This window comes from Typopeltis vanoorti, chromosome 3 (assembly GCF_054136105.1).
Source record: "Typopeltis vanoorti isolate ZY-2024b chromosome 3, IOZ_Tvanoo_1.0, whole genome shotgun sequence".
Lineage (NCBI taxonomy): Eukaryota > Metazoa > Arthropoda > Arachnida > Uropygi > Thelyphonidae > Typopeltis > Typopeltis vanoorti.
The window spans coordinates 33,913,229-35,059,426 of NC_143551.1; the positions used below are offsets into that span (position 1 = coordinate 33,913,229).

The window sequence follows — 1,146,198 nt, forward strand, 5'->3', positions numbered from 1 at the left end:
TAATTCTTTTAAGTCTTCATTTGAAAGCGTTTTATCATGGCTCTCTAAGACTTCTGTCACATCTTCAGCTGTAATATTGTACAATCCCACCTCTCGCGCAAGCTTGGTAACATCTTCAATAACATTCTCCTCTTCTAATTCCTCGAAGTCGTGCATAAATGCTGGAAGAAGTTTTCGCCATGCTCCTTTTAAACACTTTGCTGACACGTGGTTCCAAGCTGCCTCGATTGTGTTAATGCCCTTCAAAATATCGAATGACTGCCAACAGTCTTTAGTAGTTTTTCCTGAAGTGTCCACGACTCTTATCATTTCCATAAATGTTATACGGAGGTAATAGGCTTTGAAGATTGATATAATCCCCTGATCCATCGGTTGCAAAAGCGATGTTGTGTTCGTGGGCATATAAACAACCTTGATATCCAATGGTGTTCTTACTTCAGCAAGGTTTTGAGGATGTCCAGGGGCATTATCCAAGAGAAGCAATGCCTTGGCTGGCAAATCATTTTCTTTACAGAAGGGAAGCACGGTAGGACAAAAATAATTTGTGTATCAATCTATAAAAACGTCTTATGTAACCCAAGCTTTCTTGTTCCATTTCCAATAGACTGGCAGCATGGCTTTTAGACCCTTGATGGCGCGTGGTGTCTGTGAATGGTATTCCAACATTGGTTTAAGTTTCAAAGTTCCAGAGACATTTGCATCCAATAAAAGCGTACGTCTATCATTTTGCAGCTTTAAAACCTGGAATGGAATTTTATTCACAGGAAATGAAGGTGCGTGATGGCAATTTTTTCCAGTAGAGCTCAGTCTCATCAATATTAAAAATGAGATCAGGAGGAATTAAGGGGGTGGAAAGAGGGGAAAATAGTTCCACTGCACAAAGGTGGTTCCAATGTTGCTGTTGAAAATTACCGGCCAATCAGCATAACAGGAATCATTATCAAGGTCTTAGAGAAAATAGTCAAGAGGAAAATACAAGATTGGATAGAAGAAAATAGGATACTGTATCGGGGACAGCATGGTTTTGTGAAGGGTAGGTCATCCCTCAGTAACTTGCTCACGTATTATAACACAGTGACGGCTGAACTGGATAGGGGTAATGGGTTTACATGATTCTACTGGACCTTGCTAAGGCCTTTGACAGGATACCACATGGAATTCTAATCAGTAAATTGCAGCATATGGGAATGGACATAGGGTTGGTGAGATGGATAGGAGGGTGGTTGGCGGAGAGATATCAGAGAGTGGTTTACTCAGGAGTAGAGTCCACAAGACGGCCTGTGACTAGTGGTGTGCCACAAGGATCTGTTCTTGGACCACTGCTGTTTAATTTGTTCATAAATGATATAGGAAAGGATCTGAGAGGAACAGTTCATTTGTTTGCGGATGATGCGAAGTTGGGTAGGACAATAGTGAATGCAGATGACGTCAAAATTTTGCAGGATGATTTGGATAGATTGGAGGTCTGGACTAAGGAGAATGGATGTCAATTTAATGTGGCAAAATGTAAGGTTATGCATTTTGGGGTCAAAAGAGTGGCGGCAGTTTACTGCATTGGTGGAACCGTGCTCCAGGAAATTGATGAGGCACGAGATTTAGGAGTGTTGGTGGATAAGGAATTGAAATTTAGGGGACACATTGCAAAAGTGGCCAAATCAGCTCATCAAATCACTTGGTTGCTGAAGAATACGTTGACAAGCAGAGACAAGCAGGTTATTGTTCCTCTGTATCGAGCCTTGATAAGACCCCATCTCGACTACTGTGCTCAGATTTGGTCACCTAGGTTTCTTCTTGATGGGGAGGAGGTGGAGAGGATCCAGAGGCGAGTGACCAAGATGATAGCAGGTCTGTGGAATGAACCGTATGAGAACAGGTTGAGGATTTGTGGGTTGCAAAAATTGGTTGATAGGCAGAGGAGGGGAGATATGATTGAGACATTCAAATTACTGAAGGGTTTCTATAAAATTAATTCAGAAGATATTTTTGAGAACAGGGCTGGTTGTGGGAGGACTAGGGGACATCCATGGAAACTGGGCAAAAGTGTGGTTAGTAAAGGTGTTAGAGCTGGGTTCTTTACTTTTAGAGTAGTGAATGAGTGGAATGCGCTCCCTGAGTCTGTGGTGGATGCTGTGACAGTGAATGAGTTTAAGGCGAGGTATGATAGATACTGTATGAATGTCGAATAGTTGTGATGAATATGATTTGGGGCCTCCCTCGATGAGTCTAATGACTCCCTGGAGTTGCCCGTAATAATAGTAATAGTAATAGTAATAGTAATAACTTCCTTGTTCTACACAGTCTTGAAATTCTTTAGGAAAAGCAGCCGCTGCCGCAACATCTGCACTTGCTCTCGCGATACTGTGGTCTCAGAGAGTATCGCGATACTCTCTCAGACCACAATGGCCCAATACCCATTATCCATAACAAAGAGGAGATAGATATAGCTGTAAACAACCTCACTTACCAAATTAAAAAAGCAGTGCCTTCAGCCACACAAACCACAGTTTTTCATTCCAGTGGTCGGATCCCTGGGGAAATTATGGACCTGATCAGGCTGAAAAACAGAGCCAGAAAGAGGTACCATAACACAAAAGCCCCACAAGATAAAACAACTCTGAATAATTTAAATAGACAAGTCCGGGAAGCTCTACAAAAACATCGAAATCAAGATTGTGAAACCAAACTGAACAATCTGAACCCAGAGGATAACTCCATCTGGAAATTCTTGAGAACCCTCCGCACTAAAAGGCAATTCATACCCCCATTTCAGACCAAGAAAGGAGCACCTCATACTGACCAAGAAAAAGCAAAAGCTTTGGTTGACAATTTGGAAACTCAGTTTAACCCCCTCTTATGAGAATTTAAACAACAGTCTAATCTACAAGATTCACTGCAGTGTCAGGCAGGTTATAACAGAACAAAAGGAGAAGGATGAACCCATCACACCCACCTCTCCAGCAGAAGTTAGAAATAGCATAACCCACTTGAATAACAACAAGGCTCCAGGTTCATACAGAATCACAAACAGAACAATCAAATTACTGACCAGAAAAGCCATTGTTGTGCACCTAGTCAATATTATCAATGCAATAATCAGATTCAAATATTTTCCCTTAGCATGGAAAACGACTGACATCACACCCATCAAAAAGATTGGAAAAAACCCTCAACTCCCCAAAAGCTACAGACCTATCAGCCTACTCTCCAGCCTAGGTAAGGTTGCAGAAAAAGTCATCATTAAAAGGCTTCAATCAGCAATAGATAAACTAGATATTATCCATAATGACCAGTTCGGATTCAGATAAAACCATAGCACCACATATCAGATACACTGACTGGTTGAATTTTCATCACAGGTTTCAACTGGAACCTCCACACTGCTGCGGCCTTTATAGACGCTGCGAAAAGCTTTTGACAAGGTGTGGCACCAGGGTCTTCTCTACAATATCGTCAAATTTAACATGCCAACTAATCTAATAAAAATCATAGATAGTTACCTTAAAGACAGATTCATGCAAGTAAAAATAAATGAAACCTTATCAACCAGACGCAAGATCCTGACAGGTGTGCTGTGGGTTCTTTTCTGGCTCCCCTGCTGTTTTCTATCTACATAGCTGATATTCCACAAAATCCAAGTTCAACAATCACAGCATTATATGTGGATAATACCTCTTTATTAGCAAGATCTCGCGGTACAAAACTAAATATCAAAAGACTCCAAATCAGTATTCACACATTGGAGAAATGGCTGATGGACTGGGGGATCCAAACAAACCCACTGAAGAGTTAAGCCGTCCTGTTCACCAAAAAGAAGTTTCAGATCAAGGAAGACATACACCTGCTATGTGTCAAGATCCCATGGCAGAATGAAGTCAAATACCTCGGTGTCATACTGGACAAAAAACTCCAATTCACCAATAATATAAAACACATAAGCTCAAAGACATCCAAAGCAATCGCCCAGCTCTTCTCCATGATCAACAGAAGAAGTAAACTGGATATCCGGAACAAACTACTCATATACAAGATGGTAATACGCCCAGTCATCACTTACGCATCTCCGACATGGAGCCACACCTCGAACACAAATATTCAAAAACTGCAGAGGATACAGAAGAAATGCCTGAGAATGATTCTGGATGCCCCGTGGTTTATCAGAAACTCCCAGATTCACCGAGAAGTCAACACTCCCTACATCACATCCCTCCTCCATGATCTACAGCAAAGTTCTTCACTAAGACAAACAATCATCCAAACCCACTGATCAAGCAAGCTTCACGCTACAATGAAACAGAATTCTACAAATACAGAAGACCCAAATCAATTTTATACTGAGCTGACCACAGCTAATCTCATTGCCCTTCCTGGGAGAGCTTAACGCTCAATAACTCTCCACTCAAAGAACTCCCCCTCAGACAAAGGGGAATATAAAAATCGTTTATGCTTCACCCATCAAGTCAGCAAAGTTCTGCGTTCTACCTTTCATTAAATGTTGTAAACCGTTAGACTTTTAATTTCGCATATTTCACTAACATCACAGTCAGTTCCTTAGTAAAGTACTTACGTGTTGATCGTGCAATCAAACCGACATTCTAAACCTTTCCAAACGGGCTGCATAGGGTTCTAATTGCCTGATAAATTTAACTTTTACATTCTTGTTTACCCAATTCATGTCTTTGTAGCAATGATCATGTTGGTAACACCCATACAAATGAAGTTCATCACTTCATAAAATCGATTTTTTCATCCTGCAAAAAAGTGAACCATTCAGGAGAACACAACACGTAAAGGCATAATACACTCGCCTCAAACCCTTAGCTGATTTGTTCCTAATTATAAAACAACAAGTCGGACTACTTCCTTTTCGCATCGCTTGGCTAACCTGTCATTTCCATAAAATGATACTCAACTTGTTGAGGATAACAATCTCTCATGTTCATTACTAGAAGTAGTAAGTAGCAGCCTATGAAGATACAACAACGATCAAGCCCATAATACAGGGAGGCTTGACACCATCTTATTAAACAATATACCGCTACCAAGGAATACTACGAGTACGTATTGTACACAAACGAATACTCGTATGTGTACAATTCCATAAGATAATAGATCATCCACAAACTTACTTTGAACACGATGAGGTAGTCAAATCGGATAGACATGTCAGTGCAGTAATAAAAACTGCTGACCTGATTATGCGTTTATATACAAAAATATCGAATATCTAGTCATCAGCAGTTGTATAATCAGAAACTGCTACTGATGTAAGAGTGATTAGAGTGTTTAAAGAATTATGTGGTCAAATAGAAGGGACAGAATCAAAGGGAAGCATACTCATGCTCTACATTTAAGATTCTTTGGTCGAATAAAGATGGTACCACTTTATTAGGTAGATATAACTAACAAACTTGCCCTTCCATGTGACTTTCTTCACAGAGACTTCCAGAGATGCCTGACTAAGCCTTCAAATCAGTATAACATAATAAAAATATAAGAAATATATATCAGAGCTTTCAACTAAATGTGAGTTAGGTGGCCTCATATAGGAAGCTTTCCATTATCATGCACAAAAACAGAAACATTGGTCGTATAAGACAAAAGTTAACAGGCATAATACACTAATCTGCTAGTTTAATTGCATTGTCTATAATTACAATTATTTTTAAACTCACCAATGTCCCCCCTTTCTACACCCATTGTGATAGACAATTCTAGAAATATAATGAACAGTCCTCTCCACTGTTGTTTTCCTGTCATTCTAGAAAATCGTATATGTCATACTCTAATAGTGAGAATGAATCATCAAGGTCTCACTTATTCCAACATTAGAACAAATGTCGCTTAGCAAATACTAGAAATTATCTCTTGTAATTAACAGTGGCGGCTCGTGGCTTGAAATCGTGGGGGTGCTGCAACTTTCGAAATATACATACACACTATACGTGTTTGGATAAAATATCAAAATTATGATAAAAGTTTAAAAAAAATTAAACATGAAAAAGTATATTGTTTATTATCGATAAAATTATACGGTTTGGTATAATTCAAAATTACTTAAACAAAATATATTCTTCTTGTTTTGTTTCATGAAAAAATATTGTTTGTTATCCATAAAATTATACAGTTTAGTATAATTCAAAATTACTTAAAAATAAAATCCATTATCATAACCCCAATAATGTTCTAAAATAAAAACTAACCAAATGCTATGTCTTCAATTGTAATGTCTAAATATTTAAAAGATGAGTAAACACGATAAGCAGATAAGCACTACGAACACTACTACTGACGCAAACTGCATATAAACAACAGTGGAACTGCGCGACGGACAGTGTCGCTTTACGTTAATAGCTCGCATTTCACTGTGCATATGCTTCGCGCGTAGCAAATGTAATTATTCTAGCAATATGACACTGTGGGAAACACATTGCTGCTAGCGTCCTTCGCCCTCGTAAGTTCTACAAGATGGATTTTTATTACTTTTTATACAAAATAAGAGAATTGTATAGGATTGTTGATGATAAAATTAAATATTACAAGCAAATATAAATAAATTAATAAATATATTTATATATCGAGAAAAATTGAAAAATTGGGGGTTCTGCAGTTTTGCAGTGCCTGTGCACGAGCCGCACCTGGTATTTAATATCTCTAGGATAGCTTGTCCCAGGGTAGGCTGGGTGGATAAGGGATCAGTACATTATTGTTGTTGTTGTTGTTGTTGTACGAACGTGCCTCCATACAGTCCGAAGAATCATCGCAGGAGACCCAATCCATCCACGCAATCTATGATACCTCTCCTTGAACCCATTAATAGAAAAATCACTCACAACTGACTCTGAAAACCCATTCCACTCATTCACAACTCTCCAAGCAAAATATCTAATCCTCACAACCCTACTAACCACACCTTTATTCAATTTCTAGAGATGACCACTTGTTCTGGCCCCTCTAGTCAAATGCTATAGCATTTCTCCTGCATCAATCCTATAAAATCTTTAAGTAATTTAAATCTTTCTATCATATCTTCTCGTTTTCGCTTATCAACGAACTTCTGCAATCCATACACCCTCAATCTATTCTCATAAAGAACATTCCACGGATCACTTCTGAATCTTCTGCACCACTTCCTCAACCTCAAGAAACCTAGGAGACCAGACCCGAGCACAATAATCCGGATATGGACGTATCACAGCCTTATAATGAAAAAATAGAGCATCCTTGTCTCTACTTATTAGCATGTTCTTCAATAGCCAAGTAATTTTATGAGCTACCTTAGCTTATTTAGAAATGTGTTCTCTAAACATCCACTCTCTGTCCATCACCACCCCTAAACGGCCAGATTCCCTGGAGTACATTTCCATCAATGTAGTACACAGCTTGTAATCTATTTATCCCAAAATGCGTAACTTTACATCTCCACATTAAACTGATATCCATTATCTTTTGTCCATACTGCCTATTTAAATCATCCTACAAGCTCTCCACATCGCCTTGATTAACTATTACTCTACTTAATTTCTACCATCATCAACAAAAAAAAACTGAATATTTGCTTTCGGGTTATTTCTTTTTATTTTTGTACAAATTACACAATAGTAATCATAGAAATAAACCATGCACCACACCACTACTCACCTGCTTTTGCCTGGATTCTGCTCTTCCATTCACCACTTTTTGATATATGTCCAGGCAGCCACCCTCTTATCCACATAACCATTGTCATATCCATCCACATTGATTCTAATTTAAGTAAAGCAGTTCTAGCAGAATCATTTCCTTTGTCCAACTTAGCTATCATTCTATTATAAAAATTAGTAAATAAGTAAGGCATGACCGACCCTTAACAAAGCCATGTTGCCCTTTATACAGTATAATATTCTTATCCATTCATTCTTCAATTGTTTTTGACTAATTTTACCATTGCTCCTGAGATACTGAGTGGTCTAGAATTTGCTACTGCAGTCTTAGAACGTCCCTTATGCAAAGGAATTATTTTGTCCTCTTCCCACTCCTTTGGAACTCTACCAGAGCTCAGACTTAAATAGCCTAGTCAGAGGCATTGGAAGTTCTCTTGCACATTCTCGCAAAACCGGAGCTGGTATCCCATCTAATCCCACAGCTATATTTTCAACTGTGGGATTAGATTAATCTATATTTACAGTTTGCAATATCCTAAGAATCTCCAATTCATCCGCCTCGGTTTCCAAAATAAGTCTCTGTCACATATGTCACAGCAGTAACCTCACTTGGATGATATACACTTGCAAATTGCTCACTCAGAAACTGAACTGTTTTATCTACTTCTGTTACCTCATTAAAATTAATCTTTCATAATCATTCGTCCTCTTAACACATAACGAAAGCTCTCTTTGGAATTTTCTTTGGCCTACTTGGCTAGATTCTTCTCGTAATCTGAATTTGCCTTCTTTTTCATTCTGGTCACCTTTCTTATGTCACCCTTGTACTCTTCATGAGTTTGCTGGTCACCTTTCTCATTACATATCCTCCATGGCCTTTTCTTCTTCCGGAGTTAATGCTTATTGAGACTACTCATCTATCTAAAGCCTACCTGATTAACCCTCCTTACCTTAGGTATACAATTTAATAGTGTTTCCTGTAAATGTTCCTTAACTATTTTCATACACCACTGACATCCTTCCCTTGCAGGGTTTTATGCCATGGCACAGATTCAAGCTTCCTCCTAGGCTCGTCATAATCACGTGCCTTGTAATTCCACATATACCCTTCTTGACAGAATATTCCTCATGTTTTACAATCTCCCAAGGCAAGAACACATGATCACTTTCACCAATCGGAGCCAATATAATCATCTGGATTATCGATAGATCATCCGATCCTAGAATGAGGTGCAATAATCTTGCACTCTGAGTTCCTTCCATACTACTACTCATTACTGCCTCTAGTAATTATTTCTTAGCAGGTGTATAAACTCGATTTCCTTCCTGCCATGTGATCTTTCTTCCTTCCAGTCTATATCTCCATAGTTGAAGTCCCCCATAATGATCACTTGATTGCACTCGTTGATCTAATTTGCTAATGCAAGTCTTCGAGATCATGCCTGAAACCCCCAGATCTTTTTCAACAACCAACTGCATATTTTCTCTTATTGGCTTTGATCTCACACCAGACTGCTTCAAATAAACAGCTACCCTCCAGCCTATCGCCTATTATTTTTTTGATACAATTCATCCGATGTCATCAGCAGTATCCTTCCCCATCCTATCGTCTGTGTTTTCCTGAAAATACTAAACCCTTCACATTCTATCCTAGCTACATTATCTGCTGTTAGCTAATTTTAACTAACTACTGCCTATAACTTTTGGTAAGGTTGCATTAACCAATACCAAAAACTCTTCCCTCATGTTCCTGATACTTCTGGCATTAATATATGAAAACTACAGCATTCCTTAAGGCCGCTAATCATCTTCCTGAAAAATGATTAGCGGTATAACTGCAAAACCTATTCGATATTTTTGCTTGAGAGACTAGATTCCGAAAATTGGTCATTCTCACACTCACTCATCTCATGGGTCACTTCACACCCACCCACCCACACACACACACACACAAAAAAAAAACTGCTTCCTCCCTAATTGCTTATGTTTTCCTGAATTTGCTTCAGCAAAGCTCTCACTAGACATCTAACACCAAAGCCATTTAGATACATCTCACTAACTAACAAGTCGATTTGAATCCCAATGTAAGCATGGATCTTTAGGTGATATATGAAGTTCACTGCAAGCCGTTACATCTACCAGTTAGGAGATGTTGCTTGAAAATCTTTAATATTCTATCTGTGGAACAGAGGCTTAAGAACGTATTTGCATTGGGTCACTTATCAAGGCATTCTGATGTCAGAACGGCGCCAGTGACAGAATATTTTATGAATTACAACACTAAAAAAAGGCGCTTAGATACAAATTTGCCAAGGGCGCTAAAAGCCTAGCTATACTATTACTCAAGAATAGGATTTCAAGATTTATTATTTGTACGGGCACTTCCATGAGGTCCTGAGACTCATCGTGGGACACCGAAACAATCAATACAATATCTGTTGTACCTCTCCTTGAAACCATTAACAGACAAAGTACTCACAACGGACTTAGACAACCTATTCCATTCATTCACCACTCTCCAAACGAAAAATCTATAAAGTCCTCACATCCTTGCTAACCACAGACTTTCTCAATTTCTTGGTATGACCTCTTGTTCTGGTCTTATAATCAAGTACTGAAATACTTTCTTGAAATAATTCCGATGTCCGCGTGGTTAGCCGAGGGGTTACGCGCTCTGCAACTATATGCCTGGGAAAGGAGTGTCCTGGGTTCGATTCCCGTCCTTGACGTGAGGAGCTTAAGGATCTTTCTCAGACGTAGCCAAGTTAGCTAGTCTTGGCTGTGGACTGCAGGGTTTTTCTCCACACTTTATTTTGGGTTTTTCCTCCCTCAAGCAGGCTAACCAGTCTTAAGAACACAATGCTTCACAGACAATTACCCATGGTTGAGCGTGGGGTTAACGACCCCACCTCGTCGTGAGCTATGAAACCCAATAACGGGAGGCCAAGGCCCTACATGGGGCTAGTACCAATAGCAGAGCAAAAAATAAATAAAATCCATTTATCCATTAACTTTTTAACCTACAGCCCACTCACATCTTAATCATTTCCTCCAGATCCTCTCCACCACTTCCTCATTTCCAAGAAACCCAGGTTACCAGATCCAAGCACAATAACCATATGTGGTCTTTTCGTACCAAGACTTCATAAAGTAATAAAATTATAACTTCCTTATCTTTTTGTTAGTGTGTTCTCTTACGAGCTACAGCTACCATTTGCAATACTCCCTCTGAAATTCAAATATCTCTCAGTACCCCAAATTTCTATCTTCACCAAAATGCATAACTTTACATTTTTCCACATTAAAATGATATCTGTTATCTTTTGCCCATACTATCATCCCATATAAATCACCTGAATGCTCTCTAATTATGATACTCTTCTCATACCTACAAAACAACCATTATAGTATAGTCTTTCGTGAACAGAAGCGCATAACAAATGAGTAAAAATTAGAATATTGCCATTTCTGATTTGGATGCAGCCTAATTTTAGTCTCTATTTATCTTTTCAGAGTAGTAGTAGTTCATGTTTGTTCAATGATCCAATTCTAGTGCATAGCTTCCTCAACCTGCTTGGCTGGTCTGTTTGATCGAGTGGAAAGCGTATCCGCTTTCCAGCCAATAGGCTGCAGGTTCGAATCCCGCCATAGGCATGTATGTTTGTGACTGTCCTACTAACTCTTTGTGGAAAGGACATCTGCGACCCTACCACTTCTAGAAGAAGGCTTCACTCCCCAAAACGCTATGGGGTATGGAAGTGACCATATGACGTCAGATGTGAATAACTTGAATAACTAACTTACTCAATGTCCTATTTGCACCCCCCCCCTCTTAAACGCTTGTACTGAGCCTTTAAGCTCTTGGGTGAATCTGCATAGTGTGTGATTTTGCAGTGTGATAGTTACACCACTGTGTCCTTTTATACACATCAATCATGCCTTTACCTCAGTGCCACATTTACGCATTAGCTAGAAAAGCTTCAGATTGCCTTACATTTACTCAGAGGCGTAGCTAGGGATGGGCGGAGAGAGCGGTCCTCCCCGGGCGGTACTTTGAACCTTTTTGAACTTTTGTAGTTAATTCTAAAATACAGTCTCGAGAACTCATTTCCAATTAGTATAATGCTACTGCGAATTTTCCTTACAATTGCTGTAAGTGTTGCTAGTTGTGAGAGGAGTTTTTCTAAATAAAATAGATTAAGAATTACCTATATTATTATGAAATAGACTTCGCCAATGTCATCGATGATTTTGCTAACAGAAAAGCAAGAAAAATAACATTTTAGAATGTTGAAATTAAAGTTTTACTTCAAAAATAAACATGGCGTTTTAATTTATTTCCCTATACGTCGCTTTGGCTTTTTGTAGTATTTTTGGTATGTATTGAGAGGGGGGGCAAACTCAGGGACCGCCCCGGGTGGCAAAAGCTCTAGCTACCCCACTGCATGATTTACTTCTACATTCTTTACACAGAATTGTTTCTGTTTCCAGTTCTTATGCATATCAGCGTTCACCTATCACCAATCTCTCTCTACATCTCTGAATAACCACTTCCCATATTATATATTATATAAATGAAAATCATTAGTTTTCCTCATTTTGTTTTCGTTTAAATCATTAAAAAACCTCACAAACTGAGTCTTCTCATTGAAGTATTCTCGGTGAATCTTTTCTTGTTCTTAATAGTAGCGCCTCCGTAGCGCAATTGGAAGAACGACGGTACGTTCCGGAAACTCGGGTTTTTTCATCCCGAATACAGACAAATCGGCCTTTAGGACACACGCAACTTACAGGGGAAAAAAATACTAGTGTGGTGTGCAGTAGATGGCGTTGGTGTAGATGATGGAGACGGGGAGTTGTAGAGTAGGTGCCTTCCTCCGATGATTCTTTGGACTCCTTGGAGGTGTCACGAAATATTATTAATAATAATTAACTCACTGCTATCTAATCTTGGTAGCACAATCAGAATCTTTCCTTTATCATCCCTTTTTCGTTTGTGTTTTCAACAACCTTTTCATATACTCACTCACATAATCCTTATAATCATTCAAATTATTTGTATTCAGTATTAAACTTTCTTTCACTCCCTTTTACGTTAGCATAGAGCCAGGGACACGCCAATAGTGTCCGATGCCTGTGTGCGAAACTTTAGTTGGCGCCCCTATACCCCCCCCCCCAATAAAAAAATCACTTTATAAAAACGTATCAGTGAGTTAAAATGAAATACGAAATACATTAATATAAGTTAATTGAACAGAAAGCAGAAATTAGAAAAAAAATGTATAAAAAAACGATAAACATACAAGAAGGGTACAAAAACAACAAAAATAATTTGAAGGGAAAAAAATAAAGTAAATAAATAATAAGATAAATAAATAATAGTAACAGGAATATATCAAACATTGTTGGGTAAAGAAATAGTTAAATAAATATTTAAACAGAAAGAAAAATCACTTAGTGAATTGAATTTTTCTAGTTTTCATTAATGAAAATTCTCGAATAATATCATGTATATCAAGTTGATCCAAAACATCTGACTCTACATATAATAGCAAGAGTTGAAAGTCTGTCTTGTACCATTGTGGAGCGCAAGTATTTTTTAATAATTTTAAGTTTAGAAAAGTACCGTTCCGCAGATGCTACAGATACCGGTAATGACAAAAGAATCCGAAGAGCAATTGTAAAGTTTGGATTAACTGTGATTAAGTCGTTTAAATAAATATACTGAATTATCTGATAGATATATATATATATATATAAAATTTTAAAAAAATCGTTTTTAAAATTAGAAATAAATTGTTGACAGTGTAAAATTTCTTCGCCTAAATCGTCTGTGTCAATGTCTCAATGATTCTCAGGTGTTAATTTTTGTCGTAACTTTTTACAAGATAATAAATATTCTTTATTTCGTGTGAAGTACTTAACAAATACAAAAACTGAAATGAATTCATATGTTCTTTTAATAAAGTAAATCTTTCCTTCAAAGATTGTAATATTTGATCTATTATGCAGAGAAAAAAATATTACTGTAAATGAAATTTCAGGATCTATACTATATTTTCATTTTCGTGTTCGTAATCAAATTATTATTATTATTATTATTATTTTAACGGTGTCTCCATGGAGTCAAAAGACTCATCGCGGGAGACCCGACATTGACACACTAACCATTATTTACACAATACCTGTCATACCTCTCCTTAAATTCATTCACAGTTGAAGCATTCACAACCAGTTCTGGCAAAGCATTCCACCCATTCACAACCCTCCAGGTAAAAAATCTAGTCCTAACACCCTTGTTAACCACACTCTTACACAATCTCCAGGGATGGCCCCTCGTTCTCTCACATCCTGCACTGGTCTTAAGAATATCATCGGTATCAATCCTGTAAAATCCCTTTAACAATTTAAATACCTCTATCATATCTCCTCTCCTACGTCTATCAGCTAGTTTTTGGAGCCCACAGATCATCAATCTATCCTCATAGGGAACATCCCACAGACCTGCAACAATCTTTGTAACCCGCCTCTGAATCCTCTCTATCACTTCCGCATCACCAAGTAATCCTGGCGACCAGATCTGTGCACAATAGTCCAAATGCGGCCTTATTAATGCCTTATAGAGTGGAACAATAACTTCCCTATCCCTGCTTGTTAGTGTGTTCCTCAACAACCATGTAATTTGATGTGATGTTTTGGCAATCTTTGCAATATGCCCTTTAAACTTAAGTTCTCTGTCCACAATAACTCCCAAGTCTCTTGTCTCATCAACTTCCTGCAGTTCAGTTCCGTTAATATAGTAAACAGCATGCGATGTCATCCTCCCGAAGTGCATCACCTTACACTTAGCCACGTTGAACTGACAGCCATTTACCTCAGTCCATACCGTCAGCCTATTTAAGTCATCCTGTAAAATATCCACATCATTTGAATTGATTATCGCTCTTCCCAATTTTGCATCATCAGCAAACAAATGGATATTTCCATTCAAGGTATTTCCAATATCATTGATGTACAAATTAAACAATAGAGGACCAAGAACTGAGCCCTGAGGTACACCACTAGTCACTTGCCTTTTCCTGGACTCAGCTCCTCCGTAAACCACTCTTTGATATCTGTCCACCAGCCATCCTTTAATTCAAATCACCATCTTCGGATCAAAACCCATTTGCTCTAATTTATGTAACAGAGTTCCATGTGGAATCCTGTCAAAAGCCTTTGCAAAGTCAAGCAGTATCACTGAGTAAGGATTTCCTTTATCCAACTCCACTGTCACTTTATTATAGAACGTAAGCAAATTACTTAGGCAAGACCTATCCTTCACAAAACCATGTTGCCCCTTATAAAGTATCATATTGCTGTCCACCCAGTTCTGAATTCTAATTTTAACTAATTTCTCCAAAATCTTAACCACCACTCCAGATATATTGATTGGTCTATAATTTCTATAATTTAGAGCCTCCCTTGTGCAATGGAACTATTTTCCCCTCTTTCCACTCTATTGGCACTTTACCAGAACTCAGGCTTAAATTAAACATCCTGGTTAGAGGAGTTGCTAATTCTCTTGCACATTCTCGTAACACATGGGCCGATATGCCATCTAACCCAATGGCAGTGTTAGCATTAAGGTTCTTTAATATATTAAGCACCTCAATTTCATCTATCTCTATACTCTCATCAGTCAATGGCACATCTGACACTGCACTATCACTACGAAGATGGTACACTTTTGCGAAATGATCACTAAGCAACTCAACTATTTGATTAGCTTCAGTAATTTCCTTACCATCAACCCTTTTTAAAGTAATCTTTCCATGGATATTCTTCCTTTTACTAGCCATATAGCGAAATAACTCTTTAGGGTTTCTTTTGGATTCATCAGCTAGCTTCCTCTCATAATTAGCTTTGGCTTTCCTTACCATACAGGTTACTCTCTTTGCCTGTACCTTATATTGCTCATTGGAACGCTCATCACCTTTTTCTTTATACGTCTTCCACAACCTTTTCTTTATCTGCAACTCCTGTTTAATAGTATTAGTCATCCATTTTACTCCTACTTGATTTCTCCTTCTGACTCTGGGAATACAGTCTGATACAGCTTTCTTCAAATACTCCTTGAGAATCTCCCACGCACCATCAACATCTCTCCCCTTGAATTTCTCATGCCATAATACAGCTGAAAGCTGACTTCTCAGCTTGCCATAATCACCAGCCTTGTAATTCCACATATACCCATTCTTAATAGAATATTCAGCACGTCTTTCAATCTCCCAGGTCAACACCACATGATCGCTTTCCTCAAGTGGAGACATTGTAACTAAATTACTTATTGATATGTTCTCCGATGTTATGACCAGATCTAACACTCTAGAATCTCTTGTCCCTTCCATCACATGCTGTCTCAGGTAATTATCTCTTAACAATTGTATAAACTCCATTTCCTTTGTTCCTTGTGACCATTCCTTCCCCCAATCTATGTCCCCAAAGTTAAAAGACCCCATAATAATTACTTGACCTTTACTCATCGTGCTAATTTGCCAATACATGCTATCTACATTCTCCCTTATTCCCCTTGGATTATAGCAACAACCAATTACATATTTCGCCTTGTTAATCTCTATCTCACACCAAACAGCCTTAGTCGTCTTAGTGGTCTACTACTACAAAATACAGATTCTGCATCAAATTTTGCTGCGATTAATTTTAGCTTTCTACAATTTCTTTGAAAGTTTCATCAGACCTATAATCATTTAAAACTTGATTTAGATCATTCAGTGCATCTAAAGTAAGTTGGAGATTCATAGATGAAGTATTTTGCTGTATTATTTTATGTCAGCAAAATTATTTTATGTCAACAAAATACTGCAGTATTTTGCTGACAAAATTCACTTTATTTAAAATATCATACCAAATCTTTGACGCCTTTACTATTCTGACGCCTGTGTGCGTCGCACACATTGCACAAATGTATGGCCAGCGCGTCCCTGCATAGAGCCTTAGTTCCATCTGGAATCGAACCGTAAAATATATTTTCTATACTCTTTCATAAACAGTGTTTTGACCGATTTAACACTCATCACTTTATCTTGCGGTGAGTCCGTTTACGTAGTTCCAGTATACGATTTAGGAATAATTAACTTTATAAAATATATACAACATAATTTTTGTGCATTAATAGTGCAGATGCAGATTGAATAAGTGTGTGGTTATATTTAACGTGCATATCAAAACGTCGCCACGCCATTTTATTTTCGTACTATGGAATTGTGGGATGTACATTCTGTGCTGTGCACTACGGTATTATAGAATGATGTGAAATAGTGCGTCTGCGCTGTCAAGACAAGCGTGTGTTGTCATGTACATTACTTGTCATTTTTTATGGTATTGAAAACTGTCTGAAATACTGTATGTTAATTAATGACGGAAAGTATCGATTATACTGAGCAATGTTTTTAGTGATGTTTTAGATGACTTCATAGGGTAAGTTAACTAAATATAAATAATGTTTCTTAAAAACACTGTTTATGACAACATAACAGTTGTCAAGCACGTTTCGATATACAGTGTTCAGATAAAAAAAAAAAAATTAAGAAAGTCAGAAACATTAATATTTATGTTCTTATATTTTTTCTGTTACAGAGTTAAATCACTTGAAATAGTTATATTTAGTTTCGGTTATTTGCCTGTTCTGAAAATTGTCCTCTGTGCTGCTCTTGCAATTATTTTTTATTTATTTTTATAAAGTAACTTGATTATTTTTATATCGGATTTATATAAATTGATGCAAATAGAGAAATCTTTAGTTTTATCATTGCGGCTTATTTTCAATAGAGATCGCAGTACTTGCTGTGCTTTTCATAAAGGTATTAATCTATTATTACTTTTACTAGCGATCTCAGTAAGTTAGCACTCGTTCATTTTTTTTTTAATTCTTTAACGCTACCGACACTAACCCTCCAATAAAATGAAAAGTTAAATTTTCATTTTATTGGAGTATTTATTAATTTAAATCATTAATTAGCAAGCGAAGTTGGTCGATTGGTAGAGCCTCTGCTATTAATCGCTCGCAAAAACTTAATCAAGTTTGAGTGCGGTTAGTAGTTGAAAGGAGATCAATCGTTCAGTGTTGGCACACTCTCCCTCGATGAGTCTTTGGACTCCCTGGAGGTGTCACATAATAATAATTTATTATATTTTATAAATTTATTGCAGGTTATCGTAGGAGGTACACACTATTGCACACACAATGTTCATCCAACTGTAATTTAAACTGATTCAATGTGTCTACATTCACAACACACTCAGGCAATGCATTCCACTCGCCACTCTCCATGCAAAGAACCTGTCCTTATTCCTCTGCTCAGACCCTCCTTATATAGTTTCCAACAGTCGCCTCTTGTTCTACCCCCCCTCCTATTCTATGAAAAATGTCTTCATTGTCAACCTGATAACAACCCCTGACTCATGTGTCTTAATCGTATCCCCCCCCCCATAGAATCGACTGGAAAGGCACCAAGTCCATACACTGCACCAAAACTTGGTTTGAGAGGAAATTTAAAGAAGCATTTGAAATGATTAAACAAAATCCAAACCTGAACAAAAATGACAGACTATTCATTCCAAGAATGTGGAGGATCCATCTGCATCCATTATAGCAACCAAAACAAGCCTAGAAGAAAATCTCAATACAAGAGGACTTTAGGAATGTTTATTGTAGTTCTGTTTGTAATTTTTATTTTATTTTATTTCACTTTTTTTTTCTCACTAGAGGTCAGGCTAGATAACAGATTGATAAGCAGCTTAGATTCATTTTACCTTTGTAGAGTACAAAAGTATGTAGCTTGTTTTCTTATGCATATGTATTTTTCTGATGATGACCTCGGTACAGGGATCGAAACATCAATTGCTACTTTCTTAGTATGAAGTGAACTATTTATTTTAACACGTGTGTTTTGTCTTCCTAAATTCTTAACCATGAATGCTTAACACCATATAACCTTAAAAGAAAGAATCATAACCCCTCTATTTCTGCATGTCAGGATCCTCTGCATCAGAGCCATTATCTGATGTTATGTCTTCACAACTTGTGCAATGTGGCCCCTGGATTTCAGGCCCTTGTCCGCCATCACTCCTAGATCTCTCATCTCCTCTACTTCCTTTAAAGTTTCCCCACCAAGTGTATACTTTGCATCCCACCATTGCTTACCAAATCTCAAAACCTTACACTTTGTTACATTGAACTCATAGTTCCACTTATCCTCCCATTCATGCAATCTATTCAGATCCTCTTGTAAGGCCATAACATCTTGACTCTGCATTATTCTCCCCAGTTTTGCATCATCTGCAAACAGCTGCATATCACTAGTTAAAAACCCATCCCAATATCAATAACATACAAATTGAATAGCAATGGTCCCAAAACTGAGCCCTCTAGTACACCACTAGTGACCTTTCTCTTTTGGGATACTTCATCCCCATATACAGCTTTCTGATACCTATCTGACAGCCAGTCACTGATCCAACTCAGAAGTCTGTTATCTAACCCCATCTGTTTCAATTTATTTACCAGCTTGTCATGTTGCAATTTATCAAAAGCTTTTGCAAAATCGAAGTACACCACTGTATATGCATCTCCCCTGTTCAAGGTAGTCACCTTGTTATAGTACATAAGTTAGTGAAACATGATCTCCCTTAATAAACCCATGCTGATTACCACAGAGTATACTGCTGTTATCAACCCATTTCTCTATCCTACCTCTCACCGCTTTATCACCACTTTTATTCAGTGGAACAATTTTACCCTCCTTCCACTCCCTTGGAACCTGTACTTTTGCAAGACTTTTATTAAACAGACATGCCAATTCCCTGGAACATTCCCTTAAGATTGAGATAGATCTTCTCAATCTTTCCTCATCCTATCACCTTATTGACATCAAGTTTATTTATTTCCTCAAATACCTCCTGCTCACTCACAATTAAGCCATTCTCTCCTATGTCCTCTACACTTAAGTTCTTCATGATTCCATCCTGATTGGGATGAAACAACCTTATAAATTGATCACTGAATACTTTGACACTATTATACTTTTATAATAGTCTTAATTATGGAAACACCCCACAGAAATTATTATTACCCAAGACCGCATTGGAGTCAAAGACTCATCTAGGAGGTCCTTTTATCATACACACAGCTCACTAAGAGTGTGCATTAAACACACTCTCAGGCAAGGCATTCCAATCATTTACATGAAAAAAAAACCTATTTCTCACACCCTCTTTATACAGTTTCCAGAGATGACCTCTGGTTCTCCCCTGATCTCCCACTATTTTCTGTAGAAACTCTCCAGCATTGATCCTATAACAATCCCTTACTAACTTGTAGGTCTCTATCATATCTCCCCCTCTTCCTCCTGTCCACCAGACTCTGCAAGTTGCATCTTCTCAATCTTTCCTCATACTCGACATTCTAGAGGTTGGAAACTACCTTAGTCAGTCACCTCTGGACCCTTTCCAACATCTCTTCGTCCTTCTGAAAGCCAGGTGACCAAATCTGGGCACAGTAGTCCATGTGTGGCCTAATCAAAGCCTTATACAACAGAAAAAGAATCTCCCTACTTCTACAAGTCAGTGTCCTCCACATCATTCCCAGAAGCCTTTGTGTTGTCTTCTTCACAATTTTGGCTATGTGTCGCCTAAATTTCAAATCCTTACCACTCTCACCTTTAGATCTCTTATTTCCTCCACCTCCGACAACATATCCTTACCAAGCATAAATGTTGCATCCCATTTTTGTTTTCCAAATTTTAAAACTTAGGGCACATTTTGCAACATTGAACTCGCATCCCCATTCCCGTGCCCAATCACTCAATTTATTCAAGTCTTCTTGTAAGGCCACGACATCTTCTCTACTCTTCGTGGTTCGTCCCAACCTTTGCATCATCCATAAACAACTGAATATCTCCTTTCACCAATATTATTAATATACAAGTTAAACAGCAATGGCCTTAAAACAGACCTCTGAGGGTGTGTTTTAAGGTCATTGCAGACCCACTAGTAACTTTCCTTTTCCTGGATATCGCTCCCCCATACACAACTTGTTGATACTACCTATCAGATAGCCAGTCTCCAATCCAATGCACCAATCTAATATCCAACCCCATCCGCTCTAGTTTAACTATCAATTTATCATGCGGTAATCTATCAAAAGCCTTTGCGAAATCTAAATATATTACTGTGTATCCTTCCCTCTGTCCATGGAAGCAGTCACCTTATTGTAATAAGTAAGTAAATTACTAAAACATGACCTCCCTTTAGCAAATTTATGCTGTCCAAAGATAATACCATTGTTGTCAACCCAATTCTAGATCCTAGTTCTCACAAGCTTCTCCAACAACTTAACTACAACACCTGACACATAGATAGGCTATAGTTTGATGCTTGAGTTCTATCACCTCCTTTATGAAGTGGCTCAATAGAAGTAGCGAGACTCATATTAAAAAAATATGTCAAGGCTGGTGTCAACTCCTTGGCACATTCCTTCAGAATATGTAGTGATATATTATCAAGTCCCACAGCCTTATTTACATCTGGTTTGCTCAACTCCTCATACACCTCTTGCTACTTACAGTCAGTCTCTCTTCCCCATCATCAACTGCTCTCAATCTCTCCATGAAGTTACATTCACTGAAAGGCCTTTATGAACTGCTCATTAACCCCTTAACATACAAAGACTTCTATGACACGTCTTTTGTTTATTGCACCAAAATTGATTTTGAATTTTGGTTTCACATATAAATACAACCAAATATAGACGCTAGACAATCTTGTGCCTATTTCCTTTCAGCCGAGAAAAGTGCCAATGGCGTGTATTGGCTATTTCGTTTGCATTTGCACAAATTCATCATTATTTGAAAAATAATGATGAATTTTAATTTGATCCAGCAAATCACCCTCATCCAAAACTTGCCCAAAAAATTGGCAGAAAAACGACCACTTTCTGATTTTTAATTATGATAGAAAAAATAAGGGTATGACAGTGAGTGTAAACAAAATGAAAGAGCGTGTGTTGTATGGAGATTCCCTAGTAAGAGGTGTGCTAGTTGAGAGTTTAACAAAATCGTACCAACCCGGTGCGACCGTAAAGAATGTAAGCGAGTCAATTAGAATGCAAAAGCAGCGGTTGAAGGAACTGATAGTGGTAGCGGGTACAGATGATTTGAAAAGAAACAAAAAGGCTGAGTGAGGATGTGAAGAAATTGCTTGCGGTAGCAAAAGAAAAGAGTGAGAGAGTTAGGATGGTGAGTCTGTTGCCACGGCATGAGAGTGAAGAGTATAGAAGGAGGGCCATAATTGCTAATGACTTTATGCGTGAATTATGTTTGAGTGGTGTGGAATGAGTTCGATGGGCAAAAGGATTTATATAAAATGGATGGATTACATTTGAATGGATTTAGTGTGTGGAGACTTGAAAAGGTGTTGTCGAATGTGGTGAAAGTAAATGTACAGAACCAGGGAAACTAGAGTTATTAAGGGGGTGGGAAGTAGATATGCAGATTTTAGGGAGACAGTTGAGTGTGTGAATGTGTGTAATATGCCCAAGCGAGTAGGAAAGACCACAAATCAGAATGGGATAGTTAGTATAAGGCATCAAAATAGGGATGGGACATATCGGCTTCTTCAGTTCATGTATACAAATGCCAGAAGTATTAGGAACGAGAAGGAAGAATTTTTGGCCATGGTTGGCACTTCCAGACCACAGGTTATTGGCATTAGTGAAACATGGCTGACAGAAGATGACACAGCTAGTGGAATTGAATGTGAGGGGTATGGTGTGTTCAGGAGAGACAGGGAGAATAAAATGGGGGGAGGTGTGTTATTGATGATAGCGGATGAGCTACAGCCAAGGAGAATAGAAGTGGAACCACAGGATAGAGATAAGAGCACATTTAAGGCTATTTGGTGTGAGATTGAAACTAGCAGAACAAAATATACAGTTGGGTGCTGCTATAGACCAGGTGATGGAATAGATGGTGGAGATGTATGCATAAGCAAATAGAAGAAATAAGTGGAAGGAGGGTAATTATTATGGAGATTTCAACTCTGGTAACATTGATTGGAAGGAGGAGAGGACACATGGGAGGAAGGAATTGGATTTTATGCGGTTATTAAGGGATAATTATCTGCGACAGCATGTAATGGAAAATGCTAGGGGTCAGAGAGTGCTTGATCTAGTAATTGCATCTGAGTATTTGACTGTAACGAATATGACCACGTTGCCACCAATTGGTGAGAGCAATCATAGGGTCTTGACTTGGGAGGTGGCTAAAGGTGTGGAATTTACAATTAAGACAGGGTACATGTGGAATTATCGGGCTGGTAAGTATGACGAGCTTAGAAGATTGATTGGTGCAGTGCCATGGCATGTAAAACTGCAATGGCTAGAAGTTGACAGTGCATGGTAGGCGGTTAAGAAGTGTTTGCATGAAGCAATGGCTGACTGTATACCTAGAGTCTGAATAATAAATCAAGTAGGAGTTAAATGGATGAATAACACCATTAAGGTTGAGCTGCAAAAAAGAAACAACTATGGAGGAAATTTAGAGAAAGGTGACCGGCAGACACATGAACAGTATAAAGCCCAAGCCAGAAGGGTAACGAGTGTGATAAGAAAAGCAAAAAAGGATTACGAAAAAAAATTGGCCATGCAAGCTAAAGACAATCCTAAACAGTTTTTTCGATATGTTGCAAGTAGAAGAAAAAATGTATATGGCAGAATGATTTTAAAGAATGCCGATGGTAAGGAGGTAACTGAATCAGTTGATATAGTTGAATTACTGAGCGAGCACTTTGCAAGAGTATATCATCCAGGTGGTGACATTGCAGAAATGAATGAACCAAAAGTTTATATGGGAATTGTGGTGAATGAGGTGGAGGTGAATAGTCTATTACAAAACTCTCAATGTCAATACATCTGTGGGATTGGATGGTATACAGCTCATGTTGTACGTGAAGGGGCTAAAGAATTGTCAGTACCTTTGACCATACTGTTTAATCTGAGTCTTGGGTCTGGGTTAGTCCCGAAGGGGTGGAAAGAGGGGAAAATAGTTCCACTGCATAAAGGAGGTTCCAAGACTTCTGTTGTAAATTACCTACCGATTAGCATATCAGGAATCGTTATCAAGGTCTTGGAGAAACTAGTCAAGAGAAGAATACAGGATTGGATAGATGAAAATGGGATACTGTATGGGGGGGGACAACATGGTTTTGTGAAGGGTAGATCATGCCTCAGTAATTTGCTCACATTTTATGACACAGTAATGACTGAACTGGATAAGGGTAATGGGTTTTCAGTGATTCTACTGGACCTTGCCAAGGCCTTTGATAGTATACCACATGGAAGTCTAATCAGTAAACTGGAGCAGATGGGGATGGATATAGGGTTGGTGAGATGGATAGGAGGGTGGTTGGTGGAGAGATACCAGAGAGTGGTTTATTCAGGAGTGGAGTCCAAAAGACGGCTTGTGACTAGTGGTGTGCCGCAGGGTTCTGTTCTTGGACCACTACTTTTCAATTTGTTCATTAACGATATAGGAAAGGATCTGAGAGGAAGTGTTCACTTGTTTGCTGATGATGCAAAGTTGGGTAGAGCAATTGTGAGTACACAGGATATCAAAATTTTGCAGAATGATTTGGATAGTTTGGAGGACTGGGCTAGGGAAAATGGATGTCAATTTAATGTGGCAAAGTGTAAGGTTATGCATTTTGGAGTGAAAAGATTAGCAGCAGTATATCACATTGGTGAATCGTACTCCAGGAGATTGATGAGGCCAGGGATTTGGGAGTGTTGGTGGATAGGGAGTTGAAGTTTAGGGGGCACATTGCAAAAGTGGCTAAAACAGCTCATTAAATCACTTGGTTACTGAAAATTACTTTAACAAGCAGAGCCAAACAAGTTATTGTTCCTCTATATCGAGCCCTGAGAAGACCCCATCTGGTCTACTGTGCCCAGTATGGGCCAGGGTTTCTTCTTGATGGGGAGGAGGTGGAGAGGATCCAGAGACGAGTGACCAAGATGGTGGCAGGTCTGTAGAATGAACCTTATGAGAACAGATTGGAGATTTGTGGGTTACAAAAATTGGTTGATAGGCAGAAAAGGGGTGATATGATTGAGTCATTCAAACTACTGAAGGGTTTCTATAAGATTAATCCAGAAGATATTTTTGAGAATAGGGCTGGTGGTGGGAGGACTAGGGGCCATACATGGAAGCTGGGCAAAAATGTGGTTAACAAGGGTGTTAGAACTAGGTTCTTTACTCGGAGAGTGGTAAATGAGTGGAATAAGCTGCCAGAGTCCGTTGTGGATGCTATGACCATGAATGAGTTTAAGGCAAGGTATGATAGATACTGTGTGAAAGACGAATAGTTGTTCTTGACATGATGTTAGGGCCTCCCTCGATGAGTCTGTTGACTCCTTGGAGTTGCCCATAATAATAATAATAATAATAATAATAATAATAGGTACGTTACGGGGTTAAGTGTTTCCACCACACCTTCTGCAATAGCTGTCTTTATACCATTTTCTCCAATCAGTGTCATCCTTCCATAATCCTTCTTTCTTTTGCTGGCTACATATCGAAAGAACTCCATAGGATTCTTTTTGGCCTCATTAGCTAACTGCTGTTCATACCTCTCTTTAGCTACCCTCAACAACCAAGTCACCCACCTTGCCTGGTCCTTGTAGTCCTCATTGAATTGGTTATTTCCACTTCTCTTATGCTGCCTCCATAATGCCCTTTTTCTCTGTATCACATGCTTAATCTCTTTATTCATCCATTTCACACCTACCTTATTTAACCTTCTCACCCTTGTAATACATTTAGACATTGCATTCTACTAGATAGTTTTCGAAAATCCCCCAAGCTGCATTGATCTCTTTTCCTGCTAACTCCTCATTTCATGCTACACCTGCAAGCTGTCTCCTGAACTCTTCATAATCATCCCCCTTGTAGTTCCATATATACCCTTTTATTACAGAGATCCTCACACTGCTGGCAACCACCCAGGTAATCACCTGATGGTCACTCTCACCAATTGGTGGGTTATTTGACACTTCATTTATAATTACATCCTCTGATGAGATGACCAAATCCAAGACCCTCAATCCTCATGTGTCCTCTGTTACATAATGTCTGAGATAGTTATCCCTCAAAAACTCAAACGCATTTTTTTTACTTCCAGGTTGCTATCTCATCATTCCAGTCTATATTGCCATAATTAAAATCGCCCATAATGATCACTCTTTTCTTATTTGCTTGGCTAATTTATTATTATTATTATTACGGGTATCTCCATGGAGTCGTTAGACTCATCACGGGAGACCCAAACTAGCAAAACAATATCTGTCATATCTCTTCTTGAATTCATTTACAGACGAAGAGCTCACAACTATGTCCGGCAATGAATCCCACTCATTCACCACCCTCCAGGCAAAAAACCTTGTTCTGACACCCTTGTTAACCACACTCTTCTTTAATTTCCAGGGATAACCTCTTGTTCTTCCATCATTATCACACAGCTGAAAGATTTCCCCTGCATCAATCCTATAAAAACCTTTCAGTAATATAAATGTTTCTATCATATCCCCTCTTCTCCGCCTATCAACCAACCTCTGCAATCCGCAAGCTCTCAATCTATCAATGTAGGGAGCATTTTTTACATCACTCACCAACTTAGTCACTCTTCTCTGAACCTTTTCCACAGCCTCCTCATCTCCAAGGAATCCAGGTGACCAGACCTGAGCACAGTAATCCACATGTGGAAGTATCAACGCTTTATAAAGGGGAATAATAACCTCTTTATCTCTGGATGTCAGTGTGTTCCTCAACAACCAAGTAATCCTATGTGCAATCTTGGCAATGTGTCCTCTGAACTTCATCTCCCTATCTACCAACACCCCTAAGTTCCTAGCCTCATCAATTTGATTATACATTTCATAGTCACTACTATCCACATTACCTGATCTATAACAACTGGTCTATATAAATGGAAAGAATGCATAATAATCCCATTGGAAAAAGATGGTACAAAGACTGATGTGTCTGACTATTCAATATCTCTGGAGGAATTGTAAAGATTTTAGAGAAGTTGATAAAATCTCACATACAGAAATGGGTTGAACAAACAAGATATACTTTACTATGGAACATACAACAATGACACATGCAAGCAGGCACTATTAAAGCAAATGAAGCAGAAGAGAGAAAACTATTGTTGTTCCTAGAGACCTAAAGGTGCCCCCTAGCTGGCTATATTGGGTTGTCTTAGCTGTTAGGCTGAAGTTCTCAACATGCAAGCTTCCAGTTGCTGACTGATTCCATGTTCATGGAATCAGCCTCAACTCTAAAAAACTTTCCAAACCTCAACAAATTTGGGTTTATGAGACTGCCCCAAATTTGGGAAGCTTGTATCTTGAGAACTTCAGCCCAACAGCGAAGACAACCCAATATAGCCCTTCTTCTGCTTCATTTGCATTTGTAGTGCCTGCATGCACGTGTCATTGTTGTATGTTCCCATGAAGATGGCAATGTGAAATTGCCGAAATATAGGAGGTATTTCTTAAAGTTTCTTTTAATTAATATTTCAGTATACGTTGTAAATTCCTTTTATAATTTAATAGTCATGTGTTACCAACATATAAGGCTATCTACAAGAAAAAAGATATACTTTGCAAGGAAGAGCATGGGTTTACTCAAGGGAGGTCATGTCTGAGCAATTTGCTCATATTTTATGAAAGGCTGTTGCATAAACTATTGAGTATGGGTTTGTAATATAAACTGTTAGCTTATATAAGGGAGTGGCTGATGGAAAGGTATCAGAAAATGGCATATGGGGGATGTGAATCTGTAATAAGATGACTAGCAGTGTGGCCCAGGGATCAGTGCTTGGACCATTGTTGTTTAATCTGTACATTAATGATATTGGAAAGGGGCTGACAGGAGATCTTCAGTTTGCTGATAAGGCAAATAGGCAGGAGAATCAGAGAGTACTAAAAGTTTTAAAAATAAATATATGATATCTCAATAAAGGTTGAAACCGGTCTCGGTAGTGACCCCTTCTCATAATGCATAGCATTATACATGTCCATAAGAATATGTGCATTGCATTATGGGATACTAAGGCAATTGACGTGAAGTCGTTAGCCTCTATATACAAGTAGCCCAGTCGTGAAGTGACTTCATGCTCAAACTTTATTTGCTTACACTTGGATAAAGGATGAAACCAAGAATATAATTTCTTGGCATCTTTAATTTATAGTATAACCAAATGAAAAAACTTTCAACAAAATTCCTCAAGTCTTGAGAGACTTGTGAGGAATTTTGCTGTTAATATTAGCTGTTAATTGAAAACATGGAACCAGTGGGAAAACACCAAGCTACTGCATAGATCCATATATAAACACAAATGTTTATACAAAGAAAGTACTGATGCCCTACAGCAGGGTTTCCCAAACTTTTCCTACGATGGAACACTTCACGAATCCTGAAATTTTAATGGAGCACCTTGGTTAGAGTGGAGTATCATCAGTCTTGTATTCGCTGTAAAGCTAAGCGCATACTATCACTGCAGCAGGCTGTATCTCATCGCAAAAATGCGACACTGCACACTACAGGCATGCTGGGCCACAGCACATCACTTTGACCTTGCTTGTGACTGCACGTTTCCCAGAATAGATACCTCCATACTTCACTCGCGGTTAGAGATGTCGACAACCGTGAGTGGCTGAGTCAAAGCCAGCGCTTGCTGGCCTTAATAGCACAATCTACACACAGAATAAGGAGCTCCTGATTTTCAAACATGTTTGAACTTGTCACAGCATTTAAAACCATTCCAGGTTCATTAATTTTGATAATTTTTCACGGAACACTTATTCACTTTCCACAGAACATAGTTTGGGAAACGCTGCCCTACAGCATCGTCCTGACCTCAATCATAATGATTGCTTTACTATTCCAAATGTGTGGCTGTTATCCTCAGCTGTATTAAATAAATTTGTAATCATTTATATTTTCTTTTTAACTGATCTAATTTAATATTTTCAGCTCAGTAGTTTTAATCTATGAACACGTGACTATATACATAGACGGATTCCAATGTAATGCATGTGCTCTACAGTTTCTTTATTCAAATTCCTTATTTTTGTTTGCTGTTTTTGTACTGATGATGTCTTATGATATATATAAGATGAAATATCTACATAATCTGTAGTTGAAGGGATAAAAAAGCTGTGGAAAGACTGCAAAGAAGAGTTACAAAGATGATATTAGGATTATGGAATGTAGATTACAAGGATTAATTGAGAGTATGTAAACTGCAGACACTGGTAGACAGAAGAAAGAGTGGGTGATATGATAGTGCTCTATAAACATTTGAGAGGACATTATAGGATATCAGATGATAAAATTTTTCATTATATGGAAGGTGGAGAGAGGACAAGAGGGCATCTGTGAAGAGCTACCTTTTTCTCTCACAGAACCATGAGTAAGTGAAACAGTTCATCTGTTGAAGTAGTGAGCGATAAAAGTGATTGAGTTTAAGAGAAGATATGATAGCTGGTATGGGTAATGTATGGCCTCCTTGACTCACTGGAGATCTGTAAGTAACTGGAGTCTTTAACGTAGATCTCACTAGCAACATTTTTTCACTTACAATAATGGAACTTGACATTCAGTTTCTATTAATGTACAACATGGCATTTCCTTTCATGTGTAAATATTAGCTGTTTAATATTTAACAGCTATAAAAATAATAATAAATTCAATACAGAAATAATATCTAATATCTTGGGAGAGAAGAAGAAGAAACATTTCTTTAAAAGAAACTAACACAAAAAATAGTTTAAAAAAAAAGTACACACCTCACTTCATATGAGCCAAAACATCTAATTTTGAAATGCACTGGTGTTTGGTTCTTAGAGGCCATGTTCTAGTATTGTTTTTTTCATGTTTTGGGGGGATATGTTTTTGTTTATGTTGGGGGTTGTGATTTGTTCATTCCACTGACACTTTAAGTGGTCAGCTTAGCTTTGTGAGGGTAGGCTGTCCATCCTCGAAATTTAAACCATTCAGAGAAATAGGGTAGAGTATATGGTTGATTATGTAAGCATAACAAAATGGTATAAGATATTATGCTTATACAGACTACAGACAATCATCCTGACAGGAGACATTAACAAATACATTGCATGAGATTAAGTATTGGCAGTTCAGTCGACATAGGAACAAAGGAAGGATGTTCTTCTGGCTCCACATAGGTCACTCATCCGATATATTCTTATCTATGAAGGACAGATAACCCACATGTCTAAATACTGTAACATACACAATGCAATTTATCTTCTTCTGATGGAGTGCAAGCACCTCACTGGAGAGAAGAATGCAATTGTTAATAATCTGATTGAAATATACACTCATGCAAATCTTGGCAGACTTGGGCAGATTGCATGAAGTTTTAACTTTTTTACAAAGATTAATTCATAAAGGTATATCTGATCATCATAAAATATATATTTTTAGTATATATAAACTGGCATTGCTTATCCTTGTGAAAATTCTTTCTCGTATATAAAATGTTGTTTACTTATTTAGCTATTTATTTATTTTATCCTTGTATACTGCTATAACCTTGGTAATAGTGCAGTATGATATTTGTCATCCTTGTGAAACCTTCTTTTCATGATTTCATTACTGTTTCTCTTCTCCTTATCCTAATAACTGCACCAACTGAATAACATAAATTATAACTGGAAAAAATATGAAGGACTTCATCCCCATTGAATCTAAAATCCTCACTTTTATTCAAAACTTAGTTCTCAAACAAGTGCTAAAGCATTCCAAAAAAAAAAAAAATCAGCATATCACTCACTGGCTTGAGATCAAAACTCCATCTCCACACTTAGTCAATGCTATAGCTCACAACATCTGCATAAAGAAACCATCAATAAATTTAAATCTGATTTTGGAAAGGCCAAATTCACAAAACATTCCTCCTGTTCCAGTGAGAGTCGAGCTTTGGAGTCCCTTGCCAAGGCCATTGGGTGCAATTTCTGTCCTTCATGCTTTCAGCTCTCATGCATCCCTGATTGCAACATCACTCAAAGGTGCTGTGATCTTTATCAACTCCTGCATGAGCAGCCGTTACATCAGGGGTGGGGCACCTTTTTAGTATCAAGGGCGAAAATTGCTAATTTAAAAACTTCTGCGGGCAAGTGGCAAAAAAAAAAAAACAAAGTCAAAAGTCAATATGTTTTGACACGCGGGAAAATGTCATGCCAATAATTGGGAAGCAACCAATCAGAGAAAGTCTGAACTTTGCCTGCGAGAAATGCTCCTGATTTCTTTTTATTTTATTGACTATTCTCGATTTGATGGTTGCCAGATATGACGATCATATTTTATAATATAGTTATTTTTGATTTTGTATATTGAAATTTAAATAAATTTAATTATAATAAATCTAAATTATTATAAAATTTTATTTACATGTACATACAAGTACATCAGCAAAGGGGCGAATTGAAATAGACTCGTGGGCGAGGGGTTCCCCACCCCTGCGTTACATCCATGCATGTTTATGCAATATGAAACCTATATTTAGCTCATTCCAAAAAAAAAATAAAATAACATGTTTACTACTCTGTGAAGAAAAAATTCCTGCATTTTATAAGAGTATTTATTATTATTATTAATATTATTTTTTGTTATGTTTTTGCTTCTATCATTTATATCATGTTGGAGGCTTAATGGATTTTTTACAACACTCAAAAAGAATTAAAATAGAATTTAATACTTCCTATATTTCATCCTAGTCACTAGGACATCTACGGGGATTACAAAAACAATTAATGTAACATGCACACACAAATCTTACAATACTAAGCCCAACCACGTGGGTGACACTAAAGTCCTATCTAGGTGGCCTGGAATGTAAGGTGGGACCTCTGGTGATGAGTGTTTCCCAAATCTTCGGAAGCTTAATGCAACCGTATTTATTAAGATTTGGTTGGTTTCTGAGAGCTGCTGCTGCTTCTAAGAAAAGTCTCTCTTTCTTGAATTTGCTGTGGTGGAGCATGGTGGTTTTTTTCCATGATACTCTGTGGGTGGTGTCCAAAACATGGTCAACCAAGCCTGAATGGCCATAGTTGTGTTTACAGATGTAAGACTTGTGTTCCTCCAGGCGGATGGATGCTGATCTGCCTGTCTGTCCAGAGTACGCCAGCTTACAGGAACAGGGTACTTTGTAAACTCCAGGCAGCGAGAGAGGAGGGAGCTGATCTTTCGTAGAACGGATAAGGGTAGCAAGTTTGCGGTAGGGCTTATATGCTGTGTGTAGGTTGTACTTTTTTGGTATCTTGGCTATTTTTTCAGATGTGCCACGGATGTAGGGTATGGTGATGGCATTTTAAAAATCTTGTTGACGAGAAGGACGGGGAATGGGGGAGGAACTGATTATTTTTTTGTTACTGTGTTCGCTGTAGCCATTGGAGAGGAAAGTGTTGTGTATGTGGTTATGCTCAGTAGTATCATGTTGGAGGCTTAATGGATTTTTTACAACACTCAAAAAGAATTAAAATAGAATTTAATACTTCCTATATTTCGTCCTAGTCACTAGGACATCTATGGGGATTACAAAAACAATTAATGTAACATGCACACACAATTTGTGTGTGCATGTTACATTAATTAATATGTTCTGAAAAGAAAAAAGACTTTGAGAATATTCGTTTGTCGAGATGTACTGTTGTCCGACAGATAGAAATTATGGCTGATGATATCAAAAAAAGTTTAAAAGAGAAGATTGCTAGATCGGAAGCATTTTCAATTGCTTTTGGATGACAGCACCGATGCCTCCGATACAGCACAATTAGCAATATTTATTTGAGGAGTTGATGCAGATTTCAGCATTACAGAAGAATTGTTGGCACTTCAACCATTAAAAGGAACAACTACCGGTGAAGATATATTTGAAACAGTCAACACAGTCTTCGAGAGATTTTGGCTTAAATGGAGTTTACTATCTGGCATATGCACTGATGGAGCCCCTGCAATGGTTGGTGCACAGAAGGGATTTATTGGAATAGTTCATGAAAGAGCAATAGAACTACAGATCCATCCAGAAAATTTAACAAATTTTCACTGCATTATCCACCAACAAAATCCGATTAAATTCACAAATGTTATGGAAGTTGTAGTAGCCAGTATTAACTTTATTAAGTCACGTGCACTTAATCACCACCAATTTAAGGAGTATTTGGCAGACCTATTTTCGGATTATGAAGATGTGTCTTATTATTGTGAAGTGAGGTGGTTGAGTAAAGGTAAAATGTTAAAACAATTTTATGATCTGAGAACAAGACATTGCAGATTTTATGGACATAAAAGGAAACACAATTAACCAAGTAAAAGATGATGAGTGGGTGTGTGATTTAGCATTCCTTGTAGATGTCACCGGATACCTAAACGAACTGAATCTTAAATTGCAAAAACAAGGACAAATGGTTCATTAACTGCATGGACATGTCAAAGCTTTTTGTAATAATCTGAGATTGTTGGAAAGTCAGATAAGAGCTAAAATTTGTTATCCTTTTCCTACTCTAGCAACAACTCATAAAAATATCCCTTATAATTGTTATGGAGATGAACTGAAGGCACTAATAGAGCAATTTGATACAAGGTTTGCCAACTTCAAAAACAAAGACTCCACATTCGCTATATTTGCTCATCCGATGGATGCTGATGTAAATAATGTGCCAGAAAACTTACAGATGGAACTTATTGAGCTTCAGGTGGATTTTGTGCTAAAATCAATTTAACAACATTGCTTTGACGGATTTTAATAAATCTTATTTGGTGAAAGAAAAATATACAAATTTACGCGCCTTTTCAAGAAAAATCATTTGTCTTTTCGGCAGCACATATATGTGTGAACAGTTTTTTTCAAGGATGAAATACGATGAATCAAAAATTCAGACAAGAATAACGGAAGAAAACCTCGAAAATTCTATGCGATTATCCTTAAGTAATATTAACATCAACATTGATAGTCTCATAGTTGAAGTACAAGGCCAATCTTCACGTTAAATTGTTATGTTGTTTTTTATGTTATAAAATTTATATAAAGCTTTATACCAAAGCATTATATTATAAATAAATGAAATATGAAGTTGCAACTTGTTTTAATTCATTTAATATTAATTTATTTTATTTAATAATTTGGTCTGGCCCTTGACTCGGAGACAGAATGATAATTTGGCCCCCGAACTAGGAAAGGTTGCCCATGCCTGCTTTAGATGATTGAAATATAAGATTTAGCAATATCAGAATCCTAATAAATAACAGATTAATTTCAAGCAAAATTGCCAATTGGAAGCTAGTAATATTAATTTAAGCATACAGCACTATCATAGTATATAGTATATACATCTCTTGAGGATATAAATATATCAGAAATTTGATGTGATAAACATCTCACATATGCTTATTTTAAAAAAAAAATTTATCCTTGTATTAAAGCTGTCTTCCTTTATATTTAAGTGTGCTTATGCCAATAAAGGAAGAACAGTTGTTACACTTGCATAATAAAAGATAATATCATAGAAAATTTTCTCAATGCTAATATATCTCAAAGAGACCTAACATGATCTTCTCTAATCATTCAATTAAATATGGATGGCATGCAATCAGGAATACATATTCATACTTGAAGTAGAAAACGCCATCAAAGGACTGAAATGCGGAATGAGGAAGATATTGACGTTAAGTATTGCTTGATATTAAAAAAAAAAAGTATTGCTTGATATAATGCTCCATTGACATATAACTGTAGCATTTTGGATAGCTTTTTCTCTTGGCACCTCTATATGGCATGAAACTTGCTTGTTCTTCACCAAGCTTCCCTTTCACAATCCTTTTCAACCATATCTCAAGTATACTAGCATCAATCTTACCAGGAACACTCAGTAGGGAAATACCTCTGTAATTCTCACATTCAGTTTTATTTCGCTTTTTATATATGGGTACTACGAGAGCTCTACTCCAATCATCTGGAAGTCATCCCCTCTGTCCAGGCCTTCTGAACTATGCAGTGCAGCCACTGCAAGTCTTTTATATCTCCATACTTGAGCATTTCTGGTCGAATATCATCTACTCCAGCTGCCTTTCCACATTTCAGGCCTTTGATGGCTTTTTCTACTTCAAGTAGAAAATTATGAATATATATTCCTGATTGTATGCCTGTTGAGTGTTTTTTTACCACTATACTCAACTTTCCAACTTAAACATATTTATCATATTACCTCTCCTCCAAGCTTTTCACACTAACTCTTGACTTACTCCAATATAGCTAGAATTCCATAGCCACTCTTTTCCAAACTTCTTACACTATGGAAAGCGAATAACAAAATATGTACATCATTGGCTTGGGTACAGCAGCCTCAAGTTCTAACACAGTGCAAGAGGCTGTACCCGAGCCATGATGAATCCAAAATGAATACCCCATGATGGATACCCAATCCAAAATGCTTTGGTTATGTCAATGGAGCATTATATCAAACAATACTTATTATTTTGTTGTTGTTAATCAGCAGTTGTTAATCATGAACACCTAAAAGAGATTAAAAACCTAACAAAGAAACATGATATAAACATAGTGATGGGTGACTTCAATGCAAAAGTAGGAAGAGGGGGGGGGATGGAGAAATTGTTGGCGAACATGGCTTAGGCACCAGAAACGACAGAGGAGATCGCCTAGTCCAGTTCTGTCAGGAAGAAGATCTAACAATAGCAAATACCTGGTTTAAACTTCCACCCAGAAGACTGTACACTTGGAAATCGCCTCAAGATAACCAACATAACATTGTCAGAAATCAAATTGATTATATACTGATAAATAAAAGATTTCACAGTAGTATAAAGAGTGCAAAGACTTATCCTGGAGCAGATATCTCATCAGACCACAATCCCATAGTTGCAGAAGTACGTCTTAGATTAAAATCAGCTAAAAAATCACAAGAAGAAAAAGAAAATTGATGTAGAAAAACTGAAAGACCCGAACATAAATAAAAGTGCCAAGACACAGCTTAACCTGCGATTACAACAGATAAACATAGAAGAAAATAAAAGTGTGGAATCTCTTTGGAATAGCTTAAAGAATGCCATCGTAACAACAAGTATTGAAGAAGTAGGTTATGTGAATAATATAAAACAACAGGAATGGATGACAGATGAGATTCTTTCTCTTATTGATACAAGAAGAATGTACAAAAACAAAGACCTTGCCAGGTATACAGAAACACATAACATCATCAAGAAAAAAATAAAAGAAGCCAAGGAAAATTGGATGAAAAATTTATGTACTGAAATTGAACTGCTTCAGAAGAAACATGATAATTTCAATCTGTATAAGAAAATCAACGAAATTTCTGGAAAACTGAGGAAAAAGCAAATAGTGTCTCTAAGAGACGAAAATGGAAAAATAGTTCTAGAAGAAGAGAATAAAGCACAGATTTGGATAAAATATGTAACAGAACTTTTCAATGATACTAGACAGAAGCCTATAAATATGAAAGATAACATTCAAGGACCAGCAATCATGAAATGCGAAATAGAGAATGCTATACGAACAAGTAAAACAGGAAAAGCCAGTGGACCAGATAACATTAAACTTCTGGAAAAGCTATTTAATAAAATATATGAAAGTGATGAATTTCCATCAGATTGGCTCAAATCTACATTTATCACTGTCCCAAAGAAACCCAAAGCGAATTCCTGTGGTGACTTCCGACTTACTAGTCTAATGAGCCAAACATTAAAAATATTTTTGAAAGTAATTCAGAATCGTATTTATAGAAAAAGTGAAGAAACTCTAAGTGAAACACAATTCGGCTTTCGGAATGGTTTTGGTACTAGAGAGGCCCTTTTCTGTACCCAAATATTGATACAAAAATGTATAGAAAAACAGAAATCTGTCTTTATGTGTTTCATAGATTTTGAAAAAGCATTCGGCAAAGTCAGACACACTAACTTAATAGAAGTCCTTCAACAAATAAGGCTAGACGAACAAGACATAAGACTAATAACAAATCTGTATTGGAATCAGTCAACTACCGTTCAATTAGACAACATTACCACCAGTGATATTAACATCAAAAGAGGAGTGAGACAAGGATGTGTGCTCTCACCACTCCTGTTCAACATATATGCAGAGGCAATCTTTAAAAAAGCATTGGAAGAATGTTCAGAGGGAATCACAATAAATGGAAAGATTGTTAACAACCTTCGATATGCAGATGACACCATGCTAATTGCAGATAATATTATGGATCTCCAAAAACTCATTGACAGAGTATACATAGAAAGCCAAAGAATGGGAATAAATATAAACATCAATAAGACAAAATACATGATCATCAGCAAACATCCAGCCTCATCAATGAAACTGACACTGAATGGGAAAAATATTGATCAAGTGTCAAGATATAAATATCTTGGTTGCTGGCTTAATGAACGGTGGGATCTAGAAATAGATATGTAGACAAGGATTGAAGTTGCACGGCAGTCCTTCATGAAAATGAGAACACTATTCTGCAATAAAGACCTAAACATGGAAGTCAGATGCCGAATGCTGAAATGCTACGTGTGGTCTATTCTGCTCTATGGAGTTGAAACATGGACATTGAAGGCGACAACCATCAAGAAAATCGAAGCCTTTGAGATGTGGCTATACAGAAGAATGCTAAAGATATCATGGACAGAAAAAATTACCAATGAAGATGTCTTAAAATCCATTGGCAAAGCTAAACATCTTGTACAAATAATCAAGAAACGAAAAACATCATATCTTGGCCACATCATGAGAAACAGCAAATACCAACTTCTACAAACTATTTGATAGGAAGAATTGGTGGCAAAGGAACTAGAGGAAGAAAAAGAATATCATGGTTTGACAACATCAAGACGTGGACAGGAAAGAGCAGTGCACAACAGCTCAGATTAGCACAAGAGCGCAGTTTGTTCACCAAGATGGTCGCTGACCTTCGATAGAAGATAGCACAATAAGAAGAAGAATCAGCAGTTAGAATTGAAGGAAGTACAGGAAGATGGTTTAATGTTAAATCTGGTGTCAGACAAGGATGTACACTATCACCCCTGTTATTCATTATCAGTAATATTGTATGTACGTGGTGTAATTTTAATTGCTGATTGCAATGTTTTAATTAGGTCATACAGGATGTTGATCGTTTTTTTCCACCATGTTTTCTAACGTAATTTTAATTCTCCCCTTATCAGAAAGTAATTAAATACCCACACACACCTCCCTGGCTAGGTTTTAAGTATTATCTTTTCTAACGTAATTTTAATTCCTTAATTGTCGGGTCACGCTTTGAGCCTTGCTGGTATGACATCATTCCCTCAAACGGTCTGAACTGGTTTGTGATTGGTCTTTTGAGATCAGCTGATGTGTCGTTTCTGCCACTACCAATGGCCAGATACACACCTCCCTGGCTAGGTTTTAAGTATTATCTTTTCTAACGTAATTTTAATTCCTTAATTGTCAGGTCATGCTTTGAGCCTTGCTGGTATGACGTCATTTCCTCAAACGGTCTGAACTGGTTTGTGATTGGTCTTTTGAGATCAGCTGATGTGTCGTTTCTGCCAATACTAATGGCCAGATCAATGGGGAGAATTATGTAACCGATTGGTTTATTTTGAGGGCTACAATCCCCCCCCGGGAAGTTTTAATTTTTCCATGAGGTCAACGTGTGACGTCATGTACACGTGATTACTGTTTTCGTATAGATTGTCTACAGTTAGGTTACATGTATTTTTCTCCAATGGTGAGAGAACCACGTGACTGCTTGTTTTTTTATAAATAAGAACTTCTGTCTAGTTTCTTGAAATCATCCAAGTATGTCTAAAGCTAGTGCTAAGTACTTTCTTACTAACAGAGTATGTTTGTATTTATCTATGTCAGGGTTAGATCCTGAAATATGTCTTGAATCCCGTTCAGCTACAATAGTTTTTGGTGGTTCTGATGTATGGGATGTACTGAGATTCCAGCTTCCACAAATCAAACGATGCTTGCAGGAAAATGGAGGAGGAAGAGAATTTTCTCTTCCCTCCTGCACTGTGAGAGTGGAAGGAGGTCTTGTTCGTTTTGTTAGTGGTGATAGAGTGATACAGTGTGATCCAGATGTAATATTAATGTTGATTGATCGTGCAAGTAGTATTTCCCAACATCTTGATGTTTTGAAAGCAAATGCTAATGTGTTTCGTATTATGTCAGAGGTTCTTGCATACAATTTCAAGGATGTTTCTATAAAGATGGGTTTGGAATCTTCTTCTCTGACTGATGGACAGTTTTTGGAAGTGCTTTCCTCATTTATGAAACATTGTTCTCCATTTTCAATGATAGAGGAATGTGAATTGTTGTGTAGTAAAGAAGGTGTGGAATGCACTTTACTGATGTATAGTATCTTTTATGTAATGATTTCTCAGCACAGTTATTTGCGTTCTTTGTCTTCCATGTAAATATTTGCTTAATAAAAATGTATTTAACCTGAACCAGTGTTTGTCTATGTTTATTTTGTTAAGATGTCTACATATTTAAGTAAAATATATTATGATTTGTCAAACCTGGAAGTGTTTGAAAGCATATCATCTTTGCAAAAAACTTCTGGACTCAATATCAGAGAAGTTAAACGATGGTTGCAAGGAACAACATACTTATACATTACATAAGCCAGTGAAACGTAGATTTAGACGATTGAAAACAAAAGTAGTTGGAATTGCTCACCAATATCAATGTGATTTGTTGGATTTAAGCGCTATTGCAAGATTTAATAATGGTTTTAAATATTTATTAACTATGATTGATGTATTTTCTCGTAAAGCTTGGGTTCACCCTCTCAAAACCAAAGGAGGTTTAGAAGTATCCAGAGCTATGCAGAAGATCTTATACAGATACAGGTTGACAGAGGAAAAGAATTCTGGAATAAACATGTACGTGCTTTACTTGAAAAATGAAGGATACATCTTTTCTTTGCTAAAGGTGACACTAAAGCATCGATAGTAGAAAGATTTCACCGTACTTTATGAGGTTGGATGTGGCGTTATTTCACTTATAAAAATACATACAGTTATGTTGATGTGTTACCTGAACTTTTAAGAGGGTATAATTTATCTAAACATAGATCTATTGGGATGGCTCCTGAAGAAGTGAATCACGGGAACGAGAGTAAAGTATATGAACGGTTATATGGCCAGAATGAAGAACCGAACCCTGTACTGTTTAAGAAAGGTGATGTTGTGCGTATCTCCAGACAAAAAAAAAATCTTTTTGACAAAGAATCCACACCTTCGTGGACCGAGGAAATCTTTATCATCAAGACCGTTCTTTTTACCAATCCTGTCACCTATCCACTCGAAGACACAAGCGGAAAAGAAATTTCTGGTCGTTTTTATGCCGATGAAGTGCAAAAAGTAGCCAGACCTGAATTTTACATTGTTGACAAAGTGTTGAAACGAAGAGTTAGAAGCTGTATTCCGGAGTTGCTAATAAAATGGCGATCTTATCCAGACCTGAGTTGGGTTCGTGCAAGTGAAGTATTCCCTTTATAACAGCTCTCTGTGGTATTATCGTGGTTCTTTATGCTTTGTATCCTGTAAACAAGGTCGTTCTCCCTGAGGGAGAACTGTATAATTCGAAATGGTACAGGTAAGAGCGTGCATTGTTCGGTAATTGATATGTGTGTTTAGAGGATATAGTAATGCTTCATTGTGATATAGTTGTAACCTGGATGAGTATAAATCAATCCTTACCTAAACAGAAGCAAGTATTCAAGAGTGCAAAATTCATGCTACCACCTGAAATTTTCACTATACCTTCCAAGGACAGATACGGCTGCTGGTTATCTGATGCTGCAAACTTTCGAAGATGAGTATCTGCTCTTGGGAAACAGTTGGGAATATCGTCTCGTGGCATTGACTTCAGATCCAAAATACTTGGAAAAGCAGAGACTCCGTGGACTCTGTCAATACCTACAGAGATACCCAACTTGGATTTGCCTGGAGGGTTAATGCAAGTGACAGTTTTAGAAACACGACCTCGAAATACAGGATTTCTAAATGAAGCCTTATCAGATGCAGTTCACCATGCTGCTTATCCTCATTTTAAGCGACACACGAGAGATGCATTCATTGTGGTGATGGTGATGTGATTGTTCATTTAGCACTTGCCCTATCATGTGTAAATCTTGTAGAAGTATTGGAAGCTTTGAGCAGACGTATCAAACCATTTTTAACAGAGAGCGAAAAGGCTTTATTCTTCACTCTACAGTTCGTCGAAGCGTGGTTAACAGATTGCAAGAATATTCATCTGTTGGAAAAGGTTTTGATATCAGAGTATTCTACTGTATGTAATGGAGTATCTAATCTTGCCTAGTACAGCTTCTATGGATATATTCCCAGAGAACAAAATAGGAAATTATTCTGTAAGACTACCACATGCTGTTGATCTCGGTCCAGGTCAATGGATGATGGGTTTAGCTGAAATTCAAATCTCTGCTGTTTTTAATAATGTAGATGAGTCTGTCAATAAACTTGAAATTGCATATGAAACTAAGGGTGAATACCAGATTATTGGTTGTTCAATTGATACGTATCCTACAGTAGGGATTGCAGATCAGCTGACAAGACAGCTGAACGTGTTCCTGATGATGATAAACCCTATGTGATGTTTACTGTGGATGGTAAAAAAAGAAAGGGAAGATGGAATGTTGTTATACATACCTTACATGGTTATCAGATCAAATTTTCCTCGGATCTAGCTCAGTTGTTGGGAGGTCCTCCAATCCCTTCTGGAGAGGCTTACACCGGTTGGAAAGGACCAGGAACAATCACGATGCCTAGTGCTATAACTGAACTTAAAAAGCACCTACAATATGCCTTTTCACATACGTAAAGTAACGAGAATTGGAAAAATTGAGACAAAAAAGGTTTCTGTTACGCCCGGATATTATCCTACCCCCCTCAATTTGTTGAATACTTACGTTTCAACAAGAAGCAGATGGTAAAGTTAAAATAATTATTCCCGATAATGCTAGTCTTCGATTTCCTAAAGCTGATTTGGGACTTGCTAGATTACTAGGGATGGACGAATCTCAAATCAGTCATCCACTGTCTAGAGAAGTCAAAGGAAAGTACATAATTGACATAAGGAAGGGAGTTTACGGAATATATTGTTATTGCAATCTGGTGTCTCCGCATGTCGTAGGTGATGTTTATGCACCTCTGCTCAGAATAATTCCTGCTACTTATGACAGAAGTGATATTATTTCTAAAATATACAACAAGATAGATTACTTTCCGATGTCTACAACAAATTTTCAAATCGTAGAAATTGATTTAAGATCAGACACTGGGGAACCTCTCTTATTTCATTCTGGGAAGTAGGTGATTAAACTCCACTTCAAAAAAATGAAGATGAGCTACTTAGAATAATATAGGAATCAAGCAGGATTAGGAATAAACTCGAACATGTTCAAGGGTCCTACTTTCCAACGTGGAGGGGGGGGGTAGAGGGTTTGTTTAAAAGTGTGTTCAGGTTTGTGACCCCTTTCGTTAAACCAGCGGCACGTGCTCTTTCAAAACAAGCAATGAAAACAGGACAACAAATAATAGATGTAGTGTCTGGTCAGCCGAGCGCAAGAGGCAGGTGTAGATTTATTTAATCAGTCGAAGGAATATTTGGAAAAACAACTGGGATCTGGTATAAAGCGACCTTGCAGAAAGAATAAACGTCTTTGTTGAGAGAACACGACCTGCGATATATTCTATTAAAAAAATGTCTTCAGAGTGTGTGGGTTCAGAGCTCGATATTTTTGTGTACCGCCAACTGACTATTCACACGAGAAGAGTTTGTATGCAGCATATCATCCCCTTTCGAGTCTCGAAACTGGGCCATTAGAATTTTTTGTAAGTGGCGGCCAGCATTACCTGGATTTGTCGAAATCAGTTTTGTGTTTACGTGTTAAGATTGTGAATGCTGATGGTTCGTCTCTATCGGAGAATGCTAAAGTCGCTCCTACGAACTTATTTCTACACTCTTTATTTTCACAAGTGGATTTATTTTTAGGAGACACGCTAATAAGTTCTAGTAATAACTGTTATGGATATCGTGCCTTTTTGGAAAGTTTATTGAACTATGGATCTGATGCAAAGAGAACTCATATGACTTATGAAACGTTTTACAAAGAAAACGATCCTTCTGGTGTAAACTTTCTAGAGAATAACACAACGACTTCGTCATCTGGATTACAACAAAGACAAAAACTTAACGGAAAAAAGCTCAACAATAGAAATGATTGGAGGTCTGCATCTCAATTTGTTTAGCCAAACACGATATTTAATTAATCAAGTTGGTCTAAGGTTACGACTTATAAGGGAAAAAACTGAATTTGCCTTGATTTCTACTGAAGCTAAACCAAACTACAAAATTGTTTTTGAAGAGGCAACGTTATTTGTGCGAAAAGCTAAGATTTCACCTTTGATTTTTCTAGCACATGCCAATGTTTTACAAAAAGCAACAGCCAAATATCCCTTGGTACATACAGAAGTCAAAACATTTTCAATAAACAAAGGACTTTGAGTGTTACTCGCGATCATTTATTTCTGGGAAAAAATCCGAGAAGAATTGTGTTAGGATTAGTTAGTTCTAATGCATTTAATGGGAGTTATAGCAAAAATCCATACTGTTTTCAAAATTTTGATTTGAACTTTTTATGCTTTCAACTCGACAACACCCCGTGTGGGGACATATGTAACCCCCATCGGGCGCTTCCCCTGGTGGCGGATCAGGGAATGCTCGTCATAGTTTACTATGAAGGGTAGGAGTGAAATAAAATACCTCCTGCTGACCAACAGGATAGCACTTCTCTCATAGGCCGGTCTGGGGGCCTCGAAGGTGGCAACCCCACCACCAGACTCGGGTACTGAAGGCTAATCGCCTGCACACCTTAAAATTTCACTCATTAAAAGAAATAACAAAGAGATAGCCGAACTGCCTAAATGGTTAATGACAAAGCGAGAAAAAGGTACATGAGATACGGAACATGGAACGTTAAAAGTCTACATGGAAAAGAAAACGAATTAATAGATGAATTTAAAAAATCAAGATTGGATTTGCTAGCAGTCACAGAAACAAAAAAGAAAGGTCAAGGCTGCCAGAAAATGAATGATGGGTATATACATTTCTATTCAGGGGTAAACCCAAGAGAATGGGGAAAACAAGGGGTAGCTTGCATAATTAAACCAGATCTCAAAGAATATATTACTAAATGGCAACTAATAAACGAAAGGTTGTTGACAATTACTATAGATTTTAAATGAGACAACCAAGTATTCACTGTAATTGTTGCATATGGCCCAAACAACAATGCCAATAAAGAAATTAAAGATGAATTCTTCGAACTCTTACAAAAAACAATTGAAGAAGTTCAAGTAGCATATCATACTACTAGGAGACCTTAATGGCCGGGTAGGGAATCAAGTAGATGAAGAAACGAAACAAGTGTAGGGATCACAAGGAGAAATAACCTGGAATAATAATGGAGAAAGAATAATAAATCTGTGCCTTACAAATAATTTAGTAATAATGAATACTATGTTCAAGCATAAAGAAATCCATAAGTTTACCAGGGAAGAGCCCAATAGAAACAAAAAATCTATAATCGACTACGCCATCATAAGCAGATCGTACTGGAAGTATACAAAAAATGCAAGAGTCTACAGACGTCCTGAAATAGGCAGTGACCACTACTTATTAGTATTGGAAACAATCCATAAAATAAAAGTTGAAAAATGTAGAAAAAAGTAGCAAGGAAATAAATGTTAAGATAAAGAACTACAAACTAAAGAAAGAAGAAACAGCCATTGAGTATAAAAGTAAAATAGAAGAGAAGATGAAAGAAGTAGAAAAAGAGATATATGAAGACCAAGATGTAGAAAACCTATGGTACAGGTTCAAAACCCTTCTAGAAACAAGCAAAGAAATTTGTGGTGTATCATTAAATAATAAACAGAAGAAACATAAAACACCCTGGTGGACTGAAGAACTAAAAGAAGAAATTAAAAAGAAAAAGCAATTATGGAAGAGGTATATAACATCAAAGCTGCAGGTTGATAGAGAACTATACAACAACCAAAGAAATAACGTTAAAACCTTAGTGAAAGCAGAGAAAAGAAAATGCTGGGAAGACTTCGGACATACTTTAGAACAAAATTTTAAAGGAAACCAAAAACTCTTCTATAATGTTTTAAGAAGAATGAAGGCAGAGAAAGAATGGCCCATAAAGTTTATCAAAAATAAGGATGGAAAGTTACTCACAAAAAATCCGAAGACATCATGGAAAGATGGAAACAGTACTTTCAAGAATTATTGGAAGATGCAGGACACGGAAAAAATAGAACCCTAAGAGCAAGACACACAAGCAAAATAAAAGATCAGAGAAGAAATTCATGCAAATGAACTGTTAGCAGCAATAAATAAAATAAAACTGGGCAAATCAGCAGGCCATGACCAAATAACACCAGAAATGGTAAAGAATTTAGGAACGAAAGCCATAAAATTTCTTTTACACCTATTCAATGTTGTATGGAAAAAGAAAATTATTCCCAAAGACTGGGAAGTAGCTATAATAATCTCTATATTTAAGAAAGGAGACAACCGTAAATGTGAAAACCATAGAGGAATTTCGCTTTTAAGCGTTCCAGGAAAATTATATACCCGCATTTTAGAAGCAGGCTTAGGAATCAAATAGAGGACACACTGGATGAAATGTAATATGGCTTTCGAAAAAATAGAAGCACACAGGATCTTATCTTCAGTCTTAGACAAATATCAGAGAAAACATTGGAATATGGAAAACAACTACATTCATGTTTTATAGATTTTGAAAAGGCCTTTGACCGAGTTCCCAGACACTTAATATGGCAAACATTAAAGAAAAACAAGATAACTTAATAGCAGCCATACAAAGCCTCTACAAAAGTAATAGAAATTATGTAAGAACCTGTAATAATAGGTCAAAAGAATTTGAAACAAATGTAGGAGTGAGGCAAGGCTGTATCCTCAGCTCTCTTCTCTTCATCGTAGTAATGGATGAAATTTTAAAGGCATGCCAAACAAAAACAAAAAAGTTCCACTTAGGATACAGGAAACTGAAAGAAACCAGGATTTCACATATGGCTTTTGCAGATGATGTAGTGATTCTAGCAAATACAGCTGAAGATCTGCAGTACAATATCAACATTTGGTATGAAGAAACAAAGAAAAGGAATATGACCATAAATATAAATAAAACTAAAACAATGATCATATCTAGAAACCAACAAAAACACATAATAAAAATAGAGAATCACCAACTGGAACAAATCCACTCCTTTAAATACTTGGGATCATATATACAAGAAGATGGTAGACTAGACACAGAAATTAACAACAAGATAAGAGGGGGGAACAAAGCTATTCGATGCAATGAAAGGCCCACTCCTAGACAAGAAAGAAGTCACCCAAAATACCAAAATGGCAGTGTACCGTTCAGTGTTTCTACCAACATTAACATACAGTTGTGAGTCTTGGTGTTTAACAACAAGAAACACAAATAAACTACAAACAATTAAAATGAAATATCTCAGGAAAGTGGCACAAAAAACAAGACTAGACCGAATAAGAAATCAAACCATAAGAGACAGCCTTCAAGTTGCACCTCTGAATCAATTCATAACACAAGCCCAAATGAGATGGTTTGGACATCTCAATCGAATGGAAGAAGGAAGAATAGCAAAAACTGTATATGAAAGCCAGAAAATAGGAAAAAGATACATAGGCAGACCCAGGAAAGGTTGGCAAAAGGAAATTAAAGAAAAATTGGAAAAGAAGGGAATTAACTGGAAAGAAGCAAAACAACAAACCTTGGACAGGATGGCATGGAAATCTTTTTGGCAAAATCTCGACGCTTAAAAGCATAAGAGATCATAGACGAAGAAGAAGAAGAATCGACAACACAAATTCCTAGTCGTCCATTCTCACCGTGTTTCAACATTAACGTTTATACGAGGGAATATTATTCATTAATCAACGCGATGAAGGTGACTTTTGAGGATCGCGGGCTGGATATTAAACTGAATGAGTATGCAAAGGGTTATTCACTTTATGCAATTGATCTGACCCCAAGCGAACAGTCTGATAGTGAAGCCTTTACCCTAGTCCACGACGGTAATCTTTCATTGAGTATAAAATTTGCCAAACCCTTAACACAAAACGTCACTGTTATTCTATTGTCAGAGTTCGAAAGTTTATTGGAGATCTCACACCAGCATGACATTATTTTTGATTACTCGATGTAAATAATGAATACGTTAGATTTGGAACAATTATTATCTTTAGATAATTTTACTAAAGGGATACACGTGTTACCGAAAGATTATCTTCCTAAAAATATAGAGGGGAATTTCACAGCCATTTATAATACGGATGAGTCTTATTTACCTGGGCATCACTGGGTAGTCGTAAGCATCAAAGAGAAAAAGTAAGGGATATTTTTCTGTTCTTTTGGAAGTAAGCCAGGCAAGACATTTCTTGAATTCTTCAACAGATTTTGTGAAAATGTGTCTCTCAGATTCAGCCAAATGGTAGCGATACTTGTGGTTTGTACTGTGTATTTTTTTGTAAGTTACTGACTAGAGGTTTTAATGTGGATAAAAGATTATATCAGGTGTATTCTACTTCTCAGCATTATAATGATTTATTAGTGTTATTCATGTTAATGTAATGTATACATTATTGTCAAAATAAAAGACTGTTAACTGATTATGTGTAACTAGTGATTAGTTTGTAATAAACAAAGAAAACATAATAAGACATCAAATATTTATTACAAACATACTAGACATACAATGTAGATAATACTTATATATATATATATATATATATATATATATATATATATATATATATATATATATATATATATATATAAATAAATAAATATAAATAAATAAATAAATATTTATAATAGGTACATAGTTTTTTTTAGTATGACATCCATTTCTTATTTTTAATAAAAGGGAAATCTTTAACCACAGATGTAGTTGTCCGTATTCAGGTGATAAATGTTTTCTTTCCTTTTTACCTGGTTTTTTCAAAACTCCTAATAAATATGTATAAAACCCCTAATAAATATGATTAAACTAAATTTATTACATTACCAGAATGTGTTGTTAATGCAAGGAATGTTAAGGATTTTAAGATTCTATATGATAAATATGTTGTCAGTTGAATGAACCTGTATGATGGAGGGTATTATAATAACAATAATAATAATAATATATCTTGGTCTTCCTTTGCGTCTCTTTCCTACCAACCTGGCAGAAAACACTTGTTTTGCTAATCTTTCCTCTCCCATTCTGTTTAAGTGACCATACCACCTGAGATTAGCTCTGCTAACACATTCCTGGATGGTAACAATGTTAAGTTCTTTCCTAATATCCTCAATTTTAATATGATAGCACCATTGATAACATCACTTCACACCCCTAACTTTCTCAGGACAATCATATTTGAAGTCTCTAGCCTTTGGTCAAGTGTTTTATTTCTAACCCAGCTCTCAGATCCATAAGTTAAAATTGGTTTGAATACTGTCTTGTATACAACTAATTTAGAGTTTTGACTAAATTTCTAATTTCTCTCTTATTCCATATACATTTATTATTTAAATATATATTATATTATTTAAATAATTGAAATATTTTACTTGTTCGATAGGTCCTCCATTCATGATGCAGTTCATATTTTCAATGTTTCTGCCTATTTGCATTGTCTTTGTCTTGTTATTGCTGATTTTCATATCAAATTTATTACAACAGTTATGCAATTTAGTCAGGGAATCTTGCAAACTTGTACTGGATTTATTTAAAAGTATGACATCATCTTCATAAAGCAAAGAACTGAGATTAACATCTCCAATTTTGATAACAGGTTTAAACCATTTTCCTTCATAATGTGATCCATATAGATAACAGTAGTATTGTATGTACATGGTGTAATTTTAATTGCCGATGGCAATGTTTTAATTAGGTCATATAGGGTCACGCTTTGAGCCTGTGTTGATATGACATCATCCCCTGAAACGGTCTGAACTGGTTTGTGATTGGTCTTTTGAGATCAGCTGATGTGACGTTGATCGTTTTTTTCACCATCTTTTCTATTGTAATTTTAATTCCTCCCCTTATCAAAAAGTAATTAAATCCTTGGCTTGTTTTTGACCAGAGTCGGGGTTATGTATGTGTTTTCCCCTCACTTTGTTTCAGGTTAATATTCTACCTAGACCATGTAACGATATCAACGGCATAGTTCTTTTGAAAGCTTTTAGAGTAAAATATCTGTAGTGAATGAATTATTTTGTATGGAGATAATGTTGTTTACGAACTTTTAGTCAAATTCATTACTGGAATCTTTTTGCTTGTACGGATTCTGGGTTCAGAGGTCCTGTGTATCAGTTTCCCACTCTACAACGACCTTTGAAAAGCTTTTAGGGTAAGATATCCACAGGTAACACATTTTGTGTATAACTCAAGAGGACTGATATCAGTCATGTATCAATAAACAACAACACAGTTCTTCTGAAAGCGTACTCAAGTGATAATTTTTTGCAATCAGTTATGGAACCCTCAGGTAATACATTTTGTATATAAGTCAGAGGACTATAAATAAAATAAATTTCGTGTGATGATACTGCGTTCTCCCTTTTTACGGGCATTCACAGTACCATCTAGTCCCCCCAAATTTTATCTGGGCTCCAGAACCAGCATAGGCTGACAAATCAGACCTATGGCTGGGTCAGTATTCCTGACTGTAATCCGTGTGTCCTCAGACCAGTTTGCCTGCTTGCGGGATGAAAAACACCAGATAAACTGGCGGAAAAAACCCTGCTGTCCACACCGAAGACCGGCTAACTTGGCTATGGCTGAGGAAGATCCTTAAGCTCCTCACGTCGTTGACGGGAATCGAACCTAGGACACTCCTTTCCCAGGCATATGGTTACGAAGCGCAAAGCCACTAGGCTGACCGCGCGGACAGTCAGAGGACTAATATCGTTAGTTACTTAGTCTAACCGTTCGTGACTGTTTCATTTGACAAGTATTTTTAAAAAATGGAAGCAAGCTCTTCTACAAGAATTGATGATTCCACCAAGAAAAATGGTAAGAATTCTATTAAAATATTTGATTTCTCTCCCTTTTTTAACAATGTTTCCTTCCCATGCGATTTCTAATGCAAGAAAAATTTATGAATTAATAATCTCCTTTTGCTTTTTTATGTTCAAATAGACTGTTAATTAATAGTTTTAATTTAAACTAGAGGGAGTGTATTTCTGATACCTTTTTATTTATTTTTTAGCTATCTGCTGTTGTGATGCATCTTCATTCGATGATGGTTTAACACAGCTCTGTATATAACATTCGTGCACCACAAATCAGAGATCAGGAAGTCATCTTTTATTTTAATTGCAAAGGGGGTAACGATCCTTATCCCCCAGAATTACCTTACAATTCACACGCACATACAATTAAAGAATTGATTATTACACATGCGTAACTGTGAAATTGGTGTACTACAAGCATTTAGTTTATTATCTATCAATAAAAACATACCAGCTTCATTTTTACAAACAGAGTTCGATATGTTTTCATTTTGGTTCATGAATTTCATCAAGAAGCAACCATTAATGTTTGACAAACCCATTACTCTAGGAAATCTTGCTGATTTTTCTGCAGCCAGTACATTAAGATGTCAGACATGTGAGGAGTGTATGTCCATATAGATTGTTCAGAAGGAGTAACTTGGTTTTGGTTTCTAGTGCATTTTTTTAGAAATCATTTTGACAGTAATGATCACTCGACATGGCTTTTACCTATATCTTTATTAAAACCTTATATTCTTAAGGCTGTCTGCTTAGCAGGGGAGTTAGATGTAAATTTTACCATGTGTATTAACAGGAAGATATCAGACATGTTTTGTTATTTATTTCTAACCTCTTTTTGCTCGGAAAAAATCCTGCTCCCCGATTTATCCATATGCAAGCTTCCTTTTAGAGAAATATTTGATTTTATGGATTTTCTTAAAACACTATCATTAATGGGTTTTTTTATCCCTAAAGCAAACTGAGATTCAGTCAAATTATCCTATGTACAATGCAATTTTAGATGAAGCTGAGAGAGCTAATACAGAACCTATAGGAAGCACGCAAAGGTTTCCCATAGATTGGAGAATAACAGTTAGTGACAAGAGAACAGAAAATCAACCTGAACCATATTTTACACTTAAAAAGCCAGACTGGAGAAGTTGGAATGTATGTGTAAATGATTTAAAGTTATTTAGAGGGATCATTAAATATCAAAATATTCTATTTCCATCGATGAGTGATCCTTGTTTTGAGGCACCAATCAAACCATTATGGTTCTAATTTTTACTCTTTTTTTTTTTATTACAGAAGAAGAATATTTCATCATCTCAAGGAAAATACAGCGGTTCTCTCAAAAGTATCAAATGCAATTTACTTCGATGACTGTGAAATTGTGTGAATTTAAAACTTGTGATCCTAAAGTAATAACACAACTGGAAGAAATATTTACCCATTTGTTTGACTATGTTAGACAAGAAGTTCCAGAATTTAACAAAATTCGTTTTGCCATGTTAAGTGATAGCTTAACGCACTCTGTTAATTTACCTCCAATGTCTGCAGATGATTTCTCTATAAAACATTTATTGCAGGCGATAGAGAAGATAGCCCAATCGAATAAGTCCTTTTTAAGTAACTTCACCCTAGAAATAATTATAATGTTTATTCCTGATGGTAAAGGACGAATGAAAGGACCCTATAAGAGAGCTAAAATAGACCTTGACATGTATTTTAGAAAGAAACACTCCATTAGAAGAATATGGAATACAGAAGGACTATGCCTATTGATTGCCATAGTAGTTGGTTCTAGTTATGCAGATAGGAGTTTTTGTCATAAACAAGGCATCCCTTTTGATGAGAAACTACAAAGACAGAAGGCAAGACAGTTATGTAAGAAAGCAAATGTTACTGCAGGTGATGGTTCTATAAATGCATTAATATTATTTCAAAGACTTTTAGACAGTGATTACCAAATTATTGTGTATTCTGTCGAAAGCAATTTCCAAATTATATACAGAGGTCCCCACGTGAGAGAAAAGAAAGTGAGTCTGTTATATACGAAACATCACTGACATTATTGTTTCCATTCCTGGATTTTTCTGTCGTAATCACTTTTATCCCAGATGCCTACGCACCTTCAATAAAGTAGTATCCTTTCACGCATGCTCAGATATTTGTCATAGATGTCGGACCAAAGGATGTAAGAGTTCTGTTAACATGGTAAAATACCTCGACTGTCGTTCATATTTTTATACAGGAAAGTGTTTTGAGAATCATAAAAGCTACAGTATGTGGTTTTCTAGAGAGATGTGAAGAATGTTCGACGGCTTTCGAGAGGAAGATCCATACATGCAAGGTTCGATGTGCAGACTGTGGACATTTACATACAGACAAATGTTATGTTTTGACACCTGCAGAAGAAAAACGTTCAAAAGAACGAAAACATTACAGACGTCTGTATTACGATTTTGAAAGCATAATATCAGATGAACATAAACCCATTCTATGTATAGTACAATTTCAAGAGAAGCATGATGGTGAATTTTTTGAAAAAGTATTTTTTGGAGAGACGTGCATCTGATTTTATTTCTTGGTTGCTATCATCGGACCCTGTGACAGATCTTTTATTTGAAAACACGTGTTGTATAGCTCACAATGCAGGTTCATACGATTCCTATCTAATTCTTCAAGAACTACATGCACAACAGTTACTACAGGCGTAATGATGAGGGGGGGTGTAAAATGCTCATTATGACAATTCCAGGACCTCAAATCAGATTCATAGACAGTATGAATTTTCTAGGAACCAGTTTACGAATCCTTCCCAGAACCTTTGGTTTGGAAAACAGTGTGAGGAAAGGATATTTTCCTTACTGGTTTGTTTGTCATGAAAATCTTGATTATATAGGATCGATTCCCGAAATTAAGGTCTATAGACCAGAGAATATGAAACTTACAGAATGTCAGGAATTTGAGGAATGGTACACAAATGCAAAGTGGAACATATTTGATCTCAAACACGAACTGGTATCATACTGTCAATCCGACGTGAGTATACTAAGAAAAAGTTATGAAAAATTTCGTCAACTATTGCTACAAACAGTTCAGTTGGACCCCTTCGAATACAGTTTCACGTTACCTCAATTCTTTTTCAGTCTTCAAGACTTATTTCTTAAAACCAGGAACGCTAGGTGTGATACCGATTCAGGGAAAACCAAAGTAGACTTGCTAGAATTTATTTCCAGTATTACCAAAAAAAATATGATGTGTCTTTACAGATGTGTGATTCACCGCAAGGAGAATACAAAGTAGGTCGTTTTTGCATCGATGCCATTTCTCATGCTCATCCAAAATGCTGTAATCCACGAGTTTTACATCCCCTTTATAAAGACAATACGAACATGCAAATTTATGAAAAGACACTTGATCGCACATCTACAATTAAACAAGCTCTTCCAGATTATACATATCATGAAATTTGGGAATGTGAGCTACAAGAACTTAAGAAATGTGATCCTGTTTTCCGTTCATTTTGTGAGGATGAAGACAGTTTTCCTCTCTTTATTTCATCTCGCGATGCTTTGTATGGAGGAAGAACAGATGCAACACGCTTATATTTCAAAACCACAGACGACGAAAAAATCATGTATGTCGATTTCAACTCTCTCTATCCTTTTGTCAATAAAAAAATGAGGTATCCGAAGAAACATCCTCAAATAATAACAGAGAACTTTTCTTTTGAAATCGATTGTTACTTTGGAATCATACGGGCAAAAGTGCTCGCCCCCTGGTAATCTATTCCACTCTGTACTCCCTTTAAGGACCCACGGCAAGCTTGTTTTTCCCCTGTGTCGAACTTGTGCTGAAAAGATGCAGAGTTCGAATATGTGAACATACTGACAATTTGAGAGCAGTCACTGGTGTTTGGGCTTCTGTAGAACTTTACACAGCCATGAAATATGGATATCAATTGTTAAAGATTTATGAAATTGAATAATGGATTAAACTAAATTTATTATAGTCTAACCAAGTGAAAAATAAACTTTCAACATTCTGGTAATGTGTTCCACTCACTGAAAATTCTCCATGTAAAAAATCTAATCCTCACACCCCTCTTCACCACACTTTTACATAACTTTCAGGAATGACCTCTGGTTCTCCCCTCTCACCTTCTACTTTTTTTATAATCCCCTCTGGATTAACCTGATAAACTTCCCTTGCTATCTTAAATGTCTCTATCATATCACCTCTCTTCCTCCTATCCACCAAACTCTGCAATCCACATTTCTTCAACCTCTTTTCATAGCCAGCATTCCAAACTCCTGATCCTGTCCTCATATAGATGGACTTGGTACAGTTAAAAATGCCTTAGAAGACAGAAATATAAGATCTGATAATGTTGGAGTCGTGACAGATAACAGATCGATTTGGAGGAAAATTATTGATAGTAATGATGTAAGTTTTTCATGTAGTACTACTATTATAATATCCTGTACACTCCTCGAGGATACATATCATGTCAGGAATATGAAGTTAGTAAGAAAATTTTATCAGTTAAGGTGTGCAGGGAATAATTCAGGGAGATGGAGATCATATTTTAAAAGTGTGGTGAGTAGAGAAGATTGCCAATGGATGTGTGAGTTGTGAATATGTTTGATGAAATATTTTAGACATCTTACAGGTTAAGTTAGACTATGCATGGGAAGTTTATCAGACTTCCATGGAAGCTTGTAATAATAATATAATACATTTCTTTAATTTTCTCTAGTGATCATTCTTATTTTCCAAGCTGATTTTCTTAAACAAATGATAATTATGTTAGGTCATGTGACTCACTTTTTGTACTTTTGGTTCAGAGCTTTAGTTCAAACTCCTGCTTTCAAATTGCATGTACTTGTTGTATAGTCATTGTTAGAAGCACTTTAATCATAAGCCTTAATTGCTTTAAAAAACAGTTTGAGGTTTAGTCTCTAGAGCAAAGTTTTCAGGCTATATAAAAAAATTATTAAAAAATATAAAATAATAATCATAAACCTTAAGTCCACTCACTTTACTAATGTACTGTAGGTTTACACCCTTTGTTTGTTGAAAATCACATTTAAAAAAATAAAAATTCAAGCAATTAGAAGAGTTTAGATCAGTGTTTTTCTTAGTAGAAATGAAAATTAGTTTTTGGTACAAAAAAATAAAAATAAAAAATATTAGGAATCACACCAGCCAGCAGTGTAACACTGCCAGACAAAAGATAATTTGTCATTACATGTAATTGCATAACAAATGAGGAAAATACACTTAATTGTTGAAATAGTGAATAAATAACAGAATATCCTTCTGAGCAGTTTACATAGGATATGATTCATAAGCAATATATTCATTGCTGTTTTTATCACCATTTTTCATATATGATGATTTTCTCATTCCTGTTGCATCCAATAGGAATGAGAATATCGCTAGCCTTGCATAGTCCTCCATTAATATAGTGATTTCATAATGGAAACAGTGAAAAAAAAAGCGCGGTAAACATTTATGAAAATAATATATTGGTGTAGGAATATATAGGAGGTGATTGGGAAAAAAATTGACTAACGAAAAGAAAGTCCTTTGGGGAGGGGGAGTATTACTAAAGAAAGATTGAGAAATGAGAAACACTGGTTTAGATTAACTAAATTGTATGCTGTACTGACATAAAAACAAAATGATGGTACAAAATAATAGAGCATCATTCCTGCTGTAGCCTTTAAACAAGGTCTCTCTCCTCTTTTTATCACTGAATGGCAAAAAGTGAGTCGGTAAAAAGGTCAACTATTAGAGCAAACATATCGTCAGAATTGAAAATAGGCACAATCATAGCATACTTGGTATTACTAAAACAAACAAAACACCTGAAGACACTACTCGAAGATTCTTATGAAACTTTCAGTGTGTGGACATGAAAGTAGTCATAAAAGTGTACACTTGACAAATATATAATTTTTATGAATTATTTCATAACTGTGATCTTAATATTAGTTTCATTGTCTTTCAGAAGCTTGGAGAATTCACTTCTTTTACTATTAATAGTCTTGTAATCTCATGGAACCTTCCTGTCATCATGCCAATCACTTTGCGATTAAGGAAGTTCATGAAACCTCTAAGTCAACCATTTCGCTTCATGGTAGGTTGCACCATATGTGGCCTTCTGAGTGGTTGTGTTGCTCTTCTCATTGGTGTTCCACTCCTAATATTTTTTGGAACTAATCTAAAGGAAGATGACATCTGGAAAAAGTAATTTCATTGTAATATATTAATTTACTTTAATAGATATTTATGATTTGATAGGTATAAAGTGCTTATTGGATAAGCTTGTATACCTGTTCACAAAATTCATGTATACCTGTTTTTTAGGTATGTTTAACAAATGTATATTTTTATTTTGTATGACAGTTTGAATTTTTATTTATTAAGTCATTACTAAATGTGTAAGAAATGGGTTGTTTGGTTTGTTTAACTTATCAAAGTCCACTGTAATCATAAGGCATAACTATTTTTTATTTTTATTTTTGGAAATAACAGTGTATATTAAAATATTAATTATAAAAACTTTAATTAATACTTTCTTTTGGCAACGTTACATTGTCATCATCAGAAATCACATAAAACAATGATCTGTGCATACAGGCACTAACACTGGGAAAATGAGACTGAAGAAAGGCAACCAAAGTCGGACCTGGAGCCATAAATGGCATCCCTTAGTAGGCTAAATTGGGTAGTCTTGGCCGTTGGGCTGAAGATCTGAGTATTAATGCTCTCCAAATTTGGGGCAGTCTCATTTGTTGAGGTTTGAAAAGTTTTTCAGGGTTGAGGCAGATTCGAGGAACAACCTTTCATATTTGTATTTGCTGCAGTGTAATAGAGTGGCCCTCTTCTAGCGTATCTTGTGGTGGGTCTTTAGTGGCTATATTACAGTAACTCGGGACTTGCTGACCATGCTTTGGACACCCTTTGAAAAACTTTTAAAACCTCAACAAATTTGGATGCATGAGACTGCCCCATGTTTTTTTTTTTTTTTTTTTTTTTTTTTTTTTTTTTTTATATATATATATATATATCCCTGATGATGGCAATGTAACATTGCTGAAATATAGAAAATTAATTAAAATTTTTATAATTAATATTTTAGTATGCATTGTTATTTCAAAAATAATATAATAATGATAGGGATGAGTAACCAACATATAAGCCTATCTACCAGAATCATAAGGCATGTTCATAATTGCATGTGTTGTCACTTCATTTGGTAATGGAGACTTTTGCAGAAGGCAAATTCTCATATTTCCAAGAGTAAAATTTCTGTTTTCTCTATGATTAGCTTTTAGCTTAACATGAAAAAAAGTCTAGATAAGCAGTTACATCATTGCCTGCCCTCTTCCCAGGTGATACCTCTGTAGTAAGTCCATAAAGATGGTGTAACACTTGCCCTTCAGCTGGAAACATGTGGATTCAAGTTTGGGTCCCCTATTTTCTGTGCACAGAGAATTTTGTGAATATGAAATCAAAAACCCTAAAATTTTAATTTAAAAAATTTCAAGTATATTTATGTAATTTAATTTATTTTCTATTATTCTGTAAAGATGTTATTTTTTGAATACTTATATTAAATGTTCTAATTATTTCTGAATTCTTTTCTTATTTTCTCATCTATGTTGAGTTTCTTTTATTTTCCTAAAAGATAGTTCCATTTATAATAATTATTAAAAAATTTTTTACAAGTTTCTAAGAATTTAGTAACTTGTAAAATGCAAGAATTTTTTAAACTTTAGTTCAAATAAATTTTAACTTTAATTAAGATTCGTTTTAATTTTATTACCGATTCGGGTCAGTGAGAAGGCTATAATCCCTGTATCATTATTTTCAATGATTAAAGCGAAGTGGCTTTATCAAAATTTGCTTTAACTTTTGAGAATTTTTTGAATAATCACGATTATTCAAAAAATTATTCAAACGATTATCCTGCGTAGTCAACACTACCGGTTCGTTACATTTAGTGAACCAACGTGTGGCTGTTCTTTCAAAATTTATTTAAGAAATTTCAAATAATTTAAATTTTTATTATCGTAAAAGAACCACACACGCCCGGATCGTTACATAGGTGCTTAGATAGAAATTGCATGCGGGCAGCAAAGACCCTAGTGCCAGTTCTGTGTGTAAGTATATTACATTTGTTTTTGTCCATTCTTACACAAATTATTCTAGGACTGTTGCCAGACAGTTTTTTATTATTATTTTTTTTTTTTTTTTTATGATTGAAATTTGGTATTTCACATTTGTACAAAACTCTGATATGCCATCTCAGTTTTATGTGTTTTCATTCAGACTGTTCTCCAAGAGCAAAAAATGTAAAATATATTGAAATTCTATATTACAGTAACTCTGCTCTGGCTGGAGGAATTTAATGCCAAAGGATGCACAAGATTATACCCATCCATTTTTATTGGAAGAATGATTGGCAAAAATACTTCTATACTGTCTGCATTAAATTTAGGCTTCACTTGAAGAATTCATGTATAACCCTTAGCTCATTTATGGTACAAGTGTGTCATTACATGACACACTTGTACCATAAATGAGCTAAGGGTTATACATGAATTCTTCAAGTGAAGCCCAAGCATAGTGCTTTTTTTTACGCCACTTCAGGCAGTCTTCTAGTAAGCAGAGTAGTAGTCTTGCCAGTTAGAATTGAAAGAGATACAGAAAGATGGTTGATGTTTAATCAGATGTCAGGCAAAGGTGTACACTGTTATTCATCATCTGTATGGATCATATTTATGAAGGAAAGTGGTGTTATGCCTGATATCAAAATTTGAGAGAAAAATTAGTCAAAATACTAAATTAGCTGAATACATGACAACATTCAATTTTAGATTAGAAATAAAACACTTGATTGAAAACTGGAAACCACAGGTAGGAGGGAGTGAACAGATATGATCAGCAGAATTGTATTAAAAATGAGGATATTAGGAAGGAACTTGTTATTGTGAGCATTTATAAATGTGTGGGTTGAGCTTATGTAAGGTAGTATGGCTATGTAACAGAATGAGAGAAGAAAGGTTAACAAATGAATTGTTTATTGCCAGTATGGTAAGAGAAAGACCCAGAGCTTAAGTGCCTTAGAGGACTGAAATATACAATCTAATGATAAAGTCCTGATAGATAACAGATTAATTTGGAGAAAATTGTTGTTAGGAAGTTAATAATAATGTAAACTTTTCATGCAGTACTGTCGTAATACCCTGTGAGGGTACAATATATCAAGAATTTGATGATGGTAATGATTTGGGAAAGCAATAATTAATAAAATTCATCTAGAGATTCTGCAGGATGATTTATATAGACTGAGAATTTGGACAAGATAATGATTGCTATTGCACTTTTTGCAAGAAGCTGTTACATAGATGGAACTTCAAGAAATTGATGAGGGTAAGTATTTGGGGGTGATGGTAGACAGAAATTGAAGTTAATAGCTCATACTTTGCTGACCTGGTTGGCTGAATAATTAGCATATCTGCTCCCAGTTAATAGGCTGTAGGTTTGTGATTGTCTTTATGTGTAAGAAGAATTTTTGACTACTAGAACAAGGTTTCCAGATTATGTTTAAAATTAATTTTAAAAAAATAGGAAAAAAAATCCTTAGCCCACCTATAGTACTAATGTATAATAGGTTTACAACCTTTTGTGGGTGGGAGTCACATAAAGAATACTAACAGCTAGGTCAAAGAAACACTTGGTTGTTTAAAAAATGCTAATAGGTAAGCATAAAGAAGTTATTATGTTTATGTTGGCTGCTTAATGGAATGAATGGAGATTTAAAACATTCCACATTACAACGAAAGCTTCCTATTACTTCTTGTACAGGATGCTTATTTCAGCTAATCATCCTGTACAAGTAGTAGATTATGACATCCCATTTGTCTTTCTGTTGTGTGTTATAATTTATATTCTAACTCTGAAGATGTCTCTTTGACATATGAAGTATTCTGTTAAATATCTAATATGGATTCTAATCAGCACCTAAGCCTACACATACACACACATGTTATTATCCCTCATCATATGGCTTTGCTTTGTTCACCTGGGATTCCTGCAAATATGGAGTGGTGATGATTTGTGGAATGCCTCCTATAAGGATAAATTTAAAGTTTGGGAGTTACAAAGTTTGCTTGATAGGCAGAAAGGAAGGGACCTATTAGAAACATAAGCTATTAAAGGGATTTTGTAGGATAGCTGTAGAAGAAATTTTTAAATGCATAATAGAAAGAGAGAGAGAACAATGTAGAAGTTGTGGAAAGGCATGAGGATAAGGTGCTTGGCTTAGAGAGTTTCCTAATTATTCCTAACACAGTTGTAGTCTCCATAATTTTACTAAAATGAATGCTGGCCACTGTATAACACTAAAAGAAAGGAGGTAGTTTTGTGATTACTTTAGCAGTGAATGTGTTCGAGGAGAGAGAGAGAGAGATAATAGCTATTATATGAATAATGTTTTTCTTTCCTGGTTACATGATCAGCAATTGTTATGAATAATTGTGGAGACAAACTTCCATGTTTAAGAACTTAATTAAATTAAAATAAAATTTAACCATTTCAAATTAATCGGTCATCTTCAGGAACACACACACACACATCATGGGCGAATATTCGAGGTGTGTGGTGCACACCCACAAAATAGCCATTTCACCGATATTATATTTTTGCATTTATTCCTTTAAGACTCCCTTAATTGTTTTCTGGCTTCAGGTGATGCCTAAGGTTAAAAATAAAATTAAACACTATATTAATGCTTCATGAAGAGGATGCTTTTCAACGCATAAACAATGCATCACATTCGCCTTAATAGCCTGAGTGTGCGGTCACTAATACTGACACATTTGAGCCCTTTAAACTGATGTGCAATTGGTGCATTGTGTCAAATTCTTAGCATTCCTCATGAGACAAAGAGATAATATTACTCATGTAATATTATCTCTTTGTTCATGAATACTCATCATCGATTTGAGATAGCAAATTTATTTCATGACCAGAAATACATCTTAACTGTATGAGACTATAAAGGAGGTGTATTTTATTTATTTATTTTTTTTCCTTTCAATTTTGATACTATTTAAGTATATTACTAAATTAGATTGAAAATAGTCATACTTGACTGCAACAATTAGAATACTGCATTCAAGTAGCAGCATTATTCTCTTACATATTAATTTTCATTGGATTTTAAAACATAAGTACCATTTCATATTATTATTATGGGTATCTCCATGGAGTCAGTAGACTCATTGTGGGAGACCCAAACTATCAAAACAATATCTATCATATCTGTTCTTGAATTCATTTACAGATGAAGAACTCACAACTGAGTCAGGCAATGCATTCCACTCATTCACCACCCTCCAGGCAAAAAACTTCGTTCTCGCATCCTTGTTAACCACACTTTTGCTTAATTTCCAGGGATGACCTCTTGTTCTTTCATCACTATCACACGGCTGAAACATTTCTCCTGCATCAATCTTATAAAAACCTTTTAGTAATTTAAATGTTTCTATCATATTCCCTCTTTTCCACCTATCAACCATCCTCTGCAACCCACAAGCTCTCAATCTATCAATGTAGGGAGAATTTTTTACATCACTCACCAACTTAGTCACTCTCCCCTCTGAACCCTTTCCACAACCTCCTCATCTCCAAGGAATCCAGGTGACCAGACCTGAGCACAGTAATCCAAATGTGGAAGTATCAACACTTTATAAAGGAGAATAATAACCTCTTTATCTCTGGATGTTAGTATGTTCCCCAATAACCAAGTAATCCTATGTGCAATCTTGGACACCTTAGCAATGTGTCCCCTGAACTTCATCTCCCTATCTACCAACACCCCTAAGTCCCTAGCCTCATCAATCTCTTAGAGTACCGTTCCATCAATGTAGTACACAGCTGGTAATCTTTTAATCCCAAAATGCATAACTTTACACTTTTCCACATTGAACTGACTTCCATTTCCTTTTGCCCATTTTACCAGCTTATTTAAATCATCCTTCAAACTTTCAACATCAGCTTGATTTTTTTATTGCGCTACCCCACTTTGCATCATCAGCAAACAACTGAATATCTTCCTTTAAGTCATTTCCTATATCATTTATGTACAAATTAAACAACAGTGGCCCAAGCACAGAGCCCTGAGGCATACCACTGGTTAACTGCCTCATTCTGGACTCTGCTCCTCCATACACCACCTTCTGGTATCTCTCCCTGAGCCATTCTCCTATCCATATCACCAATTTAGTATCCATCCCCATCTGCTCCAATTTGTGCAACAGTATTCCATGGGGTATCCTGTCAAAAGCCTTAGCAAAATCCTGAAGTACTACCGTGTAGCCATTTCCTTTGTCCAACTCAGATGTCATTCTATTATAAAAAGCTAATAAATTGCTAAGGCAGGATCGACCTTTAACAAAACCATGTTGGCCCCTATAGAGTATCATATCCTGATCCACCAATTTTTGAATTTTGTCTTTAGCCAACTTTTCCAATACTTTTACCACCACTCCCGAGATGATGATTGGTCTGTAATTAACTACCGCAGTTTTAGAGCCACCTTTATGCGAAGGAACTACTTTGCCTTCCTTCCATTCCCTAGGGACCATACCAGAGTTCAAACTTAAGTTAAATAACCAAGTAAGAGGCATCGACACATCCTTTGCACATTCACGCAATACTCAAGCTGATATTCCATCTAAACCTACAGCAGTGTTCGCATTTAAATTTTGCAATATACTAAGTACTTCTGATTTCTTAACTTCAATTCTCACATTTTTTATTGCTATGGGTACAGAGATATTCTCACTTGGGTGATAGACTTTTGAAAAATGATCACTCAGTAACTCTACTATTACATCTGAATTGTTGGTCACCTCGATACTATCAGCACCCACTAAGGTTATCCTTCCGAAGGCATTCTTCCTTTTACTTGCCACATAGCAGAAGAACTCTTTGGGATTACCCTTGATCTCCTTGGCTAATGTCTTCTCATAATCTGATTTAGCTTTTCTTACTATGCTGAAAACCTTCCTAGCTTGAGCCTTGTACTGCTCATGGGTGTACTGATCACCTTTCTCCTTGTAAATTCTCCATAACATTTTCTTTTTTTGCAGATCAAGCTTGATACTACTACTCATCCATCTAACACCTACCTTGTTTGTCTTCCTGACCATGGGGACACAGTCTGATATTACCTTCCTCAGATGCCTGCTGATTTTATCCCATGCACTGCTAACATCTTTCCCCTGCAATATATTCTGCCATGAGACTGCTGCAAGCTCACTCCGAAGCTTGTTATAATCGCCTAACCTGTAGTTCTCTATATACCCCTTCTTAAGAGAGAAATCCACAAATTTTGCAACTTCCCAAATCAATACCACATGATCGCGCTCACCAATTGGAGGTAACGAGAACACCTTACTTATGCATATATCCTCTGAACCAATGACCATGTCCAACACTCTCACACCTCATGTTCCCTCAGTTATGTGCTGTTTCAAGTAATTATCTCATAGAAGATGTATGAATTCCATTTCCTTTTTGCCACGTGATATTTCCTCCTTCCAATTGCTATCACTAACTTTGCACTAATCTACTGATGCATGAATTCAATATCACCCACATATCCCCTGGCCTATAGCAGCAACCAACTGTATATTTGGTTGCGTTAGTCACTATTTCACACCAGACTCCTCAAATGTACTATCATTCACATGTCTATCATCTTGATATACTACTTTCTTTGGCTGCAACTCATCAGCTATCATCAACAGTACTCCTTCCCGTGTTCTATCTTCTCTATCCTCCCTGAAAATACCCATCACATTCAATTCCAGTGACCACATCTTCTGCTGACAGCCAAGTTTCACTAATGCCTACAACTTTTGGTGAGATTGCACTGACTAATGCCAAAAATTCTTCCCTCTTATTTCGAATGCTTCTTGCATTTGTATACAAAAATTGCAGATTCCCTTTAGTTCTTGTACCAGTTTTAGAACTGATATACATGTCATTAAGGGGTATTAAGAATGTATGATATTCCATTGCACAGGGGTGGTGTGAAGATGATGGGTCTAAGATAGCCCCATCAGTATCTCTGAAGTGGCAGTAAAGATTTTCAAAAAAGTTGGTAAGAGCTTGCTTATAGAAATGAATTTCTATACTTTGCAGTAAACAGCACGGGTTTATCATGTTTGAGTAACCTGTTCACGTTCTATAATAATGTTATGATTGAGTTAGACAAATAGAATAATGGATACACCATGATACTTTGGACTTTCCTAAGACTTTTTGATAGGATATAAAATGGAAGGCTACTGTATAAGTTGCAAGATATGAGATTGATTATAAACTATTAGCTTGGATAAGAGGATGACCAAAGTACATAACTTTACATTTACTAACATTGCAATGACAGCCATTTTCACATGCTCACAGTTCACCTATTCAAATCATTCTGCAAGCAGTTGCATGCCTCTTAAATCTTGTAGGATCCCCCCCCCCCCCGATCAAAAAAGTAGTGTATGGTTGATCGGGGGGGGGGGGATCCTACAAGATTTAAGAGGCATGCAACTGCTTGCAGAATGATTTGAATAGGTGAACTGTGAGCATGTGAAAATGGCTGTCATTGCAATGTTAGTAAATGTAAAGTTATGTACTTTGGTGTGATACGATGATAAGATCCACTGCCATATATTACATTGGGTGGAGGATGGGATTACGCTGGAAGAAACTAATCAGGTTAGAGATCTTTAAGTTTTGATAGATAGAAATTTGAAAGTTAGGGCCCATATAGCAAAGATTGCAAACATAACTCAGAGGACAAATGCAGTACTAAAACATTGATATGTTAAGGATAACGGTCATTTTGCTCTTTTTACATGATGTGACCTCACTTGAACTATTGTGTGCATATCTGGTCTCCTGCTTTTTGAGGTGATGAAGATATAGTGGAGAGAATGAAAAGAGCGTGATAAAGATGATACTGGGGTTGTAGAATATAGTTTATTAAGAATTTGTGAGCTACAAATGCTGGAAAATTGGAGAAAGAGGAGTGATATGATAGACCTTCAAACTTGTGAAAGGGTCATATAATACCAGTAGATGCAATTTTTAATTTTATGGGAGGGCATCTGTGGAAATTGAGAAAGAATGTAGTCAAGAAAGTGGTGGGAGCTAGATTTTTAATCTCATGGAGCAGTACATGATCAGAATGGCTTGCCTTTGGAAGTGGTGAATGCAGATACTGTGAATGAATTCAAGAAAAGGTATGATAGCTGGTGTGAGTGATGTGTGGCCTTGATGAGACCCTTGCTCCCTGCCTGGGAGTATCAGGTAATAATATAATGCCTTTCACCTTATGTTTTTATCTATGTATACATTTTTTATATCTCAGAAATATATATTTTTTAATCAAATCTTTTAACACAAAATGTTTCTGTCAATTCACACATTTCATGTTTGATTCAGTTCCATGTTATTAAAGAGTTAACTATAATTTTGGCTTTAGAGTAGTAAGAAATCAAATGTGTTTTTTAAAGTTCTTTAAGTATATTACATCACTCTAATTTGGATACTTTTTTTTTTTAATCCACAGGCTTCCTGCATGGATTGGAATCATAACAGCTGTATTTGGTGTTATGGCAGTTGTTATGGGAATGACACTGTGTGTTTATTTATACCATTTGTTCAAGTACCATAAACAGAGGGTAAGTGGTGATAGTATTTTTATTAGTCCATCTCTCTCTCACTCTCTTCCACCCATATACAGGGTGTTCGGGATAAATTTGACATATTTATAATTAATTATATTTTTCCGTAAGTTACATGTATTAACACACACTTCTCTTCATTTAAAAGTTTGGACCCTTCTTCATTCATATACAAGATGTCAGAAAGGATGGATAGCTGGAACCCACCTGAATCATGGAAGAGAATAACTTGTATCATGATGATTCGTGCCCGCCATCAAAATAAGGATATTACGACTGCTGCCCAATGCTCCCTGAATACAGTAAAAACAATCAGGCATGAACTAGAGACTTGCAATGGTGACTACGAGGATGTAGCAAGAAGAAAGATCCCTAGCAGACGATCTGATTGCGTTCGTACAGCAGAATTCCTCACAAATCTGCAGGAACAGGTGTTGAAGAACCCTGGCATTGGAATTCGGGCTTTGTTCGTGGAGTTGCTAACTGTAGTCAAGCCGTGGATAACAAGGGTAGCCAATGGTAGGCCGTATGTATGGCAGCAGGATTCGGCCCCTTGCCACACCTCTGGGAAAAGTCAAAAATGGTTGTCTGAAAATTTCTACGACTTCACCAGTCCAAATGTTTGGCCTCCAAACTCCCCAGACCTTAACCCCATGGATTATTTTGTATGGGGCGCAGTTGAAAAAGACACCAATCGCACTTCCAGTAATACAAAAGCCCAGTTAATGGATAAAATTAAAACAGTTTTTGCGGCCCTTCCCAGGGAGACTGTAGCATCAGCTTGTTCGAGGTTCCGAAGCAGAATTGAAGCTGTGATCGATGCTAATGGTGGTTATTTTGAGTAAATCTTGTTGATAGTATTGTAATTAACTCTGCCTGTAATGTTTTTTTGTCAATTCATTAAATTTAATAGATACAAAGAAGATTTTCTTTTTCCTTACGAAACTGTCAAATTTATCCCGAACACCCTGTAATTCAGGATTCCAAATATTGGTAGCACTCTGAAATTTGGAATAATAAGTTTACAGTATTTCTGCTCTGGAAAAGAATAGACACAATTTTTATGTTCCTACCCAAAAGGTTATTTGCAAACTTGTAGTACATTTTTTACTGTATAAGCTAAGTTTTTTTTTCTCTGTGTTTTAGTTTTTTACATAGTCTGCTTTAGAGACCAAACATGGAACTTTTTCAGCCTCCAATAAGCAGAGCAGTAGTCTGACACCTTGCAATGCAATTCATCTCCAACCTAAAGACAATCACAAACGTCAATGCCTAAAGTGGTTTTTGAACTTGTTTGGAGAGCATGTATGTAAAATCACTCAGTCGACCAAGCTGGCAAATACAAATACAGTAGAATCTCTCTTAACTGGCAACAACGGGACTTCGGCGATTCCAGATACGAGATTTTACGGGATAATTGAATATATATTTGGGGAACTTACCTGTTCATGTTTTGTGATGTCATGTGTAGAAATTGCAGCATGTGAAGTTCATTGGTCATGTTTTTTGATCTGCCAGTCGTAATTAAATAAATAACATCAAAAATAGTGTGGATTTTTTAAAATTTAAAACACATACACATAATGTTATATTTCAGAAAATCAAATTTAAACAGCATTTAAAAATTACAGTATGTATTATCACGTGAAAGTTGTTGTGAATTTCTTAGTGTGATAACATAACTTTGAATGTCTGCTTGCTTACAAGATTGTCACCGGAGCTTTAAAAATTCACTGTATATACAATGCAGTTTCATAACATCATGTGCATAGATGAACATTACTTGGCAAATCTTGCTAGAATGTAAGCCCATTGCATATTTTTCTTATCTCATAGACTTAAATTTTGGATTAAAATTTAGACCTTTGAAAGTGCAGTTGTTTTGGTATTACTGTCAATACCAAAACAACGGCAATACCAAGTGCCATTGTTTGGGTATTGCCTGTTACGAGAGATTTTGCTGTAGTTTGTTACATATAAGTAAATAACTAGTTTACAGTTGTGATATTATTATCCTATAAATTCTAGTTATTCTAGCCTATCTTAATGAGTTAATGGTAATTAATTTAGAAGATAAGATGTGATATCTTGGGATGTGAATCTGCATGCAAGTTTGATTTGTAGTTTAATTTCTGGTGTCTTTATTTTGAAATTAATAGTTAAACCACTCAATCAAGTGAGTCATTTGCTGATGGGGTAAATGACAGAATTAGATGCACAGAAAAAAAAAAAATAATAAAAAATACCCCACCCAGCAAACAATATACTTTTATATTCTTATAATATACTGTGAAACTATATTAATAAAAAGTCATCATCATCATCATCAAATTCCTGCCATGTACTCTCAAGGGGTGTACAGGATATGATAGTACTACATGAAAAAAATTACATCATTATTAATTTCCTATCTACAATTTTCCTCCAAATCAGTCTGTTACTTGTCAAGACTCCAACGGAACCTTGACAAGTAACAATACGGAACACTTTGTACCGTATCAATCCACCTATATCATGGTCTTCCTCTGGGTCGTTTTGCTGCCAACCTGGCAGAGAACACTTGTTTTGCTAATCTTTCCTCACCCATTCTGTTTAAGTGACCATACCACCTGAAATTAGCTCTGCTAATGCATTCCTGGATGCTGACAATGTCAAGTTCTTTCCTAATATCCTCGTTTTTAATATGATATTGCCATTGATGCCATCTGTTCACGCCTATAATCTTTCTCAGGACTCTCATATCTGCGGTCTCTAGTCTTTGGTCAAGTGTTTTACTTCTGACCCAGCTCTCAGATCCATAAGTTAAAACTGGTTTGAACACTGTCTTGTATACAGCTAATTTAGTGTTCCGACTAATTTCTCTCTTATTCCATATGAATTTATTCAATTGACTTCCCACCATACCAGCTTTGCTGATTCTGTTGTCTATTTCTATATTTAATTTACCATCTTCAGTAAAAATTGTGCCTAAATAGCTGAAATGTTTTACTTGTTCCACAGGTTCTTTTCAATGATTCTGCCTATTTTCATTGTCTTTGTCTTTTTATTGCTGACCTTCATACCATATCTATTACAACAGCTATTCAATTTAGTCAGAGAATCTTGCAGACTTGTAGCACATTTATTTAGAAGTATAACATCATCCGCATAAAGCAAAGAGCTGACATTAACATCTCCAATTTTGATATCATGTTTAATACCACTTTCTTTCATAATGTGATCCATATAGATAATGAATAACAGAGGGGATAATGTACATCCTTGTCTCACACCAGATTTAACATTAAACCATCTTCCTGTACTTCCTTCAATTCTAACTGCTGACTTACAACTCAAATGAAGACTAAGTATTGCTTGATATAATGCCCCATTGACACCATATAACTGCAGCGTATTGAATAGCTTCTCTCTTGGCACCTTGTCATATGCCTTTTCCAGATCGACAAAACTTAAATACAAATCTTTGTTATATTCCCATGCTTTCTCGACTGTTTGTCGTAAAGTGAAGATCTGATCCTGACAGCCTCTATTTGGCCTGAATCCAGCTTGTTCTTCACCAAGCTTTTCTTCCACAATTCTTCTCAACCGTTTCTCAAGTATACTTGTATAGATCTTGCCAGGAACACTCAGTAGGGAAATACCTCTGTAATTCTCACATGCAGTTTTATTTCCCTTTTTATATATGGGTACTATGAGAGCTCTACTCCAATCATCAGGAATTCGTCCCTCTGTCCTGGCTTTCTGAACTATGCAGTGCAGCCACTGTAAGACTCTTATACCACCATACTTCAGCATTTCTGGTCGAATATCATCTACTCCTGCTGCCTTTCCACATTTCAAGCCTTTGATGGCTTTTTCTACTTCAAGTATGGATATGTATTCCTGACTGCATGCCTGGTCAGTGTTTTTTACCACTGTGCTGTCATCACTACTTGTTTCATTTAGCAGTTTTTCAAAGTAATTACTCCATACTTCAAGGATATCTTTTTCTCCCATTTTCATGTCACCTTTATCATCTCTAATTCCTTTTACAGCACTCTTTCCTCCATTCAAGATGGATGGCCTGCATTTGAATGGACTTGGTGTGCAGAGACTGGAAAGAGTGTTGCTGAATGAAGTGAAAATGGATGTGCAAAACCAGGGAAACTAGAACTACCAAGGAGGGGGGGGGGGGGGAATGGATATGCAGACATCAGTGAGACAGATGAGTGTAAGAATGTATATAATGTACCCGAGCCAGCACTAAGGACAAAAAATGGGAATGGGTCATTTAGAATAACGCATCAATATAGGGGTGGGACTAAGGGATCACTGCATTTCATGTATACTAATGCCAGGAGTATTAGGAACAAGAAGGAAGAATTTTTGGCCTTGATTGGCTCTTCCTGGCCACAGGTTATTGGCATTAGTGAAACATGGCTGACGGAAGATGATATAGTTAGTGGGATAGAATGTGTAGGTTATAGTGTGTTTAGGAGGGACAGAGAGAATAAAATGGGGGGGAGGGGTATTATTGATGATAGCTGATGAACTGCAGCCAAGGGGAATTGAAGTTGTATCGCAGGATAGTGAAAGGAGCTCATTTGAGGCTATTTGGTGTGAGATTGAGACTGGCAGAATAAAATATACAGTTGGGTGCTGCTATAGAACAGGTGATGGAATAGATGGTGGAGATAGTATGCATAGGGAAATTGATGAAATGAGTGGAAGGAGGGTAATTATTATGGGGGATTTCAACTATCGTAACACTGATTGGAAGGAGGAGAGGACACATGTGAGGAAGGAAAAGGATTTTATTCAATTATTAAGGGATAACTATCTGAGACAGCATGTAATTGAAAATACTAGGGGTGTGAGAGTGCTTGACCTGGTAATAGCATCTGAGAATTTAACTGTAATGAATATGACCATGTTGCCAACTATTGGTGAGAGTGATCATAAGTTCTTGACCTGGGAGGTGGCTAAAGGTGTGGAATTTTCGATTAAGACAGGGTATATGTGGAATTACCGTGCTGGTAAGTATGATAAGCTTAGGAGATTGCTTGGATCAGTGCCATGGCATGTGCAACTGCAAGGGCTGGACGTCGATAGAGAATGGGAAGTGGTCAACGACCATTTACATGAGGTTATGGCTGATTATATACCTAGGGTCCGAATAGTAAAACAAGTAGGGGTTAAATGGATGAATAACACCATTAAGCTTGAGCTACAAAAAAAGAAACAACTGTGGAGGGAATTTAAAGAAAGGGGTGACCTGCAGGCACACGAACAGTATAAAGTGCAGGCCAGAAAGGTAACAAGTGTGGTAAAAAAAGCAAAAGCGGATTATGAAAGGAAACTAGCTTTGCAAGCAAAAGAGAATCCCAAACAGTTCTTTCAATATGCTGCAAGTAAGAAAAAAACTATACATAGCAAAATGATTTTAAGGAATGACGATGGTAAGGAGGTCACTGAATCAGTCGATATAGTGGAGTTACTGAGTGCGCACTTTGCAAAAGCATATCATCCAGGTGGTGACATTGAAAAAATGAAGGAACCATTAGTTTATACGGGAATAGTGATGAATGAAGTGGAGGTGACTAGTTTATTACAGAACCTTAATGTGAACACATCTGTGGGATTGGATGGTATACTGGCACGGGTCTTGCGTGAAGCGGCTAAGGAATTATCAGTGCCCTTGACCATGTTGTTTAATCTGAGTCTCAGGTCGGGTTTAGTCCTGAAGGTGTGGAAAGAGGCGAAATAGTTTCACTCCATAAAGGAGGATTCAAGACTATGGTTGCAAATTACCGACCGATCAGCATATCAGGAGTCGTCGTCAAGGTCCTGGAGAAAGTAGTCAAGGGAAAAATACAGGAATGGATTGATGAAAATGAGATACTGTACAGGGGACAGCATGGCTTTGTGAAGGGTAGATCATGCTTCAGTAACTTGCTCAAGTTTTATAACAAGGTGACGGCTGAACTGAATAAGGGAAATGGGTTTACAGTGATACTGCTGGACCAGGCAAAGGCGTTTGACAGGATACCACATGGAATACTAATCCGTAAACTACAACATATGGGAATGGATATAGGGTTGGTGAGATGGATAGGTGGTTGGTTGATGGAGAGATATCAAAGAGTAGTTTATTCAGGAGTAGAGTTCAAAAGACAGTCTGTGACTAGTGGTGTGCCGCAGGGTTCTGTTCTTGGACCACTGCTGTTTAATCTGTTCATTAACGATATAGGGAAGGATCTGAGTGGAACAATTCATTTGTTCGCTGATGATGCAAAGTTGGGTAGGGCAATAGTGAATGCAGAAGATGTCAAAGTCTTGCAGGATGACTTAGATAGATTGGAGTTCTGGGCTAAGGAGAATGGATGTCAAATTAATGTGACAAAATGTAAGGTTATGCATTTTGGGGTGAAAAGATTAGCAGCAGTATACCACATTGGTGGAACTGTACTCCAAGAGATTGATGAGGCCAGGGACTTGGGAGTGTTGGTGGATAGGGAGATGAAGTTTAGGAGGCACATTGCAAAAGTAGCTAAATCAGCTTATCAACTCACTTGGTTGTTGAAAAATACCTTGACGAGCAGAGACAAGCAAGTTATTGTACCTCTGTACCGAGCCTTGATAAGACCTCATCTCGACTACCGTGCCCAGATTGGTCACCTCGGTTCCTTCTTGATGAGGAGGAGGTGGAGAGGATCCAGAGACGAGTGACTAAGATGATAACAGGTCTATGGAATGAACCACATGAGAACAGGTTGAAGATTTGTTGGTTGCAGAAACTAGTTGATAGGCGGAAAAGGGGAGATATGATTGAGACATTCAAATTGCTAAAGGGATTCTATAGGATTAATTCAGAGGATATTTTTGAGATCAGGACTGGTGGTGGGAGAACTAGGGGACACCTATGGAAGCTGGGCAAGAGTGTGGCTAGCAGGGGTGTTAGAGCTAGTTTCTTTACTATTAGAGTGGTAAATGAGTGGAATAAGCTGCCAGAGTCTGTTGTGGGTGCTATGACAGTGAACGAGTTCAAGGCAAGGTATGATAGATACTGTGAGAATGTAATCGCATAGTTGTGTGTACATGATGTTTAGGGCCTCCTTCGATGAGTCTAAGGACTCCTGGAGTCGCCCGAAATAATAATAATAATCATAATAATAATTCTTAAGCTTCTTCAACAACCTCCAGAATATTTTGCCACCTTCTTGATATTTATTTTCTATATTCTTGCCAAAGTCCTCCCATGACTTTTGTTTAGCTAGTTTTACACAGTGTTTAGCATTCTTGCATTTGTCTCTATATTCTCTAAGAGCACAAGCTGACTTATTTGACAGGAACTTTTGGTATGCTTTCTTCTTTTCCTTCACTGCCTCTTTAACTTCCTGTGTCCACCAGGGAGTTCTGATTTTTTTTATCCTTACAGACAACCTCACCACATGCCTCTGGCAGAATCAATCAATGTTTTCTTCAGAGTTTGCCACTGAATCTCCAAGGTTTGATTCCTGTTCTCAAACTCTTTCATTTTTTCTTCAATAATCTTTGTGTATTTTAGTCTACAGTTCACATCTGAGAGCTGCTCAACTTTTATTCGCTTTAAAACTTTCTTACATGTTATTCTTTTCAATGTGAAATTCAATTTTATCCTGCTCAAGACTAAATAGTGATCACTTCCAGTTTCAAATCCTCTGTACACTCTGGTGTCCTGCACCAGGGAGAAAACATCACTATCAACAATAACATAGTCAATGAGACTTTTCTTATTCATAGCCTCTTCTCTCCATGTGAATTTGTGCACATTTTTATGTTGGAACATGGTGTTAGTAATAACCAGTCCATGTCCTGAGCAGAAATCCAACAGATATTTGCCATTATTATTAGCTTTGCTCTTTTCTCCAAATTTTCCCAAAATATTTTTGTATGTCTCACAATCATTTCCTATTCTGCTATTTAAGGACCAACTTTTCATTTTTTTTTTTTTTGTGTCAGTTGCTTTTTCTAAAGCCTCAAAAAATTCCTCCACTTCTACCTTAGTAGAACCTTCTGTGGGACCATAGGCACAAATAAGTCTCATTGTCCAGTTCCCCATTCTCATATTTGCCCACATTACTCTACTTGAGACTGACTGCCATTCAAGAAGATTAGCCTCGTATTTTGTGTTGAATACTATGGCTACTCCTTCTTATATTAATAAAAAGTGTATTTACAAATCTTGGTAGGCAGTTGATAATATTGTTATTCCAGATAACATTTTGTAGATTACGCTGAATTTGTAAATATTGTGTTGTGTAATTCTAATTCATAGATTATACTGTTATAATATATTAAAAAAAAAAAAAGTGTCCTCTAACAGTGGTAGCAATGTTCAAAATTAAACTGACTGGAATTGCACAATCACTGTTAGAAGGCCAAGTATCCAGTCAACTGTCACTATAGGAAATACAGCTATAGTGAACTTGCCCAGCCAAAACCTTGTAGCATCATTGCTATTGAATGAAATCCAGCATAAAAAGCTATCTGCTATAACAAACTATTCCTTTTATCCTTACAAGTTCACTGTACTGAAAGTGAACTTGATTGTTAATCATCTTGAGTCCTGCAGGGGGAAGAGAAGAAAAAAAAAAAAACTCTAAATTCACATAGATTGTAAACCTGTAATTTGCAAAGGTGTTTTACCAGCACTTGGTGTATGGTAGAATGATGATAGAAGCACTATATTTGAAATGGAGTATTATCAACATAGCATTTTTTAAAAATCTTTATTGAAGTTTTATTATTTTAAGACTTTATTTTAACTACTTAAAACAAATTAGACTTATCAGCACATATGTTGTGAGCTATTAATTTATGAAAAAATTTAGTAACCAATCTTTTCTTCTTTTTTTTTCTTTTTTTTTTCCCTTTAGGGTGGCAAAAATACATGGAATTCCACTGGTCCTCCATTCCAGTCTCCACTTAATCCATACCTTCCTGAACGGACTTGTCCAGTTTCTCTGTCAGCATCTCTGTAAGTGGTTTCTCCTTTCTATTTTATTCATATGATTTAACAAGATACATTTATTCGTACTGGTTTGTTTATTGGGCAGGGGGACCACTCATATATGCTGTGTTCTCAAAACTGTTTGGACACTCCATTCCTCAATAACAGTACCAAATTATGTGAAGCTACATATAGGTAAAGAAGAATCATGACTGTCATTCTTTATCAAATTTCTGCTGTGTACCTTCAAGGAGTGTACATAATATATATAATAGTACTATGTGAAAACTTTACGTTATTAGTAACTTCCTGTCAACAGTTTTTCCTCCATATTAATTTTTTATCTGTGAGGACTTCAGTATGCTCAGATCTTATGTTGCTCACTCATTGTATCAGTCTATTGAGATCTTGGTCTTCCTTTTTTTTTTCTCTGCCATGCTCAAACACCTGTTTTACTCTCCTTTCCTCTCCTGTTATGTGACAATACCATTTACGGTTAGCTATGCTCACACATTCTAATGAAGGTGTTAGATTCCTTCATAATATCTTCATTTTTAATATGATTCTACTATTGATGAATTCTATGGTCTTGATGAGCTGTTTTTCTAACCCATCAGATCCATAAGTAAAAATTGGTTTGAATGTCCTCGTATATACAGCAAGTTTAACATTTTGACTAATTTCTCTCTCACTCCACATAAATTTATTCAGCTGACTCTCTACCATGCCAGCTTACCAATTCTCTTATTTATTTCCATGTTTAATTTGCCATCCTCACTAAAAATTGTACCTAAATAGCTGAAATGCTTTGCTTTGTTCCATAGGTTCACCATTCAGGATGCAGTTGATGTTTTCAGTGTCCCTATCTATTTTCATAGTCTTTGTATTTTTATTGATAATTTCATACTGAATTTGTTATAGCTGTTATTCAATTTATTGAATTTTTATTAGCAACATCATCTGCATAAAGAGCTGAGTTGAATATCTCAGATTTTGATATTCAGCCTAATGCTGTTTTCCTTCATAATGTGATCATATAGGTGATAAATAACAGTGACCTGATTGTACATTAAGCCATCTTGCTGTACCTCGTTCATTTTTGATTTCTGACCTGACTTACATCACAAATAGACTATGCATTGCTTGATATAATATCACATTACATTACTACTATATATATAATTGTAGTGGCATGAACAGCTTTTCTCTTGGTTCATTGTTGTATGATTTTCCAGATCTACACACCCTAAATACAGATCCTTGTTATATTCTCGTGATGTCTCAACTGTCTGTCTTAACCCTTTGAGCAGTAACTTGAAAATAAGTATCTCACATCACAGAGTGAGTATTTTGATTCCTGCCAAAAATATTTTTTAAGTGACTAAATGAACCTGCAGTTTCAAAAGTAGTTCAAATCGATCCAGATGCATAATTTTTTCCAGGCATTTTCATTTACAGCAATGGGTGGGTTGACCAGTAATCATTTTTTTGTGTGTGTCATCCATATTATCAGAGCAAAAAATACAACCCCTGAAATGTAGTCTTCACCCATTTCTTTATTTTGGATTTTTTTCTTTTTTTTACTTCAGTTGTTTTTCGTAACAAAATCATGATAATTATTAGTCTGTAGCAATGCTTTTTACGAGTTCATTGTCTAAAAAAAACTTGAAATTACCCTCAATTTACTCTTTGCTGATACCAAATTTACTTTCATAAAAATCAAATTATTGTTTGATTGCCCCCCCCCCACACACACACACTCAATTCACTCAGTTTCTCAGTGGTTGAGAAACTTCATTGCCACTTTCATTGTTAGAGAACAGTGAAGCACTATCGTATGAATTGCCAAGATTTATTTGATTTTTTGGCAATATTGTCAAAATTTTAGCACTTTCAAACACATCGTGACATTCAAAACCACTATCTAGACTGTGTTTAGTTTCCTCTGCATGGTCATAATCCAACTTGAGTCCATTTGAAATATATATAATCAGTTTTCCTCAGTAGTGATCAGCTGTATACTTTCACTGAGTGACCATCTTGATCTTCAGGAAGTAAAAAAAAAGGGGGGGGGTTGCTAAGAGATTGTAGCACCTCCCTGTTTTGAGGCTAGAAGCATATACAGCATTACTTCTCAAAAGGGTTAAAGTGAAAATCTGACCTACAACCTCTATTTTGACATAAACCCACTTGTTCTCAAAATTTCCCTTCCACAGTTTTTCTTAACTTCTCAGATCTGCTTATTGGACCTAAAACAGTAGGGGAAATGTCACTGTAATCTCACATTGTTTCATTTTATAGATGGATACTATGAGAGAGATCTAGTCCAATCATCTGGAATGGGACTGAGTAGGTCATCTTAAGTATGCAATGCAGCAGCCACTATAAAACTTATACCTCTGCATTTCAGCATGTCTGGTCGAATATCACCTACTCCAACATCCTTTAAAAATTTTAGGTTTTAGATTGCTCTTTCTATCTCAAGTATTAATTATGTACTTCTGATTATACGAGGACTGTTCAATAAGTAATAAGACTAATTTTACTGTCACGAAACCACTCATCACAATGTTAATTTCTGTGGAATAAAGAAATGTTGCTGTCTATTAATAAAAGAGGTTGATAGATGGCGTAATCAAGTATGCATATGAATTGCCAGAGTGTCACGTGACTAAATGCAAGCTTGATTCTGCGCGCCTACGAGCTGCGACCAGTCGTCGAAATGGAAGCGTCCTTGGAACAGTGTTATGCGATTAAATTTTATGTGCGTTTGCAAAAATCGGCATCAGACACTTTTAACATGATATGCGAAGCTTTCCACAATGTAGCAATGTTGAGGGCAAGTGTTTTTCGCTGGCATAAAACTTTTAAGGAAGGAAGACAAAATGTGGAAGATCTTGAACGTGAGGGAAAACCTTCAACGTCCGTCACAGAGACAATGATCAACACAGCAGCGATTATCATCAAGGAGGATCGCAGAATTACAGTACGCGAGCTGTATGTTGTCCTGAATATTTCTGTGGGAAGTGTTCACTCAATCATGGCTGAACATTTGAGACTGAAACATGTTTGCGCCCGATGGATTCCCAAACTCTTGACACCGGAGCAAATGCAGCATCGAGTGGATGTGTGCACAGAACGGAAAGAAAGACTGGAACAAGAAGGCGACAACTTCTTAAAACGCATCATTACAGCAGATGAAGCTTGGTTGTATCACTATGACCCTACAATGAAACAACAAAGCAGTGAATGGAAGCATCTGTCTTCGCCTACCCCCCCCCAAGAAAGCAAAAACTGTAAAATCGGCTGGTAAAGTTATGAACATAATGTTTTTTTGACTACGAATGCATTGTTTACCAACACACTGTAGAACCCGGGAATACTGTAAACGGCTCATACCATGCGGATGTTTTACGGACAATGGTACAGCACATCAAAAGGAAGCGTCCGTTGCTGAAGAATGGCTTCTTATTGCACCACGATAATGCAAGGCCATATATTGCTGGTGGTGTAGTGGACGTTTTGCAGAACAACAACATAGATATCCTACCACACCCTCCATACAGTCCTGATCTCGCACTGTGTGATTTCTGGCTGTTTCCTCAGCTCAAGAAACCACTAAGAGGCCGCCATTTCGAAAGCAACAAAGCATGTGTAAAAGCTGTGGAGGCAGTTTTGAAAGAACTCCCAAAAAACGGACTTTCACATGTGTTTAAGAAGTGGACGCAACGTTGGGACAAATGCATCGCGTCTCACGGTAGTGAGACGCGATGCATTTGTCCCAACATTGCGTCTTCGAAAAAGTAAAAAGTAAAAGACCATGTAAATGATGACGATTAAAGGTAATCTGTTTTCTGTATAAATATAGTCTTATAACTTATTGAACAGCCTCTGTATTTCTCTTAAAATATATAGGTGGATTGATGAAGTAAAAAGTGCTTCAGAAGAAAGAAATATATATTGGAGTCTTGACAGATAACAGACTAATCTGGAAGAAAACTGTCAATAAGAAGTTAGTAATGATGTAACTTTTTCTTGTGGCACTATCATGTACACCCCTAAGGTACATGTCAGGAATTTGATGATGATGATGTAACTGTGTTGACAAAAGTATTTGGATACCTTCTGTGCCATGCAAATATTCAGGGAGTGCCTGCGTAAGTTGGTAATAAAAGGTAGGATGTTTTGCATTGTACTCAATGTCAGGATGCCACTGCCACATTCAGCTGAACTGACAGACTTTCAATGTGGGATAGTAGTTGGGTGTTGCATCAGTGGTCTTTCTGTCCATGATGTTGCTGCCCGTCTCAGTATACCAAAATCTCCCATTGCTTGTGTCATTCATAGATAGAAAGTTGATGGTGTTACCACAGCAGGAAAATGCGCTGGAAGGTCACCGACTGAGATCAGCGAGCTCTGTTTCGGAATGTTTGATCATCTCGCAGTCAACCTGGAAAATGCTGCAGGGGCATCTGTCGACACTAGGACTGTCTGCAGAGAGTTGCATTCCTTAAGTTACCACAACAGAGCTGCTGCGAACAAGCCACACATAACCCCCTCAATGCAAAATGACATTTGGACTGGTGTCTTTCACACTGTTCCTGGACCTTAGATGATTGGAAGAGGGTTCTGTGGAGTGACAAATCATATCACACTTCCAAATGTTTCACTCTGATGATTGTGTTTAGATCTGAAGATTACCCAGGACTGCATCATTCCAGTTATCAAGTTTGGTCAAGACTTGGTAATGGTATAGGGGTGTTTCAGTTGGATGGGCTTGGTCAATTGGTGGACATGCCTAAAACCATGATGTCTGGACTACTTCATACTTACAATGCTGTGGAAGTACTTCAGCACTGAACCTTTCATGTTTCAGCACAACAGTACTCCCTGCCATACTGCCCTGTGTGTCCAAGAGTGGTTTCCACAAAACATTGAATTGTTGTACTGACCAGCTCAGATTCCAGACCTCAACGAACATCTTTGGGGCAAATTAGAATTCCGAATTTGCTCCAGACCACAGTAGCCAGCGTCCGCAATGGGGGGTAGCTTTGTGCGAGGAATGGAAGAATATTCCTGGTTCGACATATCAGAAATTGGTCGAAATATGCTCCAAAGGATAGTTGCTGTTATTTAGGCCAAAGGTGGTCCTATTCTGTACTAGAAATATAATTAAAATGCTTTTTTTTTACCACAACTAGGTGTCGAAATACTTTTGTCAGCATAGTATATAATAAATAATAATAATGTAAACAAAAATAAATTCTATAATAATAATGTAAACAAAAATAAATTCTATGTGAATTTATTCATCTAGCTTCCCACCATACTATATTTATTTTTCTATTTCCATATTTAATTTGCCATCTTCACTAAAAATTGTACCTAAATAGCTGAGATATTTTATTCTATAGGTTCTCCATTGAGAATCAGTGGTGGTGCTCTTCATATTCCTACCTATTTTTGTAGTTTTCTCAGTTTAATTAAGGAATCCTGAAGCCTTTTACTGAATTTATTTAGGAAGGAGTATAGGTTGTTTTGATTATGGCCAAATCTATTAAAGCTATTAAGGCCAGTATATGATTTCTGATAATTTGAGAGTTCTGCAGTTGATGTTTTAGCCTCTACAGCTCAGAAATGATCATACTTTTGCTATTTCAGACATAATATCTACTTCATGGGGTTTAGATCCACAATATAGTGGTTCTTGTCTGCCATGTTCCCTCCCCTGAAAGCATTGATTCATTGTGCTATTTCAGACATTATATCTACCTGATAGGGTTTAGATCCACAATATGATGGTTCTTATCTGCCATATTCCCTCCCCTGAAAGCATTTATTCATTGTGATAGTCGTCACCAATATCACTGAAGAGTGGAAACTAGCTGTCCACCAGTCTTCAAAAAGTTAGGGCTGAAAGAACTTTGCCCTGTAACTTTTTTTTTTTTTTTTTTTTTTTTTGAACAGTTGAATAGAAAGGACGTTTCTCAAATCTTCTGTCTTCCATAAAGTTCGTGACATGGGTCTAATCTGGCTATACATTCATCACTATAATTTCTTTAATGTAGTTCTTTCCTGTGATGTTAGTGTGAAATGGAGTTAACAACAAAACAAATTAATTATCTGGCAAGAGATTTAGAGTTTACAAAGGATTCTGAACAGATCTTGGGATTTAGAACAAAAGCTAAGAATGTCTGGTTTAGATTTTTTTGCCCGAAAAGTGGTGAATGAGGGAGTGGATTGCCAGAATTAGTTGAGTGTCTTGAAAGTGAATGAGTTTAAGAAGAGGTATGATTACGTATTGTGTGTGTAAAGGTTATTGTGAGTTTACTTTGATGAGTCTTCTGACTCCATGGATATACTTGTATAATAATAATTATAATAACCTACTTGCACCATTAACTTGATTTTCAGAAGCACAGAGAATGGGTTTATGCTATGCTATGCTCTTTACAGAAACATTCGCTTGTGTTGCAACAGTATTTCTGGACTTGCAATTAGTTTAAACTGAAGTATATGGCCCAAGCCAGTGGATGTTGTTCTTTAAGCTACATTTTTGTTGTTCTTTAATTTTAATTTAAAGAACAACAAAACAACATAGTATTAAAGAACAACAGTAATTAAAATTTTTAATTTTAATTACTGTTGTTCTTTAATACTACATTTTGTAGTATTCCACTACAAAATGTCAGTTTTCACTCATTCTGTTCACTTATGAAAATGTTGAACTTCATCTTTATAAAATGAAATTATAAAGAACTCATATGGGTAATTTGTGGAGATTTAAAAGTTCTCAGTGTGCTTTTATAGGACAATAGCAACCAAGGACAGAAATTTTCATTCCGGACTCAAAAAATGTTCTCTCCGAAAATTTAATGGATTGGAAGAATGATCTCTTATCTCTTTGTATAAAATTACAGTTAATGAAACAGTTCATTAGGAAGGCAGCAGACAAGAATGGGAAATGACTTAAAGTATATACATCTCTGTTTGAATAACTTTGCTTGTAAGTAATCTTGCTTTAAATTTCACAGTGTTTCAGATGCCAGGCTCATAGTGATACCACCAAGATACTGTTGTGGTACCAGACAAGAACATTAACTGTGGATAGTTTGAAGGGGGAAATTATCACAAACTTATTTTTTAAAAGTATGGATTGGTTTCAAAAATAATAGCAACGCTTTCTGGAAACAATAAAGAACCTGGTTCAAAAAATGTAGTTTAAAATATGCTCGAGAAATTTTCTAAAATTAGGTTGGAATAAGATTTTTTGAAGGTTAATTCCTTGCATTCTCATTTAAAGCAGTGTATTTTGCTACTCATTGCACCATTTCCTTTGAGAATATTGGTGTATTGAACATGTTGGAAGATGTATCACCTTTTAAAAGAGATGCAAAAGAGAAATCAGAGATGAGATGAAATGAATATGTTTAAAAAGAAAGGGAAACTTCTAGTACATCACAGAAGGAAAGACCACAAAACAGTCATAAAAAGATAAAATGTTCTTAAAAACCTTAGAGATACTGATGAAACTTAAATTTTATATAAGTTGGATTTACCCCACCCATTAATCACACCTTATTGCTAACATGTTTTACAGGTGATTTCAGTATGCAATTACTAATGCAAAGTGATAAAGTATAAATAGCATGAGAAATAGGAAAAAATGTTTAATGTGGCTGAATATCCTAAAGCCCTGATAACAATCTAAAAGCATTTATTTATTTCTCTTTGGACTTTTATCAAGACCATGAGGCATTAGGATCCATTCTCCAGTTGCTTTGTCCATCTTCATATTGACATTAAAAGCATCTTTACTGGCATCATCCAAAAATTTTCTTATGAGAAAGCATTGTGTTAGAGAAGTATCATGTTCAGGAGTATTGCGTGCACAAACAGCAAGGGAGCTGACTTATGGCAAAGACACTTTTAACACAGCAACACAAAACTCAACTTCAAAATTTTCTAAATATGCAGCAGGATATATTATATATAATTACATTATATTATGTAATTATAATTATCAGATTAGTACCAGATCAATTTTGGTGCATTTATGTATGGGTCTACTTTTTTCTACTTCTATTCCTTTTTCGAGTTAGTCATGCTTGAACTCTACACCAGAACACACAAACACTAAAAACCCAAAGTGTATGAACACAAATACACAGCATATCCATGTTCATTAATAAGATGGCATGCTAGTAACATATGCATGATAAGTAAAATTCTTGTAACCAGATTTTTTTTTTTTTTTAGGATAATATGTGTATCTGAATTTACAGAACTCTGGGACTGCCTATATTTATGTGAAAATCCTTTTATATTTGTCTGTTTCAATTTCATAATTAGGTTAAAATTAATAATTTTTAGAAAATAAAGAAAAAACTTTAGTTTTCTGCTTTTTTTTTTGAAAAATCTTTACATGATCCAAAAATATGGATATGATCTTTGAAATCTTAACAAAACTGAGGCATAATAAGTTATTGTAATATAAACCCCACTTGACAAATTTCAGTTTGAAAGCCTGTAAAATTATTGTTAGTAGTTACTATTATCATATGCAGAGAGATGTATAGTACATATATTTTTTTTATGAAATATCAATTTATCATTTTTTTTTATTATTCTTTCTTTATTTTAGGGTAAATAATCCAGAACCTTCTGACACTAAAGAGCAGCTGACTTAATAGTTCTACTACTGTTGTACTAATATATTAACTGGTTTCCATAAAAGTCTTCAAATTGAATCTGTACATATATAATATTATCTTGTTTTCTTGTTTGATTCTTCTAAATGAAAACATAGTCTTTTTTGGTGCATATTAACTGGTTTCCATAAAAGTCTTCAAATTGAATCTGTACATATATAATATTATCTTGTTTTCTTGTTTGATTCTTCTAAATGAAAACATAGTCTTTTTTGGTGCATAACTTTAAAAAAAAATGCTATTTTTTATTATTTTTTTTTACTGTACAAAAAATTTAATTAGTTCAGAAATAAGTTTTATACCAAAAAAATGTGATATATGTAATTCGATAATTAATGGAATTCTTTTATTAATTCCTGAAAAGCAATAATCATTTTGTCTAGACATTGAACTAGCTTTTCTATGCGTTACACAGTATAAGTCAAGAACTGTGAAAGTAATAATATGAATAATGTAGCTTGTGTGTGTTCCTAAGAATTTTGCACTCACTTTGTAGGCATGGTATATATTAACTATCAGTTTATTAAAACTAGTAATTTTTATAAGCAGAGTAGGGAAACAAAGTGAGAAATTTCTAACTTAAATTTACTTATCAGCTTGGCTGTCTGCACTCCAGTAAAAGTAGCAAGCTTTTGGAAGTTTTTAGATTGTTAAAAGTAATCATGTTTTAGGAAAAAGCTTCATTTTGTGAGCTCAATTTTGATGTCCACTAAAAATTAAATTAATGTAGTTTGAAGAAGTTGCCTTTTTTAAAAAGATAAGGAAAGAAATTTTTGTAGATGGATCCGTCCAGAATATACATATTTCTGTGACCATATTATAAGATTTGTAGTATTTAATGTCAGAGGACTTTCCTATGTTTCTTAACTGCAGTGCATCTTTTGAATAAAATTATCCATACACACTTTATTTTAAGATCATATTCCTTAATAAAAGTTGTTAACTAAAATTGAATATGTACTGTTTCCAGTATACTTGAAATTCTATGGAATTTTGATTCCTTGAATTGTAAATTTGTTGATTATTTAAATTGTGTAATGAGTCAGGTAGATGTGCACATAAGTAATTGTTATAAACAATCTTTGTAGTATGCATTTATTGCTGACTTCCATATTGAAAATTGTTGGGGAAACATTTAGAAGTTCAATTTATCTGGGTATTTTGTATAGTGTGTTATCTGTAATGTTAACAAGTGGTAACCAGTGAGACTTCATTATTTATTTTAAACTAGTAATGACCAGTTGAATATCCTCAGTCATTTCTGATGGCATGATTAACAAAAGATAATTGTTTCTTGGCTTTCTTTTAAAAAAAGAAATAAAGACAAAATGATACTTTTACCTGCTTTTCTTAATCTCAGTATGTTAATGGCATTTATATGTCAAAATTCCTATAGGGGAGAAATAGTAATGTTTATTTATACATTACTGCTAGGCATCAGTTGAGTTTTTTAACTGTAAAGTTCTTTGATTCCATTCTGTGATTTTTATCTTTTTTTTTCCATTTCTTGTTTTTTTGTATTATTTGTCAGATTCTTCTTATATTTTTTACCTTAGTAATAATCAAGATGTCAGAATTGTAAAATACTAGCTGTTAGGTCATTTATAACTAGATTAGCATAGGGATAAGATGTTTTTCCTACATTAGCTTTGTATATGTTGAATATTATATTTTAACCAAGACAGTTTTCTTCAAGAAATGAATAAATACTATTTTTTTTGTTTGTTTAAAAAGTTGTGTTTATCAATTTTTTTTGTTAAAAAAAAAAGTTATAGATATGACAAACATTATTCAGTTGCAAAGGGGGGGATGGGGGAGTAAATTATTTACTATAAAACAGTGCTTCCTAAAACATTTAATGTATCCACTGAAAATGTAGACAATTTTGGCATTGCTTTTTTTTTAATTTCGTTGTAACAACTTAAAAGTTGTTACAATAAGTTATATTGTAATCTGCATTCAAATGTATGTTATATTTTGAATTGTGTGACAAAGAACATTATTGCATACATTTTTCTGAAGGTAGTTTTTGAACTTCTGAGTGTAGATTGTTTTTGAAGTGTCAAAACTGTTTTAAATTATTGTGAAGTTAATGAGCAGTTAAAAATGAACTAAGAAGCAGTGTTCTTCCTTGTTGTTCAAGACTGATATTTGCTCAAGTATCTAAGTGTTAAGATTTGTGTCACTTGTGATTAAGATTTTCATGTAAAAAAAAAAAATGTAATTGCAAAGTGTGCCCCACCCAAGCAGCTAATTCTTAATCTTATTTTAGCAGGCATTGCTGAATAGTAAAACAAAGTACAATCCACCCTTAAGGTTACACTTATTAGTTGACTTAGAGAAAAAAAAATTGATTGCTTTGTAGGAATCCTTTCTAAAACAAAAAAAAAAGTTTCTTCTAATAAAAATTTAGTTTGAATATTTGAAGATATATATATGCATAATTAACCCACGAAGAGTCTGATATGTGTCTAACTATATTTTAGAATTTTCTCTTTACCAGAGAGCTCGCATTGATCTCTGTTACACAGAAACCGAACTGATAAACAGTTCAGTTTCTGAAGAAGTATACAGACCATCTGTTTTTGCCCATGCAATGTTGTTCTCGAGAATAACTTTGCAGTATTGTAAAAATACGATTTATCCTTGTATTGTTAGAAAAAGTCATGCTCTTGTGTTTCAAAGGCTAGGAAATAAAAGTGAAAGCTTTGTTATACTTATAAAATTTTGAAAAGAATCAACTTTATTTCGAAGTAAAAAACCCATTAATTGATTTAAAAATTAGGTATTTTCTTTTTTATATCAATTCAGATCTTAAAGGTTAAAATTGATACTTGTTTTAAATGTTGACTATAAATAATTTAGGCATTGATTAATTTTATTTTATTTTTAGTTTAATTTATAGAAAAGTTTCCAGTTATTATCTCTCTAGACAATAATGCAGTGTAACTTTGGTACAGAGTATCCAATGGATATTAGATATGGTATAAGCAAAAACTCAGTTATTGTCATTTGCAATACTGTTTATATTGTTCAATGATTATCTGAGTCCTTAATCATCTTAGGTATAATTAAAATTACAGAATTCAGTTTGCCTAATTATTTTTTCAGGCTGAATTCCTCAATTTCTTGGTTTTAGTTACTTATGTATGAAGTCATATAAAGAATTGTTTTGATTATGTGATAGTGTGTGGCAGGGACAAGGAGTAGTGCAGCATTTATTCATAAGTTATAATGGTAGACATATGGATTGGTATGGTTTTGCATGAACTTGATATTGCATTGAAAAGATGAGTAAATATAAAACTAGAAGTAGATCCAAAATATGAAAAGAGAGAGAGAAAGGTTGATATTAAAATCTATACTAAATAAATTATAATATATATATTATAATTTATTTAGTATAGTATTTATTTAGTAAACTGAATGTGAACCTATCCCAACAACCTTGACATACTCTCCATCAAAGATATAGAGCTGTGTACCAATAATAATAATAACAATAAAAGCATGTTCATGTTTTCTAATCATTTTCACTTTTACCTATATTGCTGTTCTCAGTATAAAAATTTTCTTTCTTCATGTTTCAGATCTACTCTAGTTTAGATTTTTAATTGCATATATTTTCTGCTTCATTATGATATTTAGTGGAAACAAAATTCTTCCATACCAATCATTCACATATCTTCTATTGTGATAAGACCCAACTGCTTTTTGGTCCCTGTTGGCGTACATATAGTCATATAGTACAGTATGTCAGAAATGTAACTGCATAATTTCAAAGTGACTGCATAGGTAATGTGAAAAACTAATAAGGTAACCTTATACTGAAAGTAAATTGCAGATATAATCCCTTTTGCTTTTTTCATATTTTAAGTAATTACCACTCTTTTAGTTGAATTAATGAAGTGGTGAAACGTATTCATTTAATTTTCAAATTTTAGGCAAACTTACTATTCCATGGGTTTTTTCAGAGCTAGTCACTTTTTGCAGAACTAAAAGAAAGTGTAGATGTTGTTACTAAAGAATCAGTTTGCATCATCTATATAAATGTTTTTTGTAATAGTAGAGAAAAAAACATGCAAGTTTTTTTTTTTAATTAAAATTTTTAAGACAAAATCATGGAAGGCAGAGGGGAGGGGAAACAACAAGCTAAAGCTTAAATTAGGAAATTTTATCTCAAAAAAAAAAAAAAAAAAAGATTTTGACATTTTATTTGTTCATAAGACTCGAAAGCAAAATCAGATTTCAAGAAATTTCTTAAATTACTGGGAACTTCTCTGAATGCTAATAGGTTAGTTACTTTTCAGTACAGAATATTTTGAAATTGCTCATATTCTCATTTGAAAATGATAATGATAATAAAATTTTTAAAAACAAAGTGAAAAAATATATATATATTTTTTTTTTTAATAAAATGTTTTAATTTTCAAATGGGTGAGAATATGATAGTATTAAATTTCTTTCTCCATAATTTGTTACATAAATGTATTCACACATTTATAATACAGGATGAATATTTATACAAATTTATTATTGCAAAACATTACATTACAGAAAGATATTTGTATGAAAGAATATCACATCATTTACTTAAAATACTGTAAAATGTCATTGACATCAGTACAGCATTTAACATTTATGAGATTCAAATGTTCATGTCTGGTGATATCCAATATATTTATGTCTTGCCTATACAGAAATAGAATGGTTTCAGTTACATGTGTAATTTATATATTTTATTATTATGCTGCATATAGTTTCATTTCCCACCCACCCCACGCCTCTATTGCTTTTGTTTTGTATTAGGCCAAGCTGTTCTCTATGTACAATAAAATTTAAATGGATTTATTTATATTTTAGGAAATTATTAAGAATTTTACTTGTTACAGATATCAACTGTTCCTACTCTTTCACAGTATATCCTCTGTGTGTGTGTGAGAGAGGGGGAGCTGCCCTGAAAGCAAGTCAAAATTTTGATACTGAAGACTTCCTATATGTTTGCATAATTTATTAACTAAACATTTCAAGAATTAATGTGATAAATCATTCTTAGCTTTACTCCTTATTTTTATATTAAAACAATAAATTAGTATAATGTTTCTTAAGTGTTAGAATTCTTTCAAGTTTAAAAGATGACAGTAATATATAATGACTAGAATGAAGAATATATGTATATTGTGTATGTCTGTGATAACAATTTTACATCATTTCACTCATTTTTCAACAGCTGTTTGTTGAAGTTATGTAGAAGGTTATATTTTTTATTTTCATAACAAATACATGTAAATAATTCTCACAGTTACATTCAGGTACAAGCTATAAAATAATACTAAAGTCAAGAATGTGCATTATTGCTTGAATCTCATCAGTTTTAGACTCTGCTAATTCATACTAGATGCTAAATTGTTCAGGGTCAGCAGCTGTATATTGTATCCTTCTTAAATGATATTACAGTACACTGACCACAAGCCATTATAATTAATCCAGCTTGATTAAGAAGAAAAACTGAATTGTATGTTCATCTGCAATCAGTTTATCTTTTTTGTAGAATTTTACCTAGTCAGATTTTGAAGTGGAATAATCTTAATAATTTCTTTATTGAATGTGTACTGTAATTGCTTCTGAAATTAAGCATATAGAATAAATATATGAACTGTGAAATATTTGCAATAAAACTTTGCGTAATCAAACCAAATAAGATATTACTAAACTTTTCTGTTTTGTTGGTAAAGCATATTTTTATTGTCATATTTTCATTACTCATGTATACAAAAAATTTTATTTTCAGATTATTTGGAAAGTTTTAGAATTTTTTATGAAATTGTTTTATTCCTTTGGACTTTCTCTCCGTCCATTAACAGCGGAATGCATTTTTTTTAATTTTTAATTTTTTTTTTTTAACTTACTAAGTACACATTAACTGCAATAAGACTGATGTATGTTGAGGTGTTATTCTTAATTGACCTAGCTGGTGCTTTGACACTTAATCCTCATACTGTAAAACTTACTAGTCTGTGGCGGTATATATGTTCCTTCACGTAATTTAATTCCTCCATTTACATGTTAGGCATGATGGCCTCTTAGCAGCCATAACTTCGCTTTCATAAACAGAAATGGATTGGGTGATTAATATTTCCATTTTAATCTTCTATATTATAATTGCTGTGTTCACGGGCTAGTTTGCCTGTTTTGTAGAAGAAAAAACCAAATTGCCAGAAGAGGGGGGGACTTTTATATCCATGTGCAGTAGGCTACTTTAGTACTGTATGAAGAGAGCCTGGTGAAGTTTTTCCTATTGTAGATTTGATTTCTACTCCAGGACTCATTCTTCGGTACATGGCAAAAGTAAGTGATAAAGATATCCTTCATTTTTAATGATATACATAAATTTTTAAAGTTCCTTACAACATAAGTACCTATATACCAATATTTTCTACATTAAATGGTTATCTCTACTTTGCTGTCTATTCACACCATAAGTAAAATTCACATGGTGCTTCTTTTAATGCAACAAGGGGGATATGATACAGTTTCTTCTACCAGACTTTCTTAAATAGTTTGCTGTAATGCAGTAAACAAATATATAAGTTATGCAGAAACATAACCTAAGTGTCCAGCTATATAGTTAGAAACTACAATATTCAGAAAGCAAATAATCAATTTTGTATTTACATAAAATCAAATCAATAGTATATAGATATAACAAAGAATGAGTAAACTATCAGAATATTTATCAGAGTGCTTTATTTATTTTAAAAATAAATTTAAGTAGAGATGCATATAACAAAAAAAGTGACTGCTGATTTTAAATGCATTAAAAAGTTTCTGAAAATTTAGGATCAAAATCTTCATTTTCAAATAAAAAAATATTTTATCAGCTGTTGATAGATGCTTGTGTTATTTTTATTTTGTATTCATTAATTTAAATAAAGGTTCAACTATTGTTGTTTAAATTTCAAGACTGTGAATAAGAATAAGAATGTGCATGTTATTATTAAAAGGATAGTTTTAAACTAAATGTCCCCATTTTATCTTGTTGCATTTATTTTATAATGATTATATTTCAAAGTATTTGCATAATATGAGAATTTTCATATGCTCATTAATTATTAGTCATATTCAGTAATGTAGATGATTGGGACCATACATAAGCCATTTTGATATGTTTGTTGAAGTGTCGCAAACCAATTGCTGATCCAGCCTGGGCCACAAATTTTGTATGTAACTGAATGTTAAATAAATAATATGTATGTATGTATGTGCTATGTATTTCATATTGTATATGGCAAAAAAAAGAAAGAAAAGAAAAACAAAGATAACATTAAGCTTCTATATCAGAAAACAGTTTTTTTTTTTTTTTTAATATATATATATATTTGGAATATCCTGAAAGATAAGTGTCATAGAGCTTTCAGTTTTTTAAAGATTGACATTGTGATTATAAATTTTACTCTAGCAAAATTTTAAAAATTTTGTGTTATTTTTGCAGACTTTTGGCTTTTTTTTTTTTTTTTTTAATATAACAAACTTTTTGCATTAAATCATTGTATTAACACACATTTGATATTTAGAGTAATTGATTCTTATCCAGTCTGTGGAATGTTGGATATGAAGAAAGATTGAGAAATGCAGTTTGCAAAGTTTGGAGCAGTCTTTCTCATACTACATATTGTTAAATTAATTTAGCAGGTAGCAACATCAGCATTTTTTTTTAATAGCATAGAAAATATCCGAGTGTATCCTATAGATTTCATAGCTTTAACCCTCTCATGCACATGTCCACTGTGGCGGACGGCTACTATTGGTTTACTTCACAATTCATGCATGAGAGGGTTAAGATGTTCACCCCAGGCAGTCACCTCCTAAATTTTGCTTCAAGCAGGAACTCCCTTGACACTATGTTTGTCCCTTCTATATTAAGAAGGTGAAGAAAGTGCATCTTTACAAAATCTCAAATGTAAATCTGATTTAGTTAAAGATATATATATATATATATATCTTTATTTGCTTTACATAAATCGGCTGGTTTCTATGCCCAAAGACTGCATGATGAACAGATGTGGCCCCACGTATTTTCTGCAACTGAATAAAACTTGGTTTTGCTTGCCTGGGTGTGGTATCATCTGTGGGAGAAACAACTGTGTTTTTCATTATGCAGGACTGTTTTCATACCAATTTCCACTAACTATTGCTGCATATGTAGTATAGACTCTATTTGTCTCTATATTGTATTCAGTAATACAATAAAGCTACTTGTTTTTCTTGCATTTGCAGTATGATGTCTGTTGGACAGGGGATGTTAATCACTATACAGGAACATTTTCATTCCAGTTCCAAAAGAATAGGCATAGTGAGCATGTTTATTCTTGTGAATAAAAATTAATCATTTTGTTGTATGCAACACATTAGTAGCATTAAATAAAATATTATCTAATTTCTGTTTTTGCATGTGATTTTTTTCCCCTATTGGTTGCATTTAAATGCTAATAAAATCATGTTTGATATTGACACTTTTTTTTTTATGTTTCTGTTTCTACTTTATTATATGTAGTAAGGGAGGGCATATGTTGTTTTGTGAAACTTTGTGTGTGTGTGGTTTCATTTATCCCAGAGGGAAGTGAACTGATCCTATAAGTAGTGTGTAATACTGGAGCAACTGAGGAAAGGCAGAGCAAGCTCCAAGCACTTCACTTCCTTCCAAAAAAAACAGTTAAATATCTTCAGCTCCCAGGATATTAAGCTGTTCTTTGAAATGCAGTGAAGTATTTGGAACTTGCTCCACCTTTGTCTCGGGTGGCCCTGGTATTGTACTATATCACTCCCCCTTGTAGTACCACTTTTTGGCTAGGATCAAAGTGTAGAGTGTGTGAGTGTGTGAGAGAGAGTTGGGTCATGATATAAAATGTATTTCTGTTGTGAGTTGCAGTCAGAAAAACTTGAAAAGCACTGGTTTAATGCAGTGTTACAAACTTTTCTAACTATATATATATATACATACAGCAGTAGTCCCCCCCCCCTTATCTGCAGAGAATACGCTCCAAGACACCCCATGGATAGTATTGTACCCTATATATACATGTTTTTTTCTGTACATACATACATACCTATGATAAAGTTTAATTTATAAATTAGGCACAGTAAGAGATTAACAATAATAACTAATAATAAAATAGAACAATTATAACAACATACTGTAATAAAAGTTATCTGAATGTGAATGGAATCTTAGCAATCCTCAGCATATTTTTTTTTATTATTACTATTACTTATTATTTTATGAAGTCAAGAACTTTCACCTTTTTTGCTTAAAAGGAAGCACTTTGGGGGCCATTTTTAAGTAAAATAAGGGTTACTTATTTTAATTATAAGCACTGCAATACCACAACAGTCAATCTAATAACTGAGAATTACTCAATTCCTGATTTCCAAAAGGCTGAAAGGTGCATGTAGCTTTCTCCACTTTGCAGCGAGCCTGGCATTGGACTACCTCTGGGATCAGCCAAATTGTCTATTACTAAAAGAGCCGTATGACTTCATTTTGGCAATGTAAAATTACTTAAGTGGATATTAGATCTACATTATTTTAAAGCCGAATGTTTGTTATTAGAAATTATGAAAGTTTTGTAAGTTGACCTGAGCGCTTACAAGTTGCCTTAGCTTGCAACTCGACATCTGAGCTGCAAGCTAAGGCAACTTGGGGATGCCGAGGATTGTATTCTTGTAAGCTCTCAGGTCAACTTTTGAATTTTCATAGTTTCTACAAACATTCGGCTTTGAAATAATGTTGGATCTAATACCCACGGGGTGCTTAAGGGTCAAAGCTGTATAACTGAGAGGAGACCTCCACATAGCCTTTAAAGGAATGCGGAGAACCGACCAGGGCTTCTGACCTAATGTCCAATCCTCACCTTCTCGTGGTGCACCCTGTTGGGTATCTACTTTGATACTGAACGAACGAGGATGGGCTGGCAATTTGGGATTTAGCCAACCAAATTGTATTCTTATTGGTTAAACCAAAATAAAAAATGATGGTACAACATGACAAAATTTCATGCCGGCTGGGGCGTCGCCCGGTTAAACAAGGCCCCCGTTGTTTTCGCCAGGGAACCAGGGCGAACAGCGAAAAGTCAGCTACTGGAACAAATCTGAAAACAAACCCCAACTCAACATCACCAGAGTTAAAGATCGGTACTATCAATGTAAGAAGCCTGAATGGCAAAGAAATGGAGCTAGCTGAGGAATTAGATAAGTACCAGATCGACATAATAGGGGTGACTGAAACAAAAAAGACCAAAACTGGTGAGATCTTTCTGAGCAATAAATACAAAATGTTATATTAAGGCAATAACAATCAAGGAAAAGAAGGAGTAGCCATAGTATTCAACACAAAATACGAGGCTAATCTTCTTGAATGGCAGTCAGTCTCAAGTAGAGTGATGTGGGCAAATATGAGAATGGGGAACTGGACAATGAGACTTATTTGTGCCTATGGTCCCACAGAAGGTTCTACTAAGGTAGAAGTGGAGGAATTTTTTGAGGCTTTAGAAAAAGCAACTGACACAATGAAAAAGGAAAAGTTGGTCCTTGTTGGGGATCTAAATAGTAGAGTAGGAAATGATTGTGAGACATACAAAAATATTTTGGGAAAATTTGGAGAAAAGAGCAAAGCTAATAATAATGGCAAATATCTGTTGGATTTCTGCTCAGGACATGGACTGGTTATTACTAACACCATGTTCCAACATAAAAATGTGCACAAATTCACATGGAGAGAAGAGGCTAGGAATAAGAAAAGTCTCATTGACTATGTTATTGTTGATAGTGATGTTTTCTCCCTGGTGCAGGACACCAGAGTGTACAGAGGATTTGAAATTGGAAGTGATCACTATTTAGTCTTGAGCAGGATAAAATTGAATTTCATATTGAAAAGAATAACATGTAAGAAAGTTTTAAAGCGAATAAAAGTTGAGCAGCTCTCAGATGTGAACTGTAGACTAAAATACAGAAATATTATTGAAGAAAAAATGAAAGAGTTTGAGAACAGGAATCAAACCTTGGAGATTCAGTGGCAAACTCTGAAGGAAACATTGATTGATTCTGCCAGAGAGGCATGTGGTGAGGTTGTGTGCAAGGATAAAAAAATCAGAACTCCCTGGTGGACACAGGAAGTTAAAGAGGCAGTGAAGGAAAAGAAGAAAGCATATCAAAAGTTCCTGGCAAATAAGTCAGCTTTTACTCTTACAGAATACAGAGACAAATGTAAGAAAGCTAAACAGTGTGTAAAACTAGCTAAACAAAAGTCATGGGAGGACTTTGGCAAGAATATAGAAAATAAATATCAAGAAGGTGGCAAAATATTCTGGAGGTTGTTGAAGAAGCTTAGGAATGGAGGAAAGAGTGCTGTAAAAGGAATTAGAGATGATAAAGGTGAAATGAAAACAGGAGAAAAAGATATCCTTGAAGTATGGAGTAATTACTTTGAAAAACTGCTAAATGAAACAAGCAGTGATGACAGCACAGTGATAAAAAACACCGACCAGGCATGCAGTCAGGAATATATATCCATACTTGAAGTAGAAAAAGCCATCAAAGGCTTGAAATGTGGAAAGGTAGCAGGAGTAGATGATATTCGACCAGAAATGCTAAAGTATGGTGGTATAAGAGTCTTACAGTGGCTGCACTGCATAGTTCAGAAAGCCTGGACAGAGGGACGAATTCCCGATGATTGGAGTAGAGCTCTCATAGTACCCATATATAAAAAGGGAAATAAAACTGCATGTGAGAATTACAGAGGTATTTCCCTACTGAGTGTTCCTGGCAAGATCTATGCAAGTATACTTGAGAAACGGTTGAGAAGAATTGTGGAAGAAAAGCTTGGTGAAGAACAAGCGGGATTCAGGCCAAATAGAGGCTGTCAGGATCAGATCTTCACTTTACGACAAATAGTCGAGAAAGCATGGGAATATAACAAAGATCTGTATTTAAGTTTTGTCGATTTTGAAAAGGCATATGACAAGGTGCCAAGAGAGAAGCTATTCAATATGCTGCAGTTATATGGTGTCAATGGGGCATTATATCAAGCAATACTTAGTCTTTATTTGAGTTGTGAGTCAGCAGTTAGAATTGAAGGAAGTACAGGAAGATGGTTTAATGTTAAATCTGGTGTGAGACAAGGATGTACATTATCCCCTCTGTTATTCATTATCTATATGGATCACATTATGAAGGAATGTGCTATTAAACCTGATATCAAAATTGGAGATGTTAATGTCAGCTCTTTGCTTTATGCGGATGATGTTATACTTCTAAATAAATCCGCTACAAGTCTGCAAGATTCTCTGACTAAATTGAATAGCTGTTGTAATAGATATGGTATGAAGGTCAGCAATAAAAAGACAAAGACAATGAAAATAGGCAGAATCATTGAAAATGTGAACTGTGTTGTGAATGGAGAACCTGTGGAACAAGTAAAACATTTCAACTACTTAGGCACAATTTTTACTGATGATGGTAAACTAAATATAGAAATTGACAACAGAATCAGCAAAGCTGGTATCGTGGGAAGTCAATTGAATAAATTCATATGGAATAAGAAAGAAATTAGTCGGAACACTAAATTAGCTGTATACAAGACTGTGTTCAAACCAATTTTAACTTATGGATCTGAGAGCTGGGTCAGAGGTAAAACCCTTGACCAAAGACTAGAGACCGCAGATATGAGAGTCCTGAGAAAGATTAGAGGGGTGAACAGATGGCATCAATGGCAATATCATATTAAAAATGAGGATATTAGGAAAGAACTTGACATTGTCAGCATCCAGGAATGCGTTAGCAGAGCTAATCTCAGATGGTATGGTCACTTAAATAGAATGGTAGATGAAAGATTAGCAAAACAAGTGTTCTCTGCCAGGTTGGCAGGAAAACGACCCAGAGGAAGACCAAGATATAGGTGGATTGATACGGTTCAAAGTGCCTTAGACAATAGAAATATAAGATCTGATAATGTTGGAGTCTTGACAAGTAACAGACTGATTTGGAGGAAAATTGTAGATAGGAAGTTAGTAATGATGTAATTTTTTCATGTAGTACTGTCATATCCTGTACACCCCTTGAGGGTACATGGCAGGAATTTGATGATGATGATGAATACCCACTTTGCCGATGTAATTATAAATTATTTATTTCTGGAATTTTCCATTTAATATTTTTGGACTGGGGTTGACCGCAGATAACTGAAACCACAGATAGCGAACTCGTGGATGACGGGGGGGGGGGGGGGGGGGGGCTACAGTGTATTTATACACACGCACGCACACACACACACACTATATATTTAAGATTGAGAAGATTACCCCAAAGGAACTGAGGTTATACAATATACTAGGCAACTCATGGCACAATGCAACACATGCCCTTGTGTCTAAAGGGCATGTGTTGCCTCTAAAGTCAGTTCCCAATATTATTATTATTTTACACCTCCAGGGAGTCCAAAGACTCATCGAGGGAGGGGCACCTACTCTACAACTCTGTCTCAACCAACAAAAAATCTGGGAAACAAGCATTTCCCAGATTTTTCCTACGACGGAACACTTCACAAATCCTGAAATTTTCACGGAACACCTTGGTTATTTTGTAATGTATTAATAATTAATTATGGCATAATCATAAAGAGTATTAGTACACTTATGTATATGGTGTGACATGTTGGCAAATATAAAATTACATTTAAATCAGTTATCAATCACTGGACTAATGAAATCTTGTAGCATATTGTAGTTTCCTCATGCCAACATCATTAAATTAATTTGTGCTGATTTTCATTGACATATCCCATTCTGATCACCAGAAATTCATAATATAAGTACTTACAAGTGAATGTAGACTTTTTCTCCTGTGTGCTGGTAGTTTTCCCCTCCTTTTGTACATTCTGGAGATCGCTTTGTAGGCTGCAGGTGGATGAATCACTATCTGTTGCATCACAAACACCTTCAATAAGAGATTTCTTAACATCAAAATTAAACAAAGTCCCTTGTCTCTTATTCATATTAAAATTATTAAAATTTAAATCTGTAGGCCTGTTACTTTTAAAAAATCATGTCACTACGGTTTCAAAACAAGCACTTTCACCCTACAATACAAACTTGCAAAGAAAGTATTCAGTATTACTAGATTTGAGAACCGGATACAGACTACCTTGATCTTCATTTTCAGTGGAAAATTTTTCTTTATACTTCCTTGCTGATTGGTCACTAACATTTGCAACAAAGATATTATTTCATTCAGTTTTGAGAACAGAGGATACTCTGCCCATTGTTGTAATTGGCTTGCAAGCAATTATTATGACCGGTCATAAACAGTGGTATTCCCTTTCCCGAATGTTGAAAGATTTCGATGTGTGAAAATTAACGATAATTCATGAATATTTCCATGTTTAAAAATATGCGACTTGGTCACTGACATTTGCAACACAGATGTTATTTTGTTCGGTTTTGAGAACAGAGGATACGCTGCCCATTGTTGTAATCAGCTTACAGCAATTTACTTCCATGTTTAAAAATACAAGGCTTGGTCACTGACATCACAGAACACTTATTCACTTTCTGCAGAACACAATTTGTGAAACCCTGATTTACACTAATGCCATCTGCTACCCACTACTAGTATTTTCAAAGATAACCACGAACATCCATGCCCATGGCGAGATTCGAACCCGCAGCCTTTTTGGTGGAGAGTGGATATGCTAACCAGGCTGGCGATCAGAGAGAAATGAAACAAAAGTTGCACAAAACAATGTGTCCTTAGTTATCATCAAACATGAATTTTGTTACCATATAAATACAACATAGGTAAAAAAAACTCGAAATAAACAAAAGAAATTAGGAGTATTTTATTTAATGTATAAAATAAAAATAAGATAAAATAAATAATCATGGATGTGTGTGTACCATAAAACATAGGATTGATTTTTATTTATAGGAATATTTTATTTCAGAAGATATGCAAGTATTGCAATAAATATCCCCTCCCCAACAGACATGCTATAAATGCAAGAAAAATAAGTAGCTTTATTGTACTATTAAATACAGTAGAATCATAATTTAGTGTAAATTGGAGACATGTGGAATGAAAATGACCCAACTCTGTATAATAATAAACACCTCCCCTCACAAAGACACTATATATCGTGAAAACAAAAACTAATTTTTCTTTTGATCTAGTAGAATCCTGAGCCAGATTAATGAGGCATATTCCATATTGAGTGGTTGTATGAGTGCAGTAAATGTAATTTTGCACCCCACTTTGTTCCACAAAGCCTTTTGGTGATGTTGAGCTTTATTATATAATATTTGTAATATGAGTTGTAAATCTCAGTTCAGTATCTAGGGTTTAAATGAAGTTAATAAATAGTCATTTTCTTATCAATCTGTGTTCGCATCAATACCGTTTAAATCCAATTCAACATGTGTGATGAACACATAAGCCTATCCACGCGTTTCGGGTTAGGCCTAAGTATTTTGGATACTGTTTTTTCTATTTTGGTATTATATATTTTGATTTGAGGGTTGTAATTGTGTCTATTTTTTCTATTAGTGGAAATGCTCAATTTTGTTTTTTCTGGGTTTATCTGTATTTAAGTTCCTTTGCCCATCCTTCTAAGCCTTTTATTGAATTATTTAGGACTTTTTCAGATTGTTGAGGATTACTGCTTGTATGCCAGATTGCTATATCATCTGCATAGCATGCTATTTTTGTCTCATTTATTATGTGAGAATGGATATTTCATATAGATGAGAAATAGGAGTTGGCTTAAAACAGAACCTTTGTGGGACTCCACTGCAAGTTCGATGCATGTTGGAATAAATTCCATTAACTTTTACTTTCAGATTTCATGAAAGGAAGAAAAATGAAAGTAAAAGTTAATGGAATAAATTCCATTAACTTTTACTTTCATTTTTCTTCCTTTCATGAAATCTGAAATCCAAATTAATGCATTCCCCCTTATTCGAGTATCGTATGCAATTTTTATTAACTTTTGTCTCCAGATGCGATCATAGGCAGCTGTGAGATCCAAGAATATTGCTGTTGTCTTCTTTGGTGGCTTTTCTTGAAAGCCATCTATGACTGATTGGCAAAGATAAAATAATTGATCTTCTGTACTGTGTTGAGAACTGTATGCAGTTTGGTAGAAGTTGATCTTGTTATTTTCTAGAGCCAATTCATAAGTCTGGTATGTATTATTCTTTTATTTAGTTTACAGAGAGTGCTAGTCAAAGCTATTGGTCTGTAGCTTTTACAGTCCCTAGGATTTTTGTTAGGTTTTAGTAAGGGTATAATGATTGATGTTTTCCAGATTTTTGGTAGTTTACCTGCATTCCAAGCGATGTTAAATATCTTCAGAAGGCAATTTTTCCCATGTTTTTAATCATATGTCCAAAGATAAGATCAATTCTGGGTGATTTGTCAGGCTCAATTTGACTAATTACTGTTTCTAATTCTGTCATTGTGAGGTCATGAGTAAAGATGTCTTCAGCTTATGAGAATACAATCCTCAGCATCCCCAGCAAGTTCCCTCTTGAAGGGAAATCCTGGCTATGAATCCATGGTGTACACTATGATATTTTCTATTACATTTCATTTTTAAAAAAATGTTGATCACGATCGGCAATTTGAAAAACTGGTCTAATGGGTAGGAAGAGGGGGGAGTATATGATTGAGACATAAGTTGGTAAGAGGTTATTACCAAGTTAATTAATGTGGAGGAGATTTCACAGAATGGAGAGAAAGGCCATTTCCTGGAAGCTATATTAAGGAGGGTATGTGTGAGGGGGAGATGAGTTTTTTGCATGTAGAGAAGTGGATGATTGGAATGCATTGTCTGAGAAGAGTGTGGCAAGTGCAGAGGTGGTGACTGGATCTAAGGCAGTATGAACCATGTGTGACTATAGGACTTCTAATTATGATAATTTAATATCATATAATTTTCTTGTCAAATTGATAAAGATTTCGTACATTAGTGGAGATGTCATCTTCTGTCTGAGACCTTTTTAAAAGAAATATGGGGTGAATTATGGGATAATGGAGAAGATCCAGAAGTGAGTGACCAAGATGGTGAGTAATCTGTGGAATGCTCTCTATGAGTATAGATTGAGGATTTGTGGGTTGCAAAAGTTGGTTGATATGATATGATGTGGTTAGGATATGATAGAAGCATTTAAGGTACTTAAAGGATTGATGTAGGGGGAAATGATTCAGCACTTGACTAGAAGGGACAGAACAAGGGATCATTCTTGGAAGTTGAGTAAGAGAGTGGTTAGTAGAGATGCGAGGACCAGATTTTTCACTTAGAGAGTGGTGAACGAATGGAATGAGTTGCCACAGTCAGTTGAGATGCTTTGTCTATTAATGGATTCAAGGAGAGTATGATAGATATTGTGTGGATAGTTTGGGCCTCCCACAATGAGGCTCCACGGAGATGCCCACTCAATAATAATAATAATAATAATAATGATTATTATTATTAAACCCATGCAACTCTCATCATTGCATGATCAGATTGCTGAATACAAATTACAGGTATGCTACATGTTACTGTTTTCTAAAATGCGTTTATCAAATATATGCAAAATACCTGCTCAAGAAATTATTATTGCACAGGTATCTCCATGGAATCAGAAAACTCATTGGGAGAGATACATTATTCGCACAATACTTATCATACCTTTCCTTAAACTTATTCACTGATGAAGCACTCACAACCATCTCTGGCAACCCATTCACCATCTTCCAAGCAAAAAATCTAGTCCTAATATCCTTGCTAATCACACTCTTACACAATTTCTGTGGGTGACCCCCTTGTTCTTTCCCTTCCTGCCATTTACTGAAAAAAAAAAGTCTTCAATGTCAATCCTATAAAATCTGTTCAATATATTTGTTGTGCTTTGATAATGTCTCCTCTTTTTCTTCTCTCAGCAAGTTTTTGAATCCTGCAGACCATTCATCTATTCTCATAGGGAGTATTCCATAGACCTGCCCAAAATCTGTCACTCACTTCTGGATTGGGAAAAATGTTCATATGAAATATAATATAATACAGTAAAATAAAAATAACTTAGCTACCAAGTACCAGTGCTTTGTTTATTATGCCTTGTACACAGTATAAAACTGCTGCACACTAGTTGTTTGGATCTTTTCTATGATATTGATAAGTAAAATAATGTGCTATCATCGGGGGAGAGTTATTTAGATGACTGTTCTTCTGTTAATACTGTCTAACAAGTAAAAATGTGAAATAAGTGCCTCGTAGAAATAGCCCAATACTCTAGTGAACTTTATAGTATACATTATTGCAATTATCAAGCAGTGTGAGCCATGTTTTTGATGAGCCTGATTTATAAAATCATCATCAAATTCCTGACATGTACCCTCAAGGGGTATACAGGATAGTATGATAGTACTACATGAAGAACTTATCATTACTAACTTCCTATCAACAATTTTCCTCCATATCAATCTGTCAAGACTCCAACATTATCAGATCTTATATTTCTATCTTCTAAGGTACTTTTTACCATATCAGTCCACCTATATCTTGGTCTTCCTCTGGGTCTTTTTCCTGCCAACCTGGCAGAGAACACTTGTTTTGCTAATCTTTCATCTACCATTCTATTTAAGTGACAATGCCACCTGAGATTAGCTCAACTAACACATTCCTGGATGTAAACAATGTCAGGTTCTTTCCTAATATCCTCATTTTTAATATGATATTGCCATTGATGCCCCTAATCTTTCTCATGACTCTCATATGTGTGGTCTCTAGTCGTTGGCCAAGTGTTTTATTTCTAACCCATTTCTCAGATCTATAAGTTAAAATTGGTTAGAACAGTGTCTTGTATGCAGCTAATTTAGTGTTTTGACTAATTTCTCTCTTATTCCATATAAATTTATTCAGTTGACTTCACATCATACCAGCTTTGTTGATTCTCTTGTCTATTTCTATATTTAATTTACCATCTTCACTAAAAATTGTGCCTAAGAACCTGAAGTTTTACTTGTTCTGTAGGTTCTCCATTTCAATGTTTCTGCCTATTTTCATTGTCTTTGTCTTATTATTACTGATTTTTCATATCAAATTTATTACAACAGTTATTTGGTTTAGTCAGGGAATCTTGTAGACTTGACTGGATTTATTTAAAAGTATAACATCATCTACATAAAGTAAAGAACTGAGATTAACATCTCCAATTTTGATATCAGGTTTAATACCACTTTCCTTCATAATGTGATCCATACAGATAATAACAGAGGGGATAATGATCATCCTTGTCTGATGCCAGATTTAATATCAAACCATCTTCCTGTACTTCCTTCAATTCTAACTGCTGACTTACAACTCAAATAAAGACTTAAGTACTGCTTGATATAATGCCCCATCGACACCATATAACTGTAGTGTTTTGAATAGCTTTTCTCTTGGCACCTTGTCGTATGCCTTTTGCAGGTCTACAAAACTTAAATAATACAAATCTTTGTTATATTCCCACGATTTCTCAACTATTTGTCATAAAGTGAAAATCTGATCTTGACAGCCTCTCTTTGGCCTGAATCCAGCTTGTTCTTCACCAAGCTTCCCTTCTACAATCTCAAGTATACTTGCATAAATCTTACCAGGAACACTCGGTGGGAAATACCTCTGTAATGCTCACATTCAGTTTTATTTCCCTTTTTGTATATGGGTACTATGAGCTCTTCTCCAATCATCTGGAATTCGTCCCTCTATCCAGGCCTTCTGAACTATGCAGAACTATACTTGACCATTTCTGGTCGAATATCATCTACTCCTGCTGCCTTTCCACATTTCAGACATTTTCTACTTCAAGTATGGATATGTATTCCTGATTGCATCCCTTTTCAGTATTTTTTACCACTGTGGTGTTACTTCTTGTTTCATTTAGCAATTTTTCGAAATAATTGCTCCATACATCAAGGATATATTTTTCTCCAGTTTTCATGTCACCTTTATCATCTCTAATTCCTTTTACAGCACTCTTTCCTCCATTTCTGAGCTTCAACAACAACCTCCAGAATATCTTGCCACTTGTTGCCAGGAACTTAGTTCTTTTCTTTTTTTTACTGCCTCTTTAACTTCCTATGTCCACCATGGAGTTCTGATTTTTCTATCGTTACAGACAACCTCACCACATGCCTCTCTGGCTGAATTAATTTTTTTAATTATTAAAATTTAATTATTTTCTTCCGGGCTTGCTACTGAATCTCCAAGGTTTGGTTCCTGTTCTCACACTGTTTCATTTTTTCTTCAATCATGTTTGTGTATTTTACTCTATAGTTCACATCTGAGAGCTGCTCAACTTTTATTTATTTTAAAACTTTCTTACGTTCTTCTTTTTCAATATGAAATTCAATTTTATCCTGCTCAAGACTAAATGGTGATCATTTCCAATTTCAAATCCTCTGTACACTCTGGTGTCCTGTTCCATGAGAAAATATCCCTATCAACAATAACATAGTCAACAAGACTTTTCTTATTCCTTGCCTCTTTCCATGTGAATTTATGCACACTTTCATGTTGGAACATTGTGTTAGTAATAACTGCTCATTCCATGTCCTGAGCAGAAATCCAACAGATATTTGCCATTATTATTAGCTTTGCTCTTTTCTCCAGATTTTCCCAAAATATTTTTGTATGTCTGATAATCATTTCCTACTCTGCTATTTAGATCCCCAACAAGGACCAACTTTTCCCTTTTTTTTTTCTTTTTTTTTTATTGTATCAGTTGCTTTCTCTAAAGCCTCAAAAAATTCCTCCACTCTACCTTAGTAGAACTTTCTGTGGGACGATAGGCACAAATAAGTCTCATTGTCCAGTTCCTCATTCTGATATTTGTCCACATCATTCTTCTTGATATTGCCTGCCATTCAAGAAGATTAGCCTCGTATTTTGTGTTGAATACTATAGCTAATCCTTCTTTTCCTAATTGTTATTGCCTGAATATAACATTTTGTATTTATTGCTTAGAAAGATCTCACCAGTTTTTTTTTTTGTTGTTGTTGTTGTTTGTTTGTTTGTTGTTGTTTTTGTTCTGTCACCCCTATTATATCGATTTGGTACTTATCCAATTCTTCAGCCAACTCTATTTCTTTGCCACATATAAAATCATTACATTGCATTAAATTATTTTTCATTATTGCTGAAAGGGAGTTTGAAAATTTAAGAAATATTGTCATGTTTACAATATTCTGGCAGTGATGCAGTGAACACTGACTTATAGAAGTAAGAATATTATGCTTCCATTGTATAAGGCTTTGATTCGGCCACATATGGACTACTATGCACAGATTTGGTCATCTGGTTTTCAAAAGGATGAAGAGATATTAGAAAGGGTTCAGAGGTGACTAAGGTGGAATGTCAAATATGAAGAGAGGTTGAGAAAATGCTATTTGCAGAGTAGTAGTAGGATTTTATTCTTGAAAGAAATAAATGATACACAAAGTGGTTTCAAGGAAAATATAGGTACAAGAGAAGATTTTTTCAATGTCAGAACCATCATAGAAAGATATCTAGAAAAACAAAAAGATGTGTACCTCTGCTTCATAGATTACAAAAAGGCATTCGACAATGTCCAACATGAACAATTAATTGAAATCCTTTCAAAAATAGGCATGGATGGAAAAGACATTAGGCTATTAACTAATCTTTACTTGGAACAGACTGCATCTTTGAGAATAAATAGAGAGACCTCAGAAGAATTCCCAGTTCAGAAAGCTATGAGACAAGGCTGTGTCTTTTCTCTGATTCTCTTTAACCTATACACAGAAGAAATATTTAATAAAATTAGTAACCTCAAAGGAATCACTGTAGGGGGCAGAAATATTATTAACCTAAGATATGCAGATGACATGGTTCTTCTAGCTGAAAACAAATGTGACCTCAAAACTCTTATAGATGAAACCTTCAAGTATAGCGAACAGTATGGCCTCAGTTTCAACTTTAAGAAGACAAAAATCATGATAATTTCAAGAGAAAAGAAAATACCAAAAATATGCATCGATATAAAAGGAAATAAATTAGAACAGGTGCAAAAATACATATACCTCGGACACTTGATCACAGAGAATGGCAGGACAGAAAATGAAATTAGAAAAAGGATTGAAATCGCAAGGTCAACTTTCAACAGTATGAAAAATCTACTAACATCTAAAGAATTAAATCTGAAAACAAGACTAAGAATCTCCAAATGCTACATATGGTCTACATTATTATATGGAGTAGAGACACGGACACTCTCCAATCTGAGTGTGAAAAAACTGGAGGTCTTTGAAATGTGGATGCTGCGAAGAATTATGAGAATATCATGGAAAGAAAAAAAGACAGATGAAGAGGTACTAGAGATGGCAGGCATCAACAGGAGCCTGATGAAAGAAATTAAAAAGAGAAAAGTCAGATATTTTGGACATATTCTGAGACATAACTGCCTACAAAGGACACTTCTCAAAGAAACTGTTGAGGGAAAGAGGAAGGCAAAGACTGGAGTGGATGAAAAATATAGAAGACTGGACCTATTTCTCATATGAGGAATGCAGCAGAGAGGCGCAGAATAGGACATGGTGGAGACACATGGTAGTCAATCTCCTGGAGGGAGAAGACACCTGACAGGACAGGAGATAGGATGGTATATATGGTAGGACATCTCAGTTAATAAAGGGTTTTATCAGATAAACATGGAAGAGGTTTTTCATAGAATGGTATAGAGAAGTCATTCCTGGAAGCTGTATAAGGAAGGAGGAGAAGCAGGTTCTTTGCTTGGAGAGTGGTGAATGATTGCAATGCATTGCCTAAGAGTATGGTGACTGTAGAGAATGTGAGTGTATTTAAGGCACAGTATGATGAGTTGGACGCTATGGAGGTCTGATGATGATAAATAATATTTTATTACTAGTTTCATATCAACAGTTTTCTTCTAAAGAACAAAACTTTTTAATACAATTTTTAGTGAAAAATTACAATTTAAATATGGTAATGGATAAAGTAATAGAATAAGCAGCATGTTTCCAGGAATGAGAGGTGGTAGGGGATTCCTCCCAGACACTCATGTTTTTTTTATCCCAGCTAACTAGTCAATTGGGCAACTTGCAATTAATAGACATAAAAGAAAGTCCTCTATTTTTAATTGCTTTGCCCAAAATTACAACCATTCACTTTGTCGCATCAATCCTTTCTTCTAGTCATGAAAAATTCATTAATAGTAAACACTGAGGTTTTGCCCCACATTCTTTTACTGTAGCAAGCACCATTATAACAAACCTGTCTACCATAAACTTGACAGTCTGGATCAAAGTCTATAGACTTATGTTATTGTGGTCTATGATGTTCTTCTGAACAAAATCCATGGCAAACTATTCCTGGGCCTAGAGTTTGAGTAGAGAACTGATGATGTGGAAACTTTTCAGCTAATAAAACCAGCATGGTTTCCTCCATTGTTGATCCACAGGTAACCATGTCACCTGCCTTTGGATAAATATGAAAAAGTATGTCCACTTTCATGGGCATTTATTCAGATATAGCATCAATCCCTCTTAAGTAATTTCTCATGAGGTTTTCTATGAGCTGCCATTTTTCTAGTTGCTTATTACAGGTGATGACGGACTGATCTATATTCTCAGACTTTGCAAGTAAGGTTAAGAGTACTAGATGATTTTGTTCTTTCACCTAACTTCATTTTATGCTCTTCTTCATTTGACTATATGATATAGAGAATATTACTGCTATACCATTAAATACATTTCTAAACCATTCTTCAAGTCGAGATCTGATAATCTTGTTAACTTTAATGCCAATAAAATTTAATCTTATCTTATTTCTCGCAAAAAATACAATAATATAATATAAATTGAAATTGTGAAATATTACTTCGGAAAAATCAATGTAAATTACACCGAAACATAAAGCAGGCTACATTCATTTACTATATTAATAATTAACTTATAAAGTTCAGGTGTATGACTTATACTGAAATATGTCATAAAATGTTTATCAATAGTCTTCTATAAGCTGGTAAAATGGGCAAAGGAAATGGATGTCAGTTCAATGTGGAAAAGTGTAAAGTTATGCATTAGGGGATTAAAAGATTACCAGCTGTGTACTACATTGATGGAACGGTACTCCAAAAGATTGATGAGGCTAGGGACTTAGGGGTGTTGGTAGATAGGGAAATGAAGTTCAGGGGACACATTGCTAAGGTGTCCAAGATTGCACATAGGATTACTTGGTTGTTGAGGAACACACTGACATCCAGAGATAAAGAGGTTACTATTTTCCTTTATAAAGTGTTGATACTTCCACATTTGGCTGTGCTCAGGTCTGGTCACCTGGATTCCTTGGAGATGAGAAGGTTGCAGAAAGGGTTCAGAGGAGAGTGACTAAGTTGGTGAGTGATGTAAAAAATTCTCCCTACATTGATAGATTGAGAGCTTGTGGATTGCAGAGGTTGGTTGATAGGCGGAGAAGAGGAAATATGATAGAAACATTTAAATTACTGAAAGGTTTTTATAGGATTGATGCAGGGGAAATGTTTCAGCTGTGTGATAGTGATGAAAGAACAAGAGGTCATCCCTGGAAATTAAAGAAGAGTGTGGTTAACAAGGGTGTGAGAACGAGGTTTTTTGCCTGGAGGGTGATGAATGAATGGACTGCATTGCCTGACTCAGTTGTGAGTTCTTCGTCCGTAAATGAATTCAAGAACAGATATGATTGTTTTGATAGTTCGGGTCTCCCGCAAAGAGTCTACTGACTCCATGGAGATACCCGTAATAATAATAATAAAGATCTGCCTCCCCTCCCCCCCCAAAAAAAAATGTTATTCCCAACATAGATAAAAAAACATGGGCAGGCACAATCAATGTAATAAAACCTGCATCACTAGTTGTGTTTACAGAGGAAATAAAGTAACTGCTGAAATCAAATGTGATTGAATTTCTGAAATTGCTTGCTAGTTTTTAAGAAAAACAGAATAAAATCCTTTTATGCAGATAATGTTTTCATAAAAACTAAAATAAAATTGTTACAACTTAAACTAGATTTAAAAGACAATTGAAGAAATTTTTTTGCAGTGATGTTTTTCCTGGGTATTGCATTTCTCTGGTGGCAATATGCCCTAATGTAACTCTTTCACCACATTCTTTGCTTACTTACCACATCCAACCAACTTGGTTATGGTCAGTAAGATGCGAGTAAAGTAAACCACCTTTAATGACATTACAACTTATGGTTTTGTAAAATACTGAACTTGATATCTAATTCAAAATAGTATAATACACTTGATATTACCAAGAAGTTGAAGCTAACTAATGAAGTAGAAAAACTTGCATGATATTTATTTGATTAAATTTTTGAGCCAATTATGCTGATTTTTCTACTTTATTTAGTTTGTTGTCAAAATTGCCATCTTTTTTTTTTTTTTTTTTTTTTTGTCTTTGGCTTCATTCATCCTTCAAAATTTAATCCTCTGATAAATATTTCAAAAATAAATAAATCCTGTAATGCTTTTTGTTCTCCAGGAATAGGCGGAGCTCCTTTAGTTCCAATTAATGAATGAATTAAAGCTTTTCAGGAGAGAGAGAGAATATGGTAGACAACTATCACCTTTCTTGTGGCCCTAACATCCATATTATTGTTGTCTGTAATAGTGAGTTTTATGGTTGATTTTTTAGAGAGGTGTCAAAAAAAAAAAAAAAAAAACCTTTTCTGGGAGGAAAACCCCTTCTTGCTCATGCCAGATATGTGTGGGAAATGGTTGAAGAAAAGCTTAGAAAAGATTTCTCTAGTTGGCATCTAGATTGGAACGTATAATACCCTTTCTTCAGGCGTCCTGAATGCAAATGCTGTTTCCACAAGGATACACAGGCACCTAATAATAAATGTTTCATTGTTCTTATTTAGAGAAGAAAATTTTGCATCAAGCCCAGTTTTAATGTGAAGCATTGGAAATAATTATTCACAGTATATGCATTGTACTAAAATTCATATACTATGAATAATTTTAGTACAATGTTCATGCAATTTATTGGCAAAATGGTAGGTAATTGGTAGTATGATATTTATAATCGAGACACAATATGTAATAGTTAGGTTTAATTTCAGTTCCATACAAAAGACAAAATTTGTGTAGTATTATCACCCATGGTTCAAAGTAACTGAGTTTTGTATGCCATTGTTTTACATAATCTTGTGTCTATGTCTATATTTGTATTCCATTATAGGAAAACCTCAGCAGAAGTATTCCATGTTAAACCCAAACTAGTTCAGAGATCACAGTCAATATTTTCCCTTTCTAGAGGATAGTTTTTTTTTCCTTCTTCTTACAAGTTGTTGACCTCAACTTATGTGGTAAAGATAAGCTGAGGCTCCAAATTTAATTCAAAAAATTTTTGACTTAAATATTACTAAAAATTTCCTATTTTTCTCTATCTGCTTGTATAAAAAGCCACCTCTGCCAAATTTCAGCTCTTTGATTCCCACTGGGAAATGAATATAAACATTTGATCTGTGACCTAAGTCAGTCACTTAACAGTGTGTGTGCATATATATACTTGATATAATACTTTACAAACTACTTTAAAAAATCATAAATATATGTACACTTTTAAAGATGGATAGAAATATAAACTAAGAGATGCCAAATGATGCAATTAGGAACTTGAGCCACCTTTGCCCCACATTGCCTCAAGCTCCCAATGTTTTATTTTTGTTTTTTTGTGTACCTATACTCAAGTTTCCTTTTTCAAAATTTTTCAGCTATTTGTGCACTGATTTGTGCACTCCTCTATGCAAAATTTCAGCTTTGTAGACTGCAGATCTGTGACTTAGATCACAGATCTGCAGGCTGTTTCATACATGTGTTTTTTCAAGTCACTCTTTTACAATGAAGAATCTGCATCATTAATATCTGTTCCATACTCTACACATGAATCAGAAAAAAAAAGTCTTCAGCAACATGTTTTTTATTGATATTATTATAATAGAGTGTAAACAAGTCTCTGTAGCTCACTCAGTATCGATGTTGCCCTTCAGTTTGAATCCCATTCAGGACATGAAGAATCTTTATCAGGGCTTGGAATTTATGAGGAAGATCTCTATAGAAGTGGAAGATATTAAGAAGAAATTATTTTCCTTATTAGTTGATGCTCCAGGAAGCATCATGCTGAGTAATAAAACCCACTGTCTTGCCTGGAATTCTAAAGTGATATTAAAAGACCTATGTATTGTCTAACCCAGTGATTTAATCATGGATCCACTTGCTATACTAATATTTTTCAACCTTTCATGGATGGAGTTCATTTAAAAATAAATTATTTAAAGTTAATCTTATGGATTTTTTTTCTGTTAATATGTAGTTCTTCAATTGTCATTTTAACATGTAAATGTTTGTTATTTCATATTAAACATCTGTCCTCAAATTTTAATTGCATTGTGATGTTTTTAGACATCCAGTCATCAGTATAAACGAGAAAAATGTTACTCATTTAAAATACAAGGCCTGAACATTGTGTGATCTTCATAAAGTACGGTTTAGCACATTCTAGTCATTTCAGAACTTTGCTAACATTGATATTCTTTACTGATATTTGTAACTCATTTCTATAACATATCTACTTCAGTAGAAGCAGCACATCAATGCTAGCATTATCAAGAACTTGACTACAGTGGAATTAAAATATATGGGAATATAACTGCATGGTTGCTATTGTTTGTGACCTGCTCATTAATAAAATCGGTCCCTTTAATTTATGATACATATATATAGGTTAACACCCACAAGTATAAACACACCAGTTTCTTCCAGTTCTGCGACTTGTTCATTAATAAGATTTGTCTTGTTACTTTGTCATTATACATTTATTGAATTACCTCCCAGTAATTGTGTAGCTTGAATGCTGTAAGCAGATCAATCTCTTTTATTTTTTCATGACCAAAATGATATGGCTTCCACAAGTAATGATGTAGTCATTTATTGGACCTAATCTAGAAGTATAAAGAAAGTATTCTTCTTTTGAATTAAGATCGTGGCTATTTACTTCTTCAGATCAGAATATTAAAATTTAAAAAAAAAATAAAGCAGATAAAAAAAAAATGAAATATCAAACATGATCTTATTCCCTGCATAAATCATTACAATAAATATACATACAGAATTATTCACTGACATAAGCTTCAAGAAACAAATACCACACATATTGCAAATGATATCAGATAGCACTGTCCACACTCATATGGGATGACAATAAAGATGGTGAGAGTGTCTCTGCACTTGCAAGAGGAGGATAGTTCTTACGAGACTGAAATGGATATCTGAATAAAGAAAAAAATTTTCATTGCCTTTGCATGTCAAAGAACCTATGGCATACAGTTTATGTATACAAACATATGCAAAAATCTCTACACACAAAAAATAAATATTAGCATAACAGATGTTCTAAAAGATAAATCATATAATATATTAATATATATAATGTGTAAATATAAATAAACTTTTATATATATAAATATAAATTACTACTACTAAAACAAGTTTTAGTAGTAGTAATAAAGCAAAATTACAACAGAAGGTGAGGAATGCAACTCAAATGCTAAAACAGAACTAATGAATTCGCATCACTTCACAAAGTTTGGGTGAACAGAATAAGCATGATATGATTTTAAACGTGCAATAACTTGAATAAAGTACATCCAACATTTCTTGTAAAGATACAGACAAATTTGCAGGCTCGGAAAAATTTAAACAGGCCCTAAGAAAATGTTTTAATGCCGATATCTCCACCCCAGAAGTATAGTTGGCAACCCCAGCCAGTGGCGTACTCAGGATTTAATCTTGGAGGGAGGGGGAGTTGAGTAGACTATTTGAGAATACACACTACACATTGAATACGACCTATGACTGATTATCTGCAGTGATCAGCAATACATGATACCTGGCTCGGGCAGCCAGAGCACTACTTCGTTCGCCTTGCGTTCACAGTGGCCGTGATTCCGAGAGCTATAGGGTATTCCCACTTTATGTGACCGCTAATTCATAAGTAGTATAGAAATAGAAAACACGACAACGTAAATATAAAAATGAATTTTAATTAGGAAAAGATTTTTGGAAATTTTTCGAGTATATTTCTTTTTCTTTTGGAGAGGGCCAGGGCCTCTTGGCCCTCCCCCTGGGTGTGCCACTGACCCCAGCTATGAGGTCACTAAACTTACTTCTAGTTATACACTACATTCAGTCAGAACATGCTACTAAATATCGTGTGGTTAATATAGCACATTATATGCAGTGTGTGGCTTTGAGTACTGCCCTCATATTTGAAGTATCCTGTTTTAAAGGTCAATGGATTTTGACGAGGATAATTTCATCTACTCTTAAAACACAAATTAAATACTAAACTATCAAAATATTTAAAATAAACCAAATCGGCAAATCAATTCAGATTACTTTAGTGAATATAAAAGATTTAAATCGATTAAACGCAAAAACATGTGGGGAAAAAAATACCTAGAACAAATTTTATAAATTTACTCAAAGGTCAATAAATTTATACCACTGACTTGAGAGCAAGGATAATCGTCATCTCAAAATTTCTTTGAATGGTTTTAACAATACGAAATTAATGAAATGCGATCAGTTATGGCATGCATGCGTAAAGTTTTAAGTCCATACCATGGGCGTCCAGAGAGGGGACAAACGGAGCACTCCCCACCCCAAGAATCTAGTTGTGAAAAAAAAAATAATTAAATAAAAATTTATTGATGTAATTATTTGTCTCCAAGCTTTCCCATCCTGGAAAATTTTCTGCAGAAGCCCATGATCACTACTACTACTTTCCGTAATTTGTATGATGGTAATATTCCGTGATATGGAAGGGTATCTACGCGTCCTATTGTATGGAAGTGAAATCTGCACAATAACAATTAAAAAATATAAACATAAAAAAGAATGAAAACAGAAAGATTACCAAAACAAGCTTTAAATGACAAACTATTAGGGCGGGTGGGGGGAACAGGACGTCATCTTAAGAGAATCGACGATCACTTCTAAGGCCGAAACAGGCCACTCTAGGCCTAAATCCTTGACAAGTATGGTAATATCAGTGCGCAGACAATATCCATTATTATTAAACAACTATATATTCATTTTATAAATAAATTTTGTTAATATTAGTGTTTGGATATGATGAAAATATTAAACACTAATATTAACAAAAAGTGTTAATTACATGCTAATAATGGAAACAACAAATAATTCTCGCTATTTTAAAAAAATAATATAATAATATAAATGTAGTTTATACAAAATGCAAAAGGTTACATACATTTGGAACGCGTTCCATTCGCAAATAACTAATTTTTTTTAATTAAAAAAAAACCACTCAGAACGAGTTTCCTCCCTCCACTTCCTCTAAAAAGAGGTAGCAGAACGGTCATCCACGGCTAAGATCGCCACCGAAAAAGTAGCAACCCAAGCCCTCGTCGCGCTCAGGAAGAAACCCCACAGCTCCTCATCGTGGTTGAGTTTGCTGCGAGTTTCAGAGTCCGAACTCGCTAACCACACTACAGAAATGATCCTGTGAAGTATGATCTTAAAGTCACTTCACTTACTTGATCTAATCTATTTAGCTTATGAAACCTATATTATGGTGTGTCAATGAAAATAATTATAATATAATGTATATTTTTCTTTACACAATTGTAGAAGAAAATACATATATATTCTTGAAAGAAACTATCCTTTAAAGAAATATATATGTATGAAATTTAAAATAATAACAAAATAGCATAACATAAACTAATGAAGTATAACAGTATCGTAATAATATCGTTAACTTAGTTGTACCATGTGGCGCCATCTATGAATATTTCAAGGAATCATTATATTATTATTAATAATCAGTTTTATTTTATTTTCTATTGCGTTTATTTTTTAATATTATTTCTATACATGAGATTTTGTAATAAGTTTGTTTGAAATATTAACATTTCACGGATTAAAACTGATTACACCCTTTTTTGTGAAATCAAGCGCTCCTCTGTTTCGCTGCAGTACGTTTTGAAGAAATTATAGCAATTCAATCCAGAAGACAATCAAGATACAGAATGGTATAATAGAGTGAATTTGCCGCTTTGTACTAATAATATAAATAATATAAAGATGAAATAATGTGCATTGTAATGGATATTTAAAAATCATATCTTCTAGATCGCTTCTCTGCCTTTTGGCTGAGATCAAAGAGCAAAGAACGTAAACAGAGCGCTCCAGTGAAAGAGTCAATCAGAGTAGCCGTTGAGCGACGCTTATTTTCTACACGTGGCCCGTAGGGTTACCGGAACTCTAAGCGTCGAGCGACGGTGAATGCAAACCCCAGACCGGGACAAAGTTAAAACACTTGGCGGTGGGATTAGGGTTAGGCCCTCCCTCCTCCAATGACGTCAGCAAGAATGACGAGGGACTTGACCGTACGGTTCACCCTAAAGAAGAGTGTTGACCCAGCAGCCCTTGCAGAGGCGCTGATTAGTGTAGTCGGAGTCGAGCACATCCGCAACACCAACTGCTGGGACTTCTATAAAGGACTATATGAGGTAACCCTCAAATATCATGTCACCAAAGACAAATTAATAGAAAAAGGCATTAACCTGGATGGAGAACTTTTTCATCCAACCTCCCTAAAGAATGACAATGTGAAGTACGTGTACTTAAAGAGGCTCCCTGCAGAGATCTCCGACGAGACCCTTAAAGCCGTTTTTCAGCAGTACGGGACCGTCGAAGCAGTGCACAGGTCACATTTAGAAAAATATCCAAACATCGAACTTGGAGACAAGATTTACGTAAAGATAAAAATGACGAAAACAATCCCCAACTTCATAATCATACAAGGATAGAGTGTCATGGCCAGCTACTCGGGCATGACTAGACTCTGCAGTCGTTGCCGCCTCAGCGGTCACACAGCGAAAGACTATCCTAAGAATAAATGTGGGAATTGTGGCACCATTGGCCATTCCCAACCATCATGCACAGCGCCTTGCAGCCAGTGCGGGGAGAAGGACCACATTAGGTATCAATGTGGGAAAGGCAGCCCGACATTATCGTCGGAGGAGTTCCCTCCTCTCCCCAACAAAGAACTACCTACAGAACATACAAACTCTATCCAGGAAACTTCACAACCATCAGAACAGAGAAAAGCAACTGATAATTCCCAAACAGTAACATCGGAAAATACCCCGAACCAATCATCGTTTAAGTGGTTGTCGGATAACGAAGATACCCAAAGTGGAGGCGAAATGATCTCCGAAGATACAACTGAAGAAACCCCAAAGAAAACAACCAAAAGACCAGGAAGCATAAAAGAAGGGTTAGGAAAGAAAACCAAACAGGATGAGTGCACGACCTCTGAGGATTCAGAAGAGGAAGACGCTCAGGAGGACATGGCTTTTCCTTTAACAGTAAACCGCTTCGGCGAGATTAAGAATGTTGTTGATATCAGAGGATCACCCTATATTTGCACTAAAGACACGGAGACCCTTGGCTTCAGATGGGGAGAAACAACTTTCCCAAACATTAAAAAAATAACAAAAAATAAATTAAAAATAATTCCTTAACTTACCAATGCAGGCGCAGCAGAGATCCTCAAGGCAATTAATGTACTAGCCAACCTAGACCATGAAGAGCTAGTGGGAAAACTTATGGCGTCACAAATGCAACAGGTGGAAGAACTTAGCTCCGCCCCCCCCCTTAGGAAGAAACACCCTGCTAATGTGGTTTGGCCATTTTCAGTCAAGCCCATACTTACTCGTAAAATTAAAGTTAACTTATGCCAATGAAGTAAATTACCGAGGCAATTACTAGATAACCATTGCTAGGAACAAATAGCTGGTTCACTGCAACCTAGAGGGAAGGTTTCTCCTTCCCTCTAAAGCAGAGTAAGGCAAATTAATAGTTTAGAAGTTTACCCTTCCAAAGTCGGGTTTTTTAACCCGCAACAGAAATGATGATGGGTAACACCGTGTACACTCTTAAAGTAATCGGTACTCGACCGATCTGTTCTTAACCGTTAATATCGGTACGAATCCCATCGGGGTTCACGATATTCAATCGGAAATTTACAGATCTTCCTAAACCTCGGACCGGGGCAATAATAAACACTTGGTGGTGGGAGTAGTTAGGCCCCCCTTGCCAGCTATGGCCAATATTTTGCCGCGCACGCGGACTCTCGGCATCAAGACTGACTCCGATCTGAGACCCCGACTTTTGGCCAAGGCCCTCATTGACAGCGTCGGTGCGGACCAGATTTTCAGATTCACTCCCTTTGGTGATGGCAGATACCAAGTTGTAGTTAGGAGTGCTGAGACTAGAGACAAATTACTTGAAGGCTTTCAATGTAATGGAAAGGAAATTGTTCCATTTATGGTGGGGAGCATTATCAAAATGCTTAAAATCCCCAGATTCTCCTTGGAGTATATACAAAGTGACGAAAAAGTCATCCGTGAAGTGTTCAGAAAATGGGGCGTTGTACGCAACATACAAGTCCTGAACGATGCAGACAACCCTCAATGGAAGTCGGGCGAGGTCATTATCTCCCTCGAGATGAAAACGCCTGTTCCCAACTTTGTTGCTATCGGATCCGCCAGAGTAATGATTAACTACCCTGGCCTAAAAAAACAGTCTTTCCGATGTGGTGCCTTCACTCACCTTGGGGCAGACTGTCCTAGAGTTAAGTGCAAAAACTGCCTCCAAGCAGGCCACAATCAAGAAAAATGTGAGGTAGCTTGCCTGAAATGCGGGGTCATTGACCACAAAGTGGACGCATGCCCATCAAGAACCCTGGCAGAGAGGATGGGAGGTGCAATCACACCTGCAACTGCACCAAGCAATGGAAATAGCACAGCACAGGAAGCTTCTCCACCTTTAAAGGCCACTCCTGATGCTACAGAAAGCCATCCCTCCACCTCTAAGACAACCAAGAAAAACCGTAAGGGAAAAAAATTTTCCACAACAGAAACGAGCAGTAAAAACCACACAGAAGAAACAGTCGATATAACTTCAGTAGAAGAAAGAGAAGCTACAAATACTGATATAGATATAGCCAAGGAAGAAGAAAAGATGGAGGCAGATACCAACACTTCCAAGCGGCCATTAAGCCCACAAGAAGAAGAGTTGATAACACCAAAAACAGCTAAAGTATCTGAGACCGCCCACCCAGAAGTTCCTCATGCAAAAGCAGGGGAGACTCTAAACCATCTTATTAGAGGTATCCCTGGGGTGGCGGATAAAATCAAAGAAGCGATGGCAAAATTAGGAGAACCTGAACTCCTCCTTACAGGGAAGCATGGACCTGATGTTGTCAGTGCAAAATGGGGTGACCTTTTCGTGGATGACATCAGCAAAATCAGCCCTGATCAAGTAGAGGTTGCTATGGATTTAGATGAGGAGGCAGTTTCGGCGTTTTTTATAGCTCTCTGCAAACTGGACATGGTCAAGGGAAGTGAAGTGGCCAAGGGAATATTAACAGCCCACAACAAAAGAAAGACACAGTAACCACTTTGTGGGTTTTCTGTACTCAGCTTCACTGGTTTTTAGCTCTCACAGGTGGGGGAAGGACCTGAGAACCCGAGCGGCGAAGGCTTACAGCAAGGCGGTGCAGTTCCTTGTGAGCTGCATCACTCGGGCCAGATCCTTCCTCCACCTCTAAATTTAGTTTTCCATTCCTTTGGCTAACTTATGTTACACTTTCTGTTTGTTACATGTTTTCCTTTTCAGGATTTTTCCTTTTTCTAAAGTGAAAAATCAACGACCGTTTTAGAAACGCCCCTGGGGGGCAAACAGCTAAAACAGGTCAACTGAGGCTTCTTTAACCTACTCTACCACTATGCACTCTATCTTTATTTCCTCTCCTACTATCTGCTGAATATCTTACTCTACAGGCCAATGATGAAGTTTGTTGAACTCACAAAATATATATAAAAATCATTATAGATAAATGACGTAATATACTAAAGATATTTAACCATTATAAATTATCACTATCTTATTACTATATATTAACATTGATGTATAATTAAACATATCATTTTACTTGACGTTTATGAATTAAAATAAAATTAAGAAGAAAAAAAACATTAAAATAAAACCTGCATATGTCCATAGATCACAGGATCACATTGGAATACATTCTTGTTATTCCAGCATAAGATTTATTGCTCGATTAGAAAAGTGATTCTCATTTGGTACCAAACACTGCATAAAATATATTCTTCTATAAGTATAGAAGAATATAATCGTTTTATATCTTTTGTTTATTTTTGGAATACATTTTTGGAAATTTTTGAGGAAAGCCAACAACACGAATGAGCATGAAAATTTTAATGAAGCTATAAATAAATTACTTCGTTTTAGTTTCTACTCATTCTAGTTGCATACCGCCTAAAAAGAATAAAAACAGCAATGAAAGGTTGCCATTATACTAGAATAGCAGCCAATTCAAGTTGATTCCGAATGCTGGTTACTAGTGAAAAGAAAAAGAAAAAAAAAAAAAAAAAAGGCAGGGGACAATCTGAAATGCTTTTTTTTTTTTTTTTCATCTAGATCAAGAAAATTATTATTATTCATGACCTTAGAAATGCCTTGACAATGCATTTCTAATGATAACTGTACTAAAGATAATATTATACTATAATAGATAACCCGTTAATTTGATCGACAAGTAAACCCCATCTAGGGTTTTTTTTTTTTTTCGTTCAGAATCAGTGTACAAAAATACCATATGGATGGAATGGAACTAAAAAAAAAAAATCTGATATATTTGTAATATACAAAGCGAATATTCATAAGCCTAACAGAAGAAGTCTGTAGTATCGCAAATGTATGAGAAAGGAAAAATCAAAGAATAAAAACGAAAGAACAGCGTAACAGTACACCTACTTCAGTTTAGTGAACATGAATGAAGAGAGGGAAATGAAGTGGATTCTCTGCAGTACGTTATTTCATGTCAATCAACAATCAATTCGCGCCAAACAAATAGTGATATGCATCCTGCACGTGACTCTACTATGCTGATAAGTACAGTGTATACTTTATTTTTTGCATTTTTTTTTATTTGAATTCGCTTTCCATCTACAGTGTTGTTCGGTCATATTGCAGAGCGAATGAGGTCGTATTGAGAGGCAATCGCTGTCCGTGCAAGATAACCAATGCTTTTTATTACCTATTGCGCTGTAACACTGAAAAACGTCTAATTCCTGCCTTGGTGACATCAAAAACCAAATAAAACGTAAACTGTCAGTAACACAAAACACGTATAGTAAAATAAAACACTCAGTGTTGTTGGTGATGATGGGCGATAGATGATGTTGATGATAGTTGTGTCGTAGTTGGAGAATTAAGTAGTAGCCGCGTTCTGCTGAGAGCAGGATTGCCTTGGGTCTTTTATGTTTGTGAGAGTCGTGTTCGCTGTAACTGGAAGCTTGTCTGATTAGTGGGTTGGGATGAGAGAGTGTGCCTTGCTGAAGAACGTTTCTATTTGATCGTGAAGGAGGGAGTGGATGTCTGGGGTTCCGGTTTCTCTATGGATCTGCATTTTTCTGACGAACCATGGGGCGTCTAGAATCACCCGTTTTGTATCCTCTGTGGTTTCAGGATGTTGGATTTGAATGTGTAATTCCATGCTGGGGATGCATATGTGATTGATTACTGGTAGTATTATCATCTGATATAGTAGCAGCTTGTTACGTGTGTCCAGTTTGCGGTTGATCGCGGGAGGGGATAGAGTTGGGCTATGGTTCTGGATGTCTTTGATGGCTGTTGAAATTGAGTTTTTGTCTAGCTATATTCCAAGGTATCTGGTTTCTATTTGCCAAGGTATCTTTTTTCCAAGGAGTTGAATGTCAACTTGGGTGAGGGCTTTGCTTCTGGTGAATAGTATAGCTGAGCATTTTTGAGGGTTTACTTCTGTCCTCCAGTCTGAGCACTATTTCTCTAGTGTTGTGATGGTGTCCTGGAGATGACTGATCGCCGGGTGTGGGTGGAGAGATCTTGTCATTATTGCAGCGTCGTCCGTGTATAGGGCTGCGATGGTTGTCCTTGGGTTCTGTGGGATGTTGACCAAGTAGATTGTGAAAAGTAAGGGAGCTAGCAGGGATCCCTGTGGTGGTACTGCCAGGATTTTGTGCCTAGTTGAGACTGTGCGTTTATTTTTATCTGCATGGATCTGCCGGTGAGGTATGATTTCATTAGCCAGATGAGGTTTGTTGGTATGTTAACCTGTATGAGTTTATAGATAATAAAGGCCTTGATGCCATACCTTTTCAAAGGCCTTGGCAACATCCAGGAATACCACAGCTGTGTGCAGGTTCCAGTTTTATCCCTGTGTGATGTGTTCCACTAGTTGGCGTATTTGTTGCGTCTTGCTGTGTTAACGTCGGAAGCCGAATTTTTCGTTCGGTACGATTCCTTGTTTGTCGAATTTTTCTTGCAGTCCTGAGAGGATGATTCTTTCGGCGATCTTTCCTAAGTTGAATAGCAGACTGATGGGACGGTAGCTTTGCAGGAATTGCAGATTGTTTCCTGGCTTTTTTTATTGGTATGATGTCGGCGGTTTTCTATGAGTTGGGAAGTGTTGTATCCTTAGTATTGCATTGGCTATGTTTACCAGGTGCACAATAGCCCTTCTAGGAAGCAATTTGATGATTCTGTTTGTAATGCCATCTGGGCCTGGAGCTTTTTTGTTGTTTAGATATTTTCTGATGTTGGTTATTTCCATTGGAGTAGTGGGGGTGATGCATTCTGGCTTGTCCGTGGTCAGCCTTAAGGTACGCTTGACCTGCTGGTGGATTTTATAAATGTGGGAATGATGTACTGCATAGTTTTTCTAGGTTGTCTGCTATTGCTTCCACTTTTCCTGTATCAGTGTGTGTGCAGTTCCATGTTCAGTTTACATGGGGGTGGAGTGGATTGCGTTTGGTGCAGGGGATCTTAAAAAATTTCCGAATTGTGTAATCATCTGGAGTGATGACAGTTTGTTTTCCCAGTCCTGATTCCAGTGGTTTTGAAGTACTTTTCTGACTTGATTGGTTAAGTTTTTCAGAGTTTTCTTGTCCTGTGGGGCTCGTGTGTTGTATCTTTCCCTGGCTTTGTTTTTTGTTCTGATTAGGTCCATGATGTTTTCTGGGAGCCGTCTAGTCAGGTGATTGGCTGTCGTTTTGGTGACTGCTTCTGATGCTTTTTTGATTTGTTTGTTAGATTGCTTACTGCTTCGTCTATTTCTTCTTTTTTGTGGATGATGAGTGCAGGGCCAATGTATTCTGGTAGGATTTTGGCTAGCTTGTCCCATGCTATGAAGGTGTGCAAACTGGTCTTGGCATGCAAGACCAGTTGGAGCAGGTCAAGTTTGAGCAGGATTGGGTTGTAGTCTGATGATAATTCATTGCTCATTTCTAGTTTGTACTGGTAACTGATGTTTCTGAAGATTGCTATATCGAGTACATCTGTTCTGCCATGGGGGCTGTAATGAGTGTATTCAGTGGGTCCTGCTACCACAACTGAGTTGAGTATTGTGTAGTATGTGGCCACTTCTGTTGTTGGTGGTACTGAACCAGGTTGTGTGCTTAGCGTTTTAAGTCTCCTGCTATGATGGTAGGGGGTCTGTGGTGCCAAGGACGGCATCCAGGTCTGCTGTCAGTAAAGGGTTGCTTGGTGAGTTATAGGCGGCATACATCTTGAGGCTTCCTGCGTTCTTTGTGTGGACTTCTATTCCTGTAATCACCAGGTTGGTGTTCTGTTGGTTGGGTGTGGCATTATGGTGGAGGTAGTATTTGATATAGATGGCAGTGCCTCTCCCTCTGGTGCCAGGTCTGTCCGTTTGGTACATGGTGTATCCTCTCACTTTTGGGTTGTCAGCATTATGTTGGGGTTGCATCTGAGTGCAAACTCTTGTAGTTCTAGTATCTTGCTAGTGAAGCCGTTGGCGTTCCAGGCAGCAATCAGGAGCGAATTGGATTTCACTTTAGTCTTGTTCATTGTTGAGTGCTGTCAGTATGGAATGGGTTCCCTGCAGGAATCTCGTTGTGGAGGATGGCGTTGGATTGGTTCTGCTGAATTCCTGCAGCAGAGTGGCTAGTGAGGCAGTCAGTATTGCTGTGATGTTGGAGCCTGTTTGGTTGCTGTGTATTATGTCCTTTGGGCAGGCTGCTTCTGCATAGGTTTTGGTGTTGGGTTGAGTCCTTTCCTGACTTTTTTTGGCTACGTTTTGTTGGTTTGATGGCTGGTCAGCCGGGATGCATCGAGTGGTCCTGAGGGGAGGAGGTTGGGTGGAACTTGTAGCCCGCGATTTTTGAGGTAGTGGTTGCATCCTTTGTAGGGTGGCATTACCCTGCTGATGCCGTCTTCCTGAGTGGTTCGGTTGTTATCTTAAGGCCGCAGAACGGCGGTTATCTCGTAGATTCGTCTTTGAGTGTTGTGGACCTCAACCAACACTAGTGGCATCGGTCGTTTGTCAGATCTGAGCATCCGGCTGATCTTGATTGGGGTTAAGCCCTGTTGTGAGAGGTCTGTTGTGATCTCCTCGTGAGTCATGCCTTCGGCTACCCCTCGGAGTACCACCTTGAGGTTTCTTTCACTGCTTAGGACAAAGGTGTGGTATTGAATCTTGGAGTTGTTCATTACTTTTATTCATAACTGGGGGACCTTTCGTCTTCGACTTCTTGTGCAGGTGTTTCTTCTTCTATTTGGTTGTCCACAGTTCTATGCCTTTTACTAGTGTGTTCTTCCAGGGGTCTGCCTGATTGGGAACTTTGGGTGGGGGAGGATCGCGTTGCTCCCCTCATTTGTCTTCCTCATCAATGCCTTCGGGATTCGTCTACTTTAGAGTGAAGGTTAAGGGAGCCCGGCCATTCATATTCCACCAGGGGGTGTGGGGGGGGATGGCTCGTAGAGTTTAATTTTTTCTGGCCAGTTATCGTTTAAATAGTTCCTAACCTTAGGAATTCCCTGTATATTTCTTCGAAATTACAGGGGGTTTTTCCATTGTCATGAAAGCTAATTTCTACTGCTACAAAATGGGTTGGGATTTACCTTAGATGTTTTCATTACAGTTCCTAGACACTTTTTCACAACACAGTAGTTAATCCAGATCGTTGAACACTAACTCAAAGTCTCTATACTATCTCAATAATCCTATTCTTCCTTTTCACTCGAACTAACTCCGTCAATCCCTCAATCATCCGATCACTAACTAATTTCCTCAATCACTCTCACTCATTCACTCATTAAGTAGTAGTGGAGAGGATGAGATGCATTTAGCGAAGAAGAGTAGTGTGCCCTCCCACGATGAGTCCTTGGACTCCCTGGAGGTGTCCCGTAATAATAATAATAATAATAATAATAATAAATTAATCAAATCTTATTAGTATATATTAGACATTAGACATTGTAATATAATGAAACATATCATTCATCATTTACTTGACGCTTAATAAAAAAACAACATTAAAATAAAGCCTGTATATCACAGGATCATATTGGAATATATAGTAGTTCCCTCTTATCCGTGGGTTTGCTATCCGGGGTCAATCCCGGTCCGAAGATATTAAATGGAAAATTCCGGAAATAAACAAGTTCTAATTCGGCAAATCGGTAATATCGGCAAAGTGAATATTAGATCCAACCTTATTTCAAAGCCGGATGTTTGTAGAAACTAAGAAAGTCTTGTAGGTTGAGCTGAGAGCTTACGAGAATACAATCCTCGGCATCCCAGAGTTGCCTTAGCTACTAAGTCAAGTAGGCGGTGCAACTCGGGGATGTCGATGGCTGTATTCTCGTAAGTTCTCAGGTCAACTTACGAGACTTTCTTAGTTTCTACAAACATTCGGCTCTGAAATAATGTTGGATCTTATCTGCTTTGTCGATGTAAATTTGCATCACCCAAATGAAGCTGTATGCTTTTTCTTTTACTAATAGACAATTCGGCTGATCCCAGTGGTAGTCGAACACCAGGGCAACTCGTTGCAAAGGTGAAGAAAGCTACACACCAACACATGCTGAGGTTGCTCAGATTCCATTCACACCTAGATAATTTTTAATGCAGTATGTTGTTATACTTGTTCTATTTTAGTATTAGTCATTGTCATTAATGTCTTACTGTGCATAATTTATGAATTAAACTTTATCGTATGTACGTATAGGAAAAAACATAGTATACATAGGGTTCGGTACTATACGCAGTTTCAGGTATCAGCGGGTTGTCTTGGAACGTATCCCGCGCGGATAAGGGAAACTATAAATCTTTTTATTCCAGCATGAGACTATTGCCCGATTAGATAAATAATCGAAATCTGTACGAAGTGATTCTCATTTGGTGCTAAACACTGCATAAGATATATTCTTCTATAAGTATAAAAGAATATCATGGTTTAATATTTTTTATAAATCAAGTGGATGTTAAATCCAACATTATTTCAGAATGCAGAAACTATGAAAGTTTCGTACGAAATTTGACCCATGAGTTACGAGAATACACTCGCCGGCATTGCATTAGCGCGGACCTTATAGAAGACATGATCGCTTGTCCAAGCGTCCATATGGTCGATTTTGATAAGATTTTAATGGCCTGACGCTTGGGCAAGCGATCATGTCTTCTATAAGGAACAAGCCTTTACCTGAATTGCATACTATAATAGATAACTTAATTTGATCGATAAGAAAGCCCTCTTCATTTTTTTTTTTTTTTTTTTTTTGCTCAGAATCAGAGTACAAAAATACCATGTAGAGGGAATGGAACTATAAAACAAATTTTTGATTTTTTTTTTTTTTTGTATTATAAAAGGCTATATTTGTATTATTCATAAGCCAAACAGTAGAAGTTTGTAGCATCGCAAACATAGTAGAAGGAAGAGAAACTCAGTCCACTCAATCGAACATTAATTCGATAGCGTGAAGGATGAACAGATGCAAAGAATAAAAACGAAAGAACAGCGTGCAGTACACATGTTTCAATGAAGTGAACATGAATGGCGTGAGGGAAATTACTGAAAATAGATTCTATCCAGTACGTTATTTCATGTCAATCAACAAACCGTTTGCGTTCGCGCCAAACAACTCACCTGATAAACAAATAGTAATGTGCATTCTCCACATGACTCTATTAAGCTGATCAGTACAATGAATAATTTTTTTTATTTGAATTCGCTTTCCTTCTACAGTGCTGTTCTATTATATAGTGCAGAGCAAATGAGGTAGGTCGTATTGAGAGGCAATCGCACTTCGTGAAAAATAACCAGCACTTTTTATTACACATTGTACTGAACACTAAAAAGTGTCTAACTCCTGCCATGATGAATCAAAAACCAAATAAAACGTAAATTGGCAGTGGAAACAGAGTGCTCGCTACTAAGTCGATATTACAATGTTCGTCAGTTCTAAACAGCTGTACGAACAATCCGTTTTAACTTGATGTGGCTGAAGAAAAAGAACAAAAGCGATAGTTGTAAAAATAATGAAATAGCATTCTCCTTCTTATAAAGAAGAATATTTATATATTTTATCATTACCCACGAAGTCAAGAAACTCGCAGAGATACTAGACAAGGAGACCCAATATCACCAAGCATTTTCATCGCACATTTAGAAAGAGCAATGAATAAAACGAAGGAAGATGCAAAAGGAATATCTGTACACGGAATGAGAATTAACAATCTGAGATTTGCAGATGACATTGTTATTACTGAAGAAGACGAAAGAGAACTACAAAAAAACACTGAAACTGTTAAATGAGGAAGGGAAGAGATTAGGACTTATTATGAACTTTGAAAAAACAAAGACAATGATATTTGGTGAGAAGAACATGAAACAAAAGATACAAGTGGATGGAACTGATACAGAAAATGTAGAACAATTCACATATTTGGGAAGTGTGACATATGACTTGGACTGTAAAAAAGAAATAAAGATCAGGATTGCAAAGGGAAGAATAAATCTGAAGGCCATGAATAAAACATTTGTTTTATTGTCCAGATTTCGCTTCCATACATTAAAACCGGTAAGGCTAATGTATTGTATACTTTTAGCCTGGTTTGTTTTTGAACTGGGTTTGGTTTAAACATAGAGTTAATTACACCCATTATTTTTAAATATTTTGCAATTTTTACGTTTATATCTTTTTCATTTTCATATGTGATCATACATCCTAGGTAATTAAATGAATTCACCTGTTCTAAGATCTTGTTACCTATTACTATTTTAGTTCTTGCTGGATCTTGTCCTTTAAAGGCCATAGTTTTTCATTTTTCCGTTGATATTATCATACCATAATCCTTGGATATCTCATTTAGATTTAAAATAGCTTTCTGTAAGTTATCTTCAGAATTTGTAATTATTATTTGGTCGTCGGAAAAGAGGAGAGTGTTTAAGTTTACTGTATGAGAAAGTTTAATTCCTTGATGTAATTTTTTATTCCATTTTATTATTATTTCATTTAAGTAGATATTAAAAAGAGTTGCTGAGAGGGGACATCCCTGTCGGACCCCTTGGTTTATCTCTCTCGTATATGATAGCTCGTGATTTAATCTTATTTGTATTTGATTATTTTCGTATATACTTGTGATATAGTTTGGAGAACATATAGATCAAAATTCCACTCAAATTTATTCCTCCTTTCAGTTGCCTGGAGGGAGGGAGGTGAGTTGGCGTAGGTCCAACATAAATTACTCCTTTTTATTATTAATTATAAATTACTAATTATATGAAGAATTAAAGGCTTCAATTCGGCGACGTGAAATTATTTAGGTTAAGGGATATTACATTACATCCCATATTGTGGGATGTAATATCCCTTAACCTAAATATAAAAAAAAAGTATCCTGTTTTAAAGGTCAATGGATTTTGACGAGGATAATTTCATCTACTCTTAAAATACAAATTAAATACGAAACTATCAAAATATCAAAAATAAACCAAATTGGCAAATCAATTCAGGTTACTTTAGTGAATATAAAATATTTAAATCGATTAAACGCAAAAAATGTGGGAAAAAAAATACCTAGAACAAATTTTATAAATTTACTCAAAGGTCAATAAATTTATACCACTGACTTGAGAGCAAGGATGATCGTCATCTCAAAATTTCTTTGAATGGTTTTAACAATACGAAATTAATGAAATGCGATTAATTATGGCACGCATAAAGTTTTTAGTCCCTATCATGGGCGTCCTAAGAGGGACAAACGGGGCACTCCCCCCCCCCCCGGAATCTACTTGTGAAAAAAAAGACAATTAAATAAAAATTTATTGATGTAATTATTTGTCTCCAAGCTTTCCCATCCTGGAAAATATTCCGCAGAAGCGCATGATCACTACTACTACTTTCCGTAATTTGTTTGATGGTAATATTCCGTGGTATGGAAGGATATCTACGAGTTCTATTGTATGGAAGTGAAATCTTCACAATAAAACAAAATTAAAAAATATAAACATAAATGAAAGAATGAAAACAGAGAGATTACCAAAACAAGCTTTAAATGACAAACTATTAAGGGGGGGGGGGGGGGGGGGAACAGAACGTCATCTTAAGAAAATCGACGTCACTTCTAAGGCCAAAACAGGCCACTCTAGGCCTAAATCCTTGACAAGTATGGTGATATCAGTGCATAGACAATATCCATTGTTATTAAACAACTATATTCATTTTATAAATAAATTTAGTTAATATTAGTATTTGGATATGATGAAAATATTAAACACTAATAAAAAGTGTTAATTACATGCTAATAATGGAAAAAGCAAATAATTCTCGCTATTTTAAAAAAAAATAATATATATATATATATATATATATAAATGTAGTTATACAAAATGCAAAAGGTTGGTTACCACTCAGAACGAGTTTCCTCCCTCCACTTTCTCTAAAAAGAGGAAGCAGAACGGTCATCCACGGCAAAGATCGCCACTGAAAAAGTAGCAACCCAAGCCCTCGTCGCGCTCAGGAGGAAACCCCACAGCTCCTCATCGTGGTTGAGTTTGCTGCGAGTTTCAGAGTCCGAACTCGCTGAACACACTACAGAAATGATCCTGTGAAGTATGATCTTAAAGACACTACACTTACTTGATCTAATCTATTTAGCTTATGAAATCTAGATTATGGTGTGTCAATGAAAAGTAACTAGAATATAATGTATATTTTTCTTTTCACTAATTCTAGAAGAAAAATATTTATGTATTCGTGAAGGAAATTTCCTCTTAAAGAAATTTATATGTAAAAAAATTTTAAATAATAAAAAGTAGCATAAAATAAACTAATAAAGCATAACAGTATTGTAATAATATCGTTTAAGTTGTACCATTTGGTGGCGCCATCTATGAATATTTCAACGAATCATTATATTATTATTATTAACAGTTTTATTTTATTTTCTGTTGCGTTTATTTTTTAATATTAATTCTATACATGAGATTTTGTAATAAGTTTGTTTGAAATATTAACATTTCACGGATTAAAACTGATTATACCCATTTTTGTGAAATCAAGCGCTCCTCTGTTTCGCTGCAGTACGTTTTGAAGAAATTATAGCAGTTCAGTCCAGAAAACAGTAAAGATACAGAATGGTATAATAGAGTGAATTTGCCGCTTTGCACTAATAATAATTTAATAATTGCAAAAATAATATAAAGATGAAATAATGTGCATTGTAATGGATATTTAAAAATCATTATAGATAAATGACGTAATATACTAAAGATATTTAACCATTATAAATTATCACTATCTTATTACTATATATATATTAACATTGATGTATAATTAAACATATCATTTTACTTGACGTTTATGAATTAAAATAAAATTAAGAAGAAAAAACCATTAAAATAAAACCTGCATATTTCCATAGATCACAGGATCATATTGGAATACATTCTTGTTATTCCAGCATGAGATTTATGGCTCGATTAGAAAAGTGATTCTCATTTAGTGCCAAACACTGCATAAAATATATTCTTCTATAAGTATAGAAGAATATAATCGTTTTATATTTTTTGTTTATTTTTAGAATACATTTTTGGAAATTTTTGAGGAAAGCCAACAACACGAATGAGCATGAAAATTTTAATGAAGCTATAAATAAATTACTTCGTTTTAGTTTCTACGGAAAGAATTGAAGTGAATTCTGTGGAAGGAATTGATTCACCTACATATAAACTTTCAAAATATTTAGCAAAGTACCTCAAGTGTTTCTTCAATAAATCTTCATCTTTCATCAAAAACACCACAGATTTTGTTTCTCATATTAAAGATATTCCCATCGATGATAATGATATTCTAGCTAGTTTGGACATTATATCTTTATTTACTAACGTTCCTACGGACGAGGTACTTACATTACTACAGGATAAATTATCCAAAAAAATGTTCACTTTATTAAAGCATTGCATTCATTCTGGTTACTTCAGATATAAGGACTCCATTTACCAACAAAAACAAGGCCTGGCAATGGGCAACCCTTTGTCCCCAGTGCTAGCTAACATCTTCCTTGAAGACTTTGAAAAGAAAGCCATATCTTCCTTCTCATTTAAACCAAAAGTTTGGAAAAGATATGTTGATGATATATTCATTATTTGGAATCACGGGCACACATCTCTCACAGATTTTCTTCGTCATCTAAACATCCAACATCCTAATATAAAATTTACTGCTGATATAGAAAATAATAACTCTTTACCTTTTTTGGATGTTATGCTTACACGATGCTCTGAAAGATTAAAAATCTCTATGTACAGAAAACCTACGCATACTAATAGATATCTGCATAATCTTTCTCATCATTTTCCACCACAAAAACTTGGAATTATATCTACCTTAGGACACAGAGCACGTTCTCTCTTAAATGAACAAGATGAACTACAAAAAGAAATGAATCACCTCACTCTTATTTTTAAACAAAATGGATACTCTGAAAAAACAATTAAGAAATTTCTTCTGAACCCTCCTAAGCAGTGCACAACAGAGACTATTAATTTTAAAGGTAGCATCTCCATTCCATACATTAGCACAGTCTCTAAGAAAATAGCTAAAGTCCTTAAAAAATATAATATCAGGACCTTCTTCACCACACTTCCAAAAATCCGCTCTCTAATCAGCCATCCAAAACCTACTCATCACAACCTTAAGTACCCTGGAGTATATAAATTGTGGTGTGATTGCAATATCCCATACTTTGGTCAAACTAACAAATGTATTGAACAACGCATAGAAGAGCATAAGAGAGACATCTCATACAAAAGATCTCATGCAACTGCGTTATCCAGTCATGTTCTTTTTTCAAATAATCCTAATGATGACCAACAAAGCCACTCTGTATGCTGGAATAGATCAGAAAATATTTTTCGCTGTGAAGATGAGTTTGAAAGGAAAATCGTAGAATCAAGGGAAATCCTACTGAACCCGGTCCACTTAAATAATAATTTAAGTTATAACATCCCAGATAGCCATGCTGCAGTTATTCAATATTGGCGTTCACGTGAACTTGCACGCACAATTGCAACAAACAATGGCACGCCAGTTGGAACAACTTGAAAAATACAACGTTTTTATGTATCGATTATGTGAGGCAATTTGTACCTGTAATTTCCAGTTTGTTTAAATAATTCAATGTTTATTAGTATTCCTTTCCTTTATAAATACCTGAAGAAGGCTGCTATATGCCGAAACTAGTAGTATTTATCATTAAAATCTTTATATGTTATCTCGGTCTTGGAGTCATTAAATCTATTTTTTGAAATATATATATATATATATATATATATATATATATATATATATATATATATATATAAATCCGATTTAAGTTTTATACTAAAACAGGTGTTAGAAGATGACCTCCAAAGACACCTGATCAGTTAAACTGTTAATTTAAAAGTATATTACGAGCGCATATAAGAAAAGTTTATTTCAAAGATTTTTTTTAGAACAGGTGTAAGGAGATGATGTTTTACAGACCTTTTAGCCACAACCTTTTAGCCACAACCTCTGGGTTATAGAGCTAAACGGTTTAACTGAGGCCTCTTTTTACCTACTACTATCCTACTCTACCTTTCTTTAATCTCCCCTATTACTACCTGCTGACCCTCAGCAATCTTTATACTCCAAAGACCGATGATGAAAGACATCAACTCCCATTCTACTTCTTTTAAAGGAAGGGATCGCTTCTCGGCCTTTTGGCTTAGATCAAGTGTGTAGTATATGTTCTCGGAAGACTTCGCGTTTTTTCGTGAAACAAACAAACTGAGCATCTGTTCATAACCGTTGATATCGGTACGAGTCCCATCGGGCCTCACGATATATTTAACGGAGATTTACAGATCTTCCTAAACCCCGGACCGGGGCAATAATAAACACTTGGGGGTGGGAATAGTTAGCCCCCCCTCGCCAGCTATGGCCAATGTTTTGCCGCTCACGCGGACTCTCGGCATCGAGACTGACGCTGATCTAAGACCCCGACTATTGGCTAAAGCCCTGATTGACTGCGTCGGTGCGGACCAGATATTTGGATTCACTCCTTTCGGTAATGGCAGATACCAAGTTGTAGTTAGGAGCGCCGAGACTAGGGACAAGTTGCTCAAAGGGTTTCAATGTAACGGAAAGAAAATTTTTCCGTTCATGGTGGGGAGCATTATCAAACTGCTCCAAATCTCCAGATTCCCCTTGGAATATATACAATGTGATGAAAAAATAATCCACGAAGTGTTTGGGAAACGGGGTGTTGTTCGAAACATACAAATCTTAAACGATGCAGACAACCCCCAATGGAAGTCGGGGGAAGTAAACATCTCGCTCGAGATGAAAACAGCGGTTCCAAACTTCGTCAACATCGGATCCGCTAGGGTAATGGTAAACTACCCTGTCGTTAAGAAGCAATGCTTCCGATGTGGATCCTTCGACCATCTAGGAGCGAACTGCCCAAAACTGACATGCAAAAACTGCCTAACGACAAGTCATTCACTGGACAAATGTCTCATGGCTTGCCTCAAATGCGGGTGCAAAGACCACAAAGTTAACACCTGCCCATCAAGAACGCATGCAGAAAGGATGGGAGGTGCTATTATACCAGTCACAGTCTCCTCAGTAGAGAAGCCTACAGCTACTACAGAACAAGAGTCGGAAAACACGGATTTTCCAACTATAAACGAGGCATACGGCAAAATAACGGCTATAGAAGAAAAGGCAGCCGCCACAGAAACCATAGCCTGCACACCCAAGAAAGAGAAGAAGCGAGAAACGGCCAATAAACAAGCTGTGTCACATGATGAAATCACTGCAGAAGGAAAAGTAAATAAAACAGAAAACATGGAGGCAAGCAGCGCCCCCTTCAAAAGACCTCTGAGTCCAGAGGAAAAAGAGATGAAAAAAATAAAACCAGCAGAAACAGAAGAATTGGAGACTCCTCATGCAAAAGCGGGGGAGACTCTAAAGCATCTAGTTAAAGGTATTCCTGGGGTGGGAGGAAAATTTCAAGACGCAATAGTGAGAATAGGGGAACCTGAGCTCCTCCTCACTGGGAAATATGGTCCAAACGTAGTTAGTGCAAAATAGGGTGACATATTTGTTGAAGACATCAGCCAAATCACCCCTGAGCAAGTACAGCTAGCCATGGACATAGACGAGGAGGCGGCATCGGCGTTCTTCACAGCTCTCTCCAAATTAGACATGGCCAAGGGAAGTGAGGTGGCTAAAAGAATAATGACTGCCCACAAAAAGCGACAGTCACAATAACCATCCCATGGTTTCCTGTCCACAGCAATAGCTCTCTAGTTCCAACAGTTGGGGGAGGGCCTGAGAACCTGAGCGGCGAAGGCCTACAGCGAGGCGGTGCAGCTTCTTGAGAGCTGCATCACTTAGACCAGACCCTTTTCCCCCATCTTTTTTGGTTTCCAGTTCTTTCTATATAGTTTTATTTTCTCTGTACTTCATGTTTTTGTTTTTGTTCCATGTTTCCTTTTTAGGATTTTTCCTTTTTCTTCTAAAGTGAAAAATCAACGACCGTTTTAGAATCTCCTGGGTGGCAAACAGCTAAAACAGGTCAACTGAGGCCTCTTTCACCTACCCTACTACTCTATCTTTATATTTCCTCTCCCACTATCTGCTGACTCTCAGTCTATCTTACTCTACAGGCCGATGATGAAGACTTGTTGACCTCACAAATTATTAAAGGAAGGGAGTGCAGATAATAAAAAAGGTTTTCTCAAAATGAGGAGACGTATGGGACATAAAAATCACCAATGATGCTGACTACCCCGACTGGAAGACTGGCGAGGTGACCTTCCTTATGGAGATGAAGGCCGAAGTCCCCAACTTTGTATTTCTAGGCTCTGCCAGGGTAGTAGTCAACTGCCCTGGTGTAAAAAAGCAATGTTTTCGGTGCGGATCACTCGAACACCTAGGTGCAGACTGCCCCAAGAAAAAATGCAGGAACTGCATGGCGGCAGGACATGCCCTAGCCCAGTGTGAGGCACCTTGCCTGAAATGTGGAAATACAACCCACAAGGTAGACGTTTGTCCCAACAGGACAAAAGCAGAACGAATAGGAGGTGCTATATCGCCAACCCCAGCAACCACTCCAGTAAATAAACCTGAACCCGAAAAAAAGGACGACATTCTAGTTATAGGCAAAACAGCAGAGGAACCTAAAACAACCGAGCAGGAAGACTCTCCAGTCATTCAACCCACAGCTATCGTGACAGTAACAACAGGAAATCAAGCCGCCACCACGAAAAACTCAGAATGGAAAATAAAGAAAAAAAAAGAAACGTAACGCAAGGAAAACTCGCATCAAGATGGAAGAGACCACAGAAGTAGAAGAAATGGAAGCCAGCAACAACACAGAAAAAAGACCAATCAACCCTGAAGAGGGAGAAACGAAGAGAACAAAACCAGATAACACATGCCCAGAAGTATCTGACTCTGAGGAAGAGGAAGAAAGGGAGATCAGAATAGAAAATCAAGAAGAGACTGAAAAATCAAGAAAAGGCAATATTTCCTCAGCCGAGGAATCGGAGGAAGAATCCATCCCCGCCGTGGACGCCCAAAGGGTTCAAATGCGTTTAATCCCAGAAAACTCCGAGGTAATCCTCCAAAGGGCAATAGACAAAATAGTCTATTGCCCTTTGGAGGATTATAGACAATATACTCCTCCTCACAGGTCCTGAGACCATAAGCTTCGAATGGGGAGACCTCTATATAGAAAGATTAAGTGAACTAAACCCAGCACAGCTAAAAGGAATCCCTGAATTAAACGAAGAAACGGAAAGGAGTCTGTATAAAGCTCTTCACCAAATAATAAATTGCCGGGAAAAAATAGTAGCTTCTCAAATCTTACAGAAAAATACAACAAAAAAAGAGTTAAGGGCAAACTAAAAACTTGTCCTCCTTTCAGGACCAACTAAATACTTAATTCTGTTGTACAACTTATTGGTTTCTCTAGCTCACTAAGGAGGGGGTAGACCTGAGAACCCGGGCTGCGAAGGCTTACGTCGAGGCGGTGCAGCTCCTTGTGGGCTGCATCACTCAGGCCGGGTTCTTCCCCCAACTCTCGGTTCTCTGGTTGAAAAAGTCCACCTCAATCTCAATACGGATCCTGCTATCGCAGTTTTTTTTTTCTTTTTTTTCTTTTTCAGTTGTAAGGCATAGTTTAAGAATAATCTAAGTTCCAAATTTTAACAAACTTTTTCTTTTTTTAGGGGTTACGAGAGAACGTCTCCAGACACCTGGATTAATGTAACCTAAAGTTATCTTTTTCGTATAAAGTGAAGTATAAATTTTAAGTTTTTTTTTAGAACAGGGGTAAGGAGATTATGTTTTACAGACCTTTTAGCCACAACCTCTGGGTTACACAGCTAAACATGTTGACTGAGGCCTCTTTTTACCTCCTACTATCCTACTCTACCTTTCTTTAACTTCCCCTATTACTACCTGCTGACCCTCAGCAATCTTTATACTCCAAAGGCCGATGATGAAAGACATGAACTCCCATTCTACTTCTTTTAATAATAGACAATTCGTAAGTTTTAAATCGCTCGTCGTTCTCGGTTATCAGATCGACTGTCGCTGTATCGCAGTGCTTGTGCTCAAGTAACTCGAGGGTTAAGATTAGTGGTGCTGGCAATTCGGATATGCCAAAGAGAAGCGGTAAAGTTCTTCCTTTTAATGACTACATTATTATTAATATTTATATCTCTGACTACAAACTTAACGGATTACAATGACGAATATAAAATAGAAAAAATGCTTTTCTGAGAACAAAGCGATGGCGCACTCATCACGGGGGGCAGATCATGAACTATTTAAAGTAAACGATATATGCCACTACATAGTTATATTAAGAGATTTCTTCAGTCCTATTTACAGAATAACTAGAACAGCATACCAGATAAAAAAAAATAAAATAAATAAATAAATAAATAAAATGCATTCAACAGACTGCCTCACATATAAATATAACAATCGCTACGGAAAAGCCACCTGGAGCTTTTATATACCTGACTCGACCAATAAACGGCCATCCGATAGTAGAAACTTTAGGACCTATAACGAGCTGAAAAGGGCATTTTGCCGATATTATAAAGACACGGAAAATTACGAAAAAAAAAATTCTGACATAATCTTATTGGTTATTTATCAATTACGACCACAGAACGTAAGGCTATAAGGCTAATTGTATATCAAATGCGTGGTTTTCTGACCTGTTTTGTGAGATGAAAAACTCGAATTTCTGAAGGGGGAACCTTTCACCTCCGTATGAGATTCGGCTAACTGACATGCAGTTGGGGGGGGGGGAACTCATAAAGGTTTTTAGACGAAGTTCTCTGTAATGTCAAAAGACTAAAACACACTATTCTCCTTATAATAAAAAATATTCCTATATTTTTCAACATGGCAGTAACCCAAATTCAAGCCCGCATTGCTGTAAGAAGTGGTAGAGACATTAAGTTGCCAACTGGCAGAGCCATTCTGTCACTTCAAACATTCCTTCGTGTGTTATTACACATCAATAAAGCACAATAAACTAAAGACAATAAAACAAAAAAAATCTTATAAATTATCAATATCTTATTGGTATATATTATTGCCATAAAATTATATTATTTCACTTGATGCTATGTATTGATAATTATTTTGAAATTCATATTAAACATTTCTGAAAGGGAAAAATGCTTAAGTAGGCATTATTGTTAAAGGGATTCGACGTTACTTCATGTTATCTTTAACTCTTAATCAACAATCGATGTTGTATTTCGCGCCAACCAATCCGACTGGTAGATAAACTTTCCTTCATATTTACTTCCCTTGTACAATTGTTCAGTCATATAGTATAGGCCCATTGTGATAGACAGAATGAGAGGAAACTGCTACTTGTCTAAAGTTCTCATCTTAAAAACCAGCGTGTTTTATTGACAATGGTCATTGTTCTGACTACCGCAATAGTACTATGCAGGTTCTGAATGGCTGTACCAAATAATCCATGCAGTCAGGCGTAATTTTATAATTTTATGTAATGACAGAAAACTACCAAAAAAAAAATAATAAACAGCATTCGCCTTATAATTAAAAATATTCTTATATTTTATTATTATTATCAGACCTCCACTGAATTAAACAAAATCATACATAATGTTATGTTAGGGCTTAACCGTGTGAATAAAAACACCGATAACAAAGGAAAAAATGGTCGGGGGGAGAGAGAGAGAGAATGAGTCATACCAAAAGGTGCGTTTCGTAATAACATTCTTCTATTATTCTTGACGCGTCCACCTCGAAGTCTTAGGAACTGTAAACATATACTTTTTGTTTTGCCTGACTATGCCGCTAAAAAACGATCTAATTTAAATCCGAATTGAAATGACTTGACATATTTTATTAGCGATCCGAAATACCAATTTTCATTAAATTCATCCAGCTGCCGATCTGGCTTGGCGAGCGGATAGCGCTTCGTTGTTCACCCTATAGGTAGCTGACTCAAATTCCACCGTAGGCGTGTATGTTTGTGAATGTCTTTCTGTGGGGCAGAAACGGCCTCATAAATTTCGTGTGGACATGAAAACGGTATGTATTTACCTCCATATCGCTGGATCTCCAGAAAAAAACACCACCAGAGGTGTTTGATTCTAGAAGCGAATAGAATTTTCCAGTTCCGCAGTTTGGAAGAAGCAAGTAAGTTTTTGACTCCTGGAAACTCGGGTTTTTACCCCTAAAAATTGACAAAAGAACTCGCACTAATTCAGATATAACATACTTGTTTGGGTTTAGAGTACCGAGATGGTACCCTCTCTTCCCTGAAAGCCTTGCTTCACTAATAATCTTGAGCTCGGTTATCTCGATGGAGACCAAATATCAACAAAAGGAGTTTGCCTTTTCTGTTTAGAAATAAAAGGCATTAGTTGAGGGGTGGAGAAAGAATTGTTCCATTAAAAGTATTTAGTAGCCAAATACCAATTTTTCATTAATATTCGTCCAGTGGCAAGGAGAAGTTGTGTGTGTGAAATGGGTATTTCCTTATTAAACAACAAATGTTACGTTACACTTTTACTCTGTATTAAATGTACCTCAGAGGTCAATACACTAGTCAACTCTTATCCGCTATCTGCGGTCAACTCCGGTCCGAAGATATTAACTTACGAAAGGTCGACTTACGAAACTTGCATAATCTCTACAAACATTCGGCTTCGAAATAATGTCGGATCTAATATCCACTTTGCCGATGTAATTTTACATCGCCGAAATGAAGCCGTATGGCTCTTTTTTTTAGTAATAGATAGTTCTGCTGATCCCAGAGGTAGTCCAACACCAGGACAACTCTAGCAAAGGGTGAAGAAAGCTACACACATCTGAGGTTGCTAAGATTCCATTCAGATCACTTTATTACAGTATGTTGTTATAATTATTCTATTTTATTATTAGTTATTCATCTCTTACTGCGTCAAATTTATAAATTAAACTTTATCATAGGTATGTATAAGAAAGAACAGTATATAAAGTATAGGATTCGGTACTATCCGCGGGGTGTCCTGGAACGTATCCTCCTTAGATAAGGGTGGAGGAAAGCAACACACACACACACATTTGAGGTTGCTAAGATTCCATTCACATTCATATCACTTTATTACAGTATGTTGTTATAAGTGTTCTATTTTATTATTAGTTATTGAAAAATTCTAGTTTTTTTAATCTCTTTTGATCTACGTTAGCATTTCCATTAGAAAACTTTTTCTCTTCCAATTCTGATTTAATTCCCTCCCCCCCCACACAAACTTGTTTCTGATTGTAGGCAGAAACGCGTATATAAAATAAAAAAGAGAATGCAGATGAACCCGACTGACAACTTTATTCCTCCTTCCATATCCAGTGAAGAGATGTGGAAATGTCGCAGCCTATGATCGACATTCACTACTCCTCTTTTGATTTTTAAAATATTATCGCTATTTTAAACAAAAATAATATATATATATATATATATATATAAATGTAGTTATATATATATATATATATATATATAATAAATGTAGTTATACAAAATGCAAAAGGTTGGTTACATACATTTGGAACGCGTTCCATTCGCAAATAACTAATTTTTTTTAATTTAAAAAAAAAACCACTCAGAACGAGTTTCCTCCCTCCACTTCCTCTAAAAAGAGGAAGCAGAACGGTCATCCACGGCAAAGATCGCCACTGAAAAAGTAGCAACCCAAGCCCTCATCGCGCTCAGGAGGAAACCCCACAGCTCCTCATCGTGGTTGAGTTTGCTGCGAGTTTCAGAGTCCGAACTCGCTGAGCACACTACAGAAATGATCCTGTGAAGTATGATCTTAAAGAAACTTCACTTACTTGATCTAATCTATTTAACTTATGAAATCTAGATTATGGTGTCTGAATAAAAAGTAAGTATAATATGATATAACAAGTCTATTAGGAGGAATATACTTTCAGGTGTTTGCAAAACATTTATTTTTACAGAAAATTATATGCAAAAATGTTAAAAATCTGAACAAAATAGATAAACTAAATAATAACTGTCTTGTTTTATTTAGTTATGCTATGTGGCGCCATCTACAAGCCTTCCGATGAATTATTATTATTATTATTGACTATATTATTCATATTTATATCTGTGACTACATACTAACAGATTACAATCACGAAATATAAAATAGCAAACGTGATATTGTAAGAACAAAGAGATGTCGCACTCGTCACAGGTTAATCGATACATTAATAAAATACACAAGAAAACAAAATGAAGAAGTTAACTCTGTGTATTTAAACTGTAGTATCATGCTGCCATCTATTGAGATTTACATTAATTCCAGTGTAAAATGTGTGTGGTGGGGTGTGTTGGAGGAAGAGAAAAAGGAAAGCCTCACTAGCGTTTTATCCTTTTATAAGTATTACTTTCCTAGGAAGGGAGAGAAAACGCTACACTTAAAAATGAAAGCGGTTCAGTTTAATGGAAATTACTTGTAAACGAGCAAGTAGAATCGAGCAACATAAGTCTGAATAATGCACAAACTAAAACAATTCAAAGAAAAATTGGGGTTCTGATTTACTCAAGCTAATCTCCAATATCGGTGCATCCCACTAAAGTAACAATAACAGGGCCGGCGGAAGCGGGCATGCAGAGCATGCGAGCGCCGCTATGAAGGGGGTACCGCCGCCAGGGCAGGGTTCATAAGTTAATTTTTAAGAAACAAAATTTTTATCATAAAAACAAACACTTCTTAAAATGATCATATTAAAATAAATAAGGCCGGATACACCGAATAAAAATTTTTAAAAAATTGAATATTGCCGCCTCTTTAATCAGCTGGCTGTTTATAATTTTGCAGCGATAGCAGGCTAAATGCTTGCCTGCAGTTGTTGTGTCTACTGCAGTCTTTTCGAATTTTCATACAAAACATTTGTTGCTAGTTAACCAGTCATATAGTACGCATCTCAATAGGCTACCGACAGTAGGGCAGTGCGGCTATTATGTCGTCTCTGTGTCGCGTTGTGTAATAATTTCTTGTGGGTATAAAATAGAAATGGAATCAAAATTAAAAAAAAAAAAAGTTATCCGGTGCACAAAATCGTAAGCGTCATGCTGCGAAAGAAGCAGATGTTAAGAAACAAACTGGGGCGCTTAATAAATTTGTAAAAATATTAAAATATTCTGATGCAGATTGTAACCAACTCGATACATCAGAAATCAGAGTTGAAGAACCGTGCACATCATCCAGTTTGCATGAAAGTACTATTGCAACTATTGAACAAGATAACAAGATGCATGATTTAAATGAAAAACAGTTAGGAGAAGATTTAGTTGTAGTTGACCACGAAACTAACATATTGTTAGTCTGTAAATTTAGAAGATCCAGGTGAATTGGGAAATATTGATGAAAAATTACGAGTTGTTTTCATTGAAATGGGGCCTGTTCAAAAGAAAAATATAATATATCCCAGAGATACATATGGTCGTAAATTTGGTGACACATATTATAATAGAAAATAGAAAACGGGGAGCTCGTGCCAAGAACATGCATGGCTCATTTATTCCGAAACTTTTAATTCTATTTTTTTGCTTTTGTTACAAACTTTTCGCACCTACTGAATCAAGTAGTCTTGTAGAAGGTTATATCGATTGGAGAAATGTAAGTAGAACTTTGCATATACATGAGAGCTCACATGAAAAATCAGCTCACATGAAAAATTTCTTAAAATGAAATAACTTGATAAAAATTTAAAAAACAAAACTACTATTGATTGCCAGACTCAAAGCATGTATGAAATGGAAAAGAAACATTGGACGAGTGTTTTAGAACGCTTGATTGAAATTATAAAATTCCTTGGTAGCCAAAATTTAGCTTTTCGCGGATCATCTGATAAATTATATGACAGGAATAACGGCAATTTTTTAAAATTAGTCGAACTGTTTGCGAAGTTTGATCCCGTTATGGAAAATCATGTTGAAAGGGCCCTACAACGAAATAATAGAGTACACTATTTGAGTAATGACGGTCAAAATGAAATATTGGGAACTTTAAGTAACGCAATCAGGGATACAATTTTATTATCAATTCGAAAATCTAAATATTATTCCATTTTAGACTGCACACTTGATGCAAGTAAAACAGAACAAATGACCATTATTATTCGCTTTGTTTCCTGTGACAATGGAATTGTCAAGATCAGTTAAAACTTTTTAGGTTTTGTAGATATATCAGATTCCACAGGACGTGGTTTATGCGCAACAATAATGGAACAACTGGAAAAATGGAACATTCCCATTGAAGACATGTGATGTCAAGAGTATGATAATGGGGCAAATAGGAAAGGGGAAAAATATGGGCTCCAAAATTTGCTTTTGAACAAAAATCCTCGAGATTTTTACGTACCATGTGCTGCTCATACTCTAAATTTAATCATTAACGATGCACTAATAATATTTTTTGCAATTATTCAAGAAATATACAATTTCTTTTCATTCTCTTACAAGCGTTGGGCAATCCTTTTAAAGTTCGTAAAAAATTTGAAATTGAAACAGCCATCAGAAAGGCGATGGGAAAGTAATATTAATGCAATCCGCCCTCTATGATATCATTTAGGAGAAATTTACGATGCACTTTTTGAAATTTTAAATAATGAAAATTTTAATAAAGAAACTCAGCACGAAGCACAAACATTGTGTGCTTAAATAAAGGACTACAAACTTATTTGCTCTCTTATAACTTGGTATGATTTATTTAACAGAATAAACCCTGTGAGTAAAATGCTTCAAGACAAAAATATGAACATTACACTTGCTTTAGAATCTATCGAGAACTTAAAAATATTCTTACAAGAGTATCGATCAGATACAAATTTTAAAGTTCTAAAAACAGCAAAAGAATTGAGTGAAGAGGTGGATGGAGAACAAGAATTTAAAACTGGTACGGAAGTTCGACGACGAAAGAAGACACGACAATTTGACTACGAGCATCATGACGAAACGCCACAATCGCCAGAAGATAAATTTAGAGTGAATGTGTTTTATACACTCTAGACCAGGGTTTCTCAAACTTTTTCTACGACGGAACACTTCCCAAATCCTGAAATGTTCACGGAACACTTGGTTATTTTGTAATGTATTAATTAATAATTAATACATTACATATATTATCAATTAATACAATACATTAATTATCAATTAATTAATAATTGATTTTCATTGACATATCCATTCTGATCACCAAAAATTTTTAATATTATTATAAGTACTTACGAATGAATGCAGACTTTTTCCTCCTGTGTGCTGGATTTGTAGGTTAGGTAAATATAAATAAAATAAATGAATATATCTAAGCGTTAAGAAAAAACAATCATTTATTGTCAAATATTAATTAGTAAAAACAAAACACATAAAAATAGTAAAACGTATATTGCAAATTAAGTTCTTAATGACTCCGATGTTTTTGGGTCTTTGAATTACAAATTCTTTTGATATCAGGCACAATATTAGAAAGTTGAATTCTCATATTTCGTGTAGCGTCGAGTCTGTTCCTGGGCTTTGATTTGGTTGCAGCATAATATGAAAATCCTGCCTCGCATCAATGTGTCGTTGTAAAAGGAAGTAAAACAAGAATAGCTAGTTTTGACATGCTGGGGTACTCTTCTGTTAAATTTGTCCAGAAATCATTTATTGGCAGTTCCTTGTATTTGTGTTTTAAATCAGAGTCACTAATTAAGTCAATTAGATTCTCATAGTCACTTGCGCTGAAGCCTACTGGCTTAGCTGTCACAGTAAATGGATTCAGAACCCAGGAATTGTCCTCACTAGATTTTGGAAAATATTGCAAAAGGGTTGATTGCAAGCCATGCAAGTGTTCTAAAATTACGTACTAAAATTAGATACTTCTTCATTTACTTTTGAATTTATTTCAGTCAAAAATTCATGCAAGGTGGGAAAACAAAATTATTTTGTTCAACTGTAGAAATCCAGAATTGCAACTTCCTATCAAAAAATGCAATTTTATCTCTTGTATTAAAAATTGTAATATTCTTTCCTTGTAATGATAAGTTAATTTCATTGCACTTTGTAAAAATATCTGCCAGATACAAGACTCATCAACCATGAAGAATTTCTTAATAATTCAATAAAATTTTGTCCTAAATTATGTGACATCAAGAAGACCATTAACTCACTACGAAGTTCAAAAAGCCTCAATAATGCTTTTCCTCTGGATAACCATCTCACTTCAGTATGTAATAAAAGTGCGTTATGTGCACTACCCATTTCATCGCACAAAATTTTAAATAATCTGGATTGAAGTGGTCGAGATTTTACATAGTTGATCATTTTTACGGCTTCATCCAAATTAGTTTTTAAATATGTAGGAATTCTTTTTGTTACCAGTGCTTGTCTATACAAAACACAATGACTTTTGGTGGCTCTTGTGGCTATTTGCAGTATACGTGTTACAACTCCCTTCATCTTTCCGACCATTGCTTGAGCACCATCTGTACAAATATCAATACACTTCTCCCAACCGATTTCCTGTTTTGTAACATAATTATTAATACAGTTGAATATATCTTCTCTGGTAGTTTTTTCTTGTAGATATTTGCACATGAGTAAATCTTCTTCAATACTTTTATCAAATATGTAACGAACAAACACTAGTAATACAGCGAGTCCTACAACATCTGTAGATTCATCCATTTGCAATGAATATTCACTGCAAAGTCTAAGTCGATGAATTAGCTCTTTTTCTATGTCAGCAGAAAGATCTTTGATGCGGCGTGAAACAGTATCATTTGATAATTGTACTGCATCTATTTTTTTAGCAACCTGCTCGTTTAACATGCATGATACAATGTCTTTTACACAAGACTTAATTAGCGTCTCACCAATTGTATGAGCTTCACCATGAAGTGCAATGCGGTAACTCACGCGAAAAGACGCCTCGGTTGCATTTTCAGTTGTAGCCATTTGAAGTTTAGATTTTTCAAGCGAGTCACGTCGTCTCTTAAAAAAATGTATATCTTTTCCTTTGTAATCAGTGTGTTTTGTTTCGAAGTGCCTACGAAGTTTAGCTGCAGTCAAAGAACTGTTTACTAGTATTTTATTTCATAAAACACACATTGCATCAGGAGCATGTGTATTGCCAATACACGGAAATCCATAATTTAAATAATTTTCATGGTACTTCCGTTTTGGTCTGTTCTTAGATGACTCTTGTTCTTTAATATTAGCTTTTGAAGAAACCGCAGTTTGCAATTCCATATCTTCTCCAATCATACGAGTAGATGTGTCAGCAGAAGTACTTGCTCCTCCTTGTGTTAAAGTTCCTGTCTTTAAACAAGGCTCCATGGGTATTTTTTCAATAATATTCAAATTCCAATATTTGTCAGAGCTATAATAAAAACAAATAGAATTGTGTTATAAAAGGTAACTTTAGTATGAAAAACAATAAGATTATAAATAAGAAATGTCGAATAATATAAAAGTAAACGAATAATGCAAAATAGTAAAAAGAGACTGCAACCCTCAAAAGTAAACTTGTAAGAAAAGTACTAAACCGTATCAAAGAATGTAAAAGCAATTGTAATAAGAATGATTTGATAAAATGTTCAGTAACAAAAAATAAACGGTTCGAAATAAATCAGATATTAATTATAAAATTAGTTTAAAGAGTAAGAAGAATTCTTTTTTTAAGAACCGCCTCGCCTACTCCCTATATACGGGAATAAAAAGGCGTTAGCTGATTTCTTTTTTTCCGAGGGTCCGGTCCAAACAAATGCACTCGTAAATACTTTCCAAAAGTTTTTAAAGTTCATACATTAACATAAGTATTAATAATTAATGATGGCATAATCATAAAGTGTATTAGTACACTTGTGTATACGGTGTGGCATGTTGACAAATATAAATTGCATTTAAATTAGTTATTAATCACTGGACTAATGAAATCTTGTGGCATGTCGTAGTTTCTTCGGGCAAACATCATTAAATTAGTTTGTGCTGATTTTCATTGACATATCCCATTCTGATCCCCAAATATATTTATAATATTATTATAAGTACTTACGAGTGAATGCAAACTTTTTCTCCTGTGTGCTGGTAGTTTTCCTCTCCTTTTGTACATCCTGGAGATCTTCGCAGGCTTGAGATGGATGACTCACTATCTGCTCCGTCATAAACACCTTCAATAAGAGATTTCTTAATACCAAAATTAAACAAAGTGCCTGGTCTCTTATTCATATTAGATTTTAACTCTGTATTCCTCTTACTTTTAAAAAAATCACGGCACTCCGGTTTCAGAACAAGCACTTACACACTGCAATACGAACTTGCGAAGAAAGTATTCAGTAGTAATAGATTTGAGAACCGGATTCAGACTACCTTGATCTTCAATTTCAGTGGAAAAATTTTCTTTATACTTCCTTGCTGATTGGTCACTAACATTTGCAATGCAGATGTTATTTCGTTCAGTTTTGAGAACATGCCGCACATTTCGTAATCGGCTTGCAGGCAATATTTATGATCGGTCATAAACGGCGGTATTCTCTTTCCCGATTGTTGAAAGATTTCAATGTGTGAAAATTAACGATAATTCATGAATATTTCCATGTTTAAAAATATGCTGCCTGGTCACTGACATTTGCTACACAGATGTCATTTCCTTCAGTTTTGAGAACGGAGGATATGACACCCATTGTTGTAATGAGCTTGCAGACAATTTTTATGACCCGTCATAAACAGCGGCATTCCCTTTCCCAAATGTTGGAAGGTTCGATGTGTGAAAATTAACGATACCCAGATGTTATTATTAGGTGTTGTGGGTCTGAGCTTTTCGACATATTCACGAATATTATTCTCCTGAGAATATTTTTACTATAAAATATTTCTTCATGAAAAATGCTTAGAAAACTAAAATGACAAATTCCAGAACTTCTCGCGGAACACCTATTCACCTTCCGCGGAACACAGTTTGAGAAACTCTGCTCTAGACGTTGCAATGAGTTCGTTAATAGAACGTTTTGAACAACTAAAAACATATTATGATAATTTCAATTTCTTGTATAGATTACTACAAATTAATAACGAAGATTTACGAAAAAATTGTGACGATTTAGAGATTCTCTTGAAGGACTGCGACAATAAAGACCTAAATTCAATAGAACTATATGACGAGTTATGTGCTTTCCGGGATATTTTTCGGAAGGATAATTTAAATATTCAAACCCTTAATTCTTAATTTTATTGTGTCCAATAATTTATCTTTCCCTAACTTTTCAATTGCTTTAAGAATACTATTAACCTTACTTGTTAGTGTAGCGAGCGGTGAACGTTCTTTTTCCAAGTTGAAATTGATTAAAACCTACTTAAGAACAAGTATGTCACAAGAAAGGCTTGTTCGTTTGGCGTTAATAGCTATTGAATATGATGAATGTGCGGAATTAGACGTTAAGACCATTATTTCTAATTTTGTGAATATGAAATCAAAAACCCTAAAATTTTAATTAAAAAAATTTCAAGTATATTTATGTAATTTAATTTATTTTCTGTTATTCTGTAAATATGTTATTTTTTGAATACTTATATTAAATGTTCTAATTATTTCTGAGTTATTTTCTTATTTTCTCATCTATCTTGAGTTTCTTTTATTTTCCTAAAAGACAGTTCCACTTATAAAAATTATTAAAAATATTTTACAAGTTACTAAGAATTTAGTAACTTGTAAAATGCAAGAATTTTTTAAACTTTAGTTCAAATAAATTTTAACTTTAATTAAAATTCATTTTAATTTTGTTAGCGATTCGGGTTGGTGAGAAGGCTATAATCCCTGTATCATTATATTCAACGATTAAAGTGAAGTGGCTTTATCAAAATTTGCTTTTAACCTTTTGAGAATTTTTTTGAATATTCCGGTTTTTAACGATTATCCTGCGTAGTCAACACCTCCGGTTCGTTACATTTAGCGAACCAACGTGTGGCTGTTCTGTCAAAATTTATTTAAGAAATTTCAAATAATTTAAATTTTTATTATCGTAAAAGAACCACACACGCCCGGATCGTTACAGGGGCGCTTAGATAGAAATTGCATGCGGGCAGCAAAGACCCTAGCACCACTTCTGAACAATAATAAAAGTAAAGAACTCAACGACAGCTAAAAAATGGGGCAACTGAACTATTCGCCCAGGGATAAAATAAATAAAGAAATAAGCACCGAATATTTTTTTACTTGAAAACTGTGGCCCTTGATAACGGAAGAAAGTATATGCAAATCTATAAAACCACAGAACGATTATTTGTACAAATGACAGCGCATTACGATTTAAAAAAAAAAATACTGTTCAAAAAGTAGAATACACAACTAAAACGATTGCAAAACTTTGTTTCGCATGCATTTATGAAGACATCGTAGTAGTTTATTACGATCAAATAGTTTTTTGAGGCAGAAAATTCCTTGAGTGCATTACGTTCCCAAATGTAGTAAGAAGCGGAAATCGTCTCTGATTGTACCGCATCGTGTGTTACCGACGCTCCTGAAAAGACTTAAGGCTATTGTATAGAAAATGAAAAACTAAGTCAGTATGAATAAAACGGAAATTGCAGACGAATCTGCAATTTCACTATATATACACACGAAGGAAATAAATGCTAGAAATAGCAACAAGAATTTTCAGGACTTTCAATGTTAACGTAACTATGTTATTCCATTCTATGATTTCTATCTGTAAGTATATTTTCTAGTCAAATATTGTTTCGTCTGCGCCGTATCACGGAAATAAGCGATATTTTAAAACATTCCAAATCTTTGATATTGTAACATTTAACAATCTAAAATTCACGTTTTGTTCTGAAATCACAACTGCGACATCTAACGGCGGTTCCTTGATGAGAAAATTCTCTTTATTATTATGAAAACATATATTTCAATGAGAAATATATAATACATACACACTATTAAGCGGTAACAAAAAGTGTTTTTTTTTTCTCGTTAATTAACAATTAACTTTTTCGTTTATTTCGTTTAAATCGTTTATTTCGTTAAATAAACGATTACAATTTTGTTATTTTTCGATTTCGTATAAAACTGTGAAAGTGATATTTAATATATATATATAATATAATTTAAGACAAAATAAAATACACAATAAACAAATCAACATTATTACGGAACGTCTTGATAATAATACCTATTAATGAAATTATTTCAACTACTCGATCAAAGAAAACCCAAGGTCTGCATCTTTCTCTCATACAGAGATTTTTATTAATAAGATCAAGCACCTTTTGTCTACTGGTATATGAGATATATATGACTTCTGCATTACTTCAACTTTGGTATTTCTCTCCCGGATCTAGCTCCCACTGAGGAGACCTCAATAAAGGTAGAAACCAGTCTGGACAGTGACCCTTATTATACATTGCATTATACATGCCCGAAAGGGGATGTGCTTTGCATTATGGGATACATACTAAGGCAAGTGATATGAAGTCATTAGCTTCTATATACAAGGAGCTCAGATGTGAATATGTATTTCACACGCAAAACTTTGTTTTGCTTACTTGGGAAAAGGATTAAAACCAAGTATAAAATTTCTTGGTATCTTTAACGTATAATACACCAAAGATAAAAAACATTCTACATATATGTGTGTGTTTATCATTGCTAGTTTTCAAAAGTACGAATATTTTTTCGAATAATGTCTTTCAACGATGAAGACTTTCTACAATAGGAACCTTTATAACGGCTTTTCGAGCGAGTCCGGTCTCAATACAGATGTGGAGTTTTTCTTCTCGGAAACTCAGCCTTTTCATGAGGCTAAATAGTCAACCTAGACACAGGATTAATTATGGTGTGATGGCGTTAAGTGCGTTTATGTTATTTACTCAACTATTTGGGTTAACACGTCAAGGAAGGGGTGAAGATATATGGTCTTCTATAACACTCAGAAGCGTCTCGCTTTGTAATCACTTAATATCTCCCAAAATCGAAAACCAAGGGCCACCTTTTCTAGCCGTTGATGACCACGTATTTTCATGTATAGATTAATTTCGTGTTTATGATGCCAGAGCTCAAAATAGCTTAAGCCTCAGGATAGTTGAACAGAAATACATCGGACAAGTATGAAAATCGTTAGCAACCAGCAACGGGGGATGCAAAATATTTTAAAATATTAAAGAAATATAAATTATTTAAAAATTAAGATGACAAATTTTAAAAATGTAATTTAATAACAGTGAAATTCCTTAAATTTCTTTTTACAGTTTATCTACGAAAAGTTGAATTCTCTGGTTCTCGTTTCATCGTGTCAAATTTCAGAAAATTATTCTTCTTTGAATTTGCAGACGCAATCCTCAGTGACTACAAATGTTTTATAAATTGTAAAAATTATAAAAATATATCAAGCAATAAATCTAATACTCGATAATACGTATTATAATAGATATAAATGCATTTTCAAGCTAAATTATTTATAGAAGCTGTTATAGTACGCCCACAAATTCGAGACCCTTCGACACTTCTGCGCATGTCACAAAAAGGAGAATCGATTCCGATAGTAGGGTAATCAATCCGTAATGTGAGATGAGTTGTTTATTATTACACCTCGGAAAATTAACTTCTCTTTTATGATCATTGTAGTTTTTAAAGTGGGAACTATTTTGCTTGTATAACACTTGGAAAATTTTACGTATAAAGCGCGTGATTTCGCGTGTTGGCGACCAATCGTACGTCTTTCATTTCTTTTTACCCTTCAGCATGAGTCGACTATTCTTGGCACCAAGCCAAGCGGAGATCTACAAAGTGTGGGCGAACCATATAAAGCCTAGTTTGTCGATTTTTCGGAGAACAAGGATATAAGTGTGGCACTCCACTAAATTTGGCAATCGAGTACAGCTGTGCATGCTTCAATTGTCAATTCTGATAATAAGTGAAGAGCGATTCTCTCGAAACCATGTGCTCACCATCATTGCTTTGTGGGTGTGTGACGTAGTGCATTATAGTGTTGAAAGGTTTGTAAAGCCCATACAAAAAGTAGGACATCACAAACTATCTAGAAGATGGATGTCCCCGGGCTAATCCGAACCATAACAGACAATTCCACATCATTATACAAGAAAGTGGAGATGCGAATTCCGATGTCCATCTTCAGAAGAACAAGTGAAACATATTGTGCAGAAATTTTGATACTCAAGCACGTCCATCAGACTGGAATGGGTGTGTAGCGTACCTCCTCTCTTCACAGGACGAATTTCCATTGCTCCATAGTCTAGAAGGTTCCATGTGTCTTGGAACTGCCAATCGATAATGCGGCATAATACAGGTCTCAGATTTCTAGGGAATGACATTGAAACAAGGTTATTACCTTTCTCAAGGAAAGTCAGTCCGCATTTTAAGCTTACGTGCTCGTATATCAGGCTCAGTGTCACCTTTGAGCCTTTTAAACAGAAGTGCAGATGGCGGAGCTTGTCAAATTCTTAGCGTTCCAGTGGTTTTAAAAGGCAGGATGGCCGCTGAGATGATAGCACCCAGAAGTCGTTAGTGGCTGTGATTGGCTATTGTGTGACGCAATCCAAGTGAACTCTGTCATTTATCACGAGTCGCTGTTTTTGTTTTCTGAGTTTTATCTGTTTTGCTTGCGTGAAGTGTGAACTGACGTGTTTGGGACACCGATATAGACAAGTTTTTAATATATAAATAATTTATAACTTTTTTGCCCATTTACAATGGGAAATAGTGTTGACGATCTACTGAATGTCCCGTTTTCTGCGTTAGCTTTCGCGGAATGTATGATTATAGTTGAATGAGATTGAAACTTGTGTACAGCATAAATAAGTAAAACGAGTTATTTCGGCCTTTCTTTGGTTCAGTCCGGAAAAACAATAATTTCCCAAATGATTACTTTTACCGATTTCCGTGCGTATTATATAGCTGTATTTAAAAATCGCATCAAAATTCAAATTATCCGTGTACCTCACTCTAGTATTTGCCAATGATAATCTAATATCACCACGAAGCGTAAACCCGTTATGCTTCTCACATAAACGGTGCGAGTAAAGCATAGCTATTAGTCAATTGACCTTTATGCTTTCATATTTAAAATTATATTAATTGATCAATTAAAGTATTCAAAGTTATCTTACAATTAATTGCATTCGACCAATTAAGATGAGCGCTGATGCACTCTTAAAACTTTCATACATCAATAAAAATGCAATCGCACCGTCAAATTGATGTGAATTTCGTAGCACAAGTTGCATAAGCCAAACGACCAGTATGACCACCACTAGTACTTTTTATAAATTTTTAGTGTTCTAGTACGTTAACCAACAGATCTAGAACTTTCTTCCTTCCGAATAATAATAATAATAACAACAACAACAACAACGTGAGAGTTAAACATATGGGTAATATAATATTTTTCTCTTCTCCCACCTCCCCATATGTCACATTCAGGAGGGCCGGCTGGAGGTTTTGAGGACCTCGGGAAAAAAGTTATTAGTGGGGGTCCGAAAATATTTGCAAAAAATAATTTTTTTATCGAAAAATCATATAATTTTATTAAACATAATTTACAAACATTAAATACATATAGTTATATACTAAATATTTCCCATATCAATACATCTCTGAAACATCAAACATTCTATTATCGGATTTTTTTAGAAATGTGAAAATGCGGGGCCCTTCTTAGTGCGGGACTTCGGTGTGAGGCCCGAAAAACGGGAAGTCTGAGCCGGTCCTGACATTCAGTGACACAAGCATAATTTCTCTCTTCCCACCCCCTTCTCCTGTCACTGTTCGCTAATCTTCTCTTCCCTCTCCCTGATTCACGCAATCTGACTGGCAGCCAATGAAAAAATATTTTTCGCTATTCAACCACTTCTCGCACGTTATATTTATTAATAAAATAAATAAATATAATAAATATTATATTATAATAAATATTATTAATAAAATTAATATTAATAAAATTAATAAAAACACTGGACTTCTTATAAGAAGTCCAGTGTTTTTATGAATTTTATTAACAAACAACTTGTTCACTACAATAAAGAGTCAAGAGGCTATTTTTCCGGCGGCGTAAATTAAGTTAAGGGGACCCCTCATTATTTTAAAGCCGGATACGAATTTCGATAGATTTCGATCTCCGAGTTTCGTATCCGGCTTTAAAATAATGAGGGATTTATTTTCCCCTTAACTTAAAAACTTGCTCAGTTCTTCATCAAAAATATTATTTAGATTTTCCTTTTAAAAATGGACAAGTGGCAAGAAGAACTTTCTAAATTTAAATTTGATTCTAAATCTCTGGAGAAAAACTGCACTGCATCAGCTAGGAAAATACATAAACGAGCCATCGAAAGTGAAGATCTCAGTTCCGGCCATTCCCACTCAAAAAACCACTTCTGACACAGGTAATTCAGATAAAAATGAAAGTGATGCTAGTTATGATTCAAATTTAGATTCAGATTTACAAGGTTCTTCTAAAAAGAAATAAAAATCATACAAGCAAAAATTCAAAGACTGGTTGAAGGATCCCATTCTTAAATCCTGGATCAGTTTCGATAAAAGGACAAACTGCTTGTTGTAAATTTGTGATAAAAGTATTAATGGTAGCAAAAGTCTAATGATTCGTCATGCAAACACTCCAAAACACAAGCAGAATGTAGAATCTAAAAGAAGGTATAATGTCATTGTTTAAATCCAGTTTCAAATACCAGTCGGAAAAACAAATTAAAGAGGCAGAATTAAGATTACGTGCATATGTTGCAGAACTCAATCTGCCTTTGAGGCTTATGGATACTCTTCCAACTCTATTGAAAGCAATTTCCCCCGATAGTGAAATAAATAAGAAAATACAGTGTAGACGCACTAAATGTAACTGTCTTATAAAAAATGTTTTGGCTGTAGATTCATTCAATGAAATCTCAAAACTCTCCTTGATGAATGGACTCCTTTTGACAAAAGAAAAATTGAAGCATTCATCAGCTACAGATTTTACTCTTTATGAAGAGTCAATTAATTTAACAAAATCTGCTAAAACTAATGAATAAATACTTCCAATGTTTTTCTTGTGAGTGGGAACCCTATATATGTGTAAATAGCATATTAAATAACTGAAAATTTATGATTATTTTAAACACTAAAATGAGACTAAACATTATATGGTAAATTTAAGTTAAGCGCTAGAGTTACAATTGGGACTCTGTTATGCGGGTTGACAACTGCAATTCTTGGACTACAGTGAGGCGAGCTTGACTTTTTTTCTTTTTCATATTTGTCGTACATGTGCTAATTTAGCCGTTTAACATTCAGTTCATCTATAATAATAAGGTAGTAATATCGTAAAATGCCATAAATAGAGTGAAACGAAAGCAAATAAACATTTAGTACTTTTTTTTCTTTTTTTTTTTTAAATTTAGTACATTTTTCCTGCTTAAGTTGGTACAAAATATTTTTGCTGGGTGGTCACCTTGCACATGACAGCACACTCAATCTAAACGGACATGCGATGCCACTGGTTATAACCTTTCTCGAATAGGAGATAAGCATTCTTTTTTTTTTCTTTTCTTTTTTTTAAGCTATGGACCATATTTGCATCTCTTTTTTATACTGGACAACTAAAGATTAACTGCGAAGAGGCTTAAAAAAAAGCACGTGACAAAGGTCAATTAATTCTGTAGAAGTATATTTATTATGTATTACTGAACTTGCTAAAATCTTGAAATCTGAAATAATTATCGTTTTAGAATTTTATCTTTATGTTTATCTAATCTAAACTAAATCAAAATAAAGAAATAAAAATAAGTACAAAAACTGATATTCGATGTTGTTACGAAAACAATTCCACGACCATATGTATAAAAAGAAATCCAGGGTCACATTCGGTCCTACTGCTAGTTACCAACCATACTTGATTTGTTACATGATCGAAATTGCTCGTTATTTATTTGATTTGACAGCAATCTGCTGTCTAGCATGATTTGAAGCGCTATTATATGAGATATGCTGGGGAAATCTCGATTATGTTTTGACTGTAGAATTCCACAGGAAACAACATGCGTGAGTTGAGTGAACAGAATTCGGTATGCGTGTTTTGTCCCCATTCTAATTCTACGATAAACATGCATTATGAACAGTTTGAAGGCAAATTGCATGCACTTTTTAAACTATTCACAATAAAAAAGTCAATGACGATAACATATCCATTTCGTGAATATTATTATTTAAATATTATATGAATATTATGTGAATATTAATATTTACATATGGTTTACATATAATATTTATATATGATATATTTGCCAAGAAAACATTTCATTACTGTTATTTGCTAGTGCAATCGAGGATATGACACGCATTTTATATAAAATTTAGTGTCGGAATGCTAATAATTATAATAAAACGCTTTACGTGTATTGCAAAGTAATATCCAAGAATGACCAATCCGAGTGTTCATATCTGTAGTAAAGGCTAAGCAGACGATAATCTCATACGAATACAAAAGCACGGTCGTTTTACTAACGTAACGCCGACGCATACAGAGAAGAGAAGGGCAATGACCGCCTTTGCAAAACTAACTCAAGTCAAACCTGCAGTTTTCAGTTAAAATTCATTCTTTTATCAATTTAAAATATTTTATGGCATCACGTACTGACGAATACTAAAAACGTTTGATTTTAAAAAGAAAGATTTTTTTCAGAATGGGTTATATAAAATCACACGAAAGGCATAAAAATTCTACAATGATATGCTATGAGTGCTAAGGAATATTCTTGTTTTTCTAAAAATGCAAATCCGTGAAAAATACTCGTAAAATTATAGATACGTTTCTAATTAATAAAAGAACATCAATAGGAACATCAATTCCAGTCATTAGTGGAACACCAATATATCCGTGAAAAATTATATATCCGTGAAAAATACTCGTAAAATTATAGATACGTTTCTAATTAATAAAAGAACATCAATAGGAACATCAATTCCAGTCATTAGTGGAACACCAATCGTTAGATGGAATCTCCGCAAGTCCAACTGGTCTACATTTCAGAAACAAATCGAGCAAACCATTAGAGCAATTCCATCCACTCCTAATTGCTATCCTAGATTTGTTAAACTGCTCAAATCTGCAGCAAAAGCCTCTATCCCTAGAGGCTACAGAAAACAATATATCCCATGTTGAAGTAGAGAAAATGAGGAACTCCTAGCCAAATATGAGGAAACTGAAGATCCAGCTATTGCTAAGGAGCTCATATCAACCCTGGATAAAAACAGAAAGAAAAGATGGATCTCAACCATCAATGAACTCGATTTCGTCACATCTAGTCGGAGAAGCTAGTCACTTTTGAGAAAATTAGGTGGAGCAGAACCGACGACACACAAAACAACAGAGATAACTCCTGATCAAATGGCTAACGATTTATTGAAAACCTCCAAGATTCATTCCAGCTCTACCAGGAAAATTGCTGTACAAGCTTCCATCAGACAAATTCTGAAGACAGAACCCGAGCTTCCTGAACTCATACACCCAATATCTCGGGAAGAGGTACAAATAGTCTTAAAACTTACCAAGAATGGCAAAGCTGCAGGAGTGGATGGTATACTCCCTGAATTTCTAAAACATCTTGGTCAACATGGCCAAACATGGATGGCTGCCCTTTTCTTAGAAGTCATCATGTCTGGTAAATTACCAAAGCTGTGGCAGAAAGCCAAAATAATTGCCGTGCCCAAACCAGGGAAAGATCCAAATGAAGTGAAAAACCTACGACCTGTCTCCTTGCTTTGCACCACCTTTAATCTCTTTGAAAGAATTATGTGCCACCTGCGTAGGAACTCACCTTGCCAACTACAAGGGATGCATTGCACACCCAAAGAACCGCAGGTCAGCAAAAGCTGCCCTTCCACCATCCTGCAGCAACACTCAAGGTAGCCGCGCAGGTCGCCTTCCGGTTCAAATAATCTCCAATTTGACAACTCAGTTTGCAAAACAAACTGCAGTTGTGACCAAAAGTTATGTCGAGGCCGCAGGAGCCAAGGCCATTCCATTTCATGAACAAATAAGCTCCAATCTAACGTCAGTATTAACTGCCTCACTAGCTACCATGTTACAGGAATTCAGCATGACAAAACCTTCACCATCCTTCACGAATAGATTTCTGTAAGGTACCCCTCAATTCTGACAGCCCTATCAAAAAGATTGCAAACAAAAAAAAAAAGACAACAAGTATTATAGCCCATCTGAACAATAAAAAGGCTACAGGTCCAGATGGCATCACCAACGGAGTAATCAAATTACTACCCAGAAAAGCTATAATTCATTTAGTCAACATAATCAACGCTACGCTCAGATTTCAGCACTTTCCCACAACCTGGAAGACTGCCGACATCATTCCTATCAAAAAGATTGGAAAGAACCGCTAACTCCCAGAAAGCTACAGGCCTATCAGCCTCCTACCCTGTCTTGGTAAGGTCGCTGAAAAAGTTATACTCACAAGGCTTCAATCTGAAACGGACAAGTTAGGAATCATTCCAAATGAACAATTTGCATTCCATAAAGACCATAATACTGTACAAGAGATACAAAAAAAAAAAAAAAAAAGGAGGACTGGTTGATAAAATCATAAAAGGCTACAATTAGAACCTCCATACAGCTGCAGTCTTCATAGATGTTGCAAAGGTTTTTGACGAGGTGTGGCATCAGGGCCTGCTTTATAAACTCATAGAATTCAACTTACCAATTAAGTTAATAAAAATAATAGATGCATACCTCAAAGACAGATTTATGGAAGTCAAAATAAATGAAATTGCATCATCTAGACACAAAAATCCTGGCTGGTGTGTCTAAGGGCTCTCTTGCCTCCCCCCTTTTTATTTTTAATTTACATAGCTACATTATCCCAAACCCTAGTACAACCATCACTGCATAATATGCAGATGACACCTCTCTACTAGCAAGACCATTCAACCCCGACGGGCAATCAATAGATTCTAAAGCAGCATTCATCCAGTCCATCAACCACTTTTCATATTGAAAAGTGGCTGATGGACTGGAGGATACAAGTAAACCCCCCAAAAAGTTGAGCTATAATGTTTTCCAAAAAGAAGATCCAGAGCAAGAAGGACATACACCTCTTAGGAGTCAAGACAAAAAACTTCAATTCAGCAATCACATAAAACACATTGGCTCGAAGACATCTAAAGCAATCGCTCAACTCTACCCCATGATCAACAGCAGAAGCAAGCTGGATGTACGTAACAAACTACTTATATATAAGATGGTAATACGCCCAGTCATCACTTACGCATCTCCTGTTTGGAGCCATAATCCGAATACAAATATTCAAAAACTGCAGAGGATACAGAACAAATGCCTGAGGATGATTCTGGATGCCCCATGGTTCATAAGAAACGCCCAGATTCACAGAGAAGTCAACATTCCTTATATTTCCTCCCTTCTCCACGATCTAGCAGAAAAGTTCTTCATCGAGGCAAGTAATCATCCAAACCCGCTGATCAAACAAGCTTCGGATCACAATGAAGCGGAATACTACAAATATAAAAGATCCAAATCAATCTTAGGCTCAGCTGAATGCAGCTAATCTCAATCCACTTTTGTTACATTTTCCCGCCTCACCAGCGCCGGGTTAAATTGGTACGACATGCTAGTTTGAATGTTTTCGATTATATTTTAATAGTGAAATTGGTATTTTGTCTCAATAATAACGTATAATGTCTGTGGGAGGGAAGTTGTTTATCGATACACAGTCGGCTCGTTTTCATTGCAAATGTCTCCAAATTGCACTGTTTGTCTCTGCAATATACATGCATTAAACTCTAATTGTGTTCCTGTTATATTTAGTGGAACAATAAAGCTACCTCTCCCCCCCCCAGTATGGTGTTTGTTGGGGAGGGGATATTTATCATTCTACAGGGAACATTTTCATTCTTCTTACGAACGAATAGGCTTGAATATTAAACTCTAATTGTGTTCCTGCTATATTTAGTGGAACAATAAAGCTATCCCCCCCCCCATCCAGTATGGTGTTTGTTGGGGAGGGGATATTTATCATTCTACAGGGAACATTTTCATTCTTCTTACGAACGAATAGGCTTGAATAAGTAAAACTCTCTTGATTGCTATGCATAAAAATGAACCCTTCTATGTTTTATGGTAAACACACCGTGGCATTAAATAAAATGTTTCCTGATTTCGGTTTTTGCTGTTTGAGTCTTTTTTTTTTCTATGTTCTATTTAAATGATAATAAAATTTGTTTGTTATTAATTTTGTTACGTTTTCATTTTTAGTTTATTATATGTAGTAAGGACACGTGTTGGTTTGCGAAACTTTTGTTTCAGATTAATATATATATATACAATATATATATATATATTAATTTTTTAAATTTTATAAATATTTATAAAGAGAGTGTTTCATTTAATTTAATAAGTTTAATTTATAAATTAGGCACATTCTAAAATACGATACTGTATTTTAGAATTAGCTACAAAAGTTCAAAAAGGTTGAAAGTGCCGCCTGGGGAGGATGCCCCCCCCCCCCACCACCATCTACGCCCCTGAATCTAATACTCTAATAAAGTTATCTGAATTTGAATGGAATCTTAGCGACCTCAGCAGGTACGTAGCTTTCTCCACCTTTGCGACGAGTTGCCCTGGTGTTGGACTACCTCTTGGACAACCGAATTGTCTGTTACTAAAAGAAAGAGCTATACGGCTTCATTTCGGCGAAGTAAAAGTACATGGGCGAAAGGGATATTAGATCCAACATTATTTCAGAGCGGAATGTTTGTAGAAACTATGAATGTTTCGTAAGTTGACCCGAGAGTGTACGAGAATACAATACTCGTCATCTCCAAGTTGCCTGAGCTACTTAAAAAAAAAAGTAAAAAAAAAAAAATAGTGCGCAGTGATTGCAGTTTAACACTCGGGAGGTCGAATCTGATCTGACAGATACATGCTAATTGTTAACATGAATATTCTTTAACTAATCTGTTGTATAGGTTGAAGGTCAGTATATTCTTTAACTAATCTGTTGTATAGGTAGCTGCGCGTGAGTATATTATGAGTGCCATTTCTCACTTTTGTTTGGTTTAACACGTGTTATGCAAAGATTTGTGATATTTGACTTGAGGAGGTCGCGGCAGATCTGACAGATACTTGCTTATTTTGAAACAAAAATTTTTATTCTTTATATTTCATTGTTTCAATAATTTCTAGATTGTAACTGAAAATAAATAAACCATCATGTATTACCGAAATAGAGAGCCAAAGGCTTATTTTTATCGTACATATCGTTGAGGGGGGGGGGGCGTGAAATAATGAAAACAAATTTAAAATGTTTTAAGACTAAGTATATATTTTTTATTTTAAAAGAAACGTATTTAACTTTTATTATTTCTTTTTTGTTATTTTTTATATTTTAATGGAAAAATTCACACATTGGTGTTGGTTCACAAACTTTGCTTCCTGCGTATTTGTGCTTAATGAATATTAGTAAATATTGCTTATTCATATGTTTCATTTCAAAGCAGTGGTTAATTGTATTTGCTTCGAATGCTCTCCAGGGAAGATCCAAATCTTCCTGTCCCTTTCATCACGCGTTAGTAATCAGGGACTGTTGATATTGACTTTATATACATATCAAAACTCGTTTTATATTATCACTGTCATCCGAGCTAGTTTTCTGTTACCAATAAAAGTTTCGCATATACTTCACACACATGAAAAAAAAGCTTAAACAAGTTCATCTGGGAAGATAGTAACTGCTTGCAGTGGTAAACAACACGCCCTCCCTAACAGCCACCACTATACTGCAGAGGCAATAAAAACAAGTACTTTTATTATGGCAGTGAATAAGGTATGAGGAGTCTGTGTAATATATTTCTCAACAAATAGTGCAATTAGAGACAACTGGATAAAAACGACACTAATTAATGAATCACATGTCCCCTCATACAGAAACTATGCAGTATATATAGACTCAAGCAAAACCATATGTTGCATCGACTAACTAAAAACTATTGTTATTAATTAGATGTGTGTGAGTTCGATTTCCCAAGGCAGTAATAAAATTCAACGGAACGTGTTAAAATTCGTAAAAGTGTTAAAACTAAGTAATATGGCAGTTTCACATATGGAATTCAGTTGAAGAGAGTTATTATTTCAACTCAATTGTCAGCTATGCTTTTATCTTTCGGTTGCGCGATCTTTTGTTAATACCGCACCAATCATATGCACGTTTTAATAACCTGCCTTTGCTGCCTGTTTCGCGTTAGGCTGAATTACCTTAAAGGGAAAAAAGTCACAAAAGAGAAAAATGTTCCTGGTCCGGGGATTCCCTTATTCAGGTAATATTCACTAATTTCATGTTATCAGTCTGTGGTGTGCCAGTATCGGTAAGTGGTGATATTATTTGATCTATTCTACGTTAAAAAATTTAACCCTGAGATGGATAAGTGGCTGATAAAAAAATAAAAACAATTCTCGCGAACAATCAGAAGAAGTAGAAACAGACTCAAAAAAAAAAAAGACAGTATTTCATATTTTACCAGAACAGCCCGCATCGTCTTCAGAACCAAACGGTAAGAGGCAAAAAACGTAATATACGCATTTGATTTTTGCAATATTCGCTGTGTATGTTTTGTATTAAATATAAATACAATAAATATTATAATAATATATCTCCTTATTACCATTTTTTTTTCGAGGCGGGGCCGTGAAATATTTTAATTTTTGCAAAGGGGGCCCTAACATCCAGAAGTTTGGAAAGCACTGCTCTAGGAGATGTGCTTTACATTTATAGAAAATACTAAGGAAAGACATCTGTAGCTTGTTCCACCTTTGCAACGAGTTGTCCAAAGTTGCACTACTTATGCTTGTGTCCGCCGAAACTTTTAGGTTCTATATTTTCCCCACGAAACTCTTGAAATAATATTGGATTCAATATTTATTATACATATTTCATCATGCATATCCCCTAGGAGATGTGCTTTACATTTATCGAAAATACTAAGGAAAGAGATCTGTAGCTTGTTCCACCTTTGCAACGAGTTGCCCAAAGTTGCACTACTTATGCTTGTTTTCGTAGAAACCTTTAGTTTCTATATATATTTTCGACACGAAACCCTTGTAGTTTCTATATTCGGCTATGAAATAATGTTGGATTCAATATTTACTTAATTTATACCATCAAGTATTATATTTGCAGGGTTTGTTCTTTATTATTATTATTTTTTTTTTTTTTTTGCATTTTAGCACATATTAGTAATGAAAAAAAAAAATCAGCTAACGCCTTTTTATTCCCGTATACGGGGAGTAGGCGAGGCCATTTAGCCTTATCTAACTATCAGTCAGTAATGAATGTATCTCTCAGATATATCTCCTCCTTATATTATAACCTCGACCTCCCGGGTGGTCCCGAGGATAGGTAAGACGCTGTAAATAGGAATAAGGAATATTCACAAGAATTTAAATGACGATTCGTACATGATGATAATGGCTTTTCAGAATTCTGACACCTGATCGAAGTGTGGAATGAAGATTCCACTTCTACACTGACATTCTGGAACGAAATGGATTTTCTAAACAATGAGGAATTCTAGCACGAAACTAAACGGCGAAGCGATTTTTGGACAGCATTATTGTCATTGCCAAAGAAGAAAAGAATATGGGGCTCAAAAGTGAGAAAAATGTTTATTGTGTTTTTCATCACTAAAGGCATCTAAAAAAAAAAGTCAAAACAAATGGGTTTCGGCTATGGTGGCTTCCAACTCCCCCCCCCCAAAAAAAGGGGACATGTAAAGGAGTTGGAGGATTTTTTTACTTTTTGAACGAAGCATTGGTTCAGTTTATTAATTGACTTAAATATGGTGTCCATTAACCTTTTAATAATCTACATTATTATTATTAATCGTGGAAGGGTATTCAACCCCACTACACACTACGTCAACACTGCTACTACCACCATCTGCACATAGCGCCATCTACCATCCACCACCAACAACAACAGTATTTTTGTCTGTAAACGTCTGCTCTCCTGGCTGATTTGCGTGTAATGTAATATAGGAAAATAATTATTAATAAACAGCAAAATAAATATTAGCAAGTAATTCCAGAGATGTAGGCATACAAAAAAGCCAAGTTACTTAGTAGTAACAGAACATAGACATTGCGTATGGGAAAGAAGAGACTCCTAAATTTCTAGCATTCAATGACGTCATAGTTCTTGGAAAATTTACGTAATTGATAGCGATTATATCTGTGGTAATCACTGCTCATTAATTAACATATAAGAAACTTTAGGAGGGTAGAATTCTGTAAGCCTTCGGAAGTCTAGATGTACATCATGATCTTGGAATTGTACGCTCCTTAATAACGGATAAAAGCAGTGTTATATATATTTTTTAAAACATATACGGTAATTGGAAAAACCAAGTTATTATTTTTTTCTAATTTCAACCTCTCGGTTCAGCCTATCTCAGTTTTTAAGACCCGTCGCTGCTAAAAAATAATGTCTTGAAATATCAGACCATACCTATGCTATGAACAGGAGTTGGGAAATGTCATTTTTAATAAAAGATGTGTGTGTATGGGGGAAGGGGTTGGAGAAATTTACTTCACCAAAGAATCAAAGCAATTTCTTAGCAAACTAATAATTTTTGGTGAAAATCACTTAAAATAAATTTTTAAAATTCCTGAATAAGAATAGTATTCCATTTTTTATTTGTCTTATCATTTCAAAATACAAACAGATACACTTATACTAATTAATTCCAAAACTCCAAAGCAAACGTGTGTGACATTATTTAGGGATAAACCAAAACAGCGTGATTTACGTAGCTTCTAATAAAATGGTCAGTCAGTGTATTTATTCGCTTAACAAAATAGATTATAACTTTTAATTTGTATGCATATATATTTTTATTTTTTAATGCAGGCAAGTTGTACAAGAAAACATAATGAATATAAAATATGGGTGTACTGGGAATCGCAAGTGGCCGTCATCCAACAGCGTAGTTAACTGGGAAATGTCAAAGTTTGGTCGGAAATCAATATCGACACCCTTGTGCAAAGTAAAGCACGTTCGTGGCGAATGACATCCGCGCACACACACATACACAAACGTTTATTCATCCACTATTTTAATCATGCACCTGGTACGTGAACAAATTAATGTCCCCGGAACTTCCAAGGACAATTAGACGAGTGGGGTGAGCTCGACAGGAGACACACAATGCTGGTGGTGGTTCGTTACGGCAGCTAAAACATGCCGGCTACAGGATAAAGCAACCGAAGTCGAGCTAGTGAAACGGCAGCTGCACAAACATGCTTTGAAGTGATTACACTCTCAACGCTGTTTATTCTGCGCAGGAAATGGATAGAAATGTGTGCACCGGAGGATTAACACAATGTTTTGCAGCAAAACCCTAGATTTCTACCTGATCTATTTGGATTCACAGTTCGATTTTTAATTCGATTATTAGTTTTTTTTTATTTTAATTTATTTTTTTATTAGGTTATCTATATCTGCGGTATTTACCGGTTTTGGGATCGTTCAGTGGCCTTCAGGAAAGGATAAAAATATTACAGATGTTGCAAACATTCCCACGATCACTCAGCCTTTATATACTCCCCCCCCCCTCCCGGCCTTTACATTTACACACGCGCGCGCATACACATATTCCACATTTCTGTCTGCATGTTCATAGTAGAGCAGGTGAGGGCGAAGCGACATATTTGCCTTTTAGTTGGAGAGAAACGGATTCGGACCACTTCTAGACCCAAGAAGTACTTTTATAAGGACTTTTCTTTTTAACTGAAGATACGTTTTCTGGTATTTTTAGTGAAATAAAAGAGTTTGCTTTCCAAAATATCATGCACAAAACAGGCAACGTAGTCTGTACACACACGAACTAGCACACTAACAGTACCACACCATGTAACTGCCGAACCTTAGTTGTTTGGTCTGAACTGTAACCAATCAATTTTTTTTAATAGCTTATTTATGACATCGTGTTCAGTAATTCCAACGATGTTGAACCATTAATTAATCAACGCCTCCTATATTAAAAAGCTACAAAACTCTTCAATGTTTAGGTGTTCTTGCATGGGTTCCAGTCTTGAATTTTTTTTTGTTTTTGCTTTAGTTTGGGAAACAAACAAAAAAAAAAAAAAACGTCGTTAACTGGAGAGATCTAAGCGAATAGGGTATACGCCATTGTTCTAATTTGCATTTAGTTCAAAAATTGATTGATTGACAACGCCGAATGAAAAGGAATTTTGTCCCGATGAAGGACTCAGTCGGTGACGACGGAGTCCTTTGGTTGGATTGACTTGAGTTGAAACCCCGTCTAGGACGCAAGAATCTTTATAAGGACTTTTTTTAGCTGAAGATAATTGGTTGATAGAGTTATTTATCTCACAAAGCACACAAACTAGTCAGAGGGATATGCAAATGAGCATACTGAGAAGAGTATTTGGGCATCCACTTGTGGGGGAAAAAAAAAAGAGAAAAAAAAAGCATTTTAATTACATTTCTAGTACTGAGTGGGACCGTCTTGGACCCGCAACGAATTCGGCGTTCTAATTTGTCTCAAAGATATTCGATGGGTGTTGAAGTCTGGACTCTGAGCCGTACAGTCCAACCAACACGTGGACGTTGCTTTGTGGAAACTAGTCTCGGACATTCAGTGCGGTATGGCACGGCGCATTGTTCTGCTGAAACATACAAGGGCCACTGCTGAAGTACGTCTGTAAAGTTGGACGGGTGGTGTGAAAAGTTCTCGACCATAGATGGCAACACTATCGGCAAGAGTTGTTTTTTGTTTTGTTTTCAAAGTTGGTGCATCTGTCATAAGCATCCATGTGAAATTGCAAGTCATTCTATCAAGTAGTTTGTTTTATATAGCTGTCTGAACCAAAAGCGTTGTCTGTTTCCCTTGAAATGGATAAAATTGAGTATCGTGCTGTTATAAAATTCTTTGTAAAAGAAGGTTTAACGCCAAAAGAAATTCATTCGAAGTTCAAAAAAGTTTATGGGCACTTTTCGCCTTCGAAAAGTGCCCATAAACTTTTTATAAACGTTTTCGACAATTAAGAAATGGGCTGCCGAGTTTAAACGAGGCCGTACCAGCCTTGAAGATGATCCACGTGAAGGACATCCAAAAAGTATAACAACACCAGAAATCATTGATCAAGTGGACGATATGGTATTGGATGACCGGCGAGTCAAAGTGCGTGAAATTACTGAAACTATAAGCATTTCAAAAGAACGTGTAGGATATATTTTGCAGTAAGAATTGCAAATGAAAAAGCTTTGCACAAGATGGGTGCCACGCTTGCTCACAGCAGATCAAAAATGCACTCGCATGAACAGTGCTTGGAGCGTTTTAACAAGAATAAACTGATTTTGTGGGTCGATTTATTACTATGGATGAGACTTGGATTCACCATTACACACCAGAATCCAAACAGCTGTCAAAACAGTGGACAGAAACTGGTTGTTCAGCGCCAAAGAAGACAAAGTCGGTTCCATCAGCAGCAAAGGTCATGGCATATGTGTTTTCGGAAGCTAAAGGCATTTCGTTTATTAATTATCGTGAAAACGGTAAAACAATATCCGGAGAATATTATTCCGATCTTTTAACAAGACTAGACGAAAAATTTTGTAGGAAAAGACTCGGTTTGCTGAAAAAAAAAATCTTTCATCAGGAAATGAACCTGCCCACAAAGGTGTTTTAGCAATGGGAAAATTAAGGGATCTGCACTATGAATTGTTGGAACATCTACCCTGTTACGAAGATTTGACTCCCTCTGAATTCTATCTCTTCCCAAAACTAAAACTTTTCCTCGCTGGTCAGCGTTTTTCTTCGAATCATGAGGTGATTGCAGCTGTAGAGGGGTATTTTGCAGATCTTACTGAGAACCACTACAGGGAAGGGATGATGGCGCTGGAGCATCGCTGGAATAAATGTATTAGTCTTATGGGAGATTATGTTGAAAAAAATTTTTTTTCGAAATTATAAATTCGTTGTTTCATTTTTATGCAGCGAACTTTTTAGACCACCCTGGTACTTCCACAGCGTCGGAAGCATGAAGTTGTCCAGGATGCCCAGGTAGTCATCAGACATCATGATTTTGAGCACATTCAACTGAAACATCCCCATACCATTAACTGGCATCTACCAAACTTGACAGTTTGGAATGATGCAGTAATACCAGATCCGTTCCCCGGTTATATCCAGATCCAAACACAATCATCAAAGTGAAAAAACATTTCGAAGCGTGATTCGTCGCACCACAGAACCCTTTTCCAATCATCTACGATCCAGAAAAATGTGAAATTTTTCAAACATCGTTTGGCGTTAAGGGATGGGGTGATGTGTGGCTTGTACGCAGCAGCTCTGTCGTGGTAACCTAAGGCATGCAACTCTTAGCGGACAGATCTCCTTGCAGCACTTTCCAGGTCTGCGCTAATGACGTGCGCTTTTCGCGAACATTCCGAGACAGAGATCATTAATCAGTGAGTGTCGGTGACCTCCGGGTGTTTTCCTGCTGTGGTAGCACCATCAACTTTCCATCTACGAATGACATAAGCATCAATAGATTTCAGTATACTGAGATGGGTAGCAATGTTACATACAGAAATACTGCTGATGTGACATCCAACTACCATCCCACGTTGGAAGTCTGTCAGTTCAGTTGGCAACTTGACATAGAGTGTACAGTACAAAACATGTAGCACATCCCACATTTTTTGCCAGACATTCTCTGAATATTTGCATGTGGTAGGATCCGAAATTTACATGGCGCGTAAGGTGTACAAATACTTTTGTCAACATAGTGTACAATACACCCTGTGTTAAAGCTTAAGTGCTGGGAGAAACTCATGTTATAGGTTTAATGTAGTGAAACAGCACTGAGAAAGGTTTAATAATAATATTTAATTCTTTCAATATTTAAGTTAATATTTAATTTTCCCTATTCTTGCAAATTGGCCTACTATGGATAGACAGGAAGATCAGCAAATATCCGCATGAAAAAGCATAAAAAATACATCTGCAATCATGACTATGGTCAAACCTGGCCTTGCGGACCATGCTTTGGATTCGGCTCATAGAATCAATTGGTAAAAGGTCACCATGTTCCACGCAATAAATTTAGAAGAAAAAGACTGTTTTTGGAATCTGCAGCTGCTGTCGGAAATCAACCTAATTTGAATAAATATGGTTGCATTAAACTGCCCAAAATATGGAAAACACTCTAATACTTCGAAATCCCAGTTAACATCATAGATCGCGAACAGGTGCCCAACATAGTTAGGACCGGTAGTCTTTCGTCCACTTGTTTCATTCAGTTTTGCGTTGCCTTTGTGTGTGTGTGTGTGTGTGTGTGTGTGTGTGTGTGTGTGTGTGTGTGTGTGTGTGTGTGTGTGTGTGTGTGTGTGTGTGTGTGTGTGTGTGTGTGTGATCAAATATTGGAAGAATTAAATATTCTTAATCCTTCCTCGGTGTTCTTTCACTCCATTAAGCCTCTAACATAACAATACACTCCCTTGTACTGTATTTACTTCGGCAGTAATTCCAAACAATCCAACTCAAATCTACTTTGGGAATTGAAAGGGGGCGCTCTGGGCCTTAATTTTTGCAAATCGGTTGGTTGGCTACCGGCTCAACTTTCCTTATCGCAGCAGCTGAGTATATTCCTTTGCTTAGACTATATTTTGTATGTGGTGTGTGTGTGCGTGGGGGGGGGGGGGGTAATACAAGTGTAAAGAATTTAGAGAACTGGATAGCATTTTTCCTTTTCCTTGTAGCCAGTAAGAGGATTAGTAATTAAAACTGCAATGTAATTCAACCTTGAAATCTTTTAACAGTCAGAATGACATTGTAACGAAACCATTTCTATTCAAACACATTCTTATTTCTAATGTTATTTAATTAAATTTACTAAGGAGAAAAATGTTAAGTTAAATAAATATTGTGTAAATAAAAGATTTTTTTACGATTGTCTGCAGTTATTTTCTTATTTATTTATTTTTAAATTTCAACTTTTAAAACTGTTATCAACTATAAAATCTGTCCAGACAGAATAACTTTCGTAATGACAGACAAAAACAAGTCTTACAGCTGCTCAAGCATTTTGCCAAACACATAAACACAAGCGATCATATTGTTCAAAGGATAAATTAAAATGAAGGATATTATGGATCCATCCATATTTTATAATCAAATATGAAGGAACTTAAAGGAAATTTACAGAGAGATTTTGAGAATATAACCTTTGGTATCGGAGTTGCATTATCACCTCTTAAAAGAAGCGAACTCGACTCAGGAGAACGTGTATTCGTCTATTAGGGTGTCAAACTGGCGGCCCGAGGGCCGCGTGCGACCCCCAAAGCAATTTCGTGCAGCCCCCGACGCCTCAAGGAAAGATTTTTAAAAAAAACGATAGTTGCTTTTTATAATAAAACAGAAATACCGTATTTACTCGAATATAACTCGCCCTCGCACATAACTCACACCCCTGTACCCTGATTTTACTTTATGAAAAAAAGAAATTAAAAAGTTTTGCATGTACTATACATCACACACGAAAATAAAGTTTAACCACTTTCACTTCGGGAGGATAACTCGCTCCACGCGGTAATAAACAACACCCTTCCCCAACTGCCATTATACTGCAGATGCAAGAAAAACGAGTAGTTTTATTGTACCACTGAATAAGGTACAGAGACATTTGCTGTCTGTGTAATATATTTCTTTAGTGCGATTAGAGACAACTGGTATATAAACGGCACTAACTAATGAGTCACATGCCCCCCCCCCCCCACACACACATTAACCATGCTGTTTAGACTTAAGCAAAACCATATGTTTCACCGGCAAACACAGTATCTAACTAAAATCTATTGTTTTTAGTTAGATGTGTGTGTGTGTGTGAGTGCCCCACTAACTCAAACACAAAGCTGCAATAAAATTTGTAAACGTGTTAAAACTAAGATATGTAGAGTGAATGTTGTTATGGCAGCTTCAGATAATATGGAATTTGGTTGAAGAGAATTAGCGTTTCAGCTCAAAAATGTTGGTTTGACTTTGTGTTTTGGTAACGCGATCTTTTGTTAATACTGCACCAATCATATTCACATCTTCATAGCTGTTCTATCTCTATTGGCCTACCATTGCTGTCTATTTTACGTTCTGCTTTCACTTCCCAGACATTCGTGAAGGGTGTTCATTACGTATCTGAAATCTTGTAAATTACTTGTAATTTTTACTTGGAATAATTGGAAAGAAGATCACAATGCACACAAGGAAACCGCACTCGAGGCCGGAAGTAGCTATAACAAAGAGGAGATTCTTGCTAAGTCATCCCCATTTTCAGTTTTTTTTCCCTGAAAACTTTAGTTTCTAAAAATCTCCGCATATATCTCTCACCATGATTTTTTAGGTTTAATTTTGGGGAAAAAGTGCGAGTTATATTCGAGTAAATACGGTATCGATTTATTTCTTTTCATACGACATTTATAATTACAATATGGATGCAACGACCTGCTATAATGTAATTGCAGTAATAAAAATTTATATCGCAATTTTAATGTTAGATCCGATCCTAATCAATCGTAAACTATATTTATACATATATTATGCAAGTGTATATATATATATATTTTTTTTTTTAACCCGAAAATATTATTTTCCCCAAAAATATTTTCTGTAACATTTAAAAAATTCCTCAAAATATAGAACCCCCTCCCCCTCCCCCCCCAAAAAAATATATATATATACCACAGAAGACTACAACAAAACTATCACCATCCGATACATCAAAGGCACATCTGAAAAGATATCTAGGGTGCTTAACAAACACCAACTACGCACTGTATTTAAACCTTATATGAATTTGACAGCTCTCATCCGTTCACCCAGGAACAGATTCACTCCTTTATCACATCCAGGAGTCTATGAAGCGCCCTGTTCTTGTCATCGAGCCTACTATGGACAGACAGGAAGAACTATGGACATCCGCCTCGGTGAACACAAAAAATATATCGGGCGCTTTCGCCATGGCAAGTCAGGTCTGGCAGACCATGCTTTGGATGGACCATGCTTTTGGAAAAAACAAAAGTACTGCACAGAAGCTTCTACAAGTCAGAGAGGTTGTTCCTGGAATCAACAGAAGCCTTAAAACATACTCCAAACTTTAACAAGTATGGCTGTATAAATCTACCAAAGATTTGGGAGACTGTCATCCTAAGACCAAATTAATATTTATTTATTTTAATTTTTTTCAAAACTTTGGACTACTATTTTTCAAAACTTAAAAAGGACTACTAAGTTAAGGGGACAATAAATCCCTCATTATTTTAAAGGGACTACTATTTTCCAAGGACTATTATTTGGAGTACTATATTTTTTTCAAAACTTTGGACTACTGTTTTTTTTTTTTTAAAACTTAGATGGCGCCGTATTAGGACTTTAGTCTTGTGTTGCACGCTGCAATTACTTATACTAGCCCCACTGTTACACCGAATTGTGGTTGTCTCGCATTTGTAATAAACTTTGTGTGCCCTGAAGATGCTGGATATAATACCAGCGAAATATTAGCTTTTAAGTTAATAAATAGTTATTTTCTTATCAATCTGTGTTCGCATCAATACCGTTTAAATCCAATTCAACATGTGTGACGAACACATAAGCCCATCCACGCATTTATATATTTGTGCCATTTTACTTTTAGTTTGCTTTGAAGCATAATTGTTTACTATCAAAAAATTGTCAGAACATCTTAATTTTACACGCAATAAAATGGGTGCTAAAAAAATTATCGGGTAATATGATTTTATGAAACGTGAAGGGTGCAAGAATTTATTTTTGGAAAAAGGAAGTACCTCCATAAAAATCTGAAAACCACTGGAGTAGGAAAAACCTTTTCTGTTTTTTTTTTAGTTGGTTCCCAAGCTAGTCGATTTTTTTCATATATTATTCTCCAGGAAACTCAGGTTATTAACCAAGCAACTCGAGAAAATAGACAGTAGAACTCGCAATACTTCACACAATAATATATAGTGTGAAGTTTAGGGATCCCGAGATGGCGGTAGTTGTCTACCTTACTCTTAAGAAGCCTATGAAATAATGATAGCACTCTATCAATGATGGCTAATGGAGGGAACCTGGCTACCACTTTCTTCAAAAAGTTACTTAGGACTAAAACGGCCTCACAGACCACTTTTGTGGGGTAAAAGGTGTTAGATTGTTTCTTTTATTTATTTATTTTATAGATACATGGCATTACATAGCATTAAGCATCGAATGAAGAAAAACGACATTAATAAATGTAAACTCACCTTCTTCCTAAGAAGTCTGGTGTCGAGGCTACACTGCTAGCATTACTTTCAGTATCACGAAATGTTCGGAAAGGATCTTTCTTTTTCCGTGATTTCGGAAGAGTCATCACTAGCAACGGACCCAATGGATAGTCAGATTTACGAGCTTGAGATTCATCGTGGCAATTTGAATTCGTAATGGTGGCCACCAACTGACCATTCTGCGGATATTTTGGTTCATCAATCATACTAGAACCACGACATCTAGTGTACCAAAAATACAAAGCCAAAAGAGGAAAGGCTAAAACCACTTCCATGGCACCTGCAAGCAAGAGCCATGGTTCAGCTGTGTGATAAATAGCTCCGCACACCAACAGTGCAACACCAGAAATTAAAAGCAATAACGCTGCTATTAGCCATACGTTAAGCAGGATATATCGCGTTCTTGGTGACATGCGAGGTCCACAGTCGACACATGTCCATCCTTCGTCGCACCTCTCTGTCGCGAAAGTACAATCTGGATTCCCTTTGTCATCCATCAGGTGTCACTAAAAGACAACCGAACCTTAGAAAACATTCTTGTCATAACTTGCATGGCCACTTCACACAGATGGAAACGGTTACCTGAAATTTTAAAGAAAATCTTGATGTAATATTAGAAATGTCATAACAATTCATCTAAAAGTAGATTAAAGGATTTATTGATTATAGAAATAAAACAGACCATTACTTTTATTTTATGTGCTTCACTACATTTTTTGTAGGATCCTGGAGCTTTCTTGGATCCTCTAACCCCCCCCCCCCTCCTCACTGCAAGTTATACACCAGTAGGTACAGTAGCCCCCCCCCCGCCTTATCCGCGGGTTCGCTATCCACAGTTTCAGTTATCCGTGGTCTACCCCGGTCCGAAGATATTAATTTACGAACGATCAGCTTACGAAACTTTCATAGCGTGTATAAACATTCTGCTTTGAAATAATGTTGGATCTAATACCCACTTTGCCGATGTAATTTAATATCGACGAAATGAAGTCGTATGGCTGTTTCTTTTAGTAGGCAGTTCGGCTGATCCCAGAGAGAGTCCAACACCAGGGCAACTCGTTGAAAAGGTGGAGAAAGCCAAAACGCTCCTTGCAGCCTTTCGGAAATCAGGAATACTGTATGTATATGGCTCGGTCTTGGAACGTATCCCCTGCGGATAAGGGGGGGGAGACTACTCTATAGTCAACGCTAAGTTTAATTATAGCTAATAATTGTATCCTTCAAATGGCTTTTTTGCTGTTTAATTTCATTGGTAGTTTCCTATCACAAGAAAAATTTCAATGGGCTTATTGAACTTGCTTTTACTCCTTTCCTGGATAGTTGCAATTGAGATAGCCACTATTTTTTTTTTTTTTTTAATATTATCTTTTCCTTATAGTATATAAAAATGTTAAGGGAATTTTTGACATAAGCTGGTTGAGGATTTCCTGTCAGTATATTATTTTAGCGCCCATCTGCTCAAATATGTCGCTAACACACGATTATTTCCGATAGCAGATAAAGAAGTCTAACTGTTGTTGCTGAACGCTATGTTTAAGGCTAAGCTACTAGTTAAGTGTAGTTGGCTACGACACATACTATCCTTGGATTTCATTACTGGTAGATGATAACAACTTATGGGGGGGGGGCGTCTACATTAGTATGCTGTTCAGTGAGTCAAAACATGAACTGTCATCAAAGAGAAGACCGAACAACACTTATTCTCTCGGTTGCTACAGCAGTTGGGAATTTTCTGGCATGACAAACCATGGAACATTCCAGCGTCACCCCAGGCAAGACCTGATTTAGAACTAGATGAGGCCCTAGCGAATACGAAGTCCTTCAAAAAGATTCGTATGTAACGTATGAACAAATATCAGATATGGCAAATTTGTAATATTTATTTAAAAAGTTAAAAAGAATATATCGCAAATGTTTACATTTAAAAAGAAAATTTTAAAAAATTATACAAATCCAAAATTTAAGTTAAAAAAGATAAGATATGAAAAAGCAAAACTGATACAACAATTTAGACTTTCAAATTTAAATTTAAAAACGGTTGGTGAACTTTAAAGCTATATACACTATTTAATAAATATTATACATTATCTATTAAATTATTTTAATTAATTTTGTGAATGCCAATCAGCTATATAGAACTTTTGCTATACAATGTGATATACATTAAGTAATTTACAAATTTGTTACTTTCAAAAAACTTTGGAATAATTATATTTAACATATATGGATGATAATACGTATGATTATATTAAAGATCCATCATTTTTTTATAGCGAAATAAAATTACTCTTGAAAAGTTTCGAAAAAAAATTACCAGAGAGTTTATGAGAATTTAACCTGCATATTTATTTTTATTAGCGCTTTGATGGGGTTTCACTGGACCAAGGCAACTCCTGTAAAGGTTACATTCCCATAAATACTCTCATAAAATTTCCAAAGTTTTCAAGTTTCATTTTATTTGGCTATAAAAAGATAGCGGATCTTGAATATCCTCATTATGGTATCTTGGTATTAGATACCATAATGAAGATAACATTAGATACGTGTTAAATATATGTGATATTTTATTCTAAAGCAGAGACAGACGATATATCATAGTATATACAAATTGCGATATGGACGTTTTACTGAAATTGTGAGCTGCTTGAACCACCTTTGCTTCGAGTTGCCTTCGTATAACAATACCTTCAGAGTGGTACATGTGAGACAACTCCTAGCAAAGGTGGCTCAAGCTCTTACCTGATTTTCTTTTGCTTTATTTCGAAATATGGATATTTAATGTGTTTTACAAAATACAGACATACTTGTCAAATTTTAAGATGTTTATAAAATTCCATATGAAAATAAATCGTTTGTGTTTTAATTCTTAAATGAAATATTACGTATTTTGGTATTTGGTTGATTATTTTTGGTAAAAATGTAGTTTTTTTTTAATGTAAAAACCTAATGTTAGGTGGCGTAACAGTTAATAGGCGTTTGAAAAATATTGCTGGCATTTTGGATGGGAGAAGGATTTGTAAATTTATAAACAATTTTTTAAATTCAAAATAGAATTTAAAATATTTCATTTGACCATTTCAGAACAGATCGGTTGTATTTTTAAATGAAATAAATAATAATTTATAAAACAAAGTATATATAAAATCGAACCATATGTATTTTGAAGTTGCTAACATTTAGCGACATTATATTTGATAAGAAACGTCAAGTTTATATATATATATATATATATATATATATATACTGTATATAAATTATTGAAACTTTATTTAAAACTAATATTAATTTGTATGTTTTCCTGGAGCAGGAAAGGTACCTACAGGGAGAAGAGCGGTTCCTGAGGAGATGGTGCGATCCACCAACCATCTGCCAGATCATACAGGGGGGAATCCGGTTGTGTCTGCACCTATAACACCTTCAAGTTGTAGGTGTTGACGCTATCTCGATCTTCCTTCCTGATTAGCGTTTAACCCACAGGTATGTCTAGTCCTTTCACAGTTAAAAGTTTTTCTGTCCCCAGGTTGGGGTTGACCTGAACAAACCCGGACTGCGAAGGCCAACATCGAGGTGGTCCCAAGCCCTTTTCAGGGCGGGGTCTTCCGGGCCAGGTCATCTCCCTTCTTTTCCTGGTTATACTGTTAAGTTTAATTTTATTGAAAATTTTCTTATTTATCTAAATTTAATTTTGTTTTACTTTGGAAGTCTCTTAGCTTGTTATAGCCTAATCTGCATCGTACTTAACGTCTAGGTAAATGCAATATTAATCTCAGAAATTATCAACAGTCCAATATCACTGTATTTTATTGCTGTTCTACGGTTTAAGGTAGATAAGGCGTCATTAAATGGATTCCTATTCATAATAGTACCCTTCTCAACATAAGGATGTTATTTGCCAGGATCATCTGCTCTCCAGCAATTTTCAAAGGCCTCATAAAGAGGATGAACTGAAAGACGACAGGTGAGTTCAACAACCTCCCCTCGTTTGATCTCTGACCTGTGAATAGTTATTTTATCTTCATATGTATCATTCTAAATAATATATACTGCATGACATACAATTCAACGCATAAATACCAGTCTAAGTAACTTCTAAACAGTGATAGATTAGCAGTCATAAGAAGCATATTAGGAGCCACACATGAAAAGGGGCGATGTAAACAACAAGAGAAACAACAAAATATTTTTTTATTTTCTCTAAGTTCTAGGACAAGAGAGACAAAAGTAATATTGCAGTTTTATAACGATAATATCTTATAAAAACGAACTCGTTTTTGTAGTTCTTGAGGCCTTCGTTCATACTTATAATGCAACATTAACAACATAAATCTAAACATCGAGATTTCCGGTAACAATGAGATCACTTCCGGTACTTCTTTAGACTCAGCTGTGTGAAATTCGAATCGAAAAATGTTGTTCTGCCATTTCTCTACGTGTGAACGTTTGGATATTAAGTTTAACCAGCAATTGAGTCTTACAGTTTTAAGAACTGATAAATTCGGCGGAGTCCCTTGAGTAAAGAAGCACAAAAGGGATTCCCAACTCACCTGTTCCTTGATGCTGTGGTCTAGACGTCCGTCTCGATGCTGTTAGTCGTTCTGTGCTGTTCGGTCACTTCTCGTAGTGCCCATTTATCCAGTCACGCGGAAGATGTTATCTGCTAAATAGTTCACCATCCCACCCCAAGTCTCCTTGTCCTTCCAAATTGGCGGAACAGATTGCATCTCCGTAGGTAACGCAGTCGTACTGTGTTCTCACCTTCGTTGCTGGCGGTAAACAACGTTTCTGTTTTTCTTTTCTTTTTTTTTTTTTTTTCTTTCACCAACATTCAGAACGTTTCGCAACGACGCGCGCGACTTTGTTGCCCATGACAACAAGTGATCGATGAAACGAGAGGCGATTTTACAGAGACAAAAGGTGGTTTAGTGGTGATTTCTTTTACATTTTTGGCCTACGCTTTACGGGTCACTGGAACCAGGATGACTTAATTCGGATACTCCGACCCACGTTCGTTTGCTCGCGGTCGAAAAGGGATTAAGGACTGCAAGAGTATCAGTTGTTTCGCTCGGCATAAATGCGCACTCAAAGAAATCATGCTAGAAATAATTAATTACGATTTCTCTAATTAGATTTGGCGATCCGTTATTTATTTCCGCCCGCCGACTCTTTCACGTAAACACGAAGAAAAGAAATTTTAATTTTACTTAGATTATGAATAAAATTCAAACTAATCGTGATTTGCTACAAGGTTTAAAGAGTCGAGGAGCAATTTCATCACATAAAAAGAAGAAAAAAAAAAGCATTTATGTAATAACTTCTTCATTAGCCAATAACCTGGATAAAAAAAAAAGTAACTGGATTATGGATTATGTCAGATTAGTATTTTTTTTTTTTTTTTAAGCTCGTTTCGGCAAATACTGTGCACAGTGGCGCACTCAGGATTTAATCTTGGAGGGGGCCCGAGTACTCAAGATTTAATCTTTGGGGGGGGGGGGAAAGTTGAGTAGACGATTTACGTACGCATCGCATCGCATACGACCTATGACTGAGCATCTGCAGTGATCGCCAATACATGACAAGTAGTATAGAAATAGAGACACAACATAAATAAAAAGAAATGAATTTTAATTAGGAAAATATTTTTGGAAAATTTTCTAGTGTTTATTTCCTTTTCCTTTTTTTTTTCGGGGGGGGGAGGAAGGGTCCCCCCTGGGTGCGCCACTGACTGTGCGCATTTTATATCGTATGTATCATAATATGAAATCTACGGTATTGATAGCAAAGCTTAATGAGAATGGAGCGACCTTTATATTATCAACTTGCAAATTTAAATCTAATTAAATAATATTAAATATTAAATATTAAATATTATTTAATATTTAATATTTTATAAATAAACAAATTAAAGTTTATTTTTGAAAGATATCAATGTAAATAAGAAATTTAGATACATATTTATAAATATATTTAAATTTACATATACATAAGTATATTTATGTAAATGCAAATATAAATTTGTAATGTACATAAATTTGTTTCTCCAGACATTTCTTGTTTATTTTCTGCATTACTGAAATAACTTCAATTAGTTTTTGGCCTTATTATAAATTCCAAACTCAAAAATCTTTTAAGTAACTAAAGATTGATGATTCTATAAATGACTCATATCTTATTTCAAGAATATTCAAGGTATGCTTTTCTTATCAAATTGTTTAAACTTTGATCGCTAATTTTTAAGTAAGCTACATTTATTAACCTTTGCGGGTTGTTAATAATAGGAACAGGCCATTCCAACTAAGTTATTAATAGTAGTAAATCTTAAAGCAGGAGGTACACGAAACTTATGTTACGGAAATTTATTTTATAATCCATAACAATTTCCATAAACCCTTTCAGAACTGAAGATATGTTCTCTGTGCAAAAATTTTAGTGCTGATGCCGTGAATCTTGGTTTAAAATTAATTCCTCATACTTTGTGCATATTCATAATAAAACAACGACATTGGTTTATAAACATGGCAATTTTAATTAACATACACAGTACCATATTAATTGAAATGAATGTTATTATATTTTCATGGTAACTCATGAAATATATTTTTTACCAAAGCTGTTGGTACCCGGGTGTACACGCTAGCGGAAAACGTTGATGATGAATAGAAAGAAGATACAGTTATCTTAAAGAAGATACAGTTATCATTTCTTCTACCTCTTAACTAACTCTGCAGTATTATCTTTAAGAAGATATGTAGCACAAATATTTAATAGAGCAACGACTGTTCCAGGTCCCACCTTTCGCTACCAATTACTGATAGCTTCCACTGAGAACCAACACCGTTAAATTAGTAAACACTTAAGCTAAACTTTAGTTCAACTCATGTTATCATATGCAAACCAATCCAATACAAAGCGTCAACTAAAACCAGTTGCTATCTCGATTAACATCATCATTTAATTGGCATCTTGTGCTGCTTCGCTTTTCATACGCTATTAGGCTTTAATTAATGAAATGCAAGTATAAAGGGACGTACCACCCCTTTGAATTAAACTTGAAGCTGTCAAACAGGTATGTCAGTTCGGCTTTTAAAAGCACGACGAAAATCAATCGATAAGATCCCCTACATTCCCCTAATAACGTACGTTGTGTCATTCATTTCTAGTCGTGTGGACGCACTCACACCGCTTTGTTGTGAACGGTGCATGTCTCCTCCCCCTTCCCCGATCTGAAGAGGTTACTTGTCGGTACTCATTGATGTCGTATTTTCCAGAAAACGAATACGTATAAGTGGTAGAAGAGAGCCAGAATATGCGAACTCCTACACAATGGACGGATTTATACAACAGACTCGAACAAACAGAAAAAGCTGCGGAGCGAAACACATTTGTACGTAACACGGTTGGCCACTGTTATCTCCCTCCTATTGTGCCGGTTTCAAAGAACGTCTATCAAACAGCAAAATTAGGTATCCGAAAAAAAAAAAAAAGTATTATAAAGAATTTAGTGTGTTTTGTGTTATTTTTTATATCAATCAATAAAACATCAAGGAATGCTTCTTTGTTTTTCTTTTTTTTTTTTTCATATCATGAAATTGACCTTTATTCGTTTTATTGCTAAAGATAAAAATAAAACATTTATTTTAAAATTTATTCAAACATTATTTATTTAGTTTTGTTTATGGAAATATCCGTTTCTGATTTAATGACCAATAGCAAGTATCGTCTGCTCGCATCTGTTATTAGGAAACAGTAACTTAACCCGTACTAATTGATATGTTTCGCTTGCTGCAATCAAAATTCGTGTCACGGTCAAAAATTCGCCAATTTATGAACTTCCTGTTTTGGAGTGTAGCAAATTATATTTAACGTAAAAGCAAATCTCATCTCTTCTGTCATATAATCCTTATGTGGTTGTAATTTATGCTTTATTTAGCTCATAAAAAATGTCACCGAAAATAAACATTATTGCTGTAAATAAAACCAGCATTTCACCAAACATTTTCCGTCATAAACATTTTAAGCGACTCGAAACCATTCCATTGTGATTAATGAAAACCGGTTTAATGTTTTTTTTTTAATTCTCACTTGATGTTAGTTTAAAAAACTTTCTCTCACGAGACACGATAGTCGCTATTCTTAAATACAATTTTTTTTGTTTTGTTTTGTTTCGATCCAATGAACATTCTCATGGCTATATTTGTACATCAAGAAGAGTTTTGCTGGAAGCGCAAATTTTTTTCCCACTTGATTGCATGGGTGCGTTTACTTTAAGCCCAGATCATCCGTATGCGCATATAAATTATCAGTTCACTGCAACAATAATGACCTTTGACCTTTAGTTACACTGATGCATATGAAAGGAGCCGCAAAGATGGTTAGGTTTATCCTTAATACCTCTGCTTATAAACTGCGATGTAAGCTTCGCCATCTATTAAACTTGGCGAGTGGTGAAAGTATTTTGCACATGAAAGGCTAAGATTTACTTGGCTTGGAGCTATTCTCAATGTATTTTCTGCTTCCCCCCACTACCCTACTCTATCCACAGCATTTCGTCAATCATGTTGGCTGAGGCCCCGCAGAAAGTTGAGATGACCTGAGGAACTCAAGAAACCTGTTTGGGTAAATGACCCCAGTCTTGACTGGAGCGTTGTAAGTTTTAGTTGGAGGTGTTGGATAGTTGAGGGACTCCCAAGTATTCATTAGTGATATATTTGGGAAGGAAACATTCCTTTGCATACATCTACCCTTCAGAGGGCGTACTTTTCTTGATTTATTTTTGCGTGGTGATTCCGAAACAGGAAATCGTCAAATCTTCAAAGAAAATGAAGTTTTTTTTTTTAATTTTGTTTTCAATTCACATCAGGGGGTTCCTCACTTTTATTATATGGGGGATTTAACCTCTGTATTTTACAGAACATTAACCAAGGAGTCGTTTAAAAGACCTGTTTATCTCACCATTAACCATACTTCACTGAGCATTATTAGACTTGCAAAATTAAACTCCTTTCTTTTATCCCTGATGCTTATTCCTAGTGGTATTTGCACATCCCGCATGGCAATTTTATTTATGTGCCTTTTTTTAAATATGCACATCCGTCCCGTGATTTGTTTTGAGCTGCAATTAGAATCAACTGGTGCAATAAGCCTTTTGGCGCTTGAGGCTAAAATTAATTCTATCCCTTCATTATAAGCTGGCGCTTTATTTATTTATTGTTGTTTATTTATTATACTGTGTGTGTGTGTGTGTGAAGATCCTATAGAACAAGTAAAATATTTCAGCTATTTAGGCACAATTTTTAGTGAAAATGGCAGGTTAAATCTGGAAAGAGACAACAGAATCAACAAAGCTGGTATGGTAAGAAGTCAGCTGAATAAATTTATATGGAATAAGAGAGAGATTAGCCCAAAAATCAAACTTGCTGTATATAAGACAGTGTTCAAACCACTTTTAAGTTATGGATATGAGAGTTGGGTTAGAAATAAAGCACTTCATCAAAGACTAGCGACCACAGATATGAGGATTCTGAGAAAAATTGGGGCGATGAACCGATGACATCAATGGCAAAATCATATTAAAATTGAAGATATTAGAAAGGAACTTGATATTATTATCGTTCAAGAATGTATCAGCAGAGCTAATCTAAGATGGTATGGCCGCTTAAACAGAATGGATGAAGAATAGTTAGCAAAACCGGTGTTTGATGCTAAGATAGCAGGAGAGATATCCAGAGACCTAGACTACCAATCCACCAAGGTCTAGGTGGATTGATTCGGTCAGAAGTGCCTTAGAAGCACGAAATGTTAGATATGACAATATTGGAATGCTCACAAGTAATAGATTGATTTGGAGAAAAATTGCGGATAGGAGATTAATAATAATGTAAACTTAATCATATAGTGCTGTCATAGTAACCTGAACATCCCTTGGGAGTATATCAGGAAATTGATGATGATGATGATGATGATGATATACATATATAGTTCATTAGAACTGCTTTTTCTATGGTGGTCATGTTGTTCTGATGGAACCGTTCACTCTACTCATGGTTTACTGCGTCATGAGCGGTCTGGACGAAATCAAGATGTCCATCAAGAATGAAGAAATCGCAACCCATGGATTTATAATACCTTAATAATGTTATCAAGCAAGTTAAAAAAAATTGACTTATAGATCAACCGTGTTTTATTTATTATTATTATTTTTTACTACTGTTTTCAATATGTTATTCAAACGGGTTTCCTTTATAATTGTCGTATCTGTGTTGATGTTGGTCTTTCTTTCTTTCTTTTTTTTTAAAAAAATCTTTAACTGTCCTTCAAAATTTACTCCTCAAATAAATAAATGCTGTTTTATTTAACACTTTCCTATTAATTCCCCCCCCCCCCTCAAAAAAAGAAAAATTCTTATTGGTCTACAGTTACGGACCAACTACTTCATTTAGTTTTGTTGTAATTCTTACAGCCAAATTAAATGAAGCAGGGGGGAAAAAATCAGCGCTGGCCTTTTAAATCGGTTCGTTCCTAAATAACGTTAAGGCCAAAATTTCGTTTCATGTCGTGAATGAGATATTAAAGTGGTATAAATATTCACGTTTTATATCGTTGAAGGTGAATGCTTGACTCATATGTGGATCTCTTCCCAATCAATTTAGGCGCAGCAAGTGAAAAAACTGGAGGTTTCTGTCACCTCCGTATGAGATATCTAATCCACCTTCAGTTGAAAAGTCCTTTCAAATATTCTATTAAGAATGTATGTCTGTCACTGTGACATATCATCCAGGGTGCTCCTATTGTAGATGTGGCGGAGCTAGAACAAGCAGACAGCAAGAAGTAGACAGTAATTTTATTTCCTATTCTGTCTTATCTTATTTGCTAACGAATTTTGGCTTATTATAATAATTATTTACCCAAGCTAGCTTCGTAAAGTTTGTGTTTTGATTTCTTGAAATTAAAAACTTGTTTCCAAGGTCGGGTTAGTTTTCGTACTAAAGGTCTTTAAAAAAACAAGACTTGTTTTGTGAATAACATAAATATTAATGTATCTCTTGTATGTACAGTACAATGAATGATGAATGTTGTACCCTGAGCCAAGGATCACTCCTCTCTCATCCTTTTATTATCTTGACGTTCATACATATGGCAGATGTATCTTGTTTAGAAGATGCAATGCGAAACATATATATAGCTCTGACAATAGCCTTTTATGAATTTTTTCCCCTCTTATTAGGAGACTCTTGAGTAGCAGATAAATTTCAGTTAAGGTTGCATGGTGTTAAGATTTTCTTCAGAAAAGGTGATGAAAATAAGTATTCATTATATTTTCTTATTTGAAAGTAACTCGCCACTCTGCTGCAGACTTTCAAGAGCCCGTATAAAACTCCAAGTAATGCGACTGACAGAAGTATATACGAGCAAAAATTATCGATGGTTTCCAATAAGCAAGGCTGTCCAGTGAAAGACATCTCTGGACAAGTTATTGCTTGTGCCGCGAGGTCAGCATTGAACGTTTCCATGTCGTTACCACACACATACACACAGCATTTTTTTTTTTTTTCTAGTTGAATTCCACAAGGCTGTTATCGTAATCGTGCATTAGTATCAGTAACTTGGTTGGGCTATGAGTATTAGATAATGCAGAAACTCTGCTTTAGAAACCAAATTTATAAAGCTTTTGCAAGTAACTTCAGGCCTCAACTAAGTAGGGTGGTTTCAGTGGACGATGAAATTCATCTCCAACTTCAAGACATTCAAAAAACATTCATGCCCATAGCAGGATTCGAACTCTAACAAGCTGATAAATTTCCTGAGGTCATTTTGAGTAATGTCATGGCCAATCACGGACAAAAGACGGCCCATGAAATTGTGTTGCTGTCAAATGCTTTTCCCCAAAACTTCTTTTGACAATCTTGCATCGCTGAGTCTTCTAATGTAGTCCTAAACGCACTAATGGACTTTTTAAACATTTTGTTGTTGCTCATATTCGTTTTGCTAATACTGTATTTCATTGCCTCTTTTGCTTATTTAACTACACTACCTCGGAGTAGATCTGTCTACATATTCTTAGATATAAACTACTAATAAAGCCAATTTCATTTTTATAACTTCATTTATAATGCATTTCTGTGGGGAATATGTCATTGGTGAGCTCATGTATTTTTCTTAAAATCCTTAAAGAAATTTAAGAAAAAAAATAGGCAAATTTTAAGAAAAATTAAGAAAATTTTAAAGAAAAAATTAAGAAAAAAGTTTAAGATAAAACTAAAATAAAATTAAGAAGTAATCTGGCAGCATATAAAATGGGATTGAAAATTAATATTTCAACACATATTTTGGATCTGAAGATTGAGTTAAAAATAACAGTTAATATTAGAACAAGAAATAAAAACTTGAAATGGAAGAACTTTTGCTGGTATTTAGGTGGGTTTATCAACATAAAGATTTATTTATTTATTTATTATTATTATTTTAGGTGGGTTTATGTTGATAAACCCACCTAAATACCAGCAAAAGTTCTTCCATTTCAAGTTTTTATTTCTTGTTCTAATATTAACTGTTATTTTTAACTCAATCTTCAGATCCAAAATATGTGTTGAAATATTAATTTTCAATCCCATTTTATATGCTGCCAGATTACTGCATCTCTATTTCTATCTTTCATATAAATATTTTACATTGTCTCCCCCCCCCCCAACCAATACCCACATTGCTATTTCTATTACTAAACATTTCGTTTGCATCTCCAAGAATTCTGTTCGAGTAATAATTGAAAACGTTGTTTTCAATTCTTTAAGGTGCGTTTCAGAGGTAAGCGTATATTCAGCAGTTTCCAAAAATAGAGATAAAAACACTATTAAAGTGTCGATTGTCATCATCTCAGTCCTCTCTCAAAAAAAAAAAAAAAAAATAATAATAATAAATAAATAAATAAATCTTCAATAGTTGACTTCACTATCTGAAAGACCACCAGTTAATCAGCGACAAACAGTATGGATTACTCCAGTATAAATCCATGGGAGGTCTCTTAGCTGATATGCTCCACCTCTGGAGATGTGGCATGGGAAGGTTTTGGGGAAATTTTTGTTGCTGTCCTTGACTTTTCAGAACATCTGATCGGATCTAGCATTGAGGCCGGTTCAGCAAATTGACAATCGTTAATTTGCCTTCTATCCTCCGTAAATGGGTAGTCAGTTTCCACTTTGGTCCCTGTCTACATGTCATCACAGGATGGCTTCTCTTTGGTATTCTTCAACAATGCATTAATGCTCCATGGTTCTGCTCTATCAACCACATTATTTTTTCCAATACGCAAATAACCTTCTTTCACTAATCAATAACCTTATCCATAATTTTGCTGATGATGGCATCTACTCCATTCTTCCTACTCATTTGACAAATCTTTCAGTGCACAAGCTTCAAGCCCTTCTAGTCATCCAATTCAGCTACCAAAACGCAGTCCGTCTTTGAGAGGATTTGAAAGTATGGAAGTTACGCCATTAACCTTGAGGAGGTATTTCTTAGCATAAAACGGAATAATAATAATAATTAAAACGCGCTGAAAAAAAAGAAAAAAAAACATTAGCAAGGCGCTACTTAGAAACATTTAATTTCAAAGGCTTCGATTTAGTAATTAATAAAACTTATTAACATGATTTATTCAGTAATTCAAAATTAAAAAAAAAACGCGACTATTTATTTATTTATGTATTTATTTAATTATTTGTTTATTGTGCTCGAAACCTTAATGTCGGTCCTTGATGAAATGTTGCATTCGTACATTTCCACCTGGTGGAAGGGTTACAAACTTCTGGAACAACTTTTTAAAATTCTCTTAACGCAATCATATTTATTTATTTACTCAAATACTCAAACTGCATCACGTGTAGCTGTAATATATTACGTTAGTTTGCGAGGGTGAGTATCTCTACCCCCCCATAATTGTTAGTACATACTGTTGCAATTTACATTGTGTATTATACAAATACAATTTGATTACATAATCCTGCATAATTATCATTGACTGCTTCGAAATTCATTTTGTTTCGTTTTCTACAGAACAGTGCTGGTTATGGTGACCTCGTTCACTAGGCAACGGAAGAGTGGATGCATTGTCTCAGTATCAAAAGCTCTCTTGCAGCGCAACCAACTGAAAAGAGTAGACATAGAACACCTAGCACGCACTCCACCCATGTGACAAGTAATCCATTCACGTACTGTTCCAATAAAAAGTCGATTCTGGTTTACTTCCTGTTGTTATACACAGAGAAGTGGGGGGGAGGAACGCGGAAGAGCGAAATGGCGTAATCTTTCCTTCTGTAAAGAAAGAAAGAAAAAACTGCGCTTGATGCAGTTTGTTGCATATTTTAGGTCAATTGTTGAGCAGAGGAGATAAAACTAAATACTCCTACTTCGAGTAAGTCCAGTATAGATATAAAGAGACATGCAGAACAATATCAGTGACTAATAGTGCTTTACGGACCTTGAAAATATTCACAGGTGACGTAGCAGCACAAAAAAGAAAGAAAAAAAAAAGAAATAGGAAGTAAAGGCTAAGATGCTTGACATCCCTCAACTCCTATTAAATAAGAAAATAACTCCCCCACATATTGCTTGCAGTTCGCAGTCTATTTAACTTTCATATTTAATATTAAAGTAGGTAAAAATAAAAACGAAACAGTGAACAAATAAATAGAAAGAAAACAATAATGATGTGACAGTTATTTAAACAAATTAAAAAAAAAAAGAAGAAGAAGAAGAAACGTGATAGTTATTTAATCCAACAAAAAATTATGACGTTGTTTAACTTAAAATTTAAATTTCCTTTAAATCTACAATTTTTCTGTTTTTCAATTTTAGTATTCCCAACCACCACACAAACGACAAGAGAACTCTAGCGATAATATTGAATTTTTGTAATTATTTTCTTTTTAAATGCCGACGATACCTGTGATTGAATAGATAACGTATATATTCCCTTAATAACGCACATAGCAGATTTACATAAAATTAAATATTTTATTTTAATAGAATAAAAATATTTTTTTTTCTTTATCGATTTCATGGAATTTTGCAGAATTTTCAATGGCGTCTGTGTTACTAATTTAATTCTAAATTCTAACTTACATGCTTAACCTTTGCAACTTTCCGTTAAAAACTACTGTAAAGTTGTAATTCCTGTGAAATGGCGTGCTGTCACGCATTCATTCGCAATGTGTTGTGGTAACCAATAGCAACGAATTACAATGTTGATAGTTAACGTATTTATCCGCCTCTCTAGGTTCATGTTTATAGTGTGATGAAACAGAAATAATTAGAATGCATATGCGTAAGTTCTGAAACCAGGTGAACAAATATAATATCCTTAATATATGCATTTGGTGTTCCTGTGTGTATATGAATAAAATAATTCTTTTGCGGAACTACTTAATCAGCGACGACAACAAAATACAGATGGCGGATGTGGCATTATTGCAATGCTTGAGTAAATCAGCGCTTCTGGCTGCCACAAGAAACTCATTTTTAATATAAATAAAATAAAAAAAAACTTGTGGGATGGATATATTTTATTAATTAAAACAAATAAACGATCATTATAATTATTATCCAATTTATTAGCTTTTATTATATTAGTATTAGTTAATTATTAAGAATTGAAACGTTGTAACATAAACAATCGTGACGCACTTGGTTAAGCAAAATGCAGTCGGTAACCATGGTAACCGGTTCCCCAGTTTAGTAAAGAGCTTTGTAACACGAAAAGGAACACATATCTTATATGAAGTTAATTATTCATCAAATTTTAGTGTTGATACAGCATTGTGCCTAGTGGAGAGTAAAGTAGTGGTTGTGCAGAATCAATAATTAAGTGAAGAAACCACAATTTTAGGTCTTGTCAAAATAGCTACAACGCAAAATTGTTTTTAAAGATATTAAAAGAGGGAAAAAATAACATCAAATGTTATATTCAAAAAATGAATTAAATATTAAAATTCATTATAATATTTAATGTTATAATGAATAACTGTCTTAGTTAAGATTTATTTAAAATTTTGAATGGGGTTTGAAATAGCGATTTTAAAGTGATTCTACAATTTTGAATAGGTGTATTATTATTATTATTATTATTATTAGACACCTCCAGGGAGTCTAGGTGTAGAGAACTATCCCAATTTTTGAGTCCAATTCGAATAAACGTTTTGCAATTTACAAAATCCTCAATGAATACAGGAACTTTTGTATTCATTGAGAATACAAAAGTATTTTAAATGAATACTTTTGTATTCATTGATCAATACAAATCAATACAAATACTATTAATTTGTATTTCAACCTTAAGTGAAATACGTTTGTTGATGTATTTCACTTAAGGTTGGGCTTTTATTAACTTATTTAAGAACAGGATCAAAATATATCAGAAAAGAAAAGAAAAGAAATCTATCTTCAAACCCCATTCAAAATTTTAAATAAATCTTAACTAAGACAGTTAAGATTTATTTAAAATTTTATTTAAACTAAGACACTTGCTCACCTATGAGACGTCAGTGACAGTGACATTTGTGAGCAAGTGGTTAGAGAGAGAGAGAGAGAGAAGGGGGGGGGAGAGAATTTGTTGATGTATTTCTTAAAGAGTTGCGGTTGCAATCACTGGGGAAAGTAGTGTGGGGAAGACTGTTCCAAGAAAACCGAAGTATACGGAATGAAGGAGGATGAGAAGTTGGTTCGATAAGTTTGGAGCTAAACTGTTTGTGGGTGTTGACCTGCATCTCGTGTTCGTACATAGAAGGTGGAGGAATGATAATAGCTAGTTCAGTGAAGCAGCATTCATGGAAATACGTATAGAAAAGACATAATACAGCAACAGAACGTCTATGAGAAAGCGAATGGAAGGAGTCGGTGAGAGAGGAGTCATTTAATGATTTTACCGGGATAATAATGTCAACGAAAGAGGGAACTGATCCTGTTTGGCAAGCAGAATAATATGCAAACTGAGAGAGCGAGAGAAGCATTGTCTTTCTTCTATGGCACTAACACTCACCAGGCTATCCTTGTCCCTCTGGAAAATAGCAAAGGGGGACTGGTGTTTACAACAACAACACACACACACACACACACACACACACTAATTTCTAAAATACTTGTCGTCGAATTTTAAATGACACTCTACAGATGCCTAAAGGAAGGATATCCTTTTATTCATATGGAAATTAATCCTAATTAATTTCCATATGAATAAAGCTCAAGTATGTGTTTATTTAGTTCCAATATTGGCTTTCTTTTTATAGCTATCTTCTATCATGCCCAAGATCTCCAGATATGACCAAAAGAAGCTTTAACTCGTAACCTTTCTTAAACTTCTTATTTTTTTATTTATTTTTATAAGGGAATCATTTTCTTTCGAATTGCCATTAACCTTTTTATAGCTCTTCAATCCGCCCAACGACAGACGACTGTTTTTCCCATACTTGGGTGGTGTCTTATAAAAGGTTCCTATAAATTCGTCCACGGAAGACAGCGGTAAGGTTAATAAATGATTTATTTTCCATTGCTCTATCAGTTATTTAAAGATTTATCATAATACTGCTACGAATATCTATAGTTCTACTGATTTTATTCAACATTTAGAAACCCTACTAGACATACGTCTGCTGCTTAAAAAAAAAAAAAAAAAAAAAAAAGAAGTTTTTTTTTTTTTAGAGAATGCCAAAACTATTACGAACATTCTTAATAAATTTTATCGACATCTGTAATATGAAAGGCGATTTTTCGGCTCCAAATGCACAGAATTATGAGTCGTGACTCCAGACACTACAATCAATATAAATAATAATAATACGGTATAAGGAAGCGAAATCTGTCAATCGGAACAGATGTGCACAGCGATTACGTCATTCAGTCTGAGTTTGAAAACTCAACGATAAAAGTTTAATAAAAATATTTCTAAATTATCAGAGACTGATTTTTTATTTTATGAAGTTAAAAAAAAAAGCTTGTAGCAAATCGCTGAATCAAACCCGTTTTGCGGTCGCTACGGTTCCCCAAATTACATTAAGAGTGTGCTATGTTTTTACGTTCAATAAAAATTTCTATTTGCATAAATTCATTTGATGAAAGAAAGCGGAGACTTCCCTTCATCAAATGATTAATGAAGCTACATTTGATGTTCGAAATGAAAATGACCTCATTTCGACACCGACAATCATACAAAACATTGATTTGCAGAGAATGGGATCCGCTTAAGAATGGAAGATACATCAATTCCAAACAACTGGGATTTTCTGTTCCAGATTAGGAAATTAATTTTCATCAAAGTTATCAAAATAACAAAAGTACTGCACGTGGAAATAAACAAGAATGGATGGCAATCGTTCGATAGCGAGATATTTGTATTTTTCAAGCGATGGATCTATGATATAAATATGCCTTAAACAAAATGCTGAAGCTGCTATAACCTCACTTTAATTGATGGATTTCAAGATATTTATCTTTCTAAGAGCAGTTGCAGTTTTGCAGCGGACAACTACATACGTAATTACAGGGAAAAAAATCGCTTTCAATTTAATGTGAATGTTTGCTTGAAGTGTGTCCATATTTTAAATTTCTTCGGTTCAATTTGCGCTTTTCTACTCTGAAATTGGATTTCGTGATTACTGTCAACTACAACAAGAATATGCCGGTTCTAATACGGATTTGGAAAACTTTAATGAAATAAACAATTTTCTTTTTTTTTTTTTTTTTTTTTTTTTTGTTTTTTTGTAGTGAGTTTGCGCAATCACACACACACCTCAATAGAGTATTATCATAGACTGTGTGCGTGTGATAATATGAAGAAGGTATTTTGAGCCACTTCCCTTTGACATGATACCAGTCGCGAAGCACAACTTTCCTTGAGTCATATCGTAACAGCGCTTGTAGCATGATTTGGTGCATTGCCGTTTTGAAAAATACGTAGGCCTGTTTCCATAAAACTTCCACAATGGAGGAAGGGCACTGCATTATCCAGAAGGGTCGCATATTCACCAGCGTTTATCCTTCCAGGCACTACAATCAAAATTGGAGTCCATAATAGGAGAAATAGCTACGGAGCATTACATCAAGAAACCAAATTTACAATTAGAATCCCAACTTATGCCGAAGTGTAAAATTTATACTTCGGCATAAGTTCTCCAAGCATCCTATCACAGGCTTACTTATCGGCAAATGCATAGCATAATTCGATTTCATATTATGGATTTCAGCGTTCTACAGACTATTCACGATGTTCTTTACAGTGTAATCGTATTTTTGATTTGCCATGGCTGACGTTTGGCTTACATACAGCTACTCATCCACAGAAACTGTTGAATTAATTTGAGGAGAGTAGAATCCTTACATTTCCATCGCCCGATTATGTTGCTTAAGTTCATCTTGGGTAACGTAGTACTCTATCAATGTCATAATTGGACAGGCCACTGCGTGTGTGTGTGTGATTATATGTACTTTTTCAGAAGACTTACCTTATGAATAATAGTGTCCGAAACTGTAGCAAAGATGTACATTGGATTGTGCAATGACATCGCTGGCTACAGAACATTTTAGCAACACACTATAACTAATGAATATATTCTTCTTGTTCGTGACCTCAGTGATCTTCAAAGCTCATCGATCAACGAACATAACGTCAATGCTGGCACGCACAAAGAATACAAGATGCTATTAATGTTGGAGCTAAGGATAAAGAACACTGACGTGACATGGCAAAGACATTCGGGAACTGATCGGTCTCTAATTCAACATCGGAGGACAAACAGTGGGAGTGATTTTTTTCATGCGATATCGAAGACATGATGCACGAAGTTTATGTCCTATTCCGAGATATCAACGAACCTCGCAGCAAGACGTGAGAGCAACAATCCTAACTTCACCGGACCACATGAAGAAATGGAAGAAAAGTAATCAAATACGTAAGAATAGGAGTTCAAAATATCATAAAAATATTAAAAAAAAAATCCAGAAAAAGTGACAATAGTTTGAATTGCTTGTACTGTAATGGGTTCTCCAGTCGTGATTCTCCACACTGAATGGGGTCACCATTCAGTGTGGTTACTAGCGCTTTATTGGCTGGGGATTCACCACATTTATTTGTTTAGCACATATTATACTTTCAAAATTTTGGTGGCCGTATTATATTATTTGATTTAAACCTCTAGGAGCCGATCTTATACGTCTTACTATAATGCAAGTAATTTGTAATTTTTATTTATTTATTTACTATTATTATCATCACCAGATCTTCATGGAGTCAAAAGATTCATCGCAAAAAAAAAAAAAAAAAAACACTTTAATCAATCGAATCTTTCTTCAGCTTTGATTTCGCCTGTATTCCAAATAATAACATCATCTACAATATATATAGCGCATCAATAGGCCTCACAAAATTTTGTGTTATATATTTTAAATTGTTGGAATTTTTTTGCTCACAGAAACAAGCGCGGAATATTAATACAAAATTAAACGACTCATAGTGGAGGAAGGTTGATTGAATTAAGCGTATGTTCTTTGAAATAATTTCTAAGTGTGGAAACATTATTATTCCCATGGAATTATGGGATACTTTCCTTTATCACTACAATATCAACCTCGTGCAATATGAATGCTGCCTGAATCGAAATATATGTATAATAGGAATGAAAAACGAATGTATGCTTAAAAGAAATGTATGCTTAAATATCGACTCTTGTAATTTATTAACTAAAATAAAATTTGAAACATGAAGTCAGCCATCAAGTGTAGTAGACACACATTCCCCCAGGAGATATTTTCTAATAAAGGTAGTGATTTTAATTACAGAATAAAATTTATTACTCCTTTCCAAGTGGAGCGAAGTCGAAGTCTTTGCACGTGATAACATTTTATGACAGAAAGCGAGAATTCTTCGAATGACACCCGAGAATTAACTGAAATGGGTGGAATAAATGCTCAACCTCACGAAATAAATGTCAGTCTGGCATATTTTCTACAAGAGCGATGCTGCTATATGAGGTTTGTTATTTAAACTCAGATGAACTCATCCGTCGAGAAGAAAGCCCTACAACCAAGGTTGCCCCATGCAACATTGACTGTCATGAGTGCAACGCTACCTTCTGGAAAGACTCTACCATTCGCCGGTGAGAAATATCGACTATAAAAGTCTTTTTTTTTTTTTTAGCCAATTATTTGGCTAAATTAAAATGCACATTCCGTTCATTTGCCATTCGTCATGAAAAAAAAAAAAAAAACATATATATATATAAATTCTTCATTCCCATGTCGACCACGCTCTTTTGCAGCTTAAAAAAATCGACTTCTTGGTTTACTCTTTCTCTGTGATCCTATACGTGTTTCCTTCTCATTTTAGCATCTTAATCAAAATTCCACAATCTGGGTAACATCATGGTTATATATCTCACCCGCTTTATATTCAGAACCGGGTGATCAAATTCTGCGCACAATAATCCAAGTCTTTCTTTTACGGAAGGATAATAACTTCCTTATCCCAACTTATCGGTATCCTCACTATCTCAGCATTCTTCGCAAAGAGATAAACTTGTCCTTAGAACCATAAACTTGGTTTCCTGCGTTGTAGGCCTAACATCAACACTCAGAACTTCTATTAAGTGTTATGCTGTCCAATCTTAACTGCGTAATTACATAGTACCGTATAATTGTTTGTTTCTATGTACACATTTGCAAAAGGAATCCATTCTCCGCTACTTCCACATATCGTTTATTCAAGTTCCACCCCCCCCCACTCCAAAAAGGATATCATATGAGCATCATTCTTACACATTCCCACCTTTACAATAAGCAAACATCCACCCCTTTCAAAACCTCTCACAGTATTGCACTTCATTACTTTATTATATGATTTAAAAACAGGGACGTGGGGATATTATTAAATGTGAAACAAACGTCCCAGTTGATATATTTACTGGATAGATAATCATCTTCGAATACGAGGAACTCATCTATCATTTTTAGATTAATAATATTTATTATAAATTCATTTCTTTTAAATCTGATTATCCAAAAAGAATAATAATAGTTACAAATACAGAAGCAAATTTATATGGAAATTTGATATCATCATCAAATTCCTGCCGTGTACCCTGAAGGGGTGTACAGGATATGATAGTACTACATGAGCAATTACACCATTACTAACTTCCTATCAACAATTTTCCTCCAAATCAGCCTGTTACTTGTCAAGACTCCAACATTATCAGATCTTATATTTCTATCGTCTAAGGCACTTTGTACCGTATCAATCCCCCTATATCTTGGTCTTCCTCTGAATCGTTTTCCTGCCAACCTGGCAGAGAACACTTCTTTTGCTAAGCTTCCCTCTTCCATTCTGTTTAAGTGACCATACCACCTGAGATTAGCTCTGCTAAAGCATTCCTGGATGCTGACAATGTCATTCTTTCCTAATATCCTCGTTTTTAATTTAATATGATATTGCCATTGATGCCATCTGTTCGCGCCTCTAATCTTTCTCAGGACTCTCATATCTGCGGTCTCTAGTCTTTGGTCAAGTGTTTTTACTTCTGACCAGCTCTCAGATCCATACGTTAGAATTAATTCGAACACTGTCGTGTATACAGCTAATTTAGTGTTCCGACTAATTTCTCTCTTATTCCATATGATTTTATTCAGTTGACTTCCTACCATACCAGCGTTCTTGATTCTGTTGTCTATTTCCATATTTAATTTCCCATCTTCACTAAAAATCGTATCTAAGTAGCTGAAATGTTTTACTTGTTCTATAGGTTCTCCACAATGCAGTTGATATTTTCAATGTTTCTGCCTATTTTCATTGTCTTTGTCTTTTTAATGCTGACCTTCATACCATATCTATTACAACAGTTATTCATTTTAGTCAGGGACTCTTGCAGACTTGTAGCGGAATTATTTAGAAGTAGGAAATTTCATATGTGTTCATATAAATTTTTATTTTTAACTGCCACAAAAGTATCAAGTAAAGGTCTGGAGTTCGATGTGACAAAAAGGGAGTGGAAACTAACTGTATTAAAATTGTGACATCATTTGTGAGAAATGGAGCGGGGATGATACTCTATTAGTTATTTTCTGAAACTTAAGGTTTACTGTATCAAAGCGCTCCATTGCTATTATCTAGTAAACCACTATAATGGTTTTCTCTAGGATGAGGCTCTTGTTAGGCTTAGACACTAGTAAATCAGTATTTTTATTTATTTATTATTTTTTTTTTTGACTCTACAATTCCACAGAAATAAAGCTACTTCATTAGAGGGTAGCGACCTTAAAGTGCCGAACATCCTCTGTTTTCAAGCTTCATTTCCTCTTTATGAAACGCAACCTTGTTTAATAAGCGCAACTGGTCAATGTCAAAAACCCCAATTACGTCCGTGAACTGATTACGTTACTCATGCGAATTTGAAGTTTAATTAATAGCACAGCCGCATTATTACATCAGCCGGGCAGCACCATAACAGCCAAATGCTGCAATTAAATAACAATTTAATAAAAATAAAATATTCAGTATTTTATTTAGCAATATTTCAATATTGTGAAATAAAAACAATTCATATTAAATTGTATATATACTAAAATTAAATTCATTTTAGTTTTTTATAGTTTTGCTATTAATTTTATTGTTTTTTAATCGTCAATTTTTATCTCTGTAAATACTACTAACAATCATTATTAGTACAAATATTTTTTACAGATGCCATTATAAATTATAATAATTTATTTTCTAGTGCCCGTTCTATCGTCTGCTTATTTCTTGCGCATTTTTGTCACCCTAGATGTCTCTGCTTTCATGGAAAACCTGAACTATTTTGGAATAAAATGCCATTATAAATTATAATAATTTATTTTCTAGTGCCCGTTCTATCGTCTGCTTATTTCTTGCGCATTTCTGTCACCCTAGATGTCTCTGCTTTCATGGAAAACCTGAACTATTTTGGAATAAAATATATATATCCTTTAAAAGCATAAATTCATTTAAATAAATAATTGCCACTATACTATGTATAAATACTTTGCGACAACTAACATTTTATTACATAAATATCAAGATTTAACAAATACTGAGAAAAATAACTTAATTTCTCCTAATATTTACTTACAAATGGATATAAAATCTCTCGAAAATAATCTTGAATTGCGTGTGCAAGATGTTACTTACATAAATTCACAGATATAAAGCCACGTGTTTTACAAGAAAACATACGGACGACTCTGGTCGGCAATGTTTGCATTAGAACCGGGAACACGCATCACATGACGAAAACATCTTACAGCCAGTAGAAAGGGAGAAATATACGTCACATCACCGAACCAATCACGAATGTTAATTTAGGGTACACACGCGTTGTCAGGATTATTCTAGTTTAGCAAGGTGATTTTAAGAGCTGCTCTCAAGAAGCTTTGCGCGCACAAAAGATGACAGATCCTGTTGGTTTATTGCTACGGTTTCTATAGTGATGGCAACAACCGAGTGCTCTTTATCTCTTGGGATTTTCTTTCTTTCTTTCTTTTTTTTTTCTTCCCTGCAAAAGTTTAAGGGGAGTCTTGCAAAGTGATTGTCAGAAAGCAGAAAAAATAAAGAATTTGACTGCAGCTGCACTTTAAAGGCGTCAATATAATTATTAGTTTGAAATTTGGTTAAATTTTCTCTTGAGTAGCGTTAGGTATTGGTACCGAACACTTATAAATAGTTCGCAAGAAAATTACTCTTTGAATTATGAAAGAATTCAAAAAATTATTGGTAAATTGTTTTTTTCGATCAATCGCATTTGCGACGAATTGTTCGATGAATTGTTTTCGATAAATTTTAATAGAACCCACTTAACATCAATACGGCGTATGAACTCCTGTTCAGCTATACTAGAGAGGATGCAATAGATCAGGCTGTTTCGCATCACGTGCTGATAACTGCAGTCGTTGTATTCATTTTCACGATACTCCTCTATCATTTGAGCTCTATGGACAGTGTTATTATCAAGCATGAAAAGAAAATATGGGCCAAACACAACCCTACAATTGACACAGAGTTCGAGGATTTGTGCTTGGTACCTCTGGGCAGTTATGGTATCCCTATTAAAAACAAGAAGAGGGATGCAGCTTTTGTTCATTATTCCCCACACAAGAACACTAATTCCATCGCAGGGAAGATACCGCATTCCTCGTTCTCTCTACACCAAACAACACTAAACAAAACAACACAGAACAAAATTCTACTCGATTTATCAGAGCTCCAAGTTACACATTCATGCCACCAATTTTGACGAGCTCTGCCTTGGTTTGTAGTTAACGAGATACAAACCACTGGCTTCCTTTGAGAAGAGTCTACTTGAACCGAGCTTCCTTAATACAGTATGCTCCGATTGGACATGTTTTCACTTGTGGATGCAGCAACCTCAAGAAACAGTCAGGACATCGTAGGAGTTCGTCTTGCTGTTAGAGACAGCGGTCTGTTCTGATTGGCATAGCTCTCGGGCGAGCTTGGCCAGCTCTTGCTGTAATGGCCCCTCTCTCTCTCTCTCTCTCTCTTCGTCTAATGGCTAAACATCTCATAGAATCATCTGAATAGCGACAACTTCCCATTCCGAAAGTCTCTGGAGATGCGGCTAACCCACTATGGTCGCAACTTGTGTTTTTCTTATAAGTGTAAGTAATTTGCATTGTGAACGCAGCTGTTGAGTAGTAGATAAATTTCTATTGGATACGCAATTTGCATGATAGTTTGCCTATTATATCAAATATTCGCGTTCGGAAACACTGTCAAAAATAAAATATTCATGAAAAAATTATTCTGTTAATTAATTAATTATTTTTTTGTGACTCCAGTCCAAGAAAGATTGAAAACCTAAAGTACATTAATATCATGGATGAGTTAAGATTTTTTTCCTGTCTACATTAATTTTATATCTTTTTTGTATTATTATTTTCATAATCTGGAAACCCTCTTCTTTAAAGAACAAATGTGAACTTTTCAAGCCACTTCCAGCCTCCGATATGAAGGACGGTGATTTCACACCGGGCAGTGAAGCTCATTTCTCACCTAAAGACAATAAAAACTATTCATCCCCATGGTGGGATTCGAACCTTCCGCTCGTCGTTTGGAGACTGGTAAATTTATTTTATATAATTGTAGATTTATCTTATGTATGCTCCTTGGTACCTTGTTGTATGCCTTTTTCAGATCTACAACACTTTAATACAGATTCTTCTTAAATTCCCATAATTTCTCAGCTATGTGTCTTAAAGTGAAAATCTGATCCTGACAACTTTTGACATCCAGCTTGTTCTTTCTCTTTCATAATTTTTCTACGTCTCTTCTCAGGAGAGACTAAGAAAAATTAGTAACAATCAGTAAGAAAATTCGTTTGTAATTCTCACATTAACTTTAATTTACCTTTTTGTGAAATTTTAATTAAAAAAAAAAAAAAGAAGTCATAGGAATACGAGGTACTGCCCTAAACTGATTCAACAATTATCTAAATGCCAGATCAAAAATTGCAAAAATAAACAGCTCTAAAACAGTAGACTGTGGTGTACCACAAGGATCTGTCTTGGGACCAATTTTATTTAATATTTATATTAATGACTTCTGCAATCTTAGACTAAACAGTAAAATAAATACTTTTGCAGATGATACAGTACTAATTTTCTCTACGGACACAGCCGAACAAATGCAAACCATCGTGAATGCTGATCTTTTAAAAATAACAAACTGATTCCAGTCAAATAAACTCATTCTGAATGTCTCAAAAACTAAATAAGTAAATTTTGACTTGCGAAATACATCAAGAAAAACGAACTTCACTGCAATTTAATTTTGCACGATTGGAATTGCATGACAAATTCAAATTGCAACTGCGCGGAAATAGAAAAAAAGTCGATGTAATAACTTACTTGAGAGTTATTATTAAAAATTGATAGTAATTTAAGCTGGAAACCGCATATTACCGATGTCGTAAATAAAGTAAGTATTATGTTAAACAGACTTTACTACCTAAATATTAAACTTAAATATGTTAAAAATATTATATTCTACCTGGATTCAAAGCACACTATAACATGGTATATGAAGTTGGGAAGGAATCTATCACGCTTAAACCTTTAGTTTCGACTCATAATAAAGTAATTAAAATCTTAACTAGAAACAAATATAAGGATACAGCAATGTGTAATAAATACATCATACTGAACATACTACCCCTCAGATATTTATACGTCTATAGGGTACTATTATTCATAAAAAACGACAACGAATACGTAAATATCAAACAAGATGCTTTCCTTAGTAGACAAGGGCATAAAATATATAGTTCATAAAGCAAATAAAGAAGCAATATAGAAATATTATACTTATTTAGCCCTAAAAATATTCAACACACTACCTTTAACAATAAGAAAGGAAACTAACCCAAACAAATACAAAATTCGAATGAAAAAATATTTATTTTCCCACACAAACGAAGAAGCCGTGTTCAAAATAATTAATATATGATTAGTGTTAGTATATTTGTATTCAAATATCCAGTTTTATGTGTAAAATGCTAAATTTAAATGCTATTTAACTACTTTTGTTTTATTTTGTTCCTAATTAATGTTATGCAACTTTCTCTGTACATATTAGCATGTTTCCTGTGATTTTATTATGTTATTATATTTTGTTATGTTATTATATTATATGGATATACAGATGTGCATAGTCCGCGCGGTGGCCTAGTGGCTATGGCGCTTCTCAACCATATGCCTGGGAAAAGAGTGTACTGGGTTCGATTCCCGTCGCCGACGTGAGGAGCTTAAGGATTTTTCTCAAACATAAAGCCAATTTAACCGGGCATGGACAGCAGGCTTTTTCTCCCCAGTTTATCTGTGGTTTTTCCTCCCGCAAACCGGCCACGTGAACACACGCAGATATAGCCATAGAATATACCGCGAGGCATAGGGCTAGTCACCTTATCCTCGGGAAGGGTACGACTTAGAATAGCTTAAGATAGCTCTGTAACAGGTCAGTAGGCCTAACACGTAGAAGAAGAAGACATATGTCTATATAATAATGCATTAGATAACTCTTTTTTTTTTTTTGCAACTTTATACACATCGTAACCTGGACGAGCTGTTGCTCTTATGTTACACAATTGTTTTGTTCAAAATTTTGTATATTTAGCAATCTTTCAAAGAAATTACTCTAAATAGCCAGAATACTTTTATTTTCACATTTTATATAACACATGTATTCATCTCTGATTCATTTTACAGTACTCTTTCTTGAGTACTCTTCGGAACATTTTGGGCCTCCAAAATGTTACAGAACATCTATATTCTTACCAAATGCTTCCCATGACTTTTATTTAGCCACTATTACACACACACACAGCTGTGCTTTCGTACATTTTTATTTGTATTCTCTCATGGCAGCTACCGACTTATTCGCTGAGTAATGTTTTCTCAAAGGTCTACCACTCAGTCTTGTTTGGCTCTGGTTTTCAAAGGCTATCATTTTTTTTTCCTTTAATAATATTTGTATATTTGAGTCTGTAAGCGAACTTTGAAAGCTGCTGGACTTCGATTCTTTTTGCGTACTTTCCTACATATCTTTATTCTCAATATGATGTTCATTTTTATTCTGCTTGAAACTAAATGATCACTTTTTATTTCATAAACCAAACATTTATTTAACAAAATACATTTATCACCCTTCATTATAATCTTCATTCCACGTGACCACTGATTCCCGGCTTCAGGATAAATCTTGTACTTCTGTCAACAAAGCTTCTTTTTTTTTTTTTTGACTATGTTTTTGTTAAGTCAGATCACTTCCCAAGGTTCTTTCAACTTAGAGAACAGATCGATGTCTCATCATCAGGACTGTACATGGGGTTAAGAAGCATTTGCCATGCTACTTTTCCATCAGATCAGATACTCCACATAAACTTGTGCTTAGCCATTGCGCAATGTGTGGTTTGGCTCAGATTTCTTCTTTATTTATAAGTATATTTTCGTGGCACAAGAACATCAATAGCAAAACGAGCACTCAGCGTTTTCCCTGAGTATCTGGCTTACAACGATGCAGAATTTTTGAAACGACCTTCTTATGTGATATAATTAGGTACCTGAGGTCTTGTTATGTAAGATGTTGTTCTTTCTATTCTGTACTGGTACATCAGAGCATAACTACTCGTATGTTTGGATGCGAATATCCCATATTCGGTGACTGCAATGCTAATCAAGTTGGAATGATCTCTTTGCTCCCTAAAGATCATCTTTATCATTGCATATTGTGGCAATATTAATGTATTTAGTGCATTCTTTGCTCAGAATACGTGCGTTGTTATAGCATAATGTCTTGTATATTAGAGCTTTTATGTAATGTAAGAGTCAAATCTTTTACTCTTGTACAGCTGTTAACCGGATTTGGCTTGTATGAATATAGGAATGTAGTTTTCTTTATACATATGTTTCCTATGAGGATGAATGTTATATACTTATTATCAATGGGCTGGAAGTGGATTTCTGAATTTAATTGAAATGGAGCTTACGGTGAGCCAGATGTCCAGCATGTCGCAGCATTGCATGTTCTTGGGAAGTGCTTAAGTTGTCATGAATGGTGGCTGTTATATCTGTCTATTGGAAGATCTGGCCTGTGGGAGGTAACTGGTTAATATCATTCATAAAATGTCAAAAATAATAAGAGAGAAAGAATAGCTCCAGTGCCACTCCTTAGATACTGGTGCCTCTCTGTACTCGGACTAGTCACATGTGATTTGTTTTCTTTTTGATGGTAATTTTCTAAATCATATGAGCAGAGCTATACTACTATAGTTTTAGTTGTTACAGGTCTATAGCTACTCATTGAATTACTTTTATTTTATTTATTAATTTCAGCATGAGCGGACCAGTTGCATGTTGTTTAATGTCTTCAGATCTCACCTCATCGATACATGGACTTTTGTTTGAATTAATTGATGAACCCCCAGAACACATTACTGCTTCTGTCATGGCTGGGAATCAGAATGCGTGATTTGCTCGTGGAGAGTTAAGCTTTGCGAATAGATGTATCATTTTCTATTTTCTGTGTACTTCTGAGATAGAGTCCAAAAATAGTGATTTAAATCATAAGTTGGAATAGTTTATCTTCTTTCACGAAGCTCTTTTTCCCACATTTCGTATCTGTTGGAAGCGATTCCTATTCTTTTGTATTCAGCTTTTAAAAGCTGAGTTATTTGGGCATCTCTTAGCCGCCCGTAGAGTGGTATCCTTTCTTTGTAGATCTAAAAGTGTGGGTTTTGGCGTGTTTTTGATCTTTATTTATTTATAATTATTTGTTATCAGGGGCGGCTCGTGCATAGGCATTGTGGAACTGCAGCACCCCAATTTTTCTCGATATATAAATATATTTGTTAATTTATTTATATTTGCTTGTAATATTTAATTTTATCATCAACAGTCCTATAAAATTCTCTTATTTTGTATAAAAAATAATAAATATTCGCCTTGTAGCACCGAGGAGGGTGAAGGATGCCAGCAGCACATATTGCTACACGCGCAAGCATATGCACGTCATAATGAGATGCGAGCTATTAGCGTAATGCGGCACTGTCCGTCGCGCAGTTCCACTGTTGTTTATATGCATCATATAAACCACAGTGGAACTGTGCGACGGACAGTGCCGCATTACGCTAATAGCTCGCATCTCATACTCTACTCTACTACTGGCGCATCAGTATGCGCCAACAGTGGAGTGTTCGTAGTGCTTATCGTGTTTACTCTGTCTCTTTAAATATTTGGACATTACAATTAAAGGATTTAATTGCAATGTCCAAAAATTGTAACTCAATTCCTTTAATTGCAATTAAAGGAATGGATTTTATTTTTAAGCAATTTTGAATTATATTCAAAATTACTTAAAATAATTAATTAATTAAAAAAATAATTTTATCGATAATAAACAATATTTTTTTTATGAAACAAAACAAGAAGAATATATTTTCTTTTTAAGTAATTTTGAATTATACCAAACTGTATAATTTTATCGATAATAAACAATATTTGTTCACGTTTATTTTTTTTTAATTTTTACCATAATTTTGATATTTTATCCAAACACGTATACACCACTGTAGTTACAATGTGTATGTATATTTCGAAAGTTGCAGAACCCCCAAGATTTCAAGCCACGAGCCGCCACTGTTTGTTATTATTTTTTTGTAGCTTTCCGAGTTAGTCGATCTCTGGCATGGGTAGTACGATTTTGTCTCTCCCGGAAACTCAGTTAACAGTGTGAATTCTACGGGAGAAGTCCCACTATTACAGTATGTAATACGAGTGTTAGGATTTAGGGCCACGAGGGGGTCCGATGTACTCCCCCCTCCCCCGAAAAGCTTTTATTTATTGATTGTTTGAGCTTACCATCAGTAAATGCTCGAAGGATAGACACTGGCTGCCAACTATGCTTCAAAAGTTAGTTAGGTTAAGAGTTCTGTCTACTCCATTTGGTGAATAAAAATAAATAAAATATTTACAGAATTCTGTGATGCCATTTGTTTTCAGTAGGTTTTTCTTATTTCTTGGTTAACCATTTCTGCATCTATTATTTTTTTCGCACTGTTTTTCAGATTGAGAGTATTGCAAGGATTCTGTTCTAGTATGCAGCTCTATATAAGAAACTGCGATTGTATTTACCACGCTTGTACGTCCCATTGGTGGTGTTAGGTTATACATCGATAAGAGCCTCAAATATTGTTCAGTGTTCATGTTTATTCTATTAATTATCACTAAGTATTCAGTTAAGCATGATGCAGTACCGAAAGTCAACTACTCAATTCAAAGAACTTGTAACCTGTTTAAGTTTGGTCGTCTGTAAATAGCACTTAATATTAAATTGTGCTGTTGATTAGCTGTATTTATTTCAATGCAAATGTTTTCAGCATGTTCACATTTACAATTAGATTCTTTTATTATTAATTTTTGTTTAGTGAATGTTAATTTTGAACCACACCATTTTCCTTGTCGACAGGTATGTAGTTTGAGGTCTGGAATTTGTAATAATAATAATTAAGTATCGTATTTTTATAGACCCATCATCCTTTCATCTAAAATCAGATTGATCTCGATTATTCACTAAGGATTGTATTCCTTAGTATATAATTGAGAAGCCATTGAATCGATAGTTCATTATCGTAGTCCGACTGTTAAAAAATAGTAATAAATAAATAAAAAAAAAATAAGGAAGGTAGAGTGGAACTATCATTTCCTTTCTTTAAAAGATAGCTGGAAAGGGGGCATCGTCAAGCGGAAAAGATATATCGTAAGTTGCTTGCTGAATGAACGTGTAATAAAAAAAACATTAAAAAAAACCTCAGCAAATTCAGTAACCTCAAATAGGATGTCTGAAAATAAACGTGTGTGCAGGAAGCTAAGAGAGTTTTTTTTTTGCAGTGTAGTGATTCAAAAGAAAGATTAAGGAAGAGACTCCGAGTACGTTAAACTTTTGAATGGTATTCTTAGCGATTATAAAGCCCAGACAAGCTAATTAATTTTCGAAAAATCTGTCTAATTTAAAAGCTGTTTTCATAAGGAATCTTAGTAAATATCGTCATGATGCATCTTCTTAAAATCATCGAGATATCGTCTGATGGAATAGGGATCACGTGATCTATAATCAGTCTTAAAATCGTAAATCTTAATTTTTGTCTGAATGGATTTTAATAAGTTACTGCATTACACATTCCAATCAAGTCAAATAGTAGAACAGGTATTACCGCCTGTTCACTTTAAACTGTGTCATCATGATGATTTTAGTAAGTATCCCTCTGTTCAAATTTTATTGAAATCTAGCTAAATGAATTTGAGGAGTACTGCTCATATACTAGTTAGATTAGGAGCACAATACGGACCTAATATTTACAAATTGTAGAAACTCGATTACCAATGATAACAATTAAAGAAGGTATGAGAGGATTTCTTTTTATTTATTTACCACTGATATAACCCCATCTTATTGGAATACGGTAAACTTTGCTCTGTACCAAGAGTAGGCAGAGAAACCATGAATCAATGAGCCCTAGCTTGCCTTGTAAATACACATACTGTCCAATGAATTAGAAATTTTTATGTAGATGTACGTAAACGTCACTTACTCAACGTATATGCAAAATACTTGGTCACGTACATCACCATGTGTTCTAGGACTATTTAAGAATGTTGCTGATCAGAAATCGTCAATAGTGTTAATCACAAATAAAAACAAAGGATCTTTTGGAGTTCGATGAAGGGCTTATTGTGGGTGTCCGTCTGGCTGGAACCACGATTTTGAAAACAGCAGAGCTGACTGGTTTCTTAAAAGGCGAGATTCTCAGATGTTTAATCAGTGGAAAAATAACCAGAATTGTTTGTCTAAGAGGGGCAATTGTGGTCTTAAGACAGGTCTGTCAAGAACGAGATCATCATCGTCTGAAAAGACTTGTGGGGACGAACTGAACTTCCTGTGTGCAGCAATTGACCGAAGCATTTAATGAAGGTTGTTCCTGACCCCTATCTCACTGAACTATGCGAAGGCAATTGAAGAAGATTGGTATTGGCAGTCGCGTGCTTATACAGAAACCCCTAATTTCTGCGAATAACCAGCGAGATCGTCCATCTGTTCATCGCAAAGCAATTGTTCAGGGAGCATGACAGCGACTTCCACCATCTTCCCTGGCTACCACAAAGCCCGGATTTGAATCCAATTGAGAATGTATGGGACACGTTAGAACAGATCCGGGGGTAAACTCCTCTTCTGTCAAATCTGAGCCAGTTAAAGAATTGTCTGGTGGATGCGTAGACGAAATGCAATCTAACACCTTGTGGAATCGATGCCTAACCGCATACGTGCTGTAATTCTTGCTGAAGGAGGTCTAACACGGTATTTAACAAACGTTTCTCATTCAGTGGCCGGTATGTGTAGAATAAAAGTCTGTTTATTAATTGGTGCTAGTGTAAACAGCATTTGTCTTTATAGTGCTAGACTGTCAGAAGAAAGACCATTATACAGGGCTTGGAAAGAGGTCAACGGACACCCCTATAGGCAAGGTGTATCGTGCCACTTAACGGGTCAGGCGTTTGTAGCTGGTATAAATTGTAGGAATATGATGCTCACAAATCACTGCAATGCTGTCTGGGTGAAATAACTGCGAGAAGCGAACTGACAGAGTATGAAAGAGGCGTTGTCATGGGATGCCCTATTCAGACCTGTCTGTTAATCAACTTGTTGACAAATTAGGACATCCTAGATCAGTGACACCACATTGAGATGGAAGCGCAGGAGTCAAATGCAAGTGCTACCTGCAGTGGACCACTCACCAAACGTGACCGTAGGGTGCTACGAAGGATAACATGTCAAACGGCCATTCCGGCGGTTTTCCACGTTGAATGTGGAGTTCCGAGCATTGACTAGAAAACGAATGTGCACAAAAATATTCAGAACCGTGGCTTACAACATCAGTTTTCATGGGTAATATGCAAGGCCCCACATAATCCGAACCAACATACAGCGTCGTCTTCAGTGGTGCAATGAACGTGTACAGTGGGACGCGGAAGCTTCGAAAGCTGTTATGGAGCGACGAATCACGCTACGTCCTCTTTCGAGGAGATGGATGGTGTCAATGTGATGGATGCCTGGTTAACGTCTCTTACCAGACTGTGTAACCTCCTATGAAATTCGGAAGTGGCAGTGTGATGGTATTATTATTATTATTATTATTATTATTATTATTATTATTATTATTATTATTCAACAACCTACATAACATATAAGTATATCAATCATTACGGAAAAGTCACCAGAAGCTTCTACATAACAGACATGACCTACGGACCTACAGAGAGCTGAAACAGGCGCTCTATAGATATTATATTATAGTGAGACTGAAAATTAGAGGGAAATTACACCCAGTACCGCCGACAGGGTGTAGCATACAGACAGTCTGCCTCACAGCGACGCTTAATTAAGGGCGCTCGTTCAGCCATATGGTGCAGTAGGCGCCGTATTAGGGCAACAAAATATTTTAAAACATCTGATGTAGATGCAATAGATTTATTTGAAGAATTAAAAATTTTCTCAATAATAATACAAGAGAAAAGTGATCCTTAACCAAATTTTATCATACATATATATATATATATATATATATAACCAAAATCTTGTAGAAATTTATCCCAACGTAACCACCGCCCTAAGGATATTGTTAACAATTCCTGTCAGCGTAGCAAGTGTGGAAAGAAGTTTTTCCAAGCTTGAACTGATTAAAAATTATTTGCGAACAGCAATGAACCAAGAAACATTGGTTGGTTTAGCAACTAATCGAAAATATAAGCTTTATTTTAAACAGTTTTATAGTGCGATATCCCTGTAGAGCAAACATTTAATTAATATTATTATGTAATCGTTTTACATTAACGTTTCTCTTGTAATAAAAACAAAATAGCAATTGCAGATTTTCTTATATTTTTGTCTTATAATCGATCTGGGACGAATTTTAATTCTTTGTCTCAAGGCGCGATCTAATCTGGCAACGACCCAGAACTTGCCTTTAGTCAAAATACAGGTTGGCCATAAAAAACTTTCCCTCTTTGGAGGCACTGCAGATAAAACCATAAACGGAATGAGACCAAATTTTATATTGAGACTTTTGAAGGTATGGGGGAGATGATTTCCGCGGGAAAAAAAAAAAAAAAAAAAGTACCAAAAGTCGCCGATAGGGGAAATTTTGGCGCTGATGGAGCCAAAATTTCCCCTATCGGCGACTATCAAAGGCAGATAAAATGGAATAGTAACATTTCGACGATATAAGCGACAGCCGCGTCAGTCATTCTAGCTGGATATGTGGCACGTTACAATGATAATAATAATAATAATAATTAAACTAAAACAACAACTTGCGAGAGACACAGAAATTAATGTAGTGATTGAACTCACAGGAAATAATGTTTTATTCATCAGAATCAGAGACCCCTGGACCACATACACGATTTTCAATGTGCTGACCTTTCTTGTGTACAACAAGCATGTTGAAGCAAGGTAGGACGCATACTGAGCACAATTCGTCAGTCATTCGAATAACTGCCTGAACGTTCCCAATCCCTTTTTAAGTGGAATTGGTGGCGCTGCTGTCACGTACGCACAGTAAAATTTGAATAATCCTTTTTACCTGCGTTTACTGCACATATCTGATTGCTTTCGGCTCCGCCAGGTCCAAAATTTCCCCTATCGGAGACTTTTGGAACTAAATATTTTTTTCGCAGAATTCATCTCCCCATGCCTTTGAAAGTCTCAATATAAAATGTGATCTCATTTCGTGTATTTTTAGCTGCGGATACCTCCAAAGAGAGAAAGTTAATTTATGGCCACCCCGTATATCCGTGTGTGTGTGTTCCTTGCGTTTAGAAAAATCCATTTTTTTTTTTTTTTTTAAATAGAAAGCAGATTTCTTTCCAACTGAGCTGCAATAACTTAGGTATTGTTCTTTGAACGCTCGGTACAAATCACAGTCCTTACTTTCTTTTTATAACAAGCTATAAGGAGAAACTGAAAACGGAAGCTTTGAGCAGAAGGTTGAAAAATATAAATTTCGACTAATCTAAAATTAGGGAAGAAAATTACGTTTCTACTTCCCCATAGCATCACGCGGAAGTAGAAACACAATCATGAGAAATAAAACACAGATTATTCTTGATCACACTTCGTTTTCACTCCCCCCCCCTTCACAGAAACGTTATGTACTATTCATCTTAAAATCAGTCCAAGCCTTATTTATTTCATATTTATTTATTTATTTATTTCATAGAGGCAAACTGTATGAAACAATGAAGAATCACAATCGTTGGTTCAACAACAAATGCCTCAGATAGGATGCTTTTCATTGTTGATAGGAACAGCTGAAATTCACTTTCACAACAAAAGAACACATACAATGGTGGGTTCTTTTGTTGATTACAAAGTGAACACCACATTTACCACGGTGATTGGTTCTTCAATAGAAAGATTGTTCTATCTTCGCAGAGTCTTCGATAAGTATATTTGCGATGTCACAAGTGAATTGACAGAAGTTGACAAAAAAGAGGAAAAGTTCAGATCAATGGTAGATTGGTAACTTGCATGCGAGTGAATAGTGTGGCGAGTGTGAAATGCAAGAGAAAGCTAATTTTATATATAATTCTTAATGACAGTGTTTATTTATTCATCTAGTTATTATTTTCCCTTTGATGGTAATTTTAAGTATTAATTAGGAAATTCCACATTGGTTTCAGAACAGGTTTTGTTTTCTTATTTTGATTTTCAGGTGTTTGGTTTTTGTTTGTTTTTTCTTTGAAGGTGATCATTCTCATTCGTTGAGAAGCCCCAAATGTGATGAACGATGGGCGTGTTGGCTTTTAACTGAACGGTACCTTGCTGTAGTCGAACTTTCATCGTTAGGAGTTGGAGGATACGGTGATTGTTCCTACACAACGTCTTGCGTAGTTGAAATGCGGCGCGTCCATCCAGAAGGGGTTCGTCACAGTGTTACAGGCCGTGTAGAGCCGCTCTTCTGAGCTGGCAGCCACGAGCCAATTAGTTACGTAAGTTAGGTTAAGTTGAGTATTGATGAGCACAACCGGATCCAGACGATGGGGTGGGGCCACCAGCGCAGCATATGTTTGCCCGTTAGGAGGGGGAGGAAACGGTGACACTCGTTGTTCGTGCTGGTGTCCTTCCGAAAGGGAAATCTCGTCTAAAGATCCGGTTGAATGATGAATTCTTTTCTTTTTTTTATTACAGGTAACAGAGAGAGATTTTTTGTAAAACACGGATGAGTTTGCATTACTGAATTCAGAAGATTCTCCTCAAGTACAAAAGGCGATATTTTTGTAGCTGCTTTCAGAAATGCGTGTCTTCATAAAGCAGTTGGATGACTGACCGTCCACTGCGTCCTTCTACCGGAAAAGATTAATCGTTTTTACTCATGACGGGATGATTGTTTGCAGAGTTTTCCTTCATTGTGAGTTAACCGATCTCATACGGAGATAGCAGGGTTTTTTCTCCCGGAAACTCGGGTTTTTAATCCCGCTATCGAAGTATGTCTTAATTGCTGTAACCGAAGATGTAGAAGCAATAAAAGTTATTTTTCTTGAAACATCTAGTATCTGTAATATTTTTTTGCGTATGTGTGTGTGTGGGTTTGACTCCTTTTACAGCTCAGAATGCCCTAGAAATCTTTTTAGAATTGATCCAGTGACAACTTTATTTTTAAAACATAACTTTAAATGAAATTTCACATCATTTATCCATCTAGGATACTAGAACAAATAATTTTGCCAACTCCCTCACTGCATTACAAGTAATTCGACGTTTTTCGAGCAAATAAAATTAATGATCGAATTTATAAGTTTATCCATCAGTGTAGCTGTTGTATATCATGTGGATTATTCTCAATTTTCGGAATGGTACAAATTTATCAACTTTATATAAGATTTTTTTTATTTTAAAGTATTTTTCCTTTGTCAATTTAATATATACATCGGCTGGGTTGATAAGAGGCTAAGTTATTGTGTGAAAAGTGAAATACCATTTCTACACTTTTAATTATGTGTAACACACGCATAATTAAAAGTGCAGAAATGGTACCCTCCGATTTACGGGAAAGGCAAAAAGAGATTTTCTGCATGATCAAGAACAGAAGCAGATTTCTGCTTGAGCTTGTAAAAGACCATTTCCTCCAATTAGCGAATGAATAATTATTCTGCTGACACTTGCTTGTGGCTATGAAGAAAGTCCTAATGTATGATGTAAAGGGATAATAATTATAAAGGCCTCAGTCCAGGAGATTTAGTTCTCTTTGTGTGGGAGACATATTTGTGAAACCTTGTTAACTCTTTAACTAACTTTTCCATCGCTAACCACGAAACGTATTAAATAATTGCAGTATTAGTGAAAATCAAAAAGCTTCACATTAAATTTATATGAAATTCGTTACCTAGTGCAGCCTATCATCCAGTGGTTAAATTCTAAACGTATAAGGTCCTGGGCCCTTAAAGGAAGGATCATAAATGTAAGACTATTGCAAGATTGTCGCAAAGTTTTTTAAAATTTTATTAATGTATTTATTCTGGTGGAGTTAAAGCCATCAGGCCTTCTCTTCCGCACCACCAGAAACATTAAATACAAATACAGACACAAATACAACTTACAAATTAGTAGAATACTTCTAACATATTAAAAGATAATTCAACTTAAGATAGACAAACCTATGGGTTTACTCATATCAGTAAATTAAATTTGAAATATAAAAATTTGAAGCGAAATGTACAGGAACGTGCACAAAAATATCGGGGCTCACCACCTCTCTCTTTGTGACTTTTAAATACTTCTCTTCTTCTGTGCACGAGTTGGTTTGCTCTAGGTAACGTTATAGTTTGTTCTGCTAAGCTTCTGAGAGGCTAGAAAGACAGATAAAGCATCCATCATTATTCCTAAATGGTTTATGAAGTATTTCTTCAAATTTACCGGCTAATCCTTGAAATGTTGCTCTTTCTTTACTATCTCGATTTTCATCATGAGCTGCATGTGTAAAGAAACTGTGCAAGATGCATAGTTATTCTATGCTGAGTGAATACCCTGATGTGAAGAACTTGCGCCTAGGATCTGTACCTCTGTACATGTTATACACCCCAAACCACCGTCCTTACAAAACAACTAATTCTATTCACCTTTGAATGCGATCCACTGGTCGCGTGTCCAGCAAGTCGGTAAATCTTTCCTTTCGTTGAACGCATTAATATTATCACATTGCAATTGATGGGAATTCTGTGTTTCTGTGGATTCTTTACACACCTCTTTCTCTTCAGATACTACGCACAAACTCTCATTACAAACTCGTTTTGTATTATCACTGTCATCCGAGCTATTTTTTCTGTTTAAAGAAGGTACCAATGTACTTATCCATAGTAGAAATACCGTATTTACTCGAATACAACTTGTGATTCATTGGTTAGTGCCATATAACTTCCACTCCTGATTTTACTTTACGAAACAAGAAATTAAAAAAGTGTGTATATACCTTGCACAGGAAAAAAAATTTAAGCAAGTTCACATCAGGGCGATAGCAACTCTCTACCTCGATAAACCACACGCCCTCCCCAGTAGTGACTGCACACGCAAGTAAAACAAGTAGTTTTATTGTATCACTGAACATTTGCAGTCTGTGTAATATATTTCTCAACAAATAGTGCGATTAGAGACAACTGGGATAAAAACGGCACTTACCAAGGAATCACAGATTCCCTTCCCACAGAAACTGCTGTATAGACTCAAGCAAAACCATCTGTTGCACCGGCAACCACAAAAAATATATCTAACAATATATATATATATATATATATATATAGATAGATAGATAGATAGATAGATAGATTTTTTTTTTATTGTAAACATAGCAATCTTATATACAGGATTAACCGGTTTTTGGTTCTCTGCAGTCAGACAGAGAGGTTACATGCTCATACTCTTGTTTAGGTATGTTACATCGAAGTCACTTATAAGGCTAATTACATTTTTTTTTTAAAAATAAATTAAAGCCATTAAGAGTTATTTTAACACGATAACATAAGATCTTATTTTAACATAAGAACATAAATGTGGAAGAACATAGAAGTTACTATTGTACAGTATTATCTATTGACATGAGAGTGCCAGCTGATTAACTTTCGCACTGTTAAGCACAACAATCCTTCTTTCTTCCCCCTTTTGGGGGGGGGGGGTAAAGGTGTCACTTCTATGCTGGGAAGTGGATTATAATGCAGTCGCCCTGCTCAGCCAGGAGTTGATTCCGTGGATTCCATTCTTGGTGGAAAAGATCTAAGGTGTTGTTTTGCCTATGGTGGTGATGTTCGTGTAGGATCCGACTTCTCACCTTTTGTTGGAAGGCTGCAGTGAGTTGGTCAGTTGCCTCTCTCTGTGAAGTTGCTGTGCTGTCTGGTCTTGTATGTCTGAGGTAGAAGTTGTATATTACCGCTTTTGCGGTGATGAAAAGGTAATTGCAGAATGAATGGTTATTTGACTCCGCATGGACGAGATTGAAATATTCCTCTTCTGTATGAAGATTACCACAGGAAAAGAGCTGCCGTTTCCCGAGTCAAAACTGATTAATTTAGTGTTGATTGGGCATTCCAAGTAGATATGCCGGACCATTCCTAATTGGTAGCAGAAGAGGCAGTTATCTGAGACGTTTGAGTTAAATTTTCGTAATATAGTAGGAGTGGGTAATATATTATGCTACATTCTCCACTGAATATCTGCGTCAGGTTTGATGGCTCTTGTGCGATATGGTAGATCTCATTGAAATAGTGTTTGATCAGATGATGCAGGATTTTCCAACAAAGTGCTTTGGTTCGACTGTTTGTGTTAGTGTGCTGTAGATCTTGTTGGTGTTGCTGGGTGTAAGTTTCTCCCATGAGTTATTGGTTTTTATCAGAAAGATAGGCGCAAAACTTCTGAGTTTGGAGGGCTAAGCCCCACTTCTGTTAAGCCCCACTGCTATCAGGCATAGCGGCTTGAAACGCGGCCTTTACGGTGTCTATCTGCTCAGACTCATTCCCATATTCTAGGTTTTCGAGCGAATTTGGAAAGCGCCAGGTGAGGCTTGGAGAAAGAATGTCACCCAAGATCCTCACGTTTCGCCAGCTCCATGGAGGAAAGAAAAATTCTTTCTGAGTGATCGGGCTTCTTACCATCGTGTTGTGAAAGATGGGTTCCATGAGGATTTCAGGTAGGGATGCTGTCTTCACTGTGTGCTGGAGGTTTAGCTTCTTCCATCGTCGAAGGGCATCTTTATAGTAGTTTGTTAAATTTACAGGCACTTGAGCTGTTGTCATTCTTAAGGTGGTGGAGAGAGAGAGACCTCTAGTGGCAGAAGTGAAAATATACTCAGTGGTGCATTTGTGTGATATTTCCTGTTGTAGGGCATTTATGAGAAATCGAGCGCGGAACGTTGTTATCCTGTTGTCAATGGAGACCAACTTTTGTCCTCCATCTTTGAGAGAAGTACATAGCTGGGAGTAGGAAAGCCAGTTTGTTTTATTCCATATGAATCGATATATGGTTGACTTTATTTGTTTGATGAATTGCTCTGGTGGCGTAAGAATCTTTAGTGTATGCCAAAAGACACTGGTGGCTATTTGGTTAACGATTATTGTTCTCCCTCTTGTGGAGGCAGAGGTTCGTATTGCAGCCCACTTTCCTAGAACTTGCTTGAAACGCTTGTTTAGTGTTTCCCAGTTCTTATCCACATAAGAGGGTGTGTTTCCTAGGTAAATCCCCAGGTATTTGTTTCCCTCTGTGGACCAGGTACCAGACATTGGGGAATCGGTTCGGTTTTTCCATTTGCCACACCACAGTCCTGTGGTTTTATGTGTGTTTAGTTTGGCTCCTGAGGCTGCCTGATATTGTTGGTATGCCATTTGTATGTTATGAAAGTCCTTTTCTTTGCGGGCTATGATTGTAACATCATCAGCATATGCTGTCAGGGTTATGGTTTGGTAGGGAAGTTTAGGGCGGCATGCTTTGAGCAGCATGCTGAGTCGACACAAAAAGGGTTCGATAGCAATTGTGTAAAGAGGACCGGAGAGTGGACAGCCTTGTTTAATACCTCTGCTGTATGGTGCAGTTATGGTAAGCCTGTTGTTTATTTTCATGCAAAACTGTGCCTTGGCATACAACATTTTAATAGAGTGAATGATGCCTGAGCCAAAGCCAAATGCTTTCAAGCAGTTGAAGAGGTAAAGGTGTTCAACGCGGTCGAAAGCTTTTTCTTGGTCTAGTGTTACAAGACCCATTGTTTCACTGTTGTTTTTCGCTATGCTTATGAGATCCCTTATGAGATGTAAGTTTTCGTGGATAGATCTTCCAGGGATGGAATAGCTCTGATGCCTATTTATTATTTCGCTCAGAGCGGGTTTAAGTTTGTTGGCAATGGCTTTGGATATAATTTTGCAGTCGGTGTTTGTGATAGAGATGGGTCTCCAGTTTTAGATAGAGAGAGAGAGAGAGAGAGAGAGAGTGAATGTTGTGAACATGGCAGTTTCACACATTATGGAATTCGGTTGAAGAGAATTAGCATTTCAACTCAATTGTCGGCTTGCTTTTATCTTTCAATCGCGCAATCTTTTGTTAAAACCGCACCAATCATATGTACGTCTTCATAGCTGCTCTATCTCTACTGGCCTGCCATTGCTGTCTCTTTCTCACGCCCTGCTTTCACTTCTCAGTCATTCGTGAAGGATTGTTCATTACGTATTATAAATTACTGCGAGTATACAGTCGACAGGGTGTAGCATAGAGGCACCTGCCTCAGTAGGCGCCGTATTGCGTCAACAAGATATTTTACAGCATCTGATGTAGATGCAATAGATTTATTTGAAGAATTCAAAATTCTTTCAAAAACCAAAGTGGTCCTCATCAATCTTGTAAAAATTTATCTGAACGTAACCACTGCCCTAAGGATATTGTTAACAATTCCTGTTAGGGTAGCAAGTGCAGAAAGAAATTTTTCCAAGCTTAAACTGATTAAAAATTATTTGCGAACAGCAATGACTCAAGAAAAATTGGTTGGTTTAGAAGCTATATCGATAGAGGGGGATATAGCTTATAATTTAAATTTAGAAGGGCTTAAAAACAGTTTTATTGTGCGAAATCCCTGGAGAGGAAAATTTAATTAATATTATTATGTAATCGTTTTGCATTAATGTTTCTCTTGTAATAAAAACAAAATAGCATTTGGAGATTTTCTTATATTTTTGTCTTATAATCGATCTGGGGGGATATTTAATTGTTTGTCTCAAGGCGCGATCTAATCTGGCAACGACCCAGAACTTGCCTTTAGTCAAAATACAGGGAGGCCATAAAATAACTTTCCCTCTTTTGAGGCACTGTAGATAAAACCAATAAACGGAATGAGACGAAATTTTATATTGAGACTTTTGAAGTAATAGGGAGATGATTTCCGCGGGAAAAAAAAAAAAAGATTTAGTACCAAAAGTTGCCGCTAGGGGAAATTTTTGCACTGGGGGAGCCGAAAACAAGCGGATAATTCCATTAAAGGCAGATAAAATGGAATAATAACATTTCGACGGTGTAAGCGACAACCGCGTCACTCATTCCAGCTGGATTTGTGGCGCGTTATTAATGATAATAAGAATAATAATAATACCTAATTAAACTAAACAACAACTTGCGAGAGACACAGAAATTAATGTAGGGATTGAACTCACAGGAAATAATGCTTTATTCATCAGAATCAGAGACCCCTGGACCACATACACGATTTTCAATGTGCTGACCTTTCTTGTGTACAACAAGCACGCTGAGGCAAGGTAGGACGCATATTGAGCACAATTCGTCAGTCATTCGAATAACTGCCTGAACGTTCCCAATCCCTTTTTAAGTGAATTGGTGGCGCTGCTGTCACGTACGCACAGTGAAATTTGAATAATCCTTTTTACCTGCGTTTACTGCACATATTTGATTGCTTTTGGCTCCGCCAGGTCCAAAATTTTCCCTATCGGTGACTTTTGGTACTAAATATTTTTTTCGCGGAATTCATCTCCACATGCCTTTGAAAGTCTCAATATAAAATGTGGTCTCATTTCGTGTATTCGTTTTAGCTGCGGATACCTCCAAAGAGAGAGTGTTAATTTATGGCCAACGCGTATATCTGTGTGTGTGTGTTCCTTGCGTTTAGAAACGAGGTTCGAACCAATTTTTTTTTTTTTTGTAAATAGAAAGCAGATTTCCTCCCAATTGAGCTGCAATAACTTAGGTATTGTTCTTTGAACGCTCGGTACAAATCACAGTCGTTACTTTCTTTTTTTAACAACTATAAGAACACACTGAAAATGGAGGCTTTGAGCAGAAGGTTGAAAAATATAAATTTCGACTAATCTAAAATTAGGGAAGAAAATTACATTTCTACTTCCGCATAGCATCACGCGGAAGTAGAAACACAATCATGAGAAATAAAACACAGATCATTCTTGATCACCCTTCGTTTTCACTCCCCTCCCCCTTCACAGAAACGTTATGTACTATTCATCTTAAAATCAGTCCTAGCCTTATTTATTTCATATTTATTTATTTATTTATTTCATAGAGGCAACTGTATGAAACAATGAAGAATCACAATCGTTGGTTCAACAACAATGCCTCAGATAGGATGCTTTTCATTGTTGATAGGAACAGCAGAAATTCACTTTCGCAACAAAAGAACCCATACAATGGTATGGGTTCTTTTGTTGATTACAAAGTGAACACCACATTTACCACGGTGATTGGTTCTTCAATAGAAAGATTGTTCTATCTTCGCAGAGTCTTCGATAAGTATATTTGCGATGTCACAAGTGAATTGACAGAAGTTGACAAAAAAGAGGAAAAGATCAGATCAATGGTAGATTGGTAACTTGCATGCAAGTGAATAGTGTGGCGAGTGTGAAATGCAAGAGAAAGCTAATTTTATATATAATTCTTAATGACAGTGTTTATTTATTCATCTAGTTATTATTTTCCCTTTGATGGTAATTTTAAGTATTAATTAGGAAATTCCACATTGGTTTCAGAACAGGTTTTGTTTTCTTATTTTGATTTTCAGGTGTTTGGTTTTTGTTTGTTTTTTCTTTGAAGGTTCTCATTCGTTGAGAAGCCCCAAATGTGATGAACGATGGGCGTGTTGGCTTTTAACTGAACGGTACCTTGCTGTAGTCGAACTTTCATCGTTAGGAGTTGGAGGATACGGTGATTGTTCCTACACAACGTCTTGCGTAGTTGAAATGCGGCGCGTCCATCCAGAAGGGGTTCGTCACAGTGTTACAGGCCGTGTAGAGCCGCTCTTCTGAGCTGGCAGCCACGAGCCAATTAGTTACGTAAGTTAGGTTAAGTTGAGTATTGATCAGCACAACCGGATCCAGACGATGGGGTGGGGCCACCAGCGCAGCATATGTTTGCCCGTTAGGAGGGGGAGGAAACGGTGACACTCATTGTTCGTGCTGGTGTCCTTCCGAAAGGGAAATCTCGTCTAAAGATCCGGTTGAATAATGAATTCTTTTCTTTTTTTTTATTACAGGTAACAGAGAGAGAGACAGAGAGAGATTTTTTGTAAAACACGGATGAGTTTGAATTGCTGAATTCAGAAAATTCTCCTCAAGTACAAAAGGCGATATTTTTGTAGCTGCTTTCAGAAATGCGTGTCTTCATAAAGCAGTTGGATGACTGACCGTCCACTGCGTCCTTCTACCGGAAAAGACTAATCGTTTTTACTCATGACGGGATGATTGTTTTTAGAGTTTTCCTTCATTGTGAGTTAACCGATCTCATACGGAGATAGCAGGGTTTTTTCTCCCGGAAACTCGGGTTTTTAATCCCGCTATCGAAGTATGTCTTAATTGCTGTAACCGAAGATGTAGAAGCAATAAATGTTATTTTTCTTGAAACATCTAGTATCTGTAATATTTTTTTGCGTGTGTGTGTGTGTGTGTGTGTTTGACTCCTTTTACAGCTCAAAATGCCCTAGAAATCCTTTTAGAATTGATCCAGTGACAACTTTATTTCTAAAACATAACTTTGAATGAAATTTCACATCATTTATCCATGTAGGGTACTAGAACAAATAATTTTGCCAACTCCCTCACTGCATTACAAATCATTCGACGTTATTCGAGCAAATAAAATTAATGATCGAATTTATAAGTTTATCCATTAGTGTAGCTGTTGTATATCATGTGGATTATTCTCAATTTTCGGAATGGTACAAATTTATCAACTTTATATAAGATTTTTTTTTATTTTAAAGTATTTTTCCTTTGTCAGTTTAATATATACATCGACTGGGTTGATAAAAGGCTAAGTTCCTGTGTGAAAAGTGTGAAATACCATTTCTACACTTTTAATTATGTGTAACACACACACACACACACACACACACACACACACACAAATTAAAAGTCTAGAAATGGTACCCTTCCGATTTACGGGAAAGGCAAAAACAGATTTTCTGCATGATCAAGAACAGAAGCAGATTTCTGCTTGAGCTTTTAAAAGACCATTTCCTCCAATTAGCAAATGAATAATTATTCTGCTGACACTTGCTTGTGCCTAGAAGAAAGTCCTAATGTATGATGTAAAGGGATAATAATTATAAAAGCCTCAGTCCAGGAGATTTAATTCTCTTTGTATGGGCGACATATTTGTGAAACCTTGTTAACTCTTTAACTCACTTTTCCATCGCTAACCACGAAACGTATTAAATAATTGCAGTATTAGTGAAGATCAAAAAGCTTCACATTAAGTTGAATTTTTTCTTCACAATTATTCATAAGACTATTACACTTTTTTATAAAATCTTTATCAAGTAGCTTTATTTTTATCCTCCTACATGTTTCGCCAATCTGTTTCTATTGGCATCCTCAGGGAATACAAATCAGTAAGCACAAAATGATGGTTACAGACTATGTTATAACAGATGGTTCTAAATCATACAAAAAATTGGTATTGTGCGTGACAATGTACGTGTCTCGTTAACGTGATTTATTCGTGATGACTCATGACGTAATTGTTATGAAAGTTCATTTCTTTGATGTTTAATGATCTGATAAAAGTTTTCCAAATTTCTGGTAAAATTAGACCTTGATTCTTGTTTAGGTTTTCAGTTTTACGGGCGACTGTAGCTGCTTTTTTAAAGGTTCTTGAATGGTAGTTATCTTCTATGTATGGTATAAGGCTCTTATCCCACTCAATGTGATGGTTAGTAGAGTCAAAGTGGCATGAAAGGCCTGAAATGTCTTGTCTGTTATTTCTGACATATCCTATGTGTTCTTTCTTTCTCGTTTCGAAGCTTCTAGATGTCTGACCTACGTAACTAATACCACATGAGCAAGGAATATTATATACTCCAGAGTATTTGTAGAATGGGTGAGGATCTTTCGGTGATCTTAAAAATTTCCGAATAGTATTGATTGGTTTGAATGCCACTCTGATCTTGTATGGTTTTAAAAGGTTAGCTAATTTTTTGGAAAGGTTGTTGACAAAAGGAATTGTAATTGTACTGATGTCTTGGACGTCATCACGTTGCCGATGTGGTATATCAGTAAAGAGAATCTTGTTATAGAGTCTTTTAGGGTAACCATTTAAAGAAAGTTCTCTGGATATTGTGGTTAATTCCGTTAGTAGGTCATCCTTGTCTGTCGTATACTGTATAGCTCTTTTCTTGAGACTATGGATAATGCTAAGTTTCTGAGCTATGTGATGAGCTGAGTTGAAATGGAGGTAACGTCCAGTATTTGTAGGTTTTCTGTATACAGATAGGTTGATACTATTATTGGATTGTTTCTTTATTAAAATGTCAAGGAATGGCAGTTTTTTATCTTTTTCCATTTCTAATGTGAATTTGATGGTATTGTGGAAACTATTGATTTGTTTGAGGTAATTCATTAGTTCTTCTTTTGTATGATCCCAAATGATAAAGATGTCATCTACATATCTGTACCAAATTTTCGGTTTTGGAAAGATCTGGGTTAAGATTTTTTTCTCTAGATCTTCCATGAATAAGTCAGCACAAGGAGGTGAGAGGGGACTACCCATAGCTAATCTAGTGAGTTGTTTGTAGATCATTTCTTGCCAAATGAAATAGTTAGAAGTTAAACAGTGATTGAACAAAGTAGTGATGTTTCTTGGGAACAATTTGTCTAAGATGTTGATGACTTCAACCACTGGAATGTTAGTAAACAGAGATGTGATGTCCAGGCTTGCTAGTATTTAAAGAATTTAAATACTTCTTTAAAGAACCTTTAAAGAAGCAGCTACAGTCGCCCGTAAAACTGAAAACCTAAACAAGAATCAAGGTCTAATTTTACCAGAAATTTGGAAAACTTTTATCAGATCATTAAACATCAAAGAAATGAACTTTCATAACAATTACGTCATGAGTCATCACGAATAAATCACGTTAACGAGACACGTACATTGTCACGCACAATACCAATTTTTTGTATGATTTAGAACCATCTGTTATAACCTAGTCTGTAACCTTCATTTTGTGCTTACTGATTTGTATTCCCTGAGGATGCCAATAGAAACAGATTGGCGAAACATGTAGGAGGATAAAAATAAAGCTACTTGATAAAGATTTTATAAAAAAGTGTAATAGTCTTATAAGCTTCACATTAAATTTATATGAAATTCGTTATTTAATGCAGTCTGTCATCCAGTGGTTAAATTCTAAACGAATAAGGTCCTGGGCCCTTAAAGTAAGGATCATAAATGTAAGGCTATTGCTAGACTGTCGCAACATTTTCTTAAATTTTATTAATTTATTTATTCTGGTGGAGTTAAAGCCATTAGGCTTTCTTTTCCACACCACCAGAAACGTTAAATACAAATACAAATACAGATACAAATACAAACTTACAAATTAGTATAATACTTATAACATATTAAAAGATAATTCAACTTAAGATAGACAAACCTATGGGTTTACTCATATCAGTAAATTAAATTTGAAATATAAAAATTTGAAGCGAAATGTACAGGAACGTGCACAAAAATATCGGGGCTCACCACCTCTCTCTTTGTGACTTTTAAATACTTCTCTTCTTCTGTGCACGAGTTGGTTTGCTCTAGGTAACGTTATAGTTTGTTCTGCTAAGCTTCTGAGAGGCTAGAAAGCACAGATAAAGCATCCATCATTATTCCTAAATGGTTTATGAAGTATTTCTTCAAATTTACCGGCTAATCCTTGAAATGTTGCTCTTTCTTTACTATCTCGATTTTCATCATGAGCTGCATGTGTAAAGAAACTGTGCAAGATGCGTAGTTATTCTATGCTAAGTGAATTGATGTGAAGAACTTGCGCCTAGGGTCTGTACCTCTGTACATGTTATACACCCCAAACCACCGTCCTTACAAAACAACTAATTCTATTCACCTTTGAATGCGATCCACTGGTCGCGTGTCCAGCAAGTCGGTAAATCTTTCCTTTCGTTGAACGCATTAATATTATCGCATTGCAATTGATGGGAATTCTGTGTTTCTGTGGATTCTTTACACACCTCTTTCTCTTCAGAAACTACGCATAAACTCTCATTACAAACTCGTCTTGTATTATCACTGTCATCCGAGCTATTTTTTCTGTTTAAAGAAGGTACCAATGTTCTTATCCATAGTTGAAATACCGTATTTACTCGAATACAACTCGTGATTCATTGATTAGTGCCGTATAACTCGCACCCCTGATTTTACTTTACGAAAAAAGAAATTAAAAAGTGTGTGTATGTATACCTTGCATAGGAAAAAAAATTTAAGCACGTTCACATCAGGGCGATAGTAACTCACTACCCTGGTAAACCACACGCCCTCCCCAGTAGCCAATAGTGACTGCACACGCAAGGAAAAGAGGTAGTTTTATTGTATCACTGAACATTTGCAGTCTGTGTAATATATTTCTCAACAAATAGTGCGATTAGAGACAACTGGGATAAAAACGGCACTAACCAAGGAATCACAGATCCCCATCCCACAGAAACTGCTGTATAGACTCAAGCAAAACCATCTGTTGCACCGGCAACCGCAAAAAATATCTAACTAAAAATTAGATGTTTGCCAGTAGTTCTCCCTCCAGTTCAAATAGCAGCAATAAAATTCAACCAACAGTGTTAAAATTCGTAAACGTGTTAAAACTAAGAACTAAGAAATATATATATATATATATATATATAGAGAGAGAATGTTGTGATGGCAGTTTCACATCTTATGGAATTCGGTTGAAGAGAATTAGCATTTGAACTCAATTGTCGGCTTGCTTTTATCTTTCAATCACGCGATCTTTTGTTAATACTGCACCAATCATATGTACATCTTCATAGCTGCTCTACCTCTACTGGCCTGCCATTGCTGTCTGTTTCGCGCCCTGCTTTCACTTCTCAGTCATTCGTGAAGGATTGTTCATTACGTATCTCAAGTCATAAATTACTGCCAGTATACAGTCGACAGGGTGTAGCATAGAGGCACCTGCCTCACTTCTTTTTTGTGTATGATGGGCAATTACCAATGTATTCTGGTAGAATTTTTGTGAGTTTGTCCCATGCTATAAAGGAGCGCTGGGGTGAGAGATGTTCTTCATTGCATAGCTTGAGCTGAATGGGGTTTCTGTCTGATGAAAGTTCTTCTATTGTTTCTAGTTGGTATTTGTATGGGATGTTTTTGAGTATTACGATGTCTAGAACATCTGCGTTTCCTGTTGGACTGTGATAAGTGGGGTCGGTAGGTCCAACCACGATGGCAGAGTTGTGCATTGCGTAGTTGTATAAGCACGAATTTCTGAAATGGTGATTAAAAAACCAATAGTAGCCGTCCGCCACAGTGGACACAGAGGGATAAAGTGTGACCTTTAGTATTCATGGACGACCTAAACCAGGCTGTATGTTTGGAGTTGAGATCCCCTGCTAAGATGCTAAGATAATAGAGTCATTGTATCCGAAGATGGAGTCCAGGTCATTTATCAGTAGTGGGATTTTGGGAGGGTTGTAGGCTGCGTAAATCTTTAGACTGCCTGCATTGCCGGTGTGCACCTCCACTCCGGTCACCTCTAGGTTCGTAGTCGGTGGGTCAGGTAATGTGTTGTGGTTTAGGTAGCTTTTTTATATAGAAGGCTGTGCCTCCACCTTTTGCACCAAGTCGATCCTTTCTGTACATGGAAAAGCCTCGGAATCTTGGGTTATTTTGTTGGTCTAAGGTGCGTTTCATTAACTAAAATGATGTCAGGTTTGTATCAGGATGCAAATTCTTGGAGTTCCAGAATTTTGTTTCTTATTCCATTTGCGTTCCAAGCTACAATCTTTAGAGAGTTTGGTTTCAGTTTTCTACTCATGGCAGAGGGCTGTTAATATGGACTGGATTCCTTGTAGGAATCTCTTTCGGGAGGATGGTGAGGGGCTTGTCCTGCTGAATTCTTGCAGCATGGTGGAGAGCGAGGCAGTTAAGATTGTCTCTAAGCTGGAGCCTAGCTGTTCGTAGGATGTGGGGGTCTTAGGTCGTGCAGCCTCGGCATACGTTTTTGTTATGTTTGTTGGTTGTATTCTCTCCTGTGTTGTTGAGGTGATGCGAGATGGTGGTAGAGTTGCCTGCCTGTTAGTGGGGTCTTTGCAGGGATGATGTTATTTCTTGTTATACCGCGATTTTTCGGATGGGAAGTGTACCCCTTGTAATTGGCGGGGTGAGGTCCTCCGTAGTTAGCACAGCGTGCCGGTGTTGTTTTCGGCTTGGTGCAGGTGCTTGTCTGATGTTCTTCACCACATTTCAGACATCTGTAGGCTGCTTTACAGAGCTTTTGGGCATGCCCAAACTTTTGGCATCTATGGCATTGTCCTGCCGATGCTTTCTTTCTTAATGGTTCTGTTTTGATTTTCAGCCCGCATATATTTGTTAGTTCGTATATCCGTTTTTGGGTGTTGGATATTACTACCAGTACAAGTGGCATAGGTTTTCTGTCTGATCTCAGCATTCTGCTCACTTTAACTAGGGTGAGGTCTTGGTTGACTAGATCGGCAGTGACCTCGTTGGTCGTGATTCCCTCGGCAACCCCCTCTGAGCCCAACTTTCAGGTTCTTTTCACTAGCCAGAGCAAATGTGTGAAAAGGCAGTATGGAGTTGTCCAACATTTTTGTCATCATTCGGTAGTCTGTGACTGTTTCAGGCTAGATCATTACTCACTCGTCTATATTTCTGGCCCCGGAGAAGTTGATGTTTTCTTCTCTCTAAGCGATTTTGAAACAGAGGTCCACTTTTGTTTGTCTCGGAGGATTACCGAGGGGACCCTTTTATTTCCCGAGACTGCTTGTGTGGGCGCCTCTACTTCTATGGAGTTGTCAGCAGTCCTGCGCCTTTTGTTTGTGTGTTCTTCTTTTGTTGGTTCTGTCTGTCTGTTGTCCTCGGGTGGGAGGAGGGTTTTAGGAAGTCTGGTCATTCCGTGTCGAACTTTTGTAGGAGTACTTTAAATAGTTCTAAAGCTTCTCTATGTGTTGCAGAAAGTCTTTAACGCTCTCCAATTTTAGCGTGTGTGTTATTCACTGTGCTGTTTTGGTTGGTGGGTTGGTGGGTCAGGACCTGCCTTGTCCCTTTTTTCCGCTTAGTGTAGGCCGACAGTTGAAATCTCCTTCGAGAGGCTGAAGACAACTGACGGGCAAAGGGTAGGGAACAGGAGAGGGCCTGGGGAACTTCCGTAAAAAACTTAAAGCTTACCTTTACCTGGGCGGGTGCTGGTAGGAACATAGGCAGTACAATCTTCAGGGTCATTGCATTATCTTGCTGGTAACAGCTCTTTTGGTAAAGAGAAGCAGAGTAATCCAGATTCGAAAAACCAGTTCTTCGTAATTCACGATCAGTTGGCGGCATCACATTCGATTTTCGGGCCACACGTTAACCGGAAAAATGCATGCATATATATATATATATATATATATATATATATATATATATATATATACAGTAATTCCCCCCACACACACTACCCGCGGTCAACATTGGTCCGAAGATATTAACTTACGAAAGGTCAGCTTACAAAACATTTATAGTCTCTACAAACATTCGGCTTCGAAATAATGTTGGATCTAATATCCACTTTGCCGATGCAATTTTACATCGCCGAAATGAAGCCGTCTGGCTCTTTCTTTTAGTAAGAGACAATTCAGCTGATCCTAAATGTAGTCCAACACCAAGGCAACTCGTTGCAAAGGTGGAGAAAGCTACGTATGCATGCTGAGGTCGCTAACATTCCATTCAGATCACTTTATTACAGTATGTTGTTATAATTGTTCTATTTTATCATTAGTTATTATGAACTTATGGACACCAGACTTGAAATATGCAGGTTGTTGATCTCTTACTGCGCCTAATTTATAAATTAAATTTTATCATAGGTATGTATGTTAGGAAAAAACAGTACATATAGGGTTCGGTACTATTTGCGGGATGTCTTGGAACGTATCCCCCGCGGATAAGGGGGAACTACTGTATAGATATATTATAGCGAGACTGAAAATTAGAAGGAAATTAGACACACACAAACCTATAACGAATTCCTCTCAAACATCATTACAAGGACAGACATGTCATATCCAAATCCAACTCCCCTCCTTTCCCCTTCAAAAAGGTTAAATTATGTTCATGTATTGATAGTCCATGGGTGGGCGTGCTCGCCACTACACGTTAACCGGAAAAATGCGCGCGCGCACACACACACACACACATATATATAGAAAGTTTTTTATCTTGGGTATATATTATGTGCCAAGCAATTTTATAAGCTAGGTTTTTTTAATCCTTTTTCCCAAGTAAGCAAACAGACAAGTATATCAAATTTCCGCCTGTACGTAGTGCAATACCGAGGCAACTCTTGCAAGTAGTACAAGACTGAGGCAACTCTTGCAAGTAGTACAAGACTGAGGCAACTCTTGCAAGTAGTACAAGACTGAGGCAACTCGTGGTAAAGGTGGCGTGCGCTCCAATCGCTTTCCTTAGTATTTTTCCCCTAATGCAAAGCACATCCCCTTGTGAAGATGTATGATGTTATGCATTAAAGGCAGGGGTCACTACCCAGACCAGTTTCGACCTTTATTGAGGTCTCGTCAGTGGAAGCCAGACTTGAAATATGCAGGTTGAAGTAATGCAGAGTTTATATGAATTTTACCTAAATAAATTGCCACAAGGTGCTTTGACCTCATTAAATAAAAATATCAGGATTAGAGTAAGATGTGGTATCTATATACCCACGGTAAAAAACTTTCTACACCTTACTCTCATCCTGAGATTTTTCTGGATGAGAGCATCTGCACCCATCCAGAAAACATGAGAGATTCTGGGTGCAGCTGTTTTTCCAACAGCGACTTATGGACATCAGACTTGGAACCTAAAGAAGTCTGATAGGAAAGGATAGTTGCTTTTGAGATGGGTCAGAAGACTCTTGAGGATATCATATACTGAAAGGTGGTCAAACAGATGGGTACTCGAAAAGATCGGCAGAACTTTAAGATTGCTTAAAGATATTGTTTTCCAGAAAGGTAAACTTCCTGGAAAACGAGGAAGGGGGCAGTCCTCCAATGAGATAATTGGATGATGTGGCTGATCTTCAGAGTTGAAGCCTACAGAAGAGCATACGAGAGGACCGGGATGGAATATCACCAAGGAAGGGAGTGACCATATGGCATCTGATGTCCAATGAGTAGATGGATGGATTATACAGCTAGAGTGTAGTATATATACACAGGGGCGGTTCATGCATAGGCACTACGGAACTGCAGCACCTCCAATTTTTCTCGATATATAAATATATTTATTAATATTTGTTTGTAATATTTAATTTTATCATCAACAATCCTATACAATTCTCTTATTTTGTATAAAAAATAATAAAAATCCATATTGTAGCACTTAGGAGGGCGAAGGACGCTAGCAGCACTGTGTTTACCACGGAGTCATATTGCTACGCGCGCAAGCATATGCACGTCATAGTGAGATGCGAGCTATTAGTACGCTGACCATACGTACAGTTTTGAACGGGGCAGTACCGTTTTTTTCGTATTTCACGGCCGTCCAGTCGTTTTAATAAAAAAAAAATGTCAATTTTGTTCCGTTTTTAATAAAAACTATACATATGCTTTAATATTGGTCAATCATAAATTATTCACAACCTATAATCATATATCGACATCATGGATACCAGTAATTTGTATAACCAGAGTCGCATTGTTCGATACTAAATATCGATATCTGCAGTGATTTATTCAGAGAAAATAATAAATGCATGTTGGCAACACGTGCGGGTCTCATATGCGGCGTCCGTTCTGCTGTAACGTTAGTTTTTGTCTGTATGCTAACCGGTGGCTTTGTTATTCAATACTCGCTCCTCCACGATTAAATCCTAAGTGCGACACTGAGCGTATCCCCACTTATCTGCGGTCAACCCCAGTCCGAAAATATCAAATGGAAAATTCTAGAAATAAACAACATATAATTACATATGCAAAGTGGATATTAGATCTAATATCATTTCAAAGCCGAATGTTTGTAGAAACTATGAACGTTTCATAAGTTAACCTGAGAGCTTATGAGAATACAATCATCGCCATCCCAGTTACACTACCTGCTTGACTTAAGTAGCTAATGCAACTCGGAGATGCCGTTGATTGAATTCTCGAAAGCTCTGTCGCAGTGCTTGTGTTCAAGTAACCCTTATTTTACTTAATAATGGCCCCAAAGCGAGGAAAAATGATGCTGGAAATTCGGGTATGCCAGAGAGAAGTCGTAAAGTGCTTCTTTAAGTGAAAACGGAGAAAGTTCTCGATTTCATAAAATAATAAATAAATCAATGTAATAAAAAAACGTATATGCCGGAGTTACTACGATTCCATTCACATTCAGATAACTTTTATTACAGTATGTTGATATAATTGTTCTATTTTCTTATTAGTTGTTAATCTCTTACTGTGCCTAATTTATAAATTAAACTTTATCATAGGTATAAGGAAAAAACCTAATATATATATTTATTTATTCAGGGTTCGGTACTATCCGCGCAGTATCTTGGAACGTATCCCCCACGGACAGGAGGGGAAATACTGTACTTACAGGAAACATTCCACAGACTGGAAACAATTTTTGTGACTCTCCCTGGATCCTTTTTATCACTTCATCACCAAGGAATCCAGATCTGTGCACAATAATCCAGGTGTGGCCATATTAATGCTTTATGAAGTGGACAGGAGCATCCGTAGCTTAGGCAGTATAGACGAAGTCCTTTAATCGGAAAGACGTAGGTTCGATTCTCATCCATGATGCGAAGAACTTTTATCAAGTTTTTTCGACTAAAGGTGAGTTAACTGATCTCATACGGGGGTGGAGGATTTTATCCATCAAAACAGGCAAACTGGTCCAGTGAACGCACACATGACTAGTCATAAATACTTACGGTATGGCAAAGGCAACAGGAAACCACTGTGCTTCATAATCATCTTAGTATAATAGCCTATTGCTACCCCACCAACCATAAGGCTGAAGGGAAAATGCACAAAGTGGATTAATAAATTCCCTATCTCTGCTTGTGTGTATTCAACAACCATGTAATTCGATGTGTGTTTTGGGCACCTTTGCAATTTACCTTCCCTCTAAACTTCAGTTCTCTGACTACGATAACCACCAAGTCCCTTGCCTCATCGACTTCTTGCAGTTCATTTCCATTAATATAGTACACGGTACGTGATCTCATCCTTCCAAAATGCATCACCTTACACTTAACCACGTTAAACTGACAGCCAATTACCTTTGCCCATACCTCTAGCATATTTAAGTCATCTTGCAAGATATTCACATCATTTGAAATGACTATCGTTCTTCCTCCATTTTACATCAGCAAACAGGTGGATATTTCCCATCAAATTATTTCCAGTATCATTAATGTACAAATTAAACAACGGAGGACCAAATACTGGTTAAGGTTTTGGAGAAATTGATAAATATTTGAATTCAGGACTGGGTGAACTAAAATATGATTCTTTATAAGGGGGAAACATGGTCTCATGAAGGATAGGTCTTGCCTTAGACCCTAAGTTACTATAATAAAGTAATAGTGGAGTTGGATAAAGGAAATCCTTACTCAATGATACTGTTATACTTTACAAAAGCATTTGACAGGATTCCACATGAAAGTCTGTTGCATAAATCGGAACAAATGAGAATGGATCTAAAGCTGGTGATTTGGATTAGAGGGTGGCTGATGGATAGATATGAAAGAGTGGTTTATGGAGGAGCTAAGTCAAGGAGAAGGCAGGTGACTACTCAAACAGCAGTGTATTTTTAGTATGCTTACGCGCCTTATTTCTGTGAGATATGAAACTTTATTATTGGTGCGTGTGCGTGGTGAACTATTTTTTGTAAACCTTTATTTTGTTAAAATAACATTTATTATAGATACAAGGCTGAATTATGACGAGTGGCACTGTTGAAAATATGAAAAGAATTTTATTTTTTCAATTATCGTTACACGAAACAAATGCACTGCGATCTAACGCCTATATTCGTTTGTACTTGTCATTGCTATTGATAGGAAACTTTTATTATTGGTGTTTGTTCGTAGATTGTAACTGAAAATAAATAAACCATGTATTACTGAAATAGAGAGCCAAAGGCTTATTTTTTTTATCATACATATCCTCTAGGAGATGTGCTTTATGTTTATAGAAAATACTAAAGAAAGTCATCTGTAGCTTGTTCCACCTTTGTAACGAGTTACCCAAAGTTGCACTACTTATGTTTGTGTCTGCCGAAACTTTTAGTTTCTATATTTTCTGCACGAAACTCTTGAAATAATATTGAATTCAATATTTATCATACATATCCTCTAGGAGATGTGCTTTACATTTATGGAAAATACTAAGGAAAGCCATCTGTAGCTTGTTCCACCTTTGCAACGAGTTGCCCAAAGTTGCACGGCTTATGCTTGTTTCCCTCGAAACCTTTAGTTTCTCTATATATTTTCGACACGAAACTCTTGTAGTTTCTATATTCGGCTATGAAATAATGTTGGATTCAATATTCATTTCATTTGTACCATCAAGTATTATATTTGTAGTGTTTGTTCTTTTTTTTTTTTTTGCATTTTAGCACATACTAGTAATGAATGTATCTCTCAGATATACCTCGTCCTAAGCTGCAAAATTACGACCTCGACCTCCCGAGTGTTAAAATTTTCACCGGCCACCACTGACACTGATAACTATCCTATACCAGTGGCGTGCACTACTATGCACTCTATCTTTATTTCCTCTACTACTATCTATTACTATATCTTTATTTCCTCTACTACTATCTGCTGAATCTCAGCCTATCTTACTCCACAGGCCAATGATGAGAAATGATGAGATACGTTGAACTCACAAATTATTATTACTACCCTATACCAGTGGCGTAGCTAACGGGGGGTGCGGAGAAGACGGGCGGCACTTTCAACCTTTTTGAACTTTTGCAGTTAATTCTAAAATACAGTCTCGAGAACAGTTCCAAATAAATATTGTAATACTATTGCGAATTTTCCTCAATTATTGTAAGTGTCGCTAGTTGTGAGAGGAGTTTTTCTAAATAAATTTGATTAAGAATTACCTACATTACTATGAAATAAACTTCGCCAATGTCATCGACGATTTTGCTAACAGAAAACCAAGAGAATAACATTTTAGAATGTTGAAATTAAAGTCTTACTTCAAAAATAAACAGTGTTTTAATTTATTTCCCTATACGTCGTTTTGACTTTTTGTAGTATTTTTGGTGTGAATCGAGAGGGGTGGCAAACTCAGGTACCACCCCGGACGGAAACTGCTCTAGCTACACCACTGCCCTATACACAAACTATGTGATATTAGCACCCTCAAAAACAGGGCCTTGACAATTTGCTCCAATAAGTTGGCTCTGAAAATAAATTTGAAATAAGCAAAGCATTTAAAAAAATGGCTCTAACAAGAAAACAATCCATAGAATCATTGACAAAATACAACAAAAATAATAAGGCCATAGCCATCCTTTATATTATCATCAGAAACCCCCAGGAAGTCAAGGGCTCATCGAAGGGGGCTGCAGATCACACACGCCAGATATCTTGCCTTCTCTTAAACTCATTCACACTAGTTGCACTCACTACTTGAACAGGCAAAATGATCCACTCACCCACTGCTGTGTAAGAGAAAAATCTAGCTAACCACACACAAACTTCCACAGATGCTCTTTTCTCTCATATATAATGAAATATTTTATCAATTTATAACCTGTAACATCCTTTCATTAGTTTACTAACCTCTATATTATCCTTTTCCTGTTTACCATGATTCACAGTCCAAATACTCTCAATCTATCCTCATAATCTACAATCCTGATATAATCTTTGTTCCTCTTCTTTCCACAACTTTTATCCCCTCTGATTCTAAGAGACCAAATTTGTGCACAGTAGTACACATGCAGTCATACCAGGGATTAGTAAAGAGGCAAAACTATTTCCTTATCTTCATAATCATCTTCTGTATTTGCAATGCGACTTGAAATTCAGTTTCCTATCCACCATAAGTCGAAGATTCCAAGCCGCATCAATTTCTTGTAACATAATACCGCCAATATACTGTTGGAAATATCACTCTAACGATCCCTTCCTTCCCCACCCAGATGTATACCAGATTAGCTGCATCTGTAACTTACCCTATGTATGTGAAACATATTGTAAAAAAAACGGAAAGAACAAAAAGCATATCAAGTATATTATGAAAAAGCAGGCCTTTTAGATCATGCACTTGAAACATGCCATCAGATTGAACTGGAAAGGTACCCAGTTTTTACATCCAACCAAAGCATAGTACAAACATAAATTCAAGGAAGTCTTGAATAATGGCACCTTTGAAATGCTTATCACCCAACCAAATCTGAACAAAAAGGGCAGCCTAAAAAGTCCTAAGAATTTGGATGGATCACCTATGTTCCACATATCAGAAAAAGAATAACAACCCCCATAACAAATACCAGAAGAAAAGAAATTTAATTGGGTAACAACACTAACTCTCAGATAACAAATAGAAATTTAAAGTAACAAGTGTGCATGAAACTAGTAACTACTGATGTAGTTTTACCAATGTAATTATGGTTTTGTATTATTTTTTCCTACCAGAGTTTGGTCTATGATTAAAGCAGTTATTCTCAGTCTAAGTACCATTTGTGTAAGACTTCAGGTCTCCAAATAAGCAGGGCAGTGGTCTCACACTGGGCAATGACATTCATCTCCCATCTAAAGACAATCACAAACATCCATGCCCACAACAGGATTCGAATTCACAGCTTGGTTGGAGAGCAGGTATGCTAACCACTTGGCCAACCAGGCTGGCAATGTGGTATACAGGTAACCCTTATATAATACGGTACTTATACAACACAGTTTCGACATAATGCAGTCTACACATTGTAGTAACCCTTTATCGTTTCGTATATTTTTCACTGCATGACTTAAAAATCAAATTTTATCTTCGTTAAATTGGCATCTGTTCGTATTTGTGCATGTAGTTATAAGTAGCGAATTTATATTAGGGGAAATATCAGGGATGTAGTAGGGCCAGGGCTTCGCCCTAGGACTTTTTTAAAACTATCAAAATTTTTAAATTCATTATAAAAATTATAAGAATAATAATAAAAACTTATAATGCATTTCCAGCTTTCGGTCAAAAAAATAGCAGCTTGCCGCTCGTCATTTTCCTTTCAGAAAACAAGGCAGTCTTTCCGCCATGTGGCCGTTCGCATATCGCAATAATAATAATGCCACACTTCATGCTCTGGATTTTTGTTTCCAAGGTAGAGACACTCCTGGGAAATACCCTTTAGCACTCATGTACATCAATTGTTTACAATATAAAATGTTTATTGCTGAAAATTGTCTTTGTTTTCTGCCAGGAAAGCACATTAAAACTCATTAGTGTGTTAATCAAGCTGAGCACTTAATTTTCGCGAGTTACATCTTTTATGTAAAAATTTATTTTTATAGTAATAGCCATTTAAAGGGCTTTTGCAATATTGTTGAAAATAAAATTAGTGATGGGGAAATAGATTTAAATGTGGAGGAACTGGTACAGCTAACAGATGAACTAAATGACAGGGAAAGGTCTGCCAAATATTCTGATTGTGATGAATCTGTTAAAGAATTCAGTTTAAAGAAATCTGCAGAAGGATTGGACTTGGCATCAAGTTATTTTTACGGATAATGATCCCTGAATGAAGAGCTCAGGAAAATTCACAAGACAATGGATATGTGTTTAGCTCCATATTATGAACTTAATAAAAAATTGAAGCATAGTGGTAAGTGAGGTCTTATTACTGACTTCTTCATAACTAAACCAGCCGAAGTATGCAATGAGAATTATACAAATGTCCAAGAGATTTCAAGTGATGACAACGTCTGGCCAATCGTAAATAAAGAACATCTAGAAAATGTTATTTTTAAAGACAGTGATGACAATTAAAATATGCACTTTATTTTATTTTGCCTAAAACATTTATGCATTATGTGCAATGAAGTTTACGTACAATTTATAACTTTTATAAGCTTATACTATGTATTTGTTTCATAGTTTTTTTTTTTTTTTTAAACTTACATGAATTACCTGAATTAAATAAAAAATATTTTTGTTGGATATATCATTGTTTATATAATTAAAAAAAAAAAACGATTTCGGAACATAACTACTTTTTCTATGTGATCAGAGTCTCGCATAACACGATTTATATAATGCAGCATTTCTATGGAACCTAACATCTACATTACACGAGGGTTACATGTACTTGGATTTTTTAAAGCTTTTCATAGACTGGCACATGACAAGCTAGTAGCTAAACTGAAACAGATGGGATTAGATAACAGACTAGTAAGTTGGATAGGTGATTCTGTTTTGGACAGGTATCAGCAGGCTGTATATGGAGAAGTGGTATCCCAAAAGAAGTTCACTAGTAGACTGCCACAGGGATCTGTTTTGAGAGCATTATTGTTTAACTTGTATGTTAATGATGCTGAGACTGGCTTAACTAGAGATGTGCAGCTGTTCACTGATCATGTAAAGTTGGGAAAGACTATGAGAAGTAGAGCAGATGTTGTGGCCTTGCAGGAGGATCTGAATAGACTATGCAAGTCCTACTTAGCCCTATCCACCCCTGCCATATACTGCAAAATCTCACTTGTACAGCTTCTGGTTCAAGTTAGTAAGGGAATCATATAGCACACAATGTGTGCTATATGATTCCCTTACTAACTTGAACCAGAAGAGATACAGTGGAAACATTCATCTACTCTTCAAACTTCGAAGACCATCTTCCCTCAATTGGCTTGATATGCATGACTCACAGGCTAGTTATCATTTTGGTAACCTGTTGATGGATAAAGATCTGTCAAAAGGCTACCAAGATGATAACTCCAACCCTTTTTTTTAACTCAGATGAGCATATCTACAAACAGTAGTCCAGATGTTATATTAAAGATGCTAAGAAATTATATTCTTGTTTAATCCTTTATTCAAGTGTATACAAACAAAGTTTGTGCACGAAGTATCTTCACAACTGGGCTACTCATAGAGGTTAATGACACATTGTGCATAGTATCCATAGTAAATAGTACAGATGTGATCTTATCAAAGCCTCATGAAACTTATACTATATTTACTCGAATATAACTTGCACACACAAAAAAAAAAAGTTTAAACGTTCACATTGGGGCGACAGTAACTCGCTCACCACGGTAAACAACACACCCTCCCCAAAAGCCACTACACTGCAGATGCGAGAAAAACAAATAGTTTTATTGTATCACTGAAAAAGGTACAGAGACATTTGCAGTCAGTGTAATATAGTTCTCAACAAATAGTGCAATTAGAGACAACTAGGATAAAAATGGCACTAACTCCCCCCCCCCCACACACACAGGAACTATGCTGTATAGACTTGAGCAAAACCATACGTTGCAATCGGCAAACACAGGATCTAACTAAAAGCTAATGTCCAATTTTTCAGTTACATGAAATAGATGTTTGTTTGATTGCATTTGAAATGTTCAATGTCATTAAGACAGATCACAAAGGCTAACTTCAAATAAAATTTTACAGCGAATTGAAGCGCCATTAATGTGTGTGTGAGTCTGCTAGCCAGCTCGATGCAGAAGCGGGCATGAAAACAAGAAGCAATAAAATTCAACCTAAGGGTTGAAAGTTTGTATGAGTTGAGCCCACTGCCACAACGTGGAAGTCTTACACAAATGGTAATGAGAAGTTCCATTGGAACGATAAACAGGTGAACCACCACCCCATCGTGAACATGTTAAAACTAAGAAATATATAGTGAATGTTGTTATGGCAGTTTCAGATATAATGGAATTCAGCTGAAGAGAATTAGCATTTCAACTCAACTGTTGGCTTCCGCCTTTGTCTTTGGGTCGAGCGATAATACCACGCCAATTATATGCACATCTTCATAGCTGCTCAATCTCTATTGGCTACCATTGCTGTCTGTTTTGCGCTCTGCTTTCACTTCTCATTAGTCATTCGTGAAGGATTGTGCATTATGTATCTCAAGTCTTGTAATTTACTAGTAATTTTCGCTTGAAATAATGGGAAAGATGACACTATTTGGGTAAATGATCTGACAATGCACACAAGGAAACCGCTCTCGAAGAAAGAAGTAGAAATAGCGAATATGAGATTCTTGGTAAGTGATGCCCATTTTCAGTTTTTCCTGAAAAACTTTAGTTTCCGAAAATCCCTGCATATATCTCGCACCATGATTTTTTAGCTTTAATTTTGGGGAAACAACTGAGTTATATGCAAGTAAATACAGTAATAATGGGGAAGTTACTGGTGCATGTAGTATGTGGCATTCCTTGATGAGTCCTCAACTCCCTGCTCTTAATAATTATGTAGTATTATTATAAAGTATTATTAAGCACACCCTCTGTCCAAAAAAGAAACTGAACTTTTGATAGAAAATAAACACAGGCCAATTATAATTATTCAAATCATTCATTTCAATCAATATGCTCTCCCTCAGCTTCGACACAGCGTTTGTGTAATTTGTTAAATGAGTTTTTTGTATCGGTTTTTGGGATACTGTTGAGGGTCGTGGTTACTGCTGCTCGAGTGTTTTCATTGGTGTCATATCGCTTTCCTTTCATCGGCAAATGAAGTCGGGGGAAGAGAAAGAAGTCACAGGGTGCTAAATCAGGTGAATACAGCGAGTGATCCAACACACAAACTTGGTTTTTGCTCAAAAACTGTCTCACAATGTTCAAACGATGAGATAGTGCATTATCGTACAAAAGTGACCAGCTGCCTGCATCACGATATTCATGCCATACGTGACAAATTCTTGCTATCAATTGCTTCAAAACTTCAAGATAAAACTCGCCATTGACTGTTTGGCCAGGTGGAATGAATTCTTTGTGGATAATGCCCTTGGAATCGTAGAAAAAAATAGCATTGTCTTTACTTTTGACTTCTCCAAGCGACTTTTTTCCGGATGCCACTCTTTTGGTGGTCTCCACTCAGCACTTTGTTTCGGGTTCATACTCAAAACACCATGTTTCATCACCAGTAATGAGGTCCTTGCAGTGTTCAATTCGATACATTTTTTAGTCATCGGTCAACTTGTGGGGACCAAATTGCGAATTTAATTTATAAAGGCCCAAACTCTCGGTCAAAATGTTGTGCACAGTTGATTTTGAAATCCCCAATTCATCTTCAATCAATCTCACAGACAATTTCGGGTTTTCTTTGATGAAATTGCGCACTTTTTGGATGTTAACTTCACTCAGTCCGGCTTTTCGTCGTCCTCAAGAGTCTCATGACCACTTTGAAATAGCTTAAACTACTCGTGAACTTGAGCACGGGATAAGCATTCATCACCATATGCTTTTTGAAGCATTTGATGCATTTCAGTAAAACTGTTTACCAAGTTTAACACAAAAGTCAATCGCAGCTCTGTTTGAAACTCATTTGACTGTTCGTCAAAACACATTGTCACTCTTGGCACTATAACTTGGCTTCTAATGAAACAAATGTTATAAACAGTTGACAAAAAACTAATGAAGGTTGCTACTTTCAACAACAAAAAGATACAAGTGGCACCACTAGTTCTTTTATTTTCTAAAAGTTCGGTTTCTTTTTGGACAGAGGGTGTATATTTACATCCCTTGAGGATTAGACAGATAATCAAGACAGCTCTTTGTTAAAATACTTAACAGTGTAATTAAGTAGCATAAAGATAATTATTTTAGTGTCATATGTAGATCATAAACCACTTTCTCTCTCGCACCAAATCAAAAATTTATAATTTACAAGAAAAAATTTTTAATTAAACACGAATTACATCAAATAAATCCATATACAAAATTTGTTTACAGCATAAACTACTTTCCAAACCATACAAGAGTAGATAAATGATCATCACCATGGATGTTATTTGGCATGTACATAATGTAATTTTTCAATGATAGAATATACAACAGAATTTGCTTACAATAGGAACAATCGTGACTTTTAATTTATTTGCAAGTCCTGCTCGCAACAATGACACATCTTCCACAGTTCCTTTCAGATGATACTCAATGCTTAAAAAATATGACTGGCAATGCCAATTTATGAAAGCTAAATGAAAACCAGTGCGACTCCTGTATAAAATGCACTATCATTAAATAATGATCTGCAAAATGTAATGATCCTAAACCACTGATGCACAGAATGTCTTGAACACCTCGAAAGATTAGGAATATTTACACCTCTTTATCTTATTACAATGTTTTGTTTATGAATAGCATTAAATAAAAATGAAAGCAGTCTTATTCTCATGTTCATCCAGATTTTCAGTGTTCTTCTGAAGTGTGATATTTACATTTTTGTACGAGGGACAAAAAAAGCTGAATGCAATGGTCCCCTAGGGAAAAAAACATGTGATCCCTCTCCCACTTGCAAAACAGATTACTGTTCTACCCTCCTTCTCAAACATTTCCAGCGGAATGAATAAGTTTTAAAAGTAATTAAGAAAACAAGCAATGTAGCATGTTTTCGACCCGCATTAATACTATCACTAAGTTGACTCGCTTCTGCAAACTCCAACCTTAAAATGAGAAATGGCTGCATATTAGAACCTAACAGATCCTGCAGGAAGGAAACTGTTGCACAGCTGGTAATATCGTAGGTCATTTACAAATCGATGAAGATTCTGAGTGAAGGAAGGCAGATCCTAACAAACAGAAAAATCAATGTATTATTCAAAAATAAATATTACAAATTATAATTTTTTTATGCAACTTATAATAAAATAATTAAAAATTAATGGGATATTTGCATAATGCTATTACAAAGGAATTAGTGTTGCACATTTTATTTTGAAATTTTTTTTGGATAATGATGTTTATGCTAATCTCAATTAACAAACAAAGTTTAGTTATAATTAATTTCATAGTTGAAAATTCTAAGGTAATTAAAGTCAATTACCTTTAATTAAACATACAATGCACAGTAGCATAATTGAACATGCATGGCAATCTCTATATATGAATATACAAACAAAAGGTTGTAAACTTGTAACACATCTAAAAATCCTGCTGTAGAGAATAAATAGAACTTTTTTAAGCCACTTCAGGTCTCCAATAAGTGGCATGGTGGTCTCACACTGGATGATACAATTCATCTCCCACCTAAGGATATTCATAAATATCCATGCTGTTAGCAGAAGTCAATCCTGTTGGTTAAACAGAAGTCACTATCCACTCAGTCAACAAGGCTGATATATTTTAAAAGAGAATAAACAATAGAAAACAAATTGTTTATTATTTTAACGGTATAATAGAACACAGAAACTAAGTAAATAATTAATTTATTAACTTGATGCTGATATTATAACCAGCATCTTCAGAGCACAAAAACACTGTTTGTCACAATACGCGAGACTAAAACAACATGGTGTACTTAAACAAAATTGTAGCAGCAACACAAAGACTAGAGTCCTGATTTTTGGTGCCCTCTGTCTGAAAAAAAAAAAAAAAATTATAAAAAATTTATATTTATAAAAGAAAAAGTAAATAATTATAAATTAATTATTTACTTAGTTTCTGTGTTCTATTATACCGTTAAAATAATAAACAACATGTTCGACGAACACACAAGTCTGTCCACACGTGATAGAAAACAAAGTCTGTAGACTTCTGCGGTTTTTTTATACGTCAAGAATAAATAGAAGTTAAAGAGGCAGTGAAGGAAAAGAAGCAAGAATATCAAAAGTTCCCAGCAAATAAGTCAGTTTATTTGCTTACAGCATACATAGACAAATGTAAGAAAGCTAAACCCTGAGTAAAATTAGCTAAACAAAAGTCATTGGAAGATTTTGATAAGAACATAGAAAATAAATATCAAGAAGGTGGCAAGATATTCTGGAGGTTGTTGAAGTTCAGAAATGGAGGAAAGAGTGCTGTGAAAGGAATTAGAAATGATAAAGGTGATATGAAAACTGGAGAAAAAGATATCCTTGATGTATGGAGTAATTACTTCGAAAAATTGCTAAAAATGAAACAATTAGTGACAGCACACTGGTAAAAAAAAAACACAATCACAACAGGCATGCAATCAGGAATACTAGCAGAAAAAGCCATCAAAAGCCTGAAATGTAGAAAGGCAGCTGGAGTAGACGATATTCAACCAGAAATGCTCACGTATGGAAGTATAAAAGTATTACAGTGGCTGCACTGCATAGTTCAGAAGGCCTGGACAGAGGGATGAATTCCAGCTGATTGGAGTAGAGCTCTCATAGTACCCATATATAAAAAAGGAAATAAAACTGAATGTGAGAATTACAGAGGTATTTCCCTACCGAGTGTTCCTGGCAAGATCTATGCAAGTATACTTGAGAAACGGTTGAGAAGAATTGTGGAGAACAAGCTGGATTCAGGCAAAATAGAGGCTGTCAGGATGAGATTTTCACTTTATGACAGATAGTTGAGAAATCATGGGAATATAAAGATCTGTATTTAAGTTTGTAGATCTTGAAAAGGCATATGACAAGGTGCCAAGAGAGAAGCTATTCAATATGCTACAGTTATATGGTATCAATGGGGCATTATATCAAGCAATACTTAGTCTTTATTTGAGTTGTAAGTCAGCAGTTAGAACTGAACAAAGTACAGGAAGGTGGTTTAATGTTAAATCTGGTGTCAGACAAGGATGTACATTATCCCCACTGTTTTCATTATCTATATGGATCACATTATAAAGGAAAGTGGTATTAAACCTGATATCAAAATTGGAGATGTTAATTTCAGCTCTCTACTTGATGTTATACTTCTAAATAAATCCACCTGAAGCCTGCAAGATTCCCTGACTAAATTGAATAACTGTTGTAATAGATATGGTATGAAGGTCAGCAATAAAAAGACAAATACAATGAAAAGTAAGCAGAATCATTGAAAATGTCAGCAGCGTTGTGAACGGAGAACCTGTGGAACAAGTAAAACATTTCAGCTACTTGGCACTATTTTTAGTGAAGATGGATATAAATCTGGAAATAGGCAACAAAATCAACAAAGCTGGTATGGTAGGAAGTGAACTGAATAAATTTATATGGAATAAGAGAGAAATTTTAACACTAAATTAGCTGTATACAAGACAGTGTTAAAATTAGTTTTAACACTGTCTTGTAAACAGCTAGAGATTGCAGATATGCGAGTCCTGAGAAAGATTAGGGATATGAACAGATGGCAATATCATATTAAAAATGAGGATATTAATAAAGAACTTGAACATTGTTAACATCTAGGAATGTGTTAGCAGAGCTAATCCTCAGGTAGTATGGACACTTAAACAGAATGGGAAAGGAAAGATTAGCAACAGAAGTGTTCTCTGCCAGGTTGGCAGGAAAAAGACCCAGAGGAAGACCAAAATATAGGTGGATTGATATAGTAAAAAGTGCCTTAGAAGACAGAAATATAAGATCTGATAATGTTAGAGTTTTGACAGGTAACAGATTGATTTGGAGGAAAAATTGTAGATAGGAAGTTAGTAATGATCTAAGTTTCATATAGTACTATCATATCACGTACCCCCCCCCCCCCCCCCCCAAAGTACATGTCAGGAATTTGATGAAGATGATGAGAATAAATGGAACGACCACAAACTTTTCTTAAAAAATTTCAATTATTATATCTCACGCTTTACCTTTTTTGGTTTGCTTCAAAAATAAGACAATAAAGATGCCAAATGTTGAGTCATACTTGATCTAGTTAATCATATTGCTTTTTTATTCCCTCTCCAATAAGTTGAAAGGTTCTATAACATGTGATTATTATATTTCTGCTGTGCAGGCATGCAAATCAGTTCACATGAACCTTGAACTAACTGATACAACTGTTATATCAGAAGTAACATCATACTTTACATATCTTACAAATGCCTGGTTTCATTAACAGTGAATGAGATGGCTTCAGTAGTCTTAATGCTGTGGATACTTTGTGCTTAGCAAAGTGAATGCAATTCTGTCAGTTATATTCCACTTGAAGTTAATGAAGCCTGTTGTTTTATGATATACCATACCTGCAAAATCTGATGCAGGACAGATGGAACATTTGTGAAATTTATTATTTTTTTTTTGACAGTATGCAACAGTATGGCATATTTGTCAATTTTTTTTTTTTACACATTTACTTAATATGCGATATGGTTAGTTATTTAATGAAATCTGCATTTTCACTATTAAGACATTTGCCATACCTAGATTCTACACATAGAATTTTAAATTATTTTCATGTCAACATGTTCAAGCCAGACTGTCTTGCACAAGTTTTTAGCACTACAATAAAGATTTTATTTTGTTTGTGACTATGCAGTAATGCGTTCATTCCAGTTCTCCAATTAACCTAAACATTAATTACTCTCATTTTTCACTAAATACAGTATATATTTACTGTGTGCCCTTTTCAGTACTACAATAAAACTTTGTTTTACTTGTATCTTATGCAGTATGATGTCTGTAGGGAAAGATATCTTTTTACTACTATACAGGGTATTTTCATTCTAGTACAAACTACCAATATAAACAGGATGTTTCAAAAGGGTGTATAAAACTTTGCAGGAGAACAGAGATGTACAAAATCTGAGTGAATGTAATAATGTAGTGAAACAAATAACACTAGATGGCAATACGTCACACCATTTGAAATGGACTTTTTATGTCCATTTTCAAATGGTGCAGAACAAGCACATTATGTGTTTTGGTTTGAGAAAACCAATCTGCAACACAAGTTCACAGGAATTTCTGCACACAATACAGCAAAGCACCTCCTAGTAGGTGAACGCTCTACATGTGACAAGAATTTTGTGGAAACAGGTTGTTTTGTGCATCATCCAAGGTCAATGGGAAGGCTACATTCTACCAATGCTGTCGTGGAAGAAGTTCAGGAAAATCAACCAGATGGGCGTCTGGTCAAATTGGAATTCCACACGTGACCATGTGGAGTGTTTTACGATGGTGTTTACATTTGAAGTCCTACAAATTTAGCCTCGTACAACATTTAAAGAAAGACAATAAGAAAATATGGCAGGATTTCTTTATGGAAATTATCAGAAGAATAGAACAAAATGAGGACTTTTTTTTTGGAAACGATTGCTGTGATGAGTGCACTTTTCATGTAAGTGGGCAAGTAAACAACTGCGAAATTTGGGGAAGCAAAAATCCCCACACACCATGGTAGAACATGTTTGCGGCACCCTAAAGGCTAACGTTTTTTGTGTCATAAGCAAGAAGAAAGTGTATGGATCCTTTTTTTTTCAGAGTCTAGTTGCTGGTGGTGATGTGTATCTAGACATGCTAAAAGGGTACCTAATAACAGAATTAGATGACTATGATCACAAACAGATGCTTATATTTCCAGCAAGACAGAGCACCTCTTCATTACCTGACAGACTGTCTTACTTTAACACCCATTTTCCAGGCAGATGAATTGGTAGAGGGGCACCTGTAGCATGGCCACTACGTTCTCCTGACTTCACATCATTATATTTTTTCTTATGGGCTTTGCAAAAGATCAAGTGTTTGTACCACCACTACCAGCCAATTTGGATTAGCTGCATTCCAGATTTACTGCTGCCATTGCTGAAGTCACATCAGATATGCGCTGCCAATGTGTAGCAGGAAATTGATTACAGACGGAACATCTGCAGAATTACTGGAGGCAGTCATATGGAACTTTAACTGTCTGTGTTGAAACTTCAAGTGTAGCAAATGTAGCATAAATAATTTTCTGCAAAATCAAAATGATTATATCTATTTCTGATAGCTAATAATTAACAAAATATTAAAACAATTATGCTGGTATTAAATGCTGAATACTTACAGTTTCTAACTTAAAGTTCTGTCCAAGAATTGTTTTTTGGTTGTCATCAAGGCCTTGACATGATGAAAGAAACTGAGGTAGAAAAGAAGAGTAAAAATTATCGAAGTCTACGGAGGCCATATTGTAAATTGTAATTCCAATTTCTTCTTGTAACAGATTGTGAGACTTGATCACTAAAGTCTGCAACAGCACATTGAGGAACTGATTCAACATCACCATCCGAAAGAGACCCTTCAATGATAAAAACAAAAAATTAAAAATAGAAAGAATATTCAATTAATAATGAAATAATAGAAATTCATTTCCTTAAGTGGTAATGCTAAAACTTTAATTTCATTGCATTTCTTATCCCTAGTTTCATACATAATGTACATTTAGAATCCAAAATTTCTAAGTACTATATATAAACAAGTAATTTATTTTTAACAAGGATGAAATTTATTACAGAAGAAACAAAATGACAACTGTATCTAAAATAAAGATTCCACTCCTTTTAAAAATGATTTATAATTTTTTTGAGAGCTTCTTTTGAAGCTAACTTTATGAAATATAGAATGGGTGATATGTAGGTATGTTAGGTAATTCATTATATCAAGCTCAGTGCAGTAACTACAGAACTCACTGGGAGTGAAAGAAAAGTTTTTTAAAATAAAAGTTTGCATCCTTTGGAACAGCATGTAGAGTTATTGGCTTTCGACTGAACTTTTTTGAGAACTTGTTATAATGAAAGTTGATTGCATAACTACTGCTTACTCATAAATTAAAGATACCAAGAAATTATACACTTGGTTTAATCCTTTATCCAAGTATAGGCAAACAAGTTTGCACCTTAACTGTTTTCAGGACTATGGCAACTCGTATATAGAAGCTTATAACTTCATATCATTTGCCTTAGTATCCCATAATGCAAAGCACATATCCTTATGTATAAGGCTAGCATTATGGGAAGGGTCACTACCCAGACCAGTTTTGACCTTTATTGAGGTCTCGTCAGTGGGAGCCAGATCCAGAGGTGATACCAAGGTTGAAGTAATGCAGAAGTCATTTTCATATATGAGTTGCCAAAAGGTGTCACACCTTATTAAAATACACTCGATTAGAGATAGTCGTTGGAAGTTTTTTGTGAAGTTATAAGCTTCTATATATGAGTTGCCCCAGTCCTGAAAATAGTTCAGGTGCAAACTTATTTGCCTACACTTGGATAAAGGATTAAACCAAGTGGGAAAACTTCCAACAACTACTGCTTACTCGATTTTCATAATTTTAATAACTATGAAAATTTTTTATAATTATAACCATTATTATTTTAACAAAATCAGCTATTCAGAATTAGTTGGTTTTCTTTCATAAATAATCACATTCACTTCTACATATGCTTCTGCATTATTAGAACAAAAGTACCAGGTGCAGCATTCTAGATGACATGAAAAACCATAAATTGGCCAGAAGATGTAGTGAATAAACTCAAGTGGATGATGAGTTAGATTTCATCATCAAATTTCTGACATGTACCCTCAAGGGGTGTACAGGATAAGATAGTACTACATGAAAAATTAATATCATTACTAACTTCCTATCTACAATTTTTCTCCAAATCTTGTCAAGACTGCAACATTATCAGATCTTATATTTCTATCATCTAAGGCACTTTGTACCGTATCAATCCACATATATCTTGGTCTTCCTCTGGGTCGTTTTCCTGCCGACCTGGCAGAGAACACTTGTTTTGCTAATCTTTCCTCTCCCATTCTGTTTAAGTGACCATACCACCTGGGATTAGCTCTACTAATGCATTCCTGGATGCTGACAATATCAAGTTCTTTCCTAATATCCTCGTTTTTAATATGATACTGCCATTGATGCGATCTGTTCATGCCTCTAACCTTTCTCAAGACTCTCATATCTGCAGTCTTTAGTCCTTGGTCAAGTGTTTTACTTCTGACCCAGCTCTCAGATCCATAAGTTAAAACTGGTTTGAACACCGTCTTGTATACAGCTAATTCAGTGTTCCGACTAATTTCTTATTCCATATGAATTTATTCAATTGACTTCCTACCATACCAGCTTTATTGATTCTGTTGTCTATTTCCATATTTAATTTACCATCTTGACTAAAAATTGTGCCTATGTAGCTGAAATGTTTTACTTGTTCCACAGGTTCTCCATTCACAATGCAGTTGATAATTATATACGTCCTTTATTTTCTGAATTGAAACAGTAAATTGAATATTGATGCTGACATATTTAATGTTGCAATTCATAATTTTACCAAACTTGCATTGATTATTTAAATAACTGGGACAGCTGTTTCGTGGAAATGAAAGTATTTGAATGGGTCCTACTACGAGAAATCCCCCTGTGGGTGAAAATTGAAGAAAGTGTTTTGTTCATTTCCAGTCACCGGAACTTAAATATAAATGACGGCGAACTATTTAATGAAGTTTCGTGTATTAAAAGTTATGTCAAATGAAAAGATCAAAGAATGGTGACAAAATGACAAGTCATGCCAATGTAGATGAGTTGAAAATTTTAAATATTTCGCAGATAAACATGTATCTTTTAAAAACATTTTAAAATTCGTTGAATTTTTCTCATGTCCCCCTGGATCTAATGCCCACACTGAACAAGTATTTTCATTAGTGAACAATACGTGGACCAGTGGAAAAAACCCAATAAAAATCGAAACATTGAATGCATGAATTTATACCAAATAGAACTTTGACATGAATTGTATACAGTTCTTTGAATTTTTAAAACACAAACCTGATTTTTTAAAAAAGTTCATTCTTGTGAAAAGTATCAAAATTAAAAATTTAAGTAATAATATGATTGTTTAAAATGCTATGTATACTTATATTTTACAATAAACACAACCTGTTTTTTTATTTTTTATTTTTATTTTTTATTATGAAACAATTTCTGATTTGTTCTTCATTTTCTCCAAAAAAAATATGGTCACTGTACTTATAATGAATGTGCGAGTTCGCTTGCCAGCTCAAATGCAAACAAGCAGGAATAAAATTCAACCAAGGATTGAAACTTTGTGCGAGTTGAGCCTGCCGGTAATATGAAGTTCCATCAGAACGACAAACGATACCCGTCATAAATGTGTTAAAACTAAGAAATATATAGTGAATGTTATGACAGTTTCAGATGTTATGTAATTCGGATGAAGAGAATTAGCATTTCAATTCAACACTTGTCAGTTGCCTTTGTCTTTGGGGCACATGATCTTTTGTTAATACCGCACCAATCACATGCATGTCTTCATAGCTGCTCTCTCGTGCAAAACAAAATTTAACTTGCACGTATTGTAATAACAAAAAAAAAGTTAAATAATTTATAATCATATAAAATTTATAATTTACAGGATATCACCTGTAAATCGTTGGTGTGCCAGCAAAATTCTCGGATGTGCCCCCTCTGGCATGCATGCCACAGGCTCGCCATCTATGACCTAGTGCTAAGCAGGATAAAAATGATATTACATTGAAAAGAACAGTATGTAAGAAAGTTTTAAAACAAATTAAAGTTGAGTAGCTTTTACAGGTAAACTGTAGACTTGATTATATAAACATAACTGAAGAAAATTTGAAGCAGTTTGAAAACAAGAACCAAACCTTGGAGTCTCAGTGGCAAACTCTGAAGAAGACATTGATTCAGATGGGAGGAAATGGTGAAGTTGTAAGGATAGAAAAATAAGAACTCTATGGTAGACACAAGAAGTTAAGGAAGCAGTTTCTGGAAAAGAAAGCATACCAAAAGTTCTAAATTTTTCATATAGTACTATCATATCCTATACACCCTTGAGGGAACATGTCAGGAATTTGATGATGATGATAAAAATGTAAGAGAGCTAAGCTATGTGTAAAAGTAGCTAAACAAGTCATGGGAAGACTGGTAAGAATATCAAAAATAAATATCAGAAAGGTGGCAAAATGTTCTGGAGACCACCAAAAAAATGCTTAGAAATGGAGCAAAGAGTACTATAAAAGATGATAAAGTGAAAAAAATGAAGATAAGGATATCCTAGATGTCTGGAGTAGTTACTTTGAAAGATTGTTAAATGAAACAAGCAGTGACAGAACCATACTAGAAGATTAAGAGGAATGCAAAGAGAAGTACATATCAATATTTGATACAGAAAAAGCCATCAAAAACTTGAAAGGCAGCTGAAGTAGATGATATCTGACCAGAAATGTTTAAGCATGTAGCTATAAGATTTGCAGAGGTTACATTGCACAATTCAGAGGGGCTGATGAGAAGGTCAAATTCCAGATAATTGGAGTAGAGCACTAATAGTTCTCATCTATGAAAAAGGGAACAAAGCTGAATGTGAGAATTACTGCAGAATTTCTTAAGTATTACAGGTAATATTTATACATGCAAGGCTGTATTTATGGGTGTGCAAACTGTGCGGTGGCACAGGGCCCCGCCAAGTGCATAAAATTGAAAAAACAAAATCAATTAATTTTTTTAATTATATAAATTAATATTGTAATTATTATATAAAAAATATTATTATATAGAAAAATATATGTATATAATTTTATAACCAACTATTGTTATAGTAATCGAAATAAGATCGTAGCGCTAGAGCGGTAGTATTTAAAACCACTCTAAGATATATAACAATATTGTACAACATAGTGTTAAATAGAGAAAAGTGCATTTTAAAACAGATGTTTTTAATAATTTTTATGAGTTTTTTTGATTTTAGTTTATGATTTTATGAACAAGTAAGTATATACATGTACTGTCATGGCAATTTTTTTGTGATGTTACTTGCAAAACATCTTAAAAAATATATTTTGTGAACTGGTTTTAGGTTATCCGACATCAGAATTTTTCTTCAACAACAGTTTTCAATCTATATTAGATTTATTTTCTAATATTATCTATTTTAGATATATTTTATTTATCAGGTCAGTAATTTTGTTTCAATTTATTAACTTATTTTATAATTAAATCTATCGTATTTAATTCTAGAGTATGACTAGTCGTGAGAGAGATTATTATGGAAGAAAATACCCAAGTGGGCATGAAAAATGAAAGTGAAAACAAGAAAAAGAAACGGCTGAGGAACGTCAAAGAAATTCACTGTTTAAATTTATGAAGTTGAACTCTTATATTTGTTCAGATATATGAGTTGATAAAGGGAGTTCTGAAATAACTACAAACAGTTCTTCGGCTTCAACATTAATTAATAATGAGTGTTCTGAAATACTCAAAGGAAGCAGAGAACACGACGCATTTGTTCAAACAATGAGTATCGAAGATCCTAAAACTGAGACACCAGAGGAAGGTGAACTATTTACTATTGATGATCCAGCAAAATGCCCAAAATTTTGAACAACGTAGCACTAACACAAATTGTACAACGTGGTCCACCGTCTCCTCCGACTGAAAATAATTTTCCAAAAGATGACAACAAGGTGTTTTTACACAGCTTGCTATGTTAGGACAATTGCAAATGGAGAGAAGCAAAACAGAAGATGGCTTATATATTCAAACACTTCCAACTCTATTTTTTTGTTTTTGTTGCAAATTATTTTCTTCTGATGATAATTTTTTTTATCTAATAATGGCTTTTCTGACTGGCGACATGTAAGTGAAAGATTAAAGTCGCACAAACGAAATCCAGTGCACATGAAATGCATGTATTCATGGACACAAATGGAATGCAATTTAAAAATTTACAATACAATTGATCAGGCAAATCAAAATATCATAAAATTTGAAGCAGAACGGTTAAGAAATGTTTCAAGACGAATAATAGCAGCAATTCTTTATTTATCCAAACATAATTTAGCTTTTAGAGGTAATTTTGATACTTTGTACACAGCCCATAATGGTAATTTTTTTGGAATCATAGAATTAATTGCAGAATTTGATCCACTTTTAAAAGATCATTTAATGCGATGTTCAGGAAAAAAAATTATAGGTAAGAAACAAAATTCGTATCTATCAATCATTGTGCAAAATGAATTATTGATATAGGAACCAAAATTCAACAAAATATTGGAAATATGATACGCCAGGCAAAGTACTATTCAATAATTTGATTGTACTCCTGATGTTAGTCATCAGAAGCAAATATTGAAATTCATGAACACTTTTTGACGTTTTTAACAACTAACGACACTACTAGTAAAGGTATATATGAAAATATAAAATCACTTTTGAATAAATTAAATCTTAAATTGTCAGATTGTAGAGGGCAAGGGTATGATAACGGAGCGAATATGAAAGGAGTATATAAGGGAGTCCGTGCTTACATTTTAAATGAAAACGAAAAGGCATTTTATACTCCTTGTGCCTGTCATAATTTAAATTTGATTTTAGGGGATGTCACAAAATCATCAATTATAGCAATAAATGTTTTTAATGTTATACAACAAATATATACATTATTTGCTGTCTCAACTTCACGTTGGGACATATTAAAGAAATTTGTTAAACAATTAACGCCAAAACCGTTATGTGATACAAGATGGGAATGTAGAATAAGATCAGTTAGAGCTGTACGTTTTCAAATTCCAGAATTTTTAAATGAACTGAAAGAATAATTTAAAACTGCATCAAATAATACTATCAAAGCAGAAGTGGTTTCAATATATGAACAAATAGATTCATTTGAGTTTATACTAAGCCTTGTAATTTGGTATGAGCTATTGTCAAAACTTAATTTAGTAAGTAAAGTATTACAAAATGCAAAAATTCCCATAGATATAGCAACTAAGCATATTAAAGAGTTAGTGCAGTACTTTGAAGAGCAGAGAATATCAGGATTTGATAGCTGTTTTGAGATTGCTAAAGAACTGTCAAATCTATTAGAAATAGAAATTAAATTTAAAGAAAGTCAAGTACGTCGAAGAAAAGTATTTTTTGATTATGAAACGCCTAATGAATCACAGATAGTTGATAAAGATAATTTTAGGATAAATTTCGTTTTTCTACTTTTCAATACTGCTCTACAATCTGTCAAAAAAAAAAAGATCTGAATTGTATGAAATTCACGAAAAATCATTTGGATTTCTTTATGATATGAAATTAATAAGGAAAATGACAGCAAATGAATTAAAATTTTGCTGCAAACAGCTGTCTCAAAAATTAAACACAGATATTGATGAATTTGAATTTTACAATGAATTAATTATTTTTTAGAAATATTGTTCCAGAAGATGCACCCATTAATATTTTAAAATTCATAATTGCAAATAATTTGTCAGATATTTATCCAAATATTATACGACATTTAAAATATTATTGATCAGTCCAGTTACGGTCGCATCAGCAGAAAGGTCATTTTTTAAATTAAAATTAATAAAAACCTATTTGCAATCTTCTATGTCTCAAGAACATTTGTCATCCCTGGCAATAATATCTATAGAGCATGAAATTGCAAAAAATTTGAATTTTGATAGCGTTATAAATAATTTTCTTGATAAGCACATTGCTGTAAAACTGAGAGGTGACCTCTACATAGCCTTTAAAGGAAGGTGGAAAACTGACCAGGGCTTCTGACCTAATGTCCAATCCTCACCTTCTCGTGGTGCACCCTGTTGGGTATCTACTTGGATACTGAACGAACGAGGATGGGCTGGCAATTTGGGATTTAGCTGACCAAATTGTATTTTTATTGGTTAAACTAATATAAAAAATGATGGTATGACATGACAAAATTTCATGCCGGCTTGGCATTGCCCGGTTAAACAAGGCCCCCGTTGTTTTTGCCAGGGAATAAGGGCGAACAATGAACAGTCAGCTACTGGAACAAATTTGAAAACACACCCCAACTCAACATCACCAGAGTTAAAGATCGGTACTATCAACATAAGAAGCCTGAATGGCAAAGAAATGGAGCTAGCTGAGGAATTAGATAAGTACCAGACCGACATAATAGGAGTGACTGAAACAAAAAAGACAAAAACTGGTGAGATCTTTCTGAGCAATAAATACAAAATGTTATATTCAGACAATGACAATGAAGGAAAAGAAAGAGTAGCCATAGTATTCAACACAAAATACGAAGCTAATCTTCTTGAATGGCAGTCAGTCTCAAGTAGAGTGATTTGGACAAATATGACAATGGGGAACTGGACAAAGAGACTTATTTGTGCCTATGGTCCCACAGAAGGTTCTACTAAGGTAGAAGTGGAAGAATTTTTTGAGGCTTTAGAAAAAGCAACTGACACAATGAAAAAAGAAAAGTTGGTCTTTGTTGGGGATCTAAATAGCAGAGTAGGAAATGATTGTGAGACATACAAAAATATTTTGGGAAAATTTGGAGAAAAGAGCAAAGCTAATAATAATGGCAAATATCTGTTGGATTTCTGCTCAGGACATTAACTGGTTATTACTACACCATGTTCCAACATAAAAATGTGCACAAATTCACATGGAGAGAAGAAGCATGGAATAAGAAAAGTCTCATTGACTATGTTATTATTGATAGTGATGTTTTCTCCCTGGTGCAGAACACCAGAGTGTACAAAGGATTTGAAATTGGAAGAGATCACTATTTAGTCTTGAGCAAGATAAAATTGAATTTCACATTGAAAAGAATAACATGTAAGAAAGTTTTAAAGCGAATAAAAGTTGAGCAGCTCTCAGATGTGAACTGTAGACTAAAATACACTAAGATTATTGAAGAAAAAATGAAAGAGTTTGAGAACAGGAATCAAATGTTGGAGATTCAATGGCAAGCCTTGAAGAAAGCCCTGATTGATTCAGCTAGAGATGAAGAGGCAGTGAAGGAAAACAAGAAAGCCTATCAAAAGTTCCTGGCAAATAAGTCAGCTTGTGCTCTTAGAGAATACAGAGACATTTACAAGCTAAACACTGTGTAAAACTAGCTAAACAAAAGTCATGGGAGGACTTTGGCAAGAATATAGAAAATAAGTATCAAGAAGGTAGCAAAATATTCTGGAGGTTGTTGAAGAAGCTTAGGAATGGAGGTAAAAGGAGTTAGAGATGATAAAGGTGACATGAAAACAGGAGAAAATGATATACTTGAAGTATGGAGTAATTACTTTGAAAAACTGCTAAATGAAACAAGCAGTGATGACAGTAAGAGGCAGTGAAGTAGAAAAAGCCATCAAAGGCTTGAAATGTGGAAAGGCAGCAGGAGTAGATGATATTCGACCAGAAGTTCTGAAGTATTGTCGTATAAGAGTCTTCAGTGGATGCACTGCATAGTTCAGAAAGCCTGGACAGAGGGACGAATTTCCGATGGTTGGAATAGAGTTCTCTCATAGTACCCATATATAAAAAGGGAAATAAAACTGAATGTGAGAATTACAGAGGTATTTCCTACTGAGTGTTCCTGATAAGATATATGCAAGTATACTTGAGAAACGGTTGAGAAGAATTGTGGAAGAAAATCTTGGTGAAGAACAAGCTGGATTCAGGCCAAATAGAGGCTGTCATGATCAGATCTTCACTTTACGACAAATAGTCGAGAAAGCATTGGAATATAACAAAGATCTGTATTTAAGTTTTGTCGATCTGGAAAAGGTATATAACAAGGTGCCAAGAGAGAAGCTATTCAATACGGTACAGTTATATGGTATCAATGGGGCATTATATCAAGCAATACTTAGTCTTTATTTGAGTTGTAAGTCAGAAGTTAGAATTGAAGGAAGTACAGGAAGATGGTTTAATGTTAAATCAGGTGTGAGTAAGGATGTACATTATCCCCTCTGTTATTCATTATCTATATGGATCACATTATGAAGACAAGTGGTATTAAACATGATATCAAAATTGGAGATGTTAATGTCAGCTCTTTGCTTTATGCAGATCATGTTATACTTCTAAATAAATCTGCTACAAGTCTGCAAGATTCTGACTAAATTGAATAACTGTTGTAATAGATATAGTATGAAGGTCAGCAATAAAAAGACAAAGATAATGAAAATAGGCAGAATCACTGAAAATGTCAACTGTGTTGTGAATGGAGAACCTGTATAACAAGTAAAACATTTCAGCTACTAGGCACAATTTTTAGTGAAGATGGTAAATTAAATATAGAAATAGACAACAGAATCAGCGAAGCTGGTATGGTGGGAAGTCAATGGAATGAATTCATATCGAATAAGAGAGAAATTAGTTGGAACACCAAATTAGCTGTATACAAGACAGACCTGTTTTAACTTCAAACCTGTTTTAACTTATGGATCTGAGAGCTAAGTCAGAAGTAAAACACTTGACCAAAGACTAGAGGCAAAAGATATGAGAGTCCTAAGAAAGATTATAGGCCTGAACAGATGACATCAATGGTAATATCATATTAAAATTGAGAATATCAGGAAAGAACTTGACATTGTCAGCATCCAGGATACCGTTAGCAGAGCTAATCTCAGGTGGTATAGTCACTTAAACAGAATGGGCAAAGAAAGATTAACAAAACAAGTGTTCTCTGCCAGGTTGGCAGCAAAACGACCCAGAGGAAGACCAAGATATAGGTGGATTGATATGGTACAAAGTGCCTTAGATGATAGAAATATAAGATCTGATAATGTTGGAGTCTTGACAAGTAAGAGACTGATTTGGAGGAAAATTGTAGACAGGAAGTTAGTAATGATGTAATTTTTTTCATATAGTACTATCATATCCTGTACACCCCTTGAAGGTATATGGCAGGAATTTGATGATGATGATAGTAAAAATGGATATTTTTTTCATATTTTTATATTATTATTTATATTATTAAATAAATCATTGTTCTGGCATATTTATATGATAATATGCACTTACATAATATAATAATATATCATGTACATACAAACACGTTTATTTTTTTTAACTAATTTTTTCCCTTTACTTAAATTGATGCTAAAGAGCATACTTGTTTATTTATGTGCATAAATATTTTTCATATTTCATTTAATTAATTGACAAGATATTCTTCCATTTAAAATTTCCATAAATTTTAAATGGAAGACTAACTTTCAGGTACCCCACTTTTCCATTTTGCACAGGAACCCGCAAAATTAGAAACGGGCCTGTATACTTGCATACTTGAAAAGAGGCTGTTAAAAGACTGCGGAAGAGAAACTTTAAGAACAAGCTTAGGTTCAAGCCAAACAGAGGTTGTCAAGATCAGATTTTCACTTAAAAAAAGACAAATAGTTGAGAAACAATGAGAATATGACAAGGATGGGTACTTTTATAGATCTGGAAAAGGCACATGACAAGATGTAGAGAGAAAAGCTTTTCAAAACACTACAATTATATGGGATAAATGGAACATTATACAGAGCAATACGAAATCTATATTAAAGTTGTTAGTCAGCAGCGAGAATTGAAGGAAATACAGGAGGATGGTTTCTTTCCGAGCAATAAATACAAAATGCTATATTCAGGCAATGATAATCAAGGAAAAGAAGGAATAGCTATAGTATTCAACACAAAATACAAGGCTAATCTTCTTGAATGGCAGTCAGTCTCAAGTAGAGTAATGTGGACAAATATGAGAATAGGTAACTGGACAATGAGACTTATTTGTGCCTATCGTCCCACAGAAGGTTCTACTAAGGTAGAAGTGGAGGAATTTTTTGAGGCTTTAGAAAAAGTAGCTGACACAATGAAAAAGGAAAAGTTGGTCCTTGTTAGGGATCTAAATAGCAAAGTAGGAAATGATTATGAGACATCCAAAAATATTTTGGGAAAATTTGGAAAAAAGAGCAAAGAAGCTAATAATAATGGCAAATATTTGTTGGATTTCTGCTCAGGACATGGACTGGCTATTACTAACACCATGTTCCAACATAAAAATGTGCACAAATTCACATGGAGAGAAGAGGCATGAAATAAGAAAAGTCTCATTGACTATGTTATTGTTGATAGTGATGTTTTCTCCCTGGTGCAGGACACCAGAGTGTACAGAGGATTTGAAATTGATCACTATTTTATCTTGAGTAGGTTAAAATTGAATTTCATATTGAAAAGAATGACATGTAAGAAAGTTTTAAAGCGAATAAAAGTTGAGCAGCTCTCAGATGTAAACTGTAGACTAGAATACACAAAGATTATTGAAGAAAAAATGAAAGAGTTTGAGAACAGGAATCAAACCTTGGCGAATCAGTGTCAAGCCTTGAAGAAAGCCCCGATTGATTCAGCTAGAGAGGCATGTGGTGAAGTTGTCTGCAAGGATAGAAAAATTAGAACTCCATGGTGGACACAGAAGTTAAAGAGGCAGTGAAGGAAAAGAAGAAAACATATCAAAATGTTCCTGGCAAATAAGTCAGCTTGTGCTCTTAGAGAATACAGAGACAAATGCAAGAATGCAAAACACTGTGTAAAACTAGCTAAACAAAAGTCATGAGAGGACTTTGGTAAGAATACAGAAAATAAATATCAAGAAGGTGGCAAAATATTCTGGAGGTTGTTGAAGAAGCTTAGGAATGGAGGAAAGAGTGCTGTAAAAGGAGTTAAAGATGATAAAGGTGACAAGAAAACAGGAGAAAAAGATATCCTTGAAGTATGAAGTAATTACTATGAAAAACTGCTAAATGAAACAAGCAGTGATGACAGCACTGTGGTAAAAAAACACTGACCACGCATACAGTCACGAATACATATCCATACTTGAAGTAGAAAAAGCCATCAAAGGCTTGAAATGTGGAAAGGCAGCAGGAGTAGATGATATTCGACCAGAAATGCTGAAGTATGGTGGTATAAAAGTCTTACAGTGGCTGCACTGCGTAGTTCAGAAAGCCTAGACAGTGGAACACATTTCCGATGATTGGAGTAGAGCTCTCATAGTACCCATATATATAAAAAAGGAAATAAAACTGAATGTGAGAATTACAGAGGTATTTCCCTACCGAGTGTTCCTGGCAAGATCTATGCAAGTATACTTGAGAAACGGTTGAGTAGAATTGTGGAGAACAAGCTGGATTCAGGCAAAATAGAGGCTGTCAGGATCAGATCTTCACTTTACGACAAATAGTCGAGAAAGCATGGGAATATAACAAAGATCTGTATTTACGTTTTGTTGATTTGGAAAAAGGCATATGACAAGGTGCCAAGAGAGAAGCTATACAATATGCTACAGCTATATGGTATCAATGGGGCATTATATCAAGCAATACTCAGTCTTTATTTGAGTTGTAAGTCAGCAGTTAGAATTGAAGTACAGGAAGATGGTGTAATGTTAAATCTGGTGTGAGACAAGGATGTACATTATCCTCTCTGTTATTCATTATCTATATGGATCACATTATGAAGGAAAGTGGTATTAAACATGATATCAAAATTGGAGATGTTAATGTCAGCTCTTTGCTTTATGCACACGATGTTATACTTCTAAATAAATCCACTGCAAGTCTGCAAGATTCCCTGACTAAATTGAATAATTGAATAACTGTTGTAGTAGATATGGTATGAAGGTCAGCAATAAAAAGACAAAGACAATGAAAATAGGCAGAATCATTGAAAATGTCAACTGTGTTGTGAATGGAGAACCTGCGGAACAAATAAAACATTTCAGCTACTTAGGCACGATTTTTAGTGAAGATGGTAAATTAAATATAGAAATAGACAACAGAATTAGCAAAGCTGGTATAGTGGGAAGTCAATGGAATGAATTCATATGGAATAAGAGAGAAATTATTCGGAATACTAAATTAGCTGTATACAAGACAGTGTTCAAACCTGTTTTAATTTATGGATCTGAGAGCTGGGTCAGAAGTAAAACACTTGACCAAAGACCAGAGACTGTAGATATGAGAGCCCTGAGAAAGATTATGGGCCTGAACAGATGGCATCATCATTAAAAACAAGGATATTAGGAAAGAACTTGACATTGTCAGCATCCAGGAATGCGTTAGCAGAGGTAATCTCAGGTGGTATGGTCACTTAAACAGAATGGGCGAAGAAAGATTAGCAAAACAAGTGTTCTCTGCCAGGTTGACAGCAAAACAACCCAGAGGAAGACCAAGATATAGGTGGATTGATACGGTACAAAGTGCCTTAGACAATAGAAATAGAAGATCTGATAATGTTGGAGTCTTGACAAGTAACAAACTGATTTGGAGGAAAATTGTAGATAGGAAGTTAGTAATGATGTAATTTTTTTTTTCATGTAGTACTATCATATCCTGTACACCCATCATCAAATTCCATGGCAGGAATTTGATGATGATGATGATGATGGTTTCAAATAAAATCAGGAGTAAGACAAGGATGCACATTATCTTCACTCTTATTCATCATCTATATTGTTCACGTTATGAAAGAAAGCAGTATTAGGATTAGAATTGGAGATGTCAAACTTTGTTTTTTTTTTTCTTCATGCAGATAGTGTACTCCTCCTAAACGCATCTAGTATAAGCCTCCAGAATTCTCTAACTAAATTGAATATCAGCTGTAACAAATTTGGCATGAAAATTAGGAACAAAAAGACCAAAACTATGAAAATAGGCAGAAACATTGACTATATCAACTGCATTCTGAATGGAGAGCCTATAGAATAATAAAATATTTCAGCTATTTAAGCACAGTTTTTAGTGAAGATGGCAAGTTAAATCTGTAAATAGACAATGGAATAAGCCAAGCTCGTATAGTGGATAGCTAGCTGAATAAATTTATATGGAATAAGAGAGAAATTAGCCAAAATACCAAACTAGCAATATACAAGACAGTGTTCAAACCAGTTTTTTTTAAGTTATCGATCTGAGAGTCAGAAATAGAGCACTTGGCCAAAGACTAGAGACAAGAAATATAGGGGTTCTGAGAAAAATTACGTGAGTGAACAGATTGCATGAATGGCTGAATCATATTAAAAATTAAGATATTAGAGAGGATCTTGACATTGATAGCATTCAAGAATGTATAAGCAGAGCTAATACAATGTGATCAGATTAGCTCTGACAAGTAATGCACTAATTTGAAGAAAAATAGTTGATAGATTAATAATAATATAAACTTAATCATGTAGTGCTGTCATAGTGGCCTGAATCAAGGGATCTTGAGGGTACATACATATCAGAAATTGATGATGATATATTAGTAAATCCTATTTAAATCCAACTTCAGATAATTTGATATCCTATTTAATCTCAACAGGACTCGGTCATCTTGGAGAAAAAGGATTGGAACATCTGCTGGACATATCGTGTAATTTATCCCTTAGCTCATCAAGGTTTGAAGGCAAGTCACTTTGTTTAGGTATGTTGAAGGAATTCCCATTCCTTCAACATACCTAAACAAAGGCATCATGTGATGCGAGATCAGGAGAACGTGAAGAGTATGGGAATTCTGTGAACCTTGAAATGAGCCTCCTGGGGAAGTGCTCTGATAAACAGGCTCTAGAACCACGTGATGTATGACAAGTTGTTCCATCCTGTTGGAATACCTGTTCATAAAATGGAATGTTTTTTGATGACACATCTTATGCAAATCCTGGGTGAATGGAACCACATATTCTCAATGTAGAGCTGCTATTCAAGGTCACGGTTACACCACCCTCTTTAGTGAAGTAGGGCCCAATTATGCCATGGCTGGAAACCTCATACCATGCAGTGACCGTCTTGTTGTGAAGAGTTTCTCTTGGACTCTGTATGAATGAAAATAATATTCAACAATGAATGTCTTTTTTCTTTCAACATCAACACCATTGCTACAACTAAATGTAATGGTGTAGACTCTATACATGCAATTCTATTAATATGCATGCAGTCTAACGGCATATCTCATAGCATGTATACTGAAGGAGTGAAGTTCAGTACTTTTTTTTTTTTTTGCTCCATACCATAATAACTCTTCAGGTTCAGATGGTCTCTCCTTAATCATGCTTAAAAAAAAAACCCTGTACTCCAGAATTAAAAACCATCCTGTATTGCTTATACAAGCTGTGATACTTCTCTGGCATCTACTCAACAACATGAAGCAAGCCTTTATCTAGCCTGTCCCTAAAAGTGAAATAAGAAAATCAGCCAAACTACAATACTAGTTTACCATTACCTCAATACTCTCAAAAAGCAATGGAGAAAGTTTTTAATGACCACATTCTTAACTACCTAATAACTCATCAGTTAAATAGCAATTACCCATCACCAATCACATCCTGCCCATCTCAATAAGGTGTAGGACCTCCTTTCTCTGTGATGACTGCAGCAATCCTACATATTTCCACATGCTTACAATAGGAATTGGAATTTTGAACCATTCTTCCTGTAGGCATGTAATGAGGTCCTGGACTGTTGTAGGGCAGATGTGCCTTGACCTCACCCAACACTCCAGTTCATCCCATAGCTGCTGGATAGGATTGAGATCAAGGATCTGTGGAGGCTAGTTAAGTGTGGTGATGTTCATATCCACAAACCACACGGTTACAGCAACAGCCTTATGACACAGTACATTGTCTTGCTGAAAGAGACAATGATCAGTTCCATAAAAACTTTACAAAGTAGGAAGCATTGCATTGCCCAAAATGTTCACAAGCCTCTCTGATTTCAACGTTCGTGACACCACAGAGATCCAAGGCCAAACCAGAACAAACAGGACCATACCATCACACTGCCACCTCCGTTCATAGTTGGTGTTATGCACACTGGTAACACACATTCACCGAGCATCTGCCACCTGTCCTTCTGCTTGGTAGAGGGTGTAGCATGATTCGTTGTTCCATAATATAGATGTCCAAGCTTCCACGTTCCACTATACATGCTCTTTGCACCACTTAAGACAATGCTGCATGGTGATTTGGATAATGTGAGCTTGCATATTGTGGTCCCACTATGGAAACTTATGTTGTGAGCCTTGGTTCTGCATGGTTTTGTGCAGATTTGAGTTCCAGTCGATGCCCAAATTCTGCATTTAACGTGTCAGCTGATGAATTGCATTTTTACATATTATCCTTCGTAGCACCCTACAGTCACGTTTGGTGAGTGTGGTGGTCACCTACTGCAGGTAGCACTTACAGTTAACTTCCTGTGCTTCCATCTCAGTTTGGTATCACTGATTGTTGACCTCAGATGGCCCAATTTGTCACCAATTCTGAACAGATAGGTCTGAACATGGCATCCTATCACAATGCCTCTTTCAAACTCCATCAGTTCTCTTCTTGCAGTCATTTCACCTACACTGAGTTGCTTGGGGGCATCATATTCCTCTAATTTATACTGGCTACAAATTTGTCATGTCACGTGACTCGTTACATGACAACGCATCCTTGCCCGTTGACTTCTTTTCAAGCATTGTATACGGTATCTGTTCCATACACCTGTACACTCTCTCTTCACACAGAAATTTATTCATACTACACGACCATTTCCCAGTCATTCTATCATCTTGCAAATTATACAATTCAAAATATAAAAATAAAATAAAACAAATAAAGAAGGAACCAGTGTGTGGTTCCTTATTTTTTTTTTAAATGCTCTCATATATAGTTACTCTCTGGCCTGCAACCATCATGTAAAAATTTCATTTAATCTCAAGTAGAATGGCTGGCTAACTATTTTCTGGAAGTGCATGAGGAAAATCTTTCTACATGAGGCAAAACAAGATTTCGGAATGATTTCATTATGTTAAAAAAAAAGAAGAAAAAAACATGTACCTTATGATACAGTTTCCATTTGTTATTAAGATTTTCCAGTGCTTCTAGATTCTTCTGAAAGAGACTTATGTCTGACTGCAAGAAGGACTGCCCGTATGCCTGTAATTATCAAATTCATTTAAATAAAATATTGCTGAGATATTAAATACACTACTTTCTCTAAGAGAGTAATTAATGCAAAATATCAGTACAAATGTTTATTGAAATTTTATATTGTAATATTCAAAGCTAACATAAAACAAGTTTCTGAGAGACCTGGAGAAACTGAACTTAACAATAAAAATTTATCTGATGCCAGTTATAGAAAGCCAGTTTCCATCAAAGAAACACTGAAAGTCAGCTATTGGAGCAATCGTAACACACTCAAATGAGATGAATATAGCCATCTTCATAGGCACACCTATCGAAGATTGAGTATCTCCTTTCTGGTACTATTCTGCTATTCATTCTATTTTAATTTCACCATTAATTCATCATCTGTAGAAAATTTAAAGAAGCATGTGAAATGCTAAAACACAATCCAAACCTGAACAAAAATGATGGAATAATCATTCCAAAAATGAGGAGGACCCATCTACAACCTTCATAGCAACTGGAACAAGCCCAGAAGGAAATCTCAATACGAGAGGACTTTAGAAATGTTTAATGTAGTTCTGTTTTTAATTTATTTTTATATTTACTTTTTTTTTTCCCCGTTTCCCACTGGAGGTCAGGTTTGATAAAAGATTAATAAGCAGCTTAGATTCATTTTACCTTGTAAAGTGCAGTAGCATGTTTCTTATATGTATTTTTCTGATGATGACCTCAATACAGAGGTCAACACGTCAAATGTTACTTTCCCAATATTAAGTAAAGTAATTATTTCAACACGTGTTGTGTCTCTCTAAATTCTTAACCATGAATGCTGACCACCATGTAACCTTAAAAGAAAGAATCTGTAGGATTCACGTCTCCATTCCTTTCTGCTTTCTCTGTATGTATATAAGTATGTATTACTTGAATACTAACACTCCCTAATTCCAGCTGTCAATCTCTCCATAGATCTCTTCCTTGTGCATGTTTCAACCAAACACTAAGAAAAAAGTTCTTAATGACTGCTACACTGTTGTTAGCAAAACAAGAATATGAAAAACATGTGTTAGTGCACATTGAACAAATTCTGTGAACTAAAGAAACAGAGAGAACTCTGTTATCTGAATAGCTTGAGGAACAGTGTCTTTGGATAGTGGATTTTTTTTTTTTTGTTTTTTTTTTTGCATAATAGACTCCTCTGAAATTATACTTTCCTGTGATGCACAAGCATGTGCTTAAGTGGCATTATCATGTGTCAGAAATGTAAATTTCATTAAGCACAAAGAAACTATTAATTTATAAGGTATGCAGAAAAACAAAATGACTGGCACAGAAAACATCAATTCCATCTTCTTGAATTTAATTTAGGCAAAGCCAAAAAAAAAAAAAAGGAAAAAAAAAGCAGTCTGCACTATGAAACAGGAAGTTTTCCCCATCATGCACAAAATGACAGTATCACTAGCAACTAATTGTATTTGTGCAATTTAATCTTTTTTTTTTTTTTTGCAAATTAAATGCAATTTCTGTAGTTGACATTTTATAAAAGATGAATAAATGTATTTCATAACCACCAAGTGAGCAAACCAAAGTTTGCATAACAGCAGGAGTTCTGATTGTAGAAATGAACACTCGTGATTCAGTGATTTATGTCGATTTTACAAAAACCGATTGATGACAATACCATATATCTCCTCACAGTCATATTTTGCACCTAATACCAAAGAAAAAGTGAGGTACAGGATGATGGTTTGAGGTAAAATCAGGTGTACAACAAGGGTGCACATTATTTTCACTATTATTCATTATCTACATGGATCACATCATGAAGGAAAGTGGTATTAAATCTGATATCAAAATTAGTGATGTTAATGTCAGCTCTTTGCTTTATGCAGATGATGTTATACTTCTAAATAAATTCGCTACAAGTCAGGATTCCCTGACTGAATTGAATAACTGTTATAATACATATGGTATGAAGATCAGCAATAAAAAGACAAAGACAATGAAAATAGGCAGAAACATTGAAAATATCAACTGTATTGCGAATGGAGAACCTAAAGAACAAGTAAAATTTTTCAGTACCCAGGCACAATTTTTAGTGAAGATGGTAAATTAAATATAGAAATAGACAACAGAATCAACAAAACCAGTATGTTAGGAAGTAAACTGAATAAATCTATATGGAATAAGAAAGAAATTAGTCAAAACACTAAATTAGTTGTATATGAGACAGTGTTCAAATCAATTTTAACTTATGGAGAGTTTGGTTAGAAATAAAACTTGATTAGACTGGAGACCTCTGATATGGATATTCTGAGAAAGATTAGTGCAGTGAACAGATGGGAGATGAATTTCATGGTCTGATGTGAGACCACCACCCTGTTTATTGGAGGCCTGAAGTGGCTTGAAAAAGTTCCATGTTTGGTCTCTAGAGCAGAGTTTCTGGACTATGTAAAAATAAATTACAAAATTGATAAACATGGAGAAAAAATCCTTCACTCATCCAGAGTACAAATGTACTATAGGTTTACTAATAACCTTTTGTAGGTGGGAACCACATTAAAAAAAAAAAAAAAAAGATGGCATCAATGGCAGTATCACATTAAAAATGAGGATGTTAGGAAAGAACTTGCCATTGTTAGCATTCAGGAATGTGTTAGCAGAGCTAATCTCAGGTGATAATGTTAAGCAGAATGGGAGAGGAAAGATTAGCAAAACAAGTGTTCTTTGCCAGGTCGACAGGGAAAAGACCCAGAGAAAGACCAAGATGTAGATGGACTGATACAGCAAAAAGTGCCTTAAAAGACAGAAATATAAGATCTGATAATATTGGAATTCTGACAGATAAATTAATTTGGAGGAAAATTGTAGATTGGAAGTTAGTAACGGTGTTACTTTTTCATGTACTATCATAATTATCCTGTTCATCCCCTTTTATTTATTTATTTATATGGAGTTTCCTCCCCCATCCCTATTGGGGCGAGTTGAGCCCCCTCATGGGGGTTAAGTATTTATGGCTGTAGATCCGTGTGTGTTCACGGAGCCAGTTTGCCTGCTTGCGGGATGAAAAACGCCAGATAAACTGCAGGAAAAAACCCTACTGCCTGCACCCAAGACTGGCTAACTTGGCTATGGCTGAGGAAGATCTCAAATTCCTCAAGTCTTCGACGGGAATCGAACCTGGGACACTCCTTCCCCAGTCATATGGTTGTGAAGTGCACAGCCACTAGGCTAACCACGTGGACTGTTCATCCCCTGAGGGTACATAAGGAATTTGATGATTATGATCACTTTTTATCTTTACAATATATATCATGGCAAGTGCCAAGCAATGGTGTATAGTTATAAAACACACTAATAACAGTTCCATGTGCAAAAACAGTTATAAATATTATATATTTATAATACATTTTGGTCTTCTTAGGCACACTGCATCAATTCACCTAGACCAGTGATGGCGAACCTTTTTACCCAGGAGTGTCAAACTTTTTTTTTTTTTTAAATATTGACGTTGTTGATGTGCCACTTGCATGCATGCATTATAAATGTACCTACATAATCATAGATGGTGACTTATACATATCATATTAGGCTATTTATTTAATAGGACATTGATATAAAATCTATGAATTCATATTATACAATTAATTTAATAAACTGAAATTACAAACTTACATTACATTTAATGACTTTTCTGTTGCTGACTGGTAGAAAGTTCTGGTAGAAAGTTCTTTCAATGAACAAACCCACCTTCGCCTTAACCGAGAGCGATTTATCGCAGTTTTTTCACCAGAATACCAATATTTTTCAACATCCAAGGTGTGTCACCTGAAACCCTCAAGTGTGTCGGTGCTGACACGCATGTCATAGGTTCGCCATCACTGACCTAGACCTTGGTCTTATTCCAAGTTTTTTTTATTTTTTTTTTATAGCAACAAAAGTTATTAGTTGATTCTCATGACAGCAAACACCAATAATACAAATTCACCATAATAAACCACTAAAAAGTTTCAACCAAAGAAACATAGTAACATAATATGCTAGAAGTCACTATAGTAAACTATCCATCATAAAAAATTCCTGGTCCTAACAAGTTTGCTACAGTGAAAATGGCTGCAGTTGATTGAGACTAGACACTTAAGAATATTGAGAATATCAACATTAAATTTAGTTTCTTTACAAGGGCTTGATACAACCTCACCTGCACTTCCACGGCCTCCTGTTTCTGAGTGATGGAGATATGATGAAGAGGGTGCAAAGAAGTAATACAATGATATCAAAATTGTGGAAAGTAGATTATGAGGAGAGATTGAAAATTTGTAGATTGTAGATGTATACTAGTAAGCAGGAGTAAGAGGGTGATAATGATAAAAACCTAATAAAGACCTATAAACTTCTGAAAGGGTTATAGAGGATACCAGACAATGGAATTTTTCATTTTATGGAGGGTAAGGAGAAGACAAGAGGGCATCCATAGATACCAAAAATTAATGCAGTCAAGGGAGAGAACTAAATTTTTCTCTCACACAGAAGTCCATGATTAGAATGGCTTGCCTTTGGAGGAAATGAGTGCAGGTAGCATGAATGAATTCAAGAAAAAATATGACAGCTGGTGGGGATGATATGCAACCTCCTTTGATGAATCCCTGACTTTGTGGAGGTCTCTGGTAATAATATGGAAAACAATTTTTGGCATATGAATAAATTCATATGGAATAAGAGAGAAATTAGTCGGAACACTAAATTAGCTGTATACAAGACAGTGTTCAAACCAGTTTTAACTTATGGATCTGAGAGCTGGGTCAGAAGTAAAACACTTGACCAAAGACTAGAGACCGCAGATATGAGAGTCCTGAGAAAGATTATAGGCGTGAACAGATGGCATCAATGGCAATATCATATTAAAAATGAGGATATTAGGAAAGAACTTGACATTGTCAGCATCCAGGAATGCATTAGCAGAGCTAATCTCAGGTGGTATGGTCACTTAAATAAAATGGGAGAGGAAATATTAGCAAAACAAGTGTTCTCTGCCAGGTTGGCAGGAAAACGACCCAGAGGAAGACCAAGATATAGGTGGATTGATACGGTACAAAGTGCGTTAGACGATAGAAATATAAGATCTGATAATGTTGGAGTCTTGACAAGTAACAGACTGATTTGGAGGAAAATTGTAGATAGGAAGTTAGTAATGATGTAAATTTTTCATGTAGTACTGTCATATCCTGTACACCCCTTGAGGGTACATGGCAGGAATTTGATGATGATGATGATTTTTGGCATAAGCTCCCCCAGTGTCATATTATCTAAAATATATGAACTCAGAAGAGTTTAGAAATGGCTTATTTTAAAATGTCTGGAACCCAAAATTGGAATGCCATTTTATACTGAGTTTATTCTGTTCACTCAACACACAAATTTTATTAACCAATTAGTTCATATTTAAGTATGTAAAATTTCCTTTAAATTATTTTTTAGTGAATTTTTTTCTGTGATAATTTGCTCTTTTGATGAAATGTGATCATTTTCTGTTAACTTCTTTTTGAACAAAATGCTTTTGAAAAACCATTTTCAAACATATGCAAACTGATAAACTCTCTCAATGAATTTAGACACATGGTCGTGTCACCTCCAGATAAATACAAATCATGTTTAAACACAAATATGAAACATGAACAAAACAAATAAGAGCACATGACTAGATCAGTATACAACTCCTTAAATCACAAAGCAAAGAATATAAAATTCAATTTATTTTTGTTTACCTCCATAATTTTTGTGAAATGATCTGCATGCTCTACCGTTTCATTTCCTGCTTGTCCTAAAGTTGCAATTACATTAGTTTTGAAGAAATATCTCCAGTTATGCAACAGAGTCTGGTATAAAAGTTCAAACAGCGTGTGCTTAACATCTGGGGAAGGTCTCTAAAAAAATAAATAAAAAATAATAAGACAAGTATATAATGTAATAAAAATACAAATCAGAAAAGATAAATACTATGTGTAGTAAGACTATAATTTAATGCTATTCACGAAACAAAGAGCTAAAGGTGATGTTACTGTTATTATAATGGTGATGATGTTACTGTAACATCATCACCTTTGTCAGCTCTTGTAATAATTATGTATTACAAGATCTCTCAGCTCTCATATCACTCTGATCACCATAAGTTCATGGGGAGGAAATCAAACGTCTAAAAAAAGTATACCTGCTGTTGTCTTAGCAAAGTTTACATAATGCTGCAACTGTTCCCCCTCCTGTATATACGGATTACCAAAGGTACACAAACCCAATTCCCTCCTAAGATTCCCCATGCTATAAATTAGCAAAACAGTTAGCAAGCTCTTACTCGCCCTCATTAGTTATATCATTTCCTATATATATAAAAATTAAAAAAACTATCCATTTTAAAACTCCCATTGAGAATTTAACATTAAATAATACAGACATTTTAGTTACCTTTGATATCATCTCATCAATATTCTCTTAAACGATACCTTATCACTTATAAAAAAAAGTTTTTCTTTCTGATATTACTGGTCTCTTTTCCTTTGCTATCTGTTCTGGATATTTCTCTTGGAACCACAAAATTTATAAACAGTACTTATATGGGATCTCCACCACTGATAATTAGAAAATAAATAAATTATATATCTCTCTCATGATCTGTCTAGAAGTCTGCTGATTCATTTCAACTAATTATTACAGTCAGCTCTCATATCACTCTGATCCCCATAAGTTCATGGGGAGGAAATCAAAGGTCTAAAACAAGTATATTTTGTCAAGATTTGTTAGGGATGCTATGAAAGCTTTGACTTAGCCTTTTCAATAACATGTTATAGCAAGTTCACTATAACAGCATTTTCTATAGTGATAGCCTGGTGTGGCAAAGCAGATACATATTCATTCTGTAAATAACAGGCTGCAGGTTTGAATCATGCAGTGGGCATGGATGTTTGTGATTGTTCTCAAGTGAGAGATGAATTACATTGTCCACTATGAGATCACTGTTCTGTTTATTGCAGGCCTGAAGTGGTTTGAAAAAGTTCCATGTATGATTTCTAGAGCAAGATTTCTGAACCAGATAAAAAATGAATAAAAATAAATAAATAAAAACAGAAAAAATCCTTAGTCTACCCATGGGGAGGGGATTCCCCTTCCACTTTGTACTATATCTTGGTCTCCCATTAGGTCGTTTTCCTGCCAACCTGGCAGAGAACACTTGTTTTGCTAATCTTTCCTCGCCCATTCTGTTTAAGTGACCATACCACCTGAGATTAGTTCTGCTAACGCATTCCTAAATGCTTACAATGTCAAGTTCTTTCCTAATATCCTCATTTTTAATATGATATTGCCATTGATGCCATCTGTTCACGCCTCTAATCTTTCTCAGGACTCTCATATCTGCGGTCTCTAGTCTTTGGTCAAGTGTTTTGCTTCTGATCCAGCGCTCAGATCCACGAGTTAAAACTGGTTTGAACAGTGTCTTGTATACAGATAATTTAGTGTTCCGACTAATTTCTCTCTTATTCCATATGAATTTATTCAATTGACTTCCTACCATACCAGTTTTGTTGATTCTGTTGTCTATTTCCATATTTAATTTACCATCTTCACTAAAAATCGTACCTAAGCAGCTGAAAGGTTTTACTTGTTCCACAGGTTCTCTGTTCAAAACGCAGTTGACATTTTCAAGGATTCTGCCTATTTTCATTGTCTTTGTCTTTTTATTACTGACCTTCATACCATATCTATTACAACAGTTATTCAATTTTGTCAGGGAATCTTGCAGACTTGAGGTGGGTTTATTTAGAAGTATAACATCGTGCGCATAAAGCAAAGAGCTGGCATTAACATATCCAATTTTGATATCATGTTTAATACCACTTTCCTTCATAATGTGATCCATATAGATAATGAATAACAGATAGGATAATGTACATCCTTGTCTCACACCAGATTTAACATTAAACCATCTTCCTGTATTCCTTCAATTCTAACTGCTGACTTACAACTCAAATAAAGACTAAGTATTGCTTGATATAACTGTAGTGTATTAAATAGCTTCTCTCTTGGCATCTTGTCATATGCCTTTTCCAGATCGACAAAACTTAAATACAGATCTTTGTTAATTCCCATGATTTCTCAACTATTTGTCGTAAAGTGAAGATCTGATCCTGACTGACTCTAATTGTCCTGAATCCAGCTTGTTCTTCAAGCTTTTCTTTGAAAATTCTTCTCAACTGTTTCTCAAGTATACTTGCATAAATCTTGCCAGGAACACTCAGTAGGGAAATACCTCTGTAATTCTCACATGCAGTTTTATTTCCCTTTTTATATATGGATACTTTGAGAGCTCTACTCCAATCATCAGGAATTCGTCACTCCATCCAGGACTTCTAAACTATGCAGTGCAGCCACTGTAAAACTTTTATACTACCATACTTCAGCATTTCTGGTTGAATATCATCTACTCCTGCTGCCTATCCACATTTTAAACCTTTGATGGCTTTTTCTACTTCAAGTATGGATATGAATTCCTGACTAAATGCTGTTAAGTGTTTTTTACCACTGTGCTAATGAAACTACTTGTTTCATTAGCAATTTTTCGAAGTAATTAATCCATACTTCAAGGATGTCTTTTTCTCCGTTTTCATGTCACCTTTATCAAACTCTTTCCTCCATTTCTAAACTTTTTCGACAACCTCCAGAATATTTTTCCACCTTCTTGATATTTATTTTGTATGTTCTTACCAAAGACCTCCCATGACTTTTGTTTAGCTAGTTTTACACAGTGTTTAACTTTCTTAAATTTGTCTGTATTCCCTAAGAGCAAAAGCTGACTTATTTGCCAGGAATTTTTGATATGCTTTCTACTTTTCCTTCACTGCCTCTTTAACTTCCAGTTCACCACAAAGTTCTGATTTTTCGATACTTGCAGACAACCTCACCACATGCCTTTCTGGCTGAATCAATCGGGATTTTCTTCAAGGCTTGCCACTGATTCTCCAAGGTTTGGTTCCTATTCTCCAACCCTTTCATTTTTTCTTCCATAATCTTTGTGTATTCTAATCTACAGTTCACATCTGAGAGCTGCTCAACTTTTATTCGCTTTAAAACTTTCTTTCATGTTCTTCTTTTCAATGTAAAATTCAGTTTTATCCTGCTTAAGAATAAATGGTGATCACTTCCAATTTCAAATCCTCTGTACACTCTCGTAACCTGCACAAGAGAGAAAACATCACTATCAACAATAATATAGTCAATGAGACTTTTCTTATTCCTTGACTCTTCTCTCCATGTGAATTTGTGCACATTTTTATGTTGGAACATGGTGTTAGTAATAACCAGTCCATGTCCTGAGCAGAAATCCAACAGGTATTTGCCATTATTATTAGCTTTGCTCTTTTCTCCAAATTTTCCCAAAACATTTTTGTATGTTTCACAATCACTTCCTACTCTATTTAGATCCCCAACAAGGACCAACTTTTCCTTTTTCATTGTGTCAGATGCTTTCTCTAAAGCCTCAAAAAATTCCCCCACTTCTACCTTAGTAGAAGCTTCTATGGGACCATAGGCCCAAATAAGTGTCATTGTCCAGTTCCCCATTCTCATATTTGCCCAAATCCCTCTACTTGACACTGCCTGCCATTCAAGAAGATGAGCCTTGTATTTTGTGTTGTATACTATGGCTACTCCCTCCTTTTCCTTGATTGTCATTGCCTAAATATAACATTTTATGTTTATTGCTCAGAAAGATCTCACTAGTTTTTGTCAGTCACCTCTATTATATCGATCTGGTACTTATCTAATTCCTCAGCTAGCTCCATTTCTTTGCCATTCAGGCTTCATATGTTGATAGTACCGATCTTTAACTCTGGTGATGTTGAGTTGGGGTGCGTTTTCAGATTTGTTCCAGTAGCTGACTGTTCATTGTTCGCCCTGGTTCCCTGGTGAAAACAACGGGAGCCTTGTTTAACTGGGTGACGCCCCAGCCGGCATGAAATTTTGTTATGCTGTATCTTCATTTGTATTTTGGTTTAAGTCGATAGGAATACAATTTGGTCGGCTAAATCATAAATTTCAAGCCCATCCTCGTTCGTTCAGTATCCAGGTAGATACCCAGCATTGCACACCACGAGAAGGTGAGGGTTGGACATTAGGTCAGAAGCCCTGGTCGGTTCTCCGCATTCCTTTAAAGGCTATGTGGAGGTCTCCTCTCAGTTATACAGCTTTGATGCTTAAGCGCCCCATTCATTAAAGTTTGGATTCTATTTTTTATACATTAAAGTCTGGATTCTATTTTGAATAATGTGCGTGAAGATTTTATAGCTATGACTTAGCAGTGTTATGGGTCTATAATTTTCACACCTTCATTTATCTTCGGGGTGCTTAAGGGTCAAAGCTGTATAACTGAGAGGAGACCTCCACATAGCCTTTAAAGGAATGCGGAGAACCGACCAGGGCTTCTGACCTAATGTCCAATCCTCACCTTCTCGTGGTGCACCCTGTTAGGTATCTACTTTGATACTGAACGAACGAGGATGGGCTGGCAATTTGGGATTTAGCCGACCAAATTGTATTCTTATTGGTTAAACCAAAATAAAAAATGATGGTACAACATGGCAAAATTTCATGCCGGCTGGGGCGTCGCCCGGTTAAACAAGGCCCCCGTTGTTTTCGCCAGGGAACCAGGGCGAACAGCGAAAAGTCAGCTACTGGAGCAAATCTGAAAACAAACCCCAACTCAACATCACCAGAGTTAAAGATCGGTACTATCAACGTAAGAAGCCTGAATGGCAAAGAAATGGAGCTAGCTGAGGAATTAGATAAGTACCAGATCGACATAATAGGGGTGACTGAAACAAAAAAGACCAAAACTGGTGAGATCTTTCTGAGCAATAAATACAAAATGTTATATTCAGGCAATAACAATCAAGGAAAAGAAGGAGTAGCCATAGTATTCAACACAAAATACGAGGCTAATCTTCTTGAATGGCAGTCAGTCTCAAGTAGAGTAATGTGGGCAAATATGAGAATGGGGAACTGGACAATGAGACTTATTTGTGCCTATGGTCCCACAGAAGGTTCTACTAAGGTAGAAGTGGAGGAATTTTTTGAGGCTTTAGAAAAAGCAACTGACACAATGAAAAAGGAAAAGTTGGTCCTTGTTGGCGATCTAAATAGTAGAGTAGGAAATGATTGTGAGACATACAAAAATATTTTGGGAAAATTTGGAGAAAAGAGCAAAGCTAATAATAATGGCAAATATCTGTTGGATTTCTGCTCAGGACATGGACTGGTTATTACTAACACCATGTTCCAACATAAAAATGTGCACAAATTCACATGGAGAGAAGAGGCTAGGAATAAGAAAAGTCTCATTGACTATGTTATTGTTGATAGTGATGTTTTCTCCATGGTGCAGGACACCAGAGTGTACAGAGGATTTGAAATTGGAAGTGATCACTATTTAAGTCTTGAGCAGGATAAAATTGAATTTCATATTGAAAAGAATAACATGTAAGAAAGTTTTAAAGCGAATAAAAGTTGAGCAGCTCTCAGATGTAAACTGTAGACTAAAATACAGAAATATTATTGAAAAGAAAATGAAAGAGTTTGAGAACAGGAATCAAACCTTGGAGATTCAGTGGCAAACTCTGAAGGAAACATTGATTGATTCTGCCAGAGAGGCATGTGGTGAGGTTGTGTGCAAAGATAAAAAAATCAGAACTCCCTGGTGGACACAGGAAGTTAAAGAGGCTGTGAAGGAAAAGAAGAAAGCATATCAAAAGTTCCTGGCAAATAAGTCAGCTTTTACTCTTACAGAATACAGAGACAAATGTAAGAAAGCTAAACAGTGTGTAAAACTAGCTAAACAAAAGTCATGGGAGGACTTTGGCAAGAATATAGAAAATAAATATCAAGAAGGTGGCAAAATATTCTGGAGGTTGTTGAAGAAGCTTAGGAATGGAGGAAAGAGTGCTGTAAAAGGAATTAAAGATGATAAAGGTGAAATGAAAACAGGAGAAAAAGATATCCTTGAAGTATGGAGTAATTACTTTGAAAAACTTCTAAATGAAACAAGCAGTGATGATAGCGTAGTGGTAAAAAGCACTGACCAGGCATGCAGTCAGGAATACATATCCATACTTGAAGTAGAAAAAGCCATCAAAGGCTTGAAATGTGGAAAGGCAGCAGGAGTAGATGATATTCGACCAGAAATGCTGAAGTATGGTGGTATAAGAGTCTTACAGTGGCTGCACTGCATAGTTCAGAAAGCCTGGACAGAGGGACGAATTCCCGATGATTGGAGTAGAGCTCTCATAGTACCCATATATAAAAAGGGAAATAAAACTGAATGTGAGAATTACAGAGGTATTTCCCTACTGAGTGTTCCTGGCAAGATCTATGCAAGTATACTTGAGAAACGGTTGAGAAGAATTGTGGAAGAAAAGCTTGGTGAAGAACAAGCTGGATTCAGACCAAATAGAGGCTGTCAGGATCAGATCTTCACTTTACGACAAATAGTCGAGAAAGCATGGGAATATAACAAAGATCTGTATTTAAGTTTTGTCGATTTGGAAAAGGCATATGACAAGGTGCCAAGAGAGAAGCTATTCAATACGCTGCAGTTATATGGTGTCAATGGAGCATTATATCAAGCAATACTTAGTCTTTATTTGAGTTGTGAGTCAGCAGTTAGAATTGAAGGAAGTACAGGAAGATGGTTTAATGTTAAATCTGGTGTGAGACAAGGATGTACATTATCCCCTCTGTTATTCATTATCTATATGGATCACATCATGAAGGAAAGTGGTATTAAACATGATATCAAAATTGGAGATGTTAATGTCAGCTCTTTGCTTTATGCGGATGATGTTATACTTCTAAATAAATCCGCTACAAGTCTGCAAGATTCTCTGACTAAATTGAATAGCTGTTGTAATAGATATGGTATGAAGGTCAGCAATAAAAAGACAAAGACAATGAAAATAGGCAGAATCATTGAAAATGTCAACTGTGTTGTGAATGAAGAACCTGTGGAACAAGTAAAACATTTCAGCTACTTAGGCACAATTTTTACTGAAGATGGTAAACTAAATATAGAAATAGACAACAGAATCAGCAAAGCTGGTATCGTGGGAAGTCAATTGAATAAATTCATATGGAATAAGAAAGAAATTAGTTGGAACACTAAATTAGCTGTATACAAGACTGTGTTCAAACCAATTTTAACTTATGGATCTGAGAGCTGGGTCAGAAGTAAAACACTTGACCAAAGACTAGAGACCGCAGATATGAGAGTCCTGAGAAAGATTAGAGGTGTGAACAGATGGCATCAATGGCAATATCATATTAAAAATGAGGATATTAGGAAAGAACTTGACATTGTCAGCATCCAGGAATGCGTTAGCAGAGCTAATCTCAGATGGTATGGTCACTTAAATAGAATGGGAGAGGAAAGATTAGCAAAACAAGTGTTCTCTGCCAGGTTGGCAGGAAAACGACCCACAGGAAGACCAAGATATAGGTGGATTGATACGGTACAAAGTGCCTTAGACGATAGAAATATAAGATCTGATAATGTTGGAGTCTTGACAAGTAACAGACTGATTTGGAGGAAAATTGTAGATAGGAAGTTAGTAATGATGTAATTTTTTCATGTAGTACTGTCATATCCTGTACACCCCTTGAGGGTACATTGCAGGAATTTGATGATGATGATCATTTATCTTCCTTACTGAGAATTGGTATTATGATGCTTGTCTGCAAGTCAACTGGAATTTCACCAGTATATAGTATTTGGTTAATAAGTTCAAGCAGGAAATTAATGGCTGCTATGCGACTACATTTTGAATTGAGGATTTTCCAGTTATTTTTGATCGGAATGTAATCAATACAATTTTTAATCATACCATATGGAGATGTCATTGTGTATTTCTGCAATGGTCTATGGAAAAACACGGTGTTTGAGATTAATAGATTGTTATGTTTATAGAATAAACAGCAGTCTTTCACCTCTTTTGTTTCTCCTGTCCACTCTAAATGGATTAAGATTGTATTATCAGATCATCCATACCAGCTTTGTTGATTCTGTTGTCTATTTCCATATTTAATTTACCATCTTCACTAGAAATCGTACCAAAGCAGAAATGTTATACTTGTTCTACAGGTTCTCCTTTCACAATGAAGTTGATAATGAAAATAGGCTGGAACATTTGAAAATGTCTTTTTAAAGCTTACCTTCATACCATATCTATTACAAGAGTTATTCACATTAGTCAGGGAATCTTGTAGACTTGTAGCAGATTTATTTAGAAGTATAACATCATTTGCATAAAGCAAAGCGCTGATATTCATATCTCCAATTTTGATATCAGGTTTAATACCACTTTCCTTCATAATGTCATCCATATAGATAATGAACAATGGAGGGGATAATGTACATCCCTGTCTGACACCAGATTTAACATTAAACCACCTTCCCGTACTTCCCTGAATTCTAACTGCTGATTTACAACTCAAATAATGATGAAGTATTACTTGATATAATGCCCCATTGACATCATATAACTGTAGTGTTTCAAATAGCTTCTCTCTTGGCACCTTTGTCATATACCTTTTCCAGATCTACTAAACTTAAAAAGAGATCTTTGTTATATTCCCAAGATTTCTCAACTCTGTTGTAAAGTGAAAATCTGATCCTCCCAGCCTCTATTTGGCCTGCATCCAGCTTGTTCTTCACCAAGCTTCTCTTCCACAATCCTTCTCAACTGTTTCTCAAGTATATTTGAATGCATCTTCCCAGGAGAACACTTAGTACCCATATATAAAAAGGGAAATAAACTGAATGTGAGAATTACAGAGGTATTTCTCTACCATGAGAGCTCTACTCCAATCATCGGGAATTCGTCCCTCCATCCAGGCCTTCTGAACTATGCAGGGCAACCACTAACACTTTTATACTTCCATACTTGAGCATTTCTGGTTGAATATCATCTACTCCAGCTGCCTTTTCCACATTACAGGCTTTTGATGGCTTTTTCTACTTCAAGTATGAATATGTATTCCTAATTGCATGCCTAGTCAGTGTTTTTTTTTTTTTTTTTTTTTAACACCGTGCTGTCACTGAATGTTTCATTAAGCAATTTTTTGAACTAATTACTCCACACTTCAAGTATATCTATTTCTCCTATTTCACCTTTACCACCATCTCTAATTCCTTTTACAGCACTCTCTCCTCCATTTCTGAGCTTCATCAACAACCTCCAGAATATCTTGCCACATTCTTGATATTTATTTTCCATGTTCTTATCAAATTACTCCCATGACTTTTATTTAGCTAGTTTTACAGTGTTTAACTTTCTAACATCTGTCTTTGTATTCTCTAAGAGCACAAGCTGACTTATTTGCCAGGAACTTTTGATATGTTTTCTTTCACTGCCTCTAACTTCCTGCGTCCACCATGGAGTTCTCATTTTTCTATCCTTACAGACAACCTCACCACATGCTTCTCTGGCTGAATCAATCAGTGTTTTCTTCATTGCTTGCCACTATCTCCAAGGTTTGGTTCCTGTTCTCCAACTCTTTCATCTTTTCTTCAATCATTTTTGTGTATTTCAGTTTACAGTTGACATCTGAGAGCTGCTTTTATTTGTTTTAAAACTTTCTTACTTTCTTCTTTTCAATATGAAATTCAATTTTATCCTGCTCAAGACTAAATGGTGATCATTTCCAATTTCAAATCCTCTGTACACCCTGGTGTCCTGTTCCATGAGAAAACATCCTCTATCAACAATAACAGTCAACAAGACTTTTCTTATTCCTTGCCTCTTCTCTCCATGTGAATTTGTGCACATTTTTATGTTGGAACACTGTGTTAGTAATAACCAGTCCATGTCATGCACAGAAATCCAACAGGTATTTGCATTATTGGCTTTGCTCTTTTCTCCAAATTTTCCTAATATATTTTTGTATGTCTGGCAATCATTTCCTACTCTGCTATTTAGATCCACAATAAGCACCAACTTTTCATTTTTCATTGTGTCAGCTGCTTTCTTGAAAGCCTCAAAAAATTCCTCCACTTCTACCTTAGTAGAACCTTCTGTGGGACCACAGGCACAAATAAGTCTCATTGTCTAGTTCCCCATTCTCATATTTGCCCACATCACTCTACTTGAGACTGCCTGCCATTCAAGAAGATTAGCCTCGTATTTAGTGTTGAATATTATGGCTACTCCTCCTTTTATTTGATTGTCATTGCCTGAATATAACATTTTGTATTTATTGCTCAGAAAGATCTCCCCAGTTTTTGCCTTTTTTGTTTCAGTCACCCCTATTATGTTGATCTGGTACTTATCCAATGCCTCAGCTGGCTCCATTTCTTTGCCATTTAGGTGTCTTATGTTGATAGTACCAATCTTGAACTCTGGTGATGTTGAGTTGGGGTGGGTTTTAGGATTTGTTCCAGTAGCTGACTTTTCACTGTTTGCTCTGGTTCCCTGGAAAAAACAACGGGGCCCTTGTTTAACCGGGCAACACCCCAGCCTGCATGGAATTCTGTCATGCTGTACCATCATTTTTTATTTTGGTTTAAACCAATAAAAATACAATTTGGTCGGCTAAATCCCAAATTGCGAGTCCATCCTTGTTCATTCAGTATCTAGGTAGATACCTAACGTGGTGCACCAGGAGGATTGGACATTAGGTCAGAAGAACTGATCAGTTCTCTGCATTCCTTTAAATGCTATGTGGAAAAATGTTTTCCACATAGCATTTCCTTTAAAAAAATTTTATGTTTTATATATCACAAAATATAATCAGATTTTATATCACATTGTGCTTATCTTATTTTATATATATAATATAGGAATACAATACTCCAAAATTAAAATAATTTTGGAGTATAATTATAAAATAATTAAAATTAAAATAATTAAAATTATAAAATAATTAAAATAAAGTAAATTAAAATAATGAAAATTATTACCTCTGCAACAATAGGATATATTTGGTCCATACATAAATTAATTGTATTAGGAATGAACGTCTTGAATGCAGATCCTGGCTCTTGGACTATTTGTTGCAGAAGTTCTAAAAACCTAATAAATAATATTTAAACATTTCTTTTTAAAAATCAGTCACACAGAATGACTGCATAAAAATTCTAATATTGAGATTATAATTTAAAAATTGGAATATGTTATTCATATAATAAAGTAAACCCATTACTGTTTTATAGCAGCATAGCAACACAGTGTTGTTAATGCTATATGACAGTTGCCTTAGTACTGAAATATTTAAACTCTTCCCAGAAAACATTCACCTTCTTTTAGTGTTTATGTGTTTTGTTAAGCTTTTAAGAATTTAAGCTTTCTATTCCACTTTGTCATATTGTACAGAAAATGGCTTTGATACTAGGTCAAAAATTTGATACAAATAAAAATTATTTTTGTTTAGTAACTTTGTTTCTTCATCATATTCCATTCTTAATCTCCACAGAGACAGAGAGACTACTCTTAAACATCTTCAACAGAAAAATTAAGAAGGATAAGTAATCTCTACATTTTATCAAATAAGGCATTTTCAGGTCTAAACAAAAGTATAACTATATTTAAATGCTAAGCAAGCCTTCCTTTATCAACCAACTGCATGAATCCAAAAATATTAACCATAAAATTCTTTAACTTCTATTCGTCTGTCCAACTGTCACCAGAACTATTTGATACTGAGAATCTGAGTCAGCTCAAATAATTTTTATCACAAAAACCATCATACTTGAAACCAACAGATTTCAAGTATAGACATCTTTTATAGCACTGACAGAGGATTGAGTAACATACTATGTAGCAATGCTAGCAAAGTACATAAAGCTGATAACATTTTACATAAAGAGAGCCACCTCTCTAACTTATTGCCAAATGAATTTAAATGGTTTCCATCTCTCAAAAGGAACAGCAACATGGTGATAACTCTTATAGTAATGGGTGAGCAGTGAGTATACAGGATAAGAGAATATCATGAAAAAAAAAAATATATATATATATATATATATATATTCAAAGAGTTAAGTGGTGTATATGGGCAAATGGTTATGAAAAATAAGAACCTGTTGGAACATTTTCTGAACAATGGAGGTCAGTCTATGGGGAAATAAGATGATGTTCCAAAAGAAAAAAAAAAACTGAAGTAGATGGAATGAACAGGGAGGACAAGATATAAGTTTCAAGCTGAACAGTGGATGGATGGTTAACTAGCAACTGCACAGGGCAGTGCCCGGAAGAGTTGGAGAAGAACAATACCAGGAAGTCAGGATAATATGATAGTGCCATATAGAGTAAGATAACTGACACATAAGACAAAAGTTGCACTCAGTGGCCTTGGTAAAAAGACTCAAAAACTTGACTACCATTTGAGAAATGATATGGGGAATTTTATTTTTTTATCTAAAGCCACTTGTGATAATTTGTTGTTTTAAGGATACTTGCGACATAAGACTGAATGATATAATCACGTAATCACAAGAAAGATATTTATTTAACCAAATATTTCGGTCTGGAAATAGCAGACCATCGTCGGTGGTATTACAAGAACAGTTTAAAAAATATACAAACTAGAATACTAACAATAGATCGTTGAAATTAGAACATGCCGCGTGATGTTATATCACTAAGTATGAAACGAAATATTTTGAAGTAGAAACATGATTGAATTTGCTATTAAAAAAAAAAAAAAAAAAAAAAAAAAATTAATGGGTAATCTTGATTAGGCTTTCCCAGATTTTTGATATAGATATGCAGTCATTACGATTCAGGTTGGGATGATGGAGCAAGGCCTCCACGCTTTCCTTGAACAAACGTTCGAACCTATAACGGGATCTATGTAAGAGGCGCGTTTTGGACCAAAGGATGCTGTGGTCAGTTTCAATCCCGTGTTGAGCCAAACCAGACTTTTCAGGTTTATTGTGAAGAATGGATGATTGATGTTCTTGGATTCTTTTTTCAAGAGAACGTCCAGTCTGTCCAAAGTAAGAGAGATCACAGTTGCAAGGAATTTGATAAACTCCAGGAAGAGATAAAGTTGAGCGTTTGTCTTTAGGAGAAGGAAATTGAGAAGACAATTTGTTAATAGGAGAATACGTAGCTGTTAAATCATATTTCTTCAAAATTCTTGCGATAGGTTCTGAAATACCGGAGATATAAGGAATAGGTACTCGACGTATTGAATCTTTGTTGTTTTGTGGAGGATTATAAGATGTAAGAAGACGTTGAATACTTTTTTCAGAAAAGCCATTGAGTTTCATGTGTTGCTGGATAGTAGAAAGTTCTTTCTGTAGATAATCAAAAGTAGAACAATTAGTTTTGGCTCTTTTGATGAGACATTTTATAATTCCTGTTTTATGACATGGATGATGGGCTGATTCTTTCAGAATATAACGACCTGTGAATGTTGGTTTCCTGTATACTGTAGTTGTAAGAATATTTGAAGATGATCGGATGAGGAGAACGTCTAAAAAAGATAACTGGTTGTTTTCTTCTAATTCCATAGTAAACTTTATGCGATGATGTAAGGAATTAATACTGTTTAAAAAGGAAGATAAAGTGTTTTTACTGTGAGGCCAAATAGCAAATATGTCATCTATATATCTTACCCAAAAAGATGGTAGAGGGAAACTAGATGTGAAGAGGACTTTTTCTAAATGTTCCAAATAAAAGTTGGCTAAAGCTGGAGAAAGAGGACTTCCCATGGCTGTTCCTTCTACTTGGCTATAAAATTTGTTTTGACATATGAAATAACCAGAATGTATAACGAAATCGAATAGTTTTATAATATCTTGAGGAAAGATGTCAGCAAGTAGTTTTAAAGTTTCCTTAAGAGGTACATTGGTGTATAAAGATTCTATATCAAAACTAACCATAAGATCTGTAGGTTGTAATGAGACATCTTTTAATTTTTCTAAGAAATCTGAGGAGTTTTTTAAAAAAGAACTCGAGTTGCCAATGTAAGATTTCAGTAATTTAGCTAGATATTTGGCTATACGGTAAGTAGGAGAATCAATGCAATCTACTATTGGACGAAGAGGATAGTCAATCTTATGGATTTTTGGAAGGCCATAAAATCTAGGAGGTCTTGCAAAATGAGTTTTAAGTCTTTCAATTGTGTCTTTATCCAAACTGATGACTTCATCAAGGAGAGAATTTAATTTCTTTAGTTGTCTGTTGGTTGGATTATAATCAATTTCTTGATATGTGGAGCGATCTCGAAGCAAAAGAGAAAGTTTTCTTCTGTAATTTACTGAGTCCATAACTTAAGGCTAAACTTCCTCCTTCTAACATATCTCCTTCTGAAATGAAATCTTTACAGTCCTTGAGAAAAAATAATCACCTCATTATCACTAAAGCTGACAAGGGAAAAGCAACAGTAGTTATGGACTCAGTAAATTACAGAAGAAAACTTTCTCTTTTGCTTCGAGATCGCTCCACATATCAAGAAATTGATTATAATCCAACCAACAGACAACTAAAGAAATTAAATTCTCTCCTTGATGAAGTCATCAGTTTGGATAAAGACACAATTGAAAGACTTAAAACTCATTTTGCAAGACCTCCTAGATTTTATGGCCTTCCAAAAATCCATAAGATTGACTATCCTCTTCGTCCAATAGTAGATTGCATTGATTCTCCTACTTACCGTATAGCCAAATATCTAGCTAAATTACTGAAATCTTACATTGGCAACTCGAGTTCTTTTTTAAAAAACTCCTCAGATTTCTTAGAAAAATTAAAAGATGTCTCATTACAACCTACAGATCTTATGGTTAGTTTTGATATAGAATCTTTATACACCAATGTACCTCTTAAGGAAACTTTAAAACTACTTGCTGACATCTTTCCTCAAGATATTATAAAACTATTCGATTTCGTTATACATTCTGGTTATTTCATATGTCAAAACAAATTTTATAGCCAAGTAGAAGGAACAGCCATGGGAAGTCCTCTTTCTCCAGCTTTAGCCAACTTTTATTTGGAACATTTAGAAAAAGTCCTCTTCACATCTAGTTTCCCTCTACCATCTTTTTGGGTAAGATATATAGATGACATATTTGCTATTTGGCCTCACAGTAAAAACACTTTATCTTCCTTTTTAAACAGTATTAATTCCTTACATCATCGCATAAAGTTTACTATGGAATTAGAAGAAAACAACCAGTTATCTTTTTTAGACGTTCTCCTCATCCGATCATCTTCAAATATTCTTACAACTACAGTATACAGGAAACCAACATTCACAGGTCGTTATATTCTGAAAGAATCAGCCCATCATCCATGTCATAAAACAGGAATTATAAAATGTCTCATCAAAAGAGCCAAAACTAATTGTTCTACTTTTGATTATCTACAGAAAGAACTTTCTACTATCCAGCAACACATGAAACTCAATGGCTTTTCTGAAAAAAGTATTCAACGTCTTCTTACATCTTATAATCCTCCACAAAACAACAAAGATTCAATACGTCGAGTACCTATTCCTTATATCTCCGGTATTTCAGAACCTATCGCAAGAATTTTGAAGAAATATGATTTAACAGCTACGTATTCTCCTATTAACAAATTGTCTTCTCAATTTCCTTCTCCTAAAGACAAACGCTCAACTTTATCTCTTCCTGGAGTTTATCAAATTCCTTGCAACTGTGATCTCTCTTACTTTGGACAGACTGGACGTTCTCTTGAAAAAAGAATCCAAGAACATCAATCATCCATTCTTCACAATAAACCTGAAAAGTCTGGTTTGGCTCAACACGGGATTGAAACTGACCACAGCATCCTTTGGTCCAAAACGCGCCTCTTACATAGATCCCGTTATAGGTTCGAACGTTTGTTCAAGGAAAGCGTGGAGGCCTTGCTCCATCATCCCAACCTGAATCGTAATGACTGCATATCTATATCAAAAATCTGGGAAAGCCTAATCAAGATTACCCATTATTTTTTTTTTTTTTTTTTTTTTTTTTTTTTTTTTTTTTTTTTTTTTTTTTTTTAATAGCAAATTCAATCATGTTTCTACTTCAAAATATTTCGTTTCATACTTAGTGATATAACATCACGCGGCATGTTCTAATTTCAACGATCTATTGTTAGTATTCTAGCTTGTATATTTTTTAAACTGTTCTTGTAATACCACCGACGATGGTCTGCTATTTCCAGACCGAAATATTTGGTTAAATAAATATCTTTCTTGTGATTACGTGATTATATCATTCACTTGTGATAATAGCAACCCCCCTTCCCACCCACTAGATTGCCATGCCACACTTGCTGGAAGCCAATGCTTAGTCTAGGATTTTGAGTGAAATGGAGGATAAAGATCATTCCAATTTTATTAGAACAAGAGTACCAGGTGCAGCATTCTAGATGACATGAAAAACCATTAATTGGCCAGAAGATGTAGTGAATAAACTCAAGTGGATAATGAGTTAGATTTCATCATCATCATCAAATTTCTGACAGGTACCCTCAAGGGGTGCACAGGATATGATAGTACTACATGAAAAATTTACATCATTACTAACTTCCTATCTACAATTTTCCTCCAAATCAGTCTGTTACTTGTCAAGACTCCAACATTATCAGATCTTATATTTCTATCATCTAAGGAACTTTGTACCGTATCAATCCTTTGGTCTTCTGGGACTTTTTCCTGCCAACCTGGCAGAGAACACTTGTTTTGCTAACCTTTCTTCATCCATTTTAAGTGACCATACCAACTGAGATTAGCTCTGCTAACGCATTCCTGGATGGGGACAATGTCAAGTTCTTTCCTAATATTCTCATTTTTAATATGATATTGCCATTGATGCCATCTGTTTACGCCTCTAATCTTTCTCAGGACTCTCATATCTGCGGTCTCTAGTCTTTGGTCAAGTGTTTTACTTCTGACCCAGCTCTCAGATCCATAAGTTAAAATTGGTTTGAACACAGTCTTGTATACAGCTAATTTAGTGTTCCAACTAATTTCTTTCTTATTCCATATGAATTTATTCAATTGACTTCCCACGATACCAGCTTTGCTGATTCTGTTGTCTATTTCTATATTTAGTTTACCATCTTCAGTAAAAATTGTGCCTAAGTAGCTGAAATGTTTTACTTGTTCCACAGGTTCTCCATTCACAACACAGTTGACATTTTCAATGATTCTGCCTATTTTCATTGTCTTTGTCTTTTTATTGCTGACCTTCATACCATATCTATTAACAACAGCTATTCAATTTAGTCAGAGAAACTTGCAGACTTGTAGCAGATTTATTGAGAAGTATAACATCGTCCACATAAAGCAAAGAGATATGATATGAAAATATTATATCTCTAATGAGCTATTTTATATTATATCTCTAAATAGCTCATTAACGTCTCTAATTGGAGACGTTAATGAGCTATTCATTAACGTCTCCAATTTTGATATCATGTTTAATACCACTTGTCTTCATAATATGTGATCCATATAGATAATGAATAACAGAGGGGATAATGTACATCCTTGTCTCACACCAGATTTAACATTAAACTATCTTCCTGTACTTCATTCAATTCTAACTGCTGACTTACAACTCAAATAAAGACTGAGTATTGCTTGATATAATGCCCCATTGACACCATATAACTGTAGCGTATTGAATAGCTTCTCCCTTGGCACCTTCTCATATGCCTTTTCCAAATCGACAAAACTTAAATACAGATCTTTGCTATATTCCCATGATTTCTCCACTATTTGTCGTAAAGTGAAGATCTGATCCTGACAGCCTCTATTTAAAAGATTCAACGATGACTTCTAAGGCCAAAACAGGCCATGTTAGGCCTAAATCCTTAAAATGATGAATATGATGATTGAATTCACTATCAGTATAAACAGATAAATCAATTGTGCCAACAGCTTGAATGGATATGAATTGACCTAGCATATCTACATTTGTACAACATCCAAGAGCATATCTAATTCCCTCACTGCCCAGTTTATAAAAATAACCACGTTTAGCTGACCAAAGCTAGACAACAATGGTACAGAAGAGAATGTACTGCCTTGAGTGTTAAGAATAAAGATGGCATTAATGGGACACCATTTGGGAGGAATGCACTCAGCTTAAAATGCACTGCAGCCTCATGATGTTCAGAGTTTAGTTAACAACCTGTAAGTGTATATGGTCATGTAATGCATAGATCTACACTATAGTGTCTTGGAAGCAACCGTGAACAGGCATTCCAGAAAAGGTTAGCTGTTACGAGTAACGTTGTTTAGCATGAAACTTTTTGAACAATCATGTGCAATATCTTTCTTCAGGTTTCAGCCTGTAGCCTGTTTTGGCAGTGGAATGTTCTAGTTTAAATGCTTGAAAGTTCTCAAATGATATAATTTTGGATACTCAATAAAAAAAAAAAAATCATTTAAGCATTAAACATACATTTAAATTATTTACATATAATTTTGCTTGGAAAGCTCCTTAATTCAATATATAGAAAATAAATCATTGTCTATTATGATGCACATCCATATCAATAAAATTCTGAATACTTTTGAGTCATCCCTGTAGCAGCAGTCAACAACAATAATGCTTTTTTTTTTTTGCAAAGTTTGTAACAGAATAAAGCTAGACTTTATTTTCAATCATTAATAAGTTAAACTATGCTAACACACTCCAACTAAGCTTAAATTTTCTCATTATTTTAATATAATGATTAACGAGTCTTACTTCTCCACAACACGACAACCAGCACTACCATCATTTAATATGCACTCTGTCAACTGGCCTCTGAAAGTACAAAAAAAAAGGAAAAAAAAATTAAAACGTTTAACAACTTTAAAAAAAACAGGGATTATAAATGGCAAATTGCAGTAATAACAAATTTAAAAAGTGTTGAAGTTTTCCATTTGGTTATACTATAAATTAAAGATGCCGAGAAATTATATTCTTGGTTTAATCCTTTATCCAAGTGTAAGCAAACAAAGTTTGCACCTGAAGTAATTTCAGGGCAGGGCAACTCGTATATAGAGGCTAATGAGTTCACATCACTTGCCTTAGTATCTTATAATGCAAAGCATATATATCCATATGGACATGTATAATGCTATGCATTATGGGAAGGATTACTACGACCTGTTTCGACCTTTATTGAAGTCTCATTAGTGGGAGCCAGACGTGATACCAAGGTTGAATGCAAAAGTCATATTTCCATATACGAGTATCCAAAAGGTGTCACACCTTATACATGTCTGTAAGGATATGTGCTTTGCATTATGGGATACTAAGGCAAGTAATGTGAAGTCATTAGCCTCTATACGAGTTACCCTGTCTTGAAATTACTTCAAGTACAAACTGTTTGCTTACACTTAGATAAAGGATTAAACCAAGAATATAATTTCTTGGCATCTTTAATGTATAGTATAACCAAGTAGTCAAAAGGTGAGACATCTTTTGGCCACTCGTATATGGAAATATGACTTCTGCATTACTCCTCAGGGTCTAGCACCCACTGATGGGACCTCAATAAAGGTTGAAACTGGTCTGGGTAGTGACCCTTCCCATAATGCACAGCATTATACATGTCTGTAAGTATATGTGCTTTGCATTATGGAATACTAAGGCAAGCAATATGAAGTCATTAGCCTTTATATATAAGTTGTCCTGTCCTGAAATTACTTCAGGTGCAAACTTTGCTTACACTTGGATAAAGGATTAAACCAAGAATATAATTTCTTGGCATCTTTAATTTAAAGTTTTAAAAAGGTTAACCTCACAATTATCAGAGGGTAAAGTGCAAAGAAAACATTCTTTAGATGTTTCTTTAAATTAATATAATAGTATATTAATGTACTGATAACGTTCCATTCATTTTTAATGAAGCACGTTAACTTTTTTTTAAAGCAATATATTTCACTGATTACAAGAAATCTCACTTAAATATGCAAATGAATATTCCATTGATATGACAATAACACAATTAAGATTTTGTGAATGGTTTTTTAGTAACCTTTTTTCCCAAACTGGTATATTCTTTGTCAGATTTTCAAATTTGATCAGCTTGCATAAAAAGGCACTGTCATAGGAATCAGGAGGGGAAAAAATAAGAACCCTTGCCAATTCGCGAGAATACACACAAAAGAGAACATTGGCATTTTGTGAGATAACTAAAGCTCTTGCTTTATCCAACATCAGGAAACCTATTAGGATCTACCCCCCCACCAAAATAAAAACACAGCAAGAAATTTAACTGGTCTATAACTCTCCCCAACACACACACACACACACACACACACACACACACACACACACACACACACACACACACACACACACACACACTGCAGAAGCTTTGAACAGGAAAAGTTTAAAGAGGACTGAACTGGATTCCTTTGTCATCATCCAATTCCTGACATTTATTCTCAAGAGGTGTACAGGATATGATAGTACTACATGAAAAATTTACATCATTACTAACTTCCTACCTACAATTTTCTGCCAAATCAATCTATTACCTGTCAAAGCTATAACATTGTCAGATCTTATATTTATATATCTATCTTCTAAGGCACTTTTTACCGTATCAATCCACCTATATCTTGGTCTTCTTCTGGGTCTTTTTCCTGCCAACCTGGCAGAGAACACGTGTTTGGCTAATCTTTCCTCGCCCATTCTATTTAAGTGACCATACCACCTGAGATCAGCTCTGCTAACGCATTCTGGATGATAACAATGTCAAGTTTTTTTCCTAATATCCTCGTTTTTAATATGATATTGCCATTGATGCCATCTGTTCACGCCCCTAATCATTCTCAGGACTCATATCTGTGGTCTCTAGTCTTTGGTCAAGTGTTTTACTTCTGGCCCAGCTCTCAGATCCATAAATTAAAATTGGTTTGAACAGTCTTGTATACAGCTAATTTAGTGTTTTGACTAATTTCTCTCTTATTTCATATAAATCTATTCAGTTGACTTCCTACCATAATAGTTTTGTTGATTCTGTTGTCTATTTCCATATTTCTTTCTTTTAGGGTTACACATTTTTTTAAATTTTTTTATTTATTTATTTATTTATTTTATTTTATTTTATATTTTTTATTCATTTGTTTTTCTTTTCTATCACTAGAGGTCAGGCTAGAAAAAAGATTTATTATCTGCGTAGATTTAGCTTACTGATATAGAAAGCATGAGCATGTAGCTTGGTTCTGCATACAGTTGTATTCTTCTGATGATGACCTCGATATAGAGGTCGAAACGTCAAGTTTATTTTATTTGTAATTAATAAAATAATCTGTTCAACACGTGTGTTTTTGAGTCCCTAAATCTACAAATATGAGTATTTCCATATTTAATTTACCATCTTCACTAAAAAGCGTGCCTAAATTCATTCACAATGCAGCTGATATTTTCAATGCTTCTGCCTATTTTCATTATCTTTGTCCTGTTATTGCTGACCTTCATACCATATCTATCACAACAGTTATTCAATTTAGTCAGGGAATCTTGCAGACTTGTAGCAGATTTATTTAGAAGTATAACAACATCTGCATAAAGCAAGGAGTTGACATTAACATCTCAATTTTGATATCAGGTTTAATACCACTTTTCTTCATAATGTAATCCATATAGATAATGAATAACAGAGGTCATAACGTACATCCTTGTCTCACACCAGATTTAACATTAAACCATCTTCCTGTATTCCTTCAATTCTAACTGCTGACTTACAACTCAAATAAAGACTGAGTATTGCTTCATGTAATGATCCACTGACACCATACAACTGTAGCGTTTTGAATAGCTTCTCTCTTTGCACCTTGTCATATGCTTTTTCCAGATCTACAAAACTTGAGTACAGATCTTTGTTATATTCCCATGACGTTTTAACTATGTGTCGGAAAGTGAATATCTGATCCTGACAGCCTCTACTCGGCCTGAATCCAGCTTGTTCTCCACAAAGCTTTTCTTCCACAATTCTTCTCAACCGTTTCTCAAGTATACTTGCATATATCTTACCAGGAACACTCAATAGGGATATACTTCTGTAATTCTCACATTCAGTTTTATTTCCCTTTATATATATATATATATATATATATATATATAGCTCTACTCCAATCATTGGGAATTGGTCCCTCTGTCCAGGCATTCTGAACTATGCAGTGTAGCCTGTAAAACTTTTATACCTCCATACTTGAGCATTTCTGGTCTAATATCATCTGCTCCAGCTGCCTTTCCACATTTCAGACTTTTGATGGCTTTTTCTACTTCAAGTATGGATATGTATTCCTGACTGCATGCCTGGTCAGTGCTTTTGATCACTGTCCTATCATGACTGCTAGTTTCATTTAACAATTTTTCGAAGTAATTACTCAATACTTCAAGGATATCTTTTTCCTCCAGTTTTCATTTCACCTTTATCATCTCTAATTCCTTTAACAGCACTCTTTCCTCCATTTCTGAGCTTCTTCAACAACCTCCAGAATATCTTGCCACCATCTTGATATTTATTTTTTATGTTCTTACCAAAGTCTTCCCATGACTTCTGTTTAGCTAGTTTTACAGTGTTTAGATGTCTTACATTTGTCTCTGTATTCTCTAAAAGCACAAGCTGACTTATTTGCCAGGAACTTTTGATGTTTTCTTCTTTTCCTTCACTGCCTCTTTAACTTCCTGTGTCCACCAGGGAGTTCTGATTTTTGTATCCTTGCAGACAGCCTCACCACATGCCTCTCTAGCAGAATCAATCAATGTTTTCTTCAGAGCTTGCCACTGAATCTCCTTTGATTCTTGTTCTCAAACTCTTTCATTTTTTCTTGAATAATGTTTGTATATTTTAGTCTACAGTTCACATCTGAGAGCTGCTGAACTTTTATTCGTTTTAAAACTTTCTTTCATGTTATTCTTTTCAATATAAAATTCAATTTTATCCTGCTTAAGACTAAATGGTGATCACTTCCAATTTCAAATCCTCTGTACACTCTCGTGTCCTGTACAAGAGAGAAAACATCACTATCAACAATAATATAGTCAATGAGTTTCTTATTCCTCGCTTCTTCTCTCCATGTGAATTTGCACACATTTTTATGTTGTGCAAATGGTGTTAGTAATAACCAGTCCATGTCCTGAGCAGAAATCTAACAAGTATTTGCCATTGTTATTAGCTTTGCTCTTTTCTCCAAATTTTCCCAGAATATTTTTGTATGTCTGACAATCATTTCCTACTCTGCTATTTAGATCCCCAACAAGGACCAACTTTTCATTTTTCATTGTGTCAGTTGCTTTTTCTAAATCCTCAAAAAAATTCCTCCACTTCTACCTTAGGAGAACTTTATGAGGGACCACAGACACAAATAAGTCTCACTGTCCAGTTCCCCATTCTGATATTTGCCCACATCACTCTACTTGAAATTGCCTGTCATTCTAGAAGATTAGCCTCATATTTAGTGTTGAATACTATGGCTATTCCTTCTTTTCCTTGATTGTCATTGCCTGAATATAACATTTTGTATTTATTGCTCAGGAAGATCTCACCAGTTTTTGTCTTTTTTGTTTCAGTAACCCCTATTATATCGATCTGGTACTTATCTAATTCCTCAGCTAGCTCCATTTCTTTGCCATTCAGGCTTCTTATGTTGACAGTACCGATCTTCAATTCTGGTGATAGTAAATTGGGGTGTGTTTTAAGATCTGTTCCAGTAGCTGACTTTTCGCTGTTCACCCTGTTTCCCTGGTGAAAACAACGGGCCTTGTTTAACTGGGCGATGCCCCAGCCGGTATGAAATTCTATCATGTTATACTATCATTTAATATTGTGGTTTAACCAATAAGTTGGTCGGCTAAATCCCAAATTGCCAGCCCATTCTCCGTTCAGTAGTTAAGTATCCTGTTAAGTATCCAGGTAGATACTTAATAGGGTGCACCACGAGAAGGTAAGGATTGGACATTAGGTCAGAAGCCCTGGTCGGTTCTCCACATTCCTTTAAAGGCTATATGGAGGTCCACTCTCAGTTATACAGTTTTGACCCTTAAGCACCCTGGATTCCTTTGTTTCCCCTATATAATTTTACAATTATTACAGGACCATCTCCATGGAGTCTGAAAATTTATTTCAGGAAACACACATTAACCATCAATTCAGGGTCATAAGTGACTTGTTTACCAACAACCTACTCATGACCATGCAACTCACTATTTATTTAAACTCTCCAAGCAATAGTCCTGAAGTACTGCTAACTACACTCATACTCAACTTTCAGCCTATTACTCCTAGCCTTTCCTGGCATATATACCAGTTCTATAGCAACTTCAACTTACCTGTCTAAAAATTCAAAATTCTTGATATTGTTCAGAAGAAGGTAGTACAACTAATTACCCCCCCCCCCAACAGCCACCGTCTCACATCAGTTCTGCAGACCTGCCATCCATCACATTCCTCATTTCTGCTGAGCCTATAATAATATCAGCAACAGCTGCTGAACATCCTTTCCCTATTGGACTGTTGACTCACGGAACACGCTATCCCCATTCATGTTTCATTTCATCTACCTCAGTTCTCTGGTACAGCCTTTCACCTGAAATATTCCCCAAAAACTTCCAGCAACAAATTACTTTACTCTTGCTCCCCCTGCCTGCTCATGACATTGATTTGTTAAGGCTATATGGTCTTTCTGTGCATTAGTGTTATAAAAATATTCTACTTTGTGTGTAGTTTAAGCCAATACAGAATGCAAGTTGGGTGGCTAAGTGCAAAATTCCCAGCCTATGCTTATTTGTTCGTTATCCAGGAAGATACATAGTAATGAACTGCATCACAGAAGGTGAGAACTGGATATTTGATAACACCTAGTGAGTTCTCTACATTCCTTACAAGCTACATGAAATTCTTTCAATTATTTAAGTTCGACTTTTAAGCAAGACTTTAATTTTGACAAGATGGACACAAACTCTGATTCTTATTAACTCTTATAACTAAGAATACTAAAATAGTCTTTGATGTAATACGTTATTCAATAAGGACTGTGATTATTACTTTAGAAATAAAAGGCATGTCCAGAAAATAAAGTCTGTTCAGAATTTACCATCAAATAAGATATGAGGGAGAGAGGTTGTGCATGCGTGGTAGCATACAGTCACTCATTAGCCAGCTGTTGAGCATTTTACTGTCATCACGTTATCATTTGTTGTCTTCTACAATAATTTATAACGGGTATTATGATAAAAATCCTGCCATTTGCAAGGTTCGTGGTGTGTGATATGGTTTGTATTGGCAGAAAATAACAGTGCTGCAGAAATTCACTGACAATTGTGTAAGGTTTACAGATCTAACAGCAAGGTTAGGCAATGGTGTCGTTTGTTTAAAGAAAGGTGCAACAATGTTCACAATGAGGAGTGCAGTGGCCGACTAAGTGTGTTGACAGATGATTTGGCAGAAAGAGTAAACATTCATTTTCTTGAGAATTATTCAATAATCACAGAACTTTCTTTTGAATTCCTGGAAGTTTCAGACTCAGTCATTCATGAAAATGTAACAGAAGAGCTGAGGTATAAGAAATTGTTTGGCAGATGGATCCAAAAATGCAGACCGTTGCACATAAACAGTAATGAGCAGAATCAGCTCAAAAATGTTTAGAGCATTATGAAAATTAAGCACATGAACTTTCTCATATTGTGACTGGTGATGAAATGTGGATTTTGTACACAAATATCGAGTCCAAACAACAATCAATGCAGTGGCACCATTCATCATCTCCAAAAGCAAAAAAATTCAAATAGGCACTGTTGGTCAAAAAAAATGATGGCCCATCTTCTTGGACCGAAAACAGATCTTGTTCATCAATTTTCTTCTGTGAGGAACCACAATTAATGCTGATGAGTATTACGAAACACAGAAGAAACTCAGATGGGCAATTCAAAACAAAAGACGAGGAATGTTGTCATCAGGGACCGTGCTTTTGCATGACAATGTACTAGTTCACACTGCAGCTCAAAACTGTCCAGCAAATTCAGAACTTTGACCCCCCCACACCCTACAGCCTTGACCCTGTACCCAGTGACTACCTCTTGTTCCTGCATATGAAATGGTGGCTCCCATCTCAGTGCTTTAACTCACTGGTGAAAGACTTTTTTGACATGGATATGAATAAGATGGTACCAAGATAGCATAAATGCCTGGAAGCCAATGGTGACTCTGTGGAAAAATCAAGTATATACGTAGGTATTTCAGCGCATAATAAAACTTCTCTTCTCTACCATTTTTTAAATTCCTGACTGGACCTTACTTTCTGGATGTGCCTCATACATGTACAATTAGTAGTAAATTATCCATCTTCCAATTAAATTTACATGATAATGTATTCATACATACACTTACATATCCTGGCAGCAACTTGCTTGATCCTGTAACAAGCCCTTCTGCCCTAGTCATTTTTGCACATTCTGCGATATATATGACATGTCAATTTAAAATTTTTTTCAGCAAATTTCAAAAAATTCAGTAGAATTTTCCCATAAAACTAATATTTGTGAACTGTCTTCATGGTATAGAAAATATTACAAAAGTATTGAGGAGTGTGTGGGAAGGGTGGGAGTGGAAAGATATTTTCACTCATTGCAAATAAAGATTTGTCTTAGTACATAAAAATGAATCCAACTGTTTTATAAACAAAAGTTTTTATAAACGTTTTTCAAAACAAAGCCTTTCATAGATTCACACATGTAACTAGAATTTATAAGATGACATGTAATTTGTTCCCTACAAAGAAATTTATTACACCATCAATAATATCACAACTATAAATTATTGGATATTTATTTGACTATAACAAATCCATTTACATGTGTGTATTCTTTCCCTCAGACATGCTGGCCATATGCAAAAGGTGCATATCTGATTAATGAAGATTAAAATATGGAAGCTTAAAAATTTTAAAATACAAGCAGTTCTCTAGAAACCACATGCAATGATTCATTACATCCTGATCCGTTGCAGAGTACTGAACAATACAATTTGGGTTGTGTCTGGTATAAACATGTTAAAAATTTTTAATTCATACAATAATTGCAACCAAATTTTCAGCTTAAGTAGAAGTAAATTCATAATTTCTACAGTTCTTACCTAGTAAACAATCCAAGAAAAGTCTGAATTGTTTGCTCAGCAAATGGGAGACCCATTTGTGCTCTCAGCACAACAAATAAGGTCAGAAAGAAATCCAGAATATCTTCACTAACATCTGAAAGATGTAAAGGATATAATAGGAATATTACTACAGAATAATTCTAATGAAGGTTATTTAAAATTTAAAATAAATAAATAAAATAATAGAAATGAATATAACTGCTTCATGAAAATTTTCCAAAAAAAGAGTAATCTTATAAAATGCTTATATCATTAAGTCTCTTATAAGTAAAGTTGATGTCTAGTAAAGCATTATCATGGGATGTAGGCAGATGAGTGGAAAACTAGGTGAGGACAATGATGTTATGATTGACATAGCAGTAAGCACCAAAAATTGGTGGGAATATTTTGTCTAAGAGTTAGAAAATTGGGTAGGGGTATACCAAAATTAAAAATAATTACATTTGTAACTAGTAACAGCAGTAAACATTGGAAGAGCACAGACTTCTGCCTCACTTAAGTCAAAATAAAACACACCCATTTAGCTATCTAATCAATCAATATAACTTTTTAAATACTTATTATGCATATTGTCCGCGCGGTTAGCCTAGTGGCTTTGCGCTTCGCAACCATATGCCTGGGGAAGGAGTGTCCTAGGTTCGATTCCCGTCTACGACGTGAGGAGCTTAAGGATCTTCCTCAGCCATAGCCAAGTTAGCCGGTCTTGGGCGTGGGCAGCAGGGTTTTTTCTGCCAGTTTATCTGGGGTTTTTCAATCCGCAAGCAAGCAAACCGGCCCCGTGAACCCACAGGTTACAGTCATAAATACTTACGGCAACGGGAAACCACCTTGCTCATAATCATCTCTCCCTAGAATGGTAGCATATAACTACTCTCCCGTGGCCGTATGGCAGATGGGAACCAGAAGAGATTATGCATATTTATTAAAGTAAACAGTACATTCACTTGATATAATGTATCTTCAAGGCATGTACAAGAGATTATGATTTAAACAAAATTTAATCACTAGTTTCCTGTCAGAATTTTCTTTCAAATTGCTTTTGTTTCCTTGTTCTATTTTCTAAAGGCAGTCCATTTATCTATATCTTGGTTTTCCTCTCGTCCTTTTATTATTATCATGTGACACTTCCAAGGAGTCCAAAGACTCATCGAGGGAGGGCACCTACTCTACAACTCTCAGTCTCCACCAACTGTAGTAAACCACATCATCCACACCAACCACCACCACTAGCATTTTCATAGACAATCATAAACATCCATGCCCATGGCAGGATTTGAACCTGTGGCCTTTTGGCTGAAGAGTGAATATGCTAACCACTCAGCCAACCAGGTCAGCAAAAAGGTCCTCTACTCAGCAACTAGAATCGAACTCATGACACTCTTAATTCAGGAAGTCTATCACTGAGGAATGCAAACACCACTTTGACTCAGTGTTTTTTGATTGATGTTTATTTCAAATGTGTTATTTCTTAGCATACCCATCTCAACTTCTCTATTTAAATGCCTACACCATAAGTTTAGTTCTGCTTAGCTCTTTTTTAAAAGACATTTTCTAATATCTGTTTTTAATATGGTTCTGCCATTGATAACCATTCATTTCCTTATTCTTCATCAAGTTTTCTTATCAGTCATCTCAATATTTGATCAAGCTACTGCTTTACACTTAATTCAACTCTCAGATCCATATGCTGAAACTGATTTGAATTCACCATCATGATGTATGTTACTGGTTTCCACAGGCATATAGCCATCTTAGCATACTCATCTTCTTCGATATACATTTAAATTGGCTTCCCCACATTAGCTTTGCTTATTCTAACTACTTGAAATGTGTTATTGCATACCATGAGGAATTACAATATTTTCTGAAGCTCAGCTTAAAAAAATATTGTTTTTTATAGGCATGAGAATAACAGAGCTCAATAATGCTATTAGAAGATTAATTCTCTGCATTCTTCTATTGTGAAGCCTGAAAGTTTTTTTTTTTTTGAAAATTGTATTTTATATGATAGAAACCATCACCATAATGTGGGAACAAAATACAATTTTTCAAGAGCAGATGATGCAAAACTGAAGGTACTTTTATTGGCTTGCAAATTCATATGCTTATGAAGGATACGTCTTTTAATAATATGAATACACCTAGCAAGCTGTAACTGCTATTGCTATTAAACATCTGCTTTTCACATTCAGATTTACATTCATTTCTTCATATTGCCAGTGATAGACAATTCCATTGGGCCATTTTTTGTAAGAAATAACAATATTCAGGCAAGCTAAACTCTACTATACTTAGTGATTTTTTTGTTTTGCTTAAATCAGTGATACTCTATAAGCAGATTTTTAAACTATAATTAAATTTGCATATATGTACACTGTAAATGCATATAAAATGGATTAAGTATGTTAATATGTAACTTTAATTCCTAAAAGCTGAAGGATAACATGGAATAATATTCAGAATATCAAAATTAATCACTCAACTACTTTCACTTCATGGTAAAATTTTCAGCTTGTGCAACTGAGTTGAGTATTTTCAGAAAGCTCTTAGAGGCAAAAAAACTAACTGCGAGAATGGCACTGAATCTGTGATTAGTATAATAAAGTTAATAGCTGTTGAGAGAGAGAGAGAGAGCTATGCCCTGAGCAAAAGAGGAAACCTAATTTCTTGGAATCTGAGGACACCTTTCCACCCAAATCTATTTCTTCAGAGTTTAAATAACTCTTCCCTATTTCCTTTAGGTTTCATATTCATGCCAAGAAAAATAAAAATTAATGTACAACTGGAACCTTCCACAGCAAGTCTTGACACCATAGAAGGCTGATGATAAATTTTATGCACTTAACAAATTTCAGCTAAACTAACTCATCTTTATGAATAATTTGGCAGATATGAACAACTCTACACAGAATCGTTTTTTTTTCCACACTCACCCAATCATCTAATTATAATTGTAACAAAATACAATTATAATTAGATAAAATATGTGGCTAAAATAAATATGTGGACTGGGTTATTAAGGGTGGAATCAGTAAATGAGTTTAAGAAGTACAACAGATGTGTAAATAATGATTAGTGCAGACCACCCACAATGAGTGTTAAAGATTCCATGGAGACATTTGGTTGTTAATACAGTAGTAATTATATATTTCAGTTTTATTTTAGACATTGGTATATATCCTCCCACAGTCACTTATTATTTATTTTATTTTCCCTAAACTATAATTCTTGATTCCAACTGAATGAAGACTTTCATTGATAAAGTAATTTAGAAATTCTAAGAAATTCTTAGACTAAGTCAGAGAAAATTTTATTTATTATTGCATTATAAAAGGGGCTGAAAGAAAATATCAAGAAGTTATGGCCTTGTGTTTTTAAAATGGACCTAATAAAGTTCCTACTGTCAATGATGGATTTGAGCCAACGTTGTTTTCTCAGATAAGTGGTACATGGCAGAACAACTCGGTAATAAAAGAATTAACCATGATATACAATGCAATACTGAAATTCACTGGTTAGTTGGAATAGTTACTTGCGGGGAAAAAAAAAAGTTAAACAAGAGTTACTCCATACCTTAGAGCAGTTCTTGCTTAAAAATTAGTGAAAAATTTAAAACAAATTGTTGATTAAAGTTCATGGAACTAAACTTACCAGGATGATGAATATAAAGAGGAAACAGAGATACAACAGTCTGAACCACTTCCTGTAAACCTTGGTAACACACCTGCTTTGTTCTTGTTGTTGAAGCTTTTACATTGTCTACCAAATCTCGCAAGACACGGACTGTCCATTTAAGAGCAGGCTTAACTAAATGAAGTAAATAAAAAGAAATGCAGAATTAACTCAATTTACTTCTAGAAAATCTTTCATATAAAATGTAATTTTCTTAAAAATATCTTTAATTGTTTGGCAATTATCAGGATTAAAAAATACTCTGTAATATAAATACTAAGCTATTTAAAAGTGTGAATTTGTATGATATGTTTGTCAATATACTGCAACTATGTCTCTTGTCATATCACCATAATCAAGATAAAAAATATAACAAACAGTTGAAAAACAGAAAAGAAAAGTAAAAATATGGTAATTCTGTAGGTATGAAAGATTTAACTAGTGACAAGTTCAGTATGAGAGGATATGAAAGGATTGTGGAAAGAAAAGAGAGTGAAGAGTGAGAAAGTAATGCAGTCTTATCATATCTGGGTAATGTACTGTTAGCACATTACCTCGATATGATAGGACTGCATTAAGGACTATGATGGCAAAAATTCAATGCATAGGCTGTGCAGAAGGAACAGATGAGTTTTTGGATGTGATGAGTGAGTCAGAGGGAAGCATGGCACCTAGTAGTGACTACGTTATGCAACTGTGTTAATGATAGGAATATGTTACTATGAAAATGATTGATGAAAGAATGTGCGTTCATCTGGTTCAGACTTATTAAGCAGGCAAGGATGTCTACACAAGTAAGGCTAGATAAAAAATCTGAAAGTTGTTCAACTGGGTCATGCACACTACAGAAGTGAGTACAGAAAAAAGCATGCAGGTAACATATCTGTACATAAATGCCAAGAGTATCACGAACAAAAAGGCACAGCTTGAGGCCTCAGATTGTAGGAATTGGTGTTACTTGGATATCATCGGCAAATATACTAACTGGTATCAACTGTAAATGGTACAGAACTTTTCGAAAGGATAAGAGAGAGGAGAAGGTCTGTTGATATTGGATTTGAGTCCGTATGATAGATGCTATGATTGTAATATTAATAACAGTTTTCCATGTGGCAATGAGTTTAAAGCCATCTGATATGAGATGAAGTCTACTAAGATCAAATACATAGTGGGATGTTGTTAGAGACCTAGAGGATCAGTTACTGGTGACAAAATGCATTATCAAATAAATAAGATAGGTGTTAAATGAGTAATATCATGGATGACTAATCATGTAAACATTGTTTGGATTTATTATTATTTTTTTTTTTATCTGATCCACAGATGAAAGGCCACAAGACATATAGCACATTAGTGCCATGTGTAGGCAAGAAGAAAGGAGGAATCTGTTCATATTTTGCTTGAACAGCTGAGGGTTTGTAATCTTTGGGAATGGCAGAGTGGGGGAAACTGTTCCAATGGACAGAAGTAGATGGGATGAATGAGGAGGCAGTGAAGTTAGTTCTGTGAATTTCAAGATGGACTGTAAAAGGGTGTTGTTAGCAGTGGCTCTTGTTTTAATGATTTTGGAGAAGAGTGAAGGAATAATGTGACCAATTCAGCAGACAACTGTCCATGAAAGTATCTGTAGAAGAGACACAAGACCAACTGAATGTCTGTGAGAGAGGATCATTAATTAGCTGGATTGTCCTTCTCTAGATTGAATCGAGCAATCTTAGAAAGGATTTTGGTGCTCCAACCTAAATATGGGAGCAACATTCCATGGCTGGGAGTTTTGTATAGAGTTAACAGCTGTGAAGGTTTGCTGAAGTAGTTTATTGTGCAAAAAAAGTATACCAAGTTGAAATGTGGTTGTGCCAGGAAAGATCAGAGGTGCAGGTCACTCTGAGTAGAGAAATCTGATCATGCTTGGATATCTCAGTATTATTGAAAGTAAGAGTACTATGCACTTCGCAACCACATGCAGGAAAGGAGTGTCCTGGGTTCAATTCCTGTCGCTGACTTGAGGAGCTTAGGGTCTTTCTCAGACATAGCCAAGTTAGCCAGTCTTTGGTATGGACTGCAGGTTTTTAGGTTTTTTTTTCCCCTAGTTCAGTTTATCTGGTGTTTTTCTTCCTGCAAGCGGGCAAACGGCCTTGAGAACATAACGCTTCTACAGACATAGGATACATCAGGAGGCAATAGGGGGCAACCACCTTATCCTCATATAACGGTTGCGGTTATAAGGAATAGAAACTCTCGATACTGTAAAGGGAAAGATTAAGAAAGAAAGAAGAAAGAAAAGTTGCAATCAGATATAAACAATTACAGCCCAATCAGCATCTTATTTCTCATAACTAAGCTGATCATCAGTTATTCTAATCATAATCTCTGGACAACTAGAAACAAACCAGCTATATGAGCATATATAGGAAACTACAATGGATCACTTGCATACAGTAAATCAAATTATTGAAAAACGTAACAAATTCCCACATATTCTTTTATTGATTATGAAAAAGAATTTGACTCCATAGTCCATGCTACTCTTTAGATGCTGTAGTAGAACTTATAAAACAAAGACATCAGTATATTAAGAAACTAAGAAAACTGCAGTTTGCTGATGATATTGCCATCGTTTCAGAAGATCTTCTGAATAAGGTTCAAAGAAAGACTTATTATTCTTAAATAAAACCTGTTCAACAAGTAACCCAAACAATAGAATGAAAAAAAAGCAATAGTGATCCCTATCTTTCAAAAAGGTAGTAGAGATAACCCTAAAAATTAAAAGGGCATAAGTATTCTAAATTCCTGTTATAAAATATATAGCAGAATTTTAAATAAGCTAATAAAATATTCTGAAAGCTTTCTTTTAGAAGTACAAAATGGATTTAGAAAAGGATGATTATATATAGACCCTGCCTTTTGCCTAAAATTAATAATAGAGAAAATAAGAGAATACAATTTAGAAACACATATTACACTTATTGACTTTGAAAAGCATTTGACAAAGTTAAAAGAAGCATTTTATTTAACATATTAAAAAGAAAGACAAATACCAAATAATATCCTGAAAGCTATCATAATTATATATGAAAATAATTCAAATACAAATAAGATTAAATCATGAGGTATCATATCCGAGACTTCCGCTTTCAGCAACTCTTTTTAATATTTATCTAAATGAAATAATAATAAAATGGAATAAAAATTCCCATCAAGGTATTAAACTTTCTCTGACTGTGAACTTAAACTTTTTTTTTTGCAGATGACCAAATAATAATTGCAAATTCTGAAGTTAACTTACAGAAAGATATTTTAAATTTAAATGAAACAGCCAAAGATTATGGAATGATAATATCAATAGAAAACTCAAGAAGATGGTCTTTAAAGGACAAGATCCAATAACTAAAACAGCAACAGATAAGATTTTAGAACAGGTGTTCTAAAATAGGATGTTCTATTTAACAGTTAGTTAAATAGAACATCCTATTTAACTAACTAGGATGCATGATTACATATCAAAATGAAAAAGATACAAACCTAAAAATTTAAAATAATAGCAGGTGTAATTAATTCTATATTTAAACCTAACCTACTTCAAAAACAAACCAGACTAAAAGTATGCAATACATTAGCCCTACCAGGCCTATTGTATGGAAGTGAAATGTGGACAATAAAACAAAAAGACAAATGAAGATTAATAACAGCTGAAATGAAGTTTATGAGAAAAACTGCAAAATATACTCTATTTGATCACAAAAGAAATTATGGAAGAATTAAACCAGAAATCAGTAATAGAAAAAATTAAAAAATATAAACATGAATGGATGGAGCATGGTGAAAGAATGAAAACAGAAAGATTACCAAAAATCCTTAAAATACAAACAATAGGGAAAAGAAAACCAGGACGTCCTCTAAAGAGATTTAGCAATGACTTCTAAGATCAGAACAGGCCACTCTAGGCTTAAATCCTTGAAAAGCATGATGATTTACAGCAAAAAGTCAAGAAGTTGGTTGTGCAGAAAGAAAGAAAGACAAAATGACCATCATCATCATCATCAAATTCCTGCCATGTACCCTCAAGGGGTGTACAGGATATGATAGTACTACATGAAAAAAATTACATCATTATTAATTTCCTATCTACAATTTTCCTCAAAATCAGTCTGTTACTTGTCAAGACTCCAACATTATCAGATCTTATATTTCTATCGTCTAAAGCACTTTGTACCGTATCAATCCACCTATATCTTGGTCTTCCTCTCGGTCGTTTTGCTGCCAACCTGGCAGAGAACACTTGTTTTGCTAATCTTTCCTCACCCATTCTGTTTAAGTGACCATACCACCTGAGATTAGCTCTGCTAACGCATTCCTGGATGCTGACAATGTCAAGTTCTTTCCTAATATCCTCGTTTTTAATATGATACTGCCATTGATGCCATCTGTTCACGCCTATAATCTTTCTCAGGACTCTCATATCTGCGGTCTCTAGTCTTTGGTCAAGTGTTTTACTTCTGACCCAGTTCTCAGACCCATAAGTTAAAACTAGTTTGAACACTGTCTTGTATACAGCTAATTTAGTGTTGCGACTAATTTCTCTCTTATTCCATATGAATTTATTCAATTGACTTCCCACCATACCAGCTTTGCTGATTCTGTTGTCTATTTCTATATTTAATTTACCATCTTCAGTAAAAATCGTGCCCAAATAGCTGAAATGTTTTACTTGTTCCACAGGTTCTCCATTCACAACACAGTTGACATTTTCAATGATTCTGCCTATTTTCATTGTCTTTGTCTTTTTATTGCTGACCTTCATACCATATCTATTACAAGAGCTATTCAATTTAGTCAGAGAATCTTGAAGACTTGTAGCGGATTTATTTAGAAGTATAACATCATCCGCATAAAGCAAAGAGCTGACATTAACATCTCCAATTTTGATATCAAGTTTAATACCACTTTCCTTCATAATGTGATCCATATAGATAATGAATAACAGAGGGATAATGTACATCCTTGTCTCACACCAGATTTAACATTAAACCATCTTCCTGTACTTCCTTCAATTCTAACTGCTGACTTACAACTCAAATAAAGACTAAGTATTGTTTGATATAATGTCCCATTGACACCATATAACTGCAGCGTATTGAATAGCTTCTCTCTTTGCACCTTGTCATATGCCTTTTTCCAAATCAACAAAACTTAAATACAGATCTTTGTTATATTCCCATGCTTTCTCGACTATTTGTCGTAAAGTGAAGATCTGATCCTGGCAGCCTCTATTTGGCCTGAATCCAACTTGTTCTTCACCAAGCTTTTCTTCCACAATTCTTCTCAACCGTTTCTCAAGTATACTTGCATAGATCTTGCCAGGAACAGTCAATAGGGAAATACCTCTGTAATTCTCACATGCAGTTTTATTTCCCTTTTTATATATGGGTACTATGAGAGCTCTACTCCAATCATCGGGAATTCGTCCCTCTGTCCAGGCTTTCTGAACTATGCAGTGCAGCCACTGTAAGACTCTTATACCACCATACTTCAGCATTTCTGGTCGAATATCATCTACTCCTGCTGCCTTTCCACATTTCAAGCCATTGATGGCTTTTTCTACTTCAAGTATGGATATGTATTCCTGACTGCATGCCTGGTCAGTGGTTTTTACCACTGTGCTGTCATCACTGCTTGTTTCATTTAGCAGTTTTCAAAGTAATTACTCCATACTTCAAGGATATCTTTTTCTCCCATTTTCATGTCACCTTTATCATCTCTAATTCCTTTTACAGCAATCTTTCCTCCATTCCTAAGCTTCTTCAAGAACCTCCAGAATATTTTGCCACCTTCTTGATATTTATTTTCTATATTCTTGCCAAACTCCTCCCATGACTTTTGTTTAGCTAGTTTTACACAGTGTTTAGCATTCTTGCATTTGTCTCTATATTCTCTAAGAGCACAAGCTGACTTATTTGACAGGAACTTTTGGTATGCTTTCTTCTTTTCCTTCACTGCCTCTTTAACCTCCTGTGTCCACCAGGGAGTTCTGATTTTTTTATCCTTACAAACAACCTCACCACATGCCTCTCTGGCAGAATCAATCAATGTTTTCTTCAGAGTTTGCCAATGAATCTCCAAGGTTTGATTCCTGTTCTCAAACTCTTTCATTTTTCCTTCAATAATCTTTGTGTATTTTAGTCTACAGCTCACATCTGAGAGCTGCTCAACTTTTATTCACTTTAAAACTTTCTTACATGTTATTCTTTTCAATATGAAATTCAATTTTATCCTGCTCAAGACTAAATAGTGATCACTTCCAATTTCAAATCCTCTGTACACTCTGGTGTCCTGCACCAGGGAGAAAACATCACTATCAACAATAACATAGTCAATGAGACTTTTCTTATTCCTAGCCTCTTCTCTCCATGTGAATTTGTGCACATTTTTATGTTGGAACATGGTGTTAGTAATAACCAGTCCATGTCCTGAGCAGAAGTCCAACAGATATTTGCCATTATTATTAGATTTGCTCTTTTCTCCAAATTTTCCCAAAATATTTTTGTATGTCTCACAATCATTTCCTACTCTGCTATTTAGATCCCCAACAAGGACCAACTTTTCATTTTTCATTGTGTCAGTTGCTTTTTCTAAAGCCTCAAAAAATTCCTCCACTTCTACCTTAGTAGAACCTTCTGTGGGACCATAGGCACAAATAAGTCTCATTGTCCAGTTCCCCATTCTCATATTTGCCCACATTACTCTACTTGAGACTGACTGCCATTCAAGAAGATTAGCCTCGTATTTTGTGTTGAATACTATGGCTACTCCTTTTCCTTGATTGTCATTGCCTGAATATAACATTTTGTATTTATTGCTCAGAAAGATCTCACCAGTTTTGGTCTTTTTTGTTTCAGTCACCCCTATTATGTTGATCTGGTACTTATCTAATTCCTCAGCTAGCTCCATTTCTTTGCCATTCAGGCTTCTTACGTTGATAGTACCGATCTTTAACTCTGGTGATGTTGAGTTGGGGTTTATTTTCAGATTTGTTCCAGTAGCTGACTCTTCGCTGTTCGCCTTGGTTCCCTGGCAAAAACAACGGGGTCTTGTTTAACTGGGCGATGCCCCAGCCGGCATGAAATTTTGGAATGTTGTACCATCATTCTATATTTTGGTTTAACCAATAAGAATACAATTTGGTCGGCTAAATTCCAAATTGCCTAATGACCAACAGCCCTAAAATTTTTACACTTACACTTGATTATCACGATCCTTTCGGGGACTTAGGCCCAGTGGCCTGTTCCAGCCTCTTTCATCTTTTCCTTGGTCATCCCTGACTTCTATATCCACCAACTGGGTGGTACCGAGTATTTTTTTGGGTAGTCTCGAACTGTCCATTCTTTTGATATGTTCAATCCGCTTTTTCTGGCATTCATATACTTTGTCTAATAGAGAGTCCATTTTTAGTTCTTTATGTATTTCTGTGCTTCTTTTGTCCCAGAGAGTATGGCCTGCTGTCCTTCGCAGGAATTTAATTTCTCCATTTTTTTATGGGCCATAATTCACTTCTGTAGTAGAGAAGGTCTCGCCAAAACTTTATAAATTCATATTCTTATATGCTTTTGAACTTGGTTAGGTTTGAAAATATTATTGATCATTCCTGTTATCTTTAGAAAATTTGAAATTTTGATGTCAATATCAACTTCTTTTGTAATATGATACAGCACATCAAAAGGTATTTGAAGCAGTTAATTTGTTCTAAAATTTTATTTTCAATCATTTTACTTCTGCCTGGAAATGGTCCTTTAAAAGCCATGATTTTTGTTTTGTCTGTTGATATTTGCATTCCAAACTTGAAGAAGTGTTCAGAAAACCTGACTGGACTAACAAAGGTATCAGTATCTTAAACTAAGAAAAGTGCAATTTGCTGATGATATTGCCATCTTCTTAGAGGACCTTCTGGACTAATAGATATAAACAAATAAAATTTTACAAAAGAAAAAATCACAACTAATAGCTTAAAAATTCCTATCTTGTTATGACATCAGCACAAATGTGTGGCAGAGTGTACTTATCTGGGACAAATAATACCCTTCAACAATAGACAAGGCCTAGAAATACAATACAGAGTAACCAAAGCATGAAATGATCACTGGAGATTGGGCAAGTGGATAAAGGACGGTTTGCCCCCCCCTCTCTCTCTCTCTTAAAAGGAAGCAACTGAATTCTATTATATTGTACACATTGGTATACAGTGCCAAAACTTGATTTCTGACAAAAATTTAGAGTATGCCAATGGGCAAGCGAGAGAGAAGTATTTTGGAAAATAAAAGGCACAAAGTGAAAAATTCACAGGCAAATTACAAAAATTGCTAAGGTTATTAAAAAGCCAAACAGATAAAGTGGAACTGGACTGGCCATGTAGAATGAAAGATGACAGATAGGCAGTTCTTACAATATTTTACATTCTTAAGAAGAGCAAAGAGATCCAGAGGAACAGGATGGAGAGAGATCAGACCATAAGAATAGCAGAAAACAACTTAGTGAGAATGGCCCATGAAAGAGAAGAGTGGAGAAATCTGGATAAGGCCTTTGTCAGGCAGTAAGACTATGCATCAGGCTGATATCAAGTAACTAAATGATTAATGAATAATTCAATGTATTGGAGAGAGAAAAAAAAAAAAAAACATTTCGATGGTACAGGAATTAGATTGTAATGAATTTTAACACTGACCTTGTTCTTGCACTTGTTTGTCCTCACCAAAAGAAGAAGTTGCCCTTAACTGTCGTAATGGTTTTGTAAGTGTCTGGATAAACTGTTGGTGGTGAGATGATCTAGTGGCCCACTCTTGTTCACTGTCTGCAATCCCAGGCCATGGTAATAATAGTATGTTAGATATTGCTCTATAGATTAACTGCTGAGCCTAAGAACAAAATTAAAGTTCTCTTCAGCATAATGTTTTTGTAATATGTTTCAAATAATAAACTTTAAATCAATTTAATTCAATTTAGTGATTTTAGCAACCAAATTTCTTAAATTATTTAAATAACTTGATTTTTCAGTTACAGTTTGGCTTCTATAGTAAACAGAAAACATTCTAGTTCAACAACTTTCATATATGATTACAGAAGAAGTATTCTCTACAATGTATTATTTTCATTTGGCAACTTATTGCTTGTGAACCACAGCGCTTTCAAAAACATGCACGTGATCTTAATTTTTTTTGTTTAAGTATGGCACCAATGTGTGGTAGAGCAATGGTGGCAAAGACCATGTTATTTGAATTGGCGAGATTTTGTAAAGTGCAGCATGTGCGAAATGTATTCATCGAGAAAATTATAGGATATGTGGAAGGAAATTGAAACTGGAGAGAGAGTGTGTATTAAACGTTTCAAAAGTGAGTACCTATTAGTTGACAAGAATGCAGCAAATGCATGTGTGCAAGTATGTATTCTTATGGCAGAGTTAAACTATAGTTCAAATCCTCCTCCTTTCATTCATACTTCAGTAATATTGCCATATGCCAGATGCCACTAATAAGAAGACCAATCAGGAACATCCTACAAAGGTATAAACAAATTTATTCCCTTCTTATACTCTTCATATATATCTATATCTTTAAAAGATCAGTAATGCCCTAAATGTCCCAATGGCATCATAAAAAGGTGCTCCTAAACAAAAATAGGCAAAATGGCCCTAAACATTAATATTTAATTTAGAGGAGTAAATTGGAAATTTTCCAGAAATAATACCTATAGTTTAATGTTGAAAGCCACTCCAGAGCCTCCTTTGACACTTCATGTATCTCCTGCAGATTGCTGTGGAAATGGCAAAGGGGGAAGTCACAGTAAGGACTATTTGCCATATTCCATTTATGTAAGAGATAGCCTCATCTGTCCTGATTCACCCTGATTCTGTTGGTTGAGAAGCAAATGTTAGTCAAGTGAACAGCACCAATGGTAGGATGGAAAATGTTATTAATGGCAAATATGCAGCCATGAAAAATAGAGGAGAACAAAATGGACATTAATAAAGAAATAGTGCACTTGAATGTTATCCTTCACAGGACAAAGAGCAAAATTGAAAAATTGCAGAAGCGGCAAGAGATTAGCAGGACTGAAAAGAGAAGGAAGCAGGTGGCCCGAAGTAATAATAAAGACTGAGCTAACAAACAAGAAAACAAGGAGAAAATATAGAGTCAGTGATCAGGGGAGTACTTAATGAAAGTGTAACAAAATCTTATTTCACTAGTGCAAAAATTCACGATATTAGTCATGTTACTTGAGGCAGCATGTGATGGAGAAGATTAGAAGTGTGAGAGTATTGGACCTGGTCATAGGATCTAAAGAGCTATCCATAACCAAGGTGACCACATTGCCTCCAACTGGAGAAAGTGACCATGTGGTCTTGACATGGGAGATTGTACATGAGGCATATTCTATCAAGAAGGAGTATACATGAAACTACACAGCAGGTAATTATGATAAGCTTAGGAAGAAGCTTAAATCTGTGCCATGGTATAAAACACTGCAAGGATGTTAGTAGTGCATGAGAAATAGTTAAGGGTCATCTAGAGGAAGCAACATTAAATTATATACCTAAGATAAGGAGGGTTTAACCAGGTAGGACTTAGATGAATGAGTAATATCATTAAGCACAAGCTGCAGAAGAAGAAACTGCTGTGGAAGGTATATAAAGAGAAAGGTGACCAGCAAACTCATAACAGTACAAGGCTCAGGCAAGAAAGGTGACAAGCATGGCAAGGAAGGCAAAATCAGATTATGAGAACAACATAGCCAAGCAGGCCAAAGGAAGTCCCTTGTTTCGTGGCAAGTAAGAGGAAGAATGACTATGGGAGATTAACTTCGATGAGTGATGATGGTCATGAAGTGACAAAGGCAGATAACATAGTAGAGTTACTGAGTGACCACTTTGCAAGGGTATATCATCCTAGTGAGGTTACTGCTTTAACATATGTGACACACTAATGTAGGAACAGAGGTGAATGAATTTGAGGTTTTTAGAATATACAGAATCTCAATGTAAATACAGCTTTGGGATATCAGTTCGGGTTTTGCGACAATGCCTCTGATTAAGCTCTTTAAGTCTCAGCTATGGTAGAGTTCCAAGGGGGGAAAGAAGGCAAAATAATTCCCTTGCATAGGGGAGGTTCTAAGACTGCAGTAGCAAATTATAGACCAATCAGTATCTCAGGTGTGGTTGTAAAAGTATTGGAAAAATTGGTCAAAAAAGAGAATTCAAGAATGAGAAGATAAAAATATGCTGTATGAGGGGCAACATAGCTTTTTGAAGGGTTGGTCATGCCTTAGTAATTTACTGTCTTTTTATAATAGAGTAGCAGCAGGTTTGGATAAATGAAATGGCTACACGATGATTCTGCTCGATTTTGCAAAAAGTACAGAATACCACATGGAACTGTTATGTAAATTAGAACAAATGGGGTGGATATGACACTGGTTAAGTGGATAAGAGCGTGACTACTGGACAGATATCAAAAAGTGGTATATGGGGGGGAGCAGAATCAAGGCGAAAACAGGTGACTAGTAGTGTGCTGCAAGGTTCGGTGCTGAGACCATAGCAGTTTAATTTACACATAAATGAAATAGGAAATAATCTGAAAGGAATTATTCATTTGTTTGCTGATGATGCAAAATTAGGTAGAGTAATAGTTAATCAAGATGATGTGAAGAGCTTGCAGGACAATTTAAACAGGCTGTCAGTATGGGCAAAGATAATGGATGTCAGTTTAATGTGGAGAAATGTAAAGTTATGCATTTTGGGATAAATGGATTACAAGCTGTGTATCACATTGATCGCACTGTACTTCAGGAAATAGATGAAGCTAGAGATTTAGGGGTTGTGGTAGACAGAGCATTAAAATTTATAGGACATACTGCTAAAGTTGCTATGGCAACCCACATGATTACTTGGCTATTGAACATATTAACAAGTAGAGAAAAGGAAGTTATTCCTCTTAATAATGCCTTGATACATCCACATTTGGATTACTGTGCTCAAGTCTGGTCTCCTGGGTTTCTTGGGGATGAGGAAGTGGCAGAGAAGATTCAGAGGTGAGTGGCCTGTGGAATGTTCCCTATAAGGATAGGTTGAAGGTGTGTGGATTGCAGAAGTTAGTTGATATGAGAAAAAGAGGGGATATGAAAGAAACGTTTAAGTTGCTTAAAGGTTTTATAGGATTGATGAATGGGAAATGTTTCAGCACTTGGCTGCAGGGGTGAGAAAAGGGGTCATCCCTGGAAGTTGAATAAAGGTGTGGTGAGCAGGGGTGTAACTAGATGTTTTGTTTGGAGAGCCGTGAATGAGTAGAAAGGGTTGCCAGAGTTAATTGCGAGTGCTTTATCTGTTAATGGGTTCAAAGAAGAGGTATGATAGATTGTGTGAATAGTGTGGGTTTTCTGTGATGAGTCTTCGGGCTCCATGGCGGTGCCCATACAATAACAACAATAGAACAATCTGATTATTATTTAAAAAGCCTTTACCTATTTATTATTATTATTACGTGACCACTCCAAGGAGTTCAAAGACTCATCGAGGGAGGGCACCTACTCTACAACCCTGTCTCCACCACTCAATCCACCAATTACAGAGAACTGCATCATCTACTGCCCACCACTACCACCACTACTAGTATTTTCAGAGACAATCACAAACTCCATGCCCACGGCAGGATTTGAACCTCCAGCCTTTTGGGTGGAGAGCAGATACGCTAACCACTAGGCCAACCAAGCCAGTAGACTTATTTAAGTCTTGTTATTTCAGTAACATTAACTGTAGACATGGTATTTCTGTCATTCATATCTTCAGTTATGTTGAATTTGAGGTTATTTGTAGACGACTTCTCACTTTGTCTCAGTTCTCTGATGATAATAAGCCAGTAGCTTGCATATCTGAATGACACCTTAGCCAGCATTATCTGTTATGGTCTCAAATTGGCAGCCTATTCTCATTTGTTCACATCTAAGAGGAGACATCCATTAATGATACATATACTATGAGAAGATGAGTCCAACATTGGGTCAGAATCTCCTGTCAGTTCTGGAAGTCTTTGAGTTATCTTGGACCAATAGAACACTATCTGATAGGGTATTTAAATAACTGTTTCTATTAGTTGCAGAAAAAAAAAAAGTATCACCTACACTCAGCTAAGTCACTTATCATGATGGCTCAATCACAATTCTGTGATAGAATCATTGTAGTAAATGACACAAGGAAAGAGTATAACATTAATCTCAAGCACAAGAAATTGCACTCTTCATTTAAACAGCATGAAATACAACCAAAAAGAGAATGAACACTGAGACTTAAATACTGTTATTAGATAGTGATGATTTAATGAAATGATTGACACTTAAATTTAATCAATTCTAATATTTTACTGCTGTAATAAAAACCGATACAAGAATTTCTACCGGGCATAGTCCTTAGGACAATGCAATTAAGGCTGCACTGGATACCGAAATGGTATCTCTCCATGTAATCTCTCAATCTTATTTATTTTATGGTGAGAGAAAATATGACAGCATGATTGACTTAAGAATGAAAAATCTGATGACTAAATTCTCTGAGATATTCTAAACCTAACATTATTCAACAAATCTACTAAAACTTTTCAAAGATCTACAACATCCTATCTGATTTCGAAACAATTCTTCAACAGGGTTCTGGCCTTGTTCTCTTTCCATTTTACTTGCGATCCAAATCTAGACAATATCTTCTTGGGATAACTCAACCTACAATCTTTCTTGCCATAACATGAGTCATCTTTTCAGCATACAAATTCTTTTACTCTTGGCACTGCTTTAATTAGGTTGATTAATGATCTCTTTAATTAACTGACTCCATTCTTTTATTGGTGTATTCAAGTATTTACTGTATGTTTCCCCCCTACTCCCTCTAAATCTGTTAGCATGTATGCATCACAGAACAAATTTTTCTTTCTCTTTCTTCATTCACCCTAGTGCAGCCTTTAAAACAAAATTCCTTCTTGTATATTCCAAAGAATATAATCTACTGGTCTTCACAAACCAATATTAATAAAGTTCCTTTTTCTCCACTACTTAATGCCTATCTAAGTGTTAATATACTATAGGCTGCACAATCTTTCTCATGTGTGTAGGATTACCATTAAAAAAAAAAAAAAAAAAAAAAAAATGTAAAATGATTCTTTTCGTTTAAATGGACTTGGTCTATACTCAGTAATCTTAAGCAAATCTAGATTTACTATCAGTTGAATATGTCATCAATATATTCTATTGTAGATACAGGCAGAGCTACTGTTTGATGAAAGCAGATTATTTTGCTGCAAACAAACTTATCAAATGGACACAGCAGTAACTAAAAAGTTAGTCAGGAGACAGGTCATTCTCTCAGCCAAATAGTAATAAACCATTAAGATTGGAGGAACTATCTAGGAGAGAACTGACATAAGAAAAGGAAGAGAAAGAAAAATTTGTTCTGTTATGCATATATACTAACAGATTTAGAGGGAGTGGGGGAAATGTGATCCATGTGGGTCACAACAGTCTTCTAAATATGTTATTAGGTTCTTTCCTGTATACTCTGGCTATCTAATGGGCTGTACATGGAATAATTGTGCTGCACTCACATGGGTCATAAACCTCATGGTATATGAGATGAGTGGTTAGGAAACAGATCCATCTCCTAATTATTGTAAAAGAGGTTACTCTAGTTAACTGCTACTCATACTGACCCTTTTGCTATCCTTACCAACCATGTCACCCTCCTTGCCTGTTCTTTGTAATCCTCATGGAATTTATTATTACCACTCATCTTATGTTCTCCATAATGCCTTTTTCCTCTATATTGCATGCTTAATCTCTTCATTCATCACATTTCTCTTCTTATTTAACCTTCTGACCCTTGGAATACATTTAGACATTGCTTCTACTAAATAGTTCTTGAATATCACTCAAACAGCATTGGTCTCCTTTCCAGTCAACTCCTCATTCGGTGCTACACCTGCAAGCTGGCTGAGCTTCTCATAATCAACAGCTTCGTAGTTCCACATATACCATTTCCTCACAGAGGTCCTCTCACCAAATGGAGTGAGATTTCACACCTCATTTATAATTACATCCTCTGATGAGATGATCCAATCCAAGACCATCAAATCCTTATGTGCCCTCTGTTACTCTGAGGTAGTTGTCCCTCAAAAACTCAAGAAATTCCTTTTCTTTACTTCCAATTGCTATTTCATCATCCCAGTCTATATTGCCATAGTTAAAATCGCCCATAATAATCTTTTTTTTTTTTTTTTTTTTTTTTATTCGCTTGGCTAATTTGATTATACATTTCAGTCACTACCATCCACATTACTAGGTCTATAACAACATCCAACTAAGTATTTCATTCTATTCACCTCTATCTCATACCATACTGCCTCAAAACCAATGGAATTATTTCCCTCTTGCATCAACATAACTCTTTCTCTATCATCAATGGCACCTTTAATCCTTTCCATCCTCACGAAACACATCATACCCTTCCATCTCTATTCCTGTCAAGGTGTCATCCTCATCCAACCATGTCTCACTTATTTGAACAATTTTTGGGTGATGAACCCAATCAATGCAACCATTTCATTTCCCTTGTTTCTCATACTTCTGGCATTCATAAACAAACATAACAGCTCATTCCTGGATCTATAATAAGTTTCACTGATACCATTCATTAGATGTGACTTCTCCATACTTTACTTGAGCCATTTCTTTTTCTTCTTACTCATCCCAGAACCTTCTTTAAATTCGACTGTTTTCCCTCTATCCTAGGTCATCCCTTTTTGTCTACACACACATACACATTCATATTTGCTTGAAGAGTCAACCTTTCTCATGCTGTGTTTCCCTGTCTATCCTGAGTCTCCCGGTTTCCCTGTATGTCTTGCACACTTGTTCTCTAATTCTCTACACTCATGCTGCCCACTTCAATCTCTCCTTCCTTACTCTCTCACACACATCACTTCTTACTTGCTCAGATTCATTCTCTGCACTCATTACTCTCCCTTCCTGCAGCAGTTTCTCAAAACTCACACCAAAACCATTCAAATGCAGTTCATCACTCATACAGTTCAATTCTTCCTTCCAGCTCATTATACACATTAACAAACTGCACTCCTTTATTTTCACACATTTCTGCTAACATATAATTTTTGCTCTCTGCCTCCATCTCATCACTGTCATACCTGGGCAACACATTGACTACTTTTCCTATCATGTTATTATATTTTATCCTTCTCAACAACCTTCTGATATCCAATCTTACATTCTCCTTGTTCCCAGTCGAGTCATTTGTCCCTACTACTGCTACCAACTCCTTTGCTCACTTACTCCTCATATCCAGTGCCTCAATCACTATTCATTTTACCTCCCAGAAAACAAACTTTGTTCATCTTCTCATTTACCACACCTCTAATAACTGAATCACCATACAATGCCATTTGCAGATCTTTCATGACCCTTTTCATACCAACATCATTTGTTTTCGTCGTCTCCACTCTTCATTTTATTCCATATCTGTCTCATCTTCACTAACTCACTTTTCAAATCTTGCATCTGTTTTCAATATCATTCAATCTCGCTAATATATAGCCAGTCACACAAACACATTTGTCGTCAACCCTACTCGCCACTTTACTGTTAATTGCATTCTGTTTTCCAACATCATTATTGCCTGCCAACCTCTAACTTTTTTTCCTCACTATCACTTCCACACACACTCTCTGTCCAAACATTTGCTCAATCTTCAACTTGCATGTCAGTTACAATGCCATGTTCTCTACTCATATTTAAGCAAGCTTCATGATCAGGATTATTAAAACACTTAAGGAATTGAACAACGTAGTTAAGGATATAAATTAAATTATACTTTACTAAATATTTTCCGATATTTCGGCAACGTCACGTTGCCATCTTCTAAAGGAACTTATAAAAAAAAGGCACGTGCACGTAGGCACTACAAACACAGTAACTGGGAATGAAGAGATGAAGCTATTGTTCTCCTAAAAGTCCTGATGGTGCCCTCTAGTGGGCTAAGTAGGTGTTCTTGGCCGTTGGGCTGAAGGTCTGCTGATGTAAGCCTCCCAAATTTGGGGCAGTCGCATACAACCAAGTTTGTTGAGGTTTTGAGAATTTCTTAGGGCTAAGGCTGATTCCATAAATAATCTTTCGAATTTGTATTTGCTACAGTGTATTACTGTAGCTTTCTTCCACCGTATTCTGTGGCGTGTATCCAGAGCATGGTCCGCAAGACCATAATGGCTGTACTTGTGAAACCGGATGTAGTCCTTGTGTTCAGAAATTCTGATATTCGCTGTCCTGCCTGTTTGGCCAAAGTAAGACAGTTTACAACTGCAAGGAACCTGGTATACACCAGGTAGGTCTAGGGGAAGTGGTTGGTCTTTAGTGGAGCAGATAAGAGATGCCAATTTTCTGTAAGGTTTGTAACAGGAGGTCAGGTCATGCTTTTTTAAGATTTTGGTAATCTTTTCCGAGGTGCCTCGGATGTAGGAAATGGTGATGGATTTAGAGTAATCCTTGTTGTGGAGGGGGGGAGGAGATCTATGGTTTGTAGGTTCTAATATTTTTTGGACTTTTTTGGGGGAGTTGCCAATGGCTGAGAAAGTGTTGAGGATGTGATTTAGTTCAGTGTTTAGGGCCAAGTCGTTTGAACAGATTAGTTTAGCCCTGTTGTATAGTGTTTTCACTACTCCATATTGTTGTGAGGGGGAGGGGTGGGATTGTTGGTGAATGTATCTGCCTGTATGGGTGGGTTTTCTGTAAACTGAGAAAAACCAAGGTTCCATTAGGCTGGCGGGTGACTAGTGTGTCTAGGAAAGGGAGGCTGTTTTTTTCCTCTTTTTCCAGAGTGAATTTGATTCTGGGGTGTTGGTTGTTTAAGTGTGTTAAGAAGGAGAGAAGTGTTTCAGAGCCCCCCCCCCCCTCACAATAATATGGAGTAGTGAAAACACTATACAACAGGGCTAAACTAATCTGTTCAAACGACTTGGCCCTAAACACTGAACTAAATCACATCCTCAACACTTTCTCAGCCAATGGCTACTCCCCCAAAAAAGTCCAAAAAATATTAGAACCTACAAACTACAGATCCCTCCCCCACCTCTACAACAAGGATAACTCTAAATCCATCACCATTCCCTACATCCGAGGCACCTCGGAAAAGATTACCAAAATCTTAAAAAAGCATGACCTGACCTCCTGTTACAAACCTTACAGAAAATTGGCATCCCTTATACGCTCCACTAAAGACCAACCACTTCCCCTAGACCTACCTGGTGTATACCAGGTTCCTTGCAGTTGTAAACTGTCTTACTTTGGCCAAACAGGCAGGACAGCGAATATCAGAATTTCTGAACACAAGGACTACATCCGTTTTCACAAGTACAGCCATTCTGGTCTTGCGGACCATGCTCTGGATACATGCTACAGAATACAGTGGAAGAAAGCTACAGTAATACACTGTAGCAAATACAAATTCGAAAGACTATTTATTGAATCAGCCTCAGCCCTAAGAAATTCTCCAAACCTCAACAAATTTGGTTGTATGCGACTGCCCCAAATTTGGGAGGCTTACATCAGCAGACCTTCAGCCCAACGGCCAAGAACACCTACTTAGCCCACTAGAGGGCACCATCAGGACTTTTAGAACAATAGCTTCATCTCTTCATTCCCAGTTACTGTGTTTGTAGTGCCTACGTGCACGTGCCTTTTTTGCAAGTTCCTTTAGAAGATGACAACGTGACGTTGCCGAAATATCGGAAAATATTTAAAGTATAATTTAATTTATATCCTTAACTACGTTGTTCAATTCCTTAAGTGTTTTAATAATGCATAACCAACGTATAAGCCTGTCTACGAGAATTCATGATCCAGAATAGTGCATTTCATACATAACATACTTTTTTTTTGTTATTCAGCATCTCTACATAAAGCCTGTAACATCTTCCCATGCATACATGCTACATTCATGATGTTGTACCATTTTTGAGACATCCACACTGTTTACTTTGTCTTCTGTGCAGATCTACACAATGATTTGCCTTTCACCACCATATTGTATCAGTGTGATAACAAAAACAATGAATTTATGATGATATCACCTGATTAATTTATCAAGACACCGTGTTCCACACTCAAATATCTCATGGAAATATTTAATCTACAATTTACACCATATCGGCACACATTTAAAAATAAAATTTACTTCACTTGCTGCAGCCCACACGACAACTGATGTTTAACTCATGCCATCCTAAGGCACTTTTTACTGTATCAATCCACATAGATCTTTAACTTTTTCCTGATACTATCCTGGCAAAGAACACTAGATTCTGTATTATTTTTTGGTCTTCTTAAATCCCCCCCCCCAAGAGTTATTCTCACTTTGCACTTTTACATGTACATTCAGTGATTAATATGTTTTTTTTTACAAAATACTCAACTCTAAATTCATCTATGTGAAATCTATTAGTATTTTATGCAAGTCCTGTCTATTGCACTTCATGCTATACACCAATCCTTCAGCATAACTTACACACTGAATCATTGCTCAATCTTCAACTTGCATGTCAGTTACAATTTTCTCATCGATGTTCTCTATTCATATTTAAGCAAGCTTCATGGTCCATTAGATTGCCTCTATTATATCATGGCAACAGACAAAATCTATGCTTGCTTTTCCACCTGTCCCCTTCTTCCAACAACTCAATGCTTCTCTTAAACAATATTTTTCATTTTCAAGTTAATGCTCACCAAAACGCTTTGTGTTCTGACAGCTTCACTAATTTTTGCACCTTTTTTCTTTTTATTCTCAGTGCTACCAGTCACAGTTCACAGGTACAATCATCGGCTCTCACACTTTGTTTATGAAGCTCCCAGTAAGTGTGCTATTGTTTTCACAAGGTACTCTTCTTTCTTCTGCTAACATCCTATAACCCATGTGCTTTCATCGATAATTTTGTTGATACCTACATTTTTCCACTTTTTCAATATTCTCCACTCTCCTATCATGTGTTTTACTTTCTCCACACAACTGGCACTTTCAAAACATTTCCTACATGTATTATACATGACACCTCCAAGGACTCCACAAGAGGGTCTTCCACACAATCCAACATCTATGATATTTAATCCTCAACAAACACATAATGCCCTCTACTGCCATTTGCTCACCAGACTCCCTTTCCTTCAACAAATCTTTCACCTTTTCTCACACTACACCAAACAAAATCTGTAGTATAATATAAACCATATTTTCTTAAAAGTAAGCTCACTATTACATGCTCATAAAAAAAACAACTAAGAAATTAACATATTAATTGAAAAAAACAAACTTATCTTTTTGTATCACCATAGTTTCATACTGAAAATCTGAAACTCAAATGTGAAAGGAGGAAAGTGTGTCAATTCTTAAAGAAAAAATTTATATAATATTCCACAAGAAACGATATTATTTTCATCCATATTTTCCCCCAGCACAAATGAACGATAAAAGTTTGCATTCACATGTAAACCTTTATTTACTTGTTTTGTTTTTTATCCATATTTCACATAGGGAAAGCAAACAAACCAAGTAAAAAGTTTACAAGAATATAATTAAGATGACTCATTAGAGTACACTTGTAGGTACCACCACAGTGAGTAGTTTGTGATTGTGGATAGTTTGCTGTAGTGATTAAAAGTCACTTTATTTTAAAGTGAATCAAGCCTCATATGACATATAGGGCATTTTGGTAATTTGTTACAGTGCTGTTTGTTAGAGTTACTAATCAACCATATGGGGGGAACCTATTTCATCAGAAAACCTTTGTAAATAAGGGAATATTACAAAATTACAAAAGCATCATATAGATCATGTTACAAAAATATGATGCCAGTTAAGTCACATCAGTAAAAAAAAACAGTGTCATAACTTATCACAATGAGGAATAACTTACCTTCCAATGCATTTAATGATTGTATTTAAAACTGTTGAAAAGTATTGTCATTATTATCAATTATGAATTGCCAAACTGAAGCCTTTTGGCTCTTTTAGTAAATAAGTATTGTCATTATTTTGAAAAAATTAAACATGGAAACTCAACCTTATGTAAATAAATTTATTAATGGGAAATTTTTGCCTATGTATCATAGGCATTTTCATTACATTAAAAAAGAACACAATATAAAATTACAATTAAAAAATCATTTTCAAAAAGTGCCACTATAACGTTAATAGGATAACAATGATACATAGGCAAAAATTTTACATATAATAAATTTATTCGCAAGTTTTAATTTGTGTTTAATTTTTCAAAGTATGACAACTTATGTAGTGATATTAAAGCAGTACTGTCATTAATAGTTAGGATTAAGGTTTTAATGAGAAATTATCAAAATGTTACATTACACAAACCCCCAACAAGCAATGATTTCACTTTGACCCACTCACCCACACACACACACCAAGAGAGAGAGAGAGAGAGTGCAGTTACATGTGGAGCTGACAAGAGTCAGCTCCACATGTAACTACACTCTCTTTCTCTGGTAAATTCACTGAATTTCATGAATTCATCAGAGGAGGTGGTCTTAAAAATAATTAAGAAAAATTGTAATACCGATTATATAAATAATTATTTTCATATGCACAATACCTCTATTGATCTTGTGATGAATTGATCATTACAAACTGCAGAAAACAGTTGCTGAATTTGAGGTAAACTAAAAACAATTGCTGGTTTAACAGTGCGGGTCACAGACATCAAAAGATGGGCACCACTGTGAGATACCTTTTCAGGCACCTAAAAGAAAGCCAAAACAGAATTTCATAACTACAAAATAATAAAGAAAAAAAATCAATTCACATCAACCTTGGCTTTTAATATTTCACTTCTCTTGAAATCAAATATTTTATGGATTGTCCAAATATATAAATATTCTCCAAATTCTGGATAGTAATTTTTTTTTTGATAATTTTTTCTATTTATAGTAGAAAAATTAGTTTATCTATTTACTCTCTCAGAATAAAATTTAATTTTTTCCACAAAACTAATAAATATGGCAGATGTTCTTTTTCTACACTGAATAAATACAGGGTGACCCATAAGTCACGAAGGGATTTAAACCGTGAATAACTCGTAATAAAAAACATCTCCAGGCTCTATATTTCATTATAAATAAAAAATCAAAAAGTTATTAAATGTCTAAACCACTTAGTGACTTATGGGCACACCCTGTATAAATTAATTGAAAATGATCAGTTACTCCAGAGTAACTTAAAATGACAACATATTTTGAAATTTGAACAATGCTGACCATTTTTTCTCTTTCATACAAACACAACTGCAAACAATTAGAATGACTTGCATTTCAATATTTCTGCTTACCTTTAGGGTCAAATTTTGACCATTCATTAAAGAATGTCACATATGACAAACTGTTGGCAAAATAAAGACAGAATAAATGAGAATTAGTGGCACACAAAGAAAAATTACTGTTGCAGAATATTTTTTTTTCTTCACAAAAGAAACAAATATGGCAATTTTTTTTTTTTTTTGTATTCAATAAAACAAAGATAGCATAAATAACTAGTGAAACAACAGAAAAATCAAGTATTATGGCAGCATACAGAACTGATCTAAATTGATGAATATTCTGTTCAGAGTATTTAAAGAATCTTCAGAAATGTTAAAATACCTAATTGGTGTCATAAGACAGCACTTCCGAAACTATGGGCCGCGGCCCCCCTTGGTGCCATCAGTTTTTGTGGAGGGGGGGGGGCATGAAATAATGAAAACAAATTTAAAATGTTTTAAGACTAAGTGTGCCATGTCAAAAATGTATGTAAGATGCTAAAAATGTAACATTTGCATTTGATTTTTGCAATATTCACTGTGTATGTTTTATATCAAATATAAATACAATAAATATTATAATAATATATGTCTGTATTACGATTTTTTTTTCCGATGGGGGCTGTGAAATATTTTAATTTTTCCAAAGGGGCCTTTACATCCATAATTTTGGGAAGTACTGTCATAAAGAAACAAGGCATGACCCTTGTTGATTTCAAATATTCTGTATTACTAATACAGTTAATTTACTTGTTGCAAATTCCAGGCACTGAAATATCAGTGCCTGGATTGTCAACCCTCCTATAGGGTCCTATAATGCACACAAAACTAGTAGAGATTAAAATTTAAATTGCTTACCAGACAAATATTCAAAGTCATGTTCAGAAGTAAATTGTTTCCTTTAACTTTACTTTAAAATTCAACAAAATGAATATGCATAAAAAAAATCAATATTTCTAGACATAGCTACAATGTATCATTTATATAGGATTAATTCAATCTGAAGTTAAAAAAAAATTGTTCTTGAAAATTTTTTAAATGCAACCATTTGAGGAATTTCTCAAGAAACCATAAGCATTAGAGGCTGCAGAAACGTATACAACTGTTAGTATTCTGCATTTTTTTTCCTTTTAAGTTATATTTAAAACTGCACAGTTCTGAAATACAATCTCACAGTAAGAAATACTGCTATAAGAGCAGTTATAGTATCAGTGCTAATCTGAAAACTTCCTTACAGAAAATTTCCACTATGGTCCAACCACAGAAGCGAGAGCTCTCGTTGGCAGCCTGCCAAGAGTCAATTTATGTTGAAGGGGAGAAAGAAATAAGGCGATGTATGAATTGGTCACCAACATGCGAAATCACGTGCTTTATATGTAAAATTAATGTAATCGCATTAACATAAAATTTTCAACTGTTATACAAGCAAAATAGTTACCACTTGAAGAACTACAAGGATCATAAAAGAGAAGTTCATTTTCCGACGTGTAATAAAAAACACTCAATCCACAATACAGATCGATTACCCTATTTTCGGAAAGGAATCTCCTTCTTTTGACATGTGCAGAAGTGTCGAAGGGTCTTGTATCTGTGGGCATACTATACAAGCTATTCCATTTGTCCTTGTAAAGTTCACCATAGTGAGATTTGTTTGAATTAAATCAGGAATTCAAAATAAATTTTGCCTTTACAAATGTTATCAGATTGTTTTAAAATTTATCATGGCCTAATTATTACATTTAACATGTTCACAGAGCTTTGTGTTATGCCTTATGTTGCACTAGTACAGCAAAAAAATGTCCCAATGTGAATATTAATGTTTATAATCAAATAAGAATATTAAAAAAATTAAATACAAGGAAAAACCATTTTCACATTAACAAAGGAAACAAACATTTTCATAAGGTTACAATTACAATGCATACTGTTTTATTTTTTATACTATGTAAAACGTATCCATGAATATATGTAAAATTAGTTGAACTAATTAATACTAATTAATTAATAATAAAAATACTTAAATATTTCACAGTGCATAACATATGAAATTTTTGTGTAAAATACAGGCAGTTCAATTTAAAATACAACAGAATGTAAATTTTATGCAATAACTGTGGCCATTCCATGCTGAGTGTTACATTTAAAAGTAGGATGATGCAACTGTTCAAAATTCTTTAAAGAGACAATTCGTCCATGATCGATTATTGTATTAATAATTTGTTTTATATGGTACTCTTTTAGGAAAGATAAAAAAATGAATACAAAGTAAATGTTTAATAAATACTTGTACCTACATTATTTACTGCAATTTTTTTTTATCAAAAGAAGTTATCAAGAGTTGTTTGAACAGTTTTAGTTTTTTCCTTATTCGGCATAAATTCTAAGATAACAAGCAAAATGACTCTCCAGACCTCGGCAAACAAGCAATAAAACAAAGAAAAAACACTGCAAATATAATACATGATGATTAAAGTGGATATTGAATCCAACATCATTTCATAGCCGAATATATAGAAACTAAAAGTTTCGGCGGATGCAAGCGTAAGCAACCTTATGGGCAATTCGTAGTAAAGATGGAGTAAGCTCCAGATCACTTACCTTAGTATTTTCCATAATGTAAAGCACATCTCCTAGTCACCTAGAGGACATGTACTGTATGATAAATAAGCCTTTGGCTCTCTATTTCAGTAATACATGGTTTATTTATTTTCAGTTACAATCTAGAAATTATTGAACAAAGAAAAAAAAAAAAAAAACCATACTATACTGATATCGGAGGTCGTGGTATCTCTCAGATACAATTTACTGTCAAATATCACAAACCTTTAAACAACATTGTGTTAAAAACAGTGCAGAATATCACTCATGACATATGAATGCACAGCTACTCATGACCTCTAAGCTATACACTGAATTGTGTAAGAATATTTATATTAAACATTTTGCATGTGTCTGTCAGATCAGCTGCAAGCTCCGCAGGTTTAAAGACGTGTTAATCAAATCTCTTGCTGCTTATATCAAGAGATTGCTACAATTAATTTCGCTGCGTTAATCAAATCCCATGTTAAGCAAAACCGCATTAAGCAAGGAATACCTGTACTAGATTTCATTTCTGCACAAACTTCCCACATCAAAAAATGCCTTTCTCAATTCTGATCCAAAAGTTTCTTTGTAGCACTGATAAGATAAACTGACATGCTTGCATACTAATTATTATGTATGCCAAATACAGCTAAGTATGGTTCGAGAACAGTTCTTTTTTTTTTGTGGAAATAACTATATGATAATTAAAATCAATATTTTTTAAGTATTGTTTTATAATTAAAACAAGTTTAATGCAGAAATATAACAAAGATATTGAATTTAATCTCTGTAAATTTCTTACTAGTTAGCAAGTTAGTGACGTATTTACCTAATGGGTAACATTAATAATGAAAGTTAAGGAAGGTACTTTATGCAAATGATATACTATAAATATATTAAAAAATAAGAAAATCATTATACTTAATTTCTGTACCAACAAGCTGGGAAAATCTATGTGCAGTAGCAGGAGGGAGGATATAAATAAAAAATGTAAAAGAAATAATGAAAAAAAATCCTGCAATTTTATGCTGTGCCACATTAATTATTGCTGTGCTATCTAATAATTAAGATGAAATTACATTAACCATTTTTTAGTTATATTTTCTCACCACTCTAAGAAAATATACCTTTTACCATTATTTGAAGTAAAAAGTGACCAAAAAAAAAAAAAATATTAAAACTGCTTTATGGATGATTTTTTTTTGTTTTATTTCTTTATTACATAAAAATATCTGGATAAACTTTGCTTTTCAGTTTAGTATTCTTAATCAGAAACAAGGATATATATATATATATAATATCCTGAAGAAATATTTTCTTTACCTGCTTCTATGGACAAAGATATGGAAGACCTTTAATGCTGTAAAGAAAAATTCTTAAAAGCACCATTCCCTTTAATGTAAGTAATTATTTCAACAGTGATATTTAATAAATAGGCAGATGAGTAGATGATAGTAGCAAATAAAGTACTTCTCCATTGTTGCTGCAATTTTTCTAAAGTTAAAAAAAAAACCATCCTTAAAACTGAATCACTAATTTTAATCTCTAAAGGAATAAATTTTATCATAAATGTTAAATTAATTTACTAACAATATCACAATAAAAATAAGTATTTCATTTTAAATTCAATTCATGTTATAATCTGCATCATGATTATAATAGTATTTTTTTATTTTTGTGGGAATAAATGATAATTAAAATTAGTATTGAATTATTTAGATTGGCTAATTTAAAACCTCATTCCAATTATAGTGGTCAACAAATTTTATCACACAGATGTTTACAGGTGATCCACAGGACTTTTGTAATGATATTATGAAAATGAAATTTGATTCCTGGCAATTTTCATTAATGAAATTTCAGCATTTCACTGTGCTAAAATTTAACAGTTTTGGTAGTTCCGATTTGTCTCCACTTACAGAATGACTTTCATTTGCTAGTTACTAGGCATAAAAAGAGGCTATTTTTTATGGATAAAAAAGCAATCAAAAAAGCCTTTCTAAACTTATATTATTAAAATTTCACTTACTCTAGGAAAGAAATTGCATTATGCTATCATTTTTGAGCAATGTTTATCCTTGTAATAATCATCTTAAAGAAAAATTTCCCATAAAATTAGGTCAAAATATTAAAAGAATAAAAAAAAATTGTTCAGTATTTTAACAGCCAAAATATTTACACAAAACTTAATTATATTTTTAAATCAATGTTTTTAAAGTCCTAAGGAGAATTTACACTGAAATATTTCAATCAACATTTTTCTATATTAAAAAGTGGAAAAAATATTCTGACTGCTATTTATAAGTTTTTTTTTCTTTTTTCTGTCACTTATAAAGTTAGAGAGGACCACATTCTATCATCATCATCCCTAAAATAGGGATGACAAATGTAGTTCGGTAGAAAACATTAACAAAATATGTAAAACTTGGTTGACAGAGGAAGATATAATCAGGATAGCATGTAAGGCTACTGTATTTTCAAGGGGGATAGAGAGAACAAGAAGGAAATTACTGCAAATGATAGCAGAAGAATATAATCAGCTAAAGTAGAAGTGCAGCAAGAAGATTGAGTTGATTGATGCAATGCATATGAAGATATCTGAGTGTGAGATAAAAGTCAACAGGACAAAATATAGTTTATTGCTGTTACAGGCCAGGGGGAAGTGGATAAGATACATTGGCTAATTAGCTCAGCGAGCACAGGATGAATAATTATTATGGGGGACTTCAACTATGACAACAGCCCATGGTTACTTACAGGCCCTTAGTACCCAATACCTCGCCAAGAATCCTCAGCTTTTGCAACCTTAATTTTAGGATAGGGTGGTTAGTTTTATGCCTGAATATATATTTTTGCATGAAATTGTATTCTCCAGGGCAGTTTGTGTGATGGTTTTTGACTGTATACATAGTAGTTGTGGATATAGCACATGCAATGATGGAGGCAAAAGAATATTGGAATGTGCAAGCATGTGATCTAGCACTGGCAAACACATTTTTTAGGAAACGCTCATCCCACCTTATCACCTGTGGCCATGAAACACAAATTGACTACCGGATGATATGGAGAAGAGACCTGAAATTAGTGAAGGACTCCAAAGTTACTCCATCTGACCATATCGCTCCCCAATATACTCCTGGTCCTTGATTTCTATCTCCAACCACCCAGGCAACAATAACATCTATTGAATGAATTAAGTAGTGAAAACATGTTAACCATTTGCAATGACTTATAGATGTCCCTTCAAAATAGAAACTGGCCACACAACTAGAGAAATATGGAATGAGATTATCATGAAAATCTGGGCAAATGCCAAGAAAATTCTAGGTGCAACCAGGCTGCTGATTCATAGACAAGCAAGTTTGGTGGTGGAATGAAAATGTCCAGCACATAGTGAATTCCAAGAAAGATGCATATAAGAACTGGCTACAATCTCCAACTGATGACAACATCACTCACTACTACCACCAACTCAAAACAATTGCTAAACGAATGGTAGCAAAATCTGAGCACTACTACAACCTGTATGCCACAACAGACAATACCACACAATTGTCAAAGATGCAAAAGGACAGCTACTGCAAAAACCAGCAGACATCTTCCAACGATAGCATGATTATCTTTTGACAGGAACTGTTCAACAAATGCATCAAGGAAAACAAGATTGGCATCTGATTGGCAGACTAGCGCTATGGCACCCATTTGGAAAGGCAAAATCACTGTCTGCACAACTACTGCCTCATTCGCCTCCTCTGCCACACCATGAAGATTTCTGAACATATAATCAATGCTCATTTAAGAGACATTGTTACTATATCACCAAATCAATGTGGCTTTGTAAAAGGTTATGGGACTATAGATGTCCTCATGGCCTTCCTGGACCTGGGGAAGGCATTCAATCGGGTCCCACATGAAATGATTTGGTACTCTATGCACCCATGGCTTCTCTGAAGCCTATATATGCTGGGTGAAATCCCTCTAGATTACCACCACCAGTTCCATCTGCTGTGCTGCCAGTGTCACTAAGCCATTTAAACATTCAGGTAGGCATCCACCAAGGATCTGCCCTATCACCACTTCTGTTTATCCTCTGCATGGACACAGTGACTGCAGACCTGCAACAAACTCACCCGTGCTGAACGCTGATGTTGTCATGTTGACTCACAAGACCAGAGCTGAACTTTAATTACTGGTCAACTAGTGGAAAACACAACTCGACTTCAGTTTGTAACTCAACCTGACAAAAACTGAATATTTAGAGTGTGGCACCTAAACAGATGGCACAATTCTAATCAATGGTACAGAACCTACTAAGACTAACTTTCAGTACCTTGGATCTCGTCTATTAGTAGTACCCTCCCAAATTCCAGAACACGAATTAATGCTGCCTGGTTGAAATGGTGCCAGGTCACTGGGGTCCTGTGTGACAAGAAAATACCCTAGCATCTCAAATCCAATATCTACTGCACAGTCATCCAACCAGTTTCACTTTATGTAGTAGAGTGCTAGCCTGAAAGGAGAAAAAACATATGAACAGACGCTACATGTTATGAAGATGCAGATGCTCCGATGAACACTGTGATACACTCGACTAGACCATAGACAAATGATAATATCCAGAAAATCCTTGGTGTTCCCTAATTCCAGAGAAGATGAGGGGAAGCATGCCTAAGATGTTATAGGCATGTGGCAAGAACTGACAAGGAATCTGTTGCAGGACAGGCCCTTACACATACCCTAGTTGGCCATAAAAAGATGGAGGGACAGCCTAAAAGAAGACATGCACGCCATGGGCAACCCCCTTGAATGGGTTTGGTATCAGAAGTGTGTGGAAATTATTTATTGGTATGAGACATAACACAGTCCAGGAAACTCTATTATGAAGCAAAATGATGGAAATCTGTGCATAAAAGTGGCCAAGTTGTGTAACAATATTAATGATATGAATATGCTTAAATAACAGAGGTGATTATGATTAAGAGCTGATCGTGGATTCATCCAATTTGGATTGATTAAGTATGTATAATGTAAGGATGTCTGCATAAATGAAGCATTAGATATGGACAGGAATCTGAAAGTTGTCCAACTGGGTCATGCAAAATACAGAGTACACAAAAAAAGCATGGACTTCACATGCTTACATGCAGCATGTAACAAAAGGTACTTAAGGTCAAAGAGCATTAGACATGATCATAGTTAGAGGTGGTTTCAGTGATCATGAGGTTCTGATCTGGAAAGTAATAAGTATATGGATATTCCATTTAGAAATTATTACATGCTCAACTTCAAAGCAGGAAATTATGACCAACTGAGGAGAATACTAGATTCAATCCCATGGCATCAGTTGCTAGATGGGAAGGATATTGAGCAGTGCATGAAAAGTAACTGAAAAATACATCAATGATGCAATACAGGAATATGTCCACAGAGTTCTAAGAATAAACAGGGTGGAGTGAAATGGATTGCATCTTATTAAGCAAGACATTTTTAGGAAAAAGATGAAGGAATACCATGTGTACAATGATGAAATCAGTTATGAAAATTATAAAGTGCAGTGAAGAAGCATTACAACTATAGCACAGAAAGCAAAGTCAGAGTATGAAAAAAAAACAGGTTCTGCAAACTAAAGACATCCTAAAAGAATAAATCATCATTGCAGATGTAGAAGAATTTGTTCAACTAATGAGTGCCCATTTGGCTAAAATCTATCAACATGGTGTATGCAACAGAGTTCAATGCTACTATTACTACATCGAAGGAAGAAACTCAGATGTATGAAGAGGTAATAGAGCTGTTGAATAAAGTGGATAAGAATTCAGCAATAGGCACTGATTGGATATCAGCATGGATGCTAAAAGTGTTCAGCTGAACTGGCTATTCCTTTGCCCTAACTGTATGATTTAAGCATCAGTACAGGAAAGATTCCACAGTAGTGGGAAGAATGTATAATAATCCTATTGCACAAGGTTGGTGCAATGGCTGATGTATCTACTGACCTATCAGCATCTCCAAAGTGGTAATGAAGTTTTTGAAGATGGTAAGAGCTCGAATTCAGAAATGGGTTACAGAGAATCTACACTCTGCAATGAACAGCTTTCAATTTATTTAGGAACGGTCACAACTGAGTAACTTGCTCACATTTCATGATAATGTGGCAGATGAGTTAGACAAAGGGAATGGACAAACTACAATACTTTTGGACTCTGATATACTTTTTGACAGGAAGGTATGGAATTGGATTTGATTATGAACTACTAGTTTGGAGAGGATGACTGATGTATGTGGTGTATGGAGATGTAGGATTTAAGGTGAACAGTGGTATATCACAGATTTCTCTCTCTCTTTTTTTTTTTTTTTTTTTTTTTTTTTTTTTTTTTTTTTTTGTGGAAGGACATTGTGTTTATGCTGTGCCAGAACATGTAATAAGTGGAATATATATATAGGTTTAAAATCTATATATAAAAATATAAATTACAATAATAAATGAAACCTTTCTTAGAAGCCAGTGTAGAAAAACAGATGTAAATCGAAGTATGAAAATTATTAAAATTCATAAAACATACATAAAATAAGTTAAACTAATAAGTATATAATTTATACAGGATGGTACATGTTAATACTCTGTAAAAGTTTAAAAACCAGGATGACACTCAATGAGTATCTGCCTGAGTGTATAAGGCTCAGAAATTATGAAAATGACTAAAATAATGACTGCACTTATTGGCAAAACGAGGGCAGTCAAAATATGAATAATGGCTAGTCTGGTGTCACAAACACACACAGATGTCATCATCCCTCATTATGAAGGAGTGTGTAAGATGACTATGACCTATGCAGGGTGGCACAAGAATAATTTTTGTCTGAACCCTGTGCAGGATAGACTGTCATAATTTAATTTCAGGCTTAAATTGGTGGAGCTGATTATTAGTCTCTCTCTTCTATCCCAATGGCAAGATGGCTGCCATTGGGATAGAAGTTTTTGTCTAATAATCTGTGTATGATACAAGCAGATGGTGGATGTTTGAGAAATGAGCTGAACTAGCTTGTTTCTCTTAATTCCAACATAAGTGTATGTCTAAGTATAGCTCCCATAGTAAGTGTCAGATTTGAGAGAATACTTGATGTTTCTATAGCTACATATTTCTTATTATCTGAAGAGAAATTTGTGAGCCTGAATATATTATGCACCTTTGGTAGTGATGCAATCTGATGTATTTTAGTGCAAGCTCTCACATACAGCTCAGCTGCAAAGTCGTTATGCCCTAGTGGGATTTGGGGTAATAGTGGGATAATGTTGTCTGGAAAGATGGCAGCAGATTCTACTAGGTTCCTCTGATTTTGAATCATCTGCATAGACAGGCACAAAATCAGAGTATTTAGTTTTATGAGGTTCAAAGAGCTGCTGGTAAACAAGAGGAGAGGTGGAAATTTTTGGTAGCCTACTGAAAGAAAAAACTACATCCTAGTATGCATGAGTGCCATGGTGGAAGTGTCTGGTGGCATCAGACCTATGTTGTCTAATGCAATCTCTAGAGCTGGTAGGAGAGTTTTTATCTGCAAACCAGAGATTTTATTGCAGTCTGTTGAATGATGTAAAGATTCTTCCATTATGAATGAAAAACAGTTGATCACATAGGGTGGTCTGACAGGGATTTTATTTTTATTGCATATAACAGAGACAGCTGTTGATGTAGACATGACAATGGTAGTTCATTTGTTTCAATAATGAAATACCATAAGTAGGCATATTTAAAATAATTATAATACTGGAGGAAGCTCATGTAAAATACTTCATTAGGTGTGGAATTTTTGCCTAAGTATCACAGGAATTGTCAGTACAAGAACACAAAATGGCAGTTGAACATTAACACACAATTCTAAAAAGAGCCACCTAAGTACAGTACACTACCAGATTCCTTGCTCTTGTGGGTTATCCTATTTTGGACAAACAGGAAGATCTTTTATGCAGCTAGAAAAACACAAATATTAAATACCTTGTGCCTGAACCTGGACTTGAAGAGTATGCTATCAACACTAGACAGAGTTCTTCATAAGTCAGTTGTTCCTCATGGAATGGTTTTATAAAGAAATGTGTGAAACTTGACTTCACGAACTTAAAAAGATCCTATAGTCTACATCTATCCCCTTTGTGGGAGATAGGAAAGATTAGCTGATTTAAAAAGTACTAATTTCATTTTGTCTAAATATATAGTTTTTTTAAAAAAATAGATTTGGAAATTTACCAACCTTTTTAGAATTGTCTATTAATGTTCAATTGCCATTTTGTGTTCTTGTACTGACACCTATGATTCTTAACCCATTTGCTTGCAAGTGCCCAATTTAAGAGATGTCAATGGCTTCCCACAGCTGTCTTTCTATGACTCCCATAAAATGAATGAGAGAAGATGGTGAAATCATCCACATTAAAGGGATTACTGATGGAGAAAGTGGTTGGTTCTGTTATTGGGTTGACCTTGATTGCAAAAAGTGTGACACTTAAGACTAAACCTTGTGGAACTCCTTCCTCTTGGTTATATAATAAGGATAGAAAGGGGGTTTCCATTTGGGCCTGGAAGATTTGGTTAGATAAGAACAAGATAGAAGTTGTTGATAAAAAGAGATTTTCCCTAAGACCAAAATTATCAGTATTCCAATCTCTAAATGTTGTATTCTTTTTTTTTTTCTATATGAAAGAAAACTGATATTCGTTGCTTGTGTTTCAGAAAAGCATCTTTAATGGATGCTTCTAGCTGGACTAGATAATCAGCAGTAGACTAATATTTTCAGAAGCCAGATGGTGTTCTGGTAAAAAAAAAGAAAAAAGTTGTTTCTCTCTAAAAATTAAAAAAAATGAGAGTTAACCATTTTTTTCAGAATCTTGAACAAGCAGATGGTCAGAGAAATCGATGGTAGTTTGAGGATTTTGACTTCTCTGGCTTAGGAAAGGCAATTATAATTTTCCGTTGACAATTCAGTTGTTCCATGGATGATGGTGAAAGATGTTTTAACATCTCAATGGAGACTGTCAAGGTCAAGAAGCTTTTATTTCTTCTTTAGTGAACAGCCTGTTGTATTCTTCGGTGCCATTCAAAGAAAATTGAATGTTGTTTTCCTGCTCTGCTTTTTTTGGGAGCAAGAACTCAGGAGGAGGGTGGTGGGAGGGAGGTTAACAAGATGTCACTGATGTTTTAGCAAAAATCTCCCTGAGTGTCAGCAATTGCAACTGCAATTGTGTTGAATCAGCAACTGCACAACCATTATGTTCAAGGTAAGAGAGTTGTAAGTTGGTGGTAATCTGCCTTTCGCTCCTGGATTATCCAAATCCCTGCTCATCCCAAGTCTTACTATAATATGAAAGGTATTAATATGGAATTCGCCCAACCTCTGCTGCTATAAGTTCCAATCTTCTGGAAAGGCCTTCTGCTAGATTTGGTATGTTGTTGCAGTAATTTAATTCCCTTCCATTCTGCCAGAAGAGCATTAGTGAGGTTGGTCAGTGATATCAAGCAAATATGACCTGGCTCACAATCAGAATTCCAATTCATCCATGGCTGTTCGATAGGGTTTGAGATCAGGGCTCTGTGCATGCGTCAAGTTCTTCAACACTCATCTCAAACCATTCTGCACAGACCTCACTTTGTGGGCAGCGGAACTGTCATGTTGATAAAGGAAAGGGCCTTCACTGAACTGTTGCTTAGTTGGAAGCACAGAATTGTCTAGAATGACATTATAGGCCACAGCATTGATTACCCATCACTAGAATTAAGGGATCCAGCCTGAACCACAAAAAATGGACATAGACAAATGATGCCTCCTATACCAAACTTATATTGACACAAAACATTCCAGCAAGTAGTGTTCTCTTGACTCATCTGTCAGACTTCTGGATGGCTAAATGTGATTCACCACTCAAGAAAATGCATTTCCACTGATCCATAGTATAATGGGAGTGAGCTTGATACCATTTCACTTGATGCTTTGCATTGCCCTTGCTGATATTAGACGTGTGGCTGCAAAGACTGGAAACCCATGTTATTCAACTTCAGACAAACAGTTGGGATGCTCACATTGCCTACAGACACATTTAGGAACTTGGTTGAGTGTTTCAATTGAGGATATGTGATTTTTTTGTGACATGTGCTTCAGCACTTCAGGACCCTGCTCTCTGGTTTTTATGTTGTCCATTTTACTGTTAATGTTCGTCTATGAAGATAAGATTGTAACATCATGGCTAATAATTGTATAAAAGGAAGCACATTTACTTTTTTCATTTCTGACTGATATGCATTCTACCACTGTTCTGTCATTACTTGTTTCATTTAACAAACTTATTTTCAAAGTGATTAATCCAGAATATCTTTAGCCATATCTGCTACTACACAGGGGAGTCAGAATATTTTTGATCAGATAGTGTACCATCAACAATCAAAAAACACTGAGTAATTTTTGTTTCTTTCCCAAATACTAATACTACTGATGGTCCAAATCAACTGAAACTAAAAATATTCTGGATTAATCACTTTGAAAGTTTGTTAAACAAAACAAGTAGTGACAGGAAAGTGGTGGAATGCATATCAGAGTACACCTCAATACTTGAAATAGAAAAAGCTATCAAAAGACAGAAATGAAAAAAGTAGCTGGAACTGATCAGATCCAGATCAGAAATGATCAATGCTCAAATATGGAGGTATAAAAGTTTTACCATGATTTACATGGTAAAATGTCTAAATGAAGACCTGGTCAAAAGGATGAACCCAATAGTTTACCTGTAAAATGGAAAATGAAACTGAACATGAGAATTAAGGAGAGATTTCTTTATTAGGTGCTCTAGGTAAGATTTACACAAGCATGATTGAGAAGAGGCCAAGAATGACTGTAGAAGAAAAACTAAGAACAAGCTCAGTTCTGGAGAAATAGAGGTATTTTTCAAGATCAGATTTTTATTTTTGACAGATAGTTGACATTGTGGAACAAGGATTTGGAAACCTCATATGAGTTCTGAGAAAAATTAAGAGAGATAAACAGATGGCATTTCATGGCAGAATCATATTTAAAAAAATATTAAGGGGGAATTTGACATTGTTAGCATTCAAGAATGTGTATACATATCTAATCTAAGGTAGTATGTTCACTTAAATAGAATGAAAGAGGAAAGGTTAGCAAAACAAGTGCATGATGCCAAGATAGCAAGCAAAAAGCCCCAGAGGAAGATCAATATCTAGATGAATTGATGCAGTCAGAAATGCCCTAGAAGAAGACAAATATAAGAGCTGACAATATTGGAGTGCAGTGGCAGACTAATTTCGAGGAAATTAGTGACAGGACATCAGTAATAAGGTATAGTTCTGTCATAGTATCTATACACTGCTTGAGAGTTCATATTAGGAAAGTGATGATAATGGTCCAAATCCAGTTTTCTGAATATATGTTCAGAAACATATGTCTGGTTCAGAAATGTACGTCTTGGCATCATGACTTAAGAGTCAGCATTACTCATAACTCCACTTTCAAACTATTGCTTAGACAGTTCATATTACTTTTCAATCTTATAACAGATAATGAAGATGAGAGAAGTTCTGCAAGTAGAGCTCCACTGTAGAAGAAACTATCAGCATTTGCTACTTGATTTGCCTAAGAACAAGCATATTCAGTATGATTGGAATTATCTGATATTCTGGTCAGCTTGCTAATAATTTGTGTGTGATCATTATTATTTCGGGCAACTCCAAGGAGTCGACAGACTCATTGAGGGAGGCCCTAACATCATGTCAAGAACAACTATTCATCTTTCACACAGTATCTATCATACCTCGCCTTGAACTCATTCACAGTCATAGCACCCACAACAGACTCTGGCAGCTTATTCCACTCATTCACCAGTCAGTCTCCAAGTAAAAAACCTAGCTCTAACACCCCTGCTAATCACATTCTTGCCCAGCTTCCATTCATGGCCCCTAGTCCTCCCACCACCAGTCCTATTCTCAAAAATATCTTCTGGATTAATCTTGTAGAAACCCTTCAGTAATTTGAATGTCTCAATCATATCTCCCCCTTTCCACCTATCAACAAATTTCTGCAACCCACAAATCTTCAACATGTCCTCATAAGGTTCATTCCATAGGTCTGCTATCATCTTGGTCACTCGCCTCTGGATCCTCTCCATCTCCTCCCCATCAAGAAGAAACCTAGGTGACCACATCTGGGCACAGTAGCCAAGATGAGGTCTTATCAACGCTCGGTACAGAAGTACAATAACTTGCTTGTCTCTGCTCGTCCAAGTATTTTTCAACAACCAAGTCAGTTGATGAACTGATTTAGCTACTTTTGCAATGTGCCCCCCCCCCTTCAACTCCCTATCCACCAACACTCCCAAATCCCCGGCGTCAATCTCCTGGAGTACAGTTCCATCGATGTGATATACTGCTGCTAATCTTTTCACCCCAAAATGCAAAACCTTATATTTTTCCACATTAAATTGACATCCATTGTCAATTTAATGTGGAAAAATATAAGAATGTCAAAATTTTGACATTCTGAGCATTCACTATTGCTCTACCTAACTTTGCATCATCCACAAACAGATGCACAGTTCCTCTCAGATCCTTTCCTATATCGTTAATGAACAAGTTAAACAGTAGCGGTCCAAGAACAGAACCCTGCAACACAAGCAGTCTTTTGGACTATTCCTGAATAAACCACTCTGATATCTCTCCAGTCACCCTCTTATCCATCTCGCCAACCCTATATCCATTCTCATATGCTGCAGTTTACTGATCAGCGTTCCATGTGGTATTCTGTCAAAGGCCTTAGCAAGGTCCAGTAGAATCACTGTAAACCCATTACTCTTATCCAGTTCAGCCGTCACTGTGTTATAGGTGTCCGAGGCATGATCTACCCTTCACAAAACTATGTTGTCTCCCATACAGCATCCCATTTATCTATCCAATCCTGTATTCTTCTCTTGACTAATTTCTCCAAGACCTTGACAACGATTCCTGATATGCTAATCGGTCGGTAATTTACAACAGCAGTCTTGGAACCTCCTTTATGCAGTGGAACTATTTTCCTCTCTTTCCACCCCCTCAGGACTAACCCAGACCCGAGACTCAAATTAAACAAAATGGTCAAGGGTACTGACAATTCTTTAGCCGCTTCACGTACGATACGAGCTGGTATACCATCCAATCCCACAGATGTAATGACATTGAGGTTTTGTAATAGACTACCGATCTCCACTTCATTCACCACAATTCCCATATAATCTATTGGGTCATTTATTTCTGCAATGTCATCACCTGGATGATATATTTTTGCAAAGGTGCTCGCTTAATAATTCGACTATATCAACTGATTCGGTTGCCTCGCTACCATCAGCATTCTTTAAAATCATTCTGCCATATACGTTTTTTCTTTTACTTGCAACATATCAAAAAAACTGTTTGGGATTCTCTTTAGCCTGCATGGCCAATGTTCTTTCATAATCTTTTTTTGCTTTTCTTACCACACTCGTTACCCTTCTGGCTTGCGCTTTATACCGTTCATGTGCCTGCCAGTCACCTTTCTCCTTAAATTCCCTCCATAGTTGTTTCTTTTTTTGCAGCTCAAGCTTAGTGTTATTCATCCATTTAACCCCTACTTGATTTATTAGTCTAACTCTAGGTATACAGTCAGCCATTGCCTCCTGCAAACACTTCCTAACTGCCTCCCATGCACTATCAACATCTAGCCCTTGCAGTTTTACATGCCATGGCACTGAACCAATTAAACTCCTAAGCTTGTCATACTTACCAGCCCAATAATTCCATGTACCCTGTCTTAATTGTAAATTCCACACCTGTAGCCACCTCCCAAGTCAAGACCCTATGATCACTCTCACCAATTGGTGGCAACGTGGTGTATCTAAGCCTTAGTCCACCTACACCATCCATGTCATAGCAGTCCAACCTTTTGTAAATGAGCTCTTAATTAAAAAAAAAATTCTAGCAACATGATGAAAGCTTAGACGCAAGTTGGAATTGTATTTTAGAAGAAATAATGTTAAAGACAAATTCTTGATTTCTTAAAACCACAGATACATGTAACAATGCTAAGATAATAAAGATATAGAAACTGAGCATTTCTATATCTACCTTAGTATTATTTCAGCTTTAGTTACAAGATGCAATGGGAGTGCAAGATTAATTTAATCAGTAACAAAATGAAAGAAAGAAAAATAAAAATACCTCCTGAACAATAACCGGAATTGTTGCTTCACTTATAACTGTAATCACTGAATTAAAACACTGCATCTCATTATTCCCATTAGTCTTCTGTACTGCTTCTCCATACAGCTGGGCCAGCCAGTGGCAGAAAGCTTTAATAGTAGCAAGTGTTTGGGCATGCCTATAAAGAAAATTAACTGTTTTTGTAAAAAAAAAAAAAATTTCACTTTTTAATCGTATTCTGCAATTTTCCTACATGAAAAGTTTTACTTTTGTCTCTAATTAGAGTGCAGAATCCTAGAAGTTCTAATCTAAAGGATATTTAAAGTAGAAAAAAATGTACAGAGAGAGAGAGAATATAAATGTACAGAGAAAGGAGGTAAGTGATGTCTGGGCAGTTTCTTAAGAAATGTACTGAAAGGTAAGAATTCCTAATCATTTGTAAATATAATTCTGTTTACATCATCTTAAATTGAAAAATACTATTTGGTTTCTGGAACAGGGTTCTGTTTATCTAATCAGTTTAGTCCAAGAGAATGTTTTATAAGTTTCTATCTTTTGTGAATGATCAACATAAAAATAACAATAAAAATAACTGAAACTTTATGAAGTTACAAATTACAACAAGGTTTGCTTATTTTTGTTTCAGTTAACTTAAACTAGTTTGTGTTATAGTGCCACTTTTAATTCCCCATTTACTTACTGACTACTCAGTACTAATAAGCAAATGTAATCTAATTCTCATCCATATCAGTTTGACTACCTCACTAAAATTTTAATTGTCAAACTGGAACCTAGATAAGCAGTTTGGTAAAAGATTAGTGATAAAAATAAAGACAAATTCAAATGCAATGCTTACTGAGAAGCAACATTAAAAAATGGATTTGCATGATGTTTGCATGCAAAATAAGATTTTTAAACTTGCTTTCTGTTTACCAAGAAGACAATAAGATTAAAGTGTATAATAATTATTGTCAAACTTAACCAGTTAGTGATCATTACTTTAAAATTAATTCAAGGTGTTTCATGATTATAGAAGTAAACTGTTAGGCTTTAAATAAAGACCAAACTTAAACATCATAATATTCTACACAGTTTAGTTTCACTAGAGCAAACATGCTCACTATACCGCCAAGAAGTACCAAACAAAGCTCCACACAATGCTATAAGGAATTTTCTTAGCATAACTATTTATTATAAGAAACTACTCTGCAGTCCCTACAAGTTTGCTATAGTGAGAGTCAACTGTATTCAAAATAAAATATGCAATATAATGCCCTAAGTATTAAACCACTCATTCAAAAAATGTGAACAGAATGAGAAATAAATGACCTGAGATTTAAAGTCAAAAAGTAGAAAAATCTTGGCAATAAATTAATACAGCTGAAATCTACAGAGATGGATATATACATATAAACAGATGACAAGTAACTGACACATTTAAAGAAAGCAACCAAGTCTCTTTCCAAAGTAAATCTAATTTTGTTGTACAAGATAAAAGTCAGCACAGGTAAAAAAAGATCATAAAATACATTTCATTATAAACTGAAAGACAAATACTTGAGGTGGGAGTAAGATGCTTCTGCCTATCTGTTGAGCATTTCAAGATTAAACAGCTACAATTTGCAGATTATATTTAAGAATTCCAATTAGAAGAATCCCACATTAAAAAAAATATATAGCAATAGGTACAATGCATGATGGAATCAAGACATAACACAGAAAACATCATCAGCTCCAGAAAAACAAAATCTTTGTTAAAAATTCTTAATAGAAAATATAACTATTAATAATTAATGCAGTCCTTTCTGAGATATTGAAAGAAATTCAAGTTGTGTTCTTATTTGAATACTATTCAAATACTACTGTTCCTTCAGCAAAGGATCTACAACTGACAATGCTGCAACACCTGCTCACTCACATTTTGATAATGTAACACCAGAATGTAACTTGTTTAGCATTTGCGCAATAAAATATAATCCTGAAATCAACTGGTTCCCACAGACATAAGAAACAGAATTAAAAATAAAGTGAAAATGAAATAAGATTAGTGGTGATATTGGATGAATGCAAAAACAGATCCTATTATTTGTCAGTTGCTTCTCTGTGTTTCTTCTTTCCTATTACCTTTTCAATACTCCATTAATGTTCAGTAGCAACTTTTAGTAACAATTTTGTAAGTTTTTTTTTTTTTTTTTAAATTAGAACTAGGTCTTAACTTTTTTAAAAAATTGATTTTATAAAATTTTATAACTATTATTCAAGGTAATTAATGCAGTCCTTACTGGGATATTGAAAGAAATTCAAGTCGTGGAGTTCTTATTTTTGAATAATAGTTCTTGCTGTTCCTTCAGCAAGAACTATTATTCAAATCAACTGTCCCTAAAGATGAAATAAACAGCTGCCCATAATTTCATAAATGTTTTCAGATTTTTTTTTTTTTTTTTTTTGCATTATTTGATTAATCACACACATTTCAACACCATGTTCTACCAGCTTCTTCAGGGAAATATAAACCAAGAATATAAAAATAAGCTGTTTATTTATTTTTTTTTTATTTCCCTCTAAACCGTTATTCCTTTTTGTATTTATTTTCATCTATGCGATGTTTGTAATATTGAGATTATCTCCACTCTTACATATTATCATTTAGGTTTTATTTTTTCATGTATCATAAAGCTATTTTATTACAATTTTATCATACTACTCTGATAACTGAGGAGTATACTGAGCTCAGCACAATGGTATCAGTTGCTGAATGGGAAGAATATTAACAGTGCATGGGGAAGAATTTAAAAAACACTTAAATGATGCAATATCAGAATGTGTCTCGAGAGTGTGAAGAATAAATAGAGCAGGAGTAAAATGGATGTGCAATCTTTTTAAGCAAGAGATTTGTAAAAAAAAAAGGATGATGTCCGTCATGAAAGTTACCAGAACAGTCACAACTGTTGTATGGAAAACTAAGTCTGAGTATGAAAAGAAACTGACTCTGCAAGCTTAAGATAATCCCCAAAGACTTCTATTGATATGCTGCAAGTAAAAGAAAGAATGAATATGGAAGAACAACTCTACTGAATGCAGATGATGTGATGGGAACAGATGCAGAAGAGGTTGTTCAACTAATGAGTGCCCATTTTGCTAAAAGCTATCAAGTGTATGCAACATTAAGTTCACTGCTACCTCTTCACTAGATGAAGAAACTCAGGTGTATGAAGAAGAGGTATTGGAGCTATTGCAAACTGAATAAGAATTCTTTTAGCACAGGTGCTAAAAGAGTACCCAGCTGAACTGGCTATTCCTTTGACCAGGCTATATAACTTGAGTCCCAGAACAGGGAAGATTCTGCAGGAGTAGAAAAAATATATGGTAATCCCACTGCACAAGTGTGGTGCAAAGATCGATATATCCAACTATCGAATAATCAGTATCTCAGGAGTGGTGGTGGTGAAGATTTAGGAAAAATCAGTTAGGGCTCACATTCAGAAATGAGTTAACAATCTCCAATAGGTTTACTAAGGGAACATTTTAGCAACTTGCTCACATTCTATAATAATGTTACAAATGAACTAGACAAGAGAATGGATACACCATGATACTTTTGGATTGTGCTAAGACTTTTGACAGAATATACATGGAAGACTGTTGCATAAGTTGGAGAATATGGGTTTGGATTATAAAATATTAGCATGGATGAGGATGGATGACTGATATGATAAAGTGGTATATGGGGGAGTGCAAGTCTGCAAGATTTAAGGTAACCAGTGGTGTACCACAAGAATCAGTCCTTGGTCTACTGTTATTCAATATGTACATTAATGACATTGGGAAGGATTTGATAGGCGATACAGCTATTTGCTGATGATGCAAAGATACAAAGATCAGGAATGCTACTGATATGCATTACTTGCTGAATGATTTGAACAAGTTGGAATTGTGGGCATGAAAAAATGGATGTCAGTTCAATGACAATAAATATCCAATATCATAATATATTGGTGTTAATAGATAAGAAGTTGAAGTTCAGGGGCCAATGTATACAACTCAAAAGATAACTGCAATTCTGAAACAAACTGACATGTAAAGATAAGGATTCATTTTGCCTTTTTACAAGGCCTTGATAAGACCTCAACTGGAACTATTGTCTGTAGGTCTGGTCTCCTGAGTTTCCATTGTGATTCTGATACAGGGCAGAGAGTGCAAAGGAGAGTACTGAAAATGATATCAGGATTGTGTAATACTGATTATGAAAACAGATTGAGAATTTGTAGACTGGAGACACTAGCAAATAGGAGAAAGAGAGGGTGATATGATTGAGACTTATAAACTTCTGAAATGGTCATATCATACAGGATTTCAGTTGGAGTATTTCATTTTATAGAGGGTTGGATAAGGACAAGAGGGCATCCTTGGAAACTGAGAATGAATGCTGCTAAAAAGGGGGTGAGGACTAGATTTCTCTCTCATAGTGGTATATGACTGGAATGGATAGCCATTGGATATGCAAACAGTGTGAATGAATTCAAGAATAAGTATGATAGCTGGTGAGTGTAGTATAATCTCTCGAGTCCCGGACGTCACTCTTAACAATAATAACATATATTTTTATTCAAAGTAATTAAGGAGACTGCAAATATAACATTACGAATATCACTACGCAGATTCAACTGATGTCAAGAAAGAATAACAGTAGTTGACATATAGCATAAAGTGTACAAACCAATTAAAAAGAAGTACAATTTTAATTAGTTTCTCGATGAAGAGATACCAGCATCGTGGTGAAATACATTAGTCACAAAAATTTTGGTGAACTTAGGTCATCATGCATTTATATACTATTAATTAGATATAACTAACTTTTCAGCAGAGTAGGTACAAAAATAGATTCTAATGCAACCAATTTAGCTTAATATTACAGATAAATTAATTCAATAAAATCAAGTTACTCAGGAACTCTACATCAGTTTGAATCACCAACTTGGCCAGTATCTCTGCTCTCCAAACAGGCTGCATGTGAATCTCACCATGGCTGGATGTTTGGGATTTCTTAAGTGGTAGATGATTTTCACTACGAAATGTGAGACCACTGTCTTGCATAATTACTGCAATGTGGAAGTGAATAATAATAATAAAAAAAAACATGTTTGGTCTTTAGAGTACAGTTCCTGGATCACTCGTGCCCAAAGCAGTTCACATTAGTACTAATATGAACTATTTCCTTTACTGCTCCTACTCCAAGAGTATGCTTAACGTGATCCGTTTTTATTTTTCCAATAATATAAAACCATCCACAAAAGGCTACAAACCTATAGTACATTAGTAGTATGGGCTAAGGAGTAGATAACCCAGAATTCTGCTCTGGAGACCATACGAAGATTTTTCAAACCACCTTCAAGCCACCAATAAACAGGATAGCAGTCTCACACTCTTCTCCTATGAAATTCATCTATTATCTAAAGACATTTGCAAAGATTCATGCTTATGATGGGATTGAGCAGCCTATGGCCTGTTGGTCAGAAAGTGAACAACTATCCACTTGATCAGCCAGGCCATATTCGAGAAATAAATATCAAGTAAGTATACATTTAACATGTTTAGTAATTAATTTCAAATTTATTACTTATTAATCTGTGTATAAATACAAAATCAAAAAATTAAATAAAGGTGACATAATTAACAGATATTAAATTTATTCCTTCAACTTAATTTTACTCAAATGACAGTCACCACTTTTAGCAGTCAATTCAAAAAACAATCCTTTAAGATCTCACTTTTAAAGCGAGTATGAATTACATTCCATTATCTATGTCTTAAAATTTATGCATTTAAACTGCATTATTTAATTCATGAAAATTCACTATATTTAAATTACTAAAAGAAACCATGACTTACCTATTTACATGTTTTTCAACATATCTCTAGAAATAAATAAAATCCAGTTTTTGCCTGAAATCTGAAAATATATACTACTGTCAGTATAAACTGGAACTGCTTCTCTTTCAAACAGCAGCACATCCTACCCGCTTTCTCCTCTGGGTACTGTGCACATGCTCAAAACCCACAGAAGAAAACATACCTGCATAGAGCAGCAAAATACCTTTCAAAGATTTTTTTTTTTTATATATATATAATTCCTTTCACAATCATGTTTTAGTTTTCTTTTCTTTAATATAAAGGGAAAAAAAATAAAAACTGTAATAGAGAGTACAGATTTAATTATAAACCTTACCAGCAATAAATCTACAATGTAAAAATTGCCTGTTTATTAAAATGTGTGTGATTTTATCCTCATTCAAAACAGTACTTGAGTATATCATAATTAAGTGCAATTTTCATAAGGTTTCATGAACTCGCTTATCCTCACTGAAGAGAATCACACACAGGATAATTCCACACTACCTACCACAAACTTTAAAGGCATAATCTGTATTTTAAAACTACCAAAAGGTCCTAGTAAACACAGTCTGGAAGCTCTGCAATTCCAAGATGCAGCCCTTTGTAACTGCAGAATGAACATGCAACAACATGCAAAGCAAAGGGATGTTACTCAATCATGTGACTCTAAACAAGAATCACATGCAAGACACGACTGGAATTATATTCAGTCTAATTGGCTCGCTCTAATCAAGTGGCAGCTGCTATTTGTTTCAGTGTTTTAAAGTCATACACTGATGTTTTGCAAAAGGAGGGCAAATTCACATTTACTGAATTGTTTGATATGCACTTTTTTTCATCGACAACACATCAGCAATATAAAGAGGCTTTCCCTGGTTGAATTCATTCTCTTGAATGTTCGCTCATCACTGCCTTTCTGAGTACAACATGGGTTTTGCAAATGAAATGAATGAGGTGGGCGGGGGAGGGAAAGAAGAACCAGGAGAAAAACAAAAACGAGAAAGCAGCATGGAATCTATAAGTTTGCATGTGAGGGGTTGCAGTGGAAGAGGGTGTCTCCCAAACAGTTATGTGAAGGATCTGCATGATTTTCATGCAGGATCCTTTACAAGTTCAAGCACTTTTAGCAGATCATCCCTTGGTACTTTGTCAGGTTTCCACAAGAATTTATGTGGGAACAATGATTTCTCTCATGTGCTTTTTTTCCAGGATGAATTTTTCCAATATACGTTCACTATGATATTTTTAACTATCACAGCAATCACATGTGAGCCAATCAAACTCACATGCAGATATTTAGTCAAGACATCAGTAGCAATTATGCAATGTATGAGAAGGGAACTTTTGAGATACATTAACAAAGCTACAATTTTTGTCGAAACAGGCTTACAGGATCTTTGTACTGTGACCTCTTGCAAAATGTAAAAAGCATCTTTCATAATGTGCTTGATGTTCCCATGAAACATGTAAGATAACGTATGATGGAGATCTATCGCACCTCAGTTGCCAGGACTAAGAGTACCTCAGTTTTCATGACAGGTTAACTGGCTCAAATCCTGTGAATCTGGTCACCTGGCTTAAATCCTGTCAATTTTTATTTGTAGGATCATTTGAAATCAAGGTACATGCACTGCCATCAGACAACAAGCCAGGAAAACCTTCAAGTGAAGCTGTCAATAGTGAGACATCTAAACAGCTGGGTGGTTGATGATTTTTTGAATATTTGTTGTATGCTTATTAAGCTATATAGTTTCTTTCAAAAATGGGACTAATGCTTATTTCTTGACATCTTGCATTCCAGGTTGTCAGTATTCGTGTTTTAACTGCAAGAACTATATCATAGAAATACACTATGATACATCTCTGGCTTCTGGAATTATGTTTATTGACTTTTTTTTTTTTTTTTTTTTCAGTTTTCAAGGCAAAGAATATACCTTTAAATATTATGACAAGGGTTTGGAATCACCCTGAATATATTTAATACAACAATAATTTTCTTATAAAATCTGCAATTTAAGAAAATGCATATTTACACATAAGTAAAGAAACTGATTATTTTATGAGTCATTCAATTCATCGTGATCATTCACTTTTTCACAGCATTTCCCCTCCTTTATATTTGTATGCTACAAACATAACAGAAGGGAAATGCAATAGCATTTATATCTAAGAGAATGCATGAAAAAAACAAATTACTATAAACTTGTGATAGCTGACATTTTCTTAGTCATCTCTTCCAAATGATAAAAGATAAATGCTCTACAGTATAGATTGTGTGGTTAGATATGCATTACTGTAATAACATAACAATGAACTTACCTGTAGAAACACTGATAGCAGAAAAAAGACAAAGAGGAAGACCAAAATATAAGATACAATAATATCTTATCATTGAAAGAATTTTCTTCGTGTAGCACAGTCATAAAATGGAACATTTACACACTATATGATTGTAGTGTTTTGACCAGCTTTTCTCATAACACCTGTCATATGCTTTTCTCAGATCTAAAAGATTTAAATACAGATCCTTGTGCTATTTTCATGATTTCTTAACTATTTGTCTCATTTCATCTTTTCATTTTACCCTCTTTTACCTTGCGGTGTCAAAGGTTTATTAATCATCAGACCTCAAGCCGTTCACAGGATAAGGTAGTCAGCCCTATGCCCCGGTTATCCTATGTCCTGTAGTGTTGAGTTCTCAAGGCCGGTTTGCTTGCTTTGTGGGATGAAAAAACCCCCCAGGATAAACTGGGGGGGGACCCTACTGTCCACTCCCAAGACCAGCTAACTTGGCTATGGCTGAGGAAAATCTTTCAGCTCCTCACGCCACCGACGGGAATCGAACCTAGGATACTCTTTCCCCAGGCATATGGTTGCGAAGCGCACAGCCACTAGGCTAACCACGTGGAATTTGCCTTATTTTTTTTGTCAATTATTTGTCTTAAAGTGAGAATCCAATCTTGACAACCTGTGTTTGGTCTGAACCCAGCTTGTTCTTCTGCAATATTTTCTTCAATTTTTCTTAGCTTTTTCTCAAGCAGGCTTATAGCATAAATCTTACTTTGAACACTCAATGAAATCCCTCTAATTCTTAAACTCAGTTCCATTTTACTTTTTATAGATCGGTAGTTAAGAGCTCTACTCCAATTATGTGGAATTCAATCTTCTGACTATGCCTTCTGTACTTAATATGTACTCCTGATTGCATTCCATTCACTTCTCGTTTCATTTTTAAGTCTTTCAAAACTCCAAACTTCTAGTATATTTATCTTCAATTTTCATATCACATTTATTATCTGATTACTTTTACAATATTCACTTCTCCATTTATAAAATTGTCCAATAGTCTCAAGAACATTTTGCTACCTTCCAGATATTTAACTTCTATGTTCTTATCAAGGTCTTTGATACAGTAGGAAGTGCCTTAGAATACAAAAAGATCCTATAAATCTGGAGTCTTGACAGATAAGACTAATCAGGAGGAAAACTGTTGATAGCAAGTTTGTAATGATAACTCTTTCATATGTACTATAATAATATCCTGTATGACCCCTGAAGGAACATATCAGGAGTTGGATGATGATATACAGGAATTTTATACTAATGAATGTTTTTTCATCACTGAATATGAGTCCTTTGGAAATCACACTAATGACTAATTTCATGATAAGCTTAAAGGTGACTTTTTTTTTTTAGGAGTTTCTGACCTTGCAGTGGTCAAATAATTCTTTAGTGTTGCAGAAGGTGATTTAGTGCCTTTTTTAATGCTTTGTCAGTAATAATTAAATTTTTCATGTAGTACTCTCATAATTATCAGAATACAGTCAATAAACAGGGTTTTCAACCCTGTGACAGATCTTAAAAAGTAAATTTCTTGGCCTAACAGTACAGAGAGTTCTCTATAACAATCAGCATAAATATAAAGCATGAGTAAAGACAGAAAAAAGAAGACATGATAGAAAGGAGCAGCAGGTGGCATATGGCCAATAGAACACAACAGAGCAGCATGTAACAGAGAAGAAAAAGACAAAAGATCAAAAGGAAAACAAGAAGGGATCAGAATACTGGCCTCTCTAGTGATCAGTGTTCTTAGAATGACTTACATGTAGAAGGCCAAAAGAAAGTGCTGTCCTACATAATCTGGATCCATTTTATAGAGAACTATTCAGAAGAACTAATTTATTCAACCCTTACTTCAGTCAATGTACAACTTAGTCAATGTTTTTCTGCATATCCAAAATTGTGCTCATGCAAGCAGAACCACTCTTAGTGGTTCTGCTTGCATGTGTCTACATCAGTGACTAAATGTGTAGCTAATTTTGTGCATCTATCAGTAATTATTATTATACAGGGTAATTCATAAGTCATGAAAGGATTTAAACAATTAATAACTTTATTTCTTAATTATTTTTATTCTTATTTTTATTTATTTATTTTTTTGTTATAATGAAATGAGGAACCTGGAGATTTTTTTTTTATTTTATTAGTTAGGAAAAACAACTCGAAAACGCAACTCAAAGCTATATAACAGAAAGGCGACCTCCACATAGCCTTTAAAGGAATGTGGAAAACCGACGAGGGGTTCAGACCCACTGTCCAATCCTCACCTTAGGTATCTACCTGGATACTGAATGAACGAGGATGGGCTTACAATTTGGACGACCAAAATGCATTCTTATTGGCTTAAACCAAAATACAGAATGATGGTACAACGTGACTGAATTTCATGCCGGTTAAACAAGGTCTCCCGTTGTTATTGCCAGGGAACCAGGGCAAACAGCGAAAAGTCGGCTACTGGAACAAATCCTAAAACACACTGCAACTCAACATCACCGGAGTTCAAGATCAGTGCTATTAACATAAGAAGCCTGAATGGTAAAGAAATGGAGCTAGGTGAGGAATTGGATAAGTACCAGATCAACATAATAGAGGTGACAAACAAAACAAAGACAAAAACTGGTGAGATCTTTCTAAGCAATAAATACAAAATGTTATATTCAGGCAATGACAATCGAGGAAAATGAGTAGCCATAATGTTGGAGGCTTAATGGATTTTTTTTTTTTTACAACACTCAGTAAGGATTAAAAGAGAATTTAATACTTCCTATATTTCGTCCTAGTCACTAGGACATCTATGGGGATTACAAAAACAACTAATGTAACATGAACACAAATATCATATAATACTAAGCCCAACCACGTGGGTGACACTAAAGTCTTATCTGGGCGGAGCGCCCTCTAAGGGCAGTTGTAGGTGGCCTGGAATGAAAGGTGGGACCTCTGGTGATGTGTTTCCCAAATCTTCGGAAGTTTAATGCAACCGGATTTATTAAGATTTGGTTGATTTCTGAGAGCTGCTGCTTCTAAGAATAGTTTCTTGAATTTGCTGTGGAGCATGGTGGTTTTCTTCCATGATACCCTGTGGGTGGTGTCCAAGACATGGTCAGCCAAGCCTGAATGAGTTGTGTTTACAGATGTAAGATGCGTTCCTCCAGGCAGATGGATGCTGATCTGCCTGTCTGTCCAAAGTATGCCAGCTTACAGGAACAGGGTACTTTGTAAACTACAGGCAGAGAGAGAGAGAGAGAGAGAGAGAGAGGAGGGAGCTGATCTTTCGTAGAACGGATAAGGTTAGCAAGTTCGCAGTGGGGCTTATATGCTGTGTAAGTTGTACTTTTTTAGAATCTTGGCTATTTTTTTCGGATGTGCCACAGATGTAGGGTATGGCGATGGCATTTTTAAAATCTTGTTGACGAGAAGGACGGGGAATGGGGAAGGAACTGATTATTTTTTTGATACTATGATCGCTGTAGCCATTGGAGAGGAAAGTGCTGTGTATGTGGTTAAGCTCAGTAGTGAGGGCGGTACCACTGGAACAAAGATTGTGGGCTCTCTTGGTAAGAGTTTTAATGCCATATTGTTGAGAGGGGTGGTGGTGGGAGAGTTTGTGAATGTATCTGCCTGTGTGTGTGGGTTTTCTGTATACAGTGAAGGCAAGTGTATCATTAGGCAGGCGTGTAACTAAGGTGTCTAGGAAGGGTAAACAATTGTTCTTTTCCTTTTCCATAGTAAACTGGATTCTTGGATGTAGGCTATTGAGATGACTGAGGAAGGAGTCTAACGTGTCTGGGCCATGAGGCCAAATAAAGAACACACCATCTACATATCTTAGCCAGATAGCAGGTTTGAGTGGGGCTGAGTCTATGGCTCATTTTTCGAAATCTTCCATATAGAAATTAGCAAGAGGGGGTGAGAGGGGGGAACCAATAGTGGTTCCCTCTATCTGCTTGTAGATTTTGTTCTTCCAAGAAAAATACCCAGAGTTAATGGCAAAGGAAAAGAGATCTAAGATGGCAGACGGAAAAACGTTTTCTAAGAGAGATGAGGTGTCAGTTAAGGGAATACTAGTAAACAAAGAGGAGATATCAAAGCTTACCAATATGTCTGCGTTATTCAAGGTTAAATTTTCTGAGGGCTTTAAAGTGGGTCGAGTTTTTTTCTATATAAGAAGTGGACCTTCCAGTGAGGGGGATCAGAGAGTTGGCCAGCTGTTTAGACAGTCTGTAGTAAGGTGTATTGGTGGCATCCACTATAGGTCTGAGTGGGGAGTTGGGTTTGTGGATTTTTGCTAAACTGTATATTCGGAGGCATGGGAGCAGGAAGGTTTAAGTTTTTTCGTGATGTCAGGGGGCCAGGAAGATACTTTAAGTAAGATTTTTAATTTCTTAACTTGTGTTTTTGTGGGGTCGTGTTCTAGCGGGATGTAGGTAGCGCAATCGCAGAGGATAATATTCATTTTACGATTGTATTCACTGGTATTAAGAATGACTGTGGCATTACCCTTATCTGCTCTGGTGATGACGATACTTTTTTCTTTCCATAATTTCAGGAGAGCCGTGCGTTGGGCATATGATAAATTACTTACGTTATTTATGATAGTTACGATTCCCTGAAGTTAAGCTGACAGATGATTCTTTATATTCACTTGCCGTTGGTTCCTGGAAGCAGAAGGGTGCTATGCTGATTCTTCGAAGTTAAGTTGGTCTGTTAAGGGAGGCCCGCCTAAATAAAGCTGCTTAGAAGGAGTTAAGCTGTTTGCTAAACAATCATTTCTAGTTTACAATTCGAAATGGTTACATGTCTTGTGTTTTGTTCATGAAAGTTTTGTTTGTGCAATACAGTTAGTGTCTAAGACCAGGGGAAAGGCAATGAAAGGTGTGAATTTTAACATGTTACCAGTGCACTGGAAGGCAAGCAAAAAAGTTAGGTTACAAAAAAAAATTTTAATAAATGGTTCTATGTTTTGTTCCAGAAGTTAAACACTATTTGATGGGAGGAAAAATCTGGACTTTAACGTTTTGCAGCTGGCCATCCTGTTTTAGAACACCCAAATGTCGAATTTTCCTTTTTTTTCTGTAACCTAATATAACATCCTTAATACAACCACTAGACCAGGGTGTAATCACTACCTTCAAAACTTACTACACAAGAAGAACATTCCAATACATTTTGGATAAACTAGATAAGGATAATTTACTGACAGTTATTGATGTGTGGAAGAAATTTTCTATTTTGGATTGCATCAAACTTGCAAAGTTGGCATTATCAGAATTGAAACCATCAACTTTAAATGCATGCTGGAAAGCTACTTGACCAGAATGTGTGAAAAAGAAAAACTCCTTACCTTTGCATACAACTGAATATCCCAATATCATCAGATTAGCACATGCAGTTGGCAGAGAAGGATTTCATGATTTTTTGTCTGCAGATATTGAAGAATTGGTAGTTGACAAGGCTGTTAGTGATGACGAAATAATAGAAGCTGTCCTTGAGAATCTCAATGAAAAAGAAAAAAGTGATAATGATGATGAAGAGATTCTACTCACTGAAGGATTAAATAAAGAAGGGCTTGAAATGGCTAGTAACATTGCAAAGTAATTTTCTTACACAATTCAAATACTGAACGAGCTGAACAGTTTAAACGTGAACTGAAGTCATGTATGGTGCGATATGAAGAATTATACAAAGATCTAGTCATTTCAATCTTCACAATTATTGGAAATTAGTGCTAATTTAGTTTTTTTTTAGTGAAGAAAACGTCTCGCCTTTACAGTATGAATAGGATGCCCAAAGTGTTTCAAGTGATGGAAGTGATTCAATTCCAGTCTCACACAAAAGAATGTGGCTACTGTCAGAAAGTTATGGTGAATAAAATTTAACTAATAACCATGTGCGTAGATGTATTTGGACCTTTTCGAATTTCTGTTTTATTAGTGACACACTATTTTCTTTAAGAGATGCATATAACTTATTGTTCATTTTGGGTTATCACATCTGGAACCATTCTTCTATTTTTTCATATGCACAGTATTCTTTTTTGCACAGTTTTGATTTACACACTTTTTTCTGGAACCAATCTACCATGTAAATGGAAAATTGGGTGTACTTTCATTAGAAGTAAATGAATTACTAATAATGTGCAGTTGTGGTATTATGCATGTGTCAAGTAAGTTACCATGGGGGTAGAACAAATTACATGTTATCATATAATCTACTTTGGACCTTTTCAAATTTGTTTTATTAGTGACACTTATTTTCTTTAAGATACATATGTATATACTTTAAATAAGTATGCAAAATAAAAAAAAAAAATTTCCATTAATATTAAATCTAGTTTTATTCAATGATTTTCATATGTTTTGTTTGAAAATAACTTATTGTTCGTATTGGGTTTTCACATCTGGAACCACTCTTCTATTTTTCCAAATGCACTGTATTCTTTTTTACATGGTTTTTGTTTACACGGTAGATTTTTCTGGAACCAATCTACTGTAAATGGAAAATTGGGTACTTAAGAAATGGTTGAGAAGGATTGTGGAAGGGAAGCTTGGTGAAGAACAAGCTGGATTCAGGCCAAATAGAGGTTGTCAGGATCAGATTTTCTCTTTACAACAAATAGTTGAGAAATCATGCGAATATAACAAATATCTGTATTTAAGTTTTGTAGATCTGGAAAAGGTCTAAAAAGGTCTAAATCTCAAAATGCTACAGTTGTATGGTGTCAATAGGACATTATATCAAGCAATACTTATTTTTTAATTGAGTTGTAAGTCAGCAGTTATGATCCAGTGTCAGACAACGATGTACATTATCTCCTGTCTTATTATCTATTGGATCACATTATGAAGTGGTATTAAACCTGATATCAAAATTGGAGATGTTAATCTCAGCTCTTTGCTGTATGCGGATGATGTTATACCTCTAAATAAATCTGCTACAAGTCTGCAAGATTGAATAACTGTTGTAATAAATATGGTATGATGGTCAGCAATAACAAGATAATGAAAATAGCAAGTTGATATTTTGAAAATATCAACTGTATTGTGAATGGAGAACCTATAGAACAAGTAAAACATTTCGGCTACTTTGGCACGATTTTTAGTGAAGATGATAAATTAAATATGGAAATAGACAACGGAATCAACAGCAAAGCTAGTATAGTCGGAAGTCAACTGAATAAATTTATATGGAATAAGAGAGAAATTAGTCAAAACGCTAAATTAGCTATATACAAGGCAGTGTTCAAACCAATTTGAACACTTGACCAAAGACTAGATACTGCAGATATAAGAATCCCAAGAAAGATTAGAAGCATGAACAGATGGCATCAATGGCAACATCATATTAAAAACAAGGACATTAGGAAAGAACTTGACATTGTTAACATCCAGGATTGTGTTATCAGAGCTAATCTCAGGTGATATGGTCACTTAAACCTGGCAGAGAACACTTATCAAAACAAGTGTTCTCTGCCAGGTTGGCAGGAAAAAGACCCAGAGGAAGACCAAGATATAGGTGGATTGATAAAAAAAAGTGCCTTAGAAGATAGAAATATAAGATCTGATAATGTTGGAATCTTGTGAAGTAACAGATTGATTTGGAAGAAAATTGTAGATAGGAAATTAGTAATGATGTAAATTTTTCATATATCCTGCACACCCCCTTGAGTGTAGATGTCAGGAATTTGATGATGATGAAGGTTTTATAGGGCTGATGCAGGGGAAATGTTTCAGCACTTGGCTAGAGGAGGCAGAACAAGAGGTCATCCTTAGAAGTTGAATAAGTGTGTGAGGACAAGATTTTTTGCTCAGGGAGAGTGACCATGTAGTCTTGACTTGGGATGTTGTAAAAGCATGAGTGGAATGGGTTGCTAGAGTCAGCTGTGAGTGATTTGTCTGTTAATGGGTTTAAGGAGAGGTATGATAGATTTTGTGGAGAGTTTGGGTCTTCCGTGATGAGTCTTCAGAATCCATGGATGCGCCCATACAATAATAAATATAATCTATCATTCCTTTTGAAATACTCTGTGCTTAGTTGAAGTGCTGGTTGTACTGTTTTTGTATTTATATTAGATAAATCTATGGGAATTCATGATTGTTTCTGAGTGCACTACTGAAAAGTTTGAGTTGTGAAAAGTTAGAAACACGACTTGTTTCTGTGAACAGACTCTTACCCCCCCCCACTGTAAAAATCAGAAAAGTTAAAGCGTAACGTTACCGTAAAAGCCCGAAAATAGTTAAATCCTAGCATTTACCATAGTGAGGTGGTAAAGGTCTGAAAAAGGCTTGTGAACGCTTCTATTTCCGGCTTTTACCAACACCAATTGGTAAAAGCCCGAGTACAGATTAAGTATAGACGGGTGTGACCGGTTATGATCTAGAATTAGTTTGTTTTTCTGCTAATATATTTACGTTTTTTTCTATTTCCTTCATGAGAAGGAGTGATATTGTGTGGAAAAAGTTTTACGATCTTTTGAGTGGATCAGTGAATAATAAGAAGGATAACAACTTTTATTTACCAAGTGAGAGATAATTCTCTGTTGAATGAAGTGAAAGAAGCTAAAAGTGTTAAACTAAAACAATGTTGGCAACATGGATGGAAACAACAACAAAGTGGTCAGACGGATATGTTTATGTTTAGGTTTGGCAAATAAATTACTTTTATTTCATAAACATTTTCTTACAATACATTAATTAAATGTAGTAAAATAATAAATCAGTTATGTTTAATGTTATTCTGGAAATTATGTTTCAAATTTAAATTGACAAAGGTAAATTATTATAATGTAAGCAAAACGAGCTTTTTACCAATTGGTGTTGGTAAATGCTGGCATTTACCGAAATGATTTGGTAAAAGCCCGAAATGGAAGAGTTTACAAGCATTTTATGGACTTTTACCACCTCACTATGGTGAATGCTAGGATTTACCACTTTTCGGGCTTTTACAGTAACACCTATCATTCATTAGCATTGCCACTTCACATAATTATGATTTGGAAATTAGTAGCTTAGTGTAGACCAAAATATAGTTTTTCATTGACACAAGGTACGTAAAACTTTCAGAACAAACTTAACATGTCAGTGATATAGTAAATTTAGCTTTTAATTCACAATTTATTTATTTTACAATGCCATATTTCAATGTATATACACCATGAAACAAAGAATACTCTGGTGTTTGGCATACATGCTGCATTTTGATGAATATAACTGGTTACAAGTGACGAACTGAAGCAATTACAGGAAATAATGCATGTTATTTTATATAAACTCTCAACAATCAGTACTGGAATATACACCACCCAAATTAGTTGCTTGTAAATAAGCTGCTGCATTATACATTACAGAAGAATGTAATAATTTGGAATTCTCTGTTAAAAAATGTTTTGATCACACCTTTCTAAGAGGCCAGATACCATGCAAATACAGACATTTTCACTTATGTCAAATCACTAGTAATAAGACCTCCAAATCCCCCCCCCCCTTTTTTTTTGTGTTGTTGTTGTACAAGCTTTATTTGTTACATTGGTCTTTACCAGTTTACTTCACATTTACTATTAGCAATAAAGATAAGTAGCAACCGTTGTGATAGCATTTTTATGCAATGTATTTTGCTGAAAAGATATGCTTCCATCATTAGCTAGAGATCATCCTTTTCATAATTAACTTCATTACTTTTCTGGAAAATCTAGAAAAGTAACGGCTTTTGTGTCACACATCAATGTGACATTTATAGTAATTGATACAATCTTATCACTAAGCTTTTAAACAATGTATTCATTTATTTTTGTATCAATTACCATTCATTTTAAACTTTTCACTGTATTATTTATTAAACTATTAAATGTTAACTTAAAATGTTAATCTGCTTAAATATTTACCCATGCATTTCTGAATAGTACTTTTTAAACTTCTCACTACAAGCACCTCACAGTGAGAAGTATAAGCATAGCAAAAGTGGAGGATAATAGAATGATTACCCAGAGAGATGTTATATGCAGTCAACTCTCACTATGGTGAACTCATGGGACCAAATGAACACAGTTTATGGTAGGAGGTTTGCAGAGGTTCTTTATTACAGTATTGATACTATGGAAATTTTGATGGGACTTTTCAGCAGTTGGCTATAGTGAACAAGTTCATGAGAATTATGCTTGCTATAGTGAGAATTAAATGTATCCTATTAGTTTGTGTTATTTGGACACAAATAGTATTATCATCTGAAACATCACAGAGAACTGTATAAATTCTATCTGGGTAAGAAATGTTCCTACAGTACTGAGTTTCAGACATATAGATCTCCTGATCTGGTTTACTTATTAAAATACAAAGATCTCAGATAGTATTTATGAGTAATTAAACTGTAATATTAAAGAGGGCTATTAAAAAGTTGCTTATATATCTGCCAAGACATTGAACATATAAACTAATTATGCATTTTGCAGAATAAGATAAATTATCCAGTAAGAAAAGGTACTAAAAACTAAATGATTAATTCATAGTATTGTATTACAGAAAGAATTCTGTAATACAATACTAGAGAAATTTTTCAATGATGGCAAGAATCATCTACATCAGTAACTTGAAAGCCATTAGAGCAGTCATTTTAATTATTTTTATTTATTATAGACTTCTAGTATTTATATAAGCCTATTTCATTCACATATTTGTTCACAAAATGAATAAAAGCATTTCAAAGCAAAAAAGAAGATGGTATTCTTTACTGAAAGATGAACTATGAAGATAGCTTTTTTTTTTTTTTTTGGGTTCTACTGCGAGCACCGTGGTTGTTCTGATATATATAATAAACATGCAAACCAATGAGAATGAGATCCAGTGATCTATATTGAGTTTGATCTAGATTAGAGATCTCCAATATATTAAACAAACTATTATAGACAATGGTGATCAAGTCATTTGAATATATAGATTTTAATATTGGATAATTTATCATTATAGATGTTTAGAAACATTCTGCAACACAAACAGCAATATTACATCAGGAGATAGCACCTCACATAAATAAAACTACATTATAATATTTTGTGATAAATTTTCTATCCTCATTGCAGTCTGTGAGGATATTAATTTCAGGCAGAAATAGTGGATTTTGTTTAATTCTAGAGATATTTTAACAGAAAGAAAATTTCCCTTTATATTGATCATAACTAATGCTTATTTAATAAGCAAAAGAAACAATATGCAAAATTTTAATAGAAAAACTGACCATTACAAATAATCATACTACAAAATGGAGGAGGATGCTGAAAAATTCTGATAAACACCTAAAACAAAAATGATATCAAAGCACCTGATATAACTACAAGAAAGAAATAACACATCTTAAAACCTTTTAACCTCCATGTTTCATCAAATTGTAATAATCTGTTTTTTCTCTTTTAGGATATATAAGAAGACACATCAGAGGTTTGGAAGAAATTTGAAAACAGAAGTGCAAGCCATCATCAAGTTTTTCATGCTTCAAGAAAATTTTGCATTTGAGATTCAACAAACTTTGTGTGAGACTTCAGGGAACTATGCACAAGCATATCCAACAGTTGCCAGATGGGTGGTCAAGTTTAAAACTGAGCAATCTGAGACAACAGATATCCCCAGGTCAGGAACACCTTTCACAGCAATCACACCTGAAAACATAGATTCAGTGCATGCCACGATGCTTAATAATAGACAAATGCCAGCCCAAAACATTGCAAAGACTCTGAGGATATCCAGGGAATGGATTGGGGTCATTATGCACCAACATCTGGACATGCAGAAGCTCTCAAGTAGGTCCCCAAATATTTGAATGTCAACCAAAAGAGAGAACGTGTGAATTTCTGAAACATAGCTTCATCACTATGACACAGAGACTAAACAACAGTCAATGGAGTGGAGACAAGATTCTCCATTCTCCACAGCCAAAGAAGTTCTAAACCCAAAAATCAGCAGGGAAGGTTCTTGCCATTGTCTTTGGGGATATGGATGGTGTAATCCTTATCAAGTACCTTAAAAAAGGGTGAAGGTTTTTACAGCAGCAATTCATTCAAAAGTTCTGAAGGAATTGAAGTACTGAAAGAAAAACACCAGGGAAACTGAGCAGAGGGGTTGCTTTTGGAGCACAATGCACCTGCTCACGAAACCCAACAGATAATACACAACTTGGGCTTTCAATCAACCTCATCCACCCTATGTGCCAGACCATGGCCCCATCTGACTATTTCCTATTCCAAAATTTAAAGAAAGACTTGAAAAGAACAAAATTTACCAGAGATGAAGTCATATCTGCAGCTGAGGACTGGTTTTGCAACAAGGAAAAGACTTTTTTTTCTCAGAGGATGAAATGATGCAACAGCATTGTAACAAGTGTATACAATGTATTCCCCCACACACTTCATGGGGAATGAATAGAATGTGTAAATTACATAGCTCTACCTCAATTTCTTCATGGTGATTATCACAACTTTTCAGCATACTCTTGTAAAATTAAACATATAATTAGAAACATCTATAAAAAGCAAGAAAAAGAACTTACACTTCAATAAAATCTGTCCTAAGTACAGATGGTGCTGCTGTTTGAACCTCATATAATCGCATTTTGTTACTGTATGAGGCGGCTTGGCATAACCTTCAAGAAAAGAACTGAAATGAATAAGCATATACATTTTTGTAGTTTGTTATACAGGGTGACCCATAACTCACAAAGGGATTTAAACATTTAATAACTGTTTATTAATTACAGGCAGTCCCCGGGTTACGAACGAGATATGTTCCTGAGAACGTCTAAGTCAGATTTGTCCATAACTGGATCCCTGATGAACAGTGCATATATACAGTAATAATAATAATAACAATACTATAATGGCTCATGTGGCAATAATAATACTCCTGTACTCTAATAATAAGTTACAGAAACTATTGTATTCTTTCTTTTAATTCAAACAAACAGAACATACATGCATGGAAGAAACTAGTTCCTGAATCATTAATTTCATTATTTAATTCAGTGGTTCGAAAACTTTTTCGGTTCACAGTGTCCTTAGTATATCAGGATTTTTTCATGGCGCCCAAAGTCAGAACACAGGCCTACCTAACAGATGCAGTGCACAGTTAATGCAATTATTTCAGTGAAAATATTGGAATATTTTGCGGCACACAGTTTGGGAACCACTGATTTAATTATCAGTATGGGGAGCCTTGGGAGCCCGTTCGTAAGCACAGAACGCCATAAGTCGGGTCGTCCGTAACCCGTGGTCCGATCGTATTTTATTCCTTTTTTTGTTATAATAAACTTCGAGGTTTATTTTATTTTGGAGATTTTTCGCTGCCCACATTGCCAGAGACCAAATGGAACTCCTAAGGCACATTTTTGGTGAGCAAATAATTTTGCAAAGATCTGAAATTAACTGACAATCACATTCTCCAGATATGACAGCTCCTGACTTCTTCCTGTGGGATTGCATGAAGGAAAAGGTGTACATGAACAAGCTCCAGACAATCCAACAGCTCATATGCAGAAATTAAGACACTGCAGCCAGAAACATTAGCATCATGGAACATGCTGTAGAAAGGGCCAGTTTCTGCAAAGCCAAAAATAAAAGACATTACACAATGTGGTTTTTCATAACTAATAAAAAAAATCTCTAGGTTCTGTATTTCATGATAACAAAAAATAATCAAAATAATTAATAAATGTAAAAGTTATTAAATGTTTAAGACCATCGTGACTTATGGGCCAACATGTAGTAAGTGTTTACTATAGCGAGAATTTACCGTATAAGTAAATATTATACATATAAATTACAGGATTTCTTCAATCTAAAACAAAAAAACTGAGTAAACAATCCATAAATAATAATAGATTTTAGATCGATTATGATAAAGATCCTATTCTTATCCTATAGAAATAAAGAAAAGGAAACAGTTGCAAAATATGTAGTAAACTAATTTGATAAACTTTTTTTTTGTGTGTGTGTTGGTTTCAGATAATGTTTTTGTAAACAAACCTTTCAAGAGTTGTTTGAGCTTTTGTCCTCTGTTTCCAAAACATTTCACCAATAAAGTGATCAGCTAACCTTCCGAGTCCTTGCAAAATGGAAGATAAATCTCTCAAGCTACAGTGGAGTCTCCTGCATTCATTTTCAGCTGTTACTTCCAACTGATATTCTCCAGATCCAGCTATAGGGAAAGTAAACTGCTCAAGCCCTAAGTAGATATTTAAATTTTCTTGGAATATGGGATACTGGATAAAACAAAAATAACACAATGTCAATCAGTAATATTATCTTTGACAGTAAGATATTATATATGAAATACTTCAATTAAAGAATGTCAAACTCATCAAGAAAAAGTTATTAGCTTAACAAATCTGACTGCTGTATCAGAGACTGCTCATGAAGCAATGATACCCTCATCACTCATAATATTCCAATTATAATGTTTGGCAATCTCCACATAGCATGCAGCTTCAGAATGGTAACAATTAGCATACTATACTTTCATATTTTTTAATAACTACTGTAGTGGAATGTGGAACTCAAAAAAATTAAATGATTACATGCTGAATTTGTGAAAATCTTAATCCTTCCCTCCATCAATTGCAGACTACAACTTAACAAATGAAAAATAACACCATAACATTCTGATAACAAGTGGCTGGTAGATCAACTAGAAGTTAGGAAGGTGATAGCCAAAGCAGGACAAAATGGAGCATTTAACAATTAAAATTGCATATTAACTGGAAAAAAAGATAAATCAAGTGACATAAAATGAACATGTAGTGAAGTAATGCTAAATGAAACAAACATGTTTTTAATTTTATTCAATATCAGCCTATTATAATAAAATATATAATGTTCATGAAAATGAGAAGGAATATAACTGAAGATTTGCGCTCATAGAGAAAGTGAAAAATAAGTTGTGATAGAAAGTTATTTCTCATTTCACAAAATGTAAAAAATATTTCTTACATTTGATTTATATAATACAATAAAAACATGATTTATAAGGGTAATAACCAGTAGACTATGCTTAGTATTTCTTGTAGACAGGCTTAGGTATTGAACATTATAACTTTTCTTCTTTTTTTATCATTATCAATTTCCTAATATGTACCTTCAAGGAGTGTTCAAGCTACTATGACAGCACTAAATGATTCATCATCACAAACCATGGGCTCACTACCTGTTGGTGTCCAATGCCTCCTTCACTATCTTCTTCCACCTTTCTTTGTCCAGTGCACAGTGTCACAGTTTCTGTACACCCCTTCCACGCCAGTCCTTTATATCGTCTATCCATTCTCTGTATGGTCTACCTCTTCTGTTTAAACCATCCAAAATACCAAACATAAATGTCTTTATCTTCTGGTCCTCACTCATTCTACAGATGTGTCCAAATAATTGCGGCTTCCATTTTATAATCTTCTACATTAGATTCTCTTTTGGTTGTATCTTCCGATAGAGCTCTTCATTTGTGATTTTCTGTACCCATTCTATTCTTAGAATCTTCCTGTAACAAGTTCTTTCAAATGCCAATATTCCTTCTCTTGATTTCTTATTTATTACCCATGTTTCAGATCCATACAGTACACTGCTAAAGATGCATGTTTCCAGTACTTTTAGTTTTGTTTGCAGGCTGATCACTTTACTTTTCCAGGTGTTATCCATGGCCTTCAGATTTGTTCCCTTTGCAATCCTGATCTTTATTTCTTTTTTATAGTCCAAATCATTTTCTATATCAATTCCATTCACTTGTATCTTTTGTTTCATGTTCTTCTCACCAAATGCCATTGTCTTTGTTTTTTCCAAGTTCATAAGTCCAAATTTCTCCCCTTCCTCATTTAACAGTTTGCGTTTCTTGTAGTTCTTTCGTCTTCTTCAATACATGATTAAGTTTAATTATTATTAATTCCTACCCACAATTTTCTTCCAAATTAGTTTATTACTTGTCGGTACTCCAATATTGTCATATTTAACATTTTGTGCTTCTAAGGCACTTCTGACTAAATCAATTCACCTAGACCTTGGTCATCCTCTAGGGGTCTTTCCTGACATCTTGGAATCAAACCTGTTTTGCTACCTTTCCTCATCCATTCTATTTGAGTGGCAATACCATCTTAGATTAGCTCTGCTTACACCTTCTTGAATGCTAACAATGTCAAGTTCCTTTCTAACATCTATTTTTAATATGATTCTGCCACTAATGGCATCTGTTCACTCCCCTAATTTTTCTCAAAACCTTCCTATCTGTGGTGTCTACACTTTGATCGAGTGCTTTATTTCTAGCCCAACTCTTAGAGATCCATAACTTAAAACTAGTTTGAACACCATCTTGTATATTGCTAGTTTGGTGTTTTGGCTAATTTCTCTCATATTCTATATAAATTTATTCAGCTGGCTATCCATGATACCAGCTTTGTTTATTCTGTTGTCAATTTCCATCTTTGCTAAAATCCGTGCCTAAATAGCTGAAATCTTACTTGTTCTATAGGCTTTCCCCATTCAGAATGCAGTTGATGCAGTCAATATTTCTGCCTATTTTCATAGTTTTTGGTCTTTTTATTGCTGATTTTCATGCAAAATTTGTTATAGCTGTTATTCAATTTAGTTAGCAAATCCTGGAGATTTGCACACTAGATGTATTTAGAAATACAACATCATCTGCATAAAGCAAAGAGAAGTTTGAACATCTCCAATTCTAATATCAGACCTAATGCCACTTTCTTTAATAACGTGATCCATATAGATGAATATACATGGAGATACTGTACATCCATGTCTTTCCTTCAATTCTAACTGCTGACTTACAATTTAAATATAAACTATGAATTGCTCTGTATAATGTTCCATTTACACCATATAAGATTTTTGAAAAGCTTTTTTTTCGACACCTTGTCATATGCCTTTTCCAGATCTACAAAAACTTGAGTACAGATCCTTGTCAGGTTCCTTGATTTCTCCACTATATGTCATAAAGTGAAAATCTGATCTTGACAACCTCTATTTGGCCTGAAGCCAGCTTATTCTTCTCCAAGTTTGTTTTCCACAATCTTTCTCAATCTCTAATTCAAGTATGCTTGCATAAATCTTACTTGGAATGCTTCATAGAGAAAATTCATCTATAATTTTCACATTCAGCTTTATTTCCTTTTTTTATAGATGGGAACTATTAGAGCTTTATTCAAATTATCTGGAATTCAAACTTCTGACTAAGCCAAATTTTCTTCAATATTTGTATAACTGAGCCTAGAAGTTCACTGTAAAAGGTGCTCAACTTTAATTCTTTTTCAAAACTTTCTTGCATACTGTTCTTTTCAATGTAAGATCTATTTTTATCCTTCTTTGCACTAAGTAATGTTACTTCCAATTTCAAATCCTATGTAAACCCTTGTATCTTGAACCAGCATGAAGATATCACTATCAACAATGATATAGTCACAGAGGCTTTCCTTATTTCTTGTCTTCTCTCCACATGAACTTGTGCACATCTTTATGTTGGAACATAATGTTAGTAATGACTAGTCCATGTTCTTAGCAGAAATCCAGCAAATACTTACCAATATTATTAGCGTTGCCCTTTTCTCCATGTTTTCCCAAAATGTTCCTATATGCCCACTGGAATTCATTTCCTACCTCTGCTGTTTAGATTTCCAACCACTTTTTCCATTTTTTTTTATGTCAGCTGTTCTAATGACTCAAAAAATTCTTCCACTTCTTTCGTAGAAGACCCTTCTGTGGGACCACGGGCACAAATAAGTTCATTGTCCATTTGTCCATTTTGAAGTATACTTGAAACTGAATCCCAATCAAGAAGTTTTTTTGGTGTTGAATTCTATTAATATGCTTTTTCTTTGATCATTATTCTCTGAATATACCATTCTATACTTATTATTTAATAAGATCTCACCTGGTTTTGTGAGCCTCTATTGGCTTAAACCACAAATGCATTTAATAAGTTTCAAAGTAAAACTTACAAAACAATGATTGTTATTTTGATGGTCTCAAAATAACAATTTCCCATATTTTAGATAAAGTAAGTCAGCCAAATTTGTTCAGATTTGGTGAATGTTGTTATCCTGTGACAGATTCTAGGAATAATCACTTCAATTTATATCTGTTCTGTATAATAGGGAAGTTTATTCCCATTGGTAGAGGGAGTGCTGATGATGACAGCAGGGGAGTTATGTCTGCAAAATGTTGAGATACCAGGGCAAAACAGTGACAGTGATTCTCAGTTGATGTGATGGGATATAAGATATTTGGCTAGGCATTGCTATTGGCCAGGGAATATTGTGGATGGAAACAAATGTATAGGCAACTTGGCTCAGTGGAGGATCATTACGGGCAATTTTAATTATGATGATGATATAGATGAAGGAAATAGGAAAAATGAAGTTGAGTTCTTGATAAACAACTGTTTCGGGCTACATGTTATGGAGGGCAACAAAGGGTTGAGTTTCAGGTCTGATCATATCAGAGGATGTGCTTGTGAATAGACTGTAATCTTTCCCCAGTTGGTGAAAAAGATCATGAGGGATCACCTGGGTTGTCACCAGTCATGTGTGAACTTCTATGGAGAAGGGATATGCATTGCTTGGAAAGAAGTCAACTGACACCGCAGTGTGAGAAACAAAGTCATGGCACCTACCTTAATAAGGAGTAAGACCTCTTTTTGCTGCAATGACTGCAGCAATCCTAAGCATACTTTCCACAACCATACAATAGCAATCAATGGGAATTTTGGACCATTCTTCCTGTAGGCATGTAATGAGACTGCTGTGGAGCAGATATCCCTTGACCTCACTAGATGCTCCAGTCCATCTCACAGATGTTCAAATAGAGTTGAAATCAGGGCTATGTGAAGAACAGTCATGTGTGGTGATGTTCATGTCCACAAATAATGCAGTTACAGTAGTCTTATGACAAGGTGCATTGTCTTCCTGAAAGAGACTATGGTCAATTACATACAAATGCAGCAAAGTAGGCAGTATTGCACTGTCCAAAATAGCACCCTATGGTCACATTCGGTGAGTGTGGTGAGTCATCCTCTGCAGGTAGCACTTGCAGTTGACTGTGTGCTTTAACAGTATGGTATTACTGATTGTTGACCTAGGATGGCCCAATTTGTCAATAATTTACCAAACAGATAGGACTGCAACATGGCATCCTATCACAATGTCTCTTTCAAACTCCATTAGTTCCCTTCTCACAGCAGTTTTACCTGGACACAGTTGTACTGACTTGTCATCATGTCATCTTCCTTATACCCTCTTTTACCTTGCGGTGTCGAGGGTCCATTGATCATCGGACCTCACTCGGCTTACAGGATAAGGTGGTCAGCCTTATGCCCCGGTGTATCCTATTGCCTGTAGTGTTGAGTTCTCAAGGCCAGTTTGCCTGTTTTGCGGGATGAAAACCCCCAAAATAAACTGGGGAAAAAACCCTGCTGTCCACGCCCAAGACTGGCTAACTTGGCTATGGCTGAGGAAGATCCTTCAGCTCCTCACGTTACCGACGGGAATCGAACCTAGGACACTCCTTCCCTAGGCATATGGTTGCGAAGCGCATAGCCACTAGGCTAACCGCGCGGACTTGTACTGACTTGGGAGCATCATATTGCTCCAATTTAAACTAGCTACAAACATATGACTTGTTATAAGGCACAATGCACCTTGCCCATGAGGGTGGAGGTGGTGTCCATTGGCATCTTCCCAAGCAGCGTATGTGGAAGTGCAGAACTAGTGATTGTGAAAGCTTGGGAGTCTGAGCATATTTCAAAGGTAAAAGATCTGAATGGAGTGAGTGAAGGGGATTGGGCATGAAATCTGGAAGAGGGCATTGTGGAGGCAACATGTAATGAATGTTGTTAATAATCAGTTGCACAAAGATTACAGGAAGTGATCCAGTCTGGTGGCTCAGTTAGTAGGGAGACAGCAAGAGTAGTGTGAATGGAAATTAGCTAATTAAGCCAAGAAAAGCCTAGTGAGTTCATTCAAAATGTGGCAAGCAGAAGAAAGAATGGCTATGGGAAGATGTCAGCTGATGACAGTAAGAGACTGATAACTAATGCAGAGTATAGTTGAAGCATTCAATGAGCAGTTTATCAGGATATTTCATCCTTGTGAAGGTGACATCACGAAAAGCGGGAGTATAGTGGATAAGGAGAAACTGATGATGAGTGAGTAGGAGGTACATGAGGAATCAAGTAAACTTGATGTTAATAGCAGAACTTGACAATATATCATCGTGTTTGGAAGGAATGCTCTAGAGCAGGGGTTCCCAACCTTATGCCTGCGGGCACCATGGCACCCGTTGACCAATTTGTGTGTGTGCCTGCCGCTGTTCAACCGTGTGCTGTATAGTTTGAAATAATCACGCAACAATTCATGGCATGCTATATGATGCATGCGTTAATTACACATGACGAGTATTGAACAGATACAATGTAAAGTAGATGCGCATTCGAAGTTGTTCATTCCAGTTTAAGAACTGGAATAGCATCATATTCTCCTAATTATGAAGCGCTGGCCAATGAAATGCAATGCCAAAGATCACACTAACTTACATACATATATATATATATATATATATACATATATATATATATATATATATATATTTAAATTTTTATATAATGTAAACTTTGTATGTATTCATTTAACAAAAGAATTCAAAAAATTTGTTTGAAAAAATAGATGGTGCCCATCACCATATTGGTATTTTAGAATGTGCTGTAGGAAACAAAAAGGTTGGGAACCCCTGCTCTAGAGGATTCAGCAGCACTACTGGCACACCTATTTAACATGAGTCTTGCCACATGGCAAGTCACCAAAGGAGGAAAATGAGAAAAATTATTCTATTCCCCAAGGTGGGGATAAGACTGAGGATACAAGTTAGGCCAATCTGTGTGTGTATATGCACATCCACAGAGTTATGGTTAAGGTGTTAACCTTAACCATTACTTGTTATAATACATAAGGAGCTTACTAACGCATGCTCCACCTCCAGTTTGCTAGATTGGAGGGGGGAGCATGCGTTAGTAATCTCATGTATTATAACAAGGTGATAAATTCGCTAGATAAGAGATGCTTATACAGTATTATATTTGGATTTTTCAAAGGCCTTTGACACACTGCCATATAACAGACTCATAGATAAAATGAGGTTGGACAGTTGATTGTTGTTAGATAGGTATCAGCAGATTGTGTATGAGGGAGGATCCCTAATGGAATGCAGAAGGGATCTGTCAGGATTAGTGTATCCCCCTGTACCCAACAGCAATTTTGTCCTTGCATATCGGCAGATGCACCGCATATCATGATGGTTCTTTGATTGTCACTAAATTTGCATGCAGGATGTTAATTATGTTTGTTTTAGGATATATTAGAAAACAATAATTAAGGAGAATGGTATATTTGGTTAGTATATTCAAATTACTAAAAGGCATAAATGTGATCCATCATTAATGAGTCACTTGAGAACAGGAATTATAAGTTGCTGGATAGAGTGAATACATGCGATCCTACAAACTAGACAGAATGATGGCATTAAAAAAAAACTTAAGAGTGAAAGAGATTTGTTTGCAAAATAAATAACTATAGGTGGGGACTAATCCAGTGATCAGGTGATTCATCTTGACATGGCAGGAATATGTGTGGATTGATGGAACAGTAAATCATCGTGTAAAATTTGTTGTGCTTATGTGTATTTATTTCTTTTTTTTTTATATTTCACTGATGATCAGTATACATGCTTTTCACTAAGTAATATATATAACTATTATTGTTTTAGGAAATTACCACATATACTGAATATTAATTATAATAACTAATCAATACTTTGGATATTTTGGCATCAGAAATCACAGAACAATTATATTATGCATTCAGGCACTAACACTGAGTTAACGAGGTTGAAGAAAAGTAATTAAAATTAGGCTTAGAGTCCTAAATCCCCTCTGTTTGCAGAATTTTCATTGTCAAACGAAATAGCCACAATTCATGATAAACTGAGATATTGGGAGGAAATATACCTTGAATAAAGTCTAAGGTGTCTCTTTTAGTGGGACAACAGTGAATAGATAGGAGATATTAAAACTGACCATTATGTCAGTGTGCTGGAGTGCGAGGTTTTCTATACTGGCTTTAACCCTTTGACTGTTAAGTTCCAGTTTCAGGTACTTTACCCCAAGATTCATTTTTTTTTTTTCAAATTTCAATACTACTTGATTAACAAGACAAAAAAAAGTATTTACAATTTTTATACAAAAACTGTCAATGATTTACTAAAGAGAATATTAACTAAAATAATTTTTATAGATACAATAATAACTATAATAACCTACATTCAGTGATATTTCTTCAGAGGTTTCTAATTGTATGGTATATTTTGAAGCATGATAAAGCACACAACCCTACCTGGCAATTAAAGCACCACATATGCATTTCTTTGAGAACCTTTTTTCCCAAAACTGATCTTGTGCAACTAATGACACATTTTCTTCTTGGCTCTGCTTGCTTTGAAGTAGAGGCTATATATTCTAGAAAATGCCTTCCTGTCAGTCTGATTGGGTCCTATCCTTTAGCTGGTCTTCTGCCTTTCTTATTAGTCCTCAGGGTGTGATAGGTTTCAATGATTTTGTCTATGAGATCCAGCCTAAAAAGCTATGTGATCAAGCTTACCACCTAACTTTCTGTGTAGTACAAAAGCATTGTACATAGAGATATGTAAAAGGTGTCTGAATATTTTTACATAATATCTATTTGTACTGGGTAGCAGGACAACATGAAAGCATTTGGTCTAAATGATAAACATTCCCATAGTGTTGTACTGTACACCACAGCTGGTTTTTTTACAGTACATATACTGACTTCCATCTCTTCCCAAAACTAAAACTCTTCTTCACTGGTCAGCGTTTTTCTTCGAATCAAAAAGTGATTGCAGCTGTAGAGAGGTATTTTGCAGATCTTACTGAGAACCACTACAGGGACGGACTAATGGCACTGGAGTATTGCTGGAATAAATTTATTATTCTTAAGGGAGATTATGTTGAAAAATAAAAATAATTTTGAAATTATAAATTTGTTTTTTCATTGTTAGGTCGAGAACTTTTCAGACTACCCTCGTATCATTGTTCTGTGATCCCTGATGATGGCAATGTAACATTGCCAAAATATCAGAAAAATGAAAGTTATTATACTTAATATTCAGTAAACATTGTAATTTCCACAAATATAATAGTTATGAATAACAAATGTCTAAGCCTTTCTACCAGAATCAGTAATATATACATGAATTCCTATATTCATTTATATTAATCTTTTCTTTTCTTTTTTTTTTTTTTTTCAAGCAGTTTCTGTCTTATCAATAATACACGTTACCTATATATTAGATTCTGAAAATGCTCTGAAAAACAAATACATCATGCTTTTTTTTTTAAGCCATTTAAAACCTTTGTAATAAGCAGATTAACATCTCACTACAGAATGAAATTTAAAACTTTCACAAACATTCATATTATAACTGGATTTGAATCGAGTTTGCAGCTGCAAAGCAGATGCTTTGCCATTTGGCCATTTAAGGTGTTTTTTTTCGCTCTCTTTTTTGTAAACTCAATCACTCCTTTACTAGTTTCCTAAATTTCTGCATTTTCCTGAACATTTTCTGCTCCAGAACATTTTCACACTTTTATTATATTCATCTTCAATACTTCTGCCAAGAGCTTAGCTACTATTAAATAACTTAACTATTATTTTAATGGCTAATATAGCGTACTTTCATTTACGAGTGCCCTTTTTTTACGATGTCGTTGGCTCTTCACCCAAATTCTAGGGCTTTACTGAAGTGTTATAAAACTAATATATGAAGAATAAAAATAGGAGAAAATTTGGACATACCTTTTTGGATGTTGTTTTCTGTCTCTTTATTCCAGCAATGTGCCTTCATATGCTGTTAAAGGAAGGGTTTCTTTTTTTTTTGGGGGGGGGGGAGGGTAAAGTAATGTGAGGGGGGGATTATTTGAAAAAAAACTGGTTTTTTAATATATGTATAATATTAAGGGTGGGTAAAGAGCGTTTTAGGAGGGGGGTTGAGAGAAGGATCTGAAGATAGAAATTATTTTTTTGGGGAAGAGGAGGGATTTAAGGGACAAAGTCAGGGGTGGGAGTGATGGGGGTATGAACCATTTCGACAACCGTCATCTTTGGAACTCGTGGGGGGGAGTGGATGCCATGTCATGTCGGTTAGGTGTTTCTATTTTATGCAACTTAAAATGTGATGAAAACTCAAACGTCCACCGACCCTACATAATCTCCAAGAGTTGGAAGCTCCATAACATAAAAATTAGGTCACAACTGACCAATTGGAGACAACACAAGTACATCAAAGACAAACATCTAACCAACATGACATAGCATCCACATCCACTCCCCCCAAGTTCTGAAGATGACAGTTGTTGAAACAGCTCACACCGCATCACTCCCACTCCTGACTTGTCCCTTAAATCCTTCCTCTTCTCCCAAAAAATTATTTCTATCTTCAGATCCTTCTCTCACCCCCCCTCCCAAAATGCTCTCTACCCACCCTTAATAATATACATATATTAAAAACCTGGATTTTTTCAAATAATTCCCCCACATTACCCTCACTTCTCCCCCGACCCTTCCTTCAACAGCATATAAAAGGCACATCACCAGAATAAAGAGACAGAAAACAACATCCAAAAATGTCCAAATTTTCTCCTACTTTTATTCTTCATGCATTAGTTTTATAACACTTCAGTAATGCCCTAGAATTTAGGTAAAGAGCCAATGACATTGTAAAAAAAGGGCACCCTAAACAAAAGTAGGCTATATTAGCCATTAAAATAATAGTTTATTTTTAGAGGAGTAACATGGGAATTTCCCCAGAAATAATACCTATAACCTAACTATATATTTCTCTATATTCTTTTCAGACCATACACTCCTGATTTTTTTTTTTTTTAATTGCATTAGTTCAACTTTTGAGTATCAGTGCTCTTATCTTAGTGTGTGTATAAGTAACTTCATTATAAAGATATCCTAATTATAACATCTGATAAATATTTCATTTTCTTTTTTTGAAATACAGATTATCGTTTTTATAATAACCAGAGCAGGAAAATGAAAACTTAACAATTTTTATATAAGAAAATGTTACCTAAAGTTTTATTCTTACCACTAAATCAAACGTTTCAGTTGGCATGATTTCTGCTATTTTAGCTATTATTTCTAAACACTGACGTAGAAAATGCTGCCATTCTGTTTCAGACTGCAAATATAAATTATTTGCATTTAATTAAGCAATCAAGTTTTACATTGCAATATATTTAACAATAAAAACTTTTTTCTCTTATTTCTGAATGAAAGGGAAATTACTGGGAGGATAAATTAATAAATCCATTATTAACATAATTCTTTAGACAAATATTAGATGTATAAACTGAAACTAACAAATTAAAGGACAAATTATGATTATCATAATGCCAATTCATTTTCACCATTTCTTTTTTTTTTTAATCTGGATCCCACCCATGAAAACCATCTATAAATCTATAGTACATTTGTGCTGTTGATGGGCTAAGAATTTTTAAAAATTTTTATTTTATTAATTTTATATATATTTTGGTATTTTTTCATTTATTTTTACACACAGGAATCTCTGCTCTAAAGATCATACATGGAGCTTTTTAAAGCCTTCAATGGACAGGGAGGTGATCTCTCATGCAATGAAATTCATCTCCTGCCTAAAGACGATCACAAACATCCATGCCCAGCAGCAGGATTCAAACCCACAGCCTGATTGGAGAGCAGATATATGTCAGTCCTTATCTATCCAGGTGACTCCTGGTGTCTTTTACTAGAAGTCAGTGCTATTTTAGGTATATTATCAGATCTAGTCATGTGGTGCAGCCACCAGAGCTGTTTTCAATGCATTTTAGTGATGATATTTATCTTATGTTCTGGCTATGGAGTGGATTTTCCTCCTAACCTTATGATTTGTCACACATACAGCATATGGTAACTTCAAAGGCTTTCTTTAGCTTCATCTCAAAGGCCACTAGTCTTTTTCCATCTTCCAACTCTCACATCCATAGTAAGAGTTACTAAGGGTGTTGATGAAGTAGTCTTGTAGTCAGATGTATCTTTTAATTATCCTTCCAAAGTGGTTCTAACCTTAGAAAAGTAAGCTACTTTAGCAATGAGAACTTTAATATCATATTTCGCTGGCCATCTCTTTGTACACTTCCAGATAAGTGAATCTTCCTACTTCCATTTTCTATTTTCCCCTCAATCCTAAAAAGTAAAATTTTTAGAAAATCTTTTGCTAAGGTGACTGATTACACTAACAATTCTATAATTGCTACATTTTGCACTGTCCCCTTTTTTAGGAATAGGAACTTTCAATCTAAAGCCTTCCATCTATGGCTGGTGCTTTTCCCCATCTTCAAAGAATTAATTGCCACTTTTACCTTTTCTCTTAAGAGAGAATTCTCTTTTATCCAATGTCATCTTACTTTCCAGTCAAAAGTGTGCCATTTTAATCCTCAATTGACCAATTAGTTTAGTGAAAGGTTTTGTTAATCTGCTTATTATTTGAAAAGCACTTCTGAAACTCTTTCTTTGTACATCCTCTTTGATCTTTCACATTCCTTCAGAATCAAGTTGATTTCAGCTGTTTTAATTTTATTGATTTTGTTTAGCTCTTGACATCTTTCCCTACTTTTGTTATCCTTTAATTTTTGCACTATTTTAATTTTAAAGCAAATAAAATTTAACTTATTAAACTCTGGATTGGTGATAGATGTTGAAAGTTTTTTCACTTCATTTCTTTAATCCTTCATCCAAATATATGCAAAGTTTGTGTGTAAAGTATCTTCTAAACTAGCCTGATGATATTACAGGGATTGTCTTAGTATCTAATAATGCAAAGCACACTTCCTTTTAGATGTGTTTAATGCTAAGCACATCACCTAAGACTCGTTTGACCTTTATTAAAGCATGTTGAAATACAGGAATACCTCTCCAAAAACTCAGTGATCTACAAGATCACTCTAAATTTCACTGAGTGACCCTAAAATATCACTACTAAACTCATGACTCCTGACCTAAATCACTGCAGGGCAAGAAGCTCAGCATGGCTCCACTTAGTGATAGGCAAAAGCCCACCATCAAGCAAAACCTCTCCCCCCCCCAGGAAGCAAGCAAACCCATAGACAAAGGATGATACTATAAACTCTTTCACGATATGTAATTTATCATATTTGCTTTTACATGTTTTTCTAAGGAGATTGCACTTAAAGAAATGTCAAATTTTGTCTGTAATAATTTTGCATTTGTAATAACTTAACAATGAGCCTTTGTTAAAAGGCTCATGGTTAAGTTATGTGGGGTATGAAATAATGATGATGCTTTAGTTGCAAAACTATTTGCAACTAGAGTATAAATGAAACAAAACAGACTATAAAAAAAAAAAGATGAAAAATATGAAGACTACAAAATAAGAAATTTTACAATCTTTGACTATAAAATCAATAAATTACTACATAAGTAAATAAAAAGGGAGAAAATATCTAAAGTGAATTAATCATAACAGTAAGAGTAAAGGCTCATGGTTAAGTTGTGTGGTATGACATAATTATGTAATGCTGTTAACGCATGTCCATATATGGACATTTCAAAAGATGTGCGAAGTATGACATCATAATCGGATGTCCATACATGACCATTTATGGAAGTTTCTAGAGACGCGCATGCATACAATGGAAGTCCCAGCCTTTATAAGGTTAAACGTTGAGAAGGACTTACAACAGACCTCACATGGTTTCTGATTCTTCTACCTGGGTCCATCGCCATGTGAAGTCTGTTGTCAGTAATCAAAAGAGGAGCATCGCAGCCTTAGTTTTCTAATTCTTCTCCTATCTAGGTCCACCGCCATGAAAAGTATTGTGTTGATTGTCTCGCTAGGAAAGAGCTGCACATTGCTGCCTATGTTAAGGATCCAAAAGGGCAGAGAATAATCGACTCAGACAAAAGAAATTTGGCAAGAAATCAAGAACAAGCCAGCAGAAGGAAAGAAGGACAAAAAGAAGCACTTTTGTGTGAACAAAAGATTCATGTTAAAGGCAGTGCAGTACTTATCACATAAGTACTGCAACAAATTGCGAGTACTTATGTGATAATTCCGAACAAGAACGTATATCAAGTGTGTCCTGTTTATGGGTACAATAAGATAATGTAAATTGATATTGAATTAAGCTTACTCAAGGTATGCTTTATTGTTACTGTGTATATGACTAGCAGGATATTCCAGATTGTGATTTAGCTTTAAAGGAAGAAAATTAGAACTAAGTCTGAATTAGGAAGAATTGAAAATAAAGTTTTTTTTATTGCAATTGTATATAAATGTTAATGTGAATCAAACTGTGTAAATATTCCTTTTTTGATTTAATTAAATGGTTTGTGAACAACATATTGGACTGATTCTGTCAATGCACTATCCTGAAAATTTCGAACCTGCATAAAATAAAGTTTAAGTGATCAATAATTAAGCCACTAATTAAAGGTAAAGATTAACATAAGCGGGAAATACTAACAATATCTGCTTTGTCTTTAGTTTAAAATCTTATAATCTCAATACATAGTCTAACCGGTGCAGTCGTAAAGCAAATAAATTTGTTAGACTATAGAGTGTGAGAACATAAGATCTAGTAGAAATAAATAAATGGTGGCAGTCGACCATTCATGAAGTTTAAGTAAAAAAAGACAAAATAAGGTTGGGAAATACATAATAGAAATAAAGAACATGATAACAATACCAAGATTGAATTAATGCATAAATCATATATTTATCATATACAAGTAGCAAAAAGGAATATCACCTTATTATTAAAATGCTCTGAATCAGAGATAGATGTGAAAGGTTTTTCCCTCTAGTTACAAAGTAAATTACTCTTGCCATTTATTCTCATATACAGGGTGTTCGGGATAAATTTGACAGTTTCGTAAGGAAAAAGAAAATCTTCTTTGTATCTATTAAATTTAATGAATTGACAAAAAAAACAACAGGCAGAGTTAATTACAATACTATCAACAAGATTTACTCAAAATAACCACCATTAGTATCGATCACAGCTTCAATTCTGCTTTGGAACCTCGAACAAGCTGATGCTACAGTCTCCCTGGGAAGGGCCGCAAAAACTGTTTTAATTTTATCCATTAACTGGGCTTTTGTATTACTGGAAGTGCGATTGGTGTCTTTTTCAATTGCGCCCCATACAAAATAATCCATGGGGTTAAGGTCTGGGGAGTTTGGAGGCCAAACATTTGGACTGGTGAAGTCGTAGAAATTTTCAGACAACCATTTTTGACTTTTCCCAGAGGTGTGGCAAGGGGCCGAATCCTGCTGCCATACATACGGCCTACCATTGGCTACCCTTGTTATCCAGGGCTTGACTACAGTTAGCAACTCCACGAACAAAGCCCGAATTCCAATGCCAGGGTTCTTCAACACCTGTTCCTGCAGATTTGCGAGGAATTCTGCTGTACGAACGCAATCAGATCGTCTGCTAGGGATCTTTCTTCTTGCTACATCCTCGTAGTCACCATTGCAAGTCTCTAGTTCATGCCTGATTGTTTTTACTGTATTCAGGGAGCATTGGGCAGCAGTCGTAATATCCTTATTTTGATGGCGGGCACGAATCATCATGATACAAGTTATTCTCTTCCATGATTCAGGTGGGTTCCAGCTATCCATCCTTTCTGACATCTTGTATATGAATGAAGAAGGGTCCAAACTTTTAAATGAAGAGAAGTGTGTGTTAATACATGTAACTTACGGAAAAATATAATTAATTATAAATATGTCAAATTTATCCCGAACACCCTGTAAATGACTAATCAAGAAGATACTTCACACGCAACTGTTTGGTTAAAGAGATTAAACAATTTAATTTCTTGGAAAGTATAATTTACTTCAACCAAGTGAAAACATTTTTCCACATCTACCTCGACTCCAGAGTATTTTAATAAGATGATACACCTTTTTGCTACTTGTACATAGAAAATATGACTTTTGCATTAAATCAACTGTTCCTGTCTACCTCCAACTGATGAGACCTCAATAAAAGTCAAAATGAGTCTGGGTAGTGTGATCCTTCCTTCATGAATAGTATTAAGCACATATGAAAGTATCCCATAATGTATAGCATTATGGGATACTATGGAAATTCATGTGAAGTCACCAGTTTCTATAGAAATATCTGAGTTGAGAAGATACTCTACGTGTAAACTTGGTTTGCTTACACTTGGAAAAAGTGATTAAACAGAAATATAATCTCTTGTTAAGGATAATTTACTTTGTAACCAAGTGAAAGAACTTTCAACATCTCCATATACAATACTGAAAAACTATTTGCAACTAAAGTATAAATGAAACGAAACAGACTATAAAAAAAGATGAAAAATATGACACGTAACTACAAAATCAGAAATTTTACAATCTTTGACTATAAAATCAATAAATTACTACATAAGTAAATAAAAATGGATAGAACATCTAAAGTGAATTAACCATAACAGTAAGAGACTAATGAAATTACTTGACTCATATAAATGAAAAAAGAAGAGCTGGAAGACTAAGAATAATACAAGAACAAGACATGTGGCCTAAATGAAAAAATATATACACAAACAAAATAAGTATTTATTACTATTCAAAAGAAGACTCTTTATTTCAAAATAAGATAATTTTGAAATAAAGAGATTTAAAGAAATACTTTCAGATATTTTTTCATATCTGAAAGTATTTATTGCATTTTAAAGTTATACTATCTTGGACAATATTTAGATAACTGTGATACTGTAACATGTTCTGTATTATTATTACTATTTTTAAAACTGGATATACAGATCCAACCAAAATTTAAAATTTTGAATTCAGAATATTCTGGAAGCATATTTATGGAAGAAATGTCATGGCATTGCAGAAATATTGAATATTTCTGCGATGAAATTTAATTTTAAATTAAAGATAAAAAAATTACTAAATTTAAAATGACTATGCTTTTAAATAAAACTGGAAAGGATAACACCTACAACATTATGAATTGATCTATTTAATCTTAAATTGTATTAATTTTTTTTGGGGGGTGGGATGAAAAGGAAAGAGATTGATTATTGACCTATTAGTTTACAAAATTGGACCTGTCCATCTTTCCAAGTTTCAGAATGACTTACACTATGAACCATGGAGGTCTAGAGTTTCCCCAAACTATTTAGAATCAAAAAGAATGAGGTACTCTAAGATTAAATATATTATGATGAAAAGCAGTTTTTCTTTAACGATAACTCCATTCACAAATGGTTATGAACCTATAGTACATCAGCTGCACCATGGGTGGAAATGGAGATTACATAATCCATGGACGTACTTGTAGAGACCAAAAAGAAAATATCTTCAGGTTTCCAATAAGCATAGCAGTGATATCATACTAGGTGATGAAATTCACTAACTTAGCCAATTATGACAGAACACTTGTGTGTCACTTAAGGGAATGTCAACAGGTTATGGATAATCATCATAAAATCTAAGAATTCTGTAGAGTAATAATTACTACTGAAATGCATTGTACAGACTGAGATGGCTTAAGATGTAACATAAGGGAAAGAGAATAGTAACAGTACTACTGATATTCTAGTCACAGCACACTATTTCTTCTCAATTAACACATCACCTTCTGCAATCTGCAATTATGCAGCACTCAGATAAAATTATCTAGAAATAATGAGTGAAAATATAGTACTTTAAAATATGTGTGTGTTTCCATAATAATTAGCCTGGTAACTACTTATGAGGTATTTTTCTGAACCAATTCAAGTGGTTTCCAATAATCATGAGACAAAGATTTCCAGGAATGCAAATATCCTGTTTATGTAGCTCTTATGTACTGTTCTCATTAAAGCACATCCACTATGGAAACAGCTGTTGAAATCTGTGCAGTTTTCTTATCACCTTTCTTAAATAAAAAAGTTTAATGTTCTTGATCATTCATGAAAATGGAAGAAAAAAATAAGTCTGAAGATAATGATATTCATAATTTATAGGTTTTACGCTTGAAATGGCACATGATTAGCTAGTTACCAGCGAGATCAATCTAATTAGATGACAATGATAGATATAAGTTTCTAGATGTGCAGCTGCTGAATGCATGTCAACATATTAAAGGAGGATTAACATGACCAAATTTTAAGATAGAAAGGGAAGAGGATATGCCTTAGACAGCTTGCACAGAATCAGATTAAAAAAAAAAAAGATTTTTTTTCATAGCAGATTTTTTAAAAAAATCCAACCAAATCTTGATAAATATGGTTGTATAAACCTTTCCAAGATTGGGAAACAATAATTCTTAAACCTCCTGCCCAAAATCCCTACCAGCACCCACCCCTCTTAGGACTGTAGACATGCAGTCCAATATTTTCCACTTTTTCTGTTCGTGTTATTTGTGTGCATGGCATAACAATTCTCATACCTTATCCCAGATTATGCCTTTGTGATGGATGAAATATCTGAACTGTTTAAACTGTATTTAATTCTTTCATTGTACTGTTTTCACTGCTTTAATTCTTAACATGAAAAAGTTAAATAAGGGATCCAGTTCTAAGGCCCAAACATGGATGCCACAAAGTTTGATTGGTTATAGCTAAAGCAATTAATGCTATCAGGCCAGTTAATAATACAGTTTTAGATATATTTGATACACATTGTTGGAGATCTAAATAGAGTAGGAAATGATTACCAGACATACAAACAGAAATTTTCTGGGAAAATATGGAGAAAAGAGCAAAGTTAACAAGTATCTGTTGGATTTCTGGACATGAACTGGTTATTACTAACACTATGTTCCAACACAGTCTTACAATGGGTAGGGTTCCTAAGGGGCAGAAAGAAGGCAAAATAGTACCACTCCACAAGCACGGTTCTAGGACAGAAGTCTCCAACCACATACCAGTCTGTATAACTGAGGTCAAGGTGTTGGACAGATTGGTAAGGAATAGAATACAGGATCGGGTTGATGGACACAGCATTCTTTATGATGGTCAGCATGGATTTGTAAAAGGGTAGGTCCTGTTTAAGTAATTTATTTGCATTTTATGATAAGGTAATAAGTGTTAGATAAGGGAGAATCATATATATAGTGATATTCTTGGACTTTGCAAAAGTGTTTGATAGATTACCACATGATAAGTTGGTGTACAAGCTGCAGAGGATGAGAATAGATAATATATTGGTTAGATGGATCAGATATTGCGCTGAACAATATCAGCAGGTTGTGTATGATGGAACAGAGTTTCAAAAAAAGGAACATGTGCCACAAGGTTCTGTTCTTGGACCCCTGCTGTTTAACTTGTTTGTAAATGATATAGCATGTGGACTGAATGGGGATCTTCAGATGTTTGCTGATGATGCAAAGTTGGGAAGAATTATAAGTAGCACTGCTGATGTTAATTCCCTTCAGGAAGATTTTAATAGACTTTTTACTTGGGCAAAGGAGTGAGGTTGTAGTTTTAATATAAACAAGTGCAAAGTGTTACATTTTGGAGGGGAAATATAAGGCTAGGCACTATATCAATGCTGCAGGAAGTAGATGAGATTAGAGATTTGGAAGTGATGGTTGACAGTAGACTGAAGTTTAGAGCAGCATTTCCCAAACTATGTTCCTTGGAACACCAGTGTTCTTCAGAAAGTAAGTGTTCCATGAAAAATTATCAAAATTAATATGAGACTGGAATGGTTTTAAATGCTGTGACAAGTTCAAACATGTTTGAAAATCAAGCACTCCTCACTTTGCATGTGGATTGTGCTATTAAGGCCAGTGCATGCTAGCCTCGACTCAGCCGCTGGCTGACAGCTGTCTGAGGTTGTCGACATCTCAGAGTGTGAGTGAGGTACAAAGGTATCTATTCTAGGAAATGTGCAGTCACAAGCAAGGTCAATGCAATGCGCTGAGGCCTGGCACACCTGTAGTGTGTGCTGTCACATTTTTGCGATGCGATAGTGTGCGCTTAGCTTTACATTGAATATGAGACCGATGATACTTGACTCTAACAAAGGTGTTCTGTTAAAATTTCAGAATTTGTGAAGTGTTCCATCATAGGAAAAGTTTGAGAAACCCTGGTTTAGAGGATGGAATCCTCTAAACTTCAGTTCAGAGGATTTCTCTAAACTTTAAGGGATTGAGTGTTGCAAAGAAGACACCCATGGAAGTTGAGTCTGTGGGTTTAAGAAAGGCATGAGAACCACATTTTTCTCTCACAGAACAGCATGTGAATGAATTCATGTCTTGACATGGCAAGTGAATGTAGTGTGAAATGAGTTTACAAGAAGATATTGACACTAGCCATCATGAAGTTTGGCTTTCCCTTGATAGTCTCTGATGATGATGATGATAATAATACTGAACAAGATGGGATGGCAATTTGGGATTTAGCCAACCCAAGAGTTCTCTAGTGGCTTTATCAAAAGAAAATGATACAAAATGAGAGGACATCATTTTGTATGGTGTTAAACAAGTTAACTTTTTTCCCCACCCTGGTACTCTGATGAACAGTGAAAAGTCAGCTATAGGAACAAACCTACAGTCAACAGAATTGGAGACAAGCACAAATCAACTTAAGAATTATCAACGAAAAAGAAGAAGAACTGGCAGAAGATATTCTGCCAAAGGAAAGAATGGCTATGATATTCAATACAAAAACATTCAATTGCAAGCAATTTCAAGTAGAGTGATGTAAGCAAACTGAAAGTTGTGCCTATAGTCCCACAGAAGATTCTACTAAAGAAGTGTAGAAATCTTTCTAGTCATTGGAGAAGCAAGCTGACATGAAGAAAAAAAGGAAGAGTTGAAAATTATATGCCACCTATTATTAACAAGCATATCCATTACTTACATCATCATCTAAACTTTCATCATCTAATTCTTCAAGACTAGACTGGTTGTACTTGAACTGACACTTCCTCAGCACATGAGTGGTCAAAGATATTAATGCATCCTTGTACCTGTAAGTTCAACAAAAAAAAAAGTAATGAAAAATATCTGTCCTATACAAATTATCAGCCTTCTATCAGGAGACTTAAGACATATATGGTGGCAACAACCTATTACATATTACCTAAATTCATAACTTTACAGTATATGTATAACTACTATCAACAGAAAACTATGTTCATACTTAGTTTTATGCACTGGCAATCTTGTGTATATTCATTCACAGCTTATCTCTCCCTCTCTTTCAGATCTTATATATATATATATATATATATATATATATATATATATATATATATATATATATAAAAATGAAGAAATTTAATGACTAGAAGACGAAAGATATTAAAATTGAAAAAAACTCTTATTTGAGCACACAACTAGTTTCATCTTAGAAGACGAAACTAGTTGTGCATTCAAATAATAGTTTTATGTATTTTGGTATCTTTCTGCTTCTAGTCATTAAATTTCTTCATATATACAAAAGTATATAAAAGATCTGAAAGAGAGAGAAGATAAGCTGTGAGTGTAAATTAGTTTTATGTACTGAATGTATGAATTTAGTTTTATGTATTGGCAGTTGTTAGATCTTGAATGAGGACTATTTCAAGAAAAGAATCATTCATTCAAGATTTAACTAAAACACAATATTAGGTAAGAAAATACTTGTACTGTTGGCAAAGTAAGCATTTTATATGAGAGAACATGTCGTATTTTCTTTAGAAAATGAAAATTAGAAAAAAATTGCATGTCTAAACATAAAATATATTGTTTAAAGTTTTAATGTAAAATTGTGCTCTATACAAGAACGTGTATCCAAGTGCTAACAAAAGTCCAAAGGTTGCTTGCTGACCTCGCTGATGAAGTAAACCCTGAAGCAGAGGCGTTCATGGAAAGCGAATGGAATTTGCTTTCCACGAAAAGAGCACTCATTGAGGAGCAGAAATGTGATGCCACTTTGTAAGAGCGAATAGGGAGGCATCTTGAATAACATTCAAAGACGGAAAAGGGCATTGTGAAGGAGGATAAAAGCAAGTTCAGGCTTGTTTGAAGCTCTCTCTCTCTTTTTTTTTCCCTTCTTGTTGTTGCCTGTTCCTATGTTCTCGTGTGAACCAGTGATGCTGATGATAGGAAGGGAAGCTTGACAATGACGAACTGCAACCTTTCCCCGTTGCTGACTGATGCGAGTCGGACAAGCCTATACACGAGATGACGGCACTTTCCAATTCGCGTCATTGGTCTTAGTCATTGGTCAAGGTTTAACCGATGTGAGATAGCAAAGGATTCCCCTTTGATGGCGGTCGAGCTAATGACAGCAAACCATGAGATGAGTGTGTGTCCAGCAAAGAAAAATGCCCCATTTGTGACTAGCACGTGATTTCCGCGTGGCGGCAACCTACTGTAGCAGAAAGATATCCCCACACAAAGGACTGATGAAAGAATCACGATATCATCATGTTGAGGTGGTAAAGTACTAAAACCTTTTCTTTTACCAATGTAATAATTAGTTTCAGATGAAAGAAGGAACAAGAATTTTGACTAGCAGGAAAGAGAACTTTATACTGACCATGCGCAATGATTTATTGACTGTATTGGACTGGTAGTCCGAGAACTTATGATTGTGCGGCTCCTAATCTAATGTAAAGGAGTAAAATGACAGAAAATTTAGTTTAGAAGTTGACTTATGTTTTGTGCTGTGTGTGGATTTAATTTACCCATGGAATGTGAATAGCATACTTCTCAGTTTGAACATTTCTTACTTGCTTAACTAGTGATTTAGTAATGATAAAAATGTGATTAGCCTGTGACATGTTAACTTAATTGTAATCTCTTTGACCACTTAATAAACATATTTTTCTATGTAAGCCTGAGTTTTATCCGCGCATGAGACTGATTTTACCACACAGACCTATGCATAAGGGGAATATAAAGGAAGCTAAAAGCATTTTGGCCATGACTGTATGCTAAGATTACTTTAAGCTACTTTATTCTTTTAATAAGGTTAGGTAACACTTGACCTCTAGGAAGGTTTCTTTGGACAAGAATTTTCTGTCCTAAAGCTCTGACTGGCGCAGTTAAAACAAACAAATATCGTCAGAGCTTGAAAAGGAAAACAGGTCCCAGAAAGATAGTTTAGACATTTATTCTTAGTTGGCACAGGAAAGATAATAATAGCAAAATTATAGAAAACCAACGATGTAACAGTCTTGTGGCAAACCCAGCTTATCTTTTCTCTCTCTTTCAGACCTCTAGTTGTGCATTCAAATAAGTTTTTTTGTGCGTCTCTCTCTCTCTCTCTCTCAGCTTCTAGTCATTAAATTTCTCCAATTCTGCCATATAGCAGAGTAAATCCATTGCATCAAATATATATTTTTACGTAACCACATAATATCAACATGCTCAGCAATGGTAAATTAGATAATGATTATACAAAAAATTTTAACTTATCTTCAGCCATGACAACTATCTATTTCCTTCTTATGGTTACATAAATCATTTTATATCCTGTTTCTGAAGGCCATTCCACATATTTAAACATAACACACATGCCAAAAAAAAGTAAATAAACTTTGTATATTTGTTCTAATTTGTTCCAATGATTGTAAAGACTTAGGTTCAAATCCCATCTAGAATGTGAGAGACATTTATAAGAGTCTTTCAAGTGAAGGCGAGTTGGCTACTTTCTAAGAAGGTGGCATGATTTTACATCTCACAAAACAAATTGTCCAGAGAATACATAGTTGTCAGACATAGGACTATGCAGATAAGATTTCACCGACCTATTATAGCTTAATTAGATTTTTAGGCACCCAAATTACTTGGCTGTGAGAAATCACTAAGCTTAACATTTAAGGAAAGGATATTTGTTCTTTCTTCTTGTAAGACTCATTTTCAGCCAAATGCATACACCTGGAATCTTATATATGTCCTGAAGTAACATAAAATTTAATTAAATCTCATCTCCATCTCATGGTAGATATAAATTCAACAAAATGCAACTACCCAAACAATTCTCATAACTATCATGATAAAATCCCTTCACACACTTAGTGAATTCTATCTTAATGTAATTGACATCCAATAAAAATCTTCGTTAAAGCTGAGGGGACAATAATCCAATGCTGACTCGAGTACAAACTTGTAAAACATTATGCCTTCCCTTCTCCTACAAGTGATGCTTCTTTTAATTAAACATACAATCTGCTAAGCTTCACTAATTATCTTACTAATATGGTTCTCATCTCATCTTCCTTATACCCTCTTTTACCTTGCGGTGTCGAGAGTCCATTGATTATCGGACCTCACTCCATTTACAGGATAAGGTGGTCAGCCTTATGCCCCGGTGTATCCTATGGCCTGTAGTGTTGAGTTCTCAAGGCTAGTTTGCCTGCTTTGTGGGATGAAAAACCCCAGAATAAACTGGGGAAAAAACCCTGCTGTCCATGCCCAAGACTGGCTAACTTGGCTATGGCTGAGGAAGATCCTTCAGCTCCTCACGTCACCGACGGGAATCAAACCTAGGACACTCCTTCCCCAAGGCATATGGTTGCGAAGCGCATAGCCACTAGGCTAACCGCGCGGACTAATATGGTTTCTGTACTTAAATTTCCTTCAACCAAAATACCTAAATCCTTGTGTTCCTTAACGTGTTTGAAAGCCTGTCCATTCAACTGTTATCCATCTAACATTTATGTTCAAACAGAACTATATATACTTGCATTTGTTCACACATAAAATTTAAATCTGACTTCCAGGTCCACTTTTCCAATCTTTTAAATATTGTGTAAACAACTTAGGTCATATGAACAATTCATCACTTTACTCTGCTTCACATTCTCATGCGATTTATTTTTATTTTTTTTACAGCACATCAACTATTTCTAAAATGTGCCATCAATGTTTAAATAGGTATAAACAAGAAATTCAAAGGAGGCTTTGAATTGATCAATTTTGCCTCACAAAATGAACTCGCCATTACTAACACTATTTCCTCAAACCTTCCAGATGGACATGGACTTCTTCTGATGGTAAAACACATAACCAAATCGACTTTATCCCTGTAAGCACAAAATTTAAAAACTCCATCAACCTCACAAGAACCAGATCATTTCCTGGAGCCGACATTGGCAGTGACCACAATATGGTCATCACAACTGTGAACATGAAAATGAGGGAAATATTACCTGCAAAATCAACTCGTAAAAGATATAACATAGAAAAATTAAAAGGCCCCCAAATAAATACATTATATAAACATAAATTAAAACAAATTTTTGACACAAGCTTCAAAAAAATATAATATCGAATCTAAAACCAAATACTTCTCACAAAAGATAACTGAAACAGCTGAAGAAATTCTTGGATACAAAAGTCAATAAACCATGGATAACCAAAAATATTTTGTATCTATGCGACAAAAGAAGAAATTTGAAATCACATATTAATAGTGGTGACAATAGAGAACAGTATAATAATATTACCAAGATTATTAAAAAAAAAGAAGTCAAACATGCTAGAAACCTATAGATACTAGATGAATGCAAAAACATAGAAGAGGACCTAAATAAAAATAATCCTAAAAGTGCTTTTCAAATTATCAATGAATTCACCAAACCTTTTACTGTATTAATTGGAGTATAGAAGATGAAGATGGAACTCTTACTACAGATAACCAGAAAACAGTTGATAGATGGAAATGTTACGCAACCAAGGTTTTTCAAAAGGACTCCCAACTGACTGATCATATGTTGGACGGAATTTGGCCAGGAAGTTTGGAGGAAGGAGATTACCCGATATTAAAAGAAGAAGTCATTGCAGCAGTTAACTCCTCAAAAACAGAAAAATCACCAGGAATTGATGGTGTTACAATGGAACTGATATGCGAAGGAGGTAACATCATCATAGACACCTTGCCAAATTTATTTCAGGATATATGAAACACAGACTTGGCCTTCTGATTGGCAGACTTCTGTCCTTGTACCTATTCCTAAAAAAGGGAAACAGTAATAAATGTAGCAACTATAGAACAATAAGCCTTATTAGCCATCCAAGCAAAATCCTGTTAAAAACATTACAGTCAAGAATCAAAAAGAAAATAGAAAGCAGACTATCAGATGAACAAGCAGGTTTCCGGAAGTCCAGAAGTACAATCGATCATATTTTTACAATACACATAGTAGGTGAAAAATATATATAGAACACAACAAAATAATCTGTCACAACTTTTTAGACCTTCAAAAAGCTTTTGACTCAATATGGCACAAGGCATTATGGAAAATTTTAGAACATTAAGGCATAGACAAAATCATTAGGATTATTAAATCTCTTTATTCCTCATCTGATATGAGAATTGAAATTAAATTTACAGCAGTGAACTGTTCCGGACAGAACGGGAGGTAAGACAGGGATGCATCTTGTCCCCTCTGGTTTTTAATTGTTTTCTGGAATGTGTCATAGATGAAGCTCTTCATGAGAATGACACTGGAATAGTAGTTAGCAGACTAAGAATAAACAACTTACGTTTTGCAGATGATATCGATCTTCTGACAGAAAGTGAAGAAGAATTACAAGAGATAACCAGCCGCATTTTCAGAACATTAAAAAAAATATGGATTATACATAAACCTGCAAAAAACAAAAACAATGATAACCTCAAAATCAGACATTGAACCCTTAAAGATACAAATTGACAATGTAAACAAGTTCACTTATCTAGAAAGCAAGCTGAGTCAAGATGGTCGCTCAAAAACTGATATTAAATACTGAACTGCCACGGCAACTGTGGCCCTACAGAAGTTAAAACCATTGTGAAGAGATAACAGAAGAATAGCAATCATAACCAGACTAAGACTAATTGACACTTTGGTGAATTCTATCCTCTTGTATGGTTGTGGGGCCTGGACTTTATTGAGGGAAGATGAGAGGAGACTCCTGTCTTTTGAAATGAAAACTTACAGAAGGCTCTTGAGAATTCCCTATACCTCCCACAAAACCAATGAAAATGTCTGAAAACTGACCGATTCAATAGACAAGAAAAAAAAGGGAATAATATATTCTGACAGTCATCAGAAGAAGACAGATGAAATGGTTCAGTTATGTGGCTAATGGCATTCCAAAGCAGGCACTAGAGGGAATCATTCCAGGATCAAGGGTTAGGGGCCGATCTCAATTAAAATGGACTGATAACATCAAAAAATGGACAAATTCCTCCCTTTCTCAACTGACATCAAAAACAAGAGACCGAAATGATTGAAGGAGGCTAACAAAGAACATCATCTACCAGCCACGAGTGACCCAACGGTCCATTTAGGACTACAGGAGAGAAGAAGAAGAAACAAGAAATATATAAAGAGATTTTGTATATACAAATTTTGTGTATATCAATGTTATATAAATTAGTATGCAATAAACATTTAAAAACAATCTGCAGGAGTATATATGGCTCAGGTATACTGATTAAAGCAGTAAAAAATTGACTGCACTCAAATTAAAGAACACCATCATCATCATCATCATCAAATTCCTGCCATGTACCCTCAAGGGGTGTACAGGATATGACAGTACTACATGAAAAAATTACATCATTACTAACTTCCTATCTACAATTTTCCTCCAAATCAGTCTGGCACTTGTCAAGACTCCAACATTATCAGATCTTATATTTCTATCGTCTAAGGCACTTTGTACCGTATCAATCCACCTATATCTTGGTCTTCCTCTGGGTCGTTTTCCTGCCAACCTGGCAGAGAACACTTGTTTTGCTAATCTTTCCTCTCCCATTCTATTTAAGTGACCATACCATCTGAGATTAGCTCTGCTAACGCATTCCTGGATGCTGACAATGTCAAGTTCTTTCCTAATATCCTCATTTTTAATATGATATTGCCATTGATGCCATCTGTTCATGCCTCTAATCTTTCTCAGGACTCTCATATCTGCGGTCTCTAGTCTTTGGTCAAGTGTTTTACTTCTGACCCAGCTCTCAGATCCATAAGTTAAAATTGGTTTGAACACAGTCTTGTATACAGCTAATTTAGTGTTCCGACTAATTTCTTTCTTATTCCATATGAATTTATTCAATTGACTTCCCACGATACCAGCTTTGCTGATTCTGTTGTCTATTTCTATATTTAGTTTACCATCTTCAGTAAAAATTGTGCCTAAGTAGCTGAAATGTTTTACTTGTTCCACAGGTTCTCCATTCACAACACAGTTGACATTTTCAATGATTCTGCCTATTTTCATTGTCTTTGTCTTTTTATTGCTGACCTTCATACCATATCTATTACAACAGCTATTCAATTTAGTCAGAGAATCTTGCAGACTTGTAGCGGATTTATTTAGAAGTATAACATCATCCGCATAAAGCAAAGAGCTGACATTAACATCTCCAATTTTGATATCAGGTTTAATACCACATTCCTTCATAATGTGATCCATATAGATAATGAATAACAGAGGGGATAATGTACATCCTTGTCTCACACCAGATTTAACATTAAACCATCTTCCCATACTTCCTTCAATTCTAACTGCTGACTCACAACTCAAATAAAGACTAAGTATTGCTTGATATAATGCCCCATTGACACCATATAACTGCAGCGTATTGAATAGCTTCTCTCTTGGCACCTTGTCATATGCCTTTTCCAAATCGACAAAACTTAAATACAGATCTTTGTTATATTCCCATGCTTTCTCGACTATTTGTCGTAAAGTGAATATCTGATCCTGACAGCCTCTATTTGGCCTGAATCCAGCTTGTTCTTCACCAAGCTTTTCTTCCACAATTCTTCTCAACCGTTTCTCAAGTATACTTGCATAGATCTTGCCAGGAACACTCAGTAGGGAAATACCTCTGTAATTCTCACATTCAGTTTTATTTCCATTTTTATATATGGGTACTATGAGAGCTCTACTCCAATCATCGGGAATTTGTCCCTCTGTCCAGGCTTTCTGAACTATGCAGTGCAGCCACTGTAAGACTCTTATACCACCATACTTCAGCATTTCTGGTCGAATATCATCTACCCCTGCTGCCTTTCCACATTTCAAGCCTTTGATGGCTTTTTCTACTTCAAGTATGGATATGTATTCCTGACTGCATGCCTGGTCAGTGTTTTTTATCACTGTGCTGTCATCACCGCTTGTTTCATTTAGCAGTTTTTCAAAGTAATTACTCCATACTTCAAGGATATCTTTTTCTCCTGTTTTCATTTCACCTTTATCATCTCTAATTCCTTTTACAGCACTCTTTCCTCCATTCCTAAGCTTCTTCAACAACCTCCAGAATATTTTGCCACCTTCTTGATATTTATTTTCTATATTCTTGCCAAAGTCCTCCCATGACTTTTGTTTAGCTAGTTTTACACACTGTTTAGCTTTCTTACATTTGTCTCTGTATTCTGTAAGAGTAAAAGCTGACTTATTTGCCAGGAACTTTTGATATGCTTTCTTCTTTTCCTTCACTGCCTCTTTAACTTCCTGTGTCCACCAGGAGGTTCTGATTTTTTTATCCTTGCACACAACCTCACCACATGCCTCTCTGGCAGAATCAATCAATGTTTCCTTCAGAGTTTGCCACTGAATCTCCAAGGTTTGATTCCTGTTCTCAAACTCTTTCATTTTCTTTTCAATAATATTTCTGTATTTTAGTCTACAGTTCACATCTGAGAGCTGCTCAACTTTTATTCGCTTTAAGACTTTCTTACATGTTATTCTTTTCAATATGAAATTCAATTTTATCCTGCTCAAGACTAAATAGTGATCACTTCCAATTTCAAATCCTCTGTACACTCTGGTGTCCTGCACCAGGGAGAAAACATCACTATCAACAATAACATAGTCAATGAGACTTTTCTTATTCCTAGCCTCTTCTCTCCATGTGAATTTGTGCACATTTTTATGTTGGAACATGGTGTTAGTAATAACCAGTCCATGTCCTGAGCAGAAATCCAACAGATATTTGCCATTATTATTAGCTTTGCTCTTTTCTCCAAATTTTCCCAAAATATTTTTGTATGTCTCACAATCATTTCCTACTCTGCTATTTAGATCCCCAACAAGGACCAACTTTTCCTTTTTCATTGTGTCAGTTGCTTTTTCTAAAGCCTCAAAAAATTCCTCCACTTCTACCTTAGTAGAACCTTCTGTGGGACCATAGGCACAAATAAGTCTCATTGTCCAGTTCCCCATTCTCATATTTGCCCACATTACTCTACTTGAGACTGACTGCCATTCAAGAAGATTAGCCTCGTATTTTGTGTTGAATACTATGGCTACTCCTTCTTTTCCTTGATTGTCATTGCCTGAATATAACATTTTGTATTTATTGCTCAGAAATAAATAATAATAATAATAAAGAACATAATAATAATAAATAAATTAAAGAACACAGTCTATTAAAATATAGTAAACTCTTAAAATTGATAAACAATACTCACACACACAGGCATATCATCATCCCTCAAATGGAAGAATTGTGTGAAATGAGTATTGCCTATGTAAAGCCGAGCAAGAACAACTTCCCTTGTTTCAATAATGTGTCAATTCTTTTCAACAACCTTTTCTATGAGCCCTGCACAGACTGGACTGCCAAAGTTTATTTTTAGTCTCAGCCTGGTATAACATCAGCGAAATGGATATGAAACTGATGATATGGATACAAGGGTAGCTGATAGACAGAATACCAAAAATGTAACATATGGAGGAGCAGCATCCAGTAGAAGGCAGGCGTCTAGTGGTGTGTCACAGGGATGACATACCACTATAAAATGTGCTAGGACTACTACTGCTTAATTTGAATACATATATGATATAGGAAATAATATGAAGGGAAACATTGTTTGCTGATGATGCAAAGTTGGGTTGGGTAACAGTTAATGTGTGTAGAGAGAGCTTGCAAGATGATTTAAATAGGCTGACAGTATAGGCAAAACATAATGGATGTCAATTTAATGTGGAGAAGTGTCAAGTTATGCATTTTGGGATACAAAGATTACAAGGTATGTACCACATTGAGGGAACTGTACTCCAAAAAATTGATGAAGCCAAAGATTTAGGGGTGGTAGTAGATAGAGAGTTGAAGTTTAAAGGACATATTGCTAAGGTAGCCAGGGTAGTTCACAGGATTACTTGGTTATTGAAGAAAATAATCAGAGATAAGGGGGTTATCATTCCTCTTTATAAAGCACTTATATGACCACATCTAGATTGCTGTGCTCAGGTCTAGTCACCTAGGTTTCTTGATGATGAAGTGGTGGAGAGGATCCAGAGGCGAGTGGCCAAGATGCTGAGTGGTCTGTGGAATACCCTATGAGGATATACTGAGGGTTTGTGGAATGCAAAAGTTGGCTGATAAAAAAAAAAAAAAAAACATGTGGTTAGGGATATGATAGAACCATTCAAGTCACTTAAAAAAAAGTATTTTATAGGATTAATACAGAAGAAAAATTTCAGCACTTGGCTAAGGCAGGATAAGAGGTCATCCCTGGAAGTTTGGTAAGAGTGTGGTTAGCCAAGGATTGAGGACAAGATTTTTTACTTGGAGAGCAGTGAATGAATGGAATTCACAATGAGTCTTAGAAGTTCACCGAGGTGCTGTGCAATAATATATACTTGTTCTCTTTCTCTCTCTACTGCAATGACAGTTCCCACTTTGTCTTAATAATCTGCCTGTAATCTGTACAAGGAACAAGCAGATGTATCTTAGGGATGAACTGACCTAGTTGAAGGACCTGGAGCTTCACTTTACTTGATTGTGGATTGAGATCTAAATACAGCAGCATAGTTGGTCTATTTTGGCAGGATCTAATTAGATATGCTGTATAGGATGAAGACAGAGAGAGAGAGAGATTTTGGACCATCTGTATAAATGCATACAAAATCAGAGTACAGTAACACCTCACTTATGCTGTCCATTTAGTGTTGTTTTATTACAGCACTCATGCTTGGTAATTCTGAGAGTAGTCATTACTGCATCAAGACTAGCATTTATTTAGTCTAACTTCATTAATGCAACCAATGGGTTAGGAGTAATGTGAAATATGAAGGCCTACTACCACCTTACACTGCAAGCTCGTAGTGAGAATATAGACTATGTAGATAAACTATCCATCAAAAAACATTATGCTAGCCATTCATAATATCTATGGCATTACTACAGAGATTACTAATTTCCTCCACATCACCACCACAATCACTCAGATCATATGCCAGTTCATAGATAATGGTCATGACTATGAGTGGAGGTCCAAGGCAAAGCAAGGTTTTTCTGAAATGATATCTGCTACTAAGAACATTAGTGAGAGAAAATTGAAGGAAATACAAATAACTCTTAACACCCACATCATTGTAGTAAACTGCATTTGGTTCCTCGTCTAAAATGCAAACAATGACTTTTCATAAAAAACTTCATTTTTATACTGTAATTGTATTTTTACCTATCTGATAAAAATATGTTATGATCCTGTTTATTATTGTTTTGGTTAACACCTCATGTTCTAGGAACATATCTTGAGCACTAACCAGGTAATTACTGTATTATCATGGTGGTAGCATATTTAATGGTGTACAGTATTGTCTACTCTGATGTCTGCAGCTTATAGTAATGCTTGTTATTTGCAAGCCCAAAGAAACATAATCTGAACTGCAAACAAAAAAAAAAAAAAAAATCACTGGCCAAGTGGAATAGTCTGATAGAATATTGTAAGGGCAGCTGCTGATGACAAAGGTTGTTTTCATTTACTTCAAAACAAACACTAGGAAAGGTAATAATTGAAATATGCGAGTTTAAAAGCCTGATGTAGACTGGATCCACTCATTCAAGTGTCTTTGGCAGAAGCATTGGACTTGAAGTCTTGAATATGTGCTCAACATATACAGAGCAATAAACATGTCTGCAGCTCAAGAGATGGAAATTATGGAGCAAAGGATGTTTACCTTTCTTTGGCATTTAATCTCACAAATGATATATGAGATAGATATGTCAGTTTATCAAATATGACTCCCAAGATGCTTCTGGTGCAATTAGGATTACCATTCGTTTTATTATTGGCCAGGGGAACACACCATGTTTGCAGTAAAAAGGAATGCAAACAGTCTTCTATGGTGAAAACTTACAAGCACCTAGCTTGAAAGATGGTCAATGGCTTGCCGTGACTATTTCACTATGATTTATGTTTAAGAATGATAAAAGATAGTCAAATCATCAACACAGAAGACGTTACTTACAGGCAGAGGAAGTTGTTCTATTACTGAGTTAACTTTGACAGCAAACAGCATGACACTTAAACACAGAACCTTGTGGGAAGACTTCCTCTTAAAAAAAAAAAAAAAGAGCTGAGGGAGGGTTGATCTCACTCAGACTTCAAAGATCAGCTGAATATAAAGTTTTTGATAAACAGAGAGAGGTTTATGACTCAACATGCCAAACCTCCAAGCTGTGTAATATTCTTTTCTATGTCAAAAGAAACTAATAGTAAATATTTATGTTTTTAAAAAAAGAATCTCTAATGAATACTCAAACTATCTTGGAAAAAGCTATTGTTCTCCAGATACCATAAAATATGAGAGTTAACCTTTTTTTTTTTTTTTTTTTTTTTTTTTTTAAGAACTTGCACAAGCAGCTGGTCAAAGTTGGGCAGTAATTTGTTGGTATTTTTGAATCGTTACCTATCTATCTTTGGAAAGGCAATAATAATTGCCTTTTGCTAGGATCTCACAAATCCATTCTCACAGAAAATTTTGTTGAATAAGTAGAGAAACTGATCCATGGAGGATGGTGACAGATTTTTAACCATCTCATAATGGATGTCACCTGTTCATAGAGCAGTTGGTTGTCACTGAAGTAAAGTAGCTTTAGTTCTTTCTCAAATGACATTGCAATCTTTCACACCATTCAAAGTCCACAGAATCTGATGTTTTTCTAATTTGCTTCTTAGGGTCAGGAATTCAAGAGAATGGTGCTGATGCTTCAGCAAACTCTCCATGAGCATATCTACAATTGCTTTTGGGTGAGCAATTGCATATCTAGGATCGAAGAGGGATCAATAGAATATCTGCCATTCATTTTCTGGATTTTGTTCCTGATGTTTAATCTGGTGATAGATATGAACTGGAATCATGACTCTTTCTAGTTCTGACAGTTTGTGCAACAGCTATAATACCTCCTCATACATCTGAGTTTTTCAACCAGTGAGCTCAATGTAGCATACACCAGGTTGATAGCATTTAGCATGAGCACTCATTAAACAATCTCTTCTACATCTGTCACCCTCATACCATTTGCATTCAGTAGAGTTATTCTTCCATATTCATTCTTTCTTTTACTTGCAGCATAATCCCAAAGACTTCTATTGATATGCTGCAAGTAAAAGAAAGAATGAATATGGAAGAATAACTCTACTGCTTGAGAGTTATCTTATATATCTTAAGCTTGAGAGCCTAAGATAACCAGTTTCTTTTCATACTCAGACTTAGCTTTCCCTACAACAGTTCTGACTCCTCTGATAATTTTCATAACAGACATCACTCTTATGCACACGGTATTCCTTCTGCATCATCCTTTGCTTACAAACCTCTTGCTTGATAAAATTACACATCCATTTGACTCCTATTCTATTTATTCTTTGAACTCTTGGGACACATTCTGATATTGCATCATTTGAGTATATTTTAAATGCATCCTATGTATGCACTGTTGATATCCTTCCCATCCAGCAATCAATATCATTGTGCTGAACTCAGTATACTCCTCAGTTGGTCATAATTTCTTGCTTGTGTAGTTCAGCATGCAACCTTTCCTGAATAGAACATTCATAAACTTAGCCACTTCTCAAATGAATACAGCATGATCACTGTCACCAACCGAAGGAAGAATAGTTACATCTTTAACTGAAAACACCCTGACACTATAATCAAATCTAACATTCTTTGACTGAGTTCCTTCTGTCACATTACTGCTTGAAAAAGTCATCGCAACAGCTAAATAAATTCAGTTTCATTCTTCTCATGAGATTTTACTGCTGTCCAATCAATATCTGAATATTAGTCTCCATTATGGTTGCTCTTTTTGCACCCATCGTCTTTATTTGGCGATGCATTTCAACCAATCCACCAGGTCTGTAACAACATCCCACTATGTATTTGATCTTGTTAGATTCCACCTCATACCAGACGGCTTCAAATTCACTGCCACATGAAAAACTGTTACTAGTATTACAATATTTGTAATACTAGTATTACAAAACTGTTACTAGTATTACAGTATTATCATAGGTCTCAATTCTAACTGGATATAGAACCTCACACGGTAAGTGAGGCTCTATATCCAGTTAGAGTCGAGACTTTCATTCTCTTGAGACCGCCCCTAAACAACCAATCAACTTTCATTGATTGGTTGTTTAGGGGCAGCTATATATAGGGAAATGACTATAGCAAGGTGGTTTCTCGTTGCCTTCCTTGCTGTACTATATCCTATGACTGTACCCTGTGTGTTCACAGGGCTGGTTTGCCTGCTTGTGGGATGAAAAATTCCAGATAAACTGGTGGAAAAAACCCTGCTGTCCACACCCAAAACCAGCTAACTTGGCTATGGCTGAGGAAGATCCCTAAGCGCCTCATGTCGCCGACGGGAATTGAACCTAGGACACTCCTTCCCCAGGCATATGGTTGCGAAGCACAAAGCCACTAGGTACTGCATGGACTTTTTAGATGTAAGGAAGTTAAATGTAAAGATAACATTCCTGGTCAATACTAGGAATGACAAGATATAATTCTACAAGAGAGTTCTCCACATACCTGTCACTTCTTTTATCTTTTAATTAAGATTATATTTAATATAATTAATAACAATATGAGAAATTTATCTCCTTCTCAGAAACATTGAGATGGTTTCTCTAATGTTACTCTTCATGAAAAGTTCAGTTTAGGGGAGTTAATGTAACAGACAGTCCAGAAATTGATGTTACACAAAGAAGTTCCTACCCTTCTGAAATAGTCATTTTTGAAATAAGATATTCACCTGTTAAATGAATAATGAAGAAAGATGGAATATTTGTTACTGATGTTATTTGCTCTTACTTGATGAAGAAACATTCTCAAAGCGGGAGGTAGAATTCAGTGTCAGAGTTTCCCCACCCAACACTATCTGCACTGAGAAGTGAATGTGGGCTATGGAACAGCAAGTTGGTGGGCTTATCTTTAATAAGCCCACTAGCTGGCTGATTCCGACTAGGATCACCTGTCTTGCCATAACAGGAACACACTGCATGGCAAATACAGCAGCTGGAGATTGGATTCCTCTGGTAGTCTGGAAAATAGGAAATCTTTTATGTTCATTTGTGCTTTATTATACATAAAAGTATACAAAATGACATGAAAAGTACAAATGCAAATAACAGATGAAAAAGGAAAGACCCAGAAGAGACTAAAATTAAAAATGAAAATCCAGAATTAATGTTTAAATTTCAACATGTCATTTTTACATTAGCTCAAATTAATGTCACTTACTGGAAATTTTCATGACAAACTAAATATGTGCAGTCTATACTGTTAAAATCAAAAACAACCTGAAACTCAGTAGTCTGTCAACTTGGTCACCTCAATTACAAAGAGGAATGGAACAGAATTGATGAACATCACTCTAGATTAGTCAGCCTGAGATGAGGGGAAAAGTCAGACAGCTGGTGTCAATGTCAGCTTCCCAACTGGCGAAAGAGACAAAATGTACAGCTGGCATAAATTGATACTGTTCTCTTAGAAATGTAAATTAAAGAAATATTGCATAACACACAGTATGCCTTTACTTCAAAGTAAAAGTTATGAAATCTGGATAGCAGCTCACTTTGTGTTTGAAAGACTATCTAAAAATTCTAAATTTCCAATTTAGAATTCTTGAGATTTTGAGCTCAGTTTTTGATAATTGCAAAAACCTAAATTTTTACAGTTTGCACATATTTACAAGTAGTTCATTATGAAGATTTCAAGTAAGTGACATTAATTTAAACTAATGTAGCCTTCTGAAATTTAGATGTTAATTCAAGATTTATCATTTTATGCTCTTTTCTATGTCTCATATCGTCTACACTTATACTCCTTCATTGTCATTTTGTTTGCTGTATGCATGACTTCCTGACATGCCCTCTGTGCTGCTTTGATTTTCTTCTGTTATATTTCCTGTGATATTCTTCTGTTATAGTTCACCACCACTTCCTTTATCTGATGATTGTGACATCTTCTGGGAATTTCAGTTTACTTTAATTAAGGTTTTCAGATTTTAGTGTTTCTAATAGTGAGCTTAAAATAGCAGTTCTATGAGACTTAGGCCAGGATTTTCCATAGTTTGTTATGCATATCATTTCATTATAGCAGTGTTTGCTGTATGGTGCATCACCATATTGTTAAAATACTTGGATCAAAGAAAGTCATAGGAAGTTTTCTTCACTTGATTATCAAGTGAAGAAAAATATATTATACTTAAATTATATTCTCGTTTTAATCTTTATCCAAGATTAGGCTAGCTCTACTTCTATATATAAGTAGACCAGTTGTGAAGATACTTCATACGCACTTTATTTGCTTACCCTTGGGTAATGATTAAAACAAGAATATAATCTCTTGCCAAGTATAATATACTTCATAACCAAGTGGGAAAAAGACCATGCAACTTATCAGACCTCCATTACACCAGTAACCAACTAAAAACCATATACAACAATGAATGACTTAATTGATATGTCAAATGGCATGGCTAATCTATATCATTAAAGTGTTTAGAAATTTCAGACCTTTCTGTATATTCTCCAAGTATGTTAATCTTCCTGATGAACCTGCTAAACATCTAGAAGTTTATTTTACAGTTACATTAAATGTACAAGTAATCTATATCCTTGTAGTTTATTTTCAATTACTGGTCCAATGGGAAAATGACAATGAATATCAGTTCAATGTTACTAAGTGCTAGGTTATGCATTTTGGATTAATAAAATACTCTGAGGCAGAGTATTTTATTAATGGTAATTTACTACAAGTAGTCAATGAAGATGGAGACCTCAGAAGTGATGACTTAAATCATTACATCAGATAACTATGATACTGAAGAGGATACCTAACTTGAATGAGTAAGGAAATTATTCTTCCATTGTACATTGTAATGATATCAACTTTATGAAATTGTGCACGTGAAAATAGAGGGAGTGTGGTCTTCAATCTGAGTAATATACGAAGAGGAGACATTATAGAAACATAAGTTGATAAGTGGGATCTCATAAAAAGATGTCAGATTTTTACAGCTCATGGGAGATGGGGAAAAACTTGGGACTATTCCTAGAGATTGAGTAAGGGTGTGGTTAGAAAACATGAGATTGTAGGTTATTCTCATGGTATGTGATTGAGTGTGCAGAATAGGTAATCAATGGCTGTTGTGAGTTCACCCTTCAAAGAATGTTTACATGAGATGTAGTTCAGTATTGTGTGATCTGATATACACATCCCCTTGATGAGGAGTCCTCAAACTCCTTGAAGGAATATGAATAATAATAATTACTTCACTTTGCATAATTTACTTTTTCTTGTAGAACAAACTTTAATTCTATCACTTTATAAATCTATTCCTACTTTTTTTTTTAACATATTAAGATGTTTTGTTTCAAGAATGAATAGATCATTCTGAAACAAAATTTTATTAAGTAAGTTTTTTTTATGTTTTGTATATTTAAATATGCAATTCATGTATTCCCTTCCATTTGGTGATTTACCTTCCTTAAAGTTGATACAAAATGTCAGTATAATGAATTCATAGCAACTGCGATATATAACATTATCATAGTCAACAGTCATATAAGCCATTATACTTAATCTGATTCTGCACATACTCCTCTTAGATACTGGCTTAGAAGGAATGTGATTACCATAGACCGAGAATAAATCATGGAATATATTTAAAAATGTATTGGAAGTTTTATGTATATGCACATTACCTGTCCATTATAGATGTCTGATCCATCTGTCTGTTCTTCAACCTTGTTGTTAAATAGTCAAGAAAAATACCCCATATGTCCAGACAAGAGTAAAAACCATCATGAGTAGGCTTGCAAAAATAAATAAAACTTTAATTTATTAAAATCATTTATTAAATAATTTGAACAAGTTAGTGTAATTATTAAAATGATTTGCATGCTAACAGTTATAATGACTAAACTGTGAACCCAGAAAACAGTTAATTCTAAAGATAACTTTGGCTAAAGCTTCTTTCTTGATTATTAAAAACCATATTCAGTTCTTATTCCTTCAAAGACAAAACTAGGTTGCTTAAGGACTGAAGCTAGATAGCAACAGGAGACCTCCACACAGCTTGTCAGCAATATGAAGAACATACTTGGGCTGATAACTCAGTGTGGTATCTTTATTTCCTGTGATGCATCACTATTATATATTCCCGAGCTGGTGATTTAGAAACTGGTCAATCAAACTGTATTCTATATTGGATCAAACTACAGATATATTACAATCAAATAACAGATATGACAACTGCTGCATGGTGCTATCCAGCTACACAAGCTGTCCCTGATTTTTGACTTCAGTCTCAACAAAAATGAAGCTAGCAGAGGAAGTAGAAAAACGCCAGCATGATGCAACAGGTATTACTGCAGCTAAGAAAACTAAAACAGATAATATTCTTATAAATAATATAAAATGATTGATTACACACTCATGAGTAAAGAATAGGTATGGTATACCTGACAGTGAACATGAAGTTAAGCTTCTGGATTGGAAGAAGCCAATTTCAACAGGAATGATGTAGGAACAGAACAACTTATTTATACCAATAGTCCCATGAAATTGTCTAGCAGGCAAGTAATTTTTGTGATCAGAGAGGACAAATGATATCAAGAAAATGGAAATGATGGTTCTTGAAGACCTGAATATGGACACTAATACTTTGTTTCAACATAAAAATATACATACATTCACATGGAGAATTCACACAAAGAAATCTTACTGATATGTTACTGTTGATATTAATGTCTTCAGACTGGTTCATAACATGAGTAGAAGGGGGATTTGAAACAGTAAGCGACTGTTTGCAGAGAAGGTGGGGGGGATGTTAAAGTCAAACAACTCACAGGTGTCAGAGCTTTGCACTCAAAGTGTGAACCATTACAGTAGGAAAAAAGTTTAAAAAAAAAGAAAAAAAAGATCATATGGAAATCTGAAGAAAATATTGACTCACCAGAGGAATATATGGTGAAGTATGCAAAGAAAACAAGAACTTCATGATGAAGAAAGGAATTTAAATTCTGCAAAAATAAAAGAAAAATAACAATGTTAGTGGTTAGTAGAGAAGCATATGCTCTTAGACAACAAAGAAAATATATAAAGGATGTGCAAAAGTAGCTAAATAAAAGTTATGGGAAAACTTTTTAAGTCTTATGTTCTTTATGACATTTATCTTTAACGTTCTTTTAAAACATAAAAAGAATTTTGGAATTCTTTACGTTACGAAACCTTCAAAATTGAAGAAAGAGTACAATCAAAAATATGAAAGCTAAGGATATTCTGGATGTCTGCTAGCATGATTAGATGAGAAAAGAGTCTTCAACAGAGTTTCAAATCTCATTGTTGCATGGATATTTACAAATATCTTAGGTAAGAGATGATTTTCATCATGCAGTGTGAAACTACCACCACCATCTACTCCCTACTTAATAAAAACCTTAAGTGGCTTGTAAAAGCATCACGTCTGGTCTCTAGAGCAGATTTGTAAATTATCTAATCTCCAGCCCACACAATACTAATTTATCTAATTTATATTAATCCACACAAATGATTATATTCTTTGAAGGGAAATTAACATAAAAAAATTGGCAAAAATGACCAAGTGGGATGATATGATGTTCAAGATATTCAAAACCTGAAATATCAGAAGACAGCTGGAATGGATGATATTTGACCTGAAATGCTGAAATATGACAATATAGGGCTGGTGATGTATAACATAGGCTCTCCCAGCTAAGCCATCTCGCATTATTGTGATGACTACTTCCATGAACAGCGAGTACTTCTACCTTCCTTAGTGAGAGAAAATGACAACTAGTCATGTTTCACTGCCACATGAAAGTTGAATATGAGTGATTTGCTTATTAAAAGGCTAAAGTAGCTGATATTCTGATAACATCTCAGTTTTCTTCCCTGAACCCTCCTTTACATGAAGTATGAGTGGGCATGTTTAGAAAAAAAAACTTAAATATTCATGTAGGGCATCATAAGGTAGACGCCAAAACCTGATAACAAATAAACCAATACTTTCTCTTTTGTGAGCAAGACAGTAAATCAGTTCTACATAAGTTCTATCTCAGAGCTAGTCATGAGACAACACATAGAACAATCTGATAATGCATTAGAAGATGACCTGAGCAGCTAGTAAAACAATCATGCTGAAATACCACCAGACTATCTAGAAGGAGTCTGATATTAATGCATACATGTAGGAAGAATTGTCAAAGCCATGCAATGGATAGGAGGTATGTTTGCTGAACTTTTATCTCAACATTGCAAAATCCTACCCTCTAGCTTTCATCAGATGGTGCCAACAACAATAAAAAAAAAAAGTACTACTACTACTACTATGAATCAGAAAAACTCCAACATAAAAAATAAGATTAAAAACAAATGCAACCAGAAATCATTAAAAACAAAATTACAACAGAAAAAAGCTAAAAATATGCACATAAAAAAACTTTCACATCACTTCAACATTTAAGGTGTAGCAAAAAAAATAAAAAATGATGGCCAGTAAAAATCTAATTGTTTTACATATTATATTCATTTTTTTTACAGTATTTATAAATACTGACTGAAATTTCATTAATGAGGAATATGTTTTTTGTTATATGATAAGATAATCTAAAAATATATGCATGTTAGTAGGCAATTGTATGCTTAGTATAGTGTGGCCCATAAGTTACAAAGGGTTTAAACATTTAATAACTTGTTTATTAAATATTTTTCTTCTTTTTTTTTGTTATAATGAAATACAGAACCAGGAGATTTAAAAAAAAATTTTTTTTTGTTAGTTATGAAAAACCACCCTCTCTAAATCCTACCCACACCTCATTGTGGTGGAGAGGTGAATGGGAGATCTAGGTGAAGTATGTTTGAAATTTGATCTTCCAGCAGGGTCACCATAGGCATGAAGGCTATCTTCAATCTTCCAGGCTAACATGGGAGGCATCTGGTGATTGGAATAGCAACCTGTCATTGGAGGTAAAAGTAAAATAATACTGCTCGAGAAACCAAGACAAACATGAATCGGATGGAAAAAGTGGATATCGATCAGAAATAGAAAAGAAAATAATAAGGAATAATAAAACTAGCTACATGGAATGTAAGAGTGATTAATGGAAAAGAGGAAGAACTTACACAAGAAATAGACAAAAGAAACCGTAAACTATGCAGCGTAACAGAAACAAAAAAAAAAAAAAAAAGGAAATGGAACAATGAATATACAAGACTATATATTTATACACAGTGGAGCAAAAACACAAAAGAATATAAACATATAAACGAAAGAATATTAACAGTCAGGATAAAAACAGATAGAGGTAAAATAAATATAATTACAGTATATGCCCAGAAAGAAAAGAAAAATCAGAAGCTTTTTATGAAGACTCATAACAAATAATACAAGAAATAAAACTAAATGAAAAATTAATTATAATGTGAGACTTAAATGCAAGAATAGGAAATATACCACTAAATGGCATTATCCAAAAATTTAATGAAGAAACAATAATGGAGAAACACAAACAATTCTGTGCAAATAAGTTAAAAAATAACGAATACATTTTATCATCATAAATAGCATAACTTTTGGAAACACAAGAGGACAGGAATCAATAATAGATTATATTATATGTAGCAAAGTAATACACCGATCAGAAATAGAAGTGATCATAATCTGTTAATATATAACATAAGACCTTATAAGAAATGGGTGAAAATAAAATCTAAATAAAATTTAAAGTGGAATTATTAAGAGAACAAGGTATAAAAGCATTATACTACAATAGATTAAAACAAAAGTTTCAAGATAACCCATTAAGCAGTGAACAACATGTAGAAGATAACTGGAAGATTTTTAAAACAAATTTAATTGAAATAGCAACAGAAGTATTAGGGGTAAAAAAAAAAGAGTAACAAAACCAAGAAGATGGACTCCATGGTTTAACGAAGAAATAAAAATATCAAAAATATCTACAAATGAAAACAGATAATTGGAACAAATATAAAGAAATAACAAATAAAGTTAATCAAAAGAAAACAGAAAGCAAAAGGGGAGATTTATTAATATACAAAAGAAGGAAGAAGCAGAATATATCCCAATATTAAAAGTAGAAACAGAGGCATTAGATTTTTTTAAAAACCTTTGTAACCAAACAGTTGAAATAAAAGTAGAACTAGGTAAACAAACAAATATCAAGAAGAAATAAATAAATACAACAAATGAAAATATTGAAATAACAATTAAAAAATTCAAATTCACCAGGTCTAGATAGTATCAATAAGGAATTATTAAAAAAAATGGTAAAGAAATTATAATTCAGAGTTTAAATTTACTATACAACCAAATAATAAATACAAAAAAATTCCGGCAGAATGGGAAAAAAAAAAAACTATAACAATGCCAATATTTAAAAAAAAAAAGTACTAAAGTACCTCATTAAAAGTACTAACAAGAATCCTAAATAATAAAATAACAAAGGAAATTAATCTATTAGATGAACAACCAAGGCTTCAGAGAAGATAGATCATGTGCAGATGCAATATTAATAATGAGATAATTGATAGAGAAAACAACAGAATACAATAAAAAACTATATGTTTTATAGATCTGGAAAAAGCATTTGACAGAATATTAATTCAAGATGTAATAGAAATATTGGAGAGAAGAAAAGTATCAGAAAACAATACAAATAATGAAAGAAATATATGATAATAGCTGTATAATAAAAACACAAGGAAAAATAAGTAAAGAGATACAAATTAGTAGTGGCATTAGACAACTAGACTAAGTCCAACAATATTCAATATAATAATGGATGAAATAATACAAAATACAGGAGTGAAAATAAATAATAGAATAACAAGAACTATATGTTATGCAGATGATGTACTATTAATTGCAAAAAAGAAACTCAGTAACAAATATTACTACATATATTTAATAAAGCAGCAAAATTATATAATGTGAAGAAATCAAAAACAAAATATATGACAATATCACAAGAACCACAAAGATACAAATTAGAATTGGAAGGAACATTATTGAACAAATAATGAATTACAATTATTTAGGTATACAACTGAACTGGAAAGGAAGGCTATATCTAGAAGTCAGAGAACAAGTTGCAAAAGCTGTAAGAATATCAGGACGCTTGAATGAAACAATATGGAAAAATAAACATCTTAGAGTAGAGACAAAAACCAGAATTTCTAAAGCAGTAATCAGGCCTATTATGACATATGCAGAAACAAGACCAGACACTAAAAAAAAAAAAAAAAGACAAATGTTAAACACAGGTGAAATGAATATATTAAGAAAAATAGTAAATAAAACTAGATTAGATAAAATACAGATATAAGAAAACAATGTGAAATATAAGCAACAGAATAATAAAAGAAGTCTATAGTTGGAAACCAAAGAATAAGAAGAACAGGAAGACCTAGAAAAAGATAAGATACTATTAAAGGAGATGAAGTCTTGGTTGCAACAGATATTACATTTAATGCGTGAAGAAGATAAAAAAACCACATAATGTAAATGCCTTCAATTTTCAGCTTCACAAAGAAGGGTCCTTTCTACAGTATGTTCTATGACAGCTGTTAATGCTTTTGGCTGCAGCATCCTAATTTCTGCACACATTTTCTCTTCTTTCAGCTGTTGGATTACCTGGAGCTAGTTCACATACACTTACAGGTAATCCAACAGGAAGAAGTCGGGAGTTGTTAGATCTAGAGAACATCATAGCTAATTAATTGAAGATTCTTCGCTAAATTATTTGCTCGCTAAAAATGTGCCCTAGGAGTTCCAATGTGGCTCTAGAAGTGTGGGCAATGAAAAATCTTCGAACTAAAATAAAAATATCTTCAGGTTTTATATTTATTATAAAAAAAATAAATAAAATAGTTAATAAATAACATGTTAAATGTTTAAACTCTCCTTCGTGACTTATGGGCCATCCTGTATTAATGACACTACCTTGTAGTTAAGCAGCAGCATAATAAAAGAGACTTAAATGTATTTAAGTAATAAATCTGCTTATATGTTGTAATCCTCAGGGATTTACACAGAAATAATGCTACATGTATATTATTATATGTTTGTTTATAGTAGTGTTCTTATACCATACACTACAATGGGGGGAGAGGGATCTGGAAAGTTCTGATAAACACCTAGAAAAAAAAAATTAAACCAACTGATATAACCACAAAAAAGAACATATCTTAAAACCCTTTAACCCCCTATGTTTCATCAAATCGTAATAATTTCTTTTCTTTTAGGATATATATATATATATATATATATATATATATATAAGAAGGCATAAAATAAATTAATTTTTGTTCTAGATGTTTATTAGAACTCTCAGAACCTCCCACCCTCGTATCATCACATGTGAGCACTGCACTAATGTCAGCCATGTTATCACTAGTTTCACCATGAATCTTGGTAACAGGTATGCATGTTAGTAGTGAGTTTTTTTTTTTTAGAACAGTAGTCTCTAAGTCTCTAGGTAATGAGAATGCCAGCAAGCTGGTAGGCAAGCAATGAAAGAGCTGAAAAGGTGGAATAAACTACCGAGTTAAGTTGTGTGATTTCAGAAAAGTTTTTATATGCATCTTATCTACTCTTCAAAAGATGAACTGTGAAGTAAATAATTGAAGGACAGTATAATGTAACAAAACTTCATATATTAGCAAGAATGTTATTGCTTAATTAGAAATAAGCAGCATATGTTTCATGGACAAGATGGAATCTGTAGTAAAGTTGTTTTGATTGGAAGTGCATTTAGAAGTACTCAAGTGTATTCTTATTGTCTGAGTGATTATTCTTTATGCCTACTTCAGAAAAATGAGGGAAAGATGCATTAAGGAAACCTGCTTACTATAAGACATATGTAGGCATACTAGTCAAGTGAAAACTTTTTATTATGATTAATGAATTTCAGAAATAAACAGATGAAAAGAGAGAAATAAAATAAAAGAAGATAAGAAGTCTCCCATATAGTGAAGTAAAATAATAGAACTTTCGGATGAATGCTATGGTCAATTTGTTTTGTATAATATTTGGTGTCATTTCTCAGAATTGAATTCGACTGTGAATCAGAGAGCGAGAGAATCTTTTCTTTGAGCACATATTGGAATTTACTAATTCCATAGAGAATACAAATGTCAGATCTCCTTAGAGAGAAAGAGAATTACTTGATATAGAGAACTGAATCTATTGTATTGGTTTTATATTGCAAGTGGTCATGTAATTTAGTGCTCTTGTGAAATTAGCAATTTTTATCTGTTTCGTTGTGATTTTTCATCAGAAAATTAGAGTACTGTAGTGTATTAGTCCGTACAGTTAGCCGAGTGGCTATACGCTTTGCAACATATGCCTGGGAAAGGAGTGTCCTGGGTTTGATTCCCATCGCTGACGTGAGGAGCTTAGGATCTTTCTCAGACATAGCCAAGTTAGCTGCTCTTGGGCGTGGACAGGGTTTTTCTCTCCAGTCTAATCGGGGGTTTTTCATCTTGCAAGTAGGCAAACTGTCCTTGAGAACTCAACGCTTCTACAGACATAGGATGCACCACCTTATCCTTGTGTATGATTGTGGTTAAATAAATAGAAAACCCTTGACACCACAAGGTAAAAAGGAAGAAGTGTATTAATGTAAATTTGTGTTTTTAGAGTATTAGTATATTTATAACATTTTTATTGCAATATCGTCAGCATGGCACCAACATGACAAACAATGGCAGCAAAGACCATTTTCTGGCAAACTGAATTTGTGGGATATTATTCAATGCAGTGTATGCGTTGAGAAAATTAAAGAATATTTGGAAAGAAATTGAAGCTGGAGAGAGCATGTATTAAGTATTTTGAAAGTGAGTCTGTTAGGTGGCAAGAATGCAACAAATACCAATGATAAGATGGAAAATGATAATGTCAAATGTGCGGCCATGGAAATAGAGGAGAATGAAATAGATATCAATAAAGAAATAGTGCACTTAAATATTATCCTTCATAGGACAAAGCACAAAATTGAAAAACTGCAGAAGCAGCAATAGTTAAGCAGAGCTGATAAAAGAAAGAAGCAGGTGATCCGAAAGAATAATAAAGATCAACCAAACAAACAAGAAAAACAAGTTAAGGAGAAAATTATGTATGGAGACTCAAATAATCAGAGGGGTACTTAACAAAAGCTGAAAAATCTTGTTTCGCAGGAGTAAAAATTCACGATATTAGCCACACCATCTGGATGCAAAAAGGTAAGTCGAAGGAAATGATTGTCTTGGTTGGTACCAATGATTTGAGAAGTAAGAAATATTCTATGAGGGAGGATGTTAAGGAGTTGTTAGAAGAGGCAAAACTGAAGAGCAAGAAGGCGAAGATTGTAAGTCTCCTATCACGCTATGATAAAGGCGAACCGAGGAGAGCACTGATAGACTGATGGGAGGAGGAGTACTGTTAGTACAGGTTGAGTGATTATTATGGGGGACTTCAACTATGGAGGTATAAGACTGAATGAGTCTGTACGTAGATTGTGCAAAAGGAATGACATAGAATTTGTGGATCTGTGGTGTGAAGGAAAGAAGGATTTGTACAAGACATGCATCCCAGAGAGTTTTGTTCAATGAGCATGTTGACGTGCAAATTCAGGGAAACTTAAGCAATTTGAGTGGAAGCAAGTGAGTATGTGTGAAGGCACCCATGAAACAAGTGAGTGTGAGAATGACCAAGTGAGGAATCTAGTCTCTCAAGCAAAAATATTGAATAGGGTAGTCAATTCAGAAAGTAAAGGTGGGTGGGAGAATAAAGGGATATTGCCATTTCTATATACTAATGCCAGAAGTATCAGAAACAAGAGGGAAGAATTTTTGGCATTGGTTAGTGCAACCTCGCCAAATGTTATAGGCATTAGTGAGACTTGGCTAACAGAGATGATGCATTTACAGGGATTGAATGTGAAGGGTTTAATATTTTCAGGGAAGATAGGATGGGAGGAGGAGTACTGTTAGTACAGGTTGAGTGATTATTATGGGGGACTTCAACTATGGAGGTATAAGACTGAAGGAAGAAAGATCACATGGCAGGAAGGAAACAGAATTTATACACCTGCTGAGGGATAATTACTTAAAGCAGCATGTGATGGAGGAGACTAGAGGTGGGAGAGTATTGGACCTGGTCATAGGATCAGAAGAGCTATCCATTACAAGGTGACAACACTGCCTCCAATTGGTGAAAGTGACCATGCAGTCTTGCCTTGGGAGATTGTAAAATATGAGGAATATTCTATCAAGAATATTCCTCATGGTATATTTGTGAAACTACAAGGCAGGTGATTATGACATGCTTAGGAAAAAGCTTAAATCTCTATCATGACATAAAACACTGCAGGGTAAGGATGATGATGAATAGTGCATGGGATATAGTTAAGGTCATCTAGAGGAAGCAGCATTAAGCACAAGCTGCAGAAGAAAATGCTGTGGAGGGTATATAAACAGAAAGGTAACCAGCACGGCAAGGCAAAATAAGATTATGAGAAGAATTTAGCTGAGCAGGCCAAAGGAAATCCCAAAGAGTTCTTTTGTTATGTGGTAAGTAAGAGGAAGAATGAATATGGAAGATTAACATTAATGAGTGACGATGATGGCCACGAGGAGATAGAAGCAGATAAATAAAGTCTTCCTCACTAGAAAGACTGTCTTCCTAGTGAGGTTACTGCTTTAATTTATGTGACAGACACTAATGTGGGAACAAACGTGCATGAATTAGAGATTCTTAGGATATTGCAGAATCTCAATGAAATACAGCTGTGGGATTAGATGGAATCAGCTAGGGATTTGCAAGAATGTGCAAGGGAACTGGCAATGCCTTTAACTAAGGTGTTTAATTTAAGTCTCAGCTCTGGTAGAGTTCCAAGGGAGTGGAAAGAGTGTAAAATTATTCCTTTGCATGAGGGAGGTTCTAAGACTACAGTAGCAAATTATAAACCAATCAGTATCTCAGGCATGGTGCTAAAAGTACTAAAAAAATTGGTAAAAAAGAGAATTCAAGAATGGGTAAATAAAAATATGATACTGTATGAGGGTCAACATGGCTTTGCAAAGGATCATCATGCCTTAGTAATTTACTAACTTTTTTATAATAGAGCAACAGCTGAGTTGGATAATGGAAATGGCTATGCGATGATTTTGCAAAGGCATCTGACAGAATACCACATGGAACACTGTTGCACAAATTAGAACAAATGGGGATGGATATGACACTGGTTAAGTGGATGCTACACATATCAAATAGTAGTATATGGAGGAGCAGAATTGATGCAAAAACAGGTGACTAGTGGTGTGCCACAATGTTCAGTGCTGGGACATTGCCGTTTAATTTGTACATAAATGATATATGGTGCCCGGAAATAACCTGAAAGAAATATTCAGTCGTTTGCTGATGATGGGAAATTAGGTAGAGTAATAGTTAATCAAGGTGATGTGGAGAGTTGCAGGAAGATTTAAATAGGCTGTCAGTAGGAGAAATGTTAATGGATGTCAGTTTAATGTCGAAAAATGTAAAGTTATGCATTTTGGGATAAATAGATTACAAGTTGTGTATCACATTGATGGCACTGTACTTCAGGAAATAGATGAAGCTAGAGATTTAGGGGTGGTGTTAGACAGAGTTTAAGTTTAGAGGACACATCGCTAAATTAGCCCATAAGATTACTTGACTAGTGCAGAAAACATTAACAAGTAGAAATAAGGAAGTTGTAATTCCTCTTTATAAGGCATTGATATGGACACATCTAGATTACTGTGCTCAAGTCTGGTCCCCTGGGTTTCTTTGGGATGTTGAAGTGGTGGAGAGGATTCAGACGTGAGTGACCTGTGGAATGTTCCCTATGAGGATAGATTGAAGGTGTGTAAATTGCAAAAGTTGGTCGATAGCAGAAAAAGAGAGGATATGATAGAAACATTTAAGTTGCTTAAAGGATAGATGGAGGGGAAATGTTTCAGCACTTGGCTAGAGGAACCAGAACAAGGGGTCAGTAGGGCTGTGACTAGGTTTTTTTTGCTTGGAGAGTAGTGAATGAGTGGAATGGGTTGCCAGAATCAGTTGCAGGGTTCAAGGAGAGGTATGATATATTGTGTGGATAGATCGAGTCTCCTGTGATGAGTCTTCGGACTCCATGGCAATGCCTATACAATAAAAAAAAAAAAAAAGAAAATCAGCTAACGCCTTTTTTGCTAACAACAATAACTGATACAACTGAGCTTCAAATATAACATGCACCACTTATTTGCATCTACATCCAATGTTATTTCTCAAAGAACATCAACTGACTACGATTCCAATCCATCTCTATCACCCAAACTATATTTATCAGATTTGATACCTGTTGTTAGAGAATATCAAACCTAGAGTACTCTGATTATTGCTGAAGTGTGATTTCTGTATTCTAATTACTTAAACAGTGTGTTCATCTTCAATGGCAGTTTGATCAATGGTCATAATCCAAACTGGCTTTTCTTCTCTGAATCCACTGATCAAGTTTGTTTGGTTTGTTATTAATGATCCAACACAAACTGTCGATCTACCTGTCAAGATATTAGATTATTCTCACCATCCTCCGGATCTTTTAACCATATCTCCTTCCAAAATGTATCACAGATGTCACTGCTCCTCTTGGTAACTCAGCTCATAACCCTGTCAATGTATTATGCTATGTTTTTTTTTTTTTTTTTTTTTTTTTTTTTTTTTTTTTTTTTTTTTTTTACTATCTGCAAATATTGATTCAGAATTACATGAAATTTAAAAAAAAAAAATTTAAATAGCTATAGACATCTTGTTCTGCTGTTTCAAAATCTATTTTTACTATGCTAATATTTTTATTCACAAATACAAAATTAAATATAAATATTAGAACTTAAAAATATATGCAAAATTTTGAAGAGCTTCAAAAATAGAAAAATAAAAAACACTTAGGTGTTTTTTTTTTTTAAATTGTTCTAACTTCCATACCTGCTGGAATGTATATTTAAATAAAAGAGCCAGAAATTCTAAGACAGGAAACTGGGTATTACTCTCAAATCTCCGGAGGTGAACACTAACAAATAATCTTAGGAAGTCAGTAAACTTTTCAATGTAACTGAAAGAGATCATAAAAGTTGACATTATAAGCACATCATTCTTGTAGTAATGTCTCACATTTCAAAAAAAAAAAAAAAATCTTTCACATGAAGGAATGCAAAAACTATATATAAGATTTACATTTGCTGAAATCAGATGTAATATTTTGTACTTTGACTTAGTCAAATCCAAATACTCATTCTCCATCCTTTCTTCCTAGTTTTTAGCATTATAAGGAAAAAAACTAGTCATGAGCCATGTGTATGTTTTCTGGATGGTTTGTCAGTTAACTAAAATTAAGTTAGCTCAGTATCATATGAAGGCAACTCTTAAGAGGATAAACCCTATCATGAAGTCAAAAGTTTCTGTTAAATGATTTCTAAATTAGAAAATGTTTTTGCCAGTATTATTCCACATGAAAGAACCAGATTGGATAGAATAATTTATCTGACTATTCTACTGGTTTTGTGTTTCTCTCTCTATTATATAAATGATTCTATCCCACTTTCTTTCATGTGGAATAATACTGGCAAAAGCATTTCTAATAGATCCTCTCCAGACAACTATGTAGAGATGTTCTCTAAATTAAATTTACAGAATGGGTCATAAGCAGAAGAAAAAATTTATCATTATATCTGTTGCTTATGTATATATCAGTTTCTTATGTATATCAAATGACATGCTTTATCCAAAATCAGCTTAGTTTGGCCTAAGTAAACTCATAATAAAGATCCCCCAACCAGATATAGAACTTCAATATTCTTTCCAAGAAAGACTACTGAAATTCCTATTCTGATGCATTCTAATATCATTAAAAATATTTTAATGAAAGGAAAAGTCAAGTGCTTATGCCATACAATTGTTTTTTTTTTTTTTAAATTATATGTCTACTTTATCATTCCCAAGTTCCTGATGTGTGTATCTTCATGAGATATATAGGATACTATGACAATATATAATTAAGTTTACATTATTAGCCTCTCCAACAATTTTCTCCTAAATTAATTTGTTCATGTGATAATATTGGTGTCCCCTCACCAATATTATCACATCTCATATTTCAGTCTTCTAAGGCACTTCTAATTGCATTAACTAGATCTTGAGCTTCCTCTGGATCTTTTTCCAGCCATCCATGAAGTACTTTACACCTGGCCACAATCATGATTCTGTGTTCTGGTTGTTGAGAGGGAGCGGCGACTATTATCAATAGTAGTTTACATATCACGTCAAACAGTAAAAAGTCAAAGATAAAAATTAGAATATTTCCTAAAACTTGGTATTTGATAAAAGGAGGTATTGAAAGTTTTTTTTTTTTTAAAACTGATTTAAATATCTGTTAACGTGTAAATATAGTGAATGTGTGTGAACACAGGAGTGGAATGACCTGGGATGAAAGGGAAGCATTTGAATCTGGAGAAAATTTATTGGATGGGGAGTGATAGCAAAATGGTTAAGGGTGAGAATAGAGGAGTCATACCAGTAGGAATGCTTATTAAATCCAGAAATGAACTGTTATATTTGTTTATGAATGTCAGGAGTATCAGAAATAAGAGAAACTAAACTGTGTATTGATTGAACATATTTGTCCAAAAAGTGTTATAAGTAACATTGGATCAGATGAGGATGACATCCTGATGGGAATAGAGATGGAAGAGTATGATGTTCTTGGGAAGGGAATGAAGGCTGATGACAACAAGAGATGTATGTCCATGAAAAGTGAAAAATGCATGGAGGAAATAAGTAGTTTGATATGCAGATGGTGTGTGCTAGTGGTGGACAGAATATTTAGATGCTGATATCAACCTGACAATGTGAAAGGCAGTAACAAAAAATGTATTGATATATTCACATAGTAAATAAGAAATGAGTGATCATTAGTGGCAATTTTAATTATGGTAATATAGACTAGAATGAAGAGTTCACATCTGGGGACAAAGAGGGCACACAGGGATTCAATAACCTCAGAGCTTTTCATTATTGTAAATGGAGTGTTGAATTACCTTCGTGTTAATGAAGTGATCACAAGGACTTCTGTAAAGAAAGGATATATGTGGAACTACAAAGCAGGTGATTATGAAAAATTCAAAAGAGACAGCTTGGAGCTATATTGTAAAGTGAGGAATTGGGCAAGAAGATCAATGCATCTTAGTCATTATTTAACGACTATTTAACAGAAGTGATGTCTGAATGCATTCCAAAAGTCACATACATACATACACAGCTCATGGCAAAAAAACATGATGTTAAAAAAGAGAATCATGATGTAATTATATATTAACAGGATTCAAGAATTTAAAATACAGGGCGATTATAAAATAATCGCAAGTGTTCAGAGCCCCTCTAGCAAGTAATGTATTGGACAAAACACACTAATATTCGGTAGACGTACACAGTGGAACATGGGGATTCCATTTAACGAAAAAAAAAAAGTACCAAAATTTCGCCAATAGGGGAAATTTTGGCGCATTATCGTGTTTCTTGAGCATGATCATGCAATAAAAGGAAAGCCTGTGAGATTTCTTATCATTCGTAGACGAACTGCTTTTCGATGCCTCTTACCTTACGTGAGTGTGCTTTGTTAGTCTGTTTGTGACTGATTGGTTTGCATCCCCTGCCTACCTGCACTGCTAGAGTTCCAGTAGTTTCAAATCGTGAATCAGTTTTCGTAAGTTTGTTATGTTAATCAGTCTTTTTTGTAAATGTTTCATACGCCGAAAATCACGAAGACAAGCACTGGCATTATTGTTCCGCTGATAATAGAGTTTGACTAACAAAACACACTCACATAAGGTAAGAGGCATCGAAAAGAAGTTCGTCTACGAATGATAAGAAATCTCACAGGCTTTCCTTTTATTGCATGATTGCTCAAAAGAAACGCGATAATGCAAATTAATGCATTTTACTCGGTAAACAGTGCCAAAATTTCCCCTTTTGGCGACTTTTGGTACTTTTTTTTCCATTAAATCAAATTCCCATGTTCTGCTGTGTATGTCTACTGAATATTGTTGTGTTTCATCCAATACATTACTCGCTAGAGGGCTCTGAACACCTGACGTTATTTAATAATCACCCTGCATTTTAAGTTAAAAACTTTGAAGGAAAACACAGATTTAATCCAGGGAGTTGGAAAATTAAAATAAGAGTTAAAAGTAAAAGTCTTAATATGTTATAATAAGGGAAAAAAAACATATTATAAATTCAGATCTAAGTTCATAATCCAGGTCAGCTTCAGGAGCTGCTTGTAAAAAGTCATTCCAGTCATTCTGATAAGCACGGAAGGTGCATCTTTTACAATCCAAAAGTCACAAAGTTAAATTATGTAGTATGAAATTGATGAATGATAAAGTCAAGCATGCAAGAAGGCATTATTGAAGCAGCAAAAAAATTAGGTGATCAATTGCATGAAGAGTGATGAACAAGACATCAAAGTGGCCAACTGAATAAGGATAGCAAAAGTGCAGTATAAGCAGCAATTAACTAACAAGGCCAGAAAAAAATTTGGAGTTCTTTTGATATGCGAGCAGCAGATAAAATAATGATCATAGAAGCTGGTGTTGGTTAGTTGATTTATAGTTTATTGGCACAAGATTATAGAAGGATGATATTGGTTGGTGAATATGGTAGAATGATAACCACTATGGAGGATATAGCTGAGATATTAAACAAGCAATTCATAAAGGCATTTCATCCTCATGAGTATGAGGCCTTGCAGTGGAAAAAAAGAGGACTGATGATGAGTGAGCAGGAAGTACATGAGGATCTAAGTAAACTTGATGTTAATGAAATATATTTTAAGGAAATGTTCCATCGAGGTGTTCTCATCTCGATGGAACTGCTGTACTTATTTAACGTCTTACAATGGCTAATTTCCAAAGATGTGGAGAGGACAAAATTGTTTCACTTTACAAAGGACAAGACTGAGACTGAGTTATAAACTAATCTGTGTGTCTAGAGTTAGATTAGTTAACAGCATGAATTTGTTAAAGAGATAGTGTTTTAGCAACCTACTTGCTTATTACAACAAGGTAAAAAATGCATTGGACAGAGATTGCATATTCAATAATACCTAACTTATGACGCTTTACGATGATCCACTCATGTGATGCTTTTCAATTATGACCAATGCCATTTATACAACAGTGAATTTGCTCATGCAGTGGTTTTAACAACATAATGCTGTAGCAAATCAACCAATTCGTGAACTCAGTTTGTTAACAATGTTGTTGCTCAACATCTTTGTGTTTTAGTGTTTCAATGTGATTTATAAACCATTTATGACTATTATTTTATTTTAGTGTTAATAATGGAAAATAAAATACAAAATAAGGATGCTGTTGTGCCAATGAAAAGAAGCATAAACCATGCTAAGAGTAAAATAATCAGTAATGACAGTGTCTTGAACACAGACAGCAGCAGTGTGAGGTAGTTACCTTGATGGACCTGTGATTTCAGTCAGGATTTCTCCATGACTGCAAATCATAAAGAGTCTTCTATTCTTGTCTTGAGTCTTTCTTCTCCATTTTCTTCCACCTTTTGTGATCATTGGGTCTTCTTATCTTAAGGATGGCCCTCCAGGTTTCCTTTTAGTATCTCTCGAATACCAATTTCTTACTCTGACCATCCATCTGTTGTCTCTCATTCTGGCAAGATGTCCTGCCCATCTACTTTTGTTGTTGTAGATTGCGTTCATTACATCTTTGAGTCCAGACTTGTTCCTGATTTCTGTGTGTCTTACGTGATCCATTTTATTTATATTGCACATTCTTCTTTCTATTGCACGTTGAGTTAAGTTTTGTTCTTTTAAACTTGTGTTCCATGTTTCACTGCCATAAATTAATGCTGGTAGGATGTGAGGTACTGAAGATGTGCTCTTATTTCCATATCTATGTTTCGGTTGGTAATTGTTGATTTTATTTTGTTGAAGGCCATCAAAGCAGCTCTTTTTTCTCCTTGCTATTTCATTTGATATGTCGTTATTCATTTTTATAGACTGTCCAAGGTAGATGTAACCTTCAACTTTTTCGATGGAGAGAGATTCTAGAGTGATTGTATAATCTTTACAGTACTCGTTTTTCATCCAGCTTGTTTTGTCTGGATGCATTTCCAATCCAATTTTTGGCAGTTTTGGCTTATGTTATTCAGCAACGATTCTAAGAGTTCGGGGGAGTGAGATATTAATACCATATCATCAGTGAATAATAGAATATTTAACACTTCACCATCAATGTTTATTCCAACTTTCATGTCAGTTTTTGGAATGATGCTGTCCAGAGTAGATGTGAAGAGATTAGGTGATAAGACATTGCCCAAGTAGGTTGCATAGAGTGGTAGATGATGCATTCTCACAACACACTCAGGTATGCATTGTCTGAGAGGGTAAATCAGTTTAAGGCATGGTTGTGTGTGTGTGTGTGTGTGTGTGTGTGTGTGTGTGTGTAACTTTGCCTGTAACCTCCCATAATGGGTCTAGACTCTGTGGAGGTCTAATGATGATGCTACACAAACATAAGTGCCTGAATAGTTCTCTGCTTTCCATAATGCTACAGCTGCAGAAGGAAGATCACTATAAGTTTGTTTCTAGTTGCAGACTACAGGAACTTTTTTCTAGTTTTTTTTCTTCCCCAGCTCAGTTCCTTCCTTGCTCTTTAGTGCAAGCAAGTAGAGTTTTAATACCTCCCCCACCAAAAAAAAAAAAAAAAAAAAAAAAAAAAAAAAAAAAAAAATTAAGATTTAGGAACATGAGATAGTGATTGCCTGCACTTTCATCCGAGAAGTGCCAAAAATCAGTTGCATCGCATCTAACTATTAGCCATGACTAGTGGGTGGAGCCTACCTACTTAACAATTTTCCAAAGGTTATAGCTAATGCAGTTTCACCTATCTGAGGAATTAAACGCATTAAGAGGTTTTTTTGTGGTTACTCTTATCAATTCCATTTCCATACATTGCTTTCATAATTAATGATACACAATGATATTTATTCTGTAATGAACACTTTTATTCTATGATGAAATTACTTGAAAATGCAATGTAATGGGATTAACTATTTGAATTTTTATGGACTCAGCCTGACCAAAATGATGATTAGTACTTTCTCACCATGCATAACCAATAAAGTACACACACTCATTCAAATTACTTTATTACCATTTACTTTAGTATTATTTAAACAATTTAAAGAAAGCATCTTCAATTTAAACTATTTTACTCAAAAGAGGTGATTACTACTTACTTTTCATCTAATTCAGTTAATCTATTCTTATTTGTAATGGTAATCCCTGAATTATATGTATTATCCTTTGTTAACTGTTGAAGTAGATGAAATGTATTCTGAAACATTTGTAGTAGAAAATCTTCAAAATCTGTAGGAACACAATTTTTTGACATGATTTCATTAATGCAACCCATTGCAAGGATACCAAGTGCAGCTTTGTTAGTAGTTTGAGGAGATGAGTTCATACCAGATTCCAAGGTTAATGCCTTAAAATAAATCGAAATATTATCTAGAGTAATCAACAAAAGCATTTTGCTTTAAATTAAATATCAAGCAATTCGATAACTTAAAGGTGCAACTTGTAAAAGTTTGAAGTAACTGAACTTTCTAAAAAAACTTAAGAAAATTGATGACTATTAATATTTCAAATGCTAATCACATCATATCTGAGTTAACACAAGCAACCAAAAATTCTTTTTTTTTAAACCTTTTGCATATTTAACATTAAACGATTCCTGTACTTCCTTCAATTCTAACTGCTGACTTATAACTCAAATAAAGATTAAGTATTACTTGATATACGAGGGTGGTCTGAAAAGTTCTTGGCCGTGATCATAGATGGCAACAATATTGGCAGGATTTTTTTATTCTAAGTTGGTATATCTGTCATAAGCATCCATGTGAAATTGCAAGTCATTCTATCAAATAGTTTTTTATACAGCTGTCTGAACCAAAAGTGTTGTCTGTATCCCTTGAAATTGATCAAATCGAGTATGGTGCGTTTATAAAATTCTTTGTAAAAGAAGGTTTAAAGCCAAAAGAAATTCATTTGAAGTACATAAAAGTTTATAGGCACTCTTCTCCTTCATTTTTGACAATTAAGAAATGGGCTACCGAGTTTAAAAGTGGCCATACCAGCCTTGAAGATGATCCATGTGAAGGAAGTCCAAAAATTGTTGTACCACCAGAAATCATTGATCAAGTGCACGATATGGTATTGGATGACCGGCGAGTCAAAGCGCGTGAAATTGCTGAGACTATAGGCATTTCAAAAGAACGTGTAGGATATATTTTGCATGAAGCATTTTGCAAATGAAAAAGCTTTGTGCAAGATGGGTGCCACACTTGCTCACAGCAGATCAAAAATGCCTTCACATGAAAACCTCTGAACAGTACTTGGAGCGTTTTAACAAGAATAAAATTGATTTTGTGCTTCGATTATTACTATGGATGAGACTTGGATTCATCATTACACTTCAGAATCCAAACAGCAGTCAAAAACATTAGATAGAAGCTGGTTGTTCAGCGCCAAAGAAGACAAAGTCGGTTCCATAAGCAGGAAAGGTCATGGCATCGGTGTTTTGAGATGCTAAAGGCATTTTGTTTATTAATTATCTTGAAAAGGGTAAAACAATAACTGAGGAATATTATTCCGATCTTTTAACTAGACTAGACGAAAAAATTAGTGAGAAAAGACCCGGTTTGCAGAAGAAAAAAAATCATCTGTCATCATGACAATGCACCTGTCCATGAAAGTGTTTTTGGCAATGGGAAAATTAAGGGATCTGCACTATGAATTGTTGGAACATCCACTCTATTCCTCAGATTTGGCTCCCTCTGACTTCTATCTCTTCCTCGCTGGTCAGTGTTTTTCTTTAAATCAAGAGGTGATTGCAGCTGTAGAGGGGTATTTTGCAGATCTTACTGAGAACTACTATAGGGATGGGATAATGACGCTAGAGCATCGCTGGAATAAATGTATTAGTCTTAAGGGAGATTATGCTAAAAAATAAAAATAATTTCAAAATTATAAATTAATTTTTTCATTGTTAGGCCAAGAACTTTTCAGACCACTCTCTTATTTGGTCTGTCCCATGACTTCTACAACCGAGTTGCCAGTTTTGTCACTGGACACACTGTGTGTGATGGTGGGTGGTTTCTTGTATTCTAATTTTGCAACTAATTCTGAGGTCCTGCAAAGTTCTGTCCTCTCACCTACCCTCTTCCTTCTATACATCAATGACCTAATCCAGTTGACCAATCCAGTACACAGTTCTGCTTATGACAGCACACCACATTCCTCCTCCTCACTTGACAAACCTTGCACCAAAGAAACCAGGTTTGGCACAACCTATGCCTTGTGAATTTCAATGCCTGAAAAACATAGTTCTGCCTTATTTCTCACAAAAAAGAACCCATTGACAACACCTAAATCTCTAGACAAGATGAGATCTCTCTCCCCCCTTGGGATTACTTTGAGACACTTGGAATATGCACATTACAACCACTGCTCCTCAGCATCCAAAAAATTAGGATTCCTTTTTCTCTCAAGGCATTACTTTATCTCAGAACAGTAATCCTGTACAAATCACAAATCCATCTATCGAGTACTGCTCACACATCTGGGGAGGAGTCTCCAACAGTTCCCTAAAAATACTCAATGCAATACAGAACAGAGCAATCAGACTGATTAATGACTCATCTCTTACCAACTCACTCCAACCACTCTCACACAGTCATTTAGTATCTGCTGCATGCATCTTCTAGACATATTTCGAAGATAAATATTCATCAGAACTATTCACCAATAATTCTCCCCCCCCCCTTCTCTACCACTGAAACATGTGCAGCTATCACCCAACATCCTTTCACAATCCAACTCCATACTCAGAACAAGTTTCTCTTCCTCCTCCATTATACCGCCTCCCATGTGTTTCTCAACTATACAACGTACAGACCTTCAAATCAAATGCAAAGAAGTTCCTCCTTTCCCAAATCTCTTCCCACATACTAACCAGTGACATCGAGGGCCCATTTAAGTTGGGCATGCTCCTACACTACAAAATTCATGTCAATTTGACCATATGATTGCATTTTCATTGATGTATGAAAGTTTTAAGAGTGCATAGTGCATCAGTGCTCATCATAATTGGTCCAATGCAATTAATTGTAGGATAACTTTGAATACTTTAATTTATCAATATTAATTTAAATTATATTGATAAATTAAATGACCATAGCTATGCTTCACACGTGTGCAGTTTATGTGAGAAGTACAAAGGGTTTACGTTTTGTGGCAAGATTAGATTATCACTGGCAAATACTAGAAATGTATAATTTGAATTTTGACACAATTTTTAAATACGGCCATATAATATGCACAGAAATGGGAAAAATGGGGATGCACTCAGGAAATTATAATTTTTTTGGAATTAAACCAAAGAAAGCCTGAAATAACTCATTTTACTTATTATGCACAAGTTCAACCTCATTCGACTATAATCATACAATCCACGAAAGCTCTGGCAGAAAATGTGACATTCAGTACATCGCCAAAACTTGTCATCATCAACAAGGGCTCAAAGGGATCGGTATTTGTGACTACACACCAGGGCTATTAACACAAATGTGATGCAATGTTTACACATCGAAAAGTGTTCCCTTCATGATGCATTAATATAGTGTTTAATTTTAGGAATCATGGGAGGCCAGGAAACAATTAGGAGTCTTTAACAGGAATAAACGAAAAAAAATAATAATATTGGTGATATTGCTATTCCACGGGTGTGCACTACACACCTGGAATATTCTCCCCTGGTACTAACATATTATAGGTTGGCCAACCAACCTCTCTGTATGGGCCCAAAATATATATATATATATATATATATATATATATATATATATATATATATATATATATATATATATATATATATATAAACTCATTTGATTGATGCTGTCTGCCCATCAAGAAGTTTATCTGCTTGAATATGATGACACACAGCAACTATTTTCTTTTCCTTGATCACTAATGCTTAAAAAAATCAGTTATTTAGAAATATATCAAATATTTTAGATAGATAACGGGAGGAGATCCCCACATAACCTTTAAGTAATGCATAGAGAAGACTAGAAGCTTCTGACCTAATGTCCAATTCTCACCTATACAAGGCATGCCTCCATTAATAGGTCCTTCTTTTAAGGTTACATGGTGATCAGCATTCGTATTTATGATGTTTTGTGTCTCTAAATTTGTGTATATATATATATGAATCTATTAGTAGGTAATGGGGATGCACGTGAGATCCTTTTAAATAATAAAAAGGATGTTATATTTAGACAGCAGTAATCAGGGAAAGGCAGGAGTAGCAATGACAGGCAGAGTTATGTAAGCAAATTGCAAAATGGGGAAGTGGACAATAAAATGTCTTCAGACCTATGGTCCTATACAGGGTTCTCTTAAGTAAAAAGCAGAGGAATTTTGAGTATTTAGAGATTTCTTGTTGGAGAGCTAAACAGCATCATCATCATATTCTTGATATGGTACCACAGGGGTGGGGTTACAGGATATTGTGATAGTAATACATGAGAAAGTTATAACACATTAACTTTTTATCAACAATTTTCCTATAAATTAATCTGTTATCTGTCAAGACTCCAACATTATCAGATATTATATTTCTTGGCTGAAGCTCTTCTTACTGTGTCAATCCACCTAGATCTTGGTTTTCTCTGGTTTTTTTTTCTTGCGATCCTAGCAAAAACACAGTTGCTTCGATAACTTTTCCTCTCTCATTCTGACCATAACCACCTCAGACTAGCTCTGCTCACACATTCCTGAAGGCTAACAATGTCAAGTTCTTTCCTACTGCGATTATTTTTAATGATACTGTCATTTGTTCACTTCCCTAATCTTTCTCAGAACTCTCATATCTGTCTCTAAGTCTTTGATCAAGTGTTTTATATCTAACCAGCTCTCAAATCCATAAGTTAAATTGGTTTGAACACTTGTCTTATATACAGCAAGTATAATCTTGCGACTAATTTTTCTCTTATTCAATATAAATTTACTCAGTTGACTTCCTATCATACCAGCTTCACTAATTCTGTTGTCCATTTCCATATTTAATTTGCAATCTTCACTAAAAACATACCTAAGTACCTAAATAGCTGAAATGTTTTAACCATTTTTAATAGATTCTTCATTCAGGATGCAGTTGATGTATTCAATGTTTTTGGAGTGGTTCTACCATAAAAAATAAAATGGAATAGTAAAAAATCTATGGTTCTTGGGTCAACTTGATAGCTTGCATTATATTCTATCGTCTAGTGTCTTAGAAGATAGAAATATAAGATCTAAAGACACTGGTGTGCAGAAAGGCGAGACTAATTTCGATTAAAACTGTTGACAGGACATTAATAATGCAATCTTAACAGTGTGGCACTTTCATAACATCTTGTACACCCTTGAGGACACATGATGAAAGTGATGATCAAGAATTTTCAGTCTTTGTTTCAGAAACAAAAATTATATTGACATGCTATTTCTGGCATTTCTCTGCTAGCTCTCTTTTCCATCTACGCTTCTTATATCAATGGTGTCTATTTTCATTTATGTTAAGTCTGAGGTTCCTATAGTTGATTTTATTATTCACCTTGGTTTTATGACAACAATGATTTCATTATTCACCTTGATTTTATGATGGTTGCTGGTGTCACTGTTACCTCAGTGACACCAGCAACCATCATATTTCGTTATGCTGTCCCATTCTAATATATAAGTGGTTCAAGCTTATATAACACAATTCAGTCATAAGTCCCCATTTCTGAGCTCAATGAAATTTAGAACATACTAACTTAATATTTAAGAAGGCCTTTTTACTTTTCTTTACTTCAATTACCCCTTTTACTAAAAAAACACCAATTTAACTTAAAAGTCAGCAGATTGTTTCCCCTCTACTTCTAAAAGCTCACTAGCATTAAAGATGAAGTCCTCATCAAATTCTTGATATGTACCTCCTCGAAAGTATCTCCACCTTGACGTGGTGATGTGGCTTGTGCGCTCTGACAACCCAGAGAGCTAAACCAGCGGTTGTTTAGCAACCGGCAGGGCCACCCAAGCTGGTCAGGTCTCATTTGGGTTGGAGCTGGACTAAGTGAGATACACTGAAAATGGATAATAGTACATTCCAGTAGTGGCATGAGGCTGAAGATATGCAATATCACCAAACAGCTATTTGGCATGGCTGAATTAGCATTATTGGCAATAGCATTCTGGTGGAGAAGACAAGGGGAAACCACTACTATCCTCACATGGCAACTATAGCCACAATGAAGAATGATAAGAGTGGGGCTGTTACTAACCTGGGAAACCAAGGTAGTACCTCTGGGCACAGAAGGGAAAGGAACAAGCACTCCCAATCTCTACACCTGCTGAGAACCTATGACGTTCAAAGAACTGACACCTTTCTCAGTCACAATCCAACTATGACCAAAAAGCACCAATTAAGAAAAATTACATGTATTGGTGCTTGGAATATACAATGACATATATTGAAAGGACTAAACGCTGATATACTAGGAATCGTAGCAGCAGCACATTAGAAAAACAAGGGATACTTTACATCACAGTTAAGCAATACCATTTATTTTGCTGGACATGATTCTACAAGCAAAAATGAAGTAGCAATAATTGTCAAAAAATGTATGTGCAAATTAGTGTTGAGCTACAACCCTATCAATGATAGGATAATTTCCTTAAGGATTGACTATAATACAATACCAATCACATGCTTACAAATTTATGCCCCAACAAGTGATGCAGACAGAGAGACCATTGATATCTTCTACAGGGATCAATCTAGCCATAGATGAAATACTGAAAAGAGACATTTTGATCATTAAGGGTAATTTCAATGCAAAAATTGGAAAAAGGATGGAAGACCACAACAAGACAGTTCTGGGCACCCAAAATGAAAGAGGTGAAAGAACTGACTTTTGTATAGAAAGAGAACTTATGGTTACTGACACCTTTGAGGAACACAAATGGAGACCATACACCTGGAGACAGAACAAGGAATGAAACTGATTACATCGAGCTGAGTGTGGCTCTAATCATCAACTGCTCATTGCTGATATGAAAATACATTTGAAAACAAATAGCATGTCTACCCAAATTAGACTTCACGGGAATTGTTGTAATAGATTTAATGGTATTGATATGAACACAGATGGATAAGAAAATAACCATTTATTAACTTAAAAGCTAATATTTTGCTGGTATTATATCCAGCATCTTCAAAGCATACAACACAAAGTTTGTTACAAATGCAAGATAACTGCAATCCGGTGTAACAATGGGGCTAGTATAAGTAATTGCAGCATACAACACAAGACTAAAGTCCTAATAGGGTGCCATTCAAGGTTAAAAAAAAAAAAAAAGTAATTCAAAGTTTTGAAATAGTAGTCCAAATAATAGTCTTAGAAAGTTTGAAAAAAATAGAATAAAATAAAAGTAATAAATATTAATTTGGTCTTAGGATGACTGTCACATGCTCATATGCTAGATTTATACAGCCATATTTGTTAAGGTTTGGAGTATGTTTTAAGGCTTCTGTTAATTCCAGGAACAACCTCTCTGACTTGGAGAAAATTCTGTGCATTACTTTTGTTTTTTTCCAATTGATCCTGTGTGCTGGGGTATCCAAAGCATGGTCTTCGAGACCCAACTTGCCATAGCAAAAGTGTCAGATATATTTTTTGTGTTCACTGAGGCAGATGTACCACTGATTGAAACACTTAACTTGCTAAATTCACAATTTCCCCCAGATATATTTCAGCTATTTAAATTCACATTACAGTGGGTTATTTTACATGGAAAGGGGAAAATATACAAACAATTAGATGGGACAGCTATGGGTTCTCCCCCCCCCTCTCCCCCCTTAGCCAACTTCTACATAGAACATCCTGAAAAACTAGCTGTCAACACAGCCACTCTCAAACCTAGTCTCTGGCTACGCTATGTTGATGATGTGTTTGCTATTTGGCCACATGGCCCAGACACATTGAATACATTTTTAGTGCATTTAAATAGCCAGCACCCTAAAATTCACTTTACAATGGAACTAGAAGCCAATGACTGCTTGCCCTTCCTGGACACACTGATCACGTCTTCCAGAAAGTTCCTTATCATTTTCGGTTTATAGAAAACCCACACATACAGGGAGATACTTACACAAACAATCACACCATCACCCTTCTCAACAATATGGTACCTTCAAAACACTAACCCATAGAGCTAGAGCAATCTGTTCCAATGACGTTGTTCTCACTGCTGAACTTTCTCACCTACGTCACACCTTCTTAACCAATGGTTATAATCCCCATAAGATAGATAACATACTAAATGCAACCCAGAAATCCTCTCTATCTACCACAGAAGACTACAACAAAACTACCACCATCCCATACATCAAAGGCACGTCTGAAAAGATATCTAGGGTGCTTGACAAACACCAACTGCACACTGTATTTAAACTTTATGTGAAATTAGCAACTATCATTCATTCACCTAAGGACAAATGCACTCCTTTATCACATCCAGGAGTCTATGAAGTGCCCTGTTCTTGCCATCAAGCCTACTATGGACAGACAGGAAGAACTGTGGACATCTGCCTCAGTGAACACAAAAAATATATCTGACACTTTTGCTATGGCAAGTTGGGTCTGGAAGACCATGCTTTGGATACCCCAGCACACAGGATCAATTGGAAAAAAATAAAAGTAATGCACAGAATTTTCTCCAAGTCAGAGAGGTTGTTCCTGGAATTAACAGAAGCCTTAAAACATACTCCAAACCTTAACAAATATGGCTGTATAAATCTACCAAAGATTTGGGAGACAGTCATCTTCAAAAGAAGGAGAATTGTTTGTGTAAGTGGCTAGTAATTTGGCTAAATGTTTAGCTAGTTTATATGTAGGACTGTTTATACTATCTACAATAGGACACAAAGGTGTACCTTGTTTGTGTATTTTAGGAGCACCATATATTCTGGGTGTTTTAACGTGCAAGAGTTTGAGTTTTTTGACAATTTCTTTTGGCCAGGAAGTGACTTTTGTTCAGTAACTTGCACACCTTATTCTTTTGTGAGTTGGTGGGATCTCGATCTATAATTTGATATGTAGACCGGTCTTGGAGCAGTGCATGCATTTTGCTTTCATATTCTGTTGTATCCATTACTACAGTGCCGTTTCCTTTGTCTGATTTGGTTATTGTAATGTGGTTATTATTGCGTAGTTCTTTTAGAACTATTATTGCTTTATGTGGGATATTATTTTTGGGAGGCTTAGAATGGTTAAACGTGGCCAATTATGATATTGGCCACGTCTAACCTAATGTTACTGGCTATAGTGTTACACCAGATTGTGGTTGTCTTGCATTTGTAACAAACTTTGTGTTGTGTGTTCTGAAGATGCTGGATATAATACCAGCGAAATATTAGCTTTTAAGTTAAAAAATAGTTATTTTCTTATCCATCGGTGTTCATATCAATACCGTTAAATCTATTACAACATGTCTGACGAACACATAAGCTTATCCATGCGTTCACAGGAATTACCGAGATATATAGCATTAAAGTGGAAAATAAATTTCTAGAACTAGGGAATTACACTGATGAAACAATCCCAGAAGAATGTTGGGATAAAACCAAAATATTACTGGTAACTACAAAGTCAATTGCCAAAAAAAATCTAGAATCAACACACCCTGGATATCAAATGAAACTCTGAAACAAGTCGAGAAAAAGAAGAGAAATAAAGTCAAAAGGACTTTCAACGGAAGATAGATCTATAGCAAGTTATCCAAGTTCATCAAAAAACTTTGCATTAAAGATAAAAACTTTATCAACAACATATGCAGAGAAATTGAAGATTACTCAAATCAAAATCAAACCAAAGGCTGTCGAATAGAAAATTTAAACCAAAGAATTCAAGTATAGCTGAATGTCAACAATCATGCTTACTAATCTAACAGACATCCTTAATAGATGGAAAGGCTATTGCTCAAATCTATACAAAGATAATTCAGTCTCATTCAACAAACAACACCAGACTTCCATAAGGAAGCCTTGCATTTTGAAAAAAAGAGGTTGAAGAAACTTGAAAAAACTCAGAAAAGGGAAAACCCCGGGTCACAATCAAATACCAAGCGAACTTCTCAATGTCTAGGACTCATAGGAATTAAAATCATCAGAAAAATTTATAATAAAATCTGGGAGACAAGATTGGCTTGATGATTGGGTAAAATCCATTTTTATCCCAATGCACAAAAAAAAAGGAAATGTCAACAAATGCAATAATTATAGAACTATAGCCTTGATCTCACATGCAACAAAATTTCTTCTCTATATTATTAAAGAGAGACAAACAATATGTCAAGCAACAACTTCCTGCAGAACAGGTAGGTTTCAGAAAAGGACATGGAACCAGAGATCAAATTTCTAATCTAAGGCACTTGGTTGAAAAAGTGCCTTAGATTAGAAATTATTACCAAAGCAGCAAAGGAGAACTGGAGTCCCTCATTAAAAGAGCTGAATGGAAAGCTTGATATATGGTTTAAGAATTAATCATGATAAAACAAAATATATGGACACAGATGAAAATTACAATTTTGCCCACAACACCGACTTTGAGAAGGTGGATAAATTCATTTACCTTGGAGTGAGCTCAAGAATTTAATATTCCCTTGATATATGCTTCATTGATTATGCCAGGGGTGGGGAACCTTTTTTCTGCCAAGGGCCATTTGGATATTGATAACATCATTTGCAGGCCATACAAAATTATCAACTTAAAAATTAGCCTGCTATATTTGGTCAAACATTTAATTAACTCACCTCTAATGCAATGGCTGGAACTGCTTCTCTTTGGTGTGATGTTAGCTGGTATTGATGTTGCTAATTGCAACAGATTTTCCAGATTTGTGCCAGTCAGTCTGGAGTGCAGTCAACTCTTTGTGATGGTAAGTTTTGAAAAGAACTGCTCGCAGCAGTAAATTATTCCAAACACAGATGAATATTTCAATGCATGTCTCCTCAAAGTGGGAAATTCATCATTGCTTATGTAATGTTTATAGAACTCAAGCAGTGGGAGGTTGTTGTACCTAGCTTTCAGCTCATCATCACTTTGCAGCTGAATGATTTCGTGTTGTAGGTTATCAGGCACATCAGTTGGTTCCACATTGAACATCTTTGCAAAGATGTTCAATTCCATTTGTTTACTTTTCACGTCCTTGAATCTTTCATTAAATGCCTCAATTAGTTTCGCACATTCACCAGTATATTTAAGTGTCATAGAAGGCTTTTGTCCTTCCAGGGTGGGGAAATGCAGCATGCTATTCCTTTCAAGTTGCACTTTCCACAGCCTTAATTTAGATTCAAATGATTTCATGTTTGAAAGCAGGGAGCTGAGAAGCTGGTTGGGGCCCTACAGATTGATGTTCAGCTCTGGGAGGTACTTGGTAACGTCCATCACGAACACTAGATCACCAGCCACTTGCTATCATTGAGTTCCCTGACAGGTTTTCCCTTCATCTCCATGAACTGCTTGACTTCATCCTGTAGTTCATAAAACCTCATGAGCATGTTCCCGTGATTCAGCCACCACACTTCAGTGATAAACAAGATCACTGTACTCAGATTAAAGAGCATTCAATAACTCCTTAAACTGGCAGCTATTAAACCCTCTGCTTTTGACAAAATTTATGCATGACACTACTGTTGACATCACATTGTTGTGCCGCAATGACTGTGCACAGAGACTTTCTTGGTGTATGATACACTGGCATATAATTAAATCACTCGGATCAAGACTGAGCCGATTCAGTTCTTTCTTGATAAATGCAATTAACCCTTTTTTGCAAGCCAACCATGGCTGGAGCTTAATCTGTAGTAAGGCCACTTAACTTTTCAAATGTTAGCTGAAGTTTTTTCATTGATAAAACAAGTCTTCGCCTCTTGTAGTGCCATGCATGGCTTCCAGTAACAGCAATTCCTCTCGCGTGTCAAACTCTGCAGTTATCCCACGAACGAAAACAGCCAGTTGAGCAGTATTTGTTATGTCCATTGTCTCTTCACAAGCCAGAGAGAAAAATTGGAAATCTCCTGCAAAATCCTTCAATGTTTTTTTTTTCAATATCTTGTGCTAGGTCAGTAATCTGATCTGAGATGGTTCTCCAAGACAAACTAACACTCTGAAACAATTTTACTTTGTCTGGTGCTAACAACTCTGCAGCAGCCATCATGCACTCTTTCACAAACTCTCTCTCTCTCTCTCTATATATGAGGCCTCAGCTTCTTTGCAATTAGCTCACTACATAACTCATCTGAAACGTTGTCTCTGTCACAATGAGGCCTAGTGAAAGCAGCTTGTTGCAATTCCAAACTTCGCTGAAGAGCAGTGATTTTATCCAGACGCATTTGGCCTCCAATTCATTGAGTTTAGCATGTTTTGAGCTGTAATGCTGCTCCAGATTGGCTTTTTTCATTACTGCTAATGCATCGCCACAAACTAGGCACACAGGTTTGCCTTTGACTTCAACAAAAAAATAATCATTTGTCCATTTCTCTTGGAAAGAATGACACTCTGCATCAATTTTTCTTTGTAGTTGCCATTTGTAAGATGTCCCACCATTTAAGTTTTAATCTATCCAGCATGTGTGTGTGTTGCCAGCGACAATTCTTTTGCTTTGATCGCTGTTCTAACCCTGCATCTGGGATTTGGAACCTATCCAACATTCATACCATCGACTCTCTAGTGTCCTATGTGTCCTGTCTACCTTGTAATGGACGTTCCTTGCTTGTCCCTCAAAATTTAGATTATTATGGTTCGCTTAATACAAATTTATGTTGCTATGAAAAAAGCTCCTAGATTTATTGAATTTCGAGTCTTACCTGTGGTTGCTTTGACAGGGCCAGACCAAATGATTTCGTGGGCCTTATACTACCTATGGGCTGGACGTTCCCTACCCCTGGATTATGCTAAAGCATTTGACTATGTCAGGTGGGAGCACCTCTGAAAAATAAGTAAAAAGGGCATCCTAGAACACCTGACACACCTTTTAAAACAACTCTATGAGAGGAATCAAGATGGATGGAAAAACATCTGTGGTTCAACGTCGAGAAAGGTGTGAGACAAGGATGCATACTCTGCTCTGATCTATACAATCTTTATGGAGAATACATTACCAGAAGGCACTAAACAGACGCAATAGTGGTTTTTCAGTTGGTGGCAAAAAAGATAAATAATCTTAGTTATGCTGATACCGCTTTTATTACCAGCAGCAAAGGAGAACTGGAATCCTTCATTAAAAGAGTTGAATGGGACAGATTGAAATATGGTTTAAGAATTAATCGTGATAAAACAAAATACATTGACACAGATGAAAATGACAATTTCACCCACAACACTAACTTTGAGAAGGTGGATGAATTCATTTACCTTGGAGTTCTAATAGGCACCAAGAGTAGATATCAACCAGAAACTGAAAGAAGAATTACCATGGTGAGATCAGCATGGTACAACCACAGAAAATATGGAAAGACAAACATTTCTATCACCACTAAATCAAGACTGGTCAATAGTTCGGTGTTTTCGATTTTCATTTTACGGTGCTGAATCTTGGATACTCGGCAAGAAAGATATGGAGAAGATAAACAGCTTTGAGATGTGGTGGTAAAGGATGTCGAGAGTCTCCTGGGTGGAGAAAAGGTCTAGTGAAAGTATAATTAAGTCAACTAAAAATCAAGAGGTAGCTATTGTAAATGAATGCATGAGACGGCCCCAAATATGGGAGGCTTGCATTCTTAGAACAGCCAAGATTAATACCCAATTTGGCCTACTAGGCACCCCTTAGCACTCTAGGACTGGCTTCAGTTGTTGTCTTCAGCCATATTTGTTCAGTGTTAGTGCCTGCATGCACATTTTATTAATTTTTTTATGTTCCCTGAAGATGGTAATGTAACATTACCAAAATATAGGAAGTATTAATTAAAGTTATGTAATTAATATAATAGTATATGTTGTCTTTCCTTAAAATTTTACATTTTACAATAACATTTGTCTTTCATTTTACAATAACAGTTAGTTATTGTAAAATGAAAGAATTCTCAAATATTTCAGTCACATTTCAAGACATAAAAATGACAAACTGGAAAAACTTATCCAGAGCAAAGCGGAAGGCCAAAAAAGGGGGATGCCCAAGACGGTTGGACCAGATTAAAAAGATCACAGGACTTACTTTGGAGTTGGCCACTACTGCAATAAAAGACTTTAAAGAAATGGAGAGACATTGTGGCAAGGTTCACAAGTCCTCAGACAAGAGGAGACAAAGCAAGAAGAGACCCTCAGAGGTGTTCAAGATGTTATGATAGCACCACATCAAACTTTACACCATTGCTAACTTCCTATCGACAATTTTATTATTATTACATGGGAAACTCCATGGATTCAGTAGGCTCATCAAGAGAGAGGTCTTAACCATTATATCCCAAGCACTATCCAATATTTGCACATTATCCATCATACTTTGCTTCGAACTTATTCACAGTCATGGCATTCATAACAGACTCTGAAAACATATTCCACTCATTCACCACTCTCCAAGGAAAATATTTAGTCCTCAGACTCTTGCTAACCAATTTCCACAGATGGCTCCTAGTACTCCACCACTTATTCTGAAAAATTTTCTGTGCTAATCCTATAAAAACCTTTCAGTAATTTGTATGTCTCAATTGTATAATCCTTTTTCCACCTATCAAATAATTTCTATAACCCATAAATCTTCAACTTATCCTCATAAGATAAATTCCACAGACCTGCAGCTATCTTGATCACTTACATCTGAATTGTCTACACCACTTCTCATTCCCAAGAGACCTTGGTGACCAGATCTGTGCACAACAGTCAAGAGACTTATTATAGCCTAAATAAAGAGGTATAATAACTTGCTAGTCAGGGTGTTCTTCAGTAACAAAGTAATCCAATGAGCTGTTTTAGTCACTTTTGCAACATGCCCTTTATAACTTCAATTCCATATCAACTAACACTTCCAAATCCCACGTTTCATCAATGTCCTGGAGTACAATTCCATGAATGTGGTACACAGCTAGTAAGCTTTTAACCCCAAAATGCATAACCTTACTTTGCTACATTCAACTGACATCAATTCTCCTTGCCCATACTACCAGTCTATTTAAATCATCCTGCAAAATTATAATATCTTGACTGACTATTCTTCTTTCTCATCCATCAGATGATGGGTTGAGTCCCCTATGAAAAAAAAATCTTTGCCATCCAGTTTCTCGCTGGCAATTTCTGTTATCTCTCTGAAGCTCAATAACTGTGTTCTTTCCTTCAAAGATTGTAGCCAATTTCTTTTTTTATCTCCCTCGTGATCATCTTCCTCCAATGATTCTGTTCAAGACTGTCTGCCAAGATATGTAAATTTTTTTTTTACCTGTTCAATAGAAATTTTTTCACTCATCTCTTCTTATTTTCATTGTTTTTGGTTTGCTTAAATTGATTTTAATTCCAAAAGCTTTGCATTCTTCATTTAAAAATGTTAGTTTTTTCGATTGTGATCTAGATTCTGAAAGAATAACAATACCATATGCATATTTAATGCAACTGATTGTAAATTTGGTGATGAGTGGGCAACTCTGAATGACTCCTTTTTCTACTTTGAATTAGTGTGTTATTTTATTAAATTTGACAATTGCTTTGGTATTTGATAATTTGTAATATAGGTTTGTATTTCAGAAACAAACGTTACAGATTTTAAGATGTTTATCATTTTGTTCCTATCAATGAAATCAGGTTCTTGTTTGAACTCAACAAAACTGCAATATATAGATAAGTTGTATTCCCAGTACTTTTCGGCCAGGCTATTAACTATGCTCTATAACAGAACTCCTAGAAATAGGAGTTCTAATTATTTCTCTTTTTGAAAACTGGTACTAAGTTGCCTGTCTTCCAGTATGAAATTAAAGCATGAAACTGATGGCTTCTATGCCTCCTTACTTGATTAGGAGGGAAACAAAAATGTGTGTAGAAGAAAATAAAAAATGATAGTAAGAATGTATATAAAATGATAAAACAGCAAAAAACACATCCTAAAACAGACTACTAATAGAAATTATGGAAGTAATTCCATAGTTCAGCACAATCAATTTGGTTGATTGCATTCAAAAGTAATTCTTTTATTATGGATTGTGCTTTTTCTGTCTCTTCATTTGCATTTTTCCAGTCTTCTCTCTCTAGAAAAGTATATGGTGATATTCTTTTCAAATTTCTTTTCTCTTGAATTGTTCCAGTTTCAATAATTTTGTTTTTCATTATTAGTAGTCTGTTTTAGGATGTGTTTTTTGCTGATTTTTTATTTTCTTCTACACACATTTTTGCTTCCCTCCCAATCAAGTGTTTTTAATGGATCTGCACATTCTATTAATTTTGTTTTTCAGTCCTATGTAATGTTGCTTATTCTCCTCTGTTCCAATTATTTTTTGCAGACCTTTTTTCCCCCCTAGGTTTCTAAAATTTCTGTGGCTATCCACTTATTTGCTTCAACTGTTGTACCCAATGTTTTTCTTGCAGTATTTACCATAATTGCTCTATCCTGTTTCCATGCATTTTCTACACTGTCAAAAGTTATTTTCTTTATTCTATTATGTTTCTGTACTTGTTTTGCATAGTTTTATCTTTCAGTTTTGTTATGTTAATATTATTGTTTAAGATTTTTGGTTTACTATTCTTAAATTTCAACTTAAATCATAATCAGAGTCAAAATCTGGTTTCTTTAGTGTTCTTAGAGTTTGGACTGAGGACTTCCAGTTATTTTGGATAATGTAATCATACAATTCTTTATTTCATTAACTATTCTACCAAATTTTGCATTATCAACAAACAAATGAATATTTCCTCTCAGATTATTTCCTACATCATTAATGAACAAATTAAATAGCAGTAGCCCAAGTACAGAGCTCTGCAGCACAACACTAGTCACAGGCTTTCTATTGGACTCTACTATTGAATAAACTACTTCTGGCATCTCTCCATCATCCTCTTGGTCACTTCACCAACTCTATCCATTCTCATGTGCTGCAATCTATCTATCAGGATTTCATACAGCAACCAGTCAAAAGCCTTTGTATTAGTCCAGCAATACCACAATATACCCATTACCATTATCCAACTCAGCTGTCACTGTATTATTAAAAGTAAATTACTGATGCATGACATACCCTTTGCAGAATCACATTGCTCCCTATATAATATCTCATTCCTTTCTACCCATTCCTGGATTTTTCCCTTAATCAACTACTTCAATACCTTAATCACCACTTTGTGGTGCTGATTGGTCAGTAATATGCTACCTCAGTATTGAAGCCTCCTTAATGCAATGGACCTATTTTCACCTTTCCATTCCCTTGGGACTAACCTAGAGCTGAGACTTAATGCAGTCAAAGACACTGATAATTCCCTATAGCACCTTCTTGTAATATATACCATCTAATCCCATAGCTGTATTCACATCAAGGTTCTGTGATATCTTATGCACCTTCCAGTTCATCTGCCTCTATTTCCATGAGTCCTTGCCTCTCTTGTTATGCAATATCTTCACCTGAATGACATACTCCTTGCAATGTGTTCACTTCAACTATTGAACTATTTCATCTGCTTCAGTTAACTCTCTACAATCAGCATTCATCAAAATTATTGTTACATAATCATTCTTCCTTTTACTTGCCACATACCAAAAGAACTCTTTGGGATTACTTTTGGCCTGCACTGCTAATTACTTCTAATACTCTGATTTTTGCCTTTCTTACCATACTAGTCACTCTTCTGACCTGTACTCTATATTGTTCATATGTCTGCTGATCACCTCCCTTTGAATTCCCTCCACAAATTTTTCTTCTTTACTTGATTTATCTTCCTTAGGGATGCAGTATGTGATTACTTCCCTCAAACACTCCTTACTGCCTTCCAAACATTTTTAACATCTAACCCTTGCAGTTTCTCATGCCATGGAATTGCTTCAAGCAACTGCCAGAGTTTGTCATACTTACCATCTCTATAATTCCATATACACTACCCTCTAAACTTAAAATTCGTCACATTTAGCCACCTCCCAAGTCAAGACCACGTAACCACTCATCAATTGGTGGGTGATTATGTGGTCATAAGTAACCATTTGTGACTTATGACTAGTTAGAACTACCTTTAATATTCTTCAATCAAACTTCCAATCATTTTATTTTCCTAAAACATTAATTTTTCAGTAATGCAAAAGTGCAATTTGAACATTTGCTCATCTTCATTACAGACAAATCATCTGATGAAATTACTAGATCTAGGACTTTCAAACCACTGGTACATTCCATCATGTACTGCTTCAGGTAATTATTCCTTAGTAAGTGAATAATTCCATATTTTTGCTTACCATGTGTCCTTTCCTTCTTCCAATTTATGTTCCCGTATAGATGAAGAGCCCTAATAATAATTACTTGCCCACCACTACTTGACTTATTCGGCAATGCATACTATCATTATCATTCTTCACATCCCCTGGTCAATAGCAGCAATCTGTATATTTTGTCCTGTTGACCTCTATCTCACACCAATGGCCTCAATTGCAATATTTTCAATGACCTCCAGTTGAACTCCAACTCTCTTTGGTTGAAATTCATCAACAATATCTGTCCCCAATTATTTTCCTCCCTGAAAATATTCTATCATACTATATCATCTTCTGTTAGCCATGTCTCACTAATACCAATAACCTTTGGCCAAAAAGAAGTAATTAATGCCAAAAAAACCTCCTTTTCCGAATGCTTCTGGCATTAGTGTACGTAAAGCACAATAGCCTCCTAGGTCTACCACTATCTTTACACTTATCATACCATTCTGGTCTGTTAACAGTGGTACTAACTTCATTTCTTGTACATTTTCACACTCAACTGCCTCACTGGTATTTGTGGACACTCAACAGACCCCCCCCCCCCCCAACCTCAACAGTAACTCTAGTTTCTCTGATTTTGCATTTCCTTCACTTCATTCAACAACACTTTTTTCAGACTCTGAACACCAAATCTATTCAAGTGTAAACCATCTGCCTTGTATAAGTCCTTTTGTCCATCACACTCACTTCACATATCCACAAACTCAACATCATTCCTTCTGCATAACCTATGCAATGATTCATTCACAATCATGGTCCTATTCCACTATCATATCATGGCAACAGAATAACATCTTCACTCTGTGTTCTCTTTTGCTACTTTCAGTGACCCTTACATGTCCTCCTACATACCATCCTTTCAAATCATTTGTTCCAACCAAAACAATCAACTCTTTCACTTTGCCCTTCTGCATTTTTACAGTCTCACTAACATTGTTAATCTTTTCACCTCAGAAGTACAAGTTTGTGACTCTCATCAAGCACTCTAATATGGAATCACTGCACAAGACTCCTTACTTTTAATTTTTTGCTTAGTCAAGCATTCCTTTCTCCTTTCTGTTCTCACTTGTCAGATGCTTCTACATTCACTGTAGCTCACGCTTCATTCCATATATTGCTTTGCATAACCACGCCATCTCCCTCACATTATGGGCAACTCTTCATTCTTCATATCTTTCATACTGCTATTCTTCAGATCATCACTTTTACTCCCTCTCTCAATCCTATCTTCAACTATACCGTCACATACATTTTTCAAGTATATTCCCTGCTATATCTACTAGTTCAATTTTTATTATTATTATTATTATTATTACGGGTATCTCCATGGAGTCAGTAGACTCATCGCGGGAGACCCAAACTAGCAAAACAATATCTGTCATATCTCTTCTTGAATTCATTTACAGACGAAGAGCTCACAACTAAGTCAGGCAATGAATTCCACTCATTCACCACCCTCCAGGCAAAAAACCTTGTTCTGACACCTTTGTTAACCACACTCTTCTTTAATTTCCAGAGATGACCTCTTGTTCTTCCATCACTTTCACACAGCTGAAACATTTCCCCTGCATCAATCCTATAAAAACCTTTTAGTAATTTGAATGTTTCTATCATATCCCCTCTTCTTCGCCTATCAACCAATCTCTGCAATCCACAAGCTCTCAATCTATCAATGTAGGGAGCATTTTTTATATCACTCACCAACTTGGTCACTCTTCTCTGAACCCTCTCCACAGCCTCCTCATCTCCAAGGAATCCAGGTGACCAGACCTGAGCACAGTAATCCAAATGTGGAAGTATCAATGCTTTATAAAGGGGAATAATAACCTCTTTATCTCTGGATGTCAGTGTGTTCCTCAACAACCAAGTAATCCTATGTGCAATCTTGGACACCTTAGCAATGTGTCCTCTGAACTTCATCTCCCTATCTACCAATACCCCTAAGTCCCTAGCCTCATCAATCTCTTGGAGTACCTTTCCATCGATGTAGTACACAGCTGGTAATCTTTTAATCCCAAAATGCATGACTTTACACTTTTCCACATTGAACTGACATCCATTTTCTTTTGCCCATTTTACCAGCTTATTTAAATCCTCCTGCAAACTTTCAACATCAGCTTGATTTTTTATTGCACTACACAACTTTGCATCATCAGCAAACAACTGAATATCTCCCTTTAAGCCGTTTCCTATATCATTTATATACAAATTAAACAACATTGGCCCAAGCACAGAGCCCTGAGGCACACCACTGGTCACCTGCCTCATTCTGGACTCGGCTCCTCCATACACCACCTTATGGTATCTCTCCCTGAGCCATTCTCCTATCCATATCACCAATTTAATATCCATTCCCATCTGCTCCAATTTGCGTAACAGTGTTCTATGGGGTATCCTGTCAAAAGCCTTAGCAAAATCCAGAAGTACCACTGTGTAGCCAGTTCCTTTGTCCAACTCAGATGTTATTCTATTATGAATAGTTAATAGATTGCTAAGGCAGGATCTACCTTTAACAAAACCATGTTGGCCTCTATAGAGTATCATATCCTGATCCACCCATTCTTGAATTCCTCAACATGACCAGCATTTCTGACACTTACTTTCATAACACTTTCCACACACTCTCTCACCATGCTTGCTTTTGAACCAAAGTCCATTATCTTCAGTAACAGGTATCTTCCACAGACATTGCACTGCACAAAATTCCTCAAGGTTGAATTCCTTGAATAATGATACTCTGGACACCACTGTTTTGCTTCACATCAGATATAATCTACATCTAATACAATTTCCAACTGATATCACAAGTTTTTTTTAAAAACAGACAGTTTAGCTTTTGGGAGCATTCTAAACACAGGAGGTGCTGCTAAATCAAATTAATCTTATTCAAATTAAAAATTAAAATCAATTTTCCTCCGAAGTAATTTTATGTCAGAACTCCACAGCTCCATTTGCAAATAAAATATTATTGTTATGCTTGTGAATATCTGAATTTTAGTTATCTGCTTTTAACATAACTTTTTACCCATCTTGTTACACATACAAGCCATGAACCTATAGCATGATAACATGTGAACAGATTGTGTATAGAAGTAATTCTGTAAAAAGAAAGTAAATGACTGCATCTAAACCATTTCTTAAGCTTTTATTAACTGGAAAGATTATTAAATCAGCATTTTTTTAATTAATAAAGACAATTAAAAAACCAGTTGGTAGATGCATTACTTTCTTTTTCAGCCACAAGCACTTTTAGTAACAGTTAAAAAAAATTTGAACATACGAAACCACATTTGTGTAACCATATATTTAGAACTAATTTTAATATTCCTGAATCAAACTTTCATTGTGCTTAGATTAATTTTTCAGTAATTAATATGAAAGTATAATTTGAACATTTGCTCATGAGTACAAATAATTGGCATTCCTCTTGAAAATACTCACCTCAATACGAGATGGTGTAGGATCACAACCGAAGCTGGCAAAATGAAACACTGTTGTTAATAATGAAGGTGTAATATGCGTTGATAAAGGAATCCAGCTGAAGAAATGAGCTAAACAATTGAGAGCCTGAATACACAACTGATGGGATTCTATATCTAAAGGTGGTAGAGACTGAAATGGGTTCTTATTTGACAAGGATTTGAACATACTGCTTAGGAGACTACCTGAATAAGTGATTATAATAACAAAAATGTTTCATTACTTTCAGCACATTTTATAGAATTAAATGTTACAAAATTTCATATATCAAAATTTCTACTGTAAACTTGGACATTTGCTGTTTTAGTTTCACTGTAAGAAAAATCACTACATATAATAAAAAAATCATTATATTCTTTTCCATTTAAAAAAGAATTCAGCTCTTTCAGCTATCAACATGCCCATAAATACTGGGTGGTATCATTTGAGACTTAGGGTTTAAATGTTAACTTTAAATGCAGGTTTTAAATCATGAATTCAAAAGATATAGGTTGTACTCGATAAGTTTATACCATTACTAGCTATTTATCAACAATTTTCTTCAAAATTAATTTTTATTGTCACATCTTCAGTACTATCATATCTTACATTCTGATATTCTATGGCACCACTAGCAGCAATAATCTATTTTTTGACCTTCTCAGGGCTTTTTAAAAACCTGCCAACTAACCAGGCAGAAAACAGCCTGACGAAAATGAATCCAATATCTTCATTTTTAACATGATCATGATCTTGCCACTGATATACATTTATTCATCTTTTAATTTTCCTCAAAACTCTGATACACATGGTATCTAGTATATGATCAACTTTATATTTCTAAACCCATCCTCAATTTGTAAGTTAAAACTAGTTTGAACACCTATTATACTGCTAATTTAGCTTTTGGTTAATTTCTTTTATTTTAAATAAATTTATTCAACTGGGCTCCTCACCATATCAACTTTATTCTATTTATACATTATCATATTCATAAACAATTTATGTCTAAAGAGATTAAATGATTTACTCGTTCTATAGGTTCTCAAAGCAGGTATTGTTCTCTACATTCTGGCCAATTTTTATAGTTTATCTTTTCATCATCATCATCAAATTGCTGAAATATACCCTCAAGGGGTGTGTACAGGATATGATAGTACTACATGAAAAATTACATTACTAACTTCCCATCTACAATTTTCCACCAAATAAGTCTGTTACCTGTCAAGAGTCCAACATTATCAGATCTTATATTTCTATCTTCTACGGCTTTTTTTACTGTATCAATCCACCTATATCCTGGTCTTCCTCTAGGTCTTTTTCCTGCAAACCTGGCAGAGAACACTTGTTTTGCTAATCCTTCCTCTCCCATTCTGTTTAAGTGACCAAACCACCTGAGATTAGCTCTGCTAACACATTCCTGGATGCTGACAATGTCAAGTTCTTTCCTAATATCCTGATTTTTAATATATTGCCATTGATGCCATCTGTTCATGCCCCTAATCTTTCTCAGGACCCTCATATCTGCAGTCTCTAGTCTTTGGTCAAGTATTTTACTTCTGATCCAGCTCTCAGATCTCCATAAGTTAAAATTGGATTGAATGCCGTCTTGTATACTGCTAATTTAGTGTTTTGGTTAATTTCTCTCTTATTCCATATAAATTTATTCAATTGACTTCCCACCATACCCGCTTTGCTGATTCTGTTGTCTATTTCTATATTTAATTTACCGTCTTCACTAAAAATCGTAAGTAGCTGAAATGTTTTACTTGTTCTGTTACTTCTCCATTCACAATGAAGTTGATATTTTCGATGTTTCTGCCTATTTTCATTGTCTTTGTCTTTTTATTGCTGACCTTCATACTATATCTATTACAACAGTTATTCATTTTAGTCAGGGAATCTTGCAGACTTGTAGCAGATTTATTTAGAAGTATAACATCATCCGCATAAAGCAAAGAGCTAACATTAACATCTCAATTTTGATATCATGTTTAATACCACTTTCCTTCATAATGTGATCCATATAGATAATGAATAACAGAGAGGATAATGTACATCCTTGTCTCACACCAGATTTAACATTACACCATCTTCCTGTACTTCAATTCTAACTGCTGACTTACAACTCAAATAAAGACTGAGTATTGCTTGATATAATGCCCCATTGACACCATATAACTGCAGCGTATTGAATAGCTTCTCTCTTGGCACCTTGTCATATGCCTTTTTAGGATCTACAAAACTTAAATACAGATATTTGTTATATTCCCATGATTTCTTAACTATCTGTTGTAAAGTAAAAATCTGATCCTGACAGCCTCTATTTGGCCAGAATCCAGCTTGTTCTTCACCAAGTTTCACTTTCACAATCCTTCTGAACCGTTTCTCAAGTATACTTGCATATAACTTAACAAGAACACTTGGAAATGAAATACCTCTGTAATTCTCACATTCAGTTTTCCCTTTTTATATTTGGGTACTATGAGAACTCTATTCCAATCATCTGGAATTCGTCCTTCTGAGCTATGCAGTGCAGTCACTGTATGACTTTTATACCACCATACTTCAGCATTTCTGGTCGAATATCATCTACTCCTGCTGCCTTTCCACATTTCAAGCCTTTGATGGCTTTTTCTACTTCTAGTATGGATATGTATTCCTGACTGCATGCCTGGTCAGTGTATTTTTATCACTGTGCTGTCATCACTGCTTGTTTCATTTAGCAGTTTTTCAAAGTAATTACTCCATACTTCTAGGATATCTTTTTCTCCCGTTTTCATGTCACCTTTATCATCTCTAATTCCTTTTATAGCACTCTTTCCTCCATTCTTAAGCTTCTTCAACAACCTCCAGAATATTTTGCCACCTTCTTGATATTTATTTTCTATATTCTTGCCAAAGTCCTCCCATGACTTTTGTTTAGCTAGTTTTACACAGTGTTTAGCATTCTTGCATTTGTCTCTATATTCTCTAAGAGCACAAGCTGACTTATTTAACAGGAACTTTTGGTATGCTTTCTTCTTTTCCTTCACTGCCTCTTTAACCTCCTGTGTCCACCAGGGAGAACTGATTTTTTTATCCTTACAAACAACCTCACCACATGCCTTTCTGGCAGAATCAATCAATGTTTTCTTCAGAGTTTGCCACTGAATCTCCAAGGTTTGATTCCTGTTCTCAAACTCTTTCATTTTTCCTTCAATAATCTTTGTGTATTTTAGTCTACAGTTCACATCTGAGAGCTGCTCAACTTTATTCATTTTAAAACTTACATGTTCTTCTATTCAATATGAAATTCAATTTTATCCTGCTCAATTCTAAATGGTGATCACTTCCAATTGCAAATTCTCTGTACACTCTCATGTCCTGCACCAGGGAGAAAACATTACTATCAACAATAACATAGTCAGTGAGACTTTTCTTATTCCTTGCCTCTTCTCTCCATGTGAATTTGTGCATTTTTATGTTGGAACATTGTATTAGTAATAACCAGTCCATGTTCTTAGCAGAAATCCAACAGAAATTTTGCCATTATTATTAGCTTTGCTCTTTTCTACAAATTTTCCCAATATATTTTCCCAACCAACTTTTCCTTTTTCATTGTGTCAGTTGATTTTTCTAAAGCTACAAAAAATTGCTCCGCTTCTACCTTAGTAGAAGCTTCTGTGGGACCATAGGCAGAAATAAATCTCATTGTCCAGTTCCCCATTCTCATATTTGCCCACATCACTCTACTTGAGACTGCCTGCCATTCAAGAAATTAGCCTCATATTTAGTGTTTAATACTATGGCTACTCCTTGTTTTCCATGATTGTCTTTGCCTGAATATAACATTTTGTATTCATTGCTCAGAAAGATCTCAAGTTTTTGCCTTTTTTGTTTCAGTTATCCCTATTATGTCGATCTGGTACTTATCCAATCTCTCAGCTAGCTCCATTTCTTTGCCATGCAGGCTTCTTATGTTGATAGTACCGATTTTTAACTCTGGTGATGTTGAGTTGGACTGGGTTTTAGGATTTGTTCCAGTAGCTGACTTTTTGCTGTTTGCCCTGGTTCCCTGGCAAAAACAACTGGGGCCTTGTTTAACCTGGCGACACCCCAGCCAGCATGAAATTCAGTCATGATGTACCATCATTTTTTATTTTGGTTTAAGCCAATAAGAATACAATTTGGTCAGCTAAATCCCAAATTGCCAGCCCATCCTCATTCATTCAGTATGCAGGTAGATACCTAACAGGTATCTACCTGGATACGGAACGAACCATGAGAAGGTGAGGATTGGACATTAGGTCAGAAGCCCTGATCGGATCTCCACATTCCTTTAAAGGCTATGTGGAGGTCTCCTCTCAGTTATATAACTTTGATCCTTAAGCACCCCAGTTTATCTTTTTATTGCTGATTTTCATCTGTTACAGGAATTATTCAATATAGTTAAAGAGTCAGACTTGTAAAGTAAAGCTCTCATTTTAATACTCTTTTATTGGAAAAATCAACAACTAAACAATATCGTGGAATGTAGATTTTTGAGAGATAAAGTAGCCAGAATGGAAAATTATCTGTATGCAGATATATATCCACTCAACATACTTTATTTTTGTATTTATCACACAAATTGAAACTTGACATATGGATACATTCTGATTTCAGAAGTTAAATTCAGGGGGAATATAGAAATATTCTGTGAAAGTTTGTAGAAAAGAGCAAAACCAATAATAATGAAAGTACCTATATGATTTCTGTTCAGAAAGTGGGCTATTCATTACTAACATGAAGTTTAGACAAAGATGTGCAGAAATTCACACCAAGAGAAGAAATAAGAAAGGTCCCATTGACTATGTTATGATAGTAATATCTTCATGCTGGTTGGCCCCAAGAAGAATAAATAAATATATATATTATATACAGTAAAACCCAGTTTTTACGTTACCGCCATTTACGTTTTCCTGCGATTTACGTCATTTTCCATTGGTCCCGTCTTAAGACCTATTCTTACGATATATTGTTTTCCTGCCATTAACAATTTAATGTGGTCATTATTTCCCGTGATTTGCGTTTTTTTCTCAGGTGACAATACTGATTTTCGAATCGATTTCTGTGGAAATCTGCACATTTCTGTTCCCAGATGGCGTTGCTGTTGGCTGTAGTTTCGCTTCCGCCATCACGGTGACTTGCACGCTTGCAGCAGTAATGTAGTGATGAGCGATACCGTGATTTTTCAATCACAGTACGAATTGATATTGCAGAATTTCTGCTACGTAATTTAGCATGTGAAAGTTGCTTTCAAGTTGTGGTGGTGGATGATCCATGTTAGTAACATGGAGAAAAAAGACAGAAAACTTATTTCCGTAGAAGAAAAGATAGCAATTTTGCAAAGTGTAGATTGGCATGCCAGAACATGTGAGCGTTAAGCAAAAGAAGATCTTCGAACACGATAGTAAAAAACAGGTCAAGCATTGAACCCAATGCAAAGCAATCTGGCACTATGTCAAAAAAAAAAAAAAAAAAAAAAGCAAAAACAATCAACAATTAAAGATTTTTTAAATAGATAAATGTAAGTAATTGTAAATTCATTTATTTTCAGTTATTAAATTTTATAATCTAGTATGTAGACTCACATACTAGCAGTAAGTCGTCTTTTAGCCTTTTTGAAATGTTTTTTTTACATTTCCTGCTTTTTACACTTTTTTCCCATTAGTCCTCTGAAAAGTGTAAAAAAGGGATTTTACTGTATATATGGTATTTGAAATAGAAAGTTATCACCATTTAGTTTTGAGCAGGATGATACTGAATATCACAAGTGTATAAGACACATTTAAAAAGAATCAAATCTCAAGCAGCTTTCAGAGGTGAACTGCACTCATATATATATACAAATGCCAGTCAAGAAAAAATGCAACAGCTTATAAATAAGAGCCAAAACAGAGACTAAACGGCAGACTGAAGAAAACTGACAGATTCAGCCAGAGAGACAGGTGGTAAAGTTGTCTACAGGTATAGAAAAATCAGAACTCCGGTGTTGACTTGAGATGTTAAAGATGCAGTAACAGAAAAGAAAATGTATCAAAAGTTCCTAGCAAGTAAATCGGCAGTACTCAGAGAATACAGAGAAAAATGTAAAAAAGCAAGGCAATGCAATGTGTTAAAGCAGCTGATATTCATGGGATGACTTTGGAAAGAATACAGAAAATAAATATCAGGAAAGTGGCACAATGTTTTAAAGGCTATTGGAGGAGTGGGGAGGGAACAACTTAGAAATGGAGGAAAAGACCACAAAAGAGATCAGAGATAACAATGAAAAAAAACTGATATTCTAGAAATCTGGAGTAATTACTTTGAATGAAAGACTGCTAAATGAAACATTCTTCCTAATTGCATTCCTCTCGAATATTTTTTTATATTCAAGAAGAATGCAATCAGGAGTACATATCAATACTTTAGGTAGATTTTTGTAATCTAAACCCAAAATGTGAAAATACAGCTGTTGTGGATGAAATACTCAAATATGGAGGTATATAAGTTTTACAGTGACTACACTTTCAAAGTGTCCAACCTTTGATTTCCCAATTTTGACCTCCTCTGGCTGAAAATCTCTATATCCCATTCTGTCAAATTCATTCAACTCTGTCACCAACGATTCTGAACTTTTAGATTTCCTTTCCTTAAAAGCCAACAGTCTTCAATACAACTTTTCTGAAGTCATTTTCCTTGGAGATTTCAATGTCCACAGCACCAGCTAGTGCTGCTACTCCAACTACACAGATCAAGCAGGTAGAGAGAAGCTGAAACATTTGCCATTAACAATGACCTTATGCAAATTGTACACAACCAGAATATTATTATTTGACACCTCCATGGAGTCCAAAGACTCATTGAGGGAGGGCACCTGCTCTACAACTGTCTCCACCAAAACCATCTACCGCCAACCACCACTAGTATTTCCAAAGACAATCACAAATATCCATGCCTACGGCAGGATTCGAATCCACAGCTTTTTTTTTTTTTGGCTGGAGAATGGATACACTAACCACTCGGCCAGCCAGGTTGGCAAAGATACATCCTTACAGGGCCTGTCTGGAATTTGAACCCAGGAACTCTCGCACCCAAAGTGAGAATCATACCCTTAGACCAACGTGCCACCATATCAAACAATCCCAATGACTCTTTGAACACAGTGGACCACTTCATCACTAATGACCCATCCAAGTATGATCTTGTTCCTGACAGACCGTTTTAAGAGCACAGCTATGCCTCTTGAGAAATCATTGCGATCAATATTTATGAATACTGCTGATGATTACTCACCAGCAGCATTCTTAAATAGTTGCTTAGAACACATGGTAAAGTATGTGACCAAGTATTCTGCATATATGCTGCTTAAGTGACGTTTATGTACATCTGCAATAAAGGTTTCTGATTCAGTGGCCAGTATATGTATTATATATACTTATATTAATTTAATCTGCTATAGAGATGATTATTTCCATAGCAGGTTAACTATTTCTAAAAAAAAAACTGTCATCTCATATATAATTTCTTTCAGATTCTTTTGCATATCAATTATTTGATAATAAAAACCTCTCTCAGAATGCTAAACTTTATATGGAAGCAAGCTATTCACTTAATAGATGACTCTCTTGCTGACTCCTCCCCAATCATTTTACCCATAGGTGCTTTGTTTCTACCTCATATCTTTTCTATATCTAAACCAGGCATAACTGTGGTCCACAGAACCGACTAGCCACCACTATTTCTCTACTTCTCTCTAATTATGTATGAATAGAGGCAAATGCTCATTTAAAAAGATTCTGCAGGTGCTTATAATTACATATAGAAAGGTACTCATATATAATAAAAAATATTATGTGACCATGACTTTGCTGCGCCAAAGTTTAAAGCGTGCATCAATACAGCTGCTATTACAGGTTGGTAAATCACTACAGTACTGTTTTAGCAGAGTTGGAATGTCAGTAATGCAGAATAGTAGTGTAAAAAAATTGTTTTTAATTGTTAAAAATGATAAACCATGCTATAGTGAAACCTGCACACTTCAAAACCATGCTATGCAAGGTATTGCTGTAGTTCAGACCCACCGCATAAGTTGATGTCTCATGAATCAACTGAAGAGAATACATATGGTGACAGAGCTGAGGTCTCACTTCATTGGTATTCAATATCTCTAATAAGTTCTCAAGATATTTTTCTGTCTGTTCACAGTATGATGTCTTGCACTTGCACCATAGTTGGTAAACACATGGGCATATTAGGGGACCATGTAGATTTACAGATTGGAGTAGTGATTGAATCCTAATAAAGGGAGTGAATGCTATTTTGATTTTATGTTCTCTAAGAATTTTTGCAAGTTTCATGGAAATAGCTAACACATGGAAGAGCAATAAAACTTTTGATTTCCTCATTTATTGAAAATATTATGTTGATGTTTAAGAAGTCCAGAGACAAAGTGTTCATTGTAGCCATTTTGTAGAGAGGGGTTTTAGAAACTGGAGTTCCTTAGCTTGCTAATCCTCGTCAGTAATGAGGCCATGGGCTCTCTTGCTGATAGCGTTGAAATGCTGCTCAATTTTTTGAGGTCTGTAACGATGGAAAGAGGCATGTAGATATGTTAGTACATGTATGTTTTTGAAATTTCACTCTTTTTTTAATGAAAAATTAAAGACTTAATTTTCCAGATTTACTTGTCAAAAATGCTGAAATGGGAGTGAACCATTAGATTCTAACTCGTAGGTAAATTTTACCTTAGGATGTACCCATGAAAATTCAAAAATGAAAGTAGTCCCTGGTTTTAACCAGGGACTACTTTGACATTCAAAATGCCAATGACATTCTTAGTCTAAAGACTAAGAATGCCATTGGCATACCTTTTCTATAATTTGGGTTTAAGGTGGTATTCTTTAAGAACTTTCTTTCTAATGTTTCCATATTTGTTAAAACAGGAGTACTGCCCATGGCTAGACCTGAGCTCCGTATGTTGTCGTACTTGAGATTTCAGAGAGAAGATACAATGTTTGAGGAGTGACATGATTTTCTTTGAGAATTTATCTTGTAGAAGGATAAGCATTCCTTAGTCAGAATGGAATAGACAGACTGACTATATCGAAATTTGCTAAAAATGTTCTGTTCATCAAGGACAATATTGCTGAAAACAAAGTGATCAGTTTTTAACCAAGGACAGTGATTGCCCTGTCAGATCTTTTGGTAGTTTGAGATGTTTGGCAAGAAGGCATGTAGGAGAATATATGCCTTCAGCTATTGGATGCAGAGGTATGCCTTCCTTGTGAATTTCAGGAGTCTCATGCTGATGTGGAAGAAGAAGGTGCAGAGATCAGAGTGCTGTGGATCAGAATGCTCATATCTTAGTTAAACATAAGTTTTTATGAAGTTACTGTTGTGATTTTGAAGCTCTCTAGTAGGATCATGATCCATAATCAATATTTAGGCATTACAGAGAAAATAATCTGAGTATCCCTAGAAATGGCACTGGATCCAAAACATCTAAATATAAATCCTAATATCAACTTATTGGAATATACACTAACCACAGATAGTCAAACACAAAATGTTAGTGCATAAACATGCACAGTATGCTCAGCAATGCAACACATAACTAGATATATTTTTTAAAATCAGATTCCTGGATAATTATACAGGTAGTTGTTATCTTGTTAATTTTTCCTGTTTCTTTTTCTACCAGTTTTCATTTTACACCTGAAGAAGTACTATATAATTAGGGTGAAGTGTATTTTTTTGATTAAAATAATTATCTTATTCCAGTTTACTATCTTATGAATCACACACAGACAAATATAAAATATATGCATAAATGGCAGTTTATGTATATATTTTTTTCTAGTGATGGGAGGGAACTTCAATTCATTGCATTTAAATCTACAGACAGGGGCATGCCAAGGGTATTTGCTGCCTGGGTGCAAACTTTTATCAGCCGCCCCTAATACTGCATTGTATAATCCAAATTAGATATTAGCTACATAAAATGCCGCCCGGGTGCGGTTCACCCCTTTCACCCTCAGGTTGGCACAGCCGTTTACAGACAAATAAGTTGACAGGTAGATAATATTGATTCTCGTAGACAGACTTATACATTGGTTATGCATTATTAAAACACTTAAGGAATTGAACAACGTAGCTAAGGATATAAATTAAATTAAACTTTAATAAATATTTTCTGATATTTCGGCAACGTCACGTTGCCATCTTCTAAAGGAACTTACAAAAAAGTTACGTGCACGTAGGCACTACAACACAGAAACTGGGAATGAAGAGATGAAGCTATTGTTCTCCTAACAGTCCTGATGGTGCCCTCTAGCGGGCTAAGTAGGTGTTCTTGGCCATTGGGCTGAAGGTCTGCTGATGTAGGCCTACTAAATTTGGGACAATCGCATACAACCAAATTTATCGAGGTTTGGAGAATTTCTTAGGGCTGAGGCTGATTCCATAAAGAGTCTTTCAAATTTGTATTTGCTACGGTGTATCACTGTAGCTTTCTTCCACCGTATTCTGTGGCATGTATCCAGAGCATTGGTCTGCAAGTCCAGATTGACTGTATTTGTGAAAACGGATGTAGTCCTTGTGTTCCGAAATTCTGATATTTGCTGTCCTGCCTGTTTGGCCAAAGTAAGACAGTTTACAACTGCAAGGGACCTGGTAAACACCAGGTAGGTCTAGGGGAAGTGGTTGGTCTTTAGTGGAGCGGATAAGGGATGCCAATTTTCTGTAAGGTTTGTAACAGGAGGTCAGGTCATGTTTTTTTAAGATTTTGGTAATCTTTTCCGAGGTGCCTCGGATGTAGGGAATGGTGATGGATTTAGAGTAATCCTTGTTGTGGGGGGGGGGATCTGTGGTTTGTAGGTTCTAATATTTTGGGGGGGGGGGTATTGGCTGAGAAAGTGTTGAGGATGTGATTTAGTTCAGTGTTTAGGGCCAAGTCGTTTGAACAGATTAGTTTAGCCCTGTTGTATAGTGTTTTCACTACTCCATATTGTTGTGAGGGGGGATGGTGGGATTGTTGGTGAATGTATCTGCCTGTATGGGTGGGTTTTCTGTAAACTGAGAAAACCAAGGATCCATTAGGCTGGCGGATAAGGGATGCCAATTTTCTGTAAGGTTTGTAACAGGAGGTCAGGTCATGTTTTTTTAAGATTTTGGTAATCTTTTCCGAGGTGCCTCGGATGTAGGGAATGGTGATGGATTTAGAGTAATCCTTGTTGTGGGGGGGGGGATCTGTGGTTTGTAGGTTCTAATATTTTTTGGGGGGGGGTATTGGCTGAGAAAGTGTTGAGGATGTGATTTAGTTCAGTGTTTAGGGCCAAGTCGTTTGAACAGATTAGTTTAGCCCTGTTGTATAGTGTTTTCACTACTCCATATTGTTGTGAGGGGGGATGGTGGGATTGTTGGTGAATGTATCTGCCTGTATGGGTGGGTTTTCTGTAAACTGAGAAAACCAAGGATCCATTAGGCTGGCGGGTGACTAGTGTGTCAAGGAAAGGGAGGCTGTTGTTTTCCTCTTTTTCCAGAGTGAATTTGATCCTAGGGTGTTGGTTGTTTAAGTGTTTCAGAGCCATGTGGCCAAATAGCGAACACATCATCAACGTAGCGAAGCCATACGGTTGGTTTTTGTGGGGCAGAGGCTAAGGCTTTTTCTTCCAAGGTCTCCATAAAGAAATTGGCCAAGGGTGGGGAGAGTGGTGAACCCATGGCTGTCCCCTCTATTTGTTTGTAGAATTTTCCCTGCCAAACGAAATAGCCTGAGTTCATTGTGAACTGAAATAAGGCTGAGATATCGGGAGAAAATTTAGCTTGGATTAGCTCTAAAGTTTCCTTGAGTGAGACATTTGTAAATAAAGAGGAGACATCAAAGCTGACCATTATGTCAGTATGTTGGAGTGTAAGGTTTTCTATGCTGGCTTTGAAATGGGCCGAGTTTTTTTATGTGTGATGGTGTGTTGCCAGTATAGTGTGTGAGCTCTTTGGCCAAATGTTTAGCTAATTTGTATGTGGGGGAATCAATGCCATCCACTATGGGATGTAATGGCACATTTTCTTTGTGTATTTTTGGGAGTCCGTAAATACGGGGGGCGGGGGTATAGAGTTAAACTGCTTTAATCTGTTGGTAACTTCTACAGGCCAAGAAGTGACTCTCTTAAGGAGCCTGTGAAGTTTTCTAATTTGAGGGTTGGTGGGATTGTAATTGATAGGGAGGTAAGTGGCCCGATCTAATAGAAGAGCATTCAGCTTACCTGTGTAGTCCTTCTGGTTAAGTACTACAGTTGCATTTCCCTTATCCGCTTTGGTGATAACTAATTCTTTATTATTCTTCATTTCCTGTAGAGCTTTATATTCCTTGTTTGATATGTTGGTTTTTGGTGGTCTTGCTTTGGAAAGGACCCAAGCTACATCCAGTCTTACGCTGTTGGCGACTTGATGTGGAAGGTGGCAGATTCCGCGTTCAATCTGGATCATAATATCCTCACTAGGTATTTTATTGGGAGCAATGGCGAAGTTGTGTCCACGTGACAGCGCGTTGAGTGCTTCAGGGTGACTGAAGAAAGGTTGATTACCATGTTGGTAGCAGGTTTTGGAAGGACGGTAGAGTTCTTTTTTAATTTCTCGAACTTTTTCATCTATCGGCCTCGTATTTTTTTAAATTCTTTTTCGGCAGTGGTACATGAGACGTCATGTAAAATTGACCAAAGTTCGTGGTTCAAAGTGCACGAAATCTCATCTCCGGCGGCACGAATAGCTTCGTTAATGTCTGCTAAGAGCGACCGCGTGGCGGTGATCTTACTTTGGCCAAACAGGCAGGACAGCAAATATCAGAATTTCGGAACAAGGACTACATCCGTTTTCACAAATACAGTCATTCTGGACTTGCGAACCATGCTCTGGATACACGCCACAGAATACGGTGGAAGAAAGCTACAATGATACACCGCAGCAAATACAAATTTGAAAGACTCTTTATGGAATCAGCCTCAGACCTAAGAAATTCTCCAAACCTCAATAAATCTGGTTGTATGCGACTGCCCCAAATTTAGGAGGCCTACATCAGCAGACCTTCAGCCCAACGGCCAAGAACACCTACTTAGCCTGCTAGAAGGCACCATCAGGACTGTTAGGAGAACAATAGCTTCATCTCTTCATTCCCAGTTTCTGTGTTGTAGTGCCTACATGCACGTAACTTTTTTTGTAAGTTCCTTTAGAAGATGGTAACGTGACGTTGCCGAAATATCGGAAAATATTTATTAAAGTTTAATTTAATTTATATCCTTAACTACGTTGTTCAATTCCTTAAGTGTTTTAATAAGGTAGATAATATTAACTGACCAAAAATGTTCTGCTCAATTGTTTCAATTCCAATTAGATACATAGTTGCAATTAGTTATAAGTTATACAGACATTGAGAAAGTTTCCTAAAACTGGAAAATAAAACATCTATGTAAAAATAGTGTAATACAAGTTATGCAAGTTAATTTACACTAACTCAAATTTGTTTCATATATAAAAATATTTAAAAATTCTTTAAACTGTCACACCTGTATGAAGAGGTGATGTACTGAAGAGGGACTGATGCGAATTATTACTTTGACCATGTGTTGGTGATGGTGGAGGTGTGGCAGTTACTAAGTGACGATGTTTTTCTAGTGTTGTTTCCAAATGGCCTGTTATAAGAAGAAAAAAAGTAATAAATATTTCATCTTCAATAAGCAGCAGAGAGCAAAAACTGGCAATTTCTAATTAAACAAGATACACTTTTATGAATAATTCAGAAAATAAAGTTATACTATGAAACAAACAAAAATACTTGAAAGGTTTAATAGTTGATAATTCTTCAAACGAATTACAAAATATGCCTTATATATACACCCAACAAAATAAACCAAGACAATAGCTGAAAAAATTTTAAAACTTAACCAAGAATCTTATATTCTGTGTTGCCAAAAATATTTATGGCAACAACAGCATCCAATCTTTCCATAGAGACTGTAATAATGACAAGTGAAAAGTAACTGAAGTTTTATTAAAAATGCCGAAATTTAAAAATAACTACCTAAATGCTTTGCGAGTTACATAAAAAAGACATATCATTGTCCTGTATTGTAATTTTAGATTTTTTTTTCCTTTTTGAACTGGGATCTCAAAGATTACACATGAATCCATAATAAGCAATGCGGATGATTGACATACTACTTAAAGTTAGTTTTAGATTTGTTTATTAGCACACAAGATATTTTGTTAGCATATGTTGATCAGGCAACAGAAACTAGAATTAAAATAGATGCAATTCAACAATTAGCCAGTGCATGTTTACCACTTATATATAGGATTAAACAATTACATATGCACTTAATGACAACAGATGTTTGAATGCATTACATATGTGTTCAATGTTTTTATGATGGTATGACTATATATAAAGGTAATTAATACCAATATTCTTGCAAGCCAAATTAAATGCTGGCAGGCTGGTTACTAGGACATAGATTGAACATCGCTGATTTAAGACATTTTGGCAACTATTTTGAAGATATTTATATCATTCTTTAAAACATCTGTGTAAATGTTTCAATAACTAAACTGTTGCTGACTAAGGTTTTCAATGCCTTGAAGAAAGACTGACAATTAGTTCTTTCAGAAACCTCTCCCGTTCTCCAAAAATAAATTCAGATAAAAAAAAATCCAAAGATATATATATGAAACTATTTACCAAGGTACTATTTTTTGATATGATCTCAGAGACCAGAATTCTCAAAATAAAATGCCCATAATGTCACACATTAGCTATTCCAGCAAAAATTCCTTTATTACCACACACATTCTAATAAGTACCTATCTTTTCACTAAAAGAGTATTTTCTTAATTTTAATCAACTGTAGCCTTTCAGTTTGGTTATAATTTTTCAATAGTTTGTTTAAAAAACATAACCAATACTATTCTAAAAGAAATTCACCATAAGACATTTCTGTGTTCCTTGAAAGTTCACTATAGTGAGAAATCAACTAAGCAATTTCAGGAAAATGTAAAATAAAAATCTTTGGAATTGTATTATTCCATCCTTGGCAGTTTACAATAAAATCTCGAAAGAAATCCTATGATTTGTAACTCACAAAATCTAAAACTATCTCATAAGAATAACTACTTTTTTAAATAACTATCCCTGAAAGGCTTGAAACTTATAGTACCTTAGTACTATTAATGAGATTAAGGTTAGATAATCTAGGACCCCTGATATAGAAACTAAGCATTGTCATTTTCAAACTACTTCAGGTCTCCAATTAGCAAGATGGTGGTCTTACAGTGATGATGTGAATTGTCAACCACTAAAGACTTACATAAACATTAGGATTAAAACCCTTGTTGAAAATCATCTACATGATTGGCTACTTATATCTATTGATAATCTGGTCATACCACCCTGTGCTTTAACATCAATATTTATCTTGGTGTCAGCAAAGTGGTATATACAATGCAGTATTATTATTAACATCAGACTTCCATGGAGTCAAGATTCATTGTGGAGGGTCCACACTCTCATCCAAAAAGATCATTGAACCATGTCTTACAGCCATTCACAGTTTCAACACTCACCACACTTTCAGGCAATGCATTCCACTTATCTACCATTCTCCATGTAAAGAATCTTCTCTTCACGCTCCCTGTTCACACTCTCCTTATAAAGTTTCCAGGGCTTGTTCCATCCCTGTCTCCCTCTACTCCATGAAAAACCTTGACACTAATCTGATAACCTCTCATCAACTCTCTGCACGTTGCATTCCATTTCTCCTCATATCCCACATTCTATAGACCTGACATTGCCTTAGTGAACCTTCTCTGGACCCTCTGTAGCACATTCTCATCCCTTTCAAAACCAGGCAACCAAATTTGTGCACAGTAGTCCATATACAGCCTGATATAACCTGATATAACAAGCCAACTATAACCTCTTTGCTATTTGCATGTCAACGTTCTTAAATGTTAGCAATATGATCACCTTAACTTCAAGTCTCTGCCACAATCACTACTAGATCTCTCATCTTTCCCACCTTTGAAATTTCCCCAATAATTGTATATTTTTCACAAAACGTTGCCTGTCAAATTTTAAGATTTTGCACTCTGATGTTACACTAATAGCTCCACTCACAAAGTCTATTGAGATCCTTCTGCAAGGCCACAACATTTGCTCTGCTTATTACAGGTTCTTCTCAACTTTGCCTCAATGGCAAACAGCTGCATATCTCGAGTTAAGCTGGTCCCAATATCATTAACATAAAAGTTAAACAATAATGGCCTCAAAATAGATCACTGTGACACTCTGCTAGTGACCTTCCTCTTTTGGACAACCTCCATATACACAACCTGCTGATACCTGTCTGACAGCCAATCAACTACTTAACTCACTAGTTTCTTATTCAATCCCATCTGTTTCAATTTAGCCACCAGCTTGTCATGTGGCAGTTTATCAAAGGCCTCTGTCAAATTCAGATATACCACTGTATAAGCATCTCTCTTATATCTGTCATCTTGTTGTAATATGTAAGCAGATTGCTAATGCATGACCTACCATTTCTAGCTCACCATCATTGAGAATACTGCTATCATCAATCCAATTCTGAATCCTAGTCCTCACCAACCTCTCTAACACCTTAATCATAACTCTGTGCTCAAGCACATATGCGAAAAAGATTGGCCTATAATTTGTAGCCTCAGTCTTATCACCATCTTGGGGAATGGAACAATTTTTCTCCCTTTTCACTTCTTTGTTGACTTGTCCTGATGTTGGACTCATGCTAAATAGGTGTGCTAATAGTTCTATTAATTCCCTAGAGCATTCCTTCCAAACACAAGATGATATATCAGGTTCTACTGCCGTATTAATATCAAATTCCTCATATGCCTCCTTCTCATTTACCAGTCTCTCTTCCATCATACACTCCAGCTTCTCATGTTCCCTTCACAAAGATGAAATACACTGATAAACTGCTCAATGAATATTTCAACTATATGCTCAGTATCAGTTACCAATCTACAATTGTCAATAACTGCCATTATCCTCCCATAGTCAATCTTTCTTCTACTTGCCACATATTAAAAGAACCCGCTAGCATTTTTCTCTGCTCAATTGGCTAATTTCTGCTTATATGCACTTGTTTATATTAACTGAGTCACCTTTCTAGCCTCTTCTTTATACTTTTCATGCAACTCATTATTACCAACATTCATTCTTGTGTTGGCTCCAGAGTGCTTTCTGCCAGATTTCACACTTAATCTCTTCATTCATCTACTTTACTCCTACCTCATTTAGCCTTTTCACCTTTGGAATAAATTCAAACATTGCCGCTAAATGGCTCTTAGTCATTATCCAAACAGCATCTGTCTCCTTTCCATGTTATAATTCCTAGTTGTCTCTTAAGCTCACCAGCTTTGTAATTCCACATATCTCTTCTTCACAGAAGCTCTCAAATGAATGGCTACAACTCAGGTGATCACTTCATGGTCAGTCTCACCAACAACCTAGCGCTTGCTCATTTCGGTTTGGATCCTCAGCATATAGCAACACCCAACTAAATATCTCATCCCATCAACCTCCACCTCACAGCTTCAAAACTACTATTTTCCAATCATATCTCAACCTCGTGTGGATATAATTCTCCCACTATTGTCAATAGCACCCCCCCCCCCCTCTTGATTTTCCTATCCTTACAAAAAACATCACACCCTTTCATTTCTATTCCTATCAGGATATCATTCATCATCTAACCATGTTTCTCTTATTCCAACTATTTTCAGGTGAATAAACTCAAAGAAACAATTTCATCTTCCACATTTCTGATAATCCTGGCATTCATAAATAGGTATAACAATTCATTTCTTGGTCTATAACCAGTCCTACCCATGCCATTCCTCACCTATGACTTCTTCATGCCTGCTCTTGTCTACTCAACCTTATCCTTTGTCCCATGTACCTCTCCAGGCTCAATTACTCTACATGCATTGCAGGCTATCCCATTCCTATGCTCACCATCCCCATACATGCATTCATTACTGCTTTAAGAATCCACTCTCCTTACATTGTCTCCTGATCTCCTTGTCCAATTTCTCACTCTACTCTCATCTCCATTCACAATTATTTCAAACTCACCTAGTCCATTCTACTGCTCATTTACATCATCTCTGACTTCTACTGTATGCATCACTCATTACACTTCCTTCCAGCAGCAGCCTTACTAGATGACTCACTCTAAAACCATTCAAATGCAGTTCACTCTTATAACCATTCTTCCCTCAAACTCATCCCACACATTCACAAACTGCACCCTTTCTATTCACACATTTCTGTTAACATACCATTCATAATCTTTGTTCATCACAAAATAAGATTGAGCATTACCATTACACGAATAACTTAACTGAGCTTATAGATTCTCACAATTTCTCCCATGATGTAGTTTTCCTGCCTTCATTAGATCTAAACCCTAATAAATAATTTCTCCAGGTTACTGATGCCAAATCCATTCAAGTGCAGGCCATCTCTTATACAAGTCTTTTCTCTATTTTTTCCCCCATCCAGTTCACTCTATACATATAGAAACTCGCACCCATATCTTTTAAACAGCCTGCACATCAAATCATTTGCTTTACTATCATAGTCCTCATTCTTAACACAGTACTATCACATCTCAGCAATAGACTAACAATTTTCATTTTTCTTTCTTGCTTACAGCAATCCTTTCATATCCTCTCTCATAATGTATCACTACTTAAATCATTTTTTCCTATGAGCACACACTCTTTTATTTTAACTCTTTCTCTACTGCATTCATCATATTCTTGATTTTTGTTGGCAGGATGCTCATAGTGTGTCATTAAGGACAAATTCAATGAGCAAATCCAACTGTTATACCATATTACTTATTTTTATTTTATTATAATCTAACTGCCTTAACTTATTATTTTGATATCTTATGAACTTCTGCACTTTCCCATCTCTTATTGTTTTGCTTATTTTCCTTGTTCTGTGAGTTTGTTAAAAGCTTAAAGTTTTTCCAATTCTCTAATAATGGAAATTTCATACATCAATTTATCTTCATCTAGATGATATATCAATTTATATATCATCTAGATTGGTGTTGTAATGCTTTTGTTAAGTGAGACAAGAGGTTCTTTTCTCCAACATCTATATTCACTTGTGCTTTTGACACCACACTTTATTCTGATGGATTTTTGGTACCATTTTTAGACTATCTTAAATTAACAATATATCTACAAATATATTAGTAAACATACTAAATACAAGAAATTCTATTCGTGTATTTGGAAATATAGTAAAAACTGCAATAATACACTAATCAATTAGTCTAAGAAAACAATACATTAAAAAACGTCAATCTTACAGGAGCTTCAAATAATACATTTGACATTAGATTCAAACCAGATGATATCTTTAATTTGATTTTATGGTGCAAAGACATCAAAAGTCATACTGTGCCAGGAAACAAATCACAGCAGTATATGGTAATTGGTTAGTAGGACAATCACAAACATCCATGTCCTTAGAGGGATTTGATTTCGCAGCCTCTTGGCTGAAGAGTGGATACACAAATCACTTAGCCAACCAGGCCAGATGAAGTTAATCAACTAGGTAAGCACAAACTCCACAAATGTGTTTTATCTTACCACATAATATATTCAGAACAGCTGGAACTTGTTCCAATAAGAGTCTATGAAGTTCTTCTTTCCTGGAAACACTTAGATCTTCTCGAGGAGCAGCCAACTCTTCAGAGGCTGTCTGAAGAAGCATTAGTCCTAATGGAGCTGTTTCAGAAGACTGGGATAACTAAAAGAAAAATTATCTATATTAGAAATATCTCTCATATATCTTAAAAATATATAATCAATACTTATTTAATTGTGTTTATTATACCATTAAACTTTATTAGCATAATTTATTATGCAACCAGTTCCAAGTTTAAATAAGCCAAATATTCAAAGTATACAAACAGATACCATAAAGCCAATACACTAATTTGCCATTTATCTGACCTAAACAGCAATCCAAAGTTTCGAATCTTTCAGCTAACTGCTGAAACTATACTTTCCCATGAAACGTGTTTCTGCAAGTCAAAACTGATTTTATTACCTTCTCCCCCACACTTCATTTAATAACACTGTCATACATAAGCAGAAATATGCTAAAATGCAGTATAGCATGAAATAAGTATGATAATAGAAAAAAAGCACAACACCATTGGTAAACAAAAAAGTATAGTACTGTAAAAAATTTGTCCTACTAACCAATTATCATATACAATTTTCCTGAACACTTAATGGGTAAAGTTTAAAGAGTGATTTATATATGGCAGTTAATAAATTTTTACCTATAATTTTTTGTATAGCAGACAACACATACTGTCACTATATGTAACTCTGGTTTACAGTGACTTAGCTATGTGATACCAGTGTTTGCATTTCATTAATTTACTGCTTTATAATGGAGTTTGTTTGCTGTTATGAAATATCAACGTTTATTCTGACTTTCTAAAGCAGAAAAGGCAAAACACAAAGATTACAAACATGTATGGTCTGCTTATGCTATTTGTGTGCAGTTACATGAAATTTCATAGTATATACTATGCTTACTGAATGTTAAAAATAAATCCAGCTATTTGTTCTTTTCTAAAAGATTTCAGCAATGCACAAACTGAGGCATCAATAGATACTGTCAATTTCTGATGTGTGTGCTACAGAATCTAAAGAAATATCCTGTTACTTAGCACAAACTTATTTCTGTTAATTGCCTAGGTGCATAAAGTTGTATAAATTCATACTTATGATTAATTTTAATTCATTTAGGCTGTATATTTTTCAAGTATTCATGATACATATATTTATTATTCATTCTTAACCAACAGTCATCAATCATAACAGTGCTTCATTTATAAACAACATTTTTAGTTGTATAAGTCATCATCATCAAATTCCTGCCATGTACCCTCAAGGGGTGTACAGGATATGACAGTACTACATGCAAAAATTACATCAGTACTAACTTCCTATCTACAATTTTCCTCCAAATCAGTCTGTTACTTGTCAAGACTCCAACATTATCAGAAAGTTCAGTGTATTATTTTCCTCAGGAAAATATGCTGAACTTATACTATTATACTATTAAATAATTTAATAGTATAAAATTATAGTATTAAAATATTTCCTCAGGAAAATAATACACTGAACCTATACAACTAAAAATGTTGTTTATAAATGAAGCACTGTTATGATTGATGACTGTTGGTTAAGAATGAATAATAAATATATGTATCTTGAATACTTTAAAAATATACAGCCTAAATGAATTAAAATTAATCATAAGTATGAATTTATACTCAGGAAAATATCTGAACTTATACTATTAAATAATTTAATAGTATAAAATTATAGTATTAAAATATTTCCTCAGGAAAATAATACACTGAACTTATATTTCAAAATCCAGTTTTTGCTTACAGTGGATAAAGGATTAAACCAAGTACATAATTTCTTGGTATCTTTAATTTATAGTATAACCAAGTGGAAAAACTTCCAACACCTATCTCTAATCCAGAGTATTTTAATAATAAGGTGTGACCTTTTGGCTACTTGTATATGAAATTTTGACTTCTGTATTACTTCAACCTTAGTATTACCTCTGGGTCTACCTCCCACTGATGAGACCTCAATAAAAGTCTAAACCAGTCTGGGTAATGACCCTTCCCATAATGAATAGCATTATACATGTCTGCAAGGATATGTGCATTGCATTATGGGATAAGGCAAGCGATGCGAAATCATTAGCCTCTATATACGAGTTGCCCCAGTTTCTTTTCTACAACTTCAGGCACAAACGTGTTTGCTTACATTTGGATAAAGGATTAAACCAAGTAAATTTCTTGGTATCTTTAATTTATAGTGGCCTAAAAAGTTTGCATTATTGGTCTAGAGAAGAGTTTCTGAAATTAAATAAAAATACATTTAAAAAATAAATAAACAAACCTTGCCCCATCTATTTTGTCAGTAATCCACAAAATTAAAAAAGGTACTAATATTTGCATTGTATGTTTTCTCCTCATTTTCCAAGAACATTTCTGCACAAGATAATCATTTCAAAATTTGAGATCTAATTAGCAGCAAGCAGGATCCTTAATTGGTACCATGAATGAATTCAATAACAGTTCCTAGTTATTAAGAAGGATAAAGTAAAATCATCACACTAAAGCTTATATATGAACTGATTAATTAAGTCTCTTATTCAGTGTTCTTAATACAACCTCTAGCTACTTACTTTACAACAAAAACTGCAAGCAAAAGAAAATAATTCTTTCAATATTAAAAGCTGTTAGATGAGATCCTAGTGAAGACCAAAACGATCATAACAATGAAATAACAAATCTTGCTATAATATTTTACATTTTTAATAGAGCAATACTTGTGTGATATTTTGTCCAGTGAATGATAATGGTGGAGAATAAGATGCAGCCACGTTTATATCAGTTCTATAAAGAACCTATATCTATTATAATCAACTTCAAAAAGTTACAGTGGGCAGGATGCTTTTTGTATGAAAAATGTCTGTATTCTTAAGAAGACTATAAATAGTAAAATTCTTGGTAAAAGATCAAGAGGAAAGTCAAAAACAAGATGCACAGATGCCATTAGTCAAGACAGCAACATCATATTTCAATGTCCAAACTAGAGAAGTAAGGTCCTGGATAGACAGGGTTGAAGGCAACAAATCCAGGAGGTCAAGGCTCAACTCTAACTGTAGAACCATAAGAAGAATAGTTTTGTGATCAAATAAAAAAAATTTCCATTCAAGCATAACTAAACATGACCAGTCATTATTCAGTCAGTAGGGTTCAAAGAAAGTAAGAAGTAGCTGTAATGCTTAGCGCTAAACATCAGAGATAAGATAAAGAAAAGCAATTTCAAGAGCAATATGGACAAATTTCAAAATGGAAAAGTGAACAAAACTTTTCTTCCTTAGTACAATATTCTCCAGACTTATTTGTGCTTATCTGGGGGAATACTGTACTAAGGAAATAGAGAAATTCTTTAAGCCATTACAGAGTGCAGGTGAGATAAATTAAAAAAAGGAAGAACTGGCTCTTGATACCAAAACACAAATTCGAAATTATTCTAAGGCATATAGAAACATTTTAAGAAAATCTGATGCGAGTTCAAAAGATAATAACAATTGAAAAACACTGGACTTTTGTTCAGGACATGAATAGTTTATTATTAATTTGTTCCAGCATAAAAATCTATATAAATTAACGCAGAGAAAATACAAAATATTGAAGAGATACAGCACAAATCAACATAATACAAGAGAAAATGCAAGCGAAAATTTGTAATCTTGGTTATACAAGGTACTCGGCTAATTGAAGTTTGCATAATACAGAGATCTCAACTGTATACTTCACTCACCTGTAAGATATTAGAAAAGAATTCAGGATAAAAGTGTGGCCAATCCAAGCGACCAATGTCAACTATTAGCTTTCCAAGTTTGTTACGAATAAAATGTGGGACATCTTTGTGGCGAGATAATAAAAATTTATGTAAGGTTCCTCGAATTTCTCCTTTATCCTGACCTAGCATACCAATCCATTGTTTATTGATGACATGCTAAAAAATAAAAGTACATTACATTAATCTGACTTTATAATACCTTTCTATTTCTTTAAAAGAGAAACTACTGAAACATGTAACTGTAGACCATCAGTATATATGTGTACAGATGTATGAGCATAAACTTAAATCTTCTCTTTCAGCATAAATATATTGTGAAAAAAGCACAATATATATATATATAGAGAGAGAGCCATAAGTCAGAGGTTTAAATGTTTAATAACTATTATTATTATTATTATTTTTTTGTTATAATGAAATACACAGTTTGGAGATTTTTTTTTATTACTTATGAAAAACTACATCATATAAAAGCAGGGCCGGTTTTATCATTAGGCGAACCTCGGCAATCCCTTTGGGGGGGTAAGACTTCGTGGCGCCAGATTTTGCTACATAGTTTGGGGAAAAATTACAACCTTCGAAAAAAATTAGTAAAACCTTGATTAATAATAAACTGAAATAAGTCAAGCCGTTCTGGTGCTCTCTGATGAACCTACATTATTTTCAGCCTCTCTATTTCTTTCTTTATTATTTTTATAAATATCCACATGTGTTGGTGTAAGTGTGCTTGTGTGAGTATGACAAAATATATATAGAGAGACAATGCATAGGGGTGCCTTAATTTTCTTTGCTTAGGGGCATCAGATACTATCGGACCGGCCCTGCGTAAAAGCCTTCCATTTTGGGCTTCACAAAGACTAAACCTTTCTACAGCATGTTCCATGACAGCTGTTAATGTTTCTGGCTACAGTGCCCTAATTTCTGCAAGAATAACTCCTTTAGCTCTTAGATTGTCTGGGGCTTGTTCGCAAACACATTTTCCATCAGGTAATCCCATAGGAAGAGATAAGGAGCTGTTAAATCTGGTAAACGTGATGGCCAATTAATTGCAGATCTTTGCGAAATTATTCACTTCCAAAAATATGCCTTAGGAGTTTCATTGTAGCTTTAGCAATGTGGGCAGTATACAAAATCTCAAAAATAAAATTTTAAAACTCCAGGTTCTGTATTTCATTATAACAAAACAAAAAATAAATAAATAAAAATAATTAATAAATAAACTTATTAAATGTTTAAACCCTTCTGTGACTTATGGACAACCTAGTATGTAGCTGTGCAGTGTATTATGTTTATATGTAGCAATTTTAAACAAAGCGAAAGCAGTAGGAGATTCACTTTATTAGAAGTTAGTGTATCCAAAATAATTCAAAACACAAACTAAAAACTTCTTTAACTAAAATTGTGAGATTTTTCTACTTTCCATGTAAAGCACTATGAGATTAACATAATGATGGCAACTTCTATCACTTCATGACTGAAGGAAAAACCAGAAGTATTATACAGGCAGGAGCACAAGTGAACACAGTAAGTAGGAAAACAGCTGGGAGAGATAAAAGAATTTTGGAACAAGTCAATGGAGAATTCTGTTAGTAGTCTTTAATAAAGACAATAAGATGTTTAAATGCTGTTAGCTGATGAGTTACAAAGGTAACTTGATAACAGGTGTGAAAGTTGTGATAAATATAAGTTTTTCACAGAAGGAGAAATGTTTATCAGATATTAAATGCTACATTAAAACAATTACGACTTTATGGCTCTTTTCAGAGAATATACACATGGCAGTTAATTTTTAATGATGTAATTTTCCTTATAAATCTTTTATACACAAAGACAAAATTGTGAATCTTGAAAGAGAAAGAAGGAATTTGTCTCTCTTAATGAGGAAAGTAAGAGTATTTGAAACTGAGGATTTAATTATCCAAATCTAAACTTTCCTACCTCTTACCATAAATAAGTTGAGTTATTTTCAAGTTCATATTATTATTATACAGGCACCTCAATGGAGTCTGAAGATTCATCATGGGAAGCCCAAACTATCCATACGATATTTATTATTACTCTCCTTGAACCCATTAACAAAGTATTCAATTATTCCTGGCAACCTATTCCATTCATTCACTACTCTTCAAGCAAAAAAATCTAGTCCTCAAACCTCCACTAACTAGACTCTTACTCAACTTCTAAGGACACTTGTTCAGTCCACTGTAGCCAAGTGTTGAAAACTTCTTCTGCATTAATCTTATAAACCCTTTAAGTAAATTAAATGTTTCTATCATACCCACCTTTTTTTCCCCCCTATCTTTTGCAATCCACAAACCCTCAATCTATCCCTCATACAGAGCATTCCACTTATAAATCCAGACCATTCACTATCTTAATCAATCACCTCTGGATCCTCTCCATTTCTTCATTCCCAAGAAACCCAGGTGACTAGACATGAGCATAGTAATCCAGATATGGATGTATCAAGCTGTATATAATGAGAAATAACAAATTCCTTGTCTATAGTTGTTAATGTTATTCAATAGCCAAGTAATCCTATGAGTTACCTTGGCCACTTAAGCAATATGCCCTGTAAATTCAACTCTACCACCCTCAAATCACTAGTTTCATCTATTTCCTGGAGTTCAGTTCCATCAATGTGAGACAGCTTTTTACCCATTTATCCCAAAATGCATAACTATACATTTTTCCACATTAAACTGACACCCATTATCTTTCGCCTATACTGGCAGCCTATTTAAGTTATCCTGCAAGCTCTACATGAGCTGACTATTACTATCATCAACATGCGTCATCATCAAAACGACTATTTCACTTCAGATTACTTCCCATATCAGTGTACAAATTAAACAGTAATGGTCCAACCACAGAATGTGGCACATCACTAGTCACCCGAATTCTCATGGATTCTACAGCTCCATATATCGCTTTGTTATCTATCTATCCATGAGCCACCCTCATATCCATCCCTATTTGTTCTAATTTGTATAGCAGAGTTCAATGTGGTATTCTATCAAATTCCACAGCAAAATTCAGCAGAATAATCATGTAGTCCTTTCCTTTATTCAATTCAGTTGGTCACTATTATTAAAAGTTAGGAAATTACTAAAGCATGACCAATCCTTCACAAAGCCATGTTGCCCCTCAGAGTATCATTCTTATCCATCCATTCTTGAATTCTCTTTTTAACCAGCTTTTCTAATACTTTTACCACTACTCGTGAGATACCAATTAGTCTATAGAGTCTAGAGCCTTAGACTTCCTTAATACAAGCAAATTATTTTGGCCTGTTCCACTCATCTTGAAATCTGCCAGCAAGCTGATATTCTACAATATCCTTAGATTCTCCAATTCATCCACCTCTGTTCCCACACCAGTCCCTGTCACAATGTCATGGGAGTAACCTCACTCAGACAACAGACTATTTCGTCTGCTGCCCTGCTTGGATAGTTTTTCATTTGATTTTGCCATACTAGTCAGCAATCTTGCCTGAGCCCTGTACTGTTCATGAGCTTGTTGGTCAACTTTTTTACTTATATTCCCTTCACAACACTTTTTTTTTTTTTTTGTAGCTCTTGCTTAATGATACGACTCAGCCATGCAACTCTTACCTGATTAACCTTCCTGACCTTGTCTATACAATTTGATACTGCTCCTTCCAGATGCCCCTTTAATATCTCCCATGCACTACTAACATCCTTCCCTTGCAGGTTTTTATGCCATGGCATAGCTTCAAGCTTCCTCCTAAGCTTTCTTCAATTAATATGAAAAAACACAACAGATAAATAATACTATTTATTTAAGGCCATATATTTCACTTTCAGCTTGAATATTACAGGCCATCATCAGTGGCTACAACAGTTAATTACAAAATACACTGCGAATCAAAAAATTAAAATAATCAAAGAAAATGTGTTGAATGATTTGAAGTTCTAATTTATTGCATAGAAAATAATTATTACCAAATATGAATTAGCATCATCTTAATCTATATACTTTGTAGATTATTTAACCATGTAAACATAAAAATGTAATATAAATTATAAGAAACTGTCATTTGAAAACATTCACAAAATAAGAATAATTTTTAATGTGGTTCAGAATATAGAATATTCTGAATTTTTCTGACTGGTTTTGAGGAGAGCATAGAAGTAGCATATATTTCAATAGCTGTAGAACTGACTCATGTGAGGAATTGTTTGCAAGTGGATTTCAATTAATCATTTGCTTAACATGGGTCAAACGAGTGACATATCAGAAGTCAAGAAGTTTTATATGGTGTCTCTACACAAAGGAGGCCAAACTCAACAGTTTATAACTAAGGAATTGAGATGCTCTAAAGCATGTGTGAACAGAATATTGAGACAGTATTCTAATAACCGGAGTTTTCAAAATCTCTGCAATAGCGGTAAAAGCTAATAATTACATCAAGAGATGAGAGGAGATTGAAGAATATCGTGAAGAAAAACCGCTTCCAAAGTATAAGGTATTTTCACAGATGGAAAAATACTAGGTGTGAATGTGTCTAAATCTACGACTTCACAAAATGGATTTTAAATGGCATGTACCTAAGATGGAGCTGCTTTTAACTTCCAAGCAAAAGGCAGCTAGAGTACAATGGTGTAAGCAAAGACTGTTGTGGGATCAAGAGGACTGGAAAAAAGTACTTTTTAGCAATAAAAGTATGTTTTGTGTCTTAAGAAAGCATTTGATAAAGAATGCATGAACCGTTCGCTGAAATTTGTAACCTCTGTCATGATATGTGCTTGTATGACTGCAGAGAGTCCAGGTAGGCTGTGTATTGTGTGCGAAAGAGTTAATTCCAAAGTGCTCCAAGAAATTCACGGGCGCTTTATGTTACCAGCATGGGAAGATTTATGTGATGGCGATTTCCTTTTTCAGCAAGATTCAGCTTCTTGTCACACTTCCAAGTCTACTACTAGATGGTTCAAAGAAAGGCAAATCAACATAATTCCTTGGCTGGTGGCAAACTTACCAGATTAAAACCCCATTGAGAATTTTTGGACAATTGTGAAGAAACATCTTCAAGAAGTTGCCCAAGAGACAAAAATGAACTTGTTTCTAATCTGCAGATCATATGATCATGTTTTGATAAAAAAAAAAAAGGTGAACGGCTAGCAAATATGCCTAGCAGTTTACAAATGGTCACAAAAGCTAAAGGGAATGCAACAAAGTACTAATTACCATGTTTTCCTTTGACTAACTTTTATGCATTTATTTTCAGATTATTCTAATACTTTTGAAGATTAAAAATTACTCTAATTTTGTGAATGTCTTCAAATAACAGTTTTTCTTATAATTTATATTACATTTTTATATGTTTACTTGGTTATATAATCTACAAAATGCATAGTTTAAATTATGCTAATTCACATTTGCTATAACTTATTTTCTATGCAATAAATTAGAATTGCAAATCATTCAACACATTTTCTTTGATTATTCTAATTTTTTGATTTAGAAGTGTAGAATACGATGGCATACATAACTGCATAAATGGTATAACTGGAGATGTTAATGTCAGCTCCTTGCTTTATGCAGATGACGTTATACTTCTAAATAAATCCGCTACAAGTCTGCAAGATTCTCCTGATTAAATTGATTAACTGTTGTGATAGATATGGTATAAAGGTCAGCAATAACAAGACAAAGATAATGAAAATAGGCAAAAGCAATGAAAACATCAGCTGCATTGTGAATGGACAACCTATAGAACAAGTTAAACATTTCAGCTACTTAGGCACGATTTTTACTGAAGATGGTAAATTAAATATGAAAATAGACAACAGAATCAACAAAGCTGGTATGGTAGGAAGTCAACTGAATAAATTTATATGGAATAAGACAGAAATTATTCAAAACACTAAATTAGCTGTATAAAAGACAGTGTTCAAACCAATTTTAACTTATGGATCTGAGAGCTGTGTCAGAAGTAAAACACTTGACCAAAGACTAGAGACTGCAGATATGAGAGCCCTGAGAAAGATTATAGGCCTGAACAGATGGCATCAATGGCAATATCATATTAAAAACGAGAACATTAAGAACGTGACATTGTCAGCATCCAGGAATGTGTTAGCAGAGCTAATCTCAGGTAGTATGGTCATTTAAACAGAATGGGCAAGGAAAAATGAGCAAAATAGGTGTTCTCTGCCAGGTTGGCAGGAAAAAGACTCAGAGGTTGACCAAGATATAGGTGGACTGATATAGCAAACAGTGCCTCAGAAGATAGAAAAATAAGACCTGATAATGTTGGAGTCCTGACAAGTAACAAACTGATTTGGAGGAAAATTGTAGATAAGAAGTTAGTAATGATGTAAATTTTTCACGTAGTACTATCATATCCTGTACACCCCTTGAGGGTACATGGCAGGAATTTGATGATGGTATAACTGAAGAAATATTGAAATAGTGATAATTTATTAGCTCTTAAAAAAAATACTAATGTGTAATTAAAATAAGACTTTCCCATATCTTAGATAGAGAGAGAGGCAGTCATCCTGATGTACGTTCAGACAGTGAAGTAAACTCTCAGTGCTTTCTTTGAACAAATGTTCAAATTTATACCAACACTGATGAAGCAAGCATGTTTCAGACCATAGAATGTTGTGGTCTGTAACTATTCCACTGTGCCAAGCCAGATTTTTCAGATTTACTGTTGCAAGTGTAAGACTTTTCCATAGAGCATCCAGTTTGTCCAAAGTAAGAACGATAACAGTCATAAAGGAGCATGGTAGACACTAGGGAGAACTACAGGAGACCATTTATCTTTTGAAGATGGAAAAAGATGCTGAAAATTTGTTGATAGGAAGAAAAGTAGACACTAAATTCTATTTAAGAATTCAGGAAATGGATTCTGATGCCAGAAATGTAAGGAATTGAAACTATGTATATGTTTCTTTGTTATTTGAGCTATGACTACAGGACTTAAAAGCTGTTGCATGGTTCTTTCTAGGAAGCCATCGAGTTTCATATATTGTTTGATGTTTAAGATTCCTGCTGTAATAGTTGAGTTGTAGAACAAATAGTATGAGCACGTTGCAATAAGGTTTTCATAATTCCAGTTTTTTTGTGATGGATGGTGAGCTGATTGCTACTGAATGTAGCATCAAGTAAAAGTAATCGTTTCACCTGATGGTGAACGAAGAAGTAGGATATCTAAAAAGGAGACAATTTTTTGTTTAATTGTATTTCCATAGTAAATTTAATTCATGGATGTAGGTTGTTTATATTCAATAAAAAAAGTAGGCAATGTGTCTTCATTATGGGGCTGGATAGAAGAAACACCGTGTCTCCTTTAACTTCACTGAAACTTTATTCTGACAAAAAATATCCAGAACATATATAACCACGTCGAATAGTTTTACTATATCCCGTGGAAATGCTTCTGAAAGTAGATGTAGTATATCCTCAAGAGGAATATTTGTGAAGAGATATTCTATATCAAAGTTAACCATTATATCAGTGGCTTGTAGGGATACATTGTTTACTTTATCTAAAAGATTAGAAGAACTTTTGATAAATGAGCATGAGTTTTCTTTAAGCACCAATCTGAGTTTTCAATAGGTTAAAAATCTAGCTATTCAATAAGTAAGTGAATCTATGCAGTCAATTAGATGAAGAGGAACATCTTTCTTGTGTCTTAGATAAACCATAAAACCTGAGGGTTCTAGCAAAATAGCTTCTAAGTTTTTCTTTGGTGTCTCCATCAAGGCTTACATCTATACACTTTTCCAGGTTATCTTGGAAGGAAAGAAATATACTACATGCTTCAGAAATGGGATATTAATCTCGCTTCTGAAGGTAGCTGGATATTAATTCACTGTTACTATGGCAACAGTGAAGACCATCACGTTTGTAACTAAGCACAAGCGTAGAAAATCCCCTAAAAGCCATCACTGCCCGAATCACGCTATTCTACATATAACATTACATTATGATTGCACAGTCAAGATGACTAAGTGACTGTGTGCCTTTGGATTTTCTGGAATTAACTGATAGGCTATAACAAAGTAATTATAAGCTGTAATTATAACAAAGTAATTATTATAAACTGGCTTAAGATAAGCAGTGATTGTTAATGTTATGAAGTGAACTTCACTTGTCACAATTCGCCTTTCCGAACATGTATTTTATTACAATATATACACTGTCAAAAAAAAAAAAAATTTTTTTTTCGAAAATAGAAGAAACTAGTGGCTTCACCTGTTGTATCTTTTTTTTTGTTGTCAAAAGCTGCAACCTTCATTAGTGTTGCAGCTTTTGACAACTGATTATGACATTCGTTTCATTAGAAGTAGAGTTATAGTGCCACGAGTGACTGTGTTTTGACGAACGGTCGGAAAATGAGTTTCAAACAGAGCTGCGATTGACTTTTGTGTTAAACTTGGTATTTTATTGAAATGCATCAAATGCTTCAAAAAGCATACGGTGATGAATGCTTATCCCATACTCAAGTTCACGAATGGTTTAAGTGATTTCAAAGTGGTCATGAGACGCTTGAGGACAACGAAAAGCTGGGCCATCCAAAAACTGGAGTGAATGAAGTTAACATCCAAAAAGTGCGCGATTTCAAAGAAAACCTGAAATCGTCCATAAGATTGATTGAAGATGAATTGGGGATTCCAAAATCAACTGTGCAAAACATTTTGACCGAGAGTTCGGGCCTTCATAAATTGAATTCGTGATTTGATTCCCACAAGTTGACCGACGACCAAAAAAATGTATCGAATTGAACACTGCAAGGATCTCATTAAAACTGCTTGTAAGGACTCAAACTTCCTTGAAACAATCATTACTGGTGACAAAACATGGTGTTTTGAGTATAGGCCCAAAACAAAGCACCATTGTGCTGAGTGGAGACCACCAGAAGAGGGGCATCCGAAAAAAAGTCGCTTGGAAAAGTCAAAAAAGTAAAGACAATGCCGATTTGTTTCTATGATTCCAAGGGCATTATCCAAAAGAATTCGTTCTGCCTGGCCAAACGGTCAATGAGTTTTATCTAAGTTTTGAAGCGATTGATAGCGAGAATTCATTGCGTATGGCATGAACATCATGATGCAGGCAGCTGGTCACTTTTGCATGATAATGCACCATCTCATTCGAACATTGTGAGACAGTTTTTGAACAAAAACCAAATTTTTGTGTTGGATCACTCGCAGTATTCACTGATTTAGCACCCTGTGACTTCTTTCTCTTCATTCAACTTCATTTGCCGATGAGAGGAAAGCGATACGACACTATTGAAAACGTTCAAGCAGCAGTAACCACGACCCTCAACAGTATCCCCAAAACTTATATAAAAAACTAATTTAACAAATTAATTGACCATGCCAAACGCTGTATTGAAGCTGAAGGAGATTATATTGATTGAAATAAATGATTTGAATAATTATAATTGGTATGTGTTTTATTTTCTATCAAAAGTTCGGTTTCTTTTTGGACAGAGGATGTATATAAACACTCTTATCCCTTTATTAATTTAATGAGGAAGCTCCTCAACACCACTCAGGCTGTGGGTAGTATCATCAGATTGTGCATCTTCACTAAATAAAGATTCAGAGCTGTAATCTACCTCGAAACAAGTTTTCCACCATCTCATCTATCATTCTATCAAGGGACCAGAATTTTTCTTCCTCTTCAATAAGGGTTATGCAACTTTTCCAAGTGCACTCAGTAATTTTTTGAAATCCATCCATGACCAGTCTTTCAACATCTGAAATTTTGAAAGTTGTATTTTTAGCTGCAACATGCCCCTTAATTTGTGCCCAGATGAGTTCTATGGGATTCAATTCACAATGGTATGGTATAAGACAAATAACGGTGTCCTTTCTGTTCACCAATACTGTCAATGCGATATTTTTAAAACTGACTCTTGACATTTGCCACCAATTTCAATAGTTCTGTTTTCACCATATCAGAAGTAAAACTGATTCCTTTTCCCTTCAGCCACTTCTGAATGTCCTTTTTGCATGTAGCCTGAGATGGTACTTCCAGCCAGAGAGATCGGTAAGGCACATTTGTCCATTACAATAACACTGTTAGGCTCAATGTTTGGCAAAAACGTGTTCATGAACCAATGTTCATAGTGCTTTCCATCCATTTCCTTATGATAATCACCTGTGATTTCTGCACTTGTAAAATTTCAAGGTCCCCCTGGTACAAATCAGCCTTTGCTACCAGTGTGCATTATGAATATACAAGATCCCTTTCCACTCAGTGCTTTCATGCCTGTCATTAAGCCCAACAAAAATGCTTGACGAGCACTTCTTACTATCATGTCCTGGAGAACTTCAGTGCAGGTGTGACCGGCATTCACCCAGGTTTCTTCTGTATAATAACTTTTTTTGTCCCTCATGACGATATTTCCTGATATAACACAAATACTGGCGACACGATAAAATTCTATCTTCCCTTTCAAGTAATGCTGCTGATGATTACCTTCATGTGGCATAAACAAAACCAAGGCCCTTTAGCAACCAGTAAGTTGTTGTTAATGAAATGTGTGAGAGATCATTGTTTACAACAGTCATTACCTTATATTGTAGGAATTTCATTCTTTCAGAAGAAATCTTGCACTTTCTGATGAATTACTGACAGCATAAAGTTATATTTCACCTAGTGCATGAGTAATCCTATGGCGCTAAGCCTCTTTTTTCCTGGTGTACGCAGTTGTCCTATCGTGGTCAGTTCCTTCTTCATGCGGTATACTGGCGTCTTGCTTGCACCTGTCAGTTCCACTGTTTGTTTCACGATATAACCCACTGTTTCAACAGGATTTCTCATCTGTAAACCAGCGTAATCATTTAGTATGATGAGCTTTTTAGAGCTTCTCAGAGGTTTGCCTTTAGGATGTGTTACTAATTTAGGACTACCACAAGTGGGAATACAAGAGCCAACACCACCAGTCATCTCCACCATGTTTAGGGTAAAGTCGGCGGTCATCAGAGACCACATGCTAGATAATTACATTTTCCAAAAATAAGTTCCCTGTAACAATTTAATGATATAAAACACAATTCTAGCATCAGCAAGTAAGGAAGTAGTCACGTTGTCACACAATGTGAAATGTAAAAAATTTAAGGAACTATTTTCTGTAGCATAAGCCTGTAGTACAAATGGCAAGAAAAGCCAGAAATGTAGCTTATTGCACTACTTCCAAGATAACCTGAAAGAGTACAGTAAGGATTTCAGCTTTCTGAGTCCATAACAATCCTCCTAAGCTTGTTCAATCACTTGCCTCATAGTTCTACATGCATCCCCTTCTTGAAAGAATATTCTTCATGCTTTTACAACATCCCAAGTTAAGACTGCATAGTCACTCTACACCAATTGTAGGCAACGTGAGTGCTTGGTTATGGATTCTTCTGATACTATTACCAGATCCGATACTCTTGTACCTCAAGTCCCTCCATCAATGCAACTTCAAGCAATTATCTCTCAATAGGTGTATAAATTCTGTGGGCATGGATGTTTGTGATTGTTTGCAGAAATACTAGTGGTGGTGGTAGTGGGTGGTAGATGGCATTGGTGTAGGTGCAGTTAGAATGAACTGTAGAGTAGACAGTTGTAGAGGTGTCCTCCTTCAATGAGTCTTTGGACTCCCTGGAGGTGTCATATAATAATTCCATTTTCTTCTTGCCAGGTGATCTTTCTTGCTTCCAATCTATATCTCCATAACTGAAGTCTCTCCCCTCCATAATTACTCGACCCACAATCATTGTTCTAATTTGCTGATGCATGTCTTTCTGATCATTCCTGGAATCTCCTGGCATATAGCAAGTAACCAACCATATATTTTGGCTTAATGGTCTCAATCTCACATCAGATTGTTTCAAAAGAATAGCCACCCTCCTGCTTACCTCCTTTTTGGCTGCAATTTTTAGCATAGTTTCTGCTATCATCAACAGGATCTTTCCTCCCATCCAATCGTCTCTATCCTCCCTGAAAATACTAAACCCTTCCCATTCTATCCCTAGTCTCAGTGAACGAGACTTGACTAACAGCAAATAACTCTTGCCAAAAGTTAATGTCTAACTTTTGTCAAGGTTGCACTAACCAATGCCAAAAACTCGTCCCTCTTGTTACCAAGATAACCTTGGCTTTATAAATTTCATAAGAAAAAAAGTAGAATTCAGGTATGATAAATTGCAAATTTCATTGAGAGCTATCAGTAAATTCATTCAAGTGGAATGACTGGATTTATCTTTCTTCACAGTACGATAATGAACTGTTGCTACCTCTGAAGAACATTAGAAATTTTTCTTCAGTTAAATTGCTTCATTCAACTTTTATCAGAATTTAACTGCTGATGCAGTTAAAAGAGATGGCTATCCATTTTTAAGATTAAGCAAATTTAGCTAAAACAATAGTTTATTTTGGGTCTAGATAAAATAATTAAATAAGTCGCATTCTAAGTCTTAAAAAGAGTTGCTTGTTAAAATTAAATCCAGTGTGTTGGAATTATTGAACTGTTTTCTTTTTTTTTTTTTGGTATATAAAGTATGAAGTATTTTCTTAATTGAAATAAGATTGATTTCAACAACAGGAAAGAATTATCAAAGCAATTTATATATCCAAGATCAAATTTTCATGCTTAGATTTCAGTACAGAAAATTAATACCACTCAGAACAGAAAAAAACTACTGTAGCCAAGGAAGGAAAAAAGAAATACATATATATACACATGATTTACAAATTTTGTAATCTAAAAAATAAAAGTAAATTATGTTTAAGTTGATTTTATAATAAATTTTCATTTTATTAAAAGAGATATCACTGATTTATGTAACACAGATCTTCAATTAAGTTTGTATAATGAAGGTGCTCAATAATGCTACTGATTTTTCCATACATAGTTGTTAATGTACCAGAAAACATTTGATTATGAATGTTGTCTTGACAATGCATATATAACAAAAAATACTTTATATATAAATTCAAAATGCCTCTCTTAAGGAAGAAAATACTGCTCCACTTTCAGCCGAGACAAACTATGATTCACTCATTTACTAGAAGGAAGACTTAAAATAAAAAGATACTATATTATTAGTTGTTCATAGTTTTCTATTAATTTTACTAGCAGAGGAGGATTGATACTGTTAAAATGCAATGCACAAATGGTTTGGGTACACTGTACATTAAAAAATTCAAGTATGATGGTTCAGGTATATTATTACTATGCGACACCTCCAAGGACTCATTGTGGGAGGGTACATTACTCCAGTCTCCTTTACTTAATCCTCCTATACCATGATCCATCAACGTCATTTACCAGCCACCACAACAGTATTTTTTGTCTGTAAATTGTGTGTGTTCTCACTTTTTATTTTTGGATTTTTATGGTGCAAAGTAACAGAAAAGGTCATACTGTGCCAGGACACAGGTCACAGCTGGTTAGTAGGATAATCACAAACATCCATGGTGAAATTTGAACCTACAGCCTCTTGGCTGGAGAGCAGATACACTAACCACTTGGCCAATTTACTTGTATACATGATGGAAAACTTGAGTTACCAAGAGGGAAAACCTTGCACCTATATGAGATCAGTTAACTCACCTGCAACTGAAAAAATTCAATTCAATTCCTCTCATCACAAAGATGACTAACTGTAAAATGCAAGTTCTGTTCAGCAGATGAGGCTATTTTCATGAAAATAAAAAGAATGCTCTTTTCAACTACAGTCACAACATTGCATGAATGCCTGAACTAATTCTTTTCCATACTTTATTTCCATATTTATCATAATTCTGTATTGCATTTTAATGATTTCTATTGCACATCTATGTTGTCCTACTCTGATAATACTAGTTAAAATTACTAGCAAATAATGAGTAATAAAACTTTTTTTTTTAAACCTTTCTTTTTTCGAGTAAATCAGCAAAATGCTTAATAGACATGTCATCCTTAAAACTACTATTGAGACAGCAAATTACTCAAGGCATCACCAACAGCCTAGAAAATCTATTGTGTCCTTGAGAGGTTTCAAAGTAGACCTTTCCCATGCAAAAGCCATGTGTTTTTATTGAATGCACTGTGGAAGAACTAAGACAGCTTCAGTGTTGCAATGAATTAAGTTGATATCTTTGCATATGGAGGGATCAAAAAGTTCGAACAAAAATTATATTAAACTGATATAGCCACACTGTTAAGGAGGCTTTCTCCTTTCTTAAAAATAAAATGTCTATGGACAGCAATTTGCTTCCCTCTCCCTTCTGACCGCGAATTGCTTATGTGCTAGCAGGATTTCTAATCTCCCCCATCACAGAAAATCGGGGTCTATGCAAAACAGAAAACGGGCCACTGGATACATGTATTTGGCAAAGGGCAGATTATGGAAAGTAAGAACATAGCTTAAAACCCTTTAATCCTCATGTTTCAAATTGCAATAATTTCTTTTTTTTTGTTTAGGATATATAAGACGTCAGAGGTTTGGAAGAAAATGAAAGACATGGAGCCATCGTCAAATTTTCGTGCTACAAGAAAAGTTCGTAACTGAGATTCACCAAACTTTGTGTTAGGGGACTGTGCCCCAGTATATCCAACAATTGTCAGATGGGTGATAAAGTTTAAAACTGGACATCCAGGCATCAGTTGTCCCCAGGTCAGGAAGACCTTCCACAGCAATCACACCTGAAAACATTGATGCAGTGCAAGCCATGATCCACGATAAAAGAATACCAGCCAAAAACATTGCACAAAGACTGGGGTTACATTCCAGAGAACGAGTTGAGGTAATTATCCACCAACATCTGGACATGCAGAAGCTATCAGCAAAGTGGGTCCTCAAATGTTGGAATGCCAACCAAAAGAGAAGTGTTGTCATCTCAAGGGATTCTGGGTCATTTTGAGAAATCAGGTGCAATTTTTATTGGCTCTTATTGTGACTGTTGATGAAAGATGGCTTCATCACTATAACACAGACACCAAATGACAGTAAATGGAGTGGAGATACAAAGGTTCTCCACAGCCCAAAGAAGTTCCAAACCCAAAACTCAACAGGGAAGGTTCTTGCTGCTGGCTTTTGGGATATGGATGGTATAATCCTTACCAAGTACCTAAAAAAAAAAAAAAAAAGTAAGATATTACAGCAGCAGCAGTTTATTCAACAGTTCTGAAGGAATTGAAGGAGATACTGAAGGAAAAATGCCACAGGAAACTGAGCAGATGCATGTTTCTTTTGCAGGACAACATACCTACTCATGAAACCTAACAGACAATACATAACTTGTATTAGCTTTCAATGCCTGCCTCATTCACCATTTGCCAGATCTGGCCCCATCTGACTATTTCCTATTCCCAAATTTAAAGAAACACTTGAAAGGAACAAAATTTACCACAGATAAAGTCATATCTACAGCTGAGGACTGATTTGTGCAACAAGGGAAAGACTTTTTTCTTGTTGCACAAATGGAATGTTATACACTTGTTACAACACTGCTGCATCATTTGCAATCAGAAGATTGCAAATGATGCAGCAGTGTTGTAACAAGTGTATAACATTCCATTGGGAATATATAGAATAATGTGCAAATTATATGGTTCTACCTCAATTCCTTCATGGTGATTAGCACAACTTTTCAGCACACCCTCATAATATAGCATAATGCATGCATAAAAATTATTAATATTTGTTACTGAGGAAAAAGAAAGTTTTAATCACTACTTCAGCCAAACTTTTTGTTTATGAAATCAACAGTACATAAAATCATCAACAGATATGTTACAGGCCTAGTTGGCCAAGCAGTTAGTGTATCTGCTTATAGGTTTCCTATAAACAGAAAAGGATAATGAATCATTTGATAAGTTGTGTAAGGAAACTCTCTTTCCTTAAACTAGTTCGTCTAAGGAAAGACGTTGCTTTTTCTACAGCGAAATGTATTTTTTGATATTTGCTGTTTAAATGCACTAAAAAATATCTAATCACTATGAAACCAAAATTAGCAAGCAGATTATCTGCATATTAAGTGCTGGGGTTTCTAGAAATTCATATAGAAATTTGCTGGAGAGGAGAGAGAGAGAACCCATTAAAAAAAACAAGAACTAATAAAACTCAAAGAACCCTTGAGAAAAAAATCTTATATGAATTAACTTCATTTTTTTTTTTTTTTTTAAACAGTACCATATAGGGTGCTTTAACAATCTAAACTCTTATTTCTGCAACAATCTAATTGAGTGCTGTATCTTATAAGGTCTGAAGTTCTTATAAGATCTAGCAAAGTATCAGTGACTCAAATTATTTGTTCTTCTGGTGCTATTAATACTAAACATACTATTATGAGTGTGCTTTTTCTGGTCAGCCACTGAATAGATGGCTTCATCTCCTCAGATTTCCTTGCCAATGTTGGAAGAACTTAGGATTCTATACTTCAACACATGAGTATACCCTATCTTCATTTGACAAATATCATAATGCACCATCATTTGAAGCAATTTAATTCATTATCAATGCATTAAACTCAGATCTCATTATCCTTCGTAATGAGTGAATAACCTTGTAAAACTTCAATGTTATTAAAATAACAATATTCCAAACATGAAGAGATTTCTCCTCTTCTTGGACTGATTTTCATCTCTAACCTTTCTTGGCACAAACATATCTCTGGCTGAACTGCTTTAGCCACTAGAAAAAAAGTAAGCACACTTCTGTTCAGGACATTACTTCTCACCTCAGGAATACTGCTCACACATTTGAGATAGTGCAGCAGAAACCTCTCTAAGAATTTTATCCAAAGGAGAACTATTTTTCTCTAGAAGTGAATCCTCCACTTTACCTTCCTCAAATTATACTACAACAGGTATTCAAGAAACACAAGAGATCCTTTTTATTAAGAGTTCTGCAGCATTCATGTGTAGATCTGACACAAAAATAAAATAAACAGGTCAATAATTCAAATACAAAAGAATATCTGCTTACTAGGATTTCTGTACAAGTTAGAAAGATGATTATTTCAAATTTATAACTATAAAAATAGAAACAGCTGCAAAATATTACTGACCTCTAGCACAGTTAAACAATACATCATAACAAACTCATTTTGTGTCCTGGATACAAAAAAGAGGCAGTGTTTCCATGCGCCTTGTTGATGACTAAAATTATTAAGTATTTCCTCTGGAATAAAAAGAATATATATCATTATCATCAGACCATGGGGGGGAATCAAGGACTAATTGAAGGAGGTCATAAATCACCCACACCAGCTGTCACACCTTCTCTTAAACTCATTCACTTGTTCGAATGTCACCGTGAACATGAAGGTTTGTCATCGTTTTCAGGTGAGAGATGAATTTCACCATCCAATATCAGACTATCACTTTGTTTACTACAGACAAAGTGGCTTGAAAATGGTCGAACGTTTCTTTTCTCTAGAGCAGGTTTTCCAAGTTACATAAAAATCTAAAAAATATAAGATTAATTAATAAAAAATAAAAAAAAAACAGAAAATCCTTAGCCCACCTATAGTACCAATGTACTATTATAACTCCTGAACCTTTCATAGGTGGAAGTTGCAAAAAAAAATAAATCTTCAAAAGACAAACTGTTCCACTCTGCTCTGCAAGAGAAAAATCCAGCTCTAACCCCTTTCTTAATAGCAACACACAAACTTAACTTCCACAGATGCTTCCTTGCCCTCTCCTTACTTTCCATATAATGAAAAATTTCAACCAATACTCAATAACAACATTCTTACAGAATGTTTATAAGCCTCTATCATAATGCTACTCTTTCTCCTGTCTTACCAGTGTATGTAGTCCACATATTTTCAATCTATCTTCATAATCTAGATTCCATAATCCTGATATCTTTGCAACTCTTCTTTGTACCCTTTCTGCAGTTTCCTTATCACCACGGGACCTATGGGATAAGGAAGACATACAACAAGGTGCCAAGAGAAAGATTTCTCAGAACATTAGAATTATATAAGGTGAATGAGATAAGAGAAATAGTAAGAATAGACATGTAAGAATAACCAGGTTATGTAATTGTGTTAATAATAGGATGTACAATTAACATGGAAATGACTGAGGAAAGAGAGTGACTATGTTCATCTGGTTCAGACTTGTTAAGCATGTGTAAGGATGCCTGCATAAGTGAGGTTTAGATAAGAATTCTAATGTCCAACTGGATCGCATAAACTACAGTAGTGGGTATACAAGAACGCATGCAGGTAACTCATGCCTGGTATTACATGCATGTAATACTAAACATACTGTACAGCATATTTAGGAAAGATAGACAAGACAGGAGGATGAGGGTACATTCTGCTAATGATATTCGAAGTCCATTTAGGATAGAAAGTTATGACTGCAATACTAGTAACAATTTTCCATGTGCCAGTGAGTTTGAAGACAGGTGTAAGGTGGAGTCTAACAAGATCAAATATAGTGGAGTGTTATTACAAACCTAGTGGATTGGTTGCTAGTGATAATAAAATGCATTACCAAATAAATAAGATGGGTGCTAAAAAGGTAATTGTTATGGGTGACTTGACTTATCCAAACATTAATTAGGTAGCAGTGAAATCTCATGAGAAAAAATGGAATCAAATTTATTGAGCTGTTTTGAGACAACTTCCTCAAGCAGCATGTGACAAAGAACTTATGCCTGAAGAGCTTCAGAACTTCTGTCTTCTAACAGAAGGTCAAAGAGTTTAGATCTGATTATAGTGTCATGAAGAGAGGGTGGATGATTTCGGGTAGACATGACTGTTCTGCCTCGTGACAGTGATCAATCTGTACTGACTTTGGAAGTGGCTAAGTTTATAGGTATTTCATTCAAAAAAAAAGTTACAAGTTGAATTACAAAGCAGGCAATTATGACCAACTGAAGAGTATGCTACCTTTCTGTTCCATGGTATCAGTTTCTAGATGAGAGATATCTAGATGAAGGATATCAGCAGTCCATGGGATGCATTTAAAAAAATGCATAAATGATGCAATACTGGGTATCCTTAGTTACCAGCTAGGAGTAAAATGAATGTGCAATCCTATTAAGCAAGGGATTAAAATATTATGTACAAGCAATACTGTGTGCATAAGGGTAATATCAGTTATGAAAATAATAAGAAGCAGGTTAGAAGTATTACAACTATTGTACAAAAAGAAAAGCATGAGTATGAAAAAAAACTGACTCTGCAAGCAAAACATCCCAGAAGGATTCTATCGTTATGTAGCAGGCAGATGCAACTATTCAATTAATAAATGCCCATTTCGCTAAAAGATATCAACCTGGTATATGCAAACTAAGTTCACTGCTATCTCTTCAATGGACAAAGAAACTGATGTATGAAGAGGAGGTATTAGAGCTGCTGCAGAAACTAATAAGAATTTGGCAATACAGACTGGTGGATATCAGTAAGGATGCTAAAAGTGTGTTCAGCTGAACTGACTGTCCCTTTCACTATATAATTTGCTCAGAACAGGGAAGCCTCCATTAGAGTGGAAAGAATGTATGATAATCAAATTGCACAAGGGTGAAGTGTAAAGACTTATGTGACTAACTATTACTATTTCTGGAGTGATGAAGATTTTGGAAAAGTTGCTAAGAGCATGGATATGAAAATGAGTTGACAGAGAATCTATACTCTGTAATGAACAGCATGGGTTTACTAAGTGAGGGTCATGTTTGGGCAACTTATTCACATTTTATAATATTATCACTGAGTAGACAAGAGGAATGGATACAATGATACTTTTGGGCTTTGATAAGGCTTTTGATAGGATACAGTTTGAAATACTTACATAAATTGAAGAATGTGAGATTCGATTATAAAGTATTAGTGTGGATAAGAAGATGGCTGACTGACAGATCTCAAAAGATGGTATATGGGGAATGTGCATCTGCCAGATTTAAGGCGACCAGTGGTGTACCACAGGGATTAGTCCTTGTCAATTGCTATTCAATATGTAAATGGATGAAATTGGGAAGAATTTGACAGGTGACATACAGCTGTTTGATGATGATGCAAAGATATCAATGTTAGTAAAATTATTCTCTTTGGTGTTATGAGATATCCAATGTCATATTATATAATGGTGGATTTCTTCTAGCATACTATTTATGCTAGAAGAAACTGACCACGTCACGGATCCTGGAGTAGACTGAAGGACCATATAGTATTAGAATGCAGATACAACTCAGAGGATAATTACAATGCTGAAATGAATCTTGACACATAAGGATAAATCGTTTTGTCTCTTTAAAAAGTCTTGATACAAACTACTTGGAATATTATCTGGTCTTCTTGTTTCCATGGTTATGAGACAATGGAGAGAGAGAGAGAAAGTAAAAGTGTTGCAGATGATACTGGGATTGTGGAATACAGATTATGAAGACAGATTGAGAATTTGTGAACTGCAGACACTAGTAAACAGGAGAAAGAGGTGATATGACAGATTTATAACCTTCTGAAAGTATCACAGGAAGGCATTGATGGATGTTGAGAATCTCTCTCTCAGAATGGTGTGCGATTGGAGTGGTTTACCTTTGGAGGTAGGAAGTGCAGGTAGTGCGAATGAATTCAAGAAAATTTTTAACAACTGGTGCAGGTGATATGTAGCTTCCTCAATAGTTGCTGACTCCCTGGAGCTCTCTCTCTTAATAATAATAAATTTCATATTATATAGTGCATATGTCTATATTTAACTTGTAAGTCAATAATGAAAGAAGTACAGAAATATATTTCATGTAAAATCAAGTGAAGACAAGGATGTATACAAAATCCACTTTTATTTATCCATTTATTTATCACATTATGAAGGAAAGAGGCACCAAACCTTATATCATTTGAAGATATTCGACTTAGCTCTTCATAATGCTTTACTTCTAAATAAATACAGTCTTCAGAATTAGGTAGCAAAACCTCTCACTTAAACCTTCTGAATGAATTATTTATTCAGGATTTATTTATGCCGGTCTTCGGGCTTCTTTAACCACAATGATTAATTGAGATAACAAATTTCCTGAAAATCAATAAAAAAGAAACCAGAAAATAGGCATGGAAAGTCATCTATAAGGAGATACAATGTTTCACCTATTTAGACACAATTTTTAATTAATTATAGATTTTTGGGTTCTACTGCGAGATAAAAAAAATAAACTTAAAATTCTACATCGACTTTTCCACACACACACACACTACATTAAAGCAATTAGCACCACACTACTCTAACTATATGATGTGTAAAACTAACCTGCCTAGCCCTCTTGTGGTAACTTATTAATGTAAAATTAATAAGTTACACCAGCCAATCAGAAAATTCATATTTTTGACATCAGTTATTAAATCCTACAGTCAGTCTTGCTACTTTACATTAATACATTCAATCACTGGTTGACCTACAAGTCCATTTAAAAAAAAAAACAGTTGGCTCTCCTCTCCTGTCGATTTTCTTTTATTGAAGTTACTTTGTTTACTTTTAGCGATCAGCTGATGTACATTAGTTAGCTACTGTTAACCACCAAAAGTAGCTGATGTATTAGTGGATGTACATGAGTTAATGGCTAAAAGTTAAGGACTAGACTAAAGACAATAACCATTTAAATTATACTTGACAAGAAACTATATTCTTATTTATTCCTTTAATCCATGTATAAGCAAACAAAGTTTATGATTAAAGTATCTTCATGACTAGAATACTTATATTTTGCTGTACATTATGGAAAGGTTTCCTGCCCAGACTGATTTTGACCCTTATTGAGGCCTAATCAGTCTGAAAGGAAATGTGCTTTGCATTATAAGATACTAAGGCAATTGATGTGAAGTCAACAGCCTCTATATGCAAGTAGCCTAGTTATGAAGATACATCACATTCAAACTTTGTTTGCTTACACTTGGTTAGGATTAAACAATATAATTCCTTGTGAACTACCATTATTTCATAACCAGAGCTTGAAAAATGCATTCAAAAATTCTCATCCATGACAAGTGAGAATTTTTAGTGGAGTTAAAAAAAAAACAGATGTTTCTGCTTAATCATCAGTTTTATTTACATAATGCCAATTCTGTTTAATGTCAAATACAGTTTTTTGTTTGGTTTATCTCACTCATATTGGACTGCTTTGGTTTATGTTTTATTGGCACAAAGGCTAGAAGAGTCATAGTGCACCAAAACAAAAGTTTGGCAGTACACGAGGTTTACAAAAGTTACAAAAAATTAAGCAAAAGAGTATTTACACATAGACAAAATGGCAGCAAAGGCTATAGCTGACCATTTAATTTACATCAGTAAATTCATTCCAGTAATTTACATTAGTAAATTAAAAGTAAATAAAGATATATACTAAAATGTACAAAGTTAAGTTAGACGGTGCCTTCACATATAAAAAAAAGCTACAAAGGCCTCAGCGATTACAACAATCAAAGTCAATTAGCAGATGATATGGACAAGGTTAAATTAAACAATGTGGCATCTACATATAAACAGAAGTACATTAGAGGCTACAACGGCACATAAGTAGTTGACAACTTACCATTTAATATAAATGTAAAATAACTGTACATACAAAGATCAAATTAAGCAATTAGCATTCACATATAAAACCACATCTAAGGTCACAGTAGTATTCAAGGTTGGAGGTTACAATAGTACATAAATACAGTAGAATCCACTTATTGTGATCATGGATAATATCAACTGGCTATTGTTATCAAAATCAGTCATTCCCAAAACACACCATTTAAAATGAATTTAAAATAATCTGTTCCGGTTATTGTTATCAAAATCCTCGAATGTTTAGCCTTTTGCATCTTAGAATTCTAAGAAATAATGATTAATCAGGAGAAAATTTGACAAAGAACATTTGTTGAAATCTGACTTTAATCTTATTCTTCCGTAAATCTCAAATCTTCGAGGCAAATGCAGGGGGGGTATAAATACAGTCTGTGATTTTTCAAGTTTATTTCATGTTCTCTTTCAGTAAGTGAATTTGACTCTTAAGCGCTCGTTAAAACAGCCCTTAGCATTATGGCAGAAGCAAGTAAAAAACGTGAAGATTTATCATCTCAAGAAAAGCAAAGAATTTTGGAGTGTTATGATAAGTTGCCCAAAATGAGTCAGCATAACACAGCTGTACATTTAAAAATTTCACAACCACTCTTGTGTAAGATCTTAAAAAACATATCAAACATTGAAACTTCAGCTTTTACTAATGAGAACATGGATCGGAAGAGAGCCCAACCTGGTAAGGATACTCAAGTTGAATCAGCAGTAAAAATTTGGTTTAGTAATGCTTGTGAAAAGAATGCTTCGATTAATGAGCCTTTGATGTGTCAAAAAGCAGAAGAACTTGCAAAAACAATGGGCAAAGAAAATTTCACCACAACTGATGGATGGTTTAACAGATGGAAAAAGCAAGAGAATAGTGTGTAGAAGTGTATTCATGGTGAAAAAAAAAAGTGCTGAATTTTATCAGCTGATGCACGGATTAAGACCGAGTAGCCGAAAATTATTGCTGAATATTCTCCAGAGGATATTTACAATGCAGACGAAACAGGATTATTTTCATGCAATGCCTGAGCATACTTATTTTTTAAAAATGAAAGTATCAAGGATTTAAAATTTCAAATTGTGCTAATATGAAAGGTGAGAAATGAGAAAGCTCCTAGTGATTAGAAAAAGTAAAAATCCTTGGTGTTTTAAAGGGGTCAAAAGTTTGCCTGTTGACTATTGTTCTAGTGCAAATGCTTCAATGACTAATCAATTTTCAACAATTGGCTAGTTAAGTGGGATCTTAACATGTTCGCTGCCACGCTTCTTGGATATAGTTTGTTACCGCACTCCAAGCACTTTCGCTTCTTCAAGGTCAGTACGAGTAATCTCATAGCCGGGGGTAATCGACATACGACTATATTCCTAGTTGGCTTGTGAGGCTCATATACCAACTATGAGTAGACTCGTAGTTAGCTGCAAACAAATTAAATTAAATCAAAATTTGTCTGTTAAAGAACAAGGTGATTTTTTTGCCTTCAAACACTACATGGTTAATTCAGTCATGTGATCAAGGCATCACATGAGCTTTTAAAGCTATCAGAGATATTGATGGGGTGCTTAAGGGTCAAAGCTGTATAACTGAGAGGAGACCTCCACATAGCCTTTCAAGGAATGTGGAGAACTGACCAGGGCTTCTAACTTAATGTTCAATCCTCACCTTCTAGTGGTGCACCCTGTTGGGTATCTACTTGGATACTGAACAAACGAGGATGAGATGGCAATTTGGGATTTAGCCGACCAAATTGTATTCTTATTGGTTAAACCAAAATAAAAAATGATGGTACAACATGACAAAATTTCATGCCGGCAGGGTGTCGCCCTGTTAAACAAGGCCCCCGTTGTTTTCGGCAGGGAACCAGGGTGAACAGCGAAAAATCAGCAAGAACAAATCTGAAAACACACCCCAACTCAACTTCACCAGGTTCAAAGATCGGTACTATCAACATAAGAAGCCTGAATAGCAAAGAAATGGAGCTAGCTGAGGAATTAGATAAGCCAGATCGACATAATAGGGGTGACTGAAACAAAAAAGATAAAAAACTGGTAATCTCTTTCTGAGCAATAAATACAAAATGTTATATCCAGGCAATGACAATCAAGGAAAAGTAGGAGTAGCCATAGTATTCAACACAAAAAACGAAGCTAATCTTCTTGAATGGCAGGCAGTCTCAAGTCGAGTAATGTGGGCAAATATGAGAATGAGGAAACTGGACAATGAGACTTATTTGTGCCTATGGTCCCACAGAAGGTTCTACTAAGGTAGAAATGGAGGAATTTGAGGCTTTAGAAAAAGCAACTGACACAAAGAAGGAAACGTTGGTCCTTGTTGGGGATCTAAACAGCAGAGAATAAAATGATTTTCAGACATACAAAAATATTTTAGGAAAATTTGGAGAAAAGCCAATAATAATAATGGCAAATATCTGTTGGATTTCTGCTCAGGACATGGACTGGTTATTACTAACACCGTGTTCCAACATAAAAATGGGCACAAATTCACATGGAGAGAAGAGGCAAGGAATAAGAAAAGTCTCATTGACTATGTTATTGTTGATAGTGATGTTTTCTCCCTGGTGCAGGACACCACAGTGTACAGAGGATTTGAAATTGGAAGTGATCACTATTTAGTCTTGAGCAGGATAAAATTGAATTTCATATTGAAAAGAATAACATGTAAGAAAGTTTTTAAGCAAATAAAATTTAAGCAAATATATTTTTTATATTTAATATATGCTTCACTGTTCTTTTTTCTTCTCAAGTATTTAGAATTTCAGGGGTTATCCAATCATGATTTGGTCTTGATGTTGTACCAAGTATGTTTCTTGCAGTACTTATAACAATTTTTTTACCTTGATTCCACGTATTTTCTATACTGTCACAGGATAATCTTCTAAACTCATTTCCTATTGGTGTCTGATAATTATCTTGCATAGATTTCTCTTTCAGTTTTGACAGGTCCACTTTGTTGATAGGAGCTCGTGATTTACAATACTTGGATTTCAGTTTAATTTTTGCTGCTAGCAGTTCATGGTCAGTGTCGAAGTCTGGAGTTTTTAAAGTTCTAACATTTTGCACTGATGATTTCCAATTGCATTTGATTAGAATGTAATCAATACAGTTCTTTGTTGTACCATCTGGTGAGGTCCATGTGTATTTGTGGGAAGGTCTATGGAAAAAATCGCTGTTACAGATAAATAGATTATTTGCTTTATAAAATTCTTTCACCTCTTTCATTTCTGTTATCAACTCCGAAAACCTGCCCATAACATCCTCCATGCCTGGGGTGAACTTCCCAATTTTGGCATTAAAATCTCCCATCACTATTAATACATCTTTCTTATTGGTCTTGTCTATTAGATCTTGCAACTTATCATAAAATGTATCGATTTCTTCATCTTCATGTGACTGGTCGGGAGCATAGATTTGAATAATTGTAAAGTGAACATTTTTTCTTTACCTTTTAATCTGATAGCGATCATTCTTGGGCCATGTGGTTCTATGGCCATGACTGCATTTTGTAAACTATTATTCACTAAAATGGCAACTCCTTCTCCATGTATATTGTCCTCTCTGCCCGAGTAGAATAGTTTTCCTGAATTTAGATTTATAACTCCTTCTCCTGTCCAATGGGTTTCAGCCAAACCTAAAATGTCCATTTAATCCTAGCAAGTTTTTTCCATCAAATTTATTTTCCCAGGTTTTAACAGTATCCTTATATTTAAGGTTAAGAGATGCAAAATTCTATTGGCTGACCACATACTGAACTTCGACTGCTCCCCGTGATCTAGGATCAGTCGCGTCAGTTTCCTCGGACGCAATAACATTCTCTTGACACAGTGGAGACTCCTGATTCATAGGGTTGAATGGCAGAATAATGCAGCCGGCTTGCCACTCCACTGCGGCATCCTTTGGTCCACGACTCCTTATTCTTTATTCGGAGCAACCCGTTGGAGTTTCCCTGACATTAATTGAACAATGTGGTATCTACATATGAGAAAATTGCAGATATATTTTTAACTGTAATTTATAGATAAAATTACTTGTACATGTTGCTTTATGTAGCAATTTAAAAACATATAATTTGTCTGAGTCAGACAGCATTTGTATGAGTGTATAGGGTCCAGCCAAATGAGTAAACATGCTATTCCTTTCTTGTGTGAAGCGGCAGCATTCCACGAGAATATGATTGATTGTGAGATTAGTGTTGCATTCCTCGCACATAGGTATCAGCCCTCAGTAAATATGATTGGGTCAGATGATTGTGGCCAATGCTGAGCTTAGCTAGAACTACTACTGCTCTCCTGTTCCTACGTTAACTAGACTGCCAGTGCCTAATTTCAGGTTTAATCTCATGCAGTTTGTTAGTGCTTCTTGCCAGGAGTGCTACCATTGGGCTTTTAACTTTGATTTTATTATTTGTGTGTAGTCAGTGTATGGAACGGATAAACAAGATGTTGAGAAGGAATGAACTGAACTAGCAACTGCATCTGCGATATCATTTCCCTTAATTCCAATTATGCTAGGAATCTAGCAAAACTGAACATCGAAATTAAGGATCTTTATTTTGTATAACAGTTGCAACACCTCACCAAGCACTCGGTGAGGTGTTGTCTTCTCTGGTGTATAATCCACACCAAGTGTGGATTATACACCAGAGAAGACAGCCTGTAAAGAGCTTCATGAGTCTGTATAAATTATGCACTTTTGGTAGGCGTTTTGTTTTATATGTATAAGTGTGAGCTGAATGGCAAGTAACTCTTCTGTATAATTACTGCAATCTGATGGGATCTGGTTGGCAATTGTGATATTAGGAAACAGCAGCACTGCGAATAGAGATCTCTGGTCTTGAATCATCAGTATAGATGGGCAAGAAATCAGAGTGAACTCTGTGGGCATTAAACAGTTAAAGGTAGACAGATGCGGGGGAGGGAGGGGTATAAGAGGTTGCAAGGTGGGGTATAAGCAGTGGTGAGCTATAAGGGGCTCCAGCAAGCCCTTTGTTAAATTTTTCTCAAATTTGCGAGCCCCTTGTTCGTCTTGTTTGATAAACTTGTAGAACTAGAAAATACCACCGTGGAATGCATACATGCAGCCCTTTGTTAAATTTTTCTCAAATTTGCGAGCCCCTTGTTCGTCTTGTTTGATAAACTTGTAGAACTAGAAAATACCACCGTGGAATGCATACATGCTACTATAATTGCTACTTTAAATTCATATGGATTTTCTGATAACTATATAAAAAATCATTTCATTGCCTTTTGTTCTGATGGAGCTAGTGCAATGTTAGGAAACAAATCCAGTGTTGCAATCAAACTTCTACAAAAATTTCCCAACATTGTGATTTGTCATTGCGCTCATCATTTACACTTAGCATTAGACGATTCGATAAAAAATATTAAAGAAATAAATTATTTTGAAATATTTATAGATAAATTATATGCTTTTTATCATCAATCATTAAAAAAAAAAGCATATAATTTATCCATAAATATTTCAAAATGATTTATTTCTTTAATGTTTTTTATTGAATCGTCTATTGCTAAGTGTAAACGGTGAGCGCAATGCCAAATCACTTCTTTGGTGCATCAATCCGAAAATTGGTAAATATAGCAGCACATCACAACATCCTGTCTTGTGACTTCCTTTTTATCTCTTCATAAGTCTTAGCGCCAGTTAGAATCATTATGTTATTTATATATGAAATTCTTGGTCTGCCTCGTGGCCTCTTTTCTTCTACAGTCCCCGCCATTATTTTTGTAAATCAGTCCCCCATGCCTCAAATGGTGTCCAATTAGGCTTTTTCTTCTCATATTGATGTGTTTCATTAATGACCGCTCTTCATGAACTATATTCAGAACTTCTTCATTACTTTTCTCTCCAACTAATTTTCATCATCTTTCTCCAGCACCAAAGTTCAAATGCCTCCAACTTTTTCATGTATTGTTTTGTTAGAGTCCAGGCCTCACAACCATATAATGCAATGCTCCATATGTATGTTTTCACTAGCCTTTTTTTGAGCCACTAACCAAATCACAACATTGGGAAATTTTTGTAGAAGTTTGATCATCAATCACCAAAAAAGGTGCCTGTGTAGCTTAGTGGCATTTGCACACCACGACGCTTGGCCACACAAAGGAAGACTTGCTTTCGAGTCTAGTCGTCGACTAGAGGAAATTTTTCTAACGCTTTTTTCAACCGGTTCCCAAGTTAGTCGATCTCTGGCATGGGCAAGCAGGTTTTTTCTCCTGGGAACTCAGGTTTTTCGTCCCATAAACTCAAGAAAATCGACCGTAGAATCCACATTATTTCAGACATTAAATACGAATGTTAGGGACCATGAGATGGCAGCACTTGTTGAGTCGTCACTCTTCACTGTGTGGCACTTAATTAGTGATAGCCTTGGGTCAGCTATCTGTGATTGGGTACCAGTGGAGATTAAACTGCCCAATCAGTCTCCAAAAGTTCGATAGGGGTAAAAACGGCCTCGTCTACTCCCTTTATATATACGGGAATAAAAAGGTGTTAGCTGATTTTTTTTCTTTGATGATCATCAAAAAAATCGAGAGTTAAATACGATTGCAAAAGGCCTTGATATCGAAATTTGAAAGATCGGCCATGTGTTTGGACCACGACGGGCAGCTTGCAGTTTACAAACGGCTCTTGCTTTATGGAGAAATTACCCAGCTTTATGCAAGCATTTTCATCAACCGATAAATATAAGGGCTTTTTAAACTGACTTCTCAATTTGGAATTTTTAAAAGATCTGGCATTAATGATTCATATCCTACAGGAATTATCATATCTAGCAGAAGCTCTACAAAGTCGCAATATAAGTATTATAAGGGCTAAGTCAGACCTTTTTTTTTTGCTCGACGATGCGAGCCCTTTATTAAAATTTCCATAGCTCACCACTGGGTGTAAGCCTGCCAAGGGTGGGGGATGCTGTTTTGTTTCGTACAGGTAGTGTTGTTAATGCCAATAGCTTCCATATCTTCTTTGATGTGCATACCAAAAGGACAAAATGGCAGTCTGACATGTATAATAATGAGCCTCATGACATAGAGAAAAGAAACTGGTCCGTGTAGGATGATCATGAAGGGACTATTTTTAAGCCATAGTTGAGCGACAAATATTTTCATCTGAGTGATACAGGGGTTCATTTGATTTTACATAGGCACCAGTAGCTATTCATATACCCTACTGATGGATAGGGTCAAACCACTGGAGTGTGCTCTTCCTTGCAGAACTATAAACCTGGGCTCCATAATCAAATTTTAATCAACTAATCTCAAACTGTCCAAAACCATCCTCATTCAATCAGCATCAATATAAATAACTCAGTAATATGGATATGCATCAATTCAGAAGCTCAGTTTTTAAGAGTCCCTACAGACTATGTAAAAGTCTTCTTGAAGTTAGAGCTTTAACTCTTAACTGCTCCTCTATTTTGGAATAATCAAAATCACTTGCTTTTACAAATATCAATCGTAATACAGGAGGAAGAGTAAAGCCTATAAGCATGTAAATTGCATGGACATGTTATCCAAGACAACATTTACAGGTGTTTTGGTTCAGTGCAATTCAAACACTATATTTATATATCCTATTTTCATTAAATGATTTTCTTAGGAATGATTTACTTACCGATCTGGTGTTTTCTTTCATTTGTTGTCCTGCCATCAAAGAATTCATTCATCAAAGTCTCTAATGCCCTTAGAGACTCTTCATCTGATGCCTGCACAGAGAAATTAAGTGATATGAAACTTTTAAATGCAAAAAAATCACCTAAAATAAAAAAAAAATAACATATACTGTCAAAATTTAAGCATAAGAAAGTTTCTGATGCATTTCATACTGCAGATATTATTCATCATAAAATCATACAAAGCAAATGACAAAGCTAATATTCAGGAATACACAGGGCCGGTTTTATCATTAGGCGAACCTAGGCAATCGCCTATGGGTGTCAAGACTTTGGGGCACCAGATTTTGCTACATATAAAACTAACAGGAACTCCTGTATTCCATAAAATTCATGTATGTAAGCGTACCATTTCTTTGCTGGATGTATATACACATCCAGCAAACCTGGATAATATTCTGTCCACCCGCCGAAAGAACATGGATAAGAAGTGTTTTTTTTGACAGTCATGCACATTAGAAGGGGCAATAATCTTTCACACTGAAAAGAACACTTAACTAGATTACTTGCCGTATGTAGTAGCTATGTTCAGTTGCCTACAGCAAGAAACGCAGTTGCTTGCCATTTGCTCAGTAACTGGAATCTAAGTTATATCAGACTAAATACCTATGAGTTATATTCATTTTTCTGCTTGTTTTTACCGTATAATTATAGTTTTTAATGCCAGTGCAAAATAAGAAATGCTTTCATTATGGAAGAGCAATGTCACTATCAATTTTTTGGCTAATTATTTTAATCACCAATACATTTTAAAATTCTCCCAGAACTTGAAGATAATTATTTTTGTCAAACAATTATTTTATAAATTCATGAAAATTCGAATCTAAAAATGAATGCAGCCTCCATCTGTTCCAAATTAAGTTTTCTTTTCTATTCATAATCTTAGTTCGAAGGTTTGCACTTTTAAATTTTGCTTTATAGAGAAGCATATGTAAATCTTGAATCATATCATGTAATGCATAATTTTTATAAACGTAATCTGTAGGTTTTTGCATTTCAACTTTCTTGGTTTCCCCCAATCACCCCCTACAAATCGAAATAAACGGCAGTTATGAAGTCAGCTGTTATGTACATATTTTCGGTATTATGTGGCAGTTTTGAAGTAGCGATATTTTCCCTACATTTTATCCTTCGAAACAAGTGTAGGTGCATGCGTCAAAATGACATTTTATTTCCAAAATTTTCATAACAGAATTAATTTGCCTTTAATGGCTAATCCCCCCCCCCCCCCACACACACCCAAAATTATCACACACACAAATTACTGCTAGATAACATGAGCACTTTCTTTTTGTTTGAATTCATTATTTTTCCAAAGTAATTGTACTGTTACAGTTTTAAGAAAAAGACAAAGGCTAAGAATCTCTGATAAAATAGCATCGGATATAAATTTTTGATATTAAAGACTCACAATTGGAAACCTCGTGTAATGCAGTCTAACATTTGTTGTTCTTTAAAAAAAAAAAAAACGTTCCTAAAATTGAAACGTGGGACCCATATAATTTTATTTTGCAAGAAAAGAAAGCAAAATGTCATATTTTAATAAATGTTATTTAAAAATTATATAAATATTTGACATATTTCCAATGTAAACAAACGTTTTGATTATTTTCGCACATGTGAAATTCGTTTTTATTTGGGAAGAGACAATGAATAAATTGTGCAGCAAAAAAGGGTCAGATACCATAGGACAGTAAAGAAATTCCAAGTAATACAGTGCACATAAAGACAATAATCCGTTAACTAGGGGGGGGGGATATTAATAGATTTTCTATCTATTAAACAGATAGCATTCTACATTTTTATTAGGTAAAAGGGATTTTGAGTATATTTGCAAACAGATATATTCAACATAACTTAGCCAGTTTTGTTGTAAAAAGTGCCGCATTTGAAGAAATATTAGCGGCATAATAATAAAATAGCAAAATTCATAATGCTTCAGAATAACTTGATAATTTTGATAATACCAGAATAAGATGAGTCACATCTGTAGAAATCTATTATTATTATTAGTCCTTTTAATTTTGAACTCTATAAAGATATTTAATAAATTAGTTGTATTTTCGTGTTTTTAATTAAACTAGTTTCATTTTGTCACAGATGGTTTTTGCTTCTGAACTACCTGGATTATCGTTCTTATTAATATTACTATATTCCAATCTCCTTCTCTGGAAATTTTTTCTTACTAAATGCTTGACTTGTGCTGACCAATCACTGACTTAGCAGTTTAATCCAGAGATTAAATATATGGTCAGTTTAATCCATAACCTTCTTAAGGATATTTCACCCTGTGATTTCCCAGAATACTGTTAGGAAAGAACAGATCTCTGAGTATTGAACTTGCGATCATTTTGAAACAAGTTTCTGAGACAGAGGTTTTTTTTGATGCTACTGCTGCTATTTGTATTAATTAATGGGTAAGAGCAGTTTCCATATCACATAAACAGAGCATTTGATTTTCATGTTTATTATTATTTATAAATTAAATTGATTTTTCAGTTCATTTTTTTGTACATCAAGATTCTAGTTATTTTAGGGTAAAATGTCGAGTAAAAAAGTAGATGTTAGCGAGCATAGCAAGTTATCGTTACTATTGATTGCTTCTACGTTTTAACTAAAGCTGGAATTATTATGCTTATTACTGCAACTTAAAAAAATCAAATCTGGAGTTGAATAAATCTTAATTGTGCAATAAAGTTGGAACTGAATTAATCCTATATATATATATATATATATATATGTGGCGATTAGTTTTTACTCGGTTGTTATACATTTCAAAAAATAGATTTAATGACTCCAAGACCGAGATAACATATAAAGATTTTAATGATAAATACTACTAGTTTCGGCATATAGCAGCCTTCTTCAGGTATTTATAAAGGAAAGGAATACTAATAAACATTGAATTATTTAAATAAACAAACTGGAAATTACAGGTACAAATTGCCTCACATAATCGATACATAAAAACGTTGTATTTTTCAAGTATATATATATATATATATATATATAGGATAAATTTGACAGTTTCGTAAGGAAAAAGAAAATCTTCTTTGTATCTATTAAATTTAATGAATTGACAAAAAAACATTACAGGCAGAGTTAATTACAATACTATCAACAAGATTTACTCAAAATAACCACCATTAGCATCGATCACAGCTTCAATTCTGCTTCGGAACCTCGAACAAGCTGATGCTACAGTCTCCCTGGGAAGGGCCGCAAAAACTGTTTTAATTTTATCCATTAACTGGACTTTTGTATTACTGGAAGTGCGATTGGTGTCTTTTTCAACTGCGCCCCATACAAAATAATCCATGGGGTTAAGGTCTGGGGAGTTTGGAGGTCAAACATTTGGACTGGTGAAGTCATAGAAATTTTCAGACAACCATTTTTGACTTTTCCCAGAGGTGTGGCAAGGGGCCGAATCCTGCTGCCATACATACGGCCTACCATTGGCTACCCTTGTTATCCAGGGCTTGACTACAGTTAGCAACTCCACGAACAAAGCCCGAATTCCAATGCCAGGGTTCTTCAACACCTGTTCCTGCAGATTTGCGAGGAATTCTGCTGTACGAACGCAATCAGATCGTCTGCTAGGGATCTTTCTTCTTGCTACATCCTCGTAGTCACCATTGCAAGTCTCTAGTTCATGCCTGATTGTTTTTACTGTATTCAGGGAGCATTACGAAGCAGTCGTAATATCCTTATTTTGATGGCGGGCACGAATCATCATGATACAAGTTATTCTCTTCCATGATTCAGGTGGGTTCCAGCTATCCATCCTTTCTGACATCTTGTATATGAATGAAGAAGGGTCCAAACTTTTAAATGAAGAGAAGTGTGTGTTAATACATGTAACTTACGGAAAAATATAATTAATTATAAATATGTCAAATTTATCCCGAACACCCTGTATATATATATATATATGCTTTTTATATGAATCCCAGGCCTCCAGTAAGTAAGGTGGTCTCGCACTAGGCGACAAAATTTACCTTTCACCTAAAGTTGGATTGTTGGAAAGCAGATAAGTTAACCATTCTGTCAACCAGGGAGGCATACTGTGCATGTTGCTGCAAACTGAAAAGTTTTATATTTATATTTAGATCCATGTTGTAATTCCATAAATATAATTTTTGCTACAATTATTACTGTAAATTCAAAATTTTTATTTTTAGTGAGAATATCTGAACTTTACAGTTGATGTTCCTATTTTTACCTTGATTAGCAAGCTTAATTTGATTGCATTTAATTCTTTTTTTTTAAAAAAAACTTTTATCCTTATACAATTATTTAAGAAGCAACCTCTACCAAAATAAAACAAGTGACCTGTCGTTATTATGCATGCATTGAATCAGATATAATGGACTCAATTATGACATTATAGATATATTTGCTAAAACCAAAGCCAGAAAAAAAACCCATAAAACTTTTAGTTGATTATTTTAATTTAAATTTGAACTGCTGTATTTTTATACTTTTTTTAAAATGCAAATATATGTATATCAATGTTGTATTGTGTTATTAAAATTAGTTATCATGGAAATATTGACTTTTATTTTCAATAAACTAAAAAAAGTGCTGATTTTTGAGGACTCAATGTTGCGCCTCGGGTCTCCAAAAGTATAAATGCGGCCCTGGACACTTTGTAATGCTAGCAGTGAACACTCATTTTCTGTACTTAAACATGTTAAAAATATTTACAAAATTCCTTAAGTCAGATGCATTTAAGAAATTTGTCAATTATGTTCATAGAAAACGATATTGTTGAATTATTAGATTATAAATGTATGATAGATAAGTTATATAGTTATAACTTATAAGATATATATAACTGATAAATACTTCATTAAGTAAATGTATAAAAATTTATTTGTGAATTACTGAATAGTTTAAAGTCCATATTTTTTATAATGAAGTTTATTTTTATTTATAAATATTTCAGTTACTGGATTTTGAAAATGGATAAAAAGAAATCTGGTTTTCAATATCACAAACGTAAAGCAGAAAAGGAAGAAAGTTTGAAAAAACAAGAAGGCGCATTTTTAAAATATTTTTACCGAGAAGATCGTAATCGCATAACAAGAAGAAAATCTTCAAGATTATTCATTAGATAATTCTTCTATAGTTTCGATTAATGAATTGGAGAAGAATTATACAGATACCAAAAATTGAATTAAAACATCGAAGGAGAAATCTACAGATCATATGAGTATTGTCGATTCTAAAGCTGGTTGTTCTACAGATCCAATCATGAAAGGATTTGATTTTACAAATTTAAATTATAATGACCCAACAACTTGGTGGCCTGTAAAATTTTACAGGACACCAAGTCCTGTAAAATTTTAGTTCAACTTCCATGTTCAACTAATAGTTGACATCAATTACGTCAACTATTAGTTGAACATAGACCTGAACAGATTCATAATTTATATTTTCCGAAAGATAACAATAGAAGATTTTCAATGACTCATTATACTCTAAGACTATTTAACGGCGAGACAATGCAGCGTTTGTGGTTATTATATTCAAAAATCCACAGATTCTGAATTTTGCTTCTGCTGTTTAGTATACGATCAATGGCAGATTAACCTTGCTGATTCTGGATTGAGGGACTGGAAAAATGCTTCTATTATAGCTGCGCATGAAAAAAGTCGAAGACGTTGAAAATTCCCATAAGTGGAAAGAATTAAAAGTTTGAATAAAAGAAACCATTGATGAAGAGAACTTGCTAGTTATTAGAAAAGAGGAGAAACATTGGGTGCAAGTATTAGAACGACTCTTTGCTTGAGTTCAGACGTTAGCTATTCAAAATTTACCATTTCGAGGAATAAATAAGACACTGTTTTTGCATGGAAATGGAAATTTTTTGAAATTTGTCGAATTTCTAGCCAAGTTTGATCCAAGAATAAAAGATAAAGACACATACGTGCATTATCTTGGAAAAGATATTAAAAATGAAATAATAAGCATCTTCGCCAATGAGATAAAAAAGAAAATTTTAGAATCTGTTGTTGCCGCAAAATATTTTTCCATAATTATTGACTGTACATCCGACATTGGTCACACAGAACAAATGAGCATAGTACTTCGATTCATAGACACTAGTAATAGCATGGTTTCTATAAAAGAACACTTTTTGGGATTTATAGAAATAAAAAATACCACTGGAGAATTTTTATCAAATGAAATACTAGGAACTCTAGACAAATTTTCATTACCAATACAAGATTTACGAGGTCAAGAATACGATAACGCCAGTAATATGAAAGGTGATGTAAAATGTGTGCAGCGACGAATTTCAAATATTAATCCAAGAGCAATGTATGCACCTTGTAGTTCACATTCATTAAATTTAGTAGTGAATTGCACTGCTAATACTTTAGATGCCACAGCATTTTTTGACACGGTACATCGTCTATATATATTTTTTTTCCAGTTCGACTTGATGGGAATACCTCAAAAGACACATGAGTAATTTTACACTCAAACCAGTCTGTGATACACAATGGGAGAGTCGAATTAACTCGTTAAAGCCCCTAAGATATAATTTCTCCGATGTGTGCGAAGCACTGTAAGAAATATCTCAAGATTATAGTTTATGAGGATTAAGTGTAAATACCATGAAATGAGACGCAAGTAGTCTTCTTAAAACTTTAAGGAAGTTCAAATTGATCGCATCCTTAGTAATGTGGTATAATGTACTTTTTGAAATAAACTTTACAAGTAAACAACTTCAGAATACAAGCCTTGATATAAATGGTGCCATAAATTGCATTAATGATACAAAGAATTTCTTAATGAAAATCCGAAATGAGGATGAGTTTGAAAAGATGTTAACAGATATGGGAAGAAGGAAAAAAAAAAAAAAAAGCTGGTCTTAAGTGTAATGCCTAATTATAAACAATAAACAGTTAAACTTAGAAAAATAAACAAACAATTTGTGTATGAAACAGAGGATGAATTCATAACAGGTTTTAAACAAAAATTTAAGGTAGATTTTTATTTTTCAATTATTGATACCGCAATTGCATCTGTTGATGAAAAATTCAAGCACATGTCTATAATTAATGAAAAGTTTGGTTTTCTTTTAAATATATATGAATTTCAAAAAATTACTTCAGCAGAACTGCTTAAAAAATGTTTGATATTAGAAAATGATTTATCACATGATAATTCTAGAGATATTGACGGAACAGATTTACGTAGTGAATTACAAATAATAGCAAGGCGAATTCCAGAAAATACTTCCTCGTAGATGTCCTGTCATACATATGCAAAGCAAAAATAATTTAGAAAATAGTGTTCCAAATGTGTTTATTGCTCTGATAATTTTTTCGACATTGCCAGTATCGGTAGCAATTTCAGAAAGGAGTTTCTCAAAATTAAAACTTACACTCGCTCTGTGATGGCTCAGGAACGACTCACTGGTCTAGCAATAATATCTATAAAGCATGAAATTGCATCTACAATCAATATAGATGAATTCAAAACTTTGCCAAAGCCCGAAAGATTAAATTCTCATAATTTTTGTATTTAAGATGTAATAATTTTCTTGCATTATTAGGATACAGATATTAGGAGTAACATCTGTATCCTAAGATATAAATCCTAATATCTAATACAGATATTAGGAGTAATCATATGTATACAAATGAATTGTTTTTGATTAATAAATTTTATATATAAACATTTATATATAAATGTTCATAATGATATTTTTATAAATATCCACATGAAGGTGTACATGTGCTTGTGTGAGTATAACAAAATATATATACAGCAATCCCTCGATTAGTGTGCCTAATGTGTTCTTTAAAACAGGCGCATTAATCGAAAACTCACTAATCGAATATAATAACCTATGGGAAAAAGTATAATTCGTTCCTCAAATTTCTTTTTGAACCTTAATTTTTTTTATAAAAGAATTAAGGTATGTCTCGGGGCCTAGTTAAAGTAAAATCATGAAGCTGAAAGACTATAAAACATATTCAGAATATAAATTTTATTATTCTACTTCTTAACAAAGAATTCAACACAGCTTGGCAGGCATTTTGTTTCTTTTTTTCATACAACCTACGGTATGGCCCTATTGCCTCTTCTGCAAATTTTACTGCTTCTCTATTCATCAGGGTCAGCCTCTGCATTGCTGCTTAAACACTTCGCTTGTACGAAAACTATTATATACCGCCAAATGTTATAATCCGCTTGCAGGCAATTTTTATGACCGATCATAAACAGCGGTATTCTCTTTCCCAAATGTTAAAAGGTTACGATGTGTGAAAATTAACGATACACAAATGTTATTAGGAGTTCTGGGTACGAGCTTTGACATATTCTCTAATATTATTCTCCTCAGAATATTTTCACTATAAAATATTTATTAATAAAAAATGCTTAGAAAACTAAAATGAAAAATTCCAGGAACTTCTCGCAGAACACAGTTTGAGAAACCCTGGTATACATATGTACATGGAAGTATGTGTAGTATTCCATTAAAAATAACTTTGTAAAATGTTTTAAATAGGTAACTAAATTATTTCATTCTGGTGATTTTTTTAAAATAGGCATAAAAATGTATAGATGGAAAATTTTTAAAATCTAACATTTATTTTTAAGATTGTGTGTGTGTGTGTGTGTGTGTGTGTGTGTGTGTGTGTGTATATATATATATATATATATATATATATAGGCACACTAATCGAATTTGGGTATTGAAAAAAATGACACACTAATTACTGCATAGATACATTGTATAGGACCACCTAAATTTTCTTTGTCTGGGGGGAGGGGGTCAGATACTCTCGCACTGGTCCTGAGAATACAGCAACAAACAATTAGGAAAATCCTCGAAAGAGATGCAAGTATAGTTCACCCACTGATTAGAGATCCCACGACAATTCTGCGCACGTCAGAAAAAGGAGAATCTATTCTGATAACAGGGTAATCAATGTCTTCTGGGATGAGTTAATTATACAGGTAGGAAAATTCAGCTTTACTTTTACAAACATTGCTGTTTTTAAAGTGCAACTATTTTGCTTGTATAACAGTTGGAAAAATGTACGTAGAGTATTAACAAAATTAAAAAAGGTATAGCATAAAACAAAAATTTAACTAAGTTTATTTTTAAGAAAGTTTTCTATAAAATAAAAATAATCATACAGAAAAACAGAAATTTTTTCAAATGAATTTAGATATTCTAAACTTACAGTTGACAGAACTGAGACACTTTAATGTCTTAAACTGATTAATTATTTATGACTTGTTGCAACTCTTTTAACAAGCCCATGCAAAAAAATACCATTATCAAATTCTTTTAATCTTCAGAGTCAACTGAATTGGTGTCTGAATCGCCATCACTTTCACTTAAACTGATCACCAAAGGTTCACATAATTCTTCGATAATTCCGTCTCTGTCCCAATGCACATTTTCCAATGAGGTGATATGAGAGCAATATTTTCCCCAGTTTTGAACTGTAATACTTTCAATCGCCTGTTCTGAAAGCTTAAAAAAAGTTTCGATATGTCAATATCCCCAGTTATGTTACGATGGCGAATGAAACTTTTCACTTCTGCCCAAACATACTCAATAGCATTAATATCGCAAAGATATGTTGGTAGCCTCAAAACTAGAAATCCATGCTCTTTGAGCATCGTGTCGAATTTAAATAGTTTAGTTGTGGGTGTGTTTCTTTTGTCCAAAAGCAATTCAATTTTTCGCATATCTGGGGAATGAGAAATGTTATTTGCAGAGAGCCAATCCATAAGAACTTGCTTCTTATTAGACCAATTTGGAACTTTGTTTAATCAAATAGAGTGATATGAAGCGTTATCAATTATAACAGCATTTTTAGGAAGGTTTGGAATCAGTTTTTCTTCTGCCCACTTTTTGAAGATCATAGAATTCATTTGCCCATGGTAATCTCCAGTAGTTGAATTGGCTTTGTATAGCAAGTTTGAATTTGGTAAAAAACCGATTCCTCCACCTGCACACAAAATTATTATGCGCCACGAGGCATTTCCAGTTTGTAGCACTCCACATTCTTCTTTAGACTACCAACATTTTCCATAAGTTAAATTACTATTAATCCAAGTTTCATCTAGATACAAATTGGTCTTTTCTCCTCCCTGAAACCTCTTATTGTTCTAGATAAAACAATGTCATTTCGCTCCGTGATAAGTTTCCTTTTATTCTGGGACTTTTTAAAACAAAATCCGATTTCATGAAGTATTTTCCTTAAAGTTTCTCTTTTCTAAGGAAAATTAATTTTTTTCTTTTAGCAGAAATCAATTTCGGAACAGTTGGCACTCTTTTCTCGACCACGTAAAATTCATGAATAGTTCTTATAACATCTACATCAAAATCATTCAAAGCTATGGTTTCGATTTTTTTTCCTCTGGCACTTTTTTTAGGAGATTTAAATTTTAGCTTACCTTCACCTTTTGATTCCCTACGAATTCTTTTAACAATCGATCCCGATGCAATTGCACTTGCACGTTTTATGACTTGAGAAAGGGGAACAAGGAGACGGCCTTCTGACGATTCTTTTTCGCAGAATGTCAGCACATTATTTAATATTCTTTTGCAAGAGCTACTGAAACGTTTAACAACAGAACTTGTTGACTGTACTGGATCATTCATACAAATTAATAAAAAAATAATGCAAAAAAGCAACAACAAAAATCAAGCTAGTACTAGTACAGCGACAGACAAGAAAGCACATGATGTCGCATGTTGGTGACCAATTTGTACATCTTTCATTTCTTTCTCCCCTTCAGCATTAATTGATTATTCTTGGCAAAATGCCAAGGAGAGACCTACAAACGGTGGGCGAGCTACATAAGATAACATGATCCAGTTATAGTTTGTATCTGGATGCATAGAAACGATATCAAGTGTTTAGTATTGTTGGAGAAAAATAGATTTTACTCTCTCTCTTTCCATTATTTATCATTATGCACTATATTATTATGCAATACACATTTATCCAAGTACATCCCTAGTTCAGTACTTATATTCAAAAAAAAAAAAACAAAAACACTATAAAATACTTGTCAAAATTATGCCAAAAGAATAACGTGCAACCTTGATACACTTAAAGTTTATAAAATCAGAAGATATATTCATCACCTCAAAATAAAATATATATATATCTATACAGTCATCGCTTTATTTACGTATGTTCGAGTTATGTCCTTTAGAAAATACGTCCGTGATCCCATTTTTGGCTATACTTTCGACAGGACGCAAGCCAGTGCAAAGTAAAAAGGTTTATATTTAGCAACAATGCAGAGGCAACAGTGCATTCAGCAGCAAGTCGGCACTTGGATTCAACAGTTCCTCTGTTGATTTTGTTTGAAAAATATGCTATTTATGTATTTATCGTTAATTATTTCACAATATTTTGTACAATATGGTCCCTACATGCCCAATTAAAAAACCTGGTGAAGAATCACAGAAAAATGTGAACAATTGATCTTAAAACAAAGTTGCAAGTTATAAAGCAACACGAAGCTTGCCAGCACCAGACTTGCCCTCCAATAGATCCTCATTAAAAAATTTAGAATCTACTCATTCCAATTATCTTCTCAAGTTCCCTTCTCAGTTAATTTTACTCGCTTGCCTTATAGTTCCATATATATCGCTTCTTAGTCAATGCCCTTACATACATTGTCACTGAAGCCAAAACTGCACAATCACTCAATCAGAAACAGACTGGTCACATCATTTGTGCATTATACACCTCCGTAGCGCAATTGGAAGAACAACAGTACATTGCGCCCTTTGATTGGAATAGGCCTAAGTTCGATTCTCGCCGCGACGGGAGATATCTTTATCTGGATGATTTCAATCGAAGGTGAGTTAGCCGATCTCATACGGTGGTAGCAGGGTTTTTCTCCCGGAAACGAGTTTTTCATCCCACATATAGACAAATTGGCCCTTTAGAACACATGCAATTTACAGACAAAATATATTAGTTGTGGTAGTGGTGGAGGTGGGCAGTAGATGGCGTTGATTGTAGTAGAGGTTCGGTTGAGACGGTTGTAGGTGTCCTCCTTCAATGAGTCTTCGGACTCCTTGGAGGTGTCACGAAAAAAAAATGCTCATTGATGAGCATTTTTTCCACAGTTAACCAACCAAGAATTCAGGATGTACAACCATCAAAGCCTAGTGCTTTGCTGGTTTTAACATCCTTTAAAGTCACAGTAATTTCATCTTAGGTAAATTCTCTTGAAAACTGGGAACTATCAGTTGCACTTCATTGCAAGTTTCTCAGTAATCTTTTAACCTCTTGTGGGTATTGATCTTGAGGGACTCTAGACAGCGAGGTTATTCAACAGGCAATTTGATCTGGAGTCACTAAAAGATCTTTAGGGGTGACTGGGTTACTTCCACCTAACTTCTTTAATAGGCTCCATGTTTTTCTACTTGATTTTCTTACGTCTAAATCCTCTGTAGTTTTTATCCATTATTCTCTGCACTCGTTATCAAGCTTCTGGAGTAATTCATCAGCTATGTCACAGTTGCCAGATTCTAAATAGACTTGGTATAGCTTTTCAGTCTTTATTCCAACCAGGTAAGTATTCTTTTTGGAAACCCTTTAGAATATATTTCTTTGGTGTTGATATGGCTGCTCCAATGAATCTGTTGGAGTTTTTACACACAGGTGGTATCCATCTTACTACTTTATCCAGTTCTTGTGAAAAATCCTTCCAGTTCGCTTTCCTAAAATTCCATCCTGGTCATGGAATAGACGGAATTATTGGTATAGTTCGCCCACCGATTAGAGGACCCTCGACACTTCTGCGCATGTCAGAAAAAGGAGAAGCCATTCCGATAATAGGGTAATCAATCTGTCTTTTGGAATGCGTTTGTTTATTATTACAGGTTGGAAAATTTAGATTTTCTTTTACGAACATTGTAGTTTTTAAAGTGTAACTATTTTGCTTGTATAACAGTTGGAAAAATGTACGTAGAGTATTAACAAATTTAAAAAAAAAAGGTATAGCATAAAATATAAATTTAACTAAGTTTATTTTTAAGAAAGTTTTCTATAAAATAAAAATAATTATACAGAAAAACAGAAATTTTTTCAAATGAACTTAGATATTCTAAACTTACAGTTGAGAGAACTGAGACACTTTAATGTCCTAAACCGATTAATTATTTATGACTTGTTGCGACTCTTAACAAACCCACGCAAAAAAAGGTTGGAAAAAAATACCATTATCGAATCCTTTTAATCTTCAGAGTCATCTGAATTGGTGTCCGAATCACCATCACTTTCACTTAAACTGATCACCAAAGGTTCACATAATTCTTCGATAATTCAGTCTCTGTTCCAATACATATTTTCCAATGAGGTGACATGAAAGCAATATTTTCCCCAATTTTGAACTGTAATACTTTCAATCGCCTGTTCTGAAAGCTTAAAAAGTTTCGACATGTCAATATCCCCAGTTATGTTGCAATGGTGAAGGAAACTCCTCACTTCTGCACAAACATACTCAATAGCATTAATATTGCAATGATATGTTGGTAGTCTCAAAGCTAGAAATCCATGCTCTTTGAGCATCATGTCGAATTTAAATAGTTTAGTTGTGGGCGTGTTTCTTCTGACCAAATTAAGCAATTCAATTTTTTGCATATCTGGGGAATGAGAAATGTTATTTGCAGAGAGCCAATTCATAAGAACTTGGCTCTTATTAGACCAATTTGGAACTTTGATCGAATAGAGTGATATGAAGCGTTATCAATTATAACAACAGCATTTTTAGGAAGGTTTGGAATCAGTTTTTCTTCTGCCCACTTTTTAAAGATCGTAGAATTCATTTGCCTATGGTAATTGGCTTTATATAGTAAGTTTGAATTCGGTAAAAAACCCATTCCTCCACCCGCACACAAAATTATTATGCGCCATGAGGCATTTCCAGTTTGTAGCACTCCACATTCTTCTTTAGACTACCAACATTTTCCATAAGTTAAATTACTATCAATCCAAGTTTCATCTAGATACACAATCGGTCCTTTCTCCTCCCTGAAACCTCTTATTGCTCTCAAATACTGCGTTCTAGATAAAACAATGTCACTTCGCTCCATGATAAGTTTCCTTTTATTCTGGGACTTTTTAAAACAAAATCTGATTTCATGAAGTATTTTCCTTAAAGTTACTCTTTTCCAAGGAAAATTAATTTTTTCTTTTAAGCACAGAAATCAATTTCGGAACAGTTGGCACTCTTTTCTCAACCATGTAAAATTCGTGAATAGTTCTTATAACGTCTACATCAAAATCATTCAAAGCTATGGTTTCGATTTTTCTTTCTCTGGTGCTTTTTTTAAGCAGATTTAAATTTTGGCTTACCTTCACTTTTTGATTCCCTACGAATTCTTTCAGCAGTCGACCCCGATACGCCCAATACTGAGAAAAGGGAACAAGGAGACGATTCTTTTTCAGAGAATGTCAGCACATTATTCAATATTCTTTTGCAAGAGCTACTGAAACGTTTAACAACAGAACTTGTTGACTGTACTGGATCCATCATACAAATTAATAATAAAAAAATAATGCAAAAAAAGCTACAACAAAAATCAAGCTAGTACTAGTACAGCGACATACAAGAAAGCACGTGATTTCACATGTTGGCGACCAATTCGTACATTCTTCATTTCTTTCTTCCCTTCAGCATGAATCGACTATTCTTGGCAAAATGCCAAGGAGAGATCTACAAACAGTGGGCGAACTATATTTATAATACTACTTCTGCCAATACTGGGAAATGTTGGCTATGTGAAAAATCTTCAAGGACTCATCTTGTTGTGTTTAGCAGTTGATATTGCAAATTTTGAAGAACAAAGCAGAGGTCTGAGCTGTATCCCCTATTCCATGCCACAGCCTTAAAGGTTCCTTTGTCCTTTGCATTGAATATTAAGCTCAGACTGTCTTGCTCAGCTCAGTTTGTTAATGCTTCACCATTTCCATCATTATCACTGTAATTCCACAAAGTGTGATGGCTGTTAAAATCCCCTATGTAGATAATAGGATGTGAAAATTACTTCAGGTGGCCATTTAATGAAGGGAGAGTTATAGATATTAATGACTGAAATCTTAATTCTAGATATGATAGTATGTATAATCTGATTAATGTGCTGATATTGAGCAGTCTCTATATTATTATGTACATTGCACAGCCATGAGCTTGATATGTAGCTTCTAGAATATCATACCCTTCAATTGTTCATTATCTGTGTCTCTTGAATGACAGCTATGTCTATATAATTTTCTTGAAGGATTTTTGAGAGATAGACATTTAGCAAAAGCTAATTCCTTCAATGTTGAGTTGGCACATCTGGAAATTAGTACCCAGCTTTGTCTATAGCCAGGAGATCATTAAGATAGGTCTAGCTCATTTAGCAATTGCTCTAGCTCATTTAGCATTACCCAGGGTGCACCACGTGGAGGTGAGCCAGAAATGCACACCCAAGAGTTGACTGAATCTTGAACCATATGACATGATGAAAAACGTTGCTGTTTGACATGATGAATAATGCCATTAGATTATTAGTCAGTTTTGACTTCTCAACTGAATGCACAAATCCACACTTTCTTGTAATTACACTTCTAGTTTTCCTGACTATAAGCAAACAAAGTTTGCATGTGAAGTATTGTCACAACTAGACTACTTGTATATAGAAGCTATTGACTTCCCATTAATTGCCTTAGTTATCCCATAATGCAGTCTATTAATATGAAGTAAATCTATAGCAAAAGTTGTCATACTTTGGACATATTATGCGAGCAAATGACAGTCTGGAGAAGATGATAATGCTTGCTAAAGTTGATGGAAGCAAGAGAAAAGGAAGACAAAGAATTAGATAGGTGGATGGAGTTAAAGAAACATCTGGAGTGCACTTGGATGTTCTGAAAGACATGGTCAGGGACAGACTGGAATGAAGAGTATGTTTGTGGAGTCGCCAGGAGTTGGAAACGACTCGATGGAACATAACACACACAAATCTATAGTTTATACATAGAAGTAGCCTAGTTATGAAGATACCTCACATGCAAACTTTGCTTACATTTGAATGAAGGATTAATCAAGAATATAATTTCTTGGCATTTTTAATTTAATTTATAATGAGGTGAAAAAAATTCTATAAGTGCTTTTATGATTTCGACTCCCATGCAGTACTATGCAACACTATCAAAGCCTTGATATGTCCAATGTAACACTTTTTTTCCCCTCTCAATCACTTATCTCATACTCTTACTACTTTCATGCTGCATCTCCATTTTGCATCCTAACACCTCCATTCTTGCTCACATTTCATGCATGTACCACTCTACCTACGTCACCACATTCTTTTCTGCAAATTTCTTCAAAATGGATGCTCTTTTATGCACTGATAGTAGCATACTAAATACATATATGTATAATAATGTCATACCGTACATTAGAACTTCGTGTAGCAAGTAGTTTAGTTGTGATGTTGTTATGATCAAGTGCACATTCCTGATCCTGTAAGCTAACAATTTCCACTTTCTGGATACTGAAGGACATTACTGGCAAACAATTTGCAAATGAGAAACACACAGAATGCTTTTTTTTCTATTATAGACACTCAACACAGACTTCTTTTAATCAGAGATATAGAACATGATGCCAAGGTTGGACAAATGCATAGACATCACTAATAATCATGTGGAAAACTGATTCATGCTGAAATCACCCATGCAATTATGCCAGAATACAGTCACAAAATACTGCTTGTACTGTCTGACTACAGATGCAAGACCTTTCGACACTACTGCACATGGCAGAAGAAGGCGAATCCATTCCGATAATAGGATAATCAATGATGAGTGTTTATTATATGTCAGAAAATTAGCTTTTCTTTTATGAAAATTCTAGTTTTTAAAGTGGTAACTATTTTGCTTGTGCAACAGTTGGGAAGTTTTACATATATAAAGTACGTGATTTCACATGTTGGTGATGAATTTGTACATTGTCTTATTCCTTTCTCCTGCTTCAACATGAACTGACTCTTCTTGGGTTCTTAGTTGTTTATATTCTTTTAAAATGACAGTAATTAAAATAATTGAATGGAAATTTGTGTTCAACTTTTGATGTTTGCAGTTTACTATTTTTTAAAATAGAGCATATTCTCTTCAAGAAGAGAATGTTCTTTTTGAAAAAATATTTTTTAAAAAATAAAAAATAAGGGCAGATAAAAAATTTTTGTTTGAAAAACAAAACAGAATGGCATTTTAACAACAAACTTTCCAAGCAGTTGTCTATCGGTTAGTTGGCTCAGTGTTGGCCTCTACCTATTTAATTTGTACATAAATACAGGAAACAGTGTGAAGGGAAATATTCAGTTGTTTGTTGATGACACAAAATTGTGGAACATAGTTAATCAAGGCGATGTAGAGAACTTGTAGTATGATTTAAAATGCTAACAGTATGAGCAAAAAGGTAAGATGCCAGTTGAATATGGAAAAATATAAAACTATGCATTTTACAATTAAAAGATAACTGGTACTATGGAACTGTACCTCCATGAAATTGGACACTAGGAATGGAGAAAGAACAGAGGAAGTCAGCAAGTTCAATTACGTGGGATCCATTATTAATGTGAAGAATTGCTGTTCATAAGATATCAGAAAGAGATTAGGAATGGCTAAAACAACAGTCAGAAACTAGTCTAAAATCTGGAAGGATGGATCTATCTCCACAGTTGACAATTCTGGACGTAGCCTTTATGGATGTGAGACTTAGAACCTAAAGAAGTCTGATTGGAAAAGGATACTGCTTTTGAGATGTGGTATTAGAGAAAGCTGTTGAGGATCTCTTACACTGATGGATAGGTGCTAGAAAGGATCATTAGAACTTTGAGGCTCCTTAAGGATACTGACAGAAGAAAGTTGAAATACTTTGGACATTGAAGAAAGACTTCTCAAAACAGTAATAAAAGGCAAAGTTTCTGGAAAAAGAGGAAGGGGTAGGTTGTCAATGAGATGGATGGAGGGTGTGTAGTGACCGATATTTGTAGAGTTTGAGTCTCAGAAAAAAGCATACAACAAGAAAACCTGGTGAGAAATGGCATGACACATCACCAATGATATCCAATGAACAGATGGATGGATGGTAGATAGAAAGCTTAAGTTCAAATAGACATACTGCTAAGGTAGCTTATAGAATTACTTGGCTACTAAAGAAAACACAAACAAGCAGAGAGATAAGAATGATATGTATGGCTTCCTCTTTATAAAGGCCTTTATATAGCAACATATGGATTACTGTGCTCAGGTCTGGTCATCTGGGTTTCTTTGGGATGAGGAAATAGAGAGGATCCAGTGGTGAGCAATCAAGATGGTGAGTGGTGGTCTGTGGAATGCTCCCTGTGAAGATAGATAGCGGATTTATGGGTTGTAGAAGTTGGTTGTTAAGCAGAAAAGAGGGAATATGAGAGAAACATTTAAGTTACCAGAAGGGTTTTATAGGACTGATTGTATTGATTGAAAAGAAGAAATTTTTCAGCATATTGCAAAAGTGACCAAGGTAGCAAATAAGAATACTTGGTTATTGAAGAACACACTAGCAAGCCAATATAAGAAAGTTACCATTCCTTTTTATAAAGCTTTGACACATCCACATCTGGATTGTGCACAGATCTGTCTACTAGGTTTCTTGGAAATTAGAAGAAGGTGGAGAGGATCCAGAGAGTGAGTGACCAGATGGTGAAGGTCTGTGAAATACTTCCTACCACAACAGAATGAGAGCTTGCAGGTTGCAAAAGTTTGCTAACAGGTGTAAGAGAGGGAACATGATAGAAACATTTAAGTTTCTAAAAAGATTTTATAAGACTGATGAAGAGAAAATATTTCAGCATGATGGTGAGGAAGGGTCTTCAGACCCCATCTATGAATAAAATTCACACACATACAACATACATAACTTAAGATGGCAAAGATTCACATTATTTCAGATTACAAAACAGCTCCACAAAGCATCTTGTTCTAATGTGGCCATTCAGAGCTGATGACTGCAGGAAACATGCAGAAGTTACTTTCAATCCTTACTTTCAATAGAAAGTAATCTCTCAAACGAAGGGTAAAGAATAGAATGATATGAACAGAACAGAAGAAGGATAATAAAACAAAGCAACAAATGTATTGCAACTTTAAATATCTGCTTTTAACACATACTGGAGAATTTCAGAAGTCTTAAGAATTACAGAGAAAGAATTTCCAAAGAACAACACAAAAAGGTAGAGGCAAAATTTAGACTATACATAGAAGAGTGAGGCCTAACATTTACAATATATCTGGAGAAAAAATTAATAGTAAAAAAAGCTGTTCTAATATGCATATATTAAGTGGCTCACAACAAACTTGTATCTACATTCTAGGTGGATTAATATGTCTATCAAACCCAGCCATAAAAAATAAGAGTTTACTGTAATACTGGTTTATGTAATTTGTATTTTGGTTTAAGCCAATAAGAATACAATTTGGTTGGCTACATCCCAAATGGTCAGCCCATCCTCTTTCGTTCAGTATCCAGCTAGATACCCAACAGGGTGCACCAAGAGAAGGTGAGGCCTGGACATTAGGCCAGAAGTCCTGGTCGGTTCTCCGCATTCTTTTTAAAGGTTATGTGGAGGTCTCTTCTCAGTTATACAGCTTTCACCCTTAAGCACCCCACCTGCAGTAGGAGTAGATGATTCGACCAGAAATGCTTAATTATGATGGTATAAAAGTCATACAGTGGCTGCACTTCATAGTTCAGAAGGCGTGGAAAGAGGGACGAATTCCCAACGATTGGAGTAGAGCTTTCCTAGTACCCATATATAAAAAGGGAAATAAAACTGAATGTGACAATTACAGAGGTATTTTTCTAATGAGTGTTCCTGGTAAGATTTATGCTAGTATACTTGAGAAACTGTTGAGAAGAGCTGTGGAGAAAAAGCTTGGTGAAGGCTGGATTCAGGCCAAACAGAGGCTGTCAGGATCAGATCTTCACTTTACAACAAATAGTCAAGAAATCAGGAATATAACAAAGATCTGTATTTAAGTTTTCTCAATCTGGAAAAGGATTTTAAGGTACCAAGAGAGAAGCTATTCAGTACACTGCAGTTATATGGTGTCAATGGGGCATTATATCAAGCAATGCTTAATCTTTATTTGAGTTTTAAATCAGCAGTTAGGATTGAAGGAGGTACAGGAAGATGGTTTAATGTTAAATCTGGTGTCAGACTATCCCCTCTGTTATTCATTATCTATATGGATCACATTATGAAGGAAAGTGGTATTAAACATGATATCAAAATTGGAGATGTTAATGTCAGCTCTTTGCTTTATGCAGATGATGTTATACTTCTAAATAAATCCGCTGCAAGTCTGCAGGATTCTCTGACTAAATTGAATAACTGTTGTAATAGTATGGTATGAAGGTCAGCAATAAAAAGAGAAAGACGTGACAATAGGCAGAATCATTGAAAATGTCAACTGTGTTGTGAATGGAGAATCTGTGGAACATGATTCTCATTTCAGCTACTTAGGCACAATTTTTAGTGAAGATGGTAAATTAAATATGGAAATAGACAACAGAATCAACAAAGCTGGTATGGTAGGAAGTCAACTAAATAAATTCATATGGAATAAGAGAGAAATTAGTAAGAACACTAAATTAGCTGTATACAAGACAGTGTTTAAACCAGTTTTAACTTATGGATCTGAGAGCTGGGTCAGAAGTAAAACACTTGACCAAGTCCTGAGAAAGATTAGAGGCATGAACAGATTTCATCAATGGCAATATCATATTATAAATGAAGATATTAGGAAAGAACTTGACATTGTCAGCATCCAGGAATGCATTAGCAGAGCTAATCTCAGGTGGTATGGTCACTTAAACAGAATGGGCGAGGAAAGATTAGTAAAAAAGTTCTCTGCCAGGTTGGCAGGAAAACGACCCAGAGGAAGACCAAGATATAGATGGATTGATAAGGTACAAAGTAACTTAGACGACAGAAATATAAGATCTGATAATGTTGGAGTTGTGACAAGTAACAGACTGATTTGGAGGACAATTGTAGATAGGACGTTAGTAATGATGTAAATTTTTCATGTAGTACTATCATATCCTGTACACCCCTTGAGGGTACATAGCAGGAATTTGATGATGATGGTTTATGTAGAAATGATATATTTTAATAAAAAAAGTAGCACCTAATTTTTATTTTTTGACTCACCATTTTCGTGGATTTATAATCCAGTTAAAACCAGAACTATTTTTCCTTTAATGATCCATCTTTGTCAGCTTCAAAAGAATGGAAAACAAATTAGATAGTACAGTATGTAATCTCTAGGATGCTGATCTTATTTGAATTTATAAATATATTAATACTCTCTCTGAAAAATAAGAACATTTCATAAAGGAGCAGTATTTTATCCAAAAAAATAAAAAAAATTATAAAATACAAGATGCATAACACTATTTTTAGCTAGCCTGGTAGGCCAACTGAACAGCACCCATTCTCCATCCAACAATTTGTAGGATTGAATCCCATTGCGGGCATGGGTGTTTGGTAAAAGCCTGCTCTGGATGAGCTTGTATATCACAATGAGTTTATATGGCTGGTCTTAAAATCACACAACAACATTTCACTGATCAATTTAACATTTTATAAACTGAAGTATTCAACAGAAAAGTGGTGTATTCTAATGTAGTGTGCAAATTTCAAACTGTAGTCACATTAATAAAAATTTGTCTTTAACAACACTTGTGACAATGAAACTCGTTTTAACTGAAACAAACGAAAGGTTTGTTTGAATCTTGTTTCAATCTCGTGACACAAGAAATTGAAATCTAAACTAGTGCACCAACAGGGTTACAGAAAAAGTGATATTAAAAATAATTATATAGAAATAGCTCATTTATTTTATTGTATTTTATTTCTATTGCATAGAAAGATATACACATTACAGAAAGTCTCACTTCAAATATATTTGCCACCAGCTTCTTCTGTGCTGCTTATTTCATACAATATTCTGTAGCCCTGATGAAGCTACCAGATATTTAATAAAACTTAATATTTTTTAATTGAATGTACATATGAACAATGTTAAACCCCATCAATACTTTTATGTAACATACTATTGATGAACAGCTTGTTTTTCTACCCACTACAGGGTGAAAGCCTCTCCCACTGTTAGTGTTGGGTCTACTACTCCCATGGTGACCCAGTACATATTATTATTAAGAGCCCTCCAGGGAGTCATGGACTCATTGAGGGAGGCCACATACTACACACACCAGCTATCATACTTATTCTTGAATTCATTCAAACTGCTGGAACTCACAACATCCAACGGCAATCCACCCTATTAGAGAAAAATCTAGCACACATCCCCTACGTGGCATTCATTCTCAACTTCCAAGGATGCACTCTTGTCCTTTTCCCACCCTCCATAAATTGAAAAATTCCATCAATTGAAGTCTTGTATGAACCTTTCAAAAGTTTGTACGTATCAAATCATATCTACTCTTTCTCCTGTTTGCTAGTGTCTGCAGTCTACAAATTCTCAATCTGTCTTCATAATCAGTATTCCACAATCCTGATACCATTTTTAACACTCTCTCCAATATATCAGAATCACAACAGAAACCAGGAGACCAGACCTGTGCACAATAGTCCAAGTGAGGTCTTATCAAAGTCTTGTAAAGAGCAAAATGACATCCTTATCTTTACATGTGAAAGTTTGCTGTTTCACCATTGCAATTATCTTTTGAGTGGTATTTGCAATCTTTGCCACATGGCTCCTGAACTTCAACTTGCTATCTACTAACACTTCAAGATCCCTAGCCTCATCAGTTTCTTCTAGCAAAATCCCACCAATATAATACAACATTGGATATCTAATCATGCCAAAGTGAATGACTTTACATTTACAGACATTGAACTGACATCCATTTGCCCATGTCCACGATTCCAAACCTATTCAAATCATTCTGCAAGTACTTCATATCAACAGCATTCCTGATTACCCTACCTATCTTTGCATCATCAGCAAATAGCTGTATGTCACTTGTCAAATCCTTCCCAATATTATTAATGTACACATTGAATAACAGTGGACCAAGCACTAATCCTTGTGATACACCACTGGTTTCCTTAAATCTTGCAGACTCACATTCCCCGTATACCACTTTTTGATATCTGTCATTTAGTCATCTTCTTATCAACACTAATATTCTATAGTGCAAACCTGTATTCTAAAATTTATGCAGCAGTGCATCATCTTGTATTCTGTCAAAAGCCTTAGCAAAACCCGAAAGTATCATGGTGTATCCTTTCCCCTTGTCTAGTTCAATAGCAATATTGTTATAGAATGTCAGCAAGTTGCTAAAATATGAACTTCCCTTAGTAAACCCATGTTGCTTATTGCAAAGTAGAGATTCATTGTCAACTCATTTCTGAATGTGAGCTCTAAATAATTTTTCCATAATCTTCACCACCCCTCCTGAGATACTAATTGGTTGATAGTTGGATACATCGATCTTTGCACTACCCTTGACAATAGAATTACCATACATTACATCCATTCCTGCAGAATCTTCCCTGTTCTGAGACTCATTAAAAAGCCTGGTCACAGGAATAGCCAGATCATCTGAACACTCTTTTAGCACACTGATATCAGTCCCTATTGCCGAATTCTTATTCGGTTTGTGCAACAGCTCTAATACATCCTCCTCATACACCTGAGTTTCTTCATCGAGTGAAGATGTAGCAGTGAGCTCAATGTCACGTACATCAGGTTGATAACTTTTAACAAAATTGGAACTCATTAGTTGAACACCCTCTTCTGCATCTGTAACCCTCAACACCATCTGCATTTAGAAGAACTATTCTTTCATATCCATTCTTTCTTTTACTTGCAGCATATTGATAGAATTCTTGTGGGTTATCTTTAGCACACAGAGCCAATTTATTTTCATACTCAGACTTTGCTTTCCATACAACAGTTGCGACTATTCTAGCCTGCTGCTTATAATTTTCATAACAGATATATATATACTGTGTGCACAAGGATGATGCACACTGTCCTTGCACATCATCCTTTTCTTACGAATCTCTTGCTTAATAAGATTACATATCCGTTTGACTCCTACCCTATTTATTCTTCGAACTCTCGGGACACATTCCGATATCGCATCATTTAAGTACTGTTTAAATACTTCCCATGCGCTGTCGATATTCTTCCCGTCCAGCAACCGATCTCATATTGGGGGAGTATCTATCCTTGGATGAATGAATGTATGAAGGTGGAAGACAATCACAAACATCCATGCCTATGCAGGATTTGAAACTGCAGCTACGTGGCTGGAGTGTGGATACGCTAACCATTCGGCCAACCAGGCCGGTGTTAGATACTGAATGGAGAACTTCTTGACAAGTTATTCATTCAGGATCTAACATGCAAGCTTTACAAAATAAAGAAATTTGCATAATACCTGCTTACCAGTAGAAGATGAGAAACACCTAAATTATTGTATGTGAAAGGTTATATCAGAATGTGTAAAATATTAGAATTAATTTATTGCAAAACAGAAAGCTAAAAATCAAGAATAATGTCAGATTAGCATTCTATGTAAAGGAATAATGACTTAATTTATGTATTATCAAACTATCATAAAATCGTAAGTCGCTAGATAAGAAATGACTAATAGGATCAACGGTCACGTCTAAGCTGCAAGTACCTGTCGTAACGCCGAAGGCTGTAGCTTACGGGGAAGGCTGACATAATCGCTTTTCCTTGAAAACAACACCTAATAGTAATGAGTGAAAGCAAGGGGGATCAACCTAAGGGTGATGTAAGCTATGGATCATGCGAAAAACAATACAGAAAAGAGGGCATTGAGAAAAAGTATTTAAGGCAATATGCGCCAAGCTCAAGGCTTTTTTTCCTGTTTTCTTTGGGGATTTTGGAGATTGAGGACTCTCGACGAGGGATTAGAGATAGGACAAGCCGAGGGTGCTATGTCGATGACAGCCAGCCGTATTCATGATCTGCGCTGAGAGGTATTCCATGGAGATCTGTATGAGAATCAACAGCTCATGCAGAATGGTGCCAAACGCTGAGCGACCCACCAGAGCAAGCGGAGAAAGCTCATAGCAACAGCCCATTTCTTGATTTGTGTCCGGTAGCAGAGAACGGAACAACTCAGTCACGAGACGAAGGATGACCCGAGCAACACGTGGGCTAATAGACCTTCAGAGGGACTTGGTAAAGTAAAGATTCTTTTGTTTTATATCTTGAGATTGTTTGAGGGTAGATGTGTCTTGATAAAGCAAGACTGAGGACATTTAGAGAACTTTGATAGGATAGAGTAATTAATACAGCCAATTCTATTAGACAAAGAATTGTATATCACAAATCTCTAACATGTATATGATTGAAATAGTGAAAACCCTTTGTTAATTGAGTAAACTTAACTAAGGGAGAAATGATTTGAGAAATATCTATTTAAAGTGAATGAAGGAACTTGACTCGAGTGTAACATTGTTTTACATGATTTTGCATGTCAGTTTATGTGAGAAAATCAGATTAGTATTGAACAGTTTGTATAGATAAGCATAAGACATTAACTTAGCTAGAAATTCAGAAGTTTTGATAACTTGATACAAGATTTAATGTACCTATCTTTCAGTATTAATAAACATGTTTTGTTATTTGAATCTGAGTCTTCCTGAATTCGAGGTGTCAACCTACCACTTATAAAATTCGAACCAAATAGCGGGAAAGAGTTTAGAAAATTATATAATAGAAATTAGATCTTAGGTCACGACTGTAAGGAACCGAGATCTATATACTTGTGTGTGAATTTAGATTAACGTATATGCCTAAAACCTAGGAATATTTCTCTGAGCCTGAATTATATTCTTGTTATAAGAAGCTGGCTGGCACAGTTAAAATATAAATTTGCCAGTTTCTGAAGAGGAAATATCCCTAGGGGTCAACCCGAGTTATATGTATTAAGGAGAAAGATAAAAATTTAGGTAGAAGGATATAGAGAAGACTGAATCAATTTGGAGCATACTTAAATACGTACTCTAATAAGGAAAAAAAAATACAGAGACGTTACACCAGCATACTATTGATAAATTATATAAATTCTCACAGACAAGCTTATACGTTGGTTATGCATTACTAAATCACTTAAGGAATTGACAATGTAGATAAGAATATAAATTAAACTAACACTTTAAAAAATATTTCCGATATTTCGGCAACGTCACGTTGCCATCTCCAAACTTGCCTGTTTGGGCATTTGGGCAGGACAGCAAATATCAGAATTTCAGAACAGAAGGGCTACATCTGGTTTCACAAGTAAATCCACTCTGGTCTTGCAGACCATGCTCTGGATACACGCCACAGAATATGGAGGAAGAAAGCTACAGCAATACACTGTGGCAAATACAAATTCAAAAGACTATTCATAGAATCAGCCTCAGCCCTAAGAAACTCTCCAAACTTCAACACATTTGGTTGTATGAGAATGCCCCAAATTTGGGAGGCTTACATCAGCAGACCTTCAGCCCAACAGCCAAGAACACCGACATAAGCCCGCTATGGGGCACCATCAGGGATTTTAGGAGAACAATAGCTTCATCACTTCATTCTCAGTTACTGTGCTGTAGTGCCTACTTGCACGTGCCTTTTTTGCAAGTTCCTTTTGAAGATGGCAATGTGACGTTGCCAAAATATTGGAAATATTTATTAAAGTGTTAATTTATATTTTTATCTACGTTGTCAATTCCTTAAGTGATTTAGTAAATGGTATAAATGTTTATTTTATCATTAAAAGCTTAAACAGAATGAATTACTTTCATATATCTGACAGTTTGTGAGACATTAAACAGCAAATGCAATTAAGCTGATAGGTGTTAGATGAATTTTTTTCTCATCTTTTCTGGAAAGCTGTAATACGTAGTTAGCTAATGATTAAAAGAGTACATATCAAATTCCTGATATGCATGTCGAGGAGTGTACAAGATACGATTTAATCATGTAGCATTACATGATTAAATTTATTATTACTAACTTCTAATCAACAATTTTTTTCCAAATTAATCTTATTTTTGAAGCTGCTGATAATGAGTTTGTTCCGGTATCTAATTTTTCTGAAACTTGTTTGCCTTGTTTAACTCTGGGCAATGCCTGAGCTGTCGTGACATTTCATCTTCTGCCATCATTTTGTTTTCGGTTTAATGCAATTCAATTTGGTTGGCTATGTCCCATTATACTCAGCTCTACCTCATTTATTATCAAGATGGATACCTATTAACAGGGCACACTGCAAGACGAGGACTGGACATTAGGTTGGAAGTCCCAGTTGGTCCTCTGCATTCTTCTACCTAACTTAGGAAAACCACGTTAGGTAGGGATTACACATTCCTATAATCATCAAATTCCTGATATTTCTCTTCGAAAAATGTACATGATACTATGATAGTACTACAAGTTAGGCTATAACTATCTTCCTATCATCAATTTAACTCCAGATCAGTTTGTTATTTGTCAGGAGTCCAATATTTTCAGATTAATATTTCAGCCTTCTAAGGCACGTCTGCATTAATTCACCTAGATTTTCATCATCTAGGTCTTTTTTCTTGCCATCTTGATATCAAACATTTAAAACATTTTGCTAAACTTTCCTCTCCTATTCTGTTTTACTAACCAAACCATAACTATTATTTTTGAGGAAATTATAATGCACACTGAATATTAATTAGAATAACTTACATCTGATAAGCCAAATTACCATCATCAAACAAGGAGCAATATGTGCATGCAGGCATTAACACTGGGTAAATGAGGTTGAAGAAATACAACCGAAGTTGGGCTCAGACTCCTAAATTGGGTGGTTTTTGGCCATTGAGCAGATCTGAGGATGTGTGCTTCTCAAATTTAGGGTAGTTTCATCCACTGAAATTTGTTGAGGTTTGGAAAGTTTTCAGGGCTAAGACAGATTCCAGGAATAGCTTCTCATATTTGTATTTGCTTCAGTGAAGTAGAGCGGCCTTTTTCCAGCATATCCTACAGTGGGTGTCTGAAGCATGGTCAGCCTTACCACTTATATACCACATAAAATATTGCCATGCCTGTCAGCTCCACCAAAGACCAGCCACATTCCCTCAACCTTCCAGGTGTTTGTTTACCAGGTCCTTTACAGTTGCCAGCTGTGCTATTATTGCCAAACAGGTAGGACAACCTATATAAAAATTTCTAAACACGAGTTACCTTCAGTTCCACCATTACAACTACTCTGAACTTGCTGACCATGCTTTGGACACCCACCACAGGATATGCTGGAAGGCCACTCTACTCCACTGCAGCAAATACAAATATGAGAGCTATTCTTGGAATCTACCTTAGCTCTAAAATACTTTCCAAACATCAACAAATTTGAATCCATGAAATTGTCCTAAATACAGGAAGCACTCATCCTCAGATCATCAGCCCAACAGCTAACAGACAACTTTGGTTGCCTTTCTTCAGCCTCATTTACCTGCGTGCAGATATCATTGTTCCTTGTTCACTGATGTCAATTTGACTTTGGCAAATATTGCAGTATTAAAGTTATTCTAATTAATATTCACATACATTATAATTTACTCAAAAATAATAGTTATGAATAGCCAATATCCAAAAGAATGACCAAAACATCTTTAGCTGTTAATTCATTTTTTTCCCTTGATATCTTCTTTTCATGATTCTACCAATAATCCTATCTTTCCTTCTCCAAATTTTTCTCGGACCTCCGATATCAGTGATCTCTAGTATAAAATCAACTGTTATTCTCAGATCCATACAATAAAACTGGTTTGAAGACTATCTGGTATATCACTATTTAGAGGAGAAAACATGTCAAGAGATCATAACCATATACATGCAAGCATGCTAACAAGAAGACAAAGACAGTACAGAAAAAAGTGTGATCCTAAATTCCTAACTAGCACCATCTATAAGTGACCTGATGAGATCTTGCACATTCCCCTAAAAGTCTCAAAACAAAATGACCAAGAAGAAATATTGGTCTAATCAGTGCTTTTTTTCTAGAAAAAAGGTGCCTGAACTCACATCTTGTTAAACTTTTTATTAACGAAAATGATATTCAAATCTTAATTTAAATGAAATATAAAGCAGCTATTATGAATGAAAATGAAATATAAAGCAGATCTTGGGTTCGAGGTTATATGGTGAGTGGTCGGTGTAATTTAGCGATCGTGTAAAATTGGTGATTTTTGGTGTTTTTTGAGCGTGTTTTTCCTTAGAAAAGGGTTTTTATAGTATATTAGAATGATTTTCATGTTTTTAGAGTATTTTGTGTGTCGTTATAATATTTTATTGGGGCTGTCGCCGCTAGAGGGATTCGTAGTGTGTAGTGTTCGTGAAAGCTCCAGATAAGATGAGTATTATTTTCAGTTATCGTTGATAAATTTATTTAATATTGCGTAGTTTTGTTTGCCTTGCGTCTCTTAGTGCATCTTTTTGTGTGTTTTTGGTGTGTTATAATTTATAATTTGATAAAATACATTGCAAGTAAGTATGGCTCCAGTACGAAGGAAAATGGCGGCCAGTAATGATGGTTCGCCATCTTTATGAAAGAATGGTAGTATAAAAGAGATGATTCAGTGTACTAGCTGCGAAATGTATGCTTTGTGGAGTGTGGTTAGATGATAATAAAGGAGTGAATGTGTGTAGAAAATGTAGGGAGGATGAGAAATTGAAGAGTATTTTGGATCGTGAGTGTGATATTTTTGTCAAACTTCAGAATGAAGAAAATAGGGATATGACAAGAAACGGCGAGGTTGAATTGTGAGAGTATGAATGTAGAAAGTGTGAATCACAGTATTAATGGTTTTACTGAGAATAAAAAAGACGAGATAGATGCAATGAGTGAGATCGCGTTGTTGAATGGTGCGACACAAAGGGCAAAACAGCAGCTAGAGCATATGAGCAAAAGTCGACTGAATGAACCAGCCAATAATAAAAAGTGTATGACAGGAAAAATAGACGGACGAGTGTGAACATGAACAAAATGAAGGATAGAGTGCTGTATGGAGACTCGTTAGTACGAGGTGTGATAGTAGAGGATTTGACAAAATCGTACCAACCTGGTGCGACCATAAAGGATGTAACTGAGTCTATTAGAGAACAAAAGGAAAGGGTGAAAGAAATGATTGTTGTGGCAGGTACGAATGACTTGAAAGGAGACAAAATGGAAATGATAGAAGACCTGAATGAATTGTTTGAGGTAGCAAAAGAAAAAAGTGAGAGAGTTAGAATGATTAGTCTTTTGCCATGGTATGACAGTGAAATGTTTAAAAGGAGGGCCATAATCGCGAATGACTATGCGTGGGTTATGTATGACGAGTGGTGTGGAATTTGTGGATGTGTGGAGTGAGTTCGATGGGCAAAAGGATCTATATAAGATGGATGGCTTGCATTTGAATGGTTACGGTGTAAGAAGACTTGAGAAAGTGTTGCTGAATGTGGTGAATGTGCAAATTCAGGGAAACTAGATTTATTAAGGGGGGGGAGTACATATACAGTCCTTAGGGAGGCAGTTGAATGTAAGAATGAATATAATATGCCCGAACAAATAAGGACAACAAATCAGAGTGGGTTAGTTAATATAAGGCATCAAGGTAGGGTTGGGGCTAATGGGGATCTTAAATTCATGTACACTAATGCTAGGAGTATTAGGAACAAGAAGGAAGAGTTTTTGGCCTTGGTTGGCACTTCCAGACCACAGGTTATTGGTATTAGTGAAACATGGCTGACTGTACATGATATAGCTAGTGGGATTGAATGTGATGGGTATAGTGTGTTCAGGAATGACAGGGAGAATAAAATGGGGGGGGGGGTATTGTTGATGATAGCTGATGAGCTGCAGCCAAGGAGAATAGAAGTTGAATTGCAGGATAGAGAAAAGAGCACAATTGAGGCCATTTGATGTGAGATTGTGGCTAGCAGAACTAAATATACAATTGGGTGCTGCTATAGACCAGGTGATGGAAAAAATGGTGGTGACAGTATGCACAAGCAAACAGAAGAAATGAGTGGAAGGAGGGTGATTATTATGGGAGATTTCAACTATGGTCGCATTGATTGGAGTGAGGAGAGGACACAGGGGAGGAAGGAATTGGATTTTATGCGGTTATTAAGGGATAACTATCTGCAACAGCATGTAATGGAAAATACTAGGGGTCAGAGAGTGCTTGATCTAGTAATTACATCTGAGGATTTGGCTGTAACAAATGACCACATTGCCACCAATCGGTGAGAGTGATCATAGGGTCTTGACTTGGGAGGTGGCTAAAGGTGTAGAATTTTCAATTAAGACAGGGTACGTGTGGAATTATTGGGCTGGAAAGTATGACAAGCTTAGGAGTTTGATTGGTTCAGTGCCATTGCATGTACAACTGCAAGGATTAGAAGTCGATAGTGCATGGGAGGTAGTTAAGAAGTGTTTGCATGAAGCAATGGCTGACTGTATACCTAGAATCCGAATAATAAATCAACTAGGGTTTAAATGGATGAATAACACCATTAAGCTTCAGCTGCAAAAAAAGAAAACTATGGAGAGAATTTAAGGAGAAAGGTGACCGGCAGGCATACGAACGGTATAAAGTGCAGGCCAGAAGGGTAACGAGTGTGGCAAGAAAAGCAAAAAAGGATTACGAAAGAACATTGGCCATGCAGGCTAAAGAGAATCCTAAACAGTTTTTTAGATATGTAGCAAGTATAAGGAAAAATGTACATGGCAGAATGATTTTAAAGAATGCCGATGGTAGGGAGGTAACTGAATCAGTTGTTAAAGTTGAGTTACTGAGTGAGCACTTTGCAAGAATATATCGTCCAGGTGGTGACATTGCAGAAACGAATGTACCAGTAGATTATACAGGAATTGTGGTGAATGAAGTGGAGGTGAGTAGTCTATTGCATAATCTCAATGTCAATACATCTGTATGATTGGATGGTATACCAGCTCGTGTTGTACGAGAAGCAGCTAAAGAATTGTCAGTACCCTTGACCATTTTGTTTAATTTGGGTCTCGGGTCTGGGTTAGTCCCGAGCAGGTGGAAAGAGGGGAAAATGGTTCCACTGCATAAAAGGTGGTTCCAAGACTGCTGTTGTAAATTACTGACCGATTAGCATATCAGGAATCATTGTCAAGGTCTTATAGAAATTAGTCAAGAAAAGAATGGATTGGATAGATGAAAATGGGATATTGTATGGGTGACAACATGGTTTTGTGAAGGGTAGATTATGCCTCAGTAACTTGCTCACGTTTTATAACACAGTGACGGCTGAACTGGATAAGGGTAATGGGTTTACAGTAATACTACTGGACCTTGCCAAGGCTTTTGATATGATACCACATAGAACCCTAATCAGTAAACTGGAGCAGATGGGGATAGATATAGGGTTGGTGAGATGGATAGGAGGGTGGTTGAAGGAGAGATACCAGAGAGTGGTTTATTCAGGAGGGGAGTCTAAAAGACGGCTTGTGACTAGTGGAGTGCCACAGGGCTCTGTTCTTGGACCACTGCTTTTCAATTTGTTCATCAATGATATAGGAAAGGATTTGAGAGGAAGTGTTCACGTGTTTGCTGATGATGTAAAGTTGGGTAGAGCAATTATGAGTGCACAGGATGTCAAAATTTTACAGGATGATTTGGATAGTTTGGAGGACTGGGCTAGGAAAAATGGATGTCAATTTAATGTGGCAAAGTGTAAGGTTCTGCACTTTGGAGTAAAAAGAATGGGAGCAGTATATCACATTACTGGAACCGTACTCCAGGAGATTGACGAGGCCAGGGATTTGGGAGTGTTGGTGGACAGGGAATTGATGTTTAAGGGGCACATTGCAAAAGTTACTAAAACAGCTCACCAAATCACTTGGCTTCTGAAAAATACTTTAACATGCAGAGACAAACAAGTTGTTGTTCCTCTGTATCGAGCCTTGATAAGATCCCATCTGGACTACTGTGCTCAGTTATGGGCAACAGGGTTTCTTCGTGATGGGGAGGAAGTGGAGAGGATCCAGAGACGAGTGACCAAGATGATAGCAGGTCTGTGGAATGAACCTTATTAGAATAGGTTGAAGATTTGTGGGTTGCAGAAATTGGTCGATAGGCGAAGGAGGGATGATATGATTGAGACATTCAAATTACTGAAGGGTTTCTATAAGATTGATCCAGAAGATAGTTTTGAAAATATGACTGGTGGTGGGAGGACTAGGAGCCATGAATGGAAGCTGGGCAAGAGCGTGGTTGACAAGGGTGTTAGAGCTAGGTTTTTTACTTGGAGAGTAGTGAATGAGTGGAATAAGCTTCCAGAGTCTGTTGTGGGGTGCTATGACCGTGAATGAGTTGAAGGCAAGGTATGATAGATACTGTGTGAATGTCGAATAGTTGTTCTTGACATGATGTTAGGGCCTCCCTCGATGAGTCTGTCGACTCCTTGGAGTTGCCCGGAACAATAATAAAAGCAGCTGTTGCTGTCACGGAGTCGCATAAATTAATTAAATATAATTTATCTTCAGTATTTTTTTTATTTTGGACATGATCAAATGTAAAATTAAACAAATTAAAATATACAACCAAAGACCAAATATTAAAAAAAAAAAAATGACGTTAAATTTACATCAATTCAATAAAGATATTTTTTAGATAAATAAGTATGCGCACGTGTTATGTATGCACAAACATTATTTCAAAAATTACTTTTGAAAAATAAAAAAAAATCTGTGTCGGAACACCGTTCCAATGAGTTATGCCAGAAAAAAAGCACTGGGTCTAATCATTTAAGAACTAAATAAAGTTGATTATTATTCCTAAATGTGTTTTCTCCTCTAAATAACAATATGAGTGATCATCAACATCTAAGAGCATCCATTACAACACACACACTGTTAGATAATGTTTTAACTAAGTTATTATTCCATATAAATTTATGTCATTATACCATACCAGTTTGCTTATTCTTAAATTATTCCTAGTGAAAATTAAAGATGCCAAGAAATTATATTCCTGGTTTATTGTATATTCAAGTGTAAGCAAACAAAGTTTACACTTTAAGTATCTTCACAACTAAGATACTTGTATATAGAGGCTAATGACTTTACATTAATTGCCTTAGTATTCCATAATGCAAAGGTATGTATACTTTTGGGTGTGTATAATAATGCTAAGCATTACTGGAAGGACCACTACCCAGTAATGAAAGTTATGAAAAATGTGTCAATAAGATTTGACACATTTTTCATAACTTATTAAAATCAGAGCTAGTCGCTACAAGTTTGAAAGGTATAACCAAGTGAAAAAAAAAAAAAAAAAAAAAAAGAAAATGGCTTATTTAATTTAATTTGCTTATTCTGTTGACTATTTCCATTTAATTTACTATCTTCACTAAAAATTATGCCTAAACCGCTGAAATACAAATACTGGCCACTGAATTAGAAACTTTAATATCATATCGGGCCTCTTTTAGCCCAAATTACAGGATGTGGTTTAGCATAGATCCCACAAGGCAGGGCCAACCCGAGGCTTTGGTACAAAAGGCACTAGCCTAAGAGTGCAATGGCTTTGGGACACCAACATCATTAAAAAAAAGTTATAGTGTTAAAGAGGAACAACCAGTCAAAGCGTTAGTGGTATGAGCAGTGTCCCCGAAAATGCTCTATATGCACTTTTTTTGGCTATATAATAACTATAAACTGCTTTTAACAATAAAGAATTTTATGATGCCCGTCTTGTCTTACAATGCATTGATAAAAACTGGCCTAGGGGTGCCACATACCCACAAGATGGCACTATCACAAAGTGTCGGATTGTATCTATGTCCACAACATGCCAGGCATTCAACAGATAGTCCTTCAACTGGCTGAGAGTTGACTTTGCTCCCGGATCTGTTTTTCTAACATGTCCCATATGTTCTGAATGGGGTTCAGTTCCGAGCTTTGTGGTGGTCAGATGGTGGAAGTCACTGTCCTGATCATTAAACCACTACTGAAGAATGCTTGCACAATGAACGGTGGGATTGTCATCTATGAAACAATTGTCACCTGCTTTAAAAAAGTCAACATTGCAGGACTGACTTGATTGGCAAGAATATTCAGATATTCTTTGGAATACAGCAGATCTTCCAGTAATATCAGGGTACCCATTTGGTATGAATAACACATACCCTATACCACGACACCACCTCTAGAGCCTTGAATTGTTTAATAGGCAGGCTGCATTCATTGTTTCATGGGACTCTTGCCAAACTGTCTATCGTTGGTATACCAATCCAATTTTCCAGTCATGTGTTTCTGACACTGCTGTAGACAAACTTTCCTGTTCTTTGCAGAAATCAGCGCTTTCCATATGGGTATGTGACTGCCAATACAAATCCTCTTCAATTTCCTGCTCTATATTAGTGGTCAGGAACAGCCATCATTAAATGCTTTGATCAACTGCTGCAAACATGAAGTTCTGTTTGTCCATACACGCCTGCTCAGACATGTGTTACAAGGTGATCAGCATTCATTTTGGTAAATTATGGAGACTACAACCATGTTAGGAATAATTACTTTAATTTCCCAATGTTTTGACCTTCATATTAAAGTCATCATCTGACACACACAAAGACAAATTATATTATATTTCAAACAGTATGCCAAAGTGAAATGATCTGATGAACTGTTATTCTACGGGCCTGACCTCAAGTGGAAAAAAACACTTGATCAAAGCAATATTCTATTTATAACATCATCAGAGGACAAATTCATATAGTTTTAATACAGCAAAACTGGTGGTCTAATCAATAATTTAACATAGGTGTTTGTTAAATTATTGACTGAAACTGTAGAGAATATAATAAAAAAATTAAAAGCCTTATAAAAAAATAACTCAAAAGGACATGCTAGCATTTTTTTAAAACCATAATCTGAGAATCCTTTGAAACCATACATAACCTGCTTCATGTCTCCGAGAAGCAGAGGAGTGGTCTCACACTGAGCAATGAAAATCATCTATAACGTAAATACATTCACAAACATCCATGCCACAGTTGAATCTGCAGTCTAAGTTGGAAAGTGAGAAGATACCTATTCATTCAACCAGCTAAGATTATTACATACAAGGTGTAACAGCTGAGATTTCCATAATATAATGAATGCAAAAATGTGAATAACCAAGTCTACAACCATGTCCTTTAGTATTGCTGCCTCACAATAGAATGATCATCTAAAATTTTTTCAGAAAACTATAGATGATAACTCTTCTCCACCAACTCTGTAATCCTGAGTTGGTGGAGAAGATCCTACAGCATCTAATGTCCACTAAGAGTTAATTGCATGTGTTCTCTAGCTGATTTTGCATACATATAGGATTAAAAACTAGGGTTACTGGGAAGGGAAAAAAACCTACCACCTCTGTATGAGATTGACTAACTTGCCTTCCATTGAAAAAACCCCATATAAAGATTACTCACATCATTATGAGATTTCAACTCAGGTATTTGAGTATGCTTCTGCATGCGTAGTATGGAGGCACTCATCATGGTTCACGTTTTCCTACAGCATAAGGAACTTCTTTGGGAGACAATGTTTTTCATATCATTCATGAGCTTGATGCTATGATGACATAAGCTACATCAAGAATAAGTGACTTATTGCATGCAGAACTTATTAAACACAATTGGAGAGTGATCACAAAGAAAGAATACAGTTAAAGTAATTTAACGTAATTTAATTAAAAAAGTAATTCAATTTTCTGAAATAAAATGGCAGTAAAGTGCATTATATTTAAAAGCAACAAGAAAGGTATACTGAACTGCGTATGCTGAATTTGTAACTTATTTCACAAAACCATTTTGATCGATGCATTTCACTGAAAGAATTCTTCATTTTACTGCTTAATAAGTTTGACATTTTATTAATTTGGTAGCACATGATTATCTGGTTATATTTAGTTAACTCTCCTAAAGGAAAAAATCGAGCATCAAACTACGATAGTCACAATAAATGTTCGATTCCCTCACGGACACACAAACTAAAATAACAGTAATCAGCTGTCCGCTTCTCCCTTCCCAATACAGTTCAACTCATAACCAGCTCTTGTATGTGTGTGTGTGTTATTGCGTTGTATAATATATATATATATATATATATATATATATATATATATATATATTATACAACGCAATAACTTGCTGTTTCCAAAATAGTATTTCGCATTCAGTTTAATACAGTGGTTACATGCAGGGTTAAAGATGTGTTGAACTTCACGTCACGATACATTACTTCAAAATTCAATCCGCAATTTTTATATTCAAAACCCGATACACGATATTTAATATTCATGGAACTAGAACAAATAATTCTCATCCATTCTCCAATCTATTACACCTAGTACAACGGCGCAACTGGAAACAAAATATACAAATTGAACATAGCTTACTTCATTAAGAGTTAAAATTTGACAGCACACTCCCACTACACTCCAAACTTTGGAGCGTTCACGTTTCCTTTTGCATGGCAGCTTACAACGAATTTGCGCCACCTCTATTAATGATTACAGGAGGGAAAGAAATATACCCGTATTTAGTAAATGATTTTTTAAGACATATATTTCATTGCAAACAACTAAAAATACACATTTTTTATGCCATTCCACCCAGAAAAGATTGACTGGTACATTCAGTATTGCAGCTAAGCTATAATCCAGGAATCTTATCCAATAAACCAAAGATGGCCCTTTAGGTCTCTTCAAGTCCCTTCTGGGCAAGACCACGGTAATCCGCATTTCCACAATACACGTAATCCAGCCATCAGAATACCAAAACTAGGATCTAGAATTATTAGAACATCTAGAATTATTAGAATCTAGAAATATTAGAATTAGGTAAAAAAAGGAGAACAATGTCCTCCTTTTTTTACCTATCAACTAACCTACAGACCTTCAACCTATCCTCATAGGGAGTATTTGATAACCTGTCACCATCTTTGTCACTCGTCTCTGAATCTTTTCGATCACCTACTGGTCCCCAAGTGATCAAATCTGTGTGCAGTTGTCACGATTAGGTCGAATCATAACCTTATAAAGTGGGACTTTCTTATCTTTACTTGTTAGTGTGTTTTTCAACATCCAAGTAATTCGTTGGGCTATTTCACCAACTTTTGCAATATGCCTTCGAAATTTAACTCTTTGTTTACCATTACCCCAATACCATTAATAAATACCATTAGACAGCGTGGAATGGAGAATAACATATAATAATCACCTGTCCCGTATCGGGGGTTCAATAAGTCCAATGAACCAGGGCGGCACAATTTAGGGGCGGTATAATCGACATGAAAAATAGGGAATGAATAATACACTCAACTGTTTGGGCACAAAAATGTTGAGTGTATTATTCATTCCCATCCGTTCGTCGGAGCAAACCCACCGAACGGCCCTGATAATAATCTAATATAGTATAGTATTCTATATAATAAATTATATAAATATAGTATAGTATTCTATATAAAATATATAATATAATAATATATTATATAATAATATAATATATTATTCTCCATTTTAAGCTGTGCATTACTTGTGATTGCATAATATGGATTTGCATGCTTAAAAGTAGATGACAGCAATATTTATTGAATGCAATTAATAATCCTTTTAACAATATGTGCTACTTTGAATGAGCAAAATTTAAAATATGTTCATGTGAGATTAGATAAAACAGTGGCGCGCGCACACACACACACACACACTGTGGCGTAGCTAGAGCCTTTGCCGCCCGGGGCTGTCCCTGAGTTTGCCGCCCCTCTCAATGCACACGAAAAATACTACAGAAAATCAAAACGACGTATAGGGAAATAAATTAAAACACTATGTTTATTTTTGAAGTAAAATTTTAAGTTCAATATTCTAAAATGTTATTTTCTTGCTTTTCTGTTAGCAAAATCGTCGACGACATTTAGAAAACCTCCTCTCAGAACTAGCAACACTTACAGCAATAGTGAGGAAAATTTGCTGTGGTAACAGGAATAAAAAGGCGTTAGCTGGTTTTTTTTTTTTTTTGGAACTGAGTTCTCGAGACTGTATTTTAGAATTAACTGCAAAAGTTCAAAAAGGTTCAAAGTGCCTCCCGGGGAAGACCACCCCCTCCGCACCCCCCCTAGCTACGCCACTGCACACACACACGCACACACATAATCTGCATTTTTGTCATTTAGTGTAATTTTTCTCTGGGCATTCAAAAATCGAACTGGTAACATATACGTAGTTGGTGAGTAATCGTTGAAAGAATTTCTCAGTTTGTTCATTGATATTATATTATTGTATATTCCTGGCTATTATTATAAAAATCAAAAATAAAAACAATAAAAAAGTAAACTCATATAAGAGTTTATTTAGGTCTATTAATGGAACACAGCAAGCTATCAACTAAGATTAAGTAATCGGTCACAACCTGTGAGGATTATACCCTGAGGTGTTGCCCCAGGGGATTACAGTAGAGATTATAGTTCAACCAATCGCTTTTTTTTTTTTTTTTTTTTTTTTGTTAGTGGCAATATACTCAACTAGTGGAATTTATTATCGGGCAAGAACGGGACATTTATTTTCAAACCATTACTTGCACGAACTATCAAAATGAAGAGTCGTTTTTCATTTTTGAATAATTTTACTGATCACCTGGGTTATTCATTGTGGAACATGAACAGATACGAAGAGAAAGAGGAGGTGGAAGAAGAGGGTAAGTTTATAGTAATATATCATCCTTTGTTCTAAGATAATTATGTTATTTATTTCACAATTATTGTGATTGTTCTTGAACTTTTTGTTCTGCTCTCGCTATTTACCTAGACTAGGACACCAAGGACTTGATCTCTACTAAAATGGACGCAATAAATAATCTTGACATAAAATAAATTATAAATCCTGTCTTATAACTGAGAAATAAAACTGCCCCTTTAGAAAGAAAACATATACTTAAATTTAAATATATTTGTGTACACTTAAGTATGCACAAGGTTATTTAAATAACTGTAAATATACAAAGAAATTTTTCCGAGATTTATTTCCTCTTTAGATGGCATTTCCTACCCTGTATGTTTATTTCAGTACGCTAATTATCAGAAAAATCGATTCTACAGCCGTTTTCGTCTTAAGTCTGTAGACAGTTTATTTGTTGCCATTGATAACATGTAATTTTGCATGCTTCAAGATGTATTTACCAAACTTCTAGCGCGAGAAATGTTCCCAGAAATTCTAAATACCAAATTTTATTAAATTCCATTCGTCAAGAACAAAGCCATCCACTAGAAATTAGATGGTATAACAGAAGGGCTTGTGTTAAATTTGTTCCCGTTATTTGTGTATTTCGTACTCTATGGAAAAAAATGAAAAAAAAAAGAAAGAAAGAAAACAAAACCAGCCGTTATAAAAATAAAAAGTAACAAAGTGTGTAGGCCTTCTTGTATATTATATCACCATGCATTTTTTTTTTAATTTTAAAGTTCGTAAACTAAAAATTGATGTAAGGTTGGGTTCTAAGCTACTTCTGCCTCTACATGAGATCAAAACTTAAGAACATAGCTGTAACTAGCCTTTTTTTTTTTTTTTATCCCTGTGTAAGGTTTTCTTACATTTTTTTTTTCACTCCTTAATATTTTTGTGAAAATAAATAATAAAATAATAGGGTATTACAGTATAGCTTTTCAACACATTCGATATATTTTTAAACGAAAATATTATTTAATTGAACTTTTTTTGTTCTCGGCAAATTCATCGATGAATCATCATAATGACTTGTGATTTCGTATTCTATTGAAATTCTAAGAAGCTTAGCTAACAGTTCTTGTCTAATCTCGTTCTGGACTAAGTAAATCATGCGAATTATTTTACGATCACAGATCACACGGGTTAACAAACAATTGTCAGTTGTAGTCGTTAGATAAAAAGCGGCTTTGTTCGTTCAGGTTGAGCCGACCAGAGTACGGCGGTGAATTTGAAAATATTAGTATCTATTTTCTGTTCTATTTTTTTTTAATGATAACCCCACAGAGTGGGGTTATCATTAAAAAGCACGAAGGGAGCTAAAAATGGGATATAAAAAAGTAATTAGTATTATATTTTCATTTTAAAATTTATCGCTGTGGTGGCTGATTCCGTAATTTTTGGTAAAAATCACCGATCTATTTCTATCGTTTTTTTTTTTTCAAAAAAAAGAAGGGGACCAAAAATAAAATCTTGCATAGGGCAGATCAAAAGCTAGTCACGGTACTGACCCCACACATGAAAGGTCAAAGACCTATAACACTACAGTGTCATGTGTGGGCAAGTGATTAAGATGAAATTGTAGTCTATTGTTTATGTTTCTTAAAGAGTGGAATGTTGTACTTAGTGGGAAGATTGTACCAAGAAATAGTGGTGGATAAAATGAAGGAAGATGATGAGAGGTTAGTTTGGTGTTTGGGGCTTGACAGTGTATGGGTCTTGGCCAGCAGCTGCTCTAGTTCCTATAGAAGAAAGTGGAGGAATGGTAACAGCCAATTCAGAGGAGTGATGCCCGTCAGCATATCTATAGAAAAGACATAGTGCAGAAACAGAGCGCCTATGATAAAGTGATTGAAGAGCGAGTCTGTGAAAAAAGAGTAATTACCTTCTGGATATCATCAAGAATTCTTAGGGAGATCTTCGGTGCTCCATCTGAAATGTGGAAATAGTATTTCAAGATTAGTAGGATCTGAAAACTATATGTTAGGATTTGAGACTAAGAGAAGTAATGTTTAGAACGAAAAAAAACCCATCAAGCTTTTTAGAGGCTCAGGAGATTCTTATTACTATGTAAGTATATTTGACAGGATAAAGTGAATGCGACAGTGAACCCAAGAAGAAAGCTGATCTTGAAAGGAAGCTAGAACATTATTAATAGTGAGAAGGGATGAGATTTTTCTTGTGGGTAATAAGATAGCCTTCAGTTTTTTTTTTTTTTTTTTTTGCATTGAAATTTACCTTAACCCAATAAGTTGTCTTCACCTTATTTGCTCTGGATATTTCAAAAATCTTTGATGTAAAGGAGGAAAAGTGTGGGTGAGAGAATAGAACTCTGGGTACTCCAGCATTGATGGAGAAATCTGATGAGAGAAGCCATACACCATGACACACAATCAACGCCACTAAAGAACCTGGCAATTTAATTACAGAGCGCAGAAGGGAGGCCATAAGATGGCATTGTGCAGGAGGCTTCAGTGCCAGACATGATCAAATTCTTGTTTAAGTTAAGGGATATATATCCCATGTCGTTTCTTAGCCGAATAAGAAACTCAAAGAGTTTCATGCCGAATATAGTAGAAACTATATAAAGTTCAGCGATTCCAAGCGTAAGCAAATACTTGGATACTGCAGCAACTGACCCTTAAGGTAGTGCAAGCTGAGGCAACTCGTGTCAAAGGTGGAGCAAGTTCCGATCACTATTCTTGATATTTACCCATAATGTGAACTATGATATTTACATAATGTAAACATCAAGAATAGTGACCTGAACTTGCTCCACCTTAGACTTGAGTTGCCTCAGCTTGCACTACCCTACCTTATGGGTCAGTTGCTGCAGTATCCAGGTATTTGCTTACGCTTGGAATCGCCAAACTTTATATAGTTTTTACTATATTCGGCATGAAACTCTTTGAGTTTCTTATTCGACTAAGAAACGATATGGGATATATATCCCTTAACTTAAACAAGTTATATGTCGCCGAATTGAAGCCTTTGGCTCTTCATATGTCTAATGATCAAATTCCTTTGAAATATCCAGAGCAATAACAGGAGTTTCTCCAAAGGCAGGTGAGATTAGTTAGGAGGTTGTCTGCAGAGCGAGAAAGGTGGAATCTATATTGGTGATCGCTAATTAACTGTTGAGTCTCCAAGTAATGAAGAAAGCTGTAGTCCCCAGAGTTCTGTTCTCTCACCCACGCTTTTCCTCCTTTACATCTAAGATCTCTTGGCAACAAATTTCCTCCTCCATCACATTCGATAGTACTGAGGTTAGAGCAATGGATTGATAGTTAGATGGCTTACTTTTATCTTCCTTTTTTGGGTAGGCTGGAAGTATGCTTGCTTCCATGCTATTGGTTAGATGCCGGTAGAATATAATAGTTTATATAGGCGATACGGGATGGGTGTCAATTCTGGATCACAATTGGAGGTATTTGAATAAGGGATTAAAGAGTGAAAGGGAAGTAACATTATTTACATATCTTATATATTCTACTGTAAAATATGTTTGATAAGATTGTTGATCCTACAATTTTAATACAGCAGTTTTTTTTTTTTTTTTTATGTTCCTCCACCATCTTGAGTTCTTGTGCCCATAAGCCTAACTCCTGCTTAAGAATGTTATAATATTGGTACACAATAAATAACGGAAAAAAACTCACGTAGAAAGATTATTTATTAGTATAATTTTCGCTTGTGTGTCACAGGCATCTTCAGTACGTTAAGCTCATAATTAAACACTAACTGACAATTCCAAAAAGTGCCGCCTAAGTAGCTGGTGTAAGATAACTAAAAAGGTCAATAACTTTCCTAAAAAAAAAAAAAAATTAATACAATAAAAAGTTAGGAAAGATTAGCTGATTTGTAAAGTACTATCTCCCATAAAGGGGATAGACGTAAGCCGTCGGATCTGTTTAAGTTAGGAGAATGAAGTAGAGTTTCACATGTTTCTTTATAAAGGCATTCCATGAGAAACTGACTTTTGTGAAGAGCTCTTGTCTTTCTCCAATATAAGATTGGTGTTCTTCTAGCCGAATAGAGGCGGATCTTCCCGTTTGTCCGAAATAAGATAATCCACAAGAGCACGGAATCTGGTAGACACCTGGATGATTAAGATGTGGAAACTTGTCCTTAGGAGAAGTGAGAAAGTTGGAGATTTTTCTAAACGGTCGAAAGGCAACAAAAATATTCAGTGGTTTTAAAACTTTTGCTATACGTTCACTGATGCCTTGTACATAAGGGATAGTAAACCTCTTTTAAAACTTATGTTATAATATTAAACTAAACAAGCCATTTTTGGAAGAATATTGGATTGGGAATAAATCTTACATCATCTACAATCTGGCTATTTTTTTTAATATTTAATTGTATGACTACATGTAATATAATTTGTGCATAATATTTTGGCATACTGATATTTGAGAAATATATCTTTCTTTCTTCTTTCTTTTTTTGAGTGCCATCTCCTATCGGAGGTCGGCGACCACCTTGGCAAATTTTGAGCTATTCTCAGCAGTCTCTGAAGAGTTCATACCAGTCCACTGTCTGATATCTGCCAGAGAAATATATATATTTTTTAAATCATTGCGACTTCATGAATGACGTCACGACAACCGGGTATTACAAACAGCAAAGAGTAGATTAGTCGCAGTAGATAAGTATGTTTGTTTGTGTATAGGCGAGAAAAAAAAGCTGATTCGCTTGATACTTATTTATTATAATTGCAGAAAAATGTTTACAAGTATTTTAGTTACGACGATGTTAAGAGTACGTACACTTGGCTGATTTTCTTCTTGCTACTCAATGAAAGTTTTCCTCAGTAGCTTTCAGTGCAAGGCGAGGTGGGCTTAACAGCTTCGTTTGTTTCATGCTAATAAAAGTCACATTGGAATGTTGCTTCATTCTCTTTTCAGTGGAATATCGCCTTGATAACGATATTTATATACATTTTTTCTATTTTAATTTTGTAATTCAGTTAACAATATAATTTGGCCATATACTAGAATGTATATCAGTTGTAAAGGTAGTATAAGAACTAAAGGGAATCTACAGTTTTTGTATGCTAATACAAGAAACATTCGAAATAAGAGGGAAGACTTTTTTGGCATTAGTCAGTGCAATCTCGCCAAAAGTTATAGGCATTAATGAAACTTGGCGGACAGCAGATGATGTGGTTATTGGAATTGAATGCGATGGGTACAGTATTTTCAAATAGGATAGAGAAGATAGAATGGGTAAGAGTATTGCAGACGATAGCTGAATTGCTGCATTCAAAAGAAGTAGGATATCAAGAAGATGGACATGTGAATGATAATTCATTCGAGGTGATCTGGTGTGAAATAGTGGCCAACGGAACCAAATATACAGTGGTTGCTGTTATAGGCTGGGGGAGGGGTACAAGAGGTGATGTATAAGACATGCATCAACAAATTAATACAATGAGTACATGCTGAGTAATTATTAAGGGGTGTTTGACTATGGTGATATCACCTGGAAAGAGGAAAGATCACGTGCCAAAAAAAAAAAAAAAAATGGAATTCATACACCTTCCAAGAGTTAATTACTTGAAACAGTATAACTGAAGGGGCTTATGGTGTGAGAGTGTTGGATCTGGTCATGGATTCAGAAGACCCATGCTTAAAATGTATTCCCATGGTCAGGAAGATAAATAAGGTAGGTGTTAGATGGATGAGTAGTAGTATTAGATGTATCTGCAAAAAAAAGAGAATATTTGGAGGATTTAGGAGAAAGGTGATCAGCACAGTCACGAGCAGTACAATTCTCAGCATAGTAAGGAAGGCTAAATGAGATTATGAGAAGACCTTAGCCAAACATGTCGCAGAAAATTCCAAAGAATTTTTTCACTATGGCAAGTAAAAGGAAGAACGACTTTGGAAGGATAACTTTAGTATATGTTAATGGTAGCAAGGTGAGTGAGTCAGATGTAATAGTAGAGTTACTGAGTGACGACTTTTAAAAAGTCTATATCCATGTAAGGATATTTATCCGTTTTACGTAGCAATAACTGATATGAGAATTTAAGTTAATGAATCAAAGGTACTTAGGATATTGTAGAATTTAAATGCAAATACTGCTGTAGTTTGGATGGGATGTCAACTCAGGTATTATGTGAATGTGCAAAGGAATTGTCAACGCCTCTTACTTGGCCATTCAACTTAAGTCTGAGCCCTGGTAAGGTCCCTAGGAAATAGAAGGGAGATAATATAGTTCCTTTGCATAAAGGAGGCCCCAAGACTGCAATAGATAAGTACAGGCCAATTACTGTCTTGTGAATGGTGGTAAAATTATTTAGGAATGGGTGGATAAGAATGAGATACACTATGGGTGACAAAATGGGTTTTATTAAAGGTCGGTCTTGCCTTAGTAAATTTTTATAATAGTGACAGCTGAGTTGGACAAGGGGAATGACTACACAGTGATACTGCCATGGAATACTGTTATGCAAATTAGAACAAATGGATATGGCTTATGGACAGATACCAGAAAGTAGTGTTTGGAGGAGCAGGGTCCAGGATGAAACAGGTGACCAGTGGTGTGCCACAAGGCTCTGTGTTTGGACCATTATTGTTTAATTTGTACATAAATGATACAGGAAATGATTTGAAGGAGATATTCAGTTGTTTGCTGATGATGCAAAGTTGGGTAGTGCAATAATTAATCAAGCTGATATAGACAGCTTGTAGGATAATTTAAATAAGCTGGCAGTGTGGACAAAAGATAATGGATGTCAGTTCAATGTTGAAAAGTGTAAAGTTATGCATTTTGAGGTTAAAAGATTACAAGCTGTGTACCACATTGAACTGTACGTCAAGAGATTGATGAATCTAGGGATTTGGTGTTGATAGAGTTGAAGTTCAGAGGGCATATTGCTAAAGTGTCTAAGATAGCTCATAGGATTACTTGGTTATTGAAGAACATACTAACATGCAGAGATAAAGAAGTTATTATTCTTCTTTATAAGGCACTGATATGTCCACATCTCGATTACTGTCCACTCCTCTTCTCCAAAGAATCCAGGTCTAGTTGCCTGGATTCTTTGGAGAAGAGGAAGTGGAAGAAAAGATTCAGAGGTGAGTGATCAAATTGGTGAGTGGTGCAAGGAATGCTTCCTACATTGATAGATTGAATTAGTGAGTTACAGAATTTGGTTGATAGGCAGAGAAGAGGGGATATGATAGAAACGTTTTAAGTTACTAAAAGGTTTTTATAAGATTGATGCAGGGGAAATATTTCAACAGTGGGATAGTGGTGAAGAACAAGAGGCCATCCCTGGAAATTATTTAAGTAAAAGTGTGGTTAACAAATGTGTGAGGACTAGATTTTTTGCTTGGAGAGTGGTGAACGAATGGAATACATTGTCTGACTCAGTTATGAGTGCTTCATCCATCAATGAGTTCAAAAAAGAGGTACATGAGAGATATTGTTGGATAGTTTGGTTCTCCCCTGATGAGTCTACTGAGTCCATGGAGATGCCTGTATAATAATAATGATTCATACAGCTTATGGCTCAATCATATCCCCCTCCCTCCTCTTTCCATATGAAGCTCTGAAGACCACATTCTCTCAATCTATCCTCATACTCAGTTGTTTGCTGATGATGCAAAACTAAGCAGGGCAATAGTTGATAAAGGTAATGTAGATATCTTACAGGATGATTTAAATAAATTGGCAGTGCGTACAAAGAATAATGATTGTCAATTCATTTTTGTAAAATGTAAGATAATGCACTTTGGGATGAAAAGACTCATATTTTGTATCATATTGATGGTGCTAGCTTACAGGAAATTAATGACGCTAGGGATCTAGGAGTGATGGTGGATAGAAATTTGAAATTCAGAAGACATATTGCAAGAGCTGGCAAAATAGCTTGGTGAATTACTTGAATGATGAAGAACACATTGACAAGTAAAGATAAGGAGGATATTACTCCTCTTTGTAAGACTGTGATTCAACTACCTGGTGACTACTGTGCACAGATGACTACTGTTTCTTGCGATCGGGATGTGGTGGAGAGGATTCAGAGACAAGTGACTAAGCTTGTGACAAGTCTGTGGAATGTTCCCTATGAGGATAGATTAAGGGTGTGTGGGTAGCAGAGTTTAGCTGACAGGCAGAGGAGAAAAGGGATATGATAGAAACGTATAGTTGCTAAAGGAATTCTATAAGATTGACATAGATGAAATTTTTCAGTACGTGAGGAGTAGGGCGAAACAAGGGGTCACACTTGTCTAAGAGTGTGGTTAGTAAGGGTATGCAGAATACGTGTGTGTTGAGGCTTAAGTGCCTGTGAAGAATTCATGTTAGGTTTAATGGAATATTAACAGCACTGAGAAAGGATTAAAACTAATTTTAATACTTCCAATATTTCGTCTCCGTCACAGAGACATCTTCGGGGATTACAAAAACTTTTTGTAACAACACACACAAATAAAAATCTCTCTTTACATCCCAGGCCACCTGCAAATGCCCATAGAGGGTGTGCCACCTAGATAGGACTTTAGTTTCACTTTGTATTGTATTTGTGTGTGTTGTTACAAAAAGTTTTTGTAATCCCCAAAGATGTCTCTGTGACGGAGACGAAATATTGGAAGTATTAAAATTAGTTTTAATCCTTTCTCAGTGCTGTTAATATTCCATTAAACCACCAACATGAAGGGTATGCAGACTAGGTTCTGTACTGAATGAGTGCAATGGATTGCCAGAGGTGGTTGCGAGTCCCCCAACAGTGAATAGGTTTAAGGAGATATAAGATAGGTATTGTATTAATGGATAGAGTGGGTCTTCTACGATGAGTCTTTTGATTCCATGGAGTACACATATAAATAATATCATAATAATATTTAAATAGTGATGAATTGGAATGTAATCCATCACCCATAATTGGTATTAGTGTTAAGTCTAAAGACTCATTGAGGGAGGTAAAATACTCACAGACCACAATAACTATTATACCTTTCTTTGAACACATCAGTGTCGATGCACTTGCTACCCATTATGGCAATGTCTACGCATTCATCCACCCTCCAAGAAAAAATCTTTTTCTCCTCTTTTCTCACATGAACTCTAGTTCTTACATCACCTATTATCATATGCAATAATTTCCCTGTATCTGTTTGGTAGGTTCCTCTCACCAAACTTATACGTCTCAATCATATTATCCCCTCCTCCTTCCATCTGCCAATCTCTGAAGCCATATTCCATAGTCCTGAGGCAGTCTTAGTTATTTGCCTCTGCACTCTCTTCAATGTTTCCCTGTCTGTGCCAGAAATCCAAATGAGGCCTAATCAGTACCTTATATTGTGGAACTATCACTTCCTTATCCTTACATGTCAGCATTCTTTGCATTATAGCAGCGGTTTTTTTTTTTTTTTTTTTTTTTTGTTGTTGTAACCCTTACAACTTTCACAATATTTTCCCTGAACTTCAGTTCCTTGTCTACTTGTTCAGATCCCTTGCTTCCTCCACCTCCTGAAGCAAAGTTCCTCCAGTGTGGTAAACCTTATTCCATTTATGGCCAAAGTGCATAACTTTTACACTTAGCAATATTGAATTGATATTCCCTATTCAAATTCTCTTGTAACAGCAACTCATCAGAATTTCCTGGCATTACTCTTCCTAGTTTAGCATAATCAGCAAATAACTAAATATCTCCTTCACTTTGTGAACTATATCATTGATATATAAGTTAAACAATAGTAGTACCTCTCGGCACTTCCTTTTTGGGGACACTGCACTTCAATACAAAGCTCTCTGGCTCCTAATAGTCAACCAAGCTACCAAATAACTATCCAACACTATCCTGCCAGTTTGAACAGTAGTTAATCATGTGGTACTCAATGAAATGCTTTAGCAAAATCCACGTAAAACATTTCATAAGCATCTCTCCCATCCAATACATTAGTCACCCTCCTATAAAATAAAATCAAGTTACTAAAGCATGATCCTGAATAATCCATAAATGATTTTTGATTTACAGATGTTCCTTAAGTTCTGGCTCCAGGAGGTGTTATAATAAAAACTAGCTTAAAAATTTAAGTATTGCACTTTGCAGTATATCTTAATATAGTCGCATATGAAATCTGTAGACAGTGATCTCATTCTTATCCATTCTCAGTCATTGCTAGTTGTTGATGATGAGTCTTAAGCTTTCCTGATTTTCTGGGACTTCTGGTTAAGGCAGGTGTTCTACACATCCATTAACCTGAATTATTGAGGACAGATTGAAGATCCGTGGGTTACAAAGGCTAGTTAATATTCAGAAAAGAGGGGATATGATAGAAACATAAGCTATTAAAGGGGTTTACATAAGATTGACAAGACTTTTTTCAATGCGCTTTGAGCAATGAGAGAACAAGGGGATCATTCCTAGATATGAGGACTAAATTTTTTGCTTGTAGAATGGTAAATGGATGGAATGGGTTGCTAGAGGTAGCTGTGTGTGCCTCATTGTTGAATGTGTTCAATGTAGAAGTATAACAATTATTGTGTGAATAATGAATTTGAAGCCATCTCACACCAGATGGCTTCAAATTCATTGCCACATGAAATGCTGTTACTAGTACTACAATCATAGGTCTCAAGACTAACTGGGTTCACTTCACCTAATATCATTAGCGGCAAGCCCCCCCCCCTCCTATCATGTCTATCCTTCCTAAAAATGTACCCTTTACACTAAATACCAGTTAGTATGTCTGATTCTGATATCCAGGTCTCACTAATGCTTGCAATCTGAGATCCCAACATAATGATCAAGGCAACAAACTATCTTTTTGTTTCTGATACTCGTAGCATTCATGTATAGACATAATCTACCTGGTTGTTCTTTTGTATACTCTTGTCTGCAGTTTGCATGACACAGTTGGACTGCTTGCAGATTATTATTATTTAGGCTCCCATGGAGTCAAAAGACTCATTGTGGGAGGTCCTTCCTAAGAACATAAAGTCTGTCAAGTGCATCGAGGGGAGGTCCCCCTTAAGAAACACAGTCTGTCATACCACTCCTTAAACTCATTGACCGTTCTCGCTCTCACCACTCCATCAGGCAATGCAGTCCACGATTCAACCACTCCTCACCCTCTTGCTCACAGTTTCCTTTCGTAACTTCCAGGGATGGCCTCTTGTCATCACTCCTTCCTGCTGTTCAACCAAGTGAAAGAACTCCCCAGTGTCAGCCCTGTAACCACCTCTCAACAGTTTAAATGTCTCAATCATATTACCTCTCCTTCTATCCACCAAACTGCAGTCCACATTCTCTCAGCCGATCCTCATAACTATCCTTGTACAGTCCTGAAACCATCTTTGTCATCCGTCTTTGTATCCTTTCCACAGTTAATTTATCCCCTTCAAATCCTGGGGACCAAATCTGAGAACAATAGTCTAAGTGTGGTCTGATCAGAGACTTATACAACGGAATGATAACCCTTTCATCTCTGCAGGTCAGTGTCCTCATAATTGCAGCAATCCTCTGTGTTACCTTCACCACCTTTGCAATATGTCCCCTAAATTTCAGGTTTCTATCAATCATCAACCCCAGATCTCTTGTCTCCCCTACTTCCTCCAGTATAACTCCTCCTATAGAGTATGCAGCATCCCATCGATGTTTTCCAAACCTCAAGACCTTACATTTTGCTGCATTACACTGACACCCCCATTCATTTGCCCATCTATCTAGCTTATTCAAATCCTCTTGCAGGGCTACCACATCTGCACTATTACTAATAATCCTTCCCAGCTTCGCATCATCCGCAAACAACTGAATATCCCCTTGCAATCCACTGGCAATGTCAGTGGATTGCACTAGAAAAGAATAGATCTCTATTCTTTTCTAGTGCCTTATACATGTAGAAATCTTTGCATTTGATGGGTCTAAACCAGATGAACACAAAGTAGAAATCGTTCTCTCCTCATAATCATTTCCATGATAATGACCATTCCCTTCATTAGTACAATTATATAACATTGTTTGCTTACACATATATAATTGGTTAGCATTCATTAGCACAATTATATAACATTGTTATGCTTACACTCATATTGCCGACCTGGTTGGCCGAGTGGTTAGCATATCTGCTCTCCAGCCAAAAGGCTGCAGGTTTGAATCCTGCTGTGGGCATGGATATTTGTGATTGTCTGTGAAAATACTAGTGAGCATACCAGTGGGCAGTATGATGCAGTGGAGATGGAGAGTTGAAGAGTAGGTGTCCTCCCTCGATGAGTCTTTGGACTCCCTGGAGATGTCACGTAGTAATAATATTCTCGCCATTCCTCCCATTATAATTGTTTCCCTGACTTTGTTTTAGGTTTCATACCAGTTATTAATTTTTCAAAACTCCTGATACCCAAATGCATTCAAGTGTAGGCCATCCCACTTATACAAATCTAATCTTCCCTCAGACTCACACCACTTATCCAAAAACTAGCGTCCATTCCTTCTACATGGCCTATGCATTGATCATTTGCCATCATAGCCTTTCTTCTTAATTCATTTTTATCATACCGAGATAATATACTTACTATTTTTCACTTTTCACTCTCTCATCTTCCATCAACCCTTTCATGTTTTCTCTCATACTGAACTTATCACTAGTTAACTCATTGGTACCTACTACAGTTACAATCTCATTTACTTTTTATTTATCATATTCATATAAAATGAAAACATATTGTTTTCATTTGTCCAACTGTGGTTGGTTAATGAAAGGATTACTGTACTTTTCAAATTATATTTGAAAGTTAAAAATCACTCCTTGACTTCTGACAACTGACCTGTCACAAAAAATAAATAAAAATAAATTTATTTTTATTTGATATTGCATGGGTCAGTGTAGCATGATTGTTCATTTGGGGAGGGAAATGTTTTTTCATTATTATTATAGTTATTTTCACTCCAGTACTAAGCTATCTACATATACAGACTGTTTATTATTAGTTAATTTAAATATACCAACTAAATATGGAATTTACCTTAATTATTGGTTTGTAATTTGTTTTGAAATGCATTCCCCCAGCCTCCGTCAACATAGTTTTGGTTTTCCTGGAAGCACATACCATGATTTGCCCTTGCTCATGGCAAACTTGTTAATCATATATTATTTTTGACTCTAGGATTACAAAATCTAACGACTGCTTTATCTGCTGTATGATAATATTTTTTCATTTTTGGATTTTTTTAGTATGCTTATTTCTTTGAAAAAAAAAAAAGTGTGTGCATGCACACACAAACCATATATCATCATCAAATTCTTGACATGTACCTTCAAGGGGGTGTACAGGATATGATAGTACTACGTGAAAAATTTACATCATTACTAACTTCCTATCTACAATTTTCCTCCAAATCAGTCTGTTACTTGTCAAGACTCCAACATTATCAGATCTTATATTTCTATTGTCTAAGGCACATTGTACCATATCAATCCACCTATATGTTGATCTTCCTCTGGGTTGTTTTCCTGGCAGAGAACACTTGTTTTATTAATCTTTCCTTGCCCATTCTGTTTAAGTGACCATACCACCTGAGATTAGCTCTGCTAACGCATTCCTGGATGAGGTCTCCTCTCAGTTATACATCTTTGACCCTTAAGTACCCCCAAAACCATATATATATACACACACACACACACACACACTAGGTGAGGGGGTTCTTCCCCCCTGGCAGCTACGATGCTTAACCCCCCCCCCCCCCCCCGAGTTCCGGGCTGGCATGCTGGTTCTTTATGAACCTCACTTTAATGATTCAAAATCACGAAATGAAAATAAAATATTTACTATATTTTATTTTAGTCATGACATGCAAGTTATGCTAATTTCAGTAATGAATGCTAACACGTACTGTTCTAATGGTCGACACTGAGTTTGATTGTTGTAATTCTGAAATGATAAAATTGTCTCATGAAGGCAAACACATTGTTGGATGTTTCAAAACAATGAAGATGTGACATAAAAACATGACAAATTTCATTTGAAATTTCGGCTTAACAAATTGTAACATAAAAACCTTTCAAATTTTGGCATTTCTAACTTATGCTAGGATTTGGAATGGAGTCCAAGTCTAGGACTGTGTTTTTATTATTTACCCATGAGTGAGCAAAAGATGCAGTTGAAGTATCTTTGTGACCAAACTTACTTGTATGTAGAGATATTTTTCTTCATTGCAGGAAAGTTAACTACCAGACCAGTTTCAACTTTATTGTTGGGTAATGTATTTATCATAGGGAGTGAGACCCATGGAAATAGTAAGAGCTAAATTAATGCCAGGAGTCCACTCTCCAGCCAAAGAGGCTGTTGGTTCGAATTCTGCCATGGGCATGAATGTTTGTGATTGTCCTACTAACTCTGTGTGGAAAAGGCATCAACGACTTCTTCTAGCAGAAGCCTTCACTCCCAAAATCCAGTGAGATATGGGAGTGACCATATAGTATCTACAGATATCAAATGTGGTTTTTTTTTTAGTCACATATCCATATACATGTAGCAAAATGGTATATCATTGTAATAGTGATCTAATTTGGATAAGAAATAGTTGCAACAAATTTTTTCAAATATAGTAATGTCCAAAAGGAAGTGTGCCGTGATTTTGGATTAATGGAATAATTTGATATGAAATCAACTGCCTCTGTATACAAGTAGCATAGTACTCACAAAATTACAGTTGAAAAATTTTCATCCAAAATATTGGCCATTTTGTTTTTCTTAGAAGCAAAGAACTCAAGAAAAGTTTGATTTCCTCTTGGGTGTGTGCTATCCTTGCAAGAAGTGAGTACCAGTTGAAATAAGTGATAATCACTTTCATAGCAGATGCTGCTTTGATTTTTGTTCTGTGTTTTTCTAGTAACCAGACTCCTGTATTGTACAGTCTTGCCAATGTTGGAGGAGGAGTATTCACTTTCACTTGACCAGTGCTAAGTAGATCTTGCATAGAACACCATGCACTCTGTCTTTCAATAATTTTAATTGAAAATTGAGATTGATGACATGACATTGATAATATACTTACTATTATCAATGCTCTTTTGAAACCAGTCCAAAATAGACCAGGCCCTCAATTTCACCAAATATGCAACATGGCTTTATCCTCTATCTGATCACTCAATGGGATCAGAAGTGCTGTTTAATCAATGTTGATTTCGATTGTTAATTAAATCATAATTTCATAACAGGGCACTTCATGTGAAACATTTGTTCCAGCAGGGAATATGACATCTTATGACAGATTGGATGATTGTCTAGAATGAGGTTGAGCTTTTAGAGTGATGTTAAACTTGAACTTTTTGAACTAATTATGCTTAATTCTTATCATTCTATTATACTCGCTGAAGATGTTTTGTACTGCGGTATTTTTCATGAAAATGTGGAGGTTGTAGTGGCTGGAGAATACTTTGTGAAGAATGCTGTTCTAGAGGCAGATGCAGTAAAAAAGAGGAGAAGCAAGTTTTTTAAGTTGGACCATAAAAAAGTGCTGCTCATATTTTAACAGGACCATTGGAATGCAGGATAATGATGGATGTAAGGTTGGTGGAGTGTACCTGTGACAGTACCTGTAGAACATACTTGCAGCTTAACAGACCACCTGTATAATAAATTTAGTTTAATCCTTTATCCAAGTGGAAGCAAACAAAGTTTGTGCTTGAAAATATCTTCAGGACTGAGGTAAGGTAGTGCAACACCGAGCAAAGGTGGACCAAGCTCTTATCACTCCTTGCCTCAGTATCTCCCATAATGCATAGCACATCTCTTTGCGGACATGTATACTGCTATGCATTATGGGAAGGGCCACTACCCAGACCGGTTTCGACCTTTATTGAGGTCTTGTCAGTGGGAGGCAGACCCAAACGTGGAGATACTAAAGCAGAAGCAATAGGAGAGGTCATATTTACCTATATGAGTTGCCAACAGGTATAGGTAAATATTATTGAATTACTCTGGATTTAGAGAAAGATGTTGGAAGTTTATTTTGCACTTGGTTAGACTACAATAAATTTAGTTTAATCCTTTATCCACGTAAGCAAACAAAGTTTGCACCTGAAAATATCTTCAGGATATTTTCAGGTGCAACCTGAGGTAAGTTGGTGCAACTCTGAGCAAAGGTGGACCAAGCTCTTATCACTCCTTGCCTCAGTATCTCCCATAATGCAAAGCACATCTCCTTGCAGACATGTATACTGCTATGCATTAAGGGAAGAGCAGATGTGCTTTGCATTATGGGAGATACTGAGGCAAGGAGTGATGAGAGCTTTGTTCAGAGTTGCCTGGTGTTGCACCACCTTACCTCAGTCCTGAAGATATTTTTAGGTGCAAACTTTGTTTGCTTACACTTGGCTTGGATAAAGGATCAAACTAAATTTATTATAGTCTAATCAAGTGCAAAATAAACTTCCAACAGACTATCTGTAAGATAATGTTTGAGGTCAGAGTGAGACTATCTATAAGCAAATTGCTCTCCTTTGGAACAGCATTAAGAATTTTTTAAGATGTTTTTGGGCAGATTTATGATTTGTACAGAGTTAGAAGCTTAATGAGTGAAAGTAGCATCTTGAGCAGAAAAGGATGCCCTAGTTTAGAAGTTGAAAAAGCTATTGATGTGATGCGTTAATGTCAGAGAAATCATAACCTGTCTGGTGATTTATGTATTATCAAATTTAAGGAAGATAAGGTAAGACTACATTTTAGTAGCACTGAAGGGTATCTTGAAGGAAGGACTAGGTTATCCTTACCCTATTGAAGAATGATATAGAGATCATTCTTTAAGGCAATAGATCTTGAACATGGTTGTGCATTGCATTGTTGAATGAGTGGAGGGATGGTGTGTACTGTCATCACCAGAATGATGGATAGGATTATTGGTCAGTTAGAAAGGGACATTTATGTATAAGAGAAACAGAGGTATATGACTATACAGAGCTAGAGAGTACTCCTGCCTTGGTGGAGGATTTTGAAAAGAAGAAGCCATTAAGTGTGACATGCAGTGATTGACTAGAGAGAAGCTAACCCAGTTACAGATTGAGGAAGATAGATCAAAGGATGACATTTTACTAACCAGGCCTCACTAATATACTTGATCAAATGCTCTAGAAACATTTCCATGGTTTGAAGATATGTGGACAGAGGGGGGGGGGTGATGTATGCTAAGAGATCTGCAATGGATTCACAGAATTTATTAATCATGTATGCTAACCTTTATATGTATTTGGTCATATACATATAAAGTGCAGTAATTTTCCATTTCGGTTCTTGACTGGTTCACGAACAGTTCCTCCACTCCACTTTAATTGTACTATCCTTCCATATTTGACCGTTTTACTGATATCATTCGGTAAAATTATTTTAAATTATAATAATATATCTCTTGCCAGATGAAATTTAACAAAATTAGTATTTAGAATTGCCATTAAATGTGGAGTCATTTTGATTTTAATAAAAATATTTTAAAAATTTTCTGAAAGAAAATTATTACTATTATATGTAAACCTCCATGGAGTCATGAGACTCATCATTGGAGAACCCCACTATCTGCATAATATCTGTCATACATTTCATTCTCTGAACCATACATTTTCAAGTGGAATGAAAGAGGAGTACATATCAATACTTGAGATAGACAAAAATCATCCAATACTTGGAATGCGAAAAGGCAGCTAGAGGATATGATATTCAACCAGAAATGCTTAAGTATGTGCTATAAAAGTTTTGCAGTGGCTAGACTGCATAATTCAGAGAATCTTCTCAGAAGGTTGGATTCCAGATGATTGGAGTAGAGCTCGAATAGTTACCATCTATAAAAAAAAAAAAGGGAATAAAGCTGAATATGAGAATTACAGAGGAATTTCTCTATTAAGCATCCTGAGATTTATGCAGCATATTTGAAAGGAGGTGGAGAAAGATTGTGGAAGAGAAACTTGAGGAACAAGCTGGGTTCAGGCCAAATAGAGGTCATCAAGATCTGATTTTCACTTTACAACAAATAGTTGAGAAATCATGAGAATATGACAAAGATCTACACTTAAGTTTTATTGATCTGGAAAGGGCGTATGACTAGGTACTCAGAGAAAAGCTTTTCAAAACATTACAATTATATAGGGTAATTGGAACATTATACACAGCAATACATATTTGTAAGTTAGCAGCTAGAATTGAAGGAAATACAGGAAGATAGTTTGATATAAAATCAGAGGTAACATAAGGATGCACATTATTGCCACTCTTATTCATCATCTATATGCATTATGAAAGAAAGTGGCATTAAATCTGATATTAGAATTGGAGATATCAAGCTTAGCTCTTTGCTTTATGCAGATGTACTCCTAAACACATCTAGTGCAAGTCTTCAGGATTTTCTAACTAAATTGAATAACAGCTGTAACAAATTGGGCATGAAAATCAGCAGTTAAAAAGACAAAAACTCTGAAAATAGGCAGAAACGTTGAACACGTCAACTGCATTTTGAATGGAGATCCTCATAAAACAAGTAAGATATTTCAGCTATTTAGGCACTGTTTTTAATGAAGATGTCAGGTTAAATCTGGAAATTATTATTATTAATATCTGACCTCCATGGAATCAGAGACTCATTATGGGAGATACACTATTGCACGCAATGCTCATCCAACTGTGCTCTAAACTTTCAGTGTGTCTACATTCTCAACACACTCAGGCAATGCGTTCTACTCACCAACCACTCTCCATGCAAAGAACCTGCTCCTTACTTCTCTGTTCACAGAACAAATAGACCGAATAAGCAAAACTGGTATGGTGGGTGGACAGCTAAATAATTTATATGGAGTAAGAGAGAGAAATTAACCAAAACATCAAACTAGCAGTATACAAACAAGACAGTGTTCAAACCAGTTTTTGTTATGGATCTGAGTTGGGTTAGAAATAAATCACTTGATTAAAGAATAGAGACCATAGATATGAGGGTTCTGAGAAAAATTAGGAGACTGAAGAGGTTGCATCAATGACAGTTTCATATTAAAAATGAAGATATTAGAAAGAAACTTGACATTATTAGCATTCAAGAATCTGTAAGCTGAGCTAATCTAAAGTGGTATGGCAACTTAAATAGATGCTAAGATGTCAGGAAAGAGATCCAGAAGAAGTCCAAGGTCTAGGTGGATTTAATTCAGTAAGAAGTGCCTTAGAAGCATGAAATGTTAGATATGACAATATTGGAATGTTGACAAAAAACTTAACCATGTAATTCTGTCATAGTAGCCTGAACACCTCATGAGGGTACATATCAGGAAATTGATGATGATGACCTTTCATTCACAATAGACTGGCAACAAATTCCACTTATTTAAACTCTCCAGTGAAAATTCTGGTCCTCACACAGTTACTCAATTTCAAGGAATGACCACTTGTTCTACCCTCTCTGGCTAAGAGCTGAAAAATTATCTCTGCATCAGTCCTATAAAACTTAAGTGTTTCTATCAAATCCTCCTGTATTCTGTTTATCAATGTATCTTCTTACAGTGTATTTCACAGACCACTCACCATCTTGGTCACTCACATTTGGATCCATTCTACCACTTTCTCATCTCCCAAGACAAGGTGACCAGATACATGCATAGTAATATAGATGTGGCCATATCAAATCTTGATAAAGAGGAATGTCTTGTTAGTGTGTTCTTAGTAACTGTATAATTCTGTGAGCTACTTTTGCAATATGTCCTATGAAATTCATCTTCCTATCCAACATCCCAAATCTCTAGCTTCATCACTCAGAATACAGTTCCATAAATGTAGTATAAAATTTATAATCTTTTCATCTCAAAATGCATAACTTGACAGTTTTTCTACATTGAAGAGGCACTTATTATCTTTTGTCCATACTGTCAGCCCGTTCAAATCATATTACACTACTCTGTTTTGTGTTTAGTATATAGGCTTAGATGCTGGTTAACAGGAGCAAATTCTCCATGCTTGCTGCGCAAGCTCATTACTTGAGAAGGAAGTAATATTTATTTGTTAATAAATGCATGCATTTATAAGCATTCCATTTAGGCTTTTATTTTTGTAGACAGAAGACGTCTTAAGCTTGCACAGCAATAATTGAGCTTTGCGTTGTGTATCAAAGGCCAATGCTTGCTCGTCTAGTCAACGCTACCTTTGCTTGCTCGGTTGTGTGAGCTTTCATGTCCTTGCTGCAGCACTGACTTAACTGCGTGCGCATAACCATTTTCGCTCCCTTCACGTTGTTTTAAGCACAGGCCATACGCAGTCAAAGTAGCTGTAGCCAGTGAGCTTCAGCCAGCCTTTACAAGTGTGCATGTTGCTTGGGAAAATTAAGTTACAATCAACTTTTTATGTTGGGCCGATATACAGGAGGTTGGCTGGTCAACCTATAGTACGTTAGTACCGTATATGGGTGATGAGTTGTGAAACGAGAAACTTGTTAAATTTGATTTGAATATACATCAGGGGAAGACTGTTCCACAGTACTGTAGTAGCAGGGATGAATGAGGAGGAGAAGAAACTTGTTCTGTGGGTTTCGAGGTGTACTGTAAAAGGATGTTGGGTGGCAGCTGTATGTGTTCCAATGGGCTTGGTACAGGGTGGGGGAATTATTGATGCTGTTTCAGATGAACCCTTCCCGTGAAAGTATAGAATATACAGATTGCAGAGACCAAGCGTCTATGTGAAAGTGGGGGGGGGAGCGAGTTGGTGAGGGATGGGTCATTTATTAGTCTAATTGCTCTCCTCTGTATTGAATCGAGCATTTTGAGGGAGCTTTTTGGAGCCCCACTCCAGATGTGAGAGCAGTATTCGAGAGCTGCACAGATTTGTGACTTGTATAGTGTTAACAGCTGTTTAGAGGTGAAGTAGCATCTTGAGCGAAAGAGAAAACCTATTTTTTTGGAAGCTGAGGATGCAATGGTTGTGATGTGTTTATGCCAGGAGAGGCTTGATGTCAAGGTAATTCTGAGAAGAGAAATTTCGTCTTGTCAGTGAATTCGAGTGTTATCGAAAATAATGCTGGGGGAAAATGGTTCTTTTTTGTGAGAAATAAGAACTGGGTTTTACTAGCATTAAAGTTAACAAGGTTGTCTGTGCCCCCATCGGAGGATGGCTTGGAGGTCGGAATTAAGGGCAGTGGTGGTGGTTGATGTTCTCTGGGTTGAAGTGAGTTGTGTAGGGTAGAGTTTGTCAAATGAAAGGGAGGAATGTAGTGTGCTGTCATCTGCAAAACTGTGTATTGGGTTAGAGGTCAACTGAAGTAGGTCATTGATATATATAGAAGGAAGAGGGTCGGTGAGAGAACTGAGCCTTGAGGGACCCCAGCATTAGTTGGATGGTGAGAGGATAGGAAGCCGTCTACCATCACACACAGTGTGCATCCGGGCAGGAAGCTGGCAATCCATCTGCAGAAGTCCGGAGACAGTCCAAATGATGGGAGTTTGCTTAGTAAGCCTTTGTGCCAGACTCAGTCAAAGGCTTTGGAGATATCAAGTGCAACTACTTTGGATTCGTTGAATTTCTCCATAGCGCTTGTCCAGTGATGGGTAATGTATGAGAGTAGATCTCCTGTTGAATGGCTTTGGTGGAATCCGTACTGGTGGTCGCTTAATAGCCGGGTACCTTCAAGGTAGATTAGGATTTGAGAGTTGATGATTTTCTCCATTACTTTAGATAGGACTGAAATGAGTGAGATAGGGCGGTAGTTAAATGGTAGTGATTTGTCACCGTTTTTAGGAATGGGTTGAATTTAGGCCAGTTTCCAGGTTTTGGGATATATACCAGTGGAGTAAGAGTGTGTACAGGTGACATAGGATAGGAGTTGTCTTTTGGGTAAAAGGATATAGGGGGGTATTGTATGTTGGGCAGTTGGAATGACTGGAGCGATTTGCCATTGTCGGTTATGTGTGCATTGGAGGCAAAGTGTGATGCCAGGAGGTTAGCTTTTTTTCTATGGGTGATGTTGCAAATGAGCCATCTGGGTATGATAGAGGTGGGAATAGTGCAGGGCAAAAGTTACAGCCAGTTGCATTGGCAAGTGACCAAAAGGCACAGCTTCTGTTTGGACAGGCTGCAAGCTTCCTGCTTTTTGCCCGTTCAAAATCTGTGTTGGAAGTATTGATAGTTTTCTTGCATTTGTTTCGGGCTTCAGTGTAGGCATTGAATGATGATAGGGTTCTTGATTTGAGCCAGTTGTGGTATGCCTGAGTTTTCATTTGTACTGCCTTAGCACATTTTTTGGAGAACCAGGGTTTAGTTAGGGGACGGCAGGTCTGAGTAGTATGGGGAATATATGCTTTCATGCCAGCGAGGATCACTTTGGTGATGTGTTCGGTGCATATGTCTGGACTGGAAGACCAGAAACAATAGTCTAACCATGGGAATGAAGCATAGTAGTCTCGGAGACTGTCCCATTTGGACACTATTATAATGCCAAACTACTCTTGTGTGGGAGTAACTGTGTAGGCGTTGTTGCATGGGGGAGGAGATAAGCACTAAGTTGTGTTCAGAATTGCCCAAGGGACTTATTACATTCACTGCATATTTAGAGGGGTCATTAGTAAAGAAGAGATCTAGGGTATTTGAGGTGGTTTGAGTTATCTGGTATTCTGGTCAGTTTTTGGATAATTTGCGTGAGGTCATTTGCGACTGCAAATGTTTCAGCATCTCTGCCTGCAGGATCTGTATGACTGGAAGAGGAAAGCCAATTGGTGTTATGGATGTTGAATTTCAAGACCAGCATTTGCCCCTACTGGTTAACACTCATTAGGTTTTATGGAATGGATATAGCACGACAGAATAAATAAACAAGTTGTCTAATTATAGGTTGATCAACCAACTTCTTGTGTATGGGCTCAACATTAAAAAAATATATATTTTTTTTATCTGTGTCACAGAGACAGACTAGAAGTCTAAAGTCCTATGAGGGGGATGCAAGGCTCTCTATGGATACTGTTGGCTAACTTTAGACTTTAGCTGTTGAGTGGAATAAGAATTAATGCTTTGGGAAGTTTAACACAACCACATTTATTTAATCAGGTTGTTTTTTTAAATCTGCAGCTGATTCTAAAAATAAGTCTTTTACATTTGTATTTGTTACAGCGAAGCATAGTAGTTTTATTTTTCCATTTGATTATGTGTGGTATCCATGCTAATGGTTAGCTAGACTTGAATGACCACAGTTGTGGTGGCAGATATTTTTCTTGTGTTCTCCGAGGCAGATGTTGACAGATCTCTAAGCTTGACCATATGATAAGCTGCAAGAACAAGAAACCTTGTAAACAGGTGGAACAGAGGAGGGGGGGGGATAAGAGAAATCATCTTCAAATGAAGTTTAAAAGCACTACAAAGATGATATTTATATACCTCTTTCAAACCTCATTTGAATCTGGAATCTGAAGTGCCCCCAGATGAGAGAGTAGTAATAGCATCACTGTTATCTGTATGTTGAGAGGGATGTGAGGAACAACTATTTTGTTGTTCAACTATAAAACAACTATAAAAAAAAATTGCACTCATTTCAAATCTTTAATCCAAATAGTTTTAAATAATAACAATATCACTGTGAGCTTCAACGTGACCTCTTTATTTACCAACATCCCCTTTCTGACACTTTATTGAAAAATATTTTTACTCCTCGGCAATGATCTTTTCAGTTTTGCCATCCCATACTGGTTGCTTTATTTGAAAGAACACCATATAAAAACAAAAAGAGGGAACAGCCATGGACTTTTCCTTCATTCTTCTTCTTCTCTAGCCAGTCTCTGTATGGATCACTTTGAAAAAACATGCTCTTGATACTACCTTTCTCGCTCATCTATTTAGCTAAGATGCATTGATGATATATTCTCTATTTGGCCACATGTCTTGGACACATTAGACCCTTTCCTCCTCCACCTCAAAAGCCAGCAACCCAGAATGCATTTTTCTGTAAAAAAAGGAATATAATAAGAGCCAGTATTTTCTAGATACTCTGACTACACATCTTCCCAATGGCGTAGTTTGCAGAAAACCCACCTAACAGGTAGTTACATAAATATCAAATTTTCCCATCACCCTCCTCCTCTTTCAATGAAATGACTTTATTAAAATCCTTGTCAACAGAGCCTCTAACCTCTGTTCCAACTGGGATTCCCTCACAGCTGAACTCTCCTTTATTTGCCAGACCTCATTACCAAATGGCTGCAGTGCCAAAAAAATATTAACAAAATAATTGTTCCTCTCATCTGCATATCCCTCTCAATATGCAGCTTACATTAATGCTATTACTATTCTCTTATTAGGGGACCTCAGACAAAATAGAACTTTAAAGAAATGTAATCTTTGCACTACTTTAAACCTCATTTGAAAAAAAAAACCTTTTAATAACTTTAATGCTTCTATCATGTCTCCTCTTTTTTGCTTATCAGATAATTTTTGAAGCCTGAAGATCTGCAATCTGTGGATCTTACCTCTGGATCCATCCTCTCCACCACCTTGCCTCTTCCATCCACAAAATCCAGGTGTCCAGATCTTCACACAGTAGTCCAGATGTGGCCTTATTAGAGTCTTATATAGGGTAACAATAACTTCTCTATCCCTACTTGTTAATTTATTCTTCAACAACCACATAATTTGATGTGCTGTTTTGGCTACCTTCGTAATATGCCCACTAAACTTTAACTCCCTGTTTACAATCACTTCAAGTTACTGGCCTCATCGATATAATACATAGCTTGTAATCTCTTCTTCCCAGAGTACATCACCTTACACTTTACCACATTAAAGTGGCAGCCATTTTCCTTTGCCCATACTGCTGCTAATCGATTTAAGTGTTCCTGCAGGAAGATTTAACTCTGCATCATCTTCATGTACCATTGCTCGTTCCAGTTTAGGATTATTAGCAACCAACTGAATATTTCCTGTCAAATCATTTCCTATATCATTGATGTACAATTAAACAACGGAGGACCAAGTACTGAGTCCTATGGTCTTTTTGTGTTTGTTATTACAATTTTAATATTGTATTCCTGAAATATTTCTCTGATTGAGACAAAATATAGGCACTACTGAACCTGTGTGTTTGTTTTTTTCTGCACTGTATTCATTCTATTAAACTTAATTATGGATTTTGTAACATCAGCCAACAACTGAATATTTCCTTTCAAATCCTCCTGTATTGTTTATGTACAAATTAAACAGCAGTGGTACAAGCAAGGAGGTCTACGGCATACTGCTAGTTTCTTCTGGATTCTATTCCTTCATATACTATTGTTTAACATCTACTTATCAGCTCCTCCTCTTATATTCATATCACCAGCTTCATACATGTCTCCTTTTTGTTCCTATTTTGGTAACAGAGTTTTATATGGTAAACTTGCAAACACCTTTGCAAAATCCATCAGTTTTATTAGCTATTCATCCAACTCAACCATCATTCTATGGTGAAAAGTGAGTAAATTATTAAATCATGGCATACCCTTCAGAAAGCCATGCTCTCCTCCTTAAAGTATCATATTCATATTCACCCATTCCTGAATTCTGCCTTTGACAAACTTTTTCAGTACCATTTCTTCCCACTCCTGAGATACTGATTGGTCTTGGAGCCTCCTTTATACAATAGAACGATTTTGTCCTCCTTCCACTTTCTTGGAGCTTTCCAGCAAAATTTTCCAAAATAGTTATGTTTATAGTACATATGTCTAAATTGACTCTTTTATTTGTTATCATTGTGGCATCACATTACTAGAATTCTGTTATGAGAGGTGATTACAGGGTTGACACTGGGGGAGTTCTTTCGCTTGGTTGAACAGCGGGAAGGAATGATGACAAGAGGCCATCCCTGGAAGTTACGAAAGGAAACTATGAGCAAGAGAATGAGGAGTGGTTTCTTTGCGTGGAGGGTGGTTGAACCATGGAATGCATTGCCTGATGGAGTGGTGAGAGCGAGAACAGTCAGTGAGTTCAAGGAGTGGTATGATAGACTTTGTGTTTCTTGGGAGGGGGGGGACCTCCCTCTTGATGAGTCTTGATAGACTTTGTGTTTCTAAGGAAGGACCTCCCACGATGAGTCTTTTGACTCCATGGAGGCCTGAATAATAATAATAATAATGCATGGTTTGTGATCTCCTCCAATCATTGTCTTATTTGTTCTAATAAGATTTTCATTGAATCTTTGGGGCTAAGTTTATATATATTTTTTGTTGTTGTTCATCAACCATAATTGAAATAGCAATATTTGTTATGGTTTATTTGTAAGAAATATGTACTTAATTTGATTCATATTTTGCAGAACTTTCATATATTAGTCCTCATAATCGAGGCTACTATGCAAGACTTTTAAATCTTTGTGGCCAAAAAGAAATAAAGAATTTTGATGATATCTTCAATGAAAAGTAAGTAATGTGCATTAATGTATATTTGTGAAATTACAGTCTTGCTTGCTGATTAGTTAATAATTATGTTTAATTCATAAATGCTGTAATGCAGCAGAAAATCATTATTATTACATGACACCTTCAAGAAATCATCATGGAAAGGCACCACACACCCTGCTGTCTACACCACATAATCCTCCATCCACACATGAACACTCTGCTACCATTGATGATATACACACTGCCATCTGCTGCCCACTAATTATATTTTTGTTTGTTAATTGCATGTGTCTGGAATGAAAACTTATACAGTTCTTTGTCAAATCAAAGGGCACAATGTTCCATAGTTTTCTTCACACTGTTCTGTGGAGTTATGACAACCATAAATAACCAGAAAAGCTGTTGGCGTGTTTCATCTTTGCATTGCAATCTTATCTGATCCAAGAAATTTCATAGGAAAAATTGGTTTTGTTGAATGTTAGAATGCCGGTTCGGTTGGCCAAGTGGTTAGTGTAGCTGCTCTCCAGCCAAAAGGCTATAGGTTTGAATTCTGCCCTGGATATGGATGGTTGTGATTGTCTGTGAAAATACCAGTGGTGGTGGGCAGTAGATGGCATTGGTGTAGATGATGAAAGTAGTTGTAGTTGGTGGATTGATTGGTGGAGACAGAGAGTTGTATAGTAGGCGCCTTCCCTCGATGAGTCCCCAAGACTCCCTGGAGGTGTCACATAATAATAATAATAATTCCCTAAATTATTATTATACTATCAGTACCATGGTGTCTGTAGAGTCCACTCTAGCCATTATTCATACAACTGTCTTATCTCTTCTTGAACTGATACTCTGGTAAAGGGGGGTTGTAATCACTTCTTGAAAAATTCTTGCACTCATTATTTATTTGTAACACCTATATTTTTAGTTGTTATGCAGTTGTGACTCTGGGTTTATATCAGTTACCAGATTTTTAAATTTGATTTGAAGAACAAATGTCCAATCAAAGCCAAGTTTTCTTTCCCTCCTTCCCTTCCTGGTTCCTTCTTTCTCTATTTTTTCTATTATGTTGTTTTACTTTGTTTTATTTTTTCCTTATTTTCAGATTAGTTAGTTAGACTATTCTTTCAGATTAGAAAGGATATTTACTATTACATCTCATTGAAAAGCAAGGCATAAAATATGGCTTTCGTTTGAATTTCATTTGATTCCTAGAAGATATATTTACTGGAATTCACGTCCAACTCCATTTATTTTATGGAGTTTTTTTTATTTTTTATAATTAATTAATTAATTTTTTAAATCTCGGATGATTAAAATGATTGTTTCAGTCTATGCTTAACAATTTAAGTTCCTTTTCTTATTCATCGTTTCCCTTAACTATACGTTACTTTTTTAAAATAAATAAATGAGCCAGTATATACGATTTATGACTCATTGTTGTAATTCATGTTTTGAATATAGTTAATGGTCTTCCTCCCTGATGTAACATACCATTGGATGAAATATATTGAAGTTTTTGAATAAAATTCTATATATTTTTTGTTATATGTATAAGCTGTGAAAGTTATTTAATTATGTCTATTACACATGTTCCATAACTAGTTAATACATTACTTTTATGTTTATAACAATTAACTGGAAACATACTAATTATAATTCCGGAAGCATATACCAAACAGACTCAACCACTATCCTTAATCATTGCAAGTTCTCTTCCCAAATTTTTTAAAAACTGTTCATATATTCCTCTATGTGAAGGAAGACTTCTGAGTATATTGTATTAATTTTTTTCCTTCTTAATAAGTTTTGTGAAGCGAGTTTAATTTTATTGTTCAACATTTTTATTAAAAAAAATGTATAAGAGTAGGTGGTGAGAAAATACATATACCGTGATATTTCTTGTTATCTCATGATATTATCATTCATGATAAGAATATCACGAATGAATGAAATGCAGTGTGTTCTATTGGTGAGACTATGATGGAAGAGAATCTCTTAAGGTGGTTGTTATGTTTCAGAGGAGAAGGATGTTCGTGAGCAGAGGTAAGTGGTGTGCAGTGTTAAGAGGGATAGTCTCCAATAAGGATATGGTGGTGGTTTCATTATACAGAAAATTCATTGAAAACTATTTATCGTATGACAGTTTACCAAAAAATATATAGTACAAAATTTAATCATGGCTGTATTTAGCTATAAGAAAGCAATGCAGAAAAGAATTTATTGTGATAAATTGCATTCTTTTTTTTTAGGAGTAATTATCATCAGGGCATGTTTATCAATTTCATCTTTTTATGCTTCACATCAGAATATCAGTATTTTGGCAATTTACAGTAAATACATTAATAACAATCACTCCAGATGATTTATTATCCATATGTCAGCATGGATGCTTTCATCACTTGGAATCCTTAAGTTCTTAAGACATAATTAAATAACACTAGTAATTATTAAGTAACACCCATATACCAGTTATTATGGGATGAATTTTACTCAGATTTGCTATTTAAAACCCTTACAAAACTGTGTCAAACTTCCAATTTTCAATAAGTTGTCATAAGTTGTCTGTAGACTGGTCCCTCCTCTCCTTGCTCCTTCCCCCTGATGCTATTAGAATATTTGAGGGCTAGGAGTGATTCTTTCCTATCTTGCTAAGTCATTTCGTCTCATGCAGCCACTGAAGGAGGCAAGCTAGCCTCAATAGGTGCCGGTCCCAAGCCCGGATAAATGCGAGGGTTGATGTCAGGAAGGGCATCCAGTCAGAAAACTTCAGTGCCAACTCAAACTATGATTATGAGTCAAAGAGAAAATGATATAAGGGCTAGGCCGTACCCCTTAAGCGACACGCAGCCACATCGCCCTACAGCTGCAAGAAGTGGACGAGGGCTACCACATCACGGGCAGGTGCGGTTAAAGAAGCGAGCCCAGCAGGTGGAGAGGATGTTGCGAGTGGGAACACTGAATGTTGGAAGCATGACAGGAAGGGGAAGAGAGGTGGCAGAGATGATGAGGAAGAGGAAGTTGGACATTTTATGTGTGCAGGAGACAAGGTGGAAAGGGGTAAAGGCAAAGGAACTGGGAGATGGATATAAATTGTTCTACTCTGGAGCGAATAACGAGGGAAGAAATGGTGTAGGAATTGTGGTGTGTGGCAGAATGAAGGGTGAAGTACTGGACATGGGTAGAAGGAACGACAGGATCATGCGAATGAAATTGGGTCTTGGAGAAGAGCAGGTGGTCGTATTATGTGTATATGTCCCGCAAGTTGGTTGTACTGCAGAGGAAAAAGATGAGTTCTGGAACATGTTAGATAAAGAAATGAGGGAATTGGAAGAAAATGAGATGGTGATTGTCAGGGAGACACGGGCACATAGGAAGACAGAATAGAGACTGTGAAAGGGTGCATGGTGGCCACGGAGTGGGAATGATGAACCAGGAAGGAGAGAGGATTGTGGACTTTGCAGTGGCGTTTGATCTCGCAATTGTGAACTCGTTTTTCTACATGAGGGAAGAACATTTGATAACATTTAGGAGTGGTAACAACAGCTCACAAATTGACTACATTTTGACTAGAAGAAAACATCTTAAGGTTGTGACAAATTGTAAAGTAATTCCAACAGATTAAGTAGCACAACAACACTAACTACTGTGCGCAGACTTTAAAATAAGATCGAAGATAAGAACTTCTGGATGACATGGGATGAAGACAATTAAGTGGTTTCGCTTAAAAGAGGTGAGTGTGAGGAATCGTTTTAGGGAGAGGGTGTTAGAGAGGATTTTGGATGGACTGGAAAGTGTACAAGATTGGTGGAAACATAATTCAAAAGTAATCCTGAGCTGTGCAATCGAGGTGCTTGGTGAGATATCTGGAAAGATTAGAGAGCAGAAGGAGGGTTGGTGGTGGAATAATGATGTACAAGTGGCAGTGACAGCTAAGAGGAAGGCAAAGCAGAAGTGGAATGAGTCAAGAGTGGAAGAGGACAGAGAGGTGTACAAAGAGAGAAAGCAAGAAGCTAAGAGAGTTGTGGTACAGGCGAAGGCATATCAAGATCTGTATGATCAATTAGAAACAAAGGAAGGACAGAGAAAAAAGTTTGCCAACAGGAAAATATACCCGAGGAATGGAGGAAGAGTACTCTTGTCTCCATTTACAAGGGTAAAGGGGATGCACAAGACTGTAAAAATTACAGAGGAATAAAGTTGATGTCCCACACAATGAAGATACTAGAAAGGGTTCTTGATGGTAGATTGAGGAAGGAGGTGGAGATTGCAAAGGAACAATTGGCTTCATGCCTGGTAGATCAACAACAGATGCTATCTTTGGGTCACAACAGATGATGGAAAAATATTGAGAGAAACAAAGGGAGCTACATCTGGTATTTATTGATCTGGAGAAAGCATACGATAGAGTGCCAAGGCAAGAAGTCTGAGGGAGAAGAAGATGCTGGAAAAATATGTCAGGTTGGTGCGGGAAATGTACAGAAATGTGAAGACAAGTGTTCGGACCTGTTTGGGACACACAGAAAGTTTTCAAGTAACAGTTGGCTTGCATTAAGTTCATTTCTGTTTAATATTGTGATGGAGGTGGTAACAGAAGAGGTGAGAGAAGATGCTCTTTGGACAATGTTGTATGCAGATGACATCTTGCTGTGTGTAGATTCAAGAGAAGAAGTGGGAACTAAACTGGAAAGATGGAGAAAAGTACTGGAAGAGAGAGGTATGAGACTGAGCAGAAATAAGACAGAGTATATGTGTTGCGCAGTGGGCGGCAGCGGCCAGGAGACAGATCTGGAGCTGGAAGGAAATGTCATCAGGAAGGTGAGAGACTTTAGATACTTAGGTTCAACAGTGGAAGAAGATGGAGGAGCTGAGAAGGAAGTAGGATGCAGGATACAAGTGGGTTGGAGGAACTGGAGGGAGATGGCTGGAGTGTTATGCGATAAGAGGGTGCCGATCAATCTGAAAGGCAAAATTTATAGTACAGTAGTGAGGCCAGCTATGACATATGCTATAGAAACTGTGGCCCTGAGGAAAAATAACATCAGCAGGATGGAAGTAGCAGAGATGAGAATGCTTAGGTGGATGTGCGGTGTGACCAGAAAGGATCATCTGAGAAATGACTATGTCAGGGGGAACAGTGAACGTTACGAACTTAGGAGCGAAAATACAGGAGGCAAGGTTGAAATGGTTTGGTCATGTGATGAGGAGGGAGGACGAATATGTGGGAAGAAGGGTCATGCAGATGGATGTGCAAGGAAGGCGGAAACGTGGGCGGCCAAAGAAGAGATGGAGGGAGCTGGTAGAAGAGGACTTGAAGATGAAGAACTTGGATGTGGTGACAGCCCAAGACAGGAAGGTGTGGAGGAGACTCATTACAAACAGTGACCCCACTTAAGTGGGAGAAGCTGCAGAAGAAGAAGAAGAAGTTGACTGAACAATCTGTTTTAGTTACAACTGGCTCACTTTTATTAGAAAATTTGGGAAAAAAGTTTCAAAATGATAATAATTCTGTTTTGCTGGGATGAAATTTAAAGAAATTTTGAAGTTAAGCTCTATATTAAAAATTATCACTTTTGATTTCTTTCTGACCATTGTTGTGAAAAAATAAGGTAGAAAAAAATTTTTTGTCTTGAGATAAATCACTATCTAAACAATGAAGTAGCAGATTTGTTTACAGAATGTTCTGAAATATAACAACATTTTTATTACAAATCTCAGTAACCACCTACTTAGAGTAGCTACATCTTGAGTAATGTTAGGTATTGTTACAGAACACTTTTAAACAGTATTTCACAAAAAAAATTACTCTTTTGATGAATCATGAAAGGAATTCATTGAAAAATTATAGGTGAATTGTTTTTTGATCAATTGCTTTTGTGATGAATTGTTGTTTGATTATTTGATGAAATGATTTTTTTATATATTGTGGTTCAATTAATTGTTTATTTGATGAAATGCTGTTCAGTAAATTGTCTTTCGATTAATTGTTTTCGATGAATTTTCACAGAACTGGTGGTTTCATTGCATAGAGCTTTGATCAGACTATACTGCTGTATACTGCTGATCACCTGATTTTCTACAAAATGAGAAAACTTTAGAAACAGTAAAAAGGCCAATAAAAAAAAAATATGTTCAGGTTATGAAGATAGATATTGAGGAAATGCAGCTTCAGTTTAGATTTAGGGAGGTTATGTGATTGAAAAAGATGAGCTGTTGAGAAGTGTTTATGAAATGCAAACTGGAGAGATTTTTCCAAAATGTAATGTAAAGGGAAGGGACAAGGGCAACGTCATCACTGGAAATGAGCAGGGAAATTGAGAAGTAATTATTTTGCATGCAGAGTGGTAATGTGTGAAACGCATTGTCTGAGAAGGTGGTGAGTGTGCAGATGCTGAATGATTATAAGGCATGGCATGATGGAATTTGTGGGACATAGTGTAGACTACTCATAAGTCCCTTGATTTCATGAACCAGTGGTAATGACAATAATAATAATAAATAAAATAAATAAAGCATCTTAGGATGTGAAAACTTCTGGTGTATAGTATATTGTTTTGTCCATAAAAGATGGCACAATGCAGTGTTCCATCTTTATCTTTACAAAAAATAAGTATAACATTTTTATTTATTTATTTTTTCTTTTAATCATTTAGTGATAACTATTCTGTGATAGAACTAATTGGCTCAGGAGCATATGGAAAAGTATTTTCAGCATGGGCCGGAAGTTCACAGTCTGTATTCAAAATAATGAGTATTCCTCGTTTAAATTTTGGTTATTCCACCTTTGATCCTGCTTACCCAGAGCTATTTACTTTAATGTAAGTAATGTAAATGATTTTCTGAGTTCATTTTTGTTATATATTTTTAGAATATATATAGTGTTCAAATAAGTATTAAGACTGCATATGCTTTAATCATCATCAAATTCCTGACATGTACCCTCAAGGGGTGTAGTGTACAGGATATGATAGTACTACATGAAAAATTTACATCATTACTAACTTCCTATCTATAATTTTCATCCAAATCAGTCTTGTCAAGACTCCAACATTATCAGATCTTGTATTTCTATCTTCTAAGGCACTTTACCATATCAATTCAGCTATATCTTAGTATTCCTCTGGGTCGTTTTCCTGCCAACCTGGCAGAGAACACTTATTTTGCTATTCTTTCCTCACCTATTCTGTTTAAGTGACCATACCACTTGAGATTAGCTCTGCTAACGCATTCCTCGATGCTGACAATGTCGAGTTCATACCTAATATCCTCGTTTTTAATATGATATTGCCATTGATGCCATCTGTTCATGCCTCTAATCTTTCTCAGGACTCTCATATCTGCTATCTCTAGTCTTTGGTCAAGTGTTTTACTTCTGATCCAGCTCTCAGATCCTTAAGTTAAAACTGGTTTGAACACAGTCTTGTATACAGCTAATTTAGTGTTCAGACTAATTTCTCTCTTATTCCATATAAATTTATTCAACTGACTTCCTACCATACCAGCTTTGTTGATTCTGTTGTCTATTTCCATATTTAATTTACCATCTTCAGTAAAAATCGTGCCTAAGTAGCAAAAATGTTTTACTTGTTCCACAGGTTCCCCATTCACAACACAATTGACATTTTCAATGATTCTACCTATTTTCATTGTCTTTGTCTTTTTAATGCTTCATACCATATCTATTACAAACGTTATTCAATTTAGTCAGGGAATCTTGTAAACTTGTAGCGGATTTATTTAGAAGTAAAACATCATCCGCATAAAGCAAAGAACTGACATTAACATCTCCAATTCTGATATCATGTTTAATACCACTTTCCTTCATAATGAAGGAAAGTGGTATTAAATACCACATGTGATCCATATAGATAATGAATAACAGAGGGGATAATGTACATCTTTGTCTCACACCAGATTTAACATTAAACCATCTTCCTGTACTTCCTTCAATTCTAACTGCTGACTTACAACTCAAATAAAGACTAAGTATCGCCTGATATACTGCCCCATTCGTTTTTTCTCCAATAATCTTTGTGTATTTTAGTCTACAGTTCACATTTGAGAGCTGCTCAACTTTTATTCACTTTAAAACTTTCTTACATGTTATTCTTTTCAATATGAAATTCAGTTTTATCTTGCTCAAGACTAAATAGTGATCGCTTCCAATATCAAATCCTCTGTACACTCTGGTGTCCTGCACCAGAGAGAAAACATCATCAATAATAACGTAGTTAATGAGACTTCTTATTCCTTGCCTCTTCTCTCCATGTGAATTTGTGCACATTTTTATGTTGGAATATGGTGTTAGTAATAACCAGTCCATGTCCTGAGCAGAAATCCAACAAATATTTGCCATTATTATTATTAGCTTTGCTCTTTTCTCCAAATTTTCCCAAAATATTTTTGTATGTCTCACAATCATTTCCTACTCTGCTATTTAGATCCCCAACAAGGACCAACTTTTCCTTTTTCATTGTGTCAGTTGCTTTCTCTAAAGTATCAAAAAATTCCTCCACTTCTACCTTAGTAGAACCTTCTGTGGGACCATAGGCACAAATAAGTCTCATTGTCCAGTTCCCCATTCTGATATTTGCCCACATCACTGTACTTGAGACTGCCTGCCATTCAAGAAGATTAGCTTTGTATTTTGTGTTGAATACTATGGCTACTCCTTCTTTTCCTTGATTGTCATTTTCTGAATATAACATTTTGTATTTATTGCTCAGAAAGATCTCACCAGTCTTTGTCTTTTTTGTTTCAGTCACCCCTATTATATCGATCTGGTACTTATCTAATTCCTCAGCTAGCTCCATTTCTTTGCCATTCAGGCTTCTTATATTGATATACCAATCTTTAACTCTGGTGATGTTGAGTTTGGGTGTGTTTTCAGAATTATTCCAGTAGCTGAACTTTCGCTGTTCTCCCTGGTTCCCTGGCAAAAAACAACAGGGCCCTTGTTTAACGAGGCAATGCCCCAGCCGGCATGAGATTTTGTCATGTTGTACCATCATTTTGTATATTGGTTTAAGCCAATAAGAATGCAATTTAGTCGGCTAAATCCCAAATTGCCAGCCCATCCTCTTTCATTCAGTATCCAGGTTGATACCCAACAGGGTGCACCACTAGAAGGTGAGGATTGGACATTAGTCCAGGAGCACTGGTCTGTTCTCCACATTCCTTTAAAAGCTATGTGGAGGTCGCCTCTCAGTTATACAGCTTTGACCCTTAAGCACCCCATATGCTTTAAAGAAACCTAAATTACACACACATCAGTAGCACGTTTCCTTCTTTTGTCTCACTCATACTTTCCATCCTTCTATGTATAGTATCCACCAGATTTTGATAATATGAAATATGTATTTTGGACCATTCCTTCTTACACATGACCACCATTCCTATGTACCTTTCTGGAATTACTGGTAAGTATCCTGCATATGTTGGTTCAGTTTGTCCTGAAGTTGTTTGTTGGTTTGCGATATGGTTTCTGTGTAGGCCAGTCAAATTTTTCTATATAATTTTCCTTAATTCTTATTGCAGCATCACTTGATAGCATAATAGTTTATTGTTATGTTGGATCTGGTCTATAATGTTAGCATAATGTAGAAAGCATTCCATTATTTGAAAGTATTACATATCCATTTGCATTCATCCTTCTGGACACTGTAAAAAAATCTGTGTCCATGCCATAAGAAACAGCTTCATACAGTTATATCTCAACTACCAAAGCACACATTGATATGATGGCTGCATTGAGATGTAAAGCATTCCCAGGCATCTGTTACACCCATGCTTCCCCTCCAGTTCAAAACAGTTGTTTTGTGAATATTCTCCATATAACATTTCCATCACTCTCTGGGCTGGAGAGTGATGTAGCACTCCTCAGTAACTGCACAGGAGATAAATTGTGGCTCCTAATATAGCATCCTAGTAGCCTGAACCTCTCTGCAGTCTACTTGATCTCATAGTTTTTGTTTATGGAAGTCATTGCATTACAGAGAAACTATTTTTAGAATCAGCAGTGGATCTGAATCTGAAACACTCCTATGGCTGCATTAATCTTCCAAAATTCTCATTATGATCATCTACGAGATGAGCTGTTCACACCAAATTAGAACTCTAGGTCTTTTGTCTGTTACAATTTGAATTGTTTCCTATATGCTCATTTTCACTTGTGTATTAAAGCAAGTAGTTGTGCTGTGAAGATGCTGGTTTGAAATCTAGCGAAATATAAGCCAATTAATTTTTATTTATTTATGATTTTTTGTTTTGGTGTTGTAATACCGTGAAAAACAAGAGATAACAGTTGAAAATTTGCTGCCTAATATAAAGAGGAAAAGCTTCTTTTCCTCTTGTAACTCTACTCTACCAGCTTAAAAACTAATATTTTGTTCAAAGGCTCTGCCAGTGTATATCTTTGTAAAGTGATCAGTCAGTAATTCAGCTATTTCCTGTGTTCTGTCATCAAGCCACCACCACATTCATTAAAAATATCCTAGCTTAGTCATTCTTCCTTTTTATTGCCACATAATGAATGAACGTTTTGAAATTACTTTTGTCTTATTCAGGTAATATCCTTGTATTCTGATTTTGCCTTCCTTACTATTATACTATTCACCCTTCTTGCCTGTGCTTGTCCTACGCTTGACCTTGCTGATCACCTTTCTCCTTACATTCCTTCTACAATTGTTTTTTAAATCACCTGCTTGATGATACTGCTCATCTACTTAATTCCTATCTGATTATCCTCTTGATTCTAGGTATGCATTCTTCTACTACTACTTCTTTCCAAAATCTCTTGGTCATTTTTCTAATTTCTAATTACCTTCTCCGTAATTCCACATATTTGAGGAATTACAGAGAAGGTAACCCCTTTCTTAGCTGAAAATTCCACATGCTTTTCTACCTCCAGTTAGTTCAAGACTACTCTCCTCAGTTATTGGCAAAGCGGTCACTAGTGATAGACAGATCCTCTACATTCTAGCTCTAACATTCTCAAATCCCAAGTACCTTCATCACATGTTGCTGCAGGTAGACGTTATTAAATGTTGAATTGTTATTATTTGTAATAAAAGACTATCATGAGAGAAAATAAATATATTTTCTTTTGTGATAGTCTTGAAAAGTTTAATTTATTATTTATTAAATACTGATAATTGATTGCACTTTTGTAAAAAAATAGGCTGTGACTGGTGTCAGATTTTTGTACTGAAATCTAAGCACATAAGTAGGAGCATGGATATGTATTTTGCTATAATTCTCAAAATCAATCTTCACTTCCTCAATAATTTTTAAGTAAATTGAGTCTTCACACTTGTTATATACAAAAATGAAAAACAGACTAATAATACTAAAATGCATTAAAAATACACATACAATATCCTGAACTATGATTACAGTAACTCATCTTAAAATCTGAAAAGCTAGTTAACTAAATCACATCTTATCTCGGCTCATAAAATGCTAACTAAAAAGCGCATCTGTTTCTCTCATCATCAGCAGAAAGAGTTCATCTTGAAAACCATTTTTCTCTTATGATAGTCTTGAAAATAACTGTTGATTTATTAATTGTGGAGAAAGCTGAGAGGAGACCTCCACATAGCCTTTAAAGGAATGCGGAGAACCGACCAGGGCTTCTGATCTAATGTCCAATCCTCACCTTCTCGTGGTGCACCCTGTTGGGTATCTACTTAGATACTGAACGGATGAGGATGGGCTGGCAATTTGGGATTTAGCTGACCAAATTGTATTCTTATTGGTTAAACCAAAATATAGAATGATGGTACAAAATGACAAAATTTCATGCTGGCTGGGGTGTCACCCGGTTAAACAAGGCCCCCGTTGTTTTCGCCAGGGAACCAAGGCGAACAGCGAAAAGTCAGCTACTGGAACAAATCTGAAAATAAACCCCAACTCAACATCACCAGAGTTAAAGATCGGTACTATCAACGTAAGAAGCCTGAATGGCAAAGAAATGGAGCTAGCTGAGAAATTAGATAAGTACCAGATCGACATAATAGGGGTGACTGAAACAAAAAAAGACCAAAACTGGTGAGATCTTTCTGAGCAATAAATACAAAATGTTATATTCAGGCAATGACAATCGAGGAAAAGAAGGAGTAGCCATAGTATTCAACACAAAATATGAGGCTAATCTTCTTGAATGGCAGTCAGTCTCAAGTAGAGTAATGTGGGCAAATATGAGAATGGGCAACTGGTTAATGAGACTTATTTGTGCCTATGGTCCCACAGAAGGTTCTACTAAGGTAGAAGTGGAGGAATTTTTTGAGGCTTTAGAAAAAGCAACTGACAATGAAAAAGGAAAAGTTGGTCCTTGTTGGGGATCTAAATAGCAGAGTAGGAAATGATTGTGAGACATACAAAAATATTTTGGGAAAATTTGGAGAAAAGAGCAAAGCTAATAATAATGGCAAATATATGTTCGATTTCTGCTCAGGACGTGGTTATTACTAACACCATGTTCCAACATAAAAATGTGCACAAATTCACATGGAGAGAAGAGGCTAGGAATAAGAAAAGTCTCATTGACTATGTTATTGTTGATAGTGATGTTTTCTCCCTGGTGCAGGACACCAGAGTGTACAGAGGATTTGAAATTGGAAGTGATCACTATTTAGTCTTGAGCAGGATAAAATTGAATTTCATATTGAAAAGAAGAATGTAAGAAAGTTTTAAAACAAATAAAAGTTGAGCAGCTCTCAGATGTGACCTGTAGGCTAAAATACACAAAGATTATTGAAGAAAAAATGAAAGAGTTTGAGAACAGGAATCAAACTTTGGAGATTCAGTGGCAAACTCTGAAGAAAACATTGATTGATTCTGCCAGAGAGGCATGTGGTGAGGTTATCTGTAAGGATAAAAAAATCAGAACTCCCTGGTGAACACAGGAAGTTAAAGAGGCAGTGAAGGAAAAGAAGAAAGCATATCAAAAACAAAAGTCATGGGAGGACTTTGGCAAGAATATAGAAAATAAATATCAAGAAGGTGGCAGAATATTCTGGAGGTTGTTGAAGAAGCTTAAGAATGGAGGAAAGAGTGCTGTAAAAGGAATTAGAGATGATAAAGGTGACATGAAAACGTGAGAAAAAGATATCCTTGAAGTATGGAGTAATTACTTTGAAAAACTGCTAAATGAAACAAGCAGTGATGACAGCACAGTGGTAAAAAAAAACACTGACCAGGCATGCAGTCATCATCATCAAATTCCTGCCATGTACCCTCAAGGGGTGTACAGGATATGACAGTACTACATGAAAAAATTACATCATTACTAACTTCCTATCTACAATTTTCCTCCAAATCAGTCTGTTACTTTTCAAGATTCCAACATTATCAGATCTTATATTTCTATCGTCTAAGGCACATTGTACCGTATCAATCCACCTATATCTTGGTCTTCCTCTGGGTCGTTTTCCTGGCAAGAACACTTGTTTTGCTAATCTTTCCTATCCCATTCTATTTAAGTGACCATACCACCTGAGATTAGCTCTGCTAACGCATTCCTGGATGCTGACAATGTCAAGTTCTTTCCTAATATCCTCATTTTTAATATGATATTGCCATTGATGTTCACGCCTTTAATCTCTCTCTCTAGTCTTTGGTCAAGTGTTTTACTTCTGACCCAGCTCTCAGATCCATAAGTTAAAACTGGTTTGAACACTGTCTTGTATACAGCTAATTTAGTGTTCCGACTAATTTCTTTCTTATTCCATATGAATTTATTCAATTGACTTCCCACCATACCAGCTTTGCTGATTCTGTTGTCTATTTCTATATTTAATTTACCATCTTCAGTAAAAATCTTGCCTAAATAGCTGAAATGTTTTACTTGTTCCACAGGTTCTCCATTCACAACACAGTTGACATTTTCAATGATTCTGCCTATTTTCATTGTCTTTTTATTGCTGACCTTCATACCATATCATAACTTCTCTATCTTTTACTTGTTGGTATGTTTTTCAACATACAAGTAACACGTGAGAGTAATGTAATCACTCTTCGTGTTTGATGTACAGTCTCACTTTCATTGCTGTATGCATTTCAAGATTCCTGCTGTTAACCTCCCAAACAGCCAGGACGTGTATAGATGTCCAACTAAATCTGGATATGATTCAGCCCACCTGTTTAAAGAACCAGGATAAGAATTGCAATTTGACCGTCCTGTCCATTAGAAGGCGTGATAAATCCTCATGCTGAAGAGAACTGTTAATCGGATTATCTCATTTGTAGCTACCTCTCAATTGCCTATAACAAGAAACACACATCCTTGTTCTATGCTGGGTAACTGGATTTTAGTTATATAGGATAGACTAAAAATAGCGAAATTACTTATATTTTTGTTTTCTCTTTTTATTGTACAATACAATTTTAATTTCTGGACAAAATAAAGGTCTTGCATAATTTCTTCACTTAAATATTGCCTTATCTTGGAGAACCAATTTCATTTTTAATTTTTTTGTGCTAATTTTTTTCTAATCGCTTTCTAGACAAAACATTATTCTTTGTTCTCAAAGAAATTAATTCACGATAATTATTTGAAATATTCTTTTAAAAAAAGAAAAGAAAACTGACGTTCCGGATTATATTATTTTTATTTTTGTACAAACCATCAAAATCGAATAATACTTCACAGATTTCCTGTAGAACACACTGGATCAACTTTGCTTTATAGAGAATAACATAAAATTCTTTAATCATATGACTAAATTTTTTTTTTTTAATATTATATAGTAATCTACTGTTCTTTGTACTTTCACTTTCTTGGTTTCCCTGTATAATTGGTCATTACAAAATGAAATTAACAGGAATATTATAAAATTCTTTAAATGGTTGGTAATGTGAATAATGCTGTCATTTTATGATTCATATGAAAAATGATAGCATTATTCACATAAAGGGGGGGGGATGTAAATAAAGAAAGAAACTTTATACTTATTTTATTAAGTTTACATTTTCCCCCATTTAGAAATTAACATCTTATGAAATGCGTTTGAACAATTCATCGCCAGAAAATTAATTGCACAAAAATATTTCGGATATATATGAAAAAAATAAGTAATGTTTCCCATATATGAAAAAAAAAATATTTTATATATTATTTAATATTTTGATTATATTTAGTTTTCTGAAATTTTTTAATCTGTATATTAATGTTCTTTCCTACTACAGGCTCTGTACATGAAATATTAATTGTTACAAAACTTGGATAGGGTGGTTAGGGAGAAAGGGCACCATCTTTAAGAGGATTTAGGGATAATAGTTATTTCCAACTAATATTTATAGTTAAACTATTTACATATTTCTATTAACTATAATAACTATTCTAACCATTAACAGTTAAAATAGTTATTAGGGAGAATAAAATATTTAAAAATAGTTAAGGAGAAAGGGCAGAAGAATATTTATTTTTCTAACTGTTCACTATTTTTATGTTCTGCACATTTAGACACCCATCCAGGTGTGATATATTTGTTTATCTGAACTAATTCGGAAGGTGGCATGTTTCAGTTATTGAATACAAATGTATTTTGAAAACGACTCCACTTTTCCTGCATATGAAAGGTATGTTGTATGCTGTTATTGTTTACAGAGCCAGCTTAAGATCATAGGTGAACTTTTGAGTAATTATATTAAAGAAAATGATAATAAAATTATGTAAATCAGCATATGCTAAATTGCCATTTGCGGGTGCAATACAAGTCTTTACCTTTTCCTCCAATACTAGTATTTTATAATACTAAGAGATTTTAAATTTTATATTTAATCTTCTTTACTGAAAAAAAATATATATATAGATAGATAGATTTATAATACTAAGAGATTTTAAATTTTATATTTAGTCTTCTTTACTGAAAAAAAATATATATAGATAGATAGATGGATGTTCCCAAAGTGAAATACATAATTATTTCTCTTGTGAAGTTTCAAAAATAAACTGTAATCAGAAATATCATGTCGTAAACAACTGACTAAATAGTGTACCCTCTCTCACCATTGACCTGTGGATTCAAAACTCGCAGTGGACACAGATGTTTGTAATTGTTTTTAGGTAAAAGATGAATTTCGTCATCTGATGTGAGACCACAGCACTGCTTATTGGAGGCCTGAAGTGGCTTGAGTGGTTTCCATGTTGATCACAGAATTTGAGCAGGATTTCCAAATCAGGTTAAAATGAATAAAAATTACAATGAAACGGAATTTAAGAAACTCGCCGATCAATAAATATATTACTTTCATTGTATAAGAATAAAAATATTATGATTATCTAATTAAAATCTGCATAATACATAAATACATTAAAAATAACTATTTTGTGAAATTTATCTTGGAATTTTACTGTATTTATTTTTCATATATATCGGTATCAATGCAATATCATTTCAATTTTTTAGCAAATGACATTTTATTATTATTATTATTGTTCCGGGAAACTTCAAGGAGTCGACAGACTCATCGAGGGAGGCCCTAACATCATGTCAAGAACAACTATTCAACATTCACACAGTATCTATCATACCTTGCCTTGAACTTGCTCACTGTCATAGCACCCACAACAGACTCTGGCAGCTTATTCCACTCATTTACCACTCTCCAAGTAAAGAACCTAGCTCTAACACCCTTGTCAACCATGCTCTTGCCCAGCTTCCATGCATGGCCCCTAGTCCTCCCACCACCAGTCATATTTTCAAAAATATCTTCTGGATCAATCTTATAAAAACCCTTCAGTAATTTGAATGTCTCAATCATATCACCCCTCCTTTGCCTATCGTCCAATTTCTGCAACCCACAAATCTTCAACCTATTCTCATAAGGTTCATTCCACAGACCTGCTATCATCTTGGTCACTCGTCTCTGGACCCTCTCCACTTCCTCCCCATCACGAAGAAACCCTGGTGCCCATAACTGGGTACAGAAGTCCAGATGGGGTCTTATCAAGGCTCGATACAGAGGAACAACAACTTGTTCGTCTCTGCATGTTAAAGTATTTTTCAGAAGTCAAGTGATTTGGTGAGCTGTTTTACTTACTTTTGCAATGTGCCCCCTAAACTTCAACTTCCTATCCACCAACACTCCCAAATCCCTGGCCTCATCAATCTCCTGGAGTATGGTTCCACCAATGCGATATACTGCTGCTATTCTTTTCACCCCAAAGTGCATAACCTTACACTTTGGCACATTAAATTGACATCCATTTTTCCTAGCCCAGTCCTCCAAACTATCCAAATCATCCTGTAAAATTTTGACATCCTGTGCACTCAGAATTGCTCTACCCAACTTTGCATCATCAGCAAACAAGTGAACACTTCCTCTCAGATCCTTTCCTATATCATTGATGAACAAATTGAAAAGCAGTGGTCCAAGAACAGAGCCCTGTGGCACTCCACTAGTCACAAGCCGTCTTTTAGACTCCACTCCTGAATAAACCACTCTTTGATATCTCTCCTTCAACCACCCTCCTATCCATCTCACCAACTCTATATCTATCCCCATCTGCTCCAGTTTACTGATTAGGGTTCCATGTGGTATCCTATCAAAGGCCTTGGCAAGGTCCAGTAGTATCACTGTAAACCCATTACCCCTATCCAGTTCAGCCGTCACTGTGTTATAAAACGTGGGCAAGTTACTGAGGCATGATCTACCCTTCACAAAACCATGTTGTCCTCCATACAATATCCCATTTTCATCTATCCAATCCTGTATTCTTTTCTTGACTAATTTGTCTAAGACCTTGACAATGATTCCTGATATGCTAATCGGTCGGTAATTTACAACAGCAGTCTTGGAACCACCTTTATGCAGTGGAACTATTTTCCCCTCTTTCCACCTGCTCGGGACTAACCCAGACCCGAGACTCAAATTAAACAAAATGGTCAAGGGTACTGACAATTCTTTGGCTGCTTCTCATACAACACGAGCTGGTATACCATCCAATCCCACAGATGTATTGACATTGAGGTTATGCAATAGACTACTCACCTCCACTTCATTAACCACAATTCCCGTATAATCTACTGGTTTATTCGTTTCTGCAATGTCACCACCTGGATGATATACTCTTGCAAAGTGCTCACTCAGTAACTCAACTTTAACAACTGATTCAGTTACCTCCCTACCATCGGCATTCTTTAAAATCAATCTGCCATGTACATTTTTCCTTTTACTTGCTACATATCTAAAAAACTGTTTAGGATTCTCTTTAACCTGCATGGCCAATGTTCTTTCGTAATCCTTTTTTGTAATCACATTTTCAATGAATTTTTTCTGTGATGAATTGTCTGTGAAGATTCGTTTCAGAAGATAATGTTTATGTGCAAGATAATTATTAAAACATTATTTTGTGAATAATTTTGTAATACAAAATGTGCCATTTATTTTTTTCCTATTTATGCAGAGCTCTGAATAACCTGAATGGCAATTCAGCATCATATTGCACATCATTTATATCTTTGAAGAGGTAAGAATCACTATTTTAAAAAATAATATTTATTATAAATAATACTTACTAAGAAATGATATTCTTGTTTAATGTTTATTCTTGTTTAATCCTTTATCCAAGTATAGGCAAAAAAAGTTTATGCTTGAAGTATCTTCATAACCTGCTTACTTGATTTTTATTATTATAGAAGCTGATGATGATTAACTAATATAGAGGGTGATGACTGCACATCACTTGCCTTAGTATCCCATAATGCAAAATACTTCCTTTCAGGTGTGCAAAATGTTATAGATCATGGGTAGTGCCACTATCCAGACTGGTTTCAGCCTTTATCGAGAGCTCATCAGTGAGAGCCTGACCCAGGAAGATATCAAGGTTGAATTAATGCAAGTCATATATTTCCCATTTATAAGTAGTGAAAGATGTATCACTCAATTATTAAAATACTCTGGATCAGAGTTAGTTGCAGAACATTTTTTCAGTTAGTTATAATTAAATTAAGCTTCCTGTGAGGTGGGCGATGAGTGTAACATGCAACACATCATGGTCATCATATGGGCTGCAGTAAGATAAGTTAATTTTATATTCATTGTGTAATTTTTAGATTGAATGTTTTCATGTGATATTTGTGATTGGAACACAGCTTGATTAAATATTTTAGACAATGTTATTTTAAATTATTTGTTTCTTTCATTTTGAAACTTTTTTTGAAACAAAATGGTGGTGAATAGGAGATTGTTGTGTAAATCAGTGCAAAAGACAAAGTGAATGATGGATTTTTTGAGAATGACATGACACTGTGAGTGTAATATGGGAGATTTTACTGATGTTTATGTGGAAAGGTTGAATAAGAGAAAGCAACAAATGTGTATATGCAGGAAATGCAAAATGTTGATGGCCCACAAGGCTTATTTGAATCAGAGTTAGGAAAAAGGCAGCATAAGTGAAACAGATGTTGAAAAAGATTGTGAGAACATTAAGAAAGTGCATGAAACTAAGAAGGTGTACGAGAATGACATTTAAAAGCAGAGTGTAAGTAACAGTAAGATGACAAGCAGGGCTGACATAGAAACAGCATGTGCAACTGACAGTAAAATAGAGAGAGAAAGAGAGAATGATATCAAAATGGTGATGCAAGATTTGAAAGCTGGGTTGGTGAAGATGAGGCAAGAGTGTACGTGGAGTGAAAAGAGATGTATGGTGAGTGAAGAAGACTGCATGAATGATGTTCAAACGATAGAAGTAATGAGACTTTTCGAGTGACATTGTATGGATTTGATTATTACATGTGTAGTGAACAAGATGCTCAAGGTTTGTGTTTCAAGATGTAGAATGAGTAGAGTAATTAAGGCATTGGATACAAGAAGGAAGCAAACAAAATGGTAGTGGAAATAGGAACAAATGACTTTATTAGAAAACAAGGAGAATATAAGACTGGATATCGGAAGGTTGGGAAGAATAAAAGATAATAGTGTGACAGGAAAGCAGTCAGTTCATAAGCACCACTTGAATCCCTCCTTCCTTACTCTTTTGCTCTTCCACGTCATTTCTTATTTGCTCAGATCCACTCTCTGCACTCATTACTCTCCTGTCCAGCAGCAGTTTCAACAAATGACTCTCACTGAAACCATTCAAACTCAGTTCAATCTTATACAATTTCATTCATACTTTAAATTCATCCCACACATTCACAAATCATGCTCTTTTCTCTTCACCAATGTCTGTTAACATATTCATAATCCTTGCTCTCCATTCAACTCATCATTGGTCATAACCAGGCAACAGAGTTTGAATAGTTTTCGTGTGAGTCATTTGTTGAGACTGCTGCTGGACAGGAGAGTAACGAATGCAGAGAATGGATCTAAGCAAATAAGAAATGATGTGAAAGAGCAAAAGAGTAAGGAAGGAGGGGTTGAAGTGGTGTTTATGAATGAAGAAGTGGGTAGCATGAGCATAAAGAATGAGAGAAGCAAGACAGGAAACTGAAGGAGGGGATTCGGGGTGGATAGGGTAAAGGTTGATGCTTAAAAAGGAAGTGAAAATGTGAATAGACAAGAAAGGAATGGAATTGCCTGTGATGTACGGGGTACAGTTGGGTTTGTAGAGGTGGGTGGTGGGATGGAGTGAGAGAGAAGTGGCTCCAGGAAGACATGGTGAAGTCACATCTATTAAGTAGTACATGTGAACTTGTTATAGATCCAGAAATGATCTGTTATGTGTATACTCCCAACTATATAAAAATCAACTAAATGATACTGCAACAAAAATGATCAAAGAACTAAATGCAATCTCTCCACCAGCAGAGATCTTTGAAAATGACATCTTGGAAGAGGAGGTGAATAAGGCTATATAAAACATCTCAAGAACAACAAGAGTCCTGGAAATGACAACATAATAGGCGAGATGTTAAAATATGGGGGAGAATCAGTTGCAAAAGAAATAAGCTATGTAATGAAATACGGAGATCAGGGTATGCCTCCGAAGAGTGGAAAAAATCGGTCTTGGTTGTTCTTCATAAGAAAGGCAGTGCTTTAGAATGCACCAATTATAGAACTATTGCATTAATGAGTCATCTTGGCAAAGTGCTGATGAAAATACTAACAGTGCACCTGAAGGGTCATATGGAGGTACATCTTCCAGATGAGCAAGCCAGATTTCGACAAGACCGAAGTACAGTGCAATAAATACTCGCACTAAGACTAATAATAGAGAAAGCTCGAAGAAAGAACAAAAAGATATATATTGCTGTTTCGTGGACTTCCAAAAAGCATTTGATAATATTGACCAAAACATAACATGGGCTGTCTCGGAATCCTATGGTGTGGACAATAAATTGATCCGCCTGCTGAAAGATATAAACAGCTAAGCACAAGCAAAAATCAGAGTAGCAGGTGAGACTGGAGATTGGTTTGCCACTAGTCAATTCACAAGACAAGGGGACTCAATATCACCAATCATCTTCATCACACATCTGGGAAGAATACTAAATAAGATTAAAGAAGAAGTTGGAGGTATTTCAATAAATGGCATGAGAATAAACTACCTCTACTTTGCAGATGACATCGTCCTGATTGAAGAAGATGCAGCAAGTCTGGAACAGACATTGCAAACACTATACACAGAAGGAAAAAGATATAGACTAAATGCCAACTTTGAAAAAACTAAAACAGTGATATTCGGACAACAGGAGTTACTGAACAGAGTTACGATAGACAGATTTCAACTGGAAAATGTGGAACACTTCACATATCTTGGATGTCGCATGACGCATGACTTGGACCACAAAAAAAGATAAAATATTAGAATAGCCAGAGCAACAACTATTTTAAAAGCCATGGACAAAATATGGAAGAGCCAAGCTATAAGGATGCAAACTAAACTGTGCATTGTAGAAACCTGTATCTTCAGCAGCATGCTCTATGGATGCGAGGCCTGAGAGAATCTGAAAGGAGGATATTGGCATTTGAGAGGAAGTGCTATAGAAAGATCTTGAGAATAAGCTGGATACAAAAAGTGAACAATGAGGAAATCTACAGACGAATACAACCAAACGAAAACCTGATCCAGAAAATAATCAAAAGGAAACTATGTCTATTTTGGCCATATATGTAGAATGAATGATGAGAGAAAATGAAAAACATTGCTGTTTGGAATGATTGAAGGAAAGAACAAAAGAGAAAGACCGAACAGAGAATGGGGCGATAACATCGTCAAATGGTACGGAAACTCTATACACAAATTGAGTCATCTTGCACAAAACGGAATGCAATGGAAGAATCATATCAAGATAGCAGACACCTACGGGCATTGGACCCATGGTTGTTAATGATGATGTTTATACAAATGTTAGTAGTATCAGAAACAAGGGGAACAAAATTGTTGCATTGATTGAGTTTGTTCACCCAAAAAACTGTTGGAATAAGTAAGACATGGCTGGATGAGGATTGCATTCTGGCAGGAATAGAGATGGAAAGGTATGATATTTTTACTCAAGACAGAAACAGTAAAACAAAAAGGAGGTGCAGTGCTGTTATAGATAGAAAAAGATTTATGCCCATGCCAGGGGAAAATAGTGGTTTTGAGATACTATGGTGGTAGATAGAGGTGAATAGAATGAAATATTTAGTTGGATGTTGCTATGGACCTGGTAATGTTGTGGGCAGTGGCCATGAAATGTATAAGCAAATGGGAAAAGGGTGACCATTATGGATGATTTTAATTACCCATAATTAAAAATATGTCGATATAAATCGGGATGACAAGATAGCATCTGGAAGTAAAGAAAATTAATTTCTTGCCTTGAGTTACAACTACCTCAGGCAGTATGTAACAGAGGATATGTCAGTATCAAGGGTCTTAGATGACCTCATCAGATGATATTGTGATAAATGTGCTTTCAAATCTCCCTCTGGTTGGGAGTGTGACCATGAAGCGATTACCTGGGTGGTTGCCAGTCATGAGAGGATTTCTGCATTGTACATTGTGAGAAAAGAATATAAGTGAAACTGCAAGACTGGTGATTATGTATTGCTCAGGAGACTGCTCACAATTGTTTCATGGAATTAGGAGTTAGGTGGGAAGGAGATCAATCAGTGGTGACTCGTACATAAGCACTGTGCCTCCTCCCCCAAGGAAATGATGAAAAAATTAAATTTTGTCTGTGTTTTTAAATAACAATGCTTACAATATTATATAAATGCAATGCAACATGTTAAAGGTTACAGCTTATGTTTTGACATTGATTGAATAGTTAATAATTGGAATTGTTCCATTAACACTTTAGATTTCGAAACACATGCACTGCGATCTAACGCCGATATTCTTTTGCGCTTGTCATTTCACATTACGTCATTAGATACACTGCTGCTTGGGTAGTGTATCATATACTTGTGCGTGCTATTTCTGTGAGATATGAAACGTTTATTATCGATGCTTGTTCATGGTGAATTATTTTTTGTAAATCTTATTTTATTTTGTTAAAATAACATATAATTATTTATTTATTATAGATACAAGGCTGAATTATGACAAGCATCACTGTTGAAAATATGAAAAGAATTATATTTTTTCAATTATCGTTACACAAAATAAATGCACTGCGATCTAACGCCGTTATTCGTGTGCGCTTGTCATTGCTATTGATACGAAACTTTTATTAGTGGTGTTTGTTCGTGGTGAGGATGAAATATTTTTAATAAAGCAATTTTTTAATATGTAAATTTATTTATTAATAAATTTGTTACTGATTAAGAAAAAGAAGTTCTTTGTATATGCAGCACCCCCACTTAAAATTTTCACTGGCTGCCATCAGTTTTCATCAGTTCCATGAGGAGCACAAAGAACAAGCAAGAAATGCAACCTAGTTGGTAAGGGTAGGAAAGGTGCAGTATGAGCATCAGTTAGCTAATGAAGCCAAAAAACACTAGGGAGTCTTTTTGATATGTAGCCAGCAGAAAAAAGAATAGTTACGAAAGGATGACATTGGTTGAAGAAAAAGGATATAGTTGAGATATTAAATGAGCAGCTCATAAAGGTATTTCATCCTCGTGAATGTGACATGTGGAGTTTGAGAGCAATGGAGGAGGAGGAGAGACTGTGAGTCAACAAGAGATGTGTGGGGAAATGAGTGAACTTGATACAAGTCTGACTTGATGATATATCACCACATGTTTTGAGGGAATGCACCAGGGAGTTGACATCTGCCTTGGCATACTTATTTAATGATACTTATACCAAGGCAGATGTCAACTCCCTGGTGCATTCCCTCAGAACATGTGGTGATATATCATCAAGTCAGACTTGTATCAAGTTCACTCATTTCCCCACACATCTCTTGTTGACTCACAGTCTCTCCTCTTCCATTGCTCTCAAACTCCACATGATGTCACATTCACGAGGATGAAATACCTTTATGAGCTGCTCATTTAATATCTCAACTATATCCTTTTTCTTCAACCAATGTCATCCTTTCGTAACTATTCTTTTTTCTGCTGGCTACATATCAAAAAGACTTCCTAGTGTTTTTTGGCTTCATTAGCTAACTGATGCTCATATCCACTCCTTTGGAACCTGGGTCAGGTTCCAAAGGAGTGGAAGGAAAGCAAGATTATATTGCTTCATAATTGAGATGACAGAGCTTAGCTTTAAGTTATAGGCTAATCTGTGGGTCAGATATTGTGGTTAAAGTGTTGGAGAGGTTAGTGAGAACCAGAATCTGGTTGACAACAGTGGTATTCTCTTTGATAGACAGTACTGATTTGCTAAAGGAAGGTCATGCTTTAGTAATCTGCTTACTTATTATGTAACAGGTGCATTGGTCAAAGAAGATGGATGCACAGTATTATACCTTACATTTTATAGAAGCTTTTGATAGATTGTCGTGTATTAAGTTGCTGGTTAAACTAGAAGGGATAGGGTTGGATGTTAGATTAGTGAATTGGAAAGTGGCTGTCTGATAGGTATCTGCAAGTTGTTATTGGAGTAAAAGGATCTCAGAAGAGGAAAGTCACTAATTGTGTGCCTCAAAGATTTTTAGGCCATTGATATTGGCAATGTTTTGGATGGGATATTTAGTTGTCTGCAGATGATTCAAAATTGAAAGGAAAACTACAAGAAGTAGACTAGATCAAGTCTTCTTTACGAGAGGACTTGAATAGACTGAATGAATGGGCAGAGGAATGGGATTACCAGTTTAATATTCCAAAGTTTAACGTTTTAAAATTGGGAAAACAAAGATGGAATGTAGAGTATATACTATGTGAGGATATATTCTTCTTAAGCTTAACGAACCTTGAGGTTCTTAGATGTCCTTGGACTTCCCAACTGCAACAATATCTCGAGGATAAGGTGGCTAGCTCTATGCCTCCTGGTGTGTCCTATGTCTGTAGATGTGTGTGTTCACAGGGACGGTTTTCCTGTTCTGGTGTGCGAAAAACTCGAATTTCCAGGTGAAAAAATCCCCTACCTCTGTATGAGACCAGATAAAGGTTCTTGATGGGAATCGAACCCAGGTCTTTCTGACCAAACTGCTTCATCTATATTGACCGAACTACAGAGGCTCTATGTGGAGATATATCATCATCATCATCATTTCTGGATGCTGACAATGTCAAGTTCTTTCCTAATATCCTCATTTTTAATATGATATTGCCATTGATGCCATGTACAGGATATGATAGTACTACATGAAAAAAATTACATCATTACTAACTTCCTATCTACAATTTTCCTCCAAATCAGTCTGTTACTTGTCAAGACTCTAACATTATCAGATCATATTTCTATCATCTAAGACACTTTGTACAATATCAATCCACCTATATCTTGGTCTTCCTCTGGGTCGTTTTGCTGCCAAAATGGCTGAGAAAACTTGTTTTGCTAATCTTTTTTCACCCATTCTGTTTAAGTGAACATACCACCTGAGACTAGCTCTGCTAACGCATTCCTGGATAATGACAATGTCAAGTTCTTTCTGAATGTTCTCCTTTTTTAATATGATATTGCCATTGATGCCATCTGTTCACGCCTATAATCTTTCTCAGGACTCTCATATCTGCAGTCTCTAGTAGTTGGTCAAGTGTTTTGCTTCTGACCCAGCTCTCAGATCCATAAATTAAAACTGGTTTGAACACTGTCTTGTATACAGCTAATTTAGTGTTGAGACTAATTTCTCTCTTATTCCATATGACTTTATTCACTTGACTTCCTACCATACCAGCTTTGCTGATTCTGTTGCCTATTTCCATATTTAATTTACCATCTTCAGTAAAAATCGTGCCTAAGTAGCTGAAATGTTTTACTTGTTCCACAGGTTCTCTATTCACAACACAGTTGACATTTTCAACTATTCTGCCTATTTTCATTGTTTTTGTCTTTTTATTGCTGACCTTCATACCATATCTATTACAACAGTCATTCAATTTAGTCAGGGAATCTTGCAGACTTGTAGCAGATTTATTTAGAAGTATAACATCGTCCACATAAAGCAAAGAGCTGACATTAACATCTCCAATTTTAATATCATGTTTAATACCACTTTCCTTTATAATGTGATCCATATAGATAATGAATAACAGAGGGGATAATGTACATCCCCTCTGTTATTCAGTATGGCATGGAATAATTACTTTGAATAACTGCTAAATGAAACAAGCAGTGATGACAGCACAGTGGTAAAAGAATACTGACCAGGCATGCAGGGAGGAATACATATCCATACTTGAAGTAGAAAAAGCCATCAAAGGCTTGAAATGTGGAAAGGCAGCAGCAGGAGTAGATGATATTCGACCAGAAATGCTGAAGTATGGTGGTATAAGAGTCTTACAGTGGCTGCACTGCATAGTTCAGAAAGTCTGGACAGAGGGACGAATTCACGATGATTGGAGTAGAGCTCTCATAGTACCCATATATAAAAAGGGAAATAAAACTGAATGTGAGAATTACAGAGGTGAATTCAGACCAAATAGAGGCTGTCAGGATCATATCTTCACTTTACGACAAATAGTCGAGAAAGCATGGGAATATAACAGAGATCTGTATTTAAGTGTTGTCGATTTGGAAAAGGAATATGACAAGGTGCCAAGAGAGAAGCTATTCAATACGCTACAGTTATATGGTGTCAATAGAGCATTATATCAAGCAATACGTAGTCTTTATTTAAGTTGTAAGTCAGCAGTTAGAATTGAAGGAAGTAAATTAAATTTGGTTTATGTTAAAACTGGTGTGAGACAAGGATGTACATTATTCCCTCTGTTATTCATTATCTATATGGATCACATTCTGATGGAAAGTGGTATTAAACATGATATTAAAATTGGAGATGTTAATGTCAGCTCTTTGCTTTATGCGGACGATGTTATACTTCTGAATAAATCCGCTACAAGTCTGCAAGATTCCCTGACTAAATTGAATGACTGTTGTAATAGATATGGTATGAAGGTCAGCAATAAAAAGACAAAGACAATGAAAATAGGCAGAATCGTTGAAAATGTCAACTGTGTTGTGAATGGAGAACCTGTGGAATAAGTAAAACATTTCAGTTACTTAGGCACGATTTTTACTGAAGATGGTAAATTAAATATGGAAATAGGCAACAGAATCAACAAAGCAGGTATGGTAGGAAGTCAATTGATCATATGGAATAAGAGAGAAATTAGTCTGAACACTAAATTAGCTGTATACAAGACAGTGTTCAAACCAGTTTTAACTTATGGATCTGAGAGCTGGGTCAGAAGTAAAACACTTGACCAAAGACTAGAGACTGCAGATATGAGAGTCCTGAGAAGGATTAGAGGCGTGAACAGATGGCATCAAGACAATATCATATTAAAAACGAGAACATTCGGAAAGAATTTGACATTGTCAGCATCCAGGAATGCGTTCGCAGAGTTAATCTCACGTGGTATGGTCACTTAAACAGAATGGGCGAAGAAAGATTAGCAAAACAAGTGTTCTCTGCCAAGTTGGCAGGAAAACGACCCAGAGGAAGACCAAGATATAGGTGGATTGATATGGTACAAAGTGCCTTAGATGATAGATATATAAGATCTGGTAATGTTGGAGTCTTGACAAGTAACAGACTGATTTGGAGGAAAATTGTAGATAGGAAGTTAGTAATGATATAATTTTTTCATGTAGTACTATCATATCCTGTACACCCCTTTAGGGTGCATGGCAGTAATTTGATGATGATGATGATACTATGGTTTCTCCTTCTTTTCCTTGAATGTCATTGCCTGAATATAACATTTTGTATTTATTGCTGAGAAAGATCTCACCATTTTTTGTCTTTTTTGTTTCATTTAAATTTTGTCATGTTGTACCATCATTTTTTATTTTGGTTTAACCAATAAGAATACAATTTGGTCGACTAAATCCGAAATTGCCGTGGGGATATATTAGTGGAGGAAATAAGAGATCAGGGTGTAATGGTGGATCTAAAATTTAGAGGACACATTGCTAAAATTGTGAGGACAATACAATGAATTTCAGCAGTGATGTGGAAGATACTGACTTGTAGAAATATGGAGATTCTGGTTCCATTGTATAAGGCCTTATAAAGTGATTTCTGGTCTGTGGACTGATGAGTATGAAGAAAGGTTGAGAAGATGCAATTTACAGTCTAGTGGACAGGAGGGATGATATGATATAGATATATATAAGTTGGTCAGGGAGAGGTGGTTCTCATCATATTAAGGTTGAAGAGGTTTTTCTTACAATTGTAAGAGATGAGAGAACTATAGGTGATCAATGGAAGCTGTATAAGGAGAGTGTAAGCAAAAGAATGAGGTGTTTTTTTTGCAGGAGAGTAGTGATGATTGAAAGTAAATATAAGGCGCGGTATGGATGATTCATAAATTTCTATATGTAATAATTTTCTTCAAAATATATTGACATTGATTTACACAAAAGCATAATATTTATTCCTGATAAAGGTGTTTTCTTCATGACAATTTGTGTTTAAACAATAATTTCATGTGAAATGCTTCAAATATAATAATAACACACTGAAGGTTGGAAAAAAAATTAAGAATTTTAAGTAAGCAACCATCATCAATCATTCTAAAGATTTTTTTAGATATATCTATGAAAATATTACATAAATGAGAATTCAAATTAAACTTTTTACCTCTTTAATATCCATTAATAAATTTTGTTGTGTTATAGTGCTTCGATTGTGGCTGGAAAATATCCTGATTTTCTGCTTTTGCAGGATAAGCCTCCTAAAGGTGAGATTTTTTGTTTGGGCTCACTAACTTTTGACTTAATATGTTGTTCTAATAAAAGTTATGAAGACTGTTCATGGCTAGTAAGTATTGATGATGTTCTTTGTTTGGAAAGATGTGGAATTGAATCCCATAGAAGATATGAAAAGCTAGAAGAACATGCATTTAATACACTGACCTCAGAGCATACTTTTTTCAGCTGTAATCCAAGATAACAAAAGCAATGGAATATATGCAGTTGTGAACAAACATATATTTATTCACAGAAATTGGTTATTGTATTTTTATGAAAAACTTTTTACTAATGTTTGGTTCACTGTAATGTGTGAATTATTGCTCAACAGATCAGACTTTTAAGTAATGATATGACCAAATTGGACAGTGAGACTTATTAGTACTTATGGTCCCACAGGTTCTGTGTGTATTATTTTTGTCTTTAAGATATAGTAGCTGACATAAAGGAAAAGGTTTTCTGGAAATCTGAATAGCAAAGTATGAAATGAATACCAAAGATATCAAAATGTTCTTGGAAGATTTGGAGAAAAGAGCAAAGCCAACCTGGTTGGCCAAGTGGTTAGTGTATCTGCTCTCCAGCCCAAAGGCTGCAGTTCGAATCCTGCTGTGGTCATGGATGTTTGTGATTGTCTGTGAAAATACTACTGGTGGTGGTGGTGGGGACAGTAGATGGAATCGGTGTAGATTATGCGTTTTGCTGTAGTTTGTGGAGATTGAGATCTGTAGGTGCCCTTCCTCGATGCGTTTTTGGACTCCTTGGAGGTGTCATGTAATAATTATTATTATTACTTGACACTTTCAAGGAGTCCAAAGACTCATTGAGGGAGGGCACCTACTCTACAACTCTCCTTCTCCACCACTCAATTCACCAACTACCTTGAACCACATCTACACCAGTGCCATCTGCTGCCCACCACTACCACTAGTATTTTCACAGACAATCACAAACATCCATGCCCACAGTTGGATTTGAACCCGTAACCGTTTGACTGCAGAGAAGATATGCTAATTACTTGGCCAACCAGGCCTGCAATAATAATAAGTACTGTTTGGTGGCCTGTTTAGCCAATTGGTTAACTTACTTGTTCTAAAACTAATCGGCTGTAAGTTTGACTCCCACAATGGGCATGGATATTTGTGAGAAGTCATTTTTCTAATATAACACTCCAACATAAACATGTGCACATTATTGTTATAGAAAAGTTTTTTTGCCTTATAAGAAAATAAATTATACTAGACAAGAGATTGATATTATCTGAGACCTCCAGAAGTCAAGGACTCATCTAGAGAGGCTATAAATCACTCAAACCAGCTGTTATACTCCCTTAAATTTATTCACACTAGATGCACTCACAAACACTAAAGGCACACTATTCCACTCACTCACTGTTCTGTGAGACAAAAAACCCAGCTCTTACCCCTTTCTTGACTGCAAACAAACTTTACTTCCGTAGATGCTCCTGTGTTCTCTCCCTATCCTCCATATAATGAAAAATTTCATCAGACGATATTCTGTAACACCTGTTCAGAAGTTTATAGACCTCTGTCATATCATCCCTCTTTCTCATGTTAACCAGAGTTTGTAATCCCTACACTTGCAATTTGTCCTCATAATCTAATGATGTTATACTTCTAAATCCCATGATGTTATACTTCTTAATAAATCCACTACAAGTCTGCAAGATTCTCTGACTAAATTGAATAGCTGTTGTAATAGATACGGTATGAAGGTCAGCAATAAAAAGACATAGACGATGAAAATAGGCAGAATCATTGAAAATGTCAACTGTGTTGTGAATGGAGAACTTGTGGAACAAGTAAAACATTTCTGCTACTTAGGCACGATTTTTACTGAAGATGGTAAATTAAATATAGAAATAGACAACAGAATCAGCAAAGCTGGTATGGTGGGAAGTCAATTGAATAAATTCATATGCAATAAGAGAGAAATTAGTCAGAACACTAAATTAGCTGTATACAAGGCAGTGTTCAAACCAGTTTTAACTTATGGATCTGAGAGCTGGGTCAGAAGTAAAACACTTGACCAAAGACTAGAGAGAGATTAGAGGCGTGAACATCAATGGCAATATCATATTAAAAATGAGGATATTAGGAAAGAACTTGACATTGTCAGCATCCAGGAATGCGTTAGCAGAGCTAATCTCAGGTGGTATGATCACTTAAATAGAATGGGAGAGAAAATATTAGCAAAACAAGTGTTCTCTGCCAGGTTGGCAGGAAAACGACCCAGGGGAGGACCAAGATATAGGTGAATTGATATGGTACAAAGTGCCTTAGACGATAGAAATATAAGATCTGATAATGTTGGAGTCTTGACAAGTAACAGACTGATTTGGAGGAAAATTGTAGATAGGAAGTTAGTAATGATCTAATTTTTTCATTTAGTATTATCATATCACATGGCAGGAATTTGATGATGATGATGAGGTGATTGTCACTTGTGTAGATGTTTTTGATCCATTTTGTTTTTTATAGATTCATTTCTAAGCCTATCTTGCTGCTGTTTCTGTATATTTTTTTACCCATTTCTTCTAGGTCTTTTGGCTTGTGGGATATCAGTACTAGATCACCGGGAAACATAAGGATTTGTAGTTTTTCACCATCTATGCTTATTCCTCTGTTTAGGTCTATTTTTTTCAGAATATATTCTAAAGTGCTGGTAAATAGATATGGGGAGATCACATTGCCTTCACAGACCCCTCTCTTTATATTTATAGGTTGATCAAATAGTGTTATTTGTGTGGTCTGATTTTTGTTAATTTCTTTTATCATGTGGATGTAAGTAGGATCCATATATGGAAATTTATTGATATATTTTCATTATCCTCATCATCATCAAATTCCTGTCATGTACCCTCAAGGGGTGTACAGGATATGATAGTACTACATGAAAAAAATTACATCATTATTAATTTCCTATCTACAATTTTCCTCCAAATCAGTCTGTTACTTGTCAAGACTCCAACATTATCAGATCTTATATTTCTATCGTCTAAGGCACTTTGTACCATATCAATTCACCTATATCTTGGTCTTCCTCTGGGTCGTTTTCCTGCCAACCTGGCAAGAGCACTTGTTTTGCTAATCTTAACTATCCCATTCTATTTAAGTGACCATACCACCTGAGATTAGCTCTGTTAACGCATTCCTGTATGCTAACAATGTCAAGTTCTTTCCTAATATCCTCGTTTTTAATATGATATTGTCATTGATGCCATCTGTTCACATCTCTGATCTTTCTCAGGACTCTCATATCTGCAGTCTCTAGTCTTTGGTCAAGTGTTTTACTTCTGACCCAGCTCTCATATCCATAAGTTAAAATTGGTTTGAACACTGTCTTGTATATACAGCTAATTTAGTGTTCAGACTAATTTCTCTCTTATTCCATATGAATTTATTCAATTGAATTCCTATCATACCAGCTTTCTCGATTCTGTTGTCTACTTCTATATTTAATTTACCATCTTCAGTAAAAACCATGCCTAAATAGCTGAAATGAAATGTTTTACTTATTCCACAGGTTCTCCATTCACAACTGTTGACATTTTCAATGATTCTGCCTATTTTCATTGTCTTTGTCTTTTTATTGCTGACCTTCATACCATATCTATTATAACAGCTATTCAATTTAGTCAGAGAATCTTGCAGACTTGTACCAGATTTATTTAGAGGTATAACATCATCCGCATAAAGCAAAGAGCTGACATTAACATCTCCAATTTTGATATCATGTTTAATACCACTTTCCTTCATAATGTGATCCATATAGATAATGAATAACACAGGAGATAATGTACATCCTTGTCTGACACTAGATTTAACATTAAACCACCTTCCTGTACTTCCTTCAATTCTAACTGCTGATTTACAACTCAAAGACTAAATATTGCTTGATATAATGCCCCATTGACACCATATAACTGCAGCGTATTGAATAGCTTCTCTCTTGGCACCTTGTTATATGCCTTTTCCAAATCGACAAAACTTAAATATAGATCTTTGTTATATTCCCATGCTTTCTCAACTATTTGTCGTAAAGTGAAGATCTGATCCTGACAGCCTTTATTTGGCCTGAATCCAGCTTGTTCTTCGCCAAGCTTTTCTTCCACAATTCTTCTCAACCGTTTCTCAAGTATACTTGCATAGATCTTGCCAGGAACACTCAGTAGGGAAATACCTCTGGAATTCTCACATGCTGTTTTATTTCCGTTTTTATATATGGGTACGTTGAGAGCTCTACTCCAATCATCGGGAATTCATCCCTCTGTCCAGGCTTTCTGAACTATGCAGTGCAGCCACTGTAAGACTCTTATACTACCATACTTCAGCATTTCTGGTCGAATATCATCTACTCATGCTGCCTTTCCACTTTTCAAGCCTTTGATGGCTTTTCTACTTCAAGTATGGATATGTATTCCTGACTGCATGCCTGGTCAGTGGTTTTTACCACTGTGCTGTCACCACTGCTTGTTTCATTTAGCAGTTTTTCAAAGTAATTACTCCATACTTCAAGGATATCTTTTTCTCCCGTTTTCATGTCACCTTTTTCATCTCTAATTCCTTTTACAGCACTCTTTCCTCCATTCCTAAGCTTCTTCAACAACCTCCAGAATATTTTGCCACCTTCTTGATATTTATTTTCTATATTCTTGCCAAAGTCTTCCCATGACTTTTGTTTAGCTAGTTTTACACAGTGTTTAGCATTCTTGCATTTGTCTCTCTGTATTCTCTAAGAGCACAAGCTGACTTATTTGACAGGAACTTTTGATATGCTTCTTCTTTTCCTTCACTGCCTCTTTAACTTCCTGTGTCCACCAGGGAGCTCTGATTTTTTTTGATCCTTACAGACAACCTCACCACATGCCTCTCTGGCAGAATCAATGTTTTCTTCAGAGTTTGCCACTGAATCTCCAAGGTTTGATTCCTGTTCTCAAACTCTTTCTTTTTTTCTTCAGTAATCTTTGTGTATTTTAGTCTGCAGTTCACATCTGAGAGCTGCTCAACTTTTATTCGCTTTAAAACTTTGTTACATGTTATTCTTTTCAATATGAAATTCAATTTTATCTTGCTCAAAACTAAATAGTGACCACTTCCAATTTCAAATCCTCTGTACACTCTGGTGTCCTGCACCAGTGAGAAAACATCACTATCAACAATAACATAGTCAATGAGACTTTTCTTATTCCTAGCCTCTTCTCTCCATGTGAATTTGTGCACATTTTTATGTTGGAACATGGTGTTAGTAATAACCAGTCCATGTCCTGAGCAGAAATCCAACAGATATTTGCCATTATTATTAGCTTTGCTCTTTTCTCCAAATTTTCCCAAAATATTTTTGTATGTCTCACAATCATTTCCTACTCTGCTATTTAGATCCCCAACAAGGACCAACTTTTCCGTTTTCATTGTGTCAGTTGCTTTTTCTAAATCATCAAAACATCCCTCCACTTCTACCTTAGTAGAACCTTCTGTGGGATCATAGGCACAAATAAGTCTTATTGTCCAGTACCCCATTCTCATATTTGGCCACATTATTCTACTTGATACTGCCTGCCATTCAAGAAGATTAGCTTCGTATTTTGTGTTGAATACTGTGGCTACTCCTTCTTTTCCTTGATTGTCATTGCCTGAATATAACATTTTGTATTTATTGCTCAGAAAGATCTCACCAGTTTTGGTCTTTTTTTGTTTCAGTCACACCTATTATGTCGATCTGGTACTTATCTAATTCCTCAGCTAGCTCCATTTCTTTGCCATTCAGGCTTCTTACGTTGATAGTACCGATCTTTAACTCTGGTGATGTTGAGTTGGGGTTTGTTTTCAGATTTGTTCCCGTAGCTGACTTTTCGCTGTTCGCCCTGGTTCCCTGGCGAAAACAACGGGGGCCTTGTTTAACCTTGTTTTACTTATCTAATTCCTCAGCTAGCTCCATTTCTTTGCCATTCAGGCTTCTTATGTTGATAGTACTGATCTTTAACTCTGGTGATGTTGAGTTGGGGTTTGTTTTCAGATTTGTTCCAGTAGCTGACTTTTCGCTGTTCGCGTTGGTTCCCTGGCGAAAACAACGGGGGCCTTGTTTAACCGGGCGATGCCCCAGCCAGCATGAAATTTTGACATGTTGTACCATCATTCTATATTTTGGTTTAACCAATAAGAATACAATTTGGTCGACTAAATCCGAAATTGCCAGCCTATCCTCGTCCGTTCAGTATCCAAGTAGATACCCAACAGGGTGCACCACAAGAAGGTGAGGATTGGACATTAGGTCAGAAGTCCTGGTCGGTTCTCTGCATTCCTTTAAAGGCTATGTGGAGGTCTCCTCTTAGTTATACAGCTTTGATCCTTCCATAAGTCAATAAAGAAGAAACATAGAGGGATTCGGTATTCTGCGTTTTTCTGTTAGTTGTGAAATGACCTGGATATGATCTATTGTGAAGAAGCCTCTTCTGAATCCTGCCTGCTCTCTACTGAAGTTGTCTTTGAGAGTATTTTGGATTCTGTTTAGTATTACTCTGTTCATGATTTTATATATGTGAGAGAGTAGACAGATTGGATGATAGTTTTTTATGTCTTCCTTGTTCCCTTTTTTGAATAGAAATATGGTTTTTGAGGTCTTCCATTCCTCTGGAATCTTTCTTTCTTTGAAGTACCACGTGAATGTGGCAGCCAACGCTTTGAAAATAATTGGTCCACCTTGTTGGATTTCTTCAGCCTTAACATGATCAAGTCCTGAGGCTTTACCTTTACTCATTTTCTTTCATGTTCTGTTTCTTCTGGAAATACAACTGGTATATTGCTTGGTTTTAGAATGATAGGTTCTGAAACTTGGCACTTAGTTACATAGAGATCATTATAAAAATTCTGCACAATTTCTTCTATCCTTTTTTTATTAGTATGTTTTTCTCCATTTTGATCCTGTAAAGCAGATGGACTTTTTAAATTTCAAATGTCTTTCTCTATTTTTTTCAGGTTTTTGTCTGCACTGCTTTTCTTAGTTTTTGTATCCTGAAAGCTTTGTAGTCTTCTGGAATTCTTTCCTTATTAACTTACAGATAATTTTATATTCTAGAAAATTTTCTTCCGATTTCTTCGGTTCTTTTCTGTTTTTCAGTAGTTCTATAGTTTGAGGTGAGAGTCGTTCTCTTTTCTTTTGTTTCACAGGAATTTCTGATTTTTTCTTGCACTCGTATTTATTAATAAAATTAATATAGTCACCATTTATGTAACAGTTCTTAATAGTCTATTCGATCCATTCTATGTACTTCCTGAACTTGTGATAGTCTGTTTGTTTGGGTTGTCTTTTGTGATTTGATGTTGCCCTGATATGTTGTTCTTTTTCGTGGTCTATTCTTATAATGGCTCTGAGGAGTCTGTGGTCAGAATAGGACATTGTTACCATTATTGTTTTTTTGCATTTCTACCCTAACAGGACTTAAGTCATTTGATATGTTAGTAATACTCTCCAATCTCTTCTGTCATTCCTAAAAATAGTATACCCATTACACTCAATCCCAGTTATCATATCTTAATCATGATAGACAGGTTTCACTATGTGCCAACAATATTAGGCCACATCATATTCAATAAAACTATAAACTTACCCTCTCTGTTTCTGATGCTTCTGGCAATTTATATATAGACATAACAAATTACCACCTAGCCTTTTCTTATAATTAGATATGCAATCTATTTGGCCTTGGTGTAGAACTTTCTCTTTTCCCTGCCCAGATACATTCAAAAGGTCCGAACCCAAAGCGTATATTTCCATCCCTTTACCAGATGCATAACCATGTTCAAGTCCATTCATAAATTTATCATATTTGCATACCATAGCTGAACCTTCAAACACACATTTTTCCCATTACTCTCTTGATGATCTAGTTTCCCAGACTTTCTGCATTTGGTCTAATCCTAATAAATAATTTTTCCAGGTTCCTGTTGCCAAATGAATTAAAGTACAGGCCATCTCTCTTATATAAGGTTTCTGCCATCAAACATACTCCACACATCTAGAAACTCTCATCCATTTCTTGTACACAGCCTACACATGGAATCATTTGTTTGCATTGTCCTCCCTCTTAACTCAATACTGTGCAAACCTATTTTACTCTCTCCCACATTTCCTTCTTGCTTTTTCTAACAAGCCTTTCACATCCTCTCTCATACTATATTTATCATCATCAAATTCCTGATATATACCCACAAGGAGTGTACAGGATATGATGGCACTACATGAAAAATTACATCATTACCAACTTCTTATCTACAATTTTCCTCCACATCAGTCTTTTACCTGTCAAACCTTCAACATTATCAGATCTTATATTTCTATCTTCTAAGGCACTTTTTACTGTATCAATCCACCTATATCTTGGTCTTCCTTTGGGTTTTTTTCCTGTCAAGAACACTTGTTTTGCTAATCTTTCCTATCCCATTCTATTTAAGTGACCATACCACCTGAGATTAGCTCTGCTAACGCATTCCTGGATGCTGACAATGTCAAGTTCTTTCCTAATATCCTCATTTTTAATATGATATTGCCATTGATGCCATCTGTTCATGCCCCTAATATTTTTCATGATTCATAACTGCAATCTCTAGTCTTTGGTCAAGTGTTTTACTTCTAACCCAGCTCTCAGATCAATAAGTTAAAATTGGCTTGAATACTGTCTTGTATACAGTTAATTTAGTGTTTTGGCTATTTTCTCTCTTATTCCATATAAATTTATTCAGTTGACTTCCTGCCATACTAGCTTTGTTGATTCTGTTGTCTATTTCCATATTTAATTTAACATCTTCACTAAAAATCGTGCCTAAGTAGCTGAAATGTTTTGCTTGCTCTATAGGTTCTCCATTCACAATGCAGTTGATATTTTTAAAGTTACTGCCTATTTTCATTGTCCTTGTCTTTTTAATGCTGACCTTCATACCATATCTATTACAGCAGTTATTCACTTTAGTCAGGGAATCTTGCAGACTTGTAGCAGATATATTGCTTAGAAAGATCTCACCAGTTTTTGCCTTTTTTGGTTCACTCACCCCTATTATGTCGATCTGGTACTTATCGAATTCCTCAGCTAGCTCCATTTCTTTGCCATTCAGGCTTCTTATGTTAATAATACTTATCAACATAAGATCTTGAACTCTGAAATTGAGTTGGGGGGGGGGGTTAGGACTTGTTCTAGTAGCTAACTGTTTGCTGTTTGTCCTGGTTCTCTGGCAAAAACAACTTGTTTAACCGGGCGTCGCTCCAGCTGGCATGAAATGCTGTAATGTTATGCCATCATTTTTTATTTTGGTTTAAGCTAATACGAATACAATTTGTTACAAAATGTTATATTCAGGCAATGACAATCAAGGAAAAGAAGGAGTAGCCATAATATTCAACACAAAATACGAGGCTAATCTTCTTGAATGGCAGGCAGTCTCAAGTAGAGTAATGTGGGCAAATATGAGAATGGGGAACTGGACAATGAGACTTATTTGTGCCTATGGTCCCACAGAAGGTTCTACTAAGGTAGAAGTGGAGGAATTTTTTGAGGCTTTAGAAAAAGCAACTGACACAATGAAAAATGAAAAGTTGGTCCTTGTTGGGGATCTAAATAGCAGAGTAGGAAATGATTGTCAGACATACAAAAATATTTTGGGAAAATTTGGAGAAAAGAGCAAAGCTAATAATAATGGCAAATATCTGTTGGATTTCTGCTCAGGACATGGACTGGTCATTACTAACACCATGTTCCAACATAAAAATGTGCACAAATTCACATGGAGAGAAGAGGCTAGAAATAAGAAAAGTCTCATTGACTATGTTATTGTTGATAGTGATGTTTTCTTCCTGGTGCAGGACACCAGAGTGTACAGAGGATTTGAAATTGGAAGTGATCACTATTTAGTCTTGAGCAGGATAAAATTGAATTTCATATTGAAAAGAATAACATGTAAGAAAGTTTTAAAGCTAATAAAAGTTGAGCAGCTCTCAGATGTGAACTGTAGACTAAAATACACAAAGATTATTGAAGAAAAAATGAAAGAGTTTGAGAACAGGAACCAAACCTTGGAGATTCAGTGGCAAACTCTGAAGAAAACATTGATTGATTCTGCCAGAGAGGCATGTGGTGAGGTTGTTTGTAAGGATAAAAAAATCAGAACTCCCTGGTGGACACAGGAAGTTAAAGAGGCAGTGAAGGAAAAGAAGAAAGCATACCAAAAGTTCCTGGCAAATAAGTCAGCTTTTGCTCTTAGAGAATATAGAGACAAATGCAATAATGCTAAACACTGTGTAAAACTAGCTAAACAAAAGTCATGGGAGGACTTTGGCAAGAATATAGAAAATAAATATCAAGAAGGTGGCAAAATATTCTGGAGGTTGTTGAAGAAACTTAAGAATGGAGGAAAGAGTGCTGTAAAAGGAATTAGAGATGATAAAGGTGACATGAAAACGGGAGAAAAAGATATCCTTGAAGTATGGAGTAATTACTTTGAAAAACTGCTAAATGAAACAAGCAGTGATAACAGCACAGTGGTAAAAAACACTGACCAGGCATGCAGTCAGGAATACATATCCATACTTGAAGTAGAAAAAGCCATCAAAGGCTTGAAATGTGGAAAGGCAGGAGGAGTAGATGATATTCGACCAGAAATGCTGAAGTATGGTGGTATAAGAGTATTACAGTGGCTGCACTGCATAGTTCAGAAAGCCTGGACAGAGGGATGAATTCCCGATGATTGGAGTAGAGCTCTCAACGTACCCATATATAAAAAGGGAAATAAAACTGAATGTGAGAATTACAGAGGTATTTCTCTACTGAGTGTTCCTGGCAAGATCTATGCAAGTATACTTGAGAAACGGTTGAGAAGAATTGTGGAAGAAAAGCTTGGTGAAGAACAAGCTGGATTCAGGCCAAATAGAGGCTGTCAGGATCAGATCTTCACTTTACGACAAATAGTCGAGAAAGCATGGGAATATAACAAAGATCTGTATTTAAGTTTTGTCGATCTGGAAAAGGCATATGACAAGGTGCCAAGAGAGAAGCTATTCAATACGCTGCAGTTATATGGTGTGAATGGGGCATTATACCAAGCAATACTTAGTCTTTATTTGAGTTGTAAGTCAGCAGTCAGAATTGAAGGAAGTACAGGAAGATGGTTTAATGTTAAATCTGGTGTGAGACAAGGATGTACATTATCCCCTCTGTTATTCATTATCTATATGGATCACATTATGAAGGAAAGTGGTATTAAACATGATATCAAAATTGGAGATGTTAATGTCAGCTCTTTGCTTTATGCAGATGATGTTATACTTCTAAATAAATCTGCTACAAGTCTGCAAGATTCTCTGACTAAATTGAATAGCTGTTGTAATAGATATGGTATGAAGGTCAGCAATAAAAAGACAAAGACAATGAAAATAGGCAGAATCATTGAAAATGTCAACTGTGTTGTGAATGGAGAACCTGTGGAACAAGTAAAACATTTCAGCTATTTAGGCACGATTTTTACTGAAGATGGGAAATTAAATATAGAAATAGACAACAGAATCAGCAAAGCTGGTATGGTGGGAAGTCAATTGAATAAATTCATATGGAATAAGAGAGAAATTAGTCGGAACACTAAATTAGCTGTATACAAGACAGTGTTCAAACCAGTTTTAACTTATGGATCTGAGAGCTGGGTCAGAAGTAAAACACTTGACCAAAGACTAGAGACCACAGATATGAGAGTCCTGAGAAAGATTATAGGCGTGAACAGATGGCAACAATGGCAATATCATAGTAAAAACGAGGATATTAGGAAAGAACTTGACATTGTCAGCATCCAGGAATGCGTTAGCAGAGCTAATCTCAGGTGGTATGGTCACTTAAATAGAATGGGCGAGGAAAGATTAGCAAAACAAGTGTTCTCTGCCAGGGTGGCAGCAAAACGACCCAGAGGAAGGCCAAGATATAGGTGGATTGATACGATACAAAGTGCTCTAGACGATAGAAATATAAGATCTGATAATGTTGGAGTCTTGACAAGTAACAGACTGATTTGGAGGAAAATTGTAGATAGGAAATTAATAATGATGTAATTTTTTTCATGTAGTACTATCATATCCTGTACACCCCTTGAGGGTACATGGCAGGAATTTGATGATGATGATGATGATGATGAAATCCCAAATTGCCATCCCATCCTTGTTCATTCAGTATTTAGGTAGATACCTAACAGGGTGCACAACGAGAAGGTGAGTATTGGACATTAGGTCAGAACCCCTGATCGGTTCTCCGCATTCCATTAAAGGCTATTTGGAGGTCTCCTCTTAGTTATATAGCTTTGACTCTTAAGCACTTCATACATTTTCTCTGTATTATTTTAGGACATCTGTTGATTAATTTGCTAGGAACTTTTGGTATGCTTTCTTCTTTTCCAGGACTGTTCTTTAACTTCTTGTCCACCATGAGATTCTTATTTTTCTATTCTTATAGACAACTTTATTACTGTATTTATCGCTACTTAAATTATAAGTTCCTATAAGAACAGCCATCTCTTTTCTCTTTCTTTTCTGTTTTTCAATTATGTCTTTAATTATTTCATATCTTTAATTTTCGACCTTTCTGGGAAACTAGAAGTAGTGACTCCCTCGACAAGCACAGATTTTATGATTGAATAACCATACGTTGCTGGACTGGTTGGCCGAGTGGTTAGCGCATCTGTTCTCCAGCCAAAATGCTGCGGTTTCGAATCCCAGTATAGGCATGGATGTTATGATTGTCTGTGAAAATACTGGTGGTGGTGATTGGCAGTAGATGGCATTGGTGTAGATGAAGGTTGGTGGAGGCAGAGAGTTGTGGAGTAGATACCCTCCCTTGATGAATCTTTGGACTCCCTGGAGGTGTTGCATAATAATAATATCACTTCTTTTTTCTTAGATTTTAATTGACTCATCTTGTTGCTATTATTATTATGATTACCACGAGTCTTGTTTAGTTGAAGTCTTCCCATGAGTTTTGTTTAGCCACTTTTGCACATTAGTTAGCTCTATTACATTTTCTTTGCATTATTTTAGGACATCTGCCGATTAATTTGCTTGGAACTTTTGGTATGCTTTCTTCTTTTCCAGAACTGCTTCTTTAATTTCTTGTGTCCACCATGAAGTTTTTATTTTTCTATTCTTACAGACAACTTTATCATATGTTCCCCTTACTGAATCTACTAATGTTTTCTTCAAAGTTTGGTTCTTGTTTTCCAACTATTTCATTCTTTCTTCAGTAATGTTTGTATAGTCGAGTCTACAGTTTACCTGTAAAAGCTGCTCAACTTTAATTATTTTTTAAAACTCTTTTACATACTGTTCCTTTTATTGTGATATTTGGTTTTATCCAATTAAAACTAATGATGGCCATTTCCAATTTCAAATCCTCTGTACACTCTTATATCCTGTACCAACATGAAGATATCAGTATCAATAATAATATAGTCAATATGCAGTAGATTTAACTATGCACATATTATTAAAGAAAAAAATGAAAGAGTTTGAGAACTAAGGAACAAACAGTGAAAAGATTCAATATTAAAATCTGAAGATACCAAAGAGGCTGGAAGTGAAGTTGTTTACATAGATTGAAAAATTCTATCTTTATGATAGACTCACGAAATTAAAGAGCCAATCCTGGAAAAGGTGTCACGTTGAAAGTTCCTATCCAGTAAAGCAACATGTGCTCTCTCTCAAAGGAAGTAATACAACATATAAAAAGCTAAGTTACATGTAAAAATAGCTATCCAAAAGTTTTGGGAACACTTGGCTTGAGAATACAGAAGACGTAAACACAAAGGAAGCAAAAAATGTTCTGGAAAAACTGAAAAATGGAGAATTACTATAAAATAAGAGGTGATAAAGATATTCTGGAGGTCTGGAGTAATTACTTTGAAAAATTGTTAAGAGATATCAGTGACTTCAGGTACAATAAACCCTCAAAAACTTGAAATGAAATGCGAAAAGGCTAGATTAGACAGCAAGTAGAGTAAAGTCGGAGTAGAGCTCTCATAGTCGTCCTCTTCTTCCTTTCACAAATTAGGCCAGGTTTCCTATTTCAGTCAGTTCAGTAGTGTTTCATTTGTCTCCCTTTATTTCTTTATTCCTTTGGTATGTAATTGATTATCTTCCTTGGTACTCTTGCATATGCCATTCATTCTAGACGTTCTTTCCATTTTCTATATTTTACAATTGTTTCTATTATTCCTATTTATTTTTATGTAACTCCTACTCACAAAAGATTATGAACCCATAATGTGTTAGCACATGGGTTGATTTTGATAAAATATTTTGTTACAATCTTAAACCTAAAAGGTATTGACCAAGCCAACAAACTCAACACCTTTGTTCCTGATACTTCTGGCATTTGTGTATGGACATAATAAGTTACCTCCAGGCTTTTTTATGAACACACTTCTGCATGATCCAGTTGGACAACTTTATGAGATCTCTATTCATATCTAATGCTTCACTTACATAGACATCCTCACGTTTATTTAATAAGACCAAACTGGCCAAACACACAATCATTCTGGATATTTGTGAATAAGCATATTTGTGACATTAACACAGTTGCATAATTTAGTGTTATGCATAAAAGTGATAATGTTAGGTTCTCATCATTCCTCCCATCATAATCTAGTTCTCTGATCCATGTTTGGTCTCATACAGTAAATAATTTCTCCAGACTTCTCATACCAAATGCATTCAAGTGCAGGTCATTCCTTTTATATACAGTGGAACCTCGGTTGTCAAATGAGACTCATCTCAAACAAATCAGTTCCCGAACATATTTTCAGAACAAGAAACGCACTGGTTTCCAAACAGAACCACGGTTCCCGAACAGGCAAACCAGCAACCACGTACTCCGTGGGCTGAGATATATGGCAGGAGAGAGCGTCAGTTATGCTAGAGCCTCCGATAGTTGCAGACACCTGTCGAGTTTTTTATTATTATTATTTGCAGTGCCGTTTCTTAATTTTTCTTTTTGTTTTTTTTTTATATAAATGATTGTTACGTAACTCACTATGGGGCCAAAGGATGGTGATAGTAGCAAAGCGAAAAGAAAAATTGTTAGAACCATGATAGGGGTGAAAAAATAAATAATATCCAAACATGAAAATGGCATTTGTGTCTCAGATCTTGCTATGCAGTTCGGTATGGTGAAATAAACGATCTGTACATCTGTCTCTCAATAATAAAGAGGCAATCAAGGAAGCTGATGTTGCAAGAAGAATGAAAGTTCTTACTAAACAAAGATCACAGACGATTGAAGAAGTGGAAAAATTGTGGCTGATTTGGATAAACAAGAAACAATTAGTGATAGTGTTTCTGGGGCTATAATTTGTGAAAAATCAAGGAGATTGCATGATGACCTGTTAAAGAAAAACCCTGGTATGAGTGCTGATACTGTTGTGTTCAAATCTAGCAGAAGACAGTACGAGAAATTTAAGAGAAGTGGCATCCATAGTGTGGTTAGGCATGGGGAGGCTGCGAGTTCAAACCAAGAAGCTGCTTAGAAATATGTGCAAGAATTTAGTGACTATGTAAAGGCCGAGGGTTTTCTTCCCCCAACAAGTGTTCAACTGTGATGAAACAGGCCTATTTCGGAAAAAATTGCCAAGGAACATATTTCCGTTGCGATTCTGATATATTGGAGAGAGAGTACAAAAGAGAGTGTTAAAAATGATATCAGAATTGTGGAATACTGATTGTGAAGACAGATGAAGAATTTGTAGACTGCAGACACTAGGAAACAGGAGAAAGAGGGGTGATATGATTAAGCCTTTCAAATTTCTGAAAGGATCATACAGGATTTCAATTGGTGGAATTTTTCAATTTATGGAGGTATGGAAAGGAAAAATGGGCATCCTTGGAAGCTGAGAATGAAGGCTGCTAAGAATGGAGTGAGGGCTAGATTTTTTTCTCAGAGGGTGGTGCGTGATTGGAATGGATTGCCATGATGTTGAGTGCAACCAGTGTGCACAAATTCAAGAATAAGCATGATAGCTGGTGTGTGTGTGTGACTTCCCTCAATGAGTCTCTGACTTCCTGAAGGTCTCTTTTAATAATAATAATATATTATTTTTTTACTCTTATTAGGTGATATTATATTCTTAAATAAATTCAGAACAGATCTTAATAATTACTTAAATTCTGTAAAATATTTTCATGTAATCATACATGTTATTTCATGTATGATTTTAGTGAAGCGCTGAAACACTCACCAAACTTCAATAAGTATGGTTGTATTCATTTAGAAAACATCAAGGAGACATACATTTTAAGATAAACTCCAACTTCTAATCCATTGATGATGATGCTTACCCTGAATTTTATTGTTGTTCCACCAGCTGACTTTCTACCTTTTTTCTTTTTTTTTTTTAAACAAAAGGAATTATTCATTAAAATATGTAAAATTCACCTACTCATTTCACCACCTGAAATGGAACTGATGGCCTATTCTGGGTTAAAAAAAAATCATGGATCCCAAAGTTGATTAATGCTGAAAAAACCATTACAAGACAAAAGCTAAATTCATACTAACCAATAAACACCAAAATGTGTGGCATTCACTAGCTATCTGCAGTTAATGACAGAAGTTGGCCAAGTTGAAATCTAGTATTAAAAATGATAAAAGATTTAATAAGATATGGATATTATTTCTGGGAAAAATCCCATGTTACCCCTCTTAACAAACTATTATATTTATGGCTATTTGCCTGCTTCTGTTTAGGAGTGCCCCAGTTTAAATGCTATTGGCTCTTTTCTCATGGATTCTTAGGGCATTGTAGATGTATATTTATCAATAAATATATGTTGCATAGAGGACAAGAAATTTGCACATACCTTTTTCTGGGTGTTGTGGCTCTTCTTCTTTCGCGTTGTACAAACTACTGTGTGTGTGTGTGTGTGTGTTGCGGGGGGGGGGTTTGGCAAGTGGAAGAATTGAAATAAATGGAAAAAATCCGGGTTTTTTTGAATAACATATATATATATACACACACACACACACACACACACATATATATTTTATAAGGGATGGGCGGGGCGTTTTTTATATATTTATGAGGTGGGAAAGGATGAAAGGGGTTGAAAACAGCAACTGATTTTTGGAGGGGGGAAGGGGGTTGACGTGGTGCGGTCCGTTTCAACTATTCGTGGTCGTCATCTGAACACATGGAGGAAGTGAATGCTATGTCAGGTCGGGTAGGTGCTTCTGATTTTGAAGTGTTATCGCCTATTGGTCGGGGTTGTGACCTCAATTTTATGTGTAGCTTCCAAACCTCGGAGGTTATGTAGGGCCTGTGTACGTTGATAGAGTTCGCATCACACTTTATGGCTATTGTTTCCGATATTCTAAGCATTGTTTCATTGTCTTGTCTGTCTACTATGATGACCTTGTCGATCTGCAGGGTATGTTTTTGTTCAAGGGCATGGACAGCTATTTCCGTTTTTCCTGTGCTTTGTATTCAATTTTTCTTTTTGATGTTGCATTTTTTAGTATTTAAATGTTCTGGAATAGGGATGTTACAATCGCAGAAGTGTTCTTGTAGTCTTGTCCATAAAGACCCTGATGGTGGAACCTGTGTAGGTGATATCACAGTCTTTATGGCAGGGAAATTTATAGACTATGTTGTGGTGTTCAAATATTTCTTTTTGTGTCTAAGATTTAGTGGGTTTTAGGAGATTTGTCAATTTTTGGTTTGTGGTGAATACCAGTTTGTAGTCAGTATGTTTGAAGATGTATTTGTAGGCTTTGTATGTGTTTTGGGTGTATGGTAGTTTGGTAATTTTTGTGCAGGGAAGTTTATTTTGATACTTGGGTTGTTTTTGGCGGTTTTGGGCAGTCTTGTTTGCGTAATTTATTAGTTGTGTAGGATAGTTGCGATTTTCGAAGATCTGTCTTAGTTTTTTTATTTCTGCGTTTAGATTACTCTGGTTGAAAATTTGTACGCATTTATGAATTGTGATAAGATGACAGATTTTTTAATGGAATATGGATGGTATGAGTGGAAATGGAGGTAGTTTCCGATATGTGAGGGTTTGTGGTATACTTTCGTGACTATTTTGTTGTGTGTTCTGGTTAGTGTCAAGTTTAAAAAATTGATGGACAACTAGACAGAACTTTAGACATCATACACACACACTACTCACAGAAGACCACACCCTACACTCTCGTACTAAACTAACGCCAAATGACATTATTAACCTAATAAAACTAATAATCTCGCAGACTTCTTCAAGTTCAACAACAACATGTACATTCAAATCTTCGGACTCCCCAGCGGCCAAAACATCAGCGGACAACTAGCGGAATTATTACTAGCACACATAGAATCGCTCCCCCCCCCCCCCCCCCCCCCCCCCCCCCCCCCCCCCCCCCCCCCCCCAAACATCACATTTTATGGCAGATACCTGGACGATATTCTGTGCATTGGAAATCCTACACACATCACCACCTTAAAAGTGTCCCTAAACAGTTACAGCAACAGACTAAAATTCACCATCGAAACCAAACAGAACAAATCCATCAATTTCTTAAATAAATCATAAATATAATAATGATTTAATAAGAGATGTCTATATGTCATGTAATGTTAGTTCTTGGTTTTTTATTCAGTGATCTATGCAAATGGATGACCATAACTGATTCTTCAGAAGACTGGAATAACTTCTTCTCTTTGTAAGACATGGTTGAAAAGCTCCAGTCAACTGTATAGTTGGCCAAATCAGATCCGTCTTTTCTTTTATGGTCAACATCTGAAATATGTTCTTTCTTTTTACCTCAAATCCATGGCTTGTCTGTCCTATGTACACTGAATCAGATGAGCATGGAATTCTATATATTGTTAGTTATTTGTAGACACATATAATGTCTTTAAGTGACCTCAGGAGGCTGTGAGCAGCTCGAATTGGGTTACCAATATATGATATTTTAATGTAGTCTTTGTAATGGATATTCTGGTTATTGGGAGAGTAGAACTAAATTTGCATTACATGGAAAGCTTCCTTTCCATTCTTTCAATAGCTTGAAAGCAGCCATTACTCTTGAAGTCTATAGTAAACCTACACATACAGGACACTACCTTCGTACCTCACTCCTTTATCATCCTTCTCAAAAATTAGGCATAATACACACCCTAAAAAATAGAGCATTTTCTATTATACAGAATAATGATCAACTCAAGGCAGAATTCCAGACTCTGATTTTTTTTTTTGTTCTCAACGGATGTTCCCAGAAAACAGTTGATAGGATTTTATTTTTGAACTCTGCCACTCCCAATATAGAATATTCAATACAAAGATTCCATTATGATACCATATGTTTGGAAGTCTTCAATTAAGCATCTCTTTTCAAAGATCACAACATCAAAGTAATTTTAAAAACCAGTTCAAACTGTTCACAGCTGCTTGAGGTATCCACAAGATAATTAGGATGCCATGGAGTATGTAGAATTCCACTCTTGGTTTAATCAAGCGTGGAATTCTACATGTGATTTAGCATATATAGGACAAACAAACAATGGATTGAAGGCAAGAAAGAAGAACGTGTTTCAAATGTTGACCATAAAAGAAAAGACAGATCTGGTTTGGCCAACAATACTTATAATATACCAACCATACAGCTGTTTGGATCTTTTGAACCATGTGTTATATAGAAAAGAACTTTTATTCCAGATTCTGAAGGAATCAGTTAAGTTCATCCATTTGCATGGATCACTGAATAAAAATCATACATATGGAAATCTCTTATTAAATCTTTTAATATTAATGATTTTAACTTTGTCAACAATCGCCCTCTATCATTAACCACAGACAGCTAATGCATGCCACACATTTTTGTGTTTATTGATGGTTTTTTCACTTGGCTATGCTACCAATTATATATTTGGTTTATTCCTTTATTCAAATGTAAGCAAACAAAGTTTGTGCCTGAAGTATTTTCTGGACTGGGGCAACTTGTGGCAAAGGTAGTATAAGTTCTCATCACTTGCCTTAGTATCCCATAATGCAAAGCACATCTCCTTGCGGACATGTATAATACTATGCATTAAGGGAAGGATCACTACTGAGACCAGTTTTTGATCTTTATTGAGATCTCATCAGTGGGTCTGGCTCCCAATATGTAATCGGTAGCATCGCTAAGTGAAACAACTTCTGTCAGCTTATCTCTAATCCAGAGAATTTTAATAATAAGGTGTGGCACCTTTTGGCAACTGACATATGGAAATATAACTTCTCCATTACTTCCACCTTAGTATCATCAGATCTGGCTCCCACTGATGAGACCTCAATAAAGGTCGAAACCAGTCTGGGTAGTGATCCTTTCCTTAATGCATAGCATTATACATGTCCACAAGGAGATGTGCTTTGCATTATCGGATACTAAGGCAAGTGATGAGAACTTATACCACCTTTGCCACGAGTTGCCCCAGTCCTGAAAATACTTAGGCACAAACTTTGTTTCTTACATTTGAATAAAGGATTAAACCAAATATATAATTTGTGTTTATTGGTTAGCATGAATTTTGCCTGTTTGTCTTATAATGGTTTTTTTAGCATTAGTCAACTTTGTGACCCATGTATTTATTGTTTTTTGGTGTTTTAATCCTGAAGAAGCAACCAGTTCTATTTTAGGTGGTGAAACTAGTAGGTGCATTTTACTTAATTTAATGAGTAATAAATTCCTGTTGTTTTATGAACATTTTAGTTTTAAAACTTTCTCTATTTAAATATTTTCTAAATTCTTCCTGTTTTCTTGACTAACACTATGGACATTGTAAAGGCTGAGGCTAAAAAATTTGGTGTTGATCAGACGTCTTAATCAGTTATTTATTTTTTTTTTGAGGGGTGAGAAGGAAGAATTCCCAAATTAGCAACCTCATTCCTTTTACAGTCCTGTAATGAATTAGTGATTTAATAAATCATAGGAACTGTTTGATCGTATTTCATATTAATTAACTTTATTTTATTTATGTGTTTAATATATTTGTTAAATTTTGATTGGAGTGTAATTGTTATTTATAGGTAATCCTGCGAGGCATGACTCATTACCTCTTCATAGGGGATACTATTTGGTACTGGAAATGAAATATGGAGGATTTTGTATGTCACACTTAAAGGTAAGTATTAAATGATTTATTTTCTTCTTTAATAGTCATCATTCTGTAATATACTCAACAATACTGGACAAGGCATAAGAATGCTTTGTCTAGAGCAATTGCCAAAGTCACTGATGTTCAGAAGCATGCCAACAGCAGGATATTTTACCTTTTTTTGAAATTGTTACACTATAAAGGCATTTAGCTACAAGGTTGCTAAAAACCTAGCTACATGCTTGCTGGAGGTGTCAGTATTGGCTTTGATTATTATTGATAACAAACAAGATTTCATTGCTTTTTGCATTAGTAATTTTCTTCTGAATTGTGCAGTTATTTGTGGTTACTCTAATTTCATTCTTATAATTTCTCTTCTAAAGTAGTGATAACCTGCATCAGTGTGTGCATACCTTGGTCTTTCTCCAGTTCTTTTTGCATCTTGTTTTTGTCAAGCACCCTGTTTTGCTACTCTTTCATTCTGTTTAAGTGACTATATTAACCATGACTAGTTTTTCTTAAATATCAGATAAGAGGATAAGAAGGCAAGCCCTTCTTATCCTCTTTCTTTCCTGTACCTCACTGACATGCCATGTGTAGGAGTCAAGCTGTGTGTGTGTGAGAGAGAGAGAGAGAGTGCACGCTAATTGAAAGAAGGAATGTTGACATGTTTCCTGAATTGAAAGACATACAGAATGAAAAAGGAGAAGGAAGAGAAGTTGATTTGATATGTTTGGAGTTGAGTAGTAAATAGATGTCAAATGACAGCTGCTGTTATTACTCTTGGAAGAAAGAGGAGGAATGATAGCAGCCACATTTGCAGAACATTGTCCATGAAAATACTATAAAATTAACTGAATATCTGTGGGAGAGTGTTTGGAGTGCATCTGTCTTCATTGATTAATTAGATTTCCCTCTATATAGCATTGATATAGAAGAATTTATACAGTATTGGAAGTTACACAGGTAAGAAGTATCAAGTTCTTGCATGAATAACTTCCAGGGTGTGACTTCTTGCTCTCTCTCTCTCTCTCTTGTCCTGTTCATGCAAGAGAGAGAATATAATGGATCCAAGAGCTGGGTTACAAATAAAATACTCGATCAAAGACTGGAGACTGCAGATATGAGAATTCTACAAAAGATTGGGGGGGGGGGGTGAACAGATGGCATTAATGGCAGAATCATATTTAAAGTGAGAATATTAAGAAGGAACTTGACATTGTTAGCATCCAAGAATGTGTTAGTAGAACTAATCTCAGGTAATATCAGTGTCTCTTAAACAGAATGAAAGAAGAAAGGTTATCAAAACAAGTTCCCCCCCAGGATGGCAGGAAAAAGACCCAGAAGAAGACAAAGATCTAGGCGGATTGATACAGTAAGAACTTATTGTAGTACCTTCTTACTATATTGGTACAGTAAGAAATGCCTTTTTCCTGTATCGATGTGTCTAACAATATTAGTCTTGAGAGACAACAGATTGATTTAGAAGAGAACTGTCAGTAGCAAGTTAATAATAATGTGGATTTTTCTTGTAGTACTATCATAATATGCTGTACCACCTCCTCCTTTTGAGGGCACAGGAATTCAATGATGATGATGATTCATTTTATTCTAAATCTCTTTATCTTTTTGTACACTGTTGACCGTTCTTCCCTCACATTCTTTCAGTACTGATCCAAGCTGATTTCTTAGTTTATTATAATCACCTGCCTTATAATTCCATATCAATTCCTTGCTTGATATTTGCATGCCTGTCCATTCTCTAAGTCAGGAGTGCATGGTCACTCTCACCAGAGTGACTTTAATGTATATCACAATCAGATCCTCTAATGCTGTAAAAGTCAATAATTCTTAATCCTCAAGTTCCATCCCACCACATTCTGCCTAAGACATTTGTCCTAAAAGAATTCCAGAAATTCATTTGCCTTATTATTGAACTGTACTTTCTCTTAACCAACCTATAGTGCTTTATTTAAAGTTCCTCATAATTGATTACTCATTTTGTATTTTCCAAACTAATTTGCTTAAACAAGAAAAGTCTCATTGACTATGTTATTGTTCATAGTGATGTTTTCCTCACTGGTGCAGCACACCAGAGTGGGCAGAGGATTTTGAAATTGGAAGTGGTCACCATTTAGTCTTGAGCAGGATAAAATTGAATTTCATATTGAAAAGAAGAACACGTAATAAAGTTTTAAAGTGAATAAAAGTTGAGCAACTCAGATGTGAACTGCTGACTAAAATACACACACATTATTCAAGAAAAATTGAAAGAGTTTGAGAACAGGAACCAAACCTTGGAGATTCAGTGGTAAGCCCTAAAAAAATACTGATTGATTCAGCCAGAGAGGCATGTGGTGAGGTTGTCTGTAGGGAGAGAAAAATCAGAACTCCATGGTAGACACAGGAAGTTAAAGAGGCAGTGGAGGAAAAGAAGAAAGCATATCAAAAGTTCCTGGCAAATAAGTCAGTTTGTGCTCTTAGAGAATACTGAGACAAATGTAAGAAAGCCAAACACTGTGTAAAACTAGGTAAACAAAAATTCATGCGAAGACTTTGATAAGAACATAGAAAATAAATATCAAGAAGGCGGCAAGATATTCTAAAGGTTGTTGAAGAAGCTTAGAAATGAAGGAAAGAGTGCTGTAAAAGGAGTTAGAGATGATAAAAGGTGACATGAAAACAGGAGAAAAAGATATCCTTGAAGTATGGAGTAATTACTTCGAAAAATTTAATTGCTAAATGAAACAAGCAGTGATAGCACAGTGGTAAAAAACACTCAACAGGCATACAGTCAGGAATACATATCCATACTTGAAGTAGAAAAAGCCCTCAAAGGCTTGAAATGTGGAAAGGCAGCAGGAGTAGATGATATTCGACCAGAAATGCTGAAGTATGGTGGTATAAAAGTCTTACAGTGGCTGCGTTGCATAGTTCAGGAAGCCTGGACAGAGGGACAAATTCCCGATGATTGGAGTAGAGCTCTAATTGTGCCCATATATAAAAAGGGAAATAAAACTGAATGTGAGAATTACAGAGGTATTTCCCTACTGAGTGTTCCTGGCAAGATCTATGCAAGTATACTTGAGAAATGATTGAGAAGAATTGTGGAAGAACAAGCTGGATTCAGGCCAAATAGAGGCTGTCAGGATCAGATCTTCACTTTACGACAAATAGTGGAGAAATCATGATAATATAACAAAGATCTGTATTTAAGTTTTGTCGATCTGAGAAAGGCATATGGCATGGTGCCAAGAGAGAAGCTATTCAATATGCTACAGTTATATGGTGTCAATGGGACATTATATCAAGCAATATTTAGTCTGTATTTGAGTTGTAAGTCGGCAGTTAGAATTGAAGGATGTACAGGAAGGTGGTTTAATGTTAAATCTGGTGTGAGACAAGGATGTACATTATCCCCTCTGTTATTCATTATCTATATGGATCACATTATGAAGGAAAGTGGTATTAAACATGATATCAGAATTGGAGATGTTAATGTCAGCTCTTGCTTTATGCAGACGATGCTATACTTCTAAATAAATCCACTACAAGTTTTCAAAATTCCCTGACTAAATTGAATAACTGTTGTAATAGATATGGTCTGAAGGTTAGCATTAAAAAAAAAAGACAAGGACAATGAAAATAGGTAGAATTGTTGAAAATGTCAACTTGTTGCGAACGGGGAACCTGTGGAACAAATAAAACATTTCAGATACTTAGGCACGATTTTTAGTGAAGATGGTAAATTAAATATGGAAATAGACAACAGAATCAACAAAGCTGGTATGATAGGAAGTCAATTGAATAAATTCATATGGAATAAGAGAGAAGTTAGTCGGAACACTAAATTAGCTGTATACAAGACAGTGTTCAAACCAGTTTTAACTTATGGATCTGAGAACTGGGTCAGAAGTAAAACACTTGGCCAAAGACTAGTGACCGCAGATATGAGAGTCCTGAGAAAGATTAGCGGCATGAACAGATGGCATCAATGGCAATATCCTAATATTCAAAATGAGGATATTAGGAAAGAACTTGACATTATCGGCACAGGAATGCATTAGCAGAGCTAATCTCCAGTGGTATGGTCACTTAAACAGAATGGGCGAGGAATGATTAGCAAAACAAGTGTTCTCTGCCAGGTTGGCAGGAAAACGATCCAGAGGAAGATCAACATATAGGTGGATTGATACGGTACAATGTGTCTTAGATGATAGAAATATGAGATCTGATAATGATAATATTGGAGTCTTGACAAGTAATAGACTGATTTGGAGGAAAATTGTAGATAGGAAATTAGTAATGGTGTAAATTTTTCATGTAGTACTATCATATCCTGTACACCCCCTTTAGAGTACATATCAGGAATTTGATGATGATGATGATGACCCTACAAAATTTGTAAGTCATCAGACTTGCATAATCGGGCGTACTAACAAAAAAGATACAGAAAAAAAAAACTAGAAACAATTAATTACACATAAAGATGTTATCGGCACTTCAAAATTGGTACATGCAAACAAGTGACCAAAATAATTAAATGAATCACTCTATATGCATTGACAATGCTATCTCATTCTATTGCACAAAATTTATTATCCCAAGTCTGCTAGTTAGATTTTTAATGAAAGCAGACCAAACTTGGTGTAGGATTAAACCTTGATCATGTTGCAACTTTGTATATAACATGGTTGTATTCTATAAATCTTGTTTATGTAAAGGATCTGTTGGAGGTGTATTAAGAATTTTTGTTGATCATCTTGGGTTTGTGTCCTTTGTAGCTGAGAGTTAGCCTCAGTCACTGCTATTCTTCATTCAGTTTTTTTTTTTTTACTTGAATTTTTCAGAAATGGTCTGCTGGGGTAGAATTAGGGACTATCCTTGCAAATTGAGCAGGAATGTAGTTAGCAGGGTTGTGAACACTAGATTTTTTTGCTTGGAGAGTGGTGAGTGAGTGGCATAAATTGCCAGTCACAACAGACTGGTATAGATTGCGACTTTGCTTTGCTTTAGGCATAGTACCCAAAGCAAAGTATAATAAATATTGCACGAATGTTGGATAGTGCTTGGTATAATTTTAGGTCCTTCCTCAATGACTAAGGACTCCATGGAGTTGCCCATATAATAATAAAATTTGGCTTAGCACTTACTTGATTTATTTTCAACTCATGATAACAGTTCCTTGAAATGGATTATAATAGGCTCTAATTGTATACTTAATTTTTACATTTAATTTCTGTGTAGCTCAGTGGATGTGGCGTTTGCACACCACACCACTTGACCGCATGAAGGAAAACTTTGTTTTGAATCTAGTCCTCGACTAGAAGAAATTTTTCTATGCCTTTTTTTTTTCTTCGACCGGTTCCCGAGTTAGTCGATCTCTGGCACAGGCAAGTGGGTTTTTTCCTCCCGGAAACTCGTGTTTTTTGTCGCATAAACTCAAGAAAATCGACTGTAGAACCCACATTATTTCAGACATTAAATATATTGTGTTAGGGTTAGGGACCACAAGATGGCGGCACTTGTTGAGCCACCTCTCTTCACTGGGTGCTGCTTAATTAGTGATAGCCTAGAGCCAGCTATCTCTGATTGACTGCCAGTGGAGATTGAACTGCCCACTCAGTCTCCAAAAGTTAGATGATAGGGCTAAACGGCCTCGCCTACTCCCTATATGGGAATTAAAAAAGGCGTTAGCTGATTTCTTTTTTAAGTGACTTATTTTCTTTCTTTATAGGTCTTTACAGTTTTCCATGTGATGAGTGTCATTTGCCAACTTGCAGGTGCTTTAGCTGTGGCAGAGTTTGCCTGTGAATTTGAACATCGAGACCTGCATTTAGGAAACATTCTAATTAAAAAAACCAAAAAGCTGAATATTCCATACATTATAGAGGATAGAGTTTTTTATGTGCCAACTTATGGAATAAAATGTAAAATTACTGATTTCTCATTTTGTCGAATAAACGATGGTAAGTTAAATCAAACATTTTTATAATAATTAAATATAATGTATCTTTTAAAATTTTCTGATAGAATAAGAAACTCTCAGCTACCTTTAAATGGAAAAAAATTGGCTAAGGACCAAAACAAATTCTAAAAAATTCCACTGTTGTCTATTAAGAAGAAATATAATAAACACTTAGACACAAGTATTATTAATAATAATTTATTAATGCAAATATTATGTCCTGAATCTGACAGGTCGTTAGTGCACAAACAATAGATTGCTATTCCTTTCACATATATCACCCATGTGTGACACCATATAGCAAATGGTAATTTAAAAATGATCAAATTCCCATTTCCCCTTGCATGTTAGGCTTAATGGCCTGTAACAGCCAAGTAACCTAGTGCCTTTGAAACCTAATTAATATTCTGAAAGGGCAGTTAATCCTATCTTGAGGATGTTGTCATCGGTGTTCACTGATGACAACATATTCCATGCTATGCCAGGCCAGATTTTTCAGGCTTATTTTGGATGATATAATCCTGTTGTTCCTTCCAAAGTAACATCGAAGGCAATCACATCAAACCTGATAAAATCTTGGTTAGGAAGTCAGGTAGTGCTGCTTCATATTCAGGCCAAATGTCAAAAACATCATTCATATAACATACCCAAAAGGTAGTTTGAGGAGAGTAAAGACTCTTCAAGATGTTCCAAGTAGAAATGGGTTGAGGCATAAGAAAGAAGATTCTCCATAGCAATACCTTTTAATCCATTTGTAGAGTTCATTACAAAGTAGCCTGACCGAAGGGAATGACAAGATCAAACACTTCAACTGTCTGGAGGAAACTTCTCTAGTTGCAGCTGGAGAGTGTAAGCATGAAGTGCACTTGTAAATAAAAACGAATTTTTCAGAGAAGTTTGCAAGTGGCCTATGTGAGTGCTAAATAAGATCATATTAGACAAAACAACCAGTTAATTATTACAAAAAGCAGATAAAGGAGGAGCCGTAGTAGTCATGGGCACTTCTGACTATAACAGAAGAATTTCCCCTCTTTTGCATAATAAAAACTGAATATCAAAAGATTGATCAGAAACCTACTAATAGAAAATCAACAAACTGAATTTTGTAAATAAAACTCAGTCAAGTGATCAGTTGGGATGACTGTACTCAAAAAAAAAAAAAAAAAAAAAAATTGAAGGCCTGTTTTGAAAGATCCTTGTTTCTCTGTACCAAAAATTCACAAACCTATAGTTAATTGTATTGATATTACTGTAGCTCATGTACAGGCCACTTGCAATATTCTGTGAAAAAATTCAACAGCCTTTTAGATCACTCACTACGTATAGTGGCTTTATTCTCTTTAGATTTTCTTATTAATTCAGGGCTGTGATATTTCATTGGTAATGGCACACAAAAAAAAAATCATGCAGAACTATTTCCCATTAGAGAGATAAAAGTGAACTGTTGGACCTGTTGAGATTAAGATGATTAAATAATGCCTTTCAACTTTTTTTGTAAAGCTTTTCCTTGAGAAATCTGTTTTGTGTTTTCTTCCAAATGTGTGTTAAAGAAGCATTCTGCAAGTCCAGACTGCTCAAACTCATGTACTTGATGTAATCTTTATGTTCTTTGTGATAACTAGTGATGACAGCTCTTCCATATTGATCAAAATATGACTACAACAGCAAAGAACTTGGAAAACCCAAAGGGTCTAAACATATCTTTAGTTGATGACAGAAAAGAGCAAATTTTGCAGGCAGAACGAAATACTATTTGAACATCAAGAGACCTTAGAAGTTTATAGATATTTCGGATTCTCCTTTCACATCAAGTTTTTAAGCATCAATTTTTTTTTTTAAGGATGATGGTGAGAGTGTGAATGGATGTAACATCCTGTGTAGGTTGTGTGCTTTCTGAAAAATAGAAAATTGAAGTCTTCCATCAGGTTGACAAAGAGTCATCTTAATCATTAATTTACTGATATGTACACTCAAGGGGTTTACAGAATAATATGACAATACTACATGATTAATTTATATATTATTACTAATCTCCTGTCAACAATTTTCCTTCAGAATATTAATTTCTAGCATGTGCAACCATTTTTAAGTAAACCAGTTATTGTATGTACCTTGCATTCCTGTTCTTTGATTGTGCTTGTTGTTTTTACCCACTAATCATATACTGCTTTTTTCAGTATGAAATATTTGTACTTTCATTAAAGTTTATTACTGTTTTTATCCAGTATTTTCAGATCTTATATTTCTATCTTTTAAGGCACTTCTATATTTTTTTTCTTTCTGCTAATATTTTGGTAGAAATAGTAGATATGACAGGATTCGAGTGCTAACAAGTAATACGCTAACTTGGAGGAAAATTTGGGCAGATGATTAGTAATAATGTAAACTTAATCATGCAGTACTGCCATGTCAATAATGTCAGGTTCCTTCCTAATATCTTTATTTTTAATATAATTCTGCCATTAATGCCTCCTAATTTTAGAGCTCTGATATCTGTGATCTAGTCTTTGATCATACTGTTTATTTCTTACCTCCCCCCCCCCCCCCCAGATTCATGATCTAACATTGGTTCGAACAGTCTTGTATGTACACTGCTAGTATAATGGAGCCAGAAGAATAAGTTTATATAAAATAGGAGATAACAATGACACTAACATACCTTTACCAGACAGTAGGTATGGTCAGAATATCACCTTGAAGATACTGCTAATAATGTTTCTTAAAATAAGAAGCATTATTAGCAGTATTCATTTGTTTGGTATAACTTATTCTGAGCAGTGTAATATCCAAATTGTAGGATGAAATTGTAAAGCTGGATGATTTCAACAGATAAATCTTATTAGAAAATTATCCATAGTTTTCTTTAAAAATATGTTAGTATAATAAGGAAATTATATCTAAATTGATTCCCACTGCAAAAGTTCTCCTTTTCTTTCATTAAAGAAGCTTATCCTTACCCTTGAACTTTCCAGGTATCTTCCAGATTCCTTGATGTGTTCTAGAATATTTTAGTCAATACAGAAATACTGCTATTCATCATGAAGAAGAAAAAGATTACATCAAATATCATGAGCTTGAACATGCTGTCTTTTCTAAACAGTCCTTTGAAAAATTAAAAAAAAAAATTGAGGGTTCAAAGGACTAACTTCAGATTTTCAACGGAAAGAGTCTACCCAGAAATTTAAGAGGCATTATTAAATTGTTCTAATCTCAACAGGTTTGATGGTCCAGCCTTATGGGAAATAGTATCCCTTCACTCAGCTTTTTATTACAAATTTCTTCTGTTTTTAGTAAAAATTGATTATTTGTTGCATTATTGAATTTTGTCTGTTATTTGAATGTATAATTCTGTTTGGCTTAATTCATACTGAGGATGCCACTAAAACATGGTAAAAATTAAACTTTTTACCCATGTTTTTGCGCTTTAAACCTCTTAAGTCTTTAAAGAATAACAATTTTATTCATACCAGGACATATAAACACAAGGCTGTTGTAATACAAGACAAGAAATACTATAAGACATTTACCTTAACTCCTAGACTACTCTGCTTATCATTTTCTCTCCTCTGCTAATAGAATAAACTAAGACCATCTTTTATTGAGATGAGTTTAACAAAAAGAAAGAAAGTTATGACACAAGGACATCCTCTGATGCTATGCGGTCTCCTCAAGATCCATAAACCAAGTGTTCCTTTAAAGCCCATCATTGATTATATTGGCTGTCTCACTTATAAAATCTTCAGGCAGCTCATGTTGATGTTTAGTGAAAAAAAAGATGCATCTGAAGATAATAATTACTAAATTTATTTAATTATTAAACAATATTTCACTTTAGTCATCATGTAGGTGCACTAACAGGAAAGCAAATACAGACTAAGATAGTTTTCTGATTAAGCTAATCAGATTTGTGTATTAAAATGTAAGAAAAAGAGATAACCAAAAATCCATTGGTTCTGTATGTTTGGAAAGTTTACTTTCTTATGATGGAAAGTTGATGAAATATTTTTGATGTTTTTTCACTCCTTAAAAGTATTCCTGCAGGTGACTAATAACAGTTTAATGACAATGCCTGATCAGAACGACACTTAGATTTGAGTCTCATCTAGAGACAAAGTACTTGTATCAGAGCTTTTCAAGTGAAGCTGAGTTATTCAATCTCATTGATATCATGAGGGCTTTGCTCCTGGAAACTGGTATTTTCACAATGCAGAACAGTCGCATGCAATTGGCTGAACAGATGCAGTTAACTGACATAAGGCCTCACAATCCCTAGTTGCTGTAATTCAAAATAGTCTGAGATGACTAATAATTGAGATAATTGCACTTTAAAGCACTCATGTATACGAGTTATGTGTTTTAGTTGTGTCTATATACATTCCACATGATATAGACACTATAATGCAGGCTGACTTAAAACTTCTGTTTCACTAGTTTGAAGATCATTTGCATGTTATTAAATGGTTGACTGTTACAGTCATTAACATTCACTGATATTTAGGTTAAAACAGGCATTAATGTTCAGTCTGACCAAGATGTTTTTTTTTTTAATTTGTCATCAGCAACATTTTTGGAATTCTAAGTATATTTAATTTAATGTCACAAGTATCTCTCAAGACTAGAAGTATATAAATATACTTGATGTTTGCAACATTATCATCTGATGTAAGTAATATTGTAATATCTACGATGTTTTGAATTTTTACTAAAGGTGTAAGAATAAAAAAAAAAAAAAAAACAGTGTTAGAGACCAAAATATGGTGGCATTTGTCTACCATAATCTCCTCCTTGGATTTAAAATCACTGATAGTTTTCATCCAGCTTTCTGTGTTTGAGGGGAAAAAAGCATTAGCAAATTTATTTATTTTTTAGGAATTGGAAAAGCAAACAAAAAGTCCATCAATATAAAAATTGAAACAATTTACTTTATGGATCTTTTTTACTTTTTATATAAATTTGATAATAGAATGCTAATTATTGATGAAATACACCTGCAACTACCATTTATGTTGAGGAACTGGTGCATATTTAAGTGCTAAAAATCTGTATTTGAGCTATCAACTGTCCTGTTAAGTAGTTACCAGAGGAGCCTTCCCTTTTCTTATAAAATATCACTTGGTCATGAAATGGTAAGTTCAGTATAATTTACAAACTCACTAAGTTAATTTATTATTTAAAAAAAAAAAAAAAAACACTTGATCTGGTTTTCAAATGTATTTTAAGAAAATTAAAATTATCTATACATTATAACCAGATAAGTATATTGTTTCTTTGCACTTCGAAAGGTAATTAGTTATATAAAAGAACACTCATTACTTGAGTTCTCTTTATATTACAGCACTTAAAAGATGATCCTATGATATCTGCATTGTTATCTTTTATTAATGCTTTGATTTGAAAAATATTGTATTTTTGTATGTTTAGTTTGTGGAATTTTTGTACATCAGAATTCAACTTCAGTTTCCAAAGTTCATTTGAACTTGTGATCAAAGTACTAATAAAAATGAAAACTAAATGTTTGGCAAGCTGAATTGCAGAGTGAATAAAATCCACGAAAGTGAAGTATAAACATTTCCGAAAAAATAAATATGCTATTGATGTAATTAATTTTACACAGATATGCTGTCAATATAATGGTTTGAGGGATTATCTTACTACCTTTAATAATAATTAATAAGTTACTTTGACCAAAAGAATCTGTATTATTCTGAAAGTTTATTATATTATTTTTAAGTTCTGTACAGAGTTTTGTCCCACTTTTTCTGTTTAGGAAATGAAATTTTATACAACAATTTGAATATATTTTCCAAACAAATGGAAGATTGCCCTTGTACAGTGTATAAGTCGATGGATGTTCTTTGCAAGTAAGTAGGCGTTTTACATGTTGGTAGTAATGCTTTACTTGTTGAATTTAAACTGGTTAAAAAATACCATAATTTATTGAAATATTTACTTATCGCTTAATATGGTAATTGTTATTTGTCATTGTATATAATGTTAATTTTGTCTTACTTCAGTTCTCACTTGGTAATTGAATGCTTTTCAAAGGAATGCTTTCATCATCATCATCAAATTACTGACATATACCATCAAGGGATTTGCAGGATATGATAGTAATACATGAAAAACTTACGTTATTACTAACTTCCTACATACACTTTTCCTCCACATCAATCTGTTACCTGTCAAGATTCGAACCTTCTCAGATCTTATATTTCTGTCTTGGCACTTTTTGATACGGTAAAAAGTGCTTCTAGAAGATAGAAGTATAAGATCTGATAATGTTGGAGTTTTGACTGGTAACAGATTGATGTGGAAGAAAATTGGAGATGATGTAAATTCTTCATCATCATATACATGACATATACTACCCCTTGAGGGTAGTATATGTCAGGAATTTGATGATGACTAATTTCTCTCTTATTCCATATAAATTTATTCAGTTGATTTCCTACCATACTGGCTTTGTTGATTCTGTTGCCTATTTCCATATTTAAAATACCATCTTCACTAAAAATTGTGCCTGGGTAGCAGAAATGTTTTACTTGTTCTATAGGTTCTCCATTCATGATGCAGTTGATATTTTCAATGCTTCTGCCTATTTTGATTGTTTTTGTCTTGTTATTGCTGATTTTCATACCAGATTTATAACAACAGTTATTCACTTTAGTCAGGGAATCTTGCAGACTTGTACTGGATTTGTTTAAAAGTATAACATCATCCATATAAAGTAAAGAGCTGAGAATAACATCTCCAATTTTGATATCAGGTTTAATACCACTTTCCTTCATAATGTGATCCATATAGATAATAAATAACAGAGAGGATAATGTACATCCTTGTCTGACACCAGATTTAACATTAAACCATCTTCCTGTACTTATTTCAATTCTTACTGCTGACTTACAACTCAAATAAAGATTAAGTATTACTTGATATACAAGGGCGGTCTGAAAAGTTCTTTGCCTCGACACCATAGATGGCAAAACTATCGGCAAGAGAATTTTTTTTAAGTTGGTACATCTGTGATAAGCATCCATGTGAAATGGCAATTTATTCTATCAAGTAGTTTATTTTATACAGCTGTCTGAAGCAAAAGTGTTCTCTGTATCCCTTGAAGTGGATAAAATTGAGTATCGCGTGGTTATAAAATTCTTTGTAAAAGAAGGTTGAAGTTTATGGGCACTCTTCTCCTTCGTTTTTGACAATTAAGAAATGGACTTCTGAGTTTAAACGTGGCCGTTCCAGCCTTGAAGATGATCCATGTGAAGGACGTTCAAAAAGTGTAACAACACCAGAAATCATTGATCAATTGATGACCGTCGAGTCAAAGTATGTGAAATTGCTGAGACTGTAGTCATTTTAAAAGAATGTGTGGTATATATTTTGCATGAAGAATTGTATATGAAAAAGCTTTGCGCAAGATGGGTGCTGCGCTTGCTCACAGCAGATCAAAAACGCACTCATATAAAAATCTCTGAACAGTGCTTGGAGTGTTTTAACAAGAATAAAACTGATTTTGTGCATCGATTTATTACTATGGATGAGACTTGAATTACCATTACACACTGGAATCCAAACAGCAGTCAAAACAGCGGACAGAAGCCAGTTGCTCAGCACCAAAGAAGACAAAGTCTACAACTACATTCTGATAAACATCATTATAGCTATCAATTTTCTATCGACTCCATAGGAATCTGGCTTAGTATCCCTAATGCAAAGCACATATCTTTATGGACATTTATGATGCTATACATTATGGGAAAGATCACTACCAAGACTGGTTTCGACTTTTATTGAGGTCTCATCAGTGAGAGCCAGACCCAGAAGTCTTCCAACTTTTATTTCAAATGCATAATCTAGGTATGCAGCAGGCTGCATACCTAGAGGTAGAAGGATAAATCAAGTGGGAATTAAATGGATGAGTGGCATCATTAAGCAGGACCTGCAAAACAAGAAAAGTTTATTAGTTGTTTAATAGAGACATACTGTATTTTTGAATAATGGCTTCACAAAACTATTTAATTTTGTAATTTATTACTCCTATATGTTGTTGCCATTTTTTCTGTCTTCTCCCTGAAAGAAACTTATGACCTATTGAACAGAATACGAGGGCGTGCTGAAAGGTTGTGATAACCACTATGAAGGAATTGTGGTAGAACCATGTAACTTACACATTAGTCTACACATTCTCCATGAAGTGTTATACACTTGTTACAATGCTCCTGCATCATTTGCAATACTCCAAGAAAAAAAGTCTTTCCTTTATTGCCCAAACCAGTCCTTAGCTGCATATGACTTCATCATCTGTGGTAAATTTTGTTCCTTTCAAGTGTTTCTTTAAATTTGGGAAATAGTCAGATGGGGCCATGTCTGCAAAATAAGATGCATGAGGAAGACATTGAAAGCCCAAGTTGTGTATTGTCTGTTGAGTTTCATGAACAGTGTGAGTAGGTGTATTGTCATGCAAAACCAACATGCCTCTGCTCAATTTTCAGTGGTGTTTTTCCTTCAGTTCTTTCAGAGCTGTTGAATAAACTGCTGCTGTAGCAGTTTCACCTTTTTTGAGTTACTTGGTAAGGATTACACCATCCATATCCCATAAGAAAATGGCAAGAACCTTCCCTGCCAATATTTGGGTTTGAACTTCTTAGGCTGTGGAGAACTTTTGTGTCTCCACCCCCTTGGCTATTGTTTGTTGTCTGGATCATAGTGATGAAGCCACATTTCATCAACACTCACAATAGGAGCCAAAAAATTTGCACCTGATTTCTCAAAATGACCCAAAATTCCTTGAGGTGACAGCACACTTTCTCTTTTTTGGTCGGCATTCAAATATTTGGGGACCAATTTCACTGAGAGCTTTTGCATGTCCACATGCTGTTGATGGATAATGACCCCTAACTCATTACCTGGATATCCCCAGAGTCTTTGCAATGTTTTTGGCTGGTATTCATGTATCATTAATGATCAAGGTATGCACTACATCAATGTTTTCAGGTGTGATTGCTGTGGAAGGTCTTCCTGACTTGGGGACATCTGTTGTCTCAAGGTGCCCAATTTTAAACTTGGCCACCCATCTGGCAACTGTTGGATATGCTGAGACACGGTCCCCTGAAGTTTCACACAAAGTTTGGTGAATCTCATTTGCAGACATTTCTTGCAGCACAAAAAAACTTGATGATGGCCTGCACCTCTGTGTCTTCAAATTTCTTCAAAGCCTCTGACATGTCTTGTTACATATCTGATTTATCTTAAAAGAAAAAGAACAAATTATTGCAATTTGATGAAATATGAAGGTTAAATAGTTTAAGATTTGTTCTAGTCAGAACCTTTTCACCCCCTCCCTGTATAGGAGTAATAAATTATTAATTATATGAAGAGCCAAACGCTTCAATTCGGCGATGTGAAATTATTTAAGTTAAGGGATATTGCATCCCATATTGTTTCATAGCCAAATTAATTCAGCTATGAAACAATATGGGATGCAATATCCCTTAAATTAAATAAATAATAAATTATATTTAGTTTTCTCTTAGATATATGAAGCTATTATTCAAAAAATATAGTAAGAAATATTTATAGATGAAGTTTGAAGAGAGGTAATTAGTAAGCACATGTTCATCATAAAGCATTGTCCAGAAGGGCAAAATTGGAGTTCAAGAGTAAATTATCTGTGCAAGCTAAGATAATTCCTGAGTTCTTTTGCAAATAAAAGACTATGATAGAAGACTGGTAGAATAATTTTGGATGGTGATTGTAGGGAGGTGACCGAAGCAGACAAATTTGATTTACTGAGGGATAATTTTGCAATGGTGTATCATCTATACAGAGAAGTCACTTTAACAGATGCAACAGGAGATGATGTGGAAATAAAACTAGATGACTAGAGGTGTATAGGATATAAGATATCACAGAAACGTGATGTGAATGCAGCTATGAGATTAGACAGTATATTAGCTCAAGCGTTATGAGAATGTAATTAACAGTTCCTTTGGCCAGACAGTTTAACTGAAACCTCAATCCTATATGAATCCCAAGGGAGTAGAAAGAAAGGAGAATAGTTCCATTGCATAAAGTAGGATTGAAAACTGACAGAGCAAGTTATCAACTGATCGGCATCTCAAGAGTAGCAGTCAGGGTATTGGAGAAATTTGTTAAGGGCATAATTCAGGGATGGGATAATATATTTGGGAACAGCATGGTTTTATATAAACCATGGGAGTTGGATAAAGGGAATGACTACTCAGTAATACTGACCATCTCATAGTACCCATCTGTAAAAGGAAATGAAAAATTTGAGAATTACAGTAGAATTTCTCTACTGAGTGTGATTTATGTAACCATACTTGAGAAGAGGCTTAAAAAAGCAGTGGAAGAGAAACATGGGGAGGAACAAGGTAGGTTTAGACTGTTAGGTAGCATTACAAATTTTCTAGAAAAAATCAGCAACGAAATGGGGGGGGGACCCACAAAAATAGGCAGAAATCATAAGGAACAACATCATAAACAAGCTTACAGGCACAACTTGGCATTGTAATGTCTTGACTCTTAGAACAGCACCCTTGGTTCTGATCTCAGTTGCAGAGTATTGTTCACCAGTGTGGAGCCGAAGTAACTATGACTTTCACAGACATACAACTTAATATAACAATGGGAACCATCTCTGATACCTTAAGATTTACTCTTCTCCCATGGTTACCTATTTCCTACCACCACTCTGTGCTTCAGAAGAGAAGAATCTACTATCAAAGAAATAAATAAAATCAGAAATAACATGTAACTTTCTATACATCAAGATATCTCCCATCTGGCTTGTGGAAATACCAGATGATGTTTCCCAGGGCTGGTAGAGAAGACTGGAATGAACTACAAACAAGTACCTGATTTTCAGATCCAACTATCAAATTTCCAAGATTCAATCTACCTTGACACTTTTGGAGCCAGATTGAGGACCAGACAAGGCTGCTGCTGTGCCCACTTATTATATCTGGGAGGAATTTCATAGTCACCCTTTTGCATGTGTAGTGCTGTGCAGACTATGCATCCTATCACTGATGACTGCCCACACATTCCTTCCCATGAGACCTCAGGAACTTGCAGTTACTCCCGGATAGTGCCATTGATTAGTTAACCGAACTGTCAGTCTGCATATATTCTGCGCATTAATTTCTTGTATTTTTCCCCATATGCTAAATAAAAAATATGTATGACTTTATCAGGAATTTAAGCTTTAAAAATTTTTTTTAATTAATTGATAATCAACTTTTATTTAAGAATGGCAAAAGAAATTCATAAGCAAACAGAGTATTTTTTCTAATAAATCAAAATTGAAAGTATAAGTAACATATGCCTGGTATTGTTCTTGCTGTCTTTCCAACTTTACCATAAACCACCTCAGTATTGCATTACTTAACATATATTATTTTATATTCAGGGCATATTTAATCTTTCAGTGTTCCTTTTCGTCCTGAAATTAAAAGGGCATCCCATGCCACAGTATGAAGCTTGGTATGTCACAAATACCATATGAGCTCTACTTTGATCACCACTGTTATATGTTAAATTAAACTTTCCATAAAATTATATTCGTGTTGAAGTCTTTATTCAAGTGTAGGTAGACAAAATTTTTATGTGAAGTATCTTCACAATTAGGCACTTGTATATTGTAGGTTGTTGTCTTCGCATCAATTGGCTTAGTATCCCATAATGCAAAACACACATTTTTTAGGGTGTGCATTATGGGAAAGGTCACTACTGAGACTAGTAGTGACCTTAAGGTTTTATCAGTAGGAGCCACATCGAGAAGAGATACTAAGATTGACGTAATGTAGAAGCCAGCCATATATGGGTAGTGACTCTTCCCATAATGTATACCATTATACACACACCCAGAAATGTATATGCTTTGCATTATGGGATACTAAGCCAATTTCTGTATATAAATAGCCTAATCATAAAGGTACCTTGAAATGTTGCATATTTGTGATTGCAATAAAAACTGCAGTATTGTAAAAGCTGCATTCACTTGCAGAGTTTGTTTGCTTAAACTTCCTGGCAAGTTTAATTTCATTTGTAACCAAGTGAAAAAAAATTCTACATTTTTATATGATTTTACCATTCAAAAATAAACTTTTTTGATAACATGTTTTTGCACACTTTCCTAAGTATTTTTTTATTAGTAAATGCCATATTTTTTATGAAACTGTTTTTTCTGTAAACAAAATTCATTAAATTAGAATTTATTGCAAGAGAGTAAAGCAAGTTAGTTTTCAATTCACTTGAAGTATGCAGTTTATAAATTACACAATTTATTAATGCATCAAAATTGAGATTGCTTTTGTCCTCAAAACATGTTGAGCCAACTTTATAATTACCACTCAGTGATCTTGTATGTAAAGTTGTTAAATTTTGAAATGTTGCATATTTGTGATAGCAATAAAAACTGCAGTATTGTAAAAGCTGCATCCTCTTATATACTCTTATGAATGATATGAGTTCTTGTATTCAAATGTCTGTGGTATAACAATATTTGTTTCTTCTTAATGGATAAACAGACAGACTTATTTATGAAAACTACAAATTTAGTTGATAGTTGAATTCTGCATGTTTTTTTTTATTACTTTTTTTTACAGGGGAATGTGGCATCTTTCTGACTTCAAGACCAATGTACTGTGGTTACAGTATATTTTAAAGGAAATTCTCCAAAAAGTTGAAGATGGACCTCAAGTATATGTTAAAACAATAAAAAAGCAGTTTGTTGTTTGGCAAAAGAATTTACCTGATTGTAAATCTGCACGTGATTTTGTAACTATCTGTATTATTCCACATTTAAAATTCTTTGGTAAAGAACTCCCTTATTTTAATAATGATTATCCATCAGGATTACAGTTATGAACAATTATGGTTAACATTAATATCAGCACATCACTCTCAGCAACTTTTGCGATCTTGAAAGATTTCTAGGTCAGAAACTTGTTACTTTTTTGCTTTTAAATATCACATAATTGATTTTATATATATAAACCACTGTTGTGAATTTTACACAACAATTACAAAAAATAGGTATTATAAATCAGATTTTGGTATATAGATGATTTCTTAGTTGACAGAAGTACATTTTTCATCCATCGCATGATCTAACAAAAACTATGAATAAAAGATGAAGTATAATGTAAATGTAAATATAAGTGTAAAGTATAAGTATAAATAAATGTTGATATTTTTATAGTGGTCAGCAGTGTACATACTTTTTAAAATAAAGTTTTCAGTATCGTGACTTTAAAAACAGCGTGAAAGTGCCCCCTGCCCTGTTTTATAATCATTTTTTGTATCAAGTTAGTGAATGAAAATTAGCCATAGTGAAGGCATGTGATTGATGATTTTACTGTCAAATTGTAAAAGAATGCTCTTAACTGAGATATGCATATCTAGGCTTCAGATGTTACTGAAAATGTGTGCATTATATTTAAAGGAAAGAAAAAACTTAATCCATGATTTATAATATTTAATCTTGTATTGTCAATATGATTTTCTTATAATTTCATCACTTTCTTTTAGTTGTTTCACTAGTCACTGATATTATGGTATCCACCTTAGACTGGTTTGTTCCAGCTTTTGTAATAATCATAATTGAACTGTAATTCAGCCATAATAAAATATTTGATATTTTGTCTCACATTGTGAGAATTATTTTTATTTTCTTCATAGTAGTTGTGTATGTCTTTGTATTTTTATAATAGCTTTTACATTCAAAACTTATCACTAATCCAGTAATTATTTGCTCTGATCCTTGATTTTTTTCACTGAATAGTTTTATTATATATCATCTAATATTTCCATTATTTTGATGGTGTTTTAAATTCCTCTTTTTTATACTGTTAGACGTGTTGTTTTACTTTAGATGACACAATTATCAAAGTATATTTGATTTATTTAGAAATAAATTAAAGATGCCAAAAAATTATATTCTTGGTTTAATCCTTTATTCAAAGTTGCATGTGAAATATAGTCATGATAGTTTTATTTATTAAAAATCTCACTTTTTATATTGATTTAAAATGCAGTAAATTAATATAAAAGATCAGATTTTTTTAAATACAGTATTAAATAAAATTTAATGAAATCAGTATTTCATTAAATTCTTCAAAATTCCTTTATATAATTAATTTGGAAATTTCTGTAACATGATTTCATCGAATAATTATTTCATTACTCGTCAATAGTCTCTACTTATATTACCATTAAGTTTCAGGATAGTAGTTTTAGGTTAATGGAATCCTTAATCACAATTAGTAAAGTCCTTACCTAAACAAATCAAATATACATTCAATTTAAACTGTGGTGCAATACAAACTGTTCATGCCAAATGTTTCATTGCTTTATTTTAAATGTTGGATCTGTGTTAACATTTTATAGAAAGACCATTTGAACATTTCCTGTATATTCGCCCAAACTCTGCACTTATCATTCATTCATAAATGTTACTATGCAGTATGACAGAAGCCATGCCACATATCTATTAGTATTGGTAATTTTGAGGAGTTTCTATTCTTTTATTTTTTCTTTTAATTCAAACTTTGTACATAATCTTTCATTATAAAAATTAGATATATTATTCATATAGCCAAGGTAAGGGAGCTATGAAATCAGTGTATTATATCTTTTTTTCAGGGTTATATGTTTTTCAGAATGGAAACCAAGTTTCTGGGAGAAGCAACTTATGAGACCAACTAACTTGCCCCTTTAGTTGAAAAGACTTAATAAAGGTTTTTGCAATATGAAATAACCTATTCAATATACTTCATTCTTCTTATTGATGGAAACAGTTTTCATGAACTACGTATGTGCTAAATTAGCAAGTTAATAGAAAAAAATATTTTTTCATGAGATAAAATAATCCTATGACATCCTTTATTCTTAAGTCGAGTGTTATTTGAACAGCTGCAAATTGTCAAACTGTGTCATCCTGACCACAGACAAGCGTATACAAAAGAGCATGCGGATAACTTATGTCTGTACACGAATGCTAGGAGTATCAGAAAAATGGAGCGAGTTTGTTGCCTTGGTTAATATATTTGGAACTTCATATTGTAGGCATTAGCAAGACCTCATATCTCTTCTGATATAAATACTGTATCCTTTGCATTCAATACCAGTTAGTATGTCAAGTGCAAAGAATACAGTATTTTTAGGAGAGAAGGGGGCATGCTGCTTATAATATCAGATGACTTGAATCCAGATAGAGTTGAGACCTATGACTGCAATACTAGTAACAGTTTTTCATGTGGCAGAATTTGAAGCCATCTGGTGTAAGGTGAAGTCTAACAAGATCAGTTACATAGTGGGGTGTTGTTACAGACCTGGTGGATCAATTGCTAGTGATGAAGAAATGCATTGCCAAATAAATGGGTGCAAAAAGAGTAATCATAATGGGAGACTTTAATTATCCAAATATTGATTGGGTAGCAGTAGAATTTCATGAGAAGAATGAAAATGCATTTATTGAGCTGTTGTGAGACAACTTCAAGCAGCATGTGACTGAAGGAACTCTTAAAGAGTGTTAGAAGGCATTTCAGTTAAAGACGTAACTATTCCTCCGGTTGGTGACAGTGATCATGCGGTACTCACTTGGGAAGCGACTAAGTTTATGGATATTCCACTCAGAAAAGGTTACATGCTGAACTATGAAGCAGGAAATTGTGACTTGCTGAGTTCAACAGAATGGGATTGGTTATTGGATGGGAAGCATTTAAAAAATAATTAAATGATGCAATAAACCAATTCGTATTTCAGGAGTTGTGGTGATGTGTAGGTCAAAGATAATCCCAAACAGTTCTTTCCATATGCTTCAAATAAAGAATGTTTAAGGCGGAATTCGAAAAGTTAATTCTTGCATTCAGAAATGGGTTGACAGAGAATCTACTTTGCAACGAACAGCATGGTTTGGTTCTTTGAAAATGCACCGAAAACAGTTAATCGAATGGCAGTTCATTGCACAATTCGTCGCAGATGCACAAAACTGACAAATTTTAATATGGATCTTAACTATGAAATTTCATGCAGCCAGAGCTGAATTATTAATATAATTTTGAAACTTCTTTACAATAATGTTATAAAAGTGATCCAGATGGAACTAAAACTGAACCGCGCATAACCTCTTCGAATTCCACTAAGTCAACAGTTATTGTGATATATAATTTCCACACGTCCCTTTGTAGCCCCCGAATACAGTGAAACCTCGCTAAACGCGAATTCGATATGTACGAAGAGTGAAATATTTCATTTTGCGATTTTTTTATGTTACGCGAAATTTTTGTCGCCAATCTGCAGCGATCGTCGGCACTTCTCAATGCAGTGGCAGTGTTGCGGGCGGTGGCCGGCGACACTCGGCAGTTGACTCAAAACTATCATCGCAAGCACACGTGCAAACTCTGTTCTCTTGCTCAATCACTTTTCCTTCATTTCGCTTTAATTTAGATACCTATAAGACTTGATTATATTCAATCCCTGATATGGAAAAGAGAAAGACTGATAAAGAAAGCGGCAATAACAAAAAGAGAAGAAAAGTAATTAGGTTAGAGAAAAAGCTGGAAGTCATTAAGAGACATGAAAGTGGCGCTAGTAATACAATGCTTATTCTAGACCTGGGGTAAAGCTAGTCTACAGTTAAGAGCAAAAAATACAAAGAACAAGGAGAAGTTGCTACTGCTTCTTTAAGCATGCAGATCACTCGAATTAGATTAATGATCGAGATGGAACGTCTTCTATCACTCTGGATTGATGATTGTGACCAAAAAAGAATACCTCTTAATACAAAGAATATTCAGACAAAGCTCTCAATATTTTTACCTCATTGAAAGAGACCAGATTTCAAGAGGTATGTGAAAGCTTTACTGCGAGTTTAGGATGGTTTGACCGTTTTAAAAATCGAGCTGGACTGCATAACGTAAGAATAATTGGGAAATCTACTAGTGCTGATAAAGATTCGGCCAAGTTTCCTGAAGAACTGCAAAGGATAATTCAGCAGGGCGGTTATGATGATCGTCAAATATTCAACGTCGATGAAATTGGTCTTTTCTGGAAGCGTATGCCAACAAAAACTTTCCTAGTTAAAACTGAAGCATCTCAACTAGGATACCAAGTATCTAAAGATTGTTTTACGCTTTTATTAGGAGGCAATGCAGAAGGCTATTTTAAACTCAAGCCTATGTTAGTTTATCGTGCGCAAAATCCAAGATCTAACAATACTGAAGAAATTAGCACATTTGGAAAAGAACTCGGATTTAATGAACTGAATAATAAAGATGTGAGAAACTTGCTTGAATCACATTCAGAACATTTAAGCGGGAATGATCTCCTTCAACTAGAAGAACGGCATGCATATGAAGAAGACAAGGAGTGCGAACACGAAGAAAATGTTACGACTAAGAAACTAATTGCAACAGAACTTAAGCTAGTTTTCAATCGCATTGAACATGCTAAGCGAATTTTGTTTGATGCTGATCCTGATATGGAACGAAGCTTCGAAGTCCGCCGAAATCTTGATAAAGTAGTCACCAGCTATCGCAAATTGCATGAAGATGAAAAAGTCGAGCACGATTTCAAACATATTTACTAAATTTTTTTTGTAAAAAAAAGTAGCTCAATCAAATGTTCAGACATTAAATTAAAATGTAAGCATTTCTTTGATGATTTTATCCTTTAATGTAGCTTATGTATTTATTGTATTTTTTTCCCTTTCAAATTTATGCTAACTGATGGAAGAATTATAATTATTCCTATTGTTTATTGTATTCGCTTAGCGCGCATTAATTGATGAATTAATTAAGCGAGTTTTTCTTGTATAGTTGAAGTAAAAAATGGAACGGTTCCGCAAATTTTGTAAAATATTCAAATACCAAATCTGAGTAAAATTTATCCTTTATCATATAGGTGGCGTGTGTGCGGAAGTTACATATTAATAAAAATAGTAATAATAATGGAGCCTTCGTAGTTCAGTCGGTATAAACGAAGCTCTTTAGTTGAAAGAAGGGTTCGAATCCGTCTATGACACGAATCATTATCATCGGTCCTCTTCAACTGAGGCCTCATACAGAAATGGCAGGGCTTTTCCTCCGGGAAACAGGCAAACTGGTCCCATGAACACACATTTACAGACAGGAAACCATGTTCTTCTATAGTTATTCCTTAGTAAAGTACCATTGCTATTCCCACCAACCATTAGGATGATGATGGGGAATAATGGTAACCATTATTACTGCTACTAACAATAAGAATGCACCTACTATTAATAATAATTAGTAGTAATAGGTGTCTTCAATTAGAAACGTGAGGATTGCATGCAATAGGTCGACATAAAGATTTTTTACATAATCTTTTCCAGATTGTGAAAAACACATAAAATACACAAAACGCATTTACTGACTGAAAGGAATATATCTTCAAATAAATAAAACATAGAAAAAATATTTCCACACACATCTACATAAAGGAGATATGCTCATTTTTCAGTTAGCTATTCATTCGATGAATTGCTTTTTCGTGGAACTGCCTTTCGATTACATGCTTTTTCGATTAACAGTTGTTGGATGAACTGCCTTTTGATTTATGGTTTATTCGATAAATTGTTTTCGATGAATTTTCTGGATACCGTCGTAACTATTGTGACTGCATTGTCGTCTTTACAGCTACTAAATGGTACATATTGCAAATTGCTCAACCTTGGAATACTGCTCACACATTTGGGTTCTGTACTAAAAACCTTTGTAAGAGCTCTTGATTCTGTTCATAAGAGGGCAGTTTTGCTAATTGACCCCCCCCCCCCAGTCTCATGGATGGTCAGTTTCCGCATTGTGTTTCTTCCAAAGATCGTTCCATTGTCATTGTTCAACAGAATGGACAGTTTCCATGGGCATATCTTTATATTTCCATGACGCAACAACAGACATCATTTTACATTTGAACTGCTAACTCACCGAACCTGCTACTCCCATTTAACTTTCCTTGCACGTGCCTCTGTTCTGTGGAACAGCCTCTCCTGAAAGATCACTTTTCGCTTTACCGCTGCTCATACCTTGTATTAATTTGCTATAGGCTTTGAGGTGTCTCGTGTCTAAATGTTGATGTATAAATTATTTTAATTTTCACACTTTTTTTTTCACAACTTTTTCCAGTCACATTTTGTGATCTCTCAGAATCAGGGAAAATGTACTGACATATGGCTGACTTAAAATGGGAATCAAATAACATTTGGGGTTGGCACAATAAGCGCCAAAGTTTTTTTTGAATGGTTTCACTATTTTAAAGGTGGTGTAACGAAGCAAAAGTAATGATTGTTTTTCTTTGATCGAAAGTGTTTTGCATTCCACAAAGTTGAACCATTACGTTTCTTACTGCCGACGTGTGTGTGTGTATATATATATGTATATATATATATATATATATATATATATTAGTTATTAACACTCACATTTTCAAAAGCTTCTGGTGTACTTCGAAGCAATACACCGGAAACAATTTCGTAAGAATGCACTTTCTACATTTCACTTATAATGTCCAAATTACACTATTCTACTTCCCTTAAAACTCTGAAGAGTTTCAGAAATAATTTTTTTGTAAGTGAAAATTATATTTAAAAAAATAAATTCTATTCTGTTTCCACTCTTTTTTTTTTAAACTCCTATCTGAAGGATGGATTTTTTTTTCCCCTCGACCATCTTAAAGAGTTCTGGCTCCGTGCTTAATGAGCTGTAACTAAGCTGCTTTTTGTGTGTACCTTTAAATTATTTTCTTTTCGTCCTACCGGTGCAATTTATGATTTCCACAAACTTTTATTCAAAACTTTATTTTTAAAAATTCGATCTCAAGAGTTCAAATCTCTTCATAAATTTCGATAAATAAAGCCTTCATTTACATATGCATAGACGATCTGATTTTTTTAAAATCCCCAATTAAATAGTGCATTTAATCAAATTTGATATGTAACATTCCATAAACTAATGAAAAAAAATCAGAAAAAGTAATCATTCCAGAAATCTCAATGACTTTAATTTTAAATTAAATTACATTTTAATAATAATAAAATTTCTGTTTTAATCAAAATATACTCAAGTTTTTAAATGTTCACATTTTTATGTTATTTATTTTTGAACATAAAATGTGACATCAGGGATTTTTCTCCCGGAAACTCGGGTTTTTCATCCCGCATACAGGCAAATCGGCCCTTCAGAACACAGGCAATTTACAGACAAAAAATACTAGTTGTGGAGGTGGGCGGTAGATGGCGTTGATGGAGATGATTCGTAGTAGAGGTTCGATGTAGTAGTTGAGACAGTTGTAGGTGTCCTCTCGCGATGAGTCTTCGGACTCCTTGGAGGTGTCACGAATAATAATAATAATAATAATAATAATCAACTATACAGAAAGCTAATGTCAATTATTTCTTTCTATTTTTCTGCATGTTTTTCTCTTTTAGTTCGTTTGCGTACTTATTTTACCCAAAACGGAACCAACTCGATGTAACAAGTTTCTTTTTTTTTTACTTGGTTATAAATGAAATGAAAAATGTACTTGTTGAATCATGTGGAAGTGACTAAATTTAAGAATGCTTCAAGAAAATGCTGTAAAATTAAGGATGCCATTGCCTCGTTACAAAGTCCTCACTTGGACTATCGTGCACAGGTTTGGTTTCTGTTGTGATTCTGATATATTGGAGAGAGTACAAAGGAGAGTGTTAAAAATGATATCAGGATTGTGGAATACTGATTATGAAGACAGATTGAGAATTTATAGACTGCAAACAGGAGAAATAGGAGTAATATGATTGAGACCTACAAACTTCTGAAAGGATCATACGGGATTTCAATTCATGGAATTTTTTATATTTTATGGAGGATGGAGAAGGGACAAGAAGACAAGCTGAGAATGAATGCCGCTAAGAAGGGGTTGACATCTAAATTTTTCTCTCATGGTGCATGATTGGAACGGATTTTCATTGAATGTGTATGCAAGCAGCGCGAATGAATTCAAGAACAAGGGTGATAGCTGGTGCGTGTAGTATGTGGCTTCCCTCGATGAGTCCCTGGCTCCATAGGGATCTCTCTTAATAATAATAATAATAATAATAATAGTCCAAGTGTAAGCAAACAAAGTTTCCACTTGAAGTTACTTCACGCCTACACTACTTATATATAGAAGCTAAAGATAGATACAATATCCTTTGCTGATGATCAAATTGTATTAGCTAAATCAAATGATGATCTACAAAGAGTAAAATCATTAAATGAAATTTTACAATAATATACGAGAATATCAATCAGCAATAAATAAGGTCCAATAAGAAAAAATTGTGATAGATAAAATAGAAGTAAATAATTTCATATACCCGAGATGTGACTTATATGGCGATGAAAGTAATAAGGGCTTTAAAATAACAAATTTTGTTAAACTAAATGTCATAATGATACATTTAAGCCATCAAGCTTTATTGTATGAACCATATAAAAGCAGAATGAAGAACAGTTGGATAATCCAGATGGGACCATAAAACAAAGGATGAAATATTACAACCCCTGAATATAAAACCAATTAACTACTATATAAACAAAAATGCTTTATATAGTAGGACAATAGCACACTATCAAAAATACTATACGGATATAAAATAAAAGGGAAAATAAGAATTAAAAGACAAAGCGATTGCATGAGACCGGAACAGGCCACTTGGCTTAAGTTGCATAATAGAAAGACAACTAGCGCATTATATTACTTTGCCTTTTTATAGTTTGATATGTATAACGCTTTAACCTCCCTATGGTCATGTGGACGAAATAGACCAAATTGCGCTTCTTATCCGTGTTATTCAATAGGTGTTACAGAATCTTACCCAGATTTAGGAAATAACTAGAAAAATATGGTTATAATTAGCTCAATCATTTTCGCATTCACAGCTCAAATAATAACAAAAAAGCAGTGGGCGAAGCAACCAGCTTCTCCTTATGCTCTGGGGACATGCGGCGACGTAGCTTCGCAGGGGAACAATTCCACTTTTTTACTTACGTTACATAAAAGATTTAGAGCTTGAAGCTAGTAGCGATTAATTTTTATTGATGATGACAGTAATATTGTTATTAATACAACGCATGTCTTTTTATCAGTTATAAATTAAGAGATTATGGAAATAAAAAATCATTATATAAATGGGAGACTGCGTGCGTGTGCTTTTTAAAAATATAATAAATGACTGCACTTAATATGGGAGTGTTGCTGGGAAAGTAACAAATAGCATTCAATGAATAACACTCAATAAATGCTGTTTTCTTTTTTTTTTTTTTCAAGTCCATTTTGATAGAAGAAACTATTCTTAAATGGGTAGAAGGAAATAAACAATAAAAATCGTTTGATAAAATGACGAAAATTGACATTATGCTCAACATTTTATCAAATCTGGTGGAATTGTTCGATCTGTAGAAAAGATAAAATTTTTAACGATGAATGTTAAAAGGCTATAATTTCACCAAGTTATAGCCTCTTAACGACATTAGACAGTTAAACAGACATAGTAACCTAAGTGGGGGAAAAAAATACTAGCAGCTAGCAAAACACTAGCCAGTAGCTGAACATTTTCTAGGACCAGAGTTATTCGCGCCGCTAAAATAGAGTTTTCTTTTCCCAAAATATGATCGAGTGTTTAACAATCTTAGAATAATCGACCAAGATACACGATTATATTCTTGTATAGTGAGAGCTGTGGAGTTTCCATACTTATACAATCACACGTGTACCACAGCAGTAGAAAATTAGTTATTTTAGAAATATTTCGTCTTACGTATCGTAAGACATGAGTGCGAGCGAAGAACAACAGTAAGGAATTTGAACAAAAGAACAGTAGAACGCATGCGTGAAATTAGAATCCATCTATACATACAATCGTATATTTTTAAAGTTAATGGTGGGCTGAAAATGATAATTAAAATTTTGCAGAGTTGTCTGCTGTACTCCTATTGTCTTCACCTAGCACGCAGCAGAAAAGTGAGCTCAAAAAAAGTATTAGAGGATCTATTTTTCTTATTCGATACAATTAACAAATTAAAGAATGTCTTCGATCATTAATGTCAATAAGATTATTTAATAATTTGCGTACGAAATAAGAGAATATCTCTTTCTCGATTACAACCAAGGTAGCGAAAATTCTCAAGAAGTATAAAATCCGAAATATATTTACACCGCTAAACAAAATGCGATTCTTGCTTCGCTTAGTGAAATCAAACAGAAACCTGAAGTACTCAGGTGTTCATATATATATATTTGAGATGAAAAGACACAAAGAGTTTGTTAGCATGGCTCATTAACGTCGAAGTAAGCTAACCAGATATTATTCCCATAACGGCGATTTAATTTGTTTTATAGGTCTGTCTCGCAAAACTTCGTGGCACTAAGATGCGCGATGTCAGGGAGGGAAAAGCAGGCGTGGAGGGGGGGGGTATACAGAGGGAGTGGAACGGATGGTTGAGCACAGGGCAGCCAAACAAACTGACTAATTAGGTTTTAGGGTGCCTCGACATCTGAGGTCATTTGCAGAGCAACAAAGTGACTAATAAGTGAGCGCACGGGCGCCCTCTACTGGGCAAGGCAACGTTGGCAATGGCGAAATGTGAAGCGGAGCTCGTGTCGCTTTACTGTTTCTGTAATAAAACCAATATATAATATTGGTTTTATTATATTTAGATACGTTGACGGTCGCGGTTTACCTCGGCGTGTTTTATTTCATGTGCAACTGTTACAATATTTATTTTTATTATATTTTCGGATTATTGTCATTTATTATTTTGAATAATCACTTAGTTCTTTTTATTTTCATTTTACATAATGTATTTATATAACGTGTTAAAGAAAATATATTGTTTAGGGCGCTTTTCAACATGGCTACGAAGAGAAAACTAAGAAAAACAACAGATGAGCATCGTGACTTTAAAACTGAATGGATTGAATCTTTCGCGTTTATCTCGAACTCTGATGGCCTTCCTACCTGTCTTATTTGCCAAGAAAAACTGGCGCACAACAAATAGTCAAATTTGGAGAGACACTTCATGACAAAACATGCCACATTTGCCAGAAAATATCCTGTCGGTGACACGAGAAAGAGAGCAGTTGAAGTTGGAGAGAGTTTGCCAATGATGTTAATATTGCACTTCGTAGTGAGTCAGGAGATTGCTAAGAGAGGAAAACCATTCACAGATGGTGAATACATAAAATGTTGTTTTGTTAATACATCTGAAGAAATTTTTCGGGATTTCAAAAACAAAGCAGAGATTTTAAATAAAATTAAAAACATACTGTTATCTGCCAAAACAGTAGCAGATAGGACAGTTACAATGTCCTCAAATGTGACCGACCAACAAGTCGATGACGTTAAATTAGCTTCAGCTTTATCAATTGCGGTAGATGAGGCTTGCGATATTAAGGATACAGCCCACGTTTCCCTTTTTGTGCAGTATGTATCATCTGAGGGTCCGAGAGAAGAATTTCTAGGATTATTGTCACTCAAGGGCCAAACACGTGCAGAGGCAAATGCCGTCCTTGAATGCATGGAAAAAAATCAGATCCCACTCAATAAAATTGTGTCAATTGCAACCGATGGCGCAAAAAGTATGATGGGGCGAAAAAGTGGTTCGTTTCAATTTTAAAAGGAAAAATTTAATCATGAAGTGATTATTTTTTATTGTATACTCCACTAGGAAGCACATTGTGCACAAACATTTACAGAAGAAATTGGTAAAATTATGGAATTGGTAATTAAGATTACCAACACCATTATAGCAAGGGCACTTAACCATCGACAATTTAAAGAGTTGGTAAGTGAAATAGAGAGAGAGAGAGAGTATTCAGATCTTCTCCAGTACAACTGGATTCGATGACTTTCCAGAGGTGACATGTTAAAGCGTTTTGCATCTTGCATAAATGAAATCAAACTATTCCTCGACAACAAGGATGTTCGATATCCAGAATTAACAGAAGATTAGTGGTTGCAAAAATTGTACTTTATGGTGGACGTTACATCACAACTGAATCATTTCAATCGTAAATTACAAGGCAAGGGAAATGCTGCATTTTCAATGTTAGAGGAAGTTATTTCGTTTGAAAAGAAATTGATTCTGTTCGCTGAAGATTTAGAGAGGGGAACTTTAGTTCATTTTCCAAACTTGTCTCAATATCGCCGAGAAAACAATGCCCTCATTAACAAAAATTATTTCAAGACAGCAGTTTTTTAAACACGAGAGAATCTTTTCTTCAAAGGTTTCAGGAATTCAGAAATAATAAAGCGACTCTAGCTTTTATTACAAATCCTCTTAATGCCAATGTAAAGGAATTAAATTTTTCTCCGTTTGATATTGACTCGGCTAATTTTGAAATACAATTGCTTGACTTGACAAGCAAAGACTTATGGAGTTCCAAATTTGTACGTCTTGATACTGAAATCGAACAACTGGAAAAAAGAAAAATGCAGTCTGATTTCTTAGCTCAAGCAGACTGCTATAAAAGAACTACAGAAGGCAGACTCAATGATTTCCAATACTTGGAATAGTCTTCCGGACTCATATCATGAGTTGAAAAAATTTGCATTTGGTGTTCTCAGTATCTTTGGGTCTACATATTTATGTGAGCAATCGTTTTGTAACATCAATTTCATTAAATGTAAATTGAGGAGCCAAATTACTGATGCCAACTTGGAATCTTGTCTTAAATTAAAAACGACTAGTTACAAACTGGACATACAGAAACGTTCTAAGGAAATGCAAGCTCATTGCTCACACTGCTTAAAACCAACGAGAGCAATTTTTGTGATTTTTTCTTCATTTAATAAAGATATAATTAATATTATAATTTGTTATATATTACTATAAATTTACTATAATATTACTTTAAATTTTTCTTACTTGTAAAAATATATTTATGGCTCTCGAATAATTTTTAAATTGTTGTGAGGGACAGGTTTGGCTGTTCCGTCTCAAAAGTTTGCCGACCCCTGATCTAGATCATCGGTTTCCAACCGGGGGTACTTGCTGGGCCATTCAGGGGTACACGAAAAATAATCAGTAATGGCGGAAAAACAAGTAAAGTAAACTATTTTACATTAAGATATGCACTGAGCAAAAGTGTCAGTATTTAAAAACAGCTATTTTAAAAACAAGGGGTACAATTTATAGAAATGGGTTTAAAAGGGGTACGCAAGTGGGAAAAGGTTGGGAACCACTGATCTAGATTCGTGGCATTGAACTCCTACGAGTGATGTGTCTCTGCTGTGGTTTTTTACCGCAGCATTTTTACGGATAATTCTTGGTTACTTCAAGGAAGGACGGTGATTTTTTTTTTCATCGATTGAATTAAGGATCGTAGTTTGGTGTTGAAATTTCTGAGAATTTTTACTATATATATATAAATATATATATATATATATATTCAAATATTTTCCACATATAGATGTTTGCAAGTGCGGGATAAAAAGGTTTACGCATTACACGAGTTTTGTTTATGGATAATGTCCTTGTATATGAAGCAACTGGATTTATGATCCTTTAGGAAAGGCAATTTTCCTGGAGAATTTATCTTCTAATAGTTTATCACTTCCTCTGAATCAACACGAGAAAAGAGAGAGAGAGAGAGATAATATTGTATGCTTTCATCTTTTTCGAGACGGATGCCATTTAAAATAGATACCATATGTTCAGTATTTTTATATATGAAAAAACCGAGTTTCTAACAAGCGTTTCGACAATCTATGGCGAATCAATACTTTCAAATACACCTAAGCCGAATATTTTCTTTGTAAATTTTGTACTCTATACCAGATCTTCATCAAGAGATTTGGGTACTTGATTTACTTCAATTGTCATTCCAATGTTGTCTTGCGTAAATTGTTGTTTTTTCAGTTATTGTGTAGAATATATATTTATTTATTTATAATAAAGAAAATGAGTTTTAATTCTTAAACTTCATCTTATGTGAGTGAAACTTCTGTAACTGTAGCTACGATATTCATAATTTTAGAAATCTACAACTGAATTCTGTAACTTAAGTCGCACAGCAACAGCGTTTCCATGACAACCAATTCATAGTTTTAGAAATCTGCAATTGAATTCTGTAACTTAAGTCGCACAGCAACAGCGTTTCCATGACAACCAATTCATAGTTTTAGAAATCTGCAATTGAATTCTGTAACTTAAGTCGCACAGCAACAGCGTTTCCATGACAACCAATTCATAGTTTTAGAAATCCGCAACCGAATTCTGTAAGTTAAGTCGTATAGCAACAGCATTTCCATAACAACCAATTAAAAAACAGTTTCCTTTTTCCAGATATTTAGTTTAATGCAACAAGAGATCAATAAACAATGATTAATATACAGACAACTAAGTAACTTATATACATACACTTGACACACTTAGCTATATACATATAGCACTCATTACGTGTACATATATATGTAAATATATATACGTAGCACTATATACACACAGGTGCACATGGTTGTGACGTAAGCAAGGCACTGTGTTTGGAACGTCACGGAGTTCAACCTGTGCCCAACCGATTTAACATGCCGAATAGTTAATATAATGCGAAGAGGGGAGGCAAAAGGTGAGAGTTTACGCTTTAATTTGAGAGGCGTGACATTAAGGAGAGAGAAATTGTTTAAAATATTTGGTTTGCAATTATATTTTCTAAGATCGATCAGTCTGTACATTTTTAGTGTTATTAAAGATTATTAGACGAGTATGATAGATTGATAGAGAAAGAGATAGTATAGATTGAGAGAATTTAAATGTACATCTTCTTAATCGGAATGCTGTGGCCAAGACTTCAAGCCATCTGTGTACGAAGCAATTCAATGTAGGTTTTAAGAAGTCTTTTAGAAATTTCCTCGAAGGTCTGTTTTTTTTTTCACTCTTTCTATGCTCTTCGGAATACACTTGTGTGTTCGTTCCATCCCAAGGCACACAGTCATTCGTTCTATCTGAGGAAGGTCCTAGGGACTGATTGTTGCAGTACAAGCAGATGGACGTCTCATTGGAGATGCCGCCTCTTCTACGTCCAATGCTTCAACTTCTTGCACAGTGCGAGCTAGCAATGCCTTGACGATCCAAGGATCGTTCTTAAAACCAAGACAAAATTCGTCTCGGTTGAGTTTTCCGTCTCGATCCTAAAAAAAAAAAAGAAAAGAAAAATAATCATGTTAGTATTGTTATGATTGATTTAAGGACGCTAACATATACAGCATCGACATTAGAACTGAAACAACAGGCTTCTCAAGGGCAAAATGAGTTGATGATAGGACTTTCTGTAGATTAGCATCTGAATTCGAATCTCGTCTAAGATGCATTTTAAATGACATTAAATTAGTCTCATCCTGAGATGAGTGGGTTTTCCTCTCCCGAAAAAAAAAAAAAAAAAAAAAAAAAAGGAACGCATTCGGTCAACAGTCATCATGCACTGGTTCCATAACACCTTAGTAGCTTCCATAACTACAACCAAACAATGTTTTCCTTGATGGTCTCACAATATTCAAAATACTTCGATTATTAATGGTTGTATACTCCTAAGAATACTGTAAGAATATTGTTTTGTGTTCTGACGTAGATGCTCTATAAATCTTGATTCCTTGAATCGGATTTAATTTAGTCCTAACTAATATGCATGAAATGATATTGCAACAAAAAATATATCGGGTTTAATATACTGTAATACCAACACTAATTAAAATATTGCACTTAAGTAAAGAAAACAATTATTACAATGAAAATATTGTTCCGGAATAAAAACTGTAAGAAATATAGTTGTACTAAAGACACTTAATGTTTTTCTTCAACTGAATGATCTATGGCTCTCGGAATTTGTTTCAGATAAGTAATATTACAATATTTTTCGGAAGTTTATTCAGTGATTAACTCCCCCTTCACTGAAAGAATATTTTTCTTTTAAAAAATTCCAGTGTCCTTTCATTAATTGAAGACTAGGCCCCCATATAATCGATTCTTGGAAAAAAAAATAAAAAAAGCGCTCTTTTAATTCAGTTTATTCACTTCCTTAAGCTTTTTATACTTGACTCAATTCTTCCCTTTTCGTGTGCTTCATATATAAGGTTCTCAAGCTACAAAAATAGAAGTATCAGTTATCATGATTGCCAGTTAATCATAGTTGCCCTTATATAAAATGTAAAGTTATTCCTATCTGGAATAACTTTACATTTTCAGCAGCTAATGAGCAAATTGGATTCGTCAAACCAACGAAAATATCTTATTTCGGTTTGCTAGAAGCAATCTCCCTTGTCCTGTTAATACCTTTCTCACTTCAGTGTCGTCTGTACATTTGAATGAACTTTACATTTCATGATCAATACAATTGAATAAAGTCTATTGACTAGCAATGGATCCAACACTGACTTCTACAGAACCTTATTATGGAAGTCCTATTGGAGATATGACTATTCAATACAATCTTTTTTTTTTCCTTTCACTTAACTATCCCTTGAACCACTTCCGTGTTTTATGATATCGGAATCATTTCCTGCATTTAATTTGTAGCAGCTGCATCACAGTAACTAAGTTCGATAAACAGGATTCGTTCTTAATAAAGTCACTGGGTTTCCTTTATAATTTCATAAGTGAAGCCAAATTGCTTCTGTTTCGCTTATAAAATTATAAGCGAGATCAACACAACTTAATATTGATTAATCGATAGGCTGTCTGAAAGTTGGATTAATTTGACAAATAAATGTCTTCATATATATTAAACCGTATTGCCGCACATAAAAATGAAAAGATACTTCAGCACTGACAATGGCTCACCTTGTCTGCAGAATGTTTTGGACGTGCTTTAAATGTTAACAGCGTATGGATACAAATATCTAATGCTTGATGAACAAACGTTAAAAGGTTCATTGAATCACCAATAGTTTATTCTTATTGGTGATTCTGTTATCCAATTAACGAATTTGATATTATAAATAAATAGAAATTAAAAGGTATTGTTTGCATCAGATAATTCTTATTCGCTCTGAATTATATTATATAAATTGTGAAAACTGAAATAAAAAAAAACTGAATGCTTGGAAAATTCCTTGGAAAGCTTTGTACGTGGTTTATAGAGTGTGCTTTACCTTCTTATTATAATAACAGAATTCGTTATATCTGCATTCCATAGTATGGACTGACATTTGTATTTCGTCCAGTAATGTTCCTCTTAAATGTGCTTCACCATTAATGGAAATACGATATAAAACTATTTCAATCACACTTCACAGCCTCTTTAGAATTTTGGAATCCGCTTGCAAAGGGGGGAAAAAATAAAGATGAGAGAATTTTGTGTCGTATGAATCGTATCTTTTTTTATCTGTTAGCAGCACACAGCGCGAAATGCCCTATTAAGCACGCAAAATGGTATTCCAAAATGCAGAAAAGCGATTCAAGTAATAAAGATGAGACTTAATACTGGTCTTGCTTTGTGCACTATTTCGATGGCTCCCTCGTCATTTCACTTTGCAGTCAATTACTAGAAGTACAGTTTTCTGCACAACTGGAACGATAGCTGAAAAAATCGTAGCATACTCAATATTTTCTTATATTATTTTTATTATCTGAAGATTGTCTTCTTAAATTGCCTTCTATTTCTTGAATGCAAGGCAATTTTGCTACAATTTTATGTCTTGTATTTTTGCTTTCTCTAGAAATTTTCTAACATATTTCTTCAAAGGGCTATTTATATGTCGCTTTCCCTTTGTAAAAGTGATTTTCTTCATGTGATTTTTTTTTCAGATCTTATATATTTTTTACTTTTATTTATTTTTACTGATTTTGATTATACAATATTTGTTAACTATTCGTCGAATTCTTTTTCTTTTTTTTTTTTAATAATTTTACAGCTTCCTTTCCGTAAAGAAATAAACTTCAATTAAATTAACTTATATTTAAATATCCTGTCTGTCAACTTGTTCATTCGCCAGTTAGAGGGCGCTGTGTATATTGTTATTTTAAGCAGCAGACAATACGACGACCTAAAATCATTTTAAACTTTAGGTACAGTATTAGCTCTATCGTAACATCTACCGTATAGAGCTGGTTTCGATTTATTATCAGTTTTTTTCCAGGGCAAAAATAACGCCTGGTACAAAACAATGAACGTATCCAATTTGGACCGTATTAAATATAATCACGCTGCCATTATTATAGTTATAAATAGTATCTGCATCAATGAAAGAAGGATCGATGGACGATTAGGCAAGTGAATGAAGTCTTGCGGTGTTCCAAAGTTCAATAAACAATGATAAAGTGATATAAACGACCCTAATCGGTAGAATTTAAGTTGAATTTAAGTTGAACTTTGCTGAGTGGATTACATCACACTTTTGATCATCACGAAATGGGCTATCGATTTTTTATTCGAAGGCAACTGGACTCCGTAACCCTAATTGGTAAGCGATTATTTGTATAATTTCCCCGAGAATGGCTTTGATGGAAACTAATCGTAGTACCGTCGACAGGGTGTAGCATAGAGGCAGCCTGCCTCACGATGCGGCATAATAAGTGCCCTCGTTCAGCCATATTGGGGTAGGAGTTTTAACAGGAATTGTTAGCGTAGCACGTGTGGAAAGGAGTTTTTCCAAGCGCTTCAACTGATTAAAAATTATTTGCGAACCGCAATGGCCCAAGAAAGATTGGTTGGTTTAGCAACTATCGATAGAGGCGGACCTAGCTTATAATTTAAATTTAGAAGAGCTTATAAACAGTTTTATTGTGCGATATCCCCTTAGAGCAACATTTTAACTAATATTATTATGTAATCGTTTTTACAAAATAGCAATTGGAGATTTTCTTATATTTTTGTCTTATAATCCATCACGGGAGATATTTATTTGTTTGCCTCAAGGCGCGATCTAATCTGGCAACGGCCCTGACTAATCGTCTGTATTTTTTACTAGGCTTTTGTTATTTTGTTTACTTTTGTTTTTATTCCTTTTAATTTTAGTTCATAGAAAATATTCTACACTGTCAAAAGGTTTATGAAAGAAAATATTTAATTTTTAAGAGAGAGAGAGAGAGAGTGATGGAGATAAAGAGATAGATATGAGACCGCACGGTTTGGTGCCGTGCTATTCAAGAGATTAGCATGATGAAAAGTCCAGGATTTTTTGCAGAAAAAGATACGGGAAGAACTCGTGGTTCTGTTAATTTCCAGAACTGGGCAAACTACTTTAAAATATTCTCCATCTATTCCTTAAAAATGGCCTTCAAGTACTAACCAAGTACAAACAAGGCATTTTGTTGGTGGAAGTGCGAGTATTGCTTTTTTATATTTTTACCAACGCAAAATTCAAAATCCATTGTGTAGCAATGCTGTGCACGAGCTATTATCTGAAGACTATTATTGTACTGATATTCGCAGTAATTAGCTGAAGCGGTTATCCCTAGTATTTCAACCGCCAACTTAACTCACCCGAAGTGCAACAGCAAGTATCCTTTCAGATAAACTTGACTAAATTAAATTTATAAAATTTTCAGTTGAGTATGATTTTATTCAGTATTCGGATAATTAGCAGGAACAGGAACGATCCTTTCAAAAGTGAGATATAAGTTGCATACTTGAACTGATCACTTGATTACGAGGGTTTAAAAAATAAGGTAACAGTACATGAAAATGCAAATTCTGACAAAGGGAAGGATTGTGTAGGTGAAGAAAGTGTTGCTACTTCGTCTATTGCATCACACAGCCACCAGATGGCATTATGAATGTCACATCCCCCCCATCGGTTGCAAATTGGTAGTGTGCAAGATAACACACACACACACACAGTAGTTAAGACAGTACAACTGAGATCCCCTGACCCCCCCCCCCCCCCCCCCAGCGACTTCTGTTCCTTTGATCGTTGAAGCAGCAAGCAATTTGTAATGCTGGCACATGTAGAATGCTTTGCCTTTCTTAGACGTAGATTTCTTCTGACAAAAATCGACACGATCTTTGTCAGAATAATCCTCGACATAAAAAGTACTGGTTAGATTAGTTTATTGAAGCACCTTCCTATTTTTCATAAATCCAAAGTATCAAGTACTTTAGAAGAATCAATACTTTATGGTTAAGTATTAACTACTTTTGGAAAATCAGTGCTAGTCTTTGGAAAGTATGGGTTTAAAACTACTGGGTTTTCAAAAGCGCTTGATACTTGACTATAACGTATTAGCCTTTCGAAAGTACTGTTTTCAAACTAGCGGTTTTTCAAAATATTTGATACTTATCCATAAAGTACTGGTATTTGGAAAAGTGCTGGTTTCAAAATGTTGCCCAAAAGAACTTGATAGGTGATTATAAACTACTAGTTTTTCAAAGGTAACTTTCAAAGTATTACTGTTTTAAAACTATTCATAGTTGACTATAAAGTGGTTTTTGAAAGTGCTAGTTTTTCAAACCTATTTGATACTTGACTATAAAGTACTAGTTTGAAAGTACTACTATACTTTGAAACTACAAAAGAAATACATTTATTTTTCAAAAATATTCGCTACTTGACTATAAAGTGTTAGTTTTTCAAAAGTACTAGTTTGAAAGTATCGCTGTTTTTTTTTCAAAAGTTTTCGATACCAGACTATAAAGTACTACATTTTTAAAAGTGCTAGTTTCAATGTTACTGTTTTTTCAAAAGTACTCGATTGTAGTTGATCATAAAGTACTGGTTTATAGAAAAGTACTTGATAGTAGTTGATCATACAGTACTTTATGGCAAGTACTGGTTTCTAAAATGTACTCGATATGTGAACATAAAATACTAGACTATAAAGTGTTAGTTTTTCAAAAGTACTAGTTTGAAAGTATCGCTGTTTTTTTTTTCAAAAGTTTTCGATACCAGACTATAAAGTACTACATTTTTAAAAGCGCTAGTTTCAATGTTACTCGATTGTAACATTCATAAAGTACTAAATTAACAATTAACAATCAAAAGTACTCGATTGTAGTTGATCATAAAGTACTGGTTTATAGAAAAGTACTTGATAGTAGTTGATCATACAGTACTTTATGGCAAGTACTGGTTTCTAAAATGTACTCGATATGTGAACATAAAATACTAGGTTTTTAAAAAATATTGATTTCAAAGTACTGGTTTCAAAATACTGGGTTTTCAAAAGTACTGTTTTCAAAGAACTAGTTTTTTCAAAAATACTTCAAGCGCTAAGTGAAAATAAGATATTTAGTGAGACTATTTTCAATTAAACAAGATATTTGAGTTCATATTACCGTGTCCAGCTTATTAAACAATTCATCTACTCGTTTTTGGGCGGAGTCTCTGTCAGTTTCTTGAGGATTGGACTTTCCGTGCATACGGTAAATTGCTGTTACTATATCCAGCATCTCTGCTCTAGATACGTAACCGTCGTTGTCAAAATCATAAAGGCAAAATGCCCCTGAAAAGCAATAAAAATTAATTAAGACTTTAAAAAAAAACAAGATTTGCAAATAAAAAGTACTGATTTTTTAAGAAAAGTATAAGTTGATAAATTTAACTTTGCGATCTAGATGGCGCCACATACACATTTCATTTCGAAAATTGCATCGAAGAGTAATTATGCCGGTTACACATTCATTGCTAGAATAAAAACGTTACAGACAATTCAAATATGTTTCGTATGATTTTATTTAATAAAATATTTGCTTACAGTTGAGTTTCTCTTCAACACTTCCTTTCGTTGTTATTGAGATGGCAAGAATAAATTCCTTGAAAGTAATAACCCCGTTCTGAAAATACATATAAAACATACATTAATGAAAGCAGATGTTTACCATCACAGTTTGTTATTTACACAATAAAAAATATGTCGGGAGATCTGAAGTTATGATGTCAATGTAATGTTATCTAGTTTGCTTGTTTTTTAGGAATATTTAGGGAGGGGGGGGCTCAAATGAAGGTGCATATGGAGACCTCGTGGGTTTTTCGTTCCGAAAATAATAATAATAATAATAATAATAATAATAATAATAAGTTATAAAGTATGGCAATTCAGAGAACGTGGCTATGGAAAATCAAACTATAGAACCGTCCCATACTATTTCAGGTTTCAAGATTCAATGGTATACTACCTTGCTCGGTGGGGTATAAATGACTTGTCATTATAATTTTCTTCTTAACCCTTGAAAATCTTGTGTACTGCTATACCAAGTGTTACCAAAACCGATGCACTCACTAAATTACCATTGTAGTTTTGATAGAATATCCTTTTGTGGCTGATTGTTGGTCGCTGATCTCGTATGGCACCGAGCCCAAAGAGTTGTATGCTTCATATACCCCATTACATATGCTTATATATAATGTCACTCTTTATCTTTCTTGGATATCTTTGGCTCAAAGCCAAATCAGCAACAGTTTAGATTTGTATTAGTTTTTAAATGTACTCTAGTCAGAAAGAAAGAAAGAAAAAACAATACGAGAGATAGAGATTCAATAAAGTTTGCTTTTCTGAAACATTAAACACATTTATATGTTCACTTAATGACTTCGTTGGGTGTTTAACTACCAACAGCTAGTTCCAAATGCATTTTCTTATACTCAAAGACTTTGATGGGAACATACCGCGTTCAGCAATGCTGAAATTATGTACTTGACAAGAAAGCAAACACGTGTTAGTGATTAAGAAATTAGCAATGTTCATTTCATTTAGTTGATGCACGAGAATAAATTGTTAATTTCCGGTTTATTTAGGAAATTAACTTTTGTTGCTATGGTGAGAACTCATTTTTTTAGATTGTCATTTTCTTGCCTTTTTTTTTTTTTTTTTCAGCTGAGCTTGCAGAATGTGTAAACCCATGAGATTCTCCTGCGTCTGATATAACATCTTCTCACCAGCTGAATAGATTTGAAAAATTAGATATTTAGAATCTTTATTAATATATTGAGTTGAGCCATCTGTATGGCAAGGTTTTAGCTTCCACAGACTTGGTTCTTCATTTGCAGACAAGCCAGAAGAACCCACGCAACGAGAACTATGAAATCTTGTTTACTATATATTTCTGCAATTATTTTTTTTATTTATATTTGTGTGTATTCCAATGAGCATCATATAAAAGTTGATATGTAAAAATGTTAAAATTACCTTATCAACGTCGAACACGTTGAAGACATAGTCTACAAATCTCGTTGGATCCCCAGCTGGGAAGAACTGACCATAGATTGACTTAAACTCCTGGAAAGACAAAGAAGATCATTAGGTTGACCATTTTTGTATCTGAATGGTGACAAAAAGAGAAAAAATCTGTTTTATGTCAACATCCACGCATATTTGTCGACCTGAAAATAACAGACATAATTAAACACACACACACACACACACACACATATATATATATATATATATATATATATATATATATATATATACAGAGAGAGAGAGAGAGAGAGAGAGAGATAGTTTATACATACGTACTTCCTTTGTCATATATCCTGAAGGACAGTCTTTAATGAAATCTTTATACCTACGAAAAATGAGATTATGTTACTCTATATATGCATGTATTCAAACTATTATATTTCAAACTATATAATACATAATACGATTTATTAATTTAAATAGCAGAATACAGTATTTCGAAACTTAATATAAAGTGTTTATTTTCAAAAGATTCTTAGATTTTGTATACTCATCATCATCATGCGTATCAAGGATTTAGGCCTAGCATGGCCTGTTCCGGCCTTAGAAGTCATCGTTGAATCATTTAAGAGGACGTCCTGGTTTTCTTTTTCCTAATGGCTTGTATTTTAATGCTTGTTTTGGTAATCTTTCTGTTTTCATTCTTTGAACGTGTTTCATCCATTTATGTTTATATTTTTTCATTTTTTCTATTCCTAGTTCTTGGTTTAATTCTTTCATAATTTCTTCGTTTCTTTTGTGATCAAATAGGGTATACTTTGCAGTTTTTCTCATAAACTTCATTTCTGCTGTTGTTAATCTTTTTGTTTTATTGTCCAGATTTCGCTTCCATACATTAAGACTGGTAGGGCTAATGTATTCTATACTTTTAGCCTGGTTTGTTTTTGAACTAGGTTTGGCTTAAATATAAAGTTAATTACACCAGTTATTTTTAAATATTTTGCAATTTTTACGATTTTGTATACTGTTTATATTAATCCCACAGGAGAGATCCCGTGACCTATAGCACGACAGTGTTCTGTGTGGGTAAGTGATTATAAAGAAGGAAATCTGTTAATGTGCTTCTTGAAGAGTTCGGGGTTGTACACGTTGGGCAAAATAGTATGAGAAAGACTGTTCCAAAGAACAGATGTATGGGAATGAAGGATCAGGAGTTGGATCAGTGAGTCTGGATCTGAAGTTAAACCGCATATGGATTGTTCCCAACAGTTGCATGTTCGTACATGATTAAAGGAAAGTGAAGGAATCGTGATGACTAGTTTGGTGAAGCAAACATCCATGAAAACACTAATAGAAAAGTTAAAATGCAGAAACAGAGGAGCTACGAGAAGCCAAATGGAGGGAGTCATGGAGAGAAGGAATCATCTGTTAATGGTGTGCCATCCTAAATGCGGGAACAATATTCAAAGCTTCAGGGGATTTGGGATTTATAAAGTATTAGGATTAATAATATTTAGAATGAAAAAATTAACACTAGGAGATTTAATAAATTTAGTTTAATCCTTTAACCAAGTGTAAGCAAACAAAGTTTGCGCCTGAAGTATTTTCAGGACTGAGGCAATTCGTGGTAAAGGTGGGCCAAGCTCTCATCACTCCCTGTCTTAGTATCTCCCATAATGCAAAGCACATCTCCTTGAGGACATGTATAATGCTATGCATTAAGGGAAGAGCCACTGCCCAGACCAGTTTCGACCTTTATTGAGGTCTCATCAGTGGGAGCCGGACTCAGAGGTGGTGATACCAAGATGGAAGCAATGGAGAAGTCTTCTTTTTGGCACCTTTATCATTCGTTAAATTATCTTCTAACGTAATGAACGATCAGTGAGGAAGTTAGTAATTAACAGTTCTGCTGTACAACGAGAATAGAGGAATCCATATTGGTGATCACTAGGTAACCAATAGGTATCTCTACATAGCGAAGAAGCTGGCTGTGATAACCCTCTCCATCACTTTCGAGAGTATTGAGGTGAGTGTAATGGGACTAGTGTGGCCTGACTTTTATTTCCTTTTTTAGGAACAATCTGGATCAAAGCTCACTTTCATGTTAATTGATAGATTCCAGATGAGTATGGCAGCTTGTGAATACGAAACAGGATCAGTGTTACTTCTGAAACATAAACTCTTAGTACAACTGGAGGAATACCACTTGATGCAAGGAACTTATTAAGGTTATAAATTTAATCTTAAGGCTATAACATTGATATTAAGGCTATAAAAATCTGAAGATATTTAATATATAAAATTTAAATCAACAAATGTGTAGGAAGGCTTCTTTTCAGTTTCACATTCTGTATAAGATTGTTAATTTCAGCTTTATCCTGTTTTCTACGAACTTGTTCATTTAGTATAAATATGTGCACTTTTACGTAAGTTACGTTTCGAAACTTGTCAATTTCAGCTTCATCCTATTCTCAATAAATTTTTCATTTTAGGCTAATTGTATTCTGTATACAATTGTCAATTTCATCTTCAGTGTTCCTATAAATCGTTGATTTCATCTGCTTCATGTCCTTAATAAATTTGTAAATTTCATTCCCGTTCTCTATTGTCAATTTCAGCTTAATGATATTTTCTGCAACCTCATCGGTTTAATCTTAATCGCCCTGTATATAGTTTCCATTTTTCATTTTTATTCCAGCTTCACCATTATTCTCTGTGCGATCTTTTTTCAACATCCACAGATGATGTACAATGAAATGCAATTTCGTTGTTTTAGCTAAAGAAGCTCGATAAAAATTGCACTTCATATTTTAAAAGAATTTTATGCAAGTAGCGAACCAACTATTCCAATGACTTTGAAAGTTCTCCGCCGTCCAAGGTCATGGGAGTGTCGTTCTTGCAATCAATACATATCAAGGTCAAAAGGCCAAGGTCTGATCATTCGGCAATGCTTCTATCACACGACGAACCCTTAGTTTGTGCATGTGTGTTATATATTCCTTCTGTTACAAAAGAATTTTGGAAGCTTAAAACAAAGTTAAAATACTTGGCTAATCTACTAAGAATTTAATTGAGCAAATCAACAAGTTCCACTGTTCCATTGTCTGCTTGCAGGTTTCTGCTTCTCTGAGACATCAAATAAGAAGTGAATTTTGAAGCATTTTTTCATCGCAATTTTTTAGTTCGACAAAGATTTCTATAACTTTATTTTAGATAAAAATCATTCAGATCGTTCAACTTTTGCTCAAAGATTTTTATACTTTTTTCTTCAAAGATCTTAATACTTTTGTTCTAAGATATTTTACTTAAAGATTTATATATTTTTTCAGATGTTTCTATGACTTTTCTCAAAGATCATCCCATATGATTTCTATAACTCTAATAATAAAATTTCTATAACTCTATCCATAAGATTTCTATGACTTTTCTTCAAAGATTTGACTTTTTCGTCAAGATTAATATAATCCTTTCCATAAGATTTCTATTACTTTATCAATAAGATTTTCATGACTTTTCTTCAAACATTTTTCTAACCCTTTCCATGAGATTTCTGACTTTTTTTCAGAGCTTTCTATCAGCTTTACGCAAATATTTCTATAGCCTTTCTATAAGAGTTCTGTGATGACTTTTCCTCAAAGATGTCTATTTCTATAACTAATTCCCTAAGATTTTGGTGGTTAATCTCAAAGATTTCTATAATCTTTTCCACAAGATTTCTGACTTTTGAGAACTTTCTGAATTAGATTTCTATTTTCATAAGATTTCGGTGAGTTTTCCTTAAATATTTCCGACTTTTTTCTAAAGATTTCTATAACTCTTTTAGAAAGTGTTATATCAAGATTTCTGTGAATTTTCTTCAGATATTTCTATGAATTTTAGTCAAAGATTCCTACGATTTTTTTTTTCAAAGGGTTTTAAATACATATAGTTTTTATATAGCTTTTACTCTCACTGGTTATTACTTTTCTATATATTTCTATACTTTTTTTTCCCAAATATTTCTAACTTTTGTCTAAGTATTTCTAAAACTTTTATTCTCAAATGGGATCGAATTTTTGCTCACTTGACCTCAAAACAGAAAAAAAAACATTCGAATTAAATTGCTTTCTTATACTTTATTGATAATTTTATTCATAATTCTATGCACAAATGTTCTCATTATTTTTCTACTGTTCAGTTTATTGGTAAGTCAGCGAATTTCTTTAGCCGGTTATAAAACTTGGCCCTAAGCCACCGAGATCGAAAGGTGTGGAGCTTAGGTGACGGCTAAAATTAAGGAGAAACAATAAAATGCCTACAGTACATCTTGAAGCAGCCGAGATCTCGCGGTTTATATTGGAAAAGGAAGAAAACGAAGAAAAAAGAAATAATGGTGTACATTTGCCTAAAGAGAAAAGACCACGAAATACATTCTGTTAGAGAATCAATCACCTGTGTCCAAGAAGGTTTATGCAAACGCCTATAAATTGGATATAGGAAGGTTCCTTTGCTTGGAGAGGCAGTGCAAATGCAATCTAGAGTTTCGTGCCATGTAAAATACTGAGTATTGAATAAAAAAAAACCTATTAAGAAAAACAGCTGGGGTTCAATACTCACCATTTGCGTAGCTGCTTAGCTTCAACTGTAAAAGGAAAAAAAAAGAAAGAATAAATAAAAAAAGTGAATACATTTCTGCCTTAAAAGCTTAAATTTACTAATAAATAAATTGATTACAGTGATATTTTAACTGTAACATTTTAACATCCAATTTCAGTATTGACAAGCAGTTCAAATGGAGTGCTTGATAATTTCTCGAATTAATTTCATGCTAATTTCATTAGTTGGTTTCAGAAATATAAATTTTCACTCATGAGTCATATGTGGCTCATAGTCATATCTGAACAAAAAAATTTATTATTTTTTGTTCCGAAAAAATAAGCTTATCAAAAATTAAAATATCCACAAAGTATTAAAATAAAAATTAACGGTATTATATTCAAAAATTCATAGTCATTTATATGTATAAATTTTAAAATAAATGAGAGACATTATTAGGAATTTACCAACGCAGCAAATTGACTTCCTTGCTATCTCAAAAAAAAAAAAAAAACGATAAAATATAATATAAGTCTAGAAAAATAAAATTCTAGTCTCGATAAAATATAAGTCTAGAATTTTATGCAAATTTCTCCAACCACTGGGTTTTCAAAAGTGGGCGCGCATGTGTGTGTGTGTGTGTGCGTGTGTGTGCCCATGATGCTGTACGAAGACTCAAGTGGAACACCCTTGCACAAAAAAGGTTGTGTTGCCCATCACAGATTTACAAAGCATCTGTACTAAGAAACTTCAAGATATATTTTACATATATAATGTAGACGGTCTGAATTTATTCAAATATCAAATTGGAATATCTCAAAGCAATATAATATGACAATATCCAAAGAAAAAACAAAAATAATGGCATTCAAAGGAGAAAACCCAATAAGAAGTAAAATAGTGATAAATAATAAAATACTAGAACAAGTAAACACTTTCAGATACTTGGGATGTGATCTATCATACGAAGAAGAAAAAGACATAGACACTAAAATATCAAACTTTGTCAAAGTAAATGGCATAATAAATAGTATATTTAAGCCATCCCTGGTACAAAAACACACTAGAATCAGATTATATAATGTCTTGTCAAAACCAAGAAGCGAAACATGGACCATGAAAAGGAAAGATGAAAAACGAATTCAAACAGCAGAAATGAAGTTCCTCAGAAAAACAGTTGGATATATCAAGTGGAACCATATTTTCTTACAGGAATTGTAAGAAATCCTGAAAATAAAACCAATTAATTACTACATAAGACAGTATAAACAAAAATGGCTAGAACATTTAAATCGAATGGACAACAGCAGACTACCAAAAATATTATACAGATACAAAATAAGTGGAAAAAGAAGAATAGGAAGACCAAGAAAGAGATGGCATGAGACCGGAACAGGCCACATGGCCTATATTCCATGATAGGAAGAAGAAGAGAAGAAGAGAATAACGAATTACACCCACCCTTATATACTCTGTTGCAATGTTTCATAAACCTGAAAGAGAGAAGCTTCGTGATAGGAATTACTGAGTTCCTATAGTTTAGTTGGATGTAATGGTCATGCCATAAACCCGACTTTCAAATTCTTTCGTAAAGTTCACGCTGAGCCTCTCTGCTGGCGAGTTTCATCTTTACATTCATATTTCCTTACATCAAGGTGCCTTGCAGTATGATGATGATGCATTACCGTGTTGATATTCAGATGAGTACTTTTCCATAGAACCACCACAGTATATGCAAAACATCGAACAATGTAAGAATCGTCCAAAGTGTCAATATGGTGTTTGATGTTAGTCTAGAGTGGGGTTTACAGAGTATCTTACTCTTAATCCACTCGTATATTTAGTGAACAGTAAAAGATACAGCCTTTCGTTGGTGAGATGCACAAAAAAAAAAATAATAAAATAAAATAAAATAAAAAAGACTGATATACTTGGCATGGTAGTCTCCAAGAGAATGTTCCACGATCTACCATTTCGTATTCATTCACTTATTCATCAGTGGCTCTAACAGGCACTTAAGCGCCACCTCCTTCCAACTGTTCTTGGATTTCTTGACTGTGATACAAGAATACCCCTACGCTAAGTATTCTTGTCTATAAATTGCGCGTGTTCTACTGGCCGATTTGTCTGTTTTTTTTTTGAGGAAAGAAAAATCCGAGTTTCTTCGAGAAAAAACCCTATACCTGCTTATGAGACCGACTAACTCACCTTTAGTCAAAACTGATGAGATAAAAGTTCCTCACGTTATGGACGAGAATCGAACCCAGATCTTTCCGATCAAAGGCTTCGTCTATACCGATTGAGCTACAGAGGCTCCCATTTCATGTTACCAGAGCTTTCAACATTCTGCTGTGTATAATCTCGAAGGAACTGCGCACCTAATATGCATCAAACATTGCTGAAGGATAATCTTTTGCTTGCATATTTGCAGCCTTTTCATGGAAGCTGAAGTCACGGAGGTTGGTATTTAATGTTCTGACACAAACCTCTGCACTGCAGATGGTACTTAAAAGAACCCATCCACTGATACACGACTGTTGGAATACATTTCCTTTTTCGACACTTTCCTATCTCTTTCACTCAATTTATGTGATGGAGTTTTTTTTTCTTCTTCAGCTTCGTTAACACTGTAATTATAGTATGAATTGATTACCGCACAAGGCGGTTAATTCTAAATCCAATTCACGGTTTTGCATACAGAAACAGCTAATTAGTGTGTATTGTTTCGCTCTTTACATCTTGCACGCAGTATTCGAAAAAAATTGGATGATCGGATAATTTGGACAACAAACTATACGTCAGCAGCACTTTAGACTTGTAGTCTAAAGAGCATGAAGGATTTATAAATTACTTCAATTGTATATGAGAAAATAGAACCACTGTTTATAGCTAACTTCATCACAAGGAAGTGTTTTAATCGTTCACCAGATGGCAGTAAAATGCATTTTAAAGTACCAACTACCAGACTTCCAAATTAAAGAGTCTTCTTTGGTTGGAAAGCCCTGGATTCGAATCCTGTCTTGAACTCAATGAAATTTTGCAAGGGCTACAAAGCAGCAAAAGAATACACACATTTTTACAGACAACTTACATGCTTAAGTTCCTTTGTTAAGCGACCAACCTTTCTATTTTTGATAATTTGTTCAGTGAGATAAAATAGAGCTGATCTTCGTTGAAACAACAATAATCTTTTTATGTAGTTCTTTATCATCCTCGTTGGACATACAAGGAGTATGCGCTCATTTCTATTCGTTCTCAAGCATAAATAAATCATCGAAATTATTTTCATTTCAACAAAAAATGACATTAAGTGGAAGTCTATTTTAGTTTTAACTTTCTTTGTTATTGTCGTTCTGAAATCGGCAGATTTTTACCTCTCACCATCGCTGTACTTGAGTGCATTTTAATGCCGTGCTAAATAAGAGGCATTTTCTTAATTCTAACTACAACGATTTGTATACGTACTCTACCGTTTGCTCTATGGTTGTGGTTGAGTGGAGGATTAAAAAATGAACTGCTTCTGATAAAAAAAAAAACTTTGTCAATAATTAACCATCTCTGAAAGTGGATGAAAACATCCTAGAAAAAAAAAAGCTCCTGTGATTAAAGATTTATTTTCCTGGTGGCTGGAATCTTCCTACAAGGTATTTCTTAGAGGTAGATTCCATTGAGATATTATTGAAATGACTTAATTGAATTTACCTTATTGGTAGATTAAGTCGAAATATTTTTCGCCATAATAAAAAAAAAGCAGTGCCGTAATGAGGGCGTGGCGAAAGAAACGTCTGCCAGGGGCGCAACTAGGTTTGGGGCGCAAAACTTAAAAAATAAAAATAAATAAATAGATATAAAAGTCCGCTATTTTATATGTATTTTTAAATTTCGGCAATACGCCGCTTTAGACACACAAATTCTGCAACTCATTTTGATGGGGTTAATAGTAAGTATTTAACATATTGCATTTTAGTAAAATTTAACTTGTTACATTTAAAGTTTTCAAAATTTTTGTCATTTTGGGGTTAGGGGAGCGCAAGATAGACACTTGCCACAGGCACTTTATACCTTCGTTATTATACTGAAAAAAAAGAGTCGTTTTTCTAATAACAGACTTCATATTAGTGGACTAATATTAATGTTTATGAGTCATTTCATATTAATGAGTCATTCAATTGAAAATGGAGAAGCAAGAAAGGAACCGTATTCGTTTAATTTCTATACAGTTTCCTCCCATTTGTGGAGAGACATACTCTGACTTGATGTTAGCAGCATATTTCTTTGTTGTTGCATGAGAGAGCGTGATTCTGCACTGTATCTTTTGGTCTTCCTTTCATGTCTTGAGTCGAGATTCGAAACTGGAAACAAGAACATTGAGTCAAGATGTTAATAAAGGTGTTCCGGACTCTTGTGAGTTGATGATATCGTAATGGTCCAGAAACTCGATCAGAAGAGGAATTTGTTACAAATACTACACTTTGCAACATGTGAGCTGTTTGCTAAGCTTTGCATTTGCGAGTTGTTCAGGCTTTATAGCTTTTCAGGTCGAATGTTTTAGCGACTTATGTAAATTGAAAGGGATGCAGATTTGTGGCCAACTAGAATTTAATATCCATCGGGAGAGGGAAGTTTTGTTTTCTTTATGATGAGATAAGAAGTCGATTAATTACATGAATTACATTAAATTGCTTTGGTGCCTTTCGTAATTTATTTCTATTCTGTTTGTTAGTCGAATATAGTTGGGGGTACGTCCCCTAGGGAAATGCAAATCTAAGTTTGAAGAGTGCAACCTCAGATAACCACTTCGCTAACCTAATTTGAAATGCAAACAATAGACATTATTTAGAGCATCGTTCTGATAATATGAATTCCATTTAAAATAAACCAATTTTTAAGTAAAAACTTCCGTTTGCTAATTGCACAAGCGGGCAAATCCGAAGCCTTCATCCCCTACAGTCATTTATGAAATATGCTATAAATTTCTAGATGAAAACATATTACTTCAGACGAATTTTATACAGCAAAATTGATGCCAATTAGTTACTATTTTGGCAAAATAAAAAAGACTAAAAATAAAAGCGCCTCCGTAGCGCAATTGGAAGAAGGACGGTACATTGCGCTCTTCGATTGGAATAGGCATAAGTTCGATTCTCGTCGCGACGGGAGGAATCTTTATCTGGTCGATTTCAATCGATGATGAGTTAGCCGATCTCATACGGAGGTAGCAGGGTTTTTTCTCCCGGAAACTCGGGTTTTTCATCCCGCATACATACAAATCGGCCCTTCAGAACACACGCAATTTACAGACAAAAATTACTAGTTGTGGTGGTGTTGGAGGTGGGCGGTGGATGGCGTTGATTCGTAGTAGAGGTAAGGTGTAGAGACAGTTGAAGATGTCCTCCCGCGATGAGTCTTCGGACTCCTTGGAGGTATCAGGAATGATAATAATAATGATAATGACTACAAATTAGTACGTGGGTTTTCTGTAAATTGCGTGTGTTCTGAAGGGCCGATTTGTATGTAAGGTTCCATGTCACTCTTGATGTAAGATAGAAAAATTGCAGAGCTTTGTAGGTAATGGAGGAGGGAAATTAAAAGACTAATATAAAATTTTAATTAATACTGCAGTGTACATTATATAAAATATAATATATATAATATAAAAATATTATTTATATTATATTATTTATTATTTTATTTATCATTTATGTCGTAACAAGCTATGAATCTCGTAGTCTTTGCGCTAGAAACAGCAACGTTCTTAAGTTCTTAAAAGAACTGGGCGATGGACTGAGTCCGTGACTCTTTATCCCGTCATCTGAATGAAGAAAATCTGTATGGATTGGGTGTTATTTAGCTAAAAAGCTCTGGTCATGGCTGAGTAACGGCAATAGCCGAGCCTCAGTTGAAACTTCATTGGCTACAAGCATTGCCATTTGTTACCCTGGAAGTCCTAAAAAGGACCATAGAGGTCCTATTTATTCTTACCTCACCACCTTCGTTCACCCTAAACAGCAACGTTAGGTTTGTTATTTCAGATTGTAGCTAAAATATTATTTAAAATTTATGGTGTATTAATTTATGAGCATTATTCTCTTTTATTTTCATTAAAACTCCAAATCAAATATTCTATTTTATTAATAATTTATTAATATTTATTTTGCATACATGTGTAGATAAATAAAATACTTTGTGTCATAATTATTTGCATCAAATATTTAATGAAAAAAAGTTTTTCAGATACATAGTTTGTAAACTACCACTCTTATAATGTATTATTCTCTTCAATAACTATCCGAATATGAACATGAATTGTAGTAGTCGAAATCAAAATATATAGTTCACGGTCTCCCTATTATACAAAGTAATCCGAAAGAAAATCAAGGATCACCCAGATGGTATAATTGAGTGGTGTCATCAATTTAGATCGGAAACAGTTCAACTAATCTCGCTTGAACGAAAGAACAAGAAAAACACAGAGCACCGAAGTCTTTATCCTATTTGCGAACTCTTAATTTTAGACGGAAACCGACAACAAAGAATCCAGCGATGTTAGCAGTCACGTGATGATTCCATCGGAAAGAGAATACAAACGACCACGGAGACCTTTGAAATGCAGACAACATGGCTTATTGAATTCAATTTGCAATTAACGGTCGTGAAGTTCCTACACGAAATCGAAGTATCATTTCCGGTTTTAAGACAAGGCAGTAGAATAATAGCACAATAACTATGCGATTGGGCTTCGCAGTTTTGAATTACAACCGAAGCAACAAGTATCTATTGAGGCTTTAATTGCGTCGCTTGGTGCCTTCGTATTTTTTCTTTGAATACGCCTTACGCTATACGATTCGATGATACATTCATACAATAAGGTAATTGCGTCCAATAAGGCTGTAAACGGTAAGTTTTACTTTGATTACAAAGTATTTACTTTGACAACAAAATGATTAGCAATTTGTAATCTATCAGTGTTGTTAGTGGCAAACAATTCGCTTCGAGGTCACTGACGTCGACAGGCGGATGCTGTGTTCACATTATTCCACAAATATTCGATGAGATTCAAATGAAGAAAATCAGAAACCAGGAGAGCACACAGAATGCTTAGATACTGGTTGAATCGTGCTTGCAAGTTATCTTGCTGGAAGAATCCAAATCCCGGAATTAGTGATATTCATTAGAACAGCCCCCTCCCCCGTATCAGGTGACTGTCACCACTGGCCTCTTTCAGAACTTTTCAGTCCCCCCCCCCCCCGTCATGTATATAAACTTTAGTGAGATAATATGTACGATATGGCGCAAAAGAAAAAAGTACTGAACTTCGACACTCCCTCTTCATACGGAATTGGTAAAGCAAATGTCTCAAGCCATTTGGGATAGGCTGAAGGAATAGATATTCCACCATGACACGCCTTCAAACCTTGATGAACTAATTTAAAATTACACGATATGTCCAGCCGATGTCCTAACCGTTGTTTTCCAAGAACTTTTGCATGACTACGAAAAATCTGCCTTGAAAGACAAAGTGCCCATTTCGAATAGGTCGTTAATGCTTTATTCGACCAAGATTCCACCGATAGTTGTGGATGTATAAACAAATATTTCTTTGTTAATAAATCCGTTTACTCCATAACATATATCGTTGTAGTTATTCAGTACTGTTTCCCCCCCCCCCCCCCGCCGCCATACTGTATATAAAAACTTGACTGAGATAATACTTCTTTCAATGCGCCAGATTATTACTGTCCGACCACAGATCCGAGACCCTCGGCTGGCAATGTGCCAAGAAGCATCAATTCATCGCCTTATTCCTTTCGACGATGTACGAATTCGTTACCAGCACGCGATATCAAATGCTTTATACGTCAAAGTTTCTAACTGTCGTATAAGCAAAATAGTTACCACTTTAAAAACTAGAATTTTCATAAAAGAAAAGCTAATTTTCCGACATATAATAATAAACACTCATCTCACGAAACGTATTGATTATTCTATTATGGAATTGGATTCGCCTTCTTCTGACATGCGCAGAAGTGGTGTCTCATCTGTGGTCGCACAGTTAATTATCATCAATAATTTCAAGAACATTTCACCGAGAATTACGTTTTCATACTTTAAAATTTAATACCGTTGTAACTATATTCTAAGAAAAATAAAATGGTATCGCAGTTCTTTACTGCGATACCATTTCTAATTAAGTCTTAGCATAAGAAAGAATCTTTATAATTATTATTTTATTTAATATTTTATTAAAGGTTTACGATAAATTGTGATATTTCTAAAAATAAAAGTAAAACTGGCATCTTAAATATTTTACTTAATTTATGTGTGTCCACTTTTGCAGCATGCGCTTCAAAATATTCTCATACAAATTGGAGGAGGAGTCGGGAAGTATGCATATACGTTATAATTGTTACATGCATAAATGCATATAACATTTAATGGGTGTAGAAAAATCAATGAAAACTGAAATGAAAAGTCTCAAAAGGATCCTTTTTATGCCATTATTGGTCTGGTTGACCATGTGGACAGTCTTTGCTGTTCAATCAACAGACCGAAGATTTGAATCCCACTGTGGATTTGTGACTGTGTTTAGGGGGGTAACGATTTTCATCATCCAGAAGAGATCCTACTTACTTACTTTAGGCATGAAGTAGGTTAAAAGAGCTGTGTGGTTGGACTCAGAGGAGTAAGTCCTGGATTTTCTAACTCTTTAGCTCATCTACGAGCTCATGTTTAGTTCATCTCATCTTTAGCTCGTATATTCTTCTTCTTTGGCACTACAGCCCCGTATAGGGCCTTGGCCTCCCATTTTTGGGTTTCATATCTCACTACAGACAATTACACATGGTTAAGCTTGGGGGTAACGATCCCCACGCTTAACCATGTGTAATTGTCTGTGAAGCGTTGTGTTCTTAAGACCGCTTGCTTGCTTTGCGGGAGGAAAAATCCCAGATAAACTGGGGAGAAAAACCCTGCAGTCAACGCCCAAGACACCGGCTAACGGCTTCCTTACATTACACGTGTATTGTAAGGAAATAGTCTGTCACAGACTAGTAATCCATCTCTATACATACTTAACGACTTGAGAAGGAGGCTAATTGTATACACATTGTTTTCTATGCATATCACTGACTGTATTCATTTGCTAGTTTTGAAAAAATACGAGTTTCTAGGAAGAAGAATTATTCCCCTCCGCACGAGACCGGTGAACTTATCCTCAGCTCAAAGTATTACCTTTTATTAACTTTTGATTATTTCGTTTATTGGCTACGTCTGAAATTAATTTTTGCTTTTACTTGAATTTAAATTGCATGTCTTCGATTTACATTTTAAGTACTTTCTCTCTTAAAATGGAGTATGAATTCCATATACAGTACAAGTGAGATCAAAAATTCACTCGTAAATTAAATAGAGAACCGTCCCGATCTATCTACCTTCGGAGACCACAAAGCAGGTGAAGCAATAATACCAAAATTCGATTAGTTTTTACTTCTCTCTTTCTATTTTCTTCTGTCCCTTTCCATTAATTTTCTTTAAGCTTATTCCAGTTTAGCTGCTCCGAAAGGTGTCACTTGTGATCACAAAATAAAAAAAAAAATCGATTGATTAGTTGGTGTCATTCGGTTCAGTGATTGTTCTGCTCTATTAAATCACGAGCAGCTATTGGTTCATGTTTCAAAACCGTCATCATTCTTAGTAAGAGTGTCAGTTCATCTCGTGCTAAAAACAGGCTTACAATTATGAAAAAATTATTACAAACCTTCGACACGAGTTGCCTTGGTACTGCACTACTTCAAAGATATGTACGCTGCACAGAGTTTGCATTTTTTTTAGTCAGAGCCTTGTAAATGCAAGGCTCTGAGCAGAGTCAAGGCTCTGCTCACAGCCTTGCATTTTTTTTTTTATGTAATTCCCATGCACGAAAGGATGCATTCGTATCGTAGATAGGTAGCTGAAGGGTCAGAAAAATCCGGGAATTCTATTCTGAGACTTTTCATGAACTTTTTAGCTACTTCAGGTCTCCAGACGGCAGGGTGGTGGTCTCACACCGGGCGACGAAAATCTGTTGGTTAGAGCCAGCGTTCTTCAACCTTTTTACACCTGCGGACGGGGAAAATAGGAGAAATATTTCGCGGACCTGCTGACGACTAAGACAGAAACATAAACCAACGTAGATAGTATTTTATTTATTAAATCCAATATTATAAAATTACAATTTCTAGCTAGTGCGACATCTGCTGCTGCTTAGAAGTTAGAAAATTTGATATTCGTGGCTGGAGCTTTGTTTCTGAGAGACGAAGAAATTTTTGGAAATTTCTGGCGGACCGCCGGAGGTTGAAGAATGAGGGATTAAACAGAGCAGATGAGCCATCTACGTGGGTGAGGGATCTCATTAAGGGATTTTGATATTTGACGTCATTTGCGCCTAGTCGAGATTACACTGAAGAATAATATTTCTCATCTTGGTTTAAAAATACGGATTTTTTTCATTTCACTCAAAAAAGCTAAAATATTTACAAACTAATCACAGATTATTAACTATTTACTATTTACAAAAATATTAATAATAAGAAATTTATTACGTTTAGCATCTTTCTGATTATGGACGTTTTTTTCCACTTGACGCAATGCGATAACAACTCTTTCTCTCTCTCTCTCTCTCTCTCTCTCTCCTTCCCTGTGCGTGTGTGTGTGTGTGTGTGTGTGTGTGTGTGTGTGTGTGTGTGTGTCATTTAGCTGAGTAGCGCACAATAATATAATGAGAATCACCGACGAGTGCTTGGCGCAACAAGCATCATCTTCATCCCAAAAAACAAACCCAACGTTTATTTTCCAGTCGGATAGATGAGCGGAAGGTCTCTCTCTAGAGGAAGTCTCTTTGCGTTGAATTTTGCCGTGACAAATAAACAAAGCAAACGGGCCGGAAGAAAAGAGATGTTGATGGATTACAACAGGGGAAGCGAGGTCACTAAACACGGTCCCTGCAACTTGTGGAAAATGACCTCAAATCTCTTGCAGTATCCGGAAGAAGAGATCCATCTCAAGGTTTCAAATGTTTACCGAAACATTTGAAACACAAAACAAAGGGAAAATGAAATATTAATATCCAAAATAAATGCATAGCTCTGTAGAGGATAACAATGGGCGACAAAGTATGCATTTATCTAATCGGAAAATAAATTCTAAAAAGAAAAATGTAATAAAGTTTCATAAAAAGGAACATTAAGAAGAAAAGATGCACTTTTTAGTTAGTTTCACCATTAATGAGATTTTATAAATGAACTTACAATGTTAGCGCGCTCTTTTATAAAGGTTAACAATTCAGTCTAGTTTAAACCAAAGAAATTTAAATATTATTATATAAATATAATGTAACTGATATTATATCTAAAATATTTTACTTAAAAATTAAATATTTTTGGCTTAAGAATACTTTTTATCTAAAATTTAATACACCTTTAAATAATTAATATTAGATTACTATATTCATGACAGAAGTAAAATGTGATACACTTTAAGAACTTAAGTATCTAAGTTGTTCGACTACAAGTTGTTCAGTTATTATTAATTATCTTCATCGTTAATTATAGTGATCGAAATGAAGGCAGAAGTGCCAAATTTTGTTGTCATAGGATCGGCCAGGGTAATGGTCAATTACCCTGGCGTAAAGAAGCAATGCTTCCGATGCGGATCCTTTGACCACCTTGGGGCGAACTGCACAAAAATTAGATGCAAAAACTGCCTTACAACAAACATTGCACTATACAAATGTCAAGCGGCTTGCCTAAAATGTGGGTTCAAGGACCACAAAGTAGACACCTGCCCATCGAGAACCTACGCAGAAAAGATGGGCGGTACTATCATCATGAGAAAAGGCAAAGGATACAGAACAGGAAGATTTTCCGATCCTGGAAGCCGCACTCGAGTCAACAGCGACAAAATGTCATAAGATAGAAAAACAAAGCTGCTACGTCTGCAGAGAAGATCTGCAAAGAAACAGTCAAAAATCAAGCCGACACCAAAGAAGACCACAAGGACACAAAAATACAGAAGAGAATGAAAATGAAGCAACAACGCTTCTAAACGGCCGATAAGCCCAGTGGAAGGGGAAGCAAAAAAGACCAAATCAGATAACAGTACACCGGTAGAAAAAGAGGTTGCCTACCAAGACCCCTCCCCCCCCACGCGAAAGCAGGAAAAACTTCAAGTTTCTTCTTAAAGGGAACCCCAGTTATCTTTTCTTTTTCTTTTTTTTTTAGTCTTCTCTTTTATTTGTTTTTGCTTCTTTCGTTTGTCAGACATCTGAAGAGATGATTGACAATCGAAAGCTGTACGAACGGATATAGGGAGATGATGTCGGCAGACCTGTTTGGCCACAAACCTCTTAACAGATTATAAAGCCAAACAGATCCACTGAGGCCTCTTTACTACCTACTACTATCCTACTCTTTTTCTCTTCCTCTCTCACTATCTGCTGACCCTCAGCACACCTTTAGACTCCAAATGCCGGTGATGAAAGATATGAACTCCCATAATATCTTTATTTGCTAGTTTTAATTCTATTAAGGCTCATTGCATTAAATATTGTTATATTGATAGCTCAGCTGGCGCACGCCTTATTCAAAATTCGTAAAGCTTATCTAATTGCATCAACTCGTCTAAAGAAGCGGACATCGATATCGAAGATTAATCAAGGCTATTATTACTCGCGCTTGAAAATCTGAAACATTATTACAATCTTCATATTTTACCCGCTAGATGGCATTAGCAGTTAACGTATTACAGTATATCATAATAGGAATGAAATACTTTTGCAATTTTTTGTTCGTGCATTCTGAAAACACAAACCAAACAGGCTCTTCAAGTTTCCCATAATCCTTAACTTCTGTAGATTTCTTCAATCTTTAACCGTAATGCATGCATACCAAACTCCATCTGTGTTCGCACGAGTGTTAGCCTTAAATAATGCTGTGCTTATCCTTTAATTACTTTCAGTAGCCAACACCGGAAACTTTGTGTTTATCTTGCACAGAGCTCCAAGAGATAACAGAGAATGGAGACTAGTCATCCGGAGCATTAAGAACTGGAAGTAATCTCCGTCTAGTGGATTAAAGAAACTTTTAAAGAGAGGAGGGGGGGGACATTTTCCCTTCTTCTTAAGTACGTGTATTAGGTAGTAGAGTCTCAAGTAATGCCAAGCAGTCTGAAGTTTGGACGATAACAAAAACAAGTTGAGCAAGTTCTTACACACGCATAACATTAAATAAATAACTGAAATTGGCTCACGTTTTGTGTTAGTCGAACATTCCTTTTAACATAACATGCGATCAGACAAGATTTTTTGCTGGTGAACTTTTTATTATATACAACTCATTGTGCATAACTCGTGTAACAATGTAACCTACAGAATGAACTGTAAATTTCAGCGCGCACTGCTTTGCAACTGGGAAAGAAAGAAAATCACATTTCATCTTTTGATTTTTACTGTTGAAAATTAATTTAATCTCATGTAACAATGAATAAACTGTACATTTCAGCGCGCGCTGCAACTCGTAAAGAATGAAAATGAATTTCATCTTTTGATTTTTACTGTCGAACTTTTCATTATTCATTGCGCATGTAACAATGCAACTTACAGAATGAACTGTACATTTCAGCTCGCGCTGCAACTCGGAAATTATGAAAATGAATTTCATCTTTTGATTTTTACTGTTAAACTTTTCATTATTCACGGCGCATGTAACAATGCAACTTACAGAATGAACTGTACATTTCAGCGCGCGCTGCATCTCGGAAAGAATGAAAATGACATTTCATCTTTTGATTTTTATTATTAAATTTTTCATTATTCATTGCGCATATAACAAAGCAACTTACAGAATGAACTGTACATTTCAGCGCGCGCTGCAGCTTGGAAAGAATGAAAATGACATTTCATCTTTTGATTTTTAGTGTTGAACTTTTGCACGACTCATATAACAATGAATGAACTGTACATTTCAGAGCGCGCTGCTTTGCAGCTGGGAAGGAATGAAAATTACATTTCATCATTTGATTTTTACTGTTGAACTTTTCATTATTCACGTAACAAGGTATGTAACAATGACTTCCAGAATGAACTGTTTATTTCAGCGCACACTGTTTTGCTGCTAGGAAGAGTAAAAATGACATTTCATTCATCTCTTAGGTTTCTGATTTTGTTAACTTTGAAATGAGCCATTCTATTATTTGTTAGAATTACCTGATTTCAAAAGTATGTGCTTTTCATTTTCTTGATTCTGAAACAAATATATTTTTGTTTTTAGTTTTCAGTTTTTCATTCATTTATCTTTAGTTTTTAATTAAAATCAACACTGTTTACTAAAATGAATGCTTCATGTTTATGTTTTAGTTCTCTCTTAATTTTGTTATGTGTTTGGTTTTTATTGACATCTCTTTAATCTCCTGCTGTTTTTTCTTGTCTGTAGATGCAAAATAAACTTCTTATAAACGTTTACTACAAATCACTTTAAGAAACTGAAAGACGAAAAAAAAAATAATAAAAGATACTCTCCAGACTATGCTCAAAGAAAACACTGAGAAATAACAACACGGGCAAAAATTCCCGAAGACTAAACAAATCAACAAAGAAAGAAAAAAAAAACAGGCAATTATTAAAGATGAAATATGCTGACTCATCAGTGTCCTAGTCCCATTAACCGGATGTTCTCTTGGTGTTCATGTAGCGAATTGCTAGCTGACGCCCCCATCTCTCAGGAATGATCATTTGTATCTGTCACAAAGCGGAGTTCTCCCAACTCGGCAAAAAAAACCCGCGACAGTGTGGAGATAGGAGTATGTCAGAAAAACTGAGTGTTTTATATGAAAAAAAAGTTTAATTTGCATTTCAGTAGGATCTGACTCCAGTATTTTTAAAGTGTGATGAACCTCTCTGTATGTATTCCATCCTTCTTCATTGGCTTTCGTGCTTCTTTAGCCGTGTTTTCTGTCAGAGCAACAGAAGCTATGGGGAGGGAAGGATGAGGGGGTTGCTTGAAGATGAAGCAGGCTTTCACTTTGAGCGACAAGTGTGCAGAAGGAGAAGAGAAGATGACCAGTGGTGAAAAATGATACTGAGAAGCAACTTCGATTCGATCTTTAGACCGTATAACGAGTGGCGTAGGACACTGGCGCCATCTACGAAAAGGATTGCGACACAAATTTGGCAACGGGCCAGAAAAACCGTAGTTAAGCTTAAATGGCTTGCGGTTGCTGCAAGGAAAAAGTTTTCATTTGTTCCACAAGATTTATTGGCCAGGTCTCGTACACGTGAGGACTAAGAAGATGCTGATGGGAGAAACATTTGTAGATGGCAATTTATGGGATTAGTATCGTAGTCTGCTGCAACAATTACAACACTCTGTATATGTCGTGTGGAAGAAAAAGACCGAGTACTTTCTGCATTCATGACAGCCCTGCTGAGGGCTGCCCAGCATTTTCTATCTGGAGTGGTAATTAAGAAGACACACTTAGTAATGATAAACTACAGCGATCACCTCCCTAAAACACCACCCCATTAATTCAGCATCAGTTAACGATGGAACTTTGCTTTCACCTCCCCCCCCCCATTCCCCGTATGTTACATACTCGATGTGAATTTTCTTCGTTCATTCTTTTAACGATTTTATTTTATTACTTTCTGGTTTCAGTTTATGTTTATTGTTCTTTAATTCTATATTTCTATCAATATCCTTGCTTTCTTTGTTTTTTCTTGTTTTCTCTCTTTCTCTCTCTCTCTCTCTCTACTTTTATTTATATTTCTGGTTTTTTGTCTCTGTTTTATTTCTTCTTTCCTTCAACCCTTTAGGTAATATTGTTCTATTCTTTTTCTCTTATGTCTGCTATCCCCCCCCAGTCTACCTTGCTGGCTTCTTTATCTTCTCTCTTTTTCTTCTTTTTCTACCCTATTCTTTGTTTTCTTGAAATATATATAGCACGAGTCTATTTTAGATAGACTCGTGCTAGATCAGAATAAACAAGTATTAGTTAGGTTTTCAAACCTGTTTATTTTTTATTTATTTTTTTCTGATTTATTTTTTTTCTTTCATTTATGTATTCTGTTGCAAAACATATATTACATTATTTCTCTCTTTTTCCTGTGCAAACTCCAAATAACACAAATAATAAAAACAAACAGCCAGCCAGGAAATAATATCGAACCTGATAATAGTACTTCAGTAATAAATTTAAACACGATTTTTGCAACCAAAGAAAATATTTGACAGACATAATAAATTAATAAATAAACAACATGTAGCCAATGTAATACTCTCTCTCTCTCTCTCTCTCTCTCTCTCTCTCTCTCTCTCTCTCTCTCTCTCTCTCTCTCTCTCTCTCTCTCTCTCTCTTCCCTCTTATGCTGGCGCTATACAAATGTTTTAATCATCCTTTCATGGGAAGAAACAATTTTGTAATAATGCAATGGTTACTATTTACAAGCCCACACAAGCGCTACTCTAACAAAAGCAACCCCTTTGCAGTTCCCAAGAAGAATTTTACTAAAATATTCAACTAAATTATTCGTTTGATTATTCTACAGCTGTTTCTGTTTGGATGATTTCAAGGAACGACTTCACTTAAAACTGAGTTAGCTAGAGATGGACAGAGAGTGGATTTCCTCCTTCGAAATACAAAGGTGGTGTGAACACACACACACAATTACAGGCATAATATCTCATTTAGAATAATAAGGACATCCCTGACAAAAAAAAAAAAGATATCCTTCTTTTGAATATCCTCATATTCAATTGAACTCATAATATTACATGATATATGGGTCAGTCATCGTGTGATTTGTTTTCTTTAAGTGTTGTTAAATACTCAAAAAACTAGGGGGATAAACTGACCCCCAAAATGAACTGAGTGGTTCATGATCTGAGGACAAGTAAGACGGTGTGTACAAGGAATGATTTATGCAGTGCCATCTACTGGTGGCGTGGCTATTCACAACATTACTCACACTGTGAATCTGAAACAGATTGCAACACACACACACACACACACACACACACACACACACACACACACACACACACACACACACACACACACACACACACACACACACACACACACACACACACACACACACACACACACACACACACACACACAAAAAAAGCTCTATTAAGTAAATTTTACTTTAAATGTATAATACTAAATGCTAAATACACTGCTTCAAAAGAAGTCAACGGTCACCATACTGGGAGGAACAAACAGTCATAGCGCCCACCTTAATAAGATGCATGATGTCCTTTCGCTGCGATGAATGCAACAATCCTACGAGGCCTGCTTTCCGTAACGTAATAGCGATCAACGGGAATTTTGGACCATTCTTCCTGCAGTCATATAATGAGGTACTCGACTGTTGTGAGGCTGACGTCCCTTCACCTCACCACACGCTCCAGTTCATCCCACAGGTGTTCAGTAGGGTTGAGATCAGGGCTGTGTGAAGGCCAGTCAAGGGTAGTGAAGTTCATGTCCACGAACCACACAGTTACAGCAGTAGCCTTAGGACACAGTGCATTGTCTTGTTGAAAGAGTCAATGGACAGTTTGCTAGAAACGCCACAAAGTAGGAAGCACTGCATTGTCCAGAATGTTCAGATACCTCTAGGAGTTCAATGTTCGTGGCATCCCAAAGAGAAGTCCCAGGCCAAACCAGGAAAAACAGAACCATACCATCACACCGCCACCTTCGAATTTCATAGTTGGGTTACGCAGTGTAGTTAGAAAAGTTCACCAGGCATCCGCCACACCCGTCTATCTGCTCAGTAGAGAATGTAGCGTGATTGTCGCTTCATAACACAACTTTCCAAGCTTCCGAAACGACAACAATGAATTCGGGTAAAGTGGAGCTTGCATATTGCGGTCCTGCCATGAAAACTCATGTTGTGAGCCTCGGTTCAGAAACGTTTTTGTGCACATTCGTTTTCTAGTCAATGCTCGAAACTCCACGTTCAACGTGTCGGCCGACGAATGACGGCTTTTATATGTAATCCTTCGTGGCACCCTTCAGTCAAGTTCGTTGAGCATAGTGGCCTCCACTGCGGGTAGCCCTTGCAGTTGACTCTCTGCGCTTCCATCTCAGTATGGGATCACTGATTGTTGACTTGGAATCGCCCAGTTTGTAAACAAGCTGCTGAACAGACAGACCTGCAACTTGGCATCCTATCACAACACCGCTTTTAAACTCCGTCAGTTCCCTTCTTGCAGCCATTTCACCTGGACATAGTTACACTCACTTGGGAGCAAAATATTCCTCTAATTTATAACGCTTACAAACACGTCACTTGTTACATGGCACGATGCACCTTACTCATGGGTGTCCTTTAATTTCTTTCGAAGCAGTGTATATATTCATTAAGCATCCCGTTTATTGGAGTTACCCATTGTGGATAAAAAAATAATTCAGAATAATCCTTGATGCTCCGGCATATCGACCTGCAGCAGCTTGTAGGGTCGCTCCGCATTTGGATAATGAAAATTTTTGCAGTTTCATCAGATGTATTGAATGCGAGTCACTCCCGGGTGATCTTCAAGATGAGATGTGCCTGGTTCAACAGAAGAAAAATCAGAAGCCTGATAGTGACTTTACTATTAATATAAAGTCACTACTGCGTTTCGTGTAACCAAATTCCTTTTAGAAGACTTTATTCTCTTGATGTGAGACCATACATTACTAATGTACTATAGAATTAGAATCTTTTCCGGGCGAGATTCCTATCAAGAAATAATTTTAAAACATTCCTGTATCCCACATGCTTGTGACGTCGCGTTATCCTTTTGAGAAATCTACCACACTTGGGATAAATGGTCAACACAAATGGATGCATATCATCAACAACGTTGTTTAGGTTAGCCATACCATTCATTCCTTACTCTACTGCTTTGGTTGGTTGTTTCGGATTTTACAGTGGAAGAAACACGGCTATGAAGTGTTCGTCTAGCGTGTTTGTCTGTTTTTTTTTTTTTTTCGGAATGAAAAATCCACACACGTCCATATGAGAGTGGCTACCTCACTTACAGTTGAAAGGGTTTTGTAAAGATTCTTCGCTTCCTAGACGAAATTCGAACCCAGGTTTGTCGAGTTCTATTGTTATCAAGGAGCTTAGAGTACCAAGAAAACGATGTCCTGGACCATTACTCCACCATCGCAATCCTACATTGTTGTAATCAGTGTGATGGGTACCTAGATTTATGGATTGACCATACTTGGATCCGTAATCTTTCGGAGTTCGATAAAGGTCTTATTGTGGGTGTCCGTATGGCTGGAGCCACGATTTTGAAAACAGATGAGACCAAACATGGATTTTTTTCAAGCAAGCAAGCCTCGCGAAAGTGTATCGTGTTTAAAAACTTCATGTAGTATCTCGAGAATATATGCTGCACCAGTCTTATCCAAGATTCCTGTCTTATTGTTATTTGTTTCGTACTAATAATACAGGAAATAAACAATGCGATGGAGAGAACTTCACTATAATCTTTTTATAGCAAATTTCTCTGTATGAATATCTTAATTATCTAAAGAATTTGTAATGATATTGTATTTCGCATATAAGTACTAAAAGTATAATAGATACTTTGAAATTTTTTTAATAACTGAAACAGTTTAATATTTTTAATTATAACTTGAATACACCTTTTATTTTTTCATATAACTTTTTAATATATAAATGCCAGTCTATTGTATGAAGGGAATCGGTTGAATCAACCGACCGTGAGATGCGGTGATTGATTCATTCAATCCAATACCCTTGGAGGGTAACGGATGGCAATGCTGTAGCCAATGAAGTTCTAACTGAGGCTCCGCTATTGCTGTTACCCTCCTGCCATGATCAGAGCTTTAATAGCTCAATAACACTTTATCCCTACACTGTCCTCTACAGATAACGGGGAAGATGAAAAGCATTCTTGCTTCGCCCCTTTAAGCCAGTCCTTATAAGGACTATTGTATGAAGGTATTTGGATTGTATTGCTGAGAATGAGAGGAAGACGGCGTCCTTTTTAGGACTGCCAGGGTAACAAATGGCAATGCTGTAGCCAATGAGGTTTTAACTGAGGCTTGGCTATTGCCGTTACCCAGCCATGACTAGATCGTTTTAGCTCAATAACACCCCATCCACACAGATTTTCTTCATTCAGATGACGGGATAAAGAGTCAAGGACTCAGTCCATCGTCCAGTTCTTTTAAGAACTTTAAGATTCTATTGCCGAGGTAAATCGACAGTGAGATGCGGTGATTAATACCCTTGGAGGGTAATGGATGGCAATGCTGTAGCCAATGAAGTTCTAACTGAGGCTCGGCTATTGCTGTTACCCTCCTGCCATGATCAGAGCTTTAACAGCTCAATAAAATCTTATCCCTACACTGTCCTCTACAGATAACGGGGAAGATGAAAAGCATTCTTGCTTCGTCCCTTTAAGCCAGTCCTTATAAGGACTGTTGTATTGCTATCAGCATCTCATATCATATATATGTGACAAATTATAGGCTGCAACGGATTATCATTCATATATGACAGATTATATCATATATATGTGACAGATTATAGGCTGCAACGGATTATCATATATATGTGACAGATTATAGGCTTCGAAATAATGTACTGACCACCACTGTTGTACTGAGCTGTGATTTCACTGACCCAATAGTGATGTGAAAAAATTATAAGCTATATTATTAGAATGCTTTAAAGTATTTTAAGAATTTAAAATATTATCTCTTAATATTATTAAAATATAACTTCCATTATAATTTCTAAAAATATAATTTATTTTATTAAAATTTAGAAAAGTGATATGTATTACATCACTTCCGTCTCCAATATAAAACTCACCTTTATAGACAGAGAAAAATAATTTGTGGTCAGTGAGTATATATTGAAAATATCATCACCATCATCGGAAGAGAACTAGAATAATAATTGACCACAAATGAGAACGATGTTGGAGGTTTATTTTGCACTTGGTTAGACTATAATAAATTTAGTTTAATCCTTTACCCAAGTGTAGGCAAACAAAGTTTGCGCCTGAAGTAGTTCAGGACTGAGGCAACTCGTAGCGAAGGTGGACTAAGCTCTCATCACTCCTTGTCTCAGTATCTCCCATAATGCAAAGCACATCTTGTGGACATGTATAATGCTATGCATTAAGGGAAAGGCCACTACCCAGACCGGTTTTGACACCTTTATTGAGGTCTCGTCAGTGGGAGCTAGACCCAGAGGTGATGATACTAAGGTGGAAGTAATGGATAAGTCATATTTACCTATACAGAGAAATTTAATAATAAGGTGTCTCACCTTATTATTAAATTACTCTGGATTAGAGAAAGATGTTGGAAGTTTATTTTCCACTTGGTCAGTCCTAAACTACTTCAGGCGCAAACTTTGTTTGCCTACACTTGGGTAAAAGATTAAACTAAATTTATTATAGTCTAATCAAGTGGAAAATAAACTTCCAACATCTTTCTCTAAATCCAGAGTAAATTAATAATAAGGTGGTACACCTTTTGGCAACTCGTATAAGTAAATATGACCTCTCCATTGCTTCTGCCTTAGTATCACCACTTCTGGGTCTGGCTCCCACTGACAAGACCTCAATAAAGGTCGAAACCGGTGCGGGTCTGGCTATGATGAATTGAGAGGCTCTCCTTAGGGGTAGGTTTTTGCCTGTCTCTGAGTGGGGCCACCGCTGAGATTGTGGCTCTGCTTGGTGGTGGGATGAGCCTGCCACTGGGTAGAGCCAATGCTGAGAAGTTCTTCTCGGTGACGGGGTGAGCCTGTCACTGAGTGGAACAACGCTCCACTCAGTGACAAGGAGATGTGCTTTGCATTATGGGAGATACTGAGACAAGGAGTGATGAGATCTTGGTCCACCTTTGCTACGAGTTGCCTCAGTCCTGAACTACTTCAGGCGCAAACTTTGTTTGCCTGCATTTGGGTAAAGGATTAAACTAAATTTATTATACAAATGAGAACATTATCATCCTAGACACATGTGCCGTGAGGGTTGATAAAAGTCTCGAAGAAAAGAGAACTCCCAGCATGCAGTCAATGTTGCGAATTGAAGAGCACTTCTTTCTCTTCTTCTATTTTATTTATTTTTTGTGCGAACATCTCGATTAAATCGTGTAAACGGCACTTCTGTTGTTTCCATTCTTAGGGTACAACAGAGTAGGAAAGAACCAGGCATGAACAGAGTCGTATTCCAGTCTATCTGTTTACAAGCCATTCTGCCTTAGGGTGTAAGAGAGAAAGAAATAAAACAAAACAAAAAAAACCCAGCTAGTAAGGATTTATCCTTAGATCGATAGAGAATAGATATAAAGAAAAGAAACGAAGTATAGTCTAAAAAAAGTAATAAAACTGGGGATTAGAGAAGATGGGAAGAACTAAGTTGAAATTAAGAAAAATATGAAACCAGACAAATATATAGAAAGAACGTAAAGGAGAAAAACAAATAGAAAGAAAGTAATTTATCTGTCTAGATAGATAGACGTTAGTTAAATAGTAAAGAAATATTACTAACGTAATCAATGACTTCACCCGCATAGGAATGAAAAGAGTTCTTTTTCCAGCCAATGTATACACTCACCAGCCAAAATATTGTGACCAACAACCAATAGCATGTTTGGCCGAGAAAATCGATTGCATACGTTTTGGCATTGACCCCATGGCCACGGAAAGTGTTGTGAGGCAATTTAGACCAGCTAGTAGAATAGAGTCCAGAAAGTCAGCGACACCAAGCGCGGAACTGCGTTGATCGGAGGAGGCTGTATTCCCACAAACGTTCGATGGATCGAGAGAATTACGCAGGGAAGCACAGATGCTTGGATATGCTTTTGGAACCTTGCTGGAAGAGTCTAGATCTGTTTGGGGCCACATGATCACCATGTTAGAGCAATAACTGGTCCGAAACAATCTCCAAGTACGAATCAGTAGTGAAGGTTTTCAATAATGATGAGAGTACCTACTGCTATACATACATAAGACCAATCTCCTATACCTAGATATCATCTGTTTCTGGCTTACCATTCAGTGTATTTGGCCGGGAATAGGCTGATTGATCATAATATTTTGGTTCATGAGTGTTGATTTTGGGGATCACATTTTCAAAAGATTTTTAAAATGTTTAAAGGGAAATCGCATTTTAAGGGATTACGGTGATAATGAAATGCGATATGACAATGGGGATAGGTAAGTAGGCCTGCTTGCCCACTCACGCACGTACGCGCAAACGTCAGAACTCTCATCTTTCAACTATCTCTTTAAGTGTGTCCATATATCAGTGCTGGTATCCAACGTTCCTTGAATGGTATGTAGCTTCTCTTTACTACTCCACTTTCTGCACTTTCATTTTCTTTTATCACCCATTAATCCACTGTTACCTATCTTAACATCCTCACAACAATAAATAAAAATTAAATTTTTAAGAATGACCCACACTATGAAGATAAACTGAACTCAAACTGCAATAGAAGTAGATTGATTAGACAACAACTGGCATTGAGTCTGTGGAAGTCGTTCTAACTTTTGACCCTGACGAGTAGAACGGAAGTCTTAATTGCAATTAAACATCCAACACTTAGGTGAACAAGAAAGGAAATTGTACCTAGTTCTTCCCTAAAGCACTGAATCTATTTTTAAAACAACAATTAAAGTTTCGGAGACACCACACGTGACTGTTGACTAATATTGTCGTTATTGTTAGCCCTTGTTTATTACACTTATTTCGTATGAAATATAGTAGGATCTTGGTGATGAAAATATAGAAGGATATTTTTTTAATATCTGTCGAAATTTGAGGATTTTTTCCCTCAACTCCGAATCTCTGCTGTAAATTGATATAAATAGAAATATAAATTGATAGAAATAAAATTATGCAGTAAATACGACTTCAAAAACAGCTACTCATTCAGCTTTCAGGACAAACCTTTTTTTTTTTTTTCATTCCAAATTGGCTTGTGCTACATTTTCTTCTCGCCCGTTTTGCGATGAAGATTAGGTCTCTGATTAACCGTGTGTCGTAATTTATCGACCCTCTCTCTCTTGTACGTGTGCTAGCAATCGATTTCATCCAATCGGATGGATGTCAGTGGGTTAGCTGTGATTTTCTAAATCGCGTCGCTTCCGACCAAGAAGACCATCGAAGAAGTTGTATAATTTCTAGGAATTAAGAAACGCTGAGTTGATCCTTTAAAAGACATTCGAATAATACAAACTTTGTCCAGATCTAGAAATTTGTTATTCTCATGGGTATCATGTGATCTAACGTGTAATGATTAAGTTACTTATATCCGTAAAAGAGTTGTTATTCATGTGGGACTTCGATATTTCAGTGGGCTTAGTAAGTCTGATTTCAAGCTGAATAAGCAGACGCTTTGATGTCGAATTTTCTGGTCACACCATTTTTACAATTGAAATAAAGTAAAAGATCGAATTGCGGGGCTCCGAGAGTAAAATGGAGATCAATTCCTTATGTTGATTATGCATAAAGAAATAAACAGAATTTGATGGTCTTTTTTTTTTTTTTAGATAAAATCAAAATCCCTCAGGGTATCTCTTTGAAAGGAAGAATCAGGATTTGATCAAAATCTTTGTATTGTTCTAAATCGTGATTTTCCTGCTATCACAATTTAGAGCAACATTAGGATTCTGCTGGACCCTCTTGTTGGTTAGACGAAAAATTCATGATCAAGCAAACAGATACAAACGAAATTTGTAATGTATACATTAAAATATTATATCTCTTTCTAATTCCAATAACACATGATTGTCATTATACGTCAGGCACCAGCCGTGCATGCGTGCGTGCTTGCGTGTATGTGTTCAGATGCGTGTGATAATGGGCAAAGATCGTGGGCCAAATAACGTTGAAAGAGAGATAACACCGGAAGTGAATTTTTTAAGTAAGAATAATTCCGAAACCACTGCTCTGCAAAGAGGATTCGTTGACTCCTGTAGCATTTGAGGTATATTGAGAATAAAGTAATAAATACACATACCAGCCACAGAATTAGAAACTTTTATTTACTTGACATAAATCAGTGCTTTCCGTATAGGCATGCGACTGCCAGTACCGACACTCTTTATTTCTCTGCTCACAGTTCGATGCGATATGGATCGGGAACAGCCTTCATTTAATGCTTCGGTCAATGGCTGCACACAAGAAATTCTGTTTACCCGTACACGCCTTCTCAGACGACGGCGATCTTGTTACCGACAGACTGTCTTAGCACTACAGTTACGCCTCTTAGACAAGCAATGCGGATTATTGTTTCCACTGATTAAACACGCAGGATATCTAACCTATTTTTAAACACGATACACAAGTGCGACCCATCGGTCACTTCTGTTTTGCTGCCAGGTAGCCATCTTCAAGGCGGGCAAAGAAGTATTTTAAGTATAAGTGGGATTAATAGAAGGATTTTGTCGAAGAACATTTCGACAAAATCCCTCATATATTAATTTGTTCTAATAAGTGAACCGCCAAATTTCAAAACACAGGGTTTGTCACACTTTTTGCCTTCATTCAGCAATGTGGTCATCTTTCTGCAAAGATGACCTACAATTCAAGTAGGAGTCGAAGAAAGTTTAAAGGGTGCAATAACAGCTTGCAAGAACTTCACGATAAAAGAATCCCATCAAAAATTTATCGCAGAATTGTCAAGACGTTGTACTTACTTTTTTTTAATGAACTGACATGGGACCAGCAGTCCGTTCACCTCTCATATAATCAAATAGTTTTGTTTCAGACGGATACGACTAAAACTGGTGTTGTCATGGAAACATCAGATTCTGCTTACATGTTGCAATCTGCGTATGTTTCCACTGTCCGCAGCATAATATTGTTTTGAAATTGTTTTTTTTTTTTTTTTTTTAATTAGTTCTTAGTAAATTATGTTGTCGAGAATGATATAAGCGATGATTACAAAGAGCACACTACTCAACTTCATTAATTTATTTTTAATGACTATATCTACGAAATGCTGGAACCTAAAGTATATTATGCAACCCTTAGCTACCGTGGTTGAGGGGGGGGGGGGCAGCTGCGGATTACATAACGTGGGAATCTTTCTCTAGAGACCAAATAAACATTTAAAATTTTTTTTAAAGCCACTCCAGTCTTCAGTAAGCATGCTAGTGGTCTCACAGATGATGGTGCCGTATCTTCCCAGGTAGACAGTTGTATACAATCATATTCTAAATAAATTAATAAATAAATCTGCATGTAAAGACTTTTCCAAACATTCATGAAACAGTGATAGTCGAACCTACGCCTTGTGCTTGAAATCCAGGCAATCCAGTCAGATATAACTAAAAATTTTGTTCTTCGGTAATAATTTTTTTATCGTTCTGCATATCTTCCAAAACTTTTTAAGCTAAATTTGGTTATTTGTGATGTATTAATAAAGAATATCTCAAACATACTATGAATATGTTGGAATATTTAAAAAATATATAAAAGAAAAAAGAAAAACAAATACAAAGAAAAACAGGGAAACACAATTTATTCAAAAATGTATATAATAACTAAAGAAATAAATTGGAAGTTACTTTACAGATTTAAAAAAAAAACCTGGATGGTTCACTGAAACATCAAAGTTCACTTTTAAAAATACTACGAGGTACTATTAGATGGAAATGCTTCCGGAGCAGCTGAACTCTGAGAACAGTATATCTTTGTGTGTGTGTGTGTGTGTGTGTGTGTGTGTGTGTGTGTGTGTGTGTGTGTGTGTGTGTGTGTGTGTGTGTGTGTGTGTGTGTGTGTGTGTGTGTGTGTGTGTGTGTGTGTGTGTGTGTTCTTCAGCTGATTGTCTCCTCATGCGACCGGCTAACTCACCTTCAGGTGAAAAAAGTCCTTATAAAGTTCCTCGCGTCCTTGCACCTAGGCTACAGAGGGGGAGGGTATGCTGTAATTTTTCTGAATTAGGTTCTTGAAGGCCACATTCTAAAGTGAGAGAAAGAATGAATATAATTTCGAAATAAAGTCTTCAAATAGAACGAATTAGTTGAATTAGTTGCAAACTTTGACCTGAAAATGACATTTTGAGACTCGCATCCTTAGAGAAAGGAGACTTGATCCACTCTGCCAGCATCCGACTGTTTTGTTACTGAAGACTAGCTAAGCACTCGGTTTATCGCTTTCCTGACTTAGCGTAAGATGTAATGAAACAATTCAAGAAGAGTAGGTGTAGGAAAGCGGAAAGAAAAAATAAAGAAATAGATAAACATGAAGTCAAATTGAAGAATGGATCACAAAATCTCTTAGCGTCATTTTAATCTACCAAGGGAGATTTGATTAACGTAACTGACGTGCATTGTTTTCGTTAATTTTTTTCTCTATGTTTACATGGCATTAATTCTGAAACCAGTATAAAAAGAATTTCATTAATATTTAAACATTTAAAAGAAATAAAAAATATACACTATAAAGGCTAAAATATAACAAAAATGAATTCAATCACAAAAAGTTTTCTTTTTAAAAAAAAAATAAAAATTACCCTTTTAAGAAGAAATTGTCATTTTTTTGTTTCTTTGTTTCTTTTTTAATAAGTACTTTTTATTCCCAAACAATTTTATAACCACTCTAAGCAGCATCCTTGAAACTAGGTTATCATAATTTATTCGTTTGTATTTTTTTTGTTTGATTTTTTATGATTTTTTATTATCATCCCTTTAAACATATTTAAAATTTTTTTTTAAATTTTAATGATTAACTTTCGAAAGCAAAAACAAATATGAAACCGAAAAAAACATCTTTGAAATATATCAGTAGTTATCACAAACTAGTAAAAACCGACAAGGAAATCTTACAGAAGATAAGTTCGTCTTTCCTGAGCTTTGCTCAGATAGAACAGATAAACGCTTTTGTAATTGTAATTAAAAATTGTAACTTTTGTAATTAAAGTTTAAATTTTGATTGTTTAAAGTATTATAATTTAAGTTATAACAATTTTTAAATTATGAAATCATATTAACACATTATTCATCTATTCTATTCTATAGCATAATATGTCACGCAATAATGGTATTGCCGACATTTATTACCAGTGTTCAACAGTCCCTCCCATTCCATTTTCTTTTTTTTCTTTTCCACCTCAACTTCTTAGAAACCTGATATCTGCATTATAAACCTGGTTATAAATTACGTGTGTTCTCTTGACGATTTGCCTGTTTTGTGGAATGAAAAACCGAATTTCTAGGAGAATAACCCTTCACTTCCGTATAAGACCGGCTAACTCTCTTTCAATTGAAAATCCCTGATAATGATTCTTCGGGTTCGATGGTATTCGAATCCTAGGTCTGTCCATCCAATAGTCACCTTCCATACAGAGGCTGTTCCACAATAAAAGAAATAATTTTTAAATCAATAAGGTAATTATCATTGAAGGATGTACTTCATAATAACATTCTTCACCGTATTTTTTCCCTTCTAAAAGAGAAAAAAAAAAAACAGACGGAGAAAAAAATTTAACGATCAGATAGGATTTGCTCTGTTTGCTTGTTTCGGCATGATTCAGTAACATCAGCATTAAATGACGGATCTAAAGTTAGGAGACAGTAGCTTGTTATTCAGCTACACTACAATTCCATGTCATACGCCCTCTATGTATATTATATTAACTTTTATAAAAGTTTGGAAAAGATTTCTTCCACATCCTTGTATCTGCTTGGATTTAAAGTTAAAATAACTTTCCAATTCTGTAGAAGAATTTATTTTCTCTTATTTTTTACTACAACTTTATAAAAGTAGGTTAAGGAGTCTAAGTAAACCTATTGGTGGAACAGTAGAATGCCTGTAGATCCTCAAGGCTAGTTTCTACCATTGGCTTTTAGTGAACGTATCGATCTACGATGTGTAGATATATTGATTATGCTAAATCTCGGTGATATCGACCATTTGCTGTGTCTCTTGGGAGCGCAATCTGTCCGTAAAGATGATCGAATAAGGTCTTAAGGAAGATTTAGATTATGTAGAATTCATGTGTGTGTAGAGAATGGTGAATGTCTCCTGATATATATACAAATAACATGGACTGATGGATTGTCTTTTCAGCAGTTTCGAACGAGGAAGTTAAGATGTTTGAGAGATTTCCCGTCTAATACAATAGTTAAACAGTTTTGGAAAGTAGGTACTTAGGTAGATAAATCATCATGTCTAATACTTGAAATGTCAAAACAATAAAGGCGCCATCTACTGTCGTGCTTTGTAAACACACTTTTGAAAATCAAAGTCAGGCTTTAGTGTTCCTGGTTGTTTGTCAATATTTCTTTTTCTGATAGATGACAACTCTCGTAAATGACGTGTCTATCACCTGAGATGCACGAAATCTTCTTCTGTTATATCGAAAGACAATGACAGAAAACAAAGAAAGAGTCTTCGGTTGCATATCCAATAGGGGACATTAGGTGCTATTTATTTTGCTCGGATTCAACCTATACTGACTGCTCATGACAGCTATTGATTTTTTTTTTTCTGTTAGGCTTTTTGAGAGGAAAACTCATTCTAGCAGGAACAACTATAATTGAAATCCGTTTGCTTTTGAAGATAACAACCTACATAAAACTTCGTTTTTATTTTAAAAAATGAATAAAAACTGAATGAATTTTTCCTAAATAAATCTATAGTGAAAATAACATTAAGGTTGCACGATGGGTGATGGAGCGGGAGATAGATAGATAGGAAGAAACTTAATTATCATTTCGTAACCCCCCACCCCTTAAAAAAAGGCTGGATGTGTTACGAAGAAGGAGAAGAAACATTGGGGAGCATCCCAATGGGATTTTTTACAAAAAAACAGCAGTGCAAACAGAAAAGAATGAGCAGATGCATTGTTATGGTGAAGACATCAGTCACTGTTATTTCATTTCTGTGATCTCTTTCATTGCACATTCTTATGCCTTAAATCGTCTTAATAAAGTGTGTTGATTAGAATTTAGTTTCGGTACAAAGTCCTTATGAGTGATCCCTTCGCCATAAAAAAGTGGCAATAATGGGACTTTTTTGTTTGTTTGTTTGTAAGGAATGGAAACTCTCAATGTGTTCATTGCTATTTAAGTTTATGCGTGTGATTCCAACCGACTTGTCGTAGAGCCTGACGTTCTGGGAGGGGGGGTTATCTTTTGTCTATAGAACTGTGTGTTCACAGGCGGGTTTGCCTGTTCTGAGGGATAAAAAACCGAGTTTCCCGGAGAAAAACTCTTCCACATCCGTATGAGAACAATCAACTCACCTTTAGTTATAAGAGATCAAATAAAGTTTCTTCACGTCGTGGACTGAAATCGAATCCAGGTCTTTCCGACCAAAGGGTTTCGTCTGTACCACCTGTGCTACGAAGGCTCTCCAGGGAATATTCAGTATCACGATAAAACATAGCAGGGGAAAAAATTAACATAAGAGTCTGGAGATCCTGTTTTACTGAAGTCCCAATGACGCAAGATGATAATTAATTAATTACAATGGGTAATGTTAAGCAGCACTATCTCCCACAGCGAGGATAAATGTTAAATCTGTTCAGACCTGGGACAAGCTCTATTTGTATAATCATTTCACAATTCTGTGTAATAGCGCCATAAATAAACTGCTTTTACGTAGCATTTTAGTCTTTTTTTTATAAAGAACTATATTTTTAGAGGTGATGGCATGCTCTGAAAGACAAGATTGTTCCAACCATGATATTAATGTAATGTTGATGTTCCTTACGACTAACAGCTGCAAATATATCGGATTGGCCAAAGATGGATAAAATAAGGAAGCAAGGATCTGATAAACATCATGGAAAGGCAATGAAGGAGGTCTGGCCTTCGCAAAACATAGAAAATAAGAAATCTTGAGGAGCGAACAGAATGCCACTCGAAGATCAATGGAACTAAATATCATAGAGGTACGTTCAGATGTGGAATGACGATACGGCTGACTTCTTGAAAGAAAATGAAGAAAGAGAAGTCCTATACTTGTGGCTTTATTGATAAAAGTTCACTCTGGTCACGAGTCTGATGTGTTGTGTTTTTAATTTCAACAAGGCTTCGATTGGGCAACGTGAGCTCTGTGAATGTGAGTTCTTATGGACTGAGATTTTTGACAAGGATAATAGTAAGACTGAGCATCGATAGAATGACTCAGTGTGTGCTTTATTTCCAAAAAAACTAATTTAAGTCCTCTGTCTGGATTACGAAGTATGAGATCTAATAAAGGCAAGGCTATTTTTGTGTGTGATTTTGAATGTAAAATGTTTCCTGGGATGAATGGCATTTGATCTTGGCAATAGTATTGGAGTTCGGATACAGAACCTTATCAAACTGCAAAAATATCATCCACATACATGTGCCATACTAAAGGCTTAGGCGGACTGTGTTGCACAACACCTGATATGCTATTTTTATTTTTATTTTTATTTTTTATCGTTAGGACTTTTTTTGCCATTCTTTCTGTTAAGTCTACCGGTACTTGAAATCCTTCAGAGCACGTCGATAATCTCTCAAGGGGAAAAAAAATACAATTATTTCATTGTACGTTTGTATTAGGAGGCTAGTATTGGTTATTCATTTATTTTATAATAAGGTGTATAAAAAAAATCTTAAAACAATTGAAGGTTTTTCATTTATTTTAATAACTTAAAAGAAAATATGAAATGTTTATTTTTTTTCTAAAATAAAATTAATATATATGGAAAACCATGCAAAAATAATATGTAAGAATGGCTTCCATCTCAAAAAAGTATTTAATACAAAAGGTTGGCAGCGCCCCCTTGAAACTATCTATAAACATAAAACAATAATTTGATTTTTTTTCTGTTGACTTTTGCTGCAGATTTCATGCCTAGTTTATCCATTTTGCTATATCATCCTTGTCGCCACGCCATAAAAATAAATAATAAAAAAAGAAGTAAAAATCTCTTCTTTGCTGAAACGAATAAGAATGACGTATGGGGTTTCAACTGTTAAATAGTTGATAATAGCGCAGAATTTGCCTCACGACTTTGTCAACCGTGCTTACAGCTTAGTCTGAAGACGGCAATACGTAGTGCACTGCTGCTTCCTACGACATTTGCTGTCCTTTCTTCGTGTACCGCTGTTGCTACGTCTTCCACTGTCTGCATTCCATGGGCTTCCATCCTCTGCCAGGTTTGACGTTTAAGGAACTTGTCTCTTCAAAAATCCACATCATTTTGCATAAACCATTTACAGTCATAGGACCCGTGTTTAATCCCTTTAATGTTCGGAATTTCCGCAATGCTATCAAGGTACAGTTGTTATTTTGCTAAAACAACTTCACGAGAAGAGCGCGATCCTTCGGTAATGTGACATTGCGCTTTATAACACGTTGTCTGCTCACAGGCAATGAACTCGTGCATTCTGTAGCTACCTGCTTTTATAGAAGCTTCCTTCGAATTATATGTCATTGGAGACATTTGTCATTTGCATAAATGGCATAGTCGCAGAGTTTCACTGCATAATTAATTTGCATGTATTGCAGCGCCATGTATCGCCCTAGTGACAACTTTTCGAACTTGGTTTTTGCGCAAAATAAAATTCGATTGTCGCACACATCATGTTAAATATTAAATTCTTTCAATTCTTACTAGTTTTCGAATTTGTGAACTTTAATTATAATCACCCCGTATAAATAACTATAACCATCACTAAATTTTTTAATGTAATATGTAATATTACATAAAACAATATTCCAAATCCTTATCCTTATAAGGACTGGCTTAAACGGGCGAAGCTAGTTTGCTTTTCTTATTCCCCGTTGTCTGTAGAGGACAGTGTAAGGTTAAGGTGTTATTGAGCTATAAAGCTCTGATCGTGGCAGGAGGGTAACAGCAATAGCCGAGCCTCAGTTAGAACTTCATTGGCTATAGCATTGCCATTCATTACACTCCCTGGATACCAATTTTAGTCGCTTCGTACGACATTCATGAGCTACATTGGTGCTATTCTTATCCCGGCAACATATTCCAAATCCTTATAAGGACTGGTTTAAAGGGGCGAAGCAAGAATGTTTTTCATCTTCCCTGTTGGACTGGTTTAAAGGGGAGAAGCATGAATGCTTTTCATCTTCCCAGTTATCTGTAGAGGACAGTGTAGGGATAAGGTGTTATTGAGCTATCAAAGCTCTGATCATGACGGGAGGGTAACAGCAATAGCCGAGCCTCAGTTAGAACTTCATTGACTACAGCACTGCCATCCATTACTCTCCAGGGTATTAATCATTTTCCATCTCACCTTATATTTTCCAAATTCCAAATAGTTCTTATAAGAACTGGGCGATGGACTGAGTCCTTGACTCTTTATCCCGTCATCTGAATGAAGAAAATCTGTGTGGATGGGGTGTTATTGAGCTAAAAAGCTCCAGTCATGGCTGGGTAACGGCAATAGCCGAGCCTCAGTTAAAACTTCATTGGCTACAGCATTACCATTTGTTACCCTGGAAGTCCTAAAAAGGACCTGTCAAATTCCAAATAGTCCTTATCCTTATAAGGACTAGCTTAAAGGGGCGAAGCAAGAATGCTTTTCATATTCCCCGTTATCTGTAGAGGACTGTGTAGGGATAAAGTGTTATTGGGCAATTAAAGCTCTGATCATGGCAGGAGGGTAACAGCAATAGCCGAGCCTAGTTAGAACTTCATTGGCTACAGCATTGCAATCCATTACCCTCCAAGGGTGTTGGATTAAATGAATCAATCACCGCATCTCACGGTCGATCGATTAAGCAAATAGTATATAGAAATTATAATAAATATATATATATATATATTAAAAAATAAAGGGTGTATTTATAATATGTAATCAATTTAAGAAATTTTAAAATATTTCATTTTTTTAATTAAAATTTTAATTTATTTTATATTTTATATATTTTATAAGAAATATATAATTTTATTTAAAATAACGAAAGGGACTCATGAAAACCATGGATTGAATGAATCAATCACCGTGTGTGTTCCAATTCCAAATATATCCTTATAAGGACTGGCTTAAAGGGGCGAAGCAAGAATGCTTTTCATATTCCCCGTTATCTGTAGCGGACAGTGTAGGGATAAGGTTATCGAGCTATTATTAAAGCTCTGATCATGGCAGGAGGGTAACAGCAATAGCAGAGCCTCAGTTAGAACTTCACTGGCTACAGCATTGCCATCTATTACTCTCCAAGGGTATTGGATTGAATGAATCAATCCATTCATTACCAAATAGTCCTTATACTTATATAATAAGGATAAGGACTGGCTTAAAGGGGCGAAGCAAGAATGCTTTTCATCTTCCCCGTTATCTGTAGAGGACAGTGTAGGGATAAGGTGTTATTCAGCTATTAAAGCTCTGATCATGGCAGGAGGGTAACAGCAATAGCCGAGCCTCAGTTAGAACTTCATTAGCTACAGCATTGCCATCCATTACCCTCCAAGGGTATTGGATTGAATGACCCATTACCAAATAATTTTACTCATTAATCAATTATAATACAAGGATACAAAATATATAAAGGTGTATAATGTATTTTATATTTTTTGGGAATTTCATAATCTTTTTACATATTAAACTCTAAATTTATATAAAATATAATTGTAACTTTTATTTTAGAGAGAAATAAAGCAAATTTTACTAATAAAGTATGAAAAGTCATTATGTATGATTTCACTTCAAACAACCAATCAGACATAATATATATGTAACTATATATGTTAGTTATTACAAAAGGAAAAACGTGTACTAGATTAATATCAGCCAGACTGTCATATGTCATACATTTCTGAGGGTGGGGTGCCGAAGGACCATGTGATATTGAGTATTCCTTGGACCATATCCAATCGTCTAAAAAAAAGTACTTCTTCAAGAAAATGGTAAGAGAGATCTGCCAAAAGAATTTTTTTTTATTTTAATTCCTTTGGTACCATTTTTGGCTGGCAATTCACCTCTTTCGGTTATTTTCAGTTAGTCTGATTTCTTCTCAATGTTTTGGTTCCAGCAGGACAGACGCATTTCTGTTTACTGCGCTAACTTAATTCAAAACAACTTTAAATATTTGCTACTTTTAGAAATATATTTTAATTCAACTATAACTTCCTTGTATGTTAGTTATATGAACTGTAATGGATGAAAGGTCAGTGGGCTACTTTTGCCAAAAACCAAATCGTTATAAGCTCGAATTTGATAATAATGAGATATTAATTATATTCTAATGTTTTGTCTCTTTGCAATAAAATAATTACAATATTGTAAAATGAATCGTATGTATGCCAGATGAAGTATTAAAATACAGAAGAAATCATTTTTGCTGTCTGTTTATCGAAAATAGCGGAAAAAGCTGTTTGTTCATGCCAATTATTCTTTTTTTGGGGGGTGGGGGGGGGGATAGGTTGCGCCTTCGTGTAAATAAAATGCCACTCTCGGCGACTTAGAAGTTCAGGTTGGTTTATATTTTCGTTGTATTTTCTTTTTTTTTTTTTTTTCGTTTTTATTATATATTTTATTTTCTAATAACAATGACCAATAATTTCTGTACTTATTTTTATTCTTCGATCATTTTAAACCAATATAAATATCAACAAACATCATTTATTTATGTGAAACCATAAAAATTGTACTTAAACGCTAATATAAAGTCATATCGAAAAACCCTGTCACTATCTAATGCCGCTAGTCGTACATTCCCCTATTAATGACCGCACACACCCGCTCTAAAATATCATTCTAATAGACTTGCAAATAAATGTGATCGCTCACTTGGATACGACTAACTACAGCAGACCCTGCTGTCCTCGCTTAGTCACTTCCTAGGTGAACCGTTGACAAATAGCATCAACTCTAACGCCATTACATTTTTTGCGCCCTCTAGTAACCATTTTATGAAAAAAAAAACTTTCTTTCACTTTTTTTTTTTCTCTCTTGTCATTTGCCGCTAGAATACCATTATGACGCTCGCGTTTCTTCTACTAATCATCACAAAATTGACGAGATATCGATTACTTGGTCATCAGAGTTTATGGTTCATGCAAAAATGTGCGCCTTTAGAGTAAGTAGACTTAAGTAAGGCTATGTACATCCTTGGAAATATGAGCTTGGAAAATACCGGGCCGGTGATTATCTAGTCACATCGCATCTGCCAGTTTCACCCTCTTAATTCAGAGATTCATCACACGATGTAAGAAAAAAGAATTTACGTCGTAGACGAGTCAAACTTCCTGGCTATTTAAGACCTTCCTTTTATTCTAGCATCCTGTCAAAATTCTTTCCTTGAAGATGGGCTGAATTAATTACATCTAATGATAGTAAATTAGTGTGTGTTATTCCATCCAGTTAGGGGATACCACAGAGACGATACATGATGGAGATTGACCGTTAGTTCAACTCTAACATGAAGTTTCTGCACTCTTTATGCTTAATTAAATAGTTGAGAATTTTAAGGATGATTTTTTTTGTCTATTGCCAAACATTTTTGTCTGTTTTGATCCAAGAGAAAACGGGACATAATTAGTTCTTTAGTTCTAGTTGGCCCAGTGGTTAGTGTATCCGTTCTATAGCCAAGAGGCTGCGGGTTCGAATCCTGCAAGGGGCATGGATGTTTGTGATTATCCTACTAACCGTTTACCGTATGTACTGCTGTGTTCTGGAGCAGTATGACCTTTGATGTCTTGGCGCCATAAAATCAAAAATAACTAACCTTTGCGTGGAAAGATCCTGTAAATTCGGAGAGATAGTCGTTCTCGCATGGAGTTTGAAGAGGAGGAAATGAGTTTCTCCATGAATTGCAAATTTTTCCTTGTATAAAACCCAAGAACTGGCCAGAAAACACCTCACTGATAGGGTTAATCTAATCACCATTACCAACATTAGATAGAAATGTTATAGGAATTACTTCTTCAAGAATTATCACTCAGTCTGGAAACCAGAAAGCACGTGTGGGTGGGTGGGTGGGTGTGGGGGGGGGATTGCGAGTGTTTTTAATGTTAATTTAACCAAGGACTTGAGACATTCTAACTCCAATAAAACGCAGAGATGGGCAAAGAAAAAGGAATCAAATTATCCATTGCTTACCGTTCAACGGAAGCCATAGAACTAGTCGAGAAATGTTTTTATAGACCTTCTAAGAAGAAATATGTATTCCATTCAATTCTGACCACTTTGACAAATGGAAGGAATGTGTTAGCCATTTTAAGAACGTCAACTTTGTGGAAAAGACGTAACCTTTAAAGCAGTGATGAATGAGGGGTACTTTCTAGCTACACCCAACCTCTAGAAAATAAAATCAGTCTCTTGCATTTGCTACAAACGTCATCTGTTAGGATTAGCATTCATGTTTCCTTCTCACATAGAAACACATCCCTTGTCTCTTTCTTGATCTCTACATTTAGATGAAGCACTTCCTTTTTCTGGGTAGAAATACATGCATCAAGTACGCCTGTAGCATTTTAAACACGCCCTATCTGATGTCAATACTCTCTAGGGAATTTCCTTTACCGTGTTCCATTGCCATCCCCCCTAACTCACCCCTCCCATAGATCTCTATAGAATTCTAATGACGCTTGCTTCCCATATAATGTTAAGGACAAACTGCAGTTGCTTACAGCAAAGTCATATTGAACATAACCTTAATGGTAATTACTTTAAATGTTAGGGTTAACACGGTTGAATAATTTTGACCCAAACCAACCAATCATTTTAATTGTAATAGCGTAGTACAGAAGTAGTCATCATATTGGCTCTTTTCTTATTTTACACAGCTGTAACAAATTGTCCGCACTTCGTTTTCGACGACGCGAAAAGAGACAGCGGTAGCGACTTACACTCTGTTCTCTAGAGAGGAACAAATTTTAAGAGGCAACGCTCCAGACTGTCTCCCGCGCATCCTACCGAAGGGCGACATCGTCAAGATTTTTGTTTTTATTGGATTTGAAATTATCTGTTCGCGGATAGAAGGGATATGTTTATACGGCAATAATATATGGAAGTTAGCGAGAGACATGGGAGTTCGCCAGCAGACATCAGAGCGATCAATAGAAGAAAAACACTCTACTTGGAGACCCTACCGGCAGCAAGAAAGCGGAAAACTCAGCACGAATTGTGGCATCAGTGATACGCCCGCTTTCTTCGTGTGCGTAGGATCCGAATGGATGACAGAAGTTGATTCGCGTTAGAAACAGCTGTTGGCACACTTGTGGCTTAACAAATTAGGTGTTCTTTCTCTATTTCTCGGTGAAATCGTATACACGCTTGGACGAAAAATTAGAAACGCTAACTCCGCATCGTAACATTTTCACCAATCCCTCAAAACAAAGAATTCGGCCCCGTGAACTCACATTTGTAGTTGCAGAGTACGATCTTGTCCCACCTTAATTGTGTAGACAATATTATTACTGACTCTAGGGGGGGGGGCAAGTTACAATACTAACCTCACTGATTAATTGGGATAGGTCAGAGATACGGACACTCTCTGGCGTATCATGATTGCGAACTTCCAAGTTGGAGAAATTATTTAAGAAGAAGAAATCAACTATCTCTTAAGTTAGGATACGATGAAGATACGAAACATTGGTCTTTTTTCAAGCTCTTCATGCCTTCAATAAGCAGGTCCATTATTTCACATCGGACAATGAAATTTTTCTGTTCTCTATAGACATAAGTCTGGCAATTCCTAAGGATCTGGCTTCTAGCTCGTAAAATGTGTTTTTAATTATCTGTACTTCTATAGAACTATTTTTCGTAATAAATCAACCTTCATAATTTTTATGTTTTCATTGAATGGAGAACGACTAAAAAAAACTTGGCTAAGGGCAGGGATAATCCAACACTATAATAGAATTCGATCAAATACTAGTACATTTTTTTTTTAATATAGGAAAATTAGTTTTTTTTTTCCTTTTTGCAACAGAAACAAAACTTGTTTGGAATACTTACAATTGAAGATATAATATATTCGAGTCACGAGCTTAGTTGCCTAGGTATTAGCTGGACGACTCAATCTCACTTGTGACCTTCTGAAAAGCTGAAATAAGATCTCAAAATGCATTCAGAGAGAAAGAAAAACTACAATTTCTTACTGAAAGAAGAAATAACTGTCAACCTGGTTGAAATGCTAAAGGTGAAATATGATTCTTTTTCGTTAGTGCTATGTGACACTGCAGTTTCGTATGTTTGCCTTTAATTTGTCAGAAAAACAAAACAAAAAAAAAAAAAAAAACGAAATTTTCCTCTGCTTCAGTAAAACATTTAGTTAATTGGCTGAGCATAAAATTTCTTTTTAGACTTTTTTTCGAATAATTAACAATTTAATAATGTGCAAAAATGGTTTTTTTCTACCCTTCATGTTAATCCTATCCCAAACACCAGAGTCGACTAGACATATGTTAATATAACACCGAATATAAATTGGAAAGTAAAAAAAAAAAAGATGAAACTTATTAACTTTGCATTTGATTATATGAAGGAAGTAATTTTGAGGAAATGCATATGAAGACAGATGCTTGCGAGGACAGGAAGGCAGAAGGAATGTTCAATTAGGAAGAAAATGAAGTCATATCATTAACAAGCTTCGAAGTTTTATATGCTATTTTCATATAAGTGTGTTTGAGGGCACTTAAAATATCGATATTTTCAGCCCATTTATTCCAACGAAGTAATCAGACGATCCCAAATAATTTTAGAGGTTTGTAATCTCGTTAGTATTAATCACAATTGAATGAGGTGTAGTGTTCCGTTTAAAAAATCGACCTATGTGTTGATGCTTCGTTTTTAGGAATAAGTAAATGTTTCAAGCGTGCAACACTGTCTTTGGATAGATGCACAGAAAACTTACGGGTACAACACTGTTACGTTCTCTTTCATATGATGGAGTTGTTGCCCTAGAGGCAAAAGTACTGTATAGGGTTCACAGCAGGACCATGTTGACGAGTATAACTTGTGCACTCACATTTCTCCAGTTCATGAATCTACAGCCCTTAACATGATGCAATATCATGTTGATACTCAACTAGGTTGTTTCCATAGGACCACCACAAAATAGACAATTTAGAACTGCCCAGAATATCTGCAGTATATAACGTATAGTGTTCATTTTTTCAGGACAATACAACAAGGAACCTGAACCAAAACTAAGAGACGTACTGCGGCACCATATTACCACTGTCATCACACTAAATATATAGAAAAATACATTCTGCTATAGAATGGAAGATTACATACCCAAAAACGTACACATATGTTTGGACACGGAGGAAGATCTTTAGTGATTTTTCACCACATCACAGCTTTCCATCCAGAACTTTCCAACTCCTACACTACCTTGAAGACACCCACCTGAAGACACCCACTTGAAGACATGGGTTTGGAACAAAGGCTTACTAAGCAAACTACCATCATTCAGTCTGACCCAGGACTTCTGTAGTTGGATTGCCAGCTTCCTGTGTGTGATGGTGGATGACTCCCTATCATCTCACCATTCAATTAATGCTGGGGTTCTCCAAGGTTCTCTCCTCTCACCAGCCCTCTTCCTGCTATATATCAACGACCTACTTCAGTTGACATCCAACCCAACAGTTTTGCAGACGACAACACACTGCGCTCCTCGCTTTCATTTGAAAAACCTTACCCTACTCAACTCACCTCAACCTATAGAACATCAACCACCACTGCCCTCAATTCTGATCTCCAAGCCATCCTGTAATGGGGGGGGGGGGGTTCAGATAACCTAGTCAATTTCAATGCTAATAAAACCTACTACTGTCTCATTTTTCATAAAAAAAAGAACCAGTTTCTCCCAGTATTATTTTTGACAAGACCCAAATTTCCGACAATTTGAGATTTCTATTCTTGGAATTACCCTGACAGTAAACCTCTCTTGGTATAAACACATCACAACCATTGCATTCTCAGTTTCTAAGAAACTAGGGTTTCTCTTCACCCCTGAATAGCTGTTAACATTATACAAATCACAAATCCGCCTAGCTATTGAATACTGCTCCCGCATATGGAGTGGGGCCCAATAAAACTCTCTCAAAATGCTTGACTCAATATAGAGGCGAGCAATCAGATTTATTAATGACCCATTTCTTACCAACTCTCCTCACCCCCACTTTTGCACAAACGTTTGGTTTCTGCAGTATATGTATTCTACAAATATTTCCATGGGAAATGTTCATCGGAAACAGCATCAATAATTCCTCCACTCAGTACTAAGCTCGTTGGAACACTGATCAACCTATTGTACATTAGTACACCTAGAAACAAACAGAACAGGTTTCTTTTCCTCCTCCTTCATCCCTGCAACTGCTGCACTGTGGAACAGTTCCCCCCCCCCGCTGTGTTTCCTAAGGAATACAATTTACAGTCATTTAAATCAAATGTAAACAAGTTCCTCCTTTTCCAACCCACTACCCATACACGGTACTAATGTACAATAGGTTGATCAATCAACCTCTTGTGTATGGGCACAATATTAAAAATTAAAAGAAAAAAGAAAAAGAGAAAAAGAACGTCTGCTGTCCAGTTGCGGCGAGCTCTGCACCTCGTATACAAGAAGAATCCAAGCATAGTTTGGAGTAGTGCTTGATTACGTATAGTTTATATTTGTTGTTTACTTGTATACAACATTAAAAAAACTTAGTAAGGGAGAAACAGCGCCATCTACCAGCTTCGAGAATAAAACAACAAACCAAATAAACTGCACTGACTTTTTTGTGGACTTTCTACTCGTCGCTACGACTCATTTCTATTTCGCTATTGCGAATGCAGGCAAAACACTATTAGATAATTAAGTCTCGCAGTACGCATTTAAACAGCTTCATTTTGATACCCAAATTATCCTCCCCACCCCATCCCCTCTCCCCAGTTATGACAAAAAAAAAAACAATTTCTGTAGAACAATTACAGTGTCCTACAATCAGTAATTGCCCGCTAGAAGTCATTCCGATGCTTTCTCTGTAATGTGTGACTACGTGGTAACCATGGCAACATCGATAAGAAATGAAATCGACATAAAAATTCCCACAGTGGCAAAATTTATTAATGCACCACCTACACGAGGTCGTCCCTTTTTTTTTTTTTCCAGAATACCACTTTGCACCCGGAAGAGGTTCATAAAAATCATTATCAAGTATTCTCGGAATCAATGCGTGGTGGTGGTGTAACCTTTGACCTATTTGTGGAAGTGACAAAATACTGTACGAAGTTTTCCTCGTACTGGCGCCCGGCGCTGGTGCATTCTTTTCCGGTGATGTATTTATTCACATTTTCTGTGGGTTATGCACAGAACTGTGCATAACCTACAGAAATTTAGATGAATGCGTGTTTTTTTTTCTCCTCAAAAAATAAGAAAAACTGACCCTTTTTTATGTTTTGAAGACAAAATTGTCTGGGGAGATAAAATTCTGAAAAAAAAAAAGTTTTTTTTTTCTAATTTTTATTTGAAAAATATGATTGAAGTGCAGAATATTCTTATGAAAAATTTAATACCGTTTTAAAATGTAAAAAAACAATGAAAAAATCGAAAGGTTTAAAAAAATTAAATTACGTTTTCCAAAAAAAAAAAAAAAAAATCAAATTAAAAAAATCAAAAATATTTCACAAAAGATTTTAAAAACGCTTCGTTAATCAGTAAAAAATTTTTTTGAGATTTTTTTCCACTCTCAAAAATCTTTTTTTAATATATATATATATTTAAATCTCGAAGTTTTTCCATGAAATTTCGAATTTAAACCCTTCCACCCAGGATTTCGTAATTTTTGAAAGCAATAAGTTAAAAGCTTATATAACTACTCAGCGTGACTTGATTATCACAAAAATACAAAATGGAAAAGAAAAAGAAAAAGTCATATAAATTAGCCTGTCGTGAATCTACGCGCCATACTTGTCGGTACCACAGAGAATTTAGACTTGTCCTTTAAAATTATGTCCACACGCACACGCATTGATATGTTGCTATTTACTACTTCTTGTAATTGCCTTTGGTTTGTGTATGCCGGTAGTCACGCCAACCACAAGATGTATGAAATCATTTCAAGTACTAATAATAGTGACCTTGGAAATGCTGCGTGAACTAGGAATACTTGTATCACGATTTGTCGCTGAGTGTTATTTTTTTTATTTATTTTTTTTTAAGCCATATGGAAAATTAACTCTGAGATTACAAAATTTTATCTCTTTGAATATTCCTCTGGTCTTAACTTTCGACTTCTTGAATAAAACTCAAATCTCTCATTTTAATCGACATTAAGATGGGATCATTCAGTGTAAAACAAACAATTTACATTATTTGTATGAAATCATGTGACAAGTTAAATATAATTTTTTTTAAGTATTAGAGAATTTTAAAAAAGTTAAATGTTTTCAAAAAAAAATATTTATAACAATTGAAGACACGTTAAAAATTCTTTTAAGTACTAATAATAAAAATCCAAGCCACCTCCAGAAAGTAATCGGCGGTGATTAATACCCTTGGAGGGTAATGGATGGCAATGCTGTAGCCAATGAAGTTCTAACTGAGGCTTGGCTATTGCTCTTACCCCTCTTACCATGATCGGAGCTTTAATAGCTCAATAATACCTTATCCCTACACTGTCCTCTACAGATAACGGGAAAGATGAAAAACATTCTTGCTTCGCCCCTTTAAGCCAGTCCTTATAAGGACTATAAGAAAGTAATGAACCCCTTGTGGTGGCCGGTCTAAGAATTGCGCCGCTGCAATCCATGCATGTCGTAAGAGACGACTAAATGGATGTAGAGTTTGAGTTTCGCTCTCTTAAGGTTTTTGCTTTGAGGGAGCAATTTGAGTCTCCGGGGTAGGTGTTCTCCGGTCCGGAAGGGCTTCGTTGGTGGTTGCTTTTCGCTGGAATATGAGCGGTTCTGCTCGGTGGTGGGGAGCCCGTCACTGAGTGGAGCCAACGCTGAGTTGGACGGTCTTTCGGCCACTATTAAGTGGCCTAGGGATCGTCCTAATTTTTAGAGTTGGCTTTACTTAAACATCGCTACTGCAATCCATGCATGTCGTAAGAGGCGACTAAAATGGGATGAGCTTCGAGAGTTTCGCTCTCTCAGATTTCTTCCGAAATTTTGCTCCCTGTGAGGGGGGGACTTATTTTGGGGGTTTGCTCTGAGAGAGAGCATTTTGAGTCTCTGGGGGGGGGTGTTCCCCAGCGTGGCCTGGTTTTTTTAGAATAGCCCTTTACTTAAATATCGGCCATTGCCGTTAACCCGCCAAGACCATAGCTTATAGCTCAACAACACCCCATCCATACATTTTCTTCTACAGATAAAGGGGAATATGAAAAGCATTCTTGATTCACCCATCTAGCCAAATAATAATAATAATAATAATAATAAATAATAATAATAATTTATAGAATCCACAATCTTACAAATCCTATAAATTTTCAGTTGACGCGATATGCAAAACAGGATGAGGTTAGGAAAGAAGTAATTAAATTGTGACGCAATGCAGAATTTGAATTGAAGTTCGAACAGAATTCGAAATTTTATTATCTCGAATGTTTATCGTTTAGCAGCGCAATGGAATAGTTCTGAGAATATGCGCAAGGGATTGTATGACTCGCATTATCCTCATGCATTGTTGTATCGCTTCAAATTACTCAAAGGAAAAATCCATCATCTTGTCAAAAAAAAAAAAAAAAAAAAGCCAAGCATTTCCCATCAAACTTCAACAGGATGATTATTGTTTTCTGTGTTTAATACTGTTGCACTGTTGTCATACTTTTACGCAAATGCATAACGATATCGTCATGTTCAACATTGTTAAACTTAGATAATGGTAGCTGTCGGAAATTATGTTATGACCGATATAATAAATGTATGTTCTTCTGGCCAGTTTTGTTCCCTGGGATGAGCAAATCCAAGTTTTGGGACTAAAATCTCACCTTCAGTTGAAAAGTCCTCGTAATGGTTCTTTGGATCCTAGACGTGTTTTTTTTTTTCCTTTTCTTTCCAGCTAAAGAGTTTTGTTCGTGTCTATTGAGCTATGGAAACTCAAGTATACTATCATTAAACACAAATTCTAATTAACCTATTCTCAGGGGATAATAATTATATCTTAAATTAAAAACTTCACCGTTCTATAAGCTATTATTGAAGTCCATTTCACATATTTTTGGTCCTAGGAGTAAAGCATGAATTGTTTATTGTGGCTCTCCTCTTTTACTATCGTTTTATTATGTTTCTAGTAGAGTCTGGTTATGATCGGACTTCTTGGTATTTACTTGGTATAAAAATGTATTTTACAAGTTAAGGAAAAGATAGATAGATTCATAAAAATAACCGAAAAAAATAGTATAGATGGAACTGTTTAATCATTGTGATAAATAATAGAGTCTCCGTAGCTGAATTGGTATAGATCAGCCATTTGGTTGGAAAGACCTGGATTCGAATCCCGTTTACGACGCTTGGAACCCTTATCAGGTCTTTTCATTTAAACGATGAGTTAGCCGCTCTGTTATGATGGTGGAGTTATTTTTCTTCCGGAAACCTCTGGTGTTTCACCCCTCAAAACAGTTCAACCAGTCTCGTAAATAAGATCTACTGGCATCAATACCTAGACGTGACCTCAGTTGACGCAGCAGAGGAGTGCCGTGGTAGCTATATTAATTCGCGGTGACTATGCAATCAAGGAATTCTGTCCCTCTATTTCGTTCTTAACGAGATAACTTATCACGTCCCCTCCGTCTTAGTCGACAACAAACGCAAATATTTCATATTATATTAGAGAACTTAGTCGCAGTTGTCTGATTTAGAAATGGAGTTATAAAACCTATAAAGAGCTAGTTTCTTTTTTTTTCTAGAATTCTTAGAGATATTGTATTTTCTAAAATAGTATGGTGGCCTCCTTAAATCTACCGAAAGATCTCCCAGTAAATTAGGGTTCACTGCTTCAGAAACTATTCTAGTGTCAGTCTCTTTGAATGCCGCCTCAAAGTCGTACAGAACACAGCGGATGAGCTACACAGCATGCGCCTTGAGGAGTTTATTCTTCCAGTATGACCTTCCGGTAATGCTGGCTAAACAACTCGGAGAGTTTTAAAACAATATGACCCTTCGTAAATCATTCGCTGTCCAAGTTATTCATGACATCGGAATAAATACAGTCTGCACTTCTATTGTTAGAATACCGGAAATGACAAAGTTATTCAAAAAGAAACCTATTTCCGGTTAGTGGAATAAGTTTCACCTAAAATGGTCTATTTATTTCAATTGCAGTCAGAGATAAGAGAAAAACGGTACAAAATTCTCACCTCCTTCTGGTTACCATAGTAACGTCTGCATGGTGATAATGATGGTGTTTAATCATCCTGTCAGATTAAATTTTTCTTTGGAATGTCGATAAGGGAATCGATGCATTCTGGGATCAGCGGCAAACACAGGAGAGTCAGCACTTAAGACAAAAAAAGAAAAAGAAAAAAGGAAAAAAAGCAGGAGAAAGAGAACGGGAGAGAGAGAGAAGGAGTCTTAAGGGATTTTAGCAGATAACATCGTTCATATTGTAAGCGTATCAGTGGCAGAAATTATAAATAGAAATGTTCATTTGTCAAAGAGGATATTAACTTACCAAGAAAGTAATTATATATTTTAAAAATGCGTAAAATAACTTCCTAATTAACAAGGGCGCGCAGTAATTTAAATTGTTTCCTTGATAAAAATAAACATGAAGCACGTTATTCTTTTAGACTACGAATACGGTCATTTTCATTTTATTTTAAAATGCATTTTTGAAAATAAAATAACATTAAAAGGGCTTACGATCAGAGGCGTAGATTGGGGGGGGGGGGGAAGGGGCGGTCAGCCCCGGGCGGCACTTTGAACCTTTTTGAACTTTTGCAGTTAATTCCAAAATAAGTCTCGAGAACTCATTCCCAAATAATGTAATACTACTGCGAATTTTCCTCACAATTGCTGTAAGTGTTGCTAGTTGTGAGAGGAGTTTTTCTAAATTAAAATTTGATTAAGAATTATCTGCATTACTATGAAATAGACTTCGCTAATGTCATCGACGATTTTGCTAACAGAAAAGCAAGAAAAATAACATTTTAGAATGTTGAAATTAAAGTTTTATTTCAAAAATAAACATGGTGTTTTAATTTATTTCCCTATATGTCGTTTTGACTTTTTGTAGTATTTTTCGTGTGTATCGAGAGGGACCGCCCCGGGCCTCAAAAGGTCTAGCAACACCACTGCATACGATTATTTTTCTATTTTTAGTCGTTGTTTTGTCACTGGCGTTCGAATTCCGCTACAAAGAATCTTTTTAAGGACTTTTTCAGGTGATGGTGAGTTAGTCGATCTCCTACGGAGGACCATGTGAGAGAGGAGTTGCTCCAAAAAAATCAAGTTTTTCGTCCAAACCAGCAAACTTGCTGGTGAACAGACGCCAGGTAAAAACAGATCATTTCCAAATAACTCATTCCAACCCAACTCATATTTGTGTGGTTTCACACATCTGCCACTAGAGGTCGCTAACATAGATTCGCTTCATAAAAGCAGAATGGGGAAACGTTATTCAGCACCCACATGAATTCTTTATTTTGACAAAACTTTTAAGTTTTCTGACACGTGTGTTTTTATTTATTTATTTTTATTTATTTAATCTTACTGAAAGGCTGAAGTGGCTTTGAAAAATCCCATCTTTGGTGTCGAGCTGAGTTTTCGGATAATGTAAAAAATAAATAAAAATACGAAAAACGATATAAAATTAATAAAAATGGAAAGAAAATATTCTTAATCTTCTCGAGGTACTATAGATCTACAACGTTTCGTGATTTTTTTTTTTTTTTATGTAGCTATATGTTTGGCTTCCTTGTATTCTTTAAAGATACTTACGTCACTAGATTTCTATCCTACTTTATTTTATTCTTTCGAAAATTTTTACTTTATTTATTCGAAAAAAAAAAAACAACTTATTTCTAAGTGTGAAATTTTATTTTTATTTTATGTATTATAACATTGTTTTAGAAGACTTTTTGTTGCTTATTTATTGTTTAACTATTTTATTTTAATAATAAATTATTATTATTATTAAGATTTATTTATTTTAGTTAATTATCTCATAAAACGCAGCTGTTTCGCAAATGCTATTAAAATAATTAATATTGTCTGGAGAAAAAGAAAGAAATGGTGCAAGACATTTATAAAAATGTTTGTTTACTCATTTCGAACTCGCACGCGACGCGACAAATATGGCTATGAACAGAAATTAACAAGATTGTTGCTATAGTGACGGAATTATAATTAAAGCAATACGATAGAACAGTACACATGGCAAAAGTGGATTATGACATTTCAAGGACTTACAGCGCCCTCGCTTTTTTTTAAATACTCAGTTATTCTTCTATTAGAAAAGCAATTTTGTTATAATTGAGATTTGCGTTTAATCTCGATGATGAAACGCTATTGGGACTGACAGTATCAGTGCTGAAAGAAAAATGTTTCCTGTTAATACAGAAGTGTTTAAATATTACCGCGATGTTTATTGTTTTTGATTCAAATAAATGATGACATCAGAATCTCCTTTCTTATTTGCACGATAAAAAGAAACATATTTGCAAAGTATCACTGTTGGATTTGCCAATGTTAGTTTACCTTGAATCTACCAGAGTTATCAAAAGCCAAACAATTCAGCGCCAGTTAAAGAGTGAATTAGTGAAGTCAGCGAGTGTTACTTTTCAATTTCTTGTAAATAAAATTGTAATAGTAAGAGTTTTAATGCGTATTTTACTCTTAGAATAACCTTCAGAAACTGGATTTTTTTGGTTAATTGTATTAAATATAGTAAAAGTAACCAGTCAAATAAAATGCATGATATAGTAAAAGTAACCGATCAACCAATTGTTGCCAGTCCATTGAAGACATGCAATGTACACGATAAAATCTAATCGATTTCATTTGTGACGTAACAATACTCAGGCACGCACCCATGTGAAATGTGTCACAATGAAAAAAGCTAAAAACAAAGGCAAACAGCTATGCCATCTGTTAAGCAGTTAATTTTTAGGTTCAACAAAGAGCACACGCCCATCAAAAAGATACGGAACATGGGAGTGGCCTTTTTTTTTTATTGCAAATTAAACAGACCTTATTTGGAATGAGGTCTTACACGAAAGTGTAGAAAAATTTTCGTAGAGAACGGTGACAGGGCTTCAAATATATGACCACTATTCATCATGCGTGTTTGAAGTACGAACCTTAGCAGCTACTAAATTGCTAATACACATGAACAAGCGACAAGGTTGCCAGTAACAAAATCGTATGGTAGCGTGACTTATTTTTGACTGCGTGAAGGAAACGTTACTTCATTCTTTGATCGAACCACTCTATTAGTTTACTTGCTTTTACTAGCAGGAAATCCTGAAAACGTTTCTTCAATAGAATACAGGATATTTGGCATCTAGAAACAGATGTTCTCGGCCTCAAATCCTTATTTAATTTCCGATTTAGCTCAGAATAATAAATTTTATATTCATTATAGTAACCGATCTGAATTTTAGCTTTGTCTATATCCTTAAAAAAAAAAAAAAATCTGAAAATAGTAAATATAGGCTATTAGGAGATTTGAAACAGTTGTAAGCCAACTGAAATTAACATTATGAATACACACGTGATAGTTCAAGTTTAAAGAAATAGGCATCCCACGTATTAGCAAACTATGAAGCAATGAAACAAACATGTACGCGCTACACTATGAATCAACGAAACAAGCACGCCACGCGAAATAAACAGCATTGCGCATACTCACTTCTTTCTTAACAATGAAAATGGAAGAAATGGATAAGCTGAAACAATTTAGAATGCAACAGATAAAAATTAGGTTAATTCAATTGATGGGTTTTAAGTTACAAACGAAACGAATTAACCAGTTTAATGACAGACTACATTAAGAATAAGACAGACATATTGTTTTGCTAAACAGATTGCAAAATATAATAGAAACATAATAATAGTGTTTAATTAATTTATAATGACAATCATGTAATTTTAAATGACAGAATAACAAAAGAGGAAATTCTACGGAGAGCTTTTTGTTAAACCATAGATAAAGTTTGCTTATCTCGTAAACGACTGTGTCGCATTAAAATGTGCAGTTCCATTACATACGTCGTGGCCTTCACAAGTTAGATATGCTCATATGAAGTCATTGATCAGGACGAGTCTTTTCGTTTTTGTTCCCATTATCGGTGATAAATGGTGTCTGGGTGCAAATCGGTAACTTTGGGGGAAAAACAGACATTAGCACAATCCCTTACATTCAATGCCAAGAACAATAAATAAAAGAAAGAAAGAAAGAAAGAAATTGGTGCTGGTTGGTAGTTCTTTACTATGAAGGGAACAGCTTGTGTTTAGCTAAAGAAATACGCCGGTGTATTTGTTAAAACTCTAATCCCAGAGTGTGAAACAAAATGGTTAATTTTGTGCTGGGCTTCTGATTAACTTTCTGTTACATGGCACTTCAGAGTAAAATAATTGTTATTCTCAAAAGCATAAAGGGAAAGTCAAACGAACATATGCATTAAATGTCTTTAACACACACACACACACACACACACACACACACACACATATATATATATATAATGTATATGGCGTGAAATAGAAATAAAAAAATTAGAAAAATAGAAAATAATAGATAAAATACAAAATAAAAAAAAACAGAAAAAGAAAAATAGAAAAATGCAAAATTTAAAGTAATAATAATAATACTAAAAAGAAAAATATAAAAAATAGTAAAATAGAAAAAAAAATAAATAAATAAAAATAGACCAAAAAATTTATAAACAGAATTGCAATGAAGTCATGTAGAGAATATTTCTTCACAGTTTTGTTTCAGAGTTTTAATTTCTACAATTCTGACAGAATTTTTAAATGAGTGTAGTAAGAACATTTGCAGAGGGAAATTGAAAAAAAAAAAAAATGCTACCAGTTCGTAACTCAAACTCTGCACGCTGCAAAATAATTTTTAGAGCTCCTGTAAAGCATATGGCTCTTAAATTCATATCAGCGATTTTTATTTATTTATTCTTATCTTGCATTTATTTTTTTAAACTGAGCATATTGTGGGGGGGGGGGGCTAGAAATGTTAGTATTTTTGTGATATTTAAAATTTTATTACAGTTAGTTACATTTTTTTAAACATTTTCTGACTATGATTTATTTTCAAAGTTTATCAGTACCTCAAGTGTAGAAGTTTCCCAACACTTTCGACATACTCGCCCATACTCGAAAAACTCCACTAGTTCAAAAGACTGACATCGTATCTCTGGTGCTCTCCGAGTCAAATTTTCTGTTTATTTCTCCAAACAGCATATCATATAGTGAAGGAAAAAACGTCTTATTTCAACTTCATATCTTTCTGACTCGTAGAAAACTCCAAAAATTCCCTAGGTGGGTTTACTAAAAGTATGAAACTTAAAGATAGGAATAACAAAAATGTACTTCTTTCAGTACTCATGCTGAGTACTTTTAAAGAAAACTTTGTAGTATTTGTCTTAAAAAAAGGAGTTTAAAATGTCAAATCACAACCTTCTAATTTAAATACATTTGAAGATATGAAGATCAGAAATCCGCTAGTTTTAATAAAGTATTGCCAACTATAAATGTAGAAAGTATACTTTTTTTTTTAACTTGGCGTTACTATATGGTCGCACTGATTCATCGCCTGGAAGATTAAACTGCTCAATAAACGGACCATAGAAAATACACAATTGATAGAAAGGTTAAATTGCAATGATAAGAATGAAGCAGACAGGCTTCAGAAGTTGGCAAAATCGATAGTCACTAGCTATCCATATGGTGGTGCTGCTGGGAGTTGAGGAGATAATATGAAGCGAGGTAGAATCCCGAAAGATGTCTCTCCCATGTAATATCCCAGTTAATCTCTTATCTAGCCCATAAATACCATTACAACTCCTGCTCATTTAGCGTTAAACAGCATTCTGGAAATCTATCTTCTTGTTTTATGTCAACAATTCAGAGCTAATCCAGAACTATAACGTCGCTTTTTTTTTTCTTTTCTAACAAGAGAATCTCTGCAAATCAAGTGCGGTTTTCCGATTTTCCGGTAGTCAAAACCTTCCTTCCTTGTCTGCATCAGACACTGTCTCTTTAATTGCCTCATGGATAACACACGACTGGGTCTCCTGGAGGTTATTCGAATCGATCCAGACAAGTACGTGGTTATAAAACGTTGCACTAAGTCGACATGGGACTGATGTGTCTTTCAAGAAGCAACATGTGCGATCACCTTCTTGAAAAACTCTGATATAGATAATGAATGCAAGTGAAAGTAGTCGGTATGCAGTTTAATCAAATGTTTGAAAAACATCAGCTACACGGTCTCATTAGTGTAAACTTGAAGGTAAACTTGAAACTAGCCGGAAACTTGTGTTTTTTATTCCGCGTACAGGGCAAATCGGCCCTAGTACATACGTTTACAGATAAAAAATACTATTTGTGGCGGTAGATGGCGATGCGGAGTGCCCTCTCGCGATCAGTCTTTGGACTACTTAGAGATACGATATCACTTATAATAATAATAATAACAATACACTTTCTATAACCATCGCCAAGTTTTACAGCTTCATATTTGGATAAAATTTTATTTAATAAAAAATACATTTTAAGATTTATAAAAATAAAAAAATTTTAGAAAGTAACATTTTAAAAATAATATTTAAAATTATTTCCATTCTTACACCTTTTATAAATTGCTATAAGTTGACAATAATAAGGTTAACTTATTGAAATTGAATTGGCTGAATCGAAAGCTGACATGCTCGGTTGGACGCAATATTTTCATGAGTGGTTTAGTTGGTCTTTAAAGGTCAATGGAACCTATTAAAAAAAATAAAAAAATATATAGAATCTTTGTTTCTAGTTTTATTCTTTCAGTTTGTGTTGATGTAGCTTCGTTAACTACAAATACCAGGTGGCTTACGAAGGAGTTTAAACATTTAATATTTAATAACCTTTTTTTTTGTTTATTAATTATTTTTATTCTTTTTTTTTTGTTATAATGAAATAGAAAACCTGGAGATTTTTGTATTAGTTATGAAAAACTACACGTAATGACTCCATTTTTCAGCTTCACAAAAACGAGCCCTTTCTAAAGCATTGTTCCACGACAGCTAATGTTTCAGGCTTTCTGCACGAATGTTGTCCTCCAGCTGTTGAATTGTCTGCGGGGATTGTTCACCATAGGAAGAAGTAAAAAAAGCCGTTAGATTTGGACAACATACCGGTCAATTATTTTGCCGGCAATATGCTCTTTACGTTAGAATAATCGAATGATGATTTTCAAAATAAAAGTGCACTATTTTGGTTCGTTGTTGGTTTGTGAACTTTTCCATGATTAATTTTCCAAATGTTCCTTAGAATACCTGAAAAAAAAAGAAAAATTAATAATCAAAAAAGTTGCTCACATTTTAAATCCCTTTGTGACTTATGGGCCACCCGTACTACTTAGAAGAAAGGGAATGACTGGTTTTTGTTTTGTTTGTTTGTTTGTTTGTTTGAATGATTCTCCGTAATTCATAAATAAGTTTCTATTATATTTTTCAGACTTACGAACCTGCTTATTGGAGGCATCGAAAAGTAGATCATAATTTTATATTATTCAAATTGCATATAATGTCGTAATGAAATGGTCACAATATGGGGACATGAAGAAATGTCATTGACAAAGAACTTTTATTCGACAGAAATATCCAACAGTATAAAGTATACCCAATTTTAAACATCAGATCCAATTAATAAAGTAACTATAGCACTTTGAAATTAGAGAAAATTTTAAAAAGTTTTATTTCCCTCCGGGACACCTTTATAGGGTGCTTAATTTGGACTGAATTTGGGGGGGGGGGGGAGAAAGGAATGATGTATCTCGTGTGCAGACGCTGCTACAGGTCGATCGATTTGAACTATATTTTGGAATACGGCTGTTCTCTGACATCGTTTAAGATCTGAAAATGCAACTCACTCACACTGAAATGAACAAGGGAAAAATCATTCCCCTGGGATAAAAATAAAGACCGAATTGCAGGGTTTTTTTCCCACAAACGACTCAACAAGTAGTGTTGGTAAACTGTTAACAACACTACTTGTTGTTAACTTTTGGGTCAAATTTTTAAAACGTGGATGACTAATTATATGAAGAGCCAAAGGCTTCAATTCGGCGACCTGAACTTATTTAAGTTTAGGGATATTACAGCCCATATTGTTTCTTAGCCGAATAAGAAACTCAAAGAGTTTCATGCCGAATATAGAAACTATATAAAGTTCGGCAAGTCCAAGCGTAAGCAAATACCTGGATAGTGCAACACCTGACCCATTTGGTAGTGCAAACTGAGGCAACTCATAGAAAGGGTGGAGCAAGATCCGATCACTATTCTTGGTATTTACCCATAATGTGAACTTAGTAGATAGACCCTAGTTAATACCAAGTTTGTAGCGAACAGAACTTACATCCCTTCTATGAGAATTGCCAAGAAGGTGTCCTAATAAATTACTAAATTACTCTTCAAATTAATAAATCTCTCTTCATATAATTAGTAATTTATTAGGACACCTTCTTGGCAATTCTCATAGAAGGGATGTAAGTTCTGTTCGCTACAAACTTGGTATTAACTAGGGTCTATCTACTCACTGATGAGACCTCAATAAAGGTTGAAACCGGTCTGGGTAGTGACCTTCTCTCATAATGTAGAACAGTAATACAGCTCCTAGGAGCTAAGTTCACATTATGGGTAAATACCAAGAATAGTGATCGGATCTTGCTCCACCCTTTCTATGAGTTACCTCAGTTTGCACTACCAAATGGATCAGGTGCCACTTTTCAGGTATTTGCTTACGCTTGGAATCGCCGAACTTTATATAGTTTCTATATTCGGCATGAAACTCTTTGAGTTTCTTATTCGGCTAAGAAACAATATGGGATGCAATATCCCTAAACTTAAATACGTTCTGATGACGTTTGAGAACAAAATGGCCAACACACTGTCATGTTGTTGGATTGCGCTGTATATAATAGGTTTTATACTCCTTTTTTTCTTTATTTTGAGCTCTGTTATATTCTCAATTTATTTAATTAATTTTTTCGTTTTTGGTTAATCCATGTTTTTGGTCAAATTATCAGTTGTTTATTTTCAACAACTTCTAATTATCAACCATCTCAGCCTGATCAAGTCCTAGCCCAAATATTCTATCATCCTTACCTTCAAAAAATGCACACAGGTATGTCAAATTAATAATCCTATTTATTTACCATCTCTGTAATCTAGTTGTATAATAAAAAAAAGGTGACATTGAACCAAAACGGACCGTTTTAGTTGCAATGTTAACTGTTAACTTCTTTGAGAGATGGACTGAGTCCTGGACACATTATCCCTTTATCTGAGTTCTTGTTTGTGGGTGGTTTATAAAGTTTTTGTTTGTAAAGCACCCACATTGAGTTTAGTGTGGGTGGGTGGTGCTTTACCTGCTCTTTGTGTTGTTTCAGCTTTCTTTTGCGATGAAAGATTTCGATCTTCTACCTTTGAAGCGGTCTGAGGGTTTGTAGTCAGCTGCTTGTCGAATTACCTGATTTGAGTGATTGTGACTGTGAAGAAGTTTTCTGCAATGCGGTGTAGTTGGATATTTCTGATGAACCAGGGAGCGTTTAACGCCATTCTTAGGCATTTGTTCTGGATTATTTGGATGTTTCTTTTAGTCATGTGTTCCGAGGCTGGTGAGGCGTAGATTGTTGAGGGTTTATTACTGATTTGTAGAGGAGAATTTTGTTGTTTATGTTTAGGATGCTGTTCCTATTCAGGAGTGGGTATAGCTGTACCATGGTGTGGTGGTGATTTATTATTGGAACTTACATTAAACAAATTCTCTGAAAAACTGAATTCATAGATCTGAAATCTACGCCTAGATATTTTTAAATCATAAATTATTATTTAAATAAAAAATATATATTATTATACTATACAAATAGAAAATATAAATATTTAGTAGAAAATACAATCATTTGTCAGTTTCGTTTAAGAAGATGCTAAAAGGAGATGTAGCAACAAAACGGAACACTTTATAAGTTCATGGCTTCAAATTGATTAAACGAGGAAACAATATGAGAAAACCTGCTGGTAAGATTATACACATTTTTTTTTTGTTTTTGCTTGTGTGATCTAGGTGAGAAGCACCAGATTAGAGGAGAGTGCTGCGTCTACTAGAGAAAAATCCGTTGTTGCAAAAATTCTGGTTTCTAAACTGAGATATTGATTGATGTTCGTATATTTATTATTTACAGGTCTCTGAATAATAATCGATTAAATTGTATTGAATAATCATTTATAATTTGTGAGCGCGCGCGTGTGTGTGTGTGTGTGTGTGTGTGTGTGTGTGTGTGTGTGTGTGGTAAGTTTTTGGACATAAAATTACTGCTATCCAGTGGTGATCTATGGAAATTTTAACAAAGAACTCGCATCGTCGAGCAAAAAAAAAAAAAAAAAAAAAAAAAAAAAAAAAAAAAAAAAACGTATTTCACACAAAAACTTTTATTAATTGATTGGCTACCAGAAGGGTAAAGATGGCGCATGCGCTTATTTTATTTTCAAACTTGGGCGCATTCGTTATAGAGGAGTTGCAACAATAATTCCAAATAATCTATACACTCCCCAAATAGATTAATGTTTGTTAGGTTACCGTATGAATTTGTCGCTTAATATGTTTCAAAATTTTTTTTTTTATTTTTGAAAAAATAAAAAAGTAAACGAGAACAAAAGGCTCGCAAATTGAGAAAAATTTAACAAAGGGCTCGCGCGAGCCCCTTATAGCTCACTACTACTGTTATCCGTATGAACTGTACAAAAGAAATTACCGAATTTAAGATCAATATATGATAAGCGATACAAAGAGATTGAAAAGCAACACTTGATGACACTTGTTGCTTTTCAGTCATCAACACATTGATGAAAAACCAACACTGGATTGTTGGTTTTTCATCCAACAATCCATTCCTTGATCCCAAACTTCTTGTCGTAAACAGAATTGTAGATTCAAGTTAACTAGTATTACATACAAACTGTGCTAATGGTATTGCTGATATGTTTTACTTTAACTGGACTTCGTTGCCTTTATAGCATTATTTGCAATAATGCTGGAAAGGCATTCCAGTCTAACCAATGGAATACTTTGGGTAGGTATTCCATTGGTTAGACTGGAATTTTCATTCAGAACGAAGAAAATAAGATACTGCACAGTTAAAAACTTCATCTTAAGAAAATTGTAGTAAGAGTTGAGGAAACATACAAGGTTACTTCAAGGAAGTAGATGTGTGCGCGTGTGTGTATGTAACACATTGCTACTGGGAGGTGATTAAAAAAGTCTGAAATGGCCGCCAGAATATTTCAGAATACCTCCACCAAAATACTTTCTGGCGAAGGTATTCTGCTTGTTCTAATAACTGCAGATTTCAAGGAACTGTACAAAAGCTCTTCTAGCTCTAGTTCAATTCGTACCACGGAAATTCTTCAGATGTTAAACTTGATTTTGGGGAGGAAACAACGAGTACAATTTTGGTGAAAGCGAAAAAACTAAAAATGTGATTTCAATCGAGAGGCTTATGAAAAGATTGATTTCTCCACCATAACAATGCTCCTGCTCATTCTGTTCTACTTACCAGAAATTTCTGTCCCCAAACAGCACATGTTTTATATCCTCTTATTCCCCCAATTGTTCCCCCCCTGTGACTTTTTTCTTTTTTTTTCCAAACCTCAAGTTATCACTGAAGGAAAGAAAATTTTAAGACATCACGAAATAAAGAAATCGCACAAGTTGGAAACCCACAAGCGTTCTTGTATCACTTTAACAAATTCCAAAAAGTTACTTCAAAAGGGGAGAACATCATAAAATAGCAGAAGAATGATGTCGTCCTAGAAAAGTAAATCTTGAAATAATCTGATCACTCCTCATAGTAGCTTGTGGCTTAGTCATTTCAATAGGGGATAAAACTTCAAACCGTTCATGGATTGTGGATTGATAGACGATAATAAACTACACAAGTCACGACTCCTTTTCTGTGGGTTTTCTGTTTATCTGGATGAAATAATCCCATCCCGTATGAGACTACTTAATTCATTTGAAAAGCTTAAATGTCGTTGTGTCCTAGAAGGAATTCGAACCCAGTTCTTTCTAATCAAAAAGTATATTCTATAAAAAAAAAAAAAAAGAGATAAAGAGACCCAACTGGACAGAAAAAAAAAAAAAAAAAGCCAAAACTTTCAAAACAAGGTAACCGGACGTAGAGTAAACCTTTATGGCTTAATAAAAGAATGAATATATGACGTAATTGTATGAGTGACGTCATTTATAGATTTCATAAATCAAGCTCTTCTACAGCAATTCTAAGATGTTTATCTATACAATACTTGGCAACGATGGCTGCTAACCATAACTTCAGCACAAGGCACGTATTACCATGGTAACAGTGTTGTCGTACACTAAAGATGTTTTTTAAATTGATTTTATGGACTCAAAATCAGAATCAAAATGAAATTCAGGGTTTATATTTTACTAAGGATTTCCACATGAGCAATTTCATTACAATTCACGAAACAGTTCCAAGGATGAAAGATGTAACCAGTCACTTGTGTACAACGAACAGACGTCTGTTACCTCCAAGGCGTTCTGTTGCTATCGGAGGCAAACTCTTTCACTAGCTTTTAATGTGCCATATAAATCACTGTGACATGCCAAATTAGTCACGTGATTTATCTCCTTTCCTATCTCGCCTTTTTAACACCATTCGCTATGGAAGCAGAGTTTAACGAATTATAAAATTTTATTGATTTATAGATCGCTGCTTATTTGACCGTGCCGGAAGTGTTACGGACATCCTGGAGCTTTTGGAGAGCTCCGATTAAACTGCAAGTCCAATAATGCTGACTCACCTTTGCCGAAGTGCCAGGATGGAACTCCTCCCCCATCCATCCCCTTTTTCTAACAACTCCGAATGTTTTAGCATACTTTGTCACTTTTATGGCAGGAATTTTTAACTCCCCTCCCCCTTGTCTCCCCTTGTCGAGCTTACCTAAATCCCCCCCCCCCTCCATACCCAGCAGGCTTCGAGACCGAAGCCATCATTAATCATTTCGTGTTCTTGCGACTGCGGAACGCCCCTGGACGCGTGCCAATTCTTCCCGAGCTATGTGCTAGCAAGTCACGGAATCGCTAGCATTAGGAAGCTGCTGGGGTCATTTGGGCGAACGGGTGCAGCTATCGTAGATAACGGCAGTGCCCGAGTGACCTTTCCGGCATCTCGTGTTCTTGGAGAACAACGCGCTGCGTGTCTCTACTTTAAAACGCCTGTCTGCTGCCGTTCAAACATCCTTTGCCGTGAATGTGATCGTTTGCACCTCCTCCTTGGGTTCTTTTAAGCAATTCGTTCATTTTTTTGTGGGTTCCTAACTAAAGGCTCTTTTCTTTGCTTTTCTCTGTTTTCTGTCTTTCTCTGTTCATCTCTCTCTCCATTTATCCTTCTTAACATTCACTAACTTGCTCTATTGTATTATCAACATTTCTATTTATCGTTTTATCCACACTCTTACCTTGTTCTCTTTCTTTTACGATGTTTTTCTCAGCGATTATTCTATCATAGATGCTTATCTCCATTTTTCGTCTATTTATACTCTTAGCTTGCTCTTACCTTCTGTCTGTTATCAACATTTCTTACTTCATTTATCTTTCTCTCTGTGTGCTCTATCTTTCTATTATCTCCATCCTTCTCGGTTTCCTCATCTACTATTTGTAGCAATAAGAAAGACTTTTCTCCGTTATAAATAATCAGTACGAAATTTAAAACGGTTCTATTGGCTACTTTACAAATATATTGGACCTACAATCTCCAAATTTTGCATGCCCTATCATTTGACAACGGAAAAGCCCAAAATTTCGATATCATGAATTTTATTTACTAGAGAGAGAATTTAATTCATATTAAGACAATGTAATTTGAATTAATAGTAAATTAATTCAAATTAATTTACTACAGATGCAATTCAATATCTATTAAACGTTAATCTATATAACGCATTGATTTTTCCTCAATAAAATTTAAAATTTCAATAAAAATACCACATTTCATGAAGTTGAGAGAAGACGTGTAAAAGCCTTATACACTGAGAGAAGATGCGTAAAAGCCAACTGCATAATAAATGGCTTACTATGCAGTTTGGAATAATAAGTCATTCATTAAAAGGTTAGATAAGATATCTACTGTTATTTTATAGCTTAATAACAATTTTACAAGAAAGACTTGTAAAATTTGCGTAACTGATCACACAGCTCATGAGAATACAAACTCACCATCAGAGTTGCCTTGGTATTGAGCTACTCAAAAGATTCTAACAGCAGTCAGATTAACGAAATCCTTAATCAAAATCATTAAACAAAACTTAAAACAAAAGCACTGAATGAAATGCCGAAAACATACAGGTGCTTACGGAGAGTCCGTGTCTTGTAAGTACTACAATACTAAGTCAACTCATATACCTATGATTTTGCTCTCATAAGCTCTTAGGATTCATTTAAAATAAATTTTAAAGTTTAAAAATGTTATTTAGGTATAAAAGAAAAACATATTTAATATCCTTTCTTTGAATATTAAACTTCAGTTGTCCGTTCAACCAGTGATAATATGCGTACGGAAGGACAAAAAAAAAATCTTATAATTTGCGTATATTTTGCAAAATGCACTTAAAACATGTAATCACTTTGGAGTGAGGAAATCAGGACGATGTTATCTCACTGATCTTAAACAATACTTAATTTTCCACAGAGTGCAAACATCACCTACCAAGTAATTTGTCCTGGACAGTGCTTATTATCAGGTAATCGTATTCTCTTACAATTCCTACTCGAATGAATTATTCTGTTAACGCAATGCTACACTGCGATGCATAATTAATGGTGCATTCCAAATGCGTTGAAAATGACTCTCGCCGATAACTCATCGTCTTTTGCTGCTGAATTAAACAGCTCGTGGATATTTTGGGGTGTTTTATGGGGGGGGGTCGGAAATGAGTATTTCTCGGAAGTATCGGGCAATTAGCATTCAGCGACGATTTCCTCTCTGAAATTAGTTCTGATTTATTTCGTCACTTCCGTCATGGTTAGTAGGTCATCGAGGACATTGCTTGGATTTGCATTCTCTTCGGATGACCTCTTAACCTATGCGAAACTTCGGAAATAGAAGCAATTTTTCTTCCTTTCTTTAACTCCTCTTTGCTGAGAACTTTGTTTCCATTTCACTGTAGAAGAATAAATTCCAAAAGTGATTTAAACATCTAAATCTTATTTTTCTTAACCTTTTTTAATCTTTTTTTGGTTTTAGTTGCAATAACACTTCAGGAAATATGAGGGTTGTATGTTTGACATAATGATTGGCAAGTTGGATAGAATCTCGGTCTCAAACCTGAAAATAGCAGGTTCGAATCCTGGTATTCACTATGACATGAATACTTATTAATGCCTTTATTCTGTGCTTTCTGTAAGACTTACCCTTTGCTTACGGAAATCTGAAGTGTTTTGAAAAAAAAAAAGTTTTATGGTGTTTGTAAAGCAGTTACGTAATATCTGTGCCTTAGCTCACACTCCAAGTACTGAATTAGAATAAGTTTACAATCTTTCATAAATGAGATTCATTTAAAAAAAAAAAAAGGTCTTTTACTTTACTGAGAATCAGAGATGTTCGTTTGGGGGGGGGGGATATCAAAAGATACATAATTACACGAAGTAATCGTAATGTGTAAGACAAGACTATATAATTACTGGTTTGTGAAAATTACAAACTTTTCCTTAAGTAACACGCTCTTATTGAATGCGGAGATATGGTTTTATCAAGTACTTCCATTGCTACTTCTATAAAAACATTAACAGATCGAAAAAGAATGAAATTGCAAAGCCGATCTTGAGAACACTAATAAAACTAAGCCTTTAAGAAAAAAAAAAAAAAAAACGAAATATTCGAAATTCTATGCAAAAGGTTTTTTTTTTTTTTTTTCATATTTTTTGCTTGTGTTTCTGTCTGTGTGTAAAACACATTTTTATGGTGAAATATATATTAAAGTTCTATGGAACACACACTCGATTAGTCGAGATGGGAACAAAAACATTAAGGAATTTTATTCCGATTAGAACGAGAAAAAAAAAAGAAACACAAAAACTAGGATAAAACTGGCATGTCAGAAGAAAAATATATTGTATAATTTTGCATCTTTCTGATTGTTATGAAAGTGAAATACCACACTTTAAACAATGAAAACGATTTTTTTGTCGTCTGCGGTTTGTTCATCGAAGTTAAATAATGAAGAAACTTCAAACAATCGCCCATTTCTCGCACACTGCCTATTTTAAAATCAGCTGCCTAATTTTAATTTGAACTTGGAAGTTTTTTTAAAAAAAATTCAAATTTTAACATTAATCTTGATACATACTGCATATGTAAAACTTGTCCATCTATGAACACAATACAGACAAATTCATTCTTTTCTCACTTTATGAAGTTGAAACTAGTGACACATGACATAAGAGTGTTTGTATAGTTGCCTTTCATGCTCTATTCAACCTTCATTTAATAACGTATAATACGCAGTGTATAAACTATTCCAAATACTCTTTCAACATCAGTAAAATGCATGTCAGGTTAAATTTAAGAATTTATTGAGCCACATATCTGGTTGGATGAGTGGTTACCACAGCTGCTATCCAACCAAGGATGCTACTTCGAATCCCTCCTTAGACAGGGATGTTTGTGATTGCCTTTAGGCAGGAGATGAATTTCATCGCCCAGTATGAGGCCATTTCCTTGCTTATTGGAGGCATGAAGTGGCTGAAAGAAGGTCGGTGGTTTTCAGTATATATATATAATTAAAATTTAACTGACTAGAACCCGAGAAAGTATAACAAAAAACTTTAATGAATCACGATTAGTTTCATCGGTGTTCCGACTTCTTCAGGTGAATAAGAAATAACATAAGACATAAAAATAAAGGTAAAAAACATGGACTTTCCAACTTAATAAAAAGAAGCAGAATAGTAACAGTCATATTTGAATAGGTGACCGCGTGCTACTGTTGGCATGAGTTGAATGTGTGCGACAGCTAATTTTAGAGCGCCAGTACTGGATTACTGCGCTATGGGAATCAGGCAAATTGTAGCTTAGATTGTTGTTCAAGTGTGAAGGGTCCAGAACTATTTCTTTGGATTCTATAATTCGTCTTTCAAATTCATCCTTGCATATATATATATATATCTGTCTTTTTTATCTGTTATCTGTTATATGTATAAATCTGAAAACAGATTTATCTGTCTGGCCAAAATAAGGTCAACACAGTCGCACATAACTTTATAAACACCAGGAAAATGCAGTTGGTTGTGTTTTGGTTTTGGTCGACTCAGAAAAGAACGAAGTTTTGGCAGAGTAGTATAGTCGGTCTTTATGTTGAATTTCTTCATAATCCTAGATAGTTTTGGGGTAAGAGAGCTGATAAATGGTAACTGTATATGAGTGATAGGGTTGGAATCATGTTCTTGTCGAGGATGTTGGCGTGGTCTCAAACGTTTAGTGATGTTACGAGACGAATATCCATTATTTAAGAAGATGTTTTTTTTCAGGAAGTTAAGCTCTGTTTGAAGGTCTTCTTCGGTGGAAGTTAGACATCTTGCTCGATGGGCAAGGGTGGAGATGATGCCCAGTTTCTGAGGAGGGAAGTGATGAGAAGAGCCATGCAAATATCTATCAGTGTGGGTGGTTTTTCGAAAAATTGAAAATTTAAGACAGTCAGGTAATCTACTGATCTTTAGATCCAAGAAGGGGAGAACGCCGTTAATCTCTAGTTCTGATGTGAATTTAATGTTCTGATGTTGATTATTTAAATGGTTTAGGAAGTTTTGAAGTTCCTCTAAACCATGTTCCCAGATAAGGAAGACGTCTTCAATGTAGCGTAACCACAGTTTAGGTTTTAAAGTAGCTATAGAAATAGATCTCTCTTCAAAATCTTCTAAAAAAATATTAGCTAAGACTGGGGATAGAGGGCTGCCCATAGCTAAACCGCTAGTTTGTTTGTATATTTTATCTTCGTAGCAGAAATATCCGGAATTGATGCAGTGAGTTAGAAGAGCAAAAGAAGAGTCAGAACTTCATCTGTAGGTACATTCGTAAACAAAGATACGATGTCAAAACTCACCATTCTGTCAGAGTCTATGAGATTTAAATTTTTTATTTTTGAGATGAAATCTTCAGAGTTTTTGATGAAGGAGGAGGAATTGCCAACTAAATGTTTTAAAGAAGCTGCAAGATATTTAGACAGATTGTACGTAGGTGAGTCAATCCCTTCCACAATAGGTCTTAAAGGAGTGTCAGCCTTATGGATCTTAGGCAAGCCGTACAACCGAGGAATGAGGGGATGGAGAGAGCGAAGAGATAGTCTTGTGTGCCTAGGAAGTTCAGAAGTAGATTTCAAAAGATTGTTTGTACAGTTATGAAATTCTCTTGTGGGATCACATTCTAGAATAGAATAGGTATCAGATCTTAATAAGTTGTTAATCTTTGAACGATAATCAGATTAGATTTGTCTAAGATTACAGTGGCATTCCCTTTATCAGCAGGTAAGATAATAATGTCATTGTTGTTACGAAGGTGGTGTATTGCTTTTCTTTCTGTCGAAGACGGATTATCTGTAGGACTACGACTGTTGTTTATGGTAAAGATGGCATCGATCCTCAGTAGATTCGCAGTTTATTTTGGTAACTGCGTAGCTGCCTTTTCAACTTTCGTAAGAAAGAGTTCTTTAGGAATGGAGGTCGGAGAAGGAACGAAGTTTAGACCTTTTGAGAGCACATTAAGTTCTGCAGGAGAAAGTGTGTGTGAAGATTTGTTAATCACAACATTTTTTAGATTTTGTGAATTAATATGGGGTTGACAAGTTTGCTCCTGTTTAAGTTGGTTGAATTTTCTGATAAGAAATAATTTTTTGGAGTGTTGCGATCTAGAAGCACAGAGAGAGCTCATGTTTTTAATATCAACCCAGGACCTGTTATCTAAAGATGAACTTAAGTTATTTTCAAAAGAATCTCTTTTACAGAACAAAGAAGCTAACTTGGACTTGGTATCTGCGATTCTTTCATTTAATAAATCAAGTTTAGGCTTGCTGTAGATATTATAAGCACGTTTAGTGCGAATCGATTCTTTGACCTCTAAAAACTTTGGGATGACAGAGTGAAATTTGCATCTTTCCAGAAAAATTAACCTGTTAATGAAAAGTCCAATTTTTACCAAAGTTTTTTCATAATCCTTGATATGATGTACATTAACCTCATAATCAGAAGGTAGATATATATTGTTGTAATTAGGATTGACTCGGGATGTATACATTTATAAAATTAAAATTTTAACTGACTAGAACCTGAGAAAGTATAACAAAAAACTTTAATAAATCACGACTAGTTTCATCGGTGTTCCGACTTCTTCAGGTGAGTAAGAAATAACATAAGACTTATAAAAATAACAAGGTAAAAAAACATGGACTTTCTAGTTTAAAAAAAAAGAAGCAGAATAGTAACAGTCATATTTGAATAGGTGACCGCGTGCTACCGTTGGCATGAGTTGAATGTGTGCGACAGCTAATTTTAGAGCGCCAGTACTGGATTACTGCGCTACGGGAATCAGGCAAATTGTAGCTAAGATTATTGTTTAAATGTGAAGGGTCCAGAACTATTTCTTTGGATTCTGTAATTCGTCTTTCAAATTCATCCTAGCATATATATAAATTGGTTGTGGGGTCCCAATCAACTTGGTGTGGCCGTTCTTCGAGGTTAGAGTTTGTGGAGAAGAGAACATGACTGGAAAGGGCGCTCGCTAGTGTTATACCGAAGGAGATGTCACGTCTATGTTCCTCAAGACGAAGTGAAATAGATTTATCTGTCTGGCCAAAATAATCCAGTCATGTTCTCTTCTCGGAAAACTCTAACCTCGAAGAACGGCCACACCAAGTTGATTGGGACCGCACAACCAATTTATATATAAGCAAGGATGAATTTGAAAGACGAATTACAGAATCCAAAGAAATAGTTCTGGACTCTTCACACTTGAACAACAATCTAAGCTACAATTTGCCTGATTCCCATAGCGCAGTAATCCAATACTGGGGCTCTAAAATTAGCTGTCGCACACATTCAACTCATGCCAACAGTACCACGCGGTCACCTATTCAAATATGACTGTTACTATTCTGCTTCTTTTTATTAAGTTGGAAAGTCCATGTTTTTTACCTTTATTTTCTATGTCTTATGTTATTTCTTACTCACCTGAAGAAGTCGGAACACCGATGAAACTAGTCGTGATTTATTAAAGTTTTTTGTTATACTTTCTCGGGTTCTAGTCAGTTAAATTTTAATTTTATAAATATATACATCCCGGTCAATCCTAATTACAACAATATATATATATATATATATATATATATATATATATATATATATATATATATATATATATATATATATATATACAGGGTGTTCGGGATAAATTTGACAGTTTCGTAAGGAAAAAGAAAATCTTCTTTGTATCTATTAAATTTAATGAATTGACAAAAAAACATTACAGGCAGAGTTAATTACAATACTATCAACAAGATTTACTCAAAATAACCACCATTAGCATCGATCACAGCTTCAATTCTGCTTCGGAACCTCGAACAAGCTGATGCTACAGTCTCCCTGGGAAGGGCCGCAAAAACTGTTTTAATTTTATCCATTAACTGGGCTTTTGTATTACTGGAAGTGCGATTGGTGTCTTTTTCAACTGCGCCCCATACAAAATAATCCATGGGGTTAAGGTCTGGGGAGTTTGGAGGCCAAACATTTGGACTGGTGAAGTCGTAGAAATTTTCAGACAACCATATTTGACTTTTCCCAGAGGTGTGGCAAGGGGCCGAATCCTGCTGCCATACATACGGCCTACCATTGGCTACCCTTGTTATCCAGGGCTTGACTACAGTTAGCAACTCCACGAACAAAGCCCGAATTCCAATGCCAGGGTTCTTCAACACCTGTTCCTGCAGATTTGCGAGGAATTCTGCTGTACGAACGCAATCAGATCGTCTGCTAGGGATCTTTCTTCTTGCTACATCCTCGTAGTCACCATTGCAAGTCTCTAGTTCATGCCTGATTGTTTTTACTGTATTCAGGGAGCATTGGGCAGCAGTCGTAATATCCTTATTTTGATGGCGGGCACGAATCATCATGATACAAGTTATTCTCTTCCATGATTCAGGTGGGTTCCAGCTATCCATCCTTTCTGACATCTTGTATATGAATGAAGAAGGGTCCAAACTTTTAAATGAAGAGAAGTGTGTGTTAATACATGTAACTTACGGAAAAATATAATTAATTATAAATATGTCAAATTTATCCCGAACACCCTGTATATATATATATATATATATATATATGAAAAAGCTTTAATGACTGATACCGAGAGAAAAAAAGATGACATGGTATGTTTGAAAAGATACTACTAGTTTACAAGTTTCGTTGAATTGATCAACATCTTCAGATATCACAATCAAAGAAATATATAAAGAATTACAGAGACTTAAAATTGTAATAACAGAACAAGTACAAAAAGACAGTCGCGTGTTTGAAAACAAAAGCGAGCTTGAGTTCCAAACAAACGTATACTACGCGCTGTCGCGAGTGCGCCAGTACTGAACAGAGGCAACGTGTGCGTCAGAGAGATTGAAACTGAGGCTGTTGTTGATATGAGAGGAATCTAGAGAAATTTTACTAGATTCGACAGTCTTTCCCTGGATTCGACAATCTTTCTCACGACTTCATCATAGCACACATGGATGTTAGAAGTTTGAGTCCAGTTCACAATGTGTTGGCGGCCTTCGTCTGAGTTAACTGAAAAGAGAACGTGGCTAGAGAGAGCGCTAGCTCTAGTCCTGTTAACTCAGACGAAGGCCGCCAACACATTGTGAACTGGACTCAAACTTCTAACATCCATGTGTGCTATGATGAAGTCGTGAGAAAGATTGTCGAATCCAGGGAAATTTCTCTAGATTCCTCTCATATCAACAACAGCCTGAGTTTCAATCTCTCTGACGCACACGTTGCCTCTGTTCAGTACTGGCGCACTCGCGACAGCGCGTAGTATACGTTTGTTTGGAACTCAAGCTCGCTTTTGTTTTCAAACACGCGACTGTCTTTTTGTATTTGTTCTGTTATTACGATTTTAAGTCTCTGTAATTCTTTATATATTTCTTTGATTGTGATACCTGAAGATGTTGATCAATTCAACGAAACTAGTAAACTAGTAGTATCTTTTCAAACATACCATGTCATCTTTTTTTCTCTCGGTATCAGTCATTAAAGCTTTTTCATAATATTCCAAACGAGTAAAAATGAATTCTGAAAAAAAAAAAAAAAAAAAAGGGAAAAAAAAAAATATATATATATATATATATATGATGACTTATAGTGTTAACTCGGAATTGGGATATGTTCATGCTTTTTATATACTAACTGAGATCCGAGAATTAGAATAAATAATGAATTTTTTAAAAATACGCAACATGTTTCATCGGGGTGGCCGACTTCTTCAGGTGTGATAGAACATACAAAACCAATAAAAAGCACTGTAAAGAAACATTGAGTCACTATAAAAATCATAATTATAAAATCGACTATAAACTACAGTTATTTTGAACTGGAGCTGCAGTCCGTGTTAAAGTTCTATTGCTAGAAGCCTGTGCGCGTGTGATTTCACGAGTGCGCCAATATCTGACAGCAGAGCTAAAAGAGTCAGGCAAATTATAGCTGAGGTTACTGTTTATATGAAGAGGGTCCATGACAATCTCTTTAGACTGGATTATGTGGCGTTCTACCGAAAACAGGACATGGCTTGAGAGGACACTAGCTCTAGTTCTTTTGTAAGCGATGTCTCTTTGGTGTTCCTCGAGACGTAGGAGGATGGACTTTTCTGTTTGGCCATAGCATGGTTTCCAGCAGTCACATGTGATTTTGTACACACCTGGGAATTGTAGATAGTTGTGAGCTTGTTTGTGATTGCCTAAACTTGATCTTAGTTTGGGAAGAGTAGAGAAGCACGTTATTATGTTAAACTTTCTTAAAATTCTACTCAGTTTCTTGGAGAGCGTGCTGATATATGCCAAGGAGATATAGCCTTTGGGGTCGTCCTGTATTTCTACGTTGTTTTGTTGACGTTCTGCTTGCGTTACTACGTTGTTTTGTTGACGATGGTATAGTTGTTTATTGATACTTTTTGAAGAGTAGCCATTGTTTTTGAAGATGTTGTTTTGAAGGAGAAGTCCTTTTAAGATGTTGTAGCTCATTTTTTATTTCCTCTTCGTCTGTCAGTACAGATCTAGCACGATGCGCTAGAGTTGAGATGATACCCATCTTCTATGCCGGATAGTGATGTGAGGACGCATGCAGGTATCTGTCTGTGTGTGTATGTTTTCTAAAGATGGAGATTTTTATGGATTCAGGTGTTTTAGTAAGTTTAACGTCCAGGAAACATAGAGATCCATTTTCTTCCATCTCCATGGTTAATTTGATGTCTTGATGGAAGTTGTTTAAGTGATTGAGAAAAGAGTGAAGATTCTCAATACCGTGTTCTCAGATGAGGAATATGTCATCCACATATCTAAGTCAAATTTTTGGCTTAAAAGTAGAAGAGAAGATTGCCTTTTGTTCAAAGTCTTGAAAAAAGATATTCGCTAGTATTGGAGAGAGAGGGGGCTGCCCATTGCTAATCCTTTATCCTGTTTGTAAAGTTTACCTTCAAATTCAAAGTAGCCAGAGTTAACACAATGAGAATGCAGAGAAAACATTTTCTTTGAAATCTTGTTACTTAAAATATGGAGAACTTCTTGCGTCGGAATGTTTGTAAAGAGGGCTACTACGTCAAAGCTCACCATGATGTCAGAAGGCTTGAGTTCTATCTTCTTAATTTTAGAGACAAAGTCTGTTGAGTTTTTTATATGAGAAGAAGATTTTCCTGCAAAAGCTTTTAAGACTGGTGCCAGATATTTTGATAACCTAAAGGTGGGTGAGTCAATGCTATCTACTATAGGTCTTAGTGGGTAGTTTTCTTTGTGCACCTTTGGGAGACCATATAACCTAAGAATGAATGGATGTAATGAACGAATAGAAAGGCGTATGTTTCTTGGAAGTTCTGTGGATTTTTTAAGAAGGTTATTAGTTTTGTTGTGTATTTTTTGCTTTTTTGAAGAACTTCCAAGAAACATATAAACATATTTCATTATTTATTCTAATTCTAGGATCTTAGTCAGTATATAAAAAGCATGAATATATATATATATATATATATATATATATATATTATGGTTATTTCCAAGCATATAAAAACATATATTAGGATAACCAAGCATATAAAATTGCTTGGTTATCCTAATATACAATATACCCAAGTTAAAAATTTATTCCCATATATATATATATATATAATTGAAAAAAAATATAAAAGTGCATAACCCATTCAAGATACTAATGTACTATAGGCCTGCCATCATTCTTAAGTGCAAGTTACATAAAAAAAAGGATATTTATACGATAGCAGAATGTTTCTAATTTTCTGGCCCTACAGCGTACTTTTCACAGTATTTCATATTATTGGTTTATAAACATTCTACCGAATTTTAAAGATGTCAAACAAAAAAGAATAGGAACCTACAAATATTCTCCAGTGAAGTAAGAGCTATTTTTTTTTCAACTTCCGAAATGAGATTCTGAAGAAAATAGAGTGTGGCCTGCTACAGAATTTTGAGTGGACGTCACTTATTTTGCCTATACTGTACCGATAGAGCCACAGTGGACTCATTACATTCCTTGCTACTGTGCGATCATAAGTATCGAGTCGATTCTTATTTCCATCTGGAATGTTTCTTGCTTTCTTAAGTTTACCCTAGCGATTTGATGCATGATACTTAAAATAAATGTAGAGGAGAAAAAAAAATGAACAAGAAGCAATTTTCTTCCATATATATGGAGTTTTCTAATAGTAAGTAGTGCCATGTAGCGGCACCGTTCTTCCCTATATAGTACTAAGAAATATCGTAAAGATAATTACATTTAGTAATAACTTGTTAAAAGACGACTTCAAAAGATCTTAAAACATGAGTTTATACTAAAAAGTAGTAAATACTATTCAATTTAGTTTTGTTAAAAATATATCTCCTTTTTTTATTTTTTTTTTCAAAAAATTAGAGAATTGCACCCAATCACTGAAAAACACCAATTAATTTCAGATATATACTTTTTATTTATATTTGTCACTGATGCATTTGTAATTTTCACCCCGTATGGTTGCCGGGTTAAGAATAGCACCAATGTAGCTAATGCATGTCGTACGAGGCGACTAAAATTGGTACCCAGGGAGGGTAATGGATGGCAATGCCGTAGCCAATGAAGTTCTTACTGAGGCTCGGCATTTGCTGTTACCCTCTTGCCATGATCAGAGCTTTCTAGCTCAATAACACCTTATCCTTACACTGTCGGCTACAGACAATGGGGAATATGAAAAGCAATCTTGCTTCGCCCCTTTAAGCCAGTCTATATAAGGACTATTTGTAATTTTTAATTAGCAAAACAAGTGTTCTCTGCCAGGTTGGCAGCAAAACGACCCAGAGGAAGACTAAGATATAGGTGGATTGATACGGTACAAAGTGCCTTAGACGATAGAAATATGAGATCTGATAATGTTGGAGTCTTGACAAGTAACAGACTGATTTGGAGGAAAATTGTACATAGGAAGTTAGTAATGATGTAATTTTTTCATGTAGTACTATCATATCCTGTACACCCCTTGTGGGTACATGGCAGGAATTTGATGATGATGATGATGATGCATTTGTAATTTTATCTTCTCAACAGGAAATTAGATTGAATAGATATATAATTTTTTAATTATTTTTATTATAGAAAAGAATCACTTCTATTTCGAAAAATTGCTAGTATAAATAATTGGCAAAAATTAGCTATAGTACTTTTCAAAGGCCATGTTAGCGCTTGGCAATTAATTTCATAATCAGAAATGTTTATTTTTATGGTGCAATCTTTTTTTTTTTATGTATTTTTAACACGAAGTGTTTTTCATATTTGAACTTTCGTAATACTTTGTTTTATATACAGTTTTTTTCTCTTTAATTTATCTGTATTTATAGTTTTCACCCTACCACCTTCAAATGAAAAGTCTGACGTTTAGTTTGAAGCTAAGAGAATAGAAAAATACTCAAATGTGCAATTAAAATTTTGACCTGTAAGAAAATAAAGTATCTCTAGTTTTTCTCTCTGAGCAAATGATTTTTTAAAAGATTCCTTATCAGGCACATTAGATGACCAAGAAGATTTTGTTTCAAATTTCAAAACTTCAATTGTTTTTCGGCTTATAGAATTTTTTTACGATGTTGGAACTTCAATAGCAGGTTATCCAGACGTTATTAGCTGCGAATACAATAGTTTTTCAAGCTACGGGGACTATTTTATGCGCAACAGACGTTGGATAATACTGTATCCAATGAAATATTTATTAATTCTCCTACATTGAACTGCTTATAACTGATAACATTTAGTGAACATCATTTGCAAATCCCACAGCTTTGAGAGCAACGAATTCTAGCTAACCACTGTTTACTTTAAGGACAATAATATCATTAAACTTGGCTAGTTTTGTTAATATAAAAGTCTCGCCAACTAGCATATTTACATAATAAAAAGATTCGAGTTCTATTACCATTGCAATAGAAATTCAAACTGTGTTGTATTGAACAACCAGCGAAACATGCACCATTGTTGAAATAAACATGAATGGCCAATTGCTTTCGTCATAAATAAATAAATAATTCTTGTTTTCGAAACCATTGATGGCGGTTGAGGTAGAACATACATTTTAAAGTTTTGCTATTCGCGTATTAGGGAGCAAATGGCTCACACAGGAACTGAAAACAAAACCGCAAAAAAAAAAAAAAAAAAAAATCGAAGATGAAAATTTCTTGAATAATTGATTGCGGCAATTTACTAAACGAACTTAATAGAACTTTAACAATACGCAAGCATTAACATTAACATTAACATTTCTGGCTAGATGGGTGAAGCAAAATTGCTTTTCATATTCCCCTTTGTCTTGTAATGGTAGGACTTTAAATGGAGTGTTTGTGAGCTTTATGCTCGCCCATTGAGGGCAGTGAAGTTAGTTGTGTTCAGCTGAACTTAAGATAGACTTTGGTCTTTTATATTTGTTGATTTCTTCTTCATTATATTCCGAGGCTTCCTTGATTAACGGGTTTGGGTGGTTACTTGTCTTGGTAAAGAACTTCTCAGCTAGATTTTTGAGAAGGGAAGAGATATAAGGGATATTAACTTCTCTATGGATCTGGGTGTTTCTTATGTACCAGGGGGCATCCAGAATCATCCTCAGGCTCTTATTCTGTAATCTTTGAAGTTTTAGAATGTTTGAATTTGCGGTGTGGCTCCAAGCTGGGGATGCGTAAGTGATAACCGGTCTAATTACCATCTTGTAGATTGTTAATTTTGTTTGCATATCCAGTTTACTTTTTCTGTTGATCATAGGGAAGAGCTGTGCTAAGACGTTGGATGTCTTAGAGGTAATGTAACTAATATGTTTGCTGAATAGGAGTTTACTATCAAGAATCACTCCAAGATATTTAACTTCAGTCTGCCATGGAATCTTTACTCCCAATAAATAAATATCCTCCATGGTGTGAATTTTCTTTCTAGTGAACAGTATGGCTGAGCTTTTCTGGGGGTTAACTTGGATCCTCCAGTCTGCCATCCACTTTTCTAAGGTGTGTATGCTATTTTGTAATCTTTTAGTTGCCAGTTTTGGGCTCAGTGATCTTGCCATCAGTGCAGTATCATCTGCATATAATGCAGTGAATGTTGTTCTTGGGTTCAGAGGGATGTCTGCTACATATATTGAAAACAGTAGAGGTGCCAGAAGAGGTCCTTGAGGTACGCCTGCCGAGATCCTGCGTCTGGTCGAAACCGTTTCGCCTACCCTGACCTGCATGTATCTGTCTTTCAGGTAAGAATGTATTACCTTTATTAGCCTGACAACAACAACAACGTTACTGGCTTACTGGGTGGAGCATAAAATGCTTTTTATTTTCCCCTTTATCTGTGAATACGCAAGCAATTCTTTTGCATTTTCTATTAAGATAATTTTATGTATTCCATTTTATAGTGTATTTATCATTTTAGTAATAAAACATAAACAATTTATTTTTTTTTTTAGTAAAAACTGGTTTATTTTTATTTTACTAATAAAGTACTTATGGATTTTATATATTTTAATGGGATATTTTATTTAATGCTTGTAATATGAGAAAAAAAAAAACTTTTTATTTTACATTTCTTGGCTAGCTTTATATATTTATGTATTCATCTTCACGTATTTCATTTCATGGTGTAAATATATTTTTCAAATAAATCGCTACTTGATTTCAAAGAATACAATGAAGTTATTAAAAAAGAACATGAAATCAATTAAATAGGCCTGTAAAGCAACCGGAAGATAATAAAGACAGAAGTTTTTAGTTTATTTTCCTTCTTTGAAATTAAAAATGACACGACCGTTTTGATGTTTGATAAACGACAGGAGATTGCTTAGAATTGTTTGCTTTCATGTGGATTGTGTAATCACTTTGGGGTACATTTCTCTGCCTGCCACCAGAATAAAGCAATTATGAAATGAAACCAATGTAAAAGAATCTATGCTTTCATTCGTTGCAGCTGCAACACTCACAGCGAACTCTCACAATACTGACATCTTCATTGAGCTATGGTGATCAATAATCAGGGCGCAAGGGTAGAAAAACCAAACCACGCAACTAAAGAAATGGCATGCTAGTAATAATCACATTAATATATCAAATGGACAGTAAACTCCCTTACTAGTAACTCAACCGTTGCCATAGCTACGTATAGCTTCCTAATGCTATAGATTGGATATTTATTATTAATTTGAAATACCAATGAATATCGTAAGCGATAAGCGATATTCATTGGTATTTCAAGTTCTTATTATTAATAAGAACTAAATACTATTATTATTCTATAAAATAAAAACACAAAAGAATCTAAAAAATATTTAAATTTAAATTAGATTAAATCAAAATGAAATTTTAAATGAATTAAAATTATTTCATGAAATTACAAAGAAAATAAATTTGATACCATAATAAATAAATATTAAAATAAATATAATAATTAATAATAATTTGAAATACCAATGAATATCGTAAGCGATAAGCGATATTCATTGGTATTTCAAGTACACAGAGAAATAAAATAATAAAGATAAAGAAGCAAAAAAATGGATTTTAAAAAAATTTTTTAAATAAATATAAATTTTAAATATTTATAAGCTAACTAAAAAATATGATAAAGAATATTTTAGATCCATCTCTATTTTATAGTAATATATAGAAAAAATTTAAAAATTAAAAGAATCCATAATATCTTCTATTTTAATATTTCATTTATGCCAAATTTCATTTGGCATAAATGAAAAGCTTTCCCATTCAACACTTTAGTAAAATATGATTACTGTTTTTTAATAATAACTCCACAAATTACTTTAATTCATATTTTATTTTAAAAGACTATTATTATTCTATAAAATAAAAACACAAAAGAATCTAAAAAAATATTTAAATTTAAATTAGATTAAATCAAAATGAAATTTTAAATGAATTAAAATTATTTCATGAAATTACAAAGAAAATAAATTTGATACCATAATAAATAAATATTAAAATAAATATAATAATTAAAAATAAAGGCGTCGAAATTTTGATGTTGATGGAAGCATAATCGACCGTGAGATGCGGTGATTCCCTTGGAGAGTAATGGATGGCAATGCTGTAGCTAATGAAGTTCTAACTGAGGCTTGGCTATTGCTGTTACTTCCTGCCATGATCAGAGCTTTAATTGCTCAATAACATATTTTCCCTACACTCTCCTCTACAGATAACGGGGAAGATGATCCTCTTTAACCATTCTTTATCCTTATAATAAGGACTGAATTTTGATGATCCCGTGTGGTGGCCTTACACTGTCCTCTACAGATATATATATATATATATATATATATATATATATATATATATATATCTGTAGAAAAAGATACAGATATATATATCTGTATCTTTTCCCACTCTATTTTGCCTTCAGTTATTCTTTTCACAAGTCCATCATGTCGAAGTATATGTCCAAACCACCTATCCCTTCTAATTTTGATCGTTTTTATTAGAGTTCTTGTTTCGTTTATCTCTCTCTCTCTCTCAGGACTTGTTGGTTTAAATTTTTTTCTGTCCATTTTATTTTGTTCATACGACGCCAACACCACATTTCAAAAGCCTCCAATCCTTTTACATCTTCTCTGCCTAGAATCCAGGTTTCACATCCATACAGTGCAATGCTCAATATCTTTACTAATTTTTTTCAATTGTAGGTTGGGGTTTCCTGTTAAAATGCTTTTCATCTTAGAGAATTGGGCTTTTGCATTGTTTATTATTGATCTTATGTCTTCTCTTGTTCTGCCATCTTCTGTTATTAGCCTTCCTAAATATTTAAAGCTTTTCACTTGTTTTATTTGTTCCCCGCTGAAGTCTATATGCTCTGTATTAATAGGGATTTTGCCTGTAACAATGATTTTAGTCTTATCTGTGTTGATTTTCATTATATATTTTTCAAGGTTATTATTTAGTAATTCTAGCATTGTTTTTAACGTTCTTCTGTTTTCTGCTACAAGGGCTATGTCATCAGCAAATCTTATACATATGACTTGCTCACCATTTATCTTTATGCCACTATTTATTTTATCTTTAGTTTCCTGAATGGCCTTTTCAATATATAAATTAAATAAAAGTGGTGAAAGTATACATCCTTGTTTTACTCCACTCCTGATATTTATTATTTTCTCCTTATCATTGATTTTAATCCGTCCATTTTGATTTTTGTAAAATTTGATAAATTATTTTCATATCCCTCAAATCTATGCCGATATTAGTTAGACAATTTAGGAGTATTTGCTGGTTTACTTTATGAAACGCTTTCTCTAAATCAAGGAAGCAAATGTAAGTATTTTGACTAAGGTCTAATCTTCTCTCTATTATTGTTCTTAAACAGAGTATTGCCTCTCATGTTCCTTTATTCTTTCTGAATCCAAATTGGTCTTCATCCAATAGACAATCTATTTTTGAATAAATTCTATTTTGAATAATTTTTAGCAGAATTTTGCTAACATGTGGGATTAAAGCTATTGTCCTAAATTGGCTGCATTTGTTTTCATTATTCTTTTTTGGTATTGTATTATGGTTGATTTCATAAACTCCTTTGGTATTTCTCCTCTATCATAGATTGGGGCTATTATTTGATAGAGTAAGGTTTTTGTCTCATCACCTAGATTTTGTAGCAGTTCTATAGGAATATTGTCTACACCTGGACTTTTTCCCCTTACTCATTTCGGACAGTGCTTTATCATATTCTTCTTGCATTATTAGGGGGTCCTAGATTATCTTCATTTTGATTTTCTATGCTGATATCAACATCAAGTTCGTCGCAATTATAGAGATTTTCAAGATAATTCTTCCATTTCATTAATATATCCTCAGATTCTATTATTAATTTTCCATTTTCATCTTTGATGGCATTGTTTTTGCTGTTCTTATTAAATCTGAAAGTCAGTTTGTTAATTTCTTTATAGGCTTTCTCTATGTTTTCTTTTTTAAATAATTCATCTAGGTTATTACACTGTTCTTCCAGGTATTCTTTTTGTCTTGTCTACATTTTCTTGTAATTTGATTTTTAAGATATTTGTATTTGGCCACATCTTCTTTAACAGCATTTTTATATTTTCTTCTTTCATCCATAAGGCCAAGTATTTCATCTGTTATCCAATGTTTTCTTTTTTCTTTTTCTGCATTTTTCAATAATTGATTTGATGAATTTGCAATTAACTCTTTAATCATATTCCATTGGTTTTCAATATTATTCTGACTATTTATGTTTTCTGGAATGTTATGATCAGTTGCCTTTTGGTATCCTCTCTTTACTTCTTTACTCTTTAATTTTTCAAGGTTCCATCTTATTTGTTTGTATCTTTGGATTTGTTTCCTATGTTTCAGTTCTATTTTCATTAAGACAAGGTTATGGTCACTACTAATGTCGGCACCTGGATAGCTTTTGCAATTTTTTATTTGGTTTCTGTATCTTTTCTTGAGCAATATATAATCTATTTGATATCTATTTGAATCCCCAGGTGCTTTCCAGGTGTATCTTCTTCTTTTTGGAGCTTGAAATAGTGTATTTGCTATAACTAACTGTTTTTGTGTACAAAATTCTATTAATTGCTTTCCTCTTTCATTCCTACGTCCAAGACCAAATCTTTCTGAAACATTATCATTGCTCTCTTCTCCCACTATAGCATTCCAATCTCCCATTATTATTGTATTGTCTCTGTCTTAAAGCTGCTCCAGATTTCTGCTATTTGTTCATAAATTTCTTCTATTTCTTCATCGCTATGTTGGCATGTAGACCATTATAATATTGAGGTTTACTGGTTCATTTTGAATGCTTATCGCCATGATTCTGTCACTATAGTTAATTAGTGTAGTGATTAACTTTCCAACTTTTTTATGAAGCATTATTGCAACACCTGACTCGCCCTTCTTTTTTCCTGAATATATTATCCGAAATTCTACACTCCAGAAATCACCTTGTCCCTCCCATCTCCTCTCTAATGCCCAGAATGTCTATTTCAAGTCTTTCCATTTCTTTTTTCACATTTTTCTATTTTACCTGGTTCTAGCAGTGTTCTTGCATTCCATGTTCCAATATTCAGCTTATTTCTTGTCTTCATTTTTGATTAAGCATCAGGATTTCGTTGGCTGTCGACGATAATATAGATATATTATATATATATATATATTATAACACTATCCTTACACTGTCCTCTACTGATATATTATCTACAGATATATATTATTACACTATATATATTATTATTGTCCTCTACAGATATATATATATATATATATATATAGCTCAATACAACCCTATCCTTATACATATATATATAGCTCAATACCACCCTATCCTTATATATATATATATATATATATATATATATATATATATATATATATATATATATATATGTATATATATATGTGTGTGTGTGATAATCGGCTTTTACTCGGTTGTTATGATACATTTAATGAATGACTAAAAACCGAGATAACTTATAAAGATTTTAATAAGAAAAATACGACTATTTCGGCTTATAACAGCCTTCCTCAGGTATTCTGAAAGGACAAGAATAGTAATAAACATTGAAGTATCAAAACAAACTGTAAATTACAGGTAAAAATTGCCACACATAATTGATACATAAAAAACATATAAATACATATGTGTGGCAATTTTTACCTGTAATTTCTAGTTTGTTTTGATACGTCAATATTTATTACTATTTCTGTCCTTTAAGAATACCTGAGGAAGGCTGTTATAAGCCGAAACTAGTCGTATTTTTCTTATTAAAATATTTATAAGTTATCTCGGTTTTATATTAAAAAACATAGATTTAATGAATATATATATATATATATATATAGCTCAATATCACCCTATCCTTATATATATATATATATATATATATATATATATAGCTCAATACCACCCTATCCTTATAGCTCAATAACACCTTATCCCTACACTGTCCTATACAGATAACAGGGAATATGAAAACCATTCTTGCTTCGGCCCTTTTAGCCAGTCCTTTTATGGACTTAGATTTATCGAAATTTCGATGATAAAAATGAAAGAAAAATGAATAGTAAATTTTAGTTAATTAAAATTAAATAGAAACAGACAAAATAAAATAATTTTAATAAAACTAAAAATTATATGCATTTAAAGTAAATAAAACAATAAATAAACATGTAAAACGAATAATAAAATAAGCACATCAGCATATTTATAAAGACTTTTGATATGAAGTTGAGTTCGGCAGTCTCTGATGGGGGTTGTTAGGTTCCGGCCACAAAGAAATGGGAAATCGACACAGACACAAACTCTTGTCAGATTGTTGAGTTAGGATTAACCACGATATTCAGAATTTACGTGTACAAGAGGCCAAGTTACTTGGCCGTAGCAAGCCATTAGGCCTTATACACTATGGGAAGGTAGAAACACTTACAATGAAATAAGGTAAAATGAAATAGATAATAATAATAAATAAATAAAATTCGGAAACTAGTCCCCAGTTTTTTAAAGAAAATTTCAGGAATCATTGCTAATTTCGTTTGCTTCTAGAACAATGTGTTTAGTTAGTCACTGGATTTCAATCCAACAGTTTTTTTTTTTTTTTTTTTTTTTTTTTTTTTGTGGGTGGAACAACATGTTATCTTTGTTACAAACCTGACTGAGGATCGAATAATGTCGCCATTTTGAATTTATAAATTTGGTTAAATGACACTCATTCATCCAAAGAACAGAACAAGAGATTAAAAACAAATATAATCATAAAACATAGGGAACAGAACGTAGTTTGATAGGAGTGAGATGGAGTATCCTTCAAGTCATTTAAAAAAGTTAACGTTCCTGAAAGCCATCTGCTCTTTGGAAGTATCTTCTGAAACGTTAGCGAATATCGGAAGATTTTAATTCTGTTCGTGCGATATTTTAGGGGCAATTGCGCAGATATTTTACGAGCTCGAACATTAAGCTTCCAATATTTAAAATGAACTCATTCTTGAAACTGGCCATTACGAGAAAATCCACGATGGAGCACTACGACCTTCAACTCACTCTTTCTCTATCTTTGCTATTAAAGTAATTACCACAAATGACTTTTCTGGGGGAGGAGGGAATGGGGGAGGGGAAGAAAGCATCAAAAATCTTTTGGCTGCAGTTTTCCCTTGGGATCCCAGCAAGCCACGTTGATGGAGCTCACACAACTACTCCACTTTATTGAAATCAAATGGAGGTCCGGAGTTACGCATGACATCCGCTGTCAAACAAGAGAAAGCTTCCGGAACGATGCAAAAGCGGTAATTTCTTTAATTTCTCGTGTGCGTGCTGAAAGTTACCACACTTCTTCCATTTTTACTTTCTTCTATTCCCTCTCTCTCTTTAATTTCTAGAATAAATCTTCTATTAGTAATCAGCAACCGCGAACGGACTCATTTTGTGTCTCAGAATTAGAAGAATGTTTCAACACTTCATCTTAAAAGCTCTTTTATATTTGAAACGACAAAAGATGACAATCCCATGTGATTATTGCACCATAGGTTTCTCATTACACAAAAGACACTCAAAGCGCTCATAACTTGCTGATAATCACATGAATATTGGCGATCAGGGACGCTCTTGCATGAATATGACACGTCATTGTGTACATTTGTGCTCCTAGCTGGGAAAATTAATATCAGCCTATTTAATGACTTTTCACTGGATAGCGACAGTAGCTCCATCTAGCGCCGAGTCAATAACGGGAAATGTTAAGTTATATCTCTAAACTAACATTTAAAATTTTGAAAAAATGCATTTTTTTAAAATATTCAATTAAATTTTGATGTAATTGAAAAAAAAAACAATCAATTTATTAACTTTAATTAACAAGTTCATTTTATCAAGTAGTAGAAAGCTAAGAGATATTCCATACATGTCCAATAGAAAACCTACTTTATTATTATTTTTTTTTTCTGAATAAAGATACGGTTTGAAACTTGTCATCTACAGACCATCAGAAAAGTCAGGGCTGTACATATTTCTAACTAATGATTATACTCCAGCACGTATTTTCATGCTAATTAAAAGGCCCCGGTGACAAATGGCTTTTTTTTTTTTAAAGAACGCAGCGTTCTAAGTCTTTTCCAGCGTGTTAAAATAATTATTAAGAAGGCTAATGAATGTTTCAAACGAAACGCTATCATCGTCTCCTATAATTGCTCTCTCTCTCTCTCTCTCTCTCTTTCTATCTCTCTCTACGAACACCCAAGTTTGCCGCAGGAGATCACGTCCATCGTACCTAGCTAGATATTTTCATTGCGTTGGCACGCTCCTTTACAAAGCCTACACAGATTTAAATTATCAGCTCTCCCCGTAGTTAGAAGGGCGGCAGAAAGTCGATAAGGTACGGGGAGATGTTTGCTACTTAAACACCACATGACCTTTAACAATCATTACTGATGTAAAGGTGGGTTAAGTGGAGAAATGACGTCGACTAGAATCTTGTACGTTCATTGGCTATTGCCATGTGTCCTATACAAGGATCTGTGGCGAGGAGTTTAATGTTTGATTTTGGTGGTGAATGAAGATGCACTCCTACGTGAGACTTGTTACTTTATATAATAGGATTGAATGCGCGGCATGTATACGATCTCAGCCCTCTAACTACGGATTAAGCTGTCGTCCACCTACAGTATTTATCCTATTTAGACCACAATATATTTTAATACGAACGTCTAAAAAAAAATGGGTTTAGAAAATGTTTTACAGGATTTCAGGAAAAAAAAACAAAACAAAAAATACGCAAGGAATTGTGGGTGGGGGGAACGGAAGAACTATTTGTATTTGAGTCGAAGCCAAAAGAAAGGTTACTGATGGATGCTAGTTATAACTTCAACCTTTGTTCTTACAATCATCTACTTCTGTTATTTACAAGCATCCATCACCTACCATCTGTAAAAATAGTGGCGACTTTTGTTACAAAAGATAAACATAAATACCAGAAACCACATGGGAAGAAATGTATATAGACAGCTCACCGAGTGAACTTTTTTTTTTTTTTTTTTTTTTTCTGTACAGCAAATGTTAGGCGTAAGGACTTTTTTTTGTTTCTTTCTATATAGCTTGTCACTGAAGAAACAGATGTATTGCAAAAGTCATATCCTTAAAATAATAATAATAATAATAATAATAATAATAATAATAAACGCTGATTTTAATTCATTTCATTTTACTGTCAATCGCTATTTTATTAAAATATATTCATGATCCAGAACTTCGATAAAAGTAGAATGATTTGTGAAAATAATCTTTTTTTTCTATGTCAAACTTTGCTTTTTGATAACATCGCGATGAAACAGTTCTTGGAAAGTCAGTAAAAATTCTTATCCATTAAGTCTTCTAAGATAACTACACCAATGAACGCGCTCTCTGACCAATATTATGAGTTATTATGTAACAAATTGTACGAACAAAGTGGCTACATAAAGATTTCAACGCTATTATCCGTGAACCGTAATGCCTTTGATCAGCTAAGGTTGTCATGACAACCTCGTGAACAATGACCAACTTGCTTCGCTTTTGATGGTGGGCCTGATTATAACAGTGGGCGGTATGATTAGTACTTTAGTGTCACCCTACCGTTTTTTTTTTTTTTTTTAATCATGCATTTAACCTGGTCTTTCAGGTAAATGAAGGACGAGTAAAATCCAATCGTGTTTGTTTCTTTTTTCCAAGATTACTAATAATAAATTTGTTTAAGTTTAGGAATTTAGTGTATTTTTCTTTTCACAAAAAAGTGCTTCATTGTTTTCTGAAACGTTAGCGACAGTAAGTAATCTAAAATAAATATTTTTATTAGAAATATAGTTGCAAACTATATGATAATTAATATATTTTTAAAAAATTAAAATTTATGAAGAATACTTTTAAAAAATTCTGAAAAATTTAATCAACCTTTATATATTTAATATAATAAAATTATAATTAAAAAATCGAACAGCATGATGTTAATACATAGAGATATACATAGAGATACAAACATCCCTTACATGTACTCCTTCCTATTATCTACAGCAGAAACATTTTTCTCAAAGATCTCTACACACCCCAACGATCTAGTTAAACAAGCAGCAAACTATGAAGAGACTGACCTCTTCAAATACAAGAGGCCAAAAGCCATCCTAAATACTTGCAACAATGACTAATCTCCGTGCCCCCCAGGGCGAGCTCTCAGCTCATAAATCTTTCCTTCAATTCATCCTCCTTATCAGACAACGGGGAATAAAAGCATCTTGCTTCACCCTTCTGGCCAATGATGTTATGTTATGTATGATGTTAATACTGGAGACCATACCCTTGGAGGGTAATGGATGGCAATGCTGTAGCCAATGAAGTTCTAACTGAGGCTCGGCTATTGCTGTTACCCTCCTGCCATGATCAGAGCTTTAATAGCTCAATAACACCTTATCCCTACACTGTCCTCTACAGATAACGGGGAAGATGAAAAGCATTCTTGCTTCGCCCCTTTAAGCCAGTCCTTATAAGGATGATGTTAATACAATTGACCCAGAAAAGTCATTTATAGGACTTCCAGGGTAACAAATGGCAATGCTGAACCAAGGAAGTTAACTGAGGTTCGGCTGTTGCTGTTATCCTGGGTGATGAGTTTTTGAGTTCGCTCTCTTAAGGTTTTCGCCTTAAGGGAGCACTTTGAGTCTCCGGGGAAGGTGTTCTCCGGCACGGCCCGCTGAGGGGTTCTTGCCTGTGAATTATTTTCCTCGGAATTTCAGCGGTTCTGCTCGGTGGTCTGGGAGCCCGTCACTGAGTGGAACGAACGCTGAGATATGGACGGTCTTTCGCCCACTATGGAGTGGCCTAGAGATCGTCCGATTTTTTTGAGATTTTACCCTTTACTTACTAACCAGGGTAGCTGATGGCAATGCTGTAGCCAATGAAGTTTAAACTGAGGCTCGGCTATTGCCGTTACCCAGCCATGACTAGAGCTTTTTAGCTCAATAACACTCCATCCACACAGATTTTCTTCATTCAGATGACGGGATAAAGAGTCAAGGACTCAGTCCATCTCCCAGTTCTTTTAAGAACTATTATATTATATTATATTATGTTAATACTACGTGTGGTGAACGGGATAAGAATGGCCGCACACTGTAGCCCATGCATGTCCTAAGAGGCGACTAAAATGTACGCTGAGTTTCGAGAGTTTGGCCCTGTCAGGTTTCTTCCGGAATTTTGCTCCCGGTGAGGAGTGTTTTCCCTGAGAGAGCATTTTGAGTCTCTGGGGCGGGTGTTCACAGGCGTGGCCCGTGAGGAGCCTTCTCAGTGCATGCTTTTCCCTGGAATATGAGCGGTTCTGCTCAGTGCCGGGGGCCCATCACTGAGTGGAACCAACGCTGAGTTGAATGATCTTTCGGCCACTCGTAGGGAGTGGTCCCGGGGATTGTCTTAATTTTTAGAGGTGGCTTTACTTAAAAATCCCCATTGTAGCCCAATCATGTCGTACGCGGCAACTAAAATGGGTACCCAGGGAGGATAATGGATGGCAATGCTGTAGTCAATGAAGTTTTAACTGAGGCTCGGTTTCAGCTGAGGTTTTAACTATTGCTGTTATTACCCTCCTGCCATGAGCACAGCTTATAGCACTTTATTACCTCATCCATACATTTTCTTCTACAGATAACGGGAATATGAAAAGCATTCTTGCTTCACCCATCTAGCCAAAAAAAAAAAAAAAAAAAAAGGATTAGTATGCATTATTATGTATCGAGATAATGACTTCACAAACAAACATCCATGCCATAAATGGTACTCGAACCATAGCATATGCGAATTATTATACTGTATTTTATATTATATTATTTATTGTGATCTGTTTTAATATTGTATAGTTAACTAACTAGATTAGTCATAGTTATATTTAAGTAGTCAAATAAACGAAGAGACCGTATCATATATATTCGATCTGGGATTAAAGGATTTCAATTCTTATAAACTGCTTCGTTATTTTTACTCTATCAATGACGTCAGAAAATGCAAGATTTAGTACGATTGGTTCACATTGATGAAATCGACTTCAATATTCTGAGTTCTTCGGACCTTTAATCAATGGAACCATTGGATCATGACTTGGCTGGTGAAGGAGTTTGCAGTTTCATATTCTTTCTCTTTCACTCCTTTAAAAAAAAAAATCGATTTTTTTCCGACATTGTTTTTCTTGTTACACCATTATCGTCCAAAGAAAACCAAGCAGAACTCGTGTCGCATAGCGTGCTTGTAACGAGGTCCTTTGATAGTATTATGACAACTGTCACGTCTCTTGGCTAGGAGCACCTTTTAAGTCAGGTTTTCATGGCCCTTCTAAATGTTGCCTTGTTTTCGATTTCCTGGTAAAACAAGTCAGCTCTGGGCTTTCTTAAATATTGTTTATGAATTAAAGATTGAAATAACACACGGTTGCTATGGAAACTGTAAACACTGCCAGGATATGCTACCGAAGAAAGTGTTAGTAGAACAAAGTGTACCATGGCTGTCCTCAGAATGCTATAAACAGCAGAGGGCGTGGCCACATGCAACTCCACGTATATATAGATATTCATCAATTAAAATAAGTCAAGGCAGAACTTTTTCTCAAGAGGAAATGATTGCCAAGAAAATGAGAAAGAGAAAAGGTGTTGTTATACATAATATCAGTCCCCCCCCAAGTGGCTTTTATTGATTATATGCCCGAGAATGGGTAGGCTGTTCCCATAAGTATAATTTCCTAACATTATTCAAATAGAGTAAGACCTCGGCGCAGACATTACAGTAGTCTAATCACGTGATCGTTGAACACGAAAAAAAAATTTTCTCCATCCATCCACGAACATTCATTTTAATCATTCTTTATCGACTAATTTGGAGTCTTTGACTATTCATGCACTTGTTTTTTTTTTTTTTTTCGATTGGTCAGGGCGTGGCGACTGACGTATTTTAAAACTCTCATTTATTATAATGTTGTGTGAACTGCATATAAATCTAAAAAAACAAAAAAAGGCGAAGAATATTTAAATGATAATACTTGGCTATCGATTAAAGTTTTTTTATTTTTTATTATTTTTTTTTTAAATAATATTTTTGCAAATGAGAATGTATAGGATCTACAGTACATTATAGAAAGCTAAATAATCAACGAGTCCTAATAGTGTTATAGTGTTATCACTCCTTTAACATGACTTGGTTCTTCATCCTTTTGAAATATAAATCTTAATGCCTTCACAAGACCATTTTCTGGATAGACAGACTTCTATCGATAAACGTACTGTTTATCTCTTAAATGTTTAATCATATAATCGATTGGTGACAGTTGGTATCGTCTTCTACATAAGAATGCCGATTCTCCAGTTTAGAAACTCGCGCATGCTGTCTGCAAAGTTCAATATATTTGGAGAATATATTAGAAGAATTTATACATTCTGAACGGTTGGCACATCACTGTACACTTTCAAGGTCATCTTACTACATTATTAAGTTTATTGTACATATATTAAATTTATATTAATTTTATTTTTATTATATATATATATATATTCCTGAGACAACAAAAATAAAATCATTTATCTGATATATTTCTAAAATAAATTGTAATATAATTACTATATAATAATACACCATTTTATTTTTTTTTTATGAATCAACTAAAAATAAAGATTACTGTATATTTTATAATTTTATTCGCAAAGAAAAGGCACCGGATACTCGCTTATTTCACGAGGTAAAATGTATGTAATATTGTGCAATCATCTTGCTGTTCGACGAGGATATGGTAGAGATCAAGCATGGGACTTTTACTAGGCACTTGACGTCTCCAATAACTGGGGCGTGATTACCCCACAGGCGATGAAATCTATCTCCCCCACCTATAAACAATCATCAGCATCCATGCCCACGGCTCGATTCGAATCCTCAGTTTGTCAGTTGGAGAGCCGCTACGCTAACCAATCTGGCAAATTTCGGAGATTTAACAGAGGAACAACTAAAACAAAAATTTTGTTACGAATTTTCTTGTAGATGGCTGTAGATCTCATTCCGACAAGGAAATAATTCCAGACAGAGGCAAAAGATGCATTTCGTAATCGCATTCTTGCGAGGTATTATCACGCAATCGAATCTTAGATTTGGGGGGGGGGAGCATTTTGCAACTACAAATAACCGATTGAAACGGTTCGACAAATTTCAATAGACATTTTAATTACCAAACTAGGGGGAGAAGCAAAAATACTTATCTACAAAATATAAATCCAGCTTAGATAGAGTTTAATTTTCAAGTTCCCCATTAATAACTACCAGTTATACCATAAACAAAATGGAAGCAGATGTGACTAATCGGTGTGTCCACGTGATTTGTGGTATAAGTTGAAACAACACATAATCTCTTCTTGTTCCGTAGCCATAGTTACTTGGGTCGTAATTCCAAATAATGACAGCAGCATCTTTTCTATTGCTGTCATTTATTCACAATCCGTACGAAGGTAAAGAGCAGCAACCTTCATCACACCGTAACATTTTTCTGATATCCAATAATAAATCTGGTCCTCTCATCTCCGCAGGTCAAGCAAATCAATGTTGTTATTTACTACAATGGGGAATTTTGTGAATCAGACTGGCAGACGATTATGGCGTACCAGGAAATGAAATCTTTTCTGATTGGATTTATTTTTCTTGAAGATTTCATCTCTGGAACTGAAAGATGATGTACTCTTTATCGCTACTATTTCTTCCTTTTATTTATCTAAGACTGTAACTTACCAATCCTGGAAATGAAACTTTTGGACAGAAATTGTGACCACGAAGATTTTCTTACTTTCTGTGGATTAATGAAACGTCTTAAGATCTAAACTTCTTCGTAAAATATGTTTCTGATCCTGCATGGAGATTTGAACTCCGGATCAAGTTGTTTAAACCAATGTTAGGTATATGTGAGATAGTTCCACGTTTTTAATGATAAAATAAATATCCATACCTCCGTTTTTTAAATTAAAGTTAAAGAAGTAAAAAAACTACCTTATTTGACAGAAAAGTATCCAGTGTGGTCTTAAAAACAAAATTCAGATTTTCAGAACCATTCCAACTTTATACATCTACCATATAAAATGGTAGAAGGCTTTCGTCGTCCATCAGCCACTTGTTGAAGGCCTAAAGTGGTTGGATAACATGCAACTATGAAAGCGTTGCATGTTTGGTCTCTAAAGCAGGATTTCTGGATTATCTAACTAAACCACTCACGCTACAAAATAATTTAAAAAAATGCACGACTTCTTGGGTTGCGCATGAATAAAAAAAACTTCGCAAATTCGACACAAAAACTTCCTTCTACATTGCTTGGAAGGAAGTCAACGGAGACCATAATATGAGGAACAAACAGCCATGGCGCTCACTTTAATAAGATTTAGGACCTCTTTTGGCTGCGATGACTGCAGCAATCCTAGGGAACATACTTTCTACAAGTACGATAGCGATCAATGGGAATTTTGGACTATTCTTCCTTAGACATGTAATGAGGTCCTGGCTGTTGTGGGGACGAACGTCCCTTGACCTCATCCGACGCTCAAGTTCACCAAGTAAATATTCAATATCGTTGAAATCACAAACAGAGATCCGAGGCCAAACCAGGCCTCGGATCTCTGTTTCTCCGAGCATCTGCCACACCAGTCCTTTTGCTCGGTGGAGAGTGTGGTGTGATTCGTCGCTCCATAACACAGCTTTCCAAGCTTCCACCTCCCACAGTACAGGCTCTTTGCACCAGTGAAGACGACGCTGCATGTTGGTTCGGGTAATGTAGGGCTTGTATAATAAGATTTGTTTCTGTGCAGATCTTTATTCCAGTCAATGTCAGAACTCCGTATTCGACGTGTCGGATAAGGAATGTTGGTTTTTACATATTATCTTTCGTAGCACCCTACCGTCACGTTTGGTGAGTATGGTGGGTGGTCCATTGCGGGTAGCACTTGCAGTTGACTTCCCGCGTTTCCATCCCAGTATGGTATCACCGATTGTTGATTCGGGATGACCCAATGTCAACAGTTTTCCGAACAGATAGATTTGCAGCATGGCATCCTATCACAACGTCTGTTTTGAAACTCCGTCAGTTCCCTTCTCGTAGCTATTTCACCAGGACTCACTTGCACTGACTTGTGAGCATTATTTTGTTCCAATTTATGACTCGTTACACCGCACGATGCACTTTGCTCATTAGGGTGTCCATCTTTCCAAGCAGTTTATAGACGCAGGTGAAATTGAATGAGTTATAAGGACAGTTTTTAGGATAGGATAGTTACTTTCACTCCCGATTAACAATAACATCCAAACAAACGAGCCGTAAACATGATACAGTTTCGAATACTTAATACAGTGTTGAAGGAAAAAAGATAAACAGGCTTTGACATCTTGACCAGTATTTTTTTTAATATTGATCTCATAAACGAGAGGCCAAGAGACCTATATGCCTACAGGACTGCCGTGCTGTGTGTGGGATGCAGATGAGAACTGAAATAGAAGTTTATTGATGTTTTTTTTTTTTTTGAAGAGCTGCAAGTTGTAATTGTTTGGGAGTACTTCATGAGGAAGGCTGTTCGAAAGGAAGGAATAAAAGAGGAGAAGGAAGTATTGACAATTTTATATTAAACTAACGAATAAATAAATAATAAAATAATAAATAAAATAATAATAATAAATAAATAATAAACAATAAAATATTAACAGTATTACACGTATAGTGTAGTATATTATACGTATTATAGTATAGTGTACGTATCATACATGCTTATTATAATGTTATACGAGGAGAGATCTGTGCACCTATCTCAACGTCATGCAACACTAAGACTAGTTTGAAACAGAGATGGAGACTACTGAAAAGATTCGCATTCCACACAATTATCCATGATAAATGCAGCAAGGTTCGGTGATTGGAACACTACTGTTCCATTTGTACATAAATTATCTAGGAAATAACCTGAAAGGAAATATTCAGTTGTTTGCTGGCGATGCGAAATTATAGTTAATCAAGGCGATGTGGAGAGCTTGCATGAAGATTTAAATAGGCTGTCAGTATGGGCAAAAGTTAACGGGTGTCAGTTTAAGGTCAAGAAATGTAAAGTTATGCATTTTGGGATAAATAGATTACATGCTTTGCATCACATTGATGGCACTGCACTCCAGGAAACAGATGAATCTAGAGATTTAGGGGTGGTGGTAGACAGAGAGTTAAGGTTTAGAGGACATGTTGCTAAGGTTGCCCATAAGATTATTGGCTCTTGAAGAACGCATTAACAAGTAGAGATAAGGAAGTTGCCATTCCTCTTTATAATGCCCACATCTGGATTACTGTTGCTCGTCCCCTGGGCTTCTTGGGGATAAGGAAGCGGTGGAGAAGATTCAGAGGCGAGTGTCCAAGATGGTAAGTGGCTTGTGGAATGTTCTCTGTGAAGATACGTTGAAGGTGTGGGGATTGCAGAAGTTGGGTGATAGGAGAAAAAGAGGGGATATGATAGAAACATTTCCGTTGCTTAAAGGGTTTTATAGGATAGATGCAGGGGAAATGTTTCAGTACTTGGCTAGAGGGACCAGAGAAATTGCACGCGTTTTAATCTTTATTCATCCAGTTGACATTGAATGTTCAAGCTACAGATAGATGCCAACTGGATGAATAAAGATTAAAACACTTGCAATTCCATCGTCCTTCACCCTAATTATTAATGATTGCAATGAAAGGTTATTTTAAAATAAAAATTATTTTATTTTAATTTCAATAGGTACAGTAAAATTTCTTAGTTTTTGACGAAATTTTACAAACACAGTTAATGCAATAATGTGGAATAATTCGTATGGTTTTAAGATGGCGCTCTACTACACAGAACGCGTGAGCACTTTTCTAAACAATAAAATCATGAATAAGACTGTTCGTACATAAATAGCAAGGTAGTCTCGATAAACGCTTTACTGAGGTTCTACTTATGCTAGCAAAAGTCTGGAAGAGATGGAGAATGCTTAGCATCATACGCCTCTCTCTCTCTGTCTGTCTTTCTTTCTCTCAGTTGGTATAACAGAATCTGATATTTAGTTTAAAGATTTGATTCCTGCCAAGAGTTACTAAGCTCCGTAACCGAAAAGATGATACGTCAAACTTTAACATACTCCGACCTAACGTACTTGTTTGAAGACTCAAAGAAGCACGATACAAGTATTATTGGTGTTCGAGTTATAGAAGGGTTTTATTCGGTTTAGGAGCAATGCGAGCGATAATACAGCATAGGAATTATTATTGATTGGATTAATATTTAGGGCCACGAGATGGCAGCACTTGTCTCCTTAATCTCTCTCCTGAAAGTGTTGATTCATAGCTTGAGCTGCTTTTCAGTGATCATTGAAAAGTGAGGGAACAACGGCTGCCAACCAATCATCTTAAAAAAAAAAAAAAAACAATCAGGGCTAAACGAGCTCCGTTTATTCCTTTTGGTAATAAAAAGCGTCAGGATTTATTTTATTCTAATTTTTGTATCTATAGTAAGGTTTTATCCTGTGTTATGAAGCATTTATTATGTAGTACTGTATATCCTTATAAAACACAGTTATGTACACATACTGGCCACTGAACTGGAAACTTTTATATACTCCGTGTTGGACCTCCTTTGGCCCGAATTACAGCACAGGTATGAGGTTTGACATAGATTCTACAAGTTGTTAGACTAAATAAATAATTAATAATTCTTGTCTTATTAATATCTTTAGCCAGACAAATATCTTTTCTGGCTCAGAAAAAATATTTGTCTTTTCTGATTAGCCAGACAGAACTTATCAAGTAAAAAAATACATCTTTTCAGGTTAAACGATGAAAAACTAAAGAAAATAGAAATCATAGTTGTTTAAAATCTAAATGTAAAATAAAATTTATATTTATAAAATGATACTTAATATATTAACTTTAAAGTTAAAAGATTATTAATTATCATAAAAATTTGTAATTGCTATTTAAATCCGTATTTATATTACATGTATAATAATATTAATAATTCTGTATAATATATTATAACATATTAATAATATAATAATACTGGAAAGAATTACTACAGTATAATGAAAATCCTATAACGTTCTTTAATTTCCAAATGGAAATAAAAAGCGGTATTATTTTTATTTATTTATTTTTTACCGTAAGTATTTTGGAGGTGTGTGGGGGTGTAAATTCCGGATTTCTTTTGTTTGAAGAGGAAAACCTACTTTCCAGTGCCGAAGATTATTATTTAAAATAAAAGTTATCATTTAGACTATACTTTCGCAACATTTACGATCAGATTGAAAACCACCACCTGGTTACTTCAGTCCGTTTTAATCTGATTAGCTAATCCAGAATATCTTCTCGCATCAAGTTATCCCAAGCCTTCATTAGCAGAGTGGAGATTGATAGAAACTCATACTGGAAGCAGAAATCGCCTCTCGTTTGCATTAGAACAATATTGTCTAGCTGAAACGATTTTAAGTGTTTGGTGCTTAGATTACAGGAATAGGGAGAAATTAGGAGTAAGCAGTTGATTTGAATAGTGTAAAATTATTCCATCATATCGGAGAAACCAAGAGTCACTATGCAGTGGGATTTTGGAAATATATATGTGGAAAGCAAACATAATAGAACTCAAGAGATACTGAGAATGCGTAGCCTCTTTGAAAATTAAAACACCCTAAGGTACAATAATGACCATAATCCAAGTGTAGAGACTAACAAGGTCTCATAGTGATACTGGAGTTGATCACTTCAACAACATCGTAGATGATGCAATAAATGAAGGCAATCACGCGCAATTAGTGGTTATGTGGACTTTAGTACCTCGATAGTAAGAGATTGCCATTTGGACAGGCAATGATTGGACAATACGATTTCTGATATCGAAAAACTCTAGAGAAGAAAGGTTAGTTCAATTTGTACCAAGTAAATTTCAGACAATGATACTTTCTTTCTACAAGATGAAACCTAGAAGTGTATGAAACGACAGAGGTGTTGTCGAAAAAACTTGACAGCTGAAATAGATTGCAGTATTTGATCAAAAACTGACCAGAAGACAAAGATAAATAATTTTATAAAATAATACTAGCTTAAAAATAGTAAACAATGGGATGTTTACTAGCTAGAGATATGATAGAGACATACAGAAACGGGTAGACAATCAAGCTATATTCTGCCAGGAACAGCATAGGTTTACTAAAGGAAGGTCATGTTTTAGCAATTTGCTCATATTTTATACCAATGTTACGGCCGCGTTGGATAAAGGGAATGGATACACTATGATAATACTGAATTTTTCTAAGGCATTTAATAGGATATCACACGAAAGGCTGTTGCATAAATTGGAGAATATGAGATTGGAATATAAACTCTTGACTTGGATCAGTGGGTGGTTGACAGACAGATATCAAAAAATGGTATACACTGGGTATGAATCTGCCAGATTTAAGGTGACCAGTAGTGTACCTCAAGGTTCAGTCCTTGGGCCATTATTGTTCAATCTGTACATAAATGACATCAGGCAGGTCTATCATCAAATGTGCAGTTGTTTGCCGATGATGGGAAGATAGGCAGGGCAATCAGGAATGCTACTGATATTCAGCACTTACAAAGTGATTTTAATAGGCTGGAAATTTGGGTAAACGCAAATGTTATGTTAGTAAGTGTAAAGTTATGCACTTTGGCGTGATGAGATTTCCAGCAGCATATTATATTAGTGGGTTATGCTATAAGAAACTGAGGAGATAAGGGATCTTTGCATATTGATGGATAGGAATTTGAAGTTCAAAGGTCACCTAGCAAAAGTTACAAATACAACTCAGAGAATAATTGCAATGTAGAAACAAACTTTGACATCTAAAGATAAGGAAGTCATTTTGCCTCTTTATATGGCTTTGATAAAACCACACCTGGATTACTGTGCGCAGATTTGGTCTCCAGGGTTCCAAAGGTAATAAAGAAGCTGTGAAAAAGGGTGCAAAGAAGAGTTACAAAGATTATATCCGTATTATGGGTTTAGATTATGAGGACAGATTGCGAGTATGTGGACTGCAGACTCTGGTTAATAGGAGAAAGAGGGGTGATATGATAGAAGTGAATAAACTTTTGAATGGGTGTTATAGAATATCATCTGAAGAAATTTTTCGTTATATGGAAAGTGGGGAGAGAACACGGTGCATCCATGGAAGTTAAATTTATTTGCAGTCAAGAAATGGATAACAGCTAAGTTTTTCTCCAAGAGAGCAGTGAGTGAGTGAATGGAACAGTTTGCCTTTAGGGGGCAGTGAGTGCATCAAATGTGAATAAATTTAAGGAAAGGTATGACAGCTGGTTTGGGTGATTTATAGCCTCCCTCGATGAGTCCTTGACTCCCTGGAGATCTCAAATAATAATAATAATGAGATGATTACCAATTAAAATATAAAAAAGCGAGAAGCTACAAATAAAGTGACAGACTGTTAAAGTTAGCAAGTAATTTCTATAAGAAACGGTGTTCTAATCAGTGGTGGCTCGTGACTTGAAATCGTGGGGGTGCTGCAACTTTCGAAATATACATACACACTGTAAGTACAGTGTATACGTGTTTGGATAAAATATCAAAATTATGGTAAAAATGTAAAAAAAAAATTAAACATGAAAAAATATTGTTTATTATCGATAAAATTATACAGTTTGGTATAATTCAAAATTACTTAATAATAAAATATATTCTTTTTGTTTTGTTTCACGAAAATATATTGTTTATCATCGATAAAATTATACACTTTAGTATAATTCAAAATTACTTAAAAATAAAATCCATTATCATAACCCCAATAATGTTCTAAAATAAAAACTAACAAATGTTATGTCTTTCATTTTAATGTCCAAATATTTAAAGAGACGGAGTAAACACGATAAGCACTACGAACACTCTACTACTGGCGCAAACTGCATATAAACAACAGTGGAACTGCGCGACGGACAGTGTCGCATTACGCTAATAGCTCGCATCTCACTATGACGTGCATATGCTTGCGCGCGTAGCAAATACTAGCAATATGACACTGTGGTAAACACAGTGCTGCTTGCGTCCTTCGCCCTCCTAAGTGCTACAAGATGGATTCTTATTATGTTTTATACAAAATAAGAGAATTGTATAGGATTGTTGATGATAAAATTAAATATTCCTAGCAAATATAAATAAATAAATTAATATATTTATATATCGAGAAAAATTGAGGGTGCTGCAGTTCTGCAGTGCCTATACACGAGCGACCCCTGGTTCTAATTCTAACCAACTTCATTGTGCTACTACAAGCCTGATACTAGATAATACAGAAAGTGTCTGTGAGATCCACAGCAGAGAAACACAACGCTATTGAGATTAAAATGGGAAAAACTTGTGGGGAAGACGAGATGAACGTTGAACTGTTAATATTTCAACTGAAAGAATGTCCTCTGGTAATTTTTGCAAAATAATGTTTTTATCAATGAATCCATCCCATATTAGTAACTGGAATCAAAGATTATTTCTTTATTCAAGAACAATTGTAAATCAGATATAAATAACTAGACCAATCGATCTTATAACTACAGGATGCTCTTCAGAGTTATTCAAAACAGAATCAAAGCTCAAGTCGAAGCTAACCAGCGATATGAGCCTCATGTGGTTAGTTGGTTCTGAGAGTCCACTTACGAAAAATACATTTCTCTGACATTTCAATTTCCCTAGTACTGAACGAGAGTTTTTGCTCTCTTAAGGTTTTTGCTTGGTATCTGAAGAGAACCAACCATTTCGAAACAGCTGTTCAGGCCAGTGAAACTTTCACACTAATAAAAGGCGAATATATGGACCCTTGGGACAGCATTCGTCTTTTAAGCAGGGTTACATGAAAGTTCACTGAAAAATAATTCATCGAAAGACAATTTATCGAATGCAATTAATCGAACGACGATTCATCGAAAATGAAATTCGCCGAATAAACAATTCATCGAACGACAATTTAACGAATGGCAATTCGTCGAAAAGGCAATTCATCGAATGGACAATTCGTCGAAAATGCAGTTCATCGAAAAAACAATTCACCGAACATTTTTCGATGAATTCTTTCATAATTCATCGAAAAGTAATTTTTCTTGCAAATCACTGTTTAAAAGCGTTCGGTAATAACAATACCTAACGTTACTCAAGATACAGACAACATATGGAAGTGGTTCTTCTTCTTTGAGTGCCATCTCCTATAGGTGGTCGGCGACCACCTTGGCAAATTTTGAGCGATTCTCAGCTATTCTGAGCAGTCTCTCAGAGTTCATACCAGTCCACTGTCTGATATCTGCCAGCCAAGATTTTCTTCGTCTTCCTTGTCCTCTTCTTCCATTTATCTTCCCTTTTATAATCAGTTGAAGTATCTTATATTTTTCATTACGAAGTAGGTAATGAAAAATATAAGATATTTTTAAAAAATATTTTTATATTTTAATAACATTTTATGTTACTTTCGGTGCATACTGTTTCATTGTGCAGATAGCGATTTATCTGTACGGAACAAATTTCGTTCTACCAAATTTTGTCATAATAAAGACCGAAATTAAAACTTACATATATATCTTAATTGTAAAATTTCATCCAGCCAGACAGTGGTGTAGCTAGAGCTTTTGCAGCACTGAGCGGTCCTTGAGTTTGCCGCCCCTCTCAATACACACCAAAAACACTACAAAAAGTCACAAAGACGTATAGGGAAATAAACTAAAACACTATGTTTATTTTTGAAGTAAAACCTTAATTTCTACAATTTAAAATGTTATTTTTCTTGCTCTTCTGTTAACAAAATCGTCGATGACATTGTCGAAGTCTATTCCATAGTAATGTAGGTAATTCTTAATCAATTTTATTTAGAAAAACTCCTCTCACAACTATCAACACTTACAGCAGTTGTGAGGAAAATTCGCTGTAGTATTACAATATTTGGAAATGAGTTCTCGAGACTGTATTTAGAATTAAATGCAAAAGTTCAAAGTGCCACCCGGGGCGGACCGCCCCCTCTGCAGCCAGAGTAGAATTACTAATATCATTTCGAATTTTTTTTTTGCAGCTTCTTGTACTGGCGACTTCTGCGAATTACGCTATGTCAGAGAGTTATTGTAATACATGATTTCGACACGTTGTTTCTTTGTAGCTTCGAATAGGGCTTGCGTATTCAGTCGGTACAAACGAAGCTCTTTAATTAGAAAGAACTGGGTTGGAATCCCATATACGACGAGCATAATTTTTATCAGTCCTCTTCAACTGAGGGTGAGTTAACAGGCCTAATGCGTTCCATGAACACAAAAATAATACGGACATCAAACAGTTATCGAACACGAAAGACAATAAGAAACCATATTGTTCTATAATTATTCCCTATTAAGAGTAGCATTGCTATCTTAAAAATCATTAAGTTGAGGAGGATGAGGAGAATAGCATTAATCGTTATTAGTGTTAATGCTACTACTAATAATAATACATCTGTTCTTAATAATAATATTATATTAATTAAAGTATTTCTCAGAGTATAATAATAAAATATATAGGAATATTTCCCTCTTGTCCTGTTATTCTTCTGTTATTCCCGACAACAAGTGCCATATGCCCTTATCTGACAAAGGCCCTCCTAGGCAAGTAATTGCAGTTAATAAAAGGAGAATTAAGCTAAGAATACTGATGAGTATACAAGTGCGTACATTTCTGGGTTTTGAAGAGGTGATCGATGCACTTTTTTTTATTAATGTTAAAATGTTCCCTCGAAAAATAATAAAATGGGAATAATAATAAAGAATCAGAAAAGAAAAAAAACTTACAAAGCTTTGTGAAGTATTCTCATCTGTTGTTATTGTTATATTTAGAAGAGCAGCGGCTGGAAGTCGCATTCGAACTTCTGAAGGATGCCAGTGGTCGACCACAGTTAGAAAACACAGTGCTAAGGGAAAATAGGATTGAGTTGAGTTGTTTTGAAATAAGGCCGAAGCAACTGGCCTTAAATCAATGCGTGTGTTTTTCTATGGGGTTCGCTTATTTTTCGGTAAGAAAAAACCCAAATTTCAGGGATGACCTGGGAGCATCTGGTCTCAGGATGCCAGCATTCTGAGACACAGAATTCAGCTTGGCCACACACACAAAGTTTGGTGAATCTCAGTTGAGGACTTTTCTTGCAGCATGAAAAATGTGATGGCTGGCACACGTGTGTCATCGAATTTCTTCAAAATCTCTAACATACCTGCTTGCATATCCTAAATGAAAAAAGAATAAATTAAGGAAACATGAGCGTTAAAGGGTTTTAAGATATGTATTCACTGCAACCAGTATAGCTAGTTAACGATCGTTTATATCACCCGAGAAAAAAATCTCTCAAAACAATTCAAAACAAACAAACAACAACAACAAAAAAAAAATATGCACGCAAATCTTCACTCCACATGCCTTATAATTCATTTTTCGGTGAACTGTGTTTTCGACGAATTGTGATTTTTCGATGAATTGTTGTTTTTCGATTAATTGCTGATCGGTGAATTGCTTTTTCTAGGAATTGCCTTTCGATGAACTGCTTTTTCGATTAATTGTTGTTCGATTAAATGATTTTCGATGAATTGTTTATTCGGCGAATTGACTTTACGATGGATTGTTTTTCGGAGAACTCTCCGGATACCTTTAAGAAATGCAAGGTAAGGCAATTAGGAGATGCCACGTTTACTACGAGTACAAGCTTACGCTTGTACTCGTAGTAAACGTGGGGTAAGACCCGATCACTGTTCTTAGTATTTTCCCATAATGTAAAACACATCTCCTAGGAGATGTATGATGTTATACATTATGGGGGTGAGGGAGGGGGTCACTATTGTTTCGGTTTCGGCAGTACAAGCTTACGCTTCACGCTTGTACTGCCGAAACTGAAACAATAGTGTTGTATTCAATATGCACTTAATTTGAATAATTTTGCATCGCCGAAGTGAAGCCTTTTGGCTCTCTTTTTCAGTAATTTTTGGTGCCTTTTGTGATGTGACACCTTTTTTTAGCAACTCGTATGGTAAAGTATATAAGTTCTGTATCACTTCATCCTGAGTATTCTTGGTCTGGCTCCCACTGACGAGACCTCAAAAAAAGGTCGAAACCGGTTCGGGCCTGGCTCTGAAAGGCTTGGGGGTAGGTTTTTGCTTGTCTCTGAGTGGGGCCACCGCTCAGATTATGGCTCTGCTTGGTGGTGGGGTGAGCCTGCCACTGGTTAGAGCCAATGCTGAGAAGTTCTTCTCGGTGATGGGGTGAGCCCGTCACTGAATGGGACAACGCTGAGTTGGGCGATCTTTCGGGATCGTCTTATTTTTAGAGTCCGCTTCACCTATACAAAGGTCGAAACGAAACCAGTCTGGGCAGTGACCTCCCCCCCATAATGTATAGCATCATACATCTCCTAGAAGACGTGTTGTAGATTATGGGAAAATACTAAGGACAGTGATCTGTGCTTATCCACCTTTACCACTACTTGCCCTGTCATGAAAGGTTGGCTTACGCTTCTACCGCCGAAACCTTTATAGTGTCTATATTCGGCATGAAACTCTTGTAGTTTCTCTATATATATTCGGCTTTGAAATAATGTTGGATTCAATATCCACTTAATTTGAATAATTAAAATGGAACTTTACTAGCCATGTAACCAGGTAATTTTCTATAGTTTCGACTTCGAAATAAAAAAAAACAACAAAACTTCGGAACAGAACAGTGCTGCAATACAGCCAAAAATCCACATAATAATTTGTGAGTTCAACGTATCTCATCATTGGCCTGTGGAGTAAGATAGGCTGAGATTCAGCAGATATAGTAGAGGAAATAAAGATAGAGTGCATAGTAGTAGAGTAGATGAATGAGGCCTCAGCTGACCTGTTTTAGCTGTCGACCCCCCAGGGGTTCTTCTAAAACGGTCGTTGATTTTTCACTTTAAAAAAGGAAAAATCCTGAAAAGGAAAAAAAAGGAGAGACTAAGCAAATTTAACAAGTGTAAATAAATCTAAAGACTATGTGGAAGACAATTCTATAGAGGAATGAGTTTGCCGAGCAAACCCAGAACAGTATAACCAGGAAAAGAAGGGAGATGACCTGGCCCGGAAGACCCCGCCCTGAAAAGGGCTTGGGACCACCTCGATGTTGGCCTTCGCAGTCCGGGTTTGTTCAGGTCAACCCCCATCTGGGGGACAGAAAAACTTTCAACTGCGAAAGGGCTAGACATACCTGTGGGTTGAACGCTGATCGGGAAGGAAGATCGAGATAGCGTCAACACCTACAACTTGAAGGTGTTATAGGAGCAGATACAACCGGATTCCCCCCTGTATGATCTGGCAGATGGTTGGTGGGTCGCACCATCTCCTCAGGAACCGCTCCTCACCACGTAAGCACCTTTCCTGCTCCAGGAAGCGGCGGAGGTAGGCTGAGAGGCAGTTCCTAACACGGAGATAGATGCGATCCTCCTCGTTAAGAAGGTGTTTTTTCCTGATTTTCCAAATGTGGTGTTTGATCACATTTATTAGGAAAATCAGGTGTTTCTTGTTTTTGGTTACTGGGGGAGGAAACTGTAGCAAAACTACTTCGGCGAATGTGAGCGCTGGGATCGCAAGCACCTCAGCCAGTCTGTGCCAAACACGCTGTACTGGCGGGCAGTGAAAGAAAAAGTGCTCTACGGTTTCTACCGCGTCGCAGAAGGGGTTGCACGGTCGCGAGCTGTAGGCTGGTTTTACCAGTTTCACCGGGAGTCTGCCGTAGGCGATTCTCCAGGCTAAGTCCCGGTGAAATGGTTGCCCCCAGCTGTTTTTTATGTTGGTGAACAGCACCTCTTCGTTTGTGCCCAGATCGGGCTTTTCCCAGTCAAAGTGGTCAAAAATTTTCCAGTACAGCTTGTTTGGACTGAGCTGAAGCACTCGAACTCCATCCGTTGCCATTTTTTTGAAAAGTTTGCATATTGTGTAGTACCACTCTGGCACCGTCCCCGCATATGGTCCGGCGTGGCCAGTGGTCTCGAAGTAGGGTAGGAAAAATCCTAAGTATTCAATTCAATCAGCCAAAAATCCACATATTGCAATAGCATATGGACACATCTACATCTTTCATTGGAACTATAAGGCAGATCTTAGTTGGATATTATGAGAAAAATAGTCAGGTGTATATCCAATTTATAATAGAATATTTTGGAGAATTTTTAAATAGGAAGTTTAAAGAATATTAATTTCATTTCTTATATTATTTCCTATGAAAAATTTAAGAAAATTTTCAGGTTATGAGCATTTAACAAAATGTAGTAAAATATTATTTTACAAGTAGCATTTTTATGGAGTCTACGTTGGGATACAGTTTCTTTTTAATTTTATTTGTTTACAATTATTAAAAATAAAATAATTTCCTTATTTTATTTTTGGGTATAATTAATTTTGAAATTTATGTCTTATATATACTGAATATTTTATTCCAAACTAATTTTAAAATAAACCCGTTTGAAAAAAAAAAAAAAAAAAAAACTAGTTGTTCTAAAGTATCGGATCACTCTCTTTTTGTTTCTAAAATCATTAAAATATTCTAGAGAATGCTTAGCAAAGAAATACGAATCCTCTGAAAAGATCAGCACATAGTAAACATATGCAAACTTCAACATATTTGACTTTAAAATTAATCGAACAGAAACCGCTTCTTATTCTACTTATAGCGCCCTCTATACTTCTCTTTTGAAAATATGGAGTGATAGCGATTGGAAAGATTTTAATCAACAAATGTAAGACGATGGTCATACCAACATACTAAGCTAGTCGAGTGATGTAGTGAATTCTGTTGTCGCCGTACATTACCTTTCTTATCTCTAAACTAACAGAGCATGTGATTCTTCTGTTTTGGTTTTATCTTAGGAACAAAGTTACGCATTTCTGTTGTGTCCAAATGCTTTAACTTGAAATGGTGGGTAGATTGTAAGTCAAAATTGATCTCTTTCTCAGACATGTGGTGCAGCTTGCTAGCTAAGACATGAATGCAACCTTCCGTTTTATGATAGCAAGTTAGCAAAGCTCAGCGAAAGACAATAAACTACACGAAATGCATTGAACGGTCATGGAGTATTAGGAATGGCCTTCCTTGTTTAATGTCGCTTAGACAGAGTAGTTTGGGTAGAAAAAAAACCCAGAATAAACATACAGCCAAAATCCGGAATTATTAAACGCTTTCATAGCAACTAGTAGAGACTTTATTCTTTATGTTTCGATATATTCATTTGTTGTATTTTAATAATTGTTAAAAGTTGTATTCTAATAATGAATATTTTTGATAGATAGTGCATACTGCATGCAATTATGCATGTTTCAAAGAAAGGGTGCATTGCATCATGGGATATAATGCAACTGATGTGACGTCATCAGCCTCTACATACAAGTAGTCTAATTGTGGAATTACTTTAAGCCTAAACGTTTCTTACATTTAAGTAAAGGATTAAACAAGAATATAATTTCTTGGCAAATATAATTTGCTGAATACATATATATACTTCGTTGCTTTAATTAGCTTTGAAGCTATTTTAAAACAATCCTGACTTTCTATAAAAATAAAAATCCTTCGATTCTTCATTATTGTCCAAGATTTCTTGTATTATGTCAGGCATATTTTACTGATTTATTACATTTAATATTTATTTAATTTTTATTGAACCTAATAGTATCACTTATGTTTTGTTTAAAAAGCTAAAAATAAATTTAAATAAATTAAAATTTTCTAAAAAATTAAAAATGTTAAATACACCTTACAATATTTCAAATCATAATATTATGATAAGCAATTTTCGGATACCTTAGGTTTTTACAACAATGTAGCGAATTAATAACAATCTAGCGGATGTGCCCATTGCATCGTTAGCGATACCTGAAAAAGATTTTTAAGTGTTATTGCTGTTTTGATAGCCCAATCTATTAAGTACACAGGACAAATCAGAATGGAAAACGTTTAGATAACGTAAATTGCCAAGACCTAATACTTAGATATGCGAAGTGGTTTAATACTTGGATAACTTAATAGCGGCACTTAAAGCGAACAAGGAGAGTAGCCAAATAAATTACTGCATACTATCTATAATTGACTAAAACATGTCTTGGTTGGAAATAGATGGTAGAGGGAAAAGTATGATTTTTTTTTTTTTTTTTGGATAGAAAGGGAAAAAAAATCTAATTTTGTTTCTTGAGGTAATTTTTTAGTAGAATTCTACAGGGATTTTTCATATCAAGATACAGAAAAGGCTCTAACAGCTTTTATTTTATCGAACAAAGCTTCTTCAGTTGATTTACACCGCAAAAAAAAAAATGTTGGATAAACTAAGGCAGCTTCAAATGGGAGAGTCTGATATGACTCTGCGGACAGATAAATCACAGCTTTCTCGTAGACACTGCGTGCAGTCTCGACATTTTCTTCATGAAGTAAAACCGATTGTTCAGAGACCATCACACGACAATGAAAACAGAAATTTTTTTACACGAATATATACTGCATATTTGGAAAACTAAGAGATAAATTCGGCTTCCTCATTGCTGCGATGGACCTAATAAAGAACCCTAGAAAGCAATAACTATGTGTTCACTTAGAGATGGAATATTCCATCTCCAACTGAACACAAGGCTACAAAAGGTCTCTAACCTAACCTATAAATATAATTTGAAGCTAGAATAAGCTACTGCAGTAACACTCACCAGAAATATGAAGGATTAAAAAAAATTAAAATATATTATGTAACCATACTCTGCATCTATCTTATTTTTCAATATATACACACAAAAGAAGGCATACTTGCGTGTATACATATACACAAATACATTAGGATAAATATGCACATACAAATAGATATAAAAAATAAATGCACGTTTTCCGATTTGTATTTTTTTCTTGAATAAATATAAGAATCATTGTCCTACAGAATATCATAAAAGACGTATTAAGAGAGAAATGGTTGGTTGGTTGCAAATCTCATCGAGCAATTTTCAAGTTTAGTACATAAAAATAAGTAAATAAACAAAAGAATAACTACTAGGTGTCCTGTCAGCAGCATACCATGAAACTGTAATATTTTATTATTAATAAATATTACTGTTTTTTATCATAATAAATCCAATAATGCATTTTATTTTTTAATGGAAGTACACGGAAGTCTTTTAGCCCTATTTTTTGGAAATCGGTAGGTACCTCGTCTCCTTTCGTAGTCAGCATGAGTTTAGTTTATGGCTATCGATGACTTTGAAGACTTCAGGACGAATTATAAGCTAGTTAACTGTCTCCATGTTGTGTTCTAAACCCTAACTAGCATTGTAGTCCTTGAAAAAAATGTAAACTCTACGAAAGATTTTCTGAGTTCCATAAAACACCGAGTTTTGGAAGCAAAAAAAAGAGCCTGCTTTCCTGTGCTAAGGAAATACCGAAAAAGCTCCTCTAGTCGCCGAGTAGACCAGATTTTTCGATCTTTAACTAAATATTTTAACTAAACAATATTACTGATATATTATTGAGTGAAAGTACAGAACAATAGCATTAATCTCAGACACAAGTAAAATCTTGTTCTATATGTTCAAAGAAGGAATCAATCGTCACTTGAAACTTATATCACTTTAGAACAGGCTGGTTCAGGAGGGGAAAAGGCAGAGAGATCCGATCTATCTCAAATCTCAGATACCGTATTGAGAAATCAAGAGAATTCAATAGTTCTGGTTACTTATGATTTATTGAGTACACCAAAGATTGCGTAAATCAGAAATTAATATGGGAAATAATGTCTATCTGGCTTTCCCCATCTTATCCAGTTAATAGGTCAACGTTACAATAATAACCAAATTGCAATAAGAATTGATTATACGCTATCGGACTGGTTCTGCTGATACAAAAGTGAGAAAGGCAAGGTTCTATACTATCACCTGGACTCTTCAATTTCTAGGAGGTCATCAAACGATCTCTGGAAGATGGGAATAAAGACATATTAACAGGGGGTATAAGAATCGGTAACTTAATATATGTTGATGACATAGTTCTAATAACAGAAAAAATAACATGAATGAATGCCTTGAAAGAATAAATTGAACATATGGACCCAAGATTAACATGAATAAAACAAAGCTGATGATCCTGGGTAGGAATCATAATGAAAACACTTTAGGCTTGTTTATTAACTTAGATAAGGACGACCAGTTAATTTATGTAGCCTCTTTACTCTCTGCCAACTATGATCGTGTGGAGGAAGTATGAAGACGAACTGCAGTAGGAAGATTGGCACGGACTCAGCTCACAAAGATCTGGATGAATAAAAGCTATCAACACAAAGATCATATTGATCAGATCCTTGGTCTTATCTGTGGTTCGTTATGGCTCCGAGACTTGGACACTGAATAAGGGAATTAAGAAAAAGGTCAATGATTTGAAATGTGGGCCTAGAGAAGGATTCTTCTAGTTTCTTGGAAAGAATCCAACTAGAATTACAGACTAAATCTTGAAATGAGTCTCTGCAGCGTGGTGGAGAGAAGAATCCTGAGATATTTTGGATGCTTATAAATAAGAGAGGGAGAGAACATTGAAAAACTCTTCATGCATGGCAAGTTTCCAGGATCTAGAGGAAGAGACATGGGATGGTGGGATCAAATTCCTGATCTAACTGGGATAAGATTGGTGGATGCACTTTGAATGACAGAAGACAGTGCAAGTTACGCAATGCAAAACATTTCATTATTTTGTTATATAATAGAACAGATTTTTTTATTAATAAAGATAATATTATTTAGAATAAATATTTGATATTTTATTAATAAAAACGAGGCCGTACAGTATAACAATGAAAAAGAGAACCCAGAACTTAAACACCTTATCACAAAATTGGTATAAACCCAAAGCTGTACATATACATAAACAGACAACAGCCGGAGAAGGAGGCCTCTTGAACAGGAAAATCCATACTATACAGGGACTGTAATTCTATTCTAAAAATTCTATCGTATATTCAGCATGTGACGAATATATAATAGAAACGATTTATGACCATGAAATAAGAAGTAAACGATACCCCCCCCCCCTTTTTTTTGCGTCTGCTTAACTAAAGTAGACACTTAGAAACCTGAAAATCGATAAAATTTATTGCTCTTTTAGTATCAGCTATGTGAGACAAAAATATTACCATGTAGAGATTTGAATGATAGAACGCAGTGAATATGTCAAAAAGTAAATAAAACGTGGCAGGGGCAGTCTTTCACACAAGAAGTAAGCGTCAAACAACCCTTAGATTGGCTGGAAAATGACATCTTAACTTTCATTATATTAGATGTATGTGTATGTATGGGGATACATTACATTTCAGACTCTTCCTTGAAATAGCCTATACTAGCTGCGAAAATTACTTCTACCAGCTCAAGGAAGCGTCTGAAATGCAATATCCCATTACACACATACACCTAGTATAACAAAAGGAGTCATTTTATAACTTGTCTAGTCATCTCTTGTGAACATCTCAACCATACTGAGCTAATGAATTTATGCTTTTTACCCACGACAAATCTGACGTTTAAACAATAATCGGCTTTTTAAAAATTTATACTGAATTACAACATAACTTAACTGAGCGAAGGAACATATTATTATTACTATCACTAACATTCCCAAATTTTAATTACTACTAAAGTCCTTATAAGGACTGGCTTAAAGGGGCGAAGCAAGAATGCTTTTCATATTCCCCGTTATCCGTAGAGGATAGTGTAGGGATAAGGTGTTATTGAGCTATAAATGGCAAGAGGGAAACAACAATAGCCCGAGCCCCAGTTAGGCTACAGAATTGCCATCCATTACCCTCCCTAGGTACCCATTTTAGTCGCCTTTTACGACACGCATGAGCTACATTGGTGATGTTTAAGTAAAACCAACTCTAAAAATTAGGACGATCTCTAGACCACTCCATAGTGGCCGAAAGACTGTCCATATCTCAGCGTTGGTTTCACTCAGTGACGGGCTCCCCCACCACCGAGCAGAACCGCTCATATTCCGAAGAAAAGCATTCACCGACAAAGCCCCTCACCGGAAAACACTTTCCCCGGAGACTCAAATTGCTCCCTTAAGGCAAAAACATTAAGAGAGCGAACTCAAACTCTCGAATCTCTGCGTCCCAGGGGGTAACAGCAAACAGCCGAGTCTCAGAACTTCGTTGGCTACAGCATTGCCTTCTTACCTCCCTGGGTACCCATTTTAGTCGCCTTTTACGACACGCATGAGCTACATTGGTGCTATTCCTATCCTGGCAACCACACGAGGATTAATCACTACTGCCTCCTTTCCATGTAATTAAGTTTTAACATCTTGGAAAAGATAAAAGGTGTTTTTATGAATGTTTGTTTCATAACTTTAAAACTCTTAATATTTTTGAAAATTTTAAAATAACTACATTAATGTATAATATACTTTACGATTACATAACTAATTTAACATATTTTGTTATTACATATACTACTTAAACTGACGTTTCACTTTTCTCTCATGGTGCTACCTTGTTACTATTCCAGTGAGCGCAGCGTGATGAGAGGAGTATCAAAATCACGCAGTGTTTTGTTATAATGTAATATCTGCTCACACAATTGAAACATGAATTCTAATTCTGTTTGCGAAAGAATACAAAAATGATTTGATTGTAGATAGTATTGCTGTGATGCGAAGAAATTTCGATGCAATTGTCCTTATATGTATAATATAATAAGGACTGGCTTAAAGGAGCGAAGCAAGAATGCTTTTCATCTTCCCCGTTATCTGTAGAGGACAGTGTACAGATAAGTTGCTATTGAGCTATTAAAGCTCTGATCATGGCAGGAGGGTAACAGCAATAGCCGAGCCTCAGTTAGAACTTCATTGGCTACAGCATTGCTATCCATTACCCTCCAAGGGTATTGGATTAAATGAATTATCACCGCATCTCACGGTCGATTGATTCCAAATCATCCATCCATCATATTCCAATGCAATTGTTCCTTATAGTCCTTATAAGGACTGGCTTAAAGGGGCGAAGCAAGAATGCTTTTCATCTTCCCCGTTATCTGTAGAGGACAGTGTAGGGATAAGGCGTTATTGAGCTTTAAAGCTCTGATCATGGCAGGAGGGTAACAGCAACAGCCGAGCCTTAGTTAGAACTTCATTGGCTACAGCATTGCCATCCATTACCCTCCAAGGGTCTCTGATTCAACTCTTTTGTTATCCTTATAAGGACTGGCTTAAAGGGGCGAAGCAAGAATGCTTTTCATATTCCCCGTTATCTGTAGAGGACAGTGTAGGGATAAAGTGTTATAGAACAATTAAAGCTCTGATCATGGCAGGAGGGTAACAACAATAGCCGAGCCTCAGTTAGGTCTTCATTGGCTACAGCATTGCCATCCATTACCCTCCAAGGGTATTGGATTGAATGAATCAATCACCGCATCTCACGGTCGATTTGATTCATCCTAATTCCAACTCTTTTGTTGAATTTATTTTCATTATTAAGTTCAAATATATTTAATAAAATAAAAGGTATTTTGGTAAATTTAGTTTTATTACTTTTAATCTTTAAATCAATAAAAGTTTAACTGTTTTTATTAATTTATAATATATATACATAATTTATGTATAATAATTAATGTGTAATATATAAAGAAAAGAAAAAATCAGTAGCTATTCCCTACAAAGTTATAAAAATATACATTTTTATATAAAAAATAATTGTTATTTTACTCAGGTACGACAGGTATCCGAATTTCTTGAGTATTTTATCATCTTGCCATAATTAATTATTTATTCATTTTTGGTTTTCCTGGTTTGTCCTCGTTCTTTAGAGAGTCATTGCTTAACCCGAAGTATTTTTGATTTCTGTGAACACGGAGTGGCAAATAGCTTTAGCCATCCGCACTTAATCCAGTGAGAAACTGATAAACACGCACAGCTCGTGTTGCTCCATTTTCTTGAATACAAAATTAATTGCATTAGCGAAGTTAGTCGGGAATAATTCGTCAGTAAATTGGATCACGCAACGATGGCCTCGCATTTCAAATATGTCGTTAAAAAGTCATGCGGAAATGTGGACGTTATCGGATATAACTAGCGCCTTTTAGAAGACTTCTAAAAGGTTTCTAGTCCTCGTTATCGTTCATTATCTTTGGTGCCATTAATGCGTTGATTTGACGAATTGAACAGTAAAGTCGGAGAAAATAAATTAGTTGGATATGATACGGGTAGGGTGAGTCGAGATAGTTCACAGGAAAATGAAAGAACTTTGAAAAGGGAGATTATGAAGAATGGAAAGAGAGAGAGAGAAAAATAAAGACCGGAACTGAAAGAGATTATATGGGGTGAATATTAAAGATGGAAGGCGAAGCAACAAAGACTGAAATAAAAAGAAATTCGGCTGTAATCTCAGATTTGTTGGGGAAAAAAAAATTCTGTCCATTCGTTAGACAAGGAATAGAAAATCATGCCCAAGTTACGCCGAAACAAATGGAGAATATAACACACGCGTGTCACTATGGGCAACTCTCGACAATTGTAACAACAACAATATTCTGAATAGTAGTTTTATCAATAATTCACATTATGTTCACATGTAACAAGATGCGATGTACAGACTTCCAATAAATATACATAAATCTATTTCCATGACGTCACAATGCACAAAGAATCGTTTCCAGCTGAGCAAGCACGTGCTCTGGTTGATTCATTTCCATGGCATCCTAATGATTATCAATCGCTATGAAAAGAATTATATGGATATAAAAATGCACTCATACTATTTCTGCAAATTAAATAAAAAATAATTAACTGAAATTAACGTTGTTAATGCTCAGCTGGCTGACAATAATCTTTGGTTTAATAAAAGCTTTATGAGCTGTCCCGTTTGTCCGCTACTTAAAAAAAAAAAAATCAATAGGCTACTTTACTCTCAGGTTGTGTGCTGAAGGCTAGTTTATTCCAACTAGTAATCGATAGTCAGAGCATTCTGACTTTACGCAATCTGGTTGAAGCAAAGTGGTCAAGCAGCAGAACACGATGACAGATGAAGGCAACAATAACAACAATGATAATAAAAATGCATGCGAACCACTTACACGGATTGATTCACAGGACAGTCTGTTCAATGTCCGTGGAGACATTGAAAACATTTAGTTGCCGACACAACAAACGATTATAAATTTCAGATGTCAAAATATTCAGACTATTTGGTTGTTTGTCGGAGTTCATGTCATAACCAAAATCTCTATGCGTAGGAAGCTTATAGCCAGCACTCATTAGCATTAATTTGTAACAAATTTCTGAGAGAAGAAGAGAAAACAAAGGAAAGGAAAGATAGAAAAAGAGAGAGATGCATTACTGCTTGTATAGGGGACACCCTTTCAGGTAATGTTTCAAGCGAACACCTTTTGTTCGTTGTGTTGGCCTCCGACGAACGAGATCGCATTCTATTTGGCCACCTACTTGATAGACGCACTTCACGGAGCGAATATCAGTTTGAGTAGAAATTTTGCAATGTGTCATGAAGCGATGTGTTTTCGCCTCTTCCGGGAAATGTGTGTTTGCAAAAGCGTTTAGCTTCCCCGAGGCACTCGAATAGCTGCTATGCAAAGCAAGCTACGCATCGTCGAGTGTGTAATACGGCAATCCACCCACTCCTCCGCCATCTATTTTGTTGCTTTGGTTTTATTGCATTTCTTAAGGAAGCCTTGAAAGTGTCTAAAAATACTTAGAACCATTATGTACTCGTTTTGTTCCTCCTTGGAAAACGGAAGGTGTGTGCGGGATGTAAGTGAGGTGGGGGGAGGGAACAGAAAGATCTGGTTACAGGGGAGAAAACATGGTAGCGATCTTTGAGAGAGCGCGCAGATGTTCGCGATTTCTTTTCTTTCTTTTTTTTTTTCAACCCATTGATTGCTATGTTTTCTTTTCTATATCGCTTTAAAGTTTTTCTTTGTTGGCGAAAAGTTGATGTAAAAATGAAAAACGCCAACCTACGTTGGAAAAGGGCAATCAAAGGGAAAAGACAGCAGAAACAGCGGGCTCTAAGCTGTCAGCGCGCTCCAGCTACAGAACAGCTGGAAAACATCGCTTAGCTCCTTCCTAAGATTTTAGCTCGTATGGACTGTATTCGATCACAGTTAAACGTCATCTTTCTTTTTCTTTCTCTCTCTTCTTTCATCCTTTCGTATTCTCACTCTCTAATTTTCCTCCAATTTTTTTTTTTCTTGTTGTTGTCTAACTTTCCATTAACCGAAGATTGTCAACAAGCACACATATTTATCATTATCTCTATCCTATCTTTGGATTAAAATCGATCGCGACTGTCTACAAATATAATATAATATAATATAATATAGAGTGTCTCCTATCAGATCCAATGTCAATGGCTAACACTCATTTAGCCAAAATTCCACTGGAATTAATCCTGTTTTTGTGTAGAAAATTAAGATCACAGTACGAGAAACACTTAACACTTAACATTTGAGACTGGATGGACCTCAATCCCTTGGATTATAATCCCTTCATCTCAATGAAAGATGGCTTAAATTAATGAGAATTTATCGAGCACCTGGCTCGCCCATTTTAGGGCAGTGTGGGACCGTCTGAACCGATCAGCAGAGCCGCTTTCGGAAGCTCGTGTTTCCACCTATCGTTTTCATCATAGTTAGATGACTCTCGAATGAGTTGATTGGGATGAGTAGCTGCTTTGGTGAAATATGTAATTACAGTATCACGGAGAAACATGTGAATATCAGGAATGTCAGCATCTCGGTGGAAGAGAGCATTCCTGACAAATCACGGAGCATTGAATATCATACGGATACATTTGTTCTGGATGGCCTGTAGCTTTTTGATGTTGTCAGGAGAGGTGTGACCCCAAGCCGGTGATCCATAAATTAATGTGGGTCTAATGATTGTTCAGTAGATCCGTAGTTTGCTTTCGGTGCCGACACGGCTTCTTCGGTTGAGAAGAGAGTAAAGTTGCATAATTGCGGAGTTTGCCTTGCTGCAGGCATTGTCGATGTGAGAGTTAAAGTTGAGGCGGTTGTCCAGTTGAATACCTAAATATTTGGTGCTGGATTTCCATGGAATAGTTGTGTTGAAAAGTTTGACTTCTGCGTAGTGGGATGCTTTCCGTCTTGTGAAGAGAATGGCAGTAATTTTGTCAGCATTCACAGCTATTCTCCATTTCCTGAGCCATTTTTCCAGGTTTGTTGCTGCTGCGGTTTGTAAACGCTGTGTAGCTAAGTTCGGCCTGAGAGATCTACTCAAAATTGCCATGTCATATGCATAGCAAGCTATGGTAGTTGATGTCGTGTTAGGGGGACGTCAGCAACGAAGATGTTAAAAAGCAGCGGAGAGAGCAACGAGTCTTGAGGAACACCTGCAGTGATTCTTTTCAAAGAGGATTTGAGTCCTCTCAACTTGACCTGAAATTTCCGGTTTTTTAGAAAGGAGTCGATAAGTTTGATAAGGTAGAGCGGAACATTGGCCATAAATAATTTATAGATGAGGCCTTTGTACCAAACCTTATCAAAGGCTTTCGCTACATCCAGAAAAACAGCTCCTGTATGTTGTCGCCAATTGAATCCAGTAGGGATGAATTCCACCAGTCTGTGAACTTGTTGTGTAGTACTGTGCCCGGTTCGAAACCCAAACTGCTCTTTCGGTATTGTATCGTTTTTGTTCACCACATCTTGAAGTCGATTGAGGATGATTTTTTTCTCCAATCTTTCCCAAGCATGAAAGGAGACTGATGGGTCTGTAACTTTGCAGTAACTGAGGCGCTTTTCCCGGCTTATGAATGAGGATTATATCTGCTTGTTTCCATCGGGTTGGAAAATAGTTTAGTCTGAGTACTGCATTTATGATGCGTGTTAGGACTGCACTGAAGTTGAAGAGCTTCAGCAAGGGCTTCTTCTTTTTCATCGTCCCTATAAACTATTCCTCTTTCTCCGTGAATGGAGTGGATGTTGGAACTGTCCGTACGGATAGCCTTTGCCAACTTCCACAAGGATTTATCTTCAGTTTTCAGGGAACAAAGTTTTCTTTCCCATTGCAAATTTTTGTGATCTTTTAGTGCATAGCGAAGTAAGTTTGATGCTCTTCATCTCTTGGCGATCTTGAGGAGACAATGTGTTATGAAAGCGACGTCTGATTTTATTTTTGTTTTTGATTAGAGTAAGGATTTCTTCTGGAAGTTGGTTTATTTGAGCTGGAGTGGAGATAGAAGAGGCTGCAGTTAAGCTAGTTTGAATTTTTCTTTCCAGTTTGTTGACTACTACGTCAATTTCTTCACAGGTGGAGATATTCGGCACTGAATCCATGATAGTGTTGGTTGTAGCCTTGAATTTTGTGAAATTAGTAAATGACTGACTGGGAATAAGTTCCAGATCCTCTCCCAGTTTTAGAAGTACTGGGTTGTGGTCCGAACTGAGGTGGTTAACTACTTGCAGCTGGAATTGATGAGATATGTTTTTGAATATGGCTGTATCTAATACATCGGGCCTTCCATGTGTTCCATAGTGTGTTGGTTCAATCGGGCCTGTGATGATAATATTTCTCAGCTTAGCAAAATTGTGAAGGATTTTTCCGTTGTAATTGGCACACCTGCTATTCCATAAGGGATGTTTTGAGTTTAGATCGCCTGCTACTATTTTGCTTCCGTAGTGTCAAGCAACTGGGAAAGATCAGAGGATAGCAGAGGTCTGCCTGGAGGGTTATAAACGGAATATATTTTTAAGATGCCTGCATTAATGGTGTAAATTTCTATACCAGTTTTTTTCCAGATTAATTGTAGGAATCTTTTTTTATCTCATTGTAATGGATGTTTTTCTTGATAAAGATTGCAGTACCTCCACCTCTGGCATTAGGTCTATCATTTCTAACTAAAGAGTAATTTCTTAGCTTGGGATTATCACAGGGCCGCAGATGGGTCTCATTAACTAACAGGATATCAATTTTGTAGTGAGCAGCAAATTCTTGGAGTTCTAGAATGTTGTTGCTGAGTCCATTTGCATTCCAGTATGCGACCTGTATGGAATTTATTGTGATAACCGGGTTATCCATTAATCAACGAGAATATGACTTGGGTATTTTTAATAAATCTGTTTGTGTCAGCCTGGTTTGGATTTGATTTGCTAAAAGCTGATAACATTTCTCCCAAAGTGGCAGCAAGCATTGCAGCAGAGTTTTGGCTGCTTGGTATGATTTCTGCCGATTTGTTGCATGAGGAAACTACAGAGGCATACGATTTATCAGGTGTAATAGCCTGCACTTTCATTTCCGATTTAAGTTGTGTGACTCGCTCCTGAGTGGACCGGGCCACTGCCTCCTTAGTCCTTGTCAGTTTAGATGGGTGGAGCGAACAGCCCTTGTAGTTAGCTGGGTGTGGGCCGCCACAGTTGGCACACTTAGCAGGAGTGGTTCTTGGCTTGGCATATGCGAGGGATGGTTATTTCCGCACTTCACGCATTTGTATTCCGCCCTACAAAGCTTCTGCGCATGACCATACTTTTGACAGCGATGGCATTGTCCTGTGGATGTCTTCCTTCTGAGGGGTTCAGTCTTGATAACCAAGTTACAGACAGTCTAAAGGTCATAAATCTCTCGTTGGTCTTTACTGATCTCCACCAAGACCAGAGGCATGGGCCACTTATGCGCTCTGTACATGCGTGATATTTTTATTGGTGTTAATCCTTGTGATTTGAGATCAGTGGCTATTTCTTCAGATGGTATAGTTTCTATCAAACCTCTGATGACCATCTTGAGGTTTTTTTTTCGCTTTTAAGCTGAAAAGTGTGATATGGGACTTTCAATTCATCTAAATGTCTGGGGAGCAGACGGTAGTCCGATGCACCTTCAGGCTGAATCCGAACTCCATCAGTGTTCTTTGCTGAATTGAATTTGATATTGTTGTTTTTCATCAACTCAGTGATTGATGACCATTTTTCTTTGGATCGTAAGATCACTGGTGGAATTCTCTCTTTAGGCTGTGTTACTGTATCCGTCTCAATTACTCTTTCAGTTTGTGCTGTAGTATCCATTGGTATTGCTCTCTGAGGCAGCATTTCAGGTTCTGCAGCTAGAGACTCCTTCTTTCGCTTCTTCCTACTGACTACTTGAAAGTCGTCATTATCCTCTAGTGTGTGAATATCAGCTGATGTGGTATTTTCTTTGCTGGAATCTTGAAGAGGATCAGGGGATTGGCAGCCCTCTGATTCAACCTCTTCTATTTGGTGGATTGCTACTTTTCCTGGCCATTTCCTTTGCAGCAGGCCTCCTACATGTTTGAAGATTGCCAATATCTGCTTGAAGTCGAGCTCATCATATGGAGAGTCCATCATTTGGCCTAAGAGAAAATAGTGGTTTCTCGGGTTTCCCGAGTAATTGAAGAGTGATCTTGTAGACTTTGAGAGTCTACTAGCTAATCCCGTAGACAGCTTAGAGTAAGCGTCTACCAGCAAAAAGTTAGTTTGTTATAGGTGACTGTCCTAAAAACAAGGAAAAAGGAGTTTCGGTAACTTACTTGGACACAGTATATATATATATATATATATATATATATATATATAAGGTTTTTCGGGAATATATATATATATATATATTCCCGAAATATATTCATATTCAACTAATTCTCATTTCACATCAATTGATGCATGGCCTAAAAATCACAGAACCATGTAATACATTGCTTTACATAATTGCTGCTACAATTTCTGTCTCTTTGTATGTATCAACTAGCCGCTATATCTAATTGGCGCTGTTGTAGTTCATGCGGTGCTGAAAAGTTATTAAATACAAATATTTTTCTGTAGACTCATTTGGTTGTAATCATTTTTTTTTATTAAAAAATCATCTAATGCCTTTTATTCCCTTATAAGGAGTAGGCGACGCCGTTTTAGCCCTATGTAACTTTTTTTGGAGACTGAGGGGACAGTTCAATTTCCATCCATAGCCAGTCCAAATCAGCCCAAGACCTATTGGTTGGAGAGTAAATATACCATGAACTCAGTCAACCAGGATAATAACACGATGATCTTAATAAGATGGACAGAAAGTTGAGAAAAAAAAAGAAGTCGTTGCTAATATTGGATTCTATTACAGTGTAGATCGTCCTCTTTAGGCAACACAAGAAATAAAGGTAATTCAGAAGCATAAAAACAAAGAGAATGAAGTCAATATATTATGTGCTTGACGACTTGTCCGTTTTGTGGTAAAAAAATAAAAGATAAAAGATTTTTCAGAGGGGGGGGGATCATTACCACCTCCATAGGAGGCTGGCTATCTTGCCATTAAATGAAAAACCTTTACAAAAGTTCTTCCTGTCCTAGATTGTATTCAAAATAGAAAAATTCAAGCAGACAGAAAATGAAAGTCAGTGTGCAAGAGAGAAAGGAGTCAATTGGTGAGTCAATAATCAACATAATTGCTCTTTTCTCTACCGAGTATAATATACCTGGAGCTCTTTCCATGCAAAAATCTGTTTTTCTTCTGAGAAACGCTTATTAAATATGGGCCCCAAGCTGTAGGATGAATATTAGTGCAATAGAACAGTATCATATCTTTCCTAGTTGGAGAAAATGCCGAATGGCCCTGTAAATGACTTTCGTCGCCTGGTGAAACACCCTCGGCTTTGCTTATTGGTCACTTGAAATGGTTGTTGTTATGTTTAGTTCGCTGAGCTAAGTTCCCAGTTTCTCCCCCTTTTCTGCTTAGATGTATTGTATAGGGAGATTGGCAGCCTCAAAGGTACGACGAACACACTGAAGATCAGGGTTTCGCAAACTGTGGTCCGCGGAAGGTGAATAGGTGTTCCGCGAGAAGTTCTGGAATTTGTCATTTTAGTTTTTCTAAACATATTTCATGAATAAATATTTTATAATAGAAATATTCTGAGGAGAATAATATTCGTGAATATGTTGTCGAAAGGCTCAGGCCCAGAACGCCTAATAACATCTGGATATCGTTAATTTTCGCACATCGAAGCTTTCAACATTTGGGAACGGGAATACCGCTGTTTATGACTGGTCATAAAAATTGTCTGCAAGCGGATTATAACAATGGGTGGCATATCCTCTGTTCTCAAAACTAAAAGAAATGACATTTGTTTAGCAAATGTCAGTGACCAAGCGGAATATTTTTAAACATGGAAATATTCATGAATTATCGTTAATTTTCACACATCTACATCTTTCAACAATCGGGAAAGAGAATACCGCTGTTTATGACCGATCATAAAAATTGCCTGCAAGCCGATTACAATAATGTGCGGCGTGTTCTCAAAACTGAACGAAATAACATCTGCATTGCAAATGTTAGTGACCAATCAGCAAGGAAGTATAAAGAAAATTTCATCACTGAAATTGAAGATCAAGGTAGTCTGAATCCGGTTCTCAAGGCTATTACTACTGAATACTTTCTTCGCAAGTTCGTATTGCAGTGTGTAAGTGCTTGTTCTGAAACCGGAGTGCCGTGATTTTTTTAAAAGTAATAGGAATACAGATTTAAATTCCAATATGAATAAGAGACAAGGCACTTTGTTTAATTTTGATGTTAAGAAATCTCTTATTGAAGGTGTTTGTGAAGGAACAAACAGTGAGTCATCCACCTTAAGCTTACAAAGCGATCTCCAGGATGTACAAAAGAGGGGAAAACTACCAGCAGACAGGAGAAAAGTCTGCATTCATTGATATTTAATTAATTATGAATTCTTAATTAATTATCAATTATTAATTAATCAGCCAAATTACCATTTAATTGTTAATTAATACATTACAAAATAACCAAGATGTTCCGTGAAAAATTCAGGATTTCTGAATTGTTCCGACGTAGAAAAAGTTTGAGAAACCCTGCTGTAGATACCCAAACATCCCCCATTCGTGGATACAGCAATAAAAGCCAGTTCTAAGGATGGCACTACTGGTACACGGAATAGAATCCAATACAAATGCATCAGCTAGCTCAGGGCTTCTCAAACTTTTTCTTTTAAATCTGTATTCCTATTACTTTTAAAAAAATCACAGCACTCCGGTTTCAGAACAAGCACTTACACACTGCAATACGAACTTGCGAAGAAAGTATTCAGTAGTAATAGATTTGAGAACCGGATTCAGACTACTTTGATCTTCAATTTCAGTGATGAAATTTTCTTTATACTTCCTTGCTGATTGATCACTGGTATTTGCAACGGATGTTATTTCGTTCAGTTTTGAGAACACGCCGCACATTATTGTAATCGGCTTGCAGGAAATTTTTATGATCGGTCATAAACAGCGGTATTCTCTTTCCCGATTGTTGAAAGATTTAGATGTGTGAAAATTAACGATAATTCATGAATATTTCCATGTTTAAAAATATTCCGCTTGGTCACTAACATTTGCTAAACAAATGTCATTTCCTTTAGTTTTGAGAACAGAGGATATGCCACCCATTGTTATAATCCGCTTGCAGACAATTTTTATGACCCATCATAAACAGCGTTATTCCCTTTCCCAAATGTTTAAAAGCTTCGCTGTGTGAAAATTAACGATACTCAGATGTCATTAGGCGTTCTGGGCCTGAGCTTTTCGACAACATATTCACGAATATTATTCTCTTGAGAATATTTCTACTATAAAATATTTATTCATGAAATATGTTTAGAAAAACTAAAATGACAAATTCCAGAACTTCTCGCGGAACACCTATTCACCTTCCGCGGAACACAGTTTGGGAAACCTTGGGCTAGCTAATAATCCTGCTACCACTTACATTTCAGGGTTGAATCTGAAGAGATTTCAAGCATATTAAGTATGTAGGAAACTGTCGAGGATACACAATGGACTAGATCAGAAGTCGGCAGCCTTTTCAGACTCGCGGGCCACATTCAACTTTTATTTTTAACAATCCGACCGCAAGCATAGCAGGAACAATCTATTCATTATGAATACTTTGCTTCTTAAATATATTTTGATGAGCAGTCAAAGAAGCTTGTTATTTATAAATTATTAATTTGATTTTTTCTAAGTTCACAGTTCAAATCCTTGTATTGGTTTTCATTCATTCTCGTAATGACGTCTGATATTATATTCTTTCATAACAGCAACACTTTTATGACAAATAAGACAAAGGGGCTTATTTCCAATAAAGTGCTTGTTGTTTCACTCATCATTAAACTTCCTTCCATCATCTGCAATTTTACGTTTTTTTGAACCCATTTTTAGAAATTACTTTTAACAAATATACATCCTCTGAAAATAATAGTTGATGTTATTGAATTATTGAATTATATATAACGGATGGACCAGGGAACGCGCCTGCAAAAGTGTGCCAAAATCTCGGTTGTCGTCGGATGAAGTCGCCTTTGTTATTCCCACTCATGATGTCTCACACGGTTGACTCGCGCCGAGTTGCACGGCGATATCACGAAGTACAGGTATAAAATTATTTTTAATTTATTATTCATATTTTTTAAATAATTCAACATGCGGGCCACATGCCATGTAAATATGGTCAACCCTTTATGGGCCGCCGGTTGCCGACCCCTGGACTAGAGAGTAGGGATATGTAAGGATGGTCACTCTGGTGTAATTAGGTAGGTGGGTGGGTGGCATGTGTGCAGATCGTTTAATCTCACTACTTACCCCCTCATATCTTCTGAACATTAAATAAGCATGCAAGAAAATTAAAAAAAAAATTGTTACCACTCGAGGGTCAAAAAATTTCTTCTAAAAATAATACCAAAAATAACAAAAAATCATTAAAAATCCAGTTCTATATCCATTTCACCAATTTAAACGATTTGCACTTTACAGATGCCTTATAGACGTTCCAACCTGATCTGCTATTTTTCGCGGAACCGAACTATTTCTCTCTTCTCTTCCTCCTCCTCTTCTTTTCTTCAAACTACACTCTGCACGATTCCTTCTATCATAATGGAACCTTTCGATTCGCAAACACCAAGAGAATGAGAAATTTTGAATTCCTCAATTCCTCTTGGAATTCCTCAATTCCAAGAGGAATTGGGGTCAAACGGAATAACCGATTGTGTTTCGAATTTTCTTGTTCCATACGGTTATGGTTAGATCCTTTTTCGGTCTCTGCCCCTCTCCAACTTCTTATAGCAACTCTGACTTTATCCATGACAATCGTCTACAATTTAAATACCCAAACAGCGAGGTCGAATTCCCCTGGAACTTCAACATTCACAACTTAGAATGACATCCCCTTCTTCAGTTAGACGAAATACCAGATAATCCTCTCCACTTTTCAAACATCTTTGATCTCCTTAACACTTTCATTGCCAAGCTGAAAATTGGAATTTCGTGTGGTGGCCAAATTTTTTCTCTTTTTTTATTTAGTTACGTCCACGCGATAACGCGTGATCGGCTGTTTGGTGAGAACTCGCATCGCGCGATATCGCGTGATTGGCAATGAACGTGTTAACTAGTTCTCCTGATAAATAATCAGTAGATATACAGTTCTCCCCTTGGTAATTCAGACAATAACCACATCCAAGTTTCTTTTTTACTTGCAGAATATCCTTTACCTAGCCATTTTCAGCATCCCATTTGCTTATTTGCTTACTTGAATATTGTAATGCCAAAGGACATTACCATTGTGATGTCCTTTGGCATTACAATGGTACCAAATTAAATGAATTGGGTAATTTCGAATACTGATTTCTTTGGGTCACTGTTGCTATGTTGGATCCAGTTACTTGGTCAAACGGAATAACCGAAATGAAGGCTTTCATTCCCCTATTCCACTCTAAAAAAGCATTCAGAATGTCATAAGTGGGTTGACCAAAATTCCAGCATCTCCACTCATCCTGCACGCAACAACTCAAAAAGACCACTGGCCAACCCAAACACAAACTTTCTTCCTATTCAAATGGTGAGCGAGCCTTCTGATTTCTCGCAATGGCCATCGAGTGCAACTTCTTCCTCCTTGTTTTCATCTCTCTCTCTCTCTCTCTCTCTCTCTCTCTCTCACACACACACACACACATCCAGCTGACACCATTGCAACATCACCCATCTTTCAACTCCTGAATTGATGGTCATTACCAATTGCATTTTACTTTACCAAGAACTGCTCGTTGCATATCTGCACCAGTCTTTCCTCAGAAAGACATTCGCACATCCTGAAAAAGGTGGATACCAATAAGCTCTCTGGTCTTGATTGTGTCGAACATTTGTGTTTCTGAACTAATGCGCACCTTATATCGTCTTGACAAACTTTTACGCTCATCTGGCCTGAAACAAGTCTACATTCCCCAAAAAGGAGATAAAAGTCAGCCATCTAACTATCGTCGCATTACACCCACATCACTTTCGTTGAAAATGATAGAGTCATCCACTCACGTATTCATCACTTAGAAGAAGCCCACCAGTTGTCCACAAATAGGAAAGTTTTAATCATCTGTATTGAACAAGATATTATGCTCTTTTTTGACGAACAGGGAATTGAATGTTGTGGGATTCAACAAAATCAAAAAAAAAAAAAAAACAGGAGACTTTTTTTCTCTTGTACACAGTATAATTATCTGAGTGCAAAAGAGATGGAAGAATGGTTTATACAAATGTTACGGCGATTAGCATTGGTAAGAGATCAGTAAGCATTAAAAAAAACCAAAGCATGACTACCATTTGAACTTAAGGCAAGTTTCCTGGAGTTTGCTTACTTGAACATATCTTTTAGATTTGTTGCTTATCTACAAGATCTAGTTACTTCACTTTACTTCATTGAATATCGAAATAGTTGCAACTGTTTCGATAAAGGTCAATTACAATATGCCTGATTCTTATCATACTGTTTTGGCTCATTGCTTGGAGAACAAGATTAGACAAGGAATGTAAATGAATGTTCTCAGACCTATAAGAATTGCTTGAGGGATACGTTCACTTTAAATGTTTGAATCAGAACAATGAAAATAATATTACAACTAAGAAATTCGGCAGAGAAATAACCAACGTCATCGCAAAAGTCAGTCTCATAATGTCAGAAAATACATGGACCACAATGACTGTGTGAGTGTGTTGCGCCATGGAAGAGGTCATAGGGCACTGGGGATGAAGGGACCAAGATGGTTTGGAACGTTTGACAACAGCATTCTCGTATTCGGCATTCATTATCTCATTACTGATGGCATTCATTATCTCAATCTAAATTCGTTGTTCGTATGTAATGAAGGCAGTTTATTGAGTGCCAGAAGGAAGACTTATCCTTTGAGACTAAGAGCATTATGTTTTCTTGTGTGTGTGTGTGTGTGTGTGTGTGTGGTCGAGTGACAGAGGCCGCCTGGTGGTTTCAATTTTCACGAAATATTATATTCGTTTAATACTCCTAGAAATAACTTGTATAATTTTGGTTCAAATTTTATTATTATTTTCTTTTATTTTGTAGCAAACAAAAATCAAAATAAATTCAAATCCTGCGTCTGAATTATGAAATATTTTTACGGGTTTCGAAGATATTTCAATTCGAGATGCACTTCTCCAATGCGATAAATAGGTGTTAAGTAACCCGTCATAGCGTTAATTGTCATGAAAGATAGAACGATTAAACTGCAACTGGAATTAGCTGGAAGGTTAGCTTCTGTCTAAGTTTTACTTTATTATTATTCATTTCCAGAAAACGTTTTAAAATAATGAACGCCTTTTTTTTTTTCAAAACAAATCTTATTACAATATTTGCAATCTGTTTTAATCTCTACTGGTCCCGGTTTTTAACTCATTTTTTTTTCATACAATAAAAAAATAAACATGTTTACTATTATAGATTCCACAGTAAGGTTACCAATCCTACGATCTGTAGTTTATTGTCATTTGTAACATATATTGTATCGTTTCAAATAATTGAGACGTTAACCCTTATTATTATTCTTATTTCATTAATTTAAACCGATGAAATGACTCAACAGATTTTACTAAAGATTCTAAATATCTTGAAATTTCAAGAAACTCTCTGAAGACAAAAAAGTGTTTTATGCGTACAGACAGACATACGAATGAAGACAAATACAACGAATCTAACTGGTGCTTTAGATAATTTGAAAATCTCATTCACAAATGCTGTTCTCACCTTCTGGTTCGGCACACTTTTACCATCACTACAAAGGAAAGGAAAAAAACCACAATGCATGGGATATGAACAATCTCTGGTTGATAGATTACAGACGAAAATGGGCTTTTCGATGTTAAAAAAAAGAATTAGTACAAAGACGAAAAATTCACATTGAGAGAAGACAGTGCTCACAAATGTTCTGGACGCTATTGTAAATGCTTAAAAATGGAGAAAATGGTATTGTAAAAGGAATTAGAATGACAAAGATGACATAAAAACTTGATGATAATAAAGATATCCCAATGTCCTGAGTAATTACTTTGAAAGATTGTTAAAAGAAACAAGTCGTGAGAGTATTCTGGTTGAAAATATTTAAAAGATATTGGACAGATGAGAATCAATCGAATATTGCCTACTGCACCTACAAAGGCAGGTGGAGTAGATGAAATGTCACCCGAAGTGCTCAAATACGATGGCATAAAAGTTTTACTGTGATCGACATTGCACAATTGAGACTCTCCTGGTCGAAGAGTCGAATTCCGGAAGATTGGAGTAAAACTCTCACAAATACTCAAAGAAAACTTTATGAAAAAATAATAAATAAATCCGAAGATAACAAGGGAAATTTATTTCCTTTGTTATTCGTCATCTATATGGATCATATTATGAAAGAAAGTAGCAATAAACCTGATATCAAAATTGAAGCTATTAACCTCATTTCTTCATGATGTTACATTCTTAAATAAATTCAATTCAAGCCTCTGCAAGATTCCTTAACTAAATTGAATAATTGCACTGACATATCTGACATTTCATGCGATCTTCTCTTTTTTGTTAGGCTTCATGGCCATCATGGCCATTAAGCCTAATTTGGGCGGGTAATACTCTCGGCATTATCTGCAAGTTCTATGTGTTCATCTGGTTGGTTTGACTGTTTTGCGGAATGAAATCCATACCATTGCGTATGATATCAGCTAACTCACCTCCAGTGAAAAAACTCTGACGAATGTTCTTCGTATCCTAGAAGGGATTCGAACACAGGTTTCTGCAACCCCAAAGGCTTCGATTGAGCTACGGAAGCTCTCACAAATTTGACATTACAGTTGGTGATAAAAAAGATAAGGACTGTGAAAATAGGAAGGACTATTCGAAAACAACAACTTCGTCCTGAATGGACAGCCTATAGAACAAGTAACTATTTCAACTATTTAGGAACAACTTGTAGTAGTGAAGGTGGCAAATTAAATATAGAATTGACAACAGAATATGCAAATCTGGTATGTGGGAAGTCAAGTGAATAAGGTTATTTGGCATAAGAGTGAGAAATTAGCCAAAACACTAAACTTGTATATAAAACAATGTTCAAACTAATTTTAACATATGGATCTCACAGCTGGGTTAGAAACAAAGCTCTTGATCAAAGACTGGAGACCACAGATTTGAGAGGTCTATGAAAGATTATAGTAGTGAACAGATGGGATCAATGCCAGAAGGATTTCTTTGCTTTTGATATCTAGGACATTAGTAGGAAGAAAATTTGACATTATTAACATTCATGAATGTGTGTGAGCAGAGTTAATATCAGTTGATATGGTCAATTGGATCTGGAAGAAGCGAGGTTATCAAAACGGATGCTTTAGGGGTAACGATTGGAAAGAAAAAAAAAAGGGGAAAAAAAAAGACCGAGATTAAGATCTGAATGAACTGATACAATAAGAAGTACCTTAGAAGACAGAAATATACGATCTGAATATTGGAGTCTTGCCTTGACAATAGACTAATTTGGACGAAAATTATATATCTAGCCAGGGTCGTCGCCAGATTAGATCGCGCGCTCTGAGGCAAATAATCAAATATCGCCCCCGATTGATTATAAGACAAAAATGTAAGAAAATCTCCAATTGCTGTTTTGTTTTTATTACAAGAGAAACATTAATGCAAAACAATTACACAATGATATTAGTTAAATGTACGCTCCGGGGATATCGCACAATAAAACTGTTTATAAGCTCTTATAAATTTAAATTATAAGCTGTGTCCGCCTTTATCGATATAGTTGGTAGACCAACCAATCTTTCTTGGGTCATTGCTGTTCGCAAATAATTTTAATCAGTTTAATCTTGGAAGAACTTCTTTCCCCACTTGCTACGCTAACAGGAATCATTAGCTTAACGACGGCGCCTACCACAATATGGCTGAACGAGCGCCCTTATTAAGTCGCGCCGTGAGGTGGGCTGCTTCTATGCTACATCCTGTCGACGGTAATGTATGTAGCAAACTTTTACTGACAGCTCTACCTTTCGTAAGATTTGGGATTCTGTAGTATTAATGGATAGGATGCCGAATCAAATAATCGAGTCATAAACCGAACGATAAATTACAAGAAATTGGACTGATAATGTAAAGTGGATCCAGGACAGATTAGCCTTTGCTGGGAGCTTCATTTAGGAAGGTTTCTTATCGACAGGCTCATTTAGTTCATTTCGTCAAGCGCCGCTAGATGAACTTCAAACAAAACTAAAATAAAGATTATTTTTTTAAAGTATTACCTTCCAAAGATTATTTTACCTAATTAAATCTGTGTCGTATTATTTTGACATTTCCATTAGCTGCCAAGGGTTTTTTGCTATTCCTCACTTTAATTTTCATTTCTAGATTGGTATCGTTCGGTAAGTAGCATTCCCATTAATATATGACGTCCTGAGCTGCGTCTGTCATAATTAAACGAAGAAAAGAGTTCGTACGTGGGAGAATTTGAACCACAAACAACTCTCATTAAGTTAATACATTTCTCATCATTCTTGCATTTTACTCTCGAGTTTTTATATTCACCTTCCAAGATTTTAATTTCCCGATAAAATCAACGAATATCTTTTACCCTAATAGAAAATCATCCCAAAAATTCATTAAGTTAATTAGAAATTTATGAAATTGATTTCCTAGAAGGAAAAGGTTTCTGATCACCTGAATACTGAAGAAATGCAAAATCATCAAATCTTCATTCTTTCAAGCCAAGAACCATCCCGAAATAGGAATATTAACTTTTTTTTTTAATGATTCGAAAACCAATTTCGTCCAGCTGATGACCGCATGACGAGTAATTAATGATTCCAAAAGGAGTGCAGCGTGCAGTTATTAATGCCCTCCAAACTACTGCAGCAGAAATGAGAAGAACTCTTTCTAGCGTGTAATGAATAGACAGACAAATGTCGGAACCATGTTTTAATATAAATTAGTCGACGATTAAAAAGAGAACTGCAGAAACGGAAAGTGAGTAATTAGTAATTAAATTTGCTGGTAGTATTTTTTTTTTAATTTTCTATAAAGTGTATTGCTTGAGGAAACTTCATCAAGGACTAATTTTGACCTTGACGTACACTTTTAATTAATGTAGATCGCCACAAGGTGGCAGCAGTGAATCACTGTGATTCTTTTACTGAAAATATTGATGAAGAAAAGGCGAAGATTAGTTCTCTAAACTCTGGTCCAATTTTAGACACCATCTTCAAGCTCTTCAGCTCCGATCCCTTAGACTACTCCCTAAACTAGTGTTAATTATCCTTATATATATATATATATATATATATATATAATTCCACCTTGGATATGGATGTTTGTGATGTCTTCACACAATATTTATATATACAAATATATCACACTTCTCCAACATGGACTGGGTTTCCCTGAGTGTACACCCAATCCTCTCACCTATTAGGGAGAGCCTTTCTCCAGCAATGGGGATTCTACAGGCTTAATATTATTATGAAGAGAAACTTCCAGTGAGTCAGGAACTCATCGAGGGAGGCCATACAATTCGCACCAGCTATCTTACCCGTTCTTGAATTCATTCACATTGCTTGCACACTTCTTAGCAGCATTCATTCTCAGCTTCCAAGGATGCCCTCTCGTCCTTTCTCCAACCTCCATAAACTGAAAAATTCCTTTAACTGAAATCCTGCATGACTTTTCAGAAATTTGTAAGTCTCAATCATATTATCCCCTCTTTCTCCTGTTTGCTACTGCCTGCAGCCTACAAATTCTCAATCTGTCTTCATAATCAGTATTCCACAATCCTGATGTCATTTTTAACACTCTCCTTTGCACTCTCTCCAATATATTGGAATCACAATGAAACCAGGAGACCAGACCTACGCACAGTAGTCCAAGTGAGGTCTTAATCAAGGCCTTGTAAAGATAATGTTATATCATTAATATAGGTGGTTCAAAATTCCATGTATAAACAACTTTGAGGGGAGGTAGAGAACGTCAAAATCAACCATATTCACATAAGAAAGCATGACCGAAAACGCCACCAGAAAGTGATAAGTGGCGCTGTTCTCCAGCGCTCCAGGTGAGCAATTGGGGGCTTCCTCACTCAAGCTTTCGACGTCGAACGAAGAACATGTGTCGTTTTACGAACGCTGAGATGGCAAACATCCACCTAGTTTACCATATTATATATCCAACTACTACTGAACTGCTCAGTTACGCCTAATAAACTTTTTTACACTACTTATTGCCTTGTGTTATTTCTGTATCTTTGTGTCCCCGTTAGTACCTTCCGGTGGCGTTCGCGGGCATGCTTTCCTATGTGAATATGGGAATATGGTAGATTTTGATGCTCTCTACCTTCCCTCAAAGTTTGTACGTGGAATTTTGAAACCCACCCTGTGTGTGTGTGTGTGTGTGTGTGTGTGTGTGTGTGTGTGTGTGTGTGTGTGTGTGTGTGTGTGTGTGTGTGTGTGTGTGTGTGTGTGTGTGTGTGTGTGTGTGTGTAGGTTGTAGCTTAAATTATTATTTAAATGTACAGGGTTGAGGATGATTTCTCTAGATTCTACAATTTTTTTCTCTCCAATTCGTCATGGCAACAGAAAACGTTGTTAGATCTATCCCAAAGGAATGTATGACTATGGTTTTGATCATCAGAATCGGCAGAAAAAAAGGATATGGCTGGATAAAGTACTGGCACGTGTTTCAAAAAATTACTAAAAAATACCTTTTTAATCCTCCTAGTCGCCATACTGAAGAAATGAGTAATGTTAAAGGCAATATATCTATACCATACATAAGCTCAGTCTCTCAAAAATTAGCGAAGGCTCTCAAAAATTATAACATTAGAACTTTATTCACTCGGCTTCCTCAGATCCGCTCTCTAGTGAGCCATCCAAAGCATAGCCATCAGAATCTAAAATATCCCGGTATATACAAGATATGGTGTGACTGTGACATTCCCTACTTTGGCCCAGTCGGATAAATCTATTGAATTGCGTATGGAGGAGCACAGGAGGGACATCACTTACAAGAGAACACGTGCCAGTGCTTTATCCAGCCATATCCTTTTTTCGGTCGATTCTGATGATCAAAACTATAGCCATACAATCCTTTGGGATAGATCTAACAACATTTTCCGTTGCCGTGACGAATTGGAGAGAAACATTGTAGAGTCTAGAGAAATCATCCTCAACCCTGTACATTTAAATAATAATTTAAGCTTCAACCTCCCAGACGTCATTCTGCTGTGATCACATACTGGCGCTCACGAGATGCTATACGCACGCACTCACCCAACAATGTGGCCAACGAAGGAACAGCTTTGAATATGTTAACTACAACGTTTTCACGTTAAATATGTATAGTGACTTTCCTGTGCTGTTCACAGTTTTTATCTTCAATGTTTAATGTTTTTTCTTTTTTGTATAAAAACACCTGAAAAAGGCTGTAAAAATCCGAAACTAGTCGGGTGATACCATTAAGCCTTTTTCCTTTAGTCTCGGTTTATGTCATTCAATTCTTTTAATATATATATATATATATATATATATATCAGCACAAAAAATATTTTAATGTTTCGGGAGGTCTGTCTGCTATTGTGTTCAACTATAGCATTTATCTCTGTCCATTTCTTCATTCTTCATTCTTCATTCCATTCATTTCTCCCTTCCACAACGTGAAATGTTCCTTTCATTGCTGAGATAGGTGAAGAAAAGAATTCTTCATGTCCTATAATAGTGGCTAACATGTTCACACAAAATTTTGAAGACTTTAGATCTTATGTGATGTAACATTTACAGAATTGCAGCAGGTAAGCTCCGACAGCAAAGTGTTTGCTTTTCCCACACTGTTTGCTGTGGCACACGCAATTCACCGCTACCCTTAGGCGTTGACTTCTTTGGTCTTCCCACATAAGGCTTGTGAACACCCCCAACTTTTTCTGTACTAGAATTCACATTTGTGCGGTACTCTGATAAAAAAAGTGAAAATTATTTCATACGCATGCGCGGAATGAAAGCTCGTTGAAGTGCTCATTACAATGGTGTATATTTGACTTTCGTAAATATGTTACTCTCTTTAGAAATAGATTTTTTTTAAACTGCTTCATCATTTGTGAAATCTATTTTCTAGAGACATAAAAAACTGAAAAGGAACAATTGAGCTATGATCTTCCACTAACATACCTATAGATGTAATTTATTACATTTATCTCAGCAGATTTGAAATGGTAAAACGGAATGTTGAATAATATTTTAAGTAGTTCAAAATATTATTTAAATTAAATATTATAAAATAATATAAAAAGTTTTTAATTTAAATTATTTTTTAAAAAAATAAAAAAATTAAATAATAAAAATTAAAATTAGAAATAAAATTAATACCGAAATGGATACACCAAATTAATAATCATATAAGAATATTTGATAAGAATATTGAACTCAGTCGTTGAATAAGGTAAAAAAATCTTTTCTTGAAATAAATGTATGCAATTTTTTAATTGGTATATTAGTTAATTTAATTGGTATTAGTTATTACAGAAAATGTGGTATTTTAACTTCTTTGGGAATAGCATACTAAAAAGATAAATGCGAGTTTAGCTGTTAAAGCAGTTTTCAATGACAACTGATGTATTATTCAAAGCTAAAAATCCACAGAGTATTGGTAAAGGCATTAAATTTTACGCCCACGGTTGTCAGTGGAAATGTTCCTACGAAAATCTAGTAAGAATACACTGAAAATTTTATGTTTCTTCGTAAACGAGGCTTGCTGGCGCCATATGTTGAACTGATTTACATGTTATAAGGATTCATGCATAAAGAAAGAGAAATACATCATGGTATTTGATACATTAAAGCGAGTTGGTCGTGTTTCTTGTCACCACGGGATTTCTTTACTTCATTAATACTTATATCAACTAGCCAACACCAAGAATGCTTGATCAGAGAGGCGTGCAATGAGTTAAAACTAACTATCAGGAAGTTGGCAATTCTCCAATCATATTAGAAAAGTATCTTTTTTTATAATTCAGAAAGAAAATTGCTGAAATGGCTGGTGTACCAGAAGATATCACTACCTATATACAATTACAAAAAAAAAAAACTAGGTTTCAATGTCACATTTCTTGTCACTGTCACTTTTAAAAGTCGCTTGAAATTGGAACATTTTTTAAATAAACAATCGATCGATCCAAACAGCTTCTTTTAGGGCTGTTAGCGGATCGATTCATTGCATTTGCAGTCGGTGGAGAGAATGACAAGTCAGTTTAAGGAAGGGATAAGAATGTAAACAGTTAAGCACGGGAAATGTTTGCGAAAAAAATGAACTTATTATTCTTCGATATACGAAAGCCTATCAAAAAATTCGTAGACGTTTTTTCGCTTTCAGCATTCTCATCAAGAAGTTAACGTGGATTTGAAAGATGCCATTTAAATGGCGATGAGAAAGAGTAATTCCTATAGAATCAATTTTTTTTTTTTTTTTTTTTTTGAGAAGTCGCTGTTAAGATTATACACATACCGCCTCCTAAATTAGAAACCTTTAACAAATGTAGGTAAACGTCACTTATGGCGTATGTGCAAAATACTGGTCACTTGTTCTACACGTGTTCTAGGCAACTATTTAAGCAACTGCTGGTCAGTAATCGTCAATAGTGTTGATCCCAATGGGAGAAACAAAGGATCTTTCGGAGTTCAATAAAGGGCTAGTTTGGGGTGCCCTTCTGGCTAGAGCTACGATTTTGAAAACAGCAGAGCTCACTGGTTTCTCAAATGGTAAGATATCCCGGATGTTTAATCAGTGGAAAAATAACCCACATTGCTTGTCTAAGAGGCGTAACTGTGGTCCTAAGACAGTCTTTTAGGAACGAGATCGCCGTCGCCTGAGAAGGTTTGTAGGGACAAACAGAACTTCCTGTGTGCAGTAATTGACAGAGGCATTTAATGAAGGCTGTTGCCGATCCATGTCTCACTAGACTGTGCGTAGGGAATTGAAGAAGATCCGTATTGGCAGTCGTGCTATTTATACAGAAACACGGTACTAAATTAGAGTCTAATTCGGTGCTCGGTGTGTGTGTGTGTGTGTGTGTGCTAAACAAAATTTGGGTTGCCTGTCTGAGGTGGAAATGACGTTTTCCTTACATGACGTCACTTCCGGTTTAGCACGCAACCAAGGCTAGTTTAGCACATACTACAACAAAGTAACAAAATTTAATTACATTTTCAAGAAGAACGAACTATATCAGTTTTAACGTTTTCATATGCGCCTGTTGCATTTATAAATCAATATTAGCACTCTGCATCCACTGATGTCTGAAATTTAAGAAAAATAATTTCCAATTTGAAATACATGTTTATTATTAATGATGTTTACGGTGTGAAATATTTATTATAAGAGAAAAAACATCAACCTACATCAATAGAATTCTTTTTTTTTTTTTTTTTACTTTCGTCATAACTTAAATCTGAGGCTGATTTCCAGCAGCTGTACTTTGTAACTCTTCAGTTTCATTCGTGAGCTATTCCATCAGCTCGTTAATCATTTAAGATTCCTGAGGAATATTAGAAGAGATACGTCTACAGTCTAATTAGTTATTGAAAGTAGTCCAGAACTTTTGCATTTAAAAGTCTAGAGAAGACAATTGCTACAAATTAAATTACCAATCACAAAACACACTTCGGATTCTTAATACTTGTCAAGACAATACGATGGATCAAGACTGAACTTACGTCAATTTAGCGAATGCTCTGGAAACTTGGAGAAAAAATATTTCAATGGTGTTAGTTTCCGTTTTGTAATTTATTAAACGAGCACTTCAATGTGTGGAAATTGTAATAACCAAAAAAAAAAAAAAAAGCATAAATGTTATTTGCCTTGTATTAGAAGTCGCAGATGACTTGGCAAACAATTTCCCTTTCTTGTGCATACTCATTCGTTTTGTTGTAAATTAAATAAGATAACAAAGGTATTGTTATCTCATTTCGCCAACTGTATATTTTAGTAATATTCTTTTACTGGGGCTGACGAGAGAAGCAAGCGATGCAAGAACTGCTGTTAATTTAGAATAATAGTTGACATATTAATTTTGCTGTAATGGAAAAAACAGAACTCTCTTCAAAAATGCTTCACTGCGTTCTGCCACTTTAATCTGTCTTTGTCTTTAAGTCAGTCGCGCGAGAACTGAATTTTCTTTCTTTCTTTCATTCATTCATTCGTTTTTTTTTCTTTTTCTGCACGTTCTCGGTTTCTTTTATCACGATTTGTCAACTTCTTTTTTGTATATTTGCATAATACTTGATATCTATGCTCTCTCGAAAGCGGTTTTATCCAAATAATAAAGCTCCCCCTGTGTAGAGTATTTCGTTTGTGTCTTCCGCATTCCGATGATAAGCGAAATGCCAAGTGAATAGCAGCTGGGAATAAAAGGCATTCTTGAAAGATACAGCAATGCTTCAACCAGAACGTCACCTGAATGCGTATTGTTGGATGGAGCAGCATCGATTAAAAAAAAAAAAAAAAAAAAAAAAAGAAGAAGAAGAAGAAGGAAGATATAAACGCCAGTAATAAAGCCCGGACTTTGGTTCATGCAGTTAATGCAATAAAGTAATCAGGGTTTTCATTTACGATACTCAGTGTAGACAGCATTAAAGATAAAACGGGATAGTTTCATAGTAATTCTTTGAATTAGCGCATCTAATTTTTAATAATAATAATAAAAAAAGCTAATAAGTGAACGATGTTGTTTGTTTCGTTGTTACCATGGAAACGAGAGTTGACTTTAGACACGAGAAATAAAATCAATGTGAATTTCCATAAAAGTGCGATAAATTAATTGGCTATTTTTCTTTGAAGTGTAGCTAATGAGATATAAATCAATACGTTAAGTGCAAGATTAATTGACAAACTAGAAAAAGATCAGTTCTTAAACAATGTTCAGTGAATCCGTGTTGAACAAATAAACCACACGAGAGCTACGTGTACGTAATGAACAACAGGATACATTATAAAGTCTCAACTAGGATCCAGGCACTACTTTCTCTAAACACGTTGCTGACAGTATTTTATATGATTGATTGAGCATAAGAAATAACAACGAACATATAATATAGTATGCGTGAGAGATCATACATACTAATTTAAAATGATTATGCAATTATATGTTCATAAATTACTTTCTTTTTTAGAAATAATAATATACATTATATTTTACTTAAAATAAAGAAAAATAATTTTAAACTAAATAAATATATTTTTTTAAATTATAAAAATACTTAATACACCTTTAAATATTTTAAATCGAAATATTTGACTATAATGATATTTAAAATTGCGTTTGGTCTTAAAGATATAATTGTCCAAATGTGATGTTTAATCACATTTGGAAAATCAGGAAAAAACATCTTAACGAGGAGGACCGCATCTATCTCCGTGTTAGGAACTGTCTCTCTGCCTACCTACGCCGGTTCCTCGAGCAGGAAGGCACTTGCGGGGCGAAGAGCGGTTCCTGAGGAGATGGTGCGACCCAACCAACCATCTGCCAGATCATACAGGGGGAATTCGGTTGTATTGTATATTGTATATTTATTTACACTTATAACACTTTCAAGTTGTAGATGTGGACGCTTTCTCGAGCTTCCCTCCTGACCAGCGTTTACCTCACAGGTATTTCTAGTCCTTATCCCAGTTGAAAGTTTTTCTGTCCCTAGGTTGGGGTTGACCTGAACAAACCCGGACTGCGAAGGCCAACATCGAGGTGGTCCCAATCCCTTTTCAGGGCGGGGTCTTCCGGGCCAGGTCATCTCGCTTCTTATTCCTAGTTGTACTGTTCTGGGTTTGCTCGGCAAACCCATTCCTCTCTAGAAATGTCTTCCGCATGGTCCTAGTATATATTTACTCTTGTTAAGTTTTGCTTAGTCTCTCATCTTTTTTTCCTTTTCAGGATTTTTCATTTTTTTAAAATGAAAAATCAACGACCGTTTTAGAAGCACCCCTGGGGGGGGGTCAATAGGTCAGCTGAGGCCTTCTTTCCCCTACTATGCACTCTATCTTTATCCTCTTCTTCTATTATCTGCTGAATCTCAGCACCTATCTTACTCCACAAGCCAATGATGAGATACGTTGAACTCACAAATTATTATTATGATAATTGAAAAACCTTGCCACACACATGTGGCACTTACTGACTGGCCTTAAAAGCTAACAAAGTTTCTTCTCATTGTAGTCGGGACTCCAACCTAGGTTTTCCCCAAAGTGCCTCAGTCGATACGGACTGAGCTATTGAGGCTCTAACTTTATGATAACCTTATATGAATATATTTAAATTCAGATAAATTTTATCTACTCTATGCTATAAAATGATAAGCTGAAATTGGAAACGGATGTGACGTCGGCTTGAAACGGATGTAGGTTGTAACGTTTTTTTGTAATGTTTTTGTCAAGTTATTTGAAACCTTTTGAAACTCAGGGGCTACCCTGAGTGTCGAGTCACCGGAATTCAAGGAGAACCGGCCTACCAGTCCGGAACACGGGGCGTTCGGCGTCAGGGGGCGGAGCTCCCTAGTATTTTATATTTATATTCATATAAATTTTATATTTTATATATAAATCGAGCCTCCGTAGCTCAGTCGGTATAGACGAAGTCCTTTAGTCAGAAAGACCTGGGTTCGATTCCTGTAAGTGACGTAAAGAACCTTTATCTGGTCTCTTTCGACTAAAGGTGAGTTAGCTGGTCTCATACGGAGGTAGGGGGTTTTTTCACCCGAAAACTAGAGTTTCTTCCCCAGAACAGGCAAACCATCCCCGTGAACACACGCATCTACACTCATAGGACACACCGGGAGGGAGGCATAGGGCTAACCATCTTATCCTCGGGACGGTATGTTTTGGAAGGGCTAAGGAGAGCTCCGTAACAGGCCACCAGGCCTAATACGTAAATAGGACGAAGAAGACATAAATTTATTTTATATTTAAAATAGATTTATATTCTTTTCAGAATATCTTCAGCATCAGAGATGCCTTGGTATGCACTACTTGGAAGATCCAATTGGATCTTTTAAGTAGTGCATATCTAAATATAGAGCGTTTCGGATCAATAGTTTAGTACTTTAAAAATCTTAAAATTTATCCAAAAATGTAAAAACGGAAAAATAATAAGGGTTTAGAAAGATTTGAAAAAATAATAATAATAACATTTCGATTAAAACTATATATGTACTTCGTGTGTCGGAAAATGTGAAAATACATTTCGACAATCAAAATAAGTGATCTTCTGGTAACTACAGTTGTGATTAGCCGGTCAGGAAGTAAATTTCACCTTGTCCATAGTAAGAAACTTGAGGAAAAATAATGACAAAAAAAAAAAAGTAATCTTTCCTGAATCACACAGTATTGCAAGTGAGAATAAGACTTCCAATAAGCTTGAATCAGAGAACAGGAAATATCCTGAATCGTAAATCCCATAATCAACTCCTTGAGAGAGGAAGCTTTACTAGGATCTACAGAGCAGCGGAAGCTAGGAGACTTGTCTAGAAAATCCGGTAGATGGGAGTGATGGTGGAGTGATCTTTTGAAATATGCTTGCTGTAGACTAATGCATGTTCTCTACAAGGCGGATCAAGCTTAAACTGTGGGGAATCAAAAACAATTCAACTAATATCCCAAACATAGTTTAATACGCATCAACAGGAAAAGAAGATATTCCCCTGGAGGATGGAACGATGATGTCTCATTCAGATAGATGTGTGCATAAAAAAACGGAATGTGGGTAATAACATCATATGATTTATGGAGAGAAAAAGGACTGACGTCAAATGTTAAAACTATCAGTAGTTCCAAAGGGATCAGTGTGGTACACAAATATATTTGCCGATTTATGAGTGTAGCAATCAGGAAATAAAAGATCAAGACATTGAAGAATCCATGACAATAAGAATAAAGAAAGAGGTCAGCAATGGGAATGTTTAAGATAAGTTTAATATTAAAGAAAAGGAAGAATACAGAATAGAATGTTTCAGAAGAACTTAAGCAAAGATCGAAGCATCCTGACCTTTCGATAATGAGTTATTTTCGAACGTGATTTCGCCGGCTTTTGTATAAAATATCCCTCGCTATTAACCTGTTTATATTTTCAGTGTTACCCGTACTCCATTACGAGCCAGTTCATCAACTAAACGGAATTACCATTCTAATGATCGCAAGTGTTCAAGATGACAATAAACTAATCTTCCTCGTTGTCATGGCAACAAGGCTAACATGATAAGCATACTTCAATGTTTTCGCAGTAAGGATATAAAATAACACCGTATGCATTTCCTTCACCTCTAACTTATGAAGATTCGCACATAAATACTAATGAAGTGGTATTTAAAAAAAAAAAAGGTCTTCGAAGTGGGTTTCTGAGATACGTCATCCCATAAGGCCGGCTAACTCGTCTCCCGCTCAAAACACTTATGCAGTTCTTATGCCGATTTGCCTGTTTTACTGGATGAAAAACATTTCTTACTTCTGTACGAGACCGGCTAGTTCACTTCAGATGAAAAAAAAAAATCTTTATAAAGATTCTTCTTATCTTACACGGGATTCGAACCCAGGCGTCTTCAACCTAAGGGTATACTAGTTAAAAGAAACATGCTTTCTTGTGTTGTACGTTTCTTCACAATGGGATATTTATTGAAATAAAATGCAGTGCGTTATAATCATTTGTATGGGACTTCTTTGACACTTAGTTCTGCCTCAATTGATTGTGGTAGTTGAATGTGTAAGCACTTTGATTTGAAATTCGTTTTCAGAGTGGGTTTTCTTTAGATGTCAGAACGGCTTCTCATGATCGTCATCATTCTCATGAGCATCTGTTCCCTCTGTTATAACGTCCTAAAATGGAATATGACTGTTATTTAAACCGTTTTTCTGATCCCATTAAGATTCAGTCAAAAACTGTGTAGCTTGTTTTCACCGTGTTTTTCATATCACGAGAACCCCATTAGAAAAATTTAAACCATAGTTTTGATCATAGATTAGCATTCGTGACATTGCTGTGTTCAAACCACTGAAAAGAAACGGCACAAAAAAAAATGAACTGGGAATCCTCATCAGCCTTCGTCTTTTCGGAGTGAAAAAAGCAAGAAAGATCGCCACTTATAAGTTGTTTTTGTGGGAAACCACAAGACATGATGGATTACCATTAAGTACCATGTTATGGTTCGTTAGCCAATTTCCTTACGGATTTAAAATTTGAATTTTTATTCTGTCACTATTTGAAAAACAAGTGAATGCTAAAGAAATGACAGTAGAAGTTATAATGCTTTGACAGTAATGAGAGAATAAATTTTGAATTTTAGGAAAAGAAGAATAAGATACCTCAGATACAAATATTTGTTTCGATTTCAATCCAATTAAAATCAAAACAAATATTTGTATCTGAGGACAATGAATAAAGACATCACTTACAAAGCAGTAATTGCCGATTACCAATCGTTGGAGGTCACATAACAATGCTTGCTTTGGATAGCGAAGAAAGAATGATTCTGTTTCGCATGTTAGGAACTCATCAGAAAGCAAATTGAGAGAAAAATCGGTTGATGAACCTGTAGACATGCAGTTGCCATATAATTATAGGCTGACTGAATAATTCAAAACGAGTTTTTGTCATACTAGTCCTGGGTTTGAACCCCATACAGAACACGAACAACCGTCACGACTTTTCAAAGGAAGGTGATGATTTAGTGGGCGTCATATGATGGCAAAGTTTTCTCCTCAAGAAACTTAGGTTACATCCCGTAAAGCAGATAAGCCAACTCAAAGACCACCCACAATACATTAACTTCATAACTTTCGTTGCTTGGTCGTAATTTAGAATAGCAAATGTAGTTTGTTATATAAGAAAGGCAAACAACAGTGAAGCACGTTGTTTCTTGCAACACCACAAGGTCTAGAAAGGTCAGTGACGCTATAATGATTTATGTAGCATTGCACTTACAGCATTCTCATGAAGTATTCGCTGAAGAACTCATCTCAAATATGCAAGTGAATTCTTGATCCTAAATTTCCGTTATTTTCTGTGACCTCAATAAAATTATAGAGTGCTGTCTGAATGAAATAAGACGTTTTTCCAATCCACTTACTGTAAGTTCTTCAAAAAGAAATAATAAATAATTAAAAAGCAAAAAATACACACGCAAGCACTCCATGTTATAAAAATTTAGGTCTGTCGGCGTTACTATTATGCCAGAGCAATAAAATGTTTTCCAATATCATTTTTATCGCAAGTTCTTTCTTCGTTTTCACAAAAGAGAGGCGAGCACAAAGCCTTAGACGAGCGGTTGGAAGTGACCATACATATTTCTAGTCTCCAGAAAGCCATTTTCATTCAACAGTTGCCACAGTCTCTTTGACGCCTAAGCGGTCTATTTTTACTTTATTTTAACATCGCTTGTATAGAAGGCGCAGGCATATAGCAAATAATGCATTAAGTAAGACGCTAGAAGAAATGAAAACTTGTAATGTGGTAATCTTAGTTCGCCTTAAAGACGTCTCATCCATCACAAGTGAAGCTTAAAAATGTTTTTAAACAAAATTTTAATGGAGTGAAAATGAAAAAAAAAATATTGTCGACATAGCAAATTAGCACGCATACACATCCTACACGATTAAAATATTTTCTTTAATTTTTTTTTTTCATCCAATAAAAGGATGAAAAAAAAGGAAGGACTTTGATCTTCTAGAGAACTTTCTCTTTGATAGCGTCTATTACTTAATAAATAGATCACGATGAGCGGAAGGAGTGCCTACAGGCATCGACTCTACTTGCGCGTGCTGTCTGGGCCGTAGAAGGAAACTGCAATGAAGTAGGACACCTAAGGGTGTCATACAAAGAGAGGATGAACCATTGATTGCGCTAAAAGAGCTCGTGCTAAGACGATGCAGATACGATGACTGGGAAACGAGGTGGTGTCGAGGGATTTATTATTCTGATAGCATAACGATGAATAGGAGAAACTTTCACGGAGTGCCAATCAGAAATCGTTGAAATCCTCAAATGCCTAGAACTTCTAAAATCCTTAAATACCCAGATGAAGAAGGATATGGAAAGAATACATCATATAAAAAGTCTTTAGCTAGTACGTCAGCATCTTAGAACCATTCAGGACATAGAGTAAACAAAAATCTTAGAAATAAAGAAAATATTCCTACAAAAGGATATGAAAATTCATAAAGATGATATAAAAACTAAATATAGAATAATGGTAGAAAATTGAGGAGGAACACAACGGAGTTCAAATGAATGGTGGGGTTGGCTGTCCTGTCCACAGCGCTCCTTCATATAGAGTAGAAAATTTTAACCTTACATGCTGAAATATATATGTTTTATATGTTTTTATTATTTAGTTACGTTCGCTGCACTGCATAATCAAATCCCGTATGACTGAAATACTCTTGATCCTACTAATAGAATAACGACATAAAAACAAATCACAGAGTTATGAAAGCATCTCCTTACTCGGCGTGCTAGGAAAGATACGAGTATATAAGTATATTTAAAGAAAACTAAGAATTGCTGAAGAAAATATTGGTTAAGAACAAACTAGACTTAGGCTAAATGTGGATTGCCCAGACAAGATGGCTTATGATAAGTAGTCGAGAAACCAGAGGAATATAAGAAGGATCTTTATATAAGCTTTGTTTATTTACATATAAATAAAACGTAGGAAACCAAAGAGAGGTTATAAAAGTAGCTCGACAAAGGGAAGAGTTTGGAAAGAATATACAAAATGAATAAATCTCGAATAAACATATGAGAAGATGCAAAAGTTCTGAGAAAGATGAGGGGAACGAATAGATGCCATCAATAGATACTAAAAAGATGTTAAACAGGAATTTGACACATTCAAAACTTTATGAGCAGAGTTAATGGAAAGGTAAGATTTAGCAAAAACAGGTTTGTGATAGACAAACATTTATGTCAGGATTTATATCAGTGGTTTTGAGTTATGAGTGATTGGGTGATTTAGAAAATCCAAATGTAAACCACGTCAAATCCAAGCTCTGGCAAGCAATCAACCGAACTGAAAAAAATCTCTTAAATTCATAATATTGTAGAATTTTTAATTTCTACGAATTTTAGAATCTGTGGGTTTTATTAAAAAAATTCACAATTAATCGTCTTCTAGAACTAAAATCATTAACACCTTTATCATCTTTGAATCTCACAAATCTTTACAATCCTAGAAATCTGAAAATGACCGTTCTTTATAAAAAAAAAATTGAAATACTTTTAAGGTACCTCATCAACATTCGAAGCAAGCAGAAAAGGATCATTTGCAAGAGAAAAGACGGTAATAAACTCGCACGAAGAATTACTAAGAAATAAGAAACCTTTTTGGATTAGAATGCTATTTTCCAAATCTCAGAGATCATCTTTAGAAGTGATGGTTACTATGCTTTAAATAACCCCCAATAAAAAAAACTATTTTTCACATATGTGGATCTAGAACTTTGGTCCTTAATTAATTGATTGCTGAGCATTGACCTTGTCGATGATCGGAAAGTCATTCATGTACTAATATTATCAAGAAATATCTGACACACTTCCTAGGGCCAGGTGATGGGGGAAGGCATTCTGCTTTCCACAGTTTTCTGATTAAACTAATGTTCGACGTTTTTGATTGTGAACACTCTCAAAGATTTCTTCAGTGTTTTTCCATGATTTAGATAGTATTTTAAAATATATATCATAGAAAAAAAGTTTTTATTAAGACATGTACGAAATGAAATCTTTCAGCACTTCAAGTATAGGTCCTGATTTCTCCCTTGCTCACCCTTTTCATCCTTCTAGACATAATTCTCCACTGTTTCCTTTTGGAATAATATTTAGGCACAAGCATTCATCTGTCATTCACCAAACCCACTCCTGCAGGTCTTGGAAAAAGGTGGTGTGATTCGCGAAACATCCAAAGCTATATTTCCAGCTTCCAATAGTCTACTGTGTTAATTGTATGGCTGATATGCAGTTGATCTCCAGTAGAAATCAAGACTGTGCAGTTCTTTACATCAGGTCCTACCATTAATCTGAACCCCTGCAGATACTCGGAAATACTACAATTTCCCTAACAACCATTTTTCCCTTATGGTAAGCATTTTGGGGAGCGTGTTTTATGGCTATGGAATTTCCATTGGCTGATAATGTTACCTACAGTTAACTGGCTAGTGTAATACTTTACTAATGTTATGAATGAATAGGCTACTATTCAGTTCAATCGATTCCCGGGATATTTCTCTTTGCATTAAGTAGCAGTAAGCCTACGTGTGACGACAGGAATATACCCGTGATTTTTGATTGTAAAGCAGGAAGGTATTCTAAACCTTTTAACTATTTTATTGATTACAACGGCATTATAATGTCATGATTTTTATGCTGCCTTAACAACAATCGATTCTACTTGAACAGACTAAGACAAGACATTTGTAGATGAGTTTTAAGATGATCACCTACTTCCAGAGATTCTGTATTCGAGTCCAACCTAGACCACAGATGGGTGCATTAAAAGAGAAAGAACTAAAGGAAGTCGATGTAGGAAACATTACAGGATTTAGTGAATTTTCAGTTATTGAAATTATAGAAAAAGAGAACGAAATAAAAGATATATTTAACGTGCTACGCGCGCCGATACACTAATTTATAATTAATTAAATTTGCTCTGTTCTGATCTATATTCCAAAATACGAAAAAGCCAATGAACTCATAATATATATTTATACTATGAGTTCATTGGATTCTTCCTAACCTGATGAGTAGAAGGTTAGGAAGAAAGAAAAATTAAATAAAATAAGACATTTATTAATGGCTATTCACTATGTACACCGAAAAGACAGCCCAGAGTATGTACTTTAGAAAGAAATCATGGATTTCTCACTAACTTATACTTAGTGAGCAATCAAAAACTGTTAAATGTTAAATAATAGGCAGGTTATGGATTTTTTTTCTTTTTCTTTATTTTCTTTATTCTTTTGCATTTTCATGTTTCCCTAACCCGCTGCTCTAAAGAACAAACATAGAACTTTGGCCTCCAGAGCAGCGAGCCACTTCAGTCCTCCAGTAAGCAAGGAGGTACATCTCTCACCTAAAGATAATGCATTCTAACCCGCAGCCGGTTGATTGGAGAACGGCTACGCTAACCACTCGGCCAAAATCAAGGCAGCAAACTCAACGCAGCCTTCTTAACTATGTTTGTGCATCCGGGATTAAACATCGTCTTGGCTAAGCAACTTTTACCATAAGACTGAAAGGTTGTGTTCTGTTTATCTCGAGACTATTTAAATACTCATTTATATGAAAATAGGTTGATATAAATGCACGCGTTCTCTGTTTACTCACCGATTCCTGGAAAGGATCTTAAAAAAAAAAAAAAACAGTTTTTCCTTGAAATCTAAGAATATTAGGCTGGTTGAATGAGCAATATGAACTGGCAAGAAATTTTTCTGGAACTATTTGCATACTTTTAAAGCCATAACGTCTTTGAAAGTTAAGTGGGAGAGATGCATTGAAATTCTCTACCGATATTTTGTAGTTATTTTTATTAAAATATTTTTAACATCTTTTGGATGTCAGAAACGTGTTTTCCTGTCGGATTATATTAAGAAGGCTTACGCAAAGCTGACGGGGAAACCAAGGCCCTTCTTTTTTGACTCCTGTAGAAAAATCAAACTTGAAAACAAACACAATTAATATGCTTAATACCTGACATCTCATTGTTACATTGGTTGCCTAGGAGATCTTTTTTTTAACAATGCAGTTGGCAATAATTTGCGATAAACTAACTTGCTATTGAATTGATTCGATGAGACGATAATCCCTTATGAAGACTTATCAACTGGATGATGATGATGATATACAGATAGATAAGAAAAGAGAGAAAGAATAATGAAGAAAGATAAGGACATGGGAAATGAGATGTAAAGAAATATACGAAGATATTATGATTTGGAAAATCAGTAACAGGCTGATACGATGACGTTTAAGTCGAATGAAGGAATTATAAGATGTCAGTTATTAATTTGTTATTAAAGAATAGATTTCGAACACTGGGATGAGTCGACCTAAGAACTTTTTCATAGCGTGACCTTGAAACGTGTGACCATAGTTTATTTTTCTGCAAACATCTCCTAATCTGCTAACAAACGGATGTTCTCAAGATGACAAATGAACGAAGAACTTCTCTTATTCTTTTTAACTGCGTTTTTACGTTTGTTTAGTGTCTTTATAGTGAACTGCATGAAAGCAACTTTGGAAGAAATCCAGCAAACTCACCTTGTTGGTTCTTACATATTGATCACGCATGATCGCTGCACGACCTGCAAGATCCATGCGGACGCGAAATGCTAGCAGAATGTAACTGTCGTATGAACTCAAACACACACACACACACACACACACAGGCATACACATACACACGAAAGTCCATTGATTGAACTGAGAATCAGACGAAAAATCTGAAGAACTACTTCCGGCAACAGCTTAGATCGATACAGACCCGCTTTTTTGATATATAAGTTGATGATCAATAACTCTTGGAAAGAAAATCATACCAATCAGGAATGGAAGGGTCCTCGTCAGGTAGCATCCTGCACTTTTTAATGATAAAAAAATACCACTACTTTCCATGTATAAAAAATCAAAATTGATCTCAACAATACACATGTCAACAATAACACACGCTATCCAAGCAACAAGGTCCATTGTTATGCCATGCTACCTATCCAACAACAATGCACTCATAAACATTTTTTTTTTTTTTGTGCAATCGACACACTTTCTCGAATCAATTGTTGCTTTTAGCAATCCTAGTTAGTATTAGGTTCAAGGATCGTGTGCTAAATAGGACTTATCTTTTCTTTTTTTTCCCCTTTTTTAATTTAAATTTTGTATATCACTACGCTATCAAATTATTTATAACACAGGCGTACAAAATGAATGTAAAATCTACTTACAGTGAGTACAGGCCTCCAGCTCCTGTAGCTCCTCTTTCGTAAGCTTACTGTTGTGTTTTCCCATTGTCGGTCCTGTTTAGTAGTCCTTTTGACCCACTGAAGTCCCCATGTCCTGCCACCGGCGACCAGTTTTAAACATATCACGGCTAACGTGCCGGGACTGTGTTGGTACTTGCTCCCCACAGCAAAGAGTTGCCGCATATAGCGGGTAAACATGTACTGTTTCCTTGACAACGAAGGATTTAGCTATCGACGTTTACTTGTGGCGTCATCTAGCGTCATCCATCTGAACTCGTATAACTTTCGACTGTATTTGAATATTTGATTCGATTAAGAAAATCGCCAGTTTATAATCTTTTTTCTCTGTCTGTCTGTATGTAAGTTCCTAATAATTTTTGATCTTGTGAGATTATATTTATAAACTTTATTTCACTAAAGGTCATATGAAAGATTTGATATCCCTGGTTTATCACCTAGAAAATTATTCAAATTAGCGCAAGGAACAGAACACACGTAGTTTACAGAGAAATATACATTTCGAACAATAATAAATTTGCTTCAAATATAACGAAGAGATGATCCTATATAGTAGTTACGTCATCATCTCCTTAATTAGTCTATAATTTGCACAAATGTCACAACAAACACGATGCAGTAAAAGGAGATACAATCTGATAAAATTCAAATCTCTATCTGAAAGATAACGAAATAATTTCTATAAAATCATATGAGACAATTAAACTAATTTTCAAATACTTAAAATTTCTTTAAAATATTTAATATATTTTTTAAAATAATATGTATTCTTAAAACATCAATTATAAAATTATATTTAAAATTTATATATAAAATTCTTCAAAAAGTAATTAATATTTGCGATTGGGAAATTACAGGGATCGACCGTGAGATGCGGTGATTAATACCCTTGGAGGGTAATGGATGACAATGCTGTAGCCAATGAAGTTCTAACTGAGGCTCGGCTATTGCTGTTACCCTCCTGCCATGATCAGAGCTTTAATAGCTTTAAAACACCATAGTAGTACTACCCAGTAAATCCACAGAATTGTGGAATACATCACCACCAGCTATAACTGGCGCCAGTACACAGGAGCTGTTTTCCTGGACCTATCCAAAGCATTTGACAAAATCTGGCATTTTGGACTCCTACACAAACTTATCTCAGCCGGTACGTCACTAAAAATGGTTCACCTAATCCATTCATATCTTCAGAATAGATCAATGCAAGTAAAAATCGACGGTTCTACATCGTCCTAGCGCCATATCTTTGCTGGAGTGTCACAGGAATCCCTACTGGCTCCATTGCTGTTTTCTGTATACATGTCGGACATCCCGCACAATCCGATATCTTCCATTTTGGCCTTGTATGCGGACGATACAGCAATACTAACCAGATCTCTCAGACCCCATTTCGTTACCAGAAAGCTTCAAGAAAACCTTCTAAAGCTGGAGGGTTGATTCTCCAAATGGAGATTGGAAGTCAACCCCCAGAAAAACTCAGCCGTTCTTTTCTCAAAAAGGTCAATGTCTCCTGCAGGAGATGTGTTACTATTCAATACTAAAATTACCTGGCAGACAGAAACAAATTACCTGGGTGTAATTCTCGACAAAAAGCTATCTTTCAGCCAACACATCAAGTCTACGTGCGCAAAGGCATCTAAAGCCATAGCTCAGATCTATCCGCTAATTAATAGAAATAGCAAGCTCAGCATCAGAATCAAATTGCAACTATACCAGATGACGATTCGTCCTATAATCACCTATGCCTCTCCAGCCTGGAGCCACACCTCTAATGCTAACATTGTCAATTATCAAGATACAACGAGTGCAGAACAAGTGCTTGAGAATGATTCTGAACGCCCCGTGGTATGTTAGAAACAATCAACCTCATAGAGATACAAATATTCCTTATATTTTTTCTTTTCTACAATCCTTAGCATCCAAGTTTTTCCTAAAGACGTCCACACACCCCAACGATTTGGTTCAGCAAGCTGCAGCATACGAGGCAACAGACATATTCAAATATAGAAGACCAAAAGCTATATTGGCCTCCTATAGCGATGTATAATCTCCATGCCCATTCAGGGCGAGCAACCTGCTCATAAATTTTACCCTCACTGTAACCACAACAGATAGCGGGGAATATGAAAAGCATCTTGCTTCACCCCTAAAGACATAAATGTCAATTGTCAATTGTCAATAGTTCTACTCAAACATCTCGGGGTAATTCTCGATAAAAAACTACAATTCACCAATCATATAGAACACATAAGTTCAAAGACATCCAAAGTAATAGCGCAGCTCTACCCCATGATCAACAGAAAAAGTAAATTCGATACTCAGAACAAACTGCTCATATACAAGATGGTAATACGCCCAGTCATCACTTACGCATCTCCTGCGTGGAGTCATACCTCGACCACAAATATTCAAAAGCTGCAGAGAATACAGAACAAATGTCTGAGAATGAATTTGGATGCTCCGTGGTTTATCAGAAACTCCCAAATTCACAGGGAAGTCAACATTCCCTTCATCACATCTCTCCTTCACGACCTAGCTGAAAAGTTCTTCATCAAGACAATTAATCATCCGAACCCCCTGATCAAGCAAGCTTCAGGCTACAATGAAGCAGATTTCTGCAAATACAAGAGACCCAAATCAATTCTATGCTCAGTTGAACACAGTTAATCTCACTGCCCTTTCAGAGCGAGCTTAAAGCTCAATAATTCTCCACCCACAGAACTTTCCTTTTCAGATGAAGGGGAATATGAAAAGCATTTATGCTTCTCCCATCAAAACAGTATCGTTCTGCGTTTCTGCGAATAGTTCAACTTATTTACTTTATATTAAATCTTTCTCTATGCATTAGAGAAAGAATCTTTCATTTGAAATCGATGTGAAGGTTCTTTATTTTTATTTTTTATTTTATTTTTTTATAACTCTCACTCACAAAAGGTTAAAGCTTCATTATCGTGGTACTTCCTGTGTCGTGGGTGGATTAAGCATTAAAAAATTAATAAATTAGATTCTTGTAAACATAATTATTTTAGATGGTAACAGATGAACAAACATTAAATTCTAAACAAGAGGGTTTTTAGTTCATGCTTCTTTTAAGAGCGTTTAACAGTGAATTTTATTAAGGTATTTGTCTGTATTAAGGTAGTTGTCTATACCAAACAATGCGTTATATATATATATATATATATACGTGTTTATCTGCGTGTATGTGTATGTGTGTGTGTGCGCGCGCATCAAGTGTTCTAGCACAGGTGAAGTGGGAACCTTGTATTCATCTAAAGACAGTTTCGCAATTTTATCAAAATATCAGTTTTTTTTTTTTTAAAGTCAGTGACTCATATCTTAGGCAGTCAAGTGAGTGAGACCATGGCGGAGCAAGTCATCAGGGTGAGATCAGAGCCACCTACTGACATTACACTGCTGCAAAAAATCTCTTTATTTATTTTACTTTATTTTTCACTCTTAAAGAATCGCTATTTAGGTGTGTAAGCAGTTCGACTTTTTCCTATCTCGAAATAGGAAACAATCTTTATCACCATTCTTTACGAAAACGAAGCAACCATATGTTTGTTGCATTCTAAGTGTTATCCTACCAAAGGTAGCTCCTAATGTAAACACAAGACCATCTTTGGGAGGTACAATATCCTTCGTGTAGCTTTGTACATTAAGCTGTTACTGAGCGTAAAGTAATGAAGGAAATTGCGCAGATCTTGAACTGGACCGGAATAACCTTACGGTAGCTAAAAATAATAGCAAAGGGCCAAAGTTAAGTAATTTTTTCGTCTTTCTAGACCCCAAAGTTCAAATAAGGAACGATGAAGGGTTTATAGAAACATCTATTAATCTATAATTTTATTCTTTATAATCGCTGACGCTACTCAAACACAGCTTACCTTTGCTAAATCAACATCCCCTGCATGTTTGCTTTTTTTTTTTTTTTAATTACTACGCAATTCTGTTTATGGAAGGGGAGGTAAATACAAACTGAGAAAGCGAATAGTAAATAGAGAGGAAATGGATAGGTAGGTATACATACATACATACATGTACTCACAGGAGCGGCTCGTGCGTAAGCATTGAGGAACTGCAGCACCCCCAATTTTTCTTGATACATAAATATATTTATTAATTTATTTATATTTGCTTGTAATATTTAATTTTATCATCAACAATCCAATCTCCGTCTCTTTAAATATTTAGACAATACAATTCAAAGATTTAATTGTAATGTCCAAATATTGTAAATCCATTCCTTTAATCACAATTAAAGGAATGGATTTTATTTTTAAGTAATTTTGAATTAATTATACCAAACTGTATAATTTTATAGATAATAAAAAACAATATTTTTTCATGAAACAAACCAAGAAGGATATATTTTATTATTAAGTAATTTAAGAAGCCTGTGTAGCTCAGTGGATGTGGCGTTTGCACACCACGGCGCTTGGCCGCACGAAAGAAGACTTGGTTTCGAGTCGCCGAGTTTAGTCGGCGAGTAGAGGAAATTTTTCTAAGCCTTTTTTCGACCGGAGTTAGTCGATCTCTGGCACGGGCAAGCGGGTTTTTCCTCCCGGAAACTCGGGTTTTTCGTCCTATAAACTCAAGAAAATCGACCGTAGAACCCACATTATTTCAGACATTAAATATATTGTGTTAGGGTTGGCGGCACAAGTGTGCCGCCAACCCTAACACAATATATTTAATGTTGTGTTGTAATGTTGCAACCCTAACGGCTCAAATGTGCCGCCACGAGATGGCGACACATTTGAGCCGTCTCTCTTCACTGTGTACCGCTTAATTAGTGATAGCCTTGGGCCATCTATCTCTGATTGGTACCAGTGGAGATTGAACTTCCCACTCAGTCTCCAAAAGTTAGATAGGGCTAAATGGCCTCGCCTTCTCCCTTTATACGGGAATAAAAAGGCGTTAGCTGATTTTTTTTTTAAGTAATTTTGAATTATACCAAACTGTATAATTTTATCGATAATAAACAATATTTTTTCGTGTTTAATTTTTTTTTTTTAATTTTTCCATAATTTTGATATTTTATCCAAACACGTATACAGCGTACTTATAGTGTATATTTCGAAAGTTGCAGCACCCCCACATTTCAAGCCGCGAGCCGCCACTGTGTACTCATGAACCAAAATATATCCAAAATATACGAATCAAAGTATCCTGGCATTGGGGATTGTTTTCGTGTAATTACCGTCCATTAACTCCCACTGAACACAACTTGATTTAATTCTTATATGGAGATTGTTTCGGACTACGTATTGCCTTACATGGCGATAATGTAGCCCGATCACTCTGGACTCTCCTAGCAAGATAACGCCCATCTCAAGGCTCGTGTGTAAGTATGGTTCAAAGAGCATATATTCAAGAATTCTATGTTCTCACTTGGTCGCCTAATTCTTCTGATATGAATCCATCGGACATTTGTGAGATCGTGTAGAATGCAGCATCCACTGTTAACTCGTTCAGTCGTCGAACTCCAGGACGTCATTCTGTCTAGCTGGTGCAGAATACCTGAGGACAACTTTCCTAATGTAGTGGAGTTAATGCTGAGACTAATTCAAGCGATTATCTCGGCCAAAGGAGGCCGAACAAGCTACTAAGTAAGTGGTCATAATCTTTTTGGCTCAGGAGTATATTTAAAGCGAGGAGGGGGGGTGGAAATGAAGAGTAAGAAATTGCTCAGTAGAGGTAATGAAAGCGTGTTACTGGCAAAAGAGAGAGAGGTCCGTTGCCATGAATAAAAATGAAACAAAATAAATAATAAAAAACCCTGGAGTCACATTTCGGTGTGCGATAAAACTTTCCCGAGTGTTTTACGAGTGTAATAGGAAACGGCTAAAAAGTTCCTCCAACACCTCCGAGGTTCATTTCGCTGATATCAGCAGGGCGTAAGATTATCTTGGATCATTTTCTATTTTACGTTTTGCCAAGTTCATTTCATGCCGGAAAAACGGGTCTGCGAAAGGATGTGTCGGATGTCACAGAAAAGAAAAAAAAAAAAAGAAAATAAAAATAAGAAAAATATTTGTTGTGTGTCCTGATGAAATCCTCTCATTTTTGTCTTTAGCAGATTACGATGCAAAACACGGAGCCAGAACAAACCCACGACCAAAAAAGATCAGATTAGGTTCCATCGGGGCACAATTACGGAATGCAAACAGCTCGAAGCTAATTTAAAATCGAATATGAAAGGTTCAGATTTGATATTTGATGTATTCTGTACTGCTGTGTTTCTTTTAGCTGATAGTACAAAAATAAATATGGCAATAAAAAAAAATAAATATGGCAATAAAAAATTTGTTTATCGGAAAAAATTTTTTTTCCCGATAAACAAAGACCTTCTTGCGAACTGGAGCAAAAAAAGCTAACCGATGCAGTGAGATTACAGAGCTTTTTTTATATTTTTCTTATTGATAACATGGACAAAATTATTATTACTTTATTAATACTGTTGATACACAGTCAAAACAAAATATCTTTTAAACAACAATTTGACTGGTGATACAGAGCAATTCAGATTCTGCCCAAGAATCCAAGAATAGTCTGTCAAGTAGCGTAATAAACTGTGGACTGTTCAAAGTAATTCTGTTTTTTGTAGATCATATGTGGCCACTTCGTTGATGTTTAATTGCTGTAAATAGTTGGATAGCTTCTTTGAAGTTGCACCGATAACTGTGGGATGACATTGCTGTGCTTAAGCCACAGTCGGCCAACTTCGATTGCCAGATCTCGATATTTAGTAATTTTTTTTTCAGTTCTTTGTTGTTAATGTTGTTATCACTGAGTATACTGCGATATCAATAATCCAAACCTGTCAAAGTTCGGTAATTGTGATGTCAGGTCTATTGTGTTCGAAATGCCGATCCGTTTGTATTCTCAAGTCCCAGAGAATTTTTGCTATTTCGTTTTCCAGTACTGTCTCTATTTTATGCTGCCACCAGTTATAAGAAGTAGGAAAACCATATTTTTTGCATACATGCCAATGAACTATTTTGGTCACTTGATCATGGCGGTATTTATAGTCAGTTTGAGCTATCTTGCTGCAGGCACTGATTAGATGTTCTACAGTCTCATCATTCAGATCGCATAATCTGCATTTGCTGTTATTATTGATGTTCAAAATTTTTGCTTTCATTGGATTAGTTTGTAATGCCTGTTCGTGAGCTTCTAGAATAAATTCTTCTGTTTCTTTTTTAATATATCCATATTGTAGCTATTGCCATCTTGTTCACGTCAATTTTTTCCTCAGTATCGCGAAGAAATTGGCCATGCAAGGGTTTATTTTTCCAGTGTACATATTGGTTATTTTGTAATCGGATTTGTTACTGTTGCTTTTAGAAGGCCCTCTTGTGTAACTGATTGAAGCATTGGCTCAGAGCTATTGTCGATGTAACTTTTAAAAATAATTTCTTCTCCTTTCATAGTCTGTCTCACTTGTAGAAGACCCCGTCCACCTATTCTTCTTGGTAAGTACAGCCAGTGAACATCACTTCGTGAATGTAATGCATGATGCATAATTATCAATTTTCTAGTTTCGAGATCCAATTCTTCCAGATCTTCTTTTGTCCAATCTATTATGCCAGCCGTATATCGGATCACTGATATGGCCCAAGAGTTCATCGCTTTAATTGTGTTTAATCTTAAGTTTTAGAATTTTAACCAGGTAAATTATGTAAATAGATTATGCTATCTCTTAATCCATTTATCATCAAGGGTTGTTTAGGCCGATAAATTTGAAAATGTTCATTCCACTCAAATTCCTGACTGAATGTTTGCTATCCTAAAAACCCACTGACCACCTTGTTCAATTATCAACATCGTGACATTTACGGAGTAGAATGGAATGGCCACGCATGCGTAGAAAACATTTACTGAACAAGTGAATTCGCTTAGGTTAACTCTCAAACTGTCGGTTTGAAAATTATGTGCATTTAAAATACCGACAATTCTTTTGTAAATACAGCATATACTGTATAGTAAGGAATGCTATTAGAATTTGAAAGGAAAGCGATTTCATGTTGATATATGTAGTGCCAGTGTTGCATTTAAATTGAACATATTTGTTAAATTACTCGTCCCGCTTTATCACAATAACTTTTATGGGGAAAATTGCTTCCATAGTGGTCGATATACCATCCTCTGTCAGTGCCAATTCATCCATGTCGGCAAGACATTTCTGCATTTAAATTTCATTATTAAATCAACAAAATATTTTATCATACGTATGGTAACAATGTTCCTTATTAGTTGCCATGGCAAGAAAGCTTAAATCTGCATTTGCCATAGTAGGATTTCGTATAAATATAGCATACAATTTTCTAGTATTTTGTATAATTTAAGTGTTCATAGTTGTCCAATTTAAAGAGAAAATGAAACATTTGAAGAATTATAGGTAAGTCCATAGAGGTAATTCGACCAATAGATAATAATAAAAGACTAGGATGCAAACTCACATCACGTGATGCTTAAAGAATAAAAGACATTACGCATGCTCACCTCAAAAAACAATAGGGAGACAATAGTGTTGTTTTGAACAAGGATTCAAATATTGTCTATGAACTTTTTGATAGGATATCAGATATTAATGAAATTACCGAGTGGTTCTCTTCCTTGTAAGCCATAATAATGGTCTTCTGAGGAAGCAATCCATTTTTTTTTCTACCATTTAATGGAAACATGAAAGAAGATATCGATTTCCAGTGTTCAATACAGCTGTTTCAAACATTTTTTTTTTTATTGAACAGTAGTAGCAGGATAAGAAACGTCTACTGTAATTAATATTTTCGTGAGTGTGTGTGGCATTAAAATTAAAGCTTTCTTTTGCATGTTTCGTTTGAATAATGAAGATCTTTTTATTTCAAAATAATTTTTATTTTCGCAGTCTTCATCACTTACGTCCCGATAACAAAATATACAGAAAAAAAAAAAAATTTTTTTTTACTTTCAAAGCATTTTACTTATAAAAATATAAGATCGTTGTCAGGGCTAAATTGACCCCCTTTAAGGAATAAAAAGCATTGGACTATTTATTTATTTAGTTATTTTATAATCAATATAAATCTATGCACGGACAGTGTCAGATCTTCTTTCAATAAATGGCACTAGGGGTCGCTCGGTTCTTCTATTTCAACCACTCTCCCACATATTCCAACTTTCACAGTTTCTGTTTATTACCGATAGAGGTATCATCGAGTATGTTTCGGGTGTGATACACATTTTATGTTTTTATCATTGTCCACATCCTGTCTTTGTCGGAGAGAAGAAGAAGAAGAAGAATTTAATAGTACTTTATCACCAGATTTTAATTTCTGATCGATGCAGTTTCCCGATTCTGCCATCAGGGGGCGGTGTCTGGCACTCTTCTGATGAGCTCGCAAGCCGGCAAGTTGAGAATAGGAACTTTGACAGACGTGGCATTTATACGGTCGTTCTCCTGCAAAATAAAGGAGTAATTAATAAAACTGAATATCTTGATTATTGTAAGAAAGTGGACAAGTAAATAGAACTTTTTGTGAAAAATTTTTCGGGAAAAAATTTCCTATTTCATACTATCATATTCATCACCTGCCTGTATTGCTCTCGTAATGCCACTAAACCATTCAGAACTTTTTTTATTTCCTTTGTTTAAAATATTACTTTTCTCCACTCAAATATCGTAGAAATTTTGAAGAGTTAATGTTCAAGGCTTCAGCTCCTCAGCTTCCTTTTCCAACTTCACTGATCCAATAGGATGTGATGCTAAGTCAATTACTATCATCAACAATCTAATACAAATTATTCACAGTGCCTACCAGAAGACCTTAATTAGCCTCCTCCTCACCAGTGATCCTTCTATGTATACTACAAATGTATTTTCCGTCTAAACGATTCAGACGAGCATCTAGTGTTGGTGCAGTCCCTCCCCCCCCATGGATCAACACTCACGGCCACTCTCACCCTTACGCTGCGTGTGACATTATAACACAAAGACATGCTTTTTCTGATTTCAGTTTCTTATTCTGCTTTAGATTATCTCCAGTTTCTACTCAAAATTTTGCACAACGCATCATAGAAATATTTTTTGAAGATATCTTGTCCAAATACCGAAGGGAGCTCCATGTTATAGCATTACTCCAAGGTGGATTATACTGAAAGGACACACCATTGCTCCAATGTTGACTAAAGTTTCATATCTCGTTTTCATTCCTATAAACATATAACGTAAATTTTACGGCAGTTAACAAGCCGATTAAAAGTAAAACCAGATTGCATATGCGCTACCAAGCCAATAACATGACAACTGACATTAATGTCTTTAGGGGTGAAGCGAAAAGCTTTTTATTCCCCGCTATCTGTTACGGCTACAGTGAGGATAGAATTTTATGAACAGTTTGCTCGCCCTGAATGGGCATGGAGATTATGCATCGCTACAGGAGGTTAAAATAGCTTTTGGTCTTCTATGTTTGAATATATACGTTGCATCGTACGCTACAGCTTGCTGAACTGAAAGGATTACAGTTTTGGAAGGATTGTGATTGTCTGGAAGTGTTATTTTAAATCGTAATATGTTCTGAAGATCTTGCCATTTTATATGAGTGCTCTTCCTCAAAAGATTCCAAGTTTTGCAAAAAGTGTCATCCAGGCTACAACTGCTTCTTCTAAAGAAAAGGTGCCTCCGATCATCCTAAGAGAAAAAGCACAGATGGGCAGCTCTAAGATCTACAATGTCCAATCTGCACATTGGCTTTATAAAGGCCAAAAACATGGATGAAGGCATAAAGATACAACCAACAACAGTGACAGACTATAGAAGGTTGTCTAAAGAACTGGACGACAGAGGCATCCAGTATCATACCTTCTTGCTCAGCTCCGAAAAAATTTAAAAGTAGTCCTCCATGGCGTCAGTAAAGACATTGACACAGCAGAAATAGCTGCTGATCTTAATTTACAGGATCTGCCACCAGTCAAGGTCAGCAGAATGTATAGATCCGACAAGACTCCCATGCCGTTGGTCCTGGTAGAGATTCATAACATGTACAAAAATATCTACAACTTAAAAACAGTCTGGGCTCATCGTCACACCAGAACCACTCCGGAAAAGGGCATCTTCTGGGCAGTGCCACAGATGACAAAAGTTTGGCCATGCCCAGAAACTGCGTAGAGCTGAATTTAAATGTCAAAAATGTGGGGATAGCCACCCAACCAACATCTGCACAAAACCAAAAACCATCTTGGCCATATGTGCCAACTGCGGTGGCCCTCATCCCGTGAACTACAAAGGATGCATTCAGCACCCAAAGAATAGACGGATGGAGACAGATGAACAGCCTATAGTACAAGAACGCCAGAGGGCAGTGCACCACAACCGGAGACCTTCGAAGATAAAGGGAGGCAAAGGCAAACAAGGAGTTATGCCGATGCGGCCCGTTCAAATAAATCAATACCAGAACAGAATCAGCCAATAGCACCTACAAACCTGACAGCTGTTATTACAGCCTCTCTAGCGAATATGCTACAAGATTTCAAACCCTTCAGCAACCTCCGTTAAAAGATTTCTACGTGAAACTCAGGTCATACTCACAGCACTCATAAATGAATAGAAACAAATTTATTCCAGCCTCTCTTCAGATCGTTGCATGGAATGCAAATTGCCTCAAACACAAAATTCTGGACCTCCAAGATTTCGCATACAGGTATCAACCAGATGTTATATTAATTAGTGAATCACACCTAAGACCTTTCGATAATCCTAAAATAAGAGGTTATCGCCTATACAGAAACGACAGATGGGTCTACAGAGGGGGGGGGTGGCACCGCCATCTTCATTAAAAATTACATCAAGCACAATTCTGTGAACAACCCTCCAACCACTAATCTTGAGATCACAGGCGTAGAAGTATTCACCAGCTCGGTTGGCAGACTGAAAATCTACTCTGCTTACAACCCACCCCTAAAAACTCTACTACACTCTGACCTAAATGCCATCTTATGCGTCAGATACAAGATGTACCACCATTATAGCGAGATCTGAACTCCAAGCACCCTGCTTGGAATTGCAGATCCACCAACAAGAACGGTTGCATCGTTTCCAACTACATAGGATCAAACAATGCTGTTGTGGCAGGCCCCACTGAACCAACTCATCTTAGTACGTTTGGCACTGCGGACATCCTGGATATAGCTATCCTGCGGGATATTAATCTTCAATACAGCCTAAAATCAATAAATGAGTTGTCATCTGATCACAACCCAATTCTACTACAGCTGGGAAAACAAGAATACCTGTCTCCTCCCTCTCACTCATGTATATCGTGGGAAAGATTGTCAAAAGTACTCAGGGAATACATTGGACCTGTTCCTCACATATATACAAAAGAAGATGTAGAATCTGCAGTTACAAGCCTCACCCAACAAATTAACTCAGTTATAACGGTAGCCACCTCCTACAAATCTGTCCCAAAGCCTGGTCGTTTGCCCGAAGACATTATGAACTTGATCAGAGAAAAAAACAGAGTCTTATTTAAAGGTAAAGGCGTCTCAAAAAATTCGGACGATCCCTAGGACACCCAATCGTGAGCGAGAGACCGTCCATCTCATCTCAGCGGTGGCTCCACTCAGTGATGGTCTTCCACCTACCTCCGCCACCACCGAGCAGAACCGCTCAAATTCCGAAGAAAAGCATTCACCGACAAATCTCCTCACCGGAGAACACTTTCCCTGGAGACTCAAATTGCTCCCTTAAGGCAAACACCTTAGGAAAGCGTACTCATATTATTATTATTATTAGCAATTGCCGAGCCTGAGTTAGAACTTCTGTGGCTGCAGCAATGCCATCAAAAAAACAGCTAGGAAAAGATTTCGTAACACTCGTGCACCACAAGCTGATAACATAATAAGTTGTCATTCAATTGTAATATTATGATATTAATATTTTAGAAGTTTTAATTTATTATACAAAGTTTAGACATTTTTTTAAAAGAAATTTTAAATTATTTATCATTTTTTAAGTACAATATAAGATGCATTATTATTGCTAAAAAATAAAATAAATTACCCTAATAATTAATTGTATAAAAGTTTTAAAAGTGGTATTCATGGCATTGCTTTCTTCTCAAACTATAATGTTTATATACCAAAACTAAAAAAAAAAAAAAAAAAAAAAAATTAAGTGAAATACTATTACCAGTGTGTAATCTGAGGTGGTTTCTTAGTGTGGATGATTGACTGAATCCTCTACTACAGAATTTGCACACGAAAGGTCTCTCCATGGTATGAATCCTCATGTGAGATCTCAGGTTACTACGAGAATTAAAACCTCTTCGGCACACAACACACTTCATCCTACCGTTCGAAGACGGTGCATTATCTCTTAGAGAGCCATCTGGTGCATAAAAAAGAAACAAATGCGTGAAAGGATTTAAAATTCCACATTCGTTGGCTTAAATATGAATCAACGTAAACTATGTGCATTTTAGATGTTGTGTTTTCCGAGCTACTCACCGGCGCAAACAGCTTCCTTCCCTTGATCATGCTGCCTAATCTCCGGGATCCCCATAAATTGGGGAACATCAGATCCATACCATACCAGCAGTTCGACTCCTGGTTGAATTGGCTTGAAAAAAAAAAAAAAAAAAAAGAAAGAAAAATAAATGATAAATGAGATGACAAAATTGGAACACTTACATATAAATTATTTAGGATATTAAAACACCTAACACGTATTACTTCAAGATAAATTATAGATTTGAAAAAAAAAAAAAAAAACGTGTATGAACAGAGTGATTTCTGAAGTAACGACTGTCATCCATAAACTGAATTTAAGCTGGATGGTGAACAAGACATTGAGATGAGCCCCGAGTGATATCGCGCTTCTCTGCCGGGATGGTGGTGTGACGTAGCATGGAAAAATACTTGCAAGCTGAGATTGGGACTGCTCTGCATGCCATCCCAATCAACTAACATGGCAAGCGGATTTCTCTTGCCATGCCAGAAATCAACTAACTCCGTGATTGGTCGAAAAAAAAAAGGTTAAGAAAAAGTTCCTGTAACCGGCGAGTAGAATTGAACTTAAGCCGCCATACTTCTGGCAACCCAGCGCCATGGATGCATACGCTACTTCCATTGAGTTACACAGGCTGACGATTCACGCGATTGGTGTTGATATTTTATCAGAAGAAAATCAAATTATTTGGCTGACTTCGTGTATGTGTGGGACCCGATTTTTAGATTTTAAAATTTTGCTGAATGCTTGATAAAAGCATTCATATATATGTTACCGCTAAAGTGCGGAAATCAGTTATTCTTCAGATTATCTAGGTATTGTACGGTGATCCGTTAATGTGCGGAAAATTGTTTCATTTCTCAAATTACCTAGGTAATCTGCAAATTACCTACTAGGCACTCGTTAAAGTGAAAATAAGATCTTTGCTGGAACAACAGCAACGTTTCTGTATGTTTAAATTAACATAATGTTATTTATTTATTTTTCGATATCTACAGAATCAAGTTAATACAATCAACAAATTAGTTGATAGAATCAATCATCAATCAATTAATATAATACAAGGAATCAAACGGTTTAAAATATTATTACAATTAAGAAAAAAAACATATGATAAAATTATGTTTACTTATTAAAAAACCAAACTAAAAGTGGAGGAAGAGGGGGGAAGGAGTAGGGAAAGGAAATGAGAGAAACAAACTTTTGAACTTTAACGATACGGAAGCCGTTAATGTGCACATTACCTAGGTAAAATGCGGAAAACTCTTGATTCCTCACGTTAACGGAGCAAATCAGTTAATCTGCAGATTAGCTAGGTAATGTGCACATTAACGTTTTTCGCACTTTAGCGGTAACATATATAATATTCATAAATCGAATTTCGCCTTAATGTGATTTTAAATAAGCACTGATTTAAACAAACCACATCTCCACCCTCTTTTGTTATTTTTTAAAGCCTAATTTTTTATGTTCCTCCCACCAATGAAAGGTTTTTGTAAACATGCGAGTACAATTAAACTCGTATAATACATTCGCACCGTGGGTAAACTAATTTTTTCTAATTTATCCATTTTTATATGGTTAACAGGAACTTTTCAAACCACTGCAGGCTTCCAGTAAGCGAAGAGATGATCTCACCACCGGGCGATGACATTCATCTCCCACCTAAAGACGATCACACCTTCATTCCCACGGCGCGATTCGAACCCACAACCTGTTGTGTGGAGAACGGGTATGCTCATCATTCAGCCAATCCAGGCGGACTGCATGAGCATATTTTAATTTAAATGTAAGGTAGTGAAACAAAAATCAAAATAAATGAAAATAAATAAGATTTCCTTTAAAAAATACTAATTAAATTTCTACGAAATGTTTCGCTCATTTTTCAAAATTCTAAAACTATTTCTCTTTTATTTTTTCGAATATAAGCTATAAACACACTCCTTTATGGTCTATTAATGGATCTCCTCTGTGTGTGTGTGTGTGTGTGTGTGTGTGTGTGTGTGTGTGTGTGTGTGTGTGTGTGTGTGTGTGTGTGTCTTTCTTTCCCTTAGGTCGGAATTCAATTTGTCTTGATAATCTTAAGATGATTATCAAGAATATGATTATTGAGAATCTTGTTATTGGTCATTCTTGGAGTCCATGGGATTCTTGATGGTCTCCTCCACGCCCATCATTGTGAATGAATCAATTCGTTTTCTGTCTTTCTTCACTGGAAATACCATTGCTTTGACAATTCTAACTTTCATGGCCTTACTCACACCTCTATCTTTCATAATTTTTTGTCAGATTTAACAACCCTTTTTTTTTTTTGTCTATGACTATCCTTCTTTTAATTTCATCTTCACATTGATCATCATTTCTGATGATCTGGTCTCCAATAAATCATTTCTGGATATTCAAGTGATGAAGGATTTAGTTATAATAATAAATTATCATAAATAACAAACATTAAAATATATAATGAAAAGTAGCATTTTAACGAGTATTTTATTCATAATTTTAGTGTTCAATTAAACATATTTAATATAAGTTTTTTTATTATAATTTTGGATATTACCAAAAAGATATAGTTTTTTTTTTTTTTAATATTTGTGAGAACTTACAAATACTTACAACAGGGGGCGGTGCTTGTTTATGTGATTTCTGAGCGATGTCTACAATTCAGGAAAACAGCATTACGTAATAATTTATTTTTTACAGCATGTTTGCAACTCCGGAAAAGAAGTTCGGTAAAATTATTCTACCTTTTATACTTGTATTTCTCGCTTTTTTTTTCTTTTTTTTTTTGAATAATACTTACTTTTGTCACTCGATAATAGATGGCGTCTCCAACTTGAAAAGTTTCTAAATTTTGCTCTTGCTCATGGCGCGCGCATTGAATATACGACATCCATGATAGCACGCTTTCTTTACCGCCATCCAACACGTGCTTCAGTTGTCCATTATTGTCGAATATCTAAAATAAAATAAACATAAATCAAATGTAATCCACATGGGAGTTCACAGACCTCTCATTCATTTTTTAAAAATATTAAAGTTGAGTGTATTTTATATAAAATATTTTGCTAAATGTGAAGGAAGCCAGTTTTTCCCCTTCTCTACGTTCTCGATTAGGAAGAAATGCACTTCGTTTTAGACAGCGCTCATATTTTAAGATATTCACAACAGGCATAAGTCTCTTTGTGAGTGCGATGACCTCATTTGGTTGTTCACACACACCTAATTTCACCAGATAGTATTTTTCACAATCACAAGTTTTTTTTCTTCTTTCTCTCCCCATAAAGTACGTGTAATATAAGTTATAAATTCCTGTATGCTCTGAGAAACTCCTAAAAGTTTTCACAGAACCGTAGGATTCCTAGGAACACGGAGATAGTTATTGAACTGCTTAATTAATTTGTCGTAGATTCCTATTGCTGTTAGCATTCTAATTAAAATAATTAATTTACTGTATCAAAAGCCTTAGTTAAGTTCATAAGGATAGACTGATAAACATAAAAACAGACCACATATTAATTGAAAATAAAGAGATAGCGGGTAATGCGAAAACTGGATTGATGTGTAATTTGGAAGAAGGGTTTGGTCTCATTTAAAATGGGAGGTGTGCACAATATATAACATTTTTTTTCTTTTAACAAAAGAAACATTCATTACGTGACCATCATTGCTTATCCGGTAAGCCACTAAATTTATTTATTTATTAATATACCAAGTATCTACCCCCTCCCCCCCCCAAAAAAAAACTATTGAAATACTTGAAATCTGCAGTAGCTTAACATTATTGGTTGGAAAGCCAATCTGAGCTTATCCTAAGCTTGTAAATAACACCACAGATTATTATTATTATTATTATTATTATTATTATTATAAAAGAAAAGTTATGGATTTAAGGATCGAGATCATGTTAGATCAAAAATAGTCATGTAAGATACAATAGAACAGGCGACACAGTTTATTTATTTAAGTTGTATAATTATATATCTAAAAGACAAAGATATAGATGAAAAAATAATAATAAAGTTAATTCAATCTGTTAATTAAAATGTACACTTTTTCGTGTAGCTATACCAAATGAGAAACTCGATTCATTAAGTAATGGCCACTCCCAATCTGTTATATGGTTTAGAAATATGGATTGTTAAAAGGAAAGATCAAAGTAAAATACAGCAGAAAATTAGATTTTTAAGAACAATTAAAGGATGCACAAAATTAAACCCATATAAGAAATGAAGACATCAGAAAAGAGCTAGTGTTTACAACATAAATGAAAAGATCAAGGAATAGAGAGAGAAATGGAAAAAGCATTTATATAGGATGAAGAGAGAGAGAGAGAGAGGAAGACTAGCTGAAAGAGGGAAAGACCAGCGAAGATTGAATCCCTGATATGCATGCATGCATGTAGGTATGTATTATTATTGAAATATTTCAGCATATATACACGATATGGAAATATAGAATACAGTGTTGCTGCAGAAAGAATGCAAAAAAAAAAAAAAAGAAAGTAGTATACATTTTGAAACATAGTGTGTACGGACAGTTAATCAAGGGATTTTAAATACTTTTTTTTAACTCAGGGACACAAACCCTCCATGTGCAATATCGTAACGTGTGCCTGTACTCATGACTGAATTCTAGTGACAGTCGCAATTTGCAAACAACGAAGGCTGCCCTCTGTTTCGAGAACATTGCGAGTTCATAGTTGGATAGACATAACTAGGAAAATCACGAATTTTATGAGGTGTATGCTGTCTTGTAGATTCACTGCAACACTGACATATCTCGCCTGAAATGTATAATTTGGGTGCTAAATGTTTTGTCTGACTTAAAACTAAACCGAGACACTGCAATGTGAATCGAAACGAAGTTATATAAAGAGATTGCGTTAGTTAAGTAAACATTATTCAAGAAGAAGAATGTCTTCTTTGTAAGGTTTCAGTAATTATAATCAAATTTTTGACAGGGGAATCACTCGGTTTAATACTAATTGGGTTATGCTACTCGTGCAGCTAAACGAAGCCTTTCATTAGACTCGTTATATTTTTATCTAGTTGTGAGTGAAAATAAATTGTACAGAGTACGTATTTTTGTTTCAGTAGGAAATATATACGTTTATAGTTTAAAAACGTGGTCTGGATTTAAAAGCTGGTCTTTAATCTAATTCAAATACCACTTCATTTTGTTTCACTTTTTTTTTTAAATCGTACGCTTATGTAGGATTCAGGGTTAAATGATTTGGGAACCCAGAGAACAGGAAGAAGGAAGTGTTTTCAGATCTTCATTCCATCATGATTCAAAACCACAGCGTATGATGTCGGTTGTAGTGGATACGCTATCCACGCGGAAAACCAAGCCGGTTTCACACATCCATACACAGAGGTAAAAATAAATAAATCATAAAATAATAATAATAATCTCCACCAAGATAATAACAGCAACAATAAGGAAAATTATTCAGAACCTACGCGAAACATGCAAAATACAACAAAATATTCAAAAATTTTCAACATTGAAAATCACATGTTTGCAAAATTACTTAGGAATGTATTCTACTATTAAAGTATGTTTAAATGCAGGAATACCTCTCCAAAAACTCTGCGTGATCTATAAGAATAAGCTTCTTCTCTCTTCCCTCATATATGTGGATGATGATGAGGCCGAATGGACTCTTTCCACTTCTGTCTGTCCCGGGAGAGTGCGAACAATTTTGTCCAGTTTGGTGTCGCTGTTGTGATTTTTATTTTATTTTGTCTATCCATCTAATTCTTGGCTGTCTTTTGGATCTTTTACCTTCCATTGTTGTATTCAGGGCTTTAGATGGTAGTCTTTCTGTTCCCATTTTGGTCACATGGCCAAACCATCGCAGTCTTCTTTCTTGGATTTTGTCTATTATTGTTATTTCTTGTTTTAGTCGTTTCCTTATGTCTCCGTTTCTTAGTCGATCCAGCAGAGATACTCCAAGTAATCTTCTTAGCCAACCCATTTCAGTAACTAATAATTTTTTCTCTTCAGCCTTTTTGAGATTCCAGCATTCACTTCCATAGAGAAGTATTGGGAGGACCATTGTTTCATAGATTCTTACTTTTGTTACTTGTTTGGTGTCTCTTGACTTCTATATGGAAGTCAAGAAAGTAATAAAGACTTTTTCAATTGCTCCATTGTAAATACGACCAAACGTTTGAACCTCCTATGTTACAGCTGCTTCTTTTGACTTACGCATTCTGAGCATGCGTAGGATTTGTTGTCGAGTTCTATGGTGCGATGCTTGGGTCGACCATCTATTTACCATCTACCAACTTTACCAACAATACAACTTTGTATGAAAAGTTATGCAAGAACTTTCGCTATAATGACATAAATATCATTTAAAATTATTTTAAAAAATAAAAGGTGTTAGAAAAAATTTATTTTAATTAATATAATAAATAATATTTATTTAAAAATACAAAAAAAAACTTAATTTTCAATCTGAATGCTATAATGTTTTTAGGAAATGCTCTAAAAATAAAGTAAATAAGAAATAATGCCATTAGAAATGTGTGGTGACTAAAGTGTTCCATGAGAAAAGCTTGTCAGTTCCACCTTGAAGGGAATTGGAAAAACTGAACGAACTCTAGAATGTCTATTTCCATATTCTTTATTCAACCAAAAATATTTGGAAAAGAATAATGTTTTCTTTTAATACAAAGAATATATTTTATTTAAAAGATATAAGGGCAAATTTAGAATAACAAAGAACTTGACAAACATAATTGCAATGCAGATGGTAGCAATTCGATTTGTAATCATTTATTTATTTATTATTTTAATATTTGAATACTTTTTTCTGCAAAGGAAACAAAAATTCGCATTTACATCGATGTAATAAATTGCAATGCAATGAATAGTATCAGAATAATACTACTGTATATTCATCATCATCTGTTCGGATCACTCGTCCCAATTATTATCGTATCAGATCTAGGCGAACATTGGTGGTTAAATGCATCGTCAATCAACTTGATGGATGATAAAGGAATGATCATCATGGACGACTTTAATTATCTGAACAGTGAAATCTCACGAGAAGAACGAAGCCGAATTTATTGAGCTATTGCGAGACAAATTCTATATGACCGAAGGAAATCGAGGTCAAAGAATATTAGACTGATTAAAGTGTCGGTTAACCAAACTCTATGAATGGTCCACACCATTTACGTTGAAATCCTTCACTTCAAAGTTTTATAAGTTGCTTTCTTAGATAATTATACAAAAGGAATGAGGAGGATTGATCATATTGTGGAATCCTGTCTGTTAAAGTTTGAAATTTCACTTTTTTTCTGATGTTCCCTGGGTGAAATCTGATTGTAAATAACAACTAGAAAAAATGAAGGCCAAAATTAGTTAAACATCTCTGCAAAAGATGCAGTATGCTAAACATTTCTTTTTTTTTGAAAGAAACACTTTGGTACTAAGTGAAAGAATTTTGTAAGAATATGGTCATCATGACTGTGGTCTGTGAGGAATTTGAGAGTGTACTCTAACTGTCGACATGTGACTTACAAGCCTGTTAAATCCACATTCTTCTTCTACGAGACACGTTCGAAACCATTTTCCATATGTAGGAAAAATATGTGCTTACTTAGAGTTTTTCTGACATAAAAATCAAAGAATATATAATTGGAAAATACGTAGATAGAAGATTCATCTTATATTACTATTACCATTATTTATTTGAAAAAATAAATATAAATATTTCTCAAATATTAAATAAAAAATACAAAAAATCACTTGATATAATCTATTTTTTTAACTATTAACATTTCTGACATAAAGGGTGAAGCCAAATGCTTTTCATACTCTCTCCCCCCCCCATCTGATAGGGAAACAATGAGTGGAAAATTTTATGAGCCCTGAGCGGGCTTGGAGATTAAACATCAGAATTGGAGTTTAAGATGGCTTTTGGTCTTTTATGTTTGAAGTAATCCGTTTCTTCGTAATTTGCAGCTAGTTGAACCAGTTTGTTGGGGTGTACAGATGCTTTTGAAATGGACTTTGTTGCTATAGTTTGCAGGAAAGTGTAAATATAGGGGGGGGACACCTGTGTTCCGATGGAGCTGCACATTTCTGATGAACCATGGAGCGTTTAGGATCATTCGTAGACATTTATTTTGCACTCGTTGCAAAATAAATTTGTATCAGCAGTATGGCTCCAAGCCGGAGAAGCGTAAGTGAGCATAGGACGAACCATCAGTTTGTAGATAAGTAGTTTGATTTTAGTGTTTAGTTTACTGTTCTGTTGATTAGAGGATAGAGTTGAGGAATGGCTTTTGATGCCTTTACACAGAGAGCCTTGGTATGGCAGCTGAAAGTTAGCCTTCTGTCTAGTAGTACACCAAGGTATTTGACTTCTGTTTGCCATGGGATTTTTGTGTTGAACAGAAAGATGTCCCCATTAAGAAGCATCGGTCTTCTGGTGAATAGCATCTGGGGATTCACTTGCAGTCATAATCTATTTTCTTAAGTTCTTAAAAGAACTGGGAGATGGACTGAGTCCTTGACTCTTTATCCCGTCATCTGAATGAAGAAAATCTGTGTGGATGGGTGTTATTGAGCTAAAAGCTCTAGTCATGGTTGGGTAACGGCAATAGCTGAGCCTCAGTTAAAACTTCATTGGCTACAGCATTGCCATTCGTTACCCTGGAAGTCCTAAAAAGGACTTTTCCCCCTATTTATATTTAATAATCTATTTTATTCGTTTTAATTATTTTTAATTTTATCTCCTTTTTTAAAGCAAATGGTACTGTAGAAAATTCCATTTTAACTTAATAATAAATAAAACCAATAAATATTAAAAATTAAATTTGCGTTTAATTTTTAATATTTATTATTATTGTTACTTTTTAATTATATAGTTTTTTTGCAATTTTATTTGTAATACCGTCGCGATTATTTTTCGATATGATTTAATATTAAATCCAAGTAGCCTCCATAGAGTCCGAAGACTCGTTGCAGATTGATAGAACATTCACAAACCATATTTAACCTATCATATTTCGCCTTGAACACTTTCAATTGAGCATTCCCCACCCGCTCTGGCACGCATTCTACTCATTCACCACCAGCCAAGCAAAAGATCTTTTTTACTTTCTTACTCACATGACCTTTGTTCGGTTTCCAGAGATGATCAATCGTTCTTGCATCATCTATTCCTATACAACAATTCCTCTGTATCTATTTGGTAGGCTCATCTTATACATCTCAGTCATATCACGCCCTCCTCCTCCTCCTCCTATCCGCCAAACTCTGAAGACCACATTTCTCCAATCTATCCTCATACTCAATATTCCTAATACAGTGTCAGTTATTTACCTCTGCACTCTATCACTACTATAGCCATGTGACCAGATCTGTGCACAGATATCCAAACGAGGTCTAATTAATGTCTTATACAGCGGAGCTATCGCCTCCTTATTCGTGTATGTCAGCGTTCTTCGCATTTCTATCCAATAGGGTTAAAAATATAATTTTAAATTTAAAATTATATTTTAAATTTAAAATATTAAAAAAATTTTAAATATTAAAAATTTGAATATTTGAAAATTAAAAAAATTAAAAGTTTAAAATGTTTATTAAAAAATTTTAAAAATTTAAATTACAAATATTTAAATACTAAAACTAAAAATGTTAAATCTTTAAATATTATGTTTTAAAAAATTTAATTATTGGTTATTTTTAAATACGCACTGCGACCAGTTTATTGGGTACATCCTTATCCACGATATCCGTCTTTTTCTCAGAAAAGTGCATTACCTGCAATAACGAAAGATAGTCCATTGGTGTGTACGTTTTTCAATTCAGTAATGCGACTGGCCACGGTGTAATAGTGTTGTACTGGCCCCTTAATACATCTAACCAACGGCCTTTCTGTGAATCAGAATGTATGTCGATACCATGATGAAATGTCAGCTGTAGTCTGCAAAAGGAGCATATTTGAAAGCAGAATATGTTCGATGCTGTCAAAGATGGAAAATATCAATCTGCAACCTCATCGAGTTACGTTTTCCTGTGGCTAATACCGTTATTGGGTATAAGAACACATGGAGACCGGACAGGCGAACCAGAAGAAAAATCGCTTGTACCCAGAAATTCAGTGGTATTGAAGAGCGAGGATGTGGAGAAAATATTCCATGGATCATCGTGGAAATATTGTAGACTTCTACTAGTGAGTGTAGTGTTTCCTTCTCACGCATTAACTCTCGTAATACCAATGATTCAACATCCGATTGCCACATTAAACATTGTTGCTGATCACATGCATCTTCAATCCTTACAGTTTATCTATCTGGCTAACGGTAGCTTCTAATTGGATAATGCGTCATCCAAATCACATGGCAAAGATTATTTGAAAAAGGTTCCAGGAACGCGAGAGGCTTTGTTATACTTCAGTGGCCTGATCAGTCACAGGATCTCAACCCAAAAGGTAATTGTAGTCGCCAGTCAAAGGCTGTCAGACGTGATCGTCATATCTGCATAGACTGCTGCCGGTACCTTTTGGATTCCGTCCCCTTTAGACCAGATTAGTCTCTTCTGGTTTTCGTAGCTCAGTCAGTTCCGACGATATCCTTAGGTTGCGAAGAACCTGAAGGTGATCTACCGACTCAACTGAAGGTGCGTTAGTAAGTTTACAATTACAAAAAAACGTGTTTACAATTATTGTTTCGCGACAAAGAGAGGATTTGAATTTGAATTGGAATTACAATTATTTCAAATTCAAATTTCAATTTGGGACAACATTACCTAAATAAAAATATTCTTCAGTCGTCCTCCATACTCAAATATGTCCATCATACTGGATCATGGTTGCCTTGGCTCATGCCAATCGACCATGTGTAGGAAGTATTAGGCATTTTTTTATTTTTTGTTTCAAATCACGGGATTATCATTCCGCATTGAATAAATAAATAAAATATATTTATTGATAATGAACATAAAATAAAATATCTGTCTTTACTTACCTCCCACGAACAATTACTATCGGTTAAGACGTCTGCTGGGTGCTTTGATATTCCTGGAAATGGACCAATCTCGGTACCTTCTTTAATGGCATCTTCCGCGAATATTCCAGTTGAGCAGCCAGGCAGAGAAGAAACGTTGAAACATACTTGCGGAGGAGCACTTTTCACGACACCTGCAGATAAAAAACGAGTCACCAAGAGACCAGAATAAATGAAAAAAAAAAGAAAGAAAGAAGAGTATAAATACCACATAAGAAATTTGTAAAAAATTACATCGGGCGTATAAAACTGGGTCGACATAAAAATGGGTCTTGTGCTTGCTAATATTTAAATATTTAAATATTTGCTTAACTGGTTAAGCAAAAATATGACGGGCCACATACGGCCCACCACTAATTTTTACAGACTATAGATTTTTTTTTTTTTTATCTGCAAAAGATTATTTTATGTTCGGTAAGAGTTTGTTATGAACACTGTTAAAATTCGTCCCACTTACGCTCCCTCGCCTGTAGACCATTCTTGACTGGGTTCTAGAGCCCTGGGCGTGGGAAACATATCACTGCTGTGACTAACAACACATGGACACATTACGAAAACGTGTATTGTTCTGACTATCCAGCAACGATTTTCCAGTTGGCTGCAAATGTTTGGTGTCGTATGTGGGATACGAACGACACGGACGCCATTGATACGACAGCAGCTTTTGTAACCATTACAAAGGGGGGCGTATAGCAAGGTGAGGGCTTCGTAGAAAAGAACGCTGATCTAACGCCCATTACGAGGAGAAAAAAATCGCTGGTATCATAGACTAATGACTGGTAACAACAACCCTCTTCACTTTATCGGATACTGCTGGATTAACTCCCTTACACGCCCACTTTTGCTTCGACACTGCTTCTGAATGGAGTTACAGAGTTCACATTTACATCCAAGGACTGCACACGAAAGATAAATCGCTGATTCTCTGGACCGAGCAGCGTTGTGTGAACTCGCTTTTAAAATCCGTGTCTTACAAGAAACGAGAGAGAGACGGAAATTTCTACGAAACAAAAGCGATGATTACTGTGATTAAACCTGTAATACATCTTTCTGCTTTGGAAGCAACAATTACTAATCTTCCGCTTGGTTACTATGGTTACAAGGCCATCAGTGAATAGCTGACTTAATGATGTATTGTTTAGCCACTGTTTGAAAAGCTTTCAAAGATGCAACTACAGCATCCTGCTGTGATGCTCCCTTCTGTTCCTTTATATCACTCTCTTTCTCTCCTGCCTTAATTGGTGCGGTCGGATCGGAAAAAGTACTAAGTCAGCGATCAGCCGTCGATAGACTTGACCGCTACGGAGATGATGAACGATGTCGGCGGATCAGAGGTCAATGTGGGGCGTATTATGCGGGGACGTTAGAGAGAACGCAGTTTGACACCGCAGGCTGGGAGAGATGGATACCTAGGCATATCAACAGCTGCTACTGTTAGCCTCTGTTGACTTTTGGTATCAAAATGCTTCATCTACTCCTATCAATCCTTCAAAGAAAAAGAAAGAATAAAAAACGGACGACATACATACGCAGACCGGAAGCAGCTTAGAGTTGATACGTAATTCAAACACACATAAATTATGTCATTCTCTCTCTCTCTCTCTCTCTCTCTGACGAATAAGACATCAGGGTGACGTGAAATCTGGATAGCAGATTAAGAGTGATGTTCAATAAAATCTCTATCTGACCCCATCAGTTGACCTCTACCGGCAGCGAATAATCTTCCGTACGTTACTCAGCGATTTCGTACAATTGGCCGATTCGTTCTGACCTAGCGTCAAGTGAGACGCCTCTATCCATCACTTCGTGCAAACACCGAGGCGGTGGGTAACAATAAGGGATCATTTGGGGACTGTGAACAGATCGCATTAATCAGTTTACGACCATTTTTTTATTTTTTTTTAGATGAATTTCGCTAGAAGCGCCACTGGCTACTGTGTGGCAGTTTCTTTCTTTTTTTTTTTTTTTTTACTGGACCAATTCTCCAGCCACGCATTCGTCATCATTGCACCTGGTGACATCCATCGAGGAGGGGGGGGGGGAAGGAGACACAAAAAAAAGGACTTCGTTTTGTACCGTTATTTTTTCTTCCTTCTTTGTTTCTATTATACAATTTTCTCTCTCTATCTAGTTCTCTTTTATCATCCATTTCTCTCAGTTTTTTGCTCTTTTTCTCTCTTTGCCCTCTCACACACTAAGATAAATTTGCAATACGTCTCGGATAGTGAAAAGCAATTAAAACAATGAACTCACAAACACTCTAAAGACAATCACAAAAATTTATGTTCACGGCGGAATTCCAACTCACAACCTGTAGGTTGGAGATCGGTGACGATAACCTCTCTGCCAACCTGGCCGTCAATAATGTGGCTTTCTGTTTTTAAATAATCATAAAACAAATATACAATATTGAGTTTTATGATTATTTATAATAGAAGTTGGAACATATCCAACAGAAGGCACACATTGTTCTTTTGCATTGTTTTTTTTTATGTTCAATGTTTTATTTCAAAGATTAACTTATAATTAGAACTGACCCATTGATGTTTTTGTTGTTGCATTTAGTACTCTAAGTTCTTTCTGAATACTAAAGCTATAATATAACTGAGTCGTTGCTAGATTTAAGAGATTATTTACTTCTAATGAACTTGTTATATATATTTAGTGCGTTTGAATTCCCAATGATATGACAGAGATGTCACTGCCGTTAATGTTGCCATCATGTGAGGATATATGAGTGAAATATAGAATTTTAATTTTGTAAACATTTTAATACATGAAATTAAATTTTACGACTAAGTTTAGTAATAATAGGCCTGTGTGGCCTTGTGGAAATGACGCTCGCATCCATAGTGCTAGGCGACCAGAAGTCTATCTTCTATCTTCGACCTGTTCCCGAGATAGTCGATCTGATACAGATAACCTGGTTCCCCCTCCCCCCCCAAAACTAAAGAAAATGTCTGGAAGACTTATTGTTTCAGACAATAATGTATAACATTAGGGACCACCTAGTTGCTGCAGTTTTTTGCCATACTCTCCATCCCAGATCCCAATTAAAATAACTATATAGCTTTGAGTCAGCTATTCTATGATTGGCTAAGAATGGAAGCTAGCTGCCCACTAATCTCCAAAAGTAAGTTAAGGATAAATGGCCTGGCCTACTCCTGTTGGGGAATAAACGGCTTTAGTGGGTTTATTTATTTTATTTATTTAAGTTTAGTAGTACAATATCTAGGTTTTGGTTATTATATACAAGTAGATTATGTACCCACTAGTTTCATGCACTAAGACTAGTGGCTTCTTCAAGATAGCAGATTAAAAAATTATAAACAAAACTCGATTAAACAGTTTGAACAGTCTAAACGAGGTACCGGTGATGTGGGACATTCGTCAACTATCTCTTTGGATAGTTTGGAGATGATTATTTCAGACATTATTTAGGATGAAATCATCTTTCTGCTGGGGACATCGCAAGTGAACGACTGCAGTAGATTTTCAGATTCGACGTCATAGGAATTGTCCTTTGGATAGCGAATGATGGACGTATCCCAATCAATGATGTGATTTGTGGTAATGAATCAATGTGCAAGTCTAGATTTTTTTTTATTTTTCTCTTCTATATTTCACGTCGCTAAGATGCTTCTTTTCTCCAATTTCAAAACGTCTGCTTGTCTGACCTATGTAAGATAGACTACAAGAACACGAAATTATATAAAACACTGCTTATATTATGACTATTAATAGAGATGCAGTCTTGATAAAGAGATTTCCGATATATAGATAGAAATCGAGTCTCTGTACTGAACTAGGGTTCTGGCCTGACGGAGAATCCTCTGGATGGTGATCTTGACATATCCCTTAATGCATATTGGAAGAGAAGAGACTGCAGTTCTTCTTCTTTTTATCCTGTCTTTATCTTTTAAAATAGTGTGAATTATGTCTAAAAATTAGGAGGGATGGTAGACTAACCATGTCAACCTTAGTCTACTATATTAATCTATTGCAAGCCATTCCTCATACTCTTCACCATTTTACTAACCTGTTAATATTTTTTTTTAAACAAAATGGGCTTATTGCAATATTTCTCAATAGAAATCACATCGCATCACCGTTAATGCCTTGAACTGCGCATTGTAAACTACGTAAATCTAATTTTATAATAAATTATTATTGAAGTAATAAAAGTAGATAAAATTACTGCTCGCTCTTTTGTTATTTATTATGTATTATATTTTTCACTAAATGTTTTCTTTTAGTTTTGCTGAGCAGATAATTCATCAGTCGCATTCGCTTTGAACAAAGAAGTCCAATGTATCTGAAAAACAGTTTCCCTGTAAAGCGGTTTTTGCCGATTGAAAACAAAAGGGAATTAAAACCTAATTTTTGCAATGTATCAAAATAATTTTTATTGGTTTATTAGAAATAATAATGAAACTTATATTTTAATTCAGAATTTTTTAAAAAAATTAAAATTAAAATAATTTTTGGAAAAAATTTAAAAAATTCATTAATATGCCTTTAAATGTTGAATATCATAATATTATTATTAAATTTCTCTTCCTATTGCATGATTTTTCAGCGTGAATGGTTTTCAACAATTCACGATCGCTTTGACGTGCAGTAAGACAAGATGAGGCAGACTTACGCATGGTTTTTATCTGCATAAATAAATTGAGAGAGAACATAAAAAAGCTCACTAAACTTTAATTACTAAATTATACTTGACAAGAAATTATATTCTTGTTTAATCCTTTAGTAAACAATGTCTGCGCCGAAGTATCTCCGTGACTGAGCTACTGTTGACTCGACATCAATGGCTTCAATCCCATAATGCACATCACACACCATTTAGGACGTGTTTATGGGACTGAAGCCATTGATGTCGAGTCAACAGTAGTTCAGTAGAATAGAATAGAATTAGAATTAGAAAATGGAATAGAATAGAATTAGAAAATAGAATAATATTAGAATTAGAATTAAAAAATAGAATAGAAAGAGAATTAGAAAGAGAGCCTCCGTAGCACAGTCGGTATAGACGAAGCCCTTAGGTCAGAAAGACCTGGGTTCGATTCCCGTCAGTGACATGAAGAACCTTTATCTGGTCTTTCTCCACGAAAGGCGAGTTAACCGGTATCATACGGGAATAGGGGATTTTTTTCACACGGAAACTCGGGTTTTTTTGTCCCCTCCAGAACAGGGAAACCGACCTCGTGAGCACACCACCTACAGACATAGGAGACACCGAGAGGCATAGGACTAACCACCTTATCCTTGGGACGGGTATGCTTTGGAAGGGCTAAGGACAGCTCCGTAATAGGCCACTAGGCCTAATACACAAAAGAAAAAAAAAAGAATAGAAAATAGAATTAGCCTAAATGTTTAGCAATATTATATTATCCCCACTCAATTTTTTAAGAAAAAAAATTTTTTTTTGAGAAAACACACGAGGATATGACGTTACTGTGACAAAAGTAAGTGCCTCATTAAGTAACTATGGTAACATGCCGTCTACCCACCATAGCCAAGTGTAGTCGACATCTGTATATCAGTTAGTATAGGCGCTGTCTTTAGGTGGAAAGATATACCGTTCAAATACCATAAAAGAAATGGAAAACTTTCATGAGGATGCTTTCCGTGGGAAGGTGAGTTTGACAGATTCGTTTCATGCATATAAAGTTTTTTATTTATTTATTTTTATTTTTTTCATCCGGAAAACCAAGTTCTTAATCAAGCAACCCAACCAGAAGCAAACATGCGCACTTAACAGGCATCTTACTGGCCAGAAAGAGTAAGATGTTAAAAAAAAAAAAAAAATATATATATATATATATATATATATATATTGAAGATTATCGGAATGGAAAGAAGAAAATATACAAAAATAAATAAATAAATAAATAAAGTAGAACTGAAAAAGACACGAAACTGAAAGAGTTGAAAATGATAAGAGGTTGCCTTGGTAACACTCGTCAAGGCAATCTCGTGTATATACACGAGATTGCCTTGACGGAATAAAGAGAATCTGCAGGCAGCGAAGTAGTAAATGATCAGCATATTGAATTCGTCGCGAGTGGGGGGGGGGGGAATAAAAACACAAGCATATAGAAATGCAATTATTCAATACAGATGCAAACTTCATCGCAAATGAAGCTTAAAACTCTTAGGACAAAGTTTGAGATACGGTGAGAAAGGTCTAAAGGTCGCTCTGACCCAAAATCTGTGAACATTTGTAAAGAGGGGGGGGGGAAGCATCGGAGTGATGCAACAGCTCAGGGGTGAAATGGAGACAGCTAGCGAACACGTGCGATTGGCTAACCCTCTCTGTAATTACACCTATTTCAGACACTTCGCGCGCGTGTCTCTTTTGGAACGTGCTAAAAATCTACACGCGACCAGCGAAATTAATCCACAAACGGCAACTACACGCGAACATTAGCACTGACTTACGAGGTTAGTTTCGGTGTGGTAGTCGACAATATGTTCGCTGTCTTCGAAGCGCACAATGAGGGGATTTGGCCTAGGGGTGTTCGTTGGAGTGGAAGTCATTATGTACTTACCGAGCGTGGGATGTTAAAGCGAGGGGTTAACCGTATTCATCAAAATAGGATTAATCTAATATCGGCTTACTTTGATTCTCACGGCATCTCATGTGCTTTCTGTTATGAAGGAAAGATTTCTGACACCAACCACGGTTTGGACAAAAATAAAATACTTTAAATAAATAAAAATAAGATATTGATAACGTTTTAGGAATTACTCTCAAAGACTGCTGAAATACAAATGTGCAAAAGAAGGTTTAATTAATACATAAAATGCATTTAAGAACCAAACTTAAGATATTTATTTACACATATTAGGTCTTCGTATACCTAAGATGAGAGTGGTGCCAAGACGGCCAAAAAAGATAAATGCGATAGGATCCGGACCCCACAATAATAATATTTCGATAATATCGAATTTATTAACTAGACTTGCTAAACTCTAAATCGCAATACTTCGATTATATTAATATTAATATTTTTATATAATAATATTTATTTAGGTTATATTATTTCTTTAATGGACGTCTAAATTAGAAAATCACCCTTCGATTTTACTAAACTAAAGTCCTTAAAAGGACTGGCTTTGAGGGGCGAAGCAAGAATGCTTTTCATATTCCCCGTTATCTGTAGAGGACAGTGTAGGGATAATGTGTTATTGAGCTATATAAGGCTCTGATCATGGCAGGAGGGTAACAGCAATAGCCGATCCTCATTTAGAACTTCATTGGCTACAGCATTGCCATCCATTACCCTCCAAGGGTATTAATCACCGCATCTCTTTACTAAACTAGACTTGATAAACTTAAATCGTTGGTGTTGTGATTCTTTAGTGTTGGATCTGTGACTAGGACACGGTAGGTTGATGTATCCGACAGTAAGCTGTTAATCTTATCTTCGTAATCACTGGTGTTTAAAATCACTGTTGAATTTCCCTTATCTGCCTTCAATATGATAATGTCTTTCTTTTTCTTCAAACTATACAATGTTCTTTTTTCCAGAGTAGTGATGTTTTTGTTAGGAGTTCTGGAAGATGAGAGGATGATACTACTTTTTAATCTAATATCATTAGCTATGGGTTCCAGTAACGAGACTGCCTTTTCTATATTACAAATGATATCCACTTTAGGGACATGATCAGGTGTTATCGCAAAATTGAAACCTTTTTTAAGTATATTGATCTCTGGTTTTGTTATTACGTGATCCGATACATTAAAAATAACTTTGCTGTCTGGTAGAGAACCAGATAATAACAGAGAAGAAAAATCGGGGTTAGCTTTTCATTTCTCAAGAACGAACCGTACCATAGAGTTTGATAGAAGCACAATTCCTTACATAGAGGAGGACTTCAGCTCCCGAATTTTTAAAGAGGCCACAACAGTTGCCCGCTGTATACAAAACCTTAACAGGAACCAAGGACTAATCTTACCCGTGATCTGGAAGACCCTTATTAGATCTCTCAACTCGCCAGAACTGAATTTCAGTGCCAACTGTAGAACGTTCCTAAATAACAAAAAGTGAGATCATGCACGTATTGTACACGTTCTGTTCTTTGTTTAATATAATTGGAATCGGTTGATTATAGTTTGTAACAGTTTTTTACTTTTTTAGTGCCTTACATCAGTTGTGTACCCTGAAGAAGACAACAGCCTTAGTTGGTATAACATAGTTGTTTATTATATGCACTTGATCAATATTATCCCATTAAAATCTTTCCAGAGCTTTTTGGTCAAGAAAATTAAACGAAGAAGAATTCGAGCAAAAATTGTTGATAGAAAGCCAGCAATCATGCTAACTTAATCGTGTAACACTATCACAATATCCTATACATTCTCTGAGAGGGTGTATTCTCTATACACCCTCTAAGAGTGCCTATCAGTATCTAATGATGATAACGATGGTTTTATAATACCACATCATAAGTAAAAAAAATTTTTTTTTACTGATACACGAAATATATTAATCAAAATGAATAAAAATGCTGTCCGAATTGGATTTGAAAGTTACACATTACAGTGGAAAAGGCACCGATTCTGTTGACAACAAGAAGGATTATTAAAAACTGGAAATAGAAAAAATTTCCGGGATTAGGAAATAGAAAAAAAAAAAAAAAGAACAGTATTAAGAAAACGGAAAAGAATCATAAAATGGTGCAATTCCCAGTATCATGCTTGTCTAATGGCGTGTCCAGTTCTATCAGAGCTGAAACTGTTTTAGGCTTACGTAGTGTGTTGGCTGGAAGATAGAAATTCTGATAGTAACGCGAATTGTTATAAGGCACTTAAGATTCTCTTTCTTTCTCTCCCGCGTTGTATGCTGTGTGTTACTTTTTTTAGAGGAATACTATGAGAGATATGCAAAGAATAATGAGATTAATCGTGATGAGAGAAAGTCATGGAATGGATATGGGAAGCAAATTCAAATTCGAATGCGAATGGATCAGAAAAGAAATTTTGAGAATAAATTAATTTTATTTGTCATAGAACAAGAGAATGTGATTTATATGAATATTGGAAAATCCGCTGATAATTAAAATTGGTATTGATGATCAACTAGTGAGATGAGCAGGAAACTGGTTAATGGACTACAAGAAGTGGCGTCGAGGGGTTAGGTTACAGAAGCAATGAATTTATGTCAGTTTGAGGAGGAACTGTATAGTTAGGATGGCTGGAGCGTTGATTAATTAGACATTTATGTACAATTATTATCTAATTTGGCAGTGTTTTGTTCCACTTCTAGAACTATTGTATTGCGATGTGTTTGTGTATAAAGATGTATTGGAGAAATTTAAAATAAATAAAAAAAATAATAAGTGAAAGAATGAGAGGGAGAAGAACTAGTTATACTACGAAATTCACTGCGTGTAGATCGGTTTGGCCACAGCCGTGACTTCTCAGTACGTGGTTCACCTGCTGTTTGATTTTTTTTTGTATTTATTTTTTCAACATTGAGTTAGCCGGTCTCAAAATGTGAATGATGTTAGGCTGAGTTTCTTTCTGGTGCTTCGTTCCTCTTCCACCGATTTGAATCGAACTGAACTGAATTCGTGCGAATTCATAGTTGCCCATCTTAAGATCGTAAGAAAACATGTCTTTCTAACACCCCTAGATGATCAGCGGTTCTCAACCTTATGTCCACGGAGCTATTTGCATGCACCCACTGTCAATGTTAGTGTTTTAATTTTAATGTTAACATTTTAATGTTAACATAAATACTACCGGCAACCGTGCGCTTGAGGGGATGTGTTACCACTTTACCGGTGTTGTCGTCGGCACGCTTTGACCATGCATTGTTTTCTGGTGTTGAAACATTTTGCCCCGAAATAAGTAATCTAAATAAAAATCCAACGAAGCTATAAATTCAACAGCGATTAGGAAGATCAAGAGCAAAGAGGAATGCTTTTGCTTATTGTGCGATGGCTTAATTTAGCTATATAATAAATATTACATGCGTTTTTGTCCTACTTTCATAGTTAATTAATTTGTTAATTGTTAACATTTGATATGATAAGTAAGTATAAATTTTCATAGGAAAAAATATTGGGAAGAGAGCCCGCCACTCTCTTCCCAATCTCGAATGCGCCCGCGACCACAACCAGGTTGAGAACCCCTGCCGTTAAATGATAGTTAATATGAACAGTTTAATTATTAATATAACAGGATATATAAATCTGTTGATTAATATAAAAGATTAATTGAAAAGAGTAGCACAGAATATTTCTCAAACAGGATTATGAGGTTGATATTAAAAAGGGGAAGAAAAAAAAAGCCTTTGCAATAGTTCTGGTTCAGTCCCAGTATGTGAGTCTCTTTCTGGACCTTTTTCCAGCAATAGTTGAGTTTACCTTTTTAAGCAATTTTTATGCGAAACAGTCAAACGAAAGTTATGTATGTTAATTACGTGTTTTTTTTTATTTTTTATTATTTTTTTTATTTTTTATTATTTTTTTTATTTTTTATGATTTAGATCACTACCGTGCGTCTGAGCAAGAAGAGGTTCTAAACAAGTTTAGAAGCAACAACAAGTTAGAATTGGTACGAAATACATCTTTTTTTTATTCTTTGTTAGCATGTTAATCATTTGATAAAAAATTTGTGAGTCTGACATTTTTCTTTTTGAATGCAAAACATGCGCAAGCGCGAAATCTACTGCGTTTACAGTTCGTTACTATGGCAACAGCAGGACAGAGCACACTAACAGATTTTGATGGATCACCCGCATCCTACTGAAAGAAATCGTGAAAGTCGTATTGCTGTGTGTGTGTGGGGGGGGGGGGGAGATTTCTTGTCTACAATGCACACTTTCCACCTTACCGACTACGAGAACAAAGACGCCATCATCATATCTGAGATGCCCATGGAGTCATTGAAAGCAGAAGAATTTGATTATTTTCTTTGTTCAGCAGTATAAATTTGGGACACTTTTATCTTTGCAGCAAGAAAGAGAAGAAAGAACAAGGGCCGAAAGCGGATTAATGTCTTAGAAAACAGAAATCATAACTGTCACAGGAAATACCATTCAGTGCAATACAAGATTTCAAAGAGTATCTTGGACTTCGCTGTAAGGAGCATTGATTAAGTGCATTGATTAAGTGAAGTTCAAAGGTTACTTGTTTATTTCTCTCTCTCTCTCTCTCTCTCTCTCTCTCTCTCTCTCTCTCTGTTTGTGTGTGTGTGTGTGTGTGTGTGTGTGTGTGTGTGTGTGTGTGTGTGTGTGTTATGTATAACCAATTTGACTGTACATTTCAAGTTTCGTTCCTAGGTTGACATCATAAACCAAACTTAGTGAGAGATTGGCTTACCACCTAGTGCAAGTGTATGATTGGTTGAATACTGCACAAGATCAGTGATTATTTTTCAAAACAGAAATGAATCCTTGTCCAGTGTTGTATGTTGTCTTAAGACAGTATTTTTTTAATCGTATGGAATCTGAAACATTTAGATTTTGGGGCCAGGATTTATGATAGGTGACTAAGTTGGGAGATAAAACAGACGTGAGCAGTTTGTGATATTTTGATATCACATCCATTGTGATATTTTTAGCAAATCGAAGAAAAAATAAACGACATAATAAAAAACGAAACAATTAGGACAGCCATCTGGGTTTAAATGAAATGTATTTTAGCCTGGTTAACAAGTTAAGCAAATAAAGATATTGACCAAGTTTAACTTAGGAGGAAAACCGCAAGCAATAGTGGGCCTTAAAGTGACATAATGGTCCAGTGACATAATGGCAGCATATTCTTTGAGATAAGCATCAGTGAATTATCAGTGAGTGAAATATCATTTAAAGCTTTGTTTTAGAAGACCAAAGATACGAGGTCAAGTAAAGAGGATAAAAGACTGGATGTTTTAACCTCTTCCAATCCATTTTGACAATTTTTTTTTTTTGGACGGTCTGCTTAACATATGACCTTGCATTGTCATAGACAAAGATCACAGCAGTTCGGTAAAGAAATAAGAAACCTGAGTCAAAGAAGTTTATGCAATAGGAACGAAATCTCCCTCGAGACATTCATTCAGAACCCAAACCTTCATCATCAAAGATTCAAACTACTGGGTTTTAAGAAAAATTTTCAATGAAACCTTTGTTTAACCATAAAAAACTAAATATATCCTATACTTCATGACGACGTCCTTTCCTCGGGTCATATTAAACATACAAAAAAACTATTTGTCAAATTGGATCGAATGACTTCATAATATTATCCACGTGCAACACATTTACCTTCTTGTAAAAGCTTCCCTTGACAATAAACTTACCAATAGAAAGAGAAACTTAAATATAATTAATATAGGTAATTCGATACAATTTAGGATTGTGATTACGTTAATTTAATTCAATGCACCGAAGTTTTATTACATTCTTCCAATCGACGTTATAGTGACGTTGTAATTAAATGAAAATTTCGTATTTTTCATAATCGGCTCGTTAGATCACGAGAAAATAAGAACTAGACGGTTTATTAAGTGAAACTAATTTAATAATTATTTACTACTTTTATTATTAGGAAATTGTTCAATGTTCATGATTATTGTTTTTAATTAATATTAAATGGAATAAAATTCATCGAAACTCAAATGTTGCTTTTATACGGATCGCATCATTATTTATTATTTATTTTTTTTCATTTTTGATATTTTGATTAATGGCCTAGCAAAGAAGTAGTTATTTTCATCTTACCTTTCGGTAGATTTTTAACCGAATGTTGACCTTGGGAATGCTGACTGCTCCAAGGGATCCATTTTCCATAAAGAACTTCCCTTAAGAGATCGCTGGTAATTTCTAGTGTTGGTGACTCTAGGACAATGTGTGCACCATCTTCATTCAAATGGCTAGAATAAAGTACGTTTACCTTATAAAATTTATTCAGCAAAATCTTAGCAAAAATGGGATTGTAATTTCGCAAAAAAAAAAAAATTAAATTAAATTAAAATTTTGTTATAATTTTCATCATTTTTTTTTAAATTTTAATTAACAAAACTTTAAAAAATCTGATTGACATTTCATAAAAACTAAAACTGTTAAAATTTCATCATACTTTTCATCCAAATACTCAAGAATTATGATCAAAAATGTCTTCTTTGAAACATCAAAATCCAAATTATCATATCATGTCTTATATTACAATTGTTTTACTTTTAATTCTGATATGAAAATTTTTAAATCAAGCACACGTCTGTAGTATATTTCACACTGGGAGTGAGTATGATTTAGACGAATATAATTAGTCTTAATCTAACTGTTTAATACGCACTACGAAACTATATATAAATACTGATGAGCTCCATAATTTCAGGAATTTATATTAAATTTCAAAAAATTCTCTTGCAATCATTAAATTAACAAAATTTTTGATTTTAAAACTTTAAAATCTGACGATAATCTTTCTTATTATAAACTATTTCGAGAACACTTAAATTTTTTTCAGATAATTTTATAATTTAAATTTTCATTAAAGGTAACGTAACTTTTAGAAAAAAAAAAAAGCTGTGATAAACACAACGAATAAATATTTAAAGAATTACATCTCAAGAGAAATCTTACTTGCAACTTGTATCCATGGTTGTACGTTAAGTTCCTCATTCTCGGCGCAAGTTGCATATCATCCGTACGAAGTTCCGCGTCGTCATTTTTATTTTGCAAGTGGAAAACGCTTAAAACGGTGCACGTGCATCGGAAGACCACGTGCGTCCGTCCATTGTTGTCAATCGCGAACGGATCGGAACCCGAGTGGTGGCCACCATAAATCACGTGACCACAGAGCTTCGCAGGGGTGCTTAGTGGAGTAACGTTTTAATCAGATGTGACAGTTGAGGGGGGAGGGGGGGGATGAAGGAGAGTGAGAATTCATTCCGACTCCCCCCCTTCTCTCTCTCTTAGCTTTTTTAATGGAGAAGTTAATTTTACTGACTCTCTACGCTGTGTATCCAAAATCAATGAAGTGTGACCACCTGGGCATTGTATAATGTAAATCAATAAATTTCGTATACACTAGAACGATGTTTATTGTATTTTAATATTTGATTTTAATCTAAATTTGGTGTTTCTTCAATTTTTTTTTCTTTTGGAAAAAAATAAAAGAAATACAATTTTTGATTTTTTTCACTGTTGAATATACAGGTATCCCTCGGTTAATGCGGTTAATTAATTCCTCGATGTTACCGCGTATATCAAAATCGCGTTAATCGAGTCCAATAATCAATGGTAAAAATTACAATTCGTCCATGATCGATTACTGTATTAATAATTCGTTTTATACGGTACTCTTTTAGGAAAGATAAAAACGAATTCAAAGTAAATGTTTAATAAATACTTGTACTTACATTATTTACTGCAATTTTTTTTTTTATCAAAAAAAGTTATGAAGAGTCGTTTGAACAGTTTTAGTTTTTTTCTTATCGGCATAAATTCTACGATAACAAGCACAATGACTCTCCAGACCTCGGCAAACAAGCAATAAAACATAAAGAAAAAAACACTGCAAATATAATACATGATGGTAAAGATTAAGTGGATATTGAATCCAACATTATTTCATAGCCGAATATAAAAACTACAAGAGTTTTGTGCCGAATATATAGAAACTAAAAATTTCGCGGATTCAAGCATAAGCAACCTTATGGGCGACTCGTAGTAAAGGTGGAGTAAGCTCTAGATCACTTTTCTTAGTATTTTCCATAATATAAAGCACATCTCCTAGAGGACATGTATGATAAATAAGCCTTTAACTCTCTCTAGTGACGCAAAAAACAGTGCGGAATATCACTCGTAACATGTGAATGCACAGCTACTCATGACCTCCAAGCTATACACTAAATTGTGTAAGAATATTTATATTAAACATTTTCCATGTATCTGTCAGATCAGCTGCGAGCTCAGCAGGGTTAAAGGTGCGTTAATCAAAACTCTTGCCGCGTATATATATCAAGGGATTGCCTCAATTATTTTCGCAGCGTTAATCAAATCCCGCGTTAAGCAAAACCGCGTTAAGCAAGGGATACCTGTATATAATTTTAAAACTTTGATTTAATTGATTCTGCTTTTGTTTATTCAATTAATTACCATGAGAGAACTTAGTCATAAGCAAATATAAACATCATGTCATATTAAAATTCGTTATTATGAGAGCTTCTGCTAAAAACAATATATATACTAATTTTCAGAACCACCACAAAATTATATTGACATCAAAATAATTTTGGCCTTGGCATAATTCAGTTGCTTAAGTATAGATGGCACCACCATATGTGAACTTTGCGGTTAAGCTTACTACAGAATACTGAAATACGTTAAAATTAGAGCCATTGTTCTATCATAGCGAAATATTAAGCTTAGAATCATTCTCTTTACAGGAAATAAAAGTTGAGTTACGTTGATATCTTTATGGTGTTGTAAAAAACAGGACTACTGTTACTTTTTTGACAGAGCTTAATCTTTATAGCCATATTAATTCTTCAGTGGAGAATTTAGCAATAACATTATTATTATAAAAATGAAACGACCATAAATAGACCCATTTAGAGTTTTTTTTTTTAATTAAAGTTGCATATACATGAACAAAGTAGACGCAGTTAAAGCATGAATTTATTACTAACATCAGAAGAATTATGAACTGATCTTATCCGTTATTAATTAGATCTACTGTGTGCTAGTGGTCTTAATATGGAAACTAAAACTGGTGATTACGACGTAACAATGTTGGAATATTTAAGCTGATTTTGAGGACATAAAAAGCGAACTAGAAAATATAAACTTTGAGTTGACATTTAATAAAAGAAATATAAATAGCAAGAGGGAAATATTATCGGATGTTTTTTCATAATAAAAAATTTAGATTTATTCCTATAAGCAGATTTACAAACCAACAAGCGGTTAGTTAATGATCGCAAAGTTACATTTGAGATATATTTATCTAGGAAACTCATCATAGAAAAAACGGAGAGATATGAAAGTTTGACTTATACGTGTTGTAGACGACAAAGCCAAAAAATGAATTATGATTCATATTCAAAACATTGATAAAGATCACTTGTTGAGTAGAGCATAAAGATGAACATTAAGTAGTGGAGATGGTGGAGTATGGAATGGAGAGCCCTCTCACGATGAGTCCTTGGACTCCTTGGAAGTGCCAGGTAATAATAATAATAATAATAATAATAATAACACCGCCCAACAAAATTTTTGCTGACTTTTATACGAGACTTGTTTTTTACTAATTTGGGTGCGCTGATTTCAAATATCAAACCCATTTTTCTCTATCACGTCAGATTTTTCCTCTATGGCATTTTCTTTTTGCTAATTTGTAAGTTTTTGATAGTTTTAAGGAGGCAGTACTATTTAGAGGATCAAAAAAATCGAATTTTTAATATTATTTTCTGAAAGTATGTACTTTTAAAAATCTGTTGCTAACTTTTTATCAAGAAACTCGAAAAATTCCCGAAGATATAGCCTATTATTCAAAACGGTGCGCAGATCAGAATCGGAGCGCTCACCGCTCTCGCTTGTTAGTAAACGAATAAACGAGTAAGAACCTGCAATGGCACGTACTCGTATTTTCTTCACTGCCAACTAACATGCAATTAACAAGACAAACAAAACCAGAGACTATATTGAAACGTTATAAGCGCTCATCATACTTTCACTATCGATTAACGATTGAACTGATTTCGATCGTTCTTTGTCCGCTATGATGCATATAGCATTCATTTGTTTTAGGCAGTTGTCATCGCCTACTTTTCATCACCTAAATGTATTAGGTCGGTTATCGCCTCTCTCGCATTCAAAGCGCCAGTACGTACCGTTGCAGGTTCTTACGCATTTATTCGTTTACTAACAAGCGAGAGCGGTAAGCGCTCCGATTCTGATCTGCGCACCGCTTTGAATAATAGGCTATATCTTCGGGAATTTTTCGAATTTCTTGATAAAAAGTTAGGAACAGATTTTTAAAAGTACATACTTTCAGCAAATATTAAAAAAAACGATTCTTTTGATCCTCTAAATAGTACTGCCTCCTTAAAACTATCAAAAACTTACAAATTAGCAAAAAGAAAATGCCATAGAGGAAAAACCTGACGCGATAGAGAAAAATGGGTTTGATATTTGAAATCAGCGCACCCAAATTAGTAAAAAAACAAATGTCAGATCATAATCAGCAGAAAAAAAAATTTTTTTTGTTGGCCAGTGTAATCAACACTGATATTGAACCAATAAAATTGAAGAAATAAAAGTATAAAAAAATGGAAAATCAACCGAATTAGATGGCAAAAATGCAGAGCTTTGGAAATATGGCAGAGAATATTTATATCACACATTCTTAAAATTAATAAATAACTTTTGGCGAAAATGTGAGGTTCCATCAGATTGGTTAAAAGCTAAGGTTATGTCTATATTTAAGAAAGCAGACAGGTATGATTGTGGAAATTACAGGGAATAAGTTTATTAAATACAGGTTACAGAATTTACAGTAAAATCCCGAATAAAATACTTAGAAATATCTTGAACAATCTACTCTCAGAAGAGTAGATATCAATACAATGCTATATGAGATTATATTATTACAAAACCATGAAGATGACCTTCAAAAATCAGTTTATGAATTGAAAAAAATAAACCAACAATACAATTTAAAAATTCCACAATAGTTATAGGAAATAAATGGCACATTTTAATTATTTAGGCTGCATAATAACATATCTAAAAGATAAAGATATAGATGGGGGGGAAAAAAAGAAATTTCAGAAATCTGTGGAACAATTAAAAGGACACAGAATAAAAAAAAAACAAGACGAGAAACTCAGCTAAATGTTTTTAAAGTAATGGCCATCCCCATTCTGTTATATGGTTCAGAAACATGGACGGATAAAAAGAAAGACGAAAGTTAAATACAAGCTGCAGAGATGTGATTTTTAAGAGCAATTAAAGGATGTATAAATTTGGGTCGTAAGAGAAATGAAGTCATCAGAAAATAACGAGATATTTACGACGTAAATGAAAAAATCATGGGATAGAGAGAGCAATGGAAAGAGCCTTTATTTAGGATGAAAAGATATCGGCTTCCAAAAGAGGATAGATATGCACCAAATTAACAGAGAGAGAGAGAAAAACGATATCTGGAGTAATACATCAGTTTCATTGGACAACAGCTAGCAGTACACGGCTGAGCTGCTGCAGTTTTCACCACAGAAACGCAAAGCAGTGTTTTGAGCACGTTTTAAGTGGAGTTTAGTCAAAGTACAGAGGAGAAATTGGATTTTTTTTTTTTTATGTTGCTCCTACTCAGGAAAGATTACCGTAATTCCTCGTTATCCGCTGGTTCGCTATCAACGGTTTCAGTTATCCGTGGCCAACCCGAAATATCCGATTATATTAAATGGAAAATTCCAGAAATAAATCATTCATAATTACATCGGCAAAATTAGATCCAACATTATTTCGAAGCCGAATGTTTGTAAAAACTATGAAAGTTTCGTAAGTTGACCTGGGAGCCTACGAGAATACAATCCTCGGCATCCCCCAGTTGCCTTAGCTACTACTTAGTCAAGTAGTGCAAGCAAAGGCAACTCGGGGATGCCGCGGATTGTATTCTCGTTGTATATAACAACGGTGCATATAATATCGCGTATTGTATATAACAGTATGTTGTTATAATTGTTTTGTTTTATTACCTTTACGGTCTCTTTCAACGAAAGATGAGTTAGCCGGCCCCAAACGGATGTAGGGGGATTTTTCGACCGGAAACTCAGGTTTTTCGTCCCCAGAACAGGCAAACGGCCTCGTGAACACATGCATCTACACACACAGGACACACCGGGAGGCATAGGACTAACCACCTTATCCTAGGGACGGGTACGGTTTGGAAGGGCTAAGGACAGCTCCGTAACAGGCCACTAGGCCTAATACGTAAACAGGAAGAAGAAAAAGTTCTTGTTGTTAATCTCTTACTGTACCTAATTTATAAATTAAACCGACTGATGTTTAATGCTATTACATTATATTCATGTGGATAGAGTTCTGATATATGTGCAGTTAAGATATCATCATTATTACCTTTCAGATACATTTATCTATTAAACAATGCTGAGGACATTTATTTTATTTCTTCAATATACGTAATTGTAGTTATAGTAAGTGCAGTATATTAGCCATATACTTTGCTTTTCCATATGCATTTAATATAATTACTTGTGATGTACGTTATACGCTGAGGTCCTATTTGATATGGAAATGTTACTGTTGGTCGGTAGTTTCAGGAAAAGTAGTATCTTAGTATGATAGTATAAAGTCTAAGATTTGTTAGTATAATATAATTTGTAAGTATAATAATAATAATAATAATAATGTAATTTTTTGGCAAAATTTATTATCCGCATAACATAACATGTTTGCAAATATACAATTACGTATTACTATTACATTTTCTGATATCAATATATATATATATATATATATATATATTTTTTTTTTTTTTTTTTTTTTGCATTTTGTCTATTACATTTATATTTCAACTACGGGGCTCCGCCTGACGCCTATGGCGCCCAACCCCCGTGTTCCGGACTGGTAGGCCGGTTCTCCTTGAATTCCGATGACTCGAGAGCTGCACCGCCTCGGTGTAAGCCTTCGCAGCTCGGGTTTGATCAGACCCATCTCCTCCTGTGTGAACTATAAAAAACGGAATTGTAAAAGGGAGACAATCATTAATTTGCCTCTAATTCTTTTTGAGTTGCTTAACCCGAAAAAAATGGATATTATACTAAAACAAGAGACCAGCTTTCATTTAATCCGTTCGAGCGGATTGTAACGTGTCTGTTAAGAGAATGAACATATTGTCCTTTACCGTATGAACTAAAGCGCATTAATCCCTCGATTAATGCGCTCCCCGATTAGTGCGTCATTTTTTCAATACTTAAATTCGATTAGTGCGCCTATATACATCTTAAAAATTAATGTTGGATTTTAAAAATTTTCTATCTATACATTTTTATGGCTAACTATTTAAAAAAATTACTCTTCTTCTTCTTCTTCTTCTTCTTCGTCTATGATCTCTTATGCTTTAAAGCGTCGAGATTTTGCCAAAGAGATTTCCATGCCGTCCTGTCCAAGGTTTCTTGGAAAAGAAGGGAATTAACTGGAAAAAAATCACTCACCAGATTGAAATAATTTAGTTACCGATTTAAAACATTTTACAAAGTTATTTTTAATGGCATACTACACTACTTCCATGTGCACTATGTTCCAAATTTTTACCGCCAAAATTGATGTCGTCTGCTAAAGTACGCCCACAGATTCGAGATCCTTCGACACTTCTGCACATGTCACAAAAAGGAGAACCCATTCCGACAATAGGGTAATCAATCCTCTCGGATGAGTTGTTTATTATTACACGTCGGAAAATTAACTTTGTTTTATGAATATTGTAGTTTATAAAGTGTAACTATTTTGCTTGTATAACAGTTGGGAAATTTTATCTATAAAGCACGTGATTTGGTGTGTTGACGACCAACTCGTACGTCCTTCATTTCTTTCTCCCCTTCAATGATGACGTCCAAGAGTTAATTGAATCACTGAATTCTTCAGAATGAGATTTAGAACGAAATTTTACCACTGATAGTCAGCCAAAAGGGATTTCACAGAAATAATTTGAAAATAATTTTCGTACAATCGATGTTTTTAAGCAGCGATGTTTTGAGGCTAACTCTGATGAAGAGAGAAGCAGTAAAATTTGCAGTTCTTTGTTAAGAAGTAGAATAATAAATTTATATTCTGAATATGTTTTATTGTTTTTCAGCTTCATGGTTTTCCATTAACTAGACCCTGAGACATACCCTAATTCTTTTATTAAAAAAAATTAAGGGTCAAAAAAGAAATTTGAGGAACGAATTATACTTTTTTCCATAGGTTATTATATTCGATTAGTGCGTTTTCGATTAATGCCCTGTTTTAAAGAACGCATTAGGCGATCGAGGGATTGCTGTATACAGTCGTACAGTTTCTCACTCGCTCAGGTCTAACAAACCCTTAAAGTGGTCTGTGTTGGCTGTATTTATGCCTTCGATAATGAGGTCCCCCCCCCATTCAAAACCTGTTTTACCAGAATCGTCCCCTCTATAAACACGGAGTAGAGTTTCTCCTAGTTTGTCTATTCCCTCCAGGAGTTTCTCTGTGGTCGCTGAGGATCCCTAAAGTTTCTTATCATTACTGCTCCAACTTGTATGCTGCACTTGCTAGAGTCTGACTTTGATTTTTTTCATTTTTTCTTCTTATTATTATTCTTCTACTTCTTCCTGGTCGCCAGGCCGTTTTGCTTCTCCGTTATAAATGTCCATTTCTTCTTCCTCTGTTCTGTCTTCTCTGCACTTTTACTGATAGGAGCTTCTTTCTTTGTGTTCCGATTCTTCTTTTTTGTTTTCGGTAGTGAAGTTTTCTTGAAAGCGGCTTGATCTTCTGTTGTCGTTGTTAACGAGGGGTGGGGGGGTTGAAGAACTGGGAAATCTTCCTACTCTGTGGTTTCGGGTTCCTCTACTGGTATGGCTATAGCTGGTTTTATAGCGCCTCCCATTCCTTTCCACATGGGTTCTGAATGGGCAGGTGTCTACTTTGTGATCCTTGTTACCACATTTTAGACAGTTTGCTTGACATTGCTCTAGTGCATGTCCTGCTGTCAGGCAGTTTTTGCACTTGCCTCTAGGGCAGTACCCCCCCCACCTCCAAGGTGGTCGCAGGAGCCGCATCTGAAGCACTGTCTTTTTACACCAGGGTAATTTACCATTACCCTGGCGGAGCCTATAAAGACGAAGTTCGGGACGGCTGTTTTCATCTCTAGAGAGATCATTACTTCGCCTGACCTCCATTCGGAGTTATCGATGTCGCTCGATATTTTAACATCGCGTACAATACCTCACTTCGAAAACACATTATGAATAACTTCGTCGCCGTTTTCTAGATATTCTAGTGAGAATCTGTCGATCTTTAGCGTTCTCAGGATGCTCCCTATCATGACAGCATCTATTTTTTCACCCTCCCCAGCATTCGAATCCTTCAAGCAGTTTATTCTTAGTTTCTATGTTCTTCACTACAACTTGATATCTACCTCCCCCAAAAGGAGTAAAACCATAGATACATTCTGATCCTACATAAACTATGAGAGCTTTTGTGACCGAACGTTTTTCCACCTTTGGATCAACTTCAAACCCAAGGGTTCTGACTCTGGGCAGAAGCGATGCCAGAACAGGGTTTTTTTTTTTTTTTTTTTCCTTTAAAAAGAAACTAGCAAGCTAAGAGAAATCAAGTATTAAGTAAAAAGTACAGTAAGCAAACAGAGTCCCAGTGGCTGGACATTCAAAAAAAAAAAAAAAAATGCCAAGCGTTCCCCGTCAGCAGAAATCTCCTATACTAGAGGCGAAAGACTGACGGACGGGCACAAGTCGAACAAAAAGCAGAACTAGAGAAATAGCCAAGCGTTCCCTGTTTGTAGAAATCTCCTACTAAAGGCAGAAGACTGACAAACAGGCACAAGGCATTAAAATAGACACGAATAGAATAAAATATCAAAATCAATCTTATCATCCACGATCTGGAACTGGTCGCAGGAACAGATACTACACTTTGATCTTAGCCAATAGGCCGAGAAGCGATATATACATACACTCGGTCCGCGCCGTTAGCCTAGTGCCTATGCGCTTCGCAACCATATGCCTGGGGAAGGAGTGTCCTAGGTTCGACGCGAGGAGCTTAAGGATCTGCCATAGCCAAGTTAGCCGGTCTTGGGCGTGGACAGCAGGGTTTTTCCACCAGTTTATCTGGGGTTTTTCATCCCGCAAGCAGGCAAAGTGAACACACACGGATTACAGTCAGGAATACTGACCCAGCCATAGGTCTGGTTCGTCAGCTATGCCGGTTCCGGAGCCCGGATAAAATTTGGGGGGACTGAGATGGTGCCGTACCTCCCCGTAAATGGGACTCACGGCCGTGTATCATCATACGATTATTATTATTATTATTATTATTATTATTGCATACACTCGGATAAATTTAGGAAATTCATGATGTTACTTTCCTACAATTCTCGGAATATTGATAACAACAAATAACATTTGGTGACGTTCTTTCGACATTTTCCCTTTTGGATTCCATATTATCAACTTTTTTTTTTTCGGTACAGTCTAGTAATCGGCTTACACTGATATGAATTCATTTAGCGAATTCGTAGATAACCGGTTGCGGTACTTCGACTTACGACTAGCAACGCCATCTATCAAACTCCCCTTTATGAGTATTTCTTCTATCTTTAAGTGATAGAAAAGATGGCTAAAAGATAGAGCCAAAGCTGTTAAGTTAGAATCAGAAAGATTCTAAAATGGAGGATATTATGGATCCAGCTATATTTTATAGTCAAATATAAAATATGTAAGAAATATAATAATAAATAAATATATATATTACCAAATACCATAGAGCTTCACGTTTTACTGTGCGAACATAAGGCTCCCGGGAAGAACGTTTGTTTTAAGCAGTGCAAACCAAGCCGACTCAGATTCCCATTTACAAATACAATCATTATGAATTATTTAAATATAATAAATTAAAAAGTATATTATTTAAGTGCAAGTTATATATTTAAAATAATACTTAGTTTATTTGAATAAAATTATTGAAATATGACTTTTAAATTAAACACCATTTAAAAAAAGATATAGTTTTCTGGTAAAGTTTCGAAACTTTTTTAATTTGGCTGTGAATGGCAGGCGAGTATTCTACCATTGAACCACCGATTGGAGAATGAATCAAATCGACCGTGAGATGCGGTGATTGATTCATTCAATCCAATACCCTTGGAGGGTAATGGATGGCAATGCTGTAGCCAATGAAGATCTAACTGAGGCTCGGCTATTGTTGTTATCCTCCTGCCATGATCAGAGCTTTAATTGCTCAATAACACTTTATTTATCCCTACACTGTCCTCTACAGATAACGGGGAATATGAAAAGCATTCTTGCTTCGCCCCTTTAAGCCAGTCCTTATAAGGACTATAAGAAAAATTTGGCTGTAAATTATGGTTGGATCCATTTAATTTATCAATTGGTTTCATTATCTTTTTGTAGATCGCTTCTCGGCCTTTTTGGCTTAGATCAAGTGTGTGTAGTGTATAGTTTCTGTTCTTAACCGTTACTATCGGTACGAGTCCCATTGGGTTTCACGATATTTAACGGGAAATTTGCAGAACTTCCTAAACCCCGGACTTGAGAAATATCAAACACTTGGTGGTGGGAATAGTTAGGCTTCCCCATCTGATCATGCCCTCCATTCTGCCGCGTGTGCGTACCCTCGGAATTGAGGTTGACGCCACAATACCGGCAAGGGCGATGGCGAAAGCTATCATAGACTGCGTCGGCGCAGAGAACATTTTTGGATTTACCCCTTATGGGGGAGGAAGATACCAGGTAGTGACCAAAAATATGGAGACCAGAGAAAAGCTTCTCAAAGGGTTTGACTGTGGTAAAGTAAAAGTATCTCCCTTCATGGTTGGGAGCATCCTGAGAACCCTTAAGATACCACGATTTCCTCTAGAATATGCAGAGAACAACGATATAATTCACAGCGTATTCTCTAAGTGGGGAGTTGTACGGGAAATCCAGGTTCACAATGACGCAGACAATCCTGAGTGGAAGTCAGGGGAGGTAACTATCTCTCTTGAAATGAGGACCGAAGTTCCTAACTTTGTCCTCATAGGATCTGCCCGGGTAATGGTAAATTACCCAGGCGTCAAAAAGCAGTGCTTTAGATGTAGTGCCTTCAATCATCTTGGGGCAGACTGCCCTCGCATAAAATGCAAGAACTGCCTAAAAATTGGCCACAACCAAGAAAAATGTGAGGCAGCTTGTTTGAAATGTAGGGTCACTGACCACAAAGTCGACACCTGCCCATCCAGAACCCTCGCAGAGAGGATGGGTGGTGCAGTCACATCAGCAACAAAACCAAGTAATGAAAAGGTCACAACACAGGAAGAGTTTCCGCCTCTTGAAGCCACTCCTGATCATGCCGCCATGTCTAAGACAACGAAAAGGTCCCGTAAGGGAGGGAAACCTACCAGAATTGCAGAGACCAGCCATACGATCCCAACAGAAGAGATTAACAATGCAGAAACCATCATGGTAACTCCCACGGACGAAAGCGAAGCTACCACTGCCAATATAGACATCGCCTATTCAGATACAGTAGAAGAAGCTGTAGTAGAGATGGAGACGAACACCAAAACTTCCAAATGGCCATTAAGTCCGCAGGAAGAAGAGCTGACAAATCTCAAAACAGCAAAAGTATCTGAAACCGAATACCCAGAAGTCCCTCATGCAAAAGCAGGGGAGACTCTAAAACATCTCCTTAGAGGTATGCCCGGGGTGGCAGAAAAGTTTAAAGAGGCAATAGATAAAGTAGGAGAACCTGAACTCCTCCTCACAGGGAAATATGGACCCGACATCGTCAGTGCAAAATGGGGTGACCTCTTCGTTGATGACATCAGCAAAATCACCCCTGAGCAAGTAGAGGTAGCCCTGGATATAGACGAGGAGGCAGCTTCGGCGTTCTACATAGCTCTCTGCAAACTAGACATGGCCAAGGGAAGTGAGGTGGCCAAAAGATTCATAACAGCACACAACAAAAGAAAGGAACAGTAACCACCTTGTGGATTTCTGTACTCAGCTTCACTGGTTTTTAGCTCCCACAGGTGGGGGAGGACCTGAGAACCCGAGCGGCGAAGGCTTACAGCGAGGCGGTGCAGTTCCTTGTGAGCTGCATCACTCGGGCCAGATCCTTCCTCCACCTCTAAGTTTACCTTTCAATTTTTGCTTTTCTCTGTACTTTTTTTGTTTGTTTTGTTACATGTTTCCTTTTTAGGATTTTTCTTTTTTGTAAAGTGAAAAATCAACGACCGTTTTAGAAACGCCCCTGGGGGGGCAAACAGCTAAAACAGGTCAACTGAGGCCTCTTTAACCTACTCTACCACTATGCACTCTATCATTATTTCCTCTCCTACTATCTGCTGACTCTCAGCCTATCTTACTCTACAGGCCGATGATGAAGATTTGTTGAACTCACAAATTATTTATTAGTTTCAAACAAGGTATGATCTTCAACCAATGATTGGATATCACTGGTTGAAGATCATACCTTGTTTATCGTTGAATTGATTATGTATCTGTTAGCTCAGTTATTATCGACAAAGGGTCTCATAGAGGCACTTGATAATAAACTACAGCAGCAGATACAGAATAAACCCCGGACTAGGGTAAGAATAAAACACTCGGTGGTGGGAATAGTATAGCATCCCCCCCCCCGTCGATCATGTCATCTGCTTTGCCACGTACCCGGACTCTGGGTATAGTAGTGGAGGCCAGCATCCCAAAAAGGACGTTAGCAAAAGCTCCGATGGATGCTGTTGGAGCTGAGAAGATTTTCGGCTTTACCCCGTATGGAGAAGATCGATACCAAGTGGTAATGAAAGATGCTGCCACAAGGGAGAAACTACTGCAAGGGTTAGATTGCCAAGAAAAGAGAATGTTTCCATTTATAGTAGGCAGTATTCAGAAGACCTTATAAAAATATAAAAATGAATAGATTCCCCCTAGAATACCTAGAGGAAGGGACCGACATAATTAAAACAACATTCTCGAAATGGGGAGTAGTAAGAGATGTCAAAGTGGCAAATGATCCAGATTTCCCAAATTGGAAGTCTGGTGAAGTCACCGCAGTAATCGAAATGAAGGCAGAAGTGCCAAATTTTGTTGTCATAGGATCGGCCAGGGTAATGGTCAATTATCCTGGTGTGAAGAAGCAATGCTTCCGATGTGGATCCTTCGACCATCTCGGGGCAAACTGCCCAAAACTTAGATGCAAAAACTGCCTGGCAACAAGCCATGCAGTGGACAAATGTCAAATGGCTTGCCTAAAATGCAGATCCAAGGACCACAAAGTTAACACCTGCCCGTCGAGAACCTATGCAGAAAAGATGGGAGGTACAATCACGCCAGCCACGCAATCATCATCAGAAAACGAAAAAAAATTCAAACCAGCAAGATTTTCCGACCCTGAAGGAAAATGCCAATACTGAACCCATAATGGTAACTCCAACAGAAGAAGGCGAAGCTACCAATGCGAACCAGATATAGCTAATCCAGAGAATATAGAAGAAAATGAAGCAGAGGAGATGGAGGCAAACCCCAACACTTCGAAACGGCCATTAAGCCCACAGGAAGAGAAGTTAACTAAAACAAAAACAGCTAAAGCTTCGGAACCCTCCCACCAAGAATTCCCCTAAGCAAAAGCAGGGTAAACTCTATCGTTCCTAATAAAAGACATCCCTGAGATCCCAGCCAAATTTAAACAAGCAATGGAGAGAATGGGGGAACCAGTACTCCTCCTCACAGGTAAACACGGTCCCAAGGTCGTTAGCGCCAAATTGGGCGACCTCTTCATAGAGGATACAAGAGAAATCAATCCAGAGGAGATACGGGGAACTCTGGATATAGAAGAAGAGGTGGAAATGGCCTTCATCACAGCTCTCCGTATGCTAGACCTGAACCGAGGAAGCAAGGTGGCCGATTAGATCTTAATAGCCCACGACAAACGGAAGTAAAGAGAATCGACTATTGCTTTTCCTTTCAGTTCACAGAGAAGGGGGTGGAGCTGAGAACCCGAGCAGCGAAGGCTTACAGCGAGGCGGTGCAGCTCCTTGTGAGCTGCATCACTTGGGCCAGATCCTTCCCCACCTCTAAGTTTACCGTTTCCATTTCTTTGCTTTCTCTGTACTTCATGTTATTGGTTTTTTGTTACATGTTTCCTTTTTAGGATTTTTCCTTTTTTTTCAAAGTGAAAAATCAACGACCGTTTTAGAAACGCCCCTGGGGGGCAAACAGCTAAAACAGGTCAGCTGAGGCCTCCTTTAACTACTCTACCACTATGCACTCTATCTTTATTTCCTCTCCTACTATCTGCTGACCCTCAACCTATCTTACTCTACAGGCCAATGATGAAGTTTGTTGAACTCACAAAATATATATAATTTCATTTAATTTATCCATGGATTATGATGGATTTTGCGAAAAGAACTTTACCGCAAGATGACACTGTTGGTCCCCCCCCCCGCCGGAAAATCTGAAAAAAAAAAAAAAAATACTTTACAGTTTTAATTTAAGTCAAGTTTTCACTGTGCAATAGCATTCAAATGGGGACACCATTTTTACTACAAATCGGAAGTGAGGCCAATAGATATGAAGTGGTTGTTAAATTTAACTGACAAAGATGCATCAAGAATGGCCGAATTTATGGAAATGTTGATAATAAACATTGAAGAACGGGCACTAGCTGATCTCAGAGGATCTCCAAAGTCTTAAAAAAAAAGGCTTTTTTTTCCAAAACGCTTTTGGTTGTCAACAAGTCTATGACTAGTCCACACAGGAGGGGGGGGGGGGGTATCCTGAGAACCTGGGCGGCGAAGGCTTACAGCGAGGCGGTGCAGCTCCTTGTGGGCTGCATCACCCAGGCCAGGCTCTTCCCCCGTTCTTCTCAGTACTAAATTGGTCGTGCAGGTCTAAATTTGGCAATTCACCTAGTTTCTTTGCTCTTTGGTTTTTTTTTTAATTGTAGTATGTAACTTCTTGTGTAATTTCCCAGTTCTTGTGTGTGTGTGTGTGTGTGTGTGTGTGTGTGTGTGTGTGTGTGTGTGTGTGTGTGTGTGTGTGTGTGTGTGTGTGTGTGTGTGTGTGTGTGTGTGTGTGTGTGTGTGTGTCTTCTTTCGTTTGTTTTTCACTTCTTTCGTCGGGCAGACATCTGAAGAGGTGACTGACCGTCGAAAGCTGAAAGAACGGATGGAGGGAGATAATATCGGAGATCTGCTTGGCCACTAGGTCGACTAGGCCTACTGTGTGGCCCAGTAGGTCGACTGAGGCCTCTTTAATACCTACTACTATCCACTCTACCTTTGCTCCTCCTCTCTCACTATATGCTGACCCTCAGCACAACCTTTTTTTTTCCCTAAAGAGGCCGGTGATGAAAGATATGAACTCCCATTCTATCCTTCTTTATATTTCTATAGAGCACTAGACTCAAATAGGGAGATAACCAAAGTCGCGCCTCATCAACTAAACGGGCACCTAGACTTAAACGAGGAGGAGAAAACACAACTTTGCAACACGTTCAAGTCACTGACACGGTCAGATTTGGTGAAGAAATACCCATGGATTATGAGGGATTTTGCCAAAAGAACTTTACCGGAAGATGATAGTGTCGGTCCCCCCCCCCCATCGGAGAATCTGAAAAAAAAAAAAAAATTACAGTTTTAATTTAGGCCATGCCTTCACTTTGAAACATACTAACGAACCAGAGATGTTAGAGAATGTAAACAAAGCTCTAAAAGACTTAGGAGAACCGGCACTGCAATTGGAGGGCGAGATAGATAACTATCAGACATCGTTCAAATGAGGACACCACATTTAGTACAGATCGGAATGGAGGCCAATAGATATGAAGAGGTTGTTAAATTTAACTGACGAAGATGCAACAATAATGGCCGAATTTATGGAACTGGTAGCAATGAAATTTGAACAACGGGCACTAGCTGATCTCACAAGATCTCCAAAGTCTTAAAAAAAAAAAAAAATCTGTCTTTGAAAATTTCTAGTTCATATCTGGTCCACATAGGAGGGGGGGGGGGCAGACCTGAGAACCCGAGCGGCGAAGGCTTACAGCGAGGCGGTGCAGCTCCTTGTAGGCTGCATCACTCGGGCCAGGCTCTTCCCCCGTTCTTTCAGTACTATTTTCGTAACTCACGGTTTTTCTTTCTACTATTCTCATTTGTATCGTTTATCCTTCACAATTTCTAGTTTCAATCCTTCAGACCTTTTATGTGTGCTCTCTTTCATTTGTTTTTCGCTTCTTTCGTCGGTCAATCATCTGAAGACATGACTGACCGGTGAAAGCTGAAAGAACGGATGGAGGGAGAGAATGTCGGCGATCTGCTTGGCCACAGCCTCTTAATAGGCAATGTGGCCAAGCAGGTCGACTGAGGCCTCTTTAACACCTACTACTATCCTCTCTACCTCACTCTTCCTCTCTCACTATCTGCTGACCCTCAGCACAACTTTGAGACTCTACAGGCCGGTGATGAAAGATATGAACTCCCATTCTATCCTTCTTTATATTTCTTTCTTGAGAGCAATTTTTGTCTTGTTAGTGAGCCTAGGTAGATAGGTACTAATTGTAAACAAAATAAATAAAAACCGCAAAGATGACTGGGAAACATAAAAGTAATGAGAATAGATCTATTCACAGTGCGTATTCTAACTATGGAGACTGAAAGTAGAAATTATTAAACAAGAAAAAAAAATTGATATTTTAAGGATACTTCTGACATAAAGATTGAATGATATAAGCACGTAAACACAAGAAAGATATTTAATTAGCCAAATATTTCGGTCTGAAAATTGCAGACCATCTTCAGTGGCACTACAAGAACAGTTTTAAAAAAAGACAAGGTGGAATACTAACTTTTCTGCCCTAGTGATCCCAATTGGAATTACTAACTGTCTTGGCTTTCGTAGCCCATATTACGTGGCGAATGATTCCAATTGGTATCGTACGTCGTAGTTCCATTTCTTTAATATAATAACAGGTATTATACGTATAAATGTTACCAATATCGGTTTTTATGACTTAGTAGAATAATATGCATATATTGGATTATAGAGTATAAGCTCAGAAGTTGAATATTTGCTACCAGAATATAATGATTCCATATGCAATCAGTCGTCAGAAGTCCTATCCTGAAATGTATTTTTCATCAAAATACTTGATACTCTTGCTTTTTCACACCTAAAGACAAAATCAATAGAAAGACCAATTTTTTCACTTGGAAAAAAAAATTCAAGTTAGAAAGGGTTAATAATATTAAATAACATAAAATTAATATGAATTAATGAGTTATGCTGATTAAACTTTCCCAGATCTCTGATACAGATATACAGTCATTCCGATTAGGATGATGGAGTAAGGTTAGGATGATGGAGTAAGGCCTCTACGCTTTCTTTGAATAAACGTTGGTTTCCTGTGAACATTGGTTTACAGGAAACAACGTTCACAGGTCGGTATATTCTTAAAGAATCGGCCCATCATCCTTGTCAAAAAACAGGAATCATAAAATGTCTAATCAGAAGGGCCAAAACTAATTGTTCTACTTCTAATTTTCTACGGAAAGACCTTTCTACTATCTAACAACACATGAAGCTCAATGGCTTTTCCGAAAAGAGTACACAACATCTTCTTGATTCTTATAATCCACCACTAAACAACAAAGATTCAATACGTGGAGTTCCAATTCCATACATCTCCGGGATTTCAGAACCTATCTCAAGAATTCTGAAGAAATATGAGTTAACAGTTACGTATTCACCTATCAACAAATTATCTTCCCATTTTCCTTCTCCTAAAGACAAACGCTCAACTTTATCTCTTCCGGGAGTTTATCAAATTCCGTGCAACTGTGATCTCTCCTATTTTGGACAAACTGGACACTCTCTTGAAAAAAGAATCCAAGAACATCAATCCTCCATTCATCCCAACAAACCTGAAAAATTTGGATTGGCTCAGCACGGGATTGAAACTAACCACAACATCCTTTGGTCAAAAACTCGCCTCTTACATAGATCCCGCTATAAATTTGAACATTTATTCAAAGAAAGCGTAGAGGCCTTACTCCATCATCCTAACCTGAATCGGAATGACTGTTTATCTGTATCAAAAATCTGGGAAAGTCTAATCAGCATAACTCATTAATTCATATTAATTTTATGTTATTTAATATTATTAATTAATATCTTTATTTCAATCATGTCTCTGCTTAATAATATTCCCTTTAATACTTAGTGATATAACATCACGCGACTTGTTCTATTTTTAATGATCTAGTGTTAGTATTCCACCTTGTATTTTTTTAAAACTGTTCTTGTAGTGCCACTGAAGATGGTCTACAATTTTCAGACCGAAATATTTGGCTAATTAAATACTTTTCTTGTGTTTACGTGCTTATATATATATATATATATATATATATATATATATATATATATATATATATATATATATATATATATATATATATATATATATATATATAAATGTAAACTAAGAAGTAATATAGAAATCTCCAAATACAAATTTTTAAAAAACAGTTTACACTAAAAATTAATTTAGACAACAACGTCTGTGGACACATCCAGGAACTTTAATCCGACACTGATAAAGATAAGTTTTTCATTTCAGTTCATCTGACTCCACATTACAATGAAAATGTCGCAAAAAGCGGAAGACGTTTAGTACTAAACGATAGAATTAAAAAAAAAAGAAAAAGGATTGTACTAAAACTGAATACCAGATTTCCCACAAATGGGGAAATCTGAACACGAACAGAAAGTTTGTACAAAGATATTTTGAAGAAATTCTCATTGAAGAACAAAAGCCTAAACAAAAAAGAAAATACAGAATTTACCATATTTGCCTAAAATAGGCCGATCAGATTCTTTCTCTCCGTTCACTCCCCTAAAATCTTTTATAATCGGTTCTGGTTTCACCTCAAAATCAGTTTTCTTCCGTCATCGATATATGGATTATATTGAAGCTAACAGTAATTAGTAACCAACCAAATAGTCTTATCTTTCTCATAAAGAATACAGGTACAAACTCCAGTGCCATCTATGGATGAAACAAAGAACCATCATATATTTTCCTAGTTATGCCTTTATGAAAAACAAGGTCGATCACTCTGGAAAAATTCTCAGCGCCATCTATGGTCCAAGCGGCAAACTTTTTCTTACTTGGCTAGAGAAGTATGATAAACAAAAAATAAGGTTATTTAACTCTCCCATTAAATAAATAAATTGCGATTTGTTTGTTTTAAAATGAAGAAGTCAAGGCAAACTCACTACAAAACGGAATTAAAGATTAAAATCGCAATAAAACTGTAAAAAAGGAAATGTCCTGACTGAATGAGTACAAATTTTTAAAACGCTTGCGATCAAAACCCGGATAATGAACTTCCCCCTTCCCCATTATCTCTTTATCCAACAAAAGATTTAAAGTTTAGTCCATGAAGCGATCTTGTGTTCCAGTATTCGTGTCTTAAGCAACCAGTCATTGTACGAAGTGCCACAGGATGTGCGTAAAGTGTCAGCACTCACCTATTTGAAGGCCTTCTTCCATTCAGTTTTCTCGACTTCATTGTTTCTTCAAGGCCCAACTCAATCGTGCAGCACCCATCATACGCTAGACTTGAAACAGACCATCCCCTTGATGCTGGCTTATTAAATGCCCATTAAAGAGTTGTCATTGCTCGTAGCCGAGATCCTTTTATATGCAGGACTGATAGCGATCTTATAATTCCACATCTCTAAGGTGAATTACAATTTTTTTTTTTTTTTTTTTAAACTAGACGACCACCCTTCCGTTAAGAATGGATGCAAAACTGATATTTAGAATACGTCAAGGAAATGGGTGAAGTATTAGTCGCCTGTTACAGTAAAACATTTTGATATGACGTTAAATTATTCATTGCTGATATATCTGGGAATATTGATTAAAGGAAATTCGTTTCTCTAATACTTCCACCTTCTTTCTTTCTAACAGAAAAAGTCAGGTTCCTTCATTCTTTCTTTCTTCTTTTCGTTTTTTCCTTTCCCACTGTCTGTTCTCTCTTTTTCTTTTATAGGATTAGTTTTGTCTTGCTTTACTGACCTTCTACATTCAAAATCAGCGCACCTTCCCAAATCTGTAATATTCATTCAGTCACCAAACACTCTTTCAATGGATGTATTCAATCCTGTTTCATTCTAACTGCAAAGAGATTCACACTTTTGTTTGCCAAATGGGGCTAACGAACTGTCATATTTCCACAGTAACTAAAAAAAAGTGATTACTGCAAAAAAAAAAAAAAAAAGAAGCAAACTTCCATGTATAACGTTAGTTTAAGAGCACTGAATTTATTTCAGTGCACTCAGTTCTCCAGCGAATTTAAAAAGGTGAAAAATACTACTTGAGTCCACGTAGCTTAGTCGGTATAGACGAAGCCTTTTGGTGGGAAAGACCTGGGTTCGATTCCCGTCGGTGACGTAAGGAACCTTTATCTGGTTTCTTTCAACTAAAGGTGAGTTAACCAGTCTCATACGGAGGTGGAGGTTTTCTCCCGGAAACTCAGGATTTTTTGCGTCCCTCAGAACATGCTCCGTGAACACACGCTTCTATAGACGAAAATCCTCAATCCCCCCCATCTTATTTAGACATATGATGAGGGGGTTGAGAAGATTTCATAACAAACTGTATACAGTTCTTAGGAAAACAATGAAGAATTCTAAAATAAAAACTTTCCCTTCAGATAGACAACTTTTTTATTTTTTTTTAAATTTTTCTTGTAGCGTATGAAATATTCTATAAATTTCAAATCCTAGAATAAAACTTTAAGTTCTTTTTCTACTGTTAAGGATGACCCATTGTAGATAACCTTCGCCTGCTTTCGTGACCTACACGACCCCTTGACAAGTTTCTAATGTCCCATATTCAGTAAACACGTGCTGAAGAAAATAACAGGGGGGGAAAGAGCTTTAATAGTTACCCAACTACAGTATCCGTCTTAACAGAAAATGAGTAAGAAATCATTTCATAGGGGACATTGAGACAATGCTAATATTATCTTGCATTGACCGCACACTATAATGTGCTCCTTGATAGAAGTTACTGATAAACTTCGGGTTTCTCCCAACAAACGTCACAGGATCTATTTTAATAATTCTTCTAGGAGGTAGTTTTTTTTCTATCCCATTTTTTATTGTATTACTATTTCTAGGTTATTAATATGTAGTATTACTAGGTTGGATTACGACAGAGGAGAAATAATAGACAAAAAAAAAAAAAAGTACGAATATTATTAGTGTATGATAATTTAAGCAAATATAGTCTCGGACAGGATGTTTGGTAAAATTCTATAAAGTACAAGTTTAGAGGTTTCATAACAATAAGTTTTCTGATTGGTTCACTGCCCACAGAACGTGAACATTTTGTGAATGGGAAATCGACATGACAGACACGCAACAATGATCGTGACGTCATAACCATCGTTTGATTATATTTCGTTCTATTATGAAAGAAGATTGGGACATTTTAATGATCATTCGGACGAAAACAGGAGGTGCTCATTTACATAATTGGTAAGATAATTGTCTCGGACAATTGAGTTGCCATTTTCTAAATAACACAAAACAAACACTCGTCAGATTAGCATTCAGATGGAAATTTGGTATATATGTAAGTAGCTGATGAAGTCCAATAATTTGAAAATACATTCAAGACCTTTCAGTACAATAAGCAGATAACTCTTTTCTATGACCTTCTCCTCACCACCGTCGTTCTCCATTATGATATTCTTTAGTGGTTTTTCACGGCCCGTCTACTACGTGAAGTTCTGTCACGGTACTTCATGGAATGGCAATCGGTCTACTGACCTTATTCAATGGTCAATAATCATAACGACTTCGTCCATTCATAGCATTAAATGGTTGACGAGACCAGCAAGAAAAACATTTTCTCCACCCTTGCATGGATGGTACAAAGTTATCATCAACAGACATTGGTGTAGATCATCTTCTGCTCTGTTAGTAGATGATATGGCACTATTGGAATATCGTAAGGCTATCTGCAGTATATTATAATTTTTAAAAAAGTACGAATAATACTGAATAAGAAATTTTAAAACCTATTCTTGTAAACCAAGGTTTTCATGAGTTCCTTTCGCTATTTTAAATGAAATTATACATTTCTTATAAAATATAAAGTAAAACTATATTATAATTTTAAAATATTAAATATTTTAAAAGTATTTTTAAATTTCTTAAATTGATTACATTTTATAAATACACCTTTTATTTTTTAATATATATATTTATTATAATTTCTATATACTGTTTGTTTAGAATGTGTAGAAAAACACCTCAGTCCTTTTTAGGACTTCCAGGGTAGCGGATGGCAATGCTGTAGCTAATGAAGTTTTAACTGAGGCTTGGCTATTGCCGTTACCCAGCCATGACTAGAGCTTTTAGCTCATAACACCCCATCCACACAGATTTTCTTCATTCAGATGACGGGATAAAGAGTCAAGGACTCAGTCCATCGCCCAGTTCTTTTAAGAACTTTAAGAGTTTAGAATGTCTTGGATCTTGCAGTTTGCACTCCAATTAACCAGGTATACTTCTTATTCCTCTCTGTGTTATTATTTTTTACCATAAATATATAATATATAATATAAAATAATATTTTTATTATTTTTTACCATATAATATAATATAATATAATATAATATAATATAATATAATATTTTTAACGTAACTGAGTCCATTACTTCTTTCCCCCCCATTTACTCTTGTTGGTTTTTTTAGGGTATATTTGGAACTTTTCCTTTAATGAGTAAAAAGTCAAATGACTGTTATGTTATGTTATATATTATTGGTCATTCGCATAAAATAAAATATTTAAAAAAAAATTACACGTCGGTCAACAAAATAAAATTTAATTTGTAAAATACACAATTACTGTTAAGAAACTGTTCTTGACTGTGCGGTCCTCAAGCTTCACTATTTTATCTGTTTTTGGCTCGTAGCCAAAATATGGGTCAGAAGGAAAATACCCCCATGCATTTAGAATATAGAAAGAATGTTAAGGATATTTATAAACCTTTCTTGACGCTACATTCACAATTCCTCCTGAAGAAAGTAAAGAGAACGGTGATATCTAAAATAATTACTTTCTTGGTTGTTTAAAGTTAAGTTTTACACACAACAGAATCTCTTTGCGAATTGAATAGTCAAGTTATTTTTCATTTTAAACAACAAGTTGACTACTGAAAGAAAGAAGGAGCCAAAAGGACAACGACAGAGACGGATGATGGACCGAAGACCAAGAAAGATAAAAATTAAATTCCAGATTTTGGAAGCACTTGAAGCTAACGAAGCATTACCGTGAAAAAAGAAGACAAAAGAGCTAAATGAAACTTGCTTAAATGAGAAAGAAATTAAAAAAAAAAAAAAAGACTTCTCCAAGGAACTTATAGTTAGGCTATTGTTTGTAATGTGGTGAGGATTACAATGATAAGAACTACTCCAGGGTTCGCTAAAACTCCACCCAAGGGCATTGTGGAAAACCGAATTATTGCATAGTCTGAAGAATATTAAGCCACTTGTCAGATTTTGGATTAAACCTTGTTATTTCGTGTTGTTGTTGTTGCTGTCATTATCATCATCATCGCTAAAGCAGACTACAGTATAAAGATCTAAATAAATAAATTATCGTATTCGAATCATCGTAATATTTTCATAGGCAAGCTCTGTGTCCATACAAAAATCAATTAATGAAAATATTATATATATATATATATATATATATATATATATATATATATATTGCTTTTCCCAATTCAGGTTCAACTCACTCGCACAGCTTTTCTGATTTTTGAAAAAGCATCATTCGATCGGAATATGTGATAATTTCTTTCATTTCGAATTCCGAGATTCTACCAAATATGCAAAGCGAGTTTAAGGTAGTGAGTTTTGATTACGAACTATATTCCAAACATATTTTTAGTTTTAGTATTTTAACTTCGAATCTGCAATGTAGTGATTTAAAGTGTTGTTAATTTTTGAAATGTTAATAAAAAAATTTGTAGCATTAATAAATAAAGTTTATGAATTAAAATTAATTTTATTTTAATATTAAAAAACAAATAACCTTTTCATTTTTTCATGGTTTTCATGAGTCCCTTTCGTTATTTTAAATAAAATTATATATTTCTTATAAAATATAAAATAAATTAAAATTTTAATTTAAAAAAATGAAATATTTTAAAAATATTTTAAAATTTCTTAAATTGATTACATTTTATAAATACACCCTTTATTTTTTAATATATATATATTTATTATAATTTCTATATACTATCTGCTTCAAATGTCCATAGCTCAGATCTATCCGCTAATTAATAGAAATAGCAAGCTTGGCAACGGAATCAAATTGTAGCTATACCAGATAACGATTCGTCCTATAATCACCTATGCTTCTCCAGCCTGGATCCACACCTCTAATACTAACATTATCAATTATCAAGATACAACGAGTGCAGAACAAGTGCTTGAGAATGATTCTGAACGCCACGTGGTATGATAGAAACAATCAACTTCATAGAGATACAAATATTCCTTATTATATTTTCTCTTTTCTACAATCCTTAGCATCCAAGTTTTTCCTAAAGATGTCCACACACCCCAACGATTTGGTTCAGCAAGCTGCAGCATACGAGGCAACAGTCATATTCAAATATAGAAGACCAAAAGCTATATTAGCCTCCTATAGCGATGCATAATCTCCATGCCCATTCAGGGCGAGCAAACTGCTCATAAATTTTACCTTCACTGTAACCACAACAGATAGCGGGGAATATGAAAAGCATCTTGCTTCACCCCTAAAGACATAAAATGTCAATTGTTTCGAATGTCTTGGATCTTGCACTCCAAAACTCTTTTACTTATTACTCATTTTAAATTTAAATATGGAGACAGCACATCAACAGAATATTTACAACCCTATTCAATAAAATACTACAAACAGGAGAGATCCCAGATGACTGGAGAACTGGAAAGATCAGATACTGCAGAAATTACAGACCAATCAATTGACTCTCCCACACTTATAAAATATTCGTGAGATTATACAAAATATATTAAAAATCGCCTATGATAGGCATAGAACAAGCTAATGGTTTCCGAAGAAACTATTAAACAATAGACCAGATTTTCACATTGCACCAACTAGCAGAGCTCAGCTGGGAAGACCATAAAGAACTATATTGTTGTTTTGTGGACTTTAAACAAGCTTTCGATATCATCAATAGAGAAATCCTTCGTAAGTTCTACTAGAAAAAGCAGTAGACAAATATATCATACAGTTTCTGATAAAATATTACTCTAAGACATGCAATTATTAAAGAGGACACACTCATAACAGAACCTATAGAGATCCAAAAAGGAGTAATGCAAGGATGCCTATTCAACATATATCTAGACGAAGTTGTAAAGAAGGCAATAGACAATGAGCCTGGAATCAATGTCAATGATTTAAATATAAATAATATCAAATATGCGGATGATCTCGTCCTTATTGCAAGAACCCCAAATGAACTACAAAGGTTGATGAACAAGCTCAACGAAACCTGTAAAACATATGGCATGACAATAAATATACAAAAGACAAAAGTGATGAAAACAGGGAGGGACACTTTATCTTGAATCAGAAACAACAGATGAACTGAAAACACTCAAACACAGAATAGCGGTAGGTTGGACCACCATGGAAAAATTGCAGAAAATCTGGAAAACAAACAAGATATCTAAGCAAGCCAAAATCGAATTATATGAATCAATAATTATACCAACAGTCATCTATGGAGCAGAAGCGTGAACAGTTAAGAAAAGAGAGGAGAAAAAAAACTGCTGGCATTTGAAATGAAATGCTTAAGAAAAATAAATAGAGCAAGTTGGATAGAAAAGAAAACAAACAGCACAGTCAGACAAGAATTATTGTATAAAAAGACAATAATAGAAAAAAATAGAAAACAACAACTGAGATGGTTTGACCACACTGTACGCAGACAAACTTCCTAACGTCCTAATCAATACTTTTCCAACTGAAAAAAAGAAGATCTGGATGACCAAGAATTACCTGGCTGAAATTAATAAAGAACATCCTGGGATACAGAACATATAAAGAACTTTTTCTAACAGCAAAGAATAGAAACGACTGGAAGATCCTGCTCAAGAGAAGAGAAGACTCAATCGGTCTTAGCCGGAAGAGAAGAGATATATTTATATTATGTATTATATAAATAAATTTATATCAATTTATAAATATTTATATATATATATTATAAATAAATTTATATAAATTTATAAATAAATATGCTATCTTTATAAATAGAAAGGTATCTTTGTAAATAATAAAATTATAAAAAGCATGAATTATAATTAAATTATTTTATTATAAGCGAAACTTCTTCGTTTTCTTTATGTATCCGTTAAGAAGCTTGCGTGTCCTTGAATAGCCAAAATTTTTTAAATAAGTAAAGTCTTGAGATTTCCACTTCAATGCAAACTCCGACCTCCAATAAGTTATAGAAAAACGGAATTTAAACAACAATAATAAAATAAAAATAAAAAAAAGAAAACCCTCTCTGAAGTATGCAACCACTTTTTCTTCAGACCGGTTTTTTTTTTGATATTTTACTTTTACTTTTTTGTTAATTTCTTAGAGTGACGGAAGACTCCCCCGCATTGCCGCCCCTCCCCGTAAACATGCGAAAAAGCGTGACGCAGCCTATTATCAGATGGCACTGAAAAGTGTCTCACTCGACTGAGTGTCGTTCTAAGGCTCGCACCTCACCGCCGTAGAAAGAGAGAGTGAGTGAAGAAGATAGAAGGAGGGCGGAGAGAGAGAGACAGGTTGGTCGGTTTAACACCGGAGCTGTCGACTCGATACGTAAGTCACACACACACACACAACAAACACACGCCAAAGTCGACGTAACATCCGGGAATTTTGCGTCAGAGTTTGTTCCGCGGATCGACTTCAGGTGGCATAGAAAGAGTGGTTGAAGTGTGCTTGATCGGGACAACTATAGTAATCGAGGATACAAGGATGCCCTATCCTTCCCTCTTTGTCTTATGTTTGTGTCTCTGCCCTGCAATCCAGAGTGCGAAGGAAAGCAACAGCACACAGAACGAAAAGGTGAGAATATGTAATACAATTCTTGTTATCTTCAATATTAGTGATGCTGCACACATTGAAGTCCTAAGCATAGTTCAGCATATCTTAAAAACTGTATTTCATATGTGTTTTAGATGTGTTTTTTTTTTATTGATTTTTACTTGCTGCTGAATTTTTATATTCATTAAGTTTCAGTCAGTTTTCTTCTTACTTTTTTTTCTATTCAATTCATTAATTTTATGTAGTGTTTAGCTCATGTTTTTGCACTTTTATCTTCGTTCATAGTTTGTTCTTTTTTGTCCTATTTATTGATTTTTTTCTATTTTTTGTTCACTCCACAAGATTTTTCTATTGTTTGTAATAAATGCTCGAACCTTAATCAAATCAAATTAAAAGAAACTATAAACAGTTTTCAATTTGTTAGCTCTTATAATTAAAAATAATCACATTTTCATTAATAAGATTCATTTTAAATTCAAGAATAACCCAATGATAAACAACGATAAGATTTTTTTTTTCACTCTGACATATTTCAACATTGTTTGGACAATTTATGTTCGTATGTCAGGTATCACTAACAAGCCACAGGAAATGCTTTTTTAGTTCCGCTAAGGAGGTTTCAAATCGTTTTTAACAAACTTTCATTATCCAATGACACCACCATCATAATTCTGATCACGTCGGAAACATTAACATATCAGAGTCATGCTTAATTTCCTGTTTTGAGATTATATTATAATTGCACTGACACTTCCATTAGTTAGAAAAGTTCAAGTCTGTTCATTGGTCCACTGACTGCCAATGATCCAGCGGACTATAGTGACTAAGAAAAAGGGGTAGATTCGAAGTAATTCTTTCTGAAAGAATGTCAAAAAGTGGTTTCAGGAAACCAATTAGCTGGTCCGAATCTCTGTCTCTTGAGGCTCCTTAGATAAGTTGGTGATGTTCTTTGGTTAAAAAGATCTGAGTTCGATTCCAAGGATATTTTAAAAAGAGCTCCGCGACTGAAGGTGAGTTTCTGGTTTCATGTGGAGGCGTCAGGGTTCTCCTTACAGAAACCCGAGGTTTTTCTTACCTTAGTTGATTCAAAACAACCACAATCTCTCTCTCTCTCTCTCTCTCTCTCTCTCTCTCTCTCTCTCTCTCTCTCTCTCTCTCTCTCTCTCTCTCTCTCTCTCTCTCTCTCTCTCTATTTTCTATGTGAAACCATCTCTGAATATTTTTGAGATTCTTCAGTGCTAATGTCAAACGAGTATTCAAGTTTTTCAAAATAAAATCAGATCATATGTTTCTCATTCCACGATTTGTCTTTTTACGATCCCAGAATTGTGGTATTAATGGGATAAATTTCATTGCATTAAGTTTAGTTCCCATATGAAAATGAAAATGAATCCGTGCTGCTGTGGGTAGTCAGCGAATTACATGCAATTGACATTTATGTCTTTAGGGGTGAAGCAAGATGCTTTTCATATTCCCCGCTATCTGTTGTGGTTACAGTGAGGGTAAAATTTATGAGCAGTTTGCTCGCCCTGAATGGGCATGGAGATTATGCATCACTAAAGGAGGCTAATATAGCTTTTGGTCTTCTATATTTGAATATGTCCGTTGCCTCGCATGCTGCAGCTTGCTGAACCAAATCGTTGGGGTGTGTGGACGTCTTGAGCAAAAACTTGGATGCAAAGGATTGTAGAAAAGAGAAAATATAGGGAATATTTGTGTCTCTGTGGAATTGGTTGTTTCTAACATACCACGGGGCGTTCATAATCATTCTCAAGCACTTGTTCTACACTCTCTGTATTTTGATAATGTTAGCATTAGAAGTGTGGCTCCAGGCCGGAGAGGCAGAGGTGATTATAGGACGAATCGTCATCTGGTATAGTTGCAATTTGATTCTGTTGCTGAGCTTGCTATTTCTATTAATTAGCGGATAGATCCGAGCTATGGCTTTAGATGCCTTTGCGCAAGCAGACTTGATGTGTTGGTTGAAAGATAGCTTTTTGTCGAGAATTACACCCAGGTAATTTGTTTCTGTCTGCCAGGGAATTTTAGTATTGAATAGTAACACATCTCCTGCAGGAGACATTGGCCTTTATGAGAAAAGAACGGCTGAGTTTTTCTGGGGGTTGACTTCCAATCTCTACTTGGAGAACCAACCCTCCAGCTTTAAGAGGTTTTCTTGAAGCTTTCTGGTAACGAAATGGGGTCTGAGAGATCTATGGTGAGAGATCTGAGGTGATGTATTCGACAATTCTGTGGATTTGCTGGGTAGTACTATGGTGTTGCCGAAAACTAAACTCTTCTTTAGGGAGGATGTTTAGGTCATTTACTGAGGTTTGGAGTCGTGAGAGGATGACCGTCTCCGCAACCTTACCCAGATTGGAGATGAGGCTGATTGGACGATAATTTTGCGGTAGGTGTGGGTCTTTGCCTGGCTTATGTATAGGAATTACATCAGCCAGATTCCAGGTGGAAGGAAAATAGTGAAATCTTAAAATTGTATTTATTATACTGGTCAAGTGCACTACAGCTTTTCGAGGCAGTAGCTTGATCATCCTGTTTGAGATGCCGTCTGGTCCTTTATTGTTCTTAGGTTTTTTAATAATATCATATAATTCAACAGGTGATGCGGGTGCAATATGGTCAGCACAGGTATCTGGGAGATTTAATGCATGCCTGACCTGTCTGTGGATTTTGTACAAGTGATTGAAATCTAAGTTGTTATAAGAAGGTTTGCACTGCTCCTCTAGATTCTTTAGTATGGCTTCTGCTTTATCTGCATCTGTGTGGACTAGGCCTTGGTTTGAGATTATGGGGGGATCTGGTTTTATTTTTGATGTTTCTCAGTAACTCCCAGGTAGAGTGAACAGTAGGTGAGATAGAAGCTAACTTTTTATCCCAAACTTGGTTTCTATGAGTTTTAAGTGCATCTCTCACTGCTCCATTCAATCTATTAAGCACTGTCTTGTCATGAGGAGCGCGAGCGTTACGAAATCTCTTCCTAGCCCTGTTCTTCTCTCTGATCAGGTGCATAATATCCTCAGGCAAACGACCAGGCATGGGAACAGGTTTGTGGAAGGTTGCAACCGTTATAGCGAACTTAATCTGTTGGGTGAGGCTAGTCACTGCAGATTCCACATCTTCTGGTGTGCATATGTGAGGGACAGGTCCAATTTGATCCCTAAGTGCTTTAGACAATTTCTCCCACGATATGCCTGAATGAGAGGGAGGAGACAGGCATTCTTGTTCTCCCAATTGCAGTAGAATTGGGTTGTGATCCGACGACAGCTTGTTTAGTGATTTAAGGCTGTACTGTAGCTTAATGTCTTGCAGGATAGCTATATCCAGGATGTCAGCAGTGCCAGACGTACTGAGATGAGTTGGTTCGGTAGGTCCAGCCACAACAGCATAGTTTGATCTTGTGTAGCTGGAAAGGATGCGACCATTTTTATTGGTAGATTTACTGTTCCAAGCAGGATGTTTTGCATTGAAGTCTCCAGCGATGACGACGGGTCCTTTCACTCCAAGGATGGCATCCAGGTCTGAGGTCAATAATGTCTTTAATGGAGGGTTATAAGCAGAAAAAATTTTAAGGTTTCCATTTGAGTTCGTGAGGACATTAATTCCTGTGATTTCGAGGTTGGTGGTTGTAGGGTTGGTTATTGAATGATAGCTGATATAGTTTTCGATAAGGGTGGCTGTACCTCCACCTCTATACCCAAGTCTGTCGTTTCTGTAAATCTGATACCTTCTGATTTTTAGGGTGTCAGCTGGCCTCAGGTGTTTCATTGATTAGCAATATATCTGGATTGTATCTATTATTGAATTCCTGGATTTCTAACAGTTTATTTGTGATACCGTTGGCATTCCAAGCAATAATCCTAAGCGAATCTGGGGAAATTTTTTCCTATGCATCAGAGAGTGCAGATAATATGGATTGGGTTTGCTGTAAGAATCTTTTTGTAGCACTTAGTGATGGATTTGAGTTGCTGAAATCCTGCAGCATGTTTGCAAGAGAAAGAGTGATAATAGCTGATAGATTTGAATGTGGATTAGTCAGGTTCTGGGTTTGTACTATCTGTTTGGCGCGGGCCACATCAACATATGTTCTCGCTTGATGTTGAAGATTCATTTTCTTAAGGGGCTCATTTAATGATGGGCGAGCACCGATTGACATGTTCTCACTCTTGGAGGACTGAGGAGCCTGAGCTTCAGGAACTCTCGCACTAGATGACGAGGTAGATTGATTATTTGGATCGTTCCATCTGTTTTTGGGATGATGTATATACCCTCTATAATTAGCAGGGTGAGAACCCCCACAATTAGCGCACTTAGCCAGGGTGGATTTTGGCTTGGTGCAGGTGTTTGTGGGGGTGATTCTCGCCGCATTTTAGGCATCTGAACTGAGCTTTGCATAGCTTCTGGGCATGGCCAAATTTTTGGCATTTGTGGCACTGCCCAGAAGATGCTTTCTTTCTCAATGGTTCTGGGGTGATTTTGAGTCCACAGATTGATTTTAGATTATATATGTCTTTGTAAATATTATTAATTTCTACTAAGACTACAGGCATAGGTGTCTTATTTGATCTAAACATTATAGTGACCTTTATGGGAGGTAGATCCTGTAAGTTAAGGTCAGTAACTATTTCATCCGTGTCAATATCCTCGGAGACTCCTCGTAGGACCACTTTCAGATTTTTTCGGAGGCAAGTGAGAATGTGTGATATTGTGTTCCTCTTGCGTCCAGCTCCTTTGTAAGATTTCTATAATCAGTCACCGTGGTGGGCTGAATTTTTATGCCCTCATCTACATTTTAGCAGATCTATAACTTATTTGTAAGTTAGCCATGATGGTTCTTAGTGTTGTCCATCTCTGCTTTTCCCTTAGGATAATCGGTGGCACCTTTTCATTGGAGGAGGCAGAGGGATCTGAAATGGGAACATCCTCGTTCATACCAACATCATTTTTTAGCTCAGCAGCGAGAGTTTTTCTCTTCTTACGAGCGTGGATTTCTCCTTGATCAGAAGGATTAGAAGTAGAGACAACTAGATTGAGTTTTTCCTCCATTTGAGGAGAGTCTTCATTTTCTTCAATGTCGACTTCGTGTGAAGAATATAAGTTTAAGTAGCCGGCCAATCCCGTTCAAACTTTTTGAGAAGCTTTTTAATAAAAGTGAGTGCTAGCCTTTTATCGAGTGACTCGATAATGATGTCGGGTCGATCATACTAGCAGGCCATGTCAGCTTGAACTTCTTTTGGAGTTTATCAATAAGTACAAGAGCCGGCTCTTTATCGAGCAAATCAGTGAATACGTCTAGGTCAGGTACGCTCATATCGTTTTAACTGCGTATCAGCGTTAATAAAACTCCCGCAGGGTCTAAAGACCTGCCAGCAGAAATTTTGTAAAATATCCCGCAGTCGCAAAGGACTGCCAGCAATACCAAGCGTAGGCTAAATGAAGCAATAGCAATTAAATTGTATCTAATCAAAGTCTTACCTTGATATTTCACAAAATGAAGAACGCTTCGAATCGACAAAATCAAGCTGTATCAACTCACTACTACAGAATAATCTAATCAATTCCCAGACGGACTCTGGTTTAAACAACATAGTCGAATTACATGTAGTTCATATATATATATATATATAGAACTGGGCGATGGACTGAGTCCTTGACTCTTTATCCCGTCATCTGAATGAAGAAAATCTGTGTGGATGGAGTGTTATTGAGCTAAAAAGCTCTAGTCATGGCTGGGTAACGGCAATAGCCGAGCCTCAGTTAAAACTTCATTGGCTACAGCATTACCATTTGTTACCCGGGAAGTCCTAAAAAGGACTTTTTTCAATTATTTCTTTCATTTCTTTTGAAGTAATATTATTATGTAAAAGAAAAAAAGGTGTATAGTTAAAAAGAACTTTAAACTTTTCATTTTAAAGAAAACATTTTAAATCTGACTTTTACATTTATGTATTAATTTAACAAGACACTAATATATTCTTATAAATAAAACAATTCCGTTTTCACAAATATATTTATATATTAATGCAGAAGAGATGATATTTTTCACACGCCAAAAAACAAACAAAGAAATTCTCTAGTGGTATAGATTGGCAAATGTCTTCAGGTTTAAAAAAACAATAAAATGCTTGTTTATCATGCCAAGATTTGGAAAAGAATGTCAAAATCTTTTTGATTGATTCTGATCAATTCTATTTTACTCTTTCATGTTCCAGGATTATAGATAATCCATATTCCTGCTCTACAGACATCGTAACTTTTGTTTTTCAACCCACTAACGATTCCAATCAGCAGGATAAGTGGTCTCATACTTGGTAATGAAAACCAAGAAGACTTTTACAAGAATCTGTGCCACAGTGGGACTCTAAACTCAAGTTTGAGAAAGAAGATGCTATCGTTTCTGTCAACTAAGCATGCATGTTGTCGACCATCAAACAACAGCCCGTGTACACGAACAGAATATTTTTGCCACCTCACTTGAGACTATTGCGTTTGGGTTTAGTTAGAATTACAATTATCGTATGTATGCTAAGTGTACGAGATCAGTATATTATGTCAGTTAATTGCATGTGCTCTCCGGCTGTTTATCTATTTTGCGGTAATATAGTAGTAACCAGATGAGTTTCGCGAACAAAAAAAAAATCCTACCACTACCTTTTAAACTGGCAATTTACATTCAATTGAAAGACCTTTATGAAGAGGTACCTCATATCCTAGATTGCATTGTGCTGACAAAAAGTGTAGCCCTCACCTGGCAACCAGATGCACGCTGAATGTACCAAGTTCAGTCTAAATGTGCCAAGCAATGCAGCTTGTAGTTGGCATCTAACTTCAAGCTATATGTAGCAGGCTGTCGGATCTGCCTTCAATTTGATGTTTATATGACCAAAAGTTATTATCCTTCTATATATATGTATATATATATATTTATAAAAATAAATTTAACTAGAACCCGAGAAAGTATAACAAAAACCTTTAATACATCACAACTAGTTTCATCGGTGCTCCGACTTCTTCAGGTGAGAAATACATTTCTCACCTGAAATTGTATTTCTCACCTGAAGAAGTCGGAGCACCGATGAAACTAGTTGTGATGTATTAAAGGTTTTTGTTATACTTTCTCGAGTTCTAGTCAGTTAAATTTATTTTTATAAATGTATACATCCCGAGTAAACCCTAATTTCAACAATATATATATACAGGGTGTTCGGGATAAATTTGACATATTTATAATTAATTATATTTTTCCGTAAGTTACATGTATTAACACACACTTCTCTTCATTTAAAAGTTTGGACCCTTCTTCATTCATATACAAGATGTCAGAAAGGATGGATAGCTGGAACCCACCTGAATCATGGAAGAGAATAACTTGTATCATGATGATTCGTGCCCGCCATCAAAATAAGGATATTACGACTGCTGCCCAATGCTCCCTGAATACAGTAAAAACAATCAGGCATGAACTAGAGACTTGCAATGGTGACTACGAGGATGTAGCAAGAAGAAAGATCCCTAGCAGACGATCTGATTGCGTTCGTACAGCAGAATTCCTCGCAAATCTGCAGGAACAGGTGTTGAAGAACCCTGGCATTGGAATTCGGGCTTTGTTCGTGGAGTTGCTAACTGTAGTCAAGCCCTGGATAACAAGGGTAGCCAATGGTAGGCCGTATGTATGGCAGCAGGATTCGGCCCCTTGCCACACCTCTGGGAAAAGTCAAAAATGGTTGTCTGAAAATTTCTACGACTTCACCAGTCCAAATGTTTGGCCTCCAAACTCCCCAGACCTTAACCCCATGGATTATTTTGTATGGGGCGCAGTTGAAAAAGACACCAATCGCACTTCCAGTAATACAAAAGCCCAGTTAATGGATAAAATTAAAACAGTTTTTGCGGCCCTTCCCAGGGAGACTGTAGCATCAGCTTGTTCGAGGTTCCGAAGCAGAATTGAAGCTGTGATCGATGCTAATGGTGGTTATTTTGAGTAAATCTTGTTGATAGTATTGTAATTAACTCTGCCTGTAATGTTTTTTTGTCAATTCATTAAATTTAATAGATACAAAGAAGATTTTCTTTTTCCTTACGAAACTGTCAAATTTATCCCGAACACCCTGTATATGTACATATATATATGTTACATGTTATCGTTGCACTCCAACTTTTATATATTTTAGCTTAGTTATAAGGTGTATTTTCTTTCCTATTTTAAAAATCAAAAATATAAGATTTTCTATACGCTAAAGTAGTATGTATGCTAAAAATAGTATTCAAAATTATAAACGGTGTATGAAGCAAACTATCATTATCTGCCTTTTAAAGTCATATTTTCTGAAAAAAAGATAATAATACACTGAATTGTTTTAGTAGCATACATATTTAATAATAATTCATTTAAATTAAATTAATATTCAGATTTTTTTGTCTTCTTCTACAATATTGATTTACATCTCTGCATTAGACCTATCGGTAACTGAGTCTATAAGTAGGCAATTTAACTCCCAGTTGTGAATTGTTGTGTGCCTTCTACGTCTGTACATTCAAATATCACAGCTTCTAGACCTTTTCCTATGTGCATATAATGAGTTTAACTCTCATTCCTGAAATTATAATGATGATTTTTCACGAAAACGTAAGACTTTATTTGAAACAAGAATAGACACAGAAATTTTCAGATTTTGACACTTATTAGACGTTTGATGCATTACTCTTCTTTTTTTTATGATACTTTTTTGATATTAGATGCCTCAAGCAATATATAATGAGGATCTTTCAACAAAAACAATCATCTGTTCTTGTAACCCGATCTAAACGTATCAGTTATGTTCGCCGGATGACGTATTATATCTCAAGTACGATTCTCCTTCATTTTAATGAAAATGGTGATAGAATAAGATAAACTATCAATCAAAGGTGATAACACATCGCATCATTCCAAGACTTACAATGCGATGGTTATAATGATTAGAAGTGCCAATAAGAGTACTTCAAATCTGAAGTAAATCAACCATCTTTAGATAAACATGCTAAAATAAGAGTGCGCGTTAACAAATGCATCTGAGTACGTGTGGGGGAAGAGACTTCCAATATCACTCACTTTCCAGCATGATATAATGCATCACGAAGGCAATTAACCAGGTAGTTTTCGCTGAAATGTTACAACGTAAGCAATATACGTTTATGTCCAGAATATCAGCAACGTTCGGTGATCATTTATTTCTTGGCATTACGACAAGAGTCCTAGTTCCAATCAGAAAAAATAAAAAAATAAAAAAATAAATAAAAAAATAGAATCCCAAAACAATAAAAATCATACTTTAATCATCGAGGACAAACCATTGGTAAATAAAGTTCCTTTGGCATATTTCGTTGAGCCATCGTAACTTAAATGGTATCAATGATACCTTTTAGTTAGAAAGAACTGGGTTCGAATCCCGTGTGGTGAAGTAAACAACCTGTATAAGGCTTTTTTCATCTTCAGATGACTTAGCCGGTCTTATACGAAGATGACAGAATTTTTCCTTACAGAAATTTCATTTTTTTTCTTACCGCAGAACAAGTAAACAGGTCACGTACATACAGAGTGTTAAAATACACTAAACATTGGTATCGTATTCAGGCCAGACGAGAGAGAGAGAGAGAGAGAGTTTTGTTCACATTGAACCTTTGGAGCACCCTTCTGTCCCCCCTTTTTTTATGTGGTCCGTAGTATTCAACAAAAATGGGAAGGCGTCCACATAATTTTTACATCTTAGTGTATTTAATATACAGATGTTAGAAGAAAAACTAAAATTTGGTCTGCGTATTTCCCAAATAGTATAAAAGCCCATGCACTTACATTCTCTACCCAGATCAGGATCTAGAAAAAAAAATCTGTTAATGTACAATGTTTCTACTAGATACATAGTTTCTGGGCAATATCGTAGCTTCGAAATCGTTGTAGATGAATCTCAACGGACTACCAAAAAAAAAAAAAAAGAAGAAGAAGAAGAAGAAGAAGAATCTGTAGATAGTCATTTACTTTCCTTTGACTCCTGTGCAGGGCATTTATTTATAAACGGTTTAATTTTATTTCAGAAAAATAAAGCAGAAAGTCTTTACTCGTAGCGTATTTAATATTGTGAACATTGCAAATGAAAAATATTTCTTCCCATATACAGGAGCATCTGCCAATAAATATTACTTGGCATCATATGTTGGGACTTCAAAAATCGGACAACATTTCGCTATTCCACTGGCTGGACAACACAGATGCCATGTTCGGAATGCTAATACTCTAGCAGTCAGTAGAGAACTTTGTGCAGTTGCTTTTGACATTTCAAAAAAATTGATCTAGTGTGGAACAGAAACCTGATTTGTAAATACCGTCCTGTCCTGGAAGGGAACATATAAAAATTGCAGAAGCTAAAAGAATGAACTTGCAGTTTTTATATACCCCCCCCTCTACACATACATATATACGTAACAGGTTGCAAAACTTATAGCACAGTTCCGTGTTTAGAAAGTTAGTTCTTCTTCTGTCTTTTCACTATAAGTCGTTCTTTCTCTCTTCAGATTTCTCCACTAATTCAGAATTACCTAAATTCTTTAAACCACCATCTTTCTCAATCCTTAAATGACCTTTCCTTACTGACCTTTTCAGATCCTACCTATAGTTTTGCTAATATCATCACATCTATTTTTCCTGCTCATTTTTAAGATGAGGACAACACTATCAACTTCATTGTCACCAAACAATTCCCCCCCCCCCCAAAAAAAAGAGAGAAAAGAGATATCCACGAAATGGGCCTACTTTGGCAGATCCCGAGGCGTTTTCTTAACATAAATCTAAACTTTATAATATAAATACAACGAAAACGACATTATGACATAACTCTTTCAAACAAATCAAGATATTTAATAGTAGTTTAAAAAAAAGTGAAATTAATAATATATTAATAAACATTTTATAGCCATGGTTGGCAAGAGATGTTGGACAAATAAAGAAGAAGAAAACTTTGCTTGCTTGGTTAGCAGAACAGAGAGTGCATCTTCTCTCTCATCGCTCTCTTTGTGTTCAAATTTGCGTTGCAGATTAACCGAAATACTTTCCTGTTTCCTAGACTAGATTTTCTTCTTTTTATTTTATTGCTGAGCATTTTCTTTTTTCTTTTCTTCCTTTAAATTGTTAAGTCACTTTGGTCTTTCTGATTCTAACAGTTTAGGGTCATTTCCACCCCATGTATTTGAGTTAGTTTCCTTTCAGTGTTTGTACTCCGTATGTGTTTAACAAATGTCCTAATTGTTAATGAAAACATCAACGATATCTAGTTGACCAATGAACTTTACGGTAATTGCATGGAGACATATTGTTAGCATCGAAAAGTTTATTCGAATACATCTATTTGGGAACGGACGGACTGCTGTACGTGAATTATTGGGATTTTGGCTAGCTTCTACACACATTTGGATTCTGTTACCTTCTAGAGTGCTTATTGTCATTTTATATGATCGGCTACTGACTTTTTATTATTTTTGACATCTTAATATCAAAAACAAATAAGCACAAAATTGAATGATATGTTGTATATCATTTGTCAATGTTGGTATATCAAATTAATGTATTCAATAATCCCCACCTCGGCTAAATTAACAGGTGAAAAGTAAGTTTCTCTCGATCTCATATATATGCAGACTTGTATATCCACATCTCTTACCAATAAAGTTACATAAATTCACTACTTCTAGTAGTAAAAAAAAAAAAAAAAGTTTCGTCTGTTCATCCATTGTTAGATAAATCGTCAGATTACAACTACCGAACCGATTCTCATAATTGTCACGATCAATTCTCTCCATGCACTAACTGAATCTTCTTCAATTAATACCATCGATTCGCTTTGACTTAGAATGACTTAAGACGTGAGTAACCCTTCCCAGGAAGTTTGACTGAAGGTGAATCAGTCAGTGTCGTGTGGAGGTGACACGTTTTCTCTTCCCTGCAAAACAGACAAACCAGCTGGAGAGCACACTTAACCAGAATTCACTAGTTTCAGTCTTAATATCTTCAGTTCTTCACATATTTTTAGTTCTTTATCCGCGTCATTTTATTATTAACAAAATGTACTTACCTTTAAAAGTAGCCTAAAAGTCCTTATCCTTATAAGGACTGGCTTAAGGCGAAGCAAGAATGCTTTTCATCTTCCCCCGTTGTCTGTAGAGATCAGTGTAAGGATAAGGTGTTATTGAGCTATATAAAGCTCTGATCATGGCAAGAGGGTAACAGCAATAGCCGAGCCTCGGTTAGAAATTCATTGGCTACAGCATTTCAGTCGCCTCGTACGACATGCATGAGCTACATTGGGACTATTCTTATTCTGGCAACCACACAGGGAAGTAGCCTAAAAGCCCTTATAAGGACTGGCTTAAAGGGGCGAAGCAAGAATGCTTTTCATCTTCCCCGTTATCTGTAGAGGACAGTGTAGGGATAAGGTGTTATTGAGCTATTAAAGCTCTGATCATGGCAGGAGGGTAACAGCAATAGCCGAGCCTCAGTTAGAACTTCATTGACTACAGCATTGCCATCCATTACACAAAATACAAGGGTATTGGATTGAATGAATCAATCACCGCATCTCACGGTCGATTGATCTCTCAACCGCCACTCGTAGCCTAAAAGAGCTGACAGATGTGTTAGTTCTTTTAGGCTACGAGTGGCGGTTGAGAGATCAATCGATGTGTTAAATATATCTGACACTTACTAAATTTTAAAAGGTGTAAAGCACAACATTTATTTTTCTTCGTTTCAATAATTTTTTTAATTTATTTTTTATTTAGTATTATAATTTCAGACAACATTCGAAAACATTATTTTATTAAGAATATTAAAATTAATCTTTGATAATCATCAATATTTAAATCAAGGAAATGAAAATCTGAAAACAAATTTAAAATTTAACGATAAATTAAAGTACAATAGTTTCTCGTGTCAAATTAAACCTCAAAGTAATAAACAATTATGCCATATATTAAGAAAACTGAAGTTCTATTGATATGGACCGTCTAGTATTGTAAAATAAAAATTAAAGTATATGCGAAAAATAGTTTTTTAAAAACGTTTTTGTAAAAAATTGAAAATATATTTTATAAAAATATTGAAGTAAAAAAAAAACGGATGAAAATCTGTTAAAATAAGTCATTTGGTTACGTTATTATTCTGTTATAGAACTGTCCTCTTCCAATACAAAATTGAAACTGAATTACTTATCACTATGTATATAATATATAGTCTCACTAGATGGTAGGATAATGGATACGTATCTTTGATGTCAGCAGACAAAAACCAATAAGACATGTGCTTTTATGTTGCTATAGCAACAATAGATCCTTCTTGCGCACACTAGGCAACAGAAGATGCTATGAAATAGACCCAACTGCTAAAAGTTGATTTCAATTAGGTTTAGGTGCTATGTTTTCAGGCTGATTTGTAGAATGAAAAACCAGAGTATGCAGGACAGGTAAACTCTGTCACCATTGTATCAGACAAGCTAATTCACCTTCATTTGAAAATTCCTTATAAGGATTCATTGTGTCCTAGACGGGATCAGAACACCAAGTATTTCTAACTGAAAGAGAAATTGGCAACATCATAGGAGAAACAAAATCAGTCTCGTTACTTTTTGATTTAGATTTCGCATACACTTTTATTGGAATTTCATCTATAAATAATATCATAATTTGACTTTATCACATGTTTATATCTCTTTCCAAACAGCAAAACCTTACAAATGTCACAAACACCACAGCTCTGATCCCTGTTACGAGTAGTACCGACGTAATCGGTCCAGCCAAATCCTCTACTGCCACCGTTAGCACCATCACAGCTTCACCAGCACGGTCTACAACAATAACCCAGGATGACCTTTCAAATAATAGCATTGTGGAACCAATCAATGCCACTGACATGCTGCCAAGAGATGCAGGTAAGGAGCGAAAAATAGTTTGCTTTCTGTATAATAATTGATATTAATTAAATAATTAAAAATAATAAAAAGAATTTATAGAACCATGTCAAAATATTAAGAATTACTAAAATAGCAAAGATTTTGAAAAACACAAATTAATGGTCATTAATTGTCAAATTAAGAAACCAGGAATTAAAATGCAAATATCCAATAAAATTTTACACGATCAATATAATCGAGTAATAAAAAATAATAAAATTTGTCAAGAATTGGCCATAGCATATAAAAAAAAAGTCAGCATTAACTATGGAAATAAATACAATTATCAAAAGAAATTAAAAAAACCAAAAGAATAATAACAAAAAATATCTTCTGTAGACGAACATTTAATATGGTCATGAGAATAAACTTCCATTTTTTCTTACTGACTCACTCATAATTTATTTCAATTGTTTTCTATAGGACATCACGTGACAAATTCGTTTCCTGTCATGCAAATTTCAAACAACACGCATGCTCACAGTGGCGTGTAACAAAGTGGCATCAGACACCTGAAAACTGTATTGTTGATGCATAGGGTTACGTTATATGTTAAAACAGTGCCATATTTCACAGGAATAAAAATGATTTATTATTTAGGCAAGAAAACGCGCCATGCAATCTGTTGTATTTTACATTCATTGCGAATTTCTTTCTCTAAATATGATATTCAATTTCAAATTGCGATACAACCAAGGAAAGGGGAAGGGGAACAGAAAACAAAGGAAAAGAACAAAATTGATCTGTGTGGAGAACAGAACTCCTTTACGGATCTATGACAAAATATTTCTTGCTCTTTTCGGTTAACAGGTCATTGAGAAATTGGATAATTCCCCTTGTGATTTTCGCCGAAACAAAGATGTTAGGACACGATCAGGCATATTTTTCTCAGTAGCTTTGTCATGGACGAGTATAATGTCTCTGTCCTTCTTTTGTCGTCTTTCATGGTTCGTAGATTTTCCTCGTCAGCTTCATTGACACTGGTTCAACATCCGGGGATTCGAAGAAGCGGTGACAACCTGCAAAAGGGTGGCTTTGCTTGGGTGCTTGATAAGCTACTGCTTCACTGCCACTAAACCATACCCAAATATGGAGAAGGCACGTGACTTTTTTTTTTTGGTGTGTGTGTGTGTGTGTGTGTGTGTGTGTGTGTGTGTGTGGTGTCATGGGTGAAAGCATTTCCGCTTCTATTTAAAGCTTTATTTGTTAAGGGAGTTGGTTGATGGGGGAGGTTTCAGAAAGTATAGGATTAAACAAGAAGCCGTCGTGTGGGTTTTTAACCTTCTCCGCGCATGGGGTGAGATCTATAGAGGAGAAAAGATGCCTAATTAGTGAAAGGTTTATTAAGAAAAGAATGAGAAGTGAGTGGGAGGTTATAATTTAAATTATGAAGCAAATACTGTAAGTGGCAATTTTCTTAGATAACAGTGGACAAGAAGACATGACAAAGTCTTTCATTTGTCATTTAACTCTTTCTCAATTGGTCATACTGTTTTTTTTTTTTTTTTTACTTTCAAGATCATTTTCTTCCACTGCTCTGGCCTATCTGTTTTATCCAATTAGGATCTTTCTATTAACTAATGGACATACATTTAGACAGATGGCGGTTTTAAAAAAATACCACAAAGAGTATGTCACTAACTCACTTTTAGATAGTAATGTTGGAGATATTATTGTATGCATTCATAATGTATACGTGAGGCTTTTTTTAACTTAACAAAGGAGTGACATTGTAATTTAAAGGGATTAAGGAAACTCACAAAGGAAGTCAGTATTGACAACGTTGGTGTAATATTCGGTGTTCTTGGAACTGCAAATGAGTTAAGAAAAAGACGCTCAGAAAAAAATAGATAGAACAATAGAAGCACGACCTTTCTTGACTTTGAACTAAGGGGAATTCGTTCTCTTACACTGGTCATTGAACATACGATTTTGTTGTTGTTGCACTTATTAGCAGGTAAATGTCATATATCACGTTTACAGTGTGGGGTATTTTTTTTCTCTCCTCGCTGACGCAGGCTAATTCCTAATTATTTTTATTTATTTAGTTTTTCCCTTATCTCAGTAGGAAAATGATCAATCTCAGCTTGAATTGTAGTTGTATATAATTAGGAAAATACATAGTAGCTCAGTTTGTCTGATAGATGGCGCTGAAATTTTGGACAGGGATAATTTCCTTTGTATATTACAGACGAAAGTGTGTTCTGTGATAATTTTAGTAATCTTAAAAATATTTTTAATCGGAACTTATCTGAGCAAAGAGAGCCTATTATATAAGAAATATACCTAAATACAGTAAACAAAATGTTTCACATGCGCTACCTGGTGAAATTGACTGTAAACATCAAAGATAATCTATAATCGTGAATAACAGAAATTGTCAATTTCAATGGTTGTGAAGTCTTTTGAATTAACACCGAGAGATGGCGTAAGTGTAAATATTGAGAATATGGGTATGATTATATCATACTTACACCGAATATAGGGGATGAATAATTCTTAACTTTTTTACCGGAAACTCTTTACACTCTGGTCAGAGATTTGCAAATACGCGAGTTTACGTTCAAGGCCTACCATGCGAGTAAATTGTTCCAAGTGTTCTGCATTAGCAGCCACGTGAAAATGGATGTGCGCGCACTTTGCTCTCACCCTCTTCGCCCTAGATGAACAATGTCGACAGTGTGAGTCGACTAGGTCAGACGTGGCACGAATATACTTTTTCTACTGATGGACTCCGTGATCTGTTTCAGCGGGTATCTGTGTCAAGGGCGACAGAGAAAGCTTTGTTGAAGAAACTCTGCACAGATAAGGCTGCCCTTGGAAAAATGGATTCTGCTAATGATCTTATTTTAACCCGCCTATCAGCTAAGACATTTTTTAAAGAATCTTTGGCAAGTTTCCATAACTGCTTAAGATGACTGACAAATAATGGTCAGTGGTACAGTTGCCTTAGGTGGACGGATAGAATTTGTGGTTCATCTTCAAGAAGTCGACCTTAAATCTGCTTGATCAGCGATCTCCATGAGACTTTGATGTTGTATTATTGTTGGGTTTTGGTTCTTTGTGGTTTTATTTTGGTAATTTTAACCATGGTGATCGCTGATCATTCAGTGATTATTAGTTCTTTGACGATTTCTCCAGCTAATGTCCCCATCAGGTGGAATAGAGGCATTAAACTTAATGGAATACCGTTAGTGTTGAAAAACCTTCAATAAAAACAAATAAACAACCCAAGTAGTTGTGTAGACAATGATGTGGGACTCTTCCCAAACTATAACGATTATATAGACCCATTCGTAAACATTAAGATTAAGAGGGAGTTTATATAAGTAGACATCACCATTTTCCTGCAAAAAATTTGTCTCCAAATATTTTTTTAATCCTCTAATGCCTTTTAAGAAATATAAAAGTAGCGCGTGGACATCGATTAGTAGCATATCTCTACTGCAGCCGTTACAGATGATTGAGACCATGACTACAAGTGATTTTAATGTCGCCATCTCGTAATCCTAAACCCAAATTCATATCGTTGTCTGAACTCTGTATATGCTCTAGAGTCGATTTTTTTTCTGAATTAAAATCCCAAAATTTCCAGAAATATATTTCAAGTGTTGGTAGATCTTTGGAGTAGGACGTTGAATTCTTAAAAAAAAAAGCCTTAGAAAATTTTCCTGTAGGTTTTTTTTCTAGCAGTCTAAAATAATAGAACCCGAAACGTTGCCACAAGCAAATTACGTTCGTAGAGACCTTCCCTTCCTCCCCCATTGAACGTTGTAGCTGAACGAGACGTTCAAGCTGATAATCTTCAGCAGCACAAATGTACAAACCGAAACTTCTTGAAAATGATTTTTTTTTTTTTGAATGCCCAAATTGCTATGCCGATTTTCAAAATGATATATATTTTTTCTGTAATATTTTGTCGAATGTCTTCGCTACTAAACTATCATTAATATATCAAAATGTCTTGATTTTTTACGCAAACGTTTGATGATATAATGAAAATTAAACACCAAAAATAAAATTACGACAGCGTACTCGAAACAGTAAGCGCTACTTCACTTAACATGCTCTAGAGATGTCCGACCACTTATGTATTCACGCCACTTATCATTTCACTTTTCCTTGAGTAATATATTCTAACGGAAATATTATTTTAAGAACAAGAATCAGACATAAAAAAATTTACCACAGCATTATAACTGAATAAATAAATATAAATATAAATATAATTGAATAAATAAATATAAATAAATATAAATAAGAATTATTCGATAATCGATATAGCTAAGCAGTTACTAACTGCAGGATCCCCAAAAGGACTGGGAGATGGACTGAGTCCTTGACTCTTCATCTGAATGAAGAAAATATGTGTGGATGGGGTGTTATTGAACTAAAAGCTCCAGTCATAGCTGGGAAACGGCAATAGCCGAGCCTCAGTTACAACTTCATTGGCTACAGCATTGCCATCCGTTACTCTAGAAGTCCTAAAAAGAACTGACCTTATTTCTCTGCAACTATAACACTCTTTTTACTAACTGCAGAAGTCCTTATAAGGACTGGCTTAAAGGGGCGAAGCAAGAATGCTTTTCATCTTCCCCGTTATCTGTAGAGAACAGTGTAGGGATAGGATGTTATTGAGCAATTAAATTAAAGCTTTGATCATGGCAGGAGGGTAACAGCAATAGCCGAGCCTCAGTTAGAACTTCATTGGCTACAGCATTGCCATCCATTACCCTCCTACTAACTGCAGAAAAAGAAAACAGAATTACTTATATAATAAACAATAAATTTTAAATATGGTAGATGAGGTAAAAAAAAAGAAAATTTTCCAGAGCTTTAAAAATAATTTATAAATCTAAATTTTTAGAAATATAATAAAGAGTGCATTATGTTTACATTATTTTATTTTAAAAATTAGGAATATTATATTATTATATAGACACCAATATATGTTTAACCTACAGCACGGTTACTTATGATACAACTTAAAACTATATTATTACATTTGATGTTAAATAATGGAATTCGATCCCATATGAAAATTAAAATGAATTCATTTTCAAATGTGCCGGATTGGCCTGTAGGTCTCAGTAGTATAACACACACACACACACACACGCGTTCCTTACCTACAAAAATTATCTTTTGTCAGAGAGATGGTTTAGTTGTTGTAAATGCTGTTTCTTTATTTCTCGACTTTTTTTTTTTATCACAAACATTTTTATCCATTCCAGTGTCGGCAGCTATGTGTGGGAAGGACTTTTCCGAGCAGACGTTTCTCATCGAGAGCCCTGGTTTCCCTGATCCGTATGACAACGACGAAGTTTGTTATTACTATGTCCAGCGCATATCAGACGAAATCTGTGCTCTCCGCGTCACCTTCCTTCATTTCGATGTGGAGCCGAGTCCTAACTGCTCGCGAGACTTCCTCAATCTGGGGGAAAGCAAATTTTGTGGCACCATCGTGGCGGACACCGTGCGTAAGTCACCCTTTCTTACACTTCCACATTTATTATTATTTTTGAAGTTAGTCACTAACTGTATCACAAAGTGAAAACTATTCAAAAGAATAGAAAAAGATTCTCGAGTATTTTTTTTTTTTGTAATAAAACTTAGATGGTGAGTGACGTCATCATGACAACTAACACCCCTTCCCCCCCTTCCAAAAAAAGAAGGCTTGGTGTGACTCTTATGTTTTTGTTGTAGGTGAGTTTCCGTTCATCGAACTAGAGATGGTGATTTCGTTTTTTTCTGATGGTCAGACCACTCATTCTGGTTTCAACATCCGAATTGAACAGATTAGCGACTGTCATGACCTCAGTGGTAAGTAATGTAATCTGTATGGATATGAACATCAAAAACTACACTTAGTAACTCCGATCTATTTGCTGAGCACACAAAATTAATATAGTTCAATATTATACCAACCTATGCTTAACTCGTTAACTCATTCTTGAATCTTTTTTTTTTTATACCAAACCTTTTTACCTACTTATCTTTGATGAGAAATGAAACTCAGAAGGGGATTGGTTATACAAGAAACAGGTACAAAATATATCACAAATTAAGAGACTTCGGAGGTTCTTTGGAACTCAATTTGTTTATTAATATGCGCACAGCGAAATCCAATCTGAATCTTGAGGAACATCGAAAACTGAAATTAAAACATGCTTATAGGGAAAGATGCAAAAAAAAATCTAGCAGCTGAAAGATTATTTGTGAATAATGTGATTGATCCAGCAGCACTTGAAAAATGAACCACCAAAATAAATTATCCCCTCATTTTTATGGTATCATTTAATTTTAATTCTGTTTCACATTTGGTGATGATTCAGCAAAATCCAATGGTTCACGAAGATGTCGCTATCTTACAGACAAAGATGGGCACAAACAGAAAATTGTTAACCGATATTAAATCCAAACGATGGTTTAAGCCATAAAGATCATCCACACCATGCTGTATGATGCTCGTGTGATGTTATTCGAGTGATTCAAGTAGCTGCGATGTCTGTATAAAGAAGACAACTCCAGTAAAAGACGTTTGTGTTTAAGATCCCCAAATAACTGACGATTACAAGGCTATTGGTTCTCTTTTCAATCGAATGGGCTGATGAACCACTTATCTTTTCTATAAAGTGTTTTTTCTTTCTTAATGCAGGCGGACAGCTACGTTGACCTAATACACTATGTCAACCTACATGTTTTGAATAGAAATACAATTTTTAGTGATCGTACGTTATCGTTCATTCTTTCTCTACTTTTTAATTCTATATCTCTTATTTCTTTTCTTTATTCTCTCCGTGTAGTGTGTGTGTCCCGCTGCCTATTTCTCTGTCCGTAAAAGAGAGTACGAAAGAAGAACAATAAACCAAACAGACAGAAAAACTATTCGTTCGTGTGCCTCTGTTTCTCTTGTTTTATCTGTGATTGTATAACGTTAAAAACATCTAACTGGTTAATATCTGAGATTAGAAACACACTTTTTATGCACTTTAACCTTAACGTCACGACAACAATAAATCGATATGGTCGTAATGTATATCACGACAATATCAACTTCTTCCACAATACGATCGTCATTTGAAAATCAACATTATATGACTACTAACGTTAATTGAATAACACAAAGAGTTTCGACAATTACACACACACACGTGCGCGCGTGTGCTGTAGTAATTCAGTTGATAACGAGTGCAAATCCTGACGAAGAGTTGGGTTTCGAAGGAGGTGGGCCGTAGAGGATAATCCGGCAAGAAATTAGCGGACGATCTTTCTGTGAATTAAAACGAATGGATTAAAATGAACTCTTTGCCATTATTCTTGCTGCAAAATAAAGTATCGTTTTCTCCATAGCTTGGATGACATTTGTGTATCCTGAATCTTACTTGTCAATAGCCCGAGGCTGAAATTATCTCCTTTGTTGAAATTCTGTGTTGTCGACACTAAGCTCCGGTTAACCTTGACACTTGTAATTTAGGACTGTATTGTATTGTGACTATCAAACCCGGACATGTTTCGACACGATATTCGACGTGCCTTATCTGTATCTGAGTGTGTAATGTTCCCTGCATCCTCAGCAGCTTCCTCGTTCAAATTTCCCTATTCTCCTCGACCAAATCTTCCCCTTATCTGTCAGCACTGCTAATGACTACCGTATCCCAAGAAACCGTGCACACGACCACTAATAAGGCATACCACACACACACACACACACACACACACACACACACACACACTATGAAAATGAACAAGTGAAAGCCGTAGAGAGAGAAAGAGAGAGAGAGAGAGAGAGAGAGAGAGAGAGAGAATGGAGAAATCGTTAAAGAGGTATTTATTCTTATTTGGGATCGGTTTTCTCAGGGAAAACTCAGGTTTTCCCTTCCACTAAACAGATAAATCTGGCAGAAGAACACATCCAATTAACAGGCATAATAGACAAGCCTCATAGCCTTGTTTTCTGGAGAGAAAAATCCTTCCACATTCGTATGAGACAGGTTGACTTCACCTTCAGCTGAAAAGTCCTGATAAATATTCTTCACGTCTTAGACGATTTGAAGACAGAAAAAGCGAAATAAAAAACAGAATGAGAAGGAAATTAAAAAGAGATAGAATGAATTAACAAACGAAGAATTTGAATGAGAGAAAGAGAGACTAATTTAAATTTTGAGAAGAAGCAAATAAGTCTGCTTGAAATGGCAATTAGTTCACTGACATCTTCAAGTCATTTCTCTCATTGTAGTTAAGTATATCACGTGATGTCCATCTGTGGGAAAGACCGGGGTTCGAATCCTGTGTAGGACTCGAAAAACCCTTTCTTAGGGCGTGTCCGTTGCAGGTGAATTAGCCAGTCTAATCACAGAGAGGATAGGAATTTTCTTCCCGGGAATTTATTTTTTTCATCCAGTAAGTAATCTGGCCAGAAGAATAAAATGCATTTAAGTGGAAATACGTTAAATAACACATTGGCCTCATACCCATGCTGCAGCTCTAATTCCAAACGACTACAACTCCAGGAAACTCGGGTTTTTCGATCAGAAAACTAGCAAAGAGATTAATCCATTATCTTCGTGCCTTAGTTGCTTCAGCCATAATTTCAAACAACGCAATCCAACTCAACTCAACTCAATTTCTTCCTCAAACTTTGCCAGATATCCTACTCTGAACATTCCCGCAGAAATAAATTTAAGATTAACAAACTAATCTTATTAATTATTAACAAAGTACATTAGCAGATTTCTCCTCATAAATCTTCATAGTCTACTTATTTTTCTTTCAAAAATGTGCTGTAAGGGTTCAGTAGTTTCTTATGATTTCTGTTTACCTTTTAGCGGTGCCAGCAGTGCATGCCTGTAATTTGCTTGTCAGCGATGTGGCGGGAGAAATAATTAGCAGAAAGGAGTTCGAAACCACCCCTCTATGCAGCTACACTATTAGTCGCTACAGTAATCTTTATTGCTACGTGGAGATGGACTTCGTGGAGTTTAATTTGGAGTTCGCTCCAGGCTGTATCAACAATTACCTGGAATTTGAGGGCCAAAGACATTGCGATCCATCTCTGAGAGGACAGAGAAGTAAGGAATTTCATTTTTATTCGTGAATTAAGGTAATTAAATAGTGAATTAATTGATAGATCTTGATTACTTGATGAACCCTGAAATAGAATCAGTAACTGTAAGTTCATTCAGAACTTAGAGTTACTGATTCTTGAATAACAGGTTATTGGAAAGGATCCAAGATGAAGAAGTATGTCTTAAATTCGCATTCCTCGGTCTTGACTTGGCGTCACTAAATGAATCATGAAGTATTAAATTAGAACCACTGAATTGGAATAAAAAAGTCTTTAATTAAACTCAAACGCTACTGAATTCCAAATTAAAGTAATTGAATTAGAGGCTAGCAAATTAGAATAAGTGAATCATGAATTGGAATTCGTGACTTTAAATTTGTCATTGAATTCGGAATTAGAATCACTAGTTGTTATTACTCGAAATTGTAATCACTGAAATGAAACTCGAACAGTCATTACATTTTGAAACAAAGTCGTTAATTCTTCATAAATTTTAAATTAGAGTGACCGTAATTAGAGTAATTCAGGGTTTAAATTTCATCTCATCATTTACTCAAAATTATTATTATTATTATGGGGAATCTTTATAAGGAATTTTCAACTAAAGGTGAGTTAGCTAGCCAAATGAAAGTGTCAGGATTTTTCGTCCTGGAAACTGCAGTCTTTTCTTTGCTAAAAAGCCCAACTACCGCTATTTTATTGTTCACACATAGCACTCTAAGCAGGTAAAGTCCTTATAAGGACTGGCTTAAAGGGGCGAAGCAAGAATGCTTTTCATCTTCCCCGTTATCTGTAGAGGACAGTGTACGGATAATGTGTTATTGAGCAATTAAAGCTCTGATCATGGCAGGAGGGCAACAGCAATAGCCGAGCCTCAGTTAGAACTTCACTGGCTACAGCATTGCCATCCATTACCCTCCAAGGGTAAGGGTAATGTAAAGCTCTGATCATGGCAGGAGGGCAACAGCAATAGCCGAGCCTCAGTTAGAACTTCACTGGCTACAGCATTGCCATCCATTACCCTCCAAGGGTAAGGGTAATGGATGGCAATGAGTGAATCAATCACCGCACCCCGCAGGTATAAAGTTATTTGTCATTGCTCTTAAAGTATTAATTAGATTCATTAGATTTTAAGGGGTACATGAAAAATGATAATTATTATTTAAGTAAAAAGCAATTACTTATGGTAAGTTAGGTATTATTTGATTATATTAAGAAATCTTTCACTTTTAATTAAAATAATTAAATTTTGAAGGCTAAACGAAGTATAGTTAGTGACTCTTAAATTATAATCATTGAAGTTTATTTTTATTCATCCGTTTGTAAGGAGGAAATTAACTTGGAAAATCTGAGAAGAAACTTATGCTGATTCTACACCCTACAAAAAATATAATCGATAAAGAGAGTATTTTCTTTAGGGATGATGAAAGAGTTCCGATAACAACAGCTGGAACTTCTATAAATCAAGGTAATTATAAGAAAGTTGACAACACACCTTTAGAGCATCACATTCCAAAAAAAAAAAAAGATTACTTTATCACCAGTATCAAATTCCAAATCAGGCCTTTCCACATAAAATACCCTTTTTTATTTCTCATTTAATTCATCCATTGCGAAATAATTATCAGTTCATTTTTTCTTGACAACTCGCACCTTGATCATCTAAGATTCTTCTCTTCTTACCGAAGACAGAATCATTGAGTGCTGATTTGCAGATTAAATTCTCCTTTATGCTCTCACCAATCGTAATTTTATGGCACTCAAGCACGCACTCTCTGTGATATACTCTGAAAAAAAATCATTAAAAAAAAAAAGACTCACTCAAATGGCACCAAAACACTCTTTTATGAAGAAAGACCTTGAAAGATGAGGAAAGAAACAACACACGCTTTGTCCTTCGTGTTCTTCTTTAACGTTATCCTTCGAAGGGATAGTAATTATTACCATCGCTATTTAAACAACAAAAATGCATAACATGGAACTAAAAGAAATGATTAAAATATTGGAATGCTTTCTGATTTGAAAACAAAAGTGTAGGTTAAAAAAAGGTTTAGATAACAAATAAAAGAAATTAACATCGAAGCTAATAATAATCCTTTTTTTTAATTTTCATATTGTTAATTTCATATTATTTGTAGCCGCTAATTATTAATCGTCAATACAGTGCCGCCACCTAATGGGACAAATAGAATACACAATAAGGATTCATTTTTTTCATTGTTGTATATCGAATTGTTATATAAAATATTAAGGTGGTTAAACCTCTCTGTTTTATGTCATCAATGTTCTCTCCAATCGTGGGGATTGGCATTTAGATTTGTACTTCTACCTCTAATATGATAACACTGAAAAAATATCTTTACTATTGTATATTTGAGGATTATGTAAAAATTAGTTTTTTTAACAAAAGTTTCATTAATTGTATTATTTATTTCTAATTAAATTTCAATTGTTAATCTTCTTTTAAAGTCTTGGTATGCACGTCAGGTTTTATCTACCGTACTTTTTTTATGTTTAGAAATGAATATTCTCAAGCAATAGAAATTTGTGTGGTTTGCATTTAGTCTGCCTGTCTATTTTCGTTTATGAGTACTTCGTGCAGAATATTTATGTCCACGAGGGCTACTTAGAACCCAATACCATTCCTAAAATTAAATCACTTTAATACGGTAATAGGTATGGCGCCAAAGAAAGTGAACATTAGGACCCAAATTGCATACGACTCACGTTCGTGAGAGTTAATATTTTATTTATAAATGGAATTAGCTCGGAATATGAAATAAGAGGACAAATCTAAGTACAGTAATTAATCTATGACAGGTCTATCTAATACGTTCTTTCCATAAAGGATTTTTTTCAGATTTTAGACGCTGAAAATATCTTCCTAACTAGTTTTTGTATTATATTATACTTAATTTGTATTATATTATACTTAATTATATTATACTCAAGTTTATAAGACCTCCTTTCCAGTTTGTTTCTCAAATCAAAATGAAAACACGTACAAAAATCATACACACATATAGATGTTTCTTTATCCATAACACGACCAGCCTTCGTAGCTCAGTCGACATAAACGATGCCCTTTGGTGATTCGATTCTCGTCCATGACGTTAGGAATCTTTATCTGGTCTCTTTCGACTAAAGGTGAGTTAATCGGTCTCGTACGGAGGTGGAGGTTTTTTAATCCCGGTAACTCGGGTTTTTTTCATCCCTCAAAACAGGTCGACCGGTCCGGTGAACACGCACGCATCTACAGACATAGGACACACCGGGAGGCATAGGGACAACCACCTTATTCTCGAGACGGTCGCGGATGTGAAGTCCACAGCTAAAGAACCTCAATGGTTCGTGAAAAAAAAGCTTAATACAAAACAAGACGATCATGCCTTGGAACACTCGACAAATTTTTGTCGAGTGTTCCAAGGCGTGGGAGAAATAATCATAGTTTAGCGTAGTTTTGACATTCGGTTTCGATTTTTCCCACTCTTCGCTGTAAAGCAGAACTTTTTATCGCTTGACGCATGGATCATATAAAAACAAATGCAAATGTGCAAGTCTAAGAGAAACAATATACAATTATGTATGATTCTATCAGTTAACAATAATACGCATTATTGTTAAATCCGTTTGTGGAATGATAACGATTTCAATTAATATTTATTGAATGAGTTAGTTTCGGATCAAACATTATTAAGTTGTTATTAATAAATCAGCATATTACCTAAATCATCTCTTCTATGTCCTTGCAGGGATTATACCTTTTGATCTCCGAGGGAATCTCATGCTAACCTATAAAACAGGAAGGCGTTATCAAGATAAAGGTTTCCATCTTTTGTTTCATCAGGTTTCTTGTTCTGGCCCAGTGGGTGGTGGAGGTAGTATTGGAGGAGGAGGAGGAGGGACAGGAAGCATTCGAGGAGGAGGAACTGGAAGCATTGGAGGAGGTGGAGGTGGAGGAGGAGGAGGAGGAGGAACGGGAAGCATTGGAGGAGGTGGAGGAGGAACTGGAGGAAGCGGTACTGGTGGTAGTGGAGGTACTAGTGCAGGAGGCGCATTAGCAGGTAAGATCTTACATCTCAATCTCATTATTTTATTCTGAACTTACTCATATAATCATAAAAGGTTTTCAATTTCTCCATTTAGAAATAATCACTGAAAAAATAAATATTAATAAAACTATTAATAAAAACTTTTATGAAATAATGCTATTTTAAATATAAACTAATCATTTATATTCATCTTAGGACACGACCATGATCATGGAGTTATTCGAGATGGATGCAACAAACTATTTTACGATCCTGAGTTTTACCTGGAAAGTCCCAACTTCCCTGGTAACTATGGCAACAATATGGACTGCCGTTACGTGATCAGAAAAGCCAGAGGTACCGTATGCAAAATCGAGATCAAATTCTTAGACTTTGATGTTGAACCAGGAGCTGGATGTCAGTTCGATTACTTGCAAGTTGGCCGAGATCGACTTTGTGGAAAAATAGCAGAGGATTTTATTAGTAAGTAAACGATATATGTTTGCTGATAGTTCATAGTTATCTCTTTCGTTGTTCTTTATATAGTTATATCTATATTTATACTCATGTAAATATATAACCATTATAGCTATGAAAATAATTTATAATTGAAATAAAGAAAAAGGAAAGATTAAAGACCAAATTACAAATAATTTGTACTACACACACACACCACACACACACACACTGTATATATAAAGTAGGATAAACACGTGCTGCCATCTATTGGCACATATTGAACATAATGACAGATTTTACGTTTTTAATTTTTTTAAATGAAGACTTTTTTTAACAGATGGATTAACTAACTTTATTATTTTATGTTTTTTTTAAAGGAAGCGTCGATTTTAATGGTTTTGAAACTATTCTACACTTTCACTCTGATTCAGTCAACCCAAGGCCTGGATTTTTCCTGTATATCCGACAACGCGATTGTTTTGGAGGTTCCAGTACTTCCTCTTCCTCCTCATCTTCATCTTCTTCATCGTCACCTGGTACCTCTTCTTCACCAAATACGCCTAGTAGTGGAGGAGGAGGAGGAGGAGGAGGAGGAGGAGGAGGAGGAGGCACCTCCATTGCTCCGGTTGGAGGCGGTGATAACTGTGATCGAGACATTTGGGACAGAGAAGGCGTCATAACAAGTCCAGGATATCCGTATAGCTATCCTGCTAATAGATACTGTCGTTACGTAATACATCGTCTTCATTCTGATATTTGCCATATTCAGATAACCCTTCGGGATTTTCGAATACAAACAGGAGATGGATGTCCCTCTGATTACCTGGAGGTGGATGGGTGGAGATTGTGCGGAAATGCGACTGCTGGAACGATTAGTAAGTAATTGAAAAAAATTCCCTATCATAATAATGATCATTAGTTAACAATATTGTAATTAATTATTTTTAATTTTAATTTTTTAGAATTAAAAATATTTTTAAAAGATAACCCATAAATTTGGATTTCTAGACAAAAGATTCATATTAATATTCCTACAAAAATAAACTTCAATTAGTAGATTTATTAGCTTTTCGCATTGGTAATAGAGGTCGCTGTATGTTTCGTTATGTTTTTATAATCAAATTTTAGGAAATATAAGGTTCATATTAAAATCGTTCAAAATAAATTTTAATTAGTAAGTGCAAAGTCCAACCATACCTCCTCGTGGTGCACCCTGGGATGGGAATCCTAATCGTTATCGGACCTGGACCCAACACCACTAACAGAGCTCTATCGAGCACTTCAGAACCCAGATCAGGAGAAGTGTATATGCGACTACAGCAAAGATGTCACTACAGCAACAATAGAAACGGCCCCGAGTCCTGTGCGGCCCACACTCACCTTTCTACAGCGGCGGTAAGGCACCGAGTGACACCACGGGTGCTAAGAATCGCGCACATGAAGGCAGGTCGCCTCTTAAATCTATGAAAATGGCACCCTTAATACTCGAACTTTGGCAAGACACTGCAGAATAGATTTATTAATCAAGGAAATAACCAATATCAACTTGGATATCCTGCTAATGAAGGAAACAAAAAGATTGAAAGAACTGACAGCAAGATGGTACAATGGCTCACAGATACTCCTCCTCGGAGAATCCTCAAGCAATGGCAAACAAGGCGGAGTGGGCTTCATTGTTAAATCTAAGCTCACCAAGTCGATCCTTTCTTGTAACATCATATCTGAAAGAATAGGTGCACTCGTAATTGGAATAGAGAACAATATAACAATAAAATTAATATCCTGCTATGCTCCAACATCTGCAGCTGATAATCAAGAAATAGAAAATTTTTACATGAATCTTGAACAGGCATTAAATTACAAGTCAACATACACGTTCATTGGTGAAGGCTTTAATGCCAAAAAAAGGATGCGGAAAAGAAAACGAAAAGTTTATAAGTCCAAATAGTCTAGGAGAAAGAAATAGAAGAGGAGAGAGAGAGAGAGAGAGAGAGAGATTAGCCGAATTTTCTGCAGCTGAACAACTCTTTATCATGAACACATTTTTTTCAACGAATGCCCAGGAAGAAGATGGCAATCACCGAATGGAGACACAAAATTTGAAATTGACTACCTTTTTAACAGATTGTAAGGCTGGTACAATAGGCGAAACATACTTCAACATAGATTCTGACCACAGACTCCTCAGAGCCATTACAAGAATAGACCACAAAAAAGAACAACATATCAGGGCAACATCGAACCACAAAAGACAACCCAAACAAATAGACTACACAGAAGGAAGCACATAGAAGAGACTGAATGAACTATTAAGAACTGTTACATAAATGATGACTATATTGACTTTATTAATAAATTCAACGAGTGCAAGAAAAATTACAAATTCCTGTGAAAAGAAAAGAGAACGGCTCTCACCTCAAACTATAGAACTACTGAAAAAGAGAAAATAACTAAAGAAATCTGAAGGAAATTTTCTAGAATACAAAATTATCTGTAAGTTACTAAGGAAAACAATTCCAGAAGACTACAAAGCTTTCAGGATACAAAAAGAAGCAGGGCTAGCAAAAAACCAGCCTGAAAGAAATAGAGGAAGACTTAAATTTTAAACAGTCAATTCCATCTGCTTTACAGGATCAAAATGGAGAAAAACATACAAAGGATAGAAGAAATTGTGCAGAATTTTTATAATAATCTTTATGCAACTAGCTGCCAAGTCTCAGAACCAATCATTCCAAAACCAAGCAATATACCAGATGCACTTCCAGATGAAATAGAACATTCCCTTAAGAAAATGAATAAAGGTCTTGATTTGATTATGTTAAGGTTAAAGAAATCTAACAGGGTGGACCAACTGTATTCAAAGCCTTGGCTGCGAGATTCACATGGTACATCAAAGAAAGAAAGAAAGAAAGATTCCAGAGGAATGGAAGACTTCAAAAACCATATTTCTATTAAAAAAAGGGAACAAGGAAGACATAAAAACTATCATCCAATCTGTCTACTCTCTTACATATATAAAATCATGAACAGAGTAATACTGAACAGAATCCAAAATACTCTCGAAGACCACTCCAGTAGAGAATAGGCAGGATTCAGAAGAAGCTTCTCCACAATAAATCATATCCAGGTAATTTCACAACTAACAGAAAAATGCAGAGAATACCGACTCCCTCTATGTTTCCTCTTTATTGATTTTAAAAAAGCATTTGATACCACAGAACACAATGCAGTCATCAGTGCCTTACTGGAAATAAATGTGGACCCTACTTACATCCACATGATAAAATAAATTGACAAAAATCAGACCACACAAATAACCCTATTTGATCAACTTATAAATATAGATATAAAGAGGGTGGGGGGGGGGCTCCAAAGGCGATGTGATCTCACCAAATTTATTTACCGACACTTTAGAATACATTCTGAAAAAAAAAAAGAAATATATATATATAGAGAGAGAGAGAGACCTAAACGCAGGAATAAGCATATATGGTGAAAAACTGCAAATCCTTATGATTGCCGATGATCTCGTTCTGATATCCCACAACCCAAAAGACCGAGAAGAAATGGATGAAAAAATATACACAAACAGCAGTAAAATAGGCTTAGAAATGAATCTAGAAAAAACACAATGGATTAAAAACATATTCACAAGTGACAGTCACCTATATATTAATAACATCCCTATAGAACAAATCGACTCCTATAATTACTTAGGACAAACAAAAAAAATGAATAACGATTTATTTGGTGAACTAGCAAAAAGAAAGAAAGCTGCATGGCTATCACTCAACAGACTAATAGAAACACTTACCGATCCAAATCTTGACATCTCTGCGAAGGCAAAACTATTTAATAGTGGCATTCACCACATATGGATCAGAAACATGGAACACGGAAAACATGGAAAAGAAGAAGAGACTCTCAGAATAACTCAGCGTGCAATAGAACGCAAGATTTGTAACATCAGCAAAATGGAACGTGTTAAAAACATGGAACTAAGAAAGAGATCAGGCATAAAAGATGTGGCAACTGCAGTATATGAAAACAAGATGAGATGGGCAGGTCACATAGCCAGACTCAACTGGCAACTAAGAATAAAGAGAAAACCAGGAAGATCACCTACAAGATGGGAAGATCCACTGGTGAAATTTATGGGTATAATATGGAAGAGAAGAGGCTCAAGATCGGATCGTTGAAGGCATCTTTGTGACTTGCACTCATGGAGAAATCCTGAGTGAAACACAGGTCCATCAAAGAGGTTATAGAGTTCCCTGTATGATTCATTTATTTACTATTTATTAATGATATGTCTAATATGTTGAGTATAAATTATAAATTTATAAGAAGTATTAAATCTTATAAATTATAAATTTAAAAGAAGAATTTTTGAATTAAATTTTAATTTAATTCAAATTATTTTCGAAAATAAAATTGAAACAAAAATAGGAAAAAAATTAAAGAAAATACGAAAATTAAACTGAGGTTAATATAAAAAAATTCTTTCTTTTTTTCACTCAGCGAAATTGTGCGTTTGTGTCACACCAAAGTCAAACTTGAAGAAGAATATCAACACTCGACAAAAGCAACATAAGGCAGTCTAAATGTTGCACATTTTCATTACTAAAGGAACATAATATATTGATACTTATGGCAAAAATATTTAAACATAACATTATTCAATGACTACAGAGCTTTGGAATCATTTAAAATTTAAAAATTTAAAAATCCATTTTCTTTTAGAAAACTTTGACTTCAGAACTCCTCAGAAGATCATCGTCTTCCGATCCGATCCCTTCGTCACTAATACAGGCTTTCTCATACACGTGAAGCAGATAGATTGCGGAGCACGTCTTCCTTCCTCGATGACTGACGGTTGCAACGAAGTGATCGATTCCGTAGAATTCGATCTGGTCAGCGTCCATCATCCATACAATTATGACCCGAATCTGAACTGTCGCTATTTAATTCGTCGAGCTTCTGATTCCGTGTGCCAACTAGAGCTGAGATTTGTGGCCTTCGATGTCGAATCAACTCCAGGATGCAACTCCGACCATTTAATTGTAGATGGAGAGCAATTGTGTGGAGCCATCTTGCCTAACAGCACCAGTAAGTTAATAAAGTAAATTCATAATAATAATTTAATATTATGATAAAGTTAAAATAGATTTATGTCATCTTAAAATATTTTAAATTATATTATATTATCATATTTGATATCTTTTCATAATTTGGTAGATGTCTACTTTGGTTGCTTACTTTGTCTGATGATGTTTACCAAACATGTAGATGTTAGCATTGTTTGAGTAAGTGTACAGTAATACAAATAAGGTATCTCCATTAATTATTTCATTTTATATTGTTGTTATTTTGACTCTCTCATTACAAAATATCAGTTTCAGTCTCAAGTTACAGTGCCGATTTACAAAATAATAATAATAATAATAATAATAATAATAATAATAATAAAATAAATGAATAAAACTATAATAATAAATAAAATTTAATGTAAATTACATGAGGTTTTTATATTTAAATGTGTAACTAAATTTATCTCCATTTGGTAATTTCGATAATTATATAAAAGAACATCCCTTCACCTTAATTCATCATAATCAAATTTTTAAATTAAAAATCTGATGATGATTACACTTTTTTTTCCCAACTTCTGGCTTTTTTTTCAACAACTGGTCTACTTCTAAACGTCGTGTGACGTTTTGAAGTAGACCAGCTTTGTCTTTATCAAAAAATGCCACATTCCCCCATCCAACTCCTCCCCCTTACTAATTTTATTCAAAAGGAATCTATCTACGAAGTTACTAAAGGTCTTTGTGTGTTCTTAAATCAAGCATTCTGTCGTTAATGGTAACACCCACCTGATTCAATCTTTATCTCCATTCTGCTTGCAGGGATACTAGAATTCAATTCCAGAGAAAAAGTGTTCATGTTTAGAACTGACAGCGTTGGATCACGACCTGGATTCTTTATAAGGGGTCGTCAGATGAGGTGCTATTCAACGATTCCAGGAACTTCTGGAGGAGGAGGAGGAGGAACAGGAGGAGGAGGAGGAGGGGGTAGTGTTCTTGGTGGTGGTGGTGGTGTCACGATGGGAACAGGTAAGTACAAACTTTCTCTTTAAACCTGTACTTTCTTTCTCTAACGATTTTATATACACTGCAGTGTCAGAACACAAAATACTGACAGCAAAACATTTATGTCAGTATTCAGCTTTGCTAAAACATTATTTCGATGCCAACTACAGGACAGTCAGAAATACATACCGTATAACAAGACCTCAGACAACTAATTATATCACATATAAATACAATAATCACTAACGGAAAGGCCACGCGAAACTTTTACATCCCAGACATGAAAAATAAATTACTTTTTGAATACAGGAACTTTACAAACTACAACAGACTGAAAAGAGCGCTAGAAGGACATACTATGAACGAGAAATACGCATCCTACACACCTTACAGACTTAATTAAATGTTCAGGCTTTTCAGTTCAGTAACGAATGGCTGTGGTAAATATGAGATCTATCACGAGTCAATCTACTTCCAACACAGCAATGAAACCAATAAATAATAACTAACCGGTGTCATCCAATAAAAATCTTTAAGGAAGCAAACTGAAACATTACACCTCAACCAGGTTCAGCACAAAAAAAAAAAAATCCATTTATTACAAGTACAGCGTTTAAATGCTTTGAATAATATACTGGTATAAGAAAAAAAAAATATATATATATATATACACACACATAATATACTCGTATAAGCAAAAAATATATATTATTTATTAAAATCTAATGTTGGAAATGAACCGTACATGCAGCACTAAGTGCTGAACTTTGTAGAATCATATGTTGAATGTCACTCCAGATTATTATTGTACATATGTAAATATTTTAGAAATCGATAAAAATGTTATTATTATTATTAGCAAAGAATAACTTTCATCTCACTGAGTTTAAATAATTCGATGATGCTGCCATCTGTATGACAGTTATAAAACTACTTACAGAAAAATTATTTTTACAAAGATAGCTCGCAAAAAGAATAGGATTCAACTATGACAGTTTTTTAACATACTATTTTATTATTTTTTTTCTAGGTGGTTCTGGCTGCGATCGCACATTTTTTGATCTTCAAGGAACTTTTACCAGTCCTTATTATCCAGCTTACTATCCGAACTTAGCCAACTGTCACTATCAGTTTCATCTTCAACCAGGCTACTGTAGGATGGAGTTCACTTTTAGCGTCTTCCAACTCGAACAGTCCGAAGGAATTTGTGTACGAGATTATTTGGATATTGGAGGTGTTCGATATTGTGGCAAACAGCTAGAAAGACAAACAAGTATGAGGTTATAAATATTATTTAAAAGTTGTTCTGTTAATATTCATATCTGCATGTAGACCAATTCTAGACATTCATATCTGGAAAAAAGAGCTGAGCTAAGAAAATAAGGGAGACAAAGATAATTAAATCATTCATTTATTTACCGAGGTCACCAAAATACTATTATGCGATTAAGCAAGTTTTTGCCGTGTTTTCCCAATCACTGGTGCTTATTCAAGTTGTTATTATTAGTAACAGTATCATTATGTGACACCTATTCTCCTTAATATGTGACACGTATTCAACTTAACTCTATTCTCCCTCAACACATAACGCCACTAGTTATTCGCAGCTCCATCTATCACCCACCCATCCGCCCACGAACTGTTTTAGTCTGTAAATTGCGTGTTCTTTCAGGAAAATTGGCTAACTCACGTGTTTAAACTTCGTTCTCTGGCCATAGCCAGTGACCAATTGTTGATCTAATTATGAAGAACTGTTTAATAAAACTTAACATCGAATGGTTGGATTAACAGATGGTGAAAAGTGTATGAGTTCCAAGAAAACTCTAGGAATGGACAGACAGTTGAAGACTGGTGTTCAAACGGTGTTCGTTTGAATAATGACGGCTCAGCTTCATTCGACGGACACATTTGAAGCAGTTAAATTCGACATCCCTCCTCACGTTCGTGTAGTCCTTCGGTATTTTTCCGATCTAAAAAAAACTACCAAAATTTTGTCCATTTTATCTTTTAAAATTTAATAAAAAAATTACACTATTTATTTATCATCATTTAAAAGTACCACACAACCAATAATTTTTATTCAGAATATTGCTCTTAGACTCCGTTTAGAATCAACCGATATCCAGCGCCCATATTTTATATTTAATGATATCATTTTATACTTTCAGGAACTGAGCCAAACTATGGATCTACCAGTCGTGTGATACTTCGTTTTTCAACTAATGACAGAATAACCGATAAAGGGTTTTATGCTTCTTACCGTCAAGTGCTGTGTGATCCGACGCAAGGTTAGAATTGATCATACATCAATTTTTTAAGTATTCTTAAAAGTGTCTAAACTACTTAAATGATATCTCTTAATTCTTAAAGACCCTTAAGAATAAAATGTTAGCATTTAGAATTAAAGCTAAATCAATTCAAATGAAGTCTATTTAAAATGGGTCGACTAATATCATTCAGTTAGCCTGGTCAGCATTTTGACTACTCTCTATTCATCATTATCCAAATGGGAGCTAATTAACTTGAAATACAATGATTTACTCAGTCAAATTTTATCTTTTTTTTTCATCAGTTCCACCACCTACCAGTATCATAAGAGGAATGTCTTGTAACCGAGAGTTCTCCGCTTCTGACTTTGATGTCCGAAATCCAGATCCAGCAGCATATGATTCCAGCCAGACTGTAGAATGCTTGTACACAATACGCAAACAACACAGTGCCATTTGCCGACTTCGGGTGACCTTTCTGAACTTTGATTTAGGTCCTGGACATGAATGTAATCTTCAATACTTACAGATCGGTAGGCACACTGTATGTGGTCGACTACCAGCTCATACAGTCCGTAAGTTTCGTGTTTTGTTAACAATACTATTTACTCTGTTTTATGATATTTATGTTATTTATCATTTATAACTCAATATCTGCTTTTAATGTTCCTTCAGGTGAATACGAATTTCCCAATGCCTGGCTTTCTGTAAGACTCTTTTCTGGACCCACCAGACAACGTCCATTTTTCTATCTTCGAATCCAACAACTAACTTGCGATCCATCCAGTGGCCAGCCTCTTCCTCCTGCATCCGGAACTCCATCATCTCCATCCACCTGCGATCAGACAGTCTACCAAATGATGTTCGAAATACGCAGCCCATTATATCCTCAAGCCTATCCATATAACGTGGATTGCCGTTACATCATCCATAAAGCTCATCAAGGTATCTGCAGCTTGGATCTCACGTTTGAGCGCTTCGATGTGGCTCCCAGTCAGAACTGTTACTACGACTATTTGAGGATTGATTCAGACAGACTTTGCGGAAGATTCAATCCTTTTATTATCAGTAAGTGGATTATTCATGGATTATTAAATTTAATTCTTTTTAAATACATAAATATTGTCTTTCCGATTATTGATTACTTGTTTTGTATTTACCAGGAACTTATGACTTTCGGACAACGGAAAAAATTATCCATTTTCGATCAGGTCAGATTCCTTCCGGAGCAGGATTTCTCATTAGGGGTCGTCAAATAGTTTGCAGACCGTCGCAACTTCCTCCTCCAACATCACCTCCATTTATACCAATGGGAGAAATTGCTGGTACAACAATAGAAACTGGAAGAAGCGGATGTAAGTGCCTTTTACTCTCTCTCTCTCTCTCTCTCTCTCTCTCTCTCCTAATTCACAATAAGCTTGAGCGGCTTGTTGTAAATTCTGATCTAGTAGCTTGTTCAAACCACCCCAGTCCTTAAGTCAGAACAATGCATCAAGACGCCTACTTCACGAGATTCTGCAAACACTCCATGATTATCCCATTCTTAGCAAATGTAATGATCTTTTCTAGTTCCATTAGGTTATCTGGAAGTGGGAACCTGCCGCGAACAATCCGCATGACTACATCCCAAAGAGTCTCAATAGAATTGAGATCCTGGGAGATTTCAATATTAATGAGATCTCGATTCCATTAAAATCACTCCTTGTAATCACTCCTAGACTTCTTGTCTCTAGGATTGATTACAAGGATTGAACAGTACACTTCCTGTCTCCTTGTCATGCTACATTATTCTTTTGGATGTGTTCATACAAGGCAAAGAGTCAGCCTTGTGTCAGCATGAAAAGAGTGTCAGCATGAAGCACTCTTACTCCACCGTCATGAATTTTACGGATTGACAGGAAACATGCTGAATAACAATGCATTGTTCTGAAATAATTCTATCATTCTAGTCAGAATAATCTTATATTGTTTTGTCTAAACATGATTCATCGCTTCGATGTTACCGCCATAGCCAATCAGAGATAGCTGGTTCAAACTATCAATGATTATAAACAGCATCCAGTGTACAGCAGACAACTGTCGCCATCTAGTGGTCCCTACCGTAATATATTATTATTTTGAAACAGTGTGGATTCTACGATCCATTTTATTGAGTTTGAGAGATGAAAAACTAGAGTTTCAGAGAGAAAATACCTGTTACCCATGCCAGAGATCGACTAACTCTGGACCAATCGAAGAAAGGCTTAGAAAAAGTTCCTCTAGTCGGCCACTAGAATTGAACTTAGAACGTGAGCTGCCAAGCACTATGGATGCAAACATCATTTCCATGCTACACAGAGCTTAACTTTAAACTATCAGTAATCAATGAAATAAACAAAAATAAAATGATATAAAATGAACTGAAGTTTTTCATTTTCAAAATAGATGTGGAAACTTTGAGAGTTGTGTAAAAAAATCTTGTAATTGTTAAACATCTCTATATAAAAACAATGTTAATGACGGAATAGTGAAAGAGCTGCACAACAGTTAATAACATGATCAAGAACGTATGCAATGGTTTTAAAAAGATTAGGCTATGAGAGGATCGAAATTTTCAAACTGTCAGAAAGACGAGCACCAGTTATGATCCAAAGTTTCCACTAAAATTTCTTTCCAGACCTTAACTTCGAAAGAGAGTTCTGCTGCATGTATCATTTTGACTGAGAATAATTTCTATTTATAAGAAGTATTCCACTTCTTCCTTTCGCAAGAAATTCCACATATCTTCTTCTACAGAAAAAAAAAGTGTACAATGCGTTCCCTGATTAAAACAAAAAAGGTTAAGATGAAATATCTCAGAATGAGCACACACCTAGTCAAGTAGATTGTGATTACAGAATATTTACAGAAAAGTGTGTAGCATATGTGTTCTGATATTGGATTTGTCTTGGGGAAGAAGCTGCAAAGTTTCACTCAAGCTCAGGGGCTGCAAATAACAGAGCTTCAATTGAAAATACAAAAATCCAGTGCATATTTGAAAAACATGTTTTTCCAACCAAGAGGAAATGGAATACGAAATTTGAACTGTTCCAATCTCCATTAATGCTGTCCTTACTTTAACATAAGCAACGAATCAATTATTTGTTCCATTCTATCCCTATCACGTGAATATTTTTGCTTTTGCGATTGAAATAAAAACCAGGATGGCATGAAAAATTTTTGTAAAAGATTCAAAATACTAAATTTCATTAAGTCCACTTCAGAGGAATTTGTACAACAAATGATAGAAGGAACTTTAATTAGTATTTAAGAAATTTGAGAAAAATTTAAAAAGTTTATAAGAAAGATTTTTAAGAACTCCAAGAGTTCCATAAGTTACAGATAATGATTTCAGTTATACAGAATTTAAGAAGAATACCATGTTTGGGTTTTTTTAAAAAAAATCAAGTATTAATAATGTTTTAAGCTCAAGAAATTTTTTTAAAATATATTATGGGTAGAAAGCACCGTCTTTCAAACATAGTGCTTTGTATAAGCGGTATGTAACTATTACGTATGTACGTTCTTGTTTCTCATATGGTATTTCAATATTCTACCCGATTTTTGTATTTACAGCTGGAAGTGCTTCACGATGCGATCAAAGCTTCGGACTTGAATCTTTCCTCATCAACAGTCCAAACTTTCCTGCTTACTATCCCAACAATGCCTTCTGCCGATATTTTGTGATACGAGCTAATCCTGTCATCTGCGGACTAGAGATCAATTTCATGGTCTTTGACCTGGACGACTATCCTCCTTGTTATAGTGACTACTTGGAAATCGATGGAGTAAGGCATTGCGGCTTTCTGCCACGGAATACAATTCGTAAGTGTACACAATCTGCTTAAAATAGCTTCGCAAATAAATATAATCTTACATTAAAAAACTATTTTGGAATGTAATGCGTAATTGTAAACGGTTGCGTTACTATACTATGATTTTGAGTCAATCCTCTATCGTGTTCCTTCCCTGCGCAACTATTTGTAAATTTAGTGCAGTATATAAAACTACATCATTGCGTACACTGTCTGTTAAAACAACTGAAACTTTGTCGTATTTTCATTAAATTGTTTTCTAAGATAATCCCAGCATATTATGAGAATAGGCTGAATTTGAGCTGATCTCCCAACATCGTAAATACTGCCCGCATAAGAAAAAATCTACAAACGGCCAAAAGAAGACATTTTTTTATGAGAGAAATGACTGCAAAACTACTTTGATGGTGAAGAGCAGTTCTACTGTTCATTTGAGTAATATTTTCAAATTCACACCATAGGCTAAGAAATACGATTTGGGAGATTCACTTAGTAAACACTTGCTATTGAAAGAGATGTCAGAAATAGACGTCATTTAGTGACATGATTAATTTTTTGAGAGGAAAAAATTCTAGTCTTCTGGCTCTAAATGTATACCTCTTTGTCAGAGCCCGCTAGAGTAAAAAAAAACGCACCCAGATTCATTATATTTCAATTCCATGATACAATTGTGTGGCAGAAGAACTGTGAGGTAAAAATGAACAAAAATCTTTGTCCAGTCTTTGTTGATTTAACCAACTTTTCAGATTAATCTTACATTTTACTACAGAGATGACAGTGGTTTTTATAATGATAATGCATTATATGTGCTGTCAATGGTTTGAGAAAAATCACAGCAATATATATCATTTTCTACTGACGCTGAAGTCTTCAAATGTTCTAAGAGGAACCGATGAGATCTAGTAGAACGAGTTATAATCCATTTACTTTAGTCGGTGGAAAATCTAAAGATGTTATCGCTACAATAGTGCCATCATTTTTCTGATACAGTGCTTAGGCCAGGTTGTATATGATACTGTAGTATGTGATTGGGTGCACTGTTTTTAAAACTCCTTAAAGGGTTCGTGCAAAATAAACTTTAGAAACAGCCATGCACATTACATAAACTGAGAGAAACGAATAAAAATGTTGAAAATTTCCTGTGCATTCTTCATGTAGTACACCAGTGGAATCTCAATGACCAGGAGTTACAGGACTTGAAGAGCTGCAAATGTTTGTGCCAGAATATTACGTATTGAATTCCTTAGCTTCGGTTCCCATGGAAAACGCTTCTACATACGATGACGCATTCCTAAAATACTCTATTTCAAATTGAACGGTAGAGTCCAGTTTTGTATCTCACACAGAGCTATGGTCACGGAAACAATCCATTTAAGTATCAATAAGATAGCGTACTTTTCATACTGCAAAAGTTTTTCCATAAAAGAAAAATTAAAAATAAATTTAATTAAATTGCTGTTAACTAAAATATTTTCGTTCTTTATTCAGGTGTGTTCAATTTCAATGCAGCAGAACGTATCAAAACGATTATATTTCGAAGTGATTACGCTCAGAGTCGACAAGGATTTTCTATTCGCGTTCAACAACTTCTTAGTTGTCGTGGTATTCAGACAGAAGGGCTTCCATGGCTTCCAGGTAAAGGGAACCTTTGAATTTACAGTCATCATTCTGTTCCGATATTTTTAGTTCTAGTTGATTATCAGAAATGTGATATATGCGTTTATTATCTTCTTCAGTCGATCTCAAAAAAGAATGAAAAAAATTTCAAAAATTAAAAGAATATAACCCTAAGCTTTATTTTTATTTCTAAATTTCAGATGGCTCTAGTCCAGATCGTCTTGGCCAGCCACCTCCTAGTATTCACACTACAACATGCACAAATCATCTTACTCAAGTTAGGGGTTATATAACCAGCCCTAATTTCCCTCGTTCTTACGATCCAAACAGTCATTGCTTGTATAGAATTGAACAGTTGTACGGCTATTGCACGGTGGAGCTATATTTTTCGGAATTTGATTTGGAACACGGTCCAGGATGTCTGTGGGATTATTTGGACATAGATGGTCAGCGGTACTGCGGGAATGAAATAGCTCGACAAACAAGTAAGTTCCTTGTGACTAATTTAAAGATTTTTAGACTGAAAGTGAAAACCAATTTTCACAGACATCACGGTGAAAATTCGTTTTTACTACAATTTCCTTCTTTCCAGATATACTAAGGCTGAGGAAGAAGAGATAATAATGTTGGTTATTGTTTTTTTTAACAATTACAAAAATGACGAAAATATTTGTGATAATTTTATGTCTTGGAAATTTTTTAAACATTTATTTGAATAGCACTATTTCAGTTATGAACCACGAGATGGCGGGGTCATCCGCAATACTGTCCTCATGGGATGCCAATCAAAATCATTGATAGTTGTTGGGGTTAAACGACCTCGCTACTCCCTTTGAGGAATAAACGTCGCTAGCGGATTTATTTATTTTCAGCAGTTTCTTTTTCTTTTCTTTACTTGACAGCCTTCATTCACTTCATTTAGTACTTCTTTTAATCTTAAAACAATCAGATTTTCTGCAGTGAAATAAAACTTTCTGTACATACCAATAAAACTTAATTTAGCTATATTGATAAGAAATAATAAGTTCATCTATGTACATAAAACGACAGTCTTATCGTTTTGGCTATTATTATGTCCACTAACACTAAGAAATGGACATTACGAAGTGAGACACAACGAATGGCCAAGCTTTGGTTGTAGCCAAACCTTGGATGGCTAAAGCTTTAATGAATACCTGGTATTCGTAATGGCTAAGCTAAGTTCGTTGGATTGGTCTCATGACATTCGCCTTAGAAAACAAAAATATTTAATTAAACTGAGAAAGTGCAAAGGTGAATAAACCAGTTTTCTCTTCTTCCGTCTCCACAACGCAAAACCTCCAGGACTAACCGGTTCGAAATTAATCAGAGACTAAAGAAACTTTCCCCAGGCATTTTATCAAGCGGTTCTCGAGTTTGTCGATCACGAGTGCAAGAAATTATTTTTTTTTTCTCTTTAATTATCCTGCTTAGTCAAGTGATTAGCATACCTGCTGTCCAAATGACAGTCTGCAGGTATGAGTCCCACTGTGTACATGGATGTTTCCCACCCGATTTTTAGACTCCCCAACCAATTTCCAAAAATTAGTTAGGGCAAAAAGAGTGAGTTTCGTTTATTCCCTTTGGAAAAATAAAAGCGTTAGGGGATTTGTTTTTATTTCTTTTGAATTCAAATGCAAATTTATACCAACCAATAAATGTCTATTTTCATTGGGAAAAGGAGAATGCCTATACAGAGAGAATTCATTGGGTAGGTAGTGAAGTATGAACGAACATGAAGAATAAAGCCGAGTGAAGAGTTAGACTATAAATGTATTGTTTATTTAACGTGATTGCCCTCAAAATGAGATTAAAGACAACTTGCAAAGCGACATACACGTTATTCCAACTAACTTTAAATGCCGATCAGTAATTCTTAGTTTTGCTTGCCTGGTTGACACCATTGACAGTATTGATTAGTTTTCAATCCTGCAAGTGTTAGATTCAAATCCCGCTGCTGACAGTTATATTTCCGAATGAAAGTGTTGAGAAGGAGATGAATTTTATTACCCAATGTGAGGTCCTGTTTAGACTGCCGTCCTATTTATTGAATGACTAAAAATAGCTTTAAAGAGTATAGTGTTTAGTCTCTAGAGCAAGATTCCTTGAGCTCCCGCAGTATTTCATTTTATATTATTACTATTATTACGGGCAACTCCAGGGAGTCATTAGACTCATCGAGGGAGGCCCCAAATCATATTCATCACAACTATTCGACATTCATACAGTATCTATCATACCTCGCCTTAAACTCATTCACTGTCACAGCATCCACCACAGACTCAGGGAGCGCATTCCCTCATTCACTACTCAAAAAGTAAAGAACCCAGCTCTAACACCTTTACTAACCACACTTTTGTCCAGTTTCCATGAATGTCCCTTAGTCCTCCCACAACCAACCCTGTTCTCAAAAATATCTTCTGAATTAATTTTATAGAAACCCTTCAGTAATTTGAATGTCGCAATCATATCTCCCCTCCTCCGCCTATCAACCAATTTTTGCAACCCACAAATCTTCAACCTGTTCTCATAAGGTTCATTCCACAGACCTGCCATCATCTTGGTCACTCGCCTCTGGGTCCTCTCCACCTCCTCCCCATCAGGAAGAAACCTAGGTGACCAAATCTGAGCACAGTAGTCGAGATGGGGTCTTATCAAGGCTCGACACAGAGGAACAATAACCTGCTTGTCAACGTATTCTTCAGCAACCAAGTGATTTGATGAGCTGATTTGGCCACTTTTGCAATGTGTCCCCTAAATTTCAATTCCTTATCCACCAACACTCCTAAATCTCGTGCCTCATCAATTTCCTGAAGTACAGTTCCACCAATGTAGTAATCTGCTGCTAATCTTTTCACCCCAAAATGCATAACCTTACATTTTGCCACATTAAATTGACATTCATTCTCCTTAGCCCAGACCTCCAATCTATCCATATCATCCTGCAAAATTTTGACGTCATCTGCATTCACTATTGCCCTACCCAACTTCGCATCATCCGCAAACAAATGAACTGTTCCTCTCAGATCCTTTCCTATATCATTTATGAACAAATTAAACAGCAGTGGTCCAAGAACAGATCCTTGTGGCACACCACTAGTCACAGGCCGTCTTGTGGACTCTACTCCTGAGTAAACCACTCTCTGATATCTCTCCGTCAACCACCCTCCTATCCATCTCACCAACCCTATGTCCATCCCCATATGCTGCAATTTACTGATTAGAATTCCATGTGGTATCCTGTCAAAGGCCTTAGCAAGGTCCAGTAGAATCTCTGTAAACCCATTACCCTTATCCAGTTCAGCCGTCACTGTGTTATAATACGTGAGCAAGTTACTGAGGCATGACCTACCCTTCACAAAACCATGCTGTCCCCGATACAGTATCCCATTTTCTTCTATCCAATCTTGTATTTTCCTCTTGATTATTTTCTCTAAGACCTTGATAATGATTCCTGTTATGCTGAATTGCCGGTAATTTTCAACAGCAGCCTTGGAACCACCTTTGTGCAGCGGAACTATTTTCCCCTCTTTCCACCCCCTTGGGACTGACCCAGTCCTGAGGCTCAAATTAAACAAAATGGTCAAGGGCACTGACAATTCTTTAGCTGCTTCACTTATGACACGAGCTGGTATACCATCCAATCCCACAGATGTATTGACATTGAGGTTCTGTAATAGAATAGTTACCTCTACTTCATTCATCACAATTCCAGTATAAGCTGTTGGTTCTTCCATTCCTGCAAAGTCACCACCTGGATGATATACTCTTGCAAAGTGCTAGCTCAGTAATTCCACAACATCGACTGATTCGGTTACCTCCCTACCCTCAGCATTTTTTAAGATCATTCTACCATGAGCATTTTTCCTTTTACTTGCAACATATTGAAAAAACTGTTTGGGATTCTCTTTAGCCTGCGTGGCCAATTTCCTTTCGTAATCTGCTTTTGCTTTTTTTACCACCCTTGTTACCATCCTGGCCTGAGCTTTATACTGTTCCTGCGCCTGATGGTCACCCTTCTCCTTAAATTCCCTCCACAATTGTTTATTTTTTTGCAGCTCAAGCTTAATAGTGTTATTCATCCATTTAACCCCTACTTGATTTATTATTCGGACTCTTGGTATACGGTCAACCATTGCCTCCTGCAAACAGTTCTTAACCACCTCCCATGCACTATCAACATCCAGCCCTTGCAGTTGCCCCCTGGTATTTTCCACTACATGTAGATAGTTGTCCCTTAATAACCGCATAAAATCCAATTCCTTCCTCCCATGTGCCCTCTCCTCTTTCCAGTCAATGTTACCATAATTGAAATCACCCATAATAATTACCCTCCTTCCACTCATTTCTTCTATTTGCTTATGCATACCATCCCCACCATCTATTCCATCACCTGGTCTATAGCAGCACCCAATTGCATATTTTGTTCTGCTAGATTCTATCTCACACCAAACAGCCTCAAATGTGCTTTTTTCCCCATCCTGCAGTTCAACTTCTATACTCCTTGGCTGAAGCTCATCAGCTATCATCAGTAACACTCCTCCCCCCTTTTCATTCACCCTGTCACTCCTGAACACGCTATACCCGTCGCATTCAATCCCACTGGCTTTATCATCTTCTGTCAGCCATGTTTCACTAATACCAACAACCTGTGGCCTTGAAGTGCCAACCATGGCCAAAAACTCTTCCTTCTTGTTTCTAGTACTCCTGGCATTAGTGTACATGAATTGCAGAAGCCCATTAGTCCCATCCCTACTTTGATGCCTTATACTAACTATCCCATTCTGATTTGTTGTCCGTCGTACTCGCTCGGGCATAATATACTCATTCATACACTTAACTGCCTCCCTAAAGTCTGCATATCTACCCCCCCTCTTAATAAATTTAGTTTCCCTGAGTCTGTACATCCACTTCCACATCATTCATCAACACTTTTTCAAGTCTCCGTACACCAACTCCATTCAAATGTAACCCATCCATCTTATATAAGTCCTTTCGCCCATCGAACTCATTCCACAAATTCCACACCACTCTCCATGCATAACCCACGCATAAAGTCATTGGCAATTATGGCCCTCCTTCTAAACACTTCGCTGTCATACCGCGGTAAGATACTCACCATCCTAACTCTCTCACTCTTCTCTTTTGCTACCTCAAATAACTCCCTCACATCCTCTATCATTTCCATTTTGTCCTGTTTTGTCAAATCATTCATTCCTGCCACGATTATCATCTCTTTCACCCTCTGTTTTTGCAGTCGAATAGATTCGCTGACGTCCTTTATGTTCGCACCCGGCTGGTACGACTTCGTTAAACTCTCAATTATTACATCTCTTAATAGCGAATCCCCATACAGCACGCGCTCCTTCATTTTATTGACGTTTGCGAACATTCTATTATTTGCCGTCACAGACTTCCGCCGGTTATTTGTCGGTACGTTCAACACACATTTTTCCATACGCTCCAGTTGTCTTTTAGCTCTGTGTATCGCACCGTTCAAACGGGCAATTTCGCTACTCGCATTTATCTCACCATTTTCATTATCGATCAAATCATCTATTCTTTCTGTATTTCTACCTTCATTTACGCTTTCAGCGACGCTCTCACACACCTATCTGGCATTACCACGCAATTCTCTAGCACACCACCATTTTCTACATTCTGACTATCGTTAACGATATCACTCTCGACACACGAAACACGCTTGAAATCCTCATTCTCTTTACACTTTCTGCACATATTAGCTCCACTATCAATTTCTAACCAGACTCCCACCCCTCTTCGCAAGGCATACATCTCACAGACAGCACATTGCATAAATTCGTTTACATCAATACTCTTAAATAAACAGGTGCCTTGTCGCTGTAAAAAAATAATAATTAAAATAACAGAAAACACGCAAAAATTTTCACAGACACACCAAGAAACAAAAGCAAACAATACTACTTAAAATTCTAGTAAAATATCTAATGTTAACACAAAATACTACTAATCTTTTCAGGAGCTCTCGACAAGCCGACGATCTAATCAGTGCGACACCCAAATTATTATAAATCTATATTTTATATTATAAATGGAACAAATTTGTTTCTAATTTAGAATATAGTTTATATAAAATAAGACCCAATGTATATAAGATTTCAAACACTTAAATGCAGATAACATAAAATTAAACGCTGAATTGAAATTAGAAGAATTTCTAAGTTACTATACAGAACTGTGGACAGACAAATATTTAAAAAAAGACAACTGGCAAACAATTAACGAAAATGAAAAGGAAATAACGAAAGAAGAATTAGAAATCAGCCTGAAAGAAACAAGAAACGGAAAATCACCTGGAGAAGATAAGCTAGGTTCAGAACTATATAAATACGCAGGAACAAGATTCAAAGAAGGACTCTTATTATTTTTAAATAAAATTTACTCAACTGGTATCCCCCCAATAGAATGGAAAAAAGCAATTGTGATTCCTATCTTTAAGAAAGGTAATAGAGATGACCCTAAAAACTATAGAGGTATCAGTATACTAAATTCCTGTTACAAAATATATAGCAGAATCTTAAATAGCAAACTAATGAAATATTCTGAAAACTTTATTTTGGAAGTACAGAATGGATTTAGAAAAGGACGATCATGTATACATCATATATTAATTTGCCTAAAATTAATAATAGAGAAAAGAAAAGAATACAATTTAGAAATACATATTGCATTTATTGACTTTGAAAAAGCATTTGACAAAGTTTAAAGAAACATATTATTTAACATATTAAAAGAAAGACAAATACCAAATAATATCCTAAAAGCTATCAAAAGTATATATGAAAGTAATCAAATACAAATAATATTAAATCACGAGCTATCATATACGAGAGAGATAAACCAAGGGGTCCGACAGGGATGTCCCCTCTCAGCAACTCTTTTTAATATCTACTTAAATGAAATAATAATAAAATGGAGTAAAAATTTACATCAAGGAATTAAACTTTCTCCTACAGTAAACTTAAACACTCTCCTCTTTGCCGACGACCAAATAATAATTACAAATTCTGAAGATAACTTACAGAAAGCTATTTTAGACCTAAATGAGATAGCCAAAGATTATGGTATCATAATATCAACAGAAAAATAAAAAACTATGGCCTTTAAAGGAACATGAACCAGCAAGAACTAAGATAGTAATAGATGACAGATCTTAGAATGGGTGAATTCATTTAACTACCTAGGGTGTACGATCACATATGAAAATAAAAAAGATATAAAAGTAAAAATTGCAAAATATTTAAAAATAACAGGTGTAATTAACTCTATATTTAAACCAAACCTAGTTCAAAAACAAACCAGACAAAACGTATACAATACATTAGCTCTACCAGTCTTAATGTATGGAAGCGAAATCTCGACAATAAAACAAAAAGACAAACAAAGATTAATAACAGCAGAAATGAAGTTATGAGAAAAACTGCAAAGTATTATACCCTATTTGATCACAAAAGAAACGAAGAAATTATGAAAGAATGAAACTAAGAACCAGTAATAGAAAAAATTAAAAAATATAAACATAAATGGATGGAACACGTTGAAAGAATGAAAACAGAAAGATTACCAAAACAAGCCTTAAAGTACAAGCCATTAGGAAAAAGAAAACCAGGACGTCCTCTTCAACGATGACTTCTAAGGCCGAGGCCTGAATCCTTGATACGCATGATGATGATGATGATGAATATTATAAATCTAATATATCAAAAAAACAAATTATTCACTTTTGTAAAACATTTCGTTTACAGCATGGGTTGCTTGTATGTAATTTTTTAATTGAAGAAAGTTATTTGTATGAGAATGAGAATAAAAAAATCGAAAATAGCACAATATAATTTCTGGACAAGACCTTGTTGAAAAGTGGGTTAGGATCACCCTTGAATTAAGAATGCCAAATATTTAGGCTTAAGAATAGTTGAAATATGTATTTTGTCATAAACCTTTTCATGAGAAACTCTAAATCTTTTCATTCTATTATTTTATTATATTTTATTTTATTATATTATTATTTTTTTACAGGAGAAATCCCGTTTTCCAGTCATCATCCGGGTGCTGTGGTTATTATATTACACACCGATGGTTATGGCTCCCGAATGGGTTTTCATATTGATTATAAACAGGTGCCTTGTCGTCAAGTTCGTTGGCAACGTCACATGACCCAGTTAGGATTGTCATCTACAAATAGGTCAATGGCTCTAATCCCTACGACCAACGAAAGTTCAAGTGTAGAATATGTAGAATATGATGAAGAGGAAAAGAAGGATGAAAACGTATAAGTCAGCTTTTAACAGATCACTGGTTAACTTATTAAAAGCAATGCCAACGCCTTGACATTTGTGAAACTTTCTTGGGGGGTTCATATTAAGGGGGGGAGAACCAGTGAGACTTTTCTCATCTGATTTATTACTACAGAAATCATATAATACGGAAGTTATTTTGTAACAAAAACGGGTAAGTGAAGCAGGCACCTGTGATCTTAACATCATCGTTTCTAGGCTACGTTGACAACACCAAAATGTAGTTTTTATGAAAATAAAGATTTCGTTTATTGATGTTACTGGATTTAATTATTATAAACAACGAGTCTTCTATTTAATCTCACATAAATACGTCAAGGTTACCAAGGCTACATCCAGTACAAAACACACAATAGTCCCACCTGTTCTTTAACTCAAAAATGACAAAACTACGCAGTTTCGTTTGCTTCCACTCAGTTTATTTGAAATTGACGTAATTATGCAAAATTTATTCAAGTGAAACCAGAGCCGAATGTAACTTTTGGCACTTGTTTAGAAATACTTTGCTTTTAAAAAATCTTGTTTAGAAATACTTTGCTTTTAAAAAATCTTGTTTAGAAATACTTTGCTTTTAAAAAATCTTTGTTTTTAATTTTTTTTTTATTTTAAGGTTCCTGACTTCCATTTTACAATTTTTCGTGGCATTTAATGAGGCATAGTATTTAGGATCACTATTAAAATGTGTCAAATCGTCATAATGTTGATTCCAAAAGGCCATCAGTAATTGCAAAATGAGACAAAATAAAATTGTCAACCATAAGCTGAAAACAAGTCACGAGTGAATGTGCCATAAAGGCACTGAAACTTTAAACACAGTAGTCAGACTTTTACAACATCAATACGTGATAGAGAGAGAGCCTGTGTAGTTCAGTAGAAGTGACGTTTGCACACCACGACACTGGACTGCACGAAGGAAGTCTTGGGTTCAAATGTGTGTGTGTGATAAAAGGACCTCCCAGATGAGTCTTTGACTCCATGAGGTCTTGGGGTAATAATAATAATAATAATAATAATAATAATAATAATAATAATAATAATAATAAATCTAGTCTACGACTAGAGGAACATTTTCTAAGCCTTTTTTCGACCGGTTCACGAGTTAGTCTATCTCTGGCATGGGCAAGCAGGTTTTTTATCCTGGAAACTCTGGTTTTCGTCCTGTAAACTCAAGAAAATCCACCCTCGAACCTACACTATTTTCAAACATGAAAAACATTATGTTAGGGTTAGGGACCACGAAATGGCGGCACTTGTTATCCGTAGCTCTGGGAGAGCTATCTCTGATTGGCTGCCAGTGGAGATTGAACTGCCCACTCAGTCGCCAAAAGTTAGATAAGGATAGGGGAATAAAAGGCGTTAGCTGATTTTTTTAATACGCGATAGAGTTTTTTGAATAACGTAAATTTATTACATGCATAACGACAGCATCACCAAAACAAGAAAAATAACAACAATCGAAAACTGAACTCTAATAAAATAGTACAGAAACTATATTGAATATGAAAATATGATTATATGAATACATTGCAATGCAACAATTTTCATTGTTCATATTCCTGGTTTCAAAATTGCTTGCTGAAAGATTTTTTTTTTCGTGTTAAATTTGGAATATTTTTTTTTCGTTATTATTTGGCCATTTTAATAGAAAAATTAGGCAAAATAAAATTTACTACAGAATTTACACCAGAAACACAGCTGCAGAATGATATACTCGATTTAACATCATGCTTAATGGTGATGTTGCTAAAATCAACATAACATTGGCTTTTAGTAAGTAAAAGGGGATCACTTTTTTATACTGTCCACAATATATCAAGCATCCTTCCCCCCCCCCCCACCTTGCTGGAAGCCAATGTTATTGTTGATTTCAAGCAATATAATTTTTAAGCATGCTGTAAAATAACGTGCTTTATATAGAATAGGGTGCATAAATATAGTGTCAGATTCATTTCCATAGCTATCTCTAATTGGCTACTGGTGGAGATTGAACTGCCCACTCAGTCTCCAAATGCTAGATAGGTGTAAAGGCCTCGCCTACTCCCTATAAGGGAACAAAAGGTGTTAGCTGATTTATTTTAAATCTATTTTAAATAAATCATTTTAAAAGTCCTGTGTAGCTCAGTGGAAGTGGCGCTTGCGTCCTCTGCATTCGGTTCCTCGAGCTCGAAATTAGACTTTAGGTTCAAGTCGAGTCGTCGACTAGCCGACTGGAGGAACTACTCCTAAGTCTATTTTCGACTGATTCCCGAGATAGTTGATCTCTGGCACGGCAAGCAATTTTTTCCTCAGGGAAACTCGGATTTTTCTTCCTGTAAACTCAAGAAAATCGACCGTAGTACTCACATTATTTCAGACAGTAACATATTGTTAGGGTTAGGTACCAAGAGATGGCAGCACCAGTTTGCCAGCCTCGTCATCGGTGGCTACCTATAATTAGTGATAGACATGGGTTAGCTATCTCTGATTGGCTACCGGTGGAGATTGAACTGCCCACTCAGTCTCCAAACACTAGATATGGTATAAAGGCCTCGCCTACCCTCTATAAGGGAATAAAAGGTGTTAGCTGATTTATTTATTTTATTCATTCGTTTCCATAATATGAGCTCAACTAAGTGAATCTAATACAATTGCGTTGCCATTAATTCAACCACATCAAACAGCTGGAATTTGAAATAGATTATTAATTATTCAATTAGTTTCGTGAAATTCACGAGTTTCAAATAATCAGTAATCCCACTGTTATTCCTATCTTCATTTCACTCTGAATTATTTGAAGACAGGAATAAGTCAAAAGCACACATGTGCTATGAAAGTATTTGCCGAATTGTGTTCTTCTGCGCTGACAACAGCATGAGTGTAGAGTTTAATGAGAGAAGTCCAAGACGATACCAAATTGTCTCTTGTTTCTTGTTGTATTGTTGGATGGTATTTTAGCTGACCCATTGAAAGCACTTGAGAATTTGTAATCGCTTTGGAGCATTTGGTTTGTTGCCATAGTATACTTGAAATTAGATTCAGGAGATTAGAGATCTTAGTTAGGAGGTAGAAAGTAATTTTTATATTTAGTTTTCTTAGTAGTCTCGATATCTTATCTGTGACTAACTATAATTCAAGACATGCTGAGCTTGTCTGAACATACCAAAACACGTCTCATATCAATACACCCCTCCTGGTTCCAACATTGTTAACCATAGAAAAGCAGGAGCAGGGGTTGCCACAGAAACCAGTTGTTGATGCAATATATTCTCCATCTCCATTGCTAAGTATCTAGCAAACCTACTAGACACTCACATGAACAAAGACATCTTTTATAAAGAACACAACACATTTCAGAGACGGCACCAAAGACATTTCAATAAAACCTGCTGATCTATTTGTTATCCGAGGGTGGAAATGAAACAATTACCACAGGGAGATCTATTTCCATAAGACACTGTATATCTCTTCAAACACTGTATTGGTAGAACTTTTTTTGAAATTCCAAGAGGAATATTTGAAAAACAGGAGTGGCAATCGGTTCTTCCCTTTCTCCTGTTAGAAAATTTGTTCATGGAGTGGTTTGAGCCTGAGAGTGCCAGGGAAAACGAACTAAAGAATGAAATGTCAATAGCATATTCATTGTTTAGCCACAGCTATATTAACGAATTAGAACTTGTTACATACCTGAACAGTACTGACCTTCGTATTAATTTCAATTTTAAATTTGAAGTCAACGGCTCATTACCATTTATAGACACTCTCATAAAAACAGGACATATTTAAAGCAGGACACTCATTTTCTCAGATTATTGGAAGCCAACAAACACCGGAAGCGACTTGAACGTCATTTCCCATTATTATCCAGCAAAAAAAACACATTTTTCGGACCCTACGTGACAGAGCACACAGAATCTCCACTAACAGAGGGGAAAAAAAAAAAAAAACGCAAGAATGCCTCAGTAGCATCCTGACAAAAGATCATTAGCAAAATAATACGTCAACATCTCGGACAATCGAATGAACACGAAAAACACAGAATATTTCAGAGTAACACTGATTCACTGATTTAACTGATTCACTGATAAAAAATCAGTCACAATAAGATATCAAGACTACTATGAAAGGGTATAAAGGTTGCCTTCTACTCCCTCAACGATCTCTGATCTGAAATCTCCTAAACCTCCATATTTCCCACTTAAACCTAGTATCTATAATATGAACTGTATCTGCTGGTTATGCTACATTGACCGACAGGCAGATCCGGAGGGACATGCAAGTTTGAACACATCGACAATGTGGGGAACGAAAGGAAATACAAATCAGAAAATACAATCAAGTACTATGGAAACAAACCGACATGTTCCATATAGATTACAAATTCTTCTCAAGTGCATTCGAGGAGCCACCTGAAATCCTCAACAGTGCAATAAGAACAACTGATTATTTTACATCAAGTTTTACTAATGATAGATGAAGTGTTAAAGCTAAAAATGGTAGAAGTGCCTGAAGGTGACAGGCATGTAGAGGGTAGTTCATTTGAGGCTGTTTGGTGTGAGATAGAAATCAACAGGATGAAATATGTAATTGGTTGCTGCTATAATCCAAGGAATATAAGGGAGAATGTAGATGGTATGCATTGGCAAATTAGTAGGATGAGTGGAGGACATGTAATTATTATTGGCGATTTTAACTACGGGGACATAGATTGGGAGAAGGAATGGTCTTAAGGAACAAAGGAATTGGAGTTTATACAATTGTTAAGAGATAACTACCTGAGACAGAATGGAAGAGACCAGAGATTTGAGAGTGTTAGATCTGATCATAGCATCGGAGAACATATCAGTAAGTAATTTAGATACACTGTCTCCACTGGGGAAAGTGATCATGTGGTCTTGACTTGGGAGATTGTATTATTTGCTGAATATTCTGTTAAGAAGGTTAATATGTGGAATTAAAATGTTGGTGATTATGACAAGCTGAGAAGTCAGCTTTCAAAAGTGCTATGGCATGAGAATTTAAAGGGGAGGGATGTTGATGATGCATTGGAAATTATCAAGGAGTATTTAATGAAAGCTGTATCTGACTGTATTCCCAGAGTCAGGAGGAGGAATCACGTAAGAGTAAGATGGATAAATAATATTATTAAACGAGAGTTGCTGATAAAGAGAAAGTTGTCCTATAAGTATAAAGAAAAAGCTGTGAGCATTTCCATGAGCAGTAAAGATGCAGGCAAGAAGGGTAACCTGCATGGCAAGGAAGGCCAAAGCTAACTATGGGAGGAAGCTAGCTGATGAGTCCAAAAAAAAAAAAAAAAATTCTAAGGAGTTCTTTCGCTATGTGGCAAGTAAAAATGATTTTAAAAGTGTTGATGATAAGGAAATTACAGAAGCTAATCAATAGTTGAATTGCTTAGTGATCATTTTGCAAAAGAGTACCATTTGGTTGTGATATTACAGTGCCAAACGTGTCATTAACTGATGAGAGTCTAGTGATAGAAGACTTCGTGGTGCTTAGTATACTACAGAACCTAATGCTAACACTGCCATTGGATTAGATGGCAAATCAGCCCATGTTTTAAGGGAATGCGCAAGAGAATTAACACCTCCTCTAACTTGGCTGTTAATATAACCCTCAGTTCTGGTAAAGTCCCAATTGATTGAAAAGAGAGGAAAATTATTCAACTGCATAAGGGGGGGGGGGCTCCAGGACTATGGTAGCAAATTATTGACCAATCAGTATATTGGGAGTGGTGGTTAACGTTCTGGAGAAATTGATAAAAATTAGAATTCAGGACTAGGTGGACAGCAATATGATACTTTATAAGGGGCAATATGGTTTTGTGAAAGGTGGATCTTGCCTTAGCAATTTGCTCACTTTCTATAATAAAGTAACAATGGAGTTGGATAAAGGAAATCCTTTTTCAGTGAACCTGCTGGACTTTGCAAAGGCATTTGACAAGATTCCGCATGGAACTCTGTTGCATAAATTGGAGCAAATCGATATGGATACGAGTAGTTTGGATTAGAGGGTGGCTAGTGGATAGATATCAAAGAGTGGTTTATGGTGGAGCGGAGTCCAGTAGAAGGCAAGTGATTAGTGGTGTCAGGGCTTGGTCCTCTATTATTTAATTTGTACATCAATGATATTGGGAATACTTTGAAAGGGGATATCCACTTGTTTGTTGATGATGCAAAACTGGGAATAGCGATAGTTAATTCAGATGATGTGGATATCTTGTAGGATGACTTAAATAGGCTGACGGTTTGGGCTAAAATAAATGGCTGCCAGTTTAACGTGGCCAAGTTTAAGGTGATGCACTTCGGAAGGATGAGATCACATGGTGTTTACCATATTAATGGAACCGAACTGCAAGAAGTTGATGAGGCTAGGGACTTGGGAGTTATTGTGGACAGAGAACTTAAGTTTTGAGCGCATAATGCAAAGGTTCCAAAACTTCACAACAGATTACATGTTTATCAAAGAACACACTTACAATCAGGGATAAGGAAGTAATTGTTCCACTTTATAAGTCATTAATAAGACTTCATTTGGCCTATTGTGCATAGATCTGGTCACATGGATTTCTTGGTGATGTGGAAATGGTGGAGAGGATTCAGAGGCGGGTTACGAAAATTATTGCAGGCGTGTGAGATGTCTCCTACGAGGATAGATTGAAGATCTGTGGGTTTCAAAAACTAGTTCATAGATGTAGGAGAGTAGATACGATAGAGGCATATAAATTATTAAAAGGGTTTTGATAGTGATAACTTTTTTAAGACCAGTGTAGGAAGGAAGAGAACGAGGGGTCATCCCTAGAGATTGTGTAAGAGTGTGGATAACAAAGGTGTTGGAGCTAGATTTTTTGCTTGGAGGGTTGTAAATGGATGGAATGCATTGCCAGAGGTGGTTGTGAATGCTTAATCTGTGAATGAGTTTAAGGGGAAGCATGACAGGTATTGTGTGAATAATGGTCAGTATGTCAATGTTGGGTCTCCTGCGATGAGTCTTTTGACTCCATGGAGGCACCTTATATATAATAATAAGTGGTAGTCTCTCATTAGTATATTGGTTGCCAGTGGTTCGCAGAAGACCAATAATATAATCAGTAAATACCTTTATAGCACATGCATTCTTTCCACTGTTATTCCTGTTTCAATTATTTTAGTAAACGTTACCTGTTTGTAATCTGATTTCTATTTTATTGTTTAGTTTATTCATTTATTTCTCCTGATAATGCGAAACATATGAATTTAACGAAACTAGTTGAGTAATTAATAAACTTTTCTAATTTTAGCTGTTTTATGTGGTAATAATAATAATCGTATGATGATACACGGCCGTGAATTCCTTTATGGGGAGGTACGGCACCACCTCAATCCCCCAAATTTTATCCGGGCTCCGGAACCGGCATAGCCGACGAATCAGATCAATGGCTGGGTCAGTCTTCCTGACTGTAATCCGCGTGTGTTCACTGGACCGGTTTGCCTGTTTATGGGGTGAAAAACCCCAGATAAACTGGTGAAAAAACCCTGCTGTCCACGCCCAAGACCGGTTAACTTGGCTATGGCTGAGGAAGATCCTTAAGCTCCTCTCGTCGTCGACGGGAATCGAGCCTAGAACACTCCTTCCCCAGGCATATGGTTGCAAAGCGCATAGCCACTAGGTTAACCATGCGGACTAAAATAACCGCAACAGAATTGTATTATGTCCTCATAATACCTTTTCCTGTGCAAAATGAATCTAAACATAAAGTGAACTCAAACTTCCAAATATTTAAAATCTATTTGCCAAGTCTTTTGTCGATTAGTATTATTCCTCCAATGATGTTGAACTGTACAATTTATTTCGTTTTCAAGCATTTTCAAATAGCGTCATATGGATAAAGAACTATTGATTTACATAATCGTACAAGAGGTCCAATAAATGGAAATTACAGAACATAAAATGCTAACAGCAATACAGGCATGAACAGGGTAACTCTTCCTGGTGGAGATAACATCAGTTTCAGTCAGTTCACTGCCTTCCCTCTGTACTGCTTCACCAAAAATAGTTTATATACCATTGGTGTGATAAAAGTATTAAACATGCAAGACCTCTATAGATCAAAATATTCATCGTGGAGTACTCAATATCAAACACGATAATATTCTGAGTTTTTAATATAAGTATCAGAGATGTGAATGTGTTGTAAAATCTTCGCAAGATACTTAGACAGTTGGTAAGTGGGAGAATAGATTCCATCAACTATACAGGTCTGTATATACATATACATGTACATATCTTCATATACAGGTCTGTATATGAAGTTCTCAGTAGAGATCCTACCACTAAAAACCATAATGACACCAACGAATTATTACGTGGAATGAATAACTGGCCTATAGAAATTATAAAAAAACTACAATCTATGCACCCACTTACTCCTAGATTGTATGGGCTTCCAAAAATTCATAAAGAAGGTATACCATTACGCCCAATAGTTGATGGAATCTATTCTCCCACGATAATATTCTGTTTCACTCACTGTTTCTGTACTCGACATTCTCAAGCAATGCCTACTAAAGCACCATTTTCCAACCTAAAACATGCTTTCATCTCGCATTACCCTTCTTGAACTTCCCGTCTCTGCCTTCAGCCTAAGTAAAATTTATTCAGCATTAATCTGGTGAAAATTCTAAACCAACTAACATACATTTCAATCACGTCACCCTCCTCCTCCTTTTATTCTACTGAAGTCTGCATATGTAATTCTCTTAGTGTCCTTATATTCAATATTACAGATGGGACATCATCTTAGTGACACACTGAATTCGTTCCAAATCGTTTTCAATGTCCTCTAAAAGCAGGTGATCAAATCTGATTTACACACAACAGTTTGCATGTGACCTGATCAGTGTTCTTCTGCAATAGAAACTGGAATATCTTTATTTCTGCATGTCAGTAACTTCATACCATTGCCATATTCTGATGTATTGTCCTTATACTTTTTTCAGTATGGTTACCCTAATTTTCTAGTCTTGGCCTGTTATAATTCATGGGGTTCTTTATATTCCCTAGCCCATTCAACACCTTTACTAATTAAATATATAACATTCTAACTTTGCTTTCCAATTTTTCAAAAATTTCAACTTTGAACTATCGAACTATACTCCTATTCAGCTGCCTGTGGTCATTTCAGTTCACGTTGGATAGTCACACCAGCTTCGTTTCTCATCTCTTCCCATGGTTGTTTCATCTGAAAACATCTTCATATCTACATATTCCCAATTTGAAGCTTTTCTATCATCCACATGTTAAACAATATCGGCTTTAAAACAGACTTCTGTGACGACATTACTGATGACTCTCACCTTCACAGGTATTGCTCCTCGATACACAACGTGAAGACACCAATCAGAACAGCCATTCTTCCGTGTAATTCAATAATTCTCATTTTAATAATGAAGTTTTTAATTTCTAGTAGTAATGCAGTGTGTCAAAGCCTTTACAAAAAATAGATACCCCTTTGTGCACGTCAAACACCCCCAATTTAACACATTCCTCACTCTATTGTAATATGCAATAATTACATTGCAACAAACTTTAAAGAATCCTGCAGTTATTAAACAGTTCATGGATCCCAGCCTCTGCAAATTTCTTAAATACCTAATTGGAAGCACGAGTTCGCTTTGTGCAATGGAACAATTTTTTACACTCTGTCCACTCTTTCAGAACCTTTTCCTGTGCAAAATTCTTGGTAAGCATGTCAAATGCATCATTAACTCACTGGAAAATTCTATAAGATAAACAGTGATATGTCATCATAAACATCAAGTTAACTTAATACTCCAACACCTCATGCTGGCTCAAGTCACTTTTCCACCACCGATCTCTCCAAACCCGAACTTTATATGATTTCGCCTTTACCGGAGTAGTACCTTAATGAATTACTCAGTAAGTACTTCAAGATCGCTCTAAACAATGCTGTTTTCTATAGAGAAGTCTAACAGTTCTTTCAACTAGTAACATTCTCCCATAACAATTTTCTCTTCCACAAGCCATATCAAAAGGGATTTTTCTTGGCTTGATTTTGCTTGTGCTGTACTTTCCCACTGTTTTGAGTTCTCATATAATTGATGAGTTCATCTTATTTTATGCTGTAATCATGATGCTTTCTTTTAGTGCCTTCTTACTCTATCCTATCAGACCTAACTTTAATCAGTCAAGCATGGTTTGACTAATACCAAAGTATTGCTTTAAGCTATCTTTGGTCTACCCTTTGCTACTATAACAGTCTTCAGTGTTCTGGGAAGACTTTTCAATAGAGTACTTCCATTCTTCTGGAAGAGTATTAGCAAGGTCAGTTATTGATGTCCGATGATTTCAAATCATCCCTCAGGTGTTTGATCAAGTTGAGATCAGGGGTCTGCACATTCCATTCAAGTTCTTGAAAATTCATCTCATCACAACTATCTTTCTTTGTGGATGGGAGGCATTGGCATGTTGATACAGGAAAGGGACTTCACTGAACTGTTGCCATAAAGTTCGAAGAACAGAACAGTTTAGAACATCATAATATGCCACATTTTTAAGATTCCCCGTCACTAGAATTACGGGGTACATCCACAAGTTGCCTTTCCACCGAAACTTCACAGCACAACATATTCGAGCATGTAGCGTTCTCCTGGCATCAGTCAAACCCACAGTTATCCATCTTAAACGTCCCTAACAACTGCAGTATGTTAGGGGCGTTTAAGATGGATATGCAAATTCCATGCATTTGGTGTTCAATGGCCTTGATGAATTTTGGTACCACCCCACCCTCAGATATCGCTACCGCATGACGCGCAGTGTATTCCTGCAAAGTTTTGCAATATTTGGATGACTGGATAGCGCTCCCCACGGCCTTAAACAGGGATACCTTAATTTTGATCACTCTCTACATAAGTTTCCATTTACATTTACAAACATTTGAACTAAAAAGCCATTCTCATTTCCACAATTCCAGCCAATTGGAATCATTCTACAAGTGTTGAATTTCCGTTGAAACCCCGATTACCCTGCCAACTTTTACAAAATCAGCAAACATGTATATCACCATTCAAATCCTTCCCAGTCATTAACGTAAAGATTAAATAACAATGGACCAAAAACTAATCCATGAGTCATCTGGTCATCCTTAAATCTTGCATTAACGTCCTCTCATGCACACATTTTCATATTGGGCAGCCAGCCATCTTCTTATGAAGAGTTTATAATCCAATCCCTTATCTTGCAACTAATTCAACAGCCTTCTATACAGCATCCATTCAAAAACATTAGTAAATTCCAAGCATCATGGTATATAAATTCCCCTTATGCAACTCCATAACATTATCAAATGTACTCTTACTCAAATGTAACCTGCACTTTGTAAAGTATAGATTCTCTCTCTGATATCTTCATGCCAGCGAAACTGAACGAAAAGTGAAATATAACTTGCAAATTATTGGAAACATCAACATAAATTATACTTTAAGCTCAATGACACAGTGCATGCTTGTGCAGACATTCTTAGAGATTATTGTCATCATTTAAACCGTTTGGAAGCTGTTTCAGTACACAAGTCAACCATATTAAGTACCTCCATAGCTCAATTGGAAGAAGGTTGGTACGTTGCGCCCTTCGATTGGAAAATGCATAAGTTGATTCTCGTCGTGACGGGAGGAATCTTTATATGGAATTTTTCTGTTGGTGAGTTAGCAGGGTTTTTTCATCCCGAATACAGGCAAGTCGGCCTTTAGGACACACGCAATTACAGGAAAAAAATACTAGTTGCGGTGATGAGCAGTAGACAGAGTTGATGTAGATGATGGAGACAGAGAACTGTAGTGTATGCCCTCGATATTTGCAGTCGCATGCCTATATATATGGAATCCATTGATTAGTGGATTCCTTGGAGGCATCACGAAATAATATATCACCGATCTTAAAGTATGTTTTATGCGTTTTTCACATTTTTTACAGGTTATTTCTTTTCCACTAACATTTTATCCACTTTCCTCACTCTTCGTAGTTAAAATACATCACGCTTCTTAAAAGTCCTCTAAAGCCATTTTTCTTTTATAAAGAGTAGGTGGGACTCCTTTACCCATTACTTTTGAAAATGAAAGGGGAGGATCAGCAAGTATCCACCCTAAGCCATTGTCTGTTTTACTCATACACATACCGGCCATTGAATTAGAAACTTTATGCAGATATAGTTTAGTGAAATATTTAGTCATATATGCTCTACTCAACTCTTTAAGAATGCTGTTGGTCAGTAATCGTCCAGTGTTGATCACAAGGAAAAAAAATAAGGATCTTTCGATAAAGGGCTTATTTTGGGTGCCCGTCTGGCTGGAACCGCAATTTTAAAAACAGCAGAGCTGACTCGTTTCTCATAAGCTGAGATATCCGGGTGTTTAATCAGTGGAGAAACAACCCAGTTTGCTTGTCTAAGAGGCGTAAGTGTTCCTAAGTCTGCCTGGAAGAGATCGCTGTCGTCTGACTTGTACGGATAAGCAAAACTTCCTGTTATATAGCAATTGGCTTAAACATTTCATGAAAGCCGTTTCTGACCCATATCTCACCAAACTATGCGCAGGGAATTGAAGAGGATTGGTATTTGCAGTTGCATGCCTATATATGGAATCCATTGATTTCTGCGAAGAATCGGAAAGTTCGTCTAATGATCTCAAGAAGACCGCGAATGGACACTGGAAAAACGTCCGACGAGTCACTGTACAGTTCTATACCGTGATCTAACTTGCTTTGTAAATGATTCTTTAGTTATCATGGTGTGGGGCATGTTCTGTTGTTACAGAACGGGTCCCCTGATATTGAGTGAAAGTCGGGTGTCCAAGGAATATCTACATTATAGTTCAAGTCAGTCCTGTAATGTTCTTTTTATCCAGTAGGTCAACGCTTCCCGAACTGTGGGCCTTGGGGGACTTTACTTTTGTTGAGGGAGGGGGGGGGCATGGAATAATGAAAACAAATTTAAAATGTTTAGACTAAGTAGATTTTTTTATCTTAAAAGAAACGTTTCATGTACTTGTACTGCAAATGTACAATAACAATATATCTATCTATAAAAATATAAGATAATGTGCCATGTCAAATGTGTAAGATGCTAAAAATGTAATATTTGCTGTTTTTGTATTGAATATAAATACAATATTATATTATAATATATGTCTGCATTACGAAATTTTTTTTTTCGATTGGGGACGTGAAATATTTTAATTTTTCCAAAGGGGGCCTTGACATCCATAAGTTTAGGAAGCACTGCAGTAGGTGATGGTAGTTTCATGGACAAAAATGCTATCTATCGTGCAACAATTGTTCAGTGAGCATAATTGGACTATTTTTCTACCTGAAATCTACCGTTTTTTTTTTAAAATCTTTAGGTCAACTACCCCTCTCTAATATAGTTTCCCAACCTTCTAGTTATCCTTAAAATTTTAGTACAACTGGTATACTCCATTCCAGAAAGGGAAATTTGGGAGGTTATATTTCATTCAAAACATGAATATTTATTTTTAACATTTGAATTCCAATCATATGAAACGATTTTTTAATTACATACATTAGTTATACGAATCGAATATATCAGAAACATTACGAAATTTAACCTCTCAACAATTTAATGAAAGTGTTTCTCTTTCTAAGTCATCGGTGAAATTCGGTTCAGTAAAAAATGATTTATCGGAGAGCTCAGACTGGATCGTTCGAACTACTGGAAATTACACGTTTTATGGAAGCAGTCTAAATACGATCTTGGCCTACACCCAATCCTAAGTCATTCAATACATGCAAAGATTTTGTTTAAAAATTCGACCTTTCAGTTATTGAAAAATTAACTATAAAATATTGACAGTTAATTAAATTATCACACCAAAAATGGGTGGTGTGCAGCTAGGAATTTGCCAAGGGTGCTGGTAACTCAGATATTATATGATGCCTCCAGGGAGTCCCAAGACTCATCGAGGGAGGACACCCACTTTACAACTCTACAGCTCAATCCACCAACTTACGGCAACTATAACGCCATCTACCGCCCACCCCATGCAAATGGTAATGCTTATACCCACTGAACACCCTTTGTGTACCCTTGAAGTGCATGCACTACACTTTAGGAAATAATGTTCTAATGAATCAAAAAATTCAACTCCTTCCCTATTACAATCTTGTATGGCACCACAGGTACCTTTAATTTCTCATTTTGAAATTTGCCCATACTATTCTACTTTTATAAAGCAGTCTGCCATGCATCACTTCCCTGCATATATATCTTATAGAAATAATCAATCCTAGTAACAACAATTATTTCAACACAGCATTTCTGCAATTCTGCCTCTTTTCCACTGATGTTTATGAAATTGTGTTTCTTTTCAATTTTGGTTTATTGCATAGCTGATATTTTCAATGTTTTTCCTGATTCTCTAAGTATGGAGGCAGTTGTTTAACCACATATTTCACCATCTTGTATCATCTTTAAGTCTGCAATTTAAGACACTTTAAAATACAATTTGGTTAAGTCCAAAATTTATCCGACCCAATTCTCATTTGTTAACTATCAACATGGATACCAAAAGAGAAATGGGTCGGACATTAGATCAGAAGAGCTAATCTCTTCTCCTCGTTCCTTGCTAGCTATGTGGCAGTCTTCAGCTTATCCAGCTGCCCATTTATGTATGATTTTTTTAAGAAGTTTTTTTTACAAGTTAGACAGAAAAACAATTTAGTAAATTTTCACTTAACACTTTGTGGACATCCTTGATACAAACTAGTATAAAAGATAGACAAGCCTAATACTCAAGGAAATGGGATAGGAATTATTCTCTATGTAAATTGCTTTTTCTTTTCTATCACACACCAGAGGCTCTAAAGGTTTATAGTGAATAAATTGTGAGGGATATGGAAATTCTTCCTTCAATAATTTATGTCAGAATAATGAAGCTATGTGCCTAAAAGGTTAACCTGAAGTACATCAGATACTGTAAGTGGAGAGTAGGTACGTGATCCACTAACTAACAAAGCTGGCAACAACTAAATTACAAGACAAAATTCTTAACACAAGGGCAATTATTTTTGTTTTAGGTCTACACATTTAAATTTATAAATATTGGGCAAACTTTAAATATTCTATCTCAAAATTAAACTATGCTGCATGTAATGTCAAATTTCCTAATACATATCCTCAAGGGGTGTAGAGGCTACTATGACAGTGGACTACCAATCCAATAATATAATACTGAACCTTTGTATTATGAAGAAAAAAAAGTTTATATCATGAAATTTTATTTCAAATATACATTAGGCTTTAACAGCATATTTTCGCATTGGCCATGAAGTCATCTTTCTAAGTAATTTTCTGGTTTTCAAGGAAGCTTCATGTTTAGTAAGAGCTCTCCTCATTGCTCGAGTCTTCTTAGGACGAAGGTCTTTTGGTTTATATTTCTTATTCTTATACAGCTTTCTGAGGTTCTCTTTCTGATTCTGGTGGATTACTGTCAGCACTCTAGCAATGGACTTCCTCACAACATGACTAAAAGGGAAAAGTTATTAGTGTTAGCTCAAATCAGAAGTAAAACAAAATGACTCATTAGTACTAATGATTTATGCTAGCAGACTTCAAACTACAAGCTGAAAATCACTTGGATCGAATTATAAACAAAGAGAAAATAAAATCAAAATGACTATATTTTAATGCACTTTTACATATTTAAAGTATAATTGATGACCATTTAAGATATTTCCTACCCACAAAAGGTTATAAACCTGTAATATGTTTGTACCACAGCAGGCCATGGTTTTTTTTAAAATTTACTTGTCTGTTTTTATTTAATTTTTACACACCCCAGAAACCTTACTATAGAGACCAGACATGGAACTTTTTGGATCATTTCAGGCCTCCAATAAGGGATGTATCATACTTGGCAATGAAATTCATTTACCATCTAGACAACCACAAACATTCATGACTAAATCCAGTCTGTTGGATGGAGAGCAAGTACATTAATCACTTGGTTTTTATACCACTACATAAGAAGGGAGATATGAAGGATTGCAATAACTATAGAATTATTAGTTTAATATCTCACTCAAGCAAGATTTTATTGAAGATCATGCTAAATAAGACCGAGGCAGATATGCCTGAGGAACAAACAGGTTTTACGAAAGGTAAGAGAGATCAGATTCTTTGTCATAGGCAGATCATAGAAAAATAAAGTATTTAGACTCCCTCTGGTAATGTTTCTTAAAGCTACTATAAAACTTTTGACTGCTCAGCATGTAAAACTGTGGCAAGTAGCCAACTTGTACAGAGCAAGAAGACATGGTAAGAACAGGTGTTGGATTAAGGATTAACTGACTGGCTTCAGGTTGGAAAGGGAGTTAGTCAAGGACGTTTACTTTCTTCTCACTTGTTTAGTATATATGCTGAGGATATCATGCATGAAGTACTGAATAAGCTCAAGACAAGAATTAGGATAGGTGGTAGATTGATTAGTAATCTCAGGAATGCTAATGATACAGCACTCCTTTGTAATGACAAGGAAGTATGACATTCTTGATAAAGTTAATAAGATCAATAATAACAGGACTTCAGATTAAGGTTCTCAAAAGATACAAACAGGGAAGCTCTTTAGAAGCAAGTGTACCTTAAAGGAGAAAGAATTGAGGAAGTCAGCAAGTGTGAGTACCTGGGATCCATTATTAATAGGAAGAATTGTTGTTCAGAAGTCAGAGACTTGTCTAAAATCTGGAAGGAGGGATCTATCTCCATGGGAATGAAGTTGAGGATTTTGGATGCAGCTGTTTATCCAACAGTAACTTATGGATGTGAGACTTGGAAACTTAAAGAAGTCAGATAAGAAAAGTCAGACACATACAATATTTAAACATATTGTATGTATACAATAGGTTTAAATCTACTGTAGAAGGGTTTCAAAATAAAAACAGTTTAGATTTCAAACTAGCATTATCAGAGCACACCCAAAAAACGTATCACAGTATACTATAGCCACGAAACAATTCAAAATTATAATGGACAAAAGTTATGACTCTTTCTCATTTACCTTACTGATGGCTTTTGTTTATAATAATATTAAATTAATGATGACGATTTTGGATATAGTCGCAGTCAGCATGAATAAACCAGCAATCATCGTATGGCCCTCCGGTCTGACAGCTGTAAGGATGGAGGGTCTTACAATGATTTCAGGTTTATTCACAAGCTGACTGCAACTATATCCAAGATTATCATTAATTTAATGTTATCATAGGGTGAATGAGAAAGTAGGGAAAATATCAGTAGGGTGAATGAGAAAGAAAGTTTCATAACTTTGCAATCACATTTAGACAAGCAGCTGTCTAACAAAATTTGAGAACCATGATCTTTGTCTTGCTAGGATTGATCTTTAGTTCTAACAAAAAGTTGTTAGAACTAAAGCTGATAGGATATGTTACACTATCATAATGAATAATATACACACACACACACACACACACACACACACACACACACACACACAAAAAAGTAATCTTCTAAATGATCTTGCCTCCCTCTCCAAACAAATTTCTGTATATAGAACACAACACTCACTCAAACATAGCTGTGTACTAAGTAAATATTGTGCTTGCTATTGGGCCCCATAGCCCAGACACACTAAATTCAGTTTTTGGTGAACTTATCCACAGTAAAATACACCAAAAAAAAAAAAAAAAAAAAATTAAATAAAATCAACTGTTCTTTCACAGACACATCAGTATATCTTCAAATGATGATAGAGATGTCAGTCACCACAATATCTTCAAAAAGACATGGAGACAAGGTTACCTGTTCTTCCAATGACAGCTACTACCACAGAATTGAACTACCTTAGCTGCACATTTTCAGCCCATGGCTACAATCCGTATAAAATATTACATGCCTTCTCAGACAAACAAGACCAAAAGTACTGCTATTTCCAAGCCACATATCAAACTACTGACTCTCATCCATTTAACAAAGGACAAACTTCATCTACTGCATCAAGAAGTATAAACAAAGTCCTCTACATTCTTTATATACTTCAAGTTGTTCTGCGTTTACCAAATTCTGATATCAGGATGCAGCGCTGTGGTAATATGAAAACTTATTTTCTATCAATAAGGTTTAGCATAAGAAAATTCCTGGGTGGGAGGTATTATAATACTCGTGATGAGATTTTGCAAAACTATTCTTTCCCCAAACTAATGGATTAAGAGTCCCAATTTTGGAATATAATTTCTGACTACAATTTTTTCTCATTTCTTCTAGATATGCATTTCAGAAAACTTTCCTGATAAGAACAGCCACCCAAATGAAATTCCAGTATACCCCAGCCTTTGTTTCATTTCCCTAGTGAGCTCAGAATTATTTCAAAGAACAGCTGCTAAAATATAGGCTGAAATAATGTGGGGTGTAACTTCCTAATTGCAACATCAAGCAGCACAGGTTTTCTTATAAAATATTAGTGTTGTGCAGTGCATGTTTATCGTCAAATATAAATTGTAACATTAACCTTCCCACTGGCCATGTATCTTTACATTCACCTAAACAGACAATTTCCTGATATGCACCCTCAGTAACCTGGGTGTTCAGGTTACTATGACAGCACAAGATTAAGTTTATATTAATATTAATCTCCTATCAACAATTTCCCTACAATTTAATTGTAAAAGTTGCTCAACTTTAATTCTCTTTAAAACACACATGAAGCATATAATAAAATTGAAGTATCATCAGTCCTCACCAGGAGGTGCAATTAATCTGCTTTTGTAGCTGCATCTCAGAGCAGATGCAACTGAAAGCATGAAATGCATAGCTCTTACAGTATGCAAGGTAATAATCTAATATCTTTACTTAAAATTAGTTTAAACCTGTAGTTTATTGTTAATAGTAGGAGAAAAAGCAAGAAACTTCCATATTGTAATACACATTTTTACCTTATGAAAAAAAACATCAGGGAAAAAAAAAGGCACTGACGGGTATGAGAAATTCTTGTAATCACTTACTACATTTGCATCTGATGGAAAAAGCAATGTCATAAACTTGTTTTGTGACATTTTGTCCAATTAAGCTCAGCTGATAAGCGATTCTTTGAGAATCGCAAAATGCACTGCCCGAGTTTTAAAAGTTCAGTTTATTCTAAATTTTTTGCTATTGTCTATTCTTCCAGGCCAGCAAAAGAAAGAAAAAAGTCTGCGACATGGTTGCCAACCTCATTCTAGGAGGTTGGCAACCATTTTTAAAGGTAAAAATCAAGTCACAGAATGAATGCTTATTTCTGCACTTACATGGTTTTTTGCTATAGAAAATAAAATCCACACTTTTATTTTTAATTAAAAGAGAAGTCTTATAACTCTAGGTGGATTGATACGGTACAAAGTGCCTTGGGCGATAGAAATATAAGATCTGATAATGTCGGAGTCTTGACAAGTAGCAGACTGATTTGGAGGAAAATTGTGGATAGGAAGTTGATAATGATGTAATTTTTTTTCATGTAGTACTGTCATATCCTGTACACCCCTTGAGGATACATGGCAGGAATTTGATGATGATGTCTTATAACTCAAGGAACAATACAAGCTTTTGATTGCAGAACAGGTATGAAAAGACTCTTACATTTATTGGTAAGATTGTTTCAAAAAATTATGTAATCTATTTTTGTATATGTGAAATTCATTTTTATATCTTTTGTGAACAGAACAAAACAGAAATGTGAAGCAAAACATTAAAATATTGAAAGCATTTGCAATAGAAAATTTCACATAAAACTGTTCACTTTAAGCCAAATTGTCTTAACCACACTACTGGCCAGGACGTATATATACGTCCAGGTTACCATGGATGCGAAGTGCATATTAAAATTGTAATACCATTGATATTACATTGAAATATATGATGGATACGAAGCGTATCAGGATGCTTATTTGATCCATAATGGCCAGTAAGGTGGTTAAAGGTTGCAAACTGTTAAGGGAAAGATTAATGAAGTAGGATAATTACAAGATGAAAGAAAGCCACCCTTTTTATTTTTGTTAATCCATAAGGTGATTCATGTATTTAATCCATTTTAGCAGGTTAATAAATATAACTATTATAAAGACTCAATTGTATGAGTTAAAAATACAATTTTTTTAAAATCTGATGAAGAGCATTACTAGTTATGTTTTTACATTACATATTTAAAATGCAATAGTTAAGATGTATATAGTTCAGAAATTAAATATATTGAAACTTGATTTTGTTTATGATATGGAACCCTCATTGTTTTTCACACTTTTTAAGGGCAATATACAGGGTATCCCAAAATTCACACAAGATTTAAATTTAGCGCCATTTGTGCGGCAAAGTATTGCCAACGAGAAAAAAAGACAGTGTGACAGCTGACAGTTCAGGGTTATTAAAAATGGAGCGCTACACGAAAGAACAACGCATTTTCATTGTTGAGCAATATTTTAAAAATAATGAAGGTTTTGGCAGCTACGGTTCGCAATTTTCGTACAAAATATGGGCGGAATAGTGATTTAACTTCATCAACTGTGAAAAGATTAGTTAAAAAATTCAAGGAAACTGGATCAATTAGTGATCTTATACACTCTGCCCGTCCTTCAACAAGTCGTTCAACAGAAAACATCGGAGCAGTTCGTGAGAGTGTTGCTGAGAGTGCAGGAACATCGATTCGGCACCGGGGTCTTGAATTGGGCATTTCGAGAAGCTCTCTACAGCGTATTCTCACGAAAGATTTGCATCTTTATGCTTACAAAGTTCAATTGACTCAAGAACTGAAGCCTATTGACCACACACACAGCAAAGAGAGTTCGTTGAATGGATTATGGAAAAACAACAAGTGGATGCTTATTTTTCGAACAAAATCATCTTCAGCGATGAGGCTCATTTTCATCTTGATGGCTTTGTTAATTGACTTTGTTAATTGATTAATTTTCTAAACCCCAAATTGTCGCATTTGGGGTTCAGAAAATCCATGAGTGATTGTTGAGAAACAAATGCATCCACAACGTGTCACTGTTTGGTGCGGATTTTGGGCTGGAGGCATCATCGGTCCATTCTTCTTCGAAAATGCGGCTGGTAAGGCAATAACAGTTAATGGTGCTCGCTATCGCGACATGATAATCCAGTTTTTTGTGCCTAAATTGCAAGATATGGATGTGGACGACATGTGGTTTCAACAAGACGGTGCCACATGCCATACAGCCCGAGAAACAATTCAAGCACTGCATGAGTCATTTCCTGGTCGTGTAATTTCCCGTTTTGGTGATCAGAATTGGCCGCCCAGATCATGTGACTTAACGCCGTTGGACTTTTTTCTTTGGGGTTTTTCGAAGTCTAAGGTTTATGCCAACAAGCCCACGACCACCCATGCCTTGAAGGAGGAAATTGAGCGCTGTATCAACGAAATTAAGCCACATTTATGCAAAACGGTCATGGAAAATTTCGACAAAAGAGTGCTTATGTGCCAGCAAAGCCATGGAGGCCATTTACCCGATATGCTATTCCATGCATAACCCTATACTGTATACTTTATGAATCAATAAGAAATTACAATTTTTAATTAAAAACCTGTGTTTTCTATCAAAATTACTTCTTGCATGAATTTTGGGACACCCTGTATAAACTTGGTTATCAAGCCATCCTAACATTATGTATCTTTTGCTAATTAACTGTCATATGAATTTTTTAATTACACATCTTTGAATATGTAATGGATTATTAATACTTAATTTTTCAGTAAAGCAGTTTTCCCTTATTAAAATGTCATTTTAATATTATTCCTAATAAAATAAGAACTGGTAAATTTCTTTCAGACTAAGAAAATGAACTTACATTTTCGATAATTTAGAAGCTGCTCCTCCTGTTACCTTAGCAACCCTAAGATTTGCCAATTCCTGTTTGAGTTCTTCCAACTGTTTCATCACCTCATCTTTCTTTTTCCCTCTTAGCTCACGAGCCTTCACTTTTGCCTATGATTACAATGCAAAATTAATGATTTGCCAAAAATAAAATAAATCTAAAAAATTAATATAAAATAAGCTTCATGCTGCATATAACACTATAATGGCAGCTCAAGAAGGATAAAAAAAAAATTTTGAGCAAACTTTTGGTCCAAAAAGAACTGCATACCACTACAAAAGTATGCTGACACCAATATTATATCAGCAAACCTCTGTTCTTACTATTTTTAAATTTTATTTTTATTCTTACTTTTCACATTTTTCTGAAAATGCTGATTTCACATCAAAACTGTTCTTCCAAACCAATATTCCTTTTTTGTGTTAGGCTCAATGGACTGTCACCAAGTAACTTAGTGCTTCTTAAGAAACCTGCTAAATCACATTAAGGTGCTTTATGATAGGGCAGTTAATCATACCTGAATTCTGTGTTGTCTGCAAATTGCATTTGTTCCGGCTGGTTTGCCTGTTTTGCAAAAACTTTCACCTTCATATGAAACTGGCTAACTCACTTTCACTCAAAGAGTTCTGATAGTTTTTTTTTTTGCATCCTAGAAAAGATTCAAACAGATCTTTCCAACTGAATGGCAACAATACTGACTGAGCTACAAAGACTTGCAAAGCTATTTTGGGAACTTTAAATATGAATCAATTTAAATATTTAAATCAATTAAAAAATCCAAGATTATTAACTAGGCATTCTCAGTGATTTTGAACACTTTCGTGAGCATGAGATAACAGCCATGAAAATAGAACAGATTTATTGACAATCTTGATTTTTTTCAAGATTGTCAATAAATGACTTTTTTCAAGATTGTCAACTCATGCCTAGTCTATTCATTTATATACAAATTCAGAATTATTGGTGTCTAAACTTAAACCAGATTGTGCACATCATCAGTTCCATGCTTATTCACACATGTTGGAGGTATTAACAGCACTAGGAAAGGATTAAAAACTAATGCTTCCAATATTTTGCTTTGGTCACTGAGACACCCTCAGGGAGTACAAATAAAACTTGTAAAACACACACAGAAAACACAATACTTAATTATACTCATAAGGATAATATTCACTGTTATTATTGTGCTTTCTTTGTGTGCGTGTTACAAGTGTTATTGTACTCCCTGAAGATGTCTGAGATAAAATATTGGAAGCATTAAAATTAGTTTTTAATAATTTCTTAGTGCTTTAATACTCCGTTAAACCTTCAACATGATGTCCTTCCAGCACTTATTATTATCACGTGACATCTCCAGGGAGTTCAAAGACTCATCGAGGGAGGGCACCTACTCTACAGCTCTCTGTCTCCGCCACTCAGCTCAACTACAGCAAACCATAACTACATCAGCGGCATCTATTGCTGACCACCACAGCTGGTATTTTCACAGTCACAAACATCCAGGTCCCTGGCAGGATTCGAACCGCAGCCTTTTGATTGGAGAGCAGATACACTAATCATTCAGCCAACCAGGCCAGCACGAACATAAGTTCCCTATTATTGGATGAGTATTAGGGCCACACTAAAAATCTGGTGTCATCCTCATATTTACAATATTCAATTCTGAATTGGCATGACCTTTCACTGTAAAATACAACTCACCCCAATATTATAAAGTGTGTCCAATATTGTGACATTGGATACCCACAGTGTATATATATCTTATTATCACTATCTACTCATAATTCAGCTCATTTTCACCTGAAAAAGAAGATTATTTCTCTAACATCTTTTTCAGGTGAAACTTAGCCTCAGAAATGGATAATGATACCTATGTTTGGAAATGCAAACACTTCCAGTCCAAAAAAAAAAAAGCCTGGAGACAATGGAGAAGTTAATTTCAAACAGTATCCAATATGAATCAAAAAGTGATGGCAGTGCGCAAAATGTACACCAGATAGGATTTCAAGACCTCGAGCATCTAGCTCCAGGAAGGTCAAAAAGGTGCTGCAACAATTCCTATGATCACTAAGGAAATCTGTCCAACAAGCTACTTGTGAAACAAGAAATGTAAAATCAAGTGGTCGTTTCATTTGAAAGTGTGTGCAAACTTCAAAAGTTACATCCCAAGATTAGTGCATACCATGAAAATTCAACCCTACAATTAGGGTTGAATTTTGTGAGCAGTTTTTGCCAAAATTAATAGGATCCATGGTTAGTCAACATGATAATTTGGAGTGCATGCATATTATTCAAGTTGATCATGAACAAAGTTTGTAGGCTCTCTTGGTAAGAGTTTTAATAATGCCATATTGTTGAGAGGGGTGGTGGTGGGAGAGTTTGTGAATGTATCTGCCTGTGTGTGGGGGGGTTTTCTGTATTCAGTGAAGGCAAGTGTATCATTAGGCAGGCGTGTAACTAAGGTGTCTAGGAAGGGTAAACAATTGTTCTTTTCCTTTTCCATAGTAAACTGGATTCTTGGATGTAGGCTATCAATGAACTATAAAAAACTTTAAAGCCTTCATAGAAAATTTAACCTTGAATAACGCAGACATATTGGTAAGCTTTGATATCTCCTCTTTGTTTACCAATATTTCCTTAACTGACACCTTATCTCTCTAAGAAAATGTTTTCCATCTGACATCTTAGATCTCTTTTCCTTTGCCATTAACTCTGGGTATTTTTCTTGGAAGAACAAAATCTACAAGCAGATAGAGGGAACCACCATGGGTTCCCCTTCTCACCCCCTCTTGCCACTTTCTATATGGAAGATTTCAAAAAACGAGCCATAGACTCAGCCCCACTCAAACCTTCTATCTGGCTAAGATATGTAGATGATGTGTTCTCTATTTGGCCTCATGGCCCAGACACGTTAGACTCCTTCCTCAGTCATCTCAATAGCCTACATCCAAGAATCCAGTTTACTATGGAAAAGGAAAAGAACAATTGTTTACCCTTCCTAGACACCTTAGTTACACTCCTGCCTAATGATACACTTGCCTTCACTGTATACAGAAAACCCACACACACAGGCAGATACAGTCACAAACTCTCCCACCCCTCTCAACAATATGGCATTATTAAAACTCTTACCAAGAGAGCCCACAATCATTGTTCCAGTGGAACCGCCCTCACTACTGAGCTTAACCACATACACAGCACTTTCCTCTCCAATGGCTACAGCGATCACAGTATCAAAAAAATAATCAGTTCCTTCCCCATTCCCCGTCCTTCTCGTCAACAAGATTTTAAAAATGCCATCGCCATACCCTACATCCGTTGCACATCCGAAAAAATAGCCAAGATTCTAAAAAAGTACAACTTACACACAGCATATAAGCCCCGCCGCAAACTTGCTACCCTTATCCGTTCTACGAAAGATCAGCTCCCTCCTCTCTCTCTGCCTGGAGCTTACAAAGTACCCTGTTCCTGTAAGCTGGTGTACTTTGGACAAACAGGCAGATCAGCATCCATCCACCTGGAGGAACACAAGTCTTACATCTGTAAACACAACTATGGTCATTCAGGCTTGGCTGACCATGTCTTGGACACCACCCACAGGGTATCATGGAAGAAAACCACCATGCTCCACCACAGCAAATTCAAGAAAGAGAGACTATTCTTAAAAGCAGCAGCAGCTCTCAGAAATCAACCAAATCTTAATAAATACGGTTGCATTAAGCTTCCGAAGATTTGGGAAACACTCATCACCACAGGTCCCACCTTACATTCCAGGCTACCTACAACCTTCCTTAGAGGGCGGTCCACCTAGATAGGACTTTAGTGTCACCCACATGGTTGGGCTTAGTATTATATGATATTTGTGTTAATGTTACATTAGTTGTTTTTGTAATCCCCGTAGATGTCCTAGTGACTAGGACGAAATATAGGAAGTATTAAATTCTGTTTTAATCCTTTCTGAGTGTTGTAAAAAATCCATTAAGCCTCCAACATGATGTCCTCACAGCACTTAAGCCCCTACACACGTATTCAAGTTGAATGGCATAGTTGACTGTATGCACTGGTCAACAGACTAATTTACTAGGTCTTAGAGTGGTGTAGTATCATTTAATGGTCCATTCATACCCTAAAGGGCATAAATGGACCATTCTTTTTTAATCCAATAGTTACTGGTCCCCTGTACCTTAACATCCTTCAAGATCAACTGTGCTACAAATCCTTCAGCTACCTGAGGATGAGATGGAAGAATTTTTATTTTCAGCACACCTCTCCACTTTCATTATGAAACTTTACCAAACAGATGGAATGAGCAAATACCATGAAACCCACAACGCTTATACAGCTATGGCAAGAAATTTAAGAATTGTTGTGTAATTACAAGAAAGAAAGAGAGAGAGAGAGACGGTTTCCTACTAATGCCTTGATGAAAATGGAGGACATTTTGAAATTTGAAATAATGCACCATTTAAACATAAAACATGCAATGCTTTTATATCTGATATTTCTTGTAACATTTATTGTTAATTATAAAAGTAACAAATTAAATTAATGAAAATAAACATCGCAGTTCAATATTAAAAACCAAAATGTGTAAGCAATTTTTGGGACACCTGCATTTCTGTAACAAAACAATGTCACAAAACTTTACCATAATTTTAATATTTTAATGTCATTAATAGGAAGGCTATGTTATGTGGAGATACTGAACTGATATTTGTATTTAATAGCTTTTGAAATGATGATGATTCTGTATTCTGCTTTTTGACTATATTAAATATAAAATATATATACAGGGTGTTCGGGATAAATTTGACATATTTATAATTAATTATATTTTTCCGTAAGTTACATGTATTAACACACACTTCTCTTCATTTAAAAGTTTGGACCCTTCTTCATTCATATACAAGATGTCAGAAAGGATGGATAGCTGGAACCCACCTGAATCATGGAAGAGAATAACTTGTATCATGATGATTCGTGCCCGCCATCAAAATAAGGATATTACGACTGCTGCCCAATGCTCCCTGAATACAGTAAAAACAATCAGGCATGAACTAGAGACTTGCAATGGTGACTACGAGGATGTAGCAAGAAGAAAGATCCCTAGCAGACGATCTGATTGCGTTCGTACAGCAGAATTCCTCGCAAATCTGCAGGAACAGGTGTTGAAGAACCCTGGCATTGGAATTCGGGCTTTGTTCGTGGAGTTGCTAACTGTAGTCAAGCCCTGGATAACAAGGGTAGCCAATGGTAGGCCGTATGTATGGCAGCAGGATTCGGCCCCTTGCCACACCTCTGGGAAAAGTCAAAAATGGTTGTCTGAAAATTTCTACGACTTCACCAGTCCAAATGTTTGGCCTCCAAACTCCCCAGACCTTAACCCCATGGATTATTTTGTATGGGGCGCAGTTGAAAAAGACACCAATCGCACTTCCAGTAATACAAAAGCCCAGTTAATGGATAAAATTAAAACAGTTTTTGCGGCCCTTCCCAGGGAGACTGTAGCATCAGCTTGTTCGAGGTTCCGAAGCAGAATTGAAGCTGTGATCGATGCTAATGGTGGTTATTTTGAGTAAATCTTGTTGATAGTATTGTAATTAACTCTGCCTGTAATGTTTTTTTGTCAATTCATTAAATTTAATAGATACAAAGAAGATTTTCTTTTTCCTTACGAAACTGTCAAATTTATCCCGAACACCCTGTATATATGCAAAATGCAAACAGAACATAATTTTTCTCCTCTGTCTTGTAATCATATCTAGTTTCAAATATAATTACCTTTGAAAGAGATTAGTAGATGAATAGCATGTTACATCATTCTGTAATCAATGGACTGTAAAATAACCCTATTTTGCTGGCCTTTGTCACATGGAATAATTAAGTTATAACATAATAAATATTTCATCACGTTACTATGTAGGATATATATACACAGTATGACAAGAAAAAATAACTGAACACCCCCTTCAGTACACACATTATGAAATGCCATTCAACTGTATGCACATTAATAGAAGAGCATGCATGTGGAGTATACCATTACATTTAGTTGTAGCAATGGTGATGACGTTGGAAGAAAAGATGTTTATTGTTGAGCATTATCTTCGTTTATAAGGAGATGACAGAGCAAATGGTCCAAGATATACCGATATACCATCTCACTGTGTCCCACCTTTAAACCTTGATGAACTAAGGGATAAAATTACATATGTCCAAAACCTTGTTCTGTTATAGAGAATCTTCGTATGCACTACAAAACCTGTCTTGAAAGACAAGGTACCCATTTCAAGCACATAATCTACTGTCGTTAGTTTTATTCAACTGATAGTTGTCGATGTACATATCATATGTGAACATATATTTCTTTGTTAATAAACACATTTACTCCATAACATACATCATTGTAGTTATCAGTACCTGGTCGGCCCAGTGGTTAGAGTATCCACTCTCCAGCCAAAAGGTTGTGGGCTCGAATCCTGCTGTGGGCATGGATATTTGTAATTGTGAAAATACTAGTAGTGGTAGATAATGTTGGTGTAGTTGCGGTTCATTGTAGTTGGTGAATTGAGTGCTGTAGAGTAGGTGCCTTCCCTCGAGGAGTCTTTGGACTCCCTAGAGGTGTTACATAATAATAATAATACTGTATTTATATAAAATTGTTAGTCCATCCATAGTACTAATGTACTAAATTTTACAACCATTTTATGGAGACACAAAAATATGTAGAGAGCTTCCAGAAACTCATTAGGACATAGAAAAAATACAAGCATTCGACCAATTCTTTTTATATCATGCATTTAGCATGCAACGTTAAACACTTTCCTACAAGTATTTTCATGGCACTATTCTAATAAACTGGCTTCTTTTATTACTCCAATTTCCATTAAGCCTGTAAGTGTTGCTAGTCAACGTCCATTCAAACTGCTGCTGAACAAACTCATCTGCTTTCATTCTGTCTACTTGTCTTGTAGAACAGCCTTCCTTATGTAGCAAGGAACATTATTTCAGAGAAAAGAATAATACCTGTTCAGGAGAAATGGCATCCATTATGCTCTCCATTTCTGCTAACTGATCCCCTTAATCTTTTGTTTCATCTCAGTTCTGTGGAATAGCCTTTCCCATAAAGTTGTACTTCACAAAGACTACAACTTCCAGTTCATTAAATAAACATATATATATATATATATATATATATATATATAACTCACAAATCAAGTTTCCCAAGGGCTATGACCTCTAGCTGTTCAAATAAATAAAAAATAAAATAAATATCAACAGGTACATTTTCGCTTAAGAGAAAACATACCTGTTGATATTTTTGCCCATACGTGGCACACTATGCTATATGTTTTGCAATCTCTTCATGCAGATGATGCACATATCTACTCAAAGTAATCTCTCAATTATCCACTGCTCTTGGATATCAGCTTGCTAGTTGGTTAATTCAATGTATGGTAACATAAATGGGTCAGCATGCCATCCAGGAGTCAGATGGTATGTTAATCCATTACAGGATTAGTTAACTGGGGTTGATTATTTGGCAGATCTTTTTTTTTTTAATGCTGTTCCCATCCACGAAAGGTTATTAGCAAATCTACAACATTTGTACTGTGGGTGGGCTAAGAATTTTTTTTTCTCCTCATTTTTATTAATTTATATATATATTGCACTTTCTTATTTTACAGTCTGGAACGGATCAAACATGGAACTTTTTCAAGCCCTTCAAGTGGGGCAGTGGTCTCACTAGGCAATGAAAATGAAATTCGTCTCCCAACTAAAGACAATCACAAACATCCATGTCCATGATGGTATTTGCTGTTGGTTGAAGAGGAGTTGGCCTGGCCTGGATGGCCAAGTAACCACTTGGCCAACCAGGCCAGCAGACTGTTCAAAAAATTATATATATATAAATCAATTTAACAGCTATTAATGAAGTATAAAACAATGGCATCATCCCAGTATTTGGATTATGACTGCTACTTGAAATGTATTCCATTTTATGAGCCTACACATTTTAGAAATAGTATAGAAATAAAAATGGAATTTTATTTCTCTCCTCTGTCTTGCAACCACATCTAGTTTATAGAGATATGACTGCCTTTGGAAGAGATTAGCTATGAAATAATATCTTTAACAATTTTCTAAAAATATATATATATAACTGACTCAACTCTGGATCTATAATAATTATTAGAAGTTTTAGATGAAGTCAAATTTAACGCAGGATGTTTCTTTCATCAGCAAGAAACATATCACACCAAATCTTATACCCATTTTTCATCCCACTTACATCGCTCTCCATGCAAAAAATTTACTCCTCACTTCACAGAATAATTTCAAGGGATATTTAGGAATTTACAAAATATTTATAATTAGTTGAAAAATTGTGACATCACCAAACAATACTGAACAGGTGTCTCCTCAAAACTGTTTTAATGAGAGGGCCAGATATATTTGATCCTGGCATGTTGTTTTTCATTTATTGCTTTTGCTTCATTTTTTTAAAGCATCAGAAATAAATTTGCACTGGTCAACACAAACGGCAGTTTAAAAGTCTGAAGAATAAGCTAATCCTGCAGTATTATTTATATTAAAATATTATGGGCAGAGGATATTGACTGCAGTTCAAGCATGTCTTGCTGATATAATGTTGATGGGACTAGGGATGACAGTGGATAGAAAATCAAGGTTAAGACAATTAAAAAAAAAAAAAATTGGATATTGAAAAACAAGACAGCTATTATTCGTCATTATAAGACTTTCATGTGATTATATCTACTGCCTCAGATTTGATTATCTGTTTCACAGGGATGAAGTAGAAAGGATTCAGAGGCAGATAATACAGATCATGACAATTTTGTGGAATGTTCCCTACAAGAATAATTTAGGTTACAAAAGAAAAATGACTGATGGTAAAAACATAGGGTGTGATAGAAACTTAAGCTATTAAGGGGTATTTTCCATAAAATCTTATGTGTTTGTTGTTGTTATTGTATTTGTTGATATTCTACTTGAAGAGCTGGAGGCTATAGTCTTTGAATACTTCATAGGGGGATACTGTTCCACAGAACTGAGGTAGGTTGAATAAATGACTCGGAATAAAAGATTCGATGAGGCTGCAATTCAACTGTAAAAAATGTTGGGCAGTTGTTACTCATGTTCCTGTAGGTTTCATCGGTCACTTTTCTTTCACAGAAATGGGAAGTATAGAGGATACTAGTTATTATTATAAGGGCACCTCCATGTAGTCCAAAGACTGATCACAGGAGACCCAATCTATCATACCTCTCCTTGAACCCATAGTTCTGCTGAACAGTGACTGAAATATCTGCAGACAATGTAGAAACTATGAGAGAGCAAATGAAGAGTGTGAGAGATGTGCCATCAACTGAATTGCTCTGGTCTGGACTGCAAAGATTTTTTTTTAATTAATCTGTAATTTCATGTGTTCCAATAAAGGAACCATTTTTATTGATTGTTGAAAGTTTTATCATTTGGATACAAAGTAAATTATATTTGCAAAAATTGTATTCTTGTTTAATCCCTTATCCAAGTGGAAGCAAACAAACATACCAACTATACAACTACATGCATGTGGAAAATGTATGACTTAAAACTTTGTTTGCTTCCACTAGGATAAGGGATTAAACAAGAATATAATTTACTTTGTATCCAAATGATAAAACTTTCTACATCCAATAAAATAGTTCCTTTATTGGACATTAGAAATCCTAATTAGTTATTAACAGTGAATTCATCATATAAATGGATATTTTGTCATTGACAATTCTTTCCAAGCCATATTTCATTCCGTTATTATTACCGACACTAGTGATACAGCAGCAATTTCCTTTATGTAATGGAGATAAGCAGGGCAATTTTTAGGTTATATTTTGAATTTCTGTAAAAATTAAGTTCAACAATTTCAGTATGGCTATCATTGCGATTTAACAGCGCATTTTAATACCATTAAGTGAATGGTCAAATCTATAGAAAGATTTAAAATTAATTTTGAGAGGCTGCATCCATTTTTTTAGTGTTATCAGGGGAAAGTTTTGTATTATTACAAAACTTCCATCGCGAATCAGAGGTAGTTTTGTTTTCCAAGATCATGCATACTTCACCTTCTATAACAATAAAATTCACAGATTCCAAGACATGTTCTGTATAAACAAAAATTATCATTCATTACATTTTCTCTTTTAATGTTAATAACAAGATTTCATGTAAACATCGATAATAACCTAACGGCTACAAAATCTCTTAAACTACAATAACCATGAAGTACAATGATAAAAATAAAACGGTTCAAACAATCACTTCTATTCATTATTTATTCAAATTATTGAGGATTATAAAGATTTCAATACATACCATATTGCTTCCGCACACTATACGCTACGCAAAATCTCCAGGATTACAATAGCGCCACCTCACAAACGAGACAAATCATTCGTACAATATTTATATATTGTAGTAGTAAACAGAGCAATATATAGCCAACAAGAAAGAGATAATGAGAATCAGATTAGTTTTTGTTTATGTATTTTTCAATTTATACTGTATTAGTAAAGAGTTCGTGTTTTATTTATTTATTTTTGTATTTTTATGATGATCTCAAACACGAATGAGTTGAGAAAACTTTCACCAGTAGCATGAAAGGGCCCAAGATAAAGAAGATAGACGTCAAAGCATTAAATTTAAAACCAACCAAGGAGAGAGAACAAAGCGGAAAAATGTTTGTTCTCGCAGTTTCGAGATGTCAATATATGACAACTAGTTATATATTTGACTTAACAGCCATATGAGAGAGAGAGAGAGAGAGAGAGAGAGAGAGAGGCTATTTTCTCTTGGAGAATGATGAACGAATGGAAGGGGTTTTAGAATTAATTCTGAGAGCATTTTCTGTCGATGATTCAAGGAGAGGTAGGATAGATAATTGTGCAGATGGTTTGGATCTCCCACGATGAACTCTGGATCCCCGTTGTAATTCCATGGAGTCCGAAGACTCCATGGAAGTGCCTGTGCAATAACAGTAATCTTTATTCCACGAATTAATAGAAGGAATTTTTTGAATGCATTCCTGTGTTTCCGCGAATAATATATTAGAATTAATTTTTGGTTATTTATTATACTGTATAATAAAAAAGAGCACAGCTAAAATATTGAATCTTTTCCTGTGGTAAACTATCCATGTGACATATACCAAAAGATACCAACAGAAGTTAACATTCCTTTTTGCAATACTAATGTATTTTTTTTTTAATTAAAATTACATTTCACGTCCGTAGACCTCTCCCAATATGGACTGGGTCACCATGGGAGTTGGTGACCAAAACTTCCCACAATGGGAGAGGCCTTCACCCTGCATTGGGTAGAAAAATAGGCAGTTCATCATCGTCATCAGACCTGTATGTAAAACTTGGTGAGGTACTCACGCACCTCACTGAGTTTTGGGAGTGAAGGTTTCTGCTAGAGTAATGGGTAGGGTCGCAGCTACCCTTTCCACACAGATTTAGTAGGACAAACATAAACATCCATGCCCATTGCGGGATTCGGACCTGCAGCCTCTTGGCCGGAGAGCAAATACGCTGACCACTCGGCCAACCAGGCGGGACTACTGTAGTTAAGTACAAAAATTACCATTGAATTTGATTTCAATATTAGAACAAAATATGTTTTGACATCATCAATGTTGATGATGATCTAAGTCAGATCATCAGACATTTTCATCATATCTCTAATTCATGATGAAGATGAGATCAAAATATATTTGGTTAAATCAAAATATATTATTTCTGATTGGAGTTTCATAAAAACACGTAAGTGGAAAACCAAGATTATTCGTTAATGGAGCTGCAACTGCATTCAAACAGAATGCCAACAGACCTTGTTGTAACCCAATCCCTATCTTCTTAAAAATAGTCATACAGGTGTGCCTGTATGTAAATGGCATACCTCTATGATTATTTTTAAGAACAGGGGTATATATGATCCTCTGGAAAATGTATGGTTTGGAATGAAAAGCAAATACGTGGGCGAAGAGATATACGGGAATAAAACCCAAGCCGCACTTTCTACTTGGCACCATCAGGAAAACGCTTGTGAGATTACAGGCTGACGTGTCTGGTGACGGATGTCAAGACCAGTCACCATATATGTGATGTGGATTTTTGCTGAGTAAGAAAGGAATAAGTGATACAGAAAAATTATAGGGTGTAAAGGCCACTCCTTTACTCAAAGAGAAGTTATAAAGCTTGTTGATGAAAGCATTTGAAAAATCCCATAATCTAAAGAAGGAAGCAATAGCTTCTCAAAACATCAACACTGGAACAATTCAATCATAAGATTCACTTATAATGTTCATATCTTCTTGAATTGTGAAAAACCTCATGAGTTTTGCACTCTAGAGTGAACAAACCTTGATGTAATGTACGTCCAAGAACACAGGTGGAAAACGGATTTTGAATGAAATGAAGTCGCATCAAACTGCGAAAGATGGACTTTCATCTATACATCAGCAGACAATTCTGGTAATGGAGAAATGAAACTCCTTGTCAACAAAAAAGAGCTATACTGCATCTCATCTATCTTAAAATTTTTAAATCACCGGAAAAGCCACAATTACCTGTACCTAAGCAACCATTGAACATCAAATTAAAACTTCGAGAATGTTTTCTATAATCAACTCTCAGACTTCCCCTACACTGTCCATGAACTACAGCACCTCATCACATGTGGAGATTTTCATGCGCAAATGATGCAGGATCATATCTTTCAGAAATTATTGCACAAAAAATATATATCATCACAAACTGGTCATATATTAAAATATTACTTTCCATTGATTAACAATGGAAAGTGGATAAGATCAGTTCCGGATTGCACAGATTACAATAGCGTAGAACTAAGTTTCGATCATACAATAGTAGCATACATGTAAGAATTCGTCTCTGCTCTTAAACCTAAAACAAGTATAGTGTATATTGCAAGTCTAGGTGACCCGTAAAGTAGTACAAGTCTAGGCAACTCGTGGTAGAAATAGAATAAGTTGTGATCACTATTCTTAATATTTACCGTTATTGCAAAGCCCATCTCCTTCAGGAGATGTATGATGCTATGCATTAAAAGCAAGGGGTCACTACACAGACCGGTTTCAACCTTTATTGAGGTCTCATCAGTGGGAGCCAGGCTTAGAAATACCAAGGTTAAGTAATACAGAGCTTATAAGTATTTTACCAAAACAAGTTACCATAAGGTGCTTTGACTTATTAAATAAAAATCTCAGGATGAGAGATAGATGTAGAAAGTTTTTTTTACCTTGGGTATAATATATGTTAAAGATACCAAGCTATTTTAAACCTGGTTTTACTCCATTTCCCAAATAAGCAAACAGACAAATAAGTCAAGTTTGCGCCTGCATATATTCATATATTGCAAGTCTAGGTCACCCGTAAAGTAGTACAAGTCTAGGCAACTCGGGGTAAAAATGGAATAAGCTCTGATCACTATTCTTAATATTTACCCTTATTGCAAAGCCCATCTCCTTCAGGAGATGTATGATGCTATGCATTAAAAGCAAGGGGCCGCTACCCAGACCAGTTTCGACCTTTATTGAGGTCTCATCAAGGTTAAGTAATATATATATATATATATATATATATATATATATATATGTGTGTGTGTGTGTACACACACATCAGTGAAATGACCTAACTCTTTCTGCCTTACATACCAAGTATAAAGAACCACTGCAAAACACACAAACACACTACTGACAGATTAGCACTAAAGAATTGATAAAGAAGGGCAATGGCATCAAGGATCAATACAAGAATCAGTGGACGACAATCTACATACTGAACTAAATGATAATGAACATATGATAATGAACTTTCATAGTGAACACTTTATGAAGACACAACACACTTGTTAGAATAATCACTTTACTTATCATTAGGCAAGTAACATTTAGAATAAATAGTTAGAATAATTAAAAAGTTATAATGAAGTAATTATTCTAACAAGTGTGTTGTGTCTATATATATTCTTCACTATGAATGCTAACCACCGTGTAACCTTAAAAGAAAGAAGTATATATGACCATTCGAAACCACAAGGGTCATATCCAGGCTATCTGTCAGAAATATAACTACGTGCTCATATGTCAACATACCCATAAAACCAAAGAAATGTACCAGGAAGCTAATTCCTTATGTATCAAATAAAGAAAAGACTAACAATAGAGGCTACGGCAAGATATATGAACAAAAATTGACTCTAAGTTTGGAAAGATTACTTCAAAAAACTATTGAATAATTCATCAGTGAACTTCATTAGAGATGATTTAGTACAATTAATAATCTCCAAACAATTTCCTTTATGCGCAACGATTATACAACGCAAGAATTTGAAACTGCGCTTTTAAGTATGTTTCACGGCTTACATATGTAACAAAAATTGTATGTAACTTATTCAAAATTTCCAATATAATTAATTCAACGTTAAGCGGGCATCTTCCGGGAGATTGACTGTTAGCTACATTCAAAACATGAATCAAAATTCGTGTGTATATTATCTCGTGTGCCTGTCGCAGCTGAAGTACATTGCATGGAAAGAAGTCAAGAGACACCATAGTGCAAGGAACAACCATGGGGCCCACCTTACTAAGATATAGGATCTCTTTTCGTAGAGATGGATCCAGCAATCCTACGGGGCACACATTACACAAGCGTACGATAGCGATCAGTGGGAAAATTTTACCATTATTTCTGTAGGCATGTAATGAAGTTCTAGACTGTTGTGGGGCGAACGACCCTTAACCTGACCAGACGCTCAAGTTCATCCCACAGCTGTTGAATAAGGTTTAGATCAAGGATCTGTGGAGGCTAGTCATGTGTGGTGACTTTCATCACCAATAACCACGAAGATACAGCAGTAGAAATGCTACAAAGTAGGAAGCATTGCATTTTCCAGAATGTTCACATACCTCTCGGAGTTCTATGTTTTGTGACACCACAAACAGAAGTCCGAGGCCAAACCAGTAAAAAAAAGGATCATACCATCACACTACTACTGCCGAATTTCATAGTTGGAGTTAGACAATCTGGTGAGAGACGTTAACGGTGCGTCCGCTACACCCGCACCCGTCCATCTGCTCGATAGTTGGTGTAGCGTGATTCGGCGCTTCATTACACACCTTTCCAAACTTTTACATGTCCCTGTATCCAATCTCTGCACTACTGAACACGACGCTAGATGTTAGTTCATGTAATGCGGGGCTTGTATATTGGGGTACTACCTTGAAAACCCATATTCTGTACCTTGGTTATGAATTTTTTGGACAGATTCGTGTTCCAGTCAATACGCGGAACACCGTATTCAACATGTCGGCTGACAAATGTCTGTTTTTACATATTATCCTACGTAACACCCTACGATCAGGTTCGGTGAATGAGTTGGTCGACCACTGTGGGTAGCACTTGCAATTGTCTTCCTTTGCTTCCATCTCAGTATGGTATCATTGATTGCTGATATAGGATGGCTAAATTTGTCAACAATTTTTCCAACAGTTAGGACTGCAACGTGGTATCCTATCACAATGCCTCTTTTAAACTCCGTCAATTCCATGTAAGAGTAAAAAGAAACTCATCATCGGCCTATTTAAATAAAAGAGGAAAGAGCTCCCCTAGAAAGTAAAGGGTGAAAGGAGATGTGGGTAGAGGAAAGGTAAGGGAGAATAAGGAATTAAGAAGTGAAGGGATGGATACAGAGTTGGTAGGGAGGAATAGGAAAAGGCCTCAGCTAATAATTCTTATGTTTCTACCTTTGTGCTCTCAGATGTTCAACTCCCTCACTGACAGTCTCATAAATCTGCTGGATGATCACGACTACGACAACTCGGAACGGGTTGGTAATCAATCCGTTCCGAGTGGAACGCATAGAGTTGGTCTTCGCATCAGGGCTGCCACTCACATTTTTCTAAATTCCCCAGATTAGGGAAAAATTACCCAGGTAGTAATAACTAGGGCTCGGATTTTTAGGGCGTAAAAAAGTGCGAAATATGCGTCCAAGTATACACTGAAAACATTTAAAACATTCGAAGTATGGTCTTAAATATGCAAAAAACTCAAACTATGCACTTAAATATGCCTTTATTAATTTATAATTCTGCATGGTTTAATTAAAACATTACACATAAATTAAAAACATAATATAAAATACAAAATTTGACATTTAAATAGTTACCTACTAACTATTTAAATAGTTATGTTACAGTTGTGGATGTCCTCCCGCGATGATATTATTATTCCTTGGAGGTATCAGGAATAATAATAATAATAACAATAATAATAATAATAACTGAGCAGAAAAATGACTTAAAAATTTGCTCTTTTTTTATTAATTTTCTTCATTAATTCCATCTCTCTCTTTTCCTGTAACAAAGTATACTTTCATTCAAAAAAATGTAGAAGTTTATATTATAATTGTATATTTTAATAATTAGACTTAATTCATTTTCCCTTTTACCTCTTTAAATTTTACAATTTCTCCTCTTTTTTTTTTATTAATTCTCTCTTTCTCTTTCCCTGTAACAAAGTATACTTTCATTAAAAAAAATATAAGTTTATATTATACGAAGAATACATGCTTAACTTAATTTAATTGACATTTTCTCCCTCTTCTTCTTCGCCAATATCTTCTGGTAATTGATCCCATTCCCTTTGCTGATTTACGGTATTAAGTCGATTTTTATATCTATTATGAACTGACTTTCCAACTCCTTGATTAATGTTTTCGGTGGCTCCCAAGAAGTACACGTTGCATTTTGTCTCGCTAAGCACTGCTTTGCTAGGATTCTGTCTCTCACAGTTTTTGTTTTTAATGAATTAGCTAATTTTGTTTTTATACAATTCACTTGTGAGAAAATTTGCTCCACGCATGCAGATGAATGCGGCAGAATAGTAAGATTTGTCATAAAATATGACAGTAAACCATATTTATTATTATTCATGCCATCTTTTATGTCAGTCAATGAATGCCAATATCGAGGAATGCCAATATCTTTAGGAATTGGTAGATCTGATGCTACAAGACGATAACTTCTCCACTCATCATCTATTTGATTTAACCTAATATCATCAACAAGTGAGGGGAATTGAGCAACAAGAGGAATAATGGTAAATGGTGATTGGCTAGGGTTACTAGCAACGTTTGGGTCCAAGATTCGTAATTTTGCAACAATGCTGTCTTCTTCAAAGACAAATCTTTTCTTTATTTGCGAACTAAGTTCCACAAGAACCTTTAAACAATCATTTTTAAATCTCAACAAAATAGAGTTATCTTCGAAAGGGTTTCTAATTAAGTGCGCCATTGCTCTACCACCGAAGCAAATATCATTGGCATTTTTATAGTTGTTTTGGTTTCTTGGATCAATTTTTGATAATTTAGCTGTTCTTAAAATCTCATCTTTAATGAAGCAACTAAGTAAATTGAGATAATCTGTTGATACATTTAGGAATAGTTGGTGTAACCTGAAATGCTCCGATTCAAAATCTATATTAAGTGTATTTACTTTTTCAAGAATATACTGAATGAAAAAAAGCATTGGTCTGGTTCCAAGGTCAGTAAGTGTGTCATATATTTTTTTGGCATTGTCAATTTTATCTGTCCTTGATTCATTTTGAAAGTATAGAACTGATGCATCAAACTGTTCTAAAATAGTTGATACCACTTTTTCCCTCGACAGCCACCTTTATTAGCTACACATTTTATATGCAGCTATATCAGCAGCTTCTTGAATAAGTAAAAGATTTCTTTGCCGCTTAGCATTGTGGGAGAAGTAGGAGGTTAAATCCTTTAGAAAACTTCTAAGTATGAGGGTAAAGCACTGACTGCATGACTAGCGCATAGAGCAAATGAATGACAAACGCAACCCATCACAAAACCAGATGGAACGTCATATTTCAACAGTTTCTGAAATCCACTGTTAACACCCATCATGGAGGAACAGTTATCACTACCAAACCCAATAATATTGCTAAGGGGAATGCCATGATCCAGCAGAAGAGTTTTGACAGCACTGTAAAGACTTTTAGCACTTCCGTTCTCTACACATACTATGTCTAGTAATGCATCAGCTACATTTTTTTTATCTGTATCAAAATACCGTACAACAACAACAGAAAAGATTTGAGTGAAGGAGATATCTGTACTCTCATCTAGTATAATTGAACATTTTTGATTCTTGCATATTTAGGTAAGTTGAGACTTTTCATGGAATGATATTCCATCCTGAATAACATAAGTTTAGTTTTCTTCATTGCCAACTTTCCAGCAATATTGCTATCCGGAAATGCGCTTTTACACATCGTTACGAAATGATCAACATGAGAAAATGGGACGTTATGCTCAGAAACGAAGCTAGCAATTATTAACACTCCTAGCTAATTGTTTATCCTCTGTTGACGCTTTCTTATTAAGAAATTGAGTAATAACAGCTGTCGAATTAGCAAACTGATAATTACTTTGATGTTTGGCTGAATCTTTATGCTTTATTAGCGCAGATTTGTTTGCGTTTTAAGCGTAATATTACAACACTTACAATAACTGGTATCTTTGCTGTTCACGTCTTGCTGCAGCCAATCTTTTAATTCAGGATATTTTAACCAATCTTCTTTAAATGCTTGAGAATACCACTTCTGTTTTTTCTTTGATGGCTCTATATGGTTGGATTGGAAGTACCATAAATATGAAAATAAGTAAAAATATTGACAATTTAAACAATTTGTCAAACACTGCACAAGCACAAGGATCTCTACGATAACACAGAGAGGTTGCGTTTTATGTATGTAACGATGTAAAACCTGTGTGAAAAGAAAGGGAAAACGAAACCAGAACAGAACAATAACGGTTTATTTATCAGATTTATCAAAAAAACAAATTCGTGAATATAATAGTAATATATGACAAAATATTAAAATTCAAACTTTTGTTCAAATTTCCTAAGATTTTGGGAGTTTTTTTATTAAAAATCCCTGGGTAGTGGCTAAATTCCCTAGATCTTGGGAAAAATCCCAAGGAATGTCAGCCCTGGTTCGCATCCGAGTTAACCCCCTTGGAATATATAGAACTAGAATTTGGACTGAACTAACAAAAATTGCTATGAATGCCATTTGCTGATATTATATTAAAAGGAGTATGAATTTAGTCACTTCTTTTCTAAAGACGCAGTTTGGGAGAAAAGCATCATATGGACTTGAGTTTCTACTCACTCAGTTTCGATTATCAGGTAACGGCGTGTAGTTCGGTAATAGCTGTAGAGCAGAATAAAAGTGACCCATCCAGCTAGAAAGACTGACGTTGTTTGCACGGTTTTCTTCACCTTGATTTCATTATTCACGAAAATTAGTAAATGCGGAGCATGTCATTCAACTTCCTCCAGATGTTTTAGGAGACTGGGCACTTGTAGAAGTACCCAGTCTCCTAAATTGTCTACATTATCTACATGTCTACATGGTCTACATTATCCACATTAAGGCATAAGTCACAAAAGGGGTTCCTGATATTGTGGAACCATCAGATGTTGATCTTGACTGTAAATTTATAATATGTCTGCTCCATGTTAGGTCCTTTCTCGACAGTCAGCTACGATGTTTTACCAGTTGACCAAACAGGATGTTATTGTTAGTCCTTAGATCCGTGACGTCAGTACGTAAATGATTGAAGATGATATTGTACCTTTTTTTGGCAGTTCCGGATGTTGTTGATGTCTGTACCCGAAAACGGACTGTAAAATCTCGCAAATCTGGTTGTAGTATTCTGGGAAATTTTTTGCTTTGGGTCCTTCGTAAGCTGTAATTCTCAAGAGAGAGGAAGCTTGAAACTCAAGGAATATTGAGTTTTAAGCTTCCTCAGTTATCTCAATACTCAACATTCCTTGAGTATTGAGGTAACTGCTAAGATATTAGGATTGCAGTATACGGTTCAGATGAAAAACGGTATTTCTAATTTGCAGTGTGGGAGGTCAGGTCGAAGCCCCTAGCTTCCCTGGAAGTTTTCACCAGAACTTTAAGGGTTTCTTGTACGGCCAGTTCTCTTGATGTGTTGAGATATCTGTGATATGGAGGATGATTGGAAGGAAAGGAAACTGGACACACACACACCAGTCTTCATTACTGCTGCCTGGGAGGAACCTGACAGATGTTCGATTTTCCACTCCGCGAGGCTGTTGACAACACCGCCAAGACCGTCAACGGTCTTGGCGGTGAAATGTTCCTTGTCAACTTCAGGCTGTGCTGAAAAAGGTATCCCTAGGATGGTAATGGGGTGTTCCTTAAGGTCTAGACCCAGTGAGATGTTAAGTGGTTCCAAACTCCATATACCTTGAACTGTGCTTTGTCAAGATTTGATTGTACGAGTAGTCACGACACTTTAAATCTATCTAGGATGTTGAGGAGATTCTTGACGGAGTAGTTTCCCCGAAGGATGCCCGCATAAGCTTTTATTTTGGATTCCTCCTTGGTGAGCCGATGTAGTGTTCCTCTAACGCCACGAGAGTTGATGACTAACTCTAGGAAAGACTTGGCATTCTAATTGGATTAGATATATGCATTCATTAATTTGGAGGTGAGTAGAGCTGTTTTAAGCTTCCTGGAAAATGAAAATAATGCTCCTACTGGTCACACTTCCTGGAGAATATGGAGCAGGAATGTGTGAAGATGCTGTCAAACGTTCGGTTACTGCATCTGACACACACATCTCAGATGCTGTAACCGAGCAATGCCATTGGAAGTTTCTTGAGGGATACCAACCGGTGCAGATCTCTGATGAGGAACGGATTAAATTCTATCTATCGGCCTTGGATACCATTCAGTTGGGTGTTTTTGATAATGTATGTATCTCATCTCCACTTTGAGATTGTTGTTGTTGTTGATGATTCGAGTGAGGACCGTGTAGTCAATATTGGATAGACTAATTGGTCGCCTGTTCTTGATTAAAGAGGAATCCTTGTTGGTCTTGGGGATAAACAGCTTAGGGCACTCCACAAACTTGTCTGGCATCTTTCTGGTGGCAAGGATGATGTTGAAATTGCCGGGAGAACAGGAAGCATAACGTTCTATGCCTCGCGATAAAACTCTGTCCACCATTCAGTCTGGACCAATTGCATTGCTTGAAGGCTGGTGTTAATTCGGCCGCAGTAAAAGAACGATCCAATCCTGCTTCGATGTGCTCAGGGAGGGTAGTAGTGTTCCATGAGGAGTGGTCTTGAGAGCCACCTTCATCTGGTAATAGGCTCTTATAGTTCCCCTGGAAGGTTCGAAGGATGTCAGAATTGGCGTTGTTACCGCCTTTCATAATGTTGACTACAGTTCGCTCCTCTTTGAACTTTGAAAAGCGCTATTGTAGAAGGTGACCGATGCCCTATCTTTCAAACACTAGTGTGTTTAGAACTTGAGATTTCCTTCCTCCACTTACCTTTGCTTTTCGGGAAATCAATGTTATTTCGGCATTGATTTCCCGGATCATGTTATCACATGGCATTAACTGGCAATGAACCAGGTTGTTTGTAGAGGTCTCAGACTCGAGATCTGTAGATGTAGGCATATTGGCCCCTATTTTATCTTTTTTTTTTGGCTTGATGATAAGTTTGAAGTTCACCCAAGTGTCCTAATCTTTCAAACACCATCAGTTCCCTTCTCACAGCATTCTACTCGACGCAGTTGCACTGACTTGGGAGCATCACATTACTCCAATACAAACTACAAACCTATTACAAACATGTAACTCGTTACACGGGACGATCCACCTTGCTCATGGGGGTGTCCGTTAATTTCTTTCCAAGTAGCATATATGATATTGCACTATTAGACTTCAAAGAAATAATAAGTTGGAAGAGTAAAAGATAGTTAAAATAATTATTAACTTATGAATAATTAATAATGATAACTTCCCAAAGCTTGGATATTGACATACAGTTCGATAAGGTCAGGTTCGGACGATTTCTTATAATCTCAGGTGTTTCAAGCAAACAGCAATCGAATTTCAACTTGCTGTAGTGAAGATGTTATGTCTGGTACTAAAGAACTTTGTGTCTAGTGTCAATAGCATGAGAAGCAAGCCAGATTAGTGCGATTCCAAAAAATGTAATAGTCTTTATGTTCTTCAGTTCAAATTAATGCAGAACGACCAGTGTCTGTTCAAAATAGAAATTGAAGCTACACTAAAATACCCAAAGCATGAGAAAGCACCTAGATTAAATGGTACAACTACCAAAACTACTAGTTCTGACCATAATGACTAAACTGGGCAACTCATTGCGATATAACCACAACAAGGACTATCGGAAAATGCATATAATAGAAATGGGTAATATTCCAGGATTGTGCGTCAATAATGAGAGCAGTTGGTCACTATCGGCTCATGCAAAACGGCTCAGATGCCTCCATTTTCTGTACCACTGAGTTCCAGTCAATTCTTTAATCTCATCCTCTCAAAGGCTTCTACTAACACTTCTACTAACTCTCTTTTAATCTCTGGGTACATCCAGATATCATTTTTATCCAAGTTTCGACTGTTACTTCCTGCAATATGACCTGCCAATTGCCACTTGGATTTTTTATTGACTATTACTATGGTATGAACTCTAACCCAAATGCTGTATTATCTTTTCTATCTTGAATAGTAATTTTAAACAGTGATTTTTCCTATTTTTTTGTCATGTTGTACCATCATTTTTTATTTTGGAGGAAAATTGTAGATAGGAAGTTAGTAATGATGTAATTTTTTCATGTAGTACTGTCATAACCTGTACCCCCCCTGAGGGTACATGGCAGGAATTTGATGATGATGATGATGATTTTTCCTATTTTTCTATGGGTATGCTTCCGCTTGTCAGGCAATGTTTTGAATAAGTCTACGTTCCACTTTCATATGTCCTGATCGCAAGTATGCAACTATCGAATATTTTTAAAAACCTTTTTGAAAAAGAAAAAAAAATGTATTGAATCTTAGTACAGAATATAATGTAAACAATTTTGATGTATAACTCTTCATTAAAATAGTTATAACCATTTTATGTAAACCCTTTTCTTTTAGCAGTTTCCTAAGGAACTTAAAAAATTTTTTTTAAATTTTTTAAAGAAAATAAAATATTTTCTTTAAAAATTACTTAGTAGTTTCAAATACAACTTACACAATGAAAGGGAAACTTAGTAGTGGGGGAAGGAAAATCTTAAGTTTTCTGCGCGCGTTAGGACATTGACAGTACCGGTTTCGGCACTAAATTTACGTCTGCTGCTTGTAACTGAAATGGTGGCGGCAGACAGTGCTACTGTGGGATATTTTTATTTCGTTAAGTGGCGACACGTGTGCCTAATCCGGTGAAATACAGTATGTTTGGTTATTTGTGTAAACAAATTTCGTTTTAGTTTGTGGAGTATGGTAGAAAAGAATATCATGGATTAGTGATCATTGCAACTGGCAACCAAGTTTCAGGGGAAAAAATTCTATGTATTGTATAGTTGAGTTCTTCGAGTACGCGACAAATGGCTAAAAATACATCATCTTCAGCGTTTAGGAAAATTGATATAGATCAGTACAACGAAGATTATTATAAAGAAGAAGAAAATATAGAAGCCCATTCTCCTCCCATTGGACCAGATGAACAAGAAATTGGTAGCTTATTAACTCAATATCCTTTGAACGTTTAAAGGGATATTTCAGTGTTCAGATCCCAGTTCAACCTATATTTAAAGGATATAATTTGAATATGCAGTTCTTTATAAAGGGTAGTTCAAAAAATAATAAATAAATAAAATAAAATAAAATAAATAATGCAATGTCTTCTGTTACTTATTAACCTCCATCCAGTAGGATTTGCAACCAGTTTTTTTTTTTTTTAAAGGGTGATAGTTCTCTTGGGCATTGTAGAATTGATATGTAATAACTCATATTTTATAATAAATATATTGAATTTGATTTTAGCTCTTACTATAGTAGATGACATTCCAAAATCGTAAACTTTTGAATTCCTTGTATAATCAGATTTCTTGGTTAAATAGGAAAACTTTATTACTGGATCACTTAGTATTCAAATATTTGTTCTGAAATTAATTTCATTGAAGTGATAAATTAATCTAATAGTAATCATATGATTAGATTAATAATTTGAATGTGTCTCCATAAGTGCATTCACTGAAACACTGACATTTGGTTAGGAAAAGATCTTAGTTTGAATCTCATTATAAAGAGAATATTTATGGGCACTTGTTCAACTTAAGATGAATTTTATTTGAAAGGTCAGTCTCATATGAAGATGCAGAGATTTACCATCCATAAAATTTTGCCCCACCAAAGCACTCAAACTGGTCTGAGAACTTGCAATTAATGGGTTAGCATCCTCTCCCAATGAATGGAGTCCATGATAATTTCAATGAAGATGCCATCAGATTATAGCCATAGCTTTTTGGATTTTCTTTTAGTTCTTGAGCTTTTCTTGGATTGTTAGGATGCATGGATCTCATACCCTGATATGACAACTATGGATTATATACTGTATAATAGACAATACCTGTGGTATATCAATAATAAATTAATGTAATGAGATAAGTCCAAAGAAAAAAAAATCATTCCATCATCATATGGTTTTCTAGTATACATTTTTAAGGAATGTGGCAGATGTTATGATAGCCTAACACAATATCTTATTCCTAGTTTACTAATAAGTTTTTTTCTTCAGATTGGTCTGTTCTTTGTCAGGTCATTTCATCAGCTCTTATTTTGCTGTCTTTTAAAGTATGACTAATTTTTTGAAATTTTTAATACCAGCTTGTCCAGGAAAAGTTGGAAACATGCAAATTTAGCACCATGTGGACTATGTCTTAGTCCAAAACCCTGTTCCTGAGACCAAAAGTTTGAAAAGGTTGGAACTTATGTTTGAACCTTTTCAAACGTAAAACTTTTTTTTTTTTTTTGACTTCAGGTCTCTCATAAGCATGGTGGTGGTCTTGTGCTAGATATTGGGAATCAGCTTCCACTTGAAGACTTTCATAGCAGTTCATGCCATTGTGTGATTGATTCAAACCTATAACTTGTTGGTTGGAGGTTAGTCTATCCACTTGCTTAACTAAACTGGTTAATCATTCATCCATCTCTTCATATCCTCATTTCCCCTTGCCTCCTCTTCAATTTTATTTATTTATTTTTTTTCATTTACTTAAAACACTTGTTTTGCCAGTCTGTTAAATTCCATTTTGTGTGTGACCAAACTATCTGAGATCATCTCTGCTTACACATTGAATATTAATAATCTCTTGGTCTCTTTTGATGTCTTCATTTTTAATATGGTTTTGCCATTTGTTCTGTATTAATTTTCCTCAGAACACTGGTCTTTTGCATTTGATCATCTCTCAGATCTATATGTTATAATGGTTGTAACATGTCTTGTCTGTGGCTTGCTTTGTTTTTGGCTGATTTTCCTCTCTTTCTCTGCTGTTATAAGCATTCATTTTGCTTCTTGTGTTTGCTTACCAATTTAGTTTTTTGCTATCTTGATTAAAAAAGCTTAAACAGCAAAACTTTGTTGCCTGTTGAGAATGTAGTTAATTGTTTTCTGCCAATTTCATTTCACATTTGATGCATTACTTAAAATAATCCCTTGATTAGCCAACCTACAATTAATCAACCCTTGCATGTCAACTGACTTCTGGCACATCAATGGATAAATTGATTTCTTGTTGCAGTAAGGTAATTGAAAGCTTATCATCATCATTATTATTATTGTTAATTATTATCAGCTGAAATGAAATTTATGATGAAAATAGCAAAATATACCTTATTTGATCATAAAAGAAATGAAGAAATAATGAAAGAATTAAACTAGGAACCAGTATTAGAGAAAATTAAGAAATACGAGTATAATTGGCTGGAGCATGTTAAACTAATACAAAGACTATTTCATAAATACAAAGAATATATCATACATTGCTGAGCTTCTGAGGCTAGAACAGGCCATAATGGACCTAAATCTTTGAAGTGCATGATGATCATGGTTAGATTACTGCATTTGATTTGGTTAAAGACTTGTTAAGACTTCCAGCAGATTTATTTGAGAATAACATCAGCTGTACAAAGTAAAGAACTAAGCTTAATCACTTGCTTGGACACTAGGTTTGATGTCACTATCCTGTGGTCCATATATCTTGTAAATAACAGTGGAGTACAGCCCTACCTCAAACACTAGATTTAACATTACACTATCTTCCAGTACATCCTTTAATTCTAACTACTAATTTGCATCTTCACTTTAAGCTATGTATTGATCTATATAACATTTTATGCATACTGAAGATTTAGTGTAAAGGTTACTCAAATTTATTTAAGCAATTTCCCTTGATATAGTTTATTGTAATCCATGATTTCTCAGCGATTTGTTGTAAAATAAAAGTCAGATCTTGGCTTAAATCCACTTTGTTCTTCTTCAATAGTTTTCTCTTTAGTGATTTTTCCTTTTTACTTTTTTCTTGGCAATGCTTATATAAATCTCTTCTGGAATGCACATTAAATACTTCTGTAATTTTTTTATATCCTGTTTTGTATGGATGGGTAATATAAGAACTCAACAGTAGTCACGTGAGATTTGGCCTTCTGACCAAGCCTTCTTAATTGCCACTGTACCCATTGTAAAACTGCTTATAATTATATTTTCACTTTTCAAGGTAAATATCATGCAAAGGAATGTGAAATGCATGGATATATCATTTAAGTAAGGATACTATTGTGACAGAGACTAATGTGAGAACAGAGGTTGATGAATTGGAAGATACTTAGGATATTGCAGAATCTCAATGTAAATATGACTGTGGGATTAGATGGGATACAGCTCATGTTTTATGAGAACATGCAGGGGAACTGACTGCCTCTAAGCTGTTTGTTTTTGCTCTGGTAAATTAATTTATTAATTAATTTATAAACTAATCAGTATCTCTGGAGTGGTGTAAAAGACTGGAAAATTTGGTCAAAGAGAGAGAGAATTCAGTAATGGAATAGATAAGAATGGCCTTCTCTGAAGGGAAGCATGGCTTAGTAATTTACTAATTTTTTATAATAGAGTGACAACTAAGTTAGATGAGAGAAATGGCTACACATTGATACTGCTGGATTTTGCAAAGGTGTTAACATATCACATGGAACTCTGTTATGCAAATTAGAACATATGGGGGATGAATATGAATCCAGTGATTGGATATGAGGATAGTTGATGGGCAGATACCTAAAAGTAGGATGTGGGGGAGCAGAATCCAGAAGAAACAGGTGACTAGTGGCAAGGCTCTGTTTTGACCACTACTGTTTAATTTATACATAAATGGTATAGAAAATAATTTGAAGGGAAATACTCATTTGTTTGCTGATGATACAAAATTGGGTAGGATAATATTTTTTATTATTATCCGTGACACCTCCAAGGAGTCCGAAGACTCATTGCGGGAGGACATCCACTGTACAACTCTCTGTCTCCACCACTACCGAACCTCTACTACCAATCAAGTACATCAGTGCCATCTACCATCCACCACCACAAGTATTTTTTGTCTGTAAATTGCTTGTGTTCTGAAGGGCCGATTTGTCTGTATGCAGGATGAAAAACCCGAGTTTCCGGGAGAAAAAACCCTGCTACCTCTGTATGAGATCAGCTAACTCACCTTCATTTGAATCAAGGCAATGTGTGGAGAGTTTGCCAGATGATTTAAATACGTTGACAGTATGGGCAAAAGATAATGGGTGCCAGTTTAATGTGGAGAAATGTAAAGTTATGCATTTTGGGATAAATAGATTGCATGCGGTGTACCACATTGATGGATATGTACTTAAGGAATTTGATGAAGCTAGAAATTTAGGGATGGTAGTAGATAGACAATTGAAGTTTAGAGGGCATGTTGCCAAGGTAGCTCATAGTATTACTTTGGTTATTGAAGAACACACCAAGAAGCAGAAAAAAAGAAGTTATCATTCCTGTTTATAAGGCCTCGATACATCCACATCTGGATTATTATGCTCAGGTCTGATCAGTTAGGTTTCTTGGAGATGAGGAAGCAGCAGAGAGGATTCAGAGGTGAGTGACCAAAATAGTGAATGGCCTGTAGAATGTTTCCTGTGGGAATAGATTGAGGATCTATGGGTTGCAAAAGTTGGTTGATAGGTGAAAAAAGGGGGGATATGACATAAACATTTAAGTTACTTAAAGGGTTTTATAAGATTGATGTAGAGAAAATATATAAGCAGTTGCCTAGAGGGAAGCAGAACAAGAGCAAGTATTTGGATTAGAAGAGAGGAAGCAGTCTGATCATGCATAGGAAAAGTAGAAGTTTGGAGGTTGTTTCACTTGGTATCTTTATGGTACCATGGGAATAATGTTGGGAGTGACTGGAAGGAATTGCATTCTGAGATTGTGCAAGATTGCACAAGATTGTGATCCAATTTACAAAGAGGAGAGGCGAGTTCTATATTATATTCTGATGTGAAAAGTAGTTAAGAAATGATCAAGGGAGAGTGGAGAGGGTTATCAGTTATTCGGGTTTGTCAGTGTATAATTTATGATGGGTTATTGCTTGTGACTACTTTCACATCTCAGCCAGCTTGGTCAGCAGTGTTGGTAAAGGGAAGCCAGTTGGAGTTTTGGACATTGTCACCCATCACTGTTTGGATAACTGGATTGCATAAAGTCGAGCTTTAGGAATAAGAAGATGAGGTCAGAATGGTTTTTGGAATTAATTTGTAGAGTTATTTAAAGTAGAAGAATGTGACAATGGGGAACAGAAACCTTAAGCCAGAGGAAGTCAAAAGTAGAGGATCCTAAATATGGTGCTACTCTTGTTGCAGAAGGAATGATTTAATGTATAATTTATTATTATTATTTATGGCATCTTCATGGAGTCTGGAGACTCATTGTGGGAGACCCAATCAACCATCATACACACAAATCCTATCATGCCTCTCCTTGAGTCCATTCACCATCATGGAACTCGCAACCAATTCTGGCAATCCATTTCACTCGCTCTCCATGCAGAAAATCTGGTCCCACACACCTCTACTAACCATATTCTTACACAACTTCCATGGATGTCCCCTAGTTCTCTGATTATTTGTCATATTGAAAAATTTCACTTGCATCAATTTTATGAAATCTCTTTAATATCTTAAAAGTTTTTATCATGTCCTCTCTTTTTCACCTATCAACTTAATTTGTTAAATTAAGGGTAATCTTAAAATATTTGAAATTTGAGTAAGTGGAGTTTAAAATTTAATGTGAACAAATGCAAGTATATCGAATTTGATAAGAACGTAATATTAGATTATTAGACATTAATGTTAGATAAGTAATATGAGATAGATATAAGATTAGATCAGTATAATATTGATGAATATAAAGATTTGAATAGTTTGGTTGATAAAGAATTTAGTTCAGAAATTTTAGTGGTAAGATAACCATTAAAGCTTACCAGATTTTGAGATTAATTAAAAGAAGCATCTTTTTTAATTATTTGATTAATATTTTATTATGCCTCCTAGCTTTACTCACTAAGATTTTTAATGGATGTCAAGAAAATTTAGGGTATATGGAGAAGAGTGAAAAAGTTTAGATTACTGTTTAGATCAATATTATACAGTCTGTCTAGTTGGAGATTATCATCATTATTTGACACCTCCAGGGAGTCCAAAGACTCATCGAGGGAGGGCACCTGCTCATGAGATATCATGAACTGACCTATAAATTACTTTTTTTTTTTTTTTCACATTTTTGAAATCCCATCATCACTTATGACGTATGAGTGGCATGTGTGATATTGCAGACTATTGGCCCGAAAAAGTCGACTTCCCCCACCCACCAAAAGATGTTACATAATTTCCCAACTACTGTATCAACAAGCTCTTGTAGTTAGGGATAGTCAAAACTATAACAGCTTGTTACTACAATAGTTGGGAAAACTCCAGATCAGTGTGTCTAGTTTGTGAGACATTATTTCTAGTTTGATTATTTCTAATTTCAATATTTCTAGTCTAGTTTGAGAGAGACATTATTTCTTGGGTGCATTTAGGAAGTTACTATTGTTGTGACAGTTGAGTTTTCATAACTTTGCTATTAGTTTGAAAATTAATTTTTTTTTTCTCTTGATTAGCAGTGTTGTTTTGATATTATATTTGCAACATTTGATTTAAAATTGTGAGTTAAAGGTTGTCATTTACCTTAAGCAGTCACACAGGAAAATTTACAGAAGCACTGAGAACAGTGCTCAGATTTGCTCCAGTCGGGTCAAAGAATCCTGCATTAAAGGTAAATATATTCAAAGAAGAGTTTGATATAATTGTTATCAATGTATTGGAAGTTTATTTTACACTTGGTTAGACTATAATAAATTTAGTTTAATCCTTTATCCAAGTGTAAGCAAACAAAGTTTACGCCTGAAAATATCTTCAGAACTGAGGTACAGTGGTGCAACTCGCAGCAAAGGTGAACCAAGCTCTCATCACTCATCTCAGTATCTCCCATAATGCAAAGCACATCTCCTTGCAAACATGTATAATGCTATGTATTAAGGTAAGGACCACTACCCAGACTGGTTGTTTCGACCTTTATTGAGGTCTTGTCAGTGGGAGGCAGACCCAGTAGTGTTGATACTAAGGCAGAAGCAATAGGAGAGGTCATATTTACCTATATGATTTGCCAACAGGTGTACCACCTTATTATTAAATTACTCAGGATTTAGAGAAAGATGTTGGAAGTTTATTTTGCACTTGGTTAGACTATAATAAATTTAGTTTAATCCTTTATCCAAGTGTAAATAAACAAAGTTTGCACCTGAAAGTATCTTCAGGACTGAGGTAGGTGGTACAACACTTTGGCAACTCGCAGCAAAGGTCAACCAAGCTCTCATCACTCCATGTCTCAGTATCTCCCATAATGCAAAGCACATCTCCTTGAGGACATGTATAATGCTATGCATTAAGGTAAGGGCCACTACCCAGACCGGTTTCGACCTTTATTGAGGTCTCGTCAGTGGGGGACAGACCCAGAGTAATTTAATAATAAGGTGGTACACCTGTTGGCAACTCGTATAGGTAATTATGACCTCTCCTATTGCTTCTGCCTTAGTATCAGTACTTCTGGGTCTGCCTCCCACTGACGAGACCTCAATAAAGGTCAAAACCGGTGTGGGTAGTGGCCCTTACCTTAATGCATAGCATTATACATGTCCACAAGGAGATGTGCTTTGCATTATGGGAGATACTGAGACAAGGAGTGATGAGAGCTTGGTTGACCTTTGCTGCGAGTTGCCAAAGTGTTGTACCACCGTACCTCAGTCCTGAAGATATTTTCAAGTGCAAACTTTGTTTGCTTACAGTTGGATAAAGGATTAAACTAAATTTATTATGTTATCAATGTATGTTTAATTACAATACTGTAATTTAGTTTTCAGACAATTTAAGTATGATGGTAAAATTAGTTGGACTTGGATTGAACATTCTTCACCCTTCTTCCAAGGTAAAGACAGACTGTTAGTGGTGTACTGCCTTTTTTTAACTTTCATGTTTTACTTTATATATACTACCATAAATAAGAATATATATTTTGGAGTTGTTTAAACAGAATGGGCGAAGAAAGATTAGCAAAACAAGTGTTCTCTGCCAGGTTGGCAGCAAAACGACCCAGAGGAAGACCAAGATATAGGTGGATTGATATGGTACAAAGTGCCTAGACGATAGAAATATAAGATCTGATAATGTTGGAGTCTTGACAAGTAACAGACTGATTTGGAGGAAAATTGTAGATAAGAAGTTAGTAATGATGTAAATTTTTCATGTAGTACTATCATATCCTGTACACCCCTTGAGGATACATGGCAGGAATTTAATGATGATGATGATTTTGGAGTTGTTTTAAGTCATATTAGTTTGAGTTTACACTGGTCTGTAATTATGTAAATAATGTATACTTTCATTTGGCGTGTGCATTAGAAGAGTGCGACTTAATCTGCCATTGAGACTAGTCTGTTTGATAAGCGTCAAGTTTCATAGACTGTTATTTTTGTAGTCTGCAGTGTGGTAAAACTTGAACTTGGTGTGATCATTGAGATTACAACAAATGATCATCTTTTTATTAGTTTGGAATTGTGCATTAAAACTTCAAGGCTCCAGACATTTTTTTTTTTTTTTTTTTTAAGAAATATAAGTTTGGTTTGCCTTTAACTTGGTAAACAGCAGTTGGTTTGCATCCATCATATCCTTAAGCCTTTCATGGATTTTGTGCATGTTATACATTCCAGTTCCTCTAGCAGCCAATAGTCAGAGAGGTCTGACCAGATTGAATATCTTCCTACTCTAGATGTCTGTCCTGAGCATACAGTGTTGCTTCATGCCACTGAATGTTTAGTTTGGTTTGATATTGTCAATCCATCTCATTTGGATCTATCTCTTTTCCCTAACATCTGGATTACTCAACATAATCTTGTTGACCAATCAACTGTCCTGCATTTTGTCAACATTGTTGAACCATTGTAGCCTTTCCTTATATAAGATAGCTAAGAGGTGGCTGACCACTCCTTTGGTGTATCTCATCATTAGTTACAAAATCAAACCATCTTACTCCCAGAATACTTCAACACTATTGATCAAATACATCAGTTAATAAAGAAAGAGCTATACGCAGTGATGTAAATTATATAGAAATAGTGGATATTTAAGATCCAACATCATTTCAAAGCTGAATGTATGTAGAAACTATAAACGTTTTGTAATCTTGACTAGAGAGCGTCTGAGAATACAATCCTCAGCATCATAGTTGCTTTAGCTTGCGCTACTTAAAAGAACATGACTGCTACCCAAGCATCAGAGAAAGGTTTCACTGGCCTGACAGCTGTTTTGAACTGGTTGATTCTCTTTATACACCAGGCAGAAACCTAAAGAGAGTGAAAACTCATTCAATACTAAAGCAATCAAATGTCGGAGAGTTGTATCAAGTCTCTGATTATTACTCGTACACAATGTCCATGTCTCAGTTCCATAACACAGATGAGAATCAGTATTGTAGATTTTGAGTTTCGTTTTTATTATTCACTCTCTCCATTCATATAATTTCTTGAACACTCCTGAAGCCATTCCTAATCTTTTTGCGGTTCATTTCTCACTTCACCAATATCAGTATATCCATTACGAAAGATAGAGGACTCATCTTTATCTCCTGTTTCATTACCTTTGTTGTATCAATATTGATAATCAAAGCTAAGTGACTTGCAGCGATAAAGGAATTAATTTCTTCCACATTATTTGTAAATAATGCCAAATCATCAGCATAATTCAGATCAGATATTCTAAGATGTTAGACCACTTTAACTACATTGACGTCCATATGGATGAAATATATCACTCCTAATTCACTTTGTATCCATGATATGTATTAACACAATGTCATTACAATTTTAGTATGCACTTTGCATCCATGGCAACTTTGATTTGCACACATCAAGGCTGGTTGAATGGTTAAGTTTTCTCTTTTGATGTAAATTATATAGAAATAGTGGATATTTCACTATTTCTATAGTGAAATATTTATATCATCACGAAATCAGTTACAAGACTATATAGAAAAGGTGACAGGGCACATCCCTGTCTTACTCCAGTTTTAAACCATTCACTATATGCTTTATCATCTTTAACACAAACCTTGCTCTTATGATATAAAGATGTTGCAATGCTAATAAGCTATTATTATTACATGACACCTCCAAGCAGTCATTGTGAGAGAGCACTCTACTCCACTATACACAACTTGTCATTTCTCCTACTTAATCTTCCAATGACTATTATTGCAATGACACTACTGCCATTAGCATACATTGCCGCCTCCTACCAACAGTATTTTTTTTGTCTGTAAATTGCATGTGTCTGTAAATTGCATGTGTTTTCATGGCGGATTTGCCTGTATGCAGGATGAAAAACCTGAGTTTCTCAGAGGAAAACCTTGCTACTTCCATATGAAATCACTAATTCACCTTTGATTGAAAAAACTCATATAAAGATTCCTCATATCACAATGAGAATCAAACTTGGGTCTTTTCTGATCAATGGGTGCACTGTCCTGTTGTTCTTCCAATTGTGTGTGAGAGAGAGAGAGATTGCAGAATGCACATTAGTATTCAGTGTAGGCAACAGTTAAGGAAAAAGGAAACTTGTTAATATTTTAATATTTTTTTCCTTGAAAATTAGTAGGCTGTTGTTGGAGAACAGTCATGAGGATGACTATTCTATTGAATAGAGGCAGATGGAATGAAAGAAGAGGAGAATCATATTTAGTAGTGTTACACCTAATATCTTAGGAATATAGTATTCTCAGCTATCATGGTGTAACATGAAGAATAAATATCATAAATTAAAACCCCTGCATAAAAAATGAATTATTTAATGGAAAATTTCTTGCATCCAGTAATATGTATAAAACGTAAGGGTTGTTGTTAAAGTAGCTGATAAAGGAAGGAATGTATTAATATTGTAATATGACTTAAAATAAGGAATTCTAACTAAATAAGTAGCTAACAAAGGAAAGTATAGATTAATATTGTAATACGATAAAAAATGAGAGAGTTAAGTAAATAAGTAGAAAGGGATGAGTGATAAAATACGTTATGTGAGAGATTAAGTTATTAAGTAGAATTCATAGAAAAATTTGAAAGGGGATTAAGACAGGCTAGCACAAGAAAAGCAAAGCTATCGCTTAGGGCCGATCCCCGGATTGAAACATTGAGAACGGGCTTGCCGATCAAATGACGTTTGGCGAGAAAACGCCACCCTAATTGGTCGATGATTAAAAAACAAGCAGAAGGAGGAGAAAGGAAGTAAGAAAAGGTGCTGTTAGGGGACAGCTATAAAAGGGTTGGTAACCCACGGAGGACACTCTTTTTGGATAGTCGCTTTTGGCCTTGGAGTTTGGTTTTGGTCCGGTGGAGTTCACGGGGTTTTCCTGAGTGGCGACAGGGGTGATATCTCCTCGTCACAACACGGAAACGAAAGTGAGCGGGATTTCGATTCCCGTTTTCCCGAGTAGGAAGCAAAGGAAAAATTGCCATAGAGTCCTAGAAAAGGAGGGATCTTCTTCATTTCGACGCTAGTGATAACTATGCAAAGCAGAAAGCTGTAAAGAGATCGATGTCCTCGTTGCTGATAGAGCAAATATATGTGTGTTAAAGTATTCCAGAGTTACAAGAAGTTATGCCAGAGGTTCATTTGGAAAAGAATAAAGGCCCATACAAAGAGCTCAAGAAAGGTACTGTAAATCATAACCTATGTTAACTAGAAATTTGTCTGTGAAAAGTATCGTGATTCCAATACAGAACTGTTGAAGTTATACTAGGACTTCAGTATATGATAGAATGTGTTATGTGTAGATTGACTAGTGTTAAAGATTTGTGAATAGTTAAGAGTCCTAAGGTATTTTTGCATGTCTATTATATTGCACAAGATATTTAAATGACATAATTGTGTGTTAGTGCAAATAACGGTATAACGGAACAGTGTGAATTAAGTAATTACGTATCCTAAGAATTGAATGCCTAATGTAATGTATATAATAATTGAAATGTCACAAGTATGTGTTAGCAGTGAATAATTTGTTAATCTACTTCAGCATGAATAATCAGATAGTGTGAATTGATTTAATTTGTTCACATCAGGTGAATTTACGAATTAATGTGTATGGCGGCATAATCACAATTAGCCATATTGCTTGTAATGATTTAATGTTAGTCTATAAGTATTTTAGTTTAGTATTTGAATTGTACCATGTTTAGAAACTTAATAAACCTTTTGTTCAATGATAAAAGAGTTGTCTGATGTTGCTAATCCAATGCACCGCTTAAAATCATCGTACCTAATCACGCGGGAAATTTAATGTTGAGGAAAGAGATTAAGAGTCATGACTGTAATAATATTTAAATACTAAGAGATATATTCGAGATTGGCTTTCTCCCTATTTATGACAACATAAATGGTGCAGTTGATAACCACTTGAAAATATTGTACTTAGTCATCGCGGAAAATTTAAGTTGAGAATCGAGTTAAATGTCACGACTGCACTAGTTACACTTTCAGATATATTTGAGTTTCTTTCTCCTTGTTTATGTATGTAATATCCTAAACTAAATATCCCAAAAGGCGCAGTATAAATACAAATATTAGGGGTACTACGGGGAGCAATAACTTAGATATTGGTATAAGTTTTGGTAAAATCTCGGGCATAGAAGTTAGAAGAATATAGATAAAAGGAATTTGTAAGATTAGAGTAGAAATCGTAAATTGGGACACAACAGTAGGTTTGTAGTTATAATTTTAGCCTGATTTTGCTGGATTTTGGGTAGTGGCCACTTTTTATTTAGCAGGCTAAGTGGAAGAATGATGACTACTAGAGTGACAATTGGAAATGTCTTTAGAAAAGACAAACTGAAATGAAATAGATTATGACATAAGTGATTGAAGGGAATTAGTAAGAGAGGGAAATCATCATTCAGCTCCTACTCTCTTCTGGGTATCATCAAAAAATTTTATGGAGATGTTTGGTGCCCTTCCCTAATAACTTTTTTAAAGGTTTGATTTGCATTTATACAGAGTTTAATATTTTTGTAACTAATGATGAGATACATCAAAGGAGTGGTCAGCCACCTCTTAGCTATCTTATATAAGGAAGGGCTACAATGGTTCAACAATGTTGACAGAATGCAGGACAGTTGATTGGTCAACAAGATTATGTTGAGTAATCCAGGTGTTAGGGAAAAGAGATAGACTCCAAATGAGATGGATTGACAATATCAAACCAAACTAAACATTCAGTGGCATGAAGCAACACTGTATGCTCAGGACAGACATCTGGAGTAGGAAGATATTCAATCTGGTCAGACCTCTCTGACTATTGGCTGCTAGAGGAACTGGAATGTATAACATGCACAAAATCCATGAAAGGCTTAAGGATATGATGGATGCAAACCAACTGCTGTTTACCAAGTTAAAGGCAAACCAAACTTATATTTCTTAAAAAAAAAATAAAAAAATAAAAAATGTCTGGAGCCTTGAAGTTTTAATGCACAATTCCAAACTAATAAAAAGATGATCAATTTGTTGTAATCTCAATGATCACACCAAGTTCAAGTTTTACCATACTGCAGACTACAAAAATAACAGTCTATGAAACTTGACGCTTATCAAACAGACTAGTCTCAATGGCAGATTAAGTCGCACTCTTCTAATGCACACGCCAAATGAAAGTATACATTATTTACATAATTACAGACCAGTGTAAACTCAAACTAATATGACTTAAAACAACTCCAAAATCATCATCACCATTAAATTCCTGCCATGTATCCTCAAGGGGTGTACAGGATATGATAGTACTACATGAAAAATTTACATCATTACTAACTTCTTATCTACAATTTTCCTCCAAATCAGTCTGTTACTTGTCAAGACTCCAACATTATCAGATCTTATATTTCTATCGTCTAGGCACTTTGTACCGTATCAATCCACCTATATCTTGGTCTTCCTCTGGGTCGTTTTGCTGCCAACCTGGCAGAGAACACTTGTTTTGCTAATCTTTCTTCGCCCATTCTGTTTAAACAACTCCAAAATATACATTCTTATTTATGGTAGTATATATAAAGTAAAACATGAAAGTTTTACTTTATATATACTACAGTATATATACAGTATTGTAATTAAACAATATACAGTAAATTACAGTATTGTAATTAAACATACATTGATAACATAATAAATTTAGTTTAATCCTTTATCCAACTGTAAGCAAACAAAGTTTGCGCCTAAAAATATCTTCAGGACTGAGGTACGGTGGTGCAACTCGCAGCAAAGGTGGACCAAGCTCTCATCACTCCTTGTCTCAGTATCTCCCATAATGCAAAGCACATCTCCTTGCGGACATGTATAATGCTATGCATTATACATGTCCACTGAAGTTTTTATCTCAAACCGTATACATTTACACTATTTTATTTATTTTTTTCTTTCTTGGACTACTGTGATGCATCCCCTGAGCTATGGCTAAAGATTTTGTCTATTTTTATTTTTTTTTTTAATATTTTATGTATCTGGAAACCCTTCTCATAGAGACCAAAGATGAAAATTTTTTCATGTCACTTCAGATCTCCAATAAGCAGGGTGATGGTCTCGCATTTGAGTGATGAAATTCATCTCCTATCTGAAGGCAATCATGAACATCCATGCCCATTTTGAATGGAGTGTAAAATCAAGGCCTTTATTACATTGAGAATAATTTCTGTAGCTTGCTTCATATTCCAAACTGCAAATAGAAAGATTGTCCATACAGGTATTTTAGCATAAACTATATAAAAAATGGGAGATTGTCTATTAAAGATTTACTGATAGCTTTTGAGGCTGGAACAGTCCATAATAGGTTCAGAATCCTTATAAAACCAATGATGACAATGAACTTGCTTTGAGCAAGTGTTTAGATCTGACGAGTGGAAACAGTATTGTAACCATTAAAAGGTAGAATAGAAGCTTCTGTTGTTGTCCCACTTGGCATCATTACAGTGCTAAAGAATACACAAGATTGAGAGAGTGGGTGACGGAAGGGCATTCTGTGGAAGAGGAAACTTGCATAAGATTATGGTTTGAGTTAGTAAGAGGAGAGGCTACTTCTACAGTATAGAAAGAGAACTTGTTAAGAATAAGTGTTCTGGGAGAGTAGAGAGGGTTATCTTGTATTCTGGAGAATGGCTGATTTACATCAGATTGTTGTTTGTTGTAAATACTTCCACATCTCTTCCAGCTTGGTTGGTGGAATTGGAAAAGAGAAGTCATTTCAAGTTGTGTATTAAAGTCACTTAAGTAGTAACTTTGATGTCCACAGCTCCAAATGCTCTATACAATGACTTGCGCTTTGGGTAGTTAGACCAAAACTGTTTGTAAGGTGTTTATATGCTAACCCTAGGCAAGCACTATTTTGCCATCTCTAAATTTAAGAAAATATGTAAATCAAAAACAAAAATGGTGTTTTTATGGTTGAGATACAATTTAGCCAGTTTCTGATGCCCTCCAAACTTGTCACGTGTAGGCATTGCCTTAGTTGCTTAGTAGGTTATTACAATGGCCCTATGTTTGACTGCAGATAATCATCTTCAGGAAAAATATGTTGAAGAAATAAGGGATTTTCAGAATTTTTAGAACAGTAAAAACAAAAATGAATGTTATTGAATGGAGCAAAGAAACTAAATCATGAGAAATCTAGATTTGACTTCTCTTCCGTGGAATACATATCACACAGAGGCACAAATGACATATCTGTGGCTGAAAATGTTTGTAGCTAAGGTTCAGTTAAAAATAGGAATTCTAGTTTAGATGTTCATGAGTGATGTACAATATTCGTATTTGTGTTTATACAATCTTCATCATCATCAAATTCCTGCCATGTACCCTCAAGGGGTGTACAGGATATGACAGTACTACATGAAAAAATTACATCATTACTAACTTCCTATCTACAATTTTCCTCCAAATCAGTCTGTTACTTGTCAAGACTCCAACATTATCAGATCTTATATTTCTATCGTCTAAGGCACTTTGTACCGTATCAATCCACCTATATCTTGGTCTTCCTCTGGGTCGTTTTCCTGCCAACCTGGCAGAGAACACTTGTTTTGCTAATCTTTCCTCTCCCATTCTATTTAAGTGACCATACCATCTGAGATTAGCTCTGCTAACGCATTCCTGGATGCTGACAATGTCAAGTTCTTTCCTAATATCCTCATTTTTAATATGATATTGCCATTGATGCCATCTGTTCACGCCTCTAATCTTTCTCAGGACTCTCATATCTGCGGTCTCTAGTCTTTGGTCAAGTGTTTTACTTCTGACCCAGCTCTCAGATCCATAAGTTAAAATTTGTTTGAACACAGTCTTGTATACAGCTAATTTAGTGTTCCGACTAATTTCTTTTTTATTCCATATGAATTTATTCAATTGACTTCCCACGATACCAGCTTTGCTGATTCTGTTGTCTATTTCTATATTTAGTTTACCATCTTCAGTAAAAATTGTGCCTAAGTAGCTGAAATGTTTTACTTGTTCCACAGGTTCTCCATTCACAACACAGTTGACATTTTCAATGATTCTGCCTATTTTCATTGTCTTTGTCTTTTTATTGCTGACCTTCATACCATATCTATTACAACAGCTATTCAATTTAGTCAGAGAATCTTGCAGACTTGTAGCGGATTTATTTAGAAGTATAACATCATCCGCATAAAGCAAAGAGCTGACATTAACATCTCCAATCCTAAATGTGAGGTGACTTGGATGCATATTCTCCAATAATAGGTTTTGCATGACTGAAACAACTGACAGTGAAACATTTAATTAGTATAATTGATTTCTAATAACTGGATCAGCATGATTTATTTTTGGTTGGATAACTAAGTTTTACATTACAATCTTTCTCTGTTCAAAAAAAGTATCATTCAGCTTGAGTTTTTTTTTCTTTCTATTCCCTTTGTACATACATAGCATGTACTGTAGGTTCTGTAACTTTGCTTGTATTAGATCAATATATGTATATATGAAAGAATGATCATTAACTCGGTTAACATACATAATTTTTTTAAAAGAATTGGAAGACTAGAACCGAGATTTAAGTAAAAATATTAAAAATATATATAAAAGCATGGAAGTGATATGATTGAGACACTATAAGTGATTGAGAGATGATCCTAAATGTGAGGTGACTTGGATGCATATTCTCCAATAATAGGTTTTGCATGACTGAAACAACTGACAGTGAAACATTTAATTAGTATAATTGATTTCTAATAACTGGATCAGCATGATTTATTTTTGGTTGGATAACTAAGTTTTACATTACAAAATATTTTTTGTAACATAAAACTTGGAAAAGTTTAAAAAAAACAACTGGTGCTGTGCCTCAACTTCACAAGTGCAGAGGAAATTTGCCCGTAATTAGAGAAACTGTTGTAGTTTGCCTCACTCTTCATTTATTGTCATTCATTTCTTCATTTAATTTAAAATTATTTATAGTACAATACATATGTCCTCTAAAAGGAAAGAAGAAAAGTCAATTTGAGAATACAAAATCCTCAAAGAAGTGGAAAGCAATAACATTAGAAGAGAAACATGAAATTTTAAGCCTTTACTTGGAATGAATGTAACTGAACTTCCCTCTCAGTTTTAGTTGTCTCTGTAATAAGTGCCACCTTAAAGAATAAACGAAAAGTTAATATTATATTTATGTTATGGCATTTCCAAGAATATAACTAATATGACATGAAGCTTGTTGGAAATTGGGGTTGATTTACAACAGGTCACTTAATAACTGTTTCTGTGCACCACTTAGGCCATAAAAGCAATGGATCTACTGTAATTACTCCAGACAGCTGGAATATTTTCCTTAGATTTTCATGTCACTGTTATCATCTCTGACTCTTTCCTCTATTTCTAAGCTTTACAATGACCTCCAGAACATTTTGTCAGTTTCTTAATATTTAACTTGAATATTCTTACCAAAGTCTTTTGATGACTTTTCTTTAGCTACTTTTACACATTTCTTCACTTTCTTAAATTTTTTTTTCTCTGTACTCTCTGAATACATGCCTACTTATTTGTAAGGAACTTTAAATATGCTTTCTTCTCTTCCATGACTTTTTTATCTTCCTGAGTCCACCATAAGTTCTGATTTTTATATCTTTCTAGACAACTTTACTACATGCATCTGGTCGAATCAGTCAGTTTTTTTTTTTCAGGATTCTTATAAAGTTCAACAAAGTTTGGTTCTTTTTTTCAAATCCTTCCATTCTTTCTTGAATAATATTTCTATATTTGAGGCTACAGCTCACTCCTGAAACCTGCTCAACTTTGATTCTTTTTGAAACTTTCTTACAACATTATTTAAATTAAGGGGATATTAAATCCCACATTGTTTTAAAACCGGATAAGTCAAAGATTGGAATCAGAGAGTTTCATGCCGAATATAGTATAATAAACTATAAAAGTATCGGCGACTACTAGCGTGAGCTAATGCAAGTAGTCCAAATACGTAGTACAAACTCGGGCAACTCGCAGCAAAGGTGGTAAAGTTCTGATCGCTATTCTTGGTATTTTCCATAATGTAAAACACATTTCCTAGGAAATGTATGCTGTTATTATATTTAAGAAACTTTCTTACAACTTTTCAACTTTATCCTGCTCAAAAAAGTGATCACTTCCTATTTCAAATCCTTGTATACTTTTTGTTATTTTTATTATTATCAGAGACCTCCAGGGAGTTAAGGACTTATTGGGGGAGGCCATAGCTCACCCACACCAGATGTCATTGTCATATCCCCAGTGCCCCGAGGGCACAGAGGTCTGACATACGTCGATTTACAGGCCGAAGTTAAGAAGATTTGTGAGAATGGCCAGTCCTCAGCAGAGTGCCAGCAGCATCGAACGATTATCCCTTCCAACTACTAATCATGCTCAGACTTGCTTAACTTTTTGGGTGAGCCATTAGTAACAGAGACTACCAATCAACCCACCTTTGCTGGCAACACCAGATGTCATACCTTCTCTTAAATTCGTTCACACTGGATGCACTCACTACTTGAACAAGCGAATTGTTACACTCAATCACTCACTGCTCTGTGAGAAAAAAATCTAGCTCTCACCCTTCCCTTAGTTGCGCAGAGTTAACTTCCATGGACACCCCTTGTTCTCACTCCACTTTTTATATAACACAGAATTTATCAGTTCTTATAACACCTTTTCAGAAGTTTATAGATCTCTATCATATCACTTGTCTTTCTCCTGTTTACCAGTGTCTGCAGTCCACATACTCTCAATCTGTCCTCATAATTGACATTCCATAATCCTGATATCATCTTTGTTACTCATCTTTGCACCCTTTCCACAGCTTTCTCCCCCTTCCAACCCAGGAGGCCAGATCTGCACACAGCAGTCCAGGTGTGGTCATATCAATGCTTTGTAAAGAGGCAATGTGACTTCCTTATCCTTACATATTCCTGTCAAGAACTTAGTTAATGAGACTTATTTCTTGTATCTTCTCCATGTGAAATTGGGCACATCTTTATGTTGGAAAATGGTGCTAGTAATGATTAGTCCATCCCCAAGCAGAAATCTAGCAGATGCTTACCATTATTATTGACTTTATTCTTTTCTTTTCAAATTTTCCCAAAGACTCAGAAGATCTAACAAGATGACCAATTACAGATTAATTTGGAAGAAAATTATTGATAGGAAAGCTAGTAACAATGCAGACGTAATTTTTTTAGTGATATCACATCACCCTGTATATCTCCTCCATTTGAGGGTACATAATCAGGAATTTGATAATTATGTTGTACCTTTTGTAGTAGCCTATACACATTCTTGTGAATGTATACTAAGAATTGATATCCAAGATATCCAAAGTAATTTTTATTTATTTATTTTTTAATTTCTACTACTACAGGCATGCTTCAGTTTGCAATTGCACAATATTTTTCCTAAGGTGGGGATTAGACTGTGATTTTCCTAGGTGGGGGTACACAGGTCATGTTTATAATTAGAGGCAGATATCAGCTGTGTATTTTTGTAGACACACAAGGATTGGTAACATCAGTGATGTTTATTGTTCAGTGGTGGTATAAATTTCAGATTTGCTGCAAACTGGCTTCATAATTTTGTGTACTTACTCAGCAAGAAATTGTCACAAGATTCATCTTCCTGTATATGCAGTTGAAATAGCTAATTTCGGCTCTTTGCTTTAATAAAAAAAATTATAAGAATTTTTGAAAGTTCAGAATTTACTTTTGATGATACATAAAGCAAAATTGTGAAATTCCTTGTTCTACTTCATAAAGGAGTATTAGTTCCTTAGTCTTCAGTGTGTAATATTAACCTTCTGGTCTCATAAAAATAACACTAACTTATGGGCTTTAGGTTATAGAGCAGTGTTTCCCAGATTTTTCCAATGATGGAACACTTCACAAATCCTGAAATTTTCACGAAACACCTTGGTTATTTTGTAATGTATTATTAATTAATTATGGCATAATCATAAAGAGCATTAGTACATTTATGTATATGGTGTGACATGTTGACAAATATAAAATTACAATTTAAATCAGTTATCAATCACTGGACTAATGAAATCTTGTAGCATATTGTAGTTTCCTCAGGCCAACATCATTAAATTAATTTGTGCTGATTTTCATTGACATATCCCATTCAGATCACCAAAAATTTATAATATTATTATAAGTACTTACTAGTGAATGCAGACTTTTCTCCTGTGTGCTGGTAGTTTTTTCCCTCCTTTTGTACCTCCTGGAGATCTCTTTCTAGGCTGGAGGTGGATAAATTGCTATCTGTTGTGTCACAAACACCTTCAATAAGAGATTTCTTAACACCAAAATTAAACAAAGCCCCTTGTTTCTTATTCACATTAAAATTTAAATCTGTAGGCCTATTACTTTTAAAATATCACAGCACTACAGCTTCAAAACAAGCACTTTTACCCTACAATACGAACTTGCGAAGCAAGTATTCAGTATTACTAGATTTGAGAACCGGATACAAACTACCTTGATCTTCAGTTTCAGTGGAAAAATTTTCTTTATACTTCTTTGCTGATTGGTGACTAACATTTGCAACACAGATGTTATTTCGTTCAGTTTTGAAAACAGAAGATATGCTGCCCATTGTTGTAAACAGCTTGCAGATAATTTTTATGACTGGTCATGAACAGCGGCATTCAAATTTCCTGAATTACTTCTATGTTTAAAAATACACGTCTTGGTCACTGACATCATGGAACACTTATTCACTCTCTGCAGAACACAATTTGGGAAACCCTGTTATAGAGTATACCGAGTGAAAAGTAATGCTGGCATTGAGGATTCTAGCAGACTGCTGCAAATTAGCAGAGGATTGAACTTCATTGCTGAGCTTCCATATGTCATTGTTCAGAGTTAATGACTCAGATACATTTTTAGAGCAGTTTTTTTTTAATTGATCCCACACATAAGAGATTGAAACACCTTTCTTTCTCTGTGTTTGTTTTCAAAATCACCCATGCCATATCAATGTCATGTGTGCACATGCATTGATACATAATAATCTGAGGTGTTTCTTTAACAGTGGGAGGTTATAGTTCATTGAAAAAAAACAGTGTGAGAAAACGCTGTGTACAGAACAAAAATAGATGGAACAAAAGAAGAGGATGTGTAGTGTTTGATAAGTTTAAAGCTATACATTAAATGGATATTGATCAAGAGCTGCTTGGTGCTTTTATAGACTCAAAGGAAATCGGAGGAATGATGGCAGTTTTTCAGCAGAACATTGTCCGTGCAAACACCTATAGAAAATGCACGAGAATATAAGAAATTGATTAGGGTGAATGGGGGGGGGGGGGGCATTAGTTAACTGTATTTGGCCTTTTCTGGGTAGCATTAAGTCCAAGAAGCAAAATATGATTGCAACTGGAGATTTTGGTATTATCAAACATAAGAGGAAGTAAAGAAGCAAACTCTTTTTGCAAGAAATAAGACAGTTACATTTTGGAGTTCATTAAGGCATTCCTACCCCATAGAAAAGGGGCAGTGAAATCGGAGCGTAAGATATTATTTATGGAGGTTCTTGAATGGAATGATTGTGAACTATAAGAATGTGTCAAATGATTCCATTCCTCTTCTTCATATTCCACAGCAAAACTGTGGATTGAGTTTATTGTCACAGAGAGATAATTTAGATGTAGGAGGAAGGTTGTGGATGAAAAGTCAGAAGCCTAGATTATTCTGGCATTGGTGGGAAATGTGAGGAGAGGAAGCTATCTGTCACCACACACACAGTGTCTGGATGACATTGATAATTTTAGAGAAGCTTTGATGCACTACTTGCAATGTGAGGATATTCCATGGGTGGATGGATTTGGATTTGTTTTTTTTTTTTTTTTAGTCGTGCAGGTGAGAAGCATTTTCTTGAGAATAGAAAAGGACAAGAATTTTAGAGACTAAAGTTGCTGTGGATGAATATTGTACCAGATAAGAAAGTGACAGTCTAGTTGCAAAGAGTAGAATTCAAATCATAAGATGGAGCAGGCCTTTTTGCCAGACCTGCTGAAATGTTAAGAGCAACAATATAGTTTCTCCACACTTTTACATTGCTTGTGTAAAGTGGTGGGTGATTGATGGCTAGGTGCATAGAGAGTGGCAGTATTCATACTGCTGGTGACTAATTAGTTGATGCTCCAGATAGCACAGGAGTTGGTTGTTGATGAGCTTCTCCATGATTTTTGAGAAATTCTCATCAGCAACCAACTCCACGGTTAACATCTATCCTAGATCATCTTTGTAATCTTTCATATTTAGCTTGTTTCTGTAGCATGAAGGCAGGCTATTCACGAAGTCTGATTGATTTCTGATAAATGAAAGAAGGCATGAAACAATTTGTGATGTTATCTATACAGGAATTGGATGAGAAAAGTGATGAGAGGTGGGTGACCATATCTTCAGGCGATGTTAATTATACATAAATCACCAGTTTCTTTAAACATCAATTCATCTAAGTAAAAACATTTATAAAAAAAAATGGTTAGCAGTAGAAAATCAAAACTGAATATAATCTTTTGAATATTAGTCCTGAAATTCCTGTAACTTAAAATATTTTAAATCAGATTTAAAATATTTTAAGTTACAGGACTTTCAGATTTAAAATACAGTGCAGCAGTCTTGATGTATCATAAGTTCAGAAAGAATTCAAAAAAATATAAGTTACTCATTTTAACGAATACTTGGTATATCTTAAAAATATATTTGCAGGTATTATATCACAATATTCTTCACCTGTTAATATCACAATTATCATCATCACTGTCAAATCCTTATGCTGCATGTTCATTGCAAATTGGTATTATTCTGTTGTGTCTGAATGGTTTGTGGTGACCAAGTTGTCTGTTTTTTTTTATGAGGAGAAATCTGCATTGCTAATTTCTCAAGATTTATTTAATATTCCCTGTGAGGATGTATTAAAGTAATTAAAACTGGCATCATTGTCCAAATATGCCACTAAATTATATTAAAAAAAAATCTTTGGAAAGCTATGTGAAATTTCTGAATTTAAAATTTTTATTTGAGAATGAGGAACAACTGCAAAAATAGACTGAGCTAAATCAAATAACAGGATAACCACTTATTTCATTATGTGTTTGGTTAATTTCTGTGAAAAGATTATCCACCTGCTTGGTCTGTATAGTTTGTCCATTTAGAGGGAGTCTTTTTCAAGAATTAGAATAGCTAAGTATTTTTTTTTTTTTTTTAGTCATTGATTTTTTATAAGTTTATATGTGTGTGTATGTAATGAATAAAAGGTGATAATGTCTGCATTTTTATTTCAGGAAGTCTCCTTTAATTTAATTATGAGGGTGTTATTGTCAATAAAGGTCAGTGAAATGGAAAGGGTTGTGAATTCCTTAGATCGTGATCTCATTGATCTTCTTATGAAGTGCATATATAAAGGTTTTGAAAACCCATCCGAAGGAAGCAGTGCTCATTTGCTTGCTTGGCATGAAAAGGTACATATATATATATATTAGGATTAATAAATACTACTTTTAATTACTGTTATGCATAAATACAGGCAAACTTCAGCTTATGTAACAGTTACGTTCCTCAAACTTTACACAGCAGCAATTTTATGCAAGTTAGATTTGACTTGTTACACTCTATTGTTTATATGTTTGCTTGCATTACATGTATAGCCACATGGTTTAAAGGTTATTCTGTTAGTTTCATTCACAGGATTCACACACAAATTAGATTTAAATATTATTATTATTATTAAGAGTGACCTTCAGGGAGTCAGAGACTCATTGAGGGAGGCCATATACTACACAAACCAGCTATCATACTTATTCTTGAATTCATTCACACTGCTTGCACTCACAACATCCAATTGCAATCCATTTCAATCACGCACCACCCTCTGAGAGAAAATCTAGCCTGTACACCCGTTTTTGGCAGTCTTCATTCTCAGCTTCCAAGGATGCCCTCTTGTCCTTTCCCCAACCTCCATCAATTGAAATCCTGTATGACCCTTTCAGCAGTTTACAAGTCTCAATCATATCACCCCTCTTTCTCCTGTTTGCTAGTATCTGCAGTCTACAAATTCTCAATCTGTCTACATAATCAGTATTCCACAATCCTGTTGTCATTTTTAACACTCGCCTTTTTACTCTCTCCAATATATCAGAATCACAGCGGAATCCAGGAGACCAGACCTGCGCACAATAGTCCAAGTGAGTTTTTATCTAGGCCTTGTAAAGAGGCAAAATAACATCCTTATCTTTACATGTGAACATTCGTTTCAGCATTGCAATTATCGTTTGAGTTGTATTTATTTGCAATCTTTGCCACATGGTCCCTAAACTTCAACTTCCTATCTATTAACACTCCAAGATCCCTAGCCTCATCAGTTTCTTCTAGCCTAATCCCACCATTATAATACGACATTGGATGTGTAATCATGCTGAGGTGAATGACTTTACATTTACTGACACCCATTTTCCCATGCCCACAATTCCAGCCTATTCAAATCATTCTGCAAAGACTGTGTATCAACAGCATTCCTGATTACCCTCCCTATATTTGTATCATCAGCAAATAACTGTATGTCGCTTGTCAAATCCTTCCCAATATCATTAATGCACACATTGAATAACAGTGGACCAAGCACTGATCATTGTGGTACACCACTTGTTACCTTAAACCTTGCAGACTCAGATCCCCTGTATACCAATTTTTGATATCTGTCAGTCAGCCATCCTCTTATTCATGCTAATATTGTATAACCCAAACCCATTTTCTCCAATTTATGCAGCAGTCTGTCATGTTGTATTCTGTCAAAAGCCTTAGCAAAATCCAAAAGTATCATTGTGTATCCATTCCCCCTTGTCTAGTTCAATGGTAACATTGTTATAGAATGTGAGCAAGTTGCTAAAACATGACCTTCCCTTAGTAAACCCATGTTGTTCATTGCAAAGTAAAGATTCACTGTCAACCCATTTCTGAATGCGGGACCCTAACTAATTTTTCTAAAATCTTCACCACCACTCCTGAGATACCTTTTCTATTTGGTGATGCATTTCTTCACCACCAGGTCTGTAACAACACCCCACTATGTAATTTGTCTTGTTAGACTCCACTTCACACCAGATGGCTTCAAACTCACTGCCACATGAAATATTGTTAGTAGTATTACTACAATCGTAGGTCTCAACTCTAACTGGATTTAAGTCATCCAATATCATTAGCAGCACGTCTCCTCCTCTCCTATCCACTCTATCCTTCCTAAAAATACTGTACCCATGACACTCGATACCAGTTAATATGTTTGATTCTGATAGCCAGGTCTCACTAATACCTACAATCTGAGGTCGCAACATATTGACTAAGGCAACAAACTCTATCCCTTTGTTTCTGATACTCCTAGCATTCGTGTACAGACATAATAATCTACCTGCATGTTCTTTAGTATACTCTTGTTTGCAGTCTGCCTGACCCAATTGAACAACTTGCAGATCTCAAATATGTTTTATATATCCAAAAACATATATTTGACCTGCACATAAAAAATCACAAGACCTATGGCTGATCACCCCATGTGTGGGGAAGATAAGAAGAAAAGAGGAATATGTTTAAATATTTTTTTTTGAACAACTGAAGGTTGCATTCTTTGGAGAAGGCTGTTCCAAAAGAACAGAAGTAGATGGAATGAAAGAGAAAGCAGTGAAGTTGGTTCACTGAGTTTCAAGATGTACTGAAAAAGAGTGGTGGTTAGCAGTTAATGATTTTTGGTGAAAAGTGGAGGAATAATAGTGGCCAATTCAGCAGAGCACTGTCTGTGTAAGTGTCTGTAGAAGAGGCAGAAGCTGAATGCTTGAGAGAGGTATCGAAGTGGATATGTAAGAGAGTAGTCATTAATTAACCAGACTGCCCTCTTCTGGATTGAATCAAGCAGTCTTAGAGAGGAGGATTTTAATGCACCATACCAAATATGGGATTCAAATTTAAATCCATGGTTGGGCAGATTTGGGATTTGTATCAAGTCAGCAGCTGTGAAGGTATGAAGTAGTGTTTTGTTTGAAAAAGTACAAGTTTTTTGGCAGCTGCAGAAGCTATGCTTGAAATGTGTTTGTGCCAGGAAAGGTCAGAGGTATAGGTCGATCAAAGAAGGGAAATCTGATCATGTAACAATTATATAACAATTATCTGTATTTAAATGAAAAGGTGCATGACAAGGTGTCACCAGAAAATCTTTTCAAAATGCTATAGTTATATGGAACATTATATCAAACTATATATAGTCTATATTTGAGTAATTAGAATTGAAGAAGGTACGGATAGGAAGATGGTTCATTGTTAAATCAGGTGTGAGACAAGGATGCAGATTATCTCCACTGTTATTCATCATCTCTGTAGATCGCATTATGAAGGAAAGTGGCATTAAACCTAGATCAGAGATGTTAATCTCACTCTCTTTATGCAGGTGATACTCTTACACAAATCCACTATAGGTCTGCAGGATTCCTTAACTAAAATGAATAACACTCTCTCTCAGAAAAAAAAACCTCAGCTAACGCCTTTTTATTCCTGTATACGGGAGTAGGCGAGGCCATTTAGCCCTATCTAACTTTTGGAGACTGAGTGGGCAGTTCAATCTCCCTGGTACCCAATCAGAGATAGATGGCCCAAGGCTATCACTAATTAAGTGGTACGCAGTGAAGAGAGACGGCTCAAATGTGCCGCCATCTCGTGATCCCTAACCCTAACACAATATATTTAATGTCTGAAATAATGTGGGTTCTACGGTCGATTTTCTTCAGTCTACAGGACGAAAAACCAGAGTTTCCGGGAGGAAAAACCTGCTTGCCCGTGCCAGAGATCGACTAATTCGGGAACCGGTCGAAAAAAGGCTTAGAAAAATTTCCTCTAGTTGCCGACTAGACTCGAAACCAAGTCTTCCTTCGTGCGGCCAAGTGCCGTGGTGTGCAAACGCCACATCCACTGAGCTACACAGGCTCTAAAAAAAAAAAAAATGAATAACTTCTGTGATAAATTTGGCATGAAATTCAATCAAAACGCAGTGAAAATATACAAAAGTGTTGAAAACATGAATTGAATTCTGAATGGAGACCCTATAGAACAAGTAAAATATATCAGTTATATAAGCATAAAGTTTAGTGAAGATTGCAAATAAGATATGGAAATAGAAAACAGAATTAGCAAAGCTGGTAATAAACTGAATAAATTTATATGGGATAAGAGAGAAGTTAGTCGAACACTAAACCAGCTGTATAGAAGACAGTATTCAAACTTAAGCCAGTTTTAACATCTGAATCTGAGAGCTGAGTTAGAAAAAAAAACACTTGACCGAAGGCTGGAGACCATATATATTGGAGTTCTGCGAAAGATTAGAGAAGTGAACAGATGGCATCACTGGCAGTATCATATTTTTTTTTAAAAAAGGGTATTAGGAAAGTACTTGACATTGTTAGCATTCAGGAATATGTTAGCAGAGGCTATTCTCAGGTGTACTATGGTCACTTAAACAGAATGGGAGAGGAAAGTTAGCACAACAAGTGTTTTTTTTGTCAGGGTAGTAGGAAAAAGGCCAAGAGAGAGAGAAGTACTATCATGTAATACTATCATAATTATCCTGTAATCCCCCTCCCCAAGGGTACATATCAGGAATTTGATGATGATGAGAGAGACGAATATCTAGTTGGATTGATACAGTAAGAAATACCTTAGAAGACCAAAATATAAGATTGATAATATTAGTCCTGAGAGATAACAGATTAATATGGAAGGAAATTGTTCATGAAAGTTAGTACTATATGAAAACATTAGATCATGTAGGATTAGGATATTATTAGAGCTATAAGATCCTGTACATCCCCTGAAGGTACATATTAGAAATTTAATGAAGATGATTCTAGTTGGATTGATACAGTAAGAAATACCTTAGAAGACCAAAATATAAGATTGATAATATTAGTCCTGAGAGATAACAGATTAATATGGAAGGAAATTGTTCATGAAAGTTAGTACTATATGAAAACATTAGATCATGTAGGATTAGGATATTATTAGAGCTATAAGATCCTGTACATCCCCTGAAGGTACATATTAGAAATTTAATGAAGATGATTCTAGTTGGATTGATACAGTAAGAAATACCTTAGAAGACCAAAATATAAGATTGATAATATTAGTCCTGAGAGATAACAGATTAATATGGAAGGAAATTGTTCATGAAAGTTAGTACTATATGAAAACATTAGATCATGTAGGATTAGGATATTATTAGATCTATAAGATCCTGTACATCCCCTGAAGGTACATATTAGAAATTTAATGAAGATGATTGCTTTTTCATGTATCTTCAAAGGAAAAAGGAAAGTGGTAGCTTAAACCATTTGTTCTGAACTTTCCTTCTGTTGTGACCCAGTTTTCATTGTTGGTATATGTCATGACTGATCAAGGATAATAATAATAATAGTAATAATCTTTATATATAATGTAAATGAAACATTTATATTCTTTTTCTTTAAGCTTCAATGCAGGTGATATGTCAATTGTTTTCTTGGTCTTTTATATTTAATTTAAATTGAATTTACATGACATGATTACATACAGATTTTATGTAATAACACTAAGAGAAAAATGTTAATTTATTGTTTGATAATTGAAACAAAAGTTTTTAATCATCTTCCAAATTCAAATTTAGTTCTCCTCTGCTGTAGCTCTTGAAATGCAGGGAATTACTGAGAAGCCAAAGAACCTGTGAAATCAAAATTTTTTCCAGAATACAAAGTGAACTCCTAATTTATTTCCATTTTTGTGTAAAAATAATGTTAATACCTACCATTTACCTAATGGGCAGGCTGAACTTGCATTTCTGTGGCCAGATGCTCAATCCTGGGAATTAATTATTGAGGAGAGTGGATTTTGGAGATTGTCTTCCACATTTAGTCTTCTTTGCTTGTTTTTAATTTGAAGTAAAATTGAAAATACTACTTCACATTTTTAATTTGTAGCTATGAAGAAGTTTTTTCCCATTATTTTGTTTTTATGTTCAATTGTTTTACAATATTTCCTTACAGCTAATAAAATATTGCATTATGTTGATATTCACAGGGATAAACTGGTATTCCATTTAAAATTTTTCCACAACCCATAGGTTGTAAATCACTTGCCTAAGCTAACTTGACAAAGAATGACAGAAAAAGAAAGAAAGATGTTTGGTTGGGAGAGATAGAGGAAACCAGAATTACTTGCAAAAGTTGGTTAATTGGAAAAGATTGATCTTTGGCCTTATGTGCTACATGATGTAAAGTAGATAGGTAGGTAGGGTATTGTACTTGGATCTGGCTCTCGTTCAGGAAGGTTCATCTTCAAGTTTATTGCTGAATACTATATAACTGTAACTTCTTTTTTCTGATTCTATTGTCTGAATAAATCATCTTATCATTTAGAAGGATCTCCCTTGAAGAGGTGTAGCACTAGTGAAGCAGTTGTGAAAATACCATTGTAGATATGATGTTTACTTAATTGTTCTGCTAGTTACACTTTTTTTTTTTACATTGATGCTTCTTAAATTGATGGTGTCTGTCTTAACCTTTATTGAGTTTGTTCCAGTAGTTGTTCCACTGTTCACTTGTTCTTGTTTCTTAACAAAACATCAGAGGTGGTGGGCAGCTTATATAAGTAGTAAAGCTTGTGCTGGAGTGATATCTGATTGTCATATATCATCACTATAATGTAGTTTTAGCCAACAGAATATGACTTGGTTTTCTAAATCTGAAACTACCATCTATTCCTCATTCATTAAGCATCCTAGTGGATACCAACTAATGGGATATACCACAGGAAGGTGAGAATTGAATCAAAGCCTAAGTTGGTGTCTGCATTTCCTTAGTAAATGTTCTTCTTTTCTTAATCAACCCTGATTTTCTTTATTATTATCAAATTATTATTATTTGAAATCTCTGAAGAGTCAAGGACTCATCAAGGAATGCACTCCCCATTTCAAGAGCCAAACTGTTTCACTCACTCACTCACTACTCTCTGAGAGAAAAATATAGCTCATCCCTTTCTTAATTATAAACTTAACTTCTGTGGATGCACTCGTGTTTTCTTCCTAGTCAATTGGGTCAAACGTTCCTTTAGCATACATGCTTATATTCCATCGGTCTCTATTGCCAAATTCTTATCCAGGTCATGCCACAGCTCATCAACCTCATTCTCATGCACCTCCATCTCTCTTCATCCAATATAGTAGTAAGTACTGTGTATCATGTTGCATCTGGTTGATATATCTTAGCAAAGTGAGCACTCATTAATTGAGCAATATCATCAGCTTCTGATGCAAGAGTATCACCTGCATTCAGTAAGGTTATTCTTCCATGGTCATTCTTTCTTTTATTTGTGGAATAATAAAATTTTTTTGTATTTCCTTTAGCCTGCATAGCCATTTTTTATATACTCCATTTAGCTTGAGAAAGTTGTCTCACAACAACTCAGTAAATTCTCCTTCATTCTTATCATGAGATTTCTCTTCTACCCAATCGATGTTTGGTTAATTTATGTTGCCCATAATGATTACTAGTTTAGTACTCCTTGGGGCAATTTGACAATGCATTTCATCTTCTCCAGCAATTGAACTACCAGGTCTGCAGCAATACCTTACCATGTATTTCATCATGTTATCTCTACTTCACACCAGTTATATTTTAATTATATTCACTATGTATCAGTAATTAATTTGAGAAAATTAATGCTGTTTATCAGCATTCATTTTCAGGTGTGTTATACATGGCAGAAATATTAAAAAAGATGTACGTGTAAGAAATTAACATGGCATTATTAACATCCAGAAAGTCAGAAAGACCAGCATTGATGCCATATCTTAATAAAAATTAGTTTTAAGAAAGTCAAGTTAGTAAGTCGAACCCTCCAACCGGACAGGACGTATATATACGTCCAGCTAAATCTGGATACAATTCAGTACACCTGTTGAAAGAACATGGATAGGAAGTGCAATTTGGCTGTGCTCTCCTTTAGAAGGTGAGATAATCCTTCATGCTGTCAAGAACACTTAAACAGATTATCTCGCAAAGCTGAGTCTCAGTTCTCTATAACAAGAAACGCAGTTCCTTGTTTTATGCTGGGAAGCTTGACTGTTAGTTATATTAGAAAGACTAAAAATATAGAAATTATTTTTATTTTCTCTTTTTATTGTGCAGTTAATAATTCCTGGACAAAATATAAATCCTTGCATACTTTCTTCACTTAATTATTGCTTTACCTCGGAGAACCAATGTTTAATGTTTTTGTGCTAATTTTGTCATATCATATCACTAAGTTCTTTCAAAATATAGTAATTTACTGTTCTTTGCACTTTCACCTTTTTGGTTTCACTGTATAATCGGTCTTTATAAAATGAAATAAACGGTTATTATTTAAATTGATATGTACAGTATATATTTTCTACTAGTTTATATATTTTTCTCCAATTTTAAAGTAATCGATACTTTTGTGTATATTCTCTGATACAAAATATGTATATGTGCATGCATCAAATGTGAAATTTCATATTTTCACAATAGAATTGAACTTTATTTTGACTTTGATAGTTTTACACCCCCCCCCCCCCTGCTGTAACACTACCACACACCCGAAAACTCTTATGAAACATAGGTACAGTTTTTATTTAATTCGTGATTTTTCCATAATAATTGTTCCACATAACGTTTAATTTTTCGACACAGAAACTAAGTTTTGATTATTATAAATGAGCAAATTATAAATAAAAAAATATACATATTATTTCCTCATTATTATAAATCAGGAAGTTATGTGACATTGGGTAATAAGGGAAATTAATATTTAAAAACACTGTCATCCTACAAATGCAATATCAGAATAATACGTTTGGAATGTCTGCTTATCAATTGGAGAGATGGAAAAAACAAAACAAGGAATTTCTGCCTGTAAAATATTCAGTTATTGCACTAGGCACTTTAGCGTGCTGCCTGCTGGGTATGTTCTTTTGATCTTGTTCCCAGTGGGGGGGGGGTAGTAATCTCCATTCGTTTACAACTTGTTACTGGACAGAAAGGAATATTAGAAAGTATACCCAATATACAATTCATTTGTGAGATGGCAAGCAAGAGCAACAGCAGCAATAGCAGTAATTTTTTTCAAGATAATTGTATCAAATAATTTAGAATTTTTCGATAATAAAAGTGAAACTGATCACTATAAATAAAGGAATCATTTTTGGCATATAAATACTGCATCAGCCTGTAAAAGAAATGTCAGTTTTTCTGTGTTAGGATATCTGAACAACTGAAAACGAAACAAGACATTCTTGCTTGAGGCCATTTATTGCGACTTCTTGGAAACTTTCTGTCTTGTGTTTCTCAAAAGAGTAATCTAACACTTTTAGCTTTTTCTCCAGGTAAAAGGATTATTGTCCAGCATTTCTAAGACATATTTCAGAAATAGTAACCAGCAGCAATAGAAGTAGTACTATTTAGATTTTTTTTTTAAAAAAAAGAAACAAAAATAACACAACTGAACTTTCTTTGTGTGATATACAGTTTTACATATTGAAAATATAGCATAGTATTTCTAAATTCTAAATCTTAGATTAATTTCAGTAAACTGCTGAACAGCTGATTTCAGATTCAAAAAAAAGTACAGAATTAGAAGCTTAGAATATACAACAATATTATTGCTTTATTTCTTTTGTCAAAGCTGTAGAAATTTAAAGTAGTTATGCAACTCAGTTCCAGACAGGAGAGGCGGGAGGGGGTTACAGTAAAAAATCCTAAAAATGAGCATAAATTTTGAATCATTTCATAGAGGATATCCTTCCTATTATATTTTCAACATATCTACAGTAATTAAGCACTGGATATTATAGTAATGTGCATCCTACAAAAAAAAAAAAAAATCTGTTGCAATTTTAAGCAAAAGAAGAAGGCGAAAGGTCCGATAAAATACCATACATACATCATCAAATTCCTGCCATGTACCCTCAAGGAGTGTACAGGATATGACAGTACTACATTAAAAAATTACATCATTACTAACTTCCTATCTACAATTTTCCTCCAAATCAGTCTGTCACTTGTCAAGACTTCAACATTATCAGATCTTATATTTCTATCGTCTAAGGCACTTTGTACCGTATTGATCCACCTATATCTTGGTCTTCCTCTGGGTCGTTCTCCTGCTAACCTGGCAGAGAACACTTGTTTTGCTAATCTTTCCTCTCCCATTCTATTTAAATGACCATACCACCTGAGATTAGCTCTGCTAACGCATTCCTGGATGCTGACAATGTGAAGTTCTTTCTTAATATCCTCATTTTTAATATGATATTGCCATTGATGCCATCTGTTCACGCCTCGAATCTTTCTCAGGACTCTCATATCTGCGGTCTCTAGTCTTTGGTCAAGTGTTTTACTTCTGACCCAGCTCTCAGATCCATAAGTTAAAACTGGTTTGAACACTGTCTTGTATACAGCCAATTTAGTGTTCCGACTAATTTCTCTCTTACTCCATATGAATTTATTCAATTGACTTCCTACCATACCAGCTTTGTTGATTCTATCGTCTATTTCCATATTTAATTTACCATCTTCACTAAAAATCGTGCCTAAGTAGGTGAAATGTTTTACTTGTTCCACAGGTTCTCCATTCACAACACAGTTGACATTTTCAATGATTCTGCCTATTTTCATTGTCTTTGTCTTTTTATTGCTGACCTTCATACCATATCTATTACAACAGCTATTCAATTTAGTCAGAGAATCTTGCAGACTTATAGCGGATTTATTTAGAAGTATAACATCATCCGCATAAAGCAAAGAGCTGACATTAACATCTCCAATTTTGATATCAGGTTTAATACCACTTTCTTTCATAATGTGATCCATATAGATAACAAATAACAGAGGGGATAATGTACATCCTTGTCTCACACCAGATTTAACATTAAACCATCTTCCTGTACTTCCTTCAATTCTAACTGCTGACTCACAACTCAAATAAAGACTAAGTATTGCTTGATATAATGCCCCATTGACACCATATAACTGCAGCGTATTGAATAGCTTCTCTCTTGGCACCTTGTCATATGCCTTTTCCAAATCGACAAAACTTAAATACAGATCTTTGTTATATTCCCATGCTTTCTCGACTATTTGTCGTAAAGTGAAGATCTGATCCTGACAGCCTCTGTTTGGCCTGAATCCAGCTTGTTCTTCACCAAGCTTTTCTTCCACAATTCTTCTCAACCGTTTCTCAAGTATACTTGCATAGATCTTGCCAGGAACACTCAGTAGGGAAATACCTCTGTAATTCTCACATTCAGTTTTATTTCCCTTTTTATATATGGGTACTATGAGAGCTCTACTCCAATCATCGGGAATTCGTCCCTCTGTCCAGGCTTTCTGAACTATGCAGTGCAGCCACTGTAAGACTTTTATACCACCATACTTCAGCATTTCTGGTCGAATATCATCTACTCCTGCTGCCTTTCCACATTTCAAGCCTTTGATGGCTTTTTCTACTTCAAGTAAGGATATATATTCCTGACTGCATGCCTGGTCAGTGTTTTTTATCACTGTGCTGTCATCACTGCTTGTTTCATTTAGCAGTTTTTCAAAGTAATTACTCCATACTTCAAGGATAAAATACCATTAGGTATAAATTTTTGATACTAAAAAAAGACACAGTATCGGAAACCAAGTAATGCAGTTTATAATCATTTGTTGTTCATAAAAAAAGAAAATAATAATTCGTTCCTAAAATTGAAATGTGACAATCCATATAAAGGTATTTTGCAAAGAAAGAAAGAAAGCAAAATGGTATATTTATTTCACTAAATGTTATATAAAAATATAAATATCTGACAAAATATTTTATATGTAAACAAACATTGGAAAATTTGTGAAAAAGAATCTATATTGTCATTTACTGACAATATAGATTCTTTATATTTTCAGGATTATTTATTTTGGCAGATGTGAAACTTCTATTTTTGGAAAGAGACACAATAATAATAAAAAAAAAAAAACGATCAAATATCCTAGTACAATGAAGAAAATTCCAAGTAACACAGTACATGTAAAGACAAGTGACTCAAAAGTTGCTCGACTACAGTTAATCCGCTAATGGCTCTAAAATCGCCGTTAAGGGATTAACAGCAGAGGAGGGTAAATATTTGATGAAAGATAGAATGCTGATGAAGTTTTGATCCATGAAAAATTCTGGTGTGGTCTTGCTATTTCATCCACCTTGGCTGGTAGGAGGGTTAATTTGTAAGATGATGTACGCATCAGGGGTTATTAAATTATGCAAACTTTACTCACCATGCAAAAATGTATTTGCTCAAGTTCTCCCATCCCCATTTTTACATATATCCATCTGTACCAACAGTAGCATAGCTAGCTTTTTGACACCTTTATTCATAAGGGTGCCAAAAAAAAAAAAGGGCTGCTTTCTTTTTAGTGTGGTAAAATATCTTGTCACTGGCACAGTTCTGACGCCTGCATCCTTGGCATCTGTCCCAGTTCCATAGCATTCCTATTATTATTATATGGCATTTCCAAAGACTCATCTGTGGGAGAACACTCTACTCCACTCTGCTACGCACCCTAACCTTCTTCCTAATTAATTCTCCTACTACACTAAGGTATTCAAACAGCATCACTCCATCTACATCTTCTTCTGGATCTTTTCCCTGCCATCTTGACATTACTGATTTTGCTAATCTCTCCTTTCCCATTCTGTTTAAGTGAACATATATCACCTTAGATTAGCTCTGCTTACACATTCATGAATGTTAACAAGGTCAACATTCTTTCTAATATCTTCATTTTTAATATGCTTCTGCCATTAATGAAAACTATTCACTCTTCCAGTTTTTCTCAGAACTCATATCTGTGGCTATTATTCTTTAATCAGTTGTTTTATTTCTAACCCAGCTTTCACATCCATAAGTTAAAACTGACTTCAACACTCTTGTATAATGCCAGTTAATTGTTCTAAGTTCTCTCTTGTTCTTATAAATTTATTCAGTTAACTTCCCACAATACCAGCTTTGTAAATTCTGTTGTTTATTTCTATATTTAATTTGCCATCCTCATTAAAAATTGTGCCTAAAATAGCTAAAATGTCTTACTAGTTCTCCATTCAAATAGCAGTTGCACTTTCCCATGTTCCTGCTCATATTCATAGTTTTGTCCTTTTTAATTGCCAATTTTCATTCCATATTAGTAACAGCAGTTATTCAATTTAGTTAAGGAATTCTGCAGATTTGTAATTTATTGAAGCACATAACATCATTTACATAAAGTAGCACTCAGATTAATATTTTCATATCTGGTTTAATGTTCCTTTCCTTTATAATGTAATCCATATAGATAATGAATAACAGTGGAGATAAGTTTGTCTCACATTTGATTTTGCATTAAATCATCTTTCTGTACCTCCTTCAGTTTTTAGTGCAGACTCGCAACTCAAATATATAGACCACAAATCACTTGGTATGATGTCCCATTTACACGATAGAAGGATAGTGTTTTAAACATATTTTCTTTTGGAACCTTGTCATATGACTTTTCCAGATCTACAAAACTTAAATACAGATTCTTGTTATATTCACACGATTCCTCAGATATCTGTCTTAAAGCAAAAATTTCATCCTGACAGTTCCTGTTTATCTTGAACCCAGTTTGTTCTTCTCCAAGTTTCTGTTTGACATTTTTTTTAACCTCTTCTGAAGTATGCTTACATAAATCTTACCTGGAACACTCAGTAGGGAAATTCCTCTGTAACTTTCACATTCTTTTATTTCCCTTTTTATAGATAGGTACTATGAGAGCTCTTATCCAGTCATCTGGAATTTGACTTTTTGACAATGCTTTCTCATTTAGTTAAAAACTGAAAACATACTAAAAAGTTTTATATCTCCATATTTGGGCATTTCTAATCAAATATTATATACTATAACTTCCCACATTTCAGGGTTTTTTATGACTTTTTAATATTTTATTGATATGTACTCCTGATTACATTCTTCTTGAATATTTTCTACTGTCTTCTTGTTTCATTTGATATTCTTTCAAATATAATTACTCCATACTTGAAGCATTGGATAAGAGGAGTACGCAAGAGCCTTGTCATATGACTTTTCCAGATCTACAAAACTTAAGTACAGATTCTTGTTATATTCACACGATTCCTCAGATATGTCTTAAAGCAAAAATTTCATCCCGACAATTCCTGTTTGGCTTGAACCCAGTTTGTTGTTCTCTAAATTTTTGTTTGACATTTTCTTTTTTAACCTCTTCTGAAGTATGCTTATATAAATCTTACCTGGAACACTCAGTAGGGAAATACCTCTGTGACTTTCACATTCCATTTTATTTCCCTTTTTATAGATAGGTACTATGAGAGCTCTTATCCAGTCATTTGGAATTTGACTTTCTGACAATGCTTTCTCATTTAGTTAAAAACTGAAAACATACTAAAAAAGTTTTATACCCCCATATTTGAGCATTTCTGATCAAATATTATATACTATAACTTCCCACATTTCAGAGTTTTTTATGACTTTTTAATATTTTATTGATATGTACTCCTGATTACATTCTTCTTGAATATTTTCTACTGTCTTCTTGTTTCATTTGATATTCTTTCAAATACAATTACTCCATACTTGAAGGTAGTGATAGTTGGCACAAAGATTTGCTGGTAACAAGAAGAGGAATGTAAGGAGGGATGTCATGAGGCTGTTAAGGAGAGTGAAAGATAACAGTGTGATAGGTAAGGTAGTCAGCATGTTGTCCAGATATGCTGAGTTGAGAAGACAAGTGAAGATGATGAATGGTATGCTAGCAGAGGTGTGTGAGGAGAAGAAATTCATTTTGTGAATATGTGGGATGAATTTGAGGAGCAAATAAAACTGTATAAAAGAGATGGGCTACATTTGAATGGATTTGGTGTAAGTTATTTGGAGAAACTGTTGCTGCAAGAGAAAATGACGGAAGTGATTATAAGACCTGAGGAAGCAAGAAGTGTTGTGGAAGAGCAGACAAGCAAGGTAGGCAAGTTCGCAAATGGAGAGGTGAGAGACAGAAGGTACACAGGGTGGACAGGGAGATACTATGTGAGAAATATAGATGATGGTTTCAGGAATAGAGGTGTGAGTATGCAAGAAAGGATTAAGATAGTCGAGGATGTGGGGATAACATTTAAGTCTGGGGAGGGGTGTAATATCAATCATGATAGAGAGGAATGGACAGGGTGTGTGTGTGGGTGGGGGGGGCAATGAGGAGTCATATCTGAAAAGCAGGATCAGTGGGACTTATTATAGAAATAGAAATGAGTTAGTGTGTGTTTGCAAATGCTAGAAGTGTTTGAAACAAGGAGAATGAAATTCTAGCATTGATAGAGTTCATTCGTCCAAAAATTGTTGGTATAAGTGGGACGTAGTTGAACGAGGATGATATTCTGACAGGAATACAGATGGAGTGATATGAGTCTTTTGTGAAGACAGGCAAGGTAAAAAGGGAGGAGGAGTGCTATTCATTATGGCAGAGGAGTTATGCTCATCTAGAGTGAAATTGCAAGGAGCAAATACTGACCATGGTTTTGAAGCAGTATGGTGTGTGAAGTGGAGATGGATAGGATGAAATGTTTAGTATGGTGTTGTTGCTATAGACCTCATAATGTGGAAGTCAGTGAGAAGGAAATGTTTTGCCAAATTAGTCTGGCTAATAAGAAAAAGGTGATCATTATGGGGGATTTCAATTATGGTAATATAGACTAGAATGAAGAGACAACATCAAGAACCAAAGAGAACGAATTTCTTGAGTTTTTGAGGAACCTTAAGCAGTACGTAATAAAGGCCACATGTGCATTGAGGTCATGGATTTGATTTTCTCATCAGAAGATATCGTTGAAGAAGTGTCACATCTTCCTCCAGTTGGCGAAAGTTATGACATGAAATGGTCACTTGGGTGGTGGCCAACCATATCAGGACATTTGTGAGAAAGTTATATGTTGAATTATAAGGTGGATGTTGTGACCATCTTGTGAGATGGCTTGACAATATCATGGAATGAGGAATTGGATGGGAAGGAAATCAATTCTTCTTGTTCTCTACTCAGGAAATATCTGATAGAGACGATAACTGAATATATTCCAAAAGTTAGGAGATTAAATAAGGTAGGTGTAAAATGGATGACTGAAGAGGTAAAGCATGCAATCTGGAAGAAAAAAAGCAACGTGGAGGCAGCAGAAAATGAGCGGCAATAATCAGTATGTAAAGAGTACAAAGAGCGAGGAAGGAAAGTGACCAACTTGCTTGGTAAGGGTAGGAAAAGTGTAGTATGAGCATCACTTATTGCAAAACGTAAGTGGCAGATGAATTCATCGCTAGGTGCGAGACCACCACCTGCTTATTTGAGATGTGAAGTGGCTTGAAAAAATTTCATTTGATCTCTAGAGTAGGGTTTCTGGACTATGTAAAAAATAAATTTAAAAAAAATTACAAAAAAATTATAAATTGATAAAAATGGGAAAAAAAATCCATAGCCCATCCATGGTACAAATGTACTATAAGTTTACTAATAACCTTTTGTGGGTGGGAACCACATTAAAAAAAAAGTTAGCAAATGAGGCTTAAAGAAATCCTAGGTAGTTTTTTTCGATATGTGGCCAGTAGAAGGAAGAATGATTATGGGAAGAAGATGTTGATCAGTGACAGTAAGAGAATGATAAACACTTAGGAGAATATAGTAGAGGTATTTAATGAGCAGTTTATTAAAGTATTCCATCCTTGTGATTATAACATAATGCAGAACTTGAGAGCAGTGGAAATTGCTCTCAAGCAATTTCCACTGCTTGAGAGGAGGAACCAGTGATGGTAAGTGAGCAGGAGGTATATGAGGAATTGGGTAAACTTGATGTCAACAAGGCCATGGGACTTGATGGTATAACACCGTGTGTCTTGAGGGAATGTTCCAGGGAGTTAACACTAGCTTTAACTCACATTTTTAACATGAGTCTTAGATTAGTCCAAGTTCCAAAGGAGTTGAAAGATGGCAAAATTGTTCTGCTTCATAATTGGGTGATAAGATTAAGAGTTTCGAATTATAGGCCAATCAGCTTCTTTGGAGTTGTTGTCAAGGTATTGGAGAGGCTAGTGAGGACAAGGATCAGAACTATGTTGACAGCATTAGAATTCTCTTTAATGGACAGCATGGATTTGCTAAAGGAAGATCGTGTTTTAGCAATCTGCTTACTTATTATAACAAGGTGCTGAATACATTGGACAAGGAGGTGGGGGGGGGGATATACATTAGTATTTTTAGACTTTACAAAGGCTTTCGATAGATTGCCGCATGACAAACTAGTAGTTAAATTTGAACGTATGAGGTTGGATAGTAGATTAGTACGTTGGATTGGAGATTGGCTGTCTAATAGATATCAACAGGTTGTGTATGGGGGAAGTGATATCCCAAAAGAGATAATTCACTAGTGGTGTGTCCCAGGATATGTTTTAGGGCCATTATTGTTTAATTTGTATGTTAATGACATTGGAAAGGCTTTGCAAGATCACCTAAATACACTGTCTGAATGGGTGAGTGTGGGGATGTCAGTTAATATAGCAAAGTGTAAGGTTTTAAAATTCGGGATGCAGAGTAATAGGATTGGTGGAGATATTTTAAAGGAGGTGGAGGAGATGAAAGATCTGGGTGTGATAATGGATAGGGACTTGAAATTTCGTGGACATTTTGCTAAATTGTAAGGACAGCTCAGCAGATTATGGGAATGATGTGGTTTAAGTAGAAGTAAGGATGTTATAATTCTGCTGTATAAGGCTTTGATCAGGCTGTGTGTGAATTACTGTGTGCACAAATTTGGTCGCTTGGCTTTCAAAAGAATTGTGAGTTGTTGGAGAGGATTCAGAGATGATTGACTAAGTTAGTTTCTGGTCTCTATAATGTGGAATATGAGGACAGATTGAGAAAATGCAAATTACAGAGTCTAGTGGATAGAAGGAAGAGGGGGAGACAATTGAGATGTATAAGTTGATAAGGAGTAATTACTAAATTAGCGTGGATGAAATTTTTCATAGAATATCTGGAGACAGGAAGAACGAGAGGCTGTATAAGGTAGGTGTGAGCAATGGGGATGCAGAGTAGATTTTTTGCATGCAGAGTGGTTGGTGATTGGAATGCATTGCCTGAGAGTGTGGAGAGTGCAGAGACAGTGAATGCATTTAAGTCAAGGTAAGATGAGCTGTGCATGTGAGAGTGGGAGGCCTCTTGCAACTAGTCTCTTGACTCATGGAGGTCTGTTGATAATAATAGTATCTTTATCTTCAGTTTTCATGTCACACTACTTTTTTTCATTTCTATATTTGTTTGAATAGCTTCGGAAACATTTGACACCTTCCTGATCTTTTATATTCCTAGCAAAGTTTTCTTGAGACTTATTTAGCTACTTTTATGCACTGGTTTGCTTTCTTACATTTTTCTCTGTACTTATTGCATTTACCCCCAACTTAATGCTAGGAACTTTTGATATGCTTTCTTTTTTTTAGCACTACCTCCTGATCTTGCAGATCAGAAGGAGGTAGTGCTAAATGTGGTAAAGTTTTCTTGCTGACAACTTTACCACATTTCTCGGGCTGAATCAATCAAGTTTTTTTTTTTTTTTTTCTTCTTCCTCAAAGTCTGCCATTGAGTCTTCACTATTCGATTATTGGTTTCAAACTTCTTCATTTTACTTCCAAGATTTAAGTCTACAGTTAACCACTGAATGCTGATCAACTTTGATTCTTTAAAAACTTGAAACTTTTTTTTTATGTATTTTACTTTTCGATACAGTATTTGATTTTATTCTGCTCAAAACTAAATAGTGATTACTTTCTATTTCATATCTTCTGTATATTCTTGTCCTGAACCAGCATGCAGATATCACTATCCACAATCGCAATAGCATAGTCATTTTCATATTCTTTGTATCTTCTCTTCACATAAATTTGTATACATCTTTAGTCATAACTTGCACTATATTCCAACATAGTTTGTATCCTGAATATAAATCCAGCAGGTACTTACTGTTATTACTAGCTCTTTCTCTAAATATTCTCAACACATTTCTATGTCTGATATTAATTTCCTACTCTGCTCTTCAGATCTCCAACAAGGACCACTTTTTCTTTATATCAGCTGATTTTTCTAATGACTTGGAAAATTCCTCCACTTCTTAGTCGAACATTCTGCTAGACTGCAGGCACAAATAAGTCTCTTTTCATTTCAAACTTTGATGTTTACCCACATTACTCTGCTTAATATTGCCTGCTGTTCAAAGAGGTTATCTTTATCTTTAGTACTGAAGACTGTATCTATTCCTTGCTTTTCCTCATCATTGCCTGAGTATCTAGTTGTAATTTAGAAGAATCTTACCTGTTTAAGTCTTTGTTTCAATAATGCCGATTATGCTGATGTGGTATTTCTCTAATTCTGCCAGTTCCACTTGTTTTCCATTAGTACTCTTGATGGTGACTATTTTGAAGTTTGCTGGCATTATGTTTGAGTTTGTTCCACTAGTTGACTGTTCACTGTTTGTCTTATTTGTTTTAGAAAAACATTAGGACTTGTTTAACCAGGTGATGCTGTAATAATTACATTACTTGCTGTTATAAAAACGGAATTAACTCACATAAATTATTCCTTATTCGTAGAATTTTTCCCTGAGTATCACAGGCATCATCAGTACTGGTACAAAAGCTAATTAAACAATAACTGTTATATTCACAAAGCACCTAAGTAGCTAAGGTTAAATTTATTAAAAAAAAAAAAAAATATTTTAAATTTTTTATAATATATATAGATGTATCTTCTTCTTCTCCCGTAGTCCTAAATGGACCGTTGGGTCATTCATGGCTGGTAGGTGATAGTCTTGGTTAGCCTCCTGCAGTCATTTCAGTCTCTTGTTCATGATGTCAGTTGAGAAAGGGAGGAATTTGTCCATTTTTTGATGTTATCAGTCCATTTTAATCGCGGTCGGCCCCTAACCCTTGGTCCCTGAATGATTTCTTCTAGTGCTTGCATTGGAATGCCATTAGCCTTCTCCACATGTCCGAACCATTTCATCTGTCTTCTTCTGATGACTGTCAGAATATTTTCCCTTTTTCTCCCGTCTATTGAATCAATCAGTTTTCGGACATTTTCATTGGTTTCGTGAGCGGTATAGGGGATTCTCAAAAGTCTTCTGTAAGTTTTCATTTCAAAAGACAGGCGTCTCCTCTCATCTCCTTCAATAAAGTCCAGGCTTCATACTCATACATGAGGACAGAATTCACCAAGGTGTCAATTAGTCTTAGTCTGGTTGTGATTGCTATTCTGTTATCTCCCAACAATGGTTTTAACTTTTGTAGGGCCATGGTTGCCTTAGCAATTCGGTATTTAATGTCGGTTTTTGAACGACCATCTTGACTCAACGTGCTTCCTAGATAAGTGAACTTGTTTACATTCTCAATTTGTTTAAGAATTTAATGTCTGATTTCTGTGTGTATACAATTACAAGTTAGGAAAGATTTGCTGATTTATACAGTACTATCTCCCACAAGGGGGAAAGACGTAGACCATCGGATCTGTTTACGTTAGGGGAGTGAAGTAACGTTTCACATGTTTCTTTGTAAAGCCGTCCCCTAACCTAAACAGATCTGATGGTCTACGTCTTTTCCCCTTATGGGAGATAGTACTGTATAAATCAGCAAATCTCTCCTAACTTGTAATTGTATACATATAGATACATCTATGTATATTATGAAAAAAAAAAATTTTTTTTTAAAAATAAATTTAGGAAATTTAAAATAGACTATAACAGTTATTATTTAAATTAAGGGGATATTAAATCCCACATTGTTTTAAAACCGAATAAGAAACTCAAAGATTGGAATCAGAGTTTCATGCCAAATATAGTATAATAAACTATAAAGTATCGGCGACTACTAGCGTGAGCTAATGCAAGTAGTCCAAATACATAGTAAAAACTCGGGCAACTCGCAGCAAAGGTGGTGAAGTTCTGATCGCTATTCTTGGTATTTTCCATAATGTAAAGCACATTTCCTAGGAAATGTATGCTTTTATTACATTATGGTGGGAGGTCACTACCCAGACCGGTTTCAGCCTTTATTGAGACTTCATCAGTGAGTAGCTAGACCAAATTAATACCAAAGGGTACGCGAAAAGAACTTATATACTCTGCTATATGAGTTGTCAAAAAGGTGCACCCATTAAGTTACTTAAATATAAAGAGCCAATAGGCTTCATTTCAGTGATATAAACATTATTTAAATTAAGGGGATATTAAATCACACATTGTTTTAAAACCAAATAAGAAAAAAGATTGGAATCAGAGAGTTTCATGCCGAATATAGTATAATAAATTATAAAAGTATCGGCGACTACTGCGTGAGCTAATACAAGTAGTCCAAGTACATAGTACAAACTCGGGCAACTCGCAGCAAAGGTGGTGAAGTTCTGATCGCTATTCTTAGTATTTTCTATAATGTAAAACACATTTCCTAGGAAATGTATGCTGTTATTACATTATGGTGGGAGGTCACTACCCAGACCGGTTTCAGCCTTTATTGAGGCTTCATCAGTGAGTAGCTAGACCAAATTAATACCAAAGGGTATAGTGAAAAGAACTTATATACTCTGCTATATGAGTTGTTGAAAGGGTGCACCCATTAAGTTACTTAAATATAAAGAGCCAATAGGCTTCATTTTGGCGATATAAACATTATTTAAATTAAGGGGATATTAAATCCCACGTTGTTTTAAAACCGAATAGGAAACTCAAAGATTGGAAACAATGTGGGATTTAATATCCCCTTAATTTAAATAATGTTTATATCACCGAAATGAAGCCTATTGGCTCTTTATATTTAAATAACAGTTATTGTTTAATTAGCCTTTATACCTGTACTGATGATGCCTGTGATACTCAGGCGAAAATTCTACGAATAAAGAATAATTTATGTCCGTTTTTATAATCGTAAGTAATATGTCTACTAACGGTATTTCCTTACTGAAACTAATAATTACATTCTTTATTTCTATTATTACCCTGCTTTGTCTTTGATTTCTTTACTTAGGCATAAACAAAGTGTGCCTTATATTCAGTTATGCTAGATTGTGTAGCTTAGAACTAAGGTTAGATTAGAAAGAATTGAGAATAGCAAGAGAATTGTAATGACATTGTATATATATATGTGTGTGTGTGTGTGTGTGTGTGTGTGTGTGTGTGTGTGTGTGTGTGTGTGTGTGAATCAGCTGCCACCATCTATCTTCTACAATATCTTATATTCTCATGGTCTATAGTCTAACAAATTTATTTGTTTTATGACTGCACCAGTTAAACTATATGTTGAGTGCGAGATTATAAGATCTTAAACCAAAGACTAAACAGATATCGTTCGTATTCCCTGCTTATATTATTCTTGCTTTAAACTAGTCGTGGCTTAAATATAAATCATATAAACTTCTGTTTTATACGGTTTCGAAATTTTTTAAGATAGTGCATAGACAGAATCAGTCCAATGTGTTATTTACAAACCATTTAATAAATTCAAAGAGAAATATTTACAGAAAGATTCATATTCACATCTATATATACAATGTCATTACAATTCTCTTGTTCTCAATTCTTTCTAATGTTACCTTAGTTCTAAGCTAATTCACAATCTAGCATAGCATTAACTGAATATAAGGCATACTTTGTTTAAGCCTAATTCAACATTAATATATATTATCCCATAAACATAGACACTCAACATACATTCTTGTTCAGTATTATAACTACTTACAGTTCTTGTTCAGCACACAGTCTTTCACATTAACCTTTTGTTCACACGTACTTCTTCTTGTCTTTCTTTCCGTTTGCTGACTCGTTCCTGTTTTCCCTCTAAATTTCTTCCTTGTCCGAGTTGTCAACTATGCCTTGCCCTATAGGACTCTTAATATGGTGGCGATGCACAGCTCTTTCTTTGAGACGATCGACACAATAGTTTCTCACATGGCAACTGACCCAGGTAGAAGACTTGGAACTAACGATGCTTCTCATTAGATTCCTGACAGCGAACCTAGCATGAGTGGACCAAGGTAAGAGAAGAAATAGAAAACCCTAAGACAAACTTCCTTCTCTTTCAGTTCTCTACAGCAACCTTATGTGATGGTGGACCCAGGTAAGAGAAGGTTTGAGAAACCTAAGATAAAATTCCTTCTAGATGACTTGCCTTATATAGGCCCTGGCCTTCCGTCATGTGCATGTATCATCTCTCGAAAATGGTCACGTATTGGACATAATGACATCATTCTTCATGTGTCTTTGGAAACTTCGATCCATGACAATTCCTGGAATTCTTTACTACTTTTATAATTACTTGCTGATTCAATGAATTAATATCATTACATGATATCATGAGCCACATTATTTTAACAAAGGCTCAATACATTATTATTACAGAATAGATTATTTCAGTCAAAATTTAACATTTCTCTCAGTACATTCTCCTAAACAAAAAATATGTAAAAACGAACATGGTAAGTTATGTTCGTTTTTGTTGGTACCAGTCACTGTAACTTTTTGTTCTGTTGTACCATTTTTGTCTTTTGATTTAAGCCAGTAAAGAATGTTTGTTGGCTAAACCCCAAATTGCTTGCCCATCCTCATTTATTCAGTATTGAGGTAGATGCCTACTAACAGGGTGCACCACAAGGATTGTACATTAGGTCATTTCTCTTCATTGCTTAAAAGGCTATTGTGATGATCATCTCCCAGTTATCTGGCTTTCACGTTTAAGTCACTATGAGTATTGGAAACCATCTCCTCTCTCATTTTAAATAAACCATACTCATGTGATATATTACTGTTACCATACATATTCTGTACTGCTATATTCAGGCAAACAGTCATACCCTTAAAGTTCACTCTACATCTGTATACTGTTAGTGTTTTATAAAGTTATTATGGACTTCAAAGGAGGCGTCATCATAGGAAGCTGTATCAGTCGTCTGTCTATGACATTGTAAAAGGATACATTGTCATAATCAACTATAAAGCATCATCAGTTGGTGGAAATGTGAGGGTACCAATCTCAGCCAAGAACTGTATAAGAAGACCCAAAAAGTTAATACCAGGGGAAGTAAGGTGGGGGAGGGGGAGAAATAATGGAAAGCTTAGTAGTCTTGAAACAATTGACCATGAGGATGCAGAATCTATAGAGTTCATGTGTAGGAAGAGGAGGATACTTCATATAGAACTGCATAATATATTTCTGTAGAAGAGTAGCTCATTGTATGCAAACTTCAATCATGGCAACATTCAACAATGTAGACTATCACAGTATAAAAAATACGTTATGATTGGACTGTCTTCTTTCACTATGCGTTATTCCTGCTTCCCATGCAGGGTCCGCGTGTTACTTAGATGTGATTACTTGTTAGTACCACTCCCAACCGACCTGTTGCCTAGTCTGCCGCTTGGGGGGGGGGGTATATTTTTGGCTGTAGAGGCGTATGTTCATGGGGCCGGTTTGCCTGCTTGCAGGATGAAAAATAAATGTTTATTTATTGGCAGGAAAAACCCTACTGCCCCCTGCCCAAGACCGGCTAACTTGGCTATGCCCAAAGAAGATCCTCACATCTTCGAACCTAGGACACTCTTTCCCCAGGCATATGGTAGCGAAGTGCAAAGCAACTAGGCTAACCGCACGGACTATGATTGGACTGTAGAGCCTTGGAAATCTGTAAATGCCCTGAATGCATTATACCAACTATAAAGTTTGATTGTAATGTAATGGTCTGGAGGTGTCTGGTCAAGAATGAACACCAGTGGATATTCTTCAGATCTGGATAATGCAGGCTTTGGTAAAACTTTACATGCCAGCACAAAGTTCTAATCTCAACTCTCTCTCTCACACACACACACACACAAAAATACACAGCAGTTCTCGAAAGTTGACCCTGGATATACAGTAACTGCATATAAATACAGTAGTATTCAATGTACTAATAAATACCTAAAATTTGCTATTTTAGTTTGCATAGATACACATTTAGATGATGTGAATGATTCAATGTATATAACATTATAAATAATAGTTTTATGAACAAGTAATGTTTTGATTCATCTTTTAGGTTTTTATGGTTGGAGGAGTGGGTAGTATTGTTCGTGTGCTGACAGACAGGAAACGAATGTGACACATGCACTGCCCAGCAGCTGAAATGATTTTGGTGCTATGCCCACTGTAGTGAGCAAAAACTCTAGGATAACGAAGAATGAGCCTCTGGTTACATGCCTGTTGACCTGCAATGCCACCTTGTTGTTTGCCTGTTGACTTTGTACTGTTAGTTTATTTTTGATGTTAACAGCTTATGTTTATTTATTGACATTATCAAGGATTTTTCTTGAGGCTGAATCAGAAAAGCTAATTTGTGTTTAAGTTGTTTAGTTTCTGTCTTGGACAATAAAAAATATATTAAGTCCTTCTTAAATTCCTGATTTACAGTAACAGATAAAAATTTAGAGCAGTGCTACATTTCCAAACTTTTGTTTTGTTATAATTATCTTGTACTTGACTGAAGAAATTAAGTAGTTAATCATTGACCATTAAGAGAGAAGCTGTCTGCTTCATATAGCAGATTATCTCAATATACTGATGAATATTTTTCCTTCTTTTTTTTATATAATTTAACAAACTCTGCTTTCACTTTTCTCCATCCTAACTATCTATATCATATAGTTATCCTCACAGATGCATAATTATACATTAAAGGTGAAGAGTTTCACCTTCTGGCTGTGAAATACTTTCCAGAGTATATAATGAATTTCTCGGAAATTTAGACATCACCACCAGCTGTGATGCATCCAACAATTGGTTGCTAATTTTAGATTTCTTTAGCCTTTTTTTTAATGTTTATTTGCAAAAAGTTCAAATTGTAGTACTGTTGTAAATTTGTCTTTTCTGTACAGATATATTATTAAATAATTGTAGAAACATTGTTATTCTTGGTTATGGGCAGCCAGAGCTAGCTTTGCTTTAAAGAAAGGTACAAGAATTTTCATACATATCTCAGTATTTTCACTTTGACAGTTTGATTTATGGATCCTAGTATTATTCTCTTTTAAAGAATAAGAGGCAGCATTTCATATATGAAGGATATTTTTGGCATATTTATTATTTCCAAGTTACTATATTCATTTCACAGTGGATCCTAGTATTACTCTTTTAAAGAATATGAGGCAGTGATTCATATCTGAAGGATAATTTTTAGCATATTTATTATTTCCAAGGTTACTATCTATTGATTTCAGTGTTTAGGTATTGAGCAGTCATTGGTTGTTATATTTGTTTACAGTGGTTAGAACTAAAACTGGCAGAAGTCATCTGTAATTATCCATCCATCCATGCATGTATGTATATGTGTGTATGTGTGTGCGCGTGGATTAATCAAAGCAAAAAATTTTTTTTTCTTCCTCTAAGAGCTTGAGGATTTATGTAAAAAAAAAAAAAAATTCTTCATATTTAGCTTTTTATTATGATTTTTTTATAATGGTATGACCATAGTGTTTTTTGTAGTGGATTTTATTTTAAATTCCTATAGGTTTTACAGTTATTATTCCAGAAGCAACTGGAATATTGTATGGATGCCACTGCATTTTTACAGTAGCAGTATTTGATATTATTTACTTAAAAGCTTTGTTGGCTGTTGTCATCTCTGTGTACAATTTGTTCTGTTTTTTTTTTTTTTCCTTTTTTGTTACATTATAAGTTTTTATCGAAAATGTTTAGCAATTTTGTCTTCAGAATTTGTGATGGTATGACCACTATGTCAGTTAAAAACTATGGAGGCAATATTTGAAAAGTATTTTCTGCTCACTATTATAACATTATATAAAAGCAGCCAAAACAAGTTCCACCATGTGTGTGCGTGTGTGTGTGCAGATAAGTATTTGTTGAGAGTGAATGTAAGAATGGATGAAAGGGAATCTAATGGCAGCTATATAAAACCTGATATTTCCTAAATGACACCTCAAAGGATGAGTCTTGTTCAAATGAAAGTGTTTTTTCCCAAACGTACTTGGCTATTTTTACAATTCCTCCAAAAGTCCATTTTATTCCTGATACAATCTCTTATTTTTGTTGATTGGAATAAATATTATGCTAAAGTTGTAAAAAAATAAATAAATAAATAAAAAAGATGGAAATCAAAAGTGTTCTTTAGGAAAATGTTGCCTGATTTGATAGTTTTTTGTACCATGTTTTTTTTTCTTATGTGTACGATAATTTGCAATAATCCCGTAATTGTTTTAAATTCCTTTCTGTGACTGAAACCAAGTGATTGATTAATGAACATTTTGTTTATTATATATATATATGTGTGTGTGTCAGCTTACTATTACAGAAGTATTGTAATGACATTATGCTTAAAATACTGTTTAATATAACAGTTTCACTTTAGTGATAATTTATTCATAGTTTTATAATCATTGAATTAGTGATATATTTGCCAAAACAACTTTGTGCATTTGTTCCTTGGACTTCATAAATGTATCACAAGACTTCGATTTGAAGATTAATAGTGAAGTTCTAGTTTATAGATTTTAAATTATTTTACCTTGCAAAATGTATTGCAAATGAAGTAAGATTTGTTTTGGAAGAAAGATTATTCAGAAGTACTATACATGAAAGAACTTTGTACAGAGCTGTGCAATATACTTAACTATAAAAATGAATTTTGACCTGTATGAAATGTAAAGTGATATTGTTAGTATTTATGGAGATAAAATGCAAATAAAGTTGGCATGAACATTGCCATTTTCTCTCTTTTTTTATTGTACAGATTTTCCTTTTTTTACTAGCCACTTCAAAAAAAGTTTGTATTTAAAATCATTTATCAGTTATAAATCCATTTTCTATTTATCATTTATTTACCAGTGACCATTAATCAAAGACCATTATCAGTTATTTTTCAGCCTTTGTAAAGCTCAAAACATTGTTTTTGATTAGCTTTTTATTCATCAATTTCCTGATATGGAAGGGGTGTTCAAGTTACTGTGACAGCACTACATGATTAAGTTTACATTATTATTAATCTCCTATCAACATTTTTCCTCCAAATCAATATATTACTCGTGAGCAAGCACTCCAATATTGTCATATCTAACATTTCGTGCTTCTAAGTAACTTCTGACGAAATCAATCCACCTAGACCTTGGTCTTCTTCATGGTCTCTTTCCTGCCACCTTGGCATCAAACACCTGCTTTTCTAACCTTTCTTCACCCATTCTATTTAAGGGCCATACCACCTTAGATTACCTCTTCTGGCATACTCTTGAATGCTAATATCAAGTTCCTTTCTAATATCTTCAGTTTTACTATGATTCTGCCATTGATACCATTGGTTCACTCTCCTAATTTTTTTTCAGAGCCCTCATATCTGTGGTTGCTGGTCTTTGATCAAGTGCTTTATTTCTAACCCAACTCTCAGATCCATAGTTTAAACATTGTCTTTTATACTGCTGGTTTGATGTTTTGGCTAATTAGCAGTATAAAAGACTGTTTAAACTAGTTTTAAACTATGGATCTGAGATTTGGGTTAGAGTAAAGCACTTGATCAAAGACTCGTAACCACATATCTGTGATTGCGAGTCTTTGATCAGCTGGCTATCCACCATACCAGCTTTGCTTATTCTGTTGTCTATTTTTGGATTTAACCTGCTTTCATTAAAAACTATGCCTAAATATTATAGCTGAAATATTTTACTTGTTCTATAGGCAGTGCCATAGCTGGGGGGGGGGCTGCCCTGGATGGGCAGCACTGCATTTAAGAAATCTTGCCATACTGTCTATAGAACAGCAACTGAGTGATGAAATAGACTTTGACAATGTCACTGACGATTTTGCAAACGGAAAAGCAAAAAAAAAAAAAAACATTTGTTGATGTTGGAATTAAGGTTTTGCTTCAAAAATAAATAGTGCTTTAATTTATTTCCTTATACGTTGTTTTGACTTTTTGTAGTCTAGTATTTTTGGTGTGTATTGAGAGGGGGTGTCAAACTCAGGGACTGCCCCAGGCAGAAAAAGCTTAGCTGCACCATTGTCTATAGGATCTCCATTCAGAGTGTAGCTGAAGTTTTCTATGTTCCTGCCAGTTTTCATAGTTTTGGTCTTTTTATTGCTGATTTTCATGCCAAATTTGTTATAGCTGTTATTCAATTTAGTTAGTGAATCCTGGAGATTTGCACTAGATGCATTTAGGAGTACATCATCATCTGCATAAAGCAAAGAGCTAAGTTTGACCTCTCCCATTCTAATATCAGGCCTGATGCCACTTTATTTTTTCTTCTTAACAACACAACTTAAAAATTGATTGTGTTCTTTATAATGTTCAATTCACCCCATATAATTGTGTTTTGAAAAGCTTTTCTCTTGGCACCTTGTGTTCCTTTTCCAGATCTACAAAACTTTAGTACAGATCCTTGTCATATTCCCATGATTTCTCAACTAAAGTTAAAATCTGATCTTGACAACTTCTAATTGGTCTGAACCCAGTGTGTTCTCTAAGTTTTTCTCCACTTCTTTTCAAGTATGCTTGCATAAATCTTATCTGGAACACTTAGTAGAAAAATTTCTCTGCATTCTCACATTCAGTTTTATTATCTTTTTTTTATATAGCAGGGTACTATGAGAGCTTTATTCCAATTGGGAATTCGACCTGAAAAAGGCCCTCTGAATTATGCAGTGTAGCCACTGCATAATTCAGAGGATCTTTATATCTCCATACTTAACATTTCTGGTTGAATATCATCTACTCCAGCTGCCTTTCCACATTTCAAGTTTTTGAAGGTGCTTTCTGTCTCAAGTATTGATATGTGCTTCTCGTTGCATTCCTCTTGAAAATTTTCTAGTATGGTTCTGCCACTGCTAGGTTCGTTTAACAGTCTCTCAAAGTAATTATTCCAGACATCTAGGATATCCTTATCTTCTGTTTTCATGTTATCTTTGATTCCTTTTGCAGTACTCTTTCCTCCATCTCTAAGCTTCTTAAATAGCCTCCAGAACATTTTGCCACAATCCTAATAATATATATTTATTTTCTATCTTATGTCTTCTCATGACTTTTGTTTAGGTACTTTAGGTGGGATTCATTTCCTACTCTGCTGTTCAGATCTCCAACAAGGACCACTTTTTCCATTTTCATGTCAGTTGCCTGTTCTAATGACTCAAAAAAAAAAAAAAAAAAAAAATCCTCCAGTTCTTCCTTGGAAGAACCTGTGGGACCATAGGCACAAATAAGTTTTAGTCCATATCCCCATCTTGATGTTTGGCCACATAACTGTACTTGAAACTACCTTCCAATCAAGATGTTTATGTTTGGTATTGAATGCTATCAATACTCCTTAATTTTTTATTTTAACTAAATTTATTTCCTTATTTTGGTCACAAATTTTGCTTCTTACCAAGTAATGCATAGAATAATCTACAGGAGAAATGTTAGAACTGATGTTTCATTGGTGATACTTTTTTTTTTTTTTTATTGTGCTGAATGGATTTCATTTTCGTTGCAAGCTTGTCATTTTTAATCAGTTTTCATGATTATATATGTTAGGTAAATCGTACCTATAATGGATGGGATAAGAGTTAGATAATATACTGTATTAGATATTTGATATTCATAATTTTTTTATGTTACAACCCATGAAAGGTTACTAAACCTATAGTATGTTTGTATCATGGGTGAACAAGGAATTTTTTTCCCCATTTTTGTTGATTTATTTTAGTTATATATATTATATATTGTCTGGAAACCCTGCTCTAGAGACTAAACATGGAACTTTTTCATCTACTTTAGATCTCCAATAAGTGGAGAGGTGGTCTCACACCAATGAAATTCATCTTCCATCTAAAGACAATCGCAAACATCCATCTCATGGCTGTGATTAACCCAGAAAAACCTGCTTACTGGAGACCTGAATTAGCTTGAAAAAATGTTTCCTGTTTGTTCTGTAGAGCAATGTTTCCAGATTATCTTACCTTTATTCCATTCATAGTGGGTGGAATTCACATAAAACATATATGTTACCGGCAAAGTGAAATTAGACATTGTATAGAATGCCGAATGTGTGACGTCAAAGTATGAAACGCTTAGATTTTCACACATTTCCTAGGCATTCTATAGAATGCCAAAAGGCCAAGTATAAAATTCTCGTGTCGCAAGGCGAGTCATGTGACTTTCGAAGCTCGCCTCAAAGAGCCAGAGCACTTCTGCCATTTGCACTGCTGACTTCGACTTTCGACGCTCGCCTTGCTAAACAACAACAACAACAAAAAAAAAAATGGCTGAGCAAACTACATTGTCCTGGCAGGAATGTAACGACAATTCTACGAACTATCTAAAGTTCTAGCCAATGCTGCTAAAAGTGCGTTTTTTTACCCGAAACTACCTACCAAAAGTTAGTGAACGATGTGAAAAATGCTAAGATGGCTTCTAAGAAGATACCACGTGACTTGGCTGCTGTTGAATCGCTATGGTGTGATGGTTGTAGAAAAAAAAGTAAGTTGATTTATCTTGTTAAAGAAGGCATCAGTGAAATCCAGTTTTACGTCACAGATTCTGAGTTATTAAATGTACTTTATTAAGCTCATTTGGCCATTGGCTATGGAGGATATGACAGAATGTTGAAAGAAATTTCACAAGTACAAGAACATTACTTGTCATGACATCTAACTGTACATTCACCTTTGTGAGCCATGCCAGAAAAAACAAAAAGGTATTAAGAGGGGTGTTGTAGTGAAGCCTATGATTTTTTCCGAGTTCAATTCCCGTTGTCAGGTCGATCTCATCGATTTTCAGTCGCATTCTGACAGGGAATACAAGTTTATAATGTTATATCAACATTGAGATAGTTATCTCTCAACAACAAGAAATTAATTTTCCTTATTACCAAATGATCTCTTCATTCCAATCTATACCACCATAATTAAAATCACCCATAATAATGACCCTTCCTTTGTTCACTAATCCAAGTTGTTTATATATATTTCTTCATCACTATCCTCCACATGCCTGGGCCTATAGCAACATCCAAACTAAATTCTCAAGGCTCTGACATCAAAGACAGCGGAAGAAGTGGCATATATAACCTCGTGGACATATTTACGTTGCTTGGAGCACCATCGATTCCACAGTCCGACAATGGCAGTGAATTTGCTAATAATGTGGTGAGAATGCTTAGGGAGTACTGGCCGACTGAAGATCGTCCATGGCAAGCCTTGCCACTCACAAAGCCAAGGAAGTATTGAAAGAGCTAACCAGGACATTGAAAATGTGCGGTGTACGTGGATGCAAAAAAAAACTGACCGATGGAGCGAGAGACTAAGTTTCGTGCAACTTACGATGAACAGGCATTTCATTCTGGGATTAAGAGAACATCATGAAGCTCTCTTCGCTACAAAGCTAAAGTGGGTCTCACAGCGTCTTCCTCATCACAATATGTTTTACAAGACATACAGACTGAGAAGCAACGGCAAAAAATGATGAAAAACGTTCAAACAATACAAGAAGAAACAGATCACCGTATCTAAGAGAAAGAATCTGTTGCACAAAACACGGACGAGACTATAATCCACGATGGAAGAAACGAAAGTGGTGATGAATACATGTCTACCGAAGAGGCTTCTGGTTCTGCTACCTGCTGCGTCTGTTTGGAGGTAACCAGTGGTGCCCATGCTTCCAGAACCTGCAACCGAAACGTTCATTCCGCCTGTGGACATGAGAGTAAAGGCGATGCAAGGGAGAAAATAGATGGTTGTGATGCTAATGATGCTAATATTTTGTGTACTCTTTGCTTCAATATTGAGAATGCTGTCGAAGGTAAAATTCGATCTAAATTGAATCTGGAAATACAGGCCGAAAAAATGAAAATGCATTCCGACAATAAATTTCCTCCTGCACCTTTGGGGGCTACTGTGCGAGTTTCTATCCTAGACGTCGACAAGGGACAGGGTGACTCGCGCAATATGCTGGCTGTTGTTATGAGTGTGACAGACGATGATTTTTACCGACTTGGAACTGCCAAAGGAATTTTAAAACAACTCTATGCCAGATCACAATTCACTTTATGTCCCAAGGACTTACTGAGAGTTGGAGATGTTCCTGACCACGAAATAGCTCTCCGGTCAGCCGCTTCCGCTCAGTCCAGGGGTTCGTGAGGTGTACTTGCAAGACCAAGTGCCGAAATTTGAAGTACTTTTGTATGAAAAAGGCAGTTCAGTGCAATTCAAAATGTCATTCCAGTCTACCTTGTAGCAACAAGTAGTTCAGCACTGGTCTTTTTCTCTTTTTGTAGAAAAATCCGGTATCTTACATTTTGTACTTCTGATATTTTCACATGCATCTTTTCAATAAAAGCATTTTAAATACTTTGCCGAAATATTTTTTTGTCATTCTATATAATGCCTAGGTATTCTCTACAATGCCTAGGGAAAGTATGTAAAATATTAAAATAAAACAGACATTTTATACTTTGCCCCAAAATGTAATGCATTCTATAGAATGCCTAGGCATTCTATACAATGCCTGCTTTTCACACTTTGCCGGTAACATATGCATATAATTATTACTTCCCAGAACTTGGGACTAGACATTCATCTGAACAATTCAAATCCAGCTCTCCAAAACAATAAAAAGTCACAATGATTGCTGATTGGATCTTTAGGGAATTCTTGATTAACATAAATATTAACCCTCAACAAGACCACAATCAGATTTTAAAAGAATTATCGCTTTACCTTACCATTGAACCTGCCTTAACCTCCCTACTGACTGAGGTGAATGAAATAGCCAGACCACCCTAGCATTTTTCATGGATCAAAACTTCATCGGCATTCTACCTTTTATCATACAATTACTCCCCCCCCTCTGCCGTTAATCCCTGAATGGCGATTGTAGAGCCGTTAACAGATTAACTGTAGTGGAGACTACAACTACGCTGATTTTTATATTGTTTTTGAGGAGTAAGGTTTTAAAATTTGGCCCCATAATGAGGCCCCAGCTTGCACCTTATGGTAAATGCAATTCTGCTTATGGCAAGGAAGACAACGGGAAACCACGTTGCATCGTATTTCCCTAGTAATCAGTTGCAACTCTCTCAAAAAGAGAGGAGGCCACAGGATTAGCCTATATATTTTTTTAACTGAATTGCTTATATATATATATTATTATTACATAATACCTCCAGGGAATCTAATGACTCATCGAGGGAGGGTACCAGCTCTACAACTCTCCATCTCCATCTATATCTACACACACACACACACACACACACACACACACACACACCAGCAATTCAGTTAAATTGGCAGTGTGGACAAAGGATATTGTTATGATTATAATATTACAAAATGTAAGGTTATACATTTCGGAATGAAAAGATTCCATACTGTCTATGACTTCGATGGTACTGGATTTTGGGAAATTGATAATTCTAGAGATCTGGGGATGATGATGGGCAGAGAGTTGAAGTTCATAAGTTGGTAAAATAATTCAAAGACTGCTTCGATAATTGATAAGCAAAGATAGAGAGGTTATTATCCCTCTTTCTAAAATTATTTCTCTTTATATGGCAGAAAGTTCACTAATGTGTGTAGAAAAATGTTGTCACCTGAGTTTCTTTGGGTTCAGGAGATAGTTGATTATGAGTGTGGTTAGGAAGAAATATGGGGGCTAGAACTGAAAGGTTTAGTTTCGAGAATGGTGAATGAGTGGAATGGATTGCCAGAAGCTAGATATTCCACTCATTCACCATTTTAGAAAGCATAAAAAAACACGCGATCTCTATGGTGTAAAAAAACAGAAAAAGCCTAATCAACTTTAAACAGTAAAGAAAATTCCAAGTGTCACAGTTGGTGTCGCATATGTCTATCTTTCATGGAATGCAAATATTAGAAACAACTGAATAAATAAAAACAAGTGAAAATAAATTTGTAAAGATATAGTTTTGTTACATGCTCTTCTAAACTTGCATTTCTTTCCCTTTTGCGAAACTCGTATAAGGGGATTACACTATGAAGTTGTCAAGAAACATGCCTGCCTTAAGCACACATACACAAAAAAAATCAACAGTGTACAAAATAGACGGGTCAAGGGTTCATAGTTCTTAACCCCATTAAAACCATGTCACAGTAAATGTGTGTGCACATGTTCAATATTTGCATAGCTAGGTTCTGCGATGCTCCTATTAAGCAAAACATATCGACATATTTGAACTGCAACATTGCTGAAACTATCAACCGATTGTTCCAACAGTTGACTTGCATTTAAAACATTTGAGTCTCTCTTATTCTTGATTCATGAATTATAGCAAAGTTAATATTATTAGAGACTTCTGCTTTTCAGATGGAATCTCTACTACTAGCTAGTGAAATGTCAAACGACAAAGTTAATATAAATTGCAGTTTATTTATCTATGATATACGAAGAGTTACATTGAAGAAGAATTCGACAATAAAGTAATTTCGATTTAACAAGTAACAAAGAAGGCTTTGTTTTCAGTATTGGTGTCACGTAAGTATGTTAGGGCGAGCGACGAGTGTGTTAACTTTTAACCTAGAGGCCCACTGCTGTAGCGAGTCATAAATGCAAGGAGAATTGGAGGAAGTACAGCATTATTAGCGCATTCATCACACTAGAAGCGCATCAAGAGTATAGTGATATTGGGGAGGGCGTAAGGCAGTGTTTCTCAAAGTGTGGTACGCGTACCCCCGGGGGTACGCGCAAGGTCTTCAGGGGGTACTTGGCAGCATATGGTTTTGCTTGACACTACCCCGTCATGAACGTGTTAAAAGTAAGAAATATATAGTGAATATGTTTCAGATATTAGGGAATTCGTTGACGAAAATTAGCATTTCAACTCAACTGTTGAAATTTGGTTCGCGCGATCTTTCGTTAATAAGGCACCAATCATATGCACTTCTTCATAGCTGCTCTACGTATCTCAAGTCTTGTAAATTACTAGTAATTTTTGCTTGAAATAATGGGAAAGAAGATGAAGCTATTTGGGTAGATGACTTTGACGATGCACACAAGGAAGCTGTTCTCGATGCCTATAGTAGCGATAGCGAGTAGGAGCTTCTTGGTAAGTCACACCTTTTGCAGTTTTTTTTTCCTGAAAACTTTAGTTTCCGAATGTATCTCGCACCATGATTTTTTAGCTTTAATTTTGGATAAAAAGTGCGAGTTATATTTGAGTAAATACGGTAATTTGTTTAGCTTTCAAATTCTTAAGTATGGATCATTGGGTAAAGATTGGATTTATAAAACCCACAAAAGAGAGCTATATAGCAAACACAAGTAGCTGTAAGCAACAAGAAAACGTTGATATTGCATCTGGATCAAATGAATTGATAAGGGTGTGTCATCTGACATCTCTAGAGAACCAACTAGAGAAGAAGATGAAAAATTTTCGTAAGTATGATATGAATTACTTGAAATGTGAATTTTCATGGATGGGAAATGAAGAGGAACCTATTCCAAATTTCATTCTATTAAAAATAAATCATATTTTTTGTTTACATGAATTTATAACTTCAAATAAAATAGACCTATACAATGAAATATACTTTATTTATTTATTATTTGATGAGGGGGTACTTGGTAATAATGAAAATTTAAGAAGGGGTAGCGGATATCTCACGTTTTTGAGAAACACTGGCGTAAGGAAAAGTCTAGCGAATGGGAATAAAAATAACAAAAAACAACCGGATCCTGAGACCGTGAGATGGGGACACGAGTGGGGCAGATGTTTGCTCGTTAGGAGGGGGAGGAAAGAATGTATTGACTGTTTTGCACTAGTGTCCTTCGGTATGGATAATCTCCATCCAAGAGATCCGGTTGAATAATCGGGATATCCTTTTTTATTTTTAGATTTTCAAAAAAGATACTAAGAGAAGATTTGAATTAAGATGACGGTAAAGGATATTGCACATTCATTTCTCTAATAACGTTAAAGACGAAGTTTCGTGTACGCCTTAGAGAGGTTTATCCGAAAAGAAACGGAACACGCATTCTAATACAGCACTACAAACCAGTAATTACCTTCGTGGCATGGCACATTCGACAGAACTGAAAACATCCCCTTGGTTTGAGGAATTCTGTTCAAATCTCACCAAGAATAGTAGGAGGGTTCACCAGAGTGCTTTCAACAAACCACTCCAACCACGGTGTTCGTATAATTTTTCCTCCAACTGAACAGATTATTGAACTTAATGCACATGTGACGGATAGATGTAATATACTTTCATAGCGAACCGTTACCGTCAAGGAAAGAGACGCCTGACTGTCCGCTCAGTCAGGCGTCTGAGTAAGTTTCCTTTATTAGAATAAAGGAAAACACTAATGTAATTGGTTTTTTGAAGATATGTCGTTTGTATAATCCCTTAAGATAAATAATATTTGTGTATATGTCAATAATTGTATTTGAATGTAAGTGTAAATAAAGTAACTCCACCATTGCCAGTCCCAAGCCCGGATGAGAAAGGAGGAGGGTTTTACTTGTGGCTGGCAACCATAATGCATCAAGATATTTTAACATCCAAATATGCCAGAATTGGATCTCAGAACAGCAGGACGATACATAAATCTGGGAAAGGACATCAAATAGTAAAATAGAAGGAAAGATACAAAATATAATTGCTAGGATTAAGTGAAACCAAACGGGAATTAATCTGAAAGATAAGACTACCATCCATCAAAAAGTCATATATTCTGGAAACTGAGGATAAAGAATATGAGGGGGTCTTGCGCTGGTGATGACAGTAGAGACAAGAAAGGCGCTATTGGAATGGAACCAGTATTAGAAAGAATAATAAAAGCAAGGTTCGAAACCTGATATGAAAATCTTACTATAATAAACATCTACGCCCGAAAAACAGGGTTGACGGGAAAGAAAAAGTAGCTTTTTATAACCTAATGCAGATAGTTAGATAAGAGCAGCAAAAGACATTATTATTATTAAGAGAGACCTCCGTGGAGTCAGGGACTCATCGAGGGAGGCTATATACTACAGACACCAACTATCATACTTATTCTTGAATTCATTCACACTGCTTGCACTCACCACATCCAATAGCAATTCATTCCAATCACACACCACCCTATGAGAGAAAAATCTAGCCCTCACCCCTTCTAATCGGCATTCATTCTCTGTTTCCAAAGATGCCCTCTTGTCCTTTCCCCACCCTCCATAAAATGAAAAATTTCATCAACTGAAATTCTGAATAATCCTTTCAGAAGTTTAAGTCTACATCATGTCTGCAGCCTACAAATTCTCAATCTGTATTCCATAATCCTGATATCATTTTTAACACTCTCCTTTGTGCTCTCTCGACTGTGATACAGTCGAGAGACCAGGTGATCAGACTTGCGCACAATAGTCTGAGTGAGGCCTTATGAAGGTCTTCTAAAGCGTCAAAATGGCATTCTTATCTTTGCATGTCAAAGTTTGTTTCAGCATTGCAATTATCCTTTGAGTTGTATTTGCAATCTTTGCTGCACGGTCCCTTTAAATTCAAACATTCAACTGCCTGCCTACTAAAACACCAAGATCCCAACTCTTATCAGTCTCTTCTAATATAAACCTGTCCAACAAAATCAATATAATACGACATTGGATATCTTATCTGACCAAAGTGAATGACTTTATATTTACTAACATCGAACTGATAACCATTTTCCCATTCCGCAATTCCAGCCTATTCAAATTATTCTGCAAGGAATTATTATCAGCAGCATTTCTAATTAACTAGCTATCTTTGGATCATCAGCAAATAGCTGCATCACAAATCTTTTTCAATGTCATAATGTCCAGATTGAATAAGGGTGGATCAAAGACTGATTCTTGTGATAATGCGCTGGTTATTTTAAATCTTGAAGACTCGCATTCCCTAGTATTTGGAGGTAATATATCTTACAAATCATGCATTATACATGTCATATGCGCAGTTTTTTTTTTCTTTTTTTTTGTGTATGTGTTCCATTGCCTATTGGAATCAAAGTGCAGACCTAAGCATTCTGGTGGCAACATAAAATAAGGATAGTACTGGAAAACGAAACAGCAAACATTCTGTGGGACTTTAGAATGCAAACTGATCGGCATTTGGAACACAAACAGACCTGACATGCAATTATTGAACATCGACAGGTTTGGATTATTGATATCGTAGTACCCAATGATAACAACATTAACAAGAAAGAACTGGAAAAAATTACTAAATATCGAGATCTGGCAATCGAAGTTGGCTTGCTGTGGCTTAAGCATACCAAAGTCATCTCAATAGTTATCGGTGTACTCAAAGAAGCTATCAAACTATTTACAGCAAATTGACCCCACATGATCTACAAAAAACAGCATTACTTGGAATAGCCCATATTTTACGGCACTTCCTGACAGACTATTCTTGAGTAGTATCTGAATTGCTCCGTATCACAATGGAATTGTTGTTTGAATGTCTCTTGTTTTGAATGCGTATCAAGTATGTGAATAGAGTAATAATAATGAATGCATACCCTAAATTAAATAGATTTTAACTATACATTATTATCTTACAAAGTACAATACCAAAGCAATTCATATCAAATATTTCTGCCTTAATATTCTCTTAATTAATTTTGAGATTTCATCAGATTGGTGCTTACAAAAGAATATTGGAAATTATTATTATTAATAATCCTTCAACAACAACCGCAGCAATAATAGTAATGCATACAGCATATTAAAAACTTCATTACAGATATAAAAATAACAATTTCTTCCTATTAAAAACTTTTTGTAATGACTTTTTACTTACTTTTTATATTAGGTTTTTTTTTTTTTTTTTTTTTTAATCTTCATCTTCTGGAACGCAGAATTACTACATGTATAAGGATTGCTATAAGTATGGATTATCATGTTTTTTTTTTGTTTTTTTTTCCCCCTTCAAGCGTAAACTTTTATTTTATTTACATTGGAAAATATCAATGTAGTAGTATGCAGTATACTTTAAAACATACTTTCATTTGTACAATTACGAAAACAAATAATTATACAGTGACATGTGTTCGACTTACGAGTTTGTTTGCGATTTTTATAAAATAAATTCTGTTTCTGACTATTGGTTCTGTGTAATGGAAATTTATTTATGTGAATCCTTACAGTGTTGGTTTAACTTAAACTTCGATCAGAGCTTTTTTTCTATGAATCAGTTTTTGGAACAAAGGTTCACTGTGAAAAGGTATGAGATAATTCTTGTGGTAAAAAACGGAGATAAAAAACGACGGGTATAAAAATTAATGACTGAACCAACTGAATCAATGCTTCATACCTCCATTGAGAAAAAAAAAAAATAAATTTGATTCATTTTTTTCTACTTTTCCATCAGTAAGTAAAGTTTTCAATAGGAAGAATGAAATTTTCCGTCACTAATGATGTCTGATGCTTCTGTGGCTTGATGGATATCAGTCCCGTGGACTTTGATCCCTTCATCGCTGTGAATGATTCCCGGTTTAAAGGAAGAAATTTTTGAGCACTTGGCTCGCCCTAATAAGGGCTGTGTTGAAAGATTTCAATCTGTGATCAGGGCCGCGTTTGGGCGTTTATGTTTCCATCTGTCTTTTTCATCGTAATCTGATGACTCACGAATGAGTAGGTTGGGATGGAGTGATGCCTGAGCAAAGTACTTGGTTGCTATCTGAAGGAGAAATGTAGGTATGTCTGGCAGGTTTCCATCTTGATGGAGGATAGTGTTCCTTACAAACCACGAGACATCGAAGATCATTCGGAGGCATTTGGTTTGGATTAATTGTAATCGTTTGATGTTGCTAGGAGAGGTGTGGCTCCACGCTGGCGAACCATAAGTTAGTATGGGTCTGAGGATTGTTTTGTGTATTCTTAATTTGTTTTCTGGACTGACTTTGCTTCTACGGTTGATTAGAGGGTAGAGCTGAACTATTGCTGAGTTTGCTTTGTTTCAAGTATGAGAGATGTGGGAGTTGAAGCTGAGATGGTTATCTAGTTTGATTCCTAGGTATTTTACTTCTTTTTGCCATGGGATATCAGTATTGAACGTCGTGATTGCTCCATGATGGTCTGCTTTCTTCCTTGTAAATAGTATGGCCGTGCTTTTCTCTTCACTAACATCAATTCTCCATAACTGAAACCATTTTTCAAGATTCGTTGCTGCATTTTGTAGTCTTTGTATGGCCAGGTATGGTCTGAGCGATCTGGTCAGTATCGCCATGTCATCCGCATAAAATGCCATGGTGGTTGATGTCGTGCTTGGGACGTCTGATATAAAAATGTTAAAGAGTAGCAGCGATAATAGGGAGCCTTGGGGGGACACCTGCTGTGATACGTCTTGTAGTTGATCTGAACCCACGAAGTTTCACTTGAAAATTTCGATCTTTTAGGTAAGAGTCTATGATTTGGATGAGGTTTAGTGAGTATTTTGCAGTAATTAGTTTGTGGATGAGGCTTTTGTGCCCCACTTTATCGAAGGCCTTCGCCATATCCAGGAAGATTGCACCTGTATGCTGTCTCCAATTAAATCTGATAGTTATGTATTCTATAAGTCTGTGGACTTGTTGAGTTGTGCAGTGACCAGTTCGAAAACCAAATTGTTCTTTTGGGATTAAACCTAGATTGTCCGTTTCGCTTTGTAGACGTTTTAGAATTACTTTTTCAGCTATTTTCCCTAGGCCTGACAAGAGGCTGATAGGTCTATAATTCTGGGGGAACTGAGGTGCTTTCCCTGGTTTGTGGATTAGGATTACATCTGCCTGCTTCCAGCGAGTGGGGAAGTAGTTGAGTCTTAGCATCGCATTGATAATAGCCACTAGGTGCATTATTGTTTTGTGAGGGAGTGCTTGTATAATTTTGTTTGAAATCTGATCAGGACCTGGTGCTTTTCTGTTATTGAGGTTCTTGATGATTTGGTATATTTCATTTGGCATGGTATACCTTAAGTTGTCACGGGTGGTGGAACGATGAAGTGCATAGCGTACTTGCTTGTGGATTTTTTCAAAGAAGCGCAAGTCCGCATGAGTGTAGTTTGGTTGAAATTGCAGCTCCAGAGAGTCTGCAAAAGCTTCTGCTTTTTCATCATCTCAGTAGTCTATACCTTTTCCTCCATGGATTGGTTTTATGTTGGGGTGATCGCTGCGAAGGGCTTTGGTCATTTTCCATAATGAGTTATCTTCAGTTTTTAAGGAGCTTAGTTTCCTCTCCCATTGCTGATTCTTATGGTCTTTGATTGCATATCGGACTAGGTTTGTTGCCCTGTTAAGCTCTTGTTTATCCTGAGGTGATAGTGTTGCATGGAACCGACGTCTAATCCTGTTTTTTTTTACGGATAAGCTTTAGAATCTCTTCTAGGAGCAGGTTAGTTTGAGCTGGAACAGTAACGTTGGAGGCTGTTGCAAGGCCAGTTTGGATTGTGCTTTCCAGTTTACTGATCGCTATGTCTACTCCTTTGGGTGAGGAGGTAGTTGGGACAGGGCCTGTGATGTTGCTGAGAGTTGAGTTGAGCTTCTTGAGATTTATGTAGAATTGTCCGGAGATGGTTTCTGCTTCTCCGCCTAGGCTGAGCAGAACTGGATTGTGGTCGGAGCTAAGATCGTTAGTAACCTGTAACTGGAATTGGTGTGGGATGTTCCTGAAAATGGCTATATCCAGCACGTCAGGTTTGCCCAGTGGTCCGTAGTGTATTGGTTCAACAGGACCTGCTATGGTGATGTTTCTTGTCATGGCTCTTGTGTAGGCTCTTCCCATTATTATTGGTGTTTCTACTGTTCCACACAGGGTGTTTTGCGTTTAGATCTCCCGCCACTATTGTTGCTTCGTTTTTGTCAAGGAGCTGGGAGAGGTCTGTAGCTAGGAGTGGCTTGCCTGGGGGATTGTAAACTGAATATAGTTTTAGGCTGCCTGTGTTTTTTGTATGTATTTCAATTCCAATTTCCTCCAGGTTTGTGGTAGCTGATTTCTTGATCTCATTGTATCTTATGCTTTTTTTAACAAATATAGCAGTTCTGCCTCCTCTGGCATTGAGTCTAGCTGATCTTAACAGTGTGTAGTACCTTATTTTGGGGTTGTTGCAAGGCCAAAGATGCGTCTCGTTGACTAAAAGGATGTCTATCTTATATCTTTCAGCAAATGCTTTTAGTTCTAGGAGGTTGTTGTTTAGCCCGTTAGCATTCCAATAAGCAATCTGTAATAAGTGGGTTAAGATGACCGTGTTATCCATTAATCATTGAGAAGATGACTTGTGTGTTTTCGAGGAATTTGTTGGTGTCAGCCTGATTGGGATTTGTTTTGCTAAAGGCTGTTAACATCTCTCCTAGAGTAGCAGCTAGGATTGCTGCGGTTTGGTTGCAAGCTGCCGGTTTGCTATTAATAGAGACCGCAGATGCATATGATTTTTCAGGAGTAACGATCCGTGTTTTGATTTCTGGTGTAAATCGCTTTTGATTGGGCAAGGGTAGTGCCTCTCTAGCCTTCTGCAGGTTGAATGGGTGGAGTGAGCATCCCTTGTAAGTTGCTGGGTGTGGGCCGCCACAGTTCGCACACTTAGCAGGAGTGGTTCGTGGTTTGACGCAAGTGTGTGAGGGATGGTTGTTACCGCATTTGACACACTTGTAATCCGCTTTGCATAGTTTTTGTGCATACCCATACTTTTGACAGCGATGGCATTGACCAGCTGAAGCCTTTCTTCTGAGAGGCTCAGTCTTGATGACTAAGCTGCAAACTATTATAAGGTCGTAAATTTCTCCATGGTCTTTACTGATCTCGAATAAGACTAGAGGCATAGGGCGCTTTTCTGCTCGGTACATGCGCGATATCTACCGACCTCAGATCACAAGGCTCTAGGCCTTGTGATCTGACGGTAGCTATTTCTTCAGCTGGTATGGTCTCAGCCAGCCCTCTAATTACCACCTTTAAATTACCACCTCTGGGGCCTCCCTCGATGAGTCCAATGACTCCCTGGAGTTGCCCGTAATAATAGTAATAGTAATAAATTTTTTTCGCTTTTAAGCTGAAATGTATGGTATGGAACTTTTAGTTCATCCATAAGTCTGGTGAGTTGGTGGTAGCCTGAAGTTCTTTCAGGTTGAATCCGGATTCCTTCATCTGTACTCTTAGCTGATGTAAATTTGATGTTTGCGTTCTTCATCTTCGCTGTAATTAAAGACCATTTTTCTTTTGTTCTTAATATTACTGGTGGAATCCTCTCTTTGGGTTGTGCCCTGGAGTTAGTCTCTATTCTTTCATCAGGTTGTGCTGCTAAGTCAATTGGAGTTGTTTTTTCCAAGGGTTGATGTATTATTTCAGGATCTGCTGATGGCTAACCCTTCTTACGCTTCTTTCTGCTGACAACCTGATAGTCTGTAGAGTTATCGGAGTCCACTAGGGGCTGGTCGTTAACCGGCGACATAATCTCTCTGGTATTATCTTGAGAAGTGCTGGGGAGAGGGTCAGGAGATTGACAGTCCTCTGTTTCAACCTCTTCTATTTGGTGGATTTCCACCTTTCCTGGCCATTTCCTTTGCAGTAGGCCTCCTACTTGTTTAAAGATTGCCAATAGCTGTTTAAAATCGAGCTCGTCGTATGGATAGTCCATAGTTTGGCCTGAGAGAAAGTAGCGGTTTCTCGGGTTTCCCGAGTAATCCTGTAGACTGAAAGTCTACTAGCAAATCCCGTAGACAGCTTACTTAGAGTAGGCGTCTACCAGCAAAAAGTTAGTTTGTTATAGGTGACTATCCTAAAAACGAGGAAAAAGGAGTTTCGGGAACTTACTTGGACACAGTGCAAAGACCTGCCTCCCTAAAATACCATTCGTCCACCACTGGTCCTCAATGCGGGTGGGACCTGCCGGCCATTAGACCTCTACATATCTCATACAGAGGGGGAGATAGTAAGTCACGAACTGTGTTAGTTACAGTGCAATGCGAGCTTCCCAAAAAACCTTATATAAAATTCAACTAGGCAGAGTCTAAAGGAATACATCCGAATGTTTAAGTAAAGGTGATATCTCAAAAATATCGGACGATCTCTAGGCCACTCATTCGTGGGCGAAAGACCTTCCAAATCTCCGCGTTGGTTCTACTCAGTGAAACTCGACCACCGAGCAGAACCGCTCATTCCGAAGAAAATAATTCACCGGCAAGTACCTCTCAGCGGGTCGTGCCGGAGAACACTTTCCCCGGAGACTCAAATTGCTCCCTTAGGGCAAAACCTAAGAGAGCGAACTCATCACCCAGGATAACAGCAACAGCCGAACCTCGGTTAAACTTCGTTGGTTCAGCATTGCCATACGTTACCCTTCATGGGTATCTCATATAAAATCAATCACCGCATCTCACGGTCGATTGTTCAAACTCTTCGTCCGATCACTAGAAAAGAGCAATTTCAATTCCGTAATGTTTCCGTCACCAAATAGAAGAATTAAATTTAATATAATAAAATTATATACATATTTTAAAGGCATGGGAACGTTTTTGTTCATAAATAATTAAATAACTAAATTACCTAAAGAATAATGTTCTCATTTTACATGCTTTTTTAATTGTATTAAATACCTTTGCTAGACATACTGTAAGCAGATGATTTAATAAGTTTTTTTCTATGTAAGCATATTATCAAATATATAAAAGAAATTAAATTGCAGTACTAGTGTCATACGTTTTGAGAACGTTCACTACACTTGACTATTGGAAAAAAATATATATATAATTTTTATTTGATAATAAATACATAAATAAAATCAATAAATAACTTTGTTCTCCCGTATGGATGAACATTTCTATTTATTTATTTTTAAATAAAATTCCATTTTCACAACTGTTTCACTTGTTAACTAGTTCATAATTACGAGAGAAGATCACCCTCTTGTTCGTCAAACATCCGCTGCATGGGGAGTTGACTATTGACTCGAACAGTTCATTGTCTCGCTTGCTTCAAGTTCTTAAATACCAGCAAATGAACAATATGGGTTAATCTTAGTATATTCTTTAATTTTTGAGGTAGATATCGTCATACACACATTTTATGGGCGATTCTCCCAGGTCCACGAATTCGGTCGAATTCAATAAGCCGTCTTCTTGGGATCTATACCCCTCCCCTGTTTTGCATTTTCTGATTCTTTTTCATGGATTTAATTTTTTTTCCGCGTTTACCTACCTGGTATTTTGAGTTGGTTCCTGACTTCGTCTTCTGATTTATCGTAAGCCCATCGTGGGGAGAGCGGCGATTTAACTCGACTCTCTTTGAGATTCCTGGCTGGATGCCTCCAGCGTAACCTCTGTTTTTGCAGAGAGAGCTTTCGCTCCTCTAGCTGAGTCTTTTAGACAATCTTACCTATCCAAGTTTGCAAGAACTCATTGGCCGTTTACATTTTAAGTTTGGTTATTGTTCCATGATGGCTTTAAATGTTGTCGGTGGTGGGAAAGTCTCAGTTTCCCATGAAAATGAAAAATAAAAGCGCGTCAACCCGATCTGTGAACGTTCTCAGATGGCAGCTTGTGAATTAGTGTTCGGTTCTGTTCCAAAAAGTGCACAGTTTTTCCCAATGATTACGCATGTGCCTCTGCAAAAACGTTTCGAAAGAAAAGCAGGGTCAGGATTTACTAATTAAATCTAATGCGAAATTGGTTTTAAAAACGAAGTAAGCATCACTGCAATCGGTAATCCTTCCAAGTCATTTGATATTCCTTCACAGATCGTACAAAGATCTTTTCTCCAAGTTAGAAAAGCTGCTTCCGTGCTGCTAGCGGAGAACCTCGACATGCAGAAATAGAGAGATTATGATTCCATTGTATAAGGCCTTGATCAGGCCTCATATGGATTATTGTGCACAGATTTGGTCGTCGGGTTTTCATGGTGATGAGGATATGTTGGAAAGGGCACAGAGAAGATTCGCAAAGGTAGTCAGTGGTCTTTGGAATGCGGAGTACGAGGACAGATTGAGGGAGTGTAAGTTGCCTCGTCAATAAGAGACATAAACTGTCAGGGGTTGTTATCAGGTAGATATGGAAGAGATTTTTCATAGAATTGGAGAGGGAAGTAGAACAAGAAGTAGAACACTCTCCTTATACAGTTTCCATTGCTGGAAACTGTATAAGGAGAGTGTGAGCAAAGGAGTGAGAAGCAAGTTCTTTGCATGGAGAGTGGTTGGTGAGTGGCATGCATTGCCTGAGTGTGTTGTGGATGTGGACACATTGAATCAGTTTCAGACGAGGTTGGATAAGCATTGTATGCAATAGTGAGTACCTCCCACGATGAGTCTCTGACTCCATGGAGGTTGGGTGTTGATAATAATAATAAAGATTCCTCTCTTCATGTCGAGCCTCGAGCTTAGGCCTTTTCCAATGGAAGGGCGCAACGTACCGTCGTTCTTCCAATTGCGCTACGGAGGCGCTGTTATACGAAGCTAAATGTCTGTAATTTCTAATATGAAAATAAATAAGGTTTCCGTAATTTTCAGTCTAACGAACCTAAATTTGTTTGACTTTTCGTACTTTGCAGTTCAATGTACTGTTTCTATTTTACGGTATCGGATTTGGCCGTCATACTAATCTTAGTATTGTGCTAACCTGGCAATATAAATTTTTGTTTTAATTTTCAATCGATTAACTACGCTGAGTATTTTCAGTAAAATATTAAGAAATCTTTTTATTTTGGATATGACTGCAGTCTCTTTTCTTTCTTTGTGTTACTGCCAGACAAAGAGAGGGTTTTCCTGGAGTACCAAAGAGTAAACCCCTCTTATACAGTTGGTACCTTCTGTTCAGAGACTTTTCACTAAAACCACCTGGCAGCATTGACTTCTTGTTTACTCATTATTCAAAAATTACCCCAACATTTAAAATGAATGGACAGGTTTTTGCGTATAGTTGAGCAACCGCATGAATCAGCCCTCATTTAAAGGTAGTAAACATTTTTTTTTTTAAAATGCAGTACGCGCTGGAGATTTTAAAAGTAGTCTCTTCTTTCGACAAATTAGTATTTGTTTTTAATATACACACAGTATATATACACCTTCTGTCCAAAAAGAAACCGAACTTTTCGAAAATAGAAGAAACTAGTGGCAGCACCTGTTGTATCTTTTTGCTGTCGAAAGCGGCAACCTGCTTTAGTGTTGTGTCAACTCTTTATGACATTTGTTTCATTAGAAGCCGAGTTATAGTGCCAAGAGCGACTGTGTGTTTTGACGATCGGTTGGAAAATGAGTTTCAAACAGAGAGCTGCGATTGACTTCTGTGTTAAACTTTGTAAAGGTTTTACCGAAAGGCATCAAATGCTTCAAAAAGCATACGGTGATGAATTCTTATCCCGTACTCAAGTTTACGAATGGTTTAAGTAATTTCAAAGTGGTCGTGAGGTCGACGAAAAGCCGAGCCATCCAAAAACTGGACTGAGCGAAGTTAACATCCAAAAACTTGCGTGATTTCATTAAAGAAAGTCCAAAATCGTCCGTAAGATTGATTGAAGATGAATTGGGGATTCCAAAATCAACTCTGCACAACATTTTGACCGAGAGTTTGGGCCTTTGTAAATTGAATTCGCGATTTGTTTCCCACAAGTTGACCGATGACCAAAAAATGTATCGAATTGAACACTGCAAGGACCTCATTAAAACCGCTCGTAAGGACTCAAACCTCCTTGAAACGATCGTTACTGGTGAGGAAACGTGGTGGTTTGAGTATGAGCCCAAAACAAAGGGCTAGAGTGGAGACCACCAGAAGAGGGGCATCCGAAAAAAAGTCGCTTGGAGAAGTCAAAAGTAAAGACAATGCTGATTTTTCTACGATTCCAAGGGCATTATCCACAAAGAATTCGTTCCGCCTGGCCAAACGGTCAATGGTGAGTTTTATCTCGAAGTTCTGAAGCGATTAATAGCGGGAATTTGTCGCGTACGGCATGAATATCGTGACGACCGACTGTTCGTCAAAACACACTGTCACTCTTGGCACTATATAACTCGGCTTCTAATAAAACAAATGTCATAAATCGTTGACACAATACTAACGAAGGTTGCCGCTTTCGACAACAGAAAGATACAACAGGTGGTGCCACTAGTTTCTTCTATTTTCGAAACGTTCGGTTACTTTTTAGACAGAGGGTATACATATGATATGTACATAGGTAGAAGAGTTGATGATTGCGTAGAAATACTTCTTGCGGTAGGCTTTTTGTTAGAAGAAAAGCAAGTTCGTTGTTTTCTTAGTTGGACAGTAAAGGGATTTCGTTCAGCTGCCCCTATTATTAACAGGGGTTGCAGAAATTCGAGGAATGATGGTTCCTACTTCAGTAGAACCACAACCATTACTGAATTGAAGCAAGCTCGGGTATGATCTGAAGAATGGATACAGATCTTCGTCTGTGAAATAGTTTGAAGTGAATCTGTAATAGCTGCATCAGTGTGCGAATTTCTCTCCTCTACACCAGAGCTTCCGAAATGTGGACCGCGTCCTCCTTGGGGGACCCTTCGTTTTGTTGAGGGAGCCGTGAAATAATGAAAATAAATTTAAAATGTTTTAAGACTAAGTGTGCTATATTAAATGTGTATGTAAATGCTAAAAATGTAATATTTGCATTTGATTTTTGCAATATTCGCTGTGTAAGTTTTGTATTGAATATAAATACAATAAATATTATAATAATATATGTCTGTATTGCGTATTACGATTTTTTTTTCGATGGGAGCCTTAAAATATTTTAATTTTTCCAAAGGGGCCTTTATATTCATAAGTTTGGGAAGCACTGCTCTATACAACCTCAAGAATATTTACAGACGTTACGGCTGCTGTATCCAAAGAATGAGAGAAATTTTAAATACCAGCAGGTTTACGTTTGTACCTTGTTAAGAGTTGGCGCTGGATGTGTCAAATTGCATCATGAATGACAGAGAATATGTATGGTTTTGGATGTTGAGAAAACTATTGTGATCTTTTGTGCCGGAAGGTTGAAGGTGAATGTTATTCCAAGCCGAGAGATCTCTCGGTTTGGAATCTAATCTAATCTGTACTGATTGTTCAAGGTCTAAGATCTTGAACAATCAGTACAGGTCGGAAGGGAAAATGAAAGTGTTCTGCTTTGCGTATTAAATACATACGTGGATGAAGTGGGATTTTATTTGCCACAGTGAGGTTTCAATATTGGAGTGAGAAAAGGATTGGAGTCAATTTTTTTTTGCAAGTAATGAATACGCCAGTAGCTTCCATACATATACTTTAACACGCATATACCAATACCACAGAAATGAATGGAAAACTGGCGGGTGATACTGAGCTTACCAACGTAGAAGAAAGATATTACTCCAGGAAGAAAGACTAAATTTTAGGGGTTATTTAAAAGACAGTTGTTTACTTCTAAACGATAGAGACGGTGCATTTACTTCATACTTTGAATGCGCTACTGGTGCGTTTCACATATTGCTATCCGAATATATTCTGATGGTAGGGTTTATTTGTCGCAGGATACTTGAGACCAGTTAAAGTTTGCACATAAGTGTTCGATAATGATTAATAAAGATTAATGCGCCCGCGATTCAGTAGAGGAGATTGCAAAGGAAATGCGGTGCTCTTTCTAGTTCAGCATCGTTCTAAATGGATAAGGACGACATTGTCAATTAGGTTTTCACTTGTTACATGGACGACACACTATTACATTAATAGTGGCGTCACGACTTGTTTCTTTCTTCTGTTATGTTCCCAGAGCTCCAACCACCATGGAGTCATATGTGAATGTCTAACTATGCAGCAAACGAAGACTGCGCGGAGTTGGAATGCCAGCCCTACACCGGACGGTATACAGATACCACAACAAGCTCACTAGCCTATTGATCCTCGCCACGAACGCAGTGCATGAGAAGAACAGACTTTCCTGATATTCTAGGGGTCTCTCTGCATGGCAAATATGGCTGCAGGACTTTTGATTCTGGTGATGGTTTGAAAGAGATGATGTAAGAAGTTCACAAGTAAGGTAAAAAAGTCGAGTACCATTATTGAAAGCTTCATCTACCACGGAGTGGGGTGGGGGGATGAAGGCATTTGCAGAAAATCCGAAAAAATTGTATATAAATGCAAGTTCAGTGTTAGTATTTGTTTTTACTAGCAAAATGCAAATGAGACTTAAAACAAATACTTTCGAGATGTGAAGGACCGTATCGAAGTACTTGCTTTTCCAGAAGTAGACTTCATCTCTCTCAACCACTGGAAAGGTAGTTTAAGCTTTTCTTAGATTCTTTCATTTTTGTGGCAGATATCGTCATTCACGCCTGCTTGTATGGGCAATTCTTCCAGGTCTACGAATTCAATACGAAAAAAAAAAAGCTTTCCTTTGATACTGGATGGCGATGTGCGATTTAAGCATTGAAGGCTAACCAACAACCTCTAATAAATCATTTAAGATAAATTATTCAATTCAAAAACTTGCACTGCTGTAAGTTTTTTGCTAATTTTCCCCCTCGTAGGCACAGCCAGTGTTTATTTTCTTAAATGCTTGTTACTACGCCGATTCTTAGTAGATTCTTTAATTTTTGCGGTAGATATCGTCATACACGCCTGCTTATATGGGCAATTCTTCCAGGTCCACGAATTCAATAAGATAATTCGGTCGAATACAATGAAATACAAAACAGGGGAGGGGTACAGATCCCAAGATCTGTACCCCTCCTCTATTTTGCATTTTCTGATTCTTTTTCGTGGATTTAATTCCCTCCCCCGTTTGGTCTGCCTACCTGGTATTTTGAGTTGGTTCCTGACTTCGTCTTCTGATTTATCTTAAGCCCATCGTCGGGAGAGCGGTGATTTAACTCAACTCTCCTTGAAATTCCTGACTGAATGGCTCCAGCGTATGTTCTGTTTTTGCGGAGAGCGCATTCGCTCCTCTAGCCGAGTCTTTTAGGCAATCCTACCTAGCGAAGTTTGCAAGAGCTCCTTGGCCGTTTGCATTTTAAGTTTGGTTATTGTTCCATGATGGCTTTAAATGTTGTCGGTGATTAGAAGATCTCTGTTTCCTATGAAAAGGAAATATAAAAGTGCGCCAACCCGATCTGCGAAAGTTTAGATGGCAGGTTGTGAATCAATGTTCGGGATGTTAGTTTCTGCACACTTTGTCACACTGATTACAGATGTGCCCAGTGTTGTCGAGAGTTGAAACATTGGCTTTAGAACAAAGTGTGAGCGGTAGTATTCATTTCCACAGTGAATGTTATTCGCTATGGAAATAAATACCACAGCTATACTGTATTTAAGAAGTGTTAATGGAGTTTCACACTATACTTTATTTTTTGACACTTTCCTTTATTTGAGAAGGGTTTGTCATATTGTCATTGTTCGCCAAGTATTCCATTATGAATACTTAGTTTTAATATTGCTGCCAATCACAATTGGTACTATTATCTTCCCTTAAATTCGATATCCATAGGCTGAGTGAAAAATTCTGTCCCGATTATCTTATTTAGAGGCTTTGGCTCTTCATCTCCTGGAATCTAAATTCTTAGATTCCTTACCTCGGGTAAAAAGGGGACTACCTTTTAAGTATGCTCTGCGTTTTTGAATTTGAGATATGGTTTATGGAAACCTTTTGGATCCAAAGGGTTGCTATCCGACTACTAACAATATAATTCATAAAACAAAGAAAGATTTGATTCTAAGCTGTAGTTGCATCTGCAAGTATTATTCATACTATATGATAAAAATAAAGTAAATCTCGGACTGTATTACTTGACAGTGCCAGCAGACAAAGAAAGTCGTCGCAGAGAATGTTCTAAAAATGTCTTAGCAGTTTCGCGATAGGACCTCTCACGGAAAGTCATCAGAAAAAATTTATCGTGCCCGAGAAAGAGTAAAAAAGGGCACTAACTACTCCAAATTGGACTCTCGTGGCATTCGTAAAATCCGAAACATAGTGTATTATCTATACTTTCAGAACATCACGTGTACACAACAGGTGATGAGTGCAGATGTGACTGTCAAAACGAGACAGGGTTTACTAAGGAAATCGGTTTTAAAAAACGAAGTAAGCATAACTGCAATCCTTCAAGGAATTTGACAATTCTTTGCAAATCGTTCCAAGATCTTTTCCCCACGTAAAAGCAATGAGAGATGGTGGTGTTAGAAATTACAGCTGAAGCCGCTACTAGGGTATGAAGCTATTATTTATTCCTTTAAAGTGCGTGTATACTACAACATTTGAGAATTGTAGTGTCAATTTTTCTGCAGTAAGAAACCAGATATTCTTACCCTATTGACTATCTCACTTTCAATTGATAAACCTTCAAGGTTTATTTTCCTTGTGATTTAGACCGTATTAGAACCCACATCTATTCACTAAACGTCATTGTGACTGATCTACGAGTGAAATTTAAATAAATTCACAGCTCTACCGAAGTAACTGAAAGATATTATTTCTTATTTGAAAATTTCCTTTTGCCTCTGAGCAAATATGTTGATAATGTGAATAAGTTTATTTAATTTTTATTAAATTATCGACCACAAAAGAAAACCACTATCACGGGGAATGATTGTTTTGGTAAGTATTTAATTGGTAGTTTTGAGTTACTAAAGAAAGTAGATTAGGAGCACTGTTGAAAACATTTCGTGGCAACCATGAATTAACTATAAAACGAAATCGTGAGGTACGGAAGGCTAAACGTAAAGAACTGAAGCCTTTCAGCTCAAATTTTTATTCATTAGAACATCGAAGTTAAAAAGGAGCTTACACTTACAATCCTTCCGAGTTGTTACGTTCTTGTTAACGAACATTCATTTATGAATTCGGTTTGATTCTGAAAAGTAAAACATTTCAGGAATTACAGCTATTTTTCTTATGATATTCATCAACGTGATGCAGAAATATAAGCATACAAAATGATGGCTTTGTAAAAGGGCATCTGAAATACTTTTATAATTTAAAAGAAAACGTAGAGATAATTTCTGCCTGGTTTGGTTCAACGCATTTTCGCTAATAAGTACCGAACCAAATTTGATAGACGAACACTTGGACTAGGTTGTTCAGACACGCTGCAATCAATCCAGCAATTCAAATTTTGACACCCGAGGAAGTTCAAAATGCACTAATCGCAAGGATAACTATGGACTTATTAGGCCAGTAAAGATTGTATTGTTTCAAGGATACTTGCGACATAAGACTGAATGATATAATCACGTAATCACAAGAAAGATATTTATTTAACCAAATATTTCTGTCTGGAAATAGCAGACCATCGTCAGTGGTAATACAAGAACAGTTTAAAAAATACAAGCTAGAATACTAACAATAGATCTTTAAAATTAGAACACGCAGCGTGATGTTATATCATTGAGTATGAAACGGAATATTTTGAAGTAGAAACATGATTGAATTTGCTATTAAAAAAATTAATTAATGAGTAATCTTGATTAGACTTTCCCAGATTTTTTGATATAGATAGTCATTACGATTCAGGTTGGGGCGATGGAGCAAGGCCTCCACGCTTTCCTTGAACAAACGTTTGAACCTATAAGGGGATGTATGTAAGAGGCGAGTCCTGGACCAAAGGATGCTGTGGTCAGTTTCAATCCCGTGTTGAGCCAATCCAGACTTTTCAGGTTTGTTGTGAAGAATGGATGATTGATGTTCTTGGATTCTTTTTTCAAGAGAACGTCCGGTTTGTCCAAAATAAGAGAGATCACAGTTGCACGGAATATTTGGTTAAATAAATATCTTCCTTGTGATTACATCATTCAGTAAAGATAATGACATTATAATCAAAAGCGTAAATGGTACAAATAAGAATTTATGCATTCTTTTATATACTGTGAACTCTTTGTGCAGAAGCCGTAGATAAATAAGTTAAAAAAGGTCTGTACAAAATGTTCGTAAAATATAATCAACTATCAAACCTTACGAAAAAAAAGTGTATAAATGTTAACGATCTAAATACTTCTACATATTAAAATGAAAAACGTTATTTTAGTGATAAACTGCTTTAGTTTGTTTAGAGAGAAATAGTTACTGCTGAAAAAAGTGATGTCAATTAAAAAATATTTAAGTTACTGAAAACTTTCTATAGCTCAGAAGAAATGGTTCAATACTTGGCTAGAGAAGGCAGAAGTTGAGCAAAAGTGTGTGGTTTGTAGGGATGCGAAGACTAGATTTTTCGCTTGTAGTGTAGTGAATGAAAGGGGTTGCCAGGGTAAGTTTAGTGCTTTGTTAATGGCTTCAAGAAAAAAGGTACGATATTTCTTTGGTTCTCCCCCGAGTCTTAGAAATTTATAGATTTGTCGGTACAATGAAGTTTTAGATTCGTATCTTATACTTGCCTTCCTTTGAAGGAAGGCAACGTAATCCCAATCCTAAAATTTTTAAAAAGGAGTATCATTTAAGTGTTGGTAAAGGACACAGCAAACATTAAGGCTAAAGATACTGTTGTTTTAACTGTTCTTTAGTCTGTTTGCATGTTTTATAGAAAAAAACACGTTTGCGGGTGAAGTGCTTCACAGTATCCAGTTGAAATTCAATTTCTTGAGTGATTTAGGCAAGTAGCCTCCCTGAATAAGGGTTAGTGCTTTGAGTATCATCTGGGAGGAATAAACACTTGTACACATTTGTACTAACCACCGAAAAAATATTTACGTGCATACGCGATTAGGACGATTTTAAACAGCTGTATCCTCTAGCTACTGTCGCTGAAAGATGCATCATAGCAGGAAATATTTTAAACACTGAACTGGCATCACTTAAAGGAGTAGTCGGCAACCTTTTAAATATATGAAGGGCGCAATACTGCGGGCGCTTCGTTGCCGACTCCCGATTTAAATAATTAAACTTAAAATTGCAATTGGCATGAATGGCTTTGAAATGTCTTTCTATATTACTTTTTAGAATTAGCCACTTATTGCATAATAAACAAATACATTTGCAATTATGATTGATAAAGCAAGGCGCTCGCATTTGATCTGAGAGATACATGCTAATTGTCAACATGAATATTCTTCATCGGTTAAAGAACATTCATGTTAACAAAGCACGAATCTGTCACATGAAATCCGAGTGGACGAGAGACCGCTGATCATAAGTAGTTTGAGTTGTTGACGTCATCTAGTTATCAATGCGACAGCTCTCACTACCCTTCACACCATTTCTAAACGTTGTTAGAACCCTTTGTTTTTAGTATGTGTGTTTGTTGAATCACTTCCGCTATCAGTAGTTTGGTTTACAAACACTGCGGCGTTAGCTGGAGCTTGCTTCACCTTTACTACGAGTTGCCCATAAAGGCAACTCGTAGTAAATGTGGAGCGGTTGTATCCACCGAAACTTTTAGTTTCTTTTTTTTCGACACGAAACTCTTGTAGTTTCCATATTTGGCTATGAAATAATGTTGGATTCAATATTCACTTAATTTGTACCATAATGTATTATATTTCCAGTGTTTTATCTTTATGTTTTCTTGCATTTTAGCACATACTAGTAATGAATGTATCTTTCAGATATACTGCGATCTACGCTCAAAATTACTGCTGCGAGCTCCAAAACAGTTTACAATAATTGCTCTGAGGGCGCACTAAAAATTCACTGCGGGCGCCATGGCGCCCGCGCAACTACGTTGCCGACCTCTGATTTAAAGTAACGAACGGTACAAATAAAAAGGCTGCAAAATTTCCTTCATTTACAAGTTATCAGATGTTGGGTATGGCAAGAGACGAGATGTACGGTTCGCGTGCAAGATGTGAGGAGAGTTCTACTACAAGACAAACGATTCGAGTTGTGCAAAAGGGATAACTTCGCTTATGCTCATGTCTCCACATGTAGAATGAACACTTTCAACTCTTGTTTCCAATTAGCATTTTGTCTCCTTCCTGGGTTGCAAATTAGGATTTCTTTACTGAAGGGTGAATTCACAATTCCATTCAGATATCGAAAAAATATCTATACAGCTGAAACTTAGTACTTATGATTAAATTTTTATACTCAATGCAAAAACTGCAGGTTATGAAATATCTTAAAAACAAATGATTTTGAATAAAAACAAAATGTAATTTAATAGTTTATTCCAGTTTAATAAATTCGCTTTACATTTATTGAACTAGATATCATTGTAATAAACAGAGTAAAACAAGTAAACATTTCTTTAACATAAGACCCTCTGCATTTTTTCAAATTGATTCACAAAATTCTTGACAGTAAGCTGCACTTTCTATAAGGGAAAAAAAAAAAAACATTTCTTTGGACTCTCGCCAATTTTGTAATGCGTGCTCAGTGAAGTGGCTTATGTTGACTTAACTACAAAAACCAACATTAAGTACTGTATGGTAGTGCGATCAAGCTACCATCTTTACACTTTAGATTTTTGATCCTGCAATATTCTGCCAACCTGGCTGGCCAAGTGGTTAGTGTATCCGCTCTCCAGCAAAAAGGAGCGGGTTCGAATTCCGCTGTGGGCATGGATGTTCGTGATTGTCTGTGGAAATACTGGTGGTGGTCGGCAGATGGCGTTGGTATAGTTGCGGTCAGTTGGTGGAAACAGCTGTAGAGCAGGTGCCCTCCCTCGACGAGTCTTTAGACTCCCTGGAGGAGTGTTGTAATATCATCTTAAATTATAATTTAAGTGAATTAAAAATTTTTACTTTGCTGGATAATATATCCAATGATTTAATATTCAAAAAATCAACTTACGTTAACTGAAAATCTACTTTCAAATAGAAAATGAAATTGTTCTTTCAACTCATGTCTCGGATCGCTTTATTCAAAAAGTTGTTAGATGGGTGCTATAATTTTTAAAATTGGGAACAGGCGGAAACTGTTCGTGACGGTCCACCGAGAATTAGAATGACTACTTCACTTAAAGAAGTCCTACGATAATGATAAGGCAATACTAATTCTATGTTTAGTTTAAAATAGTTTTTGTAGACAGCTATAGGCTGATATTGTTCAGATGTCAATGCCACGGGAGGTACAAGCTTAGATAAGCAAAAGATATTGCAATATGCTATTTAGGCAAGTTGCTAGTATAGATGGTATTTTTATTCCTTTTCTACAGACCAGCAGAACGAGCAATGTAGGTTTTAGAGATTGCAGAATTCACAGGACTAAACTAATAGCTTTTACACATTTAATGCTTCGAGATACGTTTCTCCCTTAAGTTCCCAATGCTTGTGCAATTTCGTATCTTTTTGAATTGAACAGGCGATAACGACACATCAGCTAAAGTTTTCTATTAATACCAACTAAAGTTGGCACATTTTTCCAGTAGTTCAATGTTACCGAGTCAGACCACGTACATACCAACAATGAATTCATTAGTAGTACACAAAAACATTAATTCCAGTAAGTGCATATTTCATTTCATAAAGTTCGTTAAAACATGTTAAAAGATTCGTTAGTTTAATAATGGAAGTACTAATTTGGCAAACAAAAATTCCAGTCACACTTGGTAGTTGAGAACAAACTATTTTTCTGAACATCAGTACATTATCAGGCTAACATACTCATGTTCATTTCAAAACTGCAGCACCTGCTGTAACTAAGTTGTTTTCGTAATTAAATTTGAATTCCTATTTGAAGAGGGATAACTGTCAATGAAAGTGATAACATGATTAATTTGGCTTTTGAGTACAAGAGTTAACATAATTAGGAAATAACTTGACAAATTTGCAAAATATTTAAAAATGGAGTTGACCGTAATAGTCACTGGAAAAATACCAGCGTAAAAATTTAGTTCAACTAGTTTTACTAAACATTCAAAGCTAGTCAATTTTTTCTGTTTAGTACTTCGTGGGTCCTCTTCCCTTTAATACAGCTTGGCATTGACAATCAATTTCCTGATTGATGCAACTGCCAGTTCATGGTTCCATACCCTTATAATAGCTTCTTGAAGTTACCGAAGTGTTTTGAGCGTCTTGTGTATTTCAGTCTCCAGTGGGATTGGGATCTGGGTTAGCTGAATCCTGGTCACGGTGGTCGCAGAATCAAGCCACTTATTAACCGGCAACAAAAACCAAAGCGCTTTTAAGTACTAAACCCAGTCATATGCATTACTTACACTTTTGTCCTATGAGAAGGGACAGATTCATCCTGAAAGATGGAGTTAATCGTTACGGTAAAGTGGTCTGATTAGGCAGTAATTCTAAAATTTTCTGGTACACTAGTGCATTCATTGAATCTTTTATGAAATGAAGCCCTAGATCACCTGACTGGCTGACACCAGACGGGGTTAAATTTTTCTCCGATCGTCTTCGAATAGTCAGTCTACCGCCGGCATCCTGCAGGTTAAATTTTCCGGTCAGAAAAAGTATCTTTTCCACTGATCAGGCTTCCCTTTGGAATGTTTTTTTTTTTTTTTTTGCAATAACTGAACCAAGCCAATCTTTTTGGTAAAGGTCTTTAGAGTGCATGGTTATCAGTCCTTGTCGAATGACTTCTGACAGCTTGCCACAACTCCTGTTTATTCTTCTCAGTCCCGTTTCAGTTCTCCGGACGATGCACGGCGATCTGAGGCAATGCCACTTTAACTCTAGACCAGTGGTCGATATCGACTCCCAGGAGTCGATAGAAAAATATAAGACATCATTGTACGGGTAATATTTAATTCGGTTAACTTGAATTATCTCCATCCTGAATGACAACGCAATTAAGGGTGAATCGTGGGAACAGCGACATGTATAAGACTTGCAAGATGGAGCAAGGTCAAAATAGTTACGGAGGCCAATCAAGTAGGCCAAAATGACGTATTTACCAACAAGCGTCTTTATTGCTTATCCAATTATAATTACGTAATAGTAAAATAGAGGAGGTCGATAAAAAGTCAAGAAACTGTTGAAGGGGTCGACTGTCAAAGAAGTTTGGCGACCCCCTCCTTTAGACAGACTTTTCTTTCGACAGGACAACTGTATCACAGTAGATAGCAAAAGGATGTCCTGTAGTCAGTTTAAAAGAGGAATAGCCTTCTCTATTCAAAGCTTGAATGACTTTCTGAGAAGCGTTAACTGCACGTAAATAGCCACAGCGATCTCAACACAACTAGCTCTTGTTTTTACAAGAGCAATTGTAGCCGTGGGAATTGATCGATGATGAAATATCCAACCTTCCCCTTTCCAAGGCATATAGTGTATTCTTCGAGGAAACTGGCACTCCCCGAAGGAGAAAATCTTGTTCGATATTCCCATCCCATGGCAGCCAGTGGCCAAATACTTTACGGATCAGCTAGTAAAGAACTCCCCGCTATTCGACCACTATTATATATTCCGCCAGCTCAAAAGCAATGTCAGCTATGCAGGAAATCAAGCTGCTCCTATACAAATGATTAGGCCTATACTGATGTAAGGTTCGTCAAGCTGGGGGATACAAGGCGGAGCCCAACGTAAAAATATCAACCAAGCACATCGGTATTGCGTTCAACTGTATATGGCTCATGAGGAATGCGCAGCTTCTGAGAAGTCGATATTCCAGAATCGCAACCTTCCTACGCGAAGGAGCCTTGATCTTTAGCGAGTTTATCCACCCACTCAAACCCATTTATCCGCCAGGCAGTGGACTACGAACGTCTTCAAGATAAAACGCCACAAACTGCAGCGTGTAAGTAAACGGATGCAATACATTTATCATTAGCCCACAATGGGAAAGCCAAGTGTTCACTAAAGAAACGCAATTTTCTTTCGATAAAAGAAACTAACCAAAGTTAGAGTCCATTTTACTAGAAGCGTTAGCTATTATTACATACACGCACTAAGAATTTTTGTACACTGTTAACTAAACTTGATTGCCAAATCAAGTAGTAAAAACATTGGAAGATGCTCATTTCGATTTTAAATAAAAATCTTTATACCCAGCAAGTTCGTTTGCTAAGTGAATGATTTGTTCTGTTTTTAATATTAAAAGTTCCGTTATGTTAGCAGTAAAGAAGTAAAGACAGCACCTCAAAACGTAGAAACTTTTGAATGTTAAAGACCAGTACTTAAGATTATTACTTTGGATGTAAATTTCTGGCTAGTTTATGTGGAGTAGAAAGCAAAAATGGTCTGAACATGTCGAAATGAAGCAAGCCACAATGATTCCTTCGCAAATGATCTTTTCTGTCTAGTTGGATAGCCTATTCCAAGTTCCAATTGCTCTCATAAAATGGATAAAATTAAGATTCTACGGGAATTTCTAGACTCGTCCCGCTTCAAAAGAAGCGGGAGCCTTAGACAAGGTAAGTAGCTTTTCATGAAAAAGCTAGACTTAAATTTTTATGCAGTAAACATTGATTATGTATATTTGCTGCTGGCCAATTCCTGCCCTTGAATCTGGAGATTGGATTTTTTACGCACAAATGTTTGCATACTGGTCAAAAGAAATTATTCTTTATATATCGGGCTTCACAGACTTGATACTTGCATTTTATATAATTTTTTTTTAATACACGTCTGATTTAAAAGTAATTTCTTAGTACCTTACAATACGATGTTGTAAGCAGACTTATCAGTATTTGATAGCTATACGAAAACTTATAGTATAGATCGTATACCGTTTCCTCGAAATTGAATGTCAAAAGCCTCTGGACCACGTTGCGGTACCAACTAGATCACGATTTACTTTGATATTCCAGGAGAATTTGTATTGCCATTATTAATTAGCATGAAATCCTAATTTGGATTTCATGCTAATTAGGAATTAGCATGACATTAATTAATAATATCAATGTGGATTTAACTTCGTTGTAATCATCTCTTCGGTTTATGTAGATTAGGTTTACAGGTTTCATAAGTTCCGATTACATTTTGTAATTTACATACTGTAAATCTTGATCCACTTAAGAGTTAAAAACAGATCACAAACTAATGGAATTTATTGAAAAGGTGCTATATTGTCCCTCGGATTTATTGCGAGTGATTTGTAACACGTCACAAAACTTGATTAAGGGAAAGCATGTTTAAGTAATTTTAAGTGACTTTTAATTTTCGCAATTTGCTTTTAAATAAATATTCTATTTGACTGAGATGTTGCATCGGATTTCATGATAATTAATAATGGCAGTACAAATTCTCCTGGAATAGCAAAGTAAATCGTGATATAGTGGGTACCTCAACGTGGTCCAGAGGCTTTTGACATTGTCAAGTCGCGAATGATTTCTCGCGAAATGAAAATTGTTTGCCTTTCAAGAACCAATCCAGTCAAATACCTGTCGATTGTGCTGCTATTCGACTAAATTTCGTTTAGTTATAGTTTACATATGATTTTATTTAAATGCCACATGAAAATAAAAAAAATGTGGGAAAACCCTAAATTATAACAAATCAGAAACGGAATTAATGGGAATTCACATGCAATAAACGGGAAGCATTGCATGTGACAGGGTTAAATTGAGATGAGAAAGATACTTGTTCTTTCACTCTTTCTGAGAAAGTAGTTTTTATTTCTACTTAAAGGAGAAAGTGTGAATGCAAGAGTGGAGCAATTTAAGCTTTACAGAAAAATCCTAGTGTCGAGCAATGGGAAAAATAGAAGTTGTATAAAGAACAATAAAATTTAAGGTTAAGAAACCGACATAGGTCACGTACCGTCAGTTATGCATTTTTTTTTTTTTTTTTTTTTTTTTTTTTACAGCCTGTAAAATCCGACTTAAAAAGCCACTTTCATATTCCGATTCAAGGGCACGAAAGTTGACCATAAAAAAAAAAAAAAATTACCAGTATGAGTTCAAGTTACAGATTGTAAAATAACTTCAGACAGTACAGAACGAAGGACAAAAGTTATAACCCGAAGTTTATTGGAGGAAAAAAAAAAAAAAAAAAAAAAATTCACTATGAAAGGCTACTTACCTTAAAAAGTTCTTTTCGTTTTGGATTTTGCAGTTTGCTTCTATGAAGCAAAAGCAAATTCAGTCAAAATGTTTACATGAGGCTGAGATGTGTTACATCCTTCTTGGTCTGGAGCGGAAGCTCCTCGTCACTGTCCAAACTGTTTCATTATCTTGAGTCTCAGTAGGTCGTTAGCTGCTTCCTTACATTGCTTTAAGCAGTCTTGAAGATACGGAAAGGATTCATTCTGTTTTCCGACCTCATGAAAATAATCGATTTTTCTCCTACTTTGAAACGATCTTTTCTAAAAAACCCCGATTTCGGTAATCTGTTGATCAGTGTATGTTGCAATTTCTCCATCTAAAAGATAAGTATTTACTGTTCTTTTCTCTATGTTGGTAAAGGAATTTTTGACATAATCGGAGAAAAATTTTACACTCATGCTGTACTTACGTTAAGTAGTAAAGAAGCTGGTAGTCCAGAATTATCTAGTCCAGGGGACAGTTTTCATGCCTTACTCAGATTAGGGACGATTTCCATATAACCAGGTTTGAAGGATGCGGTTGTTTCATCCTTTAAAATATTTCAAGTAATCTGACACTCTGAAAGTGATGTTCAAGAATATTGTTTGACCTGTAAATGAAACGGGAAAGAATGACCAGTTACTGTAGTAAGGATTTAGTACTACAACGGAAATAAGATGTCAAGACATTTAATTCTTAACTATTCAAAAACAGGGTCTTATTTTTCTCATCTTATTTGTAGCTAACGTAACGCAAAAAATTACATATTTTTAATTTGGCACGGAATTATTGGCTTGCTAATACCAACACGAAAACGGACATCAGTGAATTTTACTTTAGAAGACCCTTATTTGCGAATATGAAGCTTTGTTACTCCTCCATTGTTCGGCTGTAATGCAATTAAAATTCTTTACAACTAGTAGTTTTGGGGCTAATTATTACACTTTTTCCCTAGAGTGGAATTCTTGATCTAGTATATAAATTGTGACTCATGCTCTTGCTAAAGTACTTGGAACTTTATCAAAAACCAAATAGAAAATGGAGTAAGCAAGAGACTTAATTGCATAATTTGCTATCAGGCGAATGTTAGCAGTAGCTTCGAGTGACTAGAGAATACGATAGACAAAATGAAACTACCATGTAGTGTAGGTCCTATTTTAAGCAGTATTTAAAATCTAACGTGTTCATTTAAGGGTCAAAAAGCCAGATGACTGGAACACTTCCATGTATCCTTTAAGGAAAGACGATAACCGACTGGAGCCCCGTGACCTAATGGCCAATCCTCATTTTTGGTACACCCCATTCGTATTCGTCGCCACTGGATACTAAACGATTATGGATTGTCAATTTGCGAGTCAGCAGGCCAAATTTTACTTCTACATCTATTTCTGCCAATAGTACAGCATAAATATTTGAAATGAACGAGTACTAAGTGCCCTCTCGCAAACGGAGATCGAGTAATTCTTTTTACAAAATAGTAAGATGTTCTTGTCGATACCAAATTTCTAGATTTGCGAGAACATTATGGGAAATAGCGAAATTGACGACTGTGTGATAAGAATTTGCGTCATCAGGACAGTTTTTTTTTTTGTACTAAAATCTCAAACCGAGAATTATTTCAAATGGACCTCGATATTGATTCATTCGGTTAAAAGAGAACCTAAGTAGAAGGGGTGACGCTAGTGACAAGATCAAGATCAAGATAAGATAAGGAATCGTGACGTGATTGGTTGATGACGTCATTGTGTGTGACGTCATGAGTTTGGAATGTTTGGAATTTCTGTGGGGATATGTGTCACTGGCTTCAGTTTTTGTGTTTTGGTTCGCGTATGGGGTTATGGGTGATGGTAGAGAAGGATTCGTGTTGTGATTGGTGGTGCACTAGTGACAAGATGAAGATCAAGATAAGATAAGGAATCGTGTGGTGGGTGTGTGTTGTTTTCAGAAGTAGATAAGTGACGTCATTTGTTATTTGTAAATAAGTGACGTTGTTGTTTTGAATGGAAAGGATGATATTTGTGGATAAGGAATCGTGTCGTGATTGGTGGGACACTAGTGACAAGATGAAGACCCCCCCCCCCCCCCACCCCCCCCCCCCCCCACCCCCCCCCCCCCCCACCCCCCCCCCCCCCCACCCCCCCCCCCCCCCACCCCCCCCCCCCCCCACCCCCCCCCCCCCCCACCCCCCCCCCCCCCCACCCCCCCCCCCCCCCACCCCCCCCCCCCCCCACCCCCCCCCCCCCCCACCCCCCCCCCCCCCCACCCCCCCCCCCCCCCACCCCCCCCCCCCCCCACCCCCCCCCCCCCCCACCCCCCCCCCCCCCCACCCCCCCCCCCCCCCACCCCCCCCCCCCCCCACCCCCCCCCCCCCCCACCCCCCCCCCCCCCCACCCCCCCCCCCCCCCACCCCCCCCCCCCCCCACCCCCCCCCCCCCCCACCCCCCCCCCCCCCCACCCCCCCCCCCCCCCACCCCCCCCCCCCCCCACCCCCCCCCCCCCCCACCCCCCCCCCCCCCCACCCCCCCCCCCCCCCACCCCCCCCCCCCCCCACCCCCCCCCCCCCCCACCCAAGCAGCAGCTCCACTGAGTCATTTCCTTGGTCTCTGCGTCCCCCCTGAGGTCTGTTCTGTTCCCTGGTCTCCCACAGAGGTAGTTCGGAGGAAAAACCCGGGCAGCGCAGGCCTACTCGAGGCGGGCTGCCCTGAAGGGGCAGGTCACCCGGGCACCGGCTACCTCTGTGGTCCTTTCCATCTCGAGAGCCAGGCGAGGCGAGTGGGGTGACACATTATCATTTAATAGTGAGGTACTAGATAGATGTGAGACATGAGCTGAGGCCTACACTTCCTTCTTCCCACTCCCCACCTGCCCTTCCCATCCTATTCCTTCTCCCCTCCCTTTCCCCTTTCCCATCCCCCTCATCTCCCCACCTTAACCTCACTGTCACTTCCCCTCCCTTCTTTTTCTTTCCTACTAGGGGCACTCTGACCCCGCCATTCTTCGTAGGCCAATGATGGGATTCCCCTCACCTTGGTAGATGCAGCCTTGACATGGCCCTATTTTGTCGGAGTTCTCTTTAGTAGTAAAGAAGTTTCCTGCTCACTGTCTCCGGAAATTTTTTTGCCTACAGTTATTTGTTGCATTTACTGAGCTTTATCAACATTTTACTAACTTGTTGTTTTGTACTAACTTGTTCCTTTTGTTTATTACACTAACATTTAACCTGCTGGTAGCACTTCAAAAGAAGTGCTACGGGATTTAATTAGAGTCCACGGACTCTAATTCTATTTCCTTTTGTTTCTAGACGCAGAGACCAGCATGAGTAAGACGATCCTCGTCCCCCCCAGGACCAGTAGTGGAGATACCAGGTCTGGAGGACCCCAGGATCCTTTCCAAAGTCCTAAAGGAGCTAGTAGGAGCTCAGAATATCTTCTCCTTCACCTTCTATGGAGGGGGAAGCTTTCTGATAGTTGTGAAGAACGTTAGTACGAGAGATACTTTTAGAGGGCTTCCTAGTCCAAGGGAAGCAGGTGACCCCTTCCATGGTTGGGTCCCAAGTGCGCCAGTTGATCATCAGCCGCTTCCCCATGGAGTACTAAGAAGCCGGCAACGACGTGCTGATTCAAACTTTTTCAAAATGGGGAAAAGTGAGCAACGTTAAAAAGAGCGTCTCCCAGGAAGACCCCGCCTGGTACTCCTGAGAAGTCACCTTCACAATGGACATGCGCCAACCAGTGCCAATCTGGTTAACATCGGCACGTCGCGTGTACTAGTGATCTATCCCGGAGTTCAAAGATAGTGTCTGCGATGTGGCTCGGTTGAACATCTGGGTAGTGACTGCCCCCGAGCCAGGTGTTTCAACTGTTCCGGCGTTGGGCACATCTCCCACCAGTGCACACACCCCTGCCGTAAGTGCGCAAGCACTGAACATACAGTAACATCATGCTCTCTGCGCACATTTGCTGAGAGGGCAGGGGCGCCCATAGAACCGTTGCACCCGCAGCCTGTACTAGACGCGGGTGAGTTTCCAGCACCACCTACCATCACCACCACAGGGGACAAAACATTTTCCCAGACCATCCTGGGGAAAATATAGAAGCGTCCAGTGTCTGCATCACCATCAGCAGAAGGGACTGTTTCCTCCCAGTGATAACATCCACTGAGGAACCAGTCCCCCCCTCGGCCACTTCCGACATTCCACCACCACCGTCGGAAGTAGAACACCACACGGCCGAAGGAACAGACGACGCAATGGATACAACAACAGCTATCCCCCCCTCAACAACATCAGAGAAAGCGTCGTCTATGGACGCTCCACAAGATACCCCTGCACTAGCCAGCATCCCCCCTGCAGTAGAGTTGACCACGGAAGAGGGGGATCATCAGCTTCCACCCCCACAAAACCTCCCTAAGAAAAGGAAAGAGGCGGCTTCCCCTAAGTTGGAGAAAAAACACCACCGAAGTCGCCCCAAGGGAGGCTTGGTCTCCACAACATCGGAGTCAGAGATGGAGGTGGAAACCTCCACTTCCCGTCGGGAAAGCATTAACTCGAAGATTCAAAAATACACCGGCTCCCAGTTCAACCTCTATACCTACAAAATCAAGGATAATAAGATCACGAGTTTCAAGATCTCCAACACCCAGCACGAGTTCGAGGTCCTCTCGAACTCGCGCTCAAAACTGGAAGCCGGTCTGCAGGAAGCGGGATATACTACCTCCCCCTACAGATCGACGACCTCAGCAGATACGTGAAGAGGCTACGTATCAAAGATATAGGCCGGGTTTAACAACCTAAAACATCGTAGTATCGCCACCCCCCTTTTGTGTCGCCTCTCTTAACATCCGAGGGCTCCGTCACCATCAAAACAGGAGGAGTGGAATTTGATGCTAGCACAACATCCGGCTCTTGTTCCTGCAGGAGACACTTTTTCCACTTCCGTGACATGCAGGAACTGAGCCATAAGTACCCCGTCACATCATATTGGAGCTTCGGCACAAGACATCGTGCCGGGGTAGGGGTAATTATGCTAGCCCCCCTCCTCGGAGCCTTCCATAACATCCAGAGGGCCACAGAAGGGAGAGTCCTTGCCGTCGACTGGAAGTACCGGGGCTGTACCACTAGGTACATTAACATCTATGCCCCGGTAAATGCAACCTTAAGACCTGCATTCTTCCAGTGGTTACACAACTATCTATACGGCGCCCATCACGTCATCTTGATGGGGGACTTTAACTGTCTGGCGGACCCGGCCTACGACAAAGTAGGGGGAAATCCAACTACAGGTACTGCTGGCTACCAAGACTTGGAAATTCACCTTAAGAATCTCCAGTTGACGGATATCTGGAGGGCTCATAACCCCTACAGTCGAGATTATACTTGGACGGACAAGGCATCGGCACAAGACTCGACCGGCTCTATTTAACACCATCCCTCGTCTCCAGAGCCGAAGAAATAAGGCAAGTTTCAGTTAATAATTCCATCTCGGACCACAAATTAGTCGTGCTCAGGTACCATCCCTTAGAAGCTGTAGATGTTGGTCCGGGTCCCTGGAAGTTACCATCAAACTTCCCGTCCCTGTTCTCGGCCAAACTCAACCAACTGTGCTCCACCTGGAGCACTGCTGGCTGGGACTGGGATGCCTGGGCACGACTCAAGAACATCAAAGAAAATATGAAAAAATGGGGCCAGGAACGTGCCTTCCTCAGAAGGGTTCGGCTCAGGGATCTCTACAAGGAGAGGAGCTGGTTCTTGGCCAGCCAACGCCAAGGCTTTCCATGTCACAACACCATCCGTGACATTAATCTCGACATCGAATTGGAGAAGCAAAAGCAGGTGGAAGAAAAGAACATCAAGATCCGTCTCCACCTCCGCTCGGAAGACAGGCAATCGGCCGCCTTTTATAACAGGCGCTACGTCAACTTCCGACAGGAGCGAACCATCACCACCATCAGTGAAGGCGGGTGTGACTACACCACAACACCCGACATCATGAACGCCTTCCGGGGGTACTACAGTCAACTCTACTCAGACAACAGTACCCCCCAGGATTACTCCTGTTGGAACATTGACTCCTTCCCTGCGCACATCCAAGCAGGGTTGGATACACCATTTACAGCGGCCGAAATCACATCAGCCTTCAAACAGTGCCGCAACAAAAAAGCGCCTGGGCCAGACGGCTTAAGCACGGAACTCTATCGAGAGGCCTGGGACCACATCCTCCCCATTCTCGTGGCAGTCTACAACATCTTCCTTACCACCGGAAACCTGCCGCGAGAATTTCTGGAATGATATACCGCCTTCATCCCGAAAACCAACAGGGACCCTTCGGTCATCAAAAACTGGCGCCCCATCAGCCTGTCGAACACGGACTACAAGATCCTCGCCCGTGTTCTCAACAACAGGCTGAAAATCGGGATGAGGTATATCATCAAAAGTACACAAGTGTATGGTGTTCCTGGACGATCGATGGAGTTCAATCTCATCCTCATCAGATGAAGTGCTTCGTCTGGTTAACCTCAAGCAGTATTCCATGGCATTGTCTATAGATCTGAACCGAGCGTCCGGCATTGCTTTCTCTTCAACATCCTAGAGAAAGTCGGGGTCAGCAGTGGATTTCTTAACATCAGAGGAGGCTACAACAACAGCACTACCCGCCTCCTCATCAACGGACACCTATCTGACCCCATTACCATCCAGAAAGGGGTCAAACAAGGGTGTCCCCTCAGTCTGCTGCTCTTTGCCCTAGTCCTTGAACCGTTCCTGCGGGCTGTGAACAACTCTCAAGCGGTTAGAGTAATTCCACTTCCTCTCACCACGGATGACTCCAAGGTGATCTACGCGGATGACGTGGTGGGCACTCTTAGGGACAATGACTCCATATTAAACTTCTACAATATCTTAGAGAAGTTGAAAGTGTAGGGGCTAAAATCAAACCCCGAAAAACAAAGATCAAGCTATATGGAGTCTGGGACCTGCACAACATCCCTGCAGGCCTCGTCCCTACTGCCGACCCCCTCACCATTCTGGGGTCCCGTTTGATGAACAGCCTGTGCTTAACACCGAACATCTCGACAACAACACCGTCGAGAGACTCGAGGACTGGAAAAATGGACAGCTGTCTCTCTCCTCCAGGCCACCGTCATCAAGACCATCATTTGCCCTGCGCTCCAGCACGTCCTTAACATCACAAACGTCAGCGAGGATCAGGAAAGCCGGCTCTACAGGAAGCCCTAAAGTTCTTCTGGAGCAATCTACTCCAGGAAGTTGGCCTTAACATCCTTCAACTTCCGGAGAAGCGGGGGGATTTGTCTCCCCTCCTTCAACATCAGGTACATAAATAATACCGCGTTCCATCTAAACAGGGTGCTGCAGACTACACATCCCTGCAGTTACCCTGTGCGGTATTTCTTGGGTCACAAGCTTTCCCTTTTTGGGATCCCAGTCCATCAGGGTCCCAAGGCGGACATTGTTCCAGAGGACTACAAAAGACTGTGCCAGTTAATGCAACAACTCCGCTCGTCGGGTGTGAACATCGCCGCGATCCGGAACAGTTCCACCTGGTACGAACACTTCAACATCGTTCGTACCGACGTTCCGGATCTGGGGATTAGCCATAACGAGATCCTCTTCGGCCACCTCACCAAACATCGAGGCTACCCGTCGAGAAAGGACCTGGCATGGAGGATTGCGTACGGACACCTTCCAGTCAACAGCAACATCTGGCGGTTCAACACCACCCGGAACCCCATGTGCGATTTCTGCGGGAGCCTGGACACCGTGGAGCACGCCTTCTACCGGTGTCCCATTTCCATCAACATCTGGAGGAGGCTAAGCGTCGAGCTCCGCATCCCCCTCCTGCTGCAGGAGCAAGTCATCTTCCTGCAGTTCGCTCCCCAGCCATTTTCTAATCCGACTAATCCTCCCAATCTGTTGGATCTCTCCTGGATCGTTCTTTACAAGTTCTACGGTTCCTTACGGAGATTCTTACATCTTGAGAGGCTCTGGGTGACACCAGATTTAAGATCAAGTGGTGTCTACCTCCAATCCTGTGTAATGTCAGACACAACATCAAGTTCTGCCTGCTGCTGATTTAAGATCTCCATCTGCAGCAGCAGCTCCACTCTGAGTCATTTCCTTGGTCTCTGCGTCCCCCCTGAAGTCTCTTCTGTTTCCTGGTTTCCCACGGAGGTAGTTCGGAGGAAAAACCCAGGCAACGCAGGCCTACTCGAGGCGGGCTGCCCTGACGGGGCAGGTCACCTGGGCACCGGCTACCTCCGTGGTCCATTCAATCTTGTATGGAATCCAGTCGGCTGGGGTGAAAAGTTGTCATCTAATAGTGAGGAGCTAGATGTGAGCCGAGGCCTACATTTCCTTATTCCTACTCCCCACCCGTCCTTCCCATCTCCTCTCCTATCCCCTTCATTTCCCCACCTCAACCTCACTGTCACTTCCCCTCCCTTCTTTTTCTTTCCTACTAGGGGCACTCTGACCCCGCCATTTTTTCGTAGGCCAATGATGAGTTTCCCCTCACTTTCACCCCAGCCTTGACATAGCCCTACAGTCATTCCCACAAAGTTCCGACGATGACCGAAACGTTCCACACCCCGTAAACCCTTGCCCCAGTTTCCACATAAGGATACCCTTCCCTTCTTTTCCTCCCCCACAACAAATATATATTAATAGTAACCCGGGTTCCCAAACTTATTTCGTGTCTCAAGCACATCCATGTTCTTTCCCTCTCCTCCCCGTTTACATACCTTTCAACAAGAGCTTGGATTTGAAGGCATCTTTAAACCAAGAAAAAGGTATGTACATAATTTACATTTTTTATTCTGCCATAATTGCCTCTATACTCGCCCATAATGCCCTAAAATATATACACCCTTTTGAGTTATGTTAGCCAGTGTATTAAATATAAAGGGACACTCCTAAACAAAAACAGGCTAAAATAGCCGTTAATTATATTTATTTTTTTTGTTTCAACAGAATGTTGCACAAGTCAAACGACCTCATATCTCATGGTTACTTTAAGGAAATATTAAAGTTCATAGTATTCCCTCCATGCCAAGTTAAAACACAATTATTCGAACCTTTAAATAATACATGCGCCAATTCCTTCACGATAGGAGACCTTTTCATGGTTAGAGAGGAGGGGTGTTAGGAAGTCAGATGATAACTGATTTCTTATTAGAAAGTATATTCACAACAAATTGCATTTGATTGAACAAAGTGCTCATTAACTAATACAATGTTTAATATCAGACATCCAAAGAATTATGTCTATGAGAAACTCCAACTTAAAAGCGATGCAAAATGTACCAAGATTGTCTAATAATTATTGGGTTTTCGTGTAACTTATATCGTCTGAATTTGAAGGAAGAATGTACATTTTCAATAATTGAAACATTAATGGCAGCCAATATCTTTATGTTATCATTAGATTTACTTTAATAAATCTGAGCAATCACTTATTTATATACATAAAGGTTAATATGGAAAACATTCGAGGAATTGCCGATCGAGTAATATGACTTTGTGACTGTCATCGCAGTTTCTCTTCATCCTTATTTTGATCTAATACCGCAGAGATTACGACGAAAGCTTAATCAACGTAAGAGCCAACTGTAATCCAAATCGAGTCTACTACGAATAAACCCCATGTTTTAGTTTTATGATCATTCCTTCGCGACAGGGAGCGTTATCGTGCAGGAAATCTGGTAACATGAATTCGGAATAGAACATGATTGAGTACATCAATATAGGGACCGAGAAGTGGCAACTTGATGTATTAAGCAAGATAAGAGACTATGTAAAAGAGGGGTGGAAGGAACACGCCTGTAAACTGTCAGCTGACATTTTGAGAGCCAAGATATTTGCATAGAAATCTTATTACTATCACAGTAATCAAAATTTTTCATTCAGCATATAAGGAAAAAGGGCTAACTTATGAATAAAGCAAGGATTAGGGAAGAAAGGCGGCTACCAGGACGGCTATAATCCAAGTGAGGATATTGTTATTAGAAAAGTGACAGGGTCTGGTATGAGAAGAGAATTCTAGGAAATTAGTATATTGCAGAACATGAATGCAAATCCAACTGTGGGATGGAATGAAATATCAAGCATTTTACGAGAATGTGCAGGGGAAAGAACTCCCAGTTGTGAGGACCCAATGGTTCCAAGCAGAATATGATATGCTACGCATTGAATTGATAGTTTGGGTATCCTGAGATGAGAGGTACGACTCCATGGAGAGGCTAGTGCAATAATAATACAAAAAATCCATATACCTTGTAATAACAGACATGACAGTGTGATAAATCTTAGCTGCCAGTTTATAGGCTATGAAGTTGATTAGCCGTAACTGCCATCTTTATATACAAAGAGCGTATGAAAACTGTACCAAATTATAGACAGTCTAGTCTGTCTATGCTTAACAAAAATTTAATGGGGGTAACTACATTATGGCGCGAATATAAACGTCTGATTCGAAATTCCAGAACATCTACAATTTGAGAGCAAATTCTGCAAAACGCAAATCTAACAGCTCTTAAATAAAAATTTCAAGAAGATACTAATTATTTCTTTACTACATTACATGGCGAATAACACAAGACAGAAAACCGACATTTGGTTTAAGTTTCTTTTCAAGAGAATTCAGAGCACGTTTCCAGCGGCAACAACACTGATGACCACGCATGTTAACTGCCCGGGAGATGACATTCAACTAGCTGAACTTTAAGGATCCATGGGAGCTGTTAATGCAGATATTATAAGACATTACCAGAAAGTCGTGAAGAAACCTACTCAGTTAGTTTACATCATTACTATAATAGTTTATTTTCTTCCATAAATGTTGCACAAAGAGATATTAAGTGCCAATATGGTAGAACAAGTTTCTTCATGTCTCTGCTGTACAAGCATGCAATCATTTCATGATGCATTAAACAGGTTTATTCAAAATAATTTTGAACCTGTGAAGCACAGTTGGTTCCGACGAAGGCATTTGAAACTATGGAGACTTCAAATCTCGACTGGAACGTTAAGCTTTTTCATCATCTGAACTAACGTGAAGGTGAAAAATTTTTCTTCCTCCAAACTGAGATCCTCTCCTCGTCTCGTGCAAGCCTCCTTAAGCGTGAATGTATTAAGACCAGAAACTAATTTACGCCATTTTCTGAATGAAAGGACGAAAACTTTTATAAAAAGTATACTAAAGCACGCGAGTGAAAACTTTCCGATATATACTTGATAAATTCAGAGTTGAAAAGTTTAAAATCTATGGAAGCAATTAACATGTAAATATGAAGAACATTCCGTTTTTCAAGACTTCATTTCCTTTTTACTATATAGTCACTATTATTCCTCATTTGGTAATTAACATTCTCTGAGTATTAGATTTTTTCATGACACTGTTTTTCTTTGATTAGAAATATTCACATATAACATCCTGATTACGAAATTCATGGGATATCGTAATTAGCATATCATTCAAGTCAAAAAAACATTTCAAAGCGAATTTCACTCTTATTCTTTCAGAAGTGCTTTATTTAATTTCCATTTTGACGCACTTATCTACTCTGATATTTCAGACAAGCATTTTTCCCTTTCATCGGGAAGCAAATGTTCTGGTTCTCCATTCCTGTTAAGTATTTATGTAGGTAATCTTGGTTCAGACAAGCAAGCCCTTAAGAGTCTTATTATATAACGGCAGAGTAGAAACCCGTGCGCCCATTCAGGATCAGTCGTGACTTCCAGCAATGTTTTGCTAATGATCAGCCAGGAGGTCAAGTTTCATTCGCAAGTAAGGCATAAGCGATCGAAGGATTTATTTTTAACAGTGAAATAAAATTATCTAATTAAACACCCGTTTATGACACTTTAGATAGTATGTTCTTAATTAAAATTTAATGAAACTAGGTTTGCAAAGAAATGATGCAATTTATATCCAGGGAATATTTAAATTCGGTAAAGAAAATTTCCAATGTGTGTGTGCATAACGCATTTACAGCAAAACGATGAAATTCTTTATAATATAGCCTACAACAACGTAATTTGTCGAAGTAATTCAGTTGTATTACATTGTATATTGGGTGGATTTGTATTGCATACACGAGTGATTCTAAATAAGGATGACTGGAAGAGACCTTTTCTCTCTTCGTTCTGTGTGAAGAGATAATTCTGAAGTCATAATCGTCAACATTGACAAATATCCTATTTGGAAATTTTATTCTGCGCCATTTCTTCAATTAGTTATAACAAATTATTGCGAATTTGGTGTTGCACGCAGTGAGTGAAATTTTCAAGATTTTATTGGAATGCTTAATTTTCAATTCGTAATTAAGTGATAAATGCAAACCTCTACAGAACGTGAGAAAACTTTAAATTACTCCAAGTGCATAACTACAATATTTTCTAAATGTCTTATCAATATAAGCTTTACATATTTTCGTAACTTGACGAAATGGTTTGATTTCAGGAAGCATTCTAAATGAATTCTCTAACCCCTTTTTATGACTACCCCGTTACTGATATGCAGTATTAACAAATGAATATTGAAATTGCTGTTGTTTAACATGAGTAAAATAAACTCTTTCAGATCGTTGATTTTTTTTTTAATATTATCTCAACTAATTTCTTTACAAAATTCTGAAATTACTACGAAATTATTCAAAATCCAAGCGTGTACATGAAAATGAAACATTTTGATGAAAGCACAAGGTTTGAGTTATCCAACTGTATTTTGTAGAAGGTCTCAATCTGAGAAAGGAAGTTGAATATTGTGTTATTATCCGGAAATTTACATCACTAAAGCTGAATGAGCTGGTCTTTTTTATTCACTTTCATATTCAATATAGCCTAATATGAATTTGTAAATTCATATTTGCATACAAAGAAACAATGCGACTTTACATACAAATAAAATTTTTGTAAAGTCACATTGTTTGTCCCAATTAAAAATACGTTTGATTTAAGTTAACTGAAAGCATGCGATTAGAAAAAATGACGCCCCCGAAACAAAGATCCAAGTTTTTGAATATGAAACAAATTTACTTATTCTCATAATCGTTCACTTTAGACGTAGTATTTAAACCGTAGTACGGCTATTAATCATTTTTTTCCCTCTTTCATTTACACAGATCGAAACATTTTTTGCAACAGTATTCGAGTGTCAGGTTACTTGAAATATATTTTCGAGGTTGAAATAAGCACATACCAACGTGGGTATTTAGAAATAACCCTTATTGTGAGGAAGGAGGCGTGAAAGCTGTCGTTGGGACTAGATCATTCTGGAGTACCAGCTCGTTTTCTTTTTAACGTCAGTACAGCACGTAATTTTTTTTCCTGTAGTGTCAGATTTAAAAAAAAATGCTATCGCCAAGCTAACAAAATGGAACAGAAAGTAACTCTTTTCCAGCAACGATCTGAAAGAGAAAATAAAAAAGTCACTGTATATACCGACCAACACAAATCACCTAAATTCGGTTTTCGTATAACGACCGTCAAAGTAGAGCAAAAATCTATCCAATTCATGCGGTCCGAAAACACAAAGAATCATTCGAATATCTCAAGGAGTTTTTGAAGATGTTTCAAGAAACATCCAGACAACCATCTTCGTGTGAAGAAGGGGAAGAAATTATCTTGGATGATGAAGTTCCCCGTGTTGCAATCACAACTGAACAGGAATCTTGTGACAATCAAGCACAGTTATCTACCGACGACTGCGATTACATTCTGACCACTTTAACAGAGGACATTGAAGCAATGGCGGAGTCATGTTTCCATTAAACAAACGATGAAGTCAGTGCTTCGGAATTGACCTCTGAAATTCTATAAATCAATCGAAGTGGGGGATTGTAGCTCTGCCATTAAGCAGGATGAAGTGAAGAACTCTTTCAGAACTTCTTTAGTAAGGAAAGCGTCTGACTCGATTCCAGAAGATTCGTCAAACCACAAACGAAGGAATGTTTAAGTTAAAGTAGCCTTTCTGTTTATATAATCTTACCATGAAATATTCAATCATAATTTTGTACTTGTTTTCATAGTTCATTCTCTAATGAGGTACCAGACTATCGGTGACGAAATACCTTAAGGATATCCGTTATATGATCTGTTGCAACCAAGAATTCTTTATTAGTATCTTTTACTCTTTTTCTAGGTCTGCCTGTTCTCATCTTATTCTTAGCTTTTCCACTATAGGTAGAGAGGTTAAGTCGTCGTACAAATCTATGTAGTTCAAACGAAGACGCCTTGAAGGAAAACTGCAAGATCAAATTTAAGCAAAAACAATTCTTTCACACAGAGTTAGACACTAGTGACATGACAATCTAATAATTTGTGAATAAACTCAGTTCAAACATTTATTAAAATGAAAAGGAACAATCATGGAATAACTTATTTAGTTTAACAATAGGATTAATCAAAAAATAATCTACATAGAAGTGGACAGGCAGTTCAAACCCGTGTTGTTCAAGAGTAAAATCTACCCAACCTACCTTCTCCCTTTCAACTAATAGCTGAATGTAGTTTAGTTGAGACCGAGACGAGCTAATATACGCATTTTTGATTCACCTTTGGAATGTAATTAACAGCGTCTCCATGCTAATGTCCCTATAATGTTGCAATATTGTTCTCGAATAAATTCGTTTTAATATGATAAGTGTAAAATCCATGAAACTTCAATAACCAGCACGCATGTTCCCGGAAAGCTGTAATATAAAAACGATTGTTGTTACGGTATATTGTTAGACTACAATTAAAACAATACTTTCACAATAATTCATAAACACCTACGTAACCATTCATTTAAGTGATAGCCAGTATTTGTTTTCTCTTGCAATTAGCAAGATTAGTTTGAAATATAGCGGTTTTATTAAAAAAATTCTGACTTAACATTCACTTCATTAGACGGCGTTCTTTCGGAATTAAGAATAGGGCAGAGATAGTAAATAAGATTTACATACAACGTTTTCCCACAAAAAGCAGGTAAAATTACACTGATTGCTCAGAAGAACCTGCAACAATCTGCAAACACAGATGGAAATCTGAAAAATTGAAGGTTTGTCATTTATTTTTACACAAAAAAAATGATTATACAATGAAAGGTTCTCTCTTGCAAGAGCATGTGTAGCTCAGTCTATAGCTAACAATCTTTGTATGGGTTATTTCACGCATCAATAAGTTTTGCTTTGTATGTTGTCTGAGCAAAACATGGGCTGCTAGCATCAAGGGAAGTGTTGTGCACATTCTGCAAAATATGGAACACCGAGTATCAGAAATTGATCTGATCGGCAAAGTTTCACGCGCACAGTTTAATCAACATGGCAGTCTGCATTGTCAGCCCCACAAAGGTTTATTCCATAAATTCTTGGAATGTAATTGAATTGAAATCTGGGAGAAAGATTAAACTGTTATGTGCAATGCATAGCAGCCAGCTATTTTAATAGTAACTATTGTTTGTAGCTATACGAATAACATTCTGCCAGTGAATGATAGGCAATAGCGTGCCATGGACATCTATGCTAAAGAAAGCATAGATGTCCATGGCATTATGGAAATGGAGCTTCATTTTATAAGAGGATATCCCACGAAATCGAAAATCGATTTGATCTTTGTACATTATCCACAAATTCTGAAAATTGCTTTCGTTGCTTTTCCATCAGGTAGTCATTGAAAGGCTATTTTAGATGCTCTTAAAATGAGGTTCAAAACTTCCATTGAAGCACCCAATACTCATAAGGCAGCTTCAGTCAATTTGAAGGGCAATAAACGACTCAGGTATCACGAAATGGGACAGTTTAATATAGCAGGTGTAGAAGAGCTTTATGAATTCATAAGAGGAATGACAAGATGTGCTAAGATATTCTTCACGCTTCTGAGGACATGGGTTTTAACGCTTTTAGTATTACTGCAAGCTGCACATTCAAATTGCAGGTGCCTAATAGCAGCATTTGCTAGAAGAGTTGGTTTGACCACTGGAAATGCGATGTATTCAACCAGCTACTTTCCAGAAAATGAGACATCTTTTCTAAAAGCAGAGCATTTGCTACAGTTTCTCGCATTCTGTGGAATAGATCCCTCGATGGTTATATACGATTTTTAACTGATCCATTGTACGTGCCATGTTTTATTTCCAACGGCACGTTTACTTGTATTATGTTCTTTAACGGAAAGAAAAATGGAATGCTTGTAATTTTTTCTGAAATTAAAATCTTCAGAAAACTAAGCTTACTGGAGCTCAGAATCACAAAACACGCTCAATTAGAGGATCATTGAACATTATGCAATCAGTTTAATAAGTATGATTGCAAAGACATTTTGCTGCATTTTGGTCTGTTTTAAATGCAGTTTTTTTCAGTTCCAACATCCAAAAGAAATTGCACATTAAAATACGCTCAAATTTTCTTTAATAACTATACCAGACTTGCAACGTTTCATGCGTACCCCATTTTTTAATATTAGTTTTGGGGCGTCCTTTACCTTGCATCGGGTTGAAGACACTGACAAAACCCAAAAAGTTAGAATTAGTTTTAAATATGCACAATTTTGAAAAGATTTGATGACATAGATCTGGCATCACTGTATAGACGTTGGATCGTATCGACCTTTCGGAAACACATGCGATTTCATCACAGGTAATCTCGAATGTTCTGGAGATGTTTCTGCGAGTGAAATTAAAGGCTTCGAATGTCAAGACGGCAGTTACACTGCAACAGTGAGAAGTATGTTCGTCCTGCCCGATAAGCAGTAGCTGCGTGTAGCAGTGCTTTTGTATTTCTTCTACCGGTATATTCTTTGCGAATTGTGACTGTCAACTACTAACATTGTTATATTGTTTTTAACGTCAATAGCCTGCTGGTAGCGCATCGGGATTTATACCGAGTGTATATCCAGACGCAGAGATCAAGAAAACGTGAGTGAAATTATCCCCGTCCCACCAAGGACAATAGGAGTGGAGATAACAGGATTAGTAAGGAATCTGGTCTCCTCTAAAGTACTTAAGGAGCCTTCCTTCAACCATGGTGGAGGAAGCTTCCTTGTTGTCAAAAACTCAGGATCGAGAGACAAACTTTAAAAGGGTTTCGCTGTCCAGGGGAAGGCAGGTAATACCCACCATGGTAGGTTCCGAAGTGAGACAAAATTCGAACGCTTCCCCATTGATCATCTTGAGACCGAAGACGACGTGCTCACACAGATGTGTAGCAAAGCGAGTTAAATCAAGAAGCGCGTTTCGTAGGAAGAAATCCGCATGGTACTCAGGTGAAATCTCGTTTACTATGGAGATGCTTCTCTTCCGTGCCTAATCTTAACATCGGCACGTCGTGGGTGATGGTAAACCATCCCGGGATAGAACGACGGTGCTTGTGGTGCGGCTCAACTGAACATGTGGGGAGAGATTGCCCGTGAGCTAAGTTCAATTGCGGAGTTTGCCACATCACCCGCTAATGCCCACTCCCGTGTCGAAAGTGTTCCAATACCAAACTCAAAATTATCTTTCTTAGCACATTCGCAGAGCAGGCCCATAGAACCACTGAACCCGCACGTGAATTCCAGGCACTTCTTACCATCACGGGAAGGAAATTAGTCTTCGTAAAAATTATAAAGCGTCCTTCGACAGCATCTGCTAAAGCAACTGCTTCCCTCTCAGCAACACCCTGTGAGGGAACTAATCCCCTCAGTTACTTCAACATTATCACCAACGGAGGAACAAACGGATGAAGAGAAAGTTAAATTCCTGCGACCAACCGCTCAACACCCGAAGAGACTTCATCTGTTTCGGAAGAAAGAAGACTTATCATACTTTGTCAGCGTCACTCCCCCGAACAAGAGATGCAAGTCGAGGAGAGGGAAAAACAAATGTCATCCGAGAAATCACTAAAGAAAAAGTACGTGTCTTCTAAAAATCCACGGCAGCTACGAATATAATTCATCCAAGATATGAAGGAGGTTAAGCGAGGAGCTAGCATCCCCTTGCGCTGCAGGAACAAGTCATCCAACTGTAGTTTGCTCTGCTATTAAACAGAGGTTGCTATTTATAATAAATAAGATTAAATATTATAGCTGGAAGGTAAGGAAAAAATAATGCTAATCGTCTCAGCCGATATAGGTTCTACATCTTTGTTTTAAACCCGATTTAACATCCAGTTTTGTACCTTCCGTACTGTGACCTATCAGAAATAACACCAAATTCTTTGTGCTACTGCTTTAAAGAACTCCATCAGCAGTAGCATCTACACGCCTAGCCTGTTTGCGTCTTGTTGAAAATTCAAAGTAACTCTGAAAACCCCACGCCACGCACTAGAGGCGGTCTACCTCAGCACCGTTTACCTTCATGGTCCCTTCCATCTGAGACAAACCCTTGCTGCTAGTGCAAAGAGTTTATAGCATTGAGCTAGTAAGATGAGTATGAGCTTGGGACCGTTTTCCTGCCCGCGTGCCCTTCTAATCCTATTCCCTCTGCTGTTCATCTATCCCTCCGCCGTCATACTCGACATCATTTCCTCACCCTTTTTCTTCTGGGGAATACTTTAATTGGCTGAAGAATTACGTTTTCACCAGCATTATTTTACCCCTATCCGCAACGACTGATACTCAGTATAAAAATATTCTTTAGCGTAGAAAAATGGATACATTTAACTGGGCGCAAGCGGGCATCTGACTATTACAGCGTCAGCAAATTAAGGATTTACAGTACATCACGCAAAGTATACAAATACAGAATATAAGCTGCAGAATATTTAGATTTCTGTTTTACATACAGAAGTGAATGATGAAGAAAGAACACCGACTGTTATTTGTTCGAAAATGTTACGGCTGATAGCATGAAACTGAATAAAATTACGAATGTTTCCAAATTTCTTAAGGAGTATGTTTACAAACTCTAGGTCTTTGATACTAGAGTGAAATGTTTTAAAAAGTAAGATTCTAGTTTTGAAAAGCTTTAAGTAAATTAAAAACTTTACTAGCTTCTTACAACGTTGCATATAAAATACGCAAGGTGCGAAAAGTTGACACTGTCAGAGAAGACACGATTCTGCAAGCTGCGATTGATAGTGGACATTATACTTGGAGAAAGTTTTACTGAACTACAGTGCATACCTCTATTAAGTGATACTTTTGCCCGACGAATTCGTGATGCGAGGATATGCAGCTACACGTTTTGTGAACAATTATTCTCACTTCAGCTTGACGAGGTTACTGACTGAAATTAGGATTGTCAATTTAATTTTAACTGTTCGATTTCGCGATGGATTGTCAGCAGTTTAATTACTGTTTTGGAATCCAATAGAAAGAAGAGCCAGCACTTGAATTGTTCAAAATGTTGAATGGAAAAATTATACTGGAATTCGCACTAATGGTACAAAAGTTATGTCGAAAAGGTTTAGAAAAGTTTCCAAGCCTTTGAGGGAAAATTACCCACAATGCATGATTCATAGAGAAGCTCTTGCTGCAAAGGAAATACACTGGTCTAAACATTGTGCTAACAACTATAACTGTTTTAAAAATAAGACTCAGACACTAAATATCAATTGTTCTCCGTCGTTCAGCTTTGAACCAGGAAGCTGAATGTACATAAATTGTTCCCACAAGAGTACGTGCAGGCGCAGTTCGCTCAGGTGATTCCAAAGCCGCGCTTCTGCCATGCCAAGGATGACTACCTTGGATTTTCTAGTATTTAGGTTTGCTCAATTAGCCTATGGTATGCTTTATTGTACCGTCTAATAATGCGACCGTACTTTGTACTACTATCGATGTCGGTATTAGTAAATAAATATTAGCATTAGCGATAAAATGAAGCGTACCAAGGTCTATTTCTTGCCTAGTTATTAAATATGACTAGCTCAGATGCAATCATGAGTTCGCAGATCTAACGTTACCTTTAGTTTATGAATTGTTGATATGCATTCATATTTAGAGAAAGAAATCAATGGTTAAAATAAAAACGCCAGTCATCAAGAAGTGTTCAAATAAAGTACTTGCCGATTGATAAAATAGGGAAGTCCGTCTTCGTCCCTATTTTGAAAGGGAAATATCCGAGTTGAAGCATTACTAACATGCCGCTAGCTCTTAACTGGCGGCATGTTAGGTCCTTTACTGTTCCATGAAGACAGTTTCATGCAAACTAGAGAAGGAGACTCGAATTAGTTCTGCCAGAGGCGTTATCGATAATGATTCTTACCCTTCCCCTGGTAAATGATATTTTATGGGTTTGTTTCAATTTTCTTTCATCATTTGAATTAGTACGGCTTCCCCAGCAGTAGGAATTGCTATGTATTTTGTAGTCAATTTCTAGAACCGGCAGTAGGAAAACCAAAGCAATGAGCGGAAGTGTGAATACTGAGTAAACCAATTTTAAACAAAAGCTCGAGTAAAACGGTTTCCAACAGATGAGAAAATTCTGAATGTTTCTTGCGAATGTCCGAAATATAAAAAGAACATTTGATCAATAGAATTGGTTATGAAGGGTTTCTATTTGCTTGAATTCGCATTAGTAACAGTTGAATTGAGTTAAGTGTTAAGTCTCCACCAGTCTTTCCCAGGATAAAGTGCGGGTACGTTCGAGCTCATCGGCGCCGTGGGAAGCTATTGGCAGAGGAGCCTATTCGTGACACGGCGATTGGTTGGAAGAAAGTGCGGTGATCTTAGTTGCTGGGCAGCCTTCTACGTGGTCCCGCTACATGGGATTAGGTGAGTATTCTTATTCCTACATCGTAACCAATTCGATTAACCGCAACCGTTATCCAAGGATAAAGGTAGCTATCGCTATGCCTTCTAGTGTAGGTTCGAGTTAGGGAATGACAGGCAATAACAAAATTCGCTGTACAGTGGTAGGAATGTTGCCAGCAATGGAACTACGCAACACTTGAGTTAAGGAACAACAAAATTCAGTATTCTTTAAAATTGAAGAATGACAATTATTAACGTTCGTGGATTCTTTAATTCACGTATTCTGATCCAATATCAGAACTTCCTTTCACTTAAAGAGGAATATTAATTAAAGAGGAATATTAACGGGAATGCATGTTTCAAACATGCTACTGCATGCCCACTCACTAACTTTGACTGCAAACGTTTCGCAAGAATCAAAATCTGCGAAAATCAGATACAGTACGTGCAAGGAAGTAGACATATGGTGTTTGCAAAGAAATGAAGCAACTTCAGCTTGTTTTAAGACATGAAGCTTAATACAAGAAAAGTAATCCGACAGTATGGCTCAAGAATGACCCATCCTTGAGCCATACTGTCGGGACGTTTTCAATTACTTTTGATATGAATTCATTCTGTATAATTGAACAAGAAATGTTGTCCTGGAGAACATACAAAAGATGTTTTCCAGAAACCCTCCTTTAAAAAAGTCGTTTGAGCTTGCACTTGACTAGAATTGAACAGCTATTGGTTTAATTTAAACAGCTGGATAATGATCGAATCTTTGTTAAAATGTAAGACAAATTTAGGGAAGTCAGTGAACTAAGCGATCCCAACGAAAACACTCGTTAATCAATTGGACAGGCTATGAGACCTTATTCTTCATACGGAACTTACATGAAGTATTCTACAACTCGCTAGATCTTAGATAGGGGACTAAGCGAAAGTGATTAGACTTACTGAAAATTAGTTTTTATCCCATTTCAGATAATCACTGAAGCAGTTTTCCGCACAGGAAAGGTTAGGAAACTGATGCCTTAGAAATCAATCTAGCAAATATTCAATGGAGTATTCCTTATGGTTTAGGAGTACGAGGCACAAATTCCACGACAGTTTATTTCCTGGTAAGTTCAGAAAAGTATTGGTAACAGCAAAGATCCGGATTATGTGTAAGTAATCCGATCTTTGCAGTACAGACTTGTTAAACCTTACGATCTTCACTGCAAAGATAACAGGCTGTCAAAGGAGAGCTCTGATAAATAACAAGACTGCTATTCGGCAATTTTCTGTATTCTTCAGAATGTCTCCTTTCTTAGCATAATCTGAGTTTGTAGAACTTCATAGCAGATTTTTGCTATTTCTTCCCATAGCAGGGGCTATTCTGAATGGTACATTGAGTGACCTAGAATCGAAACTTACACAATTTGTATTAAGATGTTTAACATTCGATATAAATATGATCGGATGTAAGCATCCATCTTAGGTCTAGTCCTGACTGGGGAATTCGAGTGACGTTGCTAAAAACTCGTTAGCAATGGCTTTGTGCCTTAGTTTGTAAATAAATATTGCGATGGGTAATTGAACTTTTATCGTTCATATTTGTGAAAACATAAATCAGCCGTGCCCATTTTCAGAGGTGGTGAACTTACTCCTCATCCAACTCGAAAATGGAAATAATCATCAAGTAAAGGAATGGTAGCGACAATATCGAGAGCAAGCACATTAATGAATGTTGCCCACTATAACAGCAAGCGAGTGAAAACTAAATTTGCTGCACCGATTACATACTATCAAGAAAAATGCAACTAGAACAGTAATGATTACTGAAAGCAAGCGAGAGAAAAAATTTAAACAAAAATTAAAAAAATTCATTCTGGAAAATGAAGTTAAAACTTGAGGGTGCAAGTATTACAAATCAACTAGAAACTTTTTTCAACTCCGAAAGCAAATCAGAGGAAACATTAGGGTACCGTTGTGTTCTCGCGTGTTACTACAAAAATAAAAACTTATCGCCAGAAATTAGTCTGGAACTTAAGCTCAGACTAAATTTTAGAAATCATCGCAAAAACTCCTGGAACTTTAGACGAATCGTAAACTTGGCTATTTGACGACACTGAAAACCTAACTGACAATGAATGTTGTGTCAATGTTTTGGATTTTCTCACAGGTACCGAGGACTGGTAACCGCTTACAATACCTTCGGACTGCGATACTTGGTAAATTACCAGCTCCAATTTCAAGACTTGGAATAAACGTTAAGCACATGAAGTATTTCGTTAAAATGCTAAATTTGAAATTTCTGACGTCACTCAATAATAAAGCTAAAAATACTATCGCGAGTTTCTGTAGTAAGTAGAATTGCGAAAGACTATCGCGTTTACTGCGAATTCCAATGTTCTGGATCTTGCTGGGATGAAAAGCTTTAAGCCATCGGGGAACTGAAAGTAGCTATACTGCTAAGTACTTGGCTATATTCCAGCTCCATGCAGTTGATACGTACTGCAGCTAATTCTAGTTGGATCAAGGTTTCTTATAAATTAGATTAGTTTATCAATTAAAATTTAAGGGGGAGAGGCAGTTCCAGAATAAAGATAATACTTGGTATTTCAGATAAGCTATAAGACTCGGCTTTTAAAATAATTCAGTTAAAGGAAACTCAAATAATGAGCGTCAGTGGTTCTTTGTGTGTGTAAGGGGGAGAGAACGTTGAACTTACAATATATTCTTAGCTGCTTCAGAATAACTCAATTCAAGACGACTCTTTTTCAATTGCTTGGCGCTATTGTTTGTTAGAGTTGTGTATTCAGTGAATACCTGCAATGAGAAAAAAGCCCGAAGAAACTTTCAAGTTAGTTACAAATAGAGCACAAGTTGAAAGGAAATGGAAATGTTGATGCATTCCTTTTTTCGTGTGATGTTTGAATAACAGGGTTAATGAAGAAAACTTCACTGCTAGGATCAAATCCTTGTACCCCCGTATGATAGAGGAAAACGCCTTCAGATGAAAAAAGCTGTCAAAAGCTCCTGTAACCTAGACTAAATTCAAAACCAATGACTGCGTAATGGAGGCACCGTTCAGTTTCTCGATGTAAATGCCAGTTTTTCTCCTAAAAGTTCTTATTTTGGCTTAATGCGAGATTGTAGCGGCCTTTTCTCAAATTGAAATCCTAAGAACAAATTGTCATAATGAGAATTTTATTCCCCTTAATATAATAGATGTTAAGTGAAATTCCATAACAAGCCTTCGACCCTCTATGTAATCAGTCTAGCAATTCAGGCCATTGAAAATGTTTGCTAACGTGCCTGCGATTGTTTTTTAAATCATGGCGGAATGCAAAACCATAAGTTGGTGACTTTAGCCAGCTATTGTAATCGCCGGTTTGTTCTCCCTCTCCTCAAATTTTCCACAACGCCAAAATGACAGCGAAATATTAAACCAATATCACTCCCTTCGCTTGTAACTATAGAACTTCAAGTCGCATCTCGAAGAATCATAATCAAGACTTGCCATTGTGAAGGGTACTGGAGATGTGGCTAATCTGCATAAGCCAACAAACTGGTGCTTATGGGAGGAGGGTTATAATGTGCAGCTCTCGCAATCCGTTTATATAGGCCTGAGTAATGAGCATTGTGTAAAGACTAGTTGAGTGGTAGACCAATTTCTATTTAATACTGCAGCCTTTCTTGGGTTATCTAGTGTGATTAATCAAACACCATTTCCACGAAACAGCAAGTTTAAATTATGCTCATTGAGTTCTGCAAGAGCTATTGGGAGATTTCTTTCCAATTAGAACATCTATCTTAAATACTTAGTGAAAGGAAAATCACTACAGATGAATGAAATTTCCATATTACACGGGCACTTTCATAATAAAAGGAAACTCAGTTTCTGGAACAATATTTACTCTACAAATAATTTTACAATAGAAACCGAAGCAAGACTGCATTAATACACAACGTTGCACTTGAATGCACGAATAAAACTAGCGAAAACCATTTTAGAAGCATTCTTCAGTTTCATGTAGAATTTGCTGTAGGTGTTTAATGACATAGTGAAAAACGTCACTATAAAAGATCTAGTTAATTGTGCTTGTTCAGCTCTTCAGAAGCATTTCCACAGGCTAATGCTGTTTTCATCTGCATCTTTGCTGTTAAGCATTTTGAATGTCTTTAAACGTCACTTTGAATAGAGGTTCCAGCTTCCACTAAGATCTCTTCGTTTTCTTCAGTCTGTATTCAGATTACCCTTTTCTCTCTTCATAAGATGTATTTTAACCGTATGACGTTAGCTGATAATTCATTCCTGTTTCATTCACACGTCAAGACATTCTTCGTAACATCGGCTTCCGAATATCATGCTGAAATATATTTAAGGATGAAATAACACTTCCATCCTGGTTATTTAGAAATAACCCCCACTCTGAGGAAGAAGGCGTGGAAGCTGTCGCGTGGAGTGGATTATTCTGGACTTCCAGCTTCTTTCGTTTTTAACGAAAGCACAGCACGAGTGCAATGTTCTGTCTTATCAGATTTGAACATCGAACAAAAGAACAAATAATTTTCTTTTCGAGTGGCTGTCGAGAAGTCAACAGAACTTACAAAAATACGGTTTTCGAATAATAACCTTAAAAATTAGGGCGAAAATCTGTCCAGTTCATACTTCGAAAAAACAGAGGGTGTTATTTCAATATCTTCAGGTCTTTTTGAAAGATTTCAAAAAGCATGATCCTTCGACTCAAGCGGAGGTAATAAATCACTTCAAGTTCCAGCGTTCCAATCGCCACCAAAAACCAGGAATCCTGTAACACCGACATTCCAGCCGTGTTATTTAGATCTCTTTGACTATATTCTCTCCACACTAACAGACGAGGACATCGTATTATGGCGGAGTCATGTTTCTAACAAACGGCGAAGTCAGTGCTTCAGAAATTACCTCTGCAGATAACTACGTTCTCCTACTTTGAATAATTTATTATTCAGAAGGATGAAGTGAAAGGTAGACAACTTGTTTAAGGAAAATTGAGGATTCCGAAGAATCTTCAAGTTACAAATGAAGGAAATTTCAGGTAGTCTATTAAGACTTTATTCATCGAACATCACGTCATAGTTTAGTCCTCGTAAGTTTTGTTCCCTAATGACGTATTAGAGAAGCGATGACGAAATACTATAAATATAATATAAGAATTGTTTCATTGCCATTGCTGGCTTTGAATCAAAGTACGATGTATACAGATATTTGACTGAAGAGTGATTTTTCCATGCCAGAAAGCATGTATATCACAGAATATTCCGCATTTGGAAGTCCGTTGTTTATATAAGGTCTTGTTTCGACAGGATAATGTTAGAGGAACAATGAAGGTCGGTATGAAAAGAGGAACAGAAGTACTTTGTTCTAGCAAGATAAACACTAAAAAGGGAGTGCATTCAGGAAAATTCGAATGGCATTGATTTCTTCTTTCAAGTCTTGTGATGCAAATCGCTGCTTAAAAGAAACGCCGAAGAGTAAATCACAAATTGAACTTCGTGAATCAAGAGCAGACAAGAGAACATGGAAAGAAACTTCCTAGAATATTAGCTAAACCCACTTGAAGCAATTTATATATTAGTAAGAAACAAGCAAATACTAATTTAAAAGCAAATTAGTTTCATGTCTCATCTGCGAAATTTACTTCTTCACATGTTGCGTAACAATCCTCGTCTTTACTAAGTACAGGATAATTAGTTAATTTTTCATTTGGATCCCTGATTTTCCAACAACTCCTTGATTCAATAACAGAATTCCTGAAGTAACATTAAACACCCGGGAACAACTTCGCTAAAATTATCCACATTAATGGGTTCACGTCTGTGTGTCAGCTCCTCTCTCGACTTGGATGATACTTACTAGGTAACGTGGTTTCTAAAAATGAGACAGATCAAGATGAGCCTATGGCACGCGTGCCATAGGCTTACATCACTAGCTTAAACGATAATGCAAAGTGAAGGTACAAATTTTTTTTTTTTTTTTTATCAACAGAAGATGCATAACCAACCGCAACTCAAGTTGTCATCACCTACCTTTCTTCGCACGTGGTTGCTAAGACACCTGCGCGTAGGTAAGAATGTTGTAGTGAGCATGCACAAAATGGACGACTTGGAAAGTCGTTAGGAATGAGTTGCGTTGCGATATATATCTGATTGGACAATATGAAACTATCATTATTTAATGGACCTTTCACAAATTTGAACTGATTTATAAGCAAGGTAGTTTATCAAGAATAAACTACATGGATACCAAATATGATTTATTAACTTTCATAAAAATCAAGTTTTCCTCTGAACTCCCTTACTTGCAGCATAGGAAATTAAGCGAGCCTTACGTCACCATTAACTTAAATAGCATGCGTTATCATTAACCCTTAAGGATCAAGAATATTAAGGAATATAAACTTCTTTAAAATAAGTATATTCTTGTTCAAATGTATCTAGTTCTGGATTAGTTACATAGATTCATTCCAGAATGAATGACATAGCACTGTCTAAAAGACAGTGTCGGCATACAGCTTTATTTCTATTGTTACCCCATTGTACGTCGTTCACTTGTGAAATTCAGCCTTTGAGCCGGCTAATTCTTTTTTTTTTTTTTTTTACTAAGTCTGCATTCTGATTTGCTTATTACAATTTAAGTCTGTTTAGAAATACTCAGTTCTTTGGCGAATAAAATCGGGAATTTTAAGCAGGTGGTGTTTTGATGAAACCAGAAGGAATATCATCCTAAAATGGCTGCTTAACTTAGTTGCCCAACCACGGAGAATCTGCAACAGTGAATAGCAGAAATGGAAATTTTCTACAGAAATTAGAAAATTTGTGATAAGACTGGCATCACATTGGATTATATAAAAAGGCAAGTTTCACATATATAATCGTTACTTATTTCACTGTTACAATTAAAACTTAAATTTTGTACTAACAGCAATATAAACTACGTATACCAAATCAGCAAATGTTTACCATTTACTGAAACATTAATACCCACGAACAGTACTTAGTACTGTCAGCATAGGCCACCTGTAATACAAATGTTCATTTTTCAACCTAAAAGATATTTGAACAATTCTTTTCGTGATTTCGACCAGTTTTTGTAAATCTTCTCTCCTACTACTCCTAAAATTTTCTAAAATGCCAAAATGAGATATTAAGCCAATACATTCACCCATAACTGCAGAACTTCAAAACCCATCTAATAGATGAAGATTTAGCATTCTGAAGGTACTGGAAATGTGGCTAACCTAGTGAATAAGCTAACAAATTGCTATGTGTATGGGGAGATGTGCCGCAGTCAATTCGTGTTTACACTAGGCATGAGTAATCTACATTGTGTGAAGACTAACTGAATGATACTCCAGTCTTTGGTGATCTAGAAGGCAAACACCTTTCCAGGAAAAAGTAAGCTTTGTTATTTTCATTGAGTTCTGCAAAAGCTACAGAAAATTATATTTCTTTCACATTAGAACAATCTTAAGAATACTGCAATGAAATTATCATGGTGACATCGCGTGTATTTGTGCGCATCTATTTGGTTAGTAGAAACAGCGGAGGGTAGTAAATATTGTTCCTGTCAAGATACTCAACATTGACGAGATTCAAATTCGATTGGAATGAGTATTGCGTTGCGATGTTTTGGCAGACTGGTCAATGTGTAGAAGGCAATTAATACTTATTTATGAACCTTTCGCAAATTCGTTCGTACTGGGATTTTTAATCAAGCAAAATTTATGTTTATCCTTGCCGATTAACTAAAGTGCATACTGACTCGCCAGATATTAAGACACATTGTTAGCTTTGATAAAATCAAGTTTTTCAGGAAATTTTGTAAGCTTTACGTCATAATTAATTTAATCACTAACCATCAATAATGATGAAGGGCATTATCAATTTGAAATAGTTTACCTTTATTACTATATTTATTGTAAAGTGTTTGTTTTATGATTTCGCTCGTCAGTTTTATATAAGGTTTGAACTATTATTTCAACAAAAAGTTTCTTTAAGTCGGCGTGGATTTCCTTAGTACTATTATAGAATATAATAGTACTAAGGAAATTGAACTGTCTTACCTAACCGCTGAGAATCTGTTACAACATGTAGTTAATAGCAGAAATGGATTTTTTTTGTAGACACTAGAAAATTAATTTGATAAAGTCATCATCACGTTCATGGAAATGTAAACGTGACGAAAATTCACCTGCGTTTTTAATATCTAAGTAAAGATATTAAAAATATCTTTACTTAGATATTAAAAACGCACAAACAGTACCAGATATAGTCAGCGTAGGCCACCTCCAATGAAAGTGCTTTTCTAAGTATCAAATACTTCAAGATTAACGATTATTCCACCGACAATTTAGTTCGTAAAAATTAGTTTCCAGGTTGAGACGACAGACATAAAATGCGGAGCAACTTGCTATATGGGTGAGGAATCACTTCCTTCGTAAGTCCTGGACACACCATACAAATATCCACGGAATACTGTTCGCTTCAAGCTTGGTGGTTGAAGGTTTCTTGAAGATTCTAATCATGAGGGAAGCGAATGCTCATGAATGTCATTAGGTGATAGATGACTTTCATTTCCAGTTCCAACACAAACAGCTGGCTAATTTCTTATTTATGTATAAAGAAGTTTTACCTATTAGCCTGTTCACAATATTAACACATTAGGTATCCAAACGTTTCCCGAGTTGGAATATAAAGTTTCCATAGTACTACTATCATTACGTGACATCTCCAACCACTCATTATGAGCGAGGGCACTCAACTCACCATCTCTTGTAATTATTATTCAACTACTACCATCAACAGAAAATAAGTCTACATTTTCGTTCTTTGGATATAACACTTTCTTAATTCAATAGTCAGATAAGACACTTCACAGTAACTCATTCCGAATTAATATAGAAAATCGGTCATTCCTAATCCGAAGCAAGTTGAAGAATGTTACCCGTGAAAAATCATTTCGTGTTCGACTGAAAGTCATTTCAAATAATTGTGAAGCGAATATAAAATGTACAGACAGGGACAGAATTATGGTCTCGCATTGTTTTGGATAACGAACTGTAAATCTCAGTATGAGAAGCCTAGTTACGTTAGGAAACTTTCCTTTGTTAGTTCGGATTTTACATTTTAAAAGATCCTTCAGTTCTAATTTTAACCATATTAAAATAACCAATCGTTCCTTTACGTTTCATTTGCAGATCAAAATATTCTGCAGGACATTGGTTTCCGAGTGGTTGGTAGTTTGTGTTTTCGACGATGAAAATATTCTCATCTGGAAATATCCAAATATGAGCAATTGTATGGAAGCTATTACTTTGACGAGGTGATTCTGGTCTGCCATTTGATAGTCCTTTAACGAGGAAAACGAAAAGAAACAGTAAAACATTTGTTTTCGACAATTAGAGAATTCACTACACATACAGATGTTACAGAAGTTGGTTTTTTAAAAACCAACCTTAAGCGTAAGAACACATCCGTTCAATTAATTAAGTTGGTAAACTATTTTTGCAGTATCTTCAGGCAATTTAAGGAAGCATTTAATAAGCAGCCTACTGAGTCCAAAGTATAAGGACTGTTGGATAATGCCTAGGTGGCAGTTCCTTTTCTCCCTCATCCCGTTCAGAAAATGCATCTGAAATCGAACATTTCTGCTGTGTTATGTAAAGATTTTGAGTATAATCTGCGTTAACCGGCGAAGATATCGTTGCTATGGCAGAGACCTTCAAAGAAACAAAAACTGAAGGTAGTCCTTGAGATACGACATCTCTTCGGATTTGTCGCTGTAACGCATACAAAACGGACTAGAATACCTCCCAGTTTCCTATACTTTATTCAGAATGTTCTCGCTGTTTTTCCGTTGCTCGGAAGCAGGTTTACCACAAAACCACTGGAAACTAGGTAAGAGAGTCCTTTGAAGCTGAATTGTCACCAATAATTTCACATTTCTGAATATCTTTTCTCTTATTTCGGTTTCAAAGACTTACGTATAATTTGGAATTATTGTCATTTGAATTGTATTATATTTAATAATACTGTGGATTCATACGAGTCTGCTTCAAAAAAGTAGAATCTTTCATACCGATGAAATTTCTCGTTGAATCATGGATTATTTAAAGGAATGATTGGGGGATTTATATCGGCCCCACTGATTTCTTCAGAAAGGTAATCAACGTGTGCGCCTTTGCAGATGCCATTTTATGGAAAGCCATGAATTAAACGGATGGTGGTAGGGTTTGTTTCGTCTGGTTTAGCACCCATCTGGAGTAGAATTGGGTTATAGTCTGAGCTTAGATCGTTTATTTTAATTAGCTGGCATTGATGGTTCGTTTTTCAGGATAACGACGTCTAATACGTCTGGTCGCCCGACGTAGTGTGCTGGTTCGATCGGTCCTGCCAATACAATGTTCCTGTTAGCGATGAAATTGTAGGATTTTGCCGCTTTCGTTTGCAATCCTGCTGTTCCATGCCGGGTGTTTAGCGTTTAAGTCTCCAGCAATAAACTGTTCAAATATTAAAAGAAAACTGAACAATCGATTAAGTTTAGTTATTAAAAAAATCTGCATATAAATGGACACTCAGTTCAAACCCGTCTTGTTCATGAGTAAAATCTACCCAACCTACCTTCTCCCTTTCAACTAATAGTTGAAACGAGCTAACAGCTATTTCTCATTCAGCTTTGGAATGTAATTAGAGTCTCCATGCTAATGTCCTTATATCGTTGCAATATTGTTCTCGAATAAATTCATTTTAATATGATAAATTAAAAGCCGTGAAACTTCAATAACCAACACGCATGTTCCATGAAAGCTGCAATATAAAAGTGATTGTTACGGTATATTGTTAGACTACAATTAAAACAATACTTCAAAATATTTCATAAACACTTACGTAACCATTTAAGTGAAAGGCAGTATTTGTTTTCTCTTGCAATTAGCAAGATTAGTTTGAAATATAGCGTTCTATTAAAAATCATCCTGATTTAACATTCTCTTCATTAGATGACGTTGTTTAGGAATTAAGAAAGTATAGGCAGAGATAATAAATAATGATTTATGTTTTCCACAAAAGAAGTAAAGTACACTGATTGCTCAGAAGATCTTAGTGGAATGTGCAAATTCATGAAATTCTGAACTTATTTTTATAAAAAGAAAAATAAAATGATTACACAACGAAAGCTTCTCTCTTGCAAGAGCCTGTGTAGCTCAGTGCATAGCGAAGAATCTTTGTATGGGTTATTTCACGTATAAGTTTTGTTTTATATATTGTCTGAGCAAAACGAGGGCTGCTAGCATTAAGGGAAGTGTTGTGCAGCTTCTGCAAAATGAAAGTATGGTACACCGAGTATCAGAAATTGATTCATCGGCAACGTTTCACGCAGAGTTTAATCAACATGGCAGTCTGCGTTGCCAGTAAATTGAATTTGGGGCGCATGATTAAAATGTAACATGCACTATGCATAGCAGCCAGCTATCCGTTCTTAGCTAAAAGAAAATTAGTTCGTTTTTCTGAGAATTGCTTACGTGGCTATACGAATAACATTTTGCCAGTGAATGATAGGCAAAGTGCCACGAACATGTATGCTGAAGAAAGCATACATGTCCATGGCATTATAGAAGTGGAGCATCATGTTATATGAGGACATCCCACCAAATCGATTTGATCTTTGTATATTATCCACAAATTCTGAAGATTGCTTCATTGCTTTTCCATCAGGTAGTCATTGAAAGGCTATTTTAGATGCTCTTAAAATGAGGTTCAAAACTTCCATTGAAGCACCCAATACTCAAGGCTGCTTTACAGTTAATTTGGAGGGCAACAAACGACTCGGGTATCACGAAATAAGACAGTTTAATATAGCAGGTGTAGAAGAGCTTTATGAATTCAAAAGAGGAATGACAAGATGTGCCAAGATATTCTTCACGCTTCCGTAAGAAGGAGTTTAATTTTACTGTAAGCTGTACACATTCAAATTGCAGGAGCCTAATAGCAGCATTCACAAAAATGCGAGAAGAGGTGGTTTGACCTCTGGAAATCCGATGTATTCAACTAGCTACATTCCAGATTATGGCAGACATCTTTTCTAAAAGCAGAAAATTTGCTTCAGTTCATCTTCCATTCTGTGGAATAAGGAATGGATCCCTCGATGGTTATATACGATTTTTAACTCCTCCATTGTACGTGCCATGTTCTGTTTAAAGGCAGGTACGATTGTATTGTTTAAAGAAAAATAACTAGGCTTTTAAGAATTTAAGAAAAAATTAAGACTATTCCATTTTTCTTTAAAATGGAATAGTCTTAATTTTTTCTGAAATTAACTACTTCAGAAACCTTTAAGCTTACTGGGGATCAGAATCGCAAAATACATTCAATTAGAGGATCATTGAACATTATGCAATCATATTTTAAGAAGTATGCTTGCAAAGAAATTTTACATTAAAATACGCTCAAATTTTCATTAACTATACCTGGGTTACAACTTTTCATGTGTACCCCATTTTTTAATATTAGTTTTGTAGTCTCACCTTCCAATTGTGTTGAAGACACTAACAAAATCCAAAACATTTAGCAAACGAAAAATTGGAATTTTTTTAAATATTCTAATTTAAATACAATTTTATGACGTATGGATCTGGCATCACTGTACAGACGTCGAAATATCGGCCTTTCGGAAACACATGCGATTGAATCACGGGGAAGTCTCGAATGTTCTGCGAGTAAAATGAAAGGCTTCAAATGGCAATACGGCAGTAACGCTGCAGTGAGAAGTCTGTTCGTCCTGCCCGATAAGCAGTAGCTGCGTGTAGCAGTGCTTTTGTATTTCTTCTAGCGGTATATTCTTTGAATTTTGACGGTTAACTACTAACATCACTACCGAGCTATATTGAGTATAAATCCAGACGTAGAGATCAAGAAATGAGTAAAATGATTTTTCGTCCCACCAAGGACTAGGACGATACGAGTCCATACTAGGATTGGAGTAGACCAGAGTCCTTACTAAATGAAGTAAGGAGCCTTCCTTCAAACATGGAGGAAGGTTCCTTGTTAACAACTCTGCGTCGAGGGACAAACTTTTAGAGGGTTTCGCTGTCAGGGGAATGCAGGTGACACCCACCATGGCAAGTTCCGAAGTGAGAGGGATTGAATGCTTCCCCATCGATTATCTTAAGGCCAAAGGCTACGTGCTCACAAGCGTGTAGCAAATGAGGTATAGCGAGTTAAAATAAGTGTTTCGAAAGAATACCCCGGCATGGTAATCGGATGAAGTCTCGGTCACTATGGAGATGTCTCTTCCGTGCCTAATCTTCTTAAGATTAGGCACGTGAGGATGAACCATCCCGCGGTAGAACGACAGTGCTTGCAGTGCGACTCAACCGAACATCTGGGGAGTAACTGAACACCAGCTAAGTTCTTTAATTGCAGAGTTTGGGACATCACAACTAGTGCCCACTCCCCCTGCCTAAAGTGCTCCGACATCTAGCTCAAAATTATATCTTCCTTCCTAACACATTCACAGAGCAGGCAGGGGGCCGATAGAATCACTGAACCCGCACGTGAATTTCTGCTACTTCCTAACATCGTGGAGAAAACTTTCTCAATCTTGGTAAAAATTATGAAGCGTCCCTCAAAAGCATCTGCTTCCCTCTTGGCAACACCCGCTGATGGAACTATTTCCCCACTTAGTTACTACAACATTACCATCACGAACGGAAGAACAAACTGCTGAAGAAAAATTTAGTTCCAGCGACCAATCCCTCAACACCCAAAGAGACTTCTGTTTCGAAGAATTCTCCCACGTAGTCTGCGTCACCCCCACGAACAAGAGTTGCAAGTCGAGGAGGGGCAAAAACAAATGCTACCCCCAGAAATCTCTATAGAAAAAAGTAATAGTCTTCTAAAAAAGCACACCTGCTACGAATGTCCTCCATCCAAGATAATATGGAGGTGAAGCAAGGCGCTCCGCATCTCCTACTGCAGAAGGAAGTCATCCAACTGCAGTTTGCTCCCCTATTCAACAAGTTACTATTTACAATAAATGAAATTAAATACCATATCTGGTAAGTAAGGAAAATAATGCTAATCCCTCAGTCTGTGGCAACTCTCGAATCAGTAGATTAGTTCTATATAGGTTCTACAGTTCCTTAAGGTTTTTACATCAAGAGAGGCTGTGTGAAACTTAATTTAACATCCAGTTATGTACCTTCCATACTGGCATAGCAGAAATAATTGCTTTAGACATCTCCATCAGCAGTACCGTCTATACTCCTAGCCAGTTTGCGTCTTGTATGAGAATTCTGTTCCACGGAAGTTACTCGGAAAACCCCATGCAGCGCAGGCATACTAGAGGCGGGCCACCTGAGCACCGGTTACATTCATGGTCCTTTCCATCTGAGAAACCATTGCTGCCAGTGAAGAGTGCTAACATTGAGCTAGTAAGGTGATTATGAGCTGGGGCCATTTTTCCTACCCGTCTGCCCTTCTCATCCCTCTGTTATTCATCTATCCTTCCGCCGTCAAACTCGCCATCACTTGGCCTTTTTCTTCTGAGGCATACTTTTTAATAGGCTGAAGAATTACGTTTCACCGTCGGTATTTTACTCCTATCCGCATCGACTGATGCTCAGTATGAAAACCATCTTGTTTTGTGTAGAAAAATGGATAAGTTGAACTGGGGGGTAGCGGACATCGGACGACTGGAGGTTCGCAAATTAAGGTTTTACAGAATATCACTCAAAGTAAAAATCCATAACGTAAGCAGCAGAGTATTTAGATTCCTATTTTACAAAGACTGAAGTGAATGATGAAGAAAGAACACTGCGTGTTATTTGTTCGAAAAGTTTGGCGGCTGATAGCATGAAACCGAATAAACTTCAGAAATTAGGAAACACTTCGAAAGTAGTATGTTAACAAAGCTCGATGTCTTTGTTATAGAGCGAAATGTTTTAAAAATTAAGATTCTAGCTTTAAACTTTCTGTAAATTAAAAGCTTCATTAACTTCTTACAACCTTGCATTTAAAATATGCCAGGTGCGAAAACTTCCCTGTTGGAGAATACCCGATTCTACCAGCTGCGATTGATATTGCGGACACTATGCTTGGAACGTTTTACTGAACTACAGTGCATACCTCTATTAAGTGATGCTGTTGCTCAACGAATTGGTGATGCGAAGATAAAGCTTGGCGAACAATTATTCTCAGTTCAACTTGACGAAGTAACAGGTAGAAATTAGGATTGTCAATTTAATTTGTCCTGTTTCGATTTCGTGATGGATTGGTCAGTTGAGTTACTGTTTTGGAATCCAATAAAAAGAGCCAGCACCTGAATTGTTCAAAATATTAAATGGATTTCATATGCAAGCCAAACAGTGAAAAACAATTGCGTTGGAATTTGCACTCATGGTACCAGTTATTTCGGGGAGGTTTAAGAATCGTTCCCAGCCTTTGAGGAAAATTACCCACAATGCACGAGTCAGAATCTCTTGCTGCAACGGAAACTAGTCCTGTTCTAAACATTGTGCTAACAGCTATAACTGTGTTGAGTTATAAAAAGACTCGAACTAGATAAATTGTTCTTCCTGGTTCAAAACTGAAAGAACAATTTACGTAAATTACCCCCTAAGAGTACCGTGCAGGTGCAGTTTGCTCAGGGGATTCAAAAGCCGTGCTTCTACCATGCCAAGGATTACGACGTTTGATTTGCTAGTATTCAGGTTTGCTCAATTAGCCTATGGTATGCTTAACTGTACCGTTTAATAATGCGACTGTACTTTATACTACTATCGATGTCGGTAGTAGTACTAAGTAAATATTAGCATTAGCGATACAAAGCATACCAAGGTCTATTGCCTAGTTATTAAATAACTAGCTCTGATGCAATCATGAGTTTGCAGATCTAACGTTACCTTTAGTTTATGAATTGTTGAGGTACATTCATATTTAGAGAAAAAAATCGGTGGTTAAAATAAAAACCCAGTCATCAAGAAGTGCTCAAAGAAATTGCCTGCCGATTGATAAAATCGGCAAGTCTGTGTTCGCCCCTATTTTGAAAGGGACATATCCTAGTTGAAGCATGCGGCTAGCTCTTAAATGGGCTAAACCTTTCCTGGGACGAAAATTAAAAGTAAATGGAATTTATGGTTGAAAAAAGGTCTTGTTAACAAGGAGGAAAAGAAATAAGGTCCTTGACTGTTCCATGAAGACTAGACTAGAGTAGGAGACTCGAATTAGTTCTGCCAGAAGCGTTGTCAATTCTTCCCTTCCCTGGTAAATATTTTATGCGTTTGTTTCTATTTTCATCACTTGAATTAGTACGGCTTCCACTCAGGAGTAGTAATTGCTATAAATTTTGCAGTCAATTTCTGGAACCGGCAGTAGGAAAACCTAAGCGATGAGCGGAAGTGAGAATACTGAGGAAATTAATTTTAAACAAGCTCGAGGAAAAGGTTTAACAGAAGAGAAAATAGTGAATATTATTTGCACTTGTCCGAAATATGAAAGAACATTTGATCAACAGCAGTGGTTTATGATGGTTTCTATTTGCTTGAATTCGCATTAGTAACAGTTGAGTTGAGTGTTGTCTCCACCAGTCTTTCCCAGGATAAAGTGCGGGTACGTTCGAGCTCAGCGACGTAGGAAGCTATCGGCAATCGGTTGGAAGAAAGTGCGGTGATCCTAGTTGCTGGGCAGAATCTGAGGTCCTGCCACATGAGATTAGCGAGTATTCTTATTCCCTACATCGTGACCAATTCGACAGATTTTCTATTCGATTAACTGCAACCGCTATACGAGGTGACGGTAGGTATCCCTTCCAGTGTAATTTCGAGTTAGGGAATGACAGGCAATAACAAAATCCGCTGTACAGAGTGACGAATGTAGCCAGCAATGGAACCAAGCATCACTTGAATTAAGGCACAAAATTCAGTATTCTCTAAAATTATAGAATGCCAATTATTAACGTTCGGGGATTCTTTAATTCAGGTATTCTGATCCAATATCAAAACATCCTTTCACCTGAAGAGGAATATTAACGGGAATTAATGTTTCAAACATGCTACTGCATGTCTGCTCACTAACTGACTGCAAACTTTTCAGGAATCAAATCTGCGAAAATGAGATACAGTACGTGCAAGGAAGCAGACATGTAATGTTTGCAAACAAATGAAGCAACCTCAGCTTGTTTTAAGACAAGCTTAATACAAGAAACTATTCTGGGGCCATACTGTCGGAAGGTTTAATTAGTTTTGATATGAATTCATTCTGTATCACTGAATAAGAAATGTTGAGTCCTGGAGAACATCTACAAAGAATCTGATAAGTAATCCATTTTGGATAAAAGTGGATTAAAAATGTCCTTTGAGCTTTCACTTGATCTCAAACTTAAATAAAAGGGATTTTAGTAATATAATACCTTTTATTCTGATTTTATGAGTATACCAAATTCTGCTAAAATACTAATATCAAGGAATAAACTTGGTGTAATTGTGATAGAAATTTTTGAATTATGAATAATGTATTATCAATAGTTGTGTAAGAACAAAGATTGTATTATGTCTAAGTATGCATGAACACAATATAGTGAACACAAAATTCCTGACAGGATTAAGCTTAATTCGTGACCCGAGGCTACTGTAAACATGCAGCGTGATATTACAGGGTCTTCCATCTAATTGCACCGAAAGACGTGGGTGTCGGTTGCAGAAAATGACGGTACCAAGTGAACGATGACGTAGGCAAAAACGAAGGTCTTCGGGACCGTATAAATAGCAGTTCGCTACGTCGAAACGGGGTTGTCTTGCCTTTTTCTTCGAGTACGAGTCAATCTGGTATGCGTTCCCGGGTCAGCGATCGGTTTCGAGGTCACGATGTACGCTACGGCAGCGGAATTTTGCTAACATCGGATATAAAGTTTAGTCTCCTTCGGAGACCTGAGTTCCAGATAGTCGCATTGTTCCCTCAGCAATTTTCTAAGATAAGCTAAGCTGTTTTAGAAGCAATTAGATGCCACGTTTCCATGCTGCCAAGTACCCGATGTCTGCTGATGATAAAGGATCTCTCAAAACCCAGAAGAGTTTCCCGAGTTCAATGCTGAAGTCGAACGGTAACAGAAAAACATTGATTTTATTCATCATTCAGAGAAGTACAGGCTTCTGTTCTAGTGAGATCTTTCATTGTTTTGCTAGAGAAAAACACTGACGGCGATTTAATCAAGGGACTTGTTTTATAGTGATACTTGGACTTTAGGCCTCATGCTGATAATTGAATTATTTTGTTATGTGAGAGAAGGCCTGGCTGAAATTTAAGGTGAAACATTATTTAATGTTATAGCTATTGCCTAAACCAGCAGACCGTTTTAAAAATTGATCTTTACTAAGTTTAACGAGATAATTTTAGACACGTGGTCTTACTAGAATTGATTATGATCTGAACTGTTAACTTAGTCAATAGTTGTGATTTAAAGCATAGAAGCTAGTTTAGGTAGTACCTAAAATATACTCGTTGTAGATATCATTGATAAAAAAAAGTTGTTTTTTTGTTTAAATAACGTGCCTCATTTCTATTTCCAATGCACTATTCATAAATTGGAATCTGTGCGAGCCTTAAAAATATATTGTCACGACTGCATAACAGAAAATTTAAGTTGCTAGATTTAATTTGAATTAAGAGAGAAAAGTTTCGCGTGGTTTACTGTGTGTTATTCTTTGGAGGGAGATTCACCTCCCACCCACGAATTTCGTGGCGCAGCTAGAAACAATAAATTTTCCAAATTCAGTTGAGAATAAACACCTATAGGTCAGACAAGATTGGCTCCAGCCAGAGGCGATTTCTTTGTTCTGCACACGTGAACTTAATTTGCGGCCATAAATCGGATATATAGTAAATGTTAAGAAAGATTTAAATGAAATAACTAGTTTTTTTTTTTTTTTTTTTTTATTAAGGACAGAAGATAATTGAAGAATTGATAACATTTAAAATAACGCCATTTTTAGCAAAACCATTTTAAATGGGATAACACATGAGCTTATTCGTCTAGCTGCAACTTGACTACAATTGAACGAGTACTTGAATAAGTATTGGTTTAATTTGAATAACTGGATAATGATCGAATTTGTGCTAAAAATTCGAGACAACGATTTAGGGAGGTCAGTGAACTAAGCGATTCCAACGAAACATTCGATAATCAATTGGACGAGCTATGAGACCTCATTCTTCGTACAGAACTTACATGAAGTATTCCACAACTCGCTAGTTCTTAGATAGGGGCCTGAGCGAAAGAGATTATACTCCCTGAAGGATAGTTTTTACCCCATTTCAGATAATGACTGAATCAGTTTTCGCTCAGTAATGGTTATGAAACTGATGTCGTAGAAATCAACCTAGCAAATATTCAATGGAGTATTCCTTATGATTTAGGAGTACGTGCAGAAATTCCGCGATAGTTCATTTCCTTGAAAGTTCAAAAAGGTATTGGTAACAGCAAAGATCCGGATTATGTGGAAGAAATCCAATCTTTACAGTGCAGACTTGTTAAACCTTAGCACGATCTTGTCTGCATTGATAACCGGCTGTCAAAGGAGAGCTCTGGTAAAGAACAAGACTGCTATTCAGCTATTCTGTATTTTCCTCGGAATGTCTCCTTAGCATAATATGACAGTTTGTAGAACTGCTTAGCGGATGTTTGCATTTTCCTCCCATAGTAGGGGTTAATATGACAGTCACATGAAGGCTACAATTCCGAATGGTACATTGAGTGACCCACAATCGAAACTTTCACACAATTGGTATTAAGATGTTTAACATTCGATAAATATGATCAGATGCAAGCATCCATCTTAGATCTAGTCCTGACTTTGGGGAATTTGAGCGCCGTTGTTCAATAATTGGTTAGCGATGGCTTTCTGCAGTCTTATTTTGTAAAAAAATAATATTTCCATTTTTAAGTTAAATTTTACCGTTCATATTTGTGAAAACCTAAATCAGCCGTGTCCACTTTTAGGGGTAGTGAGCTTACTCCTCATCCTACTCGAGAATGGAAATAATCATTTCAACTAAAAGGAACGGTAGCGACAATATCAGGAGCAGGTACATTCATGAATGTTCGCCACTAATAGCAAGCGAGTGAAAACCAATTTGCTGCACCGATTACATACTATCAAGAAAAAAGGAACTAGAACTGTAATGATTGCTGAAAGCAAGTGAGAAAAATTTAAGCAAAAATTAAAAAAATAAATTGCTTTCATTCTGGAAAAAAAAAAACTTTAGTATTACATATATACACCAATATAATCTTGAAACTATTTGAACTCTAAAAGCAAATCAGCAGAAATATTAGGGTACCGTTGTATTCTCGCGTGTTCCTACAAAAATAAAAAAACTCGTTAGCAATGAGTCCTCAGCTTACAAAGCTCAGACTAAATTTCAGAATCTATTGCAAAAACTCCTGGAAGTTTAGACGAATCGTAAACTTGGCTATTTGACGACACTAGAAAATTAACTGACAATGAACATTGTTTTGACAACGTATTCTAGTGGGATCAATGGTTTGGTCAATTTCGGTGTGCGACAGGAACCAAGCAGTGGCAACCGCTTACAGTACCTTCAGACTGGGATCATTGATAAAGGATTAAAATATTACCAGCTCCATTTTCTAGACTTGCAATAAACGTTAAGCACATGAAGTATTTCGTTAAAATGCTAAATTTGAAGTTTCCGACGTCACTCAATAAAGCTAAAAATACTATCGCGAGTTTCTGTAGTAAGCAGAATTGCGAAAGACTATCGCGTTTACTCCGAATTCCAATGTTCTGCATCTTACTGGGATGAGAAGCTTTAAGCCATCGGGGAACTGAAAGTAGCTATACTGCTGAGAGTTCATGGCTATATTCGAGCCCCATGCAATTGATACGTAGTGTAGCTAATTCTAGTGGGATCAAGGTTTCTTATAAATTAAATTAGTTTATCAATGAAAGTTTAAGGGGACAGGGAGCCCCAGAATAAAGATTAAATACTTGGTATTTCAGATATAAGCTACAAGACTCAGCTTTTAAAATGATTCAGTTAAAGGAAACTCAAATAATAAATGTGAGTCGGTCTTTGTAAGGGGGAGAGAATAGTGAATTTGGAATATATTCTTAGTTGCATAAGTTCAAGTCTACTCTTTGCCCGAGTCGTGTATTCATACAATATCTGCAATGAGAAAAAGGTGGAAACTTCCAGGTTGGTTACAATTAGAACAAAAGTTGAAAAGAAATTGAACTTATGTTGATGCGCGAGTTTTCCTTGCGTTTGGTTTGAATAACAGGGCCAATGAAGAAAACGTAACTTCGAGGGTGGGAAACCCTTACCTTTATGAGAGAGGGGCACACCTTTAGGTGACAAAGCCGTCAAAATCTCCATGTAACCTAGACGAAATTCGAAACCCAAGACTGCGTAATGGAGGCGCCGTTCAGTTTCTTAATGCCGGTTTCTTTATTTTCGCCTAAAATTTCGTTTTTGCTTCATGCGAGATCGAAGTATTTTTTCTAACTGAAATCAGAAGTACAAATGAAAAGTTTCGTTTTAATATAAACACAGGTTATGCGAAATTCTATAACGAGCCTTTCGACCCTCCAACCTAGATATAATCAGTGCAGCAATCCAGGTAATTGAAAATATTTTCAAACGTTTCTGCGATTGTTTTTTAAATCATTGCGGTATGCGAAACCATACGTTTGACTTTAGCCTTATAATGGTGCATCTCTTCCTCCGTCTCCTGAAATTGTTCAGGACAAAATGACAGTGAAATATTAAACTCCTTTTGCTTGTAACTACAGAACTTCAAGTTGCATCTCAAAAAATAATCTAATCAAGACTTGCCGTTCTGAAGGTACTGGAGATGTGGCTAATCTGCGTAAGCTAAACTAACTTGGAAAATTATATCCCTCACCGTAAAGTAGTGTTTATGAGGGGAGGGATAAAATGTGCAGTTATCACAATTCAAGTTTATATTGTGCACGAGGAATCTGCCATGTGTAAAGATTAAGTTTATTGGTAGACCAATTTCTATTTAATACTGCAGTCTTTCTCTGGTGATCTAGTGGGATCATATCAAACACCATTTCCACGAAACAGCAAGTTTAAATTATGCTCATCGAGTTCACTTTCAAATCGGAATTTCTTTCCAATTTGAAAATGTTAGATGTTAATGACATTTTTAGTGAAAAATGTCACTATAATAAGCCAATATTAGTTAAGATTTTGTTGAGTCTAGGTTCCATCTTCTACTGAGCTTTTATTCTTCACCCCATCTCTCTCTCCAGATGTATTTAAACCGTATGACGGTAACTTATCATTCTTCACTGTTCCCTTCACAGGTCAAAACATTTTTCGTAACATCGGTTTCCGAGTGTCAGGTTATTTGATATATTTAAGGATGAAATAAACACTTCCAATCTGGTTATTTAGAAATAACTCCCAATCTAAAGAAGGCATGGAAGCTCTCGTTTAGACTGCCAGCTCTAGTTCTTAACGAACGTACAGCATCAGTAAATATTCTGTCTTACCAGATTTGAAAAACATTCAACAAAAGGAACAAATCCCCCCCCCCCCCACCCCCCCCCCCCCCCACCCCCCCCCCCCCCCACCCCCCCCCCCCCCCACCCCCCCCCCCCCCCACCCCCCCCCCCCCCCACCCCCCCCCCCCCCCACCCCCCCCCCCCCCCACCCCCCCCCCCCCCCACCCCCCCCCCCCCCCACCCCCCCCCCCCCCCACCCCCCCCCCCCCCCACCCCCCCCCCCCCCCACCCCCCCCCCCCCCCACCCCCCCCCCCCCCCACCCCCCCCCCCCCCCACCCCCCCCCCCCCCCACCCCCCCCCCCCCCCACCCCCCCCCCCCCCCACCCCCCCCCCCCCCCACCCCCCCCCCCCCCCACCCCCCCCCCCCCCCACCCCCCCCCCCCCCCACCCCCCCCCCCCCCCACCCCCCCCCCCCCCCACCCCCCCCCCCCCCCACCCCCCCCCCCCCCCACCCCCCCCCCCCCCCACCCCCCCCCCCCCCCACCCCCCCCCCCCCCCACCCCCCCCCCCCCCCACCCCCCACCCATACGCGAACCAAAACACAAAAACTGAAGCCAGTGACATATCCCCACAGAGAAATTCCAAACATTCCAAACTCATGACGTCACACACAATGACGTCATCAACCAATCACGTCACGATTCCTTATCTTATCTTGATCTTGATCTTGTCACTAGCGTCACCCCTACTACTAACCTAATTCCATCTGAATTCGATATACTAAACGTAGAATTGTTAGCTTCACTGCTAAGTTTTAAACGAGTTCTTGTACTGCATTAACACAGACGTTAACCATCACAACCATTATGGTTTGGTGAATATCAAATATACGAAAACAAAAGAGAAAAGTTCTTCCACTGACTTACTTCCTGTAGTTTGCAGAATACTCGGAAATTAAGCGTAACAGATCTGGAATGTCCTGAAGCTTCATTCCACTGCACGAATCTAAACTGCCCGCTTCTGTACAAGAACATGAAGTGGATATCGTGGGAGAGCATTATATTACACTCTTTGCAGAAGTATTCAGAGAATCTCAATTAAGTTTTGTAGATTGTTCCGAAACAGATTGTATCCTATGCTGATCAAAAAACACCAAGTACACAACTAGTTCATTTCCTTCATGTTCTGATTAGTCAATATCTGGAAGCTTTTCGAAATCACTGAAAGAACAATTCAAGGAAACTGACAGAAACGGTGGTAATTGTAATTACTTCGAAAATAAAGATCCCACCATTGAAAATTCCCAGAACTAGAAGGAATACATTGCACCGGTGTTTAAGAAAGATTAGATCTTATCGAGGTTTAAAGATTTCGCAGCAACGGCATCTTTGAAGAAACTCCGAAACGATGGGAGGTTGTGGAGTGCAAGTAATCAGTGTCGTAACGAAGGCGTGGCGAAAGAAGCCCCCGCCACGGGCACAAAACATTAAAAATAAATAAATATAAAAAGTCCGCTATTTTATGCTGTATTTTTAAATTTCGGCAATACGCCGCTTTAGACACACAAATTCTGCAACACACTACAACTCGTTCTACAACTTCAGAGAGACGTTTTCTATGTTGCTCTTCTACAGGTGAAAGATTCTGGTATTAAAATATCGAAGAATCAACTCTCACATCAAGTACCTACAGTACTATGCGAGAGTTGATTCTTACTATTAGTAACGTATTTCCAAGTTCATTGGTGTATAGAAGTGTTCGAAACAGTCTTTACCGTTTGCACTAAGTACAGGAAATTAATCTTGCAGGAATTTACAAATGTCAATAGCAGCAGACTTGTAGAATCTATTTGCATAATTAAGTTCAGTCAGTTCAACGGGATCACCTAAAAAAGCTTATTCGAGATAAATAGAAGTTTCAACCTCTACATTTCACGCTAACTTTTCCGGCGTTGCTTTTCTACAGATTAAAAATTTCAGTATTAAATATTGCACAAAATCAACTTTCGCAAGTTCATGCAGGTTATATTCATCAGCCTCTTTACACGTCGACTGGGTTGGCTAACCTTCATTGGATATTAGAAGGTTTAAATAGCAATTCAGTATGATCTTCATAGCAGCAGCCAACAGTTCTGTTTTTCTCATTTACAAAGGGAATGGAACACTTTCATTACTCTCCGATAATTATTGTTGACGCTTTTCGAGTTGAGACGTATTGAGTTCGTACGCCGAGAGGTGGGTGAAAATAGTCTTTAATTCCAACAGTTACTACCAATCTGTTCACTTAATTATGTTTAACGTTTGCGGTCGAGAAAGTAAACTTCACTTTTTTTTTTGCCTTTGCTGATTCCAGTCAATAATATTGAAGGATTGTCTCGTGGAAATCATTAAGAGATAATCATTTACCACCCGCTGGGATTACCCTCTTGCTTATTCCTTAAGCAGTCAAAAATACGTTTAATTTTTATGTATACATGTACTGACCTGATTTTTCACGTACTAAGCATATCGTAAGAAAGGTTGCGGTCGTCGGATGCGCGTGTTAATTCCCACACAATATTATCGAACTACTCTTGGGGTGAAAGTGAGGGGAAGCCCATCATTGGCTTACGAAAAATGGCGGGGTCAGAGTGCCCCTAGTAGGAAAGAAAAAGAAGGGAGGGGAAATGATAGTGAGGTTAAGGTGGGGAAATCAGGGGGATGGGAGAGGGGAAAGGGAGAGGAGAAGGAATAGGATGGGAAGGGCGGGTGGGGAAGTGGGGAGTAGGAAGAAGGAAGTGTAAGCCTCAGCTCATGTCTCACATCTATCTAGTGCCTCACTATAGATGACAATTTTTCACCCCAATGGTTTTCCTGGCTCTCAAGATGGAATGGACCACGGAGGAAGCCGGTGCCCGGGTGACCTGCCCCTTCAGGGCAGCCCGCCTCGAGTAGGCCTGCGCTGCCCGGGTTTTTCCTCCGTACTACCTCCGTGGGAGACCAGGGAACAGAACAGACCTCAGGGGGGACGCAGAGACCAAGGAAATGACTCAGAGTGGAGCTGCTACTGCAGATGGAGATCTTAAAGCAGCAGCAGGCAGAACTTGATGTTATTGTGTCTGACATTACACAGGATTGGAGGAGAACACCACTTGATCTCCTTAAGGAACCGTAGAACTTGTAAAGAACGATCCTGGAGAGATCCAACAGATTGGGAGGATTAGTCGGATTAGAAAATTTCTTTCTTACCTTCCAGATGTGGTATTTGAGCTCGTTAATAATAAATACCATTAACTTCTGCTTGTTGTTGGCTGGGGGAGCGAACTGCAGGAAGATGACTTGCTCCTGCAGCAGGAGGGGGATGCGGAGCTCGGCGCTTACCCTCCTCCAGATGTTGATGGATATAGGACACCGGTAGAAGGCGTGCTCCACGGTGTCCAGGCTCCCGCAGAAGTCGCACATATGGTTCCGGGTGGTGTTGAACCGCCAGATGTTGCTGTTGACTGGAAGGTGTCCGTACGCAATCCTCCATGCCAGGTCCTTTCTCGACGGGTAGCCTCGATATTTGGTGAGGTGGCCGAAGAGGATCTCGTTGCGGCTAATCCCCAGATCCGGAACGTCGGTACGAACGATGTTGAAGAAGTGTTCGTACCAGGTGGAACTGTTCCGGATCGCGGCGATGTTCACACCCGACGAGCGGAGTTGTTGCATTAACTGGCACAGTCTGTTGTAGTCCTCTGGAACAATGTCCGCCTTGGGACCCTGATGGACTGGGATCCCAAAAAGGGGAAGCTTGTGACCCAAGAAATACCGCACGGGTAACTGCAGGGATGTGTAGTCTGCAGCACCCTGTTTAGATGGAACGCGGTATTACTTTAGGTACCTGATGTTAAAGGAGGGGAGGCCGAAGCCCCCCCGCTTCTCTGGAAGTTGAAGGATGTTAAGGCCAACTTCCTGGCGTAGATTTCCCCAGAACAACTTTAGGGGCTTCCTGTAGAGCCGGCTTTCCTGATCCTCGCTGACGTTTGTGATGTTCAGGGCATGCTGGAGCGCAGGACAAATGATGGTCTTGATGACGGTGGCCCTGGAGGAGAGAGACAGCTGTCCATTTTTCCAGTCCTCGAGTTTCTCGACGGTGTTGTTGTCGAGATGTTCGGTGTTAAGCACGGGCTGTTCATCAAACGGGACCCCCAGGATGGTGAGGGGGTCGGCAGTAGGGACGAGACCTGCAGGGATGTTGTGCAGGTCCCAGACTCCATATAACTTGATCTTTGTTTTGTCGGGGTTTGATTTTAGCCCCGACACTTTAAACTTCTCTAAGATGTTGCAGAAGTTTAGTATGGAGTCATTGTCCCTAAGAGTGCCCACCACGTCATCCGCGTAGGCGATCACCTTGGAGTCATCCGTGGTGAGAGGGAGTGGAATCCCTCTAACCGCTTGAGAGTTGTCCACAGCCTGCAGGAAAGGTTCAAGGACTAGGGCAAAGAGCAGCGGACTGAGGGGACACCCTTGTTTGACCCCTTTCTGGATGGTAATGGGGTCAGATAGGTGTCCGTTGATGAGGAGGCGGGTAGTGCTGTTGTTGTAGCCTCCTCTGATGATGTTAAGAAGTCCACTGCTGACCCCGACTTTTTCTAGGATGTTGAAGAGAAAGCAATGCCTGACGCTGTCGAACGCTCGGTTCAGATCTATAGACAACAATGCCATGGAATACTTCTTGAGGTTGACCAGACGAAGCACTTCTCTGATGTGGATGAGATTGAACTCCATCGATCGACCAGGAACACCATACACTTGTTTACTTTTGATGATATACCTCATCCCGATTTTCAGCCTGTTGTTGAGAACACGGGCGAAGATCTTGTAGTCCGTGTTCGACAGGCTGATGGGGCGCCAGTTTTTGATGACCGAAGGGTCCCTGTTGGTTTTCGGGATGAAGGCGGTATGGCATTCCAGAAATTCTAGCGGCAGGTTCCCGGTGGTAAGGAAGATGTTAAAGACTGCCACGAGAATGGGGAGGATGTGGTCCCAGGCTTCTCGGTAGAGTTCCGTGCTTAAGCCGTCTGGCCCAGGCGCTTTCTTGTTGCGGCACTGTTTGAAGGCTGATGTAATTTCGGCCGCTGTAAATGGTGTATCCAACCCTGCTTGGATGTGTGCAGGGAAGGAGTCAATGTTCCAACAGGAGTAATCCTGGGGGGTACTGTTGTCTGAGTAGAGTTGACTGTAGTACCCCCAGAAGGCGTTCATGATGTCAGGTGTTGTGGTGTGGTTACACCCGCCTTCAGTGATGGTGGTGATGGTTCGCTCCTGTCGGAAGTTGACGTAACGCCTGTTATAAAAGGCGGCCGATTGCCTGTCTTCCGAGCGGAGGTGGAGACGGATTTTGCTGTTCTTTTCTTCCACCTGCTTTTGCTTCTCCAATTCGATGTCGAGATTAATGTCACGGATGGTGTTGTGACATGGAAAGCCTTGGCGTTGGCTGGCCACGAACCAGCTCCTCTCCTTATAGAGGTCTCGGAGCCGAGCTCTTCTGAGGAAGGCACGTTCCTGACCCCATTTTTTCATGTTTTCTTTGATGTTGTTCTTGAGTCGTGCCCAGGCGTCCCAGTCCCAGCCAGCGGTGCTCCAGGTGGAGCACAGTTGGTTAAGCTTGGCCGAGAACAGGGACGGGAAGTTTGATGGTAACTTCCAGGGGCCCGGACCAACATCTACAGCTTCTAAGGGATGGTACCTGAGCACGACTAATTTGTGGTCCGAGATGGAATTGTTAACTGGAACGTACCTTATTGTCTCGGCTCTGGAGACCAAGGATGGTGTTAGGTAGAGGCGGTCGAGCCTTGTACCGATGCCTCGGCCCGTCCAAGTATAATCTCGACGATAGGGGTTATGAGCCCTCCAGATATCCGTCAACTGGGGATTCTTAAGGTGAATTTCCAAATCTTGGTAGCCAGCAGTACCTGTAGTTGGATTTCCCCCTACTTTGTCGTAGGCCGGGTCCGCCACACAATTAAAGTCCCCCATCAAGATGACGTGATGGGCGCCGTACAGATAGTTATGTAACGACTGGAAGAATGCGGGTCTTAATGTTGCATTTGCCGGGGCGTAGATGTTAATGTACCTGGTGGTACAGCCCCGGTACTTCCAGTCGACGGCAAGGACTCTCCCTTCTGTGTCCCTCTGGATGTTATGGAAGGCTCCGAGGAGGGGGGATAGCATAAGTACCCCTACCCCGGCACGTTGACTTGTGCCGAAGCTCCAATATGATGTAACGGGGTACTTATGGCTCAGTTCCTGCATGTCACGGTAGTGGAAAAAGTGTGTCTCCTGCAGGAACAAGAGCCGGATGTTATGCGCTAGCATTAAATTCCACACCTCCTGTTGTTTTGATGGTGAACGGAGCCCTCGGATGTTGAGAGAGGCGACACAAAAGGGGGGTGGAGACACTACGATGTTTTTAGGTTGTTAAACCCGGCCTAGATCTTTGATACGTAGCCTCTTCACGTATCTGCTGAGGTCGTCGATCTGTAGGGGGGAGGAAGTGTATCCCGCATCCTGCAGACCTGCTTCCAGTTTTGAGCACGAGTTCGAAAGGACCTCGAACTCGTGCTGGGTGTTGGAGATCTTGAAACTTGTAATTTTATTGTCCTTGATTTTATAACTGTACAAGTTGAACTGGGAGCCGGTATATTTTTGGATTTTAGAGTTGATGCTTTCTCGGCGGGAGGAGGAGGTTTCTACCTCCAACTCGGACTCCGATGTTGTGGAGTCCAAACCTCCCTTGGGGCGATTTCGTTGATGTTTCTTTTCAGTTTTAGGAGAAGCCGCCTCTTTCCTCTTCTTAGGGAGGTCTTGTGGGGGTAGAAGCTGATGTTGATCCCCCTCTTCCGTGGTCAACTCTACTGCAGGGGGGATGCTGGCTACTGCAGGGGTGTCTAGTGGAGCGTCCGTAGACGACGCTTCCTCTGATGTTGTTGAGGGGGGGGGGGATAGCTGTTGTATCCATTGCGTCGTCTGTTCCCTCGGTCGTGTGGTGTTCTACTTCCGACGGTGGTGGTGGAATGTCGGAAGTGGCCGAGGGGGGGACTGGTTCCTCAGTGGATGTTAGCACTGGGGGGGAAACAGTCTCTTCTGCTGATGGTGATGCAGAAACTGGACGCTTCTTTATTTTCCCCAAGATGGTCTGGGAAAATGTTTTGTCCCCTGCGGTGGTGGTGGTGATGGTAGGTGGTGCTGGAAAGTCACCCGCGTCTATCACAGGCTGCGGATTTAACGGTTCTATGGGCGCCCCTGCCCTCTCTGCGAATGTGCGCAGAGATCATGATGTTACCTTGTGTTCGGTGCTTGCGCACTTACGGCAGGGGTGGGTACACTGATGGGAGATGTGCCCAACGCCGGAACAGTTAAAACACCTGGCTCGGGGGCAGTCACTGCCCAGATGTTCGACGGAGCCACATCGCAGACACCGTCCCCGAACTCCGGGGCAGCCCACCAGAACACGCGCCGCGCCGACGCCAACCAGACCCGGCACTGGCCGGCGCACGACCACTGCAAAGGCGACCCCTCCGGAGCACCAGGCGGGGCCCCCCTGGGAGACGCTCCCCTCAACGCCGCTCACCTCACCCCACCCAGAAAAAGTTTGAATCAGCACGCCGCCGCCGGCCTCCAAGCACTCCACGGGGAAGCGGCCGACGGTCAACCGGCGCACCCGGGACCCAACCATGGAAGGGGCCACCCGCCCTCCCCGGACCAGGAAGCCCTCCAAAAGTCCATCTCCCGCAGTGACGCTCCCCACAACCACCAGAATCCCCCCCCACAGAAGGTGAAGGAGAAGACGCTCCGAGCCCCCAGCAGCTCCCCCAGGACCCCGGAAAGGATCCGGGGGCTCCAGACCGGGCACCCCCACCCCCAGATCCCCGGTCGGGACGAGGACCGCCCCACCCATACTTGATCCCTGCATCCGGAAAAAAAAAAGAAAAGGAACCAGAGCCCGCAGACTCCCATTCCACCCCGCAGCACCTCCAAAAACAAGAAGCGCCACCAGCAAGCCAGCAGGTCAGTCAACACAAAACAACATGCCAGCACAACGAACAAGGATTATCAAACCTTCAACAAAACAACAAGATAACCACGCCAAGAAAACAAAATTTCGGGGCCCGCCGGGCCATGATGATGCGCCACTCCTACACAAACCAACTGGAAAAAAACTATATACACGTATTATCTGCACACTTCGACCTTTTATTATGATTTCTCATGTCCACTGAAATCCTCTACGACGCCCTCTTTTAATAGTTATTTCCAAACAATTTTTTTTTTTTCCGCACAGAATGCTTCACACATAAAACAACATTATATGTAACTGAAGAACAATTTAATTAAATATCAAAACGCATCCCCATACCATATCCTAATACGTTTTATTTTCCTAACCTTCAGATAAAAGATTATTATTATTTTTACTTTGATTATCGATAAAACTTTATACAGACTAGCGCAGGGGGTGGAAGGTAGTCAGCACATAACGCCAACAGCGCTGCTATCGCGAAGACTTCGAGACTTGCCTACAATGGCTTTAATAGAAAGTCAGCTAAGATTATAATCGGCCACAAAAATAGTACTTTTCCATTACATCTCAATACCTTCGTATGCGTTGCCATCCGGGTTGTATTTTAGATGCTTCCATAATCAACACATAAGTGAAAAATGCTATTTTGGTAGGAAGAATTGATGGCAAAGGAACTAGAGGAAGAAAAAGAATATCATGGTTTGACAACATCAAGACGTGGACAGGAAAGAGCAGTGCACAACTGCTCAGATTAGCACAAGAGCGCGGTTTGTTCGCCAAGATGGTCGCTGACCTTCGATAGAAGATAGCACAATAAGAAGAAGAAAAAGACTAGTGTCAACTACAAGAGCAAAAATCCGTATGACCAATAACTTCATTATTATTTCAGGTAAACTGATATTCATATATTATATTAATATATAAAATAAGCTCTTACCTTCGTTCATTTTTATGAATCCAGTATTTCTGCATTATATTCACGCTTACTCGTCACGCAATCTGGTCAATTGAATCAACTTTCACATCTGACAACCGGACAAGTACTATGTATGCAATAATGTTGTGTGCAGTGTCATAGGAAATTTAAATATGACTGTGATGAAAAAAAGACAGGGGATAGTTTACAAAATTATAGATGAAGTTTTATGAATAATATATTAAATAATTTGAGTTTGATATTAGAAATTTCTGGAGTACTAGCAGTGAACTTCCTTGCAACTGGGAAACCTATTTTATACGCTTTGCTAGAACTCAACGCAAGCCACTGTTTGGTTGAACGTAACGTATGACCCAACGAAATACATAAACATGTTTCTGGTCTGCTAAAACGCCTTCTACATATTTTACATAAGACGTAAACAGGGAAACATAGTTGAATCGCTTAAAAAAATAAAAAGAATTAAATTCATTTACAACTAATCTCGTTGAAAACATCTCGTACCTAAGGGAGGCAATAAAAAGACGCTTATGTGTTTTGTTTTAGGTTAAAAATTGCACTCTGCGGCTTAGGTGATTTAAACCGTATTTTAATTCAATCCTGTCAATGTCATTACTGTAGCTACTTATTAGAATGTACTTAAAAATTAGCGGCTTCTGAAATGGAGCTTCCCTGACGGCACAAGGGCATATTACTTAGTTTCTGAGTAAAAGTCCACAAGTTAGCCGACTCGTTTTAAGGAAATTTTCCCATAACGAACAAGCACTGGAATTTTTTTTTCAGTTTCACAGATAAACATTAATCGTTAAAATAGTGTTAGTACTGACATTCTTAGTCTTCTTTATTTACTTGATTAGAACTTACATTTGTATAAATTTATTGATTTCCATTGGATAATTGTTTGTACAGTAAATCTTCCAAAGTGTTCTTTTCGCAGTCTTGGATATTTGGAGTTTTTTCCTGTTCTCTCATTTGGTATCTAGTCAAATGACAGAATAGGAAGGTGCTGTCTACTTATTAGCTTTAATCTGTGGTCTGTTATGTGTGTGAGGAGGGGAGGGGGAAAGAACACACCTGCCTTTTAAACTATGATCTCCAGAACTCTGACCCGATTCTTTCTGTTCGTTTCTTTATATTCCTTCATGAAAATATCTTCCCTGTCGACTTTCCCTAAGTTTGCTTAGTCTATTTTCGTTCTGACGGTAATGCAAGTAAAGACGTGTCCAGTTTATTTTATTTTTCTAGGCATATATTTCATGCATATAATTAAACTAAGTTTTGATAAAATAAGCCCAAGCTTATGTTATTAAACACCTTAAGATCAAAACGTCTCTTGACTTCAACTTTGTTTTTTAATGAAAAATTAAAATAATTTTATGAAGTGTTTATATATTGCTTATGTTTGTGCTTTTTGGCAATAACGATGTTTGATATTTGACATGGAGACGGCAGAGGGTATGCTCAATAAATATAAATGCTCTGGCTTATCTTATATTATACAAGAGGAGTAACACGAACGAGAACTTCAGAGACCATATTAAGTTTTCCTAATTTATATATTCTTGTTTACTCATTTGTAGGCCAAAATGGTTGTCTCGATATCAACTGTTCCAAGTTAATTTTCTACGACGAGCAGTGAACTACAACGGTTCCAATTCAGCAGAAAGCTTCATCAGGTGTAAGCCTATTCAAGATGGGGACAGTCTAAATGAAGATATTTATATTACTTAAAGTATCAAGTTAGCGTGTGGAAAAAACATCTTTATTCAATCTCTAAAGAATCTAAGTGTGGCAATTACAAAAACAATAAGTGCATAGCGACAAGTAAATTTTTAAGAAGAGATGTTTCTAAGTATGATTGACAACCTTCATGTGTATTGAGCTGTTCAGTTTATATTCACAGATGTGATTAAAATTGTCAATGGAAGGGAAGGTAAGAATTTGAAATACGTGTGTAGTTACAGATCCCCACACACTAGTCATGAAAGTCGGAATGCAAATATCTTCATAATGAGGTATTTGTGTGATAACATCCTTAACAGTAACTGACCCTGTTGCCTCTTGATTGCAGGGTATTTTTACAAGAGACAATTACATAATTTTAAACTTAAATACCATTATTTTCATTTAGCGGGAATGTGGTTAATGTTTCGCTCAAACTAGATTTAATCTTTATTTTCTCAGGCATTTATCTTTGTTCATTCCAATGAACATTGTTATAACTGAGGTTTGTGATATTATGTAGTTTAATAAGAAGGTATTACGTCTTAATGTATGGAATACTTAATGTATTCCATACATTAAGACCGGAGGCTTAATGTATGGAAGTAAATTACATTTACTTCCATACATTAAGCTTTACCGGTCTTAATGTATGGAAGCAAAATCTGGACAATAAAACAAAAAGACAAAGATTAACAACAGCAGAAACGAAATTTATGAGAAAAACTGCAAAGCATACCCTTTGTCTTTTTGTTTTATTGTCCAGATTTTGCTTCCATACATTAAGACCGGTAAAGCTTAATGTATGGAAGTAAATGTAATATACTTCCATAATATCTTCGTTTCTTTTGATCACAAAAGAAACGAAGATATTATGAAAGAATTAAACCAAGAACCAGTAATAGAAATAATTAAAAAATATAAACATAAATGGATGGAACACCTTCAAAGAAGGAAAACAGAAATATTACCAAAACAAGCCTTAAAGTACAAGCCATTAGGAAAAAGAAAACCAGGACGTCCTCTTAAATGATTCAACTATGACTTCTAAGACCGGAACAGGCCATGCTAGGCCTAAATCCTTGATACGTATGGTGATGATGTAGTTTAATAAGAAGGCATTACAGTTGAAATCCAATCCATGTGACTTATGTTCTATCCTATGGCAAAATTAATGTAATAGGCGAATCTTGCACACCTCATTTCTGAACAATCACGTGAAGCTCTATAGATTGCTTTCAAATATCTTATTATTCATGAAATTTAATTTGCAGCTTGGAAAATTTACTTCTATTTTCGCTCCATCGCTGATAATTTCTTAACAGTATCATTCAAAGTTATGAAATAGTTGGTTGCTGTAGCAGACATTTTTGTAGTAATGTTTAAGAAATATTCCCCCTCCTCAACATTCTTTAGACTAAAAATGTAATTTTTACTTGTGCGAAACAGATCCCTCGAGAGTAAAATACCCTGGAGTCCAATAGTCATTAATAAAGTTAATTCCACTGTAAATAAAACATCTCTTCGAAAGTGAACTAAATGCATATTTAAATGTAAACTACATTCGTTTAATGCAAAAATATTATGCATACTTTACTTAGGGCAGTAAGCAATTCCTTCATTGAAAGAATGTCTTCTAGTCTAACGTCCAAGAACCTTCCATGAGGCATATTTGTTAATTATGCCTGTAATTCGACTAACTTACATCCTAGGTAGTTAAATGAATTCACCTGTTCTAAAATCTTGTTATCTATTACTATTTTTCTTCTTTCTGGATATTGTCCTTTTAAAGGCCGTTGTTTTTTATTTTTCCGTTGATATTATCATCCCATAATCTTTGGCTATCTCATTTAAATTTAAAATATCTTTCTGTAAGTTATCTTCAGAATTTGAAATTATTATTTGGTCATCGACAAAAAGGAGTGTTTAAGTTCATAGTAGGAAAAAGTTTAATACCTTGAGGGAAATTTTTATTCCATTTTATTTTATTTAGATAAATATTAAAAAGAGTTCCTGAAAAGGGACATCCCTGTCGGACTCTGGTTTATCTCTCTCGTACATGATAGTTCATAATTTAATTTTATTTATATTTGATTAACTTATGATAGCTTTTAGAACATTATTTGGTATTTGTATTTCTTTTAATATGTTAAATAAAACGCTTCGTTTAACTTTGTCAAATGATTTTTTTCAAAATCAATAAATGTACTACGTGTTTCTAAATTGTATTCTCTTCTTTTCTCTATTATTAGTTTTAGACAGAAGGCCGGATCTATACATGATCGTCCTTTTCTAAATCCATTCTGTATGTCTAAAATAGTTTTCAGAATATTTTATTAGCTTGTTATTTAGTTTTATTTTATTAGTGTTATTTTATTTTCTATCTACAAAGATGTTTAACGATTTGTGACCTAGAATTAAAGTAAGGTAATGTGAATAATAAATAATATTGGCGCAAGCATAGAAGGTTGGGAACACCAGAAATTTAGCTGTATGAAATTGCTATGGCTTTTATTAATCTTATTGTTTGTGATCTAGACATTAAATAACTTTTAGCCCAGGCATAAGCACAATTTCTAATTCCCATATCATCATCAAATTCCTGCCATGTACCCTCAAGGGGTGCAAAGGATATGATAGTATTACATGAAAAAAAAATTACATCATTATTAATTTCCTATCTACAATTTTCCTCCAAATCAGTCTGTTACTTGTCAAGACTCCAACATTATCAGATCTTATATTTCTATTGTACCGTATCAATCCACCTATATCTTGGTCTTCCTCTGGGTCGTTTTGCTGCCAACCTGGCAGAGAACACTTGTTTTTCAAATCTTTCCTCGCCCATTCTGTTTAAGTGACCATACCACCTGAGATTAGCTCTGCTAACGCATTCCTGGATGCTGACAATGTCAAGTTCTTTCCTAATATCCTAGTTTTTAATATGATATTGCCATTGATGCCATCTGTTCACGCCTATAATCTTTCTCAGGACTCTCATATCTGTGGTCTCTAGTCTTTGGTCAAGTGTTTTACTTCTGACCCAGCTCTCAGATCCATAAGTTAAAACTGGTTTGAACACTGTCTTGTATACAGCTAATTTAGTGTTCCGACTAATTTCTCTCTTATTCCATATGAATTTATTCAATTGACTTCCCACCATACCAGCTTTGCTGATTCTGTTGTCTCTTTCAATATTTAATTTACCATCTTCAGTAAAAATCGTGCCTAAGTAACTGAAATATTTTACTTGTTCCACAGGATCTCCATTCACAACACAGTTGACATTTTCAATGATTCTGCCTATTTTCATTGTCTTTGTCTTTTTATTGCTGAGCTTCATACCATATCTATTACAAGAGCTATTCAATTTAGTCAGAGAATCTTGCAGACTTGTAGCCGATTTATTTAGAAGTATAACATCATCCGCATAAAGTAAAGAGCTGACATTAACATCTCCAATTTTTATATCAGGTTTAATACCACTTTCCTTCATAATGTGATCCATATAGATAATGAATTACAGAGGGGATAATGTACATCCTTGTCTCACACCAGATTTAACATTAAACCATCTTCCTGTACTTCCTTCAATTCTAACTGCTGACTTACAACTCAAATAAAGACTAAGTATTGCTTGATATAATGCCCCATCGACACCATATAACTGCAGCGTATTGAATAGCTTCTCTCGTGGCACCTTGTCATATGCCTTTTCCAAATCGACAAAACTTAAATACAGATCTTTGTTGTATTCCCATGATTTCTCGACTATTTGTCGTAAAGTGAAGATCTGATCCTGAATCCAGCTTATTCTTCACCAAGCTTTTCTTCCACAATTCTTCTCAACCTTTTCTCAAATATACTTGCATAGATCTTGCCAGGAACACTCAGTAGGGAAATACCTCTGTAATTCTCGCATGCAGTTTTATTTCCCCCTTTTTTTTTATATATGGGTACTATGAGAGCTCTACTCCAATCATCGGGAATTCGTCCCTCTGTCCAGACTTTCTGAACTATGCAGTGCAGCCACTGTAAGACTCTTATACCACCATACTTCAGCATTTATGGCCGAATATCATCTACTCCTGCTGCCTTTCCACATTTCAAGCCTTTGATGGCTTTTTCTACTTCAAGTATGGATATGTATTCCTCACTGCTTGCCTGGTCAGTGTTTTTTACCACTGTGCTCTCATCACAGCTTGTTTCATTTAGCAAATTTTCAAAGTAATTACTTCATACTTCAAGGATATCTTTTTTCTGCCGTTTTCATTTCACCTTTATCATCTCTAACTCCTTTTACAGCACTCTTTCCTCCATTCCTAAGCTTCTTCAACAACCTCCTGAATATTTTGCCACCTTCTTGATATTTATTTTCTATATTCTTGCCAAAGTCCTCCCATGACTTCTGTTTAGCTAGTTTCACACAGTGTTTAGCATTCTTGCATTTGTCTCTATATTCTCTAAGAGCACAAGCTGACTTATTTGCCAGGAACTTTTGATATGCTTTTTTCTTTTTCTTCACTGCCTCTTTAACTTCCTGTGTCCACCAGGGAGTTTTTGATTTTTTTTTATCCTTACAGACAACCTCACCACATGCCCCTCTGGCAGAATCAATCAATGTTTTCTTCAGAGTTTGCCACTGAATCTCCAAGGTTTGATTCCTGTTCTCAAACTCTTTCATTTTTTCTTGGTGTGCTTAAGGGTCAAAGCTGTATAACTGAGAGGAGACCTCCACATAGCCTTTAAAGGAATTCGGAGAACCTACTAGGGCTTCTGACCTAATGTCCAATCCTCACCTTCTCGTGGTGCACTCTGTTGGGTATCTACTTGGATACTGAACGAACGAGGATGGGCTGGCAATTTGGGATTTAGCTGACCAAATTGTATTCTTATTGGTTAATCCAAAATAAAAAATGATGGCACTAATTCCCATAGTATGCAGATATATTTTTAAATATCATAGGTTACTCTGTCAAAAGATTTCTGGAGGTCTAGAAAAACTGCTAAAGTTAGTTTTGCAATTAATAAATGAAATATGAATTTCAGAAGCGTGTCTTCAGTACTTGGTTTCTGTTTAAAGAAATACTGGTTCTTAGAGAAAGAGATTTTCTTAAAAATGTTACTAATCTATTTTTTTTTCATTAATTTCTCTAATATTAGAGAAAACTCGGAATAACGACTGGCGTATAATTTTTAAGATCTTTTTGTATATCTTTTTATGAATTGGTATTACCACAGCTTTCTTAAATTCTGTTGGAAACACTTAAGCGATAAATTGAAGATGGACACTAAAGGATGTATCAAATATTTCTACCACTGCTAACTCTATACAAATCCCAAATCCGCCCAGCCATGGAATGTTGCTCCCATATTTCGGGTGGTGCACCAGAGTCCTCTCCAAGGTTGCTCGATTCCCTCCAGAAGAGGGCAATCTGAATAATTAATGATCCCTATCTCACAGACGTCCAGTTTCTGATGCTCTCACCGACAGTGCTCTGCTGAACTAGTCGCTATTATTCTTCCACTCTCCTCCCCAAATCATTAAAACAAGAGCCACTGTTAACCATCATCCTTTTACAGTCCATCTTGAAACTCGCCGAACCAACTTCACTGCCTTTTCTTTCATTCCATCTACTTCTGTCCTTTGGAACAATCTCCCCCCACCACTCTGCCTTCTCCCCAAATTACAGTTCTCAAGTGTTCAAGTTGAACAGATTCCTCCTTTCTTCTATTCCTGTTACTCCCACACACGGCACTAATGTGCTGTGGGTCTTGTGGACCAGATATATAAAAAATAAAAAAAATAAAAAAATCCGTAATTAGCATTATGATGATAAAGTTAACCAAACCTATAATGTTTGTATAAAGTATACACACTCTACCAATTACCATACAGTTGAACATAAAATTCTGAACCAGTTTGCCTAATTATGCGAATAAAATTGAATTTATTATTTTTTTTAAAATTTGCAATTTAAATAAAATAAATGCCGTTAGCAAAAGAGTTTGATCGTATATATCTAAAGTTTTATAACATTTATTTACGCCATGAAATAATTTTACGAATAAAAATCGTTTAATCGATCTTCATTTGAAATTCTGTCTGAAATGTGTACTCTCATATCTCAGACAGAAGCAGTTTCTTTTAATCTCGAACCTGATGTTCGGATTTTTCATTTTTGTTAAGAATTTAGCTGTTTCGGTTATCTTGGTTTGGACAATTAATCCCTTAAAGGTCTTATTATATAACGGTAGAGTAGAAATCCTTGCGTTCATTCAGAATAATTTCTTTTTAGGTCAGTTCAGCTGTGTTTTCTGTCAGCCATGTCAAGTTTTACCCTCTGTCAAGGTACTTGTCGGAGTAATAGAATTTAAGAACAATCCATACTCCGAAGTCCGGAAGATTTTAATATCAAAACTGAAAATATTGCGATATTCTTTATTGAATTTCATTTGGTTTTTCAAGTTTCTTCTTTTAAACTTTTTTAAATATTTGTTTTTCATCTTAATATCAATGCCGTAAATTTTTATAACGAATTTAATTTTCACTGTTAAACCTGAGCATGAATTTTTTTTATCTTTGATTGCTTCTGTGAATGAGATGTGAAACTTGTGTTCGCCGAGTTTTACCAATAGAGCACTAGAAAATTCTGCAGATAGGCGACACTGAAAAAATGTTAATCATAGCGCCTACAATTCCGATGATTTTCTTAAGGCATAAGTGATAGAAGGAAGGATTGATTTTGAATAGTGATATAAAATTTCCGAATTAGACACCTGTTTATGGCATGTAAATTACAATATGTTCTTACTAAATGTGAATATAGAGAAATTACGGTGCTGAGAAACGAATGCAATTTAAATTCAGTGAAGGCAACAGCAATATGTGAGTAATACTGTTTCCACAAAACAAGTAAACAATTACTCCCACAAATAACGTAATTTGCCTCAGAAATTGAGTTGTAATAAAGAACAACTATCTGTTGCATGGCCATTATGTTGAATATTAGATGGATGCTGCTTACATGAGTGATACTAAATAAGGATGATGGGGAGAGACCATTTTTCTCTCTCTTGCCCATAACGGACAGAGGGAAATGGTCCCTTGATTCTGGTCATAATCGTTAACATTTCAAGGACGTTGTATATTGTTATTATCCGGAAATCTGCATTATAGCTGAATAATTGGTAAGTAACAAGGCTTTTTATTCAGATTCAAAATAAGTGTCTTCTCATTTAAAACAATTTCTTGATAACCAACAGATTCATATTTGTAAATTAAATCAAACATTTCATCGGTCCAATTAAAAATATACCTTAATTTGATTTAAGTTGCAAACGATTAAGAAAAATGATACTTCAGAAACTTCGTTTCTGAAGTGTCACTTTAGATGTAGTATTTAAACCGTTTTATGGCAACTAATCAATTTTTTTCTTTCCTGTTTCATTTACAGATCAAACCATATTTTGAAATATTGGTTCCCGAGTGCCAGGCTATTTAAAATATATTTCCAAGGAGATGAAATAAACACTTCATTCCAATCCGGTTATTTGGAAATAACCCTCCATTCTGAGGAAGAAGGCATGGACGCTGTCCCTTTGGACTAGATCAGGGGGCGGCAAACTTTTGAGACGAAAGAGCCAAACCTGTCCCTCACAACAATTTTTAAAAATTATTCGAGAGCCATAAATATATTTTTACAAATAAGGAAAATTTAAAGTAATATTATAGTAAATTTATAGTAATATATAACAAGTTATGATATTAATTATCATTTATTAAATGAAGAAAAAATCACAAAAAATTACTCTCATTGGTTTTAATCAGTGTGGGCAATGAGCTTGCATTTGCTTACCCCTCTCCTCCACTCCCTCTTCACGCTCGTTTTCCTTTCCCTGATATCGCGCATCTTAGTGCCACAAAGTTTTGCGAGACCTATAAAACAAATGAAATCCTTTTAGAAATTTTATAAATGAAACTACGATAGTTTTATTTTCATTTTCACTTTTACTTCAGAGCCACATGTACGTACCCAAAGAGCTGCATGTGGCTCGCGAGCCGCAGTTTGCCGACCCCTGGACTAGATAATTCGAGTCTGCCAGCTTCTTTCGCATTTAACGTTGTACAGCATGAGTGTAAAATTTTTTCTGTGATATCAGATTTGAAAAAAAACCTTAACGTCACCACATTCACTGATCGACAGAAATTCGGTTTTCGAAAAGTGGCCGTCATCAGATTAGGGCAAAAATCCATCCAATTCATGCGGTCGGAAAACACAGAGAGGGAATCACACCAATATCTTCAAGACGTCTTGAAGCATATTCAAGAATCATCCATCAAACAACCTTCTTCGACTCACGAAGTGGAAGTAATTACCTTGGATGATGAAGAGGACGAAAAGTCCCCGTGTTCCAAGCACTAATGAAGACCAGGAACCATGTGACATTCCAGCCGTGTTATGTCAAGATGATTTTGACTACATTCTCTCCACATTAACAAATGAGGACATCGAACTGTATAGGAGTTATGTTTCCAACAAAGAAACGACAAAGTCAGTGCTTCAGAAATGACCTCTCTGCAAACCGATAAATTAACTGAAGTGGGAGAATGCAGCTCTGCCATTAAGGCGGATGAAATGAAAGACTTTGAGACAATTTCTTTGGTAAGGAAATCTGAGTCGATGCCCGAATAATCCTCAAGCCACAAACGAAGGAAAGTTTCTTAGTGTGATTTAATATGATTTGCAGTTCTTTTATTCATTGAACATTAGATCCAGGGCCGGATTTAGACTTGTTGAGGCTCTAAGCTATACAAAACCCAGAGGCCCCCTACTGTTTTAAATTACGTAAGCTGGTCTCAGAAAAATTTTAAATATATACGCCTTTTTAATATATGCAAATATATTGTCTTTTAATTTTTATTAAAAAAATAATAAAGTATGCGTTTACAAAATCACAGAAATAATATAATTAAAGGGTTTAAAAATGACAAATAAGGCTCATAGAACAAAGTTTTAAATTAAAATAGGAAAATAAAAAGTAAAAGTTAAATTAATATAACATTATTGGTAGTATATAAAAAATTAATCTTTTATTCAGGTGAAAATTTGACAGTAGACATCCGATAAAATTGGGTACCCAACTAAGATATAACTTAAAACATTTTCTTTCTTGATTTCCCAAAAGTAAAATCATTAATTATGTCATCAAAAGATATGCTACGTAACATCGCTTTCTATACACATGATGCTAAGTGCAGACAATATTTCTTGAGACATAGTTGCTCTCAGTTCATTTTTTATTCTCTTTAGCTGTGAAAATGATCTTTCTCCTGAACAATTTGTTACCATTAAACACAGGAATAGTCGTAATGTTGCTTCCACATTAAGGAAAACTAACTCAATCTTGTCTTAAAAGATGATTTGATACAAATCTTTGTGTTGAAAATGTTCTCTTTCAGGAAAATTTTGCTTGACATACTCATGGAAGTGCCTCAGTTCACTCGTGAGATTAATATCAACATCGTGTGGATACTCTTTTATTAGCGTATCTACTGCGTTTTGTAGCTGTACCTCTGAAACTTCTAAATCAACTAAAAATGAAAATTTATTTGCAACATAATTGTAGACTGTTGCTTTTCTCGTTAAATTTGCCTCAAGGATGTTAGCATCAGGTGCAGCTCCATTATTGGCTTGTTTGTTTCTCATCCTCTTTCTTTTTACTGTAGATTTATATTCTACACCAGGCAATCTAGATTTAACTTCATCAAAATTTTCTCGAATGTTTTTAACATAGTGAGAAAGTGATTTGTACAGATTTGCACATGTGGTAAGTGCAATCTTTGGATCCTGGAGAGCCATACTGGTTTTGTGAAATTCTGGCAGCAAATTATTCCATTAATGTAGCATAAAAACAAACTCTAGTTCCTCATTTTTTCCAGAAGAGTACCAGCTTCTAGCTCCCTTTTCATTCTTATCATCATAAATGTGACTTAGAGCATCTATGATGGGCTTATAACTCACATTTATGGCAGACATTGCTGACATTTGCTTCCTACCTAGTGTCAGTCTTTTTAGTACTCTGATATCTGAGTCTGTTTTCAAGAAAGATAACATCACAGACCACCTCTTTGTAGAAGATGAAAAGAAAGTGTATATTTCTTGAACAACAGCAAAAACGTTTACTGCATCTAAACAGCAATCTACAGCAGCACGGCCGACAAGATTTAGCGAATGACCGGCACACGGAATATATATATATATATATATATATATAGCATGCTTGTTTAACTCAAGGATTTTTTTGTTGCATTCCCTTGTATTTGCCAGCCATATTCGCTGCATTATCATATGACTGTCCTCGGCATTTGCTGAAATCAACTTTGTAGTCCTTACTTAGATAATCCACTAGAGTTGGAAAATTCACCACTGTGATTTTCCAACTCTAGGAAAGTCAGAAAACTTCAACAGGTAAACCATCACCAGGTGATACATACCTTACTATAACAGTTAGTTGATCCACATGGGAAAGATCTGGCGTAGAGTCTACAAACAAACTGAAGTAACCTGCCTTTCTCAGATCATCCAAAATTGATTTTCTTACTTTATTAGACAAAAGTTGGATCAATTCATCACATACTGTCTTTGACAAATGTGAAGGAGACCCAGATCCTCTGTTTCCATGTTGTTTTATGTGATTGGAAAGAAATGGATCAAACTTAGCAATCAATTCCAACAAACCAAGGTAGTTGCCATTATTTCGCGATTCAAAAGTTTCATTGTCTCCCCTAAAAGCCAGACCACGTTCTGCTAATGTGCATATCACTTCAACAACACGCTCAAGCACATTCCTCCAATAATGCTGTTCTTTTATTTGTTTTGCTAGTCCCGAGTCTAAGGTTTGACCACGCTTTCTTGTCAAGTAAGTAAAGCTCTTTTATGATCTTCAGAGTGTTCATGACTTTGAATTGCAATGGGATTTCGCCAGTCAGAAAATTCATCATAAGCTAGTGCTGCAGTTGATGTTGAAAACAGTTTGCAGACAAAGCAATAAATACAACCTGTTGTTGGTGAGTACACAAGCCATTCCCGATCGTATACTTCACCATTAACCTTCCTATTCTGAAAGACCTTTTGAATAATATCTGCCCTGATTTTTGAATGAACGCTTAGAGTTTTCAAATGGACCGTTCCAGTGTTGACACTCTGGTGGACCTTTTAAGATCCAGTATGAGAGTTCATCCTGTGTGAGGACACCCCATTGATCAATATCACTGAGTTTCGTGAATTTTTTTTGTTTCAACTATAGATGTCGGTTCTCCAACAGCAGCAACGCTCACACTGGGATCAGTTACAATATTTCCATCAGCTGAGATTCCAGACTCTATGATCTCAGAGACAATAGGCTGTTGTTTTGGAATTGGCTGCTCTCCCTGGGTCTGTGGATCATCTTTCGTTGCTGCGGTGAAATATATATCAAGTTTTGTTGCTTTTTTGAATTCGTCTTTAAGCTGCTGCTTTCTTTTTCTTTTCTGGTATCCGTTTACAAATGTTCGCTTCATTGTATGGTTGGAAATGGAATAGCAGAAGTAAATGCTAGAAAATAAAAGATTACAAACATTTTCTAAATAATGATTTTAAAAATTAATTTAAAATTATTTAGGTATTAAAGATAAAATTTTAATTAATACGTTTTTGAGAGAGAAAAAACTTCCTGAACAAGATATCTTCCGTGCAATCGGCCAGAATTTATCAATCAACTCTACGATATCTTTTGGGGCCGCCCCCTGGCCAGGGAAGAGCACGCCGAATCTTCGTTAGTAATTATAAATATTTTTATTTTATGTCGATTTTAATGATGTTTCATTCTTGGGGTGGGGGAGGGAGTAAAATAATATTACATACACTTACCTTTTCAAAATGTATTTTTCTTTTTCAATTTTTTTTTTAAATAAATTTTAACTTCACTTGAGAAGACACCGAGAAACAGAGAGCAAACGAATTGGTTGCCGTTCACAACAGAAATTAACATTTTAAACTTTTAAAATGTGTTATTTATTTTTCTATTTTTGAACTTTGTAGTTTTAATTTTAAAAAGAATGAAATCTTTAATTCTTTTGTATTGTTCTATTATTCCCCTGGGGGACTTTTCTCAGTTAAAGTAGGGAAAGCCAAAAGACAACGACCTTGGGGCAAGCCCACTTGGAAGGACTATTTAAGATTAAGAGTGGTCAAAAATTATTGGATAGATACCCTTTGAAGTTAGCCGACATTTTAAAAACTCAAATAAATGCTTTTGAAAAAAAAAAAGAAGACAAAATATCTCAATCACTTTTGCAATGCGCCAAAATTATTTTAATGTTATATTTTGTATATTTAAAATTATTTAGAAATTTATCATCGTGATATGTCTGACTTCATTTGAGTGATTTTTCTACGAATATTTTTTTTTATCAATTTTTATTTATTTTTTGTTTTTTTATTTGAGGCCCCGGCAGATTGCGACGCCCTAAGCTGTAGCGTTTTTAGCTTATACATATATCGGGCACTGATTAGGTCATAGTTTTGTTTTTGTCTTCATAAACTTTGTTCTCTAATGAGGTATTAGACAACCGATGACAAAATACCTAAAGTATTTCGTTATTATAATTTTATTTTAATTATAACTATTTTTTTTATATATATATACAAAATAATATATATATATATTTTTTTTTTTTTTCAAAATTCACTTTTACTCGGTTGGAATATTATAAAAAAGGTTTAATGACTATTACCGAGAGAAAAGATGACAAGATATATTTAAACAAGATACTACTAGTTTACTAGTTTCGTTATATGAACATCCTCAGGTATCACAATCAAAGAAGTATATAAAAAATTACAGAGACTTAAAATTGCACTAATAGAACAAGTATAAAAAACAGTAGCGTGTTTGAAAAAAATGCAAGTATGAGTTCCAAACAAACGAATACTACGCGCTGTCGCGAGTGCGCCAGTACTGAACAGAAGCAACGTGTGCGTCAGAGAGATTGTAACTCAGGCTGTTGTTGATATGAGAGGAATCTAGAGAAATTTCCCTAGATTCAACAATCTTTCTTTCGAGTTCGTCGTAGCACACATGGATGTTAGCAGTTTGAGTTCAGTTTACAATGTGCTGGAGGCCTTCGTCTGAGTTAGCTGAAAAGAGAACGCGGCTAGATAGAGCGCTAGCTGTATTCCTGTTATAGGAGATATCTCTACGGTGTTCATCCAAACGTAGAAGGATGGATTTAGCAGTCTGTCCATAGTATGGCTTTCCGCAATCACATAAAATCTTGTACACTCCTGGAAACTGAGTAGGAAGATGTTTCTGTTTATGTTTGCTAAGTAATGAACGAAGTTTTGGAAGCGTAGTGAAGGAAGTGTTGAAGTTGAATTTCTTGAGAATCTTTGCCAGTTTTGGTGAAAGAGAGCTGATGTAAGGCAAGGAGATGAAGGCTCTTGGGGAAGAGGGATCTTCAGAAGTAGTTGAGTGCCTGGAGGAAAGAAATTTGTCAATTTTCTTTGGAGAGAAACCATGGTTAATAAACGTTTGGAGTTCATTTTCAATTTCTGTTTCTTCTGTAAGTAATGATTTGGCTCGGTGGGCTAAAGTGGAAATAATACCACATTTTTGTGGGGGATTTTACCCTCGAACTGGAATCAGATGACTGCCTTCCCTTTTTAGACCTCAAATTTACCAGACGTGCTGAGAGCATTAAAATCTCAATTTTTAGAAAGCCAACTCATACTGACAGATACCTTCATGCTTCCTCCCATCATTATACCCCACAAAAATGTGGTATTATTTCCACTTTAGCCCACCGAGCCAAATCATTACTTACAGAAGAAACAGAAATTGAAAACGAACTCCTCATTTTTCTTAAAACTTTCATTAATAATGGTTTCTCTCCAAAGAAAATTGACAAATTTCTTTCCCCCAGGCACTCAACTACTTCTGAAGATCCCTTTTCCCCAAGAGCCTTCATCTCCTTGCCTTACATCAGCTCTCTTTCACCAAAACGGGCAAAGATTCTCAAGAAATTCAATTTCAAAACTTCCTTCACTACGCTTCCAAAACTTCGTTCATTACTTAGCAAACATAAACAGAAACATCTTCCTACTCAGTTTCCAGGAGTGTACAAGATTTTATGTGATTGCGGAAAGCCATACTATGGACAGACTGCTAAATCCATCCTTCTACGTTTGGATGAACACCGTAGAGATATCTCCTATCACAGGACTACAGCTAGCGCTCTATCTAGCCGCGTTCTCTTTTCAGCTAACTCAGACGAAGGCCTCCAGCACATTGTAAACTGAACTCAAACTGCTAACATCCATGTGTGCTACGACGAACTCGAAAGAAAGATTGTTGAATCTAGGGAAATTTCTCTAGATTCCTCTCATATCAACAACAGCCTGAGTTACAATCTCTCTGACGCACACGTTGCTTCTGTTCAGTACTGGCGCACTCGCGACAGCGCGTAGTATTCGTTTGTTTGGAACTCATACTTGCATTTTTTTCAAACACGCTACTGTTTTTTATACTTGCTCTATTAGTACAATTTTAAGTCTCTGTAATTTTTTATATACTTCTTTGAATGTGATACTTGAGGATGTTCATGTAACGAAACTAGTAAACTAGTAGTCTTATAATCTTTTCTCTCGGTAATAGTCATTAAACCTTATATATATATATATATATATATATATATATAAAAACACACAAACTCAAAGTTTTATCAGAAATTTCGTTATGTATTTAGTTATATAAATTTTAACTAGTTTTTCTAATAAATGTATAAAATAGATTTTATGTATACATTTATCAAAATCTATTAACAACTGGTGCTTTGAAAAATTTATCAATGGAATATTATTCTTATGGCTATCTATCTTGTTTTTGTTCAGTAGTATGCCATCTTTTTAATCAATTTTTTTAGGACATTACTGATGTTTTAAAGATATATTGAAGAATATAAGGAAGGAAAAATTTTGGACATACCTTTTGTAGGATGATTCTGGTTGTCATCTTATTGAGCGGCGTATGGGTGATTTATATTTATCTGGTGTTAAAGTATGACTGAAAGGAAGGGAGTTGGAGATGTGGGAGAATTATCTGTGAGGCAAGAGGTGTGTGAATTTTAAACCCGGGTTTTTTAAGGCTGTGACAGACTCAAACGTTCACCGCCCCTATGTAATCTCCAAGAGTTGGAAACTCCAAAACATAAAAATTAGGTCAAGACTCTGACCAATAGGAAACAGATACACCAAAGACAGAAACACGAAGCTGGCATGACATAGCCTCCACCTCCCCAACGAGCTCCCAAGACGACGCACTGTCGAAACGGCTCACACCCCGTTACTCCCACCCAGACGCGTAGCTAGGGAGGAGAGGAAGGGGTGATCCGACCCGGGCGACACTTGGAACCTTTTTGGAACTTTTGCAGCTAATTCTAAAATACAGTCTGGAGAACTCATTTTCAAATATTGTAATACTACAGCGAATTTTCCTCACAATTGCTCTAAGTGTTGGTAGCTGTGAGAGGAGTTTTCTAAATACAATTAAGAATTACCTACATTACTATGAAATAGACTTCGAAAATGTCATCGATGATTTTGCTAACAGAAGAGCAAGAAAAATAGCAATTTTAAATTGTAGAAATTAAGGTTTTACTTCAAAAATTAACATAGTGTTTTAATTTATTTCCCTATACGTGTTTTGACTTTTTGTAGTATTTTTGGTGTGTATTGAGAGGGGAGGCAAACTCGAGGATCGCCCCGGGCGGCAAAAGCTCTAGCTACACCACAAAAATATCTTTCACCTCCTTCCCACAGAATTCTCTACCCACCCTTAAAAAACCAGGGTTTAAAATTCACACACGTCTTACCTTACAGATAATTCTCCCACATTTCCAAACCCTCCCCCTTCCTTTCAGTCATACATTTTCTCTATGTTCACTAGGAATCTACAAATGCCGTATGGTCACTCCAATGCTTGGTGATGTGCAGGACCGCATTTACCATTAGGCGCATGCTGGGGGCCTCACTCTCTATGGGAGCTACATTTTAAAACCCTTACTCCTCACAAAGAACAATAAAAAAAAACAGCATAGTTATAGTTGCAAAATAAAATACTTATTTTTAAATATTAAATTCATAATATAAAAACTAGAGGCTGCTGAATAATTTGTGAAGCCTGCCACTTCCATTTGAAATACATCATCCTTTCCTTAGAATATAAAACTAACAGGAACTCCTGTATTCCATAAAATTCATGTGTGTAAGCATACCATTTCTTTGCTGGACGTATATACACGTCCAGCAAACCTGGATAATATTCTGTCCACTTGTTGAAAAAACATGGGTAAGAAGTGCAGTATGGCGGTCATATCCATTAGAAGGGGCAATACTCTTTCACTGGATTACCTGGCGTACATAGTAGCTACGTTCAGTTGCCTACAGCAAGAAACGCAGTTGCTTGCCGTTTGCTCGGCAAGCAACTGCGTTTCTTGCTGTTTAATGCCAGCGCAAAATAAATCCTTTCATACTTTCTTCAATTCATATTGTATGACTTTGGAAGATTAATGTCACTATTAATTTTTTTTTTGTTAATTATTTTAATCACCAATACATTTTGAAATTCTCCAAGAACTTGATGGAAGATAATTCTTTTTGTCAAACAATTATTTTATAAATTCATGAAAATCAGAATCTAAAAATGAATACAGCCTCCATCTGTTCCAAATTAAGTTTTCTTTTTTTATTCATAATCTTAGTTCGAAAGTTAGTTCAGAGATTGCGCGAAGGTTCGCACTTTTTAAATTTTGCTTTATAGAGAATCATACGTAATCACTTACTACAAATAGAAATAAACTGCAGTTATGAAGTCACCTGTTATGTACATATTTTCGGCTAATTTCGATCTAATGCGGCAGTTTTGAAGTAGCGATATTTTCCCTATGGATAAGAACATGGATATAGTTTATCTTTCGAAACGTGTAAATGCATGCGTCAAAATGAAATTTTATTTCCAAAATTTTCATAACAGAGTTAATTCGCCTTTAATGGCTAACTCACCCCCCCCTCCCAAAATGATCACCACACACACACACACACACACACACACACACACACAATACTGCTCGATAATATATGTTCACTTTCTTTTTTGTTTGAATTCCTTATTTTTCCAAAGTAATTGGACCAGAGAACTTTTAATATTCCGATACCGAAATTAAATTGTGATTATTATAAATTAGCAAATTTATATTTTTTTCATTTATATTATTTCCTGATAAGTATAAATCATTAAATTATGTAATATTGGAGAAATTAATGTTTAAGAAAAACAGTTTCATCCTACAAAAGCAATATCAGAATAATATGTTTTAAACCTCCTGTAAAGCAATCAGAAAGGTGAAAAATATGATAATAAAATAAAATAAATTTCTGCGTGTATTCAGCTATTGTTAGGGACTTTTTAGTACTGGACGGCTTTGTTCCTCACTTTCTTTCTCAATAAATTTCGTTAGCTTACGGACTGTTGCTCGAGCAGAAAGGAATAGGTCTATAACTGCCCCCCCCCCAAAAAAAAAACATAAATGATTATTATGTAATACATATGCTCCTTTTCTTTTAAATAATTCAAATCTTTTTTTTTTTTCAAGATAACTGTATAAAATTATAATTTTTCGATAATAAAAATGATGAAACTGATATCACTAAAAATTTAGAAATCATTTTGGTATAACTGTTGAATCAGCCTGTAAAAGAAGAAATGTCGGTATTTCTGTGTTAGGATGTCTGTAATCAACAATGGAAAACGAAACAAGACATTCTTGATGTATTCTGCACTACAGCTAGGCAATTTAGTGTGATTTCTGGGGAAACTTTGTCTTTCTCAATAGCAGTAAGAGTAATCAAGTTTAGCTTTTCCTCAAGACAGTATTTCCCAACTTTTTTTGGATCATGCCCCACCTCAACGCCTCAAAGATTTTGATGTTCCGCCTCGCCGACAATGGTGAGTGTTTTGAGTATAGCAGTGATGAGGTGACGAATGCAACATCATTTTCTAATTCCTCCCCCAAATATTTAAATTGCCTACCCCTGTGGGGCGTAGGCCCCACGTTGAGAAACACTGCACTAAGAGAATTATTGAGTATTTCGAAGACGTAGTAATATTTAGAATTTAAAAAATAAATAACACTACTGAAATTTCAGCAGACCGCTGAACAACTGATTTCAGATTGCAAAGAAATAGTACAGAATCAGAAACTTCGACGACACAACAATATTATTGCTTTATTTTATTTTTTTGTCAAAACGGTAAACTGAAGTAACAAATTTTGAATACTGTCCGATAGCTTTCAAACCAGTAGAAATGTAAATTCGTTATGTAATTGAGTTCCAGGAGAGGAGAAGGGAGGTAGATGCAGTAGAAAATCTTCAAAATGACATAAATTTTGAATTATTTTGTATAGGATATCCCTTCATGCTATTTTTTCAGCATATCTACAGTGGTTACACTGGATAATATGGTAATGCGGATCCTAAAAAAATTTTTTTTTAAAAAATCTCTTGCAGTTTTAAGCAAAAGACAAAGGCAAAGAGTCTCTGATAAAATACCATTGGATATAAATTTTTGATATTAAAAAGACTCGCAATCGGAAACTCCGAGTAATGCAGTTTAACACCATTTGTTGTTCACACAAAAAAATCGTTCCAAAAATTGAAATGTTACGATCCATATAACGGTATTTTGTAAGGAAAGAAAGCAAAATGTCATTTATTTCAATATATGTTATTTAAAAAATATATAAATATCTGACACAATATAAATGAAACAAACATTTGAAAATTCGTGAAAAAAAATCGTCTATATTGTTAGTAAAGTGAAAGAACAAAGTTGTCTTGTTCCGTGACACTGATCTGAAGAATAAAAGGCAGCAAATTTACTATTACTAAATAGATTCATTGCAAAGGCTGATCGCTGGTCATTTCAGGATTGATTATTTTCGCACATGTGAAATTCGTTTTTATTTTTGGAAAAAGACACACAAATAATCCACAGAGAAAAAAAAAAAATCAAATATCGTAGGACAGTCAAGTTAATTCCAAGTAACACAGTACACGTAAAGTCAAAGGTTGTTCCACCACAATTAATCCGTTAACGTCCCTAAAATCGCCGTTCAGGGATTAACGGCGAAGGAGGTAAAATGCATGATAAAAAGTAGAATGCGGATGAAGTATTGATCCATTAAAATTGAATTGGCAACTATGCCGCTGAATCTTGTCCGGAAGCAGTGCAGTATTTTTGTTTTATTCAAAACGTATGTAATTGCTTTTCATCTTCAACAAGAAGATGGAGGATACTCCTTAAACATTTAGAAACAAAAAATCTTTAACAGTTAAAAGACTAAGTGATACGAGGTGGTCCGCAAGAGTTGACGCGATATTGGCTTTGAAACGTGGATATAAACAAATTAAAGAGGCATTACTTGAAGTATCCATTTCTCCTCATGAAACAGCTATTTCTAAATTAAAGAGTTCATCATTGGCTGATCATTTTGACAATTCAGAAACAGCAATTTTAACAGTTGTGTGGGGAAATTTTCACAACAAATAAATGCTACTAGTTAATCTCTACAAGATCCCGATATGAATTTGTTTTTAGCTAATAATTTGATACAGTTTCAGTTGGTTTTATTTTAGATATAAGAAATAGTTTTTGCTTCTTTAAATGAAGAAGCGAATTTATTAACAGATGAGACAAAATTAAAGATGAGAAGGAAAGAGTGAAAAAAACGAAAAAAAATGTTTCACGAAATTTCACAATCTAACGATGAGATTACTCATATATCTCATATATTACATGGGAAAGAAAATTTCTTTGTTAATACTTTTAATGTCTTTGCGATAAGCTAATTTTGGAAATTAATGAAAGAGCAAAAAAGCTATTTAGTCAGATGTTTTGGCATTTTTTTTTTTTTTTTTGAAGAAAGATATAGCTGAAGACAAGTACAAGACTAGTATTAACAAAATTTTACATTCTTATGGGGTTGATATTGATTCAGAAAACTTTATTGGTGAAGTCGAACAATTTTTAGCTAATGATAAAGGAAGAAAATGTTTGCTAAAATTTTCTTCCTTTATCATTAGCTAAAACCAAAGCCCCCCCCCCTCCCAAGAAAGCTTTATTATTTTTTTCCTTTTTTATTTTATTTATTTAATGCAAATATACATATACCAATGTGTTATTTTTAGTTTATTGCAATGAGTTATTATGGAAATGTCGACTTTTATTTTCAATAAACTAAAAAAAAAAAAAACGTATGAATTTGATTAAAATGAAATGGACTTGTTCTTTTGGGATCTCATTATGATGTTGCGCCTAGGGCCTCAAAAAGTATAAATGCGGCCCTGGTGATGTGCCACACCAGACCTCGCTATGTAGTCCTGTTTGCTTTTCTGGCGGCCTCAACTCTGAAGATCAGTCACTCCACACACACACACACACACACACACACACACACACACACACACACACACACACACACAATCCATCTCATTCATGGTCTACCCCTTCCTTCTCTTCTAGGAACTTGACTTTCTATTACTGTTCTGAGAAGTTCCCCTTCCATCCTTTCTGTGTGTCCAAAATATTTTAACTCTTCTGTCAATATCTTTAAGGAGCCTTAAAGTTCTACTGATCTTTTCTAACACCCATTCATTTGTACGCCTTTCTGTATATGATATTTTCAACAGTCTTCTGTAACACCACATCTCAAAAGCAGATATCCGTTTCTTATCTGACTTCTTTAGGTTCTGAGTCTCACATCCATAAGTCGCTATTGAAAAAACAACTACCAAAATCCTTAAGTTTGTTCCCATGGAGATAGATCCATCCTTCCAGATTTTAGACAGGTCTCTGACTGTTGTTTTAACCATTCCTAATCTTTTTCTGACGTCTTTTGAAGAGCAATTCATAAGATGAAATAGCAGAATAGGAAAGATTCACTCCTAGTCCTAGAATACTCTAATAGCATTGGGGGGAAGGAGCAAGAAGAAAAGAAAAAAGGGGAGGGACCTGCCTGCAGATAATATAACAGATGTATATTACATGAAGTAGGGCATGATCCAGCATCAGGTACCTCGGGATTGCCATGCTAGTACTCACTAAATTGAGCCCTTGAGGCGAGTCATACTTTAACAGCAGATAAATATACATATATATCGCCGGATGTCGCTCAATAAGATGACAACCAGAAACATCCTACAAAAGGTATGTCAGAATTATTATTCTTATATATTCTTCATATATCTGTCTTTAAAAAATATCAGCAATGCCCTAAAAATTGAGCAAAAAGACAATGAAATTATATATATAAAAAAAGATACTCCTAAACAAAAATAGGCTAAATCGCAATAAGAGTAATATTTACTTAGAGGGGTAACATGGAAATTATTCCACAGATGATACCTATTATCAATGGAATTTTTTAAAACAAATTTAAATGAATCGTTCATATTTACTTTGGCGTAATTATACAAGTTAAGTGTCTGTTCTCTTATGAAAGTCAATGTTTGCATAATTTTTAGCCTGACGAATCAAAACACAGTGGTATCTCGCTAATCAGAACTAATAAAAACCGTGCTCGTTCGGTTTAGCGAATTTTCCTCCAAGAGAACAATAACTAGCTTTTAAGACGAAAATACTCGGATTCGAATGGTACATCAATTTAATTCTGTAAATAAACGAAGTAACTGGTAGTATAAAAGCTACTGTACTGTGTAATGTAAAAATTAAAAAATAATACAGTACACAAGTTTATTTTAGAAAAAAAAAATAGTTTGTACGTAGCTGTGTTGTTGAGGATTCCGATTTTAATAAAATTGCATAGTTCAGTACATAACTTAATTTTCGTAAAAATATCCCTTTCTTATTCACAACGCACAAAAAAAAAGTTTCACAAAATAACAGTTTTTTTATTTCTTTGTAAAAAAAAAAGTCACTGATTTTCTTTTGCTTCTTGGAAGCTAAACTTTTTTCGAATGTTTCTTCTCGGAGTTGCATTAGCAATAAAACTTTATGGGATGGCGTATCATTCTCCTTAGCCCATTGTATACACATATTAAAACTGTCAACTGCCTCTCCATTTTTTACTTTTTTTTTCCTTCGAGTTCTTTATCGTCATCATCGTCATTTAATTCATTCTGTAGCGTCATATGTATAATTTCAGCATCTGATTTGATTTCGAATTCGCTTTCGGTTCTACCTGTAATCCATTCCGTAACATCTGTTTGTGAAATTTCAATATCTGGATTTATATTTTTAACTAAATTATGCACGTTTTGAATTTCCTCTTTGAGTATATCACCGGAGTTATCTTCGTAAATTCTAGAAGGCCGAAGTTTTTTCCCTTGACGCTCGAATTGCTTCAGGTTCGACTTCCCAAGCAGGAGCAATGCTAAATCCTTCAAATTTATATTTTTTATTGACGTGGTAAAGTCATAATTTTGGGAAATTATATTTAAAACCAGTTCGGATTACTGGAGGGGTTCGGACGAAAGAGGTTCGGATTAGCGCGATACCACTGTATTAAAATTTGTATTTTTGTACTTTGCAGTTCAATGTACTGTTTGTTTGAGGTCGATGCAATATAATTTTGTCTTAATTGTCAATCAATTAGCTGATGATTATTTTCAGTAAAATATTAAGAAATCTTTCTATTTTGAAAATGACTCCAGTCTCTTTTCTTTCTTTGATTTGCTACCAATCAAAGAAAGGTTTCTCCTGGAATAACAAAGAGTAAACCCCCTCTGATATAGTTGGTACCTTGACGTGGTTCAGAGGCTTTCCACTAAAACCAACTGGCAGCATTATTCGCTTCGTATCTACTGATTATTCAAGAATTATTGAAAACATGAAAAATGGATAGTTACAGGCTTTTGTGGAGAGTCGACTGCAGGTGTGTGTCTTCACTGTAATGCAGTAAAACGAGCAATTTTTGTTAATACCGAAAATGTTATAAAAAAAAAAAAAAAAAAAATATTTTTTTTCGTTCGATAACGAAGAAAATTACGGTTATGATTCGAGGATAATTGCCCATTTTTTAAACATATGTAAATAGTGATGCAATTGGAATACTTGATTATAATATAATCATTTAGCTTGTGTTCTCTCTCTTAAATGCGAGCGCAGAAGGATATTGTTAAAGGAAATTCACGTGATGTAATTAACAGCTATGCTGTGTCGTGAGGCATGAATGGATTTAGAATACTTGTCCTATCATGTTCTTTGGGGCAAAGAACGTGATCTCCTAACATTTGAATCCTTCGACTCAAACTTTTCTATACTTTCGTACAATAAAGCATTTATTTACCTCTTGCGTAATGTACATCTGTCCAACCGTACCTTTCATAGGTTTGAATAGATGCACATCGCCAAATTACAGAAATCCCAGAATTAAAATAGGAACATATAAATTTGTCCTTTCTAACTCCATATTTCTATTACATACTTCTGAAAATCTCGTTTCATTTTTCTCAAAAAATGATCCGAGGATTGCGTATTTGTTTTTAATATATACACATTGGGTATATAGGTGTGTGTGTGTATGTATATATATAATATATATATATATATGTATATATATATATACACACACATAGAAGTGTTGCAGATTGTAGCTGTTCAGAAATACTTCTTGCTAAAGGCTTTTCTAGAAGACGGGCGAAGATGAAATAAAAGAGGAAGTAGAAGAGCAGGTTCGTTGTTTATATATAGTTGCACAGTAAAGGGATTTTGGTCAGCAGCCACTCTAGTATTAACAGGTGCAGCTGAAATTCGAGGAATGATGGTTTCTACTTCAGTAGAGCAATCCTTCTAGTTCAAATCAGCAATGGTCATTGCTGAATTGAACTAGCAATTTTGTGTATGATCTGAAGCACTGCATATGTGAAATTCTTATTATTTAGAAAGACCTCCAGGAAGTGAGATACATCGAGGGAGGCCACAATTACACGCACTAGCTATCATACTTGTTTTTGAATTCATTCACACTGCTTGTGCACACGCATCCAATGGCATTCCATCCTAATCATGCACCACCCTATAAGAGAAAAATCTAGCTCTCATCCCCCATCTTGGCTGCATTCATTCTCAGCTTCCCAGGATACCCTCTTGTCCTTTCCATACCCACTCCATAAAGTGAAAAATTCCAAAAATGTCAAAATCCTCTGACCATTTCGGAAGTTTCTACGTCTCCATCATATCACACCTCTTTCTCCTGTTTGCTAATGTCTACAAATTCTCAATCTGTCTTCATAATCAGTATTCCACAATCCTGATATCATTTATAACGCTCTTTTTTGCATTTCTCTTTATCAGAATCTCAAGGGAAACAGACCTTCTCGCAATAGTCCAAGCGAGGTTTTATCAAAGCCTTGTAAAGAGGCAAAATGACATCCTTATCTTTACATGTCAAAGTTAGCTTCAGTACTGCAATTTTCTTTTGAGTTGTATTTCCAATCTTTGCTACATAGCTCCCGAACTTCAACTTGCTGTCTACTAACACTCCAAGATCCCTAGACTGATCAGTTTCTTCTAGCATAATCCCACCAATATAATACTACATTGGATATCTAATCACGCCCAAGTGCATGACTTTGCATTTACTGACATCCATTTTCTAATGCCCACAATTGCAGCCTATTCAAATCATTCTGCAAGTACTGCATATCAGCAGCATTCCTGATTACCCTACCTAGCTTTACATTATCAGCAAATAGCTCCCCTCCTCTTGGTGCACCCTGGATAACGCTAAAGAGCTATTGCGACTTGGCAACCAGACTATCTTCTGGTTACAGTACACATGAACTCAAACACACGAATGAGCTCTCTTAAGAGCAATATGACTAGGAATATTGGACCTGTTGTCCGAATTTGCCAAATTAACATTGAGGGTATAGGTAGAGCAAAATGTGAATACCTCTCAAAGATTTTATATGACAACAATCTCGACGTTGTTCTTATTCAAGAGACTCACTGTAAGGATGAGCTTCACCGCAGGGGCAGAATTCCTGGTTACATTTTCATTGGAATCACTTGCCATCATGCACGTGGCCTTGCCACCTGTGTATGTAGTACCTAGAAGATTCCCACCTCATTACAACCAGTATTGTCGGCGGCGTGCATCTGATAACAACTATGATAGGGAACATAACCGTTACCAACGTCTATAAACCCCCTGCCCTCTGGTATAACATGTGGAGGCCACCCTGCTATGCATATAGGTGACTTTAACAGCCACCACACACTATGGAAATATGCTTCTAACAATGAATGCGAAGAGACTTTGACTGAATGGGCAGACATTCACAACATGCACCTAATTTTCGATGTAAAAGATAGATCTTCCTTCAAGTCAGCAACTTGGAACGGTGAGTACAACCCCGACCTCTACTTCGTCACTCAAGACAACAATGGAGACGACCGTTACCTACACCGAGAAGAGTTCTCTTCACCTTTTCCTAAAGCCAACATAGACCAATTATATTAGTGGCAGGTCTTCAGGTCACCCCTTGTCAGATCTATCCAACGTCCCCGCTAGAACTTCGAGAAAGCCGACTGGGATACATTTGCTGCATGTCTTGACAAATATGTACGTTGGATCACTCCAACAAGCAATAATTACAAGAGATTCGTGGGAGCTGTCTCAGCTGTAGGTAAGAAGACCATACCAAGAGGCTTCTGGCAGGAGTATATCCCTGGATTGGACGATGATAGTAATAAACTGTATCTAGAGTCTGGCAATCTTGACATTGCAGATGAACTATTCAGAGCCTTGACACCAGCCGATAGAAGAAATGGACTGAAACAATAAAATGACTCGATTTTCGGCACTCCAGTAGAAAAGCATGGAGCCTTCTAAGAAAACTAGGTAGTGGCACTCTGACTGCCCAGGAACAATCAGCTATTTCTCCTAACCAATATGCATCACATACTGTCAACACATCGAGATATACCACCAAGGACAAACAACACACTCTTTGAGAATTTACATATTTAAAAAATAACAGACCATGAGACCCTTTATATTCATGACCCTTCACTTAAGGATATTAACACTGTCCTAATGGATATGAAACCAGGCAAGGCCTCAAGGTTTCGACGGAATTCCTCCTGATTTCCTGTGGAAGACAGGCCAAAAAGCTTGACAGTGGTTGGTTTGATTTTTATGACATTCTCCAGACTGGTAGACTTCCACAAGAGTTTAAGAGGACAAAATTATCCAAGTCTTAAAACTAGGAAAAACCACCAACAAACCAGAAAACTACCGACCAATCGCCCTGCTTAGCATCTGTTATAAGCTCCTAGAAAGGCTCATCCTCAATAGAATTGCCTGTAAGATAATAGAACAAGTCGCAGTGGAACAGGCCGGATTCAAACAAACGAAGCTGCTCTTATCAGGTTCTGTCACTAACCACACACACACACACACAGAGGCAGACTACCAACAATGCTGGAAAACAGCTGCAGCTTTTGTAGATCTTACCGCAGCTTATGATACAGTCTGGAGGCATGGGGCATTCTGCAAGTTGCGCCGTGCAGTCCCATTCAGAACAATATCAAAATTAATCAATAGCATGCTAAGCAACTTCCTATTCCAAGTGTGTATGCATGAGAACAAAAGAAAGGAAACTGGATAATGGACTACCACACGGGTCAGTTCTGGTCCCCCACCTCCTTTTTAACTTATACATCGCAGATTTGCCTAATACAGCCTCCAAGAAGTTTTGCTACGCTGATGACATTGTTCTAGCCTCCAGACACACCAATTTTACTACAATGGAAGATACACTAACAACCGACCTTGCAGTCCTAGATGAATACTTTAGGAAATGGAGATTACACCCAAATCCTAGCAAAACAGAAGTTTCATACTTTCACCTGAATGTAATGTAAGTTTTCATGTTTGAACCAGGCAAACAAAGAACTCATGGTTTACTTCAACCAGAAACTGCTACTCTACAACAGATTCCCGAATATATCTGGGCGTCACTCTGGATAGAACACTATATCTTTTAAACCACATCTCATTAACACAGTATCCAAGCTAGAAACAACATACTGCAAAAACCATGTGGAACAACTTGTAATTGTTGTTGTTGAGGGGTGCCTCAACAACAACGCTTCACTGCACTGCTCTTAGCCTTGTTTACTCAACTGCTGAATACTGCTCACCCATTTGTCTCTGCTGAACAGTACCCATGTGTATTTGGTTGATGCTCAGCTTAACACCACTATGCGCCTTATTTCTGGAACTGTAAAATCAATCCCAACCTATTGGTTCCCAGTGCCTTCACACATCTGCAGATCCAACTTTCTTCTACATGAATACAGCAAAATCATGAAAATCCAAAATCTTCCAATCCACAAAGACATTCCACCCCTAGAAATAAACAGGCTAAAGTCGAGACGCCCTCCAATCTTAACAGCAAAAAATCTTGCAGAGACAAATTTCAACATGAAAGAGTCCTGGTGTAACACTTCAACAGGGGTTTTCCATGAACTTGTGGACCCAACACAGATACCTTTTTGACCTACCTCGGAAAACTTGGTCTTCCCTTAACCGAATCATCAACCATGGCAGATGTGCAGACCACCTTTACAAATGGGGCATACTTGCCTCACCCAGGTGCGACTGTGGATCACCTCGCCAGATAATTAATCATATTACAGCAGAATGTGTCCAATGTGCATACAGTGGAAACCTGTTGGAATTCATCCATGCTACACCATGTGCAGTCGACTGGATAATCAACCTAGACATTCAGTTGTAGCTTATTTTCGAGTGTCTCTTTTATGACTGTATTATGTCTTATTATTGTACACATGTCTATTACTATGTCCATATATATATTAGGGATTAATGTAATGTAAGTTTTCATGTTTGAGCCATATGCTAAATAATAAATAATCAGCAAATAGCTGTGTCACCAGTCAAATCCTTCCCAATATCGTTAATGTACAGATTGAATAATAGTGGACCAAGGAATGATCCTTTTGATACGCCACTAGTTACCTTAAATTGTATACACTCATATCCCCCGTATACCACTTTTCGATATCTGCAAGTCAAAATATCCACTAATATTTTATAATGCAAACCCATGTTCTCCAACTTCTGGACAGTCTTCCATGCCTAAGTTTTTGAATGCTGCGAAAACTATTGTTGTGATGTGTTTGTTCCAGGAGGATGGGGTGAATGTTATTCCAAGCCGAGAGACATGATCTTGTCTGGTGATTTGTATATTAGTAGGGGTAAGAAAATGCGATCTAGGATTTCTTTCGCGAGTGAAGAGGCAAGACGACTGTTTTGTTAGTCTTGAAGTGACATCGTGTCGCCCCATTGAATAATACTGTGTAGATCAATATTTAAGGCACTGGTTATAGATGATCTTGTAGCTGTGATGCAGATTACTGTATGTTTTTTTTTTTTCAAATAAGTAAAATGAATAGAGAATACTATCGTTTACATGGTGATAGGAATGGATGCGCTTATTGGCAATCAGTTAATCTATTCCATTAGTTCGTTTCCTCTGAAATATTTATAAACTATATTATTTTCAATATGAGACCAATCGCGTTTCTTTGTTTTACTGCCAAACAAAGAAAGATCTTCCTGAAATACCAGACAGTAAACACCTTTTGATATAGTTGGAAACTTGATGTGGTTCAGAGTCTTTTCTTTAAAGCCAGCTGGTAGGATTATTATTCGTATAATTAAAGAAACATTCTACAGATAAGGTGATAGAACCTGTTGATCTACTATTCCAAGACTTTTTCAGTGTTTGCAAAAAAAAAAGAATGAGATGACAGATGGAGGAGATAACATACACCATATAGTTTTCTATTCATAGTCACCTTGTTAATAACAAATTTTACTATAGCTAATTTTAAGAAAGATAAGATTTTACTTTAGTTGATTATATGATGTTCATATTTTGATCTTTTCAAGTGACAGTATTCGAGTATATGAGTAAAATGTAATTTTATGAAATAGTGAAGTTCCTGATGACTCAAAGTATCTCTAATATATACAGTATAGTAATAGTTTGGTATGAAAAACGCAACTCGCAGTTTGGGTAGTGATTAGGTTGTAACGACGCCATGTTATTCGGCACTTGAAGCTATTTAGTTTACTCAATCCTAATCCTGTGGCCTCCTTTCATTTGAGAGGGTTGCAGCTGATTGCTAGAGAAATGATTATTAAGCAAGACGATTTCCCCTTGCCGCCTTTGCCATAAGTATTTATGGCTGTAGCCGTGCGAGACCGGTTTGCTTGTTTTTGAGGTATGAAAAACAAGTTACCAGGAGAAAACTCTCTCCACCTCAGTATGAGACCAGTTAGCTCACCTTTAGTCGAAAGAGACCAGTAAAGGCTCCTCATGGACGGGATTCCAACCTATCTCTTTTCGACCAAAGGGTTTCATCTATACCGAACTGAGCTACGAATGCTCAGTTTACTCATTGGGAAAGGCGAAAAAGAAAACTTTTATAAAAAAAAAATTGCTATATAAGGCTTAAATCATTTATTCATTCCTTTAGGAAGGCAATTGAATGAATATGTCAATTCCCAAATTCATATTTATGTACTGGATACACACTCGTAATAATAAGCAAACCAATAATTGACAAGATATTTCTTTATAAATCAACATTTCCTCTTTGATTATCTAAGTAATAATTAATAAAAATATCATTCCTAGATCATGCTCGTGCGGAAAAAAATGTCTCGTTGCGTAAGCAGTACTAAAATATGAATGAAAGGAAGAAAAAAGCACAAGTACTTTTTCACTAATGTTACTTAACGCAAAAGAGTGAAACATCGTAATTCATTATTGTCGAACAATAATGAATTACCATACATATATTTAGTGTTGCGTCCATAGCACGCAACACTAAATATATAAGAACATCACGGTCCATTTAACACACTGGTAAGGAGTATTGTGTTCCCAATAAGATGAGCAGAACTACATCCATCTTTGTCCCTTTCACTATTATTCATAAAACAGTGAAATGCCTTAAGTTAGGGTATTTACTGGGTTTAAATAAGTTTGTAGACAGGAATAATGGTTTTTATTTCCCCCACAGAAACTTAATATCAATATTTTGGCTGAATCCATAACAGACCCATCTCGAGACCTATTCTTTTCAGCATTGTAGATTTGTTCGTTTTCTTGGAAAGCAGACCTGATTATTGCCAGGCACACATATTTATCAATTCATTGTGGCAGTCTATCAACTTTTGATAGACTGCCACACAAGCTTTAAATAAAGCAAAATGGATGGGATTGGATAACAGACTTCTGAGTTGGATCAGTGACTCACCGTCAGATAGGTATCAGAAAGTTGTACATGGGTATGCAGTATCTCAAAAGAGGTAGGTCGTTGGTGTGCCACAGGAGGGGGGGGGATTTTGGGACCATTACTGTTTTTGAAATTTGGTAAGCAATGATGGAATGCAAAGTATACACTTGGTGGGGAAACTTTAAAGGAGGTACAGGAGATGAGAGATCCAGGAGTAGTGGTGGTGGACTGAAATTCAGAAGCTACATTGCACAAGTTGTGAAGACGTCACAATCAGATAATGGCAATGATGTGGAGGACCTAATGGGCAGAAATAAAGAGTTTGATGCCATTGTATGAGGCCTTGATCAGGACTTATATGGATTACTAATAAAAATACTGCATACCCATGTACAACTTCCTGATACCTATCTGACAGCCAGTTACTGATCCAACTCAGAAGGCTGTTATCCAATCCCATTCATTTTGCTTTATTTAATAGCCTGTTGTGTGCACAGATTTAGTCATGGGGTTTTCAAGGTGATGAAGATATGCTAGAAAGGGTCCAGAGAAGATTCACAAAGGTGGTCAACAATTTTTGGAATGTGGAGTATGACAGATTGAGAGAATGTAAACTGCTGAGTCTTGTGAATAGGAGGATATGATTGAGACATATAAGCTAGTCAAGGGTTATCAGGTTGACATGGGAGAGTGGAGGTAGAACAAGTGGCCATTCCTGGAAAACTGTATAAGGACATGTGAGCAGAGGGGTCGAAAAGCAGGTTCTTGACATGGAGAGTGGAATGCATTGCCTGAGGGCGTTATGAATATAGACACATTGAATGTTTAAAGCACGGTTGGATGAGCATTGTGTGCAATAGCATGTACCCCCCCTACGATGAATCTACATGGAGGTCAGATGTTAATAATAATCATAATATCTGGTCTCCAACCAACAGAATGTGGGTTCAAATCCCACTGTGAGCATGGGATGCTTGTGATTATTTTTAGATGGGAGATGAATTTCATTGTCTGGTATGAAACCATGGCATGAAGTGGCTTGAAAAAGTTCCCTCTTTGGTCTCTAGATCAGGATTTGAGAACTTTGTAGCCTGCTGGTTGGGGTTTGAATACACTAACCGCTCTGAGCAGTTAGCATAATAGAATAAGGCACCAAGGGAATACTGTTAAAAATGCTAAAATGATGCCATATAAACTGGATATTATACAAAGTTATATACAGTTTCTATTTAAGTTGCAAATCAACAGTGAGGACAAAGCTATACAGAAAGACAGTTTGTTGTTAGGTCTACTGCAAAGCAAAGTTGTGTACTATTCTATCTTTGCTGTTGTTCATTATCTGAATTGCATTATGAAATATTAAACCTGATATCAAAGTTGGAGATAATTGTTTATTTCATGCAGATTTACATCAAATCCACACACAAGAGATTGCAAATGGTAGATCACATGTATTGTGTAAGTGGTTAAAGGAAGAATGGATTTATTGTTTTGTTGAAGAGCTGGAGTTCCTTGTGGAATACGTGATATAGCTGTTCCAGAGGGCAGAGACCAGTGTAATGAAAGAAGATGAGAAGTCAGTTATGTAGATTTGAAACTAGATGATTTTATACTCTTAAGAAGAGACATAGAAAACACCTACAAGCTCAATGGTCAACAAGCAAAACTTATAGAACAAATAAAACATGCAAATGTAAAAAGTAGTAATGGTGGGGAGCCAGATGAATAAGTTTATATAGAATAAAAGAAAAATTAGTCAAAACATTAAACTAGTAGTACAGTTATGGATTATCTTAGTCCATAGATGAATGACAAGCTATTTTACACTGTGATGGAGCTAGACATCTGTGGGGGAAAAAAAAAGCTCTTTTATAACATGTACAAGTGAGATGACTATCATTAAGCATGAGGCCTGGTCTATAATAAACTAATACTTTACATTCTAGATAGCAACCAATACTTCAATATTAATCTGTACAGGCAATTCTGCAACCAGATAAAAAAAAAAGATATTTAAATGATTTCTCATTAGCAATGGAACTCTGATCAAGCCATGTGTAACTCATTTGAGGGCTGGAAAAAGACTGTTACATGCAGAAATTATCATTTAAAGGATTACATAGATAACAATGGAAGAGCTTATAGTGACTGGATGATGTAAACTATAGTACAGCAAACAAGCTTATTTGCAAGACTATTGAAAAATAGTCTTGCAAATAAGCTTGTTTGCTGTACTTCCATTTCATTGAAATTTTGTCATATTTTCAATAAAATTTCCATTTTATTGAAAATATGACAGAGAATGAACTCGACTTATCTTCTACATTGTAATCTGTGATCTATGGATCATCATATTACTGAAAGATGAATTATCAGAAGCTAACAACATACACAGTACTGTAGAGGTGCAACTTATGTGTGTGGAGTTGGTACTGCTGCCCTTATCACACAACTCATATATAAAAGTTATGCTTTAATGGTAAAGAAGTGCATTTTCTCTATTGTGTGCTGAAATACATTTTACAAAGTGCAAAGAATCTCACATAAGGCTGTACTTATGCATAGATGCACAGTTCTAGCTGGGACCCCCCCACTCCCAAAATAGTATAAATATAATTAAAATTGAACATTAAAAAATTGATTGTTTTCTGTTAAATTTCCTATATCACTATAATAATATTATAGTGATAAATCACTCAGAAAAAGGATGTCAGTGCTTCAAGTCAATATCTAAATAGATAATGTTTTTTTTCAAAACAAGAATGCAAATATTATTTATATTTATTTATTTAAAGCTTAATTCAACTTGATTTTTCATTTATGTATTTAAGATCAAGATTATTCGAAATTTATTTTTTTGCTAAATCTTAAATTGTTGAGAAACATTTATATCTTTAAATGTTTAAGGAATTACTATATTGATGTTATATCTTTTTGAATTTAGATTACCTTCATGTACTATAAATCTCCTTAAAACTTCGGGGCCCCAAGGTGCTAGACTCTAGTGCTTCAGGACCCCAAACATGTAAGTACAGCCCAACTCTCACATGTATTCAGCAAAAGGAAAATGAACTAATTTTGTGTATATTGAAAGGGCAAGAGTAGGGTTAAATGCTATTCATTTCTAAAATGAGAGAACTTTTATAACAGACTGTATATTAAATGAAGTGATTTTATGCGTCAGTCCCACAAAGTACATTAGTGTGTGTGTGTACAGGTTCTGATATACTGTATTTCAATCTTTTACAAATTTGATTCAAATGTCATCACAGATTAGTGAAAAGTGATTTATTTTAAATGTATTACTTTTGAGTTTATGCATTGTCAAAGTTTTCTCTATCTTCCTTCCATCAACAGGAATATTCCCCCCCACACACACTTCTTGAAAATAAGATTATAATAAGATTACTGTGCCACAGTTTACAGCCATTTCAAATTCAACTAATATGGTCATTTAAGAGAATTTTGTATAAACACTTTATAAAACATTTTGCTATACTACTTGTAGTAAGAATATATGAAAGTTATTGCTCTTTAATGATATGATGCTGGAATAGACTACATCAAATTTTGCTTTGTTTCAGGTTTGTAATTCCCTGCATCACTGCTGAAGTTGTGTGGAGGCACTGCTTGTGCATTACCTCTTAATCTTTTATAATAGAGAGTGATTACACAAACATTAGCAACAAATGAAACTTTATTTTCACTTTTCAAACCACTGGAAATAAAGTCAAATTCGAAACATGTCAAACTGTATGACAATATAGTGAACTTAAAAACTTACTGATCAACAGTACATATTCCAAATAGTTATATTTGATATTATCTTTCCTTACACACATATATATATACACACACATGTATGTATGTATATATATATATATATAGACAAATTTCTAATCTCTTTTTAGTGAAACTATTGCTTGCTTCTATTTTATCTTAAAATATCTTGTTTAATTTTATACAATAATTTCTTTCTTTAAGGAAAGGAACAATACATCTAGATGAAGGCCACATGGTGTTCATTTAGGCTTTGCTATGGTCAGCACGGTAAAAGCACTTTATAAGGGCAGTTGTATGAAAACTTTTGAGGATTTTTTTTTTCCCCATTTGTAGTAACTTTTATAGCTTAAACGTTTTTAGTTGTTTTTCTTACTGTTAGTAACATTTTAATTATACATTTTACAACCTTAAAAATAAAGGGAACAATCACATTTCAAGAGAAGTTTGAAAAAGATACTTTCATTAGATTATCTGAAACTTTATTAGATCTGCATATATATATATATAACTACTGAAGATCACCTGACATAAGCAGAGAAAATGATCAGAAACGGTTACCAAACATTATATATATATATATATACAAAATATTTACATTTTTCCTTTTAATTTTTTAATGAAGTACAAACACTGTAATATCTCTATACATAAAGAGAGAGCAGTGGCACACTACTGTATCAAAAAATAATATATTATGTTACATAGTATAATTCACATTTACTTAGTAATAATCAAAATATTTTTAAGGAAAAAAAAACATAAGTAGTAAAAATTCATTAAGGATATGTGGAATAGTACCATATAATCTGAACTGCCAACTGTAAAATAAATTACTCAAATCTATTGTAGCAATGAAATATAACATGACCCAAGCACCAATTACTACAGTTATTTACAAATATATACATCACTTTACTCTAAGTTAGCAAACACAAATATAACTATCATAACCAATCAGTTTTTTATTTGCAACAATACTAACAGTTGCCTATAAATAAGTCATTTCCTGAAATACTTTTTTCGAACTCTCTCCTTTCAGTAATGCCGGATTACTGAAACTTAAGTCCAATCACTAAAAGTAAGGTATAAAGTGAATATAAATATTTTCAGATCTACATATTTACAGCATTAAAATGGAAGTGGTGTTAGAAAAAATAGTTCCAGAAAAGTTTTAGCTTGTAAAAATTCAGAAAAAAAAGTTCACTGTGATTTATAAGCCAACAAACTCATTTCCCCTCTCCAGCAAATCATCTAAAGTAAGGCGTGTACTAAATACATCCCTTTTAAGCAGTGCTTACTAAGGCAATCTGTGCCAAAGACAAAGTAAGCTTTGTATTTTTATGCAAATCCATTTGCAAACAGACTGCATCTATCCTATATTTTAATTCATCCATAGTGCTAAATATAGGATAAATTAAGGGAATCTGGGAATACTTCTGTAGTGACCAAACATGATACATTGCAAGTTATTTCAGGGCTGCTATAAGCATAGTAATCCCAACAGGGCATAGGATTTGAACACAACAGCCTGAGTGATGTAGACTAGAAATGCTATCCACTTGAACAGCTGGCAGATGTACATGTGCTATCATAATGCTAGTTTTCTTAATGCAAACATGAGTTTGTTGACTTGGTGGAAACACACATTTTAGCACTATTCAGTTCACTCAGTAATTTAATGCAACAAATGTAACTTAATTTTGGAGATTTAATACTCACCTACCTACTTCCAAAGCTAAAGGAGTGATGCTGAATAATCCATCTAACAGATAAGCTTAGGTGTTGGTTATTCATGACTTATTTTTCACGGTATTACTAAGGCAATCTACACCTCCTTATTTACCAATGTACCGCTTATAGACACTCTTGATTTAATCAAGTCTAAATTTCCCCCTGATATTTTTGAATTATTTAAATTTACCAGGAATGCAAGCTACTTTACATGGGGAGGAAAATTCTGCAAACAGATTAATGGTACTGCTATGGGTTTCTCCATCTTTCCCTTGTTAGCAAATTTTTACATGGAACACTTTGAAAACAAAGTACTTACCACAGCTACATACAAGCCACAAGTGTGGTTACACTATGTAGATGATATGTTTGCCATCTGGCCCCATGGACAAGACACCTTGGATGTGTTTGTCACCTACCTAAACAGCCAGCACCACAAAATCCACTTCACAGTAGAAAAAGAATCAAATAACTATTTACCATTTCTTGACACGTTAGTCACCTACCTTTCACATGGATCACTATCTTTTTCTATTTACAGAAAGCCTACACACACAGGAAGATAGCCCTACATAAACAATCACATCATCCAGTCCAACAATACGGCATTTTAAAAACACTTAGAACCAGAGTCATTTGTTCTAATGATATAACTCTGACCACAGAACTCCAATATCTGCGCCATATGTTTTTAGCCAACGGCTACAATCGCTACAAAATAGATAAAATACTACATACGCCCATTACTCTGCTCTCCCCTAATACACAAGAATAGAACATGACCATTTCTATTCCCTATATCAGAGGTACATCAGAAAAGATAGCCTGGCCTTCGCACCACTTTCAAACCTCATGTCATGGCAACTCTGATCCGCTCACCTGAGGATAAACTTCACCCTTTGGCACACCCAGGAGGGTATGAAGTTCCTTGTGACTGTGACTTGGCCTATTATGGGCAAACAGGAAGATCAGTGAATCTGCCTGGAAGAACATGAAAGATACATTCGCTACTATTACTATGACAAGTCAGGACTGGCAGACCACGCTTTGGACACTCCTTCGCACAGGATTAGATGGAGGAAAACGAATGTGCTATTTAGCAGTTGTTATATATAGATCTGAAAGGTTATTTTTTGAGTCGGCAATGGCTTTGAATTTGAATTCTCCCAACCTTAACAAATATGGTTGCATTAATTTGCCAAAAATTTGGGAGACAGTTATCCTAAGAAAAACTCCTGCATAGCTGTTTTTTTTTTTTTTCCCCCTGTTGGAGGGCGCCAAAAATAGGACTTTAGATCTTTTGTCTTTTGCAATTATATTGTTTCACTCACTAACTGTCACGTGTACAAGCGTGTTGTGCTCTGATGATGCTGAGTTGAAAATCACGAAATATAACATTAATAAAACATCTTTGTGAAAAAAGTGTGTGGTGTTGTTAATACCATGAAAAATAAGTCATGAGTGATGCTGAAGTTAAATTTTTGCTATATTATATTATATTTTTCAAATTGAGACAAAGAGAAAATTCCTAAAACAAGTGGAAATAATAAAGTTTATATATATATAAACTGCCAAGGAGATATTTTAAAGACTCAAAATATAACATTTCCTTGTAATTGAATGAATTCAATATCAATGAACACATTGAGTGCAAGAAATATCCTAGGCTGGATTATTTAGAATTAATATTAAGGATACACCAAGATTATCTGTTTTGTAGAAGGAAGAGGAAAAAAGATCACTTCCATCTGCGACTAGCTAATTTAACTTTAATTAAAAAGACCAAGAAAATGTTCTGTGGTCACGAACCTCTGAACTACAGTTCATGCATCATTCTTTAACCTATGAAGTACAAAATAAATCACTCTTACTAAATGTAAGAAATGCTTCGAAATTTGTCGGTTGCTTAAATAAAGGACTAGGGTTGTAATGTTCCATCTGTATAACTTTAATAATCATTCATACTCACTGCATGCAGAGCCAATAAGGGGGGGGTAAAATATTTTTTTTTTTTGCTTTGAGTTAAGCACATGCAATGTACAAAGAAAATTCATCTGATTTTCAAGTCAGATGCCAGACTTGACTAAAGAATTTCGGTCAAAGTTATTATCATCACTTATTTATGAAAGGAGGGTTACATAGTATCACTGAACAGAGTAATGGTGATAGAATGCAAACATCCAACTATAGACCAGTCTGCACTTGTTAATATTTTGGATAAATAATGTTGGCCAACCAGGCCAACATTATCTGTGAAGGTCAGCATGGATTTGTTAAGGAGCACTCTTGTTTCAATCATTTGCCTTTTAAATAAAGTGACCAAAGTAGTTGATGAAGGAAAGGCATATGCTGCCATTTCTTTAGATTTAGAGGTGCTACATGATAATTTGATATTCAGCAACACATGGAATATTTTATATATATATATCACTTTAGTGAATTAGATTAGAAATTGGCTTCCTGATAGATAGCAGATATTTGTATATGAGGAGAAGTTTACTATTTAACCTTATGTCAATGATATTGTCACTGGGTTATAGGGAGATTCAGTCATTTGCAGATAATGTGAAGCTTGGAAAGGTTATTAGTAATAGTGTCAATGTAGTAGCACTTCAAGAGGATTTAAGCTCAATACATGGGTAAATAAATGAGGATGCCATTTTAATGCAACTAAATGTAAGGTTTTGAAATTTGAGATTTACCAATGGGAGGCATACTCTATTAGTGGATCTATACTGGAGAAAGTTGAGGTGGCAAGGAGATCATCTTGGGGTGATAGTTAATAAGAATTTGAAGTTTAGGGATGCGTAAAGAGGAATGATACAAATACTAAGGATTCTGGCTATGATTTCATTCTATAAAGGCCTGATTAGGCCACATTTAGATTATTGTGCTCAGATCTAGTCAATGGAATTTTGCCTCTTTATAACACTTTGATAAGTGTTATTGTGCACAGACTTGGTCTCTCAGGTTCCAAGGGGATAAAGCTATGGAAAGGGTGTAAAGAAGAGTTATAAAGACTATAATCTGGATTATGAGATTTAGATTGAGGACAGACTGAGAGTATGTGGATTGCTGACAGTGGTTAACAGGAGAAAGAGGGGTGATATGATAGAAGTCTATAAACTTTTGAATGGGTGTTATAGGATATCAAGTGATGAAATTTTTCATTATATGGAAGATGGAGAGAGAACACAGGGGCATCCATGGAAGTTAAATTTATTTGCAGTCAAGAAAGGGATAAGAGCTAGGTTTTTCTCCCAGACAGCAATGAGTGAGTGGAATAATTTGCCCTTAGGGGGCAGTGAGTGCATCTAGTGTGAATGAATTTAAGGGAAGGTATGATAGCTGGTTTGGGTGATTTATAGCCTCCCTTGATGAATCCTTGACTCCCTGGAAGTCTCAGATAATAATAATAACAGAATCATATCAGGATTTTACATTGTTAGTTATGAGGACAGACTAAATGTATACAAACTACAGAGTTTGTGAATAGAAGGCGAAGGGATGACATGACTGATACAATTAAACTGTTAAGAGGTATTTAGAAGATTGACACTGAGAAGATTTTTCATACAGTAGAACAAGGATAAGAGACCATCCCTTGAAGTTGTGAAGGAGTCAGTGAGCAAGAGGATATGAAGGATATGCAGAAATTTGGTGTACTATATGTTCATTATAGATATTCTGAATTTTATATATCCATAGTAAGAAATGCTATTCCTGTCCATTAGAGAATAAACATGATTGCTCTTCCTTTTCCTATGGATGCACAGACTGAGATACATATCATTCCTTGCTAGGGTCAGAAAGGATGCCTAGAAATTAAGACTGGCCTTGCAGAATGTTCCACACCATAAAACCTTATGCAATATTTTCCTCTTTAGGCAGTGGGGGGAGGTACTGTAAAATTTAAAGTGTTGACTCCTCTTAAGAACTAGCTGAAGATATGAAGGAATCTATGTAAAGACAGTATGGAGTTTGGAGATCAATACATTTTTTTTTTTTTTTTGATTTAGCAATTAGCAAGATATGATATACATATATTAGTGCCATGGATAGGCTATGTTCATAATATTTTGTGGATGGGATTCATATAAAAAAGTTACTTATAACATCGAAATTAAGATATCAACTTGCAGTCTACATTTAAACGAAATCAAAGCTAAACATATAGATTTCCATTTAATGATAAGCAGGAAAAAAAAATCATTTTCTTTAGAGCTTTGTGCCAAATAATTCTGGTCTACATGGTTTATAGCAATGATATCTATCATAAAGATACATTTTCCATTATTACAGTGAGGTTCAACTATATTATAATACATTTGAACCTTACTATAGTAAACTTGTAAGGACCATAGGAACAGTTTGTTATAGTGAATTTCTTTTAGCATAACACTGTATCTACAAGACTGTGGTTAGGACTTTTCAGTAGTTTGTTTTAGCAGTGATTGCTACAGTAAGAGTTGACTGTAGCAATAAAATTAAGATGATTACCAATTTTTGAACCTATTCATTACTCACTGGAATTCTTATTAATATTTCTACAAATTAAGAAATATGTAATCATAATTATTATCTACTGCCATTAATTACAATACCACACACTACTATCAGCATAGAGGAAATTCTCCACAGATGAGCAATTCTCAAACTTTTTTTTACCTTGAAAAACAAGCATTTTATGAATAAAGTAATTTTTAGCCAAGTTTTATGACATAAAAACTAGATATATTAGCTTAAAATAAGTCCCTAATTAAGTTGTGAGCAACAGAACAATTTCTCATGACACAGAGTCATAAACTTAATCAGAACTGCAGCATAAGGCAAACAAACAATTCATGGTGACATTCAAGAACATATGCTTCTCTTCCCCCCCCCCCCCATAGAGTGATAGGCTCTTATCATACTAGTATTCTATACAATCAAATTTCAAAGAAGAAAATATATCTGGTTTGTGTGTGCCTTAACCGCACAATTTTTTTTCATATGAAATTTTTTATTTTATAGTATTTTTTATTAATGATCTGATTTTTCCATTTATGATAATCATTTCATAGAACTTTCTCACATATAGTAATAAAATTTTTTTTCTCTGTCCAAATGGCAGTAAATTTAATAACAGATAAAAAGATAGAGGTGCAGCCTTATATTAAGACCAAGCATTTTACATTGCCACAAGAACAGGCATAGTATAATCCATTCTAATGAAAATCCATGTTAATTATATCTTTATTCTCATGAAAGCAATATTCAACATGGAAAGCTAGAACCATTTTTTTTTTTTTTTTGTTGTTGTTGTTGTTGTGGTTTCTCCCTGCATCATACATATATTGCATACATACATCTATTTTTTTTTTATTTTTAAGATCTTTTATTTCAACAACAATCACCATTTTTGAAAAAATATAATTATTTTGCAGTATTATTTTGTCCTTCATTCTATGACAAGTCCAAAATTATAAAGTATTAATAAATACTCTCTATCAGATATATTACAGAAATGGTTGAAATTCAGTGCTCAGCAGTCAGCTATGTTAGCTACGACAAATCATTAGTCATATCAGCATTTGTTAATGACCAAACTCGCTACTGGCATGCAGAAGCGTATCTTTATAGGTGCATCTTGTGCTTCGTTTTACTACTTTTTATTTTATATATTATTTTTTTAATACAACAGAAGCCAGAACCTGCAGTACACCAGTACCATGTGTGGGCTAGGTTGAGAGGGGGGGGGGATAGAGAGAGAGAGAAGGTGGGGCTATTGATGCTCTTTAATTCTTGGAGAATACTGGGTTCTCATCTAGCTCCAAGATAATGGAAATAGAAGGAATGTAAGAGAAGAATGTGAAGCAGTGCTGATCAGCAGCTAATTACAACTTTACAAGTTCAGAGGAAAGTAGAGAAATGATGGTAGAATAGAATCCTAGGAATCTATAGAAGAGACACACGGATTTTTAAGTTTTTTTGGAACACCATCTCAAATTCAGGGTAGGGTAGATTTGGGATTTCCAAGGTTAACTATATCATTGAAAAGCAGGATTGGTTCTTAACTATAATAGGACATCAAGTTTTTGGAGGATGAAGAAGCCATGGGTGTGATGTTTTGGTGCCAATATGAGTCATTTAATACTAGTAGAGGAATGTAATTCTGTGTGAGTGCTGGATGAAGCTTTTTTTTTTTTTTTGGAGGTGAGGAGAAGATAAGAATGTATATAAAAAAACTAACTTATGCAAAAGTTTGCATTAAATGTATGTTAATGTATTGCAATATCAGTATATATACCAAATGTGCTACCATGATATTCCATTCTGAAATATTAATTCTCTTAACATGTATTAAATAATTTTAATATAATAAAGCCAGAATGAACATATTTAAAGGACACTGCTTAAAAATAAATATGTTTAAAAACTGGAAGGTATATCATCTATATTAAGGAAGTGACTGAACTGATCCAAAATGCATAGACCTATGCAATTATGAACATTTTCTTCTGTTATAAAATTAGCTACTAAGGTAGGAAGCAAATACAACTTCACCTGAGTGGATGTCTATTTGCAACACTAACATGCTGTAAGTCTGAATTCTACTTTTCCATAAACACTACCTTGCATACTGGAGGGCTAACAGTGCATTTCTGATTTAACAAATACTTTAGTCCACTCATGGCACTAACATTTGCTACAGGTATCCAACTTTTTGTGGTGGAAGTTCATAAAACACATGGTTAATATAATTATTTTAATAAGTTTCTAGGATATACTTCAGTAATGTAGAAAATCTCAGTGAGATATTTAAGGCAAAAAAATTTTTTTCCTGAATTATTTTTTACTCTACGTGAGTTGCACCAACCATACATGTTCATCAAACACAAGTCATAATTTTACTATGATAATGACAGTAAATTAAGTTTGCTTATAATATTTCAGAGTTATTTCAATGAGTAATATAAAAAGATGCCAAAAATTAATAAATATTATAACAAAAGTATTATATTTGTGCACTATAAAAATAAATTAAATGCACATACTGATAACCATTTAGTGCATTAGAGTTTTTATTTTATTTTAATCATAGTTGCCATTGCTATTGCAATATCAAAAATGTGGCATTTACTCCAAAATACTTCCCAAAAGAGAAAAGTACTTAATTTCTATGAAGCACTTTGCAAAGCCCGATTAACTTTTTATTTCGGAAATAAATAGAATGGACCAGTTGATAGAGCACTTCTGTCAATGAGCATATCATTTGATATGTATTTAGCATATTAATATTAATAAAACAAAAGTATGATAAGTACAATAAATGATTGTCCTATCCAGAGCATCAAATTTCTTGATTGATTCTGACAGCAGTTGTGTGCTTAATGCAGTCTTAATAATAATTCTACAAATAATGTTTGCATATGGACTATGAATACTATTCTAGAATAAGTGAAAGAAAACTTTCATATTTTAATTTTTTTTTTTTTAATTAGTTATATGGAAGAACAAAATAGAAGGTTTCTGTTATGATAAAACCAAATTTTCTGAATGATAAATATAGATAAAGCATTTCAGTTATAATAATAGCCATGGAGTTGATATAAACAGCAACTTGCAGCACAGAGTTGACACATTAATGCTAAACAGGAAGTGAGAAGGATGCTACAAATGGCAACCATGGAATTGATGCAATGTCCTATATACCACCTGTATTCTACATGGATAGACAGAGTATCCTTTGATTACAAAGTTAAAAACATGGGATTGAAAGGTGCAAAACATGATATATTTTGCTTACTGATGAAGATTAATAGCACCACAGTTGCCAAAGGAGCCCATTACATTTATGGCTAGGTTAAATACACAGTGTCATTTAGTTGTTATAAAAGGTATTGGCTTGAAATGTGTACTTCCAAAGGAAACAATACTTTATCCTATTCTCCTCCCCCTCATCTTCAGTGTAGATACACTATCCTATTAAATAAGTTTGCTAGTAATTTTTACATAGTAATTTTGCCATTAGAATGTCATTAGAAAAAAAAAATTTAAATGGGAACTGATTAAATGTAAACATGTTCATGCTTGATTTCTAATTTCTATGATG

At 35.6% G+C, this 1,146,198-nt stretch overlaps 8 protein-coding genes, 3 non-coding genes and 3 pseudogenes across 15 annotated transcripts; 5 read left to right on the forward strand and 9 right to left on the reverse strand.

Annotated features, from left to right (window-relative positions):
• The first annotated feature begins 16,958 nt into the window (after positions 1 to 16,958).
• On the forward strand, positions 16,959 to 90,647 carry LOC150108029 (uncharacterized). Of its 3 annotated transcripts, none has more exons than XM_090390582.1 (5): positions 16,959 to 17,120; positions 55,955 to 56,193; positions 65,594 to 65,705; positions 74,606 to 74,706; positions 83,324 to 90,647. In XM_090390582.1, the coding sequence occupies exons 2-5, from the start codon at positions 56,021 to 56,023 to the stop codon at positions 83,367 to 83,369; spliced, it is 432 nt and encodes a 143-aa protein (XP_090246708.1). In that variant the 5' UTR covers positions 16,959 to 17,120; positions 55,955 to 56,020; the 3' UTR covers positions 83,370 to 90,647. The 3 variants fall into 3 exon arrangements, with proteins under 3 accessions (XP_090246708.1, XP_090246709.1, XP_090246711.1); XM_090390583.1 differs by having other exon boundaries at positions 55,958 to 56,193; XM_090390585.1 differs by having other exon boundaries at positions 55,990 to 56,193.
• A 21,006-nt stretch (positions 90,648 to 111,653) lies between these two features.
• LOC150108030 (uncharacterized) lies at positions 111,654 to 172,352 on the reverse strand. Its single transcript, XM_090415846.1, has 2 exons — positions 171,801 to 172,352; positions 111,654 to 111,756 (listed from the first exon to the last, which is right to left on the reverse strand). The coding sequence occupies exons 1-2, from the start codon at positions 172,316 to 172,318 to the stop codon at positions 111,654 to 111,656; spliced, it is 621 nt and encodes a 206-aa protein (XP_090271972.1). The 5' UTR covers positions 172,319 to 172,352.
• Positions 113,815 to 114,031, reverse strand: LOC150108031 (small nucleolar RNA U3). The gene has a single exon (XR_016548159.1). It is a non-coding gene; the product is annotated as a small nucleolar RNA U3 (small nucleolar RNA).
• On the reverse strand, positions 128,297 to 128,513 carry LOC150108032 (small nucleolar RNA U3). The gene has a single exon (XR_016548157.1). It is a non-coding gene; the product is annotated as a small nucleolar RNA U3 (small nucleolar RNA).
• Positions 131,622 to 131,798, forward strand: LOC150108033 (U2 spliceosomal RNA; annotated as a pseudogene).
• LOC150108034 (small nucleolar RNA U3) lies at positions 139,064 to 139,280 on the reverse strand. The gene has a single exon (XR_016548156.1). It is a non-coding gene; the product is annotated as a small nucleolar RNA U3 (small nucleolar RNA).
• A 65,407-nt stretch (positions 172,353 to 237,759) lies between the features above and the next one.
• On the reverse strand, positions 237,760 to 530,442 carry ebo (exportin ellipsoid body open). Of its 2 annotated transcripts, XM_090415530.1 has the most exons (26): positions 530,383 to 530,442; positions 514,114 to 514,181; positions 492,800 to 492,890; positions 479,662 to 479,774; positions 462,598 to 462,795; positions 458,812 to 458,971; positions 452,673 to 452,798; positions 439,087 to 439,310; positions 417,363 to 417,610; positions 411,024 to 411,150; positions 398,716 to 398,825; positions 380,640 to 380,748; positions 370,870 to 370,962; positions 359,683 to 359,918; positions 358,212 to 358,304; positions 337,467 to 337,626; positions 319,963 to 320,109; positions 306,987 to 307,176; positions 298,250 to 298,405; positions 294,578 to 294,692; positions 286,192 to 286,251; positions 278,443 to 278,554; positions 267,215 to 267,373; positions 261,378 to 261,476; positions 243,809 to 244,039; positions 237,760 to 238,668 (listed from the first exon to the last, which is right to left on the reverse strand). In XM_090415530.1, exons 2-26 carry the CDS (start codon positions 514,114 to 514,116, stop codon positions 238,567 to 238,569), a joined length of 3,462 nt encoding a protein of 1,153 aa, XP_090271656.1. In that variant the 5' UTR covers positions 514,117 to 514,181; positions 530,383 to 530,442; the 3' UTR covers positions 237,760 to 238,566. The 2 variants fall into 2 exon arrangements, with proteins under 2 accessions (XP_090271656.1, XP_090271657.1); XM_090415531.1 differs by lacking the exons at positions 479,662 to 479,774; positions 514,114 to 514,181; positions 530,383 to 530,442 and having other exon boundaries at positions 492,800 to 492,884.
• Positions 530,443 to 537,269: 6,827 nt separating this feature from the next.
• Positions 537,270 to 628,994, forward strand: LOC150108036 (uncharacterized). 2 transcript variants are annotated; one of them, XM_090415532.1, is made up of 9 exons: positions 537,270 to 537,356; positions 558,944 to 559,046; positions 565,673 to 565,837; positions 577,429 to 577,491; positions 588,139 to 588,200; positions 609,286 to 609,380; positions 615,091 to 615,322; positions 621,089 to 621,182; positions 627,954 to 628,994. In XM_090415532.1, exons 3-9 carry the CDS (start codon positions 565,767 to 565,769, stop codon positions 628,213 to 628,215), a joined length of 879 nt encoding a protein of 292 aa, XP_090271658.1. In that variant the 5' UTR covers positions 537,270 to 537,356; positions 558,944 to 559,046; positions 565,673 to 565,766; the 3' UTR covers positions 628,216 to 628,994. The 2 variants fall into 2 exon arrangements, with proteins under 2 accessions (XP_090271658.1, XP_090271659.1); XM_090415533.1 differs by lacking the exons at positions 537,270 to 537,356; positions 558,944 to 559,046 and adding an exon at positions 574,483 to 574,598 and having other exon boundaries at positions 565,702 to 565,837.
• A 13,666-nt stretch (positions 628,995 to 642,660) lies between these two features.
• Positions 642,661 to 801,374, reverse strand: LOC150108037 (neuronal calcium sensor 1-like). Its single transcript, XM_090415534.1, has 7 exons — positions 801,237 to 801,374; positions 656,037 to 656,061; positions 651,777 to 651,825; positions 651,447 to 651,536; positions 650,016 to 650,094; positions 649,597 to 649,763; positions 642,661 to 643,516 (listed from the first exon to the last, which is right to left on the reverse strand). The coding sequence occupies exons 1-7, from the start codon at positions 801,298 to 801,300 to the stop codon at positions 643,343 to 643,345; spliced, it is 648 nt and encodes a 215-aa protein (XP_090271660.1). The 5' UTR covers positions 801,301 to 801,374; the 3' UTR covers positions 642,661 to 643,342.
• Positions 801,375 to 810,475: 9,101 nt separating this feature from the next.
• LOC150108038 (PR domain zinc finger protein 12-like) lies at positions 810,476 to 847,695 on the reverse strand. The gene is made up of 6 exons (XM_090415847.1): positions 847,550 to 847,695; positions 838,529 to 838,680; positions 825,768 to 825,940; positions 817,574 to 817,729; positions 814,770 to 814,881; positions 810,476 to 810,723 (listed from the first exon to the last, which is right to left on the reverse strand). Exons 1-6 carry the CDS (start codon positions 847,693 to 847,695, stop codon positions 810,476 to 810,478), a joined length of 987 nt encoding a protein of 328 aa, XP_090271973.1.
• A 604-nt stretch (positions 847,696 to 848,299) lies between these two features.
• On the reverse strand, positions 848,300 to 848,479 carry LOC150108039 (U2 spliceosomal RNA; annotated as a pseudogene).
• Positions 848,480 to 849,945: 1,466 nt separating this feature from the next.
• LOC150108040 (U2 spliceosomal RNA) lies at positions 849,946 to 850,072 on the forward strand (annotated as a pseudogene).
• An 81,584-nt stretch (positions 850,073 to 931,656) lies between these two features.
• Positions 931,657 to 948,744, reverse strand: RpL35 (Ribosomal protein L35). The gene is made up of 3 exons (XM_090415536.1): positions 948,649 to 948,744; positions 938,245 to 938,381; positions 931,657 to 931,920 (listed from the first exon to the last, which is right to left on the reverse strand). Exons 1-3 carry the CDS (start codon positions 948,649 to 948,651, stop codon positions 931,689 to 931,691), a joined length of 372 nt encoding a protein of 123 aa, XP_090271662.1. The 5' UTR covers positions 948,652 to 948,744; the 3' UTR covers positions 931,657 to 931,688.
• A 12,796-nt stretch (positions 948,745 to 961,540) lies between these two features.
• On the forward strand, positions 961,541 to 1,013,326 carry LOC150108042 (actin-related protein 2/3 complex subunit 5-B-like). The gene is made up of 4 exons (XM_090415537.1): positions 961,541 to 961,966; positions 968,533 to 968,605; positions 985,739 to 985,915; positions 1,010,648 to 1,013,326. The coding sequence occupies exons 1-4, from the start codon at positions 961,821 to 961,823 to the stop codon at positions 1,010,708 to 1,010,710; spliced, it is 459 nt and encodes a 152-aa protein (XP_090271663.1). The 5' UTR covers positions 961,541 to 961,820; the 3' UTR covers positions 1,010,711 to 1,013,326.
• Positions 1,013,327 to 1,146,198: the final 132,872 nt, after the last annotated feature.

What these genes read in the sequence shown, in the direction of transcription:
- LOC150108029 (XM_090390582.1), top strand. Translation starts at nt 56,021, where the DNA reads ATGCCAATCACTTTGCGATTAAGGAAGTTCATGAAACCTCTAAGTCAA. An exon ending in TCAAGTACCATAAACAGAGG is followed by an intron (nt 65,706 to 74,605) that starts GTAAGTGGTGAT and finishes TTTTCCCTTTAG; the next exon opens with GGTGGCAAAAATACATGGAA. An exon ending in GTTTCTCTGTCAGCATCTCT is followed by an intron (nt 74,707 to 83,323) that starts GTAAGTGGTTTC and finishes TCTTTATTTTAG; the next exon opens with GGTAAATAATCCAGAACCTT.
- LOC150108042 (XM_090415537.1), top strand. Translation starts at nt 961,821, where the DNA reads ATGGCTAAAAATACATCATCTTCAGCGTTTAGGAAAATTGATATAGAT. An exon ending in ATTGGTAGCTTATTAACTCA is followed by an intron (nt 961,967 to 968,532) that starts ATATCCTTTGAA and finishes AAGCAGTCACAC; the next exon opens with AGGAAAATTTACAGAAGCAC. An exon ending in CAAAGAATCCTGCATTAAAG is followed by an intron (nt 968,606 to 985,738) that starts GTAAATATATTC and finishes TTTTTATTTCAG; the next exon opens with GAAGTCTCCTTTAATTTAAT.
- LOC150108030 (XM_090415846.1), bottom strand. Translation starts at nt 172,318, where the DNA reads ATGGATGACAAAGGGAATCCAGATTGTACTTTCGCGACAGAGAGGTGC. An exon ending in CCAGACTTCTTAGGAAGAAG is followed by an intron (nt 111,757 to 171,800) that starts GTGAGTTTACAT and finishes TTCTTTATTCAG; the next exon opens with ATATCCATTTCAGTCTCGTA.
- LOC150108038 (XM_090415847.1), bottom strand. Translation starts at nt 847,695, where the DNA reads ATGGAGGTCAGGCGAAGTAATGATCTCTCTAGAGATGAAAACAGCCGT. An exon ending in GGTTAAAAATCTACCGAAAG is followed by an intron (nt 825,941 to 838,528) that starts GTAAGATGAAAA and finishes TTTTATCTGCAG; the next exon opens with GTGTCGTGAAAAGTGCTCCT. An exon ending in TCTATTATCGAGTGACAAAA is followed by an intron (nt 814,882 to 817,573) that starts GTAAGTATTATT and finishes TTTTTTTTCAAG; the next exon opens with CCAATTCAACCAGGAGTCGA.
- LOC150108037 (XM_090415534.1), bottom strand. Translation starts at nt 801,300, where the DNA reads ATGGGAAAACACAACAGTAAGCTTACGAAAGAGGAGCTACAGGAGCTG. An exon ending in GCTGGAGGCCTGTACTCACT is followed by an intron (nt 656,062 to 801,236) that starts GTAAGTAGATTT and finishes TTCCTTTTACAG; the next exon opens with TTGAAGCTAAGCAGCTACGC. An exon ending in GCTAAGCAGCTACGCAAATG is followed by an intron (nt 651,826 to 656,036) that starts GTGAGTATTGAA and finishes CATTTTTCGTAG; the next exon opens with GTATAAAGATTTCATTAAAG.
- ebo (XM_090415530.1), bottom strand. An exon ending in TTAAATATACATTCCAGCAG is followed by an intron (nt 398,826 to 411,023) that starts GTATGGAAGTTA and finishes TATTTTTGCAAG; the next exon opens with CCTACTCATGATGGTTTTTA. An exon ending in TATATCCTATTGTTGCAGAG is followed by an intron (nt 267,374 to 278,442) that starts GTAATAATTTTC and finishes TTATTTTTTTAG; the next exon opens with AGACCTTCCCCAGATGTTAA.
- RpL35 (XM_090415536.1), bottom strand. An exon ending in GCTTCTAAATTATCGAAAAT is followed by an intron (nt 931,921 to 938,244) that starts GTAAGTTCATTT and finishes TTTCCCTTTTAG; the next exon opens with TCATGTTGTGAGGAAGTCCA.
- LOC150108036 (XM_090415532.1), top strand. Translation starts at nt 565,767, where the DNA reads ATGAGTATTCCTCGTTTAAATTTTGGTTATTCCACCTTTGATCCTGCT. An exon ending in TTTGTATGTCACACTTAAAG is followed by an intron (nt 609,381 to 615,090) that starts GTAAGTATTAAA and finishes CTTTCTTTATAG; the next exon opens with GTCTTTACAGTTTTCCATGT. An exon ending in TCGATGGATGTTCTTTGCAA is followed by an intron (nt 621,183 to 627,953) that starts GTAAGTAGGCGT and finishes TTTTTTTTACAG; the next exon opens with GGGAATGTGGCATCTTTCTG.